The following is a 927,642-nucleotide window of genomic DNA, read 5'->3' as shown; positions in this document are numbered from 1 at the left end:
GTGGGTTTATTAGCATAGGATGCTTGTGAGGGATACAAGTAGTCAGGCAGGGGAGCACAGCTCCGAGAACAAAGAGGGCTATATTTTTATAATCAAGGAAAAAGTGGGGAGGGGAGAAGACCAGCTCCTTCCTCATTTTTGGGTAGAGGTCAAATCTTACATCATTAGTTCCTCCTTTGACCCTATATGGTCTAACCCAGACTGTAATGGCGCTATTTAAATCATATGTATATTAGCGAAAGGGTAGTGACATATACTAAAATATGGTAATTCATCTCAGGTTTCAGCACAATGTCCCCTTTCACCTAGTTTCTTTCCCCTTTCCCCTTTATTCCTGTTTTGGCTTCATGCAGAAATGCTACTCTTCAAGAACCATAACTCCCTGACTTCATGTAACTAGATGTAGACCCCATATCTACTGTCTTTTGTTTTAACTATCAGGATTTGTGGTTTGAATGCACCTGGTATTCCTTCAAGGTAGAGTAAATTTTCTGCTATGTTACTGGATTCTTTTATTTTCTTTTAAACTGGATTGTTTTCTTGAATGGTCATTAGTTTACAACAGTCTCCCAAACTCCCTTAAAATTCTCTCTCTCTTTAATCCCCTAGTGGGATTTATAACCTATTTAATTATCCTACTCTATCTCTATTAAAAAAGTAACTATTAGGAGTAAATGTATTTGTAAGTTTCCTGACACATATGAGGTACTCAATATTTCTGAAATGCAAAAAAGCCAGGATTGGCTTAGTATTAAGAAGGAGGTTGAATCCTAGGGGACTTTGAACTCAAGGGCCCACCTGTAAGGGCTTCTGAACCTCCTCACTGATGTTTGCCTTAAATCATACCTACTTCTCTAGGATCCCTGAAGCTAAAAGAGGACTTTTTGCTTTATGTATTAAATTTCATATGCCTTCCACATAATGTTTGTTAATTGTCTTTCTCCCCTATTTATCCTCTGGCTCCTATAAGGACAGAAGACATTGTAGTTCTGTTCTTTACACTGTTTTATACTCAGCAAAATGCCAGACAGTGTGCAACTAAAGTATTTGTTCAATGAATGAATGATGGGTGCTTTACAATCATTTCTTGTATGAATGAAGGATGTTCTTTCTGGCCTCTCTTGCTTAGGCTCTTTAGTTTTAAGTTCCTCAGATACAAACATAAAATATACTAAGGCAGAAAATTTGTTTGCTTTCTCTTTTCAAAAAAGAAGTGTGAAAGCATCAAGGTTTCCTAAATGTGATGTCATTAACATAGAGTGACATCTGGTGGTTGCCTGTTGGACAATGTGTTTGTGGAAGAAATAGTGAAAAAAGTCTATAGTAGACTCCTAGATATAACAGGATTTAAGAACGATAGTAGAAAATAGGGAACATATTTAAAATCTCCCCCTCGCCCAGAAAAGTTTTTTAAAAATGTTAGTTGTGGGTTTTATTTATTTATTTATTTATTTTTGGCCACACCATGCGGCAGGCGGGATCTTATTTCCCTGACCAGGGATCGAACCCATACCCCCGCCATGGAAGCACAGAGTCGTAACGACTGGACCACCAGGAAAGTCCCTTAGCTGTGGGTTTTCAATCCACTGAAGTTTTAAAAGAATTGGTAGATTCCTTAAAAGAAACAAAAATAACAACAACAAAATTTACGAAAATTACAACACAATGAATCGGTGGCGGGAAAATCAAATTTATTTATACTGGTCTGAAGAAAGATCCTGGGTTGAAATGAGATACAACTTGGGGAAGATAAGACGACTCAAAGGTTTCCGTTTGGCAAAGTCTTCCGGGTTAGAGGAATAATTTATTTACAAGGCGGGATAGTTTTAAAGTCTCTTGGAAATTTGGAGAGAAAAGTGAGTGTCTGTCGAGACCGCAAAACGTTCAGTGAACGGAAATATTTCCCAGGATCTCATTGCCGGGGAAGGAGTGACTGGGAGCGATCCCCGTGGACCGGCCCGATCGCACTCTCGGCCTCAGATTGGTCGAGTCTGAACGGGCTGCCGGAAAAAGCGGAAGCGCGCTCTTTCAAACTCGCCTTCCCAACTTCCAGAGACGCAGACCACTTCCGGCGTAGCCATGGCGGCTAACGCTACCACCAACCCGTCTCAGCTTCTCCCTCTAGGTAACCGTTGTCGTGTTGGGGTGCCGGGGCGGGGAGCTGAAGATTAGGGTCGGGGCCCGAGGGGCAGCGCAGCCCCTGGCTGAGTGTTAGGAAAACGTATATGACCAATTGCTTTCTTCGCGGGTCTCCTCTAGGCGCCAAGTCTCTGCGGCCTCAGGCCGCCCACGTCTCTTCGGCTTGGTGGGGTTTTCTCGAGGCAGGGACTTTTGACTCCCCAGACCAAACCGTCACCGGAAGAGGTTCACGCTTAATGAATAAGTCGTTGGCCTTCTTTGTTGTGAGCTCGCCTTTACAGTAGTGGATAGCAGTTCCGTTCCTCAACCTGGCGTTTAAAATCCCCATCTGTTGCCTATCTGGCCGGTTGTTGAGAGAGGCACCAGGATCTGGACTGCGCCTTAAAAGAGGACTCTGGAAACTAGCTTTTCTTGCCGCTCATTCTTTCAACAGTTATTGCGCCTCTGTGCGCTGGAGACTGTGATTGGGCACTATTCAACAAACTAAAATCACGGCCGTTGCCTTCAGATAGCATACAAACCAGTGCAGGAAACAGGATGCCGGGCAAATAAACATCGTACCAAATAACGCTAAGCCTGCTGAAGAGATGTTCAAGCTGCTGTCAGACTACAGAGGATAGACTTTTGGGGGGTGGGGGAGACGTAGTGACGAGAAGGCATCTCTGGTGAAGACAGGCCTCTCTCTCTTTTTTTTAAAATAATGTTCTATATCTTTCTAAAATTTTTTAAATTAATTAATTAATTAATTTATGGCTGTGTTGGGTCTTCGTTTCTGTGCGAGGGCTTTCTGTAGTTGTGGCAAGCGGGACCACTGTTCATCGCGGTGCGCGGGCCTCTCACTATCGCGGCCTCTCCTGCTGCGGAGCACAGGCTCCAGACGCGCAGGCTCAGTAGTTGTGGTTCACGGGCCTAGTTGCTCCGCGGCATGTGGGGTCTTCCCAGACCAGGGCTCGAACCCGTGTCCTCTGCATTAGCGGGCAGATTCTCAACCACTGCGCCACCAGGGAAGCCCAGGCCTCTCTCTTAATATTTTGTATCTGAAGGGTGATTGAGCTAGTGGATGTGGCCGTGATTGTAAAGTGTCATGGAACAAACTCTTTTTGAATGATCAGTGTATGCCAGGCAGTGTCCATTGGGAATACACTGATGAGTAAAAACAACCACCATCTCTGCTCTCATGGACCTTAGAGTCTGGGGGGTGTGGGTGGGGTTCATATGTCAATAGGATAACCTAAAATAATATTAAGCCACAGCCATGATAAATTGTTACAAAGGAGGGGTAAGTGGAGAACAGGGAAAACTTTCCTGTTAATAGAATGATTAACAGAGACATGTAGTGTAAGATCTAAAGTTTTCGAGTGAATACTTTTCCTGGTTTATATTTCACCATATGCAAGTAATAAGTGCCAATAGGCACTCACATATTTGTTGAAGTAACGAATGGGCATAATAATCTTTTCTCTCTTCTCCCCCCCCCCCTTTTTCTTGTTAAAAACAAATCCATAGAGCTTGTGGACAAGTGTATAGGATCAAGGATTCACATTGTGATGAAGAGTGATAAGGAGATTGTTGGCACACTTCTGGGATTTGATGACTTTGTCAGTATCCTTTTAAAAGTTGGTAGTATGGTTTTTTCTTCGGTATTTTAAAAAAAGAACTTTAGACTACTTACGGATATTTATAATAAAAATTAATTTATTCTCATGGAAATTGTGATAGTGTTTTAAGAGGTGCGTGTACTGAAAGAAGATGAAATTACTAATCACAAACATTTTGAATTTGAGCCATTGTGTTCAATGTTATAATTAAAACTGAACAAAGGCAGAAGCCAGAGTAAATTTAACTTGGTATATTTATTTTCTTAACACCAAATTTCAGATATGGTACTGGAAGATGTCACTGAGTTGTGAGTAGTGTTGAAAATTAAGGAATTGGGCAGGGGAATCTCTTTTTAATTTAAGGCAGTTTTAGTACTGTTGAGTCAGTAAAATGATCTGTTGAGTCAGAGAACACTGCCTATTCTAACTACTCTAAAGATAGAAGTTTTATCTACTGATGTTAGTAAAATTGGATTAGAGGATTATTACCTTTATGTAACTGTCACTAAATTGCTAGGAAATTAGTAGAGACAAAGCTTTAAGGTAAAAGGTACTAAAAACAACCAGGGATCTTAGGGCTTAGGTCAAATAAAGGAACTGATAATAAGAGCATTTAATGCTTTAAATTAAGTATTCTACAACTTATATATAATAGAAAATGTAAATGATGCCTCAGTTATATTAATTATAAAGATCATGACCAGTAGCTCTGCTTTCAGATTTGAATTAATTACAGATTGGTATAATGGATAGGAATCAGTAGTAGATAATAGTAAAAAGAGTGAGGATAGTAAACATTTTAGTTCATATTTGATCTCCTTGGCAAGTTTCAGCTTTTTAGATGAAGATCAGCTCAGTGGATGTGGGTCTTAGGCCAGTCAGTCCACTCTGTTGCCTTTGGGGAAGAATTTACATCACCCAGGGGTGATGTACATCACCCACTTTGTCTCTGAAAAGTGTTGGTACAGTTGCCTGACCTCATGTTCATTTATATAGAATAATTAACCTTTAATCTATCTGTTTAGTGAAATCACACCAGAAGGAAGAAGAATTACTAAATTAGATCAAATTTTGCTAAATGGAAATAACATAACAATGGTAAGACACAGTAAAGCTATTTTTATTTAGATGTTAAGCCATTTTTGTGGGGCAGGGATTACAGAACTAACTTGCTTGACTAAGTGCTCATGGGTCCAGTGGTGCTTAAGATGGGAAATGGGTGCTCTGGTGGTCCGGGCTCTATGGCCAAACTGTTGAAGATGACATTAGGCCTAAGATAGTTTGCTTGTGCTTTTTTTTTTTTTTGCGGTATGCGGGCCTCTCACTGTTGTGGTCTCTCCCGTTGCGGAGCAGAGGCTCCGGACGCGCAGGCTCAGCGGCCATGGCTCACTGGCCCAGCCGCTCCGCTACATGTGGGATCTTCCCAGACCGGGGCACGAACCCATGTCCCCTGCATCGGCAGGCGGACTCTCAACCACTGTGCCACCAGGGAAGCCCTGCTTGTGCTTTTTAATCATTTGTTTTGCTAGGAATCATTGTTGAGACACTAAGTATTAATTGATGATGTTGGAATTGTAAACAGCAGTGACATGGAGAAAATGGAAATATGGGGGAGGGGCAAAGAGGCGTGACTCCGATCAATGAGGAGCTCTCAGTAGGGGTTTTTAGATTATGTAGTTCTAAACTAAATATTAAACTTTTTCCTCCTTTGCAGCTGGTTCCTGGAGGAGAAGGACCTGAAGTATGAATGGATTTCCTTGACTTATGCTAGATTCTGTTTTGTCTTATAATGACAACAAAATAGAATTTTTATTTTAACCTTTTAATGTTTGTATTCTCTGAAGCCAAGTTTTCCGTTAAAGGGAAATGCTTTGAAGATGCATTGTAAATGCCTGTTTTTGTACGTTAATCATGATTATGTTGGAAAAAGAAGAACAGTTTGTTCTTTGAAAACAAAAATAAAGGTGTTTTTGTTAACTGTCATTTTATTTATTATACTGCAATAGCCAGTGGTTGTAGTTACTTTGTCACTTGCTTTCCTGTCATTTTATGATTATTTGCTTCCTCATTTAGGTGACCATTTGATTCTCAAACAAAAATTGTTCCAGACAAAATGATGAGCTTTGATTTTGAACAGGTGCATTAAAAAAACCTGAAATGATTGCTTACAAAATTCAGTTCAAACTCTGATGCTTTGAAATGAGGATTTTTCTACTGAACTCAAGTTCCATTAACTCCTATTAAAAACAAAGAAGCAAAATACACAGGTAATATATGCACATTGTAGAAGTGCAGATAAAGTAAAAAGGAAAATATTAAACACTTTGCTGTATATTCTCTTAGACTTTCTTAATATACTCTCAGTACACACTTTATTTTTACAAAAACTTACTCTTCCTGAATGTACTGTTTTGTAGCCTCCAGATAAGACTTTTTTTTGAATTTAAATGGGGAGAATCTTTCCGTGTCAAATATTTTGGCAGCATTAATGTGTGCATAATATTTTATTAAATGGGTTTACCATAACTTATTTAGCCTATTCTTTATTACTGGCCACAGTAGTCTAACTAAATCTTTATACATTTTTATTTTTCTTAGAATAAATTCAAAAATATGTAAGGTCAAAGGATAGATATTGTCGTGTTGCCAACAAAAAGTTTGTGCCAACCTACATATAGTTGTAGTTTTTCATAGTACCCTTCACACACCTAACAACACTGGCTATGTTCTATTTTCTCCTCTCTTTGCCATTGTGATAGGCAAAACCTGGTATGTTTAAATTTTTAAAAAGTAATTTTGAACTGATTTGTATTTTGTGAATTACTTATATGAGGGTTTTGCCATTGAGATGCTGTTCTTTTTCTTACTAATCTGTAAGAATTCTTAATACGTTACTCTTAATCGTGCATTTTGCAATAACTTCCCCAGTTTGTAGTTTGCCTGTTGGTACTTTTGTTTGTTTGTTTGTTTGTTTTTATTTTTGGCTGTGTTGGTTTTTCATTGCTGCACACGGGCTTTCTCTAGTTGGGGCAAGCTGGGGCTACTCTTGGTTGTGGTGCACAGGCTTCTCATTGCAGTGGCTTGTTGCGGAGCACGGGCTCTAGGCACGCAGGCTTCAGTAGTTGTCGCGCGGGCTCAGTAGCTGTGGCTCGTGAGCTCTAGAGCACAGGCTCAGTAGTTGTGGTGCAGGGGCTTAGTTGCTCCGCTGCATGTGGGATCTTCCTGGACCAGGGCTCGAACCCGTGTCACCTGCACTGGCAATGCTGTGTTCTCAAACAAGTGGGAGAGAGTTCCGGTGCTTTTTTGCCGCATAGCTTACACACTTTCCTTTTTCAGGAAGGTGAGACTAAGCCAGAAGACTGTATACCAGATGTCCCAGGCAATGAACATGCCAGGGAATTTCTGGCCCATGCACCAACCAAAGGACTTTGGATGCCACTGGGGAAAGAAGTCAAAGTCATGCAGTGTGAGTGTGGAAGGGTTTCAAGTAACACCCTCAATACGTGCAAGTTATAGACCACCATTTACAAAAAAGTTCACTTACTTAATTTGTTCCCACCACTGCGCTGTTAAAGTCAGGGTACGATCTCTATTCTATAGATGAGGAAGCCGCCTAACATATGTTATTAAGTGGTACAAGGTGAGGCAGAGCGGTGCTTTGACTCCAGGGCTTCTGGCTGCAAGGGCAATGGTCTTCCACAGGGCTGTAGCTGCCTGCAGAGTTTATGCTTCAGTATTATGCCTGTAATGGAAAGGATATTCCATGTTAAGGTTTTATCCAGGTGACCTGAGAGGAGCTCTGGGCCACAGAGGGTGGGTCTGGAACAGGTAGAGCTCTGTGTGCACACCCTCCACCGCATCAGAGCAGCAGCACCTTCATCCAGCGTAAGATGGTGTTTGAAGAAGGGGTACTGCTGCCTTTAAAGACGTTGTTTGTACAAAGATTCTTCACGCACACAATTAAAATAGTGTTTCCCAGCCCCTTTCCTTCATTCTCCTCACCTCCAAGGGACCACCTCAACCTCTTTTTTTTTTTTTTTTTTCAACCTCTTTTAAGAAGGTTATTTTGAAGTTTAGCTCTGGACTAAACATACCAAAGGCAAAAAATTTGCTCATAAACTCACCTTGCTTTTAAAAATCCCTTCCAAATCACCGGGCATCAATCAAAGTCATAATAACCAAGAGTTAAGATGTGACATTACCCCACCTTTAAGTAGAAGTGGTAGGCTTAAATATTTCTTGAGTCTAATGGTTTTAGGACTAAGACTGGAACTTATTTAAACTTCCCTAGGGCTCTTATGCATCCCATTCTTCACTTACCTGCTTGCTTCATTCTTTGCACCCCAGAGGTAATCATCTCCCAAAGCTCTCCTTTGGGCCCTCCCTCCCTCCCCACTCCTGTCAGCTGTGCCCCCGCCAGTCATAGGATGGTCCAAACTCAAGCTTCAACCAGGTGTGGGGAGGCTGCTAGTCCAGTCCCTCAATCTCACCGTTTTATGCCCCTCCCACCATAACCCACACAGCAAAGCAAAACAACTTTTCCCAACTTCTGACTCCAGCCTTCTTTTAAAGATTCAATTCTGTTAGTCCTCTCACATATCTTTTACTCCCATGTGAATCAAAACCCTCACCACTTTGTTTTGTTGAATGAAACTGGTTTTCAGCCATATAGGCACTCTTCACTCTAATTTCTCCTATAAAATACTGCTGGTTGAAATTCCTACGGCACATTTGTCTCATTTCTCTACTCAATCTGGATTAGCCCCTTGCCTACAGGATAATAATCTACAAGTGAAGAGAAACACTACTACTTTACCCCATTATCCTATTTCCCAATTCCTCTGCCAGTCTTCCCTTCTCTGGCAGGATGGTCTCGAGAGGAACCCTGCTCTGACTGCCCATTTGAGCTCACGCTACTGTCTCCATTCCCACTCCAAACTTGCTCCTCTTTTGTCTCCAAACCACAGAAACTAAAACTGTCGAAATTCTCTGCCTCCACATAGACTGCCCATTCTCATCAATCCAGCTAGACTGATGTCCTCCTGACGATCTCAGCCCAACTCTCCTTACCGCCACCATCCAGCTCTTTATAATCTAATAGAGCACTTTGTTTCACATTACATTGCAATTTCCTAGAATGCAGGAATTCTAACGTGGGATTCTTTTTGCAAATCCTATGAATATGGGCACCTACAGCTTAAGGGAAAACATACTTTAAAAATGGAGAAATACTATTGATTCACAGTTGCCTTTGCATCCAGGACCCAGTATGGAACCACCGCAGACAACCAAATAAGATGAACCCCCTAGTCACTTACATTCCAGTGGTTTGTGAGGCTCTCCTGGACTCCAGTCCCTCTGGCTTGGGCATAGTATGTTTTCTTCGGAGGGTGACACCAGTGCTTTCATAGCCATCCTGTCGTTTCAGCTGGTAAACCACAGGGACTATGTGCTCATATTCACCACCAGCTTGTAATAACCTGTACTTATTTCTGGTGGGCCAAACCATAAGTTGGGGAGGGACAGAGCACTCAGGTGGCATCCTGATTATCCTTCCAGCCTTCAGATAAGACCTTCCTTTGGAAGATGTCAGAGGGCCCTGTGGACTCACTTCTTCAAGGAGGCATTCTACCTCATGCATTACATCTTCAGCTTCCAACTCAGAGTCTTCCGAATCCTCAGGAAGCACGATGGTCAAGGCAGGGCTTTTCTGCAGCAAATAGGCTGTCTTAACATTTGAGACGCTGCTCAGGTCTTTCAGCTTCCTGCCTTTCACAGTCTTTCTAGTCTCCGCACACCTTTTCAAGTTCTCTTTATGCACCTCCCCAATCTCATCATTCACCATCACTTCATCTTTGTCTGCACTTAGTTTCCTATTTGTGACTGGCTTTCTCCATGACCCCTTGGTTTTGCAGTCTGGTGAGGTCCCTTCATCTCTGCAGGGCATTTGCTGGGGGGATTTCTCTACCTGTGCTTCATACCAACTCATGTCGCACTGGATGCCCTCTTCTACTTTGGTAAACTGGGCCGACCAGGTAGGGGAGGGAATGTGCCCCTCATAGTTACTGTTCTCTTCCTCACCTTCATCTTCATCTTCATCCTGGTTCCTACTCTCCAGCTGCTCTGCTCCCTTTCTCATTTCCCACTGGATGCCATCAACCTACTCTGTACAGGGTGGAAGGAGGGGAGAAATAATGACACTCCTCATAGAGGCTATGAGAGTCACCTCCAGAGGGCATTTGCTGGGGGTATTCCTCGAGCTGTATGCCCTCACCTACTTCATTTGGCAGGGGGACAGGGGAAATTACAGGGGAATAAAAATACTCCTTGTAACTATCAGAATCATCATCATCATCAGTTTCAAAGAGGTCCCTGTACTTCCACCGTGGTCCTTCACTGCTCTCTGATGATGGCTCAGGCTGTGCATCATAGCACTGACCCATGGCACCCTGAGTGGCCTCATCTACTTTGTTGACCTGAGCCAACCAGGTCGGGGAGGCAATACCTCCCTCAGGATAGCTAATGTTCTCTACCTCTTCCTTTTCACCCACATTCTCAGGGCAGAATGTATTCACAGGGATACTGGTCACCCTTACTATGTCATGGCTGTTGCCTTCTGAGTTAACATCTGGCTTTTCATTCAAGTTTTCAGCCTGTTGAGGTTCAGTTTCTGTTTGGGTGTCTCTTGTTTTTGTTTCTTCCCAGTAGCCACCATATTGTTGGAATTGTGCCATGTTATAAAACATAGGAACCATGGGTCTTTGGTTGAGAGTAGTGGGCAATGGGGACTGAAGGACGAGGAAGCTAGGATACTCACTGAGCACCACAGGATATGGAAAATACAGACTGCATTTGTGAAACCTAGAAAGAGAATGGAATAGTTAGCTATTTTGTCTCCTGCAGCTGGTCACAACATTCAGCCAGTACACACCACACCTGTACAGCCACAACTGTTCAAATCCACCACAGGACTACCACTTAGTCTTATGTTACCAAAGCCAAGGTCTTAAAGTCCTCCCAAGTCCTTACATGAATAACTACTAACAACTTTCTTAACCCATCTCCCACACATCTCACAGGCCTGTAATGCATTTTGCTTCCAGAACAATCTTTCTGAACAATCTGTGATCCTCACTTCAGTTACAGTATTTGAATGGCTTATCATTGCCTGTCAGGATAACGAGGAACAATGACCACATTTCTTAGGATGGCGTAAAGCACCTCATCATCTAGTTTCTCAGGGTATCATCTCATTAAGATGTAGGTGGTCCAATAAGGACCTTGCCATAGATGGGTTCTTCCACATAAGGCAACTCCTCTTTTCCTACCTTCCCTGCTACCAAACTGCTACCAAAGCCTAATCATTTTACAAAGGGAATCCTGCCAACACATGGACCTTGAGGCATTTTGCTAAGAAAAATCAGTTGGACAGAAAAAGGCAAATGCTATATGATCACTTATGTAAATATATGGAAAAAGTGGAATCACAGAAGTAGAATGGTGGTTGACAGGCCCGGGGTGTCGGGGAACGGGGAGACGTTGGCCAATGGCAAAAACTCCTCTAATTCAGCTTATTATTCAGAAGACAACACAGGCAAAGAGAAGTTAAATATTTACTAAAATCAGCCCATTTTTAAGAACATAATTCAGGGAATTCTGTGGTGGTCCAGTGGTTAGGACTCTGCACTTTCACTGTCGAGGGCGTGGGTTTGATCCCTGGTTGCAGAACTAAGATCCCACAAGCCTCAGGACGTGGCCAAAAACAAAAACAAAAAAACACAACCCCCCCCCCCGTCCCCATAATTCAGCCCTCTCTTTCAATTCTACAGCACTGTGTACTCCATGTCTTAAATATTTAAAAGGTGGTAGACATTCTGGATATGTAAAATGCTTGGAAGTCACTTACTCCCAAAACAGTAAAAAAGCTAATATGTCACAAACTCTTCTCAGATCATTCACAGCAATGGGTGTACAGGGAAGACTGCTACCCCCAGTATTGGAGAGGCGTGAACAGACAATCACAACATACAGGAACACAAACCCTGTAGGGATCTCATCCCCATCTAGCCCACCGGAAGTGGCTTCACTCCTGGAATTCCAGGTTTCACAAGAAAATATATCCTATAAATTTCTTTTCACTAAAATCTGAGTCATGTTGCAATTAAGAAAAACCGAGTACAAATCTTATTCCTACTTCCAGCACTTACTCCTTTAATTCTCCTAAACCACAACTCTAAAGGACAAATAAAATATTGTAAACCTTAAGGGTGTAGAAAAACCAGGGGTATATAGCAGCTCAGCCTGTGAATTCCAAGAATGTTTAAGATACAATATGGGGACTTCCCTGGTGGTGCAGTGGATAAGAATCCACCTGCAAATGCAGGGGACACGGGTTCGAGCCCTCCGGGAAGATCCCACATGCCGCGGAGCAACTAAGCCCGTGCACCACAACTACTGAGCCTGCGCTCTAGAGCCCGAGAGCCACTACTACTGAGCCCGTGCACCAGAGCTACTGAAGCAGGGTGTGGAGGTCGCGGGAACAGACTGGCCTGTGGGGAGGGGGGTGGTAGGAGACGCGGAGCCGGGGGCCTGGACTCCCGGACTGAGGAGGGGTTCGGCCCGGGTGGAGGCTGGGGGGCAGGCTGGAGAGGCTGTGGACAAGGGCGGTGCAGCCGAGGCCTAGGCCGCGTCTCCCAGTGCAGCCGCGGGGCGTGGCCCCTGGCATTTGGCGCCCGGCACTAGGTACCCCGCGCCTCCAAGGCCTCATCTCCCCACGGTGCTCCTGCCTGGGGAGCCAGACTTGCTCAGCACGATGCGGGCCCGGGCTTCTGGGCGCTGCTCCCCTGGTTGAAACGCACGCAGGGCAGCCTCCGCGTGTCCCCATCTCAGGCGAGCGGGAAGAGAAGGTAAGGGACCTCCACCCAGGCTCCCAGTTCTGATGGGGGACAAGGACGACTTCCTTCCTTTACAGCACTTTACAGGGCAGAGTGCGGCTGTCCTTTCCTAACTACAAACACCTGCTTTTCAGCCTGGGACATGAACTCTTCAGGAAACAAGGACAATTTTGAGGGCAGTAACTCCAGACCTTTCTTTTATGTGCACCCCGTGGCCCAGCAGCTTCACCTGAGTCCCTGGTACCAGAATCCTGTCTATAATCCGTTCTCCATTCCTGGAGCAGGTAAGGAATCTGAATCCCCAAAGAGGTTCAGTGGGATTAGGGACCCTCCCTGTGAGCCAAAGCCTGAAGGTTTCTAACACCTGCGTCCATTACCGCCCTTTCCTCACCCTGTGCTCACACCAGAGAGACTGTAGCAGCGCATGGGGCAGTGTTTGTTGTTCAGGTTAATAGGAAACATTCGAATTCTAGCTATATGCCAGTTACTCTGCTAAATGCTAGAAATAGGTTCTCTCATTGACCTTAACAGCCCATGAGCTAGGTACTGTTGCTATCCTTGCTTCCCAGCTGAGGGAGCTGAGGTTCCCAGTCAGTGACTGGCCCAGGGTCACAGAGTAATCCAACCAAAGTCCCCTCGTGTGTGAGGCCAGAGGTGCCTTAGTGCTCCTAGTCCCTGTAATTTTTAGACATGGCCTAAAAGATTCTAAAAGCTATTATGGTGATATCAGAAAAGTATGTTGGAGGAAGATGACAAGCAAGACTTGAAAATGTTTGGAAGGTAGACATCTAGCGTTTCATTCAGTACATGGGGGAGGGGGCTTTAGGCAGGCAGGAGGATCCATGGGGTGATTTTCCCATCTCACCTCTCCAAGTAGGAAAGATAATGTTAAACTTGCTCCTCTGAGTATCCTGCTGGAGATAAAGCATGTTGTAAATATTATGCAACTTTTCCAGGTAGAAAACTAGGTGTGATAAGGAGAGCTTCTGAATTCACCACTGTTGCCAGCTGAATAGTAGTCTCAGTCTGAGCAACAGGGACCTGTGCCAGCGTATGGCCTGTGACCTACAATTCTTCACTGTGTCTCTACCTGCCAGATGTTGGACTAGCACCTCCACATGAGCCAGCTCCTTCAAGAAATCTTACCGTTTATAAACCCTTGGCTCTGTTTCTCTGCAGATTCCCTAATTAGTACAGATGTTGAAATGCTGTCTTGAAATGGTGCAGAGACAGGAATTGTGTGAGGAAGAGTACAGCATACAGAGGGGGGGAGGTTTCTGAGAGGAAGAAATTCATATTGTATCTTTTTATTTTTAAAGATTTTAAATTTTATTTATTTCTGGCTGCGTTGGGTCTTCGTTGCTGTGCGCGTGGGCTTTCTCTAGTTGCGGTGAGCAGGGGCTACTCTTCGCTGTGGTGCGCAGGCTTCTCATTGTGGTGGCTTCTCTTGTTGTGGAGCACAGGCTCTAGGCATGCGGGCTTCAGTAGTTGTGGCTCACGGACTCTAGAGCGCAGACTCAATCGTTGTGGCACACGGGCTTAGTTGCTCTGCGGCATGTGGGATCTTCCTGGACCAGGGCTTTGCATTGGCGGGTGGATTCTTAACCACTGCGCCCCCAGGGAAGTCCCCCAAATATATTATTGATAAGCGTTGAAAACAGTGATGCCCATTAAAAAAATAAATGGATAAAGGTCTCACCTCTTTGACTAAGGACATATAGATTCTGATAAGGAAGAGTGCATTTTATTGTACTGGGTCAGTTTCAAGATTGAGTTTTTCCTTTTGTAAAGATAAAAATTATACCCATTAAGAAAAAATAATCCATACCTAAATACTGAGTCAGTGAAATATAGAAAGCAAGGATTAATGGTGATTAGGTGACCAGCCTGGTCCTGGTGCCGTGTGCTTCCCACTCACTGACATCTCTAAGTGGTGAAGCTGGCGGTTGATCTCAGGTCAGCCTGATACCCAAATCTGCTGCTGTCTGTCTGCTCCAGTCACAGGAATGTGAGGTCATTTGGCATTAGCCTGGAACAGAGAATGGCTGGTAAATACTGCGTCTACTTTATTCAAGGTTGTCCCTGACTGAATCTTAGGCTGTTAAAACTTTTCGTTCCTGAACCTAAGAAAAATCATGCGTGACATCAGCTGGCCGCTGGAGGGCACTGTGGAACAGGCTAAGAGTTGCTGAAGCCAAGGGTATTTCGTTTTCCCCAGATCCTGCATTCCAAATCAGGTTCTGGTTTTCTACTCTGCTGTACTTACGTTGGGATCACACCACAAGGGCAGGTAGAGGGTTGAGTCCATACTATTTTACACTTATTTTTGAAAAGGAGGAATCTTTTCCTTCATATTTTCTACATGAGGTGCTGTAAAAAACTGTCTCTAAGTATATAACGTTGTGGATGAAAACATGGGCTCTAGAATCAGATTCACCTTGACTCTAGTCCCAATCAATCATTTATTAGTTGTGTGAGTTTAGGCGGCTACTTAATGTCTCTGGTTCCAACCCCTCATTTGTAAATTGGGAAAAATAACTACCTCTCAGGGTTGTAAAAACTAAGATAATACATGTAGAGCATCCAGTATAGCTTTCAGTCATATAGTAAGTGCTCAATAAATGGCAGTAGTCATTACTACTATTTTTAAGAGACCCTGGATCAACTTATTTTTATGGTTTTCCTGTCACAGCAATTCCATTTCAACAATTCAAGCTGTCACACAGTCCACAACATTTCCCCCAAGAATTGAGCCCTTTGTCCTCTTTGAATCTTCTACCACAAAGCTCAGTGCCTGGGCACAAGGGTTCATGTGATTCGTTGAACTAAGTGGTGTCAGTAAAGCTATCTTTTAAGACGAGCCCGAGAAAGTGGGCTTTATTACTTGGAAAATGGCTGAACTTGCAGAGCAGTTAGCTTTAAGGTTAGCAGAGGGAGTAAAATAAAGAGACAGGGAGATTTAAAAATATTCATGTTTATCATGAATAATGCAGTCATTTACTCAGCACCTACTTTGTGTCTGCCCTCCGGAAGCTCACTGCCTGGCCGGGAGACACATCTCCCTAACTGTGATACAGTGTGATGAGTAGGTTAGCTTTTGGAGCACATGGAGAGAGAGGAATGGGTTCTGCTTGTGGTGGGAGTGGGAAGCTGGAATACAGAGTACTGCTGAAAATCGGATCTGGCTCAGAACTGAGCCCTGGCAACATCTGGACGGTGGGGTTAAGGTATTCCCTTCTCTAAAGGATCTGTTTGTACCCTCCAGTTTACAAGGAGGATGGGGAGTCTTTTGGAGGTTGTAGGTTCAGACCCATTCAGGCGTATCTGATGCGTTTGGAAGAGAGGGGCTACATATTGGGTCGGCCAAAAAGTTCGTTTGGGTTTTTCTGGTGAAATATGGAAAAACCCGAACGATCTTTTTGGCCAACCCAATACCAATACAGGTTGAAAGGAGGGATTTCAGAGGTCTTGGAATTTCATCAGAGGGGAACAAAGAGTCATAAGTATGAGGAAGTGGCTTCAGAAAGAAGCTGAGGATCAGCAAGAAGTGTGAAGGTCCTAGGAAACTCATCCTAACTCATGCCCCCAGGGATGCATGTCCTGAGGAGGGAAGGGAGTGTCTAAGAGAATGTAAGAGCTGTCTCTCCAAACTCTGTATACATTGTGGGCCTGACTTTTTCTCTTGAGCACTTTGATAGGAGTCCTGTGTCACTAGGACTATGTCAGTCACATGCAGGCAAAGTGGGCAGCTGAACAGCTCAGAAAGAGGCATGAAAAGGCAATCAGGAAACCTGAGTTTGTCGCCAAGTGGCTGTGTAACCTCAGGCAAGTCACCTCTGTTTTTTAGGACTTCAGTTTTCTCATCCATAAAACAGGAGTTGAATTGGATGTTTGGGTTTCCTTCCAGTACTCAACTCTCCACCTTTGGTTGTCTTCATTTCAGCGGAAGAGAAAATCAGTCAAGGGCCTGAGGTCCAAGTGGGGAGGAGGGGTGGTTAACCGTAAGTGACAGGTCATGTCTGCAAAGCCCAGGCGTGCTCATTCTTCCCTCCTGTCAACAGCCACCCCATCACTGCCAGCTGTGGTGTGTTTGGAATCTGTTCTGTGTTGGTAGCCATTGGGAATTGAGGGCATGTTTCCACATCTGCGGATTTTCCCATGACTTCTTGTCCCATGGGAATCTAGTGGTTTTGGGATACTGTGGCTAATCTTTTAAAGCTATGATGCTTCCTGTTCTCCTTGCTGCCTCTTCCTTTTCTGTTCTGTTTCAATGAGAGTGAACCTGAAAACTGTCAGAGTGGAAACCACATGGAGAGGAGTCATGGTCTGGTGTAGAAGCTCTATCACTTATTCACTGAGTGAACTCAGGCAGGCCATTTATCCTCTTTGGGTCTTGGTTTCCTTATCTTTTAAACCAAGACAAGAACTCATGCCTTTCCCATTCTATACAGGTGTTCTGAAGATGCAGGGGTCTCACAGATGTGAAATGCTTTAACTTGGCCAACTGTATGTATTGACATGGGGTCCGATTCTGGATTCCTCTTCATTCATCATTGGATACCAGCTGGTAACATCCTGGTTGACTTTTAAATCTATACGCCACAGCTTTCCAAAAAGAACTGTGGCATCGACCAGAATGCCTGCAAAATAATTGATCACTCTATTTTCTATAAAATAGAGAAATAGAGTAGAAGATCATGACCATGGAGTGTGGTGAATCATAGATATGTGGGTCATGGGCTCACATGCTTCCCCTGATGTCTATTTTCTATAAAATAGAGAAATAGAGTAGAAGATCATGACCATGGAGTGTGGTGAATCATAGATATGTGGGTCATGGGCTCACATGCTTCCCCTGATCTCTGGGAAGGAGTCTGTTTACTTCCTTTTAAGTATTTGCTTTTGTCTCCTAATTGCAACTTCTTGGGCCGTGGGCCCCATTAACACTTCTTCAGAGCAGCCCTGTTATTTGTCATTGGTTTTAGCCATCTTTATGGTCACCGTCTCATGGGGGTAGTAGGAAATGGGAAGGACCTTACTTTTCCCTCTGCTAAAGTGCCTGGAGAGCATCTCTTAGTGATTGCAGCTGGAAGTGTGACATTTAATTAGTGGAGAAAATTGAGTCAGAGAAGATGCAGGCTGTGTGGGCAAGAGGGTGAGAAAAGGCTGGGGGAGACGTGATATGCTCAGTGGGGCAATTTGGCCCAGGTGTTCTCCCAGATCCAGATTGGGTGTTCACATCACCACAGGTGGAGATTACAGAAGCTTCAGGAATTTTCCATAGTGATGGGAACCACAAGTGAACCCTCAGGGACGCCTAGTTTCTTCTATCCTACCCTTGCTTTATTTGGGAAAGCAAATGATGACTCCCCCCTCTCTTCCGAGAGGTGAGGACCTCACCCAATGAAGCCTGGCCTCCTGCTGGCCTCCTGACTGGTGCTTGGAGATGACACAAGCTTGCACTGAGAGCTGTGGTCTCTTAGAGCACAGGATCCAGAGTGTGATGAGTTGGAAAGGAGCTTCAGCACCTCTATGCCCAGTCCTGCACCTTATAGAAGAGGAGACCTAGGTCCAGAGAGGGGCATTGACTTGCCTACGGGACTTAGGGGCTGAGCTGGAACCGGTGCTTAGGTCATTGACACCTGGTTCAGAGCTCTTGGCTATGCCACTCCATCTCCATGACTGGATGGTGATGTTTGGGTTACACTGGATAAAATTACCCCCTCTCTCCCAGAAGCTGAACGAAATCGCTTGTGTCTGAGCACCTGCACTTCTCCATGTGTGTCTTAGAGATATGCATTCCCAGTTTATTTCAAAAGTACTATTTCTTCCCTGCAGGCACAGGATTAATTGTAGTAATGCCTCATCTGCCTCTGGGCCCCTGGTGCCTTGAAAAAGGCTGACAGTCTGCAGCAGGAGCTAAAGAGTGCAGGGGGACCAGGAGGAGGGGCTTAGATGGAACAGGAGGCAGAAAGGAAGAGGGCCCAGTATGGAACTTAAAGGAGAAGTGGGGATCTGCCTTCTAATACTTGCTCTGTTGTGTGCAAATTTGGCAAATTCCAAAATTCCATTTCCTTCTCAGTCCCCCTTTACCATTTCCCAGTCTCTTTTCTTAGGCTAAGCAAGATGAGACCAAAAGATAATGCTAAAAATAACTCTGTTCTTTAATAAATTACTTTTTATCTTTATGATTTTGATTATTCCTCATGGGTCAATGACACTTGATAGAAAAGTGAACTCCCCACCTGTGGCTTAAAGCCAAACCCAGGTTTCAGCTTTGAGGGGATTCCTGAGGGTATCCCATTAATAACCCTGAAGTCCTTAGGGAAGAATGAGATGCAGATTCTAGTCGGGATCTCCATCACTCAAGCAGGGGGACCCAGCCATTTTGTAAATCAACTAAGAGAGTAGGTGGCCAGGAATTCGGGAAATTGTGCTCACCTTTTCACTCGAGTGGTTCTGCAGGGCAGGACAGATGGGCACAACTGTACGCATTGGCAGATGATTTAGAGGGTGTGGTGTAAACGTCCTGCCCTTGCGGGCTTGTCCTAGCTCACAGCCACCAGCCAAGTGATCTTGAGTAGGTGACATTTAGTGTGGTTTTTGCTTTGTGTCAGACACTCTCCTAAGCACACTGCTCCTCACAATGACCCAGTGAGAGGGGATGTATTATTGTCCCCTGTATCAGTCAGGGTTCTCCAGAGAAACTAAACCAATATGCGATCTCTCCGTATCTCTATCTCTATAGATCTATTATGTACCCATTATCTATCTATCTATCTATCTATCTATCTATCTACCTACCTACCTACCTACCTATCTACCTACCTACCTACCTACCTACCTACCTACCTATCTCAAGGAATTGGCTTACACAACTGGCAAGTCCTAGGTCCGTAGGGCAGATCAGTAGGCTGGGGCAGGAGCCTATGTTGCCAGAGACAGAATTTCTTTCTCTGAGAAACCTCAGTTTTGGCTCCTAAGGCTGTTCACCTAATTGGATGAGACCCGCCCACAATACTGAGAGTAGTCTCCCTCATTTAAAGTCAATTGATTGTACCTGTTAACCACATCTACAAAATATCTTCACAGCAACACCTAGATTAGTGTTTGATTAAATAGCGGGGCACTACAGCCTAGCCAAGTTGACACATGCAACTGACCACCACAAACCCTTTTACACATGAGCAAACTGAGGCAGAGAGTTCATGTCCAAGGTCTGGGCTGGGATGTGACAAGGTTAGAATTTCAACCCAGGCTCCTCAGCTGTGCCCTTCCCCGTTGTGTTGCTCCATGGCCTAACTGATTGCGGTTTCCTCAAGTACAGATGAAGCTAATACTGCCTGCCTCTTTCTACTCACAGGATTCCTGTACTTACTTATGTGCTTTTATTCTCTCATTCCAAATTGGATTCGAGGAAGCTCTGAGAAATCAACAAGTGAATTCCCATAAAGGTATTTTGAAGACGATGATGAGAAAAAATAAACCAACACTGACCGTGCGCCTATATGTGCCAGACACAATGGCAGCGTCTGCACGTTTGTTGTCTAATTTAATACTCAGAAAAAATGCAAATCCTCCACTCCTCAATGTTCTTTGAGGGCAACTAGACCTTGCTCGTATCCTTGTTGCTTTTCACAGGGCTGGGAGCAGTGGAGATACCCATTAAATGCCTATGAATCAATGGAATTATTGCCCAGTGGTGAAACATGAGACCAAGGTGATGGTTGCTAAGAGCTTCTTGGGCGGGGCAAAGGATTTTATATGGGATCCAATCTCTTGTAGGAGCTGAAAAAATAATCCCAGCTCATGTTGCCTTGAGAGGGAAGGAGGAGTCTTCTCCAGAGACTCATAGGGGAAATCATCTGCAGGTGAACTTGCTAAAATTATCCACTCCTTTGGTGCAACACAGTCCCCAGGCTGGAAAGCACGGCCACATATGTCACCTGGACTCTTTAAAGCTTGCTTGTCCTGTAGGCAAAGTCTCTCCACTTAATGAGTACTGAATTCCTTTAATCCCCAGCCCTGGAAAGTGTTCCCCTGGAGGGAGGTAACACGAGTAGATTTCTTCTCTGGTTTGTTCTACATCAATCCCTCCTCATATAAACCCAAAGCAGCAAAATAGCTGGCCTGACATGAAAAGGGCTTTGTGTTACGTGGACGTGTCTTAAGGAGAGGTTTACCTGTAGGCAGGGTTTAGGTACTAATATGTTAGTATTAGAGAAGATATTCTGGCCAACAATCAGGTTTATTTTACCTTTGGCTCTGGGAGGACTGGGGCTTTCTGAAGTTCCCAAGAATGTAAACTTGGGTCTTTTGATCTAAGGGAAATGTGCTGAGAGGTGAAGAGGCACTGGCTTCTCGTCATGCGTTAGGAGGAAAGGGTGTGAGGTTTTGGCGTTAACCATGCGTGGTTTGAGTCTTGGCTGTGTCAATTCCTAGACATTTGAGATGGAGCAAGTTACCACCCTTTCCAGGTCTGTTTCCATATATATATGTATGTGTATATGTATATGTGTATATATAAGTATATGGGGATGTGTATGTATATGTACAATATATAGCATTGGGAGGACATTGTGAAAAACATAGGGCTGTTTTGATCATCACCATGAGACAATATATGTACAGAACTGGGCCTGTAGTAGGTACTCAGTACATGTCGAGTCTTACCCTTTCCAGAACCACTGCTGGGGGCTTGCCCAAGCCATGCCTCCCCTGTTGCTGATTGAATCTAGATGAAATCTAGTTAGAATGGACACCAGGAACATCTGAGAGGAGAGACTGTAGTTGAAGTGTGGAAATTGAGGGCCTGCCTGGGGAGTGTGTTCTGGGAAATGTAGTGGATGCTGTCAATGCCCCTTGTAATTATCCCCTTGGACCTGGAGGTCACTTGTAACTTGGGCGGAGTTTTCCATATCACACCAATGACCTCCTACCTCAAGCACATGATTCTTTCTGTTTAAAGGTTTTCTCTGGCCTGGTGAGCATGGTTTGTTCTTCTTTCTCAGGGCTTTGTTATGTGTGGGTGTGAGGCTGGCACCTGCTGTAGCTATCTCCTTGCCAGTTTGAGAATGAAGCTAAGACATGGAGGAGGTCAAAGAAATGGAGAAAGAACCACCCTACTTCTGGTCTTGCAGTTTAGTGGAAGGAATGCATTCCTTATAATAATTTAAGCTAATTTGGGTTGGAATTTTCTATTTTATTGTTGTTTTGCTGCTGGAAGTATGCTAATCAATACAGAACTCTCAACCAATGAACCACAAGAATAATTGTGTTCAGATCAAGTCTTCAGTATCCAGAATCTGTCACCCCTCTTCCATTTGTCCTATGTTTTTCTCATTCTATTGGGATTAATCCCAGTAGATAGTATTCTCATATCAAGGCCTCTGACTCTACTTTTGCAGTTGTTTGCAAAAAGTTCATGTTTACTGCGATTTTCATCAATTGATTTCTATTAAGGGTTGTTTCCTCTAATCTGTTTTGCAAAATGCTGAGGTGTTCTGTTTTTGCTTTTCTGGGAGTGGCTCTTATCTTTTTGCTTTGCTGAGAAGCACTCTCTCCATCTGATGCTTCGTCTGGTGACTGTTCTCAACCTTAATGAACTTTCTCTGCTTTACTGCTGTACTCTCTGTGGCAAGAAGAGATCCTTTCTGATGGGGGTCTTGTCTGGGCACAGAATGAAATCCCCACCCCATTGCATAACACTGTGACATTTCCTGTAATATGGTCTACATCCTCTCTGGCAGGAGTAGCACAAGGATGTGCCTGAACTCGAGGGCTCTTAGTACAGGGGCTAAATAAACACACAGGCCTTTTTTTGTTTTAAAGGTTTTCCTGCTAATCATAGGGAAGGAGCAGCCAAAGTAACACATATGGGGAAATTACAGTGGTTCAAGAAATCTCAGAAAAGTTCCAATAGTAGTGGTTTTATCGTCTGTACTAAATTATTCTCAGATCATTTTCTTTTTATGTTGTAGTCCTTTTCTTTGCTACTACTAATTATACTCTGAATTTAAAAAAAGTTTTGACTTTAGAACTCAATAAAAAACAGAAGGATGGGGCTTCCCTGGTGGCGCAGTTGTTGGGAGTCCGCCTGCCGATGCAGGGGACATGGGTTCGTTCCCCAGTCCGGGAGGATCCCACATGCCGCAGAGTGGCTGGGCCTGTGAGCCATGGCCGCTGGGCCTGCGCGTCCGGAGTCTGTGCTCTGCAGTGGGAGACGCCACAACAGTGACAGGCCTGTGTACCACAAAAAAAACCCAAAAAACAAAAAGCAGAAGGATGAATATTAAAGCATCAGATCACTGTTTTAAACCTTGGAAAATGGAATTCCCTGGTGGTCCAATGGTTAGGACTCGGCCCTTTCACTGCTGCGGCTCAGGTTCAAGAACTAAGATCCTGCTAGCTGCACGGCATGGCCAGAAAAAAAAAAATTAAGCCTTGGAACATATTTTTATGGGTTTAGGAGAATGAATAGGGATAGAGGACCATTTGTTTTTTGTTGTTGTTGTTGTTTCCGGAGCACAGGGCTGGAACCCATGTGCCCTGCAGTGGCAGGTGCATTCTTAACCACTGCTCCACCAGGGAAGCCCGATAGGAAGTTATCTTTGACAACCTCAGAAATATGTAAACTCTGAATTTACACAAGGGGGGTTTATGTTACATAAGGAAATTATATAATTATATACAATTATATTATATGATCGTCGTCTCAAAGTACTGTAAGAGCAAAGGTAAAAGTTACCTGTCACAACAAGGGAAAATAACACAGACATTTCTTATTCAAGATAATTCAGTTAAAAACAAAACAGGGCTTCCCTGGTGACGCAGTGGTTGAGAGTCTGCCTGCCGGTGCAGGGGACACGGGTTTGTGCCCCGGTCCAGGAAGGTCCCACATGCCGCAGAGCAACTAAGCCCGAGTACCACAACTACTGACCCTGCGCTCTAGAGCCCGTGAGCCACAACTACTGAGCCCGTGAGCCACAACTACTGAAGCCCGCACACTTAGAGCACATGCTCTGCAACAAGAGAAGCCACCGCAATGAGAACCCCGTGCACCGCAACGAAGAGTAGCCCCTGCTCGCCACAACTAGAGAAAGTCTGCACGCAGCAACAAAGACCCAACACAGCCAAAAATAAATAAAATAAAAGAAAGATAACTTCCTATTAAAGCACTTCGTGTACTTGTTTACATGTTATGAACATTTGAATAATTAGCCCTTTATTTTGAGTGACCATTAGGAAATCATGAAATACCTTGAATGTTGACTTTCAGGGTCAAATAAACCAGTTTAGCTATTTTGCTTAATTTGAACCAAACTTTATTTAGCTAAAAATGGCCAATGACTCATTTATTTTCTCATATGAATTAGAAAAATCAGGTATGATGTAATTATAAGTAAATGCAGTTTTATGAATTGCCTCTAATTCAACTGGGAAATCATCGTAACTTTTTTTTTTTTTTTTTGCGGTACACGGGCCTCTCACTGTTGTGGCCTCTCCCATTGCGGAGCACAGGCTCCGGACGCGCAGGCTCAGTGGCCATGGCTCACGGGCCTAGCCGCTCCGCGGCATGTGGGATCTTCCCAGACCGGAGTACGAACCCATGTCCCCTGCATCGGCAGGCGGACTCTCAACCATTGCGCCACCAGGGAAGCCCCATCATAACTTTAAACCACCACTTCTTAAAGCATGTGATAACTACTCATACTTACTTGAACTTCTAAATCTTAAAATTCCAGTTATGTACAGCAGTAGAGCTACTTGCTTTAAACATCATCAAATTGATGAGCAAATTCTGACTGTCTTAGTGAGTTGCAAATGGAAGTTGGAAGATGTACAGTATGTCCTAGTTCTTTGAGATGCATTTTAATATATCCTTCCATTTTGTTCATTTACATTGTATTTTTAGCTTCTACCCTTCCTTTTTCCCTCTGTAATTTTATGTTGTGGATTTCGCTCAAAATAAAGACTATCAAAATCCATTAGAATTTATCCAGTCTGATGCTTTATTTTGCTTTTTCATATAAGAAATAGATGACTTTGTTATGAGTGTCTCCAAATGCATAAACACTATCCCTTTTCTTTGTTTCTTTCTGTGTCTGATTAGTTCATTCATATTAAATATGCTTTTGCTTTTTGTATTATGAAGTGGCAAGTGTCTTAGGAAAATGATTGTTTAAACTACCAGATTTTATCTGAAAAATACAGGTTGGAGAATGTCAAGAAAAAAGTACTAATAAGTAAGCCTTAATTGTTTCATTAGGAAGATGTTCAAGAATTGCCCAAAGTAAAGGTGATGGTGGGGAAAAGCTCACTGTGGATTTTGTTATCCACAAGCTGGCAGTTCACAACTTTTTCCTAAGTGAGAAGCCATACTGCCTACACAGCTGAAGAGAAGGTTGAATTTTATATACAGATTGGCTGGATCTCCAACCTGAATAATTCAGATCAGAAAGAGAGGAGGGGATTTGCCTGGGTAGACAAAGCCTAGGAACTTTCATTCTGCCGAATCTTAAAAAAGGGAGAGAATACATTCTGATCTAAATTCTGTGAGTTGAAAATCAAAGCTATTGATCAAACAGAATTGAATAGCATTTAGAGTTTTAGACTCATATAATAGGTTAAAATTGAAGCTAGCAAATAACAGTAAGTTATTCTGGCAGAACTGGTATAATTTACTGCACCTTAAAAAAAGTTTTCAAATGAGAGCTTTATTTTAGTCTGATAACAATTACAGTACAACGACTTATATCTAGAAAGAATTGACTTAGCATGATAAAAGGACCATGTTTTAAAGCTATGTAGGGACTTCACTCGTGGTCCAGTGGCTAAGACTCCTCACTCCCAATGCAGGGGGCCCAGGTTCAATCCCTGGTAGGGGAACTAGATCGCACATGCCACAACTAAAAGATCCCGCATGCTGCAACTAAGACCTGGGGCAGCCAAATAAATTAATTAATTAAAAAAAAAAACTCACAAAAACCAAATATTTCTTTCAAAAAAAGAAGCTATGTAATAGTTATTATTTTTGAGAAATATATGAATTCTGCATTTGAATTTCTTTCCTTGAAGAAATGGAAATGTAGTTTTTGACCTGTTTATGAAGACATCTTGACATGCAAATACAGACATGTTGGTGTGGCTAAAACCAGTTCATTTAGACGTAAACGTTTTGCTTTGAGATTATTTAGAGTCTAAGAATATACTGAACTAGTTTTAAAATAATGATCATTGGGAGGGGTAGCTGCATATGTTGAAGGATACAGCCTGTGGAATTTGTGCATTTTGCAAGGTTGAAATTATGGCAGGTCCAAAAACTGATGCCCAGTTCCGTTTCACTGGTGTTAAAAAATATTTCACTGCTTTGATGGTCTTATCCTTCAAGTTAATATTTAAAAAGCCACCTATATGTATATGTATAGCTGATTCACTTTGTTATAAAGCAAAAACTAACACACCATTGTAAAGCAATTATACTCCAATAAAGATGCTAAAAAAAAGAGAAAAGCCTCCAGCTGTGAAAGCAACATAAACAGGTTCTAAATGTACCTCATCTAAGTTCCTGTGCCTGAGGAAGCTAATGTTAACTCATCATGTGGTACTCAATTTGTACAATAAATTATGAACTTGGAAAAAAAATGATCCTCAGACAGAATATATGACTTAACAATCTGTATTGTCTTTCCCTGGCTTGTATTTATTTATTTATTTATTTTTTACATCTTTATCGGAGTATAATTGCTTTACAGTGGTGTGTTAGTTTCTGCTTTATAACAAAGTGAATCAGTTATACATATACATATGTTCCCATATCTCTTCCCTCTTGCGTCTCCCTCCCTCCCACCCTCCCTATCCCACCCCTCTAGGCGGTCACAAAGCACCGAGCTGATCTCCCTGTGCTATGCGGCTGCTTCCCACTAGCTATCTACCTTACGTTTGTTAGTATATATATGTCCATGCCACTCTCTCGCTTTCTCACAGCTTACCCTTCCCCCTCCCCATATCCTCAAGTTCATTCTCTACTAGGTCTGTGTCTTTATTCCTGTCTTACCCCTAGGTTCTTCATGACATTTTTTTTTCTTAAATTCCATATATATGTGTTAGCATACGGTATTTGTCTTTCTCTTTCTGACTTACTTCACTCTGTATGACAGACTCTAGGTCTATCCACCTCATTACAAATAGCTCAATTTCGTTTCTTTTTATGGCTGAATAATATTCCATTGTATATATGTGCCACATCTTCTTTATCCATTCATCCGATGATGGACACTTAGGTTGTTTCCATCTCTGGGCTATTGTAAATAGAGCTTCAATGAACATTTTGGTACATGACTCTTTTTGAATTATGGTTTTCTCAGGGTATATGCCTAGTAGTGGGATTGCTGGGTCATATGGTAGTTCTATTTGTTTTTTAAGGAACCTCCATACTGTTCTCCACAGTGGCTGTACCAATTCACATTCCCACCAACAGTGCAAGAGGGTTCCCTTTTCTCCACACCCTCTCCAGCATGTATTGTTTCTAGATTTTTTGATGATGGCCATTCTGACTGTGAGATGATATCTCATTGTAGTTTTGATTTGCATTTCTCTAATGATTAATGAAGATGAGCATTCTTTCATGTGTTTGTTGGCAGTCTGTATATCTTCTTTGGAGAAATGTCTATTTAAGTCTTCTGCCCATTTTTGGATTGGGTTGTTTGTTTTTTTTGTTATTGAGCTGCATGAGCTGCTTATAAATTTTGGAGATTAATCCTTTGTCAGTTGCTTCATTTGCAAATATTTTCTCCCATTCTGAGGGCTGTCTTTTGGTCTTGTTTATGGTTTCCTTTGCTGTGCAAAAGCTTTTAAGTTTCCGTAGGTCCCATTTGTTTATTTTTGTTTTTATTTCCATTTCTCTAGGAGGTGGGTCAAAAAGGATCTTGCTGTGATTTATGTCATAGAGTGTTCTGCCTATGTTTTCCTCTAAGAGTTTGATAGTTTCTGGCCTTACATTTAGGTCTTTAATCCATTTTGAGCTTATTTTTGTGTATGGTGTTAGGGAGTGACCCTGGCTTGAATTTATTGTTCTATCATGACTTAACATTACTTTTGTGGTTTTTTTTGTTTTGTTTTGTTTTTACTTTTGTGTTTTAAAGTATTTTATACACATTTGTGAATTAATTAGACGAGATTTAGCATACTCAGGGGCCAAATTTTTACGGAGATTTGAGGGTTGCAATCCAACCCAGTTGATAAAGGTTGTAAGCAGCAGGTCTCAGTGCTTCCCCATCTCTTGCTCCTCACTGATCCAGAATCTGTGAGCCCGACCACATTTTCTGGTCACATCTAACTCTGTTGAATGCAAAGAGACTCAACTTTTATCTAGCCAAATAAGGGAGTCAGGAAAATATGAACATGCAAAAGTCATTGAACCCAAACTTACATTATATCAACCAACTTACAGGTATTTATATTAGATTATATTATATGCCAGCAATATCCAGGAATAATGGTACTGTCATGTCTGTTTGGAATACAATGTTCCTCCAATACCATGCTAAACATTTTCAATAAAATCATGTAGCAAACTGAAAACAAAACCACAAAGAAGAACATCCCTTTCTTCTTAAGAATATCTTATTTCTTCTTACTGGGGGTTTCTTGGAATTTGATCTAGTCAAGTGATCTCTATGAGCTGAAGGAGCAAAGAAGTATATCAAAAACAGTTGGGGTTCTTCCCTGGTGGCACAGTGTTTGGGAGTCCGCCTACTGATGCAGGAGACACGAGTTCGTGCCCCGGTCCGGGAAGATCCCACATGCCGCAGAGCGGCTGGGCCTGTGAGCCATGGCCACTGACCCTGCGCGTCCAGAGCCTGTGCTCCACAACGGGAGAGGCCACAACAGTGAGAGGCTCGTGTACCGCAAAAAAAATACCCCAAAAAAACCAGTTGGGATTCACAGAAATTTATACAAGAACGTTCATAGAGCATTATCCATAATAACCAAAAGGTGGAAACAATCCAAATGCCCATCAATAGATGAACAGAAGATTAATGGTATATCCATACAATGGAATATTATTCAGCCATGAAAAGGAAAGAAGTATTGATACATGCTGTGGCATGGATGAACCTTGAAAACATCATGTGAAGTAAAAGAAGCCAGGCACAAAAGGCACATATTGCATGACTTCTTTTATATGATACATCCAGAATAAGCAAATATAGATTTGGGAAAACCTGTAGAGATTAGAAGTTATCAGGGATGAAGTAGGGGAGAATGGGGAGTGACTACCTAATGGGTACAGGGTGTTTTTTATGGGGTGATGAAAACGTTTTGAAACTAGAGAGAGTTGGTGGTTGCACAATGTTGTGAATATACTAAATACCACTGAACTGTATACTTTAATATGGTTAATTGTATGTTTTGTGAATTTCCTATCCATTAAAAAAAAATGAGCAGGGAAGATTTCTAAAAAATCTGAGCCCCTAGTTTTCTCAGCTCCATATATTTTTTTAAATGCTCACTTTTCTTTTTAAATTTATTTTTAATTTTTTTTTGGCTGCATTGGGTCTTTGTTGCTGCGTGAGGCTTTCTCTAATTGTGGTGAGCGGGGGCTACTCTTCGCTGAGGTGCACAGGCTTCTCATTGCAGTGGCTTCTCTTGTTGTGGCAGACCACGGGCTCTAGGTACATGGGCTTCAGTAGTTGTGGCTTGCGGGCTGTAGAGCACAGGCTCAGTAGTTGTGGCGCATGGGCTTAGTTGCTCCATGGCATGTGGGATCTTCCTGGACCAGGGCTCGAACATTTTGTCCCCTTCATTGGCAGGCAGATTCTTAACCACTGTGCCACCAGGGAAGTCATCAGCCCCATATTTTGATTTGCATCCTAGGGAGCATATCGATGTGAAAGCTCACATTTTAAGAGATGTGTGTGAGGTGACTATCTGGCTTAGGGTGACTCATCATCGTTTATTAAGCAACCTGGGAGCTTGAGAGCAGTGCATTTCTGGCAGTTTGCTGATTCCTTTAGGCAATCTTAACGCTGAGCCCTGTGAGCAGCAAGAACTAGCATGTGATTAGAGCAGAAGAAATTACTCTTAGAAAAGCATCATTAATTTCAAAAGCTCTTGTCCTGAGCTATGTGGCCAAGTGGAGACAAATTAGGATGCTGTCTAGAGGAGAGAAAGTGAAGTTGTTTTCCCCTCTTTAGGACAGAAGAGAAACCTAAACTCATCTGTTTCAAGTAGTTAATTCTTCCTCTGGGGGGTGGGAGTGGTGGGTTTGGGAGAGGGTGGTGGGTGGAATGTTAGTCATAGGAGGCATGGGGTTTGTATCAACTCTACTGCAAGATGCTTTGGTTCTTTGTTGCTTTGTCTCCTTGGTGATGAAAGGAAGCTGTTCATATTTCCCATTCGAGTCCATCACAGAATCTTTCTGGGGTCTAATTAGTAAGGTGGAAAGGGCAGTGGACAATTCTCAGGAGACCTGGTTTCTAGGGTCTGCTCTGGGGTCTCTTTCTTGGGCCTTGCTCTTCAGTAAGGTAGATCAGAGCAAAGCAGGATCATCTCCCAGGTCCTTATTTAGAAACAGATCCTGAAACAAACTCTTATTAACAAAGTGTTCAAAGCATTTGGACAGTGTACTCTTTTACTCTTCACTTTTTTAAAAAAAATAATTTAATTATTGATTTATTTATTTTTGGCTGTGTTGGGTCTTCGTTGCTGTGCATGGGCTTTCTCTAATTGTGGCGAGCGGGGGCTACTCTTGGTTGTGGTGCACGGGCTTCTCATTGCAGTGGCTTCTCTTGTTGTGGAGCACAGGCTCTAGGCGCGTGGGCTTCAGTAGTTGTGGTGCACGGGCTTAGTTGCTCCGCGGCATGTGGGATCTTTCTCGGACTAGGGCTAGAACACGTGTCCCCTGCATTGGCAGGTGGATTCTTAACCACTGCGCCACCAGGGAAGTCCCTTACTCTTCACTTCTGAAACCCCACTCAGACAGGATATGAAAACAAAACAAAACAAAAACCTCAAGGAATGCAATGGGTATTTGTCAAGATTATTGACTTGATTACTTAGGGTAGTAGTTGCTCTCTCGCTGAGGCTTTAAATAACACACATTGGGCAGATAGGATGTATTAAGCTTTGTACTGTGTCCTTTTATAAAGATTATGTCATCGAAAGATATTTCAAGGTATTACTATTCCAATTTTACTAAGGTCTAAAGAGATTGCAAAACAAGCCCCGAATCTTGTAACCAGGGTTTGAATGTAAGTTTTTGCCTCCATATCCAGTGCTTTTTCTCTATGGCAGTATAGCTGATTTTCTTTGGGGGATGACTTAGCCTACACTACACTTCCTCTTCCCATGATCCTCCACTTTCTAGCTCCACAGTAGAATCCGTATTCCTTCGAAAGAAAAAACCACAGCCAATCTCTAAAATTCTATACCCCAATTTTATTTTATAGCCAGAGTACTATGATTTCTGCTTCCATCTTTCCATTGAAACACTCTGCAAAGGGCAGTTTCTAGAACACATGGGCATATTTAATCATATTCTTATTGGACCTCTCCATGGTGGTTCCGTTGTTGACCACCATCCGACTTCCTCTGGTTGCCTGTCCTGGTCTGTCCTGATCCTACGCTTTCTCTGAATGTTCCTCCTCAGTCTCCTTTGAGGGCTCCTCTTAACTCAGAATGATGAACAGCGGAAATGTCCGTGTACTGCAAGGGAAGCCCCGTCACCACTCACAGTTACACAATGGTTAGACATCAGAGTATTTCCTGAAGTCCGGATGATTCAAGGTGAACAGCAGCACCCAAAGTACAATTCCCAGTCTAGGCTGGGACCTTGTCTGTTTTCTTCACTTCTGAATCCTCACTGCTTGGCCTATTATTGGTGTAGAAGGAAGTGTATGTGGAATTTAAAAAAAATTATGGATAGATCTCCAAATAAAGATGGGTCCACTCCATGCAGAGGATGCAGAAAATGCCCAGGAATGTGGTCAGAAGTGCTTGGGGCTTTCCAGAGTAATTATGAGGAACACAGTATGGCTACAGTTTAGAGTGGAGGGCTAGAGGCACTGCTGCCAAGGCTGGAAAGTGTAAAAAAATTGTCAAAGACTTTGAAATAGGAAAGGAAAAGAAAAGATTACGAGGTGTCATATCAGTAGAATGCTGGGCATTGACTTGTGCCCTCTTCCATATCATCTGGTTCTATAGTGTTCTGCACCTTTCAGTGTCTTTGACCTTTTTTACACATTGTAAGTTATGTAACTCTGATAGCAATGCAAATGATTCTTGTCTATAGAAATGAAAACGAATTTTGTCTGGCAGAGTTGCAATTGATTCCCTGCCTCCTCAACACCCCAAACCCTACAGTTGGAAGCATCTAGTTTTGCATCTGTTAACGAATTCCTTTCAGCATTTCTGAGTGCCTGTGTATGTGTCTGCTCTGTGGACACTCCTTTGAATTGGGTTTTAATGCCTTATAAGTTCCTCATTAATTCATGGCTAAGTAAAATCTTTGACATGTGCTTACTTTATATTTGTCTGAGTCATGATTTTATCCTTTATGAAAAATGATACTTTAACAGAAAATAGATGAGAGTTCAGTTCTGAAGGGCCTTGAAATCCACTTTAGAGGGTTTAAGTTTTAATAGTGTCAGAGGTTCTCAAAGCAGAAACAAAATGGGATTAGATTTGTGTTTTCAAACAAACACATGTGGTTGGGGTGGAGAGACCAGCTATTGGGCCACTGCCAGAGTCCAGGTAGGAGAAGGTGGGAGATGGAGTAGGGCCCAGCCCAAAGCCTTAACATGTAGTGACGCCAGGTGCTTCATAAACACTTAAAGATTAACAAAATGGATGAATTAAGTACTAACTTAAGGAAAGGGGAGATCAGCGAAGCATTTCTGAAGACAAGTTTCAATTAGGCACACCCACTACCTTCCAGACTCAATAATTTAAAACTTTCTGGGACTTCCCTGGTGGCACAGTGGTTAAGAATCTGCCTGTCAATGCAGGGGACATGGGTTTGAGCCCTGATCCGGGAAGATCCCACATGCTGTGGAGCAACAAAGCCCGTGCGCCACAAGTACTGAGCCTGAGCTCTAGAGCCTGCGAGCCACAACTACTAAAGCCTGTGTGCCTAGAGCTTGTGCTCCACAACAAGAGAAGCCGCTGCAACTAGAGAAAGCCCATGAACAGCAACGAAGACTCAACACAGCCAAAAAAAAAAAAAAAAAATTTAAAACTTTCTGATTAAATGCTTTCGATTTATATTTTCACTGACCCTTATTAATATGATTTTTTTTGGTAGCACCGAGTACCAAATCTTAACACATATTCTAAAATCCTCTTTAACTCAATTCTGTACTCATTGTTACAGCACTGTTTCTGTTGACTCAGAATCTTTAGCCCATAGGGTCTCACAATTGTCCCATGTAGAAAGAGTATTATGCTTCAAAGAGAGGTAAGTACAGAAATTGGTGCTTTAAGGGTGTGGTAGACAGTTTCAACAGGGCCTCCAGTGAACCACTTGTGGAGTCTCCTCCCACACTGGCCCTGTGACTTTTTTGGCCAATGGGACATTATCAGGTGTGGTATAAGCAGAGTTTGGATACACGGTTGTGTGTTGGGGTTTGTCTTCTGGAACATTCTCTCTTGGAACCCAACTACCATGTGCTATTGAAGTCTAGTTTTCCCTGTTGGAGAGAGGCCACCTGGGAGGAGCCAGAGTTGGAGATAGCACATGAAAAGAAAGGCCATGTAGAGGAGAACTGGGGTTCCTGCCAGCTCCCAGCTGAATGTGGGCTGCATGAGTGACCTGAGACACAGTCTTCCAGACTTAGGAGAAATGATAAATTGTTATAATTTTAAGCTGCTAAGTTTTGCTGCATGTGTGCATGTGTGTGTTTCATACAGCAAAGGGAAACTGAAACTGAAATAGGGTGAGAGCAGCTTTCCTAGAGGGGAACCAGGAAGGGTACATCTGAGCCAAGTTCACTGTTTGAAAAATTCTTAATCAATGGCCCCAGCGATTTTGTTCAACCACAGTTCCTATTTTCAGTGAGGTAGCAAGTGCACCCCCTTTGTGAGCTGTCTTAGCATCAGCTCTCAGCTGACTAAAGTCAATAGTTCTTTGAGTACCTCATATACTTTATCCCCTGCCTGTTATGCCTGAATATCAACAGAGGGAAAGGAAACATGGCAAGCCCTAAGGTACAATCGGGATTCTAAAGAGATCTGAATAATTGGCTGTCTATGTAAGACAGATGCCTGTAAAATTGGTTTCACCATAGCAAGCTTTTGAGAGGTTTGGGGAATTGGGTCCATTTGGCTAATTTTTCTTTATATTTAACACACACACACACACACACACACACACACACACACACACGTATAAAAAAAAGTTTGAACATGAAATTAGGGCTAATGAAAATGAGGTATGACAACCCTAACTGACTTTGATTTGTTCTTGCTTTGGGTATATTTTTTTATCTCACAGAGCCAGGAATTTTTTTCATTTTTATTTTTTAATATATATATTTATTTATTTTTGGCTGCGTTGGGTCTTTGTTGCTGCATGCAGGCTCTCTCTCTAGTTGCAGCGAGCGGGAGCCACTCTTCATTGTGGTGCGTGGGCTTCTCTTGTTGCAGAGCACGGGCTCTAGGCGCGTGGGCTTCAGTAGTTGTGGAACTCGAGCTCAGTAGTTGTGGCTTGCGGGCTCTAGAGCTCAGAACCAGTAGTTGTGATGCATGGGCTGAGCAGCTCCACAGCATGAGGGATCCTCCCAGACCAGGGCTCAAACCTGCATCCCTCATATCGGCAGGCGGATTCCCAACCACTGCACCACCAGGGAAGTCCCAGGAATTTTAATTGTAGAACTTAGCTACTCTTAGGAGACCTAAAAAACAAACACCTGCTGGAAGATATAACAGTAAATGCTCTCTTTGCAGTATTGTCTATCAGAAATTACTCGGTTTAATCTCCACCCTTTATCCCTTGCTCTCCTACTCGTCCTACTTATCAACATCTATAATATTGAATAATTTTAATTGCTTTGCTTGAGGAATAATATTTGGTTCCAAACCCAGGATTGGCTGTTGGGCCTTTGGCTGAGTGCATAAAGTGGGCTGAAGGCAAGAGAGACTACTCAGGGCGATTTCTGTGGAGGGTGTGTGAAGGAAGGGCAGAGGGGAGGTGGTGAGTTACCAGGGAGGTAGGTCCGGAGGGGTGTTTCAAGGGAGAATTGTTGGGATGAACGGCTGTGCACTGAGGTTCTCCACTCCTCTGTGTCTGCTTCTATGGACTCTTCAGTGAAATGTCCATGACCAGGAAATTTGCTGAGGAACTGGTCTGTTTTGAGATGTATCAAAGTGCTGAGTCCTTGGGTGTGAGGGAAGCAGAGCCTTCCCATGGAGAGCCACACCACCTGGGTGCCACTGGTAATGTCTGTGGCAAGAACTTCTGTGGTATAGTTAGCAGAAACTGGCCTTCACACAAAGTGCCTCCACGCTCATTAAGAAGAGCTCTCTTCTTTTCTTCTGTGAGTAGGCCAAATGGATTTGATAAATCAAGGACTGACTTCTTGGGGAGGGGTAATGGGTAGGTTGGGAGTAGGAGATGGAGCCACTGCTGCTGGCCTAGTCTTGTTAAAAGAAGCCCGATTTTGTTTGGGAGGCGATTCCCAGCCCCAGGTGAGGAATCAGGTTTGGCTTAAGCGAATCATGGGATCTCATTTCTCTTTGCTAGTGTTTTAGGGAACTGGACATATGACCTGGTGCTGGCCAGTGAGATGTAGGAGGGGACATTTGCTAGGTGATTTCTAGGAACAAGTTTTTTGCCTAACAAAAAAGAGCTATGTACTAAGAGAAGGCTCTTTCCCACCAGTCCTCTTCCTTCCTGCTTGGATTGTTATTATGTGACTCTGCAGTGATTGGCGTTTTGGCAGCCATCTTGTGATCCTGAGAAGGCCAACACAAGTGCAGAAAAGCTGAACAATCTTGGGACTACCTATCTCCAGATATTTTCTTAGATGAGATAAATAATACGTTTGTGGTTTTGTTTTGTTTTACTTTTCTACATTAAAAAAATTTTATTTATTTATTTTAGTTTTGGCTGCGTTGGGTCTTGGTTGCTGTGCACAGGCTTTCTCTAGTTGTGGCCAGTGGGGGCTACTCTTGTTGCGGTGTGCAGGCTTCTCATTGCGGTGGCTTCTCTTCGTTGTGGAGCACGGGCTCTAGGAGCGAGGGCTTCAGTAGTTGTGGCATGCGGGCTCCATAGTTGTGGCTTCCAGGCTCTAGAGCACAGGCTCAGTAGCTGTGGCGCAAGGGCTTAAGTTGCTCCATGGCATGTTGGATCTTCCTGGACTAGAGATCGAACACATGTCCCCTGCATTGGCAGGAAGATTCTTAACCATTGCGCCACCAGGGAAGTCTCTACATTTTTTTTAAATTAAAGAAAAATTCTTAAAAGGTGGTGGGAGATGAGGCAGTTGCAGCCACTGGCAGCCTGTTCTTGGATGAAACTTTGTTACGTAGGGAAGTAGGAACCCAGAGCTGCTATTACAAGGAGGCGCGGGGTGAAAGGGGACTTTTCCTTAAGAGGGGAGGAACCTTGCTTTGTCTGTAGTTGGATTGCCAGGGCCTAGCATAATGCTGGCCACTCCCAGGGGGTCAATGAAGCTTCGAGGCGCCAGGCTCGCAAGATGCTGGAGCCTTTCCTTTTGGATAAGGCAGGGACAGGAAGGCTTAGCCTGATCGCCAACAGTGTAGCACCCTCCCCCTAAGCTCACCCACCCCAGCTGCGTGGGAACCTGGGCCGGGAGGAGGGGATGCTCCTGTGCCCCAGAGCTGGGGGTGGGTGGAGAAAGCAAAGCCCTGCCCACTGACAAGGTTATATCTCCAGTCTTTCGGTTCAATGCATTTGTGGTTAAGCAAGCCGCTGTTGGTCAGGTTTTCCTGTTATGCCCAGCTGATATAGAACCCAAGTATTTTCTCCTACTCTGTTCATGGGCTAAATAAAGTTGGATGCTTCACTGTCTTCACCTGCAGTGCAGAGTTGGAGTCTCCAAGTTGCAGCCTGAGACAGCTGCAGAATTGAGGTCGTGCTCTGGGGTCGTGTTGGGTTTGCTCTGGTTGCTAGGCATCAGACTGGGGTCTGGTCCCCACAGAGCTGTCTCTCTCCTTACTTTACCTTCATTTGCACTCGCTACCTCCTTCCTCTAAGAACTGCATTTGCCGGTTGGGGCAGCAGCCCCTAGCTTGGAGGGAGACCCCAGAGGCAGCTCATGCTCCAGCCAGACCCAGGTGTGTTCCACTTTGGCTGAGATCCTTTCAACCTAGACAAGGCACCAGGAGTTCCCCACAGCTCATGGGTGTAGATGCAGTGTTCCACCTGCAACCACCTTGGTCACCTCTGAGGTGTTCTCTGTTGTGTGGTCTGCCCCTTCCTTTCTTCCACTTCATGCCCCACACCTTAAGCTCTAGTACAGGTCCTGCTGCAGTATTTACTTAAAGGGTAAGTCATTTAACATGTCTATCTCACAGTTTCCAAGTTGCTGGATAATCACACATGTATTTAATTGTTACTGTGGGGACCAGAGGAAGTGTAAACGCCCTGGTCTCAGTTGGGCACTGCTGCTTCTCCTGCTTTGACCTCATGTCCTGGTTAGGATGCCACTGGGCACCCCCTGGTTGCTAGGCCCAGCCCCCCTTCATACAGCAGAATTGGTGATTGGTCCTTTGTTTGTCAGGCCATGGCTTCATAGTCTGTTGTGACCCTAGTTCCATTTTAAATAAATAGCCCTTTGGACAAACTGGCAAAAAATGTTCTTCAAATGTTAAAAAATATACAAAGTAAATGTGCACAGATCTAAAACAATTCTGTCATTTTCAAAATGCTCAGATTTGATAAATGGTGGGAGTTTGACATAGTACAGTGGTTAAGAACATGCGTGGGTCTGAGTCAGAAAGACCTAGATTTGAACCTGCATAAAGTTGGACAGGTAGCTTAACCTCCCTGAACATAAGATGGGAATACTCCAAGCTTGACCGTGCTGTTACAATGATGACATGACTATACAGTGATGACATGCTAACAGGTGTTGATATGTACTAGGGCCAGCATTTTATATAGAGATTTCGATGGCAAATTTCTTATTATCTTCACCCATTTCACAGATGATGAACCTAAAAAATAGGTGAGATAATCTCCTAACATCATAGAGCTATTAATTGTGCAGCTGGGCTTTGAATCTAGGACATCATCAGAAGCCCTGCTCTGAACAATCAGCTAGGTGCTGCATTTAACATATCCTCCAACACATAGAAAGTGCTTAAGGAAGGCTGTCTATGATAATAATTGTTATAAAGCACATTGTCTGAAGACTCATTAGATGAATTTGTTTAAAATTCCTTTAAATGCTCCAAAGATGGTAAAATAAGAATAATACAAGCTAACAGATGCAAAGACATTGCAGAATGTTAAAAATTAGTTTTAGTTTATAACATAACTTGTAATCATATAAATTATTTTAGAGGAGAAGAGGCCCAACTTCCTGTTGTCAGATGTGGCCTGCCGGCTTGTCCTTGTTATGTATCAGCTTCTTATAGCCTCCCGGTCACCATTTTTGCCTTCCTGCTGGGGCCCACTCATGCCCTTGATGAAGCCTAGACGGGCCCCAGGGACTAGGCTCCTCCACCTGGCTTCTCTCTCTCCCAGGGCTGGGCACTGGGCCTGCCCCACACTGGCCATGTGTAATGTCTCTCCTAGTTTTGTTTGTTCCACTTTCTGAGTTTCTGTTCTAATGCACAGGTGCACAAACTTCGTTTGAGAGTTCGATAGCCAGTCTGAAATAAGTGAGTTTATTATGTGTAATCGTTAACTACTTCCCAGGCATTAGCCCATTTAACTTTCACAATGAGACAGATACTATTATTAATTCTAATCTTGATACAGATGTTAAAACTCTTTAAGTAAAAAACTCTAGCCAGAGTCATAGGTTTGACATTAGCTTGTGCATGTGGGAGGAAAGGAAAGTGTCGTCAATCTTTTCCCAGCTTAAAGAAAATTTCCAAATATTTGTACCTTCCAGAAAACAAAATATCAATTTAAATATCATTACAAGGGCAATACATTATTAAGAAAGGAGATCAGACTTTAAGAGGTGAAAGTAAAATGATAGACTTTAAGAGGTGAAAGTTTACTTTCATAGTCGGGGTGTCTTAGACGACTTCTTTGGTAGAAAAACCACCTGCAAGGGAAATTTTGTGACAGAGTCCTCACTGCTTTTCTGCAGCTGGAGGAGAGGCCTAGCTTGTGGAGATTTCTGTCATCAGCAGGTGGGGCGGCATTTCTCATGGACATGACTGGTATTTTTCTCTCCTTAGTACTGATAGAAACAAAAGCTGACCTGAGAAACTCAACCAACAAGGAGAAAGGGAAACCGGTAGAAGAGGATTATTAACAAAAGGCACATGCGTGCTGTTCTGAAGAGTCTTATTTTGTGCCCCCCTCTCTCCCCACCCCGGCCATCCACCTCCACTCTTTTTTTTTTTTTAAACTTTGCTTTTAGTTTGTCGCCCCTAAGCAGATACCGGGAATCAGGGCCCAGGCTGGGGCTGCCCGGCTCAGCCAGCGAGTCTATACAGTGTGTGCAGGGGTGCCGTTCGCCCCCTCCAGGTAAATGCAAGGACATGGTCGGCCAGGTCCTGGGGGATTTGGGTGAGATGGGGCCAGGCTGCAGGGCTAGTGGGTTCCATTAGGCAGCTGTCAGATGTCGAGAGAGGAAGCAGGGGACAGGGAGGGGGTTTGAGAGGGCGTAGTGGGCGCCGGCCCCAAGCCCCCAGCGCCCAGCACTCCGCCCTGTAAGCTGCTGGTGTCTTGCCGCCCAGCGAGGCGAGGTGCGAGTCGTGCGTGAACTGGACGCTGGACACGTGGCTGCCGTGACCCCAGTCCAAGAGGCTCGGCGCCTTGGCGCACGCGCACAGGTACTGGAAGAGGTCCGCTTGGCGGAAGTCGTCGGACGCAGTCACCGTACGCTCGTTGTGGGAGCAGCACAGGGAGTGATGTCGGTTCCATCTGAGCCATCTGGCCACATGCCATAGACATGGCAGTCGAGCACGCAGGTGTGGGTGGCCCACTCCAGTTCTCAGCTCTCATAGTGATTCCTCAGCAGCTTACAGCCTCCAGCCACGTACCAGTAAAGGATCTCATAGTCCCAGAATTGGACATGATGAAGTTCCTATCCTTGGACCAGTCAGGGTGAGTGATGAAGCTGCAGTGACCCACACAGTGGCCAAAGCGGCTGGACTTGGTACCACTACTGGAAGCTCTACTCTTCTTTATACTGCTCTGTGGCCTGGGATGTAGATGAAATACAGGAGGCCCAGTTTAATTTGAATTTGAACTTTAGTAAACAAACAGGTTTTTAGTATAAGTGTGTCTCATGCAATATTTGGGACATACTTATACCAGAAAGGTATTTGTTGTTTATCAGAAATTTAAATATATCTGGGCTCCTGTATTTTTTATTTATTTTTATTTTATATTGGAGTATAGTTGATTAACAATGTTGTGTTAGTTTCAGGTGTACAGCAAAGTGATTCAGTTATACATATACATGTATCTGTTCTTTTTCAAATTCTTTTCCCATTTAGGTTATTATAGAACATTGAGCAGAGTTCCCTGTGCTATACAGTAGGGCCTTGTTGGTTATCTATTTTATTTTTTTTTGGCCACGCCACGAGGCTTGTGGTATTTTAGTTCCCCGACCAGGGATCAGACCCGGGCCCCCTGCAGTGGAAGCACAAGAGTCCTAACCACGGGACCTCCAGGGAATTCCTGAGGTTATCTGTTTTAAATATAGCAATGTGTGCATGTCAATCCCAAACTTCCAATCTATCCCTTCCCCTTCCCCTTCCCCCCCTGGTAACCATAAGTTTGGCTCTCTGAGTCTGTGAGTCTTTCTGTTTTGTAAATGAGTTAATTTGTATCTTTTTTTTTGATTCCGCATATAAGTGATATCATATGATATTTGTCTCTCTCTGTCTGACTTACTTCTTCACTTAGTATGATAATCTCCAGGTCCATCCATGTTGCTGCAGTTGGCACGATTTCATTCTTTTTAATGGCTAATATTCCATTGTATGTTATTATATTATTGTTATTATTAAACCTGGCAACCCTAGTTTGGGAGGCTGCATCAGCAGGCTCCTGTCCTCTGGCTTCCCATTGTGTTTGATCAGTGGGAGGCACTGGTGGGAGGAAGGGGGCTGGAAGAGGAGGAGGTGGAGGTATTGGCTGTGTGACTTGCTCTGGCCAATAAAATGAGGCAGAAGTGATGGATGCCATTGATAAGCCTCAGTGAACCCAGCAGGACTTGTAAGATCCCAGAACAGAGGAAGGGAGCAGCCCTAAGTACAGTGAGGAGGGAGGAGCAGGGCTCTAGGTAGAAAACTGGGATTGGGACAGAGGGCTATAACAATTGCTGATTGGCTGGTGCCGTTCAATATTCAAGATATGTTTCTAAAAAATCAACAGACTCGTTTTGGGAAGCTGGTGCACCTTAGCTTAGTCTAATTTTTATAGAGTTTTCACTTTTCTGGTTTGTGAGAGTGGAAGCAACAGTGAATCAAAGACTTCATTTGAAAAAATGGCAGAACTTCAATTTAAAAAAATGTTAAGTAAAGAAATTTCATGGATTTCTCATTTTGCTGGGTAAGCTTTGAGAATATTGTCTTGACACCTAGACAGATATGAAAACCATTTATTTCCTAACTCTAAGGGCCTTGCATTACCGTGAAGGCAGTGAAATTTCTTTTGGAGGGTTCTAGGTCAATAGTTCATTTAAGAAAAGCTTTAATTCATGTCTGCAAGAGATAAGGAGATGGACTGTTCTCCTAATAGGTTCTTTTATAGACCCTCCCCCTCAGTGTAGGGCCGTGGCCACGTCCTCTTCATCTTTTTATTCCTAGCGTTCGATGCAGTTCCTGCCATGTAGATGATGGTTGTGTAAATGTTTGTGGGATTGAAGTGAATTTTAGTCTTTTGCATTTGACAGACTAATATACAAATAGACCATATATGAAAATATAACTCTGATTTTCTATCTACAGCAACGAGTCCAGAAAACCAAACAACTCCCATAGCAACTGGCCCAAAATGGTCAAGACTTGATTAATAACTGACAGCTTCTCTAATTTTTGCCCCTACTTTCAACTTTGGACCGATTGGAGAAAGCCAGATATGCTCCCCTAACTAATCACATAAGGTGCTCCACTTCTAGTTAGCCTGCCTGCAGCTTCCCATGCCAACAGCCTTCAGTCAAGGGCATGCCTCAGGTCTTCCCTTTTTTCCACCATAAAGCTTTTCCACTCCTCTGCCTGACTTTGAGTCTCTGCCAAAACATGAGTGATGGTGGCTGACTCCTTTGCTAGAGCAGGCTCTGAAAATAATAGCCTTTGGAATATCTGCTTTATTTAATGAATTGAAATAGAAGATTTATTTTAATTAAATGCAACCAACATTCATTGAATGACCAGTATATGCCAGGTGTTAGGCTATTTGCTGTTTACTACTTAAAAAGAAAATGGTTGTTATCATAATTTTTAAAATTAAAAACTTAAATGTAATATTTTAATTAATAAAATTTTAATATTTAATATATTAATTAAAACAACCATTTGTATTTTGATATTTTATCAAAACATTCAGACCGATTTATTATTTATTAAATTGTTTTAGATGAAGATGTATTATAATAAAATTACATGGGTAAGTACAAACCCCAAGTTGCTTGAAATCTTACCTACTTTGGGATCCAAAATCGAGGTTTCAATGCTGAATCTGTAAAAGAAACTAAGTCCTGGACATGATCATGGCCACTTTCCCTCAGAACTTTTTCTGTAAATGGCCAGACAGTGAATATTTTGGCTTTGTGGGCCATTCAGTCTTTGTCAAAATGACTCGACTTGAGGGTTGCAGAGCAAAAGCAACAAGAGATAATGTGTAAAGCAATGAGTGTTGGTCTGTTCCAGTACTAAAATTTGTTTATGAACCCTGAAAATTGAATTTCATATACTTGTCACATATCATGAAAAATTCTTCTTTTTATTTTTTCCCAACAATTTAGAAGAAATAAAAAACATTCTTAGCTCACAGGCTGTATAAAAACAGGCGACAGACCACATTTGGCTCGGGGGCCATTGTTTACCTCATAACATAAAAATACTCTGAATATCTTTAAATATAACAGCTGGCAACACAGATGATATTGAGACTAGTTGGTCCTTCTCCTATGTATTTCTGCTGTGATTTTATATGTCCTTGTATATGGTATATGGTACAAGGTATATGTCTTTCTTAGTGAGGCTAGATTCATGCACACACATACACACACACACCCCACATACAAATTTCATATAAAATTGAAAGAATATTTTCACATACATATGTTTTATATATTACCGATAATTAAAAATAACATCATGATATCTTCTCTGTCTTTGGCTTCCTTTAGAATTATGTTTCCTGTTTCTGTTTAGACTCTGGCTCAGAACTGGGTGGGAGGGAAAGAAACAGAATAACCAGCCCAGTAGGTGCAGATGTCCTTTAAAGTCTGAGGGAATTACAGATATTATGTTTCCTTTTCTAGCTTTATTTCCTACCACAGGGTAATGACAATTAAGAGCAATTGAACCACTCCCTGCTAACAGCCTCTAGATTTCAATCACAGGATCTTTGGCAGAAATTCAACCACAGTAAAACCCATGGCGCCTTGCTGGGAAATTAGTGACATACTTGCTTCTCTCTCCCTACCTCTGTCTTTGACAGACACCTTAAATCTATCCCTGCATCTTCCCTGCTATGCCTTAACTGTGGCTCCAGATTCCTGCTAAACACAGCGCTGCAGGCAGCCACTACCAATCAAATGCAGGCACACTAAACAAAACTGATTTGCCATGTATGTGATATTTTTGTCTCAATCTTGATCTAAGAAAGCTCAGTTGTTGAAATTTATCATGTGAAGAACAGTTGAAAAGCTGAGAAGGGAGATTCATGTGACTTTCAGATTTGGTCTTTTTTTACTTAGACCATGAAATCTAGTGGCTTTTTTACTTTTTTTTTATTCTTTGCTTCTTAGAAGTGGTTCAGTTTAATTTAAGTTAACACCGCTGAGGCAAGACATGAACTTAATTAGAATAGAAATATATTGAAAATTCTTCATTTAGGTTTGAAGGCCCATGTACCAAACGGGGAAAGAAGCTTGCCCAAAACAGGCCTGGGGTTTTAGTAGATGGCATTTTCAGAACACTTTGATGGAAGTCCAGGGTCTGCTGGATTATATAGGAAGAAGCAATTCCAAAGTATTCATTCTATCCTGATTAGACCACACGTGGATCATGGTCTTCTGTCTTGGAATTCAGCACCCCCAACCCCCAGCAACAACAACTAGAGAGCATTAAAAGGAACACAATGGAAGGGAACAAAGGGTCTGAGCAGCCTGTCACATGGGGATGAGCTGATGAAGCGGGCAGTTGGCTTGAAAGAGAGAAGGTTTGTGGGAGCACAATTGCTGTCTTCATATACTCACAGTTTTATCACCTAGAAGGCGGCACAGGTTGATTCTCTGTTACTCTGGGGGCATCTTTCTTCGTTTGTTTCTTCCTTTTAAATAATTGGATTAAAAAAATGTGGTTGAATACACATAGCATAAAATTTACCATTGTAATCATTTATAAGTGTACGATTCAGTGGTGTTATGTATATTCACATTGCTGTGCAACCCATCTCCAGAACTTTTTCATCTTGCAAAACTGACACTCTATACCCATGAAACAACTCCCTATCTCTCCTTCCCTTCAGCCCCTGTCAACCACCATTCTACTTTTTTTTTCTATCAGTTTGACAACTCTGGGTACTTCATAAAATGAAATTATACAGTATTTGTCTTTTGTAACTGACTTGTTTCATTTAGCATAATGTCCTCAAGATTCATCACATGATAGCGTGTGACAGAACTTCCTTCTTTTTAAAGACTGAATAATATTCCACTGTATGTGCTTACCACATTTTCTTTATCCATTCATCTATTGATGGACATTTGAGTTGCTTCTACCTTTTGGCTTTTGTGAATAATGCTGCTACGAACAGGGAAATCTCTTTGAGACCCTGCTTTCAATTCTTTTGGGTACATATCCAGAACTGGTATTGCTGAATCATATGATAATCCTGTGCTTAACTTTTTGAGGAACTGCCATACTGTTTCCCACAGCAGCTGTGCCATTTTACATTCCTATCAACAGTGCACAGGGTTCCAATTTTTCCACATCCTTGCCAGTACAAGGACATATTGTAAAATACAATATTTTATGGGGTTTTTTTGATAGTGGCCATCCTATTGGGTGTGAGGTGATTGTGGTGAGGAATGTTTCTCAACCTATGGGAACCCATGCTCCTTTTGAAGAAAAAGAAAAATCTCAAGCCCTTTAAAAATGTTATTTGAAATTTTAAAAGAAACTGAATATCTTGTCCCCAAACAGATCTCAGCAGTGGTAAATTTGCTTTCCCAATCACACAGATCCGAAAACTTCACCAGGGAGACTTTCTTCCTTTCCACAACAAACTTTTTCATTAGAATATCTAGAGCAGGGGTTGGCAAACTATAGCTCACAGGTCAAATTTAGCCTGCTGCCTGCTTTTATACACTCTTAAAGTTAAGAATGATTTTTACATTTTTTAATGGCTGGGAAAAAAATCAAGAGAAGAATAATATTTTGTGACAAGTGAAAACTGTATGAAATTCAAATTTTATTGTCCAATTCAGTTCTCAGAAAGGGCTGTATGCTGGCTCAGGCTGAGAGTCAGCCAAAATTCAGAGGCCTGGAAGAAAGAGAGAAGCTTAACCACAATTTGGTTAACAAGCATTTTGTCCAGTTGGTCAGTGGGGATGAAACAGTTTAGCTAATCATTTATGAGGCAAAGAATGGGCATTTGTAGGGTCAGTGTCTACCCTTGTCATAGATAAGCAAAGGGACATCCTTGAGTGTTATCTAAGTCATCTGGGAAAGGGTGGGGTTTTTTTTTGTTGTAAGCTATTTCCCAGGACATGAAAGGACGGGATTTCTCCACCTTCACTGTTTCAGGTAATATTCAACACTGTCAATGGTAGAACCTCCAAGATCCAAAGTCACTCAGCTTGTAGCATGGGTGAATCAGATCTTTCCAAGACCCCTCAACGCACACTCTGCTGACCACCCACTGGTGGAAGTCTGGCTGGATGGGAGCGCTCCTGCCCTTGATGGAAGAGGTCAGTGGCCTGGAGGAGGAAAGGCAAGGGCATGAGAATGACATCACCTACAGCTGGCATATTCTCTAACAGCTTCCTCTAACCAAGCTCTAGTTTTCGATACATGGTTTGTTTTTTTGTTTTTGTTTTGTTTTTTAATGTAAGTAGAAAAGGAAACAGAGAAGATTGTTTCAGGCTCACCTCTTCCCACTTACAGGAGAACTGGGGAGAATCTGATTATCAGCAGCAGTGTCAACAACCAAACTCTTAGTTGAGTTTAGCTTCCCTTCTGGAGGGAGGATGTGTGTGTGTGTGTGTGTGTGTGTGTGTGTGTGTGTGTGTGTACTGGGGAAAGGCTTAGGTCAATCAGTGTGGCAGAGGGCACTCTGACGGTTTAGGGTAGCAGCTCTTTAGCATCCCATTCAAAAGTCTTATGTTTATGTAAGTATTTTCGCAGTGGGTACAGTCAAGTGGAGTATGTACTCCTAAGTAGGTCCAAAATACCTCCTTCCTCACCTCCTCCCATGCCCACATTTACATTATTGCTAATGATGCCTATGTCAGGTTTGGAGGAAAATCAAGTCAAGGTACACGAATAGGAAATGTCTGCCCAGGAAGCTCCTTTTCTAAAAGGTCCTTTGCCCAGAGAGAGGATTTCTACTTGTCTGTCAAGTGAGCAAGGAAAGAATAAAAAGCACTTAAAGAAGTTAATATAGCCATGCACACAAATGGGTTGAGGGACACTGTTGCTTTCCTTCTGTGTGCCCTGAGAAGATGGGTTCCTGATGTTAGCAGAGGTGAGAGGGCACTCCTGATGGTCCTTGCATGGCATGGGGATCGTGGTGTGCATTTGCCTCCATGTAATGTTAGCTCAGGGCCTAGGACTTCAGCTTCTGCCCACTTCACGGGAAACAATGCCAAGCACAGAGAGCTGTGTTGGCCCTGCAGCTGTCCCACTTCAGTTAATCCTCTGATTTAAATGCCCGTTGAGCGTTCTAAAACCTTTTTTCCTCTTCCTCCCACCTTGGGGTTTGTCGATCTGGAAGCCACCTCCGTGATAGTACTACTTCCCGCATACTTATTTGTATGCCATTTCACAGATGACAGTGCCAAGAGTCATGTCAGTGCTGGGCACTGAGGGAGGAGGGGAGGTTGGATCCCAGGCCAGCTGAGGAATCCCTGATAAAGTCATTCTCTCTTCACACATTCCAGCCTCATATGCTGTGTATTTCACAGTTGTCTTTTGTGTGTGTGTGTGTGGTACGCGGGCCTCTCACTGCTGTGGCCTCTCCCGTTGCGGAGCACAGGCTCCGGACGCGCAGGCTCAGCGGCCATGGCACATGGGCCCAGCCGCTCCGCGTCATGTGGGATCTTCCCGGACCCGGGCACGAACCCGTGTCCCTTGCATCGGCAGGCGGACTCTCAACCACTGCGCCACCAGGGGAGCCCTTCACAGTTGTCTTGATTCATAGTTCAGTACCTGACACCTTCAAGGTGGGGAGCAGGGAGGATAGGAGACTGGGTTTAGAAAGAGGAGTCCCAGACACAAGATCCAACTCCATTGCTACTAAGTAAAGTGGCTGTGACCTTGAGCAAGACCTAATACCTCTCTGGGCAACAGGGTTTTAGCTGGAACTTAATCCCAGGCTGCTCTTCTGGCTTCTGGATCCACATTAGGTGTCACCACCTTCTTATTGCAGTCAGAGAAGGGGTGGGGCCAGCAGGGCAGGCCCATTAATAGAGTCCCTGGCTGCTCTGGCTTCCCTTCATGGGAGCCCCCAGGGCTGCGTTCCTGAGGAGTACTAGCAGAGTTGCCTCCCCTTGCACCTTGGCTGCCCTCTCTGGCCTTCATCCCCCGTGGGAAGGGTGGGCATCTTCTTGGTCTCCACAGGGGGGAGGCACCCAGGATGAGGGGCGCGGGAGGAAGTATGCTGGGGAAGGGGATCGCCGAGCCTTCTCAGGGACAGCCAGGAGCCCAGCCGGGCTCAGCGGGAAGGCACAGCCTGGAAGAGTAGTGATATTGGCCCTAAGAAGAGTAACTGAGAAGAAGGTAGGCTCCTCCTCTGCCCTCGCTAAACCCTTCAGTCTCTCGGGGAACAGAGGAGGCCCAGATGTGTCGGAAGGAGCAGGAAGGATGTGCCAGTCCTTTGGCCCCAGGTGAACAAAGTGCAGAAAGTAGAGAAAAAAGCGGTATCCCTCACATAATGCCACGTCCTTTCCCCCCACAATCCCCAGTAAAATCTCTGGACAGTCTCTGCGCACTGACCCCTCCAAGTGTCCTCACCAGCCCGGATTATCGGACAGGCGCGGACACCGCCCGGGTTTTCCTCAGTCCCCGGCGTGGGCGCGCAGCCCTCCCTGCAGCCTCCTCCGCCGCCGCCGAGGAGGGGCTGCAACCCGCGGAGGCACAGGAGGAGCAGAAGCTGGGGGCGCTACGGCGCGAGGAGAGAGTAAACCTTTGGCAGGCAAGGGGTGTGGGTCCCGCCGGGAGCCTTGGCCGCTCCGCTGGGCCCAGCCCGGCCCTCCGAGATGGGCTCCGTCTCCTCGGCGCTGGCGCGGTCCCGCAGCGCCTCGGTGCAGCTGGGCTGCTCGCCGCCGCAGCCCGAAGCGCCCCCGGTTGCTCCCGCTGCTTGCGGAGACCCTGTCGCGCTCCCCAAGACCCGGAGGCTTGGACCAGGGCGTGGAGAGGCCGCCATCCGGCCCGCAGCCGGGGAGGCACAGCGGGCCGCGCCGAGCTCGGAAGGGCGCGAGAAGTTAGAGAGTTTGGAACTGTCCCCGGTGCTGAAGCGTGCGGCAAGTATGTCTCGGCCCCATTTGTCCGGAAGCCCCGGCGCCGCGGGTAAGTCTCCTTCTCTTGCGTAAGGATCGCGGGGAGCTGCTCCGTGGAGACCTATGGGGGCCCTCTTTACCGTCAGGGGGAGACATGAAGGCTGTGTCTCCCAACAGGATTTCGGTTTTCTTGTCCTCTTACCCATAACCTCTTGCCCATAAAACTTGCCCATTAACTTTCACAGGTTAAGACTCATTTCTGACTTATGTCAATAAGGGGTTATTTCATAAGAATCATCTTTCACAGGGGTTTAAACAGTAGCTGGCAAGGCAGTTTACACCCTAAGGACCTCTTTCCTCATCTCTGTACTGGTGTCGGCACCATGGGGAGACGTCTTCCTTGTTGTCTTGGAAAGACAAGGATAAAGGAGGTGCACCTTTCTCCCAGGGGAAGTGGGAAAAGGGTAGGAGATTCCAGCTTGTCCAAGACTTATCCATGTGTGAAGAAGGAAACCAGTATTTGAGCTACTCTCTTCTAAAGGGACTTGGGGGTGTGTGGCTGGGGAGGACATTTTAAGGGTAGGCAGCAAGGAAGAAGGGAAAAGAGCACATGAGATTTGGAGTCAGTGGTGGGTCTGGGTCTCCATCTCCTGCTTTCATTGTGGTCTTGGGCAGGATACCCTCCTTGTGCCTCGGTTTTATCATCTCTGACATAGGGATGATAATAATACATTTCTCACTAGGTAGCTGGAAAATCTAACCAGACATAGGGCATGCAGTAGTACGTTGAAACTGTCAAGTGCTGTGCAAATACTGAGTATGATGCCTGAACCAGATCTCTAAAACTCTTCAGCTGAAACTGAAGGGAATTGTGAAATGTTTCAATTTTTAGTTTGAGATATTCAAAGGTCCATTTCATAGGGTAAGTCCTGTTTTGTGTAAGTGGGAGGAAAAGTTCTCAGTTGGTACATGTAATTAAAAAAATCACACTAGAAAAGTTACCAAATACATCAGCTGGGCTTTTGGTCTCATACATGAATCCCCACTTCATCCCAAGCAAGGTTGTGATGCTCATTGCTATTGTCTGTTGAGTGTTCAAGAAGGATTCAGTAGATTCAGTGGGCAGTATTAGTTCCCCTGAAGAGAAAGATGAGATTAGTAGAGAGGGGGATTGGCTCACACTTTGACTCATGAGAGTTAAGTATACGTGTAACCTTATTCCCTTGAGAATTTCCTTTTAAAAAAATAGTGTGAGTTTATCTATTAGCTTTTATTTGTTCTCATTTCATTCAAACAGCATTTTCAAACAAAAATTAAAAGAAGATACATGTACATTATGCTTGCAAGGGGGGATTTATCATTATAAAATATGTTAGTTTTTTTGCATCCATAGGATATCTTGTGGTGTTAATGGAAAGAGAACCAGATTTGGAGTCAGGATATCTGGGTCCTGCTAAGGTCTGCATCCTAGGCCAGGAGACCTATATTTTCTAAGCCTGTACTATCAGCTCTTTTAAAATGAGTACAAATAGAGTTGTGCTATCTCCTATGCCATGAAGCTGAAAGGAAATTATGGAGATAAAATTGGTTTGTAAACTATGAGTACTATACAAGTGTAAGGCATTATTAAAGTATCTGGAGACTTAATATTTTCTAATGTGTAGGATGGAAATTTCATTTTTATATAATCTTATCATAGTTACATTGGATGAAACAATTCAATACTAGATTGTGTGTGTGTGATATCAGTTGAATTACAAATATATAGATGTCTATGGAAGAATATTACCATATTTTTTCCTCATGCTTTTGATGATATGGACAGAAGAGTTGTATATTGCACTTAATCCACACATTTGTAATTCCTGAAAACTAATTTCTAGGAATTTGCATTGAATTAATTTCTGTTCTGGATTTGATGAATACACCTTGGAAATACTTTTAACTTTAACTTTTTGATTGTACGAAAATTCCTTTTGTCCATTCCCTCCATTTTATTTCATAAAGAATATCTCAAATTAAAAATAACATTCAGAGTTTTATGTCACCTAGAATACTTATACAAAGTTATTCAATTTCTATATTTTGCTCTTAAAAAAAAAAGAATGGTATTTGAGCTTGAATCTTTGAAGTGTGGTGGGTTTAGATAGTTGGAATTGCAGATGAGGCTCAGTTTTATCATCTTTAGAAGTGAGGTGAGTTGCCCTTACCTGTGAATCTGGGTGGCCCTTTGTTGGACTAGATTGGATTTCTCCAGATATTGGGTCAAATAGCACAGAACTTGTGAATCTGGGAGAAAAGTAGATATGCTGCAAACTAAAACTTGTACTTTACAAACCAAACTGAATATATACATGTGTGCTATGTGCCAGATGTTATTTTATGAGATGGTGGGATGGGTCCTTTAATTATCATTTTACAGAAGAAGATATCAAGGCACAGAGAGGTTAAGTAACTGGTCACACAGCTAGTAAATGACAGCCAGAATTTAAACCTTGGTAGTCTAGTTCTGGAATTATATTCTTATCTACTTCTCTATACTACTTGTCTTAAGTGCTATGGGTTTATTTCCCATTTTCCAGTCCTTTACTTTACTAGTATTTAGTAACGTCCTTTGAAAGCTTTGTCTTGTCTGAGCTATACACAGGGGAACCAAGGGCAAGTACGTTGGTCCTGGGAGGAAGATGTCAGAGTATAAGGAAGAAACAGTTACCTTGGATATTATTGTGGTGGTAATTAAAGTAAAAAAACTTTAAGCAGGAAGACTCAGTGCGCAGAGTCAGGGCAGTTAGGCCAGCTGTTTCTCCTCATCTTCATTAAAGGCTTTGAGCCTCTGAGATTTATTTTACTATGGATGGTGATAGTTCCCTACTCCTCTCTCATGATACTATTGTGAAGGTAAGGTATCAAAACCCAAGTGGGGACCTGGCTTATATTAAGCATGGGTGTTTTGTATGCTTGTTTTTAGAGCTTTGCGGCCCTGCTCACTGGTAGAAAGTAAGGATCAGGTTGATCCATTTTCAATAAAAAGGTATCTCAGAATAAACCAATAACCAGATAAACAAAAAACCTTCCACAGCTACCTGTCTGTTGTGTGATAATCAGCAATAGATTATCTGAGGCTCCTAGCTTTTGTCAGAAATTCCCCTGGATGGGGAGAGACTTTGACATTATTCATTAAGATGGTTTTTGGTTAATAATCTGTGTATTAAAATTATTGGGGCTTTTTCAATTTTCAGTTGTTATTCCCACCTGCCTTTTTTTTGTCCTGCTGTTTTAATGTTTGGAAAAGGTGTATCCTACAAGAGGTGGTTTCATACTGCAACTGACATTTGTCAAATGATGGTCTTGGAACATTGTCTTGCTGAATTTTTTTTTTTTTTTTTGACTACGCCTCACAGTTCGTGGGATCTTAGTTCCCCGACCAGGGACCAAACCCGGGCCCTGGTAGTGAAAGCACCGAGTCCTAACCACTGGACCACCAGGGAATTCCCTGTCTTTCTGAATTTTATTTTCTGTTTCTTAGTTTTCATCTAAATCCTCTGTGACTCCTGAAAAGGTTACCGGGTGGTGGTCAAGGGCAGCTGTATTTTCGGGAGGCTCTGCTTAAGTTTAGAAAGTGTTTCTTGCTGTTGCTGCTGATCAGATGTTTTCAGTTTAAAGTAAACGTCAGACCACTTTGGTGGGCTATTAATCCCTTTATCACTGTTTGCCTCTAACTTCAGTCCTCTCATATGCTAGGATCAGTGGTTTTCAAATCTTGGTGTTTATCTTAATCACGCGGAGAGCTAATTTCCGAAGCCCAGGCTTGTGGGTATGAGATAGGGCTGGGGATGTTAATTACTCTAACCAAATTTCCCAGGTGACTCCCTTACCACCAATGTATGTATCATAGTCACCTGGAGGCTGGCCAGAACACAGGCTCCTGGGCCCCAAATCCAGAGTTTCTGATGAGTAAGTCTGGCAAGCAGTCTGAGAATTTGCATTCATAACAAGTTCCCAAATGCTGTTGATGCTGCAGGTCAAGGGATCGCACTTTGAAAACCACTGGTCAATGCACAGAAACCACCTAGAAGGAACACTATTCTTAGATACATTGTGTTATAGCCATTATTGAATTCTTGATTTGGGATCTTGACAGATCCCCCAAAAGAGACTCTGGATCCTAGGCAGCTTTCATTTGCCCAGTCTCTCTGCTTCACCTGCCCAGCCCCTTAGCAACCACTATTGCTAATTTCTAAAATGACAGGATAATTATGATTCTTTACCAGTGATGCTTTTAATTTGGGATTAAATTTTTTGGAAAATTTTTAGCCTAACTAAAAGGACGGATTAATATAAAAATAAAACAAAAGCTTTTATCATTTTTAAAGACCGGAGGGTGGATGGTGATGCCACTAGTGTCTTAATCTTTAACACTCACAGCATCTTCTAAGGTATTTCCCTGTTCCAAGTTAATTTAAACAGACACAAATGGCCTTCTAAAAGCTTAGGTTAGTGACAGGCAATACTGATGAGAACGGAGGTGTGATGGGCAAGTGCTGGACCCCTGTGGATTTGGCATTACCTGCAGGAGTCAGGGCAGAGTCAGTCCCCACTTCCACAATGTCTTCCCCGTAGGGAGGCCAGCCCGGGTCCCAGTGCCCTATCAAGGCTGAAAAGTCTCTGAGTCACTTTCCTTTGCTTCTCTTTCTTGGCAGTTACTTGAGTCATTGCTTGCAAAGCCAGTCTCAGCTTAGGGCAGGGTTGCGTAACCTGTTTAGCTCTGAGCCACCAGTGGTGTATTTGCTCCTGTTGGGTGGAGAACTTGGGGAAGGATGCTTCACAGCTGTACAGCACTTTACAGCTTAGAAAGGCCTTAGAGAGTCTCTTTATCTTTGATCTTCAGGACAGCTTTCTGTGGTAGGTGAGACACGTGGCCTTATTGCTGGCCTTTAATAAAGAAAGATTTAAATCAACTTTTATTTTTTATTGATGACATGCTTTATCCTAGATCACTTGCAGTTAGTTAGACTTTCAGGTGGCCCATTATTAATTCTTCCAGCAAGTGGGTACCAGGAAAATAGGCTCTGGAATCTTAATCCTTGGTTCTGATACATCCTGGCTATAGGAACTTGCCTTCTCTGAGCCCATTTCCTTATCTGGGAAATGGAAATGGAAACGGTATTGGTATTGACCTCACCTACACAAGGTAATTTATGCAAGGAACTTAGTACATGCCTTGGGACATGATAATCATTTAAATATTAATTATCTTTACAGATAAATAAACAATCAGAGATGTAGACTCTGTACATGTAGATGTACAGATATGGAACTCTTCCCTGGAGTCCCACAGCCCGTGGACTGGCAGAGCTAGCCTCGAGATCTTTTGATTTCTAATCCAGTTCTCTTTTCACAATGTCATGGTGATTCTTCTGTGGAAATAAAACAATAACTGTAGTGAGAAAGATAGGAAAGAGGAGGATGTAGAACCAGAGAAATACTGGAGACAAAGGGGAAGAAAGCAAGAAAACACAAAGCCTTTGGTGTTAGGAGGCTGGGGCCCTCGATCACCTACTTCTGGGGTAAGGACATAGATCCCACATACATATGTCACCCTTGATGTTATATTGTCTGTAATTTACTCAAACTGTTCAGCCTATGCAGTGGTGCGTGTGTGTGTGTGTGTGCGTGTGTGTGTGTGTGTTTCAATCTGCTTTCTAGGGGCAGGTAGTTAACACCCTATTGAGAAATACTCAATAAGAAGTGTATTCCTACATTCTTCACCTATTCCTCCAACTGCTCCAATTATGTAATGCCTAATTGTGTTAAAGATTTTAAAATCAGAATAAAGGTAATTGGGAATAATTTTTCATTGGTCACAATGAGTGATGTTGAAGGTATGCCAGGGAACTTCTGCCCTTGCATGAGCGAGGAGTAAGAATCTGACGAGTCCAGTGCGCTATATACCTGCCTGAGTGACATCCTAATCCTACGTCTCTGATTTGGGTGGGAGACAAAGACTGAGGCTAGCTGATTAAGTTGTGCATATTGCTTATAATAACTGTTTTTAAAAACAGTTGGCCACATCAAAACAGCCATGTCAAAAAGAAAAAAAACAAAGACAAAAACCAAAAACAAGACAACCATGTCAAAATGGACATCAAAATGTCCCTTTGTTTCTAATGTACAGGTGTGGTGTGTTTCTTCATAGAGAGTAGCCACTTGGCCAAATCCCTCCAAGGTTATATTTTGAGTTTCCTAGTGGAGCGGGGCAGGGGATATCTCCACCTCTCATTCCTTTGCAGACCACACACTGAGGGCAGGGATTTCCCAGAGGCCCTTCTCACCCCTGCCCCTGAATAAATATCTAGGTCATTCCCAAGCACACTCTGAGCCTCTGCATCCCAGAGGGAGGGAGAGAGGACGGGAGGAGGGTTCTGGGAAGATCCTGTGATCTTAGATCTAAGATTCTCAGCATGTCCTGTCAGCTCAACCCAGACCCCTATTTATATATCAGCAACCATCAGTCCTGAGCGCCCTGACCCACTCCAAGTCTCCAGTGGCAGGTACTTGGGCCTCATCACACCTGAAGGCTGCAGGGGTGGTGAGGGGGTCCCACGCAGCGTGCAGCCCCTCTGCGCTGCTGAGGGAGGGACGGAAGAAAGCTCTCAGCCCGCCGCCCACTGCCCTGGCTTTTCAGAATTCTGAAGTCCCTTCCCTAAGAACCAACCCCTGCCCAACTCAGGGGGAAACTCTTCTTCTGCAGGGATTTTCACTCACCGTGTGGCCTTGGCAATGACTAGCCTGTACGCCAGCCAGCAAGAGTTTTTGCTTTTTCTGCCCTGTCACTTTTTCCACAGCCATACTAATTGTGGCCTCCCCAGGGAGAAGGAAAGGAGGCGTGTGCTGTCTGCTCCAGCCCTCTCCAGCTTCCAGCCTTTTGCTTTGTTATGTCTTGAGATTTGGGCTCCACTGGGTTGGGAAAGGGAGAGAGGATGAGAGTGCCAGGTAAGTAGGGGCCCCAGAACACTGCCTGCACCCCACATCGCTTTTCAAGCTGTCTCATAATGAAATGACCCCCAATACAAGGTGAGTCCTCTTTTTCCCCTTTGAGAAGATTCCTCAAAAAAAAATTTTTAAATGGCGTACTTGAACATACAGACTTCGAGGGGACTAGAAAAAAAATCACATTTAAAAAAAAAATTTTATTTATTTATTTATTATTTATGGGTGTATTGGGTCTTCATTTCTGTGCGAGGGCTTTCTCTAGTTGTGGCGAGTGGGGGCCACTCTTCATCGCGGTGCGCAGGCCTCTCACTGTTGTGGCCTCTCTTGTTGCGGAGCACAGGCTCCAGACGCGCAGGCTCAGTAGTTGTGGCTCACGGGTCTAGTTGCTTCGCGGCGTGTGGGATCTTCCCAGACCAGGGCTCGAACCCGTGTCCCCTGCATTGGCAGGCAGATCCTCAACCACTGCGCCACCAGGGAAGCCCCACATGTATTTTTAATATTTATTTTACTTTGTTATACCTATTTAAAAATCTCAAGAGGCAGAAAATACATTAGTTTAAAATATTCCTTTTTCCACTCTTAACATTTCATAAAACACTTTTTTTTTGGTTTTCCCGAGACCTGATTTATTCAATAGCTTAACAGATATCTGCATGTTCGTTATGTGCCCAAAACACTTTTATTTATTCTTCTTACATGCCTTTTTATCACTAGTATTACTGTCTTTACTAAAGTCATTTTGGGATCATCTGACAGTTTTCTAGAGCATATCATCTTCACCTGTGTCTAAGCTGTTTGTATGATCTGTGCGTAATGCTGTCTCTGGAACTTTTACAAGGCATGGCCTGACCAAGGTTTAGCTTTCAGACATTCAAATTCACTTCTCCTCCTCCTTTCGTGAAGTCTGACCTCTAACCTGCTAGAAAGGAGAGACTTGAGAGCTCAAGTTTCAGTGAGTCCCTCTATCCTGAGGGCTAACTTGACGCGCACGCATGTGCACGTGCACAGACACACACACACAGTCCTTGCTCATCATTTGGGCATACATGGCATTAATGAATCTTCAAAGCTGGAAGGTTCCAGGGAGATCGTCTGGTAGTAGATAGTACCAACTTCTTTTAGTATTTTAGTATGAGTTGAAAATGGCATTATTGTTGTTATAAAAATAATACAGCTTGTTGCAAAAATGTCAAAAAATGTAGAATAGTGCAAAGAATAAAGCAGTAACAAACTATCAGCCAAAGATAACCACTGTTAACATTTTGCCGAACATCCTTCCAAGTATCTCTTCAGGCGTGCGTGTGAGCACACACACACACACATTTTACATAAATGATATCATTTTATACATGCTATTTTATAATATAATGCTTTCCACTCAATAATATTTTGTGAACATTTTTCATATCAATGTAGTTAAACATCATTGTTTTTAAAGGGTGCTCTTCTGTGTATATGGTATAATTTACTTCTCACTCTCCGATTGATGGATTTTGGGGTTGTTTCCAGTTTTTAAAAAAATAAATATATTTATTTATTTTTGCTGCATTGGGTCTTCCTTGCTGTGTGTGGGCTTTCTCTAATTGCAGCGAGTGGGGGCTACTCTTTGTTGCGGTGTGCGGGCTTCTCACTGCGGTGGCTTCTCTTGTTGTGGAGCACGGGCTCTAGGTGCATGGGCTTCAGTAGTTGTGGCTCGCGGGCTCTAGAGTGCAGGCTCAGTAGTTGTGGCACACGGGCTTAGTTGCTGCACGGCATGTGGTATCTTCCCAGACCAGGGCTCGAACCTGTGTCCCCTACATTGGCAGATGGATTCTTAACCTCTGCACCACCAGGGAAGTCCCTCCAGATTTCTTTTCTTTTCTTTTATCAGTTTTATACACATCAGTATATACATGTCAATCCCAATCCCCGAATTCATCACACCACCACCACCACCCTCCGTTGCTTTCCCTGCTTGGTGCCCATACGTTTGTTCTCTACATCTGTGTCTCAATTTCTGCCCTGCAAACTGGTTCATCTGTACCATTTTTCTAGGTTCCACATATATGCGTTAATATACCATATTTGTTTTTCTCTTTCTGACTTACTTCACTTTGTATGACAGTCTCTAGATCCATCATGTCTCAACAAATGACCCAATTTCGTTACTTTTTATGGCTGTGTAATATTCCATTTTGTATATGTACCACATCTTTATCCATTCGTCTGTTGACGGGCATTTAGGTTGCTTCCATGAACTGGCTATTGTAAATAGTTCTGCAATGAACATTGGGGTGCATGTGTCGTTTTGAATTATGGTTTTCTCTGGATATATGCCCAGGAGTGGGATAGCTGGGTCATATGGTAATTCTATTTTTAGTTTTTTTTTTTTTTTTTTTGGCGGTATGCGGGTCTCTCATTGTTGTGGCCTCTCCCGTTGCAGAGCACAGGCTCCAGACGCGCAGGCTCAGTGGCCATGGCTCACGGGCCTAGCCGCTCTGTGGCATGTGGGATCTTCCCGGACCGGGACACAAACCTGTGTCCCCTGCATCAGCAGGCGGACTCTCAACCACTGCACCACCAGGGAAGCCCTATTTTTAGTTTTTTAAGGAACCTGCATACTGTTCTCCATAGTGGCTGTATCAATTTACATTCCCAGCAACAGTGCAAGAGGGTCCCCTTTTCTCCACACCCTCTCCAGCATTTGTTTGTAGATCTTCTGATGATGCTCATGCTAACTGGTGTGAGGTGATACCTCATTGTAGTTTTGATTTTCATTTCTCTAATAATTAGTGATGTTGAGCAGCTTTTCAGGTGCTTCTTGGCCATCTGTATGTCTTCTTTGGAGAAATGTCTATTTAGGTCTTCTGCCCATTTTTGGATTGGGCTGTTTGTTTTTTTAATATTGAGCTGCATGAGCTGTTTATATATTTTGGAGATTAATCCTTTGTCCACTGATTTGTTTGCAAATATTTTCTCCCATTCTGAGGGTTGTCTTTTCGTCTTGTTTATGGTTTCCTTTGCTGTGCAAAAACTTTGAAGTTTCATTAGGTCCCATTTGTTTATTTTTGTTTTTATTTCCATTACTCTAGGAGGTGGGTCAAAAAAGATCTTGCTGTGATTTATGTCCAAGAGTGTTCTTCCTATGTTTTCCTCTAAGAGTTTTATAGTGTCTGATCTTACATTTAGGTCTTGAATCCATTTTGAGTTTATTTTTGTGTATGGTGTTAGGGAGTGTTCCAGTTTCATTCTTTTACCTGTAGCTGTCCAGTTTTCCCATCACCACTTATTGAAGAGACTGTCTTTTCTCCATTGTATATCCTTGCCTCCTTTGTCATAGATTAGTTGATGATAGGTGTGTGGGTTTATCTCTGGGCTTTCTGTCTTGTTCCATTGATATATGTTTCTGTTTTTGTGCCAGTACCATATTGTCTTGATTATTGTAGCTTTATAGTATAGTCTGAAGTCAGGGAGTCTGATTCCTCCAGTTCTGTTTTTATCCCTCAAGACTGCTTTGGCTATTCAGGGTCTTTTGTGTCTCCATTACAAATTTTAAGATTTTTTTGTTCTAGTTCCATAAAAAATACCATTGATAATTTGATAGGGATTGCATTGAATCTGTAGATTGCTTTGGGTAGTATAGTCATTTTCACATTATTGATTCTTCCAATCCAAGAACATGGTATATCTCTCCATCTGTTAGTATCATCTTTAATTTCTTTCATCAGTGTCTTACAGTTTTCTGCATACAGGTCTTTTGTCTCCCTAGGTATTTTTCTTTTTGTTGCAATGGTAAATGGGAGTGTTTCCTTAATTTCTCTTTCAGATTTTTCATCATTAGTGTATAGGAATGCAAAAGATTTCTGTGCATTAATTTTGTATCCTGCTCCTTTACCAAATTCATTGATTAGTTCTAGTAGTTTTCTGGTGGCATCTTTAGGATTCTCTATGTATAGTGTCATGTCATCTGCAAACATGACAGTTTTACTTCTTTTCCAATTTGGATTCCTGTTATTTCGTTTTCTTCTCTGATTGCCGTGTCTAGGACTTCCAAAACTATGTTGAATAATAGTGGTGAGAGTGGACATTCTTGTCTCGTTCCTGATCTTAGTGGAAATGCTTTCAGTTTTTCACCATTGAGAATGATGTTTGCTGTGGGTTTGTCATATATGGCCTTTATTATGTTGAGGAAGGTTACCTCTCTGCCCACTTTCTGGAGAGTTTTTGTCATAAATCAGTGTTGAATTTTGTCAAAAGCTTTTTCTGCATCTATTGAGGTGATCATATAGTTTTTCTTCTTCAGTTTGTTAATATAGTATATCACATTGATTGATTTGCATATATTGAAGCATCCTTGCATCCCTGGGATAAATCTCACTTGATCATGGTGTATGATCCTTTTAATGTGTTGTTGGATTCTGTTTGCTAGTATTTTATTGAGGATTTTTGCATCTATATTCATCAGTGATATTGGTCTGTAGTTTTCTTTTTTGGTAGTATCTCTGTCTGGTTTTGGTATCAGGGTGATGGTGGCCTCATAGAATGAGTTTGGGAGTGTTCCTTCCTCTGCAATTTTTTGGAAGAGTTCGAGAAGGATGGGTGTTAGCTCTTCTCTAAACGTTTGATAGAATTCACCTGTGGAGCCATCTGATCCTCGACTTGTGTTAGTTGGAAGATTTTTAATCACAGTTTCAATTTCATTACTTGTGTCTGTTCATATTTTCTATTTCTTCCTGGTTCAGTCTTGGAAGGTTATACCTTTCTAAGAATTTATCCATTTCTTCCAGGTTGTCCATTTTATTGGCATAGAGTTGCTTGTAGTAGTCTCTTAGGGTGCTTTGTATTTCTGTGGGGTCTGTTGTAACTTCTCCTTTTTCATTTCTAATTTTATTGATTTGAGTCCTCTCCCTCTCTTTCTTGGTGAGTCTGGCTAATGGTTTATCAATTTTGTTTCCTCTCCCTCTTTTTCTTTTTTTTTTAAATTATTTATTTATGGCTGCATTCGTTGCAGGTGCGTGGGCTTCTCATGGCAGTGGCTTCTCGTTGTGGAACACAGGCTGTAGGTGCGTGGGCTTCAGTAGTTGTGGCACATGGGCTCAGTAGTTGTGGCTCGCAGACTCTATTAGCGCAGGCTCAGTAGTTGTGGCACACAGGCTTAGTTGCTCTGCGGCATGTGGTGCATCAGTTAGGTCCAGTCCATGGCAATTTGCCAAGGGTAAGCAAATGGGAAGCTGGTGTTTGCTGGGAGCTTGGATGGAAGATTGATGCATTTTTCTCAAGAACCACTTAGGCAAAGTGAAGGTGGATTCTCAGAGTCATAGTGAAGAGCACAGATTATCTGGGTGACTTTGGCTTGATATGTGAAGGTGGGAGCTTGCTCAGCAGTGACCATATCAGGGACATGGAAGGGGACCTTCTGTATTACGGCCCTACAAATACAAACGCTGTCTAACAGTATGTTCATGATCTCACTGTCTTAACATTTGTGATTTCATTTCCGCTGTCTAGCTTGAGTATTTTTCAAATTCACTTGGAGCTATTCTGTGACAAACCTGTAAAACGTCAGAGCAGGAAAGAGCCTTGAATGCCTTTCTAGTTCAGCATTTTCCAGCACCACTAACTCCATGAGAAGAGAAAGGTTTCCATGGCCAAATGCATGTGAAAATTGCTGGTGAGACAAAGTTAAACAGGTTTGCTCACTGCTGGACTTCTCAGATGCTTTGTTCTAGAAATGTGCATTGTGACTCCAAGAGCAGAATCTAGCCTGAAGATTTCCCAGTATTCCCCCCTCCCTTTTTTTTTTTTTTTTTTGCATAGAGCATTTCTCCATGGGATACACTTAGGAAAAATGGATGAGGAAATTCAGATTTAGAGAAGGATACTGATTTCCCAAAAGTCATGCCTTGAGTAAGAGGCAGATTTGGGATTAGAACTCAGGTGTCTTCATTCTCCATTCATGCAATTAAAAAATCATTCTCTGTGACAGACATTTCTGTGCCAGGTACCGTGCTATAAACCTGAGTAAGAAAGAATCTTTTTCTGTGGATGGCTTACACTCTTGTTGGGGAGACAGTTATAACACGGCGTGAATTTAGAGACATACGCAGCATGCTAGGTTCCTCAGAGAAGGGAACAATGAACTTTCCAGGTTTAGAGCTCTATCTACTACATCAGGCTATTCCAGGACTTTAAAAAAGAGTCTTGTTCAGTTCATATAAGGATTCCACAAAGTATTTGCATCTATTATTCCATCATTCTACATCAGTGAGTTTAAGAATAGAATCCAATGTGCAGACAAGACTTTAAGGACAAGCAGTGGTGTGTTAGAGATGGCTTGCCCTCTTGTTAGAACCCCTTGTGCACATCTCTTCCCAATTCCTCATTCAGTGACCTCATGAGGGTAGCTTGAAATCAGCCGTGATGAGAGTATTTACACCACGGAAGACACTACAAATCAGGGTCCCTGTCCCAGTTGTTAAATTTTTGCCAGCATAGCGCTAAATAAGGATGTTCACTCTTTATAATAGTCAAGAATTGGATATAAATTGAATGTCCAGCAAGAGGGAATGTTAAATTATGTGCTGGTTATCTTCCAAACTCACCCTCTACTCTTCTCCACCCTCCTCTAGTCTGGGTGGTGACCTTTATTGTCTGCTTTTACCTTCTGACTTCTGTTTGTGTTGGACCAATGAGAAGCACATGCAGAAGGTTGGAGGGTGGAAGAGAGTCATGTCAGGTCATTTATTCCTCCAGCTCAATCCCTGCGGGGTCACTGTTGGCTGGCTGTCCCTCAGCTGAAGGCCACAGCTCCTATCAAGTGATCCTGGAAATCATTCCATGTCTGTTCATAGTGGTCTTCTCCCACCTGCCTTTTATAAAAATTTAAACAGCTCCAGAATCTTCTATCGTGTGGATGTCCCAGAGTTTATTCAACCACTTTCCCATCTATGGGCATTAGGTTGTTTCCAACATATTGCAATTACCAATAAACCTGTAATGAATAACCTTGGGCATTCATTTCGTATTGTTGTATTTTCATATTGTTGGAGGTATTATCATATCGTTGGAGGTATTATCTTCAGGGAAAGTGTCTAGAAATGAGATCGCAGAATCAAAACCCAAACGCATATGTAATTTATTACTAAATTCCCCTCCATAAGCGTTGTACCAGTTTGCATTCCTACCAGCAATGAATAAGAATGTCTATTTGTCCCCAACCTTGCCAATAGAATATGCTGTCAAGCATTTTAATTTTCTTCAGTCTGTAACGTGAGAAATGGTATCTCAGTTTAGTTTTAGTTTGCATTTAAAAAATTATGGGTGAAGTTTAATATCTTTTTGCATGAATTATCTGTTCATGTATTTTGCTTATTTTTCTATCGTGCTTCTGGTATTTCTTTCCTCAATTTTTAAGAATTAACAATAGATTAGGACATTAGCCCTTTGTGATATATGTTGCAATTTTTTTTCTTTTGGCTTTGGTTTTGGTATTTTTTTGTTGTGTAAAAGTATGTTTCTATGTAGTCAAATTTATTTCTCCTTTTATTTTTTGTATCTGGTTTTTGAGTCATAGTTAGGAAACCTTTCCCTGCATTGAGGTTAGAGAGGAATTCACCCATATTTTCATGTAGTACTTGTTTGGTTTCATTTTTTACCTTTAGATCTCTGATCTTTTTGGAGTTTTTCCTTGTCTATGGTGTGAGATACAGATCTATTTTCATCTTTTTCCAAAGAGCTATCAAGTTGTCCCCAAGTCATTTATTAAAATGTCCATCTCTGCTTTAAGTGGTTTGAGATGGTACCTTTATCAAATATTAAATTTCCGTATTTACTGGGAACTATTTCTGGAATTTGTAATTTATCGTACTTGCTTGTGTGTCTATTCATGTGCTGGTGTGACATTGTTTTGCCATTTTTTTTTTCAGATTTTTTTCAACATTTTACTATACAATTTTTCAAACATACATAAAAGTTGAAAGAATTTTACAGTGAATACCTACTTACATACCCATTAGATTCTACCATTTCACCATACATGCTGTATCACATATCTATCCATCTGTCTGTCCCTCTGTTCATTCATCAATCCATCTTATTTTTTGATGCGTATCCAGGGGAGTTGCAGGAATTATAACACTTCCCCCCAACTTCAATATGCATATCAGTTTATTTTATTTTATTTTTTTGGTACGCGGGCCTCTCACTGTTGTGGCCTCTCCCGTTGTGGAGCACAGGCTCTGGACGCGCAGGCTCAGCGGCCATGGTTCACGGGCCCAGCCACTCTGCGGCATGTGGGATCTTCCCGGACCGGGGCACGAACCCGTGTCCACTGCATCGGCAGGCAGACTCTCAACCACTGCGCCACCGGGGAAGCCGTATGCCAGTGTTTTACAAACATGATCTTGTTTAATCCTCATAAGCGTGGTATGAGAAAGGTGTGATTATCTCCATTTTACAGGTTAGGGACCTGATGCCCAGACAGAACTGACTTGTTAAAGGTTATTCAGCCTGGTTTAGGGATGGCAAATATATGGTAGAACTAGGACTTGAATGAAGGCTGTCTGACTTAGGGGCTTGTGCTTTTTCTATTACCCCTGGTATGTTAATGTGTATATATATATATATATATATATATATATATATATACATGTATATATCTTGATATATCACATTCTGACCTTTTGATAAGACAACCATGTTTTTAATTTTCTGGGTTATTCCCAATTTAAAACATTTTGTCCTTGGTCATCATAACTATCCTCATACTTGATACATTCATATGCCCTGATTTTTAAAAATAGAACTGCCTGGGGGTCTTCTCTTCTTGTTTACTCCCTGTTCCAGAATTATGACTGGAAGGTCATAATCTCATCTGCTAGTGATAGATCTTTCCATGAATGACACCCATAGTTACTGTTATTTCTTAAAATATGTGTCTTTTGTTCCATCACGGAACAAACTGAACTGTGATATGTTTTGTAATTCATATAGCTGATTTCATGTTACTGTCATCCTTATAGTTCTGTCACACTTCGGATGGTTACAATTTTCTTTGTCTCTGAGGACATTGGAACCTTGCATTATTTACTATATAGGAGAGGAAATAGTAGCCTTATAGGGAGATGTGATAATGTTCTCTCCCTGTTACTATATTTCTGAGAGAAAGCATCTAGTAAGAGCCAAATGCAAGCTAAGGGCATAGATAGAAGTATAAATGAAACTTTCAGACCTGTGAGGGACCTTAGAACTCTTCAAATTCAAATCTATTTTTTTAAAATTGAGGGCTCAGAGAAGAGAAGGTACTTACACAAAGTCATAAAGCTAATAAATAGTGGTGCCAGAACAATGTTCTTTTACTTTCAGTATAATGCTTTTTCCACCCTAACCCAGAGTAAAGTGTTATGGGGTTAATTGGGCCTCTCCTCTGCAGCTATGACAGCCAAATTAGGAATTATTACTGACATTTCTCAGGTTTCCCTTTGTGCTGAATGAAATAATATTGGGGGAAAATAGAAGATAGAACCCACAGAGCAAGAGAGAAGAGATGGCTCTAAGAGGGTGCTTCCCTGCTCTTCTCCAGGAGGAGATTTATGCCACATGAAAGGGAGGTGAGTACGCTAATCACCTGGTGGGCCTAGATAGGCTGAAATTCCTACATTTCATGTAATTCCACCATTTTTAACTTTCATTGTTAGGAGAAAAGTCAGCTGTCAGTCGAACGGTTGTTTGACTACAGATAATCAGCCTTTTCATTTTGTCTGCTTTTTAAGATTTTCTCTCTATATTTAATGATGTGTAGTTTGAATACAGTGTGTCTGGTATGGTATTTTTGTTTTCATTCTGCTTGGAATTTTCTGGTTAACCTGGGATCACTTTAAACTAATGTTTGAGTTGGGATTTTTTTGTCTCCACAGGTAGTGTAGGTTCCATCTCTGAATCCATGTGAGTAAAGCCTTGTGATGAAGAGTTCTTTGGGGAGAGTCCCCCTCCCTGTTTTTCATACTTTAGCTGGAGTCCGGGTCAAAGCAGTCAAGATATCCACTGTTTACCCATACTGTGGGAAAGATTTTTTTAAAAAAATCTAGTTCATACAATTGAGGATGGTGCTTTTTTGGAGAGAGCTCTACTTTAGCATTCCACCCCTTTTTGGTTCCAGACTTTATTTCCTGTCCTCTCATGCTCATGAGGCCAATTAAAATCAGTCCCTAAGCCAAGAGAGATTGACTGATTTCTCCAGAGAGAATGCCAGTTTCAGTACTTGCTTATCTCTCTGGATTTATGGTTTCTCATTGTTCCTAACCTTTGAGCCTTTCTATAACTCTCATGCCAGCTCAGACATGTCAATGAAAAGAGGTTTAAAAATGTTTTAGTAGCATTTTTGGTACCCCTGTGCCAGGAGTCTTTTTCCTTGACTTCCAAGTCTGTCATATTGTTGAAAATGAAAGTCGGTCTATTTATATTCAGCAGAAGAGTTAGACTATTACATTTGGATGTTATCTTGATATCACTCCAGCGCAACAGCCATATGGAACTCACAGTCTGTTGAAGGAGGTAGTCATTAAACCATTATACACAATAAATTGATATGGAGGATATGTTGGTCATCTATACAGGGTAAACGGGGACACAAAGACATGAACAGAGGGTCCAGGGGAGTCTTCTGGCAAAAGCTGACTTGAGCTGGGCTTTGAAAGGAAAGGGTGGAGAGACGAAGGAAAGAGTGGAGTGAGCTGAGTCAGTAAAGGCAGGGGGGGTTGTGAAATAGCATCTTTCCAACCCTACAGTCAGAGCTACTTGGTCACCCCAGTCTTTGAAACAGGTCCCAGTCTTGGTCAGTCCCAGTCCCACATCCAAAAAATCATTACCTAGACCAATATCAGGGAGCTTCTCCCCTGTGATTTCCTTTAGGAATTTTATGGTATCAGGTCTTCTGTTTAAGTGTTTAATTCATTTCGAGTTAACTTTTGTGAGTTGTGTAAGATAAGGGTCCTATTTAATTTTTCTGCATGTGGTTATCCAGTTTCCCTACACCATTTGTTGAAGAGACCATTTTCTTCCCCATTGAGTATTCTTGGATCCTTTATTAAATATTAATTGACTGTATATGCAGGGCTTCCTCCTGTCTTTCTTGTTTCCTGTGCCTGTTCCTTTCTGGGGCTTATTTGACCTTCTGGGACTTAAGCCCTGCCAAGTTCTTGCTAGTCCTCCTGGACATGGTACTGCATGTGACTACAGCCTAGCTCCCTCTCTCCACTCTCTGCTAGTAGGCGTTATGCCAGACACCCTTCATAATCTTCTCTTATTTCCTTTTCTCAAACAGTCTATGAAGGAGATTGAATTTGGATTTCAGTGGGTAGAAATAAGGTCCCCTAGCCTCTGTGAGGGAGCACTCCTCTTCCTAGCAGGTTCCAACCATGTTTGCTTGTGGGGAACCTTGAGGGAGCAGTAGACAAGCTTAAGAAGGGGAGTGCCATGGAGCTACCAGCTCCCTGCTCCCTGCCCCGTTATATTGGAAGTATTTCAGAAGCTGCCAGAGGGAAGGAAATTGCAGCTCTAGCTTCTCTGGCATTTCAGAGAAGAGAAAAAAATATATACCTGCTGATGGCTCCCAGTTATACGTCTGTGATCTAGAACTCTCTTCTGAATTCTCTATCTGTATATTCAACTGCTTCCTTGATACCTCTACTTAAAATGTTTAGAGGAACCTCATAAGAACAGTGTGTACAAAGATGAATTCATCTTCTCTCCCGAACTTGGCTTTTCCTTCTGGGCTCCTGTCTCGGCGAATGCCACCTTGACTCACTCAGATGCCTAAGCCAGGAACAGCAACACCATCCTTGGCTTCTTCTCCCCTGACAAATCCTGTGATATTCCATCTCTGCTCATCTATTTCTGTTCCATTTGCCACTTCCTCAGCCCATTTCCTCACTATCACTTATCCAGCTGGTGTCCCTGTCTCCTTGGTTCTGCTCTCTTCCAATTCATTTATCAAAACTAGCTAGAGTGATCACTCTAAAACCTTGGTACTCAAAAGTGTGGTCCATGGACCAGCACCATCAGCATCACATGGGAGCTCATTAGAAATGCAGAATCCTAGGCCCCACCCCAGATCTGCTGAATCAGAATTTGCATTTATCAAGCACCCAGATGATACATACCTAAGTACACTGGGATTTGAGAAGCATAGCTCTAAAATAAATGTCTCATGATATCTCTGCCTTGTAAAATCCCTTAAAGGCTTTCTGCTGCCCTCAGGAAAATCCGTCCTCCTTAAATGAGCCCATAATGTCTTTTAAGATCTAGTCCCTATGGACCTAGGCAGATATGTCTCTTTTCTTGGTACTGTGGTGACCTCTGAGCAACAGTCACTGCCCTGCTTTCAGTTCTCTGTGTCTTTTCTCCAGGATTTGCAAGTGCTTTTCCCTCTGCCTGGAATATTCTTTCTCTGCAACATTTCTTCCCCAAGGAAGCCTTTGTGACCTCCCATATCTGATCTTGGTTTCCCTTCTGTGTGTTCCTATGGATTTCCCTTATCTTGCTAATTAATTCTTTTTGTAACTTTATCAAATAATATTTTTACAGTACATGTACCTGTTTGCTCTGTGCTGGGATGCAAGCTGCTGAGAATACCCTGTAGATGCTGTGTTCGCCTCCATCTCCCCCTCTAGACTTGAAGCTTAGTGTAGATGGAGACCATGTGTATTTATTCACTTGTGATCCTGAGACCTAGCATAATACCTGGAGCAAAATGACACTCAAAAATGCAAATCAAAACTACAATGAGGTATCACCTCACACCGGTCAGAATGGCCATCATTAAAAAATCTACAGACAATCCACAAACAAAATCTACAAAGAAATCTGCTGGAGAGGGTGTGGAGAAAGGGAACCCTCTTGCACTGTTGGTGGGAATGTAAATTGATACAGCCACTATGGAGGTTCCTTAAAAAACTAAAAATAGAACTACCATATGACCCAGCAGTCCCACTATTGGGCATATACCATGAGAAACATAATTCAAAAAGAGACATGTACCACAATGTTCATTGCAGCACTATTTACAATAGCCCCAGGACATGAAAAGCAACCTAAGCGTCCATTCACAGATGAATGGATAAAGAAGATGTGGTACATATATACCATGGAATATTACTCAGCCATAAAAGGAAACGAAATTGAGCTATTTGTAATGAGGTGGATAGACCTAGAGTCTGTCATACAGAGTGAAGTAAGTCAGAAAGAGAAAAACAAATACTGTATGCTAGCACATGTATATGGAATCTAAAAAAAAAAATGTTTCTGATAAACCTAGCGGCAGGACAGGAATAAAGACATAGAGAATGGACTTGAGGACACGGGGAGGGGGAGGGGGAAGGGTAAGCTGGGACAAAGTGAGGGAATGGCATGGACATATATAAACTACCAAATGTAAAACAGATAGCTAGTGGGAAGCAAGTGCATAGCACAGGGAGATCAGCTCAGTGCTTTGTAACCACCTAGAGGGGTAGGATAGGGAGGGTGGGAGGGAGGGAGACGCAAGAGGGAAGAGATATGGGAATATATGTATACATAGAGCTGATTCACTTTGTTATAAAGCAGAAACTAACACAACATGGTAAAGCAATTATACTCCAATAAAGATGTTAAAAAAAAGCTATATAAAGTAAATATATAATTAGGAAAAAAAAATGACACTCAATAAAAACTTGTTAAATGGATGGGAAGCCCCAAGTATACTGATGATGAGTATGGAATATAAAGGACCTATTTGGTGAATTAAGGGGGGGGGTGGTGACAAACTTTTACTCCCTTTAATCTGAGTGTGCTCAAAGAGGTCTATTCTCAGTCTTCTGGAGACTGGGAAATGGAGGCGATGGGAACAATTATTTCATTTTAAAGATGCAGAAACTGAGGTTCAGACAGGTTAACCAACTTGCCAAGGGTTCCACTGATTGTAAGAGTTGGAGCTGCGACTCCAACCCAGGGGTGGCTGACTCCAAAGCTGGGAACTTTTTCCAGAGTCAGGACCTGAGTAAAGGTCAGTTTGGCCACTCCAGCCCTGAATGAATGAATGAGTGAATGAGTGCATACAGGCATCTGTCCATCATTCTGATAGTTATTTTAGTAATTCAGGCATTTCACATTCAAAAGGCCAACCATCTCTAATGTAGAACAATCCTTTCTGGTGTTTTCCATGGACAGCAGACTCCCTCAAAGAAAACTTTCCTTTGGCCTCTACTGTGTGGGATCTGAAGCCTCTTTGCTTCTCCATAGAATGCCAAATGTAGAAGAGATCTCATTAGAATCCAGTTGGTTCCATCTCTCTTTTCATCAAGGCTCAGAGACACAGAATGACTTACCCAAGGTAACACAACAGATAAGTGACTGAGCTGGAGCTCAAACCTGGACCTTTGAGTAGTCTGTTCAGAGCTCTATCCACTGGGCTTTGCCACCTCGTATGCAATAGGTGTTCAAGAAATGCTTGTTGATAGTCCTGTGATTGTTGCTCACTGCTGGGAGCTCTGGCAGTGACTCAGGCCTCAGTCAGAGGCAAGTCCCCAGTGATTTTTAGTAAGCAAAAGAGAAGTTCATGTCTTGAGCTATGATTATCTGTTCAGATTCCTTCAATTAGTGTCAAAGATAATAACTTGATTGTTATTATTAAATGTAAATGGGGATAGTCCTGAGATGCCCCAATAATTTTGAACAGAGACATGCACTGGCTGAGGCCTTGCCTCATGACTCCGAGAGAGAGAGAGAGAGAGAGAGAGAGATGGAGAAAATGAGTGTGTGTGTGTGTGTGTGCGCACGCGTGCACATGCACACATGCGTTTGAATGTAACACTCAGACAGCCAGGACAATATGTTTCAGAATTTTCTACCTGCTGTTGCCTTTGAGATGCACGAAGAGCAAGCAGCCATGTCCGCAGGCTGGGAGAGAGTCTGCCCGGCGACAGTGAGGAGGAGGAGGGACAGCGCAGGCGCTGGAGTCAGATGGTCTGGGCTCAGTCCCACCCTGACCCTTGGCAAGTTTTTAAACTTTATAGATTTACAAAGTGGGTTTGATACTACCTATGTCACGGGATAACATAAGGTAACGTGTGGGAAGTGCTGTACACAGCGCCTGGCACATTGCACGTGATTTAGGAATGGTTAGTGAACCGTACAGGAGTGACTGGTAAGGTTGGCTGGTAGGGGCTTGTGGACAGGCTTCCCCCCATGGGCTGGTTTTGGATGCAGTTACTACTAGGCTGCCAGCCATGTTCTGAGGGGTGAGCCGACTGCATGATGCTCCTGGGATGGGCTCTGTCCATATAGCTGGATGGTCAGTGCCTGAAGGCCTCTTGGCCTATGCAGAACCAGAAGCCTTCTTGTCTCTGGGGAGGGCTCTTACAGGACCCAGTTCTGGGGACAGGGATTCTGGGCAGGTGAGCCAAGACAGAGACTTAGGACTCTTTTACCAAAGAGTAAGATGGAGATGAAGCTACCAGAATTGGGGCCCAGCTGTCAGCAGGGCAGAGCCCTGTGGGCAGAGCTGGGGCCAAAGTCAGAGCCAAGGTGCTGGATGTTAAGTCTAGGCAGGATGGAGCCTCAAAATTCCTCCAGACTACACTGAACTCCTTAAGGGAGGTGCATAGTGGTGGTTACAGAGCAGGTGCTGGGGCCAGACTGTCTGGATTCGAATCCTGGTTCTGCCATCTAACTAGCTGTGTGATTTTGAGCAAGATGTACCACCTTTCTGTGCTTTACCTTCTTCTGTGAAATGGGAATGATAATCATATTGCTTACCTTGTAGTCTCTTTGGAGGATTAAATGAGTTCATTTATGTAAAGGACCCAAATCAGTGCTTCACGTATGGCAGTGCTCAATGAAGAGTTAGAGGCTCTTCTACATGCCAGGCACTGTTCCAGGCTCCAGGAATGTGGCAGGAGACCAAACAAGGTTTCTTTTCTCATGGAGCTGACATTATAGTGTGTGTGTGTGTGTGTGTGTCAGACAAATAATAAACAAATACACAAATACATATATACTGTTAAGGGATAATAGGTAAGGCAGGCTGAACAGGGCAGAAAGATCGAAGGGGAGGAAGTATTTTTTCTTTTTTTAAAATATGTATTTATTTATTTATGTTTGGCTGTGTTGGGTCTTTGCTGCTGTGCTCAGGCCTTCTCTAGTTGCAGCGAGCAGGGACCACTCCTCGCTGCGGTGCACAGGCCTCTCATCGCAGTGGCCTCTCCTGATGCGGAGCATGGGCTCCAGGCACGCGGGCCCCAGCAGTTGTGGCACATGGGGTCAGGAGTTGTGGCTCATGGGCTCTAGAGCACAGCCTTAGTAGTTGTGACGCATGGGTTTAGTTGCTCCGTGGCATGTGGGATCTTCCTGGACCAGGGCTCAAACCTGTGTTCCCTGCATTGGCAGGCGGATTCTCAACCACTCCACCACAAAGGAAGCCCTGGAGGAAGTATTTTGGATGAAGTGGTCAGGGAAAGCCTCTCTGGCTAGGAGACTTGAAAAGAGGCATGAGTAATTGAGAGAGTTGTGTGGATATTAGAGGAGAGTAGCTTTCCAGGCTGAAGAAAGAGTAACTGGGGGGGCCTGAGGTGGAAGCATGCTTGGGCGTTCAGAAAACAGTCAGGAGGCCGGTGCAGCTGGAGTGGGGGGGAGCCAGCAGGATAGTGGGGAGTGAGGTTGGAGAAGTAATTGAGGCAAGTGCACATAGACCCAGGCGAAGCCACAGTGAGGATTGTAAGGGAGATGGAAGGCCATGGAGGGCAGGCAATTGAGCAGTTGAGCTGTCAGTTTCACCCAGGGTGCCTGAGTAGAGAATAGACTGATGTGGTGGGGAAATGGGGTAACCTCTGAAGCTATTGCAGTAGTACAGGCCAGACAGAGCAGTGGCTTGAATTAGAGAAGAAGTGGTGGGTGGTAAGGAGTGACCACACTCTGATGTAGTTTGAGGGCAGAGTGGAGGTAGAGTAAGAAAGAGCAGAGTCAAGGATGACTCTTAACACCTTTGGTCTGAACGACGGGAAGAATGGAGTTGCTGTATCCTATCTCCTTGGATATAAAGAAGATGGGGAGGAGAAGGGGTTGAGGGGAAAACAGTCCTGCTCTGGACGTGTTAAGCTTGAGAATAGTGGGAGACGTCTAACTGAGGTTGCCAGGAAGCTGTTCAGGCGAGAGGCTGGAACTGGAGGTGTGGAACGGGGCATGGTTAGCATGTATGTGGGCAAGTCCCCTGGGGAGTGAGACTAAATAGAGAAGAACTCAGCCCTGGGGCTCCCCAAAGTTGGAGGTCAGAAGGAGGAGGACAGTCCTCAAAGGGGGCTGGGAAGGAATGGCCCGTGAGGAGGGAGGAAAACCAGGAGCGTGGTGTCCGGAAGCCAGTGAGGTGCATGCTTTCAGAAGGGGATAGCGATCAAACGTGTCACAGGCTTCGGAGGCCCAGTGAGGCGAGGCTTGAGGCTGACCATTGATTTGGGAGCACAGAGTCATTGATAAGAGCAGCGCCAGAAGAGTGGTGGGGTGAAAGTGCAGCTGGGGCAGGGTCAAGAGGCTGGAAAGAGAGGAGAAGACGTGATAATTACAGACACGTCCTTTGAAGAGTTTTATTATAAAAGGGAGCAGAGAATGGAACAGTATGTGGAAGAGCGTGTAGTCAAGTGAGAGACGGTTTTCTTTTATGATGGAAGAAATAACAGATCTGTGTGCTGATGAGAATGATCCAGTAAAGGGAGGGACACTGAGAGTGCGGGAGAGAGGGGGCACTAGCAGGAGCCGTGTCCTTGAGTAGACAACCGGAGATGGACCTGTGTGCCCTGGGGAGGCGCTGGCCTTGCACAGCTGTTCACACCCCCAATGGAGCCCTAGGTGCTGACTGGGCACTTCCTGGGGGAGGGGCAGCGGTGGCATAGGGAGTCCTGCAGAGAATGTTGAAAGGCTCATTCCAGAGACCAACGCTAAATTCTTTTTATAGCTTCAGAGTTTTGGTCTTACATGTACAGTGAATTTGATGAACTTATTGCCGGCAAACAGACAGGGCAGCTTCTAATAGCAGCTGTAGGAAGTTCTTGGCTTCCAAATTATGCAGTTGTCCATCAACAGCTCAGTTAAAGCTCTCAGGCAGCAGCGGTATGTCAGCATTAAAAAGGGTCAGAGTGAAACCCTCAGGAAAATTAATGAGATGCAAGTCCACCCGTTGGGCTTATTTTTAGATATTCTAGGCAACTCTCGAAAGGGTGGAATCTTGGGCTGCTTTATGTCAACGTCGCCGCGCCGGGAACTGACAATCTGAGAGGCTGGCCCTTCAAATAACAGACAACTTCCTGCAGCTCACGGGCAAGCATCTTCCTTTTTTACCCCAAGGCACAATTTCTTTCATTTTTTTTTTTTTCAGGAATCCTGAGTTGTAGGCAGTCTCTATTTGCCAGCCCTAATTATGGCTTATAACCTTGCAAACTGGCTGGGGTAGCTTGTGGCATTGTCCTCAAACCGGGCATTTGGGGATTTTGCTGTGGCTGAGAGCAGTTCTGTCTCTGTTTCTGATGTTGTTTCTGTTTTTCTTCATTATTGAAAAGCCCAACCTTCCCTCTTTGTCCCTTTGGTTTGCAGCCCAAGTGATCGTCTTGGTTGGTACCTCTGATCTTTCTGTCCTTAGCTCAAGGGGTCTCCACCTATGCTGTCCTGAGAGGTGTCTTGTTGTCTGGACTTGGACTTTGTCTATCCTACCTGCCTGCAGGTCTTGCCCTGTATGGCTACTGAGTTTCTGGTTGTCAGCCCCAAGATCTGACTGGGGGAGGAATGGTGCCCCAGGCCCTACCTGAGCCCTGAGGAGATCCACCTGCCTGCCTGGACCAGCCTCATACCTATATTGATACTCTATGCTGGGTCAGGGCTATGCTTGGCCTTGGGGACTCAGAGACAATTGGGACATGCCCTCAAGGGTCTGACAGTACAGTGGGGAGACCAGCGGGGAGTCACCATCCTTTTCTCAGGGAACTGCAAGTCCTTCAGGGCTGGAGCTGAAGTGTGATGGGGCTGGAGCTGGGGACGTGGGCGGGCCAGAGCTGGGACTTCACACTGAGGGCAAGGGGGAGCCACTGAGGTTTTAAGAAGGTCAATGACATGTCATATTTGCATTTGAGATTTGCATATCTCTCTGGCTTCTGCTGCTGCTGTGAGGAGCACAGGTTGGAGGGGACAGGAAGACTGGTGAGCAGGTTTCGCTTATCTCTGCACCTGTCTGAGCCAGCTCGGCTTTAGAACACGATGCTGCTGAAGTTCCTTGCACACACCTGATTTCCTGATACAAACCCCTTACTCTCCCAAACATAGGGGCTTGGCAGTGGTGTGACTTTAAATACTGTTTCTTCCTCCCAGAAATATTCTCTCTTTGTAGAGACTAGAGGAAGGGATTATCTTTCTTTGTGGACTCTTGTGCACCAGAAATTACAATCCCAGCATATGGACCATTGAGACAAAACCAAAGAGGAAACTCATGTGCTGTTTTCACCTTTCCTTCCTCTGTTGCTGCTTTGTTTTGCTCGATGAGAGGTAACAGAGTATAGTGTTGGAAAGCACACATTTTGTAACTGGATTGCTTGGATTGCTTGAATCCCAGCTCCACCATTTACTAGTGACTCTGGGCAAGTTACTGAACCTCCCCTGTTTCAACTTCCTCATCTCTAAAATAAGGATAATAATAGTAACCTATATCATATTGTTACTGTGAAGGTTAAGTGAAATAATAACCTGTAGGGTACCTAGACTAGGGCTTGGTCATAGTAGGACTTACTGCATCTTACCTATTTTTATTGGTGACTTGGAACGTTTGAGGACCAGAGGGCAAGGATGAAATGCTTTTCAGTGGCAAAGCGACTATGAAAAGACTCACCAAAATAGTCCTTCCCAACTGGGGTACCAAAGAGGCAGTGATGGGGCCCATAGACTATTTTAAAATAGCTAACAGAAAGTACACATTAATCTTTTTTTAAAAAAATTAATTTATTTATTTTTGGCTGTGTTGGGTCTTCGTTTCTGTGCGAGGGCTTTCTCTAGTTGTGGCGAGCGGGGGCCACTCTTCATCGCAGTGCGCGGGCCTCTCACTGTTGTGGCCTCTCTTGTTGCAGAGCACAGCCTCCAGACGCACAGGCTCAGTAGTTGTGGCTCACAGGCCTAGTTGCTCCGCGGCATGTGGGATCTTCCCAGACCAGGGCTCGAACCCGTGTCCCCTGCATTGGCAGGCAGACTCTCAACCACTGCACCACCAGGGAAGCCCCACATTAATCTTAAGGCAAGCTTCACAGGTGAATTATACTGCAATGCACTATGGTTACAATGTTGATATAAACAAAGTGCTTGGGAAAACAGAGTGATGCTCAACACTGCTTTTGGTGGGAAGGGTGTGGGCAGGGAGGGAGGTTACCAGGTTCCCGATCTCCTTCCCGGAGACTCAGCCTTACACACTGTGACTATCTGGACCACCCTGGGGCAGCTTCCACTTTGCTCAGCTACTGAATATCCTGGGAACATTGTCTTATCCTTTCCATTTCATTATTAGATTGACTGGAGAGTGGAAGGGTAGGGGGAGAGGTGGCTGCAGTAGGGAACACGGTGATTCTTACCTGAGCCCCTAAAAGGGGCCCACACTCAGGGAATGGCTACAGGAGGATCTTTGGAAAGGGGAAGGCGTTGTAATTTTATGTTTATACAAAGAGATATGGGCTTAGGAGACTCCAGCAAATGGTGATTTAGTCCACCCCGTGGTCCCTCAAACCCTCAGACCACTGTGTCTGCTTTTAACAGGTCCCAGTCAGCAATGTTTTCTTTCACTAAGCAGGCATTTATCTCCTAATACCATCAAGGCAAGGTCATTGTAATTAACAAAGGGCAGAAGTTTTTTCTTTCTTTGTTGTCCCAGTGCATGGGAAACACTAAGTTTACCAAGCAGACATTATGGTGTCTTTGCCAGTTGACCAGTGTCTTGGATTTCCTGTAGTTCTAAAGTCTGAGGGTTAGTTAGAGCCTAGGTGATCATCTGCTCCAACATTCCATCCCCGTCCTCTGACAGACCATCCATTCATTCTCTGATGGAACGGAGAATTTTTTCCATCTGAAGTTGTTTCTTAGTTCCCCTAATGTCCACTTTGTGCATGGGTCAGATCCTGTTGTACAATCATCTTTCAAGATATTATCAATGGATTTCTTCTTCTCAATGAGGAACACATCCCAGTGAAATGAAAAATGGTGGCCAAGTGAGTTATACTTTACACTCAAGAGTATCGTGGCGGGGGTGGGGGTACTTTGCTGGTGGCGCAGTGGTTGAGACTCCATGCTCCCAATGCAGGGGGCCCGGGTTCGATCCCCGGTCAGGGAACTAGATCCCACATGCGTGCCACGACTAAAAGTTTGCCTGCTGCAACTAAGGAGCCCATGTGCCACAACTAAGGAGCCCGCCTGCCACAATTAAGACCCAGCACAACCAAATAAATAAGTAAAAAAGAAAAAAAAAGAGTATCATGGGGGAACTTGAGAATAAATTTATATCTTAGCTTAGATGAGGCCTTTGAGAAAAGCTATCTCTAATATTTATAAAACCTTGAAGCTCCTTTAGGAAATATCTATTTCGTAAAGTTGAAGTGATAAGAATGACTGCAATTCAATTCCATTTTAATTCAGCTGACATTTGTTGAGTACCTCCCTTTTGCCAGACCCTGGGATAAACCAGGAGGCTGCAGAGATAAATAAAGTTCCTGTCCCTGGGGAGTTCATGGTCTGCCTAGGATGCAGATGAATAAACAAATAACTATAGTACAGCACATTGGGAGATAACTTAGAAATAGGAACAAACTGCTAAGGGAACTCAGATGAGGGAGCTCCACACCTGGAGCGTTCACTCCAGGTGTGGAGAGGCAAGGAGAGCTAAGACAGGTAATGCTATTTATGATGGAACTTACTAGATCTTGAAACATGGGGAGGAGTTGACTGGATTTGGTGGAGAAGCAGAAGCAGTGGAAAAGAACTGGTGAGGTGGATACACATAGTAGGAAAGAGAACAGTATTGTGGCACTCTAAGGAGTGAGTGCCATGATGCCTTTTCTTTGTTTCAGTAGAAATCCTTTCACCTAGTGAGGTGCTGCAGTGCATGCTTGAAGTCTGACTGCCTCTCCTGGGTGGGGGTTGTGTGTTTTCTTTTTATGGTAAGTCTGTGGTGAGGAATAAGGGAGGCTTGGCTTGCTTCAGGACTGGGCTGATCCCAGCAATCTTGCCTTACCTAGATTCTTTAGTTAATCAAAAATTCAGGGCTTCCCTGGTGGCGCAGTGGTTGAGAGTCCGCCTGCCGATGCAGGGGACACAGGTTCGTGCCCCGGTCCGGGAGGATCCCACATGCCGCGGAGCGGCTGGGTCCGTGAGCCATGGCTGCTGAGCCTGTGCATCCAGAGCCTGTGCTCCGCAACGGGAGAGGCCACAACAGTGAGAGGTCTGCATATGGCAAAAAAATAAATAAATAAATAAATAAAAAATTCAAAGCTCCCTTTTTAACTGCAAGTACAGTTTAAATGGTGGTGACTGGCTTTCACACTTAGGCCTCCCTTTACCCGACAGAGCCATCTCTGGCTTTCTGAACTTCTTTATGGGTGAAGGAGCTGCGGTGAGTTGCCTGCGACCCTTTGAGCGCTGCAAGAACCTCAGCGGGTTGGGAGGGCCTGAGAAAGACTTTGTAAAGAAGGTTTTAGAATTAAAAAGAAAGTCCTAAAGAGTGGTGAGGATTCTTAGACCTTGTAGAAATCTTCTAGCCCTGGGACAGCAAGTGTGTTTCCTCTTTTGTACTGTCTCTCATTGCATGGTGGTAGTTGTTTGAAAGGCTGGCTTGAGGATGTTCTGGACAAATGGGAAAGGGTCTCATGTGAGGTGAGTGGCAATGATGGAATCCAGATCTCGTGATTCCTGGGCGGGACTTTGGGACACATGGTGTGGCCGTTCTGAACCCATGGGGCATAGGCTCTTTCCACGGGAGGATTTTTACAACCTCATAAAAGTCAGAAAAATTCAGAGATCTCTGGGAGTCAACTAGATAACAGCATCCTGACAAATGTCATGAATGAAGAGAAAAAGAGGATTCTCCACGTTCATCTTCACTGGCCAGATATTTACATTTTATCAGAGCTCAAGGGGGTGGCCTGGGGTCTGGCGTATTTTATTCTCCTGAAATCATTTGGTAGTTAGGTCTTTTCTAAGATATTTAGATGTCATACTAATCAGGGAGGATTTACAGTCTTTTGAAGGTAAGAGGACAGGTGAATGTCAAAGGAATGAATATGCCCAAGAGTCCTGCCGTTGTTGTGCATTGTTCCCTGCACTGGGGCACTCTTTCAGTAGTTTTGGTCCTTAGAGATCCGGGATTGACTTTGAAAGGAGACAACATCTGACTTGTAGGATCAGAAGAGATTGTACTGATGTCATGATACTCAGTTGGGCACACCGGGAGTGAGGATACGAATGTCCCTATCTCAGCTCCAAAATGGACATTTCTAAAATAAGACTCATATGAGAAAGAAAAAAATATCTTCTTCTCTAAGATCATTTCATAGATTCCTCCAAGCTTCAGATCCTGTAACATAAGAAATTTAAGCAATCTAAAAGGCAACAAATAGTACTCAACAAATTAATTGCATGGAAAATAAAGAATGGAGGTGATACCTATAGACTAAAAGAGATTTCAGGAAGTATCAATCAAGTGCCATGGACAGACTTTAGTTGGACCCTGATTCTAACAAACTAAAAAGGAACACCGCAACCATTTGACTTCTAGGGGACAATTTGGGTGTTAGAACACTGAATATTTGATGATATTAAGGAATTGTTCTTCACTTGGTTTAGGTATGGTGATGGTATTGTGGTTATATTAAAAGAGAGCGACGTTTATGTTTTAGAGATACGTATTGTAGCATGTAAGATGAAATGGTATGACGTCTGGGGTTTGCTTCAAAATGATACCGGAGGGGGAGAGCTGGATGGAGGTGTACAGAGGACAAAATTGGTGGTAGATTGCTGGTAGTTGGGGCTGGTCAATGGGTACATGGGGGTTCATCGTATTGTTTTGTCTACTTTTGGGTATATCCAAAAAAGACAATACAGAGGAATGCCACAAGGCAGGACACGGTTATGTATCACGTAATTGTAACGTATCAGGGATATGAATACAAAGTAAGGAACACACTGTTGTTCATAGAGTAAAGAAACTTATTGCTCACAGAATATTACTTTTTTAAAGATTTTTTTAAATTAATTTTTTTTGTTAAAAAGGAACTATTTTTAAAAATGGAAGCATAGTTAATTTATAATGTGTTTCAAGTGTACAGCACAGTGATTCAGATATATATATATATATATATATTCTTTTTCAGATTCTTTTCCAGTAAAGGTTATTATAGGATATTGAATGTAGTTTCCTGTGCTATACAGTAGGTCTCACAGAATACTCTAAACAGAGCTTTTTTGGATCCACTTTAATGAGTAGAGGAGACAGCTCTAATTGACAAACGCATTCCTTAATAGATGTTATAAAGGCCAGTTTTGAAAATCCTTTGCTCTCAGTGTTTTTAGAAGACAGTTCTCTAGAGAGTACAAAAGTTAACTTTAGCCCATACATTTCTGAGTGAATTTAATTTGGATCTCCTCTCTGGAACAGGCAGTCCTGCCCTTTCCCTCACCCCTCCTCACTCATCTGTGTCTTTATAGCTCAAGCATATTTGCCCTGTGCCATGGTCTGCCCTACTGTCCCGAGTTCCTTAAGAGCAAGGATGTGCCTCAATCCTACTCTGTGTCCCCAACCACAGCCCAGGGCCTGGAGCACCATGGGGTTCAATAGAGATGAACTGAACTGAATTGAATAACGTTTGGTCTAGTCTCTGATTTTTCTGCCATGTCTAGAGAACTCCCAGGAGGCCACAGGTCACCCTGAGGGCTGCCTCTGTGGAGGGGCTTGGAAAGGGTCCTTGACATTTTCAGTGCCCAGGCTCCGGGCGTGTAGGCTCAGCAGCCATGGCTCACGGGGCCAGCCGTTCCGCGGCATATGAGATCTTCCCGGACTGGAGCACGAACCCGCGTCCCTTGCATCGGCAAGCCGACTCTCAACCACTGCGCCACCAGGGAAGCCCAGTCGTTGACCCTTGAGAATGAATTTGAAGTGATCCCTGTTTGAGGCGGTTCATTTTTTTCTTTGATGGTGTGACTCCCCCTGGTGGTTCTCTGTTAGAATAGCTTCTTCAAGGAGCTGTCATTCACTGCTTGGGCTGTGTGGCAGAAGAGAATTTAGAATCCTTTGTCATAAATCCAAGGTGCAACTGGCAGCTCTTGTCATTTATTGCTCTTTAATGTAGGAGTGGCCAGTATAGGTAAGTCCACCTGCATATGCCAGGCCATTGGATGGTGCAAATGGGGTGGCCATGTACAGCTCTGTAATAAGAGCTTCAGGGAGTCACTGGCTTAAGGTACATCTTTTGCTGGCCTCCTAGGGAGTCCTCCTACCCTAGATAAGAAAACGAAGCTGGATCTATTGCCTCTAGAAGGTCACTGTTAAAATGCACACTGACATTTTGGGTTAGACAGAGAGGAGGAGTCTTCACATGAGTAAAGAGTGAAGTAACACTTAACTGAGTACCTGTTGTGTGCCAGATATTTCTGTAGGCCCTTCACATACCTTCCCATTTTAAGCTATGGCAACCACCCATTCTGATGTTCATGGGATAAAATTGATTTCAGACCCAGTCCCATTTCCCCTGTAAAGTCACTTGTAGTTCTCAGACTACGGATGCTAATATTCAGTTCAGTGAACACGGTTGCCGCACTTAGAGTGTACTCCCATGAGCACAGCAGCTCAAGTGCCTTGATAAGATGTAACAATCTGTCTTAGGGTAGGACAGAGTTAAGGATGCCTCTTTTGTATGGGCAATGAATATTTTTCTTTCTTTCTTGTTTACGGTAATGAATTACCATAAACATAGCTGTTGAAAGCAACATACATTTATTATCTCCCAGTTTCAGTGGGTCTGGAGGTTAGTATAGCTTAGCTGGGTCCTCTGCTGGCGAGCTCATGAGGCTGCAGTTAAGGCGTTGGCTGGACTTCATTCTCGTCTGGAGAAGTATCTGCCTCTAAGCTCCTCCAGGTTGTTGGCAGAATTCATTTCCTTACAGCCCTGTAACTGAGGGCTCCAGCTTTTTGCTGGCTTTCAGCTGAAGGCTGCCTTCAGATACTAGAGCTCACCCGCAACTCCCTGCCTGTGGGTTTCCTCGACATGCTGGCTTACTTCATTAAGCCAGCAAGGAGAATCCCTGACCTCGGGAAGAGCTCTCACCTGATTAAACCAGGCCCACCCTTGATAATCTCCCTTTCGATGAACACTAAATCAGCTGATTTGGAACCTTAATTACATCTGCAGTGTCTTCACCTTTGCCATATTCTATTGGCTGGAAGTAAGTCACAGATCCCACCCACACTGAAGGAAAGAGATTATATAGGGAATGACCACGAGGGGGCAGGGATCCATGGGGGGCCATCTTAAAATTCTGTCTGCCACAGTAAGATTGTTCTTGATTCTTTTGTATTCCAGTATCACAGAAAATGCAGGTTCCATAAAGACAGACTAGCCAATAGGGTTCCACTCTTCCTTGATTCCTTTAAAAAATTCAGTACCATGTACTACCCGGCTATCGGCTATACTGTTCCCACTCTTGGCAGAAGGTGGGGGGATTTTCAGTTGCCCAGGTGTTCTCAGCCTCAGGGCTGATAGTGTTTCCTTGGCTTTGGACTGAGGTATCCCTGTCCTGTGCAGCTGAGTCTGCTGGCCTGACCAGGCTACCTTACGAGATGTGTGGGTCAGTTGTGGGAAATAGGAGCGAGGACGTCAGATTCTTTTTTAAGCAACTTTATTGAGATATAATTTGAATACCATAAAATTTACCCATCTTAAGTGTACAGTTCAATGAGTTTAATTTGTTTATACATTTAAACCAGCATCACAATCCAGTTTTAGGATAACTCCATTATCCTGAAAGTTCCCTTGAGCCTTTTGTACTCAATCTCTGCTCCCATCCCCCAGCCCCAGATAACCACTGATCTGCTGTCTGACTCTATAGTTTTGCCTTTTTTCCCCTAGAAATATTATATAAATAGAATCATGTAATATGTGGTCCTTGGTGTCAGCTTGTTTAATCAAGCAGAATGGTTGTGAGGTTCACTTATGTTGTTGTATGTATCATTACTCCATTCTTCTTTACTACTGCATACTATTTCTTTCAGGTCTGGCTACATAACTTGTAGGCCCAGTGCAAAATGCAAATGCCAGTCCCCTTGTTCAAAAAGCAGGAAAAAGTGCCACTAACATTATTAAAATATAAAGCTTTTCCTTTTCTTCTGCGGTCTCTTTCTTAGTCTGCCATGGTGCTTTTTTTTTTTTTTTTTTTTTTTTTGTGGTACCCGGGCCTCTCACTGTTGTGGCCTCTCCCGTTGCGGAGCACAGGCTCCAGACACGCAGGCTCAGCGGCCATGGCTCACGGGCCCAGCCGCTCCGCGCCATGTGGGATCTTCCCGGACCGGGGCACGAACCCGCGTCCCCTGCATCGGCAAGCGGACTCTCAACCACTGCGCCACCAGGGAAACCCTGCCATGGTGCTTTTTATTTGCTATTTGGTGTTGTGTTTAGCACGTGGATACTTACCATGGCTCTCTGTGTGCCCATGGTCCTCCAGCTTCTGGGTTGCCTTTCCCACCAGCCACTGGACTAATGTGCTGTGGCTTGGCTGGGGGTGTAGAAGTTGAGCCAGGCATCTCTCTTCCACATGGGTCTATTGCCCCAACCCATGGGGACAGGTAACCCCCAAGGGTAGTGCAAGCTTTATGCTGGGATGTGTTGGGAACCTAGATCTGTCCCGTGTCCCATTGGACTTCACTTACCAAACACAAATTCAAAGATAAACTTACTAAGAAGTTCAAGATGGTGACCACAGAGCATGAAACCCTATGTGTGGGGTCCTTCTGAGCGTGGTTCGTGTGCATCTACCCTGGCTGCTTGCCCATCAAGGTGGCCCGGATTCCACTGTTTGATATATCATTTTGTTTATCCATTCACAAAATGATGGACATTTAAGTTATTCTAGTTTTTAGTCATTATGAACGTTCATTTATGAGAGTCTTCATGTAGACATGTTTTCCTTCCTCTTGAGTGGATGCCTAAGAGTGTAATTGCTGGGTCATATGGAAAGTGTGGGTTTAACTTTTTGAGAAATCGTCAAATTGTTTTCCAAAGTGGCTGTACCATTTTACATTTCCCCTAGCAATGTCTGAGGGTTTCTTCCTATCCTCACCAACACTTATTATCTGTCTTTTTGATTATAGCCTTTTTGCTGGAGGAGTTGTGATGGTTTTTCATTATGGTTTTGATTTGCATTTTCACAATGACCAGTAATACTGAACATCTTTTCATGTATTTATTTGCTATCCATATATTTTCTTTGGTGAAGTATCTATTTAAATCTTTTGCCCATTTGTTTTAACATTGGACATTGGGCATTGCTCATTGTTTTGCCCATCGGGTTGTTTGTCTTATTATTGAATTGTGAGACTTAAAAAAATGTTCTGGATACAAGTTGTTCTAATTATATGATTTGTAAATATTTTCTCCTGGGCCATGACTTATCTTTTCATTTTCTTAATGCTGTCTTTTGAACAGCAAAAGTTTTTAATTTTAATGAAGTCCAATTAATCAAAAATTGTTTTTCTTTTATGGTCCATACTTTTGGTGACATCTGATTCTTTTTATTACTCTCTTCAGGGGAGAAATTGGGGGCCATGGTGAAAGACAGTCACTGCTTTCTTATTTGTTTGGGGGCATTGAGGGACTGATTTATCTTGATTGTTTTATAGAAACACACAGAGAAAATGAACGTGATTTTTAGATGAACAGGACTTTTGCAGCCTCCCCTTGCCTTCCTCCCCATTGCAGACGTGCAGTACAATGTGTCTGGGGAGAGTCTTGTGGGGAGACTTAGAGATGATGGAGAAGAGTCATAGCCTGACAGTTCCACTCTCCACATGAAAAGGGAAAACATCACATGGAAATTTAAGGCATCGTGGGATTCTCCGACTCTGCATGAGGGATTTTTCCAGAAGATCTGACCTTGTGATTATGCTGGAAGTGGAATGGTTTGAAGCTGAAGCTCTAGTTTTTCTTTTTTTCAAAATCTAAACACCATTCAAAGTGAATGATTAGCAGAAACCTCAGTTTTAGCTAAAACTGCAAATAGGATGATAGATGCAATACTCATAAATGGTAAAGAGACATTTTATGACTCAGGATATTTTTGTATCATTAATATCTTTCAGTTAGCTTAAAAAGTATTTACTGAACACCCATTATGTGCAGGCACTGTTCTAGGCCCCCTTTGTCCTAAAAAGGACAAAGCAAACAAAAATCCTTGCTCTTGTGGAACTTATATTCCAGGAGGGGGAGACAGACAATACATAAAAAGTAAGAAAAACGGGCTTCCCTGGTGGCGCAGTGGTTGAGAGTCTGCCTGCCGATGCAGGGGACACGGGTTCGTGCCCCGGTCCGGGAAGATCCCACATGCCGTGGAGCGGCTGGGCCCTTTAGCCATGGCCGCTGAGCCTGCGCATCCGGAGCCTGTGCTCCGCAACGGGAGAGGCCACAACAGTGAGAGGCCCGCATACCGCAAAAAAAAAAAAAAAAAGTAAGGAAAATGACACAGTATAATAGAAGTGACAGATGTTATGGGAAAAAATAGCAGGGGATGGGGGGTGAGGGATGCTGAAGATGTTTCATATCATATAGGGTGGTCAGGAGAGAACTCACTGAAGGGGTGCTATTTGAGGTAAGGAAGTGTTATCTGGGGAAAGAGCAAAAAAGGAAGAGGCCCCAGACAGTGCAGAAGCTCCAAGGCGATGGTTTGCCCAGCATGTTCATGGACTCGTGTGGAGGTCCGGGTAGAAAGGGCAGGGAAGAGTGAAGCAGGAGACACACCAGAGAGGAAATGGGGCCAGATAATGTCGGCCTCAAAACCCATTAAGATCTGAGCTCTTACAGAGAGTGAACTAGAACACATTTTGTGCAACTGTAATATCCAAGTTTCTTTTCCATTCAGGTGTTTAACAGTTACATTTTCCTCAAATGATTTCCCGAAGAATACAAGGAATTCAGTGTGTGACTGAATAATAGTTAACTTTTAAAAATGGCAAATGATGCTGTGTGGATAATAAAAGATAACAAGTAGATCTAAAATGTTATTATGGAGCTGCCAAAAAGATGAAAATACTGGCCTATGTACAAATGAATAAAATTTAAATATAAAAATGCATCTATTTTCTTTGAAATAGGTTTTAAATGGGTTATTAAAAATGGAGACTGGGAAATTACAAAAGAATTTATTACAAAGCAGGCTATAAATGGCAAAGTACAATGTTACAATGAAGTCGTAGATTTAAAAAGTGACTCACCAGAATATGCCATTTTTAGGTACAAGTAAGATGCACGCTTAAAGATATTTTTACTTATACTTGAGTAATATGGAATAATATGGACAGTGATTCAATCAGAGTATCTCCTTGTGCACTGGGGGAAGAAAGGTACAGCATGAACCCACTAACTCCTTAGCGAGTGGGCTGGGCCCACCGTTGGTGGTTTGTGAACCCAGCTCACCATCTACGAGAAAGTATGCGTCTTGCAACCAAATCTACAAGTCGGGTGACAACGTGACTCTTAGAAAAAGGTGTGGGCTATGTGGCTTAAAACTCAAACGAATATCAATCATTTAGACCAGAAAGTTCTCCAAGCCGAAACTGGACTTTTAAATGTAAATAAAATATCCTGCCCCAGAGAGACTGGAGTAGACCCAGAAGTCAGTCTGGTGTAAATTGACCTGATTCTGCCTTTCCTGGTGTTCATTTTTGCACAGCTTTGTCAGAAACCTATTGTTGGCGCCCTCTGGTGGCAGATTCAAGATGAGGCCTAGTGACTGGCAACACCTTGCAGTTAACATGGCCTAACAGCCCTTGCTTCATGAGAAATGACTGTACCAACTCACTGCTTGTAAAATCTAGCATTTCCCTTTGTTAGTGATGCATATTCCAGATTTAATAAAATTACTTGAACACTGATTTGGGCTTACAAATAAATAAGCACGTGGAATATTTCTGCATGATAATAGCTAGTACTTTTGGGGTTCTTACTATTCTGAGTGCTTCACGTTTATTAAGTCATTTAAGTCATACAACAATTGTATGAGGTGTTATTATTATTTTAAACATCTTTATTGGAGTATAATTGCTTAACAGTGGTGTGTTAATTTCTGCTTTATAACAAAGTGAATCAGCTATACATATATATATATATATATATATATCTCCCCATATCTCCTCCCTCTTGCGTCTCCCTCCCATCCTCCCTATCCCACCCCTCTAGGTGGTCACAAAGCACCGAGCTGATCTCCCTGTGCTATGCGGCTGCTTCCCACTAGCTATATTTTACATTTGGTAGTGTATATATGTCCACGCCACTCTCTCACTTCATCCCAGCTTACCCTTCCCCCTCCCCATGTCCTCAAGTCCATTCTCTAGTAGGTCTGTGTCTTTATTCCTGTCCTGCCCCTAGGTTCTTCATGACCATTTTTTTTTTTTTAGATTCCATATATATGTGTTAGCATAAGGTATTTGTTTTTTCTCTTTCTGACTTACTTCACTCTGTATGACAGACTCTAGGTCCATCCACCTCACTACAAACAACTCAATTTCGTTTCTTTTTATGGCTGAATAATATTCCATTGTATATATGTGCCACATCTTCTTTATCCATTCATCTGTTGATGGACACTTAGGTTGCTTCCATGTCCTGCCTATTGTAAATAGAGCTGCAGTGAACATTGTGGTACATGACTCTTTTTGAATTATGGTTTTCTCAGAGTATATGCCCAGTAGTGGGATTGCTGGGTCGTATGGTAGTTCTATTTTTAGTTTTTTTTTCCATAGTAGCTGTATCAATTCACATTCCCACCAACAGTGCAAGAGGGTTCCCTTTTCTCCACACCCTCTCCAGCATTTATTGTTTGTAGATTTTTCGATGATGGCCATTCTGACTGGTGTGAGATGATATCTCATTGTAGTTTTGATTTGCATTTCTCTAATGATTAATGATGTTGAGCATTCTTTCATGTGTTTGTTGGCAATCTGTATATCTTCTTTGGAGAAATGTCTGTTTAGGTCTTCTGCCCATTTTTGGATTGGGTTGTTTGTTTTTTTGATATTGAGCTGCATGAGCTGCTTGTAAATTTTGGAGTTTAATCCTTTGTCAGTTGCTTCATTTGCACATACTTTCTCCTATTCTGAGGGTTGTCTTTTCATCTTGTTTATGGTTTCCTTTGCTGTGCAAAAGCTTTTAAGTTTCATTAGGTCCCATTTGTTCATTTTTGTTGTTATTTCCATTTCTCTAGGAGGTGGGTCAAAAAGGATCTTGCTGTGATTTATGTCATAGAGTGTTCTGCCTATGTTTTCCTCTAAGAGTTTGATAGTTTCTGGCCTTACATTTAGGTCTTTAATCCATTTTGAGTTTATTTTTGAGTATGGTGTTAGGGAGTGTTCTAATTTCATTCGTTTACATGTAGGTGTCCAGTTTTCCCAGCACCACTTATTGAAGAGGCATGAGGTGCTTTTATATTCCCATTTTACAGAAGGGGAAACTGAGGTACAAAGAGGTCTCATTTGCACAAGGTCACACAGGTAGTAAGTGGGAGAGCTGGGATTTGAACTCAGGAAGCCTTCTTCCAGATTCTGTGCTCTTAATCACTACACTATACCGTCGCTTATTTGGCTGGGTACACAGTTGGTTTTGTCAGTACCTGGTTCTCTAGCATTGACTGTCATTCTTCAAATACTTTGCTTTTTGTTTTTATTTATTTATTTATTTTTATTAATTTTTTTGGAGTATAGTTGCTTTACAGTGTTGTGTTATTTTCTGCTGTACAGCAAAGTGAATCAACTATACGTATACATATATCCCCTCTTTTTTGGATTTCCTTCCCATTTAGGCCACCACAGAACATTCAGTAGAGCTCGCTGTGCTATACAGAAGGTTCTCATTAGTTATCAATTTTATACATAGTATCGGTAGTGTATATATGTCAATCCCAATCTCCCAATTCATCCCACCCATCCCCCCGCCCTGCCTTTCCCCCTTGGTATCCATACATTTGCTGTTCTCTATGTCTGTGTCTCTATTTCTGCTTTTCAAATAAGATCTTCTATAACATTTTTCTAGATTCCACTTATATGCATTAATATACGATATTTGCTTTTCTCTTTCTGACTTACTTCACTCTGTATGACAGTCTCTAGGTCCATCCACATCTCTACAAATAACCCAATTTCATTCCTTTTTATGGCTGAGTAATATACCATTGTATATATGTACCACATCTTCTTTATCCGTTCCTCTGTTGTTGGACTTTTAGGTTGTTTCTGTGTCCTGGCTCTTGTAAATAGTGCTGCAGTGAACATTGGGGTGCATGTGTTTTTTTGAATTATGGTTTTCTCTGGGTACTTTGCTTTTTAAAAGCAAAGCAAGGTGAAATACTTGTATGTATTTGTACGTACACACAGTTAAAATATATATTACGTTAAATATATCATTTAAAGACAGCTATATAAAAAGGAAGATTATATATATGAAGGAAGATAAATACATCACTTTAACTTCAAACGTATTTGAATGTTTTTCTTTGTGGTGATGCATATATTCTGGTAACACTTCCTGTCATTTATTAATTCATGTTGTTCTTCAGATTGGGGTTTAAAATGTAAAGTTTGCATGTCTTAATCTCTGTTTCTAAGTTTCTTGAGAGTAGAATTAGGATATGATTTATCTTTGAGTGCCAGTAGTGGGGAATCTATCAATACTTATTGAATGAATGAATAATGGAGTAAATATATGAGCTAAACTTTATTCAAAGTAGTGCGTATTCATAGTATTGATAGCAAAGGCTCATATGCTGTTGATGATTCATCACTTTCCTTGCTACTTTATATGCACTAATTCAATCTACAGCAACCTTATGAGGTAGGTACTGCTATTACTCAACATTCTATAGGTAAAGAAACTGAGGCACAGAGGTTAAATAAGTTTTCCAAGCTGGTAAGGGCTCTGGCGTCCATGAGCTCAACCACCATGCTACATGGCCTCATGCAAACAGGCCTGAGTTGGCCTTGGCTATGATGAGTGTGTTTACAGAGCTGCAGGGGTGCACCCTGCGTGGCTTTTTCTGTGCTTAGTGCTTATGATGGAAAAAGTATTAGGCATGGACTCCTTTCAGCTCCGGAAAACTCAGATTTCACACGCCTCCCCCCACCCCACAACTTAACTCACCATGCCCTTCCCCCAGTCCCTAAACTCACTCCGCTTCTCTGCTCCCTGTCTCAGCAGGTGGCAGCAACAGTCTCTTGTCAGGGCTTCCTTTCTCCAGGGTTACCCCTGTCCCATCCATGCTCCACACAGCACTCCAGAGTGATTAAAAAAAAAATAGACCATTTTTTTCTAGCAGTTTTAGGTTCACAGTAAAATTGAACATAAAGTACAGAGTTCTCATATGCCCCCTCCACACAGCTGGCCTCCTGCACTGGCTTCTGCCAGGAGTACGTTTGTTACAATTGATGAACCTATGTTGACACGTTATTGCCCAAGTCCATAGTTTACCTTAGGGTTCACTCTTGGAGCTGTGCGTTCTGTGGGTTTGGACAAATCTATAATGACATGTATCCACCATTACAGCAGCATACAGAGTAGTTTCACTGCCTTAAAAAACCCCTGTGCTCTGCCTATTTCATTCCTTTTTCTCCCCGAACTCATGGTAACTGCTGATCTTTTCTTTTTCCTGTCTCCATAGTTTTGCCTTTTCCAGAATGTCACATAGTTGGATTCATACAGGATGTAGCCTTTTCAGATTGGCTTCTTTCACTTAGAAATATGCCTTTAAGTTTCCTCCATGTCTTTTCACGGCTTGATTGCTCATTTCCTTTTAGCACTGAATAATACTCCATGGTCTGATGTATCAGTTTATTTATCAGAGTGATCTTTCAAAAACACAAATCTGATTGTAGTTCTCTCTACTTAAAATCCTTTAATAGCTTCCCTGTGGATAAAAAATAAACTCATTTACATGTGTTCCGAAGTCTTCACAAAAATAGCCTTGCATTCTATCCATTACCTTCCCCATGGTACTCAGTTCTCCATCCTTAATGAACTTCTTTCTGTTCCTCAAAGTGACATATTCTCACTTACCCCAGGGCCTTTGCACATGCTGTTTCCCCCTTGCTTCACATCCTCCCCCTACTCTAGCTCTTTGTTCTCCTCCTATCTTGTCATTCTTCATGGTGACTTTAGTATCAATGTAGGTGGTCCATTCAATATTCTGGACTCTCAGTTCCTTGACCTCCGGCTCCAAAGACCTCTTATTTGACCTGATTAAGCCGCCTATTTGCAAAGTCATGGACAATAACTGCCCCACCTCTTAAATCTGGATTTCTGGCATCCTGCTCTCTGATCCTTCCCTCCTATGTCTCCAGCTCACTTGTTTAAACAGGACTCCCACCCAGGCAAGTCCCAGACCACAGTGAAGCCTCTATTTCTGTACCCATCCCCCTCCTCATACCCTCACTTCCCTCTCTGTGCAGCATAGATTCTATGGCCTGGCATTTAAGCCTTCCCTTGCAAAGTCTTATAAACCTCTTGCCTCTCTCTCTCCTCTGTTGTCCCGGCCTGTAAAAAACCATAACCTGGTTAAAGCCAGGTTAAAGCCACTAACTCTGCCCCTGCCCCTGCACAGCTGTGCTCTGCTGGAGAAAAGGCCATAACCACTTGTTTCAATACATAAGACCAGAGAACCCAAACGGCGGCACCACGGTTCTCCATGAACAGCCTTTAATCTTGCTCATCTTCACCCTGCCAGCCTTGACCCTGCCTCCTCCTCCAGCTATGGCCGCATCTCTGTGCTTCTGTTCAAAGCTGAGAAGTTTGAGAAGTCATGTGTCCTCACTTGCTTGATTTCCTCACCTCTTGGTCTCTCTCCTCCCTGCGTTTCCACAAGGCTCCATAACTCACTGTACTGAAAGGGCTTTATCAAAGCCTCCAGCGCCACATCTTGCTACAGACAGTTCTGTCCTCATCTTGTTCAACCTGTTAGTAAAATGGACTACTTATTCATTTTTTTATCCTTCAAAAAAATTAAAATTGTGGTAAAATACATGTGATACACAATTTACCATATTAACCATGTTTAAGTGCACAGTTCAGCAGTGTTAGGCACATTCACGTTGTTGGGCAGCCAGTCTCCAGCAGTCTTTTCTCTGTACCCATTAAACAACAACTCCCCATTCCTCTCTCCCTCCAGCCCTGGCAACCAGCATTCTACTTTCTGTCCCTGTGATTTTGACTACTTTAAGTACTGCATATAAGTGGAATCATACAGTATTTGTCCTTTCGTGACTGACTTATTTCACTTAACGTAACGTCCTCAAGGTTCATGCATGTGGTAGCATGTGGCAGGATTTCCTTCTTTTTTAAGGCTGTAAAATCGTCCATTGTATGTATATAGCGTATTTTCCTTATCTTCCACCCGTTGATGGACATGTAGATTTGCCTCCACCCTTTGGCTGTTGTCAGTAAAGCTGCTGTGAACATGGGTGTACAAATATCTGTTCAAGTCCCCGCTTTCAGTTCTTTGGAGTATATACCCAGAAGTGGAATTGCTGGATCATATGGTAATTCTATACGTAATTTTTTTATGAACCTCCAAAACTCTTTTCCTTAGTGGCTGCATCGTTTTACATCCCAATCAGCAGTGTACAAGAGTTCCAATTTCTCCACATCCTTGTCAACACTTGTTATGTTCTGTTTTTTTTTTTGATAGTAGCTGTCCTAATGAGTGTGAGGTGGTATCTCACTGTGGTTTTGATATTAATTTTTCTAACAATTAGTGATGTTGAGTATCTTTTCATGTGCTTGTTGGCCATTTCCATACCTTCCTTGGAGAAATGTCTATTCAAGTCCTTCATCCATTTTTAAATTGGATTGTTGGGTTTGTTGTTGTTGTTGAGTTGAATGAGAGTTCTTTATATATTCTAGGTATTAACTCCTTATCAGATATATGATTTGCAAAAATTTTCTCCCATTCTTTAGGTTATCTCCTCATTCTACTGATTGTATCCTTTGACACACAGAAGTTTTAAATTTTGATATAGTCCAATTTATCTATTTTTTCTTTTGTTGCCTGTGCTTTTGGTGTCATATCCAAGAAATCATTGCCAATTCCATGTCATGAAGCTTCCTCCTATGTTTTCTTCTGAGAGCTTTATAGTTTTAGGCCTTATGTCTACATTTTTGATCCATTTTGAGTTAATTTTGATATGTAGCATAAGGATCCAAATTATTATTATTATTTGCATGTGGATATTTTATTTTCCCAGCGCCATTTGTTGAAAAGACTCCACTTCACTTCTGAAACACTTGCGTTTCTAGTGCTCTGTGACTCTGCATGTTCCTGCCTTGCCTCTTACCTCAATGACTGTTCCTTCTCCATCTATTATGCTGGTTCCTCTTCTTTCTGACCTCCAAATACTGGATCTCTATAAGCTCAGTACCTGTCTCTTTCCCCTCCCTTCCCTCCCTTCCCTAGGTGATCTCATTCAATTCCATGTCTTTAAATCATGACAACCCCCAATTCTCTATCTCCATCCCAGATCCTGTATTCCGGGCTCACACATCCACTTATCTTTTTGATATCTTCATTCAGATGTCTAAGAAACATCTTAACCTCACAGTATTGATTACCCCATCAAAGTCTGCTCCTTCCTTGTTCCCACCATCTCCCGCTTTGCTGATCTTCTCCAAAAAAGAATAATCATTTTTTAACAGCAACTTTTTTTTTCATTTTACTGCACTGGTTTGGGTCTCCCAATTACCTGCTCTCATAGCATGTGTTCTTACCTACCAAAGGACTCATGACTCTAGTTTATCGTAATTATTTGTTCCTAGCAATTGGCTGTCTCCTACACTAGACTATCACCTCCAGGGGTGTGCCTGCTTTGCTCAAGATAGAATCCCCAGCCCTCAGCGTATTGTCTGGGACATAGTAGGGGCTCAATAAATACCTGTTGATTGAGCGAATGAATGATCTGGCGGTGGAGTATGAGAGGTTTAGAGGTGAGGAGACTGGAGTTAGGGAACCCATTTAGGAATCTCTCTAAGTAAGAGGTGATAAATATCTGAGCTAGGAAAGTTGGGGTGGAAAGGAAGAGATATAGTTAAGAATCATGAAAGCTGAATCCATGGAATATGAATGTCTGGGGATGAGGAGGGAGGGGTGACTCAGAACTTGTGCAGAAAGTATGCTTCAGTGATGCGGCTTGGTACTTGATAAATCATGCTCACCAGAGTTGTTTAATATAATTTACTGAAATACTGTTAGCAAAGAACTATATTAGGTAGTTTCCTACTTTCCTGTAGAGAATTCTCTTCTGTGTAGAAAATTTCCTTTGCTATGGAAAGTTCTTTTCTATAGGCAGTTCCTGAAAAACTGTACAAATGTTAAATGTATGAAGGCTGCATAAGGTATTTGGATGTTACAAGGGAAACTCTGTTCTCCGAGAGCTAAGACACACTTCCCAAGTTACATCTTGTCTTCTAGGTGCAATCTTGGATCATCTGGTTTTAGAACCTAATCTGTGTTCTTTAGCTTTTTTTCTTTTTCTGTCACAGATATACACACATCAGCTTAAGTTCAGTGAACTCCCAGTTGAGAGAGTCCCTGATTCAAGCTCAAATGACAATTCCCATTTTTGTGTCAACTGTAGTAAGGTTATGAGACTTAATGTGTCTAATCACTATAGTTCCAGTATGTCATTTTCCCATTGTCTACACCTTTATTTGACAATAATAAGGGCAAAATGCGGTAAAATATTCAAATAAGTGTGTAAACAATCTCTAATGGATAGAAGTGGGGTGCTGCTAAAATTGAACTATGAGCTGTTGGCTGGCATGACAGTTTGAACGGTTTGCTTGTTAGGTAATATACAAAAGATCCCCCATGCTGAGGACACCTTTGTTAAGAAGTGCCCTGCTGTAAAAAGGTTGTGAAGAAAATGGAACTCTACTTATATTTCAGGAAATTTGCAGGTAGTTCTGTGTAATACCTTTAATTGGACTCTCCTGCTTCTATCAGAACTAGTCTTTCTACTCACCATGTTCGTTTCTTTGACAGGAGCGTGTTATGGGCTGAATTGTCCTCCACCCCCTCCCCCCAGCTGAATTCAAATGTTGAAGTCCTAGCCCCTGGTACCTTAGAATGTGACTGTATTTGGAGATAAGGCATTTAAAGAAGTAATTAAGGTAAAAGGAGGTTATATGGATGGACCCCAATCCAATATGACTTTTAAGAAGAGACGATTAGGACATACACACACAGAGGGAAGACCATGTGAAGAACCAGGGAGGAGATGGCCATCTGCAAGCCAAAGAGAGAGGCCTCAGAAGAAACCAGTTCTGCCAACATCTTGATCTAGGACTTGTAGCCTGCCGAACTGTTTGAACATTAATTTCTGTTGTTTAAGCCTCCTAGTCTGTGGTACTTGGTTATGGCTGCCCCAGTACACTAACACAGAACTCCTTGGCCAAACGCCACCAGCCTTGCTGAGACCCCTTGGACACCCTCTCAGCCTTGCAGGGTCCTCTGGGCCTTAGAGGTGGAGAAGCATTCCCTTAGGGCCCAAGCAAGGAACAGAGGTTATGAGTGGTAGGACGACTTGTCCAGAGGCACACACCCAGGAGGAGGCCAGATTGTAGACTTGAGTTTACTGTTCACCGCATAGCCCCCTTAAGAGATTTGGACCTGTCAATTTTTAGTCTATTTGATAAAATGCTGGTTAAGGCATACCATTTTGAATACGTCCATGTAATCACTGGCAAACAGATGCTATCCTTCTTTAGATTTCATGATAACGTTCTTAAATGTTTCACACGAATGGCCAAAATGAAAGAAGTAGTAAGGGAGAGAGCAATGATGGGGGAGGGGAGATTATTACAAACCTACACTTAGATCTCTGCCAAGATGTAAAAAACACCAAAAAAGTAAAAATCAATTACAGGTCATTTTTAAAAAGAAGAATATTTTCTTATATTATTATAAAAGTAACAAATATTTATGGTGTAACATTTGCAAAAGGCAAAAGTTTAAAGAAAGAAACATGTATCCCTCACAATCTGACCATTCAAAGAAAACTCAGGAACAATTAAATAGCCGTCTTTCCAAAATTTTATTCTATGCCTATGCAAACATACGTATGTATCACAAAAATGAAATTACAGTGTACACGTACAATTTTATTGCATCTATTTTATCCGTTTGGAAATATATATATTTATTTATTTACTTAATTTTATTTATTTATTTATTTTTGGCTGCGTTGGGTCTTCGTTGCTGCGCGTGGGCTTTCTCCAGTTGCTGCGAGCCGGGGCTACTCTTCGTGGTGGTGTGCGGGCTTCTCATTGCAGTGGCTTCTCTTGTTGCGGAGCATGGGCTCTAGGTGCGCGGGCTTCAGTAGTTGTGGCTCGCGGGCTCTAGAGCACAGGCTCAGTAGTGACGCACGGGCTTAGTTGCTCCGTGGCATGTGGGATCTTCCCGGACCAGGGCTCGAACCCATGTCCCCTGCATTGGCAGGCGGATTCTTTTTTTTTTTTTTTCTTTTCTTTCTTTTGCGGTACACGGGCCTCTCACTGTTGTGGCCTCTCCCGTTGCGGAGCGCAGGCTCAGCGGCCATGGCTCACGGGCCTAGCCGCTCCGTGGCATGTGGGATCTTCTCGGACCGGGGCACGAACCTGTGTCCCCTGCATCGGCAGGCGGACTCTCAACCACTGCGCCACCAGAGAAGCCCAGCAGGCGGATTCTTAACCACTGCGCCACCAGGGAAGTCCCCGTTTGGAAATATTTTATGGACATTCTCTCAAATCATCAAATAGTCTTTGAAAACGCAACTCTTATGGTTACATTTTTAATGTCCATTATACAAATATGCCACTCTTTATTTAATTAATATCCTAGTATTCAGGTAAAGTAAGTTCATTTTCTTCTTTTTTACCATTTTATTTATTTATTTATTTATTTTTGAAGCATAAAATACATTTATTGGAAGAGTATTAGGTAGCTGACAGATTCAAAGGTGACCCTGTTGAATGAGGCTTGTTGAGGAACCGAAACCGGCAATGCTTGGGCAAAATTCTGCCACTGAAATAGTCATCTTGGAACAATGCAGCTGGCTCTTCAGCCCCAGGAACTTTTCACTGACAAGGCTTGGCTAGTGTGTGGCCACTGGAAACTCACTGTGGCTCCCTTCTCCTCTTCACTAAGTTCATTTTCTAATCACAGATGTGGTCAAAATGTTAGTGGAATTATGTTGAAAAAATATAGGTCAGGAAAAAATTTTTAAAGGACATATTATATATTTAGTTACCCCCAAATTAAGGACTTTTATTTAGACCATTGCAATTGAAGTTATTCTTTCTCAGTAATTATGTATTGTCACTGTAGGTAGTTTAGTTTTACTGAAAGAAATTTGATTAAATTATGAAATTTGAGTAAATTTACTTTTATGACTTTTATTTTGAACCTTCTTTTCACTGAATCATTAATTGGTGGTTCATTTTATTTTATTTTATTTTATTTTTGCGGTACGCGGGCCTCTCACCGCTGTGACCTCCCCCGTTGTGGAGCACAGTCTCCGGACGCGCAGGCCCAGCGGCCACGGCTCACGGGCCCAGCCGCTCCACGGCACGTGGGATCCTCCCAGACCGGGGCACGAACACACGTCCCCTGCATCGACCGGCGGACTCTCAACCACTGCGCCACCAGGGAAGCCTGGTTCATTTTATTTTTAGTGTAAGTGTGTGTACCTGAAATGGTGTCTGTTCCATGAATTCCAGTTTAAGGTTCCAGTGCTTTTCCTCCTTGTATTTGTCTGCTTTTCTTTCTGAAATGACAGGGCCTGGCACATTCTTAAACATTTTCTGAAAATGTCTATGAAGCAAGTTCAAAAGACCTGAACTTTTGTCCTCATTAAGTTGTGGAGAAAATAGAGAATGTTAATGTGTTTGCTTTAAAATGAGTAGAATTGCAAGCTCAACTATCTGCTATGTTACTGCAACTCTCTAGCATTTGTCAAGGGCTTAATACACGGCAGGCACTTTCCTGTAAATTATTTCATTTAATTCTCACTCCAGTCTCACAATTTATGTAGAATTTCCTCCATTTTATATGAGCAGAAACTGAGTCAAAGAGGTTGAATCGCTTGTCCAGAGGCACATAGATAAGTGGCGGGCTCCAAAGCATGTGTTCTTTTTCATTACACAGCACAGTTTTTTGATGACCAGGACAGCTCCTCAGATCGTTTTTGGGCTTCTCTAATGGGCATTCAGTGGCAAGGAGCATGCACACATAGACCAGGTGTGATGATAAAATAATCAGACTCATTTTGTGGGTGGTTATGGGAATCATTCTCATTGTTTTATAGTCACAAACTTACATTATGTACAGTATATATCCTTGTGGGTAGTGGGTGTGTACATATATACAGGTGCAAAAGCCTACCTTGAAAAGGATAGAATGATGCCTTTGTAAACCTCCAAAACCCAGCCAAATCCTATAGTCAGAACACAAGTTGGCAGCCAAATGCTGTAATAACAGTACATCAAGGCTCAGAAAATTAATATTTGAAAATAAAGAGGCTTTACTATTTATTAACTATTTTTTCATCCTCATTCTTTTAACTTGGTGCTTGGCACTGATTGGCTATGACCTTGGTTTACCTTGACTATGCTTTTGGTTATTTATTGCAGCTGTATTGCCCCTGGTAGACATAGGCAAACACTCTTCCGAGATGTTTTTAGAGTACATTTTTTTTGATGTATAACATAAATATGTTTCAGTGTAGACAGATAACAAGGTACAGGTTGATGGATTTTCATGAAATGGATTCACCCGTGTAGCTGACACCCAGATTAAGAAAAAGAACATTACCAGCATCAGAGAAACCCCCCCATAGCCAGCCTTAATCACCATCACCCCCTCCCCAAAGGCTTCCACTCTCCTGACTTTTATCACCAGTTTTGCCCGTTTTTGAACTTCCTGTAAGTTGAATTATAGAACAGTTTGCATTTGGTTTCATTTTTCAATGTTATTTTGTGAGATTCATCCATGCTCTTACATGAAGTATTTGTTTATCCGCTTTCATTTCTACACAGCTTTACTTTGTCAGAATAAGTCACAATTTATTTTATCCATTCTCTTATGGATGGACACTTGAGTTTTCCCCGCTTTTTTGCTATTATGAATAGTGCCCCTAAAAACATTCTCATACATATCTTCTGATACAATTACATATATATTTCATTGGATAAATGCCTAGGAGTGGATTGCTGGGTTATGGACTACATACATATTCAGCTTTAGTAGATGCTGCCAAGCACTTTCTTCCAAAGTAGTTGTACCAATTGAAATTCGCATTCATAATATATGAGAGATTTTGCTGCTCTGGATCTTTGCCAAAAATCGATACTGTTAGTATTTTTCATCTTAGCCATTTAGTGGGTAGGCTCATTATGGTTTTAGTCTGTGTTTCTCTAATAACTAATGAAGTCGAGCACCTTTTCATATGTTTATTGGCAACTTGGATATCCTTTTTTTGTGAAATGCTTGTTCAGATCTCTTGCCCATTTTCTATTGGGTTGTTTATGTTTTTTTTATTGATTGCAGGTATTCTCTGTATATATATATATATATATATATATATATATATATATATATATGTATCTCCCAGATAATGTAGCAGCTAGAGGCAGCATGAAAAGTCCTGGGATCCTGGAAGGTGTGGTACCGAGGGGAGAAGAACAGAAAGGAGGTTGGGGCCCCTGGATAAAAGCCCATTTGCTTCTCCTTTCAGCCCTGACATGGGAAAGGTATTTTAGGCAGCGATGCCTTTAGTCCCTGGTGGCTCTGTGCTTTACCAAGGGGTAGGCTGGCCCCACCTCTTGCCTACTGATCTGGATTTTGAAGCCCCATTGTCTGGGAATCTATGCATTATTCTAAACTCACAATTTCAGATGCTCTTGTCCAGTCCCAAACTTGGGTGTCGTCTCTGTTTCCTCACCTCTCCTCCAAGCCCTCACCTCTCCAGTCCCACCAAGTCCTGGCGATTCTATGTCCAAAATATGCATCCAGTTCGATCACTGTGCCCCGCTTCTACCACCAGCACCTGGTTCAAGGCATGTCGCTCTTCCCGGAGGCCAATGAGATGGCTTCCAAATGGGCCTCCAACTGCCGCAGTGAACTGTTTTAAAACACAAAGTGAACCTTCCTTTAAGTTCTTTATTCTCCCTGTTATTATTCCTCATAGCCCCTCTTCTTTCCCTCTATCACAATAGGTAATTACATGTTTCTTTCTGCCTTTGTTTTCATGTCTGTCTTCTCCACTGACCTGTCAATTCCATGAAGGGATCAGACCTACTTTGTACACCAGTGCAGCTCAATAGCTGTTGCATTTGAACATGAGAGATTGAATGAACACCTCATGTCAAATCTGAATCAAGTCCCCAGTGCCCCTTTCAGGTGGTTATCCAGCCTCTTCTGGATACTTCAAGGGATGCAGTTCTCACTACCCCTGAGGCCACCTGTCCTGTATTTGAAAGAAAAGCAACATACCTAACTTCAGTGTTCAAAGAGGAGGCAAAGTGCGCAAGCTGAAGGAAGGCTGAGGTCCCAGTAAGACCAGAAATAGGAAAATATTCCCAAGGCACCAATGTCCTTGCTTAATTGTTTTAGTTGGAAAACTCCCCTTAGTCATCAGATGCAGTTCCTGGCTCTTTGGCCCTAACTCCCTTCCCACCCACAGTGTTTCTAGGGAACACAGTGCACTTCTGTTTTGGGGGCAAAACAAGCTTGGGGGGTGGTGTCGATCTTGTTCCCATGCTATGCCTCTGACCTCTTCCTCTGGAACTGAGGTCCAGAGTGGAACACATCATGACCTGGGGCTCCAAAATGGGCCTCACCCATCTCTCAGTGGCTCAGCTCCTTACCCGAATGTGGATTACTGAACTCACTTCCATCAAAGGTGGTGGCAGGGAGCTAGATACCCAAATGCATCCCCTGAAAGAGACAAGGCTGCAGTTTGAAATTCTGGCTGTATTGAGGCCGTGTCCCCAGTGTGTAGTTAGTCTATTAAGTAGGAATCTCACCCCGTGATGATCTCAATTAATTTGACGTTTTCCCCAGTTCCCTTTAGATAGTCTGTACTCAGCACTGTGGATTCATGAGCAATTTTAAATCCAACACAGGAAAGGTTCTCCTTGTATTCCCACAGTTCACAGCAAGGCTAAGTCTATCAGTGTAGCTCAACAAGGCCTTGGAGCCAGAGAGAGCTGCGTTCTAGCTTGATCAAGCCACTTGTCAAGTGGGACCCCAGACATTCACCTACCTTGCTGAGTCTCAATGTCCTCATCTGTAAAGTGGAGCTAATTCTTATCTCCAGGGCCATTGTGAAGATTAAGTAAGTTGTGGAAGGTGTCCAGCACTGTAGCTAGTATGACTAGGTGTCCTGTATGAGATGATTCTTTTTCCAAACAGAGTCTCCCATCTCCTGGGAAAGATGGTCTGATATGGCTTACTGAATCTATTTGGTTGTTCTGGGAGATAACTGCATTTACTCCTGATTCTAGGACAGTATTTGCCGAATTGCTATACTGCAAGGTACTGCCAGCCTCCTTGGCATCCTTGATGGGGAGACAAAGGCAAGGTGTAGAAGCTGATTTGAGCAAATGAGCTGGAAACAGGCCCAAACCCTGACGCTTTTAATAATCTATCTTCAGTTCATTCCCAATTAATTCCCACCAGTTATGGGCGTAGAGGACTTTAATTCCCTCCACTCCTAGCACAGGCCTGAATAATTAGAACCTCCCAAATGCCCTACTTTATTCAGCAGTTCCGGACATGTGCTCTTGTGAGCCTTTTGAGTAACGCTGACAGTAAAGGAAAAAAGAAAAAGCAAAGACTTGGAAGAGACCTGCTGATTTTTCCTGGGTAGTAGAAGTATGGATGGTTATTATTTTTCTCATCTGCGTCCCACATTTTGTAAGAGATAATTTATTAGCATTATTATCAGAACCCCCTTCCCCCCAAACTTTCTGAGTTAAAACACCGGGCAAGTTAATTTAAATGCTGCTGCACTTCTGAAGCAAGGGTGAACCTATGTAAAGTGGTCAAAGCAGGGAGCAGCAGGCCCAGGGCACCTCAAGGCCATGCATACTGGATTGAAAGCTCATCAGCATTAAGAGGGAACATGAGTGTGGTTTCTGTTGCAGAGTACAAGAGGCTTATTCCATTCGTAGTAGGTGCGTAGTAAACAGTGGCTAAGGTGATGAATGAATGATGCTTCTCTTCCGATGATCTCAGAACATTTTGCTCTCTCTATTTGCCTCAGTGAGAAATGCCTGCTTGTCTTAGATTCCCCCCAGACAGGGATACTATTTTTAAACCAACCAGCTGATAAAAATTTATTGAGTTCTTATTATGTGCCAGGTATTGGGTATGCAGTAGTGAACAAGAGAGTCACGTCCTTGCTGCCTTGGACCTCATAAGCTGGTGGAGAAGACAGAATGTGGTCAAATAAATAAAGAAATAAGATGTGTAGATGTGTAGGTGCTGCAGAGGAAATAAACTCTTGATAGGGAAGTCAGGTAAGAGTTCCCATCTAAGGAGGCGACTTGTAAGTTGAGACCTGAAGGATTAAAGCAAGAAGGTGGGGTGGGGGATGGAGAGTGGGGCTGTGTTCCAGGCAGAGAGGACAACGTACGCAGAGCCCCTCAACTGGGACAGAGCTTTGCGTGTTCCAGGCAGCGAAGGAGACGGGGCACGGCGAAAGACGGGGAGTGTGGTTGGCGTGAGGTGAAGCGGACAGGTGGATAGAAGCCAGATCATGCAGGCACTTGGAGGCTGTGGTTATGTGTTTGGGTTTATTCTGAATGCAGTGGGAGCCTGCCCGCCCTTCTTCCCCCAAACCTACTTCACCTGCAGTTTTTCCATTTCAGTTTTTGGCAATTCCACCTTTCCAGTTGCTCAGGTCAGAAAGTTTGGCATCATCCTTGACTCCTTTTTTCCCTCTCAGACCACACCTGCCCTGCCAGCAAATCCAGCTGCCTCCTCCTTTAAGTTATAATAGAATCTCACCACTCCTCCCCACCTCCACTCCTCCACCCCGATCCAAGCCACCATCTCTCTAGTCTGAATTATTGCAATCACTTCCCAGCAGCTTGGCTAAGAATGCTGTCACATTAATATCTCCCTCTTGTGGTCAAAACTTTCCAATGTTTCCCCATCTCAGAGTGAAAGCAAACTTTCTTACCATTGTACAATCTGGCCCCTCCCTTTACCTCTTAGATCCTGGGTACAAAGCCAGTGGGTACACACCGTTCAGAATGGCCATCATCAAAAAATCTACAAACAATACATGCTGGAGAGAGTGTGGAGAAGAGGGAACTCTCCTACACTGTTGGTGGGAATGTAAATTGGTACAGCCACTATGGAGAACAGTATGAGGTTCCTTAAAAAAACTAAAAATAGGGCTTCCCTGGTGGCACAGTGGTTGAGAGTCCGCCTGCTGATGCAGGGGACATGGGTTCGTGCCCTGGTCCAGGATGATCCCACATGCCGCGGAGCGGCTGGGCCCGTGAGCCATGGCCGCTGAGCCTGCGCGTCCGGAGCCTGTGCTCCACAACAGGAGAGGCCACGACAGTGAGAGGCCCACGTACCGCAAAAAACAAACAAACAAACCAAAAAACCCCCAAAAAACTAAAAATAGAGCTACCATATGATCCAGCAATCCCACTCCTGGGCATATATCTGGAGAAAACTCTCATTCGAAAAGATACATGCACCCCAATGTTCATTGCAGCACTGTTTACAATAGCCAGGACATGGAAGAAACCTAAATGTCCATCAACAGAGGAATGGATAAAGAAGATGTGGTACATATATACTATGGAATATTACTCAGCCATAAACAAAGAACTAAATAATGCCATTTTCAGCAACATGGATGGACCTAGAGATTGTCATACTGAGTGAAGTGAGTCAGACAGAGAAAGACAAATATATGATATAGCTTATATGTGGAATCTAAAAAAATGGTACAAATGGACTTATTTATAAAACAAATAGAGGCACAGATGTAGAAAACAAACTTATGGTTACCAGGGGAAAGTGGGGCAGGGAGGGATAAATTGGGAGATTGGGATTGTCATATACACATTACTATATATAAAATAGATAAGTAATAAGGACCTACTGTATATCACAGGGAATTCTACTCAATACTCTGTCATGGCCTATATGGGAAAAGAATCTAAAAAAAAGTGGATATATGTATATGTATAACAGATTCACTTTGCTGTACACCTGAAACTAACACAACATTGTAAATCAACTCTACTCCAATAAAAATTAAAGAAAATATTAGATATGTGGACACCTCAAAAAAAAAAAGCCAGTGGGTAAAACACGGAGGGGGAAATCAGTGGCTATAACCATTTATTCATTCAGTCATTACTTCAACAAATAGTTATTGAGAGCCTGCCATGTGCCAGGCACTCCTCTAGGTGCTTGGGACATGCTGGTGACAAATCAGATAAGAAGTCTCTGCCTCATGGAACTTACATAGTAAATAACTAAATTACATAATTTGTTAGAAGGAAATAAGTGTTGGGGGAAAAACAAGTTAGGGTAAGGAAAAATCCAGAGTCTTGGGTCGGGGTGTGGTCTTTTGTTTTTTTTTAATTAAATTAAATTAATTAATTAATTATTTTTTGGCTGCGTTGGGTCTTCCTTGCTGCACACAGGCTTTCTCTAGTTGCAGTGAGTGGGGGCCATTCTTTGTTGCGGTGTGCGGGCTTCTCATTGCGGGGGCTTCTCATTGCGGTGGCTTCTCTTGTTGCGGAGCATGGGCTCTAGGCACGCAGGCTCAGTAGTTGTGGCTCGCGGGCTCTAGAGCGCAGGCTCAGTAGTTGTGGCACACGGGCTTAGTCGCTCCACGGCATGTGGAATCTTCCCGGAGCAGGGCTCAAACCTGTGTCCCCTGCATTGGCAGGTGGATTCTTAACCACTGCGCCACCAGGGAAGTCCGAGAGTGTGGTTTTAAATAAGGTGGCCTTGCTGAGAAGGTGATATCTCAGCAAAGCCTTGTAGGAGTGGGGGAAGTTAGCACTGCAAGTGACAGTGGTAATGAGGTCTTCAGGCAGTGGCCATGCTGGGAGTGGAGCAATGGCTGCTCCCTCCAGAGTGATGCAGGCTGAAGCTGCCATGGAGGTTATGCTACCCACAGCCAAGAAGTGGGAGTGGTGGTCATGGTTAAGCCAAATAAGTTAGGTCAGAACAATGCGCTCTCCATGTAGCCTTGATGGCAATATATTTGTCAGATCCCTACTTCCTTTAGAATCAGATTCCCAAAGTGGATTCTGAGCAACAGTTCTCAGCAAAACGATTTCATGGGCAAAGAGTTTCGTAAGTGTTCCTTGGAGTTTCACAGGGAACGTCAGCATCGTAAAGGCTTTGTGGGATTCTGCACTAAAGAAGCATGTTTAACTCAACATTTATTAAGCTTATTTAGTTGTGGAATCCTTTTTTTTTTAAATGGAACTTCTAGTTAAATTCCATAGAACTACAAACTTTGAAATACTTACATAGACAGACTGGACCCAACCAATCTGGGAAGATTTGATTGGGTTCTCACTAGGAGCAAAGTGCTTGCAGGAGCTGGAAAACAAAGCTAGTTGCTAGGGTGAGTGGGGTCCTCCAACCGGGAAAGTCTAGATAGTTATGACATTAAGAATGGCTGGGGGGCTTCCCTGGTGGCGCAGTGGTTGGGAGTCCGCCTGCTGATGCGGGGGACGCGGATTTGTGCCCTGCTCCGGGAAGATCCCACATGCCGCAGAGCGGCTGGGCCCGTGAGCCGTGGCCGCTGGGCCTGCGCGTCCGGAGCCTGTGCTCTGCGGCGGGAGAGGCTGCAGTGGTGAGAGGCCCGCGTACAGCAAAAAAAAAAAGAAAAGAATGGCTGGGAATGCATCTAGGGTCAAATAATTATTAATCAAACATTTGTTCAATGTTTCCTTTCTTGTGGCATCTACGTGCTGAGAGTTGGCAAACTTTTTCTGTAAAGGACCAGAGAGTAAGCATTTTAGGTTTTGTGGGCCATATGGTAGTATGTAAGCAGCTATAGATAATACATTAATGAAGGAGCATGGCTGTGTTTCAATAAAACTTTGTTTATGGATACTGAAATTTGAATTTAACATAATTTACACGTATCATAAAATATTATTTTTCTTTTCCCAACCATTTAAAGTTGTAAAAACCATTCTTGGCTTGCATACCCTTCATTTATTTATTTATTTTTAAAACCTTATTTATTTATTTATTTTTGGCTGAGTTGGGTCTTCGTTGCTGTGCGCGGGTTTTCTCTAGTTGCGGCGAGCGGGGGCTACTCTTCGTTGTGGTGCATGGCCTTCTCATTGCGGTGGCTTCTCTTGTTGCGGAGCACGGGCTCTAGGCGCATGGGCTTCATTAGTTGTGGCATGCAGGCTCAGTAGTTGTGGTGCCCGAGCTTAGTTGCTCCACGACATGTGGGATCTTCCCGGACCAGGGCTCGAACCCATGTCCCCTGCATTTACAGGTGGATTCTTAACCACTGTGCCACCAGGGAAGTCCCTGCATACCCTTTAAAAGCAAGTGGTGGGCCCCATTTGGCGCACTGGCTTGCCAACATCATGTGCTATATGCCTTCAGGAGCTCCCAGCCTAGTGGGAGACATCTACCTGGGTAATTACAGTGTGTTGTGGAAAAGGTTGTAGCGGAGGTCAGCACAGGATGCTCTGAGAGCCCAGAGGAGGCACTGGGAGGGGGTTGGATGGGTTAGGAGGGGAGCTAACAGCGAAGGCACTCTGGATTCTCTGCTTTGTCTTCAAGGCCCGGTTGGATGTTGCCTGAAGGGTATGCCTGCCTGAACTCAGTGTTTCTTCTTCTGACTGGGCATTAGTGTTCACCTAGAGTCTCTTTTCTGGTGGTACTATTTTCCTTTTGCCTCCTTGACTTGTTTCTGTGGTTTTTTATCCTCATTTGCCCCCAGTTTACTTTGGGGGCTTTAACTTTCGAGTACCCTCCTGTCTGCTGCAGCCTTCTAGAGATTGAGCACGTGTTCCCTCCCTCCCGAGTGCCCTCGGCCTGTCTCCCTCGGGGGTGGTATTTCCCCACCCACCTAGTTCTCCACTCCCTCAGTTTCTGACACTCACTACAGGAACTTTACACAGTGGTGTGCTGGTGCCAGTGCAGATCGGCTCACGAGACCCAAATGTACACATCTCATCCCAAATGAGTTCAGTGACGTTTGGTTGGTAGCTTGAAATCTGCTGCGGTGGAAGTATTTACCCCGTAGTAATTGGCAAAGAAAACCTGCAAATACAAATCAGCACTACCCCCCACCCCATCCTCTCGGCTGTGGCCATTTCTGCCCAGGAGAACTGTTTTACCGGCCACTCTTTATAAGCCCAGGCAAGATTAGTTTTTAGGATATTATACAACCCTACTCAGCCTGGGAGAAATTTGGATCTAGGTGTAGTGTCAATTACTAAACTGTTAAAAATGCCTGGAAGGTACCGCCCTCCTGTACCTTCCTGACACATTCCTACTAGACTCTCCCAGTTTGTGTTGCCCCTCTTCCTTGGTGTGTTCAATCATATCACACTTTTGTGTCATCTTCTGATTCTATGTGTGTCTTTCATTCAACTGTGATCTCCTGGAATGTGGGCCTGGAATAGGCAGCCGTAGAGTAGTGATTAATTGCCAGGACTATAGAGCCAGGCTGTCTGGGTGCAAATTCTGGTTCTATCACTTATGATCCGAGTAACCCTGAGCACGTTATTAAGTAACTCAGTTTACTTCATCTGTATAATTGGTCAGATTTGCAAGGGCTAAATAATTTCATGTACACAAAAGCACCTAGAACAATATCTGCCCTTAGTAAGCATTCAGTGAATTCAGCTATTATTAGTAATCATTCTGTTTTCAATTCCCATCTATTGTCTGGCACATGTTGTATGGTACACACTTAATACATTTAATATGTATATTAAACACTAATTGTATGAGCAAAAGTACAAATAGAGGTAGAGAAGGGAGTGATCCTTGTGGGCTGTAGTAAGGGGATTTGAACAACTGATGGGGTTTGAAATAGGGCTTGAAGGGTTGGTTGAGTGTGGATAGCTGGGGAAAGTTAATGGTTAATTCAGTTGGCACTCCAAAAGTTAGGCCATTTGGTAAATATAGAAACTGAATGTGAAAAATAATTAGCATTAAGCTGATTTCATCTCAAGTTAGTAGCAGAACTGCTATCAAAATTTCACTTCTCTCCTCCCCAGTGTCTGCTGAGGTGTTACCAAGTGTTTTGCTTTAGGAATATAATAGATTTTAATTATTGAACAATGCACTTGAAGGGAAAGCAGGAAGTCAGGAATGTCCTGTAACTCTGGAGCATCAGTTTTATGCATTCTGGAGAAATTAACATAAGATGGTGACTTTTCCACAGCATCCAAAAGTAATTTTACAATGACTGAGAGATTGTGACCCCTTGACCCTTTCCATTCTCACATGCATTGTCACTTTGCCGTTTGTGAATTATTTTTCCTTTCAGAACTCACCTGTGCTGTCTCTTGGCAAATCAAAGCCAAGCTAACTAATAATGCATGGCTCTGCCCCGTGATTGTGTTAAAAGAAAGGCTGCTTCCCCACAGAAGGGAGGGGTATTAATTTGCCTTTTTTAGGACCTGCACAGTGATTGAGGTTGACATAATTCTCTTTGAGGTTTTTATTCCTTTGTCATTGAGTAATTGTTCTTCAGCTGCTAGGAGTAGATCAGAGCAAAGGGATGAGGACTGTTGTGAAATTTACCCTTCGTCTTTCCCCCACTCCAAAATTCATAGCCTCTGAGGCAAGACAGATCTGGTTTGAATGAGGACTCTGTCACTTTGCAGTGAGTGATCTAGGACCTGTGATGCACCTTTTATTTTGAGCTTCACTTTTGTCTTCTGTAAACAGAGATTATGACACCTACCTGGCTGGAGGTGTGGGTTTCAGTGAGATGGAGCTCTGCAGTGACAGTATGAGGCAGAGCCCCAGTGGCTTAGTAGGTGCTCAAGAAATGCTTCTTTCCTCACATTTCAAAGTTTTTTTTCTCCCAGAAAGTGTCTTATGAATGGTAGGATTTTCCTTAAACATATTTAAATTGACAAAGATATGTGAAAATGAACATCCAGATGAAACATCTATTGTGTGAATGTGTACAGGACTATGGGTGTACATGTTTGTGTGTGTTTGCTCTTGGAGGGCAGGCACGTACAAGAGTGACAATATTTCTAGAACAATTACTTGCATACTACCTTCAACTCCACCTTTTTCTTCTCTTCCATCAAGAAAGCAAATCCATTAACAAAGAGGAACAGAAAAAAGTAGCAGACGGGTCTGAAGAGGCATCGGACAAGAAAACCCCATTCCATTCTTACAGAATCTGTGCTATTTGTGACAAGCATGATACTTGAAATTCACAGCACACGAGCAATTGTCATTCTCAAAATATATTATACATTGTGTAGTCTCAGTGACACCCCAAATTTGTGAATTTTACGGCATGTCACTACAGACAAGAGCCTGTCAGTAATCTGCCAATTAGCAGGTTGAAGATTAACTGTTTGGGAAATTATCATTTTTAAAATGCTAAAGTTATTAAAATGCTAAAATTATTATAGAATTGACTTAAAATCACAAGTTGGCTGGGTTGTGGGCAGGGAAGCTTTGCTCTGTGTCCAGGGCCATGGCATTCTGTATGGTCTTTTACCCACCCTGTTCATTAGGATTTTGGGATAATAAAATGTATAATTATGTTTTATTTATCTATGCTCAGGAGGCATAAAAACTATAGAAAACAGTGAAAATGCTTTGTCATCGTAAAATATGTGCAGTTAAACACCATCTTAAGAAAAATTTCTGTAGGAGTATTTTCACTTTAGACTGGACTTAACTTTCCAGGCTTCGTATTCAGAGGGGTGGCTGCGGAGAGGAAGAAAGTGCGCTAGACCTGTTGAAGACCCATGTTCAAACCCTGACTTGCCTCTATGAGCTCCGTGACCTTGAGCATATTACTCAACCTCTCTGAGTTTATTTTTCCACTTGAAAGATGGGAGTCATTATAACTACTCACAGAGTTGCAGCAAGTGATATTCTATACTGAAGTTTGTCCTGTGTTCCTATTCCCGTCTCCTCTGGACCAGTGCTGTCAAGATGCAGGAATATATTTGCCTGCTCCAGAATGGTTTGTGGGGATCGTCCCAAGTGTCTGGAGGAAGCTTCTCTCACTTTTCCAGCTGGTCCCTTTCCAGGGTTGGTTTGCCCATTGCCCAGATGGCTCAGTCCCTTCCTGTGCTGGCTGAAGAGATTAGGAGTCAATAGCACCCGAGGGGGTGGATGCCGTCACTTGGAGAGTGAGAAGAGAAAAAGGGTCTGGAACAGAACACCAGTGTTTAGGGTGCAGAGGAGGGTCAAAGGCCAGCCAGGAGGGAGCTGGGCATGGGAGTGCAGGAAGACCCAAAGTCAAAAGTGACGGCAGAAGAGCTAGTCAACTGCAGCAGACACCCCAGAGAGGTCAGCGAGGATGGGCTCCTCTGGTTACCTTCAGGTGGCTGACAGGGCATGTTTCTTTTCTTTGCGGATAGAGTCAGGAGCCAGGAGGACAACCGTGGAAGAAGAGTGGAACAGCCCGGGGGAAACCAAGGAGAAACTCGAAGATGCGGGAGAGCAAGGTCAGCCCCCCTGTGCGCAACTGACTTGGTTCAGAATCCTCCAAACACTCTTCTTTCCTCAGCTCTTACAACAGCTTAAGGGAACACAGAAGTGGCCAGTACTATCAGTTTCAATGAAATGATGGAAAAATCGGAACTCAGAGTGCTAATGCTTTTTTTCCAGCCATGGAGAAGCTAGGTTTGAATCCACCTCTTCTGAACCTTAGTCATCAGCCCTTCTCACTGAACCGGCCGCGTCTTTCGGGAGTTTCCTAAGCGTTTACCAAAGCAGCAATGTAGCGCTTCCTGCAGGTCTCTTGGCCACGCAAAAGGCAGGACTCCACGCTGTCTCTCCCCATGGAAAAATATCCAAGCAAATGTGGTCCATCTTAGCATCCTCATGGCTAATCACTTCATGATTTCTCGCCTTTACTCCTGCTCCTGTGCTCACCGCCCTTCCCCCTGATCACTTCTGCCAGTTAAGTCGCGGGGAGGGGGGTCCCTTCGTCCCGGTGAGAAGAGACCAGGGACAGCCCGAAATTGTGCTCGGAGTCCTGCCAGCACACAGGCGCCCCCCAGCGGTGCTGGCGGTAAGTGCAGCTGTGTGGACGGCGCCATAAGGACCTGGGCAGGGGAGGGAGAGGAGAGCCTGTGTTTTCCAAAGTGAGGTTCCTGGTGCTGTGGGCTGTGGCAGTTTGGGGGATGTTGGACAGAGGAACCCCGTGAGACTTTGCAGGGATTTTTATCACACTCAGAAGGACATTTGGTTTGGATTCTAAGTATTCCCAAATTAACCCTAGGTGTGGGGTCCTCCAATCTGTTGAATGTTGACAGTCACATTGTCTCCTAGTGCCATTTCCCTCCTGTTTATGTGAAAATTAAGGCTTTTAAAGGAACTTTCATCTAAGAGCTCAGGGTTTTTAAAAACATTTTTATTGAAGTATAGTTGATTTACAATGTTGTGTTAAGAGTTCAGGGTTTTAAAACAATTTTATAAAGTGTTGTGAAGCGTTAGAAATAACATGGGCTCTCAGAAGTTCTGGTTCCGGAACTGCGCTAACTAGTTGTTAGGACAACCTGTTTCCCTCTCTGACCCTGTTACTTTACCTATGACTTCCTACCCTTCACAGGTTACTACTGTGCAGAAGTGCACCGAAATGCATAAGGTGTGAAAACAAAGTAACAATGACATGATAGCAGCAGCTGATGTTTGTTGAGTGGTTACTTTGTGCTAGATACCGCTCTAAGCACCTTTCACGTGTTAAGTCATTTAGTCCTCACAGCCGTCATATAAGGAAACTGAGGCAAAGCCCAAGGGCATACAGCCAGTAAGAGCAGCACCAGGATTTGACCTTGGCAGGTCAGCTTCGGAACTTGTGCTGTTCATCGTTGATGTTTTACTGCATTAACATGAGTGAGGGAGGATGAAAATGAGTATGGTTAGGGTGAAAATGACACCAATATTGTTATAAAAAAAAAAAGACAAACCGAAACCTTATCATTTTTGCTCATGTCTTTTTATCACTCTTATCTCAAAAAAAAGAGACTGGTGTGGACGTTATCTCCTCCAGGAAATTGTGGGCTGGACTAATGGACCCATGCTGGGCTCCCCCCACCTCCTGGACGTCCCTCTGTCTATGCTTCATGTTCAGTTATCATTTGTTCACTTTGTCCCCCTAGACAGTGAGCTGCCTGAAGGCAGGGACGATGAGCCTGGCAGATAGATTGTGGAGCTTGGACACTGGGCCCCTGGGTACTGTTGGTATTTTCTCCCCTTCCTCTCTCCTTGCCACTCCTTTGAGGCAACTAGATCTCCCTCCCATCTTCCCAGGAGAGTCCCTGTTAAGTGGTTTCCAGGGTCCATCTGGGTATCAATCAGGGAGGCAGGTCTGCAGTCCTGCTAAGTCCTAAGGGACTGCTGACTTTAGGTGAGTCATCTTCATGACGCTTGGGTTTTCTCACTTCCCCTTGTGTGGCAGGAAGCTGAAGGTGGTCAGTGCGGCCGGGGCCTGGCCAGTATTGTGGATGGGAAACAGGCCCACATAAGGTACTTGGAGGATGGGCTGGGGGGGAGGCTTGGAGGTGGCTAAGGGCTCCTCTCCCAGGGACAGAAACCTCAAGGACAGCTCAGGGGCGCAGTTCTGTATTCCAGGTGGGAGATGGGAAAGGAATAGGGCCTACTCTGTGGCCTCTAACTGGCACCTGTCTCCTCTCTGCTTATGTATTTCTTTGGACTTGATTAAACAAGGGAGAGGTTGAAAAAGTAAGAATGGGTGGAAGGCCCCACAGATGGGAGTGTCTGGACCTTCGCACCCTCTGAGAAGATGAAGACAGGCAGCCTAGCATGGTGGATGGAGGTCTGGGGAGAAGTCAGATTGGTCCCCATTTAGATGTCACATCCACCTTGCTGCACCTGGCCTCAGTTTCTTAATGTGCAACATGGGAATTGTTGTGAGGGCTAAGATTCTTTCTGGAGATGAAAGGGTCTCTCACAGTGGTTGGACCACAGTGAGGACCTCGACAAACAGGAGTTGAAAATGAGGACCCACTGACTCTTCTTTCAATTTAATCACTGAGTTAACACCTCATTTTTACCCTTTTTCACTTCTTATCTCCAACAAGTGGTCTTGATTTCCAGCATACTTCAACAATTCAATTTTCTTGTGATTTGCTTCAGTTGTCACACATTTTGAGTCAATCCCGTAACCATTCGCTGAATGCAGGCCATGTGTCAGTGACAGTGCTTCGTGGTTTGGAGGATATCTTCAAAATCACAGGGAGATTAATTAAGTCAAGAGGCAACTCGTGAAAAGAGGAAACCAAATTGCTTCCATTCTCTCAAATGCCCTTTGTTGGCCTGAGAGGCATTTTGTTAGAAATTCAGTTGCCAAATGTATGTGTAAGAATTTATCACAATTAAAAAAAATGCCTTTTGGTAACTTAAATACCTGACAAAAGCAGCTCAGCATTAAATCGTTAATACTCCCACCTGCTGCCAACATAACTGCTTTCTTTTGTCATGATAATACAGACTGTCTGATTCTCTGGTAGAGTTTTTGGGCGGCAGCATGATCAACATCTGGAAAAATGTGCTTGTGATTCTGAGATTTCAGTCATCTTGTCAATGTAGAGACTTTGTGCTTTCCCCACCCATGAAGGTTTTTATAATTTAAGATCGTAATTTAGAATTTCCACTACACAAGACTACAATCTCTTTCTTTTTGTACCAGGTTGCCTTGTATGGTGAACATGCCTAATATTTTGTAAAGTACCAGTAAATAAGGTGTCACTGATAATGCGGTAGCAGGACTTTCCCATTAAGTCCTGGTATGATGGAAGTATGAAATCTCTCCTGAGAAGAGGAGCCCAAGAGCTTTTAGACAATGAATACGAATTCTCCTTTACGCAGTTGGTGGTAAAGGTGGACCATTTATCCTGATTCATGGAGGCTGGTTAGAGCACATCCTTGACTGAGAAGGCTGGCATGTTAATTTCCATATTTCTTCTTAAAGCTACTGTCAGAACCAGAATATTCATTCAACAAGTATTTATTGACTGCCTACTCAGTGCCAAGGTTGTTCTAGGTATTTGCACTACATCAGTGAACAAAACACACACAGCCCTCACGAAGCTTACAGTCTAGGCACGGGTCATTGATCTGGCTCAGGATAATTTACTTTAATATATTTTTTAAATCATAAAATTTTTAAAACAGGACAAATACAGGAAATAATTCAGAGACCCATGTTTGCATTGACAACTGACTTTTTATTTATTTTATTATTGTTTTATTTTTTTGACTGCTCCTTGAGGCTTGCGGGATCTTAGTTCCCCAACCAGGGATCGAACCCAGGCCAATGCAGTGAAAGTGCCGAGTCCTAACCACTGGACCTCCAGGGAATTCCCGACAACTGACTTTTTAAATGTTTTTCTTTTTTTCTAATAATGGGCAGAGTAAAAAATTTGGAGGGGGGCTTCCCTGGTGGCGCAGTGGTTGAGAGTCTGCCTGCCGATGCAGGGGACACGGGTTCGTGCCCCGGTCCGGGAAGATCCCACATGCCGCGGAGCGGCTGGGCCCGTGAGCCATGGCCGCTGAGCCTGCGCGTCCGGAGCCTGTGCTCCGCAGCGGGAGAGGCCACAGCAGTGAGAGACCCGCGTACCGCAAAAAAAAAAAAAAAAAAAAAAAAAAAAAAAAAAATTTGGAGGACACATAAAAGAAGAAACTAAATTCTACCAAGTTTCCTGGGCGGGAGGATAAGCCTGAACTTGTTGCCTCTGGGTAACCAGGTTACCTGTAACTCCAGCACTAGACTGTAATCACTATCACCATTTTGGGGTGTTTTCTCCCCGTCTTTCTGAAGTGCATTTTTTACATAGTTGTGACCATATTGTATCCTACTTTGCTCTTTTTCTTAAATATAGTTTTTTACTCTCACCAACTATGTTTTTCTGTGACATTTTCTCCAAAACCCCAGCATCCTTATCATTATCATCAGCAGCAGAGACCACATCCAGGACACAAAGTGTGGGTGGTGTGTGTGTGTGTGTGTGTGTGTGTAGCTAGCTGTGTATATCTGTGTGGGTGTGTGTTTGCTGGTGATAAGGGACATGTTTGTTAATTCTGTTTGAAGTGAATCACTAAGCTGGAACAAAGTCCTGGATGAATTTAGCTGCTAGTGAACAACAGATGGGGGAGAAACTCTCTACTACAAGTCATTCCAACAAATAGCTGGATCCACTCTGGTGTCAGAAATCCCCTTCTGAGCTGCCTGTCTGTTCTCTTTGGTTCCAGTGTTCTTGGTGCTCTTGATGATTCTGTTGCAAGGTTGCCACTGAGAGGAGTTACCTTCTCCAGGGATTTCAGAACCACAGTAAGAAAGATTTTCGAACTAAATCTAACACCATAACTCCATTCTTTGTTATTGGAGGGCTTGAAATGAGATGCATGTGTAAAATACTTAGCACAGAGCCTGGCACATGGTGGCTGTTAGATCCCTAAGGCCACTATGTTATACCCCTAAGAAACCATGCTCCCTTCCCCATGTTCAAGTGCAGGTGCGTGCTGACTCTACCTTTAACAGTTATCCATCTGGGACCTGTTGCTGTGCAAGTTGTAACCCTGGCTGCTCTGTATTTTTTCTAATCCCTATTCCCCAGAGCCCCGTCAGACATCTTGGATGTGGCAGATTTTGCTGGCCTACAGAAGATTCTTCACCGAGTTTCTCTCTGTTTTGCCCCTTGCCTCATAACATACGGACATTTTTGTATTTCTATATATTTATGTTTTCTATTTACAGAAAGGAAAAAATCGTATGTCCTTATATAAGATGATGTAATTTTCAACTACTACTAATGAATTATTCTTTTGGCTTGCTTACTAAAGCCAGAGCTATAGTGTACTATTGAAATTGTCTATACCCTTAAACCTTCTGGAAGTGATAATACCAACATCAGGCCACATGAAAAAGAGGTGTTCTTTCTGGGGCAAAGCTTTAATTTATATATCATGGCAGTAGGCTCAGGTACATTTTTCAACTTCAGACCGAAAGGTTACAGCTGTGATTTGGGGGCAGATTTTTCCCTCAGCCCTTGGCAGACAGGTGTCCTATGTCTGCACCTGGTGAATTGGAAATTTGGTCAAAACGGTGAAGAGGGTAGGGTTTCAAATGGATCCACATGTGTACCAAACCCTCTTTTCTTTCCTAATTTCATTTCCTGGAGCCCCTCTTGCAGTTTGATGGGGCCATATGACTAATTTCTGGCTAATGGAATGTAGGAAGAAGGGATATGTGTTTTCTTCCAGGCTTTTGGGGGAGGTCATCGAGGAGATGTGACCACTGGTTGACCTGTGAGCTGGACCCAGGCAACTGGAGGCTCCCCACCACCTCCCCTGTCCTTGGCCCCTTGCCTTCGGCATTTTCAGAAGCTTCTCTAAGGATACAGCCTTAAGATAGAAATGTGGTGTTGAGACTCTCTGGATGGTATATGTGACTGAACCCAGCTGAGTCCTCTACATAAACTTTTAAGATTCGGCGGGTGTGTGCGGAAACTTACTCATTCGCGGCCGCCCAAGACAGGCCTGGTAAGAAAGTTCCCTTGTTTATTAAACCTGCCACCCACCAGTCTGGAGTGGTCTGCCTCTTTCTTCAATCTCTCCCTGCCCTCTGCATATAGGGCTTTGTAATGAGCAAGAAATAAACCTTTAAGTGGTGTCAGGCCACTGAGACTTTGGAGAGTTGTTATAGAAATTAGCTACACAAACTAATACAGGATTTGGCACATGAATATTAGTTCAGTAAATATGAGTGTGTTTTTCTTTTGGTCCTCAGGAAGCACAGAATGTCAGACTCCTCTCAAGGAAATCTGAACTGAGAAGAGTTGATACGTCTAAGCAAAGCCCTTGAGAGAATGTCAGCAGTCAAGCAGGAAAGCCAAATACATCGCCAATGGCATACGGTGGGGTTTGCGAGGAAAGCAGGGCTTCGGGCCAGGAGCCAGATAGGAACATCAGGATGGAAGTAGACCAGGAGTATTTGGGATGAATGTTGCAAACTGGCAGTGGTTCTGATCCTTGGCTTCTCCCTAGAATCATCTGGTGAGCTTAAAGAATACCAATGCTTAGCCTCCCATCCCCATTCAGACCAGTGAATCAGAATCTCTTTCGGTGAGCCCTGATGTCTATATGATCGACTCACTCCACAGGTGATTTCAGCATGCTGTTGTTGTTGAGAACCGCTGCCGTGAACAGTATTGAAGCATCGGTGCCTCATCTTTACTGAGCAGTGGATACTAGTGTGAGGCATACTTGGATGACCCAAAGGTACTGCGTAATATTATGGCATGCTAAATAAAGGTCAGAGATAGTTGCAGCCAGAAGAAATTACGGCTCAAACACACCGGGACATCTATGACTTTTCCTTGGCATTCAGACCTGCCTTGAGGTGCAGAATATAATCCCTGCAGGTTCTCTGATTCCTGGGTCCTCTCAAGCTGCTTGATGGCCACTAGTATCCATTTCCCATCTTCTCCAAATTCCTTCTTATTACCTTTGTATTAGAGAAACAGAACCAACAGGATGCACCCATCTGTCTGTCTGTCAACCTGTCTGTCTGTCTATCTATCTGTCTCTCCAGAGAGAGGTTGGTTTATTTTAAGGAGTTGGCTCATGTGATTGTAGAGGCTTGGCAAGTCCAAAATTTGCAGGGTAGATTGACAGGCTGGAGGCCCAGGGAAGAGTTGCAGTTTGAGTGCAAAGGCTGTCTGTTGGTAGAATTCCTTCTTGCTGGGGGGAGGTCAGGCTTTTTTGTAGTAAGATCTTCAACTGATTGGATGAGGCTCACCTACATTATGGAGTGTAATCAGCTTTCCTCAGAGTCCACTGATTTACATGTTAATCTCATCGCCCCACCCCCCACCCCAGATGTTCACAAAACATCCAGAATGTTTGACCACACACCTGGGTACCATGGCCTGGCCCAGTTGACATAAAATTAGCCATCACAATCCTCTTGCCCCTCACATGCACTCTCTACCTGCCAAAGTGTGCATGAAAAATGAAACATCCGAATGCCCATTCTCTGGCTTGTTCCCTGCAACTGTAGTTCGAGTCTTCTTTATACAAAGCAAATCAGATGAGCGCAATGTAGCAGATTCTGTCACGGCCTGGTCTCTCTCTGTCCCGTGCTCTTACCACTCCCAATTGCTGAACTGGCATTTCTTTGCTTGAAACCTTCATCTGTCCACCAGATTTTGCTCTGCTGCCATTTCAGCAGGCCAGGAATACAGTTCGTCTTCTGTTTCCACGGTTCTGCATCTGTGGATTCAGCTAACAGCATATCGAAAATATTTGAAAAAAAATTCCAGAAAGTTCCTGAAAAGCAGAACTTGAATTTGCCACGCTCTCCCCTGGACCACTCCCAGTTCCCCCCAAGATTCTGTAGGGCCTTATGAGCCAAGGTAAGGAGGTGGGGGTTTTTTTTTTGTTGTTTGTTTTAACTAACTTTTTTTTTTTTTTTTTTTTTTTTTTGCGGTACGCGGGCCTCTCACTGTTGTGGCCTCTCCCATTGCGGAGCACAGGCTCCGGACGCGCAGGCTCGGTGGCCACGGCTCACGGGCCCAGCCGCTCCGTGGCAAGTGGGATCTTCCCGGACTGGGGCACGAACCCGTGTCCCCTGCATCGGCTGGCGGACTCTCAACCACTGCCACCAGGGAAGCCCTTAACTAACTTTTAAGTGTTTATTGTTAGTTTATTCTAAGAGGTTTTACTTTGTTCTGAGAGTTTTTCTAGAGTGATGGGGAGTCTCTGAAGTGTTTTAGGCAGAGAAAGGACAGGACTAAATTTTTGTTTAAAAAGGTCATCTTGGCTGCTGGTTAGACAAAGGCTTGGAGCAAGAATGTCAGCAGCTTGCAGGGTTAGGAGGCTGTTGTGACAGTTCACGTGAGAGACAGTGTAGCATGGACTGGGGAGGGGGAGCATGGAGAGGGGTGGGTGGATGCCAGACATTTAGGTGGTAGTTCTGTCAGGACTTAGTGGCTGTTTAGGTGAGGAGACAGAGGGGACAGTCATGACTCATAGGTTCTGATCCGATGGTAGAGTGCATGGGAGGACCATTTACAGAGATGGGGTAATTGGAGGTTAAGAGTGAGGCTTTGATGATATTCTGGAGGTATTATGGCGAGGAACCCCAAAATGCCTGAGGACTACAAGAACAGTATGGGAGCAACACTCAGCCCATGTCCACTCACCAAGCTCTGTGTTTGTCCTTGCCTGGGCTGCTTCCCCCAGGGGAAGGGGACCTTTTTCTAACTCTCACAGAGGTGCCGGGTGGCTCTTCCTAGCAGAGATCCTTGTTCTAGTGAGTTTGGACCGAGGAATGCCTTGGAACCCTAATCAGCCAGAGAAGAAATTCGAAGGAGGGTGATAAAGGTGGGCCTGGCCTGGGAAGGGGAGTAGAAGCATTATCCCCCTTCTCCAACACCCCAAGGGAACTCTGGAGGTGGATTAGGAAGATGAAGAGTTCAGATTTGGATGAGTCGAGGTTAGGTGCCTATAAGACCTTCTGAAGAAAAAGGAGATACCCTGTTGCTTGGGGAAGTGATCTGAGCTGGAAATAGATACTTGAGAGTCATTACCAGAGCTATCAAAGTGAAGAGGATTGCTCAGCGGAGAGGGAATAGAGTGAGGAGAGGTTCCTGGATAAGAGCTTCTCTGGTTGACAACAGTAAAGGAAGTGGCTAAGAAAGCTAGAGGGAAAACCAGGAGCAGGTTGTGCCCTGGGTGCCCGGGGAACAAAATAAATCCTAAATGATGCAGCTGTGGTCCACAGAGTTAAACGCTGCCAAGAGGCCGAGAAGATGAAGGCCACAACATGTCCACTAAATGCAGTGATGCCTAGGTGACAGAAGTGTCGTGGAACAGGGAGGGGGACGGAGGCTGGTGGGTGGGAGAGTACCTGAGCATTTCCTGAGGGTGCTTTCTGAGCCAGGCCCTGTCCATGCTCCAGACTCCAGCTCTCAGGAAGCCCGTGGGTGTCTGCAGCTCAGTTGAGTGATGGAGGCTTAGAACCTCTGGCTCCACTGCTCATGGGGTGATTGATACTCTGGGGCCTTGGGCCCAGGGTGAGTGAGCTCTGAGCCTGTTCCTCTTGCCTCTGAGTATGCATTATCTCAAGCACTCTATGCAGGAAACAAGCACAAAAGGGACCTAGTGTCCTAGTGATGATGATGATGTTAAAAAATAACATATATTGATGGGAATTCCCTGGCGGTCCAGTGGTTAGGACTCCACGCTTTCACTGCCAAGGGCACGGGTTCAATCCCTGGTAGGGGAACTAAGATCCTGCAAGCCGCGCGGTGTGGCCAAATTAAAAAAAACACACAATACACCATATATTGAAAGTTTACTATGGGTTAGGTTCAGGGAACATCTTTAACTTATCTCGGTATAACTCACATATTCCCTATAAGGTAGTTATTACATCTCCGTTTTACAGAAGAAAAAATCGAGACTCAGAGAGGCTAAGCAACTTGCCCAAGGTCACACAGCTAGCAAACAGAGGAGCTTTTTGTTTTATTTATTAGTTTTTTTTTTAAAACATCTTTATTGGAGTATAATTGCTTTACAATGGTGTGTTAGTTTCTGCTGTATCACAAAGTGAATCAGCTATACCTATACATATATCCCCATATCCCCTCCCTCTTGCGTCTCCCTCCCACCCTCCCTAACCCGCCCCTCTAGGTGGTCACAAAGCACCAAGCTGATCTCCCTGTATTTATTAGTTTTAAATGTTGTTAACCTGTTTATTATGAGCTGGCTCCAAAGCTCATCACAGAGGAAAATAGAGGGTGAATGGAGAGAGGGAATGACTGAGAATGACTCTTCTGCCCCAGTCCCGTCACTGGCTGGCTGTGCAGCATTGCATGTTACATCTGTGTTCACTCCTTAATTGATCAAATGTCTTAGCGAGGGCCTACTCTGTGCCAGGCACTGCTGGGGCTGAGATGGAAGACCCATCCCTGCTACCAGCAGCTTATATCCTTGTGGGGCGACCAGCGTGCAAACAAGCAGTGTGAGTGCAGTGTGATGGTTCTAGTATGGAGATGTGGAATGGGGTCCAGGGGAGGCTTAAAGTGGAGTGGCCACCTCCCTCCAGAAAAGGCAGGCAGGAAATGCTTTCTGGAGGACCTGGGACATCAGCGGAGACTTGAAGGAAGAGGAGGAGGTCTCTAGGCAAACCAGGTGGGCTGAGGGGGGAAGAATAGTCCAGGCTTGATATTCAGGATTATGAAAAAGAAATTCAAGGCCATCATTTTGGTCTCTCCACCTCCACTGCAGAGTGTCTCCAGTTCTAAAAATCTCCTAACTGCAAAGGCTACCAGAAAATTCTCCCTAAATTCTTAGAGCAAAAAAGAATTAATTTACTCTAATTTGCTCCTGATGTTTTGGGGGAAGCATCGCTCAGCTAATATTTTTTGAGACATGGAAGGATTTTTTGAGACACTGAAGGCAGGTATAGAAAAATAGTCATTTTTCACGGATGCACTAATGATATGTAAACTTAGAAAAAAAGTTGAAAAATAGACAGTGGCCATTCCTATCACAAAGAAAAGTTGCCTCATTGTGCAAATAGAATTCTGTAATTTCCATCAGGGCTTTCGAGTCATCTTTCTGGGAACTTTCTCTGACCCTCAAGTGTGTAGGCACTTTGCTTTTTACTCTCTCTGTTTATTTAGATAGTCGCTGCCATCCCTGGGCCTAGAGAAACAAAGAATAGGCTCTAGGGAAGCAATAAGGTAGAAGCAAAATGAAACAGAGAAGGGTGTTAGTGACAGCTGAAGGGAGTCGCTTCCATAGATACAGATTTTCTGAGACTGCTCTCTTGTTCGGACCCCTGGTTCCAGAGACTGTTCTGGGACTTTCTCTTCTTGTAAAGTCCTCAAAGGCAGGGACTGTTTCTTGGTTAGCACAATGCCTAACACATAGTTGGCACTCAGTAATGTTGATTTAATTCCACCCTTTCTTTCTCTGTTTATTTTTTCCTTCTCTCCCTGAAAGGGAGCGTGTTTGATGGATTAGTTAGGACTCATGTTTGCAAGCAGCAGAAACTCCCTTATGCTGGGTCACTCACAAAAAGGGAATGTAGTATAAGGTACTAGGGCATCTCATAGAATTTGGGAGGAGCTGATTTTTAGATGCAGGCTGGAACTGGGACTGGAATTTCCTGGAACTTCCTCTTCATCTCTCACAATTCCTACTCGCAGCAAAGATACTCATTAGCCTTATCTGGACTGTACCAGTTACAGCCAGAAGAATAGGGTTGCAATTCAGAAACTTCATTGCCTGTAGCCGTTTCTGTGATGATGTGGACGCAAGGGGGTCCTCTCCAAAAACTGGAGTAGTTGTCAGAGAGCTGAGGATGTCCATGAGGGGTATAAACAATGCTCTTCTTGGGGCAACTTGGGTTTACAATTCTTGGGCCTTTGGCTGTTGGGAGAATTCCAAATGGTAGATGGCTTCCTATCTGAGAACGGTTGAAATGCATTAATGAAGTGCTGAGTAGCTGTCTTCTCTTTGGTATGACAAATAAAAAGTTATTTTCTTAGAAAATGGACTTTTTGGATAACACATGCTACACATATATATATGCTCATCTTTATCTAGAGGTTTAAAACCAATGAACAATAAGTACTTTCCACTGACACTCTTCTCTTACATAGAAACAGTTATCAGCCCCTTCATAAGGAGTATCAAAGGACATGATATTAGCACCTGAGTCAGAGGAGTATCCTGCCAGATGAAAGTTTTTCCTTTATAGTTGTTATAGTTTGAAGGACATTATTTGATCCATGAGCTATGAACTAATTTAGGTACTGAATTCAGTTCCTATTCTGATTTCTTGGGATGAAACCAGGGTCATGCATTATCTTGGGAGAAATTAATTCTAACCTAATTAATCTTGGCTAATAACTGGATCAAACTATTATTATGTATATTGTTTCTTTCCTTCGTTCTTTCATTCATCAAGCATTTGTTGCTGTGCCTTCCTTGTTAGAATCCATTCCAGTAATTAAAAGCAGATCAATGATTTTCCAAACTTATTTTAAAGTAAATATAATAAAACTAGAAGTTATCTAAGCCTGGTCAGGTGTAAGATATTTACCATAATCTAGGAGTCAGCAAACATTTTCTGTAAAGGGACAGACAGCCTTTTTTGGCTTTGTAGGCCATGCAGCCTTGGGCACAACTACTCAACTCTGCCTGTTGGTTTCAAAGCAGCCATACACAATATGTAAATAAATGAGCGTAGTTATGTTCCAATAAAACTTTATTTGTGGACACTGAAATTTGAATTTCATGCAGTTTTAATGTGTCACATGTTTTTCTTTTGAATTTTTTTTTCAATCACTTCATCACTTCTTAGCTTGAAGACTACAAAAAAAGACTTCTTAGCTTGACAGGCTGGATCTGACCTGCAGGTCTGTTTGCTGACCCCTGCTCTAACAATAAGAGCATAGGATTCACCCATCTGCGTGGATATCTTGGTTTAGTTTCCTTACTTCACAGGCATTCTTAAAGGAGCATTTCTGAAAGAACAAGCAAAAGTAATGCTTCTGTTGATCTTAGTCTTGAACTCATTCTTTCTCGGCTTATATAATGTCAGCACTCGACTTCACTTGGTTTCGTGTAAGAGCCCCACACCGAGAAGGCTGCTTTCAGACTCTGCACTTGAAGCAGTGCATTCAGTGGTTCTGTAGGTGTGCAATCTCTAAAACCAGGGAGAGAGAGAACGGTTCTGGGGAGAAGCAATTTAAAAACAGTTCTAATTGTTCAGGCAAGTTATTTTTACCAGCCTTTAGGGGACAGATAAATGATCACATTGTTATTATTTTTATAGATTATATTTCAAAAAGCTTTTCTGCTAAGAGTGATTAAATACCAAGTTTTAATTTCACTCACTCAGGGAAAATTTTCCATCACATTAGGATTTTTTTTCTTGATAACTTAACCATAGGAGACTATAACTCAGGGCTTTCAGGATCCTCATTCCAGAACTTACAGTGCCAGAAAAGAAGGCATGTGATTCTGCTGAAGGTTTGGGAAAGTGGGAGAAATACAGGGAAATGAGAACGATAAGAAACTTTTGGGGGTACTATATTTAAAATACATTCTATATAATACATATAAACATCTTATGTATAAAATTTTCTTATAAAATTAATGATAACAGGGACTTCCCTGGTGGCTCAGTGGTTAAGAATCCACCTGCCAATGCAGGGGACACGGGTTCGAGCCCGGGTCCGGGAAGATCCCACATGCTGCGGAGCAACTAAGCCCATGTGCCACAACTACAGCCTGCGCTCCAGAGCCCACAACTCACAACTACTGAGCCCGTGAGCCACAACTACTGAAGCCCGCATGCCTAGAGCCTGTGCTCTGCAACAAAAGAAGCCACCACAATGAGAAGCCCGCGCACCGCAATGAAGAGTAGCCCCCACTCCCTGCAACTAGAGAAAGCCAGTACACAGCAACGAAGACCCAATGCAGCCAAAAAAAAAAAAAAAAATTAATGATAACAGTAATGAAAATATATTATTGCTGTGAAGAATTTTCTGCACTGTCTACATAATGAAACTTGGGAGTCACCTGGTGATTGCAATAACTGAAGGCCCACTGCATGCCTAGGTTTCACCCATTTCCTCTTCTTAATTCACATTGTAAGATGAAGAAAGCAGACTCAGGGAGGTCTAGCTTCTTGCTCAAGGTCATATAGCTGGTAAGTGGTGGAGCCACATTTCAGACCCAGGTCTCTTTGTTTCTAGAGCCTTTTTCATGCTTTTGTGTTGTAACGAGTTCCAGTCTCAAGGAGTGCCTCAGGGTTTGAAGCACTCTCTTACTTCCAAGCTGGGACATGCCATTCTGTGTGACACAGGGTCTGTGACATCCATTGCCTTTTGGATCAATTAATCTTGCCACTGACCTGAGAAAACTATTAATGTGGTTCTAGGTCTTACCAGAGAGAATTTATAATTGACGTTCCAACTACATCTGACATTAAAAAAATACCCATTTCTCTAAAAATATATGGTAAATTGAAGAAGATTCAATTCCTGAGATATTCACTAACCTGGTTGCCAGTGGGCTTGAGGGTTTTATGGGCCCCCTGAAATTGCATGTGGAATACTGCACATGTGTGTATATGTGCCTTTTTTCTTTTGGAGAAGACTTATAATTTTAGTTAGATTCTGAAGACGTGTGGACCCACTGTTCTCTCAGAAACAACGAGGGATAGACCTGATTGACTCTGTTAGTATTGACAAGTGTTTGGTAATTGTGTCAAATTCCATCATGACAAATGAGGTTAAATTAACTGTAGTCCCTTAATAACCTGAGTGTAGCACTGTCATTCCATGTGCTACACTGTGTGGACTCCACCAAGGGACTCAGCTCTGGTCTCATTACATGAGCTCCCCAGCCCCTGACACAGAACACTGCAGCTGTAAATCCTTAGCAATTGCTTGCTGGTTGGAGGGAATGATTTCCTCTGTAAAAACCTTGCCTAACTCAAGTCATTTCAGGTACTGGAAACACCAATGATTGATTTGATGTCATAAAGTGAAACTCCTCTGTCCAAACGCTGCCACTTTTTACCTGTAGGACCTTAGTCAAGGCCCTGTGGACCTGTTTCCTCTTCTGTAACAAGAGGGGTTAGCTGTAGGATTGGTTAAATTTCTGCCACCTCCACAAATTCCAGGAATCTTTGCTTGGCAACACATTCCAGGAGTCTCTATTTGTCAAAACCAAATTGGAAAGAGCTTGGACAATTCGTTTGGAATCGACTAGAACTTGCACATCTTAGAGCCTCTGTGTGTAAGCGCTTAGCCACAAATATGGGTTACTTTGATAATTACCTTCTGGCCAGGGACTGCCGAGAAGTAATCTTACCGGGGTTCCAGGCCAGTTAGGGAGACAGCTGCTGGGAGGAAGTGGGCGTGGCGATTTTCCCGACTTCCTTGTTTGGAGCAAACTTTGGCAGTATCTGACCGGCTTAGATGTTTGCTTTTCCATCTGTTGATGTGCTTTTTGGGAGCTCTCTTGTCCGCCAGAGAAAACATCTAGAAGAAGCCCGACGCCAATCTTTGCCACTCCCTAGAGTCCCCAAACCCCACCAGCCTCCAGAGAGGGGAAGGCGAAGCTGAGAGAAAACAGGCGTGCCTGAAGCGTGCCGGCTTCAGCGGCTCCCAGGGAGTAGAGTGGCAAAGACAGGGATTTCGGCACCCACCCACCCACCGGCCTGCATCCACGCGCACCGGTCCGCGTCGCCTGCCTTTCTTAGCACTCCTCTCGTGGTGTCTGGAACCTGGCACTGGAGATGGAGCAGTTGCGACGCTCGCTGGCTGCGCCGTGTGCCTAGTGCGTTCGTTAGTCGACCTCGCGGTCGCGGCGCCTGCAGCCGGCGCGCTCCGCTCGCAGCGAGCGACGGACCAGCGGGGACAGCGCGCGGCGCGCCGGAGGAGGGGACGCGGCCGAGCGCGGGGCGCCGGCGCGGGGCTGCGCGCTCCGCCGCGGGGGACCCCGGGACGCCGCAGGCCGAGCCATGACGGACGCCAGCAACAGGAAAGAGGGCTTCAAAAAATGCCGGAGTGCCACTTTCAGCATCGATGGCTACAGCTTCACCATCGGTGAGAACTTTCCGCCCTCTGTTGTTCTACTCCCGGCTGGGGCAAACCTCCTCTCAGGTGGCGCCGAGGGTCCTCGGGGTCGGGCTGGGCCGCGAGGCGAGGCGAGGCGAGGCGAGGCGAGGCGCTCGCCAGGCGGGAGACCCGGGGAGGGGCAACGGGGCCGGGAAGTCGCGTGTGTGGCCCGGCCGCCTCACCGGGGCTGTCCCCGCGGTGCCCCTCCCGCCGCTCTAACCCGGCATCCCGCTGAAGCTGGTTTTTAGGGTCACAGCTTTTGGAACTGCTCGATTTCCTCTCAGCGATTTTAGTAACACAAGCCGGGACAGGAGGGATAGAGACAGAGATGGAGGCAGAGAGATGGAAATACTGGGAGAGAGAGAGAGTGACAGAAAGACGTGGGCATGACAGGCACTAAGACAGAGACACAGAGACACATAGAGAGACAGAATGACAGAGATATCTAGACAGAGACATTAGTAGAAACACGTAGACAGCATGTCAGAAATACAAAGTCGGAGATGCCAAGACAGAGAATGACTGATAGAATGTCAAAGACGTGGAGACAGTTATAGAAACAGAGAGTCAGAGGCTTTGAGAGACAGACACATAGAGATAGAGAGATTCAGAGAAAGAGATTGAAGGATAGGTTCTACAAAAATTGAAGCAAGAAGAGAAAGGGACACAAGGAGAGAGAGAGAAAGACAGGAAGGAGGGAGGGAGGGAGGGAGAGAGTGAAGATAAAGCAGAAAAAGAGGCACATTTAGAGGGAGAGAGAGAGAAGGCAGGGAGGGAAGGATGTATCATGCTACTGAAATATTTGAGAAAAACCTGTCTGCTGTCCTCTGGACTCCTAGTGGCTCCTTTCCCAAACCCTTTACCAAGAGGGGTACCAGAGGGGGCTGGGGGTGTCTTCATGGCTGTTAGAGGGAGCGGGACCACAGGGCTGACCCTCTGGAAGCTGAATTTGAAGAGATCAGTTCTTGGTGCTTTTACTGCCCGTTCTATGCTGCACACCAGCTGGTCCAGGGATTGCCTCCTCATCTTCCCAGGAGATGGGCTAAGCCAGGGCAACTTCCTCTCTGGAATGTCAGAGTTTGGAGAATGGCAGGGCAGAGCCAGGTGTCAAGGAGCTGCTTCAGCATTTCTACTTCTGTGTGTGCTCAGGTCACTATGGCTTTAAATCTGAACTTCACCCCAGAGCCTTTGAAAGTGAGGGGTGTATTAATGTGCTTTTTGGAAGTGTAGCAGGAATTTGCCAGGGGCAAGAAGAGGCTGATGGACAGGAGCTCATCTCTGGACCACTTTTGCTCCTTCTAATGAAGTGGCCCAAGATTTGGGGGGCATGGGCTGAACAAGTATTACCAGAATTAAGTCTAAACTCCTTTGCCTGCTTCCCAAGCCTCTCCATTCTGGCTTGAACTTGCTTTTCCTGCCCCAGCTGTCACTTCAAACCTGTTTCTTCCACACACTCATGATTGTTTGCCCACATCCCACCCCTCAGAGCCTCTGCTCAGGCTGTGCCCTCAGCCAGGAATGCCATTTCCCCCAACTCTGCATTGAGAAATCTTGTCTATCCTGGCTCTCACTTGCCACCTCCTCTGCTCTCCTTCCCCATCAGAAAGAATTTCTCCCTCTGCACTCATCTCAGCCTCTTAGTCCTCTGTGAGAGCTCACACCCGGCCTTGAATCACTTATTTCAGCAACTATTCGTCGTCCTCTTGCATTACGGATTCCTTAAGGATGAGACTGTGTCTAATTTATCTTTCATAATGGTGATGGTGGGTGCTTGGGAGTTTTTGTAGGAATGAATTAAAGGTTGCCAAGGTCAAAAGTGATTCATTAAAAGGCCTTTGCTGTTTTAATATTAGTTTTTTTGAATCTGATAAGGAAGCTCCCAAAAATGATTTTGAAATTTTACCTGGCAGTTCCCTGTGAAATCTTTTTTTTTTTTTTTTACAATGGTGTGTTAGTTTCTGCTCCACAACAAAGTGAATCAGCCATACATATACACACGTTCCCATATCTCCTCCCTCCTGCGTCTCCCTCCCTCCCACCCTCCCTATCCCACCCCTCCAGGCGGTCACAAAGCACTGAGTTCCCTGTGAAATCTTATCTTCCAAAAAGTGTGGCTTCTAAAACCCAGGTTTACAGTGTAGCCCTCCCCGCCCCTCTTTTTGCTCCCATCCTCACTAGAGGAAATGGTCTGGCACATTGGTGTGGTCTGCTAGTCAGAAGGGACCTCAAAAGTGAGCAGGTCACTTCCTGGTGAGAGAGCTACCAGCTTGTTTCAGACCTTTGGGCATTTATTCATTCACTCCTTTCCATCTGCCCTCCTCCTTTCCTCCCTTCTTCAAAAACTGCTTATTGAATTTTACTGTATTAAAAGATACAATTTAATACAATGCCTGCCGTATGGCAAACATTCAATAAATGGTAATTGTTGTAATTATTCAAGGCCCTAAGCTAATATCATGGGGAGTTTATGATGATGAATCAGACTTAGAACCTAGTGTTCAAGGAATTTGTACTCTTGGGGTGATGCGATGTGTTCGTACATAACATTTTACAAAGTAGAAGCTACTAAACGCCATAAGAGACATTTTAGAAGGTTTAGGCCAATATAGACATTTTAGCAAACACAGATATTCAAAAAGAAAGAAAGAAAATCACTTGTAATTTTATCACCCGATGCTAAACATTATTAATATTTCTTGTATAGACTTCCAGTACTTTTTATTGTATATACACAGTTTTTTTAACAAATGCAGTCATAATGTTTGGTAATGTTATTAAATATCATAATAGCTTTGTTTCAAGCTATATACAAAGTTTTTATTTAAAAAATCTTCTATTGTTGGCTCTTTAGGTTGCTTTTAATTTTTTACCATAATAGACAATGAAAACAGGCTCAATCTTTGAGTACATCCATTAATACTTGTGAGAATAAATTTCTAGAAGTATGATTGCTTGGTCCAAGACTATGTATATTTTTAGGGATTTTAAAACATATTGCTCAACTACCCTCTGGAAATACCAGCTTACACTCCCATCATCAGGTGCTCACACACTCTCATGAGACTGGACACTATAATTTTTCAAAAGCTGTTGGTTTGAGAGGTGGAAGGTAGTATCTTACTTCCACATGTTATTTCACTTCTTTTGTGAAATTGCCATTTTATGTTCTTTTCCTGTATGTTTTTCCTCTGGGGGAATTTCATCATTTATTTTTAATTTGCAAGTACAGTTGACCCTTGAACAACTGGGTTTGAATCGCGCAGGTCCACTTATACGAGAATTTTTTTCTATAGTAAATATTACAGTACTATACGATCCGCAGTTGGCTGAATCTGCGGATGTGGAATTGGGGATATGGAGGAATCACATATAGGAAAGGCTGACGGTTAGTTATAATGCAGATTTTCAACTAACCGTAACCCCTGAGTTGTTCAAGAGTCAAACTATACTCTTAATGTACAAAATACATGTTAGTTATACATATAATCAATATATTAATTATACATAATATATAATTATAATCACTATATATTAAGTATACAATATACTAATCACATAATAATTATATAATTAATATGTATAGTAATACGCATTATATACAAACATGTATGCGTGTGTGTATGATTTGCAAGTGCTGTCTGTCATATACGTTATGTGACATTTTTTTCTGAGCAGGGGACTTCATATTACTGCAACGTCAGTGTGTGGCAGGTAGGACTTGATTTCAGGACATACAGATATCTTGTAGCCTGTGCCCATGGTTGCCAGCTTGTCCCATGGTTTCAGCAGGGTGGAATAGGTGGACAGTCCCCCTCTTACCACGTGAGAGAAGAATCCTGAAGAGATCCTGGTGCCCAGATCACTCCCTTTTCTCAAGTGTCTGACATTCTGTCATCAAGAATCACCTTCTCTTCCAGTCTGTTAATTATGTAAAATTTCCAGGTCAAAGAACTTTACTAAAGGAATTTATGTTATGGTCCTGGCGAGTCAAGAGATTCTTACCAGGAGAGGCTTTTGAGGACAATGGGGGTCTTGAGGGTTCTTCAGAAGGGGAGGTGTGACCCACCCCTGTGGCAAGGTCAAGAATCACGTTTCCTTGGAGGGCTCCTGACAGAACTTCTCTCTGTTAAATGGATGTCTCTGGGATAAGAGGAGGCATCTGGCTCAGAGACTTGTGGTTCAGATTGGCAGGGAGAAGGCTTCAGCTGTGGTTCTCTGCCAGGAATGATACTCCCCAAGGGGTGTTTGGACACATATGGTACACTATTAGTAGTTGAGTTATAGGGGGCTGGGGACAGGCTCTACAGACAGTGAGCAGAGATCAGAGGGGTTCAGTGTTCTGTAGTGTGAGGGCAGTCCTGCACAGTGAGGAATTGCCCTAAACGCCAGTGACACCCCCAGGGAGAAACCCTGTGAAGGTTCCCTCTGACATGAGAGCCTGGGGCTCCTGAGCTGGCCTATGCCCTGGCTGCAGGGACTCTGGGACACTGACGGTCAAGGCTGCACGAAGAACAGGCCCTGCCATTTGCCATGCATAGCTATGGGGTGTGGGCCAGGCACTGAACTAGGTGCTCTACTCTGCTCATTTGACCACCTTTCACAACGACTCTGAAAGGTACGTGTCATGACCCCCATTTCAGGAGAAGAAGCTCCTGAGACTCCGAGAGAAAGTAATCTGCCGGAAGTCACAAGCTAGGAAGTGGCAGGGTTGGGTTCAGACGACATCTGCCCTGACTCCTCAGCCCAGGGTTTGTCCCAACCGTGCTCCCTCCCATGGTAGACTTTATTTGTGCCTGAGCCTTGGGACCAGCCCATCATCCTGATAAGGACAGGTCAGGGAGTTTGCCAAGGTCTGATGAGCGAGCACAGGCTGGGGCAAAACCAGAAAAAGATGGACCATTGTCACAGGGAGGGGAGGGCTGCTCCTGAGAGGAAGATCAGGTTGAAGAAATAGGCTTGTTAATCCACCTCCCACCAGGGCCGCCTGTTCAGCGCTCCCCTCACGTACCTGGGAAATGGTCTTGTGTCCTCTCTGTATGTTGTTCTCAGGTCATGAAATCAGGTATGCGATCAAGAGGTCTGGGAAACGAGACCATGAGCTTGAACACATGCTACATCCAGAAAGCACTACTGTCGTCAGCCTCCGTGATTTGAGGGTCCCATCCCTAGGAAACCACTGAAGTTATGATTGTAGCCAACGATTGTAGCTGTTAACATTAATTGAAGCCCATATGTAGAAGTTCAAGTGTAGCTTGACTGTGAACTCCCATTTGAATATGAAATGAATGGTTGTTGCGGGAGTTGCAGTATCACTGGTTTCCAGAAGAACTTTCCTCGTCTTCGGGGGCTTGGTTATATGTTTGGGTTTGTATTCAGTGGATTTGCAGTTTCTTACTTTCTTCATAAGGCTGCCTGAAATACAAGCACACACTTTCCTCCCAAAGTGAAGTATGTCCGCAGAAAACAAAAGCACTTTTTTTTTTTTTCAGCCGCCTGAGTGGGCCTCCTTCGATCTCCCTTGGTGCTACTCACCACTCCTTTTATAGCTGAGAAAATTGGGCTCGGGGTATCCTCATTTCCCCTTCTCCCCTCGGCGATGAGTGACCTCCAGGGTGTCAGAAGGAAGTGGGTGAAGCCATGGGCTGGGAGGATGTGAAGTTGGTGGGACGTATGAAAAAGAAGCTGCCTCCTTCAGAAATGAACCTGGTGGTGTTGTGGAAAATTCTAGGCCTGTACTGAAGACGTGTTGCTAACAGAGGGATGTGTTTCCTGTAGCAGCTGCCACTGGCTCCCTTGAGTTTCTCTCTGCAGGGTTGTCCCAGAGGAGGAAAAACAAGGGGCCCCTAGACAGCAATCAGAGGCCCAAGGGGCTAGGAGTGAGGGTTCCCTGTCCCACCCTGGGACTGCCGGGTGCTGGGAAGCCCCGCTAAGTGGGGAGGTCTGCTGGAGGATGCTCCTTTCACAGGGGTTCTGTGTGGGCAGGGCTCCGTGGGTGTCGGGGGTGATGGGGCTGCATGCACCGGGGGTGTGGCCCCTCTCCAGCCCAGGCATAGCGGCCCCTGGCCTCCCTTGGTGTGTATGGCTGGGGACTTTCTCAGCCCAGACCGGTCTCAGTGCTCTCTTGGCTGACTGTCACGTCTGCCTGCTAGTTTGTCTGGGTGGAGGCGAGACCTTTGGGCATTGTACGCCTGGTTGCGGGTGATGGTGGGTCGCAAGGAACTGAATAAGGATCCGAGGCACACTGTCCTACCGCCACCTCCCAGTGCCCGTTGCCCTAATTCCCTCCTTCTCACATCCCTGGGAAGACTGGAGCAGAGTGAGGTGAGGTGGTGTGTGGACTGAGGGCTCACGCAGCCTGGGACTGCAGTCTGTACTCTGGCTCTCAGCTGCCCCCCTCGATCCCCACTCCTGCATCTGAGCCTCAGTTCCTCACGTGTCAGATGTGGAGTGTGATCCTTAGTTACAGGATGTGGTGAGGATCAAGTGAAGATTTGCATGAAAAATTTGTTGGTTCACCCTGAAATGCCATTAAAATGCTTCTTGTTATTAGGGGAGACTTAAATACTGGTTACAACTTGTGCACCCCTCTGCACAGCATTTGCACTTCAACAAAGGGAAGCTTGAGGAATGAGGCTCTCATGACGGGGTTCTGATTGTCAGCCAGCAATTGGAGTGCATAGTTTTAGGGATGTCTGTCAGCTGAGAGAGGGCATTTGTAGTGGGAAACCCTGGGCTTTGGAGTCACACAAAGACTTACTGTGCTGGTCAGGCAAGTCAGTTAGCTTCTCTGAGCCTTGGTTTCCTTCTTAGAATAAACGGGGCTGGTGACACCTTGCTCGTGCGTGAACGCGGCCTGGGGAGTGAAGTTCTATGCACAGTGCCTGCTGTCACACTGCGTGTTTGCTCAGCAACCCTTCCCTTCCCCTGAAATTATACTGACTAGAGCTGGCTCTGGCTGCGAGCAGGTGAGGGGGTCGGTGGTGTGATCCTGAGGGTTTGCCGGTGTGTTCTGGGGCAGGCTTAGACGTGGGTCACTACTGGTCTGTGCTGGTGCGGGAGTGGCCACCAGGAAACCCTGTACTGTATCCTGGCCCCTGACGCCAGATGGGAACAAGAGCAGAGTGGGCACTGGACACTCTCCTGCCCTCTCATGGACCGATGCACCTTCTGGGGCCACACGGTGTCCCTGGCATTTCTACGAAGCCTCATGGACCTAGCAGAGCAATGGGCACAGTCCACCTGGGGCCATGGGGACGTTGTGGGTAGTGGGAAGAACAGCATTGCAGGAAAGAGCTTCTGAACTTGACTTGGGGATTGGCTGTAGGACACAGAAAGAAAAGGGGACCGGGATGGTGAAATTGGACCTCACAGAGTCCAGAATATAACAAGCTCTGGAGTTAAGACACTTGGGGTTCAGATTCTGAACCTCATCTTTTGCCATGATCTTGGAGAGGTGGCATCAAATGGCTAAAGTTTAGTGTCTTAAGCTGTAAAATGGACATAATAAAAATAGTATCTACCTTGCTCGGTTGGGCAATTAAATGAGATAATGCAAGCCGAGCTCCTAGGCATTACCTTAGTCCATTCAGGCTACCATAACAGAATACCATAGATTGGGTGGCTTAACAGAAATGTATTTCTCACAGCTGTGGAGGCTGGGAAGATTTGGTGTCTGGTGAGGGCCTGCTTCTGGTTCATAGAGGGCTGTCTTCTCACTGTGGGCTGTCCTCACATGGCAGAAGGGGTGAAGGAGCTCTCTGGGGTCTCTCTTTTTTTTTTTTGTGGTATGCGGGCCTCTCACTGTCGTGGCCTCTCCCGTTGCGGAGCACAGGCTCCGGACGTGCAGGCTCAGCGGCCATGGCTCACGGGCCCAGCCGCTCCGCGGCATGTGGGATCTTCCCGGACCGGGGCATGAACCTGTGTCCCCTGCATTGGCAGGTGGACGCTCAACCACTGCGCCACGAGGGAAGCCCTGGGGTCTCTTTTATAAGGGCGCTAATCCCATTTATGAGGCTCCACCCTCATGACCTAATTACCTTCCAAAGGCCCCACCACCTAGTACCATCACTGTGGGGATTAGGTTACAACATATTAATTTTGAAGGGACACAAAATCAGTCTATAGCACTATTATTATTGGGGGTTAATAAACATTTGCTGAATATAGCACTGTAGAAGAGCCAGGGGAAAAAAATTGCACAGTGTAGTGGAAAACATGTATCAGACTCAGAATTGAAAGTTAGGGTTAGTTTCTTCCTAACTCGCTCTGTAATCCTGGGCAAGTCGCTTAACATGGGCGACAGTTTCTCCAGCTGTAAGTGAGCTGGTTGGGTACAAAAATGTCTGTGGTTCCTGCCACTCCAGGAAGGGAAGGCAGTGAGCTTTGAGTCCTGAAGGCCACCGTAGCTGTCCCAGAGCCAGAAGGTGCAGGGGAATGGCTAAGTTTGACACTCACAGGATTTCTGGTGAAAGAAATTTGCAGAGTTCAAAACAACGCAGAGGCAAATTGAATGTAGGGCTAACAAAGAGCTGAAATTATTCTTGAAGTAAGTAGACTAGATTTTGTGTACACAACTTTGTATGGTAATTCACTGTACTCCCAGTGAAGTTTGATAACCGCTGAGCTCTAACCAAAGACAAGTCAATGTGTAGCTGCCTGGGCCTTCCAGCTGTTTCACCTTTGTGGTATCAAATCCCAATGAGAAATGGGGGGCTGGGTGGAGATTTCCAAGTGTTTCTGCTTGCCTGCAGGGTTAGCTCCATTCTGATGTGTTATGAAGCCTTCATGGCTTCCGTTCGTGTTGCTAGATTTGTTTGTAATGAACGGTAAATGTGATAATAGATAATAGTCGTGGAAGCACCTAGCCTGGATCCTGCTTAATAAATGTTTGCTGTATTTGAGAGGCAGTAGGTGTAGAGGTTAAGAGTGTGGATTCTGGAGCTTGACTACCTTGGTTTGAATTTTGGCTTCACAGTTTATTAGCTGTGTGATCACTGTGACCTTGGACAGGTTACTTACCCATTCTGTATCTCAATGTGCTCATCTGTTAAATAGAGATAATTATATTACCTGTCTCCTAGGGTGTTGGAGGATTAATTGAGTTAATGTACATCAAGCACTCTGAACAGCACCTGGTACATAGTAAGTTCTCTATAAAATGTTATGATATTTTTCCATATTATTATTATAATATTCATACTGTATGTAGTAATAATAATAATAAATTTCCATAACAATATTATTAACATGAAGATAATAATAACCATCTCTGAGTCCTGCTTGATCAAACACCCATTTATGCTGTTCCTTGAAAAGCTGTAAGGATGACCTTGGTCTTCTGCTTTCTGTTGTTCAAAACTGGCATTTCCTGCCAAAAGGCATTCACTTCTGTGTGTTCTTGGACGTTGGCGTCCCAGTGCTGTACAGTTGTTCTTGATGAATCCATGGTGGACCTACAAATGTTCCCATCTTCTTAACCAGTTAATCATCTTTTAGGACTTAGTGACACTGTCACTTGTGATGGCTTTGCAGAGTGAGTCCCTAACTGCCAGGCCCTTTTTAGGTGGTTAGCTCTCCTAGGTCAGGATGTTATGTGGAAAGGAAGGAGAGGCAGAAGACCCGGGCTCTAGATCCAGCCCTGGGGCTTCCTGTCTCTGTGACTGTGGGAAAGGGCATCAATCTTTCTGAGCCTTGGGTCCCTCATTTGTAAATGAGGATAACACTTCCTTCTTTGTTGTGTCGCTGGGGGAATCCAGTAGGATGGGCAACGATGGAACCCAGCATACTCTAGATGCCCAGTAATTGGTAGCTGTTGGTTGTGACTGCGGAGAGGCTCTGAAATCAGGGAGCGGGCAAGTCTCCCGGACCCACAGCTGCTTCCTTGGCTGGTGCTCCCCGGCCTGCCTCCTGGCTGCCTCTCATAGCCCCCGACCAGCCACTTATGTTGGGTGCTGGCGTGGCTGCAAGGCTGTCTTTGTTTTAGTGTAGGATTTCCCACCAGGCCAGGGATCTGGAGCCCAGATGAGCGTTTCCAGCTGGCTCTGGGTAATTGGTGCCAGCTACTCTGGGGAGAGCTGCCTGGCGCTGCCTGTGCTGTTTGGCAGGCAGGCTCTGGAGTGTGGCAGCAGAGACACTCTGGCCTGAGAACCAGGCCTTCCCCAAGGGGCCTGCGGGGGTCTTGGAAGCCGAGCTGCTGGAAGTTGGTTTTTACCTGTTGGAGGCCAGTATCTGCCAGACAAAGGTCCAAACCACTCAAGACTCCATCTATGAGTATTAGTCCACTAACACTGCTGCCGAGGTTTGTTTCTTGGAGAGGAAATCAAGTTAATTGATTTGCTGATTCCTGCCTTTTCGCTTTGCCTCTCCAGACAGCTGTGCTTCCTCTCTTCTTGATAACGGCATAGAGTGGCTCAGGTGTGATTCCCTGGGCTTGGAGAAGAAAGTAGGAGAAGGATCAGCTATGCTGGACTTGCGTCACTACTAACTACCAGCGTTTGTTTAACCTTTAAAAAGGGACCTCTAGGGACTTCCCTGGCAGTCCAGAGGTTAAGACTCCGAGCTTCCACTGCAGGGGGCACGGGTTCGATCCCTGGTCGGGGACTAGGGATTGACTGTTTGTTTTTTTTTTTTTGCACAAACCAGAAGTTGAATTGCTGAGCTCTGATGTTCACCATTGATGAGATATCTGACTACAGTCTTCACCTTTCTGAATCCTGTAAAGTAGGAATAATAATATCTATATTCGATTATGCCATTTATAAAGTGCTTGGCCTAGTAATGAGACCATCCCAGGTACTTATAAATCTTAATTCCTTTCCCTTCTCTATTCTCCTTCCTTAGCTCATGCCAAACCTGAAGGCATTTTGGCTGGGTTAGATGTTCACCTGTGATACAAAGTATGGGAACCCTCCAGCCCTTTGGAAACTTCATCTCTCTGAGAGGCCCCCGGAAAAAGCAGGCATTGATTTACTCCTGACTCCTGGGGATCCCAAATGAACACATGGGATTTAGGCAGCGAGTGGGAAAGTGGATGGATTTCTATTTTAAAGTCATTAGTTTACAATGTCCAAGAAAGACTTATTGTGTCTAGTGACTCGTCTTTCTTTAACAGTTGGAAGTTTAGATTTTCAAAATTTGTCAAGTCAGTAAGTACTGAAGGGGAATCCAGCATCTCTTAAAGAGAGAACCGACAGCACTCTGAACCAGACCAGATCCCAGCCATGTGCTGGGCCCCAGAGAAACCCAACTTTCCAGCAAATGCCTTTTCTTCTTTTCTTACCTGGGTCATTCATGAGGCTAACTGTTTAAAAGTTTAAAAGTTTAAAAGATGCAGAAATTTGGCCAGTTGTGTAAGACTATAAGCCTGGTCTTGGTGACTATTCCAAGGAGGCTGTTTTTTTTTTTCTTTGAATAGTGGTCTCGCACAACTTTTTTCAGATTTATTCCTAGGTATTTGTTCTGTTCTTTTTAAAAAATTAATTAATTAATTATTTTTGGCTGTGTTGGGGTCTTCGTTTTTGCGCGCCGGCTTTCTCTTGTTCTGGCGAGCGGGGGCTACTCTTCATTGTGGTGCGTGGGCTTCTCACTGCGGTGGCTTCTCTTGTTGCAGAGCACGGGCTCTAGGCACGCAGGCTTCAGTAGCTGTGGCATGTGGGCTTCAGTAGTTGTGGCTCGCGGGCTCTAGAGTGCAGGCTCAGTAGTTGTGGCGCATGGGCTTAGTTGCTCTGTGGCATGTGGGATCTTCCCAGACCCAGGCTCGAACCCATGTCCCCTGCATTGGCAGGCGGATTCTCAACCGCTGTGCCACTGGGGAAGTCCCCCAAGGAAGCTGTTTTCTGGAGGTGATTATGCAGTTGTTTTTTAAGCTGTTACCCCCATGTTGATGATGATAATAATAAGGTTTTACCATTTGTGAAGCACTTTCCCAAACAGCAACTCATTTGATTCTACCAATAACCCTGCAAGAGAGCTATGTGCAGCTGCATTTCAAGGGGGCTTCAAAAGTCAAAGTGACTTATTTCAAGAGCAGTGACCTAAATCCAGTTTCTGCATTTTGGAAAGCTCATGCATCTGAAGCAGAAATCTGGGAACCATCTTAATAGATTCCTTCTTCTGTGTCCCTACATCTAGTCAGTCATCAGGTCCTGTGGATTTTCTTCTCTGAGCTCTTTCCTCTTCATACTTTGCCCTCCACCTCCCCGCCTTAGTTTAGACCCCCTTTCCTCTCCCCGAGTCTACTGCAATATTTCCAAGTGGTCTCCCCACCTCCCCAACTTGCCTCCCCTCCAAACGCCTCTCAGCACCACAGCTAGAATGTTCTTCTGGAACACACAGCTGATCCTGCTGCCCTGCAGTTTAAAACTGTCCAGTAGGGCTTCCCTGGTGGCACAGTGGTTGAGAGTCCGTCTGCCGATGCAGATGGGTTCGTGCCCCGGTCTGGGAAGATCCACATGCCACGGAGCGGCTGGGCCCGTGAGCCATGGCCACTGAGCCTGCGTGTCCGGAGCCTGTGCTCCGCAACGGGAGAGGCCACAACAGTGAGAGGCCCACGTACCGCAAAAAAATAAAACAAAACAAAACTGTCCAGTAGCTTCCCGTCGCATGCAGAATCAAGCCCACATTCCCAAGTAAGGCTTGCAGGCCTTCTGTGATCTGGTCTTTTCTCTAGGCTCACACTTTGCAGTGTCTCTGGATGGTAATCATTCACTTGGCCTTTCTTTATGGGGTGCCCACCACATGCCAGCTATTGTGTTAGGCAGTAGGGATACAATGTGAGTCAAACTGACCAGTCCAGTGGAGCCCACAGTAGTGTAACTGTGCTCTGATGGAATGGCTGGGGTGCTGTTCCAGTGCCCGGAAATGGCATGGAACCTAGTCCGGGGGGCGTTGGGGTGGGCTCCCCTGATGAAGGGGATGGGAGAAGGAGGTGGGGAAGCATCCAGATGGAGCGGACAGCCCAGGCCCTGCGCCTGGAGGGTGGGTAGAGGAGGAATATGGGTTAAGAAGAGTCCGGAAAGGTGGGCAGAGGTTCTTGTGGACCAGCTGAAGGGTTTGGTCTTTTTCCCAAGAGCAGTGGAAGGCAACTAAGAGTTTTAAGCAGAAGTGACTTGATCAGATTTGTGTTCACAAATGCAGGGGCTGGCTGCACTGGGGCGAATCACTGTGTGCGTATTTGTTGACTGGTCCTGCTGTTGGGTCATAACGGGCAACTACCGTGCACATGGTGTTCCTCCTCTGTATCTGGGCCCTCCTATACCCTTCTGAGAATTCATTCTCTCTTCGGAGCAAACCAGAAAAACTTTCAGGCTGCCAGAGAGGCAGGTGGTCCGTGGGGGCAGGAGGCTTTCTTCACTTTCCTAATCACTTAATTCATTTTTTAAACACAATGAAGATGGGATTATTAATTTCATTTGCCTATAAAAATGATCCGTATTCATTTTGGGAACTCAGGAAAGAAAAACTCATTATCCAGAGATGACCTCTGTTAATATTTAGGTGAATCTGCTTCCATATTTTTTTATCTTAAATTCACATAATATTCTATAGCAGTTTTATATTTAAATGGGATCATCCATGTTGTTCTGTTATCTGCATTTTAAAACTTAATTGTATGCATGGACATTTAAAATTACTCAGCTCCCTCTCTCTCTTAGTGCCTTGGCTCTCTCTTTTTTTTTTTTTTGCTGTACGGGGGCCTCTCACTGCTGTGGCCTCTCCCATTGCGGAGCACAGGCTCCAGATGCGCAGGCTCAGCGGCCATGGCTCACAGGCCCAGCCGCTCTGCGGCGCGTGGGATCTTCCCGGACCGGGGCACGAACCCGTGTCCCCTGCATCGGCAGGCGGACTCCCAACCACTGCACCACCAGGGAAGCCCCCTTGGCCCTCTTTTGCGCTGTTCTTGGCTTCTTCAACCTGGATACCTCGCGAGCCAGGTGAAACTTATCTGAGCATCTCACAATGTGGCCTGTTTGGGCAGTGCTGTCACACCAATTATACACACACACATTTTATGTACAAACACACACACACCACATACACTTATCTTCTCTCTCTCTGTGATTGAGCATTTGCTGTTCGCCAGGCAGTATTCTAAGGGCTTTGAAAGCACTAGCTCATTTAATTCCCCATTTTCTGATGAGGAAACGGACACTTGCCCTGGGAAGTGAAGAGCCCAGGGCTTGAATCCGGGGCATCTGAAGCTAACATGGTTGTGTGTGAGCCTGGCCATGCATGGGAGATGTCAGAGGAAGGGCCTTCTTACACCTGTGGCACATGCCTTTGGTAAAAATTCGAAGCACTTTTGGGACATCCAGCATCTTCTCTCAACCTCCCAGTGAGAGGGTTTATGACCTTGAATGGGGGAGGCAACTGGGTATGAAGGTCTTAGGACCAGAATGTTTCTTAGAGTTTATTTCAACAGAAAGCTCGGTCAGCCACTCATTCCTTCTCTTACAAACATTTGCTAGGTGCCCTTTGACTGCCCTGCAAATCTAAGGAGACATGAGACAATTTTCTCATTCTTGAAAAGTGTGTGGGCTTGTGAGGAGACTGATAAAAAAATAACATCCATGGGCCAAGTGTTGTTTGAGGGATTTATGAAGAACGAGGGTAACACAAGCGCAGGAGGAGCTCACTGCCTGCAGGAGTTTGGACCCAGTTTTTTCCTGTCTTGTCTTATCTACCTTTTCCCTCCCCCTTCCCTTCCATTCATTCAACTTTATTCAGTTTTTATTCAATTTACATACCATAAAATTCACCCATTTAAAAAGTACACTTCATGATTTTTAGTAAATTTACAGAGTTGTGCAGTCATTACCATGTATAATTACTTAACTGTTTCCATATTTTGGCTACTATGAATAATGCTGCTATAAACGTTCACATACAAGTCTTTGTGTGCACACGTATTGTCATTTTCTTGGGTAGATTCCTAGGAGTGGAATTGCTGGGTTGTGTGATAAATTAATGTTTAACTTTTGATGAACTGCCAAACTGTTTTCCAAAGTGGTTGTACCATTTTACAATTCTACCAGCTTGTATGAGAGTCCCAGTTATTTTCTGTTTTTTTTTTTTTTGCGGTATGCGGGCCTCTCACTGTTGTGGCCTCTCCCGTTGCAGAGCACAGGCTCCGGACGCGCAGGCTCAGCGGCCATGGCTCACGGGCCCAGCCGCTCCGCGGCATGTGGGATCCTCCCGGACTGGGGCACGAACCCACGTCCCCTGCATCAGCAGGCGGGCTCTCAACCGCTGCACCACCAGGGAAGCCCGAGAGTCCCAGTTTTAAACCAAGTTTTAAAGAAGTAGGAATTAGCTATATCAGTGGTTTTCAGATACTGCAAGGGCAGGGCTGGCTGCATATGAACCAAATGGGAGGTTGTTAAAGATTTCTGGGCCCCATGCTTTGGAGATTCTGCTTCTGTAGTTATGGAGTGGGACCTGGGCATGTGCATTTTTAGGAAGCCGTCTAAGTAACTCTGATGTGTGGTTTTGTTTGGGAATCATTGAACTGGATGAGGTTCAGGAGGGGATGGGAAGGGGAGAGATTCTGGGAAAATTCTAGGCAGAGAAAATGGCATGTGTAAGAACAGCATCATATGTGCTTGTAATGAATGGTTAGCAGTAGGAGTGGCCAGAGAGAGAGGCCAGTTAGGAGATTTTTGCCTTGGTCCAGTCAAGACCAATTAATTCATTGACCTATCCATTTAGTTTTCTGTGAAAATTTTTTAGGGGAAGTAACCTTTTTTGAGTACCAGGCACTAGGCTCAGAGCTTTATATTTAATTTTCAGCAATCCTTTATAAACCTTATTATTCTCAGTTTACAGGTAAGGAAACTGAGGCTTCAGAGATTAAGTAGTAGGGTTGGGACTTGAAATCGGGTTTGTCTAGCTCTTTCCATTATAGCAATTTGCCCCAACACTGTGCAGATCGCTGTGTGAACAGGGTCCTGGGATTTCATATTCATTATAGAAGAATTCATTATGCATTTTCATATTACACTTGATTCTCCAGCTTGCTATGTGATCACTGCTATTTGCTCTTCCTTTCTGTGGGTTAGAGGTGTATTAGATTTTCTCTAATGGAAATGACAATATTTAAACATTCTAAACACCTTGAGACTTTATGTCTGCTTAAGTGAAAGTCCTTTGGCTGCTGCTTCTTTCCTGGTCCCTGTTGATCCAGGTTGCATTTACTGACTGTGCCAACACTTGACCGGGATCTCTGGTGGCTGTCAGTCTGCGCTCTACAGAAGAGGGAGATGAAGCCCTCTGTGAATCAGGAGTTGGGAGTTCTGCGGTAGGGCTGTTTTCAGAGTTGGATGCATGGTGAGGGGAAACTTCTAGTAATTACCGAACAGATGCTCTTAATGAGGTCTCTGCTGGATTTCCAGCTGGCAGTGAGAGCTCTGCATTGGGACAGGGACATTGCAGTCACTGGATCATTATGTGACATCACATCCTCCCCTTGTTGTCATAGCAGCGTAATCATCCCACTGAAAGTGTCCCTCAGGGTGACGGGAATCCACGTCTTTTTTCATTAATGGGAATTCATGGTGCTTTCTTCCATGATGACGAGAAAAAGAACTAGCATATTAATGCTCTTTGAAAGGAGAATAAAGCTTAACGATTTTCAACATATTACTTCTATTGTTGTTATTATTTTAACAATTATTATGCAAGTTGTACATGTTGATTGTGGAAAAATTTATAAAATAAAGATTGGCAAAGAAAACACAAAATCCTACTTATAATATCAACACATACAGAGAATTACTGTTAACATTTTGAGAAATGTGTTTTCTGCTTGAGTTTTAACACATATGAACATTCATTATTATTTTTTTCAAATATGAGACCATTATTGTATTGTTGTTTACTTTTTTCCTCCTACCTAACAGTGTGTAATTAATATCATTTCATTCCAGTAGTCTTCCTCAACAGAGTTTTTAAGGTAACATGGTTTATTTAACTGGTCTCTATTGTTGGACGTTTAAGTCCTTTCTGCTTTCTTGCTGTCACAAATACTGCTCAGTGACTACCATCGTTTTTACATCTTTATAAATTCTTTTCTAAAAAAAATTTTAAAATTTTTGGCTGCGTTGGGTCTTCGTTGCTGTGCACGGGCTTTCTCTAGTTGCGGCGGACAGGGGCTACTCTTCGTTGTGGTGCGTGGGCTTCTCATTGCGGTGGCTTCTCTTGTTGCGGAGCACGGGCTCTAGGCACACAGGCTTCAGTAGTTGTAGCACGCGGGCTCAGTAGTTGTGGCTCACGGGCTCTAGAGCATAGGCTCAGTAGTTGTGGCGCATGGGCTTAGTTGCTCCACGGCATGTGGGATCTTCCTGCACCAGGGCTCGAACCCTTGTCCCCTGCTTTGGCAGACGGATTCTTAACCACTGTGCCACCAGGGAAGCCCTATAAATCCTTTTTGCCTTAGGATAAATTCTTAGAAGTAAAGTTGTTGAGTAGAAAGAGTTGAATATTTTTGAAGCATTTGAAATATATATTCTACCCCCGCAGTATTGAACCAGTTTACAATTCCACACACAAGTATGACTTTGCCTGTTGACCCTTATATTGGATCTCAACCTTTAAAAAAAAGCTATAATTTGGTAGGTAAAAAGTGGCATATAACCCTTCTGTTAATTTGTTTGATTATTTGTGAATTTGAACCTTTATTTCTTATCTGTTATTTCTTTTTATAAATAGCACCTGTATTTCTTTTATAAATAGCATACTCGTTTTTCTATTGGGGAGTTCTCTGATTTCTATAAACTTTTTATATATTAAGGCTATTTAAACTTTGGTGATATTTGCTGCAAATAATTTTCACCATTTGTAAATATGCCTTTTAACCCTTTTTTATGTTCAGACTTTAAATTTAAAAATAAACCAATCAGGTTTTTTTCCCCATTTTTGGTTCATATTTATAAAAACCTTCTAAATTGAAGAGATTATGAAAATATGTATCACTGTTTTTCTTCTAGTACTTTATAGTTTTATTTTTATAAAATTTTTGATTGAAATCTTTGAATTCATCTAAAATTCATTTAATGTTGAGGTAGAGATTTAATTTTGTTTCCCCTCTAAATTTATCCATTTTTCTCTGCACTGATTTAAACTATTAACTTTATAATATAATGTTACACTTACATACATACACACATTTGGATGTCCCTTTGGAATTTCTATTCCATTCTTCTATCAGTCAGTCTTTTCCTATGCTGGTGTGATGCTCTTTAGTTATTGTAGCTTTGTGATACATTTTAATATCCAGTATGGCAAGGCTATACTTGTTCAGCTTTTTCAAAAAGTTATTGGCTACTCTTGCTTATTTCTCTTCTTGATGGACTTTAAATTTGCTAGTTTGCATTTTAAAGTCCTTAGGATTTTTGATAAGGTTGTAGTTACAAGCATGAATTAGCAACTTCCCAGGTGGCCTAATTCTAAATAAACTTTTAAAAATATGCCATGGGTGCTGAAAAATGGAGATTATTTTCTGTTTTCATGTGTATCATTCAATATATTTATTAAATTAATTTAATTATATTGTAATTATATAATCCAGACTAATTATCTAGATTAGTAATTATATTAATACTATTATTCAGGTCCTTCTATTTTTTTGGCTGCTTGACCTGAAGAAGACTACTTGTTTTTTATAAATTTCTCTTTATATTTTCAGTTTTAGCCTTCTTGTATATTTTGGTACACTGTAACTTGTTTTGTAGGATTTATGAGAATTATATATTCATTGTCAATTTGTTCTTTTTCAGTGTAAATGATTCTCTGGATACATACCACTTAAGTGGTGTTTACCATTTTCTTTTTTCAGTTTACAGTATCCTTTCGTGTGTGTGTGTGTGTGTGTGTGTGTGTGTGTGTGTCTGTGAAAATATTTCAGTATTAAAAATGCAAGTTAAACAACCCTCCCCCCGCCACTTCCAAAAGCACTAAACTTTCCCTAAACCTACTTCTGACATCTTGGTGAACACCCTTTATTATTCTGTTGCGTCTGTGTGTGCATGAACACAGACATTCACAATTTGCCATGGGGTCGTTCTGTATATGCTGGTATGAAATCTGCACTTTTTTTTCCACTTAAAATTTGTCGTAGTCATCTTTCTGTTGCAATGAACATTTAAAAAACCATTACAAATTAAGTTCTTCTTAATTTGGTAAGAAATGTCTATTTTTCATCAGATCAAGCAATTAGGCTTCTCATTTTTTGTCCTTTTCTTGTTTGTTTTACTGTGCTTTGTGTACAAAATTTTTTTTTTTGCTCCAATCTGATAGTTTTAATTTTAAATTGGGGAGACTAATATAAATATCATTACAGTATTTATAGTTGCTCTTATTCCTGTAACGTGAACAATATTTTCTACTGAAAAAAAATCCTGCGTTCTCTTTCCTATTTATTTTTTTGGTATATGGACTGCATTTTCTTTTATCTTTTCTAGTGTTTGGAAGGCATTATATTAATAGTTAACTTTCATTTTTCAAAAGTTTCTTTAATTAACTTTTTCAGATTGTCAGAGTCAAGTGTGAAATGGTACCTTTGGTGATAAGGTATTTGGCACACTTTTACTTGTCTTGCCCACTTCTTAGGCTATGTTGATATAACCTTGGCTTTGAAAATCCAGATGATTTTTATATTATTATTTTTAGCATTATAAAATTTTCTCTTTGGATACATTTTTAGATTTGATTTTTGAAAGCAATGTGATGGTTAATTTTATGTGTCAACTTGACTGGGCTAAGGGATGCCCAGAGAGCTGGAAAAACATAATTTCTGGGTGTGTCTGTGAGGGTGTTTATGGTAAAGATTAGCTTTTGAATTGGTAGACTGAGTATAGACCACCCTTACTAGTGCCGGTGGGCATCATCCAATTTGTGGCAGATCATGGGACTTCTTGCCTCCATGATTGTGTGAGCCAATTTCTATAATAAATCTCCTCCTATATATCTCCATATGTATCCTATTGGTTCTGTTTCTTTGGAGAATTCAGATTAATACAAACAGCTTTATCGAGGTGTAATTTACCATAAACTTAACCAACTTTAAGAATACAACTAAATAGGCTTCCCTGGTGGCGCAGAGGTTAAGAATCTGCCTGCCAATGCAGGGGACACAGGATCGAGCCCTGGTCCAGGAAGATCCCACATGCTGCGGAGCAACTAAGCCCGTGCGCCACAACTACTGAGCCTGCGCTCTAGAGCCCAAGAGCCACAACTACTGAAACCCACGTGCCACAACTACTGAAGCCCGGGGGCCTAGAGCCCATGCTCCGCAACAAGAGAAGCCACCGCAATGAGAAGCCCATGCACCGCAACGAAGAGTAGCCCCCGCTTGCTGCAACTAGAGAAAGCCTGTGCGCAGTAACGAAGACCCAATGCAGCCAAAAATAAATAAATAAATTTATAAGGAAAAAAAGAGAATACAACTAAATGATTTTTAGTAAACTTACAGAACTGTGTCACCATCACTACCATCCAATTTTAGAACATTTCCATTACCCCCCAGAGAGCTCTTATACCCATTTGTAGTACTTGAATCTGGTTTCATAGGCAGCTTTCTGCCAATTGATTATCTCTTTAACTAGTTTTACTTTTTGCCAGTCACTTTTGTGACATTCTGGAACTCTTGTCTTAATATTCAGATTGTTGGATTACAAATTCAAGAGATTTTCTAGAAGCTTCTGTGTGAGCTTAAGAGCTCACATACCTGAAAATCCCTTCCTAACATAACAAATAAATTGGTGGCATAAAATTGCTGCATGGTAACTTTTCTTCTTTAAAATTCTGTAAGCGTTGATTCAGTATCTCCTTGAATTTAGCCTAGCATTGGGGAAATCTGCGGCCTGACATATTTTTCATATTTCCTAGGCAAGCTGGTTTATCTGCCTGAGTACTTATGTATTTTTTTAATAAAAAAATTTATCCTTGTAATTAAATAGTTGTACAAGCATGTGGGTAGTTGTGGGTTTCTTTTAATGGATTTTTTTTTTAACATCTTTATTGGAGTATAGTTGCTTTACAATGGTGTGTTAGTTTCTGCTTTATAACAAAGTGAATCAGTTATACATATACATATATCCCCATATTTCTTCCCTCTTGGGTCTCCCTCCCTCCCTATCCCACCCCTCTAGGTGGTCACAAAGCACCGAGCTGATCTCCCTGTGCTATGCGGCTGCTTCCCACTACCTATCTGTTTTACATTTGGTAGTGTATATATGTCCATGCCACTCTCACTTTGTCTCAGCTTACCCTTCCCCCTCCCCGTGTCCTCAAGTCCATTCTCCAGTAGGTCTGCGTCTTTATTCCCGTCTTTCCCCTAGGTTCCTCATGACCATTTTTTTTTTTAGATTCCATATATATGTGTTAGCATACGGTATTTGTTTTTCTCTTTCTGACTTACTTCACTCGGTATGACAGACTCTAGATCCATCCACCTCACTACAAATAACTCAATTTCGTTTCTTTTTATGGCTGAGTAATATTCCATTGTATGTATGTGCCACATCTTCTTTATCCATTCATCTGTTGATGGACACTTAGGTTGCTTCCATGTCCTGGCTATTGTAAATAGAGCTTTAATGAACATTGTGGTATATGACTCTTTTTGAATTATGGTTTTCAGGGTATATGCCCAGTAGTGGGATTGCTGGCTCGTATCGTAGTTCTATTTTTAGTTTTTTAAGGAACCTCCATACTGTTCTCCATAGTGGCTCTATCAATTTACATTCCCACCAATAGTGCAAGAGGGTTCCCTTTTCTCCACACCCTATCCAGCATTTATGGTTTGTAGATTTTTTGATGATGGCCATTCTGACTGGTGTGAGATGATATCTCATTGTAGTTTTGATTTGCATTTCTCTAATGATTAACGATTTTGAGCATTCTTCCACGTGTTTGTTGGCAATCTGTATGTCTTCTTTGGAGAAATGTCTATTTAGGTCTTCTGCCCATTTTTGGATTGGGTTGTTTGTTTTTTTGATATTGAGCTGCATGAGCTGCTTGTAAAATTTGGAGATTAATCCTTTTTCAGTTGCTTCACTTGCAAATATTTTCTCCCATTCTGAGGGTTGTCTTTTCATCTTGTTTGGTTTCCTTTGCTGTGCAAAAGCTTTTAAGTTTCCTTAGGTCCCATTTGTTTATTTTTGTTGTTATTTCCATTTCTCTAGGAGGTGGGTCTAAAAGGATCTTGCTGTGATTTATGTCATAGAATATTCTGCTTATGTTTTCCTCTAAGAGTTTGATAGTGTCTGACCTTGCATTTAGGTCTTTAATTCATTTTGAGTTTAGTTGTGTATATGGTGTTAGGGAGTGTTCTAATTTCATTCTTTTACATGTAGCTGTCCAGTTTTCCCAGCACCACTCATTGAAGAGGCTGTCTTTTCTCCACTGTATATTCTTGCCTCCTTAATCAAAAATAAGGTGAACATAAGTGCATGGGTTTATCTCTGGGCTTTCTATCCTGTTCCACTGATCTACATTTCTGTTTTTGTGCCAGTACCATACTGTCTTGATTACTGTAGCTTTGTAGTATAGTCTGAAGTCAGGGAGCCTGATTCCTCCAGCTCCGTTTTTCTGTCTCAAGATTGCTTTGGCTATTCAGGGTCTTTTTTGTTTCATAAAAATTGTGAAATTTTTTGTTCTAGTTCTGTGAAAAATGCCATTGGTAGTTTGATAGGGATTGCATTGAATCTGTAGATTGCTTTGGGGAGTATAGTCATTTTCACAATGTTGATACTTCAAATCCAAGAACATGGTATAGCTCTCCACCTATTTGTATCATCTTTAATTTCTTTCATCAATGTGTTATACTTTTCTGCATACAGGTCTTTTGTCTCCTTAGGTAGGTTTATTCCTAATTGTTGCACTGGTAAATGGGAGTGTTTTCTTAATTTCATTTTCAGATTTTTCATCATTAGTGTATAGGAGTGCAAGAGATTTCTGTGCATAAATTTTGTATCCTGCTCCTTTACCAAATTCATTGATTAGCTCTAGTAGTTTTCTGGTAGCATCTTTAGGATTCTCTATGTATAGTATCATGTCATCTGCAAACAGTGACAGCTTTACTTCTTCTTTTCCGATTTGGATTCCTTTTATTTCTTTTTCTTCTCTGATTGCTGTGTCTAAAACTTCCAAAACTATGTTGAATAATAGCGGTGAGAGTGGGCAACCTTGTCTTGTTCCTGATATTAGTGGAAATGGTTTCAGTTTTTCACCATTGAGGATGATGTTGGCTGTGGGTTTGTCAAATATGGCCTTTATTATGTTGGGGAAAGTTCCCTTTATGCCTACTTTCTGGAGGGATTTTATCATAAATGGGTGTTGAATTTTGTCGAAAGCTTTCTCTGCATCTATTGAGATGGTCATGTGGTTTTTCTCCTTCAGTTTGTTAATATGCTGTATCACATTGATTGATTTGCATATATGGAAGGATCCTTGCATTCCTGGAATAAACCCCACTTGATCATGGTGTATGATCCTTTTGATGTGCTGTTGGATTCTGTTTGCTAGTATTTTGCTGAGGATTTTTGCAGCTATGTTCATCAGTGATATTGGCCTGTAGTTTTCTTTCTTTGTGACATCTTTGTCTGGTTTTGGTATCAGGGTGATGGTGGCCTCGTAGAATGAGTTTGGGAGTGATCCTCCCTCTGCTATATTTTGGAAGAGTTTGAGAAGGATAGGTGTTAGCTCTTCTCTAAATGTTTGGTGGAATTTGCCTGTGAAGCCATCTGGTCCTGGGCTTTTGTTTGTTGGAAGATTTTTAATCACAGTTTCAATTTCATTACTTGTGATTGGTCTGTTCATATTTTCTCTTTCTTCCTGGTTCAGTCTCGGAAAGTTGTGCTTTTCTAAGAATTTGTGCATTTCTTCCAGGTTGTCCGTTTTATTGGAATATAGTTGCTTGTAGTAATCTCTCATGATCCTTTGTATTTCTGCAGTGTCAGTTGTTACTTCTCCTTTTTCACTTCTAATTCTGTTGATTTGAGTCTTCTCCCTTTTTTTCTTGATGAGTCTGGCTAATGGTTTATCAATTTTGTTTATCTTCTCAAAGAACCAGCTTTTAGTTTTATTGATCTTTGGTATCATTTCCTTCATTTCTTTTTCATTTATTTCTGATCTGATCTTTATGATTTCTTTCCTTCTGCTTATTTTGGGGTTTCTTTGTTCTTCTTTCTCTAATTGCTTTAGGTGTAAGGTTAGGTTGTTTATTTGAGATTTTTCCTAAATTTACCAAGGCTTGATTTGTGACCCAAGATATGATCTATCCTGGAGAATGTTCCATGAGCACTTGAGAAGAAAGTGTATTCTGTTGTTTTTGGATGGAATGTCCTATAAATATTAGTTAAGTCCATCTTGTTTAATGTATCATTTAAAGCTTGTGTTTCCTTATTTTTTTTCATTTTGGATGATCTGTCCATTGGTGATAGTGGGGTGTTAAAGTCCCTTAGTTTGCTTGTGTTACTGTCGATTTCCCCTTTTATGGCTGTTGGTATTTGCCTTATGTATTGAGGTGCTCCTATGTTGGGTGCATAAGTATTTACAATTGTTATATCTGCTTCTTGGATTGATCCCTTGATCATTATGTAGTGTTCTTCTTTGTCTCTTGTAATAGTCTTTGTTTTAAAGTATATTTTGTGTGATATGAGAGTTGCTCCTCCAGCTTTCTTTTGATTTCCATTTGCATGGAATATCTTCTTCCATCCCCTCACTTTCAGTCTGTGCGTGTCCCTAGGTCTGAAGTGGGTCTCTTGTGACAGCATATATACGGGTCTTGTTTTTGTATCCATTCAGCCAGTCTATGTCTTTTGGTTGGAGCCTTTAATCCATTTGCATTTAAGGTAATTATTGATGTGTATGTTCCTATTACCATTTTCTTAATTCTTTTGGGTTTGTTATTGTAGGTCTTATCCTTCTCTTGTGTTTCCTGCCTAGAGAAGTTCCTTTAGCATTTGTTGTAAAGCTGGTTTGGTGGTGCTGAATTCTCTTAGGTTTTGCTTGTCTGTAAAGGTTTTAATTTCTCTGTCAAATCTGAATGAGATCCTTGCTTATAGAGTAATCTTGGTTGTACGTTTTCCCCCTTCATCACTTTAAATATGTCCTGCCACTCCCTTCTGGCTTGCAGAGTTTCTGCTGAAAGATGAGCTGTTAGCCTTATGGGTATTCCCTTATGTGTTATCTGTTGTTTTTCCCTTGCTGCTTTTAATATTTTTTCTTTGTATTTAATTTTTGATAGTTTGAATAATATGTGTCTTGGTGTGTTTCTTCTTGGATTTATCCTGTATGGGACTCTCTGTGATTCCTGGACTTGATTAACTATTTCCTTTCCCATATTAGGGAAGTTTTCAACTATAATCTCTTCAAATATTTTCTCAGTCCCTTTCTTTTTCTCTTCTTCTTCTGGGACCCCTATAATTCGAAAGTTGGTGCATTTAATGTTGTCCCAGAGGTCTCTGAGACTGTTCTCAATTCTTCTCATTCTCTTTTCTTTATTCTGCACTGCAGTAGTTATTTCCACTATTTTATCTTCCAGGTCACTTATCCGTTCTTCTGCCTCAGTTATTCTGCTTTTGATCCCTTCTAGAGAATTTTTAATTTCATTTATTGTGTTGGTCATCACTGTTTGTTTGCTCTTTAGTTCTTCTAGGTCCTTGTTAAATGTTTCTTGTATTTTCTCCATTCTATTTCTCAGATTTTGGATCATCTTTACTGTCATTGCTCAGAATTCTTTTTCATGTAGACTGCCTGTTTCCTCTTCATTTCTTAGATCTGGTGGGTTTTTATCTTGCTCCTTCATCTGCTGTGTGTTTTTCTGTCTTCTCATTTTGCTTAACTTACTGTGTTTGGGGTCTCCTTTTCGCAGGCTGCAGGTTCGTACTTCCCGTTGTTTTTGGTGTCTGTCCTCAGTGGCTAAGGTTGGTTCAGTGGGTTGTGTAAGCTTCCTGGTGGAGGGGACTGGTACCTGTGTTCTGGTAGATGAGGCTGGATCTTGTCTTTCTGGCAGGCAGGTCCACATCTGGTGGTGTGTTCTGGGGTGTTGGTGGCCTTATTATGATTTTAGGCAGCCTCTCTGCTAATGGGTGGCATTGTGTTCCTGTCTTGCTAGTTGTTTGGCATAGGGTGTCCAGCAGTGTTGCTTGCTGGTCGTTGATTGGAGCTGGGTCTTGGCGTTGAGATGGAGATCTCTGGGAGATTTTCGCCGTTTGATATTACATGGAGCTGGGAGGTCTCTTGTGGACCAATGTCCTGAACTTGGCTCTCCCACCTCAGAGGCACAGCCCCGACACCTGGCTGGAGCACCAACAGCCTATCATTCACACGGCTCAGAATAAAAGGGAGGAAAAAAAAAGAAGATAGAAAGAAGAAGATAAAATAAAATAAAAGTTATTAAAATAAATAAGTATTAAAACAGTTTTTTAAAAAGTAATAAAAAAAAAGAAAGAAAGAAGAGAGCAACCAAACGGAAAAACAAATCCACCAGTGATAACAAGCGCTAACAACTATACTAAAAAAAACAGAAAAACAAAAAAAACCCAGACTGACAGAACCCTAGGACAAATGGTAAGAGCAAAGCTATACAGACAAAATCACACACAGAAGCATACACATACACACTCACAAAAAGAGAAAAAGGGGAAAATATATATCATTGCTCCCAAAGTCCACCTCCTCAATTTGGGATGATTCGTTGTCTATTCAGGTGTTCCACTGATGCAGGGTACATCAAGTTGATTGTGGAGATTTAATCCGCTGCTCCTGAGGCTGCTGGGAGAGATTTCCCTTTCTCTTCTCTGTTTGCACAGCTCCCAGGATTCAGCTTTGGATTTGGCCCCGCCTCTGCATGTCAGTCGCCTGAAGGCGTCTGTTCTTCCCTCAGACAGGATGGGGTAAAGGAGCAGCTAATTCGTGGCCTCTGGCTCATTCAGGCCGGGGGGAGGGGGAGGGGTACGGAGTGCGGGGCGTGCCTGCGGCGGCCGATGTAATGCTGCAGAAGCCTGAGGTGCACCGTGTGTTCTCCCGGGAAGTTGTTCCCGGATCACGGGATCCTGGCCGTGGTGGGCTGCACAGGCTCCTGGGAGGGGAGGTGTGGAGAGTGACCTGGGCTTGCACAGAGGCTCTTGGTGGCTGCAGCAGCAGCCTTAGTGTCTCATGCCCGTGTCTGGGGTCTGCGCTGATAGCTGTGGTTTGCGCCCGTTTCTGGAGCTCCATTAAGTGGCACTCTGAATTCCATCTCCTCACGCACCAGGAAACAGAGGCAAGAAAAAGTCTCTTGCCTCTTCGGCAGCTCCAGACTTTTTCCCGGACTCCCTCCCGGCTAGCCCTGGCGCACTAGCCCCCTTCAGGCTGTGTCCACGCCGCCAACCCCAGTCCTCTCCCTGGGATCTGACCTCCGAAGCCCGAGCCCCACCTCCCAGCCCCGCCCACCCGGGTGGGTGAGCGACAAGCCTCTTGGGCTGGTGAGTGCTGGTCAGCACTGATCCTCTGTGCGGGAATCTCTCCGCTTTGCCCTCTGCACCCCTGTTGCTGTGCTCTCCTCCGCGGCTCCAAAGCTTCCCCCCTCCACCACCTGCAGTCTCCGCCCGCGAAGGGGCTTCCTAGTGTGTGGAAACCTTTCCTCCTTCACAGGTGCCTCCCACTGGTGCAGGTCCTGTCCCTATTCTTTTGTCTATGTTTTTTCTTTTTTCTTTTGCCCTGCCCAGGTACGTGGGGCGTTTCTTGCCTTTTGGGAGGTCTGAGGTCTTCTGCCAGCGTTCAGTAGGTGTTCTGTAGGAGCTGTTCCACATGTAGATGTATTTCTGATGTATTTGTGGGGAGGAAGGTGATCTCCACGTCTTACTCTTCCACCATTTTGAAGCTCCTCCCCAGAAATTACCAGCCAACAAGTGTTTATCGATCAACTCACTATGCACCAGGGAAAGACAGAATAAATTGATGAGCAGGAAATCATTCTATGAAACTATCCTCCAGAGAAAGTTGGACAAATTCCATTGTTTCTATCAGTGAGGAGTTGTTCCTTTTTCTTCTAGATTTTTGAAAATCAGAGTGAGAGTTTAGGTCTCAGGGTACACATAAAAGTTGTTTTTTGACTTTCCACTTTAAACACTGGCATTGGAGGACTAGGTTAAAATAATAATAAGGGATATGAATCCTCGGGTGGTGACACACAGGCACGGAGATACTCAAGCAGAAATTCTGGGTGACCATCTATCAGGAATGAATTCTGGAGGCTGAAAGTCCAAGATCAAGATGCCAGCAGTGTTGATTTCTCCTGAGGCCTTCTTAGCTTGTACTCATCATGTGGTCGTCCCTCTGTGCACGAGTCCCTGGTTTCTAATTGACTTTTAAAGGAATCCAAAGGCCCTTTTGATCTGCTAATGCAGTTTCTCTTCAGGTTAGGAATGATTTCTTCTATTATATCTTTGATTATTCTTTTCCATTTGTTCTAAATTCTTCTTCAGGAACATCCATCATCCCTATATTGACTTTGCATTCTCTGTTTTCCACAACTAGAATCACTTTAGGTTGCATGCTCTTCCCCTCTAATTCCTCTTTGATTTTACCACTGAATGGATTTCCTACAGCATCAATTCGTTTCTTTAACTGTTTCCAGTGTGTACATTACTTCTGCTATTGATTTTTTTTCTTGGAATTCTTCTTTCTCTTCTGCATTTGTTTTCTTTGCAATTTTAATTGCATTTTAATTTCCATCTGTTCATGTTTCTACTTTTTTTTTTTTTTTTTTGCCATATAGTCTGATCCTCTTACCATGTTTGGGGCATGCTGGTGTGCATCACTCCCAGTACAGTTTCCTGTTTCCATTAGGCCATTACCTGTGAGTCCTGCTCTGTGAAGTGGCATCTTTTATCTCCTCTCATTGCCTGATTCTCTGGCACTCTGAGCATGAACAAGCCACAGTTACCAGCATGCATTGCTATCAGGGCTCATCCTGATGGTACAATGCCTTTATCTAAGAGGTGTGTACTGTGCTGTCATTAAGTCTCTTCTTACCCACATCAATGTTGTACTTTCTAGGATTTGTGGTTTCTGCTTAGATTTGGAAGAAGTAGGGGGTGCAGTTGGGGATGAGGATAAGGCAACAGAACCTGAGACTAAGATGAAAGGGGAAGTTTGAAGCTTCTCTCTCTCTCTCTCTCTCTCTCATCTTTTGGTCTCTGTTTCATTCATCAAAGCCGCTGTGTCAAGAGCTGAAGTCTCAGCAGCTGTTGTTTTAATCCAGTGTCATCTATTCTATAATCCTCATCAGTTGCTCCCAGGTTCTGGTATTGGGCTGTGATCAATTTTAGTTTTGTTATGACTTTTTTCTATGCCTTCTTTGCTGTTAATGAGAACAAAGGAGCATCTGCATTGAGGACTTGTGCCTTTTCTACCGGTTTGGGCCAGAAGCATCGTATTTGATATTCTAAGACTATTGTAAAACTTTTAAAATGCCTCTTGGCAATTTGTGAAGACTTTGTAAAAGTGAGGTTTATAGAAGATTAAAAGAGATAACTATATCTGTGTAGTGTCATATGTTGCTTATTGTGGGAAAACTTGGCATGGATGCAGTTTTTTTTTTTTTTTTTTTTTTTTTGCGGTACGTGGGCCTCTCACTGCTGTGGCCTCTCACATTGCAGAGCACAGGCTCCGGACGCGCAGGCTCAGCGGCCATGGCTCACGGGCCCAGCCACTCTGTGGCAAGTGGGATCCTCCCGGACCGGGGCACGAACCTGTGTCCCCTGCATCGGCAGGGGGACTCTTAACCACTGCGCCACCAGGGAAGCCCTGGATGCAGTTTTTAAGTTACGTGGGGTGTAGGGATTTTTTTGTTTTTCTTTAAGAGTGTATCTAGGAACAGAATAGTGAACAGTTGCTTTATAGAAGCCAGGATTTTGTTCTTTCTATGCTAACCAAAGCCACATTTTCTAGTTCGTTCTTTCTCCAGTGGTGGTAGTAGTGGTAACTGGTGTTGGTTGAGTGGTTCTTGTGGACCAGGTACCATGTTAAGGCTTCACATGTAGTAGCTCATCTAATCCACACAATAACCCTGTGAGTTAGTTGTTATTATTTGTATTATTCCCACAGAAAGGTCAAACGATTTGCTTAAGATCCCAGAGCTTATAAGTGGCAGAGCCAGGGTTGGAATCCAGGCTGTCTGGCTCTGGGGCCCCAACTCCTTACCATCACATAGCACAGTCTCTCAAAATAGCTGCCTTTCCTGTAGTTACTCAGCCCTCCTCCTAGATCCTGAGGTTCCATTTAACCCCTAACTGTATCATTTACTGACTTACTGTTCTTGCATTAAAATGTCTCTCACTTGTGTTAACAGAAGAGCTGAAGATGATGTTTGGGATGTTTAAGCTTTTTCTCTACCATGTTTTTTGAGTCATGAGTAGATACCAATTAATATCTACATAGGAAAAGGTACATGTTCATTTAAGTTCAGTTTATACTTGTTTTTGTCAGTTCTAATATTTCATTTCTTGTCTTTGGCTCAGTTTTCTTTGCTGTAAAATGGGGCTAGTAGTAGTATCTATTTCTTAGGGTTACAGTGAAAATTAAAGAGGTAATAAATGTAGAGTGCTTATAACTGCTTGGTACATGGTAAATGATCAATAAATCTAGCTATTATTGATAATATTAGTAGTATTTTTGTAATACAGTTTTCTACTTTCATTATAGCCATTTATGCCCCAAGTAAGTGAAAATATGTTTGCATTTTCATAAACTGGATACCTTGCAGCTCATAATTAAGGTCTGCCAACTTGATGATTGTTCACCAGCAATTATAGGGTCTTACTAAGTGAGCATGAATCATGTATCATGTCATTATGTCAGTGAATTTGCTGGATGTTTTTACCCAAATATACCAGTTTTCTTGGACACATCAGCAATTGTAAACATGTTAATTTATGTTGCAAGATTAGTTGTTTTTCTAGTGGAACTTGAAATAAAGCTTTTTCTATTATTTCAGTTTGTTTGAGATTGCAGGGTGAGTAGCAGAGCTCCTCCAGTTTGTTCCTACTGATAAGTACCAATCAGTTTTTTTTTTTTTTTTGGATCCTGTGTAGCCAGTACATGACAGAGAAATACACTGGATGCTGAAGCGGATATAACACATAACCATCATCCTTAACCCCCAGTTTGAAAATTTCACATCCAACAAAATAGCATCTAGTTGATCTCATTTGCCTACTTTACAGTAAATATAAAAGTTTTCACTTTTAAATAAAATGATGATAAGTAAATACCATTATATCCATATTGGGGTTCTGTGTAAAATTTGATTTGAATAAAAGTTTTACTGTTAAAAATATTTGAGACATACTGGAGAGTTCTAAGTGTCCTTCTATTCTAAAACCCTCTTAAGATTTAATGTTAAGCCTTCCTGTTGTTCTTTGGTATATGTTTGTCACTACACAATCCTCCGTTTCCCTCTTCTATGGTGAGAATAGTGCTCACATCATGTTTTGAGATCTCTAGAAAAGAGCCAGCAGCAGGAGTTGATATTCTAAGTGCATTATTCTCCTTAGGAACCCAATGAGGTGGTGCTACTAGGAATCAGTGTTTTTAGATTTGGGGCACTTTCATATTTGATTTTTGTGTCACCACAATTATGATGTCTACACAGTTGATTTTGTTAACAAATCAGGTGGCTTCACACTGACTGCAGACACAACTACGGCCGCGGTGCTTCCACAAATGGGTTGTACTAGCCCTTGAAGGCAAAATTCAAACTTCATCCTCTGGTTCTCAAGGGTGTCCTCCTCTGATCATCATTACGCTCAGCTGTCCAGTCGACTGAGCCCTAAAGTGAACTCTGTCTTACTATCAAGCAAATGCAAAGACCCAGTGGGTTTTGAAACTGAGTTCCAATTCTCACTGTGATAATTCTGTGTCTGCTGTGGCTAAGGAAATAGTTGTGGGATGACATCTATCCTTTGCTGTAGCCCCAAAATACTTTCAGAAGCACTGTAATTACAGGAAGTTCTTGGTTTATGTTTATACATTGACTCAAAGCACAGGACCAAAACTTTATCAATTAATTTTTTATGGGTGGTTTTGCTTTCCTCTGATATGTTTTGCAGAATATTGGCTGCCTACTTCGCTGGTAGGAAGTATGGCAGGCTCTACATTATCAGCCTCTGACTGGGCACCTTTTGCCCTATGTCTGTCTCTGCTGCTACTGCAACTATTGTTCTTTTTTGCAACTAATATTGTTTGAGTGCTGTGCTGCAAGAGTCACTCCCTGGGTAAGCTCCAAGCTGAAGTAGATTTCTCCATTGCCAGGTGTTAGGGCATTTCCTGTTTAATAACCTGCCCCCCCATCTCCATTTTGAGGCTGATGCTACAGAGGTTACTGATTAATTAATTAATTACAGGTTAATTATTGTATATCTAATATCATAGGGTTAACATATGGTAGATGCTTAATAAACACTTGTTAAAATTATAGCATGGGCCTTTTACCAAATGTATTCTTTTACATTGTTACATTTGACATGTATGTCCAATTAGAAAACTTTTCAATTCTCAGCCTTTGTTCTCCAGCTCATCACTTAATAGTGGCCATATGGCTGCCTCAGCAGTTATCCCCTTAAATCTCATTGGCTAGAACTGGGTCACATGCACATTCCTAGGCCAATCACTGGCTTAGTTGTCATTGTTCACTTAGACCAGTCATGAGTCATTCCATGGACTGGGTCCATTGCACCCAAACATAATCAGGATTCTGTTTGCTAGTCTTTGAAGGGAGAATGGCTTTTGGTTAGACAACAGGCAACCTAACTCTGAATATTTTTCTGGTTGAAAAGTCAAAGTTTTTGCTCTGTAATAAATCTCACTGCAGGCAATGAACTTTGGCCTTGAGACTCTATTGATTTGTGCAAATAAGTGTTTAGAATTTTTAGAATTTACTTAAAAATGGAAGAATTACATCTTTGTTGGTTCAGTGTGATGTAACTTATTTTCTGAAATTTCCTTGTGAAACAGGTGGGTGTATGTATGTCTGATCTGGTCTGATGGGATGTTTGGAATGTTTGTGCTGGATGTGTGAGAATTTAGTCACTTCTTATTCTGGCTGCATCCCCCAGCACAGGTCAGTCAAGCTGGGTTATGAGGGCTCCCACTAAGTCTGGATCTCACCCGGCTCCACGTGCCTCATCATTCACTCCTGGCCCTGCTGCTCTTTCGAACCCATCTGTCTAGTCTCCATCCTCTTGACTGATCACAAGGGGCAGGGAGATCTGGCTAAGTTTCAGGACGCTACATTGCTACACTCTCCAATCTACTCACCCAAGCTAATGAGCATCTTTACTTCTCAGGCAGGGTCCCTCCCAGGCTATGTAATAAATGATGCTGCTGGGGTGAACAGGTGAGACAAAGTGGAGGTGATTTATAGGTACTTGTTGCAACTAAATCAGTGGAAGAAACAGCAGGTCTGCAGTATCCCAGAAGTTCTCCAGCAAGAAGGCCCAGTTTATGTCCTCAAATTCTTCCCTTCATTGCTTCATCCTTTATTTGCAACAAAAAGCCCTCCCAGTTACCTCCCCAGATGTTCTCCGAGGTGGAGCTAGATAGACCACAGGAGGCTGCACCTCTGCCTGGCATTCATTTCATTTGCAAGCATTTTCCCATTTGTCATTATCCTAAGCTAGAGGCCCTGTTGTCTAGTCAGGAAAGGTTGGTGCAAAACCTGAGACAGGTGTGCCAGCTTCTTCCTGTTTTGCCTGTTTGTCCATAAGGTCTTGTGGGACTATTAATTTTCCATATTTTCGCAAGTAATTTATTTAAGTTCAACTAACTAATCTGATACCATAACTTCCTCTAATGTAATGGATTTCATTCTGATGAAAATTACCCATTTTATAGCATCATTCCTATTGGAGAAGTGATTGTGTTCCTGGATAAAAAAATTCTTATTTTTATTATTTTATTTAAACATTTTTATTGGAGTATAATTGCTTTATGATGGTGTGTTAGTTTCTGCTTTATAACAAAGTGAATCAGTTATGCATATACATATATCCCCATATCTCTCCCCTTTTGCGTCTCCCTCCCTCCCACCCTCCGTATCCCACCTTTCTAGCTGGTCACAAAGCACCAAGCTGATCTCGCTGTGCTATGCGACTGCTTCTCACTAGCTATCTATTTTACATTTGGCAGTGTATATATGTCCATGCCACTCTCTCACCTTGTCCCAGCTTACCCTTCCCCCTCCCCGTGTCCTCAAGTCCATTCTCTAGTAGGTCTGCGTCTTTATTCCTGTCTTTCCCCTAGGTTCTTCATGACAATTTTTTTTTTTAAGATTCCATATATATGTGTTAGCATACGGTATTTGTTTTTCTCTTTCTGACTTACTTCACTCGGTATGACAGACTCTAGGTTCATCCACCTCACTACAAATAACTCAATTTCATTTCTTTTTATGGCTAAGTAATATTCCATTGTATATATGTGCCACATCTTCTTTATCCATTCATCTGTTGATGGACACATAGGTTTGCTTCCATATCCTGGCTATTGTAAATAGAGCTGCAATGAACATTGTGGTACATGACTCTTTTTGAATTATGGTTTTCTCAGGGTATATGCCCAGTAGTGGGATTGCTGGGTCATATGGTAGTTCTATTTTTAGTTTTTTAAGGAACCTCCATACTGTTCTCCATAGTGGCTGTATCAATTTACATTCCCACCAACAGTGCAAGAGGGCTCCCTTTTCTCCACACCCTCTCCAGCGTTTATTGTTTGTAGAAAAAATTCTTATTTTTAAACTTTTTATCTTACAAATATTTCTTTAAAAAATGGTACCTCTTATTGTTTATTCTAGAATATCATAGCATTCTATCCTCCTACACACTCATTCAAAGGAAGGGATGTTTACCCGGTTTAGCACAACAATATGTACTTAGGTTAAAAAAATCCAAAAGGATACATGCACCCCAGTGATCATTGCAGCACTGTTTACGGTAGCCAAGACATGGAAGCAACCTAAATGTCCATCGACAGGGGAGGGGATAAAGAAGATGTGGTATATATATACAATGGAATAATACTCAGCCATAAAAAAGAATGAAATAATGCCATTTGCAGCAACATGGATGGACGCAGAGATTGTCATACTGAGTGAAGTAAGTCAAACAGAGAAAGAGAAATATTGTATGATATTGCTTACATGCGGAATCTAAAAAGAAATGATACAAATGAACGTATTTACCAAACAGAAATGGACTCAAAGACTTAGAGAATGAACTTATGGTTACCGGGGCGGGGGTAGGGGGAAGGGTGGAGGGAAGGGATAGTTATGGAGTTTGGGATTGACATGTACACACTGCTATATTTAAAAAGGATAACCAACAAGGACCTACTGTATAGCACAGGGAGCTCTGCTCAATGTTATGTGGCAGCCTGGATGGGAGGGGAGTCTGGGGGAGAATGGATACGTGTATATATATGGTTGTTGCTTTGCTGTGCATCTGAAACTATCACAACATCACTTATACTCCAATATAAAATAAAAAGTTAAAAAAAAAATTCCTTCCATGGGCACTGACTGAAGTTGATTAGGTTGTCCAGAGGGCCGGCATTGCGGAGGGGACTTCTCAAAGGTCATCTCATTGCACAATTCATCCGAGCCCTGTTTGTACCTCTATTTTGCATGTGAGGAAATGGAGATGTAGAGAGCAGTTAAAGGACTTCTGCCAAATGGCAAAGCTGGATCTGAATCTGGGTCCCAGCCACTCCAAAGCCCATGCCCCTGCACCGTGCAGCCCGTGTGCCAGAAGACTGTTGACTAGGATCTTGAGGGTCACGGCATCCAGGCTAGGGGTGCCTCAATTCTTGAGGCCAGGTGGCACCTTGGCCGCTGTTCCTAACCAGCTCCTTATTTGTGGAGTTTTGAGTTTTCACCTATAAAGCTCTTTCCTCAGGTCAGGCCCCTGGAGACCAATTTCATTTTCTAAAGGCCTTTTGGGGGACCTTGATGGGCAGCGTGGGCACATTTGAAATCAGCCTGACTTCCCGAGAAGTCTTTCATCTCTTTCCTTTCTTGACTCTGCTTGTAGATATATTCTTGCCTATTAATCCAGTGAGAAAGCCTTCTCCTTGGCCTCAGAACCTTTTGCAGATTTCTTTCTTCCTCTCTCTCCCCCACTCTTTTCTTCCTCCTTTCCTCCCTCTCTTCCTCTCTCTCTCTTTCAACTCAAATGCTACTTGATTATTGTAAAAAGCAAAAACGTTAGAAAATACAGCTGCACAAACAGAAGAAAGAATTAATTAAAATCACTCTAAAGTCCACCACCTGGAGATAAATACTGTTAGATTTTGTAGTGTATTATTTTAGATTTTTTACATGCAAAATTTGCATATAAAATAGAATTGTTATGTATATACTGTTTATGCTTTGCTTTTAAACCTTTTTAATCGGATGACCTCCTATTATCGCCTAAAAATATATCCTAAACGCCTGTCTGTATGAATATATGTATATCCACATCATCATTTTTGACAGGGGCACATTATTTCTGTATACATTGGTTGTTGTGTAAGCAAGGCCTTGCTACTCAAAGTGTGGTTTGTGGGTCAGCAGTGTTGTCTCATCAGGAAGCTTGTTAGAAATGCGGAATCTTGCTACAGCCAGGCCTGCTGGCCTGGAAACGACTCCCGGGTGATTCGTGTCACGTTAATGCATGAGGAGCATTGGTTGAATGCAGTCTTCCTTGTGGAACATTCCAGTCTTTTAACTATAAACAACACTGTGATGAACACATCTTTAGCAGGCGTTTTTCAGGAGGTCTCTATATACTGCATTGTCACAGCTGTCATGACAACGTGAGTTCGGCACTTTCTGGCAACTTGTGTTTTATAACTCACTGACTCTTCGAGGCCTCATGGGGAAAGAATTCACAAGATTTGAGAGGTTCTCGCCAAGTCAAGATAAGTAATAATTCATCATCAGGGGTCCTAGCTGGTTCTGTTTCCTCTCTTGCCCCCTCCCTGACCAGCATCCAGGAATCCTTTCATGTGCATGAGTTTGAGGATGGGGGACAAGAGGTTTAGTTAAATGCTATTAATTAGTGAAAAGCTGCATGTTATTTGAAATGTTACCTATTATCCTAAGTGCATTTAAACACTAGACTATCTCTCCCCTTCCCAGTGAAAGGCTGGAATTCAAATCATAGATATTAAAAACAACCTAACGAATTTCACTGTAGGCAATTTTTCCTCATTTTCTCCTTGAGTCTCTCTGTGGGAGAGCAGGCTCATTAGTCTCTCTTTCACATTTACTCAGTCAAATATTTATCATGTGCCAGCTGCCTTAACTGTCTTTAGAACAAGGCAAGGTAGAAATAAATATAGAGCCTCTACTTTTTTTTTTTTAACTGTAGCATTTCCTGTCTCCTCCAAGTGCTATGCTTTATATATTGTTATTCAATCCTTCCATCATTCCAAAAGGAGAGGTATCATTAGTCTCATTTTTCTAGTAAAGGAACGGGGGGGGGGGGGGGGGGGGGCTGGAGCCGTTGGTGATTGGCCCATAGCCATGGGGTCAGTATTCGGTGGGGCTAGAGTTGAAACCCAGGTCTGTCTCCACTTCCCGCCCACCCCAACAACGCCCCCCGCCCCCACCGCCTCTGACCCAATCTGTGCTCAGCAAGGCAGCCTCCTAAGCCTTTTGGGAAAATGTAGGGATGAATCCTTCAGAAACGTCGAGACCGAACTGAATTTAAATTCCTGACATCAGGTCTTACCCTCAGCACCTCAAGCCGAGGTCTAGGAAAGAACAACCACAGCTGGGGCTCCGCGTCTGGCTCAGCCCGTGTGGCTGGGTTGGCAGCCCTGCAGGAGCCTGCTGCTTCCCCACCTCCCTGTGACCATATCTGGTGCGCTTGCCGCGTCCCCGGAGCACTGCCAGCCTCTTTCTTTACTGACGGGCACATGGTATCACTCTTAGGACAGTTGTCCTCACTAAGCCTCTCTGAGCCTGTTTCCACTTCTGTAAAGTGGGGAGAATAATCCCTAATTCCTAGGAGTGCTGTGACGATTAAAAATAATAATGAATGTAAAGTGCCGAGTGCTCCGGTAGAGGAGGTATTGTAATTGCTGTTTGTGGGTGGCCCCTGCTGGGTAGAGAAAGGAGACGGTGACCAGGAAAAAAAGAAGTGATTTTGGAGGGGATTTCCTCCACTGTGACATCATATCCCTTCCCTGCCAAGGGTGTGAGAAGAGACTCCACTTCGGGTGGTTGAGGGTGTCATTTGCTGGGATGTTAGTGGGAGAGAGACAGTGACAGAGAGACAGAGAGAGAGAGGGATTTTTCTGCAGTCTGAGGGGAAAAGGCCCTTTGGCTCCCTCTCCTCCCAGAAGCTTCCCTGCCTCCAGGGCTTGATGGATGCCCCCCTTCCACCTGGCTCCTGTTTCTCGACCTGTTCCTTACATGGAGCTGCCCTGGGTTTGGGTCTCAGCCCAGCCTCTTTTCGCAATACACACTCTGAGGGTTCCCATCCACTTCAAGGTTGTGCCAGAGATTCCCAGAGCTCCTTCCCCAGCCCCGAGATCTCTCTCAAACTCCTGACCCCTGCTCCCCCCACCCACTGGACATCTCCACCCTCGTGTCCCCTAGACGCATCCCGCTCAACTTGCCCCAAACTGAACACACTCCCATTCTCCCTCTACCCTTAGATGAAGTCCCCTAACCCCAGCCTGTGGTCTGGCCTGTGCATTGCTTTCTGACCCCATCTCCACACTAGACCTTGCTCACAGGGGATTTCCTCCTCACTGGATCTGTAACTAAGGAGAGTAACTGACCGAGGGTCTCTCTGCAGTGTTTAGTGGCATTGGTGCTGAGGATGTGCCTCCCAGGGCCTCTCCCAGCCAGTGACTGAGCTGCAGGGAGACCGAGGCAGACACGTTCCCTGAGCTGAGCCAGGGACTCCTCTGACTGCTGACTCTGGCTCCGGTACTGCCCTGCCAGGCCTCCTTTAGACTGCTTGGTGGTCTAGGATACCTCCACCCAGCCTTCTCTTCCACCCTCCTCCCCTGGGGTCAAGCTCTTGCATTGCACAGTCAGTGGGCTCTTCCAGCCTCTCCAGCTCCTTCCCTCTCTTTACTCACAGGCATCTCATCTCATGATATTCTTTCCTGTTTAATCCCCTTTTGCACTGAGGATTGAGCTAACACACTCATTCACACCCCAGGGCCTTTGCGCTCGTGGTTCCCTCTGCCTTGAGTGTTCATCCTCAGGGCCAGCTCATCTCCTCATTCAGGTCTCTGCTCAAATGCCGTCTCCTCAGAAAGGCCTGCTCTGACCTTTCTATTCTAAAGAAGAAAGAAGGCCACCCCTCACCCCTGGCCGCCCGACCTTATCTGTCACATCATGGATTTTAATTCCTTCACAGCCTTCCGAATTCTTTTTATTTGCCAAACTTGCTTTTGTTGCTACTCCTCTCCCTCACCCATCTATTGGAATGTAAGCTCTAAAAGGATAGGGATTTTGTCTGTCTTGTTCTCACCTGGGTTCCAGTGTAAGGAGCACTGCCTGCACATGGCAGGTTCTCCAAAATGGTTTCTTGAATTGTTAATTTGTTCTTTTCCAAGTCTCTCTTCTGCTTCTGCTAATGGGGCCACTTGCTCACCCTACCTCTACCTTAATCAGAAAGTTGGTGTTCATCCTTGATTCCTCTCCTGGAGATTTTCTCTCTTACATATTCTCAAATCCACCCTTCTCTCCATCTCTACAGCCTCTTTCTTATCTGTGTTTCTCATGAGGATGCCCTGATTGGCTAGGCTTAAATCAGGTGACCACCCCTAGAGCTGAGGAGCTTCATCAAACCTCATCAAGTGAGAGGGCTTGAGTGTGTGCCCTGCCTAGATTTGCTCATTAGCTGTTAGTAGCAGTGTAATTATCGGGCTAAAGGGTAGTGAGACAGCTCAGCGCTGGTGAAATGAATTTCCTTCTCTCTTCTTTCTTGCTAATCTTACCTTCTCTGAGTGGTCCAGCTATTCTTTTTTGTTAACTGCTTAAACCCATTAATACTCTTTTTTAAAAAACATTTTTTATTAAAAGATTTTTTTATTGAGGTATAATTGACAGCATTATATTAGTTCAGGTGTCCAATGTTTATGACTATTCTTAATTTTATATATCTGAATGAGTTTTATCACAAACTGGACTATTGCCCGTTTCTTGGCAAAGTCAGCCTGGATTCCAAAGGGAAATGTAATTTGGATTAAAGAACAATAGGGGGCATTGTAGTATGAACTGGAGGAACAAAAAAGCATCTGTTTGGGCATTTTGGAAAAGCCTGCTTGAAAAGGGAGGGAGAAGTTCAGAAGGCTTCTCGGCAGGGCCTTTGTTAGTGCTGGATGGTTGGTTGTTTTCTAGCTCCATGATAGGCCTAGAGAATGTGGGGTGTGGAACACTCTGTTTCATCAACGTTAGGACAGACAGGAAAAAGGATAGGATCAATGTGAGCACTGAATCCAGTGGATCCATTTGAATAATTCCTGGTGGACTTTTTAAAAAAAAAAATTTATTTTATTTTATTTATTTACCTTTGGCTGCATTGGGTCTTTGTTGCTGCACATGGGCTTTCGCTAGTTGCGGCAAGTGGGGGCTACTCTTCGTTGTGGTGCACGGGCTTCTTACTGCGGTGGCTTCTCTTGTTGTAAAGCACAGGCTCTAGGCGCACGGGCTTCAGTAGCTGTAGTTGTGGCTGAGTTGTGGCTCGTGGGCTGTAGAGTGCAGGCTCAGTAGTTGTGGCACATGGGCTTAATTGCTTTGTGGCATGTGGGATCTTCCTGGCCTAGGGATCGAACTCGTGTCCCCTGCATTGGCAGACAGATTCTCAACCACTGCGCCACCAGGGAAGTCCCTTCCTGGTGGACTTTATTGGCCATTCCTTGAGCATTGTACGTGGGATGCACCCAGCCAGAGTCCTGGGTGGCATGGGGTGTTCCTGCCTGAGGTCTCCAACCCCAGTGGACACAGTGTGATGAGACCTAACAGCTTGGATCCATTTTGGAGGGAATCAGAAACTAGCCGTGAAAGTAGTAGTGTGTCAAAGGCACAGGCTTTTTTTTTTTTTTTTTTTTTTTTGCCGTACGCGGGCCTCTCACTGTTGTGGCCTCTCCCGTTGTGGAGCACAGGCTCCGGACGCGCAGGCTCAGCGGCCATGGCCCACGGGCCCAGCCACTCCGCGGCATGCGGGATCTTCCCGGACCGGGGCATGAACCCGTGTCCCCTGCGTCGGCAGGCGGACTCTCAACCACTGCACCACCAGGGAAGCCCAGGCACAGGCTTTTGAGTCAGGTGGACCTACATTAAAATCTCACTGCAGTCACTTGGTTGTTGCTTGACTCTGGGCATGTTAGCTAATCCCTCTGAGCCTGAGTGTGAATTAGTGAAAAAAATAAAAACACCTACCTCATAGGGTCATTGAGATAATGTATATAAAGGGCTTGAAAATAGTAGGTGCTTGATAAATATTGGCTTCCGTTCCTTCAAACGTTATGTTTTATGACCCCTGTAGTTTGCACATTAAATCTTCAACACTTGCCAGTGTTTTTGGAGTTCTCTACCTAGTGGTTCTCAATTGTTTGGAGTATAGTGGTACCCTAGAGACCTCTCTGTGGGAAGTGGGAACATTTAATTATAATTTTGCAAACATAGTAAAGATTAGATCAGGCAAGAATCATCAATGGATATATACTAAATCTAGGGGATTGGGTGGGGTTTTGATGAAGGATAGTTGCATGGTCCTAAAGCATCTTGCAGGGGAAGAAATAAAACAGTAGGGATATTGAGAAAAAAATCTGACGTCCCCCTTGATCAAGTGTTCAAAATTAAAATGACTTATGAAGGATAGATGGACATGACGTGCCTCTGACTGTGAGACACATAGAGGGAAATGTCTGTGCAGTGTTCTGGCTGAGAATGCAAACCTCAATCTAATCACAAGGAAACTTCAGACACGCAAAATCAGGAACATTCTCTTATAATAAAGAACAAGGAGGTTGGTTCAAGATGGTGGACTAGAAGGACATGCGTTCACTCCCTCTTCTGAGAGCACCGGAATCACAACTAACTGCTGAACAGTCATCAACAGGAAGACACTGGAACTCACCAAAAAAGATACCCCACATCCAAAGACAAAGGAGAAGCTGCAATGAGACAGTAGGAGAGGCACAATCACAATAAAATCAAATCCCATAACCGCTGGGTGGGTGACTCACAAATTGGAGAACAATTATACTACAGAAGTCCACCCACTGGAGTGAAGGTTCTGAGCCCCACATCAGGCTTCCAAACCTGGGTGTCTGGCAATGGGAGGAGGAATTCCTAGAGAATCAGACTTTGAAGGCTAGTGGGATATGATTGCAGGACTTTGACAGGACTGGGGGAAACAGAGACCCCACTCTTTGAGGGCACACACAAAGTAGTGTGTGCATCAGGACCCATGGGGAAGGAGCAGTGACCTGATAGGAGACTGAACCAGACTTACCTGCTAGTGTTGGAGGGTCTCCTGCAGAGGCGGGGGGTGGCTGTGGCTCACCGCGGGGACAAGGACACTGGCAGCAGAAGTTCTGGGAAGTACTCCTTGGCATGAGCCCTCCTGGAGTCCACCATTAGTCCCACCAAAGAGCCTGTAGCCTCCAATGCTGGGTTGCCTCAGGCCAAACAAACAACAGGGAGGGAACTCAGCCCCACCCATCAGCAGACAAGCGGATTAAAGTTTTACTGAGCTCTGCCTACCAGAGCAACACCCAGCTCTACCACCACCAGTCCCTCCCATCAGAAAGCTTGCACAAGCCTCTTAGATAGCCTAATCCACCAGAGGGCAGACAGCAGAAGCAAGAACTACAATCCTGCAGCCTGTGGAATGAAAACCACATTCACAGAAAGATAGACAAGATGAAAAGGCAGAGGACTAGGTACCAGATGAAGGAACGAGACAAAACCCCAGAAAAACAACTAAATGAAGTGGAGATAGGCAACTTTCCAGAAAAAGAATTCAGAATAATGATAGTGAAGATGATCCTGGACCTCAGAAAAAGAATGGATGCAAAGATCGAGAAGATGCAAGAAATGTTTAACAAAGACCTAGAAGAATTAAAGAACAAACGCCTAGAAGAATAAAGAACAAATAAACAGAGATGAACAATATAATAACTGAAATGAAAAATACACTAGAAGGAATCAATAGCAGAATAACTGAGGCAGAAGAACGGATAAGTGACCCGGAAGACAGAATGATGGAATTCACTGCCCCCGTAAAGAACAGAATAAAGAAAGAAGAATGCAAAGAAATGAAGACAGCCTAAGAGACCTCTGGGACAACATTAAGCATACCAACGTTTGCATTATAGGGGTCCCAGAAGGAGAAGAGAGAGAGAAAGGACCCGAGAAAATATTTGAAGAAATTATAGTCGAAAACTTTCCTAACATGGGAAAGGAAATAGCCACCAAAGTCCAGGAAGCGCAAAGAGTCCCAGGCAGGATAGACACAGGGAAAAATACACCGAGACATATAGTAATCAAGTTGACAAAAATTAAAGGCAAAGAAAAATTCTTAAAAGCAGCAAGGGAAAAATGACAAATAGCATACAAGGGAATTTGCATAAGGTTAACAGTTGATTTCTCAGCAGAAACTCTACAAGCCAGAAGGGAGTGGCACTACATATTTAAAGTGTTGAAAGGGAAGAACCTACAACCAAGATTACTCTACCAGGCAAGGATCTCATTCAGATTCGACAGAGAAATCAGAAGCTTTACAGACAAGCAAAAGCTAAGAGAATTCAGCAGCACCAAACCAGCTCTACAACAAATGCTATAGGAACTTCTCTAAGTGGGAAACACAAGAGAAGAAAAGGACCTACAAAAACAAACCCAAAACAATTAAGAAAATGTTAATAAGAACATACATATCGATAATTACCTTAAATGTGAATGGATTAAATGCTCCAACCAAAAGACACAGGTTCACTGAATGGATACAAAAACAAGACCAATATATATGCTGTCTACAGGAGACCCACTTCAAACCTAGGGATATATACAGACTGAAAGTGAGGGGATGGAAAAAGGTATTCCATGCAAATGGAAATCAAAAGAAAGCTGGAGTAGCAATACTCATATCAGATAAAATAGACTTTAAAATAAAGAATGTTACAAGAGACAAGGAAGAACACTACCTAATGATCAAGGGATCAATCCAAGAAGAAGATATAACAATTATAAATATATATGCACCCAACCTAGGAGCACCTCAATACATAAGGCAACTACTAACAGCTATAAAAGAGGAAATCTACAGTAACACAATAATAGTGGGGGACTTTAACACCTCACTTACACCAGTGGACAGATCAGTCAGACAGAAAATTAATAAGGAAACACAAGCTCTAAATGACACAATAGACCAGATAGATTTAATTGATATTTGTAGAACATTTCATCTGAAAACAGCAGATTACACTTTCTTCTCAAGTGCACACAGAACATTCTCCGGGATAGATCACATCTGGGGTCACAGATCAAGCCTCGGTAAATTTAAGAAAATTGAAATCATATCAGGCATCTTTTCTGACAACAACGCTATGAGATTAGACATCAATAACAGGGAAAAAAGCATAAAACACACAAACACATGGAGGCTAAACAATACGTTACTAAATAACCAAGAGATCACTGAAGAAATCAATGAGAAAATAAAAAAAAATGCCTAGAGACAAATGACAATGAAAACATGACAATCCAAAACCTATGGGATGCAGCAAAAGCAGTTCTAAGAGGGAAGCTTTTAGCAATACAAGCCTACCTGAAGAAACAAGAAAAATCTCAAATAAACAAGCTAACATTACACCTAAAGGAACCAGAAAAAGAAGAACAGACAAAACCCAGAGTTAGTGGAAGGAAAGAAATCGTAAAGATCAGAGCAGAAATAAATGAAATAGGAACAAAGAAAACAATAGCAAAGATCAATAAAACTAAAAGCTGGTTCTTTGAGAAGATAAACAAAATGGATAAACCTTTATCCAGACTCATCAAGAAAAAGAGGGAGAGGACTCAAATCAATAAAATTAGAAATGAAAAAGGAGAAGTTACAATGGACACTGCAGAAATACAAAGCATCCTAAGAGAGTACTACAAGCAACTCTATGCCAATAAAATGGACAACCTGGAAGAAATGTACAAATTCTTAGAAAGGTATAACCTTCCAAGACTGAACCAGGAAGAAATAGAAAATATGAACAGACCAATTACAAGTAATGAAATTGAAAAATCTTCCAACAAACAGAAGTCCAGGACCAGATGGCTTTACAGGTGAATTCTGTCAAGCATTTAGAGAAGAGCTAACACCCATCTGTCTCAAACTCTTCCAAAAAATTGCAGAGGAAGGAACACTCCCAAACTCATTCTATGAGGCCACCATCACCCTGATACCAAAACCAGACAAACATACTACAAAAAAAGAAATTTACAGACCAGTATCACTGATGAATATAGATGCAGAAATCCTCAACAAAATACTAGCAAACTCAACAACACATTAAAAGGATCATACACCATGATCAAGTGGGATTTATCCTAGGGATGCAAGCATTCTTCAATGTATGCAAATCAGTGTGATACACCATATTAACAAATTGAAGACTAAAAACTATATGATCATCTCAATAGATGCAGAAAAAGCTTTTGACAAAATTCAACACCCATTTATGATAAAAACTCTCCAGAAAGTGGGCATAGAGGGAACCTACCTCAACATAATAAAGGCCATATACGGCAAACCCACAGCAAACCTCATTCTCAATGGTGAGAAACTGAAAGCATTTCCTCTAACATCAGGAACAAGACAAGGATGTCCACTCTCGCCACTATTATTCAACATACTTTTGGAATTCCTAGCCACGGCAATCAGAGAAGAAAAAAAAATAAAAGGAATCCAAATTAGAAAAGAAGAGTAAAACTGTCATGTTTGCAGATGACATGATACTATACATAGAGAATCCTAAAGATGCCACCAGAAAACTACTAGAGCTAATCAATGAATTTGGTAAAGTTGCAGGATACAAAATTAATGCACAGAAATCTCTTGCATTTCTATACACTAACAATGAAAGATCAGAAAGAGAATTTAAGGAAACAATCCCATTCACCACTGCAACAAAAAGAATAAAATACCTAGGAATAAACCTACCTGAGGAGGTAAAAAACCTGTACTCAGAAAACTATAAGACACTGATTAAAGAAATCAAAGATGACACAAACAGATGGAGAGATATACCCTGTTCTTGGAAGAATCAATATTGTGAAAATGACTATACTACTCAAAGCAATCTACAGATTCAATGCAATCCCTATCAAATTACCAATGGCATTTTTTTACAGAACTAGAACAAAAAATCTTAAAATTTGTATGGAGACACGAAAGACCCTGAATAGCCAAAGCAATCTTGAGGGAAAAAAACGGAGCTGGAGGAATCAGACTCCCTGACTTCAGACTATACTACAAAGCTACAGTAATCAAGAAAATATGGTACTGGCACAAAAACAGAAATATAGATCAATGGAACAGGATAGAAAGCCCAGAGATAAACCCACACACATATGGTCACCTATCTTTGACAAAGGAGGCAAGAATATACAATGGAGAAAAGACAGTCTCTTCAATAAGTGGTGCTGGGAAAACTGGTCAGCTACATGTAAAAGAATCCCTAACACTATACACAAAAATAAACTCAAAATGGATTAAAGACCTAAATGTAGGGCCAGACGCTATAAAACTCTTAGAGGAAAGCATAGGAAGAACACTCTTTGACATAAGTCACAGCAAGATCTTTTTTGACCCACATCCTAGAGTAATGGAAATAAAAACAAAAATAAATAAATGGGACCTAATGAAACTTAAAGGGTTTTGCACAGTAAAGGAAATTATAAACAAGACAAAAAGACAGCCCTCAGAATGGGAGAAAATATTTGCAAACAAATCAATGGACAAAGGATTGATCTCCAAAATATATAAACAGCTCATGCAGCTCAATATCAAGAAAACAAACAACCTAATCAAAAAATGGGCAGAAGACCTAAATAGATATTTCTCCAAAGAAGACATACAGATGGCCAAGGGGCACATGAAAAGCTGCTCAACATCACTAATTATTAGAGAAATGCAAATCAAAACTACAGTGAGGTATCACCTCACACCAGTTAGAATGGGCATCATCAGAAAATCTACACACAACAAATGCTGGAGAGGGTGTGGAGAAAAGGGAACCCTCTTGCACTGTTTGTGGGAATATAAATTGATACAGTCACTATGAAGAACTGTATGGAAGTTCCTTAGAAAACTAAAAATAGAATTACCGTATGACTCAGCAATCCCACTACTGGGCATATACCCAGAGAAAACCATAATTCAAAAAGACACATGCAGCCCAATGTTCATTGCAGCTCTGTTTACAATAGCCAGGTCATGGAAGCAACCTAAATGCCTACTGACAGACGAATGGATAAAGAAGATGTGGCACATATATACAATGGAATATTACTCTGCCATAAAAAAGAACGAAATTGGGTCATTTGTAGAGAAGTGGATGGACCTAGAGACTGTCATACAGAGTGAAGGAAGTCAGAAAGAGAAAGACAAATATCGTATATTAGTGCATATATGTGGAATCTAGAAAAATGATACAGATGAACCGGTTTGCAAGGCAGAAATAGAGGCAGATGTAGAGAACAAACATCTGGATAACAAAGGGGAAAACGGGGTGGTGGGTGGTTTTGGGATGAATTGGGAGATTGGGATTGATGTGTATGCACTAATATGTATAAAATAGATTACTAATAAGAACCTGCTGTACTACAAAAATCAAATCAAATTAAATTAAAAAAAAACCAAAATAGCCAAGTGGTATGGGTGGAGCTGTAGTCTTCAAAAATGTCAATGTCATAAAAAGATAAGCAAAGGCTATTGGAAATGTTCCAGATTGGAGAAGGCTAAGGAGGCATGACAGTTAAATGCAATGCCTGACCCTAAACTGGATCCTTTTGTGTATGGGAAAGGCCATAAAGGATGTTATCAGGTCAGCTGAAAAAATTGGAATATGGATGGTCACTTAGATAAAAGCACTGTCAGTGTAAATTTATGAAGGTGAAAACTGTATTGTGGTTATTCCTATTGTTAGGAAATATACCCATAAGCCTTTAGGAGTAAAAGGCCATAATGTATGTAACTGACTCCAAAATGGTTCAGAAAAATAAATTTATATATATATCCACAGCTACACCCACACCCATATATACACATTACATATGAATGAACATATACGTATGGAGAGGGGAGAGAGGAGAAGGGGCGGCTGAGAGAGAGAGAGAGAGACGGAGAGAGAGAGAAAGGAAAGCAAGTGAGGTAAAATGTTAATAATAGGTGAATCTGGGTGAAGTGTTTATGGGTGTTCCTTGTACCATTTTTTGGGCAACTTTTTGCAAAATTTCTCAACAGTTAAAAATAATTCATCATGCTTTTCTCACCTTCCCTGCCCCCAGAGACCTGGAGCACAAAGGATGTTGGCGTGGTGGAGATGAACAGGTGTGCATAAGGAAAACTGTCAAGGTGATTCTGATATCCTCCCAACCATGCCTGATTGAAAGGTGGGAGCTGGACTCTGCGGGAGGAATCCCACTTGACATCTTAGTTCTTTAATCACGACTCAGAGGTGGTAAAATCAACAATCATAATTTTGCAGAGTCTTGAATGAAATGGTGTTTGTGACTGAGGACTAGAGGATCCAGGACAGAAAGAGGGAATCGAGGCCGTAAGGGGCAAGGAGAGCCTTTGGGTAGACATTTTCACCTGCACACCTAGGTGTGCAAGACATACTATCTTTCTAAAGATCATTTAAAGCTTTATTCCAATCTCCTATCCCAGTTGGTTGGCAGGAAGTTCAAAGAGTCATTACGGGGACTCACCTTCCTAGGTCCTAGGAATGAGAGTGTCACTGGTCCTCACTGGGGACCATGGAGTTCCACACTGGGGCCCGTGGAGTTGCCTGGTTCCCTGCAGGTCCCACCCTGGGTGGTGGCTTGGCTGGCTGATTCTCCACCATGTTCAATACACAGGGAGTCTTTGGCCAGTCTGGGCACCTGTGTGCCAGGGGTGCTGCCATGCTGGGGGCCTCTTGCGGTCACCCCTGTGAGGTCCTTCCACTACCACCCTGGTGCACTGCCACATGGCAGGGTGTGGGCCCCTGCTCCCCATGGGACCCCATCCCCAGTCTGGATTGTCTGCCTTTCCTTCTTCAGAACCTTCAAAGTTACACAGCACCCTCTGTGCCATCCTCCCAGACTAGCTACTCACCCATCAGCATAATGTTATCAGTGAGTTCAGGATTTTACAAAAGACAAGATGGGACCACAGACTTAGCCACCTAGTTACTTGCTTGGAATTGGGTGTGAGCTGGAGGTGGGAACCACAGAAAAAAACAAATGAATGTCAAAAAATATCTTGACACGTAACTTTTTATTTCCTATGTATACGTACTCCAATTTCAAATTTTAAAAATATTCCCATCAATACGGGCAAATCAGGGGCAGTTCTGCCTGGTCTTTAGAAGCTGTTTTCTCACCAGCCACTAGGTGTCACATCTGAAAATCTCAGAGCAGCCCCAGGGGTGAACCTTCTGTTTTGGGGTCAGCACACAAGTTTATAAATATTTTGGTGTTCAGAAAGGAAGTCTCAGGATAATTTTAGTCCATCAGGGATTTTTTTTTCCACTAAGGACAATACTTTAAGACTGGTGGCATGTTGAAAGGAAACTCTACAAAGTAGTGATATTGAACTGATGTGGAGGGAATGAATGGTTTCAAAGTCCTGAATGACTTACACCCACCAAAATGTCTGTGTAGCTCTTTTGATTCCCATTGTTTTCCTGTCACATGACTAGACACTTCCTGGTAGATTCAGTATAAAAATCACAGTTGACTTAAATTCTGGCTTCTGATCCTAGAGGCGAGAAGTGAACTCACCACGCAGAGATGGGAACTTTCTGGGTCCTCTCACTCCCCCAGGGGTGAGGAAGATGAGATCTCTCCCCAGAGAGAACCCATGGAGGGTTTCCCTCCACGAGCTGACCACTCTGCCCATGAAACAAAGAATTGGGGTGGGTGGAATTTGAGAGAAAAGTGACTCCTGTTTCATCGGGACCTTCTCTGTGCCACGTATTTTACTGATACGTCGACCCATAATGCTTACAGCAGTCCTGAAAAGTAGAGGTAATTACGCATCCCCATTTTGCACATGGGAACACTGAGGCCCAGAAAATCGCATGGCTTTTCCAAGGTCATGTAGCTAATGAGGGGTGGAGCCAGGCTTGCCTACCTCTCCACTGCTGACTGGTTAGTTCACTTACTTTCGGTTGGACGGTGTTAAATTCAGTTACGGCCCTTCCCGTCATTGCCTCCCTCCCCAACCTTGACTCTAATATTCACAGACTTCCTGCTTGGGGTCAGAAACTTGAAGCCAAAGTCCTAATCACTGAAGTCTCCTCTGGAGAGGTGACCCTCGTCAGTGAGCCTGGACACAGGAAGATCCACGTAGCATCTCTCAGGAGACTGCTTAGGCCCAGTCCTTGGGGTTTGACCACAGTTCTTGGGGAACAGCCCAATGTTTAGGTGGGACAGAGAATTTCTGGGCGCCCGTCCATGACTGGGTGAAAGAAAGGACACGCTAAGGGTTTGTTTATGCAGTGACTCTGACAGATGTGTGGAGCGGAAGTGTTGAGAAGTCAGCCTGCAGAATACATCGACTCATCCTCTGTTTGAAGGCTGGAGGAGCGAGTTGGGGTGACAGGTGGCCTCTGTTGACAGTGTTCTCTATCTTTAGATTAATTGGGTCCACTTTGGCTACCGTAGCGCGATATCACAGGGTGGAAATGTGATGATATTTGCTCAAGGCGTTTCTCTGGGAGTGGATGAGAGAATAAGTAAAATCCTTCCTGAAGAGCAGTGTTTCTGCTTGTTTGTTTGTTTATTTTGCTTTTTAAAACTTAAGCCCAGTGTAGTGAGGAAACTGTGAGATTTTAAGTCAGATCAAGATTCAAGTCCCAGGAATACCTCATCCTCCCTACGAGGACACGTAGAGGTTTGAGAACTTGCCCAAGGTCCCCCTGCTGCTGAGAGGCGGAGCCCAAATTGGATGCACTTGTCCTGATTCCAAGGCAGTATCCTGTCTGGAGCAGAGACTTGTCCCGGGCCCACGAACATGAGGCATTTGTGCTGTACTTTTGGGGCACTTGTCCAGTCATGCCTACCTGTGCCAGTGCACGGGGGGAATTTAAGGATGCGCTGATGAAGGCAGAGAGGAGAAGGAAGAAAAAGGCAGGAGAGGGAAATTCTCCAGCTGGGGTCTCGCTACTGCCCCTCACCAGCCTTGGCCCTGTCATCCTCCTTGTTTAGAGTATGGGACAGCAGTTTATCCAAACTTCTTTTCGGCAGGATAAAAATGCTGGCGACCTCTCTGAGTCTGGGGAGTTGGGAAACACACACCATATGAAATGTTTAAAAATCAGGACTGTAAAAATGTCTTTTCTTTTTCATAAACTTTTGCTGATTGCCTACCATGTGCGATGATCCATCGAGGTCCAAACCGTGGAGTGAGATAGGGGACCTGCTGAGGACCTCCCTGCTGGGCATGACGAATATGTCAGCTCCTTCAATCCCATAGTTGTTCTGAGAGGTAGATCCAGTTGTTTCCAATTCACAGGTGAGAAGACTGAGGCTCCGGGAAGGTCACTGACTTGGGTCTAGCAGGCCTTTTGAGAGCAAGAGCTGCCCCAGGAAGGAGCTCATCCTTTTGAAGAATTCTTTGAGGTTATGACGAAGGATATTCTTTGGCTTCAGTAAAAAAAATCACAGAAGCCTGCAAGCTTGGCCAGAATAAGGTTTCAGGAAGTTGACTGCCTTGCCTGCGGGGTTTCCTGGAGCTTCTGTGTGTGAGCAAGTCCCTCAGTTGAGTCACTTGCACTCACTGGCCTGGCTATTTTTTTTTTTTTAAACATGACGATTCCTCAGGGACCCCAAAGTCTTGAATTCCCTTGGCTGGCACAGGGTGTGCTTGGCACGCCAAGCTTGTTAGCTGAGAATTCGCCAAGGGGATGCCCTTGCCCTTGTCCCTCTGCACACCAGTCATCCCTGTCATGCCACGTGCAGGGACCCAGCTCTCACGCGGGAGAAGGGAAGCGCATGGAAGATGTGTTGCTGAGAGAGTCGTTGTCAGGCTTCTGTGTTTTGAATTGGCAGGTTAACAGACAAGGGCTGATATTCATACCAGATTCAGTACAGATTCCATTTCCTCTTACATTTTGGAATGTTCTCTGATGTGCTGGACCTTGTGCTATGACATGATTTAATTTTGAGAAGTTTTTTTTATCCTCATTATATAGATGAAGACGCATGGATTCTAAGAGGTTAGGGAACTTGCCCAAGGTCCCCAGCTGGTGGGAGGCTGAGAGCAAATTCGAATTCATAGGCTTTTTTATCCTGTACCTTTGGGGCACTTGTTCCTTCCTCTGCTGCCCCTGGAAACTCTGCAGAGCGGTGTGGTGTCTTTGAGTCTGTCTGTCTGGCTCCTTGGAGATCAGCCAACTTGCTGAGCATGTAGATGGGATGGATAGCACGTAGCCTGCTGAACCTGTCTCCTTGGCTGCAGGGCAGCCCTGGTTAGGGCTGGTCTCTGTCTGTTTCTTGCAGATGCATTGTCAGGTTGCAGTGAGCGTATCTGGTTCTGCTCCCAGAGACAGAATGTGGCCAAGTAAAGTGCCAGGCAGGGCTCTTCTGGTGTCTGGTGGGCTGGGGGCAGCCCTCCCCCCCCCACCACCGGGGCTCTAGTCTCGCCAGGAACCTATGCTGGGCTCGGGCAATTGAGATGAGTGTGAACTTGAGGGCACCGTCTGTCCTGCTGCCCAAGAGACAGCTGCCACCTCTTCCATTTCATGATTGCTTAAGAATTGATAATAATAATAGTAATAATAATGATGACAACAACAATAATAAAAACACTCATAGAATGATTATGTTGCCAAGCACTGTTCTGAGCATTTTATAAATATTTACTCATTTTAGTCTTCACAAACACACTTTAAAGTAGGTGCAACCATTATCTATCTGTTTTATAGAAGAAGATGCCGAGGCACAGACAAGTCACGTGATTTGCCCATGATCACCCAGTAAATGATGGAACTGGGATTTGATTTAGGGAGTTGGTTTCTGACGCATCATTTAAGTATAAATAAATCTTCATCGAGCCTCCCTGGTCATCAAACTCTGGCTGAGAGGCTTCTCTGTGGCTCCTGGAGATCAGGAACTATGTGCCTAGTCATCTCAGCAGCTGCACAAAGCTTGATGCGTAAACTATTCTCGGTACGTGTTTATAGAACAGGGTGGTGGAGGGATGGACGGGTGGACTGATGAATTGGCTAAAAGTGACAAACAAGAAGCTGAAACTAGGAGGCTGGGTTGGAAGTAGAAAGAATGGACCATTTACTGATTTGCAGATCAGAAAACATTTTTATATACATTGTTATATTTAATCCTCACAATAGCCCACTTTAGGGGTAGAGCAGATGCTACTGTTTCCATTTTACAGATGAGGAAACTGAGGGCAGGAGAAATGACTTGCCCAAGGTCACACTACTGTGTATCCAGTGGTTTTCCTACTGCTCCGTGGGACTGGCCAGACCCGGAGTAGGGCAGGGGTGCCAGGTGAGCCACTGAGCACCCCTGTGGCCAGGTGAGGCTGAGTGGGCAGCAGGAGTCCCTTGGCTAGGCTGGTAAAAGTGTCGGCAGAGGGAACTGGCTGCTTGGGACAGACATACAGTACCCCTGGTGAGTTGGCTGCCGTTCAGCTCATGCTGTGGAGGAAGGGGAGCTAGGATGTGGATGCCTAGGGCTTTGCCACTGGACAGCTGCCTTGGCACTCCCTTTCTTGGGCCTTCCACTCTGTGCACCTGGCAGGACAGTCATACTGCCAGGCTCACAGTGGGAGCTCCTTATCTCTAACTCCAAATAGGAGGTCTACACTAAGCTTTCAGAAAGCTTCACTAAACAAGCTGCTTATACCTTGTACCCACTTGAGTGAAACCTGGGAGATTCCGTTTGTTAAAGTTCAGATGCTTAGGTCTCTGAGGATTAATTCCTTATGTGAACCTTGCCTTACATGAACTAATAAAACACATAGGAAGCAGTGAGTGCAAGTCTTGTGAAATGTCTTTTGGTTTCTTTCCTGCATCTCCTTCCCCATGTAATGACTCTGGGTCAGACTTTTGCCATCTTGCCTCCTGAAAGGTTTTCCTACTTCTAATCTTGGTCCTCCAGCCCACCTCCACAGTGGCCACAGCGCGCAGTCCAAAACACAGGTATGATTGTGTCACTTCTTTGCTTCAACGTTCAATGTGTCTTTATTCCCCTGAAATCCTGAGGTATTTCTCACCATAGTCTACCAGGCCCTTCCTGTGTCTGAACTAGCCTCTGCCCCTCCTGTCCATGCATACTTATGTGTGTCTGGACGCACAACAGTATGAGCCAGTTCACTCCCAGGCTTGCCATCTCTTGTCGCGCCTGTGCTCTTGTTTCCGCCTGGGGTGTCCTTTCTCCTCTTCCTGTGGATCCTTCAAGCCTTGTTGCAATGCACCTGCCTCGGTGAAGCTTTTCAAATTCTTTGCTTCCTTGCTGGCAGGACAAATATACTCTCTTCTTTGGTTTCCATAGCATTTCATGATATTTCCAATGTTGTACTTAAAACAATGCATTTTAGTCATCTGCTTGTGCCTGGCTCCACGATATTCTCAGGGACAGGAGAGGGGGCCTGTTCGGCTCAGTCCCCAGTGCCCAGCACAAACTGTGGCTTCTTCTGATGAATGTTTCATGACTAGGTGATGGTGAAGCCAGAGTCCAGTAGGGCTGTCCTCTGTAGCTGCGTTCTTTCTTCTCAAGAAGAGGTAAACCTTAAGGAACCCAGAGATTTGATAATATTTTAGTAGATGAAGGGGCGTGTGTGTGTGTGTGCGCGCACACACGCGCGCAATACTTTATTTCTGAGATTCGGGCTTCAGGGCCCCAGGATTCCACTTGTATTAGTACCTTAGGAGCTTGTGGCTCTCTCGGTGCAAAATTCTAGATTCCATTTAAAAGTCTAGATTCCATTTATGGAATGCTTCTTACGTGCTAGTCACTGAAAGACAGGTTCTCCCATGCGATGCCCATGGTGACTGTAGGTGACAGGTACTGTTATGCTCATTCAGAAGATGAGGAAACTGAAATTTCCAAAATATACAAACAGCTCATGGAGCTCAGTATCAAAAAAATAAACAACCCAATTAAAGACCTAAATAGACATTTCTCCAAAGAAGACATACAGATGGCCAAGGGGCACATGAAAAGCTGCTCAGCATCACTAATTACTAGAGAAATGCAAATCAGAACTACAGTGAGGTGTCACCTCACACTGGTCAGAATGGCCATCATCAAAAAATCTACAAACAATACATGCTGGAGAGGGTGTGGAGGAAAGGGAACCCTCCTACACTGTTGGTGGGAATGTAAATTGGTACAGCCACTATGGAGAACAGTATGGAGGTTCCTTAAAGAACTAAAACTAGAACTACCATATGACCCAGCAATCCCACTACTGGGCATATACCCTGAGAAAACCATAATTCAAAAGGAGACATGTACCCCAATGTTCATTGCAGCCCTATTTACAATAGCTAGGACTTGCAAACAACCTAAATGTCCAATGATAGATGAATGGATAAAGAAGATGTGGTACATATATACAATGGAATATTAGTCAGCCATAAAAGAGAACGAAATTGGGCCATTTGTAGAGATGTGGATGGACCTAGAGTCTGTCATACAGAGTGAAGTAAGCCAGAAAGAGGAAAACAAATATCATATATTAACACATATATGTGGAATCTAGAAAAATGGTACAGGTGAACCTTTTTGTAGGATGGGAATAGAGACATAGACATAGAGAATGGATGTGTGGACACAGGGTGGGAAGGGGAGGGTGGGACGAATTGGTAGATTAGATTTGACATAAATACACTACCATGTGTAAAATAGGTAGCTAGTGGGAACCTGCTGTATAGCACAGGGAGCTCAGCTTGGTGCCCTGTGACGACCTAGGTGGGTGGGACAGGGGGGCGTGGGAGGGAGGTCCAAGAGGGAGGGGATATATGTATACATATAGCTGATTCACTTCATTATACAGCAGAAACTAACAACTTTGTAAAGCAGTTATACTCCAATTAAGAAAGGAAAACAAAAGATGAGGAAACTGAGGCCTAGGGAAGTTAGGTAACTTGGCACAGGTCACAGAGGTAGTAAGTGGTAGCCCAGGGCTGCTCAAAATGTGGTCCACAGGCTGGGCTGCCCTGGCCTCACCTGGGAGCTCGGGCAAAATGCAAATTCTCAGGCCTTCACCAGCCTCACTGAATCAGAAACTCTAGGGGTGAGGCTCAGGGATCTGTGTTTTAACAAACTCTCCAGGTAGCTCTGATGGACACTCAAGTTTAAGAATTTTAAGTATGCTGGCCGTATTTAAACTGAGGTATACGCATCTCCGAAGCCTTCTCCTTCCCTCCCTGTGTCTGCTCTCTCAGCGAAAAAAGGGAAGGATGTGGGAAAGGACCCCTCTGGCGTAGAAATAAATCTGGGCAGTTTATGTTGGTGTCTCCCATCTGAGTGGCCTTGACCCCCGTTAACTCATTAATGCTCTTAACAGCTCTGCAAGGCGATGTCAGCCACCCTGGGTTCATGCTCTGGGCTCTCACCCACCTCTGGGACCTCTTGTTATCAATGTGGGTGATTTCGAAAACAGAGAGTCTTGGGTTTCATAGCTCTTCTGGGAACAGTTTGGCAACAGGAAAAGGTTGAGTTGTTTCAGTTACTCTAGAATGGCTGCTTTTGACAGACTTCTAAGAGAAAGGAAAGGTGTTTCTCCAAGTCAGATTTAAGAATGTGCATTTGACTTTCTGGGGGAGCCTTTATTTCCTGAGAGAATTACATCAGCAGGAAAGGCTGTGTTGGAAGCATAGAGTTGATTGTAGGGTCCTAGACCACTTTCTATGGCAGTCCTTCCTAGAAGTGGACAACTCCTCCTAGCGGGGGTCTCTGAATGTTCTCTGCCCTCTCCTTGCTCACCTACACACGTGTGCACACACGTGCATGTACAGGCACTCAGACATGCACACACGTTCACATGTGCACACATATTACACACATGCCAGTGTACAGAGACATGCACATGTCTGTCCCCCGGCCACACACACATTCACCCACTGTGGATGGATTTCCCTAAGTAGATGCTATTTCTGATGAATAGTAGAGAGAAAAAATCAGGATCTTTCTTTCTTCCCCATCTGCCTAAAAAAATAGCATTTATTGATTGCTTTGGGAACCTGGTGATATCACTGAAGGAAGCTGTTGCGCTTTCTGGCTACATTTTAAAGTTGGGAGGAAGGGTGAGCGTTTTTTCCTTGCTCTCTCAGGGGGCTGAGTAGAGAAAAGTTGTTCTTTCCCACCGGGCACCACCCAGAGTTTTGTACCTTCTTATGAATGTGCAGAGAACCTGAGTTTCCTGGATCTGTCAGTACCCGTGAGGTCACATTAGCAAGTCAGATGTCACTGGATTTTGCCCCAACCTGCATATCATAGGACTTCCAGCCCCCTCAGAGTCTCACCGTTGTTTCTGGAGGTATCCACGAAGGGGTGTCATGAGTACACAACCACTTTTTGGTGCTCTTTCAGCTATAACAAATAACGCCAAAAATGACCCACGCTCAGATGTGGAGTCTGGTCCAGCCCAGATCCTCAGACGCGCTCTGTATTGCCTCATCTCATTGTTTCATTGGTGCACAAGGCCCTTTGTGATACCCCTGTCCTCGTCCTGCCTTATTCCTTTTCCCTTATTCCCATACATTTTCCCGGTAGTGAGCTTCCTGTGGTTTCCAAATGCATCATGCTGATCTCGCTGCCCAGGATGGTGTTCTTAGGAGTGTCTGCTTGGGAGATTCCTTTCCCTGCTTTAAAGATCAGCCACCCCCTCGTCCAGGAAGGCTTCCCTGACCCACTGTCCCCTGCCCTCAGGGTGGACACTCCCTCTTCCAGGTGTGTGTGTCTGTGTAGGGCATTCACCCTGCAGCATTGCCTTTTATTATTTACACATTGTCGCCCTGTGTCCGTAAGCTCAGGGTCCAGCTCAATGCCTGGCACATTGCTCGTGCCACAGCAATGTTTGTTTGAATGAAACTGGATCCATCTTTACATGAGCCCTGTGGGTGAGCCAGAGCAGAGATCATTGGCTCCATTTTGTAGATGAGGAAACCAAGTCTCAGAGAGGCTGAGTGACGGGCATTGGGTCTTGCAGCAGACGCATGATAGAGGCGGGTCTCAGGTGCCTCCCATCTGTAAATGCAGAGTCCTCCGCTCTTGTTCCTGAGCTGGGCTGCTTCTTGGCCCCCCTGAACCCTTCCCTTCCCCAGCTGCATAAACTCAATTGTCTCCTTTTAAAAGTCATCAGGACCTTTTGGAAATCCATCAGCTTAAGAGAGATGAGAAAATGGTGAAAAGCACAGCCCATTATAAGCAGATTCTCTTTCTACCTCTGGGGTTTCATTCATTGCAAGGCATTTGCATGAAGAATGGCAGCTGTGTTCTCTGGAAGGCTGGGTAATGCTGATGGATCACTGTGGGGTTTCAGTAAAGGCCAGTCGGCTGTAGATGGCATAGAAAGGCTATTTACAGAAGCAGCAATAAAGATCTTGTTATAAGGTCACCAATACGGTGGCCCTAAGAACTGTATTTAAATAAGGCTTCAGAGAGCCTGGATTTACCAGGTTTTGGGAAATGTGAATGCTACTTCTGGAGATGACCTTAAATCTCACTTAATAACGAATGTTGATGACTCCTTTGTAGGTTATTGCAAGTGTTAAATATCATTCCCGCTAAGGAATATCATCTCTCACCAAGACACCTGCAAGAGCCCCAGTTGCCCCTCTGGCCCCAAAGGCATTACCCACACACCAGCCAGAGTGATCTCTGAAACCCAATTCTGAATTTACCTTACCCAGGCTTAAAGCCTTTGATGGCTTCCCATCCACCGTGCTTCTCAAAATGTGGTCTGGGGACACGTGCCTGCTTGTTACCAGTAAGCCCTGAGAAAGGACACACATTGAGAGCAAGCATTTAGAAGCTCTTATAGTAACTGGCAGAATCATTTTATGTTTGTTAAATCTAATAGTGAAAAAAATTGGGCTTGTATTTTCTATGTCTTTTAATTTTTATGCTATTTTATAGAAGTGTCAGTCTGGGACACATTGGCAATGAGTCGTTTGAGCAGCACTGGCCTGCAAGGCCCGAAAGTTCTGGCCCTGCCTGCCTCCCTGGAGGTCCTCTCACATCCTCCTTTGTGTTGCAGCCACACTGGCCTCCTCACGTTCATTCTCCTTCCACGTGGAGATTTACAGACTCTGTTCCCTCTGCTTGGAACGCTTCTTCCCTGCCTGTCTTCCCCACAGATTTAATTCCCGCTTACTCTTCAGGTCTCAGCCCACTCATCAGTTTCCCAAAGAATTCTTCTCTTTTTCTTTTTCCCTCTAGACTGGCTAGTTATATGCTCTCCTTGCACCTGGTTCATCATCAAATAATTAATTGTATAACTTGTTTAAAGCCTATTTTCTGACTAGGATATTGTTCCATGAGGAAAGGGGCTGTTCCTGCTTTGCAGACTGCCCTGTAATCTTGGGATAGTGCACAGTGCCAGGCACCTAGTATATGCTCAATAAAGTTACTGAGTGAGTGAGTGCAGAATCAATTGGCAAATGTTCTTGGTACACATTGTTTATCTGATTATATTGGCTATAATTTTAAAACAAGAGAGCAGTTGCCTAAGAGTAGGCAGGTGAGAGAGGAGGGGATGCAGGTGATCTGTACATCACACGATTAGATCATCAGCCCTGGAATAATTAGAATTTGCCTAAAATACTCATAATCCCTGAGTATAATAGAGAAATACAAAATGGAATCCTCCCTGGACACATTAGCCATCAGTTGGGTTTCTTTACAACCCCAGGCTGAAATCTGATTGATACAGTCAATCAGATGAGATCTCAGCTAAAAGAATTTCACTTTGGCTGGAGTGTAGAGTGGGATGAGGGAAGTGGCAAACAGCATACCTGGAGCGATGACTATGACCAACCTTTGTAAGCAATCACAAGGAGTTTGGGCTTTATTTTAATAGCACGAGGGAGCTGTGAACGTTTAAGGGGTTTGGAGTAGAGAATGGAGAATGGGGGAAGGGCAAGAGGCTATAAATATTTTAATTAGGTCTTTGTTATTCATGGATCGATGGTTTAATGTGCATATTACCCTCCTCTGAGCCAGGTACCTCCTCTGTGCAGGTGCTGGGGAGAGAGCAATCCACAAGACAGGGAAGAATCTTGAGGCAGGAGAGCAGTTAGTAGACGGTTACAGTAATCCTGTGAGGGAGCATAGCGGCTAAAACAGGAAGCTAGGATCATCCTGGTAGTGGTGGGATGGAAAGAGGCAGACAGACTAGGTAGAATTGACAGGAGTTGGTGATGGATTCGATGTGGAAGGTGAGGGAAAAGGAGCGAAGGATGGTGGATGACTAGGTGCCTGGTCTGGAAAGCTGGGTGGATGGTGGTGCCTTTCCCTGAGCTGCAGCTTCAGGCTGCTTGTGCTGTGCTTAGATTGGGCCAACCCAGGTTCAAATGTGCAGGCAGGGGTGGGTTGGAAAAGGACCTGAGGGGCTTAGCCTGGGTTGTTAGCCTTAGGCCTACGTGTACTTGCCTGTGGACGTGCCAGCTGCAGGTGAATGGATGCAGAAGAAGATCCAGCTGTGAGGGGCTGGGGACTGCAGAGGCCCGGAGCAGAACTAGGCTGATGGGGAATCTGCTGCCACAGCTCAAAGAATTTCACATTAGCCATGTGTGCGTGTGTGTGTGTGTGTGTGTGTGTGTGTAATCCATCATTTTCTTTATCTGCATCATGCTTCACTAAAGCTCTTGACTCAATCTAGCTTGACTTGTACAAATGTCACCATCTGGCACTAGATCGTGTGCCTTTTCAATCAAAAAGAGTGGAATGATTCCATTCAGAAATGTAAGTCTATGACTGAATGCCTTCGTGGTGTGTTATGGCCAAACTCGAACTTGTAATCAGCCTTTGGGGTATCTTTTAAGTAAAAAGCTTGTTTGGATTAACAATAAAACAGACTTCATGCAGGAAAAGTTCTCACAGTTTCAGGGGCTTTACTCTGCCCTGAATCATTAAAGTAGACCCCGGGCAGCCGGATGTACTTTTGGAAGGACTCGGGGCACGTTGCCTCCGAGATGAGTGGTAAGAAGATGTGGCTATAGTATTATCAGTCATCATCACCAAGCATTTTATTAATAGCCCTGACAGCACCAGGCAACAGCACAAACATGTGGTTTAGTAGAAAGTGTATAAAGCAGGGAGTTAGAGCTTACAGCAGGATTTCTCAAAGTGTGGTCGGTGGTTTGTCCACACCAGACAGAATCCACTGGGGAAGGGAGCCAGGATTCTGAGTCCATTGGTCTGAGGTGGACCTAGGAAACTCCATTTTTAACATTTTGCTCCCTAGGTGATTCTGATGCAGAATCACCTGATTTGAGAATCACACCTGTAAGCCCATGTTTTTGAATCATACAGACCTTTGGCTCCAGCTCTGCTACTTATTGGCTGTGTGTGTGACCCAGGGTCACTGCTTCCTCTCAGCCTCAAATGTGTCATCTGTAAAATGAGGATAGGAGCAGTGTCTACCCCATAGATGGGTGGTAGAGAGGATTCAATAAAATGCTCAGTGCAGAGCTTAGCAGGCAGTAGGTGCCCAGTAAATGGAAACCATTCAGCTCCTGCCAGGCTAGCCGACATAGGGCAGCTCCTCTGTCTTAATACAAAGCTATAGAGTTTAATAGGCTCTGCATATGGTGGAGTGGTAGCATACGCATGCTTGATTTACAAAAACTTAACTGTACATGCTCATTTTCCTCTCTTTTATGTAATTTAAAATTCTCCAAATTTATAGTTTGCACGTATATTCTTTTTTTTTTTTTTTTTTTTTAGCAGTATGCGGGCCTCTCACTGTTGTGGCCTCTCCCGTTGCGGAGCACAGGCTCCGGATGCGCAGGCTCAGCGGCCATGGCTCACTGGCCCAGCCACTCCGTGGCATATGGGATCTTCCCGGACCAGGGCACAAACCCGTGTCCCCTGCATGGACAGGCGGGCTCTCAACCACTGCGCCACCAGGGAAGCCCTGCATGTATATTCTTTATAAACACTCTGCCTAACTGCATGCACTGATCTTGGGCACTGTTTAGGATTGTATACGTAAGACCAGAGAGACTCTACTTTACAATTGATTTAAGGGATTTTCAAAGGCAATCCTTGAGCACATGTGAGTTTTGTCTTCTGAGCTAACTTTAGAACCTCACCCCCACGGAAGGTGTGACTCCGCTATACTTAAGACACAATGATTAACTTATTTTTGTGCCTTGATTTTTTTCTTTTAATCTGCAAAATTGAAATCATCTCACGGGATGTTGGGTGGATACATGAGATCGCGGTTGTGAAAGGTACTTATTTCTTAAAAAGAAAAAGTTTTAAATTAGTCCAAAGTAGAATTGACAAAAATAGTCACCAGTGTGGTGGGATGGCCCATTACGATCAACTCCCAGAAACTGATCTGGGGCATCTTTTGTCCCCTTCTCACAGCTGTGAATAGCATTTTTATTAGGCTGGTGTTCAAGGGGTCTTTCTCCTTTCCCCCAGCATCCCATGGAGGAACTGAGGGGACACCCTTGTTTACAGCACTAGTGCCATTTCCCATGGTCTAAGTAAGGTGTGGATGTTATTGTTGACCAGATCCTCCAATGTGCAGTTAAATGCCCACTTCTGTGGGCCTGCATTTACCCACTGTAAGGAAAGGAGAGACCCACCGCTGGTTCTCCAAGCCATATTTTGAAGTATTTAGAAGCACCACCTTCAGTGAAATGATCTAGATTCTTTGCTTAAGAACTATAAAACCTTGGGATCTTGGAAGGGATTTTCTGTGACATACTGGAATGTGCTCCATAGCGTCCCTGATAAGAGGCTGTCCAGACCCTGCTTGGACAATTCCAGTGATGACAGGGAATCACTTGTCCTATTTTCACCCAAGGTGGCCCACTTTCTTCTGAATATCTTTGACTATTGGATATTTTCTTTTTTTATGGTGTTTCATGAAACATTTAACTCCCAAGAGCTTCCATCCATTGGTACCTTAGAACCTATGGCCAGTCCCTCTTCTGCATGACAGCCTTTCATACATTTGAAAACTGTAGATACTTCTCTTCTTGAGCATGAACAACTTTACTGCTGCTCCCACCCAGCGTGTCTCCTGCCTGTTCTTTACATATGTGCAATGCGCAGAAACAAAAGGAAGCTTTTCACAACGTCTTTCTCTCCAAGTGTTTTGTTTTCCAAGTGTTGATGCCATTTTGCCCAACGGTATGGTTAGAAGTTAATAATGATGCAACATCTGAGTCAGAGAGTATTTGCTGCAGCAGTGGGTCCTGGCATGTCTATTTGATGAGAGGCAGTAGTGGTTATTTGTAGAGGTTGTATTTTTCTGTAGTGAACTTACCTGTCCTTCTAGGTCTCTGCTGAGCTTACCTCCTCTGGAGGTCTCCTGTCATTCTGTCATGTCATCTGGCTTTGTATCAATGTAATTCACTGTGTAGGCATTCTTCCAGGTCCTGGGAAATCCCTTCTGGGGCTGAATCAAGCTGTTGTTTCAATTTTACATGCTGTTTTCATTCTCCATATGTCTCTCTCTTGACTCCCCTGCTAGATTATAAGCTCATTTAAGGTCAGGATTCTGGCTTGTACATGTGAGTATTTGTAGTCCATTGATTTTCACGTTCTTGGTGTTCAGTGACTATGATATTGATTTGAAGAGGAATTGGTCTTCCCTTTAATACTAAATTCTTTTCCTTTGGAACCTCACCTGTTGCAGTGGTTTCTGTATGGATTCCCTCGTTGTCTATATCAAACCGCAGACCCATGCGTCCCATCGTCACCTGAATCTCTCTATTTATACATCTCCCAGGGACCTCAAGTGCAACATATACCATATTAACTAAGTATCTTTTAAACCCTCACCTGGGCCACCCAAGCCTGTTCTGCATGGCAACATATCTTACTTCAACAGCCAGCCCTTGACCATACCCGTATAGTATATTCAGTTATTTATTGAGTTGAGGTAATCCAACTTTGGAAATGTCTGTGAAATCCATTCTCTCCTCTCCATCCTGGCAGTCATGCCTCCCTGGAGGCCCTCCCTACTTCCATAGAGCTGACCTTGTTTGGAGAGACAGGCAATAAATCAAAAATCCTGAGCTTGGCCAACAAGGCCCTTGGCTCTCAAGCCCTAGTCCTTGTTCCCTGCTCCATCTTATACAGCATCTCTGCTGGTCATTCCCAAACACACCATACTCATAAATGCTTCTTGCCCTTTGCACATGCTGAACTCTTTTTTTCATCTATTAACTCCTACTTCTCCTTTATAGGTTCCAGTGTCATCTCTTCTGTGGAGCCTTCCTTAACTTTCCCAAGGAGGTTAGCCACTCCTTCCGGATCTCCACAGCACTAACTTTTGTACTTCTATTATTGAACCTGTCAGGTTATGATTATGAGTACTTGTTTACATGCCTGTCTTTTCCACTGAGTGCTTCTTAACGAGCATTTTAAAGAATTAATTAATTAATTTGGCTGCATCGGGTCTTAGTTGCGGCATGCAGGATCTTCATTATGGCATGCAGGCTTCTCTCTAGTTGTGAAGCGCAGGCTCCAGAGCTCGTGGGCTCAGTAGTTGTGGCATGTGGGCTTAGTTGGCCCACGGCATGTGGGATCTTAGTTCCCTGACCAGGGATTGAACTCACGTCCCCTGCATTGGAAGGTGGATTCTTAACCACTGGACCACCAGGGAAGTCCCCACTGAGTGCTTCTTGAAGGCAGGCAGTGTGTTTTATTTATCTCCTCATCCTCAGCACCATATTGTGCTTGGCACAGAGAAGTCACCCAGTTCATTTAATAAAAATTATAGCCATTGTTTATTGACCTCTTAAGTGCTGTGCATTGTGACAAGAAGTTATTAACACGAGTTATCTCATTTTGTTTTCATAGCGGTCTTCTGAGGGAGACATTATTATGAAACCCATTTACACCAGGAGAGCCAGAGTTGACCGCTCATCTCTTGGACTCCAGAGCCCCTGTTCTTCACCAATGTGCCTCCCTGCCTCTTGCAATAGATATTTCTTGAACGCGTCAATGACAGGACTTTCCAGAAGTTATAAATTTCCACGTTTCTATACCACTGGCTCACTTTTGCCAAGTGCTGCTTCTCTGGGTTCTAAGGAGATTCCAAATACATAAACATGGAATAGTATGGCCAATAGCGAATTAGGGCTGTGTTCCCTGCAGGAGCTCTGCACATCCAGGTTTTCTTGGCATTATCTAGTTGGCTTTGGGGCAGGGAGAGTATACACCCCATCCCCTGCTCCTGCCTCTGACCTGCCTCTAAGGGGGCAAAGCCCTTCTTTCATCATGAGTTTGAGTCCATGCCTGATGCACTTGGAAGAGAACACAGGAGCACAGAATGCTCCGTGGGCTGTCATTCACTGGTGAGCAGAGAGCAGAGGTGGGATGGCAGGGGGTGGGGGCGAGAGGGGTGAGTGGAAGGGGCTGGGCTGGACTAGAGCCAGAAAATGGCATTAGGCAGCAGAGCTCACAGAAATGAATTCTGCTTTCTTCATAAAGGGACTTAGGATTAGCTTTGTGCAACCAAGGAGCTTATTATACTGCATAATTATTTTATAAATGCAAGGTATTTCAGGATTGGAAGGGGTCTTAGAGGTTTTGCTGTTTCAGCTAAAGCTAAGCCAAGAGAGGAGCTGTCTGTCTGTCTGCTTGAGCAAGACTGGGTGGCAGCACCAGGATAGGGTTACCACGGCTCCCACCAATTTATTTATTTACAGGGAGAAATTTAACTTCCAAGGGCACTAGCACTACCGTGTTGAGGCCAGTGCATTTTCTCCTGCGGGGCACACATGGCAAAGGAAAGAGTGCGGCCTTTGGGTTCCCTCTAGCCTTGGCTGGATCCTGCCCTGCCACACGCTGGTTGTGCAAGCTTGGCCCAGTCCGACAGCACGAGGAGAGAGGGCCTTTCCCAGGGTCCCCATGAGCTAACACGTGCAGAGCACCCAGCACTGCTCCAACGGGAGGCTGTGCTCAAAGAGGTTAGCTCTTCAGTTTGACAGTTTATGTGAAAAGCCACGTGACCCTTGGAAGTGTGCCTGCTGATATTAGAGTTCCCATTGAAAGACATACGCTTTTAATGGCTCCTCTTGTCAAGTTGTGACCAGCTGAGGCAGCGTGCTTCCACCTGGGAGTGTCCCTGCTGGTGGGACCGTAAAAATCCTTGGCTGTTGTCAAGACCGTTTCCCGAAAATTGTTAGTGTTCTGGCGTGTAACTGACACCTTCCTTTTCTTGGGCTTCCTTTGTTGTTAGTCAAGGTGAATTTGATGCCATCAATTTCTGCTCTTGGTTTCTTAAAGTCATGCCTTTCCCCAAAACTCTTTGTGAACTCCATTTTTTTATGATTCTTTTTTTTTTTTTTTAATTGAAGTATAGTTGATTTACAGTGTTGTGTTGTGAACTCAATAGTTTTGGAAATCCCGGGTTCAGTGGTTTTCAGACACAAGCATGGATTAAAATCATGTGGGGGAAGCCTGCTTAAAATGCAGATTCCTAGGACACCCTCCCCCCTAATTCTGATCCAGAAGGTCTGAGTGGACTTGGGAATGTGCATTTTATCAAGCTTCTTTTGTGATTCCAACACAGGAGGTAGGGTGATGACACACTGAGAAATATTTGCCCTACTCCCATTAACAACATTTTTACTCACAGTCTTTTAATTCGTGTGATATTTTTCAATCCATGGATTTATGGGAAAAATGGTAGTTTTGAGGAACAGGTATAAAGTACCTATCCTCACAATGAGGTTGGTTAATGGCCCTAGATACTCATGTGACAATCAAAGAGAAACCTTAAAACTGAGATGGTCTTCACGATGCCTTCCTTCTAAGAGTATTCTCGGTTCAGTGAAATTGTCAACCTTCCCCTCTTCTGAAGTCCTATAACATCTTGTCTGTTCCTCTTTCATGATGCCAACATCTTTTAAAGAATCTTTGCATTCTTCGTGTTTATTTGTGGGATGAAGGACTTCAGAGTCTCCTCGCTTTTGCAGAGTCCAAATCTTTAGCTTAGGTCTGTTTGGTGGGAAGACACCCTTCCTGCATGGACTGACTGTCTTGCAGTGTTGGTATTCCATGGAATGCTCATTGGAAAACAGTGCCCCAGGTTGAGGGAGCCAGTGATCAGGTAGAAATAGTGAACACCCACAAAGGAAAAAGAACTAAAGTGGATTCCATTTTCCATGTTCAATGTCAGGGCTCACAGACACCTGCTGTCAGAATGCTGCTTCAGTGCAGGACTGGCTCAAGTCAGGGCAGTGGGTTCTGGCATATTGAGTGTGCTCTGGAGGCCAGCTTCCACGTGTGATTTTTGGCTGCATGGCTGCATGGCCTTCAAGTGCACTGGAAACTCTAAGAACCAGTCTGGGCTCTTGTCTTGTTTCTTGTTATCTAGCACTACTACTTGTGCCTACTGCCTCTGTGCTCCTGCCTGGGGCCCCACGTGGCTACTTTTACATGTCCTTCTCCTTTCTCTTCCCCCATCTCTGCGTGAAGGAAAAACACAGCATTCATTCGTTCATTCATTCATTCCACAAATTGGGCGTGGAGGTGTTGCCTTCACATCCTGCTTCTAGGCCTTTTCCTCCTACATTTCCATCGATGATCAGAATGTAGAAAGAGCTCTCGGAGAGCAGGAGCATGATGTTATCTTGTTTTTGTAGAGGAAGTGAGCCTCACAGTGGCTTTTGTAAAATTTATCTCCTTGGAAACCCACTGACACATAAATGCTCATCTTGAAGGCTTTTGAGACGTGCTTCATTCTACAGCCTGTTCAGAAACTCTTGTGGCTAAGTGTGCTTCCTGATCAGCAACACCGATATTTTCTTGTCCTCTTACTCAGGTCTGTATGTCCCAGATTTCAGTGTTTCTTTCTGGGAAAGAAGGTGATAAGGAAAGCTAGCACTGATTTAGTCCTGAGAGCTCAGTAGACTTTCTCTTCACAGCTACGCCCAAATGTAAATATCATTATCCCCTATATTTACATGGAGAGGAACTAAAACTTGGAGAAATGACATCCCCCAGGAAAGAGGCAGGATTTGAACCCAAGCCTGCTGACTCTTACCTTCAGCTGTTGATTATTAGAAGGACTTTTCCAGGCCCCACTATCACCAACTCTCCCCGCAACCACAATGTTCTCGAAGACCCGACTCTCCTGCTGATCTGTGTGATGGAGGAGGACTGTTTTGTTATTTTTTTGTTTGTTGTTTTGTTTTTGTTTTTTTCCTTCCAGTTTTATTGAGGTATAATTGACATACAGTGTTTTGTTATTTCTGACGTGCAGTTTGAACGATTTTAAGTCCACCCAGAGCCAGTTCCCGTGACAGGTGGGTCAAGGAAAGTGTGACTCATTGAAAACCACAGATGATTTCCGCATTCCATTTTAAACTAGTGTCATCAGCTTCCTCCCACTCAAAAACATCACCCCAAGCTGCTGATCTTTAAGGACTCAAAGGGCTAATCTGAGTGTCCCTTGTTCTCTCTGCCTTGTAAGTAGTCTGTGCACGTCAACCCAGGAAGACAGGCACTGCCTGTGCGTGGAGTCGCCTCTTACAGCATTCATATGTAAAAAGCTATTTGTCTTGGAGCCATTTCCCTAAAAAAATACATCATGCATGTGTTCACTGTGCAAGAGTGTGTAGTGCCCGTGTGATCCAGGCAAGCCCCACTCTCCCTCCTCCTAACTGCCCCCCCCCCCGCTTCCCACCCCAATCTGCCCAATAGACCATCTCTCCCTAGTTGTCCATTGGGAGTAACTCATTTGTATCAGGCACCCCAGGAAGTCAAGACTCTGGGTCATCCATCACCATCTCCTGGACACTCATCTCCATATGGCTTTTGTATCTTTTAATCGGACTAAATCTCTCTCTTCTCCCTGTTCCCTTAAACCTTCCACAGGGCCCTGTGGAACCCGCAGTATCTTATCAGTAAAATCCCCTGTGTCCTAAATCTTTTCTTTGAATGGCCACTTTACCTTTTTTGCTCCAGTTTAAACTGGGCTGTCTTCTGAGGACATTGCTTCCACTGGCGGTTTTATTCTCCCATGCCCACCAGGCTCAGGGGCGTGTATGTGAACTTCTCACTCCTCATGGCCACTTCAGGCCGTTGTTCTTGCCTCCTCCTGAGAAGCCCCCAGGTCTTTTGAAGCTCCTGCCTCAGTTGGTACTGTCTACCACTCTTCCTCATTATAGTCATCTATAAACCCTCTCTAGTCATTCCTTGCAGACTGCTGTACCTGATTCACTACTCTTGTCACAGTTTTGGGTGGTTTGAAGATACCAAGTAGGTGATCCTCGATTTCTATTAATTTATTTCCTCACCTTGAATGATCTCGTCCTTTCTCAGCCACTCATTCCCTTGGGTATACCCCAGACTTTGTCGCTACCAACCCTTGTACTCTCCACCCCCAACCCATAATTCCATTAGCAATATCCCACTCATTGACTGATCCTTTCCTTCCTTCCAGATCATTCCTTCTAGAAGCCCACCTCCAACAATTATTCAACCCCCAGCAACTCCAAACTATTGAACCTACTTTCTTTTCATTGGCGATTGCCCCTGTCAGATCATCAGTTTCCTTCTTACCCATCTCGTTTCCACGGGCCACCATTATAATCACTCCTTTGCCTACCGTTTCTACTTACCTTCTGTTTTACTTGCCTAGCACAGCCCCATAGCCAGGTAAGCCAGCAACCCTCCTCCTGCTCTCTGGCAGCTGAATGTGGCTGAGAAGAACATATAACCAGGCTGACTGTCTTATTTAAAAATTCATGACCACGAGATGGACTTGGAGGGTATTATACTAAGTGAAGTAAGTCAGACAGAGAAAGACAAATACTGTATGTTATCACTTATATATGGAATCTAAAAAATAAGACAAACTAGTGCGCATAACAAAAATGAAATAGACTCACAGATACAGAAAACAAACTAGTGGTTTACCAGTGAGGAGAGGGAAGGGGCAGGCGATAGGAGTAGGAGGTTAAGAAGTACAAACTACTATGTATGAAATAGATAAGCTACAAGGATATATAGTACAACACAGGGAATGTAGCCACTATTTTCTAATCACTATAAATGGAATATAACCTTTCAAAATTGTGAATCACTCTGCTGTATACCTGAAACATATAATATTATACAATAACTATACCTCAGTAAGAAAAATTCATGACCATGAATGAATCTCATATTGAACGCTTGTACTTCCTGGCAAATCTTAATACCTTCTCCCACTTGAGAGACAACTGTTTTATATACTCTCTTCTCTCCTCAAAATTTTCACTCTATCTCCTCCTCATTCTCTACTGATGACCTTGCTTCTTATTTCCCTGAGAAAATAGAAGCAATCAGAAGAGAACTTCCACACACTCCCATTGCCACGTCTTCCACCCTCCTGCATCTGTACTCATAGACTCTGCATTTATATCCTACGCCTGCTGTTTCTCCCCACGTACTCTCTCCTGGTACAACACATGGACTGTGTCTAAGGCCAACATCTCCACTTGTGCAGTGGACCCCATATCCTCTCACCTTCTCAGGAACTTTGCTCACAATAATTCTCCTCCATTTCTTCATCAATTTTTCTTTTTCCATGGGGTCATTCTCACCAGCATGCAAACATGGTCTAAAAGCTTCTGTCTTAAAAAGAAAGAAAGAAATCCTGTGTGAACATAACATTCTCCTCCAGTGATTGCCCCATTTCTTGGATCTCCTTGGTAGAAAAATTTCTCAGCATAATTTTTATACATGCTGACTCAGTTTTCTCTTTTTTTCAATTGAAATATAGTTGACATGTAGTATTATGTTTGCTTCAGGTGTACTACATAGTGATTTGACATTTGCATTCATTATGAAGTGATAACCATGGTACGTCTGGTAACCATCTGTCCCCATACAAAGTTATTACAATATTATTGACCATATTTCTCACACTGTATATTGCATCCCCATGGCTTATTTATTTTATAGCTGGAGGTTTATACCTCTTAATCCCCTTCACCTAATTTCTACCCATTCCTGACCTCCCTCCCTTCTGGCAACCTCATGTTTGTTCTCTGCATTTATGAGACTATTTTCATTTTGTTTGTTTGTTTTGTTTTTTAGATTCCACAAATAGTGAAATCATATGGTATTTGTTTTTCTCTGTCTTATTTCACTTAGCAAAATACACTCTGGATCCATCCATGTTGTCACAAATGGCAAGATTTCATTTTTTTGTTGGCTGAATAATATTCTGTTGTATATCTATACCACATCTTCTTTATCCATTCATCTGTTGATGGACACTGAAGTTGCTCCCATATCTCGGCTATTGTAAATAGTGCTGCAGTGAACATTGGGGTGCATATATCTTTTCAAATTAGTGTTTTTTGTTTTCTTTGGGTAAATACCTAGAAGTGAAATTGCTAGGTCATATGGTAGTTCTATTTATAATTTTTTTTAAGTCAAATTTTCTTTTTCTTTTCTTTTATTGATTTTTATTTTTGGCTGTGTTGGGTCTTCGTTGCTGCGCGCGGGCTTTCTCTAGTTGCAGTGAGTGGGGGCTACTCTGTTGCGGTGCGCGGGCATCTCATTGCGGTGGCTTCTCTTGTTGTGGAGCATGGGCTCTAGATGCGTGGGCTTCAGTAGTTGTTGCTCGCAGCCTCAGTAGTTGTGGCTCGTGGGCTGTAGAGCGCAGGCTCAATAGTTGTGGCACATGGGCTTTGTTGCTCTGTGGCATGTGGGATCTTCCTGGACCAGGGCTCAAACCCATGTCGCCTGCATTGGCAGGCGGATTCTTAACCACTGTGCCACCAGGGCAGCCCTATTTATAATTTTTTGAGGAACCTCCTTATTGTTTTCCATAGTGCCTGCACCAAGTTACATTCTCACCAACAATGCACAAGGGTTCCCTTTTCTTCTCATCTCAACCACTGCGCCACCAGGGAAGGCCTCTACTCATTTTTTAATCAAGTTTATTTTTTTGATGTTGGGTGGTATGAATTCTTTGTATATTTTGGATTAACTCCTTATTGGATATATCATTTGCAAATACATTAAAGTCTTTAATCCATTTTGAGTTTATTTTTGTATATGATGTGATAAAGTACTCCAGTTTGATTCTTTTGCATGTTGCAAAAGTTGAGTTACCTCAACTTTTATTGAAGAGGAAACACCATTTATTGAAGAGGCTGTCTTTTCCCCATCATATACTCTTACCTCTTTTTGGAGACAAAAAAAAATTAATTTTTATTGGAGTATAGTTGCTTTACAATGTTGTGTTACTTTCTGCCCTACAGCAAAGTGAGTCAGTTATATGTATACATATATCCCCTCTTTTTTAGATTTCCTTCCCATTTAGGTCACCACAGAGCACTGAGTAGAGTTCCCTGTGCTATACAGAAGGTTCTCATTAGTTATTTATTTTATACATAGTAGAGTATATATGTCAATCCCAGTCTCCCAGTTCTCCTTTTTATAGATTAATTGACCCTATAAGCAAGAGTTTTTTTCTGGGCTGTCTATTCTGTTCCATTGATCTGTGTCTGTTTTTGTGCCAGTACCATACTGTTTTTTTTTTTTTTTACATCTTTATTGGAGTATAATTGCTTTACAATGGTGTGTTAATTTCTGCTTTATAACAAGGTGAATCAGTTATACATATACCTATGTTCCCATATCTCTTCCCTCTTGCGTCTCCCTCCCTCCCACCCTCCCTATCCCACCCCTCTAGGTGGTCACAAAGCACTGAGCTGATCTCCCTGTGGTATGCGGCTGCTTCCCACTAGCTATCTATTTTACGTTTGGTAGTGTATATATGTCCATGCCACTCTCTCACTTTGTCACAGCTTACCCTTCCCCTCCCCATATTACCATACTGTTTTGATTACTATAACTTTGTAGTACAGTTTGAAATCAGGGAGCATGAAATCAGGGAGCTAGTTTATGCTGCTGTAACAAGCAGTTCTCACATTTATTTTTATTTATTTATTTATTTATTTAACATCTTTATTGGAGTATAATTGCTTTACAATGGTGTGTTAGTTTCTGCTGTATAACAAAGTGAGTCAGCTATACGTATACATATATCCCCATATCCCCTCCCTCTTGCATCTCCCTCCCACCCTCCCCAACCCACTCCTCTAGGTGGTCACAAAGCATAGCAGCTGTCACATTTAAGTGGCTTAAGACAAACAAATAGATAAACAGTCATCTTGCAAGTCCATTCATGGGCTGGCAGAGGCCCAGTCCAGGGTGCAGGCTGAGAGCATTGTTGTCAGTCATGCAAAGGGAAAGAGAGATGACAGATTGCATACTGACTCAAAGGTTTCTACCTACGAGTGACACCTCTGCATACACTTGCTTGGCAGAAGCAAATCACACATACTTGCCTAGCTTAACAGGGTGGGGAAGTGCAATCCTACTGTGTACTCGGAGGAGGGAACTCAAACATTTATGAATAGGTCTAATAACTGTCACATTTACACATATAGTTATAGCCCTCTGTGAACCCCTTCCTGGCCTCATTTTTCCCTGTCTCTAGAGACTATCACTATGCTTAATTTGGTGATATCTCATTGTGTTAATTTTTATTTCCCTGATTATTATTGAAGTTGAGCATCATTTTATATTTATTAACTATTTTGGTTTTCTCTTTTGTGAGTTGCCTGTTTATATAAACATATATAATTTTAAAAATTATATTATTTGTTGCTTTTATATTGATTTATTAGAGTTCTTTATGTATTTTGGATACTAGCACTCTGTTGGTTATTTGTTATAAATATATTCTACTCCATGGTTTATAGTACCCTTTATTTATGGAATCTTTTGAAACACAGAAGTTTTAAAACACTTTATTGTTTACTTTTTAATCTTTTGTTTTATGGTTTGTGATTTTTGCATCTTGCTTAAGAAATCTTTTCCTACCCTGAGGAAATAATACTTTCTTTTGGAAGTTTTGCTTTTCAAATATAGGTCTTTATTCTACCTTGAGTTGAAAGTTGTATATGGTGTGAATTAGGACTTTATTTCTTCTCTAGTAAGGGTAATGAACAGTTACAGCATCCACTAATTTATAATGCTTTTTCTCTTATATATCAAGTTTTCATATAACAAATATTCCAGGACTCTTTATTCTGTTCCATTATGCTGTGTGTCTGCTCCGGGGCTAATTAAAACATTCTTAATGGCTTCATAATTAAGTGCTAATGTCTAATAGAATGAGAATTATCCTTCTTCCCACCTCTGTTCTTCAAGATTGCTTTGGCTATTTTTGGACCATTGTTCTGCCTTAAAAATTTTTACAACAAGCTTGTCAAGTTCCATGGAAAGCCTTGTTGGAATTTTGATTTATTTGTTTAACAACAGTTATATATCACTTATTATGTGCCAGGCACTGTTCTAAATGCTTTACGAATACTTACTCAGTTAAAACGTATACTTTTATTTGGAGAGAATTGACATCTTTATGCTGTTGAGTCTTCCCATTCATGAACATGGCAAAGATCTGGCCTTCTTTAATATCTTTTAATAACATTTTATAATTTTCTCCATAATGATCTTGATTGTTCAGCTAGATTTATTCCTTGGCACTTTGTAAATTTTTATTGCTGTTGTAGAGGATATCATTTGAAAAATTACACTTCCTAATTGTACATTGCTGGTGTAAAGGAAGCCAGTGCAAATAGATTGTTATTGTTAACCTTAAATCCAGCAACTTTGCTTAACTCTCTTGTTAATTCTAATTATTTGCCTGTGAATTCTCTTGGATTTCCTAGGTGAAAATTATAACCTCTGCTGGTTAGGACTTCTGGTTGAGCAGAAGTGGTGATAACGGTCATCTTCACTTCATTCCTGACTTTAAAGAGAATCTTTCTCATTTCTCACCACTAAGGAGAAGTTTTCTGTAGTTGTCTGGTAGGTTCTTTTTATCAGATGAAGGAAGTATCCTTATAATTTTAGTTTGCTGAGAGATTTTTGTTTTGTTTTGAATTTTATTTTTTAACATAGAATTTTTTCTGGTGTATGGTTCTAAATATTTTAACTTATGCTTAGATTTGTATAAGCACTGCCAGTGAGTTTATAGAACAGTTCTATCGTCCCAAATACCTCCCTCATGCTATTCTTTAAACCCTCTCTCCAGCTCTAAGGTTTGGCAACCACTAATCTCTTCTCTGTCACTATAATTTTATTCTTTTCAAGAATGACACATGATTGGAATCTTACAGTATATAACCTTTGAGACTTTTTTCATTTGGCCTAATGCCTGTGAGATTCATCCAAGTTGCAAATATCAGAAGTTTGTTGTGTGGCTGAGCAGTAACCCATTGCGTGGAGGTACCACAGTCTGTCTGTTTACTCGCTGAAGGGCATATGGGTTGTTTCTGGGTTTTGATGATTATGAGTAGAGCTGTCATAAACATTTGTATACAGGTTTTTGTGTGGCCTAAATTTTCATTTCTTTAGATAAATACTTAAGTATATGTGTAACTTTGTAAGGAAGTGCCAAGTTATTTTCCAGAGTGGCTCTACCAGTTTGCATTCTCACCATGTTTGAGAGTTTCAGTTGCTCTGCACTTTCACTAGCACTTCATATTGTCAAAGTTTTTTATTTTAGCCATCTTATTTGTCCTAAGAAGTGTGTAGTGATATCTCATAGTGGTTTTAATTTGTACTTCTCTAATGGCTAATCATGTTGATCATCTTTTTATGTGCTTTTTAAGCCTACTGTATATATTTTTTGGTGAAGTGGCTATGTTTTTGCCCAGTTTTTAATTGTGTTGTTTCTTTTCCTACTATTGGGTTTTTAAAAATTATGGTAAAATTTACATAACATAAAATTTACCATTTTAACCATTTTAAGTTTATAACTTAGTGGCATTAAGTACATTCCCAGTGTTGTACAACCATCACCACCATCTATTTCCAGAACATTTTCATCAGCCCAAACAGAAATTGTACCCATTATATAATAACTCCCCATTCCCTGCTCCCCCCACTCCCTGGTAACCTCTATTCTGCTCTTTATCTCTATGAATTTGCCCATTCTGGGTGCCTCATATAAGTAGAATCATACAACATTTGTCCTTTTGTGTCTGGCTTATATTACTTAGCATAATGCTTTCAAGGTGTATACATGTTGTAGCATGTATCAATATCAGAATCCCATTCCTTTTTATGAATGAAAAATGTTTCACAATATGGGTGTACTACATTTTGTTTATTTATTCATCTGTTGATGGACATTTGGGTTGTTTACATCTTTTGGCTACTGTAAATAATGCTACTATGAACATTGGTATACAAGTATCACTTTGAATCCTGGCTTTCAGTCCTTTTGGGTATATACCTAGGAGTGGAATTGCTGGATCATCATTTTTGTTTTGTTTTTGTTTGTGTTCTTTTATTCATTAAAAAAATTGAAGTATAGTTGATTTACAATGTTGTGTTGATTTCTCCTGTACAGCAAAGTGACTCAGTTATATATATATATACACACACACACACATTCTTTTTTATATTCTTTTTTCCATTATGGTTTATCTCAGGATATTGAATATAGTTTCCTGTGCTATACAGTAGGACCTTGTTGTTTATTCTGTTCTTTTATTCATGAATAAGTATTCTTTGATTTTTTTCAAAGACTCTTCCTACATCTATGGACATGATTATTTTGTTTTCTTCTGTAGTTTCTTAGTATGCTAAATTATAACATTAATAGATTCTCTAATATTATTCTTACACCTCTGTGATAAGCAGAATTTGTTTAAGCTGTATTATAGAAAACAGTTTTGCTTTCAGTTTACTAACTGGTGTTGGCTCTGGTGTTTTTTACTATTATTTCACCTATGTGCATGTTTATGTTAGTAACATGAAAATATTAAACTTTCCCATACTCTTTCAATGTGTTTCTCTTTTAAATAATTATCCCCACATGCCGGCTTTAAGATTTACTTTGCCCCTGTGAAAAGATAAGCTGGTCTTCCTACTTTATAAAAACTGGACTCTAAGTGTAATGGAAGAGTGCTAAACTAGAAGACAGCTATACAGAGAGAACTGTTAGTGGTCACTAGACCCTTCTTCTAGGAGTTACATAAAAGCTTCTTCCAGCATCAGTTTGCAGGTAACTCACTAGTCTCTTCCCTCCTGGGCTGTGTGCAAGGTGTGGAACCTGGGAGCCTGGAGTCCTGGATCTTCTTCCTGCCTGGTTCCTAACTAGCTGTATGCTGGGTCAGTGTCAGGGACTCAAGCAGAGAATGGATGGGCCAGCTTCATGGAAGATGGCCGTGACTGTGTTCAATGATGTCTAAAATGTCATCTCGTGAACGCTGTTGAGCCAGGAAGGACCAGCTCAGTGATTTCGAGCAGGTCATGCTGGCTCCCTAAGCTTCGGTGTCCAGGGGGAGTCTCCATGGTTCTAGAGGTTTTTAAGGCCATCATGCTGTTTAGCTGTTTAGCAGTTTCAGGACTGCTACTTTTGTCCCCGCCCCCCTCCCAATTGATATGAATCAATGAATGTGATGGTATTCGGAGGTAGGGCCTTTGAGAGGTAATTAGGTCATGAGAGTGTAGCCCCCGTGATGGAATTAGTGTCGTTATATGAAGAGGAAGAGAGCTAGCCCTCCTTTACCCACCCCTGTCTCTCATCCACGCAAGGATACAAAAAGAAGGCAGGTGCCCTTGGACAAATTCCTTAACGTTTCTGAGCTTCAATTGCTTCACTTATAAGATGTAAATAATTATTATTCCCACCTCTAGAGAGTTCAGACCCTTTAGTATAATATTCAAGGACCGTCAGGACCCAGCCCCAACCTACCTTTTCAGTATCTTTCCTGGTACCTTGCACTCTGGCCATCTGAGATGCTCTCCCATTTCCCAAACACACAATCCCCATGCACTCTCCATGCCTTTCCTTATTTTTTCCCCCCTGCAGGAAATACAGTGTTTGTCTCTTCTGGGCCTGGTGAAATCCTCCTTGTTCTTCAAAGCCCTGTTCTCTGAAAGTTCTCCAGTCCTTTCCCATATCAGTTATCTATTGCTGAGTAACAAATTACCCTGTAGCTTAGTAGCTGAAAGCAACAATGAACACATATCATTTCACACAGTTCTGTGGCTCAAGAATCTAGAATCAGATTAGCTAGGTGGGTTTTGGCTCAGGGTCTCTCATGAAGTCACATTCAAGATGTCAGCTGGGGCTGCATTCATCTGAAGCCTTGACTAGGCCTGGAGGACCTGCTTCCATATGGCCACTCACATGACTGGCAAGTTGACGTTGGCTTTTGGTGGGAGGCCTCAGCTCTTCACCATGTGGACCTCTCCACAGGGCTGCTTGAGTGTCTTCACAGCATGGCTGCCTGGTTTCCCCAGAGAAGGGATCCAAGGGAGAGCAAGGTGTGAGTAGCAATGTTTCTGTGACCAGGATTTGGAAGTCATACACCATCCCTACCCCAGTATTTTGTTGGTCCCTGGGTTACTACTGACTCAGTGTGGGAAGGGAGCACACAAGGGTGTGAGCATTAGGAGGTGAGGCTCACTGGGAGCCATCTTAGAGGCCAATATCACATTTCCCCAACAGAATTAAGTGTTCTGGTGTTCAGCCACATTCATTTATTTACAGGGTCTTTCTGTGCTATACAGTAGATATTTGTGTGCTAGTTTTATTTATTGGATGCATTTGATCTGTTCAGCCTGTAGGCAGCTGGTAATGATGCGGAGATTTATGGTGCTGGATGTAACAGTGCTGGCAGTGCATGTCTGAGCAATGTTTAGGGTGTGTGTGCGTGTGTGTGTGTGTGTGTGTGGTGTGCTTGCACTCGTGTCCGGCACATTGGCTCTCATGAGCTCAACTTACTGCGAGGTGCTTGGAGAGAAATGGAGCAGCTCTGGTTAGTCGTGGCTGTGTGGTTGACCCATACCCCGGATCTGAGGACCTCCTTGTTTGTTTCGGGCTTTGTGCCCTGCTGGTGGCTTGGCCAGGGTGGGCAGTGATCTTCTAGGTCAGCTGTTCTATTTAATGCCTGTGGAGGGGGGTGAGTTTCCCTTGCCCTCTCTGCTTGGACCCTCCTTCTCACGTGCACACCCTCTCAGCATCTATCCTCAAGTAGGTTTCAAAGTCGTGCTGGGAACTGTTCTTTCTCACAGCATGGCTGAAAGAAACCAAGGGAATTGGACGTTGAATTCAATAGTGTGCATTTTCAAAACCACCAGGGGCTTGTCAGGGAGCTCTTAGAAAGTGTTTCTGGCTGTGCCTTTTCAAGGTGGGTTACGTCCTTCAACACCTTGCTTCTGGAGCAGTACCATCAGCGCCACCTGGGAGCTCGTTTGAGATGCAGAATCACAGGCCCCACCCGAAACCGACTGAGACAGAATCTGCAGTTTTAACAAGATCCCCAAGTGGTTTTCATGCCTGGGGAAGTCTGAGATTCAGTGTTTTGGAAGGCAGCCTTCTGGAAAATTCAGTCCCTTTGGATGGCTCCTGAATGTACAACGCAGAAGAAGGTTCCCAGGCGCCCTGTGTGTCTCCTGAGAATCAAGCAAAAAAGAGGCTTGGCCGAGGCGGTGGAGGTTTGGCTTCGCCTGGAGATCATTGTGGAAGTGAGTGTTAACCAGTGGGTTGCTGAGGCTTATTTAAAATAAAAACATCTCTCTTTTCTTTTCGCAATGATTTAAGTGATTTTACTTTGGTGGGTAAAGGGCTTGGGATATTTTTGTCAAATGAGGAGTGGATGGGGCTTGTCAGTCTGGAGAAGAGGGGGCTCAAAGGGCTGAGGCCGTGATCGTTGTCATCAAATGTTGGGAGGACCCTGAGGAGGAATGGGAATCAGGCTTGTTCAGTGAGGGCAGAAGGAAGACCTTCAGAAGGATTCCATAATCATGAAGATGACCTTGCTAAGGTTGCAGAACTAATTATAGGTGAAGGGGGCCCTAGCTCCACAGGGGCTGAGCTGCCATCTGTAGGGGCAGTCCAGACATGAGCTGGACCTGCCCTTGTTTGGGACGTTGCAGGGGGTCTAAGCAGGACATGTGGAGCTGAACCAGTTCCAGTCCTGTGAACTGTCGAGAAAAGAAAAGGGCTCACAGAACTGGGTTCACTTCCAGCTTTCCCATTTACTAGACCTGATTTGGGCAAGTTATTTAACTTTTCTAAGCCTCAGTTTCCTTATCTGAAAATGGGAATAATAATACTCACCTCATGGGATGGTGTGAAAATTAAATAAAAATTAATTATGGGTGTAAAGTTCTTGCCAGTGCCTGGCATGAAGTAAGGCTTAATACATTACAGGGTTTTTCCTTCCTTTTCTCTGTACTTATTTCCTTTGCCTTATTTGGGTTGGACTTAATTAGTTAACAGTTTGAACAGCTGGCTTGATATTGTATTTTAATCTTGTTCATTTCTGATTCTTGTTAAGTGTTAGCCGTCCTGGTTTGCTCAACTGGGGTGTTTTAATGAGGCCAGAGTAGTAAGGTGGCCCTGTATGGGCACTGCTTTGGTCACTCAGGTGTCACCCTTGTTGTGGGCCAGCAGTCGTACAGCCCGGGGTCTGTGGTTGTCACCAGGGCATCAGCCAGGAGGGCTGGACAGAGCCCCACAGGCTGTTACCATTGGGAAGCAGCCGGGTGCATGTCGGGTGGTGGTGCTTTGGAGTGACTGCTGACTCTGGACTGGTGTACCAGCACCTGAATTTAGAGCATGTTTAGACATATCTGCTCTTGGATAAATTCACGTGTCCATCCGCAGATGCGACACTTTTGTAGATGGGAATAGGAAAGAAGGCAGAGTTGCAGTGAGAGGCATTTTATAATGTATCAAGAGAGGAGAGAGCTCTTGTCTCTGCTTTTTACTACCCCCTCCCTCAATTAAAAGCTTTTCTTGCCTGAGAAAGGGAGAGATTTAGGGTATGGTTGGTCCATCTCAGTCTGCTCCCAGGCCTTGAATGTACCACACTTCTCCCCTCTCCCTGGAACAGATCCCATCATCCTCTCCACCTCCCTGGCTCTCACCTGCCCCGGGTCTCCTAGAAGCCTTCTGTTCTCCTCACTCCAGACCACCACAGTCTCTACCTTCTGTGAACAAGGACCCTTCATTTGGCATTCAGCAGAGTTTAGATCATATCATGTATTAATTTTATGTTTCCCCAACTTGGCCTCGGGCTTCCTGAGGTCAGGACCTGGTAGCTTGGCCAGGTGGTTTCTGCAGAAATACCAGGTACCGTAATAAATTTGTATTGCAATAACTCCAGTAATCTGTGTCAGGAAGCTCAGTGCCAGGCCTCTGGTCTCAGTGGACTCCTGCCCACCCAAGGACCAGTTGTATCCATCCTTGAGTCCAGCAAGACATGGGGAGGAAGGGGCTCAGGGAATGAGTGCTCAGTAGAGGTTAATAGATTGTTTGATCTGAGTAACTGGAAGCCATGGAAAGTCAGTCTGAAACCTGGCAGCTTGGAAAGAGAGGCCAGGGAAAGGGAGCCAGGAAGTGATTGAAAAACGTAAAATTCACTTTTATTAATATCCCACTTTGTTACATAAAGGATTGGTGTACAGAGCAAAATAGAAATAAAGTATAATTTGTGGAATGAGGTTGGATATAGATAAATAAACAAATGTATACAATTAGGACCAGGGAAGATAGAAATATATTACATGAGCTTTTTCATATGACCCCAATTCCTTCAAATTAATTTAAAAAAAAACACAAAGGGCAATCTGTTTCCCAAGCTGTCTTCTCAGGTTGGCAAAGACTTATTTGATTTTCCTTTCTGTCTGTATTTCATCGCACCCTGGGTTGAATGAGCTGGCGAGCCACTCTGCCCTCTGGCAGGCAAACCTTGCCCTCTGCAAGGATTTGCCCATTACTCCAGGAGAGAAGGGCCCGGAAGGTGCACCATCCCTTCCACTCTCAAATTATCAGCACTGATGAGTCATCACTACAAATAGGTTTTATTTTCTTTTGTGCAACAGCCTGATTCGGAGTCGATTTGACAGGCAAATGGGCCCAAAAGGTATAATGAGGCAACACTAAGCATTTCTGAATAATGAAGTGGAGAAAGGAACAGGCTGAGGGGTGGCGAGGCCTTTTATGTCTCTGGGGCACACAGTCCAGTTGGACTTCAGAGCTCTGTTCTGTTGATGGAGCAGGAGAACAGAGTGCCTCCCTGTGTGGTGCTTCTGACCTGAGGCTCAGTGGAGGGGAGGCAAGGGGTTCTCCTGCCAGGGCTGGGTTTCTCGAAAGTAAGGCTTGTCAAACAGTACTGATACTCACATGCTAAAAGTGTGATGGGTAGCATGCAGGTTAAGAGCACTGGCTCTGGAATAAGGTGCTATTGGATTCAGTTTCCACATCTGCCATTCGCTAGTTGTTTCATCACAGGGAATTTACTTAAGTTCTCAAAGACTCAGTTTCCATATCTGGAAAATAGGGAAATAATAGTGATAACCTCAGAGAGTTGCTGTGAAGATAAAATTAGGTAATGAAGGAGCAGTGCTTAGTTTGGTCCTTAGTTATATAGCAGCTCTCATTTTAAGCAAGTCAAGTAATATATTTTTATATAAGTATTTAATTAATTCAGTTATCTCTGTGAATTGTCCATTTTTTTGACCCTATTATTTTATGGTCTATGCAGCCTGGCAGAGATTTTCCCACATACCCATCCTACCTTCTCCCTCCAGCCTCTCCCCATCCCGCCCATGACAGGCTTTGGTAGTGTATCACAGACACATCTTGCTAAACTCAGACTCAGTGTCAGAAGGCTCCCTAACACAGTACTCTGCTCAGCCATTGCCAATCAGAGTTGTATATGTTTATGTTTAAAACATATCCTGGGGCTGTCAAGCATCAATATTTATCAAACCCAATGGGGGCAAAGGAAACCAAGCCCTTTACTTTTACCCTTGACAGACCACTACAAGGGAGTTAAAGAGATGGCGTACATTCCCTTCTCTGAGAATGCTGGACTTGGAGCTGGAAGAAATGATATTTCCAACCCTGATGCTTGGCCTTGGTCTCATCTTGGACAAGCCACTTGATCTCTTGGAATGTCAGTTTCTTCCCCTGTTAAGAGAATAGGTCTTGCCTCCTGGGGGCTGGTGTTATGAGTTGTACTGTTTTCACGCAAAGATTTGATTCTAGTTCCTATTCCCTTGTTACTGTTTTCTAACTGTGGAAGATTTAATAGGGTTAGGGAGACACCTGGTAGCTGGGGTTCTGGCATGAATGTGGCAATGAAGCTCCTCTCTTTGTAACTAGATTCTTCCTCTTCTGGATCCTGTTATTGTGCGTCCTGGCCCCTGTGACCATCTCACAAAAGGGCCCCTCTCTGCTGACCACCTCCTGGTCTTGTGCCAGGTATGAAATCCCCAGGCAGGTGACCTCCCCCAATCTCTGTAGGCTGGTACATGGCTCTCACTGGGGCTAGAGCCATGGAGTAGAGGGTCAGGACTTAGTGTGACTTTTCTCTAGGGGTAGCTCTCTCTGGAGCACAGCTCTTATCTGCCTACCTTTCTTGGAAGGCAAAGAGGCTAAATGGAAAGAACCTGGGCTTTGGAGCCAGGCATACCTTGATTGGGAATTCTGACACACAACTTTGTGGTCTTGGAAAAGTTACCTGACTTTTCTGAGTTCCAATGCCCTGTCTATCAAATGGGAATGACAGTCTTACTCAGTGTGAAGGCAGGGACCATGACTGATTGTTCAGGGCTTTATCTGCAATTTAGTCAATGTTTTATAAGTATTCCTGAAGGACAGAATGGATACTTAAAAAAAAAACATATTTATCGGGCTTCCCTGGTGGCACAGTGGTTAAGAATCCACCTGCCAATGCAGGGGACACGAGTTTGATCCCTGGCCTGGGAAGATCACACATGCCATGGAGCAACTAAGCCCGTGCGCCACAACTGCTGAGCCTGCGCTCTAGAGCCCGCGAGTCACGACTACTGAAGCCCGTGCGCCTAGAGCCCATGCTCCCCAACAAGAGAAGCCACTGCAGTGAGAAGCCCATGCACCTCAATGAAGAGTAGCCCCCGCTCGCCGCAACTAGAGAATGCCAGTGCGCAGCAACGAAGATCCAACACAGCCAAAAATAAAAACAAATTTCTAAAAAAATTATTTATTTATTTATTTATTTGGATGTGCCGGGTCTTAGTTGTGGCATGTGGGACCTTCGTTGCTATGTGCGGGATCTTCATTGCGGCTTGTGGGATCTTTGGTTGCAGCATGCCAGATCTAGTTCCCTGACCAGAGATCGAACCCGGGCCCCCTGTGTTGGGAGCGCAGACTCTTAGCCACTGGACCACCAGCGAGTCCCCAGAACGAATACTTATAGAACATTTAAATGCTCAGTGGGTGTTAATGTCCTTGTACCATCTTCTTATTCTGCTTCCAGTTCTTGGCCCCCATCACACTCTGCATGGTAGGATGTTGGTCATTGATTCAATACTGTGCCAGGCATTTAGGCATTAGGAATATAGTAGTTTTTTCATTGGCAGAGAATCTGTGCTTGTGTGGGGATTAGACTGTAGTGGAAGCAAAACGCAGTAAACCCAGTGAATGAAGAACAGAGCATATGAGAAGGTGATAAGTGCTTCCAGGAGGAATTGTGCAGGGAAGGGGGATGAGGCAGAGGGAGAAGGGGAGTCGGGAGCTGCGATCTTAATAAGGTGGTCATGGAACACCTTAATTAGCAGGTGACAGCTAGGTAAGCTGTCACTCGATCTTGGACGGAGTCTCTTTCTCCCCAGTATTCCATTCGGTTTTCCTTGCTTGGGTCTTTGCAAGTGGAAGGCAAGGTGAGGTGAGGCCAAGCATCTGTGAGCAATGCCGAGCTTCACCTTCTACAGAAACTAGGAGGGTGCCTGGAACCTCATTCCAACACCCTCTTCTCTGAAGTCCCTTGTGTGTGGTTTTCCAGCCAGCAGGCTTCCCAAAGGACCTCACCTGGAGGGGGTCCCTGGCAAGCCCCAGAGCTAGTGGCAGAACAGCAGCCAGCCAGCATGCCAGGTAGATTTCCTTGCAGGAAGCAAGGCTCTCCTGTGAACAGCTTTCTCGTTGTGTGTTTGCCCTGGCACCCAGCACCCCAGCTGCATTTATGCTCCCCCAGGTGCCAGGGTTTTCAAAACAAGGGTGGCAGTGTTTTTGGTGCTAGTTTTGGTTACAAAGCAGTGTGTACCTGCCCATGCCACCACTATGACTGTTTGGACCACCCTCCCCATCTTTTTCTGATGGCCTGGAATGTTTGTGACTCAGTTGGGGTTGGGATGCTCATTGCTCTTGAGTTAACTTCCTTTCTCACCATCCTGTCTCACCTGCCTCTCCCCACTGGTCTCCTTTGGAGAATCTTTAAGATTTGTTTCTGGCCAATTTTCTGCCGGGGTGGCGGTGGGGGGGAACATAAAGCAAACATACCAGGGGCACACTTCATTTAGAATGCTGCTTCTCAGACATTAAGTAGCAGTTGTTTAAATTCTAGAATCTTGTCTTCCCTTGCAGGATTCCATTTCAGTGGGTCTGGAATGGGACCAAGGAATCTGTGTCATATCATCATTATCTTAAAGTCAGTTCCCTAGCTGAACACACTTGGATAAACCCAGATTGAGAGACATAGTTTACCTCCCTAACTTGCTTGTATGTCAAAGCTGAATGAAACCTACTGTTGCAATCCTCCCAGAGGTTAGTCCTGTGTTGAGCTCCCAGGTGGCTCTCAGTACACATGTATTGAAGGTTAGAGGCAATGTGAGGTGAATCCTTTTATAAAGAACCCTTCACAATGTGAAGAGTTGCCCACTAATTGATCTCCATAGTTATGTTTGCAGTCTTAACTGTTGAATTTTTCATAAAGCAGAGGCACGTCTCTGTTCAGGATTTTAATGACAAAACGATAGCCTCCTGAAAAGAAGAAGTGAATAGGGGTAATTATTTCTGAAGGCATCTTCCTCCCTGAATGTTGCTTTGATAAAGGTGTCTGAAGTTACACCATTTGTTAGTGCTTCACAGCCATAGCTGCTCATTGGAATTATCTGGGAACTTGGAAAGTGTGGATGCTTGGGTCCCGCCCGCTGAGGCCCTGTTTAATTGGTCTGGGCATCAGGATTTTTTAAAACTTCTCTAGTGGTTCTTACATGTGGCCAGGGCTGCAAACCACTGACCTAGGAAGTGTGGAACCCCCTGGAGAGGCGAGTGGGTGATTCATTTCTTGAGACTTATAGGGAGTCCCCTTGGACTAAAGATAGAAGGTCCCTTGGATTCTGTGATTCAAGACTGCTCTGAAATCTGAATCTGAAATATGTTTCATATAAATAAATATACATACATATATAATGACCCAAACTATATATAACAGTTAATTGTTTTCTACCCCTTTAATAAAAAATTTGTTTCTGATTATAAGGATGGCATGTGCTTATCCAACTGTTGGGTTTATGTAGAAAAGTATAAAAAAGGCTGATAATCTCCCCAAATGCCAGCACATGGAAGAAATAACTGATACTATATCTGGTGCACATCCTTCCGCTCATTTCTTTCTGGCTAAACACACACGCAGCCAAGATATACAGTTCAGCACCAATGGAATTAGTAATACATACCGGTCTACGTGTTATACCCAACACATCTTTCGGTAAATCTACATAATAACTTTCCTTAAATGGTTAACTTTCCTTAAATCTACAGAATCATTTTTATGAGATCTTGCCAAATTCAAGCTCTAATTGCACTTGATAAATGGAACATCTACTTCATTGTCGAAGCTTGCTAGATATTTTTTTAAAATAAAAGGCAAACAGCAGTGTAGGAAAGCCCCTCTGCTGGTCAAGAAGCCCCCGTGTGTCTGAGCCGGCCAGCATTGTGCTGGTGGACCATCGAACATGTCGGGGCAGTTTGTGGGCTGGGAACAGAGGGGCTTAGCAAGCTTGGCCACAACCACTCCTTGTAGTGCTGGTCTCTGTTGAGTCTTAGTTTCCTTCTTTAAGACCTTTAAGAGGTCCTGTCTTCACCTGCCTTCTGAACCCACGCCAAGGGTATAGAAAGCCCACGCCAGTCAGCAAAGAGCTGCCTCCCGAACGTCCAGGAGCTGGACTCACCCATAGGGGGCGTCTCAGTGGTGACCCATTGCTGGCCCATGGGTCTGGATAGTTAGTCAGTTATTGAGAGAAGCTGACAATCTGCATTTATATTTGAAACCCCTTGATTTTTAAATGCAGACAACTAATTGTTTAAAAATGAAAGACATTGTAGGGGCCAAGCAGAACACACCTGGGGCTTTTTAGAGTCCTCTGGAAGCCAATCTGAGAGCTCTCTCTACGGAGCCATCTGTGGCACTGGTATGAATTTCAGTCTACTTCATTCAGTTCTAAAAATATTGAGGAATGCATTATTCTGCGTGCCAGTCACTGTTTGAAAGATTGGAAACAAAAAGATGAAAAGTTATGATCCTTGTCTCAGGTGGGGTAATTTATAGTTTAGAGCAGCTGTTCTCAAAATATGGTTTCCCCAGACGTGCATTCTCAGTATCACCTGGAAACTTGTTAGACATGCAAACTCTCGGGCCCCATCCCAGACCCACTGAATCAGAACTTACATTTTAAAAAACCCTGCAGTTTATTTTAACAAACCTTCCTGGTAACTCTGGTGCCTGCGCGGGGCATTGCCGGTCTCACCACTGAAGCTTGAGAAGCACTGGTGTGCGCGGGGAGTGCGGAGCACGGGCAGAGGTCTGTGGACTGCAGAAGCCGTGCTGGAAGCCAGGGGAGCTTTTCAGAAATGAACGGCTCCTTCTCAATCTTAAAGGATGAGCAGGAGTGAAGCAGTGGGGAGGGGTGTGTAGAGGGGAGGGGGCAAAGGAGCAGTAGCAAGGAGGACAGAGTGTATGTAGGGCGTGTTTGTCCATTTAGAGTGTGTGGCTGGGCCCTGAAGGAAGCGCTGGGAAGTACAGTGAGCTGAGAAGACTAGGTGGTGCCAGGTTTTCAGTACTAGGTCAGGTTAGCTGGATTGCATCTTGTAGATGTTGGGACATCATGGGAGACCTTGGGGCACTGGGTCTGCATTTAGGAAAATAATGCTGCTAGCAGGGTTCAAATTCCTTCTGGGTAGAGACAACTCTCACTGGCCTAGATCTTGATTCCTGCCTCTCCTGGCGTGACTTGGATCTGGGTCAGCAATTCCCACCCTTGGATAGGGTGGCGGGAGGGGAGGAAAAAGCCTGTGGGTGAGGAAGCAGCCATGGCGGCATGTGAAACTGTGACGGTGTCGCGACCACCCCTCCTTCTTCCCTCAGGGAAAACACGCGCTCTCCAAGCTGAACATTTTAGTGCTTGCTGGTGTTCTCAGCAATGGCGATGGTCTTCATATTCCTACTTTAAAAGCAGCCCGTCAGTTTCTGCAGCAAACATAACCTTGCTCTATTTCTTTCTTTAGAGATCTGTAGTGTCCAAAGAGGAAACGATTTGAACTCAAGGCCAGGAAACTCACGTCAATAGCGAACTAGGTCTTGCTCCGTTCTCCCGCCCTCCCTCTCTGTCTTCCACTCTCCATTTCTGTCTCTCTTTCTTTCCAAAATGCTGGGGTGTGAGAGATAATGGGAGCAGGATGCAATGTTACCTCCCCCTGCTGGTTGTTTTGTAGAATGTCTTGTTTGTAATACATACAGAGTGCAGACAGTGGGGCAATGCAAATGACCGAAGCACAAGGTAGACTGAGATTAAATTCATTAATTAAAAAAATTATGGTAAATTAAAAATTTTTCACTCCTTTGAAAGGGTGAAAGGAATTTTTTGACTCCTTCCATTCTTTGCAACATGATGTAATACATTTCTGAAGTAGTTATTTCTTTTGTCCTGTACTGCAAATTCTCATAGATGAGAATGATTTTAATGATTACATTGGCAATCTCCTTTATTCTGCATATGTATTGGATGTTCTTTCCTAAACTAAAATGAACAGGTTTTTACAGTTGATTGCTCTGAATGTTCATTCAAGTTGATCACGAATATCTACAAAACACCCAAGGTTATAGTCATTATGGGCATTAAAAGTGATATTTAAAGGGGATGAAACTTGTGTTTCAATTTAACAATTGATATCTTTTTTATCCATGAAGATGGTGTTCGTAAATATAGGGGATGGTAATTATGACCCTATCAAGATGATAAATTATACAGAGGCTTTTCAGAGGAGGGTGAACGACCCTGCTGAGAAGCGTTAGGGGTACGGTTTTCTAGGGCAGCTCTCCGGACAATTTTCTCGATCCTCCTATTTGTTAGACTCTAAATTTAAATGTCCTTCTTAACAATAACCAACCTTACTATCTTCTGAAATCCCTGCCTTGCTTTGCACCATGGACCAAGAAAATCAGACTGATGTCAGGTGCTTGGGGAGCATTTGTGTGCTGAAGGACATCCCGGTGAGAGGAAGCTTAAAGCAGAAGGATGTGCGCTGGCTTTGAAGCCTGGTGTGCACGCCTCTTACTCAGTGCATGCAAGCCAGTTAACTCCTGTAAGCCTAGTAAACTAGGTATTGTTTAGGTCGTCTCCAGCTTAATTCACTTTTCTAATCAGAATGATTAAGGCTCTTGACCTCGTTTAGACATTGAGAGCAGCACTGGAAATATAGAAAGAGAGGGAGTGAAGTTGCTTTTATCCTCTTACAAAGACTCTCAAAAACAGTGTAATAGTGAATCATCCAGAGGATTAGCTGTAGGTTGGGCATATTCTACGGACACATGTGCCTTGCTCTTAATTGTATCTTCTGTTTTTTTTTCCAGTTGCAAATGAAGCCGGAGATAAGACTGCCAGACCACTTGCCTGCTTCTCCCGTGAGTAAATCTTGTTTCACTCCTTTCCTGGGCTCCTTCAGAGCCTTTTTGCCTGTGTGGTTCACCCTGCCAGGTGTCAGTAAAACACTGCTAGTAGAAGAGTAATATAGGAAATGTCTTCGGTGGGTTATTACTCCATTTGAGCCCCACCGCCAGTGAGTTATTCATTGCTGTTGCCTTTTCAGTCCTTAGAATTGTGGTTTATCAAACCGTGTCCTGGGGCTTTGCTATTCGAAGTGTGGACCTGGGAGCAGCAGAATCGACATTGCCTGGTGGCTTTTTAGAAATGCAGAGCCCCAGGCTCACCCCAGACCTACTGAATCAGGGTCTGGATTTCAACAAATCCCCAGATTCCTGTGCACAGTTGAGTTTGAGAAACACTGCACTGGAGAATCCCCTCAGAGTACCTTGCCGTGGGGTGGGCTTTTTCTGAAGAATGAGTGCAGAAGAGTCTATGAAATGCTTGTAGTTGTCAAGGTCCGTTTCATGTGTGGAAGCATCGTCACCTCCCCATGTGGACTTAAGGGCTGGCTCCACTGGCTTTTCCTCAGTTTGGTGATATTTTGAAGCTCAGATGGAATCTGTAACTGGTTCTCCTTTGGCACGGGGATGTTTGTAAGGGCCTAGGAGCTCCCCATCAATTTCACTTGACTCCTTTGTCTCCAGGTCTTCATCCCAATGGGTGAGCAAGGGCCAAAAGCCTCTTGATGTTTTCTGTGCCAGAGTGATCAGCCAGTAATACATTTGCAAGTTAATGCAACCCCTGGGATGAAAACCCAGATCCCAATGAAGGGAGTGGAAATACCAAGGGAGATTGAGTAGGGTTGGGTGGAGATGCTCCCCAAATGGGCTGAGCGTCCAGTGGAGAAATAGTGGAACTGTAAATCAAAATAGATGGATTTTTCTTTCCAGCGCCGTCACTACTTTCACTTAAAGGAATTTCACTTATGCTTTCCGAGCCTCAGTTTTCCCATCTCAAAAATAGGAAACTCATACCCATCTTCTCTCTTTTATAAAAAGCTTACCATCTTTTGAAGTGATGGCGTGAGAGTCACTGCATTCACATAGGGCGGACAAAGTCTTGTGTGTGGATTCTGCCAACATAAGTCTTAACACGTAGAGTCTGAAGTATCGTTTCTCTGTTTATAGGGCTTCTTCCAAATTCTGCCTTCTAGCTCTTTTTGGGGAGGGGGCTTTAGAACTTCGGGATTGATTCCTAAAAACGATTTTTATAGAACCGTAATAATATGTGATAATGAAAGAGCATTAAGTGCTCACATTTTAGAAACTGTGTAATAAAACACTTGCTTCTCACAGGCCCCCCTTTTCACTGCCCTCCTACCTGGAATCATTATTTCCAAAATAAGTATTTCATCCCACAGCTCAGTGAGGATGATGAATATGCTTTCAGTCTCTTTATTTCTTCGTCTCCTGAGCAGTAGTCAGGCAAATTAATAAGCTGGGGTGGTAATCCGACCACGCTGTGCAGGCTGCACCCCCATGGGAGTTTCTGCCGTTTAGAGGCTCATCATGCTTGCCTTGAGTGTTGAAGGGTGCTGCGAGTTCAACACCCTTGAGTGTTGAAGGTGCTGTTGAGGAAGGTGTGGGAAGCATGTCCCAGGCAGAGAGAACACATGGGCACAGAGGAGCCTCGCACATTAGGGAAACTGGCTGGAGAGGCAGCCCGGGGTCAGGCTAAGAGGGGTCTTTGTGCTAGCCCATGGAGTGGACGCTGATTCTGGGGAAGCCTTTGAAGGGTGTCCTACTTGGCCAGCATCTCCCCCTCCTCCTGGAGCTGGAGGTGGCCTCAGGGGACCAGAGCTGTGTGGTGAAGAACTGGACCTCCCAGCCCAGCTCCAGACCCCAGTCAGGGGACGAGCTCCTGGAGCCCCCTGACACTGGGCTCCTGACATTGGGACTGTTGGCCCTGGGGCCGGGACTCCTGCTCGTCCAGATGTCTGGGATGCTGGGAGGCTGCCCTCCAGCGCCAGCCCCAGAGAGCCCTCCTCTCTAGAGAGGTCTGTTTTATGTGTATATCTGTCTCCCATTAGACAGTAGGCTCCTGGAGGCCAACGGACCCCTGGTTGAGCATGTATTGACTGTGCCTGGTGCAGGAACAGCTGCCTGTTGAATGAAGACTGAGTGAACTGCTACCCGGCCTGCAGCTGCCCCCACTCCTCCTTATCCTAACTTCGTGGACAGGGCAGGCTCTCCCACTGCCAGCACACACACTCCCGGATCCCTCTGGATCCAGGCCTCCCTCAGGGGGCTCCCATGTACTAACGTGAGGGTCCTCAGAAGCCACGAGGGACATGGGCTCTGGTGTCAGGCCTGGGTTTGGGTTCTGAGTCCAGGAATTCTGAATTCTGTGTGAACTTGGGCAGGTAACTTAATTACTCTAAGCAGGAATGAGTGCTAAAATGCTTAAAAACATGTGACGTGGTCACCGACCAATCAGGACAGATGTTGGCCCTGGCTGATGTGAAGGAGGGTGCAGGAGGCCCTGATAGGCCAGTCACTGGGTGGGGCGGGGGCAGCTGAGGTGGATATTGGCCCTGATTACTTGAGGTAAATAATAGAAAGCGTAGTGTTTGCACACTGTAAGAGCTCAGTAAGTGTGGGTGATTGTCATTACGTATATTATTACCCTGAGTCATTTTCCTCTCCCCGCCTGCCTCTCTCCCTCCCTCCCCTCCTCCTTTCCTCCCTCCATTCCTCCCTCCCTTCCTTTTACATGTGTTTATTGAAGATTTTTCTCTGCTAGGCCCTGGGGGCACACAGATGAGTAAGTTTGTCTTCCAAGAGCTCACAGTCTAATCAGGGAGTTGGAGAGTTGGACAAGTAAGTGGCCCCAGTGCAGTCTGTGGAGGGAGATGCGAGAGATTGGTACGGGAGCTATATGGGGAGGCCTCACCTGGCCTGCGTTGGGGGTGGGTTCAAGGGAGTCTTCCTGGAGGAGAAAAGGATTAGCTGAGGCTTGGGGAGTGTGTGTGGGTTAACAGGTAGAAAAGGTAGGGGGAAAAAAAAAAAGAAGCGACACCACTCTTCAAGGAATAAAGGCCATGTGTAGTGTTCAGACGTGGCCACAGTGTGGCAGGAAAAGCTCAGATTTGGGTGTACATCTCTACTCCAGAAGGCTTAAAAGAGGCTGCATGCAGTGCAATGGACAGAGCACCTTTTGAGAAGGGAGTGCACGGAATTGGAAGAGACTGTCCTGAGGGAGGGGTTGGCCCCAGAGCTTGTGTAGCTGGGCAGCTCCATCCTGGAGTTTTGATTGCTTCCCTAATTGAGGAAGAACAGTTTCTCCCCTGGGATAAGTAATGATTGAAAAGAAAAGAATGGTGTCAAAAGCAGTAAGAAAATGGAGCCTAATTAGTAATGCCTGCAAATTTGGCCTCTTTTGCTTTGGGAGGTAATAATCCAGGTAGTGTTGAAAATAGATTATCCTATAAAAGAGCTGGAGTAGTTTTGGTGGATGGATGATAAAGCAAAGGGAGGTCGCCTAGTATTTTTATGTTGGGTGTATGATTGGGTGAATGATCCCCTTTCCTGGGCAGAGGTGGGCAGGGGCAGGCGGGGATGTACAGCTAGGGTAGGTGCTGGGTGAGCCTAGTACCTATTACACGGTAATGGCCATTGTGGAGCCCCAAGGCAAATTCAAATCACGTCTGACGGAGCGCTCAAGTCCAGCCAGAGATTTTTTCTAAACTGACTGTCACAGCAAGGAGGGTTTCTCACAAGCATCAAGTTGGGGGTGGATGGGTTACAGAACCAGGATGATGAGAACAAGGATAGGATAAAATGGGTGGGAGTAAAGGCTGAGAAATGCCATGAGCAGTGATGGGCTGTGGCTGTTGGCTGGGTGTTCAACGTTCTCAGGGGTGTGTACTATGAGCTAGAGCCATATAAAGGGCCCAGGACAGGGTAGGAAGCACATATGGAGATTTCCTGGTTTGTCTTTAACAACTGTAACTATTTCCAAAATGTTCAGATCCTCTGTAGAGCTCCAGGTCCCACCTCAGTAGTATTCACAGACCGAGCATCTTCATTTCCTACTTGCTCCCGCAGAAAGTTACCTTCAGCAGTGGCAGCTCTAGGGGCTTAGGGGTAGCAATGCAGCTCAGTGGTCTTCAAAGTGGGGACCCTGGGAACTTGTTAGAGATATGAGTATTTGAGCCCTTTGCCAGATCTGCTGAATCAGAAACTCCTGAGGGTGGGTCTCAGCAATATGTATTTTAACAGACTCTAGTGGTGATTCTGATGCATGCCAGTATTTGAGAACCACTGCTGTAGTTGGAAGGACTATGTTATGGTGGTGGCAGAGATAGAGGTAGAGGTAAAAGGCAGCATGCAGAGCAGTACAATGGTTTTATTTAGTTTATACATTACAGAATAGTACAACTAGCAGTTTTCGATAACTGCTTGTAATATGTAATTGCATACAGACATAAGACAGAGCAAATGTTAATTGTCCTTGTCAAAGAATAGTATATTATTATTATTTTATCTTATTTTTATTGGAGGAGTTTGTGGGGGCTGATGGAGGTTATGGGAAAATGATCTAAAGGTCCCTCTAATCCTCCCTTGTGACTGGCACTGCTCTGCATCATCTCTTGAATCTAATCCTCTTTTTTCTAAGATCATCTCCTACCTGGCCCTGACCTTTCCTACTCCACAACAAGGTCATTGTAAGAACTGCTTGGTTGGCCCCTAGCTTCTTGCTTGTAGCTTCAGATCACCCTCCACACAGTAACCTGTACCGTCACGCTCTAGTTTCTGTCATGACATGTTTGTGTTTCAGAACACAGGGAGTTACTCCCTAATTTGTGTTCATCCAAGATTTATCTGCCTGACCACAAGGGTCCCACTGCTTGTTCTTACCCCCTTTCTCCATCCCTTTCATCAAATATAGTCGTTATCAGCCATGCAAATCTGCTTGGTTCAGTAAACAGATATATCAACCCATTATCTTAGATTTGAAAAATTTCAAGTTAGACCAGAACTTGCAAATGATCTAGTCCAAACCTCACTACTTCCTGTAAAACTCATCCTCTTTGTGACATCCCTGTTAGGGGGTCATGAGCTCTCTGAAGGAACCCATCCAGTGATGGAAAACTCACCTTGTCTTAGTGAGGGTTGATGGTAACGGTCATAGTGATGGACTGGAATGTTATGTGTTTGGGGAACTGAAACTCACTCTGCTTTTCTTTTTTTGAATGTGTTTGATCAAGTCTTTGAATACGTCCACTATATCACTTGGTCCCCAATATGTTAGTCATTGGTCCACCAGTGGATGGCTGGTGATACTATAAGTAGCTTCTAGAAGCTTGTGGACAATATGTAACCCAGATGTTAGCTGGAGGCTCTTAGTCCATTGACATCTAGTTAAATAGGCTCAAATCACTGTTGTGTGCCCTTTGGAGGTTCAGAGCAGACCTCAGTGTTTCCGTGAATATCTGGGATTGACTTAGTGTTCTTCTGGCCCTGATCTCCTACCTCTCTTGTTTGTGTTCCTCTGTATGCTTCTGGCTCTTTTCATATCTGCTCTGACATAGACTCAGATGCAGGCCAAAGCCCCTTCCTCTTCTCTTCTTCCCGTGTAACCAGAGGCTATTGGTCAAAGCAAGACTTGACTGAAGATTAGGGAAAGGGAGATCACAATATGCAATTGTGTGCAGACAATTTAAAGTCATAGTTCTCTTCTCAACAGTTCTTTCACCCATCCCACAGCCAGTAATTGTTTTAAAGACCACGCTGCCCATGTAGCTCCTGGCCTACCACCCCTTGATCCTCCTCTATCCACCGTCCTCCATCCTTTACCCTTTATTTCCACTTCTCTCTTAGGAATAAAAATACACTCCTCCCAGTCTCTCGTGCAGAGCTGTATGACCATCATGTTAGTTGCTTTGGTATTTGCTGACACCCTTGCCTTCACCATCTCTCCTTTATTTTCAACTTATTTCTTTTCCTCCATGAAGGCCAGTTTCTTCCTTAATGGGAATTGTGGTCCAACCTGTTGAGATACTAACAGACATTTAACTCCTTGCCACAAGTGTATAAGCTTACACCATTAAAAAATCTGGTTAGAATATTTTTTGTGTGTGTGTGTGTAATGTGACCCCAGGGAGGCCAGGGAAGACATGGATTGGCTGTTGTATGCCAAGCACCTCCTCCCCTCCCCTCTCAATGTATACTCCTTTCAATAAAGTTAGGATAAAGTTTCTGATTCCAGTAAGAGGTGGACTAAGAAAACCTGAAAATCCTCCAATTTTTATAAGCCTGTAGGAATGCTGAGTAAAATATTTTTTTAAATGCCCTTAAATGCATAGTTAAACTTGCAATATAGAAAGGGAACTCTGCAGGTGGTAGAAATGAAAGAGGAATTTAATATCAGTACAGCAAGCTGTAAACATGCCTGCTGATTCTGCAGCTATGCTGCATGGGGGTGGTGCTGCTAGTTCCATGGGATCTAGTAACACATGTTTTAACATCCACCTGGGGAAAGAAGTTAAGGCCTTGGCCTGTGCAGCCTGGGGAGTTGGATATGAGACTTCTGCCTGAACTTGACTCTTAAAACATATGGCAGATCGTGTTTTCCAAAAATATTTGCAGCTCTATCTCCCATCCCACATGCTCTTCTTGCAGAGTGATGTTGACAAGCCTCCCACTGAGATGTGAAGCCTATGTTCCCTCCCCTTGAATTTTGGTGGCCTGTAACTGTGGCAGAATGTTGCTACGTGACTTGCAAAGTTACATCATCATAAGTGATGCAGCTTCCACCTGGGGCCTGTTGGGATGCTTGTTCTTGGAACACTGTCATCATGCTGTGAGGAAACAGAGAGGCCATATGGTGAGCCCACTGCTGCACCACCCATCCCAAAGTACAGGTCTGTGAGCAAAATAAATGGCTATTGTTGTGGTTTGAAGCCACTAAGTTTGGGGTGATATGTTATGCAGCAATAGATAACTGGAACAAAGGGCTACCTCCTCAGTGAAAGAGGGACCTGAAAAACAAAATACATCCATTAGCATAGGGAGATAACAAGGAAACTTGTTTGCCTCCTCTTGCTCTTGAGGAAAAGTCTCCCCTGGGCGATGGGAACTACCTGCCTGGTCCAGGTACCCTTTCAAACTAAGAAATTAGTAAAAATTGGTTCTGTGGGCTAGTAATGGCAGAATCAAATGGAAAAATGCAGTAAAATCAATTGTAAAAATATTCTGAAATGCAACCCAAGTCATAATGTATTTTCATAAAGAAAACAAGGAGCACTAAATATTGTCTCACAATCAAAATTTTAAAAAAATCCACAGGGGCAGCAATCCACCAGGATGAACAAGAGTCAGTGAGCACAATGAATAGAGAATTAGAACCCTAAGACCTCGAGGTAATATATTGACAAACTGAAAGAAAACATGAACTACATATATTTAAAAATAAAGATATAAAAAGAATTGAAACTCTAAGAAGGGAACAAAAAGGAAGATTTTTAAGAGAACCTATAGAACTTCCAGAAATGTGAAAGTTAACATTAACAATAAAACAAACAAACAGACAAATAAACCCAAACACAGTTTATCCACCTGTGTTGGGTAGGACTAAAAAGGGAAATAATGAATTGGAAGATATATCTGAGGAAATTATCCAGAATGCAGCACAGGCAAACATGAAAGAATGGTTAAGCAATATGGAAGATAGAAAGAGAAGGTCCAACATACATCAAATAGGGATTCTAGAATGAAAGACCAAGGGGAATGTGGGAAAACTAGTAACTGAAAATCTAGTAGCTGAGAGTCCTGCAGAGTTGACTAGTGATATTAATCGTCAGATTGAAGAATCATACCTAGTTTCAAGCCCGGAAATAAAAATTAACCCATTGCTAGACACATAATAATGAAACTGTAGAACATAAGCAATGAGAAAAAACTAAAAACAATTGGAGGGAAGAAAGATTACCTACTGTGTCTGAAACTGTAAGTTTAGTTCTTCTATATTAAAAGAACCTTGACTTTTTAGTGGGGCCTATGTCCCCATCCCTCCAAATAGAGTGCATTTCTCAGGTTCTCTCGAAGCTAGGTATGATGATGTAACTAAGTTCTGGTCAATGAAATGTAAGCAGAACTGTTGGGGCAGATTTCTGGAAACTTTCTTGAGGGTCTTGTGCTCCCTTTTTTCCTTTTCTTATTTATCCTTTCTCCACCCTGCTGCCTGGAACACAAATGTGATACTGAAAGCTCTAGCTGCCACCTTGGACCACAGGGATAATGGTCACACCAAGGGTTGGTAGTGTGGTAATATGAAGACTTTGTGGAACAGAGCTGCTATACCAGCCATGAAATGCTTACCTCTAGATTTTAGAGAGCTTAACATAAACTTCTATCTTGTTTGATATTTTGGAATTTTGAGTCTCTGTTACAAAGACATGTAGAATCCTAAATAATGCATCTACCAAGATTAATAATTAGACTGGCTGCATACTTCTTAATAGCATGTTTAGAAGTCAGAAGACAAATTGAATATTTGTGAAATGATGAGGGAAAAGAACTGCCAACCTGGAATACTATACTGAGAGAAATATCATTCAGGAGTGAGGCCAAAATAAAGACATTTTTCAGGCAAAGAAATTCCAAGAGAATTTATTATATGTATACCCTTGCACAGAGAATTACTAAATGCTATATCTCAGGAAGAAGACAACTGAACCCAGAAATAAGAATAAATTATGTTTAACAATTAGTTAAAAAGAATATTGGGATGTTTTTAGTTTTTTAAAAAACAGCTTTATTGAGATATAATTCATATACCATAAGGTTTCCCTGTTAAAAGTGTACAATTCAATAGCTTTTAATGTATTTGTGGAGTTGTGCAACCATCACCATAATCTAATTTTAGAAAACTTTTGTCATTCCTAAAAGAAATCTTGCACCCAATAGCAGTCACTTTTCATTGAGACTCATACTCCTAGTCCTAGTATATCACAAATCTACTCTGTGTTTCTATATATTTGTCTATTCTGGCCATTGTATATATTATAAAAGGAGTCATATAATATATGGTCTTTTGCGATTGGCTTTTTTGACTTAGCATAGTGTGTTCAAGGTTCATCCATGTCGTAGCATGTATCAGAATATCATTCCTTTAAATTGCTGAATGATGTTCCATAGTATGGATGCTCCACATTTTATTCTTTTCATTTGAGTTGATTCCACTGTGAATAATGTTGCTATGAATATTTGTGTTCAAGTTTTTGTGTGGATGTATGTTTTCATTCAGCCTGGATGTATACCTAGGAGTGGAATTGTTAGATCATAAGGTAACACTAAGTTCAACATTTTGAGAAACTGCCCAGATCTTTTTCAAAACGGCTAGACAATTTTATATTCCTATCAGCAATATATGAGGGTTCTAGTTTCTCTAAATCCTCCCTTACACTTGGTATGGTTATTCTTTAAAATTTTAAACCTAGTAGGTGTGAAGTTGTATCATATTGTGGCTTTGATTTCCATTTACCTAATTACTAATAACATTAAGCATCTTTCCATATGCTCTTTGGCCATTTGTATATCTTCTTTGGAGAGCTAGTTAGTTTTTAAGACAAAAGGCAGCATTCCATTCTCTGATTTTCTAGTTGAAGGAAGTACAATAAAATGAAAAACGGTCATCACAAGGAAGCTGCCAATTATTTATGAATAAAAAGTGGAAGAAAACAGAGACCTCAAAAGCATCTGTTCCCACACTGTACTCATCATCTCTATACGAGTTCCTACTCCGGTGTTTCCTAACTGAATTGGTGCCATTTTATTCACTGGGCAACACCAACCGCAAACCTAGAAATCATATGTGCATCCCTCTTCTCCCTCACCAGTCACCAGATTATACTGGATCCATCTCCTGAATTCTGTTTCCTTCAGATCCTTTCACTCCATTCTCACTGCCACAGCTTTATTTTAGCCCCTTGTCATCTCCTACCTAATAGATTTCACTGAGCCTCCATTTTCCTCTGTGAAGTCTGTTCTCTTCCCTGCCAGAACAGTCTTCCTAAAGATAAAGCTGACCGTGTCATTCCTCTCCTTACAAGCCTTCAGATGTCTGCTTCTGGGAAGATGGAGTAGACACACTTTCCCCTATCACTCTTGTTAAGTACAACTGAAAACTCTGGTCATTTTATATAAGACAAGCAAAAAACAAAAACAAACAAACAAAAGACTCTGAAAGATGAAGAGAAGAAGCCAGACCAGCTAGAGATAATTGGGACCTGGGGAATGAAACAGTGGTGAATTCTCTGGATTTTCTTTTTGCCTTATACATCCCATTCTTGGAGATGGAGAAGCCAGAATCCTGGAAATGCCAACAGATCAGACAACAAAAGGCCCAGCAAAACCATGCTCTCTGTATCCAAAGGACCAGGGAAGGGACAGTCTAGCAAGACAGAAAATGTTTAGACAATAACTAGACACTCTACTCCAACCAAATACCACAGAAAAACTGGGGTCCCATCCTCACCCATGCCAACAATGGCTGGGTAGGGAAACTGAATGTCTAGCCTCACATGACTATGAGGTGCCCTAAGACCCCCACTGTGGTGGCCTTGGAGAAGGCCAAGTAGGGAGCTGGCCGGTAATGAGGTCTCTTTCCCACCATGGTATCAGTGGAGAACATGTGGGGAACATGGAGTTCCACTTCCAATTGGTAATGAGGCATCCTTCTTCTTCCCTGTTGAGGTGATGTCACAGGAGGACTAGTGGAGAATCAGGACTCCATAACTGCCGAATGGTACAGAGGCCAGACTCATCAGATGTCACTAGAGGTCACTTGGGGAGCTGAAATGCTCACCCTTTTCCAGCAGTAACAAATTTGCCTCCCCTCCTTAGGTGTCAAAGAAACTAGAATAGTTAAAATAATTTTGAAAAAGAAGAATAAGTTGCAAAGAATCAGTGTATTTGATTTTAAAACAATGTATAAATAAGGACTAGGTGGTACTGGTGGAAGGATAGATCCATAGATCAATGGAACACAATAGAGAAGCCAGAAATAGATCCATACAAATATGCCCAACTGATTTTTGACAAAAGTGTAAAAGTAATTCAATGGAGATAATATAGTTAAATGTTGTTGGAGTATTTGATCATTCATAGGCAAAAATTCAAACCTCAACCTATGTTTCAAAACTTACACAAAAATGGACTTCAATGTAAAATGTAATACTGATACGATGAAACTTAGAAAAACAAAACAGGAGAAAATCTTTGGAATATAGGGCTAGGAAAGAAAGACGTTATTGAAAACATGATCTATAACAGGAAAAAAATGGGTAAGTTGGACTTCATCAACATAAAACCTTTCTTCTACAAAATACTCTGTTAAGAGGTTGAAAAGACAAGCTACAGTCAGGGAGAAAATATTTGCAAGTAATGCTGCTATCCAAGAAAGTTCTGGTGTCTATAATTCTCAAAACTCAAAAGTAAAAAAGTAAACAATCCATTTAGAGTATGGCCAAAAGATATGAAGAGACATTTTACCAAAGAAGGTGTACAGGTGGCAAATAAGCACTTGAAAAGGTGTTCAACATCAGTAGCCGTTAGGGAAATGCATAAAACCACAGTGAGATACCTCTATATACCTATCAGAATGACTAAAGTACGGAGAAAACCATGGTTGGAAAGGATACATGCACCCTGCTGTTCATTGCAGCACTGTTTACAATAGCCAAGACATGGAAGCAAAGCTGAATTTCCATCGACAGATGAATGGATAAAGGAAATGTGGTACATATATATGCTATGGAATATTACTCAGCCATTAAAAAATGAAATAATGCCATTTGCAGCAACAGGGGTGGACCTGGAGATTATCACACTGAGTGAAGTAAGTCAGACAGAGAAGGACAAATGTCATATGATATCACTTATATGCGGAATCTAAAAAAAATGATACAAATTAACTTATTTACAAAACAGAAACACTCACAGACTTAGGGAACGAATTTATGGTTACTGGGGGAAAGGGTTGGGGGGGACAGATTAGGAGTTTGGGATTGATATGTACACACGACTATATTTAAAACAGATAACCAGCAAGGACCTACTGTACAGCACAGGGAACTTGGCTCAATATTCTGTAATAACCTAAATGGGAAAAGAATTTGAAAAAGAATGGATACCTGTATAGATATAATTGAATCACTTTGCTGTACATCTGTGACTAATACATCATTATTAATCAACTATACTGCAATATAAAATAAAAATTAGAAAAAACAAATACACTAAACATATGCAATTTATTACATGTCAGTTATATTTCAGTAAAGCTATTTAAAAAGTCTTAAGAGAAAGAAAAAAGAATGGCTAAAATAAAAAAATAATGATCACATCAAATCCTGGTGAGGATACAGAGAAACCACATCATTCGTACATTGCTGGTGGTACAGCCACTCTGAAAAAGTTTGGCTGTTACTTAAAACACTGACATGCAACTACCATATGACCCAGCAATTGCACTCCTTGGAATTTATCCCAGAGAAATGAAGTCTTACATTCACACAAAAATCTGTATGTGAGATCTCACACCTATTAGATACAGGGGTTGGTGAGGATGTGGAGAAGTTAGAACCTCTGTTCACTGTTGGTGGGGATGTAGGATGGTGTAGCCAGTGGAAAACAGTTTGATGGCACCTCAAAAAATTAAAAATAGAATTACCATACGATCCTGCAATTTCACTTCTGGATATATACCCCAAAGAATTGAAAACAAGGACTTGAAAAGATATTTGTACTCTCTTCTTCATAGCAGCATTATTCACAGCAGCCAAGAGGTAGAAGCAACCCAATTGTCCGTTGATGGATGAATGAATAAACAAAATATGGTAAGTACATACAATGGAATATTATTTATTCATTCATGAAAGCAAAGGAAATTCTGACATGTTGCAACATGAATGAACCTTGAGGACTTTATGTTAAATGAAACTAGCCGGTCACAAAAAGACAAACGCTATATGATTCTAGTTGTATGAGGTATCTAGAGTAGTCAGATACATAGAGACAGAAAGTAGGATCACGGATGCAGGGGACTTAGAGGAGGGGAGAATATTGTTTAATGGGTACACAGCTTCAATTCTGCAAGATGAAAAGAGTTCTGGAGATGGTTGGTGGTGATGGTTGTACAACCGTGTGGATGTACTTCATGCCACTAAACTGAATACTTAAAAATGGTTAAGATGGTAAATTTTATGTTATGTGTATTTTAACCACAATTTAAAAAACCCTATACATGAATATTTATAAAAGCTTTATTCATAATAACCTCAAATTGGAAACAACTCAGATGTATTTATCCAGTGAATGGTTAAACAGACTGTGGTACGTTTCTACCATGGAATGCTACTCAGCAATTAAAAGAACAAACTACTGGTACGTGCAACAACCTGGATGAATCTCCAGAGAATGATGCTGAGTGAAAAAGCCAACCCCAAAAGGTTATAAATTCCATGTATATAGCATTCTTGAAATGACAAAAATATAGAAACGGAGAACAGATTAGTGGTTGCCGGGGGTTAAAGAGGGAGTGAGGTGGGAGGGATGTGGGTGTGGCTGTAACTGGGCAACGTGAGGGATCCTGGTGGTGATGGCAGTGTTCTGCATCTGTGTCAACACCCTAGTTGTGATGTTGTACTATAGTGTTACAAAATGTTACCATCATGGGAAACTGGGTAAGGGTACAAGGGATCTTTGTATTACCTGTTACAAAGTTCTTGGCATATGATGAAATGCCCTTCAAAATCTGGCCCCAGATGACCTCTTCTGTCACGCTAATTCATCATTTAAGCCCCAGAAACGTGAAAGTACTTGCCTGCCCATGCTGCTTCACTCCTCCGTGCCTTTGCACGTGTGTTTCCCTCTGCTGATCACCAAGCCAACCCATTCATCTCTCAAAGCTCTGGTCAGAGGGCACCTTTTCTATAAAGCCTGGTCTGACCCCCAGGACAAAATTATCACTCCCTCATTTGTTTGACATCTATATATTTCTACACAGTTATATTACTACTTGCTTCATACTGTATTATAAGTAGCTCTTTATTGACTGTTTCCCTACTAGATTTTGAGTTATTTGAAGGCAGAAACTATGCCTTGCCAGTCAGTATATATAAATGTTCAATAAATGTTTGTTTAGTTGGACTGAAAGCAGAGTGAATGGGAATGTTCCAGATCTGTAACAATTCCAGACAAGGGGAGGAATCCCACTCATTGACTGGACAGCTCTTAGGGATCCATACTCAGTTACCTAACTAGAAAGAAGTCAGATGCATTTTAACTTACAGGACTCCCATGATTTACCAGTCACAACATCCTGTGATGCCTTCTTTTCAACAACTATTTATGGAGCACCTGTTGTGTGCCAAGTACTGTGTGTACTCCCCTCCTTGGACAGGCAGGTAGGCCAAGGTGGTGCAGTGGTTCCTGCCATCATGTGCATTAGGCCCTGGCTAAGTCTTGGATTGAAGCACAGGGTGGACACCTATAGTCCTGTAGGCTGTGAAATATGTGACTCCAAGGACATCATCCTACAAACTAAGCTATGAACAACTTCCTCTGCAACTGTACAGTCCTGGAGGCTCTGCTGAAATTCTCATGTTTGCAGGTGCAGTTCTTGAAACTTGTGAAAGAATTTCCTCGGTTCCAAGTCTGTGGATTTTAGCTTTAGGGAAGCTAGGTTCCCTAATATAGGGCAAGATAGGAAGGGAGGTCAAGATGTGAAGCCAGTTGGGTGAGAAACTGAAGAAAACTCATGCATGATACAATTAAAACACGTAGAAGAAAAGACTGACAAGAGATTCATTCATGTTTTTAATATTGGGTTACAGCCTCAGAAGCAGATATCTTAGAAGCAGATAAAAAAAAGTTAACCTTGAAGGACATTTTGGGTGCAGGAGTATGAAAATGAGTAAATCACAGTCCTTTCCCCAAAGGAGTTTACTGCCAACAGATGATCCATTGTTCTTATTACCGGCAATGGCTAGTTTGGGCCAGAATTAGAGTTCTTCTCTGTGACTAATATATTGTCCCCAAAGCCTCTGTTTTTCTGGAACTCTTGATGCAAATCTCCAAATCTCCAAGCGATTAATTTCAAACACTTATATTTTTGATCACAGTATACATACCATTTAAACATGTCTAGGATGAATGTGGCACATTCTTCCAAGTGCTCAGAGCACTTTCATATAGACTATATTACCGAATTCATTCCCACCAAGTTTTTATAATAAGGTTAAAAATCAATCCTGGAACTTCCCAAAGGAATACTAGGCAGATTTACAAATGAATCATCCAGCAGATGGTAAGACTTGGGTTTTTGCATGCTTTGCAGACATTAACATACTTCAAGGTAGTTATGCATTGAAAAATTTTCACAATTATGGGGGAGGTGGTATCTGAATTAGCGATAGTCTAAGTTATAGAAAACTTAAAAAATACTATCTTCTAACTCTCAAGTACCCAACTTACGGTAACCATTAACGGTGTTTGTCAAGTAGATTTCACTCTTAGTAGGTAAAGCTTCTCTTTTAATTAGTATACTAAATGAATGCTGTCAAATTTCTTGAAAACAGTCTCCCTTTAATCTTGTCTACATCATTACTCTGCTGAACAGACTCATTCTTTTGATGTGTGACGAAGAGTAATCGAGACATTTCCTCTTGGAATTGATGGTCTCACTATATAGTGATCCACTGCACCAGATGAATTTCTAAATAGACTTTGAAAATTATGTGGGAGCTGTGCCCATCAGTTGGGTAAAGACAGATGCAAGGCTTTGCTTCAAAGCAGATTGGGCACTGTTCTTACTGTTCTCTTTAGGCTTGGGTTATGCATTACTTATTGTGAAAACTAGCTGTTTGAATAGGAATGTCAGTCTTACTCTTGATTCTTTCTGCTGAATTTATCTGGCAGCCGAGGTAGACAGTGAGTGAAACCTAGAGTGACTTACATACCTTGCCTTTCAGAAAACAACAGGCTCTGTATCAATCTTTTTGCATCCCAGAATGATTAAACTAGGGTTAAATCCAAAATAAAACTCCAAACAAAATATGAAGAACTAGGGAAATGAAACACTGTCCTGAAGACTTAGGGAATAGGTAGACTTCTGAAAAATGACCTAATATAGGAGCCAAAAGAAAAAATGTAAATGCTACTTTGCATTCTCTGTAAGAAGCAAAAAGACATAGACCCTGTGAGATAGGAGCAGAAAGCTGTTAAGAAGAAAAGCAGGTTGATTTTGAGTTGAGATGCAAAAAGGAACAATGCACAGAAAGTAAATATGAAACATAGGAATTAAAATCCTCACTGAAATATAGAAATGACACTGTAAAGATTTTAATCAATGATTGGAAGACAAACTTGAGAAACAGTGTGTTAGACTATAGAGGAAAGTGATGAAGAATTGAAAACGCTGAGAAAAGATAGTAGGAGGTCAGAGAAGAAAGAACCAACACAAATAAATTAATCATAGATGTTCTGAGACTAAAGCCACACAGTTGGAACAGAAGCAGTAATCAAAGATAAAGTTGAAGGCAGCTTGCCAGAACAGAAAAAAGGTCTGAGTTTGCATATTGAAAGGGCTTGTTGTATTCCAGAAAAAAATTGAAAATCAGTAAAAGTAACCCACAATTACATATACGCCAGCAAAATTTTTGAAATACAAAGATAAAGAAAAATGTTTTTTCAAAGGGAAAAAACACTATCAGACTTGTTTCCTAATTCTCTTCTACAGCATATAAATAGCAGAAGATAATTGAGAAATTGTTCAGAGTTTAATGTAAATTCAATAAATCTGTCCCTGCATTGTTGTTCACGTGTATCTCATTAACCAACATATCATTCTTGGAAAGAATTATTCGAGGATATACTTAAGCCAACTGAAACATGAGTCAAAATAAATTCTGTAGAGCTGTTCTGTCCCATTAAATGTGGCTATTGGGCACTTGAAATGTGGCTAGTCCTAACTAAGATCTGTAAGTTTAAATACACATTGGGTTTTGAAAAAAAAAGAAAAATATAAAAATCTCATTAATAATTTTTATGTTGATTACTTATTTAAATGTAATATTTTGGATTTATTGACTTAAAGAACATAATTTATTAAAATTAATTTCATTTGCTTGTCTTTAATAAATGTAGCTACCAGAAAATTTAAAATTACACATGTGGCTTATATCTGTTCTGTTGGACAGTGCTGCTCTTGAAGATAAATTATTATGTTGAAGAACTGTTGAGCATCAAAACCAGGTAAATTTATCCTTAAGTTCAAATAGCTATTGGACATAAAGTTAGAAAACAAAATGTAATGTGAAACACAATTCTTAACAATGGAACTTCTTAATATTAAAATAACAATTTAGAAATAGAATTCAAAAATTCACATAACATCAGTGAAAGTGAATAGAGGAATAGGAAGTCTAGGAAGACTAATTTAATCATCTCATATAGGCAAGAGTCAATGGAAACTCTGTTGTTATTGATGTTGGCAGTAAGATAATATGAGAAAGAATAGAAGAATGTATATTCTTAAATTTAAAAGTAACTATCATAGTGTTCCAATTATTACAACTATATATTATTTCAAAAGGCAAAATTAAAACAAAAAAATGATAAGCAAGAATGTTTCAGGTGAGTACAAAGGAAAAGGAGATAGCTGTGGCAGTATTAAACTTGATAAAATACAGAACTCAAGAAATAAAGAGCTGAGTCATTTTCAACTGATAAAGGATATAGTCCACAATGCAGATGTGATAGCTCTATACCTTGTTTTCTACACATAGAGTGAATCTTTTCTTTAAATTCAGTGCCCATGAAATAGTTATAAAAATTACCATGTGTTGGATGACAGATGACATCAATAGATTCCCCAAATCAATATTAGATCACATAGAACATAATCTCTGACTATATTATTATAAGATCTAGAAAGTAAAAAGAAAAAATAAAGAGTTAAAGAAGGAAGGAAAAAAGGAAGGAAGAAAGAAAAAAGGAGAATGGAAGAAAGAAAGAAAGAAAGAAAGAAAAACTTAAGTTACAACAACCAAAAATACTTTAACCACTTGAAATATTTTTTCAGAAGTAGTCAACTTCTGGGTCAAAAAGGACATGAAAATTTCCATTGCAGTTTTCTTAGAAAGGATATTCAATGAGAAGTTGGCATATCAAAACTGATGACATATATCCAAAGCCATAGACACAAATGCTCTGATTTAAAAAAATAAATTATGGAAAAAAGAGGAATATAAACTTATTCAAAGTAGGAGAATGAAAATATCAATCTAAAAGCCCAAATAAGTGAATTAGAAATGAGAAAAGCAGTAGAATGTATAGATTCAAGAGCTAGCTCTGTAAGGCAATAAAAACAACTTATGGAATGGCACTGTCCAGAAAACATTCTATGATAATAGAATGTTCTATATTGGCACTGTCCAATACAGTAGCTACTAGTCACATGTGTCTGTTAAACACTTGAAGTGTGACTGGTGCAACTGAGGAAGTAAATTTTTAATTTTATTCCATTTTTATTTTAGTTTATTTTAATTTTTAATTGAAGTATAGTTGATTTACAATGTTGTGTTAGTTTCAGTGATTCATACATATCCGAATAACTTGCTGTACACTTGAAACTAACACAACATTGTAAATCAACTATACTTTAATGTATATATATGTATTCTTTTTCAGATTCTTTTCCATTATTGGTTATTACAAGATATTGAATACAATTTTATCCAGTTTTAATTGATCTAAATTTAAGTCACCACATATGATTAATGGCTACCATATTGGACAAAACAGCTCTAGAAAGTAAACAGAGAAGAAAATAAATAAGTAAAGAAATACTCAAAACTATTAATATGTAGGTGAAGATTAAAATACAAAATGCCATAGAAATCTGTGCCAACAAAATTGAATATCTCTACAAACTGGTAATTTCTAAAGGAAAATATTGACTCCAAAAGAAATAGATACTCTGAATGCAGCAATAACAAAAGAAGACATTGAAAAATTTGTGAAATGATTACTTTGCTAAAGATACTTTGGATCCTAAGAGTTTTATAGGCAACTTTATTCAAATACCAGGGAATAGGTTATTCCCATGATGATGACTACTTAAGAGATGAAACTAATGGCTTATTTTCTTTATGAATATAACATGCAAAAGTCTTAAATAGAATTCTAGCAATGCAAATCTCTAAGTATACTACAATAACAATACAACATGACCAAATAGAACTTATTTGAGTAATGCAAGGTGGCTTCACTATTAAGAAGCATTTTATAGTATAATTCAGATGTCGTATAGACATGACTTTTAAGACCTATGCATGGTTGTCTCAAATCCCCAACCCACATCAGTTTCAATCTCTAAAATTCAATCAGCGGATTTTTCAGGAGTTTCTCTAGGTTTCTTCTCATTATCTCTGGCTCTCTTTTCCTGAATCTGTTGAATTTCCCCCTACACTTTGCATCTCACAGATGTTGATTTACTCTTTTCAGACAACAAACAAGTATGGGACACAGGCCATTCTTCATATTTTCTGAATCCTCTCCCCAATGTCACTTTCACAAAGCAACCTGTGTGTGAGATCTTTACTGTTCTAGAGAGGTGGTTACATTGCAGTTCCACACAGCATTCAGTTTAAACATGGATGTCAGACTTATATGTTCTTTGAAAGTTCTTCACTTATTTTTGCTAAGTATGGGTCCAGTAGCTATATTGCTCTGCCTTCTTTCTCTCCTCTCCTTCTTTTCCCCTCTCCTTTGTTCTTGCCCTTCTCTACATTTTGTGCATTTTGTATGAAGAATAGTTTAACTCTTTCCTTGTTGTTTCTCTTTCCCTTAATCACTCTCTGTCATAACAAGATATTTTTCCCACAAAGTTCCCTAGAGGAAACTTGATTCCATCTGGAAGATAAGTTTTTTTCCATTTTGCTACTAGTTTAACACATCAATAGGTAAGAGTGAGAGAGTGAAAGAAAGAGAGAGAGATAGAAAGATGAGAGAGAGAGAGAGAGAGAGAGAGAGAAGAAACAACACATGATCATCTCAGTAGATGGTAAAGCCATTACCATTAAATATTTTATTTCTTGCAACAATAACCCAAACAACTAGCTTATCAAAGGGAATTTATAATAATGCTACAACAGAAAATTTCAACTACATTTCACAAATAGAAAATGAAGTGAAGCCAGCAAAATGATAAGGTTGCTTGCTATTGGCAATATGGTTTAAAATTCTTCTGGAAGTTTTAGCAAATGCAGTAAGACATGAAACAGAAATAAGAGGCATAACTATTGGAACAGAGAATGAAAAATTATTATCGATGATATATATGCTTACCAAACTGAAACAAAGAAACAAGGAAAAATTCTTAGAAAGAGTAAGAGTTTAGTAAGGATCCAGACTATTAAGTAAATACACCAAATGAATAGCTATTTTATATTCCAGCAATAACAATTTAAAATATATAATCTAAAAATGTACTCTATTAATGAGTGACAAGCATATAAAATGCCCAGGAAAGAAACTTACTAAGAATTTTGAAAGAACATTTGAAAGAACAAAGAATTTTGAAAGAACTAAGAACGTTGAAACTTTACTGAAGGAAATTAAAGTCTGAAGTACATGGGAAGGCTTTTGGTTGGTAGGTGACAGAAACTCAACACAAACTCTCTTAAGTTCAAAAGGGGATTTGCTGGAAGGATACCATAGTAGTTCACAGACCTGTAGAAGAGCTGTAGAAAACTCATAGATCTGGGAATATAAGGCATTAGAACCAGCACATGCCACTCTCATTCTTTTTTCTTCCTTTCCTTAGGCGACTGGCTTCATTTTCTCAGGCTCCTCCATGCATTGATTGGGACATGGGTGCTGGCACTAGCAATGTAAAGAGAAGGAAGTGACTTTCCTCTTTGGTTTCAGTATGAAAAATACCACAGGGAAGAACTGTGATTATCTGAGATTGGGTTGTATACCCAGTCCTTGACTCATTACTGAGGCTAGGGCCATGGAATAATATAGCTAGAAAGCCCACCAGACTCACAAGGGATGAGTAATGGGGGAGGAGACATTCCCAAAATAAAGTGAGAGGGGCTGTTATAAGTAGGGAGGAAATGGTGCTTGGGTAAACAAATATGATAGATATTCCATACTGAAAGGACATTTTCATCTACCTGGATATGGACATGATATATTGTGAAGATGATAATGCTTATGAGAAATAAATTAATGAAACAATTAATTATACTTTTGTTAAATACCATCTCAATATAAATTCAGAAGGGAGATTTCTCTTTAGAAATTAAAAGAAGTGATTTTAACTAAGGTTTTCTTAGAGACTTAAACAAGTAAGAAAAGCTGAAAGAAAGGGGGAGGTGTTGCACTATCATATATTATAAAGTTATAATAAGTAAATAATATGATTCAGCTGTTTAAAAGGTTAATTTAACATGATAACTCAGAAATAAACCCTAACATATTTGAGAATTTAGAATATGTCATCACAAATCAAGTTGTATTCTTATATTTTGCTAGCCGCCCCCCTCAGTTTGTATGATATCTGAAATGGAATTAAATTTTCAAATCTCTTTGAAATTGCAGGTAGCAGAATTTCTGAAAAGTTTCTAAAACCAAGACTTAGTATATTGAAAATAACAGAGCAGTACCTGTGTGACTCTTTTAAAGATATTCAAAACATTCTTGACACTTTATGTTCTGTACCATGATTATTGTTCTATTTTAGTCAGCATAAAACTCTTCATCTGGGCTTTATTAGGTTCATTCTGGACCTCTGTACCCAAGCCCCAGTTTTCCTACCCCCTGGGAATTTTAGGAGCCTTATCCTCACGAAAAGAAAGAATGCCTATGAATGCCACGTCATAGATATTTTGAGAATCATTGAAGGTTTCCAAGGTTTTTTCTTTTTTCTTTTTTTTTACCTTTCTGGAGAATTAAGTCTCTTCTTTCCTTTGTAGAACTCTAACTTCTCAGCCTTCTGCCAGCATAATGCTTCTGTATTTTTTTTTTTTAATCAGGAACCCAGTTGATAAGTCACTTGTCAGATTTCAATAGGATTACCACATCACCTTGGGCTCCTCATGCCAGCTGTTTATCAGGCTGCCACCATTAGACACGCTTCAAAATGAATCTGTAGTTATTTCAGATTTAGATTCTTCTCATCTCATTTTCTTGCCTTCTTGTCTTTTCTTAACCCATTAAACTCATCTTGCATTACTCATTTCTTCCTGCAGCCTGAACCTCCTTCTTTAAAGGAAGCTGCAAACATGCAAGAGACTACACATCAAGGTTCTCTCTAGTTGCAGATGGGGTGTATCTTACTCCTTATGTAAAAGGATGTCTTTTTCATAGTAAAAAATGCAGAATATTTTGCTTGATCTACACTATGTGTGTGTTTATTTACTCATAAATAAAATACAAACAGTGTGATGTATCACCCTGAGTCCTGGATTAGGAGAATGAGAATTTGGGGTCAAAGCAATTTTGTGTTTTCTAACTCTATGATCTAGGTGGTTTGATCTCTTGGAGGCTTAATGTCCTAGTGTTCAATAGTGTTTCAATAATACTTACTTTGGAGGGTTGATGTGATGATTAAATGAGGTAATGCAGACGAAGGCAACATGACAATGCCCAGCACATAGCAAATACTGAACAAATGTTGGTTCATCTGAATCTGAGCACTTGGTCTCCTGATAAGCTCAGTGATAAGGATGCTGCTACCAGAGTTTGTGACTCTGGAAAATTTATAATCAATCTGGAGTGTTCATAGAGTATACAAAAAGTTGTCTTCGTGAAGAGAAGAGAGAAGATTTATGGCAGGGACAGAGGGGGTGATAACAGCAAAGGTAAATGTAATGGGCATTTAGTGAGAGTCAGGAGCAAGTCAAAGGAGAGAGGAAAGCTGGGATGGGGAGGGGAGGGGAATGGGCAGAAGCAGATGAGATGGAGTGGGCTGAATGGAGTTGCTCATCTCCTGCACCTGAGCCTCATTATTTTTGGTACCCTGAAGGCTTAGTTTATCTATGATTTCCCTCGTGGGGTTTTTGATATTATTAAGAGAGACCTGTGTGACTGTTTCCATATTTTTGCTTCTACTTAGTCAGAAACATTTCATGCTTTTAAAGTCAACTTAAAATAAATTAGAGCAGGGGAATTTTTTTTTTTTTTTTTGTCAGAACAGACCATTCCAGTGTCCCTGGATATTGCTCTGCCCACGTTTGTGGAGAATCGGAGGAAGAGTTCTTTCCCATTCTCTCGGATTTCAAAGAGGAGAGTGCCCAAAAGGCTCACATCAAATTGAGTTGGGATGAGCCGTGTCAGGGGGCTGTGATCCTCCTAAGGCAGGAATGAGTAGCAGATGAAATTCTGGTTGTATTCTCTAGGATCCAAAGACTGTGTGGAAACTCTAAGAATTGGGTACCTTTTGAACTCAGTGTCACTCCTGTTGGCCCCCTTTTAAAGCTCTAGCTCTACTGCGTTCTCTTTATTTCTGTCCCAGGCAGTCTCTGATGATGTGGAGGTGGCGCCACAGTCACGCACAGTAGACCCAGAGAGCTAGGGAATTAATACCCTATGGTGTCACCCTTATCCATGGGATGAGAGCCTGTGGATCAATGCTGTCTCTTCCATTCCTCGCGAGGATCATTCTGAGCGTCACCTACAGCTCCTCTGAAGATCTCTGACAGCAATAATATAAGAGGTGGGAGGGAGGAGTTAGGATTATTTTGTTATTATAAGGCACTCAAACTACCTGTGAAGGGGGATGGTATTATTTGAGAGTGAACTTGGATTAGCTGTAAATGTATATTGTGAACTCTAGGGCAACAGCTAAAAAAAGTTAAAAAAATAACAATAAGCAATATGCTAAGAAAGAGGAATCATGTAAGATGCTCATTTAAAACCATAAAAGGCAGAAAAACAGTGGAAGACAAAAATAAGAACAGAAAACAAAGGCAACAAAGAGAAAACACTAATAAATATGGTAGCTATTAATCCGATTATATAAATAATCATTTAAATGTCAGTGGTCTAATTTGACCAATGGTTTCAATGTACTGATTAAAACGTGGTTAATAACCAACCATGGTGATAGCTCAATATTGCACCTGTGTGCTGGCTTTCCCTTGTTGTGCCCTGATTCACTCTCTCTGTCCTCCACTCACTCCGGCTTCCTGAAATCACTTCCAGATAACCTACTTGCCACGAGCCCTTGTCTCAGGATCTACTTTCTAGAAGGAAACTAGGCCATGACCCTACCTTGGAAGCAATTCAGGATGGGCTAAGAAAGGCCCCTTTCTCTGGATATGGTGGTATTCTTTGTTTCACTCTTAATATGTTTCCTGTGGTATATGTTTTACTTAAAATTGTTGAAACCAGTCTGTTCACCTTTTGCCTTAAAGGTTTATTTTATTTTATTTTATTTTTTTTGCGGTACGCGGGCCTCTCACTGTTGTGGCCTCTCCCGTTGCGGAGCACAGGCTCCGGACACGCAGGCTCAGCAGCCATGGCTCACGGGCCTAGCTGCTCCGCGGCATGTGGGATCTTCCTGGACCGGGGCACGAACCCGTGTCGCCTGCATCGGCAGGTGGACTCTCAACCACTGCGCCACCAGGGAAGCCCAAAAGTTTATTTTTTAAAAAATAGTCCGTCATTACTAATTAATTTACTTAGCAAACATCTCTTCAAGGCCTGTTGAGAACAATCATAAGTTCATACTAATAGTTCTAATTCAGATCCTAAACGACAAGATTCTTCTTCACATTCTCCTGTTGCCTACTTGTATTTTCCTTCTCCTGAAGTGAGAACTCTGGATCCCTGCACCCTCATGACAGTTGCTCATTTGCTCTTTCCTACGATATGTATGACATAGTTTAGATTACTACTTTATGATTACTACTGACTAGAAACCTGCTAATGGAAGTTCAAGGTTTCTTTGCAGTGTATATGTTTATATGTGTGCCCTTAGAATTGGTCTCTGAGGATGTATAGTTGGAGTACGGTATTCAAAAGATATTTAAATTAATTCTTGTTTTCCATTATGGTTATGTTACCAATTTGATATACAGTTAGATTTGATAGTTTCTGTTTGTATTCAGTTTTAGGATTTCTTTATTCCTTGCTGATTTGATTTTCTTTTTGAATATTAAAACATTTGCATAGTTCAAAAGTAAAAACTATCTGTAAATGTGAAGTGTTTCTGTCATCTTTAGTGTATTCTGCCTACTCTCAACCCATCCCCCTGTAGATAACCATTTTCATGGTTTCTAGTCTGTTATTCTTGTTTGTCTTTTTGCAAAAATATGCAAAGACATTTCCCCTATCTTTTACTCCAGAGATAGCATAATACACTATCAAATACTAGATAGCATAATATACAACTCACGCATGTTGCTTTTTCCCCACTTAGCATACATATTGGAAATCACTCCTCATCAGTTTACAGACTTTGGGATATTAGTAGCTCATTATATATATGTAGCATAGTTAATTCAATTGACTAGTATGGTTAGGTTAATTATAGGAATTTCTCAAGGGGTGCAGCAAATATTGGTTATGGACAGCATGAGGTCTTTGGTATTGCTAAAGGATAATTTAAAAAAATCATAAGAATCCAAAGTGAATATATGTTAAAGATCTTATTTAACTCATTAATTGATGAAGAAACCAGTAAGATGTTACAACTGGTTTGAAGGAGAATCCAAAGAGCAAATATACAAATCCGTCAGGAAGGCTGAGATGAATTTGCTTATTAGATGTAAAACTGGCAAAATGCATCATATCTACAAGGCAATAATTAATTGCATTCCATGGGACAACTTTACATTTCTAAAACCAAAAATCATTTGCATTACTATTCGTTTTCTCCAATTTTCAGAACTGTGAAATAGCTACAAGATAATAGAAAATGGAGATAACTGAGATGGGTGAGTTAGGATATTCACTAAACTTTTTTGTCCATTTCAAGTCTTTAACCATTTTTCTTAACAATGTTTATGGAGGGGATGGGGATGAGGGGTAGGGGAAAACAGATTTATTTTTCCAAAGACTGGCTCTAGTCTGAACCACTCAGTAGTTACCTTGCATTTTTCTGCCTCTCCAAAGTTTCTTGAGGGCAGGGATAATAAAAGCTTCTGTATGTCTTGAAGGATTCAGCACAGAGCTCTAAAGTGCTCTGCACTGTGCTAGAGTATTGGGGCCACAATCGTAAATCCCCTTCTGTTGATGGTTGGCATGTATCAGTGGACTTATGCCCCAGTCATATCCACTATTCTTGTCTTCCCATTTTGTGCTGTGTTGTTCACGTACAGCAGACTGTTGTCAATAATTTACCTTCTGAAAGAGATTAAAATAGAAATAGCAAAATTCTCCTTATAATACTTCGTGTTATGCCAGCTTCCTGGATCTCTCTCGGGTTTGTGCCTTAGGCCAGGTTATAGGTGATACAATACTAATGAGCTGTTATAATTAGATCCTTGTGGATGGAGCCCAAGTTCTACTTAAATTACAGCTTTTATCAAGTCAGATAATGGCTGGAACACTCCAGGACAGGGCTGGGGCTTTGATATTGCCCTTCTTTAAAACATTTATTATTATTATAGTTTTTTAAAAACTATTGTTTGGGTTCAGTGAGAAGGGTAATTTATTCCCCATTTTATCCTGCTGTGAAAAATTTTCTTATCTCAGTCACGATAGAAGTGTTTGCTGAAATAGAATATTCTCATTTGAATCATGTATTCATCATCTGTGTGCTTCCACTTCATGAATATGGAGGGGATCTTTGCTTATATTTTCTATCTTGAAATACAGCTTTTCAGAGCATGGTTCAACTGCAGGCCCACGAGCTGCTCCACCTCCAGCATTTTCTAACGGCATCACAGTCTACCTGGCTGCTTAACCAGAAACCTCAATCCATCTTGCCACTTCTCTCTTCATCGTCTACACCCAATCAGTTACCAAATCCTACTGATTCTACTTGCATATCTCCTAAATCCACCTGTTTCTCTCTGTCTTTATCATCACTGTGCTTTTCCAGACCCCTCATTTTCTCACGGCCAATTTGCCTTTTGGTTGATCACCCGGTTCTAGGCTCATGCACACCTCCCAACTGGAACATCCTCTGTATTGCTGGTTCCCAACAATTTTTTGAGCAAAGACCCCGCCCTGCCCCGCCCCCCCGTTAAGTTAAAAAACAAAACAAAACAAAAACCAAATCAAAGACTATCCCATGAGACTGATGGTTCTCTGGGTTCTCAAAGGTCAAGAGAACCAGGCCATTTCCATTTTTTGAGTTTCCCAGAATATTAAAAAATGTGAGGAAATGCCAAAATAAGCTATAAAAATTGTAATGTGTTATAACTGTTTGCATTTAACAAATTAATAATTTTAACATGAGAAAACTGTGCAGTGTAGTTATGCCTTTCACAAGATAATTGGAGGATTTATTAAAATGTCAGTTCTTAGTACTTTATAGAGGGTGTATCATTTGGATATGGGGAACACCTTTATGTTAATATGCTGAGCACACATATAACATTTAGGAAAGCATTTGGCTACAAACAACCAAATACCTAAGAATGTAATAAGTCAGTATTCATATGTCTCACATCTAGAAATCTGGAGATGAGGGAGACCAGGGAAGCTGTTCAACTGTGTTGTCGGGGATTCAGGTTCTTTCCACCTTTATGTTTTTCCATATGCAAGGTGTAAGCTTTTGTCATAATGCTTGTCACCTCATGGTCATGAGATGGCTTGTGTAGCTCTAACACACGCTCACCTTCCAGTAAGAAGAAAGAAAAGCAAAGGGGAAAATAAGGAAAGGCAAAGTTTAAAGAGACAAAAATGTTTTTCTCCTGTTGAGACTTTACTTTTTCATTGGGACAGAGACACCAGCCCCAGGGATTTCCACCTACATTTCATTGGCCAGAATTATAACATATGGTTAGCCATAGCAGTAAGGGAGGCTGGGAAATTGAGTATATTGTTTTCTAGCCTCTTCGGAAGAGGAAGGCAAGTAAAAAGGGAGTTGGGAATGAATGTTGAGTGAATCCTATTTATAGCTTCTGCCACAGTCGTCTTCTTTTTTTTCTTCTTCCTTTTTATATATTTTTTTTATTGAGGTGAAATTTACGTAACTTAAAATTAACCTTAAAATTATTTTTATTTTTTTAAAACATCTTTATTGGAGTATAATTGCTTTACATTGTTGTGTTAGATTCTGCTGTATAACAGAGTGAATCAGCTATACATATACATATATCCCCATATCCCCTCCCTCTTGTGTCTTTCTCCCAGCCTCCCTATCCTACCCCTCCAGGTGGTCACAAAGCATCGAGCTGATCTCCCTGTGCTATGCAGCTGCTACCCACTAGCTATCTGTTTTACATTTGGTAGTGTATATATGTAAATGCCACTCTCTCGTTTGTCCCAGCTTACCCTTCCCCCTCCCCATGTCCTCAAGTCCATTCTCTACGTCTGCATCTTTATTCCTATCCTGTCCCTAGGTTCTTCAGAACCATTTCTTTTTTTTTAGATTCCATATATATGTGTTAGCGTACGGTATTTGTTTTTCTCTTTCTGACTTACTTCACTCTGTATGACAGACTCTAGGTCCATCCACCTCACTACAAATAACTCAATTTTGTTTCTTTTTATGGCTGAGTAATATTCCATTGTATATATGTGCCACATCTTCTTTATCCATTCATCTGTCAATGGACACTTAGGTTGCTTCCATGTCCTGGCTATTGTAAATAGTGCTGCAATGAACATTGTGGTACATGACTCTTTTTGAATTATGGTTTTCTCAGGGTATATGCCCAGTAGGGGGATTGCTGGGTCATATGGTAGTTCTATTTTTAGTTTTCTAAGGAACCTCCATACTGTTCTCCATAGTGGCTGTCTTCTTTTAAACTTGCCAGTGTATCTTTGTAGCTGCTGGTACAACTTCTGAAGGTGTTATTGCATGTCCATCTGGGACCCCTGATGGACAGATAGCTTGGATCACATGACCCTTCTGATTCACTGACTGAGAAAATGAAAAACCTATTATGCATTCATCAGTGCTTTTACATAAATTTCTTGTTTATTAATCATATCTATATATACTTAAAAATTAGTCGTATATATAGACTTCGTTATTCCATCTACAGATACAATGGATTCACAGACCTCTTCATATAGCCTTGCTAGTCCCCACGGGTTCACTTTCACTACTCTACAGCACCCTCATTTCCTTTCAGAAACACGGAAATGGTCATGTCACCATAACCTTGGTTAAAAATCTTTAATTCTTTTTTGCCTACAGAAGAAATTCTAAAATAATTAGCATTTTATTCAAGGCCCTCTACAACCAATCTTTGGCCTTATCTCTGGTCACTGTCCTCTCTCTCGAGCTGCTTTGTTCTGCTGCGGAGGCTTTGCACATGCTATTTGCACTGAATGCTCTTCTCTCTCTTCCCCATCTGCTGAAGATCTGTTCCTGCCTTAGACCCATATCAGACGTTACGTTTGCTGTGTGGCTTTCCCCAGGGCTCTGAGGCAGAGTGGGGGAGCTCTCCTCTGCCCCTTCTAGCGCTTCTTTGTCCCTTAGTTATGGTGCATTGCCCATTTATTGTGATTGTTTATAGGCTGACTCATCCCAAGGGAACCAGTCTCATTCATCTGTCTGTTTCGAGAGCCCAGAATGGAATCTGGCATATTGAGGGAATTCAAAATTTGTATATTGAATGAGTAAATGAAAGAATGAAGGGAAATAGGCAGGGAGTTTATTGTAAGGTCTTCGCTTAGATCAAATCTAAGAAAACAGGCTGCTGCTTTTGTCTTCCTCCTAGAACCAGACCTTCGTTAACACAAAACCAGACTTTCATTAATAGGACGAGATCTTATTAAGATATGTGTTTAGGACTTTGAAAAAGCTGTCTTGCATTTCAGGAGTTGGAGGGCTCTGTTTTCTGCTCTTAATGTGCCTTAATTTTCTCTGGATTGACACAAAAGCAGTTTGGATGTGGTACACTCCCAAGGATCATTCGTGACTGTGGTCATTAAAAGAGTTGTTTTCGGAGCCATGGGTGTCCTTGGTGAAGGTTCAGGGGTCCTCATGAGGTGCTCCCTTTTGTGTGTGAAGTTCTTTTGATCTTAGCTGCAGAGACAACCTTCAGGCACAACAAACTACAGTGATTTCTTCTGTTGTGGGCTGTGGATGGTTGATCAGGGAGGCATCCCCACGAGCATACGAATATGTTCTCTACCCACTGATCCCATGCATGTGCATTAGCTGGCACTGCTCCTTACCCCTCCATGCCCACCTCCTCATGCCCCATAAAGAGTCTTTGTGTGAATTAGAAAAAGGTCCTCCTTCTGCACAGATGGGATAGAAAAAGCCAACCCCCTCTGGATGGGCAGAGCTCCATGGGTGCATGACTCAAGAGACCTGACAGTATATCTGAGCAAATATAAAGGCTTTCTTTCCTCTGGGAAGAGGATAACCAGCACCGGCCAATGGTAACTGGGTAATGATAGTGGTCATACCCTCAGTCTCTACCTTAAAAATATAACTTGCTCATAGACATTTAAAATAATAACTATTTTTATTACTTATTTTTAATACTTATTTGTATTTTTATAATAACTCTTAATTTTAGAACATTTTTAGATTTACAGAAAATTTGCAAAGATAGTTCAAAGAGCTCCCAAATACCCCATTCCCAGTTTCCCCAATTATTAAGCTTTTATATTATTATGGTACATTTGTCACAATTACTGAACCAATATCGATATACATTATTATTAACTAATGTACATTATTGAAATTTCCTTAGTTTTTCGTAATGTCCTTTCTTAGTTTCAGGACCACATCAGGATACCACATTTAGTTATCATGTCTTCTTAGGCTCCTCTAGGCTGTGACAGGTTTTCAGACTTTCCTTGTTTTTTGATTGCCTTGATGGTTTTGAGGAGTACTGGTCAGATGTTTTGCAGAGTGTCTGTCAGTTGGGATTTGTCTTTTCCCTATGACTAGACTGAGTGTTTTAATGGGTTTTATTATTTTTAGGTGTGGTAAGGCCAACAGATCAGGGGATGACTGCCATTGAAAAGATAGTTTGTTAGTATTCACAGATCCCAAAAGAGGGGGTACACGTCATACCACGGAGGCCATGCTGAGAAGCATTGGGGTTGTTAGGCGGAGGGAGGGAGGAACTGTGGGCAAGAGTCTTTACTGTGGTTTCTGCAGGAAGGAATGGGTTCTGCCAGGTAAGCAGGCTTAGGATTGGCTAGTTTGAATAATTTTAGTGCACTCTGGGGCATAGGGGCTGTCCCTAGATGTCTGGTACCTGTCTGGGGTTATCGGGGCAGGTGGAGAGTGGCTCAGGATGTGAAAGCTTGGTGAGGGAGGTGTTGGGGTGTGGTTGCTGGTTTGGTTGGCTGGTATCTGAAAAGCATGCCTCTTGGAGGGGGGACTCATCCTGAGGAATGGAGGGGAGGGAGGAAGGGGGAGGTGACGGAGGCAGGAGGCCAAGGCAAGATGACTCAGGGGTATTTTCTGGTTGTCCAAACAGGGCATGTCTGGGATACGCACGTAGGGCAGATGTTAAAGTATTAAGTTTACAGAAGATGGAAACATGCTTAGTACTCTGGGGTTATAGATTTTGGGGAGAAAGACCGTGGAGGTAAAGTGCCATTTTCATCACATCATATCAAGGATGTAACTTATCACTGTTGATACTGACCTTGAATACCTTGCTGATCAGGCCCTATTTTGTGGTACCATATCTACTTCACGTCTGCCTTTAATGTTCATCTCATATGTTTGAAGTGTTTGTAGGGTAGGGTCTTGGTAAACACCCAGTGTAGTTTTCCTTGAATCTTGATCTTCCAGAAGAATGAACCCGCCTGTAGTGGGGTCTAGTTCTTAGGCGGGGGGCCCTCTTTGGGGTGGGTGTCTCCACAGAATACAGTCTGGAAACTTGGGCCTTAGGCAAGATGAGTTCACAGGGGAGACTTGTGTCTGAATATCCTGCTGTTCTCTAAAATGGTCGTCCTTTGTATACTTCCAGTTGCTGAATGAATACTTCAGTAAATACCGACAACTCTGTCAGGAGTTGGAGTTGATTATCCCTGAAATGAGACAGGATATATATTCACAGTACTTAGCTGTGAGTTAAAATGCTCAGAGTACTAACCTATTTTTGTATATAAATTTTAAAAATCCTGGTTACTCCATGAGTTGCCTGACCAAAACCTTCTGGAGCCCTCTCATGTTGGTGGAGATCATGAAAGATATGTCAGTGTTCCTGCTCTGCTTTTGAAAATCCCGAGTTGGGCAAGGCAGGCCATGGAGCTGGTTGGTAACTCACCTGCACCCCTTTTTCCCCCCTCATGCCTCAGGGTCTAAGTCGCAGAACTGTCTGTGGAACTCCCTCATCGACGATCTCACAGGGAATGTCCAGGAGAAGCCACGGCCGACGATTGTCCATGACCCCCGGCCACCGGAGGAAATCCTAGCTGATGAATTGCCTCAGCTTGATAGCCCAGAAGCCTTGGTGAAAACGTCCTTCAGGTTTGGTGGATTGCAACTCAGTTTGTTCCTTCTTTTTGCTTGTGGAGTTATTTCAGTCCAGTTGGATGCCACGTCAGCGTGGCCAGCAAATTACCTCATTTCTCTGCACGAAGTAAATTAGAATTGATGAAGTAGTGTCGGAAGTAATGCCGCTAAACTTCTGGCTGGATTTCCTGAATGTAGTGAAGACCATATCAGTAGTTAAGTTGCTGTTGGTATTTAATTGGTATTGGCATTTAAACGCTGAGGCAAAGGATTTACTGACATTGGCAATTTGAATTGGATTAATGAGTCTTTTGCTTCAAAGGAGGATGACGCAGGGAGATAAGTGCACAGGGAAAAAGCACGTGGTGGGAATTAACTCAGCCCTGTGCCTTTAGAGTTCCTTGCTGGGGGAAGTTTTCTAGTTGTAAGAGAAGTGAGAGCTGCTGCCTCCTGAAATGAAGTGTGGATCTTCTTCTGTGGTTTCCCAGGTGGCTGTTGACTCTGTTCTTGTTCATCGTTTAGTCCTGCGTTTTCCCGCAAAGTTCTCTGGTGTTTTCTTTTTGTATTGCACTCCACTTTCATCATGAGGCGTCTCCTTACCTTCTCACCTGTATTAAATAAAAATCAGCCTGGGTATGGATGCGGTATAGAAAAGTGATTCTTTTTTCTGAATGGGTCTTTCAAACTCACTTTTGAAATACGCAGTCGTACTGGTATCAGAAATTAAGGTTTAATGATTTTGCCAGCCTGCCTTCCTCCCCTCCTTTCCCCCTGTTATTCTAATTTTACTTCTTTCATTTTTCTTTCCATTATATAAGGCTTTCATACTCTCCACATGGCCAGTAGTACATGTAAGCTTCCCTTTTCTTCCCTCATAAACAAATCAGACAGGATTTGGAGTCCAGGAAATATACTTGAAAAATGTGTTCTCTTCTGCATCCAGGTGATATGTGTAATCGCCCAGTAAAAGCCATTTCATTGTGTGAAGGTTCTTAGTGTGGACTGAATTATAGATGAGTTCTGAAAAGGAGTGATGAATAGGGGTTTGGATTTCTTTATATAATGTGACTGACGCAGTGGCGGGACCAGAATTGCAAGGCAAATGCTTTTCTTATTCCTAGTAAGGGTTTACTGCATTGTGAGGTTTAAGTAAAATAAAAACCACTCAAGTAGAGAGAAGTACATGCTATGAACCTGTGATTCTCTGCAAGTGACTGTGGGGGGAAGACGGGAGGGTGAATGGGTCTCGTGGTCTGTGTGTTCTCATCTGCAAGTGTCTCTGGTGGAGTCAACCCCTTCATATACTGTCTTCTGGTAATTACACCTTCCACCTCAAACCAGGTTCATCATCTTCTTCAGTGAATAGCTAAAGAGCTGCTCCCATGAAAAGAACATTGTATTTGCTAGCCCAACTCCATTACCATCATCCCTTCTCTTTGCATTCCCTCTGTGCTCTTTAATAGAGATAAGGTACTGATGGCCATGAACTTCTTTTGCTCTGCTAGTTGTATTATGTGCCAATGTCTTGGTTCCAGAAAGAGATTAATTTATAAGTTTGTTAAGGTCAGGATTTATTTCTGATTCCTTGTAGCACTTGGTGTGTAGTGGGAGAAACACAGTACGTGTAAATATGCCAGTCCTATAGCAGTGGAACCCAGAAATGTATTGGCCTTTGTTGTTCATTTACTGGTCTCCTTAATACAATTCTGTGCTATCCTGGAACCATCCTTTCTTCCAAAGAAGATAGTTGATTTCAATAGCAATGTTAGAGGGTAAATATTCTCTAATGCAGTTGTCCTTAATTGTGGTAGTAACATCAGTTGTGAGATTTGTTGCAGATAAATTATTATAAGCAAAATGTGGGAATAGCTTACTTATCAAGAAATAATTTAGAGCAGAATCAAGGTTGCTCTTGTAGCAGAAGACCTAAATAGACATTTCTTCAAAGAAGACATACAGATGGCCAAGAAGTACATGAAAAGCTGCTCAACATCACTAATCATTAGAGAAATGCAAATCAAAACTACAATGAGGTATCACCTCACACCAGTTAGAATGGGCATCATCAGATAATCTACAAACAACAAATGCTGGAGAGGGTGTGGAGAAAAGGGAACCCTCTTGCACTGTTGCTGGGAATGTAAATTGATATAGCCACTATGGAGAACAGTATGGAGGTTCCTTAAAAAACTAAAAATAGAACTACCATATGACCCAGCAATCCCACTCCTGGGCATATACCCAGAGAAAGCCATAATTCAAAAAGTCACATGCACCCCAATGTTCATTGCAGCACTGTTTATAATAGCCAGGTCATGGAAGCAACCTAAATGTCCATCGACAGACAAATGGATAAGACGATGTGGTACATATATACAATGAAATATTACTCGGCCATAAAAAGGAACGAAATTGCGTCATTTGTAGAGACTGTCATACAGAGTGAAGTAAGTCAAAAAGAGAAAAACATCTTATATTAACGCATATATGTGGAATCTAGAAAAATGGTGCAGATGAACCGGTTTGCAAGGCAGAAATAGAGACACAGATGTAGAGAACGAACGTATGGATACCAAGGGGGGAAAGCAGGGGTGGGGGTGGTGGGATGAATAGGGAAATTGGGATTGACATGTATACACTAATATGTATAAAATAGATAACTAATAAGAACCTGCTGTATAAAAAATAAATAAAATAAAATTCAGAATGAAAAAAAAGGTTGCCCTTGTAATACCACTTGTTTTCTAGATGCCTTTTGGATTGCAGAGAAGGAATGAGTTATAGCTGGATATTAAATAATGTGATAGGAATATATCACAATGTGTTCTCCCCTACCTCCCTTTTTACTCCAGGAGTGAAAAAACCTGGTAATTGCTGACTCCAATATTAGTGACTCTGGAAAATCTAGGACGACCCATGCATTATGCTCCTACAGTTTCAAACTCCAGGGGTGCCTCCATGATCAGCGCTCTCAATCCCTACTATGACTTCTTTAACCAAGCAGTACAGTCATCCCTTTGCTGAGATTGAGGTGTTGGGTTCTTTTTTCTGACTCTGAAATTCAGTCTCTCAGCCACCGTGCCGTGTGTGTGTGTGTGTGTGTGTGTGTGTGTGGACACACTTATACACAACCCCACACACAATTAAGGGATCCAGGCATGTGACTGTGAACATCCTGCCCTTTGCGGTTCTGCAGAGTCTTGTTTGCTGCGGAGGAACACATGGTTCTCGTGAATTGGCATCCTCTGTCCTCATAGCTCCTCTGCAGGATCGTTACCACCGAGCAACAGAGTAGAAGTGATAGCTTTGCCTACTCCCTTCTCTTTCTCCTTGTTCACTCTTGGAGGGCATTTGGAATTTGGGGCCACAAAATATGGTCATCATTTTTTTTTTTTGATTGGGCAAGGAAATGCCTCTTTATTGGTGCTGGAGCTGTTCCTGAGGCAGTCAGACCATGGGACCCTCATTGGGACCCTTGCCCTCAGCTACTTCCATCTGTGGGAGATACTCTGTCCCAAGGACACCTATTGTATCAGCTTCTGTAACTGATGCAGAAGTGGGCGTGGTAGGTGGGGATGTCCTTCCGGGCAGCAGCTGGGGACGCACGTGCAGGTAGCGCTTGGCAGCCACCTCCCACTCCTCCACGCCTTTGAGCAGATACACACAGAGTGAATAAGATCAGACTTGGGTTTTGTGGGTCCAGGTGCAGACACTGTGGGCTCTGAATGCTCACGAAGCCTCTGACATGAAAAAGTCTGCTTTCAAATCCCGAGACTTTTGAAAAGAGGAAAGTGGGGACCATAGCTAAATAAAAAGGCTCGAGTGTCTCGAAAGTAGACACTTCTGGGAACTGTATCCAGGTGCCTGTTTTCTTTGTTCCTCACGACCTGTCCCTTTGAACCTTGTTCTGCTCAGGTTTTTCTTAAAAGAGATGAGAGAATATGCTGAGCCTGAAGCTTAAGGAAGATAGACCAGTCCAGCCAGTCTGATTAGTGACCCAAGAGAACAGGAAAGAGCTGCTGCTGAGAACCCTTTATCTCCCCAGCTTCTAGTGTGCACATTTGCAAAGGTGAGACCCAGCCCAGATTGTACTGAAAGTCAAGGAAACCAATGTTTACTGAGCATCTGCTATGTCTAGGACTGTACATTCATTTACTCAATCTCCCCAAACCCTGGCAAGGTGTGTATTGCTATCCCAGTTGTGCAGGTCAGGAAACTGAGTCTCAGAGAGATCAAGTAACTTACCCAGAGCCACCCAGCAAGTGGCAGAGCTGGAAATTTCAACCCAGTCCACCTGGCTCCAAAGCCTTACCTGTCCACCATGTTCTACCACCACATCACCTTGGCTTTCCTGCTTCTGGGTTTGCTGTTGGTGAAATAAGGTAGCGTGATTGATTCTACTAATCTGGATGTGCAATTTGGATATATAGTTTGAGGCTTATCCTATGAGACTGACCCTGTTCTATTGCACTAAATCTTTTTTCTAGTCTAAACTTAGGTTTTGGATCCACCTACCCCTTTCTGGTAGGAGCCCATTAAGGTAAACTTTATGTCCAATAAATTCGTTGAGGGATCCTGTTAAATGCAGACCCACATTCAGTAGGTCTGGGTAGCAGCCTGTGAATCTGTGTTTCTAACAAGCTCCCAAGTGATGTGATGGTCCAAGGACCACCCTCTGAGGAGTGAGGCGTGGGCTTTGGAATACCACAGGCATGAATTTGCAAATGCTCTTCTTAACTGTGTGATCTTGAGTCATGGTTTTGATTCTCAGTTGCCTCATTTAACAAATGGAAACAGTGAAATAACAGCAGTGGCCTTGGGCCCTGTTGCTAGGATTCAGTGGGCGATGAATATGGCAGCCCCTAATTCCTTCTCTCCCAGTTTTTCAAAATCCTGTTTAGGAGTGGATTGATCCTCTGCACCTTGACCCCTTCTTCTGTGACTGGGCTGTGCCATGTGCCCCAGGCTGGGAATACGAGCCCAGTAGGTACTTTGTGAGCAAGGCTGGCCTCTGGCCTGACCTCCTTGGGCAGTAGTGGAAATTCTGAAGCCATCCAGCACGTTGGCCATCTCAGTTACTTACCTTGAATTGTGTGACTCAGCATAGGTTTTGATAATTTTGCATTTGGAAGAAGAGTATGCTCACTCCCTGGAGAGTCACTGGGGGATTGATGGACTTCTCTTCCCACACAGAATGGACTTATTTGGGCTTTGGCAAAAGCGTTCCTGATTCTATACATAACTTACTAAGACTATGTTCCAGAGAGCAGAACTGCATTGAGCCAACACCCTCGGCTGCAGATGAGATTAAGTCCTTGTCAGATCCCACTTAATGGATTGCATTTTCCATGCAGAATTAAATTGTTGAACTCATCCTCATTTTGGCTTTTGGCATTCATTTTTCGACCAACAGCTATAGCCAAGAAGCCAGTTTCTGACTTGATTACTTTCAGGAAATGTGCAATCCGGCTGATGATAGGGCTTGGTGTGGGGTAGCGTCCCCTGCAGCTTCAGACCCCACCCTGGAATGAGTCATGGGTTAAAATTCCCAATTAGCTCATGGGAAGTCTGGTCACATGTCTTTCTCTATCACCATATGTTGGTCACCCACCGGGAACTTCGGGGGGCCCCTACTTCTGTGACTTAGTGCTGTCTCCCTGGAGTTGACATTTTTCCTTTCTAGTCTTTGCTAACCCAAAGCAGTAGAGTTTTGCTCAGGTCTGTGAAGGGGAAAAATGAAAGAATGAATTCTGATTTTTTTAAAAACTCAGAAGAGTTTCTGTTGCAACTTTGGCTTCCCACAAGGGAAATACTTAGGCTTCTCTTTGCAAAGCAAGTTTTTATAGACAGATTTTCCAATGTTGGAAATTGACAAAGCATATGTCATGCAGACACTGTTCCGTTTGCATTCTTCCTGGTCCTTCCACTAGTATTTTGGGAAAGAGGGAGTTTGTCTCTGTGGTGGCCATGTGAATGCACCTCTCACATCTCTGACCACACGGAATATACTTGACCCATGGCCCCAGCTTCTGTGCGAGGATATTTGTCCCTGGGATGGCTCTGGCTGTGTTTCTCAAGGGTACTTTCAGCCAATGACTAAGAGTGCTAGGGATCCTAAGGGTGGCCATTCCTGGGAGACACAGGACTCCTCTGATGGTGACTTCAGCTCGAGGACTCCAAGTTCCTTGGTGAACTTTCTTTAGAACTGCACTGTGATCTAAGACGCTCCCACCCAACCTGCCGTCCTTCTCTCCTTCACTGGAAGTCAGACCTGCATCTCGCCTCTCCCTGCCTCCTCTGGCTCCTTCCCCATTTTCTCTTTCAGATGTTCCCCCGATACATTTCTTGCATGTCTAATCCGTCCTTGGCACCTGCTTCTCAGAAGGCCCCGGCTAACTCAGTCTCACACCATGCTGCGATCCTCTGCTGGCCCACCACTGCCAGCTCTGTGCTGTGGGTACGGCTTCAGCTTCAAGGCTACTGGCCTAGAAATCCTGGGCCAGTTTTCTGTGCTTGATTTTATATTTCATGCTGCATCTTCCCCGTGGGCTCTAGTGGTGGGGTGAACATGGGGCAGGCCACAATTTTTTTTAGTCTTTTGTACTTTTGTTGCCCACTGGAGACTTTGCTGAAACATTGAGATTAACTAAAGAAACTACAACATGAGAAGGGAGCATTTAAAATCGTACCCCAAATATAATTGTTTCTTTTGTACAAGGGAAATGCTAAAGAATGTTGGACATTGTACAGCTGGTTTGAGCACTTTGGTTGCCAGCCAGTGGACCTGTCTCCAAGGCTAATTTCCCCTTAAGAGCGTATCCTTTGTCAAACCAGACACATTCTCATCAGGCTATTGGGGAAGCCAGGGTTCTACCCATAGGAATGGCACTCATCCGAGGTGTCCTCAACAACTTGGTATATGTCTAAATCAGAATAACTCCTAGCAGCACATTTTACAAAGTGTGAGTGAGTCATCCTAGGAGAATCCCACAGGGAGGAGTGGGGAGCTTCAGTACTGTCAGGTGGGGGAGAGGCTCGGATACTCCTGGAGGCTTCATCTCCATCTCTCTGCCAGTGTGCAGCATGGGTCAACCTCCCGTGCTTCCTGATGAGCAACAGGAACTTCTGTCCTTGGTCACACAGAGACCTGAAGTGTGCTAGGAGTCTCTGAAGTTCTCTCTAAATGAAGGCAGGCCTCCCATCTCTCTATGGCAGTGCTTTGCATCCTATCGAGGTCTGGTCATGATTCTCATATGCTTCTGGATCAGATGGTCTGGCCTTTAGCTCTTGGGTACTTTGTCCCCATGTCAACCTCATGGGCCAACTCCCCAAGCACAATCCCTGGTAACTTCTGAGGTTCAACCTCAGGAGCTTGTGGGAATCTCTGGGGCCTGTCCAAACCACATAGAACCCAAGAGATAACTCGGGGAAGCTAAAACCCAGCCTCCTTCTACCTGACTCTACTGGCCACAGAGTTTACTCAGATGTGGACCTTCTGGTTTATGGGTAGATGTCCCTCTAGAAAGAGAAGAGGAAGTCTCACTCCTGCCCCGTCTGCCTCGTCTCCCTATAATCCCCCAAGTCCGAAAAGCTGGGTCTCTGGCTTCCTGCTTCTCCTACATTATATCCTCCTCTTCCCCAGGACCAGGCCTTGGGCTAAGTCTTAATGGTGGATGAGGTAAAGAGACAGATTGGCCTAACTGTTATGGGACCCTACACTGGGAAATACCTCAGAAGCACCATATATGTTATGCCTTAGAAACTTTCAGTGATAAATGACTTTACCTCATTGGTTTTTCTGCAGTAAAATTCAGGTTCCCTAAATAAAAATAGAGCAAAACCCTTTGAAACTGTGCCCTACGGTCATGCAAGTCTGGATATCCCTTGATTGGTGATTGGTCCCTGTCCTCAGCAGTGGGGGATCCCGGGTTATGTTATGAACCTCACGATAACGTTACCTTGTGTTTTACTCTGTAGAAATTTTTGTCCCCACTTGCAGCCTTAAGGCAGGGTTTCTGCCCTTGCTAGCAGGAAAGGAGAGATTTCCTTCTTATTGAATCTTTCTAATAACAGGTGCTCTCTTCCCATTCAAGTGCTCGGTCCTTGTTCTGCAGTCACATCCCATGCCCGGCTCTGGAGCCACTTGAGGTGAACTGGACCAGCACATACCCTTGCCCCTGGACCTCACACGGATCAGTGAATATGTTGAATGACACTTGGTGTAACCATTGAAACAGGCCAGACTGGATCATGGTGGACATAAAAGGGAAGCAAAAGGAATGGCGTTAGCCAGGGTCAGGAGGCAGGAAGACACGGCATATGTTGAAGGAACTGTTGGATTAGTGTCTAAGGCATGTGAAAGTGGGGCAGTCTTGGAAAAGTAAAGTTGAGACCAAATATGGCAGGGCGTTGTTTGCCACGAGAAGAAGGTTCACTTTTATTCCATAGGCAGAGATCTTTGGAGCGTTGGGAAATCTCTGGGGAAGCAGAAAGAAGACTGCATATTTTTTTCTAATTAAATTACAGAATTAGGATTTATATTTTCATACCTCTGCCCTCTATACACAGAACATCAAGACTAAGGTTTTTTGCCCGGCAGCAGAGATGGAATAATGGAGGTGGAGAACAGCATGGAATTTAAAAATCTATGGAGGAAGAGCATGGACAATCAGGGGAAGACACTTGTGAGAATATGTCTTCCCACATGGATTGGAACAGGGACCATTGTTTTTTCTATTACTTCTAAATGTAGTAGCAGCTAATGGTTATTGAACAGACAGCCCCATGACTGTAGTCTGGCTGCTCCCCATTTATTGATTACTGGTAAGTGCAGCAAGAGTTGAATTTGCTAAGATGAATTACCTCTAGACCCCAGAGGCCAGCTCAGTTGGGGAAGGATGGTTATTTGAACAAGAGCTGTAGACATGCTAGACATGCTTGTCCTCCTTTGGAAGGGATGATGATTCTGGCTCAGGTGATGGGGTCAAGTACTCGGAGGCAGACACATTGCAAACTGCCCGAGAGTATAACTTGTGCACACTCTGCAAAGCCAGAAACAGGGGGATGTGAATCAAATAGCAAACTTGGATTCCGGGATCCAAATCTTGATCTGTACATCAGTTTCATTCTTTGAAAATAGTCCGGATTGAGAATGAGAAAGGGGATGTATGCAGGGGGCTGAATTATATTTATTAAATTTTGTGTTTCTCTGTTGTTTTGATAATTATTCTATCTTCGACCCTGTCTGGCCCTGTCGGGGCTGAGTTTCGTTGGTCATTAGGTTTCCATGGGTAGCACTGAATCAGGCTTTTGTGTCTAGCTCTAAGCCAACTGGTAGGTACCTACATTGTTTTTCAAAAAACTATTTTGACAATTTTTAAACCTTCAGAGAAGTTGTAAGACTAGTAAAATGAACAACTGTCTATCTTCCACCTAGAGTCACTTTTGCTTGCTTGCTCTCAAATCTATCATCTATTTATCTTTTTTTTTCCAAATCTTTTGACCTTAAGTTGTAGACATCATGACCTTTCAGCTTCAGCTTGTATCACTTAAGAGTGAGACCACTTTCTTACACACACAGTATAATTACCAAATTCAGGAAGCTTAACTTTTATATAAAACTATTATCTAATATACAGCCCACATTCAGATTTCACCAAATGTTCCAATAATGTCTTTTATGACAATCTTTTTATCTGATCCAGAACCCGTTCCTGAAGCACACATTACATTTACTTGTCAGTCTCCTTTAATTTGAAGCAGCTTTTTAGTCTTTCTTTGTCTTGCATGGCATTAACATTTTGAAGCAAACGGGTCACATGTTTTGTGCTGCAGAATGTTCCTCAGTTTGGGATTGTCTGATCGTTGCCTTGCGATTTGATTCAGGTTATTCATGTTGACAGGAATACTATTTAAGTGATGTAGATGTTGCGTCCTCCATGCAGCACTGGAAGAGGGCTGTCGATTGTCCCATTACTGGTGATGTTAGCTTTGATTATTTCATTAAGGTTGTTTCCCCTAATGTGTCCCCTGTAAAGGTGCCGTTCTGCCCTTTGTAGGTAATAAGTTATCTGCGGGGAGATAACTTTGAGACGATGAAGATAATCTCTTCTTTCTTTCTTTATTTTTTTAACATCTTTATTGGAGTATAATTGCTTTACAATGGTGTGTTAGTTTCTGCTGTATAACAAAGTGAATCAGCTATACATATATCCCCATATCTCCTCCCTCTTGCGTCTCCCTCCCACCCTCCCTATCCCACCCCTCTAGGTGGTCACAAAGCACCCAGCTGATCTCCCTGTGCTATGCAGCTGCTGATAATCTCTTTCTTAACAAACTTTTATGCAATGGTTTTAGCATCACTTGATGATTCTTGCCTGAATCAATGGCAATTTCTAACTCTATTATTCTTTCTCCATTTATTAAATGACATTTGATGGTAAATAAGAGCTTTCCCTTTCCTTCCTCTCTTGCTCCCTTTCTAGATTGTAGTGTCAGCATGCACTCTGGATTTTTCTTTCATCCATTGTTTTATAAGCCGTTATATCTTCATCCTACCTGGAGCCCAGGGAGGGTGTTTGTGAGAGAAAGGACACAAAGAAGGGTGGTATGGGCAGTCCTTTAGTCTAAAATGCATCAACCCTAATGGGCAGAAATAAGTTTGACTTGGAATATGAAGAAGTGTGTCAGCAAATCCAGGCTCTAAATAATCCCCTGTCCTGCAGGTAGGGGCTCCGTGGGCTGCCGTAATCTGGTGGAAGGCAGTATCTTGACCTGAACCTGGTGGTGCCACTGTAATGATGGGAAATTGCAGAGTGGCAAGAGTGACATGGAGTGGGTTGGGGGAGGCATTACTTAGCCAGAAAAAGGAGTGTGAATGTATTGTCTGGACTTTTTTTTTTTGCAGTACGCGGGCCTCTCACTGTTGTGGCCTCTCCCGTTGCGGAGCACAGGCTCCGGACGCGCAGGCTCAGTGGCCATGGCTCACGGGCCCAGCCGCTCCGCGGCATGTGGGATCTTCCCGGACCGGGGCACGAACCCGCATCCCCTGCATTGGCAGGCGGACTCTCAACGACTGCGCCACCAGGGAAGCCCTGTCTGGACTTTTAACTGGGTCTCCAAGTCTTTTCTCCTCTCCTCTTTCTGCCATGTAGCACTGCTCCCTGCTCCCACTCCTGCCGGCCAGTGTCTGATGTCTGTGCCCAACCCCATGGTCTGAAGACTTGCCTACATCTTATCACTGACGGGTATAGCGAGAATGCCTGAGCTCTGGTTTTAATCCCAGCTCCACTCCTCGCCTGCTGTGTGACCTTGAGCAGGCAGTTGAACCTGAGCCTCAGTTTCCTCAACTGTTTAATGGGATGAAATCTTCTTTTCCTCGAGGGATACCTGTGAGGAGTCAAGGGGGCTCTGCATGTGGAACAGTGAGCACAGTGTCTGGTACCAGCAAGTGCCTTGTAGTCGTAGGTAACGCGATCCCGCGTCAGCATCCTGCTGAGTGCTGCTGGTAGATGTACAGTTAGCTGTAGGCCCGGTGTTGTGTGAAGGAATTCACTTTATCTGGCTGTCCCTCAGGTGTGTCCCTTAGTACTGAAAAGCCACTCTGACACCAGGGACCTTTGAGGCACCCTCTCCCTCTCTTTAGTTTCTAGCGTTTTCCTCTTAATCCTTGTCCAGTCACGTTGTGTGTAATAATAAGATTTTAAATTTTTTATTACTTTAAATTTACAGATGGAGAAACTGAGGTGTGAAGTTAACTTACCAAAAGTCAGACCACCAGTTGGTAGGTGTGGGTGGGATCTAGAGCCACACACTCTGGCTCCAGAACCCACATATAACCACTAGAACACACTTCCTCCCTGGCCTAGCATGGACGAGGGGGTCTGTGTCTTCTGGTTTGGTTGTTGATGTGCATTTGCTTTCTAGCTAGGCTCCTGCTTCCTGCCTGCTTCCCAGTGAAGTACCCGCAGCAGCCTACTCTCTTCATTTCCTGCCATTTCCTCGTGCCCAGGATGGACTCTTACTTCATCGCCTGCTGGCCTGCTCTCTTGGGCTTCGTCCCCTGCCTGCCCCTTCCTCCTGCAGAACATAGCTCAGTCTACAAATGCCACTTTAGCTGCTGGGCAGGAGAACTAGAAGGCCCTTCTTAAGACTTACTGCTCTCCTGGCTGTGACCTCACACACTTGCTACCCACAGGCCTCTCCTACGAGCTTGTCACCAGCATCATCACCCTGCAGTCTTGCTAGAGCCCTTTGTCCCCAACGGCCATGAACCATGGAGGGGTGTGTGTGCAATACAGGGACCTGGTAGAGGAAGGTGGTTTAGAACTGGAGCTTGGAATCAGGCAAAGCTGAGTTTCTATCCTAATCCTGTCTGTCACTTACCACCTTGGGAAAGTTACTCAGCTTCTCCTGGCCTCAGTTTTCTTTTCTGCAAAATGGAAATAGTAATGATGGGAGGATAAGATGAGAAAGTGTATGTCAAAACACTTAGCATAAAAACTCCTGAAATCTGAGTAAGGCCATAGGCTAGGTACTTATACTGTGTCAATGTCACCTTCCTGGCTTTGATAACATACCGTAGTTGTGTAAGACGTTATCATTGGCAGAAACTGGGTAATGGGTATGTCGAAGCTCTCTGTACTAGTTTTGTAACTTACTGTGTGTCTACAATCATTTCAAAAAAAGATTTAAAAAACCTTTAGCATAGTCCCAAATCTCAATTAATTGTAGTTTTTTAAATTATAAAATATCACCAAGAATTCAGTTACTTGGCTCAAGTTCAACTTTTTGAGGTGTGTGTATTTGTGTGTGTGTGTGTGTGTGTGTGTGTGTGTGAGAGAGAGAGAGAGAGAGAGAGAGAGAGAGAAACCTAAGATAAAGTAGACCAAACAATTTCTAAAATTGTTTCCCTTTTGTAATGGATAATACCAGTGGCATCAGCAGCAACCACAGGCAAATTCCCTCCGTGCTGTAGTTTCATCTTCTCCCAGTTGAAAACCTTGTCTTTTACTTAGTAATCTCTATTCTCTTCAGATTTATTATTTACCTTATATTTCAGTGGTTCTTAATCCGGGCTTCACAGTATACTCACGAGTGATTAAAACAGCATCCCTGGGGTAGCGCCCGGAGAGCTGTATGATTTGAAAGCTTCTTTGGTTTGTGGAGTGCAGCAGGCCTGAGAACCACGGTTCTAACTGCATTGCAGGCTCCCCTTCGGCCCTTTCTCCCTTCCCTCCTTCTCCCACATCCACATTGCCTTGGTGTGTGCTGCTTCCACAGGGCACCATTCTTCTAATGACCATCAAGGCCTTTCCTGACCGTGGTTCCCGGATACAGACGTTGCTCCCTTTTCTTTACAGCATTTATCTGGAGCGGATGTCTGGAGTTTTGGAATCATCACAGAATGAGCTCTCGCACCCCTCGAGATGCCATATGTCCATGCCATTTTAGATAACTGAAGTGTCACCAAATGTCCCTTATGTTGTCTTTCTCCAAAAGCCAATTCAGCAGAATTCAGGCGACGTACATGTTTTCTTTTGAGAATGTGATAGGTGGAAGTTTTCAGAAGGCACTGACTACTTTTGCTTACAGTTTCAGTGGCTGACGTATTTTCACCACCTTCTGGATAAACTCACTTTGCGACATTTCCTCAGTTTCTTAGTCACCAGTCCTCCTTTATTCATCTTTTACAAAATGAGATTTTGTCATAAAAATAATATACTTATCTTGTAGAACATTTGATAAAGGGTAAAAGAAAAAAGTCCTGAATATAATCCCTGCTGTCATTTTGGCATCCTTCCTGAAGTCTTTATATCTATGACTTATTCTTACAGTCATAATTACAGTGTGGATACCGTTTTGTATTCTAATTTTTTTTACTGAATGTTTTATCTTTTTTAAAAAATTAATTAATTAATTAATTTTTTATTTTTGGCTGTGTTGGGTCTTCGTTTCTGTGCGAGGGCTTTCTTTAGTTGTGGCAAGCGGGGGCCACTCTTCATCGCGGTGTGCGGGCCTCTCACCGTCGTGGCCTCTCTTGTCGCGGAGCACAGGCTCCAGACGCGCAGGCTCAGTAGTTGTAGCTCACGGGCCTAGTTGCTCCGCGGCACGTGGGATCTTCCCAGACCAGGGCTTGAACCCGTGTCCCCTGCATTGGCAGGCAGATTCTCAACCACTGTGCCACCAGGGAAGCCCTGAATGTTTTATCTTAAGCATTTTTCCAAGTTGCCACATAATGTGCGTGTGTGTGTTTGTGTGTGTGTGTGTGTGTGTGTGTGTGTGTGTGTGAGAATATATGTTGGACATTTAGGTTGTCTCCAGTTTTTCATTCTTTACAGGAATACTGTGATAAAAATCCTCATACATCTAGATATTCCCATATTTTAAGCTGTATCCCTAAGAGTAGGTAGCTAGAAGTGGAAACACTGGCTCAAAGGGCATCTTGACCCTTAATAAACTGTACCAGAAGAGGAGCCCTGGGTGCTCTTTTCAGTGGGGCTTCTTCCAGCAGTTCCAATCAGTGCTGAACCCCTTAGGTTGAGTGGGATGGTGCTCATACCTCACAACTTTGAATTGACTGTTATTAGTATTTTTTTTCAAGATAGCTTGTCCTTTCTTAAAGCTGTGTAGTGCCAGTGCTGATGATTTTTGTGTATTTTGCTGACATACTGCTCACGGGAATAGTATAGTCACTTTTTGACCTGCTACTGGTAGATGTCAATATCATCCCTCTTTTATGTATGAGCAAAGTAAGGTTCAGAAGAATTAAGTGACTTGCCAAGGGCACACAACTGAGAAAGAGCAGAACCAGGAGTTAAACCTGCACCATTTTGGCCCCAAAGCCTGTGTGTTTTCCACCCCACTCCACCCCACCCCCCAATCTGGAAACAGGGCACAGTCATAAATTGTTCCTGGGGGGAGGAGTTGGAGGCAAAGGAGAGGAGAAAATATCTGCCTAGGATAGACTTCAGAAAGGTTCTTGCCCACAACGAACCTAGAGTTTAGTGGAAGAAATATAAGTAAATCAATAATTGGGACTTCCCTGGTTGTGCAGTGGTTAAGAATCTGCCTGCCAATGCAGAGGACACGGGTTCGAGCCCTGGTCCGGGAAGATCCCACACGCCGCGGAGCAACTAAGCCCGTGCGCCACAACTACTGAGCCTGCACTCTAGAGCCCGGGAGCCGCAACTACTGAGCCTGTGTGCCACAACTACTGAAGCCCACGCGCCTAAAGCCCGTGCTCCGCAACAAGAGAAGCCACCGCAATGAGAGGCCCGCGCACCACAGTGAAGAGCAGCCCCACACTGTTGTGGCCCAGTGGGAAGTGGATCTGCTGGAAGCCAGCCAGAGTACTTCGGGAATATGAGCAGCTCTGCTGTGAAAGTTGAGTGCGTCTGTGGGCTGGACTCCTTTCTGCAGAGCTGTGTGACCTTGGGCATCAAGTTAGACTGTGGCCCTGCAGTTGTCACATCCTTCCAAAGGGTGATGATAGTTCTTGACTCAGTAGCTTAGACCAACAATTCAGAGAAAAGGATTAACTCCTTGATTACAAGTGGAAGCCCATTTTCTAAACAAAAAGTAGAAGAAACTTTTCCTTTACTTGAGCTTCATTATCCATGGTGAGGGATGGACAAGGGGGTATTGAGACGTATTTACCTGTTTGTTTAAAGCTTTTTTTAAAAAAATATGTTTCTATTATAAATGTGATAGTGCTCATAGAAAAAGGAAAAGGGAAAATGTTACCCATTATTCTTTCTTTGCAGATTGCTAAAATTTGATTTCCTCTATGAATATGTTTAACTCCTCTTTAATCTCACAGTATCATGTTCTAAAACTTAACATTATGACCCACCCAACATTTCTCCATGTTTAAACTTTTATGAGCATCAAAAACTCTTAAATTTAGTCACTTAGTGGATGTACTATAGTTTAGTAAACCATTTTCTGATATTTGAAAATTTTCCAGTGTTTTGCAAATGTAATATAAACAATGCTGTGAGGGACATCTTTGTGTAAATAGATTGTTGTAGATTTAGGATCATTTACCTGGGTTAGATTCTCATACCTCAGGCAGATTTGTGGAACTCCCCAGAAGCACAGTGTGGTCAGAGATAAGAGGTGCTCCAGCTGTCAATGCCTTTGATGTTCTTCTTTAGATACTGTTCTAACTCTCCTTCACTTGGCATTTTCTTATCAAACAGGTATTAACTGTAATCTCTTGACTTTTTGTCAAGCAACCATATCTTCCGCTAATGGATGCACAAGATCTATGTAATTTTGATATTCATATTACCTATTGATACAGGACATTGGAGAGAATCCTTTCGCAGCTGTACTGAGCATTCTTTGTGCACTCTGAAGTGTTTAATTCAATTCTACCTACGTTTGTTGATCACTAAAGAGCAGCTGCCAGTGAATTTGAAGGAGTGTTAATTGGGTGTCAGAAAATGTAGGTTCAAAATTTGGCTCTGCCCTTTATTAAGTGACCTTACACGCAGAGACTAAGCTTGTTCTAGTTTTGTTTTCTGCCTAAGATGTGGAAATAATATCTCTCTCAGTGGGTATTCATGAAGATGAAAAGATGATGACCTTAGTAAACTGTGTAGTGTTATATAAGTAAGAGGCACAATTATTGTCATACATGGAAAGTGTTCTGCTCAATACTGTGGGCGATACTAAGAGGAACCATTCATGCATTCATTTATTCAACAAACATTTATTGAGTAACTACTGTGTGCAGTGCAATGACCTGAATGCTGGGCATACAGTGGTGAACAAGGCCCTGTAAACCATTGAGGAGTTTATAATCTCGTAGTATAGATAGCTGTCCAGTATGATGGCCATTTCCTACATGGGGCTAGTGCCAGTGAGGAACTTAATTTTTAATTTTATTTAATTTTAAGCTATTTAAATATAAGCTTGAAAAAAGAGATCATTCAGTAACCGTTATTGGAAAACTAATGTTTTCCATTGAGAATTATGTCTGGAACAACTTGAGTATGTGAATCTACATTTTAAGCTGTACATTGTATAAAATCTAAATACAATCAAGGATTTCCAGTGAAAATTTAGCCTCCTTATTGAGATATGCTGTAAGAGTAAAATCTACACTGATTTCTAAGACTTAACATATACAAAAAAGTGAAATATTTAATTAATAATTTCAATATTGTTTATATGTTCAAATAATATTTTGGATGTATTAGGTTAAATAAAATATATTATTAATTCACCTACTCCTTTTTACTTTCTTAAATGTGGCTACTGGAAAATTAGGCATGCAGGTTGCATTACGTTTCTACTGGCAGCACCAATGTAAGTAGAGACGAGTGAGCCACAGTGTGAGCTCTAGTGCAGGCTGCACTGAGGTGCAAAATGCTCTGGGAATTTTGGAGGTGGAGAAGAGAAGCATTTCACCTGCGGGGGGCTTCAGCAAAGCTTCTTGGAACAATGTCATTTGACTGAGCCTTGAAGGCAAACTATATGACTTTTTTTTTTTTTGCGGTACGCGGGCCTCTCACTGTTGTGGCCTCTCCCGTTGTGGAGCACAGGCTCTGGACGCGCAGGCCCAGGGGCCATGGCTCACGGGCCCAGCCGCTCCGCGGCATGTGGGATCCTCCCAGACCGGGGCATTAACCCGTGTCCCCTGCATCGGCAGGCGGACTCTCAACCACTGCACCACCAGGGAAGCCCTATATGACTATTTTTAAGGTTAGGTTTTATTAAGGAAGAGCAAATTCCAGTAAGAGGAAGCAGCTTTCACAAAAGTATAGTGGTCAGAGGGTTTGGGGCCTGTTATTAGGAAGTATAATGGATTTTTTTTTTTTTTTTAATGTTATCCGCTTCTACTCTGCCTTATTTGGAAGCCTCAGGGTTTTAAAGTTCTCTTATGCTGAGCTCTGCCCAGGTATCCTGCAATGTCATCCTGATCCCCCAGGGGGTGATAGAAAATATATACTCTTCCCAAAAGCACATTAGCTGGGGCATTCTGGACATAGGTCTGTAACAGAAATACAGACAGGTAGTTTCTGGGGCCATAGTGACTTGGGGACAGTCTTGTGGTGCTCTAGTGCCAGAGTGACTTGGAGACAGGATTCTTGTGGGATCTTTAAGACCAAACCACTTGGCAGCCACCTGCCATCTGCCCTTAGGGCTGAGTATCAGCTTCTACTTTCCCCAAACTACCTATACCTCATTCCTCCTGATTTAAATGTTCTTTTTGGGCAAATGTGAGTAGCTAAAAATCTAAAAGCTAAATGTTGATCCAGTTCTCAGACTGCGAATACAGTTTTTATTTATTAATTTTTACTGCAAATAATGAGGACCAAAACCGAGTGGAAAAATCATGGTCCTAGGAATCAGAAATCTGGAGTTTCAACCCTGCCTCTGCCACTTATCTGTTGTATGATTTTGGGCAAGTCACTCATTCTGATAAAGTTTGTGTAATGGGATCAATAATACTTGTTTCAGAATTATTGTGAAAATGAAATAAATGGAGATAAATAAAAGTGTAAAGTTGGTAAAGTGCTATAAAACATAAGGCACTGTTTTGAGTTGTCAGTAATAATAATTCTGTGATAATTGGCAATTACAATTATAGGTATTATTAGCAATGCCCACACAATCGTTAATAATCACATAAAATCACCAACAATTATTGTCACAGATTATAATTTGACTATATTTTAAAGTACAATTAATAAGCAGTTATGAAGAAGCACTCTTTTGAACCTGAGAGGAAGAACTTTGTTTAGATAGGAATCTCCATATCTGCTTCCCATCATTTGCTTTTTTTTCCCATGTGAATGTTATAGTTGGGAGGCAAGTGAAGAGTGAAGGGGAGGAGGGATGAGAATGGATGGTTTGGAAGCTGTCAGCTAAACCTGAAGCATCCTCTGTTGCTGCTCTCCATTTAGTAAGTAGTTACATCCTGTGCAATAGCTCTGTAATTCGTTTCCCCTTTTCCATTCTCTCCAGCTATTAGTTTGGCTCAAGTCCTTGGCACCCCTCACCTTTCTACTCTAATAGCCTCCCAACTGGCCTCTTTGCCTTGAGCATCTCCTCATCTGACCCATCCTACATTTAAAAGCCTTCAGTGGCTCCCCATTGCCTACAGCATCTGTGCTCATCTGAGGCATTGGGAAACATTGTTGAATCAAAAGTCTGTGAATAATTTATTCTCTTTTTGTTTTACTCTTTAAAAACCCACTAGAGCAGGGTTCACTGTATCATTCTGTCTAACGTGAGAGAATAAGGGTGGAATTGGAGCCAATGCATGAAAAAATCGCGAATAAACCCCAGATATGCCTGCAAGATGCTGCCATCCATCATTATGTTATGGGAGAAAATAGTTGAGAAATGGTAGCCTGAAGAATAAAATCCGTGTTCCTTTGCGTATCATGAAAACGATCCATGGTAAGTCCTTATTTCGTCTTGATCCTCCGCCATTCCCCCACCTCCTTACCGGCTGTGTTATTCCCCAGCCATACCGGTTGCGGTGACCTTTGTTTCCTAGCCAGCATGTGTTCTTTCTTCTGTGGGAACAGCAGCCTCATTCCATTTAGGGAAGCTCTGTTCCTCTACCTTCCACCAGCATGGCTTGGGTGGGGCTGACCCCACCTTCAGCCTCCTGGATTGGCCCTGTATCTCAAGCCTGACTGGCAGAAGTACAGGATTCCCCCAACCATGGGGATTGGCTGGAGATGGGCAGGTGCCTCTAGCTGGGCCAATCAGAACCAACCCGTGGTTTTGTAGGAAGTATTGGGAGTGTGGTGCAAAGCTGGTAGGATGTGTCAGGTCCTTCCAGGGGCTATGTTGCTGCCTGGGGAAAAGGCTGTCTGGGTATGAAGCTGACACAGAAGATAGGAACACTGAGAGAGAAGTGGACACAGACTCTTGGCGGCATCCCTTGAGCTCCTGAATCCACTTGAAGCTAGATAAAGCTTGGTTTTATGAGCCGATTTAGTGTCTGTCTGTCTGTCTGTCTTGCTTAAGTCTGTTTGAGTTTAGTTTCTGTCATCTCAAACTGAGTCCTGACCAATATACTAGACTCCTTACCATCTGCAATCTTGACAAGCTCATTACCATGACATGTTTTTGCTCATGGCCTGGAATGCTCCTCCCCCTTTCTCCGCCCAGGTCAGGTATCCCCACTGCCTTCGCATCCTGCCTGGGCAGAATGAGTCTTCTCTGTGAGTTCCTATAGCCTGGGGTCACACAAGTCGTTACATTTTGTCTTACAGTTGCTACACGTGCATTGGAATTTCTGACCCCTTACTTATGAGATACTTATTAATTTCAGACACTTTCTTATTTAAATGTATGTCCCGAACACTTTGCATAGCTTCTGTGAATAAACAATAAATATTTGTTGATCTGAATTTAGTAGAAAAAGAGAAATAATAAAAGTAAGAAAGAAAGAAAGAAAAAGAAAGAAAAAGTGCATTTTGCCCTTTAAAATGTGAGTCTTGGTCTTGGACTGTGGATAAAGGAAGATGGGAACAACTTGTTGAATAACAAGTTAAACCTATTTAATCTCTTTTTGTGAAAACTGTTTGTACTTGACAGCTGCAAAATATTTGGTAGCCCGAAGATGGGAGGAATTTAGCCTAGCATACGGGGATGGTAAAAAGAGAGGCTGAAGAGGTGATTCTAAGTTACATAAAGTCACCGTCAGTGATACTGTGTCCTGCATAGCTGAATAACTCCTACCAGCTGATGGGATGTCAACTCTGGAATGTCTCTCAGGACTCTTTCCTTTTCATATTCCCTAGTTCAGGCCGTCCCTGAACACTGGACTACTGCAGAAGTCTTCTCACTGGGCTCCTTGCCCACCTTCTTTCACACATAGTTCATCCTGTATGTGGGGTCAGAATGATCCTGTAAATCTGCCCCTGTCACATGGCTGCTTGCAAGCTTTAAGTCCCTAAGATATCTCTTTAAAGCATCACTTAGGACTTGCTATGGTGGGGCCTGAACTTTCTTTTACAGGCTCATTTTCCAGGACTCCCATTCCTCCCTGTAGTGTTCCAGCTAAAGTGAACCATATGCCGGTCCTGACTGTTGACCATGCCCTGCTGTTTTCTGTTTTGGTAGTTCTCTTAGGGAGACCTCTCCACCTGGAATATTCAATTCCCAGCTCTGCAAGACCAATAGCTGTCATCCTTTGATGCCACAGATGAATGCCACCCCCTCCCTTTTCTGCATTTGGAACTACCCTAGAATGTTTTAGTCATTAGGGTCATTTGTATATACATTCTGTATTAGGATAGGCTTGCCACTGTAATAAACAAGACAAGCCTCAAATCTCAGAGGCTTAACACAATAAAACTGTATTTCTCACTTGGCCACCATCCTATGCAGCTTGAACATCTCTTCTCTCTGGCCACCTCCAACTCAGAAACTCAGGAATCTGGGCATCTTCCATAATGTGGCTTTACCATCTCAGAGACCTTAGCTTCCAACGGTCTGTCTAGAGAGCAGGAGAGAAAGAGAGAGAGGGTGGTGGATGGTGTGAGATGTTTTAGAGGCCAGACTGGGAAGTGGCACATGTTATTTCCATCTACATGCCGCTGGCCAGAACTGAGTCTTATGGTACCAGTCTAAAAGCAAGTGTGGCTGGGGAATGCAGTTTCCGTGTGAACCCTGGAAGAGGAAATGGAATCGGTGAGTCACTGCCAGCTTCCTACTGGAGAAATTTGTCTCATCATTTCTGCACCCTTTGGCATTTCTGAACAAAGGGCCCTAAACATATAAGGTGACAGTGAAATTGAGACCCATGAGGACCTGTGTACGGGCAGCACTGCACACATTATCTTTTGCTACTTTATTTTGCTTTCTTGCTCCTGAGCAGGGATAAAACCTTTAGTGCCTTCACTTTATACCTTCTCCCCCCTTCTCCTCCCCCTTCTCCTCCTCCTTCTTCTGTCTACATTTTCCTCCTTATTATCTAATTTTTTCCTATTCTCTTTGCCTTCTCTTAACCTACTTTAATTATCACCCAAAAGCCAATTGCAAAAGGCGTAAGTGTACACAGAGTCAGGAATGGATATGTTTGTGTTCTTGGGCAGGTAGAAAAGATGCTAACCACTCCAATTCCTTCTATTCTTTTTTTTTTGCGGGGGGGGGGGGGGAGGTGTTAAATAAACCTTTTATTTGGGAATAGTTTTAGATTTTCAGAAAAGTTCCGAAGATGACAGAGCATCTCCATATACCCCTCACCCTGTTTCCCCTAACGTTAACATCTTATATTTATGGGGTCCTTTTGTCAAAACTAAGAAACTAACATTAGTACAGTGCTATTAACTGAATTCCAAACCTTATTTGGGTTGTGCCAGTTTTTCTACCCATGTCCTTTTCCTGTTGCAGGATCCCATTCCGGGTACCACATTGCATTTGGTTTTCATGTCTCCTTAAGTCTCATCCAGTCAGTAATAGTTTCTCAGTCTTTCTTTGTTTTGTATGACTTTGACACTTTTGAGGCGAACTGGTCAGATATTGTGTAGAATGTCCCTCCATGTGGGTTTATTTGATATTTTTCATATGATTAGTCTGGGTTCTTGAGAGGAAGACCACAGAGGTGAAGTTCTGTCCCCATCACATCATATCCAGGGATAAATGATATCCACATGATATCACTCATTATAATAAACTTGATCACTTGTTTAAGGTAGTGTTTGCTAAATTTCTCTACTGTAATGTTACTGGTTTCTTCTTTCCATACATTTATTCACTGGCTACTACTCACTAAGTCCGGCTCAAGGGGGAATGGAATTAAGCTCTGCTTCCTGAAAGGGAGAATATCTACTTAATATCATTTGGAGCATCCAATTCTTTATGCTTCCCCACTTAAATGCTTTCAAAGCCCCTATAAATAGATTTGTGCCTCAATGGCAGACATAAATCACGGCCTCAAAAACTATCTCTCTGACAACTAAATGAAGAGCCTTGCAAATTCTTATCCCATAGATAAGAGGAAGAGTCCATCCTGAGGAATCAAAACAAAGCGAGCAAATGAACCTATTAGCATCTAACCCTTCTGTGAAGTAGCACGCCTTGGAGTCAGCTAATGACTGCAAGACGCTGCTTGACTCATCACCGCCTCCATTACTCATGAATGCACACGCTCACTCTTGGGTGAAGTGGTGAGGTGCCTAAGCTTTCCAAAACTGCTCCCGTTCTTTGTGGCAGGCTAAGGTGCTGAGGTGTTCTGTTCGTGGGCAAGGGAAGTGGGCAAGAGGGTGCATTTTGCTGCTGTAACAGCCACAATCATGCCCTCCCTAGCTAGCTAAGAGCATCAGGGATGTCAGAGAGGAACCTTAGAATGTTTGATGGGAGGTGGGGTTTCTCGCTTCAAAGCCCCCTTTCTCAGCTGTCAGGAAAAGTGTGAAGAGAATGCTTTTGAAATAAAAATTGAAATGAATCACCGCTCTAATTGTTTTCCATTTATAATCATAGTTGGGTGAGATCATCTGGATGGATCACTTTATTCTACATGTAAGAATCTACAGATGTGAAAAGTAATGCAGCTGAGTGCAGGAACCAGGCCACCTTAAGACGTACCTGCTAATTCACTTGCTCACTGGGACATACAGTTCTGAGAGGCAGGAGCTGGAAGAGAAAGAAGAATGTGGGTTTTGGCATCAGGCACACCCGAGTTTCAATCTTTTTTAAAAAATTTATTTTACTGAAGTATAGTTGATTTACAATGTTGTGTTAATTTCTGCTGTACAGCAAAGTGATTCAGTTATACATATATATACATTCTTTCTCATATTCTTTTCCATTATAGTTTATCACAGGATGTTGAATATAGTTCCCTGTGCTATACAGTAGGACCTTGTTGTTTATCCATCCTATATATAATAGTTTGCATCTGCTAATCCCAAGCTCCCAATCCATCTCTCCCTCCCCCTCCTCCCCCTTGACAACCACAAGTCTGTTCTCTATGTCTGTGCATCTGTTTCTATTTAGTAGATAAGTTCATTTGTGTCATATTTTAGATTCCACGTACAAGTGATATCATATGGTATTTGTCTTTCTCTTTCTGACTCCACTTAGTATGATAATCTCTAGGTCCATCCATGTTGCTGCAGGGAGCATTATTTCATTCTTTGTTGTGGCTGAGTAGTATTCCGTTGTATATATATGTACCACACCGTCTTTATCCATTCATCTGTCATTGGACATTTAGGTTGCTTCCAGGTCCTGGCTATTGTAAATAATGCTGCAATGAACATTGGGGTGCATGTATCTTTTCGAATGAGAGTTTCCTTCGGATATATGCTCAGGAGTAGGATTGCAGGATTGTATGGCAACTGAGTTTCAATCTCGACACTGCCATTTATATTAGTCAAGTCACCTTTGCAACTTTATCTCTCTTAAGCCTCAGATTTCTCAGCTGCCAAGTGGAGTTACTGAAATTTTCTTAGGATAGTTGTTGCAAGGATCAAATGAGGAAATACCTGTTATGTACCTACCTGGTATTTAATAGATGGCAGCTGCATCAGAATGCTTTTGGTGCAAATAACAGAAAATCCAACTGAAAATGGGCAAAAGAATATTTACGTTAGTTCACATAAATAGAAGAATAGTAGTAGGATTACTCCAAGATTGGTTGTTTCAGAGGCTCAACATTGTTAACAAAGTCCAGGTTCTTTCCATTTTTCTGCTCTGTTGTCCTCAGCAGGATGGGTTCGTCTTGAGAGTAGCTCTCCTCACAGTCATAATATGGCTGCTGACTTCCAGGCATCCCGTTCATAGATGACACCCCAGAGGAAGATGAGGTATCTCTCCCAGTGTCTTTCTTAAGGGTGAGGAAACCATTTTCAAAAGCAACCCATCCCCATTCTTCCTTTCCTAGTTGACTGCTCTTCACATCTCATTGATGAGAACTACACCACAGATTTGTGTCTGAATCATGGGTCACCATAATTGGTCTAGACCAATCAGGATCCACTCCTGGGACACTGTAAGACACTGTAATTGGTTAGACCAATCAGGATCCATCCTGAGGCAAACGCTGGTCCAGCCTCCCTGATACGTGAAGAAAAATATGAATACTGTTAAGAAGGAGGAGCATCTGAATATGTCAAAACTTTTGCAGGTTCAGCAAACAAGGTTATTGCGGTAATTCATGAGGATGGACATTGACCTGATTGATTAAAATGTAGATATCTCTTCCTGCCCTTTAAATTGGTTCACTCTTTAATATGGTAGAATGTCAGAGTTTGAAGGAATCTCTTTAAAACATGTCTAAAGAATGATTACTTCCTTTTCTTGAACTCCCACCAGTATACAGGAGTCTGTCCCTGAAGCACGGATGAATGGCTTCTGGTGAACCAACCCTGGGGTTATATCTTGAGGTGATTATTTACATCAGAATTAATTGAAGTTAAATAAAGTTACAAGTTCAGTTCCTCAGTTGTGCTAGGCACATTTCAAGCGCTCACTAGCCACATGTGGCCAGTAGGTACTGTATTAAACAATGCCAATTGTATAACATTTCCATCATTGCAGAAAGTTCTTCTGGACACCACTGCTATAGGTTCTCCTCCAGACCCTTCCAGTTTTTTGTTTTTGTTTTGTTTTGTTTGTTTGTTTTTTTTTTCGGTACGTGGGCCTCTCACTGTTGTGGCCTCTCCCGTTGCGGAGCACCCGCTCCGGACGCGCAGGCTCAGCGGCCATGGCTCACGGGCCCAGCCGCTCCGCGGCATGTGGGATCTTCCTGGACCAGGGCACGAACCCGTGTCCCTTGCATCGGCAGGCGGACTCTCAACCACTGCGCCACCAGGGAAGCCCCCGTTCCAGTTTTAAAATTCTGAAGAACAGACTCAGGATTACCAATGTCTATGTACAGATTTAATAATTTGATGGGTGTATTGATCGGTTGGAAAAAAAAAAATTTATGGGTCAACGTTTAGAAATTCTTACCATAAATTATTTGTCAACTGATCCATGTGAAGTAGAATTAATGATTCTCAGTGTGCCTAAATCTGCAATATGAGTTTTAATTAATTAGTATTTAATTTCTTTTGTGCTTACTCATTTATTCCTACAAACCTCAATTCTTGCATATTCTGGGAGTGATAATTTCTGACCTTATTATTTTCTCTCTTGTCTTGGTCTGCCCAGTACTCTGCATTTCCCAGCTGTTAACATCTTCATCAACCAGAAGATGGGGAAAGGAGAGTGTATTGAATTCAAATAGTGAAAAATTACAGCTTGTCAGTGTCTTGGGTGGAGGTTTGATGAGAGAACACTGGTTCAAATAAGGAGTTTGGACCATCTGTTGAATTAACTATATACTGGTATTATTACTAATAGTACCTTATATAGGCATCTCCCTTTCACATTTTTTATTTCATTTAATCTTCCTGTAAGTTATTGTATTATCCTCATCTTCATACAAGAAAAGAGACTAAATTACTATTGTGTAATGTGGTATATTAGTAGGGGTTAATGTTTTTTAATTTTATTTAATTTTATTTGAATTTGGCTTAATAAAACACACACTGAATACACACACACACACACACACAGCATGTGTTTCAAAAGGTTATAAAACTAGAATTTGAACACAGAACTTCTGATTCAAAATTTGGTGCTATTCATATCTGTGGCTGCTTTCTTTGTTCTTTTCTATACTTTGTACCTTTCCCCTTTGCCAGAGATAATTGACACATGGCCATGCTAAACTCTCATAGGAAGTTGTGAAATACAAAATAAAGGGACTCACTTCATAAATAATCATGAAAGAACTTGGGGATCTTGACATGAAAGGTATGCTGAATTATAATTATATAGAGGTACATAGATTATAATAGAATTTCCTTCTTCAGTCAGAGATGTAAACACTTATGGGTTGTTGCAAGCCTCTTATTCACCATAAGTAGCCATTTCTATGTACATGCTGGGATAATGTCAAAGAGAATGGAGGGTAGGAGTAGGAGATGGTGAATTGAATGGACTGACATGTCTTTCTTCTCTCATGTGTTCTCTGTTAATATTGTCTCCAGAGAGGAAACACTGTTTCAACTGATGTAGACAAAACTTGAATAATAGGTCGAGTGAACTGGATAACAAATATTGAAGTGGAAAATGGTTATTGGATCTTTTCATTATTTAATCTGATGATGAACATCCTTTGTCACCTCCCCTTCTGTTTCTTATCCAGTGGACAGAGGAGATACAACAGCTGGCAATGAATCCATCCCTCACCTGGTTGATTATTCAATTTTAGGACTTTTATTTAACTGTGGTTGCTAATCAGCTTTTTTCCCAGGCAGTCTCCACATTGCTTTTTAATAATGGTGGCACCCAAGCAAAGCATGTGACAGGGATTAATTTAATTGTGTTGTCCAGGAAATGGAGCATGGGCTCTAAGGATGCTGCAGTGGTACAGCCCTTGAAGAACCAGGTGATGCTGACATTTTTCCTAATGGGGAGTGAAGATGGGAAGTGCTGGGGCTGGAGGTGGATCTTGGTTTACTTTTAGATTGCTGTGGATTACTTGCTGTGCGTCTTTGCTTGCAGCAGGAAAGCTGATTTCTGGAAGCAAACTTCTCTTCATAATACATATTGTGTTTTGTATCTTGCAGGGTCTTTATTGAACCAGACCCTTACTCTGTAAAAACACTGTGATATTCTCATGCCCCATCATAGATTGCTATAAACAGGAATAAAATGGATGAATGGATGAATGAATACATGACTCTGTGAGTAGGGGTGAACTACATAAAGAAATTGCAATGCTTTATAACTACTGAGTTTAAAAAAGCCTCTTGGGTGTAATTGCTTCCTTCTTTTTCTACTAAGGACTGCTAAATAAACAACCCCAAACTACTTCCAATTAAACAAGTGAACTCTGCATGCCTTTTCACATGAAGGCAACTAGGCAACTTTTTGGAAAAGGAGGCAGACATTTTAGATTCTCTGAGGCTCAGACACTTCCTCTGTTTAATTATGATGCAGTAGAGATTATTTAAACTGAAATATAATTGACATATAATTTTATGCGTGTTTCAGGTGTACAGCATAATGCTTTGATATCTGTATATATTGTGAATGATGCAGTATAGATTTATCCCGGGAACAAAGAACTGAGCTAAAGCCTCCTCAACATGGATCTTCATCTCAGCAACTTTGGCCTGCTGTTATTGATACACGCTTATTTTGGCCCCTCTCTCTTTGTAACTAAATAATCATTTTTATCAGAAAGAGTCCTTTGATGAGAGATAAAACCAAGAGAGAAGTAACATTGAGCACTCTGAATCAATTCATTCTTTCAACAAATATTTATTGGGCGTTTACTATGTGTTAGACACTTCTGGGCACAGAGGAAGCAAAAACGGATGAATGAATTAAGGTTAAGTTAGCAGAGTTGACCATAGAGGGCTATCTGTGCTTCCTTCAAAATTTACTTTGAGAGGTCTCCCTTCTCACCATCACTGCCCCAAAAGGTCTTTTTCAAAGTATTTCCAACAACCTACAGGATTCGCTATGAGAGGAGTTCTGGCAATGTAATTTTCTCTATCGTGTCACATTTCCCATGATGCTTTAGTCTTCCTTCTAGATTGGCATGTTGGGAAGCAACACCTAAGACTCTTAATCTGCTGTGAACTCTTTTTGGGGACGACTTTAGATCTCCGTATGCAGTTCACTGAATGGTTTTGCTTAGGAGCAAGGCATAATGAGTTTTGCATTTAGAAGTTCTCTATCATCAGAGTGAAGGATGGAAGTCCTTGCCTCTCTTCTTTGCCTTCCTTTCTTTCTTCAACCTCTTTCTGTTGCACTTTTCTCTCTATCCCTTCGTTGGGACTGCTCTTGTCTAGGTTCCTACTGATTCCCACGTTGCCAAATCTGATTGCAGCTTGTTTGCCTTCATCTCATTTGGTCCATGCCAAAGGAATCAACCAATTCCTTCTTCTTAAAACACTTTTGCTCTTGGCTAACGTGACCACCCTATTCTCCTGGTTTTTAAAAAATACCTCATTGGCCATTTTTTTCCTCAGTCTTCTTTACGAGCTCTTCATCCTCTATTTGACCTCTCCATCTCAGATGATCTGAGGGCTTCCTCTTCAGTTTCTCTAGGCTTACCTTTGCTGATTTTATCTGTCCCAAGTCTTTATCTTTTGTTTCAACACTTAGACTATTATGTGCCTAGGTGCGGTTTTCTTGAATGTGCTCTTGAGTCTGTACATTTTTGTTTTTTTACTAAATTTGGGAAGTTTGGGCCATTTTTTATATTATATTTTTTCTAGCCCAATTTCTTTCTCTTCTCCTGGGATTCCAACTACCTTTATGGTGGACCTTTTGAAATTTCCCACAAGTCCCTAGGCTCTTTTAATTTTTTTCAATTTTTTTCCTTGTTCTTCAGATTAGGTGATTTCTATGACATCTATCTTCAAATTCACCGAATCTTCTTTGTCTGTCTGCCCCTACTATAAACTTAATGAAGTTAGGGTCCTTGTCTATCTTGGTCACTGCTGTGTCTTCACTATCTAGAACACTGTCTGGCAAGGAAAGAAGGTAATGTCTGTGGTCTAGAGTGATACAAGGAGAAGCTGAACTAGGACACTGGCAATCAGGAGGAAGAGAAGATAGACCCAGAGAGGTATCTTATCATCAGTAATATTATCAGATCAGTTTGAAATTCAATTCAAGCAAATTATCCTAAGGCAGAGATTGAGTGAATTGGGTTTAAATAGATCTCATTGACTCTAATGAGGTGGCTTCATTAGGGCTCCTAAGGGTCACTAATTCATTCGTGGGGGCCCAAGGCTTGGCTCTGATGTACAAATGACAGAGCATTTGCTTCTTTCTAAACATTTAAGGATTTAAAATTTTCAGTTCATCCATCCAAGGAACCAATCATCTAACCAACAAATTATTACCCTTACTGAGAGTTGAATCCTGGGCCAGATCCTGTGTATACAGGGGTGATTATGTATGTACCTTATAAGACTAGTAGAGTCGGAAGTTCAAAACAGTCAGTGTCATCCAGCATGATAAAACGCTCTATACAGGGTATGTGCCAGGGCCTGTCACTTTGAGAATGAGTATGAAGGGTTCAGGGAGCATTTTGAAAGGAGGTGCTTGAGTTGTGCCGTTTGAAGGACAAGTAAAACTCCTCAGACACCAAGGGAAAAGCTTGTGTGCAGATCCATGCAGAGAAACCATGAAGAGGTCCATAACCAGTGGGAAAATTCCAGCGCCCTCTGGTGGAATGTGGCAGTCTTGATTCACATAGCTTTATCCTGACCCCCTCAACTTGAAGAAACTAAGAACATGAAGCAGGGATTAGGATCCAAAATGCCCCAAAACAGTTTGCAGTAATCATGGCACTTATTAGCATTATTAGTACAATGGGGGCTGGGCAGAGATGAGCTCAGGAGGTTCTCCTGTACTTCTTGTCATCACTTGCCCAGTTGGGAGGTAGTAAGGGCAGAGAGGCTGTCATTTTTCAGGGTCTTACTTCTCTCCTTTTCCTCAATATATCAATAATATTCATGGCGATGCCATCTAAGTACTTCATTATCTCTTGCACCAGAGTTGATCAAGGAGGAGAGAGAGGCACAAGGGAATCTGCTTTCTACTGGTTAGGTTGCTGGTGAATGCTGCAGGGCCAGAGGAGTTTGGTCATAAGTAGTTGGGGAAGTAAAGGACTGTGATCATTTTGCAGCTCAGGAACAGGGGGGTCTAATGAGGGAAATCCATTATGCTGAGATTACAGATATGAACAATGGCCATACTAGGACAGTAATACCCAGGTATTCTAACTCCTACTCAGGTACTTTTCCTCAGAATACCACAGGGAAGGGAGGAAGAGAGAAAGAAAGGAAGAGAGGAGAGGAGAAAAAGGGAGGAGAGGAAGAAATCCTTAATTAATATTCATATTTTGACCAAGTTTGCAATGTACTTTCCTGGTCTTAGTTACTTATCTTCTGTACTTTGTAATAGAGAATTGTTAGTTCGTATTTATTTCAGGAAAAAACTGTGGTATTTTTCCTTTGGAAGATAGATAGATACGTAGCTTCTGTAATGAGAGAGAGAAAGAGTTGTTTTGAATGTGAGTGAAAAACTGTTCCTGTAGGCTCTGCCTTTCCTATTTGCACATACTAGCACTATTTTCTGAAAATAAGAACAAACAACAACCAGAAAGAGAAATCTATATTAAAACTATTTAATCTAAGTAAGTGGTCAGCTTCGTTTTTGGACTTGTGTATTGGAAATATTCTTTCATTATTATTGTATGAGGTATGTCGTTTCCAGGTAACAGGGAAGAAAAAGCTTGGAAGCTCAGAATCACAATTTTATAATTCTCTAACTTTGTAAAGTACCATATAAGAGAACTTTAGGTTTAATTATATTGGAACAATGTGTGCTTATTTTAATCCTGAACTGAGATAACAGAGTCCTTGGGAAGATTATTTCTGTCTTAACTTTGGAGACGAAGAAAAAAAATATAAGCCCATTAAAACAACTTAGGGTCTTTGAATGAAAGCAGTAAAGAAGTTATACTATTACGAGACTGTTTTTGTGTGATTTCAAGTTAATGTGGAGTGACTTGAAGAGATTAAATGCAAAAAGCTTTGAATCTGAGGAAAACCATTTAACAGCAAGGCAATTGAAAAAGCAAGAGTGAGTTTATTAGCATTGTTTTTTTCTTTTGATAAATCGCTACTAATGTAATGCCTTGATAAAAAGAAACTTGAGAGCGACTATTATATTTTAACAAATTAAAAATAATTTGTTTACCTGTTACTAAAGTATTATGTCACATGTTCACTAATATACTGAATTTGGTAAGCAAGTAAGTATACATTAGACGACCCAGCAATCACACTACTGGGCATATACCCTGAGAAAACCATAATTCAAAAAGAGTCATGTACCACAATGTTCACTGCAGCACTATTTACAATAGCCAGGACATGGAAGCAACCTAAGTGTCCATCGACAGATGGATGGATAAAGAAGATGTGGCACGTATATACAATGGAATATTACTCAGCCATAAAAAGAAACGAAATTGAGTTATATGTAGTGAGGTAGATGGACCTAGAGTCTGTCATACAGAGTGAAGTAAGTCAGAAAGAGAAAAATAAATACTGTATGCTAACACATATATATGGAATCTAAAAAAAAAGAAATGGTTCTGAAGAACCTAGGGGTGGGACAGGAATAAAGACTCAGACATAGAGAATGGACTTGAGGACATGGGGAGGGGGAAGGGTAAGCTGGGACGAAGTGAGAGAGTGGCATTGACATATATACACTACCAAATGTAAAATAGATTGCTAGTGGGAAGCAGCTGCATAGCACAGGGAGATCAACTTGGTGCTTTGTGACACCTTGAGGGGTGGGATAGGGAGGGTGGGAGGGAGACGCAAGAGGGAGGGGATATGGGGATATATGTATATGTGTAGCTGATTCACTTTGGTATACAGCAGAAACTAGCACAACATTGTAAAGCAATTATACTCCAATAAAGATGTTAAAAAAAAAGAGTATACATTAGTATATTGAAATTAGTATAAAAATAATAAGAAAAAATTTAAAATGTAATTCCAATACCCAGATATAACCATTGCACTGTCTTTTACTGTTTTCATATGTGTTTCTCAAGACCAACTTTATAATTTAAATTTATAATTAGATTTTATTATAAATTATAATTATAAAGCAAATTATAATGTGTTCTTTGCATGAACACTATATCAGGGGCATCTTTCCATATCAGTAGATGTGCATCTTCAATACAGTGGTCTCAACCATTTTGTTTTACTCCGGCATAACTGAGGAATTAAACACAGTATCGATAGCGGTATTCTGTCAACTCTTTTTTTTTTTAACATCTTTATTGGAGTATAATTGCTTTACAACGGTGTCTTAGTTTCTGCTTTATAACAAGGTGAATCAGTTATACATATGCATATGTTCCCATATCTCTTCCCTCTTGCGTCTCCCTCCCTCCCACCCTCCCTTATCCCACCCTCTAGGTGGTCACAAAGCACTGAGCTGATCTCCCTGTGCTATGCGGCTGCTTCCCACTAGCTATCTATTTTACGTGGAACTCTTTTTTTAAGGGGTGAGGAGATGGGGTGGAGAGGGGGGAGGAAAAATGGTCAGTTTATGTCGAAAAAGCTCCACGTGACAAATACCTATCTGTAACATCACTTTTAATGATTGTATAAATTATAATGTTTTAAAAACAAATTCCCAATTGTTGGCCATTTAGGTTGTTTCTAATTTTGAAACATTATGTGTAATATTGTGATAAACACTCCTCCCCACCCCCATCTGATTATTTCCTTACAATAAATTTCTAGGCATAGAATTAACGCTATCAAAGAGCCTTTCCTGCACTAGCAGTACCTTGATTTTAGGCCCAGGACCTGCATTTGCCATGCCAGTGACCCTGGAGAGTCAATGTTATGGTTCTAGTACAAATGCTGACAGGCTTGAGACCCAGGAAGGGTAATTTGAGTTCGAAGGCAGAAAAGAACCAATGTCCTCGCTGAAGAAAGTCAGGCAGGGGCTATTCCCTCTTACTCACCAGAGGGTCAGTTTCAGGCTGTTACGAAAACTGGAACCTTTCCTGTTAAGCTGTTGCTTTTCTGAGACTCCTCTGTCAGCTCTCAGTAGGAGCCTTAAGTGAGGCAAGGTTAGACTTGCATTTAAGACTTTGGCTTCAGCTGGGGCTTTTCAGTGTCATCCTGTATGTTTCCAGTTGACGGTTTTGGCTTACTAGCCTGAGTGTTTGCAGTCTCCCTTCATTTCTTCCAGTTTCCTGAGAACCTTCTTGAGCTTTTTGTAGACTTAGAATTTTAGTGTAAACAAAGGATGTCCAAATATATCCATGGTCATTGTGAAAGGCAGGGATTCAGTGAGGGAGGGAGAAAGAGAAAATAAAAACTGACCTTCAGTCTGCCATTGAGGCTGGTATTTTTCGGCCCCTCAGTCCCCATGCCTTGGTTACCCTCTCACACATTATTTGGCTTGGCATTGGTGCTACTCCCGCCTTCCTGGAGGAGTCATTATAGAAGAAATTCTGGGTCAGGTCAGAAGTCAGCCATATCATCATAGTATCACAAAGAACACAGAGCGACTGCAAAATGCTTTATGACCTCGAGGTACAAGTACTGTCATGTTTTATTTTTAAAATAAAATCAAACCTGGCTTTAAGCGCTGCTAGCTTTGGTGGGGGAAGAATCTAATGTTCCTTTTTATTGGGGCTCTCTTTCTTGTCTACTGAATCATGCAGGGACCTCAGAAGTTATATGTGCCTCGTGAAATGGAGGAAGGAAATGGCCTGATGTCCACAGTGGTCGGCATTATCAGTATCCTTCCATGTGCTCCTACGTGCTCCACTTGACACCTGGTCCTTCATTCTGTCAGGCTCTGCTTCTAGACTTGCATGTGAGGATGCTCACAGGATCCCTTCCTACTTGACCATGGGATGCTGTACAACCCCCTCACTTCCTTCTCCCTACCCCTCACTTCCTAAAACATACTCATATGACTTCCCAGGCTCTGGGAATCCAACCCTTAGGGAAAGGACAAGTCTGTCTTCCTCTTGTTGCACCAGTGTCTATCCTGTTCTCCTTTGGACAGTCTTTCCTAAAGTATTGTCTTGTTAACTTTTCCCTGAGGGCAACAGAAACCAGCCTTTAAGGACACAGACCCGAGCTCCCTCTTGAGTGGAGAATGCAAGAATAGCTTTTGTTCTTGCAGCTAATGAATTCACAACAACATCCTGGCCCTGCCCCCCCGCAAATTAAAAGCATGGTACCAATTTAATTTTTCAATAACTTACCCAATTCCAGAATTTTTTTAGACATTTAGGGGAGAAAAGGTGAGCAGTGCATTTTGAACATTCCTGGCCACCACCTATGGTAACAAATAGACCTATCCAGGCTGATCAAGAAAATAAGAGAGAAGACAAGTGGCCAGTATCAGGAATGAAGGATGGGACATCACTATAGATCCTGGTACACATACATGTATTAGTGCCACGTGTGTGCCCAGTTATGTGGTGAACTAACTGTTATAATAAACTTGAAAGACTTAAGACACAAAGAGGTGAAAGAGTACTTACTATGCTGGAGTTAGATGTCTTATGTTCCTGTTATGTCTCTGATAATAATTTTTAGCAAGTCTCTCAACTGCTATGGGTCTCTGTTTTATTATCTATAAAAGAGTGTAATAAACCTGTACTCACAGACTCTGAGACCCAAAAGGAATCACATACAGGAAATCACCGTACAAACTGTAAAGTTCCATTTACACATGAGATAGTTTTCTTATAGTTGTTATTATTATTAGCAGAGTTTGGTCAAATAACTCTTGGTCAAATAGTTTGGAAAGCCGAGCCAGACAAACAGCTTGAGATGAATAGTTTTCTCTTGACCTTTAAAACACAATCTCTTTGAGGGGTTGAATAGAAAGAGAAGTTGATCATGTCAAGGGGATGAGAAATTTCAAGGCTGTTTTCCCTCTGATGGGCTTGCAGATGCATACCAAGTAACAGTTTCGATTTCTGCATTTTGCATCTGCCTACTCCCAAGAGCAGAGAAGCAGAGATTTTCACTTGCATTGCTGAGTAATAACTTGCAAATAGGAATGCTCTTTCCCATATGGTCCAGGAAGTCAAGTGAGATGAGGAGTGCTAGCACTCCATTTTAATGTTTAGTTTATTGCCATGAAATGGGCTATAGGGTGCTGTTGATGAACTTGTCCAGAGATGTGACTGAAGCTCTGGACGGAAATAACTATGTAGCTGTAAGGGGCACAAGTTTTATAATTCTGTAGTTTTATGGTCCAAAACAATAGCAAAAGAGGACCCAAATCACCTAACAGGGAATGTGGACTGAAAGGTCAGATCCACCTCTCTTGTTCTGGCTTCCTCTCCCTCTCCGGCTCCCTCAGCTCCCAGCTTTCCAAGGTTACTGCACCTTCTATGTTTCCAATAGCTCATCATCCTTCTCACCCTAGGTGGTGGAATCAGGAGAAGAAAGTACAGGTGGCAGAAAAATTCTGGCACCTTCTCTTTTGCGTTTTACCTACGTATGTGCCTATTATGAGCAGCCCCCCTGCCATTTGGGGAGATCGTCAAGGTGTTTACGTGGAATAAACCTGACAAACCCCGCCTGCTTCTTCGTTATTAGGATGCATCAGCTTTAATCAGGAGCAGCAAGGACACGATCCTCGCATCCCCTGAGAATAGCAGGTGTATTATCTTCTGGGGTTTGCTGAGCCTATTAGGAGTGTCCTTTGGCAATGAGGTAGATACAGCTCTGTGCTAGGAAGAAGAGAAGTATGCCAAATCTCCTACAAACTGAGTAGCATATGAGCACCCCATAGCAGACGTAGATGCAGGAATAAAAAGGGGGATGGATTGACTAAGATGATGCTTCTAAAACACCCCCTCAAGTTTCAAAGCACCCTATAGTTCCATCCCAGGGAAATGTCACATTTAAGGACAAAACTTTCTTGACTTACATTTTTGTAATGTTTCAGGGATTTTAAAGGCTTGGTCTAAGGAAACTCAATTAAAAACCCCTCATTCTGTCTTTATTTTTGATTGAAGTATATTTGATTTACCATATTATATTAGTTTCAGGTATACAATAGAGTGATTCAATATTTTTATAGATTATTCACCATTTCATTCTCTCTTTTTATAACCCCGATCTCCTGGGATTTCCTTACACTTTTCCTTGAGCAGACCTCTTTCATCCATGCCATTTTGTCCGCACCAGCTTGGTCCCTTTGCATGATGGACTTCTGAGAAGTCGCATCTTTCCACTGTGCAGAGCATTCGGGAGGTGTAGTTCTTCCCTCTGATGGCTGTTCTCTTCAGAATCTGCCTGTGCAGCTGTCATCCTTTCTGTCCTCAGAGATCTGGGGGCAAGGGGGAAGGTAAGAGAGCAAAGAAATTGAGGAAATATGGTAAAATACCCCACATTTATAATTGTATCTTATAAAGATTAAGTTATCACACTTGTTGACCAACTATTTGGCGGATTGCCTAGACTCATTGGCTTTTTTGGCTTATTTTTCCTCATTAGGACTCTTTAGCCTCCCAGAGTTTAGCAACTGGGAGATTTACAGTGAGCTCCACTTTGCAGATCTTGGTTATAATTTTTCTTAGAAATTGTACCTCAGAGGCAACTACTGAACTACTGGCCAATCTCATTTCTGAATACAGACGTGAAAAATTCTAAGAACATTATCAAATTAAGTCTAGTAGTATAATGACCAAGTGAAGTGTCGACCAGAAATGCAAGGATAGTTCAGTACTAGAAATGCATTATATTACAAGATAAATTGACTTTATTTTTTAAAATTTATTTTTGGCTGTGTTGAGTCTTCGTTGCTGCTTGCAGGCTTTCTCTAGTTGTGGTGAGCGGGGACTACTCTTTGTTGTGGTGTGCAGGCTTCTCATTGCGGTGGCTTCTCTTGTTGTGGAGTACAGGCTCTAGGCTCATGGGCTTCAGTAGTTGTGGCATATGGGCTCAGTAGTTGTGGCTCACCGGCTCTAGAGCACAGGCTCAGTAGTTGTGGCGCATGGGCTTAGTTGCTCCGTGGCATGTGGGATCTTCCCGGACCAGGGCTCGAACCTGTGTCCCCTGCAATGGCAGGCAGATTCTTAACCACTGCGCCACCAGGGAAGCCTGATAAATTGACTTTAAAAGGCAATATCCGTTTCTTTTCTTTTTTTCTGTTATTTTAAAAAATTGTGGTAAGAACACTTAACAAGAGATCTACCCTCTTAACAGATTTTTAAGTGTAATGTTGGCAGTATCCATTTCTAAGTTATCTCTTACAAAAGTAGAATAGAAGGATAGTTTTTTTTTTTTAGAACACAAAAAATAGTAATGGAGGAAGATTTTCACTGTTAGAAATATGTATTATAAAGCTATAATGATTAAAGTGCTGTGTACAGATTCAAGTGTAGACAAACAGAGATGATGAAAACAGAGTAAAAAGTCCAGAAATGGACCCAAGTATATATGAGTTTTGTGTGTAATAAAGAAGGTTTTTTAATTGGTGGGTGAAGGATAGCAAGGTCAATAAAATATATTGGGATTACTGGCAAAACATTTGTTAAGAATGAAGTTGGAGCACTTGTCATTCATACAATAAGTTTTAGAAAGAAAAAAATATAAAAAGAAGAAGAGGAAGAGGAGGGAGAGGATGAAGAAGCATGAGGAGGAGGAGGAAGAAGAGGAAGACGAGGAAAATAACCTAAGGAAGTGGGAGAAAGCGTAGAAAACATCGGTTCTGAGGTGAGGAAGACTGAATGGGGGGCTCTTCAGCAGCCTGGGGTAAAGACCTGAAATTGTGGGAAGATCCATGAGAGGCCTCATAGCCACCTTGAGGGAGGCACATTCTCTTTTAAAACAGAGATTCCCTTATGATTCCCAGGGTGTTTAGAAAGTTTAGGTTTCTGGTGACTCATCTTTTGGGAACAGAGAGTCTGGTTTCATGATTGAAGGGTAATATTACAACCATGAGGGAGTTCAAGCAGTGCTGGTAGAAGATACCAAGATGAGGTTGGGAGCACATCAAGGAAAATCAGCTTTATTTCTTTTCCATTGATATTTTCTTGTAAAGTAGGCAGGCAAGTAACTTATAGGGGTTTATTACTGAATCTTGTTCTGTCTACCCTTCTGCCCCTATGCCATTCATGTCCTGACCCGTAAAGGTGAGGTCCCAGCCTTTAAAGAGTGGTGGTACACCTCCCTCATTCCCAGGCCGGTCTTGTTCTCATCCTGTCTCCTTAGCTCTGACTTGTTCCCCTGCAGTTCTGATTGCTGCCTGATTGTGGCCCGAAGGTCTCCTGGCCTGAACCTCAGTCTCCCAAACAGACTTTGATTTGGGGGGGCTCATGGCTCCTACCACTTCTGTGGCAGAAGAACCCACCCCCCAACTCTGGTTCTACAGTCTCAGGCTAATTGGTTGTGACAAAGCCATCCTTGCCTGCTACCTCACTCCACCTCTAGTCCCTGCACCACTCCCCATGACGAGAGAGGCGTTGCAGCAAGTTAAATATGACCAACACCCCACACCCATACACTTTTGTGTCTTTAAAATGCTATGAGTGTGGTAATCGTTAGAAGATTTCAGGGTCTATAATCAAATGTACCATCTTTGGTGTCGCAGAAACATCCTTATTGTCACTTCACACCTGCCTTCTCTGCTCCAAGCTTGAAAATCTAGAGACTTGGAACTGGTCATATGTAGTTTTTGAAGCTTCTGATTACATTTGCTTACATTTTTTCGAACTTTTAAGAGGTTTCATCCTTTTGAGCCTGACTTTGAGAGGACTCTTGAGTTGGCTGCGGGACAGAGAAGATGGGACAGCAGCCTTGTTTTGCCATCTGGCTACAACCCCCTTTTCTTGCTGCCGTGTGTGTGAAAGGCCTCACAACACGAGTTTAATTCGTGTCAGTTCACTCCCTCCCTTGCCTCTGCCAACAGCAGCTTCCAGCTTTGTTCACTTAATGAGAGTATGTTCGACGTAAGATGTCTTATTTCTAGCAAATGTGTAGCAATGCTTGGAGGCGCTCTGGAGGTTTTGAGATTTCTCTGGGGAGTTGAAGGAGATTTCTAGTTTCTTCTCAGGCAGTTAAAGTTGTCTTCTCATAAGCGGAGTTGTTACGTCCCCACCTGGTTCCGAGATTTTAAATGCAGTTGTTTGGAAAATACCACCCATCTCTGGGGTTTAATCAGATGGCAGGCTCTGAAAGGCTGCTGGGTTGGTGGCCGCGGTACCATCTTGAGGGATGATGACTCATGGGCATCATCATTACAGTGTGTATGGAGTGAGGTCAGTCTTTCACTTTAAATTAGGCAGAGAGAGAGGGAAAGGGCGGGGAGGGAAAGGGATGATGACAGAAAAGGACCAGGGAAGTGGGACTTGGTGAGACCACTGTGTAGCTACCGCCTTCTTTTGGTCAGTCAAGGGAAAGACCCATTCTTCCTTAGTTGCCATGGTTTCTTCAGGAGAGGCATCAGGACTTTGTAATGAAAGTGATGCTCAATTATGTGATGGGCACTGCTCTAAGCTCTCAATGATAGATATCATTTTGGAGAATGTTCACGGGCTTTGAAGACAGACACACCTGGATCTATCACTTGTGTGTTGTAATTCTGGGAGAGTGACTTTTCTAAGCCTCGGTTTCCTTATCTATAGCCTTACTCTGAAGGGTAGTAAGAGAAGGTGCTGTAACACTGGCTGGTGGCAGGCCCTCCATGGCAGTTTTGTTTCACGATCCTTCATTGATTCTTCTTGAACCTGGGTGTGGTACACCTCATCTCAGCCCCAAACATGTCCTCATCTTGCTGCTGTGAAATATCCTTCCCTCCCTTTGTGCATCACCTAGATCTGTTACTCCCCATCCATGTGATGGTCTAGTGATTTTGTTTGGCCGTCCATCCCTCTGTCCTGTGCACATTCACGTGTCTGTCTTGAAAGTGAAGCCCTGCAGAGGGCAGTGGTCAGCTCTCTGCTGCTCTCTCCCTGCTGGGCCAGGCTGGGGCCAGCCAGAGCTAAATAGGTCATGAAAGTGCCGTGACAGCTCTCTCAGGGATTCATGAAGGTAGTGGGTGAGAATGCCTACACACTTGCCCAGCCAGAACCCACTCTCTGTGGCCTCAAGAGGGCTAATTGATGCGCACATATGAGGGTATTGGGAGGAACATGTGTGCCCCTGCTGGTGGATTTGCATGCTTGATACTCAGGTATTTACTTAGAATGTTGGCACGTGCCAGGCACTGTTCTAGGCACTGGGCGTACCACAGTGAACACAACAGACACAAGTCCCTGGTCATTTTTAGCTCACATTCTATAGCTAGTAGTAAATAACTAAAACACAGAGTGTGTCACCTGGATAAGGGCTATGGGCAAAAAGTCAAAAACAAAACCAAACAGGGAAAGGAGTGGGTGGAGAGTGCTGGAGTGGGGAGAGGGGTTACAGTGTCAATTCCGGCCTCCCTGAGAAGGTGAATTTGAGCAGAGACCTGAGAGAGGTGAGGGAGTGAGTCAGGTAGACCTGTGAGAGAGAACGTCATGCCAGAGAAAGGGCCAGTGCAAAGGCCTGGAGGAGGGAGTTGGTTGAGGAACAGTGAGGAAGATGGCGTGTGTGGGCTGGAGCAGAGTGGGGAGCGTGGAGGTGGAAGACGTGAGGGGGACGTGGGGGGACTAGAGGGTCACTAGAGATCCCTTGCACCTCTGAAATTCTGCTATTCACTGAATGAAAAATCATCTCTATTTCAGGAATATCTAAGCATGGACATTCAAGGTCCAAGCACAGAAATAGTACGTTTCATTTTGGGTTTATCAACAAACTCCACTGACCAAGGCGAGTTCTTTGTTTCAACTTGAATATGCAGTATTTTAAAAATGTTAATAACTCCTTAAGAAATACATGTTTAAGCTATAAAAATCTGAAGATACCTCAGAGGACAACCTCACTCTAAAATGAAGAAAAGACGAATCACCTGTTATCTCACCAAGCAGAGACGGCCATGGTGAAGACTTGCTGACTAGTAAATACCAAAATCTACACTGTGTGCCCTCTAGACTTCTTCATTTAGGGCAGCGATTCTCAACTGGGGACAGTTTTGCTACTGAGGTACATTTGGCAATGTCCGGAACCATTTTGGGTTGTCACAGCTTGGGAGTAGCTATTGGCACCTAGTGGGTGGAGTCCAGGGATGCTGCTAAAACTCCTGCAACGCACAGGACAGCCCCACAACAAATTGTCTGGTACAAAACATCAATAGTTGTGAAGCTGAGAAACCCTCATTTAGACCTATTAGATGTGCTCTCTGTACTTTTATTAAAAAACAGAAATGGAATCAAAGGTATATATTATTTTGTAATCTTTTCCCTCACATAGTGATAAACATCTATCCTTGTATATAAACCCATCTCTCTGTTATTATTAGAGTCTGTGTTATCCTTTCCTTCGTATGGATGTACTGTGACTTAAATAACCACTTCTAAATTTTCAGCTATTTGGGTTATTTCCAGCTTTTTGTTTTTGATTTTTCTGATCATAAACAACAGTATGAGGAGAATTCTTGAACATAGATATTTATGCATTTTGTTAAATTTTGTACCCCAGTGACTCACACTGTGCCCAGAGAAGGGTGGGAACTTGATAAATGTATCCCAAGGCTGAACTTCCATCTCTCTCAGTCCTCTGCTTCTACAGTATTTGTGTCCAATTCCCTGCGTGTTCCTTTGGCCCAGGGTTCTTATTTTATGTAAAGTCCTGGAGCGAGGACCAGATGAATCAGAGTATGTGTGTGCCAGGGGTAAGGTTGAACTGAAGAGAAGGCACGATCATTGGAACAGTAGCATGTGGTAGCTGGAGTTCTGCACTGAGTGACTCAGATTCCATTTCAAATCTCCAAGCTCTGGCACAACCCATAGGCCTGGTTCTGTGGGCCTAGATCAGGCCAGGGAGGACCTCGGTTGATATTTGACAATGTGGAGTACAGGAAAAAGACATGGCCAGATTTTCTAAATCATGATCATTTATGCTGTGCATCGTATATGCTTATTAGAACAAGGAGGGAGCAAATTGATACGGGTTTGGAGCCAAATGTTGATCTTTGTCATGGTACTGGGAACATAGGAAGTGCTCACTAAACACTTAGGGAAGGATTGGGGTTGTGTGTCTTGCATCTCTATAATTTTCTTCTGGCATCATGGCCTAGGCACATCCTTTGAGCTTTCACTTTCTTCTGAATTGATCCTCTAATTTTCTCAGATTTTCTATTTCTGCTTATGCATTTTTTCTTTTTTGCTCTATTCTGTGGAAGGATTCCTCAACATATATTATGAGCTTTGATTGCATTTTAATTGTGCCCAGTTCGGGGAAATGTGTGGTATCATTCCTCTGATAATTTTTCCCTTCCGTTTTCTCTTTATCCAGAACTCTCCTCTGTGAGGTGTTGGATATTCTGCATTGTCCTCTCATTTTAAAAGATCTTTTCTAGGATTTTCCATGTCTTTTGCTTAACTTTATATTAGATTTTTCCAACCTTATCTTCTATCCTTTGTGTTGAATCTTTTTATTTTTTCTAACATACTTTAAATATTTTATAGCTTTCTTGTTGTCTTTCTTTTTATTTGAGTAGCATCCTATTCTTGTGTCTTGCCTGCTATGTTTCCTTATATCTCTGCCGATATTAGTTATTGTTTACCTTCAGAAGTTTCTTCTCTTTCCCTCGTTGTATTGATTACACCCCCTCAAGTTTCTTTTTGTTTTTAATTCTTATCATGTTGAAGGATTTTCTTGAATATATGACAGTCCTTGTCTCTCCGTTCATATTTAAGAGCACTAAAAGCTGACGGCAAGCCCTGTCTACATGCTTAGGCTTGTCAACTGTTGGGCTTTACTGTAGGGTAACTGCGCAGGTTTCTGGCTCATCATCTCTTTTTGGGGAATCGCATCTTACTACCTAGTGGTATTTTCTCTGACGCTCTTCCAATTCTCAAGAAAGAATTTTCCAGTCTCCCAGCTGGGCAGGAGTGGGTGGGAGATATCTGTCTGGCTGCCAGCATCCTGGGGATAAGAAGTGGGCTAAGACTTGTGTCCTCAGCCCCATCCTCATCCCTACCTTCTACTGAACTCGACTTCTCAGATTTTCCCAGTGTTCTGCAGGATGAATCAACTCACTCCTCTTTAAGACTGTAGTGTTCTCTGCTCTGGTAGCATAGCCAAACTTTATCTTTAGCCCTCCAATGATTTGTTGGAATCTTTCACCCTCTGGTACCTCCTCCATATTCTTTTTGCCCTTTTTTTTTTTTTTTTTTTTTTGCGGTACGCGGGCCTCTCACTGTTGTGGTCTCTCCCGTTGCGGAGCACAGGCTCTGGACGCACAGGCTCAGTGGCCATGGCTCACGGGCCCAGCCACTCCACGGCATATGGGATCTTCCCGGACCGGGCACGAACCCGTGTCCCCTGCATCGGCAGGCGGACTCTCAACCACTGTGCCACCAGGGAAGCCCCTTTTTGCCCATTTTTACTCTTGTGGGGTATGGAGGGGGAGAGGTGAGATGATAAAACCCTGAACTTAATTGATTATATTTAACCAGCGTTCCCTGGACCTGTGCTTTTAGCCCAAGCAACTCTCTGTTACTTGCAAGTGACCGCTGAGTTTCAGCTGGCCTAGGCAGAAACCTCTTTCTTTGTGGAATAGGATGTGGTTTTAAGTGGCTTGTCACATGCTCCTCAGTCACCTGGAGAAACCCCTCAGTCCTGACTTCTCTATGAGAAGCAGTCCCACTGAGGCCCAGGGAAGGCTGAGAGGTCTCCAGGTATACATTGCAGAGAGCAAGACGCCTGTGATGAACCCTCTCCTCCATGGCCTGCCCTTGGCAGCAGGTGAGTGGCCAGTGTCTCTGGCAGTGGTCTCCAGGAGGCCACACCAGAAACACAGTGGCTCAATAGCAGTCACCTCAAAAGTCACCCTTTGCCCCCCGTCTTCCTTTTGGCAGCGTGCCATGCTGTGCAAGCAGTTGTCACTCTAGACCCTTCAGGAATGAGTGCAGATTTTCCTGGACAGTTGCCTCCTGCCAGATAGGAAAGGAAGGAGGGAAAGGAATTGACATTGACTGAGGTTGGCACCATGCCAGGTGCTTTATATAGGCTTGCTTACCTCATTTTTGTAACAATCCTTTGAGAATAGGATTGCTACCCTCATGTTATAGAGGAGGAAGCTGAGATTCAGGGAAGTTAAATAGCTTGCCCAAGGGCATGGTCGTTAAGTGGCAGAATGGGGATTTGAACCCCAGTTTGTCAAGCTCAAAACTAGCAGACCCTCCATAGATCACTGTGGATGATGGTGAAAAAGGGGGCCTGCATTCCTAGGAGACCTCAGAGGAACCATATTCTGTTAGGTGTGTACCCAGGAGGTGCTAAGTAAATGTGGTCCAAGTGAACAAATGTGATGGGAGGGCTTTTCTTTTCTAATTACTTTTAGAGCTTTAAGAATACCTGAAATGATACATTATTGTTTAGAAGAATCCAGAAGTTTAAGTGCCCAACCAGCTTTCAATTGTCCTTGACCAAAGAAATGTATATTGGATATCTGAGAATACTCAAATCAAATTTTTATCATTACTTTCAAGTAATTCCCTCTGTGGGGAATTCATTATAAGAATAACTTTGTTGGTTGATGTCCCATCCCTATGTTTGAGAAGCAGGTTGATCTCCTTTTTGTGATAGTTTTTGCAAGAACATTTAAACAAGTAACAAGGAAAAAAACATATTTGGAGGGCAAGAGGATTTGGATTTGGGTCATGTTTCTTAATTTCCAGCACTATGGTCCTATGTTTAGCCAGGGATCCCAGCGTGAGAAGTGACATCAAGTGTGACCAAAACATTCAGTTGATCCTGTCTATTGTGCCATGTGGAAATTCCATTAGTTAGAACAGAGTGATGGTGAAGCAAGTCAGTCAGTTCTTAAGGGCATGTTTGTCCAATTCTTTCTTTTTCTCTAGCATATTTGTTCAAGTGCTGGGGAGAACATAGGAACACCAGGTCTAGTCCCAGGTGGGGACGTTGGGACTAAGTTGCTCAGCAAAGAGAAAATCAGAAGCAGGAAAACGTGTGTGTGTGTGTGTGTGTGTGTGTGTGTGTGCGTGCACGTGCGTGCATGTATGTATTTGTACATGCTTGTGCATGTGTGTGTGGTCATCTCAGGCATTGCTTCACATACTGTTTGGAGTTTGGGGCTCACCTTTCTTATTCTGGCAAGTAGGTGGGTCATGAATGGGTCAGTCTAGATTAAAGGGGAAGGTCAATGTCTAACTAGAAAAGGCGTTGTATATTGCTTTAACCAAAACTGCAGTATTTACGTGGCTTTCTGAAAAATTCAAGTAAAACGTCATCTTTGCTTCTCCTTAATTTAGTAGAGATTGGCAGCTCAAAGCATATGGCATGAGTGTGTAATTTAAGAGAAAGTAAATTAATGTGCCACCAGGCAGGAGTTTATGGCGTTGGATGACTAATGGGAACAACCAGAACTATGTACTTATTTTCCTATCAAACATAGCAGAATTTATACCACTTATTTCCTCAAATAAGAAATTCTTCTTTAGGAATGTCATAGTGAAACAGCCTGAAGTTTGATGGGACATCCAGAAATGTTGCCTGCCTCCCTCCCTCTCTCCTTCCCTTTCTTCTTTTTATTCTGTCCACAAAAACTCAGAGGTGGCCACATGCCACCTGCTGTGCTAGGCACCTGGGAGTGGAGTGGGGTCTGAGGGGCGGTTCCCGGGCACAGACTCGTCACCGAGGAAACAGGCATATTTTTAAAAAAGTGCATCATGAGGACGACTGATAGTGGGATGTAGAAAATGGGGATGCATGATGTTTACTCAACTTACTGTAGTTATCATCTCGCAATATATACATATATCAAATCTTTATTTTTTATACCTAAAACGAATACACTGTTGTATATCAATTATATCTCAATTAAAAAAACAAAACAAACAACAAAAACCCAAACAAACAAAAAATAAAGTAGAGATGCAGAAGGTAGAACAAACTGCTTTTATGTTGGTGGTGAGAATGATGAAGGGTGGGGGCCTGAGAAGGTGAAGGTCCCAGAAGACGTCACCGAAGAGGTGACAGTTGAGTTGGGTTAAGGGAAGAGTCAGGGTAAACTGGGGGAAGTGCACCCAAGTTGTGAGGGGAGAGGAGGCAGAACGTGGACTTCTAACCAGTGGAAAAGAGCATACTCGACGGCAGGTGGGTGGTACACTTGAGAAGAGGCCATGACTGTAGCCTATGAAGTGTAAGAGTCATGGGAGAGGAGGAGCTGGAACAGCAGGCTTGCAGGGCCTTACTTGCCATGCCCAGGAGCTCAGGATGGATTTTGCAGACAAGAGGGATCCAGCAGACATTTTGTGGTTTGTTTTTTTTTTTAGTCAATTAATTTCGTATTTATTTAACCATGTAATGTATAAGGACTTGTACAAAATACACAAAGTATTCCACAACTTATGAAAATGTTAGAGTTGAGAAGGACCTGAAGTATCACTCAATCTGCCATTTTTCTTCCAGATGACAACAGAACACAGTGGAGGTGAAACACACATGAACACAGTGTTCTGCAGAATAGCACACAGATACTGAGTATAAATTTTTAGAAGCAAAATCAGATTTCCTGATTCAGTCCAGGGCTCTTTATAAGGCCGAAGATAACATTTTCTCCCTTTAGGTTCTTTCTTCTATTGAAACCAAGGAATCTGTGAACAACTTGCTTTTGTAAAGACCTATGCCTGTTTTTTCCGGGGGGTGGTGCTATTTAATGTATTTTACTTCGTTTTTTTCATGTTTATGTAGAAATATTAGTGACTCTCTTTAATCGTTCTATCCTTTTTGTATATTGTTAAGAGCCATTATTGTTGCTACAGCAGTTTTTCAGAATAATTCACCCCCACAGCATTTACTTAATTAATTATACTGTGATAAGGTACACATAATATACATTTTACCATTTAAACTCTTTAAGAGTGTACAGTTCAGGGCTTCCCTGGTGGCGCAGTGGTTGAGAGTCCTCCTGCCGAAGCAGGGGACACAGGTTCGTGCCCCGGTCCGGGAAGATCCCACATGCTGCGGAGTGGCTGGGCCCATGAGCCATGGCCGCTGAGCCTGTGCGTCTGGAGCCTGTGCTACGCAACAGGAGAGGCCACAACAGTGAGAGGCCCGCATACCGCAAAAAAAAAAAAAAAAAGAAGAGTATACAGTTCAGTGGCATTAAGTACATTTGCATTTTTGTGCAACCATCACTGCTGTCCATCTCCAGATAGATTTTCACCTGGATCTGATTTTTCATCATCTCAAACTGAAACTCTCCCCCAACCTCTGGCGCCCTCTATGAATCTCCAATATTTTTAGTGAAAATCTTCAAATATATAGTTTAGGTAATAGAATTGTGCAGAGAACATCATATATCTACCACCTCGACTGTACAATTAACAATTGCTATATTTGCTTTCCCACAAATCTCTGCATCTATCCATCTCTCTGTCATTCATCAATCCATGTTATTCTCCCCGCTCCACACACGTTATTTGTTGATGCATTTCAAAGTAAGTTGCAGACATCAGTATCCTCTCCCCTAACGCTGTGGCAATGAACATCTTTTGAGTTCCACATTTGTTTATGGCAGTAAATAGATGTTTTTCATTTCAACAATAGGGGACTGGCTTGTTCAGAAAAACTGCTCTGAGCCCATTCAATAGAAGAGATAAGAAAGGAATGATCTTAGGGGAAATTAAGGTCTATTGCCCTAGAAAGGCCTGAAGGATGCGAAAGCAGAACAAAACAACAAAACAAAAACCTAATTGAGCAATTCTCTCTAACTTAATTAAGTAAAAGGAGGAAAAGCTTTAGAATCAGATAAATCTGGATTATCATCCCAGATGTCCTATACATTCATTTTTCTACTCATCCTTCTACTTTGATTCAGAAAGGATTTGATTGTGGCTTATAAGATCACAAGAAAAAAAAATTGAAATTAAATAAAATCCGTAAGCAGGGATTATATTAAGATCATTTGAATTTGAGTTTCATGGCATCTTTAACCAAGGGGTAAATACAATCATTTATATGATTCTCATTGTCCATAAGGAGAAAGGCTCTCCAAGGTCGTATAACCTTGGGCAAGTCACCTAACTTCTGTGAACCCCAGTTCTCTCATCTATAAAATGGGGGAAACAAATGCTTACCTGCCTCAGGGTGGTGTTGAGAATTATGTGGGTCATTGTCTTTAAAGGGCTTGGCACATTGCCTGGCACATCAGTGCTCAGCAATTGTTAGTTCCTGTTTCCTTTCATGTCATGTTACCTTGTGACTTGTGTTCCTACTATAAAAGTGAAGTGTAAACAATGTTCATTGCGGCCCTATTTACAATAGCCAGGACATGGAAGCAACCTAAGTGTCCATCGACAGATGAATGGATAAAGAAGATGTGGCACATATATACAATGGAATATTGCTCAGCCATAAAAAAAAAGGAAATTGAGTTATTTGTAGTCAGGTGGATGGACCTAGAGTCTGTCATACAGAGTGAAGTAAGTCAGAAAGAGAAAAACAAATACCGTATACTAACACATATATATGGAATCTAAAAAAAAAAATGGTTCTGAAGAACCTTGGGGCAGGATGGGAATAAAGATGCAGATGTAGAGAATGGACTTGAGGACACAGGGAAGGGGAAGGGTAAGCTGGGACAAAGTGAGAGAGTGGCATGGACATATATACACTACCAACTATAAAATAGTGGGAAGCAGCCGCATAGCACAGGGAGATCAGCTCTGTGCTTTGTGACCACCTAGAGGGGTGGGATAGGGAGGGTGGGAGGGAGCTACAAGAGGGAGGAGATATGGGGATATATGTATATGTATAGCTGATTCACTTTGTTATAAAGAAGAAACTAACACACCATTGTAAAGCAATTATACTCTAATAAAGATGTTAAAAAAAAAAAAAAGAAAAAGTGAAGTGTAAAGAGCCTAGCAGAATGGGGTCTTAGTTGGAGTCTCACTAATTGAGGCTTTACTGCTTGCAGCAACTGTTCTTCCTCTTTACCCGCCCATTTCCCAGTGGCAGTCTCATTGTTTCAGGGATGGCGGAAGTTTTCTGGGATGCTTCATTGTTTTTTTCTTTTAATACACACCAACAGGGTAGGGCTATATGATTTAAAAAAAAAAAAAGACTCATTGCTGTCAGTGCAGGATTCTTTGTTTGATGGCTTAGAGCATTTTCTCTTTCGTTTATGGTTCTCTAAGTGTTGGCATTGAAGTTGGAGCCACAATCAGCGATCTTTGGGGTCAGTCAGGGGACAGCGTGTAAGATTGTTAAATAGTTCATTCTAGCTATTTTTTTAAAAGGATTCCTTCAGTTATTTAGGCATCTCAGCCCTGGAGTTGGGTTGTCATTTGGCATTCCAACTTGCTGCTTGGCACTGTGGTCTTCTGACAGCCCCAAATCCAAGATTTACTCAACCTGGTTAATTTGTAGCTGTATTTAGATTTTGTGATGGTTAATTTTATGTGTCAACTTGATTGGGCTACGAGGAGTCAAGACTTTTGGCCAAATATTATTCTAGGTGTGCCTGTGAGAGCGTTTCTAGGTGAGATTAGCATTTGAACTGGTAGCCGGAGTAAAGCAGATTGCCCTCTGCAATGTGGGTGGGCCTCATCCAATCAATGGAAAACCTGAATAGAATAAAAAGGCTGAGTAAGAGGGAACTTCTCTTGTCTGACTGCATGATGGGAGACATTGTTCTTTCTCGGCCTTTAGACTGAGGCTGAAACATCTGCTTTTTTGGGTTCTCAAGGCTGCTGGCTTTCAGACTAGAACTTATACCACTGGTCTCCAGCTTACCAGCTGCAGACCTTGGGACTTCTCAGCTTCCAGTTTGCATGAGCCAATGCCTTGTAATAAACCTCTCTATCTCTATCTCTCTATCTCTGTCTGTCTATATATACATATCTCCTATTTGTTCTGTTTCTATGGAGAACGTTTACTACCACAGATTTGTCCTGTACCAGGACATATACCAGAGCTTGGAATAGAACCATCACTTCTTTATAGATAGAGCATATGTTATTTGCATTAAGACATTGTGGGATGTTTTCCATATCACAGAAAAATAATAATTTTAAATCATGTATTAATTCTTTTATTTTTTTTTTTGCGGTACGCGGGCCTCTCACTGTTGTGGCCTCTCCTGTTGCGTAGCACAGGCTCCAGACGCACAGGCTCAGCGGCCATGGCTCACGGGCCCAGCCGCTCCGCGGCACGTGGGATCTTCCCGGACGGGGGCACGAACCCGTGTCCCCTGCTTCGGCAGGCAGACTCTCAACCACTGCACCACCAGGGAAGCCCCTAATTCTTTTTTTATTACGAAATGGTGTTCATTATCTTACTGAATTCTCACAACAGCCCTACAAGTCAAGATTTGAAAATAGATGTATCTAATTCCCAAACCTGTGCTCATTCCACCATGATGAGAATTGATAAGATGTCAGGGGAAATGAACAGTTTATTCTCTTGACAATATTTGATGCTCACTATGTCTAAACTGAGGATTAAAAAAGTTTTGTTTTGGAGATCCTTTAACGTTTTCTGTTTAACATTCTATTGTCTAAATTCACCCTGTATACCTCTGATGAGGGCTTTAAAGAACATCTTCCAAAACCATTAATGCTTTCTTCCTCTGGCTTTGGGTGATTTCCCTCACCTGCTCAGTGATTGAATGAGTTCATGAGGCTAGAGCTGAATTCCCAAAGTTATGCTGGGAGAGCAGCAATGCCTTAAGATGATGCACCAGAGAAGGAGGTGGTGAGGGGGTTCCCATGGGAAACACTGCATACAGTACCCCATTTTGGAGGTTCATAATACACCTTAGTGTGGTAAAGCTCTCAAGTGTCCTCCGGTAAAGACACCCTCTTCATATTTTGTAACCCAGCATTTCCATAACTTATTTGACCAAAGGCCATTTTTATGATGCCAGTTTATAATTCTTTGCAACATAATATTATGGGAAATATTGACCTAAGCATGGGGTAGGTGTTTGCAGTGGCACCTGTTGAGACTGGGGAGGGGCCAGGTGTGAGGGACATTGGCTTGTGCTATTCTGTAAGCACTTTACTTAGGGCCTGGTTTGTTTAGGTCTTATTTGGGGTGAAGACCTGGAGGATATACCCACATTTGCATAAGGATAGTCTGATGCGTCCAGTTTGTAAAGTTCAAAAAGCAGAAAGAAAAGCTTCCCTAGAAGCAGTGTTCTAATTCTGCAGACTGAGTTGATGAGGAACATCCATGCTAGAAGCAGCATATTGGGTATACTAGAAGTATGTAGCAAAGCTGCACATACATTTGAGAGCCAAAGTGGGCTGTACAACTGTGAGAATAGACACTCATGTCCTGCTTGGGATACCTGACCCAGGTCAAGGCCAGTGTGATTGTGGCCAAGCTGCATACACAGCAGCAAAGGGCAGACCAGTCCAGCTGAGGAAGTCTGCTGGGAGTGACATATCTCAGATGCCATTGTCTGGAGGGAAGAAACTGAAGATAAGGTGGGATTTCCTGTGCACCCATAGAGGGGCACCAGATCTGCCCATCCTGGGAACACAGTCTTTGGTTGTTGTCTGACTTCAGCCTCATCAGAAATACCTTGGCTGGTTTCTTTCCTAAGGAGATTTTCAGTCTTTAGGCAATCTGAGCACAAAAACTGTTCTTCTTAAAGAAACAACAAGATGATTCAGCAAACATTTATTAAATTTTTCGTATATGTTCTGGAGGAAAAATTAGTCCTTGCCTTCAAAGAGTTTATTTAGTATAGAGGGCTAGACTATCTTTTAAAGAAGTAAGGACAATAAATGAGTGGAAAGATGCGTAATGCTGAGTGAGCAGTACTAGCAAATCGTGCGAGCCAGGCTCTGGAGAATTCTCCAAGTTCTAGGTTCTAAGCAGCTGACTCTTATCCCAAGCAGCTGAATTCATTGATGTCCCCTTAGCAAGATATTGGGCCAGAGTCCTCCGGTAAATTAGTCAAGGATATAAATTACAATGACCAGAGCAAGAGATCTAGTTGACATTTTGCAGCAAACAGATGCAAAAGGGAACTGGATTTGGGGAACACACACTGGCAAGCTTGCTTTGGGAGTCAGCTGGCGGAATCGATCCCAGTAAAATGTGTAGGAAATTGGGGATTAATGTTCTGCAGCAAATTCTCACCAAGGACTCCACTCTTATAATTGCAGAAGACTGGCTTTTAACTGGGTGGGAAAGAAACCTGCTTTCCTTAAAGGTGAACCCCGTAGGAGCCCATACTTACCTTGACTAAAGGTGTTATTTATAACTCTCTCAATGATGTTTTTAAAGACTTCAGTTATTCTACTGAATTGTCTAGGTATTTGTGAAATGACTGCATTTTACATGTGCATATTTTCAGTTAACGAGGCAGCTAGGGTGCTAGGGTGACTCTCTGGGCATGGTTTGCCCTACACTTTCCTGCATTTAAAACTGAAAGTCCAGCATCCCAGGAACCCGCTCAGTCCCAGGCACATGGAGACTGTCAATCACCCTAGAGGCAGTTGTGGTGAAAGCTCTGCTTTGAAGTCGGACATCTGTACTGACTAGCTGGATCACTTTGGGCAAGTTGCTTAACCTCTCTTAAACTTTCCTTCTCAGAAAAATGGAGAAAATTATGCTGACTTCTCAGATGTTGTGTAGATTCAGCAACACAGTGCTTTTAAAAAACACTCAGCACAGTGCCAGGCACCTAGTAGGCGTGCAATAAATTTTTCCTTCCAAAAATATAGTTTGTCTATCATCTTGGCTTTTCTATCTTAGCATTTTGAAAAGCAAACCCTCAAAGGAAAAAGTGGGACACTTACCCTGTGCCAAGTGTTCAGCACCTTCTGCTCTAACTTCCTGTGGAGTATCTCCTTGGTTGAGCAGCATGGTCTGGAAGCGAGCTCCAGTTTCACTCTTGATTGTGTCCAGAGCCGGTGGCTCAGCGTTTGCCTGGCAGCCTAGCCTAGGCTAACCAGGAATGCTGGTGGGGGAGAGACAGCCCTGACTTCCCACTCTTGGTGTCAGATTCAGGTCACCCGGAAGTCAGCGTCTGTCTAGAGCTCCCAGTTTCAGAAAGCTGTTTGAAATCACCAGCGTTTTGTGGCCAACAGGGGTGTGTGTGTCCAGGTACTGACCTGGGGTCTAGCAGAGCAGGAGAGAAGATTTTGCAGCCTTCCACAGGAGAGAGCATTGTGCAGCCTTAGACATGAAGGGAGGGAGTAAGACAAAGGAAACACTTTCCAAAGCTTGCTTTCCAAAACTTAAATCAAGTGAATAACATACACTTTTAAAAGAATTCCTTCCTGCCTCTTGTCACAGGGCTACATGGAGTGACATCTCTCTTATGGAAAGAAAAAGGGAAACATCTTTGGAAACTTTAAACATCATATTATTTCTCCCAGGTTGATTTTGAGGCTTTGAGAATAAGACAGCAGGCTTTTAAGGCTTGCCTTCTTAGAATATAGGGATGAGCCTAAACAGATGTCAGTTTTGTTGCTTGGGCCAAAAACCTTAGAGTCATCCTTAACTCCCTCTTGCATATCAGGGATATGCTTCTCTCCATCTCCACTGCTACCACCTGGCCAAGCCACCGTCATCTTTTGCCTGAATAACTGGATGTGGCCTCCCGCCTGGTCTCCCCACTCTTGCCCTGGCCCCTGCTATGCTCTGGCCTTGTGCCAGCAGCCAAAGCCGTCTTTGTAGGCTGGAAGTCAGATTATGCTCCCACCCTGCTCTGAGTCTTGCAGTGAGTTCCCATTTCACTCGGAGTAAAGGCCAGAGTCCTTGCAGTGACTGACACGTGGTCTTTCACAGCCCCCTGTTACCTCTCCGCGCTCCCTCGCCTGATTCTGCCACGCTATAGCTCCTTGTTCCTTGAGCCACCAGGCATGCTACCGCGTGGGGGCCTGGCTCGAGCTCTTCGCTCGAGCATCGAGCTGTTCCTCTATGCCTCTGCACAGCTCACCCCTTCATCTCCTTCAAGGTTTTGCTCAAATCTCACCTCTGGAGAGGCTGACACTCACCACCCTGGTCAGAGCTATAACCTGCCCCTCCCACATACTCTCAGTCCCTCCTCCTTGGCTTTTCCTGTTTCCCACAGCACTGGCCTCCAACACTGTATATAATTTATTTGTGTTCATGTCTTTGCTTTAGTCTCAGAGAAGATCACATCAAATGTTCGTCAAAGTGCAGGGGGAAGGGGGCAGACAGATCTGAGTTCAAATTCCACCTCTACCACTCATTCCCTGTGTGATTTGTGTAAGTTAATCTCTCAGAGGCTCCACTGCCTCATCTACAAATTAGTAATAATTCACTCAAATACTCAGTAAGCACCAACACTGTGAAAGGCACTGGGGACAGAGAGGTGAATATGAAAGACACCGTCCTTGTTGTTATACAGTTGTGAAGCGGATTAAATGCAAAAATGCATGTCATATGCCTGGTAGAGAACTCAACATATATTTGTTGCTCATTAAGCACAGTTCCTTTGTTTTTTTGAAGACCTTGAATATACTTTTAATTTTCTTCCCTTTTTAGTTCATACCATTTTCCTTTGGTGCTATGAAGAGCAAACACACACGCACACACACACACACACACACACACACACACACACACACAACACACACACCCCATGTTGTCATTAAGCTACAGCAGGAGTTTTTTGTATTTTTATTTTTTGCGGTACCCGGGCCTTTCACTGTTGTGGCCTCTCCCGTTTCAGAGCACAGGCTCCGGACACGCAGGCCCAGCGGCCATGGCTCACGGGCCCAGCCACTCCGCGGCGTGTGGGATCTTCCCGGACCGGGGCACGAACCCGTGTCCCCTGCATCGGCAGGCGGACTCTCAACCACTGCGCCACCAGGGAAGCCCTACAGCAGGATTTTTGGGAAAGGGGGCTGGATGAGCTCTGGGAGGGTCAAAGAGCCTCGTAAAAATATACGCAAATCATGGTATACACATTTTATTTAAATAGATAGAAACAAAGTCTGTAACTTTTATCAGATTCTCAAAGGGTGCGCTTGATCCTTAAAAGTTGAAAACATTTCCAACACCCAATGATTGGTCTACTTTTCTGGGCTTCTCTAAACAAAGATTTGTAATGGAAACTCCAAAATGATGATTAATTCCAGGGTGGAAGATAGCTTTTGTCTAGTCTTGGTGCTAAGTTTCATGGGTGGTGAGAGGAGAGCCTGTGTATGTCAAGGTCATTGCCTTTTGAATCCCTGGTACCACTGGAATTTAGAGGCTTGCTGCCATGCAGATGAAACCACCCCTGAGATGACTGGGATGACAGTGCAAGAAGTGTAGGCACAGGTGTTATGAATGCTTCATTAATCTAGGTTGAGTACAGGTCACAGAGGGCAGAACCCCTCCAGCCCTCAGCGTAATTCTGGGCTGTGATTTTGGGAAGTCTGAGAAAAGGACCATCCCAAAGAGAGTTAAATGCAGAAGCGTTATTGCTTTATTATGACTGTTATTTATGTTACTAACAGTAGGGCTGCCGGCTCACTTAGCCCCATGCATTATTTTCAGCTCTGTAGCATTTAATCCCAGTTCCCATCATTATGTCTTCATTTACATGTATCATTCCAGGAAAACATTTTGTGTGATTTCTTGCTTCTTGCAAGAGAAAAATTAGATGAAAGGAATGAGAGGAGTTTAAAGGCAAGAAAATGATACCAAGAAACTGCTTTGCCTTGCCTTAATGAAGCAAGCAAGTAAAATTTTTACTGTGGTCTTCTCTCTGCGTGGAGGGTAGGAAAAATGCTGCCAGGCAAAAGCAAAAACCGGAGTGGGTGATGGAGGAGTTTCCCGGGAGATATGAGGATATATGTATATGTATAGCTGATTCACTTTGATATAAAGCAGAAACTAACACACCATTGTGAAGCAATTATACTCCAATAAAGATGTTTAAAAAAAAATGTGGGATATATTCACTATGGAACATTACTCAGCCGTAAAGAAGAAGGAAATAATGCCAATTGCAGCAACATGGGTGGACCTAGAGATTATCATATTAATAAGTGAAGCAAGTCAGACAGAGAAAGACAAATATCATATGATATGGCTTATATGTAGAATCTAAAAAATTATACAAATGAACTTATTTACAAAACAGAAATAGACTCACAGGCATAGAAAAAAACTTATGGTTATTAAAGGGGAAAGGGTGGGGGAGGGATAAATTAGGAGTTTGGTATTAAAATATACACACTACTATATGTAAAATAGATAACCAAGAAGGACCTACTGTATAGCACAGGCAACTATACTCAATATCTTATAATAACCTATAATGGAAAAGAATCTAAAAAAGAATATCTATCTATATATATACACACATATGTATATATCACTGTTGTACACCTGAAACTAACAGAACATTGTAAATCAACTATATTTTAATAAAAATTGAAAAAAAATGCCAAAAAAGAGATTTACTCTCTTAGCAGTCCAACAGAGAGTAGCAGAGAGTAGGATAGTGGTTGCCAGGGGTGGGGGGGAAGGGGAAATGGGGAGATGCTGGTCAAAGGGTACAAAGTTTCAGCTATGCAGGATGAATAAGCTCTGGAGATCTAATGCACAGCATGACAACTGTAGTTAATAACACTGTATTGTGTACCTGAGATTTGCCCTCAAGTGTTCTCACTGCAGGCTTCTTTTTATTCCAGCACCGCCACTGTCTGCAAGTGTGGCCTTGGGCTAGCGATCTCTACTGTACTCATTCTTGTTTGTACAGCTGCTTAAACATGGCTTGAAGTGATTGGTAACTGCAAAGTTCTGGTACCGTCATCAGAAGGCTTTGGGTCAGAGGGCTGTTAGTTGTTCAGACACAGAGAGTTAGCCTCCCAACTTATACAAAAACCCCGACGTCTGAGAGAACCCATAGTGGGGCAGGTCAGTGACAGCCTTCAGTTAAAATCCAGTTCTGCCCCTTACAGTGTGACCTTGGGCAAGTTAAGTGTCAGTGTGAGGGTTTCATGGGATATCATACTTGCAAAGAGGGAAGTACACACATACATACAATAGAGAGTAGCCATTATTATTACTATTATTAACTGTACTACTACTGTTACTGTTACTACGCATGTTGGGAGCAATATTTATGTCTGGGGAAAGAAGAGGGGTTGGATAGGTCCTCTAGATATCATCCAGGGTTAAACCTGCCCTTTCAGTAACAGTGATGGCTTTGTCCACACGTGGCCCTTTAGAGCTGTATTTTGACCACTGCTCAATTACCCAGATAGCTGAAAAATGTCAGCCATGGGTCCCAATGCATTATTGATGTTGGCCCTTTTTCTTCCAGCTGCATTGCACGCTCCTTGTCTGCCAAGAACAGGAAGGGTATTCTCTCTCTCCTGTGTCCCTTGGAGGCAGGCCAGGGTGGAATCCTGCTCCAAAATGTTACTTCCCTCCAAAGGTGAAAAGCGTGAGTCACATCTGGTCGTCCCGGTGGGTGATTTCCGCGCAGCCTCTCCTCCGCGCAGCTTCTCTCCTGCACCATTTCCCGGGTGATTAAAGGCAGGCCAGCGCACCCCGCTCCGCTGGAGTGAGGTCAGAGCCCGACTTCGACGATGCGAAGAGGGATTTTCCTCCCCTTTGCAAACACCGGGCGACGTCACGGAGCCTCGGGGGCGCTGTCAGTTGCGGCGGTGAAAGCGCAGGCTGACGGAATATTGATTCGGTGCGAGGGTTCGCAGCAGCTGGGACAAATGGGGCCTCCTCGCCGCTGCGGGGTTCCGGCCGCCTTTGCGACCCAAAGACAAGAAAAGCGTGGCCGAGTGTTTGCAAATGCCAGGCGGGATGGGCTCAGCCAGCGGCACGAAATGACGCGAGCCAGGCTACAGCCAGGATGCCCAGAATAATGCGTTCACGTGTACTTTTGCAGAGCAAACTCAGATAAGCTCTCAAATGTAAGCACCTGCTTAATTGGTTTAAAAAAAGAGAGAAAGCCCAGTCACTACATTTTCAGAAGTCCTTTTGCCTTGAAATATTCCGTAGCTTTTTTAGGAGTGGTTTTTGTTCCTCCTTTCCTTTTTGTTTTTCTCCTTTCTTTTGTGTTATAAATGGTTTATGATGATGCATTTGTTAGTCGTGGCCTCCAGGGCTAGATAGATAGTGACTGTGGAAGGTAGGCTGTCACTGAAATCCTAATCAAAATTTATAATCGAATTGAATGGTGTAAGTCTCCCTGCCAATATTCTAACATAAACACAGTTTCATTTTGATGGGAACGTTGTTTCTAAAAGCCAAAGTTATCAAATAAAACTCCCGAGGTTACCAGTAGTAAATGACCAGCCCTCTGTCAATAAACCCTTAACCAAGTTTAGCTTTGCTATGGGAGGTGGAGGGGTTTTGAAAAGGTCATGCATTAAAATTTCCTCTCTGACCAGCTGGCTCTGGCACACACAGGCAAATAAATCCTGCAATAAATTAATAGGAAAAGTGGTCCCAAGTCTCAGGCAATGGTAGCATCTTGAGGAATTGCGTGGAACTGATCTGGCAGAAATGGTTGGTTTCTGGTGGATTGAATCATATACTATAGAATTGGAGTACATATATGGGAAATTATTACGAACATTAAAATTCTGATCATTAAAATTCCAACCTCCACGGCAGATGAGACTGATTTCTGCACAGGATGCAGAGGGCACTTCTGTTTTGTTGTATGGGTGAGTGAGGTGGGGACTGATTTTCACGAACGCTCTCTGTGCTTGGGTGGGGAAAGGGAAGTATTAAATGAAGTCTTTCTTATTTAGAGACTAATTGATTCAGAAGGCTCTGTTTGGTTTGCCCATAGTGAAAGCAGAATGGCTTCTAATTGACTTACAATTGCTCTTAATTGACTTGATTGGAGGTATTTTCAAGGACTCAGCACTCTTCCCTTTCAACGCTTTAGTTAAAATTCTCACGTGCCTCCTCAATCCCATTGAGGAGAGTAATTTTCATGTCTTCATTTACATTAGCCCAGGCTGTGGGGAAGTCACATAACCATATGTGTGAGGGTCCACCTGGTCCCATGGTGGTTATGGAGGCATCTAGCACTTTTAGAGTCTTTTGCTAATTTGCTTTGCGTGCTAACTACTTTTACTTTTAAACTGTGTCCATAAGTTTCCATTCCTCTCCATAAACCAAGTCCCACTCCCTACTTATAGGAGTCTGTTTATATCTTAGAAGTAGAAATGTAAGCATATATCAACTTCTGATGGGTCTGACAATCTGTAAGTGTGAAGGATTATGGGCCAAATCAAGGTGCCTTCAGGGTCTTTTTTATTAGCCTGAATCTGTCAAAAGTGTGTGGGTGGAAGGCATTCATGGAGCTGTTGTTCTTAACTCTCCTGGGTCTTAAAAATCCTTTCACTTCTGAGAATCACAGGGACTAGAATGGACCATTTAGATGTACTCAAGGATAATTTTGAAAATACTGTCTGGAGTAGTTAATATCCCTCATTCCCCTTGCGTGCTGAATCACACAGAAAGTAACATTTCACTTCTCTGGAGGTACAGCTGCCAGATTATTGAAAGTTAACATTTTATGCACCAAAATGTAACCTGGGCAATGCTTTATTGCCTTTCCCTGGATAATCCCACATTGGCTTCTGGTCATGTTGAAGGTTCATTTGTTTCCATGGCTCGGGTTTGCTCTTTGAATATAGTTTATATGGCAGGAATCATCTTGGACCATAATGAAATAAATTTTACAGTCCTTCTTGGAGAAGCCCATTTGGTCATTTGTCATTTGGTCTGTTATGCACTCAAGGGACAGTGATGAATAAGACAGTTGGGATCTCTGTCCTCCAGGAGAGTAGTCTAGTGAATTTTGTAGTAACTCTACCAATAGGGAAATTAGTTTATCATCAATGACGAATTAGTTCTGTATTGTGGATTTTGGATGCTGGAGCTCATGTGTCTAGAGTCTGTCCTCAGTTCAGGTCACTTCTTGAGATCATTCAGCATCTTTGATTAAGCCAGGGGACATTCTTGCTCCTTTCCGGCCATTCTTCACATAGCAACCAGAGTGATCCTTTATGAACACACAGCTCTTGTAATCCCTAATGATTTCCCATTGCACTTCAAGTGGAAGCTGGTCTGTAAATCTGCCCTCAAGTCTCTGCTGTGGCCCTAGCCACCTGCGTCCTCCACCTAATCCCAGACCAGTCTTCCCTTTGCCGCATCCCTCCAGTCACAACTTGCCTCCTTCCAGTTCCTTGACCCCATCAAATGCTGCTTCCTGCCCCAGAATCTTTGCATTTGCTGTTCCCTTTTGTCGGAAATGCTTTTCTTCTGCTTATCACCTGGATGACTCCTTTACCTCCTTCAGGTCTTGGCTCAGATGTCACCTGCTCACAGAGGCCATCCCTGACCACCTAGGTGGAGTAAAGATGGCTGTAAAATCTGTGTCACTTCCACCCTCCCCTCTGCCTTGAGAGGTGGAGTTTATTTCTCCTGCCCTTGAATCAGAGCTAGGCCATGTGATTGCTTTAATCAGCCAAATGCAGCAGAAATGATGCTGTGCCAGTTCTGGGCCTGACTTTTAAGACAATGGCCGCTTCTACCTCCTCCCACTTAGAACGCTTGCTCTGGCAATGAACTTGCCATCTAAAGAAGTCTCAGCGTGGCCATCATCAAAAAATCTACAAACAACAAATGCTGGCGAGGGTGTGGAGAAAAGGGAACCCTCTTGCACTGTTGGTGGGAATGTAAATTGGTACAGCCACTGTGGAGAACAGTATGGAGGTTCCTTAAAAACCTACAAATAGAACTACCATACGACCCAGCAATCCCACTACTGGGCATATACCCTGAGAAAACCATAATTCAAGAAGAGTCATGTACCACAGTGTTCACTGCAGCTCTATTTACAATAGCCAGGACATGGAAGCAACCTAAGTGTCCATTGACAGATGAATGGATAAAGAAGACATGGCACATATATACAATGGAATATTACTCAGCCATAAAAAGAAATGAAATTCAGTTATTTGTAGTGAGGTGGATGGACCTAGAGTCTGTCATATAGAGTGAAGTAAGTCAGAAAGAGAAAAACAAATACCGTATGCTAACACATATATATGGAATTTAAGAAAAAAAAAGGTTCTGAAGAGCCTAGGGGCAGGACAGGAATAAAGACGCAGACGTAGAGAATGGACTTGAGGACACAAGGAGGGGAAAGGGTAGGGTGGGACGAAGTGAGAGAGTGGCATGGACTTATAAATACTACCAAATATAAAATAGATAGCTAGTGGGAAGCAGCCGCATAGCACAGGGAGATCACCTCGGTGCTTTGTGACCATCCAGAGGGGTGGGATAGGGAGGGTGGGAGGGAGATACAAGAGGGAGGAGATATGGGGATATATGTATATGTATAGCTGATTCACTTTGTTATAAAGCAGAAACTAACACGCCATTGTAAAGCAATTATACTCCAGTAAACATGTTAAAAAAAATAAGTCTCAACAAACCACACGGAGACCATGTGGACAGAGGAGAGGGGAGGGAGGGCGGAAGGGGGGGGAGGGGGAAGGGGGGATAGAGAGTGAGATGTCCCTGCCAAGGCCCCAGACATGTGAGTGAAACCATGTTGGTTATTCTAGCCCCAACAGACATCTGACTGCAACTGCATGAGAGATACCAAACAAGACCAGCAGAAGAACTTGCCTGGTCAACCCACAGAATCATGGGAGATAAAAGATGGTTTTGCTGTTGTTTTAAATTTTAGCCACTAAATCTTAGAGGGTCGTTTGTTACATAGCAATAGTTGGCTGAAATGCCCAACTTATTTATAAATAGGTCCCACTCCCATTGTTTTCTGTACTGGAGAAAACAGTTTCTGTTTATTTTCTTTTCAGCACTTTTCACAATTGATCTTGATGTATTTATTGTTTTATAATCTGTGTAGCATCTGTTACCCTAATTAGACTGATGCTCCATGGTGCAGGCACTGGATTTTTTATTGACCACTGCATACCTACTATCACAGAGTGCCTGGCACATAGTAAGCACTAAGAAAAGGTTTGTTGAATGAATGAATGAATGAATTTAAAAGTTTCCAGCATTTATTTGTGAGATTGTCTCCCTCCACCCCCCACCCCCCAAATACAGAGACAAGCATCTGCAAATCTTTTCTGGGGGTGGTTCAAAAACAATTTTAAAAATTTCTTTTTATCTTTCTTTATAAATCATACTTGTAAATCACAATTCTACTTTGTATCTGCTACACACCTGCTCAGCAGATTTTATTGATTCCCTATTGGCAATAGCATAAAAAGACTATGCTTTCCTATGGCAGTTCAGGCCCACCTCAGTCTGCAGATCCAGCCTTTCTCCACTGTCCCTTTCTTGGCCCCCTTACACCCATCACTCCTGGTTATGACCTGAGCCACCACACACATTTCCACTTTCCTGGAGTCTCTCGTCCTCTAGTTTTTTCCTTCAGGAAACCTTTGCCAGTGGCCTGTGGTTTTAGTGGGCATTTCTTCTTCTTATCTGTGAACAAACCCTTGAATGAAATCCTCAGGTGGAAGCAGGAGCTGTTCTTGAGACCCGGGAAGGAAGTTCAGAGATAAAGGAGCCTTGGGCTGGGGGTATGGGGACATGGATTCTGGTCCTGGCTTTGCCAACATCAAGCGCTGGGCCATGTGCAGTTATCTAACCTGCTGGGGCTGCCCTTTTCTCTCAGTAGAATTCGGAGCTTAGGTAAAGGGATTGCTGAGTTCCCTTCAGCACTGAGGTTTTCCACATTCAAATTTGCTTTATAGTGACAACCCGCTGATTTATGTGCATTTGAGGCAGAATTTGGCTGACTGCAGCATCAGCAGTTTTATGTGAACAAAATTTTCAATTTCATTAGTACAGCCACGTTAATTTTGCTGGGTTGTCAATTTTTCTGAGAGGCAGAGTGACCACTGGGGCCAGGAGTCAGGAAAGCCTTGTGCTGTCGTGTTTCCCAGCCACTAGCTGGAGTGTAAGCCATCCAGAGGGCACCGAGAGTCCTCTTGGATCTCATCCACTTCCTTTCTAAACTGGGGATAAAATGTATATGATAAAATAATATGTGTTTCATTCACTCTAGGGTTGTTCGGAGGGGCTAATGTGGGTAATATGGCAATGCTTTGAGAGGCCATTATCAAAGAATTACTGAAACACAAACTTTTTTTAAAGATTTGATGTAAGTTCATAATAATGCAATTGACAAGGAAATTTAGTTATTTCTGAGATATACATTTTAAAGTAATAACTAGAATTATGACTTATAACATTATACCTGAACATATAAGATTTTTAGAAATTTCATGTAATGTCTGAAACATTTATATTAACATATTTCCATACAAATAACCTAAAGAAAGTTTAGTATTCGTTGTTTTTGTTTGCTTTTTTATACTGCAGGTTCTTATTAGTCATCAATTTTATACACATCAGTGTATACATGTCAATACCAATCGCCCAATACAGTACACCACAATCCCCACCCCACCGTGGTTTTCCCCCCTTGGTGTCCATACGTTTGTTCTCTACATCTGTGTCTCAACTTCTGCCCTGCAAACCAGTTCATCTGTATCATTTTTCTAGTTTCCACATACCTGCGTTAATATATGATATTTCTTTTTCTCTTTCTGACTTACTTCACTCTGTATGACAGTCTCTAGATCCATCCATGTCTCAACAAATGACTCAATTTCGTTCCGTTTTTATGGATGAGTAATATTCCATTGTATATATGTACCACAACTTTATCCATTCATCTGTCGATGGGCATTTAGGTTGCTTCCATGTCCTGACTATTGTAAATAGTGCTGCAGTGAACATCGAGGTGCATGTGTCTTTTTGAATTATGGCTTTCTCAGGGTATATGCCCAGTAGTGTGATTGCTGGATCATATGGTAATTCTATTTTTAGTTTTTTAAGGAACCTCCATACTGTTCTCCACAGTGGCTGTGTCAATTTACATTCCCACCAACAGTGCAAGAGGGTTCCCTTTTCTCCACACCCTCTCCAGCATTTGTTGTTTGTAGATTTTCTGATGATGCCCATTCTAACTGGTGAGAGGTGATACCTCACTGTAGTTTTGATTTGCATTTCTCTAATAATTAGTGATGTTGAGCAGCTTTTCATGTGCTTCTTGGCCATCTGTATCTCTTCTTTGGAGAAATGTCTGTTTAGGTCTTCTGCCCGTTTTGGGATTGGGTTGTTTGTTTCTTTAATATTGAGCTGCACGAGCTGTTTATATATTTTGGAGATTAATCCTTTGTTTATTCATTTGCAAATATTTTCTCCCATTCTGAGGGTTGTCTTTTCGTCTTGTTCATGGTTTCCTTTGCTGTGCAAAAACTTTGAAGTTTCATTAGGTCCCATTTGTTTAGTTTTGTTTTTATTTCCATTACTCTAGGAGGTGTATCAAAAAAGATTTTGCTGTGATTTATGTCAAAGAGTGTTCTTCCTGTGTTTTCCTCTAAGAATTTTATAGTGTCCAGTCTTACATTTAGGTCTCAAATCCATTTTGAGCTTATTTTTGTGTATGGTGTTAGGGAGTATTCTAATTTCATTCTTTTACATGTAGCTGTCCAGTTTTCCCAGCACCACTTATTGAAGAGACTGTCTTTCCTCCATTGTATATCTTTGCCTCCTTTGTCATAGATTACTGGACCATAGGTGCGTGGGTTTATCTCTGGGCTTTCTATCTTGTTCCATTGATCTATGTTTCTGTTTTTGTGCCAGTACCATATTGTCTTGATTACTGTAGCCTTGTAGTATAGTCTGAAGTCAGGGAGTCTGATTCTTCCAGCTCCATTTTTGTCCCTCAAGACTGCTTTGGCTATTTGGGGTCTTTTGTGTTTCCATACAAATTTTAAGATGACTTGTTCTAGTTCCATAAAAAATGCCATTGGTAATTTGATAGGGATTGCATTGAATCTGTAGATTGCTTTGGGTAGTAGAGTCATTTTCACAATGCTGATTCTTCCAATCCAAGAACATGTTATATCTCTCCATCTGTTTGTATCATCTTTTATTTCTTTCATCAGTGTCTTATAGTTTTCTGCATACAGGTATTTTGTCTCCCTAGGTAGGTTTATTCCTAGGTATTTTATTCTTTTTGTTGCAATGGTAAATGAGAGTGTTTCCATAATTTCTCTTTCAGATTTTTCATCATTAGTGTATACTAATGGAAGAGATCTCTGTGCATTAATTTTGTATCCTGCAACTTTACCAAATTCATTGATTAGCTCTAGTAGTTTTCTGGTGGCATTTTTAGGATTCTCTATGTATAGTATCATGTCATCTGCAGTGACAATTTTACTTCTTCTTTTCCAATTTGTATTCCTTTTATTTCTTTTTCTTCTCTGTTTGCTGTGGCTAGGACTTCCAAAACTATGTTGAATAATAGTGGTGAGAGTGGATATCCTTGTCTCGTTCCTGATCTTAGAGGAAATGCTTTCAGTTTTTCACCATTGAGAATGAGGTTTGCCATGGGTTTGTCGTGTATGGCCTTTATTATGTTGAGGTAGGTTCCCTCTATGCCCACTTTCTGGAGAGTTTTTATCATAAATCGGTGTTGAATTTTGTCAAAAGCTTTTTCTGCATCTATTGAGATGATCATATGGTTTTTCTTCTTTGATTTGTTAATATGGTGTATCAATTGATTGATTTGCATATATTGAAGAATCCTTGCATCCCTGGGATAAATTCCACTTGATCGTGGTGTATGATCCTTTTAATGTGTTGTTGGATTCTGTTTGCTAGTATTTTGTTGAGGATTTTTGCATCTATTTTCATCAGTGATATTGGTCTGTAATTTTCTTTTTTTGTAGTATCTTTGTCTTGTTTTGGTATCAGGGTGATGGTGGCCTCATAGAATGAGTTTGGGAGTGTTCCTTCCTCTGAAATTTTTTGGAAGAGTTTGAGAAGGATGGGTGTTAGCTCTTCTCTAAATGCTTGATAGAATTCACCTGTGAAGCCATCTGGTCCTGGACTTTTGTTTGTTGGAAGATTTTTAATCACAGTTTCAATTTCATTACTTGTGATTGGTCTGTTCATATTTTCTGTTTCTTCCCGGTTCAGTCTTGGAAGCTTATACCTTTCTAAGAATTTGTCCATTTCTTCCAGGTTGTCCATTTTATTGTCATAGAATTGCTTGTAGTAGTCTCTTAGGATGCTTTGTATTTCTGTGGTGTCTGTTGTAACTTCTCCTTTTTCATTTCTAATTTTATTGATTTGAGTCCTGTCCCTCTTTTTCCTGATGAGTCTGGCTAATGGTTTATCAATTTTGTTTATCTTCTCAAAGGACCAGCTTTTAGTTTTATTGATCTTTGCTATTGTTTTCTTTGTTCCTATTTCATTTATTTCTGCTCTGATCTTTTTGATTTCTTTCCTTCTGCTAACTTTGGGTTTTGTTTGTTCTTCTTTCTCTAGTTCCTTTAGGTGTAAGGTTAGATTGTTTATTTGAGATTTTTCTTGTTTCTTGAGGTAGGCTTGTATAGCTATAAACTTCCCTCTTAGAACTGCTTTTGCTGCATCCCATAGGTTTTGGATTGTCGTGTTTTCATTGTCATTTGTCTCTAGGTATTTTTTGATTTCCTCTTTGATTTCTTCAGTGATCTGTTGGTTATTTAGTAACATATTGTTTAGCCTCCATGTGTTTGTGTCTTCCCGTTTTTTTCCCTGTAATTCATTTCTAATCTCATAGTGTTGTGGTCAGAAAAGATGCTTGATATGATTTCAATTTTCTTAAATTTACCGAGGCTTGATTTGTGACCCAGGATGTGATCTATTCTGGAGAATGTTTCGTCCGCACTTGAGAAGAAAGTGCAATCTGCTGCTTTTGGATGGAATGTCCTATAAATATCAATTAAATCTATCTGGCCTATTGTGTCATTTAAAGCTTCTGTTTCCTTATGTATTTTCATTTTGTATGATCTGTCCATTGGTGTAAGTGAGGTGTTAAAGTCCCCCACTATTATTGTGTTACTGTTGATTTTCTCTTTTATAGCTGTTAGCAGTTGCCTTATGTATTGAGGTGCTCCTATGTTGGGTGCATATATATTTATAATTGTTATATCTTCTTCTTGGATTGATCCCTTGATCATTATGTAGTGTCCTTCCTTGTCTCTTGTAACATTCTTTATTTTAAAGTCTATTTTATCTGATATGAGTATTGCTACTCCAGCTCTCTTTTGATTTCCATTTGCATGGAATATCTTTTTCCATCCCCTCACTTTCAGTCTGTATGTGTCCCTAGGTCTGAAGTGGGTCTTTTGTAGACAGCATATATATGGGTCTTGTTTTTGTATCCATTCAGCAAGCCTGTCTCTTTTGGTTGGAGCATTTAATCCATTCACGTTTAAGGTAATTATCGATATGTATGTTCCTATGACCATTTTCTTAATTGTTTTGGGTTTGTTTTTGTAGGTCCTTTTCTTCTCTTGTGTTTCCCACTTAGAGAAGTTCCTTTAGCGTTTGTTGTAGAGCTGGTTTGGTGGTGCTGAATTCTCTTAGCTTTCGCTTGTCTGTAAAGCTTTTGAATTCTCCACCGAATCTGAATGAGATCCTTGAAGGGTCGAGTAATCTTGGTTGTAGGTTCTTCCCTTTCATCACTTTATGTATGTCATGCCACTCCCTTCTGGCTTGTAGAGTTTCTGCTGAGAAATCAGCTGTTAACCTTATGGGAGTTCCCTTGTGTGCTATTTGTCAGTTTTCCCTTGCTGCTTTCAATAATTTTTCTTTGTCTTTAATTTTTGCCAATTTGGTTACTATGTGTCTCGGCGTGTTTCTCCTGTATGGGACTCTCTGCGCTTCCTGGACTTGGGTGGCTATTTCCTTTCCCATGTTAGGGAAGTTTTCGACTGTAATCTCTTCAAATATTTTCTCTGGTTCTTTCTCTCTCTCTTCTCCTTCTGGGACCCCTATAATGCAAATGTTGTTGCGTTTAATGTTGTCCCAGAGGCCTCTTAGGCTGTCTTCATTTCTTTCCATTCTTTTTTCTTGATTCTGTTCCACAGCAGTGAATTCCACCATTCTGTCTTCCAGGTCACTTATCCATTCTTCTGCCTCAGTTATTCTGCTATTGATTCCTTCTAGTGTAGTTTCCATTTCAGTTATTGTACTGTTCATCTCTGTTTGTTTGTTCTTTAATTCTTCTAGGTCTTTGTTAAACATTTCTTGCATCTTCTCTATCTTTGCCTCCATTGTTTTTCCGAGGTCCTGGATCATCTTCACTATCATTATTCTGAATTCTTTTTCTGGAAGGTTGCCTGTCTCCACTTCATGTAGTTGTTTTTCTGAGGTTTTATCTTGTTCCTTCATCTAGTATATAGCCCTCTGCCTTTTCATCTTGTCTGTGTTTCTGCGAATGTGGTTTTTGTTCCACAGGCTGCAGGATTGTAGTTCTTCTTGCTTCTGCTGTCTGCCCTCTGGTGGATGAGGTTATCTAAGAGACTTGATGGGAGGGACTGGTGGTGGGTACAGCTGACTGTTGCTCTGGTGGGCAGAGCTCAGTAAAACTTTAATCCACTTGACTGTTGATGGTTGGGGCTGGGTTCTGTCCCTGTTTGTTGTTTGACCTGAGGCGACCCAACACAGGAGTCTTCCTGGGCTCTTTGGTGGAGCTAATGACAGACTCTGGGTGGGCTCACGCCAAGAAGTACTTCTCAGAACTTCTGCTGCCAGTGTCCTTGTCCCCATGGTGAAACGGAGCCACTCCCTGCCTCTGTAGGAGACCCTCCAACACTAGCAGGTAGGTCTGGTTCAGTCTCCCCCGGGGTCACTGCTCCTTCCACTGGGTCCCGATGTGCACACTACTTTGTGTGTGCCTCCAAGAGTGGAGTCTCTGTTACCCCCCAGTCCTGTCGAAGTCCTGCAATCAGTTCCCACTAGGCTTCAAAGTCTGATTCTCTAGGAATTTCTCCTCCAGTTGCCTGACCCCCAGGTTGGGAAGCCTGACGTGGGGCTTAGAACCTTCACTCCAGTGGGTGGACTTCTGTGGTATAAGTGTTTGCCAGTCTGTGAGTCACCCACCCACCAGTTATGGGATTTGATTTTACTGTGATTGCGCCCCTCCTGCCGTCTCATCATGGCTTCTCCTTTGTCTTTGGATGTGGGGTACCTTTTTTCGTGAGTTCCAGTGTCTTCCTGTCGATGATTGTCCAGAAGCTAGTTGTAATTCTGGTGTTTTCGCAAGGGGGAGTGAGAGCACGTCCTTCTACTCCGCCATCTTCAAAAGTAATCCTTTCAATGCTGAAACACAATTTTTGACTTATCTCTTTACCAGGATAATAAAGTCTCTATATTTATCTTGGGTGCTGTGCACGCCAAGGTTCCTGTACCATTTTCCATCTTCCCTTCCTTCATGTGCTGTTGGACGGGTAAGATGGGGGAGGAACTACTGTCTCACGAGAGCCTTCAGGGTTTAAGGCACTGGTCATACATGTTTTTTCAAAAAATTCCTTACAGTAGTCCTCTAAGGGAGGAGTTGTATTAGTTAGGATTCTCTTAGTCGTCAGTGACAGAAATCTGATACACGCTAGTTTAAGTGAAAAAAAAATGGGGGGGGGTGGAGGAGATATTTATTTTGTTCATATAACTTAAAAGTCCATGGGTAGTGCTGGCTTCAGGAATAGCAGGATCAAGGGGCTCGAAAGACCCTTTCACATTTTTTTCTTTGTCTTTTTAGTTCTTCTGTCTGCTTTTCTCTGTTATCCCAGAGAAAAGACAAATAGACCTCCTCTCTCTTTCCCAGGGACCACATCGAATCTCCCATAAGGAACTGGTGTTGGATCTGCTTTAGTTACATGTCACCTTCAGACCAATCACTTTGTTCAGAGATAGGAGGTGGATGGCTCTGATTGGCCAACCTAGGCCATGTTTGTTATAGTCAAATCTAGCCAGGGGCTAGACTCCAGGTTTTCCTACAGCTTTTTTGGGTCAATGAAAAGCTTGGTTAGCTCAGATCAGGCTGAAGGTTTTGAATCAGGGTATGTGAGAGCTGGGAAAAGATCCAGAGGTCACTGAGCCCAACCCGGCCATGGCCAGAGAAGAGAAGAGAAGCATCTTGTTCTGGGTCACAGGCGATTCAGTGCTACTCCTAGTCCTTTCCTTTTCCTGCTACTCCTAGTCCTTTCCTTTTCCTGTATTTACCTCCACTGGAAGGGTTACATGAACTTCTCCTGTCAGAGTAACTGAAGGATCCTTCCAGAGGTAGGGGCAAAAACTGGATCACATGCAGGTTACATCAGACCACCCCTGAGCTGGGACTCCATCCTGTCTCTCCTCCCATCTCCTCTCCCTGCCTCGCTGGGCTACACTCTGGATAGTTGAGCCCCATTTCACATGGGGCTGAGAATAGGTCCTCAGGGCTTCGTCAGTCCACTGTCTCTTTTTGCATCTTTTTTTTTTTCCTGGTGGAGGTAGTTCCTAGTATAGAATCTGCCCCAAACTATGAAACCAAAAAGAGAAGACATCAAAGGGAAAAGCAGTGTGACTGTTACCAAAGAGGCCCCTTGCTGGAAAGAAACGCCTATGGGAGAGAAGAGCCTGTGATGACAGTGTGTCCTGGGGGCTGGCTCACACTTGGTGTGGGCAGGAAGGAGGGGCTGCTCTGCTTGATGGTGCTACTTCCAATGTCCTAAATGCTTCTCCAGAATTTTCCCGTCAAAAGACTCTAGATGACGCCATTGCCAAATCATGAAAAATGTATCAAGGACACTGGCTTGCTTCATGGAGGTCAAAGCAAGCAATCATAATCTTGTAGCTAGAAGATGGGTGTTCATGGGAGATAATGCTGTGCTTTTTCTGATTTTGTCTGTTTTCTTTGTCTAGCTCTTCCTTGGTAAGCTGAGGAGCTTGTTTGCATTTGGTAGTTGGATTCCTCTTATGGAGCCCTGGTTATCATTTGCCCCATGGTTGTTGCATGGTCCTGAGGCAGGTTCCCTGAGCTGACCTCAGTATATGATGCATATTCAGGCAGCAGGTACCCTCCACATGTGACCATGCTTCCCTCTGCCTAGAGCCACCCATAGCTCCCTATCGTCTGCAGAAGAGAGCCCAAACTTCTTCCATGACTACACAGGTCTGGCTGACACTGCCAGCATTTTTCTCCTGTTCTTCATAGTCATGCACTTATAGTCAAGCCACAAAATTGTTTGTGGGTCACTGGCCACTCCACCCCTTCTCAGGCTTCTGTGTATCTTCCCATACAGTTCCATCTTTCTAGAATCACCTGCCTCCACCCACCTTCCACCTTCAAGATCCAGTTCAGATATTATCTCCACTACGTAGCTACTGTAATTCCCCTGCAGTTTTCGGGACCCCTCATATGTGCTCCTGCAGCTCCACCCTCTCTGTTATATACCTTTTAATTTGTCTTTTTATGTGTCTGTAGGGAAGAGATAATAACAAAGGGAAAAGAACTTTGCACTATGGTCTTGGTTTAAAACCTGGCTTTGCCATTTTAGCAGTACGTCTTTGCAAAATTGATCTGACTTTTGGGTGCCTCTTCTGTCTTTACTTGTAAATGGACATAATGAATTCTTCTGAAGTGTTTTGTTGAGGGTGAAAATGAACCAAACTGTGATGTGCTTTTAGCATGGTGCTTGGCACATGGTAGTTCTCAATAGCCAGTAAGGGTAGTGGTTGTTTTTATTGCAGTTATTATTGAACTGTGACATTGTGGTGATGAAAGGGAACTGAGGGGTCATTCTCATGCCTGTGAAGCCTGATTTCTGCTCCCTTGTCTGACAGTCATGCAGCTTCTCCTTGAACTCTGCCATGCACAGGGAGTTCACTTTCCTTCTGATCTTCTGATACTTAATGCTGATTATGCAGAGGTTTGATAGTACTTAGGCTAAGTTACTCTTTGTCTATTTGGGGCACTATTTTACTTTATTTTTTTTCTTGAACCAAAGGTTTTATTTATTTATTTTTGTTTTTAGTTTTTATACAGTTTTAAAGGTTATACTCCACTTCACAGTTATTACAAAATATTGGCTATATTCCCTGTGTTGTACAATGCATCTCTGTAGCCTATCTTACACTCAATAGTTTGCATTCCCCCTCCCCCATCCCTATATTGCCTCTCCCCACCTCTCCCTACTAGTAACCACTAGTTTTTTCTCTATATCTGTGAGTCTGCTTCTTTTTTGTTTTATTCACTAGTTTCTTGTATTTTTTTAGGTTCCACATATAAGAGAGATCATACAGTATTTGTCTTTCTCGTGTGACTTATTTCACGTAGCATAGTGCCCTCCAAGTCCATCCATATTGCTGCAAATGGCAAAATTTCATTCTTTTTTATGGCTGAGTAGTATTCCACTGTGTATATGGAATATACACATCTTCTTTAGACATTCATCTGTTGATGGACACTTAGGTTGCTTCATACCTTGGTAATTGTAAATAATGCTGTTATGAACATTGTTCATGAACATATGTTATGAACATATCTTCTCTTTCTTTTTTTTTGGCCGTGCTGTGCAGTTTGTGGGGTCTGAGTTCCCTAACCAGGGATCAAACCCATACCTCCTGCAGTGGAAGTGCCCAGTCCTAACCACTGGACCACCAGGGAAGTCCCCATGCACGTATCTTTTCGAATTAGTGTTTTTATTTTTTTTCTGATACATAGCGAGGAGTAGAATTGCTGGGTCATATGGTAGTTCTATTTTTAGTTTTTCGAGAAATTTCCATAATGTTTTCCACAGTGGCTGCACCAATTTACATACCCACAAACAGTGTACAAAGATTCCCTTTTCTCCACATCCTCGCCAACATTTGTTATTTGTGTTCTTTTTGATGATAGCCATTCTGACAGGTGTGAGGTGATATCTCATTGTGGTTTTGATTTGAATTTCCTTCATGACTAGTGATGTTGAGCATCTTTTCATGTGCCTGTTGGCCATCTGCATTTCCTCTTTGAAAAAATGTCAATTCAGTTTTTCTGCCCATTTTTTAATTGGGTTGTTTGTTTTTTTGATGTTGAGTTATATGAACTGTTTATATATGTTGGATATTAATCTCTTATTGGTCATATCATTTGCAAATATTTTCTCCCATTCAGTAGGTTGTCTTTTCATTTTGTCAATAGTTTCCTTTGCTGTGCAAAAGCTTTTAAGTTTGATTAGGTCCTGTTTGTTTATTTTGCTTTTTTTCCCTTTATTTTAGGAGACGGATCCAAAAAATATTTCTATGATTTATGTCAACGAGTGTTCTGCCTGTGCTTTCCTCTAGAGTTTTATAGTATCCAATCTTAAATTTAGGTCTTTAATCCATTTTGAGTTTATTTTTGTATACAGTGTTAGAGAATGTTCTAATTTCATTTTTTAACATGTAGCTGTCCAGTTTTCCCAGCACCACTTATTGATGAGACTGTCTTTTCTCCATTGTATATTCTTGCCTCCTTTGTTTAGATTAATTGACCGTTAGTTCGTGGGTTTATTTCTGGGCTCTTTATCCTGTTCCATTGATTTCTGTGTCTATTTTTGTGCCAGTACCATACTGTTTTGATTACTGTGGCTTTGTAGTACTGTGTGAAGTCAGGGAGCATGATTCCTCTAGCTCTGTTCTTCTTTCTCAAGATTTTGGCTTTTCAGGGTCTTTTGTGTTTCCATACAAATTGTGAAATTTTTTGTTCTGTGAAAAATGCCATTGGTAGTTTGATAGGGATTGCATTGAATCTGTAGATTGCTTTGGGTAGTATAGTCATTTTCACAATGTTGATTCTTCCAATCCAAGAGATTATTTTAACGACTTGTTTTGGGGATACAAGACAGAAGTATGATCCCCAAATGGAGTTTGGCATGTGGGATCTTCCCGGACCGGGGCACAAACCCGTGTCCCCTGCATCGGCAGGCAGACTCTCAACCACTGCACCACCAGGGAAGCCCATTAGTGGGATTTTGATCAAGTCAGAGAAAAGCAAATTTTGAAAGAAAAAGGGAAAAGAATAGCCTTTCACTTTAAGTAAGCTAATCAGAGAAAGAGAACCAAAAATAGTCTTTAAAAATGTTTGTAAAACATGATTTTGTTTCATTTTAGAAAACTTAAAAAGTAAACATGTATGAGAAAGTTAATAAGGATATAACTTTTCTTTATTTTAGAGCCATAGTAGTTTTTGGAGCTGGAGGAACCTTAAAGATAATCTAATTTAGACATCTTCGAATTTCTTAAGCAACAGAATATTTTACTTCAAATTAACATCTTATAAGGAATTCTAATGCCTACCTCAGATTTTAAAAGTAAAGAAAGAGATGCTCTGGTTGAATGAGGAAGTGGAGTACTTAGTTCTCAGGATCAGAGTCCACCTCTGCCTTCTCCATATCCCATCTCTGAGTGACCAGTGCTCCCACTTCACAGATGAGAACACTGAGGCCAAAGTACCACAAAACACCACGGGATTCCTTGCTTCTCATTCAAGGTTCTTTCTAAACTACATTAGGAAGAGTTTGCCTTCTCTCCACCAACAAAATATTACTACTTTTAGATATACCATGTTATTATGTCATATGGTCAGCTTATTTTTGTTAAAGGAGGCAAGAATATCCAATGAAGAAAAGACAGCCTCTTCAATAAGTGGTGCTGGGAAAACTGGACAGCTGCATGTAAAAGAATGAAATTAGAACACTCCCTAACACCACACACAAAAATAAGCTCAAAATGGATTAAAGACCTAAATGTAAGGCCAGAAACTATCAAACTCTTAGAGGAAAACATAGGCAGAACACTCTATGACATAAATCACAGCAAGATCCTTTTTGACCCACCTCCTAGAGTAATGGAAATAAAAACAAAAATAAACAAATGGGACCTAATGAAACTTCAAAGCTTTTGCACAGCAAAGGAAACCATAAACAAGAGGAAAAGACAACCTTCAGAATGGGAGAAAATATTTGCAAACAAATCAATGGACAAAGGATTACTCTCCAAAATATACAAGCAGCTCATGTAGCTCAATATCAAGAAAACAAACAACCCAATCAAAAAATGGGCAGAAGACCCTAAATAGACATTTCTCCAAAGAAGACAAACAGATGGCCAAGAGGCACATGAAAAGCTGCTCAATATCACTAATCATTAGAGAAATGCAAATCAAAACTACAATGAGGTATCATCTCACATGGTTTAGAATGGGCATCATCAGAAAATCTACAGACAACAAATGCTGGAAAGAGTGTGGATAAAAGAGAACCCCCCTGCACTGTTGGTGGGAATGTAAATTGATACAGCCACTATGGAGAACAGTATGGAGGTTCCTTAAAAAACTAAAACTAGAACTACCATATGACCCAGCAATCCCACTGCAGGGCATATACCCTGAGAAAACCATAATTCAAAAAGAATGATGTACCACAATGTTCATTGCAGCTCTGTTTACAATTGCCAGGACATGGAAGCAACCTAAGTGTCCATCGACAGATGAATGGATAAAGAAGATGTGGCACATATATACAATGGAATATTACTCAGCCATAAAAAGAAAAAGAAATTGAGTTATTTGTAGTGGTGGGTGGACCTAGAGTCTGTCATACAGAGTGAAGTAAGTCAGAAAGAGAAAAACAAATACCATATGCTAACACATATATATGGAATCAAAAAAAAAAAAAAGGTTCTGAAGAACCTAGGGGCAGGACAGGAATAAAGACGCAGACATAGAGAATGGACTTGACGACACAGGGAGGGGGAAGGGTAAGCTGGGACGAAGTGAGAGAGTGGCATGGACATATATACACTACCAAACATCAAATAGATAGCTAGTGGGAAGTAGCCACATAGCACAGGGAGATCAGCTTGGTGCTTTGTGACCACCTAGAGGGGTGGGATAGGGAGGGTGGGAGGGAGATGCAAGAGGGAGGAGATATGGGGATATATGTATATGTATAGCTGATTCACTTTGTTATAAAGCAAAAACTAACACACCATTGTAAAGCAATTATACTCCAATAAAGATGTTAAAAAATAAAATAACATAAAATAATCTCTTAAAGTCCAATTCCATGAAGTCACAGTTTTGCATTGGGTGACATTGGGTTGGTAAATTGGTTTCCTCAGGTAAACAAATTTTATCGTAAGATGTTGACTGCTTAATGCTGTCTTTGCTTGAGAGTAATGCTTTAACTCACTGGAACTGTATGTGCTTCCAGAAAATCCTTAAGGACTGACTTTAATGAGATGACTTCAGCTTGTGTGGTAGGTGAGTGTGTAAGTTCTTTTCAATCAAAAAGGTCTGTCATCTCACCTTGAGGCAGGTACCTTCTCCACTGCAATGAATGGGGCTAGCCATGCCATCCTCATCACTCTCATCTCTAATTTCTGGAAAGTAAATGCCCACTTCCAAATGGATGAGCATTTAGGATTTAAACACTGCTTTAAAAATTTCTTTATCAAGGCCACTTGAATGGAACTTTACTTGAGCAATGGAGAAAAACTAGTTCTCACCTTTAAGTTTATCTGAATTTTGAGAAGCAGGCAAGTATCTGATGGATAGAATAAGAATGCTGGGAGTGTGACTGAATCATTAACTGCCAATGAGGGACAATACCATTATAGGGCAAGCTGCGTCCTGAATCTCAGGAGCCCTGGGTCCCAGGTTTGAAATGGCCGCTGGGAAGTGGGAAGTGGTGGTTGGCTGCATCTGGAAGGGAGCTTGACCACCAGTTCCTGTGATGTCTGGGCCTCAGTCAGCTTGAGCCAGGATCTTTTCTTTCTTTTCTTTTTCTGTCTTTGGTCTTTCTTTTAATCCCACCTCTCTCCTCCCCTCTTAACTGCATTACCTGGTCCCACTCTGCCTGAGCATTACACTTTATGGACATTGTGAATGACCTAGGGGGACGCAGATACTGAGTTGTAGCTTCGTGGAGCTGAAACTCCTCTCCAGTGTCAACATCTGCCCAGGGACCCTGTGAGGAGTCTGTCATGAATCAGTGGAAACTCCAACTTCCTTACTTTTGTTTATATTTTCCTTTTTTCACACCATTTTGGGGGGAGAGAGACAGACAGAGAGAGAGAGAGGACAGAGAGAGAGAGAGAGAGAGAGAGAGAGAGAGAGAGAGAGAGAGAGAGAGGGAGAGAGGGAGAGAGGGAGAGAGAGGGAGAGGGAGAGAGAGGTGACTCCCATTAGCAAGAACATATCGGGACTTTCTAAGTGTGATGTGTGGTTACTTTAGTCCCTGTCAATTGCTTTAATATTTCAAAATGGAACCGCCTCTCTGGCGGGCGTGGAAGTGAGCGCTGTGAATGAAAGCTCCAAGCACAAACTCCGCGGAACCTCGCCGTGGCTGTTTGCCCCACCGGCCCCCTGGGAGGACACGGACCTCGGTTCCCTGGGATTTCCGCGAGCGGTGCCGTGCTATTCATTTTGTGCGGGCTTCGGGAGCCATCGGCGCGCCGGGGCTGGGGGCCCTGCGCTACGGCGGGCCGCCCTGGCGCGCGCGGGTCTCCGGGTGCGGGGCTGGAGCCCGGCAAGCGTGTGCCCTGCCGCCGGCGGTGCCCGGCGCGCCCCTCTCTCCGCGCCCGCGGGTGTCAGACCAGACGCCGGTCCCGGCGCGCTCGCAGACGACTCTTCTCAGTTGTCAGTTTTCTCGCTTGTCAGCAGAGCTGCTGGTAAGTGACAGAAAACAGAGAGGGGGCGGGACGGCAGCGTGGCTGGGGAGAGAGAGCGACCGGGAGGGGGAGCCGCGGGGCGCCCCAGGGCAGGGGCGCGGGTGGAGCCTGGGTGCACGGCCTCCGGGTCGGACCGCCCAGCCCCGCGTCGGCTCCCCCTAGGCTCAACCCCCTCCTCGGTCTCCCCTTTTCACTTTCTCCCTCCTCGCCGCCTCTCCTCCCCACTCGGTCCTCCCTTTCCCCCGCTGCAGTCCTTCAGCTGCCAAACTGTTCGCTTCCTTGGCTTTGTTTGAGAAAAAAAAAAAAAAGAACCCGAACAGGTCTGAGGTGTTTTCTCCTAAATCAGGAGCACAATTCCTACCCTTGGCATTAGCCCAGGAGCATGGCTGGTTCCCGCAGCTGCCTCCGGGGAGCACCTGGGTCCGGGGTCGGCGGCCCTCCGGGCCCGCCTTAAGCCATGATTTGGGGGTCGCAGAAGGGGGAGCGCACGCAGAAAGTGACAGGCAGACGCGCTCGCCACCTGACTGGGGCTCGAGGGCAGGGCTGGGCAAAGAGGCGGGAGAGGAGAGCCCAAAGTCTCTCAGCCTCACTCCCAGTGATAACCTGCAGCTATGGAGTCGCCAACCAAGGAGATTGAAGAATTTGAGAGCAACTCTCTGAAATACCTGCAACCAGAACAGATCGAGAAAATCTGGCTTCGGCTCCGAGGGCTGTAAGTAGATCTGTTTACTTCTTTCGCCCTATTTCCCTCTCATCAGTATTTTACTACACAGCCACAGTCACGACTGCTCACCCCAATTCCTGCATGACCCTTCAAAATACAACGCTAGAAGTTCCACAACCGCTTCTCTGTTAATTACAGTCACTGCTACCTTCCTTTCAATAGCGAGACTTGTCTTTCTGAGTGCTTCGGAATGCCTTGCTGTTTCCAAGTCATGCTTTCTTTGGGGAAGAGGAGATGTCCTTAGATTTCAGTTATAGTAGCTCAGTATTCATGGAGATATTTCTGTTTGTTTGTTTGTTTGTCAGGGGAGAAAAGTTTGGGGACTCAGGTCACAGACTTTTAATCAAAGGAAGAGTTATTCTCTGCAGAATGCTTGCAGACACCTTGGCAGGTGGTCCAAGAACTTACCAACCGTTCAAATTCAGCATGCATTCTGCCTGTTAGATTTTCCTCTCCCTCTCCCTAGCCTACTTCAACTTCTGATATTTTCTTAGGATTCTTTCTAGCAGGAAAAGAGTTACTGAAAGGAAGGACTATTTTTGGAGAAAGTAGGGTTCAGAACCAATATTGGAGTTTCCTAGTAATATTTGAACAGTGAAATAGGGCATTTGCTTTCAATACAGTGACCAGAATTCTAGTTGGACTGGTGAACAGAGATCTCTGAATTTCATCCACTTCATTGGGTGCTGTCTGTTTTTGGGTACTGAGGAGAGGTGACCTGAAAATATGTGTTATTTTCTGTGAAAAGATTTCATAAACAATGAACTGCTGGTTATCCCAGTCAGGAAGCTGTAGTGACAGCTGTATGGTTACAGCTTGCTCCTCAGTTGACCAGGCAGGTCCCAAAGATACCTTCCATAACCACCAGATACTCATTTCCCAGATATTTGGCATCAAATATCTAGTGCAGATAAAAAAAAAATAGGTTATCTCCAAGTATATTCTCCAGACCTTCTGTTCCTACCAAGGGCAGTGATGGGAAAACCAGCTCCTTGGCAGTTTGTTTTGCTGCAGTTATTGTTTTCGAAAGCACACACACACACACACACACACACACACACCCCAAAACAAGTCAGAAGGGCACTGATCTAAGTTATCTTTATCTTGGGGGAGACCACATTCCAACCAGGATATTCACAGTTTCTAAAGGGAAGCAATAAGGTAGGTGTTTCTTCAAGGTATCCCCATTTAAAGTGCAATTTATAAAAGCCCTTCCATCAATAATCAAAGTGAGTTTCATTGCCATTGATCTAAATGGGAAACCATGCCAAGTAACATGATTTTGGGGTTGTCTGGCTGCTGCAAGCAGAGGCTGTAAACTTATTTGGAAATCTTGTCTTTCTGGCTGGCAGGCTCTTCCAACAGTTGAGATGCACGCAATGCAGCACCTCTTTCAGAGAGGTGTTTACAATAAGCTCATGTTATATGTGATGAACACTCCATGTGATCATATTGTGGTGCACACAGAAAGTTTGTTGCGTCCACAAAATCTGGGTCCAAAATATACAATGTCAGAGTGTTGTCAGGCTGGTCTCCTTGACATCCCGGCTGGAGGGACTCATGTGCAGACACTCAGGAACAGCTTCTCTCAGGCTGCTTTACAATTCCAACCAACTCCACAGAGCAACTCAGGCTGGGGAAGAGTGTTTGGGCAAATCAGCCAGGTTGAGGTGGGAAACTTGTGTGAAAAAGCATTCAGAGCTTACAACGCACTGTCTTGTAGCTTCCTCTGTTTCATCTGTTAGGCTTCTCTCCCCAAATTGTTGTCTGCATTTTTGTTTTCAAGTCTCTCGTGTTTACCTAGCACCCTGTACCTTTGAACATAAAAGGTGTGGGTTGATTCTTTTCCAAAGGTGTTTTTGAATCCTTCTCTTTTTACCCTTCCTACTGAAACACCCTGCCCAACAGCAGTCCCAGGAGATCTGTAGCTTCACTTTCTGATTTGAAAAAGGACATGTTACTATTGTTATGACTTTTTTTTTTTTTAACTACTGTTATGGTTCTTACTACCACTTTTTTTTTTTTTTTTTAACAAAACAGTAGTGCTATAATAAGTAGCTAAAGATTCCGGAAACCAAAGCACATGCTTTTTTATACAACTTGGAGTAACACTTTTGCAGTTAACAAAATAGAAACCTTAGGAGATGGAAGGGTGTGTGTCTCTTTGCTCCCACAGTGGATTAACAGTAAGAGAAAGGAAGCTGTTCCTTCAACATTTTAGAAAAACTCAATAGCCAAAATTGAATTTTCATACCAATTTATTACCATGACACCTGTATAGAAGGGGCTTTACAGGTGACCACAGGTAGTCAGGAATTTGGTTCACCTTGTTTGAGAGCCATCTAAGTTTCAGGACTTGGTCATCTCATGCCTGGACTATTTAGTGGTATTGTCAGTATCTCGCCTACTTAATCTATCCTTGAATTTTTCATCTCCTCCAGTAGAATGTCAGTTCCTTAGGACAGACACTTCGTGTGTCTTGCTCACTGCTGTACCTCCAGTGCCTAGAACAGGGTTTGGCACATAGTAGATGCTCAATGAATAGGTGATGAAGGAAGCATAAAGACCCAAAGATGAACTTTTCAGTATTCAAAATGAAGGTAAATGTGTATCTGGGTCAGCTTACAGGCCACGTGGTACTATCAACACAGTATTCCATGAACTAGGTGGGAGGTGGATTTAATTAACATCATTACCCAGGTTGGGCACAGGAATCTAAACTGAGGTAGAAACTGGGCAAGATGTGGCAAAGCCACGACCCAGGGCAGGATCCCACTCTTAGGTTTACCCAGGTTCTCTCTTTTCCTCCCCTTTTCTGCACTTGCCTGGAGTGGTCTTTACCAGCAGCAAGAGGATCGTTGCCAAGAATCTCCAGTGTGGAGAATATAGGGGATGGTCCTCTCTATATTACAAGCCCCACACATCCCCCTTTCCACGCTTTCCTTTTTTCTCTAGCACATTTCACTGTCTTAATACTATATATTTAATTTATTTATTATGCTTATTGTCTGTTTCCTCCAATTAAAATAGAAGTTCCTTGAGGAAGGAGCCTCTTTTTTTGTGTTTCCATTTCCTCCGTTGTCCCCCAAGTGCTGTTGTCCTTACTCTATCCTCTGTAGGAGTGGGTGGAATTGTTAAGAGCCCCTCCCAATGCCTGTTTTGTTAGGGAATCTTCCAGCAGGGAAAACACGACGACTGCACTTGCTTCCTCTGATGTTGAGGGGGAGCCTCACGGCTGTATGGTTTTGAGTCATAACTTGTACCCTGGGTCCTGACCAAGAGTTTTTCCTGTTATATGATGACAAAAGGGTGCTTCTATACTTTTTTTTTTTTTAATTGAGAGCAAGAGAACAGGTTCCACTTACTTCTTGGCACTTATTGTCACAATTGTAGTTGAGCTTTTGTATATCTGTTTTGCCCAGCTATGAGGTAATCAGTACAATAAGCTTTCTGCTTTTATAACACTCTATGAAGATGCTTTTTTTACATGATCTAAAATAGTATTATGAACATAAACGGAGATATGGTTTATTATGTTTATTGTCTGTTTCCTCCAACTAAAATATAAGTTCCATGAGGACATAGTTTTTTGTTTTTTTTTTTTTTTTGATCTGTTTTGGTTACTGGAGTATCCCCAGGTGTATGGTTATTAGGGTCACAGACTGGGATTATTGTTTCTGTCTATTCACCAAGCTTTCCCATCCCCCTTATTATGGCAGTAGACCCTCCCCCCTGCCCCCCAGCCCTCCATGGGCTCAAGATCCAGGATTGGCCAATCACAGAATTTCACCATTCTGGCAACAGTGGTTGGTCTCAAGTGTGGCACAGAACCCAAGCAGAAGCAGTAGAGTCCTCCACTGAGATTTTCTGTTGGCTGGGGGAGAGTGCTGCTTTCTCTTCTGGGTTTTCCTGGTGGCTGCTGCTGGCTCCATTTCTTACTGCGTGGAGCAGAGCTTTCAGTGACAGGAGACAGGCCAGAACTTACAGAGAAGCAGAGGGGAGAAGATGGAGTGGAAGTCCCTGGGTCTGCTCCCACAAGCCCCAGTTCCTGCAGTTGTTTCTCTGATTCTGTCTGCTGTCCCAGCTACGCGAATCCGTCAGGCTGTGTTCCTGCATGGGCTACTTTGAGTCTGGTGTCTCTGAAAGTCTTCACTAATACCCCCACTCAAGTACAGAGAACTTAAGTGACTTTTCCAAAGTATACATCAAAGGCAGGGGGGAAATCCAGAGGCCAAGAAGCCTGGATCTTTGGTTTTGTATTTCTTATTTAATAAAGACTTCTCACTCTGTACTTTCTTTCTACTCATCTGAAATTTTTAATAGGGCCATCAGTGTTCAGGCAACAGAAGTTTAGTCAGTTAACATTTGCTGAGTGTCTGTTATGTGCCGGGCACTTTGATAAACTCTGTGCAGAAGTAAATAATCCATAAGGCTGTAAGATATAAGGCTGTAGCTAAAGAGATGAACACCCGGGAGTGTTGACTGTAGTTACAGAGGACACACGGGGAGCTACCTCTGCCTGGGAGGGCCAGAGAAGGTGTGAGCAGTGAGCTGCAGACTTACTCAGAGCAGAGTCCTTAGAGTCACAAGGAAGAAACTTGCACAGATTTCTTTCATTCATGTCAGCCTTCTGCAGAGATGTGAGGAAAACAAGGAGTCATCCAGTCAGCACAGAGTACATCAGCTCAGAATTCTGAGCTGTTTTTATGGACAACTGGAAAAGCTGTGTCTACTTAACTAGGAATATAGCCTGAGTCTCAGTGCCCTTCCCTATGCTCACCTCTTACCGGTAATCCCAAAAGAGAGGGTGTGGTTGGGTCTAGCTGCTGTCATTCAACATGGAGCTATTGGACAGAAATCTCCCAGGTCACCTCAGAAGCAGTTGGCCCCTACATTGGTCCCTGGTCCATCAGCTGTACAGGTAACAGGGTTACCTTCTCTGACAAACCCATCCCCAGAGGTCTTAGATATTCTCCTTAAAAGGTAGTTGTGAGGTATCCTCTTGCAGCTCATCTAGTGCAATATTGAGGGATAGATAAAGCTAGTGAATGGAGGTAACAGTGTACAAAGGTACAGAGGTATGGGAGACATTGACACATCAAGGAGGAATGAGAGATAAAGTTGGAAAAAAGGCATGGGCCAGGTAGTGATACATGGAATTTTAAAAAATTTACTTTTTGTTTTATTCAAAACTATACATGCTCATAGTTTAAGGAGGCAGGTCTTCGACCACGTTACACACACACATACAGATGTGTTCCAGACACTCTCCATTCATCCTTCAGGGAATCTTTTTTTGAATGCATGTAATTTTAAGGAGTTTACACTTTATCCCTTAAGTTCTAAGGCATTGTTAAAAGACTTTAAGCTAGAGAGTAACACAATGAGATTTGAATTTTAGGATGGCTATTCTGGAAGAAGTATGGAGGACAGATTGGAGATGAGACTTGAGGCCTGGAGATCAGTTGGAGAAGATTCTTCAGTGTGGTAGTACCACTGAGGAGGAAAAAATAAGGGGCACAGTTGACATTAGAATGGAGCAGACAGAAAGAGAGAAGGAGAAGTTGTCTTCCAAGCTTGTTTTGTCTCGGATGTATTAGTGAGTTTGGTGCCATTTGCCTTGTTAGAGACCACGGAGAGAAGTGCAGGCTTGGATACAGCAGAATGATAAATTTGGGTTTAGACGTGCTGGACTGGAGCAGCCTCTGGAAGATTCAAGTAGCTGGTGGTGATAGCAGCCTGGAACTATGGAGAGACCTTTGGCCTAAGAGCCTCGGGTCTGAGAGTCATGGTTCTGAGTTAAAGCCTTGTGAACAGATGACCCAGGGAAGAGGGACTTCACCTGAATCTCACTAATAAAGCAATTCCAAAAGAATAATTTTTAAAAATTGATGTTTATTTCCCCCAGATTACATATTTTAGGGTGTTAATTGGGCCTTCCACTCTCCCGTTTAATTGCAAATGTCAGATGGTTCAGCATAATTTTATTGGGCTCTTATTATATACCAGATATTAGGAGCTTCAGAAGAGAAATGAAAGTATCAGGAGAAAAGCCCTGCTATCAGGAAACTTAGAGTCTAGTTAGGGAGACAAGATAATTCTTTATAGAAGTGAAAAGTTATAAAACAACAATAAAAGTATGGGCAATAATTAATTGCTAGGTAAATGACATTGACACAATGCCCTAGGATTTAGAGAAGGAAGACGTTTGTGTTTGAGGGATTGTTTTCGAGTCTTTCTTTTCCTAATAAAGGCCAGTTAAGTCTCCCTGAATTATGTTCTTAATGTATATTGAAGGGGAGAAAGAGGTGAATATCAAAAAGGGTTAAGTAGATTCTTATATTTAGAATGAAATTTTCTTTACTTGAATACTAATGTCATATATTAGTACATCATCACTTGCTTATCAGAATTTGGTTGTGCTAATTTATTAGCTAATTACAACTCAGTATTTAGCAGCCGTTTATTATTTTGGCTAAGTTTTACAGCCTCTGTCGGTAAGCAGCCCTAAGCAAAGAGATTTCTTCATTTCTAGCTCCATTTTCCGTCTTTAATTTTCTTTGGTTCATAGAAAACTACTTTCCTTGGTTCCAGTTTCCCCATATGGAGGGAAGGTGCTCACATGACCCACCTCATAGCTTTTTGAGAGATGACAAGAAAAGTAATGATTAAATGTGAGACACATAATGTAGTCTGTAACAGCTTTGAGAATGACCATCACAATTTCCCATGAGTAATACAAATGAATTCTACAACAAATAAAATACTCTTATTTCTGGAGAACGTATACTGAATCCATGCAAAGTGCTATATTCTTCAGGCTTATTGGAATGCACTCTTTATTTAAAGACCTTTTGACAGCTCTTATTAAATAAAATAAACGAGTATAAGAAAAATCTAGATGTTCCTAGGTTGTGAAATTATGAAAAATCTTAAGAGAATAATTCAGTCAAGAAGACATCATTCATAACTGTAGGTGATGAGTTTTATTTATAAATTTGAATGAATACACACTCATCTATATGCAGGAATCTCATCTATCACTCATTCACTCAGCAAACATTTCTTTAGCACTTACCACGTGGCAGGCACTATGCTAGGCACCAGAGATACAGTGGGAAACAAGACAAATGTCCCCTCCTTTAGGGAGCATTCAGTCTACAGGTAGAGGCAAATGTTAAATATCTAATTCCCCAAATAGATATTTACTGTGATGAGTGCCGCAAAGAAGTACAGGGTGCTGTGGAAACATATAAGAGGGGGCCCACACCAGGTCTAAGAGTCAGGGAAGCCTTCTCTGAAGAAGTGAGATTTAAGCTGAGATACGAAGAATAAGTAGGTGTTAGTTAAGAGTTGAGGAAGAGTGTTCTGAGGTATCCAAGGCCTGGGAAAATAGCAGGTGCAAAGAGCCAAAGGGACATGACGCCTCCGAGAAGACAAAAGAAGGCCAAGTGGCAGCAGCAAAAGCAGTGTGGAGACAGGAGGCTCAAGGCACAGCTGGAGAAAGGGGCAGATCTTGCCTTTTCTTTTAGACCAGGGAGCCTTAGCAATGGGAAACCACTGTAGGTCTGTGGGGATGGACTTGAGAGATTTTTAGGAGGTAGACTCAACAGGATTTGGACTTGGCATGTGAGGGAGAATTGTGGAATTTAGAATAACTCCCAGGTTTTTAGCTTGAATCCACAGGTACTATTTACTTAGATCGGGATCACTGAGGGGGGATCAAGTTTGCAAGTTTGGTTGTGTGTGGCAGCAGAATGAATGCGGAGTAGAAATCATGAGCTCAGTTTTGGACATACTGAATATGAGAGGCCTATAAGACGCCCCTGAGGAGACATGAGCAGTTGGATAAGAAGGCCTGGAGATTTAAGGAAAGGTCTGTGTTGGAGATGTAAGGTACAGCCCAACAAAGTAAGAAGAAAAAATTATATTTATATATATATAAAATAATGATATAATACATATTGTAAATAATATATATATAATGTGTATAAATATGTATATGTGAACATGTGTATTCATGTATGTGTCTGAATGATGCTAAATTAATATTCCTATAAAGTTTACAAGTAGAGAGAACATAGTTTAGTGTGACCTCTCTAAATAGTCTGACAGAAGATGCCAGAAGACGATGAGTTTATATATACTTTCTCACTGGCATTTACTTGTTCAACATTTGGGAAAGACCAGCTAGTAGTCAATCTACATGGCTTTGCTTGGAACACTTGTACTGACTGCTTGGTGTCAAGTCCACCACAACATGGGTTTGGAGCAAAGACAGAAACCTGAGGGCTAGGCAGGGTCATTTCCAGTATACCAGATGCAGAAAGAGACCATGACCCAAGAAGCTAAATGGAATGAGGCCCTCATCACGGACCTTGTGGGGACTGTCAGGCGTGAGCCAGGCAGTGAGACTCGGAGCTTGGAGCCCTGCCCCCTGAAGAAGGGTCTGGTGCAGCTTGGCTGGGTGGAGGCTCCCTAGACCCTGCAGGAGGCTGTCCTGTTGTCTAGGCTCGCCCAGTGGGCGCCGCCTCGTGCTGCTGCTCCCAAGATGTCCTACGTGCACACACCGGGCCTCTGTCTCTCGGGGCATCCACAGTTCTGCCATAGTGCCCACCCTCCACATCAGCTCTGCCTCATTCGTGGCCTTTTCCCTGGAAGCTCTTTAAGGCCTTCCAAAAATGGACCTTCCTCCCTTCTTTTCCACTCCCTTCCAAAGACCTATTGCAGGGACCCAATATTCAATATTCTGCCAAAATATAGCTTTCCTTTCCCTTAAGGCCAGTAGAAGAGTGAGAAGCAATGTGAGGATGTATTTTGACTGAAAGTCACTATTACACATCCAAAGACCATTAAATTCTGTTTATCCAGATTCTAAACAACCAAAATTCTTAAATAAGCGAGACTTTTCCTACACTCTAGAGACACGGAGTAAATCTGGTAGTGAAAGATTAGTCTTTGAAAGCTACTTCCAGGTGTGTTTTTAGGAGTAGTTCAAATTCAGATTAATATCCCACCCCTTTTTTTTTCTCTACGTCTCTGAGTCTTGTCTGAGGATGACTCTAAGGGGTCTTACCATATCTTTAAATTAACCCCCCCAAAGTATTTTATATTTCGTATACTACTCTAGGTTGTTACTTGGAACCCTGTCTCCTAACTATGAGAAACTATAAACACTTTCATGAACAGGGTCCTGCAGAGCTCATTTGTGAAAGATAAGGATGAATTATTGTAAATCAAGCTTCAAAAATGTTTAGAACTGCCATTCTGTCTATAAAACTACTAACTGAAATTAGTCATGGTTAAACAAATGAAAGAATTGTTCAAAGCACCCATTTGTGGGAGTCTTGGATACTTTCAGTGAGGATAACTGTAGCTGAGGAGAATCTGGTTCAAATGCTCAACTGATTCAGTTGACAGTGGCGCTCAAAATGGTCCCTAGGAGTGCATCTGCTAGCTGAGTGGGTTGTTCTTTTTTTCTGTATTTTGGGGATCGGCCTTACTTTTGCCATATTTAAATTGTGGAAATTTACAGAGCCTATGTCCAGAGAAGAGCCTTCTATAGATGATTCTATTGTGAGAGAAGATTTGAGAGGAAATAGGAAGGACATCTGCTTTCGAGGAGCTGTTGTATTGACTTACATTCACCTGGAATTGTAAATGGCCAATAGCTGCTTTCTGCCGGGAATAGGTTTTGATAACAAGTTGGGAGGAAAGGTAGAGGAGAGAAGGAAGGAGTTACTACTTGGGGAGATAGGAGAGCCTTAAAAACATTAGACTGGTCACTGAAGTTAAACTTGGCAGAAGATACAGTTTTTGTTCTGGCTAAATCTACATGGGGAAAACAGAGTAGAGAATTCAAGCATCTCTCTGGATAATTCAGTTAAAAAACCTGCCCCTCCCCTAATTACAGGGATATATCTGTGAAGAGTGAGGTTTTGTCTCAGTCCTTTGGATTTATCTCCACTCTGGCAGTGTTGTCACAGATATTACGAAATATTTTTGTTTTCAGCCTTTCTCATTGATGTTTATCGAAACCGGAGATAGGCTCCCAGGAAGTAGGTCACAAAGATCTCTTCCATTCCCATCCACACAGTTTTATTGTACTTAGAACACTGCAAGTGGTTGTAAATATGTGAATGGAGGGGTAGATCATTTATGCAAAAAAGGTACTACTTAGACTTCTACAAGCATGACATTTACTTTGTTTTCTTTAACGACCTTTCCAGTATATTTTCATTGGTGCCATTGATTAGCTCACTGCCCAGCTTTAAGCAGTAGATTTTAAGCTAGAGGGAAATGGTCCTTGGTTTGCTCAAAAATAATGCTTTTCAGAGGAAGATTTCAGCTTTTTTGGGGAGGGGTCCTATTTTGGGGCCTGTTAGACAGTAATCTGAGTGCTGGAATTTTTAACCCAGGCCCAGGAGAGAAACAAGCATGAACAGGAGATTTGGATTTTTGTGACTGGCCAGCTGTCTGCAGCTAGAAGAGGGGTCTGGGGAGGGGGAGCAATGAAGGCGCAGCCCTGTGGGAATGTGGGCGCACCCGGCGCGGGGTGGATTGACTGTGAGTTGGTGCCAGTCCAGGTGGGGCTTCCTGTGGGGTTGTTTAGTTTGAACTAAACCTTCTCCTCAAGGATTTCTCCTGTTTCCACTGCCCAGCCGGCATTAGATAGAAACACATTTGCTTCCAGAAGTGAGTTAAACATTGATCATCTTATTTACAGCTGTGTTTCGGATTAGCATTCTCTCATTTTTCTGATTTACCAGTGCTCAACCCCAAACCACACTCTCGAAGGCTTCCTTCATTTGAATTTGATCTCATCACTTTGGGTTAAACATATTGGAATTTTGTACTTTGGAAGTTGCTGTCCCCAAACATGATCTTCCTTTTCTAAGAGCCCTAAATGAAAGGGTGGGAATCTGTAGGACAATTTTCCCCAATAGACAACCTGGCAGAAAAATTCTCTAGAAAATTTAAGCAAAAACAACTCCTTCCTAATTATTGGGTTATTCCAAGTAAAAGTGAGTTTATATTATTTCATTATTTTGTATTTTTTGTCCTGCCTTGGATCTTTGGCCAACCAGGAAAATAGAATTGTTGCCCATATGGATTTTCATTCTGTAGCTCATCAGTTAAGAAATATTTGAGCTAGTAAGAGAAGTTCCTCATTTTCTCTAATATCTTTCTTCTCCCCACCCCTTCCCCAAATTGTCTGCTGGAAGGTGCCAGGAAACCGCAATTTATATACATTTTCTCATTGGCATTTACTTGTTAAAAATATGGGAAAGGCCATAAAGCAATCAGTATATATAGCTTTGCAAATCTAGGTTTTAACATGGGTATCATGGAAATGAAATCACTGGGAGAAATGAGAAGAAATGTACAAGGGCCTTCCATTCTCAGCAGCATCTAAAGTAGTTCATACAAATGATTTAAGACAGATTCAGTGGAAGTTTCTAGCGATATCCAGTTTTGTTCAGTCGGCACCCCATATGCCAGTAAAAAACAGAACCAGAGGATCATTCAGATCCTCGATCATTTCACAGATATTTGTGGCATTTTATCTCAGTCCACTTTCCCACGAGTGAGCCGCATGTGACCTGAACTCGTGAGAACATGTACTTAACTCCCTGAGTTTTGCTGTGCACTTTTTTTTTTCTGAGCCTGTCCCCCAATCTCCTCTCCCTTGAGGGAACTGAAGCCTGAGAACCAACATTTCCAAAGCTATCTGTGCCTCAGCAGCAATAGTGACCTCAGTAAGGAAGGATGGAGACGGGATCTGATGGGATCTGGAGCAGAGTGAGTCATTATTGCCCAGAAACCCTGGAGAACATTGCAGACAGAACTGGACTTCTCACTGTGTGTGTGGAGCTGTTGCATATTCAACTTCCCAGACCAGAAAATCTTCTTGTGCTCAACTGAGAGGTATCTTGCTGTCAACTTAGAGACTAAGCACAAGTTTTGGTTTTTCTAAGCCAGCTTGTTTGAATATTAAGCCTATTTATAAACCTCATTATTGCAGCAACCATATGGCTCTTACTCAAAGATACTCACTTTAAAAAAGTGAAAGACTGCCAGGTGCTTCATGGTTTAACCTCAATGCTTAATTGACTCTCACTCACCCAGGCTATCAGGAATGATTCCCAAGTCATCTGTTTGACTTTGGAGTCTGTGAAACTTACATGTGATTGTGGGTATGCCCAGTACTTTGCAAACTGCTAGCCATCAAAAAGCAAACAAACCTCTTTAAAAGCATCCTGCATCTGCCACACTGTTGTTTCTTTTTTGCTATTTCCTTGCTGTCTCTACTCTGCCCTTAGGTCCAGGTGTACTGTGGCCAGAATCACTCCTTATGCTTGCTTAGTTTCCTCCCTTCTCTCCCAAATTGGGGCCAAGAGAGGTAAAATGAAGTGCAGGGTCTTGAAGTTCAAGGTGTAGATGACACAGCCATGGACAGCTTTGGGGAACCTTTTTAGATATTGGGGGTCAGTGCTCCTTGCTCTTTGATGATACTCCGGTTTCAGTAGCCACTTGTCAGAATGTGATCAGCTGGACGTAAATGGACTGAAGCCTTCCAGGGGAGATTTTTCCAGCTTATCACTTCCCCTGTTCTGTACACATGCATGCACACATAACACGTACACACTATTTGATACTTCTTGGGCAATCCACGATTTCATAGACACATTCCAGAGTTAAACAGACATGGATTTTCAGTGAAGACCAGGAGTCTTTTAATTTGCCTAACAGGTAAGTGGATGTGGTCAAGCAATAATTCTAGTTATAGCATGATATCTCTGTGCTGAGTTATAACTTCTAGAGGATGCTTAGGGATTCTGTGTAAGCAACTCACTGGGCTTCAGTTTTTAGGGAATTATCGATAAAAAGGTTTTTTCTTAAAGATAATTTGAGATATTTCTAAGGATTATCATGGTGTCCAGTTCCTAAATATCTATTTTTACTTTCTTTTTTTCCTGCTTTCTGAGCAACGACCCAGCTTTGACATTAGAGGAAAGTATGTGGGTCTGCTAGGCTAACAGGGACCACTGCTGGGTGGGTGTCAGAGTGTATACAGCCTGCAGGCTCCCTGGGGCATGTGGGGAGCGAGGAGAGCTGGGCAGAGTTTCAGTTCCTCCTCTGCTTAGTAGGACTGAGATTAGCACCTGCTTTCTTTGTGGCTCAAGTGTTCTAAGATGAGGAGAACTGAGAGTATTCAATTTTTCTACTTTAGAAAACAATCTTAAACTTCTTTTTAAAACTTTTTTAATCAATGAAAGCCTTTTTTTTTTCAAACAAAATTTGGAAACCTATGGAATTATAATACCATTATTACTTAGGCAGTACTATTGTTATAAATACGTAGCTGACTCGTTCTTGAACGTTTACTGGGTGCCCAACACTGTGCTAAAACTTTACATTCATTATTACATTCAACTCTCACATCAACCTGTGAAGTGCGTATTATTGTTACCCAAATTTTACAGATAAGGAAACTGGTGGCTGGGAAAGTGATGTAAGTTGCCAAAGGTCACATAACTTATTGGACACAGTAAGTTGAAGAAGGGATTTAGCTTAGGTAAGTGATCCTAAACACTATACTGTAATGCCTCTCTTTAAAAAACAAATGAATAGACAAACAATGCCATGTATGTGTGTGTGTGTGTGTGTGTCTGTGTGTGTGTCTGTGAGTGAAGGGTAGAGGGCATTCTGGGGAACAGAGTTTGCAAAGTGCTCTAGGCCTTCATCCATGCGGTTTCCTCAGCCTGGCCTTGTGAATATGGCCTGCCTTCTGCCTCAGTGTGCAGGTGTGCTCTCTCCATCTCCCACACTGCCGAGATACCAGAGCACAGCAGCTCCTGGTCATTCTCTGTGGTCTGAATTAGCTCAGTCTAGCTACGTGAATCTTGAGACTTGTGATGTATTGTTATAAGTTTCAAAAAATTATAAATTTAAAGTAAGTTTGAGAAACCAAAACAGAAGATTTAAAAACATTCCCTTTGTCTTTAAGGTTATGAATCGGGCAAATTCTGTTGAAGTTCTTAAAAACAAAAGGCCAAGAATAAACTAGGTTCTTTTCTAGCTCATTTCCTGCGTTTGGACGGAAAGAGCCCAGTATGTTCTGTGGTTGGTTTTGTTTGTTTTTGTCGAGTGTCTAAATTTCCTCCAGGCATCCTTTGACTTCTTTGACTAATTTCCTCAATTTTCTTTGAGGGCTTCAGAGTTTGCTTTCTGTCTCAACCAGTTCAAGGTTCTGTATCCTTAGAAAAGTTACTTAACCTCTCTGAGCCTCATTGCCATCAAGTATAAAGTGAGGTAAACCTCCTAGGGTCTGTAGGAGGTCAAAGTGAGTTAATTTATGTAACAGACATGGAACAGAGGAGATGCTCAACAATTGTGAGCCTCCTCTCCAGCTTCCCCCCACCAGCCTTCTCTCATTGCATTCCTCCTGTGTGTAGAAAACCATGACTGTGGTAGATGGTCTCATTGCTTGTAGTAACTCATCACTAAACAGAAAAAAAATGGGTAGAAAGAAAGCATTTTGATCAGTGTCTTGGTGAATTCACTCATTCACGCAACAGCAGTATATTGAACAGCTGTCATTTGTCAAGCACCATGTTAGGCAAGGGAGAAATACTAGCAGATAGTGGACAAGCTATCGATCTTGCCATCAGCATAACAGATGAGCTCTGGCCACCATGGAACACACAAAAGGGATGATCCAGTTTGGGAGGCCCTAGAAGGTTTTCGGGAGAAAGTGATGACTCAGCTGAAAGCTGAAAGCTGAAGGATAAGTAGGACTCAAGCCTCACCATCTTGCCCAGTCAAGATGATCTGTGAGTAGGATCTTGAGTAGAGTAATTTCTATGGATCTGTATTTTCTCTTGTGCTTTAAGTGCTGACCTTCCAGCTCCAGTGTAAGCTGACACTTTGGGTTGGGTGTCTTTGGACATGGGGACTGTCTGTCTAAATGGGACAAGATGGGAAGGGAGAACTTCAGAATCTGTGAAGTCAGGAATGCATCTGTGAAGGTGGGGAGTGAATGTTGGGAAGGTGAGTTGGGCTGAAAATAAGGTTTTTTGGTCTCTCTTTTTTGGGTCTACCAAATGCACAACCCATGTTTTGATATGTGTGGGTGGCAGCTACAAATGATGTATTTACTTTGCCCACAGACATTTGTTGTGTACGAACCATGTGCCCGTCGATATGCATGCCCTTGGGATAGATACAGAGACCCATATGACAGGACCCCTGAGCTCAAGAAACTCAAAACAAGGCGAAAGGGTCCTAAACCTTTTAGAATTCCCCTTACATGGCATGCATGGTACCTGGCAAATTCAGTGCATTGTGTTCTCTGAGATCATTCCTCCCATTTTATAGATGTGGAAGCTAAAGCTTGCTTTAGTGTAGAGCTTGTCTGAGTCTCACAGCTAGAGAGGGAGAAGTTGGATTTTGAACCAGGTTTATCACATTCCAGAACCCTATTGTCTTTCCACAAGGCAATGCAACAGGTGACCCCTTCTCTCAGGTGTCATCTTTTAAAAAAAAGTATACATTTTATTACATTTCTTGATTAGCTCAGTACTTTTTAGCCTTAGAACCTGCTCTCTGCCTCTGAATCTGTCTGGGCTGAGCTGGGCTGGTTTGAGGTCATTAGGCACGCCCTTCTTACCTGCTTGCCCACGTACTTACGTATTCCTCCTTGTTGAACTCCTGCCCATCAATCAAAGCTACAAAGCTTCCTGAGCCACCCCTTGTCTTGGTTGTTATACTATAACACTTTTGGTAACATGTATTAATTTCCTTTTTTAGGATTCAGATTCTTTCAGAGAGTAGATCTTAGTAGAGTTATTATGAGTATTAGTGATGTATGTTAAGTGCTTGTTACTAGTAGGTGCTGAAATTGGAAGCTATTCTTATTTTTGTTCATTTTGATGCACTCAGCGTTCCCAGCAGTGCCTTTTTTTTTTTTTTTTTTTTTTTGGGTACGCGGGCCTTTCACTGTTGTGGCCTCTCCCGTTGCAGAGCACAGGCTCCGGACATGCAGGCTCAGCAGCCATGGCTCACGGGCCCAGCCGCTCCACGGCATGTGGGATCTTCCCAGACCGGGGCACGAACCCGCGTCCCCTACATCGGCAGGCGGACTCTCAACCACTGCGCCACCAGGGAAGCCCCCAGCAGTGCCTTTTTATGATTTGGCAAGTGTTGGCAGAATTCTGTGGAAGCCAATAGCAAAGGTTGTCTTCTTCTGGCCTCTGAAGATACACTCTGTTGACAGAGCTAGTTGAGTTTCTGGGTGGGAACCAGGGGCATCCATCTGCCCCAACTGCCCCCTTACCTTTGGCCCTTGCACACTCTCACTGGGTTATTTTCCAGTCTTGCCAGAGACTCCCGAGCCCGGTTCATTAGACAGCAGTTCTAACGAGGGCCAAGGGCATGGGTCACACCCACAGCTCACTGTGGTCTGTGCCTGTGGATGAAACCTCTGCCTTTGCTACTGCCTAGAGCGTGTGAGCTGTCACTGCTGGGGTGGGGGGGGGGTGGTCCAGGATGGTCAGTGCACACCCATCACAGCTTTTGGAGGGCGTGCAAAACACTGTTTTAAGCAGTGGGATACAGTGGGGCAGCATACAAAGAATCTGCCTTTGGGGAGCTGACATTCAGGTGGGTTATCTCATTTATTTCTCACCACAAGGTCTTGAAAGAGGTGCTCTGATTATTCCCACTTTACAGATAAAGAAAGTGAGGCTCAGAGGGTTTGAATCTCTGGTCCAACACCGTAGAGCTGAGTGCCACAGCCAAATCGGAACACAGGTAGTTTGTTCTCAAGCCCAAGCCCTAACCCATCTGTTAGTTGACCTTCCTCCCTACATATATGATATAATTCAAACATGTAAATATCTCTGTATATTCTTCCTATAGATGTAGATATCTGTATATGTGACTGTATATGAATATTTTATAAATTTTTATAATTATTCTAATTATAATCATAAGGCTCATTTAAAATAGAAAATATAGAAAATTCATACAAGTACAAATAAAAGTAATGATTCATTAACCTACTACCCTGGGCTCGTGATTATCACTCTGGTGTTTTTCCTTATAGATAAACAGGTATCAGTACCTCTCAGGTCACGATCACATTGCGGGTTCAGTGCCTCATGCTCCTTACTTCACTGAACATGTCACACTGCCATGTATGTTTTCATTTAAACAGAGATGTCACAGGTCATAGGGATTCTGAATTTGAAACATCTGTGCCTTTTTGTAAAGCATGTGTGACATGTAGCTCTATTAGCAAATCAGTAGCTTGGCTTCCTGGTGCAGTGACTGTAATGGGAACGTCGGTGTGGAACCAAGGACAGCTGCATTGCCCTTCCCGGAGATGCTACCGGGAGATGCGTTTTCCTCTCCCAGCACTTCCTTTCCTTTAATCCCCTCCATTGAAGAGTCTTTTAAAACTCTTTTGAGGGTCTTCAGAGCCTACAAAAGCTGACACAAATGTGAAAAACGTTGGGATACACTGGGAAATAAACTTTTATGGCCGTTTCCTCCTCGAAGGCCACTGTGACCCAGGTGAGATTACCAGGGCCGATGTGACCTCCATTTGATAGATTAAGAAGCCCTGCACCCAGTAGATTTGCCCAAGGCTAAGTGAGGACTCTAAGTAGCAGAGGTGGAGTAGAACTCCAGCTACTTGTGCTTCCTGGGGACGTGTTCTTCCAGGGGCCTGAGCCCACAGCTTAGCCAGTAGCAAGTTCCTGATTCTGCTCTCACTATTTTGCTTCTAGACTTTCTCATTGTCCCTTTTCTCACGTCTTCCTTCTCTGAAGACCTTATGTCTGGTCTTATGGTTTAGTTGCATGATGACACATTTACATTTTAAAAGGCAGGTCTTTAAAGGGACTTCAGTGCTAGCTGATGGGGATAATAGTAACAGTAGTGACAGTACAAATAGCTAAGAGTTGTGGACCATTTACTATGTGCCAGATACAAGACACGCTTCACAGCCTCTGCCCACTTACTCCTCAACAACTCCATGAACCTGGTGAATGAAGGGCTGATATTTGAACCTGGATCTTGCTATCTTTAAGGTCTGATCTCAACCAAGATGCTACAGTGCTCTCAGAGGGGAAAGAGCAGAATATCGGGGGCAGAGCCATTGAGCTCTTGGGATGCTATGTGTAGCTGATAAGACTACGATTCTCTGCATCCAACCGCAATGTAACACAATAATCCAAAACTTTTAAGTGGGTTTTGAGACCCACAAGCCTCACAGAGAGAACTTTCTACAAAGTGTTCACCTCTGCGTCCATCCCCGCTGAAGCTATCTTTTTCTAACCTACCACCTGCCGCAGACTCTTTTCTGATGTGTGTTTATGCTTCTTTTCCCACAGGAGGAAATATAAGAAAACGTCCCAGAGGTAAGAGCGTCCCTCTGAGAAAGGGGAACTGGTTGGTTGACTCCTTTGTGTCACAAGTCTTCGCAAGTCTGGCTCATGGTGGACGTTCATTGTAATAAACAGTCTCTCAGTTCCTTCTCAGCGAGTTGCCTGCTTTATCTTCGAGTCACTACTGTTTCTGTAATTAAAAATTGATTGCATGCATTTAGCGTGGCGCAGTAAGTGTACACCTTCACATGAGAGTGGATCCGGTGGCTTAAAAAGCTTGTTACTGCTAAGTTATCTAGCGATTTTATTAAAACCTTTGACCAGAGTGGGGCTGGGCTGAGGGCATGTGTAAAGGATTATAGGTGGAGCAGAAAAGGTTTGCAAATGCACGTTTGGTGTTTGGATTCTCCTTTGCCTGATTTGCTGACAAAATGCTATTGAGCTCAAAACATAGGTACAAATTCCTTTAAGGGAAGTCTTTTGATTTAACCATGGAATGGGTAATTTAAAGTAGAATATCATCTGTCTTCACCCTCCATTACTCTGTTTTATTGAGAAGAGTTTGGAAAGCACATTCCAAAGAAACAGAGTTGCTTAGACCTTCTGTTCACCAAGCAGCAGAAGACTACGGCTAAGTCTAAAAGCCTAGTGTCTGCTTTTCATGGATTGACTTTGGTATTATGGCTTTAAACAGATTATATGAGATCAAAAATTGCTGTTGCAATTAAAATCTTCCAGTAGGTTTCAACAATGGTACTTTCAGTGACGACTTTAATCTGACCTCTCTTAGTGGGTCTCATCTCATCGTAGAGGCTCCTATGTCCTATGGTTTCCAAATAAAGTCAGTAATCCAAAGTAGTGGTGTCATCATTTGATGTGCAGTGTGGAGGTGCACAAATCATTGAGAGAAAATGAACTAAAACTTTAAAAGCTTCCTAGACGTTGCTATACTTTTCTAAATATAGTGAGCTTATACAGATGGCTGAATAATTCTGTCTTGTTCAAGTTCATCAGGCTCATGGTAGTAATTGCATGTGAACCACTGAGCAGGGCGTAAATTAATCACTCAGATTAGAGGGCATAGTAGTCTTTAGTAGTAAAAGGTAATTTATCATTTTCACGTGTAGTTAACTTGGGGTATGACATGTTTCAAAGTTGCCTCAATCTTATTTTAAGGGGAGATAAATAGACAGGTAAGAGGGAGTTTCTCAAGAGAACTGCTCAAACCTGTCAGGTTTCAAATTACTGTGTCAATTTTTTGGGAAAGCATATTTTTGCATATCTGATGTGAAAGCTGTTGCATTTTTATGTCGATGTAAAAAAAAAACTGGTTTGTATCGGCTTTATTGAAGTCTTAAAAGTGCAAATTAATAGAGGCTTGGTGTGAGCTCTTCTGCTTTTAATCACATGCATATTCTCATGTGAAATATTCCATGTCTACTAATTTATCATTGAGTAACAAACCATCCCCACACTTATGGCTTAGAACAAGGGTTTTACTTTGCTCATGATTTTATAGGTCAGGAATTCAGGAAGGACTTGTCTGGGTGGTTTGGATCTGACCCACCTGGTGTCAGCTGGGGCTGATGTGGATGGAGGATCCACTTCCAAGATCGATTCTTCACTCGCGTGTGGGGAGCTTCGGTGCTCCTTCTTTCTTTCTCTCTCTCCACATGGCTTTCATCCTCCAGAACGTCTCCAGGAGTTTGGGCTTCTACTGCATGGTGGTCTCAGGGGTGTTGCACTCTTAGCTGGCTTCCTAGGCCACGTGTTCCAAGAGAAAAGGAGTGGAAGGTGCTAGTCTCCCTGAAACTGGCTTAATGTTACTTCTTCTGTATCTTATTGGTCAAGCTATTGCAGAATCCACCCAGAGTCAAGAGAAGGAGATATAGATTACATTTCTTGATGGAAGGGTATTAAAGAATTTGAGGCCATTTTCATGTATCAAACCTTCAACCTTTATCAGAATGATCTTGCTTGAGACCTTTTCCAGGGATCTGTAAATTTGGAGTGTGTGGATACCTCATTTGATGAATGGTAGACACTTTTAAATACATCTTGATACCCCGTCAGATGCTGGTCTGTTTGAATATATGCTTGTCTATTGGATGATTCATTTGGACTGGGAATAGCTGTGGTTCCTTTTTCATGTTAAGGACAGGTGTACTAGTGTGGACTCAACTGGTTAGTTGAATTCTAAGTGCAGTTATTTGTATTCAGTCAATAATTAGTCAGGTAAAGCTGGTGGCTTCATGTAGGAAAACTAAATGACACAAATGCTACATTAAAAAGCGTTAGGTCTTGTAGGTTTGCTTTGGACATAAGAGGAAAAACAGCCCAGGATACAAAAATAATCTACCTTTGTTTAAACTTTTCTTGCTAAGTTTCATTTCGTTTTACTCATGTATTTATTTACCTTCTAAAGCCATGTTAAAGAAAAAAAAAATTGACTAGCTTTCAAAGTCATCATTATCCCACTACAACTCAACTGAGGTAGATATATTTCTTTAAATATTTCATAAAGTACTAGGCAGATTTTAGTAACCCGCAAGAATATTTTTTTTAACATCTTTATTAGAGTATAATTGCTTTACAATGGTGTGTTAGTTTCTGCTGTATAACAAAGCGAATCAGTTATACATATACATATATCCCCGTATCTCTTCCCTCTTGCGTCTCCCTCCCTCCCACCCTCCCTATCCCACCCCTCTAGGTGGTCACAGAGCACGGAGCTGATCTCCCTGTGCTATGCGGCTGCTTCCCACTAGCTATCTGTTTTACATTTGGTAGTGTATATATGTCCATGCCACTCTCTCACTTTGTCCCAGCTTACCCTTCCCCCTCCCTGTGTCCTCAAGTCCATTCTCTAGTAGGTCTGTGTCTTTATTCCCATCCACAAGAATATTTTGATGATAGTGATTCTACTAAGTCTCACTTTTAGTGTTAAGGGAAATGTACTCATGTCTTTCAAGACCAGGATTTCAACAGAAAGAGTGATGTTATAAGTACTCTTTACTGGGTTAGCAAGGGCACCTGTAGGTAGGAGGTAAGCTTCTCCCTGCACAACTTTATTAGATTGGGCTTTAAATAAACACAATTAAGGGGAACCATCCTTTTGCTTTCTGAATGGGGCTTGTCCACGAAGGCCAATCATTTCAAGAGATTTGCTGAAGTGGTGAAATGGTAATTTGAAAGCTAGAGGGGATTACACCGGAAACCTGCTTCCCCATAAAATTCTCATCAGGTTGTTTTCAGTACAGCTGCAGCTTCAAGTTATCAGGTCTGGCTCTGAGAAGTTTGTATCTTTGAGAAAGCATGCCAGACCATGTACAAAATAATCACAAATATCTATAAATAATCTAATATTTCGGGGCTGCCCCTGAAGAAAAGAATTTCTATGAGGGATGATGTTATAAGCTGAGTCTATATTAGAAGAGCTTCCAACACACACATGCACACGCACTCACTCCCTGTTTCAATGTGCTAGGGAATCTGTGAATGGTCAGCACAATTAGAGGCAGATGTACCAATAAAGACATAGCCACAAACCTGAGGGACCTCCACAGACAATTGTTCTGTTTTCATATGTGTGGGCGGTGGAAATATTTTGGTCAGGATGGCCAGGGGTTGGAGTTTTAAGGCCACCAGATAGCAAAACTCTCAGTGGCATGAAGGTTTTTGTTGATTTGTTTGTTACTGACCCTAGCTTTGTTAAGATCATTTAAGTAGAAGTTCTGGTTCTGACTCTATCTGATTTACTCATTTTATAAATCTAGACATTTCTGTGAACAGTTAACTTTAGCCAAAGTTGTCTCTCTTTTTGTTGATAATCATATTAGATTGATAGTCACATGTATAGCACTTTACAAAAATCTCCGATTTTAACAAAAGTTTACTGAATACTTACTGTTGCCATACACTGAAATAAATACCGGAAATAAAAAGATACATAAAAAATAGCCTCTGTGAGGGGGTACACAGGCTTGTAGGTGTGACTGTGAAAAAATTATAATAAAATTTGGTCAGTACTATAATAGGTGTAAATACTGAATGTCACTGGGAACAATTAGATCTTTGGGGAGGATTCTTACATTATCGCATGCTCTTCTTTCACTAGATCACAAAAGAGAGCTGACAGTATTTTTTATTATTCATGGTGCTTGAACGTATGGGCGTATTAAAGTCTAATGGGATAGTTGAGAATTTCTTTTCTTCATGTTTTCAGTTATTTTAAACATGTATGTTTTGCTGATTCGTTAGACTTTTTCTCAAAGGGGCAAATGGCTCAAAAATATTCTGGACATTAGGAGGAAGACAGCCCAGGATACAAACGTGTGGAAGTAATTGACAAAGTGCGTCTTGCACATGTAGATAACAGAATGGCCTCTATCTGTTGCAAGGCATAACAAGGAGTTATATTTTTCCCTCAAGTGTCTAATGCCTTCTTTTACTTGGATTTTTATGTGGCTCAGTAATCACATTTGATAAGCCCAATAATTGATTAAATCCAGCAAATGATTTCTTTAGTCAGGTCTGCCCATGTCGTCCTTCATGAATCAGCATACTTAATGAGTCATCAGCAGAACCTCCACCTTTGCTGTTAATAATAGATTGTCTTGTGTGGGCGGGGATGGGTAGGAAGGTGAGTGGATATCACCCTTTGGCAAAGCTGTCTTCCAAGCACTCGTATTCTTGTGTTAGCAGGTGCATCTTTTGCTGAACTGTGTCCCGTTTCATTCCGGACGTATTAAGACTCATTGGTGAGTCCTGAAGCTCTTTTGGCGTCACTGACATAGACTCGGTGGATGTTGTCCCCTACCTTTGTGGTAAAAAAAGACAGTCAGATAACTTGTGGGGGAAGTTGAAGGGGTGATAGGGTATATCAACGCACATATTTGTGCATGCTTATGGATAACCAGTCTTACACACTACTACTTACTCAGTAGTATTGACATTTAGAGCCCAAGTATTAGTGGTGAAATCAGGGGCAAGAGGATCTTCTAAGAAATAAAGTCCTTTAAAAAATATTTTCCTATATGTATTTGCGATGACTAAAATTCTCAAAGTAGTAGGAATGTGTGCATCAGCTATGAGAATATGTCCAGTTTACATTCCAAGTTTGCCAGCTGAGTCAGGTTGACTTTACAATGAATGGTGGCAGACAGAATGCCAGAGAAAGGAGCAAAGTGGTCTGGTTAGGGCACAAATCACAGATGGACGCTGAGAATTAGCCACAAAGGCTAATGCCCAAGGGAGTTAACATGGGAAATGGCCTACAAGTACTGTGATTTCAGGTGAAACAGCCAGGGGAGAAAGGAGGGTGATGGAGGGTCCACATAGATAGTTTGGTCAGATTTCAAAGTATCAGGCAACTGCCACTCATCATCCCTCACTCACTCATTCGCCTTCTTTTTTTTGGTGGTACGCGGGCCTCTCGTTGTGTGGCCTCTCCCGTTGCGGAGCACAGGCTCCGGATGCACAGGCTCAGCGGCCATGGCTCACGGGCCCAGCTGCTCCGCAGCATGTGGGATCTTCCCGGACCGGGGCACGAACCCGTGTCCCCTGCATGAGAGGCAGGCGGCCTCTCAACCACTGCGCCACCAGGGAAGCCCTATTCGCCTTCTTAATAGATCAGCAGGAGTCTGGGCAGCACAGGTGCAGGGATCTAGACTCAGAGTCTGTGTAGCAGGGGTTGGGAACGAGGTATGGCGAGAGGGTGCTCTCTCCCTCAGAGGTGGAGTGAGTAGCTCCGGCACTGAGTCTGGGTAGTATATTTAGACACTAGTAACAGGAATGACCTTGGCATCGAGCTGTCATTTTCTGAATCAGGCGGATTGTCTAGGCACAATTCAATCTTCTTTTCTCTTCCATCTTCAGGTCTGATGATTACTACCATTCTCCCACTCACCCAGGATCAACACTTTTGAGTCCTTTTATATGAGCTGTTGTGTGTGTTTCTTCAACTGTTCCTTTTTGTTCTCCCCTTTCACCTGTGATACGTGGGTCTCTAACAGGTGGTGGGCTTTTCCTCCACACTATTTTCATTCTCATCATCTCGGTCCAGTCTCATTATCCATCTCTTAGGGTCTTGAATAGCCTCCTAACCACTCTTGGTCTTCTGGTTTCTTCATCTCCGTTCTGCTTACCCATGTCTGATTCCTTTTTCCACAGTGTCTCTGATGGTGTCACATCTGTTTAGAAAAAAGCAACAGTAACTCAACAGCAACAAACCTCCACTGGCTTCCTTTCAGCTAGTAAAGACTATCTTCTTGTCTGGGATTTTAAGGGTTTCTTCATCTACCTCCATCTCAATTTTCCTGTTTGTCTCTGTTATGCTCTTTCATTCACCCTGAGTTCTAGTCAAGCTCAACTCCTTGCTGACGGTCATATTTGCCTTGTGTTTTCTATCATCCCTTCTTCATTAACAGTCTTTCCTTACATTTAGGTCTTTAATCCATTTTGAGTTTATTTTTGTGTATGGTGTTAGGAAGTGTTCTAATTTCATTCTTTTACATGTAGCTGTCGGGTTTTCCCAGCACCACTTATTGAAGAGCCTGTCTTCTTTTTTTTTTTTTGAATTTTATTTTATTTTTAATATAGCAGGTTCTTATTAGTTATCTATTTTATACATATTAGTTATATATGTCAATCCCAATCTCCCAATTCATCCCACCACCACCACCCACTCCCCGCTTTCCCCCCTTGGTGTCCATACGATTTTTGTTTGTTTGTTTGTTTGTTTTTGTGCAGTACGTGGGCCCCCCACCGCCGCGGCCTCTCCCGTTGCGGAGCACAGACTCCGGACGCCCAGGCCCAGCGGCCATGGCCCACGGGCCCAGCCGCTCCGAGGCACGTGGGATCTTCCTGGACCGGGGCACGAACCCGTGTCCCCCGCATCGGTAGGTGGACTCTCAACCACTGTGCCACCAGGGAAGCCCTGTCCATACGTTTATTCTCTACATCTGTGTCTCTATTTCTGCCTTGCAAACTGGTTCATCTGTACCATTTTTCTAGATTCCACATATATGTGTTAATATACAATATTTGTTTTTCTCTTTCTGGCTTACTTCACTCTGTATGACAGTCTCTAGGTCCATCCACGTCTCTATAAATGACCCAATTTTGTTCCTTTTTATGGCTGAGTAATATTCCATTGTATATATGTACCACATCTTCTTTATCAATTCATCTGTCAATGGGCATTTAGGTTGCTTCCATGTCCTGGCTATTGTAAATAGTGCTGCAGTAAACATTGGGGTGCATGTGTGTTTTTGTTGTTGTTGTTTTTTAACATCTTTATTGGAGTATAATTGCTTTACAATGGTGTGTTAGTTTCTGCTTTATAACAAGGTGAATCAGTTATACATATACATATGTTCCCATATCTCTTTCCCTCTTGCATCTCACTCCCTCCCACCCTCCCTATCCCACCCCTCTATGTGGTCACAAAGCACCGAGCTGATCTCCCTGTGCTATGTGGCTGCTTCCCACTAGCTATCTATTTTACGTATGGCAGTCTATATATGTCCATGCCACTCTCTCACTTTGTCCCAGCTTACCCTTCCCCGTCCCCATATCCTCAAGTCCATTCTCTAGTAGGTCTGTGTCTTTATTCCCATCTTGCCCCTAGGTTCTTCATGACCTTTTTTTTTTTCTTTCTTAGATTCCATATATATGTGTTAGCATATGGTATTTGTTTTTCTCTTTCTGACTTACTTCACTCTGTATGACAGACTCTAGGTCCATCCACCTCACTACAAATAACTCAGTTTCGTTTCTTTTTATGGCTGAGTAATATTCCATTGTATATGTGTGCCACATCTTCTTTAACCATTCATCTGTTGATGGACACTTAGGTTGCTTCCATGTCCTGGCTATTGTAAATACAGCTGCAATGAACATTTTGGTACACGATTCTTTTTGAATTATGGTTTTCTCTGGGTATATGCCCAGGAGTGGGATTGCTGGGTCATATGGTAGTTTTATTTTTAGTTTTTTAAGGAACCTCCATACTGTTCTCCATAGTGGCTGTATCAATTTACATTCCCACCAACAGTGCAAGAGGGTTCCCTTTTCTCCACACCCTCTCCAGCATTTGTTGTTTGCAGATTTTTTGATGATGGCCATTCTGACTGGTGTGAGGTGATACCTCATTGTAGTTTTTTTTTTTTTTTTCCAACATCTTTACTGGAGTATAATTGCTTTACAATGTTGTGTTAGTTTCTGCTATATAACGAAGTGAATCAGCTGTATGTATACATATAACCCCATATCCCCTCCCCTAAGAGTATATGTTTAGAAAACCAGAATTCCAAAGAAAAGTCACATGCACACAAGTGTGCCCGGCAGCACCATTTACAATACCCAAGATGTGGAGAGATACAAAATGTCCATGGACAGATGAACAGATAAAAACCAAGTGATATATGTACATAGTGGTATATGACTCCGCTGTGTGAAAGAATGAAATCATGTCATTTACAGGAATATAGATAAACATAGGTAAAACATAAACATAGGTAATCATACTAAGTAAAGTAAGTCAGTCAGAAAGACAAGTATTGTATGCTATCACTTACAGGTGGAACCAAAAAATACACACCACTGAAATCATTGAGAAAACATAAACAGACTCAGGGACCTAAAAAACAAACATATGGCTTTCCTGGCGGCGGGGACGGAGGTGGGTGTGGCGGGTCCGCGCGGCCTCAGGGCTGGAGCCGGAATCCCCGCCCGCCCCAGCGCCCGCCGCCGGCCGAGCCCCGCGCCCCGCGCCTCCGTCCTGGGTCCCGGTGGCCGGAGCTGTGCCCGGGTCCGCGGGACAGGCGGGCTCAGAGGTCGCTTGTGTTGGGGAAGGGTGCGGCGAGGTTCCGGCGCCTCCGCGGAGCATCGCGGGTCGGGGGCTAGGGGCGCCGCTTCTTGCTATGCTCCCCACCCTTTCCCGGCTCTGAAGCCGCGGCTGTTGGCCTGTGAACTATGTACAAGAATTAGTTGGGTGCATGTCATTCTTCTTGGCATCATTGTGATTTTTTTTTGAGTAGGGACTATGCTCCCCCAAAGCATGATGCCTTGGACCTGATTAGTATTTATTAGTGTGGATTGAATTTATGAGTGTATCAGATTGGGATCCTTCATGTATTTCGACCATGGGTCAGAAGTAAAGCCAGAATTACCAGGTGGAACTGCGGGTAAATAAGCTCAGATTGATAAATGATTCATACTTGTAGATCACCACATACTCCCACACTCAGGCTCTATTTGGCCCTCACACTGGCCAGGGTGGGGACCTATGAGGTCAGCAAGCCAGATGGCATGCATGGACAGGAATCAAAACATATGCAGTTGCTTGGATCATTGACTCTGCTTTTCTGTTTAAGTTCTTTCAATATGGGTCTCTAGCTTTGGGTGGAAACTCAGAGTGTTTTTGCTCTACATCAGTACTTCAATCTCTACCTTTCCTCCATCCGAACCACTAGTCCTGGAGATGTTTAGTGCAGTGTCAATGTATTTGTTTGTGGTGCGTTATTCTGAATATTTGATAACTGTGTGGTGTGCATCATTTGACTGTTCTGTGGTGTTTTGAGAATCATTTTCTTAGATTGCCTAATAAGACCTAAGTGCTTCTTTAAGACTTCAGCAGCATTCATGCTGGGCATGTCACTGTGCTTCAGAAGTTAAGCCCAGACTTTCAGTTGCCCAAATAGGCAAGTCTATAAATCCCTCCTAATCCCAGTAGCCTTCAATACTAAAGAGGCAGAATTAACTTGATTGATTCAATCATTGGTGAGAGCTTCCAAATTGGGACCAAGTCCAATCCCAACAGCAGCTTAAGAGGCAGCTTTTGGAGTATCGGGAGACACTGGGTCCACTAGTGTAGATCAGAGTTTCTTAACCTTGGTACTATTGGTGTTTTCATTGTAGGGACTGTCCTGTGCTTTGTAGGGTGTTTTGTAACATCCCTGGCCTCTACTCACTAGATTCCAATAGCAAATCCCCTATACCTAGTTGTGACAACCAGAAATGTCTCTTGGGGGGCAAAGTCATCTCTGGTTGAAAACCACTGGTATAGATGAAAGATTAAGAATCAGACTTGTATTCTGTCGCTAGTTTAGCTTTTCAGTTTACTCCTCTCTGATCTCAGTGTCCTCATGTATAAAGGGATGAGGTTGAACACAAGAATTTCTGTGGTTCCTTTTGGCTGGAGAATGATACTCTCTGATTCTAATTACTAAGGTTTTCTACAGGAAAACGGAGACCACCAAACAACTTTTCCAGTGATGACAAGCACTCTGTGACTTATAACTGAATCATTGGGGAGGAGCAACATTGCTGATTAGCATGGAGATCATTGGGCAGGTAACATGGTCTGGCCTCATAGTGATGGTCCTTTGGCCACCAGCCAGATTACCCATGATTTAGATACTTCTAATTTCACCTAAATAGTGTGAACTAATCATGAGAAGGACATTAAAAGGACAAATGCCAAAACATAAACTTTGGCAAAAACATAGATATGTCTAAAAGGCATTTTATTGATTAAATTTATTGTGTGTTTACCATGTGGCAGGGCTTCACATGCATTATCTTACTTAATCTTCACGGTGATCCTTTTACAGATGAAGAACCCAGGGAAAATAAGTAACTTGACTGATGTCACAAAGCAGAGAAATGGTTGGGCTAGGGTTTAAAGGCAGGTATTTGAGATGCTAAAAATGTCTTGTTTTTTTTTCCATTCTGGTGGTTTTATAATTTTTTACAGCTGTGGAACCTCCCCGCCCCCAAATGAAGCAGCTTAAAGCTGAATAAAATCAAAGGGTCAGAGAAATATGCCTTTTGGAGTTCATTTCCCTACTCTGCCAATTTTTATTTTCTCATCAAGACATTTTACATGTGAAATTTTTCATATTTGGCCTCAACCCACAAGTTGAAGTTCTCAGGAAAATTCAATGAAGACTTAAAAAAAAACCCAACAAGCAACAGTGATATTTAAATAATGTGATTGAAAGGGGAAAAATCCTTCACCTCTACCACCAGGTTTTTTTTCAAAATCGTCTGTTTTAGTACTTAACTGCTTAAAGTGCTTTGGAGCAATGTAATCAGTCATACATGAATACAAAACTCTTTATGCATAAAAAGTAAACAGCAAAATAGAATCAGATAAAGGAAAATTTGTCCTGTATTTTCCTACCCTCTGATTTAATATGATAATGCCTTTTCAAAATTCATGAGATCACTGCTTGAATTTTTCCCTTTGTCTCTGCACAAGTAGAATGACTCTCTGCACTGTATTGTTTATTCCCATAACTTTGAGGAGAGGGAACCTGCATGAAAATTCCTAAGCAAGCTGGAGGGAGTAGACTGAGCCGAGAATGTGCTTTGGAAGAGGCATGTCTGAAGTCTTTGCTCATCCATGAAAGAAGGGCAGAAAGTTGGGTCAAGAGCAGGAGTTTGGAGTCACCCATTTCTAGATTGAAATATGAGTACTTACCAGAACCTTTGTTTCCTGTAGGTCAGGTGAAAATAATGATACTTCCTAGGGTTCTTGGGAGCCCAGAATGATATAGTATATGTGAAGCACATAGGAAGGCTTTGGTACTTGGAAAGTGCCTAGTCACTGAAGGCTCGGGGGATCCCTCAGAGAGAAACCAGCATTCAGTGGCCACTGTGTAAATGGCTTGCACTATGAGACAGAGCACGGTAAAGTAAGGGAACTGGTAGGAAGCAGATGGCCCTGCTTTTTAGGGGCAGGGATTGTGTCTTTCTTACTGAAGAATGGAATCAGCCTTAACCAAGTGATTGGTGACCATCTTTTGGAAAGAAGGTTGGAGTAGGTCGGGTAGGGGAGTCCTATGCAAGGTCAACAGCCACTGGGACATGGGCCTTAATTAGGAAAAAAAACTTGGAAGGGTCCAGTTTGGTGTAGTCATGGAAAATCTTTCCACAGGAAGACACTCATAGTTCATCTTCATATTTAGTTTTCTTTTTTGAGGGAAAATATATGTCCTTTAAACTATCACAAAGTGAATAGCACTATGTTATATTGGTTGATGGCATGCCTTCTAGACTCAGCATGCCTGGCTTCTAATCCCTGCTCTACTATTTTAAGTATATGACCTTTAGTAAATTCCTTAATTTCTCTAAGCCAGTGGTTCTCAAGTGGAGGCGATTTTTCCCCCAGGGGACATTTGGCAGTGTGGAAGATATTTTTGGTTGTCACATCTGGGAGTGGGACATACTACTGGCATCTGGTAGATAGAGGCCAAGGATGCCGCTAAACATCCTACAATACACAGAACATCCCCACCATAACAAAGAATTATCTGGTCCAAAATGTCAACAGTGCCAAGGTTGAGAAACCTTGCTCTAAGCCTTACTTTCTTCATCTGTACAGAGGGAATAATAATAGTACTTACCTCACAGGGTTGTTGTAAGGGTTAAATGAGATAAAGGTTAAACACATTCAAGTGCACTTGCTGGCTTTTAGTAAGTGTAAAGAGTATTTTGGCCATTATTATTAACATTACTATTTTGACCTATGATTCATTGTTTATGTAGCAGATTTATGAATTCTGTTTCATAGTTTATGGAGCTGACATATACAACTTTACAGGTGTTTAGATGCATTTAAATTTTATAAGGAAAAAATTTTGAAGTACTTTAAATCATGCATTAAAAGACATTTTGAAGTTGTCTTGAAGGGGTAATATTGTTTGGCTTATGTATACTCTGTGTTGAAACAAATCAGAAGTCATAAGTTCTACATGCTGTTATAGTCTGTTAGACCTAAAATCGCAGATCTTAAAAGAAATAATTTGATATTATTGCATATTGTTACATAGGCAATAAAACAGAACAAATTTACTGAGAAATCAAGTCCCATCTCTTACATGCGGGGCTAGAGAAAGTTAATTATCATAGTAATCTGAGTGAAAGCTGGTAACTACAAAGTGAGCCTCAATATAAATTGGGATGGATTCCTACTTAGTACACAAGACAACAAAAATTGATATTCATACACGTCCAGAGCCAGTGCAACACCTCTGAAAGCTTGGCTCTATCTGGAGTCACAGGGCAAGCTCCTCTCCGCTGTGAGTTTGTGAATTGCAGCGCTTAGCCGCTAGGGGATAGGGTTGCCCTTGTTGTCTTGTTGCCCTCTGATATAAATACAAATGGTTGACTTTTTAATAATCAGCTTCTTAACCTTTAAGGTACGTTTTATCATTTACATCATAATCAAGAGTTTCTTAGAGTTAGCACAACAATTAAATAGCTTAAGAAAAGAATGTGGTGTGTGCAACGGGGACCGTGAGGTGTGTGATCACTTCTGCTGGTACGCCAAGTCCATAATTCCAAATAACGTTGTCATGATTTTGTGATAATTTTACTAATTCTAGTGTACTATGTTGTTAGTAAGAGTAATATATTTGCTAGCTACCACTGCTCACTCATGACCCATTATTAAGAAAGATCGAAAATTAACCCTTTTGGTAATACAAACAGTGCCTGTTTGATGGGTAAACAGAAGCCTCATTCATTAGAGGTCATGGTGCTCCCCCTTGGGAATGAAGTTACTTTATAATAACAATACCAATGATGGTGATGCTGGTGGTGATGGTGTTGGTGGTGGCCCACGAGCACAGCTATTCATTAAGACTGTAGCTTATGCTCGTTAGATCACACTAACTTCATACTTTTGCCTGTTTGCTTTACATTTGCTCCTTTCCCCTGCTGATTTCTCTGCGTTGAGAAATGTGTTCCGAGAGCATGATTTAGGGATTTGACAGATGAGGTTCTGATGAAGCCATTGTAAAGCTAAATTGCTTTTCATTTAGCACCATTATTTTGAATAGAAAGAAAATTTCCTTAAATTAGTCTCTTATGTGGAAAATGAATCACGTTTAAAGGGTACTTTTGATCTTTAAATTGGTGGGGTGGAAGGTTCTTCCTCCTTGATATCAGTGACTTACTTCTGCCATTGGTTTGCATGGGACCTTGTAGGGGCATAATTACACCAGAAGTCTCTAAGCAAGACAATACAGCATTGGCACTCAGAGCATAGATTTGGGGGTCTGAGAGGCCTAAATTTAAATCTCATTTGCACCCCTCCTTAACTTTGTGATTTTTCAGCTGGTTAAACGTAAATATTCTCAGGGTATGGGCTACTGATAGTACCTAACTCATAAGGTTGTTGATAAGGATTAAATGAGACAATGTATGTATCGTATGTGACCCAGTTCTAGGTATATAGTAAGTGCCTAATAAACATTAGCTGTTAATATAATGCCCTGCCTTCCAATAAAAATTAACGGCCACAGAATGCCATTCTTCATCATAATTAAGAATGAGACCTTGCATGTTCTCTGCAAAACTTGACCTCCCTCAAGGACTTATTCTACTTGCACAGGAGATTAATTCTTCATGATCACATGTGGCAGAGGAGTAGTTGGAATGGCGCCAGCAAATTATGGGCAGGGGGTGGGAGAAGTTGCCGCCTTTTGCTTCCGGCTGATCCGCAAAGCGTGAAGATAAAGTACAGGTCTGTAGAAAGAACCTAAAAGAAGGAATCCAGCCATTTTAGCCAGAGATTCTAGGTGTCTTCTGTTCACTGCTGCTCTCTTGGTCCCTGTATTCATTCTCAAAGAGGTCCTGCAATGCACAGGTCAATGGGCAGACACCTAACACACCCACCAGAGTTTTTAGAAAGGGAGGTCAAGTATGCAAAATGAAAGCCAGTCCACGTGGTTTGCATCGACAGTGTTATCGAGAGGTTGAATGAAGAGTACATGAGAGGTGTTTAGTTTTAAAAATGAGTTCTACCACAAGTATTGAGTAAAATCAAGTTAAGCATATTTTATTTATGGTTGTCGACTTTGGCCTGACTCCACTTGCGGACTCTTTATTTCACTTCATGTTTACTGAGTGTCAGGTATGTGATGGTCAAGTACTGTGAGACATTCAAAAATAAATAAAAAGAGTAAGATGTGGTTTCTACCCTTTCTACCCTACCCTTTACTGAACCCAAACCCTGCTTAGTTTGGGTTCAGTTAAGGCTTTTGCTGGAGGTGATGCCTGAGCTGAGACTCCAGGATGAATAAGCGAAAATAGGCAGATGTGGAAAGGTCGTATGGGTATTTATTTAGAGGGAATAACATGAGCAGATAGTCGATTTTAATCAGTTTTGTTATCTGAGCTCCAGTGTCTGCTCTGGCTTGATGAGGTTTGGTATGACAGCTTAAGGCAGGGTCACGGTGCTGTGGGTATCCTTGTGGGTGAGCCTCGAGCCTTAGCTGCTGCACAGAGAAGTAGATAATCACTCCTCTCAGGGCTGCAAGAAAAGGAAAGAAGACAGTTCATAAAGACTTCTCTACTTGAAGGCACGCGGTGTGGCCACCTGGGCACTGTGGACCTATTGTCTCTCAGAATGGCTCATCCCAAAGAAACTAAGAGTCACTTCAAAACAAGAATCAAAGGGCGGATTTAAAAAATCTCCTACATCTTCCATAAGGGAGTAGAACTTAAAAGTAATGATGAGAAGTGTTCTCTCCTCTATTTTCTCAAAGAGTTTTTGTAAGGCTGGTATTTTTCTTTTTTCTGTGTCTGGTAAAATTTATTAGCCAAAACCATCTGGGCCTGCATTTCTTGTGGGAAGATGGTATTCAAGCAATTCTCAAATGGTATCAGGATCACCAGGAGAGCCTGTTAAAACACAGCTTGCTGAGACCCCCAGATTCTGATTCCGTAGGTCTGGAGTGGGGCCTGAGGATTTACCTTTCAAAAAGTTCCCAGGTGTACCTGATGGTGCCATTCTGGAAACCACGCTTGAGTAACCACTGCCTTAATAGGAATAGGGCTATTTGGATTTTCTATTTCTTCTATGTCATTCTTGATGAGTTGTATTTGTCAAGAAATTTGTTCATTTCATCTGTGTCGTGATATTCACTGGTATAGTGTTACTTACCATCTTTTTAATGTTTGCAGAATCCGCAGTGGATTTCATTCCTGGTATTGGTAATTTGTGCTTTTTTCTCATTATTTCTTGATCAGTCTCACGGCTTGTTTATTACTTTTGTTAATGTTTTTAAAAACCTAACTTTTTCTATTGATTATCTGTTTTATATTTCATTGCCTTATGTTCTTATTTTGATTATTTCTTCTGTTTACTTTGCATTTAATTTTCTAAGTTCTTAAGATGAAACTTAGAGCATTGATTTTAAACTTTCATCTTTTCTAATACAAGCATCTAAGCTATAGAGTTCCCTCTGAGTTCTGTTTCTCCTCTGTACCTCCCTGGTACCTCATCCGTACTTGTAGTGTTACAATTGTCAACTGAATTCTTGTTTCTCTTCATAACAGTCCGATAAATTCCTTCATAGAAAAGACCCTCCTACTAATTTTTGTCTCCCTAATAAACTCATAGGATGAGTATGTTGCAGCAGGTGGATGTGTGAATGTGTTCGATCTGGTGGCTTAGATGCTTCCTCCTTTGTTCTTGTTTCTTGCATGTGTGGTTGTCAGACAAAGGAACACCACTTATAGGAGGAAAAGTCATTTCTGAAGCAAGCTATGTGAGAGTAGAGCTGTCCTTGTTTTGAAAAACTGTTACAATAGGTGTCAGTAAGGCCGGCCTGGCACTCAGAGAACACGGTTCCACTGCCTGAGTTGGTTGTTGGTTGAATTTTCTCTGAGTTTCCCCGCCTCTGGCATTTCCTTGGAGGCCAGGCTACCCTTCGTGCTCAATGCCAAATGGAGTCAAGATGAGATTTCTCTCCATTCAAGTCGGATTTCACAATTGACCAGGTGCATTGTAGCTGAAAAGTGGGGTTGCTTTTCCCATTTCCTCAGCAGCAGCTGGTATCTGTGGCTGTGAGAGGCACGAACAGCCCTCTGCTAATGTACTCCCATCCTAGGGCAGATGCGGAGCCATCCTGTTGGAATTTCTAGCTCCTGGCTCTTCAGAGATAAAAACTCTCAAGTACGTGGATTTTCTGACTTTTGGCAACTCCTTTAAAGGCAGAAGAATTAGGGTGTTTGTTTCCCAGGGGAAAATGGGAACTTCTCTGGGGGATTGAGTTTTGGGACCCATCATTGTGCAATTCATTTACAATAAACAATTATAACAAAATATTCTTTTTTATTCTCACACTTCAAAATCTACACCAGTGGTATAGATCTCAAAACAAACAAGCTAGGCTGAGGAGAAGTCAAACTTTGATTTGAAATGCTAATGACTGTGATGGTAATAATAATAATAATAGCCATAATAATACATGATAATACATGATAGTTATTATGTTCCTGGCACTGGGTTATGTGCTTTCCACGTGTATCTCATTTAGTTTTTGCTATAGCCTCCAAGGTAGGGGCTATTACTGTCCCTATTTTATGGGTGAGAAAACAGAGTCTTAGAGAATATAACTTTCTCAAGGTAGAAAATAATTGGACTTGGTTCCAAATGATGTTGGTTTGGCTCTTGACCCCAAACCTTTAAGCCCTGTGCTATCCTGCCTCTGTGTTTGACTTTGGGGACATTGGGATATGGTGACAAAAGCAGGGTTATGACTTGGTGTTTGCATTAAAATTCATCGTAAGTGCTGATTACAATCATTCTGATGTAGATGATTCAGACATCTTCTTAATTCCTCTGTTTAGTTTTCCTGTGCCCTTGTGAGTGGGGGCTACCATGAACATACCCAGGGCAGAAAAGGAAAATAATCTTTGTACAGAACGAGGACCTTAATGAAAACTCTGTTGAAGAAAAGGATCTCCGCGTTGTTGAGGCTTTCTTTTTCCTTCTACTGCTAAGGGAAGTCCACACGCCAGATTGGCACCTCTGTGCGAGGCACAAATCAGCTTTTCTTCCTTTTAGTGAGGTTTATGAGATGTGGCTTCTGATTGAGCTGTAATTGGAGGAGGGGACGGAGGAAAGAGGGGGGTACCTAGAAGCTCCAGTCCCATCTGTCTGGCCACAGGAGGACTTGATTTCTTCCTCTGTCTGTTTATAGAAGCTTATTATATGAGGAAACTGGTTTTTCCTGTTCTCTTCCATTATTCTTCCCTTCTCTTTTCAGCAAGGGGCCAATCTGCAGGTGCTGTAAGGCAGCAAGTACCTTTCTTGCTTACTGTGACCCACAGTGAAAAACACGTGAACACACACTGTGGCTCAGTCTGTGTTCATACTCATACACACACACATATGCTGTCACACACACACACACACACACACACACACACACTCTCACACTCACACGGAAATAAAAGTTTTATCTTACTACCGGTGACTACATCTGATATTTCCTATTCTATTGTTTTATTTTTATTTATTTATTTATTTTTGTAGAAGGTGAAAAATAATACACCATCATTTCACAGCTTTTAGTACAGTGCCTGGCACTGAGATGGAACTCAATTCATTTTCTTTTTAAAAAAATTAATTAATTAATTAATTATGTTGTTGAGGTATAGTTGTTTTAGAAAGTTGTTTTAGTTTCCACTGTACAGCAAAGTGAAGTAGAGTTCCATGTGCGATACAGCAGGTTCTTTTTTTTGTTAACATCTTTATTGGAGTATAATTGCTTTGCAGTGGTGTGTTAGTTTCTGCTTTATAACAAAGTGAATCAGTTATACATATACATATGTTCCCATATCTCTTCCCTCTTGCGTCTCCCTCCCTCCCACCCTCCCTATCCCACCCTCTAGGTGGTCACAAAGCACCAAGCTGATCTCCCTGTGCTATGCGGCTGCTTCCCACTAGATATCTATTTTACATTTGGTAGTGTATATATGTCCATGCCACTCTCTCACTTTGTCAAAGCTTACCCTTCCCCCTCCCCATATCCTCAAGTCCATTCTCTAGGAGGTCTATGTCTTTATTCCCATCTTGCCCCTAGGTTCTTCATGACCATTTTTTTTTTTCTTTCTTAGATTCCATATATATGTGTTAGCATATGGTATTTGTTTTTCTCTTTCTGACTTACTTCACTCCATATGACAGGCTCTAGGTCCATCCACCTCACTACAAATAACTCAATTTCGTTTCTTTTTATGGCTGAGTAATATTCCATTGTATATATGTGCCACATCTTCTTTTTTTTTTTTTTTTTTTTTTCTGCCATACGCAGGCCTCTCACTGTTGTGGCCTCTCCCGTTGCGGAGCACAGGCTCCAGATGCTCAGGCCCAGCGGCCATGGCCCACGGGCCCAGCCGCTCCGCGGCACGTGGGATCCTCCCAGACCAGGGCACGGACCCGTGTCCCCTGCATCGGCAGGCGGACTCTTAACCACTGCGCCAGCAGGGAATCCCTCTCCATACATATTTTAAGATGTTTTGTTCTAGTTCTGTAAAAAATGTCATTGGTAATTTGATAGGGATTGTGTTGAATCTGTAGATGGCTTTGGGTAGTATAGTCATTTTCACAATATTGATTCTTCCAATCCAAGAACATGGTATATCTCTCCATCTGTTGTGTCATCTTTGATTTCTTTCATCAGTGTCTTATAGTTTTCTGAGTACAGTTCTTTTACCTCCTTAGGTAGTTTTATTCCTATGTATTTTATTCTTTTTGTTGCAATGATGAATGGGATTGTTTCCTTAATTTCTTTCTGATCTTTCATTGTTAGTGTATAGGAATGCAAGAGATTTCTGTGCATTAATTTTGTATCCTGAAACTTTTCCAAATTAATTGATTAGCTCTAGTAGTTTCCTGGTGGCATCTTTAGGATTTTCTATGTATAGTATCATGTCATCTGCAAACAGTGACAGTTTTACTTCTTCCTTTCCAGTTTGTATTCCACTTATTTCTTTTTCTTCTCTGATTGCCGTGGCTAGGACTTCCAGAGCTATGTTGAGTAATAGTGGTGAGAGTGGACATCCTTGTCTTGTTCCTGAGCTTAGAGGAAATACTTTCAGTTTTTCACCATTGAGAATGATATTTGCCATGGGTTTGTCATATATGGCCTTTATTATGTTGAGGTAGATTCCCTCTATGCCCACTTTCTGGAGAGATTTTGCCATAAATCGGTGTTGAATTTTGTCAAAAGTTTTTTCTGCATCTATTTAGATGATCACATGTTTTTTATCCTTTACTTTGTTAATATGGTCTATCACATTGATTGATTTGTGTATATTGAAGAATCCTTGCATCCCTGGGATAAATCCCACTTGATCATGGTGTATGATCCTTTTAATGTGTTGTTGGATTCTGTTTGCTAGTATTTTTGCATCTATATTCATCAGTGATATTGGTCTGTAATCTTACATTTTTGTAGTATCTTTGTCTGGTTTTGGTATCAGGCTGATGGTGACCTCATAGAATGAGTTTGGGAGTGTTCCTTCCTCTGAAATGTTTTGGAAGAGTTTGAGAAGGATGGGTGTTAGCTCTTCTCTAAATGCTTGATAGTATTCACCTGTGAAGCCATTTGGTCCTGGACTTTTGTTTGTTGGAAGATTTTTAATCACAGTTTCAATTTCATTATTTGTGATTGGTCTGTTCATATTTTCTGTTTCTTCCTGGTTCAGTCTTGGAAGCTTATACCTTTCTAAGAATTTGTCCATTTCTTCCAGGTTGTCCATTTTATTGTCATAGAATTGCTTGTAGTAGTCTCTTAGGATGCTTTGTATTTCTGTGGTGTCTGATGTAACTTCTCCTTTTTCATTTCTAATTTTAATGATTTGAGTCCTCTCCCTCTTTTTCTTAATGAGTCTGGCTAATGGTTTATCGATTTTATCTTCTCAAAGGACCAGCTTTTAGTTTTATTGGTCTTTGCTCTTGTTTTCTTTGTTTCTATTTCATTTATTTCTGCTCTGATCTTTATGATTTCTTTCCTTCTACTAACTTTGGGTTTTGTTTGTTCTTCTTTCTCTGGTTCCTTTAGGTGTAAGGTTAGATTGTTTATTTGAGATTTTTCTTGTTTCTTGAAGTAGGCTTATATTGCTATAAACTTCCTTTTTAGAACTGCTTTTGCTGCATCCTGTGGGTTTTGGATCGTTGTGTTTTTGTTGTCATTTGTCTCTAGGTATTTTTTGATTTCCTCTTTGATTTCTTCAATGATCACTTGGTTATTTAGTAATGTATTGTTTAGCCTCCGTGTGTTTGTGTTTTTTACATTTTTTTCCCTTTAATTGATTTCTAATCTCATAGCGCTGTGGTCAGAAAAGATGCTTGATATGATTTCAATTTTCTTAAATATACTGAGACTTGATTTGTGACCCAAGATGTGATCTATCCTGGAGAATGTTCTATGTGCACTTGAGAAGAGAGTGTATTCTGTTGTTTCAGGATGGAATGTCCTATAGATATCAATTAAGTCCAACTTGTTTAATGTATCATTTAAAGCTTGGTTTTCTTTATTAATTTTCTGTCTGGATGATCTGTCCATTGGTGTAAGTGAGGTGTTTAAATCCCCCACTATTATTGTGTTACTGTCGATTTCCCCTTTTATAGCTGTTAGTATTTTCCTTATGTATTGAGGTGCTCCTATGTTGGGTGTGTATGTATTTATAATTGTTATATCTTCTTCTTGGATTGATCCCTTGATCATTATGTAGTGTCCTTCCTTGTCTCTTGTAACATTCTTTATTTTAAAGTCTATTTTATCTGCTATGAGTATTGCTACTCCAGCTCTCTTTTGATTTCCATCTGCATGGAATATCTTTTTCCATCCCCTCACTTTCAGTCTGTATTTGTCCCTAGGTCTGAAGTGGGTCTTTTGTAGACAGCATATATACGGGTCTTGTTTTTGCATCCATTCAGTGAACGTGTGTCTTTTGGTTGGAGCATTTAATCCATTCACATTTAAGGTAATTATCGATTTGTATGTTCCTATTACCATTTTCTTCATTGTTTTGGGTTTGTTTTTGTAGGTCCTTTTCTTCTCTTGTGTTTCCCACTTAGAGAAATTCCTTTAGCATTTGCTGTAGAGCTGGTTTGGTCGTGCTGAATTCTCTTAGCTTTTGCTTGTCTGTAAAGCTTTTGGTTTCTCTGTTGAATCTGAATGAGATCCTTGCTGGGTAGAGTAATCTTGGTTGTAGATTTTTCCCTTTCATCACTTTAAATATATTGTGCTACTCCCTTCTGGCTTGTAGGATGTCTGCTGAGAAATCAACTGTTAACCTTATGGGAGTTCCCGTGTATGTTATTTGTTGTTTCTCCTTTGTTGCTTTAAATAATTTTTCTTTGTCTTTAATTTTTGTCAGTTTGATTACTGTGTCTCTTGGTGTGCTTCTCCCTCGGTTTATCCTGCCTGGGACTCTCTGCAGGACTTGGGTGGCTATTTCCTTTCCCATGTTAGGGAAGTTTTCGACTATAATCTCTTCAAATATTTTCTCTGGTTCTTTCTCTCTCTCTTCTCTTTCTGGGACCCCTATAATGCGAATGTTTTTGTGTTTAATGTTGTCCCAGAGGTCTCTTAGGCTCTCTTCATTTCTTTCATTCTTTTTTCTTTAGTCTGTACTTTATGGCAGCAGTGAATTCCACCATTCTGTCTTCCTGGTCACTTATCCATTCTTCTGCCTCAGTTATTCTGCTATTGATCCCTTCTAGTGTATTTTTCATTTCAGTTATTGTATTGTTCATCTGTGTTTATTTGTTCTTTAATTCTTCTAGGTCTTTGTTAATCATTTCTTGCATCTTCTTGATCTTTGCCTCCGTGCTTTTCCCAAGGTCCTGGATCATCTTCACTATCATTATTCTGAATTCTTTTTCTGGAAGGTTGCCTATCTCCACTTCACGTAGTTGTTTTTCTGGGATTTTATCTTTTTGCTTCATCTGGTACATAGTCCTCTGCCTTTTCATCTTGTCTATCTTTCTGTGAATGTGGTTTTTGTTCCACAGGCTGCAGGATTGTAATTCTTCCTCCTTCTGCTGTCTGCCCTCTGGTGGATGAGGCTATCTAAGAGGCTTGTGCAAGTTTCCTGATAAGAGGGACTGGTGGTGGGCAGACCTGGGTGTTGCTCTGGTAGGCAGTGCTAAGTAAAACTTTAATCTGCTTGTCTAATGATGGGTGGGGCCGAGTTCCCTCCCTGTTGGTTGTTTGGCTGAAACGACCCAGCACTGGAGTGTACAGGCTGTTTGGTGGGGCTAATGGCGGACTCTGGGAGGGCTCATGCCAAGGGGTACTTCCCAGAACTTCTGCTGCCAGTGTCCTTGTCCCTGCGGTGAGCCACAGCCACCCCCTGCCTGTGCAGGAGACCCTCCAACACTAGTAGGTAGGTCTGGTTCAGTCTCCTATGGGGTCACTGCTCCTTCCCCCCTGGGTTCTGGTGTGCACACTACTTTGTGTGTGCCCTCCAAGAGTGGAGTCTCTGTTTCCCCCAGTCCTGTTAAAGTCCTGCAGTCAAATCCTGCTAGCCTTCAAAGTCTGATTCTCTGGGAATACCTCCTCCTGTTGCCAGACCCCCAGGTTGGGAAGCCTGATGTGGAGCTCAGAACCTTCATGCCAGTCGGTGGACTTCTGTGGTATAATTGGTCTCCAGTTTGTGAGTCGCCCATCCAGCGGTTGTGGGACTTGATTTTATTGTGATTGCGCCCTTCCTACTGTCTCATTGCACTTCTCCTTTGTCTTTGGATGTGGGGTACCTTTTTTGGTGAGTTCCAGTGTCTTCCTGTCGATGATCGTTCAGCAGTTAGTTGTGATTCTGGTGCTCTTTCAAGAGGGAGTTGAGTGCACCTCCTTCTACTCTGGCATCTTGAACCTATCTCCTCTATTGTTTTATTAACATACAAAATGTTGACTGTGACCCAGCAAACTGATGTTCTTATTCACTGATGGGTGGCACCCCATAATTTGAGAATTACTGATAGCGATTGGTGGGAACTGAGTATAAGAGCATAAACTGTATCCTTTTGTGGATCTATTTGAATGTCCATGTCCAGCCTGAGTGCATTAATAAACCCAGGTGCCATATTTTTTTTCTGTGGCTAACTCAGTATCCTTCCTGGAGTCTCTAGATTTTCCTCTAACCTGAATTAGATGCAAGTCATTTGAGCACCTCTCTAAGGTCTGTGGGTCAAGCCAAAGGAAGTAACCCACAGAGAACGAACCAGTTGGAGTTGCACAGTGAAGGCCCAGGGCCCTTGGCCTTCGCCTGCCTACATGGTGCAAGGTGAGGGCATAAGTTATGGGAGTTGACTGTGTCTTGGGAACCACTTCTTACTGTAATAAGCCGTTGACAATCTGCATTCTTTGGGACTTCAGAGTAGATAACAGCAATAATGGAAAGCAATTTTTGTTTTTTTTCCTTTGCCAAAGTACTGACGGGGGAAGGACATTTATCCCTTTAATGACAAAGGGAATTGGGCTTCTCTGATGCACAGGGTGGCATGACATGCTTGCTGCTAACATATTCCATATGTGTTCTTCACCCTGCCTTCCAGACTGTAAGTTCGTTAAAACTACTGAATGAATTCCAGGGTAGGGACGATTAAGCTGTAATTTACTATATTTCATGGCTCGCTTCTCCCTTTTCTTTAAGCTCATTCAGCTGTGGCTGAGTCACAAAGAGACAGCAAATTCACCACAGTGCATCCCGCATCCTAAGACAGCTTTGGGAACTGACGTTTGCTTCTGCTGGGATGCAATCAGGAGAGATACAGCCCCTCCCCTCTTGCTTCTCCCTGTCTGTGGGTTCTGTCCTCAGTTCACCGTGGGAAGGTCTTAGAGTTGTCAGCTGGTCTCAGTTGAGGATGAGTTTGGAGAAGTCACCTTCTGAATGGATTATGCTGGTAACAGAGCTGCTGTTTTCCAGTCCATGGCCTGGTCTTCCCCATCTCCATCTGTTTGCTTGTTAGTACTTTGTATACCCATGCTTTGCTGCCTCATCACTCCTAGACACTCTGCAAGCAGCACTTCTCAAACTTTAATCTGATCATCTGGCAAGGTTGCTACCATGCAAATTTTGATCTAGTAGGTCTGGGATAGGGCCTGAGACTCTGAATTTCTAATGGATGATGCTGGTGCCCCGGGTCCTTGGCCGTTCTGTGAATAGCGAGACTCAACAGGTTGGTGTGTAGATGGCTGAGAGGACGCTGTCTGTGTGTGTCTTTATCGTTTTCATAACGATATATATGTGGCTATGGGGTGGTAGCTTTTAATCTATGAGAAGAGAATCAGGACTGATCATTCCTTCTAGGTAGAGTTGCTCTGTACCCTCCAGTCTGATCACTTCTCTTTATGCATTCATTTTGTATTTCACATGTGCCTTTTGGGAATCAAGGTCCTGTTTCCTGGCAGTGGCTGTCTCCACACACCCTTGGCAGTGAATGGATTCGCTGTGACCCCGATTCTTGCCTTGCAGTTGTGAGGAGCATGATATGCCCAGGTGGCAGAGAGATGGGAAAACTCTCAGGGTGTGAGAAATTCTTGATAGTGACACATTAACCCAGAAAAAAAGCAGCCTAGACTTGTTGTGAAGTTCCTGCTGATCTGAGACAGAGCCTAACACTCAGTGGAGTGACAGCAAGTAGCTTTGTTTTCCTCTTTAAGCCCTGGGGTTTCCACTCCTCTTCAAAAAACCCCTCAATGCAGCCTGTTTTCTCCAGGACAGCACATGGCTTTTCTAACTAGTTATGGCATCCTGGATTTCTGTAACGCATGCAGTTATAATGCAACACACCACCACCATCAATTTAGGAGGAATCTTAAATCTTATCTGTTCTTTTGACCTTGCTGTAGCTTTGGTCCTAGAAGGAATCTTAGATGTCATCTTGTTCAGCCTCAGGTGAGGCAAAAAGCTCATATGGTGAAGGGTTGTGCCCAAGGTCATACAGCCTTGCATCTCATCTCCTGACTCTAGGAAAGTAGAGAGCTCACTTCACAGCCTCTTGGTGTTTTTCCACCAAGCAGAGCTGCTCCTCCAACACACACCTGTGGCTTCTGCTCTTTGGTGCCTCTGACAACGTCTGGATACAGAGCCTCCTTGCCCACCTCCTCCCACTTTCACACCCCCTGCTCTGTACCTGCCCTTGGACCTTGTGGTGATGGTGGTGGGGTTTCCCTTTTTTTGCCATACCACATATCCACACTGTGCCCTTACGTCTGTTTCCTGTGTCCTGCCAACTCTGTTGATTCTGCTTATCCATCGAGACCCTGGTCAAATTCAACTTCTTCCTTGAGCCCAAGATCACTGGGCTGGGTGTCAGGAGCCCTGAGTTCTAGTCTCTACCCAAAATAAGCTGTGTGGCATGCACAAAATCTTTAGACCTTTGTGCCCCAGTTCCCTCCTATGACAAAGGAACTGGACCTTGATATTTCTCTGATTTCGCGATATTCCAGTTCCACACTAATCACTCCTTTCTCAGAATAGTGGCGCTTCTCTCAACTAGACTCGAGTTTAGATTTCCAGCTCTACTATTTATCACTGTGTGGCGTTATGCAAGTTGTTTAATCTCTGGGTCTCCATTTCATCATTAGTAAAAGATGGGGCTGTTAGGAGGATTAAATGCATAGTAAAATTATCTAACGCATATTAACACTGTTAAGATAATTTTTTAAAAAAGTAAAATTATAACTCATTCATAAGTAAAATAAACGTGTGTTAAAGATTTTCTCATTAACTCATTATTAATGAGGGAACTGGTAAGAAGTTACAAGCAGTTCAGATGACAATCCAAAGAATAGACACATTTATAGATTAGAAATGTGCAAATGGCCGGGCAAAACTTCTCCCACCGTGGAGGAGGGAAGTCGACTGATTCTCCACCAGACAGAATGTAATTGCATGTCTATAGACAAGGATTATTTTGTATTATTATCAGTTATCCACAGTTTACAAAGTTGTAAAGTAGCTCAAAGGCTGTGTGGGATGTGCCTCTTGTGGTGAGGACAGAAGCAAGAGAAAGACAAACCACTTGGTCACCTTTAAAGCTTTTGCTTCCTTGCAGTGTATGTCATGACTCACATTCCTTTGGATAAAACAAATCTTATGGCCGAATCCAACATCAGTGGATGGAGGAGTGTCGTCCTCCCGTGGAGGGAGAAGAGGTCCATATTAGCAAATGACAACAGCATCTTCAGCAGTTAGCATTTATTTTATAAATTCTTAATCAGATTTATTATAAATTCTAAATCGGGTTTATTATAAAGTTGATCAAAGATGATGAAGAGCTGTGAATCACAGTTGCAATCTTGCATCAAGCTCATCTGGTTTATTTCTCCATTTTATTTTATTTCATAGTATCACCAAGACCCTGATTCATACACAGATCTGTAGAAGCATACTGATGTGTTCAGTTTTACGTGAGAAGACTTGCAGAGATCTGAATTTTTTAAAATAACAATTCAGAGGAACTACTTCTCTGTATTCAGAATCCATCCACATGTTCAAATACACACATGGATATAGTGGGAGAAGCTTTATTCTTAGGTGAGCACAAACAGCTAAGCATGAGTATGGTGGGTTCTAATGTATTAAATTTTGATCTTGGATAAGCACATTTGAGGGTGTGCCTTGTTGTTTTAAATTCTTTTTTTTCTCTGCAAGTAAAATATGAATACATTCTCTATAAAGAAATTAAAATATTGCTGAGAAGGCTGAAGTGTCCAATCTCCTTTGACTCCCTGTCTGTCCCTTCAACCATCCTTCTCCCAGATTCCTCCTCAGTATAACTTTCATCAGCATGGGATGTATACATATTTTATATAATAGGTATTTTTCTGCAACTTGCTTTTTCTACTCAATGATATCTTGGAAAGTTCTATATGTCAGCTCATAACAATTTACCTCTTTAAAAAAATTCATAATATGGGTAATCATAATTAATTGGGGTGTTCTCCTAACGATAGGCATTTAGGTTGTTTCTGGTTCTTTGCTGGGATAAGTTATGCTGCAATGAAATAGGAAGGCCCATTATGTGTTTATTAAGCGACAGTCTTTAAAATGCACAAATGCAATGGCTAAACTCTGCTTTCTTGTTCTTTCAGATGTATTGGTGCATGTAATTAAGGTTCATTGCTCTGAAAACCCCTTTTATAACATTTACACAGTTTTTTAAAACCCAGGTCACATCACCTGTTTGGGTGAAAGTCATTCAGTATGAACATCCTGCTCTTAAACTCTTGATTCCTTGAATTTATTTGTATGAAATGATGTTATATCTGCCCTCCACCTCAGCTTTCTCTCCTCTGCTCCTTTCCTTTCCTCTCGCCTCTCACTGCACTTACATCCACTTTTTATGCAGGCCCCAAACAGCATTGCACATGGTATTTCTTTTTCATGGTACGCGGGCCTCTCACTGCCGTGGTCTCCCCCCTTGCGGAGCACAGGCTCTGGACGCGCAGGCTCAGCGGCCATGGCTCACGGGCCCAGCCACTCCGCGGCATGTGGGATCCTCCCGGACCGGGGCACGAACCCGTGTCCCCTGCATCGGCAGGCGGACTCTCAACCACTGCGCCACCAGGGAAGCCCCCTGCACATGATATTTCTTGATTTATTCTGCATCTTGAAAATCTGTAGATTATTGTTAAGACAGAACTATGTACGACAACACTATGAATCACAAAGATAAACTTGAGATGAGAAATTCTTTGCTTTTTCAAACAACATGGGAAGAATATGAACTGGAAATAAAATTAATAATAATAAAAATTGAAGTTGAACTGGTTTTCACACTAAAATAGATCTTAACCTTTTTTTAAGGTTTGCATAGATTGAAGCAGTGACTTAAATCTATTACTGCTTCCTCTGGTGAAGTCCTTGTAGCAAGAATAATGACATGTATGAAGAGATTCAATAAGTGTATTTGAATGAATAAATTAATATTTGAGAAGGGGAAGCTTGGGACCGTTTAGGTTTCCACTGAAAGTCAAAATATGTGTAACCACTAGCCACATGTGGCTATTGATCCCTTGAAATACGGCTGCTGCTGCCACATATTAAAATGGTAAACATTTGGCTACATTGAGTTAAATAAAATATACTATTAGTATTAATTTCATTTGTTTATTTTTTTAAATGTAGGTACTAGGAAGTTTAAAATGCCGTATGTGACTGGCAGTATCTGTCTATTGGACAGCACTGCTCTAGCTGTTAACTGACCAGGACTGCTTTTGCATCACCCTCTTTGTTAAGGACATACTTTAATTCTAATCCTACCTTTAGTCCCTAAAGGTGATTAAGTCAAAATCCCAAGAAGACTTGCTTATTCTTTCTTTCCGATTAGTTTTTGAAGATTTAATTAATGTGGTTTCAGTGTAAGACTTATTATATCATATTTTTGCTGCTCTGAAAATGTAAAGTGAAGAATTTGAGGACATGGTAATCACTACATTAGCCTAACAGATAAAAAACAATTCCTTTTCCAAGTTTTCCTGCAGTAGTTTGCAATGCAGCTCATAGCAGTGAGGCTCATTTTGATAGAGAATCAGAGTTGTGGTTTTTGATTGATAAAAACTCCCTCCTTTAGCCTCTTTACCATTTTTTTATGGGCTCCTTTGCCTTTGCAAAGAAAACTGAAGCAGTTGCATTCATTTCTGACCTACTTGAAGTCTTATAGTTTGCCACATCTGGTAAAACCAGCATTCCTTTAGAGTGCTATAACTTAGTATCTATTCGAACACACACATAAACAGACAACACACCACTAATTTTGTATGTCAGTATTTTTGTTTTGGTTTGGCTTTGTCAGTCTCTGAAGTGTTTTTTTTTTAATCAATAAGCTTTATTGTTTTAAGTGAGTTTTAGATTCACAGCAAAACTGAATAATGGAACACACAGGGAGTTCCCACATACCCCTACTCCTACGTACACACAGCCTCCCCACTCTCAATCAAGGAACCTACACTGACACGTCGCTATCATCCAAAGTCCACAGTTTACATTGGGGTTCACTCTTGGAGTTGTTTTTTCTATGGGTGTGGACAAATGCATAATGACATGTATCCAGTCATTACGGTATCATATAGAGTAATTTCACTGCCCCCAAATCCTCTGTGCTCCGTTTACTCATCCATTCCTCCCCCACCTCTGGCAGCCACTGATCTTTTTACCGTCTTCGTAATTTTGTCTTTTCCATAATGTCATATAGTTGGAGTCAGACAGTATTTAGCCTTTTCGGATTGGATTCTTTCATTTACTAATATGCACTTAAGTTTCCTCCGTGTCCTTTCATGACTTGATAGCTCATTTCTTTTTAGCAATGAATGATGTTTCATCGTCTGGATGTACCACAGTTTATCCATTCACCTACTGAAGGACATTTTGCTGCTTCCAAGTTTGGGCAATTATAAATAAAGCTGCTGTAAACATCTGTTTGCAGGTTTTTGTGTGGACGAGTTTTCCATTCATTTGGGTAAATACCAAGGAGGATAATTGTAAGATGAGTATATTTAGTTTGGTAAGGAATTACCAAACTGTCTTCCAAAGTTGTTAAACCATTTTGCATTCCCACTAGCAATGAATGAGTGTTCCTGTTTCTCCACATCCTCTCCAGCATTTGGTGTTATCAGCGTTCTGGATTTTGGCCATTCTAATAGGTGGGTAGTGGTGACAGTTGCTTTAATATGACCAGATCAGTGAGTGATTCGGTTGGAATTCTGTTGTCCCAGCAGAATGCTGTTCTTAGAGGGATGAGGTATGTTCTTGATGTTCTGAGTTGGACAGTGAGTCCCTTCTGTGGTGGCTGTTGAGAGAGAAGAGAAGGTGGCAGACCAGAAGACGGGGCTCCCACATTTCACCCAGAATTGCAGGTTGTGGCCACCTCTGCTCTGTGGGTGAACATACGTATAGCACAGGCTGTGGACCTGGCAAAGGAAAAAGTGGGAATTCTGAGTCTAAGCTGGAGGCAGCCTTTGTTCTATTTGGTGCTGGGTTCATTCTGACCACAGTTTCTGGATTGTACCGTTGTGTGTGCGCATGTGTGTGCATGTAGGGGAATACTGGTTACTTCAACATGCAGCTTTTGTTCTCTGAGAGCAGCTTGTGTAACCAGCTGTCGGTTGGAGGGGGTCTCATTAGTGGAGCGAATTCCCGGGAAGTTATTACAAGGAAACGCACTGCCAGGGCTTGGTTGGCCTGAAAAGACACAGCTATGTAGGTGTTCTGATCCTACCCCTTCTGATCAAAAAGAGACTGAAAGAGAACGTGCTCCCCTGTGAACAGATCGGTGGAGGGGGGCCTCCACCCTGACTGTGTGACCTTTGCCTGTAAGAGTGGATTGGGAACTGCATCCGTAACATGGGTGCTGAATGAGTAATTACAGGCAAGCCAGTCTGAGTCAGCCAATAATTGACCTTAACCATCCTTTCCCCACTGTGGTGAAATCTCACCCATGGCGAACCTACCTTATGGCTCTGCCTCAGTTCTGACGCGATTAGAATTGGCTCACCTGGAGCTGCTGTTCCCGCTCTCCCAGGCACCTCCCACTTCTGCCAGGCTCCTCTGGTTGTCTGTCCCATCTTGGAAGCCTCAGCCAGCCCTGCTGGCATCAGCTGCTCGTGCTCTGAGTGGTAGCAGGCGGCCGTCTCAGTGATGTCTTCACGCCATGAATACATACACGCCCCTGCTTCCTGACTTCATGCTCCTCGGTTTCTACTGAGTGTCCCTCCCCACTCCCTAGTGTTGTACTCCACCTCCACCTCCTCTCCACCCCCCTGGCCCCTGGCCTTGGGTTTCAGTCTGTGCTTGTGTCTGACCTCTCTCTTATACTGTCTTTTTGGTGTCTAACATAAAATTAATGTAAAGAAGTAGGCACATTTAGAGATAGGAAAGTGTTTTCTGAAAAGATGGCAACGTGATACGAAGATGACTGTCAGTGTGCTGCCCATTTTCTGCTGTGTCTGCTTTGACCCTTGAGGTCAGCAAGGACCCAGTGACCTTGGGATATTTGCCTCTCCGTCAGCTGATCCTGGGACCATTTCCTGCTTTGCTGGTCCTTGACCTGCTCGACTGTGACATTTTAAGTCCCCTGGATGGATTCCCTCGTTGGGCGGGTACTTGAAGGCATTGCTTTTCTGGTGTTCTGTTTGCCATCTGCGCAGGTTATAATAATTCACTGAAAGGAAAAAAAAGGTGAGGGGAGATTATATTCACTGAGAGAAGGGGAATTGCGGTTACCTTGGGAAGAAGACAGAGGTAGAGAGCTTAGGTGTTAAATGTTCAAAGCATGGCTCTTGTTAAAGTGCTATAACGTTTCAGCCCCGTGGCTGAATTGTGTATGGGATTCTGTGCTTCTGAGAGCTTATAGAACTGTGACTCTGTAGTTCAGTGATTAAACTTAGGCATACTTATAACAGATGTGCCTGGATGAAATGAGCTCTGATTTTATGTTTAATCTTTGCTGTCTCTGATGGTTGTTGAAGGAAGAAGAAATAATTCTATCAAGAAATAAGGTCATGCAATAAGAGAATAAGGAAAGAAGAATAAAATGATGGAGAATTTTCTTTTTTCTTTTTTTATGCTTACTGGAAGAGAGTGAATACTTACTGATTCCCAAGCTCTTAGTAAATGCCATGGATGTTTCTTTAATTCGCACAACTACCTTACAAAGTTGATGGTAGTGTCCCCATTGTATAAAGGTATACTGAAAACTTAAGACAACTTTGTAACGTTCTCCAAATCAGGTTTTCATCAATTTTAGATCTGCTAGGGATGTTGTACATCTTCCTCCCTTTTCCCTCTCTCCCTTCCTTTCTTCAAAAAGCATTTAAAGTCAGCCCTGCATATCCGTGGGTTCTGCATCCATGGGTTCAACCAACCATGGATTCATCCCACAGATGCAGAACCCGAGGATACAGAGGGCCAACTGTACTACATCATGTTACATAAGGGACGTGAGCATCTGCAAGTTTGGTATCTGTGCGGTGGGGGGGGGGGGGGTGTCCTGCAATCAATCTCCCCTGGATACAGAGGGCTGCTGTATTTTGTACCTTAATCTGCGCTCAGTACTGGATTTAGTACTGTTGGAGTTCAGCAGAAGTGATCCTCTGACACATTCTGATATGAATTGACCATATATTTTAAAAATTTTTAATTTTTAAATAATAATAGATTCATAGGAGGTTATGAAGAAATGTACAGGGAAGTCCTGTGCATCCATCTTCTAGCCTCCCCCAGAGTTAACATCTTACATGACTATAGCGTGATATCAAAAGTAAGAAATTAACATTGGTGCAATCCATAGAGCTTATTCAGATTTTATGCGTGCGCTCATTCACGTGTGTGTAGTGTAGCTCTATGCAATTTTGTCACATGTATAACCTTGTGTAATGACCCCCACAACCAAAAGGCTGTTGTACCATTACTATGAGACTCCTTCATGTTATTCCTTTATAGCTATATTCATCTCCTCTCCTCCGTCTCTCATCCCTGGCAACTACTAATCTGTTCTTCATCTTTATAGTTTTATTTAATGAGGGTTCCATAAATGGAATCATACAGCATGTATCATTTTATGACTGGTTTTTTCTCCACTCAGCACAGTTTCCTTGAGGTTCATTTAAGTTGTTGTGCATGAGAATACTTCCTTTTTATTGCTGAGTAGTAGTTCATGGTACGGATGGACCACAGTTTGTTTAATCATTCACTCATTGTAAGATGTCTTGGTAGCTTCCAGTTTGGGACTATTACAAATAAATCAGCTATGAACGTTTGTGTACATAAAAAAGAGATTAAGTTCTTCTGATGTATGTTTAAAATTTTATTTGAACTGATGCATGAAAATAAATCGTCATGTTGTATAGGAAGTTTGACGTAGAGTGAAAACTCCGTTAGAACTTGATAGTGGCTGAGGTTGTTTTTCAGCAAATATAATCTTTTTTTTTTTTTTTTTTTTGCGCGGTATGCGGGCCTCTCACTGTCGTGGCTTCTCCCGTTGCGGAGCATAGGCAACGGACACGCAGGCTCAGCGGCCATGGCTCACGGGCCCAGCCGCTCCGTGGCATGTGGGATCTTCCCGGACCAGGGCACGAACCCATGTCCCCTGCATTGGCAGGCAGACCCCCAACCACTGTGCCACCAGGGAAGCCCAGCAAATATAATCTTTAACAAACATCACTGTCAGAAGAGATTTCCCCCATTGTAAGCTGTATGTTAAAGCTTTCACTAATCTCACCGGCTTTTATATGATTTTGCTTTATCCATCTTACTCTAGAGTCAATATTTCTGCCAGGACCAGTTGTGCAGTGGCGTGTCCTATTTCTTAGTTCTTTAATAGAAATAACTCAGCCATAAAAGCCAACAGGAGAAGTACTTAGTTGACCCACTGGTTGGCCAGTCTTTAACGTGTACGTGTAATAAATGGTGGGGAACAAACAGGCAAGTGGAAGAATAGGAACAGAGCCTTATTTGTTGACTTTTAAATGTTAGAAAATATCAGAAATAAAAAGAAAGGCACGGAAAGCAAACTCACACTGGATTTCTGTATTGGTAACAGGTAAGTAACGATCTATTTCATATTGATTTCCCATATCCTTGGGATTCAAATAAAATGGCATGCAAATGTGAAATAATTAAAATTGTCATTCTTTTTTATTGTAGTACAGTTGATTTACATGTTATGCTAGTTTCAGGTGTACAACATAGTGATTGAATATTTTTATAGATTATACTCCATTTAAAGTGATTATAAAATAATGACTACATTTCCCTGTCTTGTACAATATATTCTTGCTGCTTATTTATTTTATACATAGTAGTTTGTGTCTCTTAATTCCACACCACTGTCTTGCCCCTCCCTCCTTCCCTCCCCTAACTGGTAACTACTAGTTTGTTCTTTATATCTGTGAGTCTGTTTCTGTTTTGTTTTATTAATTTGTTTTATTTTTAAGATTCCACATATAAGTGATAACACAGAATATTTGTCTTTCTCTATCTGACATTTCACTAAGCATAATACCTTCTAGGTGCATCTATGTTGTTGCAAATGGCAGAATTTCATTCTGTTTTATGGCTGAGTAATATTCCATAGTATATATAGATCACATCTTCTTCATCCATTCATCTGTTGGTGTACACTTAGGTTGCTTCCATATCTTTGCTATTGTAAATAATGCTGCTATGAACACTGGGGTGTGTGCATCTTTTTGAATTAGTGTTTTCATTTTCTTTGGGTATATACCCAGCAGTGGACTTGCAGGATCGTATGGTAGCTCTGTTTTTACTTTTTTGAGGAACCTCCATCCTGTTTTCCATAGTGGCTGCACCAATTTACATTCCCACCAATAGTGTACTAGGGTTCCCTTTTATCCATATCCTTGCCAACATTTGTTATTTGTAGACTTTTTGATGATAGCCATTTTGACAGGTACAAAGTGATATCTCATTGTGGTTTTGATTTGCATTTCTCTAATAACTAGTGATATTGAGCATCTTTTCATGTGCCTCTTGGCCATCTGTATGTCTTCTTTGGAGAAATGTCTGTTTAGGTCTTCCACCTGTTTTTTGATTGGGTTGTTTGGTTTTTTTGATATTGAGTTGTATGAGCTGTTTATATATTTTGGATATAAACCCCTTATCAGTCATATCATTTGCAGATATTTTCTCCCATTCAGTAGGTTGTCTTTTCATTTTGTTGATGGTTTCCTTTGCTGTGCAAAAGCTTTTAAGTTTAATTAGGTACCATTTGTTTATTTTTGTTTTTGTTTCTTTTGCCTTATGAGACAGATCCAAAAAAATATTTCTGTGATTCATGTCAAAGAGTGTTCTGCCTATGTTCTCTCCTAGGAGTTTTATGGTTTCTGGTCTTACATTTAGGTCTTTAATCCATTTTGGGTTTATTTATTTATTTTATGTTTCTTTGGTTGTGTTGGGTCTTAGTTGTGGCAGGCAGGATCTTCCTTGAGGCATGCCAGACCTTTTGTTGCAGTGCGGGCTCAATGTTGCAGCGTGCAGGCTTCTCTCTAGTTGTGCCATGCGGGTTTTCTCTTCTCTAGTTGTGGTGCATGGGCTCCAGAGCGTGTGGGCTCTGTAGCTGTGGCATGTGGGCTTAGTTGCCCTGCAGTATGTGGGATCTTAGTTCCCTGACCAGGGATCGAACCTGGGTCCCCTGCATTGTAAGGCAGATTCTTTACCAGTGCACCACAGGGAAGTCCCTTGAGTTTATTTTTTATTTTATTTTATTTTTTTTTGCAGTACGCGAGCCTCTCACTGTTGTGGCCTCTCCCGTTGTGGAGCACAGGCTCCGGATACGCAGGCTCAGTGGCCATGGCCCATGGGCCCAGCCGCTCTGTGGCATGTGGGATCTTCCCGGACCGGGGCACGAACCTGCGTCCCCTGCATCGGCAGGTGGACTCTCAACCACTGTGCCACCAGGGAAGCCCTATTTTTTTATATGGTGTGAGAAAATGTTTTGATAAAATTTCATTCTTTTACGTGAAACTGTCCAGTTTTCCCAACACCACTTACTGAAGAGAGTTTCTTTTCTCCATTTTATATTCCTGCCTCCTATGTTGTAGATCAATTGACCATGAGTATGTGGGTTTATTTCTGGACACTCTATTCTGTTCCATTGATCTGTGTGTCTGTTTTTTTGCCAGTACTGTGCTGTTTTGATTGTAGCTTTGTAGTATAGTCTAAAGTCAGGGAGTGTGATACCTCCAGCTTTGTTCTTTTTTCTCAAGATTGCTTTGGCATTCATTTTTTTAAATTCAAGTAGACCCAATTTGATGGAAGAAGCCTTTCCCAAAAGATCCCTTACGGAGAGATAGAAGTGTAATTTGCAATTGACATCAGCAGATTTATAGTAGAAGCCATATTCATATTCCTCGTTTATTGTTAAAGTGCCAGGCCTAACCTAATTCATTTGTTTATTCATTTGTTCACTCATTCATTTCCTTACTCATTCAAATGGTCTCCCAAATCATTAGTAATACTTCTGCTGTATCATTATAAGCCTGGATACTAAAGGAACTCCTTTCCGTATTCTATACTCCCTGAAAATACTTTTATTTCTCATCCTGTGATTTCTCACATTCATGACTTCTGCTTGGATTACATTTTCCCCTTATGATCACTTGTCTGAATTCTACCTGTTCTTCAAGGCACCTCAAATGTTTTCTCTATTGACTTGCTCCTGATCTCTCTTATCTAGAAATTACATAACTTTCTTTTGATTTTCCCCAACATTTTACCTGTAGCCCTTTAATATTTTCTACTTTGTATTATGATTATTTATGTACATTTCACATCTTTGCTACCTACTGTTAATTGCTTGAATGCTGAATTCATGTTTGATTCTTCTTAGTATTTATTTGTTCTTTCCTTCTCTCCCTTTCCTTTCTTCCTTCCTCCTTCTTGCTCTTTCTTCTGCCGTTTCTTCCATGTCTCCCTCTGTTCATTTTTTTTCTCTCTTATGGGTGTTCATTAAGTATTTGCTTACCACCTGCTATGTGCCAGAGACTATAATAGGGGTTTTGGGTGGAGAGAATAAAAACAAATACTAGGTCCCTGGGTTAACTTGATTATATATTTAAGTTACACATTAGGAATAAAAAAAATCTGATTGGTATATTGAGAGATCAGGGACATATTAAAAGAGAGAGTATGGAATATTCCTCTTCAGAAATTTTACACAAAGGTAAATTGTTTTTTTCCTGAGAGAAGGGCATGTAAATGTAGTCTTCCTGAAATAGGACCAATTTCACTCCTAGATTCAGGATTCTGTGAGTTTAAGAAAAATTATTGTGTTCCTAAGTTTTGTTGACAGACATCAGGAGAGTGTCAGCTGATGATAAAAATTGAAAATGTCAAATAAAACATTACTGGAATTCAAATTGTGTGTTAAAATAACTTTTATTGGTGCATAAAATGCTTCAGCCAAGCATTTTGGAAGCTCTGAAAATGTAAAAAAGATAAGAGGAAGGAGAGAATAAGCATTTGTTTTGCTTATCACTTACCTGTATGGTATCTGATGTTGTGTCTTGTCCCCTGATGGAGGTGCTTGATAAATGGTAAACAGGAATTGTGTCTATAACAGGTAGATGTGTTTTCCTCATGGCATCCTCTAACTCTTCTCTAAAAAAGTTACTGTGGAAAAAACATACCCCAAACTGAGAACTTTCACTGAGTATAATTTGTTTAAAGAGAAGTCAGCAAGGTAGGGATTTCTAGGGAAATGTCTGCAAAGCTGTCAGAAGTTGAGTGCCCTGGATTTCAAGAAAAAAATTGTAAAGAGACTGAATAAGTCCATTTCTAAACAACAAAGTCTCGGGGAAATGTTCCTTTCAGTGAAGCTTGAGGAAGGCCTATGGCACGATGAATGTGGGAATCTCAAGGAGATGGACTGAGAAAGTGCAGATTCAGGGCAGCCTTTGATGACTGGCTTCATTCACATGGGATAAAATGGACAGTGAGGCTACCAGTATAACTGGATCATAGTGCAAGATAGGAAGGAATGTAGAGGGATGGATTGAGGAGCTCTTTCTAAAATTCACTTATATGTCCTCCTCCGATGTTAGTTTTGTGGAGTTTTTCTTCTGTGGGTAATTGGCCTCTGTCCAGAGCAAAGCATTTGGCAGCAGAGAAATATAGCTGCCCCCCCCACCAACCGTCGCTGGTCATAAGAGTTTTACCAGATCGAGGGTACAGAAATTACTGCAATGCAAAACATGACTTTGAATTTTATGTTCCTGGCAGTCACGAGGAAAACAAACACTATAGGATCTGTACTTTGTCAGGAAGATTTTGATTTGCTCCCCAGAGTCAAATTTTAGATTTGTGTAAAATTCGTACGACACAGACTGAACTCTTTTGGGCCTTGTTTGAATACAGTCTATCCTTGTACAAATTGCCTGGATTTGAGGCGCTGGTGTGCTTTTCAGAAAATGTAACTGCAGTTTTACTCTAAATGTTTTTACTCTGTAAAACCAAGAATCTGTGTTTTTTTTCTGTCTTTATTTTAAAATATCTCCAAATTTCTGTGCTTTTAGATCTATGGGATTTGTCCTAAGTGTCCAATTTTGAGAAAAGGAGCTATTAAAATTTTGGTGTTTTGGAAGTCCTTGTATCACTGTACGTGCTTACTATTTCAGAAAAACAAATCCAGAATTTATAAAATTAAATTACCTTCTTTTGGTTTTTGTCCACAGAAAAAATATGGGGAATTTCTGTATGTTTATTTTTGGTTATTGTTTTAGGTGTAATGAAAAGGTGCAGAAATTGTAAATGCGTTGGTGGATAAGGTGCCTGGGAGATGTTGGTCCCCTTTTGGCTAGCACAGCTGCTCCTTCAGTTATTAGAATTTCTACGAGTGTATTCACATATAGCAAAATGAGTATAGACTAACATTTGTATTGCACTTTTGAAAGGCGCCCTAGTGAGTGGGACCTGGGTCTGGCTCATGGATTAGGATTTTCCTTTTTTAGTGCTTGCTTTTTAAAAACACAAACCTCATCAAAGCACTATCTGACTCAACATCCTTCAGTGATTTCCCCCTTCTTGAGATAAAAGGATTTCTTCACTTGTGCTTTGAGCTACAGCCATTCTGAAATACTTGCATCCCCTAAACGTTTCTGGGTGTGTTTTACTTAGGTGTGTTTGATTTCTCCCCTTCCTCTAAAATGCACAGGCTGGAAGCACTCTTTGCTGGGACCTGCCTGTACTTCCTGAGTAGAAGTGTGCTCTTCCTGTGGGTGTGGCCCTCACTAGAGGCACTTGCCACGTGGGCCTGATGTCACTTGCATTCTTTTTGTCTCCCTGCCCAACTAGGTGTTTTTATGGCAGGGGATCTGTTGGTTTCTTTATATCCCAGCACCCAGGACAGTCCTTGGCACATAGCCTCACTTAATATTCTTGGGATGAAAGCTCATCGAAGGAGCACAAAGGGCTAGGATGTCTGTGGGCTAAGGAAGGAAGAGCAAATCCTTCAGTGGTCAGGCCATAAGTGCCCAGGCTGACCAAGCTCACCACTGTGGTCTTTCGTGTTTGGCTTCTTTCAGTTAGCATAATGTCTTCAAGATTCATCCATGTTGTAGCATGTATCAGTGTTTTATTCCTTGTTATTGCCAAATAATATTCCATCTAATGGATATATCATTATCCATTCATCAGTTGATAATGAAGACTTTGTCCATTCATCAGTTGATAGACATTTGGGTTGTTTCCACATGTTGGCTATTATGAATAATGCTGCTGTGAACATTCCTCTGTAAGTTTTTGTGTGGACTGTTTTTAATGTTTTCATTTCTACTGAGTATATAAGTAGGTGTGTATTTGCTGGGTCATGTGGTAACTCTACGTTTAACATTTTGAGAAATTTCCAAATAGTTTTCCAAAGCAGCTGTATAATATTACATTCCTATCAACAAGGAATGTGGATTTCAATTTCTTCACATTATCAACAACACCTATTATCTGTTTTTTTGGATTGTTGCCATCCTAGTGGTTGTGAAGTGGTATCTCGTGGTTTTGATTTGCATTTCCTTAATGGATAATTATATTGAGCAGTTTTTCGTGTGCTTATTGGCCATTTGTATATTTTCTTTGGAGAACTATCTATTCAGATCCTTTGCCCATTTTTAATTGGGCTATTTGTCTTTTTAATTATTAAGTTTTAAGTGTTCTTTATATAGTCTGTATACAAGTTCCTTATCAAATATATGATTTGGAAATATTTTCTTCCATTCTGTTTGTTGTCTTTGTATTTTCTTGATGGTATTCTTTGAAGCGCAAAAGCTTTCAATTAGTCCTGTTTTTCAGTTATTTTGTTTTGTCACTTATGTTTTTGGTGTCATATTTCAGAAAATGTCTAATCCAACTTGAGATTTACTCCTATGTTTTTTACTAAGAGTTTTGTAGTTTTAGCTCTTACATTTAGGTCTATAATCCATTTTGAGTTGATGTTTGTGTATAATGAAAGGTAGCAGTCCAACTTCATTCTTTTGTGTGCAGATATTCAGTTGTTCCAGAATCACTTGCTGAAAAGACGTTGATTTTCTCATTGAATTCTCTTGGCATTCTTCTCAGTGTCCAGGTATTTTCATCTTACTTGTTCTCAATGTTATTATTATTATTATTTATATAAGTAATACATGGCAGAAAGCAGTAATAATAATTAGCATTATTAAGTTTTTACTAGGTATCAGGCACTGTTCTAGGAGATCTACCATTTAGTCCTCATGATAACTCTGTGAGATAGGCACTGTTATCCCCATTTTACAGATAAGGAAGCATGGGAAGGTTAAATAACTTGAAAAAGGACACACAACTGGTAAATGTTGGAGCCAGGGTTTGGACACAGGCAGACTGACTCTACAGCCTGTGTTCTTAACCATTATGCTTTGTCTGACTGTGTCTTGTTCTCAGGAAAAATAAAAATTTAAAACAGGCAAAATTCAATCTCTAGAGTACTAATGTTGACATTTTCATATACATCCTTCCAAACTCTGTTCAATGTAAAAAATGTTATAACAATGGGATTAGACTACATATACATTATTGAGGTGGTTTTATTCAGTTTATTGATATATTATTACTGACTTTCCTTGTCCATAAATCTGCATCTAAAGCATCATTCTTAATGGCTGCAAACTATTCTACCACATGTCTGCACCATCATTGATTTAACCAATCCACTGTTGTTGGACGTTTAGGTTGCTTTCAGTTTTTCACTTCATAAAGTGTTCTGATGCATGTATTCATTTATGTACTTTTCCACTTTTTTTTTCTTAGGATAGGGGAAAAATTCCTTTAGTGGGAATTTAAGGAGTATGAGAAATCTGTAGGGCTTTTAATACATATTGAAAACTTGTTCTCCAGGCAGTTTCCATATGCTTACCATTGATATTTTATATTTGATAGGTGACTCTGATCCTACATTGCTTTAGTGTACATCTTTTCTATTATCAGTGAGATTGAACATGTATCAACGACTGTAATTGTTCTTTTGTGAATTACCTATTCATATTTTATTCCTATTTTCATCTAAGAGCTCTTTATATATTAAAGAGTATTAACCCTGTGTCCTTTTTTTGCATTCCCCTCTAGTTTATCATTGTTTTTAAAATTTTTCTCATGACTTTTTTGATGTATAGAAAATTAAATTTCTTAGTAGCAAAACATGGTAGCAAAAATATATTAAGCCTTTCCTTTATGGCATCTTTGTATTTAAAAGTAAAGTGTCAAAATACTGTTTTCAGTGTCTGGCTTCCATGAGCTGGGGCAGGATATGAGAAATTTTCCCTTATATTTCCCCAGCTTGTTTTATTTTAAACATGGGTTATCTATATTCCTTTAGCTTATAGAGAAAATAAACCATCGATTTAACCATTTGGCATTAAAATGTTAGCAGTGAGACAGGCTGGGATGGAGAACTCGGGTCTCCTGTACATTGCATGGTGTATGGTTTTCGGCAGTATTTTAACTGCCCGCTCCATGGTGTGTACTCATTTAAGTTTGCTCCTAGCATTTAGACATGATATCTTAAAACTCAAACAACTTAATTTGTATGAGAGAATGTGGACTTTCTTAGCAACATAGGTTAGAAGAATTGCATACTATCCAACTGTGAGCTTCGCTCATGTGCCATCTCAATTAGCATAACACGGACATTTGGGATCTTCCGCCTGAGTCAACTGGTTATTCTTCAGGCAGTGGAACAATTTTCTGGTCTCCTAATCTGATTTGTGGTTAAGATGATGATGGCAAGCAGATTGATTTCACACAATTGATTTAGAAAATGCATTTTTTTCACTTTAGTCTGGTTTTCGCACATGGATGAAATACACTGCTAATTTTCTCCCAGCTCCATTTCAGATTTATTCTCTTTCAAAGGGTTTAGACAGAGGACTGGAAATGTGCCTGCCTTAAATAGAAGCTAATACTAAGTACTTTCTTTTGCAAAGCACTGTTGAACACTTTATCAGCTTTATCTCATTTAATCCTCACAATAAAAATATGCTATTTTTATGCCGGTTTTGCATAGGAGGAAACTGAGTGAGGTCAAGTTAAGCTGCCCAAGATCAAAGATCTAGGAAAAAGTTCTACAGATTCAAATCCAGGTCTCCAGAGTAGGGCTGTGCAGTAGCACGTAGGGGAAGGGAGTTAGATAACAATTTTGACTTTAAGTATAGTTGAAACCTTACACATATGGAGATAAACTTTAGTGCCTGTATATACTAGAAACCCATTATTATTATTTTATCTTAAATTCTTCTTTTAATGCACCCTTTTTATTTTTTTATCTTTTTAACATCTTTATTGGAGTATAATTGCTTTACAATAGAAACCCATTATTATTATAGGTGTTATTATATCTGTAAAAACCTACAGACTAGAGGGCTACCGTTTATAAACTTTTTTTCAGTTTTTTAAAATTGAAGTATATAGTTGATGTACAATATGATACAAGTTAAAGGTGCAAAAGGGCCACCATTTATATTGTCATCTAAGCATTTGATTCCTCGTTTTTTGGTCATTTGTTCACTAATGTTTGTTTTGCCTCTGAAAGTTATAAATATACACACCTAGAAAGCTAGGCTTTCAGCAGCATACATATAATTGAGATTTCTGTGCAGGACTGTAGACCTTGTCTTTTTCTATGAGCTTGGAAAATATGTGCTAGGAATAAATGAGTACTTTATAATCTCAGAGTTACAAAAAAGACATTAATATATTTCTTAGAGATTCAGTAGATAAAAGTTCTTGAAGGTGTTTGTTCCTCAACAAACCAGATCTGTAGGCATTAAAATGTCGTTGCTTTTTCATTATCCATGGCTGTGAAGGTGTGATCTTTTCAGTCAGATTACACCAGAGGTTTTTGTTTTGGTTTGTTTTGTTGACTGTATAGGTTTTAAATGTTTTCAAACTATCTTCTTACTGGCTTGACATTTTATGCCTTTTGCATATAAATTTTCCTTATTTTATTTTCCAAAGTCTCAGCAAAGTACTTGTGTATCTTGCATTTTTACTGAATTATTGCAGTGCTAAGGGCATCTTTCTACGCTTGGTCTTCCATCCACATATTATGGGGACATTAATCAGACCCGTTTTTTCTCTTTGCACAATCCCACAGGCCTACCCACCAGTCTGTGGGAGAGAACAGCCATCATGCATGCTTTTTTCTAGATGGCCTAAACCGCACATGTGTAAAAAGACCTTTAAAGTTGAACGTTTTGATATGTGTCTGTGTGTGTGTGTGTGTATTTGTGTGTGTGTGTTTAAAACTTGAAATGTGGTTTTGCCAACTGCAATTGAAGAAGGATTACATATGTATGAAAGAGTGTTATTTTGCTGAGACTGTATAACCATTTATACCAGGGTAGGTCACAACTCACAATCCAAAAAACACACTTTTGACTTTCTGCCAGTGCACCTTTGATTTAGCAAAATTCACATTAGCACTATCTGAAACACTGAAGAAAGTGGAGAAGACTCAGCTTTCTAGGTTCTAAAAATACGGGCTGTATGTCTTATCTTTCACGTTAGCTTTTATAGGAGATTAAGTAAGAATGGGTAATGTTATTATTGTTATTATTAATAATAGCTGCAAGTTATTGAGTAACTCATGTTTCACTGAGTTAGTTATCAGCTGACATCTGCAATAACTGTGGAAAATAAGTATTATGAATTACCATTTTTACACTTGGACAGTGTGAGGTTCAGAGATAACTTGTTTGAGGTAACAAAGCTGGAAAGAGGTAGAGCCAGGACTTGAAACAGGAGGCCATCTGAATGTGAAATACACATTTAAAAATCACCTTTATTGAGCATAACTCACATGTAATGCACTGTACTTAAAGTACACAATATAAATTTTGACATATGCATACACCCGTGAAACCACTACCATGCTCAAGAAAGAACATATCTATCACCTCCAGAACTTTGCTCAGGACGCTTTCTAATGCCTCCCTCCAGCTCCACCCTGCCCTTCTCTCCCCATAAGCCCATTTCCAGGCAGCCAATTATCTGCTTCCTAGCTCTGTAGATTATTTGCATTTTCTAGAATTTTACATATATGGATTTACACAGTGTGTGCTTTTTAAAAACTGGCTTCTTTTACTTACTATAACCGTTTTGAGAGTCATCCATGTCGTTGCAGGCATCAGTGGTTCAGTCCTTATGTTGTGAAATATGATTCCATCGTATGGATTACACGCCACAGTATTTTATTCATTCACCGTTGATGGGCATTTGAGTTGTTTGAAGCTTGGGGCCGTTACGAAGTTGTTAGGAATATTCATAGGCAAGTTTTTGTATGGACATAGACTTTTATTTCTCTAGAGTAAATACGTAAAAGTAGAATGGCGAAATCATATCGTAGCCACATGTTTAAAGTTTTAAGAAACTGCCAACGTGTTTTCCAAACTTGTGCCAGTGTACGTTCCCACCAGCAGAGTATGAGAGCTCCACTGATCCATATCCTTGAAGCACTTGGTATGGCCAGTCTTTTTGTTGTTGTTAGTTTCTGCTTTATAACAAAGTGAATCAGCTACACATATACATATATCCCCATATCTCCTCCCTCTTGCGTCTCCCTCCCACCCTCCCTATCCCACCCCTCTAGGTGGTCACAAAGCACTGAGCTGATCTCCCTGTGCTATGCGGCTGCTTCCCACTAGCTATTTTACGTTTGGTAGTGTATATATGTCCATGCCACTCTCTCACTTTGTCCCAGCTTACCCTTCCCCCTCCCCATGTCCTCAAGTCCATTCTCTAGGAGGTCTGCGTCTTTATTTCCCGTCCTGCCCTTAGGTTCTTTATAACCATTTTTTTTGGCCAGTCTTTTCAATTTTAGCTGTCCTAATAGATGAGCAGTGGTATCTCATTGTCATTTTAATTTGTATTTCTGTAACATCTTACGATGTTGAAGCTTTTTTCATGTGCTTATTTGCCACCTGAATATCTTCTTTGGTAAAATACCTGTTCCACTCTTTTGCTTGTTTTAAAAATTGTTAATTATTATTGCTTTTTGAGAGTCTTTGTATATTTTAGACATAATTTTTTTTATCAGATATGTGATTTGAAAATATTTTCTTGCAGTCTGTGGCTTGCTTGTCATATTCTTAACACTGGTTTTTAAAGAGTAGATGGTCTTACTTTTGATGAAGGCCAGTTTATCAATTTGTTCTTTTTATGGATTGTGCTTTTGGTGTTTATTATAGGCAGAATTATGTCTCACCCCAAAAAGGTATGTTGGAATCCTAGCCTTTGTTCCTCAGAATATGACCTTATTTATACCTACTGAAGATAGGGTCTTTACAGAGGTAATCAAGTTAAGATGAGTCATTAGGATGGGTGCTAATCCAGTCTGACTGGTATCCTTATAAAATGGGGAAGTTTGGATACAGAGACAGATACACACATAGGGAAGACGATGTAAAGAGACACAGGGTAAAAATGGCCATTTTCAAGCCAAGGAGAGAGGCCTGGTACAGATCTTTTCCTCACAGCCCCCAGAAGGAACCAACCTGTCAACATCTTGACCTCAGACTTCTAACCTCCAAAACTATGAGACGGTAAATTTCTGTTGTTTAAGTCACCCAGTTTTGTTATGCCATAGCAAACTAATACGGTGTCGCAAAGATGTTCGCCTGTATTTTATTTTAGAAGTTTTATAGCTTTAGGACTTATATGTAGGTCTATATATACATTTTGAGTTGATTTTTGTATGTGGTGGGAGGTATGGATTGAAGCTTAATTTTTTTTTAACATCTTTATTGGAGTATAGTTGCATTACAGTGTTGTGTTAGTTTCTGCTGCGTAACAAAGTGAATCAGCTATATGCATACGTATATCCCCATATCCCCTCCCTCTTGTGTCTCCCTCCCACCCTCCTTATCCCACCCCTCTAGGTGGTCACAAAGCACCGAGCTGATCTCCCTGTGCTATGCAGCTGCTTCCCACTAGCTATTTATTTTACATTTGGTAGTGTACATATGTCAATGCTACTCTCTTACATCGTCCCAGCTTACCCTTCCGCCTCCCCGTGTCCTCAAGTCCATTCTCTACGTCTGTGTCTTTTTTTTTTTTTTACTAAATTTATTCAATTAATTAATTTATTTGGCTGTATTGGGTCTTTGTTGCTGCGCCCATGCTTTCTCTAGTTGCGGCGAGTGGGGGCCACTCTTTGTTGTGGTGCGTGGACTTCGCGGGCTTCTCATTGCAGTGGCTTCTCTTGTTGTGGAGCACAGGCTCTAGGCACGTGGGCTTCAGTAGTTGTGGCTTGTGGGCTCTAGAGCGCAGGCTCAGTAGTTGTGGCGCACGGGCTTAGTTGCTCCGCGGCATGTGGGATCTTCCTGGACAAGGGCTCGAACCCATGTCCCCTGCATCGGCAGGTGGACTCTCAACCACTGTGCCATCAGGGAAGCCCTCTGTGTCTGTGTCTTTATTCCTGTCCTGCCCCTAGGTTCTTCAGAACCGTTTTTTTAAGATTCCAGATATATGTGTTAGCATATGGTATTTGTTTTTCTCTTTCTGACATACTTCACTCTGTATGACAGACTCTAGGTCCATTCACCTCACTACAAATAACTCAATTTCGTTTCTTTTTATGGCTGAGTAATATTCCATCATATATATGTGCCACATCTTCTTTATCCATTCATCTGTCAATGGACACTTAGGTTGCTTCCATGTCCTGGCTATTGTAAATAGTATTGAAGCTTAATTTTTTGCACATGAATATCCAGTAGTTCCAGCCCCATTTGTTGAAAAGGCTATCCTTTCTCCACTGAATTGCTATTACATCTTTGATTAAAGTCAGTTTTCATGCATTTGTATGTCTGTTTTAGGACATTCTGTTCTGTTGCTTTGTCTATCTTTATGTTAATACCAAACTAACATTATGATAAGACTTGAAAACAGGTTGCATTAGTCTTCTATCTTTCTTCTTTTTCATAGTTGCTTTGGCTATTTTAGGACCTTTATGTTTCCATATGATTTTTAGAATCAGTTTATCCATTTCTACAAAAAGTCACTCTGTGATTTTGATTTCAATTGTGCTGAATGTATAGATAAATTTGCGGAGGCTTGACATCTTAACAACATTGAGTCTTTTGACCCATAAGCATGGTTCATCTCATCATTATTTTAGGTTTTCTTTAATTTTTCTCAGCAACATTGTAATTTTCTGTATTCAGGTCTTGACAACCTTTTATCAGATTTATTAGTGTTTCATATTTTTGTTATTATTATAAATGGTAATACTTTTTTTAAAATTAATTTTTATTGGAGTATGGTTGCTTTACAATGTTGTGTTAGCCTTCATTGCACAACAAAATGAATCAGCCATACACATGCAGATATCCCCTCCCTTTTGGACTTCACTTCCATTTAGGTTACCACAGTGCATTAGGTAGAGTTCCCTGTACTATACAGTATGTTCCCATCAGTTGTCTATTTTATACATAGTATCAGTAATGTATATGTGTCAATCCCCATCTCCCAATTCCTCTCACCCCACCCCTTTCCCCCTTGGTACCCATACGTTTGTTCTCTACTTCTGTGTCTCTATTTCTGCTTTGCAAGTAAGATCATCTATATAAATGGTATTACTTTAAAATTTCAACTTCTGATTGTTCATTTATAGTATATATAAATACAGTTGATTGTTGTATGATGATCTTGTATCCTGAAAGCTGGAAAACTGATTGATTAGTTCTAGTAGCTTTTTGGTAGAGTCCATCCGGTTTTCAATATAAAAGATCATGTTGTCTGTAAATACAGTTTTACTTCTTCCCTTCCAATCTGTATGCCTTTTATTTCTTTCTCTTGCCTTAATGCACTGGGTACAACCTCCAGAATAATGTTGAATGGAGGTAGTGAGAGGGGACATCCTTGTCTTGTTCCTGATCTTAGGAGGAAAGTGTTCAGTCTTTTACTGTTAAGTATGATGTTAGTCAAGAGTCGCCAATTTTTTTCCTGTAAAGAGCCAAATAGTACATTTTCGGCTTTGAGGACCACATGGTCTCCGTTGTAACTACTCGACTCTGACATGGTAGTACAGAAGCAGCCGTATCTTCCTCACATATACGCACTGACATTACTTTGCTGCATACTCAGGTAAGATTCTCTGCAGATCTCTGGTGTTTTCTCTTTGCGCAGTTCTTCTTTCTCAGGTAGTGTTTCCTGCACGTTCTAGCTGCCTTGGTCTCTCTGGAATCTCAAGTCCCTCTCCTAACTCAGAGAGTCCCTGGGCCTTCCGCTGGGTTACCCCTCCTTGCACTGAGCCCTGTACACTTTCTCAAGGCTGTAAGCTGTGGCAGTCATAGAGCTCCCCTTGTTTGTTTCCTGAGTCTTAAATACCACTCTTCCTTACCTATTCTTTGTTGCCTTGATGTCCAGTGGAGTAGCGGATTGGGCCCATTGATCCAGACGGCACTAGGAATATCCATGTTTACCATTTTTTATGTCTAAAAACCATACACGAATTGCTATCAGAAGATTTTGTTTGTAGGAAACATTCTTCTACCACTTATCTTGGAAGTTTCCCTGAAACCTATTATTTAGTAATTTTCATATTATATGAGCTTTTACTTTTTATCACCTTCTTTTTAGAGAGAAGATCTCAAAGAAATATTAGATCTGACCATTCATTCAACAAATATTTTTGAGCACCTGCTCTGTGCCAGATAGTGTTTTAGGGATGGAGGGTATAGAGGTGAAAATAACCAAATTGATTTTTTTCAAGCTTCCATTTGAATAGCATGACACATGAAATGAAGAAAGTAAATAAGTAAAATATGTGGGACCACCAGTACTATGGAGAAAAATAAGGCTAGTTGGGACTGGTGATGATGGTTGTGGTGTTAGTGGTATTGGGGTGCAAATAAAAATAGTGAGGCGGGGTAAGGCAAAGACCTGAAGTGGGGGGTCATTATTTATATCATTAGCTATTTTGATTATTTATCTTGTGGTAAACCTCCATGATATATTCAAAATAACAATTAAAATCATTTTTCAAGCTCAGTTCTTTTCAGTAGCCTCCTTTATTCATAATCCTGATCCTAGCCCAGGGAGTCAGGAATACGGCAGATCTGATTTACAGTATTCTAAAAGCCACTGGGCGGGGGCTTTGTTAGGAAAAGAAAAAAGTGGGGGGGGTGTGGAGTTCCTTGGCAGTCCAGTGTTTAGGACTCAGCGCTCTCACTACCAAGGGCCCAGGTTTAATCCCTGGTTGGGGAACTAAGATCCTGTAAACCGCATGGCGCAGCCCAAGAAAAACCCAGAAAAACAAAAAAACAGAAAAGTATGTGTGGCAGGCCAATACGGTAGGTGTGCTGAGGTGACTGTTTGGGGGAAGAGAATTAATGGGGCATATGTGAGGGTAAAGCTTGTTTCTGAGGCCACAAGGCTTAGGTACAGACAGAAGTATTGAATAGACAGTGGCATACAATTAACTTTGACACAGGTAAGTTCTAGTTTTAAAACCTCTCTGGGTCCTGATAGAGTTAATTAGGCTAATTTAATGAAAAATATGTTGCTATGGGCTTTCAAATTCTGTACTCATTAATTTAGTCGTGGTACCTGCGCTTGAATATCATCAACAATAAGATAAACCTTGGAAGACATGGGACTTTGATTGTACAAAGGACCATCATAGAAATTGGGTGGGTTTTTAAATTAATCTTCATACTGTTCTCCATAGTGGGTACACCAGTTTACATTCCCACCAACAATGTAGGAGGGTTCCCTTTCTACATACCCCTCCAGCATTTATTATTTGCAGACTTTTTTTTTTTTTTTTTTTTTTTGCGGTGTGTGGGCCTCTCACTGTTGTGGCCTCTCCTGTTGCGGAGCACAGGCTCCAGACGCACAGGCTCAGTGGCCATGGCTCACGGGCCTAGCCGCTCTGCGGCATGTGGGATCTTCCTGGACCGGGGCATGAACCCGTGTCCCCTGCATTGGCAGGCGGACTCTCAACCACTGCGCCACCAGGGAAGCCCTGCAGACTTTTTGATGATGGCCATTCTGACAAGTGTGAAATGACACCTCATTGTGGTTCTGACTTGCATTTCTCTAATAATTAACAGTGTTGAGCATCATTTCACGTGTCCGTGGGCCATCTGTATGTCTAATTTGTAAAAATGTCTATTCAGGTCTTCTGCCCATTTTTTGAGTGGGTTGTTTGGGGTTTTTTTGATATTGAGTTTTATGAGCTGTTTGTATATTTTGGATACTAACCTACTGTTGGTCGCATCATTTGCAAAGTCATTTTGATCTACCATATGATTCAGCAATTCCACTCTTGGATATATCTGGAAAAAACAAAAACTCAAATTCAAAAAGATATATGCAGCCCAGAGTTCATAGCAGTACTGTTTACAGTAGCCAAGACATAGTAGCAGTCCAAGTGCCCATCAACAGAGGATTGGCTTAAGAAGGTGTGAGATATATAGATGTGTGTGTGTATATATACACATACACGCACACACACAGCGGTATACTACTCAGTCATGACAAAGAATGAACTACTGCCATTTGCAGCAGTGTGGATGGATCTAGAGAATATTATGCTTAGTGAAATGTCAAATAGAGAAAGAAAAATACTGTATGATATCACTTATATGTAGAATCTAAAAAATAATACAAACATATACAACAGAAACAGACTCACAGACATGGAAAACAAACTTATGTTTACCAAAGGGGAGGTCTGGGAGGGATAGTTTAAGAGTGTGGGATTGACAGATACGAACTACTATATTTAAAATAGCTAAGCAACCAGGATTTACTCTATAGCACAGGGAATTATACCCAATATCTTGTGATAACCTATAATAGAATATAATCTGCAAAAAAAAAAAAAAAGAATCGTTGTGCTGTATACCTGAAATTAACACAATATTGTAAATCAACTATACTTCAATTAAAAAAAAAAGAAGAAGAAACTGAGTGGGGCGGAGAGAAAGGGAGACCAGTACCACCGAAGTGTTGATGTGCCAGGCATTGGACGCTTCATATTCTTGTCTTGCTATTTGACAGTGAAGCTGGAGTGTAGCAGAGCTGGGACTTAGACCTACCCTGGCTGACTCCATGGATCGAGCACTTTGTGTCATGGCTGCCCCTTTTTTCTGATTATATTTGGTGGCTCCAGGGCCCACAGCATCATCTTCTTTCTTATGTCTATTGGCCCTAAGTGCACCTCATTGCCAGTGTCAATCATGTATCTTTTCCACACCCAACCTACCCATATATGGAATTTCACCATGTTTTTGTTTCCTGCTGTGCCTCTGGGTAGAATGAAAGCATTCCAACATTGAGCGCTTATCCTCCTATGGAAAATGTCACCAATCTCCTGTACGGCCAGCACCAACTGTAAGTGATGGGCCTGGCAGTGGAGCACAGGGCTTCTGATCCAGGACACCCATCTACTGGTGTCTGAAAGATCTGGGACCCAGGCCATGGTTTATTTCCCCTGTAAACATCCGCTACTGTAGAGGCATTTCTTTTCTTTTACTCATATCCTCCACCCCCTTGACTTGTATAGTGTGGGAGAGGATTTTGTATTTTAAGGTGAAGAAGACAATTTTTCTACATTGATCAGCCAAGGCAGAGAACGTTAATTCTTCTGAGAGCATCTTTCCTATATGAAACTGCTTCGCCAATTTAGCATGCCAGGAGAAGAGAAGAGTCATTTCAGGCAAAGAACTAGAAATCAATTGCCTGTAAAAATTTTAAAATGCCTTTTTTAGGTGAATTTATTTATAGATTAAATGAAACTCCTTACCTTTTCCTGCCTGATTGGTTTCGGTCAGAACCAGTGGAACCAAGAAAGTGATAATAGTGATATTGATCTGCAAAAAGAAAATGCCACCAAAGAAAGGCAGTAATGACATTTTAAAGAAGTGACTTTTGAAAAAAATTTTTTCTTCATGAACACTTTAAGCTATCTCCTCTTGTTGCACTGGAAAAATCTGATTTAAGTGTGGCTTGAGTATTTCAGTGTGTCTGCATATCTCTTTAAAGTGACCACATTCAAAGATGCCAAATCAGCAATTGGCTAGAAGCAATCCCATAAACTCTGGCTCCATGCTTAGTGGTAAAGTGTCAGTTCTGAACTATACACCTTTCAAATATACCAGCCAGTCTGGTGTAGTTCCTTGCTGGTGTGATTGGAGGAACTCCTTGTATACATTTATGGACAGGCCGGTGAGGGGCGTGGGGAGAACACAGTTAAAATTTTGGATCTGGAACTCGCTAGTTGTGAGGTTTGGGTGATTTCTCAGAATCTCCACTTCCTTGCTCAGTGTGCAGGTGCTGTGTGATGAGGAGAGTAAGACGTTGGTGGGGACTCAATAAAAAGGCCCACGGGGCTTCCCTGCGTGGCGCAGTGGTTGAGAGTCCACCTGCCGATGCAGGGGACACGGGTTCGTGCCCCGGTCCGGGAAGATCCCACCTGCCGCGGAGCGGCTGGGCCCATGAGCCATGGCCGCTGAGCCTGCGCGTCCGGAGCCTGTGCTCCGCAACGGGAGAGGCCACAACAGTGAGAGGCCTGCGTGTCGCAAAAAAAAAAAATAAATAAAATAAAATAAATAAAAGTTAAACAGTTGATTAACATACTAAAAAAATAAATACAATTTAAAAAAAGAAAAGAAAAAGGCCCACGTGTGGGGCAGTGGTGAGAGTTCATAAACTAAGGATTTGGATGAATCTAGTCTGATTCTCTGCACCTGCACTTCAGTGTTTTAGAAGTGCTCTATATCCTAGAAAGCTCTATGAATTAGTGAAGTGTTAGTGATTGTGATAGATTATAGGATATACACTTTAAGGCCAGGGAAGCAATATTGTATACGTTTTCAGCCTCTGCAGGAGCTGGTGCCAACAGGGACACATAATATGTGCTAAATAAAGAATTAATAGAAATCAGAAGAGACCTCATTTTTCTCTTATAACAAATGGCTCTTTGGATATATTGAGAGGTGTGTTCAGTTCTCAATAATTTGGTATTAAGGAGAATTTACCTATGATATGTGTTTGGACTCTTTCTGTGGCATGCGATTAAAAAAAAACCCATCTTCAACTAGAATAGGAAAAAAAAAAAGAGATAGTTAATTAACCAATGATTTTGAGAGTCTGAGAACCTATTGGATTTAAGTGTGGCTCCATCCAGGTGCTCAGATGAAGGCATCTAGGCCCAGTGTCTCACTCTATCTTCCCACATCCTGTTCCACAGAGGCTCTGTTCTCTGCCAGGCTTACCTGTTGCAACGAGGCCTCACATACCTCCAGGTTCAGTCCAGCAGAAAAAAACGTTGTCTGTAGGAACTCTTACACAAATCCCAGGACTTACGTGGCCTGGAGAAGCTTGGGCCACATGCCTGTTGCTTGCCAGTTCCTGTGGAAGGGAGGGGATTCAGGAATACCTCCCACTGGCATGTCTGGGTGAGGCATGCCTGCCTGGAGCTGGGAGTGGGTTCCTCTGAAAGCAGGTGATCTGAGAATGGGGGATGAAAGAGTGAGCTACTGCCAGAAGACAGGGAGAGGGGACACCAGGTGGCCAATATACAGCCAGTGTTCACTCCATCTGTGGACCCCTTGGTTGTCCTCTTCAGGCCTTTGTAACCCATTCCTGCTCAAGTAAAGTTTAGAGAAGGGCTATTATCCTTAACGAGGTAGTGACAATTCAAATAGTCTATTTTGTTTTATGATTCCTATCTGTTTTCAGGTATCTTGGGGGTCATTTAAAGAACAGAGGCTTTCCCCAAATGTCTAAACTACACTTAAGGGTCTGACATGATCTCTCTAGGGATCCAGAGATTTTGGTGCTTGGAATTGAGTTCAAGTGTTCACAATCCATCTTAGCTGTGACTTTCTGGCAAACCGAGCAGTAGCTCCACGGAAGCTCCACGGAAGTATGAACAGAATAGCCATGTTAAATTCTGAGCAAAGGGCAGTTCTTTGCATGGATGGCCCTTTCTTGTCATCCATATTTCACTTCATCAGAAAGGCCTTCCTGATTCTTAACAATACATCATTCTCTGAAAATAGCTTTTGTTTCATTTTATTTATTTTTTCTCACTAATGTTAAACTCCATAAGAGCAAAAACATTTTTTCTATTTTGTTTTCTTCAGTAGCCATAGCACGTGGAACAGTGTATGACACCTAGTAGGGACTCAGCAAACACTAGGGCATGAATGAATGGCTCCTACAAACCACTCTTCTACTGCCTCTCTACGCGCGAAGTGTCCTCTGTAAATGAGGTTGGCTGGAGTAAATACAGTAGCTGAATCCAGCTATAACTATGTTGTTATAATGGATGGGCCGTGTAATATAGTGAAGTTATTAACTCCCAAAGTTTGTACTTTATCCAAAAGACATATTACTGGCTTTAGGCAAGGAATGAGTCTGGCCTCCATGATAGATGGGGCTTACACTTCAAGACAATAAGCGTTGTACTTGGGACTTTTTAAATCTTGAACGACACAATTGCATCTGAGGACAAGCATGATTGACTATGTAGAAATGGAATAAGGTTTGTTATTAATGCAGTCTTGGAGCTCACGGTCTCACAATCTACTTAGCAGAGATTTCTAAGTCGTTATCCACAGAATTTTACCGTAGTGCCTGGAAGTGAGTTAGAGTTTCCATTGTTAATTCCTCCACACATGCCTCCTTCCTCCCAGCAAGCCGTGAGAAAGAGAACTGATTCCAGTGCCTGCACTTGGTAAAGGGGGTCTGCACTTCCCCATTCTAGAGAGAACCTAGAGATTGGATCTCTGTGTAGGTTTGTGGCAGGCTGGGCTCCTTGACAGATTGGATTCATTTGGTCAAATGTGTTGGCTTAAACTTTGCAGAAATGAAGTTGAATGGACGTCAAGAGAAGCTACAGGGCTGATGGTGTAGCACATTAGTGGACCTCAGAGTACAAGTTAGCTTTATTTATAGATACTGCTTTTATGGTGAACTAGCTAAAAAGACATCAACAAAATGAAAAGAAACTGAATTTCAGTTCTCAGAATATTGCTCGTAGTCATCACTCTGTGAGTCTAAATGTTTCAAAAATTTTCACTCCATTTTGACATTTTTAACAAACATATATGAGCACTTTCCAAGTACTAAGCACTGAGGATATAAATTTGAATAAGATAAATCTGTTTTGGTTTCAGAAAAACACTCAGTCTAGAAAGGAGAGACAGATCTGCACACACCTAATTTGAAAATCTATGGTAAGTAGTATGAGAGAAGTCCGTGCAAAATACCATAGGAGGTGGCAAGTAATTCTTCCTGGAGTGGGGTGTGTGTGTATATATTTGTGTGGTATTTATGCCCTGCCTATGGCTTTTTGTCTCTAATAATAATGGAAGCAATAAATACACAATTAACATTCATTGAGTGCTTTTTATGTCAGGCGCTGTTCTAATTACTTTATACCTATGATCTCATTTAATCCTTGTAGTAGCTTCTATGGAGAGGGTATCCGGATCTTCCTCATTTTGCAAAAGAGGAAACTGAGGTTCACAGAGGATCAGTAACTTGTTCAGGTTCATGAGGCAGAGCCTGTATTCATCTAGGTGACTCTTGTTACCTGTGGCCTCCCAGCACCACTGGACCCCTTGCTTCCATGCTAGTTGACAGGAGTCTCCTGAAAGTGCTCTCTGTGGATCCTAAGGGGTTGTTTCCTTCCCGTACGTACGGGTTACTCTCTTCCTGTGTGGAATCCATCATATGTGTGTGCCGCTAAGGTGACTTTACTAATGTGATGGTTCATTTTGTGCGTCAGCCTGACTGGCTACGGAGTGCCTAGATTAAACATTGTTTCGGGATGTGTCCGTGAGGATGCTTCCAAATGAGATGAGCATTTGACATGGTAAACTCCGTAAAGTAGCTCGCCTTCCCCATTGTGTGTGGGCATCATCCAATCCATTGAGGACCTGAATGGAACAAAGGGTGGAGGAAGGAGGAATTTGCCTCTTTTTTCTTTCCCACTACTTGAGCTGGAACATCTCACCTTATCTTCTCCTGCCTTTGGACTGAAATTTATGCCATCAGCTTCCCTGGTTCTCAGGCCTTCACACTTGGACTGAATTACACCACCGGCCTTCCAGGGTCTCCAGCTGGAGAAGAGCAGATCATCAGTAATTGCGTGAGCCAGTTCCTCGTGATAAATCTCCTTTTATGTATGTGTGTATGTATACGTCCCCCTGGTTCTTTTTCTCTGGAGAATCCTGACTAATACAGCTCGTGTCAGGGGAATATCTTAACTACATATGTGTGCAATGAAATGACATTGTTGGTCTGTTTTAGAAAGCTCACTTCCTAGTAGTCCGAGCTGTGGTTCTCACTGGGTTCTCAGTATTAGTCTCCAGCACTGAGTCCAATCTATTGTGTTTGAATGTGCCCACTACTGCTGATAGAAAGTTCTGCCTGGAAGTCTTGGGGACCTAGATTTTTCTGGAGCTCCTCTCCAGAAACTTTTGGCCATTCACATGACTCCACTGGACCTCAGTTTCCACATCTGCATAATGGGCATAAGGATGAATTTGCTCCCTCACCCAGGGGCTTTGGGCAGGACATTTATGCCTGTGTGTTGGTTCACTCAGCTAGTCTGTGATGATGATCTCATGTGTGGGAGACACTGTGTATCCTGTGCGAGTACAGGCAAGTCCAGACAGGAGCTGTCCCCATGGAGCTCACAGCCTCACTGGGGGAATCTGATGCACATAACTGAGCTTGAGCACAGTTATTACTGTACACATACTTATCATCCAAATAATTATTCCTTACTTATTAATTATGCAATAGTTCTATACAAATAATAATGGTAGTGCAACAGGCAGCTGCCATTTACCAACAGCAGTTAACTATGTATCAGGAAAATGTACTTTTATTTAGGCATTAGAATCGACTTCTGATGTGAGATTTCTTGCTTGTTTCTTAAAATCACTTAAAAATTTAAAATAGGACACATGCGTGGTATAAAATTAAGATACAAAAGTGCATTAAATGAAAGGTTCGTCTCTTTCACTGTAGATTTCTCAGTCCTACTCTCCAAAGTAAATTCATTGTAAACTTTTTTTGTATCCTTCAAGAACTCTCATTCAGGTATTGGCAATATACTCATATCCATTCTTTCACACAGATGCGACCATATTGTGTACAATTCTACATCTTCTTTTTATACTCCATGCACTTTCTTTCTGTCTCTGCCTCTGTCTCTCCCTCTGTCTGTCTCACTACACACACACACACACACACACACACACACACACACACAGTCACACACACATGTACACAGAGAGAGGTCAATCTCCACCTCATTACTTTTGATAGTGATTAGTTCTCTTTCTCGGGGAGTCAGTAGGTTAAAAAAGTCATATCATGTGAAGGTATTCTGTAACTGTAAAAATATAAAAGAGTAAACATAACCCCTAAGAACTGGCCGGGGTCTTGGAGCTCGAGCTAAGTGGCATCATGAAAGGACTCTTGTTCTGGGGCGGCTTACCTAAGGAGGTGGAATGTGGCTCTGTGGGCAAGTGGGTGGATGTGGAGAGAGTGTTGCTGGGCAGTGTGTGTCCAGGGCTCATCTCAGGCACCTGCTCTGTGGGGAAAGCACTGATTCCCACCCCTCTGGCTGGTGGCTGAGGCTGGTGGGAGGGTGCTGTGCTGGTCAGGGTTGGCTTGGGAACTGGGTGGGACAGTGCAGCTGTCCTGAGAGGGAAAGGGCTGCCATCTTGGGCCCCAGGCCTCCCAGACCACTTTCCTGGTCTGTTCGCCCCGACCCCTTTCTGCATTTCTACTCCTCCCCCCAGCCAGTCTCTCACCAACCTTCCCTGGTGAAATCCTACTCTTCCTTCAAAACATTCCCCTGCACCTTCATAGCTCCCTTTTAAAACACTGGGAGTGTGGGCTTCCCTGGTGGCGCAGTGGTTGAGAGTCCGCCTGTCGATGCAGGGGACACAGGTTCGTGCCCCGGTCTGGGAAGATCCCACATGCCACGGAGTGGCTGGGCCCGTGAGCCATGGCCGCTGAGCCTGCGCGTCCGGAGCCTGTGCTCTGCAATGGGAGAGGCCACAACAGAGAGAGGCCCGCAAACTGCAAAAAAAAAAAAAAAAAAAAAAAAAACACTGGGAGTGTAGGAGTGGTAAGAGCTGAATTGTTCCAAGTTCTCACTACATTCCAGACACTAAGTTCTTTACATGAATTTACTCATTGAATCCTCGCTACCACCCTATGAGAGACTCTTATCATCCTCATTTTTATAGATGAGGAAGGCTGAGACACAGAAAGTTCACACATTTAATCAGTGGTGAAGCCCAGTCTCAAATTATGGCAGTCCAATGAACTGTCTGATGTAACAGCCGTAATTGCTACCATTTGGCCCTCACAATGACCTTGATGTAGGTGTGGTTATCTCCATTTTTACAGATGAGGAAATGGGAGCAAAGCAACTTGGCAAAGGCATGCAGTAGTAAGAGGCAGAACTGGGTTTTTTCCATCTGGTTATCATCTCCTTTCCCCTCTAACTTGCTGTCTCTGCACATACACCTAGGGTACTAGAGGCCCTTGTGCCTGACGTACTCACTGCTACTGAAGTCTTCTCTCCTCCAGCAACAGCCATGCTTGGCACTGCTCCTGGCATATAGCTGACGCTCAGTAAGTAATTGTTTCATGACCAGTCTTTCTGTTGGCTGTGTGAGGTTTCTTACCTTACCTAAACTGAAAGGCATGTCTCACTGCAATCATTTTGAAATTATAGATGGAAAAGTGTCAAAACCTGTGATGGCTTAATGTTGTCATGTCACATGGAGTTCATCTGTATTCTTTTTTAATAGATTTATTTATCTATTCATTTTTGGCTGCGTTGGGTCTTCGTTGCTGCATGCAGGCTTTCTTTTTAGTTGCAGCGAGCGGGGGCCACTCTTCATTGCGGTGCGCAGGCCTCTCATTAAGGTGGCTTCTCTTGTTGCAGAGAGCAGGCTCTAGGCACGCAGACTTCAGTAGCTGTGGCAGATGGGCTCAGTAGTTGTGGCTCGCGGGCTCTAGAGCGCAGGCTCAGTAGTTGTGGTACACGGGCTTAGTTGCTCCGTGGCATGTGGGATCCTCCCAGACCAGGGTTCGAACCCGTGTCCCCTGCATTGGCAGGTGGATTCTTAACCACTGCACCACCAGGGAAGCCCTCATCTGTGTTCTTGCCCAAAGGCATTTTTACATCCATGTGGGAGTGCCTTTCCTTCCACATTCCTGACGTTGCATGAAATCAACAGATTTAATAATTTATCAGTGTCACATGGGGCTTGTCCTGTGAAGTGGCTTCAGGGTCCAAGAGCTGGGGAACCACAGGGATTCCTGGTGCTTCTTCCGGGTTCTGCTGTGCTCTACTGAGGGTGTTTTACACAGATCGCCTGGCCAAACCCACATACACCTGGCTGTGCAGACCCTGAGATGGGTGTTTGGATGGAGTTGTCATAGAGTGTATGTCAGTTATGTTGGGTCAGTTTCCCAAGTGCAGCCTGAGCATGTTGAACAGGTGATGTGCCCTTATGAAGAGCATATTTGCATATTAATGTGCCTGCATTTTGATTCTAGGCCCTTCACTTCCTTAGGACTGTGCCACTGAAGTTTGTGCTTAGGTCTGAGAATATCTGTAAGTTCTAGCAGAGCCAAGCCTGTGTCTAATGTAACTCTGTCTCCTGGCAGAGTACCTGGCACACAGTGAGCTACCATAACATAAATATTGAGTGAATTAATGGTTGTGTCTTTAGGGAGGTGAGAATGGTTCTGGGTGGGAAAGAGTTTCTGAAAACGCTGCAAGTATATCAGTTCCTCTGTTCCTGAACCCTGACGTTTCCTTCATGTTTCTTTACTTGCAAATGATCCGTGATGTTTCTGACCACAGCCATTAGGAGGTGGCACAGCAACCTTGGCTGGAACCTTCTTGGTGCATTGGCTTTTGGACAGAGAGTTGCTAAAATTAAACTGTTGCTTTGGCTTTAGTGCTGTTGACCTGTCTTCATCATTTGAGAAAAAGTGCATATATTAGAAAATTTGCCAGGGCCCAGAATTTGCCTATGGAAATGAATTTCAGTTAATCCCACCTTTAACTAAAGAATTTTTAGCCGTGTGTTAATCAAATTGTTAATTATGCTCAAAGCAGTGTATATGATGACTAAATTACCATAATTTTGCTACTAATGGTCATTTTCTGCTTCCGTCCCTTCAGTTGTATTATGGACCATATACACAATCAGGTAGCCTTACAGTTCTTTTATGAATCACTGATATAATCTTATAGTTGTACCTAGATGTGTACAAGCGTGATTAATGATGATAATCCAGTGTATTACGTTTGTTTTCCTGTTGCTGGAATTAATTGAAATAATATACATGCAAAGGCCTAGCACAGAGTGAGACATATGGTAGAGGATCGCTAAGTATTTAGTCATCTATTTAATATGCATACATCCATTTTCCCATCTAGTGGTAGTGCTATTAAAATATTTTTTAGCAGCCATATAGGGGCATTTTATTTTTTGTTGTTTTTTTAAAGTAGGTCACATTTATTCTTAGATATTCCAAGTTCAAATTATTGCTGCAGAGATCTATGATACAGAGTTCTAGAATCCCAATTCATTACTGTCTAAGCATTTGACTGGTTTATGATATATATTTTCTCTGAGACAAAGAATTAGCTTTGTCTGTAATCATGCCTATAGTCGGCCCTCTATGTGGAGGTAGGATGGGCCACTATCTGGGTGAGACAGTCCAAAAGATGTTAATCCCACCACTTGGCAGTGAGTCCTGCAACAACTCCCTGATTGTGGTTGAGACCACTGTCAATCTAAGAGACAGACCAGCCACCATTTCTTCAGGTTCTCTGTTGTCGAGTCTGTCTAACAATTTATTTAGCCATTGTAATATCTACACTTTGAGTGGAATGTCTTCAGGGGCATTAGGTCTCTGACTTTTGTTCCATTCATACAAAGACCTGAATCTAACCATTGTGAGTGGGGGCAAGGGATGGGAGATGGAGCCGATATTTTGTGTACCTGCTATTCAGGTACTATGTAAGATCCTTTGCCTGTGTTAGCTCATTTAATCCTCATGACAACCTTAAGAGGGAGGTACCATCACTTCCATTTTAGAGATGAGGAATCAGAGGTCTCATGTGCTTATGTAGCTTGACCAACGTTCTAGTTACTAATTTGAACTCAGGTGTGTCTACTGCAAAACCCATACTCGAAAGTTCTATGCTGACTTGCCTCATGTAACACTGTTTGTTGTTATTTAATGTTTTGTTGATACTTGTCAACCTATCAATTCATTCTCTACATTTTCATGCAGTAAATTTTTCCTAAATTCTGTGCCAGAAAGACTGATCTTCCTATAAGCTGATGATAATCCTTTTTATTAGATCATGAGGGTTATTTCACTTCTCATAGTTTCTTTTTTCTTGACTGGAGAGCCAAGTTGAGTGCTCAGTTGTAACAATTCTCATCTCTGATTTCTGGTACTATTATCCCCCCCTTTCTATCTAGAATTTTGTATTGATCTTTTTCTCTTATTTTAACTTGCCTCTTAAGCTTCCAAATTATTTCTTAAAGTATAAATTATAAAATCATCATAGTATTTTTCAAACATTTAAACAGCTTTACTCATCTTGGAAATCAGCTTAAAAACGTTCAACAAATAGGGAGATACTGGATCCATTTAAGCAATAGCTTTATATCTTGTCCTTTCACGCACAAACGTGTGCACGAGTATATCCATGTGGATGCACACACACCATTAGTGGGACATGCCCTTTGAGTCTCCTGCCCATGGCTTGCATCTATCTGTCTTGTGTGGCATTGGTTTCACTGACCCTATTCTCTGGTCACCTGATCTGACCAACCACACAGTGTAGCTAAAGGTCATCCATCCAGAGGACACTCCCTCTCACTCCTCTAACTCCCTCTTATTTTTATTTATTTATTTATTTATTTTTTGCGGTACGCAGGCCTCTCACTGTTGTGGCCTCTCCCGTTGAGGAGCACAGGCTCCGGACGCGCAGGCTCAGCGGCCATGGCTCACGGGCCCAGCCGCTCCGCGGCATGTGGGATCTTCCCGGACTGGGGCACGAACCCGTGTCCCCTGCATCAGCAGGCGGACTCTCAACCACTGCGCCACCAGGGAAGCCCTAACTCCCTCTTATTAAAGCTGTTTAAAAGAGGCAATTTCTGAGTATTTGAAGACTTTACATAGATCTGTGACCTTGAAATTTAGTTTTGGACATTCCCTTGGATGATCTTTAAGTCTTTCAGGCTATAAATTACTACTCTAGCCTGGCGGCTGCAGCTGGAGTGGAGCATGAGCAGGTGAGGCCCTTGTCCTCCCAGGCAAGGACAAGCCTGTATAGTAATCATGGTGGTTCTTCATTGTTCAACATTTAATGTTGCAGCTTCTCTCTCCAGCTTGGCTTTCATACCCAGTCAATGCATAGAGGAGTGTGTGTGTGTGTGTGTGTGTGTGTGTGTGTGTGTGTCCCGAAGCATAAAGCAGCAGATGGTTCTGAAGGCTGGCACAAAGTGGGAACTTCCTGCTGAACAGCTCTCCCTCTTGGGGTAATGCCGGCTGCCCAATAAACCTATGTTTTCTGGCACCTAAACCCATTGTCAAGGATCCTTCCTCTGCATAGGCAACCTGCACCTCAAGTAACATGAACAAGCGCAAAGGCCTTTGTTTGGCCTGAATGCTGATGACAATTTAGAATTGGTGCTTTTTATTTGTTTGTTTTGGTCCTTGAATTTAGTGCTTTCTGCTAGGAGACCAGTTGGCCTTTCAGCTCTAAGCAGCACTCCCTCTGTATAGATATCAACTCTATGAGATTCTTTGGGGAATTTAAAAGTTGAGTAGATAATCAATTCTTGCTCCCAAGAAGCTTGTGAGCCAAACAATTTTTCCAAAGCCAAAATCTAAGGGAGTTAGGGAAAAAAAAAAAAACGCTTTGGTGCAAAATTAGACATGCAATATGATAATTACATTGTAATTTTAAAAATGGTTTACTATTAAATAGATTTAGTTGCAGAGTTGGAAAAATGGAAAAATGCTGAAGAAATATTCTCTACTATAGAACAGGGCTTCTGGGCATTGGAGGTGTGGTGGAGAATGAGTCACTTCAGATGGGTGTGTAAGTTTGTATTTCGGGTCCTCAAAAGTTGCAGAATGGACTATCTTGTCCGTTAAGTATTTTACAAAATAGACCTCCGACCAAGAGGGGCCTCGCTGGCTCTCTTCCTTTCCCTTATCTTTTCACTCTAATTTTAGGAGGACCTTGCTCAGTAAGTATATCTGTAATTACAGGCATTACAGGGGGTACTCAGGGGAAAGAAAAAGCTGCTTTTTTGAATAAGGAAAAATATCCAAAATAGTATCTAGAAACAAGAATAACCATGAAATGAGCAAAGATCATCTAGGATTATTTGGGCTTCTCTCCGGGATGGTCCTGTTTAGGATACAGGATGGAAAACATTTCTAGAAAGCGTTATCATGGTCCAGTCAGTCAGTCCTGACAACGTGGGTTTTTGTTCCATGGGTGAAGACCCATATCATTACAGACTAGCTCTTGCTACATGTTGAGTGGGACCAGGGATTTTGCTGTAATCGTTGGTAAATAAGCATTTGCTAACCCCTCTACTGCTGTTGTTTTACAAACCAGTAAAGAATGATGGCTAAACAGATTCTGACAAGAATCAGTTACTCTTCCTAGATTCGCATAAAGCTATGAACCTTAGGTTGAATTTACTTCCTTCGTAGGTGTTCTTTCAGTTTCTGAGGATCCTGAAGTTCCCTGTTGCCCAGTTGTTGGACCTGTGAAACCGAATGGCTAAAGGAGAGTGGGAAAATGGTCATTAGGTTCCTTCCGATTGTGATGAGCTATCAAGAGCTCACTTTTTATCGCCTGCTATAGTTCAGAGAATGCCGTGCAGTTCATAATCTCATTTGAATTTGGCAACCTTGGGGTGGACAGGGAAGATTTTACAATTTGCCCTTATTAGATGAGAAAACTGAGAGAGAGAGGTCAGGAGGTCATCCAGCTCATTGATAGTAAACCTGCTATAAATCAGTTTTTTATTCCAAGTTCAGTGCTGTTTCCATTAAGCACATTAGCTCTCAAAACGAGTCGTGCTTTCTATTCTTTAATGCTTTGATTTTGAATATTTTAAAAATATTTATTCTTTTGATGACAAAGGTAGTTTAGATAATATTAATTACATATCCAGATGAGAAAACTAAGGCATAAGGAAATTTGGGGGCTTACTCAAGGTCATAAAATGAAATTAGAGGCGGAGCCTCAGAGAATTTGGCCTTTTCTACCGCACATTGCGATTGTTGTTTGCCTTTGTGTCCTGCTTCCTCTGGCTTGAAGCACTTGCTGCTACTTGAGATATTGAAGAAATACAGGAAAAGGGGACTTGGGTATCTGACACGGACTGTGATTCAGCAACATCATGGAATTTCCACTTTCTAGTTTCTCTGCCTTGGAGGTTAATGATTTATTCTGTCTTCTACATAGGGCGATTGAGAAGTGGGTTGTATGCTTTTTTACATAAATATTGTCCAAAAAGGGAAAATGCAGGACTGTTACATTTGGCCAGCAACAAAAGAGTTTTTTAGTTTTGTTTGTTTTTAGGAGATCCCTTTTGTCCATCATTTTTTTTTTACTGATAAGGAAAGAGACTAAGAGAGGTGAAAAGACTTGTTAAGCTTACAGACTTTAGCGCCAGGACCCAAGACTTCTCATTTTCTGTTCTATTCACTTTTTACTCTATTACATCTTGTGCATATGTTGGCATGCAAACTATTTGTTATTTAATAATATTTCCTACTGTTTTGTAAGATATTATGAGACTTCTCCCTCCAAAATTTCTTCCTTCAATTTCCCATATCCAAAGCTTTTATATCTCTAAACGATTATGTTGTGTAATAGGAAAAAAATAGACTTATAAAGGGTATCCATTCATCCTCCTGATTTCTAGTCGATCACTTAGAAGATTTGAAAATATATGCCCCGCATCCCTATGTTTCTCTTTCTTGTTCTTCCCAAGTTCCAGTTCTGAATGCTTGCCAAACCAGGCCCTCCAGCACTCTGCATTTGCCCTCCTCCCCTCATTTCTAGCTCAAACTGTGATCCTTTGTGTATGTTAGAATGCTTTGCATACCCCAGAATACCCTTATATCAGCCAACTCAAGTATTAGCCTGGAAAACAGCAATTATTTATTGGGTTAAACATTCATATTGAATGATCACGAATGATCATGTTCTAGTTCAGACAGAGAGTAAGGTCACAGCTCTTCTCTATATGTCAGACGTAGCTGAGGCATATTCACAACATCGTTTTATAGTATCTCAGTGTGAAACCACTTAAATATTAACCAGTATGTAATGGCAAGTATTGGAAGACACCAAAAGCATAATTATTTTTTTTTAGATTCCATATATATGTGTTAGCATACAGTATTTGTTTTTCTCTTTCTGACTTACTTCACTCTGTGTGACAGACTCTAGGTCCATCTCCCTCACTACAAATAGCTCAGTTTCGTTTCTTTTTATATCTGAGTAATATTCCATTGTATATATGTGCCACATCTTCTTTATCCATTCATCTGTGAATGGACACTTAGGTTGCTTCCATGTCCTGGCTATTGTAAATAGTGCTGCAATGAACACTGTGGTTCATGACTCTTTTTGAATTATGGTTTTCTCAGAGTATATGCCCAGTAGTGGGATTGCTGGGTCATATGGTAGTTTTTTGTTTTGTTTTTTTAACATCTTTATTAGAGTATAATTGCTTTACAATGGTGTGTCAGTTTCTGCTTTATAACAAAGTGAATCAGTTATACATATACATATGTCCCTATATCTCCTCCCTCTTGCATCTCCCTCCCTCCCACCCTCCCTATCCCACCCCTCTAGGTGGTCACAAAGCACGGAGCTGATCTCCCTGTGCTATGCGGCTGCTTCCCACTAGCTATCTAGTTTATGTTTGGTAGTGTATATATGTCCATGCCACTCTCTCACTTTGTCCCAGCTTACCCTTCCCTCTCCCCGTATCCTCAAGTCCATTCTCTAGTAGGTCTGCATCTTTATTCTCGTCTTGCCCCTAGGTTCTTCTGACCATTTTCTTTTTTTTTTAGATTCCATATATATGTGTTAGCATACAGTATTTCTCTTTCTGACTTACTTCACTCTGTATGACAGACTCTAGGTCCATCCACCTCACTACAAATAACTCAGTTTCATTTCTTTTTATATCTGAGTAATATTCCATTGTATATATGTGCCACATCTTCTTTATCCATTCATCTGTTGATGTACGCTTAGGTTGCTTCCATATCCTGGCTACTGTAAATAGTGCCGCAATGAACATTGTGGTACATGACTCTTTTTGAATTATGGTTTTCTCAGGGTATATGCTGGATCATATGGTAGTTGTTTTAGTTTTTTAAGGAACCTCCATCCCTTGTAAGAAATGTTCCCAGAGCAACTGGCATAACTAGGACAGGTGACAGGTTCAGAAAGCAGAGGAAGGAAAGGAAGGGAGCCAGTATGTACTGAGTGCTGCCCTGCGCCAGGCCTCGTGGAGGTGTAGTGCATGTGTTACCTTACTTAGTCCTCATAGCTATTCCCATTTTGCCGGTACAGATATAAAGACACAGAGAATGTAATTTGTCAGTGGCCACAAAGTTAGTAACTGATAAATCTGAGATTCTGACCCTGGTCACAATCAAGACAAGAGCCGTGGAGACCTCATTTAACTCTGTACCCACTACCCATTTCCAATTTTTGCCTCCGACACCCTAACGTTATTTACTTCGTCAGAACCAGGGCTCAAAGCCTCTGAATTTGACCATTGCCCATATTTTCTCCATGGAGGTGTTTGATTTGGTGACCAGATGCTATAGTATAACAGACTTTTTAAAAAAAAATTGAAGTATAGTTGATTTACACTATTATATTATTTTCAGATGTACAGCATAGTGTTTCAGTATTTTTGCAGATTAGCGTAATAGACTTTTGAGGGCTAGCCTGGAAACCTCAGCACTATTAAATATCATTTCTATAAGAAAATGCATGTCACATTCCAATTAAACAACTTACAAATAAACTTTGAATATGTAATAGATATTCAAACATATATATGTAATAAATAAACTTTGAAAATTTGTTAGTTGGCTATACACAGCATTAATTGAGTTAAATTTATTAGAAAAAAAGAGAACTATCTTCTTCAGTGTCCATCACCCTCTTTTGTGGTCATGTGTGAGGACTCTAGGAGCCAGGATGGGGACAGCTGAGAGTTGCTGGTAAAAGTCATGTAGGAGACTCCCTGATATGAGAAGAAAATTCTTGTGGTTTAAACATGAAATAAATAGTAAGATCACAGTGATGTATTGAACTTTTAAGTGTACTTTTCATTTAAATGAATTTTTCCCCTACATCTTGCTGCTCTAAGGGAATCTCCAGTAGAGGAACAATTTAATTTTGAAGCTGAATTAAGTTCAGTAGTCAGCCTCAGAAAAGCAGAAAATTTCTCTTTACACACACAGAATTCAAGTGAAGTTGTATTAATTTCAATTGAGGAAGGCATCTTTTGGCTATTGCCACCGTGACTGATACTGTTTCCATAATTCTCAAAATCAACCAGATATTGAGGGCGTTTTTTGTTTGTTTGTTTTGCGGTACGCAGGCCTCTCACTGTTGTGGCCTCTCCCGTTGCGGAGCACGGGCTCTGGGCGCGCAGGCTCAGCGGCCATGGCTCACGGGCCCAGCCGTTCCACGGCATGTAGGGTCTTCCCGGACTGGGGCACGAACCTGTGTCCCCTGCATCGGCAGGCGGACTCTCAACCACTGCGCCACCAGGGAAGCCCTGAGGGTGTTTTTTAATCTGTCTAATTCTACTTAGCATTAGGGACTCGGTTTAGTGGCCCCTTCTTCTGGGAAGTCCTCTCTCATCCCTGCCCACCAGCCAACTGGAAGACACCCTCCTGTGTGCTCCCACACGGCCCTGCACTAACACCCGTCTTGTTCCCAGACCACACGCACTGTAGTGGTCTTTCTGTTCCTCTGGGGCCCCACCAGACTGCAGGCTCCTTGTTGGAGGAGCTGCTTCAGATCCACCCCTTCCCTGTGCCCCGCACAGTGTCTAACCCTCAATAAGCGGTTACTGAATAATCAAATCAGTGAATGACTAAATGATTCCCATTTTTTTCTGGTTGGGGAAAGCAAAGCTCAGACAGGATAATTGACTGTGATTGTATAAGTAAGTGATGGAGAAAGTGCCTGCCCAGAAGAAGGCTAAAGACAAAGACACAGCTGGTCTCTGGAGTTATCATAGCCAGAGAGACCAAAGACAGTTCACCCATCAGGGGCTAACTACGGCTGTAATGAGCAACATTGATGGGGTCTCATTAAAGCAAAAAGGGAGAAAGTAAATTTTCTCTTGGAAACACTGAAGCGACACTGAAGAGACAGAGACACTGAAGAGACATTGAAGTATAAGAATGTATAAAGTGTTTGGAAAACTACTTGACCAAAGGTGGAAACTTTTTGATATCTATCTCTATCCCTATATCTATATTTGTATCTGTATCATCTATCTACATGTATATATGTCAAAATAGAAGAGGAAAAGTTGATTTAACAAGAAAATTTCAGTGTACAGTGTGTATGTGGATATAGAAGGTATAATGTATGTATGTAATATATAAAAACCTGCTATGCATGTTTATGGAAATATTCTTGGTTTCATGGTGATTTATGATTGACAGCACCCACCTGGCCAGAGCTTATAGCAACAGCACACATTTATTGAGTATGTGTCTGGCACTGAACTAGGTACTGGCGTGGGAGGAGATATAAAAATTAGGACTATTTTGTCATTGATCTTAAGGAGTTATTAGCCAGAGAAAGGGGATTTGACCTGAATACAAATGAAAGTAAAGCAGAATGAGGAAAAATACCATAAGGAGAGTCCAAAATAATACAATTTTAAAAAACATAGAGGCCCAAATGTGGAGGAAACTGTATGCAGTTAGAAAATGTGTTAAAAGATGGTTCTTGAAGCATGGGCAGAATATCAACAGGTGGAGGTGGAATGGAGAGAAGGCAGGTAAGGTGAAGTCAGTCATCTTAGGAGTTGTTGCGATTGTTTATTTGAATTACATGGACATATTCAAAATAGACGTACAGATGTTGGCATTGTTACTTATCAATCCTGGTTCTGGCTGGAAACCAATGGCACATCTAAGGGTTTAACTCAGGGCCATTTAATGAAGGTACTCTTTACAGACATGTGGGCAGAGTTAACAGAACCAAAAGGAATGGTAAGGCGCCCAGGGACTGGCAATAGCAGGAAGCTGTCACTGCCTGGGCCTGATGGGGCAGGGGGAGGGCTGGAGACAGCTCAGAGCTGTGTGAACAGTGACAGTTCCACCTGTCACTGTTGGAACAATAGTGATCTCGGGATAGGTCATGTCATAAGTACTTCAGCTTCCTTCTCTTTCCACTTTCTGGTCTTTTACTGGCGCCTCCAACAGAAACTCAACAGGGAGTGGAGGGCCAGAGTGATGCACAGGCCATGGGAGTCTCCCCCATAGGAGCTGGCAGAGGATAACCAGCACAGATACATAGTATTTTCTACAGATTCCAGCTTTAAACTGAAAGTTCATTATAGAACTGTTTGCATCAGAGAACTCAAAAATAGCTCCATATTGGGTATCTTTCAAAGAGATTTTATTACTGAAGCTACCAGAAATAACCTCTTTTAAGTCTACTTTGTATGCTAATGAAGCTATAACATGGTTCTCCAGGGGGAAAATTGTAATTATGCTTCAATAAGTTAGTTTTATTAGGGAAGGGGATATTTTGTTATCCAAGACCCTGCCCCTTCATTTCATCCTGGTACTTTGTAGCGATGAGACTGAGAGAACAAAGCCCTGCAAGGAGACTGTAGCTGGAGACATTTTCTTGGTTTCAAAGCTCATTTTTTTCCCTTTAGGCCGGGTGTGGTTTTCTCTTTAGGCAATATAAGAAGTTCCAGATCTCTGTAGTATCTTCCAGTGCTCCTGAGAAGGGATTGAGGAAGGATTTAATTTAGAGACATTCTGAAAGAGTGAGATGGAGGCAAGATGAGCTCAGCTGGGTGGACCCACCCTGTCCTGGTTCCTCAGCGCCACTGGGAATAAATGCTTTCAATTGCACATCTCTTTGTTTACTTTTCTTAGTCTCCTCAAGAATCCTTAGTGCATTAAGAGCTGGTTGTTTCTTTAGCAGGGATTTCCGGATACAGTTTAAAGTTCCCTTTTTAAAAAAACACTCCACTAAATAAATACATAAATGAATAAATAAATAAAGAAAATAGTAGCTTAATTCTAGTCCATCCAAGAATGCTTTTTTCCACTCAGCTGTTTAAGGCACAGATTCAATGAAATTTAAATGGCTCTCTTATATTCCTCTGATTTAATCAGTGTTGATATTAAATTATATGTTTGGATTTTTGTCTTGAAACAGATGTATTTCCCCTTCTCTCTTTCCTTCCTTCCTTCCTCCCTTCCTCCCTCCCTCCCTCCCTCCCTCCCTTCCTTCCTCCCTTCCTTCCATTTTTCTTTTGGAAGATGGAAGCTCGAGTAAGTGTTGCAATAATTAATCTTCATCAAGCTTTCATCCTCCCAGTTAGTTCCTAGGGCAGCTGCAATAAATTGCCACGAACTTGGTGGTTTCAAACGATAGGAGTTTATTCCCTCACAGTTCTGTTGGCTGGAAGTCCAGAATCAAGGTGTTGGTGGGCCATGCTCCCTCTGAAGACTCTAGGGAAGAATCTTTCCTTGACTCTTCCAGCTTCTGGTGACTCCACGTCTCTTGGTTTGGGGGCTGCATGGCCCCAATCTCTGTCTCAATCTTCACTCTGTGTTCTGTCATCTTCTTAAAGGGACAGCAGTCATCAGATTTAGGGGAAACCCTATTCCAGTATGCTCTCACCTTAATCCTTAACTAATTACATCTGCAAGGACCTGTTTCCAAATAAGATCACTGTAATGGGTTGAATAACGTCCCCCCAAAATTCATGTCCACCTGGAACCTCAGGATGTGCCTTTATTTGGAAATAGAGTCTTTGCACATGTAATTAGTTAAATTAACAGGAGGTCATACTGGATTAGTGTGGACCTAAATCCAATGACTGGTGTCTTTATAAGAAGGGCAGAGGACCCAGAGAGAAGAAGGCATGTGAAGGAGGAGGAAGAGATTGGAATAATACACACAAGCCACAAGCCAAGGAACATGAAGGATTGTTGGGGGCCACTAGGAGCTAGGAAGGGAAAAGGAAGGATTCTTCTCAAGTCTGCAGAGAGAGTGTGGCCCTGCCAAAACCTTGATTTTGGCATTCTGGAGACCAGAATTGTGAGAGAATAAATTTCTGCTGTTTTAAACCACCGAGTTTGTGGTTATTTGTTATGTGGTCCTAGGAAACTAACAATCACGCTCTGGGTTTCCAGGTCAGCATGAATTTGCCGGACCCTATTCAATCCACCATACCTCTTTCGCCTACTCCTCTTCTTTGCCACTTTTTTTTTTTTTTTGCGGTACGCGGGCCTCTCACTGTTGTGGCCTCTCCTGTTGCGGAGCACAGGCTCCGGACGCGCAGGCTCAGTGGCCATGGCTCACGGGCCCAGCCGCTCCGGGGCATGTGGGATCTTCCCGGACCGGGGCACGAACCCGTGTCCTCTGCATCGGCAGGCAGACTCTAAACCACTGCGCCACCAGGGAAGCCCTCATGCACACTTTGACAAACCCTGGACTACGTACAGTACATCCTCATCAGTGAGGAGATGCTCGCATAAGGACTGGTAGGAGGGGAACATCAGCTTTAAAAGTGTTACTTTCTCATTTCCTGCTCTTGCCATGAAGTGATTCAACCTAACTTCACTTTGGTCTTGCTCATCATCTGTTCTTCCTCCTCTTCCCTCTTTCCCAGTTTAGGGAGCTGGAAGCTCAACGTATGACTCTGCTGTTAATTAGCTCTGTGACATTGGCTTGGGAGCATCACCTTTGTGGACCTGAGTTTCTTTAGCTTTAGAAAGGAAGGGGCTGAATGAACTCCGTGCTCTATACTTTCCTTCCAAATGGAAACAATTCCATGATTTTGTTGACATCTCCATGCCAAATTTGCTGTTTTCTCCTCATGTTTTGGCTTGGTACCTTTGTTTAACTTTATCTGCTGTTATTTCCAATATGTAAATGACTTCTGTGAAAAAGATGTGGGAAAAGTTGACAGGTGCATCTTAAGTCACTCATATAGCACTCGGATGAGGGTACAGCATTTGTTAAAATGTTCATACTGACGATAGTGAACATTTGTTGAATAATTGCTCTCTGCCAGGCATGGTTCCTCCTGTAGTGGCTGATTGCCGTGGGTCTGGCACGGGGAGTGCAGAGATAGACGGGAGGTGGAGCTCTGATAGCAGAGGTGTCAAGCACATGCTGGGTTCTCTGAGTGTGTGCAAACCAGGTAGGGTCTGATGGGTATAGGATACCCATGACATTTGGGGTGGAACAATGAGCGATGCTTTGATGTGGAACACATTAATTAGATGGCAAAGTGAGCTACGTTTTTTTTTTTTTGCGGTACGCGGGCCTCTCACTGCTGTGGCCTCTCCCATTGCGGAGCACAGGCTCCGGACGCGCAGGCTCAGCGGCCATGGCTCACGGGCCCAGCCGCTCCGTGGCATGTTGGGATCTTCCCGGACCGGGGCACGAACCTGCGTCCCCTGTATCGGCAGGCGGACTGTCAACCACTGCGCCACCAGGGAAGCCTGTGAGCTAAGTTTTGACACATCCAGGTGGACTCATTCATTCATTCGTCCATTCGGTTGTTCACTTACCCATTTATCAAGTATTTATTTTTTCCTGCTATGTGCTAGGCAATAACCGAAGAGCTAAATAGGGGTTGGCAACTGGAAAGATGAATGTAAATAGAGAAGCATCCTGACAAAAAGGATGAATAGAGTGTGCATGGAAGGAGGCCCAGATGACGAGGAAGTGTGGCTTAGGTGGCCTCATTCTTCATGGGCCCATCTGACTCCAAAATCTTCTGATGGCATATCTCTCTAATAGGAAGGAATTTTATAAGCATAACTTTATCCACAATGGAATGCCCTAGCATCTGGGACAAAACCCAGCAGCTGTGTGGCCGTGTGGTGCAGTGTACAGGGCAGGGAGTTGGTAAAAGTTATGCCTCCAGCTGACATTGCAGCTGGGAGTTAAGATTGGCAGAATATACTTAGTGAAAGTGGCAAGCCGCCAGGTTCTCAGAGCTCATACTCTGTGCCTGTCTCGCCAGCTTGTTGACGACCAGCAATTGTCAAGACCACTCTTTTATAGCTCCATTCCAAAATGGGAAATTTTCAATGATTCACTAATAATGTGAGGTCACTTGCAAAATTGCTTCAAGTCATCAAAACCGATTACAGTCATGTGAAACACTGTGGCACATTACTTTGAATGTTTCATCTAATGTGCCTAAGCTTCACGCAGCAAAACTGCACCAAAACAAAAGCTATAAAAAGATCTGCAGAAACAGCAAAAAGGAAACACTGAAGCAAACACAAATTTGAGTCTTTGGAAACATACACTACGCCTCTTTTGGATATTGTATCCAGTATCCCTTGAGCTTGGAGTGTACAAATAAATGCCCATATAATGACTCTTTAACTGAGTAATTACATGCTTCTTCATGCCCTGTGGATTGATTAGCAATTACACATGGAATTGCTAGGGGAAAAAAATGAGACCTGCTGAAGTGGTTTCTGTCAAGTGGTAACTGAACATGGTTGAAAATGATTGTTTGCAAAATGACTCTGGTGGTTATTTCGATAATGATGGTTTCCAGAACTTGAAGTTTGTGATAAACAGTTTTCAGGACCTGAGAAAAACTGTGTTGGCTACAGCTGGGGAGTCTTTCTCAAGATTCTATCAAGAGTTTTGGTCTTCCTTTTTCTCAGAGTAAAGTCCTATCGACATTTCACAGAAAGAAAGCTGGATTGTAGTTGGTGCCGTGTGTGGGACTGGGTTTGGACCAACCTGTGTAATTGTGGTAGGGCTTTAGGAATGAGATAGAGAATGTTTCCGATATCATCAAATCACCAAATGGGTTTTTCTGTAATTGCTAGTTTAACAATGCTCCTCTCCCTTCTAAGAATGGTTATTTAATAATATTTGGTCATTTATAAACTTCTTCTGTACTGTAAATTACCATTGGCAATGAATCTTAGTGGTAGCTGGGTCCCTCACTTACTAACATATGAATTTTGAGTTTGGCTATTACAAAGGGTTTGGCAGGGAGCAGACTCCAACTCAGATGGTTCAACAGATTTTTAAGGAAGTGGCTACTTGCAAGCATGGGCACAGGGTAAGGGTATTTGTGTTCCCAGAGACTAGTAACAATGGGAAGCTGTTACTACCCTTAGTTCTGAAGGCACAAGGAGAAGAATTAGCATTACAGGAAGCCAGTGAGAGACAGGAGCTGGAGTCTCGGAGGGCCACAGCCAGTGCCAGAAAGTGTAGCTCACTGGAAGAAGACGGTGGGAGGAGATTCCTCAACTTCCCTCCTCCTGACCTGACCTCTAGTTAGTGGCTCCCATTGGTCCTGTCCAACCAGAAGCCTGCCAGTAAGGGGGCTCTGGGTAATGTATCTTTAGGAGGAAGTCTCAGGTCATAGAACGGGGCAGAGAAGGCAGGAGGATGATCCAGAGTGGAGGTGAAAGCAAACAGAAGAATCCATGCAGATCCTAGTAATACGGGCACAATCGTCAAAGTGGTCCTAGACCCTCATAGTACTCTGTATCCGTAATTCTCAGTGACTGTAGACCCTCATAGTACTCTATGTACATAATTCTCATAGTGAGGCTCAGACTAGTTATAGCATAAGTGAGGCATATACACACAGGCTTGGGAACATAAAACTAGGCTGTGAATATCAGCTCTGCTGTTTACTAGCCAAAAAAAGGTTTTCCCCCCTTTTTATTAATGAAGAAACTAAGCCTCAGTGTGATTAAATAACTCTCTCAAGATCACACAGCTAATAAGAACATATATGAAGAACAAAACACCGTAGCTCTTTATTGAGAGAAGCTCTGAATAAATTGGCAAATATTTCATGTTTCTGAATGGGAAGACTTCAAATTTTAAGATAGAAATCATTTCATCACTCAATAAGTGTCTAAGTGCATAACAACAAACAAACAAACCAGCAAATATATGCTGCACAATATAACCTTGCGACGCAGCATGGCATTTGCTCTCAAATATCTGTAAAATAGGCTTCACAACTTTTTTCCTTTCCTTTTCTTTCTTTCTTTTTTAAAAACAAGTTTTACCACGAGGATTAAATAAGATAGTATTTGTATGCTTAATAGGGTGTCTGGCATATAGTAATTGATCAATTGATCAATAAATATAGGCAGTTATACATTTTTTAACATCTTTATTAGAATATAATTGCTTTACAATGGTGTGTTTTCACAAAGTGAATCAGCTATACATATACATATATCCCCATATCTCCTCCCTCTTGCGTCTCCCTCCCACCCTCCCTATCCCACCCCTCTAGGTGGTCACAAAGCACTGAGCTGATCTCCCTGTGCTATGCGGCTGCTTCCCACTAGCTATCTATTTTACATTTGGTAGTGTATATATGTCCATGCCACTCTCTCACTTCGTCCCAGCTTACCCTTCCCTGCCCCCCACCCCACCATGTCCTCAAGTGCATTCTCTATGTCTGTGGCTTTATTCCTGTCCTGCCCCTAGGGTCTTCATAACCATTTTTTTAGATTCCATATATATGTGTTAGCATATGGTATTTGTTTTTCTCTTTGTGATTTACTTCACTCTGTATGACAGACTCTAGGTCCATCCACCTCACTACAAATAACTCAATTTCATTTCTTTTTATGGCTGAGTAATATTCCATTGTATATATGTGCCACATCTTCTTTATCCATTCGTCTGTCAATGGACACTTAGGTTGCTTCCATGTCCTGGCTATTGTAAATAGTGCTGCAATGAACATTGTGGTACATGACTCTTTTTGAATTATGGTTTTCTGAGGGTATATGCCCAGTAGTGGGATTGCTGGGTAATATGGTAATTCTATTTTTAGTTTTTTAAGGAGTCCATACTGTTCTTCATAGTGGCTGTATTAATTTACATTCCCACCAACAGTGCAAGAGGGTTCCCTTTTCTCCACACCCTCACCAGCATTTATTGTTTGTAGGTTTTTTGATGTTGACTGGTGTGAGGTGATACCTCATTGTAGTTTTGATTTGCATTTCTCTAATGATTAGTGATGTTGAGCATTCTTTCATGTGTTTGTTGGCAATCTGTATATCTTCTTTGGAGAAATGTCTATTTAGGTCTTCTGCCCGTTTTTGGATTGGGTTGTTTTGTTTGTTTTTTTGATATTGAGCTGCTTGTAAATTTTGGAGATTAATCCTTTGTCAGTTGCTTTGTTTACAAATATTTTCTCCCATTCTGAGGGTTGTCTTTTCATCTTGTTTATGGTTTCCTTTGCTGTGCAAAAGCTTTTAAGTTTCATTAGGTCCCATTTGTTTATTTTTGTTTTTATTTCCATTTCTCTAGGAGATAGGTCAAAAAGGATCTTGCTGTGATTTATGTCATAGAGTGTTCTGCCTATGTTTTCCTCTAAGAGTTTTATAGTGTCTGGCCTTACATTTAGGAGATAAAAGACCTATATGCAGAAAACTATAAGACACTGATGAAAGAAATTAAAGACAATACAAACAGATGGAGAGATATACCATGTTCTTGGATTGGAAGAATCAACACTGTGAAAATGACTATACTCCCCAAAGCAATCTACAGATTCAGTGCAATCCCTATCAAACTACCAATGGCATTTTTCACAGAACTAGAACAAAAAAATTCACTATTCGTTTGGAAACACAAAGACCCCAAATAGTCAAAGCAATCTTGAGAAAGATAAATGGAGCTGGAGGAATCAGGCTCCCTGACTTCAGACTATACTACAAAGCTACAGTAATCAAGACAGTATGGTACTGGCACAAAAACAGAAATATAGATCAATGGAACAGGATAGAAAGCCCAGAGATAAACCCACACGCATATGGTCATCTTATCTTTGATAAAGAGGCAAGAATATACAGTGGAGAAAAGACAGCCTCTTCAATGAGTGGTGCTGGGAAAACTGGACAGCTGCATGTGAAAGAATGAAACTAGAACACTTCATAACACCATACACAAAAATGAACTCAAGATGGATCAAAGGCCCTTCTTGTCTGTGTCACATGGCTTGGCTTTAGCATGGATACAAGATAACTTACCCTGCAGATGTTTGCATAAGAAAACATTGTACAACATTAACTTTAGAACAGTTTGTAAACCAGAAGAGGCTTTTTATTTAATCACTGCAGTATATTCAAGGTTTAGAACTCCTCAGCGAGTGGAAAGCCAACTCATTGGCATATCCAGCATCCCATGTGGGGCCAACTGGAGAGCCTTGGCTAGAAACTGTGCTTTTAATAAAACCCAGTTGATTTTTAGTCATTTGTCATATGAATGGAAACTTGTTGAAAAATATAAAGCACTTCATGTCCTGGTTGCTGTGCAGTGACTTGATAGAGATGATGTTTTCTACTTGCCCTGTCCTCAGCCTCCGGCACTGCCACCGGTAACCAAAGCCACGCCTGGGAAGTGAACTGCTGAGAAAATGCATGTTTGCTAAGCTACTCAGGAAGGGAACACCAGTGTAGGTAATGCTGCATGAAAACTAATGTGGCCAGTGTTTCCCACTTTAAGAAAACGAAAGTGCTAATAGCAAAAGGAAGAATTCTTTTGTTATATCTTACAGAGGACCAATCTAAATGTGCCAGTGATGGCACAGCTCCCAGATACTGAGTCATTTCCTACTGTCCTCTTGCTCTGCACCTTGCCTGTTAGAACCCAGTGTATCAGTGAGGGTTAGGTGGTTTGTTCTGTCCGTACAGGAAACGGACTACCTAGATTCTACCGTCTGTAGCTGTTTTCGAGGACCACATAGAAAGACACTTTTGAATGACAGAGTTGGGTGATGCCAGGGTTACAGGAAGAGGTTTATATTTGTGCCTGAGCCACAGGTTAGCTAATGTCCACAGTAGAAGAACAAATGAAAAACTGACATGTCACCTTATGCTTGAAATGCCAAATATTTGGTTGCATAAAACTTCTTTATGTCAGCGTCAGAGGAGTTAACTGACTTGGCTGTTAATGAAATGAAATGTAAGACTCGGGAAAATCATATACATTTTAAAACTTCTATTTTAGGGACTTCCCTGATGGTGCAGTGGTTAAGAGTCTGCCTGCCAGTGCAGGGGACACAGGTTCAATCCCTAGTCCCGGAAGATCCCACATCCTGTGGAGCAAATAGGCCCGTGCGCCACAACTACTGAGCCTGTGTTCTAGAGCCCACGTGTCACAACGACTGAGCCCGCACTCCTAGAGCCTGTGCTCCACAACAAGAGAAGCCACCGCAGTGAGAAGCCCGTGCACCGCAACGAAGAGCAGCCCCTGCTCACCACAACTAAAGAAAGCCTGCATGCAGCAACGAAGACCCAAAGCAGCCAAAAATAAATTTTAAAAAAAGAAGCTTTAAAAAAAGAAACAAAACTTCTATGTTAATGGCACTGTGGCTTTAATACAGAGCATTATTTTTGCCTCCTTAAACAGGATTATTACTGAGTTTTCCAATTTTTATTCCTTATCGTGCACATATCAGCCAATTTTGCCTCTGGCACTGGCATACGTTTAGATTATGACCTCTTTGTAGAGAAGTAGGTGGGCTTAGGAAGAATATTTGTACTCCAGAAGAAAAATCTCTTCTGCATAATTGGACATGTCAGTTTATAAAAGGGTAGCAGAAACCTGTACAAATATAAATTGGTTTCATTGTTTATCTGCCCATGATTTTGACTGATAGATTTTCAATTTTCTGTTTGTGGATATTTTGAAAAACTCTTATAGTTGTGATAAAGGTTAGGAAGTTTGATTTGGTTGTTGAGTCTTTGATTCTTGGAAAACAAGTGAGTTTGATTTTAGTTTGCGTTTTTTCTTGATTAACTCATTCTGAATGTTTTTGTCCCTGAGTGGCTGCAGGTGACGTGGATCAGTAGGTTAAATAGAAGCAAATTCCAAGGCAAGATTCCTGAAAGGGCAAGTTTGAGGTGACTCACACATTGACCCTGTGGTGAGAAAGAGAGAAACTTATTAATCACAAGTCACTTCCATTCAAACCCCATTTAAGAAATTTTTACCTAGCTTAACTTATCTCTGCCTACTGAGAGATTCAGACAGCACATTCTCCCTGACAAGAAGGCTTGTGCACACATGTGGAAGTTCATTTTATTTGTAAATCTGTTATTGATCACACTATGACCATACATTTAACTCTGTGTTTTAAATATTAAAACATTAAAAGTGTAAATATTAAAAGTTTAAAAATGTTTCATCTTTCATGACTTGCCGTCCAAGTCAAATTGATCATCTTCACCTTTAACTTGGGAAAGTATAAGCAAAGACAGACTTTTGAACTAATTCACGTGGGGACAGTTCCTTAAGCCTTCAAATTCACATCTAAAGTAGGAAGAAGGGTTTTCTTCTTCCTTGAGCAGGGCCCTTCTGCTTGTTTGCGTATGGGCACTTCCATATATATGAGTTGCAGCCTTCTTTTTTTTTCTTTTTTTTTTTTTAACCAGAATCCTCTCAGTAACGATCAAAGAAATAGATCAGTCAGAAGGGGCTTTCCCTACTGTAATGGATTGTCTGACTGGATGTTCAGTCAGACAATCTACGTTCAAAAAAAAAAAAAAAAGGCAGAGACTTGCTGAAGCCACATTCAGTGCCAGGACAGGATGCTCCATGGGTCCCCATCACAGCCCCCAATTTAGGTCCGCTTATTAATCCCATTTTACTGCTGGGGAAACTGAACCTCAGTAAGGATGTGACTGGGTCACGGTTACTCAGCTTGAATCAGGTCATTATTTCCCCGGAGCTCTCAGCATTGTCTGTACTGCCTCTAGAGGAAGATGGTTCAGACAGAAGAGGAACTCTGTCTACAGTGAGCTTCTGACACCAGAGTGACATGCAGCCAGGTGAGCGGGAGTCGCTTGTCTGTTAAATCAGTATGTTCCTTCAGTGACCATGGGCAAGTCACTTAATCTCCTGGGGCCTCAGTTTCCTTACTTTTAAAATGAGACAGTTGGACAGAATGCCATCTGGGCTTGATAATATTCTTTAAGTGTCCAAGTATGTACTTCCATAGGTTAAATGTCCGGTCTGGAATACTTCAATTACTTATTGAGAGTGGGGGATTTTTCCATTTTAAGACAGCTAATCAGTATAAACTTCATACTGCCCCACTCCATTTTGGGCACAAGGAAATTTGTTTTTGAACCTACTCTCTAGAAATTGCCTTCTGAAGGCCACGCTTTTTGACTTCTTTGTTGCACTAGCTCACACTTAACTGATGGTTTCAGCATGTGGTTTTGATGTGAGGGTGAGTAGTTTTACCAGTGAGGGTGAAACTTTAGCCCTATTTCCTTAACTGCCAGAATAAGGAGGAGGAAAACATCGGAAATGGGTATCCATGAATGTGTCCTGTTTCAGCGAGCAGGATTTAATGAAATGGGCCTGGTCGATATCAGCTGGACAAATAAATGAGCAGCCACATCAAATTGTACACAACATAATCCAAATTGGGGGTGGGGAGGATTGTCAGGATAAACCTGCGTCAGATCACATGCGGCTGCTTCCAGGTGTGCTTCTCATCTGTTACGTCAAACAAGATTCCTTAGTACCAGAACTATTGCCAGGTCTGTTGGGTGATGATTCAGAGTTAAAGAAAGATATGTATGAGACCGTCTGGGGACTAAGTGAAAAGTTATCTCTTCACATTTTGAGATGAGAGAATGAAATGTCAAAACAGAGATAAAATGTGTTATTGTCCTTTTACAAAGGAAGAAACTGAGGCTTGGCAAAAGTAAATAATTTGCCCATGGTTACCCAGAATCAGCTGTTAAACTTACATCTATGCACTACACTGCAACTCTATTTTAATCGCTTCCATCACGTAGTAGTAGTGTGGTATGGTAAGCCAAGCTGCTACGGATGAATGGAGAAAATAACAGATATATAACTATTTCAGTAAGCCAGAGGGACAAATTCTTGGCAATCCACGCTACATAAAAGCCAGGAATAGATCAGAGAATCGAACTGTTAGTTATAGAGCACTAGACTCATTAAAAGACACGTCAAAATGAAAAGTTGTTTAATAGATAGAAAACTAAGATAGCAAATTGGACCAGTTAGGGTAAAGCTAGCTGCATAACAAACACCAGACTGTCGGTGCCTCAGTGTTACTGAACTTTACTTCTTGCTCTCATGTTCCTGGTCAAGTGGGTGATCACCCATCTAATCAGTGATTAGGGCACGCGGGCTCTTTCTGTTCTTTGTATAGTCTGTGAAACCTCTGCATTCGGCAGAGAGTGGGGAAAAAGAGTGAAGGTAGGGCAGTTGCTCCTTAATATTCCTGGTCCTAGAGTGACATACATCACTGTCACTCAAGAACTAGTCCCGTGGCCTCCTCACCTCGGTGCAAGGGGGGCTGGGAAATGTAGTCCCTGACTGTGCAGCCACTTCCCAGAAACAACTCTACACTATGGAAGAGGCAGCATGAGTCTTTGGGAGAGCATCAGCCACTTGGCTACACAAATGGGCCTTCTAGACCTCACCTAAATGAGTTTCACTTACTTGTCACAGCAGAGGATTGAATTGGAGAATATATTTGGGAAAGGGGCAGCGTGGTGCTTAACTTCAGATGGCGACGTTTCCAGTCATCACAGTTTAAAATATTCCCATCAAAATATTGTGCACAAGGTCCTAAGATACCCTGTTTCTGTAGCTCTACTTCTGTTTTGTTGTTGTTTTTTTCTTAACATTTTACAAACTCAAAAGAACAGGACTTACTGCCTTTTTTTTTTCCTTTCTTTTTTCTATTTTTTTCATGCACGAGATCATGAAATGGTTTCTGAGTTGTAGCTCTCTAAACTCAGAGGCTTGCCAAGAGTGTTTTTAATGGCATCATCTGTGACATTTTCTACAGCTATTCTGATGTGTCAAAATGCATTTCTCTTAGCATGGAACTCCTGTGTCAGAGTAGCTGGCAGGATGAATAGATATTTTCTCTGGAGAGACTGGTTTGAAATGAAAGCAAAATCTGAGCTTATTGAGAAATCTAGCAAAGACTCTTCCTAGTGAAGGTGTTCTTATATAGAGCTGTCAGGTACCCTGATTGTTACCAATTTCCAGTTTTGGCTCTTATACTTTCAGTAATTTTGCTGAGAATCTGTCGATATCAAACTTACACAGTGGGGCAAATTATTTTGCATTTACTTGGAGACTAAAGAGTCAGAACCTTTCTCTTCACTCCCAAGGTTCAACCCCTCTGCCTTCAGAATGGAGTGTGGGATCCCTTAGCTATGGAAATGGGATATAAATGGTGGAGTCCATTAAGCCGAGTTATGGGTAGAACCTCCTTCGGTTACTAATTGAATCAGCGCAGTTGCAAATCTGTGTTCTTGTAGGCCCGAACAGCTTTAGGCATGTTGGTCGAAGATGCAATTAGTAAACATGCAGTTAATTTTTAAATACCTTTTAATCTGCTGTTTTAAATGGCTGCCAGTCAATACCAGCTTTCTGGCTGTGACAGTAAATATACATATTTATTATCAATTCAACCACATGATATTTTTTGAATATCTATCATATGGAAAGCATGCAGGGCACACTGTTGGAAATATTAAGAATAATGAGGTCTTCCCTGGTGGCGCAGTGGTTGAGAGTCCGCTTGCCGATACAGGGGACACGGGTTCGTGCCCCGGTCCGGGAGGATCCCACATGCCGCAGAGCGGCTGGGCCCATGGGCCATGGCCACTGAGCCTGCGCATCCGGAGCCTGTGCTCCGCAACGGGAGAGGCCACAACAGTGAGAGGCCCGCGTACCGCAAAAAAAAAAGAATAATGAGCAAACATAATCTCCAAAATTGAGGTATTTATGGTTCATCCATGTTTCTAGATAGATGCATGTTAATAATACCAGCTGTGGCATTTGTCTTAGGGCCAAGAGAGTGAAACAAACTGAATTCTTAGATGACTTTGGAGGAGGGAGGGAACTTGGACGGCTAGGATTGTTATGTCAAGGGAGATACCATGGGTAATGGTATTCTTCCTTGGATTTTGATTAATATAAATGACTTAAGTTTATTTAACTTTTTGATTGACTGTTTATTTTCCTCAAAACGCATTCACATGCAGCATCTCATTTGTATTGTTTCAGCTGTTTGTAAATGTGAAGAGCAGGTATTATTGGTCTGTTTTCCAGATGTGGAACTTGAAGCACAGAAAGTCATAGCAGGAGCCCCACCAGAGATCCAGAGTGTGTGAAATCCAGGACTAAACCAGAAGTAGTGTCTTTTCTATGAGACCTTTGTACCTCCCTATATAATAAACTTTTGCTAAAAATAAGTAGTTCGCTAATAGAGGTACATTCTTATACCTAAGTTGGTAGAAAATTTATGCTTGAGTAAGCAGGGAAAGATAGTAGATAAAGCTTGAGTGTTGGAAATAAAGGGATTAGAATATTCACTTTGCCATTTACTAGATATGTGATCCTGGGGGAGTTACTTAACCTCTCTGAATCTCACTTCTGTAAATACTTGGGTTTGTTGAGAGGATTTGCAAAACAATATAAGGGAAATAGCACAGTGCCTAGCAAGCAGTAAGCACTCACTAACTAGTACTTCTTATTTTATTTTAAAGTATATTTTCCAGTTTTATTGAGATATAATTGACATACATCTCTGTATATGGTATATAGCCTAATGGGTCGACTTACACATAGTGTGACATGATTACTGCAGTAAGTTTAGGTCGATTCATCATCTTATATAGGTATAGTAAAAGAAAAGGCAAAAAGAGCAAAAAATGTTTTTCCTTGTGGTGACAACTCTTAGGATTTACTGTCTAAACAACTTTCGTATATAACATACAGCCGTGTTCATTATATCTGTCTTGTTGTACATTACATCTGCAGTACTTATTTATCTTATAACTGGAAGTTTGTACCTTTTGACCACCTTCCTCCAATTTCCTCCCTCCCACCCCTGCCCTTGGATAACCACAAATCTGATCTCTTTTCCTGTGAGCTGGTTGCTTTTTTTAAAGATTCCACATATAAGTGAGAAAATACAGTAGTATATATAGCTTGAAATCACGAAGTTCATTCTATTCCAAATAGCGTATGGATGTCGTAACAGTGGTAGGGCAAGTGGAACTGTAAGTTGGTGTCTCCTTGTGGAAGATCAAAGGGAGGGTGGGAAAGGTTAGTGCACTAACCTTTCCATGGAAGGCACAGAGAGAGAGAGAGAGAGAGAGAGAGAGAGAGAGAGAGAGAGGCCAGACTAGCTCTCTCACACACGTGGTTTAGGCTTAGCTGCCATTGGGATCAGATATTAGGCCAAGTAAAACAGAACTGTTCTCCACGGAGAAGACCCATGAGGGTATGCTGGATAAAAAAAGGCCCTGCCAACTTGTGGTTAGCTGTGAGGGGGAAGTCTCAGCCTACTGAGGGATGCCCACAGTTGGGAAGAAAAACTGAGAATTGTGCAGTAGCAAGTGAAATAACTGTTAGTTTCACCATTTCTCCTTTGCCTCATTGCTCAGACTTACTGGCTACCAATAAATGTTGATAGCAACCTCCAGTGAGACAGAGCAAACTTGGGGAGGGAAAGACGGCTTAACTGAGAGCTGAAAAGTTTAGGAGCTAGTGGCTGAACTACCACATGTAGTTGGTAGGTTCCAAATCACTTAATAGGTTTGGAACCTACTTTTCTTTGAATCTATTCTTGGATAACTTCTGGGTCAGATGGCTCTTACATTCATAGGAATAACAGCTAAATTCCTGGGAGGTTATCATGCAGTCAGAATACTCTGTACCTTGGTGAAGATACTGAAATTTCTAATCTTCTTTAATTCTATTTCAAGTTGAGGTCTTTATTCAAAGTAATTTGTTACTAATAGGAAAACAGTAAAGTTTGTGAATGATTCACTTAAATTAATAAGTGGACTCAAGGCTATTCCTGTAACTCTTACTTTCCTTCAAATATACTTTTCATGAGTGAGAGAGAAAGGGAGTGGACTGATAACAGGAACATACTTAGAACATACAAGAACATATGTGTGTGCATGCTTAAACTCACACTCACGTGTACTGAAAGTCTCTGCCAAAGAGATCCCTTATCTGACATGTGGTTAGCAATTATGGCAATAACAATTTATTAGTTCTATTCTGCTCTGCGTATTTTTAGGGTGTTAGGGAAATTGGGGTGAGCTATGAGAGTATGCTTCAATTTAGTATTGACATTGGGGTGGGCTATACAAGTGTGTTTCACTTTATCTAAATTGGGATGGGCTGTGAGAATGTGTTTCACGTGTTTTATATTGATTAATGGTCAGCCCTTAAAAAGACCTCTGTTTTTATGTCACACTCTCTCGGACCCCTTGGGAGAACTTTGCATGCAGCGCTGATTGATTGCAGTGCCAGAGAGATTTATAAATATTTAAATGGGAATTTCAATTTTTTAACTTGCAGAAGGATAGCTTAAGGACTAGGTTAGTTAACTGTTACCAAAATAAAGCAAGAGAAATGGGCAAGGAAAACTGTCTGCTCTAGTATAGAACTTTTCTTTATTAAGTGAGAATAGAAAGACATGTACATTTTTTTAATGTGGAAGCTGAAAACTTATACTTTCAAGCTTATGAAGCCTTCAGACCTCACTAGAGCAGGTCTTTGAAGACACAGGAAAGTCAAATACCACTTAATCAGGAAAAAAGAAACTGAACTAGAAACCGTTTGTGATAACAGTTGGCTGCTTTTTTGGGCGCTCCATATGCCTAAGTATATAGTTCATTTATGATCAGTCATCTTTGGAGAACAAAGTGCTCCATGTAACATAATTTTCTAGGTTACCCCTTTACGTCAAAATAAGAGATAAAAATGCTTTATTTGAGGTGAAAATTCCTGTAAAGTATTGAAAGTTCTCAATCCAGAGGACAGTGAACCCAGTTCACCCTTTTAATGCATATTAATGACTTCATTTCTTCTATTGTAGATTGTAAGATATATCATTACTGAATTTCATTAAAGGAAGGAAACACTACTATGTTAAAGGAACACATCAGTTCCAAGACTGATTTCAATTTCAGAAACATTAAAAAGTGAAAACGTAGAGGGAAATGATAGTAATTAAGACCAAACTGGATAGGGCTATTGAAAATAGTTCATCAGTGTGAAAGACCCCAGTCTTCCTTGTTTGAGCAATTTTGTTTGCTCATTGTAGGTTTTCTCATGCCCGGTAAAACCTCCCACTGGAGACAGCATGTCAGCCTACTGCCTTTGCCCACCCCTTAGGTTTGCCATTTCTAATATGCTTGGGAGTGGTGAACCAGTTGTTACACAGTTAGGGCTGTCTGTAAGATTGGGGGCCTTCCAGAAAACTGCACAAATTTGGGGGCTCTCTTTTTGCTGTGCTCCAGCTTGGGGCTTGTCATGGATCTTAGCTGCCAGATTTGTGACTGCTATTAAACTGTGATCTGTAGCTTTAACAAAATATCTCTCACCTAGATGATCAGGAAAGAGTACTAGGTGTTAGGATGATAATTTAAAAAAAAAAAAAAACCCAAACAGATACGTCCCTCCCCACAAAGGTATAAGTAATACTAAAACATCCAGGACATGGAAAAGTAAGGAAAGAAAGTTAGGAGAAGGAAAAAAGTCTAGAGAAGATGTCAAGAAGTGGTAATTTTGAACATCACTTTATTTTATGCTTAAAATCACAAGAATATGATTCACAGCCTTCATGGAGCTAAGTGAATGTAAAGGAATGAATCATTTCCAAATGATATTAATAAAATAAAATTCAACTATCACTTTAAATAATGGTTTTTAAACTTGAGATGATATTTTTTCAGCTAGTATCTAGACTGCTGTATTAAAGGTAAACTGAACTATACTTGTGCAGAGTTTATCATTTACAGCTCCTTTTCCTGGTTGCCAGTCAGCTAAGATATCTATGTTTACCGAGTAAGAGAGTTCCTATTAGTCAGGTCCAAAGTACACATAACTGTATTGATAAGGGAGGCACTCTCAAATGAGTCCCTAAAGGTGACATCTCTAAGGGAATTGGAATGGGTTTTTTTGTTTGTTTTTTGCGGTACGCGGGCCTCTCACTGTTGTGGCCTCTCCCGTTGCGGAGCACAGGCTCCAGACACGCAGGCTCAGCGGCCATGGCTCACGGGCCCAGCCGCTCTGCGGCATGTGGAATCTTCCCGGACCGGGGCATGAACCCGTGTCCCCTGTATCGGCAGGCGGACTCTCAACCACTGCGCCACCAGGGAAGCCCTATGCTTTCTTATTACTGCCTCTAGACAGTAACTATCACTTGCCTCTAGAAATAAGTGGCTTCCAAGAAGAATGATCTCAAGTTACTATCTCAGATCCTTCTAATATTTTGCATTGCTGCTTACTTGTACAGCATCATTTATTACCTATGAGACAAAGGGTAGCACACATCCATTTTAATACCCCTTGGATCAGTTTCAATCCATGCCATTTCTAGGGTGTATTTCTTCTGGGAATTCAAATGGCTTTGACATCATTTTGCCAGGTTTATAAATTATTGAGGGTCATAACTTAAAAAATGTACCCTTTTCTGGGGCAACACTGGCAGCATGAGGGAATTGGGTTATGATAAAAGGCTAGTTTAAGGGCATAAGTTGGGAGCCAGCAACCCTTAAACTGATAACTGTTCCTGGAGAAGTTTGGAGGGGGTCATGATTCAGATTGACACAAAACACAATGCTTGATACAGCTTATGATTTCCCTCCTGAGCCTGGAAATGAGGTATCCATGGACTCTTCCACTTGAGTCTGTATCACACCAGGCTCTTAGTGTGGTTTCCTCAGGCTGCTCTTGAAGGAAAAAAATGGGCTTTTTTCTTTATTCTTAGGAAGATGTTTAGTTATTGTCTTTAGAGGTGAATGTAAAAAGAAAACCCAGAAAGGTTGTCTACCTCCCCTCTATGTATTCACATGAGTAGATATCTGTTTCACAGATATATACCTGATTCTCAGCTGGAAGAATATTCCTTGTTTCATGCATCTTTGCATTTTTAATTTTAAGTATCAACATCATTTCTATCAGATAAGACCACTCAAAATACCACTAAATTGTGATGAACGGTTTTCAAGGCACTTTCATACATCATCTTATTTGGCCAACATTGGAACCCTGAGAGGCTCACATCATCGTAAGATTACAAATGACAAAGTCCTTGATGTAAGAAGGTAAGGGATGTGCCCAGGTCACCGGGTTAAAGAGCAGTAGAGATAAAATTAGATTCCCTGTCAGGTTCCCTGACAACTTTAGTCCAATGCTGTTTTCTCAAAATGTCTGAAAGATTTCGATTAGGGTTGACTAACGGAAGGAGGATGTTGGGAGGGCAACAAAATCCTTGATATTTACATATTAATTTAGAGTACCAACATTATTTGGTACCTCCTCCCTGGATCTGTCAAGATCTCAGGAGCAGATATACCCTTTGATTCAATTCTGGGAGCAAGGAGTGGGGCCGTTATCAAGGAAAATAGAGGTTACTTGAACACAAGCACTTTGATACCATGATTGTTGATCTGATAACCCAGATGGCTACTAAGTGACTAATAGGTGGTATATGCTAGATGAAGTGATGATTCATGTCCTGGGCTGGATGAAGCAGGATAGGGTGAGATTTCATCATGCTACTCAGAATGGTGCATAATTTAAAACTTATGAATTGTTTATCTGGAATTTTCCATTTAATATTTTCGGATCACATTTGACTGCGGGTAACTGAAACTGTGGAAAGTGAAACGGTGAATAAATGGTGGGGGGGACCACTGTGTTCATCTTTAACAGTCCTTCCATTAGAGAGTGTGTTGTTTCTAAAAGCACACCGTTTGGAGAGACTAATGATCAGTTCTTTGAGAAAGGGTAGGCATACTTTTCACTACTTGACAGATGAAAAGCTCAAGGACCAGAGAGCACAGATACACACCTGGGAGAAGGACAGTGGTTTGCAGACTTTTATTTCTAAACTCTCTTTCTAGAATCCAATGTCCAGTGTCCCAGACAAACATACCCCTGGGAGTAGCTACATCCTGCCCAGGCTGGTGTGTCTGCTTGGTGCATTCTAGGATGAGCACTTCCCCAGAGTAAAGACATTGCTTTGAAAAATTGGGCCTCCCACTTACAGGACCACAGTCATACCATCAGGGCTCTGTTCTTCTTCCCTTCCTGTAAGAGCTAGTGCCCCTTGTCCAGGGGTTTTTTTCTCTTCCCCCACGCTGCTTGTTGTATTCCACATCTTCCTCTTTCCTAGATTCACTCCTTTTACTAATCTTTAATTCTTTGAGAGATGGTCTGTGGAGATACATTCTCTGAATTCTGGAATGTCTGAAAAATATCTTCTTTTGCCTTTCTATTTGAATGTTATTTTGATGGGGTTCCAATTCAAAATAATATCTTGTTTATATTCAAAAAGAGTGGTCCTTTCTCTCTTAGCACCCGATGTTGGCAAGAAGAAATTTGATGTCAGTTTGTACCTTTGTAGGCAATCTGTTTCTTCTCTTTTTAAGCTTGTATTATTCTCTTCCTCGCTAACTTTGATGTTCTAAAATTTCACCACAGTATACAATGTGTGGTTTAATTCATCCTGCTTGGCACTTGATGAGCCCTTTCAAGTTGAGTCTTGAGTTTTTACCTCTGGGATTTTTTTTTCCTTTAAAATTCTTTCACTTCTTCCTTTGTTTTTCCTCCTTCTGAACACCTATTGTACATATATTGAAATATCTTGCTTGATCCTCCATGTCTTTTAACTTTTCTTTCATATTTAGGAACTCTATATTTTTTTGTTCTGCATTCTGGGAGAGTTCCTTGACTTGTTCTTTCAGTTTCCCAAGTTTCTATTCAGTTGAATACCATCTACTTTTTAGTCCCTCATTCGGTTTTCTTCCAGTGATTAAAGTTTTAATTTAAAAGATCTCTAGTTAATTTATTTATGGTTATAATATCAACTCCCATCTCTTGAAATAAGTAACTATATTTATTCTAAGTTTATCTTCTCTTTGCTCTATTTCCTCAGGTGTTAGTTCTGTTGAGTTTGGCATGAGTTTCCTAAAACATTTGATGATTCTTATTTATCTCTTTGTCTTTGTACTTGAAAATCCCTGTTTTCCCTACCATACTGTATTTCCAGTTAATGTGGAGAGGATTAGGACACTCTCTGGGAGATGTTTGCTGGTAACTTGTCTTTTGGGTGTCAGCAAATTGCTGTGTTTCCTAGTTTTCAGTAACTACTCTGCCTCTATGACCCTAGCTCCACATCCACTGCTTTAGCTAGTGGTCAGTGTCCCTGCTGTCTGTTGCTTAGCACAAGAGAGACAGTAGTGAGGGGTTAAGTGGCAAGAAAGTACAAATCTAGTTTCCTAATAGATCACTCTGATGAATACCCCAGGGGCTTCTTCTATTTCCTGCCTCAGTTGACCTTGAGTGTGGCTTTCCCCGAACATTTCTACTTTATAAGCAGTTTTTGCCTCTCTGGGTTTTGGGGTGTGGTTTCTTTCTGGTTTTGCTTCTGAGTCGAGCTGATCCTGCCTGTTTCTGATCTTTCCTTAAACTCTTTGTTTCATCATGGAACCCTTTCTTTGTTTGCAAGGATGTTTCACACGTTTAAAAATACATTTTTAGTTATTTTGCAGGGTTTTAGGTGGGAGATAGGGAAGATTTATGTGCTCAGTCGGTCATCAACCTCCCCCTCCCATTTTTCTCATGCATGAGAGAAACAGACTTTAAAAAATTTCTCTTTGATTGGTTACATCACACGTTGTAACATCAGTGAGAAATCTCATTAGAGCTAGAGGCTTATCAGAGTGTAGCAGAGCAAACTCTTTTTGAGGTGGGAAGTGGTAGAGGGTCCTCTGAGGTAGCAGGGTAAATGTCTGACAGCAGTGTTTCTCAGTCTCACCCTCTAGTACAGAGGTCGGCAAACGTTTTCTGTAAAGGGCCATATAGCAAATATTTTAAACTTTATGAGCCATATAGTCTTTGTTGCAGCTACTCAACTCTGCTGTTGTGGTGTGAAAGCAGCCATAGACAGTGTACAAATGAGTTAGTGTAGCTGTGTTCAAATAAGACTTAATTTTCAAAAACAGTCCTGTGGGCTAGATTTGACTCAAGCCATCGTTTGCCAGCTCCTGCTGATTCAATTTGGGGTCTAGAGTATTATTTAGAATATAAGGTATTTCTCAGACCAGAATTTTAGGAGAAAGTTGATCCATCAGGTAGATCCCATGTATAGAATTTCAATATCAACATAATTTTTAAAATGTCATTAATCATTCTGTTTTTGCCTTGAATTATCTTCAAAGTCAAAGAACACTTATTATTATTGGAGAGCTTAAAAAAGCTTGTGGTCTGGGTCATGTCTGAAAATATTCTGATGCAGAATTTATAGATGTTAGAGAAAGCCCTCTCATAAATACTCAATTATGAGTTTCTGAAATGAAGAAGGAAGAGCCTCCTTCATGGCCCATGAATAACCTTGGTGTAGGGAGATGAGTGGGGATCAGCTGATGGTGATGTAGAAATGGTGGTGATGTAAATCTGCTGATAACTCAAAAGACTTTGATAGGACCAGTGAAGATGAGAAGCTACTTTGGAGGAAGCTACCTGAGCAAGAAAATAGCTTCCCTATACTGCAGAGGAGTTTGTGTAACTTCCGGGCTCTTCACTTTATTTTTACAGAATGGAAAGCCATGCCTGAGGTGATGTAGGTGAATCAGGACTTGGAGTGAGGGCTCTGGTTTCCCAGTTTGTTGTCTGTTTCATGACACGTAATATCAGTAGATGCCAAGAGATAGCTTTAGAGAAAAAAGTCAGAACATTGTTCGAGAAGATGAATTCCAAACCCCTTTTGGCTGTGGTTTCTTTTCTGTCAAACGATAGGAATGAAAATCATGGTTCTCAGCCCTGACTTTGTATCAGAATCACCTGGACATTTTAAAAATAATTTCTGTACACAGATTTAACCTGAATCAAATGAATCAGTCTCTCCAGGTGGGTCTGGGCATCGGTATTTTTTAAGTTCCCCAGGCAATTCTAATGTGCAGCCAGAGCTGGATACCATTGGTCTGACATTTCTCCCATGTACATCCCCCGGTTTAGGGGGAATATCCTAGTTTCAGTTTCTGTTTTGCACATCTCTTTGTGATGATGGGTGACTCATCCTTTCTCCAGGCTGTGGACGGCCAAACATGTTTCCTCTTTATGAATTTCAGTTGGTCCTAATTGGAGTCTTCTTTGGGCATTGCTGATACTTTTTATCTGTCTAGATGACTTTGTTTCATTCTGCATTGACCTTTGTCATATACTGTCTTGTGTCTTCCCTCGTCTTTCCTTTCTATTCTTTTGATCAGTTTCTGTCTTATTTTATTAGTCCATTCGGTATAGAAGAGATAAAATGATTTTCTTTCCTGAGCACGGCCTGATGAGTTAAGCAGAGTGAGAACTGTTCTTGCCTGTCCTGAAGCTGCTCTTTTTTTTTTTCCATTCCTCATCCCCTCCCCCAACACCAATTCTTTCCCCCTTAAAAATCCCTTGCTTTTCTCAACTCTCAGATGTATTTCTTATTTGTCTCATGTAAGATGCTTGTCAATGTCTCTTCTCTGTTTTCTGGCATTATGGCAAAATAGTAATCATATCATTAAATATTAAAGAAGATCATATAACTCAATATTAAAAACAAAGCACTAATTTTTCCTCTTTTTTTATTTGTTTATTTTTGGCTGCAATGGGTCTTCGTTGCTGCGCGCAGGCTTTCTTTAGTTGTGGCGAGCGGGGGCTACTCTTGGTTGCGGTGCGCGGTCTTCTCATTGTGGTGGCTTCTCTTGTTGCAGAGCGCGGGCTCTAGGCGTGCAGGCTTCAGTAGTTGTAGCTCACAGGCTCTAGAGCACAGGCTCAGTCGTTGTGGCGCACAGGTTTAGTTGCTCTGGGGCATGTGGGATCTTCCTGGACCAGGGCTTGAACCCGTGTCCCCTGCATTGGCAGGCAGATTCTTAACCACTGAGCCACCAGGGAAGCCCTAATTTTTCCTTTTAACTCTTGTCAAACTCTGTCAACTTTATGAATATCAACCTTGAAAACTCAGTGAGTCTTGTCCACCCAAGTGTGTTACACATAGGTTAATAACCATGTAAATGATTTAGCTCCTTTCTTTACTCTCTGTATGTGTATGTCTTGAAAAAATAAAAAACAGTCTAGCTACCTAAATAGTTTTGTCCCCATAATGCTAGAGCAATAATATTGCTAGAGCAATAATTTTAAATTAAATATTTTGCTGGTGCTTGAGTTTGTTTAATTTGGACTCTCTTAAAGGACTTGGATAATGTGTCTGAATTTTTCTGTGCGATACTTAGAACATGCCACTAGGAGCTAAAAATACTTTGGTGTTGGTAGTGGTGTTGCTGAGGGCTCGACACAATGATGCTGTATCCTCAGTGCACTATAACCACAATTAAGATTAGAAATATACCATTTGCCTTTGTGTCACTGGGACCTGTAAGATAAACCACTCATTCAATTTTTCATTCTACCAAAAATTTAAATTATTAAATACTTATATGTGCTAGGAACTAATCATGATGTATGAAGATTTTAATAAAATTTTACAGTAAACTTTTGTCAGTGTTTTTGGCATTGGTGAGGGAGAGGCAGATAATTATAGCACTGAACACATGATTAAAAGGGAGGTATTCTAAGAGTAAATATTATATTAGGTATAAAGGGCTTTTTATCACTAAAATTGATACTGGCTTTAAGCTGTTTGGTCTGTTGATCCCCACTTTATCCAGTTGGCTGCTCTTTTTTGAGATATTTTGCAAAACAAAAGCCACAAAGAAACTATTTGGGATTACCAAAATTTGTGAATAGTTTTGAAAATTGCAAATTCTAGACCTCTACAAACCAATTTAAAATGTGTTAGATGCCTATTGATTTTTTTCAGGACACTAGATTAATAATCATTATTGAATCAGAAATGGATCCATCTTCCAAAATGGCATTCTTGCAAGAATTTCAAAGTCGCTTGCAAAACCTATAATAGGCGTTAGATTGTATCTACACAATATGAAATGTGTGGGAGTAATTAGCCAGAGGGCTCAATCAATATAGATTTCTAATCTGGATGATTAAGGATAAAAAAGGGCTTTTTCTTCATAATGAGGGGCTTTTTAAAAATGAGTACAAAACACCTAAGTAAAGCAGTTTTTTTTTCCAGTTTTATGGAGATATAATTGATATACAGCACTATGTAAGTTCAAGGTGTACATACATCATGAAATGATTATCACAATAAGTTTAGTGAACATTCATCATCTCATATAGATACAAAAAAAAGAAATAGAAAATTTTTTCCTGTGATGAGAACTCTTAGGATTTACTTTCTTAACAACTTATATATATAACACATAGCAGTGTTAATTATATTTATCATGTTGTACATTATATCCATAGTACTTATTTATGTTATAACTGGAAGTTTGTACCTTTTGACCCACTTCATCTAATTCCCCCTCCACCTACCTCCTGACTCTTGTAACCACAAATCTGATCTCTTTTTCAATGAGTTTGTTTTTGAAGTATAATTGACCTACAACACTGCGCTAGTTCCTATTACATTAACATAGTGATTTGGTATTTCTATACATTTCAAAATGATCACCACAGTAGGTCTAATTACAATATGTCACCAAAAATATTACATAGTTATTGACTATATTCCCCACACTGTACATTTCATACCCATGAATCATTTATTTTGCAGCTGGGAGTTTGTACCTCTTAATCTCCATCACCTCCTTCTTTTTTCCCCCACCCCCTTCCCATCTGGCAACTACGTGTTTGTTCTCCATATCTATAACTGTTTCTGATTAGTTATGTTTGTTCATTTGTTTTGTTTTCTTAAAAATTATACAGTATTTGTCTTTCTCTTTGTGACTTATTTCACTTAGTGTAATACCCTCTGAGTCTATCCATGTTGTTGCAAATGGCAAGATTTCATTTTTATGGCTGAGTAATATTCCATTATATATTTACATATACCACGTTTTCTGTATCCCTTCATCTATTGATGGGCACTTGGGTTGCTTCTGTACCTTGGCTACTGTAAATAATGGTGCAGTGACGTAGGGGTGTATATATCTTTCCAACTAGTGTTTTTGTTTTCTTTGGTTAAATAGCCAGGAGTGGAATTGCTGGATCATATGGTAGTTCTATTTTTAATTTTTTGATAAGTTTCATACTGTTTTCCACAGTGGCTGCATCAATTTACATTCCCACCAACAGTTCACACTGGTTCCCTTTTCTCCATATCCTTGCCAGCACTTCTTATTTGTTGTCTTTTTGATAATAGCCATTCTGACAAGTGTGAGGTGATATCTCATTGTGGTTTTGATTTGCATTTCCTTGATGATTAGTGATGTTGAGCATCTTTTCATGTGCTTGTTGGCCATCTGTATGTCTTCTTTGGGAAAATGTCTGTTTAGATCCTCTGTCCATTTAAAAATATCAGGTTGTTCGGGGTTTTTTTTAAGTTGAATTGTATGAGTTCTTTGTATATTTTAGGTATTAACCCCTTATCAGATATATCATTTGCAAGGTCTTCTCCCATTCAGGAGGTGGCCTTTTCATTTTGTTGGTAGTTTTCCTCACTGTGCAGAAGCTAAAATTTGATATACTTTCATTTGTTTATTAAGACCAATGTCAAGGAGAGTACTGCCTGTATTTTCTTCCAAAGTTTTATGGTTTTAGGTCTTACATTTAAGTTTTTAATTCATTTTGTATTTATTTTTGTGTGTGGTGTGAGAGAGTAGTCCAGTTTGCTTCTTTTGCATTTAGCTGTCCAGTTTTCCCAACACTATTTATTGAAGATTGTCATGGATTAATTACCTATGTAAGTGTTGGTTTATTTCTGGGCTCTCTATTCTGTTCCATTGGTCTGTGTGTTTGTTTTTGTGCCAGTACCATACTGTTGTGATGACTGTAACTTTGTAGTATAATTTGAAATCAAGGAGCATGATACCTCCAGCTTTGTTCTTCTTTCTCAAGATTGTTTTGGCTATTGTTTGGTCTTTTGTGTTTCCATACAAATTTTAGGATTCTTTGTTCTAGTTCTGTGAAAAATGCCCTTGGTATTTTGATAGGGATTGCATCAAATCTGTAGATTGCCTTGTGTATTATGGTCATTTTGACAATATTGATTCTTCTGATTCATGAACATGCTGTATCTTTTCATCTGTTTGTGTTGTTTTCAGTTTCTTTCATAAGTGTCTTATAGTTTTTAGAGTACAAGTCTTTTACCTACTTAGATTTATTCCTAGATATTTTATTCTTTTTGATAAAATGGTAAATGGGATTGTTTCCTTAATTTCTCTTTCTGATAGTTCATTGTTGGTGTATTGAAATGCAACAGATTTCTGTATATTAATTTTGTCTCCTGAAACTTTCCCAAATTCATTGATGACCTCTAGTAGTTTTTTGGCAGTGTCTTGAGGATTTTCTGTGTATATACCATGTCATTTGCAAACAGTGACAGTTTTAATTCTCCCTTTTCAATTTAGATTCTTTAATTTCTTTTTGTTCTCTGATTGCTGTGACTAGGACTTTCAAAACCATGTTGAATAAAAGTGGTGAGAGTGAGCTCCCTTGTCTTGTTCCTGATCTTAGAGGAAACGCTTTCAGCTTTTCACCATTGAGTATGATGTTAGCTATGGGCTTATCATATATGGCCTTTATTATGTTGATGTATATTCCCTCTAATCCCACTTTATGGAGAATTTTTATCATAAATGGATGTTGAATTTTGTCAAAAGCTTTTTCTGCATTTATTGAGATAATCATATGATCTTTATTCTTCAGTTTGTTGATGTGGTGTATCACATTGTTTGATTTGTGAATAGTGAACAATCTTTGCTTACATGGGATACATCCCACTTGACCATAGTGTGTGATCTTTTTAATGTCTTGTTGAATTAGGTTTGCTGATATTTTGTTGAAGATTTTTGCATCTATGTTCATTAGTAATATTGACCTGTGATTTTCTTTTTTTGTGATATCTTTGTCTGGTTTTGGTGTCAGGGTGATGCTGGCCTCACAGAATGAGTTTAGAAGCATTCTTTCCTCCACAATTTTTTGGAATAGTTTGAGAAGGATAGGTGTTAACTATTCTCTAAATGTTTGTTAGAATTCACCTGTAAAGGCATCTGGTCTTGGACTTTTGTTTTGGGAGGATGTTGTCTTATTATTGATTCAGTTTCATTACTGGTAACTGGTCTGTTCATATTTTCTATTTCTTCCTGGTTCAGTCTTGGGAGATTGTACATCTATAGGAATCTGTCTGTTTCTTCTAGGTTGTTCATCTTATTGGTGTGTAATTGTTTGTAGTAACCTCTTATGATCCTTTGTATTTCTGTGATGTTGATTATAATTCCTGCTTTTTCATTTCTGATTTTATTGATTTGAGCCCCCTTCTCTTTTTTTCTCTATGAGTCTGGCTAAAGTTTTATCAATTTTGTTTATCTTTTCAAAAATCCAGGTTTTAGTTTGATCTTTTCTATTTTTTAGTCTCTATTTTATTTATTTCTACTCGTATCTTTATGATTAATTTCCTTCTACTAATGTTGGGTTTTGTTTGTTTTTCTTTTTCTGGTTCCTTTAGATGTAAGTTAGGTTGTTTATAGGAGATTTTTCTCGTTTCCTGAGGTAGACTTGTATCACTATAGACTTCCCTCTTAGAACTGCTTTTGCTGCATCCCATAGATTTTGGATTGTTGTGTTTTCATTTTCATTTTTCTCCAGGTATTTTTTTAAAATTTCTTCGTGATTGATTGGTTGTTTAGTAGCCTATTGTTTAGCCTCCACGTGTTTGTGTTTTTTGCATTTTTTTCTTATAGTTGATTTCTAGTCTCATAGTATTGTGGTCAGAAAATTGGCTTGTTATGATTTCAGTTTTCTTAAATTTACTCAGACTTGTTTTGTGCCCTGGCATGTGATCTCTCCTAGAGAATGTTCCATGTGCACTTGAAAAGAATGTGTATTCTGCTGTTTTTAGATGGAATGTTCTATATATATCAATAAAGTTCACACCATTGTAAAGCAATTATACTCCAATAAAGATGTTAAAAAAAAAGAAGTTCAATTGGTCTAATGTGTCATTTAAGGCCAGTGTTTCCTTATTGATTTTCTGTCTGGATAATCTGTCCATTGATGTAAGTGGGGTGTTAAAATCCCCTACTATTATTATGTTACTGTCAGTTTCTCCCTTTATGTCTGTTAATATATGCTTAATATATTTAGGTGCTCCTATGTTGGGTGCATATGTATTTATAATTGTTGTATCTTCATCTTGGATTGATCCCCTGATTATTATATAATGTCCTTCTTTGTCTCTTGATACTTTTTTTGTTTTTTTAAAGTCTGTTTTGTCTGATACAAGTATTGCTACCTGAGCTTTCTTTTTATTTCCATTTTCATGGAATACCTTTTCCCATACCCTCACTTTCAGTCTGTGTATGTCTTTAGATGTGAAGTAAGTCTCTCGTAGACAGTATATATATGGGTCTTGTTTTTATATGCATGCAGCCACTCTTTGTCTTTTGATTGGAACATTTAGTCCATTTACATGTAAAATAATTATTGATAGTTATCTACTTATTGCCATTTTGTTAATTGTTTTGGGGTTGTTTTTGTAGTTCTCTTTTGTTCATTTCTTCTTCTTTTGTTCTCTTCCCTTAAGATTTGATGACAATCTTTAGTGTTATGTTTGGATTCCTTTCTTTTTTCTGTGTGTATGTGTCTATTATAGATTTTTGGTTTGTGGTTACCATGGGGTTTATATATAGTAATCTCTCTATATATATAGGTGATTATTTTAAGATGCTGATCTCTTAGTTCAAACACATTTTAGCAACCCTGCATTTTTAATCCTCTCTCCCCAATGTTCACTAATTTTGACATCATATTTTACATCTTGTTGTTTTGTGTATGTCTTAACTACTTATTGCAGATATAGATGATTTTTACTATTTTTGTCTTTTAACCTATATATATATTTGCCTTTACCAATGAGCTTTTTCCTTTCATAATTTTCATGTTTCTAATTGCAGCCTTTACTTTTTCAGTTAAAGTAGTCCCTTTAACATTTCTTGTAAAGCTAGTTTTGTGTAAAGTGGTTCTGTCTTGTGTGGAATGGAATTATAGCACCATGGGTATGGTTTGTTAGATCATAGTGTTGAGTTTCCTTTCTGAGTACTTTTTCTTCAAAATTTCTAGGAAATAAATCTTAAATTTTTGTCGGAATTAGCAGAAGCAATCCTTCTAGTTAGTTTTTTGGAGCATTAGCATTAACATAATTTGGATGTGGTGAAACTTGTTAGTGTCTATCCCAACACATGCAATGAGTTTTTATGGGCCATTTCTAACTAATAAAAGCTATGTGTCAAGTATATAGCTATATGTGATTTAGTCTTTAGGTCTTTAAAGCTGTTTATGCAAATATACTTAGTTTTTAATTTGAAAAAAATGGATCTTTTTCAGACCCCATGTCTCAATTTTTGGTCTGCAGTACATGGTCACTGTAGAAGTAGATAATTGGAAATAATTGAAACCTGGATAGAGGTTGCTGCTTATATCAAATGGGAGGTATTCTCTCCTATGTTGCCTCATAGGAAATGTGGTGAATCCTCCTCCCTCTATCAAACTGTGAGAAGTGGGAATAATAGGCCTTATTGGCCCTACCTCTCCCCAACTCATGAAAATGTAGTGAGCATTTCAGAAGTGCTGATACTGCTAGAATTGTCTTTCTTCCCTACTAGTTGTCCCATGCAGGTGTTTGCACTGATAAATAGGATACCCCAGAGCCAATTAAGCTTTAGTGCAAAGGATCCCAGAACTCTATTCTTGGGACTACCATAGCATTTTATTTATACTGCTCTTAGCACATGTGTCTTAACTTTAATTCATTTTATTTGTTCCTGACCAGATTTTAAACACCTTGAGACAAGAGACTAAGTCGTATTTGTCATTATATTTGTGTCCAAGGCCTAGTACTGGGCCTGCCACAGAGTAGATGCTTGTGAATAAATAAATGAATAAATGAATGTGCCCTTGTATCGTTGGAATCTTTCTCTGACCTTGACACTACTGTTTTTTTATTTGTCCCAAGAGCTGATTTATAGGTTTTCCTTTCGGGGATGTGAAATTCAGTGTGAAAAGCAAGAGCCAGAGGAGAATGAACTTGTGCCCTGAAATCAGTGAGAGGGAAGTTCTGTAATAGAGTGAAGTGTGGGCCTGGGGCATGGGACAGATTTGAAATAACTGACTTGATTTGTTAAGGAATTGGAGAACAACCAGGGCCCAGGGTTGTCAGCCAAAACTTTTTTAAAAGTATTGATTTCAATTAAATGAAGGAGTTTGTGTCAGTATATGAAACTTTCTTTCCATCTACCAAGGATGCTTTCTCTTCACTATTCAATGTCTTGACATTTTAGAATTTATAGATCCATGTATTGAGGGTAGCTTTATCTGCTGGCTCTTATTAAAGAAGGCACTTGAGTTTTTGTTGCCTTTGTCATAAGGGAGGGTTATATGATAAGACAAATCCATTAACTTGACCTTTTAATCCTTACATGTGTGTTCCAGAAATGAGATTTTTAGTTTAAAAATACAGTATTATCATTGTATTTTGAAAATGAAATTGGACATAATCACTCACTCTCTTCCATTTTTTTCCCTGAAATCAAGTGTTTGTATTATTGGAAAGAGAATTCAGTATTTGAGGACCTTGTTTCTTGTAGAATCAGACCTTCATGGTCTTCTGGCCCACAGTGATCCTACAGAGAATGGAAGTCAAGCCTGTCCATCAGTCACCTAAGAACAACAAGTGCTAAAAATGACTTTTAGCAAAAGTTCTGCTCACACATGGGCCCTTAAGAGAATGGTGGCATAAGAAAAAATTACTCTTCCTCATCAGTATTACAAAATTAGATAACTTTTGAGTATGAGTCAAACAGTTTTACTTTATGAAACCAACTGGCATCAGCTCATATAAGCTAATGTGAATTTTTATATTGGTTGTGCTAATTGAACTTGCTGGAGATGATTACATCACAGATTGTCTGCAGTACTTCAAAGAGGTTGTGCTTTGAACCTAAACTAGTTACAATGCAAAGCACGTTACAAAGAAAAAGGTGCCACTGGAATAAATGACAGAGATGACATTAATTATTTTGTTGTTATCTGAATTATACCTACCAATAAAAATGTTGTTAATGAACTAAGGCTAAGAGTCTTAGAGATCTATACCAAAAACATTTGATTATAGTAGGTGCATTGTGAAAAATTGAATCATTTTTGAAATTGGTATAATTCTTACAGCAGAGATGTGCATCAAATATAGCATCATTTTTCATGCTCTGAAAAGCTGCTCTTAAATCAGGGGCATCCTACATTTGATGGTGTCTTAGTGTTGTGGCAACCAGAAGACATAAGGTTATGGAGACTCCTGGTAGAGACCTGGGAGTTAGTGCTTAGCCTTCTTGAAACAACGCTTTTTTCCCATACCATGGAAAACCATAAAATGGTACAGCACATGTTTAATTGCCTTGAAAAAGTAAAATTCATTCTAATAAATGCTATTCATTTGTGTCATCCTGAAACTGCTACATGCTTTTTTAACATAATGGGCTCTATTGGCTGCGCTTGGCATAAAAACCGGTTATTTAGATGGTAAGTTTCTTCTAATATGATAATTGTTGTTAGAAGGCAAAAGCCTCCTCAGTTCTGGAAAATGAATTAGAAACTATTCTTCAATGACAGCATTCACTGTAGCATCACATTCAGAAATAAATACTTGGGCATTTATCCCTATCCATGTTTTAATTGTTTTAATAAATTGAAAATGCTTTATTGATAGATTTACTGTTTTATCCAATGAAGGAGAAAAACATCTAGTGAACTACTCAGAGTTTCCATTTTCTAACATGGCTATTTCTTTCAGAGGTTAGTTTCTAAAATGTTCATATGTTGGCATTCGCTTTCAACATATGTATCCAGCGTACTCATATTCCACAAATATTTATTGAGTGACTGCTTGGTTCTAGGATCTGAGTTAGGGGCTCTCACATGCTGCAGTTTATCTAACTCTCATGACAGTGCCATATGTAGGCTTGACCATTAGCATTGTAAATCTTCCAGCAGGAAAATATTTTATATCACAGCCCAGTGAATGACTCACTGAGAAAGAAAAACCATTTGAGGACCCACAGTTGAAAAATACACGAACGTCAGGCTGTATATGTGTGTGTATAATCCTGCGTGTGTACATGCACATACAGGCATGTGCGTAGGGTAGATACAGTGTTTTCTGGTCATCCACCATGACAGTAAAACATAATATTCTGTTTACAAGCTGTAACATGTAATAACAGGAATACTTGTGTCTTACATTATAGCCAGTTTGAGAAGAATGGCAGCCTTGTATGGGGGTGGGCTGGAGTGGACAGGAAGAGAGAGATTTGAGACATAGGGCACAGAATGTACACATATGCACACATGGATATCAGTGTTCATGGTGCTGACAGACACAACTTGTACCTTTGCCAAACCTCTAATCATTTATTGAATAATACTTTTTCTTCAAAATATACATCCCTTAGGTATAAAATTTTTGAACACTAGGCAAAATTATGCAAACACATGGTTCTTTGAAATCGCTCTTTTCATTTTCAGTGAAAATGATGTCTACTTTAGAAAGTGGTGCTGTGACTTAAACATTTACTTTTTAATTATGAAATATTTAATACATCTGTACATGGTAAAAAAAAAAAAATGTAGTCACGGTGATGGAAATTGAGTTTCCCTTCCACCCAAAGGCACCCCATTCCCCAGAGATTGTCAGTGGTTTCTTGTCTATTATACCAAAAGTCGACCATGTAATTAAGTGCACATACAAATACAATCATAAATAATTTAAAAATGTAGATGAAAGACTGTTTACATGATCATCTTTTCTTTCTTTCCTTCTCCTCCTCTCCCTCCCCCTCCTCCCCTCCCCCTCCTCCCCCTCTCCCCCCTCCTCCTCATTCTTCTTCCTCCTTCTTGTCCCCCTCCTCCTCTTTCTCCTTCTTCTTCCCCAAGCATCTTGTACAGATTTTCCTCATTCTTTTTAGACGGTGGAATTTTATTGTATGGATGACCCAGTGTCTTAACTAGTACCTCACATATGATATACACTTGGTAAATATTTGTTGACTTAATAACTTTAGTAATTTATTTCACTGCCCCTCCCACTGATGGAGAGGGGTATCTGACTGATAAGAGACATATTCAAAGGAAAAATAAAAACTAATAATGAGGTTCAAGTCAGCATTACAAACCTTTATCTCTTGGCGTCTACTCAGTGTTGCCACTGCTTAAAGAAATTCTTCAGCTCTGATCTTGGTAGTAATGAATTTCACACACACATATAAAGACATGTCCGTGCCGAAAGAGCTGCTTCAAATATATGGAATAGATTTTTTAAAATAAATTTATTTATTTTATTTATTTATTCTTGGCTGTGTTGGTCTTCATTGCTGCACACGGGCTTTCTCTAGTTGCGGTAAGCGGGGGCTACTCTTCATTGTGGTGCGAGGGCTTCTCATTGCGGTGGCTTCTCTTGTTGCAGAGCACAGTCTCTAGGTGCACGGGCTTCAGTAGTTGTGGCATGTGAGCTCAGTAGTTGTGGCCCGCGGGCTCTAGAGCACAGGCTCAGTAGTTGTGGTGCACGGGCTTCGTTGCTCTGCGGCATGTGGGATCTTCCCGGACCAGGGCTCGAACCTGTGTCCCCTGCATTGGCAGGTGGATTCTTAACCACTGTGCCACCAGGGAAGCCCTGGAATAGATTTTCTACCAGATAATTTCTATAAATCTGACCGATTGAGCCATGTATTTGGGAATTTTACATTGATGTCTGAGTTGACTGCTCTTTCTGCTCTGCTGTAAAACCTCCTTGATTACTGTAGTTAGGTTGTGTTTGATTGAACACTGAAGTTCTGTCTTCTTTTCACTTCTCAGAAAGGTATAGTTCTTACTTAGATCCATGATATATCACCTTTCACTCATTCATTTGTCTCCCATCTTTAATATATTTTGGCATTAGGTAGAATGTACATCAGCTGACTTGGTAGATGTAATCTGAATAAATTATACTTCAAAAAGAATGGACTTGAGGACATGGAGGGGGGAAGGGTAAGCTGGGACAAAGTGAGAGAGTGACATGGACTTATAAATACTACCAGATGTAAAACAGATAGCTAGTGGGAAGCAGCCACATAGCACAGGGAGATCAGCTCAGTGCTTTGTGACCACCTAGAGGGGTGGGATAGGGAGGGTGGGAGGGAGATGCAAGAGGGAGGAGATATGGGGATATATGTATATGTATAGCTGATTCACTTTGTTATACAGCAGAAACTAACACAACATTGTAAAGCAATTATACTCCAATAAAGACGTGAGAAAAAAAAAAGTGTACTGTTGGCATGTAAGAGTTACAGTAGTCTAATACTCTTCTCATTCTTTGCTGATGGTCCTGTGTTTGAACTTCACTCTTTTGGATCCTAAAATTATTTTAATAACAGGAACATATTGTCTCCATAGGCATCAACATTTTTCCCCCTGAGGAAAGTGCAATGCTTATACTTTCCAGTTAGTTCTAGCAGCAGAGCAGAGCATGGACCGCTGCCCATTTCCTTGAATGGGGAAGGCGTCAGAGTAAACACTGCTGCAGTGTCCTCCTTCTGAACTCTGCCTGTATATAAAAGCAGGGTCCCCAAAAGGAAGGAGCAGCTGCTGGATCAGTGGAGGAAATGAAAGGCTCTTTACAGAAACCAGGTGCCTGTGGCTCTCATTGATTTGTTGATCAAAGCTGTCTGAAACGCTGCAAGGCAGGGATTTATCAGTGCCAGTCATGTGCCTGCAGGCCACAAGCAAGTCCTTTAGGTTCCTTAGGTTGGATTCCAAAGCTGATCCCATGGGAGGAATGGGAAATGCTTGTCAGCTCAGGGGAATCTTCTATTCAGCTTTGCTGCAAATTAAAATGGGTGCTTTTACTTACTTGGGCAGAGACCCTGTATTACCCTTTTCTATTGAAAGTACCCAAAACAAATAGTGCTAGCCAAGATTATAGGAACCCTCACACTTGGATTTTAAAACTCAGGTTTCTTGGGACCCTGTGCAATAGAAAAAAAATTCACCTTAGGAAGTTGGGACTATTACACTCGCTACTGGAGGAAACCTTGGTGTAAGCACTGGACTTGGGTGGACCTCACCCTAGCTTTGCTGTGACCGAATCCTACTTCTAATCTCATGCAAGTTTCTAACTTTTCAGTGTTTAAGCTTCTGCAAGTATACTGTGAGACACAGACAAATATAGTTGACATAGAATATTTTCATTTATTCATAGTCAGTGTGTCATGTAAATTTTATAGAATATGAAATTGAAGATGACACAAACAGATGGAAAGATATACTGTGTTCATGGATTGGAAGAATTAATATTGTTGAAATGACCATACTACTCAAGGCAATATACAGATTCAGTGCAATCCCTATCAAAATACCAAGGGTATTTTTCACAGAACTAGAGCAAATAATTTTAAAATTTGTATGCAAACACAGAAGACCCTGAATAGCCAAAACAATCTCAAGAAAGAAGAACAGAGCTAGAGGAATCATGCTCCCTGACTTCAGACTATACTACAATGCTATGGTAATTAAAACGGTATGGTACCAGCACAAAAACAGACACGTAGATCAATGGAACAGAGCAGAGAGTCTAGAAATAAACCCATGTACTTTTGATCAATTAATCTATGACAAAGGAGGCAAGAATATACAACGGGGAAAAGGCAGTCTCTTCATTAAGTGGTGCTGGGAACGTTCATTGCAGCATTATTCACAATAGCCAAGACATGGACACAACCTAAGTGTCCATCAATGAATGAATGGATAAAGAAGATGTATAGATATAGATATATACAGAATAGAATAGTATTCAGCCATAAAAAGAAGGAAATCATGCCCTGTGCAATGATACGGATGAACCCAAAGGACACTATGCTGAAGGAAATGAGCCAGACAAAGAAAGAAAAATTCTGTATGATCTAACTTACATGTAGAATCTAAAAAAAGTCAAACTCATAAAAACAGAGTAGAATGGGGGCTACCAAGTGTTAGGCAGTGGGTGAAATGGGGAGATGTTGGTCAAAGGATAAAATCTTTCAGTTACAAGATGAATAAGTTCTGGGAATCTAATATATGGCATGCTGACTGTAGTTAATAATATTGTACTGTATTGTATACTTGAAATTTGCTAAGAAAGTAGATCTTAAGTGTTTGCACTCCCCCCAAAATAGATAACTACGTGAGGTAATGGTGATGGATATGTTAATTAGGCTGACTGCAGTAACTGTTTCACAATGTATATGTATCATCACATTGTACACTTTAAATGTATATAATTTTATTTGTCAGTTTTACCTCAATAAAGCTGGGGGTGGGGAATAAGTGATGCTGGGAAAACGGGGAATAAGTGATGCTGGGAAAACTGTACAGCTACATGTAAAAGAATGAAATTAGAACATTCTCTAACACCATATACAAAAATAAACCCCAAATGGATTAAAGACCTAAATGTAAGACTGGAAACTATAAAAACTCCTAGAAGAGAACATAGGCGGAATACTCTTTGACATAAATTGTAGCGATATATTTTTGGATCCGTCTTTTGAAGCAAAGTAAATAAAAGCAAAAATAAACAAATGAGGCCTAATTAAATGTAAAATCTTTTGCGTAGCAAAGGAATCCATCGACAAAATGAAAACACAACCTAATATATGGGAGAAAATATTTGCGATAAGGGGTTAATATCCAACATATATAAACAGTTCATACAACTCAGCATCAAGAAAATTAACAACCCGATTTAAAAATGGGCAGAAGGCCTGAATAGACATTTTTCCAAAGAAGACATACAGTTGGCCAACAGGCACATGAAAAGGTGCTCAACATTTTTAATCATCAGAGGAATGAAAATTAAAATCACAATGAGATATCACCTCACACCTATTAGAATAGCTGTCATCAAAAAGACCACAAATAACAAATGTTGACGAAGATGTGGAGAAAAGGGAGCCCTAATACACTATTGGTGGGAATGTAAATTGGTGCAGTCACTGTGGGAAACGGTATGGAGGCTTCTCAAAAAGCTAAAAGTAGAACTACCATATGATCCAGCAATTCTACTCCTTGGTATATATCTGAAAAAACTGAAAACACTAATTTGAAAAGACACATGTGCCCCAATGTTCATAGCAACATTATTTACAATTGCTAAGATATGGAATCAACCTAAGTGCCCATCAAGATATGAATGGATAAAGAAGATGTGGTGTATACACACACACACACACACACACACACACACAATGGAATACTACTCAACCATAAAAAGAATGAGATTTTGACATTTGCAACAACATGGATGGGCTTGGAGTATATAATGTTAAGTGAAATAAGTCAAACAGAGAAAGCCAAATACTGTATGATATCACTCATGTGGAATCTAAAAAATACAACAAATTAGTGAATTTAACAAAAAAGAAACAGACTCACAGATACAGAGGACAAACTATTGGTTACCAGTGGGGAGAGGGGCAAGATAGGGGTAGGGGATTAAGAGGCAGAAATTACTATGTATAAAATAAATAAGCTACAAGCGTATATTATATAACACAGGGAATATAGCCAATAGTTTATAATAACTATAAATGGAGTATAACCCTAAAAATTGTGAATCATTATGTTGTACATCTGAAACATATAATATTGTACATCAACTATACGTCAATAAAAAAAAATTTTTTAACTAAAAAAGTTTTTATTGAGTGCCAGCTGGCCTCTTCCATATTACTTCCATTTTACTCGATCATTAATCATCAAATAAATTTTGCCTTCTACTGACCCTGAACCAGTGGTTCTCAACTCTGGCTGCTCCTCAGAATCACCTGGAGAGCTTTTAAAAATGCCGATGCCTTGGGACGCTTCATCCACCTCCCCTCATCCCCCAATAGATTCCAATTTAACTAGTGTGGCTGGGACCTGGGCACTCATGATTTTAAAAAGTCCTCTACTCTACCTAATGCACTGTGGTAACCTAAATGGGAGGGAAGTCCAAAAGGGAGGGCCTACCTGCCTGTGTGTGGCTGATTCATTCTTTTGTGCAGTGGAGGCTAACACAACAGTGTGAAGCAACCATACTCCAATCAAAATTAAAAAAAAAAAAAGTCCTCCAAGCGATGCTAACACGCAGCCACTGTGCCTGAATCCTACTGTGTGGCTCAGGTGAGAAGCAGCTCAATCCAAAATCAGGACATTTTAGAGCATCTGCCGCTGGAATTATTGATTGGGGGGCTCACATTTAAAATCCCTGTAGCTTTCTCTGTTTAGAGGATCTTATTAATGCATGTGGCTTTGATCTCCCTACTGTGCTTGAGCATCAGCTGCTCTGAGTACTGCCCCCCGCATTTCTCTGCCCAAGTCGATTCAGCATATGCCATTGGTCTATGTTTAGTTATAGCTTCCCAAATGTACACTCCAGACATGATGAAAATGCACCCAAGCTGACAGAAACGTCTTTATGTAGAGAGAGATAGGAAGAAAAAAAAAAAGGACAGAGGCTTTCAATTCTGGAATAGTGGACCCACTTTCCCAATTACATTGTCTTTGACATCCTTTCAACGACTTTTGTAATGAATTTTTTAAAAATAAAACTCATTTTTGACTCCACACTTTTGTCCTGAAGATTAATATCCTTTTTCCCCTTTTGCTTATAAACCACTGAGTGAATAATTGTATTTGCTTCTTCAACTGTTTCTCTGAGCAAAGCTGTCAACTATACAATTGTAAAAATGTTCCATAACAGGATGCAGTTCATACATTTTGTCCACCCAAATCACTTTGTTATATCCTCATTTGCTTCAAATACCCAAATGTAATTTGGTTAACTGTAAGAGAAAGATATGCCAGGGAAGTTTTACGACAGCCTGTGCTTAGATTAAAGGCTTTGGAATACATTTTACCTCTGGAATATGCTGCTTAAAGAAAGTAAACATTTATACTCATTCAGAAAAATAGGCATACAGAAAAGTTAGTAGGATTACAGCCTCCAGATTGACACTTTCAGAATATAAATTCAGAATTGAAACTCTATAAAATCTGTATCACTATGCAAATGATGGAGAAAAAAGACTATTAAATTATAAGAAAATCTGGCTCTAATTTCAGAAAGTGTTCTTGCTTGGGGCAATGAGATTTTATATTTTAAAAGCTCAATTCCATTGGCGTTTCCAGAGCATTTCCCTAAGATTGTTAACAAGTCTACCCAAAATAATCTGAAGTATTTATAAGAGGGGCCAAGGACATTGTACAATAAAGTATTTAAAGAAAACAAATATTATCAGTGTAGCTTCTCTTTTCATTCTTCATGTTATGGAATTTCACAGCATACTAAGGTAGTATAATGATGAAGTTAAGAGGTGAACTTTGTAGGCTGACAGGATCCAAACTGTAGTTCTACCACTTATCTGTGCAACTTTGGCAAATTATTTATTGACTTTTCTTAATTCCAATTTTCTCACCTATACAATTTGTAATTAATAATATGTATCTCTTATGGTTGTAAGGATTAAATGAGTTAACGTACATCAAACACTTGGCATAATCGCTGAAACAAAACACATGTTCAAAGGAGTTATTTAAATTGTTAAATATTATAATTATTAATAATAGAAGCAGTATTGAGTCTGTTGATTCCATTTTCACAAAGAAAAAAATAGAAGTCAGACTCGAGAGCAAGATGGTGACACAGGAGGCTCCTGGAGTTCCCTCCTCCCGTGGACTCACCAAATATACAGCTACACATGGATCAAGTCCCTCTAAGAGAAATCCAGAAACTAGTCCTGTGATTCCTACCCATTAGGAAACAGAGAATACCCACATTAAATCGGGTAGTAAAGCCTGAGACATGCTCTCGCCATAAACCCCACTAATGGCATAGCACATGAAATTGAGAGGGAATCCCCAACTCCCAAAGCATTTGGACCACACGTCTAGCATCCCAACTTTTAAGGCTACTACCAGAAGGACAGGGCCTCAAATCACATAGCTCTGAAAGTCAGTGGGGCTTGCATTCATGAGTCCCACAGGACTGTAGCAAACAAAGAAGCAGTTGTTAAATGGACATATAGCACAGTGGCTATACACCTGGGCTCAGTGCAGAGGAAGGAGACAAAAATGCCCATCTCCCAGATTCTCCCTGGAAGGGGTTTGACTGCATAATTTCCCAGCTGCTGCCTGAAGGTCTGCCTCCTGATCAGCCTGCATCTAGGTGCTGACTGTAATCCTCCCCTTTGGGGTACTGATGAGTCTTAGCACACCCTCAACTACTGCAAGCCACTTGGACACTCACAAAGGTTTGAGAGGCAAATAGGCTGTGCTGGTTGATGAGGTTTATCTCCTACACAAGACTACACCATCTGTCAAAACTGGGAGAGGTGGCTGTTTTATCTAATGCACAGAAATCAACACAGAGAGTCAAGGAAAATGAAGAAATGGGAATGAGTTCCAAACAAAAGAATGAGGGAAATCTCCATCAATCTAGCTTAATGAGACAGAGCTAAGTGATTTATAGAATAGAGAGTTCAAAATAATGGTGATAAAGCTGCTTACCGAGGTCAGGAAAGCAATGCATGAACAAAGTGAGAAACGCAACAAAGACATAGAAAATGTTAAAAAATACCAGGCAGAAATGGAAGAGATGAAGGATACGATACTTGAACTGAAAAACTGAATTGAGAGGTTCAACAGCGGACAAGATCAAGTGCAAGAAAAGAAGCGTTCTCTTATCATGTAATCTTTACTTCATCAACCTCACACTCTTTTTACTTCCAATATGACCGTACTGTATTTAGGGCTGTACGAGTTATCCCCTGACACCATGACTCAGCTACTTCTGTTGTCCTGAGCATTCGTTCCTATTTTAAATATTTTAATAAGATACTAATAATTATCCAGATACTCAAATTTGAACTTTGGAATTTATCTGTAAGTCCCAGCCTAATATAATTTATTCATAGCAGTGCAGCTGCTGATTATTATTTGCATATAACCTGATCCATGGAAACAGAGGATCAGGAAAGAAGAAAAGGAATGCCATTCACTTTATTTTATCTTAGTCCGTTCCACATTAGAAGTTGGTCATCTTGAGCCAAATAGATCTAGATTGGAGTGGTATACTGTGTATAGTACAGTGGAGACTTCTGGCAAAATATGGCAGATTAAACACTTGGGTTTACCTCTGCTCCTTTATAAAACTCTTCCATGTGACAGTAAAGCAATGAAGAAGGCATAAGTGTACAAGAACAGAAGGGGAGAGGAAATGACAGAAGAAAAGAGACATCAATAAAAAATTGAAAGCTGGGAATTGCCTGAAAAATTTGAAAGCTACTGGTCACTGTCTTAGCAGACTGGACACAGCAGAAAAGCCTTCAGAAAGAGAAGGTGACAAGAAGCAAGTCCCTTTTTGCTGCATAACAACAGAAAGACTCAGGACCTGGGGGCTGAGGAAGCTCAAATGATGGTTCACAGTCTTCACAGGGACAGTTGGACCCCCAAGTCCCCTCTGCAACATGCCCAGCTAAGCAACTCTCTTCTTTTTACTCTGGGATGAAGAGAAGTCACTTGGGTTTTCATGAGTCTACAGAGCTGGCCTGGGCATACATGCATGATATGTATATATACAAAAATGAATAACGCTTTGCCTCAGAGTTGGCAATTTGATGCAAATTTTGTTTGTCATGGGATATTCCATTTTCAAAACTCTGAAGCCAGAAGGGGAGAAAATTGTGACACAAAATGTCCCTGTTGTGCTTAACTTGAGACCAGGACACTGGAACTACAGGTGAGGTGGGGGAGTCTGATTCATGTTTTACTAATACTGCTCATTGAAATCGAAAATGAACACATTAAAAAAAATCAGTAGCTATTCATGGATCTGTTTGATACGGTAACTCAATAAATGAATTTACATTCTAATTAAGGAGGTCTAATCACCTTGACCTCTTGTAAATCTCCTGGGGTTGGTATTGGAAAGGCCTTCAGTACTAAATATCTTTGACGGTCTTTGATATATGGGGTGTGGGTAGCACTCAATATTATTTACTATTGTATTATTATTTCCACAGGGTCTAAATCAGGGTAGTGATTTGAGTCTAAACTATTCAGTACAGCATTTCTAGGAGAGGCTTTCCTAGTGCAGAGGTGTAGATATTTTTAACAGGTCTTTTAGCAAGGCAAGTTGATTATCAGACATCATGATTGAAGATTAGTGTCGTACTGAAGAGTATGGTTACTTGGAAGAAACACAGAGAGTTATGACGAGTAGATCGATAGCTTGCCAGGTCCTTAATGTAGGTTTAGTATACTAATTCAGGTAAAAATAATATTATTGTTTGTCCCTTATGGTTTTTCGTGTGTTTCTTGTTAGGTTTGGTTTTTTCACTCAGTTGCTATATGAAAAAGCAACTTACCCAAACCCAGGATCAAGGCAATTAATGTCATTAAGCAAAATATTTATTCGGCAGGCTTATTTGTAGAGCTGAAAAATTAGAACTATTCTACAAAGGCTTGGTTTTGGCAGTGTAATGAACCAAAATGCTCAGAGACTCATAGGTCTGACTCACTTATATTTAGGTTGACGTTAATTCACTTTAAAAAGCAATGCCCATCTGTGACTGTTGTGTTGGTAAAAGGTCATGAAATCTTGAATGTGCCTCAAAAACCTTAAAATGAAATTGATGACTCTGTAAAAATCTTCTTTTTCTTTAAAACAGTCCCTGGAATCTTAGATCAGGTAATCTAACATAGCATATCTTCTATTTGTAAAAACAGAATTATCCCCGCGAAAATAAATTCTCTGTTAATCTTGTGGTATTTGAGATGGAACCTGGGTCAGGATTGGGGCCAGTTACTTCTCCACCTGTGGCTGAGTAGAAGTGATGCCTTTCCCATGCAGGAGAACTGCCTTACTTGGAGCTGCTGGGCCTTCCTAGGGGCCACTTAACATTTCTGTTCATAACTGGTAGTTGGGATTCTTCTCTAGGTAGGTTGTAAAGTATATACTTTCAGCGCAGGGATTGGCAGCAAGATAATATTGCACCTCTCTCAGCATCAAATCAATACATTTCCCTTCACCGACTGAGTGTTGGGGAAAACTGGTCCAGTGGCTTCTAGAAAGGGATATGAATAAATGGGACATAAGCTGATATTATCATTACAGGTGATGCAATGGAACAGTCCCTCAATATCATGTTCCACACTTATCACAGTTTGATATGAAGGAATGTTTTGTTTGTATAAACTCCCTCTCCCTCCTCCCCCAAAATGTTAGCTCCATGAGGCAATGCTTTTTGTCTGCTTGGTTTACTGTAGTCTCCTTATACCTAATATAGAGTCTGACACAGGACTGCACAATAAATATATGAATGAATGAACAGTGCCTAAACCACCCTATGCCATGTCCTTGCCTACGCAGAAGCAAATTTACATAAGACAAGGTTGGAGTAAATGCATTAGGTCTCCTATCACGAGAACAGCATGGTGTGAAGATGGTGTGTGGAACTAGCAGTGTGGGCTTACGAGTATCTTGCATTCTTGGCTATTTTGGTGACTTTATGTCCTTAAGTAGGTTCTTGGATTTCTATGGTCATACTTTCTACAGCTATATGATAGATATAGTATTTCTAGATAGCTTTGTAAAGTACTCAGTAATTCAGTTTTACTTGAAACCACTTATTGCCTGAGATATGCAAATCACCCTTTAGGTCTGAGGAGTTTTAAGAATGAAAAAGACAGTCCCTATCTTCAGAGATCCTACAGCTCACTGGAGGAAGTCAATCATAACTGTAATAATACTAACACTTATAGAGCATGTATTATCTTCCAGGCTCTACTGTAAGTTTCTATGTTTTATATATTTATAAAACTTATAAAGTATATACATTTAATATACTTATAAAATATATAAATTTAATCTTCATGGTCTCCTCTGTGGTGGATACTAGCATTATTTCTCTTTTACAGATAAGGAAACCAAGGCATAGAGAATTTAGTATAGACATTTAACGCTAAGCATTCCTGGAGAATAATTCCATGGATTCAATGAAATATGAAAGATAAGTGGATACCATTAATCCCCCATAATGCGTAAGTAGCATCAGTCTAGGCCAACTTTGTTAATATCAAAACTGGAGGTAGGGGCTTCCCTGGTGGCGCAGTGGTTGAGAGTCCGCCTGCTGATGCAGGGGACACGGGTTCGTGCCCCGGTCCGGGAAGATCCCGCGTGCCGCGGAGCGGCTGGGCCCGTGAGCCATGGCCGCTGAGCCTGCGCGTCCAGAGCCTGTGCTCCGCAGTGGGAGAGGCCACAACAGTGAGAGGCCCGCGTACCGCAAAAACAAACAAACAAACAAACAAAACAGGAGGTAGGGTAGGTTTTCATGGTGAGGTAACTCAGCTGCAGGCAGCAGGCATAGCAGGCAGGCAGGGATTTTTAGGAAGATATAGCAATATCCATCCAAGACCTAGATGGAAGGACTGTAACTCAGCAGCTGAACCTTGAATATTGGAAACACTGGAGAGCAAGGCCAAGCCTGCGTCTGGGGCTGCTGGGGAGCATCTGGGTTGAGCTATTGTGACAGAGATTGGGACATGAAAGCACAACTCTCATTGGGTAAGGTGGGGTCTTATTGAAGGACACAGGCTCAGAACCTACAGGTCAGTGTATACACAGGAATACGGCTGACTTTCGATTGGATTCTTTGGGAACCTTAAGTCCCATCTCGGCTAGCAAATGGATTGGTTCTAGAGGGCTAATAGAATGAGTGAATATTTGAATGAATGAATGAATGGACATCGTCTTGGTGAGGCTAAGTAAATAGAACTAAATGAATTAGACATATTTAGGAACAGACAGACAGATGCATCGTTGTCACGTAAGTGGTTTTTCTGTGATAATGGATTTATTCTTGAGCAAACCCTCTCGTAGCTTCAGAGGAATAGTGACTGTATTTCGTAACTTGAGTCTTGTCTTCCAAACTGTTTTCAAATGGACAGGAATCTTTGCTATTATAGATGCTAAAAGGCAGCATTTATAATAGAAGAAAAAACTTGAAGTAACCATGAAGTTATATTTGTCTGTGTAGCATGAACATCTATTACCAAAGTTCTTATTGAGATAATGTTTTTTTATATATTTGATAGCTTAATATTCAACCTTTGTGATGATTGAATAAGACATCTTGTAATGGGGGAAAGAAAGGAATCAGTTTGCTTTATCCATGTATCCTTGCCCCGAAAACATGTATTTAGAGTGGGTTGACTATAGGTAAAGTGAGAGGTATTATGTTAGGTCTACTATTTTCTTTCACTGGATTCCTCTTATTATCAAGCCAGCGTAAGCATCCCTATTTAATACACAAAGAAAAAGCAAGGCGTGTATTGACATTTGGATGTAGATGGATCAAGTTGGATATAGAATTGCTAAATTCTTCCCTGAACTCCTTGTCATAAAGTTTTCCCTTCCAGCCCATGCTTATTCTCACACATGTAATCAGAACGATTACATTTGTTTTGGTGTGATAGGTTTTTCCCAGTGATAATCTCTACATTCTCTAAAGTAGACTGTATTTTAATTAAGTTCTTGGCCTTTGATTTCTTTTATAGCTGTTTTGGAGAATTTGTGTAATTGATTTATACTTGGTACAGAACCAACTTTGAACCTGACCTGTAAATCAGATTGGAGCTGCTTAAAAATCATCTGAGTGATTCTGAGACAATCTGTGTTATGTTTATGTGAATTTATTTTAGCTAGTATATGCTTTTCTTTGCCTTGGACCGAATTCAGACTCACTGTATGGAGTGTCAGTGAGAAGGAATGAAGATAATTGCTGGTTTAAAAATATAGCTGTTGGACGTAGAGAATGGACTTGAGGACACAGGGAAGGGGAAGGGTAAGCTGGGACGAAGTGAGAGGGTGGCAGTGACATATAAACACTACCAGATGTAAAATAGCTAGTGGGAAGCAGCCACATAGCACAAGGAGATCAGCTGGGTGCTTTGTGACCACCTAGAGGGGTGGGATAAGGAGGGTGGGAAGGAGATACAAGAGGGAGGAGATATGGGGATATATGTATATGTATAGCTGATTCACTTTGTTATACAGCAGAAGCTAACACATTATCAAAAAATTATAGTCCCATAAAGATGTTAAAAATATATATATGGCTGTTGTAGATTGAACTGGCATACAACCCTGAGACGTAGGCGGAAGGTTGTAAGCTGAAGGGAGATTAATGAAGTGGACTGTGCAGGTTCTTTTTGAAAAACTCTCCTCTTTGTGCTCATGAACAGAGATGGCAAACCAGCATGCAAATGCTGCTCGATAGCCACAGCTGAACTGGTCTTACTAGGCTAGGATTGGAGAACTCCGTGTAAGGATGAATCCTGGTTAGCGCTTGGTCCTTCAAAACGGGTACTGATGCCAGCATCCCTTTTGAAATTACTCCAGACTATTCTTGTTTTGGCCCCAGACCACAAACCCCAGACTTGATTTGATTATTTGAGCTGCCTTTAAACCTCAGATCAGCCCCCTGCTTGCCCTAGTCATTCTGGTGTCTTTTGTCTGCTATTTCTCTGTTCATCCACAGTCCCATCTTTAATCTGACACCTGCTGCATCACTCCTGCCCTTCTGACTCCAGACTTTGGCTTTGTCTTTCTGGCCCAATGTTAATTGTTATCTTTAGCCTCCCTCCTTCTACATGACCCCAAGTGGCCACCACTTATAATTCAGGGGCTTTTCTCCCCAGTCCACTGCCTTATAAAATGGCGCTGGACACAGCTGCTGCACAGCATTGGCTTGTACCCTGGGGATTGCTTTTCTTTTAAGCAGCATTGCAATTTCACTGAAAGATTTTCATTGAACATTCATGTGATTGACTGTGTACAACATAGAGAGGTAAAGTGAAAGTGAAAATAAGGTTTATGATTTTTAAAGTGTGGGATATAGTATAGCCCCAAGTGTATGAATCCTTTAATGACGATGATATTGAACCCTTACCACCACCCCTTTTCAGGGGAGAAATCTGAGGTCCAGGATGTTTGTGTCCTCGAATTTATGTGGTAAATCAATAGAGCTGGGAAGACATCCTGGGTCCTGGGCCCTAATGTCTCTTGATCACCAAAATTACAAGTTGAAGTATGAAACACTTGGTCTAGCCAACTACTTGGGGTCATGAAGATAAAAATAAGTCCAACTATGTCAGCAAACAGTGGAGTACTAATCTATGAAACAAATCATCCTCAGCGATTACCTGTTAAACATGTTTGTGTGCGCAAAAAATAAAATGTATTTTGCATATAATTTCTAGCCCACTAACTGCTGTCCTTCTTAAAAACAGCCCTATTGGATGCATCCTGCTGTTTTAAAGGAAACTAACTTCCTGTCTCAAAGGCCAAAATATTTTTTTATTATCTATGTTTTAATATACCATGATATGAAAATAGTACTTCCTCTCCCCCAATAAATTTCATTTTAGAAATACATGTTTACCCAAATAGAAAGATATCTGTATGCCAAGTCAAAATATACTGAATACTTCTGGTAATAACAGTGTGGCTATAAGACCATAAGATTAACTAGATTTGAGGTAGAGTTCTTTGTCCTTTTCTATTGTTTGAGAATTAATAGGTTTTATTGATTTTTATCCTCCTTTTTATCATGGTGACTTTGTATAGATAACTTTTGGTCTGTTAACATTACTTCTATCTCTGTAGAGTAACCCTTTGCTCCCTGGAAATTAATGGATTTAACATTTGATTCAAAGAAAACTAACCCGTTGAATTTAACACCACCTGCCTTCACAGGGAAAGCGGAGAAGATAAAAGCTCCTGTGGCACCTTGGGTAGAAGGACATGGAGTGATGGAGGAGAACAAAGGAGTGAAACCAATTTGCTTCCTCAGGCGGCATAGATAACAGGGCTTTATCTTTATTTATTTATTTTTTTTTTTTTTTAGCGGTACGCGGGCCTCCCACTGTTGTGGCCTCTCCCGCTGCGGAGCACAGGCTCCGGACGCGCAGGCTCAGCGGCCATGGCCCACGGGCCCAGCCGCTCCGCGGCACGTGGGATCCTCCCAGACCGGGGCACGAACCCGTGTCCCCTGCATCGGCAGGCAGACTCCCAACCACTGCGCCACCAGGGAAGCCCCAGGGCTTTATCTTTAAAAGAAGAAGGAATCTCAGTGGCTGGATTGAGATACAGGCACGAGAGTTTTCACTTGTATTACTTAGTTGATTTGAGGGAAAGTTATTTCTCTTTTCTTAGCTTCAGTTTTCCCATCTGTAAAAGGAGCATAATAAAAGTGTGCAAAGATGGTTGTGAAAGTTTTCCGTGACATGAGCACATCTGGCTCGTAGGAGGTGAAAGGGATTTATTATTTACTATTTTAGAGGGAAGCTGGCTACACACCTCATGGGTGGGAGGAAGTTCCAGGGTGCGTCAGGGAAGCTGACGCAGGAGTGGTGTTAGGGAGATTAGCGGCAGGTGCTACCTTCTTTGGAGATGAGCTCGCAGGATGAGGTTTGCTTCCTTAGTTAAGACAGCTCATATAAAATACTGTAGTCAATGTGGATGGCTCTGAGGGCCAGCTGAGAGGTGATATGGTTACTCGGCGCCTTGAGATTGTCCTGTTTCTGGGGTTACCCACCAGGCAGAAGACTTTAGCACCATAAATACCATAGGGGCCACTCTCTATTTTCAAGGATTAAGTTTCTGTAACGTATATAGATATTAATATTGAAACATCCCAACCATTATTTAATTTTTGTGATTCAGAAGGCACTTTATGATTTAAATTCATTGTTTTATATCTCTCTCTATATATCTATTATAATAACAGGCACATGCCATAGTGTATTATATCAGATATTCAGAAGTGATGGTTCATAGAAAACTGGTAATTTTTACCATTACTAGCATTTTATGAGTTCGTATATATATGTGTATAAACTAAATCTCAAATGATAGTCAAAGTCTGTTATCCTTCTCTGAATATATGTAATATATTTTACATATATTTAATATATTTTTAATATATTTTTTTTAAAAATTTATTTATATGTATTTAAATGTAAATTAAAATACATATAAAAATATATACATATAAATTATACATTTATATGTATAATAAAATATGTATTTTTATATGTATTATTTTATATGTATTTTTAATACATATTTTTAATATATTTTACATAATATATGATTTTAGATTTAGCATTTTGATGTGAGTATTCTATTCAAAAATTAGGCTGATTGGGCTTCCCTGGTGGCGCAGCGGTTAAGAATCAGCCTGCCAATTCAGGGAACAAGGGTTCGAGCCCTGGTCCGGGAGGATCCCACGTGCCACGGAGCAACTAAACCCCTGCGTCACAACTACTGAGCCTGCGCGCTAGAGCCCGCGAGCCACAACTTCTGAAGCCCACACCCTAGAGCCCGTGCTCCGCAACAAGAGAAGCCACCACAATGAGAAGCCCACGCACCGCAACGAAGAGCAGCCCCTACTCGCTGCAACTAGAGAAAGACCGCGTGCAGCGATGAACCCAACACAGCCATAAATAAATAAGTAAAAATTAGGCTGACAAATTGGAAACCAGACTGTCAAGCTAAGCAGAAAGTGCACCTCAACTGTTTTTAGCACCTCAATTGTTGGGTCACTGATAATCACAGATAATTCTCTGGTGTTTGCATGGGCCAGGCACTTTACTCTTCCAAGTGTTTTACTCACTTATTTTTCACAACAACTGCATGAAACAAGGGCTGTATTTCCCCCTTTGACAGAGGAGTAAACTGAGGCAAATAAGATCAATTAGCTCAAGCTCACCCAGTTTCTAAGTGGTGGAGCTGGGATTGAAACCCAGGCTCTAGAAGCCATGCACTCAGCCACCCATGTAGTGCCTCTCAGCTTACAGGCTCCTGAGACAAGATGGGTTCTCTCAGCAGATCATATTATGATCAAATCATATTTATTTGCCGGGGTTTCATCATCCTACCAACTTTTGAAAAGCCTTTGCTTGGTTTCCTCATCTTCTGGGGTGTGGGGTAGAGCTGGTACGAGGCAGCACCAAGGGAGCAGGGGCGGCGCCACCAAGATGGTTCGTGCCCACAAAAGGCAGGTAGAGGGACAGGGGAGCGAGTGCTGTCAGCGCTTCCAGAGTGGCTCTTCCAAACTGAAAGTGGAAACTAAGTGAACAGAAATGCAACATGGAAAGAAATCTACCTGGAGGATTGTGCAAAGCTAAAAAGGGGGAGGACAGTAAGGGTAAAAATAAAAGAAGAAATCAGGGAAAAGGACCATCTTAAGGGGGAAATGTTAAGCTAAGGGGTGTTTCTGATTTCTGCAAAGGACCCAACTTATTTCTGGCTGCAGTGCAAGTCAACCTGGGCATGTCTTCATTTTTAGGGACGAATATATATTGCATAGGGATTAAGCATACTCTAGAGTAGTGATTTTTTTTTTTTAAGAAGATGTTGGGGGTAGGAGTTTTTTATTAATTAATTAATTTATTTTTGCCGTGTTGGGTCTTCGTTTCTGTGCGAGGGCTTTCTCTAGTTCTGGCAAACGGGGGCCACTCTTCATCGCGGTGTGCGGGCCTCTCACTATCGCGGCCTCTCTTGTTGCGGAGCACAGGCTCCAGACGCGCAGGCTCAGTAGTTATGGCTCACGGGCCTAGTTGCTCTGCGGCATGTGGGATCCTCCCCGACCAGGGCTCGAACCCATGTCCCCTGCATTAGCAGGCAGATTCTCAACCGCTGCGCCACCAGGGAAGCCCTAGAGCAGTGAATTTTAATCAGAAGCAGTTTTTGTCCCTCAGGGGACACTTGGAGACAGGTGCTACTGTCATCTAGTGGGTAGAGGCCAGAGATACTGTTAAACATCCGATAATGTATAGGCAGCCCTCTATAACAAAGAATTATCTAGCCTACAACGTTAATGGGGCCAATTTTGAGAAACCCTACTCTAGAGCTAGACTTCCTGGTTTCAAGTACTGGCTTTGCCACTTACTATTTGTGTGACTGGGGAAAAGAGTCTGCCTCTGTGCCTCAGTTTCCTCATCTGTAAAATGGGATGATGGTAAGACCCTATTTCATATAAAATAAATAAAGGTACACCTTCATTTTATGGAAGACAAAGCAGTGCCAACAGGGAGATCAGCTGGGTGCTTTGTGACCACCGAGAGGGGTGGGATAGGGAGAGTGGGAGGGAGGGAGATGCAAGAGGGAAGAGATACGGGGATATATGTATATGTATAGCTGATTCACTTTGTTATAAAGCAGAAACTAACACACCGTTGTAAAGCAATTATACTCCAATAAAGATGTTTTAAAATCACACACACACACAAAAAGAATTGCCACGTAAGTCATGATATTCTATGGATTGTACAATGCTTCTCTACTTCAGAGATAATAAATGTGAAAATAAATAAATGTCTTAGAATTGATAACATATGGTATGACCTGTTTAATAGGTTTTTGGAAAGATTAAATAGATGTGTTTTCTTAGTTCTTGGCGCACACGGTGCTATATGAGTTTTAGGGGCAATGGGAATGAAGAAGGGAGGTTTCCTTTTCCTTCTTCCCCCTCAGTTCCCTGTTTGGTGTTAATGAACCTAGGAGAGCCAGTGCCCCGGGACTTTATCTATAACGGAGCATATATTCTGGATCCTGGTTAACAGCTCCAAGTGCAACAAAATAAAAGAGCCAAATATTGAAGCCTTAGAGAGTCCAGGCAGTTGATGGTCCCAGGTGTGATAGGAAGGGTGGCTGCAGTCATGCCTCAGATGAGAGGGCATGGAGCCTTATTTAGAGAGTCTGGTGGCATGTTTATGGTACTAGAGGATAGATATCCAAGGAGCTGTGTTTTCCTCTGACAATGATTTGACTAAGTCACTGATAACCAATGTGTAGAAATAGCCATGGTGGCCGAAGCCATTTATTTACCTAGTTATAATTGGATACTGACATCTGAGTAACCATCTAAGAGAATTTAGGTTACATTTTTAAGAAGTTTTCTGTCTTTGGCTCGTTTTCCTATTTCTCAGTGAAGATAACCACGTTTTTATATTTTAGTGGTTATTCCATTAGGATTCTGGGTGAGAGAGTTATACAATTTGTGGGTGCAAAATACTATCTTAAAATAGGAAATTCACGTGGGACTTCTGAAGAATGAAAAGCTCTCAAGCAACTGTGCTAAAGTTTTGCATCCTTTCTACCCCAAATATTGCAGTGAAGAATCTGAGAGAGATTTAGCACAAGAGAACTGCCAGCCGAATCAACTCATTCATTCACTCAGTTACTCATTTGGTTGTTTATTCACTTATAGGACATTTGTTAAGCACCTACCATGTGTTCATCACTGGAGTTATAAAGATGAGTAAGAGTTCAGGGTCTTTATTTAAAAATCCACATAGTCGTATCTTGTTCTTTTTTAAATTTTATTTTGCTTTAAAATGGTGATAGGAACTCCTGCTGTTGCTAAGTTTTAAATTGCTTCCAAACCCTGTTTGCTTCTTGAGTAAAAGCTGATAAATTAACTATAATCACTCCAACTCTGCTATGTAAGAGTGCAAAAGAGTAATTGTATCACAGGAAAATGGAGGCAGTAGGAGATGTATATTAAGAAAGTTATTGCAAGGAACAGGATTACTCAGTTCTGGGGGCTGGCTAGGTAAGTCCAAAACCTACAAGGAGGGCAGCCTGGAACTCTCAGACACAGCTGAAGCTGGTGTCCACAGGCAGAATTTATTTTTATTCTGGGAAGCCTCAGTTCTGCTTTTAAGGTTTTCAAACTATCTAATGTAATTTACTTTATTAAGTCAACTGATTATAGACTTTAATCACATTTACAAACTACCTAGATCAGTGTTTGATTGAAAAATTAGGGACTAGCCTAGCCAAGTTGACACATCAAAGAGACCTTCACAGTAATGTTTGAAAGAAATTTGTTTTAAATTGTATATTTAAATGAATAAGCAATAGCCAGAGTATATCCATCCACTATTAATTTTCTAATGGTACTTTGACATTATTACATTATTTGAGTAAGTTAATTGATAGAGTCAATGAAATGAAAAAAGAAGATGCCTTTTTGCATCAGTTTGGTCAGTTTATAAATTAAGTTTTAAAATGTATAACTCGTTGTGTCAGCATTTTGAGGACATAGTCTCTGGCTGCCAATATATCTCTTCTTCACGTCAGTTCATTCATTGGATGGCAGTGTTCATAATACTGGGCATGGTCTTTGGGATCTAATTTTAACTTGGGAAATTTACAAATCAAAATTTAAGAATATTCTATCTCAAACTCGAGAAGCTAAATAAGAATATGATCGTGGTGTTTAGTTTATTTTAGTATGTCTTATTCATTTGTTTAGTCATTTGTTAAATCATCCAATCTATATTATTTGTTGAATAATGATTTAAAACACAGGCTCTGGAGTCAGATGCCATCACTTTCTAGGGGTATGACCTCGGAAGAGTTAAACTAAACCTTTTTTTCCCATTGTGAAATAGGAATAATAATATTAGCTACTTCATAGATTTGTTTTGAGAACTAAATGAGGTTATCCGGCAAAGTCAGAGTAGTTACTTCTTCAGGTCATGGAACTGACTTTCAGTCTTTGTATGTCTTGGCATGGCACAGAGACTGACAAAGTCATACAAACTGACCATTGCAACACACTGTGATGTGCCCATTAGTGGTGGATGTTCAGAGTGTGGTGGAAACACATTGGAATGAGAATCCCTGCGTACTCTTACTGCACAGGGACGTTTTGGCCCTCCACTTGCCACACAGAGAGTGAACCTTAGCATCACCTTCAAAACTTGGCATTGAGATTAATGACATGATAAAAGAGGAACTGTTTCATCAAGAAGCAACAGTTAAAGAAAACGGTATTGAATCTTTGCATGGAAAGTCAGGTCCATTACCTCAAGAACTAAATTTAAAGATCCTAAAGAAATTTCTAGGTTATAGAGCAATATTATGAAATAACTGAATATCACTTTCTTAGGGATTTACCTACTGAGAATTGTCAAATGACATCAAGATTATACAATAGGTGTCCTGTAATTAAATCACTGTGTGGTTACTGGCTTCATTTTAACTTCATCTTTAAATTATTGTTTTACATCTTTCTCTCTTCCCTACCCCGCTTTTCCCCTTGCACTCATCTATTTTTTTCATAAGGTTTTATTTTGCTCTAGTTATTTGGCTGTATATAAATACTTCTTACTTGTAGGAATAATTTTCACCTGTTCCCCGGTGATTTCTGATATTGAAAGTAGTAAATGACTCTGTCAAGTATATTTTCAAAGAACTTGTGCACAGAGACGTTAACTCACTTTATGAATGCCTTTGTATAAGAGATATTTTCCAGCTATGTATAATAAATCTGCTTATATCTTTGGGATGTTTTTTCACATTCATAGTTTTTATTGTTTTTTATTAGATTAATTTTTACCCTAAAATAAATTGCCTGCCAATGAGTTGCAATACATTAATTTTCAATGAAGAATGAAATGAAAGGGAGGAATATAAAATTATAAATAGATGTATAAATGGCATTATTCTAACGACAGGAGGCTTAACATAGTCTAGTTTGTGGGACATGTGATTACATTCCCATCGTCATTCACAGGCTGAACAGCCTCACAATAGTTCATATAACCCTTTTCATTAGGCTTGTGTTCCATAAAATGGGACTCAAACACCTGCTTCCCATAAAGTTTTACAGGTTCAAATTTATTAAATACCTTTTATGCTTGCCGACTTTTCTCGGTGCTAATCTCTGTATAGAAGGAGTTGTGAGTCACAGTCAACCCTATCTATGGAGGCCTGTATGGTTTGGGAAGGGAAGAATTGTGCACAGGAATGCAGATGAGGCTAGATTCCCATATAATATTACTAGGATGCCACTTTTCTTGCTCTTTACTTCCTTGGAAAAAGATATTTATCTTGCTTTTACCTGTAGGCTCAGAACTTCTCACTCTCTGAGGTTATTTTTGACTACACACACACACACACACACACACACACACACACACACACACATGACATTCGTGACGTATCTATTAGGAGGTGGTTGGCTCACTCTCAAAATCTATTCTTGCTCTTCAGTTTAGCCCTCTCTCATTCTTTTAAAATTCTGCCTTGCAGCATAGTTATTTATATACCTAGCAGAGTACCTAGCACAAAGTATACACACACAGCAGCTACCAAGGGTTTAAAAGCACTGTGCTAAACTCTCTACATAAGTTATTTTATGTAATTATCACCTAACCTATGACACAGATACTCTTGCCATCCCTATTTTACCAAAGAAGAAATGGAAATATTGGGAATTTGAAAAACTTTGTTCAGGGTTATACAACTAGTAAATGGAAAAGCTAGGCTTTGGATCAGAAGGCTTTATACTCCGAACACCACATGCTGGACTGCTGGACTATCCTTTCTCTTGTTCACTCACTGGTGCATGAGTCAACGCTTGTCTCCAACACTCAACTGGAAGCTTCTAGCATCTTTTCTCTCTATAGCCTATATGGCACCTGCCATGGACTTGGCAACAACAAATACTGTTGACCCAACAGTACACTTGGCCAAGGGCGTGGCGATTTCTGATCTACACATCTTCCTATATCAGGGCCAACCAAAAGAAAGTGCATTTCACTGTACAGCTAATAGATTTAAAGCAAAGGCAAAGACAGCATTCACAGATTGATTGCCATCCGAGTAATAACTTATATACTGTAATATAAAAAGTTAACATGCTCTTAGGAATTATTAAAAGAAGTTGACATTTGAGAGATAATAACTAATTAGAAACTCTTGATACTAACACTTTGAAAAGAGCCTGAAGAAACTAGAAGATTTGTGTAAGAATGAGTGAGATGATTAAGGCTGTTAAATGTGGTATTTGTGAAGAAATGACTTGAGAATATTTAACATAAACATTAAAGAAGGTTATGGTTACATAATGACTTCAAATATAAGAAGATTTAAAAAGAAACTGATCCATTTTGTATTCAATTTACACCCAAGAGAAAATGTACTTAGAGTAAAATGTTTGGTTTCACATTTATTATTCATCCAACATAATTTACTTAATGTCCACTGTGATCAACCACAAAGGCTTTAAAAGAAGATAAAAATTTGTACACATTAAGTTATATGGTTGCAACTGTCTGTTGACGTGGCAAAATGTTTCCTGGCTCTAAAGTGTAGACGGAAGTTATTTTACAGATGCTTGCATAGCATAATTTTGCAAGAAAAGGCATAACCTTTTCAATAGACATTTTTTTAAACATCTTTATTGGAGTATAATTGCTTTACAATGGTGTGTTAGTTTCTGCTTTATAACAAAGTGAATCAGCTATACATATACATATATCCCCATATCTCCTCCCTCTTGCATCTCCCTCCCACCCTCCCTATCCCACCCCTCTAGGTGGTCACAAAGCACTGAGCTGATCTCTCTGTGCTATGCGGCTGCTTCCCACTAGCTAGCTATTTTACATTTGGTAGTGTATATATGTCCATGGCACTGTCTCACTTTGTCCCAGCTTACCCTTCCCCCCTACCCGTGTTCTCAAGTCCATTCTCTAGTAGGTCTGCGTCTTTATTCCCGTATTGCCCCTAGGTTCTTCATGACCTTTTTTTTTTTTTTTAGATTCCATATATATGTGTTAGCACATGGTATTTGTTTTTCTCTTTCTGACTTACTTCACTCTGTATGACAAACTCTAGGTCCATCCACCTCACTGCAAATAACTCAATTTCGTTTTTATTATGGCTGAGTAATATCCCATTGTATATATGTGCCACATCTTCTTTATCCATTCATCTGTTGATGGAAACTTAGGTTAATTCCATGTCCTGGCTATTGTAAATAGAGCTGCAGTGAACATTGTGGTACATGACTCTTTTTGAATTATGGTTTTCAGGGTATATGCCCAGTAGTGGGCATATACCCTGAAAACCATAATTGAGGGAAGGCACTGCATTGTCCCCCTTTGTATTCCTGGAGCCTATCACAGTATCTGCATTCAGAGAGCACTCAGTCAATGTTGAAGGCATGTTTCAAGTACCACAATGTTAATTATAGAAACAAACAGATCTCCAGAAAAATATTCAGATGGCATCATTGGGTGACATTAAAACGTAAGCCTGAAATCCCATTTGGAGGAGTTGTTTCAATTTACTTTCTATGGCATTTAGGTAAGTGGCAGGGATGGGAGTGACAGAGGAAACAGGTGTGTATAAATACACAGAGACACCTTTGCCTTACAAATACACGGATGTGATGAACTGAGATGGTGATTTTTTTTATTCAAATGAGTTTTTAGGACACATGATTCATTGGGACATGTACGGGAAGTTCTGTAAAGGATCCAGTTCCCTTTGACATTCTTTCAAACTAACAAAGCCTGTCTGAGATAACAGCTGTTGGCGGCCACACTGGCATTTTAGGAGCTGCTTATTCATTCTCAGGAGGAATAACCTTGGGCAGAATGGACAGATATAAGAAAGTTTGTTTCATGACTCTTTATTCCAGTTTATTTTTGCTTGTTCTTTTCTGATTTCATTCCAGCTCAGCAAATGTATGGGCTCTCAAGGCATGGTGTTGAAGGGTTTTTGGGACCTCACTTGGGTAGGGAATAATGCCGAGTCCATTGTAGGGCAGTTTCCTAAGTTAAGAAGTTGAGTCCAAAGGTTGCTTCCTAATAAAGTCAACCCCGTTGGTCCTAGAAATTATCTTTGTGGGAAAAAAAGAAGACTTTGTCTCTTCCACTCCAACAACCTTTCAAGTTCCAAAATACAGTGTGTGGGTCTTGCCTCACTTAGTTTCTCTCTTCCAACACTTTTCTACATCCCAAATAATGACATAGTTTCCAAGCACCTCAGCGTCCATCCAGGACTTGCTCCAGACCTGAGGGCACTAGGAACCGAAGTGATGCAGCATTTTATCATATGCCTTGTAGCAAAGAAGCCTAGAGAAAGCAAAGAGTTTATGTGGAGAAATGAAAGTTTCGTGTAAAGATGCAACGGCTCATCCACAATGAAATTATACACTCTCTTCAGAGAAAGACATCTGCCAAAGTTTGAAAGTGTAAGCTATTCCTAAAATGGTGTTGTGCTTCTATACTGGAACTCTTATCTGGCAACCACAGTGACAGAAATGGATGGAGTGCTGGAAACTATGAACGTTCACTCAGAAGAGAAACTCTATTATTATTTTTGTTGTATTATATGTTTCCCTTCTCCCTCCCTCCCTTCCTTTAGGTGCCCAGACCAAAAATCCTTTTGAATAGTATTAAAAAGCTAGATGTACAGACTGCAACTTACTATGGGACCTGTCCTTGGGGACATTGGCCTTTTAGGTAAATGAATTCACATAGAAAAACATCCAATCTTTACTAGGAAAACAAAGGAAGGCATCTGAGCCTTCCTGCTTAGCTAATCTTCTTCAAATTTAACAAAAATACTTTGTAGTATGGGTATGAAGGATCTTGGCTATTTTTATACAACCCTTCTTAAGATGGTTTGAGATCTAGGGCAAACCTGCAGTCTGATGGCTTGAGATCCAGGGCAAACCTGTACTAGGGAAGGGTGCCTCCTTATTCCCAAAACTTTAGGACATTTTTCAGTTTTTGAGACTAGTTGGTGACTAGTGGTGAAAGGCTAATTTGAAAGTCTTCTGCCCACAAAGCAGCAATTTTACAAGAGGTAGATGGTAGGTGGCAGAGAGGGGTGAGGGTAAAGGCAGGATGTTCTAAGGAGGATAAAGGATTGGAGGAGAGGAGGGACTGAGGGGCCATTGGAGCAGCACCCACCTGAGTGATGCCCTAGAACTCAACAATGTTTGAAAATAGGGACATCTGGAATTTCCTAGGGTTTGTGTGGCAGCTACATAGAGCAGAAAGCTGGCAGCTGTGTGGACAGGGACAGCTGTAGCTTATACCTGTGATAGGTGCCAGTCCAAATAGGAGCTGGGTATATAAGAAGTTGGTCACTTTTTTAAAAAAACGTTCCTATAGTCTTTCTATTGTCATGTTTTGTTTCTTTTTCATTTCTTCTCTCTCAATATGTTCACTTTTATTACATTATGATTTCAGCTTTCACCTTTGTTTCAAAGATCTGTTTTCCTGAATTTTATTGAACACAAAGCAGATGCTCCCTAAAATTTACTTGTGTTTCCTTTAGTGAATCTTCTTTTGAAAAGTGAGTCCTTCCTCTGCATTTTGAAGACTATTCTCCACTTTCTTTATTGCTGAATCTTTCTGTAGATATATTTTTTTCCTGTTCAGTTGTCCTTGAATAAAGAGAGGTGAATGTTGCTGGGTGTTTTCCATAAACTCTGTGGATGTGTTGTCCTAGGCTACCTTCATGTCTGCCAGGGTGTTAGTGGATCTTCTGCTCATCTCATTAACTAGAGAGACGGGAGTAGAAGTGAATTTCTAGTATGTCTTATGCATCCCGAAAGTACTTTATTCTGTGTCATTTCATCTCTGGCTTTGTCGAAGCCACTGGGCTAGGGGTTTGCTTCTGTTTATAGCTTTCTGTTAGGTCAGACTTTTGCACTGGATAAATAAATGTGGCCGTGCCTAATGTCTGTCAGGCACTACTGGTGACTACATCTCGGGAAAGCCCCACACTGCTGATTTTCTGCTAATTATGGCATAAAGTCTGGGACTTTCCGGGGGAGATGATTTTCAGCTGCTGATCTGAACTGCTGAGTGGGAGTCCAAATGATGCTTTCCCCGAGTGCACTACTCCTGCTCTGACCTAAGGTCCTGGATGACATATTGCAGAATAATATGAGGCTCTTCACAACTCAGTTCCCCCAATATTGTGCTTTCCCTGGAGTGGGACTTGTTCATAGTAATGGCTATAAAGTGATATTCCATATAATGTTCTTAATAATTTCAATTGTTTTCTGAATGATTATAATTAGTTTTTAGTCCATAAAAGTGACATAGGAAGCATTTACACTAGGAATAGGAGCTTGTCTTAGGAAAAGAAGATGTATCAGCCATTTTCATGTGTAGTTGTCCTTGTATAGTTAGCATTATATTTCATCTACCACTCATCTTTAATCTTTTTAAGCTACTTTTCCATGTTGTTAAGGTTGGCTTTGTTAAATCTTGATCATGAGTCAATTTATTTATTTTATTTTTAACATCTTTATTGGAGTATAATTGCTTTACAATGGTGTGTTAGTTTGTGCTTTATAACAGAGTGAATATATACATATGTGCCCATATCTCTTCCCTCTTGCATCTCCCTCCCACCCTCCCTATCCCACCCCTCTAGGTGGTCACAAAGCACCGAGCTGATCTCCCTGTGCTATGCGGCTGCTTCCCACTAGCTATCTATTTTACATTTGGTAGTGTATATATGTCCATGCCACTCTCTCACTTTGTCCCAGATTACCCTTCCCCCTCCCTGTATCCTCAAGTCCATTCTCTAGTAGTTCTGCGTCTTTATTCCATCTTGCCCCTAGGTTCTTCTGATCTTTTTTTCCTTTTCTTTTTTTTTTTTTTTTTTTTAGATTCCATACATATGTGTTAACATACGGTATTTGTTTTTCTCTTTCTGACTTACTTCACTCGGTCTGAAAGTCTCTAGGTCCATCCACCTCACTGCAAATAACTCAGTTTCGTTCCTTTTTATGGCTGAGTAACATTCCATTGTATATATGTGCCACATCTTCTCTATCCATTCATCTGTTGATGGAAACTTAGGTTGCTTCCATGTCCTGGCTATTGTAAATAGAGCTGCAATGAACATTGTGGTACATGACTCTTTTTGAATTATGGTTTTCTCAGGGTATATGCCCAGTAGTGGGATTGCTGGGTCGTATGGTAGTTCTATTTTTAGTTTTTAAGGAAAATCCACACTGTTCTCCATAGTGGCTGTATCAATTTACATTCCCACCAACAGTGCAAGAGGCTTCCCTTTTCTCCACACCCTCTCCAGTATTTATTGTTTGTAGATTTTTTGATGATGGCCATTCTAACTGGTGTGAGATGATATCTCATTGTACTTTTGATTTGCATTTCTCTAATGATTAATGATGTTGAGCATTCTTTCATGTGTTTGTTGGCAATCTGTATATCTTCTTTGGAGAAATGTCTATTTAGGTCTTCTGCCCACTTTTGGATTGGGTTGTTTGTTTTTTGGATATTGAGCTGCATGAGTTGCTTGTATGTTTTGGCGATTAATCCTTTGTCAGTTGCTTCATTTGCAAATATTTTCTCCCGTTCTGATGGTTGTCTTTTCGTCTTGTTTATGGTTTCCTTTGCTGTGCAAAAGATTTAAGTTTCATTAGCTCCCATGTGTTTATTTTTGTTTTTATTTCCATTTCTCTAGGAGGTGGGTCAAAAAGGATCTTGCTGTGATTTATGTCATAGAGTGTTCTGCCTATGTTTCCTCTAAGAGTTTGATAGCGTCTGGCCTTACATTTAGGTCTTTAATACATTCTGAGTTTATTTTTGTATATGGTGTTAAGGAGCGTTCTAATTTCATTTTTCTACATGTAGCTGTCCAGTTTTCCCAGCACCACTTATTGAAGAGGCTGTCTTTTCTCCATTGTATATCCTTCCCTCTTTGCCATAGATTAGTTGACCATAGGTGTGTGGGTTTATCTCTGATCTTTCTATCCTGTTCCATTGATCTATATTTCTGTTTTTGTGCCAGTACCATATTGTGTTGATTACTGTAGCCTTGTAGTATAGTCTGAAGTCAGGGAGTCTGATTCCTCCAGCTCCATTTTTCATTCTCAAGATTGCTTTGGCTATTCGGGGTCTTTTTGTTTTTCCATACAAATTGTGAACTTTTTTGTTCTAGTTCTATGAAAAATGCCAGTGGTAGTTTGATAGGGATTGCATTGAATCTGTAGATTGCTTTGGGTAGTAGAGGCATTTTCACAATGTTGATACTTCAAATCCAAGAACATGGTATATCTCTCCATCTATTTGTATCATCTTTAATGTCTTTCATCAGTGTCTTATAATTTTCTGCATACAGGTCTTTTGTCTCCTTAGGTAGGTTTATTCCTAGATATTTTATTCTTTTGGTTGCAGTGGTAAATGGGAGTGTTTTCTTAATTTCACTTTCAGATTTTTCATCATTAGTGTATAGGAGTGCAAGAGATTTCTGTGCATAAATTTTGTATCCTGCTACTTTACCAAATTCATTGATTAGCTCTAGTAGTTTTCTGGTAGCATCTTTTCTGGTAGCATTCTCTATGTATACTATCATGTCATCTGCAAACAGTGACAGCTTTACTTCTTCTTTTCCGATTTGGATTCCTTTTATTTCCTTTTCTTCTCTGATTGCTGTGTCTAAAACTTCCAAAACTATGTTGAATAATAGTGGTGAGAGTGGGCAACCTTGTCTTTTTCCTGATCTTAGTGGAAATGGTTTCAGTTTTTCACCATTGAGGACGATGTTGGCTATGGGTTTGTCATAATGGCCTTTATTATGTTGAGGAAAGTTCACTCTATGCCTACTTTCTGGAGGGTTTTTATCATAAATGGGTGTTGAATTTTATCAAAAGCTTTTTCTGCATCTATTGAGATGATCATATGTTTTTTCTCCTTCAGTTTGTTAATATGGTGTATCACATTGATTGATTTACATATATTGAAGAATCCTTGCATTCCTGGGATAAAGCCCACTTGATCATAGTGTATGATCCTTTTAATGTGCTGTTGGATTCTGTTTGCTAGTATTTTGTTGAGGATTTTTGCATCTATGTTCATCACTGATATTGGCCTGTAGTTTTCTTTCTTTGTGACATCTTTGTCTGGTTTTGGTTTCAGGGTGATGGTGGCCTCGTAGAATGAGTATGGGAGTGTTCCTCCCTCTGGTATATTTTGGAAGAGTTTGAGAAGGATAGGTTTTAGCTCTTCTCTAAATGTTTGATAGAATTCGCCTGTGAAGCCATCTGGTCCTGGGCTTTTGTTTGTTGGAAGATTTTTAATCACAGTTTCAATTTCAGTGCTTGTGATTGGTGTGTTCCTATTTTCTATTTTTTCCTGGTTCAGTGTCAGAAGGTTGTGCATTTCTAAGAATTTGTCCATTTCTTCCAGGTTGTCCATTTTTTTGGCGTAGAGTTCCTTGGAGTAATCTCTCATGATCCTTTGTATTTCTGCACTGTCAGTTGTTACTTCTCCTTTTTCATTTCTAATTCTATTGATTTGAGTCTTCTCCCTTTTTTTCTTGATAAGTCTGGCTAATGGTTTATCAATTTTGTTTATCTTCTCAAAGAACCAGCTTTTAGTTTTATTGATCTTTGCTATTGTTCTCTTCATTTCTTTTTCATTTATTTCTGATCTGATCTTTATGATTTCTTTCCTTCTGCTAACTTTGGGGTTTTTTTGTTCTTCTTTCTCTAATTGCTTTAGGTGTAAGTTTAGGTTATTTATTTGAGATGTTTCTTGTTTCTTAAGGTAGGCTTGTATAGCTATAATCTTCCCTTTTAGAACTGCTTTTGCTGCATTCCATAGGTTTTGGGTCATTGTGTTTTCATTGTCATTTGTTGTAGGTATTTTTTGATTTCCTCTTTGATTTCTTCAGTGATCTCTTGGTTATTAAGTAGTGTGTTGTTTAGCCTCCATGTGTTTGTATTTCTTACAGATTTTTTTCTGTAATTGATATCTAGTCTCATAGCATTGTGGTCAGAAAAGATCCTTGATACGATTTCAATTTTCTTAAATTTACTAAGGCTTGATTTGTGACCCAAGATATGATCTATCCTGGAGAATGTTCCATGAGCACTTGAGAAGAATGTGTATTCTGTTGTTTTTGGATGGAATGTCCTATAAATATCAATTAAGTCCATCTTGTTTAATGTATCATTTAAAGCTTGTGTTTCCTTATTTATTTTCATTTTGGATGATCTGTCCATTGGTGAAAGTGGGGCATTACAGTCCCCTACTATGATTGTGTTACTGTCGATTTCCCCTTTTATGGCTGTTAGTATTTGCCTTATGTATTGAGGTGCTCCTATGTTGGGTGCATAAATATTTACAGTTGTTATATCTTCTTTTTGGATTGATCCCTTGATCATTATGTAGTGTCCTTATTTGTCTCTTATAATAATCTTTGTTTCAAAGTCTATTTTATCTGTTATGAGAATTGCTACTCCAGCTTTCTTTTGATTTCCATTTGCGTGGAATATCTTATTCCATCCCCTCAGTTTCAGTCTCTATGTGTCCCTGTGTCTGAAGTGGGTCTCTTGTAGACAGCATATATATGGGTCTTGTTTTTGTATCCATTCAACCAGTCTATGTCTTTTGGTTGGAGCATTTAATCCATTTATGTTTAAGGTTATCAATATGTATGTTCCTATTACCATTTTCTTAATTGTTTTGGGTTTATTATTGTAGGTCTTTTCCTTCTCACGTGTTTCCTGCTTAGAGAAGTTCCTTTAGCATTTGTTGTAAAGCTGGTTTGGTGGTGCTAAATTCTCTTAACTTTTGCTTGTCTGTAAAGGTTTTAATTTCTCTGTCGAATGTGAATGAGACCCTTGCTGGGTGGAGTATTCTTGGTTGTAGGTTTTTCTCTTTCATCACTTTAAATATGTCCTGCCACTCCCTTCTTGCTTGCAGAGTTTCTGCTGAAAGATCAGCTGTTAACCTTATGTGGATTCCCTTGTATATTATTTGTTGTTTTTCCTTTGCTGCTTTTAATTCTTTCCTTTGTATTTAATTTTTGATATTTTGATTAATATGTGTCTTGGCGTGTTTCTCCTTGGTTTTATCCTGTATGGGACTCTCTGTGCTTCCTGGACTTGATTAACTATTTCCTTTCCCATATTAGGGAAGTTTTCAACTACAATCTCTTCAAATATTTTCTCAGTCCCTTTCTTTTTCTGTTCTTCTTCTGGGACCCCTATAATTCGAATGTTGGTGTATTTGATGTTGTCCCAGAGGTCTCTGAGGCTGTCCTCAATTCTTTTCATTCTTTTTTCTTTATTCTGCTCTGCAGTAGTTATTTCCACTATTTTATCTTCCAGGTCACTTATCCGTTCTTCTACCTCAGTTTTTCTGCTATTGATCCCTTCTAGAGAATTTTTAATTTCATTTATTGTGTTGTTCATCTCTTTTTGTTTGCTCTTTAGTTCTTCTAGGTCCTTGTTAAACATTTTTTGTATTTTCTCCATACTATTTCCAAGATTTTGGATATCTTTACCATCATTATTCTGAATTCTTTTTCAGGTATGCAGGCTATTTCCTCTTCATTTGTTAGCTCTGCTGGGTTTTTGCCTTGTTCCGTCATCTGCTGTGTATTTCTCTGTCTTCTCATTTTGCTTAACTTACTGTGTTTGGGGTCTCATGTTCGCAGGCTGCAGGTTCGTAGTTTCTGTTTTTTTGGGTGTCTGTCCCCAGTGGCTAAGGTTGGTTCAGTGGGTTGTGTAGGCTTCCTGGTGGAGGGGAGTAGTGCCTGTGTTCTGGTGGATGAGGCTGGGTCTTGTCTTTCTGGTGGGCAGGTCTACATCTGGTGGTGTTTTTTCGGTGTCTGTGGCCTTATTATGATTTTATGCAGCCTCTGTGCTCATGGATGGGATTGTGTTCCTGTCTTGCTAGTTGTTTGGCACAGGGTGTCCAGCACTATAGCTTGCTGATCGTTGAGTGGAGCTGGGTCTTGGCCTTGAGGTGGAGATCTCTGGGAGATTTTCACCGTTTGATATTACGTGGAGCTGGGAGGTCTCTTGTGGACCGGTGTCCTGAACTTGGCTCTCCCACCTCAGTGCCACAGCCCTGATGCCTGGCTGGAGCACTAAGAACGTGTCCTCCACATGGCTCAGAATAAAAGGGAGAGAAGAAAGAAAGAAAGAGAGAGAGAGAGAAAGAGGAAGGAAGGAAGGAAAGAAGAAGGTAAAATAAAATAAAGTAAAATAAAGTTATTAAAATAAAAAATAATTATTAAGAAAAAAATTTTTTTAAGTAATCAAAGAAAAAATGGACAGACAGAACCCTAGGACAAATGGTAAAAGCAAAGCTATACAGACAAAATCACACACAGAAGCATACACATACACACTCACAAAAAGAGAAGTAGGGAAAAAAATATATATATATTGTTGCTCCCAAAGTCCACCTCCTCAATTTGGGATGATTCGTTGTCTATTCAGGTATTCCACTCATGCAGGGTACATCAAGTTGACTGTGGAGATTTATTCCGCTGCTTCTGTGGCTGCTGGGAGAGATTTCCCTTTCTCCTTTGTTCGCACAGCTCCCGGGGTTCAGCTTTGGATTTGGCCCTATTTCTGCGTGTAGGTCGCCTGAGGGCGTCTGTTCTTCGCTCAGACAGGACGGGGTTAAAGGAGCCGCTGACTCGGGGGTCTGGCTCACTCAGGCCAGGGGAAGGGAGGGGTACGGATGCGAGGCGAGCCTGCACGGCAGAGGCCGGCGTGACTTTGCACCAGCCTAAGGCGCGCTGTGCGTTCTCCCGGGGAAGTTGTCCCTGGATCCCGGAACCCTCGCAGTGGCGGGCTGCACAGGCTCCCCGGAAGGGAGGTGCGGAGAGTGACCTGTGCTCGCACACAGGCTTCTTGGTGGCGGCAGGAGCAGCCTTAGCGTCTCATGCCCGTCTCTGGGGTCCGCGCTGGTAGTCGCGGCTTGCGCCCGTCTCTGGAGCTCCTTTAAGTGGTGCTCTTAATCCCTCTCTCCTCGCGCACCAGGAAACAAAGAGGGAAGAAAAAGTCTCTTGCCTCTTTGGCAGCTCCAGACTTTTCCCCGGAATCCCTAGCGGCCAGCCGTGGCGCACTAGCCCCTTCAGGCTATGTTCACACAGCCAACCCCAGTCCTCTCCCTGCCGACCGGAGCCCGAGGCTCAGCTCCCAGCCCCGCCCGCCCCGGCGGGTGAGTAGACAAGCCTCTCAGGCTGGTGAGTGCTGGTCGGCCCTGATCCTCTGTGTGGGAATCTCTCCGCTTTCCCCTCTGCACCCCTGTGGCTGAGCTCTCCTCTGCGGCGCGGCTCCGAAGCTTCCCCCCTCCGCCACCCGCAGTCTCCGCCCACGAAGGGCCTTCCTAGTGTGTGCAAACCTTTCCTCCTTCACGGCTCCCTCCCACTGGTGCAGGTCCCGTCCCTATTCTTTGGTCTCTGTTTATTCTTTTTTCTTTTGCCGTACCCAGGTACGTGGGGGGTTTCTTGCCTTTTGGGAGGTCTGAGGTCTTCTGCCAGCGTTCAGTAGGTGTTCTGTAGGAGCTGTTCCACATGTAGATGTATTTCTGATGTATTTGTGGGGAGGAAGGTGATCTCCGCCTTTTACTCTTCTGCCATCTTGAAGCTCCTCCGGTCATGAGTCACTTTAATTGGAGATTCATGAATCTATCCTCCTTGAAAGATCACTGTCCCACAGTTGGCCTTAAAGTTTTTTTGTTTTTGTTTTTATTTTCTGGAAAAGCATATTAATGATGAAATTTTGAGCTTGTCCACAACTGAGAATGTATTTGTTGGCTTCACGTATACATGGCAGTCCTAGTATACATAGGTAGATATAGATATCTTGAATTATACCATATTATTTTCAAAAATTGGTATTGTTATTAAATTGCTTTTTGATATTTGGCATGGTTGAAGTCTATGGCCAGCTTGAATTTTTGTTACTTTGTAAGTAATATATTTTTTTCTCAACAGTTTTCGCCTTTTTTTAAAATTCTTGGAGATAAAAAATTACAACTGCATATGTTGGATTTCTTTTTCTGGTTTTATTTGATCCCTTTTCATCTGCTTATAAAGGTTTTTCTTCAGTCTAGGAAAACTTATTTGATTAAAGCTGCTTCTGTTTGTTTATTTCTTATTTCCCTTTTGTAGGAAGATAGAATCATCTGGTTCTTACTTCTGTTAGTCTTGTAGTTTCCGTCATCATTTTTTATGTTTTGTCTTCTCCTCTCAGGTTTTGAGAGCTGAGATGGGTCCTATTAGGGATTCATGTCAATTCCTGGTAGAATCTTTAAGCCCCAGATCAAGGGAGAACATTTTTAGGAAGTTTAAACTTACCCTCATTTTTCCTTGCCAGTGGAGAGTCAAAACAGGCTGGGGGTAGTTGGGCTTCTGGAGGTGAGAGTCAGAATTGGAGGCAGACTTAGCCAGGAATGTGTTTTGCTAAAGAGCTTCCGTTTCTTATTTGGAACAACTCTCAGGGCTTGCTTCTGCAGTCTCCCCATTGTTTGGCAGGCTGGCTGTCACTGTGTGTGAGGGACTTGATAAACCCTACCATGCCAACTCCCTGTCTCGCACTGCCTTTGAAACCAGAACACTTCCTAGTGCTGCTAATGGGATCCACAGGCTAACCCTCACCTCCAAGCCTGCAGAGGCCTCTGCTGATTTCCTTTGCATATTTCTCTTTTGCATGTTGGAGATTCACAAGTCAGGTAGCCACTACCCTCAGTCTAATTTCCTCTGTATTTTACATCACTGAAATTCCTGGGAATTTATTTTGTATGGCTGACCCTCTTGCCTACTTTTTAAGGGTGATCCTGAGTTTTTCCTCTTTCCTTATTGTTGATCATTTTCATGTAGATCTGGAGGGGAATAGTTTATGCCTTGCAGAGATGTTGACCTGTACTCTCTTATAAATGCAATTCTGAGGATATTTTGAAGTCAGGAAAGTGGGAGCACCCTTGGGAAATGGAGACTTGCTAATAATCTTAAGTATCCTGATAGCATGTTTCTCTCTGGTTACCTCTGATGACCAAGGTCACTGAATAACAACAATGACAATAATGATAACAAATGCCTTTTAAAAAAACAACGGGGAAATGGGGGAAGTTGTTCAGAGTACAGACTTACAGTTGTAAGATAAATGAATTCTGGGGATCTAATGTACAACCTGGTGGTTATAGTTAGCAAGTACTGGTTTTAAGTATTGTATACGAAAGTTGCTAGAATAGTAAATCCTAAATGTTCTCACCAGGAAAAGAAATTAAATTTATGAGGTTTTGGCTGTATTAACTAGCCTTATGTGGTAGTCATTTTGCAACATATATGTGTATCAAATCATCATGTTGTATAAGGACACAATGTTATATATCAACTATATTCAGTAAAGCTGAAAAAAATTACCAATCGTAGGTCACATGGTTGATGTGACTACATCAATATCAATTTGATTGAATCTTTATATCAACCTAGGAAATTTGGTGGTTCCTTCTTCATTTTATAGCTGACATTCAGCTATTGCCTGGGATTGCAGAGCTAATACTATGTGATGTACAATTCAAACCGAAGGTTGTCGTCAAAGTTTCTGTTCTTTGCTGGCTGTCCAAGAGCCTGAAGAGTTGTCCAATCTCCATATCTCTGTGGTATTTACAGTGTTCCCAGTTGCTGGTCTTTGATAATCTGTTGGCATTTTATTGCTCTCATATGTACTGAGTCCTTCTCTGTGGGGATAGTGTTCATATACATCAGAGGAGAGCATGTTTTATTGTTTCTCTTTTACTGTCTGGAACTCTTGACTAGCAGTGGGAAAGGTCTTGTCCTCAGTACCTTGGTTTGTCATCCATCCTCCTTAAAAAAAACAAAAAACAAAACTAGGGTATTTATCTGCTCCTAGAGGAATTCTTCCTGTCCAGTAAAAGTTTGCCTTCATGTATTCCTTATGGAGCCCTCTGTGGTTATTTTGGTGGTCTAAGTCTCGTCATCTGTCTTGGAACATGTGTGGGCCATGGGACTGCTATTCTCTATGGTCACAGCTGAACAAAGTACCTGCAACATAGCAGGATCTCAAGCAGTGTTTGGTGATGTTGTTGCTGGTCATGCTTTACTACATACAGTTAGGACCAAAAAATACGAAAATCAGAAGAGAAGCAAAATCACTGATAATTTAGGAAACTCTTAGCAAGATAAAAGGTAGTTAGAAAGTGTTGGGGGCTGTCAGTGCCTGGTAGATGAGAATATTTTTGTTCTTGATTTAGAGTGGGAAAAATGTGTGTATTTATTTTATAACTTGCTTCTTTGAGAAATACTGGTCAGTTCCATCATTAGATTTATATTTTCCTTTCAGATATATTAGGATAAATAAAAATATTTAATGGCTGTAAACTGTGTCCCTCTAATTGTAGGATTATCTTTGGTTTCCTCTAATTGTTTTTCCTCTATTCTAATTGAATCATGTCTTTTCCCCCCAGGTTACGGTCTTTGGTCAAACAATTAGAAAGAGGGGAGGCTTCCGTGGTAGATCTTAAGAAGAATTTGGAATATGCAGCCACAGTGCTTGAATCCGTATACATTGATGAAACCAGGTAAGCTAAAATGACAAGTTGATGTGGTAATATAAATTTTCTGTTATATGGCTTTTCTGAAATGTCCACCATGGCATGTAGGAGGTAGCATTCAAATGATTGGTCTTGGAGCTTTAGTTTTCACAAACACATGGGGTAGATCTGGATATCACATAGCCTCTGTACATGCTCATTTATAAAAAGGAGCTAATAGAACTTACCTCTCACATGCCCATTATGACAGTGAAGTAAGAAAATGTGAGAGGAAAAAAAGTGATTTTAAAAAATCTTACCAGATTTTTAATCAAATGTAAAGTTCAACTAGAATTATTGAATATTATTCATCTCAGCCTAAAAATTATGTTCATGTTTTAATTCACGTTATCTATCTGTAAATGGAAGCTCCTGAAGGGATGGAGAAGCATTTGTTCTCTTAAACACCCAGTATTCCTCCCTTAATCCTTAGGTTTGTTATTGATTTACTTAGCAGACCCTCTCCACTTGAATTATCCGTAAATACTAAAGCACTTCCGGTTACTATTGTAAAATGAATTTGAAAGTAACAAAATTGCTTTTCTTTAGAAAAATGTGGAAATGGTAAACATGAAAGGCTTTTCTTCTTTTTTCTACTTCAGACAAGCTTCTCTGTTAGTATTTGTGTTGTATTACTTTGCTATGCCAAATTCCAATCCAAAAGGATTTCCCAGTAATCTAAGAATCATGTGGCTTGGTTTTCGGTGATATGCTTGGTTCCTAATTTAAGGAAATTTGATACCGTAGTTTTTTCCCAGATGTTACATTTTTCTCCCCTACCTCTAAATTGATGGGTCTAAAGAGAAAAAAAACAAAACAGATTTTCCATTGACACCTGTTTTTACTGCCTATTTTTAGTAGTGCTTAGTATAAGTATAAAATACAATATTCAAAGTTTTATTTTAATTTATTACTACTTCTGTTCTAGCATGACCTATGAACATATTTGAAAAATCTGCTGAGCACACCTGACAGGTGACTTAAATCACTGTGCTCAAATAAAGAACTGCATTGTTTTGGAAATTTTGCTTAAATTTAGACATTTAAGTTTCTGTAATGTCCTAACAAACTAGAGAGAATAGCAGTTGATATTATTTGGGTTCGTTACTTCAGAGGACTGGGTTGATGTGATTTGGATAATACTTTGCAAAATCTTTCTTTTTCTTTTTTAAAATTTATTTTTATTGAGATGTAATTGACATGTAACACTGTATAAGTTTAAGGTGTACAGTGTGTTGACTTGATATATTTATATATTACAATATGATTACTACTGTAGCGTTAACTAACACCTAATTATTATTTTTTGTGATGGGAACTATTAAGATCTAGGCTCTCAGCAAGTGTGAAGTTTCTAATACAGTATTGTTGTCTATAGTTTTTAAGTGCCATTATTTTTAAGACAAAATAATGCCACATGGCCATCTATGAAATAAACCTCCTGGTGAATGCATTTTAAAATGGAAGGTTTAGATTCCATTCAAATTCCACAAATCATCTAGGAATAAAGATACTGGGTGCTCCTGAGTGCAATGTGTCTCAGACCTACGAAGCCTGAGATAAAGTATCTTTGACTTTCTCTGATTCCTTTGTTCCTTTGTCCAGCCTGAAACAAACAAAGGGTGGGCTTTCACAAGCCTTGTCTAAAAGGTGCTGGATTTTTTGGTGGCCAATTTATTTTGGTTTCTTTGCACCTGTGTATGCAGGTGGGGTGGAGAGTAGGAACAGCTGCTTTGAACAGAGAGCTCTAAATTCAGATCTAATCTGTGTCCTGGTTCTGTTTCTTGGGTTCAGGAGACTCCTGGATACGGAGGATGAGCTCAGTGACATTCAGTCAGATGCGGTGCCTTCTGAGGTCCGAGACTGGCTGGCCTCCACCTTTACACGGCAGATGGGGATGATACTCAGAAGGAGCGAGGAGAAGCCGCGGTTCAAGAGCATCGTCCACGCAGTGCAAGCTGGGATATTTGTGGAGAGGTAAAGATGGCTGTCATTCAGTGACCAAAGCAGCAAAAGGGACACCAGTTTCTAACAACCAAAGGCTTTGCTTTGATGTAGTTTTGGTATCTTTATAAATGCTGAAAATTCTAGGTGGAAACAGACAGTCTTGAATGAGAGATGGCAAAAACGTATCTCTGCAGCATTGTTAGGACAAGCTTTTGCCTTTGCTTTGAATTCTTTTTGTTAATGTTAACTAGAGAAGATTTAGTTTGCGTTGAGTCTCTAATGTTTAAAGAAGGACGTCTCGTCCGTCATCATTTGACACATGTGGATGATGTCTACATTTGGAACAGATCAGGGATGCTTTGTTGAGGGTATTGAGCCAGGGAGGAGTTCATTCAAGGTGTTTGAGTTCCCCGTGACACTTTCCAATTTTGTAAGTCACTTTGCTCTCTGAAATTAAATTGCCCCCCTTCCCCAGAAATGGATTCCAGAAATCGATTTATTCTTCCTACAACCCTTATCACACAATTACACATTTTAGAAATGCCATGGTCAGCTCGAAGTTCTCTCTAGTTTTTGACAGTTCTAAAGAACAAGCTCTTCGAAATAGGTTGCCCATAGGAGTTCTTTTTCAGGTTGAAGTACTACACTACATACTGTCCGTGCTATACTATGATTCACTTCCAGCAGAACAGGAGACCCATTTTAATGATTTAATTTCCAATTTGGGGCACATAGACTCAATTTTTTTTATTTCCAATGCTGTACATGTTTGGGATTGCTTTCATTTCATTTCATAGGCCACTTGAATGACTATGAAAAAGGTTATAAAAGAAATTTTAGGTTCCGTGGGTCCATCAGATGACATGACTTCTTGTTAATTGTCAATACTGGTATAAGTCTGTGGCCTGCTAATTCTTCTTTGTAAGACATAATATTGCATTTTTCCCTTCTGACTTTGCCAGAATGTATAGACGAACATCAAACATGGTTGGACTGAGCTACCCACCAGCTGTTATTGAAGCATTAAAGGTAATACCAAGGAAAAGGTCTTACAATGTTCAAGGTACCTTATAAAAAGTACAGTTAAATTTCTTGTTAGAAAATAAGAAATTTTCGTTTACAATTCTATTTACAGTTTTCCTAGTCATTCCTGACTTTTTTCCTTCATTATTTTTTTGCTATTCGTTCTAACAGTATCACTATCTTTTCAGCCTTTGTACTGCCAGATTTTTAAAAAATTGAACTCTGTTTGGTTTCATTTCTTTCTACTCTCTTGGAGTGGTTTAGTGATCTGTATAGCGATCTGGCATTATGAGACTCAGTCTGACTTTGGCCGTAGGAGATCAAATTTGTCCTGGTTATAAATATTCAACATTAAGAGGATCTTTGGTGATTATAATTCTACCATTATCTGCTTACCTGCTCTATATCCATTTTATAGATGAAGAAACTAAGACTCAGTGAGACTAAAAAAAAAAAAAAGACACAGAGACAGAACTGAGGTTTGATACCAGAGTTCCAGGCACGTAGTAAGCTAAGCTCTCAGTAACATATTACTGTATGAAAGTATGTCCTCCAGCGCCCTTGTCCTCTTCATATATCCTACTGTTTTCCCAAGCCCCTCACTGAGCCCAGAAGTTCCATGGGAAGTCACACAGATGCTTGAGTTTAAAGGGGCTAAATACTGCAAGATGACTGCCAATCAGACAAGCTCTTGGAATTGTATAGAGTATCTCTAAGAGCCCCCAAGTAGATGTATTCCTGTAGAAGTGTGTTCATTCAGACCCATTGGTCTAAGGATATCCCAGCTGTGCTGAAGCTGATTTGACTTCTGGATTTGAAGGAGGGTCCGTGCTAAGGTTCAGGACCACAGAACTGGTTGACATTGCCTGGTGCCTACACAGGGAGTTGTGTCAACTTGCTCAGGGGCATCCCAGCATTCCGACTCTTCTTAAAGCTATTTTAGTCTTTCTCTGAAACCTGAAAATTGTATTCCTGATGAAATTTTCAGAAGATAATTTAAATTCCCTTTTCACAGAATCAGAGGTGGGAGTGCTTCTTGATCAGTTTAATGTCAAGAGAGGGCCCTTGAGGGTCATTTTGCTTTTATATTTCATAGTCCCTTTCTCTTGACTCAGAGACATTCACTAGCTGAACTTGGGAGACCCTATATATTCAGATCCTCAGTTCTCCATTTTATGTTCCTTCTTAAGTCATTTAGCACAGCAGTCCCCAAACTTTTTGGCACCAGGGACCAGTTTCATGGAAGACATTTTTACACGGACGGGGGGTAGGGTGGGGAGGGTGGTAATGCGAGCGATGGGGAGCGACGGGGAGCGGCAGATGAAGCTTCGCTTGCTCTCCTGCTGCTCAACTCCTGCTGTGCGGCCTAGTTCCTAACAAGACGCAGACTGGTACCAGTCAGAGGCTGGGGGTTGGAGACCCCTGATCTAGGACAGGTAGGATGCTCAGGAAGGAAACAGCAAGAAGACACATGTTTTCTCTCCCTCTTCTTCAACCCCCACTCTAATGCTAAATAAATTATTGTGTAATTTACAGCGATGTTTCCCATTTAATCTGTGAAATCACTTCGTGAGATTTGATGTTTCATAACACCCACTATGAAGTTGCATTGATTTTCATAATTGAACCGGAAACATTCAACGAAAATCTTGGGAACATTAAAAGCATCTTTTTTTTTTTTCCGGTACGCGGGCCTCTCACTGTTGTGGCCTCTGCCATTGCGGAGCACAGGCTCCAGACACGCAGGCTCAGTGGCTATTGCTCACGGGCCCAGCCTCTCCGCAGCATGTGGGGTCTTCCTGGACCGGGGCACGAACCTGTGTCCCCTGCATCGGCAGGTGGACTCTCAACCACTGAGCCACCAGGGAAGCCCTAAAAGCATCTTTTATCCTTAATTTCTTCCTTTATCATGAACATAAATACAGGTGGTTATACCAGTACTAAGAAATTTATGAAAATATTTCTTCCAAATTGGAGCATCTTTTCTATGCAGAATAATTGAAGAAATGTGGAACAACCTGTGATGTGCATGAATTGTTGTTTTATGCTTAGGGAAAAGTAATTCTCAGAGGCACACATGTTGTCTTTCTGAGGGGAATGTTACCTTGATGATTCAGACAAAAAGTAAATACTAACTCTCTGAATTGCTATCCTTCTCCACACTATTGCTGATATGTACAGAAGGCTAAAGCTGTCGTTTCTCTTGGTTGTATGCTCTGTTTACTGCAGAAGTTCAAGACCTTTTTACAATGTAATATTTTTCTGCATCCCTAGACTCCAGTTTTATTTGCAGTGGATTGGAGGTGAATTGGAGATATGACGTAGATTCTTTTTTTATGTAGTGCCTGTTAGCAAAAGGTTATTTTCACTCCAGTGCCAGCAATTTATATGGAATCACTATCGTTTTCTTCTATTACAGAAAATTTCCCTAAAGCCTGAGAGAATACAAGTCAATAAAATAATCATCATGCTACTGTCATGTTAGCCTTTGTGATTAATGTAAGAACATGGCATAAAATAACATTTAAGTAAAGAGAATACTTCACCACCACCAATTCCTAAATTTTAAATATGTTGCAGTTTTGTTCTTTTTATTTGTTTCCATGCAATGAATACTCACTTCTAATTTGGGGTGTTTTATCTCTCACCTTCTAAGGTGGGGTTATTGGAAATGTAGAATTGTGCTGTTCTTTAGAAGGGCATCTGTTGTGTGACTCAGGAAGAGACACTCTGGACAGACTCCAGGTTTAAAGAGGAAATGAGGAGGTTCAGGCTTTCTTCACTTTAGACTAATAGGAAATTCATGCAGTGTTTCCACAGGAATGGTGCTTGGGCCAAATTTGCTAAGAAAGGAAGAATGGTTTAAGGTGCTTGTTAAAATGCAGATTCCAGGCCACAAGCCAGGATTCTGCAGGGCCCTCCACCAGATTATCGGCATTTTTTTCTGAGTACCCCAGGTGGTTCTAAAGAACACTGAAATTTGAGAATCACAGCTAGGCCTTCTCAAAAATGAGGGGCTGGAGTGAATGTCTATCCTATTGTCTGTATTTACTCATCCTTCTGTTTCTCTAAGACTTAATATTCAGATAAATCTTGACTTTTTACTATGATAATCTCTTGATTTCCAGTGTTAGAGAGCTTTTCTCTTTTTCATTCATTCCAGTGAAGAGGATTAAAAATTGTCAGATATGACAAAGGATTTTCCTGTCTACTGAGTTGTCAGTGGACTTTTCTTTAGGACTATTGGCTAGACAGTGGCTGTCATGACAATGCCAATTACAGTAGCCAAGATGAAGCTTTAGGTCTTGGATTAATCTTAAATGACCCCACTGTCTATGGCCTAGGCCCTCTTGGGGTATTTAGGGCATGAGGCTTGGGTCACAGCATGTATTCATTGAGTTTACAATGTCATTTGTCTGTAATGGTATCACCAAGGGGTGTCAGTGGGGTTATTACGTGGTTCTGCTACCAGTTGGCATTAGACACTTCATCTCTCCGAGGTTGCCATCTGTGAAACTGGTGAAAGTGATACCCGTTTCTAGAGCTGTGAGGGTTTGCAAATGTTTATCAACACTTCCCACTGTGCCTGGCACAGAAAATGTCCTTAATACTTGTAGCTATTTCTTTAGTTATTATAATGGAGGAGAAATTATTGAAGGCTGAGGTGAGGTTACCACCAAGTGTGAACTGGAACAATCTATTTGAAACCCTTTTGGAAATGTTTGGTTTCACCTATATACCCTGGCATCCATGAGAGAGACTGTTCATGGTCTTGGGGTGATCTTGATGGTTGGGATATTTGGAGAGGGACAGGATTGGGATGGATAGATGATGTTGGAATGCAGTGAGGGCTGAGGTGGGAGTCACTGGATCCAGCAGTTCCTGAGAGCCAAGGTCTCTTCCAGGGGACCATCTGACACGTAGTCTCATATGGGTCCTTATTGTCACACTCACGGCAGCACACTTTTCTTAACCACTGAAAGGGAGACTCTTGGTACACTGAGAAACCAAATGACTATTGCTTAAACACATCTTTGTTCATAACACCCAAAAGTAGCTAGTTATAAGTCAAAGACACATCAGACAGTGTTTTGGAGTCGCTATTTATGGACAAATAAGGCTTTGAACTTCAGGAGCAGTGTGTGAGGAGTGTGTTCAGCTTAGCTCTTAGTTTTACTTTTTCAGTAAAGTGACTTACAGATTTGAGGGCTCAGTCCCCAGATTAGTGACTCCGGAAGTGGTAGCGTTTTTCCATCCCGTGAAATGAGGGCTCTCTCCTCGGTTTCAGCTCAGCAGTTTGGATTGTTGAGGTGACACATTATCTTGTGATCTATATGCATGTTTCTGAATACTTTTAAGTGGGTTAGCATTCTCAATGGTAGACTAAGAGGAAGTCAGTAGATAGTATCATGGGGCTTGGGAGAAGTTTAGAGTAGGGAACACCCTAGGTTATTGTGAAATCAATTAAAATTTTGGAATTCGGCAGAGATAGTAGAAGGTTAATGGAAAGAGCCTGAGTTTAGGCATCAGTTGAACATGTGTTCATGTTTTGTCCTTAGCACTTGCTTGCCATGGGTCTTAGGGAAATTAGGTAACTTCTCAGTTTTCTCATCTGTAAGATGTGACTGATCATACCTACCACTTAGGGTTGTCTTCAGGAAAGATTACATGTTTATCACTGATCAGAATGGTAGGTACCCAATAACTTATAGCTATTGTTATTACTAATAAAACTATTGAATATTTTATCAGTAAATGCTATTTAGGACTGCCATATTGGAAACAGTTTGAGAGTGGAAAGAGTATTAATTAGAGTCTTAGTCTGTGAATACCCAGGTGAGTGCTGTGGGCTAACTCCAAAGTAGGGAGATTAGTAGCTGTGTAAGTGGCTACCAACTAATGAATTATTTCTCTCCATCCTCTCCTGTAGGATGTGGACAAGTGGTCCTTCGATGTCTTTTCCCTCAATGAAGCGAGCGGGGATCATGCACTGAAATTCATTTTCTATGAATTACTCACACGCTATGATCTGATCAGCCGTTTCAAGGTCAGTGTCTAATTAAAAAAAAAAAGAACTGCACACATTTGTCCATACTTGCATGATTTGGGGGCTAAGACCAAGAGAATCCTTTTAATGTAGACTGAAAACTCTCTGGGGTGACTTGGGAAGCATCATCTGGACAGCCACTGCCATGAACTCCTCTGTGGTGGGAACTTTTCATTACTCCCTTGTCTGGTGGGCTCATCAGCAGGGGAGAGGCTGGAGCTGCCCATTTAGATCCCAGTCGTCCTAGAAGTATGGCTGGAAGCCTGAACCAGCAGAGCTCCCCTGCCAGCTCTGCCCACAGATCTCATTTCAGCGAGACTTCGTGTGCTAATGACCACCACCAGCAAGGAGACAGGAATGGAGACAGAGTGCACGTCTGTTATCTCCAAAAACTTCTCTTTCGGCCACTTGGCTCAAATTCACACAGATATTCTCAGTTATCGTCTGTGAGAGATCATTGGTATTTCCCAGCCATTCGTGCTTCAAATTAATTCTTCACCTTTAAGTAAAGAGCATGAATCGATTCCAGTGTTCCACCTCCTCGGCCTTCTAATTCCACAGACTCTGGAGGTGGCGTCCGGTTCTCCAGGGAACTTGAGCATCGTCTGCTGGCGTCTGTCATATCACGCCAATTACATTTCTCTCATCATATGGACGAGTCTCCGTAAAATGCAGGTCTTTTTCTGTATAACATATTGATTTCTCTGGGCAGCATGATTCTTTATCACTTTCCTAAGGACTGCACATTTCAGGATATCTTTTCTTACATAGCCATAAGCATTTTATGGCCATGGTCCTTAATTTCTTTTGCATCAGAAACCTGCTTGAAGATCTGATGGCTCCTCAAGACCTCAGAAGAAAGTTCCCGTGCACATGCACACACCTTTGTGTAGCATTTCAGTGGCTCATAGATCTCCAAAGAACAGCCCAAAGAACCGAGGTTCATTGGATCTTCATTTTTTAAAATGATAACGAATTAATCTCTCACATCTAAAAGGCTATATTTAAATTTTAAAAATCCACAAATAGTAAATATGGAACAGTGTGCCCAAGGGAGAACATAGTATAGATTCTCATGAAGCACTCTAGTAGTATTTTCCTCATTTTTTCTTATGAATGTGATTTCTAGTCTCCTGGAACATACACTCTCTCCTTTTCCCCCAGTCTTGTAATTGATAATTTACCCCAAACCAAGGAATTGATGCAGAAAACTATACAGTGAATGTTTTCCGAGTCTCCTTATTTTGTACAGGCATTCTGCACTTGCTCACTTTCTGCCAAATAGGAAACGAATGTGTGTGTTATACGTATTTGAGACAGAAAGCGGCTAGGATAACTGGAAGTATTTTTCCAAATTGCAAGGCACCAATAATAAGTTGCCAAGTAATAAACACAAGAACACAGCTTGTTTCTGTTATAGAACAGACTATCACTTGTGTTATGGGTTTTTTTTCTCACCTGTCCAGTGTATACATCACTCCTTCTAAAGTGTGCAGTTTTCAGAAGGCGGCAGCTTGTGTTTGTTTGCAATCATTTTATAGCTTAAGATCTTTGTGTACTTCTGTTTTCCCACAAGTAAATGAGATGCTGCATAGTATGTGTTCATTTATTTCTCAGGAAATAAAGACTTGAGCCTTTGCCTGAGAAATAAATGAGCACCTACCTTTTTGCCCTCAATGTCCTTGAGATGATCCTGTGTCATTACCCTGGGCCTCTGAACTGGAGAACAAAGAACAATTTCAAGGGTGGACCAGGGACATCCTGTTAGATTTTCAAATTATCCAATACTTTGTTCGGTGACTTTTATTAACTTAGAAAAGTTCTAATGTCCTCATATGATATCTTACGCCTTCAGAAAGAGGCAGCTAGAGTACCTTAGACTTTTGCATCGTCACTCAAAGCTGCTAAATCACTAGCTAATTAACCTTGCTGCTCTCTTTCAGATCCCCATTTCTGCACTTGTCTCATTTGTGGAGGCCCTGGAAGTAGGATACAGCAAGCACAAAAACCCTTACCACAATTTGATGCACGCTGCCGACGTTACACAGACTGTGCATTACCTCCTCTATAAGACAGGAGTAGCAGTAAGTACAGATAGAAACTCTTGGATTACACAAAAGATGTGATAATGATTTATGTTGAATTGGAGGCTGTTTCTATTCTGATGAGGTTGAACCCACAAGAAGTGCATTGTTTCATGGACTTCTTGTTCCCCAACTAACCAATCGTGGAAAGTCTCGGGGTTCCTTATTAACTTTGAATTTTTCTCCATCTTGGACTTGATGAAAGAAATATCTGGTAGTGCCTTGTATCCTTACTAGGCTATGGCCAAACTAAATGTAATTTCTGTAACTAAATATGTATTTCCAGATATGGAGAGTGGTGCTATTAATCTCTTGCTATGGTCAGTTACAATGATATCCATGCATATTGAAATCGTACTGAGTATACTTGGGAACCATGCTGTACACAGTTAGCTTTTGGTTTAAACCAGTAGATCTTTTCCACAAGGACTCTGTTTATTCTCATTTATGTGCATTTGATTTTTTTGAACCTAAGGATTAGTCTTTCCCTCTAACCATTTGGAATTTTCATGCTTGTTTTGAACGTTTTAGCTCTTTAGATATTTTTGAATCTCTGTTCTGTAATTCATTGCATTAACCGACCTACTCAACTTGGTTATCTGTGCCTTTGCCCTCTTTACCTTAATTTAAGCCATTCATTTAAAATGTATAACTGTTAGTGACAAACAGCTGGGTCTCTATAGTAAATAGAGACTGTGACTTTTTACTTTGAAATCTTCTGAATTGACATGGAGATAGACATTTTTCGGGGGTGTGGTTATTAATTAACCCATAAACCCAGTACACATTTGTTATCTCTTTCTGCTAGGGCGTGTTGAGAGGCTTGGTCTAATATCTCATATTAAATATGGAATAAAGTGGGAGGAGTGTGGGCTCTAGAGCTAGATATAGTTGCATATAAATCCTTGCATAATTACTTATTAGATTTTGTGACCTATGATAAATTGCTTGAATCTCTGAGTCAGGATTTCCTCATTTCTAAAATAGTGAAAAATATTCTGTCTGTAAAAGTACTGTGATGGTTAGGAATAAAGTATCAAAAGTGTGAAGTGCTCTGTCTCATAAAGGAAGCTCAACAGTTAGGAACTGTTGTTATTAAAGATTTCCCCCAAACCTATCAGCAGTTTTCGTTTTTTCCTTATTGTAAAGCTGATTTCTTAAAAATATTGCTTAAAGAGCTGTTTTTTAAATTTTAGAAACACTACATAGGAAACCTGTTTAATATGATAGTTTTTGCCCAAAATTTAGAGCAAACGTCATAGTTAATGGTGGTTCAATAAAAGCATGGAGCAAAACAGGGATGCTGATATTAATATTGCTAGTGAGCATTTTTCTGGAGATCTCAGTCAGTGCAATATGGTATCTACAAAAGTTGAAGAAGCAGCCTATGAAAATAATGTGATCATCTCTTTTAAAAAAACAACAAAAAAAGCCAACTATAAATTATTAGATCATATAAAAGGCCTCAATAAGATATGGATAAAATAGCTGTCTTATACACTGGAAATTAACAAGTATAGTAGAAAAACATACATTCCCAACAGTTATTAAAAAACCTGTAAATTACCCATGAAGAACTTCAAAATTAATGAAAAGGAGACTGTAAAACTAAATTAAGGGTACAAAAATAATGTTTAAATAACTGAAGAAATACACCATGTTTTTAATGGAAAGCCTCAGTATTAAATAGAAGTCAATTTTCCTCAAACTAATGTTTATAGATTCAAAGCAATACCAATAAAAATTCCAGTAGGGTTTAACATGAAACATGATAAGCTGAGTCTAAAATTTATGTAAAATAGATATTTAACAACCTTAGAAAAAACAATTTTGAAAAAGACAATGTGTGTGGTGGGGTAGTTCTTACTCTACTAGATGTTAAAATATCTGCTGAAGCTATAGTAATAAAAACAGTGTGGCATTTGTGCAAAAATAGACATATCAATGGAATTGATTAGAATTTTAAAAACTGAACCCAAATATTTATTGAACACTTTTTATGTGCCAGGTACTTCTTTACAGGATGAAGATACAATGGTGCTCTTACAGAACGTGCATTCTAGTGAGAGGTTACAGATAGAAGACAAATGAAAAAGTAAACAAGAAAATATCACTAGTGTTCTGCAGAGTATTAAAATAGGGCACCCGCATAGGGAAAACTGGGAGTTTTATTAGATAGTCAGGAAAGGCATCTTTCCAGAAGTAATGTTTAATCTGAGACAGTTGTGATTTTAGGCTTGAGCCATGCTAAGAACTGAAGAAGGTATGCCAGCAGAATTAGTGCAGGATTAATACAACGTCCCTCATGACTAGAGGGAGTCAAAATGTATACACTTTCATTTATAAAATAGACAAGCCATGGGGATGTAATGTACAGTATAGTGACTATAGTTAATAATACTGTATTGTGGATTTGAAAGTTGCGTAGAGAGTAGATCTTAAAAGTTCTCATCACAAGAAAAAAAATTCTATAACTATGTGTGGTGTGGAGACTTACTATGGTGATCATCTTGCAATATGTACAAATATTGAATCACTGTGTTGTACACCTGAAACTAATGTAATGTTGTACGTCAGTTATACCACAACTTAAAAAAAAAAAGTCCCTCGTGAGAGAACAGCTTTTCTACATTCAAGGAGCAGTAATAAAGTTGGAGGAGAAAACGGGAGTCAGACCAAGTCAGCTTTGTAGGCCTGGGTAATGAGTTCCAGTGTTATTCTAAGTACAGTGTGAGGCAACTAAAGCGTTTTGACAATGGAATGAGATGATCTGATAAAGACTAGACAAGGATTACTGTGGAGAATGGATCTTGAGGTGGCTTGTTAGAAGAGATACTGGTGAGATAATGGTAGTTTGGACTAGGAAGGACATTGCTGGGATATAGAGACCAAAAGTTCTGTTTCTGAGGTAGAGTTAAAAGAATTGGGTGATGAATAGGATTTGGAACACTAAGGAGAGGAATCAAGAGGACATCTTAGATTTTGGGTTTGATAAACAGGGTTGATGAGAGAACCTGGTAGCAAAGCAAGCTTTAGGGGAAGGGAAGTCAAGAGTTTTGATTCAGACATGTTGAGTTTAAGATCCTTATTAGATATCATTGTGGAGATGTCAAGCAGGAAGAAAACTAAGGAGTCTAGAGTTCTGGAGAAGGGTCAGGGATGGACATGGAGATTAAGCATTCGGGGCATATCAATATTATTTAAGAACATGGGACCAGATGACGTGATATAAAGAGAGGGCATAAATAGAAAAGTAGAGGGGCTCTGAAGTGAGTCTTGGAGCAGTTCTAAAGTTTAAAATGAGGGTAAAGAATTAGAGCCAACAATAATAACTAAAAAAGTATGGCCAGTAACATTGTACAAAACCCAAGAGAGTGTGGGGTTGTGGACACCAAGGAAAGAAAGTGCTCCAAAAACAACTGTGACTTACGTGGAACATGCTGAAAGGTCTAGTGGGATGAGGACAGAGAAGTGACCACTGCCTTTGGTAACATGGAAGTCATTGGTGCCCTTGTCATGACCAGTCCCAGTGGTTTGCTGGGGATGGAACATGGACTGGAGTATAAGGACAGAATCGCAGGTGAGAAGGTGAGGACACGTCTATAGAAAACAATATTAGAGGGAAAATTACTCAGTTCAAAAAATGTTTGGGGGACAGTTCATTTGGAAAAAACATACTGGTTTTGTCCTACTGGAAATCATTCACCAAATATCAGACAAATGAATTAAAGATGTGAGCATAAAAATTTGATTATATTAGAAGAAATTATGAGGATAGGTGTATAGCCTTGAAAAAGGAAATCCTTAAATAAGCCTCAAAACATGAGTTATATAACAAAATATTGATTATTTTGAGTACATGGAAATTAAAACCTTCTGTAGAATAAAAAAAATCACCATAATGAAGTAAGTACTTGAAGAAAATACATAGAGAGCAAGGATTAAGATCCAGATTATATAAATAAATCAAAAAGAAAATGGCACAAATTCCGTGGAAAAATAGGAGGAAACACATTGACAGAGTTAAGATTCTCCTATCGTAAAGTCTCTGGCATGGGCTGAATTTTGTTCCCCCTCCCTCAAATTTATGTGGTGAAGTCCTAGTCTCCAGTGCCTCAGAATGTGACTGTATTTGGAGATAGAGCTTTTAAAGAGATAATTCAGGTAAAATAAGGTCATATGGGTGGGCCCTAAACCAATATGATTGGTGTCCTTCTAAGAAGAAGGGATTAGGACACAGACATGCATGTGTACTGAGGAAAGACCTTGTGAGGATACAGAGAAAAGATGGCCCTCTGCAAGCTGGGAAGTGAGCTGTCACCACAAACCAACCCTCCTAAAACCTTGATCTTGGACTACTAGCCTCCAGAACCCTGAGAAAATAAATTTCTGTTGTTTAAGCTGCCTAGTCTGTGTCATTTTGTTATGGCAGTTCTAGCAAACTAATACAGTAGCAGAGCCACGATTTGGTTTCAGTCTAATATTTAAATACAAAATATAAAAATTTAAATATTTAGCCATGCTTCTGCAATGCTGGTGGCAAAAAAGAACCCCTTATATTCTTACATCTCAGTATCCTCATGTGGTACTTCAAAGTACTGTGGTGAGGATCAAAATGGATGTGAAAATGTACTTTAAAATCATCTGTTTGACATATCTTTAGTTAACACCTACTGTGTACAGTGTACTATGGAGATATAAAGGTGAATCATACACAGCCTTTTTACCCCCTAGAAAAACTCTCAAGTCTTTATACTAATGCAAGTTATCATTACATAGATGTTATATCATAGCAGCCAATGATCATGATGTACTGCATACTATTCTTAAATGAGCTCATTTGCCATTTGCCATTGAATTTTCATTATCAATTCAGGCCGTATTCAGAATAATTCTTAAATATAGAAACTACTTCCCGCCCACTCTCTCTTGGAAACGCAGCTCAAAACAAGCTTCTTTCATTGCAAGCTTACGAAAACAGTAGGAAGCATTCTGATGAATGGAGAACATATTGTTATGCTAACCTTTCATTACAAACCAAGCTGGGGAAAATGCTCGAAATCATTTCAGCTTTATAAACTGTAAGACACGTAGGGAATGAAAATATCCCATTGATAAAGTGATGCCTGGGCTTCAACATCAACAGTATTACTCATTGTAATCTGTTTATATTACTCATTATTGCTTAGCTAAGATGCCTAGGAGACGCTTGAATCTTTTCATAATGATTTTGCTCACGTCTAAGAGAAAATCCTTGAACAGAATTAGATTGAAGAGTTGTTGATTGAATAGATATGAATCAGACGCTGAGCTCCAGTCTGCTTTTGAGTTAGGTCAAAAGATTCCAGACTCCAAACCTGTCCTCTGGCCCTTTCATTGCTTTTATCAGGCAAGGTGCTGTTAATTTTCCCTTTGCTTATGTTTTTTTAGAAGGGAGAAGCTGTGTATCTTATTCTTTTGATCATATATGACATCATTGTATTTACAAGGGAAACACTAAGGCCATTTATCTAAATGGCATCTTGGTGCTAAGTAATTTTATAAAGGTTGTGGTCAGTAGAATTTTGGCCCCCATGACCTTTGCCCTCTGATATCACACTTGTGAATAGGTTACATTAGATGGCAAAAGGGATTCTGCAGATACAGAAGTTTGCTAATCAGAGGGCCTTAAACTAGGGAGATTATGCTGGATTCTTCAGGTGGGCCCAGTATAATCACATGAGTCCTTAAAAGTCAAGAGATGTGACAGAAGAAGGGTGAGCAGGACTCAATCAGCTGTTGCTTGAAGATGGAGGACCCAAGTGGAAAGCATGAGAAGGAAATGAATTCTGCCAGTACCCTGAATGCACCTGGAAGCGGATTTTCCACAGAGCTTCCGGGAGGAACACAGCCTGCCAAAACCTTGGTTTCAGCCTTGTGAGGTCTTCACCAGAAAATCCAGCCTCATGGTGCTGGCTTCTGACCTAGAGAACCGTGTGCCAGTAAATGGGAGTGTGTGCCTTACGTTTATGGTAATCTGTTAAGAGAGCAAGAGAAAACCAATAAGAGTTGGAAACAGATTACTAAAGAAACTCTGTCATTTACCCGTCGAAGTCAGAACTTGCTAATAATGTCTCCACTAGCAATGGGGAATTATCCGTGTCTTTTCCTTCAGGTTTTCACTGCCCACCACGTGTCCCCCCGCAACCCACATACATGCACAGCTTGCTCTCCTGAGTCATACACAGCAGAATTCAAAGTCTGCCTTTACCAGTTGTCAAGGTATCCCTGTCATTGAATTAGTTGTGACACTCATATTTTGTAGGTAGGGAAATTCTGGATAGGATCTGTGACTTGTACTTGTCACTGTTTGATAAATCTTGAATAAAATTCTCACAGGACTTAGATTTCTGACATTTTATGGATGGTCATAAAACCTTCGGGGTTCATAGTAATAATGAATTTGGAAAAGGCAAGGAAATCTGAGCTATATTAAAATATTAAATCCCATTTCCCTCAAAATAGCTTCTCCCACTTTCTCTGTTTCTATTAATCCTGCCATCTAATGCCACCCACCATTTTTTCTTTCCGCTTAGGCTAGGAATGTCACAGTCATCTTGAATGCATTGTTTTCTTTGACTGCAACCTCTTCCTGCCCCTCTGCATTCAGTGAACTGCTCAGCTGTAAGGATTCTACCTCCATACCGTCTGTACATTCTATAAGGACTTTCCAGTCCAAAAGTTCAGCTCTTATTTCTTTCCTTTGTGCTCTCTGCTCTTCTTTCTCCCTTTCAGTGGCATGCTGACCATATTACTCTCTTGCATGTAAACTTCACTGCCTAATGAACCTGGTTTGTGTTCCTTTGGCTTTTAATGCCTGTCATCATAGGGCCCTAATCAACCCTCATTCCTGCTCCACTAAAGGGAATCATTTCCTTACTGGTGATGAATCAGCTTTTGCCACTGGGACTTGCTTCATTGTTCATTCTGAAAATGCCCAGTTCCACTCTTGCTCAGTCCAATCTTCATTATGGTTTTATTGTTTGTTGTATGTTCATTTAATCCTTTGTTGGTTTTGGTTTGTTAGAAGTAAGTTACACTTAAGATAGGATTTTGTCAGTATATTTGGATAAGGACAGGAGTTACAGTGCTGTTTGTGAGAACTGTGATTATGTAGTTACTTAGACACTTTCTGCTGGCTGGACTGATGCTCTGTGATTCAGATTTATTTAGATGGTACACTGTCTCCCATTCATGATCTTATTTTAACATGTTAAATTAACTTGGCATGAACTTGGAAAAAGAGATACATTGGTACTTGGGAGTGGGTAGAGGGAGTTGGGGCAGATGGGTGGGGACAGGGTGTTGGGGAAGAAAAGCAAAACATTGCCAAAATGAGAAAAGTACATATGAATGGAAAATATCAAGAAAACTTGTAATATAAAATCATACCTATGTAATTTTATGAAGAATTGAGTAAACACATGAACAATGACCCAAAGGAAATGTGACTTAAAAATTATAAGTAAGAATTCTGGAGTCAGAAGGTGTGGCTTGTCTCAGGACTAGCTCTGAGACCTTGGGTAATTTACTGAACCTCTCCTAGCCTCAGTTTTCTCATCTATGAAATGTGGATGACAGAGTACCTACCTTTATGAAGTTGTATATATTGTATGAGTTTCTATGTATAAATAAGTGAGCTCCCATTAAGTGTTAACCCTGATGAGGATGATGCCCTTTGCTGCTTTCAGAAGAGTTTTTCAGTTTTCTTGCAATCTGCACTTATTTACCCATCTCTTTTTAATTTAATTCTGTTGATTTTTTTCATCTTATTCTGTTTTCTCCTTGTGTCTTTCTGCTCCCAGTAATACATCAATTTGTATTTTGTGACATATTATCAAGGATTCCAAAACGTTTCCTGACATTTCATGCTAGATTCTGCTAGAAATCTTTTTTGTTTGTTTGTTTTTGTTTTACATTTTCATAACATTTTAACACTTAATAGAAGCTATGTACAATAATTTTTTTTATTGTATCTTACATAAGATAGCCACTACAGAAATTTACATTGGTAAGAAGTAAGATGGATGGTTAGGGAGGGCCCAGTCCTGTGAGCTATTTTCTCAGAGGCTATAGGTCAGAGTTCATTGAGGGGAGGGGCTTCAGATTACCCAATTAGGTGAGAGGTGAGGAAAGGCTAAAACACAGGCTGCTAGACAGAGTTATCCAGCCATTGGGTCCATCCATATCCCAAGACTTGGGAAATAGCATTACACAAATCTCTCTCCCCTTAAGTAAGCACAGTGCCAAATACTCTCAATCCCAGCAGCTCTGACAGGAATCACCTATCTCTCTTCCTTGCCTAGAGTGGGAAGACATCTACAACTTTTAGACACTATTGGTCCCTTCTCCCAACATTTAGTTTTGACTGTAGCACTTGATAACCCAGAAGAAAAACAAGGTAGTCTGGGTTGTCCTTTAGTGAGAGACGGTCAGAAATACTTGTTTATAGAATTTGAAATACAAATCCTCCAAAGTCAGCTGGCTGCCGAAACAAGCTATCAACTGACAGAAGTGGGTTCTGGCTTCCCATCTGCAGTAGCCACTCCACTTTGAGGCAATGGCACAGAGGCGTTCTCAGAATGGAAATCACTTCTTTAAATGTAGTTTTCTTCCTGAGTTATTTCTGTGCTCATTCTTTCCTTAACTCTGAAGTCTTTTTTTCATAGGTTGTATGTAGTTTATTTATTTTTCCCTTAGCCATCTTCAAAGAAGGTAATAATTTCAGTAAGTTTCTTAGATGAAGATGAAGATTTGTAATAATTGGAAAAAAGTTAAAGTGAGAATTATTAAAAATTGACCTGTTCATTTTTAAATCATTTTGTTAACTTAAATCAAATAAATATATTTTATTCACTAATCTTTAATTCAGTACCCAGGCTGCTTCCTGAATTCTTCCAATTTAGGTACCCATGTTTGTCTTGCATTACCCCTGCTCCCGTCTAAGACTTCTAGTTTCATTTCTTTAAAAGGAAATGGGAACTTAAAGATTCTCATGAAGAAAACTGAGTGCAGAATCTCCCTAAATTTTTATAATTGTTTTCTACTGTTTCCCAGTTGTCACACCTATTATGATACCAGTTCTTTTAGTGACTGTGCAAAGCATTGAACTTCTATGGACATAACTTTTTGTATTCACATTTTATTGGTTTAGGTTATATTTTATTACATAATTATAATAATAACTGCAATTTGTTAAAATTGGGTTTGGGATAAACCACACTGAAACTTGGAATCATTAACTCAACTAGTACAAAAGTAAGCAGGGATACCAAAGGGTGAGGTGAGAGTGTGGAAGCTCCGTGGGCATCGAGCAGTGTGGTTTACAGAAGGGAGGGGAGGCATCAATGAATCCATAGTCTCTGAAATGGAAGTCGGTTGAGGGAACATCAAACACAGCCGTGGTTCTCAAACTCCAGCGTGTATCAGAATTATCTGGATGGCTTGGTAAAACAGATTTGTGTGCTGCAACCCACAGTTTCTGATCCAGTGGGACTGGAGTGGGGTTTTGCATTTCTAGCAACTTTCCAGGTGATAACTAACACTGCGGTTCCAGGGAACACAATTTGAGGACCACTGAGCTACAGCCAGTTTTGGTGATGTGGATGGGGACAGGTCTCTTCAAACATCAGCTTGCACAAGGCAGAAGACCAGATGTTATCTTTCCATCTGTCTCTACCTATCCTCCTTCTAGTGGACAGGCATTAGGTTTTCTGTTACTCTTAGTTTTTGGTATTGTGTTGAAGCAAATTCTTTTTTTTTCTCTGTCTACTCAGGAACTTCATTTGGAATTTGGGAGAGGATGCAATGAGGGCTGTTAAAGTTTTCATGTTCATTGTTTTTTGCTTCTTTGAAAAAATAAAATAAAAACTACTAGTTAGCTCTTTCAACTATGCTGGGCATGCTGTTTTCAAATCACACATCCTCCGGTCTCCCTACAGAAGGAAAAAAAACCATTTCTGTCTGTCAGAAAATGTGTGTTTGGCAATAGCTTGCCAGCTGCAGAGAGGAAAGGCAGCAATGTGGGTGTGTTGTCAGCAAGCTGAAGACTTTGAGAAGGAGACAGATTATCTGATTGCTCTGTAATCTCCCTTTCAGAACTGGCTGACAGAGCTGGAGATCTTTGCTATAATCTTCTCAGCTGCCATCCATGACTATGAGCACACCGGAACCACCAACAATTTCCACATTCAGACCCGGTGAGGATGTTGAAACCTTTGGAGAAGAGGCGAGAGGGGGCAGGGATAGAGTGTTGAAGTCAGAGGGGTGCAGTCACCTTTCTTTTGCATGGTGGCTCTATTTTGAGTTTCTGAAAAACTGAAATTATAAATAAGAGATTAGCCCAGTCAGCTTCAACCAAAACTTAAAGAAGCTATTTGCTCCTAATTCTCCTATGTTATTCACATTAAATATGGATATCCTTTTCTTCTCTAGTTTAATGCTAGCTATTTATGTGTGTATGTACTATGCATACTCTACCCATTTCTAATAGGAGGTGGAACAGTTTCCATAAAGGTGCAGATACCGTGTAGACTAAATCACTGAGGACGGGCAAGGATTGGAGTGAGTCTGTTGACATTAACAATGGCAGAGCCATCTTACCATCTTCCCTCTGGAATTCTGGTGATGCTCTTCTCATCCTCCCTGATTTCATCTCTGCTCTGTTCAGTGCATATGTTACTCCCTCGCACAGGGCTTGGGGAGCTAGGTTGTCTCATGTAGGCCACTTTGCACCCTCCGTAAGGAACTTCACAGGTAGACACAAACCTCTGTGGGGGTATTAAATACAGGTCCAGTTGCCTGCCTCTGAACCTCTTGACTGTAACAGGCGTCACTAATTGATTTTGGTATTTTTTTTCTTAACAAACTGCAGATTTATCCTTAGTATTCCTCTCAGCACAGAATTCCAGGCAAGCAGTACAGTCAGCTGTCATTTCCATTTAGGATGAAACCTTATCTGCCTTCTCCGGGTCTAAGAACTTAGCTTCTCTTAAGACAATGAGGAACTGGAGAGATCTGACAGTAGGATTAATTGGGTCTTGAGGTAGGAATCAAAAGAAGCTAGAATTGGAAAAAGGTGGTGAGACACAGAGAAAGACTATAATGGGGAGGGTTGAGAGGCTAAATAAATACTTGCTGATTTCACTTGAAAAAAGCAGGTGCGCACTCCAGATAGATTTGTGTTCGTTAAGTCATTCCATACATTATTTAAGGAAGCCTGCACTTAATTATGGGGTACACGAAAGAAGACGATATCGACAACATCGTCTGATCTCTGCTCAGAAGGGGATTTCGGCAGAATGGAAGCGGACGAAAGGACCCAAGCCACATGCTTCATCTTCTGCCTCCTCCTTCCTCACAGAGTAGTTTTGGCTGCTGTGAAGCAGCCTTCTGTAGTTCTGTTGCAAGGTCTTTGAATACAGGGATTCCACAGAGCATCTCTGTTTAATGGATATCTGCCAGTGGAACCTTTGCTCTGAGGAAGAGACAGCCGTGAATAGCACCTGCTGAAGGAAGAGAGGTGGCTGGAACAGAGTTGTACATGGATCTTGGCTGGAGACCAGTGTCAAAAGTAGTCACAACTCAGGGGAAAATGGCTTAATTACAGGAGTTGGAAAATAGCTTAATGTCACAAAATACACATCAGTTGGTGCCTTACTTACTCAGCGGATATAAGATTAGATCCTTCACCTCAGGATTTGCTTGTTTTGTGTTACGTCCATTGGAATGGAAAAATGCCAGAGGGTTCAGTTGAGCTTGCTTTGGAATGAAATTTAAACATTCGCCTTCTTTAAACTGAATTTTATCCAAAGCATCTCAGCCTGTGAGATCCCTGTTTAGGAAACTAAATCTGTGACCTAGTTCTTTGCCCTTTGATGGACAGACTGTTAAGCCTAACACTTTAAAGGTATGCTAAATATATCCCAAAGTTTGGCCGATGACAGGTGGAAGTTATCTTGGGGAGAAACGGCTCAACTGTCAGAAGACATTACCTTCATCCCAACGCTGCCACTTAGCCACTGTGGGGCTCTGTGAACTCTCACTTTATATCTCTGGGATTTAGCCTCCTTGATGAGAAGTGAATAAGCTCTAATAATCTAAGGTTTCATTAAATTAAATATATTAAAATAGTATACTGCCCTATGTTTGGTGTCATTCAGCTGTTTGAGAAAGCGACTAACAATTGTCATATAACCCTTCCTCAATTTCCCATGTATGGCTTCTGCATGGCAAAATTTTAAGGTCAAGCCACTAACGGAAGAACTTGAAAACTGTACCTGCCAGGTGGTATGGGTTCAGAGAATTACAACTAAAACAAATATAAACACATTCCCTCATTGAATAAAATAAAAATTAAAAGTCATTCCAGAAAATATAAGGACGTTTGACATGACCCACATTTTTTAAATAATCACCTTTGCTACTACTGCAGGTAGTTGAGATCTGCTTACAGAATAGTTTTTAGAGAGTTCTCAAGTTGGATATCACATGTGAAATAACATCCACATATTGACATTAAAATACTCTACGTACATCTATTGATAATTTGTAGTGTTGGTGTTAGCTTTTTGGTCGATATAAATGGCATGGGGGCAAAGTTAATTGCTAAAATAGGATAAAGAGATGATGTATTCTACCTTTAGGAGAGTTACCTGAAAAATCTCAGCTGTTCAACATCCTAAATTATTTTGCTTGGCTTTCCTCTCAGGTCTGACCCAGCGATTCTGTACAATGATAGGTCTGTTTTGGAAAATCACCATTTAAGTGCAGCCTATCGCCTTCTACAGGAGGATGAGGAAATGAATATTTTGATTAACCTCTCAAAGGATGACTGGAGGTAAGGAGGAGCTAAGAGAGAGATTAGGAGGCTAGGAAAGGAGCCATGAGGATGGATAGAGCATGCATCTTTTGAAGAAATAATACTCTGTTTGAAATTGTTATTGCTGTTTCTTTCTTTCTCTATCTCTCTTCTCTTGCTTGACACAGATACTCAAATATATTGTAGGCACCTTGGGAATATTTGCTGTTGGTTACCTTAGGAAACTTGTGTTCTTTTTATCTTACCTTCTTAAACGTAAATTTCATCAATTAACTTTTTTTTCACCTTATATTGGATTGGACTTCTTAAAAAAATCTTTCAAAATTTGCTAAGGAAATTGACGCTTTAAAATAATCATGGGCACTTAATTCTGTCGCCTAAGTGGCACTATGTGTCTTTGAATTTGGGCAGACCTGAGTTTGAATGGGAACACAATCATTTACTAGCTGTATGATATTTAGGAAGTTACTCAACCCCTTTACACCTTTTTAAAATTTAATTTCTAGAAAATAGATAACATTTAGCTTGTAATTTGGTTAGGGTAATAATACATGATATAATATAGGATATATAGGGTAATAATACATGATATAATCCATTGAAAATGCTTAGCACAGTTTGTGACACAGATCCTTGTAGCCTGCAGATCCGTACTATAGGTGAAGGTGTTTCAAAGCTTGTAGGCAAAATCACTTAAATGCTTAAAAACTTCTGAATCTACTGTGATGCAAATAATACTTATATTTTAATTAAATGATCAGCTGTTTATTTTCTCTGTACCATTATGCAAGGATTCAGAGAAATAAGCCATTCTGAACAACAAATCTGAAACTGATTTTCAGTAAGAGTTGGCTATTAGTTTCCATGCAACTCTAGTTCATTAAAACAGAGAGGACTATTTGACTTGAATTTTGTTGGAAAATGTTAGATTTAAGCAGCATCTAAAAAATGCAGAGCATTTCAGTTAATCAATGCAAATCTTGTAGAAGAAGGAGCCCTCTATCCAATTTAAATGTTTGTAAAAGTATAATAGAAGATTTGAATATGGCAGAGAACAGCTTTACACATATTCAGATATATCCCTTTGATCCCAGAGGAAGGAGAGAGAGAGGTAAAATTGGGTAGAAGCTTCCTAGATCTCCGTGTATCCTAAAAAATGTTCAGCAAGGCTGTCAGGAAATTCTTGAGACAAAGTCGGCCATCAGAGGAGTCCCATGTCTCCCAGGAAGGGATGCCCTCAGTCATTGGCTTGGAGCAGCCCATGGGAAGCATGGCCTTGGGCAAAAATGGCAATAGTTTTCAGAATATAGTAGCTGAGGCCCATAGCCAATTAAATTCCTGTAGTTGGTGGTCTGTGTGGTATGTTCTCATGGCCACTGTCCCATGGTAATTAAAATATGATATTAAATGGCTGTATAATACTCCATCTATGGAAGTCCCATAATTACTTTTGAGTGTGTGAGTATGGGTGTGTTCATGTGTTTTGGTTATTATAAAGAATCCTGTAATGAACATCTCTTTAATGTATTTTTATGTGTAGAATTAATGGATCAAAGAATGTTTGTTGTTTTAAGGCTCTTGTTGAACTTTGTCAAATTGCTTTCAGGTAATGCACTAATATTGCTGGCCTGTGGGATTTGTGAGCACATGGGATTTATGGCTGGATGGGCATAATTGCCTCTTAATCTATTTTGAAAGCATAGATATGCAACCTCTGTTATCTATATTTTTGTTAAGGGTTTTCTATTTCTGCTTAACTATACATTTGTCAAAATTTAGCTTAGATGACTTGTGCTTCCACTCTGCTATGATCATAAGCCTCGTTCAGTCTGCTACTGTGTTAGCGAGGCTGGTTTCGGCAATATCTAAACCCAGAATCATTGCAACAGACCAGAGTATATCAGTTCACACTGGAATACACTGATATTCACCAGTGCAACCATCCTAATTATGTATCATTAGCTCTGCATTCTTATTGGTGGGTATTTGTGAAGTACTAGTTTGAATAATTTGAATACTACCTCTGACCAAAGCAAGTTGTAAAACTGAGTGATCCAGCAAAACTTAAGTGAATTTAATATAAAAAAAGTCAAACTAGTTACTTGAAAAATATAGCTTAATGAACTCTGTTTATGTACTAGCCATATATATTTGTGTTTTTTATTCAGCACTATCTTTACTATCTCAAAGAGAGAGTGAAATGTAATTGATTTAGAATCACGGAACATCTCAGGTACAGGAACATTCTGATTCAGTGGAAACTTTATAATTATAGCCCATAGTGCCATGCTTTTTTGCTACTCCTGTTTTTGAGGATTCTGTAGGTTAAGAAAAGATTGTAGTTGATGTAGCTTAAGTTACATAGATTTAGTGTTCTATTATATTTTCATTTAAGGACAGTTTTTAAAATATTGTTTTATTATTTTATCATATTTTATTAATGTTGAGATACATTGCTCTAAGACAGTGGTATTATCTCACAAATAAAATATTAACTTATTATTAAGGGCTCTCAGTTAAGCCCATCAACCCAAAGGCAACATATGTTTAGTATCCTATGTCTTTCTAGGAAAGCAATTTAATATCTGATAGATTCTATTTGGATACATAAGTGCATTAGACTTTTAGGACCTTTATAAATGAATGTATTACCAGGTATTACTGCATTTCAAAGTGGAAAAATATGGAATTCCACTTTGGGCAGGCCAAATCAGCTACTGATAAAGCAATTCTCCTGCAAATAAAGCTATAAACTATGGACAAAATACAAAGACACAAATAAGCACAACATCCAATGACATGAGAGCTGTAGAGAGTAAACAAAATCACACAAATTTTGGAGATGTGTTAAAATTTGGAGAATCTGACAGGATGAGGTGAGTGAGACGTTTTGTGTCTTTACTCAGAAGGCAGTCTCAGTCAAGGCAACACTAGATGTATAAAACTATATTTATACAAAAACCTCCACTATGTTTCTGGCTAAAGAAACCAGTGTAGAACTACCAGAGCTGCTAGCAAATGAATTAGAACTCCATAAAAGAGATTGCCAAATAAGGGAAAACTTAAATTCTGTGACAGTCTCAATGACAATACAAAGAGCAGGAAAATGTGACTTGTTTGCAAGGGGAAAGACAATCAACAGATGCAATCTCCAAGATGAACTATTGTTGGAATTATCAGACAAGAACTTTTAAAGCAGTTATTATATTTATGCTCAGTGAGGTAAAGGAAAATATGCTTGTAATAAATAAAATACAGTAAAATTTAACCAGTGAACTGACAATATAAGCAAGAGCACACAGAAATCTTAGAACTGAAAAAGTAAAATATCTATATTGAAAATTCACTGTATTGGCTTAGTAGCAAGTTGGAGAGGACAGAAGAAAGAATTCAGTGAGCTTGAAAAGATCAATCCAAATTATCCATATTGAAGAAGTAGGAGAAAAAAAAGATTTTAAAAAATGAGCAGTTTTAGGAACCTATGGGACACTTTCAGGTGGTCAAACATAGGGACACCTACAGTCTCAGAAAGACAGGAGAGAGAGAGAGAGAGAATGAGACACAAAAAATGTTTGAAGAAATAATGGCTGAAAACTTTACAAACATGGTGAGTGAGATAAATTTATAGATTCAAGAAACTCAGCAAACTTAAACAGGATAAATTCAAAGAAAAACATACCTGCATGCATATTATAGTCAAACTGCTAAGAGTCAAAGATAAAATTAGAGAAAAACGACACATTACATTCAAGGGAACAATTTGATTGACTTTGGACTTTTCATCAGAAACCATGGAGGCCAGAAGGCAATGGAATAATGTCTTTAAAGTGTTAAAAGACACAACAACAAAAAAGTTGACACAGAATGCTATGTCCCATGAAAATATCCTTTAAAAGTGAAGATGACATAACATTATTTTCAGATGATGGAAAACTACAGAAATTTGTCACCAACAGAGCTGCATTTTAAGAAATGCTAAAGAGCTACATGATGACAGTATTTCGCTTAATTTATTTAGGTCCTCTTTAATCAGCAGTGTTCTGTAGTTTTCAGTGAACAGGAGTTACACTTACTTTTTAAAGTTACTACTAAGTGTTTTATATTTATTTTATTTATTTTCCAATGGTTTGCTGCTAGTCTCTGTGTGTGTGTGTGTGTGTGTGTGTGTGTGTGTGTGTATGTATAGATATATATCTATATATCTATATCTATATCTCCATCCAAGGCATTCAATGGGGAAAGGAAAAGCTTTTCAACAAGTGGTGTTGGAACAAATGGATATTAATATGAAAAAAAGTTTGAGTATTACCTCACGCCATACTAAAAATTTACCTTGAAATTGATCATAGACCAAATATAAAAGATTAAAATGGTAAGACTTCCAGAGGAAAACAAAGTCCTTGGGGTAGTCGGACGTTTCTCAGATAGGACCCCAAAAAGCATGAAGCATTAAAAAAATTGTATTAAAATTTAGATTAACATACAGACACTATTATATATAAAATAGATAACCAACAAGGACCTGCTGTATAGCACAGGGAACTCTACTCAATATTCTGCAGTAACCTATATGGGTAAAGAATCTGAAAAAGAATGAATATATGAATAAGTATAACTGAATCACTTTGCTGTACACCTGAAACTAACACAACATTGTAAATCAATATACTCCAATGAAATTTTTAAAAATTATATTAAAATTTAAAACTTTTGCTCTTTGAAAGACACTGTTAAAAAAAAAAAAGCAAGGTAGGAAGTAGAAGTTATTCACAACTCATATATCTTACATATGATTTGTATCCAGAATGTATAGTGTACTTCTACCGCTCAATAAGAAGAACACAAACAACTCAAGTTTAAAAAGGGTAAGGTCCGTGAATAGACATTTTTGCAAAGAAGACATACAGATGGCCAGCAAGCATATGGAAAGATGCTCAACATCGCTAATCATCAGAGATGCAAGTCAAAACCACAATGAGATATCACCTCACACCTGTCAGAATGGCTATCATCAAAAAGATCACAAATAACAAATCTTGGGGAGGATGTGGAGAAAGGGAATCTTGTACACTGTTTGTGGGAATGTAAATCGGCGCTGCCACTGTGGAACGCTGTATGGAGGTTCCTCAAAAAACTAAAAATAGAATTACCATATGACCCAGCAATTCCACTCCTGTGTATATATCCAGAGAAAATGAAAACACTAATCAGAAAAGATACATTCTTCCCAATGTTCATAGCAACATTATTTATAATAGCCAAAATATGGAAGCAACTTAAGTGTGTATCAACAGACAAATGGATAAAGAAGATGTGGTATATGTATATAATACTACTCAGACATGAAAAAGAATGAAATCTTGCCATTTGTGACAACATGGATGGACCTGGAGGGTCTTATGTGTAGTGAAATAAGTCAGACAGAGAAAGACAAATACTGTATGATATCACTTATATGATAGAGGTAGGAGATTAAGAAGTACAAGCTACTATGTATAAAATAAATAAGCTACAGGACTATATTATACAACATAGGGAATATAGCCAATATTTTATAATAGCTTTAAATGGAATAAAAATTTTGAATCCTTATGTTTTACACCTAAAACGAATATAATATTGTAAATCAATCTTAGCTCAATTAAAAAAAAGGGGGGGGGGGAAGGGTCTGAAAGAGGCATTTCCCTAAATAAAGATATACAAATGGCCTATAAGTACATGAAAAGGTGCCTGACATCATTAGTCATCAAAGAAATACAAATGAAAAACACACTGAGATACCACTACATATCCCTTAGAATGGCTGAGATATAGAAAATCTGGAACTTTCATACACTGATTGTCAAAACATAAAGTGATACAAACCACTTTGAAAAATTTTGGTAGTTTTTTAAATAAAGTTAAACACTCATCTATCTTATAAACAAGCCATTCTACTCCTAGGTATTTACTCAAAAGAAATGAAAACGTATCTACACAGTGACTAGTACATAAACACTCATAGTTTTATTCATAAGGGCTCCAAACTAGAATCGAATAACCCAAATGTCCATCAGCTGGTAAATGGATAAATTAATTGTGGTGTCCTCGTATGATGGAATACCATTCAGTAGTAAAAACAAATGAACTGTTGATGAACAACTATGTGGATGAATTGCAAATCATTATGCTGAGTAAAGAAGGCTAGAAAAATAAGAGTACATGTTGTATTTTATATGTGTGTGTGTGTGTGTGTGTGTGTGCGTAGGCAGATACATATAAGTGTGTATACCTACTGTCTAGTTTAATATATATGTGCATGTGCCTATGTACTCTACATATATGTGTATATACACATGCACATATATATCTGCTTTATGCCTCTCTAGTTTGCATTTTCTAGTTATATATATGTATGAGTACATACGCACACACATATATAATAAAACCAGAAAGACATAAAGCAAACTATCTAGACATAAAGCAGATCGAACGTTGCCTGGGGCCTGTGGGTAGAGGAAGAGGTGAGCTGCAAAGAGGTTTGAGGGCGATGGAAATGTTCAGAACCACGACTGTGGTGGTCCTTCCAAAAGTTTTACTCAACTGTTAAAACTAATTGAAATGTGCAACTTTTAGGGAAGCAGTTTATTCTATGCGAATTCTACTTTAATAAAGTTCTTAGAGAGAATAAAAAGATCAGTGTTTGGCAGGGGTTCAGGAGCAAGAGGAATGAATAGGTGGAGCACAGGGGATTTTAGGGTGTTGAAACTATTCTGTCTGATACTGTTAATGGTGGGAACAGGCGAGTATGCATTTGCCAAACCTCATAGAACTGTGCAACATGAGAGTGGACCCTCAGGTAAACTATGGACTGGAGTGAATGTAAGGTATCGATACTGGTTATCATTTGTAACACATGTACCGCATTAATGTAAGAGGTTAATATTGAGGGAAACTGCAGTAGGGGAGAGCGTATATGGGAGCTCTCTTATACTATCTTCTCAGTTTTTCTGTAAACCTAAAACTGCTCTAAAAAAGTCTATTAAAAAAAGTGAAACACCTATATCCAACATGTACTTTGGATTATCAATCCCCCTCCTAGGATTAATTTCAAATTAATTTTTTCATAAAACTTGAATTCTTAGAGAAAGGAATGCTTTACTACACTTTCAGTTTCTTTGGAATTTTTCCTGTAAGTTAATTTTCCAAATGATATGTGCATTCCACATATTATATTCCTAATAAATGATATCCTTAATCTTTAAGCTTCCTTTATTCCTCATAAAAAAGTCCGCCTAAAAGACTCAAGTTAGATTCGAAATGTCACAACCAATTAACTAATTTTGGTTAGAAATGGCAAAGAATAAACTAATTTCTCTTTCCATTTTTCACTTCTATCCTTTTTTCTCCATGGGGTGTCCCTGAAAGGGAGTTTCGGACCTTGGTAATTGAGATGGTGATGGCTACGGATATGTCCTGTCATTTCCAGCAAATCAAAGCGATGAAGACTGCTCTGCAGCAGCCAGAAGCGTGAGTGGGCCTGTGACATCATGTGTTTTCATAGGTGTTTGACCTTGTCTTTGTCCATGTCACTGTACCTTTAAATTTTATCTCCTTCAATATGACTTTATTGAGTGATCTCATAAAATAATGATGCTTGGAGGAGAAAGCATGAGAATTGTACCTATCAAAGATATATTCTCATTAGGGTTGAAATAACAATTTGCCCCAGTAACAATTTGCCCCAATTAGAATTTAAAATATTTCCGTCAGAAACGAAATTTTGGAAGGTCCACTCAATGCAGAGGCAACAAATAAAGGTCAGTGAGTGACTCTTGGATTCTTGTTGTCTTTTTAATGATGGCAGTCATTCCAGAAACGGTTTTGAGTCAGTTTCTGAGGTGTCCAGTTCAATAAACATGGAGACCTTGCTGATGAAAATCCCAGTTGTAGGATGAATTGATGGTTTTCCCCTAGTTCAGCTGCAGTGGGGTTTGAGATGGGAGAATGGAAGGGATTTTATGTTTTTATTTTATTTTTTTTTTAATTTTGAATTTTATTTTATTTACTTTTTATACAGCAGGCTCTTATTAGTCATTGATTTTACACACATCAGTGTATACATGTCAATCCCAATCGCCCAGTTCATCCCACCACCACCACCACCACCTGCGGCTTTCCCCCCTTTGGTGTCCATACGTTTGTTCTCTACATCTGTGTCTCTATTTCTGCCCTGCAAACTGGCTCATCTGTACCATTTTTCTAGGTTCCACATACATGCGTTAATATATGATATTTGTTTTTCTCTTTCTGACTTATTTCACTCTGTATGACAATCTCTAGATCCATCCACGTCTCTACAAATGACCCAATTTCATTCCTTTTTATGGCTGAGTAATATTCCATGGTATATATGTGCCACATCTTCTTTATCCATTCGTCTGTCGATGGGCATTTAGGTTGCTTCCATGACCTGGCTATTGTAAATAGTGCTGCAGTGAACATTGGGGTGCATGTGTCTTTTTGAATTATGGTTTTCTCTGGGTATATGCCCAGTAGTGGGATATATATACCCAGTATGGTAGTTCTATTTTTAGTTTTTTAAGGAACCTCCATACTGTTCTCCATAGTGGCTGTATCAATTTACATTCCCACCAACAGTGCAAGAGGGTTCCCTTTTCTCCACACCCTCTCCAGCATTTGTTGTTTGTAGATTTTCTGATAATGCCCATTCTAACTGATGTGAGGTGATACCTCATTATAGTTTTGATTTGCATTTCTCTAACAATTAGTGATGTTGAGCAGCTTTTCATGTGCCTCTTGGCCATCTGTATGTCTTCTTTGGAAAAATGTCTATTTAGGTCTTCTGCCCATTTTTGGACTGGGTTGTTTGTTGTTTTAATATTGAGCTGCATGAGCTGTTTATATATTTTGGAGATTAATCCTTTGTCCATTGATTCATTCACAAATATTTTCTCCCATTCTGAGAGTTGTCTTTTCGTCTTGTTTATTGTTTCCTTTGCTGTGCAAAAGCTTTTAAGTTTCATTAGGTCCCATTTGTTTATTTTTGTTTTTATTTCCATAACTCAAGGAGGCGGATCAAAAAAGATCTTGCTATGATTTATGTCAAAGAGTGTTCTGGAAGGGATTTTAAAAAATGGTGATTTGTTAAAAACTCTTATTGAGGTTCTGTAAGTTGGTCATCATGTGTTTGGATCCTTTGGGTTTACAGAATTGAAAAGCCCAAAGCATTATCCCTGATGTTGCACACGGCAGACATTAGCCATCCAGCAAAAGCCTGGGAGCTCCACCATCGCTGGACGATGTCACTCCTGGAGGAGTTCTTCAGACAGGTACCTTGTTGCTCTGCTAACCACGCCCCCACTGCTGTCATCCATGGACATATCCTGAATTTTATATTTCAGCAACATTGTGATAAAGACTATTGTGATTACAGTCATCTTCTTTGTGGAGGGAGGGTTCACAGCTTTTTTTTTTTGGTCTTCTGGTCATGTGATATTTGAATCTCACCTAAATTCTGATTCTTGGACTGTTATGGTATTTCTATCCTATGCAAAAAAAAAAAAAAAAAAAAAATATGCATTTCCTTGTGGCAGTCTTTTGTCAAAATGTCAGCTGATGAATGCTTTTACTTTTTGAGGGGGTGAATGACCAAATGGCAGTCGCTTTAACTCGCTTCTCTGTTATAATTGGCTGGATTGTTCCCTTCTAGCAGACAAACCCATGTTGTCAAGTTCCAAAGCCGGGTGGGGCAATTTGAGGTCAAGAAATCACTAGAAGCTACTGTTCCAATTATATTTAAACTTAGTACATCCTAAGACACAGGCTTGTGTTTTCTACAAGAATAGTGAGAGTCTTTAATGAGGATACATTGCTTTGAATTTTTTTTAAAAAAAGGTGCATAGAAGTAGAGAAATAAAAAGGTAAATAAATGCATAGCCCAAGACTGCTGTCTGGTCAAACCCAGACATGTGTGCTAAGCTCATCTCAAGAAGAGCTGCCATTAAATATCTGCTTTGAGATGTGAGGTCCTGAGGTTGAAGGCAAGATGACATGTAGATTATGGGACCTGAATTACAGTTAATTCATATTAATACAGTTAATTCATTAATTCTTGTTAATTTACTGAGAGCGGTTACAGTATGGATTCAGAGACCTCTGAGATTTCATAAAACACTACATATTAACACCAGTCTCAACTTTGTCCTCTAAACTGACAAGACATGTACTCTTTCACTGGTTACTCAGATTTTTGGACGCAAATTACTCTTACGATTACTCTTATTCTTATGATTCTAGTTTGAATGGAGAAATTATAGAAGGCATTTCTGTGTTTGTTTTTTTCCTTCTGAAGCTGCACACAATATCCAGTAACAATGTGGGACTAGAGTTAACAGCATATTAGGCAAAGTTCAGAAGGCCCTTTATTGGAATTTTTATTCCAACGGGTTTGTGGTCTGGAACTAATGAAATCACTCCTCTGGTTCCCAGTGGTCTCATCTGTGATTTGTCTTTTGGAAGGTGGGAGGATTTAAAGGAAGGTTGAACCAGATTTTTTCCTTAGTGTCCTTCCCACATTAAATGTTCTACATTTCCTTCATTCTGTCCAAGGGTGCACATCAACACGTGCACACACGTGTGCCCCCTTAAGCTGTTCTATGAATACGCCAGCAGGTACCTTATTCAGCATATGGCTGTTTCCCTTACATGGTCATTGCTTGGCCTCACAGAGTAGTTCTCAAGGGGAACCGAAGGGCGTGAGAGGAACTAGAGCTGTACACGTGTGGCCATGCTGTATATACAAGAATGACTGCAAAATCATCCTTAATCGAGGGCTGATTTTGAGCCATTTTTCCAGAGGTTACTTTTCTAATATTAATGAAAGAATTTTCTCCAAATCTCCACTTCCCTTATCATATGCTTTTTTTGATTATTGCTTTTGTAATAATACTCCCTATAACTAGGAATATTTAATCTATAGCCAGAGGTAAATCATCACTAACTCATATAAGTTTGAGGTATTGAAGTGATTCCTTTTTTAAATTGTGAGAGAGTGAATATGAGAAATTACTTAAATATGTGAACATTTTTTCCCATTAAAGGAAAGCTTGTTTGCACAAACATAAGCTTGAATTGAAAGAAAATGTACCAGAGGCAATGTGAAAATAAGCATATTGAATTTCTTGCCAATTGGGAATGGAATGTTATCTCACTGGACTGGAACTATTTTTTAGCAATTATGATTCAGTAAATTATTTTTATTGACTTAATGTTTTAACCCAGATGCCATAAGCCATGGTAAGTAACCCACGTAGGAGAAATGTTGCCTGAGTTCTTAACTATAGATTTTAAATTGGACAGTTCAAATGGGAAATCTCAATGGGACTGTAGAATCGTTGAAAAAATTACATTTAGAAATTGGGTTATATTTCAGAATAAGGGCATATAGCCTCAGTGCTGATAGACCAGACCTTCTATGCTTTGCTAAAAGAGTAAGTTACATCTTCAGTTTTACAACCATTTTTTACAAAATCCAAGCCACTGCCTCAAGTCTTTTACAATGAAATATTGACTTTAAGGAAGTATAAGTTTGCCTCTTTGGTGAATACATTTTGAGATTCATTTCCTTAGTATTGCTGTATATTTTTCAAACATCTCCTATAATTCTTTTAATTTCCTCTGTGTTTGTGGTTGTTTCCCCGCTTTTATTTCCTATATCAGTGTCTTTTTCCTTTCTTCTGTATGAAATTAGCTAATCATTTGATTATTTGCTAATCTTCAGCTAATCTTTTTTATGTTATGATGTCAGTTACTGTTTTCATTTTTATTAATTCATTTCTTCTGCTTGAGTTTATTTTGTTCTTTTGCTAATTCCCTGAGTTGGATGCTCAATTCAATTATTTTCATTCTGCCTGTTTGATATTAGAAAATATAAGGCTAGGAGTTTGTGTTATCATGAATCTCGTAGGTTCTAATATGCAGGTGTTCACAATCCTTCTTTTCTAAATATTCTGTAATTTGGGTTTTGATTTCTCTTTTGCCCAAAAGTTGCTTCAGATGGAGATGTTTGTTTATGTAATTTTCCAGTGGTAATTTCCTTTGCTTTCTACTTTTGCAGTTAATTTGTGGCTTATTGAAATTTGATCAAAGGATTGTTTTCATTGTTTGGATCTTACTGTGAAACTCATTTGACACCTACTTTATAATCAATTTTTGTGAATGTTCATGGCTCTTGAAAAGTAGGTTTATTTTCTACTTACAGGGTATAAAATGCAAAGAACACCAAGCACATCCACCTTATTAGTTATGTCATTTAGGTATTTTATATATTATTTTAAAAATTTTGATCTATCATGGGCTGACAGGTGTTTCTATTATTTTCATTTTCTATGTGGTATAGTTTTTGCTTCATGCATGTTGATTCTGTGTTATTTGTGTTCTTGGATATTCATAACTGTTAGATTTTCATAATTTACTGTACCTTTATCATAAAGCCCGCTTCTTTGTCTTATCTAATGCTTTTACCTAGAATTCAAATTCGGCTCATTTTAAGAAGAGACTCTTGTCTTTGCACAACTTTCTACACTAAACTTTTCAGAGACGCTTTGATTTGGGTGTGTCTTTTAAACACTGTATATAATTGAGGTTTTTCTATGAGTCAATCTAAGATTCTTTTATTATTTGAAACCAGCCATATTAACATCTATTGAAATGACAGGCATCTTTGCTCTTAGGTGCTGTCATATTTTATATTATGATTTCTGTTTTTGTGGCTTCTTTTTAAATCTTTCACTATATTGGTGGTACCTTCTGCTTTGTTATGTTTTTATTTCTTCTGATGACTTGAAAGTTTTATATTATGTTCTAGTGGCTAACGTGATAATGAAAACTTTACATCCTCTATTTATTTAGATAGTATCTATTGCCTCCCTGCAATACGTCCTCTTGCTGCTTCCCCAACACATCATTGTAACTTGCTTAATTCTTGTAGTCTGTTCCTTTGTTATTTAAATAGAGCTCTATTCCTTTATATATCAGGATTAAATGGTATATTTGCACCCCCATTTTTAACGCGTAAGAAGGACAGCACTTATTCATAATTCCCAACACCTTTCCCGTTTTCCTTTCGTAATATAACTAATTCCTTGTTACTGTTTGTTGGCTATATTATTTCTAAATTCTTAATATTTTCTAAGTGAGCATTCTGTCTCATGTACTATATGCTGTTTACAAAACACACACCCAAAACAGTGTGACCCAGAAAAGTGGAAAATAAACAAATTTGGCAAAGGCATAATTCTCCAGTTGTTCTTGTCCTGGCTCTACTCAGTGCTGCCACTTCGGGCATGGTTGATCCATTCACCTATTCGTTGGTCAAAGTTGTTCCTTGAGTGGTTTCTTCTAGAAGTGCTAAAAACCACATTTTTGTGTGTTTGCAAGTTTTTCTACTGCTGTTATAGTTGGGTCACAGTTTGTCCGGGTAAGACATTTTTTTGAATCAAACCTTCTTTCCCTGAGGTCTTTTTTAGATTTTGTTCAAATGTCTTCCACCTATGAATGTTGTTATGGGGAGGTTGGAGGCCATGCTAGAATTATTTCCACGTCTAGGTGATATGTCTTTTTGCTTATGTGCCCTAAGGATAATTTCTTTACCTGTGAAGCCAGGTGACATTACTAGGATATATTTCAATAACGAGTGTTCTATAATAGCTTTTCTTGGGACCTGGCGTGCTCTTTTTCTGTATAGATTCAAGTTACATTCATTAAATTTTTAATGATTTCCTTTTCCATTTGTTTTTGTTTCCTTCTTTAGGAAGAACAGTTATTCATATGTGACCTCTCTTGTTTTTCTTCCATGTCTGTTATTTTCCTTTAAATCTTCTTTAACTCTCTGATCAGTGGTATTTTGTTCAGTCCTGAACTCCATGTCCCTTACTGTGTTTTTATCCAGAATAACTCTCCTTTGTTTGGCTTCCAACACAATCTTCATTTATATGATGGTTCTGTTTTTCTTTTCCATAGCTTCCCTGAGCTCTGCTAGCTCCTGGTTCCCTAAGCCCTGGTTCTTGATAATTTCAGGTGTTTCTTTCGGATCATGGCAGTATGTTTGGTCATCACTTGGTGGCACTGTTTTTTCTGGTGAATGTTCCCTATCTGTTATTTTTATTTTTCTGTTCCTTTATTTATTTTTTTTCTTTTCATGTGAAGTAACTTTTCATAAGTTTTTTTTTCCTGGTACTGGTGATAGTGCTGCCTCCTCTTTCTCTCCCCCCTCTTTCTCCCCCCCTCTTTCTATCCCCCCTTTTTCTCCTACCCCTCTTTCTCCCCCTGCTCTTTCTACCCCACCTTTCTCCTCCCCCTCTTCTCATTCTCCTCCCTTCTTCCTTCTTCTTCTTCTTCATTTTATTATTATTTACCATCTTTGAGTGAAATGCATTATTTTTTGACCAACTATTTGCAAGAGATATGTGCCAGGGAGAAACTGGAACAGCAATATTCTAAGTTCCATGGTTTATTATAAGGCTTCTATGACATGGGGTGTGTGTGTGTGTGTGTGTGTGTGTGTGTGTGTGTGTTAGCCTTTACTTCTTCCTGGTCAAACAGTAGGCAACAGTTGTAGGACGGCTCACAGTTCAGTCTCTGTCATCCACCCACTTTCTTGCCATGCTTGTGTGTTTTCTCAGTCAACATTTTCTTCTCTACTATTCCTTGGAGCTAAATAGGGTGCAGAGTAGCTCCTCACACCAGCGCTTACTGTCTCTCTGGTTTTCCCATGTAATGGATGTGGGGTACTTTTCCTGTCTGAGTGAACTTTGGAAACCTCTATTCTTCAAGCTTTATCTGAGATCTGCAGCCATAGGCCTCTTATCTGGGCATCTTACCTCACCCCTCCCAGATATTCACAGCATTTTGCAGCCGTTCCTCACGTAGTTTTGATTTGAGATTACAGATTTCTCCTAATATTCATTTGTGTTTCTGTTGTTTGTCATTCTCCTGTTTTGAGAAGATAATTTCTGAGAGGGAAGGGCAAAGATGTCTTTACTATACTTATCTTAAACCCAAAATCATAATAATTTTCTCATACCTCATATTTGTAACTTCTTCCTCTGGGAAAGAAGAATGTACATTGCTGCATTTTGTTCAACTTGATGCTTTTGTTGCCTCCCCAATCAAATACCTTTTCTTCAGTCTACCTGGAAACACTCGCTTGAGATATCACCTAACAGTCTTTTGAAGCTCTTGCATTGAGAGATGCCGTCTGCCCTGTGAACTTCCAATACAGAAAGAACCTTTGTTTCTCTTAATTGGCTTGCTGCTTACAGATAGCTGCTGTAACAAACAAACACCCCCATGTATAACAGTACACATAAAATGGAATTTTATCACCCACTCATGTAAAGTACCGACAAGTGTTTCTTGATTGGCAAATGGTTTACAATAAGCAGTGATTTTAGATCCAGACTCTACCATCTACATGGCTTCCATGGTGCTTATCTACATCAAGCAAGCAAAAGAAGGGAGGACATAGAAACATAGGCATAGGTGATTTTATAGGCCAGAACTGTGGTGGAAATACATCCCCTCTCCTCCTGTTTTATTATCTAGCACGAACTGGCACAGATTCTGGGAATCGTAGTCTAGCTACATGTGGACAGGAAATGGAGGGGGGGGTGGTTTGTGAACAACTAACTGCCTAATTGCTCTCTCAGCTTGCTTGTGATAAATGTCCAAGTGACCAAAGGAACTTGAGTGTTTCTAACCAAATTCATCTTTTCATTCGTTCAACTAACATTCCCTGTGTTCCTTTTGTAGATTGATTCTGTGACCTTATCAGTCAGTTATCTTAACCCCTACCACAAGAATGATAGTTATTTATTTTCTGGCACTGTCCTGGAAGAAAAAAAAATGAGTTCCTTTTAAAAAAATCCTTTGTGCTGACTGAGACTTTCCCCCTTTTTTGAAAATATTGACCTCTTTGACAAAGAGGAAGGTGTATGAATAATTCCACAAGGGCCAGTAGTTAAAGAGTTGTACAATATTTTATCAGTCAAGCTGGATTCACCTGTAGAAGTACATTCTTCTGTATTACTTTCTACATATTTTTTCCAATTTATAAATGTATCTGTCCTCCAGAGGGAATTCAGGGACCACTATCTTAAAATAGGTTTTTAGTAGTTGGTAGTAATAGTTAATTAAATCCAAAAGATGTAAGTGATGTGTGAATGTGGGTATGGACAAGTCCATGGGATAAGAAGTTGCTTAATATCATGTACTTTTTCAGTAATAAAATCCAAATTAATGCATACATCTTAATAGTCAAGTGGTTAGTGTTCTTCTAAGCCACACCCATTAAAATGCACCAACAAAACAACTTATATCCCTGCTTCATAAGGAATAAGAGTGGGTTTTATTTGTGTTAGCTGAGCTAGCCCACTAAACCAGCTACACAACAACAATTTATGTTATAAATACTCTTCCTTCTCGTCATACTGCCCAAGTAGAAATAGCTTTGGAGTAAGTTATTTTCATCATGCCACTTGAGAGATAGAGCAGCCCTCAGCAAGGCATACTCAGAAACAGAGGGACGATTGTGTCCCATGGGCTGTTCATACAGGAAAGAGTACAGAAGGAACTAAGCCACTTCAGGACTGTTCCTGAGACCCTTGGATGTCCCCAGCGCCCATTGTGACCCCCACTGTTCAGCTTCCTCAGACGCCCATTCCTTTTCCTTCTTTTCAATAGATCTTAAATGTGCATGTGAACTAGCATCCTTTCTCTTTGGTAACATGCCTTAGAAAGAAAAAGCATTCAGTTTTTGAACTTTGATTGTCGAATTAGGTTATTACTCTTTATTTACTATAGGTTCATTGGCCACATTTATTCTAATCAGAGTGTAACAATTAAATGTAACAAGTTCACTAAAAGTTTCTCAGATCCTCACTTAGATGGTAGAAATATCTACTGGGAAACAATAATTGTTCTTTTAATTCATTTATATACATTTTGTCACTTAATCTTCATTGTTACTTGATGACATAAGGATTATTATCCCACATTTGAATTGAATGTGTGGGGCTTCCCTGGTGGCTCAGTGGTTAAGAATCCACCTGCCAATGCAGGGGACACGGGTTTGAGCCCTGGTCCGGGAAGATCCCACATACTGCGGAGCAACAAAGCCCGTGCACCACAACTACTGAGCCTGCACTCCAGAGCCTGCGAGCCACAACTACTGAGCCTGTGCACCTAGAGCCCGTGCTCCACAACAAGAGAAGCCACTGCAATGAGAACCCCGCGCACTGCACCGCACTGCATCAAAGTAGCCCCCGCTCGCCCCAACTAGAGAAAGCCTGTGTGCAGCAACGAAGACCCAAACACAGCCAAATAAATAAATAAATAAATTTCTTTAAAAAAAATAGAAATGTGGAGAGGGAATATAAACTTCCTATGATCACACAGGTGGCGAGAGCAAGGCCAGATTCAAGCCCAAGTCAGTAGCCATTAACCTGGGCAGATTCTTTTCTGTTAAATTGAATCAGCACAACTTTGCGGCTCTCAGAAGGGTGACACATTTTCCCTTTCCTCTGGGCGTGTGACTGAAGTATTGCGCTCTGGTTCAGAATGGTTTTTAAAAATCATCTCCATCACTATTTAGACTTTCCATAGCACTTGCTTATTATAGTCTTGCTTTTTGGTGAGACTGAGAACATATTGGCCAGAGAATCATGTTTTATTATTGTCTAACTTGATAAACACAAACAATTATTTACTTTGCTTCTTTTTCATTCTACTTTTCATCGTCACTGAGCCCTGCAGTGAAGACCCCAGAAGCACTTATTCCAGCTGTTTATGGCTTTAGGTAGCACTTGGAGAATGAGTCCAAATCAGTCCAATTAGCATTGGTGTCTTAGACACTCCCCACAACTGGGAGGGGCTTGCTGGCTCAAGAAAGGCCAGCACAGGGCAGGTCAGCACAGGGCAACTGGAGAGCACACAAGAATTCTGACTGCTGTGCTGGCTCTAGGCCACAGGACGCGTTGCTTTTCTTGTTTTCCTTGGGGGACCTATTGCTTTCTGATGAGGCTTTCTATACAGCAGCATGCCCCTTTGCAGTTGGATGGAATGATTGGATCCCGGAGGGCTTCAGCCTCTTGGTGTCTTGTATGCAGAGGAGCAGGTCCCAAAAGGACATATTACATAATCTAATGGGAATAATTAAAGTAAAGACCAGTGGCCTTTGTGGCAGCTGGAGTTGTGAAATAAAATCTGGGCAGCTCAGCCTGTTGTTGTTAATTTACTTTGACCTCCTGTTTTTCTAGGGTGATAGAGAAGCCGAGCTGGGGCTACCTTTTTCTCCTCTGTGTGACCGAAAGTCCACCATGGTTGCCCAGTCACAAGTAGGTACGTGTTTGCCAATCCATTGGATGGAACGAGAAATCAGAAAGGAGTGTCTGGAAGTAAGCGCAGATGCTCCCAGTGGTTCTTCAGCTGGGAACCTGGCTCCATTCTGCTTGCTGTGCTCATGGCTTTGGCTGGTTGAGCTGATGGAGCAGCTCTCCCCATCCTTCTCCCGGAGTGTAGCTGGTTCCCAGGAAGATTAGACAGTGACACAATGCTGTCTCCATCATTCCCTGCCAAGAGAAAAAGGGACCTTAACACTAAGGCAATGACAAGAACTAGTGGTGGGAAGCCATGCTATTTCAGTCTCTCCATTCTACATGCAATACCAGAAGTTTCCTCAGTGATGCTTCCTCTAGCCCTGTTTCCAGGACAGCACCATTTCCTGGATGACCCTACTTCCAGGAATGGCTCTTTTAAAATGTTTCCTTCCCCTTCCTCTTTCCTCCCTTCCTTCCTCCTCTCTCCCTCCCTCCCTCCTCCCTCCCTTCCTTCCTTCCTTAAAAATAAAATTTAGCACTTTTTTTTTGGTAAAGATAACTTTTACACTGCTAATAACCATAATATATGGGCATTACAGAATTCTTCAGGTGTGAGGGAGGGTACCAGTGCCAAACATAAATTAAATGTCATCAGTGATCTCCACCTTGGAAGAGTCTGAAATCATTCAAAAAATAAATTCAACAAAGATTTATTGATTTTTTTCTACTTGTGTTTTGGGAACTTATTAATTTTTTTCATATTAATATATTGAGTTCCTGTTAGGTGTAGGACACTGCTAGGCACTGTAACAGATGTTATAAAAAAAACAAAGACAAATTATACATGGTGTCTGCTCCCAAAGGCATTGAACCAGTATTGGGTGGTAGGCAAGAGATTGAGAAAACAAAATCTATTAGATTGTTACAATGCTAAGGTAGAGATTGTACATGGTACAATGAGATACAGAACAGAGTGTGTGAACATTAGACCCAGAAAGACTTGTTTAAAGGTAATGTTTGAGTTGAGTCCTAGGAGATAAGTAGGCAGTGTCTAGGCAAATGGTGATATGTGTTAGAGGTGGATAGGCGTGGGTGGAAGGAAATTGCAGACAAGGACCAGCATATACTAAACAAGGAAATTTAAAACAGTATAGTATTGTCAGGGAATTAATTACAAATAGTTCCATTTGGCTGGAGCAGTAGGTAGGGAGTAGGATGTGGTGAGGGACATGTTTAGAGAGAAAATCAGGTCCAGGTTAGGAATAGCGTGTGCTTATACTTTCCTGTAGGAAATGAGGGCACAGCTGAAGAATTTTAAGTAAGGTTAAAACTATATATAAATTGATGTTTTAGAGTAAGAATCAGCAAACTATAGCCTGTGGGCCAAATCTGTCCAACTGCTTGGTCTTGTGAATAAAGATTTATTACAACACAGTTAAGCTCATTCATTTGCATATTGTCTATGGCCGCTTTTGCACTACAGTGGCAGAGTTAAGCAGTTGTATGACAAACTCCTTGGTTTAGGTTTTGTATGTGGCCCACAAAACCTAAAATATTACTATCTGGCCCTTTACAGAAAAGGTTTGCCAGTCCCTGCTTTAGAAAGATTTCTCTCTCAGTAGTATGGAGGATTAATTGGAGGGTTTTGAGTAAGACTAGAGGCAAGGGCTCCAGCTGGTGCTTTCTGCAATGTTACAGGGAGGAGATGTTGAGTATCAGAACTAAGGCAATACAGGAGAGAGGTAGCATATAAAACATTAAGGATTCAGCTGGATGCAAGGCTAAGATAAAGGCAGCAATCTAGGTTGAGTGGTTGAGCCATGTCCTATTTACAAGGACTGGAGGGAAAGCTGATGAGTTTGTTTGGGTTTGGACATGTTGAATGAATTTAACTTGTGAGAAAAAAAAAAAAGGTGAAAATACTGTCATCAAACACTTCAATTTCAGCTTAAAATTATACTGCAATTAACTGCAATTCAAATTTGGCTATCAGTGTTTCTTTATCAGGACACTATTGGTATTTGCTTGGGACAATTCTTGTCTTGCCAATTATGTTACAGGATTTTTAGCATCCTTCACTGCTGGGCGTTGAATGCCAGTATCACTTCCACCTTGGTCACTGTAAAAACCAAATAAGCATTTGTATGTTTCCAAACACTGTATTTCCTTTGACTGGTCTCTAGTTTCATGTGGCTGTGTAATGAGTTATCACCCTTAGTTCCAGATCCTGTATTTTCTCCTGATGTGTCACAGAACACTGGGGTATTTTTGAACTGTTGAGACAGTCAGTCTAGCCCAGCATCAATTATCTCCCCAGCATGGCGATCTCTCAAAGGTATAGTTCCAGATCTGACCCTTCTCCTAGTTTCCAACCCTGTTTCTTCCAATTCTTCTGACCCTCTTCCATCTGGATAGGTCCCTGGTACCTCAAGTCAGCAAATCTAAGACCAAGCCCACCATCTTCCTCCCCAGTCACATTCTCCCCCGTTGTCCCTGTTCTCTCTGCCTTCCTGTTGGAAGTCTCTGACAGACTCCACCTAGAGGCAGGACCGCCTCCCACTGCGCATGTATCTGTGCCTCCACCACACTCTCACCTTAAAATGGCACTGGATCCTGCCTTCCTTACCTTGCCTTTGAGCTATTGCAACAGCTTCTAAAATGAGTTTCCCAGCCTCAGCCCCTATGGCTCTCTCCCTTCCCATCCATCTTGCCAGATTAACTTTCCCAAATAACATCAGAAAAAAATCTTATTACAATGCTGCCCAGACATCTCAAGGGGTTCCTAATGCCTATCTAAATCCTAACCTTTAGCCTGATACTTAAGAACCTCCCTCCTGAGCTGATAATGACCTGCCTCCCCAGGCTTTCCCTTTCTGACTTCAAAAGAATCCCTAAGCCCCAGTCATTCTCCAGACACATCCTGCACTTTTCCCTATCCTTGTCACTTTGCTTATTTCACCCCCTGCATCTAGAATGAATACCCTTAAGGGCTCAGCTCAAACATCACAACCTCCATGATGCTGTTTGCAGCCTTCTCGGTGCAAGGGAAAATATCCTCCCTCCCTTACCTTCTCAGGAGCCTTTATTTGGGCTTCTCCGTTAGCCCTTTCCATTTTTGTGCTCATTTAATTCCTCCTATAACCTTCCTAGGGCAGGCAGGTTGTGTTACACATCTTAGTCTTTTATGCAGCACCTATTACATCGTTTTTTTACATAGTAGACGTTGAACTTGCATTTTTAAGCACTTTATTGAACTATCTCCTAAAAAGTTATAGGAAGGTCATGTAGGAGAAATGGAACTGACTCCTGATATTCAAAGCAAGGAATATATTAAATGATTAAGACCAACCTGGTCTCTCCTAATCTGATCTGGCACTCCTATGAAGATGAATTTTAAAAGAAAGATACAACCCATCAGTTGGCATGGGAACATATGGAAAGGCCCAAGTTAATATGCAGTTCCTCTGAAGTTTTGCTGTTTCTCTTCAGGCTTCATTGATTTCATTGTGGAACCCACCTTCACTGTGCTCACGGACATGACAGAAAAGATCTTGAGTCCACTAATTGATGAAACCTCTCAAACTGGTGGGACAGGACAGAGGCGTTCAAGGTCAGTGCTGAATCTTGAAAGCTGGGGGTCAGGGTGGCCTGTCCATGGGGATAGACTTCTTCTGGAAGGGATGGGGGTGGTACTTCATAATTATGTTCATCCTACCTCCTCCTTATAAAAGATAAAAGGAGGGGCTTCCCTGGTGGCGCAGTGGTTGAGAGTCCGCCTGCCGATGCAGGGGACGCGGGTTCATGCCCCGGTCCGGGAAGATCCCACATACCACGGAGCGGCTCGGCCCGTGAGCCGTGGCCGCTGGGCCTGCGCGTCTGGAGCCTGTGCTCTGCAACGGGAGAGGCCACAACAGTGAGAGGCCCGCGTACCGCAAAAAAAAAAAAAAAAAAAGATAAAAGGAAGACTCAAAGTTGTACTCTCTGTACTCTCCAGGCTGGCCTGTAAGGGGATGACCAGGATCTAGGTGATGACCAGCAGGTTCCCAGTACCAACCCCCCACCCCGCATTCTCTCTTTTGGCAGCTTTGCTCTCAACAGCATCAGTCACTGCACTTTACCTGCTGGGCCCAGAGGGTCCTTGCTCCCCATACTCCAAAAGGAAAGTACCACTGATCAGAGTTATCACAAGAAATGAAACTGACTTTCATTTCTAGGTTCAGGAAGAAAATAGAAACAAACTGAAATTTTAAATCACCTTCTGCCACAACTTCACTATATTGAGGGTAGTTTAGTAGTCAAAGAGCACAGCCTCTGGAGTCACAATCCTGGCTTAAACATCCTGATTCCATTACTTATTAGCTGTGCTATCTCAGGCAAGTTGGCTCAGTTTCCCCATCTGAGAAAGCATGGATTCTACTCATAGGTTACTGGGAGGATTAAATGAATTATTTAATCTCCGTAAAACCCTTATAACAGGGTCCAGCACAGGGGAAGTGTCAGCTACAATAAAGCTAACGCTCGGTCTTTACTAGTCGTATTACCAGTAGTACAACTCTCCCCTCCTCCTCGTCCATGCAAAACCTTGGGCTTTGTCATAAAGGAGAGAAATGTAATGAAGAAAAAGAAGAAAAGAGCAAGAGAAGGAGTAAATAAGAGGAAGAAAGGCAAGAAGAATATTAGGACAGTGGGACCCCAGGGATGCTTAAGATGGAGGGACCCAGTCAAGGCTACTAACAAGGAGGACAGAAGCCCCCTGCCAGAGTCCCACAGCTCCACAGCTCTGCCGGCGCTGGGCTGAGACCTGCCCTACTTATCTAGTCAGTCTTGGTTGTCATTCAGTGGATTTGCATTTGCGTCAGTCACTACTGTAGCTCCTTGGGAGTGTGTGATACTTTAAAGTTTCCCAGAAGGATGGTCCTTCCTATATTATAATATTATATATATTACTGTATTCCCTATGTTCAAAGCTTAAAATGATACCATCTTTAAAAAGGTCTCCTGCATGACTGATCTCCCACAATCTCCATGCTGTCTGTGCCTCTCCACCTTCCCCAGGAACATAAGGAAATCACCTTACTCGGGCCTTGGGGATCCTGAGATCAGAGGATCTTGACTTCAGGGGGAGGGAGAGCTGGAAAGAAAGAGGACCAAGTGACTGGGTAACTTGGAAAAGTGGTCAGTGTGGAGGCAGGTGGGTGAACTGTGGAACCAAGTAGCAGTCAAGTTTAAATGCATTGATTTCCGAAAGTCAAAGGCAGAGAATTCTTGTGTGGGGGAACCTAGTCATATGGAAAAAGAACATCTGAACTATGGGGACTGTGGGGACGATCAATAGTCATGAGGCTGAAATCTTGGGGTTTTGTTTTCCTGCTGAATATGGAGACTTTCCCAGCTGTTGAATATGGAAAATAGGAATTACAAAGCTCAGGCCCCAGGAATTTCACACAGCGAAATTGAGTGTCAACTGAGTGTTAACCACTCTTCTCTTAGGCTTGTTTATATCGGCACACATTTTCCAAACACTAACCCTCCTCTTCCGTATGTTGTGGGGTTTTTTTGAATTTTTTATTTTATTTACTTTTTTATACAGCAGGTTCTTATTAGTTATCTATTTTATACATATTAGTGTATGTATGTCAATCCCAATCTCCCAATTCTTCCGTATGGTTTTTTTTTTGTCCTCCAGTTTGAACAACATCAGTTCGGCAGATGCAAAGCGATCAGGTGTCAAGAGCTCTGGCTCAGAAGGAAGTGCCCCAATCAACAATTCGGTCATCCCTGTTGACTGTAAGAGTTTTAAAGCCACTTGGACTGAGGTGGTGCACGTCAATCGGGAGAGATGGAGGGCCAAGGTGCCCAAAGGTAACGTGCTGCTGGGGAATATTATCCAGACCACTCAGACCCGCTTACAAAGCAAGGCACTGCCGCCCCTGATTTATAGGTGTTGCAAATGAAGCACAAACTCAGGATATAAATTCAAATCGCTGAATGTTAGGATCGACCATCTTTTGATCTTCATTATATCGAACACTCAGTGCACGAGAGAATGGGGCTGGCCACCAAGCTTCCCGACAGCGTGACCTTTGTGCTATATGACCAGACTCTTCTCGAAATGAAGATTCTACAGAGAATGGGTGTTGCTATTTCTTGGTTTCTGCTAGGCCATTTTGTCATTCTTATTTCATGTCATGCGGCACATTTATGAGGCCTTTATTCCTTCTTTTATCTAAATGAAGCCTAGTCAGTAGCCACTTCGGCCATTATGTTGGGATAGAAGGGACTTTAATCTCCTTACATGCATTTTTATCTTTCATGTTCTCAATTTCCCTTCAGCCATTACTCAGGCTAACCTTCTGAGATGAAGGTAATGTGCAGGTTAACAGAAATTTGAAGACAGAAAAGTCATCACTCTTGATACTAGAAACAAACAAACAAAAAAACCCTGAAATCTGTTTTTCTGAAATTCATTTGCTCATATGCATGTTTGTGTTTATTGAGCATGTGCTACATGATTCGTACATACTGCATGCTCATGCTATAGTCTAGGTAGGAACACATCCCTGAGGTAAGTTTTAGGAAGCTGTGATGCCTGATTCCAGAGAGGGCACAGGCGTGGATGGCTCTAGAGCCCAGCAAGGAGACTGATCTCAATGGGGTTTGTGGAAGTGAGCCTTCAATAACAGTCAGGTTTCGCCAACATCTATTGAATGCCTACCGTATGCCAGGCTCTGTACTCTGTGTTATTCACAGAGGTGAATAACAGACATCCTTGTCCTCAGAGCTCACGGTCTCCTGGGTGGGGTGGGGAGGCATTTGTACAGAGTTTCTTTCAAAGTAAGAATGGGAGTTCAGTTGAAGCTTTGCACTCATCGCCAGCACCTACTGGCCCCGAGCCCCAGACACTCATTATAGGCAAGGAAAGTTTTATCTCCGGTCACAGCATCCCACACTTGTATCCACCCAGTGTCTGCACAAGTGAGAAGAAGAGTAGGAGTAGACAGGCACAGCACGTTCTGGCAGTCTTGGTCCTCAAACATTGGGGGCAGGGGGCTGCTTCTAGTGTGGAAGAGATAAGACCTCACTGCTGGAATTATTCAAAGGCCAGCACTGTGTCCTGTCCAAGTGGCTGTTCAGTTCAGGTGGGGCAAAGGGTTTATCTTTATGACTCTTTTAAGGCATAATTGGGCCCTTATCATTTGGGGACAGAGGTTGCATCCTGAGCTCTGGAGGGAGCCAACGCCTCTTCCATATTTTAGGTGTGGCCTCTCACAGTCTATTCAGATGCTTTAAACATTGAAATCCTCCCTGTTGGCAGGCACTGCAAGCAGCAGTGGTAGCTACCGCATCATTTCAAAGAAGCACTCGTCTTTTTTGTTTTGTTTTGTTTTTTTTGCGGTACGCGGGCCTCTCACTGCTGTGGCCTCTCCCGTTGCGGAGCACAGGCTCCGGACGCAAAGGCTCAGCGGCCATGGCTCACGGGCCCAGCCGCTCCGTGGCACGTGGGATCTTCCCGGACGGGGGCACGAACCCGTGTCCCCTGCATCGGCAGGCGGACTCCCAACCACTGCGCCACCAGGGAAGCCCCCAAAGAAGCCCTCTCTTATAATCAATTACACTCGTTACCCTTGAAAATTCAGTTCCTGACAGCACGCAGTTGAAAGTGGTACTTCAAAATAATTTGTCTGCAATTGTGTGGCTTACTAAAATTACCCTCTGAAACTAATCACCTGGGGGAGCATTAGACAGTTTCTTTTCTAGGAGAAAATTGGCCCTTTAAAAAGAACAGATAAATAAGCACTAATAGTTTTTAAATATGTGAGGTGTGCTGATAGAGATAGTCTTAAGCTAACTTGTCCCTAACCTTGGTCAGGGTGCTTGAGAAGGCATCTTGTAGCTAGGATTTGAAGGATGCCTGGGGTTGAGCCATGAATTTGGAAAGGGAGAACAAGGAAAAAGGGGTAGACAAAGGCACACATATATTTCGTGGGAGGATAGTTTGGGGATCAAAGCAAAAGTTGGGAAAAGAGAGAGTTGAATCCCTACTTGCCCTGTGCTCTTTGGCAAATTCAGACAGAGTCTTTGAGAAAAATTCCCTTTGGGGGATGATAATAGACATCGCAGAGTTGATGAAAAGAACAGGAATTACGTATGTAAAGCACTGAGAACAGAGCCTGCACATGGTTAGTGCCTGATAAGTAGTAGCTGTTATTTTGAAAAACTGGAAAAGAAAGTTAGAAGTTTGAATGCATAGTTAAGAAGGTGGTGGTCAAAATGCCCACCTGTAATTAATATTTTATAACATTTTCAGCTTCCCAATAATGCCGTTGGCTGGTTGGCTGGTATTAAGAAATTCAGTTTGCATCTGTTTTTCCATTGGTGGTTGGTTTGTGCTGTACTATTCCAGGCTGTTTTGCTCATGACTCTTTTTTACCAGAAAACCCTGATTTCAGCAAAGGCTGCCCTGCATGGGGCACTTAAATATATGTTGTTATTAAATTGATCAGAAATGGAATTGGATCTAAAGTTTTAGTTTTATTAATCAAACTGATTTACAGAGCTAGCTAGGCCAGAACGCATAGTTGTTAGGAAAAATTGAATCAGTAATTTTTTTACAGCTCTTAGGGCTGAAAATCGTTATTCCCAAACAAAGATGTGTAGGTATAACAGTTTGCAAGTCTGATAAATATTCATCAGTTTCCATTCAGGATTTAATACTTTTTAAACATTTTTTTCTGGTGTAAGAATAGTAGGTGTTTAGGTTACCATGCTGAAATATAAACAAAATATATAAAGAAGAAAATAAAAATCACTCATAACCTCTCCAGCCAAATATAACTACTGTTGAAATTCTGATGTAATTCTTTTTAATTCGATTTTCAATGCATATTTATAAGTAAAAATTTCCCCTTAAGTTGAGATTATAGTGTATGTAATATAGTATTTTCCTTCTCTATTTCTATTTTGAAGATTTTATTCTGATACTGAATATTCTTAGAAAATATGATGTAAATGGCTACGTTGTTTGGAATACCATAGTTGAACCATTTCTCTGTTACTGAGCATTTTGGTTTCTAGTTCTTCATTATTGTATATAACATGGTTATGAACATACAAGTTCAGCAGTCTTTGAGCCTACATCTGATTATTTAGGGTAAATTTCTAGATATGGAATTCCTCTGTCAAAGTAGATGAAAAATTCTAAAGCTCTTGATGTATATCATCAAATTTCTTTCAGGAAAGTTTTTTTTTTAAACCGTGTTCTCTTTCAGTGGAAGTGTAGTGAGAGTGCCATTTCCCTATATTTTCCCCCTTTATTTTTCTCATTGGGCTGTTTATATTTTTATTGCTGATTAATAATAACTTTTTATATATTAAGAATAGTAACTCTTCAGTTGACAAACTGTCTTGCAGTTTCTGCCCTGCCTCTGTCCAGTTAGTTTGTCATATATTATACCTTTTAACTTTGTTTGGTTTTTTAAAATATATCCTATTTTTATTTTACTACAGATTATCTTCATATTTTTTATTGAATTATGTCTCTATCAAGGTAAATATGAAATAGTATATAATGATACTCCTTTGCAAGTGCTGAGAAGTTTATTGAGTTTTTAAAAATTTCCTCCATTGTCACTCAGTTTTTATTGAAACAATAAAAGATTTTCAACCTAGGTGATTGTAAGTAGATTGCTATTTTACAATTAACTTATTCTTTAATATTATTTTAAATATTTGCATCAAGTTTTGTATCTAGCTTAACAATTATTTTTATTTAACACTATGATGTACTGGTTTTACTGTGCATCAATAACATATTTTCCTCATTCCGAGTTTTTTTTTCCTTTTTTTTTTTTGGCCACGCTGCGTGGCTTGCAGAGTCTTAGTTCCCCAACCAGAGATTGAACCTGCTCCCTCGGCAGTGAAAGTGCAGAGTCCTAACCACTGGACTGCCAGGGAATTCCCTCATTCTGAGTTTTTAATTGATTGAATTTTTCTGTCAGCTGAAGCACTTTTGCTAAAATTTTTAGAAAGGTCCAATGGGAACATCTTCTGAGTCCTGAATTAGCTAGGAGTACCTTTCTGTTGTTCTTGTATATAATCAAAAGTTGACTACTCAGAATTCACATAGTGCTTGGTTGTCTTCATTAAGTTAGTTTCTCTCCTTTTCTTTCTTTCTCTCTCTGTTTGTAGGTGGTTTAGGTAGGCATTTCAGAGAATTATATTAAGGAATACTTAGCCCCATATCATTTTTAACCAAGAGCCTATAGTATCATTATTCAGAAAGGCAAATGAAATGAAGAAATCAATGCATTTCTCCAAGACTGCACAGACATTCAGTGTGGGATAGAACCAGCTCTCAGGAGGAATGTAATTTATAGATCATGAGGGCTGTGCTCTACCTTAAGTCTTTATTAGCTCCTTGCTTTTGGCCATTTTCATAATGATCACATCACTACAGATGGTGTGAAATGGAAAGCAGAAGGAAATGAAATTGAACTGCAATGTTTGCTTTCTACTAGCCTAGGAGCCTAGGAGTTCCATGGATGTTAAATCTAAAACCTGAAAAGTTCATTCTTTGTATATATGTCATCTCTGGAACTGTTACCATATACAAATTAATTGTTCTATCACCTTCTTTGTCTCATAGTAGGAAAGATTTTATGTATATTAATATTTCACCTTGAAAATATAAGAGGATTGGATTACAGTGGAACAGATGTTCCTTCTGTCAATTTATTTTCTCTTTTCTTATTTATGTGTTTGCTTGTTTTTGTCTACTTATTTTGAGTAGTAGCACTGGATGCTGATGGCTGATCACACTAATATCAGATATTTCAGAGATACAAAGAAGAGATAGGAGTAGAGTAGAGAAGTTGTAGAACATTTCAGAGCCATCCATTGGAACATGCCTGCTGCAGAGAAAGGAATCATGTCGGATCTGATTATGATGTCATAAGAGCTACCATTCACTAATTTAAACATTAATTGCCTACTGTCAACTGTAGTTGAGCCCAAGCAGACTTGTTTCTGAAATGTACCCCCCAGTTTTTGGGGGGGTTTTTGCTAGATTTTCCATAGAAAATTGGTCTGACTCAGTTGTCAAATGATTTTTTCTTGCTTAGATAATATGTTGCACTCTTGTAGCAAAGCAGAATTTAATACCTTCAGCTTTCATCAAAATTACTTTTAACGGGGATATTTTGAATGTTGAAAGTTTGCAGTAGATTCAGTGGGGATTCTGTGAGAGGATTATACATTATTTTACCTGATATCTGAGTATAAATGAATTCTCTTCCCCCTTGGCCCTCTTTCCCTCTCTGTGTAGTAAGTACAGTCATCTTTTTACTTACCTATAGTCAAATACAGTCAAATGGCTTATTTTTTCAGGATAGGACTTTAGGGTGTGTATAGTTCCTGTATTTTATACTGGTCTGGATTGCTGATGATGGAATATGAGTCAGGTTCATTGGCAGATAGGGTGAATCACACCCTCTGTGTACATTTCATTTAGTCAACAAATACTCCGTGAGCACCTGCTAGGTGCCAGGCATTATACCAAGCACTGGGAATTCAGTGATGGAGATGACATTTGACCTTTGTCCTCGGGGCATTACAGAAGGGTAAGAGGAAGTCTGGACAAACATTCTAGGGAGCCTTCTGTGGGCCTGCAGCCTACTTGAGAATGCCATCTCCCTATCTTCTGCAAGGGCATTCTTTTACTCTTTAGTTGTACCTTTCTGTAGGAGTCAGAAGACATATTATACTATATATGCACATAATTATGCAGTTTTGTTAAGAAATTTTTCCTTACCTCTTCACTGTAAATTATAAATACATCCTGTTGAGAAGTAGAATATCATGAAATATTGAATGGCAAACATTTAAAATTTAAATCAGTGCTTATCAATCCTTATTGCATGTTAGACTCATCTGGAGAGCATTAAAAATATCCTATTTTTGCCTCTCTCCCTCCAGAGTCTGATTTAATTTGTCAGGGGTGAGGCCAGGGTATTGGTTTGGATAGGTGGTTGGATGAATCGATGAAAGGATGAATGAAAACTTCATAAAATATTAAGGAGGACATCTGAGCCAGGCAAACGTAAGGGCAGGAAGAGTGAAATGAAGCCAGAGGTCATAGACATGCACAAAATACAACGCCATAAAGCCTGGCGAACGTGTGAACCTGGAACCAAATCTGGGCTTTGTGCTCTTTAGCAGCTGAAACAAAGGGAAACGTGATCACATGCATAACCACTCTGGTGCCCATTAGATTAACATTTCACCTGTCATCTATGAAAGCCATCTGTTTTCAGGACCAGGGCTAACCAAGGGAAGTAAAGAAGACCCCTGGTAATGAGGTGTGGGGCATTTGTAACACATCTAGAGAAAAAAGTGCAATAATGCTTTTCATAGTGGAGGTTGGAAGCCCTTTTGAGTGAAGTGAATGCTAGACAGTGAGTCTGTAGACCTTAAGGGAGGATTGGTTTCTGTTAGGTGCCTCCTGTTGGTCTCCGTAGGTTACTTCCTACAATCCAGCTCCACTTCATTGCCTCCAAGGCTCTGCATGATCTCAACCTTGCATGTCCTTGGTCACTTGACCACATCATCTGTCACTAACCCCTTACTAAATTTGCTTTAGCCATACTGGCTGACTCATTGTCCCTGGAACATACCAAGCTCATTCCAGTCTTACGGGCTTACACTTTTTATTTCCTCTGCCTGGAATGCTCTTTTTTCTTGATTATTGCCTGGTCAGCAATTCGTCATTCAAGATTTGGTCAAATGTCACCTACTTCACCTCCTTACCTAATGCCACCTCCTTCCCTTATGCCCATCGCGTTCCATCATATTACTTTTTTGTAAAACTCCTTTCACCATCTGAAATTATCCTAGTGATTTGTTTGCTTAATTATGGTATTTTCTACTCTATAAGTCTTCTTGCTTGCTGCTGTATTCCCAGTGCCTAAAACAGTACTTGACACTGTAGCTGCTCAATAAATATTAGTTGAATGAATGTATCCATTTTTTCATGAATCCTTGACCATAGGCAATTACACTGTGTTTTTGATTAAACACAGAGCCAGACCCTTTCACAGTCAACCAAATTGGAAATAAGGCTGACATCCTCTCATTAAAGAGGAAGACACATACCAGCATCCCTGGCCAAACTAAAGGCCACCTCTCACCCTGTGGACAGTTTGAAGGCCATGTTTTTTGTGAGGCCCAATTACACTCCTCCTACTTTTAAATTCACAGACAGTGGCCTGCAACAGTATTATTCTAGTGGTGGTTATTTTCCCTGTATTTTGGTTTTGTAATCAGTGTTTTTATGTTTAAACTCCAGTTCCTAAGCAAATCTACATGAAACTTCAGTTTTTACTGGGCTGTGGGAGAGCTTTGTAATGTCTTTGAGCCTCAATTCCACGTTTGTAAAATAGGGTTACAATATTAGTAGCTGCCGTACGAGGTTGAGAATGAGAGGAGGTAATCCTTGGAAAGCACTTAGTATAATACCTGGCATAGAGGACACACTCAAGAGAACTTATTGATGGTAATATTAATATTAATAATGCCAATTACAGTATCGGTTTATTAATTATTATTATCCTTATTATTACTTTCTCCCCATCCCCTTCTTCTAACCCACTGTTTTCAGAAATGACATCACCATGAACAGATTTTGTTGGTTTCCTGAATATACATACCAATCTGACTTGAATTAACCAAAATTATACCCCAAACACACAGTGAACACCTTAGGTCATTTTAATGCATTAATTCCCAATGCAAACTCTTGCTTTTGTTCAAAGAGGCAATTCTCCTAATGGCATGACCTCTTTTTATATTTTCTCCACCTTTCCTGGTTTGTTCTGGATGCAGAGGAGAAGGCCAAGAAGGAAGCAGAAGAAAAGGCTCGCCTGGCCGCAGAGGAGAAGCAAAAGGAAATGGAAGCCAAAAGCCAGACTGAAGAAGGTGCATCTGGTAAAGCCGAGAAAAAGGCATCTGGGGAAGCTAAGAATCAAGTCAACGGAACAGGAACAAACCAAAGTGACAGCCCTCGTGCGAAAAATTCCAAAGCTGAGAAGTCATCAGGAGAAAAGCAACAGAATGGTGAGTAGGATTGCGCCGGTGAAAGGCTCTTTTCAGGGTGCTAATGATGTGATGAATGGACGCTGGCAAAGAACTGCCCCTGTGAGGACAGGTCACAGAGCAGGGCTGCCCTGGCCATCCAGCTGCTGCTGATCATACCTCCCTAGACTGTGGATTCTCTTAGGATCCCATCAAAAGCAGCCAGAAGCTTGCTTAGGCCATGCTCTCTGGGGAGGTTTATATCTTTTGGGCCCTTTCCAGCTGGGTCGTTTTGGAGACTCTGGCCAGCACCTGCCTACCAGCAGGGGAAATTCCTATTAGCAATCCCAGCACATTCCTGAGTGCTTAACGCGAGAATGAATGAACAGAAAGGCAGTCTTCTGTAGGTACCATCCCCCTGGCAGGGCCGACACTCACATCTGCCTAAGGTCTATTTCCATAGTATTGTCTATATATCTGTAGGTGAACAAGTATATACATTAGGATGACCAGTCATCCCAGTTAGCCTGGGAATGAGCGGTTTCCTGGGATTCAGGACTTTCAGTAGTAAAACCAGAAAAGTTCCAGACAAGCCAGGATGAGCTGGTCACTGTCGTGTGCATACAGTTGATGATTTCTTATATTTAATGCAGCAAATATTTATTGGTTAACAACTCCGTGCCAAGCACTGCTCTTGGCACTGAGAATTTAGAAATGAAAAGGCCACAAGAAGTCCACAATCTCCTAGGGGATATGGACACCTTCAGAATTAATTCTGAGCCAGTAACAGTAGTGGTATGGCAGATAAAATACCCAAGGGCCATGTGCAGAAAAGAGTAGCTTTGTTGGGTCTGGGGATTGCAAGATGTAGTAAATGTCAAAGAAAGCTTCAAGAAGAGGTGATGTCTAAGCTGCGTTTCAAATGCTAAAATTTGGGGGGACACAGGGACTTCTCAACCAGAGAGAATACAATGAGCTAATGCATAGGGGCATGGAATTGCTTACCTTGTTATGGAAGAGCAGGAAGTTCAGAGTCACTGGAGCTTTCAAGTGCCAGGTTGTGGCATGGTCATCTGGCAGTCAGACAGACCTGGATTCAAGTCACAGCTGTGCCTCTCACTTCTTGCTGGCCTTGGCCAGGTTACTTAACCTTCCATTGTCTCTGTAAAATGTGCATAATAATAACTGCTCACAGCTTGGGCCACTTGTGAGCTTCCAATAATAATAATGGTAGCAAAAGCAACAATGACAATAAAACAACTAGCATTTATTGATTATACACCAGATGCTGTTTAAATTTCTCTCTTGGGAATTTCCTGGTGGTTCAGTGTTTAGGACTTGGCACTTCCACTGCAGAGGGCCCGGGTTCGATCCCTGGTTGGGGAACTAAGATCCAGCAAGCCATGTGGTGTAGCCAAAAAATAAATAAAAAATAAAAGACCATCCTTTAAAAAGAATAAAAATAAATAAATAAATAGATAACTAAATAAATAAATTCTCTCTTTACATATTCACTCTCTCACCTGCCTGGTAGGTCCAGGTGATCTCCTCTGAACCATGGTCTAGCTATTATGCTACACAGCCCAAGTAAATGAGAAATACGTAGAAAGTGCTTAGCACGACACTCTCCAATTATTTTTGCAATTGACATATATAACATGTAGAACAGAAAACAATGTTTTAATACATGTAATAATGATAAGAGCTCATGTTAGGACTTCCCTGGTGGCGCACTGGTTAAGAATCTGCCTGCCAATGCAGGGGACACGAGTTCAATCCCTGCTCCCGGAAGATCCCACATGCCGCGGAGCAACTAGTCCTGTGTGCCGCAACTACTGAGCCTACACTCTAGAGCCCGTGAAGCACAATTACTGAGCCCACGTGCCACAAATCCTGAAGTCCTCGCGCCTGGAGCTCGTGCTCCGCAACAAGAGAAGCCACCGCAGTGAGAAGCCCGCGCACTGCAACGAAGAGTAGCCCCCACTCGCTGCAACTAGAGAAAGCCCGCGCACAGCAACGAAGACCCGACGCAGCCAAATAGATAAATTAAATAAATAAATAAAATGAAAAGGTGTTTAAAAAAAAAAAAAAGCTCATGTCGTGTTCCAAGAGCTTTGCCTAAATTCCTTCAGGTAAGCCCCACGAACACCCCAGGAGGCAGGGAAGGCCATCATCCGACTTGCCCAGCCTCTCAGCAGCCAGGTTCAGGAGACAGCTCGTAACTAGTCTGCTTTGTATTCAAGCGCATCATAGGTCAGAAAATATGTTCAATTCAATAAGAATTTCTAATACAACTGTTGGAGTTTGAGAGAGCAATGCAAAACACCCCTGTTTTCCCCTACTGAGGGTGGAACCAACTGAGAGGGAGATACCAGAATCAGAAAGTGATCACAATGTTAGCTCCACTGCAACTGGAGCTGAACTGGAAAACACAGACTTGATCTGCTGAGCACATGGGCTTCTGCACACATCTGCCCTGAACTGGGCATGGCCCACGGGACACTGGCAGAGCAGGTGGGATCAGGCCTCGTCCCTCACCCCCCCACTCTGCATCTAAGCAGGCTGCTTCCGCAGTAACAGAAAAGGTGTGTGTCTCATGGAAAACGCATCTCAGAGGGGGCTGGGGGCTGGAGAAACGGGTGGCTGAGCTGAGCTGTGCATACTCAACTCTTCCTTCTAGATGAGTCTCTCCTTCCCAGAGGGGGAATATGTAAGGACTGGTGAGAAAGGCAAGATGTGCTTCTTCCCTACTTTTTTTCTGTTAGGGAAGTGGGTTTAAAATGTCTTCCTCTTAATAAAAACAGCCATTATTATGTCAGTAACAGTTATGGAATGTTTAATATGTGCTGGACACCGTACATGGGATTTTACATACACTAAATCATTTAAAAATCCTAGCAACTGTGTGAGGTAGATAGACTCATTTCCATTTTGCAGATGAGGAAACCGAGACTCAGAAAGATTAAATCACTTGCTTAAGGCCAAGCAAACATTAAGTAGAGATTTCAGGTCAAATAGGAATATGTGAGTCCAAATTCTGTATTCCTTAACCAGCATGCCCTTATTTGCGCAGTTCAGTGCTGTTGGTGAGAGTAGGAAGTAGGAGGAATATTGAGACCCAGCTACTGTCCACAAGAAGCTTATAATCTGTTTATTCCAGGGGTTGGCACACTCTTTCTATAAAGGACCAGACAGTAAATTTTATGCTTTGCAGCCCTACAGTTTCTGTTGCAACTACTTAACACGCCTGTTTTAGTATAAAAACAGCCACAGATAACATGTAAACAAGTGAGCATGGCTATGTTGCAATAAAACTTTATTTATGAAAATTTAAATTTTCACATGTCGTTAAATATCCTTCTCTTTTTTCAACCATTTAATACTCTTAAAAACTGTTTTCAGGTTGTGGGACCTATATGACCAGGCATTGGGGCCACGTTTGGCTCATGGGCCATAGTTTGCCAACCCCTGGTCTGGTCAGGGAGAGAAACCAATGAATACAAACATGCTGGTCATAAAGGAGGTTATACATTCTACGAGACAGGTATAAACAAATACCCAGAGAGGGCAGAGGTGGCAATAATTTATTTTGAAGATGGTTAGGAGAGTGCCTGGAAGAAAACAGGAGCCTGAGCCTCCAGCTAGGCTGGATTGACTCACAACTGCGTTCATTTCCCAAAGTAAGCAGTAGTCTACCATTTCCCTTAAAAATTAAGCATTAAATGAGAGGTGGGAAAAGAAATCAATTTTGAGCAATAATAATAAAGGCTAATGGTGGTTCGGGACTTGGTTGCAGCAGCCTAATTAAAATGATTTATAACTGCACAGAAAGGCTCTTTTGTTTCCCCCTGTTTATTGAATAACAGCTCACATCAGCCGTTAGTCCATATTCAACCCATGGGAAATTACCTAATGGATTCTGTTCAAGGAACATCATCAAACAAACATGTATCACTTTCCCGGCACCCTTCTTTGTGGTCGCTCAAGATAACTTCCAGGATGGAGCTGAAGGATATTGGCTAATTGTGGTTCTAGACATTTGGTCCCCTATCAGCAGTCATGGGAACCCCTAAGCTTTGGTCTCCATCAAGGTACTTTCCCCTTTAGCCTCCCCAACCCTGACTGAGGAGAAGGCAGGCTTCCACAGGCTGCTGGCTAGCATCCAGCACATCAGACGCCTCCTCCTGACCTCTGGAAGACACCCTGGCCCTGCTGCAGCTGTGGGTAAAGCTCCAGTCCAGGGCAACCCTGAAACCTTAAAGTATTGTGCATTAGAGGTGTGAAGTCTCATTGAGGAAAGAAAGACCATTTTTCTGTAGGGAATTAGTTTGACTACAAGACTCAGGATCATCCTTGAGTTCATTTCTGGCATCCTTAAAATAGGGAAAAGCCAGTGCTTGAACTGTTCCATGGGGCTTCCAAAGGAATCCATCTGTTTTGGCTATTGGTGGTGGTAATGTGCAATGACCATGTGCTTCATTCACACTCCTCCTGCTGGCACTGTGGCCAGAGTTGACTCCCCTTCCCTCAAGCTTAAAGTTTGTCAGATTCCATTAAAACTACTTATTTTGTAGAATGTAACCTAAAATGGTCTTGAATTATCCTTGGGTAACCATTTCTATATAAATCTATAGGCCAAAGGCATTTAAAAATGGCAACAGTAAATGAAAGTCTGAAATCTAGAACTTAAGCTTCATAGGGAAGTTGCAAAATACAGTACTTGAGAGCTTGGCCTCTAGAATCAGACCTATCTGTGTATGTTATGGTAAATTACTTTATCTGTGCTTTAGGTTCCAGAGCCATAAGATAGAGATGATTCTGTGGGTTTTTTGCTTAAGGCTATTTAATATTTAAGCAAAATCACTTTGTAGAAAGATCAGTTGGTCATTTGTCAGATCAATGGCTTAAACCAGATCTAAAGTAGCCAACAGGAGCAGTTTTGCTATAGCAGCAGACACTCTTGCAAAGTTTGGGGCCGAGATGCAGCCTGAGAGTGTGTGAAACACATTCAGGAGAGCAGTCCACTGCACTCAACACAGCTGGCCCGACCAGCGTGTGACAGAGTGTCCGCAGTGAAGTCAAGGAAAAACTCAAACTTGGAAAACATCCTCAATCATTTGGTGATTCAGCAAATTGATCACTTAGTGAATGAATCTTTGACGAATTTGTCTACTTTCAATAATAGTACCTTCATAATGGGGTTGCTATGAGAATTTAATGAAATGACGCATGTAAAGCATTTAGCACGCTGCCTGGCACAAAGAAAGCAGAAAAGATAAATGTACCCTTCCCGCCTTGGGCCCTGCTCCCCGCTTCCTGGCTGCAATAATTATGAGGGTCTTTTTGCTTTATTAATGCCAGTAATTTAGTAGTAATCTGTTCTTGGTTTTATGCAGGCTAAAAAGAAAGCCGCCATCAGTAAGATTTGTAAGAAAAATATCCGAAACTTGAGAAGAAATCTAAGAGAAGAAATACCATGTCCTTTCAATGTCACACTGGCATATTGTCAAAAAAGACCTGCCCAAGGATTATTTAACTGTCTTAGGCAGGGGTCAGCAAACTTTTTCTGTGTAGGCCCAGATAATAAATATTCCTGGCTTTGCATGTCTCTGCTGCAACTATTCAACTCTACCGTTGCAGCAGGAAAGCAACTACAGACATTATATAAATGAATGGATGTGGCTATGTTCCAATAAAACTTTATTTCCAAAAATGACAACAAGCCAGATTGGCCCACGGACAATAATTTGCTGACCCCTTGTTTTAGAAGAACATGACTATGTTTAACTTTGTCATTTACTATTTGCTCAAGCCTAGGTACTGTGAGGTTATGTACTAACGTGTAGATTTTTGACTACTAGAGGAGATAACCCCAACAGTTATAGTTTTATTGCCCTGTAGGACATAACCAGTTTCATCTCTAACCTAGCAATCTTATTTTAATATATTTCTAAAATACTTAGAAATATCCATTTCCTTTTTTTTTTTTTTTTTTTTTTTTTTTGCGGTACGCGGGCCTCTCACTGCTGTGGCCTCTCCCGTTGCGGAGCACAGGCTCCGGAAGTGCAGGCTCAGCGGCCATGGCTCACGGGCCCAGCCGCTCCGCGGCACGTGGGATCTTCCCGGACCGGGGCACGAACCCGCGTCCCCTGCATCGGCAGGTGGACTCTCAACCACTGCGCCGCCAGGGAAGCCCCTATCCATTTCCTTAAATGCTCTTGGAACCATCCTTACTGTCTTCCTGGTTCCTTCATAAATGAATTAAATAAATTTTTGACACATGTTCACTCTACACTGGTGTGCATAGTGTTTTTTAACTTTTACATATTACATTTCAACAAGCTCATTAATTAAAGTACCATTTACAGCTCAGTTTTAGAATAACAGCTGTCATTGAGTGACGTGCCAGATAGCACATTCAGTACCTTAAATGCATTTATCCTTATATTATGCCTATAAAGTAGGTATTATTATCACCATTTTGCAGATAAGGAAAAGCACATAGAAGTTAAATAGTAGCTATTAATTGATATAACTTACAGTAACGCAGGTTTTTCCTCACTCCACAGCCTAATAGTAAAGCTGAACTGCCTTCCTTGGAAAATAACGCCATTGACTTAAGTACAATCCTGTTTAACATGAACTTTCAGTCTTAATTTCCAGATCATAATCCAATTTCCAGGGCCTAATCCAGTTTCCTGATATTTACACTCAGACATGTAACCCCTCACGACTAAAATTATGTGGTTTTTTTCTTTTTTCACCTTGACAGGTTTAAAGATATTTATAACTTCCCCGTTAGCTTTACACATGTACTGTTTGTCATGTTTATTACTTTCAGGTGACTTGAAAGATGATAAAAATAAGACAGACAAGAAGGATCAATCCAGTGTCAGAAATGATTCAAAGAAAACAGATGGTAAGAGCATAATTCCCATTATATTTTTCCATAAATTGTGCAATTTAATGCAAGCTTGTTAGATTTACACATAAAGTTGCAATTGTGTGGAATTGTTAATATAGTCTTATACCCTGAAAAAAAAACATTCACTGCATTTAAAGAGTACTATTATCCCCTTTTCAATAATTTACAAATTATTGTTGTATCTTTTCCCTTCCACCGTACTTTCTCCATCACAAATGAGTTCTATACCCTTTCTTTTCCCACTTGCCATTTTTCATTTTAAACTTTATGAAAAGGTGATTCTGGGCTTGCTGATTATAATGGAATGGAATATAAGCCTTTGTGAATTATGCAGTGTAAATGGGAAATGTTCCATGTTTTCAGTTTTCAATTTTTTATACCTTTAATGAGTTATTATTTTGGGGAAGAACAAAAACAGAAATCTGTTCAGTGTTATCAGTATGTTGGGAGGCCCACATACTGGAGAATGTGCATAGCTGTAGAATACAGTTTGGTCAGCAAGAGTACATCTTAAAGGCAAGCTGTGGATGACAATCCCAGACCAGTTAGAATGAACCTACATTGTGATGGGCTTCATGAGCACTGCTTTTACTTTGCATAAATAGCATTCCATTCTTTATAAAATCTGAAAGTTCAAATTATATTGCCCTCCAAACTTTGGACCATCAGATTGAGAAAACTACTCTCACCTTTTATATAATCCTCCTGTTTCAATTATAACATGGGCTTATTCCTAGTTATCCCCCCATACATATAAGTGATATTAAACTAAAAATGAAAGTTTTAGGAAGTGGTTTTTGTTAGGGTCTCAGACTCTTTGAACGATACCTCCCTGCAGACATTGTATTAGATGCTAAGCTATTCTTTGAGTAGTTTGGTTAGTCAGAGAAGAACAAATGCAGGGTAATCAGGTTGAGGAGTAAGAAGAAATTTGAATACAACTCATACATCTGTTAAAAAGAGAGAATTGCCTTTAGTTTTCATCTCTAAGCCATTGTGATATGCTCTCTTTACCCATATGCATGAAATCAGTTCTTTCTTTGAAGATCATTCAAATAACTCACACCAGGTGTCTTATCACATAATATCTGGGGAACACACATGTCCAATTTTTTCACCAAATTGTTTATGCAAATGGAAACCACTTGCTTAATACATACCCTCCTTGAATAATTGTGACTAAGACATGAATTACATGGAGATAAAATAGGATTCAGAATGACAGTCTCTTAGCCAGACTCTGTTATGGGTAAGGTTTGTTCAAGTCCCAGACATCATTAGACCCAAGTTAAGGTAACACAAGCCAGAATATGTACAGTAGAGGAGAATGCTGTTAGTTATAAACCCAGCACCTGGACACCTGACCCATCCTATATCCAGTGACTGACCCGTCTGAATTCCTACAGCATAAAAGCCCAGAATAAACCAATTCCCAGATCTTTAACATGGGGTCTTGAATCTTGTTGTATGTTTGTATTGTGCTATAAATAACTGTTGTAATGTATTCATGTGAGCATTGTAGGTTAAATTTTATCACCTTCATTATGCCCTTTTATTTTACCTGTGTCTTTTTTAACTGAATTATCACCAGTATTTTAAATAATTAAACTGTTTTTTGTTTTTTTTTTTTTTTTTTTGGTGGGATGAAGTGATGAAATAGATATTTTGTTCTATGGAACAAATAAGCATAAAGCTTGATTATTTAATGAATAGGATTCTTGATCCCATAGGGCAGTGAACAGGATGCAGTAAATAAAGAAGGGACATTTTCTGATGTCTATCCTTTTTCCCTCCATAACTCCAACCTTCCACTGTTTCAAACTGAGTCTGGTGTGTCCATATACTTGTAAGTCTGGGCATGAAAAACTTTGTATTTTAATTTCATTGATGGGCTAACACGACATCAGTCATTATCATTGCTTTGGTGTCATCAGGACTTAGATCACTGGGCTTTAGTTACTTGTGTTATCTTAGCCCAAAATCCTATCAGGACTAAAGTTATTTCTTAGTGGCATGAAGTGGAAAAGAATTTGATCAGCTTCATATACCCCTTCTCCTTTGCATTAAAACTCTCTACTTTAGAAAAAATTTTAAATGATATGCATATCAGTAGATATATTGATTTTTAGAAACTATCTAGTAACAAACAGATACTTTTTGCACATTTCTTTTTAACGGATCTTATTACATCTGATGACCAGAGGGAGTCAGTTTAACTATTTTTAATGCTCCTACCCTTAATCCAACCCCTGGGAACCAGCTCTAATTTTTGAAAGGGAGTATCCAAGCATAATATGGTGCCCAGTGTGATCAAACCCACTGTGTTTTGAAGTTTAATATTCTATGCATTCAGAAAGAAACTCAATGGAAACTAGACTACAGTTGGCTATTCCCAAACTCCAATGAGCTGAGGCACACACAGAAGGAAGGAACATGTGCTGAAAGGGTAAATTACATCCTGGCAAAATGAACACATTGCAGTTGTACATTATCTCTGTCAGACTACTAAAGTACTGTTTAGTACCCTGCAGCACTAATTTTCTAACTGACTTCAAAGAATGAATGCTCTTTGAAAATACCTTGTTTCTTAGGGAGAAATGTACTAACATAAAAAGATCTAGGTTTCTGAGCCAAGATTCTCTCAGAGGCTGTTTTTACACTGTCATTGGGAGACTTGTGGGGTGCCACATGAATGAATTATTTTCAGTGTGTTTTTAGTCATGTTTGAAACAGCATAGCTATAATTTTTATAGTTGCCCAGAAATATGAATTTGCCCTTCACTTTATGTGACTACATTAACAGAGATATAAGAGATAGCCACTGTTTGTGTCTCTCAAATGATTCTCTATAGTTAGGCCCTGCAAGGTTATTTACCAAGTCCCAGGGAGGGAGTTCAGCAGGAATTTTTCCTTTATTGAATGTTCTGGGAATTGGAATGTTAAAGATGTCAGTTCATGAAATGTAAGTCAGTTGTGAAGAGTGGAGTGGACAAAATACAATCCATGGACATCTGCTTCTGCAAAGAACGCTACCAAGAATTAGGTTTACCCTTCCACCTGAAACAGTTTTTAAAAAAAGACAACATATGTGGAAGAATGGTTTTTCAAGAAATGAAGACATCAGGAAATATTGGGCATCAAGAAATGAAGACAGTGCTCTCTAAGAAACAAATGAAGTAAGCCCGACGATTGCCTCAGCTTACTGCATTGAGAGGGTTTCCAGGCAGACCTGATGGATTCCTTGTGTTGAGGAGTTGACTAAGGATCCAAGGATACCAAGGCAGCTATAATTAATGGGATAAAACACAAGAGAGGATAGAACTGAAGAGAGATAGAACTCTAGAAATCTGAAGAGTATTCATCAGAGTACTAATTGACTCTCAATGAGGAAACCACCTGAGACCAGGAAAGAACCATTCAAGAGGTTTAGAAAGAACAGTCCTGATGTTCACACTTCACACAGAGCAATAAAAGTGCCTATTCCTACTAGCCAGACTAGAATACCTCATAATTTAAAGGGAATTGGAATTTAAAGGGAATTGGGTAGAATACTCATAATTGTCTTGCCTTAGCAGGGGAATAATTAGTTGTAGGCTAAATGTTGCTTTAGGCTCACCTAACAAATCTTAAAATCAAGATATAAGAGGATCAAAGTGTTTCCAAGTAACTGCATCCCAGGATAAAGCATGCGTGTGTGTGTGTGTGTGTGTGTGTGTGTGTGTGTATACACACTCCCAGCAAGCTAAAATTCACAATATCTAACATCCAATCAAAATTTACTGGACATGCAAAGAAGGAAGAAAACACTACCAATAATAAGAGGAAAATAACAACCAATTGAAATCAACCCAGAACTGAAACAGATGTTAGAATTAGCAGACAAGAGCATTAAAGTAGTTCTTACAATTCTTACAACTGTAGCCCATATGTTTAAGTAGAGACATGAAAGATATAAAAAAGATCAAATGTCTAGAGATGAAAACTACAGTGTCTGATATGAAAAATATACTGGATGGTATTAACTAAATAATATTGTATGGGATTAATGATAAACACACTGGATATGATTAGACATTTTGGAAGAAAAGAGTAGTGAGAATTAGCAATAGAAACTATCTGAAATGAAGCACAGAAAACAAGAATAGAAATTGTAAAGAGCATCAATGAGTTGTAAGACACCTTCAGACAGCCTAATGTATGTGTAATTGGAGTCCCTAAAGTAAAGAAGAGGGAAAGGAGGAAAGAATATTTGATGAAATGATGGCTAATATTTTGCCAAATGATGAAAACTATAAGTCCATAGACTTAAGAAGCTCAATAAAACACAAGCACAAGGAATATAAAGAAAATTACACCAAAAGCATATTATAATCAAATTACTCCAAACCATTAATGAAGAGAAAAATTTAAAAAACAGCTAGAGAAAAAAAAAAGATACATATGGAGAGATGAACAAAGATAAGTATAACAGCAGATACAATGCAAGTGAGAAAACAGTGGAGCAACATCTTTAAAGTGCTAAGGGGAAAAATTCAACCAGGAATTTTATACCCAGCAGCAATATCTTTCAGATATTAAAAACTGAAAGAATTCATTACTGGTAGACCTACACTACAAAAAATGTTAAAGAACAGCAGAAGGATGGATATGCCAGATGGAAATATGGATCCACACAAAGAAATGAGGAGCACTAAAAATGGTAACTAGATGGATAAATATACAATATTTTTTCTTATCATTTAAATATCTTGACTATTTAAATAATTCACTATTTGAACAGAATAATAATATATTACTGAGTTTATAGCATATATAAAACTAAAATGTATGACAGCAATAGCATAAAAGTGAGAAGGGGAGAAATGTAAATATGCTATTGTAAAGTTCTACTATCGTACATGAAGTGATATAATATCAATTGAAGGTATTGGATTGGCCAAAAAGTTCATTCAGGTTTTTGGCCAACCCAATAGATAGAGATAAATTAAGAGCATATACTGTAAACTCTAAAGCAATTACTAAAATAACAAGATAATGACATATAGCTAATAAGCCAAAAGAGATAAAATGGAATCATAAGAATAATTAATCCAAAAAAGGTAGAAAAAGAATAAGAAGAGAACAAAGAATAGATGAGACAAATAGGAAACAAATAGCAAGAATATAGACTTAACACTAAGCATATCAGTTATCACATTAAATGTAAATAGCCTAAACAGCCCAAATAAAAGGCAGAAATTTTCAGATTGTAAGACCCAAGTATATTCTGCCTTTATATTAAAAGACACAAAAACTCAAAAATAAAAGGATGGAAATTGGTGTGCCAAGCTAACAGTAATCAAAAGAAAGCTTGCATGATTATATTAATACCTGATAAAGTAGATTTCATAGCAAACACTATCACCGGAGAAAGGAGGTTCATTTCATGATAAAGTCTATTTATCAAGAGGATATAATAATCCTTTACATTTATGTACCAAAATGCATGAAATGAAGTGTAAAAAAATTTTAATACACAATTCTATTTGGAAGCATTAACATCCCTCTCTCAATCATCGACAGGCTAAGTATATATAAAATCAGTGAGGAAAAGAAGACTTGAATGACATTATCAACCAACTTGACTTAATTGGCCTTCCCAGAACACCCACAGTATGAGAATACATATTCTTTTCAAGTGCACATAGGACATTTATAAATATAGATTACATTTTGGGATGTAAAGCAAGTCCCAATAAATGTAAAATGATTCAAGTCATACAAAGAATGTTCACAGGTCACAATGGAATTACACTGTCATAGGATGTTCACATTGTTTTATTTTCTTTTTAATAGCTATAGAATTTATAGTGATGTTGTCTTTATCATTTTTTATATTGGTGATTTGTGTATTCTCTCTTTTTTTCCTGACCAGTCTGGCTAGAGGTTAATAAATTTTATTAATCATTGTCATTAATATTTTCCATTGTTTTTCTGTTTCTATTTCATTGATTCTGACCTGATCTGTATTATTTCCTCTCTTCTGCTTGCTTTTGGGTTTGGTTTGCCTTATTTTTCTAGTTTCTTAAAGTGGAAGTTAATGTCATTGATTTGAGATATTTTTCCTTTTCTAATATAGGCCTTTAATGCTGTATATTTCCCTCTAAATACTATTTTAGTAACATGCCACAAACTGATTTGTTGCATTTTTATTCACATTCATTTCAAAATATTTTCTAATTTTATTTTAATGTCTACATTGATCTAAGGATTATTTAGAAATATATTCTTAGTTTCCAAATATTTGGGAATTTTCCAGAGGTAGTTGAAATTTAAGTTCTTTCTAAATTGATCTATAGATTCCATGCAATCCCAGTTAAAATCCTAGCGGGCTTTTTGGGTAGAAACTGACATGCTGGTTTTAAAATGTATATGGAAATGCAAATCACTCAGAATAGACAAAGCAACTTGGGAAAAGAAGGAAAAAATTGGAGGACTAAACAGGTAGGCCTGATTTCAAGACTTATAAAGCTATAATAATCAAGGCAATATAGTATTGGCATTGAGATAGACAAATGGGTCAGTGGAGTGGAATAGAGGGTCTAGAAATAGATCCACATGTATATGGACTTCTTATTTTTGACATCGTCAGTTGAAGGAATTCCACATTGACAGTAAATGAAGGGTGGATTATGCTGTAGAGGACTTGTTGACACTAAAATGAATACTTGTGACCAATGTGTGGTTTTGATTGCTAGTTTACTGTGAAATATATCCTTCATGTACACTGGAATGCTCACATCTACTGGCCAGTCAGCGGTTTCTTTCTCCCAAAGGAAAACCTACTGGGGAAGTCAAATCAATCAGAAAGTTGCCTACTAAGCTGATAATGTAGGGGAAGTTAGTTGATGAATTGTGACTTCAAGGTAGAATATCCTGAAATGTCTGTCTCTACCCTTGGGATGGATCTGCCAAGAAGAGTGAATAGGGACCATCTTGTGTACACTAGATACAGACAGTGCAAGAGGCGGCCCTCCATGGCACCCCTTTTACGTCTAGTCTCCTTTTGGATCTCACATTCAGTATCAGATATGTTGATATCTTGGGGTAGATTCTCATTCTTGTTCATTTTCAGTCATCCTTGATGGCATGTCTGGACCTTGATTTTGATGAAACTTCTTTGTTTTTAAGGCAACAGTCCTCAAACTTTTTCTCTCTTATTTTCTTTTCCTAACATATTATCATAAGCTTTGCATACCTCCCAAAATTATGCCCAGATCATGAACTCTGGTGGGTAAAATAGGCCAAAGATGGTGAACAGTTCTGGGGATACTAGCTGGTACCCTGCCCTTTTCTCTCATACCCAAGACGGTGCTACACTGTAACAATAACCTTGAGTCCTTTCTAGTTTACTTTAAAAATTAAACCTGTAAGACTGTAGGGCTTAACTGTTTCTAGCAATGATTGATTTGCAACACACTTCACCATTGATTATGCCACTGATGTCAACACTACTGTCTTGAGGTAGTTTCTACAAATAGTTAATCCTGTCCTTTGGATTTTTTACTCGCTTCCTTCTCAGAGGATAACATTATTTCTTAGTTCTGGGAAGATATCTCACTGTAGCCTTCTATGTATTGACAAAAGTAGGTCTATTTCTTTAATGAAGGAATTGCCTTCCACATGAGAATCTAGGATCCTTATGGGTTATTTTTCATGAGTGTACAGGGACCAAACATCTGGAGTGCCCTGGGTCCCAGTTAAGATAAGTCATCATAACAACACATGTTCTGATTAATATCCCATTTCCGTTAGCCATTTGTCCATGGAAACTCTTGTGACCCATTTACTTAACATATTTATATGTATCAACACATGGAGCATCAACAGTGAGTACATGCTGTGGTTTAGCAAGAAAGAGGCATGACATATTTGCTTTTAAAAATATTTTATGCCTTATTTTCTCAAGTAGTGTGATAACCCAAGTGTCTTAACCCTCCACTGCAATGTCCCTGTCAAAGGAAAACAACAAAAAGTTGATAAATGTATGAGAGAATTGCAATATTGTTTTTAGATGCCTGTTATTCTTATGCATCTAGATAAGATCCCCTAATTAGATTCTAAAAGGTTTTGTTGCTTAAATTTTTTGATTTATATACTTCAGTGCCATTTTCTAATTGATTTTTGAAGCCATGCTGTAGGTTGACCCAACAAGGGTTGTTGTGAGTGCAGCAATACTGAAACCCAATATAATTTTTTTGGATGGATTTTGGGGAAAGCTATTAGCCAATCCATTATACGTGGGTTGGAAGTAGTCAAATGGGGTGAACTCAGAAAATCTCTTTGTTCCTTTTTGCTGCGGATGATACACTTGAGAGCACGGAGGTACAGAAGCCATTGACATCCACATGGTTCTAGCATTGATGAGTCACAGTGAATCAGAACAGTTAGCTCTTTTGGTTACGCTCATCCATTTCAAACCAATGTGTTTTTAGTATAGTTTTAGGTTCAGTGAATATCCTTGTGCTTTTTAAGGAGGGTATATAATACATAGCCTCATGGTGGATTATAAAGGAACAAGGTGACATGCAACAATTATTATCTTCCTGTAGGTTTTGTGTTATTGAAATTCACATTTGTAGTATCAAACAGCAACTGAAATTGTGTGTGTGTATATACATATATATGTATGTATGTATATTGTGTATATATATATATGTATTGTGTGTGTATCTATGTATATATACATATATATAATACAATGTAAGATTGGGGGGTTTAAAATAATTAAATTGTGTTCTACTAAAGAAAACTTCTAAAGTCAATTCATGCTTTTCACGTAGCTGTTTAGATTCCAGTCTCTTACCAAATAACTACATAGTAGAAATGTCACATAAAACTATATTGTGTACTCTTTGTTAATGACGAAATTAATATTTTTAAACAGCTTTTCCCTTGCAATTATTGGTGTATAAGCTTTCATTGTTTCACTCTATCTTCTAGACATTTCGTTACACTCTTAATGTACCATTGTATTTTTTTTTTTTTTTTTTTTTTTTTTTTTTTTTGCGGTATACGGGCCTCTCACTGTTGTGGCCTCTCCCGTTGTGGAGCACAGGCTCCGGACGCGCAGGCTCAGCGGCCATGGCTCACGGGCCCAGCCGCTCCGCGGCATGTGGGATCCTCCCGGACCGGGGAAAGAACCCGTGTCCCCTGCATCGGCAGGCGGACTCTCATCCACTGCGCCACCAGGGAAGCCCCCCATTGTATTTTTAAAGGAACCTGGTTTGACAGAGAGGATTACAATTTTTGAACTACTGGGGAAATGTGATTTGTCTTTTTTTTCTTAATACTGATGTTCAGGATTAAAATTAACTTTTTAGTATTCATGAAATATTTATCTGTTCTCCCCCTAGAAAAATTGTATTTTGTCAGATTCTTTGCAAGTGATTGGAGAAACACAAGTAACGATACACTTGTCAGAAGAAACTCTATTAACACTATAAAAAAATTCTTTAAAATAACAGCCGCCTTTGAAATATGTGCCAAAACCAGGAGCTAGAGATGTCTCCATTGTTAAAGCCATTTTTTTTCAGTCGCCCACAAGCTAGGAGAGCTGTTAAAAATGCAATGTCAAGCAAGTATTGAAGCTTCTTCTTTGTGTTTATTCTTAGCCTTTTCCACCAAAGGACAGCCTGATCTCCACGTGATGATATCTGTATTTCATAAGTATTAGCCCTCTACAATATATGCCATTTTTATTCTATACCCTGGAGCTGCAGTGAAAACATGAGAATAAATGTTTGTTTTTTTCTTTCATTCATTTTGAATCTTTTATTGTTTTTCCTGAACTAATAAAATAGAGAAGAACACGAAGAGCAGTCAGAATGTTTCAGACCTAAAATCCCAGCCTCACTTAACTTTCTCAGAAGGACTTCCTTAATCTCTGGTTTCTTGTTAGCTTCAAAAATAGCAGATTCAGGGCTTCCCTGGTGGCGCAGTGGTTGCGAGTCTGCCTGCCGATGCAGGGGACACAGGTTCGTGCCCAGGTCTGGGAAGATCCCACATGCTGCGGAGCGGCTGGGCCCGTGAGCCATGGCTGCTGAGCCTGCGCGTCCGGAGCCTGTGCTCCACAACGGGAGAGGCCACAACAGTGAGAGGCCCAAGTACCGCAAAAAAAAAAAAAAAAAGTACTAGGTTCTTAATACAGAGAGGAATGGCAGTAAAATACCTTTGGACAATGTAGGACAGAAGAATGGAAACATTCACATATTTTAAGTTTGGAAAGAAAAGCCATGCTACATAAAGGAAGAGAGGAGCCAGCAAAGTTAAAGAATAAAAGTTAAGAGGATCATTATTCTCAGTGACAGCACAGATTCCAAGGATCAAAAGAAAAGATGAAGAAAAATCACAAAGGTTGAACCTAAGAACTACTACCCTTTGTACAGTACTTATTCTTTATATTTGGATCCAATGGGCAAATTTTAGGAAATGATGGCATAGGCAAGGTTTCAGGAAGTTATATTCCTGCAAATTTATCTATCATCTATTTATTCTATCCATCCATCATCCATCCATTCATCCATCCAACAGTCCACCCATCTTAGCAGGGCTATAGCGTCGGTATTATATGCAGTAAAATTAATAGAGAATAATCCTAATATAATCATATCCTCTGTCATTTGGGGCAAGGAGAAAGCATGGATGCATATGTTGGGCTATTTGGTGGTAACCATTTAAAATACCTGTCTTGCACTTATGACCTAGAAGAGTGAAAACAATGCCTGGGTAAATCTTAACAGCTATCTCTCAGACAATGTTTGTTTTTTTGTTTTTAGTATTTCCTCATTATTAAGAAACAAAACCAAACCAAGACCTGCTTATAAGCCCCACAGAAATCCTACTACTCAACATTTAAAATTGGGTTTGGTTTTACCACATTTATTCTTCCCTGGGTTTTTTTTGTTTTGTTTTTTTCCTCTTTAGCCTTTTACAACTCTTTCTGTTGCTTACAGTATCACTTTGTTGTTTTCGTCGAAAGTTGACTCCATAGAGAGGCAGCTCTGGAAGGGTTTCTGGGACTTGAAAATCTGATTTAAATCCCAGCTCTGTGCTCAGCCAAGTCAGCTTACTTTTGAGCTTGGGTGATAGTTGAATCAGACTGTAAAAATATCAAACCCAAGACAATGAAAAATTAAAAGTGTTTACAGATGTTTTTAAAACCCAGTGCCAGATTCTATGAGGCCTGCCTCACAGATGGTCAGCTTGTGATCTAGTAATAAACATTATGATTGCTAAACACATTTTTAGAGTCAAATCAAACTCGAACTTTAAGCCTCTTTTTAAAACAACTATCTTTAAACCGAATGGTTTTCTGTAGCATCTCCACTTACCTTCAGGAGTAGCCTGAGAAGGGAGGAGTAAGGCCACATTGTTGTAAGTCTCCATCTCCTATTTTCTAAATTAAGTTGCTGGAACATTCTTGGCTATTCATTCCCTTAGAGTAAATACATTTCTGTGAATTCATACACCACACACTTCAGGCTTCAGAGCCCCCATGGCTACCCCTCTATGAGATGTGAGAAGTCTTTCTTCCAGGGGCGGGTGAGGAGGTGGCGCTTATTTAGATATTTTCTTGAATTTTCTCAAGTTGGGTGAAGATAGTTTCCATTTCAGTTCATCAGTCACTCTTAAAAAGATGAGGGAGTTTAACCACTTTTTGTGGCCAAGCCAACATAGACTTACAATCAGTGGAATTCAAAGCCGCTGTAACAAAAATAGTCGCGTAAATCGGATCAATACAGAGTGACTTCTCACATTTTGTTTTTAGATCCTCATTTTTATATACTTCGTAGTCTTACCCAATTTTTGTTTTAAATGCTTATGCAATTTTAGTTTACATTGAAAACATATACACAAAACCAAAACACAGCAGAGCAAGTCTATGCCATTTGAAGTTGAGGAGAGGAAGTGTGGAGTGAGGAGGTTTACAAACCATGTCAAAGCCACCTGGGTGGCAGGTGCTCTTTTCTCTGGGAGCTTAGTCCCACAAAGAGCCATGCACAGTGGGGCTATTTCTTCATAAGGAGTATACATTTTGGACATATCATAATTTGCTGTTGAATAAATTGTAAAATCAATGTAATTATGATTTCCTTTTTACGTCACACTATGAAAGTCAGGATTAGAAAAAGGTTGGAGAGAGACTTCCTATTCATCATTACACCTTTATCTGTCCCATCCACTTCATGCTTATTCAATTCACTTCCTTTCAATGAAAAACTAATGATTTGTTGAGCATGTGCTGTGTGTCAGGTATTGTACTACATTCAAGAGGAGTTATCAAGATAAATAAGATATTTTCCCTGCCCTCAAGGAGTCTACGGTCTGAGGTAGAATATCTTCCTGCAGATAGATATGCTACTAGCCACCATAGGGGTGAGTGCCCTAAGAGGAAGTTTTTTAGAGAAAGCATGTGTTTGGGAAGGCTGGGAACAGTCACTCAGGTCACAGACCCAGCTGCAGAGTATCTGCCTCTTGTTCTTTCATGTTGGTCGTATTCAATGACAGTGAACACAGGCACAGCTTAAACATACAGGCTGCCTTTATTTACCCCTTTTTACCACTCCTTGACCAACTCCTTTCCTCTGTCCCTTGACCGGAAGGCCGAGGAGGGGCGGGTGGAGACCCATAGCCGGCCACTCCACCATGTCACCCATAAGCAATGACTAGCAAGGGAGGAAGATCTCCTCTCAGGGGCCTTTGGGTTCCATTCACACACCCTGGATGTACCTCTTCCATCTCTGGGACACAACAGTCTGGACAGCGGGCCTCTGCTAACCCAGGCTGTATGACACAGGAGGTGCGTCACTTTCCTTCTTGGCACATTGGAGCTCATTGGGTGTAACAGTGGTCCTTGTCAGCCATCTCCAGCTATCCGTCCTCACTTCCTTCCGACCAATCTATCATTTAGTGAAAGATTAACCTTATATCATCATAACAATATATTGGGTTTTATATGTGAGGGCCTGGGGACATCTCTTAAGGTGATTAATACTATAATGACCATCTAAAAGGAGTCTCATTACCTATGACCCAAAATTGATAATGACAGGGCCAGAGCACTAAGAGGCCCTGTCTTGCAATTCGCTTGTGGCCCAAACTACACAGAGACAATCAGAAACAATGGAAAATTTCTAATCCATGATTTCAGCTTTTGTTTCACCTCTTTCCCTCCCTGGCAAGTTCCAATGAGGCAACTGGCAACTTCCCTCACCGATCCTACTAGAATCAGAGTAAAGTGATTGGCCAGAAGTTTTTCTTTTTTCTGTTATTTCTCCCAAATGGGTGAAGGTGCTAATGGAGAGTAAACACTCACAAGACCAGAATGAAGAAAGAGGAACCGCAGGAGGTCTGGGTCAGTGGCCCCTGAAAATTTGAGAATTGACCGTAATTACAATAGATCGGAAAGGGCTCTCCTGTCTCCCAACTGGTTTGTACCTAATTTCGACCAAGTCTTATTTAGGAGAGTGTTAGTCTTTAAAGTTGAATGGAAAATTTCCTTGTCCTCTAATGACTCCTAACATTTCTGGAGATGATGATGTTATTCTTTTTAAAGTCTCCTGTCCCTCTGGAACCTTGCGTAGGAGGGAATCCTCTCTCACTCTGAGGCATGCTGACTTGGAGAGCACACAGCACTTAGGGGAAGCAACCGTAATCATAATAATTTATGTTTGTTTGCTTTTTAAAAATCCTGTCCAAGTCTGTTGAGGTTACATGTTATCGAATAAGCCAGGTGAAAAGAAAATCCAAGGTGGTTTATTTCCATTCATGAGTCCTGTTTCAATCTTGGTCCTCCACCACCTCACTCCAGGCCCCGTAGAGACTTCAGGTGACTTATCCATTCGCACAGTGATTTCAACTGGGGCGCATCTTGCCTTGAATCTTTTGGGGAAGCATTTGTTAAGCATATGCTGTGTGTCAGGCATTGCACTACATGCAAAAAGAGTTATAAAGATAAGATATTTTCCCTGCCTTCAAGGAGTCTATAGTCTGGGGCAGAACATCTTCCTGCAGATAGCTATGAATCCTGATAGAGGAACGTTGCTTTGGTATGGAAATGATTGGGATTAGATGAATCCAATCCCACTGACCCCAGAGGCAAATTGACCAGATCAGATCTGGCAGTCACTGTCATCCTGATTGCAAAATAAGACGTCGTAAAACCCATACTGCATGAACCAAATATTTGATGCTTTAGTTTAAAGCAACTATTAAGGCTTCCAATGTAACCAGTGTTTAAAATTCTCCACTGAGATTTCCCCTTTATGAATAGAAGGATTGTGTTGCAAAGGAGACAGCAGTGACTAGCATTGAAATGTGTAATTGATCCCTCTTTTTTTTGTCCCTCAGATTTTCTTCTCAGACCTGGAGGGTTGAGAAGGGGGGGAAAGGCAGCATTGACACTTTTCTTTTTCTTTTTCTTTTTTTCAGATTCAGAAGAGTAAAACACACCTCATAGACAATAAGAGAGGCTGCCAATGTCTTGCATCATTTTAGCTGAGCTTCTTCATTCTCTTCTCCTTCCACAAAGACCTGTATCTGGGGAAGGTGTACAACTTTCAGAAACAAGCCCCACCCCTGCACTTGGCCTTCTCTCATACCATCTCCTGCCAGGAGATGACTTTCTTGGAGCTGGTTTGAGGTCTTAGAACTCTGGGGGAATCCCCCCAGCCCAAGCAAACAACACAACTTCCGATTTTTGCACAAACAGAAACAACACATGAAGGGACTTCCTCAAAATCCTTTGCTGATGCCCTGGCTTTCAAGGCACCTGTCTGGCCTGATGGGAACGGACATCCTGGAAACGCTGAGAGAGGCCTGAGAAAGCCACACACACACAGGAATTGCCACTGTATTTCTTTATGTGTTGTTATTTTTGCACTGGTTGCTGATGGTGGATGCAGCCAAGCTGGCCTTCATCGCAGCTAAGATGATGATTTCAGTCTCTGGTTGTTCCTTTCCTGAGTCAGGAACGTTCTTTCTCTCCAGTTTTCTTTCAGACCTAGAAATTGTTCCCATGCTTTTCTTTCCATTTATATAATATGAAATACTTTCTGTTTTATAAGAAAGGAGATTTTCCTCTTCTTTATTTGATGCTTAATTTACCTGTGCATTCATTAATACAAACCTGAATGTTTCAGCTCGTGACCATATCGTTCAGGTGGGAAACCCAGTGTTTTCACTGAGTAGCATCCATGACTAAAGGTTACTGAAATTTTTACCACTGGCTGGTCCTCTTCTTTTGAATATTTATGGTTTGACCTAATTGTTCTTCTTTCTATTCAGGGAAGTGCTAAGGGAATTAGTATCAGGAAGATATGTCCAATAATTTTTTTTTCATTTTAATGAGCCTTTAGAAATGCCAGATAGGAGATGATTAATAGCACGAATCAAAAATAAGAATAGTGGATGTCACAGGGAAAGAGACAAAAAATACAGCCCCCTGAAACCAAGTCAAGAATGGGATCCAGTGGAGTGCAAGTCAAGGAATTTTGTGGATCTAAGTGGTGTGATTTGAATGAAACTGATTCTTAAAATGGAATTGTGGTTCACAGAGGAATCTTTGAGTCCTTCCTAAGGGTAAATCACATGAATAGGCTGGTGATGGAAGAGGAATACAAATAGGAAGAGAGAGAGAGCCGGACGGTAGGCTTAACTGTATTCCTCGTTGCAGATTTAATTTCCACGTGGAAAACACAAAAGCAAACATTTAAAAACTCCTCTCAGTACTAAGGCAACATGTTGGTATTTCTTCAGACAGAAAGGAGACTGTGTATGTCGTCTACCAGGCCTTTTGTGTCACTGAAATATTCCCCAACAGAAAGATCTGGAGAACTCTGTGGTGTGGAATGCACAGTCGTGTACTGATATTTGAGCAGGGTTCTTAGATCAGATTTCCATTTTGCTTGGTAATAACAAATTTTTCTGTTGCTTCTCCTGTTTTCCTAACAGTGACCACAGTAAGTCATGTGGTCACAAATTCAAAACAGGAGCTCAGCAGGTCAAGTAAATGAGTACAGCAAGCTGTAATATCAGAATGATTGCGATAAATGGTAATTCATCGTGGGCCTGGGTATCAGAGAGCCAGTGAGGAGCAGTAGGGGGGAAGTGGGGAGGGCATGCACTGCCCCAAGGGGGCAGTGGCTGGCAGCTACGGGATCAGTGCTATGTGGGAATGAGGGTCCTAGATACCTAAGATTTTATGTAAACCCCCTCCAAATTTTTTAATATTGGCGACTAATTCAGAAACTTACAAACACATGCTGGCCAAAGAAAACATCCCTATGAACTAACTGCATTCAATGCATGGGCCATCGATTTGCAAACTATGCTCTTTGAGGTGGTTTTAAATAGAAGTGAAATACAACCAGTGCATGTCAGTTCTTGACCTTGGAACCTGAACTTTTGACCTCACTTCAATTCTGTATTTTTCTATGTAGAGCTTTGCAACCAATCAAACTAGAAAGGTGCAGCTTCCCTTTTATACTCAATCAAGACTAAAGAATATTTGAAAAAGAAATAGGAATATAGCCGTTTTTTCTAGCACCAATAAAGATGGAAATGTTTTACATTTGCTTTAAGTCATTAATTTAGCTGGAAAAAGGTGGGCAGAGAATTTTATTCAGGATAGCACTCTGCTTGGAACTCTCAGCGTGGAAAAACAAAAGCATCATGTAACTCTTATTTTTAAATCCTTAGAAAGTGTTTTGAAGGGACATTGAGTAAAAAAGCAAAATTATCTATTTTTTAAAATAAAAAACAATGTATTACTGTGCTATAAATTGATACTGGAGCTGGTGAGACAGCAGTATTGACTTGAAGAACAGTATTTCCAGAGCTCTAGCTCACTTGCTGTGGTCTTTCCATTCTCTTGAAACAGCTTCCTCCAAGTTGAGCAGTGAAGTGGAAGACACATTCTTCCATTGCACGGATTGTGACACCTTACTCTGTGTTCCATGTCACTTAAAAAGCAAAGGCTTACACACCTGAGTTAAGAATTAACTGCTATGTGGGGAAAGTACTAGGGATATTCCCACCATTGACAAACCACCAGTTCTACATGTCCCTGAGTAGAAAGTGACAAATGGAGTTAGCCCTTGAGTTTGGGCCCCCATGTCACCAACTAGCTCTACAGCCAAGTTTTGTTGATGCAGTATGTTTTGCTGCCATAATGACCGAACCATAGGCGGGTCTTTGTTCCAGCTTCTATTCACGCCCACCTTTCTTAGGTTATGAGCCCTCGTTGTTTATGGCAGCAGGCAAGAGACTCATTTCTAACCCATTAAATTCAAATGGATTTTCTTCCTATGTCCATTTCATTCCTGGAGCTTTTAAAAAGCATTGAAGACATCTGACAGTATCCCATTTAGGACCTGATATACTTAAACAATAAAATGATATCTAGACATCTGAGAGCCAAAGAACAATCTAGTGCATCTGTTCATTTCATTTGCAGAATTAAAGCCATTATATTATATTTTCCACCTGAAGTGATGCCTCTAGTAAATATGAAAAATAGAAAGTAAAGAGCATTATTATCACAAGATGTGAGACAGCAAATAAAAAGATGGAGACCAATATTGTAATCCATATTTTAGGAGTAAGGTTGCTGGTCTTCTAATGTCACTTCTGTCATGGATCAATTGTCTTTAGATAGATAGGAAGAATATGTAATATGTTTTCTTCTATTCTTAACCTTTCAGCAGAGACTTACATGGTAGAAATGACTTCATAACATTCCCCATGGAATAAGGAGGAAAACAAAAGAAGAAAGGCACAAAATCTTTTTCTCATAATGAGATAGAGAAGATTCTGAGATTAAAACCTATGTATGTAGCATTATGTCCCCCATAAAGGGGATTTTAGGAAATAAACTTCATTCTTATTGCAAGATTCCCACACATCCCAACAGGATTTGCACCACTGGCCCACCACAGGGCCTGGCATACAGTCAGCGTTCAGGAAACACATGCAGAACCGTCCAGCTGAATTCCACTAGCCACCTGTGAGTGCAAAGTTCAAGTTTACCTGAAAACGCACTCAACGTCTTCTGTATGTCAAGTGTATTGCTAAAGGCTTATCTTCTAAGTATGTGCAGACATACCCTAGTGACACAGATGGCTTATTATAAGGGACAGGAAATTGCAAGTAGTATGGGGGAAATTAGCAGTGCCAAGTTTATGAAAATAAAACTTCTCTATGGTTTTTGGGTTTAAGAAAAACAAATGAAAAAACAAAAACAGAAACAAACCAAAACAGGATTTATATGAAAATTCACTTCGAAAAGGAATGATGACACGATTACCAGTGGATTGATTTATAATCCAAGTTGTAACATTTAAAATCCAAAATAGACTTTCTTGAAGCGAGTAAAAGCATCTATATGTGCAGCCTGGGGAATCAGTGCTCTGCCAACATTATGGTCGGTATAGTACTGAACCACAGCAGAGTTGGATGTTAAAGAAATAACGTTGCAATAATGATGTTATATTGGCTCTTCTTTGTGAATAAGTGGAAAGTAATATTTGTAATTCATTGATAGTGATCCATGATTAAAGGCCTCGTTATCATTTAGAAAATGAACTTGAAAAAATTGTAATGAACAGCACAATATTTGTATAAAATATCCCTCTGAGAACCAAGAGACACATTATCTGCCAAGACCAGATGTCCGTTGTTAAGGTTTCCTCTCATCAAACACACTGGTGGGCACAGAGATGATGGCAGAATTAGAATGGTAACAGCCTGTAGGACATTAGACAGGGTTCATCTGATAAGTGAATTTGGGTCCAGGGAAGTTTAGAAAATGGGAAGAAGTCCTCTGGATGTTTTCATTGGACATTTGCAAAAGCCTGGATGCTCCTCCAGGAAAGCTGCAATAAACAACGATTGTTTCATCAAAAGAATATCTTGTTTTTACATTGAACAAGAGTGGGGTGCAGTGGGAGGCCTGGACTGAAAGGTTCATGAAAATCAATTTCAACATTATTAAGTCCCGATTATTTTAACTAATGGCCCTCCACCTCATCCATTTTTTTCTTTAAAATATTGGCAGACATATTTGAAATGAATTGACATTTATTCTGGCTTCTGTTCTCAAGCAGAAATGGATTGACACTGACAATGGCTGGCTTCACTAAATGAACTTGAACCCAGCCTAGATAGCCATCCACTGAACCAAGGGGTGGTGTGTGGGCCCTTCACCTCACTCAGGGCACACTTAGCCTCCATTGGGGAGATCTCACCATTTCTGGGGCTTAATGCTTGCTGTAGTAGGCCAGTCATTGCCATCTTGGAAGCGGTCAGCTTTGGTCAGCTTCAGTCATGTTTGCTGAACCTCACCCACGTATCTTCATGGAAGCTGGCTTTTGGACAACAGAAGCATTTCTCTGTCAGGTTACAGTGCAGGAGAACTCATTTAAAATAAAGCCCATTAAAACCCAATGGCTGTGGAATGGCTTTTCAATAGATTGCCCTGGAGGCATACCCTTGTACAGTTTTTGCTTCTCTGTGGTGATCTGTCTTGGGGTAGGTATTTGTGTACTAGTGTCCTTGTCTTTGAGTGGCTATATGTGTGATGGTACAGAATATAGTCGCACACCAACAAGCATAGATTTATAGTAAAAATCTACAGCCATAGGTATGGTCCAGTAACTGATTCTAGAGATAGAACTGTATAAATTTTCCTTTTTTCTTGCTTTGATGATATTTTTATAAAATTTTATATGCTGTAAAAAATTTTTTAAAATATTTGCTATTTTCATTTGTAGAGCTCGGTTAGGTTTTTACCAACTCTGGTGCCCGCTGTACAGCCAGATTCCTCCCTCCACCTAATCTCAGCATTCTCTCGCTTTTTCATACTTTTTCTCTCTCCTTATTTTCTTCGCTCATTTTTATACCTTTTGCAACTTCCTTCTTTTGCCTCTGTCCAGGCAAGCCATTCTGCTTGCAGCATCTTTTTAGCACATGGAAACACAAAATAATGGAAAGAACAAAATTATCTTGTTCCAGTGTGATCCACATGAGGAAAGGTTGTGGGCCAGGGATGGGGTATGAATAGATGGGGAGGAGGGAATAGTTTGGGGAAAGGAAGCAGGAAAAAGGAAATCCTCATGGGATATCCATTACCCAAAGTAAGGTGACTCACTTTGAGCCTAACATAATGCTCTTATTATCTCTTCTCAGTCTACGGCACAATTTTTGTACAGGGTTTTTCTCCTTAGGATGTTAAGCCCTCACCGTGGGCCTCTAGACCTTTCCTTACTAGGGCACTGGCCACCAACTCAGCTCATCTCCTCAGCCTGAGATCTTGCTGCTGTTCAGCTGGATTTCGGGGAGATGTCTGGATTAAAATCAAGAATGTTTAACAGGACTCAAAAGAGGGAGGCAAGCAGAATTAAAACCCCAAACCTCAATCCAAATCATGCCGAATAAATAGTTCTTTTCAGGAATAAGGAAGGTATTTCTAGATATGTTCTGAGAAAGCTCTTCCAAAAGGGAAGATGATAAAAGGGACTTTGTATTTTATGGCAGTGATAGAATGTACTTCCATGATGTGAAATATGTTTTTAGCAGATAAAATGCAGGTTGCAATTTGCAAGAGAATGACCATCCATTTTAAGAAAAGTGTTTTGTTCCCTGTGATGCTGGTCTGTACTAAAAGAAACTATTCAAATGCCATAGCCTCACATCTCTAAATGCAAAAATAAATCATAGGGATTCATGTAAAACAGAATATGCTAAACTGCTCTCAATAAATTATGTGTTTATTGTAAATCTTTTTTGCACAGATGAGGCAGACAGTCCCTCAATGTATAATTTTCCGCCAGCATCTAGTAATGAATAAGTACTTGTATGTTCTTCTGATTACCAAATAAAAACAATGAGTTAACCTCTCTGTTGAAATTTGAAAAATGAAAAGGCTGTTTTTCTTCACTTTAATGTTTTTCATTGTTGTCAATGTTCTGTCCCAGATAGGAGGCTGTCCAGACTCACTCAGCCATCTGTCTCTTTTGTACTCTTCCAAATGCCAAGCAATATCCAGGTACCAAGTGCTTTTGCCTGCACACTGAAGATATACACAGTGTATCGCGTCTCATATAATCTTTTTTGAGGGATGAGTGGATGGGCTATCAGAAGCTCCTTGGAGGCATAAGAAATGTCAGTGTTCCAGGAATTAGGCTGGCTTCCATATGTTCAGTTTTCTTCTGGGTACCACGATACGGTTTTACATTCCTACGATGCTAGTTTTTGAATTCCAAACATTTTTTCCTTTTCCTTCTCCCTCAGGTAGAAAGGGCTACCTGGCAATATTTTCTTTCTCTCCAGCTACAAACATAGGGAGTCTGACGAGGGACTAGTCATTACCCCTATTTGTGAGCATACATACATGGTTTAATATAGTGAATGGCGTCCAGCCTTCAAACCAGCCACTAAGAGGCACCCCTAGTGGTGATGGTGCATATTACACAAGTACCACCCCCTTATCTGGACCACCTCTGTATGTTGTTCCTCTGCAGTAACTCCACTGGGTTATTACTGACTAAAGAGCCTGGGATGTTCCTCCCAAGCGGCCATGCATTGAAACACTTTTTTTTTCAATTCCTTTTTTTTTTTCCTGAGAGCCAAAAACAGAACTTATGTTGAAAAATATAGAGAAGTATAATAAAATTAAAATCACTTGTAATACCCCATTCAGTGTCAGTTCTTTACTTCCCAATGGTCTTTTGCTATGTGTTTTTACACAGTTGAGGCCATATAGTACAATATATTTAATTTTGTATTATGGTTTGTTCTCATAACATTGGATTGTAAGCATTACCCATTTAAAAAAACTCTTTACTAATATAATTTCAATTGCAACATAATTTTTCATTTTGTGGCTCTAGTGAAGTTTACTTAACTGCCTGTCTGCTGTTGGACAATTAAGTTATATGCTTTTATTTTCTGAAGTTGTAAATAACAGCAGCGGGACTCTTTGTACATAAGGCTTTGTCGCATTTCTGAATATCTCCATTGGAAGAATTCTTAGAATACTGGGTCAAAGGTCGTGGACCTTTTTTCAGACTCCTCATTCATATACCCAATCCCAAGGCATATCCAGATATTTAAACGGCCATATTTAAATAGCATATAACGTTGCATGTCTGAATAGCTCTTATGTTTTTGATCATTGTTCTTTGTGATGAATAGAGATCAGGTCACACAAAAGAAAGCATGGTATTCATGTATTGTGGAGGAGAAATGTTATCAAACACTCTGCCTATGCTGCTCTAGCTTATACACTGTTGGAAAACAACTCTTAGGAAAGTACAGGAGGTGGGCTTAAAGCCCTCCAAACTTTCAGAGATTCCACAGCCCTAAGCAGAACGTGGACTTCTCTTGATGCCCTTTTGTCAAGGCTGCAAAGGGGCAAAGATAACGATTCATTTAGCTCGTTGATCTCTGCCACCCCCTAAACGGAACACAGAGAAAATGTTGGTGGATGTGCTCAGCAACGGTTATCAAATGTTGTGGGTGTCTAAAGGCAGACACTGCAATAGGCTAAAAGAAAGAGTGAAAATGCACAGTAGACTGACAGACACTTTTCCTACTTTAGTCCTTCAGCACCCACTTCTGCCTTGGGACCTGCTTGTGTTGTAACAACATTGCTATTGTTGGACCGTTACTAAGGATGACGCTAGGTCTCAAGGGCTTTTAAATCACCTTTTCCGGCAGGCTTGGGCCTGGCCGTGCTAATCTTACGTTGCAGAGGGAAATTAATTGAGGTCAAGTTGCCGATCATTGGGTTTAGTGCTACCCTCACGTCCTGAGTCTTAGGTGTGTGTATTTGCCCCAAGGCAGGCAGCCTTGGTTGTCACTTTCACCCTCTTCTCCAGACTCCTGATGAATTGGATTTGTTGCCCTTTAGCTGAACCAACCAAGGACATTAATTTGAAATATCTGAAAGCTATTCGTTTGTCAAAAGATACTTCCAGTCACACAAGCTGCTGTGTTGACATCTCTGCCTCGAGCTGACTGATTGGGTTGTTTACTCCTTGAACATTCACATGCTCTGGGTCAAGGACAATGTAATGCGTGACCTTAAAGTGCTTCTCTCCCAAAGATGACATATTAGCTACTGTACACACACACACACACACACACACACACACACACACACACACACCTTTCTTTTGAATATAAACTGATAACACACACTCTGTCGCACTTCAGTTTGCTAAGTTCTCTCACTTTGTCCTCACAATGACATCCTGAAATTGATGTTTTTAAATTTTTATAGATGAGGAAAATGGAACTTAGCACAATGTCAGCACTGATGTAGTTGTTTATTCATGTTTTTATTTTCCTTACCTCATTTACAAAATATTTCAGAAGTCTAAAATCACATAAATATGACCAATTTGCTTTTAAAAAATGAAGGCTGCAGAATAAAACCAGAGGCAGGAAGTCAAGCTAGTGTAGATTGAGTCAAACAAGGCAAACTTTAGTGTACGGTCATGCAGGCTGAATAGGCCTCCCCAGTTCCCAGCATTAGATCATAAATTGGGTCTGAGTTTCCGGGAAACCTAAATAAAAATGAAAAGAAACCATTTACAAGATTCACATCATTCATGAGGATAAAGCACGCCAGTTCCTCAGAAGAAAGAACACTTCCCTTACAGCTGAAAGAAATGTCTTCCACAGGTATTCACTGGGTACATTGCTTCTCACTCCTGGCTGCAGACAGGCTTACCTGGGCCCCATCCCAGATCAGTGAAACGGCATGTCTAGGGGGAGGCCCACGTATCAGCATATTTTCTTTAGAACTCCCCAGACCATCCTAATGTGGAGCCAGGATTGAAAGGCACTTACAGAGTGAATTCTGAGTCACTCACAGAGCAGCATCCCAGGTAGATTTCTATAATAAATCCCAGAGTGAGATTTATGTGTCCACCAGCCTGGAACAGTAGGGGTCAGTTTGAAAGCTGATCTGAACATGGATCTTCCAGCTCAATTTCTGATGTGTTCCCTGGGAATGGGAGCAAGGGAGGGTGAAGGGTTTTAGAAAATGAAACTTAGATAAGCTGAGTATTATTCCCACGAACGGAACTTTGAGTAAAGTGATAGGTTATTTGGTGGCTATGGAGTGGAAGATGATTTCAGGGATACAATCTGACTTAACAGGGAGCCCATGGGAGGCTGACTCAGAGCCTAACCACCCCCAGTGGTCCATGGAGCCACCTGATGGTCTGGAGAAATTGCCAACAGGTTTATTTTATGCGTCTCTGCCTGCTACCTGTTTGTGACTCACGATTAGGAGAGGCGCACGTGGTTTCTCCCTTTTCCTGATATATTGGGCATTTCGTCAAGCATACAGAGAAAATAACCGCATTGGTAGAGGGCTTGCAGCTCTGCTTTTCCACTGACCCACGGCCCCCAGAGTTTTCTGTCTCATTCACTATCTGCAAAGGAGACACCAAGGGAATGAAAAGCTGCCCCAAGAAAAATCCATCAAGCTTCAGGCTTTGGGAAGCTCATGATAGGTCAATAAAAAAAAAATTATTTATTTTATTTTTATTTATTTTTGGCTGCGTTAGGTCTTCATTGCTGCATGCGGGCTTTTCTTTAGTTGCGGTGAGCGGGGCTACTCTTCGTTGCTGTGCACGGGCTTCTCATTGCGGTGGCTTCTCTTGTTGCAGAGCACAGGCTCTAGAGCGCAGGCTCAGTAGTGGTGGCGCACGGGCTTAGTTGCTGCACGGCATATGGGATCTTCCCGGCCCAGAGATCGAACCCGTGTCCCTTGCATTGGAAGGTGGATTCTTAAGCAGTGCGCTACAAGGGAAGTCCCTTGATAGGTGACTTTAATTGCGCCAAGCATTTCTATGAAATAACCTGGCAATAGTGAATATTTCTGCAGGTAACACCATTAAAAGCTTGTCGTCATTCAGTGCTTTGCAGTTTTTTAAGTGCTCATTTAGGTCACATTACATTTGATCTCTCAGCTTCATGAGGGTATCTGTGGAAAGCAGAGTGCCCTATTTTCCAGCAGTTAAAGAAGGAAATTTCTATCACATCAGGTTTTCCAAGCCTCCCTGAAGATCAGAATCACCTGGGACACTTGTGAAAGGTCCATGCCCCTCCAGAAATGCTGGCTCACTGGTGCTTGGCTGGGCTGGGGAATCTGGGTTTTTTTTCCTTTTTGTTAATAATCCCAGGTAGTTCTTATGTGTAGGCAAATCTAGGAAGACGGCACCTGAAGGAAACCTGGATAACGGATTGGTCAAGAAATAGCAAGAGTCATTGGGAAAAGTTTCTCTAGGTTTAAACTCTGAAGGATCTTGGCTTAAATTTTGCCCCCCAACATTCAGTAACTTTGTGAAAATTACTTACACTTTGTCTCCAAATTCCATAAATTAGGAATCATTCTATCATCAGAGAGTTAGTATCAGAAAAGATAACTAACGTACGTTTAATTGTCCGTTACTAATATGGTGCCTAGAACATGGTAGCTGCCTGACATGTGACAGTGACTGATGCTAATGACCAAGTGGCCAAATTGTGAGTCACACGTCTGAATAAAAAACCCTAAACTCTGCCTCCTTCCTAAAGCAGTGGTTCTTAACGGAGGGCAATTTTGTTCCTAGGGGACATTTGTCAGTGTCTGGAGGACATTTTTGATTATCACGACGGTGGGGGGCTTGGTTGGGGGGTGAGGAGGGGGTTTGCTGCTGACACCTAGCGGTAGAGGCCGGGGATGCTGCTAAACATCCTACCATGCACAGGACAGCGAAGAACGATGTGACAAAGTATCAGTGTGCATCTGTCGAGAGAAACCCTATCCGAAAGGGACAGTGAGACAAGTGAAACGTCCCGTGAGTGGAGGGATAAACACTTGGAATCATTGGCTTCCCCACCGTGGAGGTGGACCCAGTGGGACACAGGTTGTTTCTGGTGGGTCAGGAATGGCTATGGATCTGCACCCTGGTAGTGCCCTTGATCGGGGCTGGCTTGGTACATACTCAGGTCCACCATCCTTCCTGTAGGATACAGTGTGAGTGGCACCCCCTGGAGCTGTGCAGTGAGGCAGCCCTGGCCCGGACCCCACTTATCACTTTGGGTAAATCTTTTTTTTTTTTTTTGCGGTTTGTGGGCCGCTCACCGTTGTGGCCTCTCCCGTTGCGGAGCACAGGCTCCGGACACGGAGGCTCAGCGGCCGTGGCTCATGGGCCCAGCCGCTCCGCGGCATGTGGGATCTTCCCGGACCGGGGCACGAACCCGCGTCCCCTGCATCGGCAGGCGGACTCTCAGCCACTGCGCCACCAGGGAAGCCCTGGGTAAATCTCTTTACCTCTAGTGTCTGAGCACCCCGTCTGGAGTACGTGTTGACCTGCAAACTTGTGGCTCCATTCCCTGGAGGTTCCCCTTCAGTGGGTCAGCAAATGACCCTGGAAGCCATATTTATAAAAATCACCCAACTCTTACATTCAGGGCATCTACAAGATCTGGAAAATGAAGACCTAAAAGTTCTGCCAGATATCACTTCTCTCACCTCGTGCAAATTAACAGTTTTTGTGGGTCTGAGGTGTTTGGATTAATTTCGTGTTCTCTATTTTTACTATTATTACTACTATGACTAACACTATTAATGGTACTTCCACTGCTAATAATAATGATAATAATAATTAACAGTAACACAGAATGTCAGGGGTAGTACCCTGTTCTTTAAGACTAAAATGGAACAGTCTCAAACACCATCCCTAGTGTATATCTTCACATCTCACCAGGTATTCCGGGGTTGGGAAAGCTTATCCCTCACCTGGACCCCAAGTTCCTGCTTCATCTGATGCCGAGATCAGTCAGTGTGTCCTCTTGTTATCTTTACCCATGACTGTGTTCACTCAGACTAGCACAACCTCCACTCACGCCAGGCCTCTGCATGGAAAGTAGACTTTACAAAAAGTTTGCATAGGTTCAGGGGACTTGTGACAAATAACTTGACGTTAAATCATGCCTACCCTCTGCCTGAGAATTCTGTCTGCTTTTCTGCCAGCTCAGAGTCCAGGCGTTTGTCATGTTGCTGGATTCTGGCCTTCAGGCCTCTTTTGCCCCACTCTGTATGGCCAAATAAACAAAGAAACGAATGAATAAACAAATAATATTTGCATTTATAGATAAAATATATATGTATATATGTGTATGTGCATTTTATGTGTATACATATATTGATGTATAAAATAATATATACGTGTATGTGTGTATAGGCATATATTATATATATACAAACATACACACACACACACATATGTGTAAATGTTCTTTTGCAGAACAATTCACCTCGCTTCCTTTATTTCTCGCCAGAACACTTGGATGTAGTTGTTGTCATTTCCCTCGTTTTGCAGATGAAGACTTCATCTTCACAGCTCTTCAGAGGTTCCAGAGAAATCAAGTTTGTTGCTTGAGGTCCAATAGGGAGTAAAGGCTATAGGGACAAAGCAGAGACAAACCCCTGACTTCTCACTTCTAAATCCAGAACTTTCCCTTTCACAGCAGCAGTTCTCCACTCTGGCTGCACATTAGCATCACCTGGGGTGGGCTTTGAAAATCCAAATGCCAGAGCTCCAGCCCCGTACAATGAACACAGAATCTCTGGGTGTGGCGCTCAGGTAACAGCATATTTAGAACGCTTCCCTGGTGATCCTAAAGTGCACGCCTGCCTGCTCAGACCAGTCTGGAGACCGAGAACTATCACACGCACAGAGGTAAAGCCTGTGCTCCTGGCTTTTCTGGACCATGGACTATGCCCTGCTTTGCTTCCACACCCTCACCCAACCTTCTTCTCAATGTTGTCTTCAGACCCAAACTTTTGGATCATTTGATAACATTGCACGTGAGCATTTACCGGTCTGAAAAGTCTGTCCACAATCCTATTCTTTCTCATCCTCTCTTTCCTCTTTACAGGCACAAAGAAGCATTCTCATGGCTCACCAGCCCCAAGCACTAGCTCCACTAGTCGCCTTACCTTGCCAGGTGGGTAAATATCGTTGCTTCATAATCTTAGTTGATCACAGACAGCAGAGAGGACCCGTTTCTCAGGAGTTGAGTTTAGCAGTTGATAAGTGGGGAATCTGGCCCCTTGTGTATCCTGTTGACCCCATGTTATCAGAGGGCTTTGTCTCTGTCATCCACATTTGTAAGGTTCTCCCAAGAATGGACATAACATATTCATAGTTGGTTCACAATCTCTCCTGCTCACTGATGGAAAGAGTAGAATCTTGATCTTCCTTAAGGTTCATCGGGACATGCTGTGCAAGTATTTCTTTGAGAGGCAGGTGGCACAGGGGGAAGAATGAATTTTTGGTGAGAGAGAGAGACTTGGGTTCAAATCTCAGCTTTGCCATGTTCACACTGTGCAGGCTCACTACACTTATTCAGCTTCTTGGAGCTTCTGTTTTCTCATCTGTCTGCATGATAATAAGAATCAGAAACAATACTCATCAATTTAACATAGTACTGACTCATAGAGGGTGCTCATAGCGAGTATCTACTATTGAGAAATAAGGAGGTCACGGACGATCTGTACTGGATCCTATCTAACATTTACTAGAAAATTTTAAGCATTCATGACAATCCTGTGTAATCACTATTTAATATGAGAGGTACCTATTGGTCACTGTCTCCATGCATAGGCTTACATTCTCTATGCAAATTAGGTTCCAAGTAAAACTTGGAAAAACACATTTATTTGGAGGGAAGGAGAGATTATAACAGGTAAATATGGACATTGTAGAAAAATCGAAAAGTAATACAAATTAAAAGAAGGAAAGATGTTGCCAAAATGCTACCACTCAGAGCTAATCAAGATTACCTCTCCTTCCAGTGTTTCTTAAATACCTTTTTTTCCTAGTTTGAGATTATACTCTACATGGAGTTTTGTTTCCTCCCTTTTAAAATTTACTATTACATTATGAGCTTCCCCCCATGTTATTAAATATTTTAAAAATATTTCAGCGATTGACTAACATTTCATATGATTATGCCACAATTTATTTATATACAGCATCCATGGAATTGGTTTCAGGACTACCCAGAAATACCAGAATCCATGGATACTCAAGTCACCCACAGTTAACCCTCCATCACTGCAGGTTCCACATCTGTAGACACAAGGGGCCGACTGTATTCATCAATAATCTGGCATTTATATAGCTTGCCTTTTTATCATTAATAACTTTACGTTCTTGTACATAAGTCTTCTTCTGAGTCTGTAAGTATGGGTTTAGGACAGATTCCTGTAGGTACAATTACTGACTCAAAGAGTATGTACATACTTAGGTTCTTGACCCATTATTGTCAAAGTGATTTCCAGAAAAGTAGTATTATTTTATACTTTTAGCAATGAGTTTGCCTTTTCTCTTTGCTCTTGCTACTGCTAACATTGATACTTCACTAATTTGATAAGAAAAATTATATTCATATTTTGTTTGCATTTAGTTTATCTTTAAAAGACTATGTTTTCTAATGTTAATTTATCTTTTACATTGTTTCTTTGGGGAATTTCCATGTTTCATCCATTCAAAGAGAGACAGTGACTTGCGTTGTAGCTACTCTGAAATAGGAATGTTTTGCAAGCAATGAGGTGTTATAATTGAATTAACAGCATTTTTTTCTTGGTTGTACATGAAATAATAGTTCACTTTATAATCAGCGGCATCTTAGATTAGCTGAAATATAATCTATGTCCATCTGCCTTTTCAGCCTCAACTTAATGCAGTGTCCCTACCCCAGTCCAACAGCTGGACTCAGTGTCCACTGAGTAGCCCCTGAACTTACTTGCCTCTCACTCTGCCTAGAACAGTCTTTACCCTTTTCTCCCCTGGTTAATTTCTCTTTGCAGTCTCTCCAAACTATCTAGGTAGAATTAATGCTGACGTATAATTATTTGCTTATAAGTCCTTTAACCATTGATCGGTGGCTTTTTCAAGGGTAGGGACTGTCTTATTCTTTTTTGTCCCAGTGCCTGCTGAGGTGACAAGCACATATTTTGTGCTCATAAATGTTTATGAGGCCGGGTGCCCTGGTGTGTGAGTGAGCATTATCCAATTTAATTTATGACTAGGTAGAAAGCAGCCGTCCTCAGAAGAAGGCTCATCTTGGAAATTGGATTTGTATCAACTATACTAACTTACAGCTATACAACTATAACTATACAACTATACTGACTTTTTTAGTACTGAGTAGACCTTGCTCTGTAGTCTCTGGAAGCCCATTTCATCTTGTCCCTGTTTGTGGTTATTGTGCTCTTAGGATTATAGTCATCATGAGGAAAACATTTCTAAACCCAACAACTTCAGTGTGTAGTGATGGTGTTTGCTCTTCTTTGTAAAGTCATAACATTCCTGGGTCAGGTGGGACCTCTGACATACTGGACATCTGCACGAACATGTTCCCGCCTGCTATGCCAGGGACCTATTGCTGGCCTGCTGGGATTCTAAGACCTCTGAGTCAGAGTCTCAGCCACCCTGTCTTTGGCCTTAGTTTTGCAGTCTAAAGTGGTCCCAAATTGGGTGTCAGGATCTGAGTTCCAACCACTTGAAAGCCTGTGGAGGTGGAGTGGGTCGTTCTCGAAACACTTGACATAATAAACCATGCTTTGTTTAGCAGACGCCCTCCACGTCATTCATAATGACAGCCAGCCCGCTGTTTCTCCTTGTGACCTCACGAATGCCACACGTTACCTCCCACAGTGCACATGCCTCTACCACAGGCTCTTGGTGCAGGCTGTCAAGCAACTTAAAATATGTCTTAGGATACTCAAAGAGCCAAACGGAGGAATAAAAATCCTTTAAAACCAATAAAGGAAAATTATGCTGAAGCCAAACAAGAACAGAGATATGCAAAAGAAGCAATCCAAAATCTGAAATGTTAAAAAGCAAACAAACAGGGCTTCCCTGCTGGCACAGTGGTTAAGGACTCGCCTGCCAATGCAGGGGACATGGGTTCGAGCCCTGGTCCGGGAAGATCCCACATGCTGCAGAGCAACTAAGCATGCAAGCCACAACTACTGAAGCCCGTGCGCCTAGAGCCTGTGCTCCACAGCAAGAGAAGCCACCGCAATGAGAAGCCCATGCACCACAACAAAGACCCAATGCAGCCAAAAATAAATAATAAATTAATTAATAATAATTTTAAAAAAGGAAACAAACATATAGTCATTGGGATTTTTTAAAAACAAAGAAAAACAAGTTGGTCGTATAAACTCAAGGTAGAACGCAGGTGAAAAGAGAATTAATGTTGGAAGATAGTCCTTAGGACTTTATACCAAACATATTGTACAGATGGAACCATATAAAAAAAGAAAAGCAAGAGCTTGAACCATAAAACTCTTAGAAGAAAACATCCTTATGACCTTGAATTAGACAATGGTTTCTTAGATATAATACTGAAAGCCCAAGCTGCCAAAGAAAAATTAATAATACAACTTCATCAAAATTAAAAATGTTCCATTATCAAGAAAACTAAAAGAAAATTCATGGAATGAAAGAAAATATTTGCAAACCATAAATCTGATAAGGATTTAGTATCCAGAATATGTAAAGAATTCTTATAACTCAACAATAAAAAGACAAACAAGACAATTAAAAAGTGGGCAAAAGATTTGAAGAAACATTTCTCCAAAGAAGATAGGCAAATGGAACGTGAAAAGATGCTCAACATCATTAGTCATTAGGGAAATGCAAATCAAAACCACAGTGAGATACCACTTCACATGCACTAGAAAGGCAAGAATAAAAAAGATGGATAATAACAAGTGTTGACAATGATATGGAAACATTAGTACCACCATACATTGCTGATGGGAATGTAAATGGTGCAACTACTTTGGAAAACAGTTTGGCAGTTCCTTAAAATGTTAATCATAGAGTGACCATAACACCCAGCAGTTCTGCTCCTAGCTATGTTCTCAAGAGAACTGAAAACATAGGTTCACACAAAACCTTGTCCACAAATATTCATAGCAAGATTACTCATAATAGCCAAAAACTGGAGACAACCTAAATGCCCATCAACTGATGAATATATAAACAAAATGTGGTATATCCATACAATAGCTTATTATTTGACCGTACTAAAGGAAGAAAGTACTGATACAGTCTACAACATGAAAGAACCTTGAAAACATTTTGCCGAGTGAAAGGAGCCAGACACAAATGGCCACATATTGTATGATTCCATTTATGTGAAATATGCAGAATAAACAAATATATAGAGACAGAACATACACTAGTGGTTACTAGAGCCTGGGGAGGGAGAAGAATGGAGAGTGAATTCTCATGGGTATGGGATTTTTTTTTATTGGTGAAGAAAATGTTTTGTAAACTGTCACTGTTTGCTGATGACATGATACTATACACAGAAAATCCTAAAGATGCCACCAGAAAACTACTAGAACTAATCAATGAATTTGGTAAAGTTGCAGGATACAAAATTAATGCACAGAAATCTCTTGCATTCCTATACACTAACAACGAAGATCAGAAAGAGAAATTAAGGAAACAATCCCATTTACCATTGCAACAAAAAGAATAAAATACCTAGGAATAAACCTACCTAAGGAGACAAAAGACCTGTATGCAGAAAACTATAAAACATTGATGAAAGAAATCAAAGATGACATATACAGATGGAGAGATATACCATGTTCTTGGATTAGAAGAATCAACATTGTGAAAATGACTATACTACCCAGAGCAATCTACAGGTTCAATGCAATCCCTATCAAATTACCAAGGGCATTTTTCACAGAAATAGAACAAAACTTTTTATAATTTGTATGGAAACACAAAAGACCCTGAATAGCCAAAGCAATCTTGAGAAAGAAAAACAGAGATGGAGGAATCAGGCTCCCTGACTTCAGACTATACTACAAAGCTACAGTAGTCAAGACAGTATGGTACTGGCCCAAAATATAGGTGACACCTATGGTCACCTTATCTTTGACAAAGGAGGCAAGAATATCCAATGGAGAAAAGACAGCCTCTTCAATAAGTGGTGCTGGGAAAACTGGACAGCTGCATGTAAAAGAATGAAATTAGAACACTCCCTAACACCATACACAAAAATAAATTCAAAATGGATTAAAGACCTAAACGTAAGGCCAGACGCTATAAAACTCTTAGAGGAAAACATAGGCAGAACACTCTATGACATAAATCACAGCAAGATCCTTTTTGACCCACCTTGTAGAGAAATGGAAATAACAACAAAAATAAACAAATGGGACCTAAGGAAACTCAAAAGCTTTCCCACAGCAAAGGAAACCATAAATAAGACAAAAAGACAACCCTCAGAATGGGAGAAAATATTTACAAACAAAGCAACTAACAAAGGATTAATCTCCAAAATATACAAGCAGCTCATGCAGCACAATATCAAAAAAACAAACAACCCAGTCCAAAAATGGGCAGAAGACCTAAATAGACATTTCTCCCAGGTAGACATACAGATGGCCAACAAACACATGAAAAGATGTTCAACATCACTAATCATTAGAGAAATGCAAATCAAAACCACAATGAGGTATCACCTCACACCAGTCAGAATGGCCATCATCAAAAAATCTAGAAACAATAAATGCTGGAGAGGGCGTGGAGAAAAGGGAACCCTCTTGCACTGTTGGTGGGAATGTAACTTGATACCCCACTATGGAGAACAGTATGGAGGTTCCTTAAAAAACTAAAAATAGAACTACCATATGACCTAGCAATCCCACTACTGGGCATGTACCCTGAGAAAACTATAATTCAAAAAGATACATGTGGACTTCCCTGGTGGTGCAGTGGTTAAGAATCCACCTGCCAATGCAGGGGACACGGGTTCGAGCCCTAGTCCAGGAAGATCCCACATGCCGCGGAGCAACTAAACCTGTGAGCCACAACTGCTGAGTCCACGCACCACAACCACTGAAGCCCGCATGCCTAGAGCTTGTGCTCTGCAACAAGAGAAGCCACCGCAATGAGAAGCCTGTGCACCGCAACAAAGAGTAGCCCACTCACCACAACTAGAGAAAGCCTGTGCACAGCAACGAAGACCCAACACAGCCAAAAATAAAAAAAAATAAATTTATATCAAAAAATGGTCAACTTAAAAAAAAAAAAGATACATGTACCACACTGTTCATTGCAGCACTATATACAACAGCCAGGACATGGAAGCAACCTAAATGTCTATCAACAGATGAATGGATAAAGAAGATGTGGCACATATATAAAATAGACTATTACTCAACCATAAAAAGAAACGAAACTGAGTTATTTGTAGTGAAGTGGATGGACCTAGAGTCTGTCATACAGAGTGAAGTAAGTCAGAAAGAGAAAAACAAATACTGTATGCTAACTCATATATATGGAAACTAAAAAAGCTGTACTGATGAACCTAGTGGCAGGGCAGGAATAAAGACACAGACATAGAGATGGACTTGAGGACACAGGGGTGGAAGGGAAAGCTGGGATGAAGTGAGAGAGTAGCATGGACATATATACAGTACCTAATGTAAAATGGATGGCTAGTGGGAAGTTGCTGCATAGCACAGGGAGATCAGATCAGTGCTCTGTGACCACCTAGAGGGATGGTATGGGGGGGGGAGGGAGGCTCAAGAAGGAGGGGATATGGGATATATGTATACATATAGCTGATTCACTTTGTTGTACAGCAGAAACTGACACAACATTGTGAAGCAATTATACTCCGATAAAGATGTGAGAAAAAAAAAAGAAAATGTTTTGTAATTAAATACTGGTGATGGGGCTTCCCTGGTGGTGCAGTGGTTGAGAGTCCGCCTGCCGATGCAGGGGACACGGGTTCGGCCCCGGTCCGGGAAGATCCCACATGCCGCGGACCAGCTAGGCCCGTGAGCCATGGCCGCTGAGCCTGCGCGTCCGGAGCCTGTGCTCCGCAACGGGAGAGGCCACAACAGTGAGAGGTCCGCGTACCGCAAAAAAAAAAAAAAAAAAAATTGGTGATGATTGCACAACCTTGTGAATAAAATAAAAAGCACTGAACTGTACACTTCAAATGGTGAATTATATGGTATGTGAATTATATCTCAATTTTAAAAATGAAAGAGCATGGAAGATAGATAAACAGCTCTAAAGGCTCAAATTCCTAGACAGTAAATGCACCTCACTTGCCATACCTAAGTAATACCAAACACATACCGAAATGCATTGTGTGAGATTGTTCCAAATTATGTCAAGGGTGAGAAAATATTAAATGCTATAAGAAGCTGGTTATGTTCAAGGGAGCTGCGAGCAGGTTGCCTGTAATAAAATGACAACCAACTGACAGCAAAATTTGCGTTAGCAACAGCAGATGCCAAAAGACAATGAAGATATATCTTTCATAGGCTGAGGGAAAATAAAGCATTATATAATAGCTAAAATAGCTAAATTATTAGTTATGAATGAAGGCAAAGTAAAAACATTTTAGGTTTACCATGACATAATTTAGCACTCCAGACTTCACTAAAAGAAGTATAAGGGACATGCCTCAAGAGGAAGAAAGGTGAACCCAAAAGCAAAGTGTGAGAGACAGGAATTAATGGTGAGCACACAAGTAAATAAAGCATGTTGGTAAATGTGAGTAATTAGTCACCATAAAAATAATGTCCATATTTTTTGCGTTAAAATAGGAAACAGAAGCTATAGATGGAAGAGGGGATATTTAAGAGGGAGTTAAGGAATGCTAAGATCTATTCTGTCTTCGGGCAGAGCTTTGTAATTTTGTAACTTTTTTTGCAACACAAAGGATCATCAGTAAAATAATAGAAATATAACCTATAGCATCTAAGTCAGCAAATGAACAACAACAAAGAAAGGGAATACAGAAAATGTATCTACTTGATATAAGGCAGAAAGGAAAAAAAAAGAAGCAAGGAATAAAGAATGATTATAAAATTAGAGAGTAGAATCAAGTCCAAAACTATCAGTAATAAGAATAATTGCAAATGGTTCGAACTCTGCTCTTAAAATACAGAAATTTGGATAAAAAAACCAAAATCCAGCCCTGTCCTTCTTTTAAAAGAAACACTTTTAAGAAAAACTCCCAGAAAGTCTGCTAATGTATGGCAGAAGAAATTCCATGCAAAATATAAAGCTAGTTCTTTGAAAAGCATCATCCATTTTAACATCTGTACAATATCCTATTATATAAATGTGCTACAGGATGTTTAATCATTTTTCTGTCGATGGTGGTTTTTCCATTTTTTTTGCTGTTGCAAACAATGCTCAACATAATGTTGGGCAAGAAAAGCAAGTTTCAATAAGATTTATACCATCTAACGCAATTTGTATTATCTTTAAAAAACAAGCAAAAATAAAAGTAGATATTTTATGGTTGCATAGAGATGCAATAATTGAACGACTATATGCACAGGAATAATAAACATCAAATTCTGGATGTTTTTTTGTGGGGGGAAGGGAAGGGTATATTAGGTACTTAAATTCTACCTTGGTATTTAATCTCTTTAAACAAATTTTTGAACAAATACGCAAAATGTTAAGATCTGCTTAAACTGTATTGAGAGAGTACCTGGGTATTTGTTATATTATTAATTATAGTTTCTGTTTGCTCAAATATTATATATTAAAGAATTTCCTAGTGAAAAATCTGTGACTGTCTTCCGAGACAGTTTTGTTTGTCACATGTGTCAGTCCTGAAGCCACCAGAGACCACTTCATTAAAGAACTGCTTGTGTGGTTTACAAAATTATCAAAGCTTTCTCCTGACACGCCAGCACCAGGAAACTGCTCTGAGGACATCACCTTGATTCCTTGCATGCCCATAGCAAAGTGACTCTTAGATGGTAAAGTAATAGCACCTGCAGACAATTTTTTTCTAGTGCCAACTTCAAGTGTGCCCCATGAGGTTTGTGAACGCAGTCAAGCTCATGGGCGGGCCGTAAATGATGGAAGGCTGAGCCAATGTTGGCTCTCGCTGGAGGAGTGGCCCAGAGCTTCTCTTCCAATCATGACTGGTAACGATGGAGACTAGTCAGTGGCTTCTGAGCAGATGCCCCCAGCGCCTCGGTCACATCACTTTTCCGAAGTGATCGTTAGATGGAAAGGTACAGTACCGTAGTCATTCGCTGATGCAGATAGCTGATTGCTCCTGTGTGAGCAGCTTCTGGCTTGCACGGTAGTGTTGGCAATAGATGCAGCTCTGCTTCTAATCTCCGTTGCCTGATGTAGAAAGAGTTGGTGCGTTGAGATGCCAGCTGGCTTGCAATGACATTTTTTGTGTGTCCTGTTCTAGGGGACTACGGATAAAACATCCATTCAGAGGATTCCTCAGAAGAGAACTGACCAGCCCTGAGGCCTGAAGACATTTTAGGAAGCTTATGTTGCTTTTACAAAAACAAAATATTATGTGTATTGTAAGTTACTGAGTGATTAACTTCAAAAATGGTAACTTCTGATCTTCCTAATACAGGTTTTTAACAGTAAATACTTTGGTATGTATTGCACATCTATCAAATATCAGGGACAATGCTAGGTTCTTCACACGTATTATCTCATTTAATCTTCACAACAACCCTCTAAGGAAGGTACTGTTATCTCCATTTCACAAATTAGGAAACTGAGGCATACTCAGATAAATAGCTTGCCCAAAGTTAGCAGGTGGCAATCCTGTACTCTTTGCTCGAGTTTCATTGTCAGGCGTAAAGACTGATGTCAAACAGTCCACACTGGAACAGCCTTTCTTTCACAGTTGTACTCTGCCTGGGGTAGAGTACAATTATGCAGGTACCGATTTCAGGCACAACTGTGGGGTGTGGAGGGATCCTGCATTGTCTTAATTTTAAGTAAAGATTCCCACGAGTGGTCTCTGCAATTGCCTTCTATCTTGAGTTCAGTTTAAGGGATGCCAGTTGTCATCCTTACTATGGACCAGAGCAAAACACATTTGTTATACGTGATTTAGCACTTCAGAGCTCTAGAACCCTAAAGAAATTTAACTTTACAGGCTTCTTCTGCCAGAGGTCATAGTTGGTGTGAGCACAGGACAGAGCTATTGATTTGGCCTTACACTCCCCATCTTCAGATGCACACGTGGACAAAGGCACACACGGATGAAAAAAAATCGAACAAAAGACTTAGCTTGCGTAATCTCCCAAATATTTTTCTCCTTTGAAAGAGCATGCCTCATGTTCTTTGTGCTTGCCAGGAGAAACAAAATGAAAACAAAGAACTCGATTGAAGATGATCATCTCCTTGAGGGAGGGCTTTCTTATTCTTTTTTATTAATTAAAATAATATTTTTATTAAATTAAACGATTAATCATTAAATCATAAGGTCGCAGGGCATTTAATAGCTAGCAGTTGTTTGAATAAGAAAAGAGCTTATTTTCCAGCCTTACCTAATTGCTCCTGCTCTTTCAGCTGTTTGTCAGAGAGACTTGAAAACTGTGCCTCAGCCTCTCAGTAAGACCTGAGTTGAGGTTATAGCTTTGGTGTAAAACAAAAGTGCTCAGGCCTCAAATTTGAAACTTCAAAGGAAAGGAGCTTGCCGACATTCTTCTTTGAGCAAACACAGGCAACAAATCTAGGTATCAAGGCATTGCTGATGCAAAGGAGAAGTATTAGGTTTTGTAGATTCTAGTCAGCTGTGTCAGCTGGTGTGTATTCTAAGTGATTCCCCTCTTCTTTAGTAAATGAGAGATTTATGAAAGTTACTGAGTATGATGCCGAGTAGTTTACTCATTCATTAAATATTTTTCAGCACCAACTGTTATCAGTACTGGGATTAAATTCTGGGGATGCAAATGTGTATAACACCCTGTCCCGTCCTAATGAAGTTTATAGCCAGGATCAGTGATCTGTAGGGTGAAGCATAAGGAAGAGGTATCTCAAAGACCAGGGAATCAGTGGTTCGAGAATGGCTTCCAATGAAGGTGACTCAAAGAATTATTATGGCTCGGCATAGTAAATGCAAAGAGTCTTAAGAATCAAAAGTCATTTGTTTGTCATTTTCCTAATTACGTCAAGATTGGAGTTCAGGGACTGAAACTCCTTCCATCCTGGTTGGGTATCTAAGCCACCCTTCCCATCTGGGGGTTCCAGCTCATGGTAAGGAATAGCCCAAAGTGATTGAATGAGGCTCAGTATTTGTACATGGTATAAATAGTTTAGAATGTGGGATAGATGATTCTGCTTTGCTTAAAATGGCACTGGGTTTCAGCAAAGTGTTTCCCTTAGGTAGCTGAATGGAAAAACAAACATATATATATATATATATATATATATATATATATATATATGTAATTTTTCCCCACAAATGCTCATTTTGGATAATTAGCCTTTTGTGAATCACAGTGGTGTGTTCTCTGCCAAATAGTCACAAATAAATTCATTAAGTTCATCTCTTCGTTGTGTGCTGAGGTCTTTCATGTGGTAAAATCCATTTGTACGGGGAATGACATGACTTTTCTATACTATAATAAGAAATCCACCAGGGAGGCCACCATTTAAAGGCTCCTTGTGATGACCTTTCATCTCCTGTGCTGTGTAATGATGGTGGCCACACACCAAGCACCTACGACACACTGGCACTCCGCGAGGTTGCAAGGTACCATACCTGCATTATCTCAGTTATAGCCCCTTTAAAATCCTCACAACAACCATGCAAAGAAGTTACCATTTTCCCCATTTTACAGAAAAAAACAAAAACAAACCCAAAACCCTGAATCCCAAAACAGATTATCTCCTTAGGATCTCACAGCTGGTAATAGTTTAATCCAGTTCTGTGACACCCCAAACCCACGCTTCTCTCACAATACCACACCACCTCTCCCAAAAGTAGACCTTCGTGGATTTGATTCTTGTCACAGATCTTAGCATGTGGCCAAGGGTTGGCCACTCCTGTGTGCAATGACCAGACCCTGTCAGCTGCCCCAAGCATCCCTCGAAACTTAAGGGGACATATTCTCAAAACAAACTCGGCACCTAAGCCAGTGGTTCTCAACCTGGCTACGAGTTAGAACCACTGGGCGTTACAAACATACTTGCTTGGGCTTCACCTTAAAATAACAGATTACTTTCAAGACTCTTGGAGGTGGGGCTTAGGAATGCAGTAAATCTGAAGCTTTCCAGGTGATCTGATGGGCATCCAGGGTTGAGAAATGCAGGTGGAAGCAAACAGCTTCAGGTTGGATGAAGGGCAATAAAACTATGTGGTTTATTTTTTTCCCTGTGGCCATGTATTCCTCTGGGGACGTGGAAATGCTGGTCAGGTGATCTTTCCACACTAGGGAGTGGTTTGGTTCAGGCAGTGTCAATTGGCCTTTTTCTGGATAGCTTCTCAGACAGCAAGCTTCCTGTCTCCTGTGCTCTTTGCTCTGTACGCTTCAGATATGGCACCAGTAGATTAGTTAGTATTCCCATTTTCTTGAGGAAGAGTCCTTGGAGAACCAGAGTCTTTTCCAATGTAGATGCTGGGTTTAAGTATTCTAGTTTTAATATAAACTACACCTTGAAGAGTTTAAGAATAGACCCTCACCTTAGACAGCACTACATCTAATGTGCATGGTTTAAGAGTAATTTTCTGGCTGGGTTCATGTCGCTAGATTGTATTTCTGCAAAAGGAAGGAAGACCTATCAGCATGGCCTTCATGTAACGCTTTCATGTCTTGAGGAGACAAAGCAATTCCCTAGCTGGGAAAGTATTCTGCTGCTGAGTTTTCCTGGCAATTGCAAATCTTCCAGATAATTCCTGAAATGTAGGATCTGCCTCTGAGGAGAGGGATGGAAACTGATACTGGGTGAACGCCTACTACGTGTCAGCGCTGTGCTGGCTGTTTCTAATACGTTGCTTTCTTGTCATTCTCAGGCCTCTGCAGTGAGTGTTACTATCTGTTTTTTTCTTTTTATGGGAAACTGAAATTATGTGTCCCAGTCATATGGGGACAGAGAAAGAACTGAATCTGACTCCCTTCCAAGGATGGGTGAGGGGCGACTACAAATGAGATAATGGATATAAAGACACTGAACTGCACAGAAGACAGGCCATGCTACTGGGCTCCTTAAACAGCAAAGCCCCGGGTTCACAAAAAGTTGTTACACTTCACTTTCATTTTTGAAACTGTTTGCTGGGAAGCCTAGATATTGAACAAGGACCAAGTCTCCTGTTCTGGTGAGACAAATTAACATCTTCCACTTGCCCTTTAAGGAAAAGACCAGCTATGAAAACCAATTCAGCCAAACTGCTAATTTTAAAGGGTGTGTTTCTTCCTTTGGGACTGGGATGAACCCGTCTTGATTCCACTCTCTGTGGAGCTGATGTTAGTGAGAGGAGTCTTTTGGCTGATTGCGTGTCTTCCCACGAGCTTATCTTCAGAACGCAGTTAATTCATACCAAATGTGCTAGTGTGGCTGCCTCAGTCAGAAACAGGTATAAGTCGGGTTTGGAATTCCAGATGCTCTGAGAAGTTGTCCCAGGAAGAAGCTAGAAAGAGTCCAGAGAGAAGACAAATCCAGAGGGCGAAACTGATGTCAGGCCGATTCTCTGAAAAGGGCAGAAGGAGTGAGCAACACCCTTTCCACCAGCCCAAGATCGGCGCTGCCAGGGATGGTGGTGCCTGTCCCAGAGTCTTTCCAGAGCTCCCCTTACCCACCAGCAGTTCCCCCGGACATGGTCACTGTCACTACAATAATAATAAAAGTTGCCCTTAACTGAAGGCCTTCTTTATGCCAGTCACTGTGGTTCACATGGTTCACATGCCCCATCTCGCTGAGTCCTCCCAAGAAGCCCTGTTAAGTGTGTAACATTGTTATTCAGAGGGGAAAAGTGACACTTGAGAGGGGGGGTGTTTGCCTAAGACTAAACAGCTGGGGGAGGTGAAGGAGGCTTTAAAACCAGGTCTCTCCGACTTTAAAGCACCCACTCTTGCTCTCACGCCTTAGTCAGACACCAGGAACATCCTCTTTGGTCTTACTCGTTGCTTTTCCAAGCGCTCAGTATATTGAGGAAGGATCGCTGACTCTGAGTGTTGCAGATTTCCTCACAATCCTCAGGTGATAGCATCAAAGTTGTTTTTTCCAACAGAAAGAACATTTGTTTCTTCATTTCTCAGAGCTTTTGTCTTCATGTTAGACCCAACAGGAAGAACAAACTATGTGGGTAGGAGAGAAAAAAAAAAAAAAGCCTAATTTTGAAGACCACAGGTAACTTTAATTGATGCATAAAGGACTCCTCACCAGCCAGGCAGTTCGTTGTGATCAAACTACAGCAAGAGCCCTGGCTAGCTCTTTACAATTTATAGAACACTTGCAGTGTGTGCAAAATATTATCACTGTCGTTCCCTTTGTGAAGATAAGGAGGGGGAAGATTGGCGAGGCTGAAACGGTAGTTTGCAAACACCTGCACAGTGGAATTATCTGAAGGGCTTTAGAAACTCCTGAGGCCTCAGCCTAACCCCACACAGATTCTGCTTTCATGGGTCTGGGGTACCCAGGAGTTTTAAAAGCTCCCCAGGTGGTTCTCATATGCAGTGAGGGGTGAGAACCACCAAGTTAAAAATTTCACCCAAGACCCTGGGGCTCCCCTGACTTGTTTGCTTGTCTCTGGTGCTTAGACCTCTGGAACACCTGTTCCATCCCAAACCCACGTAGGTGAGGGAAGAGACAAAAGCAGCTATTTAAGAGACCTGTTAGCCACGATGTTTATGCAATTCCTTCCTGAGCCATTACCACACAAATTGTATTAAGGAGGAATGATTTGCTTTTGCTTTGGGGGAAGTATGATTATGGCTATGAACAATGGTATTCGAGAATCCCATATATCACAGATATATACTCAAATTATTGATAGTATAAATGAATTACTATTTTAGCTTATTATGGTAGTTATTAAAACATACTCTGAACTTTGGTCCCGGGTTATTTTAAATATGTGAGGTCTGAGGCTAGACCACTTGGATGTGAACCCAGAATCCAGACTTCCTGCAATGCTGGCTGTGTAAACTTTGGCAAGTTACTTAAGCTCAGTTTCCTCACTCAAACTTTGGCAAGTTACTTAAAAGCCTCAGTTTCCTCACTCAGAAAGGGGGTGATCGGGGCTTCCCTGGTGGCGCAGTGGTTGAGAGTCCGCCTGCCGATGCAGGGGACACGGGTTCGTGCCCCGGTCTGGGAAGATCCCACATGCCGCGGAGTGGCTGGGACCGTGAGCCATGGCCGCTGAGCCTGCGCGTCCGGAGCCTGTGCTCCGCAACGGGAGAGGCCACAACTGTGACAGGCCCGCGTACCGCAAAAAAAAAAAAAAGGGGGGGGGTGATAACAGTGCTTGCCTGTTGAATTGTAGTGAAGATTAAAGGCTGGTTCACATTAAATTCTTAGCATTGTGCCTAGTACACGATGTATGTCAGATATTATCATTATTTTACCATCACGGATCCTGAAATGAAAATCACAGGCTCAGTTCTTGTATCATTTTATCCTCGTGGAACGGATGTTGACACATCAATCCCTTGCAATTCAAAACTCATGGATGATTTTTGAGCATTTTTATAAGGACTTCGCATCAAATTTCAGACAGATATCAATAGACACTATTTTAGAAATGGAATGTATGGCAGTGGGATTTTGTTCTTCATGTAAAGCAACATTTATGAGGCAATAAATGATTGTTTTTTATCTTGTTAGTGTATGTGTTGTGCGTGTGTAAATGCAGTTAGAAAATGTCTACATGTGGAAATGTTTTTTCCAAAGGTCATGTTATGGCATTATCTTTGAAAGAGAAGAAAACACATGCAGAACACTTTTGTTTTTTTTTTTAAAGGTGCCAATATTAGAATTTATTCAGAAGCTAAGAGTAAATCAAGTTTCTGCCTTTGGAGGCAGTCCTCTACAGCAGAGATTCAGAAAATTTCCCAGTTGCTGCTGCTGTGCAGTGGCCCTGCAAGATCACACTGAAGCCGTGGGGGATTGAAGACACAGATTTGGGTTCTAATGCAGATCATGGTTTACTGCACGGGAATTAGGGTGCACGTAGATTAGACGAGCACTAGTGACCATTCCTTCTGCCTGCTGTCAGTGCAAACAACAGGGCACACCGAATTAATAAGATACAACATGTTATGACATGAGAACGACAGTGATAATGAATTAAACCAGTCCTTCCGAAAGTGTGACATGCTCCTGATAAAGGGGGTGCCTTGGCCTAATCAAAATTAGAAAAACACATGCTGTTGGCTGTTCTTAGGGATTCATGATACATGTCGCCATCCTTTAGGTCTCTGAGAAGTCCTGCCATGGACATACTAGTTTAACTTTAACACAGTTACATTTGATATATGAATAAACCGCAGTCTATTTTCTGAAGAAGAATAAGTCTATGCATTATTTTCCTATGGGAAAAAAAAGTCGCCACCAAGCAAAGTGGCCTCAGAGAGAGAGAATAAAAAGTTGGTGATGGCAGACGAAAGGGCGAAAGTCAGAGACACCTTTGGGAGAAATTGCGTTTATGAAAAAGATAAGATTGAAACAAATGAGGATTAAAACTCCTAAAAGAGCGCTAACGTCTATGAAAAACAAACATTGTAATTGTATAATAAAGGATGATGATGTGTCAGTTTTTGTCTTGAACTTTTCTTTTCCTAAGCACATTTGAAAGTAATATAGAGAATGACTTTCCCAAGTTCAGGCTTTGTGCAGAGAAACGTGTCTTTGTCAAATCTTCATTAGCCAATGAGATCGTTTTCTCCAAGTAAATTGCTCTAGGAGACAAGAGCAGACTTTGTGAACGTGTCTCCAAGAGGAAAAGGGTCCATCTTGTTGATAAGCCTATGAAGGGGAGGGGATTCTGTTCCCAATTTGGTTCTTCTCTGCTTGGGGCGGGGAGGGGCTTGGGTTGAGGGAGCAGAAGAGGATTGTAACACTACTGCCTGGGTTCAGCTGTGGGAGGTACCCAGTCATCGAAAGGGAAAGTGCCAGATCTCCTTCCAGAAATATCTCAGGAATCGCCAAAAGACAAAGGAAAGGGTCCTTAAGTGGCCACAGCACCACCCCGGAAGAAAGGTCCTCATTAAATTCAAAACCGTGCCCTCATCCCAGGTGCCGCTGTTTTGCCCTGTCATCATTTCATGTTCCCCTGTAGAGGGGAAAGGCAGTCAATGCGTACAAACAGCACTGCGTGAATTTTTATTTTTTCCCACATTTTGAGTGAGGGTGACAGCAGGCATATAAGCATTTCCACAATCTCGGTGGGGAGCCGATCTCTATCAGCGGATTCAACTCTATTTGCAGCGACTCCAGTGGCAAGGAGAGCTTCCGTTCTGACGATCAGAATTCTAGCAAACGGTAAATGTTTCTTCATGCTGAGAAGTGGGAAATTCAATAATACTTTGGCTGGGTTCATGCTGAGTAGTGAAAATAGAATGAATATGGAGAGGGACTGTGACTTAAAGAGCAGTAAATCAGCTAGCCCAGAAGTGTGGGGACCATCAGCTTTTAATGCGAAGCCCTCGCCTGTTTCTACTCCATTCTCCAGGGTAACGGGACTGTTTTTATATTTGTTCCTAGAGTGTTTTGTGCTGCAATCCCTTGTTTACCCCAAGAAACAGAATTAAACATTCTGAGATATTCTTTTAAATCTGCATATACATTATTCTGGCACTATAGGACCATTTGCTGAAAATCTGAACTTACATGTTAGCCTAACTCCAAAGGCAAAGTAGGTGTGGATAGTGTAGAGCTTGTAGTAATAGCATTACTTATTATGATTGAACACTTTTTCTTCTGTAAGCAAGTCACAGGTTTCAGAGGGGGTTACTGGAATGGAAGCCCCATGAGGGTAGAGGTTTCTGCCTGTTTTGTTCATTGTTGTATCAGTAGGACACACAGTTAAGTGCTTTAACAAGTCGGTGAATGAATATTGATCTCTAGGCTGCGAAAAGTATACTCAGCTGTGAGTGCTCTGAAAGGTGTCGGGCTAAAGTGCAGAGTAAACTCAGTTTTCCTGACTTTCCATTATGTATAGTTTTGTAGAATAGCTTCGATACTTGATTCTATGGAAGAAATTTTTACTAGTATGTTTCTTTTTAAAAAGTTACATCACTAAAACTTGATCACCATAGAAAAAATAGAAAGTGTAAACAATTCGAAAGAAATTAAATTGCCATGTTTATACTACTCAGAGATAATCACGGCTATGGTTTAAATGTATGTTCTCCCAGATTTTCCTATGCACACAGTTATATGTTTTTATAATATTAAGATTAGATGTATATATGCTTTTTTTCATTCAGCAGTACTACATCCTAATAGGTGTGTAGTATATATCACTGTTGTTTTAATTTTCAGTTCCCGAGTGACAAAAATTGTTGAGCATCTTTGCCTATGCTTTTTGGCCATATGTATATCTTCTTTGGCAAGGAGTCTGTTCAGATCTTTGCATATATTTAAATTGGGTTGTTTGTTTCCTTTTGTTGGATTTTAAGAGTTCTTTCCATATTTTGGGTACAAGACCTTTATACATGTGCTTTGCAAATATTTTCTCAATGATGTGCTTCTTATTAGCACTCCGGGATTGTGTGCCACTTTGCAACCCTAAAAGCTTACATACAGTGCTAAGTGCTGATTAATGAGATGGCTGTGCTCACCTGTGTTTGCTTTGTTATTTTTTTCCCAAAGTGACGTCACTGCTCCCTCTCACTTCCTTAACCCCATCCATTCATTGTCAAAGAAACTTTGTATTCTGGGGTCATCATTGTCTATCTGTAGGAATTTTTTTTTCCTAGGCATTTGTCTTTATTTATTTTTGTTTGGTTTTTTTTGCGGTACACGGGCTTCTCACTGTTGTGGCCTCTCCCGCTGCAGAGCACAGGCTCCTGATGCGCAGGCTCAGTGGCCATGGCTCACGGGCCCAGCCGCTCCACAGCATGTGGGATCTTCCCGGACCAGGGCACAAACCCGCGTCCCCTGTATCGGCAGGCGGACTCTCAACCACTGCGCCACCAGGGAAGCCCTATCTTTATTTATTTTAAGTGAATGACCAAAGTGATGATGTGCTTATTCATCTATTTGCAATAAGATTTCTAGTGAGAGTTCAACCCTGTTTGTTTCCTGGTTTTAAAGAAAACAAACAGGTCTGGAGGCCAGGAAGTCACCCCCAGGATTTAGGAGCACTGTGTAGTTGGTGAGGCTAACCGTTGTCTGTCTTCCTCTGCATGGCCTGCAGTCACCAAGCCTCCTCTGCGTCATTTTAAACACCCTGCTTATGCATCTAGCGCCTACGCACCTTCGGTCCCAAAGAAAACTGATGAGATCCTGCAAGGTACAAGATGCTGGATCAGAGGATCAAAATGCAAAAGATTCAGAACATCTCACATAACTGGAACAGAAAATAAATCAAGGGGAAGAGGGAGTGAGGGAGAGGCCCACCCATCTGCCTCTGGGCACTAACCAGCCACAGTGGGATATGTCTCCAGAATGAAGCCTTCAGGGCTGGTGCTATCATTGTTGACTCCACCAAGGCACGGTGAAGCCTATACGTGAGTTTCCCCTTTGCTGTTCTGTTATAGAGCCATCAGTCACAGGATTTGGAAGTCCATGCAGCCTCTAGCAGCAAACCCGTAAGAGGGTTGTCTCATGCGGCTTTTATTGGTATAGATCTTTCAAAGTCTAAATTGGACCCAAGTTAAAATGATGCTACCCGTTCAGAAAAAAATGAAATTCTTCCCATTGACACTTTTTTCATCCCTGGAAATTGACTTGCCCCAATGAGAATATCGGTTTAATAATAATCATTATATTTAAGAAATGCACTTCTAAAAACATCTTTTCCAATTTTTAATACAAATATTTACAATTCAAGTAAACATGGAACTTTCAAAGTCATTGCATTCCCAACAAAAGTTGTACTTCTTTTTTTTTTTTGTGGTACGCGGGCCTCTCACTGTTGTGGCCTCTCCCGTTGCGGAGCACAGGCTCCGGACACGCAGGCTTAGCGGCCAAGGCCCACGGGCCCGGCTGCTTCACAACATGTGGGATCTTCCCGGACCGGGGCACAAACCCGTATCCCCTGCATCAGCAGGCGGACTCTCAACCAGTGCACCACCACGGAAGTCCAGAAGTTGTACTTCTGAATGGAACTATCTTAGAGGGAAAGGAGAACTGATGAATTGTATTCATATGTACTTTTGAACTTAGGCTTCATAAAGCAGATCCAAGTTAAAAATAAAGACTGTTGTCTGCGGTTCTCATTGTATGCCTCATGCCTGATAGCCTTGCTGTACCTTTAAGAACATGAGAGTTTGCAGGAGATGGATTTTGGATCTGCTTTTCTCCCATCTTTCCTCTTCACTCACGGTAGACAATGCCAGAAGTCAATGGGATGCCTGTACCTCAGGGACTCCTGGTTTGAGATTCACCCAGGAAATGTCCATTTAGTCTTATGGTCCTGGTTCAAGAGAGTATAAAATGCTGAAGCTAATTTGAATTCCGTATTGGCAGATTTTTCTCCGTAAGTTTGGAGGTGACTGTAAGTTAAATTTCAGGTCATCTTCCCAACAGACCACATATCTGAGTCCCTTTGGGAGCCCAATTGCTCTCACAGCTGTTGGCGGGATAGAGGTCTATGACTTACCTCTCTTCATGGTGGCATTTTTTAGCCTTTCTGTATCTCTCCCTAAAGTTTTTACTTTGGGACTAAATTCACAGAAATGGTAAGAAAAATCTCAAGGTCAGAAATAGCTTTTGATCCCTTCAGAAATGGTCTGGTGCGATGGAAGACTTCAGGTTTGTTGTCTGTCAGGTCTGATCTCCGGGCCTGTTCTGTCTATAACTAGTTGCAGGTCCTCAGTCTAAATGGCATAACCTTTAAAAGGCTCAGTTTGCTTGACTAGAAAATGGCCTTCATAATCCCCACTCTTGCCTTTTGCGATGAAGATTAGGGATAACATAGGTTTTGTTTGCTATGGCTGAGCCTGGAGAGCCATAGGTACACAGCAGAGGTAGCCGTGAGCACCCCACTGCTGGGAAAACTCTCTGGGATGCCCCTCAAAGAGGGGACTGTACCCTGAGCCACAGCCTTTGGGGTCTGATTGTAAAGCGCGTAGCATCTTCTCTTCTTATTCTCCACATTCATTTCCAATAAACGACAGTTTTGCAAGTTGAGTCTGCACCAGAGTTCAGTGCCCATCAGGCTATTGAGCAATTTATTTATAATGTGCTTTACAACGGTAGTTCAGGGAAATTTAATTGCTATACAGAAAGGAAAATCACTTGACTTTTCATTAAGGAAGCAATTAATTCTTACCTCCCTGCTTAGTGCCTGAGCAAGAGGACCCTTCTGCAGGCTGGTAGAGTCTAATCCACCTGAATTAGGTTAACTCGACAGGTAATTTCTACCTGTTTGTATACAGATGCCTTAGTGCTTGCTGCATAGTCATTTGGCCACACAGTGAGACTGTCCATGGGGTGGTGGCCTCCAGTGGATCAACCCACAAATGATGGTCCTCACCTGTCCCTCAGTATCTTGAGTCTTAGGTATTGAGATTGTAGCTGTGCTTTCTTTCTTTTTTTTTTTTTTGCGGTGTGCGGGCCTCTCACTGCTGTGGCCTCTCCCATTGCGGAGCACAGGCTCCGGACGCGCAGGCTCAGTGGCCATGGCTCACGGGCCCAGCCGCTCCGCGCCATGTGGGATCTTCCCGGACCGGGGCACGAACCCGTGTCCGCTGCATCGGCAGGCGGACTCTCAACCACTGCGCCACCAGGGAAGCCCAGCTGTGCTTTCTTGACTGTGCTCCTTGGTATTGGAAGCCATGATCCTGAGGAAGAAAGTTGACTCCTTCTGTATTCTTTTATCCCAAGCTGTTACTCTTCAGCCTTTGCTAATCTTTTAATTGAGCAAATGTACAAGTATTGAAATTCTGCATTGCTTGTAAAATGCCTACCATGATTTTTTGCATGATGGGTTGTATGGACGGGCCAGATTATATTCTTATAGCAAATAAAGTGATGCTTTTAAAGAACTTTCTGGTATGTGAGTCATCTTTATCTTCTGCAGAATTCTGGGATTCATAGGAAAAGAGTTAGATTTCCCTTATGCTTGGCACTGTTCCGTCCTGAATATCTTGTCAAGATGAATAGGCTAACTTACCCTTTTCAGCTTGCTTCCTGATTGTATAGGCGAAAGCTTTTTTTAAAAAAAAAAACCTCCTCCTCCCTACACCACAAACCCAGTAAGTTAATTTGTTGAGTAATAATAGCAGCTAGTCCATAGGTAAACATCCGTGTTAGCAACTCAGTTTATATCGTTTCAGACGAAGGTGTATAGCTTAGTCTGAAATCTCAGTGGATTCAGAAAAAGGAATATATGTTTGAAGATTAAAGTGCCACTATACTTTTCTTTAAAAAAAGGAAAAGCGACTTTGCTCTTCATATGTGTCTCTGTTTTATCTTTGGATTCAAAATTCCTAGAGGAGAAAAGAATACAGCTTTAGCCCTTAGAGCCTCACCCTTAAAAGTAGGTAGTTTGCCTAAGCCATTCTGCCCCACAAACATTTACCCATGGAGGGCCCATATGACCCAGAGTTGTGGACACAAATATCAAGGTGTGAACTCATCATTTCCTAAAATGCCTTGGGTGATGTTGCATTAGACAACGCAGTTGTGTTTCCAGTAAACAATCTCCCATCTGAAGAGAATTTTTATGTTAATAAGCCAAATGAAATGTGTGTCACGCAAAGGGCATCATGCATAGCTCATTTCTGGAAAGGAGGTTGAAACCATGATGAACTGGTGGCACAAGGATCTGGATAAGGCACACACTTAAAAATTATATTTATTTATTCAATTTGATGGAATCAAGGTATGGATACAACTAGATCCACTCACTTCTTACGCTGCACTGCCACCTGGTGTCTCTTAGAGGCATGAAATGTTTGCTGAGTTCCCCGGGATCTTTTTTTTTTTTTTTTTCCCTTTTATAAAAGGAAGTTTTATTGTTAATGATGATAGTTTTTAGCTGGATGAATCTTGGAATGTAAAAGGGCAGGTGGCTGTGGAGAAAACCATTCTCATTCTCATAACAGTGTTGCTTCATTTCTGAACAGGTTTACTCTGCTAGCAAACACAGGTCCTTGAAGAGTCCTATTGTTTAAAAAAAATAATAATACACACATGAACACACTAAGAAATCTTAATCTATGGAGAAAATAAAATAAAATCGGGGGACATATTGGGAGACAAATTGCAGAAGTCCTGGTAAATGTAATAGTGACAGAATGCTAAGTAAGAGACAATACCTGTGACATTTAAAATATGGAAATAAACTATTTAATCAACACCATTTAATTAATTAATTACCATTTAATTACAGTACCATTACTTTACTAGCCCTAGCATGCTCATATGCTCACACAATCTCCATTTCTAAACCCTTTCCTTTTCACCTGTCTCTCCTGGAGAAGCTGTAAAACTTAACATTCAATTGCCCAGTTTTCTTACATGTAGGGGCAGCCATGTGACACAGTTTCAGCTAATGAGCTATAAGCTGCCTTTTCCAGTTCTCCTTCTTGCCTGGAATAGAGACTTTCGCCTGGATGTGCAGCAGCCATCTTGGGTCTGTGAGGTGTTGATGAGCATGGAAATAAAGTCCAACATACTGAATGTAAATGGAGCAGAAAGCTAGAAAGAGCCCATGACTCTGCTTATATCACCGAACTGCTATACCATTCCTAGACTGACTCCTTGAGACTTAGTGTCGTGTGAGAAAAATAAACTTATATTTCTTTGAGTAACTGTTATTATTTCTCTTGCTACCTCTGAAGCCTATTCCTAAGTAAAAGACCTTGCTTCCCTAAAATTCCATTAATATGCTTACATTTTAATTTTTTTTAAAAAAAAACAGAATTTGTTTGTGTGTGTGTGTGTGTGTGCGTGCGTGTGCGCACACTGCGTTCTCTGGGCAATTATCCAGCGCTGATGTGATCTTATGATTTCCGTTTGTTGACACCATTGAAACTACAAGCTACTGTTTTTTCTTATGCTCCTGTTTGCTTCCCTTTATCTTAACTGCTGTAGGGGGGCAGTTCTCAGGCATCTGAAGGACGGGTAGAAATTAAGAAACTAAAAAGTGGGTAGAAGAACATTCTAACGAGGAGAAAGACCATGAACAAAAAGCATACACAATCTGAAAAAAGGCCCATATTATAGCAGCATTGTGACCAATCGGGAGGCTGGCGTGAGGTGAACCTCTCTGGACAAGCAAGGGCTAAATCCTGGAATGCTTGTAGAGGTATATTGAGGATCCTGGACTTGATTTTAAGTGTAAGGAGAAGGTTCCAGAAAAATTTAGCAAGTTTCCAGTGGGATAAAATTTGTATTTTTACAAAAATCATCATGGCTGCCCAAAGGAGAATGGATTAGAAGGGGTAAACAGAGAAAACTAAGAAGCCAACAAGGAGACCACAGAGGTTGGGAGGAGTCGAGGCTGATTAGGAGTGGCACTAGAAATAGCGGGGGATGTGGAGTTGATAAGAACTTGGAAAGTACAATCAGCAGAACTTGGAGGGGGCTGAGGGAGGAGTGTGTGCATGAGTGAGGGTAGATTAAGGCAGTGGGTCCAGAGATGGAGAGCACAGGGGCACGGGGTGGTGCAGGATGGAGCAGGTGGAGAGGGAGGGTACTGGGGACAGAATGGAAACCAATTATTCTGCTCCACACGTGTAGAGTTTGTAAGACACACAATTAGCCCTTTGATTTGCTGGTCAGGAACTCAGAAGAAGGTTCCAATTTGAGTTAGACATTTCAAGAGGACCACACCCCATAATTTCCACATGTTCAGAGGCTACTTGCCCTTATCCCCAACTGCACTTTGCATTACTTTTGGTGGTCTGGGTGGATTCAGTGAAATGAAGCTTTGAGAATCTGGAAAGCCAAGATCTCAGAGGGGACCAATGCCGTGTTTCAGTGAAAGGAGACTGGGGAGTGAGTCTTGAATCCAATTCAGTAGTAACCCTAAAGCCCCAATGCATAGGAAACTTGTAGTTATTGAAAGAACAGAAACTGTAGAGTCTAGAGTACTCTCATCCAATAAGACCTTAGGAAGGTGTTGTCATTAGTTTATGTTCAGAACCGATTAATAGCAGGAGAGAACAGGGCCTCAGGATTTTTTGAGCAAACAGAAGTCCTGTGACAAGACTGTTCTTTGTTTTCTTAGTTGAACGTGTAGGACGTGTGTTATTGTCCATGAAGGTACATACATGCTACGCCATTTTCATTTTCTTTGCTTATGCCTCGTTCCTGGCTTTGAGTACCATCCATTCACTGTTCTATTGACCACTGGTGGTTGAATCACTTCACTGTGCTGTGTGCTGGGAACATGCAACAGTGATTAAGATGCAACCTTTGGTCTCCAGGAGCTCTCATCCAGTGGGGAGGTAACTTTATGAACAAACAACATGATGAGGGCTGTGCCTGAGCTGTAAGTAGAAAGAGAAAAGGCAGAAAGTGTTATTAAATCTGGGGATGCTTTAGGCAGAGAATCAGAGCGTATATGATCTGGCCCCTCTATCTCTCCAATATCGCCTGCAGCCATTTCCCACCCCAGATCCCTTCCATTCCGGTCCTAACAAGTTTCCTGTCATCCCTAGCTCAGCTCATTCCTCCTTGGCCCTATGATGAGCCACATGCCAGGCGAATATATGCATGACCTCCGAGAAGGAAGATAAACAATTCTGGTTACAGTCAGGTAGAATGTAAACTGGTATAAAACCAGCCACCTGGTGAGAAGAATCTTAAAGAAGATGAAAATGGGTGAAAATAACTGAAGATACACTTGAAGCTACTAATTAAGAATAAGATATGAAGTAGTTAAAAACAGAGTAGAATACAATTTAGAGAAAAATAAGAACTCGAGAGACCTTATTAATAAAGGAATAAAGAAGCTAATAATATTGAAAATAACTAAAGTTTCAATAACTAATATTGAAAATAACTAAAGTTAATTTCAACATTGAAAATAACTAAAACTAAATAACTTATAAGGTAAGATATATATTATAAACTTAAAAGAGATGTAAAATTAAGATAAAACCAGTTAATCTAGTTACTATCACCTCATGTAAACTCTCCGAATTTCTCATAATTAATGCTCAGGAAAGATAAAACATAAAGAAATATAAAAACAAGAGATAGGGACTTCCCTGGTGGTGCAGTGGTTAAGAATCCGCCTGCCATTGCAGGGGACACGGGTTCGATCCCTGGTCCAGGAAGATCCCACATGCCACGGAGCAACTAAGCCCGTGCGCCACAACTACTGAGCCTGTGCTCTAGAGCCCGCGAGCCACAACTACTGAAACCCGCACACCTAGAGCCTGTGCTCCGCAACAAGAGAAGCCACCGCAAAGAGGAGTCAGCGCACTGCAACGAAGAGCAGCTCCCACTCACTGCAACTAGAGAAAGCCCGCACGTAGCAGCGAAGACCCAACGCAGCCAAAAATAAATAAATAAAATAAATAAAATTTCTAAAAAAAACAAAAGATAAAAAGTCACAGCACCACACAATCCGAGACTAAAAGATATTTAATCACAGAATCTAGTAGAGACTGACCTTAATTACAAGGATTTTATAAAACTGGGACTAGAACAAATAGAGCAAAACAACATGATTATATTAGTAAACAAATTATTGACCTTTTAATGTACAATTATGATGGAAATGCATTTCTTTTTTCTTTCTTTTTTTTTATTTGCAGTACGCGGGCCTCTCACTGTTATGGCCTCTCCCGTTGCGGAGCACAGGCTCCGGACGCGCAGGCTCAGCGGCCATGGCTCACGGGCCCAGCCTCTCCGTGCCATGTGGGATCTTCCCGGACCAGGGCACGAACCCGTGTTCCCTGCATCGGCAGGCGGACTCTCAACCACTGCGCCACCAGGAAAGCCCAACTCTATTACATTTTTATCTCTGATAAAAAAAATTCACAGAGCAAAAAATAAACCTCAGTCTTGTCTAAAGGATCACAAAAATCTGAATATTGCAAATCAACGTTTGCTGAGTATTAAAGGCACTAACAATAGACAGGAAACTGCAATGTGATAATTTTTCCAGCAGGTGGCGATGCTGTGCAGGAAGAAAAGCTACCCTCAGGCTAGAGGAGAATGGAGGCTGGCTGGGGACAACCGTCAGCCAACACTAATTGAATATTTCTAGTTTCCAGGCACTGCCCTAGGTGTGCAGTGAGTCCAGTAGGAGTGAGGCAGTGTCCCTCAGCTTTGGGAGCTCACAGTCTTAGGGGAGAATGTGTCTGTCAGGCAAGGTCATTCATTCATGCTGCTCGGAAAAGAACTTAAAAACAAACCCCACACCTTGTGCATTGTTGGTAGGAATGTGAAGTGGTGAAAAACAGTAAGGCGGTTCCTCAAAGAATTATAAACAGAATTACCATATTATCCAGCAATTCCACTTCTGGGTATATACCTAAAATAATCAAAAGCAGGGTCTGGAAGAGATATCTGTACACCGTGTTCATAGTACCACTAATCACAATAGCTAAAATGTGGAAACAGCCGAAGTGTCTATAGATGGATGAATGGATAAACAAAATGTGGTATATTATACAATGGACTACTTATTATTCAGCCTTAAAAAGGAGGAGAATTCTGATACATGCTACAACATGGATGAAGCTTGAGGGCATTATGCTGAGTGAAATAAGCCATTCACAAAAGACAAATACTGTGTGATTCCACTTTTGAAGTACTTGGAGTAGTTGAATCCATAGAGACAGAAAGTAGAATGGTGGTTGCCAGGGGCTGGAGGGAGGGGACTTAGTGTTTAGTTACAGAGTTTCAGTTTTACAAGATGAAAAGGGTTCCGGGGATAGATAGTTATACAATATGAATATATTTAGTGCCATTGAACTGTACACTTAAACATGGTTAAGATGGTAGATGCTATGTTATGTGTACTTTACCACATACGCACCACCATCCCCGAAGCAAATTCTTCTCTGCCTGTTAGCCTGTCTGCAGTGTTTCCCCATATTGTAGGGACACAGGGAAATCCCTAAGGCAAACCTACACACATTTCCAGGCTGCACTCCTTGGTTCAAGACCTGGAAAGAGAGGGTGTGTTTACGTTTGCTTGGCTATCATAGTAGGTGTGGTCATCAATCCAACGACTGAATATGAAATTTGATGTCTCCCTCCCGCAGTTGTGACCTTTCAAAGGTGTAGAAAAAGAAGACGTTCACCTGTCCTAGAGCTGCAGACCCAGGAAGCAAAAAGAAACCATAGTTTATTGTTCTACTCTGGACCAGGCATTCTACTTTGTAAGCATTATCTCGCTTAACCTTTATTTAATCACCTCAAAGAGACAGGATCAGCCATCCTTCTCCCTTGGCAAGTAAGGAAATTGTGGCTCAAAGTTCACAATGTTACCCAAGATCCATAGCTAGTGAGCATCAGGGGGGCGGGATCTGAGTTCTGACTGCTCAAATGGTTGCTGTCTGTGTGGTCTGATGAGGAGATGACAGGTGTGGGCCGTTTGCTTTCCCCTTATGATGCTAAAAGGCAGTGCTTTCCAAATGTGAATCAAGTGTTAGGGATCAGCGGTGTCCCTTGTAAAAAATGAAATTCTGATTTGGCTTCGGCAGGAGACTCTGCACTTCTAATGAGCTCTTAGGGGATACCAAAGGCGCTGGTATCACTTTGAGTAGCAAGACGTTAATTTGCAGAGGTTCCCAAACTTGCTCATTGTCTCAGCAGCTTTTGCTCAGGACTTTGGTTCAAAAGAAATTCCTATTCTGTTTTTTAAGTTGTTAGTTCCAAACAACTTACTAAGTATTATGTTCTGACAGCTTAGTGGCCATTAAACAATTATGTATATGTAAATTGAAGAAAACTGTAATGTTTTGATTTTATTCTTGAATAAGCACAATTACTTGCTAGTAGTGAGGCTGGAGCTAGATGGGCCCCAGGCTGAGCAGCTGGAGTTTGTCCTCTGTGGACGGAAACTACAAAATAGCAGGAGCGGGGAGAAGCTGTGCCCTGCCTAGATAAGAGATAGAAGACCACATATTCCTCATTCTCAAAGTCCAGGAGACCTTCCCAGCTACACACATGCAGAAAGGTTCCTTGAAGGTCAAAAAGAGAGGAGGCACCACCGCATAGTAGAAGATGACAACCCACCCATAGGCTTCTTTGCTAGAATCCATCTTGGCTAAGAGATACACACGTACACATGGGAGGACCCTGAGATATACCAAATATAGACTCAGAACCAGGCAAAGCAAGATGATTTGCCAAAGGAAACCCTAAGGAAATGCGCCATAAAAGTGATTCAAACTACCACGAAGGCGCGACTCTCTGAGCCCGCCTGTGCATCTATCCACATTGTACCCTTTCTCCCCCTAATAAACACTTCCCTTGTTTCACTACTTTCTGTCTCTATGTGGAAATTCATTTCTACACAGTTGATGGGCCAGGTCCTCGTCACTGGCCACTGGTCCCTGGTGGTCTGGGGGCTAGGACTCAGCGCTCTCACGGCCACAGCCTGACTTCAATTTCTGGCTGGGGAACCAAAATCCTGCTTCAAGCCTCTGCCGGCTGAGGCCACCCGAGATCAGTAGGATATATGCATACCCCGCCCCTGCACAGTTTCTCAAACCTTGGAATCAGCTTGGACGCCACCACCCTCCTCTCCTGTTCCATATTGATCTTTTATGATACTTGCTACTTAGGACAGCAATTGTCAAAAATCCAGCTTCCGAAAGCTATGACATCCTCAAAAGAAATTCAGTGCGTACTGAAACTGTGAACTACCTGGAACTCACCTTTCACACAGAGGCTCACAGATATCAAGTACTGCTGGATTTCCCTCTGAAACTTAAAACATCCCGAGGCACCCAGAGCTCCTCGGTGCACAGTTTGGGAACCGTGGCTTTAAAGCACTCTGGCTTGTGTTAGAGAACAGCTGTGTGGAGACGCAGACTAGGAGCCAAGAGACCCTTCCACTAAATTACTCTGGGACTTCAGCAGGTTGCCAAGTCTTGAGGCCCTTTTCTGACTCGAGAGGGGACCATGTGAACTGACCTTTAACATTCAGATATAATATCTGTGATTCTAATGACCTGTACACATGTCTCAACTCCCCCATAAGATTAAGCTCTTAGAGGGTGGGGGCTGAGTCTCATTCAGCATCCAATCCCACAGCACCTTCCTCATAGTAGCTGTTCAGTAAAGACTTGTGCGATAGGGGGCTTCCCTGGTGGCGCAGTGGTTGAGAATCTGCCCGCTAATGCAGGGGACACAGGTTCGAGCCCTGGTCTGGGAAGATCCCACATGCCGCGGAGCAACTAGGCCCGTGAGCCACAACTACTGAGCCTGCGCGTCTGGAGCCCGTGCTCCGCAACAAGAGAGGCCGCGATAGTGAGAGGCCTGAGCACCGCGATGAAGAGTGGCCCCCGCTTGCCACAGCTAGAGAAAGCCCTCGCACAGAAACTAAGACCCAACACAGCAAAAACAAATAAATAAATTAATAAACTCCTATCCCCAACATCTTCAAAAAAAAAAAGTTGCATATTCTATTAAAAAAAAAAAGACTTGTGCGATAAATGCCTTTCGAAAACATCTTAATCAGTTTCCAGGGCTACGGGGTGGCGTGGGGTGGAGGGAGATTTTATCAATTCTTTAATATCCAAAACATTTTCATGTACGATAGAAGCATTTTAGTGGCCAGTGTTTTAGCAGTAATTTTAAAAGGATACATGCATAGGGGAGACATTTGTACCATGGAATTCCAGAAGGGCAGGAACAGAAATAGCAATTGAGGAGACCTCAATGCAAAAGCCTGGACTCCAGTTCTAGAACACCTGCTTACTACCTGTGAGGATTTAGGCAAGTGACTTGATTCCCTGTACCTCAGTCTCTTTATCTGTTTAATCTGAATCATAACATCTCTGCCTATAGGGTAATTAAGACTATTTTAAAAGGTGCCTCGAGTGAGTGTGCTTGGTGAGTTAGGCATCCTTGTCATCCCACCACAGTGGGATCCCACCCCTCTCACCATCCTTACCACAGAGGGGTGACTACAACGGTCCACTATGTCCAGCAAACGACAGCAACTTCCAAAAACCATAACCAGGAGTAGAGATCCCTGCCCAGCATCACTACTTGAATTATGGGGCTCAGATGTGATCCAGGTAATCGGAGAAGAGCCGAAAGAAGACAAAGAGGCACTAAATCTCTATCCTTGTGAGAGGTGACAAATGAGGCATCGTAAGTCAGTTTATTTCATAAATATTTATGTGTCCTTTGAGACAGACGCTTTCATCTTCATCTAAGGAATAAAAGAAAATGGACATCAGCAGAATGCCAATCATTCTTACTCTTTCCTTGGGACAAATCAAGCTATGGAATAGCTTTCCCTTAAAAATGGAAATTCCAAGCTCAGAACCCGATACTTCTCCCTAAAACGATAGAACCATCTTCCAATCTCACCTCAGTATCAAGATGAATCACTTTTTCCACCCACCTAAGCCGTCCTCCTGTCCCCTAATTGATGAGACCTCAGGGTTCTACTAACCCTCTCTTTTGAGAATCAGATCCAAGAACACCCACCAATTAATCCAAAAGGTGTCCCCTGGGTTTACAGTTCATCATTATTGATTTTAGCCATATTAGCTATTAAACCTAAAATAGACCAAACATATTTTGTGGGAATGAAGAACTCTATGTGTGTGGGTATATTCATCAGAGTTATTCAGAGAAACAGAACCAATAACACACACACACACAATGAGAAAGAGAGAGCGAGAGAGAGAGAGCGAGAGCGAGAGAGAGGTTTTGAGGAATTAGCTCATGCAGTTGTGGGGTTTGGCAAGTCTGAAACCTGTAGGGCAGGCTGGAAGCCTGGAAACGCAGACAGGGTTTCTGTTTTGCAGTCTCGAGTCCAAATTTCTTGCTCTTTGGGAAATCTCTGTCTTTGTTCTCAAGACCATCAACTACTAGATGAGGCCCAATGCTTTACTCAAAAGTCTACTGATTTCAATTAATCACATCTAAAAATGACCTCACAGCAATATCTAGACTGGTGCCTGACAAAACCACTGACTATGTTAGCCTACCCGAGTTGACACAGAAAATCAAGCATCAGAGTTGGTGCCTAAAAAATGACTGAGTCCATCCACAGCAGCCTAAAATCGGCTGTTTGTTGTAATTCACCTGGTACCACCGTAAGGTGAGTAAAACCACGCGGGAGTAGAGACTCAGGATGGAGAAACTTTCCCAGGTAAACGTCTTAGGAAAATGAAACACCAAAGTCCCTCCTCCAACAGCCTGTGTCTGGGCTTCCTGGCTCTACACAGTGAATGAGAACATCTGGGTGGGTGTGGAAACACCTGCACAGGTGTGTTCACTGCAAGGCAATCAATCTTTGGGTTGATGTACCCTTTTCATCAATAGTTTCTCCTCCACTGGGGCGAGTCCTTTCTGAGTAACTCTCCGCTTTATCAGATCCAGAGGAGGGGTGGAGCTCTGGGAAAATAAACAATGCAAAATCGTCACTCAGGGAAAGTAATGTCCTCCTACCCATCTCTTCCCTCTCCCTCGGCCAGAACGTGAGTCAGATCAGCCTGGTGGCAAGAGGTTAACGTGTTGGAAGGTTGGCCCATGCCTGGAGTATTGTGAAAAAGGTATTCCTAGAAATATTTTGTCTACTTATTAAAAAGTATAATTCCCTCCCTCCCACCCCCCAAATGATGTTGTGTTTAGTTGTATTAGGAGGTGATTTCTAGCCAGTGATTGGCTGGAGCTTCTGAAAAGAGGTAAACTCACTCACCCATTGATCCTCAGGCTCCCTTTCCATACTTAGTGTCCTGCAGGGGTCCGTGATCTTGGCTTGCTGAGCTATGGTTCCTGATTCCCTTACCTGCCTCCCTCAGGGACCAACTCCCAATCCACACCCACCCCCAACCCCCATACAGCGAAACACAAACCACAGTGTCACCCCTTCCTGTAACGTCCACTCCATGGCTGACTGTTGATGGGACGATGAAGGTCCACGTCCTGTGCATGTCCTGCAAGGCCCTCCGTGGTCTGCCTCCCTGTAATTTTCTCATCTTATTTTCCCTAATCTCCTTGCATTTTCTGATCTAGTCATTAGATTTTCTGACCTACCAGGAGATTTTGGGTCTCCTTTACTTGTTGCTTCCTTCTTCCCTCTGCAGTGTCATTTTCTTTTCTTGTCCATCCTTCATATTCTTTTTTGCCTGGTGAAGGGGCTGAGGAGGAAGTAGAGTGAAGGGAGCAGAACTGAGATTGGAGATCAGTGATCCTGAATTGTTTTGATTGAGCTGAAAGGATGACATCAGTGTGTGTGTGTGCGTGCATGTATGTGTTGAAGGTGCACTTTGTGCAGCACAGTATCTGTTGGTGAACCACCTAAATGATGTAAACAAGGTCTCAGACACCAAGAGGAAAGTGATGGGAAAGAGAGGTGAACTAAGATTGAATTAATGTCTAGGGAACCAGAGGCTTTCAGTGCATGATCTCAATTACTTGTCACATCAACCTGGAAAGGCGGTATAACCAAACGGTTTTTACAGATGAAGACATCGAAGCTAAGAGAGGTTCAGTAACTTGCCACAGAGGCATAGCTAGCAAACGCCTGAGCTGTTAGTGGTACCCCACTGGTCTGGCTCCAAAGCTCCTCGTCGAACCACATATGCTTCTCAGTGTGTATTTGTGTTCTCAAATTATGTTTGCATGCTCTCTATACAGAATTGTCCTGAGGACAGTTTAAAATTTTTTGCATCCCAAAGGTGGCTCAATCAGAAAAACGTGTCTTATGTAGCTATATGGATCCCGGATTATAGGGAGAAGAGCTTTCGAGATCCTTTTTTGAGCCCAGGCATCCTTCACTTGCCAGATCCTGTTTTCCTTACTGGACTGAGCTTAAGATTTGGACGTGGCCTCTCGTCAACAATCTGGGTGGGAATTATCTGGGTGGTCGCCCTCCCTTTCTCTAATACCCTTGGTGTGAGCCATTCTTCCCCAGTGGAAACAGGTGTGTCACCTGCTGGGTGCTTTAGATTCAAAATCCGCAGGTATTGCTGAGATTAAATTTACTGCTATTGTTCAATTTTAAAAGTATCATGCAACAGAGAAAATCTTCAAAAATGCAAAACATATCACACTCTTTTCTCCCACTGGTTCCTCACCAAGTGTCTACTCTGTGAAGACTTGTGGTGTATCAGGAGTTGAGTTTTTATGAAATTTGTCATTCCTGCCAGAGCAAATCCTTCGAGAAGGAACAAATGGAATTCATTCAACCCAAGGTAACCCCAGACAAGGCCTGTCAAGTGGTTCTCTGGGCCGGGGCAGCTGTTTCCAAGAAAGGCCCACATGGAAGATGAGCTGTCCAGTGGAATGAAGACAGAAAATTAACTTTGTCCCTCCTTCTTGCCAGGATGAGGACTAGAACATTTCACAAGTGTTTTTACATTTAATCCTCACAAAAACCTAACAAAATCTCCATGTATCATTTGTTTTTGCCAATGAGAAAGCAAGACTCTAAGGAGGTAAAGATGCAGGTCTAAGGTCAAGTCCCAAGTCAGTGGTGTGAAGCCTGAAAGCAAACCAAGTCCACCTGATCACAAGGTACAAAACTCAGGTTCTAGGCAGAAAGATTTATCCCCACAGGAGGTGGAATAGATTCTTTTGCTTCCACCCTGCTTTGCTTTCATTCAGGTGTCCTTAGGTCTGAAATACTCCCTCCTTTCCATCCTTTTTCAAAGCAAGCCCAAATTTCACCTCCTCTGTGAATTCTCCTAAGACCTGCCTGACAGCACTGAGCATCCCCTGCCCCACAGCTCTTCCGGGCTCCCGGACTGACATTTGTTCAGCACTGAACATAGTGGGTCATCAATATTTGCTGGCTCCCTCCAGGATGGTGTGAGCTCAGGGAAGCCTGGGACTGTGTCTGATTTTATCTCTGAACCTCAGTGCTCAGAAGACAGTGGATGATCCATAAACACTTGAGGAATGAGAGAACACATACATGAATGAATTAACATAAATTCCAGAACTTCAGAACAGAAAATTGACTACAAGGACTGTGAAATAACTTCCAAAACAAGACAGTCAAAAACAGAACCGGATAAAACAAATGCTGCATCTCTCATACTTTGGGGATTTGGTTGGCCTAGAATGACCCTTATTAGCAAATGGGAGAAACAGGCTGGTGGCCTGTGGGCTGGTGGGTTGTGCCTTGGGAGATCTGATTGTCTTTACCCCAGAGAGAAGTGCTGGCTTATTTTCTTTCCTGGAGGACAGGTGGCAGCTCCAGGCTGCCCTGGGCCCCATGTCCTCCATCAGACTGCTTGGATGGTTGATTCTATTGCCAACCACAGCCTCCTGAAGTAGAGAGGTTAACATTCCAAACCTGCATTGCCCAATACAGTAGCCACTACCCACATGTGACTGTTTAAATTCTTCAAAATTAAGTAAAATTAAACATTGAGTGCCCTAGTTCATTAGCCACATTTCAAGTACTCAGTTGGCACAAGGTGCCCACCATATTGGACAGCACAGACCTAGAACATTTCCATCATTACAGGGAGTTCTATGGTCAGCGCCGTTCCAAATAATTTGGTGTTGTTTCCTAATTTCAGCACCATAATAAATGAGCCCTGTAGTTGGGATCCTATCATCTCTGAATGACAAACATAATCTTTGCCCTAGAATTCTCTTTCTGTTGACTTCTTCCTCTACTCCTCTCAATCAGGGTTGAGATTGAAATGAAATGGACCCCAGAATGTTCTGCCTCTTGACAAGCCATCGTGTGCTTGGCTTTGGTTGGAAAGAACATTTGGGGTTGAGACTTATATGTGTACACTCGTATACACATACAAGTATTCTACTGGGGATTTGGTGATGGAGCCTGTGTCTTTAAACCTCTTGGGAGAAACCAAGAATACTCTTTTCTCGCTAAGATTAATATCTCATAGACGGATAGGAATTTTTTTCAGAGGCAGGGTTTGGTCAAATCAGGTATTGATTCTCTGGAATTCCACTACACCTGAAATAATGCTTATAAGTACTAAAAAATATATAAATATTTGTACTGTTGGCAAATGTACATTGCTCTGTCACCAAATACCCAAATGCAGAAAAAAATAAAGGCTTCCTTTCTGTTTTGGGTCATTAGAGCAAAGCCCTAGGAGGGGATTTATAACTACACAATTACAAATTATGAATGTGCATTTGTTCAAGAACTACACCCTGTTGATTTGCTATTTAGTTTTCTTATTGCTGGCTTTTTGCTTTGCTCTGTAGGAGAGCGACTGCAGATTTGGCTTCTGCTCAGACTGAGGAATCGCCAGGGATGTTGGTCCTATTCAGAAATGCACAGGGTATATCAAAGACGGAGCTTGCAAACGTGCATATTAAAATTAATACATTACCCACACAATGAAAACCCTCATCCCACTGGACACGGGAAGCTTGGGGCTGAGTGTGAACGGAGGCCTCTCATGCTGGAGGCAGCTGAAGGAATGCTTGGTCTCCTTAATTATCTAGTTATGGGGCTTCTGACCCTGCCTGGCAAAGTCCTAGTGTTTCCTTAAAGGCCGCCAAAGGAGGTGATGGGAGGAAGAGGGAAGGAAGGGGTGACCATGGGGCTTCCTACTGTACTCCCACTCAGTTCTTCAGATTCGATGTGTTCTACATACTAGCCTTTTCAGTATGATTTCCCTTCAACAAAAGGATCCCCCAAACACTGGGTAATGGAAGCAAGAAGCTTTCCTATGGGATTAAGGGGCTTAGGGAGGAGCGGGATTGGCCATGGTACTTGTTTTCTTTCTGGGTAGAAGGCTTAGAGCAATGGGTATTGGCTGGTATGCCTCAAACTTTCCTATGTGTGATGGCTCATTTCAATGAATGTGTGGGATTCATTCTTGTTCCAGCTACTGCCTTTCAGATGGAACACAGAGCCATGTGGTCATGCAGTGGGATGGGGAGGGAAGGTAACGTGCGGCTGGGGAAAGGATGGAGGGATCAAGGAAAGAGCTATGTTTCCCGGGACAAGTGAGAACTCAATACCAATAAATTATAATAGCATTGACCAGGGCAGTAAAGAGCTGTATCGGTCAGTCAGCATTGAAGGACAACCTCGTCAACCCTACAAGAACTCTGGGAAGTCTTCTTTTTTGAATTTCCTGAAACGGGTACTCTTATGTTATTAATATTCACCTTTTCATTCCAGCAATCATCCTGCTAAAAAATCTGGTTAATGAAATCGTGTGGTGAATATATACTGTTTGAGAAACACTGCAAAAAAGGGTGAAGGAAACAGGTGGCCAGACTTGCTGAGACTCATAGTACGGGCAGACAGCTGTCTCCTGCCTGCTAGGGACAGATTTATCAAGGAGTTAATAAAGCTTAAACTCCAGGGCCCCTCACTAGCATGTGCCCTCCTGAGTTCTGGGAGTAGCTGGGAACCACAGAGTGTTCAGGGAGCCGTCAGAAAATATTTCTGGTAAGTTGCTAAAGAAATTGCAGAAGAAAAGCATCCAGATATTCAAGATTCCAGAACCTGGATCTACCACTGGGCTCAACCTCTCCCCAATCCCATATCCTCCCCACCCCGTCTCCAGGTTTCACACACCTTTCAAACTCCTGTCTCTTAACCTGACTTTGTCTGTATCGCTGCTGCTCTTTGGCGGCCCCGTGCTGGTAACTGAGGGTCAGTTTGGTATAAAGGCTCTAGTTATATAACCCCAGGAGGGGCACAACCTTGACTCTACCAGAGGATGTTTCAGACACTTTCCCCCTAAGGCGATCCCAGGACCCGTGACAAGCCGGTAGGAACTACCCTGGGTGCCCAGCAGCTAGGAGCTGCAGAAGGTTGTACACAGCGGTCATTCCTCCACACCCAGCTGCCAGGATCACAGCACTCATGAGTTCGGAGGCCTGAGTTTCCATCCTGGCTTCTCCTCCAAGTCAGTTTCCTTGGCTATTTAGTTTTCTTACAATTGCTTTCGAGGATCAAACGAGGCCATAGAGGAAAAGGATTGAACAAATGCAAGGGCTGAGAGCACGCTGTTCTTTTCATGAAGGGCATTATTTAAGTAGTGATTAAACAATACATTTTAAATATAGATTATACATGATTTGATGGATAAATATTGTTTTTCTGGAGCACTAACACATAATCGTAAGGATGTGAGGATCTGTGGTTCGCTGTTTTTATGCAACTCTCAAAATTCCCATTTGGCGCCAGATGGGAAGAGTGACGTTGGTTCAGAGGAGCTCAGTTATCTTCCATTTTCTGCTGCTTCTTCTCAGCAAGTCTCCTGAAGACGAGGAGTCCCACATTGTTGGAAGGACCTGCTACTGTAGGTTAGGAAATACCTATCCTTTCTTCTTGAGAAAAATAAACTGATACCTTGGATTTTTCCAGGGCAGACCACATTTCAAATACTGCATTGTTTTCCCTGTAAATACACTTATCTGGGGAGAGTCTCCTGCCCTGATTTTTGGGAGTCAGGAATTACGGTCATTATTGTGTTCTGAACTTCTGTGAAGATGATACCTTAAGGCCAGTTCAAAGGCAATCCCGTGTCCAGGAGACCAGGAGGAGGAGATTTTCAGTCCATCTATTTTCTCTGCATTCATTCACTGCCTTGGGGAGTTTTCTGAGTAAGTCTTCCACACTTAGAAATTACAAGTGACAAGGGAGTCTCATTTACACAAGATGACAGAGAGTCTACACAATCCATCATGTAACTAGGAAAAGGAAGTGCTCGATCAACCTATTTTCACAACCACATGTCATCTAAGTCTATCCTTGTTTTAAGAAAACAATGTGGACAACACAGGCTTGGGAGGCCTGCAATTCATTTAATTGCATTTAAAAGGAAACGCTGCTTGAGTCCTTTCCCAGCACCGGCTCCGGCCTCTCCAGGTGATAATTAAGCATTAGAAGCTGGCGGTGTGATCTCAGGCAGCAGCTTTTAAGGAGGATCTGGATTTAAATGAAGCCACCAGTGCTACGTGCAGCTAAGAGTCTCATGTCTAGCGCCTCCTCTTCTCAGGCAGCCTGGGCTTGGGGTAGATGCCATGAGAATGAACAGATGGCCAACCGATTTGCCAGTTCTGTTGGGATGCCTTTAGTTGGGGCCTTCTTTCTGAATGGACTACCATGTAATGCTCTTTAGTTTCTTAATATGATGATTATTTAGTTGGAGGGAAGTTATTCACAATGTATTGAAAACTACTTTAATCCGAATGTAATCCTAATCATTAAATGTCTAATTTACCTGCCTAGAAAAGGGCTACATGCATCAAGGGAGGTGAGGGAGGTTTGGCTTCAATCCAAATCGCCCAGTGACATCCAGCGTTGGTTAGATATTCTGACTGGCTTTGTCCCTCACCATTTCTGTGAGTGCTTCTTTGAGGCTGGGAGAATTACAAAGACCATCTTCCTGGAAAGAGGAGGGCTGGTCTTTCAGTTAAGGCTATGCAAGTGACTCCCTACTTGAAGTATTTCTTCAGAGGCTCTGATTCAATTCCACATAATTGCTACTGATTTAATACCCAGGCAATGGGGATTTGGCAATAGAAAAGGGACAGTCCTCACTCTGAAAATGTCTTAAAATAATCCTGTTACAGACGAACAAGGCTTTTAAGCTTACTACACCCTTTGCTTTATATTATCTCATTTAATTCTCAGACTGTGAAGGCAAGGTGGGGATTACTAACCTCATTTTCAAGATAAAGAAACAGACTCAGAGAAATCCAGGGACTTGCTCAGTGTTGCACAGTTGGGGCAAGAACCCGAGACCTTTGTCTCTTCAACAGCCCGTCTACTCTCCACCCCACCCCAGGAATCAGAAATGAGGAGAGCTTTTCTGAGCACCTGCGAGTTTATTGAGAACAACCAGTGGGCATGGCTGCAGGTACACCATGCTTGTACGGCAAAGCTGATAGAATGAGAGTTCATCTGTGTTTTCTTACTAAGAATCCCTTGGTGGTGAGGTAATCCTATTTTCCACATACGTGTAATTGCATTTGGCTTCTTAAAGACTTTATGGTGGCCAATTTCACCACTTAGGCTTCAACCAGCAGCCTGGCCACAATCCTTCTCCCCTCTTCCCAAAGCTGTGATTGGGGCCACCACTAGGAAAAGTGGAGTGGGATCAAAGAGGGAGAGATCATTAGGGACGCAAAGTATGGGTCTTCAACAGAGGTTCCAAACTCCAACGTGAAGGCTGGAGGGTGAAGTCAGTGGGTGAAATACGCCAGGGGGGGCAGATGGAGCGCTGGAGAATGCATATTTCTCCTAAAAGGGCATCTGGTACTCAGTGCCCGCTGATGGTCGCCACGCTTCTAAATCAGGCTCAGGTTGCCAGACCTTGAGATGGTTTCTCAAGAGAATCTGGAAATCTAGGATTTTATGTAAATTCTCCTGACTAGATTATTAAATATTAATGTTGATTCAAACATTTTTAAACCTCTGTGGGTCAAAAACAAACAAAACAGTCCTTGAGTCTCTTTTGCAACCTCTTCTCTTTATAAGTGTAATATAGGGTATTTATAAGTGTAAAATAGGGTATTTTTAGGAGAAATGCACCCAGACATAGCGATGCGTCTTATTACCAGAAGCATCTTTATTACTAGCAGGGTCCTGTATCTTTTCCACATTAGTGAGAAGGACAGAAAGACAGAAGGGATTAACAAACTATTGGAGTCAGGGTGTATACAGAGCTTCCAAATTATCACTTAGGCAGGATCTGTTTGAATATCCACCTTTATACCTTTGAACAACAGCTTTCGTTTTTCCCCATGTCCATCACCTGATAGATGAGGCCCTCGTGCAAAACCTTCTCATGGCACTCACAGACGGCAGGCTGGGGCAGGGGTCGTACACAGACTCCTGCTCACTAGCTAATGTCACATCTTTCCCTCACATCCATGAAAGCATATGGGGGTCTAAATAAGCGAGATTGCTAAAAGTAGAGGAATGGTCTTCCATTGATCTTAATTAAGTTTTTAAAAAGTAAATTCATTACAAACATCGGTATTATACCTATCATTAGTAATGGTCATTTGTGACACAACTCACAAAATTTCAGGACAACATAGTTAAGAAACATTTTAAAAAATAAATAGGGTATATTGCTAAGCTTCCCAGATAGACCAGCACCCTCTACCTGTGGTGTTTTCAGTCCAGGCATGGTTGGTCGGGTTGACTCCCCCAGCTCACATATTCGCTTTTAGGGTATCAGTTACAAGGGTCTTACTTAGGTATGTCACAAGAGACACTTGGACTCTTAAGAAAGGATAAAAGAGATAAAAGACCATGTTGTCCAAAGCAATCAGTGAGTTAGAACCCAAACATTCTCATTTCCCTAACTGGCAATAGGGAGCCCCACGTTATCCATGCTCTTTGCTCCACGAATGGATCCAGAAGCTGAGCACTAAAGCTTTCCCTGTTATCTCCCAAGTTAGGATGATCTGCTTCCTTTCCACTGCATCAGAAAATGAAAATTCAAGAAGTGGGAATAGAAACCAGATTCAAAAAAGAAGAGGAAGACGGAGAGGTGACTGGCAATCCGGTATAGTATGCCTCCTGGGGAAAATGTGTCTGGATCTTAAAGGCGGACTATGACAAAATGAGAGCAGAAACAAGTCTATTTTTTCTAGGTTGCCATAGGGAACCAATCTAACCTATTTACAGGTGGTCTTAGGGGAAATATCTTTAAATAGCTCTTTGTCACCATCTTTTTCATCATCTTCCATGATCACTTTGGGTCTCTCGTCCCTGAGCAGTGTCACACCTGCAAAACAAAGCACAGATCTGCAATTAAGTGCCTCTAATTAAAATATTAGACGACCTTACAGCATAGACAGTACACAGGAGCATGGCAACGCAGAAACGTTTTAATGTCTGCAAAGCTAATGAAGGTGCCAACAGAGAGAGAGGGAACTGAGGGGCCTTATTTGGCCTTCCCAGAGGAGCTGTGGCTCAGTGAGAACACCGTTATGGTTATAAGAGATGCTCAACCTAGGTGTCAGAGGCAACTCTCACCCCCTTCTCTACATTCTACATTTAAGCTTACAGCAGTAGGATGGAAGCATATGGATTTTGGAGTCTAACTGCTTTGGACCCAGTCTGCCACTCACTTAATCTCTGTTGGGCCAGATAGCACCTTCAGACCTAAGTTTTCTTGTATGTAAAATGAGGGCATTAATATTTATATAAAGGGTTATTGTGACAACTAAATGAGAAGTATGTAATAATTCTGAGCACAGTGCTACAGCCGTGAGCAACTTAGTTCTTCCTTTCCTTTCACAATTTGCTAGTTTATTTTCCCTTTGAAAAGAACTGGTAAGCCTCATGAAGTCAAACTAAACATATTTTACTAACATCTGGGAAAATATTGAGCTGCGACTCTGAACATGCTGAATGTCAGTGCTGGTAGATGATAAATTTTATGTGGTTTAGAACAAAACGAGAAAATAAGGAAAATGCAGTGAATTTTTTTCATACAGCTATATGGCTACAATTCTGTCCTTTATTTTGAGATGATTCTTTTTCTTATCTTGGGGATTAAAATATCCTTTCTTCTATGAAATTTTAGGGGTGTTAGATGGTTGTTTTGTCAGTATCCTTACTAGGAAAAATTCGGAGTTGCTATCCCTATGTTAGGCTCACAATATCTTGTTTTTAAAAGTTTACTAGTTGGTGGAATTCAGAAGCCTGAGCACCATTTTCTGGACTGATCAGCCCAGAAAAAACTATCCAAGGAGGTCTGGATGGTTCTGCTTATCCTGTGAATTGTGAAATCGGTTGTTTTAATAAAAGGAAAGGGAGCTGTGATTCAGGGCCAGTCCTCCATGGTTTCTGTCATCCCACTCCAGTCAGTCAGCCTTGTTTACCCACCTCTGCCTTGAATCACTCCCCACCCTTCTCAGAATCAGAGACCTTTCTGTTCATGAAGCATTTCATAAAGATCTAAACTTGAGGGAGGAAAGCTGTGCACCCCAAGAGGCCTTTCTACAACGCGGGAGTCCATTCAACAGTAGCAAATTGACGAATACTATGTGTTGAGCTTAATGACTATTCCTTTGATTCAGTCCCTCGTTGGTTCATATGGGTTCTTTACCAATTAGCTGATATTTATTGGAGGAGAAAAACAATTTCAAGAGTCTGGCTGAAAATAAGGCTTTTGCATAAATCACTTATGAAGCAGAGTGGGAGATATTTTCTCTTATACCAGTTGCACAGAGGTTTGGATTTTAATTTAGAATTAAGGCTATCTTGATCGAAGAACACAGAGTTAGCTATGCTGAGCCCCCAAGCATACCATCCTTCCTTCCTTGATATTTCTTCACATTACACCAAATTTGGGTGGATTCAATGTGGACAGGAGCCTTTAAATTCCCAGATCCTAGTCAACTTTCTGGTTATTTTAAGTATCCTTGACACCTAGTTGTACAAGTATCTGGGCCAAGAAAAAAAAAAAAAATCCTGGGATTTTAGGGAAGGGAGGAGGCTGTTAAATCATCAAGGTCAGCCCTTCCCAAAGTGGGCTAGGTTTCCACAGCGACACAGGAGATACTTTCAAGTGGAGGTGAACTAGTATATTAGTATACTATTATGCTATTATATAATAGTATATAATATAATATATATAATAATATATATATAATATATAATAATAGTATACTATTATATTAGTATAATTAAGCATTAGTATAATCAAGCATTCATTTTAATGTCTTATAATTTAAAAATATATGGTCGTTTATCAAAATCCTGATTTCATGGATATCATTGCTTAGGATGAGGCTTAAATCAGTAGCATCTATATGTCGTCATTATGTGCTTATCCTTGACGCTTCATATCATTGCCTTTGGTCATTCGAAGATGAACGAGATTTAACAAACACTCGTCTATCTGATTTAACCCAGTCTTGATCCTCACATTTTCCTGTATAAGCGGAGGTGTATTATTGGAGAAATGTGCTCTAGAGCCAGAAAGCTTTCCCTTCATTGGCCACTGAACTTGGAGCAGGTCACTTAACCTGTCTGAGCCTCAGTTTATTCGTCTGTAAAACGGGAGGAAACATAATTTGTATCTCCCACGGGGGGTGATCCCGCCAAGGTAGATTTAGCCCAACATTCTTTTATGCTTCAATCACACCTTACATGAACCTCTGTTAAAGTACTTTACACGTTGTAGGAATCATTGGACAAGACATCGTCTCCTTACCAAACTATGAGATTCTCAAAGGATATCCTAACGTCTAGCCCAGGACTTGGAATGTAGTAGGGATTTAGAAAAATGTCACTTCTTTCCCTTTCCCTCTCTATGTAGAAGAGTTTAGGGCACTTGGTTGCTTCTTAGAGCTTGATGTGTTTTTAAGGCCAAAGCTGTTAGTCCAAGGTCTCTAAAGGGTCAATTAGCCTTGCAGCAAGCTGTTTTAGGCCATGATCCCCACCAGAGCACCATCTAAAGCCAGTCACCTGCATTACAGATGTGTGCAGATCTAAGGCAGCCAGAGCTAAGACACCACCCCTCCTGGTAAACCACACCAGAGAGAGCGCTCTATTCCTGGCAGGACAGAAGAGGTGTCACTTTCAAAGGACACATCAGACTCCTTTCTACAAGTACCACATTGAGCTTTGATCTCCAAGTGTTCACAGCTCATAGGCCAATTTTTCAGGAAGTTTCTCTTCAATGCTTGCAGCCTCGTTATTCATTACTTTCTCCAGTTCCTTTTGCCACAGACCTCAACTGAAGACTTCGCTTCCTCTTAAGCAGGTCTCGGCTACGCAGATCTGACCAATCCCAAACCAGTTCTCCCTGCCCTGCAGTTCCTTGGCCCTGGCAACTGTGGGTCACGTTGAGAGCAAAGCTTGGGCTGGCAAGGAAGCCCGAGATGACTCCTCACTGCTCAGAGGAGTTGTCCGATGATTGGTAGCTGTCAGAGAAGCTCATTAACCTCAGGGAATGAAGGTAGCTAGCTAGAGATTTAAAGAAGAGAGTGAATCCCTGTCCAGCCTTCACTTGCCAAGGGCTAATGAGAGGAGCTGTCTCCAGAGAGCATTTTCCCGTGAGTTCCTCTCAAGACCCTTATTAGAATCAGTGTGTCTCTCTGAACCTCTGCTGAAGGCTCCATTCTTATCAGCCTAACTAGCATTTCGATTACTGCCAAATCTTTAGATACTAAAAGGCTCTTCAAAAATAAAGTACTTCAGCTAATATGCTAATGAAAGCTAGAATCATAGAACACTATCTATAATTGCAAATACTTGCAACCCAAAGATTTGCTGATTCAATGAATCCCATAATGTATACAGGCCACTGCTCCAACTCTTGTGTACTTTGCACTGTTTGATAAACATTTTTTATTTGTCCGGGAAGCAGCTCTCTTAGGATGTCGATATTGGGACGTAAGCAGCCTCTATTCCCAGAGAAATAGAGCTTAACAGTTTAGGAAGTTCCTTGAATCAGCAGGGTTCTATGGAGAGGTAAAACACTGTGACTAGAAAAATTCTCACCTTTAGAAATGATTTAACTTATCTCAAAGAATATAAGGTTCTTGAGGACACGGGGAGGGGGAAGGGTAAGCTGGGACAAAGTGAGAGAGTGGCATGGACATATATACACTACCAAGCGTAAAATAGATAGCTAGTGGGAAGCAGCCTCATAGCACAGGGAGATCAGCTCGGTGCTTTGTGACCACCTAGAGGGGTGGGATAGGGAGGGTGGGAGCGAGATGCAAGAGGGAGGAGATATGGGGATATATGTATATGTATAGCTGATTCACTTTGTTATAAAGCAGAAACTAATACACTACTGTAAAGCAATTATACTCCAATAAAGATGTTAAAAAAAAGAAAAGAATATAAGTTTGAAAAGAGATAGAGGTGAGCTAACATTTATTGAGGACTTTCAACAAGCCAGGAACTGTGCCAGGTGCTTTATATACTTTATTTAATTGTGTTAACAACCTTGAGAGACAGATTTTATGGTTCTCCTTTCAGAGATGGATGAAATGAAGGAGGCTCTTATGGTCTGTTTCCCAAGGTCACAAAGCTAGAATGGAGCAGAACCAGAGATCAAACCTACACCTGTCTGATTCCAAAGCCCATGTTCAGTGCTGTGTACTAAGATAACTCTCTGACCGTCAGTATTTTTGTTCCTCTACTAAGTCTTCCCCTAGAAGGACTTCAGTAAAAACAAATACAAGAATGAGCATAAAATAATCAGTCTCCTAATGGAGAACTTGAAACTGCTAAATCATGATTGCCGAATGGAATATCTAATGAACAGATACTTATTGAGCACGGCTATAGAGGAGGGACTGGACCAGATATCAAGGTGAATACCAGCAACGCAGGGCAATCCCAGGCCAATTCTCATGACTTCATTGAAAAAGTCTTTGATGTAAGTCAATTTAAATAACAACTATAACAACAGCAACAAAAACAATACGGATAATACTAAAAGAGAGGGCAAAGTCTTGGTACTTGCATGCCCAGCTCTAATACAGAGTTAATTCAGAATAAAAAAATATGTATTTTGGCCTTGGAGGGGTCTGTTGGCAGAGACTTTAAGCTGGCTGAGTCTTAAAAGGTGACTAGAATTTGGACAGAGGCAGAGCTTGGAGGAAATGTGTGATGGGTTGAAGGATCAGTATAGGTAGGGATGCATGTAACCTATGAGAAACATGGCCGAGGCAGGTTCAGACCCTCCCAACTGGTCCTTGGTCCATTTCTCCAGACAAGTGCTTCCTCATGCTCCATTCCTCCTTGCCTGGCTCTTCTCAGAGGTCAGTAACCCTGTCTGCTCCCCTGACTGTCTTTCCATGATGTGTTCTGAGCCGTTTTTCAATTTTGTTATTAGATGCAATAATGGGAAAATACAGTTTTATAATAATGACTAAATCTCATCTCCTCCCAAGTGTCCCTTCTGGATTGCTAAAATGCTACCAGTCCAAACCATAGCATGGTGCAATGAAAAACTGCTCACAGATGAGACAGACCTGGACAGCAGCCCCAGCTCTGTCATGTAACAGTGTTTGAACGTGAGCATAATTTGACCCATTCATCAATCGTTCTAATCATCCCACCATCAATTAGCCAATCAGCCATCCATCCATCAGTTTCATCAACAGAAGATTTTAGAGTAGCTAAGTTACTTAAATTCTCTCTCAACTTCTTTATCTGTAAAGGGAGATAATAGTTACTGTGTTATTCAGTTGATTTTTGAAAATCCACAAGACATGTAAACTCAGGAGCTAACGTTAAGTAGGGTTTCAATAAACATTAGCATATTTTCTCTTCTGCCATTCTCCCACCCCCAACTACTATATAAAACAAACACGCACTCCGTCTTATACTCTAACCGTGATTGTGTATGTCTTTCTCCCCAACTTGTACATAAAATTCTCAGGGACAAGGCTATACCTCACACGCTGACTGCCCTGCCCTGTAACGTGGGGTTGTGCACATAGTTCAGCAAGATTTTTTGGTTTGATTTGACACATATTAAGAGAGCTATCATTATTTCTGCAGCTCTCTTTCTCTCCCTTTCGCTCTCTCTTTCTCTTCTTTTGAGGATTTGGTAAATATATCCAGGTGTCTTGGGAGACTCAGCTGTCAGCCATAGAATGCAAGATTCCTGGAAGACTGGGGAGGAGGGTATTTAAACTCTTTTCAAGGACCCACTGACATTTCTAGTTCATTGGCTCAGTGAATTCGACCAGTTCTGCTGAAGCATGAGTTATGCTCTGATCATCACCCAGCTCCAAGTCAGCCCCAGGGGAGCGGCCAATGAAGGTAAGCCTGAAAGGCAGCAGTAAATGCTGTTCCTCCCCTGGGCCCTTCTTTGAGACACAGATTGCTGGGCCAGGACAAAGGCCGTGCCTCTGGCACGTCCAGATGTTAAGCCTGTTGACCTGTTTCCATCACCCCCTGAAAATGCCGTGCACCAGCTCTTTTACCTGCTGCAAAGGGGGACACGTGCAGGGCAGGTGTGTCTTTTCTCCGTGGCTTTTTCTGTTCCAGGTCAGTGTTATGAAGAGCTGGACTCATTTTGCCTTTTGGATGTCTCTCTTGGACATCGTATCTTTTAATTAAATGTTCTGAAAGCACACCTGCATAATTAGGGGAACAGAGGGAGAAACAGGGTCAAATACATGCATCTATATTTGCACATACACCTGGTGATGGTAGTCAGCAGATCTTTTCAAACATCTTAATAAAAGCAGTTTCTTTAAAATAAGAATTAGTATTTATTGAGGCTACACTAGAGAACATCATTTGTGCAAAGGATTTTACATGTCTGCTTTCATTTTAGCCTCACAAAACCCTGAGCAATTTAATATTACTACCACCATCCACTCGCTGAGGAAAGTGAGGCAAAGACATGTGCCTGAGGAATGGAGCCCAGGTCTGTCTGCTGTCAAAGTCCACCCGCATTAGAGCGATGGGGCCTTTGCTGTTCCGTAAGCCACGGGCTACACTCTTCACTGGCTTAATTAGTCCTCTACTTCCACCTACCTGCCTACTCTTCTCTCTTCTACGCGTGAAAGTTCTCTCCATCTGTAGAATGGAGAAAACTCTCTAAAAACAACCTCCTCTATAAAACTGTCCACAATTCACTGCCCACACTGAGTTCCCAGGGTCCTTATCTGAGGACCTCCGTTATGATGTTACTTCTTGCTGTATATTTTAGCTGTTTATGTGTTTCTCTTATTTCTTATAAAACTGAAAGAAAGTTCCTTTTCAGAATGCTCTGTGTTCTATTTGTTTTGTATTCCCGAGTGGGTTGTGAATAGAGAGGACACTAAATAAATGGCCTGGAGGGAAGGGGTAAAGGAAATAAGACAAAACAAAACGTTTGGAAACAAGAGAGTGTCACATGCCACACGCAGGGTTGTTATAGAGACGTGTTAGCTGTTCACCAGACTGTTTCGCTCTTCTGGGCACACAGCTGGGCTGCATTTCTCTGCCTCCCTTGCAGTCGGGTGAGGGTTGTGACGGAAGGAAGTGTGTGTGCCACTTGCAGGCTTGCCAGTCCTCCACTCTGTCTGCCCTGGGCCTGCTGGATGCCTACAGTGACTTTAGAAGCCGTGTAGTGTTGATGTCCATTGACTCAAGTCCCTGCGGGACTGTTTGAAGCACAGCCTGCCTCCCCCATCCCCAACTTCCACTAATGAGGGAAAAGTAAACCTGTATTGTGTTATCCACTAATATTTTGGACCATATATATATATATGGTATATATATATATGTTATAATGGCTGGCCTTATCGTAACTAAGACAAATGTAGAGATTGCAACAATGATTTAAAAACATCCAAATATTTAAGGAAAAAATTGTAAGACCAATGTGATCTAGAGGCGAGTAGTTCCCTTTTACAGATGTGCAAACTGACCTCACCGTCCGTTACCTGGTATGAAAGGTGGGATGTGCAGGGCCGGTGTATCTTTTCTCCTTGGTTTTTTCTGGTCTGACTCAACATTCAGGGTGACTTGTACATTTTTCCCTTTTCTTGGCTTCTTTTTGAGCTCACAGTCCTTAATAAACTGGTCTGAAAGGTCATCTGATTTTGACAAGACGCAAAGAAAAAAAGAATATTACATAAGTGTTCTGTCATGGACTGGTTGGATTCCAATTATACCTGATGATAGGAGTAGAAGTCGTTTGGTCTGAAAAAGAAAAGTATTTATTTATTGTGGCCTCTTCTACAGCGGACTTTACATGCATAAATCATGTAATAAAACTAGAATTCTGTAAAATTCCAAATGGAGAGAGCTTAAATGGGATGGATAATCAAGGCAAAGAGGAATTTTAAAATATAGTTAAGCAAGGCACAGAGTGGGTTTAAGTTACATTTCTGATGGGAGAACAGGTGTCAAATGCTCCTTCCCAATTTCCTTTGCTCAAGCCTTATTCTCTTTGGAGAGCCCAAGGGCCGGTACGGCGCCTTATGCCCTCCTTGGTCTTGTAGTTGGGTTCTCAGTCTGTTCCTCACTGCCTTCATTTCTATGACTGGCCAAGTCACACCAGTGATTCACACTTACACTTCAGCACTGCTCTTTTTAAAAAATTTTTATTTTATATTGGAGTATAGTTGATTTACAATGTTGTGTTAGTTTCAGGTGTCCAGCAAAGTGATTCAGTTATACATATACATATATCTATTCTTTTTCAGATTCTTTCCCCATATAGGTTATTACAGAGTAGTGAGTAGAGTTCCCTGTGCTATACAGTAGGTCCTTGTTGATTATCTATTTTATATATAGTAGTGTGTATATCAGCATTGGTCTTTACCCTGCCCCCTGGCTTTGCAATTCTCCTATTTGCCCATCCTAACCCCAGGTCCTCGCGTCTTCTTATTCATCTCTTTATTTTCCTCAGTCCCCTGCATTACCTCACCAGAGATTTTCTTTTTTTTTTTTTTTTTTTTTTTTTTGCGGTACGCGGGCCTCTCACTGTTGTGGCCTCCCACGTTGCGGAGCACAGGCTCCGGACGCGCAGGCTCAGTGGCCATGGCTCACGGGCCCAGCCGCTCCGCGGCATGTGGGATCTTCCCGGACCGGGGCACGAACCCGTGTCCCCTGCATCGGCAGGCGGACTCTCAACCACTGCGCCGCCAGGGAAGCCCTCACCAGAGCTTTTGAAGCCTCGATTCTACATCATGTCCATCAGATGTCATTGTATGTAATTAATTCGATCCGATCACCCCTTGCCCATTAAAGTATTCTCTCTGTTCCATTTTACTCCTCGGTGCTTTGGTTTATGTTGCTGTCCTTTGAGCTCCTCTGTCACTGTTCTAGCATTTGTTCATTCCATAATGATTTATCTCCTGCTCTAGATAGAGCCTTCTTGGAGATTAAAGATTATATATCCTTTTGATAATTTTATTCTTAATTGCCTCTCCCACCAATAAATGCTTGCTGAATGGATAAATAAGTAGAGTTAGACTGATCTAAGTTCAAATCCTGACTCAGTTTCTTGTTAGTTCTGAGAACTTGGGCCATAATTTCTTTTTTTTCCCCTTTTTTTTGGGGGGAGGGCTTAATTTCTAGGAACTTTAATATTCTCTCAAATTTTAAGGTGAGGATAATATTAAATGTGTGTGTGTGTGAGAGAGAGAAGAGAGAGAAAGGGAGAGAGAGAGAGAACTAAATTTGTTAAGGATGGTAAAGCATTTGATACATTTGATATATTTCATACCCTTAAAAAATGTTCACTCTAGCCATTGCTTACCCCCAATACTTTCCCCAAGGCTCAGAGGAAAGTCAAACCCTCCCACTCCCACCCCATCATTGTCTTTTCTTATTAACCCGAGTCCTGGGTGTCCTTTCTCAGTTTCTAAGTATCCACAGCATTTTTACTCATGTTAACACCTTTAAAGGGTGATCTAATGATTACTTATGCATATCTTCTTGGCCCTCTTTTATGACAGGTGTCTTGTATTTTATCTCCTTAGCGACAATGAATAAATATTTGTTGAATGTATGCTTGAATGAATGAACTCAAACAGATTATGGATAAGGAGCTATCCCGTTAGGATTCAAAGAAGGTGCAAGGCAGGGAAGCTATTTGTCTCTCTGGAAACTCACTATGGCCTGGATACTGTCCAGCTAGATTTACAACTATGAATGATGTTGGGGAAATTCAGAGAGTAATTGGATTTTTTTAATCCCTCCCTCCCTCCATTCCTTCCTTCCTTCCTTTTTTCCTTCCTCCCTTTTGTTTTTCCTCTCTTTCTCTTTCTTTTGTTTATGAAAATATTCAGGTCACTTTTTAAAAAATATTGTGGATTAAATGTGCCAGACCTTTTCACTTCACTTTTGTGGGTCTAGACATAACCTGTGTCATTCATTCATTTATTTATTCAACAAACATTGATTAAACCTCTACTGTATATGCCAGCATTGAGCTAGGACTAAAAAGAAAAGTAAGAAATGGACCTTGCTTCCAAGTTACTTATGGTCTATTGGACGTTATATCTGGATGATCCTTTGTTTTAGAAAACCCAATACATGTGAGGAACCAACTATCAGAACTATTTAGTAACTATCATTATGCCTGCCTCATCAGAAGATCATAATACATAACCAAAAAATCAAACAGCATCATTCTTCAGCCATATTTAATAGTGATAAATATTTCCTTTTATCTGGGAGATTTTAATAATTTCATCCAATCATTTCAATTTAATAAGCATTGACTGAAATTGTACTATGTGTAAGGCATTGGACTATATGATTTTATGTTTACATGCATGCAAAAAAAGGAGATGAGAAGGGGACTTTATTGAGTACTACTTATGTGCTAGGTGATTTCACCTCATTTTAGGGTGTGGGATGGACCAACACCTTTTCTGATTCGTCAGTGCCTGTGTTCTACCAGACGTTAAATATTCACACCATCCTGAATATATTATCTCATTTAGTTCTCACACCACGCCCACGAGGAAAGGTACAGTTATCCCTAACTTGCAGATGCGAGGACTGAGGTTTAAAAGGCTGAAGATTCCACTGCTGTCAGGTTATGGCATCAGGATTAAACCCAGGCTCTTGAGTCTATGTATCTTAATGCCGGGCGGAAAATGTAATTTTAAAAATGTATTACCACAGAGCACAGTTCATTTCCCCCCATATTATCCATACCATAGACATTTGTTGAATGAATTAAAGTGGCTCAGAACGAGTGCTGCCCAGCTGTGGGGTCTCTGGAAGTACAGGCTGGCTATGCACCAGCCATGCGTCACCGTTCAACCCCAAGAAGCGATTCAGGGCACCGTACAAAGAGCAAGACATTTCCTTCAATTTTGACTTTTACTTCAATTGCCTTTTCTCCCATGTTTGGAGAAATCCTGACTATAAAATATCTTGATGGTAAATGGGGAGAGGGGAGAGGCAAGGGGAGTCATAACCAAGCGAGGCATAAACAAAGGCTATGAATATGCAAAAGGCCCACCCATCAAAAGTCTGAGTGTCTCATTTTTAGAAATGGGTAGAGGCAGAAATGTTTCTGGTATTTTCATTACAAATGTTATGCAAAAAGTCAGTTCTGGAAAGGAAACAGATTGACAATAAAGCAGAAAAAGGCTATTTAAAATTCTGTCTTGATAGGCAAAGAGAGATATTTGAAATATTTTATTGGCGCTGCACGTGGGGTGTAAGTGTGCCGGGAAGGACTGGAAACAAGCTATAGTGTCACATTCCATTTATTGCCTCAAAAATGCTCTGCCTGGGACTCTGTCAGACCCGAAAAAGAGGACAATGCCTTTCCCCTCTTTTTTTAATTCTAATGAACTTCTCTACAGTGTTTCAGCTAATATTTACGTGGCAGACCCCACAGACCCACGGCTATTTGCCCATCCATCTGGTGTTGGCTGTCATCAAAAGTCACAAACTATCAGGTTTCAGGGGGCCTCCCTCTGACTTGCTTGCAAACTGAATGGCAGGGATGCCCCCTTTCTGACTTTCACCCTTGACATTCGCACTGGAGCATTTACCTAAGTGGCCGCAACGAGGGTCAAGCTTGTCCAGTCTGTCTTCTGAGAGCTCCAGCGGCTGCATTTGCTCAGTGGACATCATCAAAGGAGGGCCCGTGTGTGGATTCCTTCTCCAGCACCACCGAAGTATAGAAACAAGTCCATTAGTACCTCTTTTGTTTATTCACTCACTTGTTAATTAAGTATATCTACTGAGCACTTACTACTATGTTCTCCATTCAATCCTATTTTTAAAGTCTGCTTCTTCTACTTAGCTACTAGAAGCTCCAAACTTAAGATTTAAGCCAAAATAAATGAATCACACACACACACACACACAGATTATCAGTAATTGTCACGTATCAAATGTTCAATATTTGCTGTCTTTCAGAAGCACTGTGGGAGTTTCAAGAATGAACACTTGTAAAGTCTGAATTAGAAAAGAGTTAGCTGGGAGTTACAGAAAATCTTGATTAAACCTTGCCTGTATTTTTTTCTGTTGAGTTCTGCAAAGTAAGATTATGCCTGTTTCACAGGTGAGGAAACTGAGGATCAGAACATCTAATTAAGTTATTTAGTCACACATCTATTAAATAGCCAAGCTTGGATCCATCTCCATTTCTGAAGATTCCCACTAGAGACCCAAGACTCTTAAAACAGTGGCTCCTTTGAATCGAAATTGAAACAGGCTTCTGGTTTTCTACCATTACATGCTTATAACTATGAAGTAAGGAGACTTCTTCCCTATCCACATTACAACAGTCGTAGAGACGTGGTAGGAAAAAATCTAGGTCTTGAAATGGATCTTTATTATTTTCTCCCTAGAGATTTCTGACGTTATAGCAAATCTGTTTCCTCTTCCTCCTCCCCTCATAGCCCATTTTTCCTAAACCGCAAATCCATTGAATTTTTCAGAGCTATTAGTTGTAGCCATGGTCCAGAAGGAGTAGAAATTCAGAATGGACATGTGTCAGGTCTGAATGAGAAATGCATTAGTTGAGATTTATAGGAAATCTTCATTAGAGTCTGCCTATATTCTGTTTCTTTTAGATAATTTATTACTCGTGTCCTACCGTAGCAAGAATGGTTGGAGAGCAGTAAGATTAAAATGACCCAACTGGTCGTGTTTTCTTGAGATTCTTGGACACTGGCATGCAGAGGAACACACAGACCAATTGTGTTAACATTTCAAGCTCACAGAATTAGTTCAACTCAGTTGTCTTCTGAGGAATAAGCCAATGTTCTCTGGGAAGGCTAGAGGGCCTCTCCTCCTCCAAGCTGAGATCATTGTGTAGCAGATGGAGACATTAACGGATTACTTGAGCCAGCTTTTAGTGTCATTCTGAGCAGACTGACTTCACTGAGTGACTTCAGCAGAAATCAATTCAGACCATTGCTTTTAGTGTTTGTATAGAGACTGCCAACTCCCTGGGACCATAGGAAGTATGCTGTTAACTTGGGTGGCCGGCCGCTACCTGCTTGCGTGAAGAGGAAAGCTATGGGACCATCATTCAGGATGAGTGGGCTCAGTGTTGGGGTCTGGAGGCAGAGTCATTCAGATATGGCTGTGTACCTACTCAGTCTTTCATCTCTTTGGGCAGAAGGTCATGGGCCCTGTCATTGACTTTGTGCTGAACACCACCCCATGCAGGAACTAGTTAAAATATTCCTTCTCTAGAAGAAGAGACTGAGACTCAAAGAGCTTAACATGACCTACAATTAGTTACATATTTAGAGTCAGTCATCGTTTGAACTCAGGCCTCTTACCTTCTGCTCTAGGTCCTCTCTGGCAGGAGTACCCTCTCCTTCTCTCCAGCCTAATGTAAGCTGGTTTTTGTACTTGGTCATATGGCTGCTCCTATGTGCTCAATAGCTGGTTTATTTACTTTGAATCTGAGCTTTCAAGTCAAATAGATCTAGGTTAAATTTCAGCCCTTTACCTAAAAGCAGTAAGACTTTGATGAAGTGGCTACATCGTCATGAGGTAGTGAGGATAGATGGTGCCCAAGTGCAATATAATCGTTTTTGCTCTTTCTGCCTACAGTCTATTGCTGCTGTGGTAGAATTTGCCCAGGCGAGCATCTTCCTGGTGCACCCACCGACTGGTACCCGGGGACATATTGTCCTCTCTGCCCCCATTCTTAGCCTCAGTTTTCTTGTCTGTAAAATAGACTTAATAATAACTATCCCAGAGTTACTATGACGATTAAGTAGTAGCTATGTGCTCTGCACATTGTAGGTATTGAGTAAATGTCAGTCATGTGACATTGTCTATACCTTACTAGATAGCTGGCTAATGAAGACCAGCTAACGAACTGAACAATTCTAAAAACATTGACTCTTTCATTTTCATCTAGATGCTGACCCATGGGACAGCCAAGCCACCATCCGAGCAAATTGGCTTTCACAGTACTGGACTTGAGAGAAAGGAGGCTGCCCTTGAGAGACGAGCTGTGCAAGTGTCAGAAGTCCACGGACAAGGTAAGGGTACCTGGTGATCAGTCACAAAACTGACACGTGCCTCCTCCCCAAGGTAGCACCTAGTGTCTATGGGGGACACATCACTATTTTAAATCAGTGTGAGGGAAAAAATGATGGTAAGCCTCTGTTTACTAGGAGGCGGAGAGATGGTTTTCACATTTGGGATTTTACTTTACAAAAATACTCCATGCTGGGCAGGGATGCATTTTGCCCATGGGATTAGAAGCTACATTTACTATGGATGATGTCACTACAGTATTCTTGGCTGTAAAAAAAAAAAAAAAACCTTCACACAAAGAAAGGAACGAGTACACGGAGGAGAGAGGTATTTGGAGTTTAGCATCACCTTATTAATGATCGTCATTTTATCTGCCTGTTGAATCTTAGTATAAGACGACCCCGTCTCCCTGCCCCCTCTGCATTTCTACCCTCAGTGAGAAGAGGTGCTCAGGATAATTGAGCCACTGTAAGTTAGGAGCTAGTCTAATTCTTGAACTAGGAAATGGAGTATTTCTACTTCGTATTCCTGACTCTGCCCATGCGTTTCTCTCTTTAATTCAGTCTCCACCCCAAGCACAGCATATGGATGTTGCTTTTGTCATGCTGCCCAGGGAGTGTTTCATCATCTCCCTCAGCAGCTCGCTGTAATATGGGAAATTTCTGAAGAATCAGCTCTTGCTTTCGTACCTAAACACCTGGTACCCTGGGTCTTCAGATTCCAACCAAAGGGCTAGGGACTGAAGAGATGCTTTGGGGGTATTTTATAAACTATTTTCTAGTCAAAGATTTGTGATCCTTTAGCATTCTCTTGCTGTTTATTGGTTCAGTGTGGTCTCTGAATTTGAATACTCACACAGTGACGGCTGGGACCACCACTGTGACTGTCAGTATTGGCCCTCCCAACCTCTCCTGAAAAGCCTGGGGCCACATGTATGGTGGAAATCAGGATATTTTTATTATGTAACACCTCCAGAAGAGTCTCAGGAAGCTCCACAATCACAGGCATTACTTCTGTAGCAAAAATATGAATATTCACACTAAACCACATAAATAAAGCCTACAAAATGATTCATACCTTTCATGTCAGGTTTAGCTACCAAATGCATTTATGTTGAACCTAACAACAACAAAAACTTTTGGTTTTCAGATTTTTCCATTAGAGAAGAAAGAGCTGTGGGTCTGTATTACTTTTCTCATTGTTGTTTGAAAGAATGTGGGTGTTTTGTTGTAGCACGTACAAGAGACCAGGTGATGGCATATCAGGGGTTTGAGGAGGTTTTCAGGATCCTGACGCTAAACTCTCGTAATTCCTCTTGGTAATTCTTACATTCCTTTTCTCAGAGAGACATTTGTAAACACAAATACCACTGAGAGAGGAGATACATTAACTGATGTCACAACACACAGGGGTTATTAATGACAAAGGTCTCTTTCTCTTTTGAGAACAGGAGAGGAAAGGTCCAAGGACCTGGGTGCCAGGGAAGGAAGCTGGCTAGGTTGCAGGGCAGGAAGGCCAGAGCATCCTGCTGAAGCCGAGGACATCTTTGAGGGAGGCTGTCTCCACTAGCTCAGAGCTGGTTCCTATTTCAGGAGGATAGTAATGCTATTTCTGCAGCTAAAAAAGATTGGTCAGTTCACTTTAAGGTCAGAAGCTGCTCTGGGCATGTGGTCCTTTCTCTTAACACTGAGTAGATTTCTCAGTTGGGTGTTAGCATATGTAGTTTAATTCATAGAAAATTCCTCACTGACTGTAAGCATTTGGTGCTGTGAGGTGATATAAGGTAGAAACAAATGCTTGCTTGTCCCACTCTCTAGCTGGGTGAACTTGGGAAAGTTATATGTCCTCTTGGAAACTTAGTTTCCACATCTGTGAAATGGGCACGATAGTGGCTCTTCTCCAGGGTTGTTGAGAGTATTAACAGTACCATGTGTGTCAAGCTCCCAGCCCAGATCCCAGCACATGCTACCATTTTAAGAATGTCAGTTGTTTTCTTGGCTCTTTTAGTCCTCTGCTTGGAATTACAACATGTACATCTAAATTGAACCACTGGAACCATTTCCTTGTCCCATCTCTGGCCTTTTCTGAAGCTAATGATGAGAGAAGAACAATCCAAGGTACAAACCAACTGCAGGACACCCACTTCCAGGCCTTGGGAACATGCTAATGCTGATTCTCAGGAGCGAGCTGACACTTAGCCGAGTCACGTGGTATTCTAAAGAATTTCCCCAAATTAGTCAGACCTGGATTTACTTGATGGAATAAAAAGTTAGAAGGTTATGTCCACAGCCCAAGGTGGTGTCTGGTTAAAGTAGCCTCTGCTTATGTAAAAATTCACATCTTTTGTCAAATCTTTTTTTAACCTGAGGACTGAATTCAGGTTAAAAGTACCACGTTTTTAAATCAAGTTTGTTCATTTAGAAGGCCTAAATTTGCAGTATTCCTCGAGGAATGACTCTTCCTCGAAGTAGGACAGAGAGGGGATTTTTTTGATTAGGACACTCCCCTCAGCCTTGGAAGATAAGCCTCCCTACACTGCTGTGCGAATACGCAGACATTCCTGTGTTCATTATGAAACTTCGCAATTTAATTTGCGGGGACTCTGGTTCTTACAGAACTCAGGAGTCCACCTCCCTTGGAAAAAAATGACTTGCAAGTGGTGACTTTCCCAGCTCCGCATCTAATTCCGGCTTAGACTCACTCCAGAAAGCATCGCCGTCTCCCACGCCCCCTGTACCACCAGCTGCAACCTTCTTTGTCCCAGCAACCACAAAAGAGCTGTAACTTATTGGAAGCTTGCTTTTCTCACCATAAAAGTTCTCAGAGTAAAAATCCGAAGCACTTACCAGTCAGTGCAGGTGCTGAGATGAGAAGGCAAGTGATGGGGAGGAAGTGTTTCCTCTCTGAAGCTGGGCCGGCTCCTCAGTGGCAGTGGCTGCTGCTGCCCGGCTTCAGCTCCTCTTATCAAGGGACCAGCTGCCGCTGTTGCCATGGGGATGCTCTGTTTCTCAGGCGCCAGGGCAAGGGGGATGGAGAGGGAAAGAGGACTCATCTCGCGGCCACTGCTCCCTACCGTAATAATTGTCCATTACAAAAACAATGCACAGAGTAGTGCTTTGAGGGCCTGCTGTGCAAGGCTGGAGTAGTCCAGACAAACAAGCTAGGTCCTTTAATCCCCATAACAACCTTATGCAGTAGGAATTTTTTGGCCTGGCTTTGCAAATATGGAAGTTTAGACACAGAGAGATTAAGTGACTTGCCCCAAAGGTGCCACAGCTAATTCTGACCCTCAAATCCATTTGAATTTAAATTCAGAGTACTCACCACTGTTGCCTCTTGGAGTAGTATGCTGATGAGAAGACGAATAATAGTAGCAATCGCTGACATTTACATAAGGTTTCCCACATGCCAGGCACTCCTCTTTACACATATCAACTCTTCAACCCTCATAACAGCTTTGCAGGATAAGCTGCTGTCATCATGCCCATCCCACTGATGTGAAATTTGGGGCCCAAGTTCTCACTGCTAGTAAACGGTGAGGGCAGGGTTGGAACTGGGCATTGAATGTTAGAGTCCATGCTCTTAACCACTTTACAGTCCTGCTCACCAGTGAGAGCATTTTAGAAAGAAATAAAACATAACAAAAGAATGCAGCCCTCACCATATAGGTGGGGTATGGAGGGCAGGAAAAATTTGCTCCTTCAAAAGAACTAAACCAGATGTTCTAGTATTAGGAATCCACATGCACTCCAAGAAAGGCTTAGTGTCAAAGGGTATTTAAACAAGTTGTGCAGGAGGTGACATGCTGTCAGATGGAGAGGAAGGGTCCATGTTTCCCGTTTGCTCACTGGAGGAAATGTCGTGTGTTGATTGGAGGAACAGACGTTTGTAGTCACTGGTTTGGGCATCAAGAGCAGGGAGGTCAGTCTGGGAGATCAGGTAGGGATCAGTATAGGCTGGAAGGACTTGAGATCCCTGAGGGTAATCAGGAGGCTACCCACCAATACTGCCCAAGAAATGGGTTCTCCCAGAAGAGGTCTGAGCGCTTTCCATGCATGTTGTTTTCTTTCTTCCCTGAAGATGCAGGCTGTGCAGGTCCTCAGAAGCTCCTCATTGACCTCAACTACCAGTTAGTTCCCAGTATTGAGTTGGTCGATGCCTCCTTGACATTTACCAGCATCTCAGTAATAGAGCAAGAACTCATATAATAAGCTCATCCTGAGGTTGACCCCAAGGGTTAGAATTTCTTCAAATGCCGTGGTAGTGTATCAGTAGAGAGTGGGCTTCCCTGTTTGATCCACCTTGTCTTGGTCCTTATTGGAAGCTCTAGGACAGAGATGAAGGCTGCCAAATGGTAATGCTCCTGGCTAGGAAGGGAAACGCCTGCATGCTGAGGCAAAGTCCCTAAAAGCGGCTCTCAGTTCCAAACTGCCTGCTTTATCCTCTTACCAGCAGCCTTGTTGGCCAACAGGTTAGCAGCATCTTCATCTCCAAACTTAGGTGGAAAGAATATGCTTTCTTCCTAGACTTCTCAATTCTTTTTTAAAATTAAACCTTATTTTTTTTGTATAACTGTAGACTCACATGCAGTTATAAAAAATAATACAGAGAAATCACCTGTAGCCTTTAAGTAATTCCTTCAGTATTACCATCTTGCAAAACTATAGTAAAATATCTCAACCAGTGTACTGGTATGGATACAGTTAAGATACAGAGCAGTCCCGTCACCGCGAGCCTGCCTCACGTTAGCCCTCCCCCCTACCCAACTCTTCCTGCCCTTACCCACTCCTTAACCACAGCAACCACTAGCCTGCTCTCTATTTCTATAATTTTGTCATTCCAAAAATGTTATGTAGCTGGAACTGTACGTAACTTTTTGAGTTTTATTTTTGTTTGTTTGTTTGTTTTTAACTCGGCATTGTTCCTGGTGATTCATCCAAGTTTTTTCATGTATCAATACTTTGTTCCTTTTCATCACTGAGTAGCGTTCCACGGTATGCACCAAAGTTTAACCATTCGTCTGTTGTAGGACATCGGGATTGTACCTGGTGTTTGGCTATTACAAATAAATCTGTTATGAAAATTGATGTACAGGCTTTTGTGTGAACATAAGTGTTCATTTATCTGGAATAAAGCCGAGGAGTGAAATTCCTGGCTCCTATGGCAATTGCAAGTTTAATTTTATAAGGAACAGCCAAACTGTTTTCCAGAGTGGCTACACCGTTTCATATTTCCACCAGCCATTTATGCGTGATTCAGTTTCTCCACATACTTGTCAGCATTCGGTGTTTAATTTTTTAAAAGTCATTCTCATAGGTGTGTAGCATTATCTCATTATGGTTTTGCTTGCATTCCCCTGTTGAGTAACAGTGTTGAACGTCTTTCCATGTGCTTGTTTGCCACCTGTATGTTTCTTTGGTGAAATGTGTTTTCTAATTAGATTGTTTGCTTTTTGTTTTTACTGTCGAGTTTTGAAAATTCTTTATATATTCTAGATACTAATCCTTCTTTACCAGAAATACATTTTTGCAAATGTTTTCTCCCAGTCTATAGCTTGTCTTTTCAAACTTTTAGCAGAGTCTTTTGTAGAGCAAAAGTTTAAAATTTTTATCGTCTCATGTATCATTAAATTAACTTTAAAGCATAAAATGTTGAGATTATTTCTGGGACCCTTCAGAGAAGCTGAACAGTGTTGGGAATTTTAAAACACTCTTCGTCACAATTTCCCAAGTTCAAAGGGAACATTTTCAAAGACAGAAGAGAGTATGAATTCTTTATTTCCCCTTTGGATAGACATGTACTTCTCCGAAGTTCAGGTTGTTGTGGTGGTGTTTTTTCCAGGGCTTTCTATGCGCACTTTAATTGATTATGCCCAACCCCCCTTTTAAGACAGATGTAAACAGCAACTGTGATGGCAGATGGTAATGTAAACCTATACCTCAGAGAGTTCTAAGTAACAGCCACATATGTGCAGTGTTGAAGTCATGGACCCTTGGCCTACAGTGTTCCCAGTGTAAGAGCAAGGAGCCATTGTGTACGTGACATGATTTGTAGGTCCAAGAGCCCTCTGATGAGTGGCTGAATTGGCTTCCGGCTTCATTCCTGATGGATGCCTAATGATAACTAGCTTTAAATGAACGTATTTTCATTTTAATCACAAATATTCAATCTTTATGAATAAGAATGATCACAGTGATAGACATTTTCAGACAATTTATTTCAGTCAGTAACCTATAAAATGTGCACTTGAAATATTTGTCTTCCAAAATCAATCTAAGGCAGTTTCTGTGTTGATGGGTGATGGGGCTCCAGCTTTTCAATTAAGAAAGAGAGAGAGAGAGAGAGAGAGAGAGAGAGAGCACTGAATATTTGTAGGCTGGTTCTTATCCCAGACATCTTGCTGGATCACTTTGGTTACTTGCTTCAACACTCAGAGAGGAGAATTACGGTTTCAGATCAATATCTTCTGGTAAATAAGTGTCTCTGTTTTGCTTTGGGAAGCTTTGAAAACAATTTTAGCTCTTTATAACAGAGGACTGTTTGACTTTATCTATAAGAAATTCTGATATCATTTATTCACATCTAATTGAAATAAAAATATAGAATACATTTAACCTTCCAGAAATTGTCAAATACTTAATAAGTGCTTATGGAAATAGGAAGTAATATTAATTCACTTCAGATAATTGTAGATTCACATGTAATCATAAGAAATAATATAGTGAGATAGAACCTTTTCTGTATTGTGCTCAATTTCCCCCAGTGGTGACATTTTTTAAGACTATAGCACAATAACACAACCAGTTATTGATATCCATACAATTCACCTATCTTATTCTGATTTCTCCTGCTGTGTGTGTGCGTGTATTGTTTCATACAATTTTATCACCTATGTAGGTTAGTGTATCTACCATCACTGTCAAGGTACTGAACATTTCCACCACCAGAAGGATCCCTCATGTTGTTCTCTTATTTATTTGTTTGTTTATTTATTTATTTATTTATTTATGGCTGTGTTGGGTCTTTGTTGCTGTGCGCGGGTTTTCTCTAGTTGCAGCAAGCAGGGGTTACTCTTCGTTGTGGTGCACGGGCTTCTCATTGCGGTGGCTTCTCTTGTTGCAGAGCATGGGCTCTAGGCTTGCAGGCTTCAGTAGTTGTGGCATGTGGGCTCAGTAGTTGTGGCTCGCGGACTCTAGAGCGCAGGCTCAGTAGTTGTGGCGCACGAGCTTAGTTGCTCCGTGGCATGTGAGATCTTCCTGGACCAGGGCTTGAACCGGTGTCCCCTGCATTGGCAGTTGGATTCTTAAGCACTGTGCCACCAGAGAAGCCCCCATGTTGTTCTTTTTTTTTTTTTTTTTTTTTTGTGGTACGCGGGCCTCTCACTGTTGTGGCCTCTCCCGTTGCAGAGCACAGGCTCCAGACGAGGAGGCTCAGTGGCCATGGCTCATGGGCCCAGCCGCTCCGCGGCATGTGGGATCATCCCAGACCGGGGCATGAACCCGCGTCCCCTGCATCAGCAGGGGAACTCTCAACCACTGCATCACCAGGGAAGCCCCATGTTGTTCTTTTTTAATCACAGCCAGCTCCCCACCTCCCACTCCTGTATTCTTTGCCCCATCATAACCTCTGGCCGTGTGGCAGTCACTAATCTATTCTCCATTTCTATAATTTTGTCATTTCCAGAATGTTATGTGAATGGGATCATGCAGCATGTAACCTTTGGTATTGGCTTTTTCCACTCAGCATAATTCTCTGGAGATTGTTGCCTGTATGTTCTTTTTTCTTGCCAAGAAGTTTTCTATGGTACAGATATACCCCAGCTCGCCTAACCATTCACCTGTTGAAAGATATTTGGGCTACTTTCAGTTGTCATTTATTACAAATAAAGCTGCTATGTACATTTATGTACAGGCTTTTGTGTGAGCATAAGTTTTCATTTCTCTGGGATAAATGCCAAGGGGTACAATTGCTGTTCTGTATGGCATTTGAATGTCTAATTTTTTAATATGCAACACCTTTAATTCCAATCACCTCTCAAAACAGGTTTCAATATGGTGACAACTAAGAGAACACATACACGGGAACGAGGCAGTGGGTTGTTTAATTTTATGAAAAATTACCAACCTAGTTTCTAGAGTGGTTATATGAGCTTACATTCCTGCTAGCAACGTGTGAGTGACCTAGTTTCTCTGCATCCTCACCAGCATTTGATGTTGTCACTATTTTTTATTTTAGCTGTCCTAACAGGTTTGCAGTGATATCTCACTGAAGTCTTAGTTTGCATTTCGCTGAAGGCTAATGATGTTGAACATCTTTTCATGTACTTAGTTTGCTATCTTTATATCCTCTTCAGTGAAGCGCCTCTCCATGTCTTTTGCTCATTGTCTAATTAGATTGTCCAGTTTTTACTGTTAAGTTTTGAGAGTTATTTATATATCCTAGATATTAGTCTTTTGTTGGATATGTGGTTTGAAAAGATATTCTCATAGTATGTAACTTACCTTTTCATCTCCTTCACATGGGTTTTACAGAAGAAAATTTTTAAATTTCATGAGTCTTATTTAATAGAGATTCTCCATTGAAACCATCTGGGCATAGACATTTCTTTTGAGAGCTTTCAAATTACACATTCAATTTCTTTACTGGTTCTAGGTCTACACAGATGACTTATTTCCTGTGGGTTAAATTTTGGTAGTTGCTGGTTTTCAAGGATTGGTCCATTTCTTCTAAGTTATTGAGTTATGAGCATAAAGTTGTTTCCTTATTATCTTTTAAGTGGCTGCAGGATACATAGTAATATCTCTTACTTCATTCTTGATATTGGTGATTTGTATCTTCTCTCTATTTTTGTAAGTCTTGCTAGTGGTTTATCAATTTTACTGATTTTTTTCCCAAACAACCAGCTTTTTGTTTCATTGATCTTGCTCTACAGTTTTCCTATTTTCAGTTTCCTTGATTTCTGCTCTTATCTGTATTATTTCCTTTCTTCTGCTTGCTTTGGATTTATTTTGTCCTTCTTTTATTAGTTTCTTGAGGTAGGAAATTCGGTTATTCATTTGAGACCTCTCTTCATTTCTAAGGTAAGCATTAATGACATAAGTTCCCCTCTCAGAACTGCTTTCCACATATTTTGATGTGTTATATTTTCATTTTCGTTTAATTCTAGGTATTTTCAAATTTCCTTTGAGACTTCCTTTTGACATGTGTTAGGTACAGCAGATACAATAGTGAATAACATACAGTGTCAAAGTCCTTTGCATGGAATATGCCATGGGCAGATGGCCAAGGACAGTCACATTTTGAAAGTTGGAAGATTGCAGCAACTATTTACCTACCCTTCTGAAAAAGAACAAAACATTACAATCTTTCTGGAGGGACAGTGTTATATCATTTCGAGAACTGTCAAATTTTAAATGAAACTTTGGATTATTCCTGATATTTTGGTCTCAATGATAACATCTACCCAGGAATGTGGGTGACTTGGCTTTAAACGGCATGGGTGTCCCTACTTTGTGATGTCAGCTGACCCGCCTGAATGTCTCAGGGGATGCGCCACTTGCCTGTCAGGACCTGACATTGCAGCTTTCCTACGGCTCTTGACTGGATATTTGATCTGTGATACATCCTTGTTTTCCACACATACCTCACCTTTTATCTCACCTTCATCTCTACCTTGATTTTCTCTCATTTCCTACAGCTGATTCAATTCCAAGGCTTGCCCCACCTACATGCATTTCTATCTAGTTTCCAGGTCCTGGCCTATAATGGTTTGTCTTATCCAGTAGAGATCTAGAACCATGAGGTCTTTGAGCATCATTCTCACCAAAGGGGCCATAGTCCCACTGGCCTCAAGTGCATTTTTGACCCAGAGAGTCCCAATCACACTGACTGACCTTGAGCACCATTCTGACCCAAACAGCCATAGTCACTCTGACCTAACTACCTTTTGTTAAGTTCCCACTTCAGTCTAAGTATGTTCTGGTGAATTCTCATCATAACCCATCAGGTATATGTTATTTTGTGTTACAGGTTTAAAACTTGATTTTCAGAAACCTAGATCACTTGTCAATGTTGAATAGCTGCTAAAGAGCAAGGGAGTGGTTTGAACCCACAATCTATCTTCTCCAGAGTCAATGTTCTTCCCTTTATCTTGCTCTGTGATGCATGTGACACTTTCCCAGTTGTCTCTGCATTGGTGGTCTTCCCAGGCTTCATGCTCTTCTATTCTCTTGCATCAGTGAAGCAGACAGATTCGACCCATCCTTTGCTCCCTCATGGAAGCCAAGCTGACTTTATTCTTTTTGAGTAACGTGCTCTCAAAGCTGGACATCTGGCTACTGTATAAAATGGTGATCACCACTCAGCAGAATAGCAAGGGAGCCTTGTGGCTTTTCTTCGGTTACTAATCCAAAGCTTTGCTTCAATATTAATTCTATCATGGCTTCTCTGATGCCCTATTAAGTAAGTGTCCTAAAGATGAGAAACATGCTGAAAATATGCTGACTAATGCAGCTCTAAGTCATTAAGGACACCCAAATGCTTTCTGGTCACTGGTTACCTCTCCAGCATGCGAGTTTGAATACACCTGTGGAGAATGAATTCATTGCCCTTTCCCATGCATGCTGCCTTCTAGCTAAGCTATTAGAATTTTCCAAATCTGAGACTTGCCTGGATTCTGAGAGATCTCCACCAGAGGCAACACAATAAGGGAACTGAGCCTAACCCCCACTGCGTCACCAAAGCCTATCAAATGTTACTGTAAGCGTTCATATAAGGCTGCCTTGTTGGAGGAAACCAGCGAGGGAATTGATGTGAGCTACCAGATGGTAATAGTGGCAGACACGACACATTGTTTATGGGGGCTTCTAAACACAGAGGGAGCAAGCACATATATTTTCCCAAAAGGCACACAGACTTTTAAGGTATATGCAATGCAGTTTAAAGCTTTTGTTGCTCAGAGAGAAGTAGTTAAATGAGGGGTTGTCACATTTGAATCGTGCTACGAAAATATTAAGTAAGTTCATTAACATAAAAAGTGTTGACTAAGGTTTTTATGCTATGGAAAAAAATCTTATAAAGTTTTAGGACTTTGCCTCTTTGGTTTCAACTGCATGAAAAATGACACACAATTTAGGAATATGTGAAAGCAAATTTTAAACTCAGCATGTGTTTAAAAGAGCGGCTGTAACTTCTGCACTTGATTTCAAGGAAATTACATGCCTCATATTACTACACGCATAAAGCCCAGAGGGAAACTCTCTTGCCATTTGCCAGTGAGAAGGTCAGCTCCCCAGTTTCTGGCAGGGCCTCCATGCAGAATTTTGGCTTCTCCTCCTGTCTAGTACACCCTGGCCTGGAAGTGGCAGCTCTAGAATGCCTACATAGGAGCAGCCCTGGGGTGCACTCTGGTTGGAAGGGGAGGTTAGAGGGTCTGCACCAAAGCTGCATTTGCAAAGCAAGCACATGGTTATTACTAGATTGTATATTCATTTGTGTTTGGATTGGTGGTACACACTATGGGGAGGCTAAGTCTACCAGCCCTTGTCTCTGCCAGTGCTTCCAGAGAGTTTTTCTTACATTCCCATCACAATCCAGGAAGTTGAAATGATACCAATTGCCTTTAAGGTCAATTTTAAACATCTATACCTAGAATCAAGGCTCACTTGATTTGATCTTTTCTTACCTCTCCAACCTGGTCATCCACGACTGCCTAAATGATTTCCTCCCTGTTCTCCAACATTCTTGTCTCAAGCATATAATATACTGGAAAAGAAAGCACAAGGTTTGAAATCATAGAGAACTGGGGTTAAATCTGTATCATGTCTAGTTACACTCTGGGTGATCACAGACAATTTAATCTCTGAGACCTCATTTTCCCACCTATAAATGGTGATAGTAATACTTGTCTTATACAGTTCGGGTAAGTATTAAGAGCGATAATACCATAAAAGTATCTGAGGCAGTGCCTTGGCTCAGAGCTGTCGCCTAAGAAATACTCATCCTCTTCCATTGTCCTTTGCTTCATTTTTTAAATTCTCCCAACCCCCAAAATGATAAAATCAAATTTAATTTTGTCCAATAAGAACCTCCTGGATCAACTTAGACAAAATCTCTATTCGGAGGGTCAGTAGAACTTGGAAAATCATGTATGAGAACAACTAGTAAGAGGTAATAGCTCCATGACCATTCAAAACTATGTTCATTAAAATCAAATCTGGGGAGAGACTTCTGCTACCAGTTAGAATATAGAGACTTCTGCTACCAGTTAGAATACAGAAAATTGGAAGATCCTCACAAGATCTTAAGCAAGATAAGCAAGATATCTTATACAAGCAAGATAAACCACAAAAATCAGAGTTTTTAAAAAAAAACCAATCGGAGAGTTGAGGGTTCATAGAAAGCTAAATGAGCTAAAAGTCAGAGAGAGTGACTATTTTTTCCAGGATAAAATAGGCTTATGGCTGCCTTTATAGCTGGTGAGGTAAAGGAAGAAAAAGAATTCACTGTAGATAAAGATAAAAAATAATCTTAATGGCTGGGTATGAGCTGGAATATGGATTAAAATCCTCAAGAACCCTGGCCAGAGTGAATCTACACCTACTTGCTATTACTTTCCTAAGGGTTTTCGTTGAGTGCAAGAAGTTAGGTAGTATGCTGAGGCTGGGGCAAAGCAGGAGGGCTGAAGGAAAGCAGAGATATCCTCCTCGAGACTCTTAATGCCTTCTCCGAGTTAAGCGTAGTGGTGCATTTCACTGAAAACTGCGCGCAGGGCAGGAGAACTAAAGGAGAATCCCCTTGAGACATTTCAGGTCTTCACTGAATGCAGGGTGGGAACCCATTGAATGCAAGGATTAGAGAAGAAAGCCAAGGGAAATCACTCCAAGGCACTCTGGGCCATCACTAAGTACACTTTAGAGATGGTCAAAGGCTAGAATCTGGGCAACAGGATGGAGAAAGATCTCCCAGAAATGCACAGAAGAGGGACTAAAGGGCAAAGAGAAGACCTCAATGATCAAAAAACTGAAAGCAGGGCTGTCAAGCAGAGAAAGATACCCTGTGGTGCTGAAAACAGCAGCTGGAGAGTGAATCTTAAAGAGATCTTGAAATCCCTAATATATGGAGTCCAAGCCCTGCTGAAGGGGAAGTCCTTATCCCACCCTGAAAATATTTGGAGCCAGTGGTGAAGTGAATCTAATGAAAGCTATAACAAAACCCCAACCCAGCTTAACTTCAGATTAGACTTATTCAGTCTCTCATGCTAGTGCCTGGCAGAAGAATCAAAGTGCCCTTTTCTGGGGGTAAATATTATTCACCTCAGTCTCTACCGTTCTTTTGCCCATGTCTGCATACAATAAAACATTCTGAGACACGCAAAGAAGCAAGAAAATATGATCTGTGGAAATGGTAACTGTGAATACACATAAAATACTTTTATTTTTCTCATTTCTTAATTTTTAAATGATAATTGGATGCTGAAAACAAAAAAAATATTAACAATTTATTGCGGAGATTATAGACAATATAAGACAACAAAAGTTGGAAGGGAGGTAAAGGGAAGCAAACTGTTGAAAGGTTCTTAAGTTATATGTAAAGTGACATAATATCACTTGAAGCTAGACTGTAATATGTTAAAGTTGCATACCATAAGCCATACATAGAGCAACAACTTAAAAAAGAAAACACATTAGTATGTCTAATAAATCAAGAGTGGTGATGAGATGGAATCCTAAGAAATACTTGATTAATTCAAAAGAAGACAGGAATTGAGGGAAAATGGAGCAAAGAACATATGGCATAGAAAATATTAAGATTGTAGAAGTAAAACAAACAATATCTGTGATTACAGTAAATGTGATGGAATGAATATTAAAATTAAAAGACAGAGATGGTCCAATTGCATAAGAAAGAAAAGCCAAACTGTATACTCTTTATAAGATACACACTTTAAGTATAAAGACACAAATAGGATAAAAGCAAGAAAATGGGAAAAATATATCAGGCAAATAGTTTAAGAAGGCTCAAGTTACAATATTAATATCAGACAAAGTAGACTTCAGGATAAGAAACATTACCAGAGATAAAGAGGGACATTTCATAATAACAAAAGGGTCAATTAATCAAGAATGCATAAATCATTAGTGTATAGGTACATAATAACAGAGTTTAATAAAACAATAACTGACAGAACTAAAGGAAGAAATAGAGAAGTTCACCATTATAGTTAAAGATTTTAACATTCCTCTCCGTAATTGATAGTACATGTAGAAAAACAATCAGTAGTAATATAGAAGATTTGAATAACTGTATCAACCAAATTGAATTAACTGATATTGTAGAACATTCAACTCAACAGCACAACGTTTTCAAGGGCATATGGAAAGTTACCAATATAGACCATATGCTGGACCACACACACACACACACACACACACACACACACACACACACTCAATTTTTAAGGACTGAAATAATACAGAGTATATTTTCTGGCCTCAGTGGAATAAAATTAGACATAAAAGAATAGAATGTTTGGAAACTCTTCAAGCAGTTGATAGTTAAGACATACTTCAAAATTTTCCGTTAATCAAGAAGTAAGAATCAAGGAGGGCTTCCCTGGTGGCGCAGTGGTTGAGAGTCCGCCTGCCGATGCAGGGGACACGGGTTCGTGCCCGAGTCTGGGAGGATCCCACATGCCGCATAGTGGCTGGGCCCGTGAGCCATGGCCGCTGAGCCTGCGCGTCCGGAGTCTGTGCTCCGCAACGGGAAAGGCCACAACAGTGAGAGGCCCGCGCACGGCAAAAAAAAAAAAAAAAAAAAATCCATTCATGGTTCAAAAGAAGGTACAGGGTACAAGGCCAGTACAACTGAGTTATATTTCTGTAATAGGAATGCATATTTGGGAAATAAAATTAAAAATACCATTTACATAGAATCAAATAATGTGAAATAATTTGAGGTAAATTTAACAAAATATGTGTGAGACTTCTACCCTGAAATCTGCAAAACATTGCTGAGAGAAATTAAGGAAGTCCTAAATAAGTGGATGGTTCTAGCATGTTCATGGATTGGATGACAGTATTGTTAAGAAGTCCATTTTCACTATTTATTTAAAGATTTACCTGAAGGCAAGTCTCATTCAAAATTTCAAAATTTGAATAGCAAAAGCAATTTTGAAAAAGAAGAACAAAGTTGGAGGACTTACACTACCTGATTTCAAGACTTACTATAAAGCTACCATAATCAAGGCAGAGTTATATTGACGTAAAGTGGGGTTTCACACCTTCGCACTACTGATATTTTGAGCTAGATGATTCTTTGTTGTGAAGGTTGTCCTGTACACTGTAGAGTGTTAAGCAGTACCCCTGGTAACTATTCGCTAGATGCCAATAGCAGCCCCCTCTAGGAGTTGTAACAAACAAAACATGTCTCCAACCATTGCCAAATACACCCCCTCAGGGGTGGGGCAAAATCACCTTGGTTGAGGACCACTGGTATAGAGATAGTAGAGATAGATAAACTGATCAATGAAACAGACCAGAGAGACCTACACTTATATCACTGGTTGATTTTTGACAAAGCTGCCAAAGCAATTCAATCGGGAAAGAAGTCTTTTCAGCAAATAATGCTGGAACAACTGGCTATTTACACAGAAAAAAAGCAAACATTGATCTCTACCTCACACCACACAAAAGCATTAATTTATGATGTATCATAGACCTAAACAAAAAATGCTTAATCAATAAAGATCCTAGAAGAAAGCAAAATAGTTCCTTCCATAAACTTGAGGCAGAGAAATATTTTCTAGAAAAGATCCAAAAAGTATTAGCCATAAAATCGGTATTTGATAAACCATACTTCATCCAAAGTAAAATCTTTTGCTCATCAAAAGATAACATCAAGATGGGACTTCCCTGGTGGCACAGTGCTTAAGAATCAGCCTGCCAATGCAGGGGACACAGGTTCAATGCCTGGTCCGGGAAGATCCCACATGCTGCAGAGCAACTAAGCCCATGCGCCACAACTACTGAGCCTGTGCTCTGGAGCCTGTGAGCCACAACTACTGAGCCCATGTGCCACAACTACTGAAGCCCACATGCATAGAGCCCATGCTCTGCAACAAGAGAAGCCACTTCAGTGAGAAGACTGCACACTGCAACAAAGAGTAGCCCCCGCTCGCCGCAACTAGAGAAAGCCTGCACACAGCAAGAAAGACCCAATGCAGCCCAAAATAAATAAATTTATATATAAAAAAGATAACATCAAGAAAATGAACAGGCAGACCACTAACTTGGAAAATATATTCACAAGATTTACCTATGACAAAGGACTCATATCCAGATAATAAAAAGATCTTCTATAAATCAATAAAATGACAAATAACTCAATAAATTGGGCAAAGGACTTGAGTAGAACCTTTACCAAAAAAGGTAGGCAAATGGCTAATGAGTATATAAAAATGTACATACTCAACAATGAAATATCACTACACATATTAGAATGGCTAAAATTAAAAAAAAGATGAATGACAGAGATGGCAATGAGCGGGGGCCAATGGAATGCTCATATACTATTGGTGGGAGTAGAAAATAAAACATCCATCTTGAAGAATATTTGTTAGTTTCTTATTAAGTTAAATACTCATCTATCCTTTGACTGTAGAATTCCATTTCTAAATATTTACCTTAAAAGCAAAACTAAAACAAGAATTTTCAAGCAGAAGAAAAAATTTCAAACTAGAAACAACCCAAATGTCCATCAACAGGAAAATGGATGAAAAAAATTGTGGCATCCTTACACAGTGGAATGCTATATACTACAATGAAAAGGAATAAACAACTATAACACCAACAATGTAAATGAATCTCAAAACATTTTGTTGAGTGAAAAAAAATCCAGATAATTATTGCATGATTATATTTACATGAAATTCAAGAACAGAAAAATATAATTTAATGTGAAAGAAATCAGAAGAGTAGTTGCTTGTGCTAGATAGTTAACTAAAAATAGGCACAAGGGAACCTTCTTGGAGTGATGTAAATATTCCTACATCATATTTGGGAAGAGATTCTTAGAAGTGGCATAATTAAATTAAAGGGAGAAAACATATGTCATTGTGCACTTTTATATTCACACTGGTAGTGTTAAGAGACTGTCTGTTTTCTAATAGCCAATAACAGAATAGTTGTCAAACTTAACAGATATTGCCAAAATGGTATCTCAATATATTTCTAATTTCTTTTGTTTAAGTGAGGTTGAAGATTCTTTCATATAGTTAAGAGCCAACTGCATTTCTTTTCTGTGAACAACATTCATATATCTGATCCTTTTCTCAATAGCTCTTATATGTTAGAGTTATTTCTATGTCTATGATAGAAGTTACACATACTTTTCCCAAGCTTGCTATTTATTTTAAAATTTCCTTCAAATTTTGCTATGCAGAAACTTTTTTAAAGTTATATAGTCAAATATATCATTTTTCCCTATTGCGTCTGGAATTTATATCATAGAAAAGATTCCTCCACTGCCACATTACAGGGGAATTCGACCATGTTTTCTACTATTTTTATGGTTGCATTTTCTGACATTTAAGCATCCGATTCATTTAGAAACTGGTATATCCTAAAAGAAACAGATTCAATTTCATCTTTTTCCATATGACTATCTAGTTATTTCACTTATTTAAAAGTCCACTCCTTCCCTTTACTCTGTATTTTGAGATGTCACTTTTATCATATTCCAAATTTCTATTTGCTTTTGGGTCTATTTCTGCACTTTCTATTCTGTTCCATTGGTCTGTTCTGTCTATTCAGGCACTAATACCACACTGATTTAATAATAGAGGACTTATAATATGCTATAATATATGGTAAGACTATTCCCTTCTCTCATTGTTTTTATTTTTCAGGGATTTTCTGGCTATCTTTCCTTCGAATCTGCTTATTTTTTTTGTCCTTCAGGACTGCCTTATAGTTTTTCTCACTCAGCTTTTGAATATTCCTTGTTAAGTTTGTGCCTAGGTTTGTGACATTATCTTATTTTTCCTATTGTAAATGAGACCTTTTCTTTCGTTATGTTTTCTAGCTAGTTTTTGTTTATACGATGAGAGCTATGATTTTTACACACTGATTTTATAATCTGCTATTTTATTAAACTCTTGTGGTTTTTAGCAGTTTTTTCATGATTCTTTGCATTTCCTATATATATATATAATTATCTCATCTATAAGTAGAGCTAGTTCTACCTCTTTCCTTTCATGTATCTCTGTTTTCTCTTTATTAATAGCGTTGGCTGATACAATATGATAACAATGCTTAAGAGTTGAGGAGACACTGGGCATTCTTGCTCCTGACTAGAGGGAAAGTCTAGGAGTTTTCCAGTATGTAGGGTACTATACTGGCTATTGGGTTGAGTTATTAAGAAGGTATCCATTAATTCTTTTATTATCTAGTTTTTTATATAGGATGGCTTCTGAATTTTATCAAATACCACTTCTGCATCTATGGAGGTAAAAATATAATCTTTCTCCTTATTTTTATTAGTATGCTGAATTAATTTTAAAGCCTTTCTAATATTTAACAAATGTTACATTCCTGGAGGGGCACTTAGTATATATTATTTTTCATTGTGCCATTGAATTCTATTTGCTAATAGTTTAAGATCTTTGTATTGATGTTCATAAGTGAGAATAGTTGTATAGTTTTCTTTTTGGTGTAATCTATTTCAAATTTTGGTGTCAATCTACTCTGTTTGCAAACTGAATTTGGAAGGTTTTTTGTTTGCTGTGCTCTGGAATAGTTTAAGTAATATTAGTATTATTTGATTTGTAAAAAGTTTGGTAGAATTTCCCTGAAACTTCCTGGTCCTGGTGCTTATTTTGTCGGGAATCCATAAAACTATTTTCTTTTTATCTTCTATGGTAATTGTCCTGTTTAGACTTTCTGTCTCTGCTGTGGTTAATTTTGCTTCTACGTTTTCCTACAAAATTATTCATTTTAATTTGTTTCCAAATTTATATACAGACTTGTGCAAAATTAGGGTAACATTAAAAATCATTTTCCAGTTGAGAGCTGGAGCATGTGAGAACTGGATGGGATGCTGGGACCACAGGCATAAACTGGCCTGGATAAGGTGGGACTAATGGTCGATCACCCTCTGCAAAGTTGTTTCTTATGATTTGTTAAGCCCCTGATTGAGGTTATTTCTCCTTCATTATTTCCCTATCTTGTCCTTTTATTCCCTTTAATCAGTTGGCTTATGGTTTGTCTATTTCATTTATTTTATTAAAAGAAATAGCTTTTGTATTGATCTAATTCTAGTATTTTTCTGTTTTTTAACTCATTAAATTCTGCTTTTGTCTTATTAGTTCCTTCCTTTGGCTTTATTTTGGTTTACTTTATTCTTTTTTCTAGTTTTTGGAGTTGGTACTTAGTATACACACACATTTGTATACGTATGTGCATATTTACTTATGTCATACATATATATATATATATATATATAATTTTCCTCTCATTAGTGCCTTATCACAGCTTCTGATATGTAATATTTTCATTTTTGCTACTTTTAAGAAATTCTGTAATTTTGTTTTGTATTTCCCTCTTGACCTAGGAGTTGTTTAATAGTATGTGTGTGAGTACATTTCTGAAAACTATTATGATTTAAAATTTACCTAGTTTTATTCCATTGGAGTCAGGGAATGCTCTTTGCACTATTTCTATCCTTGGGAATTTATTGAGATTTTCTTTGTGTCCTAAGAAACTGTGGCCAATTTTCCTGAATGTTCCACGTGCACTTGAAAAGAAAACATACTTTCTGTTGTCAGTTTTCAGAGTTTGCGCTGGATGTGTCTCGGACTCTGGTTCACAGTCCCTATTTCCACCCTTTTTCTCTGACTGTTTCTGACAGCCCTTGGCTCTGCTGCACTGGTTGTCTCTGGTGCTCTGCCCTTGGCTTCTCTGCCACTGCCCTGTGGAGCATCACAGGGGCCTCCTCAGCTGCTCCGGTGCACATGCTGACCTGAAAGCGTTATGGTATTAACAAGGCATTAATATCTTCTGAGGCAACTCTGGGAGATGGTAACCAGTGGTTCAATACTCTCTTCCATGTCTCAGGTAGTAGATTCTGAGATATATTGAACATGGCTCTTCAGATGGATACCTCATACCTGTTTTGTTTTGATGTAGATGTTATCAGTGGGTTTTGGTTTTGTTATCCTGTTGCCCTGTCTGGTCTTTTTTTTTTTTTTTTAATGGGTCATTTAGTGAGATTACACTTCCACTGCTGACATTTTCCCACAGTTTTTCTTTATAAATTTAGCATGTTTGTATCCTTAACCAGTATATTGTTTTTGTGTATTTGTGAGACTTACATAAGTGTGATTATAATGCTACAATTTGCCTTTAAAAAAAATTTTTTTTGAGATCCACTTGTGAGGTATGTAGTTGTGGGTATCAATTAAGGACCAGTCAGGAAAACAAACACCACTCTGGGTACATACAAAAGAAATTTAATACAGGGCAGTGCTTCCGTGGAGAATGAAAGATCGGAGAAGTCAAGTAGAGGAGGATGAAGCAAGCTAGCCATTAGCAACAGCAGAAGGCACTGCTACCATTAGGGCTGAAAGGACATAGGAGGCAGTCTAACCAGAGACCTAGCCGGGCCATCTGATGTGACCTTGAACCACAGCAGGAACTGGATTCATAGAGAAGGAATTGTCTGGTGGAGAATGGCAGAGATGTGGCCTACACTGGGAGAAGTCCACGAAAGCAGAGAAAAAAAGGGAGAAATACCCTGGATTCTCCCTTCCTCCAACTCCTCAGTCTTCAGGCTGTGTGTCTGATTGTCCAGGATACATATCTAACCAGAAGTCAGTTGTCAAGGGAACCCAGAAAATGCAGTTTTGCATGAGAAGGATAAGGAATAGATCTGAATAGATCTGAGAGCAAACAAACGAGGATTAGCTGTAGTTCGTTCATTTTTCACTGCTGTAGAGTATTCCATTGAATGAGTACCCCAGGGTTCATTTGTCTATTGTACTACTGATAAACATTGAATTATTTCTGATTTTTTCCTATAGAAGTAATGCTCCCAGAAACATTCTTTATTCTTATCTCCTGATGCATATGTACAAGATTCTCCCAAAGATTTACTCCTGGCAGCTGAATATCTGTGGTAGAGTATGTCCATGTTGAATTATTCTAGGTAATACCACACTCTTTTCCAAAGTGGCTGTAGCAGAATATATTCTTATTAGGGGTGTTTCAGAATTGTGTTTTTTCCATATCCTAATATAAATTTGTATTATCTGCTTTTTAAAAATATTTACCAATCTGATGGGTATAGAATTTTATCTTGTTGTTTTAATTTGGATTTTATTGATTGCCAGTGAGGTAAAATACACTTTCATGTGTATATGGGATATTAGCCCTTCCTCTTGTTTCTATACTTTGCCATATTTAAAATCCTCCTCCTTTCTATTATTGATTCATATTAGTTAAAAAAAAATCTATTTCCGATCCTAATATGTACTAAGTATATGTGTACCAAATATCATCAACTATTTTGTGAATTTTTTCCTCTACTTATCGTGTCTTTTGTTGAACAGAAATTCAATGTGAATTACTTTGGTTTATGGATGTTCAATACGTGTTCTGTTTAAGAAATGCTTTCCCACAAAAAAGGCCATAAGGATATTTTCTAATATGCTAGGGTTGAACGTAGGTAACATAATCTAGGTATTTTAATGGAAAGGAGTTCAAAAGAGGGAGTTCTAACAAAATCTGGAGGCAGGATTAAAATGAAATCTATGATCTAGGGTGAAAAAGCCATAATGACAAAGCTGCCATGGTCACAAGTCAAGCACAGCTTGTCTGCTCTGAAGCTGGTGACTGAAGGCTGGAACAGAGCCCAGCTACTGCTACCATCGCAACTGCCCTTCACGTCAGATGGGCAGGATGCTTGCTGCATTTTCCATCGTCTTGCTTGAAGCAGAAAACAGCCCAAAGCAGCAGGTGGGTGGCCTTGGCCTCATTGCCACCTTCTAAATCCCATGTGAGCACACCTATTTGATGAAACCTAATTTGTATCCTGGGCCTTAGCTACTGGGAGTTTGAGAAATGTCTTTTTTTTTTTTTTAAGATTTCTGCAGTGTAGGGATACACATCAGAAGAAAGTACAAATGGATTCTGAGCATTGGTCGACTGCATCTCACACCTCCTCTAAAACCTTCCCAGCTCTGCCTTCCCATTTAAGTCCTTAATTCATCTGGTTTTATGTTGTCAGGAAGGAATCTTATTTTATTTTATTTTTTCCACACGGATAACTGATTGTCCAAGTACTATTTCTTGAAAAGGTTGTTGCTCCTCCACTGATATGAGATGCTGTTTCCATCATAAGTGCAGTTTCTGCATACTTATGGGTTTGTTTTGGGGTTCTTTATTCTGTTTTTTGGGTCAGTTTTTCCATCTCTGTAACACCACATTGTATTGATTAGTATATCTTTATATTTTTCTTGATATCTAGCAATATTCCCCTGATCTTGATCTTCTGCAGAAGTGTTTTAGATCTTCTTTGGGTTTTTGCTTTTTTTTTTTCATTCTAACATTTTGTTATGTAAATTTCCAAACATAAAAAGTTGAAAGCATTTTACAGGGAATAAACATATAACTACAACCCAGGTTTTATCATTAACATTTTACTATACTCGCTTAATGTATACCTATCCATCTACTCATCCCTCTAACTTTTATTTTTGATGTATTTCAAAGTATGTTGTAGACGATAACAGCCAAAACTGATGAATGATGGAAAAAAATCAAAACAGTGATTGCTTCTGTGCAGCTGGGGCAGGGCTGACTGGGAAAGAACATGAGGGAACTTCTGAAATGATTGTGATATTCATTATCTTGAGATTATCTTGAAAATATCTTGAGTTGCACAGGTGTACACATTTGTCAAAAGTTGTTGAATGGTATATTTAAGATTGATACATTTCATGATATGTTTAAAGGAAAAAGACTGAACACAGTTCTCGCGAATGAGATGCATACTCCTACAATTCGTTCTGGATTTTCTTCTAACTGCCCACAATGGTGTTTACTCCCTGCCCTTCGGCACATCAGACTCTTACCTTTTAAAGCTCTGTGAGGCACTTCACAAGCTGAGAGTGTAATTAAAACTTCAGAGCCTGATATTATTATTTAATCAAAACCAAAACTACCGGTGGGAATGTACTGATGGGCAATGAATTGATTTTTAAAATAAGTGATGTTGAGGCAACCACGTATCAGTTTGAAGAAAAAGAAAACTAGTCTCCTGCCACCCACCTTACACCAACATAAATTCCAAGTACGTTAAATGTTTAAAAAGTACAAACATTAGAAGAAAATGCTGGTGAATATTTTGTAATATTTGAATGTGAAAAATCTTCCCAAGCTAACTAAAGCAGAGGCTATGAAAATAAAGGTTTATATAAAATTTAAAAACTGATGTAACATAAAAACTCACAATCAATTTGCAACATTTATGTCAAAGATTGAATCTCCTTACCCTATAAAGAGTTCTTACATATTAAAGAGAAAGAGATATTTTCCCCTCCCCAAAGACTGAATATACAAACAACATACATTAGAAATAAAAAAAGAACTCTGACCCACAGTCTCTGCAGCAATCAGCACAAAATGGCTGTAAGTTGATAATTACTGTCAGCTTTCCTAATTTTTACCCCCGTCCCAACTCAGGGCCAACCAGAGAAAGTTAACTATTCTCCCCAAACCAATCATATGAACTAGCTCCCTTCCAGTTAGTTCATTTCCAGCTTCCCCATGGCAACAACTTGCAATCACGGCATTCTTGAAGCCTTCCATTCATTTCACTCTAAAGCTTTCCCACTCCCCTGCTTGCCCTAGAGTCGGCCAAACACAAGCACTGCTAGCTGACTCCACTGTTACAGCAAGCTCTGAAATGAATAGTCTCTGCTTGTTCTCAGTTGAGTGCTCCTCACTTACTTCCGCACTCCCAAACGTGTGCAAAGAATATGAATAGGCAATTAAAAACCAAAAAAGAAAAGAAAAGGAATAAAAGAAAAAAAGTCAGAAGTATATGTAAATATGTTTGATCTCACTAATATTCAGATAAATGCAAACCAAATTCATTTATCAGGTTGGTAGAGTTAAATGAATGATAATGATTTGTGAAGAGTATGGAATAAGGGTCATTGTTAGTGAGTTTACCTTTATGTTGAAACTGGGATAGTTTGGCAATATGTATCTAAATCTTTAAAAATGTTCACATTTTGACCCTGAAATCCCACTTTTATTAATTTAATCTACCAAAACTGTCTGACCTGTGTAGATACCTGACAAAGATATCTTTTCATTGTTAATAAAAAGGAAACACGAGAAGCTAACAATGTATCAACATGGGGAATTAGCAGTATTAGAAAACAATTATAATAGGCTGTGATGCAGTCATGAAACAACGTTCATGTTTGCAATTGTGTAATTTTTTGAAAGATCATACAATGTATTTCCCTTCTTGGTAAAGTATACCTCCTGCCCCCTTGCCAAGCAGTTTTTTTGACATGAACACTTGGTCCTGAGTCTGAGGCTTCTGGCCCCAGGAGAGGGGAGGACTGATAAAGCTTAGAACATAGAAGTCATAGCTCAGCTTTGAGCATTTTAAAGTCCCTATCAAGAGAAAAAACATAAAAGCAGGGCTTTAGGAAAGAAAAATAATAATTTTCTAGAAAATTCCAAAAATTTTCACAAATCAAGGATCAATCCTCGGACCATGAAAAAATGGAGGTTATGATAAAAGGAACATTCTTATCACACAAGCACAAAAGCCCTTGTGGAGTCAGGGGTAGGAGAAGCTAAGAAAGAGATAGAAGGAGGGAAATATTTTAGTTTTAGTGTGGGTTTTGTGGCCTAGTTCTGTGTGCTGCTAGATGCCTGTTAGATCTCTGGGATTCCCTGACAGAGGTATGGGAATCCCAGAGCGAAGGGGAGTCATAGCATGCTTCCCATCCGAGCTTCTGGTTGAGCATCTCTGTGTCTGTCCCATGGCTATATGGGGTGGGCATAATAGAAATGTCAGCATGGTGGACTTAGGTGGAGAGAGGGTCTGAGACGGGGTCCCATGATTCCCCACAGCCTGGGCACGATGTTGAGGAGAGCTAGATATTCCAGTGGGCCCCAGTCTGGCGATGAGGGTGGTGGTGTGGAGTGGGGAATGCACAGCAGATAGCTGACTGTTGAGAGCCAGTGGACCTGTGAGGCTATCACCATGGCACAAGGCAATGAGTGACCAGTGAGGTACAATAAGATTTTGTAACAGAGGTAGTTGGATAGTCTCACAGCAGTTTATAGACAGGGCTTGAGCCTGAACTTCTAAAGTTACCTGTGAGCTTACTTTAAAGCATAACTTGAATTTTCTAGAATCTAAGCTGTAATGGGACAACAGTTACCAGTTAGAGAGATTAGGAGCAAAATATCACAGGGAGATATGCAGGATCGTAAAGGAGAGAACATGGAAGAAAATTGCACTGAAGCAGGGGCAGGTTTAGAATTGATAAACAGCCTCTGAAATGATCGTTACAGTCACCAGTGCATGGGTATGGCTCAATTTTATGGAGAAGTGGGCATGTGGTATATGAATGTTTGGAGCTGCCTGAAAGACAAGGTGTCAAATCACTTTCAAGGTTGATTGGCTCCTGACATAGAAATATCTGGGTCAAGCGAAAGAGATACCTTGGGACCTGTCACGGGATGGGAGGAGGGCTGGAGGAGTCCCAGATGAGAGTTACACATTCCAAGGTTGAGCACAGTTCTCTGCTGAGCAAATCTCTTCTGTGAGAAAAACTGATGAATTTGAAAGGATGGGGGCTGGAGAAAAGAAGGGGCGTTTTTAGGCTTTTATTTTTAAATTATATTTGCTAATCAAAACGTCTGTAGGCTGCAATTTAGCCCTGAGGAAAGTGCCCATTGAAAATTGTGTTGAATAGCAGACCTCAAATCTCATTATGTGAGTAATGGTCTAACAAAGCCTGCCTATTCTTTACCACCCACTTGAGCTTGCACGAGGGAAACAACCCCTAAGGCAAGAAGAGGAGTCTAATGCAAACGCTGTTTTTCTACAGATGCCTTATTGTTCCTTTGCCAAATATATCACTGAAGACTAGTTTGTTTGTGATGTAGGAAAATCATTTGGCTGCTGTGAGCTAGAAAATTGGTGTGGAAGGAGTTGTCATGGACAAATTAAGTGGCCTATGTTTTACTTTGACAGTGCTATTTGGAGTGAAAAGCAGGTTTCCATACTAAATTGGGATAATGCCTTCTTTATAAGGATTAATTATATAAGAGTTTAAATTTTTCATTATTAATAGATTGCTCTCTTGTGAGCAGTGACCGTATAGCTTGTTTGAGGTACTAAAGGTTAACAGTGGGTCAAATATTCTGGATAGTAGTCGTTTTCTGGGGCAATTCATGAAAATTGTTCTGCTAAATATAAAGTGACCTTGCTGTTTATGATAAAGAGAAAAGAAAGGAAGCGAAGGGAAGGGAAGGGAAGGGAAGGGGGGGAAGGGAAGGGAAAGGAAGGGAAGGGAGGGGGAAGGGAAGGGAAGGGAAGGGGGGGAAGGGAAAGGAAGGGAAGGAATCTGACATTTCTGAGTGTTGCTCAAACTGCTATGCTATGATAGGTCCTGGCAGGTCTGCCTGCTTCCTTTCGCTCCCCCTGAGTCAATAACCCACAAGATAGCCAGACTAATCTTCTTAGTATGTTTTGCGTCCTGTCACTATCCTACTTCAAACCCTTTGATGGCTTTTCATTACATTCAAAACACAATTCAGAAAGATCCTACCATGGCTTGAGACCCTTCTGACCTGGTCCCTGCTTCTCCCTCCTGGACTGGCTCCAACCTTACTTTCTCTCTGTCCCCTAAAGAGCGCAAATTCATTCCCAGCCACCGTGGTGTACTTGCTGTTGCCTCCCTGGAAACACTGCCTCAGGTATTCATGATTACTTTGTTTTTATGTATTTATTTTGCTTTGCTACCTTTTTAACACTTCATTGAGTAATAATTTACGTACAGTTAAATTGAACAATTTAATGGTTGTTAGTATATTTACAGAATTGTGCAACCATCACCATAATTTCAGAATATTTTCATCACCCCAAAAGAAATTTCGTTCGCATTGGCAGTCACTTTCATTCCCCTCCCCTGCCACCTCATTCTCCAGCTCTAGACGACCACTAATCTACGTTCTGTCTCTATAGATTTGACAATTCTGGGCATTTTATATATACAAGATCATATTGTAAAATATATGGTCTCTTGTGACTGGCTTCTTTCCCTTAGTGTGATGTTTTGGAGGTTTATCCTTGTTGCAGCATGTATCAGTACTTCATTCTCATATTGTTTTATTCATTGATTACATAAATGCACTTATTTGAAATTTCATTGTTTCTGCATATTTGTTTACTAGTCCACTGTCTATTTAAAGGGCACATACTCCCACTCAAGAAGCCCTTTCATTTGATGTATATAGATAAACATACTCAGCAATCCCAGGGGGTGAGTAGGTGGAGAAGTGAAAATCTGACAAACAATTTATCTCTGTGGAGGACTCAGGCATATGTGAGAAGCTCAGATGAGAAGCCTTCCCCAGCTCCTCCACTATTGTATCTAGGGAAAAAACCTGAAGGTTAGGGAAAAAAAACCACTTGGATAGGGTGCCCCTTGTTTGTAGTTGTTAGGACCTTCTTTGTCATGCTGGGGGGGGGGGGGGGCGTTGCTCACCCAACCCAGGTGAGGGTCATTTGACTCTTTGGTAGAAAGTACATAGAAAGTATGATTGTTGGACTTATATCGATTAGGGCCATGGGATTTAACAACTCTCTACAGTTAGATGTAAGTTTATCAGAATCTGATAAAATACAAATTATTTTATATCCAATAACAAATTCAAATAATACTTATCCAGTAGAGGGACTTCCCTGGTGGTCCAGTAGTTAAGACTTCGCCTTCCAATGCAGTGGGTAGAGGTTCAATCCCTGGTCGGGGAGCTAAGATCCCACATGCCTCGGGGCCAAAAAACCAAAACATAAAGCAGGAGCAATATTGTAAGACATTCAATAAATACTTTAAAAATGGTCCACATCAAAAAAAAAAATTACCCAGTAGAGAAAATAACCCCCCAAAATATGATTTATTGCTCTGTAAGACATTACCAGTCTTTTACTTAAAGTAGAAATTTTATCAAGTATTTATTTGTCTTACACTCATTATATAAACAAACCTTTCTCGTGTTACTATTTATTGTTTTTTGTTTTTTTTGGCTGCACTGGGTGGCATGCGGGATCTTAGTTCCCGACCAGGTATCGAACCCACACCCCCTGCAGTGGAAGCACGGATTCTTAACCACTGGACCACCAGGGAAATCCTCGTGTTGTCCTTTAAATAAACTCTGTCATCTTCCTAGTTCCCTCCTTAATGAGTTCAACAAAACTTCCACAAATTTTCATTATGTATTTGAATGTAGTGTCTTTTTTTCTATAATCTTTTGGAAAATGACACACTTCACACAATTAACTTAAGACTGTAGTTTGTATGGATACGTTTGATTGCACTAAGAGAAAATCAAGTTTGGCATACAGACCTGATTTTGTTCTTTGGAAGGACACTAACTGCTTTTTAAAGTACGGTTATTAAGGTATAATTTACATACAGTAAATTCACCATAGTGTGGTGTGCAATTCTATAAATTTTGACAAATACATTGTCATATTCCATCACTACAAGTCAAGATAATAGAACGTTTCCATCACCCCCAAATTCCCCACTTAGCCTTTTTGGTAGTCAATGCCCAGCTTTCAATCTAGCCCCTGATAACCACTGGTCAGTTTTCTCTCCCTATAGTTTTGCCTTTTCTATAATGTTATATGACTGGAGTCATAAGAGTATATAACTTTTTCAGTCTGGCTTCTTTCAGAAGCATAATGTGTTTGAGATTCACTCATGTTCCTTTTTATCGCTGAGTGATATTCCATTGTATATATTTATAGTAATTTGCTTTTCCATTTACCGACTGATGGACATGTGGCTTTTTTTTCTAGTTTTGAGAGATTATTAATAAAGCTGCTATAAACATTAATGTGTAGGCTTTTGTTTGTATATTTGTGTTCATTTCTCTTGGGTAAATACCTAAAAGTAGTAATTTCTGGGTTGTATCGTAAGTGTATGTTTAATGTTCAAAAAACTGCTACACTGTTTTCAAAGTGGCTGTACTAGTTTGCATTCCCATCAGGAATGCATGAGATTTTCAGTCGCTCTGCATCCTTTCCAGTACTTGGTAGAGTCAGTTTATTATTAGTATCATTGTTATTATTATTAACACCATCCTAATAAGTGTGTTATAGTTTGTCATGTGGTTTTAATTTTTTCATTGCAGTTTGAATTTGTCTTTCTCAATACTTTTTTTCATGTGCTTATTTGCATTCATATGTTATTTCACTGAGGTATCTGTCTAAATATTACATCTTTTTGAAAAATTAAGCTGTTTGTTTTCTTATTATTGAGTGATGACAGTGCTTTATATATTCTGGATGCCAGTTCTTTATCAGATATGTGTTTTCTAAGTATTTTCTCCCAGTCTATGGCATGTCTTTTCATTTTCTTTCTTTTTCTTCTTATTCCTCTTATTTTTATTTGTTTATTTTAAAATTTTATTCTGGTTGGGTGCTAGTATTATTCTCTTTTTTAAAAAAATAAACTTTATTTTTAAGAAACATTTTAGATTTATAGAAAAATTGTGAAGATAGTACAGAAAGTTCCTATATGCCAGAACCCAGTTTCCCCTATTATTAACAGCTTACGTTAGCTTGGTATATTTCTTAAAATTAATGAACCAATGTTGATACATGATTATTAACTGAAGTCCATACTTTATTCAAATTTCCTTAATGTTTACCTGATGTTCCTTTTCTGTTCCAGCATCTCATCCAGTATACCATGTTTACACAGTCATCATATTTCCATAGGCTCCTTTTGGCTGTGATAGTTTCTGAGACTTTGTTTTGATATTCTTGACAGTTTTGAGAAACACTGATCATACATTTTGTAGAATCTCCTTAAACTAGCATTTTTCTGATGTTTTCCTCATGATTAGATTGGGGTTATAGGTGGAAGGAAGACCACAGAAGTAAACTGTCATTTCCATCACATCATTTAAGGCTATACCATACCAACTTGCCTTATCACTGTTGAAGTTGATCTTGATCACTTGGCTGGGGCAGAGTTTGTCCGGTTTTTCCACTGTAGAGTTATGTATTTTCCCTCCTTTCTGTACTGTGCTATTTGGAAAGATTTTATTATGCACAGTCCATACTTGAGCATGGGGGAATTACAGTCCACTTCTTTGAGGATGGAGTATCTACAGACATTATTTGAAATTCTTCTACATGGGAGATTTGTCTCTTCTCCCCATGTACTTACATTTTAATCATCCACTTATATCAATGAGGACTCATGGAAATTTAGTTCATACCTTGAATAATAATCCAAGATGACTTTATTTTGTTGCTTAAATCGTTCCATCTTTTTGCCATTGAGAGCTCTTACACTTGGCTCCTGTATCCCTTTGACATAATCCCTACTGGATTGTTTTTGAACTTCCTTTCTGGCATTACAAGTTAAGTCAGGCTAAGCTTGTATATTTCCTACCCCAGTCCTAGAATCAGCCATTTTCCCAAGCAGTCCTATTTTCTTTTATTGGAGGGTGATGTTAGAAACTAAGGTCTAAGTGCTAGGTGTGATTGATGCTACTGCAGTGTCCTTACTTCTAAGTCTGTTCAGCTGATAGGGTAAGAAAATATGTATATTTTCATGTACATTTGTAAGGTATATTAATTGGTAGTTTTTCTTTTGGAATATCTTTTTAAAATTTTGATATCAGGTTATAAAGTCAATACATAAACATTAATAGCCTTCAATATATATAAACAAAAATAATTTTTCTCCCAAGCTCTGTCACAGGGAGACATTCCTGTCTCTCCTTGGGGTGAGGTGGGAGGTTCTCTCTCCTCAAATTTCAAGTTACCTGGTTGCCCTGTGATCTCAGCTGTATGATAGATTTACAAAAATTATGATTTTTATCTAGCTTTCCTCATTGTTCATTAAGAGTGGTCCAACTTTATACAGTCTAAGAAGAAAGGGATCTCTCAACAGTTAATCTATAATGTAGTTAGTTATTTTTGAATTCAGACATTTCATAGGAAAATGAGTTACAAGCCAGGGAATAAATTCCTCCACATCCCATTCTCTACTGCATCCACAAGACTAGAGCAGAGGTCTGCAGGATTTGGGGGAACACCAGGGTACAGGTCAAGACTGAATAATGCAGACTTGGAGGGGAGAGAGGATCCTTAGGTGATATCAACATCTGTAAGTAAGATATGTGATTTCTTGAAAAAAGGTACTGCAAATTCTCATGAAGAAGGTTTGAATGAGGCTCTGCGTGAGAAAAAATCAAAGCCTGCGGGCAGGTGGGCAAGGATACCACCTGGAAGGCATCCGATGAAGGGACCTTCTAAGAAGTGCCTAATTTGTGAGGTGCTTCTCCTTTGGGCTAGAAGAAAAGTTAAATTCAGCATGCATGTTATAATTATTTTCCTACAAATATAATTCTCTATAGATTACTTATACTAGTAGTTCCCAACCCTGTGTGCCTATTAAAATTACTTGAAGCACTTTTATAAAATGTCAGTGCCCAGGCCCCATCCTATACCAATTATATAAAAATTTTGGTGGGGACTTCTCTGGCAGTCCAGTGGTTAAGACTCTGCACTTCCACTGTAGGGGATGCGTGTTCGATCCCTGGTCAGGGAACTAAGATCCCACATGCTGAGTGGTGTGGCCAAAAAAAAAAAAATTCTGTGTTTTTTCCTAGGCAATGGCAACTTTTTGAAAATTCTTAGGTTATTTTAATGGGCCTCCAGATTTGAGAATCACTGACCTAGATGATTTACTATAATCTGAAAAACTCATACAGGCATGGGATTCAAAAGTAAAGGAAACCTGTCCACATGAAATCCTGATTCAAAGGAGGCCCTTGGGAGGAAGTAGCTTTACAATAAGGTAATGAATTCCATGTGCTGGTGAAGCAAGCAGGGGCTTGGGGTGGAGGAGAAATCTTTTTTTTTTTTTTTTTTTTTTTTGTGGTACGCGGGCCTCTCACTGTTGTGACCTCTCCCGTTGCGGAGCACAGGCTCAGGCCGCGCAGGCTCAGCGGCCATGGCTCACGGGCCCAGCTGCTCCGCGGCATGTGGGATCTTCCCCGGACCGGGGCACGAACTTGTGTCCCCTGCATCAGCAGGCAGACTCTCAACCACTGCGCCACCAAGGAAGCCCGAGGAGAAATCTTTGAGGGGGATTATATAATTTGGATCCAGGTTTGTGATTCTCCAACCAAGAGGCAACTCCTCTAATTTAAAAGGAGATGTAACCCTGAAGTAAGAGGAAGAACACTGTTACTTGGGTTGCATTAAAGACTTGCCTTTTTGTCCTAATATTTTTTTCTCAATTTCCCCGCTGTCTGGTACAAATGATGATCCCAGGCCCAGAAACCCTGCTGTTAATAGGGAATTTTTGAAAAGTATAAATAAATAACATAGACAGGTTGTTAGCTATATGTTTTTTCCTCCCCAAACCAAAAATTCCTTGACGGATTAGACTGTGTCTCGTCTTTGTTTATCCAATGTTTATTAGTGTTGATATATTGATTAGTTAATTAGCTAATCAACTTTCTTGTCTATTCACTCATCAACTTCTTTTATGAACTGATATCACGCCAGGCAGTGTTTTAGACCTGGAGATAGGATATGGAAAGGTGACAGACAAGTCTCTTCCTTATGAAGCTTACATTCTAATAAGGAAGATAGCCACTAAACAAATAAAGTAATAAAAATCCAGGTAATAAATGCCATGAAGAAAACAAAGAGGATAAGTGGATAGAGAATATACAGAGATGTGTGTAGGAAGAAGCTCTATTTTGGATAGGGTTGTCATGGGAAACCTTTCTGTAGAGTTTGCATTTGAACAGAGATTTAAATGGCAAGGCACCAGCCATATGAATATCTGGGGAAAGTGGACTAGCAAATGCAAAGGGGGAACAGCAAGGGAAATGCCCTTGAAGTGAGAATGACATTAATGTGTTCAGGAATTAGCAAAAAGATCCATGAAGTTGGATCATAGTGAGAGAGGCAGAGAGTGGTATGAAATGAGGTCATAAAGGTATGCAGGGCTGGGTCATGTAGAGCTTTGTATATATTGGTAAGGAGTTAGGGATTTAATTATAAATATACTGAAAGCCATTGGAGATTCTTATGCAGAGAAGCAATCCATCTGATTTATGTTTTTAAAAGACAATTCTGGTTATTGGGTGGTAAGTGGATAATTTCAAGAAGGAATTAGATATTATTATGATGTTCCATTATGAGAATAAATGTCTTGGTTAGGTGAGGTAAATTGAGTGTTCCAAGACCCAGAATGGAAAAATATTCCATTCAACTGTAGCTCTGGGATACCATCATGATCTAAAAGGACTCAATTAGTCTCTTTGAAAGGAGAAGTTCCTTTGAGAGACAATTCCTGTTGGATGATGTCCCATGTTATTGGCAAGAGTTTATAAAACATCTTTCCTTCAAGCCATCTCAGACATGGTAATCCAGGAGGATTCAGGTACTGCATCTTAATTGATGTCATCATAAACAGTTGCATCTGGTTGCTGCAGAGGCAGACACATGAGTCTGTGTTCCATACCTATGGTAACTGGAACATCATTTTCTATTATGTTCTATTTTGTTCTGACAGACAAATGATTAATTAGCACAATCAGCATCTCTCCTTGAAAACGGCCATGGATCAGCGTGTTCCCCTCCATCATGTAATTGAATCAGGGCCCACACACCTGTTTCCACTTCCTTTAAACAAACACCTGTCCAATAACCAACACAGAGCAATATTAAATCTCAACCTGCCTTGTGCATAAGTACATCTTTCAACTTGACCTAATCAATGCTGAAAGCTAGGAAAACATGGGTCTCAGAGAAGACTGCTGCCTGATCCTCACATGTAATCAGAGCATCTGCAGCTCTGGCCCCACTCATAACTACTTTGAGGAGTGATTCTGGAATCAGACCAGCCTAGGATCATACCTGGTTTTCCAGTTGTGTGACACTGAGCGATTCAGTTAACCCCTGTTAAGTCTCTATTTCCTCATCTTTAAAATGGGGTTAATGACGTTTATCACAAATGTTTGTCGTTTTTCTATACGTAAGTCATGCAAGTAAAAGCTTAGCACATTTAAGCAAGCACATAGTAAGCAAGTGTTAGCAATTTTTACTATAATAAGATAATATTAAAAGTAATTAGGTTGAAAATTTTCAATTCTGGTTAAGATAGGGTAAATGCATGCCACCTTCTCTTTTCCACTGATTACAACTAAAAGTCCTGGACAGAATATATGAAGCAACTATCTGAGGACTCTGAAAAGTATACAACAGCAAGTTAACTGGGGAGGAGAAAAAAGCCACGAAGAGCAACAGCTATGAAGATGAGTTCCTGCTGCTTCTTTCCTCCCATACTTCCAGGCATAGATTCAAGGACTGCTTGAATCTTGAGACTGTACAACAGGTACTAACAGAAAAAGTTGCATGAAAAGTCCTCCCTCTTGGGCCAGAGGGCTGGGAATGGGGCCCATGGGAAAGAAAGATTTTTTACCTCTCTAAGCCCTACTTCAGTAATGAGGTGGCATTCCCATGGCAGTGGGAATTGCAGCAGCAGTGGAGGTGGCATCATGGGTAGCAGCTACAGCAGCAGGATTTCTGCAGGCTCCTTTCTCTTGCTACTTTGCCCTGAGGTAGATCCAGTTTCAGGAAGTTCATTATAGTACATGGATGCTAAAACCATGGTTTTCTAGGCAGAGCCATGAAAAGGAGTCCATAGGAGTCAGAGAATGTGGGGGGGATTCATAAGGAGGAGGTAGCAGGAGAAAGGGATCCTTTAAATCTGTGTATAACGTTTGGGCTCATCATGAGTTGTGCGTGTATAGAACTTGATCATAAGCAACATAGCAAAGTCTTTGAGAACTGAACTACAGTGTAGACCACCACCCTGGTCTCAGACTGAACCTGGATGGTGCGTGCACAGGTAGGCCGGATAGTACAGAAAGGCTATGAAAACCGAATTCACAATAGAGCTACAGCCTGCAGGTGGGTCAGGACTGTGGTCTGAACTTAACTTTAGTAGGTTAATTGCCTACTAAAGAAAACAAACAAAAAAATAACACTCCTCAGAAATTTCTTAACATATCCTATATTCTCATAGCATAATATTAAAATGTCCAGGATACAGTCCAAAATTATTTGACATACAAAGCACCAGGAAAATGTTAACAATCTTCAAGGGAAAAAGTGATCAACAAATGCAAACTCCAAAATGACCCAGATGTAGGAATTATCAAATATTTCAAAACACCTCTTATAGTGAAGATTCATGCAGTAAGGGTGAACATTCTCAAAATGAACAAAAAGAAATAGAAGGTATGCCAAAGAACCAAATGGAAACTTTTGAACTGATAGATACAATAACAGAACTAGAAAGTCCACTGGAGCACCTCAAAAGCAGAATAGAGATGAGAAAAAAAAGAACCAATGAGCTTGAAGTTCGATCAATAAAAATTATCCAATCTGGAAAACACAGAAGAAAAAAAAAATGTTTGATAAAAAATGAATGGGTCCTCAAAGAACTGTGGTACAATATCATAAGTTCTTATATACTGTGATTACAGCCCTGGAAGGAGAGGAGAAATAAATTGGTGCAGAAACATATGTGAAGAAATAATGGCTAAAAAATTTCAAAATTTGGTAAAGGCCATATATTTGCAGATGCAAGTTCAGCAAACTTCAAAAAGAATAAACTCAAAGAAAACCTCCTCTTACTCATCATAATCAAAGGGCAAAAAACCAAAACAAAGCAAGAAATCTTAAAAAGACCATAGAAAAACAATACATTAAAAAGGGATCAGTGACCCAGATGATGGCAGATTTCTCATCAGAAACCATGGAGGCAAAACAAAAAACAAAAACAATAACAAAACACCAGAGGAATAACATTTTTTAAGTGCTGAAAGAAAAATACTATCAATGCAGATTTTCATGCCCAGTGCAAACAGCACTCAGTAATTTAGGTCTGAGAACAGGTCTGGTACTTAAAATAAGTTTTTTTCACCAAATGTTCCTACTATGTTCTAGGTATAGTGCTCAGTACAAGTGATTCCAGAAAGATCAACACTCAGCTACGCCATCAAGAAACATACTCTAAAGTCCAAGATAAGGTGGAAATTTGAGCAGTTAAGTGCCGTGTAAACACTGGAGTTAAGGATGAAGTCCATATAAGGTACTCTGGTGACACAAAGGAGGAGGTAGTTGTTTCTATTCAGGTAAAAAGAAGGAACCAGGGGCTTCCCTGGTGGCGCAGTGGTTGAGAGTCCGCCTGCCGATGCAGGGGACACGGGTTCGTGCCCCGGTCCGGGAAGATCCCACATGGCGCGGAGCGGCTGGGCCCGTGAGCCATGGCCGCTGAGCCTGTGCGTCTGGAGCCTGTGCTCCGCAACGGGAGAGGCCATAACAGTGAGAGGCCCGCATACCACACACACACACACACAAAATAATAATAAAAAAATAATAATAATAATAAAAAGAAGGAACCAGGCATAGTTTCAAGAGGAGATTATGTTTGACTTGAATATTCAAAGGTATATCCCAATGGGTAGAGAAATTAGTGCAGTATAGTAGGTACTCTGTAACAGGGAGAAACATGAATACAACCTGCAGTGGTTTGTTGGTATATTTGGGCAACTTTAAGTTTTTTAGTTATTATAGCACATATACCTCTGAACACTTATTTTTCACTTTCACCAAATTTCCAACTTCCAGTTCCTACAGCACGTTGATTGAGGGCTGGATCCAATTCTTCTTGCACACAGAGCAATCTGATTATACTGGGGAATTAATGCTCCAGGGGCAGATTTCAACCAATGACTGATAGGAGTTGATGAATAAATACCCCAGCCCTCATATCCCTTGGACAGGGTAACTCTGAAGTACTGGGGTCTCAGATTTCCCAGTGGAATTTAGTCCTGTTTGCCCACTCTTGTTAACTTGCTTGACAATGCATACATTATTGATTTTCATCCATTCCCTCTCCTACTTCCCCACTTGCCTTAGTAGTGTTTTTAGGGATAACGTCTCAAAGAAACTCTTTGAACTTGTATCCTTGTTTCAAGATCTAAGTCTGAGATAACTCAAACTAAAAGAGTTTCACAGATTAGGTTTCCAAGGAAGCAGATTCTGAAACGGAGATTTAGAATTTATTAAGAGGTACTCTTGTAATTAACATCTGTGAGATAAGAAAGCAGGATTGGACAGAGGGAGGAGTTGGGCTGTAGTTACAACAAAAGTCTCAGGTAACCCCATGGAGAGCTCTGAAGCTGGAGTCACTCTTGAGAGTTGTCCCAAGTTGAGGTGAGGGGGCTTGGCTTACATTCCTTCATATCAACCAGTCATTAGATGCACGTTTAACCTTAATTACCTCCTGTAACATCCTATCTCCAAATACAGTCACACTGCAGGTTAGGGCTTCAAGATATGAATTTTAGGAGATACAGTTCATCTTATAATGTGTGTCTTTATGAAGAGAGTGTTATATGATGTAGCGGACTGTGACTTTACATAGACATATGTATAAGTATGCCTCACCTTGAGCGTAAGTGAAGAGAAATCCCTAAACCTTGTTTTATACAAAGCAAGGCAGTGTTCCTTAATTTATTTCAATAAGCATTTATAGAGAAGTGACTATGAACAAGACACTGTTATCAGATGTGAAAGATACAAAAGTGAATAAGATTACGTTAGAAGTTCTTACTGTAATTTTAAATGACTTGAATATTTTACAAAAGGACACACAAATTATTCTTGCAAACTAAAGCTTTTCAGAAAGCAGACCACTCAACCAGAAGAAAGGGAACCTATTACCTTTTTAAATTTCAAAGAGCATCCTTATTTAAATAAGGAGTTTTCAGGGGAAGCAAATGTATGATTCATTGCTCTACAGTTATTCAGATTAAATGAATAGTAGAGAGTTGTTTTCTGAAACAAAATACATACACATAAAGTGACCAAGTGCCAGACAGATATCCTACTCTACCACTTGTATACCCAGCTCTGGAGCCTCCACTGTGGACTGAAGAAGAAGCAGAGGGGTTTCTGGAGGTTGAGGCTGTAGAGAACAGATAAGTGGTAAGACTGGGCAGGAATGAGAGTTGAACAGGGCAGAGAACCTCCCCCTGTAACGCATCAATGTTATACACTCATTAAAGCAATGGGAAGTTCACAAGATTCAACAGTTTTCAACAGTTCAAGAAAACTGTGTCAGTGGATAATAAAAAATAAAAGTAAGTTTTATTTTATTCATAGGAATTGCTAACAGAGCAACGCAGTTGACAAATGCCTACCCATTTCCGTAGAAGAATACAGATGGTCCAAAGCAGAAATGTGTAACTTTTTTTGAATGGGTAAATACTTGGCTTTTGGGAAAGAAAATGCTGGACACCTATTATATTCCTTAAGTCTTAGAAATTATATGCTTATAAAATATCCCAAAATATTTATTTTTAAAAAGAAAAATATAGATGTTCTATGACTCTGGTACACTGTCATTAGCAAATAAGCAATTATTGAGTGATAATGGGAATGAAGAAAATGCAGGTGCATTTAGGAAGTAGGTGCATTTCTTTCACTTCTATTTTCCTGGTGAGTGAATTCAGAGAAGGACTGGCTCTGACTGTTAGAGTGGATTACCGACATTGGATAGCACTGAACTCTTGAAGTACCCAAATGGGAAAAGTCTTCAGTTTGATTCTAATGATTAGAAATCATTCGTGACATGGAAGTCTCTTTCTTTACATAATTAGGGTGACTCAGAGAGGGAGCATCTCATACTAAACTTCTGGTCTACTAATGTTTGAAAATTAGACTATTAGAACCTGAGTCTTGGGTTAGAGAAAGGTGCTACCAATATTTTGGCTTCTGTTCACATTCTCTCATTTTCAAGAAAGACGATTTGACATCATTTCAAATAATCTACAGTCCCTACAAATTATGGCTGTTCTTTGTTTTTCAAATGAAAATTTGAAATTAGATATGCAACCCACCATCGCACAATTAAACATTTTGAAACTTTTCTTCTCAAAAAAACTTTTATCCTTTAATCTCTGCACAAATGTCCTATTTTATGACCTCTGTTATACCACAGAAATTATTTCTCAACAAGAAGAAACAGTTATATTAGACCAGATTTTCAAGTCATTAGAACATATTGTGACTTTATTTTTTCTACTTTAGCAAAATTATTTTCTTTTGAAGAAAAGATGATTCTGGACCTGCAGACAAAAATGCACATATAAGGGAATATCTGTTAAACCAAATCTAATGGGATTCTGTGGAAATGTTTTCCTGTGGACTGAAAGATGGATATCCTTATATAAATCTACATAGCCTACGCATATGCTGTGGTTCAGAGCAACCTTCAAGGTTTTATCCTTTTGTCTCCATCGTGAGTGAAACCTGGGTCTTCACTCATGCATAACAAAACCAAGGAAAATATATAACCCGAGTTTCCAAGTGTTGTTTCTCAACTCAGTTTTCTCTAGTCACATCTTTGTCTTTGAATATTGAAATGAAATCTGGATGGAATAAAATTAATACAGGAAGGGACCCCTGTCCTTCGATGTAAAAGAAGTTAAATTGTTCCCTTGCCAACTTGTAAATTTGAAAATGATCAGGTGGTGTGATCTTTATTTTTTTTCTTCTTTTTCATTGAAATGGAATGACTCTAACCCCGAGCTGGGTTTCACAATTAAAAGGTTTTCTATGTTATTAACTTTGTACAAATATTTATTGCAATGATCTCTGATTTCAGATATGTAGTCTGGATTTTCCTGAATAAAGTCAACTTGGATAGGTTAACTTTGAAAAAAAGAGAATGCAGGATCTTGGAACCTGAAGATAGAACAATGAGATTCCCCAGAAAATCATTCAGGGACTGCAAAGGAACTCTTGCCATTATCCTTGGGCAGTGGGACAAGCAGTAGTAAGCGAAGAGTTTCTAGGATGGTAGGTTCCTGAGGAGTCTTTGCGGAAGAAGTCATCTCTTTACATGAAAGCAACTCAGAACCTGCCTTTGACTGCAAGAGTCATTTGTCATTAACATAGTACAGTGCTTTCCAAACTTTTATATAGAGTTTTTTTTTTTTTTTTTTTTTAGAGTGAGATTTTTTTAAAGGAAAATCTCTGCTAAAGCTAACTAGATAATGCAGACAGAAGCAGGGTTACTTTGGGTGATTTGGACCTATCCGTGGGCTGCACATAAGCCCCAAGGCTTGGCAGAACCATAATGGTGAACCACTGGCAAAACATGGAATCAGAGAGTCAACTCAATCTCTGACTAGTTGTTGGAACTTAGACAATTTATAGTCTTTTTGAGCATGTGTGTGTACATGCATATGTGTGTGTGTGTATTAATTTTTGCCTCTCAGGATTGTTGTGAAGATAAGTGATATTGCATATAAAGTGCTTAGCCCAGTACCTTGCATGTAAGTAGATATTCAAAAATGGCCACTACTCTTCTTATCATCATCATCATAATCATAATGAGCTGTACTCCATACGGAATCATACAGGAACCATGTTCCAGGCTTGCTCTAAAGGGCTATATACATAAACCCTTATAATGTACAGATGATGACACTGAGGCTTAGAAAGGTTAAGCAGTTTATCCAACACAGATGGTGGAGTTGGATTTAAGCTTCTGGATTTAACTCTAGAGCTTGAGTCCTTAACCCCACTGTACAGTTGCCTCTCATTAATAATACAGCACAGGACTCAGTGCCTACCTGTGGAGATCATTCTCTCCATCTTAGCTTCCTCCTATTCAAATGGGGAATACTTCCCTTAGCACTGAGAGGCTCAAATGAGGGAAAGTCTGTCGTGTCACACGCAAAAGACTTCTATTTTTATATGGCAACTTATATGGTCAGTTCTTTTTATGCAGTTTGATTATATGAAATAACAACCATCAAATCTTCATTTGCATCTGTTTTGTGTGGAAGCAACTCAGGTCAAAAACAGGTCTGAACTTTATCAACACTCCAAACTCCAAAATGGAACTTATTTAGCTTTAAGCTAGGTTCTCAGAAAAAAAAAAGTTTTCCATGTGTAATGAACAGTTTTGCTGTGGGCTGCTTTTGAGAATAAGAGATTGTCATATAAGTCCTTGGCATGGGGCACTGTGTATCACACAGAAGTAAAAAGATAGATACTGAGTGAGATTTGGAAGCAAGTCTTCCAGCTGAAACTATCTTGTGGAGAGTAGAAAATGCTGGATGGGAATTCTGGAGAGAGCTGGGAACTGGGCTTCTAGAGTGAGTGTGTATATTGAGAAAGATAGTGTGGAGAGAGAAAAAGAAGAGAATTGAGGACAGAAGAGGGATATCCACACTCTAAGGAAGTATAGTCAACAGAGGGAACTGCAGGGTGGTCTGAAGGGTAGGAGGGCTCCCATGAAGTCAAAGGGTTTCCGCAAAGCAAGGAGGATGAAGAACGGAAATAGGCTATGAGATGGGTTCTAGTAATGGGTAGCTTCAAAAGAAATAGCTTCTTAGTTTCCTTGCTGGAAAGTAACCACCACTGGCCCATCTTACATAAATTATGCACTTCCCTCAAGGAGTTACTTTTCCATGAAGTTTTTCTGACTGTTCCATTCTTCATGCATCCCCCGCTCCTGAGAATTCCTGTAGCACTTAGAGACCGCCAGTGCACTCAGCCCTGGTGTACACCACCCCGCATTTCACTGGCAAAGGGGGGTGGAGGGCTCACAAGCCTCCCCAGCTGGATGGAAGCAACTTGACAGTTTTGCTTCTCCCTTCAGGGATTACACCAACTGCCTTCTAACGGGAGCTCCTGCACAGCTCTAAGTCCCCAGTGGTACATTTTCCACAAGGCAGTCAGCGCGACTTTTAAATGTAAAGCAGATCACAGGACAACCCTGCTTAAAACCTACAGTGGCTTTCCATCGCACTTGGGAAAAACTCAGGCTCTCAGACTCCAGCCTACAGTTATCCCAAAGCCCCACCTCTCAGACTTCCACTCCCTCCACTCCCCTATCACTCACCCACTCAGCAATGCTGGCTGTTTCTGTCTCAGAGCCTTTAAACTTCTCATTCCTTCTGCTTTATTTTTATTTTATTTTATTTTTTTTTAGAGAAGGGCTCTTTTTAAAAAAATAATTAATTAATTAATTAATTTTGGGCTGTGTTGGGTCTTCGTTGCTGTGCGCGGGCTTTCTTTAGCTACGGTGAGCAGGGGCTGCTCTTCGTTGCGGTGCGCAGGCTTCTCATTGTCATGGCTTCTCTTGTTGTGGAGCACGGGCTCTAGGCATGCAGGCTTCAGTAGTTGTGGCACGTGGACTCAGTAGTTGTGGCTTGCGGGCTGTAGAGTGCAGGCTCAGTAGTTGTGGCGCTCGGGCTTAGTTGCTCCGCGGCATGTGGGATCTTCCCAGGCCAGGGCTCGAACCCGTGTCCCTTGCATTGGCAGGCGGGTTCTTAACCACTGCACCACCAGGGAAGCCCCCTTCTGCTTTAAATGTTCTTTCTCCAGAATTTCACATGGCTCCCTCTTCCTCACCATTCGTGTCTTGCCCAAATAGCTTCCCTTTCGCAAGGCCAACCACTCTGATGAATGTGGTAAGCTTTTCACCCCACGTCACTCTCTACAGTATTATCACACGGTCTTCGCCATGGTGAGGAACTGACGTGATCTTATATACTTGTTTGTTGGTGCGGTGGTTGTTTCTCACCCTTCGTCCGATGCTTTGTTGAGTAGGAGCTCTGTCTCGTTCACAGCTCTGTCTCCAGCACAAGAGGAGCTGCTGACACCTAGTGGGTGCTTCTTCAATAAGTCTGGCTTGCCGACCAACTCAAAGCTTTTGGACAGTCTGCTACCTCTCAAGCCTGGATCTTCCTTCCTCCTTGTGTTGTCACTCCTTCAACCAGGCCCTTCTGATACCCTGACCTAAATCAGCCTCCCTGTTATTCTCTCTTTCATAAAACCCTGTTATTTCCTTCAAAGCCCTTTCACAGTTTTCAAATTCATACCTATTTATGTGTTTACATTCTGTCTCCCCCAACAGACTGTAAGTTTCAGCAGGGCAAAGACTGTACACCATATATACCTTGAGGGATATATATTATATTCATCTTGGCCACTGCACCCTATGCCTGGCATATAGTAGGTGCTCACTTATTCTGTATCGACTGAGTATTAAAATATTCCTCCCAGGTTTAACCATAGAGTAGAATATTAAAAAATAGCTGAGGAAGGATTGATACATACTTCTCCTTGGGGAAAATTTAGATATTCTTTTTTTTTTTTTTTTTTTTTTTTGCGGTACGTGGGCCTCTCACTGTTGTGGCCTCTCCCGTTGCGGTGCACAGGCTCCGGACGTGCAGGCTCAGTGGCCATGGCTCATGGGCCCAGCCGCTCCGCGACACGTGGGATCTTCCCAGACCGGGGTACGAACCCGTGTCCCCTGCATTGGCAGGCGGACTCTCAACCGCTGCGCCACCAGGGAAGCCCTAGATATTCTTGCTCTGGCCAGAATGTGCTTTTACATCTTGTAGAAAGGTCAACAAACCTGCCCTGATCTAGAGGAAGACATCTGTATCCTTTTCTCCACCAGGACAATTTGACAGAGAGGCTGGATCTGATTCTGCCCAAGCTGGAGGAGACATCCTGGTGCTTCTCCCGAAGGTGGATGGAGGAAAGGCAGCTAAATGGGTCACACTGCAGCATGGAGCCCGCTGGCCATCACTGGGAGGAAAGGCAGCCCCAGGGGCCATGGAGGGGTGGATCTTAGCATGTGAAGTCTGGCCATTCTTTTCTTCGGTCCACTTATACTGATGCAGTGGTGTTCAGGTGGTTTCCCTGTGAGAAGCTCAAGCTACTAAAAGGAAAACAGGAACAAAAAGTGTGGACAACTTCCCATATTTACACCAAGCAGCTAACTCAGACTGGTGGGAAAGGCACTGCTGGGTGTGAATTCTCTAGACTGGGCTCTGTGCGATGGCAACAGATCCTGGCAGTGACTTAGCCCATATTAGGTCAAAAAGCCGTGTTTCTTGTTCTCATTTGGAAAATGGGCTACTAATACTTATCTCTTGTTTACAGGGCAGAGGAAAAGATTGGCATGAGGGTGAGGTGACTCAAGTTCTAGTCCTGAATCACCATCAGCTAGCTGTGTGGCCTTGAGCAAACCAATGTGCTTTTCTGGGCTTCAATTTCAGTCACCATCTTTATTTGTATCAGTTGCAGGCATAGGTTTATTAGGAGGGCAGGTTTCCTTTTTTCTTTTTTTTAAACAACTCTGTTGCAGAATAATTTACATACCATAAAGTTTACCTATTCTAAGAGTACAATTCAATGATTGTTAGTAAATCTGCCAAGTGTGTAACTACCACCACCATTCAATTTTGGAACACTTCCATCTCACCAGTAAGAAACCTTGTACTCCTTTATAAATTAATCCCTATTCCTACTCGCAGCCTCAGGCAATGACTAATCCACTTTTGGGACAAATACTTTTAATCTATGTGAAAATAGTGCAGATTTCCAAAACTCTAACAATCGCCAATATTGGTATTTGCGTGAGCCCCGTTCACATTGATTAAAGATATCCTGCTGGGTAGCCCCCTCTTCCTAGCTGCTGCCTATTTCCTGACCTCAAATAGCCCTGGCCTTGAAGAGTTAAAGTGTTGCTATCCGGCAAATGGCTCTCACAGACTCCCACTGAGAAAGTAAGAATGGGAACAGGAAAGCAAAGGGAAAGCTGGTCAATTTCTCGTTAGCCCTGCTCCGTGGTGCTCATCTGTCCTGCCCTGAATACCTTTTCTTGCTCCAGATGTGTGGGCTGGTACTTACTTTTATGGCTCCCTTAGATAATTATCTTTTCTCCTCTGACATGCCCCTGGAAAAGAGTGCCTGTTGTTTTCTAAGGTGCTGCTCAATTTCTTCTAAATGCTTCGGGAAACTCTGGCAGACCGTCCTCATTGTTTCCATCTCAGGGACTGTGCACTGAGAACAATTAGAAAGAGCTGAGAAGGAAGGTCTTTCTGAATCACTGCAAGAGTTCACCACAGTGGCACCTGCCTTCCCACCTGGGCTTACCTGTTCGCGACGAAGCCCTGCTGCTAATGTGTCAGAAAGAGAATAGGGAAAGCCCAGCCTTTGGCTTCGTCAAGCAAGTAGAGGCAGTATGTGGCTGGGACAGGAGGGCAGCCATTGTTGGATGGCCCTTGGAGACATTATGTCCCAGAGACAAGAAGGCGCTCTGGAAGACTAGGGGGAGGTAGGGTGCGAGGATGTAGACAGGAGAGGAGGAGGGAAGGGCCAGAATAGTGCGAGCCTGTGCTTAGAATTGTTGAGTTTTGTTTAATCTTGTTTCACTTTGGTACTGAGTACTGCCTCACTCTGAATCTCAGTAACACTGAACATGTTTGTTCGGATGGTACGTATTTGATTAGAGAAAGTCTGCTTAGAATAATTTTTATTAGCCTTAGCTTTGCTTAACCACAGTCTCTGGTGGTTGAAATCTGTAGGATCAGCCCCACCCAGCTGACAAGCCCATTCAGAGTGAGGTAGGCATAGATTAGGCATCCCATCCTCCATGGACTGGAATTGAAAATTGAACTCTGTCCTTCCAATCCTGCTTCTCATTGTTCCTGATGTGAATCAATCTTTAAATCTTACTTTCTCTGTACGACGATGCTGTTGCCTTGGTTTCCTTATTTAAATATCTTCTTGCAGCCACCAAGCCTGGTCTATTTGTCAGGCACTCTGCTGATTTGCTGAGTTCTTACCAGCTATCCTCTTTGTTTTCTAGCCCTGGTTGGATCATGCTTTAAATAGATCCATGATCCAGAACCCCAGAATCTCTACCCATCTGACTTTGAGTAATATTAATGCTAGCTGGACCCTAATGCTAGATCTACCAGGTCCTCCATTTTAAACTCCTCCCTGATTAGTGTGTAGTGTCTGGTCGTTGCCTACTCACCATCTCTCCCTCCTGTATTCATAATTACAGAATTCTAATATCTTAGGGGCACTGAGCATTTAACTAAAAACCTACATTTCCCAGTATCCCTTGCAGATAGGATGGCAATGAGATGGAAGTGGAGGTGGTGGAGTGGGGCTTCTGGGAAACTTTTTTTTTTTTTTTTTTTTTGGGAAACTCTTTAAAGGAAAAATTTCAATGGCAGGATGCTTTTAACCTTTTCTTCTTCTTCCTCCTTCAGTGGAGACCAGCCTTTCAGCTATGTTAATTCCTCCCACCCCTTTTTCTAGGAAGTTCCAGATTTCTTACCTTTCACCCCCAAACCACATGGCCATGCTCTTAGCAACCATATGGCTATTTTTACTGGTATTGTCATAATGGAAATACTGTCCTGAGTGATATTCTGATATTGAAACTCTCCATCATTTTGCTTTGAGAGTTCGGTTTTGATTCTATCCTCATTTTTATACATGAACAACATTTTACAGAGCAAAACTCTCCAATTATTGTCGCTTCGGTGTGAGTCCATTTGAACCAGTTAGAGGAGTATTTGAAGGTTATTGATGTCGGCAAGAGTGCTTGAAAGGTGACTACAGTTATGGTTCTTAAAACTAGAAAAGATCATACAGACCATGGAGGACTTCTTTTTATAAATAAGTGTTCTGACACAAAGAGTTAACTAACTTGTCCCAGGTCAAAACATGGTAGATTTCAAACCCAATTCTCCTGATTCATTTCTTTTCTTCTCAAGATCTAGCTGAGTCACAGCAGGGACTACAGTGTAGCTAGTCATACGGAGAAGTTATTTGTCCCTAAGGAATGAGCCGATTGGTCTTAGTAGATTCTTACAAGGTGACCAAGTTCTAGGGACTGTGAGGCCAGGGCCATGGAAATATGGTGCTCAAGTAGGCTGAACGTTATAAACGTTGAAATTTATGCTTCATCTAGATATTTTGGGATAACCCTTTGTGATTGGAAGGCATGAAGGCTGGGATTTAGGAATAACTGACGGTGTATAGCTCCCTGTGAAGGGAGCGATGTGGAAGATTCTGAAATGCTGCCATCTCCCGGTCACTTGGAAACACTGAAACTATCAATACATTTCTGCTTTAGAACACATACAGAAGTTTCAGAAAAAAGGAAACCTTAGTCAAGCAAACAAAAAAAGAGGCTGTTTTGAATTCTTTTTTTTCCAATATAAGGGCTAGGTTATAACTCAAATACAATGCAAGGTCTACTCTACTGACCCAAGCTGGGCCTTAAAACAAACTTTATCTTCAATAGTAAGAGCAACAATATTGACCCTTCACTTTTGAATTGGTTCATATTACTTTTCAGTGGCCATGGCTCACGGGCCCAGCCGCTCCGCGGCATGTGGGATCTTCCTGGACCAGGGCACGAACCCGTGTCCCCTGCATCGGCAGGCAGACTCTCAACCACTGCGCCACCAGGGAAGCCCGGCTCATATTACTTTTTAAAATTTGTATGATTTTCTTTTTCTTTAAATCTAAATAATAAACATTATAGATGGATCTTCTAATATCCAAAACTCTTATTTCATATACAGCTCATTTTCTTTTCTGGAAAGATTTTATTTTGAATTAACAAATTATTGTGAAGAAATCACTTATATAAGAAATTAATCATATCAGCAAACCATTATCATAGATAACCCACGAGAGCACACCCTCTCTGTGACTTTCTTCTGAAGTTTTAAACACAGTTTTGGTTTTTTATACTTTATTATTTTAAACAAAATATAAAGCCAACTATGGTTTAATTTATATTTCCTTATGAAATTTATCTTAAAAATGTAAATTAGAAAAATAATATTTTTTCAGGATATGTTAGATCAATAATCTGGTTTTCATCATGGAAACTGGAGTACCTAACTGTAGGATTTAATATTTTTCCCCTTATAGCCTCTTAAAATGTCACCTTCTCCAGCTGTCTTTCATCCCTAACATTTGCCTACATGAACTATATAGTCAAGTAGATGTTTATTCCCTTAGAGCTGAGTTTTTCAACTTCGACATTGTTGACATTTTAGGTCAGAGAATCCTTTGTTGGGAGGGATGTCCTATGTATTGTACGATGTTTAGCACCGTCCCTGACCTCCACCCACTAAATGCCAATAGCACCTACCCCAGTTATGACAGCCGAACATGTCTCCAAACATTGCCGAATGTCGCCATGGCTGGGGTAAAATTACCCCCAATTGAAAACCACTGCATTTACAGTCTCTCAACTAACATCAATGATGATGACTCCTACCATTCTCCAGGATTTGAACCTTGGTCTTTTTACCCCAAAGGACCCCAGCTATACATTAGCTTTTGTTCTTTTCTCTCACTGAAACTTAGCATATTATACCTAGAATTGATCTCAACACCTTCTTTTACTAGTTCAACCCTTATTTTATCTTTCATATAATCACTTTCTATATTCATATTACATTTGTATAGATTTCTATATCTTGAAGGACCATGTAGTAATTTGCCTTATCTTTCAAGTAATCACTTTCTCATGTTACTGTTACACTTACATAGATTTAGATGTTTTAAAGCTGGACACATCTTTGGAGTGGATTGTCCAAGGATTTGGTGTCAGCTAAACTTGAATGTGACTCTGGACTTAGGAGTTGTGGGAAGTTGGAAAATTAAACTCTCTCAGTTCTTGTTTCCTCATCTGTGAAAGAGGGAGGACTTGGCACATTTATGGCATGGATGAAAATAGGGGGTATTTGACACAGCATAAAGTGCTTGGTATAGCACTCAGTAAATATTTGTGGAATTAACAGAATGGGAAGGTAACACAGAAGGCACCGAAGAGTAGGCACCCGGGAAATCGTAGTTGCCTTTCATTCTCCTTTGAACAGCTATAGTCCTACGTTACATGTGCTACCTTGTTTTTCCACCCTGTCTATACATGTAGTTTCATGTTTGATACTCTTTAATTTTTTAAATCAATGGCTAGCCTTGATAGCCTAGATTATTTCTGACCTGAGAATTGCTGAAGAGGGTTCATTGGAAGGACTTACTAAATGCTTGTCGATTTACCAGGAGCTGAACAGGGTTGGGGGTCCTTCAGTCCTCAGTAACCTCAATGTTCACTTTTAAACAAGCTTAGCAAAGGAAGACCAAAAGTTCCTCTATATGACATGAGAAGTTCTATATTTAAGACCTGAACAATAATAAAATAGTAACAAAAATCGGTAACCACCGATGCTCTCATTTAATCCGAAAACGATCCTGCATCGATGACATGAATAGTCTCCCTATTTTACAAAGCAGGAGCTAGGCTCAGAGAGATGAAATGGCTTGTGCAAGATTATACAGCTAAGTGAACACGAGACAGAATTTTCAGTTAGACTGAACTGAAGAGGAGGTACAGGTGCATTGATGCTTAGAACCTTACGTATGAATGCACTGTCCTCTACCCCTCTGTAAAATGGGGGTGGGTAATAAAATGTGCCTTCCTTCCTTCATAAGGTGACCGGAAGTATCAAATAAGAAGAAATTTGTGAGAATATATTTTAAATAAAAAACAGTCTACAAATATTAGTCATGATGTGAAATGGAAAGGTGTGTCCCGAGAGCTCACATTCGGAAGGGAAGGCTGAACTTTATCCCTGAGGTATTTGTCGTTGCTGCGTCTGCTTCTCCATCTTTGCAGAGGTAAATACTGACAGAATACAGCTCCCTCACTGGGGTGTCCTGAAGGACTTTCAAAGCCTTCCTGAACTGGGCTTCCAGATGGTTATGTGAGTATGAACAGGGCCTACAGGCTGAAGACACAAAGCTGGGGCTTTGCCTCGCCCCGTGTCAGGGGAGATGGTGGTGACAGCAGACACCACAGTGGGCAGGCGCAGCTTGGCAGGGGCCCCCTGGGTAGATACCAGGGAAACGTGTCTGCAGAGACAGATTTGGTGAGGGGCTGGGCCTTGTTACTTGCAGCTGAACAGCAATGCCAGGGCCTACGCTCACATGTGTTAAGTCTGAACAGAAACATCATTGAGCTGTCTTGCTTCTGTTCCCAGTCCTGGTTCTGCTGTGGTAACAGGGGCACACGTAGTGCATTCTAAAGTTGCTTCTCTAGAATCCATTCCCAAGACCACAGCACTCTGAGCAGCTGATGCCAGTTTGCAGAACATCTGGATTGTCACAGACTTGGAGCATTTACGTTAGCATCTGGAGGAAGGTTTCCCATCTCAGATTCTGCCCTAGGTGGTATTTGACCCAAAGCACTACATCTTGGCCTTACTTGGGGAGTATCGCCGGCCACTTAATCTAGATGGGGAATGGACCTTCCAGATGTTTGGACAAGGTCGCCTGTATAGGGCATGGCTTCACTGGGCTTGGGGACGTGCTGTGGGACACTTCTTTTGCATCAGTAAGGCGTTGTTAATATCAGGACAGAGTTTACCGCCTTCTGTTCCTCTTGGGGCCTCCGAGTCAACATGAAAGGACTTGTCTTGAGCACGATCAATTCCAGGTGATCTCTGAGACTCACAGTGGTGGCTTTGTACATATACTGCCCCAGCTCGCTCAGGCCTCAGGAACCCATCCTTCACTTCTGTGATGTGCATCACCATAAGACCCAGAGGGCAATCAGTGTAAAATTGAGTCACTGGTTTCCTGTTACAAGGAGTAAAACATGAAACAAAGGAAGAGGAATGAACATCTCTTAAAACGAAATAACAATCTGATTGTGAGATGCATCTTCACTAAGGGGAAGAAAATCCAGAAGGGAATGCATATGCCTTAAATGCCACACTTAGAAAACAATAAACACCACAATTTATACATCTGTGTATATGTACTGTAATGGACAGAATGTTACATTCCCCTTCCACCATGCTATGTAAACATTAGGAGACCCAAAGATTCAACAGAAGGGTTGAAACTCGCTGAAGATGGACAAAACAGACTTTGCAACCTCTCACTTTTTCTATATTTGTTTTGGTGCAAGATTTGTGCCACAAGCTGTGAAGGACTCCCAGTACATCATTATTCTTTACAATTTCCAGATAATGTCTAAGCAATTACTATTCTGGAATGTAAGCTTCATATAAAATGGTTGCTATTCCCTTTCTTGTAACTCTGGAATGAAATTATACGTTAGAGCACTAGAACAAAATTATCGGTTAAAGCCCATTTATTCGTATGCTGGTAGGTTCAAGTCAGTCTGGTCCAAATGAAAATAAACAACCACCAACATAAAGGGTCCCTAAAAAGTAGAGAGAGTGATTTCCTCTAAAAGGGATATAGTTATATTATAACTGTTACCTTTAGTTAACTGTACTTTGTAAAGCACAAAAAACACAAAAATAAACAAAAATAACCTCTGAAACTCATTTAAGTGAATTTGTGAAGAAACCAGATTATGAAAACTTCTCTTTGATGGTGAGATCAAATGGTGGAATTGGGCATATTTCTCTCAGGAGTAGAGCCTTATTTATCTTGTGTTTTAGAAGCCAAATACATGCATCTGAATCATTTTGAGCAAGTCGCCAAGAAAATGTGGTCCAATTTACAGATGGTTTCGTTTCTTCAGGAGGCTAAAAATCTTTCCTGCCTATAAACCACCTTTCTGACAACTCGATAATAAACTCTCAAAATTGAGTTTGCAAATTCTCTTTTTAAAATAATTAATTAATCAATTAATTTTGGGCTGCGTTGGGTCTTTGTTGCTGTGCGCAGGCTTTCTCTAGTTGCGGTGAGCAGGGGCTACTTTTCTTTGCGGTGCACAGACTTATTGTGGTGGCTTCTCTTGTTTCGGAGCACGGGCTCTAGAGCTCAGGCTCAGTAGTTGTGGCACACGGGCTTAGTTGCTCCGTGGTATGTGGGATCTTCCCAGACCAGGGCTCGAATCCGTATCCCCTGCGTTGGCAGGCAGATTCTTAATCACTGCGCCACCAGGGAAGTCCCGGGTTTGCAAATTCTAACCATTCTCTTAGGGTTGTAGGAATTACATGATACAAAGGATGAGACATTGCCTAGTCCAGGATGGCTATGATAGATGATTAAGCAAATAGACAAATACAAAGGTGCATCGTTTAGCACTCCCACACCCTCACACCTAATATGTAATATGAAGGTTGGCATGACTTAGGGGAAGACGATATGGCCTCTGGCAAGAGTAATGGACTTAGTACCTGCACCCTCAGGCCAACCCAACCCAGTTCCTGAAACTACCGAGGCCAAGACAGGTAGAACTTCAGAAGCTTCATCACCTCCAATAGGATTTTCCCTATGCTCTTAATAGGCACAAGGAGCCATAGCTCTTCCCTACTCCACTAGATTGGGGCCTTGGCTTACCCCTACCTTACCCCTACCAGTCCCTTTCCCCTAGCTATATCTTATTATTTAAACCCTTGCCTACTGGGCGGATCCTGTACCAAACCACCACGAATCCCCTCGTGAGTGTGTCATGCCCCTTAGACTGCTGATTCCCTCATTCTGCCAATCCTGTAGCTCGGGGTGGGGGGTTAATCTCTCTAGAATGTATGCTACTAAGATCCAGTTTGCTCCCATAGCTGAGTCATCTAGAAAATCTGGAGCCAAGACTACTGGGTTAAGATTCTGACTCTCCTACTTACTAGTTGTGTGGTCTTGGGCATGCCACTTACCCTCTCTGTGTCTGTCTCCTCATGGGGAAAAGAATAAATAGGCTGATGATATTGTTTGTGGGGTTGCGAAGAGGATAATATCCAATAATACATACGTGAAGAATTTATGTACATGGAAAAGATGATGTAATTATATATACATTTTTACTGCAGAACATCATCCTAATATTATATTATCTTTCAGAATTCAATCATTACTAATGTTATTAAATATCATTAATAAGTGTCATTATTAATATTAATACTTACTAGAAATTACCTTTCCTAGCACAGGACTGTCCTCACAGAGTTAAGATTTTACCCTCCCAAGTAGGTAGACCCTGCCCCGGGGAGTTTTGCTTCACCATCTCACGGGTGTGAAACATTTCTGCCTGGGAGGAGAGTGATGCTGCAGGCACTTTGTCCAAACAGTCACCAGGTGGCAGCATTACACCAACCACAGCACAGAGGAGTCAGGGCCCTGACAAGAGTCTCTGGAATGGCTGAAAGCAGTAAGAGAAGTCAACCTGAAGGGTTGCTCTTCTAAGCTGAGTTAGTGATAAAAGCTCTGAATCCTAAGTGGAAAGTTTTTACTTAATGTAGTCTGAGTTCCTAGAGGCTCAGGAAAAAAAAAAAAAAGCCTGTGGAATTGAAATATAAATGAGGGGAGGGAGAAAAAGAAAAGGAATCTTTAAGGGTGTGATGTATGCTGGAGTTGTGCAGAACAAAAGAAATGGTTCAACCTTAGACTGTTTGGAGTTCCCATCTTCCCTGAGCTATTCTACTCTACCTCTTTGCCAAGTTCTTCTCTCTTCCATCCTCCAATGGCAGAAAATTCTGTGACAGCTCCATGGTGAAGTTACATCTCAGGGGCAAATTATCTTAGAATTGGACTGGACATTACAGCTTATGCCAACTCGAATGCCTTTAGGAGCTGGGCAGGTCGCATAGATATGCGAAGCAGCAAGATTCAAGACGATAGGGAGCCGTGTGAATAGTTTGGACTCCAGAGTGTGTGTTCCCCTAAACGCATTTAAAAAAAAATTCATTTGTAGGGCTTCCCTGGTGGCACAGTGGTTGGGAGTCCGCCTGCCGATGCAGGGGACGTGGGTTCGTGCCCCGGTCCGGGAAGATCCCACATGCCACGGAGTGGCTGGGCCTGTGAGCCATGGCCGCTGAGCCTGCGCGTCCGGATCCTGTGCTCCGCAATGGGAGAGGCCACAACAGTGAGAGGCCCGCGTAAGGCAAAAAAAAAAAAAAATTAATTTGTAGAACAAACAAAACCTCTCTATGGGCCAGTCAGTCCCTCATGTTGGAAGCCTGCATGGTGCATCCTACCATCCAGTGCAGGAGTACCTTCCAGAACATTCCTTATAGATGGTCATCTAGCTGGTGTTTGCCCACTTGTGGTGACACAGACCTACTCTTGTGTACTCAGAGGGTATCATACCTTTTAGAAAATGCCTTTTCGTATTGAGCCAAATCTACTGTAGCACTTTCCATCTGTTGCTCATACTTCACTCCGTGGAGTAATACTGGATGGGTCTAACCCATTTTCCCCCGGACAGCTCTCTTGTACTCTCCAGGCCTTTTCTCCTCACCTTAAATCTCCCCAGATCCCCTTAAATCAGCCCTCAGAGGGCAGGGTCTCCAGGCCATTTCTGTTTTGTATTTTGGAATAAGCACTTAATAATGTTTGCTGTAAAACTGGGCGCCCAGAATTCGATTCCGTGACTGGGACATGGTCTGACCAGCATGGAGTGGAGCAGGACTGCCTTCTTCCTTCTTCTCGATATTTCTCTTCTGTCCACACAGCCTACGGTTAGTCTAGTCAGAGGCTGTGTTTGCAGTGTTGGGTTGTACTGAGATCAGTCTCTATTTTGTATTCTCACAGATTGACCTAGCTAGCTTGGGACCATGTTTTCATCCAGTCAAGGATGATTCTGACCTTCATTCTGAAAGCTATTTGTGTTATCTATGGCTTTGAAACACATTCTTGCTGTGGGCCAAGTCACAGTTCATATTCTGAAGAGAACAGGCCATGAGACAGAGCCGGGCAGGGTGCTCTACTGCAAACCCCCCTTCTTCCATTGAATGCATGTTCACTGGCCCTGCAGGGCCCTGTGCTGCTCCAGAAACTCCATGGACACAGCAACAAAAGTACCTGGTCTCACACAGCTTATATATATATATATATATATATATATATATATTTTTTTTTTTTTTTTTTTTTTTTTTGCGGTACGCGGGCCTCTCACTGTTGTGGCCTCTCCCGTTGCGGAGCACAGGCTCCGGACGCGCAGGCTCAGCGGCCATGGCTCACGGGTCCAGCCGCTCCACGGCATGTGGGATCTTCCCGGACCGGGGCACGAACCCGTGTCCCCTGCAAAGGCAGGCGGACTCTCAACCACTGCGCCACCAGGGAAGACCAACACAGCTTATATTTTATCTTGACTGAATTCTATAACTCAAGAAAGGCTGACAATATTCGTGACTGTGGCAGGTACACCTGAAGAGATTTAATTTTTCCTTCTATGCCAGCAGGCTGGAAGCAGAGGAGTTTCTATCCCATAAAGATTTCTACATAAGGATTTGATAACTTCCATTAGCACCCTGCTGACATTTTTGTTTCAATCTCTTTCTTACAGCCTGGGAATCCTTACTTTTCCTTTTTCCTTTTTCCTCCTACTCCCCTCCCTCTCCCTCACCTCCTCCCTCTTTTGTTTTTTGTTTATTAGTCCAGGTTTAGCAATTTCTCCTTTGTTCTTTAGTCAGAATAATCTTCCTTCATCATTCCAAAAATAAAATAGCTGCATCTCTAAAATCAGCTTCTTTTTGGCTTAATACCATTAGTTATTTTTTAGCATTATAGAAGTAATATATAGCAGTGAAAAAAATTTGGAAAGTGAAAAAACATAAAAAAGAAAAGAAAAAATACGTATAATCTAACCATACAGGAAAGTTACTATAATATATATCTACTTCAATCCAGTACATTTTCTTTGTGCACATGTATATGTATGTTTTATAAAATAATCATCCTAACATACATAGTATATATTCTGCTTCTTTTCACATAATATATTGTGAATTTTTCTCTATCAAAAATTCCTTATAATTTGTGTGTGTGTTCATATGTGTGTATTTGTAAGCACATGAATTTCTTTTTCAGATTTTGATATAATGATTGTGCTACTTGTATAAAAAAATAAGTAGATAGGTTTCTCTTTTTTTTTCCCTATGCTCTCAAGCAGTGTAGAAAGCTTAGGTAGTATCACGTCCTTAAACTTTTTTTTTTTTTTTTAAGAAGATGTTGGGGGTAGGAGTTTATTAATTAATTAATTATTTTTGCTGTGTTGGGTCTTCGTTTCTGTGCGAGGGCTTTCTCTAGTTGTGGCAAGTGGGGGCCACTCTTCATCGCAGTGCGCGGGCCTCTCACTATCGCGGCCTCTCTTGTTGCGGAGCACAGGCTCCAGACGCGCAGGCTCAGCAGCTGTGGCTCACGGGCCCAGTTGTTCCGTGCCATGTGGGGTCCTCCCAGACCAGGGCTCGAACCCGTGTCCCCTGCATTAGCAGGCAGACTCTCAACCACTGCGCCACCAGGGAAGCCTGTCCTTGAACTTTTTAAAGTGCTCAGCCATAAAACCACTGATTGTGGTGCATCTTAAAAGATGAAATTCTTTGACAACTTTTAATTTCTACAATAGTTATTGACATTTTTGGATTCCTACTTCTTGAATTAATGGAAATACTTTCTTTTCTTACTTATTTTCTAATGTTGTCAGTCAAATAAATCATTTGTTTTCATTCTACAGTCTCTAAAAAGAACAAAGACTAAGTTTCTGCCTCTTGTCATAGCTTTGGCTTTATTTCATAAATTTTTGTATGTACTTTCTTTTCTTGAATTCTACTCTATCTAATAATAATAATGTTGGAATTCTTGTTTTCTTTTTGTTTACTTTAGCATACTTTTTGGTATATTTTGCCCATTCATTTTTCTTTTAACTTTTCTGTGATTCTTTATTTTAAATATTTTAAAATATTTTAAAAGGTTTTATTTTATTTAAAACGTTTGAGTCTTTTCCTTTGTTAGATCCATTTATTATATCTATAACCATTTTCATAAAATATGATCTTGGTCTTATTGTTCGTAATTTTATGTTATCTACTTTTATAATTGTGATTGATGTAGTAAGCATATGGCATACTTGATGCAAATCTTCTCTCTCTCTCTCTTTTTTTTTTTTTTTTCACGGTATGCGGGCCTCTCCCTGATGTGGCCTCTCCCCTTGCGGAGCACAGGCTCTGGACGCGCAGGCTCAGTGGCCATGGCTCACGGGCCCAGCCGCTCTGCGGCATGTGGGATCTTCCCGGACCGGGGCACGAACCCGTGTCCCCTGCATCGGCAGGCAGACTCCCAACCACTGCGCCACCAGGGAAGCCCTCTCTCTTCTTTTAAAAATAGGCTCACTAATAGTCCATGCTGGTCTTTTCTGCTGAGCTGGGATTCAGCCTCAGAATATTTATCAGTTCAACATTACTAAAGGTTAATACTAATCAATGAGAATTGGGACGTAAGTTATAATCTATTTGCTATTCTTATTGTATTAATAAAGACCATAACTTCACATTTAAGCTGACCTGATTTCAAACTGCATCATAAATAGCTATCTCAGAGACTTAATCGAGGATTAAAAGAGATAATGTAAAACACTTAGCCTAGTGCCTGGCACTCAATATTTGTTAGTATCATTAGTATGATTAATTTCCAATGATTATTCTTTTGCCAGGTGGACTATATTTTCTTAGGTTGCTTTTTTACTCTGGTAATTCATAAGGCATATAGTGTGTTTTTAAATTTAATTAGTGGTAACTTAAAAAGTTCAAACATATTTCACACTGCGATTTTCAACATCAAGAATTATACATGTCTATTGACTGCCCAATTAATCAGTATTTGTTGATAATTTTATTTTCTTCTGCATTCAGCTTTCTTTGATATGACCTAGGATTTTAGATCTAGAATGTTGTTGTTAAATTATTTTTTTCATGTGCCTTCTTTTTAAGAATTTTCATGACATTTGGATTCCGTCTGTATAATTTACACTTCCTTCTACTTTGCCTTGCTCGTCCTCTTAAACAGGATTTCCTCATTCGGTAGGCTGGTGTACATCTTTGAGAAAGAAAATGTGAGTGCTCTACTTCCTGAGAGTTTGCTTATCTGAAATGTTGCTTCACAATTATATGACAACTTAAAAAGGTATAAAATTCTTGAGTTGCAAAATATCTACTTTAAAATGAAAATGATGTGCTCTTATCCTCTGGTTTCTGCTGAGAGGTGAGTGTGAAAAACCTCTGTTGGTCTCATGGTCTGACCATATTTTAAAATATACATTGCTTCCTCTGGCATCTTTTCATACCATTTTTTTAGAAGCTGTCATGTAACACACCACCTAAACAATAGTTGAAAAGGACATTTTAGAGTGAATAATCAGAGGGAGTGACTTACGTTTCTGTGCTCCCTCCTCCCCCCACAAGCTATGTTTCTACCCATAAGGAGAAGAGGCCAGCGTGCCTGGAGCTAAGTGGCATAAAGTAATCAGGGGATTGATCATGAAGAATCTTGGAATGAAACAAAGTAATTTTAATCAATTAAATTATTTCTGAAACAGAACATTTATATGAATCTATAAAGATTATATTGTTTCAATACACATATCTTCTTTGTCTACATAGATACTTGTTTATTAGATATTCTTGAGAAAAAAGGAAGGGGCACAGAGGCAGTTTTGAATTGTAAACCTGCATTCATCATTCGGGAAGAATGTAATGAAAATTTTTCATTCGGAACCGGTGCTTGTCTCATATTTGAAAATAGGAGAATAGAAGTTTCCAGGGCTACATGAACAACGTCGCCATGACCATTTGAGACAATAGGTGGATTACAAATTTTGTGATACCAATTTATATGAAGCTTTTAATTTCTGTACTGATTCAACTACCATAGTTGTGAAGACCACCGGTCCAAATGTTCTTTCTCTTGCGAAGCTGTCTGGGAGCAACATTATCCTTGCTTGACTTAACCAGCTGATGGGCGGCTGATTATCCCAACTGCTCAGACAGCAAGAGGCAACAGTCCGTTTACACGGTAGCCTCCTTCATCAAAAGTAACAATTTAAGTATCCAAACTGCATCTATTTTTCTTACAATTATAAGTAAAAACTGTTTCTTAAAAATACAATTCTTAAAAATGTAATAATCCAGGATGAAAAAGGAAAAAAAGTTTGGAGACACCAAGCTGGAGAACTAAAATTTTCATCAAGAATCAGGCTTATGATTTTCATCTACGTACATTCTAGGGGACAGATGTAGGAGTGGTGGCTACATCGGGGGCAAAGGGGAAGCTCTCTGGGAAGCCACTTGTGTATTGGTTAGTCTCCATTTGCCCTTCCTTACTTTCACTGCTGCTACTCCAGTCATTTTTTGCCCTGTCTTTCCTCCATGTTTTCACTTGTGTTCAGTCAATGGGAGGAACTGGTAGAGATTGAAGGGCAGGAGAAAGAACACTGAGTACTTACTTACCACCACTTCCTTCGGGGTACTATTTGAAAATAGCTGCACTCCTTTACGGTGAGATCTCCAGGTAAAGTGTTTTCCTTCTAAAGCTTCCACTTTTACCAGGCTCCAGTAACATGATTCTTTCCCACTGTTTTTTCAGACTTAGGAGTGGTAATGGCTTTCTGCTCTTCCTAGCCTAGGGGTGCTTCCCCACCTCTTATTTGTTCCTTGAATTCAGCCCACCTCAGTAAATAGTTCCTTTTCAAACCTCTCTTCAGTTAAACATTTTTGAATATGGTATTGCTTTTCTGAGTGAAACATCCAGGACAATCACCCAGATAACTAAAAATGCTTTGCCATGGCTAATCTAGTATTCTCATAGCATTGCATCTTTTTATTTTATTTAAAATTAAAAAAAATTATTTATATATTTATCTGGCCATACTGTGTGTGCAATCTTAGTTCCCTGACCAGATATCAAACCTGGGCCCTCGGCAGTGAGAGCACAGAGCCCTAACCACTGGGCCACCAGGGAATTCCCAGTATCTTTAAATTTTAATCCTAATTAATCTTTATTTATTTATTTTTTTAAAAAAAGGAGGTTTGTGTTTTTAGGGACCTTAACCCACTGAAGCTTGTTGGAAAGATGGACAGAGGATTGAGACCCTGCCCTCCGTATCTGTCATATTTAATCCCTTTCACCTCTTTGCCTTGCTCATTTTGATTTTTCTCTAAAGAATGTCTTTCATGTCACTCTTTGTTTTTTGCACTACCAATGTATTTTTTACTACTTCAAAATCATTTTAAATTCTGGTAAAAATTATTTTATATATTCTCATTCATTTACTTGACAACTATATTACTAGTTGGCTACTCTGTGCCAGGCATTGGATGAATAATGGAGAGACCTGAAAGACACAGACCAGGCTTTGAGAAACTTGTCTAGTCGACAAGGCACAGATTATGGGTGAAATAGATGGTAAAAAAAAATGCTAAAAGTGCCTTTTAATTTAATTTGATAGCAATAAAAAATACCCCCAGAAGATCTTTTTCAACATATGTTTTAGAAACACATAATTTATAAGACGTGCCTCCTAAGCAATGAAATAAAATAATTTGAAAGCTGATGACTAGCCACCATCTAGAAAATAGCTTGCTATATTTATTTATTCATTTCCAGAAATATTTATCTATTGAGTGCTTACTGTGAGTTAGGCAGTGTTCTAGATTCAGGGGATACAGTGGTGAATAAGATTGTGTCTCTCCTCGGCAGAAGTTCAGTCAAATGTTCTGAGAATGAACTCTGAGGACGTTGGTAGCCCTTACAAAGAGTAAAATAGCCTTATAACAGTCTTTGTACACTTTAAAGACTAAGTCCTTTTATCTGCGGCTCCAGCAGCACTGGCTCCTCTTTAAAGCATGGTTTCACTGACACGTGTAAACTATTTGGATTCAAATGCTAAAAACTATTCAGAAGAGAAATCCTGAATACCTACTACAGGGGGAAAAATCAAGTGAAGATGCTGTATGCAGTTTTGTGATATTCATGATAGCAAAGGGAAGCATGATAACAAATGAGAAATATAATCATGGATCTATAAATAGTGAAATGCAAACACAAGTATATTAGAAAAACTTATTTCTACCTAGTATCACCAGATTAGTGATGGCAACTGAAGTATGATTAATGGTGGTGCTCAGAACGAGGTTACACACCCAAACTTAAAGCATGATTGTGGTCACAAGGTGGCCTATTTCAAATTGACTTTTCTAAAGGAATTATATATCTGGCTTAATTTCAAGCAAGCAATTTTAATATCTTTTGTCACACAAAGTATATTCCATTGCTTTATGTGATGTTATCATTCTTTTTTCTGGTCTTTGCTCTTACAAAAGGAAAACCAGAAGATGCACAGCAGTAACAGATTTTGAGGCTGAATTCTTTTTTTCTTAGAAGGACATGTTTTTGCCAAGTTTGCAACCCACTTGAACTTCTGTTTGTTCTTTGATTTTAGAATAAACTTGGGTTCCTTTTAACATTGGGAAAATTACAGATTTTGCCATAGATAAAGAAGTCTAACAAAGTTTACTCAAGATTTTTATCATCACCAAGTATCTGTACGTAAAGAACCTTCTTAATACAATCATTGTAGCTGAATCTGAAATATAGTGTCTTAATTTAAGGTGAAACCATTTTATTTTCAATTAAGCATTCATAAAATAACTTTGTAAAGGAAATATTTTTTAAAAGATATTCTAAGAAAAGCTTACTCTAATGTTTAACGGTTTGAAGAAGAGCTTGCTTTATTTAAAAAACTACTTGATCATTTGTTTCCCCAGCAAACATGAGTGTTTGCTCTGTGCTAGGCACTGAGGTAAATTCTGGGGATTGAAAAGAAATCAGACATTATTCATGCCATCAAAATGCTATTACCTGCTTAAATTTACCTTTACACATATCGTTTAAACAAAGAATAATTTGGGAACATGTTACACAGAGAACTGGTTAATCATAAAATAATCAGAATTGAAGATTCAGAACTGAGAGTCTTGGGTCTGGATTTGTCACTAATCATCACTGGCATTGGAACAAGTCACTAACCTCGTGGGCCTTTCTTTCCTCATATGTAAAGTATGAGGATTGGCCTAGAAATGGAGTTATTAAGCCTTCCATTTTATAATGACAACAATTTGATTGCCTGAAATAACCATAACCTCATGCCCACCCCTGAATGTCTGAGCATGCATATTGGCTCAACACGGTCCACCAAAGCCTACCAAGACATGGAGAGGGTAACTTGCATGTATTTATAGACAAAGAAAAGGAGGGTAGACTAAATCTATTTTTAAAAATAAATAGGTTATTATGGTTAATATATACAGATTACAGGTAACATGGGCATATTTTAGAAATGGTAAGAAGATGAAGGTGAACAGGGAGTCAGAGAGGAGAGCAGAGAGGATTTCCTCTCTCAGACATACTACAAGGTGGTGAGCAACCAGGTTTCACAGAGTGAATCCTGAAAGGCTTTGTGTTACCCACTCCCTTATGACACGTGTGATAAAACATTTTATCTGCTTTGGCTTCTAATGAAATGCAATCTGCTCCAGCAAAACTCATTTTGTAATAAAGTTACATCCGAATAGGTTATTTGCAGCACAGAATTTGGACAGGACATTCCAACCGGAGTCAGAGAAATCTGGGTTTCGTCCTGAGGCCAACACTTGCCAGTTGGGTGAACTTGAGCAAGTGACTTAACTTTTATGAGTCTTGGTTTCCTCATTCACAAATTAGAAATAATTGTAGATAAGTCTTTATACTCAACTATAATTATGGGGTACTACGTTGTAACCAAATTAAGGAAGGGAAGTTTCTGAAATCTGCCTTTGGCCTTTCTTGACTCCCTTTTACTTTCTTGCCTCAAAGCCTTTTCTAACATCATCTCTACCTTCTCCAAGGAAAAAGGAGGACCCCACTTAGAAGCATTTTGTCTCGGAATTAGGCTATGGAACAGCGAAGAAACAAATATTTGTGAAACTTGGGTACAAAGAGTTGGCAAGACCCAGATGCCTCTAGCAGTGTTGTGTATCAGAAGCAAAGGGCACGAGAGGGATCCCCCAAAGAATAATGTAAACTTGCCTTCTTTCCATTTCCCCATAAACGGCCCTATTATTTGTTATGGGATACTGGTCATACTGGGGAGAGGGGCAAATTGGGTGGTGATTGGAGAGATACACATAAAACAGAAAAGTTCTTACGTTTGAGGAAATGGTTACACCTTTGGTCTGGATACAGACTTCAGCGTCCTTGCTTCCATAACACTAATGGGTACCAAAAAGGCATATGAGTCCTAAGGGTCTGCGAGCCAGATGTCTTCTGTCTTCTCCAGGCTTCCTTAGGATCCCAGGGAGGCCACAAGTACAATTTCTCTAACAACAGTAAATATGGTGTTTCTGAAATTATTTCCCCACCATTTCCCTTGCTACAAATAGAAAAGGAACTTTATTTTCTTTCCCTACAGTGATCTGTGCTAGAAATAAATTTAAGCACCTTTCTTCTGAAGTTAAATATTCTTTTCTGAAATTCAAATATTTTATCTTCGCTCTGTCAACCAAGTTTACGGAATTTATTTTAGGTCCCTAAAGTACTGTGGGAGCAGGAATAGGGCACAAACATAAACCAGAAAATTACAAGAGAATATGGTGATTGTTTTCCTTAGAAGATGGGACATTGAATTATTTGTAAGGTAAGGGACTTGTCTAAAGAGTGACTGTTAATGGAGTCCAATCAGAATATGTTTCCTCTGAAATAAGTTTGTCTAAACTCTGTTCTTTCCACTTACAGTGAAGTTTTCTTCACAAAAAGCAAGACGATTTAGATTTTATACTGATACACATTTTCTTTTAAGTAAACTGTTGGAGATATTTGGTTATATCTCAATGCCCCCTCTTGTGTAACTTAGAAATGCTTAATATTGCATGGAGGTATGATACCTTGGCACTCTGAAACTTAAGGCTAATTTTATTATAGGTTATCAATGAAATACTTGCTATTGAGAAACTCCTTTACGTAAATCATCCTCTCTGCACGGGTCTATCACTTTTTAATTGTTGGTGTTGTCTCCATTCTAATTAGAGCAGTGCTTCAAATCTACTGTGGTTATAGGAGTAATAATAGGATTTTCCCTTCTCTAGGTTTTTCTTCCTGAAGGATGCCAAGTGCTTTAAAAATTGAATAAGTTGATAGACAAATTATACTGGGATGAGCACACCTACCAAGGATGTGCAACCATCTCCAGGGTAGCTCCCTGTAGCTGTTTACTACCTCACAGTGGTGCCTAGGAGCAGTTGATTAAAAAGGAAAGAAGAATGCCACTTGGAATATAAGCAACAGGGGGTTTGAGGGAGAGGAAATATAATTATCTAGATTGGAATGTGACCAGGACAACCACACCATATATGCAAACTACTAAGCTTAAAATAATTCCTTTTATTGACGGAGTAATCAGATTTGGAAAGGCAAAAAGTAGGCAGGAGAGGTCTGGGAGTCCGACAGTTGTTTGAAAGACAAGCTAGTGTTTTTACACTGCCAACGTATGCATTTTAGAAACCTTTTTGGTCTTGTGTTTTTTGTCTTATTCACTTGTACTAATCCTCACGCTGTTTCTTGCTTTGGGCACAGAGGAAATCAGAAAAAAGCCCATTGAAAACTACTCTCCCAGCTATCTAGGGAATCTACTATGTGATTTAAGGCACTAGCTATTTTCAAAGCTAAAATAACAGATAGTGCCTGTGGAATCAGAGAAGATGAAAAATTGGACCTTTGTCAGTGTGTGGAAGGGGTATGTTAAAAAGTGTATTACCTCCTTCAGTTCCTAGACCCACTCCACATTCCCCTGCTGTTTTTCCTTGGAACACTTCCTAATAAATCACTTTAACATGAACCTTTTACCAAGGACTGTTTCTGGGGAACACAGTCTAAGATAAATGGTAGGGATGATTCATAAGTGAACTCTCGAACATAATGTTAAAAAAATCTAATTATTGAAAGTCCAGTATATGTAAATATTCATCACAGGCCCTGAAGGGCTTATCGTAAATAGAATAAATGAAAAAGAAGTAAATTAACAATAATTTACATTAAAAAAACCAAGAAAGAGCCACAATTGAAAACCATGATCGATTCAAGGTGATGTTACTAATATGTTGATAACAAACCATAATTCTTGAAAATTGTAAAAATTCCAAAAATTTACATGGTTGTATGTACAGTAGGCATCTTATAATGTTGTCACAGCATTGTGTAGCATCCAGGCCTCTTTATAGAAAACTGAATTAGAATTCTCAGTAAACTCGAATGTACCACTTGTATGAGCCCCTAATTAGTCACTTAGTATGTTACTAGTAACAGTCTGGATCATATCTGAAAATGAAAGTCTGTGTAATTACACATACTTTCCTTTTAAGAATCAAAGAAAAGACTTCCATTTTTTAAATCAGTTAATGTCTCATTTTTCTTAAGAGAGTACTAAGGACTATCTATTGATAATCACTTATCATGTCTTCATATCTTTCCATAGAAATGACAGAAGAGGGTTTACAAATGACTTTCAAGATGAATCCACAGTAATAACTACAGTGCTAATAGCCACTATTTATTGCTCACCACTACTGTTTGTGATATTCTGTACACATTGTTTCTGATCCTTACAACTGCCCAGTTGGGTAGATTTCATCAGGCCCATCATAAAAATGGAAACATTGGGGTTTGCAGGCCTCAAATAACTTACCATAGGTCACACAAAGAACGTGACCTGACCTTATGTTCATGCTTTTTCCATTAAAGCACACATATCAAATCTTTGGTATTTCACCAGTCAGTCCTGTATCCATGTCCAAAGAAGGAAGGAGAAAATATTGGCATTTATTTTCTAAGGGCTAAATTCTGGATTATGGTGATTTCTAGAGTTTTGCTAATCAATATATACTTTCCAGAAGCCACTCTTATGCTCCTTAAGGAAATTAATACAAAATTAAGCTGAACTAAGTAACATTCTCAAGCTTACAGCTTAGAGTTTAAAAAGAAATAGCTGTTTAGTCACTTGGCTGATGGTGATACAAAACGTCAGCAGTGGACCTGAAGTGAGGTCCAGTGTTTATTCCTGCCATTCTACTTCAGGGAATAAGAAATGACATTCCAGGGTTCCTTGTGATTTGAAAGTATAAATGGAATTTCTGAGTCAGGAGTTTTCTCAGTGGTTGTTTCTGAAATAGGTTTCAAAAAAAACGAGCAATGAATATTCTAAAATCAGATGACAAGGGTGTCCAATCCCTTCTCCTCAGAGAATCTTTCCTAACCATCTAACCAAATATAACTCCCTGTGCCAGGGCATTCTATACTCCATTGCTCCATTTTATTTTTTCATAACCTTTAAAAACATCTAAGTTTACCTTATTAGTTAATTAATTAATTATATAGATGTATATTTATTGAACACCCATTATGTATCAGGATCTGGGTATGTCCTAAGGAACTGGGCATACAGTATTGTACAAAACAGAGAAAATAACTCTATGCATGAGATGTGTACACCTATTAATTGTATGTCATCTCTTCCTTTTGTGGAGACTTTGTTATTTATAGCTCTGGACACATAATAGGTACTCAATAAATATTTGTTAAATTACTAGAAAAAGTATAAATTGCAAACTTGCATGCAGTTATTTTTTAAAATAAGCTATTGAGCTAAAGTTGAGTCTCTCTTCCCTTCCATACCCTGCTCCCCACCAAAAACAAAGATAACTAGCCCTGCTCTTCTCTTATAAAGCATAATTTTATTGGAAATATTTATGAACTGACCTCTCCATCCCCCTTACTTTAGATGCTTAAGAAAACATTGGAGGTTATGTAGGTATTTTAAGCATTGGATGGTTTGGACTAAATAACAACCTGAAAGTCCATGGTACCTGGAGTCGAGGACACTGGATGGTTATAACGAAGAGGTCTCTAAATTTTAATACAGATGACCTGAATTCAACTTCCAACCTTGGTGCATACTAATTGGTTGTTTTGTGGCAAATCGCTTAACTCCTCTGAGCCAAAGTTTAGCATCTGATAAATGGAGATAAGCCTGACTGCTTAAACTACTATACTGGTGACTGTAAGGAAAAAACTTATGAGCTAGAAAAATATGAAGCTCTTATTAATGGCAAGAATAACACAAATGTAACTTAATGTCATAAGAAGCCATCTCTCAAATTCAGGAAGGTTGAGAATGCTGTCTGGCATACAACATAAATATAAACATAACCACTGAATCTAGCTTTACATGGAAACAAAACAGACTGCTGATCATATGGGGATTTAAAAGAAGGATGGTCTTAACCAAGAATATCTTTGCTTCTGGTGTGTCTTACTACCTGATATTCTACTAGTAGAAATGTTTCAATCCATTGTTACTGAATAATAAAACAAATGTAGACTCTGGACTAAAATGGTAGAATGAACACATATAATTTTTTTCTTTGCAAATATCTTGCTAAAACTGTAGTGAAGAAATTTGTTCATATAGTAGCATCTCGGACATGGAATTGTTAAACCATCTTTGAGAAATGTACACCAGGACTTGTTCATTAGGTTGGCAGCAGAGGAGCAGAAGGAAGTATAAAAGGGAGGGAAGTATGTGGATGTGTTCCTATTTATAAATATATATATATATCTTTTTAAATGTTGAGCCTTCTTTTAATTTACTTATTTTTATTTTTGACTGTGTTGGTTCTTCGTTTCTGTGCGAGAGTTTTCTCTAGTTGCGGCAAGCAGGGGCCACTCTTCATCGCGGTGCGCGGGCCTCTCACTGTCACGGCCTCTCTTGTTGCCGAGCGCAGGCTCCAGACGCGCAGGTTCAGTAGTTGTGCCTCACGGGCCTAGTTGCTCTGCGCCATGTGGGATCCTCCCAGACCAGGGCTCAAACCCGTGTCCCCTGCATTAGCAGGCAGATTCTCAACCACTGCGCCACCAGGGAAGCCCCCTATTTATATTTTGATGATAACCATTGATGTGTGTGCATCTCTTAGCTGTACTATAGGAATATATTGTTAAGTAATTCAAGGGAAACATACCTCCTTGCTAATACTTTAATAGTTTAGATCAGATAATGAATCCTCTTTAAAAAAAAAAGAAATTTGTTTTATTACAAAGACATAAAAGGAGAGAAGTACTTCTGGAATAATGGAAAAATAGCCTGCCAAACCCCATTTCTACATAAAAGCAACAAGAACACTGGCAAAAATGGTCAATATTAACTTTTTCAGAACTCTAGAAATTAACTCAAGGCTTGCAACAACCTAAGGAGCATTTATTCAAGGAAAAAAAAAAGCTGGATATAAATAAGAACAGTGAACTTTGTGGCATTTTAACTTACCCTAATCCCATCATCCTTTCCCCAGCTCTGCATGAGCCTTGAAAACCAGCAGCCTTGGAACAACAATAGCTGTGAAAATCAGAAGACTTAGCAGTGAGTGGCAGAAGCAGAAAAAGGGTGAACCTCCCAGAAAAGCCCATCCCTGGAGAACTGTCACTAGTTGACCTGGCTGGCAGCTCTCTGAGAAAACCCCATTCACTAAGCTTGTCTTTATTTGATTTGACTCACAGGTCCTTAAGTGAGGAAAGCCACATCTTCAGGGCATTTGTCAAAAACAACCAAAGATAATTGTTTAACATTGCAGCTACCTGAGATGGCGATACCACTTGGGGCAAACATGAAGCTGACTAATGCCCACAGAAGACTTTGAAAAGCTCCAATATATTCCTATGGATCTAGAAGGTTGTACACATGTGCAAGGTTGTGTGCATGACAGGAAAGATCTGAGGAGACCCCAATCTTTCACCTCGGGCTGACCTTGAGGCTCTGAACAAGGAGGAAGTGAAGACTAGGCTGAGTTGTATATAGTTGGAGCACTGAAGCTGTGCTCCAACATATGCACAGAAACCATCAGCAGTGCGTGGGAGATTTATTTGTTCAAGGCACTTAAAAAAAAAATCTGCCCAATCATTAACTGACCACTAAGCTATCTGAGTAGAGACTTCAGTGACTGCACATGACAAAGAAGACAGATTTCACAGAATTAATCCAGGGAAGTCACTTTAAAACAAACCAACCACCCAGAAACAACAACAAACTATCATAACAATAAACCATAGGGAAACTCAATAAGATTAACAGTTAACTTCCCATCAGAGACCATGAAGACCAGAGGCTGTGGGATGACATTGCAAAGCACTGAAAGAGAAAAGAATGCCAACCGAGAAATTCTATATTCAGCAAAACTGTCCTTCAAAAATAAAAGACAGTTTAAGACATTCCCAGATAAACAAAATTGAGAGAATTTATCACTAGCAGACTGCCCAATGAAAAAAAACTAACGGAAGTCCTTCAAGTTGAGTGAAAAAACACTAGAGGGTTGGTGATGCTAAGATATCCTAACGTGACAACTGTGCATCAGGCATTAAGCACCACCATCTTGTTGATTAGAAAGGCACACTAAGAACAGAGTTTTGTTTTCTGATTATATATCTTTTTAATCTAATGAAATCACTGGAGGATGTTTTCTGAAAAAAAAAAAGGGGTACCCAAAGAAATAAATGAGTTCTAGGAAAAGGATAATCCAACCCAAAAAGATGTAGGAAAAAGAAGGTGAAGGAAAATCCCTGAGGATGACAGTTTCATAGCAGGCTTAGAAATCATTCTATCTAGAGAAAAAAAAAGGATGGAAATTACCATAAGAGTAGATGCCAAGAGTAAATTTAAATGATTAGATTTGTTAGTTTACCTGGCGTAAAAATTTATTTTATGAAAAAATATATTGAGAAGGTATTGGAAAGTGTAGGAAGAGCTGGTAAGGTACATAAAAGAAAATAAACAAAAATACCTTGCCCAAAATATCTTGGTCCATTCTTCTATTCAATATCTCCATGTAAACTTTCAATTTCTCTGATAAAATCCCAGTTGATATATTATTCGATACTAATGCTTGAAAATAATAGTCTGATGGGCATAAAATTTTTTTATTCTTCTAAATTCAAAGCTTTTTATCATTATCAAGTCAACAGAAGTCCATACTACTGCACTACATTATCTTTGCAAAAATTCATTTAAGTGACATTGATTTTATTTAAGCCTTTAGAGCCTGGCCATCATAAGTTTCTCCATCTCTCTCTTTCTCTAGCTCTCTCTTTCTCTCTCATATCATTGCTCTATGAAAACATTTAGATAGGGGCTTGATTTTGCCTTTTTATCAAAGTCAGGGATACAGCTCCTGAGAAATCTTTGTTGTCTCATTCATCCATTGAAGAAATACTTTCTGAGCTTCGAATAGGTGTCAGATCTCCCACTAGATTACCAAGGTATGCATGTCAGTGTCTTTGGACTGCTAGGAAATCACAATTTATTCACGTTATCATTAACAAAGAGCAAATACTGGTTTTTGAAATAGTCATATTTTTCAGGAGGCAAGAATTTATACTAATAATATTGCCTATTAATACAATAGGAACAATAATGATAGAAACAGAACTTTGAATTTCCCTGTAGACTGCATATTTTTAAAGGAAAGTCATTTAATGAAAATAGAATATTTACAAGTTCATATCATGTTATATTTTATTAAATAAATTTTAAATCCTATTGGTTAGTGCATCAGACCATGACCAAGGTGAAACCTGTGCAATTGCCATGCAGGTGGGCAAACTGCACCTGCTGAAGGAAACAGACCATGTCAGATATCATCCTTGAAGTCTGTGTGGGCACCAGAAGCAGACTACAGTTGGCAGCAGAAGAAACCAATCAAATTCTCAGCTGCTCTAGCTCTGAGCCACTCTCTAACCTCTCTTCCCAGGGAGAAGAACCAGCCTCACCTCTGGTTTCAACTTTCCCAGGGAAGACTAAGAGGGGGAAATGCCAACTCTCTTTCCAAAGTGAGGAGAACAGCCAGAATAAGATCAGATATGGAAGGAAAAGCCCTAATATTCAAAGCTTCTTCTAGTACCAGTTTCCTTCTCATTTGCTCAGACTTTTCTAGAGCCTTGTGCTTACCATACAGGATAATGTTTGCTACACAAGACAAGTACTGGGATCTTTCTTCCAACAGATTCCTGAAAAGAAGGTGGGAAGCAATGATTTTCCCCTTGCACTCCCCTAAGCCATCGGTCTTCACATCGATTTCATACTGCCTGGGACTTTTGGCAAAACACAAACTCCCTTATGAATGGCCTAGTTTCTTGATGCAATATTCACCTTGAGTGGTTTTATACTAGCACTTGGCCAGTAATTAAAGGAACCTAGAAAGGAGTGGGGGAAAAGTGCTGGGGCCGAGCTGGGGCAAGAATAGGGGATAAACCGTATGATAAAAAACATCTGAAACACGTCCTCTTTACCTTCCCTTTTTTCCTCTTTTTTTTCTTTACCTTCCCTTTTTTCCTCTTTTTTTTCTTTACCTTCCCTTTTTTCCTCTTTTTTTTTCTTTTTTTGTGGTACGCTGGCCTCTCACTGTTGTGGCCTCTCCCGTTGCGCAGCACAGGCTGCGGACGCGCAGGCTCAGCGGCCATGGCTCACGGGCCCAGCTGCTCCGCGGCAGGTGGGATCTTTCCAGACCGGGGCACGAACCCGTGTCCCCTCCATCGGCAGGCGGACTCTCAACCACTGCGCCACCAAGGAAGCCCCTCTTTCTTCTTCTTTGGTGGCTTCTATCAACCACCCTTGGCCACACCCTTCATTCCTTCCATAATCACCTCTCCAGGCTCAAAAAAGGGCCTGTGAGAGACCGATTTTCTAATCCTCTTCCAAAACAACCTGTTAGGCTAAAACAAAATAAAGGATTCCTGGTTTCATATCTGCTATAAGCTATCCTCTGAACAAACCCTGAAACACATCTCGTTAAACAAAAAGTTCATTTTTCTAAGGGGCATAGAAGAGCATGCTCTTGTTCATTTTCATCTAGCATAGTTCTGTGGGGAGTTATATAATAATAATAATAACTGTTATTATTAAGCCTGAATTTAAATAAATAAACTGAACTCCTAGTTAAATCATAAACTTTGGTTTGCTCCCCCTTTTTTGGTGTGGTTTATTTCAACCATATTAGTATACTTTGATTTTAATATTCCCTTAGAAGTACAACAGTGTTTTCTCTGTTGAATTATAAATCTAATTCTACCTACATTTTAACATTAGGGTGGTATCTTGACTATTCTAACATAACATTAAAATTTTTGTTAGGGAAATAGAGGAATGTTTTGGCAAGAATAAAAGTTTTTGCATCAGACAGATCTGTTTATCCTAGCTCAGTCACTCAATAGCTGGGTTACCTGGATCTAATTATTTATCCTCTCTCAGCCTCAGTTTCCTCTTCTGTAAAATGGGGGTAAAATCCACTAATTCCTGTGGTTGTTTTAAGGATGAGTTAAGAATGTAAAGTGCTGTGTGTGATGCCTGGCCTATAGAATACTCAGTACAGGTTTATCCCCATTCTTTAAGCCCATTTTCCATGCTAAGTGCTCCACGGATGTGATGCCAACCCCTAATCAAGACATGGCTACAAAGACGTATGCAAAGAATCCGTAAAAGAAATACCAATTTAGTTAGAGACATATGTTTTGCACCAGCTAATTATAATTCAAGGCAAACTGTGTTCAGGCCTATAGTAAAGGCATATCAAAATTTATGGGAGCACTGAAGAAGGGGTACTCCAGGGAAGAGGGTTCTTGGAGGAGATGATAGAAGAGGCAATAGCTGAACTGAGACCTTGAGGATGGATGACTTTTGGCATGTAGAAAAAGAAATTGGAAGTGGATTCCATGAAAAGGCAGCAAGGCAACTACAAAGATGTAAAAGTGGGAAGTGCTGAGGGATGCAAAGCAACCCAAATACATGCAGTTTGGGCTGTGGGAAAGGAAGTGAGACCGTCAGGATGTACTGAGGCCAGAATGGGAAAGACCTTGAATTCAATCCTAAGGATATATCCAAGTATAGACAATTAGGAGAATGAAATTCAAAAAACAATCATAAATGAACAGTAGAGCATTATTATGGAAGTGAAAGCTCCCAAACAAGTGTAGGGTTGTAGCTATAGAACTTAGCATCAAGCAACTGCCCCTTTTATTTGATAGTGGATAATACCAGCCTTCATGCTAATGGAACATACTCAGTCAATTAAGAAAAGTACTGATTGCCGGCTGCAAAACATCCCCATGGTGCCAAAATGTCTGTGGAGTGGGTGGGGAGGGGGAGGGAAGGTGTGATAATTAAAAGAATTGTTACTTGCAATGTCACAGGAGCCAATGTGTTAACTCTGCATGCTGGAAGCTAGACTGCTCCCAGCTGCCACGGGGAGGGAGGATGTGGTTTGATCCCTGGCACCACTCCTTGGGACAAGATGAATCACAAATGTGTTAATAGTGAGGTTCCATGTCATAATGTGCCAGATGGAGGTGGTTACATCTCTGATTGATTGCCTCCTGGCCAAGACAGGGGTTTTCCAGAAGGCGAACGTCTCCAAATTGGTGTTGGAGCTCTAGGGATCAGCAGGTCTTTATTTTGGTCAACGTGGACCTGACATTCTTGACTTTATGAAGTGTGGCTTCCCCAGGACACAGGCAGCCAGAAACAGTACGTGGATGAGGAAAGATGTGATGAGGGTGTGATATATGGAAGAAAGTTTTGCGCTGGACTAAGCGTGGCTGTTAGTGAATCTATGTATGCACTGGAAATAAGGGGGTGGCGTGGGGGTGAGGAGATGCACTAGACACCCCGCCCGTGAACGAATTAAATAACTAGAGAGAGGAAAGGAAAGAAAAAGAAGAGAAAGAACAGGGAGGAAATGCTTCCCAGCCCCAGACACCAAATCCCCACAGCAGATGAACCCGGATGCCAGGCTGAGGCCACCAGGCAGAACTACAGAGCAGAGTAATGCTGGGTGACCTTCCCGCCTGTTCCGTTCCTTTCCATTCACCCCAACTATAACCACCCAGCCCTTTGTTGTTGTTGATTTTTCTCCCCAACGCAAGCTTCCGACTATAAACAGCCAACTACAAGGGCAATAACTGTGGCATCCTACTGGGAGCTAACGCAGCCTCTCGTGCAGGCGCTGGGTCCTAATACAGGACAGTGAATAAAGCTTCATTACAGAACAATGGAGTTAGCTGCCAGGGCCTACAGATTTGAATAAACAACAAATAAGCAACATCTGCTCCAGCATATGTGTATGGTAAAAAAAAGTCACAAAATAAAAGAATTTGTAAATGCCAAAAGCAACATGAAACTGGCAGTGCTACTGTAGAGTGAATTTTTAATTGCACATGCAAAGAGGCAGGCTGTGGGTATTAGTCTCACATATGTCTTGTTGCTGCCAACCTGGGAGTATAGATGAATTTAATTAAATAAGGATTATCCCTTCTCCCCAGTACAATTACTTATTTATAACAATGATAAAATTGCCTAATAAAAATTGTAATATTTCAAAAACAAGCCTAGAAAACACCCTGCTTTCTGTAAGTCGTTCAGGGCTGTTTGAGTTGGAGTGTGTCTTTTAAAATGAAGTCTTTGCCTACTGCCAGCGAAGAAAACAACAAACACTAACCCTTATCATAAAGCCCGCTGCAGTTAAACAGCCAGAGATGGTATTATGGAGAAATATAAAGAAAACGCAGAGCAGCATGGGAATTGGCTTTCGTGGGGTGTGCAGAAAATTAAGCAATTGGACTCAAATTGAGGCCAGGCGACTGAGACAAGGGACAGAGCCACTGAGACTTGTGCTCCACCAGTGTACTGGTCCTAATCTGTCTTGTGAACAGGCAGTCTCAAGTGATCAGTTCCCCTCATTCTGGCTATCCTTTTCCCTGTGCACTAATTCCCCCCAAACAAGTAACACTACCTAGGCCGAGCAAACAACCAAAGAGGTGGGCACTTCTGCTCCTCTTCTCATTGCCAATGGAGTCCATTTTTACCTCCAAGTTAGCAAATCACACCATCGGGGAGGTCAGTGGTAATAATCCAGGTATGAAGCCATAAACGCCAAAGTAGATTCATGTGTAGGAGGTTATTATAGAAATCAGTATCTTCTGAGTCTCATGATCTAAGTTTGTTCTATATTTGAGCAATGTTGTTGTTTCAATAGACTTTCTGCACTAGGGTTTAAGGTAAGCGTTAAGAGCTCGTCACCACAGGGATTCTGTCAATGCCAATTTAGAAGGCAACCAGAAACAAAAGACAGTCAGGGGCTCTGAGATGTGTGGCCATGGGCAACCACACAATCTCTGTACATCAGTTTCCTCATCTGTGCACTGGGAATGATAATGATAGAATCCACCTCCAAGGGAGGATTCAATGAATTAATAGATGGAAAGTGTCTGGAAGTGTGCCTGACACAGAGTGAGCACTCAGATGTTGCCCGGAAGTTAAAATGATGCTTTATCAAGGCACTTAAATCTGTACTTGGTTCTTTCCGGGATGTTAGCAGCTTTCAATTCATCTTTTGCTTTTTCCTCTTGACCCTTATCACAATTGTACATTAATAATTAATTAGTTTCTCCTAAATCTTGTAAGCTCCATGAGACTAGGCTCTGTTTGTCTTCCATCTGTAACCCCAGCACCTAGAACAGGTTCTTGTATGTATAAGTGCTCATTGAATATTTGTTGAATGAATTAATTCAGTATGGAAGGAGGACAAGATCCTGGCTTGAATTTTGGTCCTTCCCTTGGCCAGCTGTGTAAACTTAGTCAAGTTAATTTATTGATGTCTTATCTCTAAAGAGGAAAGAATAGTGTGATCATTACATTAAGTACTATAATTAAAATTGCTTGGGACACTACAGATCTGTGTATTGATGTAAATTGTTAATTGACAAGGAAATGCTCCTTCATAATAATTGTAATTGATTGGAGTATAAAGTTCAGCAACAGATTTCACATATATTCTGATAAACCAGCTTTCTGAGAGATGTTGCTGAAATGTGTATAAAAGTGAAGTAAATTGTCTACATTACTTAGTACTAAATGCAACATGAATAAAATGAATGAGCAATTCACAGATTTGAAAGGTATGTACAAATTGGGTAAATTCCTAATTTACATATATTGAAATCTATGACAGTAAAACCATTAAAAAAAAACATGCACTACATTTTAAGCTAGTCATTATACTCTGCCCATAATGCACTGTTGCAACATTAAATCACTACTGATGAATTAGAATTGGGAACTCTTTTGGTTAAGACAAGAGAAGCCCAGAAGGCAACATGACCAATGTGGGGAGGCAACATGTATGTATGGGATTGCCTGATGGGTCAGGCACTGTGCTAGGCTTACTGGGTAAATAGGACAAGATTCCTACCCCTAAAAGGAGCACTGTTTGGCACAAGAGAGCCAGGTTACAGTTTCTCCAGTAAGTCCTGTGGAGGTGTCATTCACCAAGGGCAATAATAGCAAAAGGAAGCGGGTATAGGTAGAGAAAATAAAGGAGGAAGAATAGCAGGGACTACGGAATTTGTCTGCCTAACAAAGGAAATAGGCCATTTTTGGTGTTTTCTAAATTCGAATACCAGCCTCTTTGAAATAACAAAGAAAGAAGAAGAGAGAGGAAGAGGGAGAGGGAGAGGGAGAGAAAGAGAAGGGGAGGGGAGGGGAGGGAAGAGAAAGGAAGGGAAGGGAAAAATTGAGAGAGAATAAACGATTCTAGTTTAGTGGTAACTGATGAGGAAGAAGACCAACCAGGAGACAGGATATAAAAGTTATCTCTTCAAAGTTCTCTAGGTCCCCAAATATACTCAAATTGTAAAAATTAACATTTAGGATTATCTTCATTGAATGATTATTCTGTGTAGACAAATTAGAAAATACAGATAAGCAAAAGGAGGAAAAACCAGATGTAATTCTATCATCTGGAGATTGCCATTGTTAATACTGTGATCTCTCCCTCTTTCTCTCTCTTGATTGATTGATCAAAGGATTGATTTTTGTTGTTGTTGTTGAAAATGTTTGAAACTTGTTTCAAACATTTTCATTTGTACTGTATAAAATGTAAGAAGGGGAAAGACAAAATATTACCTGAAACTCATCACCATGAGATGGTCACCAAACTATTACCTGTAGTTTATCTTATATGTAATTTTTATGTCTATTATATAGATTAAATATGTAATTTTATATAAGCAAATTGAGATGTTTTTCTGTAGGAATATGAGTTTTATTTTGACCTGTTTTTATCTCCTAACTCTAAGTCTTTAACCACTGTGGCGTAAAATACCAGTTGTGTTCTCATTAATCACTGCGTGATATGCAGCATTATTTATTTAAACAACCTTTTACGTTGGATATCTAGGCTAGTTCTGATTTTTTTTTAATTTAATTTTTTTTGAGTATTTTTAGTTTTCACACCTCTTTTATAACTGTTTTAGGATAACTTTCTAGAGGGTGCACACAGCTCAGAAGGTAAACCATTTGCAATATTTCTGATACATGTTGTTATATTGCCTTTGGAAAACAATGTGTATACTTGACATTAGATTATATGATTTCTTAACCCTCCATCAATTTAGTAACTCATTTGTCTATTTTAGTGTAATTTAAATTTCTTAGATTACTACTGAGGTTGAAATTTGCTTCATTTACATTATTTTGAATTTATAGTGTTAACTTTGCATTTTCTGCACTTTTCTATAAGGTGGAGGACTCAGTCCCCAGGTCTTGGATTTGGTATTTTGCTTTGTTTGGAGGAGGAAAGTGTCACTTATACTTATACTTTTTTATTGAATTCAAACATTACTGCATTTATATCTATGGCAAAGTAGCCTATACATTACGTGTGAGTGTGTGTGTGTGTATAAGATATAAATGAAATAATCTTTGCATTACAGTTTGTTAGATATTTTAATAAATATTCCAAGAACACCAGCAAGGAATACTTATTTCAATATTCTTCTATTAAAGGCACATTATCAATTATAATATTAATATCTTTTCTATCATATTTTATTATTTCATGTTTGACCTGTAAAAGATGAGAGGAATAATAAAATCTCTCAATTTGAGTGGAGATGTTGGTCAAAGGGTACAAAGTTGCAGTTATTCAGGATGAGTAAGTCTAGAGATCTAAGGTACTGCATGATGACTATAGCTGGTAATACTGTATTGAATATTAGAAATTTGCTGAGAGATTTCGGGTTCATTCATTACACACACACAAAAAGTTAACTATGTGAAGAGATGGCATGTTAATTAGCTTGAGTAGTCATCATCATAGTAATTATTTCACTGTGTATATGTACATCAAATTATCACATTGTACACCTTAACATACATAATTTTTATTAAAACAAAATCTCCCATTTTCATTGTGTCAATTTCCTATAGTATCACAGAGTTTATTTTGCTAAGTAGTGTTATGAAAATAACATATACACATGGTTACATAATAAAAAGATGCCAATTAATTTAAAACATGTGTTTCCCTTCTGTTAAGGTACTGCCATTAACAGTCCCTTATACATTCTTTCAGAAGCATCCTGCACATACTTTCCACTCTCAATATACTCTTTTAACACAAAGAGGTATGTATATAGACTCTTTTGCACGTATCTTTTTCCCCCTCCTTTAGCAGGTGTATATCTTAGAGACCTTTCCGTATCAACATATAAATATCTGCCTCATTTAAAAAAATAGATTTTAATGTCAGAATAGATTAATAGATTTTAATGTCAGAATGTACAATAATTATTTGAAGCAAACATATTTTTGGCACTTAGGCTGCCTCTAGTTGCTTGTTATTATAAACATTTTTATAGTAAAAAATCCTTGCGTGTACATTTGAGTCTATTGGTAGGTCAAGTTTCAGAACTATAATAGTTGCACTAAAGTTACATACATTTAAAATTGTGCAACATCAACAGATTATACTCCAAATAATTATGACAATTTAGCTTCCAACCAACATTGGGTGTTTGTTTTAAATTTTTATTATCACTGGGTATTATATAAATCTTTAAATATTTGCTAATATGGTAGGTGAAACACATGTTATCATTACTGTTTAAGCTTGTATTTCTTTAGTTACAGGAGACATTGATCATGTTTTACCATTTTTATGGAGCTTGTATATTTCTTCCCTGGACTTTGTATCTATTTCCTTTCCTCATTAATCTAATAAGGTTTTGTTGTTGTTCTAATTGATTTCTAGAGGCTTTTTACAAATTCATAAAATCAGTCTTTATATAGTAGATGTTAATTATTTGGTATGTAATGATTCATAATTTTTAAATCTTAAATGTGGTTTATAATTTTGATTAAATTTTTAAAGTCTTCTTTTTAAGTTTTTTTACCTTGAAGTATATTTTATTAGATTTTAATATGATAAACCCTAATTAATTTTTGTCTTTATTTCTCTTTTATCCTATTTCCAATCTTTCACAGTAGTTTGTTATAATAAAATAGAATTTAAACAAATTATTATTGTAAATTTTATTTTTATCCCAAGTTACTTTGTAATATTTTGTTTCAAAAATTTTGACAATAATTAATTAACTTTGTATGTTTAGTTGGTTTTTACTTGAGTTCACTTTTTCCATACCCTATTTGAATTATTCTAGAGTACTTTTTTTTTTTTTTTTTTTTTTTTTTGCGGTACGCGGGCCTCTCACTGTTGTGGCCTCTCCCGTTGCGGAGCTCAGGCTGAGAGATTTCGGGTTCATTCATTCGGGTTCAGACACTCAGGCTCAGCGGCCATGGCTCACGGGCCCAGCCGCTCTGCGGCATGTGGGATCTTCCCCGACCGGGGCACGAACCCGTGTCCCCTGCATTGGCAGGCGGACTCTCAACCACTGTGCCACCAGGGAAGCCCCTAGAGTACTTTTTTTTTTTTTTTCCTTGCAGGATCTTAGTTCCCTGACCAGGGATGGAACCTAGGCAGTGACAGCTTGGAGTCCTACCACTGGACTGCCAGGGAATTCCCAGGACTATGTTATTTTGAGTAACATCTTACTCAGTCAGGACATTGTCCTAGAAGGGTAGTGAAGGGAATACTTCATGAATCTTCCTTTGAGAATGACTTTAAGCTGCCCTTGCATATAGAAAAAATATGAATGGGTATAAAATCATTGGTTCACATTTTCCCACTTCTAAATTATGTGTACATCAGTTTACTCCCATCTGCCATTTAGTGTTCCTAGTGACATGTTGGAACGTTTTCACTTGTAAGTAATCTGTACTTTTCTGTCTGGAAATTTGTGGATTACCCCTTTCCCCACCTTATCATTGTATCTCATACATTTTACTGTGATATTTAGGTGTTCTCATTTCCTTCATGTACCTAGACTTAATAAAAACTATTTTTGTTGCAATATTTATTTATCAAAGGTAAGATTTAGCTAATTTACACTGCTACTGTACTCCCTTTGTCCTTGTATTTCTATCATCTATCTATCATTATCTATCATCTATCTGAACATTTCTTACTTTCGCAGTCTATCAGCTTTAATCATTATCTTGCCAACCTTCTATCTAAGGTAAAGACATTAGTGTACTGTACTGAATGTTTTCTGTTTGCTCCTCCAGATCTAGTCTCCTTTCTTCTCTATGTGTCCCTTATTGACCATATCAATGAGCTTCCTTGATCTCTGGCATCATCTTGGGTTTGGCCATTGGAGATTGGAGGATAGCGAGAGAGGGAGTTTGGAGTATTTATTTTCCCACCTGCCTCCTTGCTGGGTCATCCACAGCTTGGCTGCCTCACTCTACAAAAAGCCACAGCTTTCCGTACAGCTGTTCACCACCCGGTTTCAGCCACTACTCCTTCCCCTGCCTCTGCAGTCCTAAGAGTGGTAATTTCTCCTTCCCCTGCCCCTGCAGTCCTAAGAGTGGTAATTTCTCCCTAATATTTCCAAACCTAGGATTTGGCACCATTCATTGCTGGGTTTAAGCTTGTTCATACGTTTATGGAAACTACTTCTCAGTTGCCCAGGTTGGGTGCTATCTGTTTTCTTCTTGGATGAAAGTCCCTGTTCTTTCCTCCACCTTTCTTCCAACGTTTCATCTACCACTTCCCAACAGCTCTAATTCTACCTTCAAAATGTTTATGTGACCAGAATTAAGTCTCTGTGTTTGCCTATTTGTTGATTCTCGAAGCTGAAAACCAATCAACAGTGTTCACATTGTTATAGCTGTGTAAATATGATTCAATGCAGAGTCTGTAGTTTGGTCAGGTGGCATTCCCTTTTCTTTATGCCCATTGCCATCAATTGGTATTAGATACCGTTAATTTAAAGATTTCTATTATTTATGTACCACTAAAAAAGGAAAAAACCCTCTGCCAATTAAATTATGACCTGCCATCAATTGTAAGATGTATCTTGATTTCAAGGAAAAACTGTTCATCTTATAATTGATGAAATACAGTGGTCAACTCTTCCCTTGCCCTCTTGACTTGTCCTTGAGCAGTTCTCAGCCTGGAGTCACAATCCATTTCACAGCCTGCATTATTTTTCTCATTCACCAACCACATGTCTTCCAACTGCAGAGGAGTCATTTCAAAGTTGTATGGTGTAGTATTTAAGAGTACAGACTCTGGTGCTAGATGACCTGAATTTGAAACCTGGAACCACTTTCTACTATCTGTGAGGCCATGGAAAGTTACTTAACCTCTCTGTGCTTCAGTTTCTTCATCTAATAATTAGAAATAATAATAGTGCCTAACTCAATGGTTTATTTTGAGGATTAAAAGGTGTAATGCATGTGAAGTACCCAGAACATGTGAAGTACCGGTTACACTGTGACTGTCCTTGTTAAATATAATGAAATTGCTCTGTGAGTGGTCTCCGTTAAATGCCCCTTACTGCTTGGGTCTCAAAGTAGCATCCCCAGTCCTCCTCCAAATGGTAGGAAGAAACACAACAGGGCATTACTTTTCCCCAATTAAATATCTTCACCAATCTTTTCTTTCTCTCTGCAACTTGTCCCTTCTTTAAATACACAATAAGCTCAAGAGTTGTGGAACTGAGTCCTACAATTTCCTTAGAAAAGTTGCATATACGGATTTGTCACATGTTGACTTTGTATCTGATATCTTTTTTAGAACCTCAGTCAAAACTAAGACGGGAAGAGTCCAACTCTAACCACCTGTTAGGACTATGTAATATACTCCTTGGATCTGTCTTCCTTGACATTTTGTTTATTATATCCATTTCATTTTCTACTTGATTCTTAAATAATTTCTCACACATGTCTCCTACTTTTTAAATTCAGTTATTTTTCTGCAGTATTCAATCTGTCACTTACTGCCTTCATTGTACTTTTTTAAATTATAATTTAATTTTTCTATCAGCTTTTTGCTATACCTCTGTGATTTTTTTAAACTTTTTTTTTATACAGCAGGTTCTTATTAGTTACCTATTTTATACACATCAGTGTATACATGTCAATCCCTATCTCCCAAGTAATCCCACCCCACCCACCCACCCTGCTTTCCCCCCTTGGTGTCCATACGTTTGTTCTCTACATCTATGTATCTATTCCTACCTTGCAAACTGGTTCATCTGTACTATTTTTCTAGATTCCACATATATGCATTAATATCTGATTTTTATTTTTCTCTTTCTGACTTACTTCACTCAGTATGACAGTCTCTAGATCCATCCACATCTCTACAAATGACCCAGTTTCATTCCTTTTTATGGCTGAGTAATATTCCATTGTATATATGTACCACATCTTCTTTATCCATTTGTCTGTTGATGGGCATTGAGGTTGCTTCCATGACCTGGCTATTGTAAATAGTGCTGCAGTGAACATTGGGGCGCATGTGTCTTTTTGAATTATGGTTTTCTCTGGATATATGCCCAGTAGTGGGATTATTGGATCATATGTAATTCTATTTTCAGTTTTTTAAGGAACCTCCATACTGTTCTCCATAGTGGCTGTATCAATTTACATTCCCACCAACAGTGCAAGAGGGTTCCCTTTTCTCCACTTCCTCTCCAGCATTTGTTGTTTGTAGATTTTCTAATGATGCCCATCCTAATTGGTGTGAGGTGATACCTCATTGTAGTTTTGATTTGCATTTCTCTACTAATTAATGATGTTGAGCAGCTTTTCATGTGCCTCTTGGCCATCTGTATGTCTTCTTTGGAGAAATGTCTATTTAGGTCTTCTGCTCATTTTTTTTTTTAAACATCTTTATTGGAGTATAATTGCTTTACAATTGTGTGTTAGTTTCTGCTTTATAACAAAGTGAATCAGCTATACATATACATATATCCCCATATCTCCTCCCTCTTGCATGTCCCTCCCACCCTCCCTATCCCACCTCTCTAGGTGGTCGCAAAGCACTGAGCTGATCTCCCTGTGCTATGCGGCTGCTTCCCACTAGCTATCTATTGATTTGTTAATGGTTGCTTTAAATCCTCAAAATTTCACAGTGTACTTTATTTTCTTTTATTAAATTTTATTTATTTATTTTATTTTTTGGCTGCATTGGGTCTTCGTTGCTGCACATGGGCTTTCTCTAGTTGCAGCGAGCGGGGGCTTCTCTTGTTGTGGAGCACAGGCTCTAGGTGCGCAGGCTTCAGTAGTTGTGGCACGCATGCTAGTAGTTGTGGCTCGCGGGCTCTACAGTGCAAGCTCAGTAGTTGTGGCTCACGGGCTTAGTTGCTCCGTGCATGTGGGATCTTCCTGGACCAGGGATCGAACCTGTGTCCCCTGCATTGGCAGGTGGATTTTTAACCACTGTGCCACCAGGGAAGTCCCTCGTGGTGTACTTTAATATTGTACCGTTTCACATAAGATGTAAAAACTTTGAGCTATATTGATCCATTTACCAACCTCCCCTTCCTCCATGCTGAAAATGTCATATGTATTACATTTATGTATGGTATAAACATCACAGTTCACTGTCTATCATTAGTCTGAAGAGCTTCCTTTAGCATTGTAAGTGCACTGTAGAACTATACTAACGAGTTATGGTCATAATTTCCAAATGAATCTAAGTTAACTCTCAGATTAGTCAAGGCATACCTTTCCTGTCACTGTAATATCAGCAAACACAGAAAAGTTACCACAGTATCTAGCAGTTCACAATTAGAGGCTATTCCAAAAATGCTCACCAATAAAAGAATGACTACAAAGAATCATTTGGAATCCTCAGAAATGAATATTTTCAGTGAGATGAGAATTGTTATATGTTTCCTTCTTATATTTATATTCCCTCGTCATTCCAGTGACAATTTTTCAGTGATAAAGGGAGGATGGTACATTTGTGGCCTTGGGTCCCCATCTTTCATAAGAAGAAATTTTGCTCAAATTCATTTAGGGAAATGCTTAAATACACTTTTTCTGCTAATATTCAGAGTATTGTGCTTGAGTAGATGAAATAGTCTTTAGAATATCTTCAAGTTTTAAAGCTTTTGAAGGGTTCATCACATGCCTTCATCTATTTGTGTGTATATATGTGGCTTAAAACTACAATTCATTATTACTTCCATGGTTCTGTGGATTGATTCAGCTTAGCTATGTGGCTGTCGCTTGGATTCTCTCAGGCAGTTGCAGTCTGATGGCATCTGGGCTGGAGTCATTTGAAAGTTTGACCGAACTGGGTAACTAAGATGGTTTATTCACAGGTGAGCTCATTCAAGGCTGTCCCACCAGAGTGATCACATGTGGCATACCCACATGGTGCACTTTTCACACAGAATGAGCTAGGGCTAGGTTCCCAGAAGGAATGTTCCAAGAGCAGGTATCTCAAGAAACAGGAAGCAGCCAGGTGGGTTAAAGGATAAGCTTGAAAGTGGCACAACATCATTTCTGCCATATCCTATTGGTCAAACAGTCCATGTGCTTTCATCTTTTAAGTCAAGTCATCTTTTGAACTTTGTGTAAGCATTCATTCATGTGTGTATATATTTAATATGTACATATATAATTCATATATATGTAATCCATTCATATATATCAATCAAAGTAATAATTTTCCCTTTCCCTATTAATCAAACTAGTTTTACTTATTTTTTCTCAGTCCTATTTTTTCTTGGGTTAACAACACTGTTTTTGAAAGTAATAAAATCGCATTTGCTTTACTATAATTCAGATTTTCTCCATTAGGCCAACCTTCACCCATCTTAATTTGTTCTATGAATTTGAGATTAAATGTAAATTAGTGCTTTTGCCTAACTTCCCAAATCATTTTTTGGAATGACTGGGGAGACTTACATGGTATCAGCAGACCTCTTAATTGAATGTCAAGGAAGGCAATTCCTATTGGCAAGGGGACCTCCAGCTTCACTGAGAAGCGTTCAATTAGATGGAAAACAGATGCTTATTTTTGTCTTATAAACCTCAGTGCAGGTTAGTGGTAATTACTTCGAAGAGCAGGATAACAATTTATGTAATCAGCAGGACCCTATAATTACTAATGCATAATTTCTAAACAGCGTTTAGCAAAATGAGGCCCATACATACACTTTGTAATGAAAAAAATATGTTTGACACCACACTAAATTAAATTTTAAATTTGCATATTTTCTTCTAGGAAGCACGCGAGCTTCATCTGCTTTATTTTGCTTCACTAACCCCTGTCTACTTCTAGCTCTTTTATAGCATCATGGAAATGCTGAATCACAATGATGGCTGAATGGCAGCCTAAGAACCAGTAGTGGAGAAAGACTTCCTTCTCTGTTTTCTAGGGTAATATAACACCAGTCTAAGAGATGATTTGGAATGTTACATCTAAGCAACTTGTTTCCACTGTGAGATTAATATGATGGTCATAGAATCACTTAATGTAGACTATAAATGCCAGCAGAGAACTTAAAAATTATCTGTACTTACCTCTTTATTACAGACGGAAAAACTGAGGTCCAGTAAAATATGACTTGTGAAACAGCAAGCAGTTGGCAGTAGGAGTAAGAAAGTATTCACTCAGTTAGTCCCAGGTCTGTGTAAAATCCATTTCATTAGCCTATTTTGGGCCATATAGAGTTTTTTTTTTTTTTTTTTTGCAACTACTTACTCTTAAGCAGAAAAGAAATTTTACTCGTAAAATATTCTAATGGAATGGGAATGGATTTCTTTTAAAAATAATGAGTCTAAACCTCTACCTATATTTAATTTTTATTTATTTATTTTTTTGCGGTACGCGGGCCTCTCACTGTTGTGGCCTCTCCCGTTGCGGAGCACAGGCTCCGGATGCGCAGGCTCAGCGGCCGTGGCTCACGGGCCCAGCCGCTCTGCGGCATGTGGGATCTTCCCGGACCGGGGCACGAACCCGTGTCCCCTGCATCGGCAGGCGGACTCTCAACCACTGCGCCACCAGGGAAGTCCCATATAGAGTTTTTGTTAGACAATAACACATACTACATTAGCCCCAGGGATACTGGACATTTCTGTAGTAAGTATTTTGAAATTTACATGTACATATGCATTGCTAGCAGGTGTTTAATAATAGTAGGTCGAAGTAGTAGTAATAGTAGGTATAGCATCTCTTGAAGATAATTTAAGTTCTACATATTAAGAAAATTGAGCACTAGTTATTGACATTTTCTTTGTGAAAGACCATTGATGAATTGTACACCTTGATGAATTCTTACCTACAGTTCCTGAGGTCATGTCGAGAGGATTACCAGCCTCTTCTTCAAAGCTCTGGACCTGAGACACCAAAGTGCATCAGTCTCATTAGAAACCTTTCATAATAAATTCACTTCATTTATTTAATCAACATATAATGAATACCTACTGGCTACTGCCGAGAGGATTAAACATGATTTCTGAACTCAGAGAGCTAACAGTCTGTGGCAGGCAGGTGGTATGTACAAGGCACTCATAACAAAGATTCAAAGAACTAAGGGAGTTAAGAAGAGGGAAAGGGAAAGATCACTTCTGGGTGGAAGGAATAGAGGCCCTGCCTGGAAAATGTGGCATTTGAACTAAACTTAAATAATATTATTACTATTAACCTAGAAATATTTCTTTTGTTCCTAAAGAGCTTTAACTATATTTGGAGCAAGCAAGTTATTTCCCATATTTAATTTTAGCTCTCTAAGGGATTTATTTACAACTTGGTAAATTTGTGGAGAGCAATTCAGGAAATTTCATAACTCAGTTGCTATATAAAGCTTAGAAAAAAAATTTGAAAAAAATATATGAAAAAATTTGAAAAAAATATTTGAAAAAATATATGAAAAAAAATTTCATAACTCAGTTGCTATATAAAGCTTAGAAAGCTCAAAGAAAATTTGATTTTCAAATTGATTTTCAAATTGAGAGAGTAGAATTTATTTAAAAAATTCTTTTAAGGAATTAATATTACCCTATTCACGAGAATAAAATTGTTAAAACAAAATAATAATTATTTCTTTAAAAATAATAACAGCTTTCTATAGAAACTTGATAAATATAAAAAGTTAAAGAAGGTAGGAAAATGGTTACTGTTATTATTTTGGAGCATGTCTTTGCAGGTTTTCTTTTAATACATTAATTCTGGATATAGTAACGTAGTCAAATTTTCATCTCAAAATTTGGAGGGACCTCTTTTCCCCATATAAAATTTCTTTGAAAACACCATCTTCAATGAGTGCACAATAGGCCATATTTTGAAGGTACATTAATTTACTTAATGATTCTCCTAATGTTGGAAAGTTTTCTAAATTTTGCAAATAGAAATGATGCTGAGATGAGTATCTTTGTACATAAATCTATTTCTACATGTCATATTATTTATTTGGGATTCATGTCTGAATATTGAAGGCTGAATCAAAGGATGAAAACATTTTAAGCATTGTGGTACATACGGCCAAAAATTACCTTTAACCCAGGAATAAACAGAGGACTATGAGGATATAGCTCAGCAATGTAAGAAGAAATATTTATTCCCTCTTTTTAATCCTTCATCTCTTTTTTCACAGAAGGTACTTTATACTTGTAATTGATTAGACATACTTCTACTTAATTAGACATACTTCTACTTAATACTTAACATTATTTTTACTGGTTTTGTAACTCAAACCAGTGTGCACCATATAAATTTTTCAGTATAATAAGTAAATTTTTTCTCTGTGAATGTTATCCTGGAGAAAAATCCACTTAGTGCAATGTAAAGTACCTATTCATCTATTAAAAAAAAGAAAAACAAAAAATTCCCAATAATGTAAAATGGAAACCAGGTGTATTCCTGGGTTATTCCACCTGGGCCCAAGTTATTAAAAAAAATAATAATTATAACGTTTGAAATATTTCTCACCTAAACAAGATGCTGACTGGCATTGTTTAATACTATGGGTAACATTCTTACATAGGAGTTCCAGAGAGCAGGGTCCTTGTATGTAAGCCAGAGGGAAGGTTAAAGATGTTATATTGTAGATACAAAGAAGCATCCTAAGAGAGTCTACAGTTACAGAAGTTTCATAAGTATTAAATTCTCATAATATATTTGGGAATTAAAAAAAGAAAGGAACAGACTCAGTTTAACTCAGTAAAATTAAACACAAAAATGTTGATTTTTGCATTAAAAATCTACGTACAACTTGGTTGGAATCATAATTTTGAGAAGTGAGCCAAATATTACCATATTCAGCCTTTAGTAGGACTTTAGGGAAAACATCATAGAGTGATCTGGAGGCAGAATTTGGCCAATCAGAGTTGAAATTCTGATAGGTAGATATTTAAGTACATTGGTTTATGTTTTAACTGCCATGAAAATCTGCCAATTTCACACATAGTTTTCATTTCTTATATTTTTAAATTTGCCATTAAAAAATGACTATTAAATCTGGCATTAGCTCCTGTTTAAGCTACAACCTACCCAAGTTTCATTTACTCATACATTGGTATTGAGTGAAAGAAATATTTTTCTCCCAGTCTGTGTGATGAAGATTTAATATTTTAAATATACATTTTTAAGAAAACAAAGTTCGGGACTTCCCTGGTGGTGCAGTGGTTAAGAATTTAACGAGATCTCGTCTGGGAAGATCCCACATGCCGCGGAGCAACTAAGCCCGTGAGCCACAACTACTGAGGCCCCCGCGCCTAGAGCCCGTGCTCTGCAACAAGAGAAGCCACCACAATGAGAAGCCCGCGCCCACAGTGAAGAGCAGCCCCCGCTCGCTACAATTAGAGAAAGCCCGCACGCAGCAACAAAGACCCAATGCAGCCAAAAATAAACACATAAGTAAATAAATTTATTAAAAAAAAGAAAACAAAATTCAAATAGTGAGTTTTTAAATATCATTTTGAAGGCTCTCTCTGCCTTATATATACATATAGCCTCTTACACAAATCTGGGCAAATATTAAAGAAACACCACAAAGAAAGTTGGCTTCAAAGTTCAACAGAATATTTTGTTTTTATACGGAAGCCACTCACAGATTAAATTATCAAATACTTCTAATATTAATTTACTCGTTTATGAATATTTACCAAGTTCCCACTATGTGCCACAAAACGTGAGGTTTTTATTTTTATTTTTATTTTTGGTGTCTGAGTGTGTTCTCCCTTACCACACCTATATATACTAATACGTATTGCTTTTCCTTGAATAATTGTCATATAAGAATATTTGAAAGTTTGCCATGCAAGGACTAACATTCTTTTCTTAGCTCTTTATGTTGAATATGATGATATTTATCTCTCCCTGTACTCTTACATATAGATGACACGCAAGGAACTTTGCTCTCCTCTAAGTCAGTATAGTTTGATGCAGAAGAAGCTTAGTAAGGGGACCGTGGAGTCTAATGAGGCTTGTCAACAGGCTGGAGTTGGGGGAATTTCCTGTTTGGATCCTAGGAAATAGACAGCAGACTGAATAATGACTTGCAGATTGTCTTTATAGTCTTTATAGTAATTTAACTATTAGTTTGGTAATTAAATAAGTTTTACAAGATTGAATAAAAGAAAATACTCTTTTTTAGTGCCACCTGCGATTGTATTCAAATCACGGCACTTGACCAAAGCTCTGTTTTTTCTCCATTTATAATTTTTATTCATTTTTATGCTACTGTTTTAAAGTCAGATTAATATTTTAAGGTTCTTAAAGTAATTTTTGACATAATACATATGCATACAAAAACATATACACATAGCTATTAGGATCATTAACAGCTATATATTTTGAGGCAATTTTTCTCTCTTTGTGGGATGGGGAGACCTACCAATAGGCATTCTTAGACTTCTTTTCAAGTTATTGTTAAGCTTTAACATCCTACGATTTCCTTGATTGTCTCAGCCCCCCGGCTGATTAAGAGCCCCTTTTCTTACTCCCCAGATATCCAAACTTGTCTCTTTAGTGACATGAAAGTTTATCAGCATAGCTGTCACTCTCCCTACCATGTTATTGGTTTTTGTGCTTATCCCTGCCACTACACTGTGGTTACCTTGAGGGTCTGTGTCCCAGAGCCTCACATGCAGTGGGCTCACGTGTAGAGTGTCTCACATGTAGGGGGCTCACATGTAGAGTGTCTCACCTGTAGAGGGCTCGAAAGAGAGTGGCCTGACCTTGGGACTGGCATATAAATATCCTACCCAACTTCTAAACAATTTACATGAAAAGGGGGAAAAAGCCTTGCTCTTCTATACTTTCTCTGTAATTAAAGAATAAAGAGATGAGTGGAAATGTGTATATATTTTTAAAGACTTTGAAGTACAGTTGGGTATGCCATCTAAATGACAATGAAAATTAGCACGTGTGAATGAAGGTGGGATGAAGAGGCAAAGAGTATGTGTGAAATGGAGGTCAAGCTATGTGAGTATCACTAAATCCCAAAGCAAGCAGGCAAATAAAATGCTATCAAACCCAAGTCCCTACTTTTTTTGTCCAAGGCCCTGCATTAGGTGTTGCAAGGGAAATATTCCCAAGACATATTCCCTTGAGGATAAAATCTAATCCTCAAGGAGCTGACAGTCCAGCGGGGGAGGTGTAATCAACACACACACACACAATCTTTACTGTAACAAGCTCTCCATGCCAAGGCTACGAGAATACAGAGGAAGAGTGGTGCGCTAGCTTCACTTAGTGGGAAGTAGTTGAACTGACCCTCAAAGAAGGTGAAACATGAAAAGTTAGAGAGTAGATGAAAGTATACTGAGATGCATAATAAAACACTGAGGAAAAGCAAAGTGAAAAATAACCTGTGGATTCAGTTTTGAGCAAAAAAAGGAAAAGAAATGGGAGAAAGCAAAGGCTGGCTTCATACTAGTTTAGTTCTGACTGAAGTAACTAGAATGACCTTAAATGTCCTAGATTAAACAGAAGTTTGGAATAAGATGTAATGCTGAAGGGCTGAAAGATGAAGGGGTTAAATGAGGGGTGGAAGGCAAAAGATGCCTTGGTGGGAGATACTTCCCTTAGAAGTTGAGTACACTGACCTCTTCCATTTCGAAGGAGTCTCGTGCTTTGCCTGCAAGACAAGACAAGCTCTTGAGTTTGTTAGTCTGAAGTGAGTTCTCCTTTTGAGTTCTGTCCTTGACTAACCCCTCAGACACATAGGAAGGAGGAGCCTGCTTGGCCAGCATGGATGAGTGAGGACACTGCTTGCTCAGAAGAGCTTGGGGAGGATCACAAGCTGTCAAGTCATCACAGGCCTGAAGAGACCAGTGCTCTGCTGAAAGAGACAAATGACTTTGGTCGTGTTTGTTTGTCATGGCAACTCTGCTCCACACCCTGCTTCTGCAGAGACGATGGAAAATTTGTTTCTCATCTTCAATGACTGTGGTGCTCCCAGGCTATAATCCCGTCTAGTGTTCTGCTTTGAACCTATCCTAAAAAAGTTCACCCATTCTTCTTCGATGCTCTTTGGCTTCACTCACTGAGGTTCTTTGCACACTTTTCCCTTCATCTTCCTCTTTAGCTTTGTTCTGCAGGATGTTGACATCATTCAGCAAAGATGAGAAAGCACTGGCCACATGATCCAATATTTCCAGCTGTTAGAAACAGCCTGAACAATACAAGCAACACACAATTTTTAGTTTCAACGAAACTGCATTCATGTGGTAAAAACTGAAGAGATTTGTTAACTCATGTGATTTTCAAGATGGGAAGGACTTTAAGTTTCTGAAACTCAAGTTTTCCTTAGTGTGTGCCATTGATTATCAAGGAGGAGATTCCCCTACATAACAAGGTATCACTGTATTATAGGGAAGGAGAATGTCTTTTATATTTAGTTGAATATGCATGACTATATAGATTCATATAGTCTTTATGTGTTAATCTATAAAAACTATAGGCAAGGCTGAATCTTGAGATTAATGTCATGTGTTAAAGTAAATGTCAAAGAGTGAACCCAGCTCTTTCATACGAAGTGAGCTTGGAGATTCTTCCATTCTTCCATAGCTTGAGGCAGTCATCGTCCTCATCATCACCTCCATCATATCCATCTATACCCTTCACCTGAGAGTGTGGAAAGATCATGACATATGGAATCAGAAGGCCTGGATCCAAATCCCAGGTCAACCAGTCACTGAAAGTGTGACCACAAAGTAAATGAATTGATAGATTCATGGTGCTTAATCTTGTGCCTGGCACATAGTAAATGGCCCGTTTCTTCATCTGGAGAATGAGATAATAATACCAGTCTTACATACCTCTCACATCTGTTGTGAAAAACACAATGCTACATACATATCAGTTAAAATAAATGTGCGCAACTCAGGAAGGGAATGTATTGTCTTCAGTCTTCCAAGAGGTGATAGTCATTAATGTGAAAACCCATTTACCTTTCCAAACCAACCAGCTCCTCAACTTGTAAGTCTTTCTGAACCACCTGGCCTCACTCATTCGGGCAATATGCAAGAATTGGCTTAATTAGTATGTGGGAGAGATCTAATGTAGCAAGGGCTACTTTGGGGATGCATTGCCACTTTGAAAAAATTGTAAAAAATATTTTTGGTATCTCCAGACAGTAAAACCACAGTAATGGAAACAGAACATTTTGTTTTTATTACACAGCCTTCTCTCAACCCCAGTGATAGCATGAAGGGTTGCATAGCTCATCAACGGCCAAAGGCCCATTGGTGTGGAAGGATACTGCCCTCTGTTCTGTTGTTTGCACCATCATAGCAATGCTACAGACTCCTCCATGAGCAAATCATTATGCCTACCTGTTTTCTTCACCTGAAAGTGGAAGATATTAACCATTCTTAATTCTACTCCAAAAAAATGTGATGGGTGTCTTATGGAGGACTGTGATATTCTGTCAAGACCTAGAGGAACTCTTGGGTTCCAGATGTTTTCAGAAATACTCTGATTACGCTTCCCTCTTAAATTTAGTTGTAAGCTCAAGAGCATGATTGAATTGTAATTCCACTTTTACGATTGTCTTGGTATCCTTTCTATAGCAGATTTTTATACTTAGACTAACATAAAACCTATCGATTTAATTGGTTCAGGCAATTCAGAGAACATAATAGTGTGAAGTGTTGGATGGGGGTTTTGTCTGTTTGTTTTGCTTTGAGGTACACTGAACAATGAACCAACTGATTCTCATCCCTTCAAGTTGGAACGTTTTGTACTGACTTTGAAGGAGACATACTTTTCCATTCTGTCTACGGGACAACCAACTAATTTTACTATTGCTTCTTTTACATTTGACTTTCTCAGTTTTCTCGAGTTGAAGGTGTACTGTAAGTGTTGAGTCAGAATAGTTACCGTGCTCTATTAGCACAGGTCTAAGTGGTGGAAATTAGAGGGGGCCAGCAGTCACTGGATCAGGGGCCAACTCCTGGTTTCCCTATAATCCATGTGTCAATTTCATCTGTGAAATGTTTACTTCACAGATCTGCTCAATCACTCCTCAAATATTGGTAAGTGTTATTATTCTCCCCAAATAAATAACTGATCAAAGATTTTGCATCTCTGTGGGGCTTGGAGGAGGAGACAACAAAGAACGGTATTAATTTCTTCTAAAGGTAAAGAAACGTTACATTGCAACACCTTCAGTTTTGCATACTCTTTTTAAAAAATGTCGTTGCTGAGATTTCTGAGACCCATTTCACCCATATGAAAGCAGGGGAAACAGAAACTGAAATGAAAAATCTAAGTAAAACCTCTGTTCCTGATATTTGTTTGAGAGAAACACTTCATCTCACTTGACTTTCCTTTCAGGGAATTTATTTATTTAGAAGAATTTATTTAACAGAGTTTTGGCATGTTCCGCAGTCCAAAATTCTGCAAACTCTATTCCACGGAGGAGATGTTCTTTAATGCCCCTCTAAAAGAGGTTCTGTACTGAAATGATTTTGAAAACGCTGCACTGCATCCCCTCTAGAAGACTGAGAGTGCACCTCAGCATATTAAACAAATCCTGCAGTAAATAAACCTGTTTAACTGTAAGCCATCTTTCTCTCAAATTATTTGAGCACAGTACACATGCTCCAAGAATATCCTCAGTAGTGTCCTAGAGAAAAGTATTCCATTGACCGTCAGCTGGAGAAAAATTGCAGCATGCATGATAACTATAAGATTTAAGCACAGTTAATCCACAAATCTGAAGATATGACAGATTTATAACTACCAATTACAGCTTGGGGTGGAAATAAGCAGTGTTCTAAGCCTCACAGATGAGAAAGTTAAGGTGTCACTTAGTGACTCATGAGCCAGATCCTGGTTGCTCTGACCTCTGGGTCTGTGGCTATGGTATGTATTAGTGCTGTTCACCAGTATTGTCTTCCTTCTGGGCATGCGGTACGATTGCACATTGTCACCCCTTTGGAGTTAACTGTGGCCACATGATTTATTTTGGACAATGAAGTGAGCACACTTGATATGTGTAAGTTCTGAGCAGGAGGCTTTAAGACCCAAGTATCGTTCTCTATTTCCACCTTTTCCCTGTCATTACAACCAGTGATGTTCCAGATAGTTGAGCCAAGTCCATGGATAAGGAAAACATCATGGAACAGATCTTTCTTCCTCCCAAAATATACACCAATCTGCAGTGGGCATGGAGAGTGATCATGACATAAACTTGTTTCTGTTTGAAGCCACTGAGATATTGGGGTTGATTGCTACTGTACAGATCTCCTGGCCCATCCCTCCTAATACTGTGGCTCATCTGACTGTTCATTGCCATTGCTGAGGTTCTGATGCCACGTGGTCCTCACTTACTGTACGAGTCAGGGTTCTCAATGTCCATTCGCTGCTTTTGAGCTTCGAGGAAAACACGGATGTTGATTCCTCTGGCTGCTGAGTCACAACCCAGGAATCTGGCTGGGATTCGTGTGTAGATGTCTGGCTCGTCAGCACCAAACCCCAGATCCAAGAGAATCTCCACTGGATCTTTTTCCCAAAATTCCAGCCATTCAGGAATGCTGCAGTAAAAATATGAATATCTTTATCCAGTAACAGTTCACTTAACCAAAAGCCATTTTTTTTCCTAGTCACCTCACCCACCCAATCTTCCAGAAATTGAGTAAAGGAGGAATCTGAATAGACAAACAGATGGTGCATTTCCTAGAACTCATATATACTTCCTAAAAGGACAGTCCTTCACCCCCGCTCAGGGACTGCTTGTCTGTACTTTAAAATGAGTTTACTTAACAGGTTTTCCATTTCACAACAGGCAGGTGTTAAATTAGATATGGCAGGGATATTGTGGGACAAAAACCAGAGGCAGTGAAGTGATAACCACAAAAAATGGTAGTTGATGGCAATATGAAACAGAAGAAAAAAAAATCAACCCTGAAAACAGTAGACTAAAAAAAAGAATATTTAAAAAGAGTATCAGTCTGGGGCGTCCCCAGTCACGCAGATTTGTTGAGGATATCACTAAATGGAGACTACAGGACTAATGTTCACAAATAATGACTTTAAGTCCCTAGGTGAGGTTAAAATATGTTCTGTATTTTTTTGGACTTGGCTGAGAAGCAAGAAGTACTTTTTTCAACTTGTTTTATTCAGTGCTGGCACTTAAAATGATACCCTGCAGTTATGTGGAAATTATATTTATATATACCAGCTCACTTCCCCCTCACTGACTACCCATTTACACAAATATTTATTGAACGTCTGTCATGTTCTAGGCTCTCTGGTAGGCATCTAAGGCACAAAAAAGAACAAAAATAATATAGTCCTGCTTTCTAATGGCTCACATTCTCACGGCCAAGAATACAATTATTGATTGACTTGTCATTAAAAATACTTTCAATAGTATTTACTTTTTTAAATCTATATTTAATCAGGTAAGAAAGACATAAAATACACTCACTTTGTTAAAAATTGCAATGTCCTACATAAGGGTCTCTCTCCCCTTGGCCATTACCCCTGCAAATCCTGACTGCCTTCCTACTGAATTTATGTGTATCCTTCCAGACATTTTCTTTTTATGTAGTTACATATATGCTTTATAGTTTTCACTTGTTGGCTTTATAAGCAGTAACACATTCTGTGTATCTTTCTGCATCTTGATTTTTTTCCTTTTAAAATATGACTTAAAGATCATTGCAAGTTAGTATAGTTATCTCTACCTATTCCTTTCATCACTGTATAGAATTCCATAAAGTGGGTGGGCCAATAGTTTAACTGGCCATTTCCCCATTGACAGATATTTAGTCCACCTTCACTGAATCTTTTACATCGTTCTTGCAAGTTGGGGTTCTGAAATCCTTTATTCATTCTCTCATCCATCCATTCAACAAGTATTTCTCAAGTGCCTATTTGTAATTTCATGAAATCCATCGTTGAAGAGAATGATTTTTCTGGATGCAAAGTGCCTGGAAATCACGTACCTTTGTGGTATACTTGCAGCAGAATGGCCAGAGTTGAAACTGGTCCCTCTGGAGAGAGTGGGAGTTTCTAAACACTGATGCAGAGATCTGCAGTCGGGGGAGGGGGGGAAATACCAACGATGAGAGGTGTTGATTTAGATAGTGCCCTGGGAGGTCACTGTGACTCTTTCCCTTCCAGCGCAAACATTTGCATTTCCTCTTTATTTCTAATAATCTCGTAACGGCCGCACCTTTGAAGAAGAGAGAGTGTGCAGCAGAGGAACTGCTCCTCTCTTCAAGAGCGTTGTGTTACAGAAGGTGTAGGAATTTAAGTGTTAGGTGCCCACAAGTACTCATTATAAAGGTGACAGAATGTCTCACTTTGGACAGATGGCGAATCATTGGGGAACCTTTCAGGAATACAGCTTTGCTAGGCACCAACTTTCAGGAAAAAGTTAAAATTATGTGATGAAAGAGGTAGAGCAAGCAACCACTGAAGCAACTCTGCATGAATTCTCGTAGTGGTGGAGGGTTTCATACTGCATGCTTACCACTCTCTAAGTGCTGTCTCCTGTGGTCATCCACACGCAACACTAACAAACTCCTTTCTTATGGCAAAGGCAAAAAAACCATGAGCATCTCTCCCTGCAAACAGGCCTGCAATGCAAGTCATCTGAAAGGGTTTCCAAACAGAATGGAACCCTGTTATAATATAGTTCACTTTTATATGGCTCAGATATGCCATAACATATCTAGCCTCATCAAATATAACAGCAAGTGGGCACAAAATTGGAATTTATCAAAGAATACAATGTTGATATCAATTCTCCCAAGGAGACCAAGTTATTTTACATGGGCTCCTGAATTTGCCTTAGCCTGGTCCACATTTGGTAAGAAGAGCTGGGCCCCGCCTCTTCTTTGTTTAATTGCTTCTCTGTATTAAGGCTGAGAAAATGCACGTTTCTCAATAATAAAGATTCTGTTTTAGCAGATGACTGAGCTGGCTGAGAGCCTTGGAAGGCAGGAAGAAGATACCTTTCACTTACTGCCTCCCCTCCGTTTGCATTAGGTTTGCCATAATTTTTGTTTCACTCTGTGTTTGAGATTCACACTTTATTTTATAATGTTCAGCAGAGCTACCCAGAAACTGCCCTGACCTTGGATCCAGGAGAGTCCACGTACAGTCACAATTCCAATCAAGCTGTAGGAGCATGGGTGAGTCACTGACCTTAACTTGTCATTTTCCTCTTCAACAAAACGAGTTGCCTGAGAGATTTCTGTGGTCCCCACGCCTCTATGATTCTGTGAGTAGCAAAAACATCTAATCTTCTAAGAGGGAAAAACTATGCCGAAGTAGCATTTTAGGTCTGAATCGGTAGGAGGTAGAGGGATACAGTGTTGAACGTTTGGTTTTCGACAAGTTCGAATTATCCGGAGAAGGCAAGAGTGACTAGAGCGTGGGAAGCAGAGTTCCCAAGCCCCAGAAGCACACTGTCTGTTCCGGTGGTTCTTATACTAGAGTGGGCCTCAGAATATTTGAAGGGCTTGCAAAAACATAGATTTCTGATCCCTACGTCCAGATTTTCTGATGTGATGTGAGTGGGGTGAGGCTTGGAAACTTGCAGTTCTACTAAGTTGCCAGGTGATGTTCCTGCTGCTGTTGAGACCCGTTTGGGACCTAGTCTCTCTCCTCATATTAGGGACACTCAAAATGCTTTCGACCTAACAGTGGAAACCGTAGGCATTCTTGTCCAGCAAATATGGACATAATAATGTCCATAATAATGGACAATATGGAAACACAGATGTAACTACTTTATGAACAGGTCCTCATGAACAGCTGAATTTTAGTAGAATACCATTTACACAGATGCTTTAATTAAACTCCTAACATTGGAAACTGTAGGCATTCTTGTCCAGCAAACAGCGTGATAATAACGGACAATATGAAAATAATGAATGTAACTACTTTATGCACAGGTCCTCATGAATAGCTGAATTTTAGTAGAATACCATTTACGTGGATGCTTTCATTAAACTCCCCCCAAGCCAGCATTTGCTGAGTTAATCTGCACATTCCTTTATGACAATTAAAGAACCTCTATCTCTCTCGAGGCTGGTACAAATGGTTTAGGCACTGTGGCTAAACCAGTGACAAGATCCCAAGATCCATGGCATTATAAAGAGACCTCCTCACTTCCACTTCATTTATGAAAGACGTGGCTGTAAAATCCTGCAGTGAAATAACAGTGACTCTGTCACCTACCTCCTGTAGTCTTTCACAGTCATTTGAACCATTCCTTGTTCATGAAAAGGAACTGCAACAAAAAAGAGGAGATGAGCTTAATTTCCTTTTTTTCTAAAGGAAGGTTTTCTCACCTTCCAACAAACCAACATGGCATTGATTTCCATATCCAAGACTGTGTCAGCCTGAGATAAAAGGCATCTCTGTAGTGAACAAGACAGAATGTAATTAATGGCTAAATTGTGTGATAAGCACTTGAAGAAATGTGGTACTTGCTCAGTGAAGGGGGAAGTCAGTGGCAAATGACGTAGTCAGCAAAGATTTCATGGAGGAAACAGTACTTGTCTTGGATTTTTAAGAATGGGGAGAATTTGATAAATGGAAAAGAGGTGTCATTATGAAAGAAGAGTGTCTATAGCAAGTGCCAAGCACAGTGATAGGGCTATAGGCTGATTAGATCACAAGGCATTTTGGAATACTCTCTCCTGGTACAAAAGGTTGAGGAGCAAGGATGGGGACAGGCAAAAGAATACATGAAGAACCCAGCATTCACGGAGCAGTTTCCATTAATTTGTATCACCTAATCCTTACAACAGTCTTATAATTTAGGACCTATTCTTATTTTTCAGATAAGGAAACTGAGACTCACAGAAGTTGAGTAATGAGCCCATGACCACACAGTCAGAAGTAGCAGATCCAGGAATTTATCATTACATTTATTATTGATTATAGCAATAATAGTTACTATTTATTTAACATTAAGCTTGTGTGAGGCAATGTGCTAAGCATGTTACATACACAATCTGTTTATCCGTGAAATAGGTATCATTCATGCCCACTTAAGAGAAATAAATTGAGGCTCAGAGTAAATAAATTTCCCATGGCCAGTAGGGTGCCACAGCTTATTTTTGTTGCTGTTGTTTCTTTTCAAGACACTATGCTGTCAACAGATTGTCTTGTTGCTTATTCGAAAGCTGGAAAGAAGAGTTTATTATGTACGTGTTAGGACATGGAAAACGATAAAAAGTTTTTGAGCGAACAAGTAAATGTGAGAAGGACGATGCTGAAAGTCCATTTGCCTGGTTAGTGGTGCTGAGGACAGAATAGAAGAGCTACATATTGGATGTCAGAGAGGCCTATTCAGGGGCCGAAGCGGTACTCAGAACCTGTGTTGTGAGGTAACGCTGCGGTAGACATCTGCAGAAGGAAGTGTTCAGAAGACAGGCAGTTCCTCAGAAGTCCCCCACTCCATCCCCAGGGCTTCCAATTTCCTCTCACTGTGGCTCTCCTGGGCGCAAATGTGTGACATGTATCAAACTGGAAGTATTACCACCCAGCACTTCTATGAGAATGTAAAGTTCTTCACCATAAGAAATATAACACAGGTTGGGAGAGATTTTGGAAAAACAAGCTTAAATGATTGAAACATACATAAAAAAGGAAAATAATAAAGGGCTCTTCAGTCTGGAGCCAGAGTTCCTCTCTGGGTAGGGGGTCTCTGAATAGATCTCAAGGTATCTGGGAACTTGTCTCTGAATAACAAATTTTGAGGGTGAAGATAAGAATGCTCATAGTTTTCAGCTGTTTTTTTTTAAGGTTCAGTGACCCTGCCGAATGGAAAAGGGCAACTGGTCTAGAAAGATAAAGACTAGAGGTATATTACTGAGGTGTGAGCAAATAGTGGATTCTTAATTAAGTCCGAAATACATAACTACAATTTTAAAAGGTAATGAGAAAACAGATACAGTAAGTTCTGCCCTACAAAACAAATGGAATTCTGTCACCACAAGAGCTATACAGGGTGAAAAATATTAATCTATGATAAAGGTTTAAAAATAAAGTATATATCTCCATGCTACCACTCTCATAGCAGACATCATTAATCAATTACACCAGTTTCTCATAGAGCCTAGATAGGCTCTCAAAATTGTCAGGAATTGAATGAGATGAAGCTTTTATGCCATTCTTTGTGTAGAGTAAACTTCATGAGTGGTTTTTTTTTTTTTGAATAAACAAACTTCACCCTTTGTTTAGAATAAACTATGAGTTTAGAATAAACTGCTTCATAGAACATTGTAGGGAGCCACTACCAAGGATGGAATATCAAGGTGAATGGTCATTATTACGATACAAATGTGACATTTACTAAATGTGCTATGTGATATCTGGTGACAGTTATTCATGTAAGTTAAAATATCTGACTCAAACTTATGCACCAATTTAGAAATTAGCTTAGAATCCAAACTCCAGTCTTTTGCCCATTACCTCAGTAGTTTTAAAACTATGCGTTTTAGTGAGGAATTCTTTTGCAAATTTCTAGTAATTTAAATAGATAAAAGGAGTGCTGTTCTGGGCAGAGTGGTCTCCCATTTAGCTCTTCCTTCACTCTGTCAGTCACCTCCACAATCCAGAGTTTGAAAAACTCATCTATTCAACACCAAATCGCTCACCTAGGCAGGCATTGCTAATCCACTGCAGCACTCTTGCTCACTGAACTCAGTCTCAAACCTTCTCAAATCATAAAGCCAATGCCAATTGATTAAAGTTGTCACATGGGAGAAAGCCTATTTGCCACTTTATTAATCATGTTATAGATGCCAGCACAGTATAATATTTTGGCAGTCATGTTGTAATGACTTGATGAATTAAATAATAGGTTGCCCAAAATGGAAGGTTAAAATAAATATTTATCATTTTCAGCAATCTTTTGTCTATTTCTCCCTGCCCCCACCATCTCCATCTATTGCTCTGCATGTATTTCACAAAGGCAGGTTCCATTTGTGCCTAGTTAGCTCATCCAGAGAATTCTGGAATTTCTGAGCAGCTCTTGCATAAAATACTCTGGGGTTCTAGGACATTTGGCGTCATATCCTGCCAGTACCGCCACTCTTGCCACTGCCTCAGTCTTTTCTGGTTGTCTGCTATTGCTCTGGATTTCCTAGAACATGTGAACGGATGTGTACGTCCAGGCCAGGGGTCTGGCATTGTGGCCACAGTGAATTGCTCAAACTGTCAGACAGGAAATGAACCATTTTCAGATACTGATGAAAAGAGTTAGCTCAGCCTTGTTGAGTTTTCAAAAACCCTAGCCCCACAGAACATCCAAGTCATCCATAAAATTCCACATCCCTTCACTCAGGGCTTCTTCATGAGATTCTAGTGCCCACACAGATCTAGTAGCCACATTCCACGGACCACACACGCTGCAGCTCTGCAGTCCAGGTTCAGGAGCAATCTGGTTGCCAAGAAACCAAGGGCAGCCCCAAAGGGGAAGGAAGCCCCTGAAAGAAACATATTTTCTAAGGAACATGCAAAGTGGACCTGGCTAGTTCACCAAAGCGTTGTTTTCTGGTCTGATGACACACATGAAAGCCTTACACAGTTTTAGCATCAGCGGGCCCTGTAAGGCCCAGCCGTCGCTGACAGCTAGGGGCTGGGCAGGATGTTTGACCCCCCTCACCTGAATCTCGCACTTACTGATATACAGATATAGCTTTTACATCTTTTGTTAGACTCTATACTCTTTCTTTTCGATCTTGTTTAAAATGACACAAATGTCTATCTCTATCCAATATATTCAGACACATAGCCTTCTCTGCTGCCAAGCTTAGATTCTGGAGAAAATGAAGCCAGGGAAAATCGATATAATTTTTGAAACTCACAAGACAAGCCTGATTTTTAAAATTGTAATATAATTATCAAAAATCAATTAGCTTCACTGCTTCATTTCCATTTTTCACTCCCTGGACACCCTGAGTCCTGGGAGACCAAGAGGCATTTTTAGCATTACTACGTGTTTACTTCCTGATGACTGTGGAAACAGGAACTGGCCTTCCCAGTGTTGGACGCTGACAGTTGAGTCTTGCACAGGACAATGTGAAACTATTATTCCTTGCCTGTTTGAGTTTTCTTTGGTTTTACTTTAGCTTTTTTTTTCCCCACTTTGTTAATTTGTAAGGTAAACTTCCTGGAACCTGAGGACAACCTGGTCAGGGTCAGGCCCTTGCTTCTTTGCCTGTTTTCAATAATGAACCTGAAGCTGGTAGCCCAGTTCTCAGCAGCATTGGTATTCCCAGGCTTTTGTTAAAACCCAGAAGATCCAGCAGCCCTGGCTCAGGTCTCTTCAGGGCAACATCTGCTGGAGGTGATGCGCCCTGCAATTCTCTGCAGTCTCCCCGCCTGCCTGGTTCATTAGCACTCACCTGCCTGGCTCACAGAAGCATTTAAGTCTGTGACCTCTGATCAGAGCACAAATTTGACACCTAGGGAATGCCATCATGGGACAAACAAGCTGCTCCTGTTACCCCAGATTTCCCCAAGCTTCTTCAGGTACAAGGTGGGACCCTTACAGATGCACCTGTGTTCACCACATAAGCCTGCCTGCTAAGCCTGCTCAAATCCACACTGGCTTCTCTGGGCGCTTGGCTCTGATATTTTCTCCATTTCTTTGTCCTCCCAAGATAGCACTCTTATTAGGTTTTTAGAGCCAGATTTTACTCTCTAAAAGCATTGAGGGAACAAAGAAAGAAAGAAAAAATTCAAGTTCTCCTATCCTCAAGATTCCTAAGGGTTGGTCTGAAGGAAAATTAAAGTGAGAAAAAAAAAATTCCCTGCTCTACTCAATACATCCCATTGCATGGGTTAAAACGCCAGCTCTGATTCCCTTTTAGATACTTGAGTCTCCAGCCACCCTCCCTACTGTTAGGTGGACTTCTGCCATCTGAAGCAGCAGACACTGCACTTAACCCTGCAAAATGTATTACTGGAGAAGATGTAGTGAGATATGCAGAAGGCACTAATTAGCACCTTTATTGGCTTGGAAAGCATTTTTTATTTTGGTTTTCCTAAGCATTTCTGACTGATTCATGGAAGACATTTGGTTCTTTGGAATATCGTCCAATAGACTAATCAAATTGCATTTTCACAGGCCTCTAAAATAATAGCATTCTGCAGCTTTCTGTATATTTAACTCCTGCATGACCAAGACACTTAGTAGAGGCAGTCATCAGGGTTTGTTTGTCTCAGTTGGTAACTTATTAAACTATATTCTTACAAGAAAAAGAGACTCTGACATTCTCCCTGACCCTCATGCTCAGAACTTTAAAGCCAGTTGTGATGCTTTGCTCTTCTTAACCCAGATAGCTGTTTATTTTCCAGATGCTGTGGACTCTTCTTCTCTATTCCTCTGCTGACACCCAGCCCAAGCTCTCATCACCCCAAGCCTGAGGTCATAATAGCTTCTTCCCAAAGGGTGCACCTTCTTCCCATTGCCAGGATAAACACTGGAATCTGTCATCTCTCTTCTTAGAAACCATTCATAACTCATTACAATAGAGATGGCAAATGTGAAACACACCTGCTTCAATTCCCCAACGCTGCACCTGTGGAGTTATTACTTATTATTCATGACCCTCTATCCAGGTGAACAAAGATATGGCTTCACAGTTCTACTCAACACAGACCCCAGCTGTAACTACCCATCCTTTGGCTGGTACTTGAGATGACACTTCTTTGCCATCCCTGTCCTAAGACGTCAAGCGTGATTCCCTTTCTGCATTTTAAGGCATTTATAACCTGACCACACCCTATTTAACAGAAACATGTCTCCCTTTGCTCCTTAGCGTGAAACCTTTTCTCTAGTCTTATCACCCTATATGCTTTCCTGCACACATTCAGTTTGCTTCTCACTCTGTGCCTTTATTCAAGCTCCTATTGCTTCCAGGAAATGACATCGACTTGCTTTGTCTCTTTGTTTTTTCAAAACCATATTTCTCTTTGATTGACTAGCTCAGGTCTCACCTTTTTTTGAAGATTGCCCAATCTGACTAAATCATGTTTATTATGGACCAGTTTTACTAAGATCTTTTTGTTGACTAGCTTTAGGGAAACCAGATGTGTGAGAGAGAATTCTTGCCTCAGTGGCCTTTACAATTTTGTTAATGAGGCCGATCATATACTAATAATTTGAGGCAGCACAGACCAAGTGTCATATGGGTAGAACCCATGATGGATGTCACTGATGTTCAGAAGAGAGACTGAGTCTCTTAGTGCAGATGTCAGGAAGGGCCTTACAGAGAATATGGGACTTGGGTAAAGTCTCAAAAGAAGGGCAAGAGGTAAACGGAACAGGAAAGACTTTAAGACAGGAGGAACTGGATGAAGAAAGAGAAAGAACTAGGTATAATGAGAGGAGATGAGACTAGACAGTCTTGTAGAAAATTGGAACAGGTTATATTCACATTGTAAAGGTCCTGGAAAGTCAGAGTGACATACCTGAGGGCAGGAGTCATATATTCTACATCTTTGCATCCTCCACCTTGCATAGTTCTCTGCTTTGAATGTTTTCATTTGATAAACATTATGCTTTCATATTATAAACATTCTTATAATATAGACAACAAATTTAGAACTGGATCTTGTAAGTTCTTATTATTTAATAGTTTTTTTAAAAATTAATTTATTGATTGATTTTTGGCTGCGTTGGGTCTTTGTTGTTGTGCGTGGGCATTCTCTAATTGTGGCGAGCGGGGACTAGTCTTGGTTGTGGTACTCGGGCTTCTCGTTGCGGTGGCTTCTCTTGTTGTGGAGCACGGGCTCTAGATGCGTGGGCTTCAGTAGTTGTGGCATGTGGGCTAAGTAGTTGTGGCTCACAGGCTCTAGAGCGCAGGCTCAGTAGTTGTGACGCACTGGCTTAGTTGCTCCGTGGCATGTGGGATCTTCCCAGACCAGGACTTGAACCTATGTCCCCTGCATTGGCAGGCACTTTCAGTCTGTATGCGTCCCTAGGTCTGAAGTGGGTCTCTTGTAGACAGCATATATATGGGTCTTGTTTTAGTATCCATTCAGCAAGCCTGTGTCTTTTGTTTGGAGCATTTAATCCATTCACGTTTAAGGTAATTACTGATATGTATGTTCCTATGACCATTTTATTAATTGTTTTGGGTTTATTATTGTAGGTTCTTTTCCTCTCTTGTGTTTCCTGCCTAGAGAAGTTCCTTTAGCATTTGTTGTAGAGCTGGTTTGGTGGTGCTGAATTCTCTTAGCTTTTGCTTGTCCATAAACCTTTTGATTTCTCCATCGAATCTGAATGAGATCCTTGCTGGGTAGAGTAATCTTGGTTGTAGGTTCTTCCCTTTCATCACTTTATCATGCCACTCCCTTCTGGATTGTAGAGTTTCTGCTGAGAAATCAGCTGTTAACCTTATGGGAGTTCCCTTGTATGTTATTTGTCATTTTTCCCTTGCTGCTTTGAATAATTTTTCTTTGTCTTTAATTTTTGCCAATTTGATTACTATGTGTCTCGGCATGTTTCTCCTTGGGTTTATCCTGTATGGGACTCTCTGCGCTTCCTGGACTTGGGTGGCTATTTCCTTTTCCATGTTAGGGAAGTTTTTGACTACAATTTCTTCAAACATTTTCTTGGGTCCTTTCTCTCTCTCTTCTTGTTCTGGGACCCCTATAACATGAATGTTGTTGCGTTTAATGTTGTCCCAGAGGTCTCTTAGGCTGTCTTCCTTTCTTTTCGTTCTTTTTTCTTTATCCTGTTCCGCAGCAGTAAATTCCATCATTCTGTTTTCCAGTTCACTTATCCGTTCTTCTGCCTCAGTTATTCTGCTATGGATTCCTTCTAGAGTATTTTTCATTTCAGTTATTGTATTGTTCATCTCTGTTTGTTTGTTCTTTAATTCTTGTAGATCTTTGTTAAACATTTCTTGCATCGTCTCGATCTTTGCCTCCATTCTTTTTCTGAGGTCCTGGAGAATCTTCCCTATCGTTGTTCTGAATTCTCTTTCTGGAAGATTGCTCATCTCCATTTCATTTAGTTGTTTTTCGGGGGATTTATCTTGTTCTTTCATCTGGTACGTAGCCCTTTGCTTTTTCATCTTGTCTGTCTTTCTGCGAATGTGGTTTTTGTTCCACAGGCTGCAGGATTGTAGTACTTCTTGCTTCTGCTTTCTTCCCTCTCTACAATTATTTTTAATTAATAATATTTAAATCTTCATTATGTACCTCAAGTGTAAATGAAATAAGGTTTTATCAATACAAGAACGCCCTTAAATGGAAGTGTCCCTTTTTGCCATCCAAGCTTGGCTCACAGAAATAAGGAAAAGCTAGGGATAAAATTAATGGTCATGGATTTACACCAGTATGCAGTATACTGGTTTCTGGTAAAAAGAGCATGAACTTTGAAATCAAACAGAATTCAAATCATGTGTCCACCTCTTTGGCTTTATGTGGTTTTAGGTACATCTCTTAACTTTACCGAGTCTCTGTTTCTTCAATATTTAATGAGGTTAATCAATCACCTTGTTTGAGAAATACTTCACGATATTTTTAAAATATGCAACAGGCACTCAATATATGATAATTACGAATTATTACTAATTATAAGTTTGAGACTGAAATGTATAGGGATCAGAAACCTCAGGAAAAACCTGAGTGAACCTCAGGAAAAAAAAACAATAACCATGGAATTTTCCAACTCTTAAGGGCTAGTACCTCACTCATGTCGATTTTCCAAGAGTTTAGTTTCTTATAATTTAAAATTTCTGGAGTTAAGGTAGAATGGGCTTCTTATGACTTTCTAGAAAACTAATTTGATGCATCTTTTTTATTTTACGATCCAGATGTGGCCATTTTTCATTTCTACAGATACTTGACTGACATTTAAAAAATTAGCATTGTCCTACTTCAAAACATTTAAATTCATGAGGACTGAGTTGTGGCCGTAAAAGCTGGTACACAAGAGTCAGAAGACCTGGAGGGAGAAGTAGATGCCAGTGAACTGACCCACATTGTTCATGCTTTGACTTTTCTAGCAGGGACACTGATGCAGAGCTTTCCTCCCAGGATACTTCCAGGAGTGTCCATGCATAACACGGATGGTAAATTATACTATAGTCCTCTAGAGAGGAAACGTGGCTGCAGAGTCAGACAGACCCATGTTCAAATCTCAACTCACTTATCTACTAACTGGGTTACTTTGGGCAAGTTACATAACGTTTCTGAGTCTCATTTTCCTCTTTGCAAAAGTTACTAATGATAATATCCACCACAGAAGATGGTTCTGGTAAATGAGATAATATACACAAAAAGTACCTAGACTGTGTGCCCTCCACATGTACTAATTTCATTCCCCTCTGGGAGCTCTACCTGGCATAATGGTGGTGAACAAGATAGGCCAACCAGATTCCAGTTTAATAAAAATTAGACTTTAAAATAAATTAGACTTTAGGTAGCTGCAGAGCAGCATGAAAGCCAAAAAATCGCCATTAGAAGCCAAGACCTGACCTTGGCGATCTCAAGACATAGGAGGAAATCAGCAATAGGGCCACTGAAGCCTTATTCCACCTCTTCATGTTATTTGAGGTCCACTAGAATGCTTTCCATGGGAGGTACTGGGTCACCTGGAAGATGAGCAGGCACTTGGATATTGTTACACTTTAATGTATAAAGCCTCAGAATGATCACTGAGGGAAACCAGCCGCAGAGTGGTTTCTACTTGTAGTCAGTTGAATAGTATCCCCCTGCAATTTCATTTCAGTATCTGAAATTTCATATCAGAATGTATCCTTTATCTGGAAGTAGGGTCTCTGCAGATATAATTAGTAAAGGTGAGGTCATACTGGATAAGGGTGAGCCATAAATCCTAAAGCCAATGACTGGGGTCCTTAAGAGAATAGAGAAGACTCACAGGGAAAAGACAGCCATGTGAAAACAGAAGCAGAGCATGCAATGATGTAGCTACCAGTCAAGGAATGCCAGGGTTTGAAGGGAACCACAAGAAAGAGGCCAGGAAAGATTCTTCCCTTAGAACTTTCAGAGAGAGAATAACCTTGCTGTCACTTTTTTTTTTTTGTTCTTTTAAGGTTTTATTCTCTCCATTTTCCCCTTTACTTATACTACAGACAGCATTTAAAATCTTGTTGCCATAGTTACTGATATTAAAGCACATACGAGAGAATCAAACCTGAAACTCTAAGAAAATATACTTGAAATAAAAGAAAAATCACTACAGTGAAACGTACTTATATATAATAATTCCCCACCTGACACTGTATTATTTTTCTTCCCTTAGAAGATACAATGATTGAACTATATAGTGCCCCCAAAAGGTTGCAGGATTTAAAGAACTTTAAAATGTTTCCCTAAAAGAGAACCTTGCTGACACTTTGATTTCAGACTTTCAGCTTTCACAACTGTGAGAAAACAAATTTCCGTTTTAAGCCACCAAGTTTGTGGTAATTGGTTATGGCTTACCTAGGAACGAATGCACCACTCTACATCATACTGAGATTGTGGGAGCTTTCACAGGATTTTCCCTCCAGCAGAGAATACTTTTCTTTCTCTCCTTCAGTTCCTTTTTGTTTCACCACAGTTTTCTCTCTGACACATCCCTCATGACCTTCAGGTCTCCAGTTTCTGCTACTACTGTTATAGTTTCCACTTCCTGGTGCGGGCTTCCCTAAACTCAGGGTGCCTTGAGCTCATTGCAGCAAAACCAGCACACAGAGGGGCTGAGAGCATGCCCAGCCGCAGGTCCCTCCACCCACCTCCAACCAGCTGTAACTAAAAATCGTGGCACTTGACCACCCAGATTCTCCACCTGCAAACACAGATGAACACCAGCCTTGCTACTATACAGGTTACTGAGTTTAAAATATGATAGATGAGGAAGGGCCTTGTAAAAGTGAAGGCTCAATTGAACTTGTAAGAAGCTATTCCATTACCATTAAAAACTTCAGTAAAGACAAAGGACCTGGCAAATAGAAACTGCGCATGTCTGATCTCAGAGTCATCTTGTTACCCTTCTTTCCTCCAACTCTTCACCTCATGCTTTTACTTCATTGGCTTGATTCAAAGGAGGAAGGGCCATGATTTGTCTTAATTTCTGGGAAGTGAAGCTTTTAATATAGTTACTGACAACCCCAGAACTGGTGCCAGGCCTCCTACTATAATCTGGGCAAGATGAAGTATCAGAGGGATATGAAATGCTGGCTATATTTCTTAACTTCCTGCCTTTTCATGAGAATAAACTGTCAGGAACAAAGGTACTTAAATTCAATTTATTGGCAAACATCTTCAGAGATTTTTGGCATCATGGAACTTTTATATTTAAAAAAAATAAAGAAGCTTGGCAAAGGAGGAAATTTGAACAATATACCTAAATTTTTAAAGTAAAAATTCCTAAATTTAAACTGGTTTGTAGCCAATGGTCAATCTTAATTTAAGTGGCAGTGAAGGAAGTGAAATAATTAAAACCAGCCAAGTAAGTAGCAATTAGACTAATAATTTTCCCTCTAATCATTAAACTCCTTATTTATGTCATTTTTTACATGCATTATTTAGGGCATTACATCAATTTTAAAACACACTGTTTTCACATTTTAACATCTATGAAATCAGGATGTGTCTAGTAGTCAGTTGCCTACTATAATGCCTAGTTATAATTGACAGGGATGACAAAGATGGTTGTTTTATTTTCCTATTGGAGTGGTACTTAAAATGTGGGTGCATTTTATGATTGAGGAGCCTTACATTCTATGAAATACCGTATTTGACTTAATGAAGATGTAAACTGTGAGACCTGCAGTTAAATTTCTTTTTCTTCTTGTAATGTTCTTATCAAATCTCAGTGTAACAAGTGTGATACATTTTCTGCCTCGGAAATACATATTTGTACTGTTTGCTATAGAATTCAGTCATTTGTTTTTGAGAACAAGTGCATCATTAGAAAGAGAGGATATAATTTTAAGACTGAAGAATAGAAAGAAACTAGATTTAGAAATAAAAGTACAATACAGTGTCAGGAAAAATTAAACAATTTCATTTTCATTTCCATAATTACATCCTTGCAAAATGTCTTCACAGACCCAGTGAGTTTTCTGTTAGAGTCTGAGCTAATGATATGGCAAGAGTCCTTGTTTCTAGCCCCCAACCTGCTGCTGGATAACACCTATCTGTTCTGAGCTTGCCTTAAGTATTAAAGAAAGTGACTGAGCTGAATGGTTTCTGAGATTTTTTTTCCATTTCTAGGAACCTCTGATAATTCTCATTTTTAGATTTATTCACACAAACATTTTAATACATCTCCTACTCAGGTCCACAAGCATAACTGCTCTGGGTTCTCTGGTCTTACCAATGTGGTCGATGGCTGGCTGAAGGTTTTCATTTACAGAGACACTATAAAGAAACAAAAGTATTGTGAGTCAAACAATGTGTATAAATAAATTATGCTAAATTGCTCCTTAATTAAACAGAGTTATGCAGTTAGGCTTTATTATAAGAGGACTTTTGGAAACCAATGAACAGCTGGGGGCTGAAATAATATTATTCTATTTTGTATTTTTTTTTTTTTTTTTTTTTTTTTTTGCGGTACGCAGGTCTCTCACCGCTGCGGCCCCTCCTGCTGCGGAGCACAGGCTCCGGACGCGCAGGCCCAGCGGCCATGGCTCACGTGCCCAGCCGCCCCGTGGCATGTGGGATTCTCTCAGACCGGTGCACGAACCCGTGTCCCCTGCATCGGCAGGTGGACTCCCAACCACTGTGCCACCAGGGAAGCCCCTCTATTTTGTAGTTTTAAACCGATATATAACTTTTGCAATAACAGAGTTATCCTTCAAACACCCAGTTAAAATGAAAATCCCTACATGTCACACCTGTCCCAGAAGGATTACCCATACTGTTTTCATGGATCTTTGCAAGAAGGATGTGTAAGGGCATAAAGAAACACTTACAAGAATCCAGAGTCCAGCCAGTGCTGAATACTTTCTTGTTTGGAATCTTCTACTAATGAGAAACAGACCAGTTAGTCAAAGCATAACCAGCTAAAGTGATCCCACCCTGTTATTCAGCCACCACCTAATAGGTCTGGTTCCTAGTATTTAGTCACATGTTTCTATAAGCATATTCATTTTTTCCCCAAGGCAAAACTTCCGGTTTTCCATAATCAGCTTTTCCTGAAAATGAAGTGTAAACTTGCCAAAGGACTAACTTAAAAAAAAGAGAGAAAGAAAAAAATGTGAAAAGGAAAAAAAAAAAAAATCACCAAAGAGCAAGAGATGTTAGAATAATTATTAAATTACCTGGTGTGAATACAAAGGGTGAAAAAGCATAGGAGACTTTTGCCTTTCTCTAGTTGGACATAAATCACATGGAGCCTCTCCTTACTGAATCACATTTCCATAAGGCAGCTAGCCAGTGATGTTCATTTGCAAGGAGTTCTCTGCCAGGTTAGGAACCAAATTTGCATTCATTCCAGGGGCAAATTGCACTACAGTCCCAGAATTGCCACAGGCACCCTGTGTTAAAAAGGCATCCAGTCTTTAAAGGTGGATCTTTACCACTAGCTCAACAAATAGTCAACAGGCAAAAAGGAAAGGATATAAAAGCAGTTTTCCTGTAAATATTTGTTTCCATTCTGGTTGGTTACAGGTTCCTCTGGGCTTATTTTCTTTGACTTTATCCTACGAAGCAGTGAGGTACCTGAATTACCCCCTCACAAGGTGTCTGGTGAACCAAAAAGGCCAAGTGGACATGGGAGGTGCTTAGTTTTCAACTGAGATACTGTGAAGGGATAGAATAAATTGGTGGTGGGCAAAGAAGAAACGCCATCAGTTACATCATAAAAAATCAAACAAACAAAAAAATCACAGTGAAGGGAGAAGTGTTTTCTTACTTATTACTCTTTAAACAATTAAAATTATTATCAACACCTTGTGCAAGACCCAGCAAATAAAAGCCTTTCAATAAAATGTTTGATGTCCTACGAAGCTTCATGTCTCTGGCATGGACTCCACATAGCTTTATGATCCTGGGGACTTAGGATGAGGGGATCTTGGAGTGGAAAGGAAGCAGAGTTCATTCGTTAGTTGGTCTGTTTCCATCAAGAAGGTCTGTGTCTTAGGTGTCTGTAGGGGAAGTCAGATGTGCCCATTTCATAGAAGTTTCTGGTATCATGCCAGGAATACTGGTATCTTCAAAGTCAAATCTTTGTTCCAAAATCATTTGCCCCCAGCCCAAAACCCCCATAACCCTCACCACTCACAGTAGGTTGGATTCAAATATCCCTGGGGGCCCGTTCTCACCCAGCATGGGGGAGGTGAGACTGCGGCTCTCCTCCTCAGAGCCAGGGGGCGGCTGCTCATCCAGGGGAGCCCATGTCCTCTTGGTGGACCTCAGGATGTCTCTCCTGCTCTTTTCCTGGTCTCCTTGAGACTTCTCCGCCATCTTTAAGAGAGTAATTCAACAAGCTAATTAAAAACACACACACAAACAGATTAGACACAAAGAGCTCAGCTTTCAGGTTTGGCTCAGTGAGAGGGAGAGGACGACAGGATTCACAATTCAATGAGTGGACCCAGCTTTACAATTTTTGGGAGCCTGGCTCACCTACCCAAGCAAGGTCCCTGTCTCAATGAGATAACTGTTTCTTTCTCAATGGAGAGGCAGCTGGAGACTAAGGACTAACGTGGTCTCACCCTTCACCAGGCCACATCCACACTCTGGAGGATTCAATCTGGTGGTCTGGGATGTGGATGGCAAGCAAAGAAACTGGACTGGAGGACCTACCCAGCCAAGGAGAAAGTTTAAAAGCATTGATTAACATAATATAAGTATCTTTCAAATTCATCCAACAGTTACATCTATGACAATATGTTTAGAGACCCAAAATGTAAAAAATAAGGGCTTTGGCTGAGTCTCATCTCTGCAATTTATTGTGTGGCCTTGAATAAATTATATAACCTCTCTGCATTCCCTTATTTTTAATTGGGGATCAATTGCACTGAATTTTAATAACTGTTAACCTCAGCAGAATACTTATTATGTGCTAGATTCTATGCTGAATTCTATAATCCGTTATTTAATTTAATTGTCAATGAAGGAAGTAATCTCATTGCTTTTTTTAATGAATTTATTTATTTATTTATTTATTTTTGGCTGCATTGGGTCTTTGTTGCTGCGCGCGGGCTTTCTCTAGTTGCCGCGAGCAGGGGCTACTCTTCGTTGCAGTGCGCGGGCTTCTCATTGTGGTGGCTTCTCTTGTTGTGGAGCATGGGCTCTAGGTGTGCAGACTTCAGTAGTTGTGGCACGTGGGCTCAGTAGTTGTGGCTCACGGACCCTAGAGCACAGGCTCAGTAGTTGTGGCGCACGGGGTTAGTTGTGCTGCAGCATGTGGGATCTTCCCGGACCAGGGCTCAAACCCGTGTCCCCTGCATTGGCAGGCGGATTCTTAACCACTGCACCACCAGGGAAGTCCGGAAGTAATCTAATTGTCACAATTTTGTAGTAAATCTAAGAGCAGTGGGGTTAAATTGCTTACCCAAAGTCACACAACAACCAGGATTCAAACCCAGGCTCTGGACTCTAAGCATGTTCCCATGACAATTAAGCTGCACTACCTGCCCTGTATGATGGCTGGGACAATTGGGATGTTAATAAATATGTTATTTACATGGCACAAGAAATACAGGCTGTCCCCATCATCTCATTTGACATTTATTAATATAGTTGTGAGGCTCACAGAGTAGGAGACAGAAGTTTAGAGAAGCTGTGTAAATTGTGTAAACTCCCCAGACTATCAGCACATAGAGAACAAAGGCCTCTTTCTTACTGGTTGTCAGTATTTGATTGAATTCTCAGCATAGAGTAGGTGCTAAATAAATATGTACAAAACTAAAGTAGCAAAGCTAGAGTTCAAAACCACTAAACCGTGACTGAATTCCTTCCATGGCATCTACTTGAAATTGCATTAGTTTATTCTTCAAGTTTAGAGAAATGACCAAATAGTCAAATACCTACTTCAGCAGCATGTCTTGCATCCCTAAACTTATGCATAATCACTGATCACATGACATGTAGACACTCATTTCTAATCAGCATTTTAACAAGTCAAGTTGTTCAGATTTATTATAAACATTTGAATATTTTCATTTAATTACAGATGAGCATTCCAGGTGCAATTGTCAATAAGGGTCTTCCTATATGATTTATATATTAAAATTCTGTCATTCAGTTGAACTATAAATATACAATTACTGTTGCAATAATAAATTACTGCAAAAATTAATTGTAATGACTGTTAATTTTATGTTTAAAACAGCAATTATTAAGAAATCTCAATTAATTAAAATTTAAGGCAAAGGGTGGATAGTTAATATCTATACTAATGGTAGGTCTTTTAGCCAGCTAACTTTAGAAAGTTAACTTTAGGAATATCTTCTGGGAGCAAATAAATGTTTATAAAAATTTCTATGATAACATAAGACAAAAATCATACAGAGATGATTATATTTCTAAAATTTACAGAATTATTTCATATGCTAGAATTCATAACATGGCAAAATAAAGTTTAGAAACTACATTTAATTTTTAGTTGTTTAATTTTTGAGTAAAAAAATAGTCTCTTTGGTAATGCCTTGTATCTTGTATGTGTGAATTATAATAAAAGCATCAACTCTGACAGTACAAAATCTCACAAGGAGGAAACCTCCAAAATGCTCAACAACATTCATGAAATATCAGACTCCATAAAGGATCAGGGCTTGAAGGAAAGAATAATGTATTACAAAAAAATAAGATTCCCCCAGTAATCTTGCTCCTCCACTGACCTCAGCTGAAAGTCAGTTTCTGTTTAGCACGAAGATTTTGCTTTGTAGTGGCAGCAAGGACTGTCAAGCAGTTCAGTCCTCAAATTGCTGCTTCTGTACTATAATGTTGAATTTTCACCTAGCTACCACTTTCTCAAACACAACACTGTAAAAGTCATCCAGATTTTAGATAATGGTGCTGCTTTATTCATATATCCCCAAACTTCCATTCTACCATGGCATGTGTGACCTCAGCCACCAGCCTTGCACAGCCAGTGAGGATACGCTCCCTGCCTGCTCAGCTGTACTTGGCTTTAGAGCAGGAAAAAGCTTGCCAAGGAAAGTGGGAACCCTTGCTAAAAGCAAGGGTCAGGGACAGGTTTGTAAAGAAAAACTCATTTGTTCCCTCTGTTATAGTGGATGCCTTCCCAGTTAGTAAACAAATCTGCTTCTGGAAATGTATTCTCTGATGCTTGAAAACCTTGCTTTGGCATCCACTGGCTTGACCCACAGAGAGTCCTTTGGAAAGGGACACAAATCAGGTGGAAGGCCCAAATAGTCCAGTGGACTGACAGGGCAGAAGTTATGTCATGTGGCCTCTGCTGACTCATCTAGTTAACCCCTCCCCAGGACCGCTTGGAACCTAAGTCTTGCCAGCTCTGACTTGGCCCAAAGTGAATCCTCATTCTGGATTGCGTTGCCTCCTGTGCCTGAGAGGCCCTCCTCTCTCTTCAGTTCCCTTGTATTATGATTACTATGTCATTAATCGTTATGTGTATAAAGAACTGCCATTAACACGGGATATTTCTTATATTATCTAGTTTAACTGAAAAAAACAAGAGGATGTGAAACTATATATGCATCAAGAACTCAATTTTGCAAGAACAAAACAAGACCGAAACCAATGTATTGAAGAGACAAAAAGTAACGTACTGAAATGTTATCAGAGTTTCAAAATTTTTTAAATAGTCAAAATGAGAAAAAATTGGCTTTGTTACATTAATATTACATCACATTTTCTTTCACTTGAGCAAATTCAACCATACATGATACTCAGAGCAGTGGTAATGATCCCACCTTTGTCCTCTGGAATTATTTAACTTTTTGCACCTCTACGCAAACAGGTTGTCTTGCCAAATTGGTAGTTCCTACTGCGGAATAGAGGTTGTGCTTTATTGACCTCTGTATTTCTCATAGATCCCAGCACAGCATTTTACCCAGAGTAAATAATCTTTAACTATTAGTTGCTTGCTTGGTTATTTGGGAAAGGAACGTGCAGTTGGCTTAGCTAGTATTCTTGGTTGGTATGTGGTTAAAAGAGCAAGTGTTTTCAGATCAGATAACTCCAAGTTTTAATCAGCTCTGCTGCTTTTCTGACATCTCCTTGGGGAAAATTTCAAATTCCTCTGATAATCTGTTTCCTCATCTCTGTAACGAGTATGAAATAGTAACTTCATAGGGTTGTTGGGAAAATTTAATGAAAAATGTATATAGAACAATCAATACCCATATTGGTCAATTTTTTTTTTTCTTTTTTCTTCTCTTCTTTATGTTGCCTCTTATTGTTCTGGCAAGAACTGTCAAGTAAAGAAGATGAATCAACAACTAATGCAATAGTTTTTCTCACAGGAGATAAATTTGACACTTATTTTGTAGATAACCCATGTCATCTTGAGATTACTTAGTTTGGGTAATTGAGAAGTAGATATATTTGGGGAGTATGAGAATAAAATAATTCTGTGACCATGAGAATGCAGATTTCCCTGAGACTAGTTACAGGTTCATATCAGAGTTTGGAAATTCCCTTAACTATGGACTTAATTTCAAGGTTATAACTACAGGCTGTAGCTCTAGCCTTGGCTACCACTTCTGAATGAGCCCTGTGGTCAAGAAGAGAACTTCATAATGAAAGAACAGCCCCAAGGCATTCTGGGTCCACAAGGGAACTCACGATCTCTATGTCTCCCTCTGGATTCTTGTTATCACAGCCTTTGTTCAAGCCTTCGTAAGATCTCATATAGTATCCAGGCTTGCCTTTCTCCCCTCCATCTTCCATGTGTAATGCCTTCCCTAGTAGCAGGATTTAAGAGAAGTCTACATAGAGCCATGGGCTCCAGGAAGACCTGTCCCTTTTCCAGCTGTAATGCCATTCACAGACATTTGAAAAGGAAGCCCCCAGAGCTCCTTATATTCTCAAAAAGATAATTACCATGAGCCTCAGTACCACTCACCTCTCTTCACAAACTAAGAGATCAGTACTCAGAGGCTGACACTCAAAGAGAACTGATTTACACTTCTTGCCCTAGGAGACCACAGGATTAATCCCATCATGCCCTAGAGCCATGTTCATATGGCAGTGAATGTTGCCTCATCCGGCCCAATCTCCCACCCTTTCAGGACTCTCCTAATCCTTGTGCCCTCTGGAATTCATGGATTAGAACCCACCAAATCCCCTTTATCTGAAGCTCTTCACTGAATGTCCCTTCAATTCTTTCTCTAATTGAAACCTGGACACAGCTTCCTTTCTCACTGTCTCAAGTTGTGGCTTTTTCTTTTTTGCCCATTGAATTAGGAACATAGTCTTGAAGATGGTGTAAATTTCCTTCATGTTCTTCATTGCTGCTTTCAGATCTTGTTTCCTCTGTCCTTTGAAGAACATGCTATCAGACTATGTAGGACATCAACATCTAGGACATTTGCCCCATTTACTGAAACTTTTAAGATGGTATTTCTGTCATCTTTCTGGAAGATTTCATTATCAATCTAGATGACTTATCAACAACTGAGCACTCAGTTTAATAATCTGTCCACTTTTCATATCTGGAGAAAACCACAATTTGAAAAGAGAATGCACCCAATGTTCACTGCAGCACTATTTACAATAGCCAAGACATGGAAGCAACCTAAATGTTCATTGACAGATGAATGGCTAAAGAAGATGTGGTGTATATACATAAAATGGAATACTACTCAACCATAAAAAAGAATGAAATAATGCCATTTGCAGCAACATGGATGGACCTAGGGATTATCATACTAAGTGAAGTAAGCCAAACAAAGACAAATATCATATGATATCACTTATATGTGGAATCCAAAAAAAAAAAAAGATAGAAGTAAACTTATATGCAACACAGAAATAGACCCACAGACACAGAAAACAAACTTATGGTTACCAAAGGGGAAAGGAGGGGAGGGATAAATTAGGAGTTTGGGATTAAACATATACACTACTATATATAGAATAGATAATCAACAAGGACCTACTGTATAGCATAGGGAACTATACTCACTATTTTATAATAACCTATAAGGGAAAAGAATCTGAAAAAAATACATATAAATATTATATATATATGCATGTATAACAATCACTTTGCAGTACACCTGAAACTAACAATATTGTAAATCAACTATACTCCAATTAAAAAAAATCTGCCCACTCTCAACAATCCTTCACTCTACTTGATTCTCATACTTCAACATTGTAAATGAACATCCTTTTAAATCCCAGTTTCAAGCATCCCCTGTCACCACTATTCTGCTCACATCTTTGCCTGGGCACAATCACCGGGTCATTCCCTTCAGCTTACAACATGGTATAATGTTTCCCATCTTAAAATAATCCTCCATTGACCCTTTCAATTCAACCGATGATGATTCCCAAATTCACGTTTCCAAATCTGGTCCACAGCTTCAGAATAAGGTCCCTGAGACTCAGAATGGGGTATTCCCAGTTACGTGACATCTCCACTTAGATACTTATAGACAGCTTTAATTTAATATGTACCGCACTGAATTCTTCGTTCTTTCCTTGACTTCTACATGACCCTCCCACGTACCTGCATCTATTACAGTGTCTGTCTCAATAAATAGCACCGCTATTCAAGTAGTTGCTCAGGCCAAGAACTTGTGAGTCTTCCTTGATTCCTCTGTTCCTTTCACATCGCACATCAAGCCATTAAATTGAGAGAGAGAGGCAGACAGACAGACAGACAGACAAAGGAGCCCTTGCAGTATATCTCAGACCAACCACCTTCACTGGTATCAACCTGATGTGAATCAGAACTTGTAGTTTCACGTGGATCATAGCAAAGATTCCCATCTACACCTCCCATTCTCTTTATAACCCACTCAAATCAGCATAATAATGGTCAACTATCAGTTCTTATCATTTTAGAATTTTCAGCAGCATTTGATATAGCTGACCCCTTCCTCTTAATGGAAACAGTCTTTTCATTTGTTTCTTAATACCACAATTTCCCAGGTTTCCTCCTATCTCACTCAAAGCTTTTTTTTGTTTCAAGCTCTTTTGCTGGTTTTCTCCTTTCCAACCTCTAAATTATGGATGGTCTATACCACAGTCCTCAGCCGTCTCTCATCCTCTCTATCTACTTGCTCTCCCTACATGAGTGCGGCTTTAACTGCTACTCTCTAATTCCATAGTTCAGTGTAAATCACTATTAAAGTATTTTTACATTGTTTTATAAGTCTGCTTAATGTCTGTTTAACAACTCTGCTTAACCATCTCTTTTTCAGGACAGAGATCTTAGCTCTCATATCATAATTATGTGGAAAAGATAATGTATGTTTGTTGACTGACTGAATGAATGCCAACAAGGGATTGAGAATATCAAAGAAAATCTGGTTATGAAATGATTAAGAATGGTTTGGTATTTAGCAGTTAAACAACTTATCAGAAGGTGCAACTTGCCAGGAATGGGTATACAGAATCAGGGAATAGTGCACTGTGGATCTGAATTTTAAAAGTGATAAGTTTTTATATATATATTCATATATACACACACACATGCATATATATATATATATATATATAACATCACCATTTTGAAGCAGAATTTTCTGTCATCACTTGATGCCCACTTCTGCCATTTTGACCAAAACTATCTAAGTAGATACCTTTTTCTACTCTTCTCTTATGAGCCTTCCAACAGCTAACAAGCAGATGAAAGATATTAATTCATCACCAGGGAAATTAATCAACAAATAGTTAATTGGTATATGACATTGGGCATGTAGTTTCAAGTTGTCTTGGGATGTAATTTCTTCTTGCATGATATGAGAGAATTGGATGAGATGAGATAATTCCATCAGTCGATTATTCAATTTCTAGCCTCCACACAAACTGTTTAATATTTGACCAATGGAGCTCATATTTAAAAAATATTTTAAAGCTATATTCATCAAAACTATAAAAGTGAGAAGAATAAAACATTGTTCCTATTACTCACAAGTTTGGAAGACCACTCAAAAACTCAAGCAACAAACCCAAGCCAGGAATGCCCTTCTGCTCTTCCTACCTATCCAAGTATCAAAGTCCCACAAATACTTGTAAATGTTCCCAAATGATTCAGTGAAGTAGAGGGAATAGAGTGTTCTGTCATCACTCTGCTGGGAGGAACAAGCAGTCTGTGATGACTTGTTCTGTGGGTGGTTTCCTCCCACCAGGAAATATGTGAAGGGTGCTCACTCCTGCCATTTAGGAGCAAGCTGGATCTAAAGACAAGGCAGTTGTGCCCAAGTTGGAACCCAAAGTCAGTTCTCTTGGACTTGGAGTTTTCCTCTTTTGCTGGGGAAAATACGCAAAAGATTATTATTTCAAGAACCTTATATACAGCTTCCTGGAAACTTGAAATGACTCTGAGGCTGGTAAAGTTGGATCGAATGATCCATCTACTGCTAGCTCTGTTCCAATCCCTTTCCAGCTTTAAAGAGATTTTTATTTCTCAATGATCCCCTCCTTTGTCATCATTTCTACTCTTGTCTTCTAAACATTTGCTTTGCTTCATGCTAGGGGGGGAGGATGAAAGGATGTGGGGGCATCTATGCACTACTTCTGGTCTCCCATTTCAACATAATTGCAGCCTAGGTTCCTTCATGTACATCATATTCTGGATACACAGAACTACTTTTTCCCAAATGTGCCCTCCTCTCTGATCCCACTGGGTACAGATCCTTCTATAGTGCTGCCCCTTCTCCTTACTGGATACCATCTCATTGAGTTCAAACAGAACTTATTCTGTAGAACTTTTTCTCCTTATCACTCTCCACTCCCGCCCCAGCCTCCTTCTGGAACTCACAGCAAACTGTGTGACCCCTTATTGTAGCACTCTTCACACTCAAGTTAAGTAGTTTTTTTACACTTCTGCCTTTCTCACTCATCTAAATGGACTTGTTGGGGACAAGGACCATGACTTCCTCATTTTTGTATCCATGATACTTAGTCTAGGACATGGATAATGATAGGTGATTAGCAATAACTGCTTAATGAATGTATAATTACTTCTGACCCTGGACTCTGTCTTTGCTCAAAATTGTGGGAATTGTGAGTTACTCATCTTTGTAGTCTTCATCATTTTAGGCAAGGTACTGTATACCTGTAGTTGCTCATAAAAGCACATGGTATAAATGAACTATAAGTTAAATAAATTCAATAATGATATCTACTAATTCAATTCAGTTCAGTATTTTACTGTCTACTGTGTACAAAGAAACTTTGAGGAGCTTACAGTATAACAAATAGCATTTATTAACTACATATTGTGAAGCAGAATATGCATTTTAAAAGAAGTACAACTGTTCTCAAAAATTAAAAGAGGAAAACGTTCTTTTAGGGGCATAAGAAAAGGCTTCTTGGAAGTGAAAGTATTCATTCTGGCTCCTGAAGATGGGATAATGGGTAGGCAAGCATTCGAGACAAGGGGTTCAAAATACATGTAAGCAATGATAGCATAAATTTTACCAAAGGGCTATTAACCGGTGACTTTGCAACAATTAAACAGATGTTCTTCAGTGTTAACTTACTGAAATCTTGTGGCATCTTATATGATGGTGTGATGATTAATTTTATGTGTTCACTTCGCTGGGCCACAGGGTGCCCAAACAGCTGGCTAATTATTATTTCTGGGTGTGTCTGTGAGGGTGTTTCCGGAAGAGATTAGCATTTGACTCAGTAGATTGAGTAATGCAGACTGTTCTCCCCACTGTGGATGAGTATCATTCAATCTGCTGAGGGCCTGAACAGAAGAAAAAGGTGAAGGGAAAGTTCTTTTTCTCTGCCTGATTGATTGAGTTGGGACATGAGTCTCCTCCTGCTTGGAAGTCGGATTTATACTATTGACGCTCCTGGTTCTCGAGTTTTGGACTCAGATGGGAACCTCACCACCAGCTTTCCTGGGTTTCCAGCTGGCAGATGACATATCATGGAACTTCTCAAGTTCCGTTATTGTGTGAGGCAATTCCTTATAATAAATCTCTCGACAAATAGATAGACAGACACATAGATAGGTAGGTAGAGATATTTTTTCTCTGCATATATCTATGTCTGTATCTATCTACATATCTCTGTATCTATGTTCTGTTTCATTTCTCTGGAGAAAGCTGACCAATGCAGATGTTTATTTCTCTCTCTTTTTAAAAACATCTTTTATTTATGAAAAAAGATTTTTTAATAGATCTTTATTGGAGTATAATTGCTTCACAATACTGTGTTAGTTTCTGTTGTACAACAAAGTGAATCAGCCATATAGTTGGGCTCTATCACACTTTCCTTCCATCTACCTTTCCTAATAACCTTTGCAAATGACTGGTCCAGCAATTTGCTTTAAGATCTTTAGGTGCATACAACTCAAGTTTAAAAGTATACTGTTACACAATAAAAACTGCATCATATTTCAGTTCAATAGGAAACTAACACGATGGTAAAGATCTTAATTATATAAATGAGAAAGTATTCACAAAGAAATAGCTGATAGTGAAGAGAAGAGATCAAGATTTAAGCCAACTCTTGTCCCTAAACACGCTTTCCTCCTAGACTTCTTACAGAGGCAAATTCTAGCAGTATTCTTTACTCCTTTGGTATCAGAGATGCCATCATTGTTCCCTTCCCACTGTGATCATAACCATAAAATCTCAGGGAATGTAGCAAAGGGAACAGATCTTATTCATTATAAATGATCTTAAGAAACTGTCATGATATTACAGCTTCGTACCCACTGACTGTGTTGGGAAGACAAACTCTTCCCGGATAAAATCTGCATATGCAGAAATAAGTTATGTATGCATTGTGAAAAAGATTCCTGCATTAAGGCAGGAAGACTTTGTACTATTTCTTACAACCAACAGTATGTGAATTTACAATTATTTCTAAATTAAATGTTAATTAAAAAACAAAAAATAAAACAAAAGAAAAAGAGTCCTAAACAATTCATCAAAATAAATTTCAATAGTGTTAATGATTTAATGTGAAAAAATGAAATACAAATAGTCCTAGAATAAAATATTGTATTTTTTCTAATCTTGAGGTTGTAAAAGCCTGCAGAGAAATGACACCAAAGGCAATGAAGGGAAATCATGATGGATTTCACCAGATAAAATTTTTAAATTTACTGTGGCAAAAATAGTAAACATGTCAAAATGTTTTAAAAAATGTAAAAATATTTGCAGTATATGTGACATTAAAAGTTTTCATATCCTTAATGTATGACATGCAATTACAAATCAAAAAGAAAAAGATACATGGAAGTAGAAGCAGTGTAATGATCAGGCAATCCAAAAATAGAAAATCTATGAATGACTAAAAAATGTAAATGTAATGTCATTATTATTTAAGAAAAGGAAAACTAAAAAGAGAATGAGTTACCATATTAGATTTTCAGATAGAAATTCATTAGCGTGAGAATAGCTGACTCATTATGATTATTTTTGACCATTGCTTCCTCCTTTTAAGGTTTGAGTCCCACTATTAAATCATTTCCTAACATAATAAGACTGATAAGTAGGTGATCTTTTGACGGAACTTTATAATGAAAGGTTGTTTTTTATTTCAATTAATTAATTTATTTACTTATGGCTGTGTTGGGTCTTTGTTTCTGTGCGTGGGCTTTCTCTAGTTGTGGCAAGCGGGGGCCACTCTTCATCATGGTGCGCGGGCCTCTCACTATCGCGGCCTCTGTTGTTGCGGAGCACAGGCTCCAGATGCGCAGGCTCAGCAGCTGTGGCTCACGGGCCCAGTTGCTCCACAGCATGCGGGATCTTCCCAGACCAGGGCTCGAACCCGTGTGCCCTGCATTGGCAGGCAGATTCTCACTGCGTCACCAGGGAAGCCCCGTGAAAGGTTTATAGTGAGAAAAATGCATACTCTTTTTTTTTTTCCTTACAATTCTTCAATTTTCATCCCTGAATCAAATTGCCTGGCTTGTCAACTAAAAAATACAGGGTGTTCTGTTACATTTAAATTTCAGGTAAAAAATAAATAGTTTAGCATAAGTATGGGTCGTACATTATTTGGGACCTATTCATACCAAAAAATCTTGCTGTCTATTTAAAATTCAAATGTTAACTGGGTGTCTTGTATTTATCTGGCAAGCCTATCCTTGAATCAGCTTTCTCTACTCTTGCAAAAGAAGTTTTCACTTCTACAGCAGTTTCCACCTGTACCGGAAAGCCCACATGGCCTGAGCACATCAAGCTCAGTTTTCATATTTAGTGAATTAACTGATTAGTTAAAAGCCAAAGAGTGTAACTCTTTTGCTTCATCTTAATGAATTAGACTTCCTTCAGAGAGTAAGGGAAAAGTGACACAAATGATCCAAGATACAAACAATAGATACAAAAGGATGGAAATATAATTTCTGCATCTCAGAAACATTGCTTGAAATAGTATTCACAACATAGAAGAAATAAGCTAACCATTTTGAGCCTAGAGCATTCCCATCCCCTGTGTTTTAGACCTTTCTGTGTTAATGGCAGCCACCCAGGCAGTCACAGGGATGCTGAAATCATCCGGGCCAGAACCCATGACGATTAGATTTCTTACCTTATTGCTAATAGTCTCTCTTCCTAGGAATCACTCCGTCACACAGCTGCAGGTAAAAAAAAAAGTTTCAGAACATGCCACAGCTGCCCTTTCATTCCAACTGAGAGAAAATGAGAACAGAGAACTAATATCCCCTCCCCCACAACAAACAAACAAACAAATGATAAAAGTTACTCTACCAGAAGAAAGGAATCTCAGCAGAGAAGTGGCCCTTGTAGTTAGTTTGCTGTAGTTGTTCTCAAAAAGTGTTTGTAGTGGTCTTGGATGCTTTCCTGTCTCCTTGAGCATCAAAGCTGCTAACATTAAACAGCCTTTGTGACAGAACTGTGATCTAGGTTTTTATTTGTGCCTATTTAAAAGTTAGTCATAGAAAGCCAGGACAGTCTGCTTGCAAAGATCCGTGGTCAAGTTGGGGATAAAGATATGTAGTGATTCCCTTTACCCTCCCTTTTAAGGAAAGAAAGCAGCAAGAAAGTACTAGTTAGGAATAGCAGAAGTCATTAGTAAGAAGTCCTGGACTCAGAGGAATGCGTAGAGAATGGATACAATGGTTCCAGTTGTGTTTTTATTTCTATGAATCCTCTTGCTGTCCCTTTAATGCCCTCTGACCTGTTGGCAGTAGCATCAGGTCTGAATGCAAGACTGGGAAGCACTTCACTGAGGAAGTAAAGCAAACCTGTCTTCATCTGGTTACCATGGTTATGGTACTGTGTGTTACCAACCTGATGATTTGCATTGCAAACCATCACTGGAAATGAGGACATCACTGGAACTTGATATTCCAGGTGGAGAGGTTCAATTCACAGGAACTTCTACTGGAAAGTTCAGAGCAAACAGAACATAAATATACACACATACTCCCAAACCCATGAAGAAGAGGACCAAACTGTAAGGGCTAACAGTCAGTCTTATCCTCCATGGAATTTCAGTATCTATGAAGTATTTTAGTTGAAAGATCAGACAATTTCATTTTAGAAAGGTAAATAAGCACATTATTGGCCTCATTAAAAAAAATTAAATTTCACAGTCACATTCAGCGTGCATTCTTGTGAAAGACATAATGCTAAAGCACTCCCTAAAAATTATTCTATCCTGAGTCACGCATGCCAACAAATAGGCTTCATTTTGAAAAGCTTCATTAGCAGAGTTTGAAATGATGGAAAAGACCGTGTGCATTTCAACTTATATTTAACTTCAAACAAACAGGAACCCCAATATATAAAAGGAGAGTGCTGAGGTTGTCTTCAAGAGGAATGAGTGGAAAGGGCCTCATCAAATCTTCCCTCTCCCTCTATGACAGCTAGTGAGGTTCCTCTGTAGAGCTCCTAATATTAGTGGGTAGAATGCTAATGGCCCTATAAACTGGCCAGAAACCTATCCTGCGAGAAACTCTTGTCTTTTAGGCTTCTCTCACCTCTTCACCACCAGGTTCTAAGACCCTTACTCTCGGAAGCCCAGGAGTCTCTCGAGGCCTGAGATAACACCACAGCCACCTTTTCCTCCTGTGGCATCCACAACCCACTCAGCCCTAGGAAGAGCAGAACTTTTGTCTTGGACAAAGACTAACTGGCAAAGCATACTTTAACTGAAGTATCACGTGCAGAACTACACTTGGAAAATGGAGTCCATAGTTTAACAGTTTGCATTTTAATAAGAGTTTTTTTTAATGCAAATAGACATTCAATTGCACCCACAAAGAAATCCTCAACTAGCCATATTTTAGTTGCCTATTATTTATATATGTATTATTTATGTAGATCACTTATTGGGAAGTTGCAGTACACGATGGATTGAAATCTGCATTAGAAATTAGGAGAATAGGACCCTATCTTAACCCAGTTCCTACTAGAATGGTCTTGGGAAAATCAATTCCTCTTCAGAGACATAGCTAATTTGGAAAAATAATGTGTACATTACTGAATTTTTAAAAAAGCTCTCTGCATGAAAATTAAAGATATCATATTGTATCAAAGTCTGTGAAACAAGGGAAACTGATAGCCAATACATTGTTATTCTATGAACAGTCTTCCAAATAAAACACCTTCCTTCTAATTCTGTTCCCTAGCATGCAGAATAATTTCTTCCTTAGTAATAAAGAAATACTTAAAGTTGAATGAGTTCACTCCCTATGGGAGAGGTAATAAAGTAAATCAAAGTGACAATAGAGTTGCTAAATTTTGGGGGGTAAAAGGAGAGGGTTCTATGGAATCTCATAGTTAGAGTGCTCAGCCCAGGTTTGAGGGTTTGGAAAAAGCATCCTGGAAAACATGGAGTCTAAGCTTGATCCTAAGGGAGATCAGAAGTTAGTCAAGGAGGTGAAGAAGAAGGGAAATAAGCTAAAGGGGGTGCTCCAATTAGTAGGGAGATGAGGGTAGGGCAATAATGCGACTGGAAAATCCATATATTTTCCATATTTTCAATAAGTGTATCATTCTCATAACCTTGATCTCTTTGGAAATTCTGTAATACAATGGCAGGGATAAGGAAAGTGAGACCCAGAAAAGCTAGTGATTTGAGAATATCACAAAATGAATTTTTGGTATATTACGCCCTGGAATTAAGGTCTCAGGAATCCCTTTCCTAATGCTTCTACCATTAATGGGTCGTCCTGGGAAAACAGGCTAAAAGAAGAGGCACAAGTTTAATGTCTTTCCAATTAACTGAGTTTACTTGTGGTTCCATTTGTCTGGGGTAGCCTTCTTAGGAATGCCAGTAAGTAAACATAAGCTCCTATCCTCTGCATGGGGTGGGGAGAAGGAGGGCGATCCAGGCAGAGGGAACAGCATGTGCAAAGGTCTGGGGGCCAGAGAGAGAATGGTGCACTTGAAGAATTGCAAGAGTCTAAGTATGGTTACTGCATAATATATGAAGAGTCAATGTCAAGTGATATAGCTGGTGAGAAAAGGAGTAAGCAGATCATAAAGGCTTCGCATTCCATTAAGAGATTTGAACTTTATTCTGAGGGTAGTGAGAAGTGACATTATCAGATTTATATGCTAAAAAAGATCCTCTTGCTTTAATATGGAGAATTCAATGAGTGGAAGGAACATGACTAAAGACAGGAGGCTGGGGACCAGGTGAGATGCAATACTGACTGCAGCCACAGCCCCATGGTTAAAGACATGAGTTACTTTAGAACCATGTGTGAGAAAAAATCAGCAGGTCTTATTAACTGATCCACTCTGTGGGGAAAGACAGTGGTCAAAGATTTTTCTCAAGTATAGGTTTATAAAGGGATCTAGTGTGTTTTGTTTACAAATATAGAGTTTGGGGCTCCCATGGAAACACCAAGGGGAAGTATCAGTATGCAGTTTGGATACATGAGTGTGTTCAGTAATGAAGTCTGGGTTTACATGCATGTCCAGTAACAAAATAGCTTCTAATTGAAGCCAAGGTGACAGGTGAGTTCACTACAGGAAGGACTGTGGAGTGAAAGTAGGTCCTAGACCAAGATGGAGAACAAGATGAAGGGAAGAATTAAGAGTGCCAAAATCAGAAGCGGGCTTGTAAGCCCTGGAGAACTGAAACCTTTGATCTACATGAGAAGCCAAGTTACAATCATCAGGCAGCTTGATGAATCTACAATAGAGTCAATTGTATTGTTGAAATGTCTAATGGGTTCAAACTATCAGAAGGAGACACAACAGACAGTTGAAACTTTTGATTCAAAGTTTCTCAAACCTAAATGTGCATGGAAGTCCCTAGTGCTAGAGATTTTAGTCAGTAGGTCTGGGGTGGGATGAGAAAATATGCATTGTTATTGATAAGTTCTCCAAAGCAACTCTGAGGTAGCGTGTCCCAAGGGAAGAATTTCAGAATCATTGTTTCTGGTTAGTGCATCCTTTCTCCTGATTGGCCAGTTTTGCTTCTTGACATTGTTCTTCTACACACAAATACTCACCTTCTACTCTTAAGCATTTAAAAGATATATTGATTGTTGAGTTATACATGGAGCTTGTGGTTTCTAGTACATTTCCAGCTCATTGGGAATGTTCCCACTTTTACTCTTCTCACTTTTACCCTGTGAAAACTTCACTTACAGAGAACATGTGAATGATGATGGTGGCGGTGGTTTTTAATGATCAGAGGCAGAGCCTGGGGGAGGGAGACAGACCTTCAGCCTCCCTAGAATCTCATCAGACCCACATTCTTTAGTAAGATCAATTGAAGTGTTTTCCAAATAGCTCTTAATGTCTAGTAGATGGACATTAAGATGGTGTTTCACGTAAGACCTTTAATGATGCTTATTACTGTTTTTTACCCCTTTGAGTTAGATGTGTCATATCATGCATGCTATTGGGTATTCATTCTTATCACAATAAGTCCTGCTAGGTCAATTTAATCTTTCTACAGTAAAGATGCAAATCAAATGCTGCCTCCACCGGGAATGGAACTCCCCTATTTTACTCTCATTTTCCTTATGCTTGTCATGGAGCACTTACCACATTGTGCCTGCTATTAGACCACTGATTCTTAAATGGAATTTATTTTGCCCCCAAGGGGACCTTTGCCAATGTCTGAAGACATTTTTGGTTGTCACAGTGGGATGGATGATGTTACTAGTGTCTTATGGGTAGAGGCCAAGGATAGTGTTAAGCATGCTATAATACACAGAGCACTCCCCCCATCACAAAGAACTTTTCAGTCCCAAATATCAAGAGCATTGAGATTGAAAAAAACCTCTGTATTAGACAAAGGAAAGACATAAATTGCTTAGGACTTAGAGCCACAGGTGCTTAGTTCCAGCTCTGGCTCCAATGTTTGCTACCTGTGAGACAATGGGCAGGTCTCAATTTCTGAATCTGAGTATTCTCATCAGTAAAATGTAGATACTTACTTTACAGATGCTCCTTTCACAGAAATATTGTAGGGTTCATGGCAATAATGCCTAAAAGTGGCCTGTAAACTTAATACAATCATCATTGGATGCTTTGAGATTGTATGTATAATGATGACTATAATGATAATAATTATGCAGGGAGTTTGGATATATAGGTCTAGAGCTCAGTAATGACATCTAGGCCGGATTTCAAATTAAACTAGAATCTTACTCATTTTAATTTCATCTCAGTGAGTATTTATTGAGCAGGCTCTCTGGGCTGGCATTCTTCTAGGTACTATAGATATAAAAATGAGACATTCTCCTTGAATTAAGGGCTCTTTTTTAGGATGGAGATAGAGATATAAACAAAAATTAAAATATCATGTAAAATAGCCTAAGATAACAGAGAATAGATGAATGAAGTTTTTTTAGAAAAATAGCAATTCAAGATATATTTTAGAAGTTTATGGGTTGCATTACTACTGGCAACAAAAAAACTTTCTTTACTACCTCTCTTTACTGATCCCCACGGGGAAAAATATACATTCTAATGACTCAGATTACCCACTCTTCAGAGTAGATGAAAGTCAGTAAGGAACTGAAATTGCTTTTTAACAATGAATATGTTAAATCTGACCATATAGAAAAGTAACAAAATGGAGGCAGCTCTCTAGTCTTTAATCCTAAAATGGGACCACTAGTCATGACTCAAAACAGTGGCTGTGCATTGCTCATTGCTCTAACTGAGGCATAAAATGCCCTCAGAATGCAAACTAATGGTATTTGGGGAATGCAAACTAATGGTATACTTGAAGTTTTCGAGAACACACCAGGCAGCTGGACACTATTCCCAGTTATCTTGCTCATAGGAAATAAATAACTGCTCAGTAAATGTCCAAAAAACTGAACAGGATTACTTGACAGTAATAGAGGAAGTGGGCACTGATTTTGCCCCTTTCTCTACAAAGCCCCACAATGTTTGGTTGTAAGGGAGAGTACCAAATACCCAGGGATATCTCATTGAAAAGAGTGAGTGGACTCATCTTGTCTCTACACTGTCTTGGGTACTCAACAATTTCAGCATAACTGAATAGTTGATATATTACTAACATGTACTTCCTACACTGCCCATTGTCATATTCCCTTCGTGGATCTCCTAACCTAGAATGTACTCAGTATTGCCTAGGCTAATAGCTCCAAGCCATTTTAATCCAAAGGGCTACTCAGTGGCTCAAGAAGAACCAACACCCTTACAACTACCATTTACATCAACAAACCTTATAGAGTTAGTAAGTAAGAAACCCTACTATTCCACACCATGAGCACAGTGAATATGGCACAGTTGGACAGCACCTAAGATCTCTAAGGGATGCGGTCCAAGAGAATCTCTCCCATTTTTGTGAACTTCACCTTCAGGAAACCCACCAGGTTCTCACAGTGAGGATGCAAGAAAGAGACTCTCATGGCTCTGGGAGCAGTAGGGGAAGAGTAATCATTGTGAAATATGCTCAGATCCTTCTCCATAACAAAGGCCTGTTCTCCAAGAGAAAATATTTTGCCAGAACCTCACCCCAGTTGTGGAAAAGCATTCCTCCTACTCTAGACCACTTCAGATTTCTTGTCTCACCTAAGAAAAAACATAGTCAATAGGGGTCAGGGCTTCAAGGAAATAGATTGGGAATGCTGCTGCCAGGTATGGCAATAGGAGCAGGAAGGAAGAAGCTATACTATTGGAGAAACACTTGTGAAAGTCTCAGCCCCAACACAGAGACCCACTAAAACACTGAGATCTAATCAGAAGATTGCAGAATGCATCCTCTCCCCCACATTCTACTAACATACCAACAGAGTTCTGATATAATCATAGTGGATTACAACTTAAAAATCTACAATCTCTCTCTCTCTTTCTCCCTCTCCTCTCTTTCTCTCTCTCTGAGGAGTACTTGGGGAAAATCAAAGTCAAGATGGGAGACAAAAAACCAAGACACTAGAGGAATTTGAAAGCCTCTGGCATCTATAGCCATAGCTAACATTAAATACAGCCCAATCTCTGGTCAAATAACATAAATTCTTACACTAAAGGCTATTTACTTCAGTTCTTATTACCTGATACAACATGTATTACTTTCAACAAAAAATTACAAGGGAAGAAATAACACAGTCTAAAGAGGTAAAACAATTATCAGAACCAAAATCAATGATACAAATGTTGGAATAATCAGATAAGAAATGTAAAATAACTATGATTAATATGTTAAGGGTCTAATGGACTTTAGAACAAGGAAGATTATCAGGGGTAAATATCGGCATCATGTAATGATAAAGGTATAAATTCTCCAGAAGACATAACAATTCTAAATGTGTATGTGTAACAGACAACAAATCTGACTCCATATTGGCTCAATTCCTTTAGTTCTAACCTTTGTGCTCTGTTGCCTGTGCTTAGTCATGATGGCTCTGCACCTTTCTCTCTTCAAACAGTAAAATAACGTTGCCTATAGCCTGGAATATACATAATAACCCTTTCTCAAGGCTCTGCCTCCCAGGCTTGACCTTTAAAGGCGTAACACTTTTCATTCATATAGAGATAAAAAGTTGCAGAACAGAAAATAACATTTGTCTTTTTGAAGGTTTTTAGGAACATTGTGATCAGACCTATGTGGGCAGCTGTAAGAACAAAGAATTATCACATCCCCTCCAGAGTCTGGCTGGCACCAAGATGTCTGAAACAACCAGCCACACCCTCTCCTCTTTTAGTATAAAAGAAGCCTCACTTCTAACTCAGGTGAGATGGTTCACGAGTCCATCACTTTCTTGGTCTGCTGCCGTCCTAAATAAAATCGCTATCCTTTGCCCCAACAACTTGTCTCTTGATTTATTGGCCTGTCATGCAGTGAGCAGTAGAGCTTGGACCAGGTAACATATGCCCTTAACACAAGAGCATAAACATACACGAGGTGAAAATTGATATAACTGAAAGGAGAAATAGGCAAATCCACTATTATAGTTGGAGATTTCACCACCCCTCTTTCAGTAATTGATACACAAAGCAGGCAGAAAATCAGTGAGGGTACTGGTGACCTGAACAGCACTATTAACCAACTTGATCCTGTTGAAATGTACAGAAAATTTCATTCAACTATAGGAGAATACATATTCTTCTCAAGCTCACATAGAACATTCAACAAAGTTGACCACATTCCGGGTCATAAAATGTACCTTAATAAATTTATAAGACTAGAAATCACATGAAGTGTGTTTTCACGCCACAATAGAATCAAACTAGAAATCAGTAACAGAAACATAACTATAAAATCTCAAAATATTTGAAGATTAAACAACACAATTCTAAATAACACCTGGGTTAAAGAAGAAATCTTAGGTTTAAAAATATTTTGAACTAAATGAAAATGAAAATACAACTTACCACAATTATCAAAATTTGTAAGACGTAGCAAAAGCAGTGCTTAGAAGGAAATTTATAGTATTAAATACATATTTTAGAAAATAATAAAGATCTATAATCTAAGCAACGTAAGCTTAAAGCAAGCAGAAGAAAAGAAATAATAAAAATAAGAGCAAAAATCTTGAAAAACAGGAAAACAATAGAGAAAAATCAATGAAACCAAAAACTGGTTATTTGAAAAGATCAATAAAAGGGATAACTCTTTAGCCAGGCTAAGTGAAAATAAAAGGGAAAAGAAACAAACAATGTGACAGCCAGGTTTCTCACAGTTGGAGTGGAAATTTACAAATAAACAAGGGGAAGAGGCTAGAACAACCCAGGTGGTAATGGATTAGAGTTGAGGACAACAGTATTAACTCATGGTTAGCTTAATATACATACAGATAGTTACATATGGAAATATTTATACATATGTTTATATAGATGAGTTAGCATACACATATATATTTCCTCCCTCTGTCAGCTGAGAGGGCCTAGAAGCAAAACACCCAGTAGTAATAAGCATGTATAGTTCCCAGATCTTGGTTTCTAATATATCATTCTCCTGTAAAAGGAACCAATGCACCTTGAGAGATTGTTGAACTATAAATGATAAACTCGTAACATCTTAAAGTAATGAAGCGCTAAACACGCACGCGCGCAAACACACACACACACACAATGATGTGGTATGTCAAAGAGATACAAAAGCCAGCTGAAAGAGCTCCTAACGGCCCAAGCTGGTACAATTTGAGCACACAATACATAAAGCAGTATTGGATTATAACCCCAAATTTAAAATAAATATCCACGAGTCCATACTCATATAAATAAGTGATTTATATAAATAAATAACTGTGGGAGAATAGACAAATCTCCTGTGCAGAAGAATTCCAAATAATTTATTTAGATACTACACTTTCTAACTTCTTACTCCTTGAGTGTGGGCTTAGCATAGTGACTCTCTTCCAAATAATAAAGTATGGAAAGGTGGGAGGGAGTAACTTTACGGATAAGAAACCTGACAAACAATACCTGAACCAGGTGATCGAGGCTAACATCAACAGTCATGTCATGTTGATAGTTTTGCACCCTTGATACAATGCGATGAGAATGCTATTTTACCTCTGTGACCTTCCTCCCTCACGCCCATAACTCCAGTCTGATTATAAGAAAAATACCAGACAAATCCCAGCTGAAGGACACTCTACAAAATATTTGATCAATATTCTTCAAAAATGTCAAGGTTACCAAAAACAAGGAAAGTCTCAGAAACTATAACAGTTAAGAGGAACCTAAGAAGATGTAAAAACTAAATGCAGTGTGGTATCTTGGATGGGATCATGGAACAGAAAAAGAACAGTAAGTAAAAACTAAGGAAACAAAGGTACAGACTGTAGTTAATAATGATGTATCAATATTGATTTATTAATTGTAATAAATTACCATACTAATGTAAGATGTTAATAATAGAGGAAAGTGGATATGGGGAACTCTGTACTATCTTTGCAATTTTTCCGTAAATCTTAAACTATTCAAAAATTTCTAAAAATTATTTATTTGGCAGTTGGACAAGATGGTATTTAGTATATCTATTCTAACTCTGATATTCAATGATTTTAAAATAAGATATTTGTGATTTGCTAAGTGACAAATAGCAGCAGCATGCATATATATATACATTAAAATTATACACATATGAGAGAGACTAGAAATATATACATAGATGTATGATTGTGTGTATATATCTATGTAGATGTAATATTACTATATTAGGATACATAAGACAATGTTAAGAATAGTTATCTCTGGATGATATGATTATGGACAATTTTTACTTTCTTCATTTTATTGACAGTATTTTAAAAACAACTGACTAAGGACACAATTACTTTTGTAAAATAAAAACAAGTCAGTAAAAGGTTTTGTTTTACAAATCAATGAGTATCCATGATGGGTGTTGCCCCTCTGGACTATGTGCCCCTCCTCCAAGCCTAACCAATTCTTCATGCTTACTTCTATCATTGTATTTACAAAATAAATTATATATGTACGTTATTCGTCTGTCTTCCTTCCTAGATTATAAAATTCTTAAGGACAAAAAAATCTGTCACTTCTGCATCACTACTGTCTAGTCCAGAGCCCAGTATGTTGTGCATTTAGGGGCACAGGCAGAGGGCAATGCAATGTGAAATCTTGGGCAAGCAACTGAAGTAACTAATCCAGTTTTCTCATACATAAAATGAGAAATCTGGGCTACTTCCATCTCTGGGGTTCCTTCCAGATTTAAGATTCAACATTCTCTGCCTGTCTCAATGAATTAGGCATAATTTCACAAAATAAGAACTCCAGGGAAATTATGTGACTTGCCCAACTTCTTCTTTTGCATCTTCTGGAAGATGATGGAAGATTGAGATTCAGGAAATGTCTGCTCTGTGGGAATTGGTTCAGAAAGCCTTTTTCTGTAGGTTTTAAATAATTTATTATTTGCAGTTAAATCTGTCCTTGAAAATTTACAAAGGTTTGAGCAAATCAGAGTGGTTAAAATACGGAAGGATTAAATACAAGGATAATTATTTCATTAAGGCCTTACTGAAATTATTCTTTAAAAAATTTCTGCAATATGCAGAAAATACTCTGTGTGATAAAGTGAACATATTGCTACATGTGTGTCATTCTGATTACACTGCTTTTTCCTTGGGGCTGAGATTAAGGAAGAATGATGAAAAAGGACAAGTCACCATCCATACATCTTGAAGTCAAACTCTGAGACCCTTCCACCATCAGTGATCCTGCCATCTCTTAATCAGCAACATTTTCCAGTTTTCCTACTCCTATTCCCCACTGACACTGATCCCTTGAAACATCAAGTTCACCTAGAAGAGCCTATTACAATTTGTTTTAGTTTTCTATCAAGCTGCAACAAAGTTACTACAAATTTAGTAGCTTAAGACAACACAAACTATATTATAGTTCTAGAGGTCAGAAATCCAAAATTTGTCTCACTGGACTAAATTAAGGAGTTAGCAAGTCTGCACTCCTTTCTGAGGGCTCTTGGGAAGAATCCATTTCCTGCCTTTTCCAGCTTCTAGAGGCTGCCCACATTCTTCAGATCCTGGCCCCTCCTCCAGCTTCAATACCAGCAGTACAGCATAGTCCGATCTCTCGGACATTGATATTCTACTCCTGCCATCACATCTCCTTTTCCGACTCTGATTCTCCTCCTTCCCTCCAATAAGGACACTTACAGTCACGTTGGGCCCACCCAGATAATCCAGGATAGTCTCCCCATCTCAAGATCCTTAATTTATTCATATCTACAAAGTCCCTTTTGATATGTAAGGTAGCATATCGACATCTTTGGTATGGGGGCCATGTTTCTGTCTACCATGTATCTGTCTTTCTCTCAATATCCAACAGAGTGGACACCTCTATTTTCGTGGCAATCTCTGAGTTAGGCACTTTTTGGTACCAGTCACATCTTGTCACAGAGAAGTCACTACTTTGTCAGTTCTATAAGATGACCCTTTTAGAAAGTGTAAATGGATATATGAGGCTCTAATTAAAGCATGCAATACTTTTCTATTCAGATAAAATTTGTTTTTTCTTAAGAGCATAGCTTTGGTGAGATAGACTCAGATTTAAATCTGGGCTATATCATCAATTATCTGTGTCACTTAGAATAAACTGCTTTCTTTTTCTGAGTTTGCCATCTCTAATTCAGCCACATTTTCTACCACCCATTTAAAGACCCCACCATCCCTGCGATTTTTTTCTTTGATGTGAGATTTGAAGGATATACAGGGTGTCTTAAATTATACAGTAACAGTCATAATTGAGCTTCATAGACTTATTGGAAATAAATGAGTAGAAAATAAGTAAGATCTTATAATTTGGGTGGGCTTTTTACTTGAAACATCTAAGGTTTGATATATTCATTCTCTTCTCTGAAAATATTTTCAATATCTATTCTCTAGAACCTATAAACACATGCCAAAAAATCTTAGAAAAACCACCTAAGTGTCTAACAAGACACCCAGGTGATGAAGTATTATGCAGATTATAAGATATGATGTTTATAAAAAGAGTTTTATTTTTAATCTCCTGGTCCCTTCCTCTCCTAGCCCAACCCTTGTGTCTCTGTGATTCTCTGAAACTTGTCCAAGTTTCTCTGCATGCCCTATGGTTCTGGGAGTCCAGCTCTTTTTTCCTTTTTAAAAAATTAAACTAAGTTCCCAAATGTACCCTCCTTCCTTCCCCAGTGCCCCTCTTTAATAAAATTATATTAAACCTGCTAAAAGTTCAATGTTTAACTAGAAACCTAGTATATTATTAGCAACATAACTTATTCAGGATGACTCAAAATATATAGACTATTTATTTCCCTAGCACAATATCAATGGCATCTTCAAACATGACAGAGAAAATCATTAGTCCTACCTGTAAAGAGTGTCACACCTTGATCATATTCTTGGGATCTGTGTCCTGCTTCCTTCATTCTCTTTTCTCATTCTCTCATTTACATTCCCACCTTCAGTCATTCTTTCTTTAAAAATGTATCAGTCTGGCTCATTGCAAACATTTTAAACAATACATATTAAACAATATAATGTGTATAAAATGAAGGGAGAAATGTTTCCCACCTTCTCAATCTTGTGAGGTAATTATTATAAAAAGTGTTGCCCATCATTGTCCTCCATAATTTTTCACTTATGAACACCTGCTGGACATCACACCACGTCCAAGCGCATAGATCTGACTTATTTTTGGTGGCCACATAGCAGTCATTGAATGGACATACCATGATTTGTTTCTCTCTAATGCTCTCTTTATTGTTGCTGCAGAAAGCAGGATGTGTCCCTTTTTGCATTTATCACTCCATGTAATTTTCAGTGGAGAAATACCAAAAAATAATGAAAAAAGCCGTCCTTAAAAATATCTTTCCCCCTGAAATTTCTCACTTCTGGATCTTTGGCCTTGGAGGAGTTTGGGGAGTGGTCTGGTAAAGTTATTATTTAGCTGCACATTATTAAACATGAATAGACAATTACTAGAGCCCAATTCCCCCTCTCTTGCCAGTTCCTTAGTGATAGTGATTGAAATGGGCCATTCTCATGTCAGAACCAGAAGTGAGAGGGAGTCCTGTGCTGACTTAATAAACGTATCTGCCGAAAATACAATTGTTTTTATTCCACAGGGGGGCAGACAGACAGACACATATATGTGTGTGTATATATAAACATAGATATAGCAATTGTATTTATATATGTTGATATATAAATATATATCTTTAAATATGTTCTACTGTCTGACTGGAACATTTAATTTCATCAGTATTTAGTATGTTTCATTAATTAACAACTTATATTAAAGATGAGGTACTAAAATACCATTCTGATTATGGCATTTTGAACATTCTTCTGAATGACATCCTCACACAGAAATATCACTATCTGGAAACCAGAAATGGACATCATGCTTATAAGCAGTTCTCACCTCCTGGACTTCCTCTCTCTCTCTCTCTCTCTCTCTCTCTCCACACCCCCCGCCCCGCCACACACACCCCTCTCCTTCCCTGGAATTAGCTCTCTCTCATGACCACACATTTATCTGTCAATTCTCAGCTGCAACTCTAGATTATCATTTTGATTTACACCCATCCACAGAGAATTACTTCTCCTTCTTCTGTCTCTTTCCCAGTGAACTCTTCAATCCCCTCATCATCAATGGCATTTAACATCATTCTATTTGTTTCTAATAGCTGAAGTCCCCTCAATTTCACCTGCATTCAACTCAAGTCTGTTAGCTTAGTTTCAATCAAAAGATTCTTACAAATAGGAAGGAGAAAGGAAGCTGATTTCCTGTGTCTCTCCTTTTAACGATCAGGGAGAGTAATTAGGTTGCTATGGCACAAAGAAAAGGTCCTGATAAACAGTCTTACCTCCTCCAGTTGGAGTGAAGCTCAGGGACGAGCAAAGTTCATCCCCTAAAGAAGCTGACTGTCATAGTCCCATCCACCAGCCCCATCCACCTGCAACAAAAGCTTCACTGCTGAACTGTCTGAAAGTTGTATACGTGGACAGTTCCTGCAGGAAACAGCGTAGCATTTGCCTAATATTGCATAACATTTTCATAATCCATGCCCATTTGTCTTAAGAAAAAACCTGTTTTCCTGATATTTTATATCAGGAAGCATTTGAAACAGGGGACTGAGACAGTGAGGCTCCTTCACGCGAATGAACCAGACTAGAGGAGACTTCTTGCATTCCTTGGTCCCACAAGATTTTTGGAGGTCTACTTTGTGCCAGACCACGGGCTAGGAAAAGGAAATGTGAACATGAACAAATCATTCTTCTCTCCCCCAAGAAGCTTGTAGCCATTTGAGGGCCACAGCCAGTAACTCCCAGGGAGGAACAGTGAGGGCAGAGAGGGAGAGGGCATGTACTATCTAATGGAAATTTGGGAAGGCTTCACCAAGGACATAATGCATGCCATGAGTTTTGAAGCATGAGTAGGAGCTTCCCTGATGAACAAAGATTGAACTAGGCTTGAAGCTGTGGGGAGGATGCACATACAAAGGCACAAAATTATTGAACGGATGATACCTTTGGGGAACTGCAAATCGTCTGCATGGCTGAAGCACAGAGTATGTGGTGGCAAAGGGGAGAAAGGAGGCTGAAGAAGAAGGAAGCCTCACCTGGTGGGCTGACTGATGACTTAGAAAACTGTGAATGTAGCTAATTATAATGATTCTACACTTTAGTGTCTGAACTTAGCATATTATTTGTAATTGTGAGAGAGAAGCATTGAAGGCAAGAGTACAATATATATTTAGTTACTCAGTATACTCAGAAAATGAGTGATTTGTTTGGGCAAATGATGTAGTTTGAATTAGGGCACTGAATACCAACTTCCAATTAATTAGAATAATTAAAGTACATTAAATATTAAAGCTGTCATTAGTTCATAGGAATATTCCTTTGACATTTCAGAAGGTTCTTCAAGGCTTTAGAAAGGGTCGGGCCTGTGATCAGGATGAGTACCACTCTGTGCGAGGGCCAAGGTGATCGCCCCCAAGATCTGCTGGGGAGGAGGTGAGCTTAGTGTTCTCCTATTCTAAAAATCACTTGCATTTAGAGTATTTTTACACTTTTGTGTTCTGTGAAGCCTCCTGACAGATTGAATTTGGGTCAGCATAATAAATGAAGCACTGCACTAATAATGTTAATACAAACAAATAATCAGAATAAACCACATTTACCCACATGATCTAACAAACATACAGTCCTGTGGTTGAAACTTGGCAAGTTAATTGTCATAAGAACCCTGAAAGGAAGGTGGAATGAATTGGCAATTTTATCCCTAGGTCAGACCTCCGTTCTTGATATTTCCCTGTTCCCACAGAACGGCAAACCCTTGAAATAGCAAGCACATTCTATTGTTAACATTTCTTCCTCTGTGAAATCGAATTAATGATTATAATTTGCTCCATTAATATTGGCTTTACAGCTTCATTAAGTGCTTTCACATGCATTATTTTACTTTGTTTCTAAAGATTTGTTGGATACCCAGGGCAGGAAAGTTGTTGTTTTTTATTGTTTTTTTTTTTTCCCCTCCTACATTTAACATGTAAGAAGCTAAGACTCAGAAAGGTGACTTGCTTTGTTCAAGGTCACATGACCTGAACCACAATGCTTGCTTCTGTCTCCAAGTCTGAATACCCTTTTGCAATCATACTGCCTCGAGGACATTTCCTTAAAAGGGAGTTGCGCACGGTTAGTAACTTCTACTGCTTGGATGGTCTCCAGGACTCCCGACCATTTTCCAGAGCTCCCAAGTGATTTTACATGGCACAGTGCCCATCTTCCCTAGCCGCCTTCAATGTCCTGACCAGGACATCGCCTCATAAAAATTCACTTGTTTCCTTCCACCTTGTCTTTGACCACTCTTGTACTCACATGGTTTTCCCAGGTTCTGTCTCCTGCCTCTACTTGGACTCTCTCTCTCTGTCTAGCATCTTAGAGTTTCACATCTCTTTTGAATGCCTGACTGTCCTCAATTTATTTCTTTTATCAATACTGCTCTTTTATTGTTTCTATGAGGATGCAGGACTGCAGATGATAAAACAAGTACTGTCTCAATTTTATGTCTGTCCCAGTTCCATGCTCAGCATCTCAGACTTCCAATTACCTGTCAGGGAGGATGAGTCACTGAGGGGTATAGGCATGAAATTAACTGCCCCCAGAGAACAAGGGCGGGTGAAAGCCTCCTCCATTCCTCAGCGGAACCAAAATAGGCGTTCTGGGACAGGTCAGTCCAAAAGGGTTACTTACTCAAGATAGATTGGGTGGATGGCATAAGAATATAAATTTGGTCAAGAGGAAACCAAGGCCAAGTCTAGAAATATAATGCAGAAGTTCAAGTCTGAGGATCAATGAGTTTTCAAGATTCTGAGGAATGAGGGAGTCCTATGGTAGAGGTGAGATTTGCTACTACAAGGTATGTTGGATAGGAGATGTTTAAGCAACAAGGATTAACTTGATTTTGCCTTTGGGATTAGTTACAGGATGCAGGCATGAATACAGAGGGGCAAAGTCTTAACAAAATACACAGATCCATGAATAGCCATCAGCAAGATAAAGACAGCAAGCAGAAAAAGGAAAGGACTTGCAAGAGAGAAAAGGTGATAGGCAGTGGAAAGAAGGATGACGAAGAGTAACAGAGTCTGATTTAATAAACCAGAGCTTCATAGGGCTCCAGTCCCTTTCCAGCACTGTCTACCTCTAATACGAGACATAAATAGAAACTACATGGAGCTAGTCAAATCTCCCCAGACCCTCAACTTTATCTTGCCTCCATGACTTTGCATATGCTTTCCCTTCTCCCTGACATCCTCCTGGTTAGTCCACTTGAAAAACACCTAAGCACTTATCAGGGCTTGACTTACAGATGATCTCCTTTATAAACCTCTCCTTGATGCCTTACTCACCAATTTATTTAAGCACTGTTTGTGTTCCCAACATTGTTCTAATGAAAACCTCACATTAACCCTATGGCATAGATGCTAATGTTATTCCCATTTTGCAGATGAGAAACCTGACATGAAAAGGTTAAGGAACACATTATCTCAAAGGAAGAATTAGGAGTCAAACCCTGGTGGTAGTGGGTTCCAGAGTCTGTACTGTTAACTACTATTGATACGCCTCTCCAAGGCTGCTAATCTCCCCTTTCTGATGCCATTACCGTACCTTGAATATATTACTATAATATCCTTGTCTATGTGGCTTTCTTACCCACTAAACTTGAAGATTCTGTACAGCTGAGCCAATGACTTATCTTTGTTCATAGCCTCGCACTTGTTAACTCCAGAAAATATTCCTCTGTATTTCTTTTTTTTAAAAAAATAGATCTTTATTGGAGTATAATTGCTTCACAATACTGTGTTAGTTTCTGCTGCACAACAAAGCGAATCAGCCATATGCACACATGTGTCCCAATATCCCCTCCCTCTTGAGCCTCCCTCCCATCCTCCCTAGCCCACCCCTCTAGGTCATCGCAAAGCACCGAGCTGGAGCTGATCTCCCTGTGCTATGCAGCTGCTTCCCACCAGCCAGCTATTTTACATTTGGTAGTGTATATATGCTGATGCTATTCTCACTTTGCTCCAGCTTAGCCCCCCCACCCCATGTCCTCAAGTCCATTATCTATGTCTACCTCTTAATTCCTGCCCTGCAACTAGGCTCATCAGTACCATTTTTTTTTTTAGATTCCATATATATGTGTTAGCATATGGTATTTCCTCTTTATGACTTACTTCACTCTATATGACAGACTCTAGGTCCATCCACCTCACTACAAATAGCTCAGACCCAAGTAGATGCTGCTTCCTCTTTTGGCATAAACTTCCCCTACTTCTTTGCCTATACAGTTCCTACTCATCATATAAGACACAACACAATCAATTTATTTTACTTATCCATTCCACCATTGATAGAACCTCAATTGAGTTCCAATGCTACCTAATCACCTACAATTAAATTATGTGCTTTCTTATGGAAAACAAAAATAAGCAAATGGGACCTAATTAAACTCAAAAGCTTTTGCACAGCAAAGGAAACCATAAACAAAATGAAAAGACAGCCCACAGAATGGGAGAAAATATTTGCAAGTGATGCAACTGACAAAGGATTAGTGTCCAAAATTTACAAACAGCTCATGTGGCTCAATACCATAAAAACAAAAAAACAATAAAAAAATTGGGCAGAAAACCTAAATAGACATTTCTCCAAAGAAGACATACACATGGTCAAGAGGCACATGAAAAGATGTTCAACATCGCTAATTATTAGAGAACTGAAAATCAAAACTATAATGAGATATCAACTCACACCAGTCAGAATGGCCATCATCAAAAAACTTTACAAACAATAAAAGCTGGAGAGGGTATGGAAAAAAGGGAATTCTCTTATACTGTTGGTGGGAATGTAAATTGGTACAGCCACTGTGGAGAACAGGGAGGTTCCTTAAAAAACTGAAAATAGAGCTACCATATGATCCAGCAATCCCACTCCTGGGCATATATCCAGAGAAAAACTTGGTTTGAAAGTATACAGGCACCCTAATGTTCACTGCAGCACTGTTTACAATGGCCAAGACATGGAAGCAACCTAAATGTCCATTGACAGAGGAATGGATAAAGAAGATGTGGTACATATATACAATGGAATATTATTCAGCCACTAAAAAGAATGAAATAATGCCACTTGCAGCAAAATGGATGGACATGGAGATTATCATACTAAGTGAAGTAAGTCAGGCTGAGAAAGATAAATATCACATGATATTGCTTATATGCAGAATCTAAAAAAAAATTGATACAAATGAACTTATTTACAAAACAGAAACAGACTCTTTTACAATAGCTCTTTCACTCATTTGTCATCACCTAACCAACCTCTTGGGGTGGGGGAGCTTGGTTATTAAGGAATAAAAGTCCAATTACTGAATGATCCAGCTGTCATGTATCTGTTGGTACTGGCTCTGACTGTGGTCTCCTCCAGTCCTGCCCTGACTAGGTATCCCCTAGCCTCCCTGGGCTGGCTGCTGATCTTGACTTTCAGAAATAATAGGGTGGGTAGCAGTCTGCTCAGGGTAATGTGGGGAGAAAAAAAGAGCACATGTAAAATCCCTTCCCTACCCAGTCACTCATCTGTGGTGCTTGTCCTTCTGTTGTCTAGGAATGTCTTGTGTTTTATGTAGGTTGGTTGGGGCTATCTTTGTTTTCCTTTATCATCTGTGGTAGCTCCAGGGTTGGACCTCAGAAAGGGGGCCACAGGCCATGTTAGCTTTTCATCTTGTCTAGTGTTTTTATGAGGATTAAATGAAATAACTATACAAAAGCATCAGGAGGACAGTATGTCACCGGTAAATGTCACCACACTAGGATTATTATATGATTATTTTGCTATCATTAATTATAACTTTTCCATTTCTCATCATAATAAATATTCTCATAAGTATATATTAAGCCTCTTCTACACCTTAGACTCCATTCTGGATGAAAAGCTATAAAATGTATTCCACACAGACCTTGCTCTGTAGGTGACACAAACTACTGAGTATTTTCAATGTGCACAGCAAGGGGGGCCCCTGTCCACATGGGAGAGAGAGGGTGTTCATAGAGCCTCAGAAAGGAAAGAACTTATAAAATCCCTGTGAGTTTTCCAATAGCTCTTACTATGTTTGGCAGAGACACAGTCATGGACATCAGTCTCAAGGAAATGCAGGGCCAGAGAGCCCGATGGACACTCAAAGTTTCAGTGATGTTGGGCCTGAGGATAACACATTGTGATATTTTGGGAAGAGCGCTGTAAAAAGAGGCTGTTCCAGGGCTTTCATTATCACAGAATTTTACTTGTGAAAGGTTTTCCCGTACGCAACAGGCTTTCTTTCTCTCCTTTCCTGCTCCTACCAAACTGGAATGAATTTGCAACCTTTGCACAGAACAGTGGTGTTGAGTAAAATATTTCTTTACAACTTAAGAAATGTAAACCACTCTGCAAATATCCTCCTGGGTCTGTTGACATAGCAGGAGTGGCAGTAAACCTCCTAGCTAAAACGTATTAAGACATTTCTGGATTCCCTTCTCCCTTCTAATTGTTTTAGGAACAAAACTTTTGGCAACCTGACCCTTTCATGGAAGTAGAGCTGGAGGCACAGAGCTGATTATGAAGATCATGTATGCAGGATTAGGGAAATGAAGGCTTTCAGACCTTCAGTCCCAGGAAATACGACCTCATAGTACTCTCCCTCTCCACTCTGCAAATTTTTTTCCCATGACTATGGCTATGGGAACATCAACTCTCCCTAGCACAATACGTAACCTAATTTTATGACAATGTTTCCCATGACCAAACAAGTGATACATGGTGAAGGTGGAGTGCAAACCTAGGTCTTTATTACTCCAAAGCTGAGAGACTTTCCATGATGTGCTAGGCGTTTAACATGTGTTGCTTCACACAGGTCCACACCAGGCCCACAGCTTATCTTCCTTTAACTATCTGAAGCCCAGACTAAAGGGACCATATTTCTTCAATCAATAATCAAGGCAAAATTACACCTCTATGCATAATGAGATAGAATGTTTAAAACAAAGAAGGTTCTGGAAAAATCTAGTCAGCATGGTCACCACACTCCTTGCTCTTGGGCTCCAACATTTTCTGTAAATATTTACTAAATGGCTGCTCTCTTCCTTAGTCTCTGTTAGAAGATAAGTAAGTTCAAAACATGAGCAATTAGAGCCAGCCATAGGCCAAAATTGTGGTTTTCACTTCCTGCTTTAGGAGTTCCAGCACCCATCTTACCAAGTCCTAGCATAGGGGCCCAGAAACAGGACCTGCACTATAATTCAAACCCAACTTAAGGTATTCTTTTTCACTCTATGAGTCACTAAGTATTACGGTTCAACAAAGCCAAATCTCTAGAACTTTCAAGAGCAGGGATGTATCCGCATTGTGTTCAAGAGACGTTTAAGAATCAAATACATTTTTGTTTTGAAAAACTCAGTGGAATTATTCCCTTTAGGCTTCTAAAGCTATGGAGCAACACACCAAGACCACAGCACAAAGCTGATGGACACCTGAGCCATGGGAGGAAGCAAAGTCATCCCAAACCAGTGGGCCTGAGCACAGCAAAGTGGTCCTCAGTGGCACTGTCAGGTCCCACAGGCCTGTGACCCACATGGCTGGCATCTCCACTGTGCAGGGCTTGGAGAAAAGTCAGGAATCAGGGCCTGAACTTCTGGGGAAATTCTACAGTCTTCATAGGACTGGTTTTTCAAATAAAGCAAAGAACAATAAATAATTCAGATAAGCTTGTTAAAGGTAGGCCAAGGAGGGGGAACAAAGGAGACTGGTAATATGTATTTCCCTTATTAGTGAAGGCTCACCCTCTGGGGGCAGGCGGAATGTTCATAAGAGGGGTGGTAGGTGACGGAGCACATATACAACCTGGCAAATATTTTCTGTTTCTCTCATTCTCTATAGGACACTTTAGGCTTGTTTGGAGTCAAATTTCCTCTCAGGTTTGTAAAATAGTTTACATTTCTTACAAAAGCAATTTGATCTGAAGGGTGAGGTACCACTTGGTAATAAAAGCTACTAAGAAAAAAATTCAATCTTCTTTAAATTTCATAACTGACCTTTCCTTAAGCTGGTAATATGACATCCTCTTTAATACCTATCCATATCTGACACTAGAACAAACAAAAATGGTCATCTTCCAAAGACTTCCAACATTTAGCACTTTAGCTGGAAGCTAAAATCCAAAAACTCAACCTGGTTTATTTGGAAATTTTGCTCTTAATTTGCTAATGCTTTCATAGATTAACCATTTGTTATTAAATTCTAGTATTGCATTAGGCCAGAGATCAAGACACTACGGCCTGTACTACTGCTTTTTTGGAATTTTTGATGCTGTCTATATGAACTAGCTCATATAGATTGATTTGTGTACATGTTTTATGGGCACTGATATTTTAGATCCTCAGTTTTGTAAGAATGTAAGTGTGAGATTATATATACATATAAAATCATCTATTAATTATATTATTCACTTCATATATAACCTTGCTTATCATTTTATATATATAAAATATTAAATTATATATCTACAATATATAAAATATTTTGCATGTCAGTTCTACTCTCTTCCAGTGTAAAGTTTAATGGTATTATTGTCTTTTTTTATTGTTATTTATTTATTTTTTTGCAGTACGCGGGCCTCTCACTGTTGTGGCGTCTCCCGTTGCAGAGCACAGGCTCCGGACACGCAGGTTCAGCGGCCATGGCTCACGAGCCCAGCCGCTCCGCGGCATATGGGATCTTCCCGGACCGGGGCACGAACCCGTGACCCCTGCATTGGCAGGCGGACTCTCAACCACTGCGCCACCAGGGAAGCCCCTATTGTCGTTTAAGATTCCTTGGAATGCTATAGTATCTCAGTTAAGTATATAAATACATATATGTATATTGTGCATTTGTTCTGACGAAGAATTGTGTAAACAGGCCAGCAAGTACTCAGAATCACTCCTTTTATATTATGACTTCTTCATTCTTGAGCTCTTGAGCTCTGAAGTTTGCTTTACTTCCTGGCTAATTGGAGTGGATCTGCAAATAATTTTATTAGGTAGGGTAGGTACGTCATTGGTATATTTTATGAGCTTCTGTTTATCAGAAAATACATTTATATTGCCTTCTCACAATTGTCTGAGTCTAAAATTCTTGGGTCTAAAAACTCTTCATTGAGAGAGAAAAAACATTGCTTTATTGTATACTGACATTTAAGGTTATAAATGAGGAACTGAGCTAAATTAATGTTTGTTTCTTTGCAGAAAATCTGTTTTTCTTATTTGGATCACAATTGATTTTTATCTTTATCCTAGTTGTTTGTCTTTATCCAAATGTCTAGATGTATGTGTCATTTCTTTGACTTCACATGGAATTTGCAGAAAATGTTCTATTATTATAAATTTATGTCTTTTCTACTTTGTCCAAGGTTTCATTCAGAAATAATACTTATTTGCAAGTTGGCCACCTACGTTTGCCCTTAGCATTTATAATCTTTTTTCCCCAGCACTGTACTCTTCTTTTTGTATATTGTCTCTTCATTCTGGAAGAATTTTACAAACTTGTCATTCATATCACTAATAATTCTTTTACACATCAGTTCTACTCTCTTCCAATGTAAGCTTTAATGCTGCTATTGTCTTTTAAGATTCCTTGAAATTCTATATTATTTCATTTAAGTCTATTTTCATCCCACACTCCAGACTTTTAATCTCAATCTGCTCTCTTAATGGCTGCGTCTGCTCGTGTTTCACATAGTATATGTCTTTTTGTTCTGTACTGAATATTCCAAATCTCTTCTCCCAATTTTCTTTGGGATCATGAATAGATGATTTGTAGAAATACCTTCCTTTTCTTGTTTTCTCCAGCAGTACACCAAATGTCCTATTTGGAGGTTATTTTCTATCATAGTCCCCATGTTGTTTCCTTACTATTATTGTCTACCCTTAAAGTAAGGTGAGATCTAGTAATTCCCCATATCTGTTTTCAGACAGGATGAAAGGATAGGCTTTTTCTTGTTCAGATTTCCCTTCTCAAATCTAAAATGTGAGGGCAGGTTCATGGGCACATCTTCCAGATCCATGACCAGTCTCTAGGAAGCTTTTAACTAGTGTCTAATTTTCCTGCCTTGGGTCTCTCATGCTATGAACCCGAACAATAGGTGAAAATTGACCATGCCAAGCTTGCTGTGCTCTGTAAGTTCTTCCTTCCTCAGCCTTGGGCTTCACTGTTTTCTTCATAGGATGGAATTTTCCAGAATGCACTCTACCCAACCCTGCCCTCTACATCTCCTAGTTGAGTTCTAAGATTTATAGTCTCTGCTTGAGATTTTAAAAAGTGGGAGGGAAGGACTGGAGGATAAACACATTCCTAATCTGGTGGGTACAGGTCCTGGTTCTTAAGTCTACAGGAGCTTATATGGAAGGAAGACAACATCTATTATTTCTTTAATGATACTGTTTCATGACATTGAACCAGGTCATGACACAAACTGATAGTTTTTTTCCTAAAATAACTGCATTTGTGTTTTATTGACAAGGCATTCCAAATCCTGATATGTTGTCTATAAATTTCAGTTTCTAATTGCTTTGGATTTCCTCTTATTCTACTTCTTCATGAGTATTTTAGAAGACTCTTGGAGAGCTTATACTGGGGGCTACTTGCCAAGCAGCATTCTGAGCAAGAATGCCATAATGATCAATCTTTAGTAACGCTTATGTAAAGATGGTTAAAATCGTCAAGTCATGGGGCATTACTCTGTTAGCAACCTTAAATATCATCCAGTATAGTCTTATCTATCTGAGATATGGAACCGTGGTAGAAGAACTTACACCCAAGCAGACTCTTCAAAGTCTGCAATTCCATCAGAGGAGATCCTAAAATTTTCCTATCAGCCTCTCTCTCTACCTATAGGTCAGGGGTATATATGCAGTGGCTCAGAGAAGCTGGGCCCTAATTGCCCTGCCAACTTTCCTAAGAGAAGCTGGTACATTCTGTCATATCCCAGACTTTAGCATCATCTGTCCACCAGGAAATGGATTCATCTTTACCTTCCTTTCTTCCTCCCACCCTTGCCTATTCCCACCACTCCCAGCAAAACATGCTAATCCCTGACAAAATTACTTCCCATTAAATTCCCATTTGCAATATTCATATGACAATGGGTAAGAAGAAAATTTGGGGCAATCGTTGAGCCTACTTGTAGGGAAAAGCAAGTGAAGTGACAGAACTTATCTGTATTCACCTGCTCCCTCTTCCCAATTAGGCATGGTGATAGGACTCAGGCTCTCTCTCTCTGGTTCTCTTATGCACACACACACACACATATAACACACACATGTGTGCAACACACATACACACACATATACACAACACAAAGAGAGTATTAATGATTGTCTGTCCCTACCATGACTTTGATTTCATCCTAAGAGCAGAATAAACCAGGGTTTCACAAATTATAATCCAAGGTCCATGGAATGTTAACATATATTACATGGAAACAAAGAAAACCACCTGAACAGCAACAACAATGAATGGTGGTAGGGAGAGGCTTGGTGGTCAAATACCTTTGGGAAATGCTGATTAGGCACAAACAGTCCTCGTAGCAGGAATTCTTAGGATCTCTACTGAGTTCATGTGCTCGCTGAGAATATCCAAATTCAGTGTGGAATAAGCAGTGTTTCCCACCTTATTGAATCATGATTATCTCACGGGGATCAAAGCATTTGAGAAAGTTTTAGAAGTAATAAGCTAAATACCTTCCCCAGTCTTCCCCAAACCTTCCAGATATGGGGGCTCTGGAATTACAAAGACCTGTATTTAAAACCAGATTCTAGGACTTCCCTGGTGGTACAGTGGTTAAGAATCTGCCTGCCAGTACAGGGGACACGGGTTCGAGCCCTGGTCCGGGAAGATCCCATATGACACAGGGCAACTAAGCCCCTGTGCCACAACTACTGAGCCTGTGTGCCACAACTACCGAAGCCCACGCACTTAGAGCCCATGCTCCGCAACAAGAGAAGCCACCGCAATGAGAAGCCTGAGCACTGCAACGAAGAGTAGCCCCCTCTCGCCACAACTAGAGAAAGCCTGTGTGCAGCAAGGAAGACCCAACGCAGCCAAAAATAAATAAAGTAAATTTATAAAACAAACAAACAAAAAAACCCAAAACATATTCTGCTACTTGCTATGTGGCCTCTGTTAAGTTGGTAAACCATTCTGAGCTTTGGTTTCATCTTCTATAGGAATTTAAATAATAATATGTGTTTCACTGCATCATTTAGAGGATTAAATAGCAATTCCACTCAAATGCCTAGCAGAGGGTCTGTCTCCTTCTTCCTGAAGATGCATTGCTCATAAAACATTTTCAAGTACGGTAATGAACATGGTTAGACCCTACCCAAAATGCACAGATCTCCAACAAGTGGCTAGTCACTGAGGAAAATCTCCCATGCTCCCTCAAACCTCTATGAGGTTGCCAAGGTGCCCAAACACTTCACATACTATACGTTTGTGTTAAAGCACTGAAGACACTGCTAAAATATAGCCGCCCCTGGGAAGCCAATAATAGCATTTAGAACCACTGTGTGAGTCAGCTTCTCAGATTAACATTTACTAACCAACTAGGCCCCTAAAAAGAGCAGTGGCTGAGAGATACTATGTGCAAGGACCAACATTAGGGGGACAGGTTTTGAATACCTGATCTACAACTCACTGGGTGGGGATAAGACTGAATGATGTGTGAATCTCTTAGCATAATACCTAGTACATTGCAGGAACTTGATTGGAAAAGCATGCATGTATGTGTGTATTATTATTACTCACTCATTAATTGAGCAGTTTCTCTGTGCCAGGCACTGGGGATACAATTCTTGCTCTCATTATATGGATGTGTTCACTGAGAAGCCCATGCACAGTTTAAATAACATTAAATCATCCAAGCCACTTAATCCACTCCCTACCATCCAGTGGTTAAATCCACTCCAAATATTCACCTAACAGTCACCTGGGTTCTGCTGGACACGTGAATGGAAATGGGGAGCTCTCTGTTTTCCAAGGCAGCTGATTCCAATTTCAGAGTCTCTGGTAGTGGATCACCTCTCTCAGTGAATCCAGGTCTCCCACACTGCCCATTTTACTTCACAAGAATAACTTCCATGCACATTTCAAATAACCTTGACCCACATTAAAATCATAGCCAGCATCTTTTCCCCCTTTCTTTTAGAAACAGTAAGTCATAGCTAAAACATTCCTCTTTACCTGCCATTCCTTTTACCTGGTACTGCTAGTGACCCCTACCCTTCTTTTGTTTCAAATAGAGCTGATGCGACAATATCTGACATGATTAACTACGATGTCTCCTCGAAGGCTTGATTAACTGCAAAGTCCACTTGCCCTCCTGAGCAGCAAGGACTCCCTTTCCATTGTCACCACGGGATGCAGCCCTGGCAGACCGGGCAGTTTATGCTCACATCAGCGGTGAGGTCCACCTCCCCTGGGGACAGGTGGCTGTTTATTGCTGTGGAGCAGAAGGAGAGCTGTTTGTCCTTGGCTTCATCTGGGTCCCCATGGCCTACATCTGAAGGAGCCACAGAATTTCTATTTCCCGCTTAGTGAGAGCCCTGGAAAGTGAAGGTAGGGGAGATGATCCCATGCTAAAGATATTGGATTACTCTTTTTTTATACTTGGAAGGGACAGATTCAAGTCCTCACTTATTCAAGATAAATTTTATGTCAAGGCAAATGTGAGTCAATGCTCTGCTTCAGCTCCTATCTTCTTTTTAAAATTTATTTTTATTTATTTTTTATTTTTGGCTGCGTTGGGTCTTTGTTGCGATGCACGGGCTTTAGGCACGTGGGCTCAGTAGTTGTGGCGTGCAGGCTCTAGAGCGCAGGCTCAGTAGCTGTGGCGCACGGGCTTAGCTGCTCCGCGGCATGTGGGATCCTCCTGGACCAGGGCCCGAACCCGTGTCCCCTGCGTTGGCAGGCGGACTCCCAACCACTGAGCCACCAAGGAAGTCACCCAGCTCCTATCTTCTGCTTCTCTACTCTCAGACTCAACGCCTGCTGAAAGTCAAGGACTCACTTCATCAAGTCCCTTTTCCCCCCGCATTCCTCTTCATTTTTTCTAACAATGAGAGGGCAAACCACTGGGGTTGGCTGAGTGAGCAAATGAGATTTAGGAGGATTGGAGAATTTCCGGTCTCATTTTCAATGTTATTATCTCACAGGGCAAACTCTAGCGTTAGTGACTGGGCTCAAATTCTGGTTTTGCCCTTTGCTAATGGTGCGATCTGGGGCAAGTTAGTTCTCAAACGACTCTAGAAGACATGTTAAATAAACTATTTAGGAGAAGAGAAAACTGTGACTCAGAGTGAAGTGACCTAACCTAAAATCAAAAGATAAATGTGTTCTAAGGCAATGTCTTAAACTTAAGGCTGAGTCTAAGATCCATGTCCTTGTTACTTGCTCGAGCTCCCTGATCAACTAAAAGATGCTGAACGCATCCATGCCAGTTGCTAGATAAAAGACTATTCCAGATTTCGCATTCATGGATTTCCCTTGACAGGGACAGGTTTTGCCTGTAGAGTTGTTTGTTCTTTTCAGTGACACTGATAGAGGAAACAGCTCCCAAGGGGACTGAGTTTGAGACAAACCTCCATTTTGCCTCAACTCAGTTAAACTCTTTGAGCCTCAACTTTCTCATTAAAGAAACAAGAAAGTAGTACCTGTCTTATGTGTTAGTGTCACGATTAAAAGATGATGACTATGAAAGTACTTTTCAGTCCCTAAAGCACTTTATGTAAGTGTAAGGGATTTCTAGCATTGTCGTCATTGCCATGACGCATCCAGGACTCTGGGGGCAGGGGTTTCTGTGCGTCACCGTGAGCTCCCCTTTCGCCAAAATGATAAGGAATGCGTAGAGGAAATGGTAGAGTCCCCGCTTCCAGATGTGAACAGAAAATGAGTGGTCTTGGTTCTTCCTGACACTTTGTCATGTAAAAGCTATTTCTGTTGCAATGTGCAAAGAACAATGAGGGGGCAAAGAATCTTTGAGGCAATGTCATTAATGAACATTCCCCAACCCCTGGCAGGAGTGGGCAGCCTGAGTTCTTCAGAAGGGGAAAATTTGACTAGCAATTCAGCCAGAGGTCAGGAGCAAAGATATATCTGCCAATAGAGTTAAAGCTCAGGCATTCTTTTGATGGCATCTTTAATCATATCACCTCTTCCTCAATTACTCTACCATCATTATTCATTCTGCAGGTATTAAACAATGATTTATTATGCTCTAAGCCCTCGAGATAGAGCAGTGGACAAAACCAACAAGGAACCTCACCTCATGGAACGGACCTTCCAGTAGGGGGAAGAGGAACAATAAATAACCAAGCAAATAAATGGTAAGATAATTCTAGGTGGTGATAAGTGTTATAAAGAAAATGCAAGGTGATGGAGTTGAAAAGGATTGGTGAAAGTTCCTTTAGACTGGGTGGTAAGGAAAGCCATTCTGAGGGGATGGAAATGACATAACAAGAAGCCAGGTGAACTGGTGGTTCTCCATTTGCCCCCATCCATGCTCTGCTTTTCTCTATTCTGACTCCCTTCCCAGCTTATTTCCAATGGGATTTAGCCAATGAGACACCAGAGGGCAGGAGGAGGGAGAGTAAGTAAATCTTTCCTTGCTTAGAACCTGAGCCTTATCAGACAGGTGGAGACTGTGGTCCTCTACAATGGCAGCTCTCCTGGGGTGGCCCCCTCCCCGGTTCCAGCTCCAGCAGGGCCCCAGTAACATGGTTCCTCCCATCCCAGCCCCAGTTCTTCCGGCCTTAGAGGTAGCAATGGCTTCTCAGTACTGGTACTGTCTAGGTTTCCCACCTTTCCTGGCTGTCTCCTTAACCCAACCCACAGTACAGTCCCTCAACCAAAAAATTGGGGATGGACTCTGTTTCTTGCTGGAATCTGAAACAACACACCTTGCGAAGATGCAAGGACAGAGCATTCCAGGCAGAGGGAACGCCATTATTTTATGGACAGAATGAAGAGGATGTTATCAATAATTAACCTTTCTGTGATTTGTTTTATAGATTAGGAAGTGTATTCCCATGTATAATCTCATTTAAATCCCATGACGACGTAGACAGTTTGGGCAGCTATTACTCCCATTTTACAAACGAGGAACGGTAAGAAGTAAATGACTTGCCAAAGGGCGACACAAATGGTCATTACTAGAGCCTAACCTCAAACAAGGTTTCTGGCTCCAAGTCTAGGCTTCTCCACTTCCACCCCTGTCACCTAGCAGGCAGGTGGAAAAGAGAATCCAGGGACATTTCCCAGGGACCAGCTTACCAGCTTCAGTAGCAGCTCACAAAATCCGTCACACTCAGCAAATAGCCAACTAGAATCTTTAATTCAGCCATAGAGTCCCATGAAGTGCAAAAATCCCCCCAAGATAAAAAGTGACAAAGATAACCATCAAATCTTATTAAAGGGAAAGCCATGTGATTAAATCTTACAAGTTGATACTTTTGTTTCAGAGAACATATATTCTCCACCTTACTCAAAACATTACTTTCCCCTAAATACATGTAAGTAGTCACAAATAATCTATCTTAAAGGAACTGAAGAAGATGGTTTATGAGAATCATTTGACGGAAAAATATTAATAGAATTATTTTGAAGATCAATAATAACTAGTGTATACCTAATGTGTCTTGGAGTTGAGAATTTTGTATAAATGGTTCTCAAAATGGGCACATTCATAGTCATAACACCCCCTGTATGAGCAATATAGTATAGATCTAGGATTAACAGTAGAATTTATTCTTAAGAGTAGAGCAAGCCACAGAAAAATCCAATTTCCAGCAGTAGATCATTTGTTCCAAGACTCCTACAAGCCACCTTCCTCATTAACTTATCATTTGCAGTTGAAAATATCTACATGCACCTCTGTGACACACCCACAGTTAGTCCTCTGGGGGTTTCTAAGTCAGACTGAACATCTGGATTTGCAGCGAATCCTAAAGATCACCAGATTCAGTGTGGTAGAAGGAGATGGATAGATGGGCACCGGACAGTAGGCAGCCACCACGACAAACTGCTCCTGCTGGCCCAGGCCAGCTCGGAAAGCTTAGACACACTAAGACCACATGGATATCTGCGGAAGGATGTATTGTTACATGGCTTTGGAAAAAGTCAGTGTTTCCATTTCTTTCTCTCCCACTTGGCATTTTGGAGCCTGCTGTCAGGATTCACACCGATTTTTGGCTTGGTTTTAGAGGCTTTTTTTCCTCTTACTACAGTTGAGCTTAAAGAAAAACAGCACAAAGAAATTGTTAAGAAGAAAGGAAATCATGCTCCAGATGGTTTTGAAGAGCTCTAAACTGACCCAGAGCCCAAGAAAAGGCCTTTCATTTATAGAACATTGAGGAAAATGATATTCCTTTTATTTGGTCATAAAAGCAACAACTGAACATGCCCTGAGCATCCACAGGAATGCACTCCAGCATGTGTGCCTTTGTGTGTCTGTGTGTGCATCTGTGTGCATATCTATGAGGATACGGTATGTATATGTCCAAACTAGAGACTCATAGAAGCTATGGGGAATATTCACTTATGAACTTCCAATCCTCTAACAGCTGCTATGATAAAGGACATCTCCAAAAAATTGAGAAATGGTCAAATTCAGTTTCCCAATGGTAGGAAGTTTCTGACAAACCCACTTTGGGAAACATGGACTTTCCCTCACTGTATTTAACATATGTGAAGGGAGATGAAGTCCTGCGCAAGGTGGGAGCGTGGAAAGGGACGGGCCCTGGAGGAGGTCAAGAGTCTGGGAGGCTGCAGTTGTAACGTCTTTTTAGTTACAGGTCACAGAGACTGTACTCAAACAAGCTTAGGCAAAACAATAAATAAAAAGGATTTATTAGAAGGTTTCTAGGGTAATGAAGGAACCAGGGCAGCGTAAAGGGTCAGAGACTGGGACCTGTGACTGATACTGTTCCAAGTTTCTGTCCATCTATCATGTCAAACTGCCTCTTTCTGACCCTATTCACTCCAATGCACACAAGTTTTCTCCTTGAGGTGGAGAATGTAGTCACAGGCAGTTGGAGTCCAGTCACAAAAGACACATACTGTTTCCTGTTGGTTCTAGATAGAGTAAACCTCAGAAAGGTAACCTGATGAGTTCGGCTTTCGTCACACATTTTTCTCTTGACCAATCACTGAGTCCAAGCAGGTTATGCCTGCCCAGCCTGATTCCCCAGGATCAGAGTCTGTACAAAAATAAGCAACAGTGCAGGGAGGAGCAGTCAGGGAAGATGATGGTGGAAGTGCCCTACACAGTCGGAAAACATCCCCCACAGCAGCGAACGGAAGCTTACCAGGTTACCAGGCTTGTGTTACTCACACTTAATATCCCAAATAATATACAATTCAAAGATGGGGTACAAGTTTTAAAATTGGGGACAGACTAATTGCATTTAGAGTGGAGTGCAAACAGCTCACCATGGCTGACAGGTGCTATATGATGTGGCATGCCACCTCTCAACCTCACCTCATGTCCCTCTGTCTAATCACACTGCTCTACTTTCAGGGAAAGAGGGCTCTTTCCCTCCTTTGGATTTAGTGCATTTTATTCCTTCTTCCTATAAATGTTTTTCCCTTGCTATTTGCATGGTTAAGATTTCGTCATACTTCAGAGTTCCTGTCCTCAGAGAGGGCTTCACTGAACACCCTGTTTAAGGAAGCTTTGCTCTCTAATTCATCAGAGCACTTTGTTTAGCTTTTATGGTATGTCACCTGCTTGTAACTGATATATTTATTTGTCTGTGTAATCGTTCATCTGGTCTCTGTTCTAGACTGTAAGCTAGGTAAAGGTAGGTACCATGTCTGATTCTATCATCACTATATTCCCACATCTGTAAATGTGCTCCACCCATAGTAGGGGCTCATAAGTACTTGTTGAATGAATGGATAGATGGATGGATACACTGCCCAGATGAATGCAGCAGCAAGTGAGGAATAAAAAGGGAAAATGAAATACAATCTGAAAGGTAGGAAGGGGATACAAAGCATGGATCCTGGTTGGCTGTGCAGGACCCACACAGGGGTGCTATTCTCAGAACACTAGGGGGCGCCATTTGCATAGCCTACAATGATGCTGGACCCCCCCACCCCCGCCCCCCGGAGTTAGTGGTTTCTAGACCACATCTACCCAGTTTGGTACATCTCCTTGTTAGGAACAAATAAACCAATTCTAGAAAACCACAGACCTTTTCAGCTATCTCAGACTTGAGGTCAGTGATTCTTAAATTATCTGTGATGAAGGACCAGTTTTGTAAAATTATTTCGAAACTTTTGTAAACTACAATAAAAATGAATTGCTAAAAAAGAAAATTAAAAAACCTAGAAGACATGCAAAATAAAAGCCCAAATTTGTAAATAGATTGAGCATAAAATCACAGTCCAATTACCATAAAAATATATGAACACTTTTAACTTCTGTATTTATCTCACTGTAGACAAAACAATGGTTTACAGATCAACACTGGTCTGTGAGCCACACTCAGGGCATCGCTGCTTTAGAGAAAACTCAAGTCAGAGTGAAAGACCAGCCACCAGGCTAGGTGGCTGTTAACACCCTGCACTGAGTCCTCACAGCTATCCTGTAAGAAGGGCAGGATGAAGAGAGTGAGGTGAGTTGTGTAAGTGCAGGGTAGATACCATTTTTATTAGATTCTGAAATTGCATTCATCATGGATTTTTTGCATTTATTTTGATTTTTATAAATATTATATTAAAATAATATTTTCTTGATTCCTGAGTTTTTTGGTGTCCCCTTAAATTTTGCATCCAAAGTGAATCCCCTCATTCACCTCTCCCTAGTCCTGGCCCAGAGGAAGGGCATAATATTTGCTATTAATTTACTATCATAGATTAATTACTATGAATTAATCTATGTGAATGAGTGGCTGAGACCTGAACACAGGTCTAACCTTTCCATTGCACTACACTACTGCCCATGCTGAGCATCTACCATTCACTAATGCATTCACGCATTCATTTATTCAATAGCAATGCCAACAGAGATTAAGTGTGTGCTACATGTGTAGCTGGAAATGAGTAAGTTCCCAGCAGTAAGCAGAGGCCAGGTAATATATGACCTTGAATGTGAAGTATGGATTTTATCTGGAGTTACTGGGACATTCTAGAAGTGACATGGTCAGATTAAATATTTAGAAGGTTCACTCTGAATGCAGTGGGGTGACTTGGTAGACAGGAGTGAGCAGAACTGGAGAGAGGTATCCAGTTAATGGAAGGATACAACAATCCAGGGAAAAGAAGAAAAAGAAGGTAAAGATGCTGGTCACATTTGGAAAGACTCTTACCATTGGCATTTTTGAGGGTTCAAGGAAAAAACAAAATCACCCCTGCTACCACCAGGCTATGCTCTATCATGCTCCCTGGGGTAAGGAAAGACATAACATAGGTCTATTGGAGAAACCAACCAATATAAAACTGTGCATGGGGGATGGGGAGGGATAAGGAAGAAAACACAGGGATAAGTGAGAATCTGGAGAGAGGCAAACGGGTGCAAGGAGACATGGAAATACAAGAAACTGGTAAAGGAGAGAGCAGAAGGCAGGCAGCATCTGCGTGCTCAAGGACAGGAGGAAGGGGGAAGGCGGGAGTAGGCGGAAACAGCAGTCAGATTCTCAGCAGCACTAAAATTGTCCCTGCCACTTGGCAGGAGTCAGTTCAGATGTCCCAGATCCAAGAGCCAGGGCCTTTTCCTCATTCATATAACACAAGGAGCAAATTAGTGAGATTCATGGACCAAAAGATCCCTTGGCAAATATTGGTTCTATCCTTGGGGATGTTTTAAGCCCTCAAAGCACTGTTTATCGAAGTGATGGCAATGACAATGACTTATTTCTGCCAGAATGAACTGTAAGAAATTTAGTCTGGCTGATTAAAAGAAAGTTTATAAAGCATAGTTCAAACATGCACGATGCCTTTTAGGAAAAATTAATTTAACATTTAAATTAATACACAATTGATATTGTGATTTAATCTTTAGAGACCCTAAAGAGCACTCTTTTCATTATTGACTATTTTTATAATGAAAAAGAGAGACCCCTGATACTGTGGACAACTTTACAATCCTCTATGCTTTTTCACTCCAATTATGCATTCATTTTTGCATTTGCATTTGCTTTGCACATTCATTATGCAATTGTTGATTCTTTCAACAATTCTATAAAGTATAAAGGGCAGAAATTATTATTCCTATTTTGCAGAAGTGAAGACTGAGGCCCAGAGTGGTGCAGAGATTTGCCCAACGTCACACATATGCCAAGTGTTAGAGCTGACCCTGTAACCCAGCTCTCTTGACTAATAGAACTCTTTCTACTCATTTCTATCATTCCACTTTAAACAGCCTATGTTGTGTGGCTTTTCTGGAAGGGCAACATGATGATCATTCCATCATCTTCTCCCAAAGATCTACTGAAGGACAATTGTGAAAGAGGATCACATACTTCCTAAAGGAGGCAACTGCAGAGACTTGGGCCTGGAGTCAAAAGGTTTAGACACTCCCACACTGCAACTTACCACCCCTATGACCTTGGGCAAGACATTAAGCCCTGAAAGTCTCAGTTTCCTTAGCTGAAAAATGGCTGCCGTAGTCCCTATTTTACTAGATTGTTGTAAAGCGTTATGTCCAGTAGAAAAGAGAGGGGTAAAGGGATGGCACACAGGTCGAGCAAATGAGATTGGAGGAAAAAAGGAGGAAGAACCCCAGGGTATTTAGGGTCCATAAGGAGAAGCAGACCCGGCAAGGACGTATGAGTGGAGAAGAGGGCATACAGAAATAAATTAGAAATTAGCACGAGTCCTGTAAGCATCTGGAAGACAGAAGAAAGCTCACTCCTTGAGTACCTGCTGTGTGCCAAGCACTGCTAGACACTTCGGAGTATATCATTTATTCAATGACTGGTTTTGGCCACTTACTATGAGCTGAGCACGTTATAGGTGCTCACAGACAGATTGCATGGCCCTAGAGGCTTACCTCCTCTCCTCTAGTGGTCCAGCAAAGAGAGTTAGCTCCCTGGGACAGGGACCAAAGCAGACATTCATGGAGCTCTGAGGTTCCGCCTTTCTAATGAGGACACATCTACCAGGAAGTTTCTACTGTTACATGGTCGCCCCCTTCCCACCGTTATAAATATGTAGAATTTCAGAGGAGTGGAAGACTTCTCTCTACCAGAGCTGTTTTCATGGTGTGCCTGACCTGGATACCCTTCTCTGGAATAATAAACTTTGGAGGATCATGTACACTCTACTCCCCATCTGCTGGTAATATTTTCCCCAAATGCTCCAGTCTATATTTATATCACACGATAATAGTGGCATGTGTGCCAATGTCTTTTTTGCAGAACACAAAGATTCTATTCTCAAGAAGCTAACATTCCTGTGGATAAGACAGACAATGAACAATTAAATAAGATAATACTCTGTCATTGGCTCCATCCAACTTTACCATAACTGCTCAGGTTTGAATCCCTGCAGGCGATCCGTGGCTCTCAGCCAACTACGGCTGATACACTCCCCTGGGTGCTCTCGGCTACTCTTGTGGCTTCGACCATCATCCACCACTACTCTTGTGGCTTCAACTGTCATCCCCTAGACCTTTATCCCCAGCTTAGGTCTCTCTTCTGAGTACCAGACTCTTCCTTTCAGCTGCTTCCCTGACGTCTCCACATGCACGCCAGAGGTGCTGCACACCTCCTCCTTCTCCATTTTCAGTCTTCACTGAAAGTCTTCACTGAAGTCTTCCTGCCGCCCAGGCTAAGAATCAATCAGTCTCAATCTTTCCCTCACCCTTTCTTCCTACAACCAATCTGTCACCATGCCCTGTCAAGTCTTGCATTTCTGGCCTCTTAATCTCTCTCCTCATACCCTCTCTGACTTAGGTTCCACTCTAAAATCTGAGCTCATGCTCACAACAGTCTGTTGACTGGTTCTCTCCTGCAATTACCCTTCCGCCTAGAACTCTCTCAACCCTGCACCACTGTGATCTTCCTAGAGTAGACATTTAAGCAGATTACTCTCCAATTTCCGAAAGCTTGTAGGGAAAGGACCAAACTTCCAAGTCGGCTTGGCTCCTTCTCTCCCACCTCCCCCGCACCCCACCCCCTTTGACTGCTTTCCCTGGAAATGGCCTATGCTCTGGCCACACTAAATTTCTCACCAATTTCCAAACATAACTTGCCATCTTGAGACTATTTAAATCTGCAAACCCTTCCTAGAATGCCGTTCCTCTCATCAACCTGCAGAACCCCAACCCTCTACCGAGACCCAGCCTCAGGCCACATACATTTAAAATGTCTTCCCAACTTCCCCTAGCTAGAGACAGTCTGGGCTCTCAAAACACTTAGAAAGATTTATCTTAATATGTCTTCTTTATATGCCTAATTTTCCACTAGAAAGTGAACCCCTTAAAGAGCTCTTTGTATTCTTAGGGCCTAGAAATTGATACATAATAATATTATAATAATTATATTAATAAAGTAACAATAAATAATGATAATATCTATCATTACATAGTGCTTACTGTGTTCCCAGCAGCAAATCTGTGTATGCGAATATATGCACACATATGCATGTATATTCAAATAACCTTCAAAAGAAACTTTGAACTAATGCTATCATTAGTTCCATTTTACAGATGAAGAGACTGAGGCAAGTGTGTTAACTGACTAGGCAAATATCACACAGCTAGTATGTGGCAAAACTGAGTTTCGAACTCAGGACCAGAGTCCTTGGTCATTACCACTAAGCTTTACTGCCTCTCACAGGGCATTCTGCACATTTTGGATAGGGCTGGCCGACTGAATGAATGATTAAAACACGAGGCAAAAGGTGGTGAGAATGATAAGAATGGTTAAAACCAAGAGACCAAGACCTATGATGCAATCTAACAAAGGCACGGAGGCAGGTGACACTACAGTGTTTGCCTTGTGGGGACGATGGTGAGGACAGAGGGCATGCTGTAGACAAAGGGAACAGCATAAGCAGACAAGACTCTGGAAAGATTGCAGTGCTTTTAGGAGAACAGTGCAGAGCCGAGAGTGGCTGCAGAACTCCAGAGCAATACAGAAACCAAGTAAATGAAATGTTTCCCTTGGAAATAAAAGTATTTTCATTATGTGGTACTTTTCTCAGGCCTGCACAGGATGTTCTGGGCCTGAGGCACTTTTGCCTTTGTGGGCCTCCTCCTTCATAAACTGTATTAAAAATTATAATTTACAACTACATTGGTGTAAAGATGAACTTGTTAATATTATATATTAAAATATTTCATTTGATCTAAAAGTTTCCTTTTTTCTTTGGATGTTAAAATAAATTAAAAATAGGCCCTATGAAAAATCAGAAAGAGAAATTAAGGAAACACTCCCATTTACCATTGCAACAAAAAGAACAAAATACTTAGGAATAAACCTACCTAAGGAGACAAAAAACCTGTATGCAGAAAACTGTAAGACACTGACGAAAGAAATTAAAGATGATACAAACAGATGGAGAGATATACTATGTTCTTGGATTGGAAGAATCAACATTGTGAAAATGACTATACTCCCTGAAGCAATCTACAGATTCAATGCAATCCCTATCAAACTACCAATGGCATTTTTCAAAGAACTAGAACAAAAAATTTCACAATTTGTATGGAAACACAAAAGACCCCGAATAGCCAAAGCAATCTTGAGAAAGAAAAACGGAGCTGGAGGAATCAGGCTTCCAGACTTCAGACTATACTACAAAGCTACAGTAATCAAGACAGTATGGTACTGGCACAAAAACAGAAATATAGATCAATGGAACAGGCTAGAAAGCCCAGAGATAAACCCAAGCACATATGGTCACCTTATTTTTGATAAAGGAGGCAAGAATATACAGTGGAGAAAAGACAGCCTCTTCAATAAGTGGTGCTGGGAAAACTGGACAGTTGCATGTAAAAGAATGAAATTAGAACACTCCCTAACACCATACATAAAAATAAACTCCAAATGGATTAGAGACCTAAATGTAAGGCCAGACACTATCAAACTGTTAGAGGAAAACATAGGCAGAACACTCTATGACATAAATCACAGCAAGATCCTTTTTGACCCACCTCCTAGAGAAATGGAAATAAAAACAAAAATAAACAAATGGGCCCTAATGAAACTTAGAAGCTTTTGCACAGCAAAGGAAAACATAAACAAGATGAAAAGACAACCCTCAGAATGGGAGAAAATATTTGCAAATGAAGCAACTGAAAAAGGATTAATCTCCAAAATTTACAAGCAGCTCAATATCAAAAAAACAAACAACCCAATCCAAAAATGGGCAGAAGACCTAAACAGACATTTCTCCAAAGAAGATATACAGATTGCCAACAAACACATGAAAGGATGCTCAACATCACTAATCATTAGAGAAATGCAAATCAAAACTACAATGAGGTATCACCTCACAGCAGTTAGAATGGCCATCATCAAAAAATCTACAAACAATAAATGCTGGAGAGGGTGTGGAGAAAAGGGAAGCCTCTTGCACTGTTGGTGGGAATGTTAAATTGATACAGCCACTATGGAGAACAGTATGGAGGTTCCTTAAGAAACTAAAAATAGAACTACCATATGACCCAGCAATGCCACTACTGGGCATATACCCTGAGAAAACCGTAATTCAAAAAGAGACATGTACCACAATGTTCACTGCAGCTCTATTTACAATAGCCAGGACATGAAAGCAACCTAAGTGTCCATTGACAGATGAATGGGTAAAGAAGATGTGGCACATATATGCAATGGAATAGTACTCAGCCATAAAAAGAAACGAAATTGAGTTATTTGTAGTGAGGTGGATGGACCTAGAGTCTGTCATACAGAGTGAAGTAAGTCAGAAAGAGGAAAAAAAATACTGTATGCTAACACATATATACAGAATCTAAAAAAAAAATAAAAAATGGTTGTGAAGAACCTAGGGGCAGGACAGGAATAAAGATGGAGACGTAGAGAATGGACTTGAGGACACGGGGAGGGGGAAGGGTAAGCTGGGACAAAGTGAGAGAGTGGAATGGACATATATGCACTACCAAACGTAAAATAGATAGCTAGTGGGAAGCAGCTGCATAGCACAGGGAGATCAGCTGGGTGCTTTGTGACCACCTAGAGGGGTGGGATAGGGATGGTGGGAGGGAGACACAAAAGGGAGGGGATATGGGGATATATGTATACGTATAGCTGATTCACTTTGTTTCAGCAGAAACTAACACAACACTGTAAAGCAATTATACTCCAATAAAGATGTTAAAAATAAAAATTAGGCCCTGAAGTCCTATGTACTTTACATACCATACCTTCTGTGCCTAATGAGTAAATTGGCCCTGACTTCTCTCTTAATTGTTTAAATCAACAACCCTCAAATGTTCTCTCAGGGATGAATGGAGGATGACTCTGACAGGGTTAGTTCTCAAAGATCATTGTTTATTATCAATTTCCTTATTTGCAAAGTGAGAGAAATAGTCTCTATCATCTCTGAGGGCCCTTCTGACTAAAAATTAATGTGCTATCTGTTGTTTTTGAGGTGTTTAACAGCCCAGAAGTATACTTCAAGTTTATCATCCAATTTGATTCCACAAATTCCCACTATTCATATAAGGAAACTGAGGCTGAGGGCAGCAGGCTGCCTGGCTTCACAGCTCATACATGGTGGAGGGTGAGGCAAACCTAAGTCTTCTAACTCCCATGCACTGCTCACATTAGTGGTGTGTTCCAGGAAATAACCCCTGGGGTGAAAGAGAGGCTTATATCCATGTATGGTTTAAATAGTTATGTACGATAGGTCATGAACTTGGAGCTGGCCACATGGTGTAGTAGAAATTGTCCTGGGCTTGGAGTTACACATATGGGTTCTTGTCTCCGCTTCACCATTTCCTAATCATGTGCCCTTGGGCATGGTATTTAATCACTCTGAGAATCAATTCTTGTATTAGTCAGCTCAGGCTGCCATATCAAGACACCACAGACTGGATGGCTTAAACAACAGAAATTAATTTCTCATAGTTCTGGAGGCTGGAAGTCCTGTATCAAGGTATCAACCAATTTAGTTCCTGATGAGAGCTCTCTTTCTAGCTTGCAGATGGCTGCCATCTTGGAAGCGCATTCACACGGTCTTTCTCTGAGCACTGCACACAGAGAGAGAGGTTTACCTCTTCCTCTTCTTATAAGGCCACTAATCCATCATGAAGGCTCTGCTATCATGACCTCATCTAATCCTAATTATCTCCCAAATGTCCCATCTTCAAATACCCTCACATTGGAGGGGTAGGGTTTCAACATATGAATTTTGAGGGGACACGATTCAGTCCATAATGTTTTTCTAATCCAAGAAGTGGGCATAATAGAATACTTGGGAGAATAAACTACAATTCAATAAGAAACTATATATATATATATATATATATATATATGCTACCTTCATAAAGACAGGATATTTGGCTTTAAAAGGTTTAGATGCTTAGATTTTGTCTTTGGTCCTGTTTCTGTGGCTTAGCAGGTAACTGAACTCTGGTGCTGACTCCTCATCTGGTCCTCTTCCAGATCAAATGCAGAATTATCGGTCAATACAAGGGGTCCAGTCTGTTCAAACCCACACACGTTTTACTTTTCAGTACCTACAGTATTTTGGGTACTGGGCTGGACCCAAGCAGGGCAGGAAAAGGAGACAGAGGTGCACAGCCACACACTAAGACTGCTGTCTAGTCCAATGGTGTTTTGTTTAAACGGAACACAGGTTTGATAAGAAATATGTGGCCAAAATAGCATAGGATGCTAGCAGACAAAACAGAATGAGGAGGAAGGAAGTATAGTTGAGAAGAAAAGCTGAAAATCTTCCCGCTTTCCTTGGGGCTGGTCAGCTCTCCCCTTCTTGCTTCTGCACCCACAAAAAGAAAAATCCAGAATAAAACCTCTTAACAGGCAAAGAAATATTTGTTTGTATAATTTCCTATTAAAACTAAAAGTTTAGCCTGATTCTAGTCAGCTGAACATTTTCCACCCTCTCCCTTACCCCATGTTGGCCAGGCTAATAAGACAAGCACTGTATTGAGGAAGTTTGGGCATGAATTTTATCACTCCCTGAACAGTTCTGAACAATAGAAGGGGAGGCATTACTACAAAGTTTTAAAACTCATACTACTTTGAAATTATCGCGTAAGAATTGTCACAGGGGAACGCAGTAAGACTGCGATTTCTTCTTGTTTTACACCACAGGACTGAAAAGGGAGTTGAAGGAGATTAATTACATTCCCTGCTAATCAATGCAAAGACATATTTTCTGCTTCTCCATCTCATAATTTTTATTTCATCTAGTTTGGGCTTTTTTAGGGTTGCCAGATGTCCCAGTTTCAGTGGGACAATCCTGCATTTTGAAGGTACGTCCCATCTGCTCTTGAAAATATTTCTGCTCACTGCTCTCTCGTGGACTGCAGGGTTTTTAGAGCTGCCAGCCAGAGTACGGCTGCTGGAGAGAAGATGATAAATTATTGTAACGCTATAAAAAAAAATCACTCACATCCACCACCACCCCACCTTACCAATGCTGTGAATTAATTCTGCAGGAATCTTTGTCATGAAAGGTGAATCTCCAAGTCTCCAGATGGGAATGTGAAGCTCTTTCCACACCGGCTTTGAGAAGACAGAAGAAGTAGGCAGGGCAGGAAAGCATGCATGGACTGATTCTTGGATCTGCTGTCAGAACACCTGGCTCTGCCGTTTTCCACAAGAGTGACTTTGGTCCAACTGGTTAAAAGAACAAACTGTTTTTTGAGCACCTACTGTCTACCTGACTTGATGATAGGCACTTTTGATAAAGTAGCTGATTAATTTCTATAATAATGTTGGATAGTATAGGTTTTAGCCCCATTTTATAGACAAGGATGTTGATGCTCAGATCCAGTGAATCCAGAACTCCATGGTACCAAACCCCACTCTTTTCACTACAGATGACTCACTTTCTTTATCTATTAAGCAGGAATAATAATCATCTATACCTTGTAAGATATGAAACAGAAGTTGATGAATAGATTCTCTAAAGATCTCTTCCAGGGCTCCTATAATGGGGATGAGGAAAAGTGTCAATTGAGGTTCCATCTGTGGAAGGTTTTAAAAGGACAAGTTCCACTGAGCAAGCATTCTTCGTGCTGGTCTAAGTGTTTTTTAACTTGACTTCAGATTAGACATTAAGGATGGCACTGTCAGGGAGAAGCTAAGTGATCTTAGGGCCATGGAACCAAATTATCTTCTTCCTTTGTATTCTTGCATTCCTCACTTCTCCTAGCTGAGGCCTTGAAACTGATGCTTCAGTTCGGTAGTCATTTCAATAGGGCTACTCGTTACATTATGAACAGCCAACTTATAGAGAGTGAGTTTATCATATTTATTTTAACAGAACAAGGCCCTAACAGCAGAGGCCAGGCTGGGCAAACACTGTTGGTAGCATTGAGGCAATGCCTGGGAGAGACATTGCAGAGGAAACCCGGCCACCAAGAGGCAAGTGAGAATGTTCTGGCATCCTGTGGGAAAGGCAATGAATGATTTCATTAATACACATTGCCTAGTTTTCTTCACACCAGTAGCGTGATGCTTCTTCCAGGCCCATAGCTTTGATATTGTTATGCCTCAGTGGGAAAGCCTCAATGGAAAGAGAGTCGATAATCCGTAATGTGGGCCTTTGTCAGTGTATCGAAGTAACAAATGTGCAAGTGGTGGAGGGATCCTAAAATACTGCTAGCACGTCAGCTGTCATCACTTCGGATGTTTTGCGGGCAGCATGTCACGTGGACTACTCATCTTCTTGTTTTCCTCCTGCCCTTTGCAAAGACATTTTCTCCCAGTAATGACGAAAACTGTTTTCTTAGATTTCAGTTCCATGCACTCTTACCCTTCCCACCTCTTTCTGTCCTTTATTGGGGGTTAGGAGTTTTTATCTTATAAACTGTAGAAGTGCTTCAGCATGTCAATAGACCCCTTGCAATTTTTCAAAAGTGTGTCTATATATGTACATTCCATCAGATTCTCAAAGGGATCCATGACATCAAAATAATTAAGACCTAATGCAGTAAAATATCCCTCTGCCTGGGGTTACAGGGCCACACATAGCCAGTGTTCTACCTGTGGAGAAAAGAGTTATTTCTAATCCAAATTACCTACATTACCACAAGCAAATTACTTTAGCTCCAAATTCTTCTGTTTTCTCAGCTGTACAATGGGCTCAATGAATCTCTCACTGACTCCATAGCCTCTTCTTGTCCCTGCCTCTGCTGCTCCAGGCACACAGATTTTCTACCAGTTCTGAATACTCCACACCTTGTCACATCTTGGTTTCTGTACTTCTGACCTCCAACCATTCTCCTATCACACTGTACAATAACTACCTACTTACATGCCAGCATCCCCTCTGTCTGCATCATCCTGGGGAGGGGTAGCCCTGCTATTCATTTACCACCAGTGTCAGGCAGTGGGAATGAAGTAAGGAATTCATAAAGTTGTTGTGAGATGCAGCTTGTTTGAACTCCCACACACTCCACCTCCTTGCATAGAGAGAAAGGAGAAATTAGCTCTGCTGGCCTGAGTTTCCAAGGGCATAGACGGTAGGGTGTGTAGACAACCTAACTGCCTTCCAGCTTTCAGTGTCCAAAGAGTGGCTTATTTAAAATACAGATTTCTAGGCACCGCCCGCAAATATTCCGAGCCCATTTGGGATGGAGTACCTGAAAGTAGTGCACCCAGGCGGTCCAGCGAGGCTTGGTTCGTCAGGGTAGCTGGGGACCGGACATTAGTGGACTGAGAGATAACTGCAGCCTCTTTTCCTGAGATCAGAAACAGGTCTGAAGAGCTGAGGAACCACTGTATTTCCTTGATTGTCCTCTGGGTGGCGCTGTGCAGAAGCTTCAGCGAGATGAAGCTCTTGAAAACTCATTCTTCAGGGCTGGCCCCCAAGTGGGGCTTCTGCTTGTTGGCTCAGGATTGCCAACGCCAGGAATTTATATGCGGTGATGTCGGGCAAGTATGAGGTTCTCATCCAGATTTCTCTGCTCATCCTGACTTGGGGAGAGAGCATTGTTTCCAAGACAGGAAGATGTCTTTGGGTCCCGGTGGTGCTTGTCACTTCTCACAAAAAGCAATGAGCTCAGAATGGCTGGGGGCTTCAGTTACTTCACCAGATACTTTTCTCCTTCACTGTGAGTTTTAATTACAGAGGTAATGCATGTTTTTGTAGATGACTTCAAAAAAAGCGTGTAAACAAAAATAATTTTTAAAAGTCACCTGAAATCACAGCACCCACAAATAACCACTGTTAACGTTTAGTTCATATCCTTAAAAGGATACTGTTTGGTAACCTGCTTTTTCTAACTTAACCATATAAGAAGAACATTTTCCAGGCTAGTAACTACATTTAAACTATTTTTAAAAGTTGCCCAGTATTATAGTATTTCATTTATAGATGGACCATGGTTTATTTAACCAATTCCATACTGTGAGACAATAAAGCTTCTCTCTCTCTCTTTCCTTATTCCATCCTTCCCTTCCACTTTCCCTTTTCTGGCTTTTATGACCAACTCTGCCATCAGAATTTTACAGTTACCCAGTTGCCTCTTCAGATGCTTGTCCAATAATTTCCTAAAGTATAAATTCCGAAATAGAATATCTGGGACAAAGGATACATAATTACAGTTTGCACTTCTGGCTGCTTTCTGGAAAAGTACCCATTTTACTCACACCGCCAGTGAATGAAAGGGAGCAGAGGGACTTCTGAAGGGATACTCTAAAGTCTTTGACAATTTGTCCTGCTGTTAGTTTGGCAGAATTTGGTGATAACTTAGCTTACCAGCCCTTTATTCCTGGGAGGCAGAGAATGGGGCTGTAGAACACCTTCACAGACAGGCTGTTGATTCTGCCTCATTCCAACAGAGCAGTCCGGATGGGAAGCTGCTCATCCTCTCCACCCTTACCTCTTGGGCTTGGGAGCCGGAAATTTACTGAAACTACCTTAGAATTAGTGCAAGAGAAGAAATATGGGCAAGGTGGTGGTGACACTGCATGGAATGGCTAACGTAAATTCAGTGTCAGTTCCACTAATCTTCTCTCGCTCTTTTGGACAATGATAGTGGCTGTCTTTCCTTCCTATCACACTGAATTTCCCGGATATGGGAAGTGGGAGAATGGCTGGGACTTCATGCTTTGCCCCAGGGTAGGTGACCCAACAACATCCACAGGCAAAATATTGGAATCTGCTCCATCCCAGAAGGAGTGAGAGGGTGAATAGCCTTGCCATGGCCAGAGTTAAAATTCTATGTGGCCATGAAGTTAGGATGGAAGAAACCCACATGATAACACTTAACATCGAAAGTCATAGGTGTGAATTAGCCAAAGACCAAGAAGTAAAAAGAGGTAGGAAAGTTGCCAAAGGATACAGCAATCCAAGTTGGATACAGAGTCCAGAACCTAAAGCCACAAGGCCAGAAGCAAGGACAGGTGGTTGGGGGGCCTGGGCACAGTCCTGGGTGTCTTGCTGCTTCCAGTTTGTTTTTACCACCCCACATGGTCATGGCGCTTGGATGGATAACATGCAGCCTCCATGCATACAAACTCACAAGCCCTCTGCCCTGAGGTCCAAGGGCAGAACACCTGGCAGATACAGCCAGATCTTCCAAGTGCACAGTGTTTATGGTCATTATTAAATGGCCAAACAGCAGAACTGAGCTTTGGCAGCCAGGATGGAGGGGGTGAGTATTTCACAGATTTAGGCAAAAACTATTAGGGAAGAAGTGTCCCTGGCTAGGGATGCAGAGGAGCTGTGTGCAAACACCTCCATCCCATTTCTGCAGCTCAGCTACTCTACAACTGGCTGCAGGATGACCACAGAGAGTCAGAGGTTTGCCTTAATAGCAAGAGGCCTGGTAGGCATTTTACCAGTGTGCCAGGGATGAGATAGGGCTGGGTGTGGGTAGGGAGAGACCATACTGTTGTATACTCCTGACTTGTCTACCATATGAATATATTTGTTTCATGATTAAAAGAAAAACTAATTAAATCTGTTTTCCAAATTCTTTTCGAAGAATTTTGCATGCTGTAACAATATAAAGTAAAAAGAAAGCAGAAAATAAAATTGTCTATGGTATAATTTCAATGCGGCAAAAATGTTTATACATTTACACAGAAAAGGTGTTAGAATGAAATAAAGCAATATTTTGACAATATGGGGGAAATGTTGGACTTCAATCTACTTTATCAGCTTATATTGGTCGTTCTCTGTCATTGATTATAAGTCTCCAGTTTAAGAAAGCAAGAAGCAGCCATTCCTGTACTACCCTCCAGCCTGTGATAAGAACCAGGTAGAGCCCAGGCAGGAGTGTTAGTGGGATTCAGGAAATGAAAGAAGAGGGCACCGTGCGAAGCAAAGTCGCATCCTTAGCCAAAATGCAGCTTTTCCTCATTTCCTATTTTTGCTTCATCTGCTTTCTTCTATATTTTTAACTTGTTAAACTGTCTGTGCTCTTTCATAATCAAGGTAGCTGTCAGTCAATTAACTAGTTGATTACAATGAGACAGGTATAGCAAAAAATGCCAGCAGGAATATAATGATTATACTTAGGTTAATTGAAAAGTAAACTGCGAATAGTTCTTATGCCATGATACAGATTCAGCCATGTTCATGTAACCTGTGTTTGTAATTCACTAGTTTAAAAACACCTCCAAATATCATTAGAAAGAGATATTGAAACTGGGGGCACCCAACTGTGTGATGAGAGGCAGCTAGGATGGAGCAGTAAAGATCACGTACGACGAGGAATGAATGATATGGGGTTTGGTCCTAGCACCCAACCATCCTTGCCAAATTGCCAGCTATGTGACCTGGGGTAAGTCATGTACACTCTCTGAGCCTCAGTTTTCTCATCTGTTAAATGGCAATGTAATACCTATCCACCAGGTTAGTAAAATTTATACAAAACGAGTGCTAGAGGACCCAGCATCAAGAAGAGGGCTGCCATTTTCTGCCCCCGCTACCCACCATATCTTCTCAACCCCAAAACCAGTTAAGATTATTCCTAAGAAGATGCTCTCTGTCCAAGTGGAGATCCCTAGCACAGAGGCTTGAAATGTGAGCCATTCTTGCCCTCCTTCATGGCCTCTATCTGCTCCTAAGTCTAGATCTTTCTCCATGGAATTCACTGTGAATTAGTCTCCCCGTTCCCAGCCTGAAGTTTTAGCTTTGCTAAGTATCATATCTGTTCCTTTATTAGCCCAGGGTGGATGCCAAGACAGGCATATCTTTCAGGAATTTAGAGTGCATTTTAGAAGAAATTAATTGGAGCTCAGAAACACCATGATTTAATATGAATATTTTCTGTATTTGACAATAGTAAAAAGTAGTGAAGCTACTGTTTCTCTTAAATATATATGTTCCATGAACTCTGAATTTCCAAAGATTAATTTGTCTGGTTTGAATAACAATGCCCAATAACTAGTCTTTTAGCAACTTTTTTTTCTATGAAAAATGAGAATTTTCTGCCTAAGCATCAAGCTAGATCAGACAAGCTTTTTCAATTCCCTTTTTTTCCCAGAACCTTCAGCCTCTAGAATGTTCTAAATCTATTTGATAAGCACCTGAAACTTTAATGTCCCTATGAGCTACAGTTCTCTAAATTAATGTTTGGTATAACAATTCACAAAGCAACCCTTGGCAGTTCCATTTGCCTACAGACATGCTAAGAGCTGGCCTTACCTACTGGTCACAACCTGTGAAGACAGTTTTCCAACTAGAACTGGCCATTGTAATAACGATGACATTGATAACAGCAGTGCAGCAACAGGCATTTTATCACCAGATCAAATATTGGGTTGGCCAAAACGTTCATTCGTTTCCGTAAGACGGCTCTAGTAGCACCTAGTTGTCTTTAACTTCATTTAAAATAATTTTGTTAGATTGTATGTGACTGCTGTCATATCAGCGTGCATTTAACAAAAGACATCAAAGTTGGTGAATTTTTGTGTAGCCGTTTTAATATTGAAGATGGAAGGAAAAAAAGCAACATTTTCAGCCTATTATGCTATATTATTTCAAGAAAGGTAAAAATGCAACTGAAACACACAAAAAAGATTTGTGCAGTGTACGGAGAAGGTGCTGTGAATGACAGAACATGTCAAAAGTGGTTTGCAAAGTTTCGTGCCGGAGATTTCTCACTGGACGATGCTCCACGGTTGGGTAGACCAGTTGAAGTTGATAGCGATCAAATCGAGACATTAATTGAGAACAATGAATGTTATACCACGTGGGAGATAGCTGACATACTCAAAATATCCAAATCAAGCGTTGAAAATCATTTGCACCACTTTGGTTATGTTAATCACTTTGATGTTTGCGTTCCACATAAGTTAAGCGAAAAAAACCTTGACCGTATTTCCACATGCGATTCTCTACATAAACGTAATGAAAACGTTCTGCTTTTTAAACAAATTGTGATGGGGGATGAAAAGTGGATACTGTACAATAATGTGGAATAGAAGAGATCGTGGGGCAAGTGAAATAAACTACCACCAACCACACCAAAGTCAGGTCTTCATCCAAAGGAGGTGATGTTGTGTATATGGTGGGAATGGAAGGGAGGCCTCAATTATGAGCTCCTTCTGGAAAACCAAACGATTAATTCCGACAAGTACCACTCCCAGTTAGACCAACTGAAAGCAGCATCCGATGAAAAGCGTCCAGAATCAGTCAACAGAAAATGCATAATCTTCCATCAGGATAACGCAAGACTGCATGTTTCCTTGGTGACCAGGCAAAAACTGTTACAGCTTGGCTGGGAAGCTCTGATTCATCTGCTGTATTCACCAGAAATTGCACCTTTGGATTTCCATTTATTTCGGTCTTCACAAAATTCTCTTAATGGAAAAAATTTCAATTCCTTGAAAGACTGTAAAAGGCACTTGGAACAGTTCTTTGCTCAAAAAGATAAAAAGTTTTGGGAAGATAGAATTATGAAGTTGCCTGAAAAATGGCAGAAAGTAGTGGAACAAAAGGATGAATACGTTGTTCAATAAATTTCTTGGTGAAAATGAAAAATGTGTCTTTTATTTTTACTTAAAAGATGAAAGCACTTTTTGTCCAACCCAATACAACAAGAACAATAGAGGCTGAGCATTCAAGAAATCTCTTGCAATTATGAAGACAGAGTTAGACTCCCCATCACCACTTTCTCCCACATTCAGTTTCTATAGGTAATTCCTCTTTAGCAATCATTGTCAAGCCCACTCAGAAGTGGAGAATAACCCAAAACACTTAGATTGTTTTAAGGCTCTAGTATACAAAAAAAAGATAAAGAAATGTCAAAACAGGGTCACCAAAATGATGCTATTTTTAAAATATTACTTTTAACAAATTAATGTTTTATACAAGAAATATTTACAATGTAATGCAATCATGCTGTTCACAAGCGCCTGGTAGTAAGAAAAATAATAACAGCTTACATTTATTGAGTGCTTACTATATGCTGCTCAAAGCACTTTTCATATCTTACATCATTTAATTTTCCAACAACCTTATGAGGTATGTTCCATTATGGTTATTTCAAAGACAAAGAAATTGGGGCACAGAAATGTTCAGTAGCTTGCCCGAGGTGAAAGGGAATAGAGACATTTACAGTTTGGGGATATCTTCTTTCCAATCCTGCTAGCGTACTTCTGAGATTGTGTGTGTTGCCTCAGTTAGACTCAGGGATGGAAGTCTAAATTTGAGAACTTTGTGAACGTGAGACCTCTAGTCACTTGCAGTAATCAGGATGACATGTCGCACTAACTGCGGGACCTCGGCAAGCACTCACCAGGCATGGCCTCACAGGGGTCGTACTCTGACTAAACACTTCCTTCTGGCTGAGTCTCAGCTTAGACCCAGGGTTAGTCTTCCTCTGGAAGGCAATGAATACTCCCCGAATCTCTTGTCTTCTTAAAGGAGGAATGAAGCCCACTGGCTCAGCGATTTCCCTAGCTTCATATATCACTCCCAGACTGAGACTTGGAGCAGGGCCAGAAGTGCAGGGCCATCACCTTTGCTGCCCTGGCTTTGTTCTCAGCCCCTGGAGAGAATGGGCTCTTCCTGGATACCTCCACTACACCTCAAGCATTCTCAGCAGAGTGAATGAGCAGATGGAGGCTCAGATGGCTTGATTCTCTATGTCTTTGAAGAAGAGAAGGAGTGAGAGAGTGAGAGACAGGGCATCAGCAAAGTGTGCATTTTCACTATCATTATCCCATCCACTTCCCAATCCACCCTAGCCTGTCTTCTGTCCCCTGGGCAGCTCTTTCAGTGGTACTGGTGGTCTCTATCTTACTTAATCTAACAGGTACTGTTCTGTTCTCTTCTTTATTACACCTGCTAGTACTTTTTGGCACCACTGACCATTTCATCTTCATAAGATCATCTCTTCTCTTGGAGTCTCTTCGTCTCAATTCAGTGCAGGTTTTCCTCCCACCTCTGTGGCCCCCCCCATTCTCAGTCACACAAGCAGGCTTATCAATTCTGCAAGGATTAGCCACTGGCCTCTTCTTCTTTCTCCTATTTTTCTTTGCTTAATTAATGCCCAAGACTTCAATCACTAGCTATAAACAGGTGACTTTCAAATTCACCTCTCCAGATCAGGTATTTCCTTTGATTTCCAAATGCATGTATCCAAAACAATTACTTATTAAGCTCCTTTAAATATCTCAGAGGCACTTTGGATTAAACTTTTCATGTGCTTTTGAAATCAAACTTATGATCTTCCCACCATGAATCTAGTCCTTTTTCAGTGTTTTCTTTGTCAGTGAATGGCCAGAATTTACCATGTTCCTTCCTTTTTCAAGGTGCTTGGCACATGATTCTCCCTCTTCCACATGAATGTATATTATATAGATACACATTGACGCATGCATAAACACATGTATGCATGTACACAAACTGGCAAATACGTAAAAATGAACCATTTTATCACTTGCTAAATTTCAGTCTTGACCATTTTCATTTATGTACTGAAGGAAATAAAAATCACTTATCAGAAAAAGAATAAACTTGGTGTTAAATTCTGCACAAGTAAAATATTTAACTCAGCACACATTACAATTCTTTCCATTGTAGTTATTGTAATTACAGCCTAAATTGTAATCTGCAGTTGCAAACGACTGGTTGAGTCTTTTTTTCTATTTCTTGTTTCCCCACTCAGTGGACAGCTGTTTACATTGATGTTTTTCTGGTGGAATCATACCCATAATTTCACTGCTGCCACAGGTCAGCTATTGGTCTATTTCTTAATCTAAAAACAAAGATTGGAAGGAACTGTATATACTGGTTTATTTCAGTTTAGGGATAAGCATGTGATAAAGTGTCTCCAAAGGCTCCACTTCTCACTTTCATCCAGATGTAAGCCTCAAAAGTGCAACTTCATCTTTCCAAATATTTTAAAAATATTATATCCCGTCTACTTCCACCACCTGTACCCAGGACCAGCTACATAATTTGTGAGGCCCACTGCAAAATGAAAATGCAGAGTCCTTTGTTAAAAACTTAAGAATTTCAAGATGATGAAAGCCATGAATTAAATGAAGTTTGGGACCCTTCCAAGCATGGGGCATAGGTCATACACCCATCACTTGAGAAGAATGTGTATTATGTCATTGGGTACAATGTTCTGTATGTGTCTGTTAGATCTAGCTGATTTATTATGTTGTATATGTCCACTATTTCCTTATTTATCTTCTGTTTGGTTATTCTAGCCATTATTCAGAATGTATATTGAAGTCTACAACTATTATTGTAGGCCTGTATTTTTCCCTTCAATTCTGTCATTTTTTGCTTCATCTATTTTGATGGTCTTTTATTAGGTACATAAATGTTCATAATTGGTATATCTTCTTGCTGTATTGACCCTTTTATTAGTATATAATGTCCTTCTTTGTTTCTTGTAAACTTTTTAAAGTCTACTTTATCCAATATTAGTATAGCCACCTAAGCTCTCTTTTGATTACTACTTGCATAGAATATCTTTTTCCATGTGCTCACGTTCAATCTATTTGTGTCTCTTATAAATAGATTTAGTTGGATCATTGTCTTTTTTTTTTTGCGGTACGCAGGCCTCTCCCTGTTGTGGCCTCTCCCGTTGCAGAGCACAGGCTCCGGACGCGCAGGCTCAGCAGCCATGGCTCACGGGCCTAGCTGCTCCGCAGCATGTAGGATCTTCCCGGACCGGGGCACGAACCTGTGTCCCCTGCATCGGCAGGCGGACTCTCAACCACTGTACCACCATGGAAGCCCAGATCATTGTCTTTTGACTGAACAGTTTAATCTATTTACATTTAAATTAATTACTGATAAGAAGAGACTTCTGTCATTTTGCTGTTTGTTTTCTATGTGCCTTTTAGTTTTCTGTCCCGCATTTCCTGCATGTCATCTTCTTTTGTGTATAGTTGACTTTCTGTAGTGAAATGTTTATATTTCTTCTTCATTTGCTTTTTGTATATTCTATATCTATTTTCTTTGCTGTTACCATGGGTATTATATTTAACATCCTAAAGTTATAACATTCTAATTTGAATTTATACCAACCTAATTTCAATAACATATAAAAACTCTTCTCTTTTACAGCCCTATCCCCATCTTTTTTGATTTCTGATATCACAAAATTATACCTTTATACACTGTGTGCCCTAAAACATAAACTGATACTTATTTTAAATTCATTGATCTCTTAAATCACATAGGAAACAAAAAGTGGAGTTACAAACCATTGTTACAATAATACTAGCTTCTATAATTGTCCATATTTTTACCTTTATTGATATCTCTATTTCTTCATACAGCTTTGAGATATTGTCTAATGTCCTTTCATTTTACCCTGCAGGAGTCTCTTGAGCATTCTTTCAGTAACAGACTTCCTCAGCTTTTGTTTTTATGGGGAGTCTTAATTTCTCCCACACTTCTGTAGGACAGTTTTGCTGGATGTAGGATTCTAGGTGATACGGTGGGGATTTTTGTTTTGTTTTGTTTTGTTTTGGGTTTCTTTTTACTTTTAGTACTTTGAATATATATGCCCATTGCCTTTTTGCTTCCAAAGTTTCTGATGAGAAATCTGCTGATATCCTTATGAAGGATCCCGTGTGTGATGAGTTTTTTCTCTCTTGCTGCTTTCAAGATTCTCTCTCTTTGACTTTTGAAAATTTGATTGTACTGTGTCTTAGTGTGAGTCTCTTTGAGTTCACCTTATTTGGAGTTCATTGAGCTATTTGGATGTTTATATTCATGTATTTTATCAAATTTGGGGAGTTTTGAGCCATTATTTCTTCAAACATGCTCTCTTCTTCTTTCTCTTTTTCTTACTTCTTAGACTCCCACAATGCATATGTTTGTCTGCTTAATGGTGTCCCACAGGCACCTTGGGCTTTGTTCACTTTTTCCAATCTTTTTAATTTTTTGTTCCTTAGACTTGATAATTTCCATTTCCCCCTCTTCAAGCTCACTGATTCTTTATTCTGCCCTCTTGTCTGTCTTTGAATCCCTCTAGTGAATTTATCATTTTAGTTATTGTACTTTTTCAATTCAATTCAGAATTTCAATTTTATTTGCTTTTAAGTTTTCTATCTCTTTATTGATATTTCCATTCTGTTCATTCATAATTTTCTTGCTTTATCCATGTCTTTCTTGGTTCTTTGAGCATCTTTAAGACAGCTGCTTTAAAGTCTTTGTCTGTTAGATCAACCATCAGGTCTTTTTCAGGGACAATTTCTGCTGATTTTTTTCTTCCTTTGAATGAGCCATACTTTCCCCTTTCTTTCTATGCCTTGAGATTTGTTGTTTTAGTTGAGAACTGGACATTTGAATCTGATAATGTGGTAACTCTGGAAATTAGATTCTTCCCCTTCTCCAGAGTTTGCTGTTTCTTGTAATTGTATTTGTTTATTGTTTTTGTAAATTGTTGTAGGCTGTCTCTGTACCAAGGATCAAGGATTAGCCTGAGCTGTAAACTTAATGTCGTCTCAGGATTTTTCTGAGGCTTAGGCTTTCCCTGGACATGTGTGGTCACTTTCTAATTTTCCACATATGTGTATTTGTTTTAAATATCCTAGTCTTTAATGTCTGACTTCTAGAAGGGGAAATGAGGAAAAATAAAGGGGAGGGAGGAAAGGGCACTAGCCCTTTAAACCCCCTAAAAAAATCACTTCAGTCAGAGGAGGAGGGGCTCACAACAATGAGGACAGTGATGTTACTGCAACAAGAGAGGCTGCCTATCTCTCAGCCTAAGCCCGTGTGATCAGAAGCAGCAATCAGTGATCAGAATACAGATCCCTGATACTTGGAGAACATGGTCCTTTTTCCCCACCCTGGCTCCTGCAAACTGTGTGTAGGCTGCTTCAGGAACATATGCACAGCAGCCTGCATTGGGGGTGAGGGTGGGGGGTGCGTAGCTGCTACTGTACTAAGAGCTGAAGTTGACTGGAATTAACTGCAATTTACCTACCAAGGCTTCCCCTGGAAGTTGCAAACCTTCAATAGACTCCAGAGTTCTGAAAGAGTTATATCTGATGGATTCTGCCAGTGAAATTGTTGTTTAGGTGGAGAGACAGATTCCCAGTACTTCCTACTCTGCCATCTTCCCAGAATGCTCTCTCCAGCCAGATACCTTTTTTAATTTTTTTTTAACTTTTGATGAAAGCCCACATACCAGCTTTTGAAAAAATAGTGGAGGAGATAAGCAAATGTGCTAAAGAGGCATCAAAGTTCAGTGGAAAGAACAAGAGACCAAGAATAAAGAACTAGATTTGTAGTCTTGTTTGTTTTATCCTCTAAAGCAGCACGATCCAACAGAAATATAATGTGAGCCACGTATGTAACTACATTTTTAGCAGCCACATTAAAACAAAGAGACAGGTAAAATTAATTTTAATAGATTTTACTTAATTCAATATATCCAAAACATTATTTAACATAAAATCAATATAAAATATATTGATGAAATAGTTGTATTTTTTAATAACAAAGTCTCTGAAATCTGATGTGTATGTTACACTTATAGCACCTCTTGATTTAGATGTTAAATTTTCCTCAGAAATAATTGATCTGTATTTAGATTCCATGAAGTTCACAGTTAAAAAGTAGATTAACATAGCCAAGTTGCTTTGACATAATGAAAATGTTCCAATAACTGAACCAAACAGCAGTTTTTAAATTTAAATTAATTAAAATAAAACAAGATTTAGTATTCGATTACTTTAGTTTCTCTAGTCACATTTCAAGTGCCCAATAGCGATGTGTGGCTAATGTTGACCAGATAGGACAGCACAGATTTGGAGTGTAACCTTAGAGAAGTCAGCTACCACCTTGAAAATCAGATTTGCCATGTGGATCATGAAATGATTGGACTAGTTTATTTCTTATGTCACTTGGGGTTCTATCACTTAGTAATTCAAAATGAAATAAAAACAGAATTACGGAGCACCTCAGAATCTTCACTTCACATCCTTGAACAATTTCTGGGCTGATTTCCACACCTATGAGTTTTAGACATTTCTGAGGGTATTTCAAACCTTAGTATGCTAATTGTAAGTGAATAGACCCCACAATTTTTTTTAATTTGCTAAATTAACCTTGAAGTTATACTACCATATTCTTCAAATGCCTTTGCTTTTTTTGTTATATATTTAAGTGTTTGCTCCTAAATTTTTGGAAGTCTTCAGGGTGGCTGTGCCAGAATCAGTAAGGCCTGGGAACATAACACAACCCACCGCCAACTGCTTCCCTCTATCATTATTCATCTGCTCAAGGATGATTCCTTTCCATCTCCACATGAGCTTGTTTTCTACTTCACCTACCTGTCCATATGAGTTAAAGTTAACTTCTAATTTTCTATATTACCTAGGAAGCCAAGAAAGTAAGTTGAGAACTGCATGTGCGCTTCCTTCATTTTAGATAACTGCAGGCAATAACATTCTACATATGGATCATACTCTATAGATTTCAAAAATTTTTATATAAATAATCTCACTTGAACAGTCAACATGCATGTCAATATGAATGAAAGGAAAAGAGGAATTTAAAATCATGCAGCCAATACATAGAAACACCTGTATTACAAAAATAGTGTTCTAAGTCTTAGTCGAGTGCTCTTCTAACACATCATTTTGAATCTCCCATATCAGGTTTCTGCTGGAGCTAACATGACACTAATTGCACTCAGTACATATAATAAACCTCCAACTTAGGCACTTTTCTTAGGTGTTCAGGATGTTCTACCATTCACAGAGCAGCCTCATAGAAAAGTAGGATATTATTCTGCTTTTTCAGATGTCAGGCTTCTAGCAAGTTTCTCCAACTCTCTAGAACACAGTTCTGAATTCAAAATCAAGAATAAATAAACCAAAATGATTCCATTACTTGATACTGAGTAATAGGTGATTAATTGGGTTGTCAGTTGCCACTGTTTCCAAGGAGATGTTACTTGAAATTTCCATCGTGCAAAACAACAGGGAATCATTTTCTAACTCAGATTCCAAATAAGAAGGTCGCTCCTTCCTCCCAATGGATGCTTTTCCCACAAGAAACAACAAACAAAAAAAACAAAAAAACCCACAAAAACATGGGAAGGAACAGGGCACAGAAGTACAATCAAGGACAACAAATGGTCCTCGATGAGCACAAGGAACAGGATGAAATGAGGTTCACCAAGGGTTGTGGGGTGAGCCTATTAGTGAGGAGCCCAGGCTTTCAGCATACCCACAAATATGTGATACAATAAGTCAACAGAGAAATAACAACAACAATGTCATCGCATTGCCACAGTCATTTGAGGGAACATGGACTTAGAAAATTCAGTTTAATGAGATAGAGAGCTACAACTTCTCCCACCATCTCAGGGCAAAGACGGACACTAAACTTACATTAATAATAATTGCCTTGAAGCAAGAAAGGGACATTAAGAAAAAACTGATCATTATAATAAAATTAACAATATAAATGGTGATGATGATGATGACGACACCAATGACAGTGAAATGCTGATTTACTTTCTTTGTTTTGCTTACTTGCAGTTAGTGAACTAAGACAGGCCTGAGAGAGAAGGTCTAGGGAAGATCATCACAATTAACCTGGCCGAGACAACAGGACAAATCCTTGCTCTTATTCTTCCATGGCTAACTGGCTTATCTTCAGACTGGGCTTTCCTAGCCATTTGAGGGGAAAGATATACAGGACTTGAGATTCAGAAGCTTAGGAGAAAGGGGGCAAAGGAAGTTGTGCAGGTCTCTTTATTCTAGGCCAGAGTCTTCTGCATGGCCCAGTCTAACTCCCCAGAGGAATACATTGTGATTTCAGTTCCTAATAAGTCTCTAAACAATATAATTAATACCCAATACAAATCCCAGCTTGCATTGGGGTGTCTCCTTTCCTGGCCTTGTCCTTGGTGCAGATGGTATACTTGGGAGCAGTGCTCTGGCAGAACAGACCTGGGTGATGGGTTCATGGGACCTCTTATGAACCTCCAACAGACCAAGGCAGTATATGTACAGGAGACTAGAATGTGGGCAGCAGGCTCCCACGTTGTGGCAGGTACAACTGGCATTAGGAGAGACCTCCAGTGCCCTGTTTCTAAGCCATCATCCCTAGATCTCTAGAATCCCCTCAAGAACCACTCAGGAAGAGGGCAGGGAAGCTGTGTATTCAAGGCTGTGGGCTGATGATCCTTATTCCAACCAGAATAGCTCTCCATTAACAACTTTATACACTGCTGTCCACGTAAATAAGATTTCATTTGAAAAAACGATTCAGGGGCATAAAACAAACAAAAGGTCTGCAAACCACCACTTTAATTTTTATACCCGCAATGGCAAACTGCATCAACCATATCTTTTTATTTTCTGTATTCTGATGCTTTGCCATCTAAGGCCTTGTTGACCCTGGATAGACTGTACCACACAGGGTTAGCCAATTCCTAGAGACAGAGACAGGAAACAAGTGAGCCAGTGGCATGCCTTTCATATGCAAGCCAACCAATACCTCCAATTGGAGTATTTACTAGGTTTTCACATTCCAGGCTACTACCATTCCCCTGCCCTAATCACCTCAGGGACAGGTACCAAACCACTAGGTACAGCCCCTATGCCTCAGAGCCTACTGAAATTATTCAAACAAGCCAATCCCAAACTTGCTTACCCTGCCTTGCCTCTTCCTTCCCACAGAAACCACAAGAAAAGCTCTTGCCCACATTTCCCCACCTCTCACTTCCTGTCCAGCCCTGTGCTTCTCCATGCGGCCCTGCATGGCACACCAAGCTTCCTGTTTCTAGGGAACTGTATAAACTTCTTAACTTCATGACAGTCATTTCTGTGCCTACATGTCTTATCATACTTGACTGAAATAAATCCCAGCTACCCTTAAAACACAAAATACAGCTCCAGATCTTGCAAGCAACATCCCATGTATTGTAAGCAGAATCTGGTGTTAGCAAGAATAGGAATTTGTAGGGACGCTGAGAACAGCTTGCCCAGGAACCTTGAGCAGCTCTACAGTTGCATTCTTGGTGGGTAACTTCCCACAGCAGGGAGCACAGCTAGTGTGGGGGCTTATTTCTAGCATCAGAGCAGGCTACCCTCCTACCACCAGAGTTCTGACATGCAGGTTTGGACCTTTTGGGTTGAAAGAGTCAGACACAGTGGGTGGCCTGGTGCTAGCTAGAATAGGCTATTTTTCCTTTCTTCTGTCCCTCAGCCATTGTTGAGGCTGATGTGCCTCTGTAGGTTAAAAAGGGATGCTTCTGTTGCAATTAGAATAATGCGGGTTATACAGGCAAAGGAACTTAAACATGGCTCAAGAGATGTTTGGGGATGGGGCAAATGACAAAGGACATAATGTCTTCTTCCTCTGTGCTCTGCTCACCCATTAGAATTAGAGGCTGTGTCATGGACAGAGAGGATGGGGCTCAACAGTGCTGATATTGCTTTGTTGGACCACATTGCTCTTTGATGCATAATATATTTTGTATTGAATTCAAAAGAAAAATGTAACTGATTATAATTCAAAATTGGGAAAAATGCAGTTGAATTTTAAGAAGATCTGATTAATTGTAAATCTTCTGATTCGGGGTAAATTTTATTAACTTCCAGTACAAATCAATTTCAATGCTGGAAGAAGCATTTAAAAAATATTGGTAAAGGCTTTGGGAGTTGAACTGTGTACCCTATAGGCCCCAGTGGATACTGGGAATAAAGGTGAGGATTTGGAAGAAGGGAAGCAGATTTTCTAAGGATGCTTGATGGATTTCCTCTCCTTAGGAGGATGGCTGCATCCCTGTTTGGCCATAGGTCTGAACAATAAGATCATTGAGAGTGAGGAAAGAATAAAAAGTGGAGAAATGTTATCAACTATAGAGGTTCAAGGCTCCTCTTGGCTCCATTCTGCCCCCTTTCTACCCCATCACTAGAAGAGTAAGGTAGAAATAGAAGTGAGGACATTTTATAAAGTCACAGTTCTGGGGATACTCACTGGGATAAGCAAAGGGGATAAATGTCTGTGATGTGACTTATAATAAGAAATATATATATTTGGTCTTAGTCTCCCGCTTTCTGGCACAACTCCTAAAACACTTGGCATTTCCTAACCATTAAGAGCAATGAGAGAATCTTTTGCTATATTTGGTCTTTTGTCCTTTGCTCCTGAAATACCTCCAGAGTTGTGAAGGTAAAAGGAGCATCTCATTATTCATAACAAGCCCCTTTCAACCACACCTGATTTTGTGTTAATGAAGAGAATTTTGGAAAGCTCCAAAAGGATGGGGGCTGGTTGCCTGTAGAATCAATCATGTTATTAGAAGGTTGGAATTTCTGGTCCCATCCTCACCCCTACCTGTGGGAAGGGACATGGGATGGAGATTGAGTTCAATCACCAATGGCCAATGATTTAATCAATCTTGCCTATGTAATGAAGCCTCCATAAAAACCCAAAAGGACAAGGTTCAGAGAGCACCCACGTCGCTGAACAAGTGGAGGTGGTGGCACACCATGGAATCTCCATGCCTTTCCCACATACCTTGCCCTATGCATCTCTTCCATCTGGCTGTTCCTTTATAATAATCCAGTCATCTGGCTAGAATCATGCTTTCCTGAATTCTGTGAGCCACTCTAGTAAATTAATCAAATCTGAGGAGGGGATGTGGGAACCTCCGATTAAGAGCCAGGTGGTCAGAAGCACAGGTGACAACCTGGACTTGTGACTGGCGTCTGAGGTTGGCCAGAGAAGGCAGAATTGTGGGACTGAGCCCTTAACCTATAGGATTTGGAGTTATCTCTGGGAGATAGTGTCAGAATTAAGTTAAATTGCAGGACACCCAGCTGACGTCACAGAATTGCCTGGTGTGAAAAACAACCACCACAATAAAAACTACTACACGTTTGGTTGCCAGAGTACAGAAGTGTTTGTAGTGCAAAGGAGAACAGTTGAGTTTTTTCCTTTATAAGTCTGATCCCACACAGGAACTGAACTCTGATCATTTGTCTCACTGCCATCTCTTTGCTCTTCTCATGGAGGTAAGATGACCCCAGGAAGCAGCTCTGCCCTAAGCCAGCCTGGGACGGGCAGCCAGATGAATTGTGCTCTAGACATCGACACAAATACCATCGCACTCTCACTTCATCTTGTTGACTTGCCTGTCTTTCTTAGGACTGGACTTTCCTCAGCAAGGGATGGTGCAGTCATTAGGTCTACTTTGGTTCTTACTGACTCAAACTCAACTTATATGAACTGAGTATAAAGGGAAGTTCAATGATCATGGAGGCAGACCACAGGTCTTAGGACTGATAGCTCCAGATGCTCAAATGCTACCAGAAGTTCACTCCATGTTATCTCTTCTCCTTAACTTGACTCCCTTACAAAAGCTTAGTCTATGTCTGGTAACCTGGCCACCAATAGCTCCCAGGCTCATGACATACAAATTTGCTACTGGAAGAAAGTGTTGAACCTCCTAGGTCAGTGAGAGCACCTTGAAAATACTTTGATTGCAGCAGCTGAACCAGGTATCTAACCTCGGTCAGGTCACATTTTGGACAGGAAGAGGGGTCACATGAGACCCAGAAGCACCCGTCAAGGTCACACTGTAACTTTGGAGCAGGGAAATGAGCATTTACCAGAAGAAGTGTATTTGTGTGTTTGGGTTAGAGCAGGGAAAAACAGAGCCTTTTCCTTCCTATGTAGGGAAAAACCCAGTTCTTCCCTGCTATGAGTTTCTTCCCTGAGTCTCCTTTACCTTCACACGGAACGCTTCACTTCTGACACTCCTGGTCACCAAATGTATGGAGAGTTTTCCCAACAACAACAAGCAATTCTCAGACACCAGCTGTGTGTCTTACAATTTAACTCAATCTACAATATACACAGGGAAATAGTAGTAGAGCTCACAGGTAAGGGCTCAGTCCCACAAGACTGCCTTGCCCCACCTCACTTCACATGCCACACAGCTCAGGTTATCACCTATGCTTCTGACTGACCGGCTATAGATCAAAGCTTCTATCAACCCCCCTCCTCAAGTTCAATTAACTAGAGCGGCTCACAGAACTCAGGAAAGCACTTATTTACATTTACCAGTTTATTAAAACATATGATGTGAGGTCTGGGAGGATCCCAAGCACAGGTGCTTCTGTCCCTGTGGAGTTCGGGTGCATCACCCAGCTGATGACCTGGAAGCTCTCGGAACCCCATTATCTGAGGATTTTTATGCCTCCTCAGGTAGGCATGAAAAATTATTAATCCCATTTCTAGCCCCTCACAACTCTCTGGAGGATGAGGAGTGAGGGTGAAAATTCCAAGCTTCTCGTCATGGCTTGGTCTTTCTGGTGACCAGCCCCCATCCAGGAGCCCATCTGGAGTTGCCTCAATAGAACAAAAGACGTTCCTAGCGCTCTTACCACTTAGGAATTTTCAGGGGTTTTAAGCGTCCTGTGTCAGGGATGAGGTCAAAGACAAATATTAGAACAAGAGATGCTCTTAGTGTTCTCATCACTTAGGAAATTACAAGGGTTTTAGGAGCTCTGTGTCAGGAACTGGGGGCAGAGACCATTATAAATATTTTATATTATCTCCCACAAGGGTTCTCAAATAGGGGTGGTTTTGCCCCAGCCTAACCCCCAGGGGGACATTTGACAATATCCGGATACATTTCTGATCTTTACACCTGGTGTGTGTGGAGGGTGCAACTGGCATCTAGTCTGTCAAGGTCACTGATGCTGATATACATCCTACAACATAAAGAAGAGGCCCCGGGACTTCCCTGGTGGTGCAGTGGTTAAGAATCTGCCTGCCAATGCAGGGGACACGGGTTCGATCCCTGGTCCGGAAAGATCCCACATGCCGCAGAGCAACTAAGCCCGTGAGCCACAACTACTGAAGCCCTAGTGCCTAGGGCCTGTGAGAAGCCCGCGTGCAGCAACGAAGACCCCAGGCAAAATATAAATAACAAATAAATGAATAAATTTATTAAAAAAAAGAAAAAGAAGAGGCCCCCACAGCAAAGAAGTATCAGTCCAAAATGTCAATAGTAGTGAGGTTGAGAAACCCTATGCTGAAGAGAAAGGAAACAGTGGGGAAAATCTTGTATTACTAGAAGGGACAGAAATGTTGAGCTGATTTGACAGTAGAAGTCCCTGCAAATGGTAGGCTATGGAGGCTGGGATTCAAGCCTGGGAGTAAAGGACAAGCGGCCAGGGGCCACCTGATCTACTCTGGTTCTCATCTTTTACCTGCCTGAGTCTGGGCAGGAATCTTCTGCGTGGTCCAGCCTAGTTGGCAAGCACTTCATTCTTCTGAGGAGGCAAAGCCTCACATTATTAAAGGCTTTCTCTAAGCTTTGTTCTTGTACTTCCAGCTCTCAGAACCACATCAGCGGCTGCGTATGCTGGGAGCAGGGCTACCTCTGCTTACAAAGTGTGCTCACCCAATGCCCTCTCATGTTCTCCCTCACAAGGAACTCTGTGCCTCACTGCATTAGCCTTACTCTCAGCCTTGTGCCTCTGTGTAGGTTTGTCCCTTTTCCTCTGACTGCCTTGCTACTCTTTACCCTTCAAGGCTTAGTTTATGGGTCACTCCCCCAGGAAGACTTCCAGGAACCACACTCCCTCCCTCCCAGAGGAGATGCCCCCCACCTGTGCTCCTGTGGCATTCTAGGCTCCCCTTCACCAAAGCAAGCATCACATACTACACCACACAGACATTTTTGATCTCATGTCTCCAAAATGCAGCAGTCTCCTTGAGCTAAGTGACTATTTTAGGCCCTCTGGATCTCCAGCACCTAGGACAGTGCCTCCCACGGTGACTGTGACTTTACCTGCCCGAAGTATAAATGACCTCTAAAGGCTCCTTACTACCTCAAGATTTTGGACAACTTACAACAAGTTGGAAAAGTCAGAGGTCAAAGTAGATCTTTAATCTATTTCTGTGCAATAAAAATGAAAGAATCGGGGGCTTCCCTGGTGGCGCAGTGGTTGAGAGTCCGCCTGCCGATGCAGGGGACACAGGTTCGTGTCCCGGTCCGGGCGGATCCCACATACCGCGGAGTGGCTGGGCCCGTGAGCCACGGCTGCTGAGCCTGCGCGTCCGGAGCCTGTGCTCCACAATGGGAGAGGCCACAACAGTGAGAGGCCCGCGTACCGTAAAAAAAAGAAAGAAAGAAAGAAAGAAAGAATCTCCTATAAAAGAACCAGAATGGCAATAAAAGGAAGGGGCAGGGCCTCAATCCAAAATGTCAGCCTGAAAACCTTTTTTTCCTGAGGATGTGTTAAGAGCTCTTGTTTTCAACCTGGCACCGAAACAGTTAAAGCTGCACCATTTGCTGTGTGAGGTTTTGATTCTGCTGACTTTATTTCAAGCAATCAAAAATATCTAATTTGCATTCACATTCACATCAGTGGCCCATATGTTAGCCCTGCTTAAAAGCTATAGGCTTGCATTCATTATGAAAGACTTGGCTCCCCTTCCTTATCTTTTCACTTGAAAATTATTGAGATACTGTTGCTACAAAGGGTTATATTTAGCTAAGACACAGCGTTTCCTTGTGCGTATGTGTCTCTGCCCATGTCTGTGTGTCTGAAAGGGATTTGATATTTGCATCTTCCTCCAAAATATCTGATAACTTTCAAAATGGGAAAAGGAAGAGCCGTCTCTTTCTCTAGCCATTTCATATGTGACAGCGCTGCCTCCTACCTAAGGCATCATTAAAATACGGCGTTGCAATATGTCAGTGCACATGACTCTAGACCACACACTGAGCCCTGATGAGCAGACCCCTCTAGAGAGCTGCAGTGAGGAATTCAGTTCCTTGAGAAGGACCCAACCAGGATTTGCTCCTGGGATTCAGTCACATTTCAATTAGATTCAACTCACCAGTGGGAAGGTCTTGCCTGTGTCTTCTTTTATTTATCAAAAATTTACAGAGCCCCTACTATGTAATAAGCACTCTTCTATGTAAAGTCAAGGAGATTTGTGATGAAGGGTTTCTGCGATCAAGGAATTTATAGGGAGCGAGGACAGAGGAGAGCGAGCATTCCAACAATTATGCCACTGTTGGAAACATGCTAGAGTACTGGTATGTGCGAAGTGCTCAGGTTGCACTCCAAGGAGATGATGGGTTCTTCCTGGAGAGCTGGAGCAGCAGGCAGGATGAGGTGGGAAGGCAGGTGGTCCCAGAGATGGACACATTTAATCTGGACATTCATGAGGAACTCACGGTTGTGGAAAAGCAGAGAAGGGACAGAACAGCAGGAGCGAGAGTAAGGTGTGAGTTCAGAAAGCACGTTTATTCCACTCCCTGGCAGATTCTGATGCCATGAACACTCCACCCCCGATGGGGCATAGATAAAAGACATAATGGCTGGGGTGTGTACAACCAATTACAGTAGTTTCTTTGTTCTCTAGAAGGATACATGAGCAAATGGTAGAGTGGTTGCCTAATGGGAAGAAAACCAGGGGCCTAAGGACAGAAGTCAGGAGAAGTCTGTATCGTTTTTACTTCCTTGGATCGTTTTCCTGCTCTGTGGACGGCATTGCTATTTAAAGAAAAATTAGAAAAATATTTCAAAAGTTTTATTATTAGAGAGGCTAATCAGAGCAGATGTACCATGACATCAAGTTAAAAAGATCAAATAAAGTGAAGGGATTCAATAGCATGGATGTATATTCAATATTTTAACTATTGGTAGCAACAACTCCCTCCCAACAACTCTGGACTGATGGAGATCCCCCATCCCCACCCCGAGAGTTGGAACACTTGGTTGAGAAGCCCAGGGCTCTGCTCTGGCTGAAGCAAAGAGCAAGAAATGCCAGTCAATTTGCCAGCTATGCTCAGATTGCCTTAGAATCCTGGCTTAACCATTTACAGTATGACCTTGGTAGGTCACTTAGCTCCTTCCTGCCTCACTTTCCTCATCTGTAAAATGGAGATGATAGTATTATTTCATAGGGTTGCTGTATGAAGCAAATTCGATTAGCGTTAGTAGTAGTAGTAGTACTAAGTGATACTTCCCACAGCCCCTGCTCAGGAAAACAGCCCTGGGCTGCTGTTTGCTTTGGAATGGGCACTAAGATTGAACGAGAGATTAGGCATGGGAAGTGACCTATATATGGCCTCGGGATGGACAAAAGACCTGTGTGGCCTGGTTCTAAATGATGATATCTATTAATTACACATGCTCTTTTCAAATCTGAACAGAATTACAAATGAAAGTTGCAGTGATAGAAGGGCAACTTCATCTCACATCTTACAGATGAATCAGAGGAGTCAAGAGAAAGTAGAGAGCTGAGGGTAAAGCAGATGCCCAGAGAAAAGCAGAGGGAGAGAGAGAGCCCAAGTGTAAACTTGCAGCCCCTATGAAAGGTAGCCCAGGGTCCTGTCCACTTTCCAGTTCTCAGTTCCAGTCCCCAGGAGTTCTGGCTGTACTTTGGTTTCTGCCCTTTGATTTCAGTAAGTGTCCTTTGTGTGACTTTAAACTAAATGTCCCCATTTTGAAGCTAGAATTGAGGGATTCTCTGCTCTAGTCATCCAAAACATTCCAAATACGAATTAGTTGCAGGCATGTCTTACTCCATCTCTAAACTGTAGACTGTGAACAACTTTAAGAGCTAAATCACTCTTTTTACTTATAAACTATTTCAAACATAATAAAAATAGAAATAATTAATGTGAATCTGTGAACCCAATAATTAGGTTTTATTTTTTTTGTTGTTGTTTTTTTTGCAGTACGCGGGCCTCTCACTGTTGTGGCCTCTCCCGTTGCGGAGCAACAGGCTCCGGACGTGCAGGCTCAGTGGCCGCGGCTCATGGGCCCAGCCGCTCCGCGGCATGTGGGATCTTCCCGGATCGGGGCACAAACCCGCATCCCCCGCATCGGCAGGTGGACTCCCAACCACTGCGCCACCAGGGAAGCCCCCCATAATTAGTTTTAATAATTGTTTGATTAAATAGTTTTGCCATGTTTGTCTCATAATTTTTTTAAAGAAATAAAACATTTCAGTACAGGTGAAACCCCTAAGATACTCATCCTCAGTTCTACTCCCCACCCTCAAAAATAGCCACTATCTTGAATTTGGTATTTATCATTCACATAGGACTGATAATATATACGTATATATACACACACATATACAAAATATTCATATATACGTATCACATATATGATATGTATTATATAAATATGCTAAAATTTACAAAATGATATAATTCTGCTACTTCAGTATATTATGTTTTTCAAAGTTATCCATGTAGATATACAGCTCAATTTCATTGCTGACTAAATCATAATTTGTCTCTTCTGTTGATCATTTGGGTTTTTCTCCGATTTTTTTGCTGTTATAGGCAATGCTTCAATGAACATTCTTGCACATGTAATCTCACAGACACACTGAAACCTTCTCTAGGATAATTGCTTAAAGGTGGATATTGAGTCCTACCATCCATGAACATGGTATAAATCTTTTTTTTTTTAAGATCTTTCATGTCCTGCAGACGTATTTTACCATTTTTATAAGGATTTTTCACATTGTGACATGAATGGGCTACTGAAAACAATTCAAACGCTTCTCCTTTCTTGCTTTCCTGTGTCTTGGAGGAAACCAAAAATGCTTGACTACCCAAACTCTTATCTAAGAGATGAGAAACATTTAGAAGTGTTGAAAACAGGGATGGCAGATCTGACTTAGATTTTTAAAGGGTTATTCTAGATGCTGTGTTGAGAATAGACTGTATGGGGCTTCCCTGGTGGCGCAGTGGTTGAGAGTCCGCCTGCTGATGCAGGGGACACGGGTTCGTGACCCGGTCCGGGAAGATCCCACATGCCGCGGAGCGGCTGGGCCCGTGAGCCATGGCCGCTGAGCCTGCGTGTCCGGAGCCTGTGCTCCGCAACGGGAGAGGCCACAGCAGGGAGAGGCCCGCGTACTGCAAAAAAATAAAAATAGACTCTATGTAGAGGACAAGGCATAGAACAGGCAGAATAATACTTCAGAGGCTCTAGCAATAATCCAGAGCAGAGCTAATGGTGTGGACCAGGGTAGTAGTAATATAGGTGGTGAGAAGTAGTCAGATATATCTCAATATATTTTGAAGATAGACCTGATAGGATTGGCTTATTGGCTTGTTGGATGAGGGGTGTGAGCATATTAAAGGAGACAGTGACAGATGCCAAGGTTTATGTCTTGAGTAAATGGAAGGATGGAGTCATAATTTACTAGGATGGGGAAAACTCCAAGGAGAGCCAATTGGGTGTGTGTGTGGAATTTAGTAGTTTTGTTTTGGACATATTGTTTGAGGTATGTCTTAGATACCTAAGTAGAGAAGTAGAAAATTGGGTTTATAAGGTCTAAAACTGAGAGAACAGATCTATGATGGAGATGCAAATTTGAGATTCATAAACGTATGACTGGTATTTATAGCCATCATGATGGAATAATCAGTCAGGGCCTGAGTGTAGACAGAGAAGAAAGAAGTTCCAGGATTAAGTGCTGGTACATAGTACCTTATTAAGACATTGAGGAGATGTGAAAGAACCAGCAAGGAAACTTAGAATTGGTCAATGAGGTGGGAGGAAAGGCAAGAGAGTAGCGTGTCCTAGAGGTAAATTGAAGAAAGTATCTCCAGGAAGAGAGACTGATTGTGTCAAAAGCTGTTACTGTGACAAGTACAATGAGAATGGAGAATAGACTATTGGATTTGGCAATGAGGAAGTTACTAGTGGGGTTGACATGAGCAGTTTTGGTGGAGTGGTGCTGGCAAAAGTCTGATTTAAATTAATTCAAGAGAAAACAAGCGGAGAGAAATTGGAGTGAGTAGAGACAACTCTTTTAAGGTGTTTTGTTGAAAAGGTTAGCAGATAAACGTCCTGATAGCGGAAAAGGGATGTGAGTTCAAGAGAGAATTCTTTTTGATGTGGCAGGACTCAGAGCACATTTATGTGCCAATGAAGATGACCCAGGAGAGAGTCCAGAGAGTGGGAGGTGATGATAAAGATACTACAGAGGGGAGTGAGGATGACTACTGGAGCAGAGATAGAGGGATGGAATCTAGGCTTCAAACAGAGTGGTTAGCTTTAGTTGGAAGCATGAGAGGAAGCAGCAGCATGAGAGGCAGATAATACAGGCGCTGATGGAGATAGGTGAGTAGGTGTGAGAGAGGTGAAATTCTCTTTTAATTGTTTCTGTTTTCTCTGTGGAATAGGAAGAAGGTCAGCAATTAAGAGCATGAAGGATGATGATAGGTTAGAGTTTTGAGGAATAAGCACACCTATTGGCTTCAATAATTGACCTAAAATGAATTACCCACCCTCTTCTTTTAATCTGATAAGCCTTTGGAAATGGAAGGCCAAAGTGAACCAAGAAGAATGTTCTTATTTTCTGACATGACCTGTGGTTTAGGATGTTGGAAAGGTTAAACCAACTTCTACATTAATTGAGAAGAACTGTTTTATTCCCGTAGGCTGTTCCCCATAACCCATCATTCATCCTCTTTCCAAAGGTTTCACTCTCACACCTCTGTAACCCATCTCTTACCCTGAAGTAATTTTTTTTTTAAAAAACACATATAGTCATTTTATTCCCCATATTTGTTGGATGTTGAACATCTCTGCACCTTCTATACTATTCAAATGTCACCTTTTAGACACATTTTCTAGTAGGAACTTTATCCCCTCCAACTATTGTCTCCTGTCTATGCTGCCATCAAATTAGTCATCTAAGTATACTGTAATTAACTGTTTGCATATCTATCTCACTCACTAAATGTTGAAATCTTAGAACAGGGGTCATCAAACTTTTTCTGTAAAGGGCAAGATAGTAAATATTCTAGGCTTTGTGGTCCATAAAATCTCTGCCATAACTACTCAGCTCTGCTGTTGCAGTGGAAAAGCAGCCACACACAGTACCTAGAAAATGGGCACGGCTGTGTTCCAATAAAACTTTATTTATCAACACTGAAATTTGAATTTAATATATTCTTCTTTTGATTTTTCCCCCAACTCTCTAAATATGTGAAAACAATCCTTAGCTCACAGGCCATACAAAAACAGTGAGTTGGATTTGGTCCACAGGTCATAATTTGCCAACTCCTGTCCTGGAAGCCTGTGATTATATCTTTTCAGCTTTGCATCTCTATTGCTCATCCTGGTGCCTGACACAGTATATGCTCATTAAACTTTATCAAATAAATGAATAAAGAAAAGAAAGAGAAAGGGCAATAGGAGAAAATAAGCATGTCTGTTCTCTCCATGCACATGGTTTAGGGCCCAGGGCTTTTAGCTGTGGGGTTATCAGAATATGAACAGAGCATATTCAGAGCCTAGCCAGCATCATCGAGGGTTCTCTTCTCAGCAGGGCCAAAAGAATCACTGAAGACAGTTCAGAATCAGGTTAGCATTCGCAAAGGAGTCAAAACAAAAAGGCAATGGCAGCTTGTGGACATGAGCTAGTCGGGGAAAGAGGGGAGCCAGGGGAGCTGAACATGAGCAGCCTCAGAGCAGTCCAATGAAAGGTGAAGTCTGGGAGGTTAATGTGCTGTAGCAGCAGCTGCTACAGCCCTGACTTCTCTCCTAAGGCTGCAGGCAAGGGTGTCCTGAGTCCCTGAGAGAACAACTTGGGAGATGAGCCTTATGTGAGATGACAGGAAGACTCATTGTAACAGAGGGATGGGATAGAGTAGGAAAAAACAAGTGAGACGGCTGACATAGCGCCAGATTGACAGGAGTTTTATAAACCAGGCAGAGGGTGTTAGACATGAAATATGATCAGAGAGTTAGAGCCACGAAAGATTTTTGTAGGGGGAAGATAAGATTTAAGAAAGTTTGTTGCCATTTATAGGTTTGGGAGAGACAGAAGTAAAAAAAGAAAGTTAGGAGTTTCTTGAATGAATTCAGGTGTGACATGATGAAGGTTGGCAAGGGAAATGAGGAAAAATGGCGGTTTTAAGAGAAACTTCACAGGAACAACCATTAAGACTCTGCATACCCTTAGTGTGTGGAGATAGATAAAACAAAGATAATACAAAGATTTTATGCACAGCTGACCGAAAAATATGTAGTTCCTTTCTCAAAACAGACAAGGGATAGAGAAGGGGAGGGGAACACATTTGAGACTCAAGTTTTACTTTCTGCCAGTAGAGTTTGAGATGGCCCAAATAAATTCAAATTTCAGCCTGATATCCGTCAGGCTGAAAGTTAGACTTGAGCTTGAGAGACGTGTAGTGGTGTACTGTTTAACAATTGTCTCTCCATCCGTCAGACTGAAAGTTAGAATTCAGCTTGAGAGATATATAGTGGTATATAATAATATGCCACTGATAAATGTTTAACAATTGGCTCTCCAGGAATAAAAGCACTCTGATATTGTATTTGCCAATTTCTGAGGTGTAAATGCTCCTACCATGATGATTTTAAACTACCAATCTGACGTTACTGAATGCAGAGTTGGAAAGAGCTGCCACTGTGGACCAGTGGGAGCTGACCCCAGCATGCCACTGAAGACAGCAAAGATGGAGACATAAAAATCAAAGAAAAAGGGGCTTCGCTGGTGGCGCAGTGGTTGAGGGTCTGCCTGCCGATTCGGGGGACACAGGTTCGTGCACCGGTCTGGGAGGATCCCACATGCCGCGGAGCTGCTGGGCCCGCGAGCCTGTGCTCTGCAACGGGAGAGGCTGCAACAGTGAGAGGCCCACATACCGCCAAAAAAAAAAAAAAAAAAAATCAAAGAAAAAAACAGAACTGGGTGAACCTTAGAAATCTTGGGCTGAGTCCCTCATTTTACAGAGATGAAATTGAAACTAGAAATAGGACATAGAGCAAAGCTGAACTCTTCTTTTTTAAAATTTTTATTTATTTTTGGCTCCATTGGGTCTTCATTGCTGCGCACGGACTTTTCTGTAGTTGCAGCGAGCGGGGGCTACTCTTCGTTGCAGTGCATGGGTTTCTCCTTGCGGTGGCTTCTCTTGTTGCAGAGCACGGGCTCTAGGCACACAGGCTTCAGTAGTTGCGGCACGCAGGCTCAGTAGTTGTGGCTCGCGGGCTTAGTTGCTCCGCGGCATGTAGGATCTTCCCAGACCAGGGCTCAAACCCACATCCCCTGTATTGGCAGGCGGATTCTTATCCACTGCATGACCAGGGAAGTCCAAGCTGAACTCTTGAATGTAGTAGTAGGATGGTTTAGAGATAGAAGAGCAAAGTATAATGGGTGTAGTCTTTATCTACATAGACACAGCACAGTGCTATAAAAACACCCCATTTGAAGATTAAGAAAATTATGGCATCTACAGTAAGAGAAATATAATTCCCCATGATTTTCACAGAGAAAAGAATAATTCTCATAGAGTTGGCCGCAATTTTCTATTCTAGATCCTGATTTGCCTATTGTCTGTTTTCTTTAGCTACCGGTACAAATTACTTCAGATGCTAAGGCTCTAAGTTTGCATGCACATTCAATTTCACTTATTCCTACAATATAGCAAAAGAAGGAAATGATCCCTGTGGGTGTTTACCTGGGCATCCTAAAGAGAAGGCTACAAACCCTCTATCTCTCAGAATCCACTGAGATCATTGGAACATCCAGGAGCATGGTGGGGATTCATCTGTTGTCTTTGGAGGGGTGAGGGTGTGTCATCTTCTTGGTTCCTCACCATGACTCATAAAACCTTACTTAAAAGGAGACTGCCCTAGGAACACTGTTATCACACCCGCCACTCCATTTGGTATAGCTTATCTGCTGAGAGAAGTAAGGGGCCCCTTAGAATGCAGGGGTTACAGGTCTTATCAAATCCTCAAGTTCAAGGGAAGTTCAGTAAGTATTTTTCTTTTGATACCTTGAACTTCGATCACGTGACAGTTCTTAATAGTCTCACCACATTGGGTATATCCAGCTGTGGTCTTAGGAAAACATAGGCTGGTTCAACTTTATGGTGTGTTGTGGAATTTTCCCCCAAAAGTCTCATTCAAATGTTGCTTCAGCCTCCCTTCTTATCCTAAGGTTTCTGAATCAATTGAGGTCCTGTGAGAACTTAATTTCATGGAGGGGGGAGGATCCTCCTATGTGGAAATATTCCACAGATTTCTTTCAACTTTATGGAAATGAAGAAAATCATGTTCTCTTTAAGACTTTGAACTAGGTGAGATCAGACCCTATAGACTGCTGATAGATCTCAGAAGCCAATACTGATGTTGACTTCAGAAAGTTACAAGGCTATTTGAAAATTTTAAACCTACAATGAACACGTGGTTCACCAGGCTCACTTTGATCTTGCTGAGAAAATGTTCACAGGGAAACATTTGCTGGCTTGCATGCAAATACTTATGAGTGTAAACCAGATCTCTAAACCACTTGTAACTCACTCATTTTCCTACTGGGTGACCCCCCTCAACTGCTCAATCAGCAAAGAGTCAACTTATTAGTTACTTAGTAGTTACAGTTTACTTCTGTTAATTCAGATTAAACCGGCCCTGTGGCCTTCAGGCTCACTTCATCACACACAAAATACACACGCTCGCACAAACACACATACACACATACACAATGTTGACAAAAGCTTTAAAGGGTAATATAACTCTTTTCTAGAGGTCTTCTCAGGATTGGGTAGTATGTCAAGGGAGGAATTATATTTGATATGCCCAAATTTTATAAAAAAGCTTCTTAACTGCATGGTAGGTTTCCCAGCCTCCTTTCTTTCTTAAACTTCCACTGTCAACTCTTTCTCCTCTCCTTTCTCCCATGTTGGTCCTCTGGCCTCCTTTCTGTTCATTTTCTTCTCTGTCTGCTATGGTCTGAATGTTTGTTCCCCCCACAATTCACATGTTAGAATCCTGCTGCCTAACATAATGGTGTTAGTAGGTGGGTTCTTTGGGCGGTGATTAGGTCAGAAGTGTGGAGCCCTTATGAATGGAATTAGTACCCTTATAAAAGAGACTCTACAGAACTCCCTTGCCCCTTCCACCAGTGAAGACACAGCAGGAAGTCTGGGACCTTGAAGAGATCCCTCACCCAACCATGCTGGCAGTCTGATCCTGGACTTCCAGCCTCCAGAACTGTGAAAAACAAATTTCTGTTGTTTATAAGCCATCCAGTCTGTGATATTTTGTTATAGCAGCCCAAATGGACTTAGACAGTGACCATCTTTTTTGTTAAGGAAAGCAATCTGGTTCTTCCTTAAATCCTCTCAAAATCTTCTTCATATAAAGCCCATGTGAAAGAAAATGTGGTAAATATTTTTACTTTAATTTTTTGTCCTGTTATAAAAATACTTTGCCATGATTATTATGCAAATAAATAGTTTGCTTTTACACCAAATCACTGATGTAAACTGTAAGTTGTGACTGTTGCTGCTGTTCCTTCTCCTCATTTCTTTTTTCCCACAGAATGAATCTTCCATGTTTCTCAGGAGAGCCGAGAGTAGAATCACTCTGCTATCATCTGTGGGCTCTTGTCTACAGGCCATTCAGGTGTCTACACTGAGGATAGATAATCCTGATCTCACTGAAAACCAGAGATTCCCTTTCTCAATTTGTTCCTAATACCACCCACTCCCTTTCTTCCGAGTGAAAACATAGTCTGTTTTCAGAAATACACTAGTGTAGGGCTTCCCTGGTGGCACAGTGGTTGGGGGTCCACCTGCCGATGCAGGGGACATGGGTTTGTGCCCCGGTCCGGGAAGATCCCACATGCCGCGGAGCGGCTGGGCCCGTGAGCCATGGCCGCTGAGCCTGCGCGTCCGGAGCCTGTGCTCCGCAACGGGAGAGGCCACAACAGTGAGAGGCCCGCGTACCACAAAACAAACAAACAAACAAACAGAAATACACTAGTGTATTTCCCACTGTGGGCCATGACTCACTGTAGATCATGAAATCATGTTAGCAGGTTACACTGGCTTTTTTTTTTTTAATGAAATATGGTAGAAAAAAATAAAACATGTGAATGAGATCGATAGGAAGGGTGAGTATAGTTTTATGAAATATTCAGTTATAACTAATGCAAAACATATTTCTTACTGTGAATAAGTCAAAAATGTTTGAAAGTTTGAAAGCCACTACTTTAAGTAATGTTTTATTTGAGAGTTCAAAGATGGTTACAAACTCTGCAGAGTAGACTGGGGTGGGGGAATTAGGCATGATCCTGCTCTGGCTCTTGTGTGCCCTGTATCAAAACTTCCCCCAGTGTCCTTGGGGCAGGGGGCTCTCAAACATCCTCTCTCCAGGCTCTCCATTAGGCTCTGGGCTCACCCTGGCTCCAGTAGGAGGGTGGCAGAGCCTTTGGGAGGTTTGCATGAGGATGATTGACTCTGGTCTTTGAGTACACTCTGATGGGGTAGAAGGTAGCAGCTTTCAGCCGAATTCAGAGCAACTCTGCCCAGCCACTCAATACCTGGGGGTGGTATACACACAGCACAGTCCCCAGAGGCATCTGGACTGCACCCCCTTGAGGATCACACTACAGCATCACTGGGGATCAGAGACAAAGCCATGCGTATCTGCCCACTGCCTCTGGCTGGCCTTCCCTGGGTCCTGGACATCTGGGGACAGTGAGGACCTGTGGATGAGAGGGAGCCACTACAGTCCTGCCCACTGTCTCACCAGTAGTGCTGTCCTCTTGACTTCTGCACAAGGCAGTGGCAGCCACACCAGGGCTTTCTGCCCTCCTTGCTGACCTCCAGGGTCAACAGTAGCAGTCCCCATAGTCTCTCTCAGTTTGGTAAAGGAAAGTGGCCAGCCCTGTGAGTCAAAGAGGCGACACCAGGAAAAGTCCCAGGTAATAAGGACTCCTGACAAAATGGAATGAGGATGCTCGATCCAAGTTCAGGAAAAGGTACCAGGGATGCCCAAGTGCAAAGGGGTCCCAAGGTAGGTATGTGACCAGTAGTGACTTGACCTCTTCCAGTCAGCCTAGTTTCTCTGAAGTGGGCTGGGGAGTCCCGTGAGTCTCTCGAAGAGGCACCAGGAGTTGTTGGCAAAAACAGGAAACAACCCACTGCCCAACCTCTCCTCCCACCTCTGCTTGTGAGGCAAACCATGAGTGATTCTTTATCGACCGAGGTTCCACAGGTTCTCCTCCAGGTATCGGCAAAGAATACCAGCTGCCCCAGCGATACGGTGAGTACCCCATGAGAATCCCTCGTGCTTTTAGCTCTCACGCAGTCCAAAGTCCAAAAACTCCTCCTTACTGGCTGAAAGGAGGAAAGAGAAGAGCCCTGCCTCAGCCAGCTGTGCCACCCCATAATGGACCAAGTTTGTAAGGAACTAGCGTGGCTAGGCTGCTCTGGCCCAGAGGCAGTCCCGTCTAACCCTCTGTGGGACATTCTGACTGAGACTGCAGAGGGAGTGACTATCTCAAGCACAGGTCATTACAAATTCAAAGGGGACCCCCAGTTACAAGTTATATCAGAGTCCATGCCATTTCACCGACTCCTATTTTGACCTTTTGAGGAATCCATTAACAGTTTGTTTCTGATTCCAAATTTCCTAAACCAGAAATCTTACTTGGGTCAGATCTTGTGGCATTTGCATGCCAAAAAATCACTCCAATTGCCCCTCCCTCCCATCTCCAGTAGTTGGGAACAAATCCAAAACAGAACATCTAAGGTATGGGGAACCCAAACATCCCCCATACTGAAGGATACCCGTTAAGTTGCATCCTGCAGAACTAGAAGTTTTTCAAAAATCACCCCTTGACCCCAAAACATTTAATCTTCCTATGTAATAAAGCCTGGCCCCAATACCAGCTGGCAGATGGGGAATGTTGGCCCCTTCAATGGGTCTCTAAATTGCAACATCATCTTACAACTGGACCTGCTATGGCAGAGACAAAAAAAATGGGATAAAGTTCCCTAGATCCAGTTTTTTTTTATGGCCTTATATCAGAACAAAGGCCTTCAAAAGGGATGTGAGCTCTCCTCCACTGAGGTAGTACCAGTCCTTGAACCTCCCCCCAGGCCCTTCTTGATCTCCTTCCTAACCCTCCTCCTATTGCTTCCTCCCTACCCCCTTCCTTCATATGTCCCAGTTTGGGCCACAGGCCCGAGGGGCCCCCTCCATACAAGCCAGAACCTAACCTACAGAACCCAGTCCAGCATTTTAATCCTGCCACTCTGCTACCTACAGAAATGGGGCCCCTGGAAACAGAAACCTATTCCAGTTGCCCCGACCCAGGAGAGAGTGAAAAAGGCTGGTGGGATATGCAGTAACCTCCCAGACCCAAGTCATAGAAGCAAGAAGCCTACCCCCAGGGACTTCTGCCCTAAGGGCAGAGCTGACAGCCCTCGCCCAAACCTTAGCTTGGGACAGGGAAGATCTTAAATGTTTACAAAGATTCCTGATATGCATATACTATCCTATACACATGGAGCTATTTGGGAGGAAAGAGGTACACTTACTGCAAAGAATAAACAGGCGAAACGTGGCTTGAGCATATTAAAGTTCTTAGAAGCAGTACAGTCTCAAAAAAAATGTGGCAGTGATTCATTGTAGGGGTCACCAAAAGGGGGAGGCAGAGGTAACAAAGGGAAACAACAAAGTGGATGCAACTGCCCAAAGGGTGGCCCTGGAACCAGTAACTTGGTCTCTATCCCTCAAACCTCAAAAGCTAAATCCATCCAATTATTCCCTAATCTACACAAAGGAAAAATCAGACAAAGCTGGAAAATGGGGCTTCAGGACAGATCTAGAAGATCATGCATGGCTGGTTAATGAACATGGGCAATACTTCTTTCCCCAAACTGCAGCTTATCAAGCTATCAGGGAGGCTCATCAAGGAATTCACTATAGAGGGGTGAGCCCTAGATATTGGTTAGTGGAGGTCATGGTAACTCCTGGAATGAAAGTATAATCAGTTGAAGAGTTGAGATATGTTCCATCTGCACAATAAACAACCCCAAAACCAGACCCCCCCAGGGGCTCCCAGATAAGGCCCATTCAGACCAGAGGGACATATCATGGAGAAGACTGGCAGGTTGATTTCACGGTCAGGTCAAGAGTACCGGGCAATTTCAGGTATTTCTTAGTGCTAGTGGACACATTTTCGGGGTGTATAGGAGCATTCCTTGCTAGAACTGAAATGGCAGCTGAAGCGGCTAAGGCTTTACTAAAAGAAATAATCCCCAGGTTTGGGCTCCCAGGATCCTACAAAGCGATAACGGTCCAGCATTTGTGCCCCAAATGACAAAGGGAAGAATGAGTGCCTTGGGCATAAAATGGACCTTGCACTCAGTCTGAAGACCCCAATAGCTGGGAAAGTAGAGAGATCCAATCGGACCTCGAAACAGGCCTTAGCCAAGCTGGGCCAGGAAACTGAAGAAAACTGGATTAAGTTGCTTCTGATTGCCCTGCTCCACATGCAGTCAGTCCCAAGAGATAAGTTAAAGTTACATGCATTTGAACTCACGTATGTAGACCCATTCTCCAAGCCTCAGAGAAGAGACACCTTAACCCCTCGAAATAGAACAACTCGAGAATGCCCTCCAGGTAGGAGAATCCATGAAAGCTCTCGTGGACTATGATAACCAGGTGCTGTCCACACCCACCGACCTGGCCCTACACCTCTTCTGGCCAAGATAAGATACTGGGTGCACCTAAAAACCTGGAAAACCAGCAGCCCCAAAGACCAGCTCAACTTCTAAGTGGAATGGACCCCACCTGGCAATCCTAACCACTCATCCTGTCCTGAAGTTGCAGGGGATCTCTCCGTGGACACATCACACGCGAGAGAAGCGGGGCCCCCAAGCCCCAAACTCTGCAGAGACAACCTGAGGCAACGGGCCCCTTGACTAATCATATGAACGTGTGTCTGACATGAAGCTTCTCTTCTGAAAAACCAACGTGCGATCAGGGATATTCAGGCCACGGCACTGAGCCTCACCATCCGGGCACTCTTTAGCCTACAGGAAAAAGACCCAGATGCCTTCATTTTTAGGAAAATCTGACATGCGACCATTGTTCTTTTGCTAATATTTGGGCCATGTACCTTAAATTGACTGGTGTCCTTTGTCTCCTAAAGGTTAGACAAATGGTGGTCACTCAGGGATATGAACACTTGGGGCTGCGACCTGGGGACAACCACACACATTTAAAGGCAGCTGGGGAGAATCTCCGCTCCTCTGCTGGCGTTATGACGACACCCAAACTCAGCAGGAAGTATCAATAGTTGCAGAAGATGGACCATCACCCCTCAGCGCCCCTCATGAATGAGGAGAGGACAAAAGAAAGGGATTTGTAAGCAGCAAAGCCCATTAACAATTCCCAGGAAACAAAAATAGAATCTGCGTAATAAAGTCTGACCTTTTTTCCTTTTCCTTCGTGCTCAGTCTAGTTCCACTTGCTCAAAGGGTGCCACATGCAGAGGCCTTGCAACAAACACGTAGGACTAGAGTTCCCAGCGCAGATTCACCGCACCGACACTTCAGCTCGGCGACCGTGTGGAGAAGCGCTGCGCGCCACACTCAGCTCAAGATGGCGGCTGTGAGGCGCGTGGCGAGGTGCTGCTCCCGGAACTGCAATCTGAGCCTGAGCAGCACAGCTGCGCCTGCCTCGCCAGACAAATGACCCCGCCCCGCTGAGAACCGCATAAAGCAGCCCCGCCCACAGCCCGTCGGAAGGGGTAGGGAACAAAAACTTTTTTTTTTTTTTTTTTTTTTTTTTTTTTTGCGGTACGCGGGCCTCTCACAGCTGTGGCCTCTCTCGTCGCGGAGCGCAGGCTCCGGACGCGCAGGCTCAGCGGCCATGGCTCACGGGCCCAGCCGACCCGCGGCACGCGGGACCCTCCCGGACGGGGGAACGAACCCGCGTCTCCTGCATCGGCAGGCGGACCCCCAACCACTGCGCCACCAGGGAAGCCCGGGAACAAAAACATTTGATGAAGGACTTTTGAGTTCTAGTTTTGCCTGAAAACCACCAATTAACATATTCTGGTAAGACCAAGAAACTTCCAGGGTCAAAAATTGCAGAATGAGGGCTTCCCTGGTGACACAGTAGTTAAGAATCCACCTGCCAATGCCGGGGACACGGTTTCGAGCCCTGGTCCAGGAAGATCCCACATGCAGCGGAGCGACTAAGCCAGTGCGCAACAACTAATGAGTCTGCGCTCTGGAGCCCGCAAGCCACAACTACTGAAGCCCGTGCTCCGCAACAAGAGAAGCCACAGCAATGAGAAGCCCGCGCACCGCAATGAAGAGTAGTCCCCGCTCCCCGCAGCCAGCGTGCAGCAACAAAGACCCAACGCAACCAAAAATAAATAAAAATAAATAAATTTATAAAAAGTTGCAGAATGGATATCAGTAACTTAGAAAGAAAAAGATCAGAACCAAAAGTGGCATGCTCTTTCAAAGAATTGCACATAACCAGCATTCTTGATGATACAGAAAATGACACTGATGGAAAAGCATGGACATCAACAACACTGAGCAGAAAACTGACTCAGAAGACTCTAACTCTGAAATTTCATTTTCTTTTGCTTGCATTTTCCTGTGGTGTATACCAAAAAGAAAGATATATGATTTTAGAAATAAGTCAATAAGTCTAAAAGAGCGACTTCAGTATATAAAATAAAAATTCCAACTAGATAAGAGTATTTTATCATAGTTTATAAAGCAGTTTTTGTTTTTTCTTAGTGGTACAGAAAAAAAGGTTCATCTTACCTCCAATGGCATCTTAAATTGATGAAACGTGGAATTACATTTTGAACCCCACTTCCTCACTTGTGACATGTCTAAGGTCACCAAGTATGATTAACCCAGAACCATAATCCACCCTTTCTAATTCTTGGCTTACTTCATCCCCTTCTATATATGAGTGCTTGTGCTAAGCCACCAGGCCCTTAGAGGCAGACCCTGTTTTTTGTTAGAATCCAGCAAACTGTCTGACATGTAATACCATTCAATTAGTATTTGTTTTTTGAATAAAGGAATGGATGAATAACACTATGGACATTTAAGCATTCAGAGTGATATGTTTTTTTGCTTTCTGACAAATGATGACCGGTAAGTACCAAACGCAATTTCAGAAATAAGCTAGCTCCCTTTTTCCGCAACAATGGAATGATTTCAAAATGCAGGTTAAGAGGCAGAGCAGCTCACCTTTCATGAAGACATCATGGTTTCATGCCATTTGAATAGTAAGAATGAAGAAGAAAAAATATCCATTCTTCACCAAATCCATCTAAATTTAATTAGCAAAGCTAAAAGAAAGGAACTTTATTTGTGAAGGATTATTATTCCTTTCCACATGGAGGAATGCATTTTTTCTTTAATTTGTGCATGGAATCTCTAAAGATAACAGGATGTACAACCCCAGATCTAGATAAATTCAAGCCAGTACCCAAGACACTCTCTGAGTCTTTCAGGAGGCTCATCAGTGATGGAAATATGTCACTCTTGCCTAAGGCAATGTCATTGCTCAAGGGAAAGCAAAGCACAAGTGTGAGGTCAAGGGAGTTGTATACACAGAACACCCACAGGCATTTAAGAGATTTCTTCAAAGAAAAATGTAGGGAGAACTATGAGTGAAAGTATGCAAATTGCCTCAAAAAAACGAGATGAGAAAGTCTTTGAGAACTATGTGAAGCCCTTGATAAGCCCAAAGCTCCAATGCCTCATTTACATGCCAATTAATTAGAGAACCCTTCTAAGGAAGACAGAAAACTTGGATTAAAAACAAAATTGCAGCAGCACTTGGGCCCTAACCTGTAAATAATCAGTAAGATGTCTGACGGACCAACATTATGCAGAAGAGATTTTGGCTTTAGATTTGGGGAAAATCTCTTTTATGGAACTAGAGAAAAATTGATGAAACATGGAATTATATTTTGAACCCCATTTCTGCAAGTCATCAATTGAGGAAAATAGAACACCCAACTCAAGAGGAAAATAGAACCAAGAGGAAGATAGAAAACTCAGGAAAAGACAGTTGGTCAAGGCCTAGCTTCCTATCCAAAGTAGTCAGTTTATCATTCACTTAACCAAATTTGATAACTGTTTTGTCCTTGAATCCTGATGTGGGAGTGGGGGACAATTTTTACCCCTCTATTATACCTTGTTTCCCAAATGGCTAAATCATCACTAAGGTGAAAGTAAGAGACTGATAAGGGAAGGGGAGGAGAGGGAGAAGAACAATAGTTTACTGGTCTACAATAATGAAATGACCTAAGAAAGACTCCATAACTCAGCAGCAATATCTACTCAACACTATTGCAGCTCATATTTCAAGTCCCAAACTGCTACCTCAATGCAGAGTTCAAGGAGAAACAGCCTGCAGCAATTCATCCACTTCCATTGGTATGAACCAATAGAAAAAGTAATCAGAAAATCCAAGCCCAGTCCTGGTTCTGCCTCCAACTAAACATAAGACCCTGGAGTACCAGTTCACATTGCTGCGTCTCACTTTCTTCATGTTTAAAGTGGAGATGCATGAGTAGATTACAAGACCTTACAGATCCATCATGCTATAGGTCACTCCTGCTCTCAAGAAATTCAATTTTAGGCAGGAAAAAGAAATTATAAATACAAATCTAAATGGCAAATTAGAAAATAATGAGTTTTAAAGGGGAGGAATAAGTAAGTGCTATAAGTGTGCAATGGAAGAAGAAATACTTCAGGGAGGAGGTTCAAAGTGAAATTTCATGTCCTGAGCATCATTTAGAATGAGCAGAACTTGAACTTTATAGAATTAAGGAAAAGCATTTCAGGCAGAAGATAATAGCAAGAGCAATTCTGGAGAAGGGAGAGATTTCTGTGGAAAATAGGAAGGAGAAGAGAGAAAAGGGAGTAAGAAGGAAGGAGAAAACTATGATTTATTAATTTCCTCCTGTGTAATAAATTCTATGTTAGGAACGTTAAACATGTTAATCACTTAATGCATAGAACCATAACAAGTGTCTATTATTAGGCTTCCATTATAAATGAAGAAATTAATGCTCAGAAAGTTTAATAATACTCCTGGAGTCACATAACAAGTAAATATGAAAGTAATGATATGAACTCATGTCTGCCCAGCTTCAAGGATGTGTTGGAAGCTGAGCAGAGTCTTTAAGAGAACCCAGGAATTGGATGGGTTGAGAGGGGATAGGAATTAGCCTCACGACTAAGATCTTGATGTTGGTCATATATTGATTCTGAGATGGTGAGTCACGGAGTTGGGGCTCACTGGAGAAGGATCGTGTTTGCCTTGCCATGACATCCACCCGTGACAGCATCACAAGTCCCCAGTGGGTCCCATCACATGAGGGCATGTGGGTTGTGAGGTGGGGGAGAATGTCCCAGTGTAGAAACAATACATTTCTGCATACACACTGTGCTTTTTCACATGTCAATGGTGCTTGTATTTTTCACCTCACTTCTTCCTGACTACTCTGGGAGACAGTACAGGAACCTGTTACAATTCCTTTGATGAAGGAGAGTCTTTGTGTCTGGCCTAGACCACTGGTGTCGTTAGTGACAGAGTTGGGAATGCTCAGGTCACCTCTCTTCTCCCTCCTTTTCCATTCTCTCTGATATCCTCTCATGTGCATCTACTCTTTCAAATTTGTATGGTATTTAGATTATAAAAGTCATTTATATACAGTATTCCACTAAATGCAGTCCTCCCAACAATTTATTCCCATTTTTCAGGTGAGAAAACTGAAGTTTAGAAAGGCTAATCACAGAACAAGTGATAAATGATGGAGAAGACTCTCTATGAGGAGCTATGAAAGTGGCACAGATGATTTCTTTCCTTCAGAGTTTGAAAGGCAGAGGAACATGGGATCATAGGTAAAGCTAAAACTCTTGGCTGGCAGCTCTCTTCAAATATTTGAAGGCTGTCATAGATAAAAGAAGTTAGATTTGCTCACTTTTTCCTCTCTAAAAGGAACAATAAGAACCAGTTGATTTGATAAGAGTGAGACAGATTTCAACTCAATTTAAGGAAGAATTTTTTTCAATGTTTTCTGCTTGTAGAGGAAATACACGATGATGGGGGAAAATTTAAAAAAAAGCAAAGAAAACTATAATAACTGTTCATAGTACTATAATCTAAAGGTTATATTAACGTTTCAGCATATTTCTTTCCAGCATTTTTCAATGAGTATGTATGATTAAATAAGAGATCATAACTATACATAAAATTTTGTATGCTATTTTTTCACTCAACATTATATCATCTCATAAGCATTTTTTTCAGCTCATTAAAAGCTCTTCATAAACATAATTTAATGGATGCGTAAGATACAATTGTATGGCTATTCACAATTTATTTAACTAATGTCCTATTTTTGGACATTTATGTTTTCCATAATTTTTGGTTATTATGAAATAATGCTTCAGTGAAAATATCTTGTGCATAAATCTTGTTCCATAGTTTTTAGGATTTGATAGGCTAGAATTTTAGAAGTTGAATTACTTAATAAAAAGTGTGATTATCTTTAAGACATTGATGCATATTGCCATTTTCCCTCTGTGAAATTTATACTAATTAACCTCTTCATACTCACTTTTTTCTCTTGATATTAAAGACTCTACATGCTTCTGTTTGTATTTTCCTCCTTCACTGACTATTCCTTCTCAATCCATTTGGCTGACTTTTCTCTTCTGATTGGCCCCTAAATGCTGGAGGGTCACAGGGCTCTCTCTGACCCTCCCTTCTCTTCACTACTAATATATATTTCCCTACATGAATTAAAACAGTCCCTTGGTTTTGAAAACCATATAAAACTCCCAAATTTATATCTCCACCATGACCTTTCCCTGCAAATTGAACCTAGTATATTTAATTACTCATATGACAACTGCACTTGGACGTATAATAAATACCTCAAACCCATGCCCAAACTCTTGATTTTCCTCCCAACCCATCTCAACCTGCTTCTCCGCAAGCCTTTCCCATTTCAGTAAATGGAAATCCCATCCACTCAGCCGTTCACGATGAGCATTACCCTGGACTCTTCTCTCTCCTTTACCCACCAAATCCAATCCACCAGTAAGTCCTATCAACCCTCTCTCCAAAACCTATCCTGATATGATTCTCTCTGATCCCATTTCTCCAACCTGTGAGAGTGACCTTCTTAGTAGGACAAGGAACACTGCTTGGAGTAAGACAGCTGGGATTTGAAGTGCCCGGTGCTTATGGAAGTTATTTGGGCATCTTGGATTCCATGAGAAATTTTATCCCTTCCTGCCAGGGGAAGGAAGACATCAATCCCATGTGAAGCATGTTTTGAGAGAGCCCCTCCTGTCCAGGGTGGTTCCAATTAATTCATTGCCCAGGTAACCCCAAGTGAGCATCCAGAGCCATTTTTTAGCACTCCTGCTTATCAAACTATGTCAAAGAATGGTAAGGAGGCCAATGGTTTTGGAGCAGGAACAATAAGGGGGAGAGAGGTAGGAGATGAAGACAAAATGATAGGAGGGATGGAGGAGATCCTGTCGAGCTTGTAAGCCATTGTAAAGATTCTGTGCCCACGTATGCTGCCTTTCCTCTTGTCACTATGCATAACAGATCCATGATCTTCTCTAAGCCTTCTCAAAAATGTCTTCAGTCTCTCCTACATAGTTATCTTTCTCCCTCTCTCTGCTAGATCATGCAAACATGTGATTATTTTCTGATTTTCAAAATCCTTCCTTAACTCCAGATCCCCTGTCTCTACTTGACTCCATGCCCTGAAATGTTTTATGGACTGAAACTCTCACTACCCTTGCTTTCTGTCCTCCAGTTAAGTTTTCATGAGATAGGGTTGCTGGATTTAACAAAATCAACAAAATACAGCACACCCAATTAGAATTTCAGATAAACAAGAAATGATAATAGAAGTATGTCCTAATATTGCACTTATACTAAGAAGAAATTCATTGTTTATCTGTAATTCACATTTAACTGAGTGTCCTTTATTTTTTCTGGAAACCCTACATGGGAGTCACTGAGGAGACTGAGGGTAGAGAAGAAAAAGGGGGGACTGTATCCCCTAACACCCATCCCTGCAGGGCCCCAGTGTAGCCATTTCTGGGGTCCACTACCTGAGCCTGTAGCTCCTGTCAAGTTGCCCTTCTCCCAGGTCTAGAGCTCCCACTGTTTCTGTGACAGCTCCCTGCCCTGCCCCTTTAGGCCCAGAGGGGTAAGAGCTTCCTGCTCTTGCTAATCCCTGGGTGCCTCACGGCCCTGTGGTTCCATGATCCCTGCCCACACCTGTCTTCTTCTTTCTTCGGTTTCCCACGTTGAGTACACTGACAGTTTTCTACTTTTTTTCTCCCTCACTTGAATGTTTCTTCCTGAGGGCCATGATGGTGTCTGATTCGTGTACTGCACCTGACGCTAGCACACACTCTAAGTATTTGTTGACTGATTGAATTCAATTCCTTTCTTCACATATATTTACTGGGTGAGTGGTTCTCCTAGTGTGATGCTTGGACCTTGGCTAATGTAAGAAGCATCATCTGGGAACTTGTTATAACTACAGATTCTCAGGTCCACCCTGGGCCTATTGAATCAGAGACTCTGGAGGTGGCCTGGTCATTCTGATGTCTGCTAAATTTGAGAACCATTGGGCTAACAAATGGGGATATAGTAGTGAACAAAAATGACAAGGTCCCCAGACTCATGGTAATTATCAATACAGCAGACACATCTGCACACATTCAGCTTAACAAGTGACATAACTAGCTAACAGACAGTGAATACATTCTACCTATTTACGCCTGTGAATGGTTGCCCATATGATTCACAGTCTGGGCTTGTCCTCCGTTTGAAATCCCTGGAAACTTCCAACAGGCCCTTTGTGAACCTGATCTGAAGGTAAACTGAACTTTGCCAGTTTAGAGAAGCTGAATTCTCTACTTCAGACTACATTTAGGGCTAGCCTACATGGGAGGCAGGAGATTTGACAGAAACTAAAGGAAAGACTGCAGAATTGTCTCATGATCTCGCACTACTTTCAAATACCCTACCTGATATTAAAAAGCAAAAGCAAAAACCTGAATCTAGTACAAAACCTGTTTATAATTATACAAACCTAAAAACTCCATTTTACATGTAAATATAAGGTATTTTTACATCCTTTATTATGCTCTGTGTTTTCCAGGAATGGCTCCTATTACGCAAATTGAGGACATACTTTGTTTTGTTCTTGTCTCAAGTATTGCTCATTATTTCCAAAAATCCTAACACCAATGGATGTCTGAGTTGTCAATACAGTATATCTTTATCAGTCACGTTTGTGGCTGTCATATTTACTGTGATTCAACAAACGGGGGAAACAGTGGGCTACATTGTGTCTTGTAGCACAGTGCGTCTAAAACTCAACAGTCACCTGGGGACTCTGCCTTGCTAATGAGCTCCCAGTTGGTATTGATGCTGCTGGCCCATGGACCACACCTTGGGGAGTGAGTTTCGAAGGTAACTGTGCCCCACCACTTGCATATTGGAATGTATATGATTTTATGATGAACTCTTTTCATACCTCTTTTATATTATAATTAGGACATCATATCAATTAAGTATATAGTTAAATTTAATCCTCTATGGATTAAATTTACAGGGAGCAATACAAAATGGGGTGCAAAGCCTGATAGAGTTGAGAATATTGGTCTAAGTACTTCAGGGTCATCCCATATGCTTGCCACATGAGTAACTTAGGGATAAAAAGGCTAAACCAATCTCTCCACGGGAACTGTCCTGGAAGGATAGGTTCAGGAATGGGCATATCTCAATTCAAAACAAGAAAACTCATAAAAAGCTTTTCAGGGGATTTTTGGGAGAGAAGTTTCCTCATTCTTATGAGTGGACCCAGGAAGCATCCTTCTCTCTTCCTCTGGACACTGCAAAGCGAGGACCCAAGGTCTGATACTGCAGGAGCTGTCTCACTGCCAGCTGGAAGACAAAGCTAGCATGGCGGGAGAGGGGAGAGACAAGGGAAGCGCAGACAAAATCCATAGCCTCTGGATTAATCCGACTATGGGGCCCACCTACTTTTGTTTCAGTGTGACAGGTGAGCCAATAAATGTTCTTTTGTTTAAGTCATTTGGAGGTGAGTTTTCTGTGTCATTGGGACACCAAAGGGTAGTGTCAATGAGATGGAAACCAAGGGAGTTATCTGGCTTGGAGATGTGAATTTGAGACACAGCAACACAAAGATGGTTTTTAAATCCACATGATAAAATGAACTCATTTGAGGAACGACAATCGCTAGATAGCAGAAGAGGCTCAGGTCTCAATTCCAAGGAACCACAAACTTGAGACTCTGGATAGAGGGTGATAGGAGCCAGCAATGGGCCAGGAGGGTCAGTGGACTGATTGCTACGGACAGCAAGGAAGACTGGCACAAGTGCACTTGTTTCCCTAAGCTCTTGCCAACATAGTGCAATGTTTGGTTTCATTTTTCCCCACTACTGTTTAAAACATCTTCCCCAGACTCAAAACTTGCCAAAGCTCTCATGCAAATGGGAATTGTCTTCATGTAAAAAGCAATTAATATGCATGAAATGGATTATTTTAGTGTTTGAATTGTATCCCCCTAAAACACATTTTAAAACTCTACAAAGCAGTGTGAATACAAATTCCTTTTTCTTTCTCTCACATGGGGAAAGTCCTTGCTTAAAACAAGAATGCATGCAGTACTATGAATTTACTATGTGTGCAGAGTGTTTGCTCCTTTTCAGTCTACCAGTATGGAAAGGTGATTGGCCAAAATGAGATTCGTGGGCCAGGACCCAGAATGGTGGGGCCATGGTGAGCTTAAGGAATCTTCTCTATACTTCTTCAGGAACGTGGAAAAGTGGGTCGTGAACAACAGCGAAGGTGAGAACAGCAATCCTCAATTGCTAGGGAGATGGTGCAAGGCAAAAGCCTTGGGAAATGTTGATTTTTTTTTTTTAAGTCAACCTTTATATGGACTATCTTAAACAGAACTGCCCTGTTTAACATTTGTTGGTATTAGAAAAATCACCTTTAAAAGGAGTTTATCTTTAACAGGTCACTGTCTCAGGGAGACTTGGTACACTTCACCTGGACTATATCATCCCGTCTTGTGCCCTGACATTTTATCTGGGGGCCCCATTCAGTCCTCAGTGATGGAACCGTGATGCCCTTTGCCATCTGGTGTGGTGTCTTCCGTGCTGCTTCCTTCCCCACTTGCTCCAAACACATGCCTTCAACCCCCAACATTCCATCACAAAAACGTTATGTACCTTCTATCATGTCTCATTCAACCAAATAGATTTCCAATAGTACACGCAGAGCAGCTCACATTTCCTTTGAATGAAAACAATTCATTCCAGAAAAGAGCTAGTCTTCATATCAGATACCTCACTGAAACTGCTTCCCCTTAACTTTCTGCATTATTTTTTTTCCAAGCAGCAATTGCAAACTTGTGATCTTCCTGAATTTGATTGGCATTCATGTTTTATTTGTTCTATAAGTTATTTTTTAAAAGATCTATTTTAAATCATAGGACATTTCAACATAAAAATCCAGGCTACTGGTTTCTCTTGAAAGTTCACAAGACCTGGGAACCTTGGGCTCGATTCCCACATGGTGACAATTGGACCTCACCATAGTCCCCACCATTCCCTACTGTCTCCATGACCTAAGGTCACACAATCTATGCCATTTATCATTATACTTATGCTATTTCTCTTCTTTTAGTAGAGAAATATTTCTCTGTACCTGGGTCTCCATCAAAAATGATGGACCACATATTTAATGAAAAATTCTCTTTCTTTGTAAAAGTAAAAATCATTCCAATGTGTTTTAAAGAAAATGTAACTCCACTTCACTTGTTTTTTAATTACCTCAGTGTCCATTTGAATTGGAAACCCCAGTGTATAAGACACTGACTTTCAGCACTGTCTCTGATTATTACAAAAGAAGCCATAATATTCCTCAAAAGAAAACATTTCATTAGCTTAAATAATAAATATATTATTCAACACCTTTTCAAAAGATGGGTAGAAACAAGATTAGGGAGTCATGAAATCAAACAATATTATTCAGGGCTATCCCTATTATAGCTCAGAACCAAGGCTTTCTGAGAACAGGTGATCTTTCATTGCTCTACAACTGCATATCCAAATTTACTTGTAATTTGAATTCTGAGGGTATAAGAAATGTGACTACTTACTCTTAAGCAGAAAAGAAATTTTACTCTTATAAAATATTCTAATGGAATGGGAATGGATTTCTTTTAAAAATAATGAGTCTAAACCTTTACCTATATTTATTTTTAAATTTTTATTTATTTATTTTTTTGCGGTACGCGGGCCTCTCACTGTTGTGGCCTCTCCTGTTGCGGAGCACAGGCTCCGGACGCGCAGGCTCAGCGGCCATGGCTCGCGGACCCAGCCGCTCCGCAGCATGTGGGATCTTCCCGGACCGGGGCACGAACCTGTGTCCCCTGCATCGGCAGGCGGACTCTCAACCATTAGCGCCACCAGGGAAGCCCCCTTTACCTATATTTAAAGTGATATTTTCTAAATTGACTTTACTGACTTGTGATGCACCCTGCTTTCTATTTCAAGTGTTGATATACTTATGGGTCTATTTTTGACCACTCTAGAAGTCCGTTAATTTATACCTTCATCTCTGCCAATACAATATTCTTTAATCATTATAGATTTAAACAAAACTTGATATCTGATAGGATAAGATTCGCATCTTTATTTTTCAAAATTAGAAAGGTATGATTAATAATGAGATAGTCACTTTATTTTTTTATATTTCTTTTTTTAAATTGAAGTATAGTTGATTTACAATATTATACTAGTTTCAGGTATACAACATAGTGATTCAATATTTTTATAGATTATACTCCATTTAAAATTATTATAAAATATTGGCTATATTCTCTATGTTGTACAATATACCCTTTTAGCTTATTTATTTTATACACAGTTGTTTGTACCTCTTAATCCCTGTAACCCTATCTTGCCCCTCCTCCCTTCTCTCTCCCCACAGGTAATCACTGTTTGTTCTCTGTATTTATGAGTCTTTTTATGTTTAGTTATATTCATTTGTTTGGTTATTTTTTAGATTCCACATATAAATGATAACATACAGTATTTGTCTTTCTCTGTCTGACTTAATTCATTGAGCATAGTAGCCTCCAGGTCTATCAGTATTGTTGCAAATAGGAAAATTTCATTCTTTTTTATGGCTGAGTAATAGTCCATTGCATATATTTACCACAAATGTACGGAAGCAACCTAAATATTCATCAACGATAAATGCATAGTCACTTTATCTGGATCAAAAACAAGGTATGAATTTACTCTGACCCCAAGGACATATCGTGTACTATCTGTAATTAGTCCTCAAAACAATCTTGTAAGATTGAAAGTGTTATTCCTATGATAGCGAGAATGAAGCTAAGATAATAGTTGGTGATGGGTAACTTGTCCATGTTAAGACATTAGACAGTGGCATGTGCAGAATCTCTCTGACGTCAAGTGTGGTGCTTATTAAAGATTTTTAACACCAGATCACTCAGTGCCTCTCATGAAGTCCCATGAAAAATTGTTGCTTCTTTCCTTGGGCAATATGAACTCTTATATTTTTCTCTTTGGAGTCTAGAAAACTTAGATTCAAATTTGTGCTTAACAATTTAACTGACAAGTTCCTTATGATTTAATTATCTATTACTATTTTTTGTTCCTTTGCTTAATATCCTCTTCCAATTTACAGTTTTTCCTGTCTTGATTTTTAAATGTTTATTCCTAATGTGTTGCATTAATGAATATAGGTTTTATAGCTAACCTTAAATAATTTACAAATAAAAAAATAAACAAATACATCTTATTTCTATTCCAACAGTGCTTTTCAAACTTTAAAAAGTGGGGCTTCCCTGGTGGCGCAGTGGTTGAGAGTCCGCCTGCCGATGCAGGGGACATGGGTTCGTGTCCCGGTCCGGGAGGATCCCACATGCCGTGGAGCGGCTGGGCCCGTGAGCCATGGCCGCTGAGCCTGCGGGTCCGGAGTCTGTGCTCCGCAACGGGAGAGGCCACAACAGTGAGAGGCCCGCGTACCGCAAAAAAAAAAAAACTTTAATGTGCATCGGAATCACCTGGGGTCTTGTTAAAATGCAGGTTTTCATTCGATAGGTCTGGGCAGGGCCTGAGACTCTGCTTCTCTAACCAGTTCCCGGGCAAGGTTGATGTTGCTGGATCCAGGACCACACTCTGAGACGCCCAGCTCTTCATCCCAGACAAGAAGACGGCACAATCAATCTCCAGGGGTCCCCAGAGGAGAGACAGATGCCCACAGTAGGCCCGACTCACCGATGATGGTTCACAAGTTTTCTGTAGCTTCAGGTACAGCTGGGAAATAAAGGTATTCTTGGGTGTGATTTACTTTCAGCCACCTTCCACGGCCAGGACACGGGCTTTTCTGGCTAAGGAGAGCCAGACAGGTAGTGAGGATATTCTTCCTTTCTGATAGAGGGTTCAAACCTGGATGAACATTAGAATCTCCTGGGGGGCTTCTAGAAACCCCTAGTTCAAGCCACATCCCAGCTCGATTAAATCAGAATTTCTTGGGGCAGGGCTTCAAGAATTTTCTGAAGTTTCCCAGGTGGTTCCAAAACGCAGGCAAGGTTGAGAACCACTGCTTTACAAGAAGAGAGAGAAATGGTCCCCTTGACCAGTTTTATGGAGAATTTTGCCCTCCCAGTCTTACCTTGACTCTTCTGAGGTAGGGGAGGCCCCAGGCCAGGCCAACACCCAGCCAGAGCTCTTAAGGTTATTTTTTCAAAACTGTTTCTGTAACCAAAAGGGGGGTCTGGTTGCTCACCGCTCAAAAGCCAATAAAGAGGCCAGGTTGGTGGAAAGGAAAGTTTGCTTTGTTTTGGATGCCGGCAACTGGGGGAGAGGGCGGACCCCTGTCCAAAGGCCAACTCCCCCCGTGACAATCAGGGGGCAAGAGCTTTTATAGACAGAGGGAGGGGGCTACATGCAGAAACAGCACAGTCAGCTCTGACAGGCATCTTGAAATCGGTCATCGGTGGTCTGACCAGCGTCATCTTGACTGTTTTAGGTACAGTTAGTCTTCGGTTCCAGGGTCGCTTTGTTCCCGTTTCCCTGAGGCCAATTCTTGGAATTGTGGCAGCTTATGTCATGGCTACAGCCTGGTCATCATGTAGTTAACTTCTTCCACCTGGTGGAGGTTTCAGTATCTATAAGACAGCTCACAGGAGATGGCTCCGAATATTATCTACAGCCCTCGAGAAGGAACTAAAGGTCCTTGACTATGCTTAATGACTAAACTATTATTATTTAGTCTTGTTGGACGGTTTTCCTTTGTTTTTGCATTTTCTCACTTCTCTGATTAAACTTATTCTTTGGCTAAAGTTTTTCCACAGACAAAAGGCAGGCGGAGGACATGGGGCGGGGTAAGGGCCATAGGGTCCTGCTCCATTTCATTTCTACTACTAATCCCCTGAAATTCCCCTTGTTGGGACCTTTTATAAGATCAGGTTCTTTTAGAAACTTTTTATTTTAAGATCCAAATAAAAATTAGAGAGTAAATATTTTAAACAACACATTTCTTTTACATTAAAAAAGATAAATCATGGACGGAATTTATTGCCTTTTCTTCCTTATATGCCTCAATCTGCATCTCCATTTCTTTCTGTCATTATTTTTCATGTCCAAGATCATTGTACTGGAAGGCAGGTTTCAACTTTTCTCTTTAAGCCTCTTATTTCTGTGAAGTGGAAAGTACAGAGTTTGAAATCCACATGACCTTGGAATTGAATCTTGTCTCCTCTGATTATTAGCTGTGTGTTAGAGGGTAAGGTTTTTCTTCATATAAAAAAGCCAGGATAATATTTACTTCACATGCTTGTTCATTGAGTTGAAAGGGTTAAATTAGTTAAATGAGAATATGTAACAGAATTCCTTCCATTTCATGGAAACTCAAATCTTAGTTTCCTTCCTTCTTTCCTTCCTTCCATCTCCACTGAGAAAGACGTTACAATATATCATTTCCTAGAATTGATTCCCCTCCTTCTCCTAAAAGAGGTTTGAGGAGACTGAAAGGAACTATATACAAACAAATATTTAATGGAAAGCATGTGTCTGAATGAATTCATTCTTTTAGAGAGATAACTGTCACATGCCACCATTACTAAGTAATGTGTTCTTCATAATCTCAATTTAAATAAGTTTTGAATAGAAGAATTGCTATTAAAATTCGCAATGAAACACAGCAATTGCTTTTTCTTTTCTCAGTTTTTTTCTTTTTTTTCTATTTCATAAGTGACAATGTGACATGTGAAAATCCTATCTCACACATTATATAAAAATAAATTTAATTTAACAATTAAATATGACAATGTGAGAAATTAGAAAAAAACACCCTTTAATAGAAAAATGGCTAAATTAAAATATATGAATATAATGTAAAATTATATATGTATACATATATATACACACATAGGGAGAGAGAGAGAGAAATGAAAACAAATGAACTAGATCTGGTTCTGCATTAAATGGATAACTTTAAAACGTTAATTTTGGATTAAACTGAAGGACACATAGAGTATATGATAATATTTATTTAAGTTTTAAACACATCTATACTATATATCATTTATGGGCTCATAGTTACATTCATGGAACCATGAATGAGAAGGTTCACACCACCTATGGAAGAGTAGGAAGGAGGAAAGAGAGAGGAAGGGAAGGTAACAAAAATGGAATCAAAATAGACTTTAGCTGTATAAGTAATTTTTTTGTTTTTAATCTACAGGTTACATGGTAAGTTGGAAGTCAAAGTAGTTTTTCATAACTCAATTTATCTGGAAGCTGTTATGTTTCTCTGAAGTAATTTAAAGGTTTGGTTCCTTATATCATTTATTTTGACATCACAGCATTGTATCATGACTAAGCTTACTGACTTTGGGTATCCTTCTGGCTTTGCCACTTTCTAGCAATGTGACCTTAGGTAAGTCACTTAACCATTCTCTACCTCATTTCCTCATCTGGAAAGTGGAGGAAACAATAGACCTACCTCCTAGGGTGCTGTGAGGGCAGTTAGCACACATAAAAGCACTTAGAATCGTACTGGCAAATACCACTAAATAAATCACTATAGTCATCACCATCACTGAGATTTTCATTTAAAAGGAAGTTACTGAAGCATCTTAGTACCTAGCCTTACTGTGCACTCCACAGTCCAAGGATCAGGAATTCAAGCCCTAGAGGAAGGGGACTGATAAGAGCAGAGAGGAGCCTCTTCAGCCCCAGATATTGGCTGACATTTGGGCAAAAGCCCCAAGCCTAGTGGGGACCTGGCAGGCTGGGCCAGGAAAGGAGGTGGAACTCCCCCCGGATGAGGAGCTGTGGGAGAAGGATTATTGCTCAGGGAAGATTGCCACCTGGAAGGGACACAGGCCCCCAAGTGTCATCCCTGACATGATAGATATCAGCTCTACTGGTAACAAGATCAATTTCAAACCTCCCTGGATGGTGGCTCTGGGGTTTTGCTCTATTTTCTGCCTTTTCTATGGAGCTGGGCTATGCTTTGTTCCAGAGATGGGGGCCTAGTTTTAGACAAAACCCTGAAAGTGACAGAATAACACTGTGGATAAAAATCATATACCATGATGCCAGACAGGCACAAGTGTGAATCTAAGCCCTGCCATTTTCTAATGAATGGTTTTTTAAATTGTCCGTGTGAAGACTAAATGAGATAATCTACGGAAAGGCCTTGGCCTTGTATTTGGCCTATGGAAGTGGTCATAGCTAGTGGGCTAGCTGTTATCACTATTACTATTAAGACATTCTGACGATGATGATGATGATGAGATGAGATGAGATGACGAACGTGATGTTGGAGAAGACCAAGGGTGGGAAACAAGGATGAGACTATCCCCTGTGACGGAAAAAGAGGTAAAGATTTAACCAATATTTTAATCAAGTAAAATGAACCCCCCAAAGAAGCAATTATACTTAAATTGAAATGAGACGCTGCTAGTTGATCTTGCACAAGCCATCTCTTCCAGACACAGGAGTCTCATGTTTCTAAATTGGTTTACAGGGCACATTTCTTCCCACAATCATTTAAAACCCTGGTTAGCCATAATAGGATAAAAGCCCACGTTAGGCTGCACTCAGAAAACGGAACTTAAAACTCAAGGAACAAAGATTTAAATAACAGAGCTGACAGCAGAGAGTTACATTCCCACACCTTTGGCAGCGTGTGCGGATCTTTGACGTTTCACCAAAGCTAAATGTTCTGCCTCTAGAACCTCACTTGTTCTTCACTATTTTTATTGTGTTGCAGCTTTAAAACAAAAAAGCCAATTAAGTTAAACTAAATTGTTGCACAATCAGCTTCTATAATTACCAGCAACGGTTTATGATAGGTTCAAGCAAACAGAGGGTTTGAATTTTTTTTTTTTTTTTTTTTTGCCTGAGTTGAAGTTTCTTTTTGTAGAAACAATTATCATGGCAGTGCTTCCCAGCAAAGGGAAAAGGTAGCCTGAAGCCATTGCATATTTCATTTTCAGTCCAGCAGTTTTAGAGTGCTTGCTTTTCCCAGTGACTATTCAGTGGGAGGAAAAGACAACCAAAGGCCCTGGGTAAAGCATGGTCTCTCACAAAGCAGGCAGCGAGGCCACCAGACACTGGGCAAAAGGAACGCTGCCCTCATCCAGGGCAGCTCCCAGCTTCCCACGCACATTCATCCACAGGATGGAGTAATGACAGAATTGGAATCACATATCACAACCAAATTAATGCAGTCGCTCTCCAGCAACATACGTCGTGATGCACAAGGATACAGATCTAAAGTTAGATTTAGTAACAATCAATAAATAGCAAAGACATGAAACAGCTAGTTGGTAGGTGGCACAAGGAATGCGTCTGGGGTTAAACCACTGTTCCATCACCTACTGGTTGAGCAAGTAACATAATCTTATTAATTCTCAGTTTTCTCATGAGTAAAATAGGGTTGCTGGTAACATTTAGCTCAGAGAGCTGCTTTGAATATTAGATAAGCTAATAATGGGTTTGATCATTTATTCAACGAATATTTATCAAGCAGTTACTATGTCTCCAACACTGTCCTAAGTGTTGGGGATACGAGAATGAACAAAACAAATAAAACAGTCCAAAGGAGCTTAGAGGAAAATTGTCTAGCACATAACAGGCACATGTAAGATGTGAGCTATGATTTTTATGTTTGTATTATTTTATTGTTACGTGTGGCATTTGTTTTTGTCATTGTTAGCTATTATATTTTATATTCATAATGATATGATATTATTCCTGCATCACCCATGGGAAAACCGAAGTTCAGAGAACCTAAGTAATTCATACAAGGTCATAGGACTAGTATGTTAGAATAAAGTTTCAAACCTAAGTTTATGGGACCTATGTCCATCTTCTACCTAAACTCAGAGCACAGTTTGAGGCCTCTCATGTGGGATCAGGCCATGGATTCAACACTGCACTTGCCTCTCAATCACAACATGATCTTAAATCTTCATTATACCCGGTGATCAATAGCTGAATGCTGTGGGCGTGGTCCTTTTCCCAGAGAGGAAATAAGGATGGTGGGTAGAAATGAAGAAAAGGTAAGAATCAGTTAATCATGAGGAAGAACTTTTCAACAATTAAAGTGATTAGACTTTGGTACGGATTATGATACAGGGTACCAGAAGAGGTGAATTCCTTGTCTTCAAATAGAAGTGAAAAAACATTGAACGTCCATGTTTCCTGGGGGATTTAAATATCCATTAGAGAATTGGTCCCTAGTTCCTACTTCACCAATCTGAGAATCTCTCAAAGAGCTTGATAAAAATACAGATTCTGTGGACTCCCTCCCAGATTTTTAGAGTATCTAGGATATTTGGTATGTAGCTCAGATAGCTGTCTTAAAAATTAGGTGAACTAATAATGTATTCCCTTACTTATTTAACAAGTATTTATTGAAGAGTTACTGTGTGCCAGGCCCTGTCCTGAAAGCTGGGGATAAAACAATGAACAAAGTAAGCAAAGTGCTCAACTAGGGCTTCCCTGGTGGCGCAGTGGTTAAGAATCCGCCTGCCAATGCAGGGGACATGGGTTCGAGCCCTGGTCTGGGAAGATCCCACATGCCGCAGAGCAACTAAGCCCGTGCGCCACAACTACTGAGCCTGTGCTCTAGAGCCTGCGAGCCGCGACTATTGAAGCCCGTACACCTAGAGCCTGTGCTCCGCAGCAAGAGAAGCCACTGCAATGGGAAGCCCATGCACCGCAACGAAGAGTAGCCCCCGCTCGCCGCCACTAGAGAAAGCCCGTGTGCAGCCACGAAGACCCAACACAGCCAAAAAAAAAAAAAAAAAAGTGTTCAACTAAAGGAGCCTAGAGGAAAATCATCTAGCACCATGCTCAGCACATAATAATCATGTGATAAATATTAGCTATGATTTTTATAATTGTGTTATTTTACTATGCAGACTCACGAGACATCCCTGGTCTTCCAGGGTAGCCTGTCCTTAGATAGGCTGAACTGACGGATTGGCTCTGAGATGTGACCATTTCAGGTCTCAGGAACGGTATCTTGCACAAACACTGCACAACCATTTCCTAACTGATTATTGAATTTGCCACGAGTGTTGATTCATCTGCAGCACTGGATTGTTGATGAGCAGAAGACGAAAGGATGAACTGGCAGCTTTCTGCAACTACCACAAGCTCCTTCTAGACTGTAGACTCCTGGAGGGCAGACTCCACATTTATTTCTGCTCTACCCCCATAGTTATCTTGTACAAAATTTGTTATCAACTGGAGTTTATTTAGAGAATGGATAAATAAATAAATAAGGGCAGCATTTTCTAACTTGCCTGATCATAAGGTTCACTCAGAACACTTCTCTCTTTTTTTTTTTAATTAATTAATTTATTTTTGGCTGCGTTGGGTCTTTGTTGCTGTGAGGGCTTTCTCTAGTTGCGGCGAGCGGGGGCTACTCTTCGTTGCAGTGCGCGGGCTTCTCATTGCGGTGGCTTCTCTTGCTGCGGAGCACGTTCTCTAGGCGCATGGGCTTCAGTAGCTGCGGTGCGTGGGCTCAGTAGTTGTGGCTCAGGAGCTCTAGAACGCAGGCTCAGTAGTTGTGGCACACGGGCTTAGTTGCTCCACAGCACGTGGGATCTTCCCAGACCAGGGCTCGAACCCGTGTCCCCTGCATTGGCGGGCGGATTCTTAACCACTGCGCCACCAGGCAAGTCCCGCAGAACACTTCTTAACGTATGGATTCTCATTACCCACCCCAGGCTGACCAAGTCAGAATTTCTAGTGACTGGTGCCTGGGAATCGATATCTTTAACAACCCACCTCCCCCAGTGGCTGTGATGTCAAGAAGGTGAGGGGTACACTGATATATGCTAGTCTTCTAGTCTTCCCTGGTTGTACTAGACCTGAGACTTTCTCCTGGCTCAGAGGACTCTCAGTTGGTTGAACATCAGGGATACTGGTCTGGAGACGAATTCCCATGCTTGGTTTTCCCCAGTTCATTTCTGAAACACGTGGAGGCTGGGGGTGGCAGTGGCTTATGCTGGAAGGCACTTGAGGTTACTTCACCTCACTCTTCTGCCTCCTTCTCCCCTGTGCTCAGCACCTATTTTGGAAGAATTTCCAAAGAGGTTTCCTAAGTGCTCATTTTAAGGAGGGAAGAAACGCTACAAGAAATGCACTTTTTTTTTTTTGCTTGCTGAAATCAAAACCTGTGTTTTCTTCTTCTCCCACTGATTAGAATCTCAGCATTCCACTAAGACAATCTCCAAAAAAGGAAAAGCAAATTAGCAGGGCTTTTTCTGAGGATATGAAATACTTTACAATTAAATAAGGTACGGTCGGGCTCGGGGCTGATCACTGGTGATGGGTAGGTTTCTGCGAGGCTGCAAATGAATTCAGCACGGGACAGCATTCCAAATGGCTCCTACAAGCTTTCCCTTTATTATTTTTATTTGGTTATGTGCTGACTCTCATCCAGAATTGCACTTAATGCCCTAGTCTGAAGTTGTTGAAATGGCCCCCCATGGCATAGTGTGACAGTGAAAGGATATTGCCTTTGGAAGCTGCTAATGGTCCATGAAAAGGAAACAGCAGCGAGCAGGAAAGCAATGCTCCAAAATAACGTCAGATAAAAATATTCACGTCTTCACTTTCATGTCCATTTACTGGGAGAGAGGTGTGATCACAGGGAAGGCAACGATTTCCAAAACAGGCAAAGGTAGAAAGAATGCAGCCATCCAAGGTTAAAAATATACCCACATTCATATGTATATTTTTCTCCAGTTCATAATTAAAAGATGGAATCTACATTTGGAAACCTAATTGAGCTCCAGACTCTAAACACAGAAGGGGAAGCGCTCTGGAGCTATAATGGTACAAATGGCGGTCAGATACGGGCAGGGTTGTTAACTCGTCTATCTAACCAGTTTGCATGGGCATTCACTATGTGCCAGGCCATGTGTTAGGAGCTGGGATACGGAAGTGAGTAAGACAGGTCCTTGGCCAGAAGGAGCCTACTGTTGGCAAGGAAGAGAGACACAACACACCTCTTATGGTAACGTAAGTCAAAACGAGGTGCTGGAGGAGCGCAGAACATTCAGCATTCGGGGAGGAGCCGGCATTGGAGTTCATACGCCGCCAAGAGAAAGTGAAGAGAGCTGCTGGGTGGGCGGAGGGGGCAGTGGAAAGAATGTTCCGGGCAGAGGGAAAGTTCAGTGCAAAGGCACAGCATGGATAAGGGGTTGATGAGTCGGAAGAGTGTTGAGAGGTTGAGTGTGGAGGAAAGAAGGGGTGCTCGTGGAAAGAAGGTCCAGGTAAAGCTAAGGAGAGCTGCGGGTGTTGGGCATCAGGGAGGTTTAGAGAGGCCTGGTCAGACACCATAAAGGACTGACGGGCTCCTAGTGACCAACTAACCCCTCACTATTGACAAGGGCCCTCACATACTCTCCTTGTACACTTAGGGAGTGTTTGGCTCTCAATGTCTTGAGTGAGAGTAGGAGAAAAACATTACTGCATATTTATATTAACTAATGAAATTCATTCAGATCCCTTCCCTCCTGTTTCCACTTCACCTGTGCATGGTTTATATGATTTACGTATGTCATGTAGTACGGCTATTTTGGTAAAGGTTGCAAAGGCCTCCTGGCATCAATTCAGAAATGCCATGGTTTAGTAAAGATCAACGGATAGAGAGCTGGAAGAGCTGGGCCTTAGTCTCAGTTCTACTACTAATTACCTGTGTAACTTGGTCCCACTGATCGCCTTCCTTTTCTGGCTTCAGCCTCCTCACCTGTGAAATGGGTTGGGGTGCGTGACTGTCGAGATGCTGTCCAGCTTGGACACTGAGGAATTCTATGACCATCCTTGGCTGCCTCGTAAGCAAGAGTGACTCTGAACTCAGCAGTGCTACTTGGAGGTTTTCTGGGAAGGGTAGTCAAGGAGGCAGATGTTAGTAAAGACAGAGGCCCGGGACCCAAACCCACAAACCAGGCAGGGGTCTCGTGTCTACTCCTTGCCTTCCTCATCCCAGAAGCCAGAATTTCTGCAACCCAATCTTTATTCCAAATTCCATACCCACAGATGTGGACCCTATGACCTCATGAAGGCGCAACAAGAGAATGATAATAGCTAACATTTATTAAGTTCTTACCACGTGGCAGACATCGTGCTAAAATGTGCCCACTACACAAGCGAGAAGACTTCAGTTCGGGGAGTTGTAACTTGCCCAGGGTATCACTGCTGAAAACTGATAGAATCGGCATTTGGACGCAGGGTGCCTGGTGCATTGGTGCACTTGACTCCATGCAGTGTTGCAAGATTTGCCCAGCTCACTCAGAACTACCATAACCATCAGGTATCAGAGTCTATTAAGAAGCTGAGAATCAGTTAATTAACAATTTATTAAAACCATTATGATGCATTTGGTCCAGGGCTGAGGGCCAAGAGAGTAGTAGAAGGATGAAATGTGGTATCTGATTCCCAGGAACTATCTATAATAAAAAGAGCAAACACATAGAGTGCTTATGAGATGAAAGACATTATTCTAAATGCTTTACATGTATTAATTTATGAAATCCTCACAGTAACTCTACGAGAGAAATGCTATTGTTTCCCAATTTTTGCAGATGAGGAAACTAAGAGGTGAATAACTTGCTCAAAGTCACATAGCTAATAAGTGGCAAAGTTTGGAGTCACACCCGGGCCAGTTGGCTCCAGAGGCCATACTTTTAACTATGCTGTACTGCCTATACGTTCGCAATTCAGCTCAAATTGGAAAACGTTTTGAGCCACGTGACCAGGGACCTATGCTAACAGTCCACAGGCAGTACCCTGGGCACTGTGGGTGGAGAAGAGCCACGGAGTAGCTGTGAACACTGCTGAGCAGCATACAACGGAAAGGGAGAATGCGTGAAGGTCATAAGATGAGGGAGAAGAAACTTTTTTCCAGTTCTGAAGAGATAACAATATACATTAAATGAATCAATAAGCAGAAGTAATCAAGGAAAAGTACACACAGGTATTCATGTGCACACAGTTCAGACGGTTGAAAGCACAAAAGCCTTTATGGTCTTTAGTGGGTGAGCATCAGTAAATATAAAAATGCCTTTCAAATTAAATTTAAATGTAAACTCTACTCAGTGTCAGAGTCTATCCAGGTTGCCATAATAAAACACCATAGACTGGGCAGCTTAAAAAACAGAAATTTACTTCTCACGTTTTTGAAGGCTAGACATGCAAGATTCAGGTGCTTGCCAATTCCACTGCTGGCAAGGGCTCTGTTCCTGACTTGCAGTTGGCCACCTTCTTGCTATGTCTTTACATGGCCTCTCCGCTATACTCGCAGAGGGAGAGAAAGTGATATGCCTCTTCCTCTTCTTGTAAAGACACAAGTCCTATTGGATTAAGGCCCTATCTTTATGTCCTCATTTAACCTTAATTATTGAATACCTCCCAAGGACCCATTCTCCAAGTACAATCACATTGCAGGTTAGAGCTTCAATATAGACTTTTTTTTAAAGTCTTTATTGGATTTGTCACAATATTGCTTCTGTTTTATGTTTTTTAGTTTTTTGGCAGCGAGGCATGTAGGATCTTAGCTCCCCGACCAGGGATTGAACCCGCAACCCCTGCACTGGAAGGTGAGGTCTTAACCACTGGACTGCCAGGGAAGTCCCCCAACATAGACTTTTGAGGGGAACACAATTCGGCCCACAACACTCAGTGTGGCTATCCTTTGTTGAAAAGTGTGGGAAAAATTACTTTGTAACTGTCTATATTACACGTTGCCTAGAAATAAAAGATTTGATTTTCCAATGTAACTATACCGTGGCAGTTTTCAACCTTGAGTATTTTTTCATCTTCTTTCTTCCCCATATAACAACAATAATAAAAAAATAATAATAATAACATTTAGGAGAAAAGCATATTACCCTAAGAGACAGCCATGTTTACTGTGCAGTGATTTCCCAACAGAAATTAATTCCAAGCAAATTTACATTCTACATTTAAAGGAGATATAAATAATTCATATTTTCATATCATCAGCACTGTGCGTTTCCTACACCAGGGTACCTGTTATTTTTTCAGTTTATCTGTTCTAAATTTTGGTTCCATAGCTCATTATCACATTGTTTGTGCTTCTGTTCCAAGGTGGTAATTTAATCGTCTTCCATAGAATTATGTTCAATTAAAATGTATGCAGTTTTACCATTCAAAACCTTTTTAGGTTTTAATTTAATTGCTGTAGGATTCATGTTTATGTACCATTGACGTGCTTTATTTGCTCACCACACTCACACAAATACCAAACCTGCTAAGTAAATGAAATCCTTGACAGCTACGGGTGTGCCTAAGTGTCTTCTTCCTCCATACCAAGTGACTCATTCATGCCAGCCTCTTAGAAGGAACTGACTCAGCAAAATTTTCTTTGTAGCATCTTCAACATTTTGATTCTACAGTCTCTTTAATAGTCTGCACAGTGTAGAAAACTGAGTAGAATTCTGTTTCACCAACTCCTGTTGCTTTTTTGAAAAGCCCATGTAGCCTATTTATATTTTGTACTGCTACATTCAGCATGGGTCTGCATATTACATATTCATGGCATATATCTAGATAGATTTACAAGCAAGAACCCAGGGAATTCCAAGCTGTAAACTGCAGAAACCTCACTGGTTTTTTCACAAAAGTTTGCAAATTATAGATCGTGGTTTTTGTCAGGGAAGCTGTCTAAACGCTGCAAAACCATTCTATCTACCACCTACAATACTTACACTGGAAAGAAGATATGACATGCCTCAAGCAATAAGAATGTCAAACAGGGGGTATAAAAGGTAAGATGGAGAATTTTAAGTCAAATCTCACCTACTGCACCTAAGAAATGATAAAAATTTTAGTACTATCCACCAGTAGTCTATGTTTCAAATAATTCCAGCAAAAGTAATACACTGGTGTTTTGGGGAGGCAAGCAAGTCACTTACCTTGTTCTTTGCCGGCTGGTAAAGCCACTAACATTACCACAAGGTCTCTAAGAGAACAACACAAGAGACACCTCAGAGAAGCCTGCTGACTGAGGATTTTTCCTATTATAGTAGAAATGCTCTAATTACCTCTGAGCTCCTTGGATTCTGCCCACCCCTGTTGATGGGTAAAGATGGGTGAGGAAAATGGAGGTCAGATGTGTAGTAGGACAATTCTAGGGAAACTGCTGAAAGTTGAAGGAAGGATGTGATGGTAGCTGTGGCCCCATGACTTGGGAACAAGAGAGGCACCTACCTGTTTACTGAAGGCAGCAAAACCCACAGCCCTGGCCTCCTTGACACTCCCACATACCTCATTATTAATGCAGTGATATCCTGGCTCTTTGCTTCAATTGCTTGAGCAAGGGTGAGTCCCTCTCCATGGAATGCTTGGATCAAGTTGCTCACAAGTACTAAAGAAGTCCTTTGGGTCTTGCTAAGTTGCCATTTTATTTGAAATGATCAAGAGCCCATAATTTACATGGATATAAATACAGACCTTTGAAAATAAGGGCATGGGTAGGCTTAAGGCACTGTCATAATTCCATTTCCTTAATCCAAAAAGGAAAATGACTGTAATTAGGCTGAGATGTCTGCCAAGTTTCAGCCCAGAGGGACTATTTTGGCCAAGATATAAACCCCTGAGAATACAGACTCATAATGGACGTATCAAATCACACTTAACTATGGCAGAAAAGTAGCTGCTTTGTAATGCTATCACTCAGTGATCATGCCTTATGTTAGCATTTTAATTAAAATAAAGAATACTTCTTTTTTTTTTACTGTCTATCACCCTCTTCTCAGATATTATTACCAGATAAGATATTTAGATTAGCAAAAAAATCTGTAAAATACAGAAGTGGAAATGAAACATCAACTTCATCATGCCCCCACTCACAAGATACCTTCATCAAGACCGACTGGGAGGCAACAAACATAAGTAAAGTGAGCCTTGGTGTATTCATGCCTGGGTCTATTTAGTGTGAACCTCACATTCACTATGGATATAGGAAGTTTGATTTTTAGGGAAGTTGAGCATAGTTTAATTAGTTACAGTTGCAGAGCACTAACTGGAACCTTAATGACTTGAGAGAATGAATTCACCTCCCAAAGAGCCTAACCTCCTCTCAAGGAAAATTTATCCAGAGGGAAGATCAAAATGATTATTAAATGAAGTTATACAGTTGCCGTCAAAAACTGCAGCTATGCCACGAATTTCATACCCTATCCAATGGAGACATCGAAAGCAAAGTGGCAGCTGGCTTATAGCTCCACATCCAACTTAGATGAAAGCTCATGACACCAGCCAAGCTTAACCTGAAAAGTAATCACATCTTGGTATCTAGGGGTAATTGACATGGGTGATAAGCAGAGTGTTATTAAAAATATTTATCATCCAGACATGACAGACACTGGCCATAAACAACTTCAGTGGTCATAGTGGAGGGTGCTGGCTGGACATCAGCCTCAGTTATACAGAAGGTGGAATGACGTTAAGAGGAATCTACCCAGGCTTCGGTAAATGAGACTTTACGAAACCATAGGAGACCATGATTAAAAAAAAAAAAAAAGAAGGAAAAAAATGTTCGTGTCTCTCCTCACCAATCTGCTCCCTGACTTGGAGATGTGGGACCTACATGTGTGAAAGGATGAGACATCCATTCATCTTCTATACTTCTTGAAGTACTCTGGAAGGTGGCAGGAGGATGGATCCCGATCTCCTCCCTGTCTCAATCTCCCCACATCCATATGGGTGCTGAAAATTGCAAGGCAGAAAAAGAACCTGAGGGAAGGCTGATGGTGGTACATTTCATTCTGGGAAATGTCCCTCGGAACAAAGCACTTAAGTCAGAGACATAAGCAAGAAGAAATCTAGGAATAGCAATTTTGAAAAAGAGAAATAAAGTTGAAGCACTCATATTTACTGATTTCAGAATCTATTATAAAACCTTAGAAATTGAGATAATATGATAATGGTAACAATAGACATATAGACATATTCCATAACAATGAAATAGAACTGAGAATCCAGAAATGAACCCTCCCATTTATGGTCAATTGATTTTCAACAAATGTTCCGGACAATGCAATTGGGAAAGATTAGTTTTTTCAACAAATGATGGATGCTAGTACAGCTGAATATCCACATGCAAAAGAATGAATTTGGACCCCTCCCTAATACCATACACAAAAATTAACCCAAAATGGACTATAGACCTCAATGTAAGAGCTAAAACTATAAAACTAAAAGGAAAACAAGGAATCAAATCTTCATCGCCTTGGGTTAGGCAATAATGACAAATTATTGTAATTTCCTAGTTACAATACCACATGCTTAAGCGACAGAACAAAAAAGACAAAGTGAACTTCATCAAATTGATAAACTTGTGCATCGAATGACATCATCAAGAAATTGAAAAGACAACAGAATAGGATAAAATATCTGCAAATTATATATCTGACAAGAGACTTGCATCCAAAATATATACAGCTCTCTTACAACTCAACAATAAAAAGACAACCCAATCAAAAATGGGCAAAGGCTCTGAATAGACATTGCTCCAAAGAAGAGATACAAATGTCCAATAAACACTTAAAAAGACACTCAACATTATTAGCCGTTAAGGAAATACAACAGAAAACTACAATGATGTTCTACTTTGTACCTGTTTAGGTGGCTATAATTAAAACAACAGGCAAGAGAAAGTGTTGACAAGGATGTGAAGGAATTGAAACTCTCATATTCTGCTGATAGGAATGTGAAATGGTACAGGCACTTTGCAAAGCAGCTTGACAGTTTCTCAAAAATTTAAACATAGAGTCACCCTAATAGCCAATAATTCCACTCCTTAGGTATATACCCAAGAGAAATGAAAATATATGTCCAAACGAAACTTGCACATGAAGGTTCATAGCATCATTATTCATAATGGCCCTAAAGCAGACACAATTCAAATATTCATCAACAGTAAGGTAACTGTATGGAATAAACAAGATGTGGTATATCCAAACAACGGAATATTACTCAGCAACAAAAGGAATGAAGTACTTATACAAGCTACAACATGGATAAACCTTGAAAGCATTTTGCTAGATGAAAGACACCAGTGACAAAAGGCCATGTATTGTAAGATTCCATTTTTGTGAAATGTCTAGAATAGGAAAATCCATAGGGGTAGAGAGTAGGTTCCTGGTTGCCAGGGGCCAGGAGGAGAGGGGAATGAGGCGTGACTGCTAATGTGAATGGAGTTTCCCTTGGACCATGAACATGTTTTAAAACAGATTGTAGTGTTGGATGCGCAAATCCATGAATATGCTAAAAAATCACTATACTATTCACCTTAAATGGGTGAATTTTATGGTATGTAAAATATATCTCAATAAAGCTTTAATAAATAAATACAGGATTTTGAGTGCGAAAGTTTATGATCCAAGGCAAAGCTGGGTTTTCACAAAGTGAAAGCATTGAAATATAGTTCCAGATTTAAAAAATGTATTATTTTTAAAATATTATTTGGTGATATATTTCAACTCACCGAGGAAGAGATCAAAAAAGGGGAACTTGGCAAGACTATAGCTACCTATCCAATATCAATTTTCCCTCTCTAATTTACTAATAGAATCCCAATTGTGTTAAAGTTGGCATTGTCTCCACCTAGAAGCCACAAGTCTCCCGGGCAGCTGGGCAGACACAGGTACATGACCAATGACATGTAGGCAGAGTGTGCTGGTTGTTTCTGTGAAAGTATTGCTCTCCTGATATATGCACAGTCTTCTTTCTTCTTAGAACCCTTCTTCCTATTTCTTGTCCCTAATGCAGTCATCTTGCTAGCAACAGGAAAAAGACCACAGTCCAGGGATGGCACAAGTGGGTAGCCAGTGATATTATGAAGTTGCTGTTCCACCCCTGATTGCCCTACCTTTAGACTTCTTGCTACATGAAAGAAATCAAATAGCTATCTTGTTTAAGCAACTGTTACATGTTGCTGAATTCAATCTCTAGCCAACAAAGGCTATGAAGTACTGGGTTTAAACATTGCAACCAATTAAGTTAGAAATAAGTCTAAAGAACATCTAAAAATCTGGCTAAAAAACAATGAAAATATCAAACATTATTCTTCAAAGAGAAAAAATATAAAGAAAGAGCAAATAATGTAATGCATGATTACATATTTCCTTCTAGAGTCATGACCATGTTCTAACATAGATTGTGGCGATGGGTGTACAACTTGTGAATATACTAAAACCCAATACACTGCATAATAAAGTATATTATATTCTAGATCTAAATATCAAATATTAATATAGGTCAGGTAACAGGGGTGTGATTAAGTATAAGAAAAGGGCAAGTTGGGAATTAATAACTACTTCTCTTTAAATAATGGAATATTAAAGATATCATTCCAACTTGAATCTTATCATAAGAGAAACATAGGTTAAAATATCTTTTCAACAAACATAGTTAACTACTAGTAGAAATTTAAAAAGAGGAGGGGCTTCCCTGGTGGCGCAGTGGTTGAAAGTCCGCCTGCCGATACAGGGGACATGGGTTCGTGCCCCGGTCCGGGAAGATCCCACATGCCGCGGAGCGGCTAGGCCCGTGAGCCATGGCCGCTGGGCCTGCGCGTCCGGAGCCTGTGCTCCGCAGCGGGAGAGGCCACAACAGTGAGAGGCCCGCGTACCGCAAAAAAAAAAAAAAGTTCCTTTTGGTTGTTATTATAGATACACCAAATTTCACCTTCCTGGTAAAGACACTGCTGAATTCATCTGCATGGCTGTTAGCATAACTAACACCGTGTTGGGCCCTTAAAGTTTTTCCTGTCCTTCTGCTGACCCTATCCAGGTCTATACTGTACAGCAAATTACCTCTCTGTCATCCAGGGCTTTGTAGTTAATAGATATTGTTTAATAATCATTAGGATCAGGCAGCCTCTATGCTCTGTTAGTCATCCACAAGACTAGTTACCCATTCATAAATCTTGCCTCAGGAATGCATGTCTTGTTTCCAAGTACCTAGGCCCAGGCCCTAGGTTAACTATAAAATTGTCCTAATGGCCCCTCAGTACTGCAGAGTGCAGCTGCGAATGCTTCTGGATTGTGGTCCATCTGATCCAGATCCCACCCTATGAGTAAGTTACCCTATAATCAACTGATCCATTGATTATATAGAGCTGTCTGTCTTATTTTTGGTCTCAAAATGCCTGCTCAGTTTGGTGGGTGCTTTTCATTCCCTCGTTCTCCAACATCATTTAGTATTAAAAATACCAAGGATCGTTTTCTAAAAACATGTTCAACATTTTAACTGACAAAAATGTCATTAAAAGTGAAAAATTTGAAAAGCATTTTGGGAAACACAATGAAAAAATAAATAAGAGTTAGGATGATTTTCACATCTTCCTCAGCAGGGGACAGAAGTGAACAGTTGATCTACAAATCTGCTTATACTGATGCCGTTAGACTTGCAAAGACATCATTGTTAAGAGCAAATAGTGGGAGATAAAATAAACAGAAGTAAAAGCTGGAGGAAAAAGAAAGTATTAAGGGAGAACCAAGAACATCTGGATAGAGAGGTTCAAGGAGCAAAAGTCTGAGGAGTAGGAGAGAAAAGGGTGTCAAGTGTGAAAGCCATATTCCACACTCTATACACTACAAAGGTTGGGCAAAATCCAACTAATAATAAAGCCAAAGAAATGACATGTGGTTAATCAAACTCCAAGAATGGCATAAATGATACCTAGACAAATATAGAGAAGGAAAAACGTAGATGGCTATAGTCGCTCCTCTCCAACTAGAGAGGAACTAGAATTTGATGTCTGGAATGAAGAGCTCTGTGGGATATCACCGAGGATGCAAAGATAACCTGGTCGCACAGCCAGGCCAGCCTGGAAAGAGCACATTGTTTTTGTCTCCACCCTCCCTCATTTCTTGGTGGATACATGAGCATTGCCTCAGATACCTCCACACTGGTTCTGAGGATGGGTCCTTCTGGCAAGTCCATGCATGAGTCATACCTATTTCCTCCCGCTCAAGCAGCAGTGGGATGTCTGCTGTGACTGGGCCTCAAAGCTCCTCAAGTGAGGTGTCCCTCAAAGCCTCCCCCAGCTCATCATCAAGCCCATGATTCGTGCCATCACTCAGACCAAGTGTGAACAGTGCCCTACAGCTCCTTGTGCCACATGTGATACACGGGCTGCAACACAATGCTGACTTCTGCTTGCAGCATCTTAATGCCCCTGGTTCCACTTTTGACTTGTTTTTATTGCACTGCTCTTCTTGGGACTTAGGCAGAAGTCACAAGGCTTGGGCTACAGTACATCCCGTGTGATGGACACCACACTGCAGCCAGAGTCAGCCCTTGGACAATAATCTCAAACCTACCCCCAACATCTCTCCTCCGTTGGTGTAAACTCCTCCTGGGAGGACCCCTGCACAGACCCTCCTGGTAAGTCTCTGAATAGTAATGACTTGTGGATTTCAGCTTCTCTGTGCCAGCACCGGATTTTACATGAGTTTTCTTAGTCAATCAATGATTCTTTGGGATGGAAATCACCCCCCACATTACACTTGAGGAAAACTGAGGCTCAGAGAATTAAATGCCTCACGCAACATTTGTCAGCCAGTTTATTAGAGTCAAGATTTATGCTCGAGTGTTCTGCTCTCCAAGAATAAAACTCTTCACAGGTAGACAAAATTTGTTCCGGGGTAATGCAGCTCAGACAGGGGTTCCCATGTACTTGGGGCAAGATTCAGGGCTCTCTCTTGCCTAGGTTTAAACCCACTACATTCCCTTAAACTGAATATCCAAGGAAGAGGACATGATAAAATAATTTATAATTTATTCTGCCTCAAAGCTTTTGGAATCCCCTAACAGCTATTGATTCCCACAAACTAGTCTCAATCACGTTAGATAGGAGAGGTAAAACGACTTCAGGCTAACAAAAATTTTGTATGAAGTAAAAAGAAATGGTGTTTTTCAAGGCTGAAAAATCCCAAAGATCTGCATTAACAGAGTGCATGCGTACCTGCAATATGTACTTTAACAGAGTAATCGTGTACAATCATAACAGAAATGTTTCTTTAAATATTTCAGTTTTACAAGACAATTAGTGACAAAGAACACAGCCATAGGAAATTAGGTGTCATTGTTTGATGCTGCCGTATGGAGTGGAAACGTTGTAAATTTTAATTCCAAGACCCAAATGATTCTAAGTAAGACAGCAGAGAACAGTCATTCTACCTGATGTTCGGAAGCAACTAGACAATTGTAGGAGTGTATCTGAGTTTGTAAGAAACTGAAAATGACAATCAAAGCACATGCAAATGTTTGTCTTATATGTATAGGGGGAAAAAAGCTGGCTGTGCAGATTCTAGGTATAAACTGGCAGGGCTGGACATAGGGAAATAATAAAATCAATCTATCGTGTTCCCTTCCCTGGGCTCTCTTTCCTTCCCAGCCCCGATGCCCATGATATTCTCACTCAGGAGGTTCTGCTCTTAGCTGTTCACAAAGCCCTGACTAAAATGTCTTTCAGGAACATATCTCAATATGTTGAATTCTAGGTACTTTTAGAGGCAATGTGGGAACCGGTTTGCACCCCTATATTCACACATCAATTTTTTTCTTCCTTTTACTAGTTCATTTATTCTGTTTCTTTGGATTTACTTTTAGTTCATTTGTTTACAACATTTCTTAACTTCTAACGTAAATATTCAATTCTGTATCAGAATGAGTCATGACAGAAAACAATCCATTCAAATGAGTCAGCTGACAAGAGCTTAATAAAGGAATTATGTGCAAGCTGTGGACAGAGTTAAGGAGTCTCTTTCACAGAGTGAAGTCTGAAGTTCATCTATATGTCTGTTTATCCTACAGCAGCATGCTTTGGGGAAGCTTTAAATCCAATTTCCCATTCTCAGTCTTCCATGTTATTCTGATCTCATAGCTTTGTTCCAACTTATTTTTACCTATCCTACACCCCACTTGGTGATTATTGTTATTGTTTTGCTTTTACAGTCATTTTTTCTTTAGGTTTACCTCTTTTGTTTCTCATGATTTCATTCTTCTTCTGGATCTCTCTGGGTGCAATTTCCTTCTTTTTAAAGTCCAGTATTCCTTTCCTTGAGTGGCAAACTGAGCCATTTACTAAAATTATTATTATTTTGTCCTCACTCTGGAATGATAGCTTTTATGTTGATTACTCAGCACTGAGTTTCCTCACCATGTTTTTGGTACACTTGGGATTCCTCACTGCAGTGGTGCAGGCATAGGACCTCAAGTTTTTGAGGATGTTTTCCTTCTCTCTCAGAGCAAACTTTTTTGCTGCTTCACCAGACGAGCACATGGAGATTTTCCAGATGATGAAGACTTTGATGCTGGAAGCTTTATATGTGGAGTTCTGGTCTTTCTTCCCTGCCCTGGATGTGCTGTAGCCCTATGTAGACATTCAAACTCCAGTCTCCCGGGCTTCCCTGGTGGCGCAGTGGTTGGGAGTCCGTTGAGAGGCCCGCATACCGCAAAAAAACCCCCCAAAAAAACAAAAAAACCTCCAGTCTCCCACCTCAATATCCTCTATTACAAAAAAATCCATGGGTTGCTCCAGTTCAGCTTCTCTTTTATACTCATGCTTTGTTTCTCTTTTCATTTTTACTACCTCCCTTTTTCATTCAGTAACTTGCACGTTCATTAATGTTCATTGCCATATAGTATTTCATTATATGAATATGCCACATTTTATTTATCTAGTCTCCTCTTAATGGACATTTTGGCTCAAAATTATGTCCTTTTGGACATGTGCTCTGTGTACACATATAAAAGTTTCTCTAGAATATACACTGAGAATTGAAACTACTGGCTCATAAAGTATGCACATCCTCATCCTTACTGGATTTTGCTGTTTTGTCTTTCAAAATAGTTGTGCAAGTCGACAATCCTATGAGCAGTATGTGAGAGTTTCTTTAATCCTACATCCTTGCCAATAGTTTGTATCCTCAGTTTTTTTTTGACTTTTTGCCAGTTTGACAGGTATGAAATCTATGTTCTTATTTGCATTTATCCTGATAACTCAAGAGGTTGAGCATCTTTTCCCTTGTTTCTCTGCTCTTTCATTTCTTTACTCATTGTTCTACTTTTAAATTTTCTTCTTATTGATTTGTAAATGTCATATATGCTGGATGCTAATGCTGTATTGGTTATACAAGTTAGCAATATCTCTCCAGTCTGTGGGTTATCTTCTCAGAATTTCTTTTTTTTTTGCTTTTTGATGAAAAGAAAAATTCAATTTTTTTTTTTTTTTTTTTTGCGGTACGCAGGCCTCTCACTGCTGTGGCCTCTCCCGTTGTGGAGCACAGGCTCCAGACATGCAGGCTCAGTGGCCATGGCTCATGGTCCCAGCTGCTCTGCGGCATGTGGGATCTTCCCGGACCAGGGCACGAACCCATGTCCCCTGCATTGGCAGGCGGACTCTCAACCACTGCGCCACCAGAGAAGCCCAAAAAATTCAATTTTAATGTTGTTAAAATTGTCTCTTTTCCTTCCGGTCTTGCATTGTTTTGAGGATTGATTAAGAATTTTTTTCCTACTCCAACTTCATAAAACGTCATCCTATATTTTCTTCTAAATGTTTAACATTTTGCTTCTTGCATTTAATTTCTAAAACCATCTTTATGTTTGATATGAGGAAGGAATCCAATTTTATCTTTTACTCTATAGGTAATCAACAGACTCTTCTTGGTAAGAATTAGGATTGATTTTTGTGAATGGCCCATTGAGGAATAATGGGCTTACATTGGGTAACCCTCAGCAATTTGTTACAAGCAGCAAGATTTGGAGCAAAAGCTTTTTAAAGATTACTTTAAAACTACCCAAGTTAAGGGCTTCCCTGGTGGTGCAGTGGTTGAGAGTCCGCCTGCCGATGCAGGGGACACGGGTTCGTGCCCCGGTCCGGGAGGATCTCACATGCCGCGGAGGGGCTGGGCCCGTGAGCCATGGCCGCTGGGAGAGGCCGCAACAGTGAGAGGCCAGCGTACCGCAAAAACAAACAAACAAACAAACAAAAAAACTACTCAAGTTTTGCTCTACTATTGAGCCTTTGTCTGAACTTCTTTCCGTAAGACAAAGAGATAAGTAGTCTTTCACTCTGCAACACAACACTGAATTTTTTCTAGTTTAGCAATTATTTCTTTTTCCCGGGAATATCTGTGTCCCCATCTATTTCCTCCACTAACCTGTGGGGCCTTGAGGTTTGGTCCAGTGCCTTCTGATCTTTGCATCCCTGGTGCCTGATATGTAATAGACACCAAACGTTTGGCAGATTAATGAATTAATGAGCATTTTTGGATCACTCAGAGGGGAGTTTGGACGAGCCCCAGCCAGCTTGCTTAATACTGGATGGAATCCTGTTTACTCTTCTCATTCCTATGTCTAAAAATTGGGGAAGAGAAAGATATTCTAAGCTATGCAATAATTAGTTCTAGAAGTGTCTTGTCCTAGGCTTTTGTGGATTAATTTGGGAAGCAACACAATGCCCCATTTACTTTCATTTTACTTTTAAAGAGAGGCAGAGAAACATCATGCATACAAAAAGCTGCATTAGGCTGACCCCAGCTCTAAGTGGTTAAAGAGTTACAATCCAATCCCGTGCACGTGATTCTGATCTTTTTTCATTTGTCTTATCTCAATAATTATTTGTTTCATACCTCAGTTTTTTTACCTGCCTTAACACATTTGAACTCTGTAAAATTTTCCTTTGCACATGAATTAGTGTGAAATTTATTACCATATTCTTTGCACTTATTAAAAGGGATGTACTTTACAAATATGACTGTAGTGCAAATTTATTATTTACATCCAGAGCCCTAGCCTTCATAACTACTTAATATGGATAAGGTGTTTCGTTTTCCGATGGAGTCCAGCTGCATCACTGGCATCAAACTTGTAATTGCCTCTTTGGGATTTAAAACCATTATAGTTGTGCTTTTATGTTCTCTTTTGTTTTGCTTGAATCACTTTTTCAGGTCTATGAAGTACAGCTGGCACAATAAAAGTTTGATCAATGCATAACCAATGCAGTGTATATTTCTTCCAGAAATATAAAACCCAGGTGAAAAATGTTAATCTATGAAAATTATCTCTGTCAGCTACTTATTCTTGGAATTTAAATGGGTTTCAATCTTGAGGTAAGATCTGAGCTTGGATTTCTATGTTAAAGTTTCTGAGTTTGCCAATGTTGTACACTGATGTGTATGTTAGGGGCTGCAAGATATAGAACTTCTATTATTGAAAAACAGATCATTTTATTGTCTCTAAAATACTCTACATTTATTTATTGATTTTAACATCTTTATTGGAATATAATTGCTTTACAATGGCGTGTTAATTTCTGCTGTATAACAAAGTGAATCAGCTATACATATATCCCCATATCCCCTCCCTCTTGCATCTCCCTCCCATCCTCCCTATCCCACCCCTCTAGGTGGTTGCAAAGCACCGAGCTGATCTCCCTGTGCTATGCAGCTGCTTCCCACTAGCTATCTATTTTACATTTGGTAGTGTATATATGTCCATGCCACTCTCTCACTTCGTCCCAGCTTACACTTCCCCCTCCCCATGTCCTCAAATCCATTCACTATGTCTGCGTCTTTATTCCTGTCCTGCCCTAGGTTCTTCAGAACCATTTTTTTTTTTTAGATTCCATATATATGTGTTAGCATACAGTATTTGTTTTTCTCTTTCTGACTTACTTCACTCTGTATGACAGTCTCTAGGTCCATCCACCTCACTACAAATAACTCAATTTCGTTTCTTTTTATGGCTGAGTACTATTCCATTGTATATATGTGCCATGTCTTCTTTATCCATTCATCTGTCGATGGACACTTAGGTTGTTTCCATGTCCTGGCTACTGTAAATAGTGCTGCAATGAACATTGTGGTACATGACTCTTTTTGAATTACGGTTTTCTCAGGGTATATGCCCAGTAGCGGCATTGCTGGGTCGTATGGTAGTTCTATTTTTAGTTTTTTAAGGAACCTCCGTATTGTTCTCCATAGTGGCTGTATAAATTTACATTCCCACCAGCAGTGCAAGAGGCTTCCCTTTTCTCCACACCCTCTCCAGTATTTATTGTTTGTAGATTTTTTGATGATGGCCATTCTGACTGGTGTGAGGTGATATGTCATTCTAGTTTTGATTTGCATTTCTCTAATTATTAGTGATGTTGAGCATCCTTTCATGTGTTTGTTGGCAATCTGCAAAATACTCTATATTTAGACTGGTTAAATAATGTACACTTGGATTGTCTTAAATATTCTCTTGATTAGAAAATGGGGACAATGAAATGAAAGTTTGTTTTTAATTTTTTTAGGGGGACAAATTATCACAAACCCAAATTTTTAAAAATATAAACATTATGGTTATAAAGAAATATATTTCGAAACCCTGGCAATTTAAAACTGACTACTAGCATTTTTTTTCTTTTTTGGAGACAAAGTTCCGAGAATGACTAGTTTCACTTGAAGGTGATATTATGATTTCAAAACGGTGTGATTGTCTCTAATTTCTAAGTGCAAGCAGGGTTAATCATGGACAGATGTTCACCATCATCTCTAAATTTCTTTGTTCTTGTCCATTAAAATTAGCTATATTTTGAAGGAAACACAAAGCTGTGTCCATGGCTCCTCCTTGAAAAAAAAACTCTTTATACTTTATATGGAAAATACGGCAGCGATAGCCACTGCCTCAAAAGATCTGGATCCACCATTTCTACCACTTGGGATCAACCTGGACTGTAACACAGATGTGTCTGTGTTGTCCCCAGACTTTCCTGCCTATGCATTTTCTCCCCCTGCAGGGCACGAGTGTTTACCTGGATTCTTTGCTGACCCTTGTAAAGAATTGATATTAGTCAATTCCTCAGAAGTATAAATTAAAATCACCCTTCTATCTTTTCCCTGACATCTTAAGTCTAGAATTTGTTATTGTGGAATGAAGTGCTTTATCCCTAGATAAGTACATTCAAGCAGGAGCCCCGGGGAGCGGGGAGAGTGAGGCCATTCCAGTTTCCACAACGTTTAGGCAGCCATGAGGTCTGCCTGGTGGCCGGACTGGGACTAGGGGAAGGACAATGGGGCACTAGACTTGGGTGTCAAATTTAAGGTAGCACACACACACACACACACACACAAAAACCTCTCAGTAATCAGTAATCAAGGAAAATATTTTAGTACAAAATTTAAGAAATAAATTTTTGGTATTTTGTTCATTCTGGATGATGATGTTTCACCTTTTAAAATTGAGAGTGAGGTGAATGATTCATCCTAGAACTGGTCTTTCTTGGTCATTCTATTCCAAACGTCATCTACAGAAACTATTTCTGCCTAGTATCTGCCTGATACCTTGGGCATGAGGGATAGTCTGAACTAAGCTCTCCCCGTGGAAGGTAGATAATCAGCTCATTACATGGACTCTGAGAAGAGTGTTCATTGTCACAGCATGCCTAGCACAAAAAATAATAAATGTTCAATAAATATTTTGAAATAGAATTGAATGAGTGCGTCAGTACATATTTGGTATTATTAGTGCACCAATGAAGAGGAGTCTATTTAAATGTGCTCATTAAATGAAGGCTATTTCCGCGTGTGTCGGTTACCCCTCTGGAAAGCAGCTTAAGTAACAATAAACCTTAATACAAAATGCTCTGTTTTAAGTCACCACAATATAAATTAGACATGCAGCTGGTTGCATAAATATAATACATTTTTTTTAAAAAAAGGTCTTCAATTTCTTATGCAAGGCAAATATAATAAGCAAGTTATTTTAGTAACCATATTCCTATTTAATCTTGGGATGAACTGGCATAATTTTACTTTTTTGGTGAGAAAAGGCACTTTTTTGATGGCAAATTAAATTGCAGGCCTATTGATTTTTAAACCTGCGTAATTACAGGAACTTAGCTTTGGGATACCTTAGTCAACCAAAATCAGGTCCATTTTCCTCTGTGCCTTGAAAAATATGTCAAATCTTATTGTATTGAATATTAAGGAGGTAATGTCTGTGTCAGTTAATTAGTTCACTAGAGCACAGACATATTTGTTATAGATAGCCATTCAAGTCCCATTCTCTATAATAAAGAGTATCAGATCATTTAAAATGGTGAAAAACCCAAGAATCACTTACATAGCATCTGCTTAAACTTCCAAGGTTTTACATATTTAAGTATGCACAGGTCTGGTGCTCTTAGAATTCAGTTTAAATAAAATAGCTAAAACACATGGTGAAGACCCAGTCAGGAAGAGTTGGGAATTATATCACTTCCTTTCTTACCTGTGCCTAGAACTTTCACCCACCTCTCTGTGCCATGCTGGAGTTTGACCAAATAACCCTTTAGAAAGAGGCAGTCTTCTTTGACTTTATTTGTGGTTCAGTCGAGAACATTCAGAATCATTGAGCAGAGATGAATATGAAGGGAGGACCAGGCGGAGGTGCTGAGGCAGGTAGAGGCAGCGGGAGCATTTCCAGCTGAGACACAGACCTGGGGTGCAGCGTCACAGCCTTTGGAGTCTGGTCAGAATCACAAAAATGTGTGGGGACTGAAGTGGGCTGAAAAGGCGGGGGAAGCACGATCATGTAAGGTCTAAGTTTTCATCTTGTTCTGAAAAATATGGAGCTACCGAAAGATTTTAAACAGAGGGGTGACATATACGACTAGATTTGCATTTTGTAAGGATCCTTTTAGGGGCAGGAGGCGTTTGGATTGGAGCAGGGACAGGACTGGAAGCCAGCGGGGAGGCAGACACTGGTACAGTGAAGGTTATGATAATTTGACAGCTGAGGGCGGTTTGAACTAAGATAGAGGCTCTGAGGACGGAAAAGAGAACACAGAGCACATTTTGGCTTAGAGTCTGTAAATACTTTCACTAAAAATACCTTTTGCTGTTTGCAAGCTCCAAAGGAAGTAAGCTAAACAAGAGATGCAAATGATCAGATTCTGGTAAACTCTCTGGAAAATTTCACTAAGAATTTGAAGAAGTTCACCTCAGATAATCTGGGGTATAGATAATCCTAAATAGAAACATAAATGTGTGCAGTCTAGGTATAGTCAGGCCCTAATGAATAAGCACATTGGTCATTATTCACTGCAGCGAGGCTACGTCTGTGCTCTGGCCACCAACTTAAAACTTTGCTCTGCTGGTGGATCCACAACGTATTCCACTGGATAAAAAGAATTTTTTTAATCTTTTTTGACCATTTCAAGTTACTATTTATTTAACACAGATTTATGTATTTAGGTTTGGAAAAGTGTTACTTTGTGGAATGTAGTAATAATTACATTAAAAAGCTTTTACACCCATGCACACGAATGTAGTGCCAGGCACGTTCTGCGTGTGTTTTATATGATGGTGAAGGTTTTCAGCCTATTGATGTTTCAATTGATCATCTCAAAAATATCCAGGATCCTGATGATCTTGCCATGGGGTCAGCAAAGAGAAACCCCATGGCTACATTCATTCATTTAACAAGAGCCTGTTGAGAGTCTTAGCAGCTAGAGGCTCTAGCTTAGCTGCTAGAGCTGAATGGCTCCCAAAGGCTTCATCGGTGGGTGGCCCCTTTCTTTCTCACACTCCCTCCTCCCCCAAAACACAGTGGTCCCCAGGGGAGGTAGCTCTTCTTTGTTAGTGGACATACACTCTCCCTGTGCCAACAGGCAGCCGAGCTCTGTTTCCAAAACTCTCCCTTGCGTCAGGCACAATCATAATAATGATAATATATATAACATATATCATAATAATGATATATGTGTATTATATGTCATATACATATATATCATTGAGCACCATAGATATTAGGTCCTTGCATATGTATCAAATGATTGGCAGGCCATATATAGTTTTATGTCATTGAAACCATAGCCCAGGTACCTGTGTCACATCCTTTGGTTCATGTTTGATCAGTGACAGCTCACCTGATTTTGGACTCACTCACTTTAAGGGGTGCCACGTGTCTCCATCTTCTGTCCCAGAGCCTTCTCCACTCTGTGAGAGAGTGCCTCACCCTCAGAGGCAACCCTCAACCTACGTGGGATGGGAGCCAGTGGGTAAAGGAGGCAGCCTGTCCAGATACTTCTGGACACTTCTGGGAGTGCACTCTGTACCCTTCTGAGGAGGTCTCACTGGAATCAGGACCCTGTAGTCCTCAGCAGCCCCTCCATAACATACCCTTGGATTGGCTTTTCCTTGTTCCTGTCACACACACCCCCGACCCTCACTCCTGCTTCCTGTGATCACACTCCCCAGGTAAACAGCTGTACCCAAGTCCTTATCTTGGACTTTGTTTTTGGAGTAATTCCAACTAAAACAAAAGCAATGTCTGGCACACAGTAGGTCCTCAACAAATGTAATCTCTTGACCCCTTCTTCCCGTGGTAAAAATGAGAACTCAGAGGCTCAGGGGCACTGAGTAACTTGCTGGAGACGACACAGCCTGAAACCAGCAGAGAATTCAAGTCAAAGCTTCTTCCTCGTGGTTTCTGTCTTAGAAGCTGGCTTTTGCTCTGTCCAGAGCAAACCAATGAGGACCCCTAGTGGCATGAACAGGATGGACATACAGCAACCAAAGGCCATGCCTTTAAACAGCCTGACACCATTCAGAAAAGAGGTGTGAAGTCGGAATCCGCACCAGGATTCCTGGGAGAAGTTCAGCCTAACGGGTTACACACAGGCTTCAAACCATCAAGGGTGGTTCCACAACCATGGGAGCTGCCCCAAAGATGACATGTCTCTTTCCTGTACAGGAAAAATGAGCATTGTATTCCCAGGTTTCCAAAGAAGGTTTCTCTCTCTGGATCTTAAACCTCCTTTTACTGGGTTGGATAATGTCTAACCTTTCCTGTACTGGCTAATTACTTTATTCATCTATTTCTGAAGTAAGGGAAACTCCTATCCCCCAGATGGAGCATCAGTGAGAGAGGGAGAGAGCAGGGGACAGGGTCTACATCAATACTGGGGCTTTAGTTGGGCTTTAGTGGAGGATGCACCCCTCCTCATGTTGGAGCGTTTTCTCACCAGGCTGGGCACAGATGCCCACCAGCCTCCTACACTGCAGCGAATCTGAGGAGCAGAAGTCTTATTCCTGCTCCTTTCTGAAGCCCTTGCAGCCTACAAGCATTCATTCCAGAGATGTCTGGTGGGTGTCTGTCTGTTTTTTTTTTTTTAACATCTTTATTGGAGTATAATTGCTTTACAATGGTGTATTAGTTTCTGCTTTATAACAAAGTGAATCAGTTATACATATACATATGTTCCCATATCTCTTCCCTCTTGCGTCTCCCTCCCACCCCCCCCATCCCACCCCCCTAGGTGGTCACAAACCACCAAGCTGATCTCCCTGTGCTGTGCGGCTGCTTCCCATAGCTATCTGTTTTATGTCTGTCTTTGACATGTTCATGCACTTCAGCTCCCATGAAGCCAACCAGACTGTTCCACATTCTATTCTAACAAGGTTTCTTTACTGGGCATGCCCTGTGCCAACTGTGTGACCTACTCTGGGAAGCTTGGGTATATGGAGTCACTGTTCTGGGTGGACTCAAGCAAGAGATATGGGAGGTTGCTCAGTGGTAAGGAAGCAGATAGAGCAGATGGAGACCCAGTGGCAGAGCACAAACCCGAGAATAGACATAATGGGTGCCAAACCAGCCTGGGACACGAGGGGGAGTAAGAAGGAGGCGGAATTTGCCTTTACTGGTCTTTTTAGCCGAGTTGGTGAAGCCACCCCCTCTCCTTTACCTGCTCCTTTCGTAGGGTCCGGCGCAAGTATCAGGAGTCCAGGATCCCCCTAAATGCAGGGCAATCTCCCCAAGTCTTCCTCCCCAGAGACTGCCTGCTTGTAAGCAAGACTGATTACAGACAGATAACATGGGGGAAGTGTAAAACAAAATAAGCTAAGTGCAAAGGGCAGATATGAAACAGATTTTTTTCCAGGGCTCCAACTGTGGTAGATATTATAAGCAGAACAGATTTCATATGGAAGACATTGACAAGGAATAAACATAGCACCCCAAGCTAGCGTTTTCAAGGATTTGCTTCTTTGAATGTAAGCGTTTAAAGAAAAAAAATCACATACTTATCAAACAATAGGCAGCAAAACCTCTCCCCCCAAATGGCAAAGGCAGATCAAACCTAGGTATGGGTTACCTGTGTTTGCAAGACCTGCTTCAAAAATCCCATTTCAATTTGCTATGAAAGCATGTGCTGCCCTAGCTTTCTAATCTATGTTGAACGCTCAAAGGTTAAAGAGACTTGGCTGAATTTGTCTTAAGATATACCCTTTGTTCTGATTCAATCATTTATTTGAATTTAATATTTTAAAGGACACTTCAAACAGACTTCACAAAGCCCCATTACCATCAGGACCATATTTATTATTTAATATTTAACTGGGGAGATTTGTCAAAACCCTTAAGAATTAATGGTTACAAACTTGTGGAGTTAAAAGGTTTGTGGAGGAAACCATTTTCAAACAACAGGGGGACAATCCCCTTGTAGGCTGAGCCCCCGCACACCGGGCCACCACCATAACGTGAATAAAATTTGTGATCTAGTGACATGTTGAACCCATCTCTCCAGAAAAAGCAGGAAGTGTAACTGCCTTTAAATAAATATTCTAATGTGCTTAACTTCTGAATTGTAAAGCTCAGCTTGTGCCTTAAGAAAGGAGGTGAGAGTGAGAGCAAAGCAACTTGAAAGGAAATTGCAAACAAACTGTTATTTCAGGTCTTCTACAAAGACACAGGAGAGTCCCAGAAGTTGGGATCAATCCAGCCACATTAAAATGTACCTTTGCCTAAAAGATCTTCAGACTTGGGGGAAAATGTTTTTTGATCTTCAGGATCCATAGCTTTATGATGCCAAATATCAAGAAGAAAATTCGAAGCCTGAATATCTATATATAGGTGAGTGGGTCATATTTTAGAGATGACAGATCATAGCGATCATTGAATTGTTCATTCAGATATTCCTGTGTCCTGTGGACCAACAAGGCGGTCGGGTGGAATTTGTCATAGCTTTCGATGTCTTTACAGGGGTTCAATTATCTTGATTAACTGCCCCAACTATGCAAACTTCCTAAAAATAAAAATAGGTGAGGCTCTGTCAGCTACAGGCCAAGAATGTCACAGAATACACGTCAGACGTAATGCTGACCAGGTCCAGGTTGAGGAATGGAATGCCCAAGCTGCAATTTCAGGCTATAAAAGGATGCACTTAAGAAGGTTAGTCATCAGCAGAGCCTCACAAACACCCCCAGACTGACAAGAGTAGGGCTGTGGTAAAGGGTGGCCCATGGGAGCAAATCTCAATTTTATGAATAATGCCACAAAGTAGTGCAGTTTACAGGCCACATGCCTCTGTCTTAGCTTATACTTGGCCAGTTGAACGGCTAAGCCAATCTGGAGTAGCTGTGAGTGACACTGATAGAAACCATGATGGCCTAGGGGGCTGTCTCCCACCTCCAATATGGAGTAGCCAGACTCTCTAGGCAAGAGTGAGTGAAACAGTGGCCTCAAAACAGCGAAAAGACAGCCCCTGCCAGTGGCTTCAGAAAGTGTGAATGGGACTGACAATGGGTGTCATTCTGCAGCCTGGACCCCACATGGTAGGCCAGGTACTAAGTGACACACAGAAAAAAGCCATGGGCTGCAGAATTCCTTCTGGCTGTGTTTCCTACTCTGTCTTCTCAAGCATTTGGAACCTTTATCTGCCAAAATAAAACTGCAGAACATATAAGCTGTTTTCATTTCTTTTTGTCTAGAACTAAAATACACATGAACAGGGATCTATAAAATTGCCAACGAAGCCATCATAATACTTAAAATAAACAAACATCTATATCTGTTCCTACTCCCAAAGGTGAAGATTCACCAGACATATGAAAAGATTCACTTGACCAAAAGAAGCAACAGAACCAAATTCCCAAAATGATATAGGTTTATGACAAGAAATTTTAAAAACTGTGTATTTGAAGCTGTGTATTAAGTACATATGACAATACATACTGTTGTAAATTCAGTATCTTTCAGAGTTGCATCTCTGCAAAGAAAACAAAAATCTGCTTCCAGAAGAGAATGCTGTCAGACAAAAAACAGGTTTTTGAAATGTAAAAGTACTAGTGAAGTGGTGAATAGCAGAAAATGGAATCTGTGAATGGGAACACTAGAGCTTCACCCAGAGAGCTCAGTGGAAGGCGATAAATACAGAGCAAGCAACAAGTGGAAAGATAAGTGACCCAGATGATCGATCCACAGGATGTAGTATGAGTATGATGAGAGAACAAAGAAAACAGCAATATGCAGGAGACATAATTATTTACGATTGAAATAACAACAGAAAGATTTCTGTGATGAAAAAAATGCTAAATGAACCTGGAGTTCATGGGTCCAGTACAAAAGGTAATGAAGAAAGGCACACACACACACAAACTCTAGTTATGGTTTTCTATTTGAAAGACAAAGGAAAAAAATATATATATTTAGGCATGAGTAATTTTTTTTAAAAAAGGTAATCAGATTAGAACTCAAAGCCAGAAAATAATTGGGGTGAATATGTAAAGAAATTTTAAGAATAACAAAAACAGATTGCATGCCGTTTATGATTGAAGACAAGAGAAACATTTTTTTCCTGATAAGCAAGGGCTATATACGTTTATCACCCATATGCTTTTTCTGAAAAATGTCCTCAAAAAAGTATTTCAGTTCATTGAGAAAGTAACAAAATAAAGCATTTAAATATTATATATGTAAAATGTTGTTTAAAAGAAATGGCAGTGAGCAATGAAGGCAGTAAAGTTCAGTTAACAGCTAAACAATTGCTAATATGATTATAAACAATGCAAATATCAAACATAATTCTTGAAAGAAGAGATACAAATTGTATTTCAAGAAATGAATATAAAAACCCCAAATTATTTAAAGTCAACTGAGCATAGGAGATGGGAAGAGACAATAAAAGCAGAAATATCTACTCTGGGAGGAAAGCGAAGGTGGGGAAATTAGCAGAAACTGATTAAACCCTAACGCTGATAAAGATGAATTCAAATATTTTCAATAAAAAGATAATGACTATTTGAGAACAATAAGTTTAGAAATCTCAAACCACTACTTGAAAGAAATGTAAGCAACAAAGATAACAAAGGAAAAGGGAAGATCGACAACAAAATAGGATGACATATAAATATAAAAAAGATTGAACTGTAAACAATTCAAAATATCCCATAACATGGGACTAGTTGAATAAATTATGGAATATCCATGCCCACAACTGAATACTCTGCAGTCATAAAAATGAGGTGCATTTTGAAAAACTGACACCAGTAAGTACAGATATGCACACGCATGTGCATGCGCGCACACACGCGCGCACACACACACACACACACACACACACACACACCCCAATATGGAGAGACTGACTCCATTTTTGTTAAACAGATACAAGGTGACACTCAGAGTATTTATCAATCTATACAGCACTGATTCTTTTCTTTTTTCCACTGAAGTAAAATTGCTTTACAATGTTGTGTTAGTTTCTGCTATACAATGAAGTGAATCAGCTATATATACACCTATATCCCCTCTGTCTTGGACCTCCCTCTCACCCCGCCCCATCCCACCCATCTAGGTCATCACAGAGCACCAATATACAGCATTGATTCTGACCAATCAGAATAAGCCTTAAACAAGTGATCCAGCTGCAGCATCAGTGCAAACCCCAGGAATGATAGAGATATATCCGTAGAGAAGTAAGAATGTATATAGATACTAACAGTTCTAGATGTAGCTATACATAAAAATCAGGAAGGGTAGAACCCTAAATATTTACAGTGGTCATCTTTGGATTGTAAGATTAAGGGTGATTTTTATTTTCCTTTATACTAAACCATGAATATAAAATAATAGTTTTTAAAGGGCAAGGATTTTAAATTGCTTTTCCTAGAAAGCAATTGCATTCCTTCTCATATGCTGTGGCACATGTTTTCAGAAGAGGTGGCTACAGTGTGGGTGTACAGAACACAAAGTTCCTTACCATAAGCCAGTCGGTCATGCTGGGGCACGGAGTGTTCAACCTCAGTTCATTAGCATCATCCTTTACCTACAGCTGATTGCTAAAAAATGTGAGGCCAAAACCAAAACTCAATAACTTCTTATCTAAAACATGGGTTAGGAAAAGTAATCTATTGAAAAAATATCTTTTTTCCTAAAAAATATGACAAATATAAAACACATCTAGTAGTGGCATAGGGTTTTTAATGTAATCATCTGAAGAAACATTCTTTTCCATTTCACCTTCATAAAGCATTTATTAATAGCATTTATTTTCTTCTTTCAGATGGAATTTTGAAGGTTCAGTTCTCCAGATTTGGGCCAACCCCTTTCACATTCTTAAAATCTGCATCATGATTCACTTTTACGGGACTAATTAGGTTCTAAGATACGGCACTCAGGCTCTCACATTAAATAAATAATTAGCCCAGCTCTCCCCTTTGGGACCTGTAGAGCACAGCTATATACCCTGCAGAGTGGAAGGGTCTGAATTCTCCCATGCACATAAACTCACTTGGTAAGGTGGTTCACTGGCTTTTCTGAAGGCTATTCTGAGATCAGCAGATTGAAGGCTTCTGCTGAAGAATTGTTAATCATCCAGTGCAAGCCATGAAACAATCAAAAGACTGTCTCATCTTTGAGAAAGTAATCTCCAAATTGTGTTCATATCAAAATAGAAAATAAGAGAAGTGAGCTGCGCTGGGGAAGATGAGGCTGTTACAAGCATGGGAAACACTTGGGCTCCACCAGTCAACCAACAAGCAGTTGTTGTGTACAGACTATCGGGCAGCATTGTCCTTGCTGACAGGGTATATCCAAAGCAATAAGTTATTTACAGTTTATTAACATACATGGAAATACAATAAGAAGGAAAAGGCATTTCAGAGAGAGGATGAGATTGGTTTCAAGTAAGTTGTGCTGGAAATGAACACAGATTATTTAAGAATGACTCTTAAGTGCTCTGTCAGTGATTTAAAACATGGCACTAGGCACCCAGCCAGATAGCCACCTACTAGTGGCAGTTGAAACTTTGAGAAGAGATTGAACTCAGGGAGGAAAGTTTAAAGAGAGAAGAGGAGGGGATAAAGTAGGAGCCCTGGAATCAGCTCATGCGTGGAGTGGAAAGAAGAGACGGGAAGGAGGCCCGTTGCTCAGCAAACAATGGAAGTATGATGCAGAAAGGCAGCGAGGATTTGTGCATTCTCTAGGCTAATCAAATGCTTGGATCATCTGTCCAACCACCTCCTCTGCTGGCAGCCCTCTGGGTCCTGGACCTTGGTTACACCTTCCCCTTTGGTGCCCTGCAATCTAATTGGTCATCTACCTTGGCTGCTTCCTGTTCCCTTTTCTCCATCCCTCCTTCTCTTCCCCACTTTCTACCTCCCTCATTTAGTCCCTTGGTTTGTATTCTCATTTGCTATCATTCATACATCTTACTTTCTCCTGTTCTGTACCTTGGGCACGTGACTAATTTGGGAGAATGAAGTTAATATTAGTCTTATTTTTGTTAAATGCTTTACATATACAGACATTTCTGAAGCCTTAGAAAACCTTCCAAAGCACTTGCAAAATATTTCTATGAACTGGAACAACGTGAAGCCTTAGCACGAGAGGCCACCATGGCACAAAAGCCTAAGAAAACAGGGTAGGAAAAGCAAAATGGGTTCTTACTGATGACTAACATTGGCACAGCCCTATACACATTGCTTTTACAATTGTGGTCTCCTTTTACCCTCAACAAAAAGCCATGAGATGGTGAAAAGAAAAATAATAATGTCGATGCTGAGACTAAGAATAACAAACAACAATACTAAGGACTTTTCACTAATTATCTCAGTTACTCCTCACAACCACGTATGAGAAAGGGAGAACTCTTATCTCCACTTTGCCGATGAGAAAACGGAGGAATTGAGATTTCAAGTAGTATGTAGCCTTTGATCCAGCAGTTCTATTTTCAGGTATCATCCTGCAGATCTACCTCCATATGGGCAAAGTGTTGTGAGTACAAGAATATTAATTGCAGCCTTATTAGTATTAGTTGAAAATTGGAAACAACTGAAAGGGCCATCAATTGGTGGCTAATACAAGTAAATTACTGTACTCTCATACAATGTGAAACACTCATGCTTAAAAAGTACAAGGTAGGGCTTCCCTGGTGGCGCAGTGGTTGGGAATCCGCCTGCCAATGCAGGGGACACGGGTTCAAGCCCTGGTCTGGGAGGATCCCACATGCCGCAGAGCGCCACAACTACTGAGCCTGTGCTCTAGAGCCCGCGAGACACAACTACTGAGCCTGTGCTCTAGAGCCTGCGAGCCCAACTACTGAAGCCCATGCTACTGAAGCCCGTGCTCTACAACGAGAGAAGCCACCACAATGAGAAGCCCGCGCACCACAACGAGGAGTGGCCCCCGCTCGCCACAGCTGGAGAAAGCCCACGTGCAGCAACAAAGAGCAAAACTAAATAAATAAATAAATAAATAAAGTACAAAGTAGTTTAAGAGTAAGATGCAGAAGAGCGTCATGGTATGCTATCATTCGTGTGTGGGGAAATACACACACACACAAGTACAGTGACTGTCACTGAAGTACACACAGGAATTAGTTGTTGCCACTGGGGAAGGGACAGAGAGGCTAGGGGTCAGGGAAGGAGACTAACTTTTTATTGAATATCTTGTACACTTTTTGAATTTTGTACCATGTACATGTACCCTCCATTCCAATTCTTTAAAAACATTTCAGAAGTAAATAATTTTTATAAGTAATAAAAAGTACAGTCACATAGAGAGCAACTGAGGGCGTGAGGACTGCGTGCTGACTGCAAAGGCCTGGCGTCCACCACAGCGCTGATAAGGAATCCACCACTCCTGTTTTCACAGATGAAGAAACTGACACCATGAGGTTAAATGGCTTGCCCAAGATTACAATTGCCCAGCTGTAATGATAGCAGTTTCCTTTTTATTGCTCAATCATCAAATCCCACATGGAGAAGGCACAATAGAGAGGAAAGAGCATGGGGAATTAAAAGAGAAATTTCTTTCTGAGAAGAAGGAAATGAAGGGACATTTAACACATGAGGATTTAAATTTTTTTTTTTTTTTTTTTTTTTGTGGTATGCGGGCCTCTCACTGCTGTGGCCTCTCCCGTTGCTGAGCACAGGCTCCAGACGCGCAGGCTCAGTGGCCATGGCTCACGGGCCCAGCTGCTCCGTGGCATGTGGGATCCTCCCGGACCGGGGCACGAACCCGTGTCCCCTGCATCGGCAGGCGGACTCTCAACCACTGCGCCACCAGGGAAGCCCGAGGATTTAAATCTTAACCACCATGGCTCCCTCCCCCCATCTCCTAATCAGTATCACTTGGCACCTACCCAATAATAAAGGCAAGACTGTACGTGAATAAGTTATTGTCACCTTAAATAGACTTGAGGTTCTTGAAGGCTGCAGCCATTCATTCATTCATTCAGTCATTCAGCAAATACTTATTGATTGTTCTATCTGGCCAAAGAACAGACACAGCCTCTTATCCTCAGAGAATTCAAAGGCTAAGTGGGAGAGACTGTTTCTCATATGTCACTCTATCCCCCAAGATGGGTCGTTAGAAACATAGTAGGTCACCAAAAAGAATTTGCTAAATAAATAAGTCTGAATGAGTACAATATCCCTCCTAAACATTGGGAAAGATAGTTTCCTCTCCTAAGAGCTACTCCTCACCTTGTCCTGAACCCCCTTCCCCATGATACAGTCCTTCACTGAGTCTCTAAACCAGAATGATAAAACTTTTCATTCAAGGCCATGGAAATCAAGATGGTAACTTTGGTTTAAAACAACAATAACAACAAAAACCCTGAAAATATTGGATCCCAAGCTATAGTGTTTCAGCAAAGAAATGTGATTCCCTTTCTATATTCTCATTTTATTTTTAAGTGTTTTGCTGCAAAGTGGGTGAACTGTCGAGCTCCATGTCACAGCCTGCAGCACAGCAAACTGGCGTTTTCTGAAGCCCGTAATGTGATAATTAAATTGCTAACAGGCACCTTAGTGATGGCATTTGCTGAAGATGTGAAAGCCCTCTCACAATTGCACCTTTCTGGAGGGGACTAGTCTGGGAGCACAGTGATCAACTCAGGATGTCTTTTTTTATATATATTTTCTTCCATGAGTACATTAAATTTTTATGTGGAGTGAAATGGGACAGGACTTGTTTCCCTTCCACTGCACAATGATTTATTACCCAAAAAAGACCGCAGAACTAATTAGCAGAGTAATTAATTAATATAAATTTGCATATTTGCATTTGCAATTAGTGCAGCCGACTGATTAGTCTGAAAATGAGAAGTTTGACTCATTAGATGTTAGTGTCTGCTGGACCAGAAAGCGGCTGCCAGATGAGGCGGAAAAGGGTGGAATAAGCATGTGTGTTTCTTTTGTTAGAAGAATGGAGAATATGCTCAAATATCTGGGGCCAGACATCAGGGTTCGCAATTTTTTTAAAAAAGTAGTAAATTATTTGCTTCCATTTCTGCTACTCAATGTTCCTTGCCCTTTTGCCTACAGCAAGTTATTCCAACCAACCCTGGAAGTCAATGTGCCCCTCAGACCGGGCTCCTCCTATTCCCCAAAGGCAGAGGGGTCTCTGTTGTTTGTGGGTGAGTGGGAAATCTGTCCTGGTTTGATGTCCCAGGAATTTGACTCCTGCACTCAATTCAGTGGTTCTGTCAAAACAGTTCTCTAGTGCTGATGAGGACCCTCAGGGGACTGTGAGCCTTCACTACCTTCCCTTCAGGGGGTTCAGATTGCCTTCTCTTTGTTCCTCCAGCTGATAGCTGAGCTCAAAGCTCTCCTATCTAGTTGACTGAGTGAATCCATTTTTGCAGAATGACACGGGGCAAATAAACTATAAACATACGCACAGACACGTAGACACACAGACTTCAAATAAGACATTAAGCACCCACAGTAAAATGAGGGACCTGCTCAAAAATTTCCAGGGAGGTTGGGGAATCAGGGTGAGTACGAAATAGCATCTTGATTTGACTTCATTAAATATATTTTCAGGGTAAGGATGCACATCGCAACAGGAGAGAGCCTGATTTGGGATGAATGCTTTTTTTTTGTAATAAGGGATACATTTAGTCTCAAATCAAACCAAAACGGAAATAAAAAATTATTTCATTTGTTTTCTTAACATTCTTTCTAAAACTGAAATGAATTGTATATACTTTCCTTGGTGTTCGTATACCTTTTACAGATGCCAAAAGAAATTTCTGAAAATACGTCGCTTTAGCTCAATCCTACAGATTCTTTGTAGACGAAAATTACCATTGAGCTTTGTTAATTTATGAGATAACTTTCTAAACCACACAATTAGTGTTGTTGTGGGTCAAAGCCTGTCCTCAGGAGCTGGAGAGATTCTAGAGAGGAAATATACATGCATATTACATCAGAGTTGTACTTTTATTCGTCCCATCTCTTTCTTTTGCATAATATTTTCCAGGTTCAAATAACATCCAATGCCTCCCCCACTCCAAACCCTAAGCCAGGGCCTCTGACTTGCACATTCCAGGGGACAGCCATCCCATAGTGGCCCTACTTGTCCTTCAAAGCTCCCTCAGACCTCACCTCCCCAACTCTGCCCACACAGCAATTTCCTTGCTACATCTTTTGTCCTCCAAAGCACCTGGTCCTCGCCCCTGACACACTGCTTGCCAGACAGTATTCCAACCATTTCTTTATACCTTCGCCTCATTTCTTAGACTGATCAATTTTTTGACATAGCTGTCTTATACTTGCATCTTTGTATCCCAGAGCCTGGCATACTACCTGGTACATAGTAAAAAATAAATAAATGCTTGTTAAATCACTGCATGGATGAATTAATGAAGGCATTTATGGTTTGATTATAGAATACATTCATCAAGGGATTTGCGTACAATGTAAAAAAGCGGATCCAAAACATATGCAAGGACGTAAGTAACTCGAAATGCAGTCAAGTAAAAAAAACAAAAGGAAAATGACTGGTGGATCAGTACAGTTCCCAGTTCAAACTTTTACTTGGGGTCTGTACTTCATTTGTCTTGGTTTTTCCCTCTCTCAGTGCTTAAGGGAGAACCTCTGGTGCTTAACTGTTTGGCATTTTACAAAAAAAATTACTGATTTTTCGCGTATAAGTTCAAAATAAAGACTTAAACAAGTAGCTTGAGTATTATTTTCAACCATAACCTAAAGGTAACATATGACCAGTAGTCCTAAAGAATTGGAGCTGGTGAGTAGGATTAAAAACAAATGTAAAAAATTTAGTGGTGAGGCAAAGGCTTAATGTGGTATTTGAATCTACAATGAAAGGAAACAAGTTTATTTTGATCAGTTATCAAACTTTGTTTTTGTTTGTGTGTATGTTTTGCTGTCAGTTATACAGTCTTTCCTGGTAGACCCTAATCAGGTCTTTTTCAACAATGTCCTCTCCTGTCCCCAGGGCAGGCATCTAGCACAACGGCTGTAATATGGGGGCCACTTGATCAAGGCAAAATAGACATTAGTAAGATCACGTGGAACTTAACTAGATATTACTTCCTAACATCTATACAGATGTCACCATAGATCCTAAGATACACTGAGAGCAAATTCTTGGTTATAAACTTTTTCTTTGCCTACAAATTTTACACACAAATACTATACTGGTAGTCACTCAGTCACTTATGTATTTGTTGGTCTGAGTGTTTTAAATTTATTCTCCACTTACCTCCAAGATTTGAGGTAGCAATTGAGCTGAACATTTTTAAATCCTTTGTAGAGCAATTCGCCATTTAGAAAGATTCCTTGTTTCCTAACAGTGCCATAATACATATGATGAAATATATCTTTATATTTGTTTCTATAAACTGCATGGTTTATTTTCCGGAAATGTACCACAGATATATTGAGAGGATACCAGCAACGATAATGGATGGCAATACCTTCTGTCTTTATCACTGGAATAGAGGGAAAATCAAGTCATATCTCAGAAAATGTACGGTAGGAATTGCTATAATTGTCCGTTCCATATTTGCTCGCTGAGAAAATGAGTAGTGATTTTTATACTTGTTGGAAAACATAAATTAAGATTTGCTTATCCATTTAGCCATCTCCAAATGAGACATGAAAATACAGACTCATGTATGACTACAGTCCAAACATGGCATTTCTTCTGTACTAAGACTTTGGGTTTTTGTCTTTGTGATTTAATTTCCTATTCAGACAGTGACCAGAAACAAAAGAGGTTTCACTGTGAGGGTTGGTCTTTATAGTAGAAAGTTACAACCCAAAGGGACAAACAGCTCTGGTAATGGCAGAAACTTTTTTGTGTCCTGCTAACTTAAGCTGATTCTTTAAAAGAATCATTCTAGATCACTAGTCCATTAGGTGAATTAAACACTTTGGCTATTTTAGTAAAACACATTGCAGGCTTTTAACATTGTTTTTTGAAAAGGGAGACACTTATGCCCCATGTAGGGCCCAAGTCTTCAGCAACTGCACTTCTCTGTGGGTTTTGCCTCCCTGGAATACTCACTGACAGGCAGGCCCCTTCTGACCACCGACCTCTAACATTTCAAATAGTATTTTGTGAATTCATCCTCTCTCTTTCACAAACTATAAGGTTTAATAGCGATTAACACTAGACCACAGCATTTTCAAATTAATGATAGCCCTGCCAATTCTAATTGGTATTCTAATTAGCCCAACTGATTCAACTAATTAAGAACATTAAACTTTTTAACAAAGGCTAGCTTGCTTTGTGTGTTGTAAAATGGAATCTAAGAGGAGTGGAGATGGTGGGGGGCAAGGGGGGTAAGAACAAACCTGGATTTCCATTACAGACCCGGAGCAGGGGGGATGGGCTGATGCTCCCTTTGATGGGGGGAAGGGTCACAGCAGCCTTGGTATTCAAGAAGGGTGAGAACAGGTTCATGCAGCGATGGTACCCTGAGACTTCTCATAAGTGGTATTAAGGGCAAACCAGCTCTGTGGTGGTTCACAATGAAGTGGAACCATAAACCATCCAGCTTTATACACAGTGTGACCTTTGTTACAAGGAAGGAGACTGGGGCTGCGCAGCTGAATGTCTGCAATTTCAAAATGTGTTTAACTGAAATCTCCTATTTTCAAAAGCACTCTGTGCTCTGGTAAACTTGGCAATGGAGCAAGCAGAGCAGTGCAGGCTATCCTGGGGGCTGTGGCCGGAGTTATAGTGAAAATCAAAATCGTAGTGTCACACTTGACTCCCCTATTTTACTCACATTCCTCATCCAATTTGCTAGTAGATTCTGTGAGCCCTTCCTTTAAAATAGATCCAAATTCTGGTGACCTCTCTCACTTCCTAGACAGAACCCCTTTTAACCTAGCCACCAGGGCCAAAATGTAAGGGGATGCTCACCCCTAGGGTGGTACACCAGCGCTCACGTGACCCTAAGGGCGAGTGCCTCCTTCAGCTTAGGATCCCAGGTGCCCCGCTCACTTCCCCTCCATCACAGCCCTGCACCCACCATGTCTATCACCTGACACCTGCCATACTTTTGCCCTCTTCGCCAGCAGCAGCTCAAGGCCCTCCAATGACTGACTGCCTATCACACTTAAGAGAAAGTCTGAAATCCTCACCAAGGCTTACCAGGCCCTACGTGGTCCACAACTAGATGGCTCTTTGGCAATCTCTCATATTTTTCTCTTCCTCGGTCACTGCATTCCTGGCATGAGGGCTTCCGGGGGTGAACCAAGTTTGGGGTGGTGGTCCACCCCAGGTGCAGGCCAGAGGGGGTACACTGTCTGCAGAGAATTTTATTTTATTTTAATTTTTTTACCTTTTTTTTTACTTTATTTTATTTTATTTTTTTTTGCAGAGAATTTTAAAAGGTTTAAAATACTGACATAGTCTATCTGCTTTCTATAATCTCCATTTTACTGGCAATTCTAAACCATGCCAGTGAAAATACTGTCTGCAAAAAACAATCTCTTGTTCTTCTAAGTCTGTGCTGTCCAATATAGTAGCTATTGAGCCCTTAAAATGTGACTGGAGTAATTGGGAAACTAAATTGTTCATGTTTAAATTTTAATTTAAAGTTAATTAACTTAAAATTTCAAACTTCAACTACCAGAAAACTTTTAAGAATGTTTTCTAACAACTTGTGAATCTATTTTCCAGCTGTAAATTTTATGAAATCTAAATACAGATCAAATATTTCTGATGAAAATTTAGCATAGAAATGGAGACATGCTGTAATGTAAAATATACACCAGATTTCTAACAGCTCAAAAATAAAGAATGTAAAACACCTCATTAATGAATTTTTATATTGAATACCAGTTGAAATGGTAATAGTTTGGTTATATTGGAAGAATTCAAATATCTTATTAGAATTAATTTCATCTGTTTCTTTTTGCCTTTTTTTTTTTTACTATGGATACCAGAAAATTTTAAATGACTTGTGTGGTTCACATTATATTTCTATTGTAAAGTGCTGGTCTAAGCTCTAAACCAGGATATGCAAATTTCTACCTATAGGCAAAATTCAGTCCACCACCTATTTTTGCACAAGCCAAGAGCTAAGAATGGTTTTGCCTTTTAAAACAGTTGAAAAATATCAAAAGAAGAACCAATATTTCACAACATGTAAAGACTGCATGAAATTCAAATTTCATAAATGGAGTTTTATTGGAACACAGCCACACCCATTTGTTTATATATTGCATAAGGCTGCTTTCACATTATGATAGTAAAAGAGACCCTATGACCTGCAAAAAAAAGCCTTTAAATTTTTACTGCTTCGCCTTTGAGAGAAAAGTTTCTCCACCTCTGTTCTAAAGAATTGGTTCAGTTGTTCTTGAGTTTTTAATATATGTTCGAAAGGGATGTAAATTCAGAAAACTCCTAGTTACATAGTTGGCCCCTGACACACACACACAGAGCTACGAGCCAGTCACGGAGATACTAATAAAAAAAGGCACAGATACTTTACAGGATTATTGTGACAATTAGATAAAGGAATAAAGTACCCAATAGAGCCTAACACTTAGTAAGCACCAAATGAATGCCCTTGAGCCCAAAAACAGTCTCCAAAGGGGCTTATCACAGACTTCCCTGGCGGTCCAGTGGTAAAGACTTCACGTGCTTCCACTGCAGGGGGCACAGGTTCGACCTCTGGTCAGAGAACGAAGAACCCACAAGCCGTGTGGCCAAAACACCAACCAAACAAACAAACACAAACACACACACACACACACACAAAGGGGCTTATCACAGTCCAAGAGAAGAGACAGACAGGTAAGCAGGCAGTTACAATTCTTTGTGCAAGTGTACCAGTCCAGGTACTTATAAGGAGGCATCTAACATAGTCTGGGGAAAGGTATCAATTAATGAGCCCTCAGACTGACTCTGGTATTACTAAGGGACCACTTTTGCAATATAATCATCACTCATCCCCAGTTCTGAAATTTCTGTGCATTAAAGTTTGTCAGTACTCTTAGTGATAAGTGACAGAAACTTAAACCAGAAATTTTAAAGTGAACTTATTGTTTCCATAACTAAAAGTCTGGGGTAGCTTGCTTCAGACATGGCTTGATCCAGGTGTTCAAACACTGCCGTTAGGGATCTGCTCCTCACCATGTCTTGGCCTCTCTCCCTCTGTGAGTGCATCTTTCTCCAACAGCCTCTCCTCAGGAGTAGCCAAGATGGCACTAGCAGCTCCAGGCTGACATTCTTCCAGCTCAGCAGCCTCAGTGGAAAAAAAGTTCTTTTCCAATAGTTCCATCAAAAGCCTGGGGCTGATTCTCATTGGGCTTACTCGGGTCCTGTGCTGATCCCCAAGCAAGCACTCCATCCAGGGAATGGAATTGTTGACTGGCCCCTGGGTCTAATCTATCTCCAGAGGTGGAGTTAGGACCACAAAAAGCATGCGGATTGAAGAGGGCTCATCTGCCAAAGAAAAGAAGAGCATTTTGCCAAAATATAAAGAAATGACTCTTGGCACTCAGAAACAGATGGCCACAACAAGTAAGCAAAAATTCAAAAAAATAAATCAACAGTGGTCCAGAAACTTAAGAAAATAACTAAAGCTGTGATTTGTTAAATAAGAACAGCCTCTTTTGCATTATTCAGAAGTTATGATTAACCAAGTAACTGTTTGCATATGGAGAAAGGAAAAACATATAGCAGATAAATTAGCAGATAAAATACGTTTGGCCACAATTATTTTTTAGAATTTGCCTTTCTTAAAACAAACACTCATCTGAAATAAGTATAATTCTAATGACAAATAGATTATCTGACATTTTTCATTTCCATTTGAAGTATTCTTAAAGAATGATTCTAGATTTTGTGCCAGCCATTTCCAAGAAATCATATTTATTCATTGGGGTGTATGTATGTGTCTATGTAATATGTATGTAGCTCTGTGTTTGAGTTGTAAAACAGAAATAAATGAAGAAAATGTTTCCCTTTTTAAACTATGTTTTAAAGTAAATAATGATAGAGCATAATTTTTCATCACCATTTGTCAGGCCAGGGTTAGGGGTGTGTGAGTGAGCACTCACCCCAGAACAAAATTTAAGGGGGTGCCTGTAATGGAGTAAATGTCTACACCCCCAAAAAATTGTCGTTGAAGCCCTAACTCCCAATGTGATGGTTTTTGGAGATGGGGCCTTTGGGATGTAAATAGGGTTAGATTAAGTCATGGGGTTGTGTCCCTTATGATAGGATAAGTGGCCTTATGAGATGAGGAAGAGATCTCTCTCTCTCTCCCTCTCTCTCTGTCTCCTTCACTCTTCCAGTATGTGCAACAAAGAAAGGTCATGTGAGGACACAGTGAGAAGGTGGCTGTCTGCAGGCCAGGAAGAGAGCCTTCCTTCACTAGAAACTGAATTTCCTGGCACATTGATCTTGGACTTCCAGCTTCCAGAACTGTGAGAAGTAAATTTCTGTTGTTTAAGCTACCCAGTCTTGGTTTCTTTGTTATAGCAGCCTGAGCAGACTAAGATAGCATCAAAATCAATATAAATAACATTTTAATACAAGGTTTTTAAAATTCAAAATTAATGCAAAAAATCCACAATAAATAAAATATCAAAATTCTATGTCTTCTGGGGCCCAATCTAGTTACCTTGCTTCTGCTTATGACTTCTTGGTAACTATGAAGATAGTTTTGATTATTAGCCTTTGAAAACTCTTTCTGGGGTTTCCTGGGTGAAGACTCTCAGCGTCTCGACACTGAGGATGGTGCTCCCACAGGGCTGACTTTCATGGGTGTGCCACCTGAGCGGGCACTCACTCAGAAAGACCCTGCACTCAGAAGGGCCCCATGCTTGGTTTAATGATCTATTGTTGCCATCTTGAAATTCTTATTAATTTCTGAACTAGGGTCCCTGCATCCTCAATTGATTCTCAGCCCCACTAATTATGTGGCTGGCCCTGTACACCTGCTTTAGGTGCCCTTCATTCAACAGTAAGATAAAATTCATGATAAAGAAGATGTGGTACACATACACAATGGAATACTCAGCTATAAAAAAGAATGAAATAATGCCATTTGCAGCAACATGGATGAACTTAAAGATTATCATACTAAATGAAGTAAGTCAGAAAGAGAAAGACAAATACCATATGATAGCACTTAAATATGGAATCTCAAATATGACACAAAAGAACATGTCTATGAAAGAGAAACAGATTCACAGACATAGAGAACAAACTTGTGGTTGCCAAGTCTGAGGGGATGTAGGGAGGGAAGGACTGGGAGTTTGAGATTAGCAGACGTGCACTATTATATATGGAATTGACAAACAACAAGGTCCTACTGTATAGCACAGGGAACTACATTTGATATTCCATAATAGACCATAAAGGAAAAGAAATATATATCTGAATCACTTTGCTGTACAGCGGAAATTAACACAACATTGTAAATCAACTATACTCTAGCTCTAACTAAACCTACACCAGGCACAAAGGGAGACTGTGAAACACTTGAGATAAAAAAGAAAGCTGCATTTCACCCTGCAATGTACAACTCATCACAGAAGCCAGTAAGAGCAAAACAGGAAAGGAAAGTAAATCAGTGAAGCAGGTTCAAAATACCCATCACACTCATCATAAATAAAAGCATATTGGCCCTTGGCAGGATACTATGTGTATCCCATCAGAAATTCCAGTTCTGCAAGATACTCCAGGAAGAAAGGAAGTCACTCATAGTGGTCTAACAAATTTGGGACATGCTCCCCTGCTCTTGGAAACTGTAATGTGATTGGGCATATGGAAGAAAATCAAGAGAGCCCACTTGAAAGAAAATACCTTAGACCACACAACTCCTTTCCTTGTGATTCCCATTAACAGTCTACAGAGCATTCTTTGGAAAACAATTTATTAGTGCATAGCATATCAACCAGAAAGTGTATTTTACGAGGAAAAAGCAACTTGGGGTTCCAAGAATAAAGGAAGCATATAGAGTTGCCAGGTAAAATACTGGACGCCCAGTTAAATCTGAATTTCAGAAAGACAATGAATACTTTTCAGTATGTTTGTCCCATACATAAATATGTCTGAAATTCAAATTCAACTAGGTGTCCTGCATTTTTATTTGCTAAATCTGGCAATCTTAGTAGTATACCCATTCTGCCATGTCCTCCAACCAGGTGTATTTCATATGGAGAGTGGGTGGCTTATGAAAACTGGAAGTTGAAGGAAATAAAAGAGGCAGACACTTCTAAAAGGTATTCCTAAGGTCCTTGTGAGTTAGCGGGTAACTCCCAAAGCACAGAGATTCTCAACCATGTGGAGGTTTAAAAAGTGCTGTTGGCAAGGCCCTATCTCCAATGATAGGTGAATACGTCGATTTATCCATTAAGCACAGTACACAAGAATAAAAAACATAAACATACATATGGTTATATATATTATTGTATATATATATATAAACATATATATAATTATTCATATAATAATACAATCCATCTTGGATTATACTTCTTATATAGCGACACAATCACCAAGTATAATTTTTATAATTTGTATTATTCTTTTATGGAGGACGGGACCTACAAAAGCACAGTATCTAGGGCCCACAAAAGTCATAACTCCATGCTGCCCAGACATTCTGAATTAAACGCCACACCACCTCATCTATACAATTCTTACTTTTTATTTAGTTATGACTAGAATTCTCATGGAAGATAAAGTTTTGCAGTCTCCTGAGGAATAGTTAAAAACCAAGTTCTCAAAGACCTCACGAGTTACATTTCAAAATTTCCTTTTCAATCTGCTCTTTCCTATTGTAGAAAAATTATAATTCTTCCAGGTAAGAATGTTAATTTCATCCACATTTCCAATGGGCTATTATGTTTTTACTGCCATCACTACCAAAAATGTCTAGGATCATTTCAAACCTGAAAGAGACAGACTTCTTCTATGGAGTCTTATAAATCAGGGGTCCCCAACCCCCGGGGCCATGGACTGGTATCAGTCCGAGGCCTGTTAGGAACTGGGCTACACAGCAGGAGGTGAGCCATGGGTGAGCGAGCAAAGTTTCACCTGCCACTCCCCACCGCTCCCCATCGCTCGCATTGCCACCTGATCCATCCCCCCGCCCCGACCCCGTCCATGGAAAAACTGTCTTCCACGAAACCGGTCCCTGGTGCCAAAAGGGTTGGGGACCGCTGTTATAAATGACTCTTACCCCCCACTACTTTAGGGATGTGTCTAAATGCCCCTAAAGACCAGGAGTCTTTTAAGGACAGGCACCGTGTTCTACTGATTTATCATGCTAGACATTCAATAATCGCAGCTGTTAAGGACATGCCATCTTTAGGTGTCCTGTCCGGCCTTTAATTCCAAATACGTAATATATTCACTTACTTCTGTTTCATTTTCCTCCCTGATTCTCTCTCAGCCCCCTCCCAACATGGATTGTTTGTAAGAGACATGCTAATCTGGAAGGATTTTTGCTTTGGAGAAGAGGATCGTTATTATTATCGTGGATTTCCCATTCCTTATCAGTCCACCAAACGTATGCGCTGCCTCAGCAGCCAAGTAACCAGCAGGGCCAGATGGAGCATGACGGAGGACGGTCCCTTCCATTCTTTTTTATATCAATATCTCCCAAAAAAGTAACAGGGGGAAAAGTAGAGCTGGCGTACTGCAAGCTATCATCGCCACTAACAAGCCAAACTTATATCCTGTGAATGGTACAAAATCCAGCCTGGGGAATGCTTAATCTTTGAATCAAAGGGATAATGATATATTTCCTGCAGAAAATGACACTGGCCAATAAGAGAATTCAAAGCCATGTGCCACAATCTGAGACTGGATCTTGTACCAGTATTGGTGGCCAAAATGAACGGCAAACTGCTTCGTGAAATAGTTACTCTAGCTTTTGAAAGAAGTAATTAGCACTGAAGCAGACTTTTTGGATTAAAAAAAAAAATAGGAAGGAGATATCTGGGTTCCATCTTCACACATAGGCTGAATAAAATTACTGATCATTTTTGCCACCTCAGAGCCTCATGCTTTCCAAAGGATTTTTTCCTGCTTAAGGACTTATATAATCTACCATTTAACTTATGGTATGTGAGGCGTGAAGCTCTCTGTCACTGACTTATTACCTCATTGCTTAGCCATGGTGTTAATGAAGAAAAGATTACAGCTTTGATTGACAGATGGGCCTCATTGCTCTAAGGTGAGCAGTCAAATGTGCTATGACTACAGTTGATCAATTCAATTCTACTATCAATATTGATTGAGTCCCTACTAAGTACAAATCAGCGTGTGTGTGACGTAGGGACTGCAAAACAGAATGAAACGAACAGAAATCCGAGACAGTTTTTGTCCTCACGATCTCGCTGGGGAGACAGATGCATTCACAAATAGCTCCACTACGAAGTAAATTATGCTACGCACAATAATAGAACCACAAAGTATAGTGGGAAATCAGAGGAGAAAGATTAATTCCAACCCGTGAGGATGTGAATGGATCGCCATGAATTTACTACCACCCCAGGAACAACAACTTACCACATATGTTATGATAACAGTGGGTTCGGATTGCTATTTTAAAACACAAATGAAAAATATACTCTAATTAGATGAGATTTGCCAGCCAAACAGAGCAAACCAACCAGAAGTCTAAAATACAAGAAGACAAATAATGATTTGGGCTTTTTCATTTTGTGTAGGATTAGTTCGCTGCTTATTCTATTTCTATAGGTGTAAACAATGTTTTTTTTTAGTGTGATCTAGGGGTTATAAGTTCTACCTGTATATGGCAGATCTTGGGAAAAATACATGTGGTCTCTGGGGGGTGACTGGATTGTGCCTGTGTGCGTTTGAATCCGTGGCATTAGCAAAGTTAGCCTTTTAATCTAATGCTTTAGTTTCCAAAGTCACCTCATGGCCTTATATCTGCAAGCATGTAAACATTAGGACTAAAAATGCTTTCTGTCTGTTTATTGTCTGGGTGTGTAGTGTATTCCTTCCATCAAAGCCACTGAGAAATTCAAAAGTAGGTGGAGACAAAGTGCAAAGTCTTCAGTGTTTCTATAGGAAAGAAATGGAGTATTCATAGCAGAGAAGCTCAGGTCCCTTAAATATTTGCAGCCTGGCTCAACCTTCCCTCAGATGGTATCTGTCTTTAACACTTTGCTATATTTCCTGGCCCAAGGAGCTAAATTTGTAAACGAAAGGATATAACATTTTCAAAATAATTGATTTCATTGACAACATAATATGTGCTCTCTACCTATAACCCGAATGCTTGGAAAACCAGAGGACATTGCCATAGACGTGAGCCTTTCCTTCACGAAGAGTTGAGGAATTATTTCACATAAACGCCTTATTTTTAACCTCCCCCCATTTTTATTTTAAAATAATCCAGCAAATAATAAAGCAAGGCTTACTATGTGCCAGCTAATATTATAGCCATTTACATCCAATGACCTGTGAGATAAGAATATATTTATCCCCATTTGACGGATGGAAAACCTGAAGCATAGGACCTTACTCAGAGTCAACCAGCAAGAAAGTGTTAGAACCAGGGGTTCTGGTTCCCGATACCACATACCGATCTGCTTATGTCCTTACGCTTTAGCTACTCTACTGGTCTGCTTATGTATATAATCCTCACAGCTGCTGTAAGAATTATGTAGCATATGCAGAAAAGCTGGTACAAAGAAAGTATTAAAATATTAGTCAATATTAACATGATCAAATGTTAGTCAGTAATTTAGCCATCATGTTTTAAAACTTAAAATCAACTGAAGTACTCTTTAAGGGCAAGTATTCTGAAATATGTCCTTGTAAACCTTCTGCATAATCTTAAATTTGCACTAGCTTCCTAAAGGGTATTACATAAACAAAGCAAATATTCACTTGTTTGATACTCTACGCCATAGTCTGCCCCTCATGCATCTCAATGCTTTAAGTTTGTTAGTTTCATTTCCTAAACAGGATTCTTGAGTCATTGAAGGAAAGGATTGTGTCTTCTACTGTCTTTCTCCAGTATCACAGTGGCTGTTGCATAGGAATCACTCAGTAAATACTTGTAGATTTGTAACAGACTCCATAGCTTTGGGATAATATTATTGATCTTGTGTAATGATCTTAGAAAGTGTGTGACTATCATGTAGGTAATTACTAAAGATTAACTCTTTCTAAATGTCCTATTCCGAATTCCTCTTAAAATTACACATGCAGAATACATGTATGCATTTCTGTTGGATATATACCTAGGAATGGACTACACCTAACATATATATGTTTACTAAATTATTTGTATTAGGATAACACTACTTATAATAGCCCCAAACTGGAAATTATCCAAACACCTGTCAACAACAGAATGGAGAAACAAATTATGATATAGTCATACAATTGAATATTATACAGCAATGAGAATGAACATTCTACAGTTACGTGCAACAATATGGATAAACTAACTGCACAAACAAAATGCTGAGATAAAGAAATCAGACCCCCCAAAAGTATATACTGAATGATTCCATTTATATAATGTACAAAATGAACAAAACCAAGCAATGCTGTTAGAATTCAGGACAGTGCTCTCTCTTGGGGAAAAGTGTTGGGTACGTGGAAGGGGCAGGAAGGAGGCTTTTCTGGTAATGTTCTGTTTCTTGATCACAATCTTATTACACAGATGTGTTCAATTTGTCAAAATTAATGGAGCTGTGTACTTATTGTCATGTGTGCTTTTCAGTCTTTATTATACTTCAAATGAAAATAATTCTCCAAATACCTGCAAACTCTACTCAAATGTTTTCTTCATTCCCTACCAACAAACTCTCTTATCATAGTAAGCTTACTCTGCTTTTAATTAGAATATTGTGGACGTATTTTGTGTGTTAATTCAACTCTAACTTCCTTGAGAGGTGGGGCTCTTTGTTGTTTATCTTTATTTCTCCTAATAATATCTACAGTGGTAACACACAAATGTAAGTGTTTTGTTGAAGGACTGAAAAAAATGAAAGAATGAATGAACAACTCAACCCTCAACTATTCCAGACAAACAGAAGCTCAGTCATGACGACTGTCATCATTGTTAGAGGATTATGTCATACATGGCAGTCTACTGATCTACCTGTCTATGCGCATGGCTCTAAAAGACAAATGTATATAGTAAAAACGCTTAAGTCACTGGATATATTAATAGGATAATTCTTCATTTTGTGAATAGATTCATGGTTAAGTTTTTCTACTTCATCTAATATTTATTATTTATTCAGGATTTATTTTGTACTAGAAACAGTTCTAGGCAGTTCATTGACATTTGATCATTTAATTCTTAAATCAGTAAAGTGTGAGTTGTTAAGAAACTAGGATTTGGATTCAGACAGACTTATGTCCAAATTGTGATTCTCCCACTTAAAAACTGAGCAGTTGTGGGTACATTAATTCTCTGAGCCGCATAGTTTCATAGAGTCTACAACAGAGATAGTCACGTCTACCTTATTGCAAGGTTCCCATGAGACAATGTACAGTTGACCCTTGAACAACACAGTTGGAATTGCATGGGTACACTTACAAATTTTTTCCATAGTAAATATCATAGTACTACACCATCCACCGTTGACTGAATCCAAGGATGCGGAACCATGGATACGAAGGAATTGTGTGTGTGGAAGGCCACCTATAAGTTATACGTGGACTTTCGACTGTGAAGAGGGTTGGTACCTCTATCACCCAGCCCCAAATTATTCAAGGGTCAACTGTAAATGAGGCATTTAGCCTGGTGCTTGGCGGATTACACGTGAAAGAGTACTGTTCATTATCATCAGGACCAGAGGTTAAGGAACTTTCCCGCATCTAATCCACGACCATCCATCAGTAAGTTCTGCTGACTGTATCTCCAAAATATGTTTCCGGGCCTCCTCTCTCCATTTCCATTACCACCACTCTAATCCGGGCCACAGCCAGGCCCCTCTAGTTCTGTCCACTGTCATAGGCTTTGTAAATCTCTCCCTGTTTCTTCTTTTCTTCTCTCCAAAGCAGCCAGAATGATCCTTTCAAATCTTAAATTGCCTTAAACCCTCAATGTCTTCCTTTGAAATAAATTCCAAATACTTCACCAATACGCAATCTCATATGGTCTGATCCTTACTCTCCCTGTGCTCTGACCCTTCTGCTCCTCCCAGAACATTAGGCATTTCACATGTACTCTTGCCTCTGTTGCTCTTCCTTCACAGCTCAGCACAAAAGATGACTCAGAAAAAGGTTCCCATGTGATCCAGTAGATCTTCCCATGATTCTCTGTAGCCATCAACACGTAAATTTCACATTTCTATGTTTACCTGTTCATTGCCTGCCCACCGTTTAGACTAAACTTCCCAACAATTTTGCCATGGCTGTTCTACACGCCACTGAATAGTCACCACTAACCCAGTGCCTGGAACATATATCTTCATTCAACAAGTATGTACTTATGGCCTTTCATGAGCAGGCACTAGAACTGCAGATTAATACACACGTTAAATAAGTAAATGTATTGTGTTAGCAAGGGATCATCTCTACTGAGAAAACCAAAACTGGTGGAAGGTTGATAGAGGGGGAGAGATGGAGGTAGGGGTACAGTATAAACTAGGGTGGTCAGAGGGGACCTCCCTGACAGGAGCATTTGAGCAGAGACGAAGAATGTGAGAATAAACCAGGGAAGGGGATTCCAAGTAGGACCAAGTGCGACTATCCTGAGGTAGGAGCGTGCCTGAGAGTGTGAGGAAGAGTCGAGGGCCAGTGTGGCTGGAGCTGAGCGAGTGAAGGGGAGAGTAGTAGAAGGTGAGATCAGAAAGGCCAGAGGAAGCCTCGGGGCCTCTGTTAAGTTTAGGTTTTGACTGAGGGAGAGGGGAAGCCATTGAAGGTTTCCGAGCCTAGAGGAATACAATCTGATTCATGTTTTAACCAGATGCTCAGGATGCTGAGTTGAGGACTGTGTATGGAATGTACGGAGCCAAGAGTGAAAGCCCAGGTGCCATTTAGGCCAGGTGAGAGATGAAGGCAGTTTGGACCAGGGTAGGAGTAGTGGAATTGCCAGAAAGTGGTCAGATCCCGGATGTAATTTTAAGATAGTACTGAGAGAATCTGCAGACATTTGTTTCTAGTGTGTGAAAAAGAGGAGTCAAGAATTACTCCAAAAGCGATATTCAGTAAACCTTTGTTGAATGGATGAATGAATGAATGAATGAATAAATGAATGACACATAGCTATTAAACAGCAGCAAGGTTAGTTGGTCATCAAAATTCTTGTTGTGATTCTCAACTTTTTAAGAAACTGAGAGAAAGCCTTTCTTTAGAAAAATGTACATATGTACATATATGCCAAATTTGTACAGAATTTTAGGCAGGTCCAGAACCTCTTAAAATCCATCCAGGAATCCCCTGTGTGAAGAGAGCCTGCATGTCATCATACAAGCAACTAATATAAAACTTGATTTTCAAGATGCAGTTTGCATAAACTTTTGCAAAAAAAAATCTCCTTATAAAGTACCCACTCCAATCTTACAAAATGGATTCATGTAACAGGAAAAAGACAAACTGCACTTCTGTTTTCTATGTTTATAAGTAACGATTACAACACTGGAATATAGCAATAATTTTGAATTCAGCAGCATAAAAAATAGTAATCAGGGACAATAAATCATTCTTAATATTTGTAAAAGCCTAAAGGAAACTACATTTTCTTACAGTAAGATCACAAAAGTTAATAAAACACCATTTCTTTTCTAATGGCTGGAAGTATAACTCAGTCCAATAATACTGGTTTTGTCATACTAGTAGAAGTTTTCACTGGCAGATTCAGGTGACCTTATTTGATAACAAATTAGAAAATGGATTTAATAATTGCGGTTTGGTGAGTAAAATAAAAAGTATGCTTCACGGAAGAAAACTGAGAAAGGTATTTCTGGAAAGGACTGCAGTGCTGTTTTGTGCAAAGACTAAAGTCAAAGACTGAATGTTAAAGCGTGTTGTGAGCGGCATAAACAACCATATATTTTAAAATTGCATAATAATAGTACAGTTCACTCTAGTCTTCACTCTGAAAGAAGTCTAAAAAGCAATCCAAATGTTGCTTTATTTCCAGATTCTCTGTTTAGTCTAAGTAATGCTAGTGTAACACACATAAACAAAATATTAAGACATCTAGTTTAAATTATATTTTTAAGCCCTCTAAAGTTTCAAGGGGAATAAGGTTGTTCTGTGTCTTGTCTTACAAGTTAAATACCTTTATTTAAACCCCAAGGGCTGTTTTCCAAAGTGGGATGCTCTGTCACAGCCATAAAACTCTTTCAAGGCAATGCGGATCACAGAGTTAAAACTCTAGGGATTAACACTGGGCTAGTTCACAGGCTTCCAGGCTGCCCTGAAGCATTTGTCTAAAAGCTTTAAAAAAAAAAAAAAAAGGCAATAGAGAAAATGGTCCAAAATCTATCTCAGGAAAGTACCCTACTTCTGGGGAAAAAAACTCTGGTTCTGAGGTTTTGCTGCCTGATCCTGCCCAGGTCTACATTCTGCTGCCTTATACCCCTGGAGAGCTGAGAAAAATGCCTGTCATGTTCCAAACTGATCTCTTAAGTAATGAGGGGATTGTGAAAAAGAGAGTCAACAGAATTCCCATTTGCTAAGACACAGGTACCAACTGGATGACCTAAAAATAACAACGCTTGAGTCTTAATTTAGACTTTATGCCTCTGTTGCCTTGCAACTGAGTCAAATTATACCTAAATTTTCTCTGGGTCATTTTTATAAGTGAAATATGGACATTCACCCAGTGAAAGCAAGACAGAGGCAGGCAGATAGACATTGGGCAATTTTAAAAAATCTATTTAAAAATGTCATGGCCTCAGAAGCAAAGAGCATATCAGTTCAATTAATATTAAATGGAGTTATAGAGGTAAACTTTGGTGTGCAGTGATGGCCGTAAAAGGAGAAATGGTGAGGATACACTCCCTTTACTCCGAGTATTTGTCTATAACTCACAATGTATTTCTGTTTGGAGTACTGGTGTTAACATGCTTTCTTAGCAGAGAGTAGAACAGCCGTTATGGTGTATGTTATGAATGCATATTAACAGCACAGACATTTGCATATCTGGAACTACAGTAGAAAATGCATAACGAAATTTCTTTTGAAAGACTATTGTACAAACACACTGAATCCTTGCTAAATCTTGACATGACAACTTTTTGTTTCCTCCCTTTAAAAAACAAAAAACTAAGACATTCAAACAATAGATTAATACTCAGAAAACCTCAACACAGATTCTATACCCCACCTCGCCACATCACCACCACCACCAAAGGGTTTTATTTCGTGTTCAAAGGCAGAAATAGAACAGCCCCAAATGTTTTCATGGAAAAGCTGGTTCTCATTTGTCTGCACATCGCAAGGATAAAGTATAAAATCTATCCTTGGGATGAGCTACATCGGTGATAATTTTCTACTAATGTGTCCCTTTATCTGTTCCTTGGATTTTGATTTTCATGTCTGTGATGCCTGTAATACAATGCAGCTTCTGGAGACTTTGCAAGTTTAAAATATGGTGCAAAATGCAACATTCAGGACAGGGCTGGCTGCTTCATGGCTTGTGACTCTGATACTTACTTACCCTCCTTTACATTTAAAAAGTAAACCATTCCTGAGAACAAACAAAATTCTGCACCTGGTCTTCCTATAGATATTCTCTGTGCTGATATAAAAATTGTGTGTAGTTTTTGAACCAAAAGCTGTATGAAATACACTTAATGCACCCATTACCAGGACTATTCCCTTAAACAACAAATTTGAAACGCCTTTGGTGTGTCTGATTTTTTTAAAAACATGAGCTAGGCCAACCTACCCAATATTTTAAGTTATGAGTTTATAGCCTTATTTTAAATTTGCATTTTTTTACCAGACCACTGAGAGACAAAAAATGACCCTCCTTTACTTAGCATGATTCTTCTTTTTGCCAACTTCCCCATCTTTTCTCGAACAGTCCAGGCAAAGTCAGGTAACTTTGTGGGGAGACGGAAATGAGTGGGGTATGACAGGAGAAAAATTGCATTTAGCTTGAGTCCCCCGATGCCAATTTGGAACCAAAGTGCATTAAAGCAGCAGAATTTTAAACCTTTCAAAACTGGGATTTATAAGGGGAATGCTAACACAGATTCAACAGTTACAACTCTGCCAGGGATTACTTTAATACCAAAAGCATACTGTCTCACTTTATAGAAAGAGATTACTCAGTTGTCAAACAACAAAGGTTGTGTTTGTCTATTTTTAAACTTTTATTTTTTTTTAAAGCGCCCTTTTAACTTCAGTGACAGGCAATCCTGAAATAAAATGTCCTTTTATTTCAGGGGTAGGGGGCTGGTGTGGCAGGGGAGTAGAGAAAAGGAGAAGGCGAGGTTTGCCTCTGGCTTCACAGTTCGTTTTATCTATAAGGCTTTGCCAGCTTTGCTTAACTGTTTGTACCCTGCTTTTGTTAAGAAACCAAAAGGGAAAAGTGGAAGAAAAAGGTAAGTATGAAATAAATCTGACAGAGAAAAACAACTGGACACTGATACAGGGATGAGAAGATATTTAAAATGATTTTGATCCAGAGGGGGGAAAATGTGAGGGGATGATTTTCAGGAGAAAGAAAAAAATCTGAAAGCTCCAAAAAATAGGAAAGCTAACCTTTGACTAAAATACTCAGCAAAATGCTAGGGAAAGACAAAAACCTAAGTGATAATTTTTATGTTCATTGTATATGAAATGAAATGAGAAGGAACAGGCCAGTGAAGGCTGTAAAGAGAGGGACAATAAGAGAGTGAAGTTGTGACTTTGGGTAGAGGACATAAGAATGTAGTTTGAAATCTTTCACAGTGGACTTGCAGTTGTCTCTGCATTTTACACAGATATACAAAGAATCTCTCTGAAAAGTTGTTGAAAGATACCAGCAAGTGTAGAAAGGGGAGCATCTGAGGATGTCTTTCACAGACCCCAGATGGAGAAACTGTTCTTTTATTCCAAATTCTTAAGAAGCACAGAAGTCTTACATGTCAATAAGAGAACACACAGACACACACCCATAAGTTACATGCCATGAAAGGAAATAAGGAGACCTTTGTTGATCCCTGTTCGCTTACACAAATCTTAGTTTGGTTAAGCATCTCAAGACCATTTTCCTGATCTCAGCTCCTTTTCACGGCTTTCTTTCCCTGGGCACCCAGGTGCACAAATGGGATGGTGATCTTTACAAAACATCAACAACAACAACAACAAAAAACCTCTCGCTCACACACAAAAGCCCACCTTGCAAATGAATGGAATATTAACGACTACCTAATAGTTGCACCGTTGGCAGGGCGAAACTGAACACTAACACAGCTATTTCTACAGATTGCCAGTGAAGCCGAAGCAGCTCGAGGAGAAACGCACCTACTGTATGTGAAAGGCTGGTGCAGATTTTTTTCCCTATCAGTCTAACCTTCTGTGTTGATGCATGAATGCTGGTACCCACTTACAGGGATGCCAGATGATCAGTGCAGAATGAAGGTCCCAAGAGAGAGGATCACATGGTTCTCTCTGCCCTGTGACGTCACTAGCAGATGGCATGGGTACCAGCTCTGGCAGTTGGCATCAATGTCACTTTTTAGAGATCAATGAGATAGTGCAGATACACACAGATCTAGAGACTCCAGGAGACGATGCGACACTCAGCCTGAAAAGATGTGGAAGATCCAAAATGAAAACTGATTATTGAATGAAATTAAAACCTAAGGTAATATAAATAAAGATATACTTCAATTGATGCTGGCTTTGCATGCAAGTATTTAAAGATACAGTGTCACTGTCTTATAGTATTTATATGGTCTTTTGTCATCTATAACTTCTTATCATATTTCATTCTTATGATGTAATTATCACATACTTTCACGGCTATTATGTAACTGCAAGTATGTAGACATTATTAAGAGTTTGCGTGTGTGTGTTTGTGTGTGTGTGTGTGTGTGTGTGTGTGTTGAGGGAGCTGGAGATTGTTAAATTAAAAAGTCTCTGTTTTAACATGCCTATTTGTTTGAAGACTTTAGATGAAAATACTTGCTGCTTTGCCAAACGAAAGCCAAAATTGCATTTGAAACACAAATTATTTTCCCCTTTCATTCGGGATTCTGAATACACGTGCACAATTGCAGTCAGAATCCTTGGACCGTTCCTGTCAGATATTAGCTAGAGGGAGACTTCTGTGGCTCGTAGAACAAAAACACTACGAGAGTGTTTTTTGTCAGATGATTTGAACAGCAGTAAACAGACAATTACACTGAGAAAAATTTAAAATAGAAAAGCAGTCTCAATATTTTTCTTGACTTAAAATAATGCCAGTGATTTTTAAAATTTATTTATAGAGTTTATCCCAAATTAGCCTAACCTCCCCCTCGCTTTTTTTGGTGAAGGTTGGGAAAAGAGTGCTCTCTTACATGTCTCGTTACGGATCAGAAAGAAAGCAGTTTTTAAATTGGCTCTGATTAATCTTTTCTTTAAATTTGTGTATTTCAACAGCCACTTATCTAAATTCACAGTTATATAATACAGCAAATAAAGTTAAGGCTTATTTTCTTTCTAAAAAATAAATCTCCACAAATTTGTCAGCTAATGGAGAGGTAGCATTTTTTATTTTAAAAACTGGTGCCTCTTCTCATTTTGCACTCAGGGGAATTGGAATTAATGAAATTCTGCATTGCTATATCATGTTTTGCATTTGTTTGAATTTCACTGTCCTTTTCGTGTATTAAAAATCAGTTTAAAATCAAAGAGAAATGGAGGTGGTGGTGGTATTACAATAAATACTTCCTGTTTTATTTTCTTTTGATAATTTGGTATAAATTAATCCTATTGCATGTGTCATTGTTTTCTTTAATAATTACTAGGCTGCACAAACTCAAAAATTTTATTTAATGTAAAAATCAGTCTTTTTCTCATGTTTTTGTATTCTTATGATTAAGTCATTGAATATGCTTTAAGTGTATAAACTTTAAAAATGAAAACACTTTAAATATTGTGCTGGCATTTTTTCAGGTAATTTAAGATTAGAGAACCATGTTAACACTACCGTTTGATGAGTCAGTTGTAATGCCAGAATCCCAGATGTGCAGAAAGTTTTCTAGAGAATGCGAGGACCAGAAGCAAATTAAGAAACCAGAAAGCTTTTCCAAACAGATTGTCCTTCGAGGAAAGAGCATCAAAAGGGCCCCTGGAGAAGAGACTGAGAAAGAAGAAGAGGAGGAAGACAGGGAAGAGGAAGATGAAAATGGGTTGCCCAGAAGGAGGGGTCTTAGGAAAAAAAAGACGACCAAGCTCCGACTGGAGAGGGTCAAGTTCAGGAGACAGGAAGCTAACGCGCGCGAGAGGAACAGGATGCACGGCCTCAACGACGCCCTGGACAATTTAAGAAAAGTGGTCCCCTGTTATTCTAAAACCCAAAAACTGTCCAAAATAGAAACTTTACGACTGGCCAAAAACTACATCTGGGCACTTTCCGAAATTCTGAGAATCGGCAAGAGACCTGATCTGCTCACGTTCGTCCAAAACTTATGCAAAGGTCTTTCCCAGCCAACTACAAACTTGGTGGCAGGCTGCTTGCAGCTCAATGCCAGGAGTTTCCTGATGGGTCAGGGTGGGGAGGCGGCACACCACACAAGGTCACCCTACTCTACCTTCTACCCGCCCTACCACAGCCCTGAGCTCACCCCTCCCCCGGGGCATGGAACTCTTGATAATTCCAAGCCCATGAAACCCTACAATTATTGCAGTGCGTATGAATCCTTCTATGAAAGCACTTCCCCTGAGTGTGCCAGCCCTCAGTTTGAGGGTCCCTTAAGTCCTCCCCCAATTAACTATAATGGGATATTTTCCCTGAAGCAAGAAGAAACCTTGGACTATGGCAAAAATTACAATTACGGCATGCATTACTGTGCAGTGCCACCCAGGGGTCCCCTTGGGCAGGGTGCCATGTTCAGGTTGCCCACCGACAGCCACTTCCCTTACGACTTACATCTGCGCAGCCAATCTCTCACCATGCAAGATGAATTAAATGCAGTTTTTCATAATTAATGAGGAAAATGAAAATAAACAGTGGTCATTCACCTCCCCCTTCTGATTAAGACAAAGCAGATGCTTGTGGGCTGAGTAACAGGCACAACTCTAGCTAAGGTGTTTACTAGTTTCTGGAGTGTGTTTCAACTATTGTGAGAATTTTCTATGTAATAATAAATCTCTTTTCCTATGAGAACTTCTTTTCCTTTCCTTTTGTCTGTAAAGCACTGTGATTCTGTTTCTACTGGAAGGTTATTTTTTTCATGTTTTATTTTCTTTTAAATTCACTTAATTTGTTTGAACAAGGTGTCTAAGAATATACTGTTGAATAAAGACGTGCACACAGCATAATTCAGTGTCTACTTCAGTTGTACAGTAATTATAAAAATGCATGTTATTAAAAATAAGATGAATAAAATGATGTGTTTATAATTATTAGGAATTTATATATAATGTATCTCTGAAAAATTGAACATTTTAAATATCGAGAATAACACTAAGCTGACAATGATATTGGAAGATGCATTTGAGGGTGTACAACAGTATAAAAAGCTATGCAACTTTCGTTTTATTAAGGACGAGTCTAAATGCATTCGATCGGGAACTATTCCTCTTCAAGGATTTGCAGGTGGGGCAACATGATATTTGGGTAGGTGGTGTCATAATTTTGGAATAATTATATCAATCCTAGAGAAAAAATTTTCAGCACTTGTTTTGTATTGTTCAGAAATTATCTGTACAGGTTTGTTTTCACAATGTATAATTGTGGTTTTCCACCCACATTTTTAAAGCGATTAAACATAGATATTTCCACTCGTAAAGGACATCTATTAGCTGTGATATTTTTGCATGATACTTATTATTTCCTGGTACACAGCTGGTTTCTGTCTCCAACACTCCCTCCTCCCCATTTCAGACATAGTTCTGGATTTCAAAACCAGGCGAGATAAAACAAATTTCTTAAACAAAATGGCCAAAGTGCTTACAAGAAATTTTTCTTTTTTTTTTTTAAGTATCTTAAATGAAAGAAGAGGTGCCCATGAGGGTTAAACATCCTGGGGAAACAATGATAAATCCTGGTAACCTTCAGCTCGCGCCGAAATTCAGTGGCAAATTTCCAGCAAACACCAGAGTGGATGTTAAAACTGGAAGGTTTTACTCTGTGCCGTTTAAATAAGTCTGGCCGATTAGAGGCTAAATTCTGTGTGAGTATAAGTTTAAACCCTACTTGAATAGCGCAAAGGAGCTCACCCTCTTAAGCAGAACTGAGACTCTTCTAAGATAAAAATCAAGGTGGCAGTGACCTCACTCCGGATGCCCTCGTGCGTAGGTTGCCTCCAGGGGGAAGATGGGGACAGCTGCGAAGGCTGGTGAGGCCAGTAGAAATGGGTCCACCGATGGCGGGACCGCGCGGTGCTGGGTGGGCCGAGGCAGGGGGTCCGCGCTCCACGGCTGCGCCCACGCTGCCCACTTGTGCGCCCCGCGGGCATCGACTGAGCGGGCGCAGGCCCGACGGCGCCTCGCGGCTGACGCGGGGAGGAGGTGGAGGCGGCTTCCCGTCGCCTGCAGTCATCCGGGCTCAGGGACACGGGCTGCACTGCCCGGGTCCCGCCCGCAGTGGGCGCCCTGGGTCCCGGGGGCCGCGGCTCTTGCTCCGGCCTTGCAGGCCGGGGAAGACACTTCACCGCGGGGGGAGCAGGCGCGCCCGGCAGACCCTGCCCCGAACCGGGGAGGAGGCGACCTCTTGGTCGCCAGGCCCCGGGGGGCGGGAAAGGGGTCGCCCCATCGCCCGTGCTATCTGCCACGATGGGGGACGCGCGGCGGCGGCAGCTTCAGTTTGCCCAAGTTCGGCTAAGAGCTAGCTGCCCGGTCCTGCCCCTCCGCGGCTGGCGGGGCTTCTTGAGCCGAGGCCGAGAGACTCAGCGTCCCCCGTCCCTCAGCTCCCCCTGCCTTAAGCGCCCGGCCCTATGGCGCGCGCGGCCGCCGCGCTCCGAGGGGCAAGGGTACCAGCAGCTGCTGGCGCGGTACTCGGTGGGTGACGGACGCGCCCTTCAAAGCAGGTGTGTTAACACCTGCCCGTTCACACCCCGCGAGGGCCGGGGCGAAGGAGTCGGGAAAGAGGAGGCAGTGTGCCCTCCAGGGATAGAGAGAAGTCTGCCTTAGGTAGAGAGCCGCCTGTCCCCTGTCTGTCGCCGACACGGGAGTGACTCGTGGTTGCTTCGTCGAATCCGCGCACAACACCTGCCCTCCCTGGGACTGTGTCCAGGATTGCCCGGCCTCGTTAAGGCCCCTCAGACGCTGAGAGTCAGATCTTTGCTCACCCTGTCTGAGCAAAGAGCACGAAAGTGAGGAAGCACCTGGAACTAGAAGAATCTGTTGTGTTTGGTTTAAAAAAAAAAAAAAAGAAAGAAGGAAAACTAAGGCAGTTCTGTTTGGTCATTAGCAGAATAGGTGTGGCGTTCCCACACCCTTGCTCCAAGGTGACCCACACTGCGCCTGCTCAGTGTCTTGTTGGTCCAGACAACCTTTGAAAACCGCAGTCTTCCGAGGGTCACAAACTCATGTTGGAACTAGAGATTGCAACAGGAGCTGCAGTCTCCTGTCTCCCTTCTGGCAATATGGGAGAGCTGCGAAGAAAAGCAGCTGGCTGAATGTCTGGGGAAGAAGCAAATGTTCAGAAGAAGCATCTCATCTCAGAGCTTTGTTCGTAAGGAATTCAAGCAAGAGTGGGATTTTTAGGCACAGACCCTAGAGATAATGAAATTTCTTCCATAATTTGGATGCACAGATCTGATGTGTGCTCTCTCCTTCAGTGGACTGATAGAATCAGGGTGTGTGGGACTGATCCCTGTGGCTTAATTATCCTTCAGATCCCACTGATGACCTCTGGCATGGGAATCACCCAGCTGCCACCTTTACACTCACCAAGGACAGAGTGTCAGTTCTCTTCCCCAACAGGGGCCTCCCTGTTCCTGGTTGACTGCAACCCTGAGAAATCATATGAATTGTTCATTCATATACCAACATCACAGATGCAATGCATTACAGAATCCTACCTCTTAAGGTGTCGCTCCAGTGGAAGAGGAAATAGTAAAGAATAGAGAGCACAATTGATCAGGAAGGCTTGGAGTCGGACAGATTTGGGTCAAAATCTGCCTCACTGCTAACCTCTTATTGCAGCCTCAGAGAGACTGTACACAACACCCAGAAGGCTTGAGGTCAGGACACCTTAACTCCTTGCTCTCTTCTTGACCCCATGCTTCCCTTACCTCCCAGCATGAGAGGATGAGAGGTATTTCTATTTTCTGAACCCTTTTAATAATTAACGCCTTTCAAATTGATTAAGCATCTCTTCTTTTTAGCTGAGTTATGTGAATCTCATATTTAATCTCAGGATTAGTGTGTGTGTGTGTGTGTGTGTGTGTGTATGTGTGTGTATAATGTAAGTGGCCTCAACAAAATAAAGATGTATTTCACGCTTATTTAAAAGAAGTGGTAGATAAAGTAGGACTTGTATGGCTGTCCAAAGGCACCAGAGGCCTAGGTGCCTTCTACCTTTCTATTCCTCTAACCTTAGTATGGGGCTTCCATTCTCAAGTTCACCTCATGGCCCAAGATGGCTGCTGGAGTTCTAGCCATTGTGTCCTCATTCCAGTGAAGAAGAAGGAAAGGGGATGGCAAAAGAATGTCCCACCCACCTGATCAGACCCCTTTAGAGAATATTTATGAAAGTCCCACCCAATGAGTTATACTTACATCTCACTGCCCACTTCTAGATTTCAGAGAAGCTGTAAAATATATCCTTTTTATCAGAGCATATTGCCACCTGGAATAAATTCAGGTCCTGAATACGTAAGAGGGAGAAAATGGATGTTGGCCAGGCACCCAGCAATCTCTGCCATGCCTCTCCTTCTAAACTCTGAAGCCTCAAGAGCTTTGGCCTCACCTTATGCACTGTGAGGACCACTTCAGCAGCCTGCCTTGCACATCATAGGTGTTCAATATAGTTTTAAATTATTTTAAAAATCCTCATGACAGTTCAGGAGGAAAACGTTCCAGGGCATGTCTTCTATCTGTGTGCTCATGAGATACACTGCATATCAAACTTCAACCGGACCACTTCTGCAGTACAACCATCCTTCACTGATGCCCCTCAAGGGGTTGTCTTGATCACACTGGTCTTTGTCTCCTCACACTGCACTGCTTCTGGCCTCCAAGATGACACTTTTGTGCCGCCCATGGCATCGCCTGCCTTAGAGAGTTCAGTCTGCCAGATAAGAGACTGTCTTAGCTTATTTTCTTTTTAGTACAGTGATCCCCATCCCTTCCCAGCTGTAGGTGGCCAGGTTTGCTTACCTCTTTCCAAGACCAATGCCTTTAACTCTGCTGTCCACCAATTCCTTCGTCTCTCTGAGATCTTATACTTTTCCCAAGTATTCTTTTTTCTGTTTCTACTACCTTTTTCCTCTTTGACTACATACATGCATGCTACCAAATGGTCTCTTTGGCTCCCCCAGCTTATAGATTCTATGAAGGTTTGTTCTTAAGTCCAGTCCTCCTCCTTCCCACGCAAAATGCAAGACCTCAAGCCTCTCGCTTTCTGTATTTTGAAGGCATGGAAGGAAGGGGTTTCATCTACCAATCCTAGTGCTGCCTGTGCCTTTTCTGTCATGTCCCCATGCCCAGGTTGCCCATGCCAACGCCACCTCCCATGAAGCACTGTGCGGCTGATGTTCTACTCTGTGGCCCACCTGGTGGCACCGGCCCACCTTTGACCTCCATCAAATATCTTCTGGGCATGTGTGCTCCCCCTTGGAACTACTTTCTCTCTCTCATCACCTCTCTGTGGGTCTCTGGCTTATAACGAAAAACATGTTCGTATTTTGAAGAGAGGGCAGAGTGCTCGAGCTCCTGACAAAGGTCTCTTGCTTTAATCACCCAGCCCTCTTGGTCCCAGGGCCCTCAGCCATCCAGGGAGCTGGGTCAGGGTAGGTTCAAGCATGGCCTCCTGTTTTCTCAAAGCTACTGCAGCTTGTCTCCCCTTGGACCTGTTACTGAGTTGTCTTCGATGAATCTGAGATGTTCTGTATGTGTGGGGTATCCTCCTTTCCAACAGGGACCCTATTTATTTATTTACTTTTTGCGGTACGCGGGCCTCTCACTGTTGTGGCCTCTCCCGTTGCGGAGCACAGGCTCCGGACACGCGGGCCCAGCAGCCATGGCTCACGGGCCCAGCTGCTCCGCGGCATGTGGGATCTTCCCGGACCGGGGCACGAACCCGTGTCCCCTGCATCGGCAGGTGGGCTCTCAACCACTGTACCACCAGGGAAGCCCAGGACCCTATTTATTAATCAGGCTTCCAGTGGAAACCCAAAGTAGGACAAGGTTCAGGTTCTTCCCTTGAGTAATGCTATACCAGGAGCATAGGAAGGGGAGGGTCTATACCCTCCCCTCTCATATTAAAGTATATAACATGATGCTCTAATCTTGGCAGAGACCCAGCCATGTATATAAGTCTTTCTTCCCAAATTGGAGACCCAAACCAAAACAACAACAAAACACCCTTCTTCACCCTAAAGCCCCACCTAGACTTTTGCTCCCTTCCCTTCCTAAGCAAAGTTCTTCAATAGGTACTTGACAAGGAATGTTTCACCTTCTTTAGCACCTGCTCTCTTTAATCTGCTGTAGTCCTTCCCCCACCTCTACCATCTGAGGCTTTATATGTTTTAATATTTACTCACGAGATACCGTTTTAACAAAGCACACTGATGTTTCAAAAGAAAGAACTCTTCCCCAGCTGACAGGAAGCAGCCTGGGTCTTAGCAGTCGAGCACTGGCCCCAGGGCTCAGGCGCATGCCCCTGGGGCACCTCCAGGAGGGGAAGGGGCAGAGGGAGGGAAAGGTGTGGCTCCACCTGCTGGCTGGGGGCGTGGGTTACATGGCAAGGAAGGAGGGAGACGTCCCGGGCTGGTGGCAGGGAGGGGAGGGACGGAGGGAGGGAGATAAATAAATAAATAGATGATAGATAGATAGATAGATAGATAGATAGGAAAAAGAAAAAAAAGTGTGTAAAAACCACTGATAAAAAGAATTGGGATATCAGGTTGGAAAAGTTGACTAGAGATCTCATCTCATACAAGGCCCTGGGTGCCTGGTAAGGGGATTCGGAAGATGATCCAAGGGTGTTAGGTCTGAGGGCCCAACTTTGTCCAGTTATGTCCCTTAGCTTTGTGCCCCTGGGTAAGTAACACGACCTTGCAGGTTCTTAGTTTCTGGTAAAATAAGGATCCTACAAAGTATCATGGTTTCTTGAGGTCGAATGACTGTTATTCAATCCCTATTCTCTTTGCTGTCTCTCTGGCTGCCCCTGCCCTCCCAAGCTATCGTGGATTTCCTCACACTTTGTTCCTCACTTCTTCTGTCTGCTTTACAAGTCCTCCCTTCTCTTACCTTTCCTCAGCCCTTTGCACCTCTTCGTTGTCTTGTAGAGCCCATTTCTCCGCCTCCTGTCCCCTCTATATGAAAACTACCAGATCTGCACTTCAGCCCACCAAAAATCTTCACCTGGATATCCCACTGTCCTCTAAAACTCAATGTGTCTATAATGAAACACTTCCCAAAACACTACCCCCTCCTTCCAGCCTTATCTAGAACATTTCTGAAACTTCCTGTGAATAAACTCTCCGAGCCTTCTCTGGTTAAATGAGCATGACTGTGAAAAGCATTTTGTAAAAAAAAAAAAAGGTATTATATATTTCTCATATTTCCTTCTTTTTCTGGCCATTGCCCTTTGAAGTTAGTCTCCAGGTTCTGTTGATTTCCCCTTATCCCTTCACATCTTGACTAATTTACTGTCCTCCAAGCTAATCACCCCTGTTCACCCTTCCTCCTTCCAGCTAATTTCCCAAGGCCAGATTAATCTTCCCAAACTACTCCAACACACCAATCCCTTGGAGTAACACCTTTCACGGTTCTCATTTACTATCTGATAAATGATAAAATTTTTCATTGGTCTAAATTCTCCATATTAACAGTAAAAACAACTGCTGACATCATATAGGACTTTAGAATTTACAAAACACTTTTCACATATTCACCTTATTTACTCCTAGGAACTTATCATGGAAAAGTTGACTAGAGGTCTCATACAAGGCCCTGGGTGCCAGGTAAGGGGTAATAATTCCCATGATTCTTATTTTACTGGAAACAGAATCAGCAAAGTCGTGTCACTTGCCCCTGGGCACAGAGATAATGGACATAGGTGGACAAAGCCAGTTCTCAGATTTTTGCCCCTTGGTTGGGCACCCAAGGCCTTATGTATGGAATGTCTAGTCCACTTTTCCAACCTGATATCCTGTTTCATTATGTAAATGGTCCTCACCCGCTTTTTTAAAAAAGCATCAGTACACTTTGTTCAAATGTTTTCTTGGGAGTTAGTGTGCACATGAAAATGTTTCTGGCCTTGGTAAAGACAGGTGTGGTGAGCCAAGACCAAGACACCCCCATCCCTGCCCTAGCTCCTGAGATATTTCTGAGGAGCAAGGGTAGACAACTTCTACTCTACAGAAATACATCCCTGGTTAAGCCTGTTTACTGCACGTCCATCCTCCTTTGTGTCTTGCATTGCCCCACCTGTTTGAGATGCCCTCATTTCTATTCTTTACCATTTCAACTTCATGTGTCCTTTAAGGCCACCTCCTACATGAAGCCTCCCAGGTCCCTCTAGGCTAAAGTGACGTCATGCTGCTCTGAAGTCACAGCCCTATTGTTTCAATCACATAATTGTCAACTAAATTTTCACTGTCTAGATATTATGTTATATTCAAAATCTTGTTTAGGCCATACATTGTTATTTAAGGTAGAGATTTGACTAGCTTGTACACTCTATGTGAGCAGGGGCAATGTTTAATCCTCTTTGTGTGTCCACGGGGCATGCGCTCATTAAGTTCTTGATTCATTGATTGTAATTAGGGCTAGAAGCTCTAGTTTGATTACAGGATAACCTCAATTCAAAGGCAAAGCAGCACAGACCTTTCATATCCAACAACTGACACTGAGCAACCGCATAAGGTTCAGATTTTCACCGTTAACGTGAGAATAATAACACATATGTCATAGGGTTGTGAAGATAAAATGCAATCATTTATGAAAAGTGATTAGCTCACTTCCTGATTCAAAGTAAGCAAGCAGCTGATGAAACCAGATATTATTTCTGTTACTAACATGGTATAAACGTATTAACTCCTGCTAAATCTGAACAGTATGAATATTTTTCTAAGTGCAGGTTTGATCGAGGTTACACATTGTGATACAAATTTAGTCTAGCGAACTTAATCAATATATTTTTAATAGAATAAAAATAGAGTCCCTCACACATAGTAAAAGGAAGTACTAGTTCATCTGAAACTTTGCTTCAGCTACACACACACACACACACACACACACACACACACACACACACACACACGGTACTATATATTTTACAACATCAAATGTCAAAAATGTTGGAAAGCCCCTGATCTGGAAGATATCTATGGTGGAATAAATGTATGAAAAAGCCGGAGAACCCAAGCTCTGTATACACCTGCACCCAATCTTGTGAACTGTATTACATCTTATGTCAGACCCCATTACACCAGAAAGGTGAGAATTCCCTGTATTCTCACCTGCCAGTTTCCGGGGATGACTTTTATAATGTGACAAGAATCGCCAAGGTGCCACATCAGGGACCTTATTTCTCTCCAGAGTTTGAAAAAGGCGATACAGCAATGAGAACTCTGAGGGAAAGATGGTAAAGAACCAGCATCCTTTTAACGTCAGGAAGGGGAGGAGGACCCCAGTAAGTTCAGAGACTTTATATTGGAGTATCGCGTAAGAACCAAAAAAGCCATAAAGGACCCATCATAATTGCCTGCAAGAATCCAGCCAAGTCCTAGGTTTGGAGGTCAGGATTCCCAGGTTTTGCTCAGCAGCAGAATCACCCACGGATTGTTTTCTGGAATTCCAATTCTCAGTTTCCATCTCCGCCTACTGATCCTTTGCTACTTCATTACCTGGTCCACATACGTTCCTGGAATGCCAACGCCAGAGGTATTTCACATCACTGAACAATGAACACAATCTTTGGGGTGACAGATAAAGGCAAAGGAAGGAAAACTGAAATCTCTTTTCAGCGCTCAGCAAGATAGTTGGATACAGACAATGGAAAAGGCGAGGAATTCCTGGTGCCATTAGTGTTCTTGTTAAAGAAGAAAGTAAAGTATAACATGGGTCACACTGGCCTTTGTGCAGCAGCCTTGGTCAGGAATATCACAGGTGTGTGATTTGCTGAGACACAAGGGCTGTTTTTCTTTCCAGCCTTTGAGTAGTCAGCACTCCCAACAAAAAGTTGGATAAACATGTAGAAGACCTGAGATATGTCATTAGACAGCAATGATTCCCAACTATTTTGGCATTCTTCCTGGTATACTTTTGAAATACATCCACTCTCAAATCCCCCTTGATGAACATTCCGTATCTATTTCTTCTCAAAATATAATTTAAGTAAGATTAGTCATGAAGGATTTTTGTGTGTTTGTGTTAAGACATGACTTGAGATAACAGGGGACATCCTGGTGGATCCTGACCTGGGACTGTCACTCTTCTTTTGTGGTGGAAGAATGCAGACTTGCTGTAACCCTGGGAACATTAAATACAGGTTTCCTCATGGAAGTGTCTTAAAAGTAGTGCCATGGATTCACAGTTAGGATGGTGGGCTTGTCATAATGGAAAAATTGGTCTTTGTGCATGTTCCCCAAGACCCTCTCCCAGACTTGGAAAATAAAAGAGATATCCCCCAACGAATTTTAAAAATTTTATTCTCTACTGCATCTGGAGACTTGCAAATTGCCATTGGGTGACTATGCAAGGAGGTCCCATGTCACATCAAAGAGGATCTAGACGGGAATGTAGACTGGCCAGAACCCCTGGAGAACTGGAATTGTGGGCAAAAAGGAATATGTACCAGATCCTCACTTTCCTAGTTGGATATTTCAGGGCTCTACAGACATATATTTCAATTAGTTTGTGACACAATGGCCAATGGAAAGAGGGATGGAAATATTACCAACCTTCCTTATAAAACACTAGGGCAATTGCTCTGTGCCTTCAAAAAAACCGCAAAATAATGGGTCTTAGCCTTCACCTTTTCTGTCTCAACAGGAGGGAAAAGTGGAGGATTCAATGAGAGGAGTTGTTCATTCAACAATTATTTATTGAGTCCCTACTCTGATGAGTCCTTCACTGTGCTGGGCAGTGAGGATAGAGTGACATAGGAGGAGACAAGCTCCCTGATCTCCTGGAGATTCTGGTGTGGTGAGGATGCCCATGGGTCCTTCACCCAGGTAAGAGGCTCTTCAGTAGAGCCACCCTGTGCCACGTGATGTGAAGAGGGTGCTGGGAAGAGGGGGACACAGTGGTGAGCAGGCTAGGCGTGGTTCCTGCTCTCTTGGATCGTGAATAGTCAAGAGCCCCCATTCATTCAACAAATATCTATTACTAAACTGCTATTCTTCAGAAACTACATTAGGGGTGAAGACATAAAAATGAAAAAGACACTGCTCTCCAAGAACAGGGAGTCCAAGACAGAAGAAAGATATTTAGACAAATATAAATTAATAAATCAAAAACTTTAGTGGAGAGGACACAAATGGTTCCGTTATGTTTAAAAGGTTCAATGGCAGCTCTCTAAGTCTGGAGTTGGGGAGACATGTCTGAGCTGCAGTTGTAGACTTGGAGGTGTGAATGGACTCAAACCCGGAGTGTGGGGTGTGAATAGAAAAGAAGCGTAAAACCAGAGGGCTGATAGTTAATATTACTCTAAGTACAGTCCCCTCCAGTGTTAAATATTCCACAGGATAAGTTCTCTGGATTTGCAGTTATTAACCCAGATTCCTCTCAAAATTACTGCAGGACATGGAGCATAACTGTACCAAACCAGGCCTTTGATTTCTGGACAGGATTACTAAGGGCCATGCAGACAAATTAAAACATGGTTCCTAATTTCAAGATATTGGAACAATATTGCTCTAAAGTTTTTTAAAGTTCTTTGTTGTAAAGTTCTGTGTCATGAAGTCAGATGGTAACAAGAAAAGGTCAAAACTGACCACTCTACACCATTCTATCATTTAAGCTGAACAATCAATTTAGGAAGTGACTGGAGTGATTTTTTTAACCTCTCTAACCATCAGTATCTTTATTTGCAATAGTGAGAACCACAGCAATTACTTGATAGCATTTAGGGGAAGATTTAATTAGATATTGTGTATAAATTACTCAGCATGTCTGGCATATAGTGAGTACTCAATAAGTATTATTATTATTTTTGAATTTTATTTTGTTTATTTTTTATACGACAGATTCTTATTAGTTACCTATTTTAAACATATGTGTATATATGTCAATCCCAATCTCCCAATTCATCCCAGCACCACCAACACCGCCCCCCCCCAGTAATATTATTATTATTTGTGAAGTGGTTGAACATCTTTGATGATAAAATTCCAATTACTCACATGCAGATTACCCATAGCAATATTTTTTAAGTACCGGCTAGTTTTCTCTTTTCTATCTCCTCCATTCATCGCCAGTCTGTGTTACTCAGGGAAGGCCAACTAATTTTAATATTATCTGATACCGATTATAATTAGGAAGAAAAATCTGTAGCCAAAACAATACATTTTTAAACTCACATATAAACATTTGTTATATTATTTGCGAGTGTAGATTTTTCATACCACTATTCCCTATTGTCAGAAGTCTCCTTTGACATGGAGCCTAAGAACACAGGGAAGACATAGGCCATCTGACTTAGCTGTGACCCCGTTCCCCACCCGAAATAATAGAGCTGAGAATACTTCCCACGGAAGAGAAAGGAAATGAATATGAATGAATTTATTGAAACTATTACATGACCATGACCATGTTATACTTCTTTACGTTGTTTCATCTTATATATTCCTCCCAACAGTGCAGGGAGATGAGTCTGGTATGAGAATTTCATTTTTCAGACAACGATTGAGGTTTAGAGCAGTGAAGCAACTTGTCCAAGTGATAAATGGTGGACCTGGAATTCAGCCAGATCTGCCTGACCTGCAGCCTCACAATCTCTGCATGAACCTCGTTCTCTCCCAGAGAATCACAGCAGCTCAATTTAATGAGGCTTCTTCGAGGCAGGTCTCAACCTACACACTTCACGTGTACTTTCTCATTTAATCCTCCCAACGACCTGGGGGGCATATCCTATTATTAGCCCCCTCAGGAAACTGAGGCACAAAAACTAGCCCCGGGTCACACAGTTAAGAAGCGCTGGGATGAAAATTCAATCCAAGGGAACCCACACTCTCCACCACCAAACTAAGACATTTAAGACAACCAACCATAATCTTCAAAGCTGTGCACTGACATGAAAGCATGATTAGTTTCAATCCAGCAGGGGAGAGAAAAATGATAAGCTATATGATAAAGACAAATCACCTATAAAATAGGGGAAAAACTATTTGCAACAATTCAGTTCCCACCTGGCTGTACCAGGAAGGTAACTGTTACTGAGTAGTCATACGGCCATTGTTTATCAACACAGGCGTCCAGCTGGAGCAAAATCATTTTCTCTCTAAAAATTTGGTGTTAGGGGAAATAGAAAATTAACTCTTAAGCTTTCAAAATGATAATCTAGCATTACTTAAAAGTCTACAAATTTGTCCCTAAATGTATTTAAATCTTACCAGCGAACATGATGCTTGGTTATTAAAAAGTAATTCCGGAGAAATTAGCTTGCAGCTACAAAATTAATATAATTCATTTATTACTTGCAGCCACAAATCAAGATGTT

The 927,642-nt window shown here is 41.1% G+C and overlaps 5 protein-coding genes and 1 pseudogene across 15 annotated transcripts; 3 read left to right on the top strand and 3 right to left on the bottom strand.

Annotated features, from left to right (window-relative positions):
• The first annotated feature begins 397 nt into the window (after window positions 1-397).
• Window positions 398-5,765, top strand: LSM5 (LSM5 homolog, U6 small nuclear RNA and mRNA degradation associated). Its single transcript, XM_079931078.1, has 6 exons — window positions 398-477; window positions 1,909-2,125; window positions 3,646-3,741; window positions 4,018-4,045; window positions 4,763-4,835; window positions 5,452-5,765. Exons 2-6 carry the CDS (start codon window positions 2,080-2,082, stop codon window positions 5,482-5,484), a joined length of 276 nt encoding a protein of 91 aa, XP_079787204.1. The 5' UTR covers window positions 398-477; window positions 1,909-2,079; the 3' UTR covers window positions 5,485-5,765.
• Window positions 3,722-590,253, top strand: PDE1C (phosphodiesterase 1C). 8 transcript variants are annotated; one of them, XM_079931071.1, is made up of 25 exons: window positions 3,722-3,741; window positions 4,018-4,045; window positions 4,763-4,835; window positions 5,811-6,004; window positions 7,074-7,203; window positions 12,766-12,915; window positions 110,556-110,642; window positions 216,945-216,995; window positions 249,432-249,603; window positions 488,389-488,502; window positions 490,309-490,491; window positions 491,424-491,490; window positions 496,415-496,531; window positions 498,475-498,615; window positions 508,753-508,853; window positions 511,364-511,492; window positions 518,882-518,983; window positions 520,686-520,806; window positions 529,792-529,873; window positions 533,341-533,461; window positions 535,538-535,713; window positions 543,730-543,960; window positions 550,760-550,837; window positions 578,825-578,893; window positions 588,176-590,253. In XM_079931071.1, the coding sequence occupies exons 5-25, from the start codon at window positions 7,170-7,172 to the stop codon at window positions 588,187-588,189; spliced, it is 2,340 nt and encodes a 779-aa protein (XP_079787197.1). In that variant the 5' UTR covers window positions 3,722-3,741; window positions 4,018-4,045; window positions 4,763-4,835; window positions 5,811-6,004; window positions 7,074-7,169; the 3' UTR covers window positions 588,190-590,253. The 8 variants fall into 8 exon arrangements, with proteins under 8 accessions (XP_079787197.1, XP_079787199.1, XP_079787200.1 ...); XM_079931073.1 differs by lacking the exon at window positions 7,074-7,203; XM_079931074.1 differs by lacking the exons at window positions 578,825-578,893; window positions 588,176-590,253 and adding an exon at window positions 565,316-567,414.
• A 30,336-nt stretch (window positions 590,254-620,589) lies between these two features.
• On the bottom strand, window positions 620,590-632,494 carry PPP1R17 (protein phosphatase 1 regulatory subunit 17; the record flags this gene model as incomplete). Its single annotated transcript, XM_079931944.1, has 4 exons — window positions 620,590-620,699; window positions 626,878-627,030; window positions 628,330-628,482; window positions 632,413-632,494. 4 exons carry the CDS (start codon window positions 632,492-632,494, stop codon window positions 620,590-620,592), a joined length of 498 nt encoding a protein of 165 aa, XP_079788070.1.
• Window positions 632,495-679,981: 47,487 nt separating this feature from the next.
• LOC307191742 (protein ITPRID1-like) lies at window positions 679,982-688,554 on the bottom strand (annotated as a pseudogene). Its single transcript has 3 exons — window positions 688,493-688,554; window positions 684,782-685,729; window positions 679,982-680,113 (listed from the first exon to the last, which is right to left on the bottom strand). The product of its transcript is annotated as a protein ITPRID1-like (transcript).
• Window positions 688,555-720,657: 32,103 nt separating this feature from the next.
• ITPRID1 (ITPR interacting domain containing 1) lies at window positions 720,658-840,286 on the bottom strand. Of its 3 annotated transcripts, none has more exons than XM_079932619.1 (10): window positions 839,932-840,286; window positions 760,150-760,195; window positions 747,810-747,951; window positions 746,460-746,511; window positions 745,862-745,905; window positions 733,744-733,795; window positions 731,499-731,585; window positions 729,880-730,082; window positions 726,147-726,178; window positions 720,658-721,436 (listed from the first exon to the last, which is right to left on the bottom strand). In XM_079932619.1, exons 3-10 carry the CDS (start codon window positions 747,949-747,951, stop codon window positions 721,299-721,301), a joined length of 750 nt encoding a protein of 249 aa, XP_079788745.1. In that variant the 5' UTR covers window positions 760,150-760,195; window positions 839,932-840,286; the 3' UTR covers window positions 720,658-721,298. The 3 variants fall into 3 exon arrangements, with proteins under 3 accessions (XP_079788745.1, XP_079788747.1, XP_079788746.1); XM_079932621.1 differs by lacking the exon at window positions 720,658-721,436 and adding an exon at window positions 723,768-725,245; XM_079932620.1 differs by lacking the exon at window positions 720,658-721,436 and adding an exon at window positions 723,768-724,564.
• Window positions 840,287-913,686: 73,400 nt separating this feature from the next.
• On the top strand, window positions 913,687-914,792 carry NEUROD6 (neuronal differentiation 6; the record flags this gene model as incomplete). Its single annotated transcript, XM_079931814.1, has 1 exon — window positions 913,687-914,792. The coding sequence occupies exon 1, from the start codon at window positions 913,779-913,781 to the stop codon at window positions 914,790-914,792; it is 1,014 nt and encodes a 337-aa protein (XP_079787940.1). The 5' UTR covers window positions 913,687-913,778.
• Window positions 914,793-927,642: the final 12,850 nt, after the last annotated feature.

Source organism: Stenella coeruleoalba, assembly GCF_951394435.1.
Source record: "Stenella coeruleoalba genome assembly, chromosome: 9".
Lineage (NCBI taxonomy): Eukaryota > Metazoa > Chordata > Mammalia > Artiodactyla > Delphinidae > Stenella > Stenella coeruleoalba.
Note: the sequence above shows the minus strand (reverse complement) of the source record. Positions and strands in the feature narration are given on the sequence as shown.

What these genes read in the sequence shown, in the direction of transcription:
- LSM5 (XM_079931078.1), top strand. Translation starts at nt 2,080, where the DNA reads ATGGCGGCTAACGCTACCACCAACCCGTCTCAGCTTCTCCCTCTAG. An exon ending in CTGGAAGATGTCACTGAGTT is followed by an intron (nt 4,046 to 4,762) that starts GTGAGTAGTGTT and finishes CTATCTGTTTAG; the next exon opens with TGAAATCACACCAGAAGGAA. An exon ending in ATGGAAATAACATAACAATG is followed by an intron (nt 4,836 to 5,451) that starts GTAAGACACAGT and finishes CCTCCTTTGCAG; the next exon opens with CTGGTTCCTGGAGGAGAAGG.
- PDE1C (XM_079931070.1), top strand. Translation starts at nt 48,439, where the DNA reads ATGGGCTCCGTCTCCTCGGCGCTGGCGCGGTCCCGCAGCGCCTCGGTG. An exon ending in AATTTCCACATTCAGACCCG is followed by an intron (nt 508,854 to 511,363) that starts GTGAGGATGTTG and finishes CTTTCCTCTCAG; the next exon opens with GTCTGACCCAGCGATTCTGT. An exon ending in GCTCTGCAGCAGCCAGAAGC is followed by an intron (nt 518,984 to 520,685) that starts GTGAGTGGGCCT and finishes TTGGGTTTACAG; the next exon opens with AATTGAAAAGCCCAAAGCAT.
- ITPRID1 (XM_079932619.1), bottom strand. Translation starts at nt 747,951, where the DNA reads ATGGCGGAGAAGTCTCAAGGAGACCAGGAAAAGAGCAGGAGAGACATC. An exon ending in GCCAGCCATCGACCACATTG is followed by an intron (nt 733,796 to 745,861) that starts GTAAGACCAGAG and finishes TTTTTGTTGCAG; the next exon opens with TTCCTTTTCATGAACAAGGA. An exon ending in TGAGAACCCTGACTCGTACA is followed by an intron (nt 726,179 to 729,879) that starts GTAAGTGAGGAC and finishes CTTGTCTTGCAG; the next exon opens with GCAAAGCACGAGACTCCTTC.